At 38.5% G+C, this 999952-nt stretch overlaps 8 protein-coding genes, 4 long non-coding RNA genes and 3 pseudogenes across 34 annotated transcripts; 7 read left to right on the top strand and 8 right to left on the bottom strand.

Annotated features, from left to right (window-relative positions):
* The first annotated feature begins 35177 nt into the window (after positions 1-35177).
* LOC126949953 (G2/mitotic-specific cyclin-B2-like) lies at positions 35178-36379 on the top strand (annotated as a pseudogene).
* Positions 36380-39052: 2673 nt separating this feature from the next.
* LOC126951752 (uncharacterized) lies at positions 39053-39165 on the bottom strand (annotated as a pseudogene).
* Positions 39166-68119: 28954 nt separating this feature from the next.
* On the bottom strand, positions 68120-627805 carry UMAD1 (UBAP1-MVB12-associated (UMA) domain containing 1). Its single transcript, XM_050782999.1, has 5 exons — positions 627802-627805; positions 297943-297995; positions 267342-267459; positions 137638-137711; positions 68120-70068 (listed from the first exon to the last, which is right to left on the bottom strand). Exons 3-5 carry the CDS (start codon positions 267421-267423, stop codon positions 69811-69813), a joined length of 414 nt encoding a protein of 137 aa, XP_050638956.1. The 5' UTR covers positions 267424-267459; positions 297943-297995; positions 627802-627805; the 3' UTR covers positions 68120-69810.
* On the bottom strand, positions 140383-159754 carry LOC126949975 (uncharacterized). Of its 7 annotated transcripts, none has more exons than XR_007724013.1 (4): positions 153086-159754; positions 150793-152873; positions 146528-148447; positions 140383-143091 (listed from the first exon to the last, which is right to left on the bottom strand). It is a non-coding gene; the product is annotated as an uncharacterized LOC126949975 (long non-coding RNA). The 7 variants fall into 7 exon arrangements; XR_007724014.1 differs by having other exon boundaries at positions 140383-143065; XR_007724009.1 differs by having other exon boundaries at positions 140383-146596; positions 147655-148447.
* LOC126949979 (uncharacterized) lies at positions 167427-198315 on the bottom strand. Its single transcript, XR_007724019.1, has 2 exons — positions 177154-198315; positions 167427-177118 (listed from the first exon to the last, which is right to left on the bottom strand). It is a non-coding gene; the product is annotated as an uncharacterized LOC126949979 (long non-coding RNA).
* On the bottom strand, positions 200858-262455 carry LOC126949976 (uncharacterized). Of its 2 annotated transcripts, XR_007724016.1 has the most exons (3): positions 252647-262455; positions 237019-251112; positions 200858-221265 (listed from the first exon to the last, which is right to left on the bottom strand). It is a non-coding gene; the product is annotated as an uncharacterized LOC126949976 (long non-coding RNA). The 2 variants fall into 2 exon arrangements; XR_007724015.1 differs by lacking the exon at positions 252647-262455 and having other exon boundaries at positions 237019-252416.
* RPA3 (replication protein A3) lies at positions 297995-301618 on the top strand. Its single transcript, XM_050783005.1, has 4 exons — positions 297995-298444; positions 299657-299731; positions 300803-300911; positions 301461-301618. The coding sequence occupies exons 1-4, from the start codon at positions 298346-298348 to the stop codon at positions 301541-301543; spliced, it is 366 nt and encodes a 121-aa protein (XP_050638962.1). The 5' UTR covers positions 297995-298345; the 3' UTR covers positions 301544-301618.
* Positions 308508-316030, top strand: LOC126949978 (uncharacterized). The gene is made up of 3 exons (XR_007724018.1): positions 308508-309433; positions 314009-314087; positions 315695-316030. It is a non-coding gene; the product is annotated as an uncharacterized LOC126949978 (long non-coding RNA).
* MIOS (meiosis regulator for oocyte development) lies at positions 331098-369228 on the bottom strand. Of its 3 annotated transcripts, none has more exons than XM_050782947.1 (12): positions 368251-369228; positions 367193-367290; positions 361541-362874; positions 361121-361219; positions 351902-352156; positions 349432-349601; positions 346694-346759; positions 345699-345857; positions 339768-339920; positions 338441-338645; positions 332513-332642; positions 331098-331583 (listed from the first exon to the last, which is right to left on the bottom strand). In XM_050782947.1, exons 3-12 carry the CDS (start codon positions 362832-362834, stop codon positions 331487-331489), a joined length of 2628 nt encoding a protein of 875 aa, XP_050638904.1. In that variant the 5' UTR covers positions 362835-362874; positions 367193-367290; positions 368251-369228; the 3' UTR covers positions 331098-331486. The 3 variants fall into 3 exon arrangements, with proteins under 3 accessions (XP_050638904.1, XP_050638905.1, XP_050638906.1); XM_050782948.1 differs by having other exon boundaries at positions 367193-367347; positions 368251-368299; XM_050782949.1 differs by lacking the exon at positions 368251-369228 and adding an exon at positions 367843-368205.
* On the top strand, positions 396796-575023 carry COL28A1 (collagen type XXVIII alpha 1 chain). The gene is made up of 35 exons (XM_050783009.1): positions 396796-396891; positions 399723-399880; positions 400724-401280; positions 408506-408526; positions 410691-410747; positions 412538-412591; positions 414795-414836; positions 416799-416825; positions 421512-421556; positions 425180-425224; positions 426276-426329; positions 442157-442225; positions 443345-443413; positions 454287-454355; positions 456917-456985; positions 469306-469374; positions 472051-472119; positions 473176-473244; positions 481238-481309; positions 482059-482127; positions 484860-484931; positions 488269-488337; positions 489263-489331; positions 493004-493072; positions 493166-493234; positions 505744-505812; positions 508083-508151; positions 545475-545543; positions 546233-546313; positions 546403-546438; positions 551604-551640; positions 553245-553793; positions 555586-555743; positions 572075-572213; positions 574094-575023. The coding sequence occupies exons 2-35, from the start codon at positions 399760-399762 to the stop codon at positions 574264-574266; spliced, it is 3375 nt and encodes a 1124-aa protein (XP_050638966.1). The 5' UTR covers positions 396796-396891; positions 399723-399759; the 3' UTR covers positions 574267-575023.
* Positions 627806-672933: 45128 nt separating the features above from the next.
* Positions 672934-881230, bottom strand: C1GALT1 (core 1 synthase, glycoprotein-N-acetylgalactosamine 3-beta-galactosyltransferase 1). 9 transcript variants are annotated; one of them, XM_050782985.1, is made up of 6 exons: positions 881141-881230; positions 864731-864903; positions 856237-856460; positions 707830-708066; positions 703506-704173; positions 697614-698439 (listed from the first exon to the last, which is right to left on the bottom strand). In XM_050782985.1, exons 4-6 carry the CDS (start codon positions 708047-708049, stop codon positions 698236-698238), a joined length of 1092 nt encoding a protein of 363 aa, XP_050638942.1. In that variant the 5' UTR covers positions 708050-708066; positions 856237-856460; positions 864731-864903; positions 881141-881230; the 3' UTR covers positions 697614-698235. The 9 variants fall into 9 exon arrangements, with proteins under 9 accessions (XP_050638940.1, XP_050638939.1, XP_050638942.1 ...); XM_050782983.1 differs by lacking the exons at positions 856237-856460; positions 864731-864903; positions 881141-881230 and adding exons at positions 672934-677038; positions 779466-779661 and having other exon boundaries at positions 698213-698439; XM_050782982.1 differs by lacking the exons at positions 856237-856460; positions 864731-864903; positions 881141-881230 and adding exons at positions 693382-694629; positions 779466-779661 and having other exon boundaries at positions 698213-698439.
* LOC126949959 (uncharacterized) lies at positions 749724-756150 on the top strand. The gene is made up of 2 exons (XM_050782996.1): positions 749724-750507; positions 753231-756150. Exon 2 carries the CDS (start codon positions 753377-753379, stop codon positions 754025-754027), a length of 651 nt encoding a protein of 216 aa, XP_050638953.1. The 5' UTR covers positions 749724-750507; positions 753231-753376; the 3' UTR covers positions 754028-756150.
* LOC126950846 (zinc finger protein 655-like) lies at positions 879834-882285 on the top strand (annotated as a pseudogene).
* A 20761-nt stretch (positions 882286-903046) lies between these two features.
* LOC126949961 (zinc finger protein 669-like) lies at positions 903047-906107 on the bottom strand. The gene is made up of 2 exons (XM_050782998.1): positions 905038-906107; positions 903047-904336 (listed from the first exon to the last, which is right to left on the bottom strand). Exons 1-2 carry the CDS (start codon positions 905115-905117, stop codon positions 903904-903906), a joined length of 513 nt encoding a protein of 170 aa, XP_050638955.1. The 5' UTR covers positions 905118-906107; the 3' UTR covers positions 903047-903903.
* Positions 906108-961838: 55731 nt separating this feature from the next.
* Positions 961839-985492, top strand: ASNS (asparagine synthetase (glutamine-hydrolyzing)). 6 transcript variants are annotated; one of them, XM_050782952.1, is made up of 14 exons: positions 961839-962027; positions 964427-964462; positions 965067-965338; positions 969728-969965; positions 974800-974985; positions 975245-975346; positions 975789-975916; positions 977364-977490; positions 978737-978843; positions 979515-979615; positions 980884-980965; positions 981063-981218; positions 981745-981954; positions 985204-985492. In XM_050782952.1, exons 3-13 carry the CDS (start codon positions 965090-965092, stop codon positions 981952-981954), a joined length of 1686 nt encoding a protein of 561 aa, XP_050638909.1. In that variant the 5' UTR covers positions 961839-962027; positions 964427-964462; positions 965067-965089; the 3' UTR covers positions 985204-985492. The 6 variants fall into 6 exon arrangements, with proteins under 6 accessions (XP_050638909.1, XP_050638907.1, XP_050638910.1 ...); XM_050782950.1 differs by lacking the exon at positions 985204-985492 and having other exon boundaries at positions 981745-982086; XM_050782951.1 differs by lacking the exons at positions 961839-962027; positions 985204-985492 and adding an exon at positions 962218-962337 and having other exon boundaries at positions 981745-982086.
* Positions 985493-999952: the final 14460 nt, after the last annotated feature.

Below are 999952 nucleotides of genomic sequence, written 5' to 3'. Positions count from 1 at the left end.
GACCATCTCAACCCTTCTCAGCCAGAGGATGACACGGAAGCAGGGGACAAAAATGGCAAGAGGGTGACAGGAGGGAGAGGCAGCGAGAAAGAAAGCAAAAGAATCCAGAGAGGGAAACCCACAGATGCAAGCTCTTCGCAGGTGGAGGATATCACAGATCCTGATAAAAATATCGTATGTGGTTGAGCACAAGTGAAACTTGGCGTTCTAGAAGACTGAAGTTTGCAACAAACAAATTCAGGGTTTGACCTACACCTGACAGATATAGGTCAACCCTCAGCCTGCTGCTTTCAGCAGCTGTAGCCAATAGGAGACAGTGCTGCCCAGCATGCCGGTTTAAGCTGCTGCTAATAGAGGGAAATCAACCTAACCCCATATTTCCTGCTTCTGCAGTCCTCACTTGTCTATTCATGGCCAACTCAGGCACAGGCAGAGCTCCTGGCTTGCTGTAACTGCTGGATGATTGATAAGTGGAATCTGGTGCTAGCATATATATTCCCACCTCATCTAGCTAAAAAATCTGTTGTAAAGCCTTTTAAGGAAGGACCATTAAAATTCAATATTCCCTCATTAACCTAAATGTTTTCTTAAATTCATATAACCAGAAGAGACTTACTAATTCTTCACACCAACAGAACTTTAGAGATGTTTAGAGAGAGGAAATTCTGTGACAAAGGCCTATTTTTGAAAGGATACAGCAGAAGTTGAGTGACTTATCCCATGTTACTTAGAGGAACCAGTTAAGGCAGAAAGAGAACTGACGGAGTGGTCTAAGTGAGGAAATTATGAAATTAAATCTGAAGAAAGAACATCATCACCAAATCACATTGGGTTAAATATCTGTTGGCAATCCCAGTTCAGTAACACACATTCCTTTATCCTACATGTTCAGACTAGTGTTAAAAGCCGGGCGCGGTGGCTCAAGCCTGTAATCCCAGCACTTTGGGAGGCCGAGACGGGCGGATCACGAGGTCAGGAGATCGAGACCATCCTGGCTAACATGGTAAAACCCCGTCTCTACTAAAAAAAATGCAAAAAACTAGCCGGGCGAGGTGGCGGGCGCCTGTAGTCCCAGCTACTCGGGAGGCTGAGGCAGGAGAATGGCGTGAACCCGGGAGGCGGAGCTTGCAGTGAGCTGAGATCTGGCCACTGCACTCCAGCCTGGGCGACAGAGCGAGACTCCGTCTCAAAAAAAAAAAAAAAAAAAAGTGACTTCAGATATTTCCTATGCTCATGTTTTTAAAAAAAATGTCCAACCATTCTCCTCAACGAACATGACATTAAATCAAGCTAAGTCCAGTCATAGGGCCTCAACTTTACTCACTAAAGCTAGCAGGCAAGGGCCTAGTGAGTTGAATTAGAGGTTTAATTAGAAGAACAAGCAATAAATGCTAAATGTCCTGTTGCAACTATGTAACTTTCTGTGGGATTTTATGCCTTGTATCTTTTTTTTCCTGAATTCCAGGCCAATGGGGCTGCACTAGAACCCCAGAAGCAGAGAATTCCATAACTCAGACTCTTTGATTCGGTATTTTTCTTTTCATCACCTTGAGAGAGCAAATAAATCCCCCAAACTACTTTTCCCACCTCTCAAGCTTCTAGCAGATATTTTTGACTGGAATTTGTCCATGTTCTGAAATAACAGGTTACTTCACGTTCTTTGCGTTTAAATAAATGTAATTAGGCCTGTTTTTAAAAACTGTGGAAAATATTAGAAAATAAAAGAAAATAAAAATCATCTATAAACTTACCACTCAGTGGCAGCCACATGAACGTTTGTGTTTCCTTCGTATTTCTACACATATGTATACTTTCCAAAATTTGTCATAAATGTTCTAAAGGTGTTTCATATATTGCCAAATTGCCCTCCAGAAAAGTTAAACCAATTTATAATCCATTTTCAGTGAATGGTGTAATTTTTTAAAGCCAGCTTTAAATTTGAGTTGAAAAATGATGCCTCACAGCTGTCTTTATTTTCTTCTATATCCCTCACTCCGAAAGTTGACCATTTCTTTCCTGTGGTTATGGCCAATTACAGTGGACATTGTGTTTCACTCCTCAACAACCATGTAGTTTCTGGAATTGACCCCAGCTCTAGAAATGAGTCCTGATTACTATTGAACCAAGCATAGTAATCCAATCTCTTTTGCTAGTGAAAGGTTCAAAATCAAAACATGGCATTCCTCTGACAGGAGATTTAATCCAGGTTGGTCCTAATCTGAGTCAATAAGGCTGAGAAGAAGCACTTGTATTTCGTTGCTAGAAAACAGATTCTAAGGCCGGGCGTGGTGGCTCACACCTGTAATCCCAGCACTTTGGGAGGCTGAGGTGGGTGGATCATTTGAGGGCAGGAGCTCGAGACCAGCCTGGCCAACATGGTGAAACGCTGTCTCTACCGAAAATACAAAAATTAGCCGAGCGTGGTGGCAGATGCCTGTAGTTCCAGCTACTCGGGAGGCTGAGGCAGGAGAATCGCTTGAACCAAGGAGGTGGAGGTTGCAGTAAGCCAAGAAAAAAAAAAAAAGAGAGAGATCCTATTTCTCCTCTGATGAATGTGAACAGGAAAGCATATTGTCCCCACATGCTGCTGGGTGTTATCTTGTGATCCTCAGAGAAGTCAACCTGACTTTCTGGTTACATGCAAAAATATATTATTTCCTTACTGTTTAGGTTAGTTTGATTTGGGGTTCCAATATTTACAGTGAGAAGCTGTCAGAACCCTTTTTCTTTATGGGATTTTCTGGAGTTTTTTATTTTGTTTTTGCCAATTCCTATTAGGCATTATCAGTATTTTTATTATTGATGTGGTAAGAACTCTACTGAGGATATAATCTTTTTTGTCTGTATATTATGACTGTATCTCCAAGTTTATCACTTGTTCATTATGTGCTATGTACTCTTATTTAGTGCAGAGAAGAATATAGTCTTAATGTAATTAAATATACCAGTATTTTTCTTTGTGATATATTCCATTGCTTTTACTGTTATTCATTCACTAATGAGTGTGTGTGTGTGTGTGTGTGTGTGTGTGTAGCAACCACAAGTTTCCAGGCTATAATACACAAGTGAGCCAAAAAAAAGATACAGTCCCTGTCTTATATCCTAGTTTATATCTTAGTGGGGAGATTGAGGGTAAGGCAGACATTAAACTGAAAAGTCACACAAAAATGAGTGTGAGATGCCGGTGGATAGATCCTAGAAAGAGAACGTACACAACATATGAGAGCTCTAATAGGAAAATTAGGCCGAACTAAGGAAACAAGGGGAAGCTTCCCTGGGGAAATGGTGAATGAATGATGAATGATGAAAAGGAGTTAGGTAGCTGGGTAAGGGCATTACAGGTAGTGGAAATCACAGGTGCAAAGGTCCTGCTCAGGAACAAGCACAGAAATATGAGGGATGAAAGAAAGTAAATGTCACCAGATCCTGAGAGAGGCTTGGTATAAGATGAAGCTGGAAAGGTTGAGAGGTTGGGGGATGAAGCTGGGAGAAGCTGAATATGCAGGGTTAATAAGTCCATGTTAAAGAGTTCTGCCTCCTTCCTAAAATCTATGGTGTCATCTTTGACAACCATATTACCTTTACCCCCAATATCCAATTCTATCAAACCCCCAAATCCTATCAATTTTGGTTTCTACGTATCTCTTTAATCTATCCACTTTAATCTGTCAATTTCTCTTCACATTTACCAACAGTGCTTTAGTCCATTCTATCATCATTTCTACTTGCACTAATGGAACAGGCTCCTCATTTATCTACTAGCTCCTACTCTTGCCCCAGTTCAATCCATTCCATGGTAATGAGAATTCAGACTGACATTGATAGCATTTGATGACATAAGATAACATTAGAAGATCTAATGTATAACAGGAGGGCTCCATGAAATAATATTGTACTGTACTTGAGATTTTCCCTAAAAGAGTAGATTTTAGGTGCCACATACAAAAAACGAGTAATTTTGTGAGATAATGGATGTTAATTTGCTTGACTATAGTAACCTTTTTACTTTCTATATGTGTATCAAAACATCATGTTGTACACCTTAAATAGATACAGTAAAATTTTTAAAATAAGAAATGCAAGAAAATAAACTTGCTAACAAAAAGAAAGAAAACACTGACAAAGGACCAGTTTGGATTTTTATTAGTTTGTCTTTTGAGAGGAGAGGGTATGCAGTGGGCAGTTCATGAGCTCAGTTTTGGACCCATTGAATTTGAAATGCTCTTGGGATGTCCTGGAGAAGAAGCCAGGTAGAAGGTGAATACTAGGTGGATATCTTCTGCTTTCCCTCATAGAGCCACTCTCCACCCTTCTCTGTTCTGCTGTATCCAGAGAGACTGACCTGTATGAAATGAATCAACATCTCATGTATCCTCAGCACCTGGTTCCCATATTCTCTGGCTTCTAGTTAGGTTCAGCCAATGGGAGGTAGAAGCAGAAGACTGAAGAAAGAGTGTTGAGGCTGATTATTTATTCCATATTATCTCCATACTGCATTCTCTCTTCCCCTTCCTTCTCCTGCCCTTCTTCCCCACCTTCTCCTACTTCCATCACTCCTTTGCCACCTCCTCCTCTCTCTCACTCTCATTCAGTAATCATTTCCACCTCCTTCCTTGTTTAGGCTTAAAGTAGTAATGTTCCCTGGGATACTGTACCATTATCTTTTGTTGCTTTCCCTAAACCCTTTGTAAATGATCTCTTAACTAAAGTCTTCTTAATTACCCATTTTGAATGTGCCATACATTTCCTGCATGGATCCTGACTAATACTGAAAAGTTAGAAATGGCTAGGCTGGAGTTTGAGAGTTACCTGACAGGAGGTGGTAACTACAGCCATGGGCATAATGAGAATCCTTGGGAGACGGTGTACAGAAGGAATGGGCCCAGAGGAACTCAAACATATAATGGTCTCCGGGGGAGGATAATCCTGCAAAGTCACTGGAGAAGTAGTGGCCAAAGTGGTAAGAGAAAAATTAGGGAAGTGTTGTGAAAGCCAAAGGAAGCAAAGGGAATTAAAAAAGGGTTTGCAGTCAAGACTATCAACTGGTGCTACAGTCATTGGATTTAGTGACTTACCACAACCTGAATCTGTTACATATTTTCTGTGTTCCCTTGTAGTTTATAATGCTTTTAATTTTTTATATTTCTTTAACTTATCTAGAATTTATTTCGGAATACAGTTTAAGGTGAAAATTTATCCTTCTTTAGCCATTATTCCAACATCATTTACTAAATGATTCATCACTTTCTCTGTTACAATTACTTCATCATATACTATTTTTAAAAGTACAAAGTGATGCCTAAGCACTTTCTATTGGATGTTTAAGAGCTTCCTATTTAACTATCATTGTGGAAAGGGTTGTCACTTTCATACATTTCAATATCCTTTTGAGCAAGTCTAACTTCTTATTTCTTAATTTTCAGAATTCTATTATTAATAGTCCCATTTATTCTTCCAGATGAACCTCAGAACCATTTTATCAATTAGAAAATCCACTTGGATTTTGTTTGGGATTGTTTTAATCCTACAAATTAAATTGGGAGGAGTTTAACTTTATTATATTTAGCCAGAAACTTCACACACACACACACACACACACACACACCCCTACTTATCATCAAGTCTTTTTTTAGCCGTAAGAAAAGAATAAGGAGCATATTTTGTGAAGGTCATTGCCAAATACTTTATATTTACATTCTTCTGTCTGATTTTTCTTAGACATTCTTTGTTATTCTTTCTCTGACATGGTTTTGATATAACAGTAATAATGTCTGTGGTAGAAAACTAAGAGAAATTAAGAAAGTAAATTGAATATAATCCTAACATCAACCCCCAGATCCCGACATTGTTAACTTTTTGTTGTACCTACTAAACACTTTTTTTTTTCCTGAGACAGGGTCTCAGTCTGTTGCCCAGGCTGCAGTGTAGTGGCACAATCATAGTTAACTGCAGCCTTGAACTCCCATCCTCAAGCCATCCTCCCTCCTTGACCTCCCAAGATGCTGGGATTATAGGCGTCACTTCTTATACTCTTATCTATGTGTATTTTTATATGTTCCTTATACAAATGAGATACCATGTTGTTCTGTAACCTTCTTCTTTCACCTGCTGTACCAGGAATATCTTTCCTATCAGTATGTATATTTTTAACACATCATCCGTCATTGCTGCATGCTCTTCCATTGTATAGATGTACCTTAATTTATTTAACCAGTTTCTTATGTGACCTTTGCTGTTTCCCAATTTCCAGCATGAAATAATGCCGTGATAAACATCTCTCATCTCCTCAACTCCAGAGATTTTTGGAATTTTATTTTTATTAAATATTTAATATATACAAAAATATTTATAAAACGAATGTTTAAGTGTTTTTAAAAACACTACAGTGATCACTTATGTAGCCACTATCCTAAGAAACACCACATCTAATCCTCTATGTGTCCCTCTCCAATCTCATCCTTCTTTACGCATCATTCCCTTTATTTTGTTTCTGTTTTACTGTATGCACATTTTTCCATATATGCCAAATGTCCCCCAAATGCCAAAGGAGCCAAGAAACCAAAGAAGGAGGCAAATAAATCCAACTTGTCAGTATTGGTTGATTTATTGAGAGAACTTACAGACAGAAGCATGGTCTTGGGTGGCCACAAGACAAGCAGATCTCCGCATTGTTAATCTTCAGAACCAGGGCTTTATACCACAGGGAAAAGGTATACGTGCTCCAGCAAGACAATGAAAGGCAACCCTCCAGAACAGGTGAGAATGCTATGTGCGTCACAGCCTATAATTTGTGCGATAACATCAAGGTTGCTTTGATCTAAAAGTAGGAGTACATGTTCGTACACTAAGGACAGTAACTAAAACAGAAATCAGGAGGCATTCATGGGACTGGGGCTAATCAGAAGTCAATATGGTTGATTAGCATCCAAGATGGAGTCACTTTTGTCTCCATATGCACATATGCCTTAACATATATAATATGCGATTTTGCATGGTTTTGAACTATATAAATTGAAATTTTAATGCATAGATCTTTCTGTGACTTGCTTTTTCCACTCAATGTATTCCTGAGATGCATCCATGTTGTTGTGCATAGCTACAATGTGTGCATTTTTACTGTTATATAGTATTCAATTATATGAATATGCCATATTTTTAATCTATTCTCCTGTTAATGAATAGATTTTGGTATTACAAGTAGTGCTACTATGAACATCCTTGTACCTGTGTCACAGTACACGTGTATAAGAATTTCTCTTGGCCAAATATCAAGAGCGAAATTACTGGATCAAAGGCATGCACATTTTCAACCTTTTAGATAATGGCAAATTTTCTTCCAAAATGGTTGAAATAATTCACAGTCTCACTAACAGTGTATAAGAACTCAGTGGTTCCACATATTTTCTCATTCTTGTTATTTGACATTTTAAAACTTTTGTCAAACTAATGGGATTGAAATAATATGCCATTGTGGTTTTAATCTGCATTTCCCTGATTACAAATGAAGTTGAGCATATTTTCATATGTTTATTCACCATTTGTGTTCTCCCTTCAGTGAAGTACCCATTTAAATTCTTTTCCCACTTAAAATAAATTAGGCTTTTTTTTTTTTTTTTTTTTTTTTTTTTTTTTTTTATGGGCTTACAGTTTTCACGTAGGCTGGATGCTAATTATTTATCACAAAGGTACAGCAAATCCCCTCTCCCAGTTTGTGGCTCATCTTTTTCTCTCTTTAGTATCTCTTGATGTACAGAAGTTCTTAACTTTAATGTGGTTGACTTTAATAATTTCTTTTACTACCTGTGCTTTTCAGTATAGCTTCAGAAACCCTTCCCTTCCTTTAATTGAAAAGGGCATTCTCTTATATTATCTTTCAAAAGTTTTAAAGCTCTACCTAAAGTTAAGTCTCTAATCCATCTAGAATTGATTTTTTGGCATGTGGTGTGAGATAGGGGTTCAATCCTATAGGAATAACCAGTTGTTTCAGGATCATGTATTTAAAGCCTGTGCTTTTCCCAGCTGATTTTCAGCTCTGCTCAGCCAGCTCTGATACATTTGACAAGCAACCTGCCAAGTTCCACTATCCACTCTTCAACCCTTCCTCCTTCAAAAAACCAAACCAAAACAAAACAAAACCTCGAAAAGAAAAACAAAACAAAACAAAAAACCCCATCTTGTTGGGATTTGAGTGTAACTGAATTAAATATATGGGCCAATTACAACAACAGTGAAAACTTTACAATATTGAATCTTCCTATCCATAAACATAGTATTTCTTTCTACTTGTTTAAACCACCTTTATGATTTTTTGTGTACAGATGTTATACATATTTTGTTAAATTTATCCCTAGATATTTAATACGTTTATAGTATTGTAAATGTTATGTTTTTATTTATAGCTATAAAGAAATTCATTTTTAAATTATTAACCTTATAAGTAGCAATTTTGCTAAAATGGCTTAATTCTAATTTTTATGTAGATTCTTTTGTATTTTCTGTGTAAAAAAATCATCATCTGCAAATGATGACTATGTAACTTTTCTGCCCATCTAATCCTTACAAATTGTATATAAATTTTGTATCATCTTTCTAGTACCTGACCAAAGTTTTTTGTGGGTAATATTCAGAAGCTTGTTATTTGTGTTGGGTGTCATTCATGGTGGTTTTGTTTCTTAACTGTGGATTCATATTTCTATGGGAATTCTTTGAAGCCTAGATTGAAGGGAGTTCATTTAAAGAGGATTTGCATTTGTTTCTGCCAGATGCCCACGGGTACTACTGAAGGAGGCCACTTTAAACTAAATTCTCAGCTTGAAGTTTTTCCAGACCACCCAGGTAGTGAAACTCAGGCAGCAAAACTCACACATAAGAGCTGGCTTGTACTTATAAACTTTCGGGGAGATTTTCCTTCTCCTTTACCCAGTGCCAAGTTTTAAGATAAGCAGATTTTCTTGTTGTCTGCTGTGGGGGCAATTTTGTTTCTGGTATACCCTTTCGAACTTTATGCAGGATGTTGTCTTTTAGACTACCTTCTTTGGGCTGGACCTGGGCTTTGTGACCTATTGTCCACATCTCACAAGCTGTGAACACTGGAGCTCAAGATCCCCTGGATCTGTCAAAACTGCTCAGTACCGAAGCCAGCATTAGCACCTCTGTCATCTTGCTAGGGCCTTGCTTTGAATTTGTTTTGGCCTTACTTTATTACGAGTTCATGGATGCATTTTAAAACATATTTCTATATTTTATTCATTGTTTTTAATTATTATCAATAGGAGGGTTGGTAAGGGTATCTAGTTTGCCAATGGTCCTCCATCCACCCCACTTCAGCTACCCTTTCTCATACCCTAGAGCTTTTCATTTCCAAAATCTGTTTCACCTCCTAAATTTCAACTCTCTACCCTATGGCCAACATCTCTTGTCTGAGTGCCTCTAATTTATCAGTTCTATGTTAAGAGTTATTCAACCCCATTAAGACTGCCAACCCATTCATCCCCATATGTTCATGTTTACTGTCCACCTTCTCAAATTCATCTTAAAATTATTATTATTATTATTATCATCATCATTATCATCATTATTTGAGACAGGGTCTTGCTCTGTCACCCAGGCTGGAGTGCAGTGCTACAGTTATAGCTCATTGCAACCTCAACTTCCTGGGCTCAAGTGATCCTCCTGCCTGTAGCCTCCTGAGTAGCTGGGACTGTAGATGTGCACCACCACACCTGGCTAAGTTTTTTATTTTTTGTGGAGACGAGGTCTCACTATGTTTCCCAAGCTGGTCTTGAACTTCTGAGCACAAGTGATTCTCCCGCCTCCCAAAGTGCTGGGATTACAAGCCTGAGCCACTGCGCCCAGCCTCAAATTCATTTTTATCCAGATTAGAATCTATGCAGGGTAACTGTGTTGCAAAATACAATGTGCCTTCTGCAATTGTGCCATGCTGGGGTACTGATCCTGTGTTCCATCATCATAATCACTCCCTTACACACACCTTCCACGTCCTTATTCCTTTCCCCTTCTAATATTGAATCTGGCAACAACTACTGATTAAACCGAAATCTACCTACCTACTCTGTACCTAGTTCTGGAAGATAACAAGCAACTATGCTGACTGATTTCCTTCAAAATGTATGTGGCTTCAGTATGCTCAAAAATCCTACTATATTTCTCTAGTCAGTTCACTCTATCACCTTTCAAAGCAACTGATTCACACCTTCCTCTCTGCAAATCCCTAGCCTTCCCTGAGCCTCTCCTTTCTCAATTGGTGGACTCTCTTCTATTCTGCTGGGGACAATAGAATCTAACAGTGGAGAACTTTCTCATTCACCCGCCACCAAATCCACTAAACTCACTGAATCTAAGTACTGTATATTCTTAGCTTTCCTTCTTGTAACTTTGATGAACTGTCAAAAAAGTGACAAATGCAAAAGTGAAAAATGCTTGAGTGCATGGATCCCATTTTTCCCCTCTACCTATCATTATATATCTCTCTCTGTCATTCTGTTTGTCTTTTTGGTCTGAGAATGAGCATGTGCTGTCGAATATACATTTTTTTTTCTTAAAACAGGAGACTTCTGCTTCTGCGAAGATGTAATAGACATACTTTCCCCTATTCCTCCAGCTAAATCAAATGAAAACCTCTTGGCATTACATGTAAAAGGAATATCAAAACATTGAAAGGTGGAGAGAAGAAGGCAGACCAGATGGGGGGTTTGGAACCTGAGGAACAATATAGTAATAGTTATCTGTGGTTTTTGTTTGTTTGCCTCATATATCCCAGGCTTTGAGCTGAATAAGCTGGTAAGCCACAAACACCAACAGGCACAAACCAAAAAAAAAAAAAAAAAAAAAAAGCCTCAACAAAAGCAGGATCTGTCAAGCCAAAGAACCAGTAAAGTGTCTGCCTAGTAAAACAGAAAACTTTTAGACAATAACTACTCCTAAAATGACAAAAAACAAACAAACAAACAAAACTGTGGCCCTATTCCCATCCATGCTAACCAAGTCCTACTAGGAAGCCTAGACTATAACCCTCTGCTAGGCTACACTGAGACACCTCCCAACATGCTGTCCAAGGTGCTGTGAAAGAATGCTGCGTAGGGAGCGCCAGGCAGTAATGACACACACTTTCCTCCACCATCCCCCTCCCCAGTAGAGACCACATAAGGAGTTTGGACTTCCACCCCCACCCCCCACTGGGGAGCCATTAGAGGAGGCCTGGTAGAGCTTTAGTGTTTTCACCATGACGCAGTGGAAATGAGGCCACCTCCTCACCCAGGTATCAGTGGAGGCCTCATGTAGAGCAGTTATGAGGCACTCTACCCCTCCCTGCCAGGAAGATATCAGTGGAGGCCCAGTGGGAAGCAGAATTCCAGCCCTGCCCGGCAGTAATGAGGAGCTGTCAAAGAGCATGGACTTTGCCTGCCTGGGTCATCTTTGCAACCTTAGTGCCTGGACACTGCTTGGCATATGACAGGGGCTAGTTGCACAATCTTGCTCCAGTCACTCATTCCTTCTGTACATCAATTTCCTCCTCAGAGGAAAATGAGAATGAACATAATAGTATCTACCTATAGGTTGTTGTGTGGAGTAAATGAATTTTTACTCAATAAATCAATAAATGGGGAGTAAATAAAATGAATACATGGAAAGTTCCAAGTGTCCAAAACGTGAAGTGTCAGCCATTGCCGCTGCTGGTGTTGTCATTTATTCATTCCTCATTGGTTTACATGCCACTTAAATCTAACTTGTGTCACATCTCATGACTTTTGTAGTGTCTTCATTCTTATTTTCTATACATTCTGTAATTGCAATCTTATTTCCTCTTTATGCCCAAGAGATATGGAGAAGTGCATTTTTTTATTTCCAAGTGGGCGGGAAATTTTGTTGAAATGTTTGTTACTGATTTGTAGTTTTATTATTCTGTGGTCAGAGAATATGTCTGTGAACTTCGTGTTTTAAGAGATTTATTGATGTTTTCTTTATAGTCTAGTACATAAGCTTTTTTTTTATAAATAATTTCTTCAATTAAAATAATTTCTCCCTTTTTCCTCATTGTGAAGGCTTTTATGCTAGGGATATATCCCATAAACATACTTTCCAACACACCAAACTAGACAGTTAAATGAAATAAAAGCTTCAATCATGTTGGGTTAAAATGCTATATTCCTATTCGATTTGCAGTAAGCACAGATTGCAAAGTTCCCTAGAGGGAGAGAAATGGGAGTAGGTACACCCAGCCTGCAGGTATGATTTGTTATTGTTCTTCTGCCTCTTTTCTCCCTCCAGTTTTCTTCTTGCAAAGAATTCCTTTAATTCCTAATTGTAGCAAACTGTAAAGTAGTCACAGTAATATTTCCGGTCTCACATGCTCTTCTAGGAACTTGCTACTTCTCATCAAGAAGTAGCGTCTATTCCTTTGTACTAGGGTGGACCTTTATGATTGCCTCAACAAAAAAAGGAATAGAGTGGAAGTCATGCTGTGTGACTTCCAAGATGGGTCAACTAGCAGACATGTGAATGAGCTTTCAAATAATCCCAGTCTTCAGCCTTGAAGTGAAGACCAGGGCCAAGCCAGCGCTACAGTGCCCTGTGTGAAATCTCTGATGCACAGACTCAGCGAGCATACTAAATGGTTGTGTTACATCATTGAGTTATGGGGTAATTTATTACTCAGCTACAGTAGCCAGGTCACTAAGGACCCCAACTTATCAGAGGATTTCATGTAGAAGGAGGGTGTTATGATGAGAAAACATTAGACTAGGACCTGAGAGACTTGGGTTGTAAGCTGGATTAGCTCATAACTGGCTATGGGTCCTTGACTAAATCATGTAACCTTTCTGGGTCTTAATATCCACATCTGTCAAAGAAGGCATCTGAACTTTTTAGGCTTCTTCAACTTCTACCATTAAATATCTCAATATAGAATATTTAATATTATAAATGTTCTTATATTGGAAATATTCTGTTTCTTGAGATGCTGAATATCTATTTTTCATCAATGCTAGCCTTGATTTTACAGGGCAATCTTATTTCTCTCATTTCCACATTACTGGAAATAATTTTCCAAAATATTGGCAGTAGAGAATACAATCATTTTTATCAGCCCAAATTTAGCATAAATTAAGTTAGAAAGCTGGGTAGGCATTTGATGGAGAACAGAGGGTTCCCCAGTCTCAGTCCACGGTAATACATTAACCACTACTCTGATTTTTATATTGTTCAGTGATTTCTGCCTACTATTTTGGGTGTTCTTTGTTAGTTACCATGTAACAAGCTGCCAGAATATGTTCACTGAGATTTTACTGTCTCTGTCTAGATCTAGCAGTTGGAGAATTTTAAGTATACCTTCCAAAGCTAAATCTGCTACGAGATAAGTAAGGCTGGTTTCTCATCAGTTGTAATTCTCTGAAAGTTGCATTGTTAGGAGGAGTCAGCTATTATTCCATGTACTGTATTCCAGAAGCAGCTATAGCAAGTGCTTAATACGTGCTTTCCAACACACAATACTCCAAGGTCCCTAGAGTGGGATGACTTGGTACAGCTGCCCCAAGTCAATATTCAGGGAACCTAGTCGTTCTGGCAGCTTGTCAGTGACTCAAGGAGCACCAGCTGTTGCCTGTAACATGCTTGTACCACCCTTGCCGAAAACAGTCTTAACCTGCCTCCCCTTCCTGGACTCACCAGAATTAGTAAGTCTCTATTCCCTTTGTATCGTAATGCTCCCTGACACAGAACAAAATCAGTAGGCTACTTACTCTCTGATATGAATTATGTGCTCCCTGAGAAGCAGTTGTTATTTCCTAAATCTGTTGATGACAGTTGTATTTTATTATAATAATGATGTGATTTCATTAAACATTATATAAATCAATAAAATATGAAAACAAAAGAGCTGTTTCTATGAATACAAGTTGAAAGCATCACAAAATGTGAGTAATAAAGCTGCAAAATATTATGGAAAAAAATCTAGAAGGATACTGTGCTCAGATCTCTTCCCATTTCTCTATAAGCTCTCACTCTCCTTTAAAGAAATCCATACTTTAAATCTTAGTTAATATGTAAGAGGTGTGCTTTATTCAAGAGTGATGTCCTGCGATGTCCTGTGCTCAAAGAAAAGGCCTTGCTGGCCAGGCCTGGTAACTCAGGCCTGTAATTCCAGCACTCTGGGAGGGTGAAGCAAGAAAATCACTTAATCCCAGGAGTTTGAGGCCAGTCTGGGCAATATAATGAGCCTCTCTCTACAAAAAAATTTAAAAATTAGCCAGATGTGGTGGCATGTGCCTGTAGTCCCAGCTACTTGGGAGGCTAAGTGGGAGGGTTGTTTGAGTCCTAGAGGTCAAGGCTGCAGACAACTATGATCACACCATTGCACTCCAGCCTGGGTGATAGAGCAAGATCCTGTCCCTGTCTCAATTAAAAAAAAAGAAAAGAAAAAGGCCTTGCCCCTATGTCAAATGTTTGGAAAATTGATGACATATTTTTTTTTTCCAGTTAAAATGTTTGTGGAAAATTGCATTTTTGGACTTGTTGCTTTAACCTGCTTTTTAACAGACCAATTCCTGGTCCCACTCCTGAGGGATAAGTTGGCTTGAACTATACATAAATTTGGCTCATCTCTATTTGCTGTTTCACCATAACAAATAAAGAGCTGCAGGGATGGCCCTTTCCTGCAGCCAAGCTACACACTGCCTCTTTGTGACTTTGTTTCCATATTGAGCTTACTCTTGACATGAGCTTTGGCCTCATCTCCCCAACCCATTCCCCCCTTCACCTCTCAAATTAATTCTTGAGGAATGTGATTTATTCCAGGTTCCATAAACCTCAATGGGATAGCTCCATATAAGCTGATTTACCTTGGGAATTCTCTACTATCTACCCAAATCTAGGAAAGATCCTCTGCTTCTTGCTCCAAGCAATCCTCCAGTACAGCAGCTGGTACCTTTCCTTCCTTGATTTAAACAAGATGTGTTGGACACCTACCACGTGTCAGGCTCAGCACCAGGTACTGGGTATGTAGTGGTGACTACAGTGGGCTAATTTCTATTGTCAACAACAGCTATAAGTTTATTATCGAGAGAAGAGCAAAGTCTTTTTGTCTTTTCTGTTGATAAATTGGTAAACTGACTAGAGAGAATTTCCATAGCACCTTTGCCTTGGGAAACAGATTCTTTATTTGGTTTATGTGCTTATGCATGCATTTATATACATGTGTACTTATTTGGGTTTCCTGGGGGAAATTAAATGGGCAAGGGCATGTAATATTTTAGCTTAATCCAGAGATTGGCAAACTTTTTCTATAAAGAGCCAGAGAGTAAACATTTTTGTTTTGTGGGCCATAGGTCTCTGTCACAACTATTAAACTATGCCCTTGTAGCACAAAAGCAGTCATAGACAATACATAATTGAATGAGAGTGGCTATCTTCTAATTTTCCTTACAAAAATAGACAGGAGCCCTAGTTTGCACATCCCTAGAATCTATCGAAATACCTTAATGGCTCCCCCACTTGCAATTAAACTTGCTCAAGTCCCTCCCCTAAATAAAAATCAAAGAAGCCCACATCACTGCAAAAAGTTGTTTTGTACTCACCATCTCTCTTTCTCCACTGCTCATTTACCTTCAACTCTAGACAATCCAACTTCTGTGCTCACCACCCACTAAAATTGTCCTTATCAAGGTCACTGACGATCTCCACGTTGCTAAATCCCTCAGAGACTCCAGTCTTTTCTTTCTTACTCAATCTCTACACAGCTTTCAACACAGCCAGCCACTCCCTCCTCCTTCTGGAAATACTCTCCACTCAGCTTCTGAAACCTTCCAAGACTGATTTCCTTCCTTCATCAGGAATACTTGTCAATCATCAAAGACTCCTCCTCCTCTTCACAAACTACATGATGGAGTTGCTCAGGACTCTGTCCCAGGTTCTATTGCTTCTCTCCCTAGGGGACTTCATCTATTCTGTAGCTTTAAATGATATCTTTATGCTGGAAGCTCCCAAATTTACTTTTTCAGCCCAGATCATTCCCCCAGTTCCTTCCTCATATATCCAATTGCCCACTTAATATTGCAAATCTCTCAGATAGATGTCTTAAATGTAAAGTGCTGAGCAAATGTGATTGAATAAATATATACATGAGTTTACCTGGTTTCCCAAGCAGAAACCAGAGCCTAATCATTAACTCCTCCCTTTGGCATTCTTTCGCATTACCAAAACGTAAGCCTTCTGTTTCCTAATCATCTCCTGGATCTTTCCCTGGCTCTCTATACCTAATTCTTAGGCTGGTATAGCAGCAGCTGTTGCTAAAATACTGAAATACTTCCATATTCGTTTTAAAGAACTGCTGGCCTAAGCTCTTGTTGTGCTGGTTCCACCTCTGGGGTCCACCTGCCCCATCCAGCCTGGTCTAGCAGATGCCTGAAGACTCTGCTCTAGTGCTGAGACTTGCATCCATTCTGATTCATCAATGTTTATGCCAAAATAGCTAAGTATTTGAATATTATCCCTGCCTAATACCACAGTGACTAAAATATTCTAGCACTAGGAAATTATCTTTCACCCAGATTTCTGGAAAAGCTATCTGATATAGTTTGGATGTTTGTCCCCTCCAAATCTCATGCTGAAATGTGATCTCCAATGTTGAAGGTGGGTGTAGTGAAAGGTGTTTGGATCATGGGAGTAGATCCTGTATGAATGGCTTTATGCTGTCCTCACCGTAACGGGTGAGTTTTCACACTGTGAGTTCACATGGGATTTGGCTGTTTAAAAGAGCCTGGCACCTCCGCCTTCTCTCTCTTGCTCAGTCTCTCACTATGTGATATGCCGGCTTCCCCCTTGCCTTCCACCATGATTGTAAGCTTCCTGTGGCCTCACAAGAAGCTGAACAGATGCTGGCATCATGCCTGTACAGCCTGCAGAACTGTGAGTCAAATAAACCTTGTTTCTTTACTAATCACCCAGTCTCAGGCATTCGTTCATAGCAATGAAACAGACAAATACACCATCCAACTTGTTTCCCTACCTCCTGCCTTATTCATCTCCAGACTCTGCAGCCAGGGTGATTTGTGTAAAATGCAAATTGATGACATCTCTTCCCTGCTTAAAATCTTTAAACATGGGTAACTCTCAAGATAAATCCATAGCTCCTTAATAAGGTTCCCCAGACTTTTATGATCTGACTCCTTCTCATTCTTCAAATCTCACCTCCTCAGAGACATCATCCTAATCCCATTTAAAGTAAGTTCTTGCTATTCTCTCTTAGCAACTTGTTTGTTTTCTTCATTGCATTCATTACAATTTGACATTATTATGGTGATTATTTTTATGTTTCCCCAACTAAACAGTAAGCTCCCTGAGAGAAGATACCATGTCTATCTTGCACATTGATATTTCCCTAGCTCCTGAATATGGTTAAGTGAATAAATCTGGACCCCTGAATACCTTCTAGCTTCATCTCTTGCTATATTTTTTCTTGAGCTGTATGCAGTCAACATTTATTCAACAATTATTTGATAATGACTATTCTCAGTTCCCTAAACATTCCGCATAGAATACTGCCCTTTGCCTGGAATAGTTCTGTTTGCACCCTCATGCCCTTTCACCTGGCAAACTCCTGCTTACCTTCCAGGTATCAACACTGTCCTTGCACCTGGATGCCTTGCTTGTTAGTTCCTCCATGATAAAATCTTTATCCTATAATTTAAATGTCTGTTTCTCTTTCTGCTTTTCTTACTAGATGGTAAGGCAATGGCAATTAAGGCAACTACTATGTTTGTCATTTTTCACTGTTGCCTCTGAAGCATCTTGCTCAGTGCCTGGCACTCCATAAATAATATTTAGCAGACAAATTCAATCCTAAAACAGACATCCCAAAGTTCTGAGAGGGGACCAGTGAACTCATATCCATTGGATGGCAAGATTTTTTTTTATTTGTAAGTGGCTACAAAGAAAAAGGCGTTTTTGTTTTTGTTTTTGTGTTTTTTCCCCCAAGAATACATTTCCTTTAGCTGTGTGCTTCTGCTATATGCAGTGACTCCACCTGTAACTCATTGTTTGGCTTTAAGGGCAGAAACTTGTTCATAAATTGCTAAATTTCCTTATAGCCTAAGTGCAAAGTGCAAAGTGTAGATGACAAAAAAAAGATCTATGATGAGAATGGGTTTTGTAATGTCCCAAAAGGACACAACACAATAGCAAGATCCCTTCCTTAAAATAATTTTTAAAAAATGTATTCATTATGAATTCATGTAATTTAGTTAAAAACAGAACCTCTTTCCTGTACTCATTAACGGCAGTTTTATGGTTTCATTCTGCTGGGCACATAAATATGTTATAATATAAACAAGCCAGTGGTGTAATGAATCATTTCAGTCTTATTGTGCATATGTTTTTACTACAAATCTTGGGGAAAAAAGCTATTCACGCTCTGCATTTTTAAATTATGCTAATGTGATTAGCCATTATGGTCCTACTTATTCTTTATGATGGATGCAAGATGTTTAAGCCTCTCATAGTACTTGTGAGGGGCCTGATTAATGCTTGAGACCCAATCAAGAAGCTGTTGATGAAGTTCAAATAACATATTAAAAAGTTATATACAACAGAAGAGTTGATCCTTGCTCATATAAGATTACACAAACTAATAAAATAAGTGTAAATTGTATTAATGTACATTTTTATTCTTCTACTAAAATTTTAGCTGCTACCATAACCATTCAATGTATTTTGCCAGGATCTGTCCAGGCCACTGTTTTTGAAACAAAAATGTAAAAATGACAGAGAAATCTGCTATTAAATATAAAAATGCACACACATCCACACCAGTAAACAAGTGTTTTCAAAACCTAGACTTCAAAACAGTTCACCCATTCTTGCATTTTGATGTTGTCATGATCAAGCAAAATGAAAAACAGAAGAGACATATTCTTGTTGGTTATTATGCTGCCAAATCAGATTGTTCCTGTTATTGTCTTACATAAATCCCAAGCTCAGAGGGAGAAGTGGGGAGCCAGCAGAAGAATATGGATATGTGTGTGAAGAGAGCAAAAGAACAATTTTAGAATTTTAAACAAGTCCAATAAATTGAAGACCTGATTAACAATCTGACAAATAAATTTCAGGAGAAATAAATGTAATACATACTTTATATTCAGTGTTTTTAAAACTTTTTAATAAGCAGAACCCCTTTCCAAAGGAAATCTTACAAAAAATCACAACCCATATACGATGGTGTGTAAGGCTGTTCTCGCGTTGAAATAAAGAAAGGCCTGAGGCTAGGTGATTTATAAAGAAAAGAGATGTAATTAGCTCATGATTCTGCAAACTGTACGGGAGGCATGGTGACGGCACCTGCCTGGCTTCTGAGGGGGCCTCAGGGAGCTTTTACTCAAAGCAGAAGGCAAATTGGGAGCAGGCGTGTCACATGGTGAAAGCAGGAGCAGAGAGGGAATGGGCCCGGAAAGAACACGCTCACTACCATGCAGACAGCGCCAAGCCATGAGGGATGTGCCCCCATGACCCAGACAGCTCCCACCAGACCCCACCTCCAACATTGGGGATTACATTTCAACATGAGATTTGGGCAGCAACAAATATCCAAACTATTAATATATCAGCTAGAATATGAGAAATAAATAAGAATATTTTGTAAACATTTCATTAGTTTAAATTTATTGTATTTATGCATATCAATGAATTGGAAAAGTAAGACTGTTTTGATATTTCTGTGATTTCTTGCTAGTTGCATAGTATTGAGATTTTCTTGATAACAAAAATAAGCTTTTGGAAATGGTAAAAATATGAGTTTTTAAACAAGTTGCCTTGTAATATCAGGACACTATTCCATTTATAAGTAATGAGAGGGAACTTCATTTGTTCTGAGAGCCACATTCTAGGTTAGTCTGAGACGAGTTGGCATGTTGTTGGTCTCTATTGTAATAACATTCAGGACATGGCAGGCTTGAATGTTTTTTTTTTTTTTTTTTTTTTTTTTTTTTTTTTGGAGATGGTGTCTCGCTCTGTCACCCAGGCTGGAGTGCAGTGGCACAAGCTCGGCTCACTGCAACCACCACCTTCCAGGTTCAAGTGATTCTCTCACCTCAGCCTCCCAAATAGCTGGGATTATAGGTGCTTGCCACCACGCCCAGCTGATTTTTGTATTTTTAGTAGAGACGGGGTTTTGCCATGTTGGCCAGGCTGGTCTCAAACTCCTGACCTCAGGTGATCCACCTGCCTCGGCCTCCCAAAGTGCTGGGATTACAGGCGTGAGCCACCGCGCCCGGCCGAATGTGCCTGTTTTTAAAAAAAGCATTTTGTGCTCCGGCGCAGTGGCCCATGCCTGTAATCGCGGCACTTTGGGAGACTGAGGTGGGCAGATCACCTGATGTCGGGAGTTCGAGACCAGCCTGATCAACATGGAGAAACCCCATCTCTACTAAAAATACAAAATTAGCCATGTGTGGTGGTGCATGCCTGTAATCCCAGCTACTCGGGAGGCTGAGGCAGGAGAATTGCTTGAACCTGGGAGGCAGAGGTTGCGGTGAGCCGAGATCACACCATTGTACTCCAGCCTGGGTGGGCAACAAGAGCGAAACTCCATCTCAACATAAACAAACAAATAAATAAATAAAATAGCATTTTGTAATAGATAAAAATTAGCAAAATTCCAATCAAATATTTGACTCATGAGTCTCCTCAAGGACACAATAGGGTGGGGCAGGGTGAGAACATCGTTCTGGCTGGTTCTCTCCAAGCTGCAGTCTCCTCCACTACACAGGGAGGATTTTAACAACCTATCTGCTAGCCTTCCCTGCACACCACCCCCCATACTGCCCTGCTGTAGACATAAATGATGTATTCCTTTCGCAGTGTTCTTTATTTAAGTTAATGGTATCATGATCTTAGGAGCTGGAAACCCCTTCGACTTTTCCCTTTCCTCACTCCTAACATTTAATAGCTCACAAAGGTCTACTCATACCATCTCCAAACTATCTATGGAATCTGATCTCTCATCTCCCCTTTGCCCCTGCTGCAACTGCCTCCTGACTGCTACCTGCGGACTTCAGCCTCATCCTTCCCCTCCCTGCCAGAGCTTCTGTTCTGAGACACACGTTCGATTGGGTCATTCCCTTGTTTTAAAGCTGGTAATGCTGTCTTGGACCTGCTCGTTAAAGCTAAACCCCTCAGCAACTACAAAAGGCCCTCCATAGCCTAACTCCAGCAACCTCCAAACTCCTCTCCTGCTGACTCCTTCGACCCAGGCAACCCTGAACTGATCACACTGCATGCACCTTATCCTTTGCATCTGTCTTCTCTGTGCCTGAAGAACTCCTATTCATCCTCCAGGACCCAACTCAAACACTACCCCTTTTTCAAAGCATTTCTTGATTTTCCCAGGCGAAGCAAGTTGCAGCTCTTGAACTTCCTTTGTATTACATATCCTTGTAGCATCTGCTCCAATGTTTTGACTGCAATCATCCTCTTGTATGTCTCTCTTTTCTCCCAAATACTATGAACTTTTAGAGCACAGATATTGTATCTCATCCACCTTTTTAATCCCAAGCATGTATCATCGTGCTTGACATATGCCTGAAACATGGTACACTTTCAGTGAATGTTTTTGAACTCTTTGTTACAGCATTTCATGTGGAGTTTGTTCTTGATTCTTACAGTAATACATAAACAGAAACCACAATGGCATCCTGTAGGCTCCCTGTTGCAAAGAGCACACAGTTAATTGTCAGTTTCTTTTCTCCTTACTCTAATTTCTCCATTACATTGGGCACTTAAATCCTTTATCTTCCTTTGAGTTCATTAACATATTTCAGAATTGAATTTTGAAACATCTCTTCTTTATGGTGCTTTCTTTCCAAAATTTACTTATCCTGTCCTCTCTCAGGTTATATGAAACTTTTCTGATGTTTAGAACCTCAAACAGAACTAATTTCTCTTCCTAATTTCAGGTCAGATTTTGGGGAATGTGCTCAGTTATCATGCTCCAAGATAGAGACTTCCTTTCATTGCTTTTTTCCTACTACACTTTCCTTCCCCAAAGAGGTCATATTCAAGTGATTTGCAAATCTTCGGTCCTCTGCCCCCATAGCCCTTGAACCCGGAAGATGCTAAAGTAAAGCTGGAATTTTAATTACTTTTGTGCATTAATGCTACATGCTACATTCAATAAAAATCATGAGTAAATTTTTACTGAATCGTGGGATAGATTCAATCAAAATCTATCCCATGATATTATTACTTCTTTTCAAACTCAGTTGTTTATTATTCCTGACCATTTGGATATTTTACAGATTTTGTCATCATTTATTTGCTCCATGACTTTACTTGAAGAGAATTTAATAACACTTACTAGGATGATTGTTCTTCCTCATCCATTCAACCATTCCCACCCCTTTTCAAGGCATAACATTTCCTATTTCCAATCCTCCTCGGGTTTGTAAAAAAATTGCTTGGCAATGGTTCACTAAGAATTGCAATTTAATCCTTTGGAATAACAGGCTTTTCATCTGTGCTCCCTGCAATGATCCGACGACAATCAGTTCCTTAGAAAAGAACAATGCAACTCAAAAGAAAAGAAAGTGCTGGCAACATGGTAAAGAACATGAGGCCTGTTATAAAATTTGTAAATATAAATTAACCTTGGGAGTAAATGGCATCAAAATATGAATTATTGCTCCCTTTCAAAAGAAGAATTAGGACATTTTTGGCAGCAAATGCAAATGAACCTGAGTGTCTGTGCTTTTGATCCGGACTGTGTAAATACAGGCTCATAACTAGGTAGTTTAGTGTTTATATTGGTGGAGTCTCTAAAGTTATGCTTACCGACCCAGGAACAATGCAACATTCAAGAAAGAGCAAACACAACCTTAATTCTTACCTCCCATGGCCCTTGACCTAAGGAGTGTTTATCTAAGTTGTTCTGCATCTTGAATTTTATGGAGTTGGTTATTATTAAAAATATACAGATACAGTCCTATATATCTAAAATGCTACACACACATTTATTTAAATGCGATTAGTCTGTTATAAAATATCCCCCTTTTAAGACAATTATAGGCCATCAACAATCTGCATAGTAATTTATCACCTCGTTTTCAGTCATTATCACTGTTAGTCAACCATGTGTTCCACAGCCTAAACATCACTGAGAGTTCACTGGAATTAGTTAGGTGTTTTAAGAGTCATTATCATCACCATTATTACTACAAATCACACCATTTATTTAGCACAAACAATCTGCTGAAGAAAGCAAGTTGGCACAATTTACAGTGGATAAGAAATAGGTGCCACCTACAAAAGGAACATGGGAGTGCGCTCCAGCAAGAATGAGTGAGGGAAGATGACTTAGTATGATCTTTAGGAAAATGTATGGGGTTATATATTTTCATATCTAGAATGCAGTCTCCTGGAAAGACAAATATTTTGTAAAAATCCTTATGTTTCTCCAATGGCCTGATCAATAGAGAACTCACAGAAGTGACCAGAAGATATATTTAAAATGACAAAATTTAGAAAAACTGCCCATGTCTGTGGTACAAAATGAATTTTTTTCTGCAAAGCCCATTGAGACTATTACTCTCTCAAGTCAGTCTGAGCCTAAAGTTGGCGTGTGAGTCCCCTTCTCTACCAGGATAGGCTATTTATGTAACACCCAGAGGAGTGAGCCATCTAGTCAACCAAAGCAGGGTACAGAGAGGTTGGCAGTCTGAGCTCAGCCAACAGATTACCACATAATAAAAAAGGATGCATTTCCTTCTGATCATTATGAGAAATTTAAGGCTCTACTATGCCTTATTTGGAACCTACCAGAAACCAACTTGAATACTCCTTTTTCTTTCTATAAAATGTAAACATTAAAAGTCAAGTGACTTTAATGTGATTATAAACTTCAACTTGGAAACTAAGTTTTAAGGACAAAGCAGAGACAGTGTTTATTTTTTATTTTTTTGGGCTTTCATAGAATTGGCCAAAACTTTGAACAAAGCTTAAAGGTGAAAGGAGCCATCTGGTGAAAATGTCTGTGTTCCTGCTTTATATTTTTTATTTAAGGATTGTGAAAATTTGGAGTAAAGCAATAATTCATATCAATAAAAGCTTAATTTATTTTATGTTTATTGAGAAGTAATTAAGTTCAAAATCATCTTAAATTTGGTGGCTAGTGACATCTGAATAATTAATGAAATTAGTTTTCGTGAAAATCACATATTTTCTTTATATGAGATGTGATACGATTTTTGACATTTTAAAAGAGTTATAGAATAAATAATCTATTATTATTGGGGTCAGATTTGTACACATGATAAATATTTGACCTTTTATATATCTTTAGGACTTCTGGTTACAACAATGCTTAATAAAGGTTAAGGGCACTTCATATTTTAACAAGCCCAGATTTTCTATAATGTGATTTCACCCCAATTAGCATCTGTACACATAAATAGAACTGAGCAAAAAAGTAAAACATTTCCACCTGAGCATTTCAGTTTGGTGTTCTGGGTCTGAGACAAGTACATATTACAGAAAATGATTGCAAGAGAAAAAAAAAAGGCAGTGGCTGAGAGGATATAGAGTCCAGGAATTCTTAAGTATCTGGGAAGATTTTAAAAGTAAATACAAAAAAGAAATTTTGGTGGGCTTTTCCAGAAAAGTAAGCCAATACATTTTATTACATATTTATGGCTTTGGAAAATTTTTGTTTTCTACAAACCTACACCAGCTAGAAAAATAATTGCCAACCCTTCCCACAATGACTGATGCTGTTCGTGACGTTGCTACTGGCAGAAAGATTTTCTCAGAAGACTTAAAAAAAATAAAGTATAAATATTACGGTTTTTTATTGTCTTTATGAAAAACTATTTTTTGGCCCTTGGACCTGAGAGATAATTTACATAGCTGATTATAAAAGCTCTCACAGAATGACTGCACACCTGCATTGGGTGAAATCGAAAGAAAAACTCTCTTGTTCAGTAACACACCATATGCAAATTGGGGGAATAAAAGGAGCACAACAGCTGGCATGAAAAGAATATTTTACAGATTCTTAGGGAGCACTGGTCTGGAGGCATTCAGAAGTGCCATCATGCTGGCAAAAGTGCACTATGCAACTAGGGTAACCTTCAGTATGAAAAAAAAAAAAACCAGCTTTTAAAGAAATAGATAAATGTTATTATGATCAAAGTCCAAAGCTCACTGGCATTGATAACCGAGCATTGAGCAAAATGGAAAGAGCCATTAACAAATTCATTAAGAGCCTCTTTACATTCCCACCATCAACTGAAAACATATGTTTAATCTGTACTCTCTTTATTTCAATTATTATTGGTAGAAAAAAGGTAACCTGCTTGAATATCATAAAGATATGTCAATGACATACTTCTTATATCTCCAGGTCAGGTTGTGCACACCTTCAGTCAACATTTATATAAAATGACAGCAACCTTTGAAGGCCTAGTTCTTCCTTGAGCAAAGAAGTGATTATTCATCACAAAGGGATAACCAACAGGATCTTAAGAGGCAATGTTGCCTATGGAAAGAGCTCTGGACCATTCATAAGTTCAACTCACTCATCTATTAAATGGGGCTAATAATACCTGTCCTGCGCATTTGCACTTACTGTGAACATCAAACGAAATCGTAACAGGTGAAAGCATTTTGTGATGTGTAAGATGACAAATAAATGTAAAGGACTGTGATTCATAAGTGAATTCAATAATAGCTATTCTTAGTTTATAGATATGAGAAAAGTCTCAAATCCCCAAAGAGTTTAATGCAATTATAATTATTTGATCCTTATATTTATTTTGATTAATAATCATATGCATCTCTTATTCAGCAAGAAAGCTGAATTTCCTTTTCAGGCCACCCTCTGCCAGTATTTAAGCTTGCTTTTTATGTGTTTGTGAAACTCACTGAACTCAGCCAAGATTTTAACAGGGAAGTCCCAGTGTTGATCAAAATGGCCTATTTTGGCACTTATGTCCTAAATCTAATCACCAATGACAAGATAAAACAAAACAAACAAAACCAATGTCCCATTCCATGCAATCCCAGAACACTAAGCTGCTCTCATTCTTGGTCTACTGACCAAAAGACTACCATTTTAGGCAAGAAATTACACAGATCATTGCTCTTCTATGTAAACTTTATAATAACACAGTCATAATACACTAGGAAGCATCATCAAAAATATTCAAGGTTCAATTGTGCTTACAGAGTACATTTTGCTATTGTAGCTTTTATTTCTTTCTTTCTGTTAACCATGCAAGTCAGCTTTGAGGTTAGAGGTGGATAAGCCCTGGGATAGAACTTATTTGCCTCAAGTTTTACATGCTTATCATTTGGTAACTAATTTTTCTTTATGTGTGTAGGTGAGTGTGTATGTGTGTGTGCATGTGTGTGTGTGTGCTGTCTTTTCCTTTTGAGGGAAGAGGCCCAAGAATTGGTGGGCCTTTTTACGATAAATCTGGATAATATTAACGACCATGTAGAATGCTTTCTCCCCTTTTCTGTGGCCACTAGCCTTCAAGTCTTGGGAGTCCCTGACCCCCACTCTGTGTTGCCTTTAGGTAAACAGGTTTTCTCACTTTGCAAGCTTAAGGCAAAAGGCCTGGCTGGGCCACTTTAGAGACAATTTTTTCATTTGTAAAATAAGCCCTCTTGAGTTAAGCCTTTCAAGGTCCCCTTCAGCTCTGAAACACTCATGGCTTGTTAAGCAACATCTCCAAAGATGACCCAATGTATTCAGTGTATGAGCTTAATAAACTTGCTCACAAATTTTGAGACCTACTTCCAAAATCTATCATAAAAAGTTTTCCTATCTTCTTTATTGACTTGAGTTTTCATTTCTATTTCTACGACTGACAACCATCTAACAACAACAAAAAGCCACAACTAAAATAAAATTTTTGCAAAAGGACATTCAAGTCAATCTTATTGGAGCTAATTGTCTGCTCCATGGGAATGAATATGGAGTATTTTACTGTGAACACTTACACTTCGAATGACAAATATTTGCTGAGATGATCACTGGAATACCTTTTGGTGTCAGAGCAGCAATGCTAATTATTAGCTGGCCACTTAAGCTGGCTAGTATCTACTCTAAACTGTTACTAACTGGCCTAGAATGAACTTCAATTTCCCTATCTGTAAAGTGGGAATGTGGCCACCGATATAGCTCTTGAAAAGTGCTTGTAATCATTTTAAGTCTCAGAGGGTAAATGACCACCTGTGAACATCTGAGACTTTGGGGGATGCATTTACTTTTGGGGCCATTAGAGAAACCATTTAGTACTGCAGCAATGATTTACTACTCTTGCCCCAAGGGCCCCAAAGAGTTAACGCACTTCCCATAAAGCTCCTGCCTTCTCTGTAAATCAACCAATTTATCAGATGGTGCTTTTGACAAATCAATCTGCTTGACACAGGTGGGCATTTTACTTCCAACATCTATTATAGAGAGAGTATGTTGACTCTTCCTGGCTCAAAGGAATCAGGGGCCAAACCCCAACAGGCATCTACACAGTACTCTGCATCACAGAGTAGTTTGAAATTATTTATGAAACAGAGTTGTTAACTGCTGGGGCCTTTCACTGCCATTATTGTAGTCTCCGATCTTTAGGAGAACAATGCCAAATGGTGGTGGCAGTTACTTGATAGAGTTGTGATTTTAACATTTCATTATTAACGATAGCTGTAGGATGTGAGCATCCATCCACCACCTGTTCTTACCTCCTTCCATCTGGACTCAGACAAAGAGGGACATTAAAGAAGGTGAATCCTTCTTATGTTCTGGATCTGTTCTTCTTGTCTCCTTAAGCAGCATTTTGATCAAATATTACTACTCTCTACTGAGTCGTCAATTTTTTTTTGCTACGTTTTTCTTCTAAGCCATGTGAAAAACTCCAATCTTAAATAAATCATGTACTACCTGGATTTTATGGCCCTCTTTGCTCTCTCCATCTCTTTCTTTTCTTTCCTTGCTATGTCTGGGAAAGAGAAGTTCATACTTACTGTCTTGGCTTCATCAGTCATTCACTCCATGGCCCCTGTAGCCTTCTCTGAATGTGGTTCTATCTGTTTTGTTTGTTTTATTTTGAGACGGAGTCTTGCTCTATTGCCCAGGCTGTAGTGCAGTGGTGCGATCTCGGCTCACTGCAGGTTCTGCCTCCTGGGTTCAAGAGATTCTCCAGACAGCCTCCCCAGTAGCTGGAGTTACAGGCAGCCCCCACCACGCCTGGCTAATTTTTTGTATTCTTAGTAGAGACAGGGTTTCACCATTTTGACCAGACTGGTCTCAAACTCCTGACCTCAAGTGATCTGCCCACCTCGGCCTCCCAAAGTGCTGGGATTAAAGGCATAAGCCACCGTGGCCAGCCTGAATATGGTCACTATTGAGGACAGCCTAGGTCCTCTACATTTTCAAGAACCTACAAAATGTTTGAGTTCTAAAGAAAAATTGACTGACTCAAATACAGAAGAAAATAGAACATTTTAATTTGTAATAATTTCAAAGGGAAAAAGGTTAATGTCCTAATTTTTATAACATAAATTTAATATGGAATTAGGTGTATTTTAATGTTTGCTGCAATATGTGGTTGGATCTTCAGAAACCAGCATGTTCAGGATCTAGAAGAGTTTTAAATGACCCTGATAAAAGATCTAATTGCCAAATCCACTGGGCCATTTTTAATCCTTATTAAAAAATGAAGCAGCATTGGATAATGTTGACCATGCCCTCCTTTTTTCTCCCTTGGTTTCTGTCATATCATCATCTCCTAGTTTTTAACCAACCTCTTTGAATACTCCTGCTCAGTCTTCTCTGGAATTTTCTTCTACACCCAGAATTCCATCTTGGTTGTCTTTTCTTGTTATATGTTTTCCTTGACAATCTCATCCACATCCAGGTTCCATGCCCATTTATATTCTGAGCTCCATCACCATCTGCACTGGCAGTTCAACTTCAACTATCCCTGAAAGTCTGTTCCTCCTTTCATAGATCCTGAGTAAATGGCACACTATTAATTCAATGGCTTAATCCAGAAATCTGGGAGTCATTTTACATTCTTTTTTTCCCCTCTCCTCTTATAGTCAATCAATCACCAATTCCTGTCAATTCGATTCCTGCAATCTCTTACATCTGTCCACTTCTCTTCATCTCTTAACAGCACAACTCTGGGCCAAGCATGGTGGCTCACATCTGTAATTCTAGCACTCTGAAAGGTCAAGGCAGGAGGATTGCTTGAGCTCAGGAGTTCGAGAGCAGCCTGAGCAAAACAGCAAGACATCATCTCTCCAAAAAAATTTAAAAATTAGCCAAGTGCAGTGGCACGCACCTGTAGTCCCAGCTATTTAGATGGCTGATGCAGGAGGACTGCTTGAGTCCAGGAGGTCAAGGCTACAGAGAGCTTTAATCATGCCAATGCCCTCTAGCATGGGTGGCAGAGAGAGATCCTGTGTCAAAAACAAAAAAAATTCACAACTCTGATTTTGTCATTCCCATGCTTAATCTCTTCAGTGGCTCTCAATGGCCCTGGAACAAAGTCCAAAATCTGACCCTGACCCTCTCCATGAGCTGGCTGCTGCCTCCTCTCCAGCCTCATTTCCACCCATTCTTCCACTAGAGAGTACTTCTTTGAATCTCCAGATCATTTCCACGGCATACCACCACCTGCCACCATTACATTGTCTTTGCACTATGGGCCTCATCTTCTGCAATTCCCCATCACACTTTTAATTACTTGCTTAAGGTCCATTTTCCCCAGTAAAAAGAGTGCTTAATATTTGTTGGGTACTTTCTATGTGCCAGGAAGTTTTACATACATTATCTCATTTTAATCACGACAGTAACTATGAGGTAGGTTCTATTATTACTCCAATTTTAAAGATAAGGAAACTGAAGCATTGAGAAATTGAAGGCCACACAGCTAGTATAGAGTAAATTAAAACCGAAACCCAGGCAGTCTACATCCAGGGCCCATATCCTATCCACAATTAATATGGCTTCAGTGGCCAGGCGCCATGGCTCATGCCTGTAATCCCAGCACTTTGGGAGGCCGAGGTGGGCAGATCACCTGAGGTTGGGAATTCAAGACCAGCCTGACCAACATGGAGAAACCTTGTCTCTACTAAAAATACAAAATTAGCCTGGCATGGTGGCGCATGCCTGTAATCCCAGCTACTTGGGAGGGTGAGGCAGGATAATCGCTTGAACCGGGGAGGCAGAGGTTGTGGTGAGCCAAGATGGCACCATTGCACTCCAGCCTGGGTAAAAAGAGCAAAACTCTGTCTCAAAAAAAAAAAAAAAAAAAAAAAAAAAAAAAAATATATATATATATATATATGTATGTATATATATGTGTGTGTGTATATATATGTGTATACATATATATAGCTTCAGTGAAACAGTAAGGTCTACAAGGGGAGGGGCTGAATCTTGTGCCTCCAGAGCCTAACACAGGATTGGCACAGAATGGGGGCCAACATGAAATTGCTGAAATAATAAATACAATTCAATCCTTAGATTGGCATATAGGGTCCTCCACAATCTTACCCTGACCTACCTCTCCAGGCTCATATCCCAGTACACCTGTCCCTCCTTCCCCATGCCCTATCTTCTAGCCATATATGCAGTTCCAAGAATAGGCCATAGTGGTTCACACCTCTGACTTTTGTATATTCATAATTCACTCACTCACTCATCCATGTGTTCATTCACTCACTCATTATTCATTCATTTGCTAGACACCTATTGAATGCTAGGCGGACAGAAAAGTCCTATGATAGATAGATGCTATAGGAACACAGAATAGGGACATTTAAGGGGTTTGTACTAAGGAGTCAAGAACATCTCCCAGGAGAATTAACATTAAAAGTGAGCTTCATTTCCCTGGCATGTGCAAACCCTTATTCATCTTTTGGACTTCACTCAAATGTCTCTTCCAGGGCTCTCTCCATGGCAGAACTTGCAGACATTGTGTTGCGTGTGACCTCCCCCATCAGACTACCAGATCGTCTTAGCCTCTTGGTGTGTATCATGTCAGTACAGTGTGTTCCTGGCACAGAGGAGGTACCCAATAAAGAACTGATGAATGACCAAATAAAATAATGCTCCTTTTTGTGAAAACACTCCATTTTAACTCATTGTACATATCTTTGCACTTACCCAAAACCATGGAATTGGGGCTTCTGTTCATGTACAGAATAGATAAATTTTTAACATATAAATGAGAGAGATTAGGGAACACCTAGCACTACTATATCATTTTATTTTAGACATGGATATATAAATTATGTAAAATAGCAATGTAAACATATACTCACACACTCATATACTTTTGTCAATTCAGTGACTAATAACTTGAAGAAATAAGAATTCCCACAATAAGGCACATTCTCCTGAAAGCTTTGGGAACTATGGAGAATACTACATAACAGAATGCTAGTATATTTTCTGAAAGAGAAGATGATCGTGATGACTTCCTCATCAATGAAAAATAACTTTTTCATTATTAGAAATGAGCCCCAAAGGTTAGGCTGCTAATGTGCTTTTGTATACGTGTGCAAATAAATGCCATAAATAACACTGTAGACTAACATCAAAGCACACTTCTGTCTCACTGCTCTTCTTTTTGGGGTTGACATTTGAAGAGGTTCTTTGAAAATTATAATGAGATACAAACTTACTCCAACGTCCCCTTCTCTACTAATACATGAAGGGCTGCTGTGACTGGCTTTCAGTGGACCAAAGGTCTTATAGGAGTTGCTTAGGGAGAAGCCTCACATTCTGCAATACTGCTTCTGTTTGAATGTGTAAACCTGAGCTACCTCTCCCTCCATTCTCTCCTGCCCTCCCCAACTCTCTCCCTCTAGATAGGTTTCTAATCTGTACAGTGAGTAGCTGGAACTATAGCAGGAGTCAGTAAACTTTTTTGGTAAAGGTCAAGATAGTAAATATTTTCAGCTTTGGACCACATGGTCTGTGTTGCAACTATTTAACTCTGTTATTATAGTGCGAAAGCAGCCACACAGAATATGTAAACAACGGGTACGGCTGTTTCCCAATAAAAATGGGCATGTCTATTTTTCAATAAAAATTTATTTACGAAAACAGATTTGGCCAGTAGATCATAGTTACAGACTCCTGGACTAGAAATATTCTAGGATCCCTGTTAGCTTTTCTCTGCCTTAGTATTCAATTTTCATGAGCCTGTGAGAGTTCACAATTGGCAGACAGCTGGAAAAAAAGAGAAGCAGACTTTGAAGAATCATTGGCTGTGTGAAATTACTATATTTGACTTATCTTTTCACTTGGAGTCTTTTAACTTTGTAGCATAATGCCCCTATTATATTTAGCAATTAGAGTGCCATCACAAAGTAAAATGTAAAACCATTATTCCCTGAAAAGAGAAAAGGCTGTGGTATGAAATGATGCATGTGAGGAGTGTGGGTGATAATTTACTCATATAATCATTTCTATTTCAGTTCTATGGCAAGTATTTCTGGAGATGCTCAGATGGCAAGGAGATCTTTAAGATGTGCATGCCATAATTAACCTTTTTATGTGCTCTGATAGAAATATCAATAGTCTTTTCTCCTTTAGCACTTTTAACTTTACTTATGGTCTACAGAAATGATTTGAAGAATAATCATTATAAGGGAAATAAGCCTTTATATCTTGGGTTTAAAACAAAATATGTATATTCTTCCTATTATTTTTACTTTATGGCTAAGTTCTAGACACTGAACATCTGCATTTCTTTTTCCCTCCTTGCAAAGGGAACTAGACCAGCCAGTGCTTCTGTAGAGTGTAGATCCATGATGTATGAAGTGTAGTCTCTGGACTAGCAGCATCAGTATTTGCATCAGCATCTACTGGAAACTTCTTAAAGATGCAAATTCTCCAGCGCCATCCCAGACCTACTAAATAAGAAACTCTAGGAGTGGGCCCAGCAGTCTGTTTTAGCAAGCCCTCCAGGTGATTCTAATGCCCACTAGAGTTTAAGAACCACTGGTATAGATTACATTTTTACCTCATAGAAGCACAAGTTAAAGGGAAGACCTGGCCTCATATAAACAGCAGAATAACTGTACAGCCTGGACATTCAGAAGGCACAGAATATAGGCAATAAGCCTATAACTACATTATAATCAGAAAAAGGGGCTGAGAAAGAAAAACAATGGGAAGAAGGGAGACATAGAACTTGAACAAGTAGGAGCAACTGGAAAACCCAGGGTTCCATTTGCAGCTGTGGCTACAACCCTCTGTGATTTAATGGGTGAAGACTGTGCTAGGTGAAGGGAAACAGAAATGAAGAGAACAGTCTCTCCATCCGCAGAGAATTCACAGTATTAGGGTGGAAAAGGAAAAAAAATGGCTCCCTTGAGAATTTACAATAGACCTAATATTTTAAGTCAAAGGAGGCTGGGCGCTGTGGCTCATTCCTGTAACCACAGCATTTTGGGAGGCCAAGACAGGAGAATCACTTGAGCCTAGAGGAGTTCTGGACCAGCCTGGGCAACAGGGCAAAACAATGTCTCTAAAAAAAAAAAAATACAAAAATTAGCTGGTCTTGGTGGTGTGTGCCTGTGGTCCCAGCTGCTTGGGAGGCTGAGGTGGGAGGACAGCTTGAGTGCAGCAGGTTGAAGTTGCAGTGAGCCATCATGTCGCCACTGCACTCCAGCCTGGGAGACACCGTGAGACCCTGACTCAAAAGAAAAAAGGATCCAACAGAGAGAGGTTGGACATCAGGAGTCATAGAGGCAAGATGAAGAGAACAAAGAAAATAGAGGATATGAGGATAAACAGAGTGAGTATTAAAAATTTTATTTGTACTAGAACATAGAACATTTAGGAAATTTGTTCTTTTAATTCCTCCAATTACTAAAAGGTGAGCTCTGCTTTGATTTGGAGATAAAAATCCCTGACTTTCTTTATTCTTTTATTGCTTCACTGCACAGAACCACAGGAGAATTGCAACCAAAAGCCTTTCATTTCCTCATGATGCTTATCGCTAGCAAATAGCCATAGTAACACACTGACATAAACCATTAAGCTATGTATGGGTTGGTGCTATTTAAAGAATGTTTGCTTCCCCACCCAACCCCATTCTTATGTTGAAATCCTAACCCACAATGTGATGGTATTAGGAGACATGGCCTTTGAGAGGTGATTAGGCTATGAGGGTAAGAGCCCTCATGAAGGGGATTAGTGTCCTTATAAATAAGAGACCCCAGATAATTCATTTGCCCCTTCCACCATGTAAGGGTGAGAATACAGCCATCTATAAACCAGGCAACAGGCCCTCACCAGACACTGAATCTGCTGGTGCCTTGATGTTGTCCTTCCCAGCCTCCAGAACTGTAAGAAATAAATTTCTGTTGTTTTTAAGCCACCCAGTGTATGGTATTCTGTTATAGCAGCCTTAATGAACTAGAAAAGAAGAAGAAGAAGAAGAAGAAAAAACAAAACAAAACAGGAACAACGTGTTCTTATGGTAACACAACCTGGTCATTTTTCAAGTCCTACCACAGAATATCAATCTTGGAGCCTCATCATAAAATCATTTTTGGGTTCCTAAGGAGAATGTTATAGGTAAGACCATGCTACTAAAAAAATAACACCAAATCAAAGATCATAGTGTTTTCTGGAAGATTTTTAGAAGTCATCTTTTCAAAACAGTCTCAAATGTTTTACAAAATGACTTCACTGTTTTAGTAAAACATATATATATATGTGTATATATATTTTTTTTTAAATTCAAACAATACAGAAAAGCACAAAGAAACAAGTAAATAATTTCCCAAAGTAAAGATTACTAACATTTGGTGAATAGAATCCACAAATACAAATAGAAAGCTAGACAATGAGGAACGGTTTCACAGAGAGAGATCATATGGTACATGCTACTTTTTAAAACAAAATTTTTATTTTTTAATAATTTTAGGTTTATGGAAAGGTTGCAAAGATAACAGAGTGTTCTATACCCTTCAACTGACTTCCTCTATTGCTAACGTCTTACATTACTATGGTACATTCATTACAACTAAGAAACCAATACTGGTACATTACTATTAACTAAATTCCAGACTCTTTTTAAATTTCACCAGTTTTTCTACTAATGTCCTCTTTCTGTCCCAAGATCCACATTGCATTTAGTTGTCAGGTATTCTATTAGGGCTCTCCAAAGAGACAGAACCAATAGGATAAATGGGTATATGCATAGAGAGAGAGAGACAGGAGTTAATTCTAAACTTAAGAGTCATGTGACTATTAGGCATACCATTTTAGAAGAAATTGGAAATAGAGTTACAACCAGAGCAGCACAAGTAGTTAAGAAAGCTCAGAACACCAAAGTACCAGTTCAGCCCAGGAAAACAACAAATGTCAACAAACAACTGAAACCTACTGCTTCTGTGAAACAGTACAGATGGAAATGTTGGTTCCAAACGGTCCTTCTCCCGTACCTGAGGATGCCTCCATGAAAGAAGAGAACATCTGCCAAGCTTTTTCTGATGCCTTGGTCTGCAAAATTGAGGATATTGATAATGAAGATTGGAATAACTCTCAGCTCTGCAGTGACTACGTTAAGGATATCTATCAGTACCTCAGGCAGCTGGAGATTTTGCAGTTCATAAATCCACATTTCTTAGATGGATGAGATATAAATGGACATAAGCGTACCATCCTGGTAGACTGGCTGGTGCAAATCCCCTCCAAGTTTAGGCTTCTTCAGGAGACTCTGTATGTGTGTGTTGCCACGATGGATTGATTTTTACTGGTTCAGCCAGTTTCCCATAGGAAGCTTCAACTAGTTTGGATTACTGCTCTGTTCTTGGCTTCCAAGTATGAGGAGATGTTTTCTCCAAATATTGAAGGCTTTGTTTACATCACAGACAATGCTTATACTATTTCCCAAATCCAAGAAATGGAAACTAATTTTGAAAGAGCCGAAATTTGAGTTGGGTGGACCCTTGCCACTTCTTAAGGCAAGCATCACAAGCCGGAAAGGCTGATGTTGAACAGAACACTTTAGCCAAATATTTGATGGAGCTGACTCTCATTGACTACGATATGATGCATTATCATCCTTCTAAGGCAGCAGCAGCTGCTTCCTGCTTGTCTCAGAAGGTTCTGGGCCAAGGAAAATGGAACTTAAAGCAGCAGTGTTATACAGGATACACAGAGAATGAAGGATTGGAAGTCATGCAGCACATGGCCAAAAATGTGCTGCAAGTAAATGAAAACTTAACTAAATTCATCGCCATCAGGAATAAGTATGCAAACAGCAAATTCCTGAAGATCAGCACAATCTCTCAACTGAACTCAAAAACCATCAAAGACCTTGCCTCCCCTCTGATGGGAGGGTCCTAGGCTGCAGTGGCCCCTGGGGATGTGTGCTTTATTTGCGCACTTTTTCTTACTGGTTTAGAACTCTTCATTTTATACATAGTTCTCTGGGCTGTTTCATGAAACCTCTTCTCAGACCAATTTTCTAAATGTATATTGAGGAAAAATAAAGCTACTGGTTTTTCTTAAGGTAAAAAAAAAAAAAAAAAGAAGAAGAAGAAAACAGAATATACCCATGTATCCTACTAGAGAGATCCTAAAAGAGATTTATTATAAGGAATTGGCTCATGCAATTACGGAGGCTGAGAAATCCCAAGATCTGCAGTTGGCAGGCTGGAGACCCAGGGAAGTTGACATGTATTTCCAATCTGAAACTTAGCAGGCCGGAGACTAAAAAAACAGCCAATGTTTCAGTTTCAAGTCCAAAAGCCAGAAAGGAACTGGTGTCCCATCTCAAAGCAGTCAGGCGGGAGGAGTTCCCCCTTAGTGAGTCTTTTTGTTTTATTCATGTTGTCTTCAAAGGATAGGATGAGGCCCACCCATATTATGGAAGGCAGTTTGCTTTACTCAGTCTACCTATTCAAATATTAACCTCATCAAGAAACATTGTCACAGACACAGAAGATTAATGTTTAACCAAATGTCTGGGTACCCCATGGCCTAGCTAAACTGACAAAAAATTAACCATCCCAAGTGTACATGCTATTTTCAATCTGTTATGTTAATATAGTTTCTGATTTGCCAGATCATGCCGTGTCACCCTCCACTTTAAATGTGCAAGCAGATAGCTCTCTAGATGCCCTATACTTCTGTCTCCACCAGTTCAGCTGGAAGCTTTCCAAGAGTCAATTTGGGTGTTTGAACCCAAACTTTTTTTAATTATATAATTTAAATAAATGTTAAGAAAACTGACAAAATATAAATGCAAAAAGAACACATTTTTGTTTCCATAAAAACTAGGTTGAGTATGTTAGAAAAACTGGATAAATACAGAGTGATTAAAAATTTGCTTTCAGGGTGGGTGCAGTGACTCATGCCTGTAATCCCAGCATTTCGGGAGGCCAAGGCAGGAGGACTGCTTGAGCCCAGAAGTTTGAGATCAGCCTGGGCAACACAGCGAGACTCCTCAATTTTTTTTTTTTTAAGTTTGCTTTCAAAATAGGTGTGAGCATGAAACATAGGGGCCGGGGGAATCTAGGAGGATTCTACACTCAGTTCCTTTCCAAGTGTCTTTCAATTCTTGTTTTGTTTTTTAAAAATTGAAACTGAAAATCTTAGAGCATGGTAATTCATGCAAAAAAGATGGTGAGGGGGAATTCCAATCAGGGGACCACTCTCAAAGAAAAGATCTTGGCCCCAAATTAAGAGACTGGCAAATGGCAAATGACTATATATAATTTATGTTAAATATGCCATTGGGGAATATATTACTCTGTTTTCACATTGCTAATAAAGACATAGCCAAGACTGGGTAATTTACAAAGGAAAGAGGTTTAATTGACTCACAGTTTCACATGACTGGGGAGGCATCACAATCATGGTGGAAGGCAAAGGAGGAGCTAAATCGTGTCTTACACAGCAGCAGACAAGAAAGCTTGTGCAGGGGAACTCTCATTTATAAAACCATCAGATCTCGTGAGACTTATTCACTACCATGAGAACAGTGTGAGGGAACAGCTCCCATGATTCAGTTATCTCCACCTGGCCCCACCCTTGACACATGGGGATTATTACAATTCAAGGTGAGATTTGGGTGAGGGACACAGCCAAACCATATCAGGGAAGATGAAAAAGTTCTGGTGATGGAAAGTGGTGATGATTGCACAACAATGTGAATGTAAGTAACCCCATGGAACTGTATACTTTAAAATGGTTAAAATGGTTAATTGTGTGTTACACATAAATTATCACAATAAAAATATGCAAAGTAACTGTATTTTTTCATATTCCTTGTTTCAACAAATACTTTATTAATGAAAATTTTTGCATTCACTAAGCAGGCTTATTCTGTAGTAAGTTTATTTTTTATTTTAGTTTAATAGAAGAAAAGGACACCAACATGAAGCTGAATGAATTTCAGGTAAATGATTCCCTTTTGAGATTTTAAGAGATTTTAATTCTCTAACATTGCTCTAAATTTAATAGGAAAGACATGAAAACCTGTAAGAGGTTACAGCAGTGGTTCTCAATCTATGGCAGTGCCAGTTCCCTAGGGTGCATCTAGAAATGCATGGACATGTTTTTGATTGTCACAATTATGAGGATCCTGGCATTCTCCAGAGACGTCAAACATCTTATTACGTACCTGACAGACCTGACCTCAAAACATACCCAACCCAAATGTCAATAGCTCCCCCAGTGACAAACATTGGGGAAGACTCAATGTATGTTTTATTTTTATTTTTTTCTAATAAAATCCAATCTGAAATTCAAAAGTTTATTAGAATAAAAATACATGTACATTACAATTATTTCACATAATTTGTAAATTTTACCACCATTCATTTTTAAATGATTTTAAAGTTCGTACTGTAAATATCTGCACATTTGTAAACAAATCTTAAATTACCAAATTTGCAATGTATCTATTAGATATTGAATATGAAAATTTAGGATTGGCAACTGATAGTTATATCCTACTGTGCTTACTATTTCTATGACATTTTAGAGGGGAAAAAGATTAATTCATTTTAAGTGAAAAATATATAATATTTCACAAATTTGTGTATCATCCTGTGTGTGCAGGAGCTATACTAGTCTTCTCTGTATCATTCCAATTTTAGTATATATGCTGCAAAACCAATCAACATATTTTAAAAATTATATTTCAAATTTTTATAATATCTGACAACTTCCTTATGAAAATTAATAAAAGAGACATCATTTCACTTTATTCCTCCTCTCACCCTCTTCCAAATGCATTTTGTTACTTATATTATTCTCCATAATGTCCGGGTTTTTAACATTTACATGTTGTTCTGAAACCGTAATTCAAACCACTGTTTACTCTTCATTTCTATTTTAAATAATTTGGTGCCCATCATCTAACTTTTCTGTGCCTGGCTTCTCCATTTCTATACTCTTTGATTCATCTACTTAGTTGCCTAGATTTTATTAATAAGAGTTTTAAATTTACTTATTTTTATTCTATAAAAGGCTCATGGATTCTTATTTCTTTACATTCTTTCATGCTTACTATCCATCTGTTGCATTTATCCTTAGTGGGATAATTTGGGCTTAAAATTTTAAAGTCATTCACTGTCTTCCTCAGAACATTGTAGATACTGCTGCATTGTCTTCGGCTTGGAAGAGGGTGTGGAGACATCAGGGGTCAATCTTATTTTCTCTTTCATAAGTGACTTGTTTTTTGCTAGTATATACCCATATTATTACTATTTTAAAGCATTTTATTTTACTATATCAAATGTAATATATTTGATACCTATACATAATTAAATATAAAATATGTAAATTATAATAAAAATAAGATTTAAGCTTTTAAATAATCATTCAATTGAAGAACTAAAAGAATCTCCAATAGCATTGCATCTACCTATGGATTCCTCCTCTGTCCCATGTGCCTCTTCACCCCCTGAGACAGCAACTTTCCTGTATGGTTATCCTTCCTTTCAATATTCATAATGGTTTTGTCATGTAAGTATGTATCCCTAAACAATATACAATATTATTTCATTTTACTTATTTTTAAGTTATATAATAATACTATACATTGTCTTTTGGAACTTTTTTCATTCAACTTACTATTTAAATTTGTAAAGACTCATGTTGCAGTGTGTTACTATACTCATTTTTAATAGCATTGTTGATACATAATTTGCATCATCAAGTTCACCTGTTTCAAGTATATATTCTAATGGCTTTCAGTGTATTTACAGAGTTGTATACCCATCATTATCTTGTAACTTCAGAGTATTTTCATCACCCCCAAAAGAAATCTTGTGCCAATTGGCGGTCATTCCCAGTCTCCCTCTCCCCTGCTTCCCTATCCCCTGGCCTGACTTTCTGTCTTTATTGATTTGCTTCTTTTTAGGCATTTCATATAAATGGAAACATTCAATATGTGGTTTTCTTTCATTTAAAATAACATTTTTGGCTGGGCGCGGTGGCTCATGCCTGTAATCCCAGCACTTTGGGAGGCCAAGGCGGGCGGATCACAAGATCGGGAGATCGAGATCATCCTGGCTAACACAGTGAAACTGCGTCTCAACTAAAAACAGAAAAATTAGCCGGGCATGGTGATGGGCGCCTGTAGTCCCAGCTACTGGGGAGGCTGAGTCAGGAGAATGGCGTGAACCCGGGAGGCGGAGTTTGTAGTGAGCCGAGATCGTGCCACTGCACTCCAGTCTGGGCGACAGAGACAGACCCCCATCTCAAAAATAAATAAATAAGTAAATAAACATAAAATAACATTTTTGAGGTTCTTCCATGTTGTTGTATGTATCAGTACAATCATGCATCACTTAAGAACAAGGATATGTGCTGGGAAATAAATTGTTAGGCAATTTTGTTGTTGTGCAAGTATCATAGAGTATACTTACAAAAACCTAGATGGTATAGCCTACTACACATGTAGGCTATACGGTATAGCCTAAGCTACAAACCTGTATAGCATATTACTGTACTGAATACCATAGGCAACTGTAACACAATGGTAAGTATTTCTGTATCTAAACATAGAAAAAGTACAGCAAAAGTATGGTACTATAATCCTACCGGATCACTGTTGCATATGCAGTCTATTGTGACAGAAACGTCATTATGTAGCACATGACTGTACTTCATTAGTTTTTGTTGCTGAATATGATTCTATTGTATGGCTATACCACATTTTGCTTATCCATTCATCAAAAACATTCATTTTCACTACTATAATAATATTCTACCAAGTAAATATTCTAATTTATTTATTTTGTCTCCTATCAAAGGATGGATATTTTGGTCTTTCCAGTTTTTTTTTTTTTCTTTTGTGAATTGTGCTGCTCTGAACAAGTTCCTAGGTAACCATGGGAAGGAGTTTCTCTAGGATATATATCCAGGAGTAAGTTACACTCATTCTCGAATTTATTGGATAATGCCAAATTGTTTTTCGAAGCAATTACACAAGTTTACATTCCCAACAAAGGTATATAAGAGATCTTGTTAACCCCAATCCTTTCCAACATTTGACATTGTCCAATTTCTTAATTTTTGCCAATTCTGGGTATAAAAAATGGTGTTTCACATCAGTTTTATTTGTATTTCCTTTATTACTATTCAGAATGAGCATCCTTTTATATACCGTTCATTCACTTTTCTCCTTTGATATGCCTGTTACTGTGTTTTGATCATTTTCTATTTGTTTTTCTCAATTGATATGTACATTTTTGTTGTAACTATAAACTGTACCTTTTTTATATTACATTTTAAAACTGTTCATGACCACTGTTTAGAAAAGCAGTTGGGGAATGCACCTTCATTTTACACTGAAGGTTGCATCTCCTTAGTTTGCAAACTGTTCACTGGAATATAGTCTCTTTCTTCCACATTCCTTTTCAGAGAACTCTTGTGCAGGGGCTGTATCTCATATACAGTGGGGACAGCATGTTACAGACTAATACTTATATTATGATATAGTTTCTATAAAGTTTAGAAAAATGCAAAACATTGCAATTAGTATAGCAATGTTTTGTTGTTTAGCAATGTACATCTCTGTAGCAGAATTTTATAGAAAGTCTTGGCAATTAGAAGTATCAGTGTAATGTAGGGGTTACTTCTGGGAAGGGAAGGGGAAGTGGTATCAGGGAAGTGGGATCAGGTATATATAGGGGGATACAATGGTATCTTTAATATTTTATTCCTTAAACTGGATGATGTTATGAGTGTTGGTTATATTTCTCTTTCTATATTTTCTCTCTTCTTTTTTGAGATAGTCTCACTTTGTCGCCCAGACTGGAGTGCAGTGGCACGATCTCGGCTCACTGCGACCTCCGCCTCCCAGTTTCAAGCGATTCTTCTGCCTCAGCTTTCCGAGTGACTGGGATTACAGGTATGTGACATCATGACTGGCTAATTTTTGTATTTTCAGTAGAGACAGGGTTCGCCATGTTGGCCAGGCTGGTCTTGAACTCCTGACCTAAGATGATCTGCCCGCCTCGACCTCCCAAAGTGCTGGAATTACAGGCAGGAGCCACCATGCCCAGCCTGTATTTTCATTTAGCCAACATGTCTAACATTTTTCTGAAGGGCAGAGATCATTGTCAACTCTTGTCTATCACTCCCACATCCAGTCAGTCACTCTACAAATTTTGTCTCTTAAGTAGTCCTTAGGACTGTCCCCTCCACTCCATCTCTGCAGCCCCTTAGGGTGGGCCTTCATCATCTTTACTTGGACTATAGCAACCACCTCCTACTTCCAGCCTGAGCCCCTTCAAATCCAGCCTCTACACTATTGCTGAAGTAGTCTAACTAAAATGCAAATTGTCACTGTCACATACCTCCCTGCTTAAAACCTTTCAACAGCTTGCCGCTGCCTGGAGAACAAGGTACAAGTTCCTTTAATATGGAACACCAGGCCCTTTGTGATCTGGTCCCTGCTTTTCTCCCCAATCTTGTCTGCCACCACTTCCTGCCCTGCATTTTAATTTGCAGTGACACTGGACTACTTACAGTTCTCCCAGAGAGTAACCAGCTCCTCCTCGTTTGTGCAGGACTTTTCTGGTCTTAGCATTGACAGTCCTGCATCGTGGGAGCCCCTCAGTCCCAGGCAAACTGGGACAGTCATGGTATTGAACCTGAAAGTCCTGCATCCTAGGAAACCATCAGTACCAAGCAAGCTGGGAGAAGTTTCCCAGCTTCTGTGCTGTTTCTGCAGATGTCTCAGCAACTTAGTATGTCTCCCTAACCTCCTGCTTCCTACTTATTCTGAAACTATTACCCAAAGCAAACAGGAAACAAAATATAAAATAAAACATAACACACACAAAAAATAGGCAACTAATTTCTGTATATGGGTTTTAGGGCCTGACACCTTACTAAGTTAATTACTATCACATTGTTTTTAGATTCTTTGTGATTTTCTTTGTATATTATCACATTATCTGCAAATACTTATGGGTTTGTTTGTTCCTTTCTCTTTTTTCTTAAAACAAACTTGGAATAGAACAAATGTTTGCACCTTTCTAATCATAATGCCTTTATTTATTTTCCTCATGTTATTATCTGGCTAGAAACTTCGGTTTTAATGGTGATTAAAAACATGATAGTGAGCAAACGTGTCCCATTTGTGATTTTACATGGAATGTTTTTACATTTTCATCAAGAATGATGTTTACTGAGGTTTTCGCTGATAACTTCATTCATGTAAAGATAATTCTCTTTTATTTATACTTTGCTAAGACTTTTCATACTAAATCAGTGGTTAACTTTATCCAAAGTTTTTTCTATTCCTATTGAGATTATATGTGGGTTTTCCCTTTTAATCTATTATGTAGATCATAATTCTAGATTTCTAAATGTTAAACTACCCTTGCATTCCTGGGATAGAGCCAAGTTGGTCATGACAAATACACTTTTTTTTTTTTTTTTTAACTCCACTGGATTCCATTTGGTATAATTTATTTAGGCTCTTGAGTGAGACTGATGTATAATTTATTTTCTCAAACTGTATTTGTCTATTTTTGGTGTCCAGGTTATATGGAATGATTTAGAGAGTATTTATTCTTTTCCATTTTGCTGTATAAGTTTGTAAAAGACAGAAATTAACTCTTGAATGCTTAGTAATTTCACCTATAAAATTAAATGGCTTGGTCTTTCCTGTAGGAAATTTTGAACTACTAATTCAGTTGCTTTAATAGTTATAGAATGGGTCGGGGGTAGTGGCTCATGCCTGTAATCCCAGCACTTTGGGAGGCAGAGCCGGGTGGATCACGAGGTCAAGAGTTCGAGACCAGTCTGACCAACATGGTGAAATCCCGTCTCTACTAAAAATAAAAAACTAGCTGGGCATGGTGGCATGCATCTGTAATCCCAACTACTCAGGAGGCTGAGGCAGGAGAATCGCTTGAACCCAGGAGGCAGAGGTTGCAGTGAGCTGAAATTGTGCCACTGCACTCTAGCCTGGGCGACAGAGTGAGATTCTGTCTCAAAAAAAAAAAAAAGTTATAGAATCATTAAAGCTTCTTAATTCCAAATTCAGCTTTGGTAAGTTCTATTTTTCTAAAGATTATTTCACTTCACCTTCAATTTATTGGCCTAACATTGCCCATAGTATTTTCTTTTTAATCTGTGCTATAGCTACATTTATATCCTCTTTTAATCCTTATGTGTACTCTTTTCTCAGTCTTCTCAAAAGACTGTCTATTTTATGAGTCTTTTCAAAAAGCTAACTTTTATCTTCATAGTTTTTTCTTTTGTAATATTGTTTTCAACTAATCGGATTCTGCTTCTTTTTATTTTCTTTTATTCTTTTCCAAATACTTATGATGGTGCTTAGTTCATTTTCAGACTTCTTTCTTTCTAATGTAAGTATTTATGGTTGATAGACTGCCCTCAAAAATACTGGTTTTGACATATTACATTTTCATTACAATTTGGCTTTAAATATTTTTAAAAATTCATTATGATTTCTTAATTGAGCAATGAATAATTAAGTATTCTATTTCCAAAGATGTGAGGATTGTAAAAATATAATTTTGCTATTGACTTTTACCTTAACTGAATTTTTGTCAAAAATATCGTATTTCTTTTTATTTTATATTTTTTGAGGTAGAGTCTCGCTCTTATTGCCCAGACGGGAGTGCAGTGGTGCGATCTCAGCTCACTGCAACCTCCACCTCCTGAGTTCAAGATATTCTCCTGCCTCAGCCTCCCAAGTAGCTGGGATTACAGGCACATGCTACCACACCTGGCTAATTTTTGTGTTTTTAGTAGAGAGAGGGTTTCATCATGTTGGCCAGACTGGTCTCGAACTTCTGACCTCAAGTGATCCACCCACCTCAGCCTCCCAAAGTGCTGGAATTACAGGCGTGAGCCACTGTGCCCAGCTCCAAAATACCATCTTTCTAAGGAATAACCTTTAGTGTGTGATATGGTTTGGCTTGTCCTCATCCAAATCTCACCTTGAATTGTAGCTCCCATAATTCTTACATGTCATGGGAGGGACCTGGTGGGAGATAATTGAATCATGGGGGCAGGTCGTTCCTGTGCTTTTCTCATGATAGTGAATAAGTCTCACAAGATCTGATGGTTTTATAAAGGCAGTTCCCCTGCACACATCCTCTTGACTGCCACTATGTGAGACATGCCTTTGCTCTTCCTTCGCCTTCTGCCATGATGGTGAGGCCTCCCCACCCGTGTGGAACTGCAAGTCCATGAAAACTATTTTTCTTTATAGAATACTCAGTCTCAGGTATGTCTTTATTAGCAGCATCAGAACAGACTATTAATACAGTGTGAGTCTACTGATGATAAATTCTCAATTTCTGTTTAACGGCAAATGCCTTTTACTCTCATGATTGTTTACTCTCATGATTGATAGATAATAGCTATTTGCTCTCAATACTTTATTATTCCACTGCTTTCTGTTTTCTGGTATCACTGTTGGGCACTCAGCTGCCAATGAAATGATCATTTCTTGGTATGTGATGTGTCTTTACTTTCTGGCTTTTTAAAAATTTTTTGCCTTGTTTCTCTAGAGAGCCACCACTACGCTAGCCATTGGTTTTCTTTTTTATCTTGTTTGGAAATACTGTCCTTTATGAACTGGGGATTCATAGCTTTCAGCATTTCTGAACATTTCTCCTTGATTAATTGTATTATCACTTCTTGGTTGACTTATTCTTTTCTTCTGTGACTCTGATTTGACTTATGTTAGACCTTCTCATTTTATCCTCAACATTTTAAATTATTCTAACATCTTTTGGCTCTTTCCCTTTCAAGATTATATTCTGGTTAATTTATTCACTTCAACCTACAAGTTCATTAAATCTCTTTCATCTGTGGCTAATCTGCTTTTTAACATGTCTTGTGTTTTCATTCAATGTTTACATATTTTATGTAGACATTCCGTTGGGTTATTTGTAAGAATTGCCTGATTATTCCTGATAATTTTCTGTTGCTTGCTCACTATTTTGATCCTATATTTTACTTTTTAAGTACTTCATAAACAGCATTTCTGTGTTGAACAGTTCTACTATAGATGCCTTACTTCCTCTTGTCGCTTCGTGTCTTTGGTTGTGAACTAATACTTATCTGATTATACATTGTGGGACTCTGATGAGATATTCTTAAAATTCTTTCCTATGGTGATTTGGTGTGTTTCTGCGAGTAGGTGGGAGGACTACTAACCTGGGGCCATTTACTACTCTTTGAGGGACCTGGGTTGATGCAAAATCTCAGATTCGGTTCCTTTTCCTTGCTGTTGACCCCAGGCTCAGATTCCGGTTGCAATTTACAGTGCTTCTATTGTCATTTTCCCTCAGCATAACCACAGTTTCTCTCCCTTGCTTCTTGCTCAGGACATTTATCTGTTCATGGCTCTAAGCTCCAACATTGGCTCAGCTTGTTCCTTTTTATTTTTTGGAGGGGAGGAGAGGTTGGACTTACAGATGGTTTTACCCACTTCCAGGAAGTCCAGCAGCAAACCAAAATGTTTTATTTAGCATATACTTGGTTTCAAGTACAGAGTGTCTTGTCTGCCATTGCTGCTGTAAGTGAACGTGCTATTCTTAATCTGTGAAATTCAAGAAATAAAATAATTGTGCTGACCATTCTGCCTGTTTTCTCAGCACATTATCATTTAAAGGGTCAAGTATCTACAATTATTTTTGTATTTTCAATTTAAAAATAAGTAAACTGGGGCCCAAATTGGCTAAATGACTCACTCATTTCATAACAAAGGAAGACTAGAAACCATGTTTTATGTCCAATCTGGTAGTTTTCTCAACAAATCTTTCTAATAATCTTTAGACCTGATTTTAAAAGACATGTTATGTTAAATTCCATCTGTAATTGTTTAAGTTATGACAGGGTCTATAATTTTATTTTTAAGTCTATGCATTCCCAAGTCTAGATATATATATCCATGTACAATCATATACATACATAAACTCAAGCCTATATAGAAACATTATAAATATAATTTAATATATAGATAAGTATGACTATAAAGAAGATACCTTGAAAGCACTAAGGGAAACTACAGAATCCTAACCTCTTTTTCTACTAAGCATGGCCTTTAAGATCAAAATAATTGTACACAACACAGAACATTTGTTTTCAATTATGCACAAGAGCAAATAACTTCTGGTAAAGATTATGAGGACCTGGATTAGCTATATACTATGTCTCAAGTAGTCTTTTAAATAATCTCTGCATTGAATTAACTCATGGGTTAGAATTATAAATTACACAAATACATCAATGAAAAGGAAAAGTGAGATTTCTTGTGGGCAGTATTCATTAGCAGTTCTCTAGAAAATCTGTCAACATACACAGTCACTAACATAGCACAAAGTTAATATAGTTCAGGGAGAACAAGGGGGAAAACTAGAGGCAATCAGTAAAGCAGTCATTTCAATTTAGAGAATCTTGCTATCAGAGAACCTGAGAGGAAAGGATTACAAACACACCATCGGATATGCCAGCATTCCATGAAGTTATAAATAGCTGCTAGTAGCGACCTTGGGTTTTCTTAAATACTATCTGGTAATTTCTATTTTATTAGCTTTGCTTAGATATATTTTATTTTGGTTATTTATTTTAACAGACAAAAATTATATAAATTTATCATGTACAATATAATGTTCTGAAATACATATATACTGTGAATTGGCTGCATGGAGCTAAATAACGTATGTATTACCTTACATACTTACCATTTTTTTGTGGTGAGAACACTTAAACTTTACAGCTTAAATCTAGGAAATGTATTTTTAAAGTAATTGGGTTTATGTCCTAAAATTAATTTTAGATATTTTGAGGGTTGAGGGTGGAGATAGATATTTCTTAAAGTTCTTTTCAGGTGACTTGGCCATATGTACCCCTTCTTAAAAGTTTTCATAGATATTTTCCCCCCGGGGGGGAAATTCTCCAAGAATATTTCAGTGTCTTTGTTGTTTCCATGTTAACATGCAAGGGAAGATAATGTAGTTACTTTTTTTTTCCTCCTTTGATTTTCTCTCCTGTTCACTTTTCATTCTCCATCCCTTTCACCCCAACCTCTACCCCCAAAAAACTTCCAGCATGTAGCTCCACTTCTCAAAAGCAGATAATGTTTTAGTCTAATGTAACATTAGTTTGAATATAGTTGTGCTTAGGCATTTGTGAACCTTTAACAAATCTGTATTGCTGAGATTATTACAGCATGGTCCACATATGTTACGATTCTTGAAAACCACTAACAGATGAAGCTGTTTAGGAATTTTACGGGCGAGGGTCAAAGTGAGCTTTGAGTGGCAGAACCTGTATCACCCTGTGAAGGGTGGAAGACACTAAGATATGTCAATCTGAGTGGAGGGTAACATGGACGAGGGTGGTTTCAACAAGCCAAGCCTGTACAATGGCATTCCCAAATCAACTTCTAATTTTTCGATAAATGATTATGCACTAGAGATATTGCTCAGGACCTTTGTTTTTTCTAACTTTTAGCTTTTATATGATAATGTGTCATATTATACACAATGAATAAGTAAATTACTTATATTACACATACCTGCAAATCTACTATACAATTTAAAAGTGAAATTATTGATATTTCATAGGCCCTAGGTGACCTCTGAAATTTTCAACAAACCCACCCCCTCGGAGACTACTCCCCATATGTGGGTGTAAATGGATACTTCATCATGTTTGCCCTTATGGAGGGTCTTAAAATACGCATCATCAACTTAAACACCCTCTGTACTCCACAGTGCCTTGCTTTGCTATTATGTTTTAATAACAATGATAGTTTTACTTAATAGGGAAATTGGCGAATTCTGAGTGATTTGACCATAAGAGATGTTGGTGTTTAACAACACAATAGAGTGTTTCTTTTTCTTTTTCGTTTTTTTTTTTTTTTTTTTTTTGAGACAGAGTTTCGTTCTTATCGCCCAGGCTGGAGTGCAGTGATGTGATCTCGGCTCACTGCAACCTCTGCCTCCCAGGTTCAAGTGATTCTCCTGCCTCAGCCCCCCAAGTAGTTGGAACTACAGGTGCGCACCACCATGCCGGGCTAATTTTTTTTTTTTTTTTTAAAGTAGAGACGGGGTTTTACCATGTTGGCCAAGCTGGTCTCGAACTCCTGACCTCAGGTGATCTGCCCACCTTGGCCTCCCAAAGTGCTGGGATTACAGGCGTGAGCCACCACGCCTGACCCACAATAGATTGTTTCTAATTGCTTGAAAAAAATGTCCTTCAGAAAAGTCTCCTGACACAGAGTCAGAAGTTAGGGCAGGGAGCAAGGCTCGTTAGACCTGGAGCCCAGTGGGAGGCAGCAGGTGACAGCTGGCATTTTCTCAGGAGAGACAGTTTACTCATTATTTTAGTGTTTGTGCTAGTGAACGCCTTCAAAGTGAAAGTTAATTTCCCTTTTGGATTACTTAGGATATTATTTTTAATGCTGAGGTTTTCCACATCTTTGGACAGATTTTTTTTCCCACAATGAAGATTTTTTCTTTTTTTAAAAAAATTATATGGTTATTTCCAACAACACGTAAAAAATCAATTTGGGGGAGATTTTGTTATTTTCCATGATTTCCTTGTAGACATTCTTAATGACAATCTTTGAAGAAAGAAAAACACAAAAGCATTTAGTGTTATGGATTAAAATGAAAGTTCAGTATTTTACTGGGTGGGGGTTGGGTGGTAAAGAGAGGAGCGAAGCTCTCCTTAAAACATACAAAGGATGAAATTCCACCTAGTCTGTCTAAATATTCTAAACAATTAAAACACGAAGTTTGAATAAGAATAAGAATAAGCTTCAGGATATTAAGACCATTCTGGACCTGTCTAAAGTCATGCCTGTTTATTTTGCATCTGTCATCTCAAATATGGTCTGTTAGAGAATCTAAGGGACAAAAGGCCTTTCTTAATCTATCCAGCTGCCTCCCACCCCTGCCAGAGCATCTCTGGGCTGTGCCTAGGGTAAGAGAGGCAAGCCAGAGGAGCATGAAATCAACCACAGTTTATGCTTCCTTTTCTCACCGCTCCCCACAACTCCACCCCCAATCCCATCAAGACCTCCAATTCTGAGTGACTGGAGCTGCTTCTAACGCCTGTCCATGTCCCTCTCTGCCAGCTATGCATATGGGGCAGCCTCTAGAAAGGAGCACAGTCTAAACTGAGAAACATTCAATGTCAACTTCCTCACAACTAAACTTTTAGGTAACTTTCCAAGCAGGCAACATTTTGGGGAATTTTGCTGTCACTTCCTTCGGAAGGGCTTACTAGGATAGGTTTTAATGTGCTTACAAGAAGCTGTGTTTAAGAGAGTATTAAGTTATTAGATTACTCCAGTAGATAAAATGTACTAGAAACATGACAATATGCTGTGAAAAAAAATCTCATATTTCTGCTTTAATACTATGTAATGTTATGAAAGAATGAGTTATTTGAACTAGATGAATCTTGAATTATAAGGCAGACTGAATTTAGAGCAGATAAAGAAGATGTAGGGATTTTAGAAGTGGCAGGGAAATTCCTATTTGATTAGGTTTAGTGGTATCACCTTTTATAGACTTTATTTTTCAAGTTAGATGAGAGAATAACAACTTTAGGAAAGCAAATATATCTTTAGTCTTGGAATGGCAAATAGGCTTCTTTCCCCTTTTGAATTGAAAACCAGCAGGCAAAGATCATTGTTATTAGAGAGAAATGAAAGGCTTACTAGAAATGTACCCACAGAGCTTCAATTGGACAAGCCCTGGAAAGTTCTATATACAAGTTAGGATCTATTTAAGCCCAGGGAAATATTGGGTTTGGATTACAGTGACTGAGAATGGCTGAATGTTAGTGAGGCATTTAACTACACCTAGACATATGAATTTCTTGAACTTGAGCTCTATATTGTGTCTTTTATTTTTTATTTATTTATGTTTGAGACAGAGTTTCACTCTTGTTGCCCAGGCTGGAGTGCAATGGCATGATCTCGGCTCACAGCAACTTCTGCCTCCCGGGTTCAAGCGATTCTCCTGCCTCAGCCTCCCTAGTAGCAGGGATTATAGGCATGCGCCACCATGCCCGACTAATTCTGTATTTTTAGTAGAGACGGGGTTTCTCCATGTTGGTCAGGCTGGTCTTGGACTCCCGACCTCAGGTGATCCGCCCGCCTTGGCCTCCCAAAGTGCTGGGATTACAGGTGTGAGCCACCACGCCCGGCCTGTGTCTCTTAATTACACAGAATGTTCCTTTATGTCTGTATTTATGTGCTTAAATGAAGTTCTATTTTATTGGAGAAAATAATTGTGCTTTGGCTCTGTTGATACATGCCTATAGGAAATCCTAACCAGAGCGATATCACCTAGACCCTAGCATCCATCTCACAGAACCCAAATTGTGTGGTTCTGTCAAATGATATAAGACATCAGAATAAAATAAACACTTTGAGGAACATTTATTAGTACACCCACTCAAAAGACATTTACTGAGCATCTCTCCATTTATTTTACTGGATACCAAAGGCCAGTACCAGAGATGTAAGAATTCCTTAACATATTTAAGAAGTGAAAAGGGATGGATAAATCGAGACAAAGAGTTTTATCCCTGGTTCTAAAGGAAACTAACTTAAATCCCAGGGAATTTCAGAAACTATATGTTTTTCTATTTTTCTTCCTCAATACATATCATCTCCAACTTCACCCTGCCTTAGAATAAAGGGGATAAGGTGGAAAGAAACAGATGAGCCAAATATTCAAAAGTGAAATAAACATTTGAACACAATCATGCAAAAGCCAGGGAACCAGAAATTAATGTTTCCTTACAAAGGATGGACGATGACTAGTTAGGGCACTGAGTACTGAGGTCTGCAGAAAGGGCCACAGTGGGTGCTTGTTGTCAGGAGAGCCTTAGCCTAGCATTTCATGACTTTTGTGCTTTTTACTTTGTCATCAGACAATTCCCTTTCTACAGTTTAGAGAAAAAAAGCTGATGTATGATAAAATGAATACTGCAACGAATTGGGGGAAGAGGCAAATTTAGTTGATTTGAAGGAAAATGATGTTTCAGTAGAGATGAAAATACATATTCAATTATGTTTTTGCGAGAATGGCTAACAGGTAGAGAGACTTTCAAGTCAAATATCTGGGACCAGAAACAATTAAGTCAAATGCGGGGAGGCTTTATTCCAGCCACATCTAAGCAAGAAGGAATTTGTTATGGAATTTGGTAGAGTGTCAGAGAAGACAAAAATCCAATGCTTAGCTATGAATATTTTCTAAAAGTATCCCATGACTCCTCATATATTTGAATTAATAACAGTTCCCTAGGCCAAAATGTAGTCTAGACTATGTGCCTTTCTAGCAAATACAGTAGTTGTTAGTAGTTGTTACAATGATTTTTAAACCACAACTATCAATATAAGAGTGGCTGCTGTATTCTGTGAGCCATCTGCTTCACAGCCAGATGAAGTCATAGATATAAAATGCAGCTATGAGTTATTTTATTGTATCTCCATAATGTTAGTATCTCACATATATTTTAAAACCTAGAAAAAGTGTCAAAAAGATAGGGTTCAGAAAGAATTACATGTCCGCTCTTCCAACCCCCAACTACAATTTTAGTGACTCAAAGAAATCTTAACTAAATAGTACAGTTATTTTTAGATAAGATATTTAAAAAGTAGACACAGTTACTCTCAAAAGTGATCTAGTGTCCATGTCTACTTCATCCTTTATAAAAAGCAAGTATTCTCTGAACATCTCATTCATGAATAGAGAGAATGAAAGTGAATTAACTGGGATGAATAGTGACTTTAACAACAGCTAAAGGGATGCATCTAATGAAAATACCCAGCAGGACTTTGAAAATTCACTCACTGCCAGGCATGGTGGCTCATGCCTATAATCCCAGCACTTTGGGAGGTTGAGGTGGATTACTTGAGCCCAGGAGTTCAAGACTAGCCTGGGGAACATAGTGAGACCCTGTCTCTGTAAAAAATAAAGGAAACTACCTGGGCGTGGTGTCATGTGCCTGTAATCCCAGCTACTCAGGAGGTGGGAGGATCACTTGAGACCAGGAGGTTGAGGCTGCAGTGAGACACGATGGAGCCACTGCACTCCAGCCTGAGTGACAGAGCAAGATCATGTCTCAGGGAAAAAAAAAAAAAAAAAAAAAAATTCACTCACCATTTATACTCTAGAGAACTGTATCATCTCATTTTAGGAAACAGTACTTCTCACCTTCTCTAAAAAATATCCCTTGCTTCACTTACTTCCTTAGGCTACAAAAGTATTTCTCAATTTTTTTTTTCATTACTGTTCTCCAAAAGAGAAAAAAGGATTTAATTTAAATACTCCCTTATGACAGAATTAAATACTATGAGAGAATTAAATACTAAGGGATAAGATTTGTTGGGTAGGGATGAGCTTTGGATGGCCACAAACCATTTAATATTTAAGATATTTTTGGTCTCCCCAAAACCAGTTTTCCCATTGAGAATACTTGGGTTACAGTGACTTGATCCCTGTTCCTCCATCATATACTCTCTATTCCTTCTAAATTGTAGGAGGTTATTGCTAAATAATAAGCACTCAGGAATGGCCTGTGGATGGTCAGTATACTATTCATGGGTGCCTAATTAACTCAGTCAATGGTAACTTAGTTCAGCTGATCTGTGACTCCTGTTAGCTACAAGACCATTTGTTCAACTGCACAAGCTGGTCAAAGAAGGACTAAGGCTGTAAAGTCAGATGTCCTGGTGCAAACCTCAGATTTACCACGTTATCAGCAATGAAACTTCAGCTAATCATCTAACCCAGTGGTCCTCAATTTGGGGCAATCCCCCACCACTCAACCAATACATTTGCAAATGTCTGGAGACATTTTTGATTGTCACAGCTTGGAAATGGGAGACTACCAGCATTTAGTGGGTAGAGGACAGGGATGCTGCAAACCATCCTGCAATGCACAGGACAGCCTGTCATGACAAAGAATTACCCAGTCTAAAATGTCAACTCTCAGGCTGAGAAACTGATTTCACCTCTCGGTGTCTCTTGTCACTGTGCCAGATGGTGTTCATTCCTCAACAGACATTTCCAACCCACGTCCTTGCTGCCTCCATTACAGACGCTGGAAAAGCCAAGCACTCATTCTGCTGGCCTCCCTTGCCTTGCAGCTTGGGATAGCCCTGAGGCACAGTTCTACCTGGTAAGATATTGAGGGAAATTTATTAGAGGCTTTAGGAAAGCTTTTATTTTGTGTGTGTGATAAAAGAAAAGATTTGACTGGTGTCACTCCTTTCTTCTCCTCTTCCTACCTTAAACACGGATGCAATATACAGAGTTGCAGTAGCCGTCATGCTGTCACTAGGGAAAGCCAAGAGATTCGAGGAGAGGATGACCCTGAACCAATGCCACAGCACCCTCCTAGACTTCTTATTATGTTAGTATATACAACTCCTATTTGTTTAAACATTCCAGATATACTCAAATTAAAATTAGGTTAGGAATAGGGTTTATACAAAACTGTTTTTTACTGTGGTAAAATATATACAACAAAATTTGCCATTTTAACCATTTTTAAGTGTTATAGATCAGTGGCATTAATTACATTCACAATGTTGTACAACCATTACCACTATTTCCAAAATTTTTCATTGCCCCAAATGGAAACTCTATACCCATAAAGTAGTAACTGCCATCCCTCCCACTAAAGTCCTTGGTAATTTATAATCAAATTACCATCTTTATGAATATGCATAGAGATGCAAATTCCAGATATTTCATATAAGTTGAATAACACAATATTTGTCCTTTTATGTCTGGCTTATTTCACTCAGTATAATGTTTTAAAGATTCATCCATGTTGTAGCATGTATTCTAATTTTATTTCTTTTTTGTGGCTGAATAATATTCCACTGTATAAACATTTCACATTTTATGTAGCCATTCATCAACTGATGGACAAGGGTTATTTCTACTTTGGGCAACAATAGAGTTTTAAAAGATAAGTAATATATGTAAAGCATTTAGAACAGTGCTTGGTACCTAAGAACTCAGCAAATGTAAGCTAAAAAAAACTATTATTACTATCACTAAATACCAACCCACCACATCCACTTTGTCAACTGTCTTTTGTTTCAAGGGGAAATGGAGTAGTATGTGGATACACTGAAAGTGTCATCAAGACCTACCATACAATTAGGAGCAAACGATATGTTCATAGGTCTGTGGCCATCTGTGGTGCAGGTATAATGGATACAACCCCACTTGTATCTGTCTGCCCATCCATCCATCCAGAATTTATTAAGTACCTCCTAAGGAAAAAATGCTATGCTTTAAACCTAAGCTGAAGTGACACATAATTAAATTGTTAAATGACAAAGAAGGGGCAGCACTTAACCATTTCTAATGATGGTGAAATAGTTCTACAATCAATCATGAGCTTCAAAACTCTTCCCAGGACTGGGACTATGTTGTCCCAGTTATTAATAAACCAAGCACCTGCCTTATAAAGTCCTCATGCTGCTAATTACTTTCCACATTCATTCATAAAGGCTGGGCACGGTGGCTCATGCCTGTAATCCGAGCATTTTGGGAGGCCAAAGTGGGTGGATCACTTGAGCCTAGTAATTTGAGATCAGCCTGGGTGATGTGGGGAAACCCTGTATCTAGTGAAAATACAAAAATTAGCCGGGCATGGTGACACACGTCTATGGTCCCAGCTACTCAGGAGGCTGAGGTAGGAGGATCACTTGACTGGGGAGGTAGAGTTTGCAGTGAGCCAAGATTGAGCCACTGCACAGCCTGGGTGACAGAGCGAGACTGTCTCAAAAATAAAATAAAATAAATGAGTAAATAAATAAATTCATTTATAAATGTTGTTGGCCTTTGCACCTCATGTTTCAATCACAAGGGTTCCACATGACTGGTTCCAGGAAAAGGACCATTTTTTAAGTGAGAAAAGCAAACTTCCATATCCAAGTAACAAGGATAGGCAATACTGAGAGTACATCTGTTCATGGTAGAAGAGCACAGCAGGCCAACTTTTTAGCTGGCAGGAGGTGCATCTCTGGGAGAGGATCTGCTGTAGGGGAAGGAGCATATACTAAAGACATTTAATTAAACAGGGAGTGGGAAAGAGGTGAGGAGGAGGGAAGGTAATCACCCTCCAGTGACAGTGGTGATAACACATCTTACTTCGGCATTGAAGACCTTTGACACTAACGCAGGCAGTCAATCATTTGAGATCCGATAACTCCAATAATGTTTGGAAGTCAGGTATTCATTGAGCACCTACTGTATGCAGTGTGTTTTATTACATAAAATAATCATCAGCTCACCCTTATATATCTTACAATGTACTTAGAGAGTTAAGATTCATCACACAATATTGTGAGAAAACAAGTGGAAGAAACAGTGGGAAAATCCGAATGCCAGAGCCAGAGGGGATCTGAGATGACATGTGTCGGCCATTCCTGGAGAACACGTTCATGAGAGGGCTGGAAACGGAGCTGCAGTGAGCGTTTGTGTGTGCACAGGCAGGACATAAGACCAAAAGAGGGAGAAATACCATCAACAGAGGAGTGACATGGCACCAGAAAGGAGGTAAGGAATGAGTAGGTGGGAAAGAGGTTGGCTTGACTGGGCCCTGTGGGAAATAAGTTTCAATAGTGAGAATGGGGCCAAAAAGGAGACATGTACTCAATAGTTCATTATTTCCAGGCTAGTCACAAGAGAATATGGCTTCATGTCTAGGTGCTGTAGCTTTGCATTGTTTTATCACCACCACCCCTGTCCATTTGTCCATTCTTTCTATATCTTGTTGCATTATAAATCACACATTCTAGGCAAGGTAATTAAAAATAATAATACTAGCCCCAACAAATTTTCTTTGGATGCTCTGAATAACTATTGCTTGGCCTCTGAATCACCTCCTTCCCTGACTTTCATTTAAACTGGCTCACTTACTTGGCATTTCATGATGATCAAACCTGTCTTTAGTGGTCAACCTGATACTATTACCGCTACCTGTAATTTTAGACTCTAGAATGAAAAGTACCTAGAGAACTTGTCTTTTGTGTATTATGTTCTGTCATGCTCAGGGCACATTTCTGGCACTCTGTACTTAACAAGCATAACAAAGCACACCCAGGCTGAAGGAGATCACATTTGCTGTACTTCAACACAACAAAACAGCAAGTCCAGTGGTCTCGCCCCCTAGGGTGGTTAGAAATTACACTGGGAAATGAGGCCCTTATCACAATCCACATAAAAAAGAAATCATGCCTCAAGTGTATCTCAACATGTACTAGAAAAGCCCCAATGGAAATAAGCATGAATGGAAATAACCTACACCCAGAAGACAATTGGTTGCTTAAAGGGGGTTTAATTCCTACAATCACTCTCTTATAGTTAAATATTGCCAAGTGTAGAAACTTAGAGTCACTTAAAATTACTCAGGTGGGAAAACTAAGGTGGGTATAGAGAGTTTCAGCAGGTAGTCTTTCAATTTGGAAAAGGAGAAACTATTGACCCCTGACACTAATTTAACCTAGCATTTTAATCAAAAGGCCGGGTGTGGTGGCTCACGCCTGTCATCCCTGCACTTTGGGAGGCCGAGGCGGGCAGATCACGAGGTCAGGAGATCAAGACCATCCTGGTTAACACGGTGAAACCCCGTCTCTATTAAAAATACAAAAAAAAAAAAAAAATTAGCCGGGCATGATGGCAGGCACCTGTAGTCCCAGTTACTTGGGAGGCTGAGGCAGGAGAATGGCGTGAACCCGGGAGGCAGAGCTTGCAGTGAGCAGAGATCGCACCACTGTACTCCAGCCTGGGTGACAGTAGGAGACTCCATCTCAAACAAAGAAACAACAACAAAAAAAGGATTTGCTTTTAAGTTCTGGAGACTAGTTTTCCCAAAACTCTTTCTAATGAAAGACTTCTTGGTGTTACAAAGTATTTGCAATTTGTTATTTATTTAACAGAAATGAGAATTTTGTTAACCAACAACAGGATTGTTTTTTTTTTTTTTTCTTTTTATAGGCTAAATCATAGTTTTAAGAGATTGGCTACTATTCTCCATTTGTTGAAAATGATGTATTGTATACCTGCACTTGCATCTTGGGAGAGAAGAGGAGCCATGAAAATGTGAAAGCTTAGAGGCTGCAATAATTAACGTGGTAACCAAACTCATTAGAAATTCAGTTAACTAATGTTGCACAAAATCCTTATAATCCATTACAGAAATTAAAAAGTTAAATTCAGTCAGTAAACTGGCTATCAAATAAATGGACCAGTTAAAGAATATTTTAGAACCTGTTTTGATTGCATGAAAAATCGAAATTATGGTTTTCCTTCCTCAAGTAATTTTTATTTTTCCTCAAAAGCAAAATGAGCTTATCTTTCAATATGGGCCATCACCAAAAGGGTTAACATTTCCAAATCCTTCAGTAAGATTAGATTACATAAAAACAAAATGATACAGTCCATTAAAAAATCAGGCATTCCATTTTATGGTACATATTTAAATCTACGCAAGTCCACGCTTTGAAAAGAGCCATGTAATTTAATTGGCGTTAAATAATGTTAATTTAATAGAAGGAAGAAGAAAGTTCTTCCCAGGTAGATATTAAAATAAGCCAAAAAAAGGCCAGGAACCGTGGCTCACACCTATAATCCCAGCACTCTGGGAGGCTGAGGTGGGTGGATCACTTGTCAGGAGTTTGAGACCACCTTGGCCAACATGGGGAAACCCCATCTGTGCTAAAAATACACACAAAAAATTAGCTAGTTGTGGTGGCTCACACCTGTAATGCCAGCACTTTGGGAGGCTGAGGTGGGAGAATCACTGGAACCTGGGAAGCAGAGGTTGCAGTGAGCTGAGATTGCACCACTGCACTCTAGCCTGTGCTACACAGTAAGTGAGACTCCGTTTCAAAAAAAAAAAAAATAAATAAAAAATAAAGTAAACTGACGTTATAATAGATAGATCCAGCCAGCCATGGTGGCTCAATGCCTATAATCCTAGTACTTTGGGAGGCTAAAGCAGGAGGACTGCTTAAAGCCAGGAGTTCATGACCAGCCTGGGCAATAAAGTGAGATCCCATCTCTACAAAAATTGAAAAATTAGCCAGGCATGGTGGCATGTGCCTATAGTCTCAGCTACTGGGGAAGCTGAGGTAGGAGGATCACTTGAACCCAGGAATTTGGACACTGCAGTGAGCTATGATTGCACCACTGCACTCCAGCCTGGGAGCAACAGAGCAAGACCCTGTCTCTATAATAATAATAATAATAATAATAATACACAGATTCATAGTAACTTACATCCCAAAAATTTAATCTGAAGATTTAACACTGTCTGAAAGACTATAATAAATGTAAAATGTCTTTATTGTATTAACGCTGATACAGGTTACCAAACAAAAGGGGTAGAAATTTAAGAAGTTAATTTATTTAGAATACAAGATATGTTTGGGAGCATTAAGGAAACGTAGCATATTCTAATATGGATATCTGAAAGGTTTCCTAAAGGCTTCCAACACAGACACAAAGGCTACATCTACTAGTCTAATATAGATGATATATAATTCATATATTTCCTTGAATCAATAGTGACTCAATCATTCACCTACTGGACAAACTTTTACCGAGCACATGCTGTACGTCAGGCATCATGTTAATCAAGGAAGTCTATGTTGGTATCAATTCAGAGTTATGAAGCAGACAGGGAACAAACAATTACAACACTATGGATCAAGAACCTTGAAAGAGGGGAGCACAGGTTAGCACAAAAACATGCGAAGACATCAGTGCGGCTCAGCAAAAATAAAGGAAGACTCCTAGAGGCGATGATACAGGAAAAAAAGTCTTGTAATAGGATTTAGCTGGGTGAAGAAGGGAAGGTCAGGGCATTCCAGAGAAAGGAAATAGAATATAAGGATAATTAAATAAGGTATGGCATATTAAATAGTGCAGGGCATTGCTCAATAGACAAGAACACAGAATATATGAGTTGCAATATCATTTGCGGAGGCTGGAGAGGCAGGTGGGGGGCCCTTGTTTGCCTGAAAATGCCTCAATTTTCCAGAGACACCATAGAGCCCTTGAGCAATTTATCTGTATTTCTTAATATATTTCCTCTGGCTTTAGTGTAGAGGATGGATGGGAGGGAGGCTTAACTGGATGTAGGGAGATCCTGGGTGAAGTGATAAAGACCAGGACTGAAGTAAGAGTAGTAGTAGGTCTGGACTACACATTTGATAGACAAATCTTTTAGATGTATAATTAACAAAAGTTTATCATCAATTGAGTATGGAGGTAAGAAAGAAGAATGGATAGATTCTTAGTTTCTTGCTTGGGTAATCCAGGGCCTCAAATAATATGGTCAAGACTTTGAAACATGGAGGAAAGGATGGCTGTCAGTAGTAACCCAGCAAAATAGGTGCTTCTTTCTCCTAACATCTATGTATTGGTTGATGGATGATAACTGGACTAGGCTAGGTTACATGTTTATCACCTTGTGGTATAGAAATGGCCGTAAGTATCACTGCTCCCACCAGGACTACATAAAATGATGTAGAATTCCTCAAAGGAAAGTGGGTAGAGGGGAGGGAGATGAAAAAGAGTGTAGAGCAAATAAAAATAGCAGCTACTGTGATCTGTTATAGAAGCTGAGAGTAAAGGTCAAGGGAGACATTTGATGGCAAATTATGTATATGGATATGGAACTTGAGAGAGTTCTTGGCCAAAGATTGATTTGGCAGATAAGGCATGGATATGATTGTGTAGGGAAAAGAAAAGGTAGAGAAGAGAGTCAGAGGCAGAATTCTGAAGAACACCAACATTTTACAAGTAGAAGTGAAAACAAGTCCCCAAAGGTCTAAAATGGAATGGTTACAGAGAGGGAAGGAAAACCAGCAAAGGTGTCATAGACATCAAGGGTGGAAGACAATTTCAAGAGAGTAGGATTAATCAATAGTGATTAATTGCCTCAGAGAGATAGTCCGGCATGGTGGCTCATGCCTGCAATCCCGGCACTTTGGGAGGCCAATGTGGGTGGATCACCCAAGGTCAGGAGTTCAAGACCAGCCTGACCAACATGGTGAAGCCCTGTCTCTACTAAATACAAAAAAAAAAAAAAAAAAAAGCCAGGTGTGGTGGTGCATGCCTGTAATCCTAACTACTTGGGAGGCTGAGGCAGAAGAATCGCTTGTACCTAGGAGGTGGAGAGATCGTGTGACTGTGCCACTGCCATTGCATTCCAGCCTAGGTGACAGAGCGAAACTTTGTCTAAAAAAAAAAAAAAAAAAAAAGAGAGAGAGAGATAAAGGCATTTGGCAGGTTTTAAAGGTGGGCCGAGTATAAACCAGTTCAGGGGAGGTTCTAATGAGGGACGTGAAATCAGATTGCAGAAGCTGACGATGAATAGAAAGTAAGAAACTGGAGGCACAAATATAGACCACTCTCTCAAGAAGCTTGATTCTAAAGAGAAGGAAAAAAGGTTAGGGTTGGAGTTAGAAAAGCACTAAACATGCTTATATGATGAAGGGATAGAACTGGCTGAGTAGGAAATGTAGGACAGAGATATAGGAGACTACTGAAACAAAGGTGCACCACTGCTCCTGGAAAAATCTTTTTTTAAAAAAAACAAAGTGTTTAAAAATACCCAAATGTGCTTGGAGGCAAGCAAATGAAAAAGGAAAACATTTTTCAAGGACAGGTCAGATAGGACTAATACATTCTGGGACAGGAATACACACTACCATAACCAAGAACACACAAGGGAAACTTGGCAGCTAGATAAAACCTCGGACCAACATACACTGTATTGTCTAGAATCAGCTCTTACTCATCATGAAGACATACGTAGTCATTATGGACAGAGGAAAACACAACCTGAGAAACACGGAAAATACCCAAAACAGATTAAAGGCACAATTTGTAGAGGCCTGGTAAGCTAAGCATTATTTTCAACTGCACAAACACAGTTCTTTCCAAGGCTGGAGAAATGACAAAAGTTTTTAAATTCTATTCCTTTGCTTTTGGGAAATCTCATGTATAAATAACTTCATGATTTATTTCGATTGGTTCACTCATTCTTTCAACAAATCCTGACTGAGGAGTTGTCATGTGCTAAGCACAAGCCCAGTCAGAGCACAGATTCTTAAGTGAAATACGGGATGGGAGTTAATATTTGAAAAAGCACATTCAATTTACCTATGATCTTTGTAATAGAAAATACAAAGTATAACCCGTCAGAAATCTTCTGGACTGGTGGACTATATAGAGGATACAATGAAAAAACATTGCAGGTCACATTAGTTTTAAAAGCAGGACAGACATTGGCCCAAGGACTCAAGCATTTCTCTTTAGAAGGGATTCAATATGAAGATAAAATATGTAGATTCCTTCCTCCTTCTTGAAGTTCAATTTCTAATTTCAGCATATGGAATAGGCAAAACATGGAAGAAATATCCAATTAATTTGTGGAGATATAGATCTGTATTTTTTTTTTCTAACCTAATGACCATCTGTTCTTTAAAGTTCTTACCAGGATCATTCCATTCTCTAAATCATCTTCATTTCTTCTACTGTTGCCTACATCTTTAGGATTAGGAAACTCAACTAGCTATCTGAGGTAGAAACTTCCAGATTTGCTTTACAAATAGCAGCTAAGTTTCCTGCAAAAAGGAGAGGAAAGTTTAGTGTTCTTGTTTTAAGCTATGTTAATTGATGGCTACAAGTGGTATAGTGTGATAGAAGACTGCATACAGTCTGTTCCAGGCTCAAAAATATGTGTGGATAAAGACAAATTCTCCTGAAGATCCAAAACAAGGATGAGGGGAGAAGACTACAGGAAGAGAATGTGTATTTAGGTTTCATCTTAAACCAACTGCCTGTGTGCGTTTTGGCATCCATTTATTTATTTATTTTTGTCTTGAGAAGGCCTATTCAAATGACTAAGTTAACAATATCACACACAACATGTTAGCATACAATGTACCCTGTAGGTGTAAAAATTCAGCTTTGTTTTGCCCTTCTTCTTGAACAAAAGCTTCTTCTTTGCTAGTCTCCCACATGTTCCCAGCCATTTTAAAAATACACTCATTTTAAAATACACTCATTTTAAATACAAAATAAATTATGTACCTTTCGAAAAAACTAAAAGAAAAACCATACACATACACACATATGCACAATGACATTGACATTACCCTGTACCTTCTCCCATGTGCCTCAGAGTTATAGCCAACACCTGTAGCCACACAAGGGGTAGATTTGGCAGCTGCAGAACCCAGATGTCGGGCACTGGATTGTACATCCCTGGCAGCAGTCCTAAGTTGGAACCTGTCTCCTTAACTGACCTCTGAAATGCTCTATTGTCTGACTCCCTTTCTGGCCTGGGCAGTGACTACCAAGCTCTCTGCTGGGGCTGTTTCAGAGTCAACCAACTGATGGTCTGTTCTGGATGCAATTACCCTTTGCTTTGCCTTTGACTGTAAGGAATTTATTTATTTATTTATTTTTGTAAGGTTGAAAATTGGGATTGCGTAAATTCTTGACAAGGAATTATATTCAAGTGTCTTGTAAAGACTAAATAAGTTGTTTTTTGTTTTGATTGTGTCCTTCCCAAATGAAACTGAATGAGATCCACTCATCCAATTTACGTTTTAGCACGCAGTGAGCTTTCGCTAATGAGAAGTAAAACTATGAGATTCTTGGGCACTTTTCCCCTCCAAAAGAAGCTTGGTTTCCTTTTATTGCTGCTGTTGCTGCTGCTGCTTCTCCTTCTTCCTTCCTCCTCCTCCTCTTCTTTCTCTTCTTCTTCCTTTTATTGCTTCCTCTTCTTCTTCCTTTTATTGCTTCCTCTCCTTTTCTTCTTCTTCTTCTTCTTTTTTTTTTTGACAGGGTCTCATTTTGTCGACCAGGCTGGAGTAGCACAATCATGGCTCACTGCATCACTGCAGCCTCGACCTCCCTAGACTCAGATGATCTCCAACCTCAGCCTCCAGAGTAGCTGGGATTGCAGGTGCACACCACCAAGCCCAGCTAATTTTTTTGTAGAGATGGGATTTCACCATGTTGCCCAGGCTGACTTCTACTGCTTCTTAAAACTACCTCTTAATGTTGAAAATGAAATCCATCTTTCTTTAGAAAATTAAGAAGGTACAAGTTTATTTTTGCTATTACTAAAAAAAAAAGTCTCACCTTTTACAGAGAAGAGCTCTTTGTGTCATGAGTTTTCTTGATTCTTTAAAGAGGAAATAATGACATTACAATCTCATTTCCATATCACTTGCTGAAGAATGACATTATTTATAAGATGCAACCATCTTAGGAATAAGGTAGGAAAAAGCCAGTTATCTACCGGGGCTCCACTTACAATGCAACACTGTTAGCCCTACAAGGAAGGTCTGTGGTATATATGGTTATTCATGATAAACTAAGGAGATACATGCCTGACATTAACAGGAAGATAAATTTTGGGGAAACCATAGAATATACTATCACATCCAACATAAAATGGTATTCATCTGCACCATGTAAAATGTTCCAAATTTTATCGACTTTCATAAAAATGTAAATATGTTTCTTGGATAGCACTGATTAAGACTTGGAAAAAAGATTGAAGATTCCTGAGTTCATACTAATATAAATAAATAACTGATAAATAAATTGAGGAAAAGAGACGACTCTCATGCAGAAGAATTCCAAATAATTTATGTGATACTTGCCTTTCAAGGAGGTGGAGTTTAATTCCCCACTCCTTGAGTGTGGGTCATGCTTTGTGATTTAATTCCAAAGAGTAGAGTATAGAAAGGTTGGGAGGAATAACTTTTGCAGTGGAGAAAGCTGAGAAGCACTACTTTGGCCAGGTATTCAAAGTCAGCGTCATCAGCAATAAGTCATGTTTATAGCATATACTACTCTCAATATGATATAATCTCACTTTTTGGAGTATTTCTCCAAAAACTCATATCCCTAGTCTAACCATGTGAAAACATCAGATATACCCCACTTGAGAAATATTCTACAAAATACTTGATCAGTACTCCTCAAAACTGTCAAGGTCATCAAAAATAAAAAGTCTGAGAAACTGTTGAAGCCAAGAGGCGCTAAGGAGATATGACAACTAAATAAATGTAATGTACTATCCTAGATAGGCTGCTGGAGGAGAAAAAGGACATTAGAGGAAAACTATGAAATCTGAACAGGGTGTGCAGTGTAGTTAATTGCAATGTACCAGTGTTGATTCCTTGGTTGTGATAAATGTCCTGTAGTTATGTGAGATGTCAATAACAGGGAAAACTAAGTGAGGGGTATATGGCAACTCTCTGTGGTATCTTCATAGTTTTTCTGTAAATCTAAAACTATTCCAAAATAAAAAGTTTATTTAAATTTTTAAAAGACTGACATATTGTCATATCGACTGAAACGGAGTTCCTTGCGTCAATCAATACATCTTTCTCTTTCTTACACACACCTATCTGCCAAACCATATGGCATAAAGAGTCCTTTTCCTGAAACATAAGAATACTTAATCCTTCAAGCCAATGTAGTATGAATGGAAGTGGACTTATTCTGAAAGTTTTAGATTTCCCAATAATACCTAGGTCATGCCCTCAGTAATATGGGACAAATGCTCAAAAGATAATGTCCATAAACCTGTATTTCCCAAAAACTTTAAAAGACAAAACATCCTTCAACTACATTTCCAATAAACTTATATTTTGTGTGAGTTATTGACATAATTAATAAGATAATGCATTAATCTCTGAAAGAAACATATTCTTTGCTAGATTACTGAGGGCAGTGTTCATTTATTGATCAATTGTTACCATGGGAGGTACAGAGGTAGTCTGATGTACTATGGTTTCAGAACTTGGGTGAGATTCTTTCCTTGCTTCTCCTCACCTGTCATTTAGAATGATGAGAAATGAAATCTCTGGGAATTTTTGAAGAATTTTTTCATACTGTTTTCAATTTACCATTTTTCTTTAAGAAAAGAAAAAAACAAGTGTTAATGTCAATGAATGTTTACCTTAAAAAACTATTCTAGATTTGTTCTGCAATTGTTAATAAAAATTGTGCCTTTGCTAACGTTTTAATGGTACAATTTTTAAAGTTCAGTTGATCAAAATTTAATTAGCCAGGGTAATACATGGTCAGAATAGCCTCTCTCATTCTGTTTTTAGGAAAGAATGCAAATGTCTTTAAAGAAAGCTTGGGAAAAAAATACATGCAAGTCTTGAACGTATTTTAAGGCTAAAAATAAGATTCAAGGCTGGGCACAGTGGCTCATGCCTGTAATCCCAGCACTTTGGGAGGCCTGGGGGGGGTGGATCATCTGAGGTCAGGAGTTCGAGACCAGCCTGGTCAACATGGTGAAGCTCCACATCTACTAAAATAAAAAAAAAAATTAGGCACGGTAGCCGGCAACTATAATCACAGCTACTTGGGAGGCTGAGGCAGGAGAATCGCTTGAACCCAGGAGGAGGAGGAGGCTGCAGTGAGCCTATATCATGCCATTGCATTCCAGCCTGGGTGACAAGAGTAAAACTCCATCCCAAATAAAGAAATAAATAAGATTCAGTAAAATCACCTGCACATTGTATACCTATAGTACTTTGCAATAATAACATATATTAGGAAAAAGACTATAATAATGAGAAAAAGAACAAAATGTTCACTATGGAATTCTTAGCTAAGGGAGAACAGTCAACTAACATATTTTAGGAATATTGCTCATAGTAAGGTATTTAATATGGAACAAAATACTGGGAAGGAGGGGGATCTACAGTTAATGTAGGTAGCTGTTTTTTTTATGTTACTCTTCAAGAAGTTCAATTAATATGTATTTTGCATTTCATTATAGTATTGTGTGTGTATGGTTAATAACGAGAATTATAACAATCCGTTTCCCAGAATACTGATGATGTGCTAGGCTTTAGGCTGCCGGGCATTTGACATACACCAACTATAACTTAGCATAACGCCGCAAGTTATGAACAATTAGTGTTTAACAACTGAGAGAACTGAGGGTACCAGAAGTTAGGGGACTGATTGAAAGCTCCGCAGCTTATAAGGGAGGGAGCCATTACCAACTCTGTCTGGCTGCCTCAATTGCCTGAACTCTTTCCCACCATATCATAAGGCTTTGTTATCATATATTATAATTACTAACACTATTAAGGTAGGCATTTATTTATCACTAAGTGATTTAAGTCATTTAGTGTTTCTAGGCTTCAATTTTCTTAGGTAAAATGAAGTTAGCTTATTGATTTCTAATGTTTCATAGAAACATTAATTTATATACAGAATAAAAAATTAAATGGTCATTTTCACAATATTTTTGTTTAAAAGAGAAGATCATTAACATTGGCCCTTACTAAATGTTGTGATGATGGGATCAATCTAGAAATGCTCATGTCATCTCTCTCAAATCCCTCCAGTCCTATTAAGCCAGGACTACTGATCTTACCATTTTCAAAGTTATTCCTTAAAACTTATATGTAAGAAGAAATTGCATATTTTTCCCAGCACTATACAAACTATATACTTAAACTTTTTGGCTCCTAAAGAATTAACAACTTGCATTCAGATATAAATGATGCAAAAAAACCCATTTTTCTAGATCTGAAAATAATCAAAAATTTTATTTTAATTCACATTTATTTAAATATAACATTTTTATAGACACATGAAGGTACTTATAAACATTGATAACATGGTAGACATAAATATAGATGAAATGTTTAGGTATTTTAGACAAAATTTCACACATAAACTAGACAAACTGACTATGTACTTGCATTTAGTTTCAAGGGTACATTAACATAGATATTTGAAAAGGATGTGCTTTTACAAAACTACTACAAAATGTTCACATTTGCATCAGCAATAAGTCATATTTCCTAGACCGATGCTTTATAAAAACTATGTAAAGATCTAATTTAATCATTAACATCATATGGTAACATAATATGTAAAGGAAGCATATTTTTGTCAATAGAAATGTTCCTGTAACTTTTAAATAACATAGCATTTATATTAAAACCATGCCACATTTATTAAAACAAACAGGCATAATAATACTTTAAAACTGGAATAATTCATGTACCTTTATGCACAGTGTTTAGTTTCACTATGGCACTCTTCGTGAAAAAATATACTTAAAACTTGGCACAGAGTTAATAAATCATATTGCTGGTCATCAAAATGAATGTGATTTCAATTTCCCATGGCATAGAAAATTCTCTATCACAATTTGCCTCTTCCCTTTACAGTTTATCGACCAATGGCAGTTCTGTTTTCATTAAAGTAAACAATGGATATTCAAGAACTAAAAGTCATATGTAGGTGTTTTGCCTATACTCGAATTGGAAATGAGTTGATTTTAGTTTTTCCAGGAGTAAAACATTTCCATCTGTATTGTGGCCAACAAATTTCTAAATAAGGGTGTTATCAGCAATAATATGTATCATCATGGGATGTTTTTCTTCAGGAGGCAGAGAGGTTGAAAGGAAATGTGGATCTCTTCAGAAACTGGGGAACATATGTGGTAAGGAGAGCAAATGCCAACCGAGGCAGAAGCAGGGAAAGTTCTTTGGAAAGCTGGTCAGAGAGCACACTGAAGTAGCAAAAAGGCAGAGAACAAAGGTGGGAACATAAGAATTATTCACAATGGAAAGGGCTGCCATGAGTTTCAGAAAACGGAAATGGGCCACTCCAGAAACAGCACGCAGAGCAGGTCTAGCATTCTCGTATCAGCAAACTAGCACTGTTGTTTAGGACAAGTTTTAAACTTCCACATCAATGTGTCTGAAGAAATTAAGCTAACTGGCAACTTTTTTTCTGAATTCATTCATAAACACTGTGGAAGAAAAAAAATCGGGAATAACACTAATTCAACTTCCTACAAACCAGAGAGGAGACTTCACACCCACTTCTAGCTCAGACTTCGGAGCTGTGGTAACTAAAAAATGCCACAATTCTTTTTCACAGTTCTTCTAAGATAAATTTGAGGTGTTATATTTTGAGAGACCATCTGAAGGAATGGACTCCTTTCATAAAACCTTCATAGCCTAATTTTTATATTTATTATATGGGAGAAAAGAAGTAGAACTTAAGTTCAATTTGTACACAAATGTACATTTTTCTTAAAAATAGAGTAATTAACGTAATGCTATTTTCTTTGCTTTATGATCCTTACTTTGCTGAGGGCCTTAAACAGTGAAACGGCAAAGAACATCAAACAGGTCAAATAAAATAGGTGAACATATTTTAAAGCTGTTAAGGTGCAAACAGACATAAAGATTATGAATCACAGAGCACTGAATTTTCAAGAGTGAAATCATACCAAAACCGTGATAAGTTTTCGCTGACATCATAGGAGAGTAAGTGGTCAGGAAGGTCAGTGATGGTGCCCTGCACTGCCAGCACATGCGGGGCCAGGGTGAAGGGTACATCGCTCAGGAGCTCGGCCATTAATGAGCTGTTCTCCAGAGTCTGGCCTGCCTTATTTTCCGTCTCAGGGTCTGATACAGTCACACTGGATGAATTTTCTTTGTTGGTCTAAAAATACATATATTTAAAACATTTAGGCCTTGTGAACTTTGAGATTTAGTAGCAGTAAATGTGGCATTAATACATCAACATGATTGAGAAATGTGGACTATATCAATATTCCCAGATTTGAATGCAGCTCTTTACTTTAGAATTACATTTATCCAAATTTCCATTAGGCTTTAAAGTGAATCCTAAACTTTAACTCAGACTGACCACCCACAGACCCCTTAAACACAAACTGGCCTTCTTGTTATTTCCCTTGCTCAGATAATGTCTGCAAAGTCTGTCTCTGCTTTTCCAAATCCTATGTACGTTTTTAGGCTCTGCTAAATTCTCAGCTGCCCTATAAATCTTGTATCACTGGAGTCCAAAGTGATCTTGCCCATTTCAGAATGCTTATGGAGCAAATTGCCTAAGATGTTATTTGGTGTTGCCTGTATGTGTCCTTGCTAATTGCTGTTCCATATGCATATATATCTTATCTCCAACTAGACTATAGGGTCTTTGAAGGCAAGCAATCCACCTCGCATATCTTTGTATTTTCAACCTTGCACCCTTTACTGTTTGACACTAATATACATGTACTCATAATTTATCTCTAATGTATACCATGAGTATTGATTGATTGCCTGACTGCCATTGGAACTAACCTGTTATGTCACAAAAGTTATCCAATTTTTAAAAAAAGGATATATCTTGTTCAGTTTCTTTACAATTAATATCTCTTGCAAATCACCTAAATATCAATCAATAGAAGAATGGATAATAAATTGAAATGTATTTACAGCAATGAAGATGAATGGCCTGCCACTACGAGCACCTGAAACCTAACTCAAACCAGCCTGGGCAAAACAATGACTCCCCCCTCAACCCTCAATCTCAGGCAGAATAAAATTCCCAAGTCTTTACAGAGGCCTACCAGCTCCTTCACAATCTGGCTCCAGGGGTGCCTCTGACCTCATCTCCAGCTCGTGTGCTCTGGCCTACTCCTCTTCAGTCCCACTGTCTCCTTGCTAGTGCAAGTGCTTGCTTGTGCACACCGAACCTGCTTCTGCCTCAGGGCCTTTGCTTTCCATTCCCTCTGTCCAGGACACTCTTCTCCCAGACATACACAGGGCTACTGCCCTTATCTCCTTCCAAGTGTTAGTCCAGATGCCATCTCAATGAGGCCTTTTCTCACTTATATAAAACTTACTTTTACATAGTTTTTGTTTGTTTGTTTGTTTGTTTGTTACTTTTTTGAGACAGAGTCTTGCTCTGTCACCAAGGCTGGGGTGCAGTGCGTGATCCTGGCTCACTGCACCCTCCCTGTCTCAGCCTCCCAAGTAGCTGGGACTATAGGAGCACACCACCATGCTTGGCTAATTTTTGTATTTTTTTGTACAGACAGGATTTCACTACATTGCTCAGGCTGGTCTTGAACTCCTGGGCTCAAGCGATCTGCCTGCCTCAGCCTCCCAAAATGCTGGGATTACAGGTATGACCCACTGCGCCCAGCCAAGGAGCTTTTGTAGCTCATCTTCACTGCTGTATCCCACATGTCTAGATCAGTGCCTACTGCTCAGTGAAGATTTATTGGGTTTTTTTTTTTTTGGTTGGTAGACTATTAATTACTGCTGCAATTTCACAACTTGTTATTGGTCTATTCAGGGATTCAGTTTCTTCCTGGTTTAGTCTTGGGAAGGTGTATGTGTCCAGGAATTTATCAATTTCTTCTAGATTTTCTTGTTTATTTGCATAGAGTTGTGTATAGTATTCTCTGATGGTAGTTTGTATTTCTGTGGGATCAGTGGTGATCTCCTCTTTATCATTTTTTAGTGTGTCTATTTGATTCTTCTCTCTTTTCTTCTTTACTAGTCTGGCTAGCAGTCTATCTACTTTGTTAATCTTTCAAAAAACCAGCTCCTGGATTCACTGATTGTTTGAAGGGTTTTTCGTGTCTCTATGTCCTTCGCTTCTGCTCTGATCTTAGTTATTTCTTGCCTTCTGCTAGCTTTTGAATTTGTTTGCTCTTGCTTCTCTAGTTCTTTTAATTGTTATGTTAGGGTGTCGATTTTAGATCTTTCCTACTTTCTCCTGTGGGCATTTAGTGCTATAAATTTCTCTCTAAACACTGCTTTAGCTGTGTCCCAGAGATTCTGGTATGTTGTGTCTTTGGTTATAAATGCTAATGGTTATAAATGCTGACAAATTATTTGACTCTAAGTCTAAAGGAGAAGAATAATTTTCTGGGCCGGGTACGGTGGCTCATGCCTGTAATCCCAGCACTTTGGGAGGTTTAAGGTGGGCAGATCACCTGAGGTCGGGAGTTCGAGACCAGCCTGACCAACATGGAGAAACCCCATCTCTACTAAAAATACAAAATTAGCCAGGCGTGGTGGCGCATGCCTGTAATCTCAGCTACTTGGGAGGCTGAGGCAGGAGAATCACTTGAACCCGGGAGGCGGAGGTTGCAGTGAGCCGAGACTGTGCCATTGCACTCCAGCCTGGGCAAGAAGAGTGAAACTCCATCTCAAAAAAAAAAAAAAAAGGAATGATTTTTTTGTATGAGAAATAATTTCGTAAGACTTTTTAATTAAAGTATAAAATATACACAGAAAAGGTTACCTCCTAAGTATATAACTTGCCAAATTTTTACAAACTGAATACACATGAGCAACCAGCACCCAGATCAAGAAATAGAAAAGACCAGCCCCCAGAAACCCTCCTGGTGTTCTCTTGCAGTCACAATCAACCCCTATCCCGTCAATCATGATCCTTATGTCTAACAACACAGAATTCGTTTTACCTGGTTTTGTATTTTAATTAATTAATGTATTTATTTTTATGAGACAGAGTTTTGCTCTTGTCACCCAGGCTGGAGTGCAATGGCACAATCTCGGCTCAATGCAACCTCCACCTCCTGGGTTCAAGTGATTCTCCTACCTCAGCCTTCCGAGTAGCTGGGATTACAGGTGCCCACCACCACGTCCAGCTAATTTTTGTATTTTTAGTACAGACAGGGTTTCACCATGTTGGCCAGGCTGGTCTCGAACTCTTGACCTCAGGTGATCCACCCACCTCAGCCTCCCAAAGTGCTGGGATTACAGATGTGAGCCACCGTGCCCGGCCTAGTTTTGTATTTTAAATGAATGCAATCATATGGTATGAACTCTTGCTTCTGGCTTCTTTTACTCAACATTATGTGGATGAGATTCATCTAAATTGTTTCATGTTACATGAAAAAAAATCTTGAAGAACATGTTGTTGGAGAGGTGATATATTCTGACCGATGTTTTAAAAGAATCAACCTGGTTGCTGGGTTGACAGCAGATAGTAGAGGTAGGGTGGCCAGGGAAGGAAGTGGGAAGATAGCTGGGGATGAGAGATTACTTACAAAGTGAATTAGAGCAGGGATAGCAAAGGTGAGATAAAATGGTTAGATTTTGGATAGACTTTAAGGGTAAAACGAATACGATTTGCTGATGGAATGGATGGTGGGGGTATGAGAACAAAAGCATAGTTAAGGATAAAGCCAAAGTTCTTGGCCTGAGCAATAAGACAGATGGAATCACCCTTTAAAGGGATGGGAAAGAGTTCCAGGGAGCAGGAATGGTTGGGAAGATCAAGAGTTCAGTTTTGGAAGTTTCAGTGCCCAGCAGACATCAGGTGGAGCTGTTAGTAGGCAGGGGGATATAATTTGAATCTGGAGCTGGACGAGATCTGGTGGAGAAAGTGGAGAGAAAATTAGAATGGACAGTATTTTCTAGGTGTCATGATGTAAATGGGGAAACATATATGGGCCAGTAGTTAAAAAGGGATGTGTAGTCAAGAAAAGTTTCTTTTGATTTTTGTTTTTCTTTCCAAGTTGGGAGAAATAATGAGAATTTATAAGCTAATAAGAAGCAGCTCACAAGAAAGGAAAAATCCATAGAGAATTTATAGAGAAGGAACTCGTCACAAAGCATCTGCAATACCTAAAACAGGGGCCGTCAAGAAATATTTTTTAGTGAATGACCTCGAATTAGTAAAGTTAAAAAGCACATGCCTATAAGAGTGATCTTATAATTTCATGTGAAAATAGCACCAGAGTACTGTTTTAGGACTGCAACTAACAAATGTAATCATACTCTTGTTGTGATAAAGCTTGTTATAAAGATGTATGTCTGCAGTGGGCAGATTCTGTCTCCTGAAATCTAACTGGGACTCACAATGCTAATTATCCTCGAGTCAGCCAAGAGCGCAGGTATGAGTAATGACACCACCATTCTACTCTCTTTAAAGGGCTTCCCTATACACTGGTCTATACAGAAAAACTGAAAGGGAAGCAACATTTGGGTGCACCATAAAACCTTAAGATTTCATCTGCACCAGGGTTTTGATCACCTGTGAGCAGGAGAACAAAGTGGTTAGGAGCACAGATTCCAGAACCATGCTGGTTGGTATAAATCCTAGGTCTCTTGTTTATTAATAAGCAAATGGCCTTGGGCAAATTATTTAACTTCTCCATGCCTCAGTTTCTTTAGCTGTATTATGAGATTGATAATAGTTAACTATTTCATAGGATTGTCAAATGCAAGGATTAAATGAAGTTTTATTTATAAGTAAGCGGAACAGTGCTCGGCACACGTTAAAGTAAGTAAATAAGTAACATTTTAGAAATGCTGGATCCCATTTGGGTTTAGATGAAGTTTAGAATCCAGTCATCTCTTTTGACACTCACTGGTAGTTCAAATAATACCTTTCCCTCTCCTTTTATTTCTTGCTTTCTCTCTTAATCTCATGTGTAAATGTTCCCTAGATCTGGTGGTCTCATCCCACTCAAGCTTTCTTTTCTTTTTTTGTTATGTATGGAATGTTCTAGAGTTTCATCAACCAAATCATCTCCTTTCTTAAACAAAAGCATTCCTGACATTCCACCTTCTCCACTAAAGTGGAGGTATAGGCATACATTCTTTTATTGCGCTTTGCTTTATGGTGCTTCATAGATACTCCATTTTTTACAAATTGAAGGTTTGTGGCAACCCTGCATCAAATAAGTCTACTGGAGTCATTTATCCAGCAGCATGCGCTCACTTTGTGTGTCTATGACACATTATTATCATTCCCACAATATTTCAAATTATTTCATTATTCTATCTGCTTTGGTAAGGCATGATCAGTGATCTTTGATGCTATTATTGTATTTGTTTTGCAGTGCCACGAACCATGCCCATGTAAGATGACAAAATTAACTGATATATGTTGTGTGTGTTCTGACCATTCCTCTATCTGCCTCTCCTCAGACTTCCCTGAGATAGCTCAGTATACTTTTAATTAAGACATGTACATTTGTTTAGATATACTGCTATTGTACACTTCATAGATGACAGTATAGTGTAAGCATAACTTTTGTATGTAGTAGGAAACAAAAAAATTCATGTGGTTCGCTTTAATGCAATTTTCACTTTATTGCAGTGGTGTAGAACTGAACCCGAAATATCTTCGAGGTATGCCTGTACGTTACCTGTAGGATTTTGCTTTCTAAACACACAACTTCTTCTTTTTTTTTTTTTTTTATGGCTGAGTAGAGCAGACTTTACGGATGGGACATGAAGGCCCCCTCCTCTTTTGGAGGTCTGTGTGGAACTGAGGAGGGGAGATTCTTGATGTGGTGGGAGACTGAGTGTGGCAAGGGCGCCCCAGCAGCTGAGGGTCTCTCTCCTCCTCTCGAAACACACAGCTCCTAAGACTTAACTCTCCAGCAGCAATATATATTCCCTTGTTCATGTTTTTATTAATCCTTTTTTTTTTTTGGCAAATCATTATTTGTGAGAATGTAATTCCTTGAGGACAAGAATGTATCAAACTCTATCTAGTACAGTAAAAAAATTGGGACATGGTTTCTCATTCAAGTTATCCTCATAAAACTGTCATCTGACCTGAGGGGAGCTGTTTTATCCATTTGAGTCTCAGTCCACTATTATGTAAAATGAGTGAAGAGGGACAAAAGATGAAGATGATGAAGACAACTGGGATGACAATGATGACAAGACAGCAACTAGCATATACAGAACACTTTGTGTCTGGCTGTATCTAAGCTGTTTAAATGTATTTGCTCATTTAAGTCTTACAACAGCCTTGTAAGGGTGTGTGCTCCTATTAGTCCTGTATTAAAGAGGAAACTGAGGCACAGAGAGGGTAAGGAAGTTGTCCCAGGTTACACAGTTTGTTAGTGGTGAAACTGATAATCAAACCCAATGACCATTAAAGCTCTATATTCCAAGATCCTGCACATTTCAGACATGCTTCGGATAGAATGATTGACTGAATGAACAGTGCTTCAAAAATTTTAGGGTACAGTATCAGAAAATACAACAGTTACTAAAGTAGCATATCTTGGCTTAATTTAGGAAAAAAAATGCTAATATTTTGTACCTTAAAGAAGAAAGGACTGAGAAAATCATTAAGGTGACAGATCTTACAGACAGGCTGAAGAAGGATGGAAAAGCAACTCTAATTTAAGATATATTTATCCCTGGAAATGAATCTACCAGCAGTTTGGATAAGACCATGGGAAAAACACCATGGACAGTGAAACAAAATTGTCTGTGAGTTGAAAATTATTGAAACAGACACGAAGGCAAGTGGGAATGCACTATAGTATTCTTTCCACCTTAGGATAACCTTGAAAATTTTTCATAATTAAGTTTTTAAAAATTAGTTAAAAAATACGATGGGCAAAGTGTTCCACCAAATGCCTCCTAGAATGATGTGAATTTCAGCTGTGCTGTAAGCATTACTCCAGTATCTATCTCTTAACTGTTGGCTATAGTGCAGCATTACAGTCTCCAAGGAGGCTGCCTGCCCTCTTGGCAGCAGGGTGAGTGCCATGATGCAGCTGCTGTTGGCATGCTGAGAGCTGGAAGGAGAGAAATATAAGCCAAAACAAGAGTAAGTCACAAAGAAAATGTGAGTCAAAATTCAAGGACCCCACAGCCTATAAACTTGATCACTAAGTCTGGCAGCCAATGGAAGCAGTGGTGGGGGCTGGGGGTTTAAACAGGTGCATGAGTTCCCCTGCAAAAAAGCAGCTCTCACTTAGACACAAAGTCTTGTGATTTTTTTCATTTGCATAATAAAATGGGTCTTTAATGGGAAGAATTAGTATGTTAACCACAATAGAGCAAGAAGAAAAGACTCAATTAACCTTTTGGTTAATAGCCAAATTTTAGAAAATTAATTCAAACACTAAGTTCATAAAGCATAGTTGTTATTTTTGTGATGAATCCTGTTCACAGAAATGCTGCTATCATAATGTTTCTGAGTATAGTTTCTTCATAAACCTAGCTTTAATACTTCTTTTTCAAATGAGTGGTTGCCCTTACTTAGTTTAAATATAAGCATACCATGTCAGTTTTTTTAATCTTACAAAGAAAATTAATATTCTTACTTATATCATTACAACAAATAAAGCTTACTGTTATTAGCTGTTTTCATATGTTTGTATAAAAACTATTTCTTGTTCATCAGTTAACCTGTTAAAAAATTCCCTGGCACAATTTATTTTCATTCCTTACATTCTACTATCTTTATTTCAAATAATTCAAAGAGGTTTACAGCCACTCTTCCTCCCTTTCTTGCAGAGGGGTGTAAAAATTCATGAGGTTCAATCTTAAAAATCTCCTCAGAGCTTAGGAAAAAACACACTCCAAGAATACAAGGCATATAACACTTTTCAGCAAAGGGTTGGAAAAATGAAGTCACTTCCCCAGAGCAACAGAAGGTTAGTGGCATCCTTGTGAACCTCGCTCTTGGGTGTTTGAAAGCAAGGAAATTCAGGTTTAAGAACAGACAACTACATTTTTCCTGGCACAAAATTCCAGTAACCACCATGAAGTCTATTAGGAGGCGCCAACTTTGCAGACACACTAACAATTGGAGACCTCATCTACTTAGCTATATCCAACTAAATTATGAATATTTTATTAATATGAAAGCCATCTATATTTGGCTTCTTTTAAAACCTCCTGCTTTTTTCTGCAACCTATGCCTCAGATAAGTAGAGATAATACAGTATGCTATAAAAGCAAAATATTGATGCATTAAAATTTAGAAACCAGCCTTAACTAAAACAGCAATAGAATCTATTAAAAGAATGTGAACCCAGGTATAAAACACTCTTCTAACACATTCAATTTACATGCAAAGAAGGTAGCTATATCAAGCATATTTCTAGAAAACAAGTTACAGAAAAAAGAAGTAATATCAAGCTCTGGCTGTCTATGCCTTTAAATTCTAATGTCTATAAATAAAAGACATGCTTCTTTGAACAATAGCCTGAACAAGCAACACTGTCACTTTATCTCCCCAGATAACTATCCATTCTATTCTGGCTTCAGCTGGTATCTGCTTGCATTACATCAGCTTCTTGACTGTGGGGTGAGGTGGAGGGGCAAATCTGAGTTAGAAGCATCAGGGGACAGAGGTTAGGAGAAGGTGATATAAGCTATGGCACAGTTAAGGCAGTACTCAAGCTTTTTATTTTTTCTAAGAAGCTGCTCACTAATAAATGTCTGTCTAGCTATTAAAAGCCTGAGAGTTGGTGTCTTGCACCTCTGTAATTCCTAAGCAATAGTCTCCTTTCACTTGGGAGAAATCACATTGCAATGGCAAAGATTATTTCCTATTTTCCTCCAAGTTCTCAGTACCCAGAACAGCACCTATACATACAAAGTGCTCATTAAATGTTTTTGAATGGCACTGGATCTGGTTCCCTTCTTTCTCAGATACTCTAGGAACTCAGACTTGATATTAAAATTGAAGGGTTAGGTCAAAGAAATAAATAAAAACCCAGGACATGTTGTCACTGATACAGAAATTAGGTGGGAGAAGCTGAATTCACAGAAGATTTCTATCTCCATGTGGCCTGGGTGTTAGTTTCCCCTAGAAGTGAGGGCTTCAGTTCAAGAATGCTGTATTTCAGTAGCAAACTAAGAGGCTAGGTTAGAAGGCAGATATTTTCTCTGCTCCTTTCCTAGTCTCTGACATCATTTCGGTTTAGCTTCTGGCTCATGTTTTTTGTTTGTTTTGTTTTGTTTTTTTCAGTATTTGTTCCATTTTCTCTTCTTACTCTTTCCTTCAATATTTCCACCTGCTTGTGCTCCCTTGTTCTCCAATCTTTCTTTTAAAAAGAAAAAAAAATGTTCTCCCGACTTCCTCTTTTCAGAACTCCAGCCGAATGTATATACAAGTGCAGAAGGGGAAGTAAGCAGGCTGTTACTTGCTTCTGTAATCTGTTCCATGTATTCTTGGAAAAGTGGTTTGTCTGAAGCTGGAAAAATCTTCTGTACTAGCCAACTAGAGTTGGGGTGCGGTGGAAAGAGGAAACAGAAGCATTTCAGGAAAGGAACCAGGCAAGAAATAGTGCCTTAAATGCAGGATCCTATTTAATACTGGTTTTGAAAATACAAAAGGCTGTTTCAGTGATTTTTTAAAAACTGTATTAAAGTTGGTTTACAGAAATTCATAAACTCTAGCCCGTAAGCTGTCCAGGCAGCTCATATTTTCCCGGTAGGCCTTCCCCCGTCATGATTCACAGCACACATTTCACCTTTCTCTTCTTGCCTCTAGTTCTATATCACTACCTTCCTCCTTCCTGTTGGCAGGTGGGTCAGCCTCCTATTTCACAGATAAAACAGGAATCACCAAGTGAGGATCTCCTCTATCTGCCCCACCCAAAAAAATGTATCTGCATTTGTACCCAACCTCTTTCCCAGAGCTTCCAGGGCTGCAGATCTACCCAAGGCAAACTCTTCAAGGACATGGCTTCATCAATTAGGAGGTGTCTCTTAATTGCTAATCTTTCCTAGAAGCAATTAACTATTTTTTAAAATTCGACTCAACTCTATGTTACCTACTGGAATATCACCTACCTAACTCCCATACTATCTTTCCATGCTTTTTTCACAGCCAGGCTGAGACCATTGTTGGCACACACTGTCTGCCATTCCTCCCTCCCCCACGGCAACCTGCCTCCTGCCTGGGCCCCTCTACTGAGTGTGCTTTCACAAAGGTTACTAATAATCACTCTCTCGCTAAATTCAGAAAATGTTTGGAAGTGCTAATCTGAAACGACCACTTTGTAGCACTTACTGCTATTGACTCTCTCTGAATTTTTATTTCTTGGCTTCGGTACCCTTGTTAGTTTTGTTTTCTACATGTCTAGCTGGTTATTCTTTTTGTCTATTTCTCAAGAGATGGTGTTCTTTAGGGTTTCATTTCTGTTCCTTTACTCTTCCTAATCTCAACACACTTCTTTGGATGAGCTTATCTGATATGGATCATGCCTACTGCTCCACTCTTCCACCCCTCCAAAAGTAGTATGTATGTAGATTTATGTGCATGTGTGTGCACATACATGCACACACATGCACATATACTAGTCTCAAACTCGGATTTCTCTCTAGAGTTCCTGATCCATATGTTCAACTCCTATTACACATTTCCTTTTGGATATTCCACAGGACATCTTACACTCAACATGTTTTAAACCTGGCTCTTAGCTTAGTCCCTTCCTGACCTTAACCTTACCTCAAACTTAATGCTCTTCCAATCTTCCAATATTTTCTGTATCAGTGAAGAGAACCTACATAGTTGCCCAACACAGAAACCTGCATTATCTTTGAAGTTTCCCTCCCTCTCACTTCCTCCATGCAATAAATCACTGAGTCCTATTGACTTTTCTGCTTTTAATATCTCCCCCAATTCATCCATTTCTCTTCAGGTTCACGTCATTCTCTTCATTCAGGATACTAAGATCTTCTTCCATGAATGCTGCAAGAGTTTCCCATGTACACAGCCTTACTACCCTACACTACATTCTCCCTATCACTTGTAGCATGTAAAACACATTCTCTTCCTTGCTTAACATTCCTCAATGTCTTTGAAAAAAGACCAAACTCTGTATCGTGACACACAAGCATGACCTGGCCTTGCTTACTCCTCCAATTTCTTGTACTGTTATTCCTAAACTCTGCATCCATACCAAGCTATCTGCTGTTATCTAGACCTTCTCATGGTGCCTACTGCTTTCCTCTCCCCCCAAAAGTAGGTATGTATGTAGATTCATGCATGTGTATGTACACACACTTTCTGTTTAGTTCTGAGCCTTGGCTCGTTTAATTACTTTAATCTAAGTTAAGACATCCTCTCTTCTACTCCCTTCATCTTGCCTATTTCAATTTGCCCTTCCAGGTGCACACAAGCCTTTTTTAGAAAGACTTCCCCCACGAACTCCCCAAACCTGGGCCAAGTAACCATTCTTGTGTTCCCATAACAGCTTGTGCATACTTTTCTCAAAGCACACATCATACTCGACTAGAATTCCCTGTCACCCCCACAAACCTACGGGCTGTCCAAAGCCAGGGGCTATAGCTTTCATTTCCATTTCCTTCCCAGCCAGTACAATGTGGAGCTCATAACAGATAATCAATACATATTCACTGAATGACTGAAAAATCTAACTTTCTTCATAAATTTTATATTCAAATTTCTTCTGAATAAGCTAGGAATTAGGATGTTGAGCCTCAATTCCTTCATTTGTTTATTTGTTCTTCTAAGATTTTACCAAACCCATTTTGCCCGTTATCACCAACGTGATAAACTATGGATGGTATTAAATGCAGAGATAAACTGGTTTGCGACTCCAGCTACATCCATTTCCTCAAGCATGAGACCGACTGTTCCTTGACTTGCCAAATGAACAGTTTCACAAACATATCTCCTAAAGGAAGTTTAATGGGGTCCTGCTACAATGTAGATGAAACCGTTGGGGAAAGATTTTTCCTACAGACCCGTCTTCTCACTGAGCTAGCCTCATCTACTCCAAAGTCCCCTTAACCAGCCTGCCTTACACAGTTCTTCTCTCCCAGGAACCAGTGTTTCTCTCCAGCTACATGGTATAGTCTGGAGGGGCTGCGATGTAGCCTATGCTTGGGGACAGCGGACAGGAACAGCAGCAGGGTGGCAGGACTAGGTAGGCACTGAAAAGGAAGGAGAGCCTCAGAGATGAGAGCTGCAAAGAAGGATAGGCAAGGGGATAGGCAGGTGAATTCCATTTATTTAACTGCTGTTCACCTCTGTTAGAGGGAAAAGCCTCATATCTACTTCTCTGGTTTCCATAAACAGAGATTTTTTTCTGTAAAGAACTCTGGCCTTCTGCTCCACCCCTTATTCCTCCCCAAGGAGGTAGGCTGAGTTACCTAGTTGGATCTATATTGTTTAGTCACAACACTTATGACACTAAATGTGTGGGCTTTTTCTTCATACCAACCAATTCTCCAACTCTCTGAATAACAACTGAGTGTTCTACAATTCAATTCAATTCCAACGCTAACTTCCTGGAGGTAACCCAAATCCCACAGGTTCAGGGCTCAGTCTCACAAGGCTGCGCTCATTTCAGATGTCAATCACAAACTCATGTCACAAGTACTTTTGACTGATGAGCTATAAAGTCAGGGATTCCCACAACTGCCTCCTCCAGGTTGATAATTTGCTAGAGCAGCTTACAAAACCCAGAAAAACAATTTTCTTCACATTATTGGTTTATTACAGAGGATACCCTCATGAACAAACAGAAGAGATGCATAGGGCAAGATGAGGAGAAGGAGTATGGGGCTCCCACACCATTTCCAGGAACCTCGCCCTTCTAGAACCTCAATGTGTTCACCAATCCAGAAACTCTTGGAACCTACTATTTAGGGGTTCTTAAGGAGGTTTTATTACATAGGCATAAAAATCATTGGCCACTGGTGATTAACTCAGTCTCTAGCTCTTCTTCCTTCCCACAAGTTAAGGAGTGGGTCTGACGGTTCCAACCCTCTAATTACATGGTTGGTTCCTCTTGCAAATGGTTCTTCATTCTGATGCTATCTAGAAACCACCAAAAGCCATCTCATTAGTACAGTAGGTCCTCAGATAACATTGTTTTGTTCAATGTTACAACATGGATGAGAAAAAAATCAATTATTCAAAGGGCCACTATGTGTGTGGAGTTTTCATGTTCTCTTCATGTCTAGGTGGGTTTTCTTCAGGTACGCTGGCTTCCTCGCACATCGCAAAGCTGTGCATGTTAGGAGAACTGGCATGTCTGCGTTGTCCCCATCTGCTTGAGTGTGGGTGTGTATGAGTGTGCCCTGTGATGGGATGGTGCCCTGTTCAGCTCTGGGTACCCCCTCACACCCTGAGCTGCTGGGATATGCTCCGGCAACTCCAAACTCAAATAACTGGGTGAGTAATGTTCTTACTTGTCTTTATTACTATTTCTTAAATGTAGAGCTCACATTTATTTCAATGTTTACTATTAGAAGTGGTTTGATCTTTATTTAGAAGTTTGGTGATTTTTTTGTGATCACAAATATACCATAGCAACTTAACTCTTATTTCTATCAATTAATCTGTGGTAAAACTGGTTTTGTTATATGTCATTTTGTTATATGTCAAGTTGTAGCTTCCAAGAACCTATCAAGAATGTCAATGGAGGGTTTACTGTATAAATTTGGGCATGATTGAAAGGAACCTGCTATGGATAACAAAAGATGCTCCTCTTACCCCTATCACTCAGGAAATTCAAAGGGTTCTAGAAGCTCAGTGTCAGGAACTAGAGACAAAAACCAAATACATATTTCTTATTATCACAGTGGATGACAGACACAAGTCTATATTTCTAGGTGGGCTATGCTAAACCCCAATATCCTAAGGCCCAGGGAGAGTCTCTTTCTCCTTATCTCTCTACTTGGACTGCGGAAAAAAGTGACCAAAGGGAGAGTCTGCTGTGGTGCCTTAAACTTCCCCACAGATGTAGACACAGAACAGTAGGAGTGCACAAGTCCATCTTAGCTATTACACTATCCACCCACAGCTGTATGTATCTTGTTTCTCTGTCTGGTGGCTCTTTGGTCTTATTTCTCCATTGGCTCTGGATATAAGAAGGAACAAGAGTGCCCTTTATTAGGACTTAAGACCCCCACCAACTTCTACTGCTCAAAGCAACTCCATTTAGATAAAAAAGGCATATTAACCACACCAAAACAAAGCAAAACACAAAACAAAAACCAAAGTAAAGCAAATGTTAAATGATCTATAAATTTAAAATATAACAAACTAAGGGTTTAAAAACCTTGCATGCCCTATAGTACTATACGAAACAACATATTGGTACAATTTTATCAAAGTTTCATAATTCAGTTAGATCTAAGAGATCAGAAAAGTTCTCATCAGAAACTTGGAGAAATAACAAATAACATTTGTATGGTGCTTTATACGGTTTTCAAAGTAGTTTCACATGTATTGAATTTGAACGTCACAACTCACTAAATTTGATAGGGAAGCTATTATTTCATTCTCATCTTCTGAGGCTCAGAGGTTAGTGACCATCACACCACCACTAACTGGCAGAGACTTACACTTTGGGTCTTCTGACTTAAAATCCAATGCTCCCTGTCCCATACTCCAAATCAATGGCAGTCACATATAGACTATAAAACAAGTATGTATCCCCTGTGTCCAGATCGTAACATTGTCGATGTAACCTACATAAGCAATCTCTAACAACATAATCCAACTTGGCCAAGCTGATTTCTTTTTTTGTTTTTTACATTAAATCAGTAATATTTCAATTTTATGTACTATAGTATAATTTCACAAAAAATGTTCTACTGAAGTTTACCTAGACATTAGCATAATTTTCTTTATGAGTCTAAGCAAACTGAATTGGTTAAAGCCTTCCAGTAAAGACTACCATCAAGGGAAATAATTTTAAATGTTACTGGTCTGGAGTTATTTTGTTTTTTATTTTGTTTTTAGGTCTCAAGTTTAGCAATTTCTTCATGGACAAGTGTCATCTGGATTGGAAAGTGAAGGTTCAAAAATAAAGACTGTGCCACTATAGAAACCGAGTTTAAACTAACAGTTCAACTAAGCATCTTATTACTAGGTTAAATATACCAAGCTGGCTACAACACGTAGTAGCTTAGAAAACTACAGCATCTAATCACAACCAAGGTTGCAAAAACAGTTAAGGCTTCTATGCACGAATTCTTCAAGCTTATTATGTATCCCACAGGTCTGAAGAACTTGATATCCCTTGTTAGTCACACTGGATTCTATTAATACTTAACTTCCCATTTATATAGCCTTATTTATTGTAAGTATGTATTCAACTTTTTCAGAATGTAATGCAACAAGATCATATTTTTTTCCAGATAATTTAAAAGGAAAGCAATGAGAAATGATCTTGCCCATCTCCTCAGCATACTGAATATTAATTACACTGAAATGAATAATACTCATTTCAGTGAAACAATAAAGTACTTCACTCATCTACATATACAATAAGAAAGAAAATGGAATAGTTTCCATTTTTAAACCTGGTAAGAAAATATAAATATACTAATTTGTTTTTATATAATTAAATAAATTGACATCACTTATATGATATTGACTGAATGCAAATAAATGTCATAAGATACAGTGAGAAATACAAAAAGAAAGTAAATCTAAAAATATTAAGTAACAGCTACATGTTGGGTTTTTTGGTGTGTGCTTTGATAGAATGAACATTTGCCATTCTCATAACCTAAGTATGATATATACTTTTAAGAACAAACAATTAAATGTTATGACAAACAACAATGAATATAGTTATTTCATGTTAAGGCTATTGTCTGAGCACAAAAAACTAATCTGTTCTGTTGCTCTTAATATATGCTGAAAAATTTATGCTTTGCCACTGTTTCTACTATTATTATACAAAAACATAAATATATAATACTTGGTATGTACTTAGAATTGCTCATGTTCACCCTATGTATAAACATCTCTCTAATCTCAAAAAGTAAGTAATTCTTCAAGAAATGGGAACATATTGGAGAAGAAAAGCCTTATTTTCTGTGTAATTTGAATTTGATATACAGAGTAATCCACATACTTGGAAACACTATAGTTGGTGAATACACAACTGTGTGTTTTCATACACAGATGAAAGTAAAAGGAAATGTGTCATACCAAATCGAATACAGAAATTATGAGGGTAGGCTAATTAAATTCCACTGGGCGTATGAGTGATAGTGTAACTCACACTTGCTGCACCTAACCCAGAATTCCACTAGAAAAACAATGTTTGGCAAACTGAAGAGGTGAGCAGAAAGCTGTGTCACTTGACCTTGGCTCTCACTTGCAAAAGGTTATATTTCAAAATAGAAGATGGGGTTGGAAAAGCAAATACAGCTGTGTTTTCTTCGCCCCAGTATGAAGATGAAGTGGCCATTCAGAATGGCAGGAGGCTGAGTCCCTTCTTGGTGCACACACATAGCCCAAAAGAGTGTGCTATTATTTCATTCCATGGCTAACTCAGGACAGTAGTTTGTTATTGTGGTAAAATATACAAAAATAAAATTTACCATCTTAACCATTTTTAAGTGTATAAGTCAGTGGCATAAGTAAATTCACAATGTTGTGCAACCATCACTACTATCCCTCTGCAGAACTTTTTCATCATCCTAAACAGAAACTCTACACCCATGAAACAACCCCCCATCCCTCCTCTCCCCAAGCTCTGGGTAAGCTTTTTGTAAACACTTTTTGTCTCTATCAATTTGCCTATTATAGGCACTTTATATAAATGGAATCATACAATGTATATCCTTTTGTGTCTGGTCATTTTACTTAATAAAATGTTTTTGAGGTCAACATATGTTATAGCATATATCAGAATTTCATTCCTTTTTAAGGCTGAATAAGATTTCATTGTATGTATATGCCACATTTTATTTATTCATTCATCTATTAATGGACATTTGGTTGTTTCCATCTTTTGTCTAATGTAGGACAATTTTTTTTTTTTTTGAGACGGAGTCTCGCTCTGTTGCCCAGGCTGGAGTGCAGTGGCACGATCTCGGCTCACTGCAAGCTCCGCCTCCCGGGTTCACGCCATTCTCCTGCCTCAGCCTCCCGAGTAGCTGGGACTACAGGCGCCCACAACCGCGCCCGGATAATTTTTTGTATTTTTAGTAGAGACGGGGTTTCACCGTGGTCTCGATCTCCTGACCTTGTGATCCGCCCGCCTCGGCCTGCCAAAGTGCTGGGATTACAGGCGTGAGCCACCGCGCCCGGCCTAGGACAATTTTTTTTTTTGAGACGGAGTCTTGCTTTGTCGCCCCAGGCTGGAGTGCAGTGGCGAGATTTTGGCTCACAGCAAGCTCTGCCTCCCAGTTTCACGCCATTCTCCTGCCTCAGCCTCCAAGTAGCTGGGACTACAGGCACCCGTCACCATGCCTGGCTAATTTTTTTGTGTTTTTTAGTAGAGACGGTGTTTCAGTGTGTTAGCCAGGATGGTCTTGATCTCCTGACCTCGTGATCCACCCGCCTCAGCCTCCCAAAGTGCTGGGATTACAGGTGTAAGCCACTGCACCCGGCCAGGACAATATTTTTAAGTAAAAGGTGGAAAAGTTGAGAAACAAGTCTAACAGATTCATTAGGATTTGATGAGTATAGGAATACAGAATATTTAAGTAGATGGATGACAATTAGCAAGGGCCCGAAGTGAGAGAAACACAAACTGTGGTTCCTGCTTATTTTGAATTATAAATCTATTTAGGTAAAATAAATTTGTACATTTTTATAATACTCTCTTTGCTTGTCTTTAAAAGTCATAATTAAAGTAATTCTTGTCAACTTAATATTTTATAAATTAAAATCTGAATATCATTGAGACTATTTCAATCTTGTTTGAAACAGCTCCATAATCCCTAAGACCTTTCACACACACTGGAACTCTACACTACAATTCTTTTCTGTGGTTATTATAAGGGTACAAGATGTCCTCACCCACTCTTGGAGAAAGTCGACCCAATAAAACAGAGTAAATAATACTAAGAAGTGATTAAAAATGAGAAGCCACAATGGTGTCTAAAAATCATGAGTGGAAAATTTAGAGTTCACATAGCTTAATAAATTTCAAAAATTATAATGCTTCAACAAAGTAACAAACTTTACATAAGCAACCTGGAATTTCTTAAAGGAAAATACAGTCTAGTGAAAAAATGCTTTCAGATCAACAACAGAAAAGTTGATTAATGTATAATCAATTCTTAAGGTCATCTTTTTCCAGGATTCCTAGATTTTTGGGGAAAAGAAGGTAATTATCAGAATATATGCTGTTACTTGTACATCAAGTTGAAAATTAATCTGCAAGAGTTAGCAGAGAGAGCACTAGACTCAAGTCTCAATGACCCCTGCCTCTACCTAAACTGTGTGACCTTAAGCGAATCATTTAACCTTTCTGGGTTTCAATTTACACCTCTGAAACATGAGATAATTGAACCAGATGATCCAGCTCTCAAATGCCACGCTTCCAAGTAGACTTAGACCACAAATCTGCAATAGTAAAAATTCTTAAGGAAATAGTACTTAAATCAACATAAATGGTAACAATAGAAAGAAAGCAATTACTGAGAAGATACTTGTAATTCAGAAAGATATTCCAAAGGTTATTTGAAGGACTCATATAATGGAAGAACACCTAACTTCACATTGCTCTTGATTATGGTAAGAAACATAAACACTTAGGAGTCAAATAAGAAAAATACAGGTGAGTGCCAATCTTCTCATAAGCATGGCCTAAAAATAATCTTTATAATTATTAAGAAGTCAGAATGTATTTTCTTAGGCTACTGAGTTCACAAGACAGACAATCCTATATACTTGTAATACACAGATGTAGAAAAATTATTATAATATGCCTTGAAATCAGGAAAACAATAAATTAGATCAAATTAAAATTTATCCTGAATGCTAGTGCTTGAAAAGGCAATTTAGTTTGGAGGAGCTGAACTCTGGCAAAGGAACTTAGGAACACTTTCAAGATTGCTGGCCTCAGTGTGCTGGGAGGCATTTTCATTAGAAATATCTCTAGGAGGCCGGGCACGGTGGCTCAAGCCTGTAATCCCAGCACTTTGGGAGGCCGAGACGGGCAGATCATGAGGTCAGGAGATCGAGACCATCCTGGCTGACACGGTGAAAACCCCGTCTCTACTAAAAAATACAAAAAAACTAGCCGGGCGAGGTGGCGGGCGCCTGTAGTCCCAGCTACTCGGGAGGCTGAGGCAGGAGAATGGCGTGAACCCAGGAGGCGGAGCTTGCAGTGAGCCAAGATCACGCCACTGCACTCTAGCCTGGGCGGCAGAGCGAGACTCTGTCTAAAAAAAAAAAAAAAAAAAAAAAAAAAAAGAAATATCTCTAGGAAATATATGAGTTGTGTTCTTTATAATTTTTTGTTTTATTCCCATAAAGAGCAAGGTGATAAAGTAAAATTTTCCTGAGATTAGTGGCAAAATCTGGAGAGAGAAGGGTATTAAGAAAGATGTACATGTATGAAAGAAAGCAATTAGCTAGAGGTGGAAATGACTGGTTACAAGAAGTGAAAGTGTGAGCATAATCCGTCTGCTAACTGTCAGAAATGGAAAATCGGATGCGATAGGGAAGAACCTCACATACTTCCTTCCTGGCCACCATGTGACTTTTCCATGGGTCAGGCTGGCTTTTCTGATGACCAAACTAGGGAAGAGAAAAGCTTGGAATGACTGAGAGGAAGAAGCAACATCACACAGTTCTCTAGCACCCAGATGATTATGTATTTCACCAAAGTTTCTAGGTAGTCAACTTTCAAAACCCAGTACCAGATTTTCCTTTAGCCTTCTAAATCATTGCTATGGTTTCAACTGCCAAAGTGATCTAAAAGTGAACATCTATAATTTCCCAAAGTGTTTTTAAGTGTATAGAAACTATGCTTACAGCCCAACAGAGCTTCTGTTTTTCCCTCCCCTGCCCTCTTTGCAGGTGAGTTAATAGTAAGAATTCTCTGAAGAAACTAAATAATTTATGGTTCACTCCTGAGGGTAAAAATAAAGTGGTTTAAAATATGAGCCCTGATACATACTAATAAATAAATTGTATTAGCTGTTACCGATTTTAGTTTCATTAACTTTATGCTGAGTCAGTCTTAAGCTTCCGATAGTGTGCCTATTTCTACTACCTCAGTTATCAGTTCACACTGAATGAGCACTTACTTGCCACTCACTGTTTTAGGCTCTCTACCTGAGTCTAATTTAATTTTTCCTTTATGAGGTAGGTACTATTTTAATCTCCACTTAAATGGGGAATACTGAAGTACAGAGAAGTTACACAGTGTAACTCTGGGGTCATAAGCTTAACCACTATTTCATGCTGCTTCCCAAATCCAACAGAGTGTAAGGACATTTCACTTCATCACTTTTAAAATGCAAAGCTATTGTTTCTAGAGACCAAAGATTATCTTCTCTTTCAGAAAGGGTTATAGATTCTTTTCTAATAATCATACTTATGTTTTCTCCCAAAACAAACAAACAAAGCAGATGGAATATGGACGATACCATTTTCTTGGAGGGGGAAAAACATTGGCTGTTGTATTATGTGTCATTTTTATATCCAGCTCGATATGCTAATTCTATGTGGATTTTAGAAACCCTGAAATTACAGGCTGTTTGGACTATTTTAATCCCTAAAAGCACTGTTATGATCCCTGAATAATACATTTTAAAAATAACTGTTTACCTTAACCAAATGTATTCCAGTTAAATTTAAGAACCTAAAGTCATAACACACTGTCCTTTGTTCATGAGTACGACTCTTCCTGAGACAAGCCCTCTGTGGCCAATTGTCCAGTAACAGGGACTGACTGCATTCAACTGCCCACATTCTCTAGCCCATAGCACTTGGCAAGCAATGGCAAGAAGGTGCCAGATGGCTGGGACCTGGGCTGCAATCTGTTCTCAGGAAATGAAAATATACCTTGCCTTTAACAGGCTGAAACACATGATCTGGGCCCACTTAACATGATTCCTGAACCAATTATGCTAAGAGATTATATCAGAGGCTAGAAAAGAGAATGAGAACATTTCCGGGACTCAATATAGTTGTAAACTCCTGGGTGGACCCTTAAATGTGGAAAAAAAGGGGAAGTACATCATCAGTATTTATGCCCAAAGTAGTACAAAAAAAAAGTGGTGCTTTCATGCTCAAAGACTACAGTTGATTTTTTAAAAGACCCATATATATATTTTACTTCCTATTTATTTAATTGCTTTGAACTAAAACCTAAACAGAAACTGATTAATGTGATATAGTCCAAAATAGAATTTTTATGGTGGTTGCTTGAAAAAGTATTGAAAATATCTGGGATCATGAACTATAAAAAGAAAAGCAAATCACCAGTTGAAAAGTTTTTAAAATTCTGAGTAGACAATCAGTGAGAAGGAAACATAAAAACTATTCTCACTTGCACAAGAATGTGCCCAACTGATGCTACTCCTTCAGTTTTAGTTTTTATATCCAAAAGTTAATTTGTTTTTGAAAAGACACCTGTATGGTCAATATATGTAAAGTATATGCTTTTCTGTAGCATGAGCTTTGTATTGTCCCCTAGTATGGTTTACTTGAGTTTAGGGAAACTCAATTAATGTAATATATCACATCAATAGAATAAAAAATTAAAACCACATGACCATCTCATATGGTCAACTCAATAGGCTTAGGAAAAAAACATGAAAAAAATCCAATACCCTTTCATAAAAAGAAGAAGAAAAAAAAAAAACACCCAATGACACAGTTTGGCAGTGTCCCCATCCAAATCTCATCTTGAATTTTAATCGCTATAATCCCCACATGTTGTGGGAGAGACCTGGTGGGAGGTAATTGAATCATTGGGGTGGTCTTCCCCATGCTGTTCTCGTGATAGTGAGTGAGTTCTCATAAGATCTGAGGGTATAAGCATCTGGCATTTCCCCTGCTGGCACTCATTCTCTCTCTTGCTGCCTTGTGAGGAGGTGCCTTCTACCATGATTGTAAGTTTCCTGAGGCCCTCCCAGCTATGCAGAACTGTGAGTCAATTAAACCTCTTTTCTTTATTAATTACCCAGTCTCGGGTATTTCCTTGTAACAATGTGAGAAGACACTAATACAATAAATCGGTATCGAGGTAGTGGGGCATAGCTTAAGATACCTGAGAATGTGGAAGCAACTTTGGAATTGGGTAATGGGCAGAGGTTGGAAGTTTGGAGGACTCAGAAGAAGACAAGAAGATGTGGAAAAGTCTGGAACTTCCTAGAGACTTATTGAATGGCTTTGACCAAAATGCTGATGCTGATATGGACAATGAAGTCCAGGGTGAGGTGTTCTCAGGTGGAGATAAGAAACTTGATGGGAACTGGAGTAAAGGTCATTCCTGCTATGCTTTAGCAAAGAGACTGGCAGCATTTTTTCCCTGCTCTAGAGATCTGTGGAACTTTGAACTTGAGAGATGATTTAGGGTATCTGGTGGAAGAAATTTCTAAGCAGCAAAGCATGCAAGAGGTGACAGAGCATAAAGTTTGAAAAACATGCATACAGATGATACAGTAGAAAAGAAAAACCCATTTTCTGGAGAAAAATTCAAACCCTCTGTAGAAATTTGCATAAGTAATGAGAAGTCAAATGCAAATGCCCAACAAGGAAAATGTTTCCAGGGCATGTCAGAGAGCTTTGCACCAGCTCCTCCCATCACAGGCCTGGAGGCCTAAGAGGAAAAGATGGTTTCCTGGGCCAGATCTAGGGCCCCCCACTGCTGTGTGCAGCCTTGGGATTTGGTGCCCTGTATCCTAGCCACTCCAGCTATGGCTAAAAGGGGCCAAGGTACAGCTCAGGCCATTGCTTCAGAGGGTGCAAACCCCAGGCCTTGACAGCTTCCAGGTGGTGTTGGTCTTGGGGCACATGGAAGACAAGAATTGATGTTTGGGAACCTCTGCCTACATTTCAAAGGATGTATGGAAACTCCTGGATGTCCAGACAGAAGTTTGCTGCAGGGGTGGAGCCCTCAAGGAGAACCTCTGCTAGTGCAGTGTAGAAGGGAAATGTGGGGTTGGAACCTCCATGCAGAGTCCACACAAGGGCACTGTCTAGTGGAGCTGTGAGAAGAGAACCACAATCCTCCAGACCCCAAAATGGTAGATTCACTGACAGCTTGCACCATGCACCTGGAAAAGCCACAGACACTCAACGCCAGCCTTGAAAGCTGCTGCGAGGGGCTGTACCCTGCGAAGCCACAGAGGCAGAGTTGCCCAAGGCCTCAGGAGCCCACCTCTAGCATCAGCATAACCTGGATATGAGACATGGAGTCAAAGGAGAGCATTTTGGAACTCTAAGGTTTAATGACTGCCCTACTGGATTTCAAACTTGCATGGGGCCTGTAGCCCTTTGTTTTGGCCAATTTCTCCTATGTGCGACAGGTATATTTACCCAATGCCTGTACCCCCATTGTATCTAGGAAGTAACTAACCTGTTTTCAATTTTACAGGCTCATAGGCAGAAGGGATTTGCCTTGCTTTAGATTAGACTTTGGACTTGGATTTCTGGCTTAATGCTGGAATGAGTTAAGACTTTTGGGGACTGTTTGGAGGGTATGATTGTGTTTTGAAATGTGAAGACATGAGATCTGGGAGGGGCTGGGGTGGGATGGTATGGTTTGCCTCTGTGTCCCCACCCAAATCTCATCTTGAATTGTAACTCCCACAATATTCAGGTGTTGTGGGAGGGACACAATGGGAGGTAATTGAATCATGGGGGTGGCTTCCCCCATGTTGTTCATGTGACAGTGAGTTCTCACGAGACCTGAGGGTTTAATATGCATCTGGCATTACTCTTGCTGGTACTCATTCTCTCTCCTGCCACCTCATAAAGAGGTATCTTCTGCCATGATTGGTAAGTTTCCTGAGGCCTCCTCAGCTACGTGGAACTGTGAGTCAATTAAACCTCTTATCTTTTTTTTTTTTTTTTTTTTTTTGAGATGGAGTTTCGCTCTTGTTGCCCAGGCTGGAGAACAATGGTGCGATCTTGGCTCACCACAACCTCTGCCTCCTGGGTTCAAGCGATTCTCCTGCCTCAGCCTCCTGAGTAGCTGGGATTACAGGCATGCACCACCATGCCCGGGTAATTTTGTAGTTTTAGTAGAGACAGAGTTTCTCTATGTTGGTTAGGCTGATCTCAAACTCCTGACTTCAGGGGATCCGCCTGCCTTGGCCTCCAAAGTGCTTGTATTACAGGTGTGAGCCACTGTGCCTGGCTAAACCTCTTTTCTTTATAAATTATCCAATCTCAGGTATTTCCTTATAGCAATGTGAGATCGGACTAATACACCCAAAAAGTAAGACTAGAAGGGCTCTTCTGCAACCTGATAAAGTGTGTCTATAGAAAACCCAAGCTAACAACATAATTAATGGTGAAATGCTTTTTTTAGATGCTTTTCCCCTAAGACCAGGAACAAGACAAGGTATCCATTCTTGCTACTTCTATTCAACATTGTACCAGAGGTTCTAGTCAGGGCAATTAAGCAAAATATTGATGATAATAATAATAGCTATCTAAATTAGGAAGGAAGAAGTAAACTATCTCTATGCACAGATGATATGATTTTCTATATAGAAAATCCTAAGGAATTCATTAAAATACTATTGGAACAAATAAGTTCAGCAGGTTGCAGAGTACAAGATCAATATACAAAAATCAGTTGTATTTCTATATACTTGGAATGAACAATCCAAATACGAAATTAAGATAATTTCATTTACAATACTATCAAAAATAATCAAATGACTAGGAATAAATTTCATGAAAGAAGTACAAAACTCATACTCTGAAAACTACAAAGGATAATAGAAAAAAATTAAAGAAGACCTAAATAAATGGAAACAAAATCGCACATTCATGTATCAGAAGACAGTATTGTTAAGATGGCAATACTCCTCAAATTGAACTACAAAATCAATGCAATCCCTATCAAAATCCCAACTGATTCCTTTGTAGAAAAGTGGATTCTAAAATTCATATGGAATTGTCAGGAAGCCAGAAGTGCCAAAACAATCTTGAAAAAGAACAAAGTTGGAGGACTCACTCTCTGATTTCAAAATTTATTACAAAGCAATAGTAGTCATGAGACTGTGGTATTGACATAAGGAGAGAGATATAGATCAATGAAATGAATTAAATGTCCTGTGTGATATTATGATATATGTATATACTGGTTTCCGTCCACAGTTTCTGGCTCATAACTCCCATAGCCTTTGTTATATAATGTTGGGGTGCTTTAGGCCTCAGAAAGAAGACTCTCTTTCTGACCTTCTCCCGCCCTCTTTTCATGGCCCAAGGCAGGACTCTACTCTGAATGTTGGCTATATGACCCTCATTCCAGAGAGGGTCCTGCCTCATATCCTGGAGGACGAAATGCTGCACAGAAAGGCCAGAAGAATGTGAGCGGACAGGTCTTGCTGGGTTTCCCCACTCAGTTTATTAATATTAGATCATATCCATTTTGTCCAGTCACATTTCTACATAGTTGTCAATCGTCTATCCAATGATGTCTGCACAAAAGCCTAGGAGGACAGGGTTCAGGGGGCTTCTACAGAGCTGAGTATGTGGAGGCTAACAGGAAGGAACTCATTCACGTGTTGGAAGGTTAGCACACGCCAGCTCCACAGGGACAGGGTTCCTGCACTCATGACCCTTCCAGACCTTACCCCGTGTATCTCTTCATCTGGCTGCTTATTTGTATCCTGTGAAATATCCTTTGTAATAATCAGTAAACATGTTTCCCTGAGTTCTGTGAGCCACTCTAGTAAAGCAGTCAAACCCAAAGAGGGGTTCGTGGGAACCCCAACTTAAAGCTGGTCTGTCAGAAGATCCAGGGGCCTGGACTTGTGACTGTTGTCTGAGGTGTGAGGCAATCGTGGGGACTGTGCCCTCAATCTGTGGGATCTGACACTATCTCGAAAAAGATGAAGCAAAATTGAATTGGAGGACACCCAGCGGGCGTCTTCTACAGAACTAATTGCCTGCTTGCTGGTAGGGTGATATTCCCACATATTTTGAGGTCACAGAAATCCTCTGTGTTGGCTGCTGTTATGTTGATGTGAGAGTAGTGGAAAAACAGTTTGAGTTTTTCCAAACATCCAGAAATAAACCCACGTATCTGTGGTCAACTGATTTTTGATAAGGGTGCCAAGACCATTCAATGTGGAAAGAATAGTCTTTTTAACAAATATTGCTGGGATAACTGGATAGTCACAGCAAAATAATTAAATTGGACCCTTAAACCATATACAAAAATTAACTCAGAATGGATCAAAATCCTATAAAAGCTAACATATAAAACTCTTAGAAGAAAACACAAGGGTAAACCCTCAGGGCCTCACATTTTGAAATGGATTCATACGTATGACACCACAAGCATGAGCAACAAAAGGAAAAATAGATAAGACCTCATCAAAAATGTAAACTTCTATGCTTCAAAGGACATCATCAAAAAGTAAAATGACAACCCACAGAATGAGAGAAAATATTTTAAAATTATATATTTGATAAAGGACTTGCATCTAGAATATATTTTTTAAAAACCTCAACAACTCAAAAGACAATGAATTATTCTTCCTTCCTCTTTCTCTTCTCTCTCTCCTTCTTTCTTCCTTAAAAAAAAAAAAGACAATGAATTAAAAAGAATAAGCAAAGGATCTGAGTAGTCATTTCACCAAAGCAGACATACAAAAGTCCAATAAGCATAGTACTAGTCACCAAGGAAATGCAAATCAAAACCACAATGAAATACCACTTCTCACCCAGCAGGATGGTTATAATCAAGAAGTCAGATAATAACTTCTGGTCAGGATGTGGAGAAACTGGAACACTCCCTCCCACACTTCTGGTGGGAGTGCAAATGGTGCGGCTACTTTGGAAAATGTTCTGGCAGTTTCTCAAAAGGTTAAAGAGAGTTATATAAGACCCAGCAATTCTACTCCTAGGTATGTATCAAAAAAATTGAAAACAGACATTTGAACAAATACTTGTAGATAAATATTCAGAATAGTATTATTTACAATAGTCAAAAGGTGAACACACAACTGAAACATTCACAGACTGATGAATAGGTAAACAAAATGTGGTATAGCCACACAATGGGACATTATACAGCAATAAAAGGAATGAGAAAGGAGTACTGCTTCAACAAGGATGGCCCTTGAAAACATTACACTAAGTGAAAGAAGCCAGTCACAAAAGACCACATACTATATTATTCCATTTGTAAGAACCATTCAGAATAGGTCAATCTGTAAGAGGCAGAGCAGATCAGTTGTGAAAATTTCACTTTTACTTCCAACATATCAAAGCTACATGTTCAAGTAAAAAGATACATACTGGTCATAAGTTAGGTTTTATATATCTTCAAACAATTAGTCTCATAAAATAAGTATTTTCATTTTTTCCCCAAATATTTTTGGATATCATAAATCCACATTCATTTTAAAATTTATTGTAACCCATCTATAGTATTTAGATGAACCTAAAAGAAATGTTGTATATTCTACTATATAAAGTGTTTAAAAATCACTAAATACACCTTTGTAAGACCCCCTTCCATCCTATAATCATTAGTGGCCCAAATCCTTCATTTTATTGTTAGCATTGTTCTAGTAATAATTATCTTCAGATATATGAATTAATTGAAAAAAATCAAGCTCTTCCATCACATTAAGACATACCTTTCTTAAAAAATTACCTTTATGTTTAATAATTGTCAAAATTTGGAATTACTTATATTGTTTTGACTGATTATATACCAGAAATAATTAAAATAATAAGTCAGAAGAAATTTTATAACACTTGGCCTTATGGTCATGGTAAATATACACATATTTTAAATTAACTTCTATCAATTTTCTTTGTTGCCAAGAAATATGATATCGTGATCAATAAAAGACTTTCAAGATAAAAGATACCATTCTTTGGGGGGAAGTAGATGGAAATCTGAGTTCAAGGAGAAAAAGGAATGATGTAAAATTTCTGAATTGAGAAAGAGCTGTGTCACCTTCCAGGCAAGATTTCCTAAATCTCTACCTTTCCCTTCCTTTAACAATGCTCACAAAAATAACTTTTTCAAGCAAACATTTCAATAATAGTAAGCTTGATTTGGCATATCCTCTATTGTCATTTTTGAGAACACTGTAAGTGTTATTTGACTCTACCCTCCTTGGTGGAAGTACTCTCTTTGGTATTGAGTATAATTTTAACCAAACTGTGAACACTTTAGACACCAGACCAACTGTTGATACAGAAACTGAAGACTTCCTGCAGGAAACCAACCAACGCTTGTGTAACTTCAACCCAATTACCAATTTCACGGCAATGTTTTAAAAATTGCTAAAATGTGTTTTCTTTCTGAAAACATTAATCATGTGTCATTTTATTTTGAGATGGCAAACTGAAACACAGATTGGCCACAGTGTATATCTTGAAATATTCATTAGCATAACAGAGTCTGTTAAAATCAGTTATTTGAGGGAAAAATGAAACAGAGACTAGTAAGTTGAAACAGGCTATACTTTAGTCAATTAATAATGTTAACAATTGTTAAAAATTATCATTTTTCAAAATGCTATGCCAGATAATACATCATTAGTTCAAAGGAGCTTCTACAGGTATCTTTCAACAATTCATTTATTTAATAAGTTTAAAAATTCCTCATTGACTTAATTCATATTGGTTTGATACATCAAAAGATGACTGTCAACTAAAAATATCTTAAGAATTTTGTAGCTACATGTAAAAAAAACCAAGTGGCTTTAAGAAATTTGGCCAAATGGGTATAGATAATGGTTTTGGTTTTTACAGTTAAAAAATGTGCATCCTGGGTGGCTCACGCCTGTAACCCCGGCATTTTGAAGGCTGAGGCAGAAGAACTGCTTTGAGCCAGGAGTTCAAAACAAGCCTGGGCAACACAGCAAGACTTCATTTAGATTTGAGTCCCTGTAATGTGTCTGGCACCAAACAGAGTGGGGAAGAGTGCATGATGCTGCCTTGGTAAGAATCACGGTCCAGTGCAGAACTTCGGAAAAACACTAGGAAACCAACTGTGGCAAGTGTTATAAGGGGTAGCAGCATGCAATGAAATGAAATGGGATGGGCAGTAGGGATGAAGAGGGAAAAAGACAACTAATTTTGACTGCACATTCAGAGAAACGCTCACTGGGGAGGTGAGGTTTCAACTGAAATCTGGAGGAAAGGAGACAATGTCATAAAAAATAGAACCTGAAGCTAATTCAGGCAGCCAGGGTAACTGAGCATGTGGCCTCTCCAATGAAATGGTGATGACAATACTGTCATTCCTATCTCACAGAGATCCAGTGAGAACATATACACACACACACACACACACACACACACACACATACAAAGCTATGTAAACTGTGAAGCATCGGCTAGAGTGAAAACCATCTTGGTTTCCTCAGCACTAAACTGCTTCCTGGAATGCAGAACTTTCAATGCTAAAACTGGACAGTCTCAGGCAAATCATGCTCATTGGTCACCCTAAGCTGTATCACTTTAAAACAATTATTATGATCAAATATATTTTTAAAATAGAATGAAAAGTCTTTTAAGTAAACTTGTATGACTCAATTTCCATATTTCCATGTTAAAATATTTGAAATTTTGGAACAATTACTATTGAAAAGTATTGGTTTTAACAATACTTTTTAAAACTTAACATTAAGTTTTAAAATCCAATTCAATGTTATAATAGCAGTATTTGGAATAGCCATCAAAGCATATCAAAATTTTACCATGATTTTGAAAATCCAATTAAAAAATATTACTACTCAGCTGAGCTTTTTAAGATAGTCTCATCTGTTTACATTTTATTTTATATATGTGATATTTTATGAACATCATATTTGTAATGAAAATATCTCCAGCTATTAGAGTTGTATGAATTGTAGTATCTCTTGCACGTAATAATTACAAATTTGTATATATCTATGGAAAATAAGATGTCACTATAACCAGATTTGACCAAGAACTCTTAGTTCAGTGGTGGAGGATTTCTAGGGAACAGAAGAAGACTAAAGATATTTTAAAGAAAAGATAAATACTTGATCTTTACCTTTTCTTTGAGATAAAATGGATACTATGAGATATTATGGAATATCATGGTATATATTCTTTACACATGTGTCATTTAAATCTGTACAACTACCCTACAGATAAATAGTATTACTCCCAATTTACAGATAGGAAAGTAAGACACAGACACAGTAAATAAATGGCCCAAGGTCACAGTTCATATATCACAGAACACTACTCTACACTGTTCTTAAGAACTGAATTCTGGATTACTTTACTATGCATGAGTAAATCTCTCACTCAAATATAGACTGTTCTCACAATACTAGCAAAGAGAGTGTTAAAGCTTAGCAAGAGAAAATAACTAGTTGCCTAGTATTAACAATTTACCAAGGAAATACACAGCCTAGAGGCCTTATTCTTACTGGTATCATTTCCCAGTTATATGCTAACACGATAGCTGTTATTGGAAGATACCCAATAAAAATTTGTAATTTATGACATATTTGTATTACAAGTGTGTAAGGAAATTTGGAAACTCTACTACAGTATTAACTAGATCTATTTACAAAATATTTCTGCTGCCATAATGGTTCTGTATGTAAGGTTTTCATAGGGAAAACCATCGCCATTTTTAGAATAGCTAATAACTGGTATTTCAAATTTATGAAACAAAAAGGAACATTTACCTACAGTATAAAGAGACTCTTTGCTTTAAAGAGTTCAGTGAAAAATTCTGAAGAATAGACATTTCCTCTTATAATAAAAGTGTCAGAGTCACAAAAAGCTAGTTTCACTGAGAAGGGCACTGGTCTTAACATTTAAAAGAAATTTCTAGTCTCAAGCTTTACTACTATACTAAAATGCTATATGACCTAAAGCAAGTCACTTAAATTCTCTAAATTCTATGAGGTTTCCTAAACTCTAAAATGACAGGGTTAGATGAGAAGATCTTTATCCCTATAGAGCAGCTCTGTTAAATAGAAATTAATAAGAACTACATATGTAATTTAGAATTTCCCAGTAGCCACAGTAAAAAAGGAAAAGGAAACAGCTAAAATTATTTTTAATAATATATTTTATTCAACCCAATATATCTAAAATGTCAGTTCAAAAAATAATCGGTATAAAAAATTATTAATGAAAATTTTAAATTCATTTTATGACATGAAGACTTTGAAATCCAGTGTGTATTTTACACTTACGGCACATTTCAATTCAGACTACCCACATTACAAGTGTTCAACAGCCACATGTGACTGTGGCTACCATATTGGACAGTGCAGCCGTAGAAGTCTATTATGTAATAATTTATGTAAATTTTTTTATTTAAAAAAGTTCACCTTGGCTGGGGTTTCCTTTGTACTCAACAGAAATTACCCACGTTTTTTCTACTGTTTTAAAGTATCAATTGTAAAAAGATAAGTTCTTAATGCAAATTAAAAATCTTTTTAGAAGCATAAAGGCTGTACATAGTATATTAAGGGGTCCCTAATATTTTATATGAATGTGTTTAACGTATTAGTTGGATCACTAGCATCTTACATGGCATTGGAGGGTAGTGATGAGAAACCTGCGGATGGTAGATATCTAAGAAAAAAATTACCTACTTAATGAATCAGCCTTGTGTTCTTAGAGTCTACCTTTTTTTTCTTACAGTCTAACTTTGAACTAAAATGGAAAAAAGATAAGAAAAAAGAATCCAGATAATCATGTGTTAGGTGAAGTCATACCAAAAGAAGGGCCGTCATTTTGACCTGAACGTCAATGAATACCAATTGCAACACGGTGATGTTGGGGAAGATACTACCAACGCCAGTCAATGCTATAAAATGCACCTGGGCTCCTTTAAGAGGACATACTAACAATACAAAATAGAAGTTAATAGCAGAGACATGGTTAGGTAGGACACTTTAAAACAACCAGGACCTACACGATAGATAGTATTCAAACATTTAGCTGCACCTTGAAAGGAGAAATGGTAAGTCTGCAGCACAGAGCCTATTGAAAGCAAAAAGAAAAAAAAAAAAAATTCTGGACTGTGTCAGAATTTGTGCCCTCATGTCAACCAGCTTCCATTCTGAGATTCAGATTAAGGTTCTGCAATAATCACATCTGCAAGTGACCACATACAGGATATGTGGGAAATGCTGTGCTAGCCTCTTATTGAGAAAGAAGAAGAGGGGACCAGAGTGGTCCTCAAAATAATTTTGGCCATACATTTTTATTTAGTCAGGTAGAAGGTGGCTATGAATTTAGGATAAGTATTCAGGCATTATGTAAAAGCATTCATTCATTCCCACTGGCAAGCCAGAAAGAACACTTTGTCATAAACCAAGAATTAGTATCTCCCTCAGTTTACTCTTGCAAGCAAATGTCAATTTTAAACAGAAAGCACGGCAGGTGAGGGTGCAGGCGCCATCGGGTGGGGGTTCCCTGTTAGTTTTTGCAATTATAGGGAGGGATGGTTTTAGGGGATTATAGAATTGACATTACTTGGCCTGGGGCATGTCAGTTGTTCTGTCCATTTGGTAAATTGTGGAAGTATAATTTTTCCTGGGTGGAAAGGGTTTTATCTAAGAACCACGAAGTGACAAGGAATCCTCACTGCAGAAAACACAGCAACTCTTTCATTACATCTCTTTTTTTTACTAGGTCTTAAGTTTATTTCCAGCCTACTAGGTCCATATTCATGAACAAGTTTGAACTCCATCCAAATATCCAGTACAATAAAATGTTAGGTAATAATAAATAAGACAACTCTAAGTAGTATACTTCATCTCCTTTCATACATTGTGTGTGTTAAATACGAATATTATTCTTCATTGCCAATCCACTCAGAGACTAGTTCAAATAAATAGGGAGGTACATAAAGCTCTCTAAGCAATCAGAAGAACAGTACTCTAAGTTCTAACAATCTTTCACTTTAAAACAGGTTTACTGTTCTTCACAGGAGAATCTACCAGTCTTTAGCAATCTTTTTAGTTCTAGAATCACCCAATGAGCAACTGATTCAGCCAAGAAAGAGGTTCAGCTTTGCAGTGAATCTCAGAACAGACAAGCCTGGGCCCCGATAGGGACACCTGCGTGCTAAAGCAACTGACCTTTCACAAACTTTGCAGTCAAATGCTCAACTTTAAAGAGCAGTGAGCTTAAAATGGCATCTTTTGCTTTTCTTTCTTAAAGTGGCAGGGAAACTTTACTCATTTTCTGCAAAATCAGCTCACTAACTCTTAAATTTGTATGTCCAGAAAAAACCCTCTTTGAAGGGCTGAGAGTACTGAATGAACCATCTCAAACAGAGCCATATTATTTAAGAAATGGCAAGAGTATCCACTTGGCCCATGGCATCCCCCTTCATAGTCACAGGACAGACCCTACTGAGTTTTTGTAACTACCTTCGTCCCTTATAGACTGAGAGGTCTGGGAGGGCATGGACAGTGTCTACCTTTTTAACAACAACTGTAGTCTATCTTCATCCCTGAGTATCATGGCTGGCATATCACAGGTGCTTAAATATTTATTGAATGGGGAGAAAAAGAATTTTCTCAGGACAGGCTAAAAGAAACAAGGATGGATCACCAGTGACCAACATTCTGAAGAATACATATTGAGTAAGGAATGTACTCTTTATTTTAATAATAGCTTTCTTCAGATAATAAGCTTTCTTAGTGAAATACCCATATAATATTAGTTCTAAAAAAAAAAAAGTAACTTAATTTGCCTTGCCACATTTTACTCAATACCATCAGGGAACTGCCCACAGGTTATCAGAAAATACAGTATTATTTCTCTTTTAGACCTTAATAAATCATTCTAAAATTTGATGGATCACAATCACAAGTTGGAAATAAGATATCTAAAGACCTTGTGTCATATTGGCAATGCCAAATCAGGTTTTAAAGCTGTCTAGGTCTTGGTTGTGCTTATCAAAGTAAGTTCCACTTTTTGGATTAGAAATACAACAACAAAAAATAAATGATGATAAAAAACCATTATGTGTAGAAATTTCTAATTTGCAAAGCATTTCCACAACCATTTGCTTTTAACACCACCCCTGTGCAGAGTTATCCTCATTTTACAGAGAAAGAACTGGGGCTCACAGAACTAAGCCACTCAGTGTCATGCAATTATAAATGAATAGTTGGGAATTTCAAGCTTGAAATGAGGACAAAGACGTTGCTGAAAGTATAATAAACTGATTGGTTTATAAAACATAAACTTTAGTTCACTGTTATTGCTTACCTAACATACCCAACAGAGACACTGTACAGAAATTACACTGTTTACTGCCTGGTGTCATTGTCCAAAGTTGTCATCATTATTTTTGTTTCATACAGGGCCATGGAGAAAAGTGTATGGCATTCCATATCAGATGATAGGTTTTTTTTGTTGTTGTTTGTTTTTTTTTTTTTGAGATGGAGTCTCGCTCTGTCCCCCATGCTGGAGCATAGTGGCCGGATCTCAGCTCACTGCAAGCTCCGCCTCCCGGGTTTACGCCATTCTCCTGCCTCAGCCTCCCGAGTAGCTGGGACTACAGGCGCCCGCCACCTCGCCCGGCTAGTTTTTTGTATTTTTTTTTTTTAGTAGAGACGGGGTTTCACCGTGTTAGCCAGGATGGTCTTGATCTCCTGACCTCGTGATCCACCCGTCTCGGCCTCCCAAAGTGCTGGGATTACAGGCTTGAGCCACCGCGCCCGGCCTGAAAGTATCAAAAACTGATTGGTTTATAAAACATAAACTTTAGTTCACTGTTATTGCTTACCTAACATACCCAACGGAGACACTGTACAGAAATTACACTGTTTACTGCCTGGTGTCATTGTCCAAAGTTGTCATCATTATTTTTGTTTCATACAGGGCCATGGAGAAATAGAATTTTCTTTAGAGAGAGTCTCTTGCTGCATATTCACTCAGGTTTTATATATCTGAAAAAAAGTATTTTGCCCCTAATCTTCAAATTTTTGCTAAACATGGACTTCTAGATTGAGTTATATTTTCTCACCACTTTGAAGATATTACTTGACTGCCTTCTGGATCCAGTGCTGTTACTGACAAATCAGCTTTAGGTCTGTTAATTCCTTTAAGGCAGTCTTTTAAGGTCATTTTATTTGTCTTTGGTGTTATACTGATTCACTATTATATGTCTAATGTGGATTTCTTTCATTTATTCTTCTTTGTATTTGGGGGGGCTTTCTAAATCTGAAGACTGATTTTCTTTTTACTAGTTTTGGAAAGTTCTTAGCTCCTATCTTTTCATATATTGTCCCTGCCCCATTCTTTGACCTTGTCTCTCCATTAATATGGATGTTAGACACACCTCTTCATTATATCCTTCATGCTTTTATTATGCATTTCGATGTCTCTCTGTGTTACATTCTGAGTAATCCTTCAGATCTGTTTTCTAGCCTATAAAATCTTATGCTTATGTCTAATATACTCTTTAACCTATGCATTGAATGACTTTTTAATTTCTAATGTTCCATTTTTTTCCAAATACATGTAATTTTTAAGTCTTATGATCATTATATTTTAAGTTTGCCTTTTATTTCTTTAAATATAGTAAACATACTCACTTAGTTTGTATCATGTGAGATATACCAATATCAGAGACCTTTGCAGAGCTGACTATGCAATCTGTTTTTGCTAACTCTTACTCGTCCTTGAGACACACTTATCTTGATATATAGTAAATTTCTAAATTTCTAAAATATAGCATGAAACAGAAAATATAAAACATATTCCCTACTAATGAAGAAAAATCAGGTTGGCCAGAAAACCATGGAGTGATAATTTTGAGCGAACCAAAGATTGTAACGTAAGACTTTTTGATAGCTAGTAAAATTACTGTTCCTTTGTAAAGACGATAGAAAACCACTTTTAAATATCCAAGAGCATAAGAATATACTGAAGACATTTATAAAGTAATATGTAAACATGTTTACCACTAAAATTAAGAAATTTAGAAAGGTTAAATTATTGTATACAAATTGACAGTAAGCATTAAAAGCTGTTAAATATAGAAGTTGGTATAATTATTGCGGCTAAGAAAATCTATTAAGAAAAGTTAATACAATTAATTAAATGGAATATTTAAGACTATATTAATAAAGACCATAAAATAGCAAGACTGTGGATGATTAAATTTGTCATGTTATAGGAAGAAAGCAAAAGATGTAATTCTTTGATTTGATAAAAAGGCAAAATTCAGATTAGAGAATGTTTTCAGCAAATGTAAAAATATCCACTTATGTAAATAAAAACAGTATCATCTTCCAAACCAATTGAGAAGAAAACAAGCAGATAAAGCAAGATCTTTTTACTTATAACTAAATGGAACTAAAAACTAAATGGACTACAAACTAAACGGAAAGAAAACCTCAGAAAACCTAAAATAAGATAACTGATGTAACATCGTACACATATCAGCTATTTCAGTAAATGTAATTATTTTAAATCCCTTTATTAACTGACAAATAATCTCCACTGCTACTTAAAGGCCTTTTATCATGCGGTTTATCATGTTAGCATACCATTGTATTTTATTCATAGCACTTAACACTATTAGAATTATTTTATTTGTTTATTGTACAATTTCCCACACTAGAATATAAACTCCCCAAGAAAGTACCATGGCTGTCTTGCTCACTTCTATATATTGCTAAGAGCTAAAAAAAAAAAAAAAAAAGTGTTGTTTCAACAAGTGAATGAATGAATGAAAATCACAGAGCAAGATTTTTTTTAAAAGCAAAAAAAAAAGAAAGCAGAAGTTACAATGAAAATGTCATATAAAAGTGACAGCAAAATACTTTTAGAATACATAAAGACATTTTTGCTGTTGATCAAAGATAAATTCGATAATGGAATTTAAGTCACAAATCTTGTAGCAAATAACAATATCAAGATACACACAAAACAATAAAAAAGCAGAAATACAGACAGAAAATGACAGAATTACAATGAAGACAAGTGACTAATATACTTCTAATAGTCTTTGATAGATTAAGTGAATAAAACATAATAGGATTAATGATATGGTTTGGCTCTGTGTTTCCACCCAAATCTCACCTCGAACTGTAAACCCCACCTGTCGAGAGAGGTGATTAGATCACGGGGGCAGTCTCCCCCATGCTGTTCTTGTGATAGTGAGTGAGTTCTCAAGAGATCTGACTTTTTTAAAGTGTGTGGCTTCCTTTGTTCTTTCTCTCTTCTGCTTCACAGTGGGAAGATGTGCCTTGCTTCCCCTTTGCCTTCTGCCCTGATTGTAAGTTTCCTGAAAAATAATTGGTAATATCTCCCTGAATTACAAGCTTATTGTCTGCTATGGACTGTGTATCTCTTCCTCTACCCGACACCCCCATCCATACCTTCAATTCATATGTTGAAGCCCTAATTGCCAATGTGATGGTATTTGAAGATCAGGTGTTTAGGGAGATAATTAGGGTAAGAGAAATTCATGAGGGTAAGGCCCTCATGATGGGATTTGAGGCTTCATAGGAAGAAGAGGGAGACAGTGTTCTTTCTTTGCCTGTGAAGAAGGTGGCCATCTGCAAGCCATGAAGGGGTTCTTCATTAGGAACCGAATTGGCCAGAATCTTGATCTTAGACTTACCAGCCTCCAAAACCATGAGAAAAATAAATGTCTATTGTTTAAGCCACCCAGTCTATGGTATTTTGTTATAGCAGCCTGAGCGGACTGAGACACTGTCCAATGACATGGTGGAGTGCAGCCTAAAAATATGAAAAGCCTGGGAAATAGGATAGGAAATTTATAGATGATAGATCATATCAGGTTATCTAGAAATGTTAGGGATAGGCTGGGCACGGTGGCTCATGCCCATTCACTCCCAGCACTTTGGGAGGCTGAGGCAGGTGGATCACCTGAGGTCAGGAGTTGGAGACCAGCCTGACAAACATGGTGAAACCCCGTCTCTACTAATAAATACAAAATTTAGCCAGGCATGGTGGTGGGCACCTGTAATCCCAGCTTCTCAGGAAGCTGAGGCAGGAGAATCACTTGACCCTGGAGGCAGAGGTTGCAGTGAGCTGAGATCCCGCCACTGCACTCCAGCCTGGGTGACAGAGCAAGACTCCATCTCAAAAAAAAAAAAAAGAAAAAAGAAAAAAAAGAAAAGAAATGTTAGGGATACGTGGGTAGATCTCCACATTCTTGAGGCTGATGACATGATAGGTTACCCATGGAATCTCCTTGGAAACCAGTGCTTGACAGAATAGATGGGAAGCAGACTTTTGTAAGATTAGATAGGATACTGTTCCTCTCTGGCATCTTCATTTCAAGTATTTCAAATAAAACCTGAAAAAGTAACCACCATGTTCTGGCTGCTATTCCATGATTAAAGACATACACAGAACTATGTTTTTGTATATTTAGCATATATGTGTAGTTTTTCTAATTCATTTTTCACAGTGTAAAGGTTAATAGGCTCCAGTAATTATATTTCCTATCCTGCCATCTTTGCCTATTTGTGTAAATGTGCCATGGTATGGTAATTACCAAGAGTTATTCTCTGAAATCTGCCCCTTTCCTGACAACCCTACTTTAACTGAAGGTACTTACCTCTTTCTTCCCAGTCACGTTGACCACCTGCACTCTGTAGAGTACCTACTACAGTCTGCAGACAGAAGCACCTTTATGTCTACAGCTTGTTCTAAACTCCTAGAAGGTAACAACTGTACTTTGCCCATCTCTGAATCCCCCTTGGTGGTCGCATGTCAGGAGAGTTGTCAATATCAAGAAATACTAACACCACGGTATGCCTCATGTGTGTAGCAACTCTCTTTTTCACTCCCAATGCCAACAGTCCAGAGATGACTCTGGTCTTAATTTCCACGACATTTGAGTGTATCTGTTCTCCTGTGTATCCTGTTCCACTGCAGTTCATCTGGCAGGGTGAGGCCTGCCTGATTTCACAGCCCAGCTCTAGTCTATCACTCTCCAACAAAACAGTGGCTCCACAGTGTCAGCTGAATTAAGTATAAAGTTTTCTGCCAAACTTTCAGGGGCCTCCACACTGTGGCCCCAAGCTGCCTTTCCAGTCTCATCTCCTATCCCTTCCTCTGCAAGATAACTACAACTCTAGCAAGACAAATCACTCTTTTCTGAACTTATGTTTTAGTAGATCCAATCCTTTGCTCAGACAAACACTTGCCCTCATTTCCATCAAACTTTCCCTCTTGTCTATGAAAAGCTAACCGACCTGTTAGGTCCTACCTCAAATGCAACCATGAAGAAGCTTCTCCTGATGTCTCCAATCAATGTGATCACCACCTCCACTGAATCCCACCTGCACTCTGCAGAATACTTACTACAGCTTGCAGACAGAAGCACCTTTCTTACGTCAACAGTTTGTTCTAAACTCCTAGAAGTTAACAACTATACTCTGGCCATCTCTGAATCCCCCTTGGTGGTAGCATGGTACATTATGCAAGTAGAGTTCAATGATCATCACTGAAGAGAACTATTAGAGAGCAGATGTTCTAAAAGAGGCCGTTACTAAACTTACCATTAAAAGCCAAAAACATTCCCCTTTTACTTAGGAGATCAGTGGAGACAAATGGCTATAACACTATCTTCCGGGTCTCCTCATTTTGCTTTCTACTCTTCCGTATAAACAGAAGTTTCATTGCAGTGATTAAAAGCACCTTGTAAAAATGGTTTCACCAGGCCATATCTGGGAAGAGAGGATCAGTCCTCTTTAGTGAGTAAGGAGGATATGAGATGACATGTTTGAATTGGAGACAGAAAGGAAATGGAATTTTCAAGGGAGAAAAAAATTACAAAAGAAAAACCTGTTTCACAAAATGCAGTTTGTGGAAAATCTTTAAGCTGAATGTCAAGATTAAGAAAAACCAATAAAACCTTTGAAACTAGAACCATGTGAGAGGCCTTGTAGGCTCAATGGCAAAATACAAAGCTATGGTATGAAGAACATAAAATCTTTCCCAAGTAATTGCAAAAGCAATTCTTCAATATTCAGGAGCCTCCATGGCCCCAAAATATGCTTAGCACAAATTACTTATTACACAGATAGACACAGTCAACATTCAAAGGGCCAGCGTTTTCAAAAGAACTTTTACCAGGGCTGTAATTAGTTGTTCAGGCAAAAACTGCATACACATCTAATTGCACACACAATTGGCTAATTGTATCTTCAAAATAAAGGGTAAAGGGTTAATTGTATCCACATCTGGCCACAAAGAAAGAAGTTGTCCTTTGAAAATATGACACTACATTTAGAAGAAAATTTGCATTAAACAACCATCCCTATTACTAATAATAATTATAATAATACCACATGCCTACAAATTAATACCTTTCATCGTGATCCTGAAAACACTTTACAAACATTAATTAATCTCACAATACTCCCACGAGGTATGAAAGGCGATTATCCCAACGGTGTCAATGAAGAAATACAGCAAAGTTAGGTAATTGTCAAAAAGCCACAAAGGGAATCAGAGCTCCCAGTTCCAGGCTCTCAACGCTGACTCAAGTCACCAGGAGGTTCAATGGAGAGCTTGGTTCACATAATCGACAAAAAAGAGCCTAAAAACAACACAAAACTAAGTAATCCAATTTCAGAAGAGTAAAAAGTGGCCTGTGATTTAGAGGCCACTTTGATTTCTTTCATTGAAAGGTATCCAGAAAGACAGGCTCAAGAATGGAGCTAACAAATAGAACTTGGTTCCTTAGTTTGATTTTATGATCAAGTATTTCAGATAATTTTTAAGAGTACAGAGAATTGATATGATGCATCACCAATGAATGGTACTTTCAAAAATATATAACAAGAATGCATTTCTGTAAGAGATAGATACTTATAATATCCCAGTGACAGCAGCTGTTTAAGATGAGGACTTGCTGAACACAAAAATATGGGAAAGAGGCTAAAACAGAGTAAAACTAATGTCACCTTAACTGTAACTCTTGAGGATTTACATTAAATTAACAGTCAGGAGAATCTAATTAATACTAGCCAAGAATATCTAACTTCATACAAATAATTTTCCTTATAAATGCATAAGCATATCATTAGTATTTGTTGTAATATTATCTTCTTTAAGAATCAGAGAAATACAAGAATTTATTTTTATCAATAAAATACACATTTTAAGGACTGGTATATTTTTTATAATTAAAAAATATTCTGGTAGCCACATGAGGAAATGTTTGGGTGATTTGTTTATTCATAAAAACTAATGACATATTTTTCTATGCAAATACTTAAAAAGATGTGAAGATAAAAACAGGCTTCAATTTAATGCACTTCGCTTATCCAGTACTGAAAGATACAAGATGGGCAAGTAAAGATTCCTGCTTTCATAGAACTTACAGTCTATGTGTTTATTTATATTGACTCAAAACCCTGCTGTATCTCTTCTTACAAAGGTTCTGAGGCAATATCTGACATTAGAATAAAGAAAACCATTGAAATAGAAAGCCTGGGACAAGGAAAATGAACCAGAACATGCTGAAGGTAAGAATCAGTATGACTGTGCTTTCCACACTTTGAAGTTGGCTCACAGTTTTTGGGCACCCAGAGCATAGAAGAAAAACACACATTAAAAGAAAGAAAGAAACGAAACCAAAAAGGGAAAAGAAACATATAAAAGAGAGATACCAAAACATATAATTTTTTACCTAACAGAGGTAAAAAATCAATATAATATGAAAGTGCTTCAAGCAGAGAAGGAACTTCTGATGGGAGAACCTGGAAAGGCTCCTGGGAAAACAGTCACATTGTAGGCTGGAAATGAAGGGCAGAGCTAACCTCCAGAGCAGCTGCTACAGTCTCTAACCACAGTAGATCGACAAATAATAGCTTTTATTATTATTACTGAATGTCGGATCTCATTCATCCATTTTAACCAACCAGCAACTATCAAACATCCAAAAACACTGGCCAGGTTGTAAATTCAAATGAATCCTGGGAAAATATTTTGAAACTGATGAAAGGTTTTCATAAGTATTTTTGCAAACAAGATGGTAGTGGTGAATGGCAAAGAGTCTCTTTCATTCCACAAACTTTTTAAATATTATCCAATAACCTGACATATTCAAAAGAAGAAAAAGACTTTGAAAATGGTCTTATAGTGGCTTCTTGAGTAACCGTTTGCCAAACAAAAGTCATCTATAACATTTGGGTTAAAAAGTGATTCTATAGGCCGGGCGCGGTGGCTCAAGCCTGTAATCCCAGCACTTTGGGAGGCCGAGACGGGCGGATCACGAGGTCAGGAGTTCGAGACCATCCTGGCTAACACGGTGAAACCCCGTCTCTACTAAAAAATACAAAAAACTAGCCGGGCGAGGTGGCGGGCGCCTGTAGTCCCGGCTACTCGGGAGGCTGAGGCAGGAGAATGGCATAAAAACCCGGGAGGCAGAGCTTGCAGTGAGCTGAGATCCGGCCACTGCACTCCAGCCTGGGCGACACAGCGAGACTCCGTCTCAAAAAAAAAAAAAAAAAAAAAAAGTGATTCTATGAACAACCCGTAAGAAGAGGGGTTAAACATATTTATATATTTCCAATTTCATGTACATGTGAACTGGAGTTTTTGCTACTGGTAGTAATTTTCATTAAAAGGCAGAATTGTCTTACTGGAGGTAGAACTTCATCTTTGTCTTAAACGACATGCCATTGAGCCAAATACTCCTTTACTACTGACTGACCACAAAATGTTCCATTTTGTCCACTGAAGAACTTAATTTGTTTACTATTAAGTAATGAACTAGAAGTTATATCTTACTATTACTTCTAGTTCATTATGCATTTAAAATTTTTAATATCACTGTATTTTCTCAAAAGTTATTTTCAGTTGGCAAGTAAAATCAACTTTACATATATGATATTGGCATAAAATTTCCTCTTCAAATATATGCATTGAAACATGGGGCAATTTTAAAACTGTGGATAAATAATACTTCAAAATACTAAAAACATTTTAAAAATACATCAGATATATAGTACTACAAATATCCTAAAATAATAGGTGGCACAAGTTGAATACAGGGGGGACTGTCCTCTGCCATTCTCGTTTGCCTGCCAAATCTATTAATCTACCTTTTGCAGACCTTCCTTGGCCACTGCAGCAACAGCAATTACTCTTTGTATCTGGAGTTTTTCCTATAGAATTTAGTCGATACTATGTGGTTTAATTTTTGCCACATGATTAACATAAAATCATATGCTATAACATTCCATTATTTAAATTTTCATGTGATATATATACACACACACACACACCCATATATATATCCTGGACTGTGACACTGATGAAACACTTCAGGGGAAAAAGAATTAATCCATCTCCTTTGGCACTGAGCATAGCACTATGCAAATGGGACACACTATAAATATTTTCTGAATATACTTATAATTCCTTATAATTCATTAAAGTAATTGCATCTTAAGGAATGATCTCTAAATATTAGCAAAAATAAACTAAATTTTAGTTCTAATTATTTTGAATTGAATGATTCATAAAGGCAAAGATAATGGTTGACCCGAATTTGAATTGTTGTAAGATTAGTAGTTGTGTATTGGTGGACATTTCTTCTTCTTTAATTACAGGTAAGTATGGTGATGGGGTGGCAATGTGCCTAGCTAACAACATTTCTGAGCCTTCCTTGCTGATAGATATAGTCAATGAGAAACAAATGAAAGTTGTTGTATGGGGCTTTCAGAAAATTCCTTAAAGAGGGGTGGGTTTTACCCTAGTCCCCTCCTGCTATGGTTGAAGATGCAGTGACCATCTTGTAATCTAGAGGCAACCTGATATATAGAAGTCACACATCTAATAAACAGCATGGGTAGACTAGCTACCCAAGTGAAAAATCAAGAACCATTTTTCTATGCACCAATTGAGGTGAAAGAAATAATAAACGGTGGTAAGTGAGCAGCTAACGCACAGGACTAGTTTAACACGATGGAATTTACCTAAAGTTTTACCAAGTGGACTGTTGATCCACTCAGGCACTCAAACATTTCTCAAGTGCTTGTTATTTGTGAGACTTAGTACTAGATACTAGAGAATCGAAATGATGATGATTGTGTCCTATCTTCAAAAATTAAAGGTGGTGACGCAGAAAGAGAAAAAGTTGAGGAAACTGACAGTATCATGGAGCCACTATATCAGCCCTCAATTGCCTAACTTGAGACATTTCTAGATAAAGAAAAACAAACTCCTGTTTTGTTAAGGCCACCAGTTCAGGAATATCCATTACTTTCAGTCAAATGCATTTCTGATTCATCCATGTACACACAGTCAGCCCTCTGTATCCTTAGGTTCAATATCCATGGATTCAACCAATCACTGATCAAAAGTATTAGAAAAAAAAAATACAACAATAAAGTACAATTTTGAAAACACTGTGTCATAACAACTGTTTATATAGCATTTACATTATATTAACTTTTACAAGTAATCTAAAGATGACTTAAAGTATATGAAAGATGTGTGAAGTTATATTCGTATACTGTATCCATTTTATACCTGAGACTTCAGCACCCTCAGATTTTAGTATCTGCAGAGGTCATGGAACCAATCCCCTATATACTGAGGGACAATTATACATGTATAGGCACCGCCTAGGGAATCCTATTTAAGTGATGATTAAGAGGTCCTCAGCTTTTTCGCAAACACCTTTTTCCTTGGTACTGTAAAGTGTATATTTGTTATAAAATATATCATGCCAATATTATTCATTCTTTGGAAATAGAGTGATATGGTTTGGCTATGTTCCCACCCAAATCTCATCTTGAATTTCCACATGTTGTGGGAGGAGGCAGGGCTTTCCCGTGCTGCTCTCATGATAGTGAATAAGTCTCATGAGATCTGATGGTTTTAAAAATGGGAGTTTCCCTGCACAAGCTCTCTCTCTTTGCCTGCTGCCATCCATGTAGGACGTGGCTTGCTCCTCCTTGCCTTCCACCATGATTGTGAGGCCTTCCCAACTTAACTTTCAGTTAAGAACTGAAAGTCCTTAAACCTCTTCCTTTTGTAAATTGCCCAGTCTCAGGTATGTCTTTATCAGCAGCATGAAAATGGACGAATACATATGGATTTAAAGTTTCTGTAAAAATGTAAATGCTATCTGAGAAGAGTTACACTTTAACCTGTCAATATAATTGACTATCTCACTGTAGTGATGGGTAGGCCCTGAGAGGATGGAACACAAGATATTAATGGAAAAGTTTTCCTGTAGGAAGATTACACTTCCTCCCACTTCCTACCCACTCTATTCCCATCCCTAATATATTGACAGGTGGCCTTAGGGGTCAAGAATATAAAAACTGAAAGGAGAGATACAGACCTGAATGGAAAGAGTGCCAAAGGAAAACTTACATCTCTGTTACATAATGCTACCCATGACCACCCCTCTATATAGGCCTACTTTATTTATTCTACAAAAAAACAAAAACAAAAACAAAAAACAGTTAACTGATAAACAGCATGGGTGGACTAGCTATCCTGGTGAAAAATCAAGAGCCATTTTTCTATTCACCAATTGATGTGAAAGAAATGACAAATGGTGGTAAGTGAATGGCTAACGCACAGGATCAGTTTAACAGGATGAAATTTACCTAAGTTGACAGTTGATCCACTCAGGCACTCAAACATTTCTCAAGTGCTTGTAACTTGTGAGTTAGTACTAGATAGTAGAGATTCGAAATGATAATGATAGTGTCCTATCTTCAAAAATCTCCCAAACTTCTACTGGTGATTGTCATGTAAATAAACCATGGGAAAACATTGTGAAGTATGTGGTACCACAAGTGTATACAAAAGCTGAAGTAGGATAGCAGAATTCATTCTAAGGATGATGAAGAGTGGTTACAGAAAGTCTCACACAGGGAATGTTACCTAAACAGGATTTTCCAGGATGATAGGATTTTGCTATGGAGATAAAAAAGGATATGCATTCCAGTCAAAGGGAACAATGAACAAAACCTGATGATATGAATGTTTGATGTATGACAAATATTTGTTATTGCTGTAGCACTGAGCACTGACGAAGAAGTAAAAGAAGGGGTATTTAATTTGAACACAGATCCGGGAGGGTGCTGTATGCCATGCTAATCAGTGTGGACTTTATCTGATGAGTAGTTACTGAAGGTGAGCCAGGGGTAAGAGTTGGAAGATTTGGAATGGAGGGAGGCTAGAGGAAGGAATATCACCTGAAAAGCCTTAGTAATAATCCAGATGACAAAGGATGAGGACATGCAAGTTATAAGTGGTTCCTCTCTGGTTCTGTGGAGCGGAGGGCAAGGTGGGAGGTTGGGGAGGGAAAGGAAAGGAAGGTTAAAAATCATTCAGCTCATGGTAATGTTTGTTTTTTGGAATAGTCACTTTTTACCCACTTCCCCTCAACATTGTTTACAAGGCACCCAGGAAATGCACGTTCTCTATGAATTCACTCTTTCAAAGTTTTTCGTCTGGGATTACACTGCTAGGGATTTAATAGTAAATGAACTCAAAATAAAGAGAGGTGAGAAGGAGAAGCTGAAGCTTTTTGCTGTAGGCATCTTCTTAGCTTTAAAAATCAATATTATCACTTTGTAAGAAAGCATTTTTCACCTAAAGGGAATGGAGAGGGGATGCATTAGATTTGTTATATTGAAATCTGTCTTTAAATCATCTTTAATACCATCTTTAGACATATTATTGTGAAAATTATCTAGAAATATATACACTAATAAGGTTTTTAAAAATAAAAAAGAAAGCATTTTCTCTTTTCTTAAAAATGAAAAGTAGGCAAGATGTGAATAGAGTCTGCCCAATTCCCAATTCCTAGCTCCCAAAAACATGTGGACAAACGAGAAAGCATACCTGAGGCACTTTGGGCTTAAAAAAAAATTGGGGAAACAGAGTGCAGGAAGGCCAAGCATCACATTTGCCAGACTTGGGAGTTCTTTGAGTTAGTAAGAAAGTTGAGTTATGGTGGGGGTTGCCGGATTAAATATAGATAACTTTTTTTGGTCTAAGTATAACCCAAATATTGCAGAGGACAAACATACTAAAAAATTATTTGTTGTTTATCTGAAACACAAATTTAACTGGGCATCTAGTAATTGTATTTGCTAAATCTGGCAATCATAGTTAAGGGAAAAAACTAGCTGAATTAATGATCTATTTATCTTTTCGGGGGTGACATGTTGGCTTCCTTTATGTAATAAGGAGTGTTATTAACTACATATTAGGGGATTATGAAGCACAGCAATATAAAACTGTGAGCTTAAATGACTAATAAATTATAAAAACTTTCCCAACAACACTGGGATCTCATCTTTTAAATACTGTGCTCTGTATAAAACATCAAGGGAGGAGCACTCCTAATTAATAAAACAGAATATTAACACCTTAAAGAAAGAATAAATGATGTTCATTGACATGTTATTAGTACTATAACCTCACAGACAAGGATTCTGAAAAGCAAAGAGCCCACAAAAATATAGAGGCATGAAAATTTTTCTAAACACATGTCACCTAAAAAAAATGTATTGTTAACAAAGCATACTTTCATTATAAATGACAGAGGAGACAACCAAAAAAAAGTCTGTCATCTTCACAGAGGTCTTACTAATAATATGTCTTCAACTGATTGCTAGAAACAGAGGATGACAGGGGCATCTTTGGAATCCAAGCAAGGTAGAAAGCCCAACTGTTCAAATCTAGGAATTTTTCTGTATTTACACTAAAGCATTATGGCTATTTCTTATGCACTTTAAGCTTACTTTTATTACTTCCAGAACCCTTTTCTCATTGTGGCACAGATCTAAACTAAGAGCTATTTACAGGGTGGATGGATACCAAGTAGTCTGTGTGCTGGTGGGATATAGACCTCCACCTTGCATGCATATCAGCTGAAGAAAAGGAGCCCTTATTAATCAAATTTAAAAAGCGCTCTCTCATTTCATGCTAATTGTATGGTCCTTTGCATGATATACAAAAGATTGCCCAAGATGAAAGACATGAAAAAGAAAACGATCAGGCTCGGGGTTTTTTTTTTTTTTTTTTGGAATAAGATTAACTTATTACCTTTTCAGGGAAAGTAGATGACTAATTCAAATATTACACTTATCTTCACAGACTGACCTTACAGATTTCATTATTATCAGCAACTGCCTCTCTCTTCCTCATACAGTGTGACTTCATTGTACTATTCTCAGTGCGCCCAAACCCTTTAAGTTGGTATCAAACAATACATACATTAAAAATTTTAAATAAAGTACACAGAGATTTGTATCCAAGTTTTTCACAGGTAAATTGCTAAAACCCGCTGGAAAAGAGAGGCTATTAATAAAGGCTTGCTTCCCAGTTCCTACAATATGTAGTTTTTACTTTGGCTGATATATAAAAGCACCTCAAAAACTCATTTTTGTTTACTAATAAGTAATAATAATGTAATATTACAGTAATATGTAATAATAAGGGATAGACTATTACTTAAGGGTTGTAAATAGGATGGTAAACCATGATAATTTATGACATAATTTATGGGACAGAGTAAACTATGAATTGGGTCTCTTTAAACCAATTTAGATTTATGTTACCATAACATCAACTGAATACTAACAACCACATAAAAGCCATCAGGGGAAGAGGCAGAAAGGAGAGAAACAGTAGGTACAGTTCACTCATTTGGCAGAACAACCGCAAAGCGGTACTTAGCCTTCCATATCTATCGATTGCTATTAGTCAACTGAATCAGGACTGGCAATTTCAAAGAACAGCTGCTTCAACCTGGAGCCCTTGAAGAGACCAAAGAATAATTGGGCTTCTCAGATTTCCAAAGAATTAACTGTTCTGAAGTTAAAAACCAAATCATACAAGCTTTTAATATCTGATATTTACTGTACATATTAAGAATTTTTAAATCTATTAGAGTGGCATTGTCCAATAAATCGGTGAGGCGAAACACATATAATTATAAATTTTTTGACAGCCACATTAAGAAAGTTAAACAGGTGAAATTAACTTTAATAATCTTTTTTAAATCCAATATATCAAAAACATTATCATGGCAACATGTAACTAATATAAAATATTCAGATATTTTACAATATTTTTTTTCATACCAAGTCTTTGAATCCCAGCATGCATTTTACATTTGAATACAGACTAGTCACATTTCAAATGCTCAAGAGCCACAAGTGGCAAGTGGTGACTGCATTAGGCAGTGTGGTTAAAATTTCACAAAATGGGGGGTGGGGGAAAAGCTTTATTTTAATTACTACCTAATGTTTTCCTGCCAGTCAGATCTCAAGCCACTAGTGAAGTTACTTGTTCTTTTGTGTTCATGAACGCAGTAAGCTACAAAATACCAGAAAGCTATACCACTAAAAACAGGGATTGAATCCTAACAAAGTCAGGCTTAATTTTCATTAATAACAAGTACTTACATATTAAACTACTGTTTTCCTGGTTACTTTTCAGATTCTGCAACAAACTTCAGGAGTTTCAGTTTTTCTCTGAGGATCTAATTATCAGCCAAATCACCCAACATTCAGTGAAATATGCACATCTTTACTATTTGCTAAATATTTGAATAAAATAATATTTCAAAGTAATAAACTATGCAATTCCTAAATCCAAACTGGCTTATGACTAATTGGTAGGAATTGTAGATTTTCCTCATGAAAAGAGTTTGAAAAAATCAAGAAAAGAATAACTAAAAGCAAATGAGTACCAAAATACACTAAATTCCAGGCTAACAAGCTCTTTGGCCCTTATGAAACTACAAAAGACAGCTTAAAGGCTTGCATGCTAAACTGAGACCTGACAGGCCATTTTGAGGAGCTGAAGCATAGATGATCATTAGTAAAACGTAAGTGACAGAAAGGTGCCAGTATTCAATCCTCAAATCTGAATATTCAAAATTTAAAACACATAATATTTTAAAATAAATAAATGTTACTTCGTTTTTTGTTTCTCATTTATTGTTAGAAAATTTTAATTTCAAGCTTGAATTCTGAATTGACTGATACTGCCAGGCAATATATTTAGAAACCAAAAAGTCAGTGGAATTATAAATGCTATAATAAATACCTAAAAAGATCTTGAGATATAAGCTGAGTATTCATCTTAATCACTTATAATGAGATTAGGTAATTCAGTTAAACATGTCAGAAAATGAAACATTCTCGTATTACTATGCTTTAGTCTATAATTTATCTATAATTTAATCAATAATGCTCATAATATATCTTCCTCAGATCTCATACTCTCCTGTATCACCATCTTTCTGCATTAGTAACTCCTTAACCCTTAACTGAATTGAGGAAAAGCAGTGGTTAAAACTGATTCATTTGGTTAATTAATGTTTAGCCCTGTGATGCCCTAAAATTTGCCTGAGTGACAATTACCTCTAAAAGACATAGTTACAGCCTTCAGTCCCAAAGTTCAGTCATGGTCAATTGTTTTGCTTGATCTTGATATAATGAGTCTTAGAAGTATAACACAATTTTTTTCAACCACAAGTCTTTGGTAGAGTAATAACCCATACATTTTCAGACATGGAGAACAGAGTTTAACAGAGCCTTATCCAAAAATAGGTGTATAAGAAATATTTGGTGAAATAAATGGGATGGTCTGCTATTTCAACAATGTACCTGGATGAGAAGTTAGAGAACTGTATTAATAATTTATTAACCAAGCTGAACAGGTTTTAGTTAGGCAATGATAAAAATGCAAATACAAAGTTACTCATCAGATATTTTTGTGACCAAAAAAACCTTTTATCAGGATGTGAAGCCATTTTTCTTTCAGAGCAAAACTAAAACTATTTTTGTTGAAAGCAGAAAACACTGGTTTTGGTTCTCCATGTCAACAGGCATGGAAAAAACAAGTAATATACACATAGCTTTATCCAACTAAAAATGGCCCTCGTCTTTCAGATGTGATTCAGTGGCCCTTTTGCATATGTGTGATTTCTGCAGGCTCCCAGCATGTGCATAGCATACCTAAAGAGACCCTGCAGAAATCACACTTATGCAGCTCCCAAGAATCTTATATTCTTCTAGTAATTACCTACAACTTATCAGATATAGCATAATATAAACAACTGTTGAATGTTATTTGATACATCAAAAATCGGTGCTTAAAATTTTGAGAAGTAGTAATATATTCATGGTTTGAAGAAAATATTCAGATGCTTGTCATTTACTTATTTTGTCAAATTCTTAATTTTTGTGCAAGAAGGTCCTGTACTATGGAGGTAAAAAACATACACAAAAATACCCTTAGGAATCATTGCTTAAAAATAAGGGGAAAGGAGCAGGTATGGTGGTTCATGCCTGTAATCCCAGCACTTTCGAAGGCTGAGGTGGGTGGATCACCTGGGGTCAGGAGTTCGAGACCGGCCTAGCCAACATGGCAAAACCCCGTCTCTACTAAAAATACAAAAATTAGCTGGGTGTGGTGGCATGCACCTGTAATCCCAGCTACTCGGGAGGCTGAGGCAGGAGAATCACTTGGACTTGGGAGGTGGAGGTTGCAGTGAGCAGACATTGTGCTATGGCATTCCAGCCTGGGCAACAGAGCAAGACTCTATCTCAAAAAAAAGAGGAAAAAACCTGGGCAACATGGCAAAACCCTGTCTCTATAAAAAATACAAAAATTAGCATGTTTTCTTTATCCAGCCTTTCATTGATGGGCATGGAGGTTGATTCCATGTCTTTGCTATTGTGAATAGTGCTACAATGAACATATGTGTACATGTGTCTTTAAAATGAATGATTTATATTCCTTTGGGTATATACAGTAAAGGTATTGCTGGGTCAAATGGTATTTCTGTCTTTAGGTCTTTGAGGAATCAGCACTGTCTTCCACAATGGGTGAACTAATTCACACTCCCACCAACAGAATATAAGCATTCTCTTTTCTCCCCAACCTTGCCAGCATCTGTTATTTTTTTTTACTTTTTATTAATAGCTATTCTGACTGATGTGAGATGCTATCTCATTGTGGTTTTGATTTGCATTTCACTAATGATCAGCGATGTTGAGCTTTTTTTCATATGATTGTTGGACTTCTTTTGCAAAGTGTCTGTGTGTATGTCTTCTTTTGCAAAGTGTCTGTTCGTGTGGTACACATACACCATGGAATACTATGTAGCCATAAAAAGGAATAAGACCATATCCTTTGCAGGGATATGGATGGAGCTGGAGGCCTTTATCCTTAGCAAACTAATGCAAGAGCAGAAAACCAAATACAGCACGTTCTCACTTACAAGTGGCCGTTAAAATGATGAGAACACATAGACACATAGAGGGGAACATCTGGGTCCTATCTGAGGGTGAAAGTGGGAGGAGGGAGAGAAGCAAAAAAAATAACTAAGTACTACTAGGCTTAATACCTGGGTGAAAAAATCTATACGGCATTTACCTATGTAACAAACGTGCACATTCTGTGCATGTACCTCTGAATCAGAAAGTTAAAAAAAAAAATTAGCTGAGCCTGGTGTCGCGTGCCTATAGTCCCAGTGACTCGAGAGGCTGAGGTGAGAAGATCACCTGAGCCCAGGAGGTGCAGGTTGCAGTGAGCTGACATCATGCCACTGCACTCCAGCATGGGTGACAGAGTGAGACCTCGTCTCAAAAAAAAGGGGTGGGGGGAACATTTTGAAACATATAAAAAGTACCATTGAAAATATGTCTTTAGTCAGGAATGGATACAAAAACACATACAGAAAAGAAAATCCAAACACAGTTGAGATACAGAAAAGAAAATCCAAAATACAACTAAGCTTTGAGGAAAGTCATAATACATAACAAATACAAAATCAACGTGGCAGGCTAAATTGGACAAGAAAGGCAAGAGTCACTTTAGGATTTGAGAATTAGAATCATCATTCAGTTGGTATAACAGGAATTATTAAACATAACCTGAAAAACTAACAGAAACTGTTAAGAACCTGGTGAGAATAATTCACTTCAGAGAGATGAAGTAATGTTTCAATTATATTCCCATTACTCTAGTACTGAAAGGTAAGGAGGTTATCCAAAGTTACAGCTTTTCATGGTTGAGAGTAATACTTAGATAACAAGTTCTTCTGTCTTTTGTCTAATCTGACTGTTTCTGCACACATCAAACATTAAATATTTATTGAGTGGCTGATGCATGCCATGCACAGGGAACAATGACAAGTCAACCCGAATCCCCACTTCATGGCACTCCTGGTCGCATGTACAAGGTATTAAGGGACCAGAGGGGAAACTAAATGGCATTGAAGATGAAAGATATTTGAGCAGGGGTTTGAAGGATGAACAGGAATTTGCTCAGTGAACACAAGAGTTATGGGATAAAGTTCTTCAGAGAAGTGACAGAAATTGCACAAACTCCAAGAGAAAGGAATATACTCAAGACATGGTAAGAAACTCTGTATGGTGACACAGAACAGACCTAAATGTTTACACAGAAGGGCAGGACCAGATCATGAAGGACCATGTATACACGGTGGAAAAAAGTTACTGGATTTTATCCTACAGGCAGCCGAAGAGCCTCTGATGCCATCAAGTAAGGCAACTACATGATCAGATTTGTGGGTGAATGGATTGAATGAAGGTAGGACTGGACACTAAGGGCTATTACAAAAACTCTTTGTAATAATCCATGTGAAAGATAAGGCCAGAACCATTGTACTTGCAGTGGGGAGGTAGAGGAAAGCACAGCTAAGCAAGGTAGCCAGAGGAGGTAGAAACAAAGTGACTTGGTGATCAATTGGATTGAGAATGAAAGAGGAAGAAGTCAAGGATAATTCCCAGGCTTCTGACTTGAGAAGATACACCTCCATGCCAAGTCATTCTATCAGCTTTCCTTTTGGACTTTGGCTCACTCAGATTGGTCACTGCTGCTTTGCCACATTCTCTTTATCCCAAAGAATGTCCTTGAATGCTACTGACACTGGTGGCAGATATCCCAAGGCAGTCATTCCCACCTCCGAGTGGTGGTGATAAGACAGAAGCACCACTTCTTCCTCTCCCAGCCTCATCTCTACAGCCTTCAGCAACTAACAGCAGCAATCTTTTATAGAACACTCAGCTCTGCACACAAATCATTGAAGTCAATATATAATTATTGTGGACTTCACAGGAGAAGGCTCTATGGAAAAGAGAAGCAAAGTGAAGCAGCAGGTTTCTGCAGCGTTATTTATATGGTGGAGACAGGGAAACGACATGATGCAAAGCATAAGTTTTGTGGTTAGTCAGGTGCAAGTCCGATTTCCAGTTCTATTAGTGTTACTGTTTTTTTGTGAACTTGGGAAATGGGTACTGTTGAGCCTTGGTTTCCTCCTCTATAAGATATATAGATAACATTGCCTACCTCGTCTGTAAAAGTTAATGAGTTAATACATGTAAAGGTCCTACCAGCATTGTGCTTAGCTTATTCAATATTTTTTTAAATTAATGTTCTTCTTTATTTCTTGTCCCACTATGACTACTCAAAGACTTCCTGCCCCCAAACAGAATCCAGTCACCACTAATGAATGCTTCTCTCTATTTGTCCTCTGGCCCCCACTGATATCTATTGTTGGACAAATGAAGCTTCTAAAAGCAAAATAGGTTGATACCTATGTCAGAGACCTCTTATAGTCTACCCAATATTCATCCTTCCTTTCATCTTTAATAGAATCCTGACTTTGCTAGGGGTAGCAAAGTACCAAGCTAAAGTAGGCTCCTTCTCAGGCTTCCTTGCCACTAGGGGTGGCCATATGTTACAATATGGCCAGTCAAACTCTGTTAGAGATTTTTTGAAAAGTTTCTGGATTCAGATACTTTTACTTTCCCTTTGCTGTTTTCCTCCTTCCTGCTTCCTGGAAAAGGGATATGATGGCTGGAGCGGCAATAGCTATCTTGCAACTATGAGGAACTATTGAACTTTGGCCTTAACATTCCCGAGCTGCTGAATCAACACTTTAACTACCTTCTGTGAGACTTCTTGTCATATGGGAAAAATTAAGCCCCAAATTAAACCACTGCCTTTTACTGTAACTCTCAATTGAGCATAATTCCTAAATGATTTAATCAATTCTACTCTACTCTGGCATGATTTTTAAGGCATTAACCATAATTTCCTTCCAATCTAAAAAGAAACTAACAGTTATTGAGTATCTAGTATACATCAGATACTGTGTATATAGACATACAAATAAGTAGTACATATTGACTCACCAAATTCTTTTAGTAACCCTGCACAATAAGTGGTAAAGCCAGGATCTGAGCTATAAGTCTGTCTGATACAGTTCACATTCTTACAGCTATCCACACTACAGCAAGGGTTATGAAAATTTGCTACTATGGGGAACCGTTACTCCCAAGACAATCTTTCTCTCGAAGTTAGAAAGGCACTTGTCCTACATCCTCTATACTGATATCCAAAATCCAACTAGCAAACCATCTAAAAAGCATATCTAGAGATTGAAAGTGTATGCAGAAGGGAGACCATGAAGTGGCTGATGTGACAAGCAGTGAGAGTTGCAGGTGCCTGCGGTACACCCTGCCCAAAAGCAGCTTGGCAAGGTTGATGACCCGGAAAGGAGGTTCCTTTCACCTGCACCTTCAAATCAATAAGGACCCCGAAGAAATCACATTACACTGGAGGTAAGTGTGTAGCTGACTGCCAGACTCCACCTGAGGCCTGGGAGAGGCAGGTTAAGGAAGGTACCCAATGTCACACACATTCTCGCAGTCAAACCCCTATGTATGATTTTATCAGAGACTTTTGAAAAAGGAGCAAAAGATGATTAAAACGACAGGTTATGTATATCACTTACAACCTATTAAAATAAAAAGTACACTCTAAATATAAATATATTTTGTATAAGTATTACATAAATATACTTACATATAGGAATATATTTTAACCCTTTCCTCTACAAAATGAATCTGACGCAACTAACAAGACTCACAATAAATTTTAAAATTATGTCCAGGAAAAATATAGAACAGAAGCATCAGGTAAGAGGGAAATAAAGTATGCAGATGCATATCTCATAAAGTCTTAAATAGTTACTAAAACTGAACTGTAAATTTAGGTCTGAGTTTCCCCTTTGCCAATGGAAAATGGAAAATAAAAAGTTAGACACAAAATTTACAATGGCCATGAGAAAAAGAGACTATTACTGCCTCAGAAAAACAAAATATTTTGTTAGTATAAAAGCAATATGACAGTGGCTCACATCTGTAATCCCAGGACTTCAGAAGGCTGAGGCAGGCAGAGCACGAGGTCAAGAAATCGAGACCATCTTGGCCGACATGGTGAAACCCCATCTCTACCAAAAATACAAAAAAAATTAGCTGGGCTTGGTGGTGGGTGCCTGTAGTCCCAGCTACTTGGGAGGCTGAAGGAGGAGAATGGCTTGAACCTAGGAGGCAGAGGTTGCAGTGAGCTGAGATCACACCACTGCACTCCAGCCTGGCAACAGAGTAAGACTCCATCTTAAAAAAAAAAAAAAAAAGTAGTATGAAATTAGAATACCTATGTGGGACTTCATATGGGAAACTATGTAATGTAGTAGACAATGCCTTAGTAACACCTCCATAATAAATATCACAGTATATTCCACACAACAGTTTCTCACTAAGTTATTCAATCAAACTGAACAACAGTACAAGGAAGGCAATCTGTGCAGGACTAAGGCAATGAGGTAGAAATATACAGCTCTCCAATAGGTTGGTTTGAGCTAGTCATAAATGCCAGAATATCTTGATGAACAAATAAACGGCATGTTCTTCAAACTATTTTCCAAGAGAAACCATCTTAAAAAGTAGGGTTATACAACCATTTACCGACTTTTCAGCTAAAAAGTTCTGAGAAAGTTTTCATATGCTTTTTATTAGTATAAATGGTACTTCAATATACTACCACTGTGCTCTTATGTGTAGCATGCACCAATCTTTTCTCCTTCTGCAAGTGGCATAAAAAGGCAGAAAAAGGGACTGGGCACGGTCACTCATGCCTGTAATCCCAGCACTTTGGGAGGCCGAGGCGGGCGGATCACGAGGTCAACAGTTCGAGACCAGCCTGGCCAATATGGTGAAACCCTATCTTTACCAAGAAATACAAAAATTAGCTATGCGTGGTGGCGCATGCCTGTAGTCCCAGCTACCTGGGAGGTTGAGGCAGGAGAATCACTTGAACTCAGGAGGCGGAGGTTGCAGTGAGCCAAGATCGCATCACTGCACTCCAGCTTGGGTGACACAGTGAGACTCTGCCTCAAAAAATAAAAAAAGGCAGAAAAAAATGTGGATTGCTGTTACTTTAAAAACAATTATAGCTTTTAGCTTTTATATTAGGAGGTTCTAATACATACATCTTTCTATTACATAACTAGTATCAGAGAAAGTTTATAAATTCACACCCATAATAATTTCTTAACTAATTTAAAAGGTGATGTGTGAAAGGTACTTTCCAAAGAGTATAACATCCCTAAAGTAGTTATCACATAGCCTTGTACAGACGAAAATTAATCTCAATTCTTGAATAGGGTAGAAAGAACACAGATGTTCATTAAAAACAAAGAAACCTGGCACACAGTAAGGAATGGGGCTGGCTACGCCTGGAGAGAAATGTAAAATCTATGTAAATTTTACTAAGCTTAACTAAAGTATAATTTTTTCCTGTGTATTCATGCTGGTGCACTGATGTAGGGATGTTCACAAAAAGAATCCTCAGTAGGTACAAAGCGGAATATTCAGATAACGTCAGTTAGACCAGGTACATACCTTACTTTTCCACTGCCTAAAGATTCAGATGAAATTTATCCTTCAAGAAGGAATCTCTAGTGATGGGAAGACATCATAAAAATGGCTGCCCTTTAACTTCAACTTTCTATAGTCTCAAGAAGTTACAATGGTAATATAAACCAAAGGAGGACAAAATAAGGACCATTTGCTACTAATTAAAAAACAGAGAATTTGGGAAAAAAAAAAAAAAAAGATGGCTGTGTGAAATAGGGAACAGTTGTTCTCCCAACATGGACCTCTCACCCTGCTGATTTTATGGTTTTTAAAGCTATAAAAGTAGAAACTGGAAACAATGACAACAAGGTGACTACCAAAGTATAAACAGAGTATTATATATGGTTTTTTAAATAAGAATATCTGAATTGAAGACAGAAAACTAGATTTGGTAAACAAAAAGCTAGCATTTCCACATTTTGATCCCTCCTTCTAAATATATATAATTAACACATGTGTACCTCCACGAAACTGCAGTAACAATGTTCCAGTTCTTTGATTCTAATTGCAATCAATTGTGATCAATCAACAGATGTGTTGGGCACTTAAAGTTACATAACTTTAACAAACAAAGATTGCTAAAGTTAAATAAATATCATTGTGGTCATTTTAAGCTACCTAACTTCGTCAAGCAGAGCTACAAAAGCAGCAGGTTAGCGGGTTTCTGGCAGGGAATAATTGGTGCTGAGCAACAGACTGTGTACATGAGCAGAAACATTGCATAAAACTCACATTACTGGCTTACCCACACCATATGTGCAGTTTGGATGGAAACAGGGTTGCTCTCATACACCTCACATGGTTTGGCCTCACTGGCTAGGGTGAATGAACATTATGTTTCAGTGTGCTAGTTAACCCCAATGCAAGCCAGAAGAAAGCACCAGAATTATGACTTTTCAGTTACAATTTTTCCAGCAAAAGTGAAGTTAGGATACAGACATAGTGGTAACAAAAATGTACAAATTTGAAGTTACAAAAAAGACCTTCACAAACTTTGAGAAGCAGGCTGTAAGTTTATCTTGGCAGTGTTTTGGGTAAACAATCTATGCTAATCTTACTGTAAAATAAGTCAAGATTATAGACTAGAAGAAATAACAAGGTGAGCATTTTTAATTGTTCTCCACCAAATTTATCATTTCCCAAGACAAACACGCCTAGCAAGAGCAAGAATCTTTGAAGTAATTTTTGCAGCCTGACAATTTACCTGCAAGGACCATTGAACTTTCCCCACCCAACAGGCTATAAAGCTTGATTAATCAATGCCTAAAATCTCTTCATTAAGCAGCAGATTCCCATCTTCCTTTCTCCCCTATCAAAGCATTATTTTAAAGGTTGGCATTTTGTGGCAAAACCCCAATTCACTTTTCAAAGAGGTAAACAGCCATGACTTCCGGGCAGGGAGGGCGCTCAACATTGCATCTAATTCACTGACTTCATGGACTAAGAATTGAAGTTGAAGAAATCTTAGCAACATATCCTAAATCATACTTAGTGAGCAAAGGAGTCCAACAAAAGTGCACTTTCAATTTTGTGATATGACACAGCAATTCAGATGAAAATAAAGTTTGGAGAAATGCATTCTACAAAATCTTCTTACCAAAAGGTATGCTGCATAAGAGGATAAACACGTCAAAGAATTAAATTTACCTGTTCAAATGACACAGTGCAAGAATCTAACTATGCTTCATATCCCAAAGAAATCAGAAATTAGAAAGGGTTTTATATTAGGAAAAACAAAGAATGAACAAAAATCCTGGCAATTCTTTGATAAAATTATGTTCTCATCAACTAATTATCATAAAGCTAGAAATTCGTATCTTTAAATTAGGAGTCTCAGCATCACAGATAAAAAGAAAGAAGTGAGATGTTTAGACAAATATATGTCCAAGCCAGTAACCCATACACTTTTGTGGGGGAAAATAGGCCTTTATAAGTGATTCAATGACATTGACAGGTTGATTAATGAGAAAAGTTTGGGTCATGTGATTTCCAAAGAGATAGGAAGAACAACGTCCCAAATCACCTCACTCTTCTCCCTGCTGGAAAGGTCCCTGGGTGTCAGGGGACAGATGTTTTGACAAATCATGATCAGATGTAGTGCTCAGTGATCAACTAATTAAGAAACCTTAAACCTAAATGAGTCAAGGGAGGAAAGTGCCAACATATCGCCTTCATGATCATTCTCAATAGAGCGACTGTTTCACTGTTTTACTATCATACAAAATATTTCTTCTATTAAGCAAAAACTAAGACTGAGTGAATACGTTGTTTCCTCATCACCAACATTATTATCATTTAAAATATAAGATACATTCATTATAGACAAATTGGAAGATCAGAACACTGGAAAGAATGATTTAACCTATATAGCTATCATCCCAAATGTAATTACTCTTACTGTTTTTATGCATTACATCATCTTTTTCTGCATAGTTTTTATATAGCAGCAATCATACTGTGTATACAATTTTGTATACTTCATTTTAACTAAAATTATAAAACTAAGTACTATATCTGTATATTTTATTGAAAACTCATCATCAGTGTCATTTATAAAAACTGAAAAATATTGCACTGACTGAATATGCCATCTTTTTTGAGCATAAAACTTGTGGATTTAAAAGATTATTTTCTCAGAACAGAATCCTAAAAGTGGAATTGCTGTCAAAGTATATTAACATCTTTATGGCTCTTAATGCCAAAATGCCTTCCAAAAGTGGTTGTACCAATTTAAACTGCCTTCGATAGCAATATCCATTATATTTGTATTTGGACTATGAAGATCTTGTGAGAGTAAAGAGTTTCATAATCATCTTTGTACCCCTGATGCTTTAAATTAATATATGTATTATATACCATGTTGTGCTAAAAAAAAGTCTTAAAACTGAAATCCTGGCATCCTCCAGAAGAATTGTTGCTATATTTGAAATTGTTCTTGAAAATCTCCCCCTCCAGTCTCCTTTTTTCTACACTTTGAGCCCCCAATTCCTTTCTACACAAAACCCAGTTTTTAATACAGTAATCTTATTCCATTCTTTAAGGAGTAGTAACCAAAGTCTGTATCACATGGGATTCACAAAGCTCAAGGATATTTTCATTCATTTCAATAACTATCTGAAATAAAAGCAACAAGGAAACGGGTCCCTACAGAATCTGAAGGCTCCTATAGCTCTATGAAAGATATAATGGATATATGAAAACATATCAGAAGAAAAGTGAACACATTTTATTAAAATGTGAATCTCATACCTTTTTCAGAAAATCAAATTTTAGGCTGAGGGAAAGGAGTGGGTAGGGAAAGGGAAGATGTTGATCAAAGGGGACAAAGTTTCAGTAAGACAGGAAGAATAAGCTTTAGTAATCTAATGCACAGAAGGGTAACTTTAATAAATAGTAATACACTGTATACTCAAAATTGCTAAAAGAGATTTTAAATGTCTTTACCACAAAAAAAGATAAGCATGTAACGTGATAGATTTGTTAATTAGCCTGATTTAATCATTTCACCTTGTAAGCATGTATCAAAACATCACACTGTACCCCATAAATATATGCAATTATCACTTGTCCATTAAAAATAAAAGTTTTAAAAAGGATTGAACAAAAGAATCAACTTTTCTCTAAATTACTGAACTATGAATTCTATAATGCAGCTTCATATACAATGCAGCTTCCATACCTAGCTCAAAAGAACTCAAGCTTTTGTTTACAACTGTACAATATATTCCAAAGTGACCACGGTGTACTAAATTGAGAAGTGCGTTTGAAATTACCTGAATAAACAAAGTCCCTTAAATCCTTCCTTTACCTACTAGAAATATCATGCCCCTAACAATTTTAGCAAAACAGTTTTTATTGTTATTGCTACTACCTTAATTACTATTTTCGCGACTCTATTAAATTTGGTAGTACAAATTGGCCATAAGATTGTTTTATCTCTTCATTAAGAAATTTATATTAAATATGCAATAAGTTACTTTGGCTAACAGAAGTTGGGGGGAGATGTTAGTGCCAGTTTCTTAATATAAATAATTTTAGTGTCTTCTGTCAGTATAACCACAGGAGCATCTCAGTACCACCAGCTGATAATAATCTTTATAAATCCTACTTTGCAGCTCTACCATCTGTTAGTTATTATTTTATATGTGTCTCCATATGCATATGTGAATTCATTATCACTCAAGACAAATACACAAATGGAATTATGGTTTTGTGGGGAGCATTTTATTGGCTTGTTTTTGTATTTTATTATCTTTAAGCCACTAAGTAAATAAAAATAAGTAAATAAAAATATTCCTCAGTCTTTGAGATCAAAAATAAGTTCAAATTTTTAAAAAACTGCAGTTACGAATATAAGAAATTTAAGTTCAACCAACACTTAAAATAAACAACCTAAAAATATCAGCTAAAACTAGATTAAAATTCAGTCACCAAAATTAGACATAGTTATATTAAAAACTAAAACTAACACATTCTCAACTCCCAAAATACACCTAAAAGCCAAAAAGAACAGGTCCGCTGGTAAATTATTAGCTAATATGGTTCCAGTTTTCACAATATAAAACACTTTCCAAGACTATAAATTTAAAAAGAATGACTACTTGCTTAAATGCAATGTTTATTCTCTTAAGAGATGAGTCATAATGGCAAAAACTCAAAACTGGGCCCTACAGGTTTATCTCCCTGAGCTGTAAGTTACCGGCTCCAAGACTAGTAGAACACAGTACAAGTAGATGCAACATTATTACAACTCACTATCAAAATTTACCCAGAAGGGCAAGAAGGAAAAAAGAAGAACGAAAAGGATGTGGCTAATCCTTTAATTGGATAATTAGTTCGAATCGTAACTCTTCCCTCGAATATCAGAGTCGAATGATATTAATTTTAATAAGCCCAAACATAGATTTATACACGTTCACTCTCTCCATACCAAAAACATGGTGAATTTTGTTAAAAGTTACAAATGACTCTTGAAACACAGAGTAATGCAAAACTTAGTAAAAATCACATTTTGATGATTAGTTTAGTGATATGTCTCCTAAAGTTACCCTATTTCAGATGATAATATCTTAGGATGATACATAGGAAACTATGATGTAGATGCAGTATTAATTAATTTATTATTGAGAGAAATCCCAAACTACCTAGAGAGGGAGAGTGAAGAAGAGACAAACAGTATTTCAGGAAGTACTGAAAACTTAGGATTTTTCTGGAGTGAATGCTGTATTATCATCACTTTCATGAACTGCAAAGTCCCTAAAATTACTTATTACAAATACACTGTTTTCCATAGACAATCATTTGTGTAAATGTGCTAAAATATCCCATAATCTAACTCTGTAAAAACTAACCTATTTGATGCCCAAACCAGATCTTATTTTTTAAATTCTATTCCATCTAAGTGTTAGAATTCCCATAATGTTGAGAGATGTACTTGAATAGAGAACACAGTTTTAAAATATACTTGGGCTATGAAGTGTAATGAAAAATATCACAGACACTTAACAAATATTTTAACTGTCATTAAAATTACAGTGTAGCATAGGCCAGGCTACATTCATTTTTTAACCCCTTATTACCAGTTATTGAGATTCATGTGTGTAAAGCAATTTCACATTAGGATTTGCTTCTGTATTTCTAAAATGTTCTTAATGAAGAATTTCATTTCCCAGGAACTTCTTAATCATAAAAAATTAATCATATAAATAGACAAAATTATTCATAGTTCAAAGCTCATCTAATGCATGATGCCTTTTTTGACTCCCCCGGACAATATCCTTCTTCCATCAAAATCTCATAGCTACCTTTGTAGTTATGAAGCAGAAGGAACTTATTTTATTTCACTTTACAGTATAGTGATTTGTTAAATTTTCCATGAACAGATTGAGAATTCCTGCATCAATAAGTCAGAGTCACTGAGTCTTACATATCTTTGTATCCTCCCTACCCCCATGTCTAACACAATCCCTTGAAACTAAGAGGCAATCTATATGTTTATCTGAACTTGCCAAAAGAAACTTCTTTTGGTATACTAAAAGCCACCTTCTCCAAAGGGTTCTTAGAAAAGTGAGTTACAGTTTGGCAACTACAAATGTTATTTTTAAGCTTTATGGAATCCATGCTAATTTACTAATTATGTTCTCATTATAGAGAGTATTTCAACATTGCTTATATAGTCATTAAAAATTAAAATAATTAGAATCTTTCCAGTTAGCACAATAGTTTGATTTCTTAATCAGATGTATATATATGTATTTAAAACTAACTGAAGGTATTAAACTTTTCCCTGCTAATGTAGTAAGAGTGCCAAAAATAATGTAAATTAACAGATTTTTTAATGGGTAACTCCAAAGGAATGCAAGAAAAAATTTTTGTGCGTGAGAAAAGATATAACTGTGTGTTTATCATGTAAAGTAGAAAACAGAATTTAATAAATATAAGTGGATTATTTATTTTTGATTTATCGATCCAGAAATCATTGACAGGGCATTTATGTTACATCACATATGTCTAACAGTGTGATAGTTGCTGAGGTCATAAAGCTAATTAAGCTATAGCCCCTGCCTTTCAAAAACCTGCACTATAGTGAACTCATAAAAAACAATATAAGCATTAAGAGGACATTGGGGTTGTCTCTGGCTGGGGGAGCAGAGAAAAGGGTTCACAAAGGAAGTGACATTAGAACAGGGTTCAAGGTTTAAGCTTCATTGTGCAGGTTTCAAGGGATTTTAGGGGGGAGCACGGAAGTAAATAAAAAACCTGCTGTTCTTTTTTAGAAAGATATTTGGGGAAGAAACTGCTCATCTAATAATAGTCTAGTGAACAGATGAGGACCTAGTTGGTGTAGGAGAAACTGCATTTGGAAGGTATTTGGTAGGCAGAAACATTAGGACTTGGTTATAGATTTAATGAGGGGGTGAGAATAAGGAGCCAAAATGACATTTAGGCCTTTAACCTGGCAGATGGACAAAGACATTAAATAAAATCTAAATGATCAGTTAGCAAGTATTTATTGGGTAACTTTTGTGTACCAGACACTATTCTAGACATACAACGTCTGTTTTCATTCTAGTCAGGAGAAGCAGATAGCAAATGAATAATCCGAGATAGTGATAAGTGTGATGAAGAAAATAAGACAGAGTTATGTGACAGTGACTGGGGGGAGGGACACATTAGCTGAGGTAGTCATGAAAAGTGACACTTGAATGATAAGGAGGAAGCCAAGTGAAGCTCTGGTTAAAAAAAAGACTAGCAAATACAAAGCCTGAGATAGGAAGGGTCTTAACATCATCTAGAGACAGAACGGCAGGCGCAGGCGGCTGGTGGATGGGGATGGGAATGGGGAGAAAAATGAGATTAGAGAGAGTAATGGAGTTCCTTGTGGCCCACTGCAAGGAGCTTAGCATTTATTCTAGTTACAGTAGATAGTCAGAGCTTTTAAGCCAAGGAGGATGTGATCTGACATATTTCTGTCTGCTATGTGGAGAATGGGCTGAAGGAGACAGAATGGGGGCCTGGTAAAAGGGGTGGCTTAGACTGTTCTAACAGTGATGACGTTGAGAAGCAGTCACATTCCGTATATAGAGGGCAAGATGGCAGGACGTGCTGATAGACTGGATGTGCAGTGTGAGGGAAAGAGAGGAGCCAGGGTACCTAGGGGGGTTTGGTTCTAAATCACTATACAGATAGAGGGTGGTGATATTAAACAGGGATGATTAAAACTTGGGCACAGAGAGGCTTCAGGGTGGTGGGGCCAGGTATCAATAGTTCTTCCATGGTTAAGGAAAGGCTAAACTGTGTAGAAATGTGTAAGTGAAATGTTACATAGGCAGCTGGGTATAGAGTCTAGAACTCAGGGGAGAGGTCTAGGTAGAGACATGTTCTAGGAGTCATCAACTTCTACACAGAATTTAAATCTAGGAGGCTGGATAAGACTCATTTTTACTATATCAAGCAAGTGTATGAAGGGTAGAGAGTGTTCAGCAGTGTTTTCACATTTTGTTTTGTTTTGTTTTGTTTTTTTGAGATGAAGTCTGGCTCTGTCGCCCAGGCTGGAGTGCAGTGGTGCGATCTCAGCTCACTGCAACCCCCGCCTCCCGGGTTCAAGCAATTCTCGTGCATCAGCCTCCCGAGTAGCTGGGACTCTAGGCACAGGCCACCACACCTGGTTAATTTTTTGTATTTTTAGTAGAGACAGGATTTCACCATGTTAGCCAGAATGGTCTCAATCTCCTGACCTCATGATCTGGCTGCCTCAGCCTCCCAAAGTGTTGGGATTACAGGTGTAAGCCACCGTGCCCGGCCTCATTTTTGTATTTTAAAGGGGAGGAATAACAAATCCCATGTTAGATGCTTACTGTCAAGGTAAATTACTATCTGGCTTTTCTGTGGCAAAACATATATAGTCTCTAAAAGTATTTTATTATTTTCTTCTTGCATTGCGATTTAACCCTGAGGTCTCATTTATAGTCTCCCACTCCACTTTTCTTCTTTCCTACATTAGTGAGCTCTCTGATAGCAAACACTGTCCTCTCTTTGCTCAGCCGTTACTTGAATAGAAGACACTTTTGAAGTATCTGTTACTGCATGAGTATATACATCCAGCCTTAATGATTAACAATTGACTATATTAATAGAGAGACTAGAAAGTAGCACAATAATGAATTTGTTTCAAAGCTCTGTGGATTGTAACCTTAAAAGCGTCTTTTCTTAAGAATTAGTCTTGGAATTCCTTCTATCAATGAATCAACTTTGAAAAATAGTCAAGTTCTGCAGACATTTCCAATGAATCACACAACTAAGTGCTATGGTCTGAATGCTTTGTGTCCCTCCAAAATTCATATGTTGAAACCTAATCCCCAAGGCAACTGTATTAGGGGGTGGGAGGGGAGAGCCCACATTAATGGGATTAGTGCCCTTATAAGGGGCTGAAGAAACTAGAGTGCTCCCTTTATCACGTGAGGACACAGTCAGAGTGCAAACCAAAAAAAACGGGCCCTCACCAGACACAAATCTGCCAGCACCTTGACCTTGGCCTTTCCAGCCTCCAGAACTAAAGAAATAAATTTCTGTTGTTCATAAGGTATCCAATTTATGGTATTTTGCTGTAGCAGTCCATATAAAAGAAGACAATAAGCAACTAAACTCAAGTAATCATGGATGATTTTTGAACCATCCTGGTAGTTATTACCCAAATCCCAAACATATCAACTTTTATTTCCTATCAGAGATGCTACTTATGGTCAGTACTCACTACATGTTTCTGCTGCCCAGGCTGGCAGCCTTGAATTCCTGGGCTCAAGCAATTCTCCCACCTTAGTCTTTTGAGTAGCTGGGACTACAGGCATGTGCCACCATGCCCAGCTAATTTTTGTATTTTTAGTAGAGACGGGGTTTCACCATGTTGGCCAGGATGGTCTCAATCTCTTGACCTGCCCGCCTCAGCCTCCCAAAGTGCTGGGATTACAGGTGTGAGCCACTGCGCCCGGCTGAATGGATTATTTTTAAGCCTTTCTCTACAAGTTTATGTACTGCCTATTTATTGAAATGTATTAGTAAATAATCACTCAATTAAAAATAGTTTAAATGTTTTAACTTAAGGACTTGATTTCTGTTTTGTTTTGTTTTTAACAGAAAGTTTTCATTTCCAGCACTTAAAAAGTTTAGCACTTGGGAAGGCACTCCCTGTACTGCTATCCACTGACTTTCAGCAGACCACTTGTTTCCCTGTATTCAGACACCTATGGCATAGCAAGAGCAGAAGTTACTATTTATCCTCAGAGGCATATGTAATCATAGTGACTCCTTCAGTTTCACCGAAAAGGACTTACCCTATTTCACTTACCTCCGAAGGTTGGCTGGCTTCTACGTCCGAAGTTTTTCCTCTTGCTTCCATTCTTTGCTCATTTGTTGTATCGCCTATGAAGTAAAATACGTATAGATTTTTAAAACTTGACCATATTACTGAGGCCAAACTACCTGCTCTTTGTTTGAAGTATCTTTTGTTATTACATGTTTCACATCATGGAAGAAACCACTATTTCCCTTGTTTCAAAGTAAACATGCTAACTTTTTAAGAACAGTACTTACAAACAAGTCTCATATATCATTAATAAATACATATACACACAACCTAAATGTATCCTGTTTTATATAGATTTACTCTGGAAAAATCAAATAAATTCATATTTTATAAATAAAGTCATATTTCAAATAAACTTGGAAAGCTTATGACTTAAGGCAAATTATGTTGAAATAAAAAGTCTTTATGATGTGGATAACTGTCCTCCAAGTTAGTTTTTCATAAGGCTTACTCTTTGTAAGCATTTGTGTGTCTGTGGATTTGCCTTGAAGTAGATGTGTATGTTTATATGTAATAATTAACCAGATGACAGATAATCCTTTCAGCAGGAAAGAATAATGAACAAATGCATAAACTAGCCTTCACTTAATACTTTGATTCCTAAGGCTAGTGCCTGGCTGGGTTACATTACTAAATGAAGTTGATGAGTAGGCTGGCTTGAAGGACATAGGATAGACACAAACACACTTGGGTAAGTATAAGCAGAATTTAATAACTGGCCCATTTTAATTTATTAATTATCACTAATGGTTTGTGATTAACACAAGATAGACAGAGACTACCTATTAGCCTACTTCTTTGAAAAATAATCAGACGCTAATTTAGCAATTTGTAAATTGCTTTTTCTATAAAATTGGGCCATCTTAGGAATGTCCACAGCAGGGAAGATTACCAAAGAAATGGATGATGGCTTAGCTGACACTAATGGTTAGAAATTTGTTAATGTAAGGAAAAGTCATGAGTCTTGACTGGAGATAAAGTATGAAAATCTTGTCTAAGCTTAACTTCTCCATATGCAACACAAAAGTTTAGTTTACTAATGGCTATAGTCAAGGAAGAGTCTCATGAAAATTGTAAAGGATTAAATATAAGCCTGTTGATAAGAATGATACACTGGACTTTGGGGACTCAGGGGAAAGGGTTGGTTGGGGGGTGACGGATAAAAGACTACACTTTGGGTATAGTGTACACTGCTCGGGTGATGGGTGCACCAAAATCTCAGAAATCACCACTAAAGAACTTTTTCCTGTAACCAAACACCATCTGCTCCCCCAAAACCTACTGCAAATTTTTAAAAAGTGTCATTAAAGTAATAAAAAATATATAAGCCTGTTAAATTATAAAATCATCAAACAAGAACAAAATTGGTAGCTTATTTAAGATAAATTAACCCGCAAAATGTTTACAATGCATATTCCACCCTATTACTTTGTTCTCTGTTTTGTGCAACATTATTACTGTTGGGCAGGGCCCAGCACACAATAGGTGTTCAATAAATATTAGTTGAATAAATTAGTGAACTTCTCTTTGTAGTTCATGGTAAAACTGTGACAAGGCCAGGCGTGGTGGCTCACGTCTGTAATCCCACCACTTTGGGAGGCCAAGGTGGATGGATCACTTGAGGTCAGGAGATCGAGACCAGCCTGACCAACATGGTGAAATCCCGTCTCTACAAAAAATACAAAATTAGCTGGGCGTGGTGGCGCATGCCTGTAATCCCAGCTACTCAGGAGGCTGAGGCAGGAGAATCGCTTGAACCCAGGAGGCGGAGGTTGCAGTGAGCCGAGATCGCGCCATTGCACTCCAACCTGGGCAATGACAGCGAAACTCCATCTCAGGAAAAAACAGTGAGAAGATAAGACTTTATGATACATAATAAAAACTATATTTGAGCATACATGTTTGTAAAAACATATTTGTGAAGCAAAAGAAATCCCCCATCTCTGAAAGTGAGGGATAAGAGAACCTCCAATTTACATGGGAGAAACCAACGTATGAGGAGTTTGGTTTGCTTAGTTATAGGCATGAGACCACAGGAACCTGAGTGGCCAAAGTAATACACATGTCTGTACAACAAGGTCAAAGTTGTGTTTAACAATGCACATGCATGATGTTTCTAAGAAAATACGTATAACTCACTACAAAAGGTCCTTTACTCGAAGAAATATTATTTATCTTTTAAAAAGATTACTGTTCATCCATAGTCACACAAACAGTATATTTGGTTAAAATCATCCAGCACAAAGTCTGTGCTTCCTTTGCCATTTCCTGATTTCAAGGTGTGTATCTACACAAAACTTTCTCCCTACAGCTTGAAAAACCCAGAAAGGTTATCAGCCAGTGTTCTTAACTTCACACAACACATCTGCCTGGAAGCAATTGCTGAATCACTATTTACTGAAATGCCATGTCTGGCGATGACTCAGATAGGACAATAACTGCTTACAAGGAAATTGCCATCTGTAAGATTGTTTCTCTGTAAACAAAGGCATAAAAATGAAAGCTGAACAAACAACAAACAGAAAAGAATGGATCACAATGAAATATAATTTTTGAAATTTTTTCCACCCATTAAAGAATTATTTTATTATGGTAAAAATTCAGTTATTTTCTATATTTTCTCTAATCCATATAAAAGTTAAATACTATTAAAAAATAAGCAAAAATGGATATGAGAAATATGAAATAAGGTACTTAAGTTTTCAAATATCAGTTAACTCTGATTTATATATTGGATAAAAAAATTTCATTTGCAACTCAGACATTTTAACAAAAACAAAAACACTGACAACTTCATAATACCTTACTTTTCACATAGGCTTTTAAAAAACATCACATTTGATTACTGTTGGGCAGGCACAGTAAGATAACTCTGCCCACCCCCAATTTACAAAAGAGTGAAACCTAAGTGGCAGAGGCACTCAGTGACCTGCCCAAGGCTTCCCACATAGAAAGCAGTCACAGTGGGAGCAGAACCCAGTCTCTTGACATCTCTGGGGATTCTGTGGTCTGGTGAACAGTTCCAATGCATGAGGGCCAAGGTGGGAGGAAACTAGACTGTGAGTTAGGGAACAGGGTGTGAAGAGAGGAGCCAAGGGCTCTGATAGGGAGCGCTGAAGGCAGGATCTTGTGCCTTCTTGTCCTGCAGACAGCTTTCATTTCTCCTTTTTGCTTCCATATGCCCCATAGATTATCTGTTTTCTTCCCTTTTCAATGGTGACATCAAATACTTTTGACTGGTGTAAGACTTTATTCTTCCTTCTGGTCCTTCAAAGCAAACACACAATTCCCTTCATATTTTTCAAGAAGTTTTTAAGGCTAGAAACAATTTTACAAGACGCAAAAGTTGTCCCTATAGTGCAGCCATGCAATTTTGTTTCAAATGTAGTTTTTATTAGAGCCTTTAAATGATAAAGGCTACATATACATACTAATGAAGCTCTTTCAGAACTTAAAGGACTGACATGAAATTCATCTATATTTTAGATGAGGGGTTCGCAAATTTTGTAAAGCGTCAGATAGTAAACATTTTAGTCTTTGCAGGCCATAAGTCTCTGTCACAACTTCACAACTCTACCATTGTAGTCACAAGCAGACATAGAAAATATGTAAACTAGTGAGTGTGGCTGTGTTCCAATAAAATTTTGTTTACCAAAACAAGTGGCAGCCTGTAGTTTTCCAGTCTGTTTTAGAGAAATATATGCCTTCCACCTTTTCTGGGATAAAAAGTTGAATGATGGCCAGGCGCAGTGGCTCACGCCTATAATCCCAGCACTTTCGGAGGCTGAGGCAGGTAGATCACTTGAGGTCTGGAGTTCAAGACCAGCCTGGCCAACATGGTGAAACCATCTCTAACAAAAATACAAAAATTAGCTGGGTGTGGTGGCGCGTGCCTGTAACCCTAGATACTGGGGAGGCTGAGGCAGGAGATTTGCTTGAACCTGGAAGGCAGAGGTTGCAGTGAGCCAAGTTCACATCACCGCACTCCAGCCTGTGCAACAGAGCGAGACCCCGTCTCAAGAAAAAAAAAAAAAAGTTGGATGATGTTTTAGCTATATAAGTAGGTGAGAAAGGAATGGTCATTAGAATATCATCATGCTCCCATTCTACTGGGTGAAGATGATTGAGGCGAGAAATTATGCTGAAGAGTGAGCATATGCATAAAGGAAATTGGAAAGGACAGAAATTTCCAGTGATGGGAAAGGAACCAAATGCCTACTTAAGAGGCATGTCACCCAGAGGAGGCTTGTCTGAAGCGGCTGATGGCGGGTGGGTGATGGGGCAGATACTTGGTTCCCACTCCTTACGTAATCGTAATAGGTTCATTGCCCATGCATGTGGTCAGTCAGTACACTGAGTGGTATGATTTGGATGTGTGTCTCCTCCAAACCTCATGTAGAAATGTAATCTCCAATGTTGCAGGTGGGCCTGCTGGGAGGTGTTTGGGCCATAGGCACAGATCCCTCATGAAGTGCCTTCCCTGTGGTAATGAATTCTCAGTCCATATGAGAGTTGGTTGTTTAAGAGTTTGGCATCTCTCTTGCTTCCACTCTTGCCATGTGACACACTGGTTTCCCTTCACCTTCTGCCATGATTGTAAGCTTCCCGGGGCCCTGACCAGAAGCAGTTGCCAGCATCATGCTTCCTGTAGAGCCTGCAGAACCCTGAGGCAAAATAAATCTCTTTTCTTTATAAATTACCATTCTCAGGTATTCCTTTATAGCAACATAAACAGACTAATACACTGAGACACTGGGCTACAGCAGTAAAAGAACTTCAATCTTAAGACAACCGAATGAGGAGACATGAAGAAACCTCAAATGTGTCCCCCAGAGGAGTGTGGGGGTTTTGGAGTGGGCCAAAGTGTGGAGACCACTGATTGGTTGAAAATTACAGGGTGAAATCATGGGGCAGGGAGATGAAGAAATGGTATTCTCTTGTTGATTTGGTTCCTCTGTGGGGGTCTTTAAACTGGTTGGTGTTAGTTGTTCCACTAGAATCCAGGATCTGCTTAAGTAATTCTTCAACAAGAGCTTATGATTCTAGTGTCAGGGATACTATCTTGAACGAAAACCAGAATCCTATCTATAGGAACAATGGGGATACAAATGGTCAGTATCTGGTGTTACATAAATTTTGCTTACAGAGAAATGGGTTGGCCGGGCATGGTGGCTCACGCCTGTAATCCCAACACTTTGGGAGACTGAGGGAGGCAGATTACCTGAGGTCGGGAGTTTGAAATCAGCCTGACCAACATGGAGAAAGTCTGTCTCTAATAAAAATGCAAATTTAGCCGGGTGTGGTAGCACATGCCTGTAATCCCAGCTACTGGGGGGCTGAGGCAGGAGAATCACTTGAACCTGGGAGGCAGAGGTTGTGGTGAGCCGAGATCATGCCATTACACTCCAGTCTGGGACAACAAGAGGGAAACTCCATCTCAAAAAAAAAAAAAAAAAAAAAAAGAAAGAAAAAGAAAGAAATGGGTCAAAGTACAGCCTGAAGAATGCTTAATTATATCTATATATTTCTGTTCAGAATTCCTGTTAACCCTGTGAGGTCACTTCCCTTATGCTTCCTTAAACATGGAGGAAATTCCATTAACATTCACCCCAGACCTCTCCACTCTCCTGTCCACTGGCTGCTGCATTTGGGAGGACTTGGCCACAAGTGGTTCTGTCCCCTTGTCAGAGGCCTTTGAACCAGTGATTCTATCTTGAATAGGATCTGGATAAAATGAGGCTTAGACCTGCTGGGCCACATCCCCAGGAGGTTAGACATTCTTAGTCACAGGATGGGATATGAGGTCACAAGATAGACATCACAAACACCCTGCTGATAAATGAGGATGCAGTAAAGAAGGCAGCTAAAACCAAAATGGTGATGAAAGTGGCCTCTGGTCATCCTCAATGTTCATTATATGCTAATTATAATGTATTGGCATGCTGAACAATACTCCCACCAGCATCATGACAGTTTACAAATGCCATGGCAACATCCAGAAGTTACCTTATAAGGTCTAAAAGGAAGAGAAACTCTCAGTTCTGGGAAATCCCTGCCCCTTTCCTTAAAAACTCATGAATAACCCATCCTTGTTTAGCATATAATCAAGAAACGACCATAAAAATAGCCAACCAGCAGCCCTTGCTGCGGCTCTGCCTATGGGGCAGCCATTCCTTTATTCCTTTACTTGCTTAATAAAGTTTCTTTCTTCACTCTGAGGACTCACCCCAGATTCTTTCTTGCAGGAGATCTAAGAACCCTCCCCAGGACCAGGATTCCTTTCCAGTAACTTCTTCTTCCCTCTCTTAAGAATCAAGGAACACAGGCAGCATGTTGCTGTCTGCTCTGATCCTCCACAGAAACATCCTCCCACTCGGGGAAAAGCCTGGCCAGCTCAGCATATTTTGTAACTGAGTGGAACTAGCTGACAAAAAAGCCAAGCTCTGTAAAATATTTGGAGAGGTTTATTCGGATCCAATATGTGTGTCCGTGACCCAGGAAACAGTCTCAGGAGGCCCTGAGAAAGTGTGCCTGAGGTGGTCAGGTTACAGTTTGGTTTTATCTATTTTAGAGAGAAAGAAATTACAGGCAAAGACATAAATCAATACATGTAAGGCATACATTGGTTCAGCCTAAAAAGTTGGGACATCTCAAAGTAGGGGGTTCTTACAAGTCATAGTTGGATTCAAAGATTTTCGGATTGGCAGTTGGTTGAAGGAGTTCAGCTTTGTCTAAAGACTAGAAGCAAATGCTTGAGTCAAGAAAAAGGGCATTGCGGAAGCCAAGGTTCTTGTTAAGCAGATGACGCCTTCAGGTAACAGCCCTATAGAGAATATCCTAAATGTCTCTCTTCAGACCTTAAAGGTGTCAGCCTTTCATTTAATCTCTCCTAGATCTGGGAAAGATCTAGAAAGGGAAGGAGATTCTCTACAGATGCAATTTCCCCCATAAAAGACAGCTTTGCAGGGCCATTTAAAAATATGTCAAGGAAATATATTCTAGGGTAAAATATTTTTATTTCCTTCAGGGTCTGCTATCTGTCATGAGGTTCTACACCAGTGTCAGGTTGGAATTTGGTATCTTATTGCTACAATGAGTCTGTTTTGTCAGTCTTACAACCTCTCTTTTAACCTTAATGCTAGTCAGTTGCTCCTAAACTCCAAAAGGGAGGGGGTATAACAAGATCTCCAACCTCCCTTCCTGTCATAATTGGGAATTCAGTTTTTCAGGCCCAGAGGGGGTCCGTTCAGTCTGTTGTGGGGGTTTGGGATCTTACTTTTGGTTTACACACTCAATCTAATTCTGGGATTCAGATTAGGAAGCCCTTTTGCTCCCTGTTATAAGCCACATTCTTCAACACCAGCTTTATAGGCAATAAAGTTGAGAGTTTGGTCTCCATCTGTTCCTTCCCCCCCGCCTCCCTCAGTTGGCCAGGTCTCATCTGGGGAAGAGGACTGTTATTACTGCCATGCCCTTGAGCCCAACAAGACTGGAAATGGGCTGCTGTGGACTGGGTTGGAGCCTGCCTGCATACAAAGGGCTGTGAATACAGAAAACTGTTTTTCTTTTCTTTAAAGATGATTTATCTAGAACTCTGTATCTGAGAATGCAATCTACGAAACACTGGTTCCAAGGGGTTCACATGGAAAAAAATATTTCTATGGTCAAAAATATGAGAAAAACCTTCAGAACGCAAGTTCTCTTCCAGCTGATTTCCTAGTGCACTTTAGTATCTAGGAAATTTTGCAGTAAAGAAACTTAAAAAAAATTTTTTTTTTTCAAAGTGTATTTGACTGTGGAGCCATTTTATTCATCTGACACCTATTAAACATCTTGCAGAGCTTCATTAACGCACCATGGGAAATGCTGATACAACATTTCTAAAGTTAAATTTGGTTATAAAATATATTCTTTCATCTGACTCTTCGGAAGACCCTCTATATGGCCAAATTTATTTGGTTTTGGACATTCATTTTAGACAATGTTAACCCACACTTTTTTTCTTTCAATATTTTTTCATGGCTCCCTTTTAATTCATGACTCCCTGTTAATGCATTTGAGGCAGACTAGCAGTATGTGACTGCATTCTGCTACACGATTCTGATTCCAGAATAGTTGATAATCTATAAAGAAGAAAAAGATAGCCAGGCACCTTGAAGACACAGGAGAAAGCCCCAGTACTTAAAAATATCTCCCCCACAAATTCCACCAATTAGAGATTCATTAGGGTTAATGAGCTCGCTTTTAAAATGCAAATACCCTCTGGGAGTGTTTGCCTATTAGTCATTCACCAAGTGAAGCAGTGGAAAGAACAGGAATGGCCACACCATTAACTCCTTTTCATTCTTCAGTCATACTCATTATTCTAGGCAGCCTGGCACTGTGGAAAAAGAATGGCTTTGAAATCTGACAGAACTCTACCCAAATCCTTTACCAAATCTATGGCCTTGTACAAGTTACTTCTCAGTGCCTCAATTTCCTCATCTGAAAAATGGGAATAATGGTACATACTAAGGCTGTTATAAAGATTAAATGGGAAAACATATTAGACACTAATTGCAGAGAAGGATGGGAAGCTGGGGTAAGGTCTTGGTTTCGGCTGCTATTCTGTCTTTGCATGTAGCAATTAGTGATATGCTCGTTTAGCATCGGAGAATCTATGGACTGAATGTGTGTGTCCTCCCTGGCCCCCACAAAATTCATATGCTGAAACCTAATCCCCAATGTGTTGGTAGTAAGAGGTGGGGCCTTTGGGAGGTCATGAGGGTGGAGCCCTCATGAGTATGATTAGTGCCCTTATAAGGGGCGGAAGAGAGCTGAGTTGTCCCCTTCTGCCTTGTGAAAATGCAGCAAGAAGATGCCTTCTACAAACCAAAAAGCGGGCCCTCATCAGACTCCAAATCTGCCAGCATCTTGATCTTGAACTTCTCAGCTTTCAGAACTGCGAGAAATAAATTTCTGTTGTTTATAAGACACACAGTTTATGGTATTTTGTTATAGCAGCCCAAACAAACTAAGACAGAGAGGATGAGAGGACTAGGCCCTTACATGTAATCTTATTAAATGCTCTGGCAGTGTTGTGAGGTAGGCTTTATTGCAGTCATTTAACAGAGGCAGACCTGGTACTAAAACCCAAGTCTGTTGACAGTGACAAATTATTCCATAATATCATGGTGCTTCCCATTACTTATCAAAGCTTGAGTTAAGTTATCCAATTCAATTTTAAACACACTACATTTAAATCTCTTCCAATTCAGTTTAGTTTCCCCTCCTACTTTTTCTAATTCTGTCCATTTAATCCCTGTCTGTTTTCCACCATAATGAAGAAAAAAGGAATGGAGAGAAAACAAAAGTACTAATTGGTTAAGACATGGCTTGCCCAGGAGCCTGGTCAGGATTCTGTTGACAACTGTTATAACCTCAAAGGAAAATGAGCCAAGAATAGGAACAGCTAAGCCATAGAGGAAGGAATGCAGTTAGCAAACAAATATAGGAAAGGGTTCAAGCTGACTGTGAATTAAAGAAAAGCAAATTAAAATGGCACAGAGCATGTAATAAATTAGCATACCAAAATTATTAACACCCAAAATTGGCAAAGGAAAGAACTGGCGCATGCAAAGTGAATGCTCAATAAACATCTGTTGATTTGACTGTAGGTGGGAGAAGGACAGTAAGAAAATGCTGCATACACTACTCACTAAGAGCTAATAAAAAGAACGATAAATGATTGTAAAATACAAAGAAAGTTTCAAACTAAGGGTTCACCAGAACAGGTAGTCTACGTTAAAAGATATTAGTGTGAATTTTCATACATATTTCTATACAACTTTTAGGCACCATGTGAGATTTTAAATGTGATTGCTGTTCAAATCATACAGCTCAAAAACATGCTTACTACTTTAAAAGCATTGGGTCACACTGAATAGTTAAGTATGCTTAATCTGGAAAGTAAGAACACCAACAAATCTAAATGAGGTCATAACCACGGGTCAGTCTTACCCTCCTGCTCTTAATTAACTTGTCTTGGGCTTCACTGATGTCCTTAGTTCTGAGTCTTGTTACTTTGTAGCTATGGGGTAATAATTTTTCTGGAAGATCTTGAAGGAACACCAAAACATCAATTTAGCCGTTTAATGCTTTGTTAAAAACAATTCTCACTTTTAGGCTGGAAGACTAGAAATTGAAAAGGCCAAATTAATTTTGTATATGTACATTTGTACAATACTGTATTATGCTGTACAAATCTGCATCTTGAAAGGTTTTTTGTTGTTGCTGCTGTTAATATATTTCCCATGTCAGAGTAAATTTATATACTGCTCGAAGCGTAAGTTGGGTCAACCATTCCTCAGCCTGAATCCCAAAATACTGCCAATAGAAAACTCTACAAAGGGCTGTTCTCGGCATTCCACTGACAACAGGCTCTATAGGCTCTGCTGAGAACAAACAGGACTGCCATAAAAAAGAATTTTTAGTGTGTATAGCTTAAAGCCTAAATATGTAAATAGAAAATAAAATATGCGCTGGCTGGGCACGGTGACTCTCGCCTGTAATCCCAGCACTTTGGGAGGCTGAGGCGGGTAGAGGTGGGGAGTTCGAGACCAACCTGGCCAACATGGGAAAACCTCATGTCTACAAAAAATACGAAAATTAGCCACGCATGGTGGTGTGGGCCTGTGGTCCCAGCTACTTGGGGGCTGAGGCAGGACGATCGTTTGAGCCCAGTAGCCGGAGGCTGCAGTGAGCCGAGATGGTGCCACTGCACTCCAGCCTGGACAGCAGAGCAAGCGAGATTCTGTATCAAAAAAAGAAAAAAAGGAAAAAAGTCACTTGCAAATCACAGATCATGTAATAATCAGAAGCAAAATACACATGTTAGAGATAGCACAACGTGATAACTAGATGAAGACAGAGTTCAGTTTCAAAATGCAGAAGCTGGTTGGTTTTATTAAAGCTATCACATACGTCATTCAGCTATACAAGATGAACGTGAGAAATTACTGCCCTAATTAGGATCACAATTTGCTATGCTATACTTAATATGTTCATATCAGGAAAGAGATTTGGTCCCTTTAAGAACTCAGGTAAGCCTAAACACTACAAGGCCAGAGCGGGGAAGTTCTAACCTGTTCACTGGCCCACTGATTAGAAGCAGACACACAGCAATAGTGAATCACCATTAGGAGCCTGAGAAGAAGGGCCTGAATGGGCCTGAATCCAAGTTTAGGGCTGCAAACTCAGGGCTGCCCTCCTTTACTATATTGATGAGACTTTTAGTTGGGCTACAATATGCAGACAGAATAAAGTGAAAATCATAGGCTGGCATGGGATGGATGTGCCCCCCAAAAGCAAGGCGCTCTTAGTAGCAGGGAACAGGGTTTTCATCTGCATAAACACAGATAAATCCTGGGATGTCTAGTTGCCAGCAGGGCAGTGCATCTCACATTTCGGTGTACATAAGAATCCCCTGGGGTGCAAATTCCTGAGTATCACAAGAGAGTCTGACTTGAAAAGTCTGATGAAAGGCCTAAGAATCAAAATTTCCCAGATATTCTAATGCAAGTGGGACATGGACAACACTTTGAGAAACACTGAAGCAGACAGAGCCTTAAACAGTGGACAGACTATTATCTGCCTACTTTTTACAGTCACTGTCTCCTCTTTCCCTTTATCGATTCCCCCCACATTGTTCAAATATGTAAAGAATAAATAACTCCGTATGAAGATTGGGGCTCACTAAGTAAATGTTCCCAAAGGAATTGAAAGCAGAGTCTCAGGCCGGGCGCGGTGGCTCAAGCCTGTAATCCCAGCACTTTGGGAGGCCGAGGCGGGCGGATCACAAGGTCAGGAGATCGAGACCACAGTGAAACCCCGTCTCTACTAAAAATACAAAAAATTAGCCGGGCGCGGTGGCGGGCGCCTGTATTCCCAGCTACTCAGGAGGCTGAGGCAGGAGAATGGCGGGAACCCGGGAGGCGGAGCTTGCAGTGAGCCGAGATCGCGCCACTGCACTCCAGCCTGGGCAACAGCGTGAGACTCCGTCTCAAAAAAAAAAAAAAAGAAAGCAGAGTCTCAAAGAGATAATTGAACATACACCCATGTTCACAGTAGCACCCTGCACAACAGCCAATGGTGGAAGCAACCCTAGTCTTCACTGACAGATGATGAATTAAAAAATGTAGTATAAACATATAATGGAATATTATTTAGCTTTAAAGGGAAATTGATACATGCTATGACATGGATGAAGCTTGAAGACATTGTTAAGTAAAATAAGCCAGTCACAAGACAAATACTGTATGATTCTACTCATATGAGATACCTAAAATAGTCAGATTCATAGAGACAGAAAACAGAATGGTGGTTTCCAGAGTCTGTGGGGAGGGGAGAAGGGGCGTTTTGTTCAATGAGTACAGAGTTTCAGTTTTAGTTCTAGAGATCTGTTGTACAACAATGCGAATGAACTTACCACAAATAAACTATATACTCAAAAATAGTTTAAGATGGCAAATATTACATTGATTTTATTACAAGTAAATAAAAAATTAAGAAATAAGATGTTTTTCTCTATTTAAAACAATAAATTGGTACTTTTTCAATTTGTTTTAGTTTTGCTCTAACAATTGTTTTCATACAGATGTTATAAGTCTCTATTCCATATTCACATTGTGATTTTAATAAATAGGTATTTAAAGGGAAAAGAAAAGTCATGTGAGGGAAATGTGGTTTTTTTTCTCTCTGCTATGAATTGGTTATGGCTCAATAAAAGGCCTCACCACCTGGCTACAAGAATAGTTTAACCACCTGCCCAGCTACTATGCCTTGCAGCAAAAAAATAATAACCAGTATCAGAGGAACACACTTTGACCACTTTGTACTACTACAATAATGTTGTTTCTGTTGATGTATATCTGCAAGTTTGCTTGTATGTATATCACCAGTACTGACAGTGTTAGTGATACTGCATATCAATATGCTCTACTCTAAAAAAACTGTAACTGCTGGTTACAAAAATAGAAATTTTTAAGTAAATGAAGAAATTTAAAATATAAAGTATTAGGTAACAGATGAAGCACAATTACAGATTATGGAGAATTTCAGGGCTAATATTATATCCTTTAATGATCTAGAACAAAATACCTAGATTTCCTCTGAAGATGGGACATTTTTCAATCTTCTTAAGTCTTGATGTCACTAGAATGGGAAGAGGAGGTTGCTGAAAATGAAATTCAAGTGTTTGGTGGGGAGAGGTTTGATATCGACAAATATTTTAAGTCCCCACTCCCACCAACTCCCCAACCCCTTTACTGACCGCTGGCTTTGCTTCCTGTAGAAAGTACAGAAAATCTGAGGAGTTGAGAGAAGGAAAAGGAGAGTCACCAGGTAGGAGGCAGTGGACAATCAGACATTGAGAGCCCGCTACTGGTAGGTCCTAATCTAACAGCTTGAAAACTCTGACCTCAGGAATTCCAAAATAAGCTGATAATATAAAATCACAAATATGGAAAGGTATAAAAGCAAGAGCTCATTAAGAAGGAAGCAGCACTGGGTGAGAGTGAGCAAGTGGCATGGCTAAATAGTATGAGAATAAATAGTATGAGAATCTGCTTGATAACAGAGTGAAATGTGATGACAGAAAGAGAAGGGACCACTCTCAGCCTAAAATATTCCCCAACCTAGATTTCAACCAGCTAACAATATATATTCAGTCTTCATGCCTCAGCGTCAACACAACTACCTCAAAACTACCCCCAATAAAACCCATGTCTGCTTTACAAGTTATATGTTCTCCTTCTTCTCCAAAGCACTTCACACATATGCAATCACTTAATTACATGCACTCCCTTATTTAAAAGTTGTTGTTCCCACTAGACTATCAGTTCTACAAGGACAATAATGTGTTTATTTGCCACAGTATTCTCAGCATCTGGTAAAGTGACTGGCACCAAGTAGGCTCTGACTAAATGGCTGTTTCCTGACTGGTGCATTATGGCAAACATGGGATGGTCAAGAGGAGGGTGGCAATGGTGTCAGAAAAATTTAAGTTTCTGATGAAACCATGAGTTACGTGAAGTAAATTTAGGAGGATACACTTTGGTAATAGGAAATGAGTTTATTAATAGCACTTTGACGTGGGTGAAAGGCAGAAACTGAGCAAAAGGCTTAAGGAGAGATTTACAACCACAATTCTAATGTGAAGTTTGGAATGGATTTCTACAATAAGGACAGGGTAGCTCAGCTATAAGATACTTGCAAATACTTCCCAGAAGTTTGCAAGGGTAGAAGGAACAGGGCAAGGAGTCAATGGTGACTTTGCAGCTGCATTAGGAAAACTGATAGGTCTCTGGTATTCTGTGGAGAAGAGAATATGGGAGAAAGGAGAAAGAGAAGAGATTTTACTGGGTTCTGCATAGTTACAATGGAGTTTGAGGTAAATTACATGAAATATAAAAGTTGGCTGAGACTCCAAAGGAATTCTGATAAAGTAATTTTATTTATCATACTGTATTCGATGCTGTATTTTAAAGTTTACTAATATATATTTGATTAATTTAAAACACCTATTTTTCCAAAGCAGTACTATATTAGAAATACATGGCAACACATTTGCAATATTTTGTAAATTTCTCTAAAAGTAACAGTACTGTTTTAAAAAATCTGGAGTCATTTCAGTTTGTAAAGAAGGACTCACTAATATCAAGACTGGCTAAAGAGTAAAAACATTTACTCTTTTAAAATTATGAAAATCATATGTGGTTTATATATGTTAAACCTATATTTCTAATTACCACCAAATTCCACAGTACTGCTTGGTTTCATAAATTAGATATTCTTGAAATTAGACTTACTTCATTAAATCCCCATCATATACTTATATCATCATGACTCAGTGTTTTCAAATAAGTTCAGCAGTTTTCTAGGGGGCAGGTTTAGTGAAATTAGAATTCAGTTGGACACGTGCCTGATTGGAAAACATATTTTAAAAATTCTAATCTCTAATAACTTGTTTTAAGGCTTGGAGGACTAGCATGGAAAAAAAGAGAAACATATTAACTAACCAGCTGTTTTATGCCAAGTTGTCTAAGAGTAGCGGCTTCACTCAAATCAACTTGTCTCAGTCAAATCCCTTCTTTTCTCCCACTCCTAAGCTTTAACCACATCCGGACTTAAAATGAGGCAAACCTTCCTCCTCCTATAGCTGTCAAGGTTCTCTCTTCACCCTGTGAGAAAGCACATCAATCCCAGTGAGAGCAAAGCATCTGGAAACCACAGCATGGTGGCAACAGGGAATACCTTTCAATCTAAGGCAAGAGCAAAGTATTTCTCTTCTCCACTAAACTGATAATAAATTTAGTTGGTAATAATGTAAATTATAATAACAATAAAGATTACAGTTATTATGTAAAAAAATACTTCTCTGAACAAGACTTACAGAAGAGGGGGAGGGAATACTCAATGTTTACTCTTCTGTATAGCCTCAGCTGATCTGTACACTATGCATCTACTTCCCCATCTCATAGCAAAATTAGTAACTGATGATGGTTGACATTTTCAGTAATGCAACAAACAGGAGTTGTACACCATCTGATAGATTGCAATGAAAAAAACACATAATTATTGTGATATTCCTAGCAGAAATTCCTGAATCATAACCTGAATCTAATTGCAAAACATGTCATACAAACTCAAATTGAGGGATATTTTACAAAATAATTAGCTTGTAATTTTCAAAAATGTCTAGATTTTGAAGGTCAAGGAAACACTGAGGAACTATTCAAGATGGAGGGAGATTAAAAAGACATCACAAGTAAATGCAACATATGATTCTAGACTGGATCCTTTTGCTGTAAAGGACATCACTGGGACAAAACATAAATGTAGGAGATGTCCTTGCTTTTAGGAAATGCACACTCAAGTATTGGGAAATAATGAGACATCATATTGTCAATTTACTCTCAAAAGATTCCAAAAAAACAAAAAGCACTTCATACTGTTTTTGTGACCTTTAAGTTTGAAATTATTTTGAAATAAAAAATATATGAGAGGAATAGTTAGGATGATAAGAATACATGGATATGATATATAGATAGGTATAGCGATAAATACATTGATAGGTATATCTCACAAGTTCCTTTATCCCACCAACTAAAATGGAACTAATCCTTTACCCCTTTCACCTTCTCCTCCTAGGTATTCTTTGTGTCAAGGAAGAAAAAGTATCACCAATTGCCCTGCTTCTTCTTCCTCCCTCACTCCCCACATCATGCCATTCAGCTAGCTGGCTCTTTTGTTTCCTGGCCTCCACGTTCAGCTTTCTAAAGCCACTGACTCTACTCGAGTTTAGGCTACCAGGATTTCTGTGATTCCCATAAGTGGCCACACAATCAATCTGCCCTCCTCTACTTGTTCTCTTTCCTTCAATCCATTCTTTACTCTTTCTTAACACAGACCTGGCCTTTGCCCATCCCACAATTATTTTATGGCCCTTATTGTGCTTAGGATAAACGTCAAATTCCTTCACATGGCTTATAAGTCCAGGACAATCTGTACCCTGACTAACTCATCCCTTTTCATCCCTTCTGCTCCAACTCTACCCTCCAATCATAAAACAACTTTCAGATCCTCAAATCTGCTTCCTTTCAGGTGTGCTGTTCTCTGTCTCGAACATTCTTCCCCATTCCATCTCACCTCTTCCCACTGAACATACAATCAATATTCAAGAAATATTCAATTTAATGGGTAAATGAATGATTGACATCTTAAAAGTCTTATTGCATTTTCCCCAAATCATTGTTCAGAAAGTTTTCACTCTATCACTTTTTACCATATCCCGATTCACTTCTTATATTAAATTCTATGTCTACTTGATTTATGGGTGTCTTTTTCTCTTTACCTGCTAAAATCTGAAGGACTGATATCAGATTTTTCAGACACTTGGAAATGACCATACAGGAAAAGTTCTCCACAAACACTGCACATGCCACGAAAACTCCAACACAGTTCAGACAGTTAGGGAACCTTTCTAAGAAGGAGGGGCATAAACTAATGTAAAACATATTGAGATTATATGGTAATACGCAACTGGGTTGCTCATGTTTATTTTCTGATATAGCACTTTTTCCTCAAAAGATTTTAAGTAGGCTGGGCGCGGTGGCTCACGCCTGTAATCCCAACACTTTGGGAGGCCAACGCAGGCAGATCACGAGGTCTGGAGATTGAGATCATCTTGGCTAAAGCAGTGAAACCCCGTCTCTACTAAAAATAGAGAAAATTAGCTGGGCGTGGTGGCGGGTGCCTGTAGTCCCAGCTACTTGGGAGGCTGAGGCAGGAGAATGGCGTGAACCTGGGAGGCGGAGCTTGCAGTGAGCAGAGATCGCGCCATTGCACTCCAGCCTGGGCGACAGAGTGAGACTCCGCCTCAAAAAAAAAAAAAAAAAAAAAAAAAAAAAGATTTTAAGTAGAAAATGTTAAGCCAAAGAAATCACAATTTCCTTGAAAATTTCATGAAAGGGGACAAACTCCTTATAATAAGCTCTTTCCAATAACTTTATTAAATAGCAATGATTTTGCTGATTTAACAGGTGAAGAAAATAACAAAAAAGAGTTTAAAAAGTTCCCAGCATCACAAAACTCCTAAATAGCAGAGCCATATTTAAACTAAAGTCTGTCTAGAGTCAAGATCCACACTTCTTCTAATACAATTATAAAAGGAAACAATTCACTCTAAATTTTCTTCATAAGCAATATCCACCTTCAGAATGGCATACTATCAGTTTGCCATAGACAAACTGGATCCATTTATCATCTTTAATTTCTTCCTTAATTTTTAAATTTCTTCTTCATCTTTAATTTCACCTCCTTTTGGCGAAGGTACTGAATTAGAGTAGACAGCATACCGTGTCAATTTTTGGTCTTATTTTGCTTAACCAGAAGTATAGTATACTGATCATTTTATAACATTGTACAAAGCCAACTGAATTACCGCGTGTAACAGGGTGCCTGTGAAAACAGTTTTTTGTTGTTAGTTTTTAAGTATTCTGCTGGTGTAATTGTTTCTGGCTTTGGTGCTGTGTTTCTATTTTCTTTTAAGGACTTGGAACCAGTTTTACACCTCTCTAATGAAAGCACATCAGTTTACCTCTATAATTCCCAATAGTTAGTTTTTAAGCTACAAATCTTGGTAGTTAAGACCTGGAAGCAGCCTTTGAGATTATTTTGGCTACTGCCCTTCATCCTTGTTTCCAAACCTATTTTATAAGTGAAATCTGAATACAGTGTCCTGATTGTACATTCTGATTCTCACTTCCCAGCCTCGTAGCTCAATAAACACCCAAAGACACAACCCCTGCAGCATCTGAATTTCTCTTTTTTTGAAGAAAAATAAATAACTTCTACAAAAGATAGAATTCTCAAGTTGTCATATTCCAATTCTACAGTCATGAGAGATAATTAATTCCTTTGATTTTGATAAGAGAAAAAAACATATTTTAATAACCAACAGCCCTGGCTTACAGACTATTTTGAGCAAGTTACAACTATCTGTAATGGATCTGACCTAGTTTCATTTTACAAAATTAGACAAGATGGGTGCAACCAGCCTGTCTCTTACAAGGATTAAATGAGACCCTAGATAGTCTCTTCCTAAAAATCAGCAAATCCACCATCTCAAAAGAGGACAGTTAATCTCTACATCAGACTTTGCCAGTGAGTATGCAGTCCACATAACAGATTATACACTAGGTTGGGCGCGGTGGCTCATGCCTGTAATCCCAGTGCTTTGGGAGGCTGAGGGAGGCAGATTACCTGAGGTCAGGAGTTCAAGACCAGCCTAGCCAACATGGCGAAACTCTGTCTCTATAAAAAACACAAAAAAATTAGCTGGGTGTGGTGGTGCGCTCTGCAGTCCCAGCTACTTGGGCGGCTGAGGCTGGAGAATCGCTCAGGAGGCAGAGGGTGCAGTGAGTCAAGATCACGCCACTGCACTCCAGGCTGGATGACAGAAAGAGACTCCGTCTCAAAAAAAAAAAAAGAGAGAAAAGTTATACACAAGACATTCTGCTACTGTTGCAGCTTGCAGGCACAGAAGGTCAACAACATGGATTAACAAGGATTAAAGTATTATTTTCTGATTACATTTGTGGTTCAAGTTTCTAGGTACTTAAAACTATCATTAAGATTAAACCAAAAAAACTACAATTTAAAATGAATAAAAAAGAAAATAAAACAAATTTAGAAAATTGAAAGTAAACTGAGAAAAAAATTATTTTTATTATCTATGCAATAGCATGTAGATACACGACTTAGACACATTTTCTTATCTCTGAGGAAAAAGATGAGATAAGACAACTCCTGACACAAACACTGGTATCTCACATGCACACATATATGAAGGCATTCAGATGAATAAATGCTATAAGAAGGAAGAGAATCACTAGAGTGATCCAAAAGAACAGAAAAGCATATGAGAATATGTGAGAAAAAAATCCGAGAGGAAAGCTGAAAGATTTTTATTTTTTCCCTTATTTATCCTAAAGTTTATTTTCCATTAGTATTTTAAAAATTATTCCCAAGCTATTGTATTCTTTAAAAAAATAGAGAAGCGAAATAGAGAACAGATAATAAAAAGAGAAGTTTTTAAAAATGAGAGAATGGAAAAAGTGTAAAGTAGTATAAAGGGTAAATAATGTGATTTTCATAACTACTTTTCCTAATGTAATGACAGATTATTTTCACATTCTACAACTTCATTAGTTTTATGTCTAACTTTATGACTTGCTGCTTCATTCAAAGAACAAGGCTAGAGAAAATAGTTGAGAATTGATAAAAATGAGTACTTCAATGCATTAAAAGAATAGATCAGAATTCCACATTTCTATTTTTTAATATTTTTCAAGGTTACCATTTTTCTATTTCTTTATTCTATATATTAATTTCTCCCTCTTTGAAATTATAAACTAAATGTTCACAGACCCGAAAGTATTATGGGGGAAAAACTGTTAACATTAATAAGAGCTTGGTAAAAAGGATGAATACAAAATTAATATAGAAGATACAGTAGCTTTCCTATAACTTAAGTTACAATGGGAAGAAAATATCTCATTCCCAGTAGTCACAAAATATAAAATATTCAGAAATAAAATTTTTAAATTTTAAGAATAAAGCTATAAAACTTTACTGCAAGAATAAACCTATAAAACTTTACTGAAATGCATTTCATAAAAAATAATTAAATAAATGGAGAATCATTTCTCGATACGATTATAAACATATAAATATGTCACTTTTCCCCCACATTAATGTAAAGAAAATGCCAGCAATGCAATTTCATAAGATCTCCAGTGATTTTTCCAGAATGCAGCAGTATATTTTAAATTTCTACCAGAAAATAAAAGAAAGAAAAGAAAGAATAACCAGATGATTTTGGGGAAAGAATAAGGTGGGGAGGGGAAGCTGTGCCCTATATACCATTAAATTGTTTTTAGTATAAATTAATTAAAACAACAATGAACTGGAAAGAAGGCAGATCGAGGACACAGAAAACTCAGCTTCTAGGATTCTAAGATATAAAAGAATTTAGTTCATCCAGTTCATGTCAACAAAATGTTATTGAATGTTTATGTGTCAGGTACTGTGCCAGCAGGAAAGTAAACAGGTGTAAGCTTTCTAGAAGGCAATTTGGCAATATATATCAAGAACTTTTGAAGAATGTATAAGCTTTTAGCTGGTAAATCCACTTCTAGGATTTATTCTAAGGAATGGTCAGAAATTTCTTCAAGTATTTACACAAAGATGTTTATCATAGGGTTATTTCTAATAGTGAAAACCTGGCAGAAATGATGGGTAATTAATAAGTTAATTGTGGTATATCCCTACAATGGAATATTACATAACAATTAACATTATGTTTTAAAACATGTTAATGCATAAACACAAGAGAATATCATATAACAATGAGAATAACAAACTACAAGTGCATGGAACAATATGGATGAATCTCACAAACATCATAATCTTTAGTGAAAGAAGTGAGATACAGAAAATGTACACACTATATGATTCTATTTACATACATTTCATATATGTAAAACAAATTGTGCTGTTAGAAGTCAGGATTGCTTTGGAAGTTGGATGAAGTGACTGAAAGGAGTAGGTTGGGAGGAGATTCTAGGATTCTGCAATTTCTTTTCCTTGATTTGGACACTAATGACATTTTGTGAAAAGTTATCAACCTTATCATTTGTGCATGTTTCTGCATGTATGCTATTCATCAACAAAAAGTTTTTAAAAATTAATGACTTAGAAAAAGGAAGTCCCTAATATTAAGGTAGGAAAAAAATCAAGCTATAAAATATCTGTGCATAAAATACAGTTCCAGTTTTGTAAATAAAAGAATAGCAATAGGAAAATTGCTAGAAGGAAAGGAGGTCGCTGGGAGCATAGTCTGCGGGGGTGGTTGGGAGGGATAGAGGAGCCAGTAGGAAATGGGGAAATACCCCTATGGTTTCTCATAGGAATCATTTATGAGGAGAGTTTAGTTTGAAGAAGAGAGATGGGGGTGGTAGAGAATCTGTGTAGTAAATAGCAATGGTTGTAAGACAGGACTACTGGAACCTGTTTAAATTCTGAAAGCAAAGAGTCAACAGAGAGGGAAATGTACAGGAAATACACAGAAAAAGAACAATAATGCCCCTTGGCAGGCCAGTTGAAGTGTATAAAAAAACAAGCAAACTCAGAAAAGGGGCTGGCAAGTTTTGACTACTGTATGTACACAAAGCAGTTCTTGTTTGTAGAGCTTGGCAAATTAATATATTAAGAAACTTGGGCTGGGCACAGTGGCTTATGTCTGTTATCCCAACACTTTGGGAGGCAGAGGCTGGCAGATCACTTGAGTTCAAGAGTTTGAGACCAGCCTGGGCAACATGGTGAAATCCTGTCTCTACAAAAAATACAAAAATTAGCCAGGTGTAGTGGTGTGTACCTGTAGTCCCACCTATTCTGGAGGCTGAGGTGGGAGGATCACTCAAGCACAGGAGGTGGAGGTTGCAGTGAGCTGAGATTGTGCCACTGCACTCCAGCCTGGACAGCAGAATGAGACCTTGTCTCAAAAATAAATAAATAAATAAAGGAAAGGAAATGAAGGAAAAGAAAATTAAGAGGAAAAAAATGGGGCTGGGTATGGCGGCTCATGCCTGTAATTTCAGTACTTTGGGAAATCAAAGTGGGAGGATGGTCTTAGTACCTTGGGAAACCAAAGTGGGAGGATCACTTAAAGCCAGGAGTTCCAGACCAGACTGGGGAACATAGTGAGACTCCATCTGTAGAAATGTTTGTTGTTGTTGTTAATTAGCTGGATGTGGCGATGCACACCTGTAGTCCCAGCTACTTAGAGAGGCTGAAAAGGGAGGATTTCTTGAGCCCAGAAGTTCGAGGCTGCAATGAGCTATGATTGTAGTACTGTACTCTAGCCTAGGTGACACAGCTAGACTGTCTCTTTAAAAAAAAGATTTTTCTTCCTTTTTATATCAATTTTTACATTTTCATGAGGCCTTCACATCATCCTATTATCTGGATTAGGTTAATTCTTTAAAAATTTCAGCCAGAGAATAACCTATCTCTCACTTCAAAATACTTCAGAGGAAAATAAAGACCAGGGCAAATGAAGCCTAGACAAAGTATAGAAGGCGAAGTATAGAAATAGCAGTTCTGGTGGCAAGTAGTATTTCTACCATATGATAGTTGTGTGACCTTAGGCAAATTATTTAACCTCACTGTGCCCGAGTTTCTCTATCTGAAAAAATGATGAAGATACTAATAGATTGATAAGAAGTTTGCATGAGATCATCCATATAAAATGCTTAGCCTAACATGTGACACAGAGGAAACCCTTATTAAGTATACATTCTATTATCATTTATTCTTATTTTTATTTAGAAGTGGAGTTTCTAAGATGTCTTCAAACCTAGAAACACCAAAACAAAACAAAGAACACAATAGGTAACGAAGCAGCAGCCCCTAACTCACAATAAATAATCTCAACAAAGAATATGCTCTCAACTTTTTATTTTGAAAAACATTAGGCTTAGTGTGTTGGCTCACACCTAAAATCCTAGCACTTTGGGAGGCCAAGGCAGGAGGATCACTTGAGACTAGGAGTTTGAAACTACCTTGGGCAACACAGCGAGACCTTATCTCTGCAAAAATAAAAAAATTTTAAAAACAGCCAGTTGTGGTGGCACGCGCCTGTAGCCCTAGCTACTCAGGAGGCTAAGACAGGATGATCATTTGCGCTCAGAAGGTTGAAGCTGCATTGAGCTGTGATTGCACCCCTGCACTCCAGCATGGGTGACAAGACCTGCCTTTTAACAAAAGAAAAGAGGCTGGGCGCAGTGGCTCACGCCTATAATCCCAGCACTCTGGGAGGCCGAGGTGGGCAGATCACAAAGTCAGGATATCGAGACCATCCTGGCTAACATGGTGAAACCCCATCTCTAATAAAAATACAAAAAATTAGCCGGGCCTGGTGGCAGGCACCTGTAGTCCCAGCTACTTAGGAGGCTGAGGCGGGGGAATGGCATGAACCCATGAGGCAGAGCTGGCAGTGAGCCGAGATAGTACCACTGCACTCCAGCCGGTGTGACAGAGTGAGACTCCGTTTCAAAAAAAAATAAATAAAATAAATAAATAAATAAATAAATAAATAAAAGAAAAAAAGAAAAACTTTAAATCTATAGAAAATTTGAAAGAATACTACAATGAACACTCTGGACTGTTCACCTTTACCTATATTAAATTTTGCCATATTTATGTGCTCTCTCTCTCTCTCTCTCACACACACACACACACACACACACACACACACACAACCAGTTTTGGAGAAGCCAAGATGATGGTTGGTTGGCTCACTGTGTAGAAGAGCATACTCCACCTATTTGTCATATGTACAAAAAGTCTTTTTCAGAGAATCTAATATTGCATAAGACATACAATGTCATAATATTAAAGTTGCAATAATTGTGATGATAAATAGAGAGTAACACTGATAGCGAATAAGAAGATATTTTTTGCAATGCCCCCCTTGGGAAAGATAAAGAGTCTCAGAGTTTTATGTTCAGGTCTTTTAATTAGGAGAGAGCAAAGGCTTTCATTAGTAGGCAAGGAAGCCTAACACAGCTAGATCAGGGTTAGAGTTAGATATGTCACTGAATGAAGTTACTGGTAAAGGATTTCCAGAAATAGTCCTGTGTACATGGGTATTCCCACCTTAACTATATTGAATACGAGCATTTAAATAAAGGTTCCCCACTCCCTTATATAAATTTTAAACATACAGATTATCACGAGTATCTGGAAGTGGATCAGAAAATCAAAAGGATGCTAAATATTTTGTCTCAAAGAATTACATATGTGAACCTTTACAGATATTAGAGTGAACAATATAAATTTTTTTCTAGGTTAAAAAGCCAAATACTGGCAATTTTATATATTTATATATATTTGCTCATGTATGAAATGACATAAATAGAAGCGCGGTGGCTCATGCCTGTAACCCCAGCACTTTGAGTGGCCTAGACAAGCGGATCATGAGGTCAGGGGCTCGAGACCATCCTGGCTAACACGGTGAAACTCTGTCTCTACTAAAAATACAAAAAAAAATAAAAAAAAAATTAGCTGGGCGTGGTGGCGGGCACCTGTAGTCCCAGCTACTTGGGAGGCTGAGGCAGGGGAATGGCGTAAACCTGTGAGGCGGAGCTTGCGGTGAGCCGAGATCGCGCCACTGCACTCCAACCTAGGCAACAGAGCAAGATTCCGTCTCAAAAAAAAAAAAAAAGAATATTAACTGTAGTTTTTTGGTTTTTTGAGACGGAGTCTTGCCATGTCTCCCAGGCTGGAGTGTGGTGGCTCAATCTCAGCTCACTGCAACCTCCACCCCCCGGGTTCAAGTGATTCTCCCATCTCATCCTCCCAAAGTAGCTAGGATTACAGGCACCCGCCACCACGCCCAGCTAATTTTTTGTATTTTTAGTAGAGATAGGGTTTCACCATGTTGGCCAGGCTGGTCTTGAACTTCTGACCTCATGATTTGCCCGCCTCAGCCACCCAAAGTGCTGGGATTACAGGCATGAGCCATGTCACCCAGCCTGTAGTATTGCTTTTACAAGTGGAAGTCTGGAAATGATCTAAATGGCTAAACAGGAGATTAGTAAATAAAGTATGGTACAGCCATATAATACAATACTGATTGTCAAAAGAAAAAATTAAAAAGCTGCATACCACCTTGAAAATTTCTTAAGATATATTGTTGTGTGAAAAAAGTATGGTGTAAAACTAGTTGGTATAGTAAGCTACCTTTTGCATAAAAGCAGGGAGGAGGGTAAAACGATACATCTGCATTTGCTTGTATAGACATAAAGAAACTCTGAAAGAATACATAAGAGATTAATAGTAGTAGTTTACTTTTGGAGGAGGATGAACCGTGTGGATCGAAGACAGATGTTGGAGGAAGACTTTTTCATGTATTTTTTAGCCATTTATATGTATGATCTAGTCAAAAGCAATTTAAGATTTTGAACATTTAGATAGAGTGATCAGAAACTGGAGAATGATTCTTCCTGTGCCTTCTGTCTACAACAATACAATGTTAAATTGTAATCATCTCTATGAAATTTAGTTTCAAGTGTTTGCAGAATAACCATTATTATAGATTTAATTATAAACATTAGTTTGTTTTTTGGCATGCTGTCTTTGTTTCACATTAGAGGATACAATATCTAAAAGGCCTTTTCTTTTTTTTTTTTTTTTTTTTTGAGACGGAGTCTCGCTGTCGCCCAGGCTGGAGTGCAGTGGCCGGATCTCAGCTCACTGCAAGCTCCGCCTCCCGGGTTCACACCATTCTCCTGCCTCAGCCTCCCGAGTAGCTGGGACTACAGGCGCCCGCCACCTCACCCGGCTAGTTTTTTTGTATTTTTTAGTAGAGATGGGGTTTCACTGTGTTAGCCAGGATGGTCTCGATCTCCTGACCTCGTGATCCACCCGTCTCGGCCTCCCAAAGTGCTGGGATTACAGGCTTGAGCCACCGCGCCTGGCCTAAAAGGCCTTTTCAAAAGAAATTTTTTGTGATACAGATTCTTTAGTCATATAATTGCAAAAACAACACTGAAAATTCCTGTGTGCCCTTCACCTAGTTTTCCCCATGGTTACTATCCCTAAACCCTGGCTACCACTGATCCGTTCTCTATCTGTATAAACCTGTCATTTAGAGAATACTATATAAGTGGATTTATAAAGTATGTAATATTTTGAGATTAGCATTTAACAATTACTTTTTGCACTCTCAATCCCCATATTTCATTTTCATATTTTTATTTCTTATTTAGAGATGGGGTCTTGTCATGTTGCCCAAGCTGCTTTCGAATTCCTGGGCTCAACTGATCCTTCTGCCTCCGCCTCTCAAATAGCTGGAACTACAGGTGCATGCCACTGCGCCTGGTTCCATATGTCTTGTTTTGTTTTGTTTTTTAAGTCAGGTTTATTGAGGGATAATTTACATACTATAAAACTCACCCTTTTCAGTGTGTAGTTCTATGATTTTTTAAAATAGTTTTGTTTTGGTATAATTAGTATATAACAAATTACACATTTCAAGTATCAAATTTGATGAGTTTACATATATTTGTGAAGGCATCATCACAACCTACATAATGATCCATCCATCCTGAAAAGTTTCCTTATACTACTTTGTAATCCATTTTTCCAACACTACACACTCATTCCCAGGCAACCACTTTGCTTTCCATTACTATAGGTTCGCATTTTCTAGATTTTTATCTAAATGGAATCACACAGTATATTTTTTCATTTCTCCTGAGTAAATACCTAGAAGTAGAATGGCTGTGTCATATAGTAGGTATATGTTTACCTCCTTTACAAACAGCCAAACTGCCAAAATGACTGTACCATTTTATATTCCCACCAGCAATATGTGCAGTTCCAATTTCTCCATATCCTCACCAACATTTGGTATGGTCAGTCTTTGTAATTTTAGCCTTTCTAGTGGGTATAGTAGTGTATTAGTCCATTCTCATGCTGCTATGAAGAAATACTTGACACTGGGTAATTTATAGAGGTTTAATTGACTCACAGTTCTGCATGGCTGGGGAGGGCTTGAAATGTACAATCATGGCAGAAGGCACCTCTTCAAAGGGTGGCAGGAAAGAGAATGAAAGACAGCAGGGAAAATGCCAGACACTTATAAAACTATCAGATCTCATGAGAACTCACTATCATGAGAACCGCATGGGGAAAACTACCCCCATGATTCAATTACCTCCCACTGGGTCCCTCCCATGACACATGTGATTATGGGGATTACAATTCAAGATGAGATTTGGGTGGAGACACAGCCAAACCACGTCAAGTAGTATCTCATTGCAGTATTAATTTACATTTCCCCAATAACTATTGATGCTGAGCATCTTTTCATGTGCTTATTTGAACAGACAGAAGCCATACTGAAATGGATCAAAAGAAAGCATGCATAGTGAAGAAGGAATGAGCTCAAATCACGCCTTGGAAAATTTTGGCAGTGGAAATGGAAGAAACACATATGATAGTGAACTTAAAGAGGGTTTCTTGGCTATGGGGAAGGACCAGTAGAGGAGATTAAAAGAACAAGAGAAAGACATGAAATAATTGACGAAGAAAGGTTAGAGAAGAGATGGGATGAGAATGTGATAAGGATACAGGTTACCTTTGCAAGGAAGAGACAGAAGGTGAGATTGAAATTAGGTGAAGAAATACATTTTGAGATGGTGGCCAGGGAAACTCAAGGGCCTTGCTCAACCTTCCTCACAACATTGGGGAGGAGCTTATCTATTGAGACTAAAATAGAAGGAACTGGGCCTGGGACTTGAGAAGGATGACAGGAGTTGAAACTGATGTTATGAGAAAGTGGTGGGTTGGGAATCAAACAGAGATAAGTAATGGGATTATCAAATGGCTTTAAGAGCACTCACAAAGAATCTATGCTTGTAAAATTTAATATTCCCTTTCCTTGGTTGTATTTCCTTTCCCTGGTTGTCAAGAGTTCCCAGAAAAAGGACATAAATGGGTCAAACAGTTCCATAACTATACTACCTCACAACACTTTTACATTCTCAAGCTCTCTCTCTTCCATTTTTGAGACTTACAACCTGTTTGGTACGTAGAAGAGGTTCCACTCTATACATGAAGAAACAGAAGGTGAGCGAGTGGCTTTCCCACAATGCTAGGCTAGCTGGAACTTGAATCCAGATTTTTTTGTTCTGATTCTAGTAATTAGCATGTCCCATAATTCCCTTGCTGCATCCTGCTGCTATCTACCTTCATTGCTCTTCATTATTGTTCTGACCTTAAAAACTGCCTCAGTTTCTTAATTGTTATCCTACCTTTCTAATCCACCCCACATTCTGCTCCATTCCTTCCTAAACAACTTTGCTCGTGTTGTACAGAAGCAGAAGTCTGTGGAGAAGTCAGAGTAGCATCTAAGCCTGAGAAGCTGCTCAGAGAAAGGGCAAGAAGAGTTTGGTGTACCTGAGGACTCAGTTTGCAAACAGAAAAAGCACCAACTATCAAGCTGCAGCCATGGTTTGCCATTTAGAATGGATGGCCTGATTCTCAGTGTTTTCTTAGGGTCTGTGGTGAGGAAAGACAAAATAAATCAGTAGAGAGCAGCCGTCAGTGAGCCAGAGAGAAACAGCAGCCAGGGTTCTTCTCTAAAACAACCAATCTAATATAGACTCGTCCTCCTTATAATACCTCCCAGGGCAGGGCTGCAAAGCTGGAAATGATAAGAGCTTTTGGGCTATAACTCCTCACTCACCTCCTCCCTTCAACCAGCCTTCCAAATTCCCCTTAACTGAGACAAAGCCTAAGAGTCTCCTCCAGAAAATCAGTATACAATAATGTTTTAAAGCAAACCTGAAACTGGCACCTTCACTTTGCTTAGGATGAAAATTTTGGTTTCTAATGTGTTGGGCAATCTGTATAAAAAGCTATAAAGGTTAAGTGTCTAGTACAAATAATTCTTGGGTATTTGTGAACACAATAGGTTTTTGTTTGGTTTTGTTATTGTGGTTTTTTTTTTTAGAAATTAAGCTCCCTCTGACCTTGAAACAGTCATTTTGCTACTGTAGACTGTGATGCAAATTAAGGCATTTCTATTCTTATTTCCAAGTCTGCTGCATAAAATAAGTGTGTGCTTTTCAAAGTCAATTGACAGCCTAATGTTGCACATTTAGCTACATCAACACTTCACCAGCTTATTTCATTATTATTTGACTAACTCATTTTAAAATTTATCAAGAAAAGTATAATTTTCTCCTCTCATGGTTTCTGGTCTTAAAAAACTAATACCAACAGTTTGAAAGTTCCCCTGATGTTGCAACTTGTGTACAAAGCAGGTCTAAAAAGCAGCCTCACAACTTTATTATAAAAGTAGATCACTTTTCTAAATGCATTAAGGTTAACGTAAATACAACTGTGCAATTCTTTATTTTAAGCTTTGTTTTGAAGGCAGAACTCTCACAAACTAAATCATCTTTAAACTTGTACTTTTTAGTTTGCACTTGTTACAAAAACAAGCAATTATTCTATAGCAGAGCATCTCATGTTTTCCTAGAGCTAAATGATATCGTGAAGTAGCAAAAATCTTGTGGACCAGAATGATAGCAATATTTCTCCTTTGAACCATTAAAGAAAAAAAATGAATAAATTTAAGGGAAACCCCTCTTTAAAAAAAAAAAAAAAAAAAGGCTTCTTGTGTTATATCTAATCCACTTTCACACAGTTTTTCTTAATTACACTACAGCTGTCTGGTAAGGCACAACTGACCACTTCCATCATGAAAACAAACTGTACCCTACCATCTAAAGTTCTCGATTAAAAAGCAAATGTTTTTGTGAGCCCAGAGAAAACGGGTGCAGCTGCTCCATTTCACGAGGCAGGCACCTCTACTCCATTCAGCTGTGAAGAATGGCAATGACTGTAAATTGTTCTTCCTGATCGGTTCCACAATAAAAACAAACCACACTACTTTCAATTTTTCAAAGCCAATTTTTTTAAGCCTCCAGTACACTGGAAACAAGAGTTGTGTTCTTCTGATTCATGGCCTTTGATTTCTACATAAACATCCCTGTATGCATGTAAAAACAGGTCCCTGCAGGATACTCACAGACTGTATATATTAACTTACCAGATGTACCAGAAGATAGAAATGCCATCAGCCTACCTTTCAAAGCAAGATACTATTTAACAGCTTAAACTGCCTGTGACTAAAGAATGACTGCAAAGAACATACCGTATGTGGAGAGGCATTAGGTAGTTCATGAGAAAACTTCAGCATATTCACAAAAAGTACAACAAATGGTTTTTAACTTGTGTTTTAAGGCTCTCCATTAAAATCCACAGAAAGGAATTAAGGTCAAGAAACACATCTGCATTTTGCAACTAAAACACTAACATTTAGCTATTATTGGAAACCTAATAGTAGCTAAAATGATTGACACAAGTTTGTTGAGAAACTTCTAAATATTCCCAGTTAATTTATAATGCTCAAACAGTAATTACAATTTAATCTTTAGGTCTCCAAAGTATTTTTTTTTAATCAAACACACACTTGTCAATTTCAAAATGTTAGCGCATGCTTCTGCCATATTTATATAAATCATATATATACATACACAGATATATATATACTTACAAGCATGGAGCACTATACTAATATCTAATGCACATTTTTTAAACATATACAAAAATAGCTGTTAAGAATAGGATACAATTGTTTATAAATAGAAGTTTTAAGACTTTGCACACCTCCTATGGGTAATCTTGCACAGCTCCTGAGGCACCAGCCCCTCCACTCTCACAACCACCCATGGAGACCCTAAGTGGGCCACAGCTAATGTGAGGCCAAACCACGCCCTTAGTGGCTTTGGATGAATTATTTGATTGCTATAATTTCTACCCCTGCCCTCAAGAAGATTGTTTATGGAAACATAAGAATATAATCTAGTTTAGATCAGCTTTTAATTCTGACTCATGACTGCAGGGTTGCAATGGAACTCAAATGTGAGAAAACATTATGGAGATTTAAAATACAAGAAAATGTTCCTATCTGTGAACCCCCAACTTCAGTGGCAAAACTGCTAGCAGCCAATGATTATTCTCTCACACCTGACAGCCATCAAAATCACCTAAATCAGCAAAGAGGTTTATACTGAAAATAACCTCCTGTGGCTGCCGCAGTGATGGCACCCTCTAACCATCAGCCTTTCCATATAGCTCCAATATATTGATATTTTACGTTTCCAAACTGTCTCACTTACAACCTCATTCCTTCCAAAAACCCTAGCTATATGTGATTTCAGGCAAAGGAAGTTCTCAGCAAATGATGAGACTTTATTTTAATTGAGCCCTGTCAATAATGCATTGTAATAGATATTTATTGGGTATATACAACTTAGTCTGATTTTGCTAGAAGCTGTCAATACAATTATCCTTGTCCTCAAAGAGTTCCAAGGAAAAAAAAAAAAAAAAACGAAAAACCTCCATCTAACAAAAATTTACCTAGTATTTGCTTTCTTTCTTTCTGTCATTTGTTCTCAGGCTCCTTTACAGGGTCCTCTTCCTCCACCTGTGTTACTCTCTAGGGTTACTCTCTTCTCACTCCATCGCTAGGGGATCTTATCCAAGACTAACTCAAGATACACCAAGACATCTTTCATTACCAAAGCCATTTCTAAATAACAAATATTTTTCTTAAGTTTTACATCATACGCCCCATACTTTCAACTGCTTACCTGATTTCTCCAACTGGATGTCCAAGAGCAGTTCACCTGAACACTTCCAGAAATGAACTCATGATCGTCTCCATATAAACTGCTCCTCATTCTGTATTTACTCTCTCAATTCACAGGAATCATCATTCCTTCAACTCTTATAATCACTGAATGTCAAATTCTAATCAATCCTCCCTCCTAGATGCCTCTCAAACTTGTCTCCTCTCCATCACCATCACCTTAATTCAACACCCTCCTAACTGGTCTTTTCTCTCTAATTTCTGCCTTCCTTGACTCACCCCTCAACATCACAGCCGGAGTCATGTTCCTACATACTCAGACCACCTACCTCTCTTGCTTTAATAAGGGGAAGCAGGCAGTATCTTGAGAAGAGTGGTGTTTTTAGGCCAAGGGGGATTGAGAAATGTTTATAAGCTGGGAGGAAAGGGACTGTGGTAAGAAAGGAATGAGAGTCAATGATAAACAGAGCAAGATCCCAGAGCATCAGGCAAGCTAGGCAGGCTCCAGAGCCCTGGAGAGAGGGGATGGCTTGATAGATACACTTTCCTCTGGGGGAGAAAGGAAGACTGTAAGGATGAATGTGATGAAGGTAAGTTTGAATGTGTAGGGGAGGCAAGCTGAGGGAGTATGTGCCAGATATTATCTATTTCCTTAGAAACATGAGAAGGGAGGTAGATTATTACTTTAAAATGAGGGCATAAGTAGGGCTGAGTGCCTGAGAAAAGCAGTTCCAGTTTGGAACAGTCACTACTAATAATGAAGAAAGCAGCTGATTAGAAATAAGTTTGAAAAAATAAAAAACAGGGAAAGAAAAGTCATCCTGAGCACTGAGCTGAGGCTGGAAATCATAAATCTGTACCAGAGACAATCAGCACAGTAAGAGGAAAGTTGGTTGCAAAGGTGGTGAGCAGGAGAAGCGGGAAGAGTGTGATTATGGTGCTGATGGGCTATAAATCACCAACAGCTCTCAACGCCTACTTTTATCCATTTAGCTCAGTTTCCTCAAGGCCAGTGCAATTTAGTCCCTGTTCCTCTCCTGGAATGTGTGTTCCAACCATAATGAACATACTGTACCATTTCCAGAACATGCCACACTATCAGGACTCTGTCATAGGACATGCTGCTTCCTCTACATAAATGCACTTCTCCCTTCTCCCCTCTCCTTTCCTCTGTCTTCCTTCACTGCAAAAAAAACCATTCCAAAATAAATTTGATTGGCCTGGGTGAGCAGCCCACCAAACCACTAAGCTGGGTGCACAGCAAGTACTCAACAAGCATTTCACTGGGGAAGGAGTCATATGGTATGTTGCAAAAACCCATCCTGTCACTGAGGGAGGCTCTCTAAGGCACATGAAGAAAAGGGAATAATGGGTATCATCAAGTATCCCCTCTACTCTATCATGTTTAATAAACTTGTATATCATTCCTCAGGTCCTTGTTTCCCTAATTCAATCTAAATTCAAAATATAATCCTCTAAAGTTCTCCAAAACTTAAAAAAAATGAACATTGGCCAGGCGCGGTGGCTCAGGCCTGTAATCCCAGCACTTTGGGAGGCCGAGACGGGCGGATCACAAGGTCAGGAGATCGAGACCATCCTGGCTAACCCGGTGAAACCCCGTCTCTACTAAAAAAAATACAAAAAACTAGCCGGGCGAGGTGGCGGGCGCCTGTAGTCCCAGCTACTCGGGAGGCTGAGGCAGGAGAATGGCGTAAACCTGGGAGGCGGAGCTTGCAGTGAGCTGAGATCCGGCCACTGCACTCCAGCCTGGGCGACAGAGCAAGACTCCATCTCAAAAAAAAAAAAAAAAAAAAAAGAACATTAAAGAGCAATTATTTTTGAGATTTTTATGGAAGTTAAAGCTACTTAGTCTCCCTAATTGACAGGAGCAGATTGATTAAGTTTTCACTGAGAGTTCCTATCTCTACAACTATTTCCCTTACCATGTTACCCTAAAAGACAAATGAGTATCTGGAGCTCAGCTTGACTGGTATGCCGAAATGTGCAAATTGCAGCCAAACAAAAGCTAAATTTCTGGACAGATGAATGAAAAGGGACATCTGGTCTTGGTGTTTCTGCTCCTCCTTTCTTGATTCAGAGTTCAGAAATTCACAATGCACTGATCCTTTTAGTCACTACTCATTCTAGCCCCCTCCTTTTAATCATCTCCATCCAATACCACAGAGATCTAAAGGTATTAATTAGTTGCTCACTCATTAATTCAGTAAACAGTTACTGACTTAACTAATATGTTATAGTCACTGGAAAACATACAAAGATGAATAACATAAGAAGTTTACTGGCTGGAGAAGAAGAAAAAGTACAAAATTATTACATATAATATAGTAAAGTACTATAATACACTATGCATTCATTTATTTATTCAACGAATACGAAATACCTAATATACACCAAGCACTACTTTCAGTGCTGAGGATTCAGCAGTGAAAAAAGTAGGAGGAAAAAAAAGTAACACTTGTCCTCAAGGAGTTTAACTGATAAACAAATGAGCAAATAAAATGAAGCAGGACATTGAAGGCAGCAATTCCTCCAGAGCAGGAGAAGTTTTCAGGCCTCCTCAGAGGAGCTGATAGCAGTTTAATCTCGGAGGATGAGCAGAAATGCACAGGCAGAAGAGGAAAGTGATCCAGGAACATGGTCCCAGGAAGCAAAGAGTCCAGACATGTAAGAGAACAGTGTGTGGAGTTCAGAATGGCAGAAAAACTTGCTCCAGTAAGAAGTCCGAAGGGGGATAAATAAGCCCAAATATCCTTCTGTTAGACTGTAGTTAGGAAATGAGGAAATCCCTCTCAAAACACAAGTTTGGCAAAATTATCCTTGTTCTCTTTTTACGAGAAACTGAAGGTTGCTTTTCTGTTTCCATTTTTTTCCCACAGGTATAGAAAAATAAAATTTTTAGGCAATGAGTTTGACTAAATTTTCATTTTAAATTTGATAAATCTGCCAGGGTATTGGACATACAAAAACAAATAATAATATTAATTAATTAAAAAGTAAGCAAACACAAGAACCAAAACAAATAAATTTCCAGGTTACTATGGGCTGGACATTTTAAAAAGAAGCCTTTCTAAGATAGGAAAGTCATGAATAAGAAAATAAAGTCATAATAGAAAAACCAGTATGTTCATGTTCACGTTCAGAGTATGACGTGTGCTACACAAATTAATATTTACATATCTGAAAGATAGCTAATTCCTAGAATGAAGAAGCAAGAAAGCATATACAGTATTTAAGGATGGGAGGCAGTAGAAAACAGAGTGAAGAGCCAGCTTGCTTGCGATCTCATCTTAGCCTTGCCTCTCACTAGATTTGTAATCTTGGGCAAGTTGCTTAGTCTCAGTTTCTTTATATGTAATACAGAGTTATAATAATGGTATCTACCTTAAAGAATTATTTTGAGGCTTAAACAAGGTTCTTCAAATCAGTACCTGGCCCCTAACTGTTACTATTGTGAGGTGGTCATGGTTATTGTTGCTATTATGATCCAGAGCTGGCACTTTACTATAGAGTCCATATTAAACTATTGATGATCTTCTGAAAAAATGTTTATCCTTTTATCAAACTGTAAAAATGCTGCTTTCCAGCTACTACTACTCTGGAATTGAAACCTAAAACAAACATGCTTAGCAATGCAGATTGTTTAATCCTACTTTTGTTTAAGAACGTAATTTCTTGAAATGCTCACTATTCACAATAAACATTAATGACCATCTCTGAAGCAATACACTCATGCCATCTTTTTAGGGTGAAAGAACCTTAAAAGACAGAACTTGAAACTGTTGCTTCTATCATACCTGTCTAGAGGATTTATGGAGGCAGAATAGGTAAGAATGCCTATAGAATCCACCAAAATATGAATTCCACTAGACAGTAAGTTTCCATAAAGGCAAGGATTTTTCCTGAGTTCACCAATATGTAATCAATATCTAGATCTGTGCCTGGAACATGGCAGGATCTTAATATTTCAAAATAAATGAATAATATGGTTTAAAATGAATTGTTCAAATCTTAGATAAAGAAGTACCCATTTGTAGGAAATTAAATATATATTTAAATGAAAAAATGAATACTAGGTAAGTTTTTTAAACAATCACAGGTTTGGGTTTTAAATGAGATGCTATCTTCAACGTTAACCAGCTCACAATATAAGAAGGAAAACCTGTAGATGACCTAAAGAGGGCTGTATGTTTTAAACCAAAGCAGCACCTGTATTATTTTCAGAAGAAATTCAACAAGAAGCAGTTATGAATGTGTAAACTATAAGGCTTTGGAAGTTCTTTTATTATGTGAGTAACAGCAAGTATCTCCTGGACTTGCAGCTGGTGTACTCTTTCTAAACTACACGAGGACCTATTTTATTCACTATGGAGTTTGAAACCTGAGGCAATATCAGTTTATTAATCAGATGAACTTTAATGTTAAACAGTAAAAGTTTTATTTCCTAATATAAATTGTGGATCTGCAGAAAGAAGTAACAAATAGCATGTCATTGGGCATGCCTGGAATAAGCAATAACTTGTAGTAAAATGTATTTTTAAAAATTGATTAACTACACATGTACTCTGGGAGAAAAACAGACAAGTAAATTTTGCTGCTATTGGCAAGGCTGCTCTATTATAATCTTATGTTTTAGCACAATCACTGTTACATTAAAAGAAGAAAACTGCTACAGTTGGATCCTATCTGCCATATTTGGATTCTAACAGAAGATCTATCCCAAACAAATGGCCAGAAGGCTAATTCTGATTACAATTCTTATTCCACTATTACAATGATATGTAACTGAGGAGAACTGCTCTACCATTTGTTGTATATAAAAGGACTACTTAGTTGGCTAAGCAATTAATAAATATTCAAGAAAAAAAAACCCAGATACTAAATAGAGGGAAATAATTATTCCTAAAAGTTTGAGTAGAACATTCTATTTATAAAACCAGATGGATATATGCTTACTAAATAAGCCTGTAGATCCCAGTTTCCCCTCTTGCTTAGCATACTGTATCCCCAGTACCTAACAGAGAGTTTGAAGCTCAACAAATATTGACTAAACATATTAATGATTTCTCAATCAACAAAAGTATTGCTCATAACAAGAATGTGAGCTTCGTAAGGCCAAAGACCACACCTCATTCACAATCCTCAGGGCAGGCCTACCTCAATCCCTGACACAGAGACAAAAGTCAAGAAATGAATGGGTCAGTAAAAGTAAACAAAGTCAATGACCTAAACAGTTTCAATTTTAAAAAGTAAATTTTAGGATTTTAATACTAAGCTACCAAAATTACTAAATTTGTTTAATATGATAAATTTACTTTTCATAAGATTTTAAAAAAGAGAGTAGCCAAAAATCAAAATTTAATCAGAATTAGAACTTTTTATAAGTCATCAATAGTTTCTGAAACAATGGTATGATTGATTTAATATTATTATTTTTAAACATTGTAGTACTGCACTTGAAGCAAAAGGAGTATTTTGAGAGACACAGCTCAAGACCAGGTTAAACATTTGGCTACTGGAAGAAAAAGGACAGACACAGAAGAGACAGATATATAGAGTGAACTGATGAGATATGGGTGAAGGAACTTGAGATTTTTGATCAGTGAGATGTTGTCCTCACTGGCATAAGTAGAAAGCTATATATTTGTCAGATTTGGGAAGGGAAGACTAAAAACAGGACTTCAATAATTTAAGTGTGTGAACACTGAAAGACAGCTTAAGACAATACCTGATTTTCTAAGTCCTTTAAAAAAGAAAAAGAATGATATTAAGAATTAGAGCAGAGGCGTCACCAGTAGTAGGCAGTGACAGCTGAAGTACAAACACGATCAGAGCTAAGATACAGCAGGTATATACAGGGAAGGAAGTGCTTTCAAAAGAAAACAGCAGGCCAGTTTTGGAGATCAGAGGTAAAGCAGTCAAAGAAATTCTAGAAGCCAAGATCAAAAAGGGTGCTTGGAGAAAGGGCAGGGTACCCTGGCAAAGACATCAGAATAGTTCTTGAGTATATACACTGAATCACATATTGTAAACAAGAGGCAGAGTAATCAGACCAGTATAGACAACATTAAAAATATGATCTCATTCTTAAAACACACTGCTTCCAATCAATTCTGGCACTGTTACCTAATGGAGTTCCTCATACAGTCCAAACTTACCTCAAGTGATCCAGCTCCCATCAATGCCTTAAGATGCGATTTCACTATCTGCTTAATTGGCCTAGGTATTGAGAACTGCCTATGAACGAGTTCACACTACTCTCACCTTCCATAGTCTCAGCTTCATCTAAACAAATTTGTCTTCCAACAAGTTGCTTATATCCACTGTATAACTTCATATTGCTTTACTACTTAACCAAAGCAATTTTATTTTTAAAAATTATTTTTATTACATTAAATTCTCCCCTGTTCTAAGAACTGCAGCTTCTATTTTTTCAGCACTCAATATATTGATAGCTATGGGTCTGGACATTCTTAAGTTGATATAAGACAAATGTGGTCTTAAATACTGACAACTTGTAAGAGATTTCTGCTTCCCTGCTTTATTGTAATGAGCTTGCAAGATGACCCCCCCGAAATGGCAACGGCTCTTTGTGACTGCCATATCACACTGTAACCTCATATCTGCTTTGCTGTCTGATAGCACCTGACTCCCTTTCATTATTGCTAAGCATTGTCTCTCATTAAATATCTATTTCAGATTATTCGTTCTTATATGTATTAGTTCGTATTTTCTTAGGCGGAATCTCACTATTTCCTATGACATTTCTAAAACTTTTTGGTATCTTCTTTTCTATTGCTATTTGAAATGCTTCCCAATTTACTATCATTTCTAAAACTAGTTGACATACTTCGTTTCTAATTTTAGATTTTTAATGAAAATGCAAAGGAAAACCAGATAATATATCTTCTTAGAGGCTGTATTATTTCATCTTAGAATGAATCTAAGTAAAAGCTGTAAATCATCATGCTATTAAGTCAAGTAAACCTGAACTGTTTACTTATTACATAAATCACTCTACTAATTTTGTAACTAATTTTGCAGTTTTAGTTGAGACGGGGTTTCTCCATGTTGGTCAGGCTGGTCTCGAACTCCTGACCTCAGGTGATCTGCCAGCCTCGGCGTCCCAAAGTGCTGGGATTGCAGGCATGAGCCACCACTCCTGGCCTAAATTTCAATCTTAAATACATTTAAATTTGTAAAATTCAAATGTCTTTGTGACTCCAATGACTGTAAAAATGTCATTGGCTTTGCATGTTCTCATTTATAAATGAGAGTTAAACATTGAGCACACAGGGACATAAATACAGGAATGACAGACACTGTGGTCTACTGGGGGTGGGGAAGGGAGAAGAATGTGGGCTGAAGAACCATCTATTGAGTACTATGCTCACTACCCAGGTGATGGGATCCACACCCCAAACCTCAGCATTATGCAATAGTCCCATATCACGAACTTGCACATGTACCCCTTGTATCTAAAATACAGGCTAAAATTTAATTGAAGAAAAATTAATAAACAAAGAAATAATTTTAAAATGTCATTGGCTTTAATTAAATAAAAAGCACTTCAATTAAATATCAATGATCCATATTTAATATTTTAAATACTACCTATGTTTATGATAGTAATATACATTTTTCCCTACTAGGCTGTTTATAACTTGTTTCCTGTGCTCAAAACATTTAAAAATATAACTTGGCTAGGGAATTTCAGGATATTTATTTCCTAAATACTAGGTTTACATCAACATAAAACTCCTGTTTTATATCATTGTTTATTTAATATCACTCTGATTTTCTCTATTTTGAGAGTGCCAGCTTAAAAGCGTTTAAAAAAATCAAATCTGCTAAAATTAATGTTATTCAATGCATTTCAAATTAAATCCATTAAATCTTAAATATATATAATGTGCTTTTGACTGATGAAGCCTTCGATGAAAACAAATTCTAATCCAACCCAGGAAAGTGAAGAGTTAAGTATGCAATTTAGGAAAGAAATATGGCAAGTCCATATATGTGGCTCAGTCTTCGAGTGATGCATCGCTCTAAGGGAATCCTGTCTCTGTCTGCACTATGTTATGACCCTCGTCATTGCCTGCCCTGGAGCAGTTGCATATGCATCTACTTCTCCCACTAAGCAAGTCTCTCCTGAAGGGCAGAAGCAAAGGAAACCTTTGTAATTTCCATGAGGCATCCCACAGCAATTTGCACAAAGCAGCCACACAATCAATGTTAAGTTATCAGAAGAGCAAAGTTCTTGAGTTTGCCTTAACACACAAGACCCATGAAAAATGAAAGGAAAAGTAACTTACACACATGGGGTGGGGTTAGTGGTAGCAGTGGTAAGAATGTTAGCAAGAAACCTCAAATGAAAATACTAAAATACATTGTGACTTCATCAGTCACTGATGTGCTTAAATAAGAGTCAAGATTTTTTTTTTTTTTTAAGTAACTTTTCATACTTCCCAAGTTAGAAGCTGGGGAAGCTTCATTATTTTGTTTGAAAGTTCTCTGAATTAGACACACCCATATGACACAGCCAATGTAAATAATTTGTTCTCCTGGTGTTGTCACTGCTGAACAATGATGAACGGATCAACAGTACAGATATTCCCCAAGGAAGACTGACCTATTGTGTAAAAAATACATCCCCAAACAAGGAACTGTATTTAGGATAGGTTTCTACTTTCCGAATTCTGGCACTCCCTTAGTCCCTAACTGCCTATGAATCAGTCTCCTGAAAAACCTGCAACTGATCTTTCAAAAGCAATGCAATTCAATTCAACAAACATTTATTGAGCACCCACTGTATAAAAAAGCACAAGAATGGAAACCTGAGGGAAAAGGGCCAGCAAAGGAGATTGATAAGAAGCAACATACAGAATAGAAGGAAAAGATACAGAAGAGAGAGGTGTGTGGAATACAAAAGAGGAACTGGTCAACATTCTCAGATGTCACAAGGGGGGAAAGCTGAGATCTAGAAGAAAAGGTATCAAAATTCTTACTGAGTAAATGCAAACAATGGGATCAATAAATAAGAAAATGAGTGTCTTTCCATGTAAAGAATGATTCTGCCTTATAAATCTATGCCCCAAGAATAAGTTCTAATTCTATTAATGTCGCTACTAACCTTCCTACCATCCAGACCAGAGGTTTCTTCCTTTCCTTCTAACGACAAATGTGATCCAATACCAAGTCCTATCACTCGCACCCACAAAATTAGGGTCACAGGCATGGTAACACAGGTTGTGTACTGCACAAGGATGTGAAAAGGGGAGGAGCATTCAAACCAAAGACATATCTTTAATAATTTTCCAGCAGAGGGCAGTCAAGTGTCTTATTCTAATAAACATATTACAACAATTTTCTAACAGATGGAAGTAAAATGTCTTAAAGAAGTGGCACTTTTTTGTTTTTTTATTTTTTATTTTTTTGAGTTAGGGCTCACTTTTATCACCCAGGATGGAGTACAGTGACAAGATCACAGCTCACTGTATCCTTGACCTCCTGGGCTCTGGTGAGTCTCCCAAATCAGCCTCCCGAGTAGCTGGGACCACAGGCACATACCACCATATTGGCTAATTTTGTTGTTGTTGTTGTTGTTGTTGAGACAGGGTTTTACCATGTTGCCTGAGCTGGACTTGAATTCCTGGGCTCAAGCAATCCACTCACCTTGGCCTCCCAAAGTGCTAGGATTACAGGCGTAGGCTACCGTGCCCAGCTAGGGGGACCTTTTTTTAATTCACAAAATGTACTAAGTAGGTCAGTGGTGGCCTTGCCCACAGTATTTCCATCTATTTTCAAGCTTTCATTCTGGCTGCAGCTACCATAAATGAGATTCACATAATATCCTGCAATAGCTTCCAAACTGATCCCCTAATTTCTTCATACTTCAGTCCATCCTACAAGCATTTAAAAAAAAATCCCAAAAGTACTGTTTTGCTAGTACAACTTTTCAAAAAATCTTCAGTGGCACTATGTTATTTTTTTCAATCTCACAGTCAAGGCCCTTCATAGCATGTCCTTAACCTTCTCTTTTAGTCTATTCTTTCACTGTTCCCAAGAGGTGCCCTACTCCTAGCTGAACCTAATTATTCTCTACCTTACATATGTCCTGTCCTTCCCTGCCTTGCTGTCTTTGTTCATGTCATTCCCTCCGCCTCGAATGCTCTCCAAACTCAGTCTTCCTGGCAGAAGTTCTAAATTACATTCGGTAGTATATTCCAGGGAGAGGTTTCTGGATGACTTAACATTGTCTTCAGCAAGCATCTAAAGAAAAATCCCCTCACTTTGGCTTTGGTTCGTTTATTCCAGTTATCTATTGGTGTATAACAAACTACTTACAACTCAAGACAATGATTATTTTTATTATATCTCACAACTCTGTGGGTCAAAACTTAGGGCAGAGCTTGAGCATTTCTGCTGTTCTGTGTAGTGATGTTAAAGGTTGCTCTAGGGTACTGATAGTCAGAAAGCAGGTGAAGGACAACTTCACTCATATTTAGTAGAATGGCTAGAAAGTTGGGTTCAGCTGGGAATGTCAGCCAGATCATCTATACACATGCCTCTATAGCATGATGGCCTCCAGCTGGCTGGACTTCTTAAATGGTGGCTCCAAGCTCCAAGAGCAAGTGTTCCAGTAAACAAAGCAGAAGTCACATGGCCTTTTGCAGCTGACCCTTGTAAGCCAGGGTCTCTTTGGCCATATTCTATTGACTGAGGCAGTCATGAGCTTGTCCAGATTCAAGAGGAGGGGGCGTCGACACAACTTTTCAACAGGAGAGTGTCAAAGAATATGCAGCCATGTTTTAACACTGCCTAAGTTAGGGTAGAAGGGGGATAATACGGCAGACTTCCTCCCAGAAAGGTCTGAGCCACTTCTCTTGCTGTTCCCTGAATATGTCACTGTCTTATACTTTTTCCCCTCGTATATCTTTCCTCTGCCTGGAAAGCATCTCCATTCCTCCTTCTCCCCTACAAGCATGTCTAATTGTCATACACCTTTAAGGACTTCAGCCCCAAAGGACCACCTTAAATTTGCTTTCCTCCAAGACTCCTTTCTAGATCCTTTCAATCAGTTTTAATCTCTTGTTTCAGGTTCCCTAGTACCTTTTTCTTCATGATAGTACTTTTCCTATTTATAATTTTACATTAGATTTTCATTTATGTATGAAGCAAAAAAGAAAGGAAAAAAGAAAAATAGAATGCTGTAAGCCTGTGGCCTTGTACATTCTCAGTCAAGTTTAAAGAGGGCGCAAAATGCTCGATGTAACCAGACTCTTGTGGAATCAAGGAGAGGGCCTGAGTCCTGTGTCCAGGCTGATGCCAGATGAAGGTGACCCAGCACATGTAGCCAACATACTTTAAAATATATTATTTATATGTTTATTCCAAATTAATAGCAGTTGTAATTCCTATAGATTCCAGGAAAGATAAACAAACTTGGGGAGAAGGAAGGTTTAGTGTCTTGTGTCCTGCTTAATGATAGTTTCTAATACTACATACACTTTCGTCCTCAAAAATGCTCAAAATGGAACTATCCCATGTCAGAGTAAAATCCATATCCTGCATAATCTACTGAGGAGATATACTAATGGGCCTGTGAGGTAATACAAACAACAAAAGCCAGTAATTCAAGCTATCCAGTTTAAATAACCATATAAGAAGTGCAATTTTGAGCTAGAAAAGATCTAGTTCAATCTTATGATGAAAAATCTGAGGCCCACAGAATGTGACTAGTCCCCAGAGAATTCATTTTCTGTATAAAAACAAACACAACAAAACCAAAGCTACAAAGATCCATGAAGAAGATATGTACAAAAACTTTTGTGGCAGTACTGTCTCTAACAAGGTGGAGAGACAGAGTGTGTCCGTAAATGCCCAGTACTCGGAGAAAGGACAAATTGTGGTATCTTCACACAAAGAAACATTACACAGTAGTCAAAATTAATGAACTAGAGCTACAAATATCAACAGGTACAAATCTGAAAAATGCAACAGTGAATAAGAAGGCAAATTGCAGAATACAAAGAAAATGACAACACTTATATAAAATGTTTAAATAAGTAAAATGGTACTACAAATAGGTTGGAATTACACACCATATATGGTAAAAGTATAAGAAAATGGCATGGGAAAGAATGGCTACTTCAGTGGGGGATGAAGGTGTACACAGGCAGCTTCCACAGTATCCACCCATTATGTTTTCTTTCTAAAGCTGGATGGTAGGTACGTAGATGTTGGTTCTATTATACTTTATAACTTCTGTAAAGCTTAATTATTATGCAATAAAATTTAAAGATGAAAAGATTGGTAAAAACAGCTTTTACACTTTTTTAAGACCTTTACTATAAAAATTCAGCATAAACAGAGGGAAATAAAGAATTAGGCAGTCTACACAGGGAATGATTCAAGACCACTGGGATAGGCTATGTGAGAAAAAGGGAAAGCAAAGACGCCTCTAGTTCTCCAAATAAGGTAAGAAAAACAAACCAAAGATCCAGCCAAGACCAAACGTGGTGGCTCATGTCCGTAATCATAGCACACTGGGAGGCTGAGGTCGAAAGACTGCTGGAGCCCAGGAGTTCACCAACCAGCCTGGTCAACATAGGGAGAACCCTGTCTCTAATTAAAAATAATAATAATTTAAAAATAATTTTTAAAAAACCCAACCAAGCAAGCACATTTAAAAAATCTTAAATAAACCACATCCCAGATTCCTCCCTCAACTGTTGCATTTCTGTTTTATGAGTGCCACCTACCCCAAAACTTCCACTCTAGACAAACCATAAGAAGACAGGATCAAACACCACACAACACAGAACCCTGCTGCAGCCTCTGGAATGGTAGCAGGAGTGGAACCAACAGCATAACTAAGACTTAGTGGGCATATATTATGTACCAGGCATGAACGCTTTGAGCTTTTTCTGCATTCTCTGCATTCTCTACTTAATCCACACAACATCCCTAAACGTGGGAATTGCTACCATGGTCATTTCAGAGAAGCTAAAGAAATTGCCAAGGCCCCACAGCTAGCAAGTAGTGGAATCAGGAGTCTAATCAGATCCAGATAATAATTAACGTGCTTTTCTATCTAAAATGAGAATGACCAAATATCTGTAAATTAACTCTTCAAAAAAGTTACCTCACATCTGGCTCCAAAGCATGTTTAATGAGATTAAAGTAGCTTTACTTTTGTAGTGTAAGTATTTCTCCTTCTGCAATACAGCACAAAGAACTTTACTTTATAGATCATTCTCTTAAAAAAACCACCTGTACTATGTTCACATGGTTGTCAAGGTTTAAAAATGAATACAAATAATAACAGAAGCAATTCCAAGGGGAATGTTTCTTTTGAGAGAGAGGATTAGATGGAAACATTCTAAAAAATGAGAAAAGGAACGCCATCTGGAATAATTTTATTTTCTCACATCTTGGATACCTCATAGAGTGAAAAAATGTGAAAATAAAGGATCAGGAAGTCCTGAAGTTGAAGAGTCTCAACATCTCAGAATCCAAGATGACACCTTGAATACATAATATAATTGATAGTTGCTTATGAATAGATACTCTCTCTGGATTTTTCTCCTTTTACTAACAACTAACACATTTACATCATTCATCTGTTAATAAAAGTAGTAACTCATGTCTCAAAGAAAGGCAAAATCCCATTCCTTTAAAACAAAGAAGGAGCATATTAGTTTACCACAAAACAGATCAATGTGTAGCTATTCTATCAAACTGGTACTTCCCTTTCAGGCAAGCAGGTACCACACACTGTAGCAGTGCCCAAGACTCCCAGAAAAACTCAGCAACGTCAAAGCCCGAGGTCTTCAACCCTGGCTGCCCAGTAGAATCACCCGGACTTTAAGGAATTCTGAGCAGACTGTAACTCTACATATGATTGGTAAAACAGTAAAGTGTCTAGCAGATTACATAAGGGAATATTTTCTTGATCATGGGGGAGGCAAAGATTACTTGCACAGCAGAAAGTGCTAACCAAAAGGGAAACAGATTGAGAAACTTAACATTAACATTAAAAACTTTTTAATCAAGAGACATCTAGTAAAAAGCAACCCATGATGTGGGAGACAATAGTGACCAGCACATTCATCAAAGAACAGAGTAAGGGGCTTGGAGCTGCTGTAGCCATCTTGCCACCAGAAAGGGGCAGCTGGTCTGAAGATGAGGCGTGCACACAAAGAATAAGATCCCGGGCCATCTTTGGAACCTTAAATCAAGATATGCCCAAAGTCAGTCCAACCCACGGACTGTTTGGTTGTATGTGTCAACAGACACCCTTTTTCATTTAAGCCAGGATTAGCTAGATTTTCTGTCACTTTCTTCATAAATAATCGCAAACAATACTCAGTTCAGACCCACTCACACTTTAATTCTCAACTCTCTGGGCACATTAACAAGCTCTTTTTTGGTCAATTCACCAGGTGTAAATCCACATGTCCTCAAGTCTGATTTCATGATAACTCCAAACTGGGGTGGTTACTTGCCTGATCTTACACAGAAAAGGCTATGTTCATTTTCCAACAATCATCTTTACCCTTTGGAGTCCGACTTCACACTATGCCTAGTTGTAGCATTCACTCTGATATCACTTCATAGTCCTTTCTTTCTGATTAAGTCTTCTTGATTTCTTGAGTCCCCCTCTCCCAGGGCTCAGAGCTCTAACAAACACTACTTATTCCAAGCAATGTGGTTCACTTGTTTATTCACATGTTCACCTAAAACATTTATTTAGTGATAAGTGTGTATCAGTCCACATATTTATAACTATCACCATATCTTGTATAATAATCCCTTGAGCTTTCAAATAATCATTAAAACTTCTAAAATTCTACCTTCTTAACTTTTACGTTTAAATAGCTCATAGGAGTCTGCCTTGCACTAGTGGCACTGGAATGCTAACATTATATACACACTTAGCCAGCATGTTTTTAGTAGTCATTGCTTAATTTTAAAAATGGTTTCTTAACTTGTAACCACTTGGATTTTTTTTTTAATCTTAAATTTTTCTGCAAAACTCTCCTTGACTTTTAATGTGCTTGGAAACCATTTTGGAGTGTCTTTGCCAATACAAAAGCCTTTTCTTTAAGCCTGGCATAGGCTGGACTGTAGTGAGTGGCATAAAGAGGAAGCACACTGATTTTTTTGCACACTGATTTTTTAAAAAGTGCCACCAGATGTGAAAGAGAAAATTTAGACTCTGAATTCTGAAATTCAATCTAGCAAGAAAGAAGCAACAAATTCTTAAGGCATAGTATACTTCAGCTATCTACCATAACACCATTTCCTCTTGTAAATGAGCTCTTGATTAGAGAGAGTCTGCATCATTTTTTACTACAGTTAACAAGGTTCATATTACTTCAGTGAGTGCTATTGGGAAGGAAAAATGGGGTGTCTTTAAAAGGAACTGGTAGTGGTCAAATAAACGAGACACTAAACAAGACCTTAAATTTTGCACATGGAAAGTCTCTGCTTTACTAAATAACATTTCTGATGGATTTTTTGAAGAATAAAATATTCGTGTCTAATCCCCACATTACAGATTAATAGCTGTCCAACACAGCCTGAACTGAGCAAAATAGCAGTGAGAAAACAGATCAAGGCAGGCATTCAATGTGGAGTGAAGACTTGGAATTTAATTTTGAGATAGATCTGAAGCCGCTGGAGGGTTGTGAACAAAGGAGTGACATGATCTCACTTATACCTAAATCAAAAAGAATTACCCCAGCAGGTGTATGAAAAAAGACTATCAAAACAGAAGAGAATATTATACTGCTAATAACTAAATGAAATAAATCTGTAAGTTGCTGTGAAAAGATGTGCAATCATACGGTTAAGTTGAAAAACTAAGAGGCAGAGTATGATCCTGTTTGTGGAAAAAAAATATGTATATACACAGACACACCACATGTACATATACTGTAGTGATATCCTTTGGATTTTAGAAAATTTACAGCTGAAGAAAATAAATCCACATACCCAAGTTGTTTTAAATATACTTAGAGGTTTTCCAACAATGGAATTATTCATTTTAAATGTAAACTGAATTAAAATTAAACATTAATGAAATGAAAATTTAAAAATCACTACATTTGTTACATTTCAAGTTCTCCATAGCTACATGTGGCTGGTTAGTGCACACCTTACCGAACAAAGCGGATCTAAACAACTGTAAAACATACATAAGGAAAGCTACTCATCTGACAAGGGATTAATAACCAGAACATATAAGCATTTCAAACAACTCTGTAGGAAATAAAACTAATAACCTGATTTTAAAATGGGCAAACAATTTGATTAGACATTTCTCAAAAGAAGACATGCAAATGACAAACAGCCACATAAAAAGGTGCTCAACATCACTGATCATCAGAGAAATGCAAACAAAAATTACAATAAGATATCATGTCACCTGAGTTAAAATGGCTTATATTCACAAGACAGGCAATTACAAATGCTAGAGAGGAAGTGAAGAAAAGGGAACCCCTGTACACTGGTTTTGTTTTGTTTTGTTTTTTTTCTTTTTTGAGATGGAGTCTCGCTCTTGTCGCCCAGGCTGGAGTGCAATGGCATGATCTTGGCTCACTGCAACCTCCGCCTACCAGGTTCAAGTTATTCTCTTGCCCCAGCCTCTTGAGTAGCTGTGATTACAGGCGCCCACCACCACACCCGGCTAATTTTTTGTATTTTTAGTAAAGACAGGGTGTCACCATGTTGGTCAGGCTGGTCTCGAACTCCTGACCTCAGGTGATCCACCCATCTCAGCCTCCCAAAATGCTGGGATTACAGGAATGAGCCACCACACCAGGCCCGTACACTGTTGGTGGGAATGTGAATTAGTATAACCACTATGGAGAACCATTTGCAGGTACCTCAAAAAACTAAAAATAGAGCTACCATATGATCCAACAATCTGACTGCTGGGTATATGCTCAAAGGAAAGAAAATCAGTATATTGAAGAGATATCTGCACTCCCATGTTTGTTATAGCACTGTTCACAAGAGCCAAGATTTAGAAGCAACCTAAGCACCCATCAACAGATGAACAGATAAAGAAAACGTGGTATTTTTACACAATGGAATACGATTCAGCCATAAAAAAGAATGACATCCAGTTATTTGTGACAACATGGATAGAACTGGAAGTCATTATGTTAAGTGAAATAAGCCGGCATAGAAAGACACACATCGCATGCTCTCACTTATTCGTGGCATCTCAAAATCAAAACAATTGAACTTATGGAAATAGAGAGTAGAAGAATCGTTACCAGAGGCAAGGAAGAGTAGTGGGGAGTTGGGGGTATTGATGGGGATGGTTAATGGGTACCAAAAATAATAGAATGAATATGACCAAGTATTTGACAACACAACAGAGTGACTATAGTGAACAATAATTTAATTGTAAATTTTAAAATAACTAAAGAGTAGAATTGAATTGTTTGTAACACAAAGGATAAATGCTTGAGAGGATGGATACCCCATTTTCCGTGATGTGATTATTACACAATGTGTGCCTGTATCAAAATATCTCAGGTACTCTATAAATATATACATCCACTATGTACCCACAAAAATTAAAATAAATAAAAACATGATGTTACAACAATTTTTAAAAAATACATAAGGAAGGTTATTTTCTTCTTGGGCTTACAAATGAGGGTGGAGGAGGGGTCTTTTACTTCTCACTTTATGCCTTCTGGAATATGTATGCTACATAATAAATATATTTTTTCATGCTTGAAACCATTAACTACAGACCAGGGTGGATCCAGGTGGTAGGGTATCTGAACCTTATGCAACTTTTCTAGACCTTTCACAGGAAAAGAATACAAAATTATGAATACAAAATTAGAAGAGAGAGTGGAAGTATATATAGAACAGAAAAATTACACATTTTAAATAGCTGAAAATAAACATCATGAAATTCAGAAAAATACCATCCTGTTTTTATTTCTCCAACAAACCTCTATAATGCTTTTTTCTAAAAGTTTTGATTATGCATATTTTGACAAATGACAATTTTAAAATACAATTTTCCACATATAAAATTAAAAAACAATTTGGTATCTCTTCTAATTATGCTATAAAAAGAATTTTGAGAAGTATGTGTTGAGGAAAGCTTCTTTCACTTCACAACCCATGTCAGGTTTTTAGGATCATTGTAAAATTTGGGAAAACTTTCATAAAATTTTTTTCATTTATGAGTTGCAAAATTTCAGGGTATTTCAAAGTTTCTTATGTGGCAACTAATCTATATACTCTGAATTGAAGATACTCATTAATTATAAAGCTCATTATAGTTACAAATTATCACATTTTATGTTGTCTTTCTCTATATGTATTTTGTGGTTAAATCAGAAAGAAACTTAAGTGTTTCCCCAGTGTATTCATATGATTCACTTTTTTGTATTAACTAAGTTTTCAAGTAGTCTATCAAGCCTATTTATTATCTCTATTAGAAACTTTTCAATGAATTACTGCTTTTGTTATAATCTATTTTTTACAACATGCTATTTGATATTAAATAATTTCTACTTATTTCATTATTCATCTTTGTTGCTTTAGTTTTATGTTCCATTATCTAAATTATCTCAGTTCTTTAATAAATAAGTGCAAAAATGAGAAAATAATTAACCCTATGTGCCTAAATTAGGAGTCTATAATTTCTCACTTGTCTTATTGAAATGTTTCAAAATATCTTTTAAACTATAGTTTAAAGCTGTATATTCTCAACTCAATTTTCCTTTAGCCAGATCTGATAAATGCCTGTGATCATTCCAAAGCAATCCCATGTAAGGAAATGTGATAGAAGGACGGTCAGAGTAGAAAAAAGATAGCAGTCTTAACTACTAATGCTTAAATACCTTTAAATTCTTCAAATTTTGCAAAACGATATGATCACGTGAACACATTGCTAGAGGTCCTCGCAGAGCCTTGGAGGAGGTCTGTGCAAGTCAGAGGTCCTGAAACCTAAATCCCAGTAAATTTGCTCCTGGTAAATTTGCCTCTGATTACAGGCAAACATAGCAGTTAGAAGATCCAACTAAAGCCAAAGGTCATTGGCTCAAGCCCAGGAGGAGTTGGGTGTTTGTTCCCACCTGTCCCTCCACCCTCATATATAACATTCAATTTCAGGGTGTCATATACTTATAGGAAGGGTTAGTGCAAAGTCTAATTTACTTTCCCTGACTTTTCTACATTGCAAAACTAGAATTGCTTACATTCCTCATTTTTGCCAAAATTGAGATTCACACAGGTTGAAATCTTAGTTAACCAAAATCTCTAACTTACCAGAAATTTCTTCAGTTTCAATTTCACCAATCCATTGTTTCCATTGGCACATCTAGTCTCTGTCTCTCTACAATTCTTGAAACTTTAGCCCTATTTTAACATACCAACTCTAAAAGTTTTATTTGCCCCACACATTCATTAAAATTATCTCTCATTTATAAAATATGGGCTAAAATCATGATATATTTACTTGGGGAGAGAAATATTCATTGACAGAGCTCAATACAGTACTTCATAAGCTGAAGTAATGTAACTAGTGGTATAACACAGGAAACAATAATGACAGCATTATATTCACATTGCTCAGCTACATACACAAAGAGAAGCCTGCATAATATCAAATGGATAAATAAAGCAGAAGTCTCAACTGGTTTTTAACACAGTTAAAGTTAGTTTTCAGTTTCTCTTTACAATTCATCCTGTATTTTTAATGTAGGGAATTTCAAGGTATTATGGGGGTCATTACTTCTTATTAAATATTTTATTGATACTGTTTGCTATCTCTGTTTACTCTTTCCTACTTTTAAATCCAGCAATAGGATTAGAACAATTATTGCTTTCACCAAATTCACCAAATTCTGAAATATCTGAAAAATACATACAGTTAAGAGCACTCTGCAGCCAAACTGACTGGATTTATATCTCAGCTCCGCCATGTTCTAGCTGTATGATTTTAAGCGAGTTACTTAACCTCTCTGTGTCTCATTTATCTTATTTGTAAAATGGGGATAAAATAGTGCCTACCTCATAGGTATACTGGTGAGGATTACATGAATTCATGTTTGTAACTACTTAGAACAGTGCCTTACACACAGCAGTGTTGTATACGTGTTTGTTAAATATAAGAAAAATATGTAACCATGTATAATATAAAATGGGCATTCATTAAAGAAGCTATAATCAAGAAATCAGGTAACTATTCTAATTTGAGCGGAGTTTTACTATTTTCTATCGAGTACTGTATATTTCAAACTGCCAAAGATAATCAGTTCAAATTTAAAAGCACAAACACATTTCTGGGCCGAATAAACAATTTGTACATTATCAATACTATATCTATCACTGATCATGAGGAAGTCAAAGACTGACAAGCAGCTTAGTAGAGCCTGATGTATGTGAAATGGACTCCAGTTGGGCAGCTTTAAGGAAGTTATTTAATTTTTTGGAAACTCCGTTTCCAGATTTGGGCAAATGGGTATAAATACTACCTAAACTTCTTAAGATATTACTTCAAATTACATTACATAAGACATATATAAAGAGCTAGTATGTAGTAGAAGATACTTAATATAAGTTATTATAATTGCAATTGACCATAATTCTATTTTGCTAATATTCCTCTTTATATATTATACCAAACATTATAGACCACGGCCTCTCACCATTCTAGCAGTATAATTAAGAATATTTATCTTCCCTATTCACTTTTGTTAAGATGTCAAACATAATCAATGTCTGACCTTGTCTTGGACTGAGACTTAATAACATTGGTGAAAGAGATCCTTCATGGATATTTATGAATGCAAATGTGACACATAACGTCCTTTCATTAGTAGTTACTTACATTATTAAAAGTTTTACAGAACTTAGATAAACTATCCTGGAAAATAATAATCTTATCTTAGATGTTTTCTGTGTAATAAATGTTTCAATTTATAGCACCTTTTATGAGAACATACAAAAATCTCAATATATGCTATTTTATAAATCTTTTCATCATATCTCCATATTAGATCACAGCAAATATTAATGCCCAGTTTTATTTTAGAAAAATATGAGAGTAAAGATTTATGACTTGCCTTCCTAAGCATGCCAAGAGGGGAATTCACATAATTTCTCACTTTTCTGAAGGAAGCCTTTGCCACCAGTACTGAGAACGCTATAAAATTAAGTACTGGAAGCTAAAATTGCTAAATATTCTATAAGCCATGAAAAAAATGCTTACCCACTCCCATTCCTGGAAAATGCATTAACTAATGTTCCTCAAATATTTTTCCTTGGATTAGGCAGAAACAGTTCAAACCCAGAGAAGACACATAGCTTTCACATGGAATATTGGCTATTAAAGTGTGCACTGCTGGAATGTAATTAAACCACACTGTACCCTCACTTAGGTGAGATTATAAAAACCTAGAAAAGAGTCCTTCAAGGAAAATGTGTCAAAACCATTTAAATTAATTTAGCACATCAAATTTCACTCTATTTATTTGGAATTGTTGCGGTTATTTTAACATTTAAAATAAGTAACTGATAAATTGAATTTGTTTTAGAATCCCCCACAAATTTTTCCTCAGATCTATTATAAAACACCAATACCAAGTATGGAAAGGCTCATGCTAGAAAATGTAAAAACATTATTAAGGGAAATTTTTTTTAAGCAAATACAGAAATCAGTGCAATGCGATCACACTGATCTGGGTGAAGAAGAGCCCAGAGTAAAAGAAAATCATGTGTAATAGGATATCTCTAGTACAGCCAGAAGAAGAGGGATATAAGAGGGAGTTAGGAGTGTGAGAAGTTTGACAGTTCTTAGACTTACTGATGACCCTGCCTGGTTCCAGGCTGATAGAGCTAAATCCTAAAGTATCCGTCTGATAAATATTACATTATTTCCCCCAAATTTTTGCTCCTAAAAATAAAAGAATTTTTTTTAATTTTTGTATATACAAATACATATATACACATATACTTATATGTCTATAAATGTACTTCTAACCCCCAAAGAACAACATGATAGATCATATTTTAACAGGAATGAAGGTAATAGATGGGAATTTTGTAAATGTGTAAATCAGCATTATGATTATACCATTAATATTAATGTATCAGCACAGAAAAATGTTGATAACCTTGCTGTAAATGTAAATCTAAGCCAAAAATAAGTCCTTCCTCACTTGCTCCCCTCAAAACATTACAGCAGCTCTAACAATAAGACCATTGATTAATTTATATTCCAATCTGGGAATGGTTATCTAGGTCTGTGGCAGCAGCCGATTTCAAAATATCACTGTTAGTCTATCATATTTATAGAAATCTTTATTTTACAAATGTGTATCGAATGTATATGTTATAATCTATGGAATATAATTTGGTTTGAGGAATTATTATAATTTTATGACATAAACAATTACATAATAAAAAGTAAATAATAAAACATATAACTTTATAAAATACAACATAGGCCAGGTGTGGTGGCTCACGCCTGTAATCCCAGCACTTTGGGAGGCGGGCAGATCATGAGGTCAAGAGATCAAGACCATCCTGGCCAACATGGTGAAACCCTGACTCCACTAAAAATACAAAAAAAAAAAAAAATTAGCTGGGTGTGGTGGCAAGCGCTTGTAGCCCCAGTTACTCAGGAGGCTGAGGCAGGAGAATCGTTTGAACCCGGGAGGTAGAGGTTGCAGTGAGCTGAGATCATGCCACTGCACACCAGCCTGACCACAGACGAGACTCCGTCTCAAAAAACAAAACAAAACAAGAAACATATAACATATAATCATAAAACATATACTTCATTAGATGATTATGCATTGTTTTCCTACTTTTTTGGTTCAGAAATGTCACATCATCTAATAATTCAATGATTTAGATTTAATTTCTATACATTTTCCCCAAAACACAGGCAAAACTTTCTTTTCCTTTAAGGAAAATTATTTGTTAAACTGAAAATAATGAAGACTAAGTTCTCCATTAAATGGAGAAATAAGGCAACCTAGCAAGTAACAATGATTTCCCATTTCCTGAAACCCTGACCTAGTGGGCTCAGTGCAAGAGATGAAAGGACCAGAAACCTCCATCTCTGTTCCGTTTTGAGTTACTCCTCTGGCAGCCTTCTTGGCAGCTTCAATTGCCTAAAAGGTTTATTGTTTCTTGGAAAAAATATATTTCATAATTACTAAGTGTCACGGTAACCTAAGATTTGACACTTTCCGACTGGCACTGTAATGGAAAGAGAGCCATCCTCTACTACTCTGTGACCTTGACCAAGTCACTGCATATCTTTGAGCCTTGGTTTTCCTCATCCATGAACCAAGATGAAAACATTTGCCCTGCCTTGTTCTAGGGATTTCTGAAAGGATCAAATAAAGTAGCACTTTGAAATATTCTATGATATAGCAAGTGTTAAACAAATGGGGTGCCATTAATAGTTGTAAGAATAATACTGATTACCTAATTAAATTAAATATACTTAACTATAGTGGGGCCTTCTGAAACTCTCTCACTTAAATAACTTCTATTCTCCTGTAGCAACTCCAAAACAATACTAGGATTTATTCCTTCCCTATTATTTAGGGAAAAGTCTTCATGGCCTAATGGCTAAAGTATCTCATTACTATTTCTCACCATGCGCTTGAAGGCTACTTTGCCTACTTAACAATAAACATCATTTCTAATTAGAGGTATGAAGTACCTAAAATAAACATGGCAATAACTTCCAGTAACAATTCACATACACACACACACACACACACACACACACACACATACACACACAAACATGCACTCCACTTAAAAGAAATATAAACATTTTTTTAAAATCTCTTAAATCTATAGGGCCTTAATACCTGAAGATAGCAATAAGAAAGAGGATTGTATGTGTAAACTCTGCCAAAGCCAACAATAAGACATTCTCAAGTTGTGTTTGAAATTCTTTAAACAAGGTAGCCTTTTTAGCGAATTAAGATAAAGGTGTGAAACATTTGAGGGACAGGGCATTTGGCTGGCATTCTGCCACATTCTGCACCAGATAATTTTAGTTGCTGCTATTTGTCTCGTATGTTTTTTATTCTTCCTCTAGGGAAGTCAAAGCCTTTTCACTTGCAGGCAAATTTTACTGTAGCTCTGGTAACTACTTTACAAGGTGATAAGCATTCACAAGAGGCTTTTATTAGGCCAGTAGCTAAGGCAAAAACTACATGTACATATTTAAGCAACATGTGTGAAATGAAAGACTTTAAACATATATGAGTTCCAGGTTAGCAACTAAAACTGCTTATCTAATGAAAAGGCTGGGGATAAGAGGAAGGAGCATTTTTAAATAGTCTAAAATACAATTATAAAATTGTGTATTTTATTTGCCTTCAACTCAACATATCAGGTTGTTTAATTACCTATATCATTTCCTGCATTTGCTAACCCATTGCTCTATTTTGCCCATTTGCCCAAAGTGCTTCCCTCTATCATTTTCTCAACTGACTTTGCAAAGTTAGAACAGTACACTGTGCTTTTACCATGCTTCTTCTACTCAGCTGCACACACAGTGCGCCAAAGAAGTAAATAGTACAAACTCTATGGTGCATGCAAACTACGAGAGCAACTAAGCATTTAAATATGAGAATATAAACTAAGACACAAGGTTTAACAGTACTACACTAATTGAAGAGGAAAAAAAGACAATCAGAAAGGCACCAGTCAGCTGGCTGAGTGTGGTGCCACACACCTGTAGTCCTAGCTACTATGGGGGCTGAGGTGGGAGGATCTCTTGAGCCCAGAAGTTTGAGGGTGTAGTGAGCCATGAGAAGGTAGGTCTTGGTCCCAGACAGACCTGGATAAGGAAAGAGAAAAGAAACAGCCCAGGAAAAGACAAGAATAAGGAACCAATGTAAACTTCCAGGGCCCAGAGAGACTGAGCAAAGAGCTCCAATGATGGGCAATGGAAAGGAAATGAGGGGAAACAGACCATTTGTCATTGTACTAGACTACTTTTTACAGACCATGAAGTATAATATAATCAGTGATGTTCGAGTCTCTTTCTATAATCTGCAAGTTAATATCATAAATCTAACAAAATAAACTCTCCTTGGTTTATAAAGACACAGTGATTTTCCTGATAACTCAACTTTCCCTGATCTGTTCGCTCAACTATAAGCTTACTGAGAATGATTTCCATCTTATATTTATTCCCAAAAGTTGGTCACAGTGTCTAGTATATTAGCAGATAACAAAATAAATGCTTCCTTAATTCTACAGCACAGAGCCAAGGGGTATGAAATGGACTTGGCCAGCACAGAAGCCTTTCTCAGTTTATCACTGATAGGCACATCCCATAAGGAGGTCAGAGTTTCCCAAAATAAAGTCATGATATAATTAGAAATCAGAGAGAAGCAACAGTAGAATCTCAAAAAGAAAGTACAGCTGACCCTTGAACAACACAGGTTTGAACTGCAGGAGTCCACTATACATGTATTTTCTTCCCCCTCTGCCACTCCTGAGACAGCAAGACCAACCTCCCCTCCTCCTCCTCCTCTTCACCCTACTCACAGTGAAGATGACAAGAATGAAGACCTTTGTGATGATTCACTTCCACTTAATGAATAGGAAGTAGAGTTCCTCTTCCCTATGTTTTTCTTAATAACATCTTTTTTCCCCTAGCTTGCTTTATTGTAAGAATACAGTATATAAAACACATACCATACAAAGTATGTGTTAATAGACTGTTTACGTTATCAGTAAGACTTCCAGTCAACAGTAGGCTATTAGTAGTTTAAGTTTTGGGGGAGTCAAAACTTATACACAGATTTCTTACTGGGCACGGGGGTCAGTGCCACTAACTCCCATGTTGTAAGGTGTCAACTGTATTACGAAAAGACAACCTACCGAATGGGAAAAAAAAAATTGCAAATCATATATATCTGATAAAAGGCTTCTATCTAGACTATATAAAGAACTCTTACCATTCAATAATAAAAAGACAAATAATATGACTTAAAAATAAAATATCTGAATAGACATTTATCCAGTGAAAAGATACAAACGGCCAATAAGCACATGAAAATATGCTCAACATCATTTGCCATCAGGTAAATGTAAATCAAAACCACAATGAGATACTACATCACACTCACTAGGATGACTATAATTTAAAAAAAACCAACAACAGTAACAATTAGTGTTACCAGGACGTGGAGAAATGAGAACCCTTGTACACAGCTGGTAAGACTATGAAATGGAGCAAATCCCTTTGAAAAACTGTGTGGCAGTTCCTCGAATGGTTAAACATAGGACTGCCACATAACCTAGCAATTCTACTACTAGGTATACACTCAATGAAATGAAAATACATGTTTACACAAAAGCCTGTTCACAAATGTTCACAGCAGCATTATTCATAATATCCAAAAAGCAAACACAACATAAATGTTCATCAATCGATGAATAGATAAATAAAATGTGGGATAGTCATACAATAGGATATTATTCAACAATAAAAATGAATGAAGTAATGATATCTGCTCCAACATAGAGAAGTCTTGAAAACATAAAATAAGCCAGTCACAAAACCTACCTATTTTAAAATTTCATTTATATGAAACACCCAGAGTAGGCAAATCTATAGAGATAGAAAGTAGATTCCTGAGTGACTTGGGCTAGGGGAAGGAGGATTTGGGGGAAATAGTGAGTAACTGCTAATGGATACAGAGGTTTCTTTTGGGGTGATGAAAATGTTCTAAAATTAACTATGGTAATGGTTGTACAATTGTGTGGATATGTTAAAAGCCATTGAATCATAAACTTTAGGTTAATGCTATGGTATATGAATTATATCTCAATAAAGATTTTATTTTAAAAATAGTTTCTCTGGGGTGATGGAAAAGCTTTAGAAATAGACAGTGGTGATGGTTTCACAACATCATAAATATAATTAACACCACTAAATTGTACAGTTGTAAATGGTTAAAACGGAAAATTTTGTTATATATATTTTAACACAATATTTTTTAAAGAGAATGGAAAATATATATGTATATGTATAATATACACATATATGTATATTAGCTTACTTTCCCCTGCTTTAATAATGAATGGATTCTTTCTCCAATAGACTCACTTTGTCCAGAGTAGGAAAATCTCACATCTAAAACGTTTAATAAGCCCAAACATACATAAGGGGAAAGTATTAACATGACTTTGGGAAATTTATTGAAACAAATCAATCAGTTAAAAAAAAAATCTGTAAACGATATCAAAACATCTTTAAACACTACTGAACATTCTGTTTTCAATGTTATAATTTATAAATTTGATATCTGTAGTTCTTTAACCAGCCTTAACACTGTTTTTGACAAATGATGTTTGTTAATTGTTTTGCTATTTCATGTTGTGAGGAAATTAATTGACTGTTACAATTCAGGTTTTAACAAATTGCATTTGTACTATCCTTTGCTAATTATGCTGTGCTTAGATTTTGCATAACAATTCACACGACATTTAATCTCCTACTTTAATTTCAAAGCAACTTATTTGTAAGTATGTAAATGTATATACACTTCATCCTGCACCACCAGACCAAAACTGATTGTGTTGTTTCTAAACCAATTTTAGACACATACTTACACAGAAATTCACACTCATGTGAATAAAGTAAAAGTAACATTTAAATACACACCACCTTCTTCGGGTTTCAATAGGAATGTAAATACATATATACACATAGAGGCCAAACAAAACGTAGTGCATGGAGTGTAAAATGCATGTGCTTTACAATAAATATTTCTACACAAATATTTTCTAATACACTTAAAATTATTACCTTAACATGATATTTTGAACATATAGTACTTTGATGGGATTTAAAGCAAGTCTATTGTGACAGAACAGTAAATATTCTACCACAGTTGCATTTTATACAAAATAAAGCATCAATATCAGAAACTGGAAAAATTAAAATGTCAAACAATAGTACCTTTCTCATCAATCAAGCTGATTTTAGAGAAATAAATACAGAATTTCAAATCTTTGATTATTCAAATGTACTTTATTTTTAGTTGACAATCATGAGAAATCACTTGAAAATTATGGTTCTTTTAGGCTCATTACAAAACAGTGTTAATCTTTTAATCCTTCTAGAAATTGTCCTGACCCTTTTCACAAGATGGCGCCTAAAGCGAAGAAGGAAGCTCCTGCCCCTCCTACAGCTGAAGCCAAAGCGAAGGCTTTGAAGGCCAAGAAGGCAGTGTTGAAAGGTGTCCACACTCACCAAAAAAAAAAAAAATTCCGTACCTCACCCACCTTCCAGCAGCCCAAGACACTGCAACTCCGGAAGCAGCCCAAATAGCCTCCGAAGAGCGCCCCCAGGAGAAACAAGCTTAACCACTATACTATCATCAAGTTTCCGCTGACCACTGAGTTGGCCATGAGAAGACAGAAGATAACAACACACTTGTATTCATTGTGGATGTTAAAGCCAACAAGCACCAGATCACAGTCTGTGAAGGAGCTCTATGACACTGATGTAGTCAAGGTCAACACCTGATTCGGCCTGATGGAGAGAAGGCCTATATTCAACTGGCTCCTGATTACGATGCTTTGGATGTTGCCAAAAAAATTGGGATCATCTAAACTGAGTCCAGCTAGCTAATTCTAAATATATGTGTATCTTTTCACCAGAAAAAAGAAAAGGAAGGGAGAAAGGAAGGGAGGGAGGAAGGGAGGGAGGAAGGGAGGGAGGGAGCACGGAAGGAAGGAAGGAAGGAAGGAAGGGAGGGAGGGAGGGAGGGAGGGAATTGTCCCTAATCCAAGTCACCACCATCTCTCACCTGGATTACTTTTTTTTGCTTTAGGGCACTTCCTACCCTTTCTCCCTTCCAGCTACCAATGAGGTCTTTTAAAAAACCCAAACATGCCAGCGCGGTGGCTCACACCTGTAATCCCAGTACTTTGGGAGGCCAAAGTGGGCGGATCACCTGAGGTCAGGAGTTCAAGACCAGCCTGACCAATATGGAGGAACCCTATCTCTACTAAAAATACAAAATTAGGCGTGGTGGTGCATGCTTGTAATCCCAGCTACTCGGGAGGCTGAGGCAGGAGAATCGCTTGAACACAGGAGGTGGAGGTTGCAATGAGCCAAGATCCTACCACTGCACTCGAGTGTGGGTGAGAGTGAGACTTTGTCTCAAAAAAGAAAAGAAAAGAAAAAAAACCCAAACATAACCTCTGCTTAAAAATCCTTCAATAATTTCCCATTGTGCTTTAAAACAAGATTCAAACTACCAAGCCTTGTATGCTCTGACCTCGTCACTCCTTGAATCTTCATCCCGTTTTTTGCTCCCCTCTCTACTTTGTGGTAGGTACTAGTCCTCTTTCAGTTCTTCTCCTAATCCCAAACTGTTTCTGCCTCAGGGCTTTTGCACGTATTAGATCCTCCACTTGGAACACTTTCTTCCACTCCTTACCTAGATAACTCTGACTCACACTTCAGGTTTTAGCTCAAATATCACTTCCTTTGAGAGGCCTCCCTAACGTCTCATATTAAATTAGTTCTCTCTTGTAATCCTTCTATAGCATCCTTTTCTTTCTTTCATATCACTCATTGCTGTAAGTAAATATGTATGCAGGTGTATATGCATGTGTATGTATGTATGTATATATGTACATATATGTATGTGTATGTGTGTATATATATATGATGTTTGTTAACTGCTTTGATATTTCATGCTTTGAGGAAGCTATTACAATTAAGGTTTTCAAAATTGCATTTCTACTATCCTTTGCTAATTATGCTGTGCTCAGATTATATATATAATATATAGTTTATATATTTTTATTTGTTTCATATTTATATTTTATATTAATATTTTACATATTATATTAAAATATGCATATTATATTTTATAATATAAAATATATATAATCTAAGCACAGCATAATTAGCAAAGGATAGTAGAAATGCACTTTATATATAATACATATTTTATATAGAATATATAAATATATATTTTATATATAATATACACATATAACATTTTATAATATATGTAATATAAAATGTCTGGCTCTTCCACTAGGTAATCAGATTAGCAAAGACAGAAATCATGTCTGCCTTGGTTGCCACTGCACAGCCAACACTGTGTAACATTTGGCACAGAATGGACACTTTTAAAGAATTTGCTGAAGGAATTAACCCATAACCCATTCCCAGGCCCTGTAAGCCACCATTGTAACAGTTTCTTTTTTACCTTTCCAGATATGAAATATTTAAACAGGAAAGAGTTCAAGTATAAACATATTTTATATTCAAATATGAACAATATATTTTAGTATACTTTCCTAGAACAAGTTTTTATGCCTGAATTAAACCTAATAAAAATTGTTTTAGAAAGTTAATAAAATAGAAGTAACAGAAGGGGCTTAATAATAATCAAAATATAGTAAAAACGACTGAAAACTTGACTAGAAAAAGTAAATGTTACACAGAAAGAAGTCAATACTATGTAAACCTTCAACATATCAACAAGCATTTACTAAACATCTATTATGTACAAAGCCCTGTGTTGTACCATGGAACTGTCTCACATCAGTATTTGGTTAAAAATAGTATTTATGAAAATTTTTCAGAGGCAGTTGATAAATATTTTTTCAACACTATAACTATAAAATGATTGATTTTATTACACTAAAAATAAAAAATATTTTTTATTTAGTAGTAAAAAATAACTTTATTTTGTCATTTTACAAAGATGTTCTGTTTTTAGTAAGTTGACTTAAAGCCTTTTACTTAATAGTCAAGTTTTACAAGGATGAAGAAATGCAGGTTTTTCTCTGCTCTTATCATACTAATTGTAGTTAACTGAAAAGTCTACAGTTGTTTTCAGCAAGTCAATGGTTTATGTTTGTTTAAGTTATTGTTGGTTCAATAAGCAGATAGGACCTCAACTGTCATATCTAATCATGTTTCAATTCATTACATTACAGTGTTTTTTATTTTTATTTTTATTTTATTATTTATTTATTTATTTGAGGCATTGTCTCGCTCTGTCACCCACGCTGGAGTGCAGTGGTGCGATCTCGGCTCACTGCAAACTCTGCCTCCTGGGTTCACGCCATTCTCCTGCCTCAGCCTCCCGAGTAGCTGGGACTACAGGTGCACACCACCATGCCCAGCTAATTTTTTGCATTTTTAGTAGAGACAGGGTTTCACGGTGTTAGCCAGATGGTCTTGACCTCCTGACCTTGTGATCTGTCCACCTTGGCCTCCCAAAGTGCTCGGATTACAGGCGTGAGCCACTGCGCCCGGCCACAGTCTTTTTTTTTTTAAAAAAAAAACTATGTTTTCCTTGCTCTTTAAAGGAATCCAAAGTTCTCCTAGTAAGTTAAGCACCTAGAGAAACTTTATCAAGACTTATTCCCTGAATTACTGCCACACCATACAAAATAGAAGCTTTATAACCTGAAGAAGTTTATGTAACTGCACAACTGCTCACTGCCATGCTATTAGCTATGTTAATAGTTTTGTCAAATAAATTGAATGCAAAACAAAAAAAAAAAGTCTAAAAGTCAGGCTTTGCAAGAATATAAAGAAAAAATTAATTCCTAATTTAACATTAACTGAAGAAAACCTTAAACTTATTCCCACAAAGGGCAGACATGAATTCTCACGATACATCCTGGGAGGTGATTGCAAACATTATATAGGTTTGGACCCAAATACTGGAATTCTTTACTCATTAAAATTTACAACTGATAAAACAGATTTGGGTTAAAAGAAAAAATGAGAAAGGAAGAAACAAAGAAAAGCCAGTTTTCAAATTGTCTTCAATTCCGGTATCTACATGTCAAGACATAAACAGATAAGGTTTATGTCTTGGATAAGGTCCAAAGAAACTAAAATGATCACAAATCATTGATTGCTTTATGAGGTAAATTACAACCAAGGGCTATGACTTCTTAGTATGGAAAGGGCAATGCAAAAGGTAGATTAAAAGAGTACATAGTGTTATGAACAGTATGAAGGGTATGTCCTACTTGAATTTGTTCACTAAATTTCAAAATTCTAGAAGAAAAGCAATACCAACTTATACTTGAAATAATTTAGAGCAAATAAAAGAATGTTTTAAGAAGTTGCTAGAAAATTTGTCAGTCTTCCCATAAAAAGTAGCATGAAGCTAAAATTATAACAGTTTGAAGAAGGATTTAGTTGTTTTTTAAGTATTTGTAGACAAAGTAATCTTGCAATTCAATTTCGGTGGGGAGAGAAAACAGATAACTTTTTTTAAGGTTATTGCAAAGGATAGACATGAATTCTCACAAGGCATCCTTGGAGGTGCCTGTAAACATTATATAGGGTTGGACCCAAATACTGAAATTCTTTACTCTTATTAAACTTTGCGATTGATAAATTAGATTTTGGTTAAAAGAGAAAGGGAGAAAGGAAGAAACAAAGAAAGAAAAGCCAGTTTCAAATGAAAGTGATAGCCTGCTGCTCAGAATTTCAAATCTGTCTCATGCCTTGAAAGTAGTAGCAATCCAGGGTTTCAAGAACTTTTAACAATCATGCTCCTATCTGAAGGGGAAAAAGGGTTCACTGTATAGTAATTAGATGCTTAACAGTCTTGACTTATTTAAGCTGTCTTCCTATTTTCCCCATTGACACAGGTAGCAAGGATGCTGACTCAGATTTCTCTTCAGGCCTGCCTGGTTAATCTTCCTGTGCTCTCCTTTGTACAGACAAATAAGCAGAATCCGAATGTCTTCACAAGTTTCTCTAACTACTCAATAGCAAGCTGAGCCATTTCTTCTACTCTTCATGAATCTGTCATCATTACAAAGTGAAAAATCAAAGATCCCATAATTTCTCTGCAAAAAATAACTTGATTAGTATAAACTTACAGTTTCCATTTTTAACATAATATCAGAAAATATCAAGTGCTTTTTGACCCTAATATAAATATCCGGATTTTCTAAAGTTTTTGCTTGATTAATTTGCTATGTTACTAGGAACATCAAACAGTTTCCTTGTGAAAAATAGATCTTGAAGAATCTATTTTAAGTTTGGAAAATATTTCTGACCATTTTTAGACAGCAAAGGTGCTGAGGTCAAACCACATTGCACAAGAGCAAATAATCCCTTACTTCAAAAAAAAACACTTGTTAAGCTTGCTACCAAAACAAAACAAAACTATTTTATTTTGTTGAGAGTACCATGAAAAGGGCAGGTGTTAGTAATGAAGAAAAATGCCATATCTCACCTAAGGCTATAGCAACTTACTGAAAATACGATACATTTCACAGTGACCAGGCAAGGTAATGACAGTGAGATATAATATTGACGGCATGATTAAACCTCAAATGCCTGCTGATGCAGCAGTTCATTACTAAATATTTACATGTACTCATCTGTGGTCTGTCAAATTAAAATCTTTTAACAAACCATGCTAATTTCTTACTTTAAAAACACATTAATCTAAGCTACTTAAAGTATACTTATGTAACAATTAAGTGACACTTAAAATGCTTTAAGTTTATAATTCGTTGTCCAGGTTTTGTGCCTGAATAATGGTGCTGAAAAGTAAAAATAATTTCTCATCCTTTTTCCTGAAATTTCTCCCTGTTCTTTCAAGAATCCAAACAACAGGATTTCATTCCCTGTGCCGAGCCTCCTTTCAATTTCCTCTTCCTACCTATGTCTCAGCTGAAAACTTAAGACCATTCACCCTACAGCCAATGGTTCCACCTTCTGCAGCTATCATCTAAATTCCAAATGCAGCCATGACAAGGCATCTGCACATGGCAGCTGTAACATAAACACTGGCACTTTACTGCTGAGAGGGAAGGTAGTGCCATTTTTTGAGCATCGGTACCCTCCCAGAGAGGATGACAGATGGCAACTCTGTCCTACAGAAAACAGGAAAGCAAGAGAAACATAAACAGAAATGCCTACATACGACATCACTCGGTAGCCACAGCCCTAAAAGTATCCCAGAAAAAGGGCAAATTAGCGGTAAAGCTAAAGCCAAAAATTTTCCTGAACAGCATTTGGTTACAAGGACAAATAAAGTTCATTTATATTCATTGCTTAGTGGAAGATTTCTTTTACAACCATGTTATTTTGCAAAACTTTTCTATCAATGCAACAACTTAGTCCAATGACTTTGAACAATAGTCCATTAAACATCACCAGGTCCTGCTTGAACCAGTGGTTAGTGTCAAATACCACAGCAAGTTATCCAACTCAAATAGAGATGATTTAAATTTTATGACTTGATGAATACAGCAATGATTTATTTTTTGGCACTAAGGGCATAGGCAGAACAAGCCTCCGTTTTGTTTGTTTCATTTTCAGGTTCAGAGAGTCAGATCCCATGCTGGAAAAAATTTTACAAAATATACTAAATTCTTCCAATGCCTACACTAGTGGTTGGTCACACTAAACTTCTTTAAGAAATGGAATTAATTATTTTAATAACTACTGTTTAATATTCTATAGACCCTTTTATCAATTCAAAAAAATTATACCCTTTTATGTATTTAAGTGACATTCTTCTGTTAGTTTGACTTTAGAATCCATTTTCTCAATTGATAACATGAAAAACTAGGTTATGCTGTTTGTTTTAAGGTGACTAGCAAGACAAAGTTTTAGTGACACTAAATTTTCCACTGCAGAATAATGACTAATATTTATTGACTTAGTGTATGCAAGTGCTGGGCTACGCCTCTGGCATGTATTATCTCATGTAATCTTCACAACAATCTGATAAAAGTTTAACTACTATAAATGATGCTATCTGCCCACATTCCACATTCTTAAGTTACTATACACAAAAAGACAATGTACCCAGCTTCAAGGAGACCAAATTCAGCAAAAACTTAGGCAAATCAAGCGAAAACAATCATTTTTTGATAGGTGAAAATATAAGCACAACTAACACTTTATAAATCTCAATGTACACTTTAAAATAATAGTACAACCACTGCCGTTCCCAAAAATCAATAAACTGTCATAGGTGAAATGAATCAAATAATACTGAGTTTTTCCCACTGATTTAGTTCTTCATTCATGCTGTGGCAGTAGTCTGTTTCCTCCAGGCTTTTCATCCTACAACATGACTAAATGTTATGTGTTCTTGAGATTGAATAATGCACAAGATAAAACAAAATCCAAAGGTAAGAAATGGTGGTAGGTAGAAACCTGAGGTTTCTGCTGACGAGAAGGGGAAACTTCTATTGACTGAGCACCCACTGGGCTGGTATTTTAATTTACATAAGTTATTAGATCTAAACATCACAACAGCCCTACTGAGTCCATGTCATCATCCTTGTTTCACAGCTGAGAAAACTGAAGCCCAGAGAGGTTAATTAATTCACCAGTCTCAGCTGGCAAGTAGCAGAGCTGAGATTCAGCTCCAAGTGTCTGACTTAGTAGACAATGGGGCTTTCCCCTAAATTAATATATAGAAATTATACATAATTTGTAAGCTTAACTCCTTTCTCTCCAAAAGATGATAGGATTTGCAAAATGTAGCGTTAGAGAACCTATTGGGCAGGGGCATGGCCCAAGCCAAAGAAGGAAAACCCCTCTCAGAACAAGGTGGCCATGGCAGCTTCTGGAGAAGCAGTGGGGTCTTCGGGGAAACCAGAGGCCTGGTGACCTCTGGCGACCCAGGTTGTTTTCAGATTGTTTCCCATCACTGGGGAATGAAAGGTGGCCAGCTCAGCAGGAGGCCACTGGAAGCCAGGCTTCAGCTGTCAGAGATGCATTGGTAAAGGATGACATGTGTCTTCTGAATTGTGGAAAAGCTCAGAGGAGAGATACAGTGACTGCCATCTCAACATGGACCAATGAGTCTGTTGATTCATATTTTCCCAGTCACTGGATATGAAGACATCAAGAAAGGACATTAGGATTCAGAGAGAATTCTTTCTGAAAGAAAACAGTAAGACTTTGGAAGAAACATTTGTAGTAAGTAAGATGAAGAAAAACATGTTCTGCAAAATGAAAACCAGTAAATAAGGGCTATCATGCACATCAGGAGGCTGCACTGATGGAGATCATTTGAGGAGCACACTGGCATCAAATACATAAAGACGACTGAATCTTTGGAAGGAGTGAGTGAATACATGTAATCTAAATAAGCAGAATTCCACCTCCTATGCACAGAAGTAGAAACTCAGCAGGTGAAGAGTCATTTAAACCCACCTTCATCAAATTGGGGGGTGGAAAACTGAGCTGTGATCTGAAGACCCATGTTTTAGAATGAGAGCTGGTACTTACAAGAAAGAAATGCAGCAATTTCAAAATACAGCTGCAAAAATCCAAAGGGATCCTTCTGAGGAAGAAGACCTGATCAGCAGACACTTTCAAAAACTAAGTTTTTCAAGTCATAATATGCAACATTTATATTGGAAACTGCAGAGAGAAATGACTACTAAGAACTCTGAAAATTCTTACTACAATCAGGAAAGCCTTTGTCCCAAGAGAATGTGTTGAAGACACTGGGGAGTACAACACAAAACTGCATTTCATGCATTTTACTGCAACATTCAAAAGACATCCCTCTTTCTCACCAAATGGTAAAGCTCTTTGTAAGAAGTACCACAGCTTCTCCTTTACCAGGAGATCTAAATATTTCATCAGGGAAAGCAATTCTCCAATCATGGACAGACAATGGTAGATTCATTCCTATGGATGTGCCTAATGATGACACAAACTTTCAGGAACACAACTCCTATAGCAGAAAATCTGTGGACGATACTTTCTGGGTGTTTCCAAGTCCTCCTGAATTCAGTGAGGCAGACTTTGGGGAAACTAAAACTATTGGGTCAAAATAATCAAAACTGCCTTGACAGAAATTAACTCTGAAGAAATTCACATTTAAGATAAGAATGTGGCTGGGTGTGGTGGCTCACGCCTGTAATCCCAGCACTTCGGGAGGCCGAGGTGGGTGGATCACCTGAGGTCAGGAGTTCAAGACCAGCCTGGCCAACATGGTGAAACCCCATCTCCCCTAAAAATACAAAAATTAGCTGGGTATGGTGGCATACCCCTGTAATCCAGCTACTTGGGAGGCTGAGGCAGGAGAATCACTTGAACCCGGGAGGCGGAGGTTGCAGTGAGCCGAGATCGTGCCATTGCACTCCAGCCTGGGCAACAAGAGTGAAACTCTGTCTCAAAAAAAAAGGGGGGGAGGGTGAGGAGGTGGGATTTACCCCAGTGGTTTTCCAAGAAATGTGTACAACACACTAAAAGTAAGCTTGGATTAAAAGTCTGCAGAAGTCTTCAGAGTATGTGTGTGTGTGTGTATCTGCACATATTGTACCTTTAGAATTACCTTTAAATTATTACTACCTTTCCTTCTAATTTGATCCCATAATGGGTTATTTTTTGCCAAAATGTCTGCATCCTCAAGAGTGGTGTGTTACCAATGTCACCTTTTCTCTTTGACTTTGCAACAATATTCATTTAAGGCATAATCACTCTTCATGGACAAATCATTGTCTATTAAACTGTAACTTATTTGATGTGTTCTTGAAATTTTTTTACATCATTGGTTTTGTGAGACCTAAGTATTTCATGACAGAAACTACTAAAATAATACCCTGTTCACACTATGTTTATTAAGTATAATTTTAGGACTATAAAACATGTTATATTTACTATGTAAAAATAGAATTCAAATTGAATGTGCTTTTTGGTACAGTAGTCTTAGACATTTCCTGAGCATTGCGGGAAACTGCAAAGCACTGTTAGTTAATGCACTTGGGGTTAAACACATTGTTTTATGTATGAAAAAATAAAGTTAGCTAGCTATCATTTTCCTTTAAAGACCACAAGATATATCATAAGGTGGTTAATGCAAATTAATGGAAATAATAGGTAACTATTAAGGGAAGAATGGAAAACAAGAGAGATCAAAAAGCATTTGAGGCAAGGCATTTAGTTTTAGCATGATATGGTGAAGGGCTTTATTTTAACAAAATTCCTTGTGATCTTGAATATTTATGATGAAACTTCAAATGTATAGTAAAGTTTATATACTTCGGAATATAATGAAGAATAACAGATCTTTCCAATTTACTTGGCTGAATGCTGAACAGGGAGAGAGGTTTAGCTCTGAAAGTAAAAGCACCAAAATATAGCTTAATTAAATAGAAAAGATAATTTCAAAAGTATTAAGCTTCTTATATTCATGAAATTAAGAATTTAGGTTTCAAACCTAAAGACCTTAATTAAAATTTTAAAATCTTAATAATAAATAAAGGTTAGCTACAACACCAAGGCACTGGAACCAGAGAATTTCTGGGAACTAAGAGAAGATTCACATCCACACTAGGGTAAATATAACAGTTTAATTTGACCTGGCACACCCAAATCATACCACAGGGGGCTTAAAGGTCTGAAATGTCGTGAGCTAACGAAGTTTCCTATGATTACAAAACTGGGAACAGCATCTCAAAAGGAACTTAAGCCTACAGCCCTGCAGTAACTCTAAAATAACTTTGATAATAATGACATTGATCAAAAGTTTTAAAAAAGGGTGGTTGGGGGGGGAGAATAACCTTATACATACCTTGTAATTAAAGCACATACTGTTAATTCTTAACTATTTATAACAAAAAAAAGAAAAGAGATTACATTCCTTTGAAAATCCAAGGAAATTAAAATCTCATGATTATCTAAAAGAACCTGAAATTACACCCATATTTTCTTCTCTAAAGAGAGATGTTCATATTATGTGTGACACAAGTCTATAATCAATTTTAAAAATATGTGGGAAATCTGTCTTGGTGTATACTATCTAGATTCAAGATAGCTCAAAGCTACTAATACAAAGGGACTATTTTAGACATATAAAATGCACAAGTATAAAAAGTCATATATTATTATAAATACTTAAAGAAATGTTTAGTGACAGAGCTGAAAATAATATTTTGGGAGAATACCTAACTTCAATTGACATGACTGGCTAGTATTAAAAACTGGCCTGGGATATTTCTGTACAATGTTTGGTGACACACTAGACGATAAAGTCATAACTACCATATATTGCTAATGTTTTCTGTGTATCATTCATTTCATGTCATCATATTAATTCAAAACATGAGTAACATCTATTCTAACAAGGGACCACAATTATAATGTATGGAATTGAAGGAGGAATTCCTTCAATCAGGAATATGAAGTTTATATTGTTTGGCTTTGCTTACTAAGATAGCAACTGTCATATCATTAAAGATATTCTCACTAAACCAATAAATAAGATCGGCAAAGGAAATGCATCAGTGAAGCACCCAAAATGTCAGGCTTCAGGGCATACTTAAAGCCTAGCGGTATCTTTCAAACTATACACCAAGACCACTGATGTCTTTCTGAGATTTAAATTGGCATTTAAATTGGCATTCAGCTGACTACCCAGAGATTCTGGAGTTTCCAGCCAAATAAAGGACAAACATACCAACTGGGTATCTTGTGCTACTTGCTGCTGTTTTAAAAAAACAATACGAGATTACAACACTCTTTGTTCCCAAAAATGCCTAACATTTCTGGCTTAAGACTTTTTGAGCCTAATAAATAACTCCATTACTTATGACAGAAGTTTCTTTCATTGATAAATAGGTAGTTCATCAGTTTACAGAATGTGTTATTTCACACAATTTAATATGAAACAACTAGCAGGTGGTACTATTAAGAACCATCAGTAGTAGGAATTGTTTCATAGATGACCAACTTAATCTACCTTTGGAACACTGCCACCCTTTATAAGGTTTTTCCATATAACACAGTCAAAGTTTTAGTGCCCATCTACTAAAGGTGTTTATGAAATCCTTGTGCAACTTTAAACTTGACCTATCCCACTGAACTATATTTTATGGGACTGTGTTAAAACTGTTGTGTATTCATCCAGACCACATTCTTTAAGAGAACTTCCAGCCAGGATCATGAATGCAATTTATGAAATCACTCGGCAGCAGCTGTAGAATGTTTTCAATGAGGTGGAAAATCAGACTGAATGTTGGATCACCAAAAATTGGTGGCTATGTTGAAGTCTATAAATTTAAACTGCAATATTAAAGTCTTATGCACACTGATTTAAGTCATTTTTAATTTTTTTCTGTCAAAAATACAACAAAGATTAAGGTTTAAAGTTAACATGAAAATTTTTAAAACACCACAAATGGCTATGATGTTATATATATATCTATTAGAAACTTTATTATTTTTCCTAGGTTGGAAGACTAATAGCAACTCATTAGAAAATGTTTGCCTTTTCACTTTACTGTTCTCCCTTCTTTCTCTTCACATAATTTATTGATTATAGAAGTTAAGAACAATTAGTAAATTTCAAGAAAAAACATTCAACTGGAACTTCATGAAAGAATCAACTTTTTTATGTTTAACAAAAACATATCAGTTGGCTAATACTCAGGCAATGAATATTTTCTTAAAAGGAACATGAATTACTCATTGCATTTGCTTACTAAATAACAAGAATAATTTAGTGAATCTCAGTGGCTACAGCAAGTAATCCAAGCAGAAGATTTAAGAATATCTATCTAAAATTGACTATATAAAACAAAATAATGGTCATTAACATTTATCTCGGATATTTTTCACAGTCCTCTAAGGTAGACCCTCTTACTGTCTCCATTGTACAGATAAGGAAAATGAATCATAGTAATGTTAAACAATTTGCTGACGGTCACCAGGTCAGTTAAGCCATGAGATAAACTTCAAAGCCAGTCTGTGTCCACAGTCCAAGCCCTTAAGTAGTACACTTCTCCTGATGATGGTATTTTTATACTTAAGGCTTCTTTTACACATTTTAAGGGATCGTTATAAAGATTCTAAATCACTGATCAAACCGTTTATTTCAAATTTGCTCTAGTGTTACACTCCATAGAAGAGATTTCTACTCTTTCAAAAAAAAATGTCTGAATACTCTCTTTTATTGGGGCAGCTTATAAACAAATAGGCAATTGAGCAGTCTTGTGGGTTAATTACCATGAGCAAATTAACTTAAATGCCTATGAGTCTTTGGCATAATTCTCCAGAATGCAAAATGAGCCAATCTTATTGATTCTAGTTTTAACAATACCTCTAGAAGCTTTTTTTTTTGGGGGGGGGGAGGCTGTGTTTTTTGTTTTGTTTTGTTTTTCCTTTTGCTTTTTCTTCCTCACTGCTACTACTTTAGTCCAGGACATCTTCATTTCTTGCTTAGATCGCTGAACATTGCTTCCAAATGTCCTCTAACCTGTTTCCTTTACAGACCATGCCCTACACTACTACAATAGTTCCATCCTTAAAACACATACTTGAGGCCGGGTGCAGTGGCTGACGCCTGTAATCCCAGCACTTTGGGAGGCCTAGACAGGTGGATCACGAGGTCAAGAGATCAAGACCATCCTGACCAATATGGTGGAACCCCCCTCTCTACTAAAAATACAAAAATTAGCTGAGCGTGGTGGCACGAGCCTGTAGTCCCAGCTACTTGGGAGGCTGAGGCAGGAGAATTGCTTGAACCTGAGAGGTGGAGATTGCAGTGAACCGAGATTGCACCACTGCCCTCCAGCCTGGTGACAGAGCGAGACTCCGTCTCAAAAAAAAAAAAACAAAAAAAAACCATACTTGATCATTTTACTCCTTTCCCCCAGTAGGAACTTTCAACACATTTAAAACTCAAAGTTCAGCAACTTTAGTGTAATATACAAAGCCCCACCAGCATTCCCACCACTGCTTCCACTCCAACTACTACCCCTATCCAGCCCCAACCATCTTTTAGATACCACATATCTCAGTATATTTCATCAAATACTATTTGCTTTGAAAATTGTCATCTTTCTGCTTAATATTGCTTAGATTTGGGTTTGGCAGATTTTGAGGTTTTTTCCCCCCAGGTTTTTGTCTTGTTTTGTTTTTAAGAGAAATGCATGCTTATTAGTACATGCCTATTATTTAAACCTAGCCACTCAGATCATCTGGCTCAGATCAGGAGCAGAGAGGGTGAGACAGACACCCAGTGTACCTTTTGAAGGGCTTAAATGTGAGGATATAGGCAATTGTTTTTCTCTAGACTAAGAATGAACTAGGCAAGTATGAATGCAATTAGAGGTAAGTTTAAAGGTAGAAAAAGAAAGAAGCTGGATGAAACAAGATCAATTGCTTAAAATGAGGACTAGCAGAGAGTGCAAGCAGCAGCAAACATGTCCATCAGTCTCTGTGGGCACATTAGCACGTGGTTCTCAATCTTAGCTGCACATTAGAATCACCTGGGGAGTGTCTACAACGTCCCTGCCAGGTGTTCTTTGGGCCAATTACATCAAAATCTCTAGGAGTAAATTGCAGACATTGGTATTTTTCAGAGCACCCCCAGGTGATTCCAAAGTACTGCCAAGGTTGAAATTCACCCAGTTAAGACAAAAGTGATGAGAAAAGACCACAGAAGAGAGCTGACAGCTCACATAACTGGAAAGCAAAGATACATCATCATGCCTATATCACAGTTGTGATTTTTTCCAGGAATGCTTAATAGCCTGGGAGCAAGGGCAGAAAAAGGGAAAAGTCGAGTTTATCCAGAGTTGAAAAGTGGCAGGGTCCTAAATAATAGAGACCTGATCTTAGAACACTGAAACTATTGACCATAGGCTCCAGACTGGGTAAGAGAAGTCAGGAAGTGATAAGAGACTGAGCAAACAGCTCGCTGTCAATGAATTCAGTGAACGAGTGTAATAGTGGCAGGAAAGAGGGGCAAGTTGACATGAGAGAGTAGGATTTCTGGGTTTAAAATTTAAGTTTTTCGAGGTAGCACCACTCTGAGTGATTATATAATCTGGAGCAAGGCCACGGTAGAGAATGACGAGGGTAGAAAAGAGAATGGCTGGCTCCACTGACAAGGTCTTTGGAGATTGAGGTTAGCGTGTTCACCAGGGCATCATGAATTTTAGAGTTGTCCAGGATAACTATAAGATCTAGGAAGGGAAAGAAATCAAGTCAAGGGGTTCTATGAAGTCTGGGGCACAATCCAGAGTGACTAGAGGATAGCAGTGGGCAAATACAAGCTCAGAAGATGGCAGCCTTATCAATGAGGTAGAAAAGAAATAGCCTGAAATGGCAGAGTGACCGCAAGAGACTAACACCCTAATCACAGAAGCCAAGTACCATGTGTGTGACAGAATGAAGAGCATCTGTCTGAGAGAACAAAGTCCTCTCAAAGGATGAAAATGAAACATCATTGCAAACCCATAATTGTCCAGCTCATTCCCATCTTCAGCTTAATGTTCAACATTGGCTTCCACTGCTCTTAAGACATGGCCAGTGCCTACAAGGTCTAGCATGACCAGGGTCTGCCTAACTCCTGAGCCTCATCATGTTCCATGCTCCATCCTGGCTCTCCGCACATCAGTGGAAGGGCCTTTTCCCACTCACCAAATGTGCTATGTTCCCTCCCACCAAAGAGTCATTAAACATTGCTGTTCCCTCAGTCTCAAACTCACCTCTCCCTTCTCCGTCCAGTTAACTCATTCATGTTTCCATTTCCAACACAAATACATTATGTACTTATGGAAGCCTTACTCAATCTTCCACATTTGATCAGCTGCTCTCATACCATTTATGAACATTGTAGTTTTACACTTATTTAGGTGATCGTATATCTAATGTTTGTCTCTACAATTGGACTGTCAGTTCTATGAGGGCACAGGCCGTATCCATCATATTCACCATAAATTCCTAATGCCCAGCAAAGTCACTGACATACAGTAGGCCCACTATAAATACTGTTGAATAAATGAATGAAAACATGGATACACCACAAATGAGAAGGAACATAATGAAAAGGCTGCTGGAATCTTAGTATTATTCATATAGCAGCAAGAGATACCACTTCTTGAGTGCTTCCTGTGTACCAGATAGGGCTACTTATTTAATCCATGGATCAACCTCTGAGATAGGTTTCTTTTTTTTTTCTTGAGATGGAGTCTCACTCTGTTGCCCAGGCTGAGTGCAGTGGTGTGATCTCATCTCACTGCAGCCTCCGCCTCCCGGGTTCAAGTGACTCTCCTGCCTCAGCCTCCCGAGTAGCTCAGATTACAGGTGCACACCACCATGCCTGGCTGATTTTTGTATTTTTAGTAGAGACGGGGTTTCACCATGTTGGTCAGGCTGGTCTCAAACTCCTGACCTTATGATCCACCCACCTCGGCATCCCAAAGTGCTGGGATTACAAGCATGAGCCACTGTGCCCGGCCTGAGATAGGTTTTTATCATCTCAATTTTGTAAATAAGAAAACTGAACACTCAAAGAGATTAAATGACTTGCCTGCTGGCCCCCAGCTGTGAACGGCGAGAACCAGGATTTTCCCAGGTAGAGGTACCCTATCTTTATGTCAAGTTGACTATAAAGATGCCTACAGTTAAAGCCAAATTATCCTCAAAAAAGCAACTCTAGATGTGCACACATGTACACACATATCTGAACATGTACCAGTTTCACTTCAAGCTGGTACTCTGAATAGGGCATTTTATCACAGAATGGAGGTCCCAAGGGTTAAAAATAGGGCCAATAGAAGAAAACAGGTTTGGATGGTGTATTAGTCACGGTTCTCTAGAGGGACAAAACCAGTGGAATAGATACATATATAAAGACAGTTTATTAAGGAGTATTAAATCACACAATCATATACAAAAAAAGTTTATTAAGGAGCATTAAATCACACAATCATATATAAAGAGAGTTTATTAAGGAGTATTAAACTCATACAAAGGTCCCACAATAAGCCATCTGCAAGCTGAGGAGCAAGGAAGCCAGTCCAAGTCCCAAAGCTGAAGAACTTGAAGTCTGATGTTCGAGGACAGAAAACATCCAGCATGGGAGAAAGATGTAGGCTGGGAGGCTAAGCCAGTCTAGCCTTCTCACATTTTCCTGCCTGCTTTATATCCTGGCCAAGTGGGCAGCTGATTAGAGGGTGTCTACCCAGATTAAGGGTGGGTCTGCCTTTGCCAGCCCACTGACTCAAATGTTATTCTCCTTTGGAAACATGCTCACAGACACACCCAGGATTATTACTTTGCATCCTTCAATCCAATCAAGTTGACACTCAGTATCAAATATCACAAGTCCACCCCCTGTCAACTTGAACTCATACACATTTCCTAAGCTCATATATAATTTTCAAATAAAGACAACAATAAGATCATAATTATGCCTAACACAATTCAACTATGCTACGTACAACCGAAAACACACCAATCCCCAACCCAAATGCTATTACATAAAGTTAACAATACTTAAATGCTGATATGAAGTCAATAAATCTTATGTCACATGATAAAGTAAAAAGGAAAATGAAGGCATTTTCTTAGCACAGTGTATACATGAACAAGCATGTTTTTAACAAAAAGAGGAAGAAATACTCACTGAGAATTACAGTCCTCGTTTCTGCAACTGGTCATGTGGTTGTAGCTGGTATTGATGACTACCTTCTTCTGCTACCCATTCTGTATTCCCTTTGCCTTCAGCACACACCTCAACAGGTCGTGCGTTTTTTTCCTAGTGGAGTGACCCAAACCTTCATTCCTGAAGGGTCTTGGCCATTTGTAGGCCTGCCTGGAGTGGGCTGTTGTAGTTTCCCACTGACATTAACCACAGGGCATGGTAATACTAACAGATACTCTAATGGATCTCCTCCATTCCATGCATACTCTTCCTTACCTCTGTTGTGAAGTAGTAGGCTGGTTTCATCTTGATAGTCCAGGTCAATCACCCCAGCCAACACTGTATCTCCCTCCTCAGCCTGTTGACTTAAAGGTGGGAGGTGCCCAAAGTATTTAGGTGGCAATCTTAACTTCCAGTTTAATGGAATCATTGTTGTGCCTCCTGGCAGCATTCCTCCCTCTGGAACTAAGACCTCTAGGCCAGCAGAACGTAATGTCACAGGAACAGGAAGCAAAATTTTGCTAGTGGGTCACTAGGGGTAAGGGTGAATGGTGCCACTTGTACTTCCACCCCTTGATTCCTGGACCCGTGAATCCTGGCTACCGGAGAAATGGTACCATGTATTAGACACTGATTCAGAGCATACACGGTCTTCTGGAGAAATTTACGTCAGCCCTGCAAAGGACTTCAAAAGGCCATTCCACTATTCTATCTATCCAGCTGCTTCAGGATAATGGGGAACATGGTAAGACCAGTGAATTCCATGAGCATGAGCCCACTGCTGCACTTCTTTAGCTATAAAGTGAGTGCCTTGGTCAGAGGCAACACTGTGTGGAATACCAAGGTGGTAGATAAGGTATTCCATGAGTCCATGGATAACAGTCTTGGAAGAAGCATTGCTGAGGTCACCCGTTAGTGAGCACTCACATGGGATACAAATATCTTTAGTTTTCGACCAGACAGGTCCATCCACATATCTCTTCCCCAATTTTCTTTGTCACCAATTTTCCAATCATGTTTCTTCCAAGTCCCTGACCATCCAGCCAAACCGTTGGCTAGAGCCCATGAATCAGTATATAATCACACATCTGGCCATCTCTCCTTCCATGCAAAGTGCACAACCAGATGCAATGCTCAAAGTTCTCCCCATTGGGAAGATTTCCCTTCACCACTGTCCTTCAGGGATGTCCTGAGAAGGGGCTATAGTACTGCAGCTGTCCACTTTCAGGTGGTGCCTGCATATCGTGCAGAACCATCTGTGAACCAGATCCCAGTCTTCTCTACCTGTGTCAACTGATCATAGGGAACTCCCCATGAAGCCACTGGTGCAGGCTGAGTGAGAGAAGGCAGGGTGGCAGGATTGGAAACCAAGGGCATTTGAGCCACTTCCTCATGTAACTTGTGCCTTCAGGACCTGCTTGAGCCCGATCACATATATACAACTTCCATTTGATGATGGAATGCTGCTGTGCATGACCCACTTTATGGCTAGATGGGTCAGAAAGCACCCAGTTCATGATAGGCAGTGCAAGTCACATGGTGACTTGATGACTCATAGTCAAACATTCAGTTTCCACCAAAGCCCAGTAACAGGCCAAGAGCTGTCTCTCAAAAGGAGAGTAGTTACCTGCAGAAGATGGCATGGCCTTGCTCCAAAATCCTAGAGGCCTCCACTGTGATTCACCTATGGGGGCCTGCCAAAGGCTCCAAACAGCATCCCTATCTGCCACGGATACATCAAGCACCATTGGATCTGCTGGGTCATATGGCCCAAGTGGCAGAGCAGCTTACACAGCAGCCTGGACCTGTTGTAGAGCCTTCTTCTGTTCTGGACCCCACTCAACACTGACAGCCTTTCAGATCACTCGATAAATAGGCTGGAGTAAAACACCCAAATGAGGAATGTGTTGCCTCCAAAATCCAAACAGGCCCACTACGTGTTGCGCCTCTTCCCTGGCTGTAGAAGGAGCCAGCAGCAACTTATCCTTCACCTTAGAAGGAAAATCTCAACAGGCCCCACACCACTGGATGCCTAGAAATTTTACTGAAGTGGAAGATTCCTGAATTTTAGTCAGATTTTTTTTCCATTCTCTGGCAAGCAAATGTCTCACCAGTAAGTCCAGTTTGTTTTCTACTTCTTGCTCACTGGATCCAATCAGCATAATGTCATCAATGTAATGGACCAGTGTGATATCTTGTGGAAGCAAAAAGCAATCAAGTTCTCTCCAAATAACATTATGACACAAAGCCGGAGAGTTGATATACCCCCGAGATAGGACAGGAAAGGTATATTGCTGGCCTTGCCAGCTGAAAGCAAATTGCTTCTGGTGGACCTTATGGACAGGAATGGAGAAAAGGGCATTTGCCAAGTCAATGGCTGCATACCAGGTACCGGGAGATGTGTTAATTTGCTCAAGCAATGAAACCGCATCTGGTATAGCAGCTGCAATTGCAGTCACCACTTGGTTAAGCTTACAATAATCCACTGTCATTCTCCAAGATCAATCTGTCTTCTGCACAGGCCAAACAGGAGAGCTGAACAGGGATGTGGTGGGAATCACCACCTCTGCATCTTTCAAGCCCTTAATGGTGGTACTAATCCCTGCAGTCCTTCCAGGGATGCGTTACTGGTTTTGATTTACTATTTTTCTAGGTTGATGCATCTCTAATAGCTTCCATTTCCCACCATAATATCCCTCACCCTACTAGTCAGGGAGCCAATATGGGGGTTCTGCCAGCTGCTAAGTATGTCTATACCAATTATGCATTCTGGCACTGGAGAAATGACTACAGGATGAGTCCGGGGACCCACTGGACACACTTTAAGTCGGACCTAAGCTAAAACTCCATTAATTACCTGACCTCCATAAGCCCCTACTTTAACTGGAGAACCACAGTGGGTCCCCTGGAATCAACATCACGTCAGATCAACCATGCACTGGGGAAAGGGAAGTGATCAGACATTTCAGGGACTACATCATTTCAGGTAGTCTCTGAAACATCTGATAGCTTCCCTTTCCCCAATGCATAGTTCCCTGATAAAAGGCTGGAAGTCTCCTTGAGGGAGGATGGGAGAAAGATTAACAGCATAAACTGTTGGTAATGGAGTCCTTCCTCAAGGGGACCTGGCCTCCCCTTCATTCAAGGTGTTCTGGGTCTGTAAACTGGCTCAATTCCAGAAATTGATTGAGGGACCATGATTCTGTTTTTATAATTCAAATTAGTCTTTTGCCCATTAGACCTGAAAATTTTCTGCTCATATAAATTAAGTAGGAATGCAGTAGGCTTCCTATCAATTTCACTTCTAGGAACACCTGATTAATTAGCCAATGCCAGAGCTCTACTTGAGTCAGACTATTCTGATTTTTGCTTTGCCTCTGCTGTCCATTACAGTAGCTACGCCTACCTTGCCTCTGACGGTTGAGTGCCGCCACTTGGCCCCTGCCACCTCAGGATCCAGTTATTCCCATCGTATTTAAATTTTGTAGTTGCATGACTATGGTTTCCACTGCTAGATTTGACATACAGAGAAAAGCAATTATAGGGCTCTTGAAAGATACAGGTGCTGCCCTCACAAATCTATTTTGCCAAGCACTGGTCAAAGGTATTATCTTCTGGACCCTCCCAGCTGGGAAGAGTAGGTCTAAAGTGACTAATCCACTCCACCATCCCAATCTCCCTAAGCCTTTGGATCCCTTCCTCTACATTAAATCAAGGGAGATCAGGCATTTCCAGCTCGCTCACAGTGGGCCAGCTTTTAATCCACATTTCAGCTCATCAAACAAACAAACTATATTAGAACATTTTTTAACTCCCTGAGCTGTAACATTAAATGCAGAATCCCTGCTTAGTGGGCCCAAACCAATAAATTCAGCCTGATCTAACTCTATGTTCCTTCCACCATTATCCCACACCCTTAATATCAATTCCCATGCCTGTTCTCCAGATTTCTGCTTATATAACTTGGAAAATTTAAGCAGTTCTTCTCAAGTGTAGCACACCTCCTCATGGGTCACACTCTGAACCTCACCTCTAGGGGTCCACCAGGACTTTAGTCTAGTTGTAGGTGTAGAAGCAAACAGGGGTGTTGGCAGTGGCTCCTGAGGAGAATCAACATGATCTTGCCTGGCAACTGCCTCAGGGGAGGCCATTACTGTTGCCTCAGGCAGTGCAGGGTTTATCTCCTCAGACAAAGGTGGAAAGGCCGATGGCAGCATGGGTTGGAGAGGGGATGTTGCCAATACTGGGGATGGAGAAGCTGTTTCTTCTGGCAAAAAAAAGATTCATCAGGGTTTACAATCTCAGTGTCCCCACTTCACCAGGGTCCTCCCACACATCCCCATTCCAAGTTGCAGGGTCCTATTCTTTTCCAATCAATGCCCTCACTTTAACAGTAGACACCTGGTGAGGCTGTGCATGCACCTTCCATTACAGGTCAGCCACTCACATGATAAGAGCTTGTGTCTGCTTTTCCACAATTTCAGCTCTTTCTCTACAGGAAATAAGACTCTCACTGAGGGCAGTCTTAGGAGATTTAAGGTTCAGTATATGCTTCTGAAGCCGGGAGTTAGAATCCCTGAATTCATCATTTTCCTTCATCATTTTGTCCAGTGAACTTAGGAGCAACCAACCAACTTCATTAGTTTCCTAATTCTCCACATATAGCCAAAGGTATTACGTACAGAGTCACTAAACTCCTTGCCTCGCGTGAGCGGTAAATTAGGAACATCAAATGCATTAATTTTGCATAACTCTTTAAACATGGAATGTTTAGTAAAATGCCAAGGACCATCAGTGTTTTCCATACTGTTAGAAATAGAGTCCTTAGCATTATTGGGTCTAATCATATTAAGCAGCCAACTCCAGAATTCCCAAAACCAATGAAAGAACTCCATCCTTAATATTCTGTTCCTCTAGAACCACTCCTGGTACCAAAATCTGTATTAGTCAGGGTTCACTAGAGGGACAGAACAGGACATATATATATGTGTGTGTGTGTGTGTATGTGTGTGTGTGTGTGTGTGTGTGTGTAGAAAGAGAGAGAGTTTATTAAGGAGTATTAAACTCACATGATCACAAGACCCACAATAGGCTGTCTGCAAGCTGAGGAGCAAGGAAGCCAGTCCAAGTCCCAAAGCCGAAGAACTTGAAGTCTGATGTTCAAGGACAGGAAGCATTCAGCATGGGAAAAGATGTAGGCTAGGAGGCTAAACCAGTCTAGCCTTTCCACGTTTTCCTGCCACTTTATATCCTAGCCAAGTGGACAGCTGATTAGACAGTGCCCATCCAGATTAAGGGTGGGTCTGCCTTTTGCAACCCACTGACTCAAATGTTAATCTCCTTTGGAAACACCCTCACAGACACACCCAGGATCAATACTTTGCATCCTTCAATCCAATCAAGTTGACACTCGGTATTAACCATCACAGATGGGGAATTCAATACAATCCCTGAGAGGGCAAGTAGCAAAATCCTCATGAGCAGTCACAAAAAAAAGAGCAAGGAGGAGGAAGAGGCAGCACAGAGATTGATTCAATGCCTCTGCAGAGATCTTTCCCGGGGTGGAAGTGAGTTTTCATTCCAGTAGATCATAAAAGTGACAGTTCCTGCTGATGACAAAAGTCTCCTCCATATTTTTTTGAAACATAACTCTGCCATCGCCATTTAGTACTTATACAAATGCATGAGTTTCTTTTTAAGGAAAAATGGCTCCTAATGGCAGTATCCCCTATGGCTCACAATTATGCAGCAGTAGCCTGGTTTTCATGCAGGTGCCTTAACATTTAAAGTAGAATTCAAACTTGACCACAATGACAGGTCCAGGGCTCATGAACCTCTGCAAACATATGGAATACGTGAGAAAAGAAACTTCACTATGTTTTTTTTTTCTATCTAGTTTTGGTCAAAAATCCAAATGACAGAAAAAGAGATTCACATACTCTATTAGTTTCCTAAAACTGCCATAGCAAAATGGTACAAACTTGGTGGCTTAACACAACAGAAATTTATTCTCTCATATTTCTGGAGACTAGAAATCTGAAATCAAGGTGTCAGTGGGGCTGTGCTCTCTCTGAAGTCTCCAGGGGAGAATCATTCCTTGCCTCTTCCTAGCTCTGGTGGTTTCTTGCAATCCTTGGTGTCCCTTGGCTTGTGGTAGCATCACTTCGATCTCTGCCTCCCTCACATGGCCATTTCCTGTGTCTCCCTGTGTCCAAATTTCCCTCTTCTTATAAGGACATCAGTCATTGAAGGAGGCGGGCCCAATCCAATGAGTATGACCTCATCTTAACTTGATTCCATCTGCAAAGAGACTCTATTTCAAAATATGGTCAGGTCACATTCACAGGTACTGGGGGTGAAGCCTTAAATATATCTTTTTGGGGGGACAGAATTCAACCCATACCTCATACTAACCACCTAGTCTGGATTACTAGAAGGCAGCACACCTGCACTTAGACTTCACTGAAGGCTCTTAATTCTTCAGTAAAATGCCCCCTTTTTTTAATAAAAAAGTTTAAATAAAAATATACGAAAAAACGAATTGGCTTCTTCTACAAAATCACTATTGAAGATACTTTTTTTTTCTCAAAAAGTCTTTTTATAAATACCATGAAAAAAATTTCATGTGATGACAGCGAAAATTTTCCTTTTGTTTGGCAATTAGGAAGCTTACTAGTCAGCACTATAATACTATACTAATACTCAGTAGTCTATAGTACCATAATACTACAGTAGTCTGGGTGTTTCTCAAGTTTGGATGGGGAGAGTAAGTTAAGGAGGGAAATGATTAAAAACACAGATGCCTGGGACCCACTCCAAACCTATAAAATCAGAAGTGATGGGGATGAGGCCCAGGCTTATTCACTTCTGACAAACAGCCAAAGTCATTCTGCTGTACACCAACTTTGAGTGCCACCAGCCTAGGGTTTTTACACCCCATTTCCCCCTTTATTCTCAGAGATGTATAGTTTGCAAGTTTTATATTTTAATGTTCTTGTGTCCTTTACTGCAAGCTATATATATTTTTAGCTATTTACAATTAAGATTAACAAGCAATTTCTAATATTCTACTTCTGAACTACACATTTCAAATAATATTTGTGACTATATTTTAGGTTCTGTAGCACTTTTCCAAAGATGACATACATTTTCAAACAGATGGCTTTATTCATGCTTACCAAGTCCCTCTGAGGTACACTGGAAGAAGAAACTATTATTCCCTTCAAAAATAAAGGCTCAAGTCCAAGTCAAAGTGAGTATTTATTAAACACCTTTAATGTTCAAGACACTTAAATATCACCTCATCAGGGCAGGTAATAGCCAGGGAAGTACATCTCTAAATATGGAAAGGTTAGTATACCACTTAAACACGTACACTGATTTACCATCTCTTGTTTGTACAGAATTAGTCTAGACACTTTAATTATTTTAACTGATCAGTGTAAGTAGTCATGAACAATTCAGAATAAAAGCACCAAGTACTTTCTTTCCACATTATTCTTCTCATCTTCAGTTCACATATGAAAACTAAAGCCTCCTAAACTTAAGATTATAAAGTACTGCAAAGTACAATAGTCACTACAGTGAAAAAAAAAAAAAAATACTAGTTTCCATAGCTGTCTACAGCTCAACTATCTGAAAAATACATAGTCGGTTTGAAGTCTTTTGTGAAATCCCTTGTGAGACTCTACTGTTGACTGTGGTTAGAATACATTCAAAAGTATAATCAGATTGCATCATCACCATCACCTGCTCAGAGGCAAGTTGAAGAAACATGTGCTCATGAGGCTGAAGCTGGTTTATTGTACTACACTCTCATGTGGGCTTGCCAGAGAGATTAGTCACCATTTTGCAGCTGGTTTCAAATTCAGTTGCTGCGATACAAGTGCAGATGCGATGGCTTACCCTAATTATATTGCTCCAGTTTAATCTTTCCATTTGTAGCATACTATATATTGGATCAAATTCAAGACTCTGGATTGGTTTCAAATAGAAGAGACTTCAAAATCACACATTTGTGATCCTCTCCTAAAGCTTGCTGATCATATTTCATCATTGTCTCTTTTGGATCTTCTGAATCCCCCCCAAAGGTGTTTTTAGCTCTCAAGTCTTCACTAAATCTTGATAATAAAAACGCAGGGGGAAAAAAAAAACAGTTCTTAAAGTTTTTTTTTTTTTTAACAAAATAAAAGGAAAGTTATGTCATCTCCAAAAATACTCATATATTTTTTAAAATTTCAATTTTCTTCCTGTTTGGAATTAAATAGATGAGAAAATTCTAAGGAAATTAATTGTAATCAGTGGTTTCTAAACTTGACTGATGGTCAAAATCACTTGGGAAGCTTTAAAACACAGATACATTTCCCCCACTTCACCCTATACCTGTTGAATCATAATTTAAAGAAGTTTATTTTTAAATTAATCTAGAAGTTAAATAAAGCTTATACTGGTATTGCTTCTGAGAGTCAGAAAGAAAAAAGAAAGGTTCCTGCCTATCTCAGGCAGGTCTTTTTAACTGCCTGCTTCTGTCCATATTTAATAAATGCCATCTGTCAAGAATCATGTCTATACAAAGAGATGATGTAATCAGAAGAACTTTAAAATAAAAGAAAAAATAAAATGCTAGCATCATCAGATCCACAGAAGCTACTCAGATAAGAGGCTCTAAGAGGAGATTTTTGGATGTGAAAAACAACGATAAGGAGTACAACACACAATCATCTTAATTTTGTAAGTATCTGTTTCAATTTGTCGGATACATAGTTTTTCCCTTCAAAATAACTTGAAGGTATTATTTTGAAGACACACATAGTGAAACTTAGATTATGCATTTTTTACTCCGTTGTTTCTTATTCATTTCTTCCACGCTAGTGCTGGGAATATGGTGGTAAGAACAGACAACCCATGCCCTCACTATGCATACAGTATCATCGATGGCATTATAAAAATATCAAAATAGTTTTATGGTTAAAATAAACTATAAGAAATTCACATCGGTATATTTCAAAATACCCTTGGGGATAAAAATAACACATTCAAGTTATAGTTGACACATTATTTGGAAAAATCACTCAAGTTCTGCAATTTCTCCTTCCCAAATTAATACCAGTTTTACTTTATTATCTGATCTAAAATTTATAATTTATTATACAAAAATGTGAAGTTAAGAAGTGAATGGTATACCATAGGTTATTCAACACACTGCTAAAATTAAAAATCACTGTGTCAATTCTAAAAACGAGATTTCCCTAAACTCTAAAAGCTACACAACTATGATAAACAGAATCTATAGTACTTTGCAACTCTTAATATCATAATTAAACATCAAGTTTAATTAATAGAAAAGTTTCCTAAACAGATTTTCACATGATAGAATATGTTAATTGGATAATTATGGCCAATCATAAACTTAAGCATAAAAGGTGATGGTAAAATAAAAACAAAATCTTGAGGACAAAATTTCAAACTCATGCTCTCATCCAGGGCAGAGTTCCTGAACTATATACAATTACAAACTAACTTCTTTGTTATTTAAACTGCATTTTACTCTTTACAAATACAAGTAGTTTTCCAAATGCTCCATGCTGTTGATGCCCCACAGTGGGGAAAACAGATGAATTAAATAAGTAGAGGCCATGTTAGCCAATGTGATTGAGACCATTTCTTCATTTAATAAAAAAACAGCTAAAGTGGGAAATCATAAAAAAAAATGCATACCTTAAACATTTTACTTGAAAACAAATAAATCACATTCATTTAATAAAGTAAATACTTCTGAAGTAGCGGAGTTGTCTGAGGTAAATACCTGAGGTTATCGTCTCACGCCAAAGAAACTGAAGGATGAGGACACACGAGGAGTGAGTTTAAGAGTGGAGGTTTAATAGGTGAAAGAAAGAGGAGGCCGGGTGAGGTGGCTCACACCTGTAATCCCAGCACTTTGGGAGGCTGAGGCAGGCGGATCACTTGGGGTCAGGAGTCAGGAGTTCGATACCAGCCAGGCCAACACGGTGAAACCCAGTCTCTACCAAAAATACGAAAATTAGCTGGGAGTGGTGGTGCATGCCTGTAGTCCCAGCCATTCGGGAGACACAGGTGAGAGAATCGCTTGAACCTGGGATACGAAGGTAGCAGTAAGCCAAGATCGTGCCATTGCACTCCTGCCTGGGCAACAGACCAACACTCCGTCTCCAAAAAAAAAAAAAAAAAAAGAGAGAGAAAGAAAAAGAAAATGAAAAAAGAAAGAGGAAAGCTACTTCGTGCGTCGGAAAGGGTCGCTAACGGGTTTCCGGGTTCACGGCAAGAAGACGTTGGTTTTATAGGAGGCGGTGTCTGATTTACATAGGACACGAGAAATTGGTCAGACCAGGTGTGCCATTTACATAGCATGGGAAGAACCTGGCCCACCCCACCCTAATCTTTTTTTTTTTTTTTCTTTCAGACGAAGTCTCGTTCTGTCGCCCAGGCTGGGTGCAGCGGCGCGATCTCGGCTCACTGCCAGCTCTGCCTCCCAGGTTCACGCCCTTCGCCTCAGCCTCCCGAGTAGCTGGGACTACAGGCGCCCGCCACCACCCGCGGCTAATTTTTCTGTATTTTTAGTAGAGACGGGGTTTCACCGTATCAGCCAGGATGGTCTTGTGATCCGCCCCTCCTCGGCCTCCCAAAGTGCTGGGATTACAGGCGTGAGCCTCCTCGCGGGCCTCCACCCTAATCTTTTATTAGACAGGTGGGTTCGCTACCTGGCCACCGCCACGTTGCCTGCCTCTTTACTGTGCACGTAGTGACAAAGAAAACGGAAGGTGGAGCCTCCATGTTGAACATACCTGGCTTCCAAGTAGCCCTTTACTATTGGCAGAGCTGCCAGCATTCACCTGTGTAAGCTTCCAGCTTGCTTATCTATGTCTGCAGCTCGATTTTTCAGGTTGCCCTTTTGTTAGAAAAGAAATGATTTGGGGACTGCTTTGTATTAAAAAGGAAACCTTGCCAAGGACTCTCTTACCCTCTCACTAACTGCCTAAATAATTTCTTTCTAGCTCCCGTATCACTTTGAAGTTATAAGAATAAATATAATTTTTCTTGGCATTGTTCCTTCCCATGTTGCAATAATATCGAATCCTGATTCAAGCTGTTACTTAATACAACATAGAACTATTTCTAGGGCATCTATGGCATGAGTAATTTTTGCCTCTGGATTGCTCTTATCTCCTCCTCCTCTTCATATTTAGATCCATCCTTTTCTGCCCCAGCTTGTTTGCTTTCTGCATCCATAATTTCATTTTCAAAAAATTTTTTTAACTGTCACCATGTCTGACATATATTAGTTTCTAATTTTAAAAATTCTTCAATTTGAGATACTTAAAAACAAATATACAACAGCAACAAACTATGTTTTATACTATCTTCTTGTAATTAACAATATTTTTAAGTGATAGTTTTCACCAAAGTTTACTAAATGGTTAAATGTAAATTTTGCTCTATGCTATCACTACACTATTTTTTAAATGTTTGATGTTATTCTATCTTATATGACTGTTACTACTGTCTTATACTTCTTTTCCTAAATTAAAACTCAAAACTCTTCTTTACATCTTTTGCATCTCCTCTTTACATACTCTGATTTATGGGTTAGAGGAAGGATATTACATTCAATGGTAAAACTATGACTTTTAGGTCATTTTTTTTCCGGAAATCTGTGGATCTTTATTTTCATTTTAAAAAATAATTGCTATTGAAAAACTCTATCCTCATTTGAATGAAAACAGAGCTCTTCTTTGTATTGCTCATCATTGCATACCCAACACCCAGCATAGCACCTAGCACACAGAAATATTCAGATATTGTCTGAATGCATGAATGTTTATATAATTTCATGGAAGCATTAATTATTGAAATAAGAGTGCACTTCCCTAAGTTACTTATCAGGGAACTAGCTTTGGTTGTCAATAGCTTTGAGTTTCAGATTTAGGAAAAAATTCATTAAGTTAGCTATTCTAACATCTAGCTATAAGGTCTAAGGTCAACTGTTCTGCTACTACTCTTCACCAAGATCACTGATGAAATTTCATTCATAAATCTGGTGAAAACATTTCAGTTCTTATCCTACTTGTAGTTCACTTTGTCTCAGGTCCTCAGAAAAAGGATGTGAAGACAATGCACAGGGAGTACAATCATTTCAGGTAAGTTTATTTTCTTTAACTGTTTCTATGCTGAAGGTACACAGAAGGTACATATTAATGGTGAGATATTCTATAATTCAGAGTCCATCTCGTAAAACACTAAAGAAAAAGATGTATTTTTTTAAGTTCTAAGATTTGTGAATTTGCCTACAACAAAAGACTGCAGTTTGTTAGTTCTAGTTTCATTGCTGCCTATGGCAACTGTAATTCCTCTGTAGAGTTGTTTGTTTGTTTGTTTTAATTCTAGTGCCCCTGTTCTGCTTCTGTAGGTTATCATTTTGAAGAACTAGTTCAGCTACATGGTATAACAGGTCTGCAAGTGTTGCTATCAACTAAAAAAAAAAAAAAAGTAAAATTTTTGAATAACCAGTTCACGAGGAAATAAACAATTACTCTACACAAGTGCCCAACACCCTAAATCCTGACTTTCTCCCAGCTTCCAACCTGTTACTTGCTTTAACCTTCCCACAGGAAGGTTTCCAGCTGAGGCCTTTATTTGCAGTTAAGGACATCCGATAGAGTTCTAAGCCTTTCTTATGTAAGTGCAACATACAATACATTGTACACAATCTCCAACTGTTTTTAAGCAAATGAGAATTTAAAGATATTTATAAATCAATCTACCACTGATTCCTAGATCATAAGGCAACTCACCCACACCGAAATTGACAGCTCCTTCTTTATTTTAGCAATTAAACTGTATAGATTATTTCTAAAGCATTTAACAAAGTTTCGTAGATATAAGTACTCCCTCTTTATTCACGGCTAAATACTACCTCTTAATTCATATTTTAATTAAATCATGTAATTATAATAAACAAGGACATACATTTAACAGCAAACAGCTTGACACTTCAAGAGCACTCTGCTGGAGCAGCCAAAGAAAGTCTGCTCGTCAGAGAATAAACTAGATGCTGTCAACATCCAAGGATTTATGGAAAAGTTGGAAATGCTGGTCAATATGCAAAGTCACATAAGTGGAGGTCAGTTAAGATTGATATGCTTTTCTTTGAGAAAAGGCCATGAATCAAGTCTCAACACATTTCAGGAATTTCTATCATTTGTACCACCCTCTCTGACCACAGCGCATTAAATTAAAAATCTTCACCAAAAAGATAACACAAAAAAACTCAATTTTTTGAAATCTTAAAACATTTAAGAATAACTCAGCAAAGTAGTATTGACAATGAAAACCGTGTGGGGCAGGTGTGGTGGCACATGCCTGTAATCCCAGCTACTCAGGAGGCCAAGGCAGGAAGATCACTTGAGACTAGGAGGTGGAGGCTGCAGTGAGCTGTCTGTGGTCACACCACTGCACTCCAGCCTGGGTGACAGAGTGAGATCCTGTCTCTGAAAAAAAATTTTTTAAGTTTTTAAAAAGAGAAAAATGTGTACAATGACAAATGAATGGAAATAATACAAATTAAAATTTGGAAGCTGCTAAATAGCATTTGAAGGGAAATACAGGACATTCCTAATGTTAGAATTTTTAAAAGCTTAAACATGATGATCCAAGGACAAGCAACCAACTTAAAAAGTCAAAATGAAACTAACAAAATAAACTTCAAAGAAAATGAAAAAGGAAATAATTAAGGTAAGAGCAAGAAATGATGAAACAGAAAATAAAATGCAACAGAGGAACAATGCATCCTAAAACCGGTCTTTTGAAAACCCTAAGAAAATAAATAGTAAAGCAGTAAATAAACAATATTGCCATGGGGGGAGGAGCAGAACATAATGAAAATTTCAGAGATTAAAAAATGGTAAGAAGATATCATTTAAAAAAAAAAAAAAAACCTGTATCTATAAATTTAGATTTTTTTTTTTTTTTTTTTTTTTGGAGACAGAGTTCCCACTCTGTCACCCGGGCTGGAGTGCAGTGGTGTGATCTCGGCTCACTGCAACCTCCACCTCCTGGGTTCAAGCGATTCTCCTGCCTCAGCCTCCTGAGTAGCTCGGACTACAGGTGCATGCCACCACGCCCGGCTAATTATTTTTGTATTTTTAGTAGAAACGGGGTTTCACCATGTTAGCCAGGCCGATCTCAATCTCCTGACCTCGTGATCTGCCTGCCTCAGCCTCCCAGCGTGCTGGGATTACAGGCGTGAGCCACCGTGCCTGGCCCTAGAATATTTTTTAAATGAGCAATCACCTAGAAAAATATCTTACCAAATTGACAAAATAGGCTAGTCTACAATTATCAACAAATTCATTCAGTACATAAAAGCTACCCACTAAAGAAACACCAGGCCCAGATAATTTTTACAGGTGAATTCTATTAAAATCAAATCTTATACTAATTCTAATGACACTCAATGCCTATTATGTTTTTTCAATAAGCCTTTAGCCAACCAGGAGTAACCCAAAAAACAATATGTACTGTATTTAGTAGTTAACAACTGCAAACGTTATAAGCATTCTTTTTACAATCAAAAGTGGGAAAAAGATGTTTTCTTTGACATTTCTCTTCAACATACTAGAGGTCCTAGACCATGCAATAAGACCAAAAGATAAAATGAAAGCCATAAGAATTTGAATGGATCAAAACTCACTATTCACAGAGGTTATAATTATCTACTTAGAAAATTCAAAAGAATCTAAAGATGAATTATGAGAAGTAAATACTTTATCAAGATAGTTGCTACAAATATCAACTACCTGTTTCTATTCTGGCAACAAACAGAAAATACAATTTTAAAAATATTTAGTATAATAATTAAACAAAAAAGCACTCTAAGAATAAATCTGACAAAAGGAGAAATGTGATTTTTATGAAAAATGTATAGCAATTTTACAAAAACTTATTAAGGAAACCTAAGTAAATGGACAGAAATATATTTCTGAAGAAGACTAAATATTGTAAATACAGCAATTCTCCCCTTAATTAATCTATATGTTCAATAAAATTTCAACAAAAATCACATCAGAGTGGGTGGGTTTGAGTGATTATCCATTTATTATTCATTTTTTATTTATTTGGCATAAGATGAACTGATGCTTCATTATATAGAAAAGCAGAGAACAAAGGAAGGTTGAGATGGTTTTAAAGGATAGTAATATAATGAGCTTTATGACATTGGCTCAGAGAGAGAAAAATAGCCTGATAAGGTAGGAGAACCGAAGATACTATATATGTAAGAGTGAGCTTGGAAGATGCATGAAGAAAAGAAGATGAATTAATCCAAAATAGTCCTAAGAAAACAGGTTATCCCTACAAAAAAAAAATTAAAATCAGATCACTATACCACACTATAACCAAAGTTAACCATAGAGCTTTAAGAAGATGCTATAGGAAGATAACTTTCTGATCTTCAAGAAGGAACTTTTAAAATCAGACTGAAATATAAAAGATAAGGAAAAGTTTTATAGATTTTAAAACTGTCACATCAAAATCTCTTCATTAACAAATATAATTAAAAAGAGAAACATAAGTCAACTAGATTACTGTAAAATGCAGCAAAATTCATAACTAGATCCCCTTAGAATCAGTTTTTTAAATGATAGACAACACAATAGAGAAAAGAGATAGTGATTTTACCAAGGAAAAAACCACATATGACTATTAAACATAAATAAAAATGTCCAATTCCATTATAAACAAGAAAATGTAAATTAAAAACACAAGATACCATTTTATAATCAACAGACTGATAAAAATTTAAATCTCACAATATTACATGTTAAAAAGGATACAGTATAAGTAGAATTTTCATATACCACTTGGGAAAAAAATTTGCCATTATTTGCTAAAGTTAACATGTGCATAGCCTGTAATTCCTCCTGGAAATAAAATCTAGAGGAAAGCTCACATACGTGCACCAGGAGACATGTACAAGGATGTTTGTAACAGCATCATTTTGTCTTTTATTTGAACTTTTTGACATAACTCTAAATTCACATGCAGGTTGGAGAAATTATATGGAAATATCCCATGTAGCTTCTACCCAGTTTACCACAGTGGCAACATCTTGCAAAACTATAGTTCAATACCACAACCAGGATATTGACATTAACACACACCAGATAAAGAATATCTCTATAACCACCAGAATCCCCAGTGTTATCCTTCTATAGCCACACGCACTTCCCTCTTTCACCCCATCCTTAACCACTGGCAACCACTAATTTCTCTATTTTTCGCGTCTACTTTTGTCATTTCAAGAATGTTACATAAATGAAGTCATACAGTACGTTACCTTTAGGGGTTGGCTTTTTTCACTTAGCATAATTCTCTGGAGATTCATCCAGGTTGTTGTATATATCAATAGTTTGTTACTTCTTGCTGAGTATTATTCCATGATATAGATACACCATAGCTGATTTAACCATTCACGTGTTGAAGGATATTTAGTGTGTATCAAGTTTGGGGCTATTGTGAATAAAACTGCTATAAACACTCAGTTTTTATGCACACATACGTCTTCAATTTCTGTAGGATAAATGCCCAAAGTGCAATTGCTGAGTCGTACAGTAACTGCATATTCAGCTTTTCAGAAACTGCCAAAGTATTTTCCAGAGTAACTGTACCATTTTACATTCCTGTCATCAATAAGTGATCCAGATTCTCTTCATCCTTACCAGCATTTGGTGCTATTACTATTTATTTTAGCTACTCTGATACAGGTTTGTAAAGACCCCCTCATTATTTTAATTTGCATTGTGGCTAATGACACTTATTCACGTGCTTATTTGCCATACGTATATCCTCTTCAGTGAAATGCCTCTTCATGTCTTTTGCCCATTTTCTAATTTGGTTTTATGTTTTTTTCTTTTTTGTTTTTTTTACTGTTGAGTTTTGCGAGTACTTATTCTAGGGACTAGTCCTTTCATTTTGGGCAATTTTTGCATAAAATGTAAGACACAGATCAAGGTGTATTTTTTTGTTTTTTTTTTCTGCCTACTAATGTTCAATAACAGCACCGTTTTTAGGAAAACAAAACAAAACCCCAAATGTTCATCATCAGAACAGATATATAAATTGTGGTATATTCATCAATGGAATGTCAAACAAAAATGAAAGAATTGAAGATACATGGAGCAATATAGATGAGACCAGATACATGATACTGAGTGAGAGAGGCAAATTGCTGAAGAATGTATTGTACATACATTGTGCATGACTCCATTTATATATGGTTGTAAAACATACAAAACTAGATATATAAAAAATATGTTAACACTATCTAAAAAGAGAATGAAAAAACACAGAATTTAAAGAGTGGAATTTACCTCTGAGGTAGGATTAAGGGGGAGACTAGAGAACTTCAAGGTTAACAATAAATTCTATTTCTTAAACCAATTGGTAGGTACACAGGTGTTCACCACATTGTCATTCTGAATACCTTCTCATTATTAAAAAAAAAAAAAACTGTAAAAGGTTATTTTTCTAATTGAGATTTGCATAAGCAAGAGCTAAGAATAATACCTGGTAAGATGTCACTTTAAAGATCTTACCCCCAGCAGGTAGAAAAACAGTATTATAAATTGTAATACAGGAACATATCAAACAGACCCTAGTTCGGGAAAGATGACTTCTGAGCAAACAGATGACTTCTGACAAACCATTCTTATCCCACAAACCTCGTTTTGCCCTTGCAGGCTCAGCGCCTGACTTTTCTTTCAACTTCAAGGCCCCCAGTCATTCACCTTCTCTCCACACAGTTCCTTCTGCTTTGTTTTACAGCATTCTGCCCTCCTCGGCTGGCAATGCTTTAAATGAACACCAACATCTGACCTCTCCAGCTTATCCACAGGACTTATCTTCTTAAGAGATGGTGTGAGGACAAAGGGTGAGCCTTCCTGACTTGAATTAATGAGGACCCACAATTGAACAAGTTTCTAATGTTCATATTTACAAAGAATATAGTCTAGAATCTCACTTAAATCCATATTAAAAGTAACTCCATGCATAATATTATTCACACATATAATTGAGATAAATCTCAGCATACAGATAGAAAAACAAAGACAGTTAATTTCAAACTAATACAATTATTTAAACATTACAAAAGTCCTTAACCATGCAGAAATTTGCAAAATATGTAAGAAATTATTATGCAAGACAATGAAAGATGTTATTAAGTAGCTAGTTGGTATTTTTAAGTTAGGACTCTTTTCCTCTTCTGTCTTCTCCTCCTCTGCTCTTTTCCTCCCACACTTTCTCCCTTCCTCTCCCCTTCACTCTCCCCTTCTCTCTCTCTCTCTGTCTCTCTCTGTCACACACACACACACCCCCCTTGCTGGTTAAAAACTTCTTAAAAACATACAACTGTTTATATTTGTATATACACATATGTATTTGGTGTATTGTTATAACTTCCCTTTAAACCACATATTAATGGGCAAAAAATGTCCTAATATTCTATCTGTTGAAAAGCTAGGTCTCTAGTAAACACAGTTGCTCATTTCAGTCAAATCAGCTTATTTACTAATTAATTATAAAATATAATTTTAAGATGGCCAAAACAAAGTAGTAGGAAAAGTATATTACTACTTTAATGGAATTTGCTTCCATTTTTGAGGTCTGTCTTACAAAGTACAAATATGTTGACTTATTTTTATAGGCTTCCTTTCAATGTTTCAAGTTATAAAGCACTGCTGCTTTTGTAAAAGATCTTATTAATTTCTTAATAGAATGTTAAACCTGATCCCCTTATATTCAAAATGGTAAATGCTGTCTAATAAATATACGGGTGATTGAGGAAGGGTCACTGACACTTGGGTAACTGTTTAATACAGAAACAATTTATAATATATATATCTCTCTACAAAACTAAAGCTGGGCAATCAATAATTTTGTCTTCCTTCATCTACAAGTAGCTTATTCAACATTAACTAGTAAACCAAGGGTGAAAGGGAGGGTTGTAAATCACAAAGAAAAGATTCATTTTATTCTTAATTCCCACTTGAATCTATGTAAAATGTTAAGTTACAGACAGTTAAGGAGAAGCTGTTGTTTTTGAATATGTAATTGCTATTTAGATGATAATGGCATGGATGTCGCAGTAGAACCATGATCCAAATTTGAATAAGGTCTTAATGAAGGAGGCTAAGAGAAGAATGACGAATGAAATACAACAGTGTCAGCAACAGACCTTAATGAAGCAAATTACTTTCAGTACCTTTGTGATTCAGGAGGAGCTGCATTAAAAAAGTGACAACTAAAGGATCAAAAGCAGGACCTTTGCAAACTAAACATGCTTAAAACATGACATCACTGTCTGGGCAACAAGGCATTGTGGAAAGCAGCCTCAATGTTTGGGTTTTACAGCTCACATAGCAAAATAACTACATTAAAAGATCTGGCTAGGCAAACCAATTTCCTTAGAAAGCATCTTTATATTTCAAGTTAATGACATTTCTGAACAGAGAAGGACTATAAATGCCCAAAGATACCTTGGCCGATTTTTAAAAAGCATTATATATTAACACTCAGAATAGCTTTAAGGCAAAATTAAGCGAGATTTTGGATGACAGAAAACGAAAGAGGTCTTTTTTAAATTCCAAAACATCATTTATTCTTTTATTATTTGTTAGCTTTATGAAGCTACTTAACAAGTAATGGAATCACTTTATATATTCACATTTTAAAAATCAATTTCACTTTTACAAAATCACACTGAAGCAATTTGAGAGCATATGGCATTCCCACTGCCAAATGGAACATACGTTCAACATGTTTCAATGATTTACCCAAGGTAACATTGATGATGGTGCTAGCAACAGAACACAAGGCTTCTGGCTTCCAAGGAAAGTCATTCAAGGCAAGCAAAAAGTACTATAATTACAAATTTAATTTGATACCTAGAGGATATTTTCTGAAGTCTTCTGAGTTACAATAACTTGGTGATAACATTCATTCCATATTAATATTATAGGCAGACAAGGAGTTTACAACCATAGTGAATATAATCTTTGTTGTACAGACCAGTATTCACACAGGGTTGTAAAAACTGATTTTGCCTGTTTATTCCATCTCCTCAAATAATGTGCACAAACAGCAATCCTACCAACCAGGGAATGGGAGTACAATAGTTATGTATTTATAATCAGAAAACAACTCCTCAATGCTAATTAATTAGTGTCCTAACACAGTCATGTTACTGTTTCTAGGGACTAAAAATGTTTTGACTTCAAAGATAAGAATGAGACAAGAATATAAGCCTGGCATTAGGAAAGGTTTGCTGTCATCTTCCTGGGCCTCTGTTAGGATCTTAGCCACCCCTGCAAATGTTTGTGCTGCAATGGATTTTATTTTAAATCTAAGTAAGTCAAGATGGTCTATCCAAAAAATAACAAAAACAACAGATAGGATGTAGAACATACTGATTAAGAGCACAGACTCAATGTAGTTTAAAATCCCAGCTGTCACTTATTAACCACGCACTCTTAGGCAAGTTAGTCAACCTCATTGACGCTTAGTTTTCCCATCTGTGAGTTAGAAATAATAGTACTAAGTTCTTAGAGTTCTTATGTAAATGAGTTAATGTTAGTTATCTTCCTTATTACCAACTAGTATGTGCCTTTGGATGGGTTACTTAAGTTTTGTATTCCTCATTTTTTCCAATTTTAAAAAATGATGTCTAACATTTTCAGGCACAATTTAAATGAGGCTTTGGAAACTCTGGAAATACTACATATATTGTTAGCATTGTTATATAATTTTCATTTTTGGTTTTGGAATCGCTGAACCTAGTATAGTTCCCATGCTCTGTCGGTATTTCCTGAACTTATCCCTCTCTCTTCCAAACATACATACTCTAACCAGCAAACCCAGACTAAGGTGATAACATGAGCAGCCTCATTACTTCCACCTCTTCTAGATTTTCCTAAAATCTGTACCGAGATAATTTTTTAGACTCTTTTTGATGATTTTTTTCTTCTCAAAAGGTGATTATCCATTTTGCTCTGACTCAACATGGACTTCATATATTTTCACTAATTACTCTCTTCCCCAAATCAGTCAACACACACAACACTATTGAGATAATCTACTTTCTTCGTAGCATCCTGACTCCATTATAACTTTGAATGATAACTTCCATAATTTATTCTAGGGAATAATGACTTCATCCTGTATTTTTCCATGTAAAAGTAGCAACAAAGATTTCTAATAAAAGATTACAGAGTACACATACCTTTTTAAAGCAGAGGTTATTTTTTAGAGCAGTTTTAGGTTCACAGCAAAATTGAACAGAAGGTACAGAGAATTCCCATATAACTCCTGCCCCTACACACGCACACCCTCCCCCATTAACAACCTCCCCACTAGGAAGGAATGTTTATTACAATTGATGAACATACACTGACACATCATTATTACCCAAAGTCCATATTTTACATTAGGGTTCACTTTTTTAATTTTATATTCTTTGAGTTTGGACAAATTTATAATGACATGTACCTACCAATATAGTATCATAAGAGTAGTTTCACTGCCCTAAAAATCCTAAAAACATTCAGTTCTCTGTTTATAAGTTCAACTATTTCATCTTGAACTCTAATTCATCATCCCTGTAATAGAAATAGAAATACGATTATCAAAATAATGGATTAGATAAGCATAGTACTTAGAGCTAGATGATTACATACAATATGTATTAAGCATTTTATAATAACACACTGAATATAAACACTGGGTACAGGCTGTACAGAGAGCAGTGACCCAAACCAATTATATTAACTTAAAACTACATAGTTATTTTATTGTGCTTACATTCTTTAGAACATATAAAATGACTTTTTAAACTCGAAAGCACCCTAATAATGTAGGTGATTATTATGATTAAACATTTTTAAGATTCTATTTTATAAGTCAGATATTTTTCCAAAACAATATCTTAATGACAAAACTAAATCACAGTGCATCAACTATACGTACTTCATTATAATCATCTTGTAAGTTTATATGCCACTTCCTATTTCACGCAGCTCAACAAGATTTCTAAGTTGAGATCTCTTCTCATCATTGCATAAAAAGTTCAAAAACAAAGACTGGTTTACAACAAGTGAGAACAGGAGCTCCCTTCAATTCAGAATAATAACAATGTCAGAAAGAATGATGTCAGTAGTCCTGTGTTACAAATGCCAAGAAGCACCATGGTTCGCAGTCAGCGCCCTTCCTCTTCAGTATCTGTAACTGCATGCTGAGTTTATCCAGAATCTTCTTTCATTCAGATGATGAACACTGTTTAGAATCTGCCCATCTTCTAGGCCTCTTTTACTTTACCCAAATAAAACACATCATTTTTTTTCAATTGAAGACCCTTTTGTGATTAAAGACAATCTGTAAGTGAAGGGCATTTAAGTACAGAAGCAATTCTTTTTTTTTTTTTTTTGAGATGGAGTCTCGCTGTGTCACCCAGGCTGGAGTACAGTGGTGTGATCTCAGCTCACTGCAACCTCCGCCCCCTGGGTTCAAGTGATTCTCCTGCCTCAGCCTCCTGAGTAGCTGGCACTACAGACGTGCACCACCACGCCCAGCTAATTTTTTTTTTTTTTTTTTGTTTTTTTAGTAGAGAAAGGGTTTCACCATATTATCCAGGCTGGTCTTGAACTCCTGACTTTGTGATCCGCCCAGCTTGGCCTCCCAAAGTGCTGGGATTACAGGCATGAGCTACTGCGCCTGGCCCAGAAGCAATTCTTTAAGGCAGCAATTGTTAAACTCTATGATCTCCAAGACCTCTTTATGCTCTCAAAAATTACTGAGGACCCAAAGGGCTCTTATGTCAGTTATATCTGTTAATATTTTTCATATTAGAAATCAAAACTTCAAAAGAAATGTTAAATATATTTATTAATTTATTTTAACTGTTTTACATATTTACATAAATGTTTCTATGAAAAATGACTATATTTTCCAAATAAAAAAAAAGGTAGTAAAAAGAGTAGCTTTATATTTTTACAAATATCCTTAATTTCTAGCTCAACAGAAAACAGTTGGCCTTTCTCTTCTGCATTCAGGCTATTGTGATGTGTTTAGTTGAAATGCATTAAAGAAAACGCAGCCTCACACACAGATAGTTGGAAAAGGAAGATGTCTGGGATCTCATGAAAGTATCTCCTTGAGAACTGTTGCTCTAAGGTATGTCTATGTTTATTTCTTTTCTTTTCTTTCCTTCCTTCCTTCCCTCCTTCCCTTCCTTCCTTCTTTCTTTTCTTTGTTAAGAAACAGGTTATCTGTCGCCCCGGCTTCACTGCAGTGACACAGTCATGGCTCACTGTAACCTCAACCTCCCAGGCTCAAGTAGTCCTCCCACCTCAGCCTCCCAAATAGCTGGGACTACAGGGGCACACCACCACATTACCTGGCTAATTTTCGTATTATTTGTAGAAACGGGGTTTTGCCATGTTGCCCAGGCTGATCTCAAACCCCTGGGTTCAAACGATCTGCCAGTCTCGGCCTCCCAAAGTGCTGAGATGTCTACATTTCATAACTAAAACATCCTATTGGCCAAAGAAGAAGGAACTGAACCTTGGCCCTGAACTGATTAGGACAAATTGTTGTTAGCACCTGTGCTGTAAGTGCCTGTATTTTGAGCTTTTTTGAAACCTGAGTCAGGACCTCTGGGATTCAATATAGGTTACAAAAAGATGTTTATAAAATTATGTGTACTTGCTATATCCACACAATGAATAAAATTTAGTTTTCTTTTTATTTAACAAATAAAAATTAGAGCACTCGCAAAATGGTACTTCATACTAAAAAGTTAAAAATTCTATAGGTAAATAAATTAGACGGAAAATCTCTTCTTTAGTCTAAATTTTGATAAAAGATCAGTTTAAACTGCAACCTTCAATGAGAACATGAACTTCATAATTCAGGAAACTACATTAGTTTTATTATAGAAGCCTCATTTTAAGCACATTTTCAAAATCTTAGCAAAAAAAGTACAAACATCAAGTGGATTTTAATCACCATTTTAGTGGGCACTAGTAATTATTTTTGGCAAATAAAATAAACTACAGCTGTATTCAATTATATGACGAGTCATTCTGCGAAGGTTTGGCAAGGAAATTCTAAAAAGCAGGCAGTAAATTCAGTGTAGTACTAACTAGAAGACTAGCTGATGGCATTCTCCTGAAATTATGCTAAGGCTGCTCACATGGCTTCAAGAAACACATTATAAGTTTACACGACAACAGCATTGGAGACATCAACAAAAAAACTAGTTGACTTGTCTCTAAGCATTTTTTACAAAAGGCAAACCAAAATAAATAACTAAATAAATAACCAGGCCACTGACAGTCAGGTAGGGCGGCTTGTCAAATTTTACTCACAGGAACACATTTCAGAAATCCTAACAGATGTCACTAGAAAAGTAAGATTCAATTTAAAGAAAGTCACTTAATACATACAAAAGTATTTAAGACATTAAGAAACTTTTGCTCTTTATTTTCATCTTTGAGGGCTGTTCATTTGAAAATAAAAAAATGTTTTAAAGTATCAGGAAAAATACAGAAAATGAAATGAAAATGAAAATAGCTACTTCAAGTATTAGAGAAAAAGAATGCCTGAATTTTATATAAAAGCTATTACTTGAAAGCCAGGTTTCCTGCCTACCAAACCAGAATTTTCCTATTATATTCCATAGACTCCTTCATAAAATATCAATTTAAAAAATAAGATATAATATGTAACATTAAAACTGCACTGAATATAGTCTTATCTTTCCTTAAAAGTCCGTTTAGGAAGCATAGGAACTCTAATCCCTGAAGAAGAATATCAATAATTACATTACTAACTTGTGAAATAATTATTTAATAAAGATTTAGTTTTAAAATGTGAAATAGCCTTTTACTGTACTGATATTATCACATACCAAACTTTTTAAGACAAGCTATGACCATCATATAAAATTTACTTTTCAATCACAAATATAATAGAAAACATCTATATAGTAATCACTTCCCTACCTTGACATCCCTTACATTAAATCCAACTATATGTGAATATATTTCTGTATACCTTCTCTGTCTGAATTTCAATATGAATTTCAGTTCTACTTTTTACAAATCATGAGCTACTCTTATTTGGAAAATTCATAAGAAGAGAAAAGAGGTCAGAAACAGAAAAGGGAAGTACAGCTGATGGCAGAAATGGTTGCAGTGAATTATTAAGAAAGATAAAGGGAGATGGAAGAAAGCAAATACACCCAGGCATCCTCAGAGGGCAAGACAGTCAGAGACGTGGGTAAAGGTCTTGTCATGAAATAATGATGGGAGGACCCATAGCTGCAGAAACCTGAATAGAGTGAAGGGGAACTGATAAACAGATAGGAGGCAAACATAGGTAAATACCCTGTCATTCTCTTAATCATCCTAATCAGCCTTCTAATCATATTTCACTATGAAATATAGGACCTTATAGGCAAGACCCATAAGGTCAACTCTGAATCCGAAAAGCACAGACACGGAATGTTTAAATAGAGGGGAAGGTTCAGAAAAATACTACTTCATACATCTCTCATCTTCACAAAGCAGCACAGATTTACAAGCATTTAAGAGTGAGCACTGAGAGTCTCTAGCAAAAAATGGATGGTAAATGAAGTTGAGCAGGACAGTTTCCAGTATTACTAATTAAGATATGTAAAATGTCACATAGATTGTTTTCTTTTAGCAAAGGCAAAAACTGTCACATACATTCAATTTAAGGTCCCCCAGCCTAGTTTCCCCTTAAAATTTTAAGTTTCTCAGCCACAAACTTATCTTTACATACGGTTTTAGGGCTCTAAGCCCCACAGTTAGAGAGGAAATGATAAGGTTCATTCCTTAAATAGGTATCATAGATTCCATTCCTCCTCACACATTTTTCTCTACAAGAATACAGAACATGTTTACTAAATGTCTAATACACAACTGGAATATTAACCAAATGGCTATAGAGATCCAAGTGTGAATTATACTTGTATGACTTTTTCTTTTTCTTAAGAGGCAAGGTCTCCCGCTGTTGCCCATGCTGGAGTGTAGTGCCATGATCAAAGCTCACTGTAGCCTTGAACTCCTGGGCTCAAGCAATTCTCTTGCCTCAGTCTTCCATGTAGGTGGGACTACAGGTATGCACCACCACGCCTGGCTTTTTTTTTTTTTTTTTTAAGATGGAGTCTCGCTCTTGTCACCCAGGCCAGAGTGCAGTGGCGTGATCTCAGCTCACTGCAACCTCCACTTCCTGGGCTCAAGTGATTCTACTGCCTCAGCCACCCAAATAGCTGGGATTACAGGTACCCACCACCATGCCTGGCTAATTTTGTATTTGTAGTAGAGACAGGTTTCACCATGTTGGCCAGGCTGGTCTTAAACTTCTGACCTCAGGTGATCTGCCCGCCTAGGCTTCCCAAAGTACTAGGATTACAGGCGTGAGCCACCATGCCTGGCCCTTCGTTTTGTTTTGTTTTGTTTTTTGTTTTTTTTGTAGAGATGGGGTCTCAGTGTGTTCCCAGGATGGTTGAGAACTCATGGCCTCAAGCAATCTTCCCACATTGGCCTCCCACAAACTGGGATTACAGGCATGAGCCACTGCACCCAGCCTGACTTTTTCTTAATATAAATTTTTGGACTTCAGGTGTTTTCTCTACACTGAATATTTGTGTTCCCTCAAAATTCATGAATTGAAATCCTACCCCTCATAGTGATGGTATTAGGAGACCTTTGGGAGGTAATTTGGTATTGAGGGTGAAGTACACATGAATGGAATAAAATAAACCAACATGTGGGGAGCCGGGAGAAAGCATGGCTTTCTTTCACCATTTATGAACAGAAAGAAGGCCCTCACCAGACTGCCTATTTGCCAACGCCTTGATCTTGGACTTCCCAGCCTCCAGAACTCTGAGAATACATTTCTGTTGTTTACAAGCCACCAATCTATGATACTTTGTTAAAGGAGCCCAGACTGACTAAGACACCCTCCACGGATGTAGTTATTTACTGGAGTGAGCATCTCTAAATATTTGAATAACTTGTAAATGGGTAAAATATCACCACACTTACTTCATGAGAAGAAAATATTAATTTTTACTTTCACTTCAGGAACTTATTTTTAAGTGTAGTTTTCTGGTTATAATCTATGAATAAATAAAAAACTTATTTCCACTTATATAAATAGTATTATTTATAACCCAGAGCTCAGTTTAGAGTTCTTACAATGCAAATTCATCTACTCATTCTCCCCCAACAAATATTTACTGAAAAGTTAATATTTGTAAGGCATTATATGAGCACTAAGATTACAGATCCTTACAAGTTGTGGTGCGCCAGCAGTTGTGGAATTGAAAAATATATCTGCCCTCACTCAATACAGCTTTAGCGATAAATGTGAAAAGCCTGGAGGAAGGAAGTAGTCTTTTCTGGTCCTAAACTTAGAACTAAATCTATTTCCAAGATGACCTTACAGACTGGACCATCACATCCAGGGACCACCCTAGGGATTCACTTCTCCAGCAGTTTCTAAAGCGGAACTTTCCGGTGCTCCTGTTTAGTTCAGTCTGGTGCCACTATTTTTAAACAACTTAATGATTTTCCTATTTTAAGGAAAAACTAAACAAAACTGTACTTCTCATTCAAAAATGCTTACAAAATTCTAAGGAACTAAGGATATTAAATTTTTAACTTGAGGTCCAAGTTTATGAGTGATTAAAGCATAAATATATTTAAGTTTTAAATCAGTTGGACAAAGAATCAAAGAAAACTAAAAACTAAATCTGTTATATTATTAAAATCAGTCTGATAAGAAGGAAAAACACAAATCCATTCCCAGAATTCTATTCTGGCATTCCCATAATCAGTGAACTCAGCACCCCTTGAGAGTTAGGGGAACCCAGCCAGGCACGGTGGCTCATGCCTATAATCCCAGCACTCTGGACAGCCGAGGCGGGCAAAGATCAGCCCGGGCAACATAGCAAACCTGGTATCTACTCCCCCCCCGCCAAAAAAAAAAAAAAAAAAACTATACAAAAATTAACTGGGCATGATGGTGTACCCTTGTAGTCCCAGATACTTGGGGGGCTAAAGTGGGAGAATCACTGAGCCCAGGGAAGTCAAGACTTCAGTGAGCTGTTATCAGACCTGGGCAAACAGGGTGAGACTGTCTCACAAGAAAAAAAAGAGACAAGAGAGTGAGTTGGGGGAAACCAAATCCACAGCCAGAAATGTCAGGGTCTGCTTTTCGGCTCCAAATCACTTTGAGATGAATTCATCTTAAGATAAGATTCCTATTTACCTTACAACTAAATAGTCATTAAAGAAGTGGAGCAGGTAATTATTAAGAGCTGGAGAAAGAAGGTTGAAAGGATGCTCCAAATCAAACTTAAGAAGCTGAGGCTGTAGCACCCACATTACAACTGGGCTACTTTCCTGAGAGTCAAAACTGTGGAATCAACTGCCTAAACAGGAGCTCTAGTTATATGAAATACTACCAAATAAAAGAAAAGAAAAAATATTCAGACAGAATAAAACCTGTAATGATTCAACCTCAAACACATTTTGTTAAATCAGGTGAATCTGGTTCTAGAAGTGACTTCTAAGGAAAAGGCTAAGCTGTAAAAACACTGAAAGTCAACTTACAGCTACTTCTCAATCAAAACTTCTACCAGTTTGGTTGAAATTGACGGCAGAGATGTAGCAGGAAATACACCATCATATAAGCCTTATTTTAAAAAGCACTAAAAAATTTTTCTCTCATTACTTCAAGAATGGTAACTGTTATATTTTGCAATCTTCTCACAGAAATAAATCTGCCCTGTCTATATCTTACTAAATGTCATCCAAAAACACTAATGAAGCATATAGCAATTCAAAATAATAGTATCACATCAGATATAGAACTAGCTGTTTATTCTTAGTGCCTGTCAGCATGGTGTCTAACTCATGGGCATTTAGTAAGTATTTGATTCAGATAACATATTGTCTAGCTAGAACCTGAAGTGCAGAAATTCTCTATTTCTAATTAAAAGAAATGCACATTCTAACAATCAAATGGGTAGCAGGTCAGCTTGCTAAGGAATCCAATCCAGGCAACTCCCCAAAGTTTTTATTTCACAGCCCTCTTGAAGGTGAGCTGAGGGAATATCAAAATTTTCCTCTGAAAACACTTCTGGAATCAAACAGAGAGTCATTTAAGCAACTGAAAAACTGATTTATACTTCTCAAGTTGGAAGACGGATACCCAAGAGTACATGCACCATGTGAAAAGAGGCATAATGACAAAGAAAAAATACAGTAAATCTCATATCCTCTAGTTTACTACTTGATGCTACATAATTTAAAGCATTTTATGTTAAAATAACCACAGCTTTATTATACACTGGGTGCTAATGTCACATGAATTTGATAATACCAGCTTAAAAAATTAGAAATGTCTTTGAAGTTAGGTGCCCACCCCAAGGGCTTTAGCAGATAAATATTCATGCTTCTTCCTTCCTGAGATAGTTGGGTAGAAAATTTTGAGCAGGACTGCCACAAAAAGAAGCCACAATAATATTTCAAAATGAATTTTACATTAGCCATTTTTTAAAGTTTCCAATAGGTAACCCATAAGATACCTGTTTTAAGAAAATAACTTACAGCAAACGAAATAAAATGGGTAATTTATCTGTTTCATAGGTGTTTTAGAAAAAAAACAAATTAAACGCTGCAACTTGTCTGGCAGAATAGAGGATTCTGATATGAGAGCAATAAACACTAAACGGTTCTTTGGGAAAATAATTAGATAGCAGAAGATATTATTCCTAGATAATAAAGAACCTGCTCAGAAAGCCAAACAATCAGCACTATTGCAAAGTGTATCAAAAGGTCAGGTACACATTCCATCGAGAAGCGGAATATGATCATCAAGATTTTAAAGGGTGAAAAAATAATTTTTTTAAATAAAAAGAAAAGCAAAACAACTTGACTTATCCTGACTGAAAATCATCTGATCTATCACAAGACCATTCCTACTGACTGCTTGGAATGTGTACTAAGACAGAAGTTATATAGACCTTGGAGCAAAGAGAGGGTGTTTACGGAGCTCGCTAAGCTTAGGTCATAGCTGGTTCCACTTCACATAGTCAAATGCCCAGGAAAAATCAATAAATCTGTGACTAGTCTTATGTTATTCTTAACAGATTTCAGATGGAATGTCTGAAAAGGGCAGTCTTTTGAAAGAAAAAGAAAAAGAAGAAGAAGAAAGAAAGAAAAAGAGAGAATATCTACATCTTTGTGTGGTCTGACAGGGCCCTACACATAGAGTTAATAAGGGTAAACCAGTTGGCAAGAATCAGTGCCCACTATTCAGAGCTAACTCTGAGCAGCTCTAGAGGCAGAAAATCTTTACGGAGTGCTGTACTTAGCTTGCGCATGTGAGTCATTTGTTCTGTATGAGGGAGAGCTACTGGCAACAAATGAGGACAAGCCTTCAGATCAATAAATTTCAGACGGTTGACACTGGTTCATAGCTGGGGAGAAATACACTTCCCTGTGATCAAATGACGTCTGAATTTCTACAATTTTACTAACTAAATTCATACAACAGGTTACCTATTCCCAAATCAGGTCTTGTGGCCAGTTCCAGTGGCTGAGCTCAGGACTTCTAAGAAGTTTTTTTTTATAGAAAATTAGAACTTTATACTAAGATAGATCTAATATGATTTCACAGTTTTTACAAATTGTCTTTATCGTGATACTTCACCATCAGACTACATTTGTTTTGGGTTTTTTTTTTTTTTTATTTATTTAATCTGCCTAATAATTCTTACCAACTTTGGCTAAAAGAGTGGGTCTTGTATGAGTTCAAGGAGAAAACAAATTACACTGGTAGCCTGGGCAACATGGCAAAACCCCATCTCTACAAAAAATACAAAAATTAGCTGGGCATGGTGGTGTATGCCTGTAGTCCCATCTACTCAGGAAGCTGCAATGGAAGGATCGCTTGAACCCAGGAGGTAGAGGCTGCAGTGAGCTGTGATCACACCACTGTAATCCAGCCTGGGCAACAGAGACCCTGTCTCAAAAAAAAATCATACTGGTAACAGTTTATCGGGAAAAAAAAAAAAACAGAGATATACACAGTAGGGTTTAAAAGAGCCTCCTATAGACAAAGGTCAATGATCCATCTCACTGATTCACACCCCTGCCCTAGTAAATCCAATCATGAGTGCATAAGATGTAGTGCGCATACTGCTGCTTAAGTTATAATCAGCATTGATGACCAGAGAAGACAGATGTAGAAAAATAAAGAACCTAAAGGTGACACATTGACAGATAATTCCCAACATACATAGATATTAAAGATGCTAGGTCTACAGAGAACACAAGTTGTTGAGTATCCTTGCTGAGGTGTATATGCTCAGAAGCAACGCTTTTTTTTCATTCAGGGCCATGGTGTGAGGGGTCATATCCTGTGAGTAGAAATTCCACTGCCAGAAATTCAATGTGTTACAGCTGCTAGTGCCAAAGAACATGAAAAGCGTGAGTGTTCTTGCTCTGAGACTAAACATTTAGGAAGTTCTATGCCTGAAAGTAACAAGGAAAGACCATGGTTGAGAAACATGTAACAAAAATTAAATGGACAGAATCAGAGTAAAAAAATCAATGTATTATGTCTAGAAAAGACAGAAGGACAAGGTTAGGAGATTTTTATCTCTCTACGGCCTTTCTTATCCAATATAACATAATTATTCTGTGTTAAAAAATGAAATCTTAAAGTTGGCTGGGCTTGAGAATTCTGTATGAGATAAACTGTGGTGGGGAAAATGTTGACAGCAAGTAAACAAATTATTGCACGGCTACCTGGTTGGCAGCAACAGTGATTTTCTCTACTTGGAAACAACATGCTTCTCAAAAGAAGACGTACAAATGGCAAACAGGTATATGAAAAGGTGCTCAACATTACTGATCATCAGAGAAAGCAAATCATAATTACAACAAGATATCATTTCACCCCAGTTAAAATGGCTTTTATCCAAAAGAAAGGCAATGACAAACACTGGCAAGGATATGGTGAAAGGGGAACTCTCAAACACTATTGGTGGGAATGTAAATTAGTACAACCACTATGGAGAACAGTACAGAGGTTCCTCAAAAAACTAAAAATAGAACTACCATATGATCCAACAATCCCACTGCTAGGTATATCCCCAAAAGGAAGGAAATCAGGATAACAAAGATACAGCTGTACTCACGTGTTTATTGCAGCACTATTCACAACAGCTAAGATTTGGAATCAACCAAAGTATCTATCAAAGATGAATGGATGAAGAAAACGTGGTACATATGCACAATGGAGTACTATTCAGCCATAAAAAAGAATGAGATCCTGTCACTTACAACAACATAGATGGAAAAAAGATATTAAGTGAAATAAGCCAGGCACAGAGAGACAAACTTCACATGTTCTCACTCATTTGTGGGAACTAAAATTAAAATAATTGAACTCAGAGAGATAGAGAGTAGAATGATGGTTACCAGAGTCTGGGAAGGACAGTGGTGGGGGTGTGGTCGGGAATGGGAATGGTTAATGGGTACAAAAAAAAATCATTCGATATAATAAGTAAGATCTGGTATTTTATAGCACAACAGGGTGACTACAGTCAGCAATAATTTGTTATACATTCTAGAATAACTGAGGAAGTACAATTGGAATGTTTGTATCACAAAAAAAAAAATGATAAATGCTTGAGGTGATGGATATCCCATTTACCCTGATGTGATTATTATATGTGTACGCCTGTATCAAAATATCTCGCATAACCCATATATATACCTACTATGTACTCGTAAAAATTAAAAATAAAAAAATTACCAATAAGCACAAGAGGCTCAATTATCACTAGTCATTAGGAGAAAAAGAAAACATGCTTCATTCCTTCTTTAGAATGCCCAAATATGACTCACACAGACAAACTTCCAACTACTTCATCATAGTGCCCCTCTATAGGTATGGAGAAACATCTAAAGTTTTGCTCTTGTTCAAGTGTCTAATGACTCAGTTGAAAAAAAACTCAGTTGCCTTCCATTAACAAAGTGTTAGTATTCCAGAACAACTGACAATAATGGCAACAAAAAAGAGATCTCAGTCCTCAGAGAGAAAGCTCTTCTTTTTTAATAATTGCCATTTTAAGATAATATGAAATATTAACTTTATTATCAATATAAAAACCCACTATAGAGGAAACATTATTACATACAATCATGGTAACCAGTGTTAATGTGATTAGAGTTGAAAAGTTTAAACTTAAAATATCACATAAACATCTTGCAAAACATTTAAAGAAGGATATAAAACTTCATGTTCATATAATATTGCTAAATTATTAAAACTGTAATAAAGTCATTACAAAACAAACGAGGCATAAATTTGTGCAATCCACTAAAAGTTATAGAGTTTAAATAAACAATTTAAAAAATATAGTAGAACTTCACCCTAAAATAGACCTTAATGTTTAAAGGATACCTCCTGATACACTGGAAGTTCTAGTTTCATGAAGCTCTTTTGGGAATAAAAGAACTGTCAACATCCAGGAAAACATGAGAGAGAAACCCAAATAAAAGGTTGGTTAACTTCTTCCCCCAAAACATTTTTTCCCCTTGGAAAGTCTATAAATTACTAAGCTATTGCAGAATGAACAAAAAGTTTAAGATGAGATTTTCCTATATTATACTTTAGCCTTAAATCTTCCGAAATAATATAGATAGATAGATAGATAGATAGTTGGATAGATAGATATTTAATTATTCATATTTACTTAGTAAATATTTGGTGAATTGTATACTGGAAATAAGAAGCACAGTGCAATTTCATAGTAATAGTAAAATGCACTTCTGCTTTTAGAAGAACTACAGCTTTCCTGAGAGATTCAAGAATTCAGGGACATATAAGTTTGGGATTCTTTGGACTTTGGAGTTATACAAGTAATACCTGTTCATTACAGAATAATGAAGTAGATATAAGTAATCAACAGGAAGAAAAAAGATTAAATTACCCATAATCATATGGTCCTTAGGTAAATGTTTTTCCTCCTAGAGCTATTTTGGGCACATAAAATATATATTACTAAAAGGTTCACATGAAATACACCGTTTTTAAAAACCATATTTTAGCTGGGCATGGTGGATAACGCCTGTAATCCCAGCACTGTGAGAGGCCAAGGCAGGCAGATCATGAGGTCAAGAGATCGAGACCATCCTGGCCAACATGGTGAACGCTGTCTCTATTAAAAATACAAAAATTAGCTGGGCATGGTGGTGCAGGCCTGTAGTCCCAACTACTCGGGAGGCTGAGGCAGGAGAATCACTTCAACCCAGGAGGCAGATGTTGCAGTGAGCCAAGATCACGCCACTGCACTCCAGCCTGGCGACACAGCAAGGCTCCATCTCAAAAAAACAAACAAACAAACAAAAATCGCATTTGCTTGTGTTTTGATGATAAATTACTAAAAGTGGAATTTCTAAGGCAAAGGGAATCAATCTACCTTGTTAAAGCTTCTGATACATATTGACAATTTGTCTTCCAGAAAGACTGTATGAATATAAATCTCCACCGGCTTAGAGGCAGGTGGGTGCACATAGCATTCAATCAATTTGCCTATTTTCTCTGGGCTTTCATTCAGTGTCATTCTTCTCTCTTGGAATGTCTTTTTCCTCTTATTTCTACCACGTGGTCTGCGGGAGTACAAGAAAAAAGTTATAATTCTCCTCATGACTACTAGCGGCACCAATTTTTGTCTCTATTCCTGCCCACATTATTTTCCTGGTGAGGACTAGACTATACCTCCCCATCACCCTCCACCACCACCAGTCCCTTCTCTACCTGCTAACTAGCTGCTTTCCAGAATGAGGAAAGACGGTGATATGTGTGCGAGAGTGGAGAAAAAGGGGGCGAAGTACTCGGCTTCATTTACAGAATAGAACCCCGGGGTAAAAAGGAATAACTGTTGATAACTACAGTTATCAACATACTGTACTATGTGTAGAAGCTTAGTTTTTTCTCAGTCTAACTTCACCCCAGATTCTAGCATTAAACTGTCACTCCTAACTTTTGGAACAGTTACAAAATTTTTCCTTCTATATTTGCATGAGTATTTTAATAAAAGATTAGTCAGGGCTAAACTGAGCTACTAGCCAGATAAAATTTTAACTAAAAAATCTTCATGACTTTTGTTTGGCAGCTGGTGAACCACCTTTTACGCTCCTGAGAAAGAACTCAATGTATCAGAAAACATTTCAATACCATCAAATTATTATTCAATAGAGATTAGAATAAATTAGGGATTTGTCAGTCTCTTTAAATACATAGAACAAAAAAGTGTCACTAAAATGTAAAGCTCTTTCTAAGAAAACTTTAGAGATAAAAATCCAATTTACTTCCTCATTCACTGGATAGAGAATCTATGCCCCAGCAAAATCATCTGAAATGCGTAAGATGAGAAAGAAAATAAGCCGCAGAGTTCGCATCTTCTCCTTCGAAATGTAATCTCTTCATATAGTGAATGTCATGCAGGGCTTGAAGTCAAAATGCTGTTTGCAGGACAATGTTAAATATTGGTATTTTAAATTCTATCATACAAACTATCATTTTAGATGAAATTCTGCAAGTTTAAATTGCTATGAATGTTCAGTTTATTTTAATTGAATATAAAATCATGATTACGACTACAAATATCTAAAGAACAAAACAGTTATAAAAGTAGATATTATCAGTTGCTTACAAGTTTTTTCCCTTGAATAACTGTTTTTTCCTTATTCATACATTTTATCTGCCTAATACTTGCTTGAAAATTAATGGTGGCTCTTTCTAGAATTTAAGGAAAAATTTGGAATGAAAAACCTGAAATTCCATCAGTTTTTTTCCCCTACAAACTGTGAAAAGACCACCATTATTCAATGTTGGCAGCATAACACCTCTGCCCAGTTCCAGGAAGGGTCACATGGAGCACATATTGAGAAATACGGGTTTATACCATGCTGAGCTCTACATGCTTCAAGATCCTGTAACCTTGGAGACCTAGAAGGAGCAGAAAGAAAGTGCACTCCTTTAGGGGATAAAAAACATTTAAATATATCTGGACCGAGAACATTAAAATATATTTGGATGTATTCACATATTTTCATAACAGGTATAAATCATAATTGAATTTCTGTGGTGAAAATTTAACCCAACTTTAGCAATAAAAAGATGCCTAGGCTAGAAAAGCATATATAATGTGAAGGGAATGCTTTCACTGTAATTGGTTCATACCATAATTTGGCATTTCATATAAGGTAGCTCAATACTATATTTACCTTCCTTTATCTCCTTAGCAAAAACAAAAGAGTTTACATATATTAAAGTATTCTGAATATATAACTATGAAATAGAAATATTTACATATGTGGCTGTTTAGAATTATCCTTAAGATATCCTTTTAGCTCTAAAACTTATGTGCTGCATCACCCCTACATTATAATTGCAAAATATTAAAAAACTGCTGCTCAATTTATAATAAAAAGTAAACATTTAAAAATAAGATTAATACAATATTTTTCATCACCTTTAAAACTCTTCTTTAACATCTGACATACTGGGCATGATTAATGTTCAACTCCAGTAAAAAACATAATATATACTTGGTTTTAAACTTTATAAAGTGATTTTGGAACTAGAAATTTGGGATGGTAAAAGGAAACATATACACTTCAATTTTTCTCCTGAACTTCCATGCTTAAAAAAGAATTACGGTTTCATTCATTGCCTTCAGCATTTTGGAAATACATTTCCAAATATGTAACACTTAAAATATGTGAGGGATACAGGTGAGTTGCTAGTTAAAGACTATATTATCATTAGCAGAATTGCTGACTTAATAACATAGCTGGTCCAGATTAGTAAAGGAATCCCTGCCTAATATCAGTAATACGTTCCTGAAAATCAAATGGGTGGGAAAATATAATGGCAAGCCCATCTCCCATCACTTTAGATGGGAAAAATTACAATGTGGAATACATCATCTAAAACCCTCAACCAATTTCTTAAAACATAACTAAAACACAGTAGAAACGCCTACATATAAGTAGCAAACTATTATGTGAGCATGTTAAACTTGTTTCCTGATCACCAATTAGTATCGTTGTTAATCACTAGCTGCTCTGTAGCAGTAATAGGGTCTCCCTTGGTCCCAGCAGTATCCAAAATGCACAACATTTCTGATGACAGTGGGTATACCATTCAAAACGTTTCCTTATGACTCTGACAATCTATTAATTTCATTTAAAATTGAACTCCAGACTATTTCCAATCGTTTTGAGTTTACAAAGACATAAATATAAATGTTTTCTATATAGACACAGACTGAAGAGCTTTACTGAGATATACATATAAATACATTTCCATGAAGTTTGGGCATGAAAAACTAACAGGGGCTCTACCAAGAAAAGATCATCCAGGGAGATAGCATTACAAGCACATCTGTCAAACATCACTGCAGACATTTTCAGCTGCAAGTCACATAAACCTAGCTAAAAAGTGGCTTAAACTTTAATGGGAGAATTTATTAACTGACCTAAAAAGTCCAGAGGTAAACAGCTCCCAAGTTAGTTAATCCGTCAGTTCAACAATGTCATCATGGTTGCTTCCTCATTTTACTCTGCCATTTCAACGTGTTACCTCTGTCTCAAGGTAGCTCTCCTAAGCAAAGACGGCAATGATAGATCAAACATCATCAGGCATTTCACCCAGATCAAATAACTGCCACGGGAAGAGGTGGCTGGCTCTTCTGTCTGTATCTGTCCATGAGTCCCTCGGTTGATCTTCCTTCATGTCTGGTCAGAAATGTGATGGGTGCCCATTCCTAAGCCAGTCACCGGCAAGGTGAATTAGACCACCATGACTGGCTTAGGCAAATGAGCACTGACTTTCTGGGGCTCGGAATAAGGTTGACTCTCCTAAAATGCACAGTCAAGCAGAGGCAGGGAAGTAAAGGAAGCCCCTCTTCCCCAGAGTAAGGCAGGCTTACTCTGAATGCTTACTAATTTGCATTTATATAACTAAATAAAATAAGCATAATTTAAATCCAAGAAATAGATAAGTTTAAGAGTTATTTTCATTGGAGAAAATACCTGAATAGAAGTTATTACCAAGCTTTCTAACCAAATATTAAATGATTTACAAGTCATTACAAAACCTGTTAACAATATATGGACTGAGGATCAGCTTTTTGAAAGTCATGTGCTTACGGTTTTGTAAAATACGCAGCGGGTTAGATGTCCTTTAGGAGGTTACAACACAATTGGCAAGACATACAAAAATAAGGGCGTAAATAACATTACAAAACAATAATATAGGAGCTGCTACAAAATACCATGTGATTAAGAAGCAAATAAATGTAGAAGATTCACAACATGAGATCAAAAAGAGAGCTATCTAGAAACTGAGAAAGCCTTGAGACAGATTTCTTCTGAGCTCTTTACACTGAAGAGGACACAGACAAAATGAAACAGGCTGGGCACTCTGCACAAGGAAACACTGGGCTGAGGGCAAGGGAGCGGAAAAACACCTTGGATTAGAATAATCAGTGAAAAGGCAAACCATGAGCAAATAATCACTACTAATTATAAGTAAGTTTTCCTTTTTAAGATAACAAGTAAAAAGGTTCTCCAATCACAGTTTAGGATCTGTACATCTCCATTATCATTTGCCTATTTTCATTCTCTAATTTTTATGTAGTTGTTCAGTCATTCTAGTTTCTGAAGCCAAACTAGTAAAAGTACCTAATGAGATATGTCCCACCTGACAACAACTCTCCCACCTTTACCATTAAGATAAAAATATCCTAAGATATCACAGCCCAAGTAGCTAGTCAACCAATGCAACATCTAGAAAAGTAATTCTTAATATTTTGGGGGTTACAGATCTTTGAGAATCTGATGTAATGCAGGGAATGTTCTCCCCCCAAAAATACAAACCTAAAATTTTACATGTAGTGTCAGAAGTTTCCAGACCACTCCATGCAGCCCTCCAAACTCATCATGGGTTAAGAAGCCCTAACATAGCAACAGCAACAGGGACAATGGCTGCTTATCTCAGTTATCAACTTCTTCAAGCCATCCATCAACAAACAATCTTAAGGGTTACAGTTTTCCTTTGGTGCTGCCAAGCATATTTTCAGCTGATGCATCAGGAAATGATGGATGCCAGAAATAAAAATAAGCCATTCCATAAGTTTACAGCTTAGTTTTTTGACTTAGAATGCTTAAAATTTTCAGAGCAATTACTCCTTTAAGTCAGTAACACTACAGTGTAAACCTGTAAACCCTGAATATCATGTATTTAATACTTATGAAAAATATGTGTGTATGTATAGTCATAAAAATATGTATCATTTTTTATGGAAATAACAGTTGTAGGAAGTGAATCCTTTTCAAATTTAACTGATAACCAGAGTTTGGCAGCAATTCTCCTTAATAATGTTGTGCTAGTTAATGCACACTTTAAACACTTCAGCTTTTAGTGGGTGTGAATAGACCTTCTGGTGGACTGATCATATAAGCATAGATTGGCCTTCCAGTCTGAGATGAGGGAAGGCCTATATGTGGCCCTGGCAGGGTGCACACCATTCCTTTGCCTACAACATACATCATTAGTGATCCCCAAATTCTTTCCAGCTAAACTAAATGCTACCTCAGAATCATTCTCCCAAGCATTTCACTGAACTGCTCAGGGTCAGCAAGAGAATTAAAACTTCTTTGTACTCCCTTTTGTCAGTGCAGATCTGTGTACAGTTTCTTTTTGCTTCATCTCCTCCAACAATGTAATGAAGACATCATGATATCATTAACATTTCACACAAAAGGAGAAAGAGGCTGAAATGGTAAGTAGCCTGCTCAAAATCACACAGCAAGTAAATGACAGAACTTAAATAGAATCCAAATACTATTATTTCCAGTTCACTACCTGTATTACTTAGGGCTTGGTTCATCTGCAAATGACATAATAAAATAGTTGCTCAAACAGAACAGAACTTTGTGTCTCACATAAAGGAAGTTCAAAGGAAAGTCCAAAGGACTGGTATGGCAACTTCACAACTCTTTGACTTCTCTTCAGCTATCCTCACAACGTACCCTAGTTCTCATGATCTTAGATGGTGGCTAGAATTCTACATAATCATCATATCCACATTCCAGGATAAGGGCAGTGGGGGCAGGGGAGAGGAGTAAGGAAGGTACACAGCAGTGTGTTTTTAAAAGATTCCCTAGAATCTGCAACACAACATTTCTTCTTACATTCCATTGGCCAGAGACTTCATCATAATGTTCACACCTAACTGGAAAATGGTCACATGGCAAGATAAAGGGGGAAACAGATATTGAGGGACTAGTGGTGTCTGCCCCATATCACAATGAAGCTAAAGAAGATTTAAAAGGTTAAATTCTCAGGTGTTCAGAAAAATAACTTGCAGCATGATGGTTCTGGAAAGTTTATTAATTTGTTGTTGTTGTTGTTTCTCTGACTTACTCTGTCAACCTGGTATGAGTATATGTGCATGCTTTCTCAGTGATGCATTCAGGACATGATGCTGCAATTAGTTTTTTCATTAAAAGAGAATTCTCAATCTTGATGAAACTATAAAAATTACCTCCATTTTTAAAAAACTGTCAATAAATTTCTGATAAAAAAAATACAAAAAAACAAAACGCATAACTTTACTGCTTTAAAATGGTCTGATAGTTCCTCACTGCCAATGGGATAACATTTGAACATTTGAGAAGACCACACAAGGCCCACAAACCATGTTTCTGGACACACTTCCCAATAGTGGCCCTGATACACCCTCTCTATTCAGCCAAGAATACTAGACCTGCCTATGTATCAGATTCTTCTGAAGCTATATAACTTTACACAATCCGCCCCACCACCTAGAATGGTTTTGCTCCTCTACCAATACCGTATAAAAATAATTATTCCAGCAATTCTCAGACATCAGTATACATAAAAATACTGTAGAGTAAAACAGTCAACTCCTCCCAAGTAGTTATACTAAATGCATTGCTTGTTTAAAACGCTGATTCTCTGGCTATAGCTCCGAAGATTCTGTTTCACTAGGTGTGGGTGAGGCCCAGAAATCTGGAGCATCCCTACCAAGCAGCAGAGCAACTGGGACAGAGAAAGTGCTCCAGAATGTTCACTTACCTATTACTACAATCAAAAAAAGATATCACACTAATTTACCACATTCTTCTTACTTATTTTATGAGATACTGTTCTTCCAAGGTAAGACCGTAATTCTATCATGATATAACGAAAGAAGAAAACAATTTTTTTTTTCAGAGCAGGAGTGAAAGTTTATTAAAAAGCTTTAAAACAGTAAGGAAAGGAAAGAAAAGAAGAAAAGTACAACTTGAAAGAGGGTCAGGTAGGCAACTTGAGAAACCAAGTGGGCCAACACTTAAATTTTTTAGAAATTCACATTTATAAAGATTCATGTGGCCGGGCATGGTGGCTCACACCTGTAATCCCAGCACTTTGGGAGCCTGAGGCGGGCGGATCATGAAGTCAGGATATGGAGACCATCCTGGTCAACATGGTGAAACCCTGTCTCTACTAAAAATACAAAACTTAGCTGGGCGTGGTGGCGGGAACCTGTAGTCCCAGCTACTCGGAAGGCTGAGGTAGGAGAATTGCTTGAACACGGGAGGCGGAGGTTGCAGTGAGCTGAGATGGCGCCACTACACTCCAGCCTTGAGACAGAGCAAGACTCTGTCTCAAAAACAAACAAAAAAAAGATTAATGTGTTAAGTCCAATAATAATTCTTCCCTTCATAACATGCATTGGTTACACACAATGAATAAAAAAACAGATGTTCAATATGATAATTACTTAAGTATAAAAGAATATTGTAGTAGTAAGATTACCAGAAAGACATTCAGGTCTTCCAACCCTATATGAATTATTCATACAAGGTAGAATATTCATACTGTACATTTTACTTACAGTCTCATCCTCATTATTTATATCCTCAATATAATGAAATAATAAACTTTAAGTAAATATGAAAGCCACTCATCATAATTTTCGAGTTAAATCTGACAAGATGTGAAGTTATAGCATTAGTAAAGCCTGTAAGGAAACAGTAGGAGAAATTCCATTTACATAATATGGTGTGCATACTTAAAATGTTTTCCCTACAGATATTGTACGGAATCAGCACCCTTCAAGGAAATAGTACCACAGTAAAACAGTCAACTTCCCCCAAATAGCTGTATTAAAATATGGCTGCTTGAATGCTTTAGTCTGATTTTTAAAAAGTACCTCAGATGTTGGTTTGAAAAGTTTACAGGTGTTAAACTGTCAAATACTTTCACATAAATTCATAGTTGTACTATGGCTAAAGACAGACAGAGTCATAGATCACCTGGAATTCACATTGTATAATTAATTTAATAAAACGCTTCCCAGTTGTTCCACTGATTTTTCAAAAAACATCTAAGGTTTCAAAAATGGTCACCCTCTGTATCCATGAGTTCCTCATGGGTGGATTCAACCAACAGTAGATCAAACATATTCAGGAAAAAAAAAAATTGCTTGTGGTTGCCAAGCGCGGTGGCTCAGGCCAGTATTCCCAACACTTTGGGAGGCTAAGCAGGGTGGATCACTTGAGGCCAGGAGTTCAAGACCAGCCTGGCCAACATGGTGAAACCCCATCTCTACTAAAAATACAAAAAAAAAAAAAAAAATTAGCCGGGAATGGTGGCACACGCCTGTAATCCCAGCTACTTGGGAGTCTAAGGCATGAGAATCGCTTGAAGGTGGGAGGCAGAGGTTGCAGTGAGCCAAGATCGTGCCACTGCACTCCAGCCTGGGTGACGGAGTGAGACACTGTCTCAAAAAAAAAAAAAAAATTGCATCTGTACTAAACTTTTCTTGTCACTATTCCTCAAACAATACAGTAAAACAACTGTTTACATAGCATTTACATTGTATTAGGTGTTTTAAGTAATCTAGGGATGATTTAAAGTATATGGGAGGATGTATGTAGGTCATTTGCAAAAACCATGCTCTTTTATATCAGAGGCTTGAGCGTCCATGGATTTTGTTATGAGCGGGAGTCCTGAACCAATTTCCCACAGATACCAAGGGAAAACTGTATATTACTCATAGAAAATGAATTTCGGCTGGAAGCAGTGGCTCATGCCTATAATCCCAGCACTTTGGGAGGCCGAGGCAGGCAGATCACCTGAGGTCAGGAGCTTGAGACTGGCCTGGCCAACGTGGTGAAACCCCGTCTCTACTCAAAACACAAAAATTAGCCAGGCGTGGTGGCGGGTGCCTGTAATCCCAGCTACTTGGGAGGCTGAGGCAGGAGAATCACTTGAACCCAGGAAGCAGAGGTTGCAGTGAGCAGAGACAGCGCCATTGCACTCCAGCCTGGGCAACAAGAACAAAAACTCTGTCTTAAAAAAACAAAACAAAACAAAACAAATTTCATTTCATAGGATTATGTATGAAGCTTTATGCTCTTTTTCTATTTAATGATTTAATATCTTGAAGGAAATGTAATTACCCAGAAATTCTGTGGTTTTATTTGCTTTTTGTTTGTCTATGGCTCAACTAAAAAAGAAACTGTAACTTTGTTTTATGAAGTCTTTTTCAAAGTATCTTAACGTATTATTGGATTATGTACAATTATTAGAGTGAACTATAGTGCTTCTCAGCCTTGCATGAATTCTAGAATCATCTGGAGAACTCTGGGGGGAAAAAAATCAATACCTGGGGCTAATCCCAGGACCATTTAATCAGAATCTAGCAATGGGTCCCAGCACCAGTATTTTTCTCTAAGTATCCCCTAATGCACAGGAGGGTTAGAATCACAGAGTTAGAGAGATAGATCCCTAATTTACATTTGAGTCAACTAAGTCCACTGAGCCCCAGAAAAAAATGAATGACTTTCCCACAATTAATCGTGCCAAACAGAAGGCTCAGTTCTGCCTCTCAGTAGAGCTGGCACCTTTGCTATTCCTTCATGCAATTGCCTTTCACTGTACATTCAAAGAGTTAAGGAAGGGTGGTGCACCCCACATAGGGACGGCGTAACCTAACTTTTTCACCTCCGTAAAACTGAAACTGAAACACTGCTAGATTAACAGGTAAACCAGAATCAAGTAACAGTGAATGAAAATACTGTTAATTCTATCCATTAGACACAGAACGCCACATTTCTTAATAGAAAAACAAGCATCTACATAATGAGTTAGTTGAAACATCCTGGCATACTTGCTTTACAATTTAAAGGTCAAAAGTAAAAACACAAAAATTGCTAAGTAAATTAAATGTAAATTGAGTTTTTCTGGATATCCTGATACATGGGTAAGGAGACAGTGATAGGGTAAGTTGCTTTTTAATCCATGAACACTCTAATTTTTTAAAGATCTGGTATACATTTTTATAAGAACAGGGAATAAAAATAGGAAGCACATGTTGAAAACTGGTTTAGTTTTTGTCACTGTTTTAATTAAAGCCTTTGACCCTAGACAGAATCAAAGTGACTTACTGTCCCTCATTCCTTAGAATGGAAATGTTTATGTACACAGCTAAATTTCGACTTTTAAATAAAGGAAACAACACAGCGATGAAGAGACTACCTTTAAAAGTTCTATATAAAAATGTGATAGTTTAACTGAAGCATGTACATGTGGTTTGATTCCCAGAATGAGGAATTCAGGAGGAGATAATCTTAAAAATAACTCACTTCTTTTCAAAATCTGATTGATCATTTAGACTGGAGAACAGAAGGTGAGACTAAATTACATAAATATCTTTAAAGTATTTTAAAAGGTGAAATCCAAGCTGCTGTGAATTATTAAATTCTGGTTCTACATTCAGCGAGTGTTACAAAATAATTAGCTTAATGGAAACTAGAAGTTCTTATGCCCTACTTTAAGAAGCACCTGCATATTCTGAAAACCATGATGCATTTCAGTTGTACTGTAACCCAATTCCTTTAATCTCTATGACAGTGTTTGCCCAATTTCATTCTGCCTGTTTCAAAGTTAATTTAATATTTGGTCAACAATATTAGTGAACCAACAACAATATCTAAATTGTTCCTTTTCATTTATATCCTATTATTTTTTGTTATTTTTCCTTGTTTTTGCTATAACATAATAAGCTAATTCATGCTTTTGTCTTAGTTTTGGAAGCAATTATATCCTAACATTTATGCAATACCCCTTTTCCTAACTTAAAATAACTATGAGCTTGCTACTACAGTAGTAAATTTGTAATCAATTTAAAGATAATGTCTTAAAAGTACAATTAAACATGTCATAACAGAAGAAAACCCTGGTAATTACAAATAGTGCCATGCTTGTAGGATTTTTAAACAGTAGTATAAGGCTATGAAAAATCGCCACCCAGTGATGCAAATGAAAACTGCAATTTGTTTTTGTGTAAAATGAGTACCCTGGAGGATTACTTCAACTTCATTACTGAATGAAGGAATAGCTATTACCTTCTTACATGAATAGGAACTGGTTACAAGGGAAAGGATGTTTTTCTACAAGAATTTTTTTCCCTTATTCTTATTCAGCACACTCAACATTTTACAAAGGCTAAAAGCTTTGGAAATCTTAATGGGGAGAAAGGTTTTCCGTCCAAATGTGAGCTAACTGTATATGAACAGCCCAGATATTCCTATTACCAAAACAAGTGTCTAGACTCTGCCCAGACCTGAATTTCAAGTCATGATGTGTTGATTCCATCAACTCTGCAATGCCATCTAATAATTGTGACCTAAAACCTATTTGTGTTAAGCAGAAATGCTTGCCTAGGGGAAAAGGTATTATCAAGTGGAAAAAAAATAGATAATTTATAGCTTAAACAACATAATTTGCTCTGATCTTTCTAGAAACGGGTTATAAGGGCCACATAAGGAGATAATCTAACAAATTCTGTAGCGTCCATATTGATAAAAAGTTGTTGCTACAAATATAATCATGTTTATAAGTCTTTACTTAGTTGTATCATTCAGACATCAAGAAACACACAAACCAACAAAATATATTTATTTTTCTGTAATGTACCTATTGCACACGATGCCACAAAAAAAGTTATGTGGATATATGCTGACCACAACATATGTGTATGCAACTAAAAAACTATCAGAACTAATAAATAAATTCAGTAAGGTTACAGGATACAAAATCACATACAAAAATCAATAGCATTTTTATACACCAACAGCAAACAATTTGAAAAAGAAACCAAGAAAGTCATCCCATTTATAAAGCTACCAGTAAAATAAAATACTTAGGAATAAATTTAACCAAAGTGAAAGATCTCTAAAATAAAAATTATAAAATACTGATGAAAAAACCAAAGAGAACACACACACACACACACAAAATGGAAAGATACTCCATGTTTATGGATTGGAAGAATTGGTATTGCTAAAATGTCCATACTACCCAAAACAATCTACAGATTCAATGCAATCACTATCTAAATACCAAGGACATTCTTCACAGAAATATAAAAAACAATCCTAACATTTATACAGAACCACAAAAGACCCAGAAAAGTCAAAACCGTTCTGAGCAAAAACAACAAAATTAGAGGAATCACACTACCTGACTTCAAATTATACTAAAAAGGTATAGTAACTAAAATAGCACAGTAACGGCATAAAAACAGACACATGGACCGATGGAACCAAATACAGAACCCAGGAATAAATTCACACATTTACAATGAACTCATTTTCAGCAAAGGTGCCAAGGACGTACATTGGGAAAAGGAAGTCTCTTGAATCAGTGGTGCTGGGAAAACTGGATATCTATATGCAGAAGAATGAAACTAGACCCCTATCTCTTGCCACATACAAAAATCAAATCAAAATGGATAAAATACTTAAATCTAAGACACGAAACTACTAGAAGAAAGCATTGGGCAAACGCTACAGGACAGTAATCTGAACAAAGATTTCTTGAGTAGTACCCCACAAGCACAGGCAACCAAATCAAAAATGGACAAATGGGATTACAAAGGCTTCTGCACAACAAAGGAAACAATCAACAGTGAAGAGACAACCCATAAAATGGCAGAAAATATTTGCAAACTACTCATCTGACAATGGATTAATAATCAGTATATATAAGGAACTCAAACAACTCAATAGGAAAAAATAAAATAATCCAATTTTAAAATGGGCAGGCCAGGCATAGCAGCTCACGCCTGTACTCCCAGCACTTTGGGAGGCAGAGCCAGGAAGATGGCTTGAGCCTAAGAGTTCGAAAGTAGCCTGGGTAACATAGCGAGATACTATCTCTTAAAAATATATACATATATATTAATAAATCAAATATATATAAATATATATTTATTAGTTAAAATTAAATACCTATTAAATAATATATAAATATATATATTTACATATATATCTGAATAGATATTTCTCAAGTCATACAAAATGACCAATAGGTATATGAAAAAAATGTTCAATATTATTGATCATCAGAGAAATGCAAATCAAAATCAAAATGAGATATCTCAACCCAGTTAAAATGACTTTTATCCAAAGATAAGCAATAACAAATGCTGGCAACCATGTGTAGAAAAGGGACCGCATACCCTGGTGGCAGGAATGTAAATTAGTACAGCCACTATGAAGAACATTATGAAGATTCCTCAAAGAACTAAAAACAGAACTACTATATGATCCAGCAATTCTATTGCTGGGTACATACCCAAAAGAAGAAATCAGCATATCAAAGAGATGTCTACATTCCCATGTTTATTGCAGTACTATTCACAATAGCCAAGTTTTAGAATCAACCTAAGTGTCCCTATCAACAGATGAATGGATAAAGAAAATGTGGTACATATACACAATGGAATACTATTTAGCCATAAAGAAAAGAATTAAATCCTATCCTTTGCAACAACATAGATGGTACTAGAGGAGATCATGTTGAGTGAAATAAACAAGGCACAAAAAGATAATTTCACATGTTCTCACTCATATGTGGGAGCTTAGTTTTTTTTAAATTGTACTCATAGAGATAGAAAATAGAATGATGGTTACCAGAGGTTAGGAAGGGTAGCAAGAAGAGGGAAATAAAATGGGGATGGATAGTGGGTACAAAAATACAGTTAGATAGAAGGAATAAGATCTAGTATTTGGTAGCACAATAGGGTGATTATAGTTAACAATAATTTATTGTATATTTTTAAATAACTAAAAGAGTGGAAACGGAATGTTGCTAGCACAAAGAAATAATTGCTTGAAGTGATGGATATCCCAATTACCCTGATTTGATCACTACACATTATATGCCTGCATCAAACCATCACATGTACCCTGTAAATATATACAACTATTATCTACCCATAATGACTAAAAATAAAAAATTTAAAACAAAATAGATGTGTGCAAGTATGTGTCCATGTTAATAAAAGCATTAAAAGAATTTTCTATTTACCATGTGACCTACTTGACTTTTTCCAGAATATTTTTATACAGTATGCTCTGAGACTAAAGAAGATATTATGTATATCAGTATAGAATTAAATGATAAAAAGAGCAACCTAGCAGAGCAAATCAATTTTTTAAAAAAGAGTTTACCAGATAATTAACTATAACTTTAAAGACAATTAACTACATTCCTAATAATCTGTCAGGATCTTTATCTGTCAATTCAGCTAAGTTATTCACCACTGAAGGATATTTTCACTAATTAAACCATATATACCATCTTCTGATTTCAACTTCATTAAGGAATTTTCTGAAATATTTTAAAATATTTTAAAAATATTTAAACTATTAGATAGTAAAAAGTTTGGGTTAGCCAAAATAAAAGCCAAACTTTATGAACAGTAATACAACAACCAACCTTCTTTTATTAAAACAAATAAAAAACAGTACTTTCTCTTTTCAATTGTAGGGAATACAATTTTTTAAAAAAACAAAGAGGTTAGGATGTCAATAATGTCTTAGAATTAAAACTGATGATATAACATTTTTTTACAAAAAGATGGATAGTTTAGTGGTTTAGAGGATAGGCTCTGAAGTCAGATTGCCTGGGCTAATTCCAGATTTGCTACATACTAGCTGGAGAAACTGGGAAACATGAAATCCTAGCCTGTGTATGGTGATATAATAGTACTACCTCACTCACAGGGTTGTTCTAAGCATTTTACACACATTAACTCATTTAATCCCCTCAATAACTTTGTGGGGTAGGTACTGATATCGTGCTCATTTTCTGGATATGCTAAGTGGTACTGGGAAGGGTAAATAACTTGCCAAAGGTAGAAAGTAAGTTGTGGAGTAGCTGTGGAGCCTCTGAGATGCTCCTGTGGAAGAAGAGGATGAGTGATGAAAAGAGAAAGAAGACAGAGGAAGTAAGAGCTGAGAGGTGATGCTGACTGATACCATCAAAACTTCAGGAGAGTAATGACATACACAGAAAACTATGTACAGAGGACTTTTATGAAAATGGTTAAGGGGTGGAGCTTTGCACCTGGGGGGAAATGAGGCTAAACAGAGAAAAGCGTCAGCAGACAGAGGAGATGAAGGGCAAAGAGGCATCAGCCAACATCTGGGGGACCTGTCTTGTTTGGGTCATTTGAATGAGGTGCAGCAGTAGCTGCACTGCAAATTAAATTGCTATCCTGGAACTACGACGGAAGTGATTCTTCACCATGGCTGTCCAACGGCTGGACGTATGGTGCTGGGTACAACACCAATCATGCTAGTCCAAGGTGGTCCTGGGAAAACTCCCTCAGATGGAGCAGCTGGTACCGAGAGCATATTAGAGTAATTAGGTCCTGGAAATTCCTTCTTAAAATATGAAATTTGGAAGTTTGTGTGCCTTCTGAGACTCAGTTAAAGAACGACTACTTCTTAAACTAGTCTTTCCTGGAAAGGGAAAGGAGGTCCACAGTAGATAATACCCTGAGGCAGAAGGCCCTGGAAACCGGGCTTCTACTGAGGCAGCTACAAGACATGCAATGGAACGTCTCAACAGGACTACATGCTACCAGAAATTGGAGGAGATCTTAGCAGCACCAGGAGCCACTGCAGTGGTGGTTAAAATTGCGCGGTGGCTCACGCCTGTAATCCCAGCACTTTGGGAGGCCGAGGCGGGCGGATCACAAGGTCAGGAGATCGAGACCACGGTGAAACCCCGTCTCTACTAAAAACACAAAAAATTAGCCGGGCGCGGTTGTGGGCGCCTGTAGTCCCAGCTACTCGGGAGGCTGAGGCAGGAGAATGGCGTGAACCCGGGAGGCGGAGCTTGCAGTGAGCCGAGATCGCTCCACTGCACTCCAGCCTGGGCTGGGCGACAGAGCGAGACTCCGTCTCAAAAAAAAAAAAAAAAAAAAAAAAAAAAAAAAGAAATCCTACAAAGTGGCAGAGAAGTAGGGATGAAGAAGATGAATAAAAAGTTTAAGGTCCAGCATTACGAATTGTATTTGCTTTCAAAGATGCCAGCACACCCAACTTACATCCTTTAAGTGGCTATTTGATAACAAAAAGAATAATGTCAATTTCTAATCATAAAGACAACAGAAAAGAGGCTGGATGTGGTGGCTCATGCCTGTAATCCCAACACTTTGGGAGGCTGAGGCAGGAAGACTGCTTGAGGCCAGGAGTTCAAGACCAGCCTAGGCAACATGGCAAGACCTATCTCTATTTTCTTTAAAAATAATGTTTTTAAAAAATGTAATACATATATAATAAAAACAACAGAAAAAAGCAGAGTTCCCTGTATATGTGTTAACACTTCAGAGGTATTTTAAAATCAGGAATATACAACAGAGTGGAAAACAAGAGTTTTTTGGAAAAATTTCTGAGAGAAGAATTTATTATGAAACTCCTGAAAAACAGAACTTCATAGGAGGCCTGATGTAACCCTGAAGTTTTCTGTCAACGAGGCTAATTCAAGAAGTGTGAAAAAAGTAACACTGGCAGCTTTCAAGGAACTAAAATCCGGGTTGACAGAGTCAGTTCTGACTTGGAAGCCAAGGCATAAATTCCTGACACACTAAGAAGGAAGGGTCAGATTAGCAATCAAGTCCGCTGCACCCCACCTTATCCCAGTCAGAAGGCTACCCAGAAAAATCATCAGCCCTGGTCAAAGACTAAGCCCCACTGTTTTACCTCAGGTATAAGGGATGTGGTCTGATGAAAACAATTCTGACATTCCCAGCTACTGCCCCTGTCCCTGGATATATAAGACAGGTTCTGAAAAACAACAGGCCTGCCAGAACATGGCTGTAGAAACCATGGAAAATTCTATAGTAAAGTTTATCCACGAGAAAAACTCCATTCTGGTCTCCCAGAGATTACCCTTAAATCTAAGGGAAATGTTCCTTATTTCTGAAAGCCTACAGAGCATTGGCTGATGCTAGCAGATGTCAGTCTGACAGGGCCAAGTAAGAGGTAGGAAACCAGTATCTGGAAAGGGAGACCCAGGGAAACATTCCAGGGAGTGAAGACTTATGAGTTGATGCAAATCTTCTCAGAGAAGGAGCAGGAATTTGGTGGAAGGAGGTCCAGCATGGAAGAGGATGAGAACCACAAGGAAACACTGGGTTTGACTATTCCACACCATACTTTGGAAAGAGAATTTCTGGGAAGAGCATACAAAGATGTTGTGCAAAACTTTTCCTCAGGGGAAGAAATGTGACATGACATGGAGGAAATTTTACTTTTCAGAATTCCCCTGGTGAAGAATACTGTATCTGATTGTAAGAAATATTTTTTAAAGACACTAAAATCTTTAAAATTTGCAGGTATTAAGTTTATAATAGAAAATAGTCTTAAAGAGGAAACACTATTCAACATACTTAGATTTTAAAGTCTACTTCATTCGGCAAATATTTATTAGATGCCTAATTTAATTTCAGATGCTAATTTATGAAACAAGGTTAGTACTATTTATAAGACAGAACTTGAATTCATCAAGGATTCTTGAAGACTTTAGATTTTCCACAGTTAAAAGAAGGGGAAAAAAGAAGTGATTTTACAAATTTAATTTGGAGTACACAGCCAAACCAACATGTAAGAAAAATCTCTCTTGATGACGCTATTCCAAGTAATTGATGACCTTTATCTTTACAGATTTTACTTTTTAAAAATTAAACACATAAATTAATTCTGAAATTATAAGAAATGATTTAAAATCAATCATATAATTTTCAAGTAATTTTTTAAAGAAAACATAATTTAATTATTTTGTTTCATAAAAAGACTCACCTAAAAGGACGAATCCATCTGCTTCTGTCTCTGGTACTGAGGGCTTTTTAGATTCTGGAGGCTTTCTGAAGAAGTGAAACATTGCTGCTGTTGCTCCTGCTGCTGCTGCTGCTGCTACCTGAAATAGAAACATTACACAATGTCACATTCGGATGCAACTGTAAAACTCTTACCCTTTTTAGCAAAAAATTAAGCACAAATATATCACAAAAGTTAATTTTAGGAATTCTATGGACAGACGTAAAACCATGAACCTTCTCTAGATGTCAGCAGACAAAGCTAGAAAATGATCTTCCAGTTTAAACTCTGGTATCCGTTGAAGATCACAGTGCAACCTCTCTCAATTTCTGAAGATTCAGAAAATAGCCCAGGAAATTCCTACATACAAAACTCAAATCAACAGATAACACAAGAATCTGGAAGGATCTTGCTAACCATAAAACAGATACTGGTTTGGGTAATAGAAAAAACAAAAAACAAACAAACAAAAAAACTGTCCAGGTTTCTTGTCATGCTGTAACTACCTTAAGCCTCATAAAACTAAGGCCACCTGAAAAAAAGAAAACATTTCAAACATCCCCTACTGATGGTCTAATTTAGACACTCAAGCACTGTACCTTTATTAGTCCATTCTCACACTGTTATGAAGAAATATCCTCGACTGAGTGATTTATAAAGAAAAGAGATTTAATTGACTCACAGTTCCGCATGGCTGGGGAGGCCTCAGGAAACTTAAAATCATAGGGGAAGACACCTCTTCACAGGATGACAGGATAGAGAATGAGTGCCAAGCCAATGGGGAAGCCCCTTATAAAACCATCAGATCTCATGAGAACTCATCACTATCACGAGAACAACATGGGGGAAACGGCTCCCATGATTCAATTATCTCCACCTGGTCCTGCCCTTGACACACGGGCATTAATACAATTCAAAGTAAGATTTGGGTGGGGACACAGAACCAAACCATATCAGTACCCATTATAAAATTGCAGCCAACTTTAAATTCCCATCAGTGCAGATCCTTGTGTTGGTGAGATTATTGTGACCATCCCCAATACACACATGCTCACAGGCACACAAATACAAGCACACATACACAACCCTCTTTTCCTACTATTCCCATTGTTATATATTAAAGTAGGCCAACAATTTCTAGAAAACAACTGGGGAGAAACCTGAAGGGTACTTTCAAGGACACATAGGATTCTGAGGACAGTTCCTTACAAGCCAAAAAAATAGAAGAGAAAGCAAAGAATAATCCTGGTGGCAGCAAGTGCTCCAAGTTTTAGTTTTCATACATTTCACCCATAGCAGAAAATCAAGAAGGGAGGGTAAAGATTTAATCTTAGTGAAAACCTTCTAGAAACTGAGAATTATGCTAGGATTTGTGCTGGTTGGCCTGACCTGAGCTATAGATCAGAGAAGGATATTAACCCCAACATAAGTGAGGTTACTATTTGTTGCTAGAAAATATCTATTTGTTGCTAGAAAACATATCTGGCAGATTTCACCTTTAAAAAAGGAATTAAAAATGGAGAAGAAAAACACAAGCCATATGAAGAAGAAAACATTCTAATAAGAGAAAAGGAACAGCCTCTGAAATCCTTAAAGAAAGAGCTTACTGGATATAGTAATGGATACAAAAGAAAAGTTTGAAAATAGTTTGGCACTCTCTATAGACAAGGAGAGATGGCCTCTAATGAAACTGGTAAAAAAACAAGATTAGATGAAAAAGCAAAAGAAGAGGATGAAAAGACAAGGAATCAAATGAAAAAAGTAACTGAATAAGATAAAGGGAAACCCACACAAGGAAGAAATGAGATCAGAAAAGAATTGGTTTGTAAGCAGGAATGTAAAATACTGTATACAATAGGCCCCCCAGCTTATCCATGGGGGACATGTTCCAAGACCCCAAGTAGACACCTGAAACCAACGATAGTACTAAACCCTATATACAGTATGTTTTTTCCTATACAAAAGGTCCCCCAAATAATGTTGCTTCATTTTAATACTGATGAGGAAAAAAAACTTGATTCCCAGCTGGGGCCACTGTCTATGTATGTGTAGAGCTGGCCCATTCTCCCCACGTCTGTGTGGGCTTTCTCCCCAGTACTCCAGTTTCCTCCCACATCCCAAAGCTGTGTCCGCTGGGCGGACTGGCATGTCGACATGGTTCCTCTCTGAGTGAGTATGGGTGGGTATGTGAGTGCCCTGCAACAGAGTGGTGTCCTGTCCAGAGCTGGTTCCTCCTGAGGCCTTGAGGGCTTAAGCTGCCAGAAGAGCCTCTGGCCAGCTGTAGCACTTAACTAGAATAATTGGGTAAATAATTATCTTGTTTTATTAATATTTCTTAAATGTATGTATCACTAACATTCATTTCAATATTTAACATTAGAAAAGTTTTTATCTTTATTTAGAAGTTGGTGATGTTTTTATGACCAGAAATATGCCATATGAAATGAACTCTCGCTTTTATCAATTAGCCTATTGTAAAACTGGTTTCCTTATATGTTGTTTCACTTAAAGTCAGTTTCTAAAAACCCATCCATGATGTTAAGCGAGAATTTACTGTACGTACAAACCTATGATAAAGTTTAATTTATAAATTAGGCACAGTAAGAGATTAGCAATAACTAATAATAAAATAGAGCTATAACAATATATAGTAATAAAAGTTATGTGAATATGGTCCCCTTCTCACTCCCTGTCTTAAAATCTTCTTGTACTGTGGCCGGACATGGTGGCTCACACCTGTAATCCCAGCACTTTGGGAGGCCAAGGTGGGCGGATCACAAGGTCAAGAGATTGAGACCATCTTGGCTAACACAGTGAAATCCCTTCTCTACTAAAAATATAAAAAATTAGCTGGGCGTAGTGGCGGGTGCCTGTAATCCCAGTTACTTGGGAGGCTGAGGCAGGAGAATGGTGTGAACCTGGGAGGCAGAGCTTGCAGTGAGCAGAGATTGTGCCACTTCACTCCAGCCAGGGCAACAGAGCGAGACTCCATCTCAAACATATACATATATATATATAAAATTGTACTGTACTCATCTATTTTTTTACTCAGTTGCCATAAGTAACTGAAACAGTAAAAATCGAAACCATAGATAAGAGGGAGGACTACTGTATGCTCTATCTCCTATAATCCTTACAATAGCCCCACAGGTATACACAATTATTCACATTGTATAAGTAAAAGAAGTAAGTAGGACCAGGCATAGTGGCTCAGACCTGTAATCCCAGCACTTTGGGAGGCTGAGGGAGGCAAAATGCTTGGGCCCAAGAATTTGAGACCAGCCTGGGCATGACGAAATCCTGTCTCTACAAAACACACACACACACACACACACACACACATTAGCCAGGTGTGGTGGTGTGTGCCTGTGGTCCCAGCTAATCGTGAGGCTGAGGTGGGAGGACTGCTTGAGTCCAGAAGGGTGAAAGTGAGCCACTGCACTGCAACCTGGGCGACAGAGCAAACCCTGTGTCAAACAAACAAAAAAGAATCGAAGCAAAAAACTAGGTTAAGTACTGGTCCAAGTTTACGCAGCTGGTAGAGTAGAGCATAATCTTAAACCAAATCCTATTGGCATCAAAACTGAATGCTTTTCATCAGTAAAGCATCACAGCCTAGGAACACTTAACACTTAGGATATCTGTGTTGGACTTTCTTTAACATATTTCTCAATGTTAGTCAAATACATTTGATTAATTCCATTTCTGTCTTTGTCAATCTCTACTTTCCGAAGCCTTGCTCAGCTCTGTGCTGTGAAGACATTTACTAACTGTATAACATCTATGAAGACCTTCATTTACTTCATACTTTTATAATATAAACATGTATTAAGTGCATAGGCCAGACAATGGTCCAAAACTGCAGGAATAGCACTGAACTTACATTTAGGGAAAACAAACTGCTACCTCAGCCCGTCATATTTCTGAGGCAATCCTTAGCAGAATTAAGTGTAATTTAAGTGGAGGGGACCTGTATAGTCCTGCTGCCCCAAGCCTAGTATGTGGTAAGCTCTAAGCACTCTTGCTTCTGATATGCATGGCCTTGACAGCTGGACTTCTGCCTGGAGTTCCCAAGCATACTCCAGTCTCATTTCCTTCTCTGTAGTTTTCAGTATTTTTTAAATTGTCTACAATGAGCAAATTTTACATTTATAAACAGGAAACACACCAAATTTTATTCTCAAAAATCCATTATTAACTAGCGGCAACTCGCCTGAGCTAGAACCCAACCCATAATGTATCTTAATACTCAAACACAGGGATCCTGGAACTACCTCTATACAGGTGGAGGATAAAGAATTCACCTGTCAGGCTGACGCCTGTAATCCCAGCACTTTGCGGGGCAAGGCGGGTGGATCGCTTTGTGGGGCAAGGCGGGTGGATCACCTGAGGTTAGGAGTTAGAGACCTGGCCTAGCCAACAAGGTGAAACTCCCTCTCTACTAATAATACAAAAATTAGCCGGATGTGGTGGCGCATGCCTGTAATCCCAGCTACTCAGGAGGCTGAGAGGCAGGAGAATCACTTGAACTTGGGAGGCGGAGGTTGCAGCGAGCTGAGACCCCATCATTACTCTCCAGCCTGGGCAACAAGAGTGAAACTTCATCTCAAAATAAATAAATTAATTAATTAATTAATTAATTAATTCACCTGTCCAAACCACAAAATGGGAGAAAATTCCTGGAAATCACATATTTGATAAATAATGTATATAAAGGATATATAAAGAACTCTTAAAACTCAATAATGAAAAAACAACTCAATAAAAACTGGACAAAAAATATGAACAGCCACTTCACCTAGGAAGCTACATGAACAGCAAACCACCACATGGAAAATGACCAATATCATTAGTCAATAAGGAAAAGTAAATTAGAATCTCAATGACATACCATTATATACCTATTAAAATATTTAAAATTAAAAAGACTTGCCCTGGCCGGGTATAGGGGCTCACACCTGTAATCCTAGCACTTTGGGAGCCTGAGGTGGGCAGATCACTTGAGGCCAGGAGCTTGTGACCAGTCTGGGCAACATGGCAAAACCCCATCTCTACAAAAAATACAAAAATCAGCCAGGTGTGGTGGCATGTGCCTGAGGTCCCAGCTACTCAGCAGACTGAAATGGGAGGATTGCTTGAGACCAGGATGTCAAGGATGCAATGAGCCATGAACATGCCACTGCACTCCAGCCTGGGTGACAGGGCTCTGAGACCCTATCTACAAAAAAAAAAAAAAAACACTTGCCCCATCCCAAATGTTGGCAAAGGGCAAAGATATGGAGCAACCGGAACTCCTGTACCCTGGTGCTAGAAGGGTTATATAGTACAACCACTCTGGACAACAGTTTGGCAGTTTCTTAAAAACATATCCAACCTATAACTTAGCCCTTCGGGAAGTGAAAACATATGTCTACACTTGTATACAAATGTCGTAATAGCTTTTTCTGTAATGACCAAAAAATGGAAACAACCCAAATGTCCAATAACAGGTAAATGGATTTTTAAAAACTGCCATATGCATCCCATTCGGCAGTAAAAGGGGAACAAAATAGTGATATATGCTACAACATGCAACAATCTGAAAAAAAAAAAAAAAAAAAAGCTGATGGAAAGCAGCCAAACAAAATAAAATTCATACTATATGATTCCATTTATATACACTTCTCAAAAATACAAACTAATGTACAGTGAAAGAAAGCAGATCAGAGGTTGCCTGGGGAGGGGAGGGACAGAGAGGGAGCAAAGGAAGGAGAGACGACAAAGGAGTAGAAGGGAACTCTTGGAAGTGGTGGATACGTTCATTATCTTCACTGTAATGATTGTTTCAGCAGTATAAGCACACATCAAAACTGATCAAATTGTATACTTTCAATAGGTGTTACCGATCATACCTCACTCAATAAAGTTCTTTATAAATTCATTATTAACACAATTAGATGTCATATGTAAGTTTTAGTTCACAATTATTGGGAAAATTGTCTCAAGTCTCTTAACCCACTTTGTGTTACAGGCACGGTCTTTATATAAAAAGCAAAATGCTGCTTTTCTCCATGCATCACACAAAACTAAAAAATAAAAGGACAGTGTATTGACTTTTAATGTTACACACAGACTGCGTAGAAAAGGGCCTGCCTGATTGCTTACCAGGGCAGATCCTATTGTTCTGAATAGAGGTAGGGGAGCCCAAGAATATATTTCTTTTCTCCTATTACTCCAAGGCTTCCCTTTTAAGTAATATTATCCATGACAAAAGGATTAGGCAACATGGTTTTCTCAATTTGATTACCTCCTTTGAATTTCAACAGACTACTAGTTAATGTAAATATATCAAATAGACTAAAATTCCTGTGTGATTGATAAAGCCACTGTCTATAGACAGAATAATGTAAATACATGTATATGAAGTGTGTGTGTATATATAAAAATACATAAAACCCACACACATTTTCTTCCAAATACAACAAATATGTAAATTTCACAGTGCTGAAAAATTAAAATCCTGAACAATGTTTAATCTTCTTCCTTTTGTACAGTGAACCGCATGATTATGCAAATATAAAAATTTAGACAAGTTTACTAATTTCTCCTCAGAGATACCAAAATAGTATACAGGAAGGTAGGCCATGCTTTTGGTAGCTTTAATCTTGAGTGATAAGGATACACTACCTAAAACACCACTAGACAGCATAAAACATTCCAGAAAGATCAATGTGAATTAGAACTCTGGTAGGCTTCGCAGACTAGGTAGCCTGGAGTTTAACTTCATGTGATATGTATAAACAAAGAAGAGAAGGAAGGCCTTTCCTGTAGGAAGGATCAACATGAGCAAAAAGCATAGTGGGTATAGAGGAAAGCAAAGAGATTAACCTTACTAGAGGAAGGAACATGTAGATAAGCAACAGATATCAAGACTGCAAAAGAAGGGAAGAAATAAATTATTGAAGGGGTGGAAGTCTCAGGAAAGTGTCAGCATATTCAGAGTGGCAAAACAGGATTTATTGGACATTACTGGGCAGTCTGGAGTCTTGAGCAAAGTATTTAAGAGAGATTAAATGTAAAATAGCATGCTGGAGAGACTGAGGAGAGCCTGGGGTCAACAAGTTAGACAGTTGTACTGAAACGGGACTGGATTAAGATGAGTGAAGTTTGAATGAGAAAAGAAGGGATGTACAGAAATGATATGGAAAAATGATACTATAAATAAGAAAAGGGAAGTAGGGAAGTTTATCTTAAGAGAAGAAAATAATAGTAAATTCCATTTCAATCTGATTTTCCAAGACAAACTAGAAATTTAGCTATTATGTAAAAATCTAGGTTTTAAATAATAGCAAGAAATTCACGATGTTTACAAATACTGCGTAGATGGTAGAAATCCTCTACAAACTGGACTTGGCCTTCAGGTTGCAAAGTGTTTTAGACCTAGGTAAGGAATTAATAGCCTAAATCTAATCAGTAGAAGGAAAAATTGTTTAAGACTTTAGAATTCAGTAGATTTCCTGGCTAGCTCACCCATTCAGGTTATTCCCACCTTTGCGTGTTTTGACTAGGCTATTTTATAACTCTGTAGGAATAGGAGATCAATTGTAGAATACTGATAGTCATGCATGTAATTCCTATCCATAAAAATGCTTCTGGTAAAATGCATTAGTTATCGCCCCAGGGATACTAACCAATTTTCCATCCATTTATAAATTTAACATTCCTTATTTGCCTATCAATGTGTGATGATGCTTTGAGTTCTCTTCTGAACCAGCTGCAGTATCTCACTAGTTCTCTCCTTAATTAACAAGTTCAGTATTTAACAGATTTTAGATTCATGGTAGAGACAAGATTTAATCCTCTTTTAAAATGTATCCTTTAGTATCAGTCAGACTACTAATTAGGATTACATAAAGACTCTCCCCGTTTTTCCATCCCACCGAGGTTTTTCAGTTTGTAGGTTTTTGATATTGGTGTAATGGGGAAGAGGTACAGACGCCTGAGAGGATAAGCAAGGGAAGACGTTTAAACTGATGTCACTTTTCAGCTCCACAGAACAGCTTGGAAACTAATTAATTAAACTGAAGCATTAACATAAATTTTACTTCCACCTCTCTTATTTATGCTCAGACTTTTAAAAAATGAAACAAAAACAAAGAAAAAAAAAGAAAGAAAAAACTGTATCTTAGATTTAGGTGTTTTCTTCAAACTGCAAGTCGCAACCCTTGAGGGGAAGTAAACAATTTAGCAGGTCAAGACCAGACTTTTTTTTTTTTTTAATGGAATGAAATAGGAAGAAAAAAAAAAAAAAAGTAGGGGAAGAGGGAGAGAAGGCAAAAAGATTGAGAGCATCATACAAGGTAACTAATTTATAACTAATGTTTTATAAACTTTTGCATTTGGGTGCCTGTGCTGGGTTATAATAAATCTATTTTTTAGTTTGGGTTACAGGCAAAAATCAAAACACTCACACACCTCTGAATTTTTTTGAGAAAATTGTGCACCCTCTTGCACTTTTTAAGTTCACATCTAAAACTTTCCATTGAAAATTATAAAGGACATAGTTTCTAGCATATTATAAATATTTACACGTTGAAACAAAATCATTATATCTTTCATTTAACTTTATTCAACGAAATCTAAACACCGTAACATTTTAACACTCACCATTAACCATTTTAAAAATACACGAAGAGGGGTTACGGAATAGGAACAGCTCCATCTGCAGCTCCCAGTGAGATCAACACAGAAGGCGGGAGATTTCTGAATTTCCAACTGAGGAACCCACCTCATCTCATTGGGACTGGTTAGACAGTGGGTGCAGCCAAAGGAGGGCGAGCAGAAACAGGGTGGGGCGTCGCCTCACCTAGGAGGCGCAAGGGGTCAGGGAACTCCCTCCCCTGGCCAAGGGAAGCAGTGAGGGACTGTGCCATGAGGAACAGTGCACTCTCGCCCAGATATTATACTTTTCCCATAGTCTTCGCAACCCGCAGACCAGGAGATTCCCCCTGGTGCCTACGCTGCCAGGGCCCTGGGTTTCAGGCACAAAACGGGCCACCATTTGGGCAGACACTGAGCTAGCTGCAGAGGTTTTTTTCATACCCCACTGGCATCTGGAACACCAGCAAAACAGAACCATTCACTTCCCTGGAAAGGGGCCTGAAGCCAGGGAGCCAAGTGGTTTAGCTCAGTGGATCCCACCCCCATGGAGCTCAGCAAGCTAAGATCCACTGGCTTGAAATTCTCGCTGCTAGCATAGCAGTCTGAAGCTGACCTGCGATGCTGGAGTTTGGTGGGGGGAGGGGCATCTGCCATTACTGAGGCTTGAGTGGGCTGTTTTGCCCTCAAGGTGTAAACAAAGATGCCGGGAAAGTTCCAACTGGGCACAGCCCTCCACAGCTCAGCAAAGCCGCTGTAGCCAGACTGCCTCTCTAGATTCCTCCTCTCTGTGCAGGGCATCTCTGAAAAAAAAGGCAGCAGCCCCAGTCAGGGGCTTATAGATAAAACTCCCATCTCCTAGGGACAGAGCACCTAGGGGGAAGGGGCAGCTGTGGATGCAGCTTCACCAGACTTAAACATCCCTCCCTGACTGCCAGCTCTGAAGAAAGCAGCACATCTCCCAGCACAGCGTTCAAACTCTGCTAAGGGTCAGATTGCCTCCTCAAGTGGGTCCCCGACACCTGTGTCTCCTGACTGGGAGACACCTCCCAGCAGGGGCCGACGGACACCTCATACAGGAAAGCTCTGACTGTCATCTGGTGGGTGCCCCTCTGGGACAAAGGAAGGAACAGGCAACAATCTTTGCTGTTCTGCAGCCTCCACTGATGATACCTAGGCAAACAGGGTCTCGACTGGACCTCCAGCAAACTTCAGCAGACCTGCAGCAAAGGGGCCTGTTAGAAGGAAAACTAACAAACAGAAAGGAGTAGCATCAACATCAACAAAACGACGTTCACTCAGACATCCCATTCAAAGGTCACCAACAACAAAGACCAAAGGTAGATAAATCCACAAAGATAGGGAGAAACCGCACAAAAACACTGAAAATTCCAAAAACCAGAATGCCTCTTATCCTCCAAAGGATCATAACTCCCCAGCAGCAAGGGAACAAAACTGGATGGAGATTGAGTTTGACGAATTGAAAGAAGTAGGCTTCAGAGGTGGGTAATAACAAACTCCTCTGAGCTAAAGGAGCATGTTTTAACCCAATGCAAGGACGCTAAGAACCTTGGAAAAAAAGGTTAGATGAATTGCTAACTAGAATTACCAGTTTAGAGAAGAACATAAATGATGGAGCTGAAAAACACAGCACGAGAACTTCCTGAAGCATACACAAGTATCAATAGCCGAATTAATCAAGTGGAAGAAAGGGTATCAGAAATTAAAAATCAACCTACTGAAATAAAGAATAAAGACAAGATTAAAAAAAAAATCAAAAGGAATGAACAAAGCCTCCAAGAAATATGGGACTATGTGAAAAAACCAAACCTACATTTGATTGGTGTACCCGAAAGTGACAGGGAGAATGGAACCAAGTTGGAAAACACTCTTTAGGATATTATCCAGGAGAACTTCCCCAACCTAGCAAGACAGGCCAACATTCAAATTCAGGAAATACAGAGAACACCACAAAGATACTCCGTGAGAAGAGCAACCCCAAGACACATAATCGCCAGATTCACCAAGGTTGAAATGAAGGAAAAAATGTTAAGGGCAGGCAGAGAGAAAGGCTGGGTTACCCACAAAGGGAAGCCCATCAAACTAACAGTGGATCTCTCTGCAGAAACTCTACAAGCCAGAAGAGAGTGGGGGCCAATATTCAACATTCTTAAAGAAAAGAAGTTTCAACACAATTTCATATCCAGCCAAACCAAGCTTCATAAAGCAAAGGAGAAATAAAATCTTTCACAGACAAGCAAATGCTGAGAGATTTTGTCACCACCAGGCCTGCCTTACAAGAACTCCTGAAGGAAGCACTAAAAGGAATGAAAGGAACAACAGGTACCAGCCACTGCAAAAACATACCGAACCGTAAATACCATCAACACTAAGAAGAAACTGCATCAACTAACAGGAAAAATAACCAGCTAGTATAGTAACAGCAGGATCAAATTCACACATAACATTATTAACCTGAAATGTAAATGGCTAAATGCCCCCAATTAAAAGACACAGACTGGCAAATTGGATAAAGAGTCAAGATCCATTGGTGTGTTGTATTCAGGAGACCCATCTCATGTGCAAAGACACATACAAGCTCAAAATAAAGGGATGGAAAAATATTTACCAAGCAAATGGAAAGCAAAAAAAAAATAAAAATAAAAAAAAATAAAAAATAAAAAAAAGGCAGGGTTTGCAATTGTAGTCTCTGATAAAACAGACTTTAAACCAACAAAGATCAAAAGAGACAAAAAGGGCATAACATGATCGTAAAGGGATCAATGCAACAAGAAGAGCTAACTATCCTAAATATGTATGCACCTAATACCAGAGCACCTAGATTCATAAAGCAAGTTCTTAGAGACCTACAAAGAGACTTAGACTCCCACACAATAATAGTGGGAGACTTTAACACCCCAATGTCAATATTAGATAAATCAACGAGACAGAAAATTAACAAGGATATTCAGGACTTGAACTTGGCTCTGGACCAAGTGGACCTAATAAACATCTACAGAACACTCCACCCCAAATCAATAGAATATGCATTCTTCTCAGCACCACATCACAGTTACTCTAAAACTGACCACATAACTGGAAGTAAAACACTCCTCAGCAAACACAAAAGAACAGAAATAATGGCAAACAGTCTCTCCGACCACAGAAAAATCAAATTAGAGCTTGGGATTAAGAAACTCACTCAAAACTGCACAATTACATGGACACTGAACAACCTGCTCCTGAATGAATACTGGGTAAATAACGAAATTAAGGCAGAGATAAATAAGTTCTTTGAAACCAATGAGAACAAAGACAAAAGGTACTAGAATCCCTGGGACACATCTAAAGCAGTATGTAGAGGGAAATTTATAGCATTAAATGCCAACAAGTGGGAAAGTTCTAAAATTGACACCCTAACATCATAATTAAAAGAACTAGAGAAGCAAGAGCAAACACATTCAAAAGCTAGCAGAAGACAAGAAATAACTAAGATCAGAGCAGAAATGAAGGAGATAGAGACACAAAAAAACCCTTCAAAAAATCAATGAATCCAGGAGCTGGCTTTTTGAAAAGATTAACAAAATAAATAGACCACTAGCCAGACTAATAAAGAAGAAAAGAGAGAAGAATCAAATAGACGCAATAAAAAATGATAAAGGGGATATCACCTTTTATGATCCCACAGCAATACAAACTAACATCACAGAATACTATAAACACCTCTACGCAAATAAACTAGAAAATCTAGAAGAAATGGAAAAATTCCTGGACACATACACCTTCCCAAGTCTAATTCAGGAAGAAGTTGAATCCCTGAATAGACCAGTAACAAGTTCTGAAATTGAGGCAGTAATTAATAGCCTACCAACCAAAAAAAGTCCAGGACCAGACAGTTTCACAGCCAAATTCTACCAGAGGTACAATTCTACCAGAGGAGCTGGTACCATTCCTTCTGAAACTATTCCAAACAACAGAAAAAGAGGGGCTCCTCCCTAACTCATTTTATGAGGCCAGCATCATCCTGACACCAAAACCTGGCAGAAATACAACAAAAAAAGAAAATTTCAGGCTAATAGTCCTGATTAATATTGATGCAAAAATAATAAGATACTGGCAAACTGAATCCAACAGCACATCAAAAAGTCCACCACAATCAAATCGGCTTCATCCCTGGGATGCAAGCCTGGTTCAACACATACAAATCAATAAACTTAATCCATCATATAAACAGAGTCAATGACAAAAACCACATGATTATCTCAATAGATGCAGAAAAGGCCTTTGATAAAATTCAACAGCCCTCCATGCTAAAAGCTCTCAATAAACTAGGTATTAATGGAACGTATCTCAAAATAATAAGAGCTACTTATGACAAACCCACAGCCAATATCATACTGAACAGACAAAAACTGGAAGCATTCCCTTTGAAAACCAGCATAAGACAGGGATGCCCTCTCTCACTACTCCTATTCAACATAGTGTTAGAAGTCCTGGCCAGGGCAATCAGGCAAGAGAAAGAAATAAAGTGTATTCAAGTAGGAGGAGAGGAAGTCAAATTGCCTCTGTTTGCAGATGATATGATTGTATATTTAGAAAACCCCGTCGTCTCAGCCCAAAATCTCCCTAAGCTGATAAGCAACGTCAGCAGTCTCAGGATACAAAATCAATGTGTAAAAATCACAAGCATTCCTATCAACAAATAATTGACAGAGAGCCAACTCATGAGTGAACTCCCATTCACAATTGCTAGAAAGAGAATAAAATATCTAGGAATCCAACTTACAAGGGACGTCAAAGACCTCTTCAAGGAGAACTACAAACCAGTGCTCAAGGAAATAAGAAAGGACACAAACAAATGGAAAAACATTCCATGCTCATGGATAGGAAGAATCAATATCATGAAAATGGCCATACTGCCCAAAGTAATGTATAGATTCAATGCTATCCCCATCAAGCTACCATTGACTCTCTTCACAGAATTAGAAAAAACTACTTTAAATTTCATATAGAACCAAAACAGAGCCCGTATAGCCAAGACAATCATAAGCAAAAAGAATAAAGCTGGAGGCATCACACTACCTGACTTCAAACTATACTACAAGACTACAGTAATCAAAACAGCATGGTACTGGTACCAAAACAAATATATATACCAATGGAACAGAACAGAGACCTCAGAAATAATACCACATATCTATAACCATCTGATCTTTAACAAACCTGACAAAAACAAGCAATGGGGAAAAGAATCCCTGTTTAATAAATGCTGTTGGGAAAACTGGCTAGCCATATGCAGAAAACTGAAACTGGACCGCTCCCTTACACCTTATACAAAAATTAACTCAAGATGGATTAAAGACCTAAACTCATAAAAATCCTAGAAGAAAACTTAGGCAATACCATTCAGGACATAGGCTTAGGCAAAGACTTCATGACTAAAACACTAAAAGCAATGGCAACAAAAGCCAGAATTGACAAATGGGATCTAATTAAGCTAAAGAGCTTCTGCACAGCAAAAGAAACTATCATCAGAGTGAACAGGCAACCTACAGAATGAGAGAAAATTTTTGTGATCTATCCATCTGACAAAGGGCTAATATCCAGAATCTAGAAAGAATTTAAACAAATTTACAAGCAAAAAACAACCCCATCAAAAAGTGGACAAAGGATATGAACTGACACTTCTCAAAAGAAGACATGTATGCACCCAACAAACATATGAAAAAAAGCTCATCATCACTGGTCATTAGAGAAATGCAAATCAAAACCACAATCAGATACCTTCTCACGCCAGTTAGAATGGTGATCATTAACAAGTCAGGAAACAACAGATGCTGGAGAGGATGTGGAGAAATAGGAAGGTTTTTAACACTGTTGGTGGAAGTGTAAATTAGTTCAGCCATTGTGGAAGTCAGTGTGGTGATTCCTTAAGGATCTAGAAACAGAAATATCATTTGACCCCAACAATCCCATTACTGGGTATACACCCAAAGGATTATAAATCATGCTACTATAAAGACATATGCACACATATGTTTATTGCAGCACTGTTCACAATAGCAAAGACTTGGAACCAACCCAAATGGCCATCAATGATAGACTGGATAAAGAAAATGTGGCACATATACACCATGGAATACTATGCAGCCATAAAAAAGAATGAGTTCATGTCCTTTGCAGGGACATGGGTGAAGCTGGAAACCATTATTCTCAGCACACAAAACAAGAACAGAAAATCAAACACCACATGTTCTCACTCAAAAATGGGAGTTGAACAATGAGAACACATGGACATAGGGAGGCGAACATCACATACCAGGGCCTGTCGGGGGTGGAGGGCTAGGGGAGGAATAGCATTAGGAGAAATACCTAATGTAGATGACGGGTTGATGGGTGCAGCAAACCACCATGGCCCGTGTATACCTATGTAACAAACCTGCATGTTCTGCACATGTACTCCAGAACTTAAAGTACAATAAAAAAAAAAAAAAAAAATTTTTTAAATACACGAACAAGTTCTTTTCTAACAGCAAGATACTTTACATTGTTCTTTTTTCTCCTTCAACTCGTATTTCCACTCCACTTCTGCTGGCTAAGCTTAGAAACACCCTCAGAACCATGCAGCTTTTACAATGGTATATACAGAAGAATATACCATTGTATATTCAAAGTGGTGGCAGCAACCTCACTTTGAAGAGAGCCTGTCCTGGCTGGGCGCCGTGGCTCACGCCTGTAATCCCAGTACTTTGGGAAGCAGAGGCAGGCGGATCACCTGAGGTTGAAAGTTTGAGGCCAGCCTGACCAACATGGAGAAACCCTGTCTCTACTAAAAATACAAAATTAGCCAGGCATGATGGCGCATGCCTGTAATCCCAGCTACTCGGAAGGCTGAGGCAAGAGAATCACTTGAACCCGGGAGGCAGAGGTTGCAGATCACACCATGGCACTCCAGCCTCGGGAACAAGACCAAAACTCCGTCTCAAAAAAAAAAAAGAGAGGGGGAGAGAGAGAGAGAGAGAGCGAGAGAGAGAGAGCAAGTCTGTCCTAAATATATACACTTACTATATACCTACAAAAATATTTTTTAAATTAAAATACTTAAAAAAAGCGTCCTCTAATTTAATACTCCTAATCTTTTCATTTGTCCCTTAAACGTAATGTCACATCATACACATATGTAACATCCATTAAAAAGGGAAATTATATGAGTTAATAAAACTTATCCAATATAACCTTATAGATGCTTTCAGCCAACTGAGAATTTAAATGATACTACTTTTAGCCAAAACAGCACATCTAAAATACTTAGGAAGTTGGTGAGCTACAAATCAATTCTAGAGCATCAAGCCAGGGAGGACTCTGGAGGAATGCAAAGGGCTCCAGAGAACTTCACTGTATAGGGTTCAACAGGAGCCAAACTGAAACTTTTTATTTAATTCATTTTATTTTTTCTTGATCCTCATAATTTCGATCATTTTCTTATTTTACTGTATACTAAATTAAAGGCAGGAAAAGCTTTTTCCAAATGAGACGTGGATTTCAAACATGAAATCCTTAAACACGATACAGGAAATCCTAGGTGAAAGAGAACTGGGGGAAGGGGCAGTCTAGTTTATTCCCACGACTGGATGACTTTTAATGGTTGGCTCTGTCTGCCATGGAGAGCAGGCCAGAGGCTTCATTTGATAATCTCAACTGCCAGGTACTCATCATTAGCATGTAAGACATCTACTACCAGGAACTGTCTGGAATCACTGCTGTTACTATAATAGTAAATGCTGCTAGCATGGCAAGCATTACATAATCTGGAATTACTAATTTTCTAGAATAGAGTGGGCCCACCACATCCATAGGTCCTGCAATCCTACTATGAATCAAAAATATTCAAAAAATTAAAAAATATTACAATTAAAAATAATACAAATTTTCTTTTTTCTTTTTTTTTTTTTTTTTTTTTTTTGAGACAGAGCTTCAATCTGTCACCCAGGCTGGGTTACGGTGGCGCAATCTTGGCTCACTGCAATCTCTGCCTCCAGGTTCAAGCAATCCTCCTGCCTCAGCCTCCCGAGTAGCTGGGATTACAGGCACCCGCCACCAAGCCTGGCTAGTTTTGTATTTTTTAGTAGAGATGGGGTTTCACCATGTTGGCCAGGCTGGTCTCGAACTCCTGGCCTCAAGTGATCCACTCACCTTGGCCTCCCAAAGTGTTGGGATTACAAGCATGAGCCACCGCGCCCAGCCCAAAATTTAAAATATAACTATTTACACAGAGTTAGATATTCTGAGTAATTTAGGGACAAAGTATATGGAAGGATGTACACAGGCTATATGCAAATACTATATCATTTAAGAAAAGGCACTTGAGCATCTGTGGATTTGGGTATCAGCAGGAAGTCCTGGAACCAATCCTCTAGGGATACTGAAGGATAACAGTACTGTCTCTACAGAATAACTTCCCATATCCATATGACAAAGTCATCTTGAAAACTAACAACTTCACCTAAGACAATTTTAGAACAGAACCTCCCCTCTTGTCAGATCCTATTTCCCTCACTGAACACAGATGGCCTCACTTGGGAAAACAGAATCAAACAATTTTATTCTCCTCCATTACTTTGTAAATAAATCTGAGCCTCAAAGTATCTACTAGAGAATAGTCAGGGAAGGTTTTGGTTTTGCTGTTGATGGATTTAAGGATTTGTGTTTGTCTTCTTTTTAATTGAATGCCCTATGGTTTTCAGAATCAAGAAGGGCAGCCTAGCAGTGTTAAGAAATGACTGCTTTTTTTCTCTACTGCTTCTTATTCACAATATGAAAAACAGAACAGAATAACAAAGTCTCCCCTCAATCTACTAATTTAGGGAGGAAAAATTTCATATTAAGTTAGACCAAGGTTTCTCAATCTCTCCACTCTAAGCATTCGGGATCAGATAATTCTTTGTTGTAGGAGGCTGTCCCTAGCACTGTATCATGTTTAGCAGCATCCCTGGCTTTAACCCACTAAGTGCCTTCCTATCCCCCAGCTGTGACAACCAAAAATGCCTGCAGACATTGCAAAATGTCTCTTAGGGGACAAAACTGCCCTTGGTTGAGAATCAAGACATTACAAGAAAGGGACTTCTTTTTCAACATTAACCACTCAGCAGCACTCTCTAGGTTAAAGACATTCCCCTAGGTCTGGGAGTGTCAGACTTCACCTGAGAACTCTCAGAATACTGCCCTTTTCTTCAGTGTGAACAATGACAGTGAAGAATAAAAATGTGTTGTAACTCCTCTGTAAATGGGTATGATCACCTAATGTGTCATTCACTTCAGTCAGAAAACATCTTAATTTCAAGCAGTTTTTTTTTTAATGCTATACATGTGAAAACCATAGTTTTTTTCCTAAAGAAGGATGCTAACTAGCATCCTTAGAAGCTAAGGTTTAGAATATAAGGTTACTGCTTTTTTGAGAGCTTAGAAACAAACTGCACTAAGAATTTATCATTTGGGTCTCAATCACTGACAAAGAAGGCAATGTACAGCCTTTAGCGTTATCCTGAGTCATCTAAATTAATGACACAATGACACATTTATATGTTTTAGGAAAGTTACAAACACAACTACATAACTGCCACAAACAAACTATTTTGATTTGGGTGTAAATAACACTACCGTACAAGAAGAATTTCTGAAGCAACTTCATTTGGTGTTGCATTTTGAATATGAAAATACACCTTGCAAAAGACTTCAGACAACTCTAACAAAAAGCATCTCCCTACATAAAACAAATATCTTAGGTGAGACAAACACATCTAAATAATGTCCTAAGGGAGAATTAAGTCATGGGATGTGAGGTCACACCTTTTCAACTGTCTAGAGCACTGGGGACCAAGAATAAATTTAAAAATAAATAAAACATTATTCAGTGTGGGTCTTTAAAAGTACTCTATTTGCTCGCTCATTTTAATGTTTACACAAAATAGGAACTATCACATTCAACATCCAAAAAGAATCACTCCCTAAACTGCCAACTAAAAATTATTTGACTTTCAATGTAGCCTAACCGCATCATCAGAAGGCTTATTACTTCCTCCCCATTTAAGAACAAACTTCTTCTAACACTCAGTCATTTGTTTGTTCACTATTTAATTCATTCGACCAACATCTTTTGAGGGCCCAAAATTGGACAGGCACTGTGGTAGGCCCTAGACAAACAAAATTAGATGAGGCACTTTCTCCAAATTCAAGGAATTAACCAATCTACTTCCTGCCTCTTTATCCTATTTCTCTACCACCTCTCACAATGTCAATGGGCACAAAGCAAAGTGCTAAGTCCTGTATAAAACCAGCATCAACCATGCCTCAACATGCAAAATGTTACTCACATTCTAGTCTAGTCAAAAAGTACTGCTAGCTGTCTAATGACTTGCTTCAGATTGCTGAGTAAACAAGAGAGCCAGCTGTTTTACAACAAAATGTACGTAAAGAAACACACTAAAAAAAATTGGCAATAGCTCTATCAACTAAAAATGAGAGACCATATCCCAAAGTCTGAGTCAAACTTCCATGAACTGCATCACCAATGGGTATTGACCAAGAAGTACAATCGACCAAGAGTGTATTTCTGTACTCGGAAATCCTATCAAAGGAATGAATAAATGGCTAAGTGAGCAAACGAGCAATAACAGGAGCATGAACCACAAAGAAGATGTGGAAAATACTTTGTCCATCCCCACTGCCTGAGCTTAATTCTAAAATACAAGAGCTATATCTACCAGAAAAAAAGACTGCCAGACATCCCACTTAATGGAGACCCCAAAGTATTACAGGACTAGATTTCCTCGCTTCCTTCTGACAAGATCGTCTTCCACTTCCATTCGGAGATCACAGCTCTTGATAGGGAAAAGGGGAGGGAGGGAGGAGTCAGGAGGGCAATGGTTTGAATGGTGTGTAACTGCCCAAGGAGGACTCTGTAAAACAGGGTACCAGACAGGAAAAACTCTAAGCAGAGCAAAGAAAGAAGGTTGAATTTCAAGTTCAAAGAACTGTAAACTGCTCCTAATTCTTCAACTCACTCACAGACCTTAATTTTTAAAGTCTGAGTCTCGGAAGATGCAATTTCCACCCAGCAGACTCACATATGATGAGTGCCTGTTAGCCACTGGGAATTGAGTGAACCAGGAATGTGTACATCCATCTGACTTTCAGGACTAGACTCAGAAACAAGAAGCTGCCAGCAATAAAAAGTTAAGTGAGAGAGACTAAAGTAATCTGACAGTCTCTCCTTCAGTGAGAGATCACCAGAATGAGATCAACATGAGGACGGGAAAATACGTACCCAAAGCAATGGCCATAGGGAAAATAATATGGACAGGAGGCAGGAAAATACTAGATAGAAGAGGGCAGTTCCCTGACAAAGGCCCCACCCTCAAGCCTGAAAACCCACAGCCCTAAATGGGAACAGGTATTCCTGTTTCCGTACCCAAATGCTGCCTTTTGGCCTGCCACACCCTCCATCCTGTACCCTTATAAACCCCAAACCCCAGCCAAAGAGACAAGCCACACCTGCCCTTGTCCCACGTTCTGCAAGGAGGTTCAGGGAACTGTCCCGTTTCAACAACATTAGCTCCAGTACTAACATATACTCTTGTGGATTTGAAGATCCTTGTCCTTTCTGGTTTCTAGGTAATTTTTAAAATCTTGTATTGATTTAGCCGTATATTTTTAAAAACACTTAATCCAACATTTTTAGATGGACTGCACAGGGAGTGATTTCTCTGAATGTCTGATTTGCTATATTACCAGAAAAAACGTGCTCTGGTATTGCTTTCGGCTTTCTATTTGGTTACAGAGGGATTGCTCAAAAGTCATGCACCTGGCTTTTTGTACCACAAATGCTCTTTTAAGAAAGCCAATATGGGGATTCTGCTAGTTGCTGAGTATAACAAATCTGACTATACATTAACCAAGATCTCAGTGAGGTTATAATAAAGTATTGGGGAGGTATTGGGGAGGGACAGCATTAAAGGTAAAGGTAAGTCAAGGCCAGAACCTGGAATGTCTTTCTTATATGTCATGCCACGGAGTTTGGACTTAATAGTGATGCTGGAGGAAATCACTGGATGGAGAGTTATCAGTTTGATATTTCAGGCGGACCATTCTGGGTTCAGGATGCAGAATGGCTGGATTAATAAATCAAGGTGCTTTTCATACAAGTAACGCTGCCACTTTAACCAGCTTAAACTTTGTTTTACTTATTAATTGTGGTAACAAACATATTACATAAAATTTATCATTTAAACAATTTTTAAGTGTACAGTTTAGTGGCATTAGGTACATTCACATTGTTGTGCAGCCATCACTACCATCCTCTTACAACTGAGGATCAAGCAAATAACGAAACTTGAAAAGCCTACAGCAAAATCATAATGTAAAACAAAGCAGACATTACAAGAGTAAAATATTATCATTTCAGTAGTTTTGGGAGAAATTAACTGTCCTTTTAGAATTCTATACCACAAAAAGATAATAAAACTATGCTTTGAGAACTCAAATGAAATAAACACTCAGAAAAACACAAACATGAACTGATGAAGCTGTAAAAATAAATATTAAGTAAAGAAAATGATAAATATATGGGTAATTTCAAGCATATTAACTGCATAAAGCAATAATAATGTCTAGGCAGAGTTACAAGAGTGTAAATTATGGGATTACAAGAAATCAAAACAGAACTAAATCTCTAGACAACAGCATAAAAATTGAGAAAAGGTAAATGGAGTTACAGGTTCTGTCTTGACCCAAAGTAACTTTCGACTTTAAGAGTAATATGCGTGCTTCTTAGTCTGTCCATGCTGCTATAACAAAATACCATAAATTAGGTAACTTATAAACAGAAATTTACTTCCCACAGTCCTGGAGGCTGGAAAGTGTAAGATCAAAGCTCCAGTATATTCGGTGTCTGACGAATGCCCACTTTCTGGTTCACAGACAACCATCTTTTCACCATAAGGGCATGAACCCAATTCATGTGCCCTCTCAAAGGTCCTACCTCCTAATACTATATGCCATCACCTTGGGGTTAGGATTTCAGCATATGAATTGGGTGGGGGGAGAGACAAACTTTCGGACCATGGCAGCAGGTTAAAATTTGTATGGTGGCCCCCCTCCCAAAAATATATGATGTATAACATTCAAATTAACACAGACCGATAAAGAAGAAAAAAGTAACCAAAAAAATCAATGCAAAAAAAGGCAAGAAAGGAAAAAATAACAACAAAACAGAACACATAGGAAGCAAAAAATTACATGGAAATTAATCCTGCTATGGTTTGAAAATGTTCCCCAAAGTTCATGTGTTGAAAACTTAATTGCCAATGCAACAGTGTTGAGAGCTGGGACCTATAAAAGGTAACCAGGTTATGAGAGCTCTGCCCTCATAAATGGATTAATGCCATTATTGCTAGAGTGGTTTAGTTACTGGGGAAGTGGGTTCCTGAAAAAAAGAATTAATTTAGTCCCCTTCCCTTACATTTCTCTCATGGTCTCTTGCCTTTCTGTCTACCTCATAACAAGCCCTTGCCAGATGTGGACCCCTGGACCTTGGACATCCAAGCCTCCAGAACTATAAGACATCCTTTTCTTTTCTTTTTCTTTCCTCTTTTTTTTTGAGATACAGTCTTGCTCTTGTTACCCGGGCTAGAGTGCAGTGGCGCAATCTCAGCTCACCGCAACCTCCACTTCCTGGGTTCAAGTGATTCTCCTGCCTCAGCCTCCTGAGTAGCTGGGATTACAGGCACCTGCCACCAAGCCTGGCTAATTTTAGAAGAGATGGGGTTTCACCATGTTGGCCAGGCTGGTCTCGAACTCCTGACCTCAGGTGATCCACCCACCTCGGCCTCCCAAAGTGCTGGGATTACACATGTGAGCCACGGCGCCCAGCCTTTTTTTTCCGTTGTTTTTGGAGACAGGGTCTCACTCTGTCACCCAGGCTAGAGCACAGTGACACGATCTTAGCTCACTGCAACCTCCACCTCCTGAACTCAAGCCATCCTCCCACCTCAGCCTCCCAAGTAGCTAGGACCACAGGCACACACGCCACCGTGCCCAGCTAATTTTTGTATTTTTTGGAGAGATGAGGTTTCACCATGTTGCCCAGGCTGGTCTCTAACTCCTGAATTCAAAGGATCTACCCGCCTCGGCCTCGCAAATTCCTGGGATTACAGGAGTGAGCCAGTTCCCCTGCCAATTTTATTTTCTTTATAAATTACCCAGTCTGGGGTATTCTGTAATAGCAACACTACATAGACTAAGACAAATCATAATACATAAGTAGCCACAATAAATATAAATGGACAAAAGACAGAAAAAACAAATCTCCAGCTATATGCACTATTTACAAGACAGATAAACCTAAAACATAAGAATACAAAAAAAGTTAAAGCTGTCAGGCCAACACAAACACAAATAACAGAAGGGCCACATAAGTATAAAGTCTAAGGTTTACTGGAGAAAACTTAAGCAGAGAAATAGCAAATCACTCATGATCTGTCAAACACTAGTGCTCTCTTAGAAAGGAATCCATTCCCCATACATCTAGGCAATTATGTCCTAATGGAAATCTCCTGATTTAGAAGGAAGTGACTTCTTTAAGAAGAAAGGGGTCACTGGAGCCCACTGGCTGGTATCAGCCTGTTTTTACTTTCAGCTGAGACCTGCCAGGCCAACTGTCAGCTAAGCCACAAAAGAAATGAGAAAATGAACATACAAGCCCATGGGTCTTGTCTCCCCTAGGTGAGATATAGGATGGAAAAAGATAAAACAAATAAATTCTAACCAAAAGACAGCTGGCACGTCTATAATAGTAGCAAACAACAACAACAAAAACTTTAAAGCCAGGCCAGGCACAGTGACTCATACCTGTAGTCCTAGCACTCTGGGAGGCCGGAGAGGGAGGCCTGCTTGAGCCTAGCAGTTAAGGACCAACCTGGGCAACCAAGCAAGAACCCGTCTCTACAAAAGAAAGATTTTTTTTTTTTTAATTAGCTGGGTGTGATGGCACGTGCCTGTAGTCCTAGCTACTTGGGAGGCTGAGGAGAGATCACTTGAGCTCAGGAGTTCAAGGCTGCAGTGCACCACAATCACGCCACTGCACCCCAGCCTCAGCAACAGACTAAGACCCTGTCTCTTAAAGAAATGTATCTATATAGCAAAAGTTATCAGGGCTTCAAGGAGACATTTGACAATGCTACCATCTATAGGCTATGTCATATATTTATCAATGATTGAGACAAGCAGACAAAAAGATAACAGAATTATGTGAACACTGCAATTTACACACTGGATCCAACACCTGGAAAATACATTTTTTTGCCAAGCACACATGAAAAATTGTCCATGTTCCTAATAAGCCTTAAAGCAAGCCTCACATAATTTCAAAGAATTAGTCTCATATAATTTCAAAGAATCAGACCAACGATACCCTCAGATTATAATGCAATTTCATTGGAAATTATCAAAATAACTTTAATAAAACCTATATATTTTGAAACAAAAATAATGCATGGGTCAAAAAAGAAATATGCTGGAAACTAGAAAATACTTAGAACTTAATGTACATCTACTTATAAAAACTTGTGGGAAATGTCTAAAGCTCTAGTCAAAGATAACTATAACAGATCTAAAAGGTTTTATAGCTGAACACTACCAAACACTCGATAGATAATTTCAGTTTTATATACAATGTTGGAGAATAAATAAAAGAAACACTCCACACTAATTTCACAAAACTAGTATAACTGATATGGACAGGCGGCAGAAGGGTGGGGTCCCTGGCGAGGGCTCCACAGCCCTAAATGTGAACAGGCTGTTTTTGCACCCAAATGTTGCCTTTTGGCCCACTATGTTCCCCTCTTCTGTGCCCATATAAACCCCAAACCCCAGGCTCCACGAGCAGAAGAGTGGCAGAGCAGCAGAATGGCGCAGCAGAGGAGAGAAGAGGGGAAGCATCTGAGTGTCGAGGGGAGTTTGGCTGGGGATGGTCAGGAAGGAGATTGGTCATGGGACAGCCGAACTCCAGGGGAAGATCATCTTCCCACTCCTTCCCCTCTCCAGCTCCTCATCTATATTAGTTCATTTTCATACTGCTGGTAAAGACATACCCGAGACAGGGTAATTTACAAGGTAATTTACAAAGAAAAAGGGGTTTAATGGACTCACAGTTCCACGTGGCTGGGGAGGCCTCACAATCATGGCAGAAAACAAAAGGTACATCTTACATGGTGTTAGACAAGAGAGAATAAAAAAAAAAAATCAAGTGAAAGGAGTTTCCCCTTATAAAACCATTAGATCTCATGAGACTTACGCACTACCATAAGAACAGTATGGGGGAAACTGTCCCCATGATTCAGTTCTCTCTCATCGAGTCCCTCCCGTAACACTTGAATTATGGGAGCTACAATTCAGGATGAGATTTGAGTGGGGACACAGCCAAACCATATCACCATCCCACTGAAAGCCACCTCCATCACTCAATAAAATGCCCACATTCACCGTCTTTCAAGTCCACGTGACCTGATTTCTCCTGGACGATAGACAAGAATTCAGGATGCACTGGGTGCGGAAACCCAAAAAGGCTGTCACACTGACTCCACTGAGCCATTTAACACTTAAGCCATTCCCAGACGGCAGGGCTAAAAGAGCACTGTAACGTCCCTAGACACTGCTGTGGGGCCGGAGGCCAAAATCACTCACCCCAGCTCCTGCACCTGCTCACCTGCATACTCCCCCTCCCGTAAGGAATTTGAGTTCATGGCAGCAAACAAGTCACACTCTGGTTGCAAGCCCCACAAAGGGGTCCAGGGAATTCTCCTGTCTCATAACCATAATGTCAAATTTTGACAAGGAATATACAAAAAAGGAAAATTACAGACCAATCTCACTCATGAACATGGATTAAAAAAAATCCTAAACAAACACAACAGCAAATCAAATTCAGGAATATATAATAAAAGACAATATATCATAATCAAACTTCCAGGAATATGAGCTTGGTTCAAACACTGAAAAATACATACTCATTTCAATCATCTCAATTAAGGCAAAAAAAATGCATTTGACCAAATTCCATAACCATTCAATTAAAACGCTTATCAAACTAGGAATAGAAGGAAAATTCCTTAACCTAATAAACAGAAATTCAAGTTGGGAAGGACTTCGTGAAATGCTCCTTAAAGGAAGCTGAATCTCATGGAGGTATACTCTTGCCTGTCCACTTCTCTGCCACATGAAATGTGGATTTACTTGATAGCTGAATCTCCATCACTTACCTGGCCTATGAGGTAACCATAAATATGGAACTAGATATTGAACGTAGAAGTACAGAAAGACAGAAAGAACCTGGGGCCCTGAGTCTCAGTGGCAATACCACATAAGTACTAAGTTGCACAGCTGTGGACTTCTTTCACATGTAAGAATAAGCATTTGTGCATTAAAGATACTTTTGTTTATGCAGCCAGACTCCATCTTGACTTAAACACTTTCTATTCAAAATGGTACTGAAGGCTCTATCCTAGGCAAAAGGTAAGAAAAATACATAAAATATGTAAGAATGCTTAAGAAACAAAACTGTAATTATTCAAATATGAATAGAAAATTCCAAAAAAACTGATAGAAAATTCTTAAAATGGCATTTCTATATACTAAAACAATCAGTTAAAATCTTTAATTTAAAAAATGATACCATTCATAATAACAACAAAAAAAGGTATCTAGGAATAAATCTAAGCTAAAAGTCAAAATTTTTATGTAGCAAAGTATGAGACTTTTGGGAAAGATTTTAAGGAACCAAAATGGCTCAAGAATAGTAAGAGTTGACATTCAGCTGTTACTTTTCCTGAAATACATCCAAGGATTCAATGCAATTTTGATCCAAATTCCAACACAGTTTTTCATGGAAATTCGTAAGCTACATTCTATATGGAACAGCAAAGAGATAAAAATAACCAAGACATTCCTGGGAACACAGGCCCAGATATCAAAAGTTATGATAAGGCTACACTATTAAAGAAAATAGGTTGTGGTTCACGGATAGAAAAATAGATCCATAGAACAGAATTGACTCCACACATATCTGTAAACTTAAGGTGACAAGTGAAGGTCAGTGGCAAAAAGGTGATACAGTCAAATCACATTAGGACAATTGAAATTAAAACAAAACAAAGAGATTGGAAACCTATCTGACAAAATACATGAAAAGTGAATTCTAGATGACGGACTATTAAATATGAAAGGCAAAACTCTAAAAATTTTAGGAAAAATAGAATACCTTTAAGAGTATGTATGAAAGAATTCGTAAGTGAGATTTTAATGGACTTTTCTCCTACATTAAACTTAAGGGGGAAAAGGTTTAACTATATTAAAAGAGGTCTTTCTACTTAAAAAAAAAAAAAAAAAAAAGGACAGAATGAAGGAAGGAAATGGAAAGACATGTCAAAAACGGACAACACTTGTACCATTATAATATCCCACTCATACAAAGCTGTTAAAAGTCAGTAAGAAAAAGAAAAATCAAGGAATAAAAGACAAACATAAATAGCCAATAAAAATCTGAAAAGATGTTCAACCTTATCAGTAATCAGGGAATGCAAATTAGGGTCATGACAAAAAAAATTTCATATCCATCAAATTGGGGGAAAAAACTTCAAGGGTTGCCAAGAATATACAATAACTGTAACTCTCTTATACTCCAGGTAAGAGGGTAAACTGGTACCACCATTTGGGGAAATCATTTTTTTAATTCTAGTGGCAGAGATCCAAGTTACCCCAACTTACCGGTAGCCTATCCTTACGGGTCAGTAGCAACTTCAGTCCTTGCCTCCTCAGAAGAAAAATTTGACTGAGGGGCATAAAGCAGAAAAAGAGACTCTGGCAAGTTCCAGAGCAGGAATGGAAGTTTACTTAAAAAGGCATTAAAACAGGAAAGAAAAAAAGGTGTGCTTGTTAGAAACATCCGCAGGAATGTGAAGGTTAAAGAGAGAAGGTCAAGTATCCCACTTAACAGTTGATCCTGACTTTTTTTTTTTTTTTTTTTTTTGAGACGGAGTCTCGCTCTGCGGCCCAGGCTAGAGTGCAGTGGCGTGATCTCGGCTCCCTGCAAGTTCCGCCTCCCGGGTTCACGCCATTCTCCTGCCTCGGCCTCCGCAGTAGCTGGGACTACAGGCGCCCACCACCACGTCTGGCTAATTTTTTGTGTATTTAGTAGAGACAGGGTTTCACCATGTTGACCAGGTTGGTCTTGAACTTATGATCTGAGGTGATCCACCCGCCTCGGCCTCCCAAAGTGCTGGGATTACAGCTGTGAGCCACTGCACCGGGCCTGATGCTAGGACTTTTATAAGCTTGTCTCTTTCCCATGATTCTTCCCTTAGGATAGGCTGCCCGCAGGCTCAGAGCCCTCCTTAGCCTCGGGAAGTGTTTTTAGGAAGTTACACGCATGCCCATCTGAGGCTTTCTTCCTTTTTCCGGTGGAGTGTACCTGGAAGATCATACTTTCATACTTTACCATCTTTGTCTCTTAATATGCATGCCCAGGAAGCTGTTTCTCCCTCGGGTCTACATTAAATTAACATTTTGATAACAGATATGGACCATCAGGAAATGGCCTCTCCCTGGCGCTGCCGAATTGTCATTTTTAGAGAGGCAAATTCGATAATTGCCAAACCATCACCCGACATTTCTAGTGGGTTGGGGGTCAGCCCACTACTGCCCCGTTCATGCCTACCTGTAACAAAATAAAAATATGCTCTATATACATTCGTCAATATAGATGAATCTCAAAAACAAACAAAAGAAACAAGTCAGAAGATATATACGTTTCTATTTATATAAAGTCAAAGATTGGCAATAGTAAAACAACATGCCATTTAGAAATGCCTGCATGTGTAATAAAACTATGTAGAAAGGCTTAGGAACCTTAACACAAATTTCAAGATAGTGTTTACTTAAGGCTGTGGCAAGGAGGGCTTAACTGGGGAAGTGCAAACTGGTAAAATTTACTGGTAAGTGGTAAAGTTCCATTTCTTCAGCTGAATGACAGGCCCCATGGATTCATTTCATTTCTCTCAAAACTATGCAAATCGGCTAGCTATACTTTTCTCTGCACATCATATATTTCATAATATTTTAAGTGACTCAAAAATATGCAAAAAAGCTTTTTTAAATTATCTTCTTGCTCATCTCCCTGTTTTAAAAGAAAGCCTTTGCTTAAAAGTGGTCGTTTTCACTGCAAGTAAACAATGACATTAACATCTGGTACTCTCAGGACTGCTCTTTAAAAAAAAAAAAATCGCTATTACAGGGTGCGTACCAAGGCTCACACCTGTAATTCCAGTACTTTGGGAGAGAGAGAGGGGAGGGAGGGATCGCTTGAGCCCAGGAGTTTGAGATAAGCCTGGTCAACATGGCGAGGCCTCATCTGTACAAAAATAAATATATATATATTTATTTATTTATTAGCTGGGTGTGGTGGTATGTGCTTATAGTCCCAGCTACTTGCAGGCTGAGGTGAGAGGATCGCTTAAGCCTAGGAGTTAAAGGCTACAGTGAGCTATGAGCATGCCACTGCACTCCAGTCTGGGTGACAGAGCAAGATCTTGCCTCAAAAAAAAAAAATGCTATGAAAGACATTCATGTGTGTACTCTCCCCTATATAATGCACATCAACTTGCTTTGCAAAACAATGCTAAAGTACAAAAGACTTAAAGCTTTAATACAAAATGGACTTTATTGACTTGTACCAATACAACCACAACTTTTTTATACACCACTGACACACATTCTACATCTGTTTAATGAAATCCTTTAAACTCCTGTTAGTAAAACTAAGGCAAACCTATTAAGTGCTAAGTAAACACTAAGGGAGACTATCATTTAATTATCGTACATGAGATTCCAATCTTAAATTGCCACGTCAAGTCTCAAATCGGATCTTTTTTGCTTAAGGGAATTTGAACGATGACAATTCTGTAGCTTTGGGCAAATTCACACTCAGTTTCCACAAAGTTATAATACCCAATTAAAACTTCTGTCCCATTTCCACAGTACCGTTTGAAGGTATTTTTATGCGTATTCACTCTAGAATATTCCTGGCAAGGCCGCCGGCTTCGGGTCTCAAGATGAGCCAGGGACAGATTGGAGACTACCCCCAATCTCCCAGGAATCGGTTATCTTCCAGACCTCCAGATCGCCCTCCAGAGTAGAAAGACTGCTGAGGGGGTTTAAACTGTTGAGTCAAACATACCGCCAAAAGTTAGGGTCAACTGGTACCTTGCAAATCATTCCGCCTAACCCTTCGTTTTGCGGATGGGGAAAATACGCCTCAGAAGGGGGAACCCTAGCTCGGGGAACACTAACTCGGGGTCTAACAACGATTTAAGCTTGTCTCCTCTGGTAGTGGCCAGTAGTCCTTCTCCGTTACCCATCCTTAATTGCTTCTATTGGCTGCCAACGCGGAGGAGGTAGCGGGGTGAGAGAACCGGCACCTCCGCAGTGTGGCCAGGTTGGGCTAAAAAACGTCTTAGAAGTAATCGAGTCACTCTCTCTTCTTACAGGTGAGAAACTGGAGAAAGTAGAGTGACGCAGCGAAGGGAGTAAATCGACCCTCAGCCAACAAGTGGCAAAAGCCTGAAGAAAGTGATCAAGATCACTGATGACCCCTCTCCCCATCTCCAAGGGGGCTGGTATCACAACCCCGACGCCACACCACATATTATTCAGCAAAACTCCCGCGCCTCCCACGCAGAACCGGCAAGAGGGAAGGCGAGGCAACAGTAACAGCTGGTACGCAGCACCCACAGCACCGCGGCAGCAGCTGGTACCGAAATCCCGCCTAGCTCTTTTGACTCTGTCCGCGGGAAGAATGGGGAAATAGTAAGGCTGCGGCGCCTCCCGCGAGAAGAGGTACCTGAGGCTCGCGCCGCAGTCCGCCGCCGCACCGGCACCGGAGCTCCACACCCCACTTCCGGGGTCAAGTCACCGCCGAGAATCCAGTGATCGCAGAAGGGTAGCCTCAAGTTCCGCCCCTATCCAAGCCCCGCCTCCACTGCCTCTCGCCCTGTGTCAGGCAACTTCCAGGACGCCGTGCGTCACTAAGCAGCCAATCTCCACTTCCGGACGCATCCCGCCCCTTCTCCACCCCTTTCAGTGACAGCGCGATTGCGATTTAGTTTTCCGCGCACTTAATTGGCGAAGCTGGAGCGCTAGTCTTCGCTGATTGGTGCCGGGAAATCTGCCCCATAGACACCCGCGGGGCGCACAGTTTCAGTAGTTCGTGGGTTTCCCGCCAGCTGCAGTCTTGGACCATAATCATGGTGGACATGATGGAGTTACCGAGGTCGCGCATCAACGTCGGCATGCTAGCTCAGTTCATCGACAAGCCTGTCTGCTTCGTAGGGAGGCTGGAAAAGGTATGCGGGTTCGCAGTCATGGGCTCCCCTGTCCGTAGCTGGAGGGAGGGACCCCATGACCGCCTGGGTGGCGGATTCTAAGTGGATAACGGCGGATGAAAAAGGACGGAAAGCCTCAGATCACTGCGCTCCCGAATCCTTTATTTTGCAAAAGGAGACTTCTTGGAAATTCTTTAGCCGTTGTAGCCCCATTTTGGTGCCTCTTTTATGACACGGAAACAAGGTGTTTTCAGATGCTCTGCGTTCTAAATTCCAGTGCCCGTCGCCTCCGTTCTGGCCGTGCTTACGTAGGGGAAATTATAAACACGACTCCCACATCTAGCTTCAGATTTCTTAGTTTACTCAGACGTCACGGACGCCGACAAAACTAATCTGCTGGTTTCCTTCTCTTCTGAAATTACTTCTTTTTGCAAACCTCGTTTCCTCGTAATCGCTTCTCTGTAAAACATGCCTTGATTGTCCGCTTTGGGTCCCGTAGTAGTGAGTTATCTAACCCCACTATTAAAGTGAAGTTCCCTCATTCTACAGGCGAGAAACAGGCCCAAAGTCTTGGAATCAGTGACCTGAAAAGCTGAGGAAAAGAAAACTATTATATAAAGACTTATTTAGTAGCTCATTTCATCCACACATCCTTTTCCTTAAATGAGTGTTGCTTTGACTTCCCAAGTAGGGAAACTGAGTATGAGTGGTAGGTGGTTGACTAAAATGCTCAGAAACTCAGCAAGTGGCAAAGGTGGCATTCAAACGCGATCTGACAGCGCTCTTTACAGCTGCTTCCCAGGAGTAGACACAGATATTCTAGCAACCAGTTCTCCTTTTACTTCATCATGCCTGATTTTTAAAACATACCCTCCATGGGATATGTGCTGTCTAAATCATGAGTGCCAGCAGCTTTCACTTTTCGATAGGGTGGGCTTCCTTTGATTTGTTATTAGAATAGGGTTGCCATATTTAGCAAATACAGAACCTACTTATACACTACCAAAAAAAAATCCTTGTTTATCTGAGATTCAAAATTAACTGTGTTCCATGAAGACATTTGGTAACATAAGATTATAATTTGAACTAATAAGTTGAATAAACTGAATGAAGAGAACGAATAAACTGTTCAAAAAACAGTTGATTTGTGCTCAATTAAGGATCAATGTACTCATCGTTTGTCAAACTTTTTTGTTGTTTCAGTGAGATTTTAATCTTATGTTTCTTTTTTAGATTCATCCCACTGGAAAAATGTTTATTCTTTCAGATGGAGAAGGAAAAAATGGAACCATCGAGTTGATGGAACCCGTATGTTTAAATATTAATAAGTCTCATATATATTATAGTTAATTCTTCATATGGATTTGGTTTGTTGCCAATGTGTCTAACTTTTTGGAATGAATTTAAAAAGGATGAGCTGGTAAAACGTCCCTGGCTCAAAAATTAAATTCTTGTACTATTCTCTCATTATATTTCCTTTTACATTTTTAACCAATGATTTTTTGGGCTTCATGATTTTTGAAAATATCCCATAAATGCTGGATAACAATTCAAATTCCTTATGAAAGACCATAAAATCACATAAGAAAAATTTAAATTTTTTCTTCCTCAAGAGGTTTTTTGTTTTGTTTTTGTTTTTTGTTTTGAGACAGGGTCTCACTCTGTTGCCCTGGGTGGAATGCAGTGCCACCGTCGTGGCTCACTGCAGCCTTAGCCTCCCGAGATCAAGTTGCTCCCATCTCAGCCTCCCCAGTAGCTGAGACTACAGGCATGCTCAACCATGCCTGGCTAATTTTTGTTTTGTTTTGTTTTTCGTAGAGATGGAGTCTTCCTATGTTGCTCAGGCTGGTCTTGAACTCTTGGTCTCAGGCAATCCTCCTGCCTCGACCTGTCCCTCAAAGTTTTAAATTTTATTTTATTTTCTATTTTTGTTCATATATTTCAGTTTTTACTTATTTATTTTTGCATTTTATGTTTAAAATACTTAAAACTTGTTTTGGCATTTTGTGAAGACAAATCCATATGCTGTTTGGTTAATGTGTACAGAACACATTGTGAAATACAGATTATAGAAGATTCCTCTCATAGGAAATTACTGCTTACAGAAATGCTGGACATTTTCAATAGCGATTTCGGCTTTAACTTGAATTGTAGCTTTGTACTTGAAGCTGCTAGTAAATGTAACAGGAATGTTAACATGCTGACAGTTAAGTACTCAAACATTTGTTAACAAGTTACATTTTAACTTTTGCATTGGTAATTTTTAAAATTACTTTGTTACTTGAAGTGAAAGATTAGTAACCTGTATAACAGTTTTCCAAATTAATTGTCAACTGAAAATGTGGTAACACCAAATTGACGTCTTGTTCTGTGCCTTAGCTTGATGAAGAAATCTCTGGAATTTTGGAAGTGGTTGGAAAAGTAACCACCAAGGCCACCATCTTGTGTACATCTTATGTCCAGTTTAAAGAAGATAACCATCCTTTTGGTAAATAAAGCATTCTAGTATTGACTGGTTTTATGTAATTAGCAGGAAAACTTTTTATTTTTAATTTGATATATATTGGTCTAAAGAATTAGTACTGCTATATTTTCAATTTCTATAGAATTTTGTGATCCTAAAGGAAAATGGGGGTACATTTTGTTTTGACCTGCTTCTAAGTAGTGCTTATATATGTAAGAAACCCAGTAAAGATTAATTAATATTTGTCGAAAGGTAATTTTTTTAATATAACAAAAATAGTATTAGTTTTTTTGTTGTAATATATAAATGGAAGGAACTGAATAATGCATAACACCCAAACACTGCCAGGCAGAAACTGCCTGTATAATGAACGTCAAAATGGTTGGTACTCCCATGTCTTTTTTTTTTTTTGGCGTCACAGTTAAATACAAGAATCCATAATCCGTATCTCCATTTCTAGAAATTCACTTCCAAAAGGATGAGAAAAAGGAAATAGGTAAAAATATCTTAGATAATAATTGATGTTACAACTTTCCACTGTAGATTAAATATTTGCTTAAATGTTTCTTTCAGATCTTGGACTTTACAATGAAGCTGTGAAAATTATCCATGAGTTCCCTCAGTTTTATCCTTTAGGGATTGTGCAACATGATTGATCGTGATGGATTTTCATACAATTGCAAATGAGCTATATTAAAGACTATTAAAGGAAGCCCTTCTTGTTTGAGGGAGAGATTTCTGTGCTTTCTCATTTAATTTACTCTTTTTAAGATATTCCAACCTAGAGTTTTTGATGGAACTGATATATTGACAGTTCTCACCTAAGTCCTTTTATAAAGAATTGCTACTCCAATATATGGTCAGATTAGATGCAAGAATAAAGCAGTTGTCTGAGTTTAGGTTTCTATTTTATTAATAAAAACTAAAATGGTACATACTATTGGTCTTTTCATTTTCATTGTTTTAGTCATGTATTCAAGCACAAACTTGAAATTTCATAGCTGTAAGGTCAAGATTTAGACCTACCAAATAAAACCTTGGGCCAGCAGTGTTAGGGATTTACTCACCTTTTCCCAAACTATACCATGATAATTATTTCCTTGATACTCTACTTATAAAATGAATTAGATGACATTAAAAAGGCAAACAGACTGGGCGCAGTAGCTTACTCCTGTAATCCCAGTACTTTGCAAAGCCGAGGCGGGTGGATCACCTAAGGTCAGGATTTCTAGACCAGCCTCACCAATATAATGAAACCCCATCTCTATTAAAAATGCAAAAATTAGCCAGGCGTGGCGGCAGGCACCTGTAATCTCAGCTACTCAGGAGACTGAGACAGGAGAATCGCTTGAACCCAGGAGGCGGAGGTTGCAGTGAGCCGAGATCGCGCCATTGCACTCCAACCTGGGCAACAAGAGCGAAACTCCATCTCAAGAAAAGGCAAACAGAATCTTACATCTTCTGTAATTTGTGATTACAGGCTTGGTTTGGTTTTGTTTTTGTAGAAACAGGATCTCACTCTGTTGCCCAGGCTGCAACACAGTGGTGCAATCATGGCTAACTGCAGCCTTGAACTTCTGGGCTCAGCCTCCCGAGTAGCTCATACTACAGGTGGGCACTACCACACACAGCTAGGTTTTCCTAAATTTCTGTCTAGAGATGAGGTCTCACTGTGTTTCCCAGGCTGGAGTCAAACACCTAGCCTCAAGCAATCCTACAGCCTTAGCCTCCCAAAGTGTTGGGATTACGTGCCCAGCCTTCCTGGGTTTTAAAACAGCATTTACTAAATTCCAAACGAGGAATATATGGTCATTGAAAGAGTTGGTGGAATCATTTGACTTTTTTATTCTTTTTTTCTTCTTTTCAACTGTCATTATCTTTAGTATGGGATTTCTCTCTAGTACCATGTTGGAGGTGAGCAGGGAAGATGTGGCAGGTTTGGAATAAGGTAGTAAAGAATAACTGATGACCTGTGTGGCCAGTTAGGTTTTATGGCTTGACCCATTGTCTTGAATAAGGAAATAAAATAATTTTAAATCCATATAGATTACTATATACCAAAAATATTTAGTTTTAATTAGTATAATCTTAAATTTCAACTTCTGTCATCCAAAAATACTCTGCTTATTACTTGAGGACATTGCCATAACCACTTACGGTAAAACATTCTATTACGTGAAATGAAGACAGTTGTACAGTTATACGCTGTATAATGACTTTGGTCAATGACAGACTGTATATATGATGGTGGTCCCATAAGATCATAATGGAACTGAAAAATTCCTGTCGCCTAAAGACAAAGGCATGATAACATCTTAGCACAATGCATTACTCACATGTTTGTGGTGATGCTGGTGTAAACAAGCAGCACAGTAAGCTGCATATAAAAGTATTACACATAGAATTATGTATGGTACATAGTACTTGATAAAATACCATGTTACTGGCTATGTGTTTACTATTTATCGTTATTTTAAACTATACCCCTACTTACAGGAAAAAAGGTAACTGTAAACAGCCTCAGGAGAGTCCTTCAGGAGGTCTTCCCAAAGAAGGCCTTATTATAGGAGATGACAGTTCCTTGCACGTTATGGCCCTTGAAGAACTTCCACTGGGACAAGATACGGAGGTAGAAGACAGTGATATTGATGATCCTGACCCAGTGTAGGCCTAGGCTAGTATGTGTGCTTGTGTTTTAGTTTTTAACAAAATAGTTAAAATGTAAAAAGAAAATTTAATTTTGAAAATAGAAAAAAGTTCATAAGAATACAAAGAAAAATATTTTTGTTAAGCTGTACAGTGTGTTTTAAGCTAAGTGTTATTCAAAAAGAGTGAAAATGTTTTTAGAAAATTTACCTTTTTTATTTATTTACTTATTTTTTTGAGATGGAGTCTTGCTCTGTTGCCTGGGCTGGAGTGCAGTGGCACGATCTCAGCTCACTGCAACCTCTGCCTCCCGGGTTCAAGTGATTCTTCTGCCTCAGTCTCCTGCGTAGCTGGGACTACAGGCATGTGTCACTATGCCCAGCTAATTTTTATATTTTTAGTAGACACAGGGTTTCACCATGTTGGTTGGCCAGGATGGTCTTGATCTCTTGACTTCGTGATCTGCCTGCCTTGGCCTCCCAAAGTGCCGGGATTACAGGCATGAGCCACTGCACCTGGCCTACCATACCTTTTCTATGTTCTATGTGTAGTGGTGCATGCCTATAGCCCCAGCTACTTGGGAGGCTACAGTGGCAGGATAGCTCGAACCCAGGAGTTCGAAGCTGCAGTGAGCAACAGTCATGCTGCTGTGTACTTCAGCCTGCACGACACAGCAAGACCCATCCAAAAAATAAAAGTTAAAAAAAATTTTAAAGTGCATAAAGTAAAAAAGCTACAATAAGCGAGGGTTAATTTATTATTGAAGAAAGAAAAATATATTTTTATAAATTTAATGTGACCTAAGTATGTAAAGTCTACAGTAGGGTTCAGTAATGTCCTAGGTCCTCACATTACTCACCACTCACTCACACCTGGAAGCAGCTTTCAGTGTGCAAGCACAGTTTATGGTCAGTGCCCTATACAGGTGTATCTTTTTTTTTTCTTTTAAATACAGGGCCTTGCTCTGTTACTCAGGCAGGAGTGCGCCTCCCACCTCAGCCTCCTAAGAAGCTGGGACTACAGGTACACACCATTACATCCAGTGAATTTTTGTGTTTTTTGGTAGAGATGGGATCTCACTATGTTACCCAGTCTGGTCTGGAACTCATTTTTTAATCTTCTGTACTGTAATTTGTTTTTTGAGATGAAGCCTTGCTCTGTCACCCAGACTGGAGTACAGTGGCATGATCTTGGCTGATTGCAAACTCTGCCTCCCAGGTTCAAGAGATTCTCTTGCCTCAGCCTCCTGAGTAGCTGGGATTACAGTTGTCCACCATTGAGCCTGGCTAATTTTTGTATTTTTAGTAGAGATGGGGTTTCATCATGTTGGCCAAGCTGGTATCAAACCCCTGACCTCAAGTGATCTGCCCACCTCGGCCTCCCAAAATGCTAGGATTACAGGCATGAGCCACTGTGCCTGGGCTATACCATATTTTTACTGTATCTTTTCTACAGTTAAATATACAAATACTGACCATTCTATTAAAACTGCACAAAGTCTTCAGTACAACAACATGCTGTATAGGTTTGTAGCCTAGGAGCAATAGGATGTATCATCTAAGTTTGCGTAAGTATGCTCTGTGAGGTTCACACAGTAATGAAATTGTCTAATGGTTCATTTCTCGAACGTATTCCCATTCAGAGACTAGTTGAAAATGAGGAGAGATATCAGCCAGTCTCAATAACAATGTTGTCTTGAATGCCAAAGAAGTCTGCATTAGTCCATTTTCACACTGCTATAAAGATACTCCCCGAGAATGGGTAATTTATAAACAAAGGAGGCTTAATTGACTCACAATTCCACATGACTGGGGAGGCCTCAGGAAACTTACAATCATGGTGGAAGGGGAAGCAGGCACCTTCACAAGGCAGAGAGAGAGAGAGACAGAGAGAGCAAGAGCAGGGAAAACTGCCTTATAAAACCATCAGATCAGCTGAGCACAGTGGCTCACACCTGTAATCCCAGCACTTTGGGAGGCCGAGGTGGGTGGATCATTTATGGTCAGATGTTCGAGAACAGCCTGCCCAACATGGCAAAGACCCATCTCTACAAAAAAAATACAAAAAGCTTGGCATGGTGGTACATGTCTGTAGTCCCAGCTACTCCGGAGGCTGAGGCAAGAGAATTGCTTGAACCCAGGTGGCAGAGATTACAGTAAGCTGAGATCCCGCTTACTGACAGAGCAAGAATCCATCTCAAAAAAAAAAAAAAAGCCAGCAGATCTCATTGTGAACTCACTCACTGTCATGAGAACAGAATGGGAGAACCACTCTATGATGCAGTTAGTTACCTCCACCTGGTCTCTCCCTTGACAAATGGAGATAACGGGTACTACAATTCAAGATGAGATTTGGTTGGGGATACACAGCAAGCCATATCATTCTGCCCCTGGCCCCTCTCAAATCTCATGTCTTTTCACATTTCAAAACCAATCATGCCTTCCCTCCCAACAGCCCCCAACGCCTTAACTCATTTCAGCATTAACTCAAAAGTCCACAGTCCAAAGTCTTATCTGAGATAAGGCAAGTGCAAGTCCCTTCCACCTATGAGCCTGTACAATCAAAAGCAAGTTAGTTACTTTGTAAATACAATGGTGGTACAGGCATCGGATAAATGCTCCCGTTCCAAATGGGAGAAATTGACCAAAACAAAGGGGCTACAGGTCCCATGCAAGTCGAAAATCCAGTGGGGCAGTCATTAAATATTAAACCTCCAAAATAATCTCCTTTGACTTAATGTCTCATATCACGGGCATGCTGATGCAAGGGGTGGGCTCTCATGGCCTTCTGCAGCTCCTTCATGGGCTGGCACTGAGTGTCCTTGGCTTTTCCAGGCACAGGGTGCAAGCTCTCAGTGGAGCTACCATTCTGGGTTCTGGAGGATAGTAGCCCTCATCTCACAGCTCCATTAGGCAGTGCCCCAGTGGGTACTCTTTGTGGGGGCTCCAATCCCACATTTCCCTAATGCAACACCCTAGCAGAGGTTCTCCATGAGGGCTCTGCCCCTGCAACAGACTTCTGCATGGACATCCAGATATTTCCATACATCCTGTGAAATCTAGGTGGAAGTTCCCAAACCTCAACTCTTGAATTCTGTGCACTGCAGGCCCAACACCACGTGGAAGCTGCCAAGGCTTGGGGCTTGCACCCTTGGAAGCAACAGCCCAAGCTATACCTTGGCCCTTTTTAGCCACGTCTGGAGCTGGAAAATCTGGGATGCAGGGCACCAAGTTCCGAGTCCGCACACAGCAGTGGGCACCTGGCCCTGCACAGGAAGCCATTTTTTTTCCTCTTAGGCCTCCAGGCCTGTGATGGGAGGAGCTGCCACCAAGATCTCCAATATGCCCTGGAGACATTTTCCCCATTGTTTTGGCAATTAACATTTGGCTCCTCATTACTTTATGCAAATTTCTGCAGCTGGCTAGAATTTCTTCCCAGAAAATGGGTTTTCTTTTCTATCTCTTAGTCACGTTGCAGGTTTTCTAAACCTTATGCTCTGCTTCCCTTTTAAACATAAGTTCCAATTTCAGATCTCTCTCAAGTTCAAAGTTCCACAGATTTCTAAGGCAGCGGCAAGATGCTGCCAGTCTCTTTGCTAAAGCATAGTAAGACTGACCTTTGCTCCAGTTCCCAATAAGTTCCTCATCTCCATCTGAGACCACCTCAGCCTGGACTTCATTGTCCATATCACTATCAGCATTTTGGTTAAAACCATTCAACAAGTCTCTAGGAAGTTCTAAACATTTCCACATCTTCCTGTCTTCTTCTGAGCCCTCCAAACTATTTCACCCTCTGCCCATTACCCAGTTCCAAAGTCACTTCCGTATTTTCTATATCTTTATAGTAGTACCCCACACTTCTGGTACCAATTAACTGTATGAGTCCATTTTCACACTGCTATAAAGATATCATACTACCCAAGATTGGATAATTTATAAGCAAGGGAGGTTTAATTGACTCACAGTACCACATGGCTGGATAGGTCTCAGGAAACTTAAACAGTCATGGCAGAAGAGGAAGCACACACCTTCACAGGGCAGCAGGAGAGAGAGCAAGCAAGAGCAGGGAAAACTGCCTTATAAAGTCATCAGATCTCTTGAGAACTCACTCATTAGCACAAGAACAGCATGGGGGAAACCACCCCCATGATTCAATCACCTCTCTCCTCAACACGTGGAGATTACAGTTTGAGATGAGATTTGAGTGGGGAGACAGAGCCAAAACATATCAGAGTCAGTCCTCATTCTGTGTTAACCCCTGAAAACTCAGTGCTATTAAATGTTGAAGTTGCCCTGTTTGAAACCTTCCCTTCAGCTACTATGTTTAGTAAATTGAACTAAATGAATTATCTTGCTTTCTGTTAAGTGACTCCTTTATGCTAATGATTTGTGGTGCCATATCTCTAGGCCCAACCTAAGTTTTGAGCTGCTCAACATTTACACCTGGATGTCCCACCAGCACTTCGATTTGAATGAGTGTAGTTTGAACAAGTATGGTTCCCCTGCCATGTGTTACAGATTTTTTTTTATAGTAATTTCATTGAGATATAATTTACATATCATACAATTTACCAAATTCAAGTGTACAATTCTATGACTTTTAGTGTTTTCAGGGTTGTACAACCATCACTATAATGAATTTAAAAACATTTTCATCACCCCAAAAGGAAACTCATACCATTTGCCCTATCATAGCCTAATCCCTCCACCATCCACCCACTCCCCCAGTGCTAAGCAACTATAAATCTACTTTTTGTCTCCATTCTGGACATGTCATACAAATGGAATCATAATATGTGATCTTTTGTGATTGGTTTCTTTCACTTAGCATAGCATTTTCAAAGTTCATCTGTGTTGTAACATAGCATGTTAGTGTTTCCACCCTTTTTATGGCTAAATAAGATATACCACATTTTGTTCATTCATCAATTGGTGGACATTTGGGTAGTTTTTGACATTTAGTTATAATGAGTAATGCTATTATGAAGATTTGTGTATACATTTTTATGTGTACTTGTGTTTCTATTTCTCAAGTATGTACCTAGAAGTGGAATTGCTGCATCAAATAGTAAATATGTTCAATTTTTTGAGTAACTGCCTGTTTTCCAAAGTTGCCACACCATTTTACATTCCTATCAGCAGTGTGTATGGATTCTAATTTTTCTGCATCCTCACCATCACTTGTTATTATCTGACTTTTTATTATAACTTTCCTAATGGGTATAAAGTGGTATCTCACTGTGGTTTTGTCTTACCCTGTTTCTCTTAAAGCTACCATAAGCCACCGAGTTTCCCAGAAACACTTGAATATCTCCAATCCATTTTACCATCTACTATTGCCACTAGACGTCCAAGTGCTTGTCCTCTATCACTTGAATTATTATGACAACCTTAGCTATATAACTGACCTTCTTTTTTCCACCCTCTTCCCATCGCCCAGCCAAAAAAATCGCATTAAACACCACTTGTAATATAATGTACAGCTTAAAAGCCTGAGAAGTATGGAAAGGAAAAACTTTCTGGGAAGCTTACAGTGGAAAAACCTAGCAAACATTTTAAATGAAGTGATCGAGATTAACATCAGCAATGATGTGTCCTCTAAAATAATGTGATAAAAATACCTGTGTGGTATTTTTCCTAAAACCTTTACCTCCAGGCTAATCATGAGAAAATGTCCGACAAACCCAAATTGAGGAATATTCGACAAACTTTCTGATCAGCACCCCTCAAAACTGTGAAGTTCACGAAAAACAAGGGAAGACTGAGAAGAGGAACTCAGAGTGAGGAGATTATGGAGACCATGACAACTAAATGTTTTGTGGGATCCTATGTTGACTCCTGGAAAAGAAAAAGCACATTAATGGAAAAACCAGTGAAATCTGAATGAGGACTGGCTTTCAGGTAATAATAATTTACCAGTGTTGGTTTCTTAGTTTTGACAAATGTACCATGATAATGTAAGATAATATTAAGGGAGACAAAATGGTTGAGGGCTTATATGAGAACTCTCTGTACTATCTTTGTAACTTTTCTGCACATCTAAAAACACTCCAAAAGAAAAAAAAAGTATTTTATTTAAAAATCAGCAACTTCCAGGCCGGGCGTGGTGGCTCAAGCCTGTAATCCCAGCACTTTGGGAGGCCGAGACGGGCAGATCACGAGGTCAGGAGATCGAGACCATCCTGGCTAACATGGTGAAACCCCGTCTCTACTAAAAAAATACAAAAAACTAGCCGGGCGAAGTGGCGGGCGCCTGTAGTCCCAGCTACTTGGGAGGCTGAGGCAGGAGAATGGCGTGAACCCGGGAGGCGGAGCTTGCAGTGAGCTGAGATCCGGCCACTGCACTCCAGCCTGGGCGACAGAGCATGACTCCGTCTCAAAAAAAAAAAAAAAAAAAAAAAAATCAGCAACTTCCAGAGGCTCCCTGCCGACTAGAGCAGGTCCATATTACCAACAAGTTGAAGCCCTTCACTGACTTATTCTTATTATAACTGCCCTAATGGCTATGAAGTAGCATTCTCACTGTGGTTTTGATTAGCCCTATTTCTTTTAAAGCTACCATAAGCCACCCAGTTGCCCAGAAACACTTGACTATCTCCAGTCCTTTTCACTATCTTCCATATCTAACCTCAATGTCAAATCTTGTTTCCCCTTGAAGCTACTCTCCAGCACCCAATCTGCTGTTCCCACACTGTACCCTTTAAGAAATGGGTACCACTGGGTCTGCTGTTTGCTCTAATTGGAATGTCTGTTGCTGCACTCAAAGGAAAGCATTTTCTAAGATTTTCATAACTTAGCCTGAGTTAGTTACTTTGTACTGTGTTCCCACCTTATTTTCTTTTAAGACAGGAGCCTCACTCTGTTAACCAGGCTGGAGCGCAGTGACACGATCTCAGCTCACTGCAGCCTTGACCTCCTGGGGTCAGGCGATCCTCTCACTTCAGCCCCTGCAAGTATCTGGGACCACAGGTGTGCTCCACCATGCCCGGCTAATATTTTGTATTTTTGGTAGAGACAGGGTTTTGTGATTTTTGCCCAGGCTGGTCTTGAACTCCTGAACTCAAGCAATCTGCCCGCCTTGCCTTACCAAAGTGCTGGGATTACAGGCGTGAGCCACCGTGCCCTGCCTCTTCGCGTTATATTCCTTTCTTCATTATATTTATTCATTCATATATCTCATCACATTTAATTTGATAATCCCTTTTCGGATTAAAATACATATTCTCTGAAAAATTTCAACACTAAAAGAAGAAAAATCAGAAAATAAAATCCACATTGTCTTTCCAGAGACACTGCTATCAGTGATGAACCACAATATGGTTGTCTTTAGTTGTAATTTTATAGATGTTCTTCAAATGGTCACTTTTATTTTCATCTAGAAGTGACAAAATTAAACACAACTCTGAAAGCATCTCTTCATAAGGTGAGTTAAATACTCTGAGTGATCAACTAGTATTATTACTAAATTTATAGAATTTTGAGGTTGTCTTTTGTTTTTTCTAGAGTGAAGTTGTCTTTTAAAAGTATTAATTAATTTATTTATTCATTTATTTTTTTTGAGACGGAGTCTTGCTCTGTCACCCAGGCTGGAGTGCAGTGGCCAGATCTCAGCTCACTGCAAGCTCCGCCTCCCGGGTTCATGCCATTCTCCTGCCTCAGCCTCCCGAGTAGCTGGGACTACATGTAGGCGCCTGCCACCTCGCCCAGCTAGTTTTTTTTGGTATTTTTTAGGAGAGACGGGGTTTCACCGTGTTAGCCAGGATGGTCTCGATCTCCTGACCTCGTGATCCGCCCGTCTCAGCCTCCCAAAGTGCTGGGATTACAGGCTTGAGCCACCGCACCCGGCCAAAAAGTATTAATTTAATATGCATGTTTTTGTATATAGCTTTCCAGGACTTTCTCTATATAGATGAACTATCTGTTCATAGGACCTCAATATACTATTCTGCAACATGCATTTTTTCTTAATATGTCTTGGCAATTGACATAGTCATCTCATTGTCTTTAATGGTTCCAAAATAGCCCATTGTACCAATGTTCTCTAATTTATTTAATCCTTTAATTAGCCTTCTCCACTAAGAAGAGGTCCTTATAAGTGGGGAACCTGAAGTTAAGCCTGCCTTATTGGTATTTGCCGATGTCTAACATAGTGCATGAATAAATTAGCCTATCCAGCCTAGTTTAGGAAGTCACAAAACTGAAAGGAGAGGTAATGAAGGCCTGCACCCATTGTCAGTGATGATGCTAAGCGTTAAAGAGAGTAACAACCAAGAAAGAGATCAGTGGGTTAGAAGGCAATACATTTGCTTTGGTACAAATTAAAGTATTTGATAGGTCCTTTAGTAAAGATGTCCAGAAAATATTTGGAAATGTAGGACCAGACAGATTAGAGACAAAATTTGCTTAAAATATTTAAAGTAGAAAAAGTTAGAAAAGTAGAAAAGGTAAGAGGTAAATCATCCCTTATCTGCAATCTCAAAATCAAAAATGGTTTGAAAAACATTTTCTAAGACAAAACTCATTTAGCTGCAACACCTGGTAAAAATTGTAGTGAGGGCCGGGCGCGGTGGCTCAAGCCTGTAATCCCAGCACTTTGGGAGGCTGAGACGGGCGGATCACGAGGTCAGGAGATCGAAACCATCCTGGCTAACACGGTGAAACCCCGTCTCTACTAAAAAAAAAAAAATACAAAAAACTAGCCGGGCGAGGTGGCGGGCTCCTGTAGTCCCAGCTACTCCGGAGGCTGAGGCAGGAGAATGGCGTAAACCCGGGAGGCGGAGCTTGCAGTGAGCTGAGATCCGGCCACTGCACTCCAGCCTGGACGACAGAGCGAGACTCCGTCTCAAAAAAAAAAAAAAAAAAAAAAAAAAAAAGTGCAAAAAAACTAGCCGGGCGAGGTGGCGGGCGCGTGTAGTCCCAGCTACTTGGGAGGCTGAGGCAGGAGAACCGCGTAAACCTGGGAACCGGAGCTTGCAGTGAGCTGAGATTCGGTCACTGCACTCCAGCCTCGGCGACAGAGTGAGACTCCGTCTCAAAAATTAAAAAAAAATTGTAGTGAGGCCGAGGCAGGTGGATTACCTAAGGTCAGGAGTTCGAGACCAGCCTGGCCAGTGTAGTGAAACCACATCTCTACCAAAAATACAAAAATTAGCCTGGCATGGTGGTGGATGCCTGTAGTCCCAGCTACTCAGGAAGCTGAGGCAGGAGAATTGCTTGAACCCGGGAGATGAAGGTTGCAGTGAGCCGAGATTGTGCCACTGTATACCAGCCTGGGTGACAGAGTGAGATCCTGTCTCAAAAAAAAAAAAAAAAAAAATGCAGTGAGGCTTATACAGTCTACATATTCTACTATAGTAGTCATAGTCCCTATCTCGCTTTGTGTAAACATTGATATATTTCATTGCAGAAATATTAATAGATTTGATTAAAGAGTGCTGCCCCTCTCTGTGTAAAGTGTTACAAAATATATGGTTGTTACAACCTATGACTTTGCTAAAATCCAAAAATTCAGAATTTTGAAGCATATGTGGCTTCAAAAGTTTCAAGTAAGGGATTGTGTTCCTAAATCAAAGCAGAGTGCAGAATTGAGAACATCATAAAATAAATGACAGAACCTTGGTGGACCTGCACCATTTACGGGGCAGAAGTGAGAATGAATGGGATGAGGAACAGGATCGTTGAGTTGGGAGAGGAATCACAACAGTGCCTGACAACTATTAAGTATTCAATAAATATTTGTTGACCGAAAGAATATAGTGAAAGGCAAGGAAGAGAGAGTTTCAACCATGCCAGTAATGCCAGCACTTTGAAAGGCCGAGGCAGTTGGATCACTTGAGACCAGGAGTTCAAGATCAGCCTGGGCAACATGGAAAAACCCTGCCTCTACTAAAAATACAAAAATTAGCTGGGTGTGGTGGTGCACAACTATAATCCCAGGTACTCGGGAGGCTGAGGCACGAGAATTGATTGAACTCGGGAGATGGAGGCTGCAGTGAGCCGAGATTGTGCCGCTGCAGTCCAGCCTGGGCAAGAGAGCAAAACTCTGTCAAAAAAAAAAAAAAAAAAAAAAAAAAAAAAAAATTCAAGAAATAGCGAACAATGTGTTCTGAAAGCTCAAAAACAATTGAAAAATGAGGATTAAGAATAAAAAACTGCCACTAATTCATAATATACAGCACACATTTCTAAAAAGGATTAAACTATAAAAAGGGAAACACTGGAAAAAGAAAACGGTAACTACAAAAACACCCAACCTAATATAGAAAATATAATCAGGCATTGACTTTAGCCCCAAATCTTCCTGGGAAGCTAAGAAAGGAAAGGAACAATAGGTTATAGAGTTTTAATATCCTTAAATTCACTAGGACAATCAAACGTTTTACTAACATTGAATTTTTGAAGAAATATCAAGCACAATCTAATGTAGGGAATGAATGATGAACTACAATATGGTTGTCTTTGGTTGTAATTTTACAGATGTTCTTCCAGTGTTCACTTTTATTTTCATCTGAAAGTGACAAAATTGAACACAACTCTGAAAGCCCCTCTTCATAAGGTGAGTTACGTGCTCTGAGTGATCAACTAGTATTATTACTAAATTTATAGAATTTTGAGGTTGTCTTTTGTTTTTCTAGAGTGAGGTTGTCTTTTTAAGGTATTAATTTAATATGCATTATATTATTTAACAAGCACTTGGAGTAAAACTCCTGGGCTAACTACTGGAGATACAAATAAACAAGGTCTAAAACTGCCCTATGAAATCTCAGTCAACAGCTGTCTAGTATAATCTCTAGCAATGTCTCCACTCTTACTAGCTATTTAGTATTTAACTAGTCTAAGGTTTCAAAGAAATCCACCAGCATTAACAACAAGCAAATTCTGTAGGTTCTATTTAGTGAAACTCCAATTTGGTTTCTTATTTAATTTGCATAGAATTTGATTCTGACAGGTTGCTAAAAAAATTAATAATTCTGGAACCCCAGGTTATCTTTCCTAAGAAGATGATGTTAAATCTAGAATACCAATAAAGCATGTGTTTTAAGTTACTTTCTAATAGTGATGTTGGTTTGAGGTAAGCCACTTATGTTTTTTATGACCCCATTTGACCTACAGCATGACGTTTTGAGATGGCTAATTAAGGCCAGAAGTGTAGGCCATAAACAATTTATAGTGTAATACATTCATATTGATTGCAAGGATAAAACTGTAGTTTGCATACTATTGTTTCTTTACATGTTACAGAATGTAAGTTTTAGACAAATGTGGTGGCTTTTGCATATTAAAAAATGCAGTTTCAACATGATTGTTTCTTTGGTGGGCAGATAAAGAACAACAGTGAGGTATTCAAGATGCAAAATTCAGAAAACTTCCAGTTATCAAAAAATAGTGAGGGCTGTAAGTTGAAAGAAAGGAAAATATATGAGCAGAGTGACAGTTTTGGGCAATGCCATAAATGACACTATGACTTAATTAGCCCTCTTTTCTAAGCAACTATTCATTTTTCACAGGGATTTGAAATATTACCCAGGAAAACAAGCCAATAATTTTGGCTGTGAGAATCTCATACCATAAAATGTTAAGGTACTATAGTTTATTTGATAATGGACTTAAATGAATGGTTTTGTTAAAAGATCTTAGTATCTTTTCACCTGAATCTTGAAAGATAATTAGCAGGGAGAAATCTTCTGTTGAATAATTACTAATTAAAAACTAGATAATTTAGCATTATTTTTACCTTAGCTATTCAATTAGGAAATATTTATTATTTAGATGGTAACATTTATTTTCATTAATTTAATTCTGCTTAACACAACATGATCATTTAAAGTTAAATTGTGTCAAGTAAATTTATCATAACCTTATAGAAAATCAGAAACAGTGCCACATTTCACTCAAATGTTTTAATATTTTTATTTAGCATTTGAGAGCTTTAAATATTATGAAAATATTGGAACCGATGAGAGAATACACTTTTCTTTTTAAGAGATGCATCTATTCTTTTAAGTGATCAGGGTCCCATTAAGTCAATTATTTTTTCCATATGGCTCAGAAATGTATGTCTTTGTTGGTCATGTATTTGATTGACCTTTTATGAAAGGCAGATAGTTGACCAAGGGTTGCCTCATTTTAGAATCTCCTCAGAAATGACTAAATGTTTTCCAGATGAGCATACTGTGGACCTAGTGGGGAGCTAGGAATTAGAAATCATTGCCTCTAAACCAGGGGAATTTGTGGACTATTTCTGTCGGGACTCAGTGACCTAAAGGAATTGACCTACTGAGCAATTTCTTTCAGTCTCCACCGTGTGAGTAAGTCATGAAAACAACTCAAGGTAAGACATATATATTTATGGCTGCACACGGTGGCTGAAGCCTGTAATCCCAGCACTTTGGGAGACCACAGTGGGTGGATCACCTGAGGTCAGGAGTTTGAGACCAGCCTGGCTAACATTGTGAAACCTCGTCTCTACCAAAAAATACAAAAATTAGCTGGGCGTGGTGGCACACACCTGTAATCCCAGCTACTCAGGAGGCTGAGGCAGGAGAATCGCTTGAACCCAGGAGGTGGAGGTTGACGTGAGCTGAGATCGCACCACTGCAGTCCAGCCTGGGTGACAGAGTGAGACTTTGTCTCAAAAAAAAAAAAAAAAATACACACACACACACACACACACACACACACACACACACACGCACCACTTGTTTCCATAGAATAATTTAAGGCAGCTGCAAAGGCTTCTATCTTCTTTACCAAATGTAAACTTTAGTTACCAGTGGAGGTATAAGGGGGCCATCGATTTATTACTGTGTTATTTGTCACCAGACTACTCATCTGCCAAAATTGGCACTAATATCCCACTTTATCCCTTTTTAAGGAAAATAAAAATAAATTTTAATAGGAATAAAATACATCCTATGTTGCTTTTCCTCCTTTATCTTCTATCTCATAACCTAAACGTATTATATATATGTGTGTATATACATGTGTATATACACACACACACACACACACACACACGTGTGTATATATATACATATATATATATATATATATTTTTTTTTTTGAGATGGAGTCTCATTCTGTCACCCAGGCTGGAGTGCAGTGGTGCGATCTCAACTCACTGCAACCTCCACCTCCTGGGTTCAAGCGATTCTCCTGCCTCGGCCTCCCAAGTAGCTGGGACTACAGGCATGTGCCACTACACCTGGCTAATATTTTGATTTTGTATTTTTAGTAGAGATGGGGTTTCACCATATTGGCCAGGCTGGTCTCAAACTCCTGACGTTGTGATCCACCTGCCTCGGCTTCCCAAAGTGCTGGGATTACAGGTGTGAGCCACCACGCCTTGCCCAACATACAAATTTAAGAATACATTTTAAGCAGTACAGGGAAAATAAATGATTAATATATACAAACGCTAAAACTCTACCTCAGATAATTTATTTTTCAAAAAAATAATGCTCCATTGTCTGTTATTCAAAGTTGAATGGCTGGTACTTTTAAAAAGGAAAAATAGGTCCCCGCAAAAGGGCCAAAATGCATTTGTAAAGTTCACCTAAAATAATTGGAAAATACACCAGTTATGTACACATTTATGTTTTCTTAATCGAAAGAATAGAAAGAAGTGTAAGGCACCAAATGCTTCTAGGTATGACTCCCTAAACAATCTGGAACACAACATTTAGCTTCTGTAATTTTAAAACACAGGAACTAGAGATAAGTTGTCTGATAGATGGTCTTATTGGAAATTAGATTAGGGGATTGCAGGGATTTGGAGAAAGAAACTAATGCATAATGACACCCATTTGCAACAAAAGAACACTTCAAGGGATTTATCTAAAATACATTTCAGAAATGGATGATTTGGGTTGATGCATTTGAACCTTTAAAAATTTTATGAGTTAAAATAATTAAGTCAGTGACATTTAGAAACACTGCTGCTGCCTTCTGTGTTCTCAACAGATTCTAAATTCAGCTATATATCTCTTGTGATTACAAGATATGATTACAAATAGCAATAATTGTTGCAAAACAAATTACAGAGTGACACAGGAAAACATTCCCCCTCCAACAGAGAGGGGGAGTGGATTACCTCACACATATAGCCTGCAGGTTATATAATAAAGATTGCAGGCTTTAAAATGAAAAAGAAATGTATGCCAAAATAGAATAATGATTTCATGAAAAACAAACACAGATTCTTTTGTTTAGGGGAAAACACCTAAAGAATTGATGAGAAAATTCAGGCACAAATATTTAAGTGTTTATGGATCTAGAAACTGTTTCTAAAAAGCTTATTCATTCATTTCCATAACTATTCATAGGACACAGTCATGCAAATAACAGCTTTATTCATATAGGACTTGAAAATATTACAATTATATTGCACAATATTGCACAACAAATGTACATTTGTACATATACACAATATATTACATTTTTACATTGTGTACATATAATTGTATTATAACAATGTTACATTTATATACAATACGTTACAACTTAGAAATGAGCAATTTCTACTTAGATTCAGTACCCAGACAAAAGTATTATTGTTAATTTTAACCCATACATTTTAGTAAGAAGTGGACAGAGCATTAGCATGACACATTTGAATTACTTCAGGATACATTTTTATATAAGTAACCTCCAGGAAGTTGCCACACACATAGCAATTATTGCAATAGAGATTCCAAGAAGTAGGCCAAGGGACCATTTTATTTTTGTCTGTGGCAGTTCATTCCTTTAACTCAGTTTTTCTCCATCTTTTTAAACCCTTCACTGACAAATATTAAAATCTGATGATTGAAGCTTCCCAGCTCAGCATTCTGTAACACCCTCCTCGCAGAACCTAGAAACCTAATAAAAAATTACTGATAATGAGAAGACTGAATGTACCTTATTATAATTTCTTGGTTGTCTACCTGTTCACTATACTACAAACTCCATGAGGATAGGGTGGGGAAACTGGAAGATAATGGATGGGGATGAAACAAAAAAACCTTTTCACTTTGTTTTCTTTATACTTCTTGACTTTTGAGCCATGTCGTGATGGTTAATTTTATGTGTCAACCTGGCTGGGCTAATGGATGCCCAGATAGTTTAAGACATGATTTCTGGGTGTGTCTGTGAGGGTGTTTCCAGAAGAGATTCACATTTGAATCAGTAGACTGAGTAAAGATGATCCAGCCTCACCTATGTGAGTGGACATCATCCAGTCTATTGAGTGCCAATATAAAACGGAAAGGTGGACAAAGAATGAATTTTTCTATTCTTGAGTCTGAACATCCATCTTCTTCTGTTTTCGGCCATCAAAGCTCTTGGTTCTTGGGCCTTTGGACTCCAGGACTTGCACCCCGCAGCACGCACACACACACACGCACACACACACACACACGTTCTCATACCTTCAGCTGATAGATACTTCATTGGCTCCCCTGGTTCTCAGGACATCGGAATTGGACTGAATTGCACCACTGGCTGTCCTGGTTCTTCAGCTTGCAGATGGCTCTTCCTGGGACTTCTCAGCCTCCATAATGATAAAGTCAGTTCCCGTGATAAATCCCCGTGTGTGTGTGTGTGTGTGTGTGTGTGTGTGTGTACTACTGGTTTTGCTTCTCTGGAGAACCTAATACACTTGTGAATAAATTTCCTGTTTGAAAATTAAACTAAAAAGTCTTCATGATAAAGCTTTTTTCCTGAATAGTTAGCCCTCAGGTAAACCACGTTCATTTTTCAATAGGATTCATTGTAACTGAATTGGCCACGTCCAGTCACTTTGGTCTGTTAGTATATGAAAGTATCCTGAAAACAGGGAATCAGACATTTTGTTATTCTTGAAATTATGATTATTTCTATAGTAGAAACGACTGAGAAACAAGATGAATACCAAGGACACACAGTTACTGACAAGAAGATTATAAAGCATAATATGCTAAGCAATGTTATGACAAACATTATCTCTAAAACAAGACCATCGGGGTCTTTTGGCAGTACTATTAGTCCTCCTCACCCTAATTCCTGTCAAGGTGTGGAGAATCTGGTTAAAAGAGAAATGATTATCATAAAAGAAACAAGGCACTGGGTGCAGTGGCATGCACCTGTACTTCCAGCTGCTAAGGAGGCTGAGACAGGAGCCCAGGAGTTCAAAGCTGTAGTGCACTAGGATCACACCTGTGAATAGCCACTGCACTGCAGCCTGGGCAATATAGCAAGACCTTGTCAAGGAAGGAAGGAAGAAAGGAAAGGAGGAAGGGAGGAAGGGAGGAAGGGAGGAGACGGAGGAGGCGGAGGAAAGAAACAGTGACAGTGAAAAAATTGACCAAAGCTAACTTTCAAATTATAGCAGAAAAGGTGTATAAAGAGGGAATTACATATAATTCAGGGCTTTTCCATATAGCTATTTTTTTTCTTCAAAGTAAACACCGTTAAAATTGAGCATGGAAATGAATAAACAGTGCATTGTAAATAAATACAAACAGTGAATAGTCATATAAAATCTATGCTTAACCTCATTCAGAATTGACTATATGTAAATTAAAATATTTTCAAGATTTTCATCTACTACATGGCTATAAGTAGAAATTTTATAATGCTAAGTGTTGAAGGTGTTGGGAAAACAGGCATTTTCCTATACCGTGTAGTTTATAGGGAGATAATTAGTTCAACTTTTGGAGGGCTATTGGTCAATATCTATCAAAATGTAAAATACACATAACTTTTGGCTCACAATTCCACCTAATTTATCGAAGAGATAAACTCACTCACAAGTAGCCACAGATTTATACTCAAAGATGCTCACTGCAGTATCATTTGTAAAAACAAATGGAAATACCCTACATTTCTATCAATGGGAGATATAGACATCTAATCACACACCATTCAGTTTTTTAAAATTAGGTATATACAGGCTAATAAGGAAAACTCTTCAAAATACATATTTTAGATAGGGAAAAGGCCATTAGAGGAGAGTTTATGCAGTATGATCTTATCCAGGCAAAGAGAGAGAGGCAAAAATGAACACAGAGAAACACAGCCAGATGTGGTTTATGTACAGAACATTTCCTTACGTGTGTACAGACTTTAAAGCAGCTTTCCCTAGAAAGTGAGAGTTGGAGTTTAGGGAGGTGACACATAGAGCAGGAAGATAATGGGGCAAACTGCTAAGAAGAAATTTACTCCACTTTATACTTTTTGTAATTTTTTTTTCTTGTGATAAGCCTGTTTTTTTTTTTTTCCCCAATTTTTTATTGTGGCAAAATACATATAAAATTTACCACCGTAACAATTTTTAAGCATACAGTTCAATGATATTAAATACATTCATAATTATGTGCAACTATCACCACCATCCATCTCCAAAATTCATTTCATTGTGTAAAACTGAAACTCTGTATCAATTAAGCAGTAACTCCCCATTCCCTCCCCTTTAGTCTCTGGCTACCACCTTTCTATTTTCTGTTTCTATGATTTTGACCAATCTAAGTACCTTATACAGGTGGAATCATAAAGTATTTGTCTTTTTTGGTTAGATTATTTTGCTTAGCATAATATCCTCAAAATTTATTAATGTTTCAGCATATCAGAATTTCCTTTTTTTTTTTTTTTTTTGGTCAGGGTCTTAATCTGCCACTCAGACTGGATTGAAGTGGTGTGATCATAGCTCACTACAGCTTCCGCCTCTCAGGTTCAAGCAATCCTCCCACCTTAGCTTCCCGAGTAGCTAAGACTACAGGCATATGCCACCATGTCTGGCACATTTTTGTATTTTTTGTAGACATGGGATCTCACTATGTTGCCCAGGCTCTTCTTGAACTCCTGGCCTCAAGCAATCCTCCTATCTCAGCCACTCAAAGTGTGTTGGGATTTCAGGCGTTAGCCACCACATCCAGCTCCTTTCTTTATAAGGCTGAATATTGCCTTGAATATGTATACCACATTTTCCTTACTCATTCATCTGTCCAGGACACTTGAGTTGCTTTCACATTTCAATTATTGTGAATAATGCTGCTATAAATATTGGTACACAGATAACTCTTTGAGACCATTTCAAAAAAGTGCTTTCAATTCTTTTAAGTATATACCCAGAAATGGAATTGCTGGATCATATGGTGATTCTTTTTTCTTTCTTTTCATTTTTATTTTTTTGAGACAAAGTCTCACTCTGTCACCCAGGCTGGAGTGCATTGGCACAAGCATGGCTTGTTGAAGCCTTGATCTCCTGGGCTCAAGTGATCCTTCTGCTTCAGCCGAGACTATAGGTATGCTCCATCATGCCCAACTAATTTTGGAAATTTCTTTTTGTAGAGTTGGGATCTCGCTGTGTTGCCCAGGCTGGTCATGAACTCCTAGGCTCAAGCAATCCTCCCACCATGGCCTCCCCAAGTGCTTGGATTGCAGGTGTGAGCCACCACACCTGGCTGGTAATTCTATTTTTAAATTTTTGAAGAAACGTCATACTGTTTCCCACAGTGACTTTAGCATGAGCCAGCAACATTTTTATAATAAAAAGTTAGCTTTAAAATTATTGGAAGTTCATAGAATATACATTATACTAACAAAAGAATTAATCTGGTCCAGTTCATTGTCTATGAAGTGTAAGAGTACTAGACTTCAGTCAAGAGACTTGAGATCTAATTTCAGCTTTACCATCCGGTTCGAATACCTCTCCAATTGTTCAAATTGGTAGTTAAGCTGAAAATGGCGAACAGGTGAACACTGGCCAGTTGGTAGTTGGTGCCTAGAATACTATGCTGAAAAAAAATCTGAGGGAAAGTGGGAGATTGATGAGCCACTTGTGCCAAAGGTAAAGAAGAAGTGTGTGGTTATTCATTCACGAGCAGGTCAAGCACAACATGGCCTAACCTGTCCCATCTCATGGTGACTGAAACGAGTTGCTGTATTTCTCATTGGAGAATTTTAACACATAGAGGAAGTTTGCAATTGGCTCACATGTAGAAATCTTGTTACTACGTGTTTTTCTTATCACCCAGTGCTTCTTACTATGACCATTTTCTTCCCATTTTTCAAAATACAAGTACGACTCAGCTATCTACATTAATCAGTGTTAGGTAAAAATGTCCTCGACTTAACAGTCCTCAAAACAGCCTTTGTTAGCTTCTTCTTAAAAGCTCACAAAGACAGAAAGAAATGAAAAGTCACAATACCACCACCAACAGATGGTGGAAATAATATTAATCAAGTATAGGACAGAGCAGCTGGATTGAGGACCTATGATAGCTCCATTTCATTGTATAATCAATTCGTCTCAGCTCTGAAGAAAATGCACATGCACTTTGATTGGGTGACCAATACAATGTAGTAAAGGTAGTGTCTTAATTCAGAGGCAGATAAAACCGACTGTTTATATTAGAATTTGAAATTCAAAGAGGGGAAGAGAGAGGAAACAATGAGGAAATAGGAGAAAGCCATGCTGGAAGATGAATATAGATGAGGAGGGAGTTTAAGCTCAGTAATATTGAGAACTTGAAGAACTTGGTCCCAGGAGCAGAAAGAGATGCTAAAATACCGATTCCAAGTACCATTCATTTTCCTTGGATGTATCATTTAACCAAAACTACAATCTGTCACTTTTTTGTAGGACTATGAAGACCCACATTATCTGCCATCTGTTTTAGAAATGCAGCCCACGTCACCCCGACATCTAAATGATGTTGTTCTCATCACCTCATTCTCACATCTGCCTGCTGAAATATAAGAAAAGCTTTATTTTGCTGTATCTCAGTATCATTTGTAAATGTCCTTTCTCTAACTTTCCGCTTTCTGGATAAATTCCGACTTTTCAAAAATGCCTAACTCTATCCTTTTTTCTCTGAAGGAAATAATTTGGCAACTTCAGTGGTCATCATTGAATGCAAATTGTAGCATTTCATAAATTTGCATTTCAAGGAACATGACAGTGATTAATAAAAAGAATGAGAAGTTTGGAAATCTTAGAGGGTTGTTCTTGAAACAAGAACAATCCTTCCATGCTTCCTTCCTCAATCTAAGATTTTGTGATGCTGTCTGATGAGCAAAAAAACAAAACCACCTTACCAGGTCTGACAGAGTGACTCAGAAGGGATTATTTTTTTGTTATTTTTAATGCCATAACTTAATTCTTTTATTTAAATGCTAATTGATTATCCTAGTACAACCCTCTAGTGGCAGAATAAATTTCAGTAATGATGTTGATGGCTGCAATATGATCAACTGAAGCCTCCACCACTTGGTACAGAAGGAATGGAAATGATAGGCAGCTCATTAATCATTTATTCCAGAGATGAATGTGTTCAGTTGCTGATAGGGTGCTGTAGGTGAATGCTGCCAAAATGAGAAATGTCAATTGTCAGGCCTCACGCATAATAACTGTGGAGCTATTTTTAAGCTTCTTTGAAGATTAAAGTTATGCCCTTTTTCCCTACAGTTCCATCACATATGCTTGGCAATTCTGTTCTCTGAAAATTCATTTTCACCATACTCAGATGTCTCTGCTTGAGAAAATATATACAGCTCAAAATCTAGCATATTTGAAAAGTTATCTAGAATCTGCAGAGGTCCACACACTGGAAGAGGACTCTAAATGAATAAACAAGAAGTAAAAGATGCAAACCTGGAGATATACTGAGTAACTGTTTTGGCCAGTTTTTCCCATGAGATATGTTTTATCAGGATGATACACGTTTTTAATTTTCCAGGTCCCCATAGGGAACATACATTTTCTGTATTCATGTAACACTTTCTGAAGACAGAAGTAACAAAATTCAATAAAATATATTTAAAAACAACAAAATGTTTCTAAAAGAGTAGTTGTCCCCAGATGAACTTGAAAATCTGTCCCCAGCTTACTTATCTCTAAATTGTGTCTGGTTCTTCCAGTAGAAAAAGAGAAAAAAATGTACCCTGTCTGGAGTATTCTCTTTTGAAACCCAACAGTATCTTAACGTTAATTGAAAGAGTTATACTCAATTTTCCAGAAAGCATTTAATGTATTTCAGAAAGCTGTCTATGTTTAAAGTTGCTAATCTGTCCTAAGAGTGATGTGACCATACATTCCATTTTTGAAGAATGGAAGAAAAAGATCAGAAGATTTAAAATGATAAAACATATTACTTTTTAAAGAAGTATTACTTTATCAAGAGATACTTCTCCCACATTTGTCACATTGCTGAATATGTTTGCTCCATAAATTACACATCTTCATCTATTTTGGGAACATACATGTACCATAAAGATACACATCCATAGTTGTTCAAATATTAAGTATACCTACTTAATGCATAATGAAAGTTTGCAAATTGACAAGGAAAATTTTTTTTTGACATCACACCACAGGAACTTTGTAACATTCAAATTTTTACTATTCAAATTTTAACATTCAAATTTTAGCACTATGGTGCTAAAAAGGGTACTTAGCTTTACATTTTACGGTAGCAACTTCTTATTTAACTATCATCAGCAAAATATATGGCTGCAATGTGATATAAATCTGGATAAGCATGAATTTGGACATCTATTATTTCAAACTCCAGTCTTTCTTATGTGTAAGTGGAGCTAAAATTCTTTAAATAAAAAAGATGTAAGATAAACAGTTAGCATGAATTCTTACATATGTTTCAAGTTGTGAGACATTAATCCCTCCAAATGCTCCTCCAGACTTCCCTGTCTTTGTGACTTTATATTTTAAGAGACTGATTTGATTCCTGCATCTAAATTTCTAGTTAAGAAATTATGTTAAGGCAATATGCTTTTCATAAATTGAATGATGAAAGTCTCTACTGAATTATTATTGCTGTTTCTAACGTTACATAAGTTATCCTTAATCCTAAAGCTGCCTTTTTAGCAAAGCATTTTAAAACATTGTGCCATTAATAGTAGATGAGAAGAACATTACATTTTTGAAAAATATGGAAATCTCTATTTCCTCAAATTATTTTTAATCAGAAAATAATTTTTAAAGTCCAAAATGAGAAAATTAAATAAATAGACATTTCCTGGCTTGCCAAAAGAGATGCTAAAATGATACTCTTTTTATGCAAATGCTATAGCAGTTGTAAATATTAAGCTTAATAGATTTGAGTCTGCTGAAAACTATGCTTATATCTACCTCTTCCATTACACACAACTCCTCCAAGGCAACTATAGTGCCATCAATCCTTTGACATCAGAACCTTTAACACAGCGTCCAGCACACCCTGGTACGTGTTATGTGTTTTGTTGAAGCAAAGACACACAGGCATGTTCAGAATTCATCACTTAAACCTAAATAACCTGCTATGATTGGAAATGAATTGAGCAAAGTGCACTCCAGATTAGACTGGACAATAATCATATAAATTCAGTACATAGAGGAGGACAGCTTTCCCACCACAGATCCAGAGCCAACACAGAGGAGTCAGGAAATCTCATGAGGAAGATATAGGAGAAAAAATATTGAAATAAAGTTATTAATCATGTACCCACTAAGCTCAGGGAAATCAGAATTATTTTACATATTCATTTCCCAATATGCTAAATAGAGAACATAATGTACTACTTCCAAATGTAATGAAGAATTGAGAGGACTATATCTTGTTATTCCTGTATATTACTAGTATAGAATAAGAAATCTAGAAAATGCTTTCTGAACAAATAGATCTCAATCCAAATTTTCATAATACCTTGTAGCCTGTATTTTCACCTCATAAAATAAATCCTAACACATGATTGTTTCACTGTGTTTAATAACAAGATACAAGGTCATGGATAACTTTTCTAAAAGCCAGTATATATATATACACATATATATGTGTATACGTATCTGTGTATATGTAATACATATATGGGTATATGTATATATATGTATATACATGTATATATACCTATATGTATGTGTGTATATATATGGTGTGTGTGTGTGCAAGAGACAGGAGAGATGCACATACATTTATATGTTCACATATATACGTATGTGTGTATATATACGTGTGTGTATATATATGGTGTGTGTGTGTGTGTGTGCAAGAGACAGAGATGCACATACATTTATATATTCATTATTATTGGGAAAAATCAAAGATACAGATATGAAGAAAATGTTACTCAAAATTCCACTCTTTAAAGATGGCCACTGTTAAAAGTTTCTGTATTAACCATATCCCATACAAATATATTTATATGCTAGATATACTATCCTATAACTTCCCTTTCACTTATCATTAAGAAACCTTTGTCAATGAAAATATCTATACTAATTGAATCATTTCTTAGTAACCCACTATATGCATATACAATAATTTATTCTTTTCTATTATTGGACATTTAGGTTTCCAAGTTTTTATTATAAACAATACTGTGTAGAATCATATCATAAAAATATACATCTTTGTGCACTTATGCAATCAATTCCTCAGAAAATATTCCCAGCATACTATGTCAAAGGGTATGAACCTTTTTACGGCTTCTGATTAATAGTTTACCTGTCCTCAAGACTTAAACTCTCATAAGCTGTTATCTCAGAATGTTTCCTTCCCATATCCATGAAAATGCCTATTACTTTAAATCTGTGCAGACAAGCGAAAAGTAATCTACTTTTTAATCAGCATGTTACTGATTTAGCATTTATTTAAATTTGTCAGCTGTTCTATTTTGCTTGCACAAGTCTTTGATTGATATTATCTACTGATTGTTTTTTCCTTGGCTTTGAAAATGTCCTTTATGAATTAAGGCAATTCGTCATAAATGTTGTAGTTTATCAATTTGTTTGCTTTGTAACTATTTATGATTTTTGCCATATCAAATTTTGATGATTTGGAAAAGAAGCAAAGGTGTGCCTCCTTTCGCTTTCTTCTTTTTCATTGCCATGTGCAGAACCAGTGACAACAGCATCCACATCTTATTGCTGTCTATAGTGAGAAGGATTCTAGTATTTCTCTAATAGGCATCATGATGTGTGAGACAGTGAAATAGGAGCGGAGAAAATGGAGAGAAAACATTTCCTTTGAATAACAACTAACCTAAAAAACAAGTTAGAGATCAATTTTTGAATTTTATCAAGTGCTTTGTACATCCAAAGAGCTATTGACATGGTTCTTCTTTTGGTGTATTAATACTAAATATGATTAAAATATTACCCAGTACTTAATTCTTGGAATAAACCCTTCTTTGTCATAGTGAATCATTCTCTTATATACAGAACCTACAAAGTAGTACACAGAAGCAGAAAACAGAAATTAAAAGGGCAGCTTAGGAAGTCAAGACTACTGGAATCTAAGTCTTGGCTGTATTTGCTACTCGTGTAACCTAGGACAAGTGAACTGATGTCTCTATGCCTGAATTGCCTCATTTACAGAATGGGGACAATAATGATATAACTACCCCATAGGTTTATTGCAAAAACAGGATAATGTGCTTGGCACCTAGCACATAAAAGGCATTAACAGTAATTTATATACTGCTGCATTTGATAACTAATTTTACTTGTGATTTTATCATGTTAAATTTGTGTTAATTTGGTATCTGGGTTGTTAGCTTTTAAAAACTTTGGGAGGCTTTCCTTCTGTCTCTGTACTCTGGGAGAAGTAGTATTTTATAAAAATTAATATATTTGTAAAGTGTTACCTGTTATAATCAGCAAAGAAACCTATAACATTTGCAGGTAGGAGAGAAAACTTGCAGATGATGTAATGGAAGGAGTAAGTAGTGGATAGGGGAGCTGCTATCTAGCAAGGCCTGTTTCTGTCATTGTGATGTGCGTCACTAGACTTGATACAAGATATTGACCCAAATATGTGTCTCCCACCTCTCTGATGCCTATCTGTGCAGATGTCAGAAATTGTGCCCACTAGCTTTAATTATGGCTATTCCGGGAGAGCAAGTCTCACAGTATACTTTTGAAATTACCACTACCACCCCAACATTTTAACTTAAATGAACATCAAGTGTAGCAGAATGGCAGAAAAGGAAAAAGTACACAGAATAATCCTGGATACTTTCTCCAAGTATCCAGATTAGTGAGTTCAATTTAAACCTAGTTAAATTAAGAGTTGAGAATAGATATAAAAACTTCAAGTTTTCAATAGTCAGTTGTTAAATTTGCTGTAATTTTTTCCTCTGGGTTCATTTTTATATCACGTTTAACTCCTAGGAGGTCAGTTGAAGGATTTTTGCATGCAAAAAAAAAAAAAAAAAAAACAGTAATACTCCAAATTTATCCAAATTATGGCATTTTTCTTTTGAGATAGGACTTACTTTTGTTTATTTACCCTATATTTGGAGTATTACTATTATTGGGAATTTTCATTCTTTTTTAAAAAAAATCTATTTCAGCCAACTCACACTAAGGAAATTTTCATTCTTGAGACAAATGTAGATTCTTTGTTAAAATTATACTGTATTCACTGAAAAAGTACTGATACATGAGCAATCTATGAAAATGAAGGTAACAATGCTAATCACTACCATTTATAGAGCACTATGTGACAGGGATATGGCACTTCATGTTTATTGCATCACCTAATACTCCCACACTCTATGAGGTAGGTATTTTCTGTATCTTTCTTTTTAACATATAAAGAAACTGAAGCTCAAAAAGGTCAAGTCACTTACCCAAGATCCCGAGGCTAGGATTATACTTTATGTTTCAAAGACCATGCTTTTACTACTTGCAGTCAAATGAATGACTGAAGTTGAGTCATCTAATTAAATGCAGAACTACATTCTTTTAAATACTCACTATGTGAAGCATTGACAATGGGAAGCTTTTAAAATAAGGATAAGAACCATTCTGGAAAGTGGGTTAAACTGAAAAACAGAGCCTAAAAGGAATGTTACTTCTAATATTAAGTATGAGGTCTGTCATCAAAATAAGTACCAATATTACTTCATGTGGACTATTTGTAAAGAAACCATAATTTCTTGATACAATGACTTCAACCAGATTTATTCAATCTTTTAAAAATAATAAAAACACTTATTAAACACGTCTATTGATCATGTTTAGGTAAAGTATCTTGTCGAGTTTATAAACCCAAATACCAGTGACTTAGTGATAAAAAAGAGAAAATAATTTGAATCTACCTTCATTGTCCATGCACACTAAAATGCAAAACAAACACCAGAGACATAAACTGCATGTTTGGGCTTCACAGAAAACATTTAAGAGGTTGACACATACATACAATCTTAAAAATGTCACCCTCATATATTAGGATTACAAATACGCATACTACATAATAGACTTTACATTCATGTTTTATGCTGTATTTCCAAAACTTGTAACTATTTCAGATAAATTCAATAATTTTATATTTTACTTTAATGAGAAATGAAAATGTACATAAGAGTCTGACATTACTTAAAGCTGACTTTCATATTTAGGACACAGTAAATTTGAAAGGAACACTTCAAATGAAATATTAAAGGTAAAGGGTATATGTTAATAAAATGAAATCAATTAAGATTTACTCAAACGAAGGCTGGAAAAAGTACCCTTAATAGCAATCTTTAAAAAAATTTGCAATTCCCGTCTTTCATTTGAAAAGACTCATGTAGGTGAAACATTTAGAGTAGATATGTACCACTTCTTATGTTTTCCTAGAAAAGGGTTTTATATATCAGATACTCAAGGTTAAAAATAAATTTAATCTACTTTTAATATTTAGGTTGTACCTCTAATCTGACAAATCTTAGTTTTTGTAAGGCAAAACTGCTAATATGAAAGCTCTTAAAATTCTTGTTTTATTTCTCCAAAATCTATAAAATAAAATTAGATTTACTCTTTATGAATACAGATTCAACTACAAAGTTCCTAGTTCAGTCCCTCTGCATATGGCAGATGACAGAGAAGCATCTTGTAAATTCTTTGTATTTCTCTTATAACTATCTAGCTATGAAATGAGAAAAAATAAATTTTAAAATAAAGTCCCTGACTTAGCCCCAGTAACACTTAATATTTAAAAACTTACATCTAAAGTGGTCTCTGAAGTGACCCTATTTCTCCAACACTTCCTAGTCTACCTTGGAAAAAACAAGGTATGGTATTCCAAATCAGGATGGAATTTGACAGTACAGAAACACTGACATTGTACTAAATGGCTAGTTACATATAATCTTGCATAGACTTTGTATGCAGTAAAATGTTCTCAGGTGATGAGGATGACAAATTAGTATGGAGAAAAACCTTTGAAGACAAATCAGGACATTGGAAAGCAAAAGGTAGAAAGTGAAAATTTTGTATGTTCACCTGAAATGGTACATGTTTTTCTCTTCTGAAGAGAAAAAGTCGTAAGATAGATTCTTCCTCTTGACTTTTCTAGGAAGACGATAATGTCTACGCCAAAAGATTGCTTATCTTAACATCAAAGTATATGAGGGAAAAGGCTCCTTTAAAAAATACATATTTATACATACACACATAAATATGCACACACACACACATATATATAACAGACAGTAATAAAAAATCTTCTCCAGTGTGGTATAGGGGCTCTTCAATTCTAAAAGTAAAAATCTATAATTTTAAATTAATCTGAAAGAAATCTAAGCACAGCTGAACTTAAAACTATTGTCTGAATCATAGAATTAGTCATTTTATTTTAAAAGTGCACATATTTTATTGAAAGATATCCAATTTCAGCTTTGAAGATATAGGCTCAAAATCTGTTCTTGGCTATTCCAGAAATTTTGCTTGTAGAGTGTTCATAATTTCAACCAAAACTTAGACAGCTTTTCTAAAGTAGACTTTTCAACCTGCTGAACAGAACTCATGTCTATACTGTGATGTTTATTTCAGCAGCATTTGTCTCTGTGAAGCACATCAAAATCACTCAAACATCAAAACTGCTGATCTGATAGAATGATTTATTTTCCCATTACAGGTAAGTCATGAATGACTTGTTCTGAGGTATGTTTCTGAGCTATGAAGGACACCTATTAGAAAGCTCCACACTTGAAGGTTTCTCTTAAGGTGATAACAATTTATGGCTGGACAGCCTCTGCAGGTACCAGATTCCCTGTTGTATCCAACTGCATACATTTACACGTGCATGCAGACACAGGGCACTCTGCATGGTCCCTAAAAAAACAGGTCAAATAACAGTTAAAAATCCAAATTAGACATACATACATTTATTTATCTTTTTTTTTTTTTTTTTTTTTTAAAGAGACAGGGTCTCGCTATATTGCCCAGGCTGGACTCACACTCCTGGGCTCAAGCCATCCTCCTGCCTCAGTCTCTTGAGTAGCTGGGACTACAGGTGTGCACCACTGTGCCCACTTGTTTACTTATATCTATCTATAATGCAACTTTTCAAAATGGCATTTGGAAAAATGTAGAAACTAAAACCCAGAGGAAAAAAGCATCAAAAGCATCAAATCATAAATTACTGCCAAGCTGAACTTTAGGGAGAAGAAATACATACCTTTTACTTTCTACATATATGGCAAGATATTTCATTTACAGTTGTGAAGGTGACAGGGATGTGCTCAGTTTAAATTGGCTAGTGAGACAAATTGGGTATAAATGCTGTATCAATCAGAAGCACAGGGCCACTGGCACCATTCAAAATAAAATTCAAATATGGTCTTGAGAGTCTCAATTGCATGACTACATAAAAAGCTTACTTAGAAGAGAATTCAGGCAGCAGTATGATATGCTCTTTTATCATTTCATTAGTAATTCAATTGCATGATAAATTACAGCATATTCAGTTGTAAAAACTGTAAACTATCCTCTCCCCAAATAAAGTTAAATAATGTTATCAAACATTTAACTCATACAAAAGATTTAAATTAGTTCTTACACAAGTATTACCTTTATAGTTTAAGGTTATATAGGATATCTAATGATGAAGTGTTCATACCACCTTTGTTAACGTCTGAGTGACAGTAAAAATAAAATTCATACTTTGGCTAAATGTTAACAGATAAACCCAAACTATTTAGAAGCAATCTGTGTTATCCCCCACAAATCCAAGCCTATCAAAGAAGAAATGTGCTGATTACCTGAACCAACTAAGCATATGTCCAGCATGTCCACCGTGCCTGCAATTATGACACCATGTAAACCAGTTGTTAAATTGGGCTAATTTTTTGTCCTTGCTCAAGTCCACTTTTTCATCTGATTTGGTTCCTCCTATGACGAAAGAAAACGATCTTCATTAACTGTATCACAATATTTTATTTAAAGTTACTTTCAAAAAGCATTACTAAAACTGTGTTCCAAGTATGAATCACACATCATATTGAAATAGCAATTTTGATGGTAGGTTCTAGTTTAGATGAAGTGAAACTGAATGACAGGAGCTCCCCTACATTTTTAATAGCCAATATAAATATGGAAAAAAATAAAACCCACTAAGAAACAATCTAAATTTAAAACTTTAGGGAGACCAAATCAGTAGTTTAAAATTCTTCCACAAGGAAAATACCAGGCCCAGTTGGCAAGTGAATTTTACTTAACATTCATGGAACAGGTAGGGCTGGGTGTGGTGGCTCATGCCTGTAATCCCAGCACTTTGGGAGGCTGAGGCGGGCAGACCACTTGAGGCTAGGAGTTCGAGACCAGGCTGGCCAACATGGTGAAACTCCGTCTCTGTTAAAAATACAAAAATTAGTCGGGGGTGGTGACACGTGCCTGTAGCCCCAGCTACTGGGGAGGCTGAGGCACAAGAATTGCTTAAACCTGGGGATTGGAGGCTGTAGTGAGCCGAGACCGCACAGCTGCACTCCAGGCTAGGTGATAAAGCAAGACTTCGTCTCAAAAAAAGAAAAAAACAAACAATCAAGGGATAGGTAATTCTCATCTGTACAAGCCCTTTGAAAGAAGAGAAAAAGTGGAAAGTTTCCCAATGCACTTCATGAGACTTGTGTAACTTAAGCAATTGCTTAATTAGACTTAATATTTTTACTTACTTGCTATCTATAAAGACATTATGCATCAATAACTATGTTCAAAATTTTGCTTGGACCATTGCAGGCCACACTTTCATGACCAAAAGGATAATCTTGCAGTCAGGAATAGTTTTTAAAAATATCTGTTTTTGCTAATAATATGAGGTGAAAGGATGTATAAGTAATTCAATGATTTAAGATGTAAACACAATAAAATTATTCCTGAAAGGGTCACCAACAATAATGAGAGCGTAAAAAGGAAAGGGGGAAGAGATAAATAAAATATAGATCTGATATGGACACTACTTTAAACCTCTATGTAAAGCTCTCATTAGTGCTTGTCACTTTGTTTTTGTAAATTCTAACATAAACAGATAACAGACTGAATCAGAACAAGCATACCCTTATGTTTTTCTGATGAAGCTGGAAGTATTAAGGTCTACCTCACTGCCAAGTATAAAGGCTTAAGATCAAATGACTTCAAATTTTAAAAGATTTATAGTGAATTATGAAGACAAGTGCCACAGAACACTTTAGGGGAAACTAGAGTTTCACTTATGCACTAACTCATAACGTAAGAAGAAAATGAAGGAAACCAGTAGATAATCTAGCTTTTAAAAAATGTGTCATTGTCCAGAAGTTAAGTTCTGTGAGGGCAGGGATTTTTGTTTTCTTTACTGTAACATTTCTAGCACTTGGAACAATAGGTACCAAGTAAACATTTGTTGAATAAATAATATTTATGACATTTACAATGATGTTAGAATTGTTTCAATAGATTTCTTATCTTCAAAGCACAACTGAGTATAAAAATATCAAGTCTCAGTTAAATAAGCTTGTAGAAATTTCAGCTATTTGAATCACAAAGCAAGATGGATGGATGCAATCTCTGATTGCAGGCAAAGCACCAGGGAGGTTTAGATACTTGAGCCATTAGCCAGCACTTGATTTCTATTAGATCCTGTTTTATTTTGGAACTAGGACTCTTCTGATTTCACATATCAAAAAAGAGAATTTGCTTCTTTTTCTTTTTTTTAAACTTTTACTTTAGTTTCAGGGGTACATGTGCGGGTTTGTTATACAGGTAAATTGCGTATCATGGGGGTTTTGGTGTACGCATTATTTCATCATCCAGGTAATAAACATAGTACCCGACAGGTAGTTTTTCAATCCTCCTCCCACCCTCCACCCTCCACTAAGCCCTGGTGTCTGTTATTCCTTCTTTATGACGATATGTACTCAATGTTTAGCTCCTACTTATAACATGCAGTATTTGGTTTTCTATTCCTGTGTTAGTTTGCTTAGGAAAACAGCCTCCAGCTCCATGCTGCTGCAAAAGACATGGCTGCATAGTATTCCATGGTGTATATGTACCACATTTCTTTATCCAGTCCACCACCGATGGGCACTGAAGTTGATTCCATGATTAAACAGTGCTTATTATTCTCTAACTTAGCTCAGCAATGCCTTTAAAGATCATATTCAGGCTCTTGCTAATTTTTCTACTGTTTCTTAGCAGTTCACTTCCTACGTCCTTTCACAACAATACACTTGGTCTTCCAACACCCCCTGTACTTATAATACTTACCAATCTCTTCACCCTAGTTCATGTCTTTTACTCTTGGTCTACAACCTGGAAGGCTTCCCTGCAATCTTCATATATTAAATCTACCAATTTTAAAGACTGGCTTAAATGGTAACTTCCTCCTGAAGCTTTCGATATCCTTCAGATAGAAGTAATATTTCCCACTCTCAAAATTCCTAATTCTTTCCTTATATAATAGTCCTAATTCATGTTGGGGGTTTAGATGTGTTCCAGAATCCAGGATGTTTGGGATTTTAGAAAAAAGGAGCAAATATGTACACCTTGAGGGTAGTCTAAAGCACCCTGTAATCAAACTCGTTAGTATTTCTGCAGTGAAACATGAATATTCACTAATAAATAAGAGAGATAAATATCTTAATAGCCTCACATCAATTCTGAACAGGTTTTGTGGCCAAATGAGATTACTGTAATTTTATTTTTAAAAGGCATTGAACTTTCAGATCTTTTTAGAGACTCTGAAATGACAGATGGAATTGTAGACCAGTATTTATTTTCTAGAAAATATCACTTATTTTATACTCGTTAACTATGCTTATTGTACACCAAAAGCTCCAAGAGGTTCTTTGATTTATTCATCTCAGCACATCAGCCTTATATTCATGTGCCAAGTAAAATCAGTGTTCAAATATGTATTACATATAAAGAAATTATTTCTGAAGCAAATATGGAAAAAATTCTATAACAAATATGGAAAAACGTTAATATTTGATAAACCTGAGTGCTGACTATTCATTATATTAGTCATCATAACAAAGAGTTTGAAATGTTTTAGGATTTTTCTTCAAATTCTAGAAAATTATTTTCTCTTTTTACCTATTTAAAAAATAGAAAAGATTGAAAAACTGATATTCAGCAAAAAGGAAGAGTGCCCAGGTGTAAGAATGCAAATAATCCTTATAGCTTCCTGAGGCTTGTGGTCCAAAAGATGTGTTCCATTTAATTATTTCTATATATCTCAGTTCGTATACACATATGACTTATTTATGCTATATTTTACCTCCTTGTGCTCTCATTGTTGTAGATATTCCAAATTGTTATTTTTTGTTTATTAGGACTAGAGTAACATAAAAGAGTGATCAGTATGTAATGTATAAAATAAAAATCCTCGATTAAAATTTAAAACTAAAATGTACATTTAAAACATTACGTATTGCCTTCATTTCTTTAAAAAAAGCATCTAGATGGAAAAATAATTGCTAAGCCAATGATACCAGCAAGTCTTTCATAAATGTTAATGTAATGATAAAGCAGACTACTTAAATGAACAAGATACAGAATAGAATTATAAAATGTGTGCACTAGAAAGGATCTCCAGTCCAGAGGAAGGTGCAAGTAACTCTCAATGTCACAGAGTGAATGTCATAGAGCTAGAATTAAAACAGACATTCTCACACTCTAACCAGTTCTTTATTCATTACACCTGTGTGCCAAATACCCAAAATGATTTTAATTGAAAATCTTGCCACAGTATCATTTTCAAATTAGGTAAAGAGCTGGAATAATTCCAGCCACCAGGTATAAGATATCTGATTATCTACTATTCCAAAATGTTTTTCCATGTTTACTATAAAGAGTAAAAAATAATGTTAATATTTCTAACCATTACAAAATATAGGCTGGGCATGGTGGCTCATGCCTGTAATCCCAGCACTTTGGGAGGCTGAGGCAGGTGGATCGCTTGACTTCAGGAGTTCAAGACCAGCCAGGGCAACAGGGCGAAACCCTATGGTCCCAGCTACTTGGGAGGCTGAGGTGGGAGGATCACCTGAGCCCAGGAGACAGGAGGCAGAAGGCAGAGGTTGCTGTGAGCCGAGATCATGCCACTGCATTCTATCCTGGGTGACAGAGTGAGATCCTGTCTCAAAAACAAAATGAAACAAAACAAAAACACTGTGTGTATATATGTATATATTCCAAATTGTTATTTTCTGCTTATTAGGACCAGAGTAACATAAAAGAGTGATCAGTCAGTATGCAATGTATAAAACAAAAATCCTTGATTAAAATTTAAATCAAAACTAAAACGTACATTTAAAACATTATGTACTGGCCGGGCGCGGTGGCTCAAGCCTGTAATCCCAGCACTTTTGGAGGCCGAGACAGGCGGATCACGAGGTCAGGAGATCGAGACCATCCTGGCTAACAAGGTGAAACCCCGTCTCTACTAAAAATACAAAAAACTAGCCGGGCGCGGTGGCGGGCGTCTGTAGTCCCAGCTACTCGGGAGGCTGAGGCAGGAGAATGGCATGAACCCGGGAGGTGGAGCTTGCAGTGAGCTGAGATCCAGCCACTGCACTCCAGCCTGGGTGACAGAGTGAGACTCTGTCTCAAAAAAAAAAAAAAAAAAAAAAAAAAAAAAAAAATTATGTATTGCCTTCATTTTTATATATATATATATATATATATATATATATATATATATATAAAAATTTACTAGGTAACTGACAAACAGCAGAAGCAGCATCGAAATCTAGCAGTCAAGGGACATGACTTCTAGGCTGATACTTTCTCTATGCATTTTCTTATTTATTATTATGTTTTAATTAAAATTTTTTTTAAAATTTAGGACAGAGTCTTGCTCTGTCGCCCAGGCTGGAGTGCAGTGGCACGATCTTGGCTCACTGCAACCTCTGCCGCCCGGGTTCAAGTGATTCTCCTACCTCAGTCTCCCAAGTAGCTGGGACTACAGGTGTGTGCCACCATGCCCAGCTAATTTTCTGTATTTTTAGTAGAGACAAGGTTTCACCGTATGAGCCAGGATGGTCTCGATCTTCTGACCTCGTGATCCACCGGCCTCAGCCACCCAAAATGTTGGGATTACAGGCGTGAGCCACCACACCCGGCCAAAAAAATTTTTTATAGAGATGGGGTCTCACTATTTTGCCCAGGCTGGTCTCAAACTCCCAGGCTCAAGTAATCCTTCTGCCCTGGCCTCTCAAAGAGCTGGGATTACAGGCATAAGCCACTGCACCTGACCCTTCTCTTATGTATTTTACAGGTAGGTTTTGAAGATGAATGAAGAAGAAATGTCAAAGTGCTTTAATGATGTCAAAAGATCCTTAGAAATACAAAGTATCTGTTATTAGGTGCAGGTATACTGAGTTTTAGATAATCAAATTTGAACGAACTCCCCTTAGTGAAAACAGTGATAAGAAAATGGTAATATTTTAAGATTATTTCATATTTAAGTTTTTCTCACAAACTTTAAATTGGTCAGAACTTGTGAAATTACCTGAAGTATCAATAGATATAGATTTTACTTTTAATTTACATAGTTCATAAATTATAGGAACATAAAAGCTTTCAAGCTAGTAAACTGCCCTTTCTTAGAAATAATAACAAACTCTAGCTAGTTTGTATTTTATTTGCAACATTAACTCAATTATGTAAGAATCATTTCAGCTCATAAAGTATTTCGTAAAATTATGTCATACCAGGACAGCTAGAAACTGGTGTTCCCATATTAATGAGACAAAGTGCACATCGAGGAAGGGGTTTTCGACAGCCAGGACAACTTGTGACTTTAGATTTTGTTGGTGAGCCACTCACACCATACTGACTAAAACCTCTGCCCTGATGAGGCACAGTTGAACAGCTGTAGGAGATTGACTTGCCACAGAAATTGCAACTCACAAAAACCTACAAAACAAATGAAAGAAAAAATAAATGTAATGCAAACCATAATGGAATGCTAAATAACTTAGTTTGCTCCTAACAAATTATTTTTAAATACTTCTAAAAAACTTTATTTTATATTTCAAAATTTATCTGCTAAGGTTGGCTAGCTCTCATTTAAAATTTGTACTTAGCAATTACATTTTTTGGATACTTCCTTTTTAATTATATTCTTACTAATATCACTGAAATTGGTGGAAGAACTCAAACTTTAGACTCCAACATTTTAGAAATAACAGTGACTTCAGAATTCACACTGGGACATTACAACATATTCCAGTATGACTTCTAAACCACAGTTCAGTGATGTAATGTTGTGAACAAAATTTTCTTATAAAGAAAACACTCTTCCTAAGACAAAAAGGAGTTAACAATCTTATAATGGTAAATAGTTAAATTTTTAGAATAATAGCAATAGAAACTGTTCGTTTTGTTTTACAGTAAATTGCTAGGCTCTTAATCACTTATCATATAGATTAGTAACATGTACTACCATGTAATGCTATTTTATAAACACTCTGGTTTTAATATAAGCACTTTCTCAAGTTCCTAAAATAAGAAAATAGCACCATCCAGTGCCCATATTGAGGATAACATAATATTTGATATCTGAAGTAAGATACAGTGATTTAATGTGATATACCTTATGTGACAATAATCTTTTATTAAACTAATGCTAAAAAAAATTTTCATGTGTAATTAAACATACAGATATAGGTAATACTGCTAAAGTCTAGAAAAACCCAAATCCTGCCTTACTGCACATAAATAATGCCAAAAAACTTAATACATAAGTGGAATTTATAAGATAATATAATAGTTTAGAATCTGAAAGGGCTGGAAATATACTGGAAAACTTCAGGCCTGCTGTGGTTTGTTCTATCTCAGACTAAAGCTCAAGCCACTGAGATGACTGTTAGCAAGACGCAGGACCAAAGGACAGGAAGATCAAGGACAAAGCTCAGTCTAGAAAAGACAAAGACATCAATGGGAACTCAATATAAGCAAAATAATGAGCTAATAATAATTTATTAAATTGAACATCAACATGTTACAATTTGATTTTCTCCAAAACAATGTACTTACCTGTGCTAAAGGCTTGGAACTGGGATCCAGCTTACTCCTGTGAATATCAAATTCAGCTCGTTTATGCCAAAATCTCCAGGCATCTAATAAATTTCTATAATTCTCAATCCAGTACTGAACCCTTTCATCCTTAAGAACATCTAAAGGTGAACCCTAAAATGAAAACATGAATTACTTCAATTATTTAAAATCTCCTGGCTAGGCCAGAGACTTCTGGGTAGCATATAAGTATGAGTAACAGAAGAAATAAGCTTTTTTTTTTTTTTTGCCAAAAGCTGGCTCCTAATGAGAATAAAGACAAAATTTATGGAAGCTCCATTAATTTATCTCAAGCTGGGTTCCACTAATGACATAAATATATACTTTATATATCATACCTGGCCAGGGAAGTGTAATTTTCTACCTTTTAGTTAAGTTTAAGAAAACAGAACTTCGTGGTTGAATGTTGTAAACAGTGATATGAATACCCTTTGTCCCGGCAATTAAAAACCTCTGGGTTCACAAACTCTGTTTACTATCAAATACAAATGTAATACAGGCTGGGCATGATGGCTCATGCCTGTAATCTCAGCACTTTGGGAGGCCGAGGTAGACAGGTCACTTGAGGTCAGGAGTTCGAGACCAGCCTGACCAACATGGTGAAACCCTGTCTCTAGTAAAAATACAAAAATTAGCCAGGTGTGGTGGCAGGTGCCTATAATCCTAGTTACTCGGGAGGCTGATGCCTGAACCGGGAGGCGGAGGTTGCAGTGAGCCGAGATTGCGCCACTGCACTGCAGCCTGGGTGACAGAGTGAGACTCCATCTTAAAAAAAATAAATAAATAAAAGTCCAAATGCACACCAAAATTGCTTGGTCACATCTGAACTAACAGTTAGCTTGGTCCTTCCTATCTAGCAATGCATGGTAAACTAAGATGCTGCTTTTATATACTTATTTATCCGTAAGTTAAACCCGTCTATTCTTACTCTTGCCTTCCATTAAAACATACATTTCTTGCCTTAAAAATAATAAAACAACAAGAAAAAGCAAAACCAAACCAAATACCTTCTTAGTTCTTTTGCTCCTAGCCACAGTTAAAAGCAACACCTTGTTTTAGTTAAATTTACTTTAGAGTTCTTCTCATTAAGAACTTCAAGTTCTTGCCAGTAAGAATTTTCCTAAAGTTGTATTTTCCCTGGCAGCTGTGACATTCCACATTTCATCTATGCTCGCTTTAGGTTTTCTTTTCTTTTCTTCTTTTTTTTGGAGATAGAGTCTCACTCTGTTGGCCAGGCTGGAGTGCAGTGGCACGATCTCAGCTCACTGCAACCTCTGCCTCCTGGGCTCAAGCAATTCTCCTGCCTCAGCCCCGCGAGTAGCTGGGATTACAGGGGTGTGCCACCATGCCCGGCTAATTTTTGTAGTTTTAGTAGAAACGGGGTTTCACCATGTTGGCCAGGCTGGTCTTGAACTCCTGACCTCAGGTAATCTGCCCGCCTCGGCCTCCCAAAGTGCTGGGATTACAGGCGTGAGCCACCGTGCCCGGCCGCTTTAGGTTTTCTTAGAAGACTTTCAGCCCTGTTCAGGATATCTTCCTTAACTTTACATAATGCAGAAAGGAGAGAAAGTCTCTACTTCCAATGATGCTTTGGCATCAATCTGAAGGTCAGTTTTCTCAGTCCTACTCGGGGGCCAATAGAAAATACAATTTCAGAGAGAACCTGGCATATATCTTACTTATAAAAAAAAAAAAGAACAAATATCGTAACAGCTAATATAATCTTTAGACATCCAATCAAAAACTGAAGCAACATATCTTTCATCTATTAAATTCGGTGTTAATTACCAGAGTTAAATTTAGCTAAAAGAACAAGTGAAACACATAGCTTACAATTTCATTTCTTAAAAAAGTAGAGGTCTACTTTAGCCCTAATTACGACCGACTAGGCGGAACTAAGTACCAAAGTAGCATATAATCCCTGATTTAAAAAGAAAATTCACAGAAAAATAAGATGTTTTCATATCTCATTCTTTCCCCTTATATGGCAGGAAGGAGATAAACTAAGAAAGAATTTGGTCAATACATATACAGTAAGTCTTCTCTAGATCCTCTCCAGTAAAGCCTAAACATGATCTGTAAAGAAAACCACAACATGATCTGTAAAGAAAACAGTTCAGGCCGGGTGTGGTGGCTCACGCCTGTAATTCCAGCACTTCGGGAGGCCAAGACAGGCGGATCGCAAGGTCAGGAGATCGAGACCATACTGGCTAACAAGGTGAAACTCTGTCTCTACTAAAAATACAAAAATTAGCCAGGCTGGTGGTGGGTGCCTATAGTCCCAGCTACTCAGGAGGCTGAGGCAGGAGAATGGCGTGAACCCAGGAGGCGGAGCTTACAGTGAGCGGAGACTGCACCACTGCACTCCAGCCTGGGCAACAGAGTGAGACTCTAAAAAAAAAAAAAAACAAACAAAAAAAACAGCTCAGAGGTTGAGTCTGACCAAATTAGAAGGGCTTGGGAAAATAGTGTTTTGATTAGTAAAGAGATAAGGAATCTGAACCGAGAAATGTAAACCAGGGGGCTCCAACCCCCAATATACCCCCAGGTCCGTAGCCTGGTACAAACTGGGTCATACAGCAGGAGGTGAGTGGCAGGGCAATGATTTAAAGCTTCATCTGTATTTACGGCTGCTCCCCATCCCTCACATTACTGCCTGAGCTCTGCAGTGGCGGCATTAGATTCTCATAGGAGAGAGAACCCTACTGTGAACTGCACATGTGAGGGATCTAGGCTGCATACTCCTTATGAGAATCTAAATGCCTGATGATCTGTCAGTGTCTCACATCATCCCCAGATGGGACCATCTAGTTGCAGGAAAATAACCTCAGGGCTCCCACTCATTCTACATTATGGTGAGTTCTCGAATTATTTCATTATGTGTAATAATAATAGAAATAAACTGCCCAATAAATACAATGTGCTGGAATCATCCCTAAACCAACGCCCTGGTGCTATAAAGTCCCTAGTGCAAAAAGGTTGGGGACTGCTGATGTAAACTATAACAAAGTTAAGATTCTGAAACTGAAAAGCACAATAACTGAAATAAACAATTCCCTGGGAAGTTTAACAGCAAATGGAGACGATGGAAGAGTCCATAAGTCAACAGAAATCAACAAATCTGGGCCGGGCACGGTGGCTCACGCCTGTAATCCCAGTACTTTGGGAGGCCACGGCGGGCAGATCACTTGAGTACAGGCATTTAAGACCAGCATGGCCAACATAGTGAAACCACGTCTCTACTAAAAAACCAAAAAATTAGCCAGGTGTGGTGGCACATGCCTGTAATCCCAGCTACTCGGGAGGCTGAGGCATGAGAATCACTTGAATGCTTGAACCTAGGAGGTGGAGGTTGCAGTGAGCCAAGATTGTGCCACTGCACTCCTGCTTGCATGACACAGCGAGACTCTGTCTTAAAACAAAAAACAAACAAACAAAAAAATTAACCAATTTGAAGAATAGTGGGAAAAAAAAACATAGAAGGAAAAAGAATAGAGCCCTAGGCACCTACGAACACTATGCAGTGGTTTAATACATATGTAATAAGAATCCTAGAAGAAAAATAGAGTAAGATTGAGACAGAAAAAAAATATTTAAAGAAAGAATATCCCCAAACTTCCCAAGTCTGATGAAAAACAGACTTGCAGATCCAAGAAGCTCAGTGAACCACAAGCAGGATAAAATGAACCACAACCAGGCACATTAAGGTCATACTACTGAAAAATCAAAGGTAAAGAAAAAATCTTGGAGGAAACCCAAAAAGATTGTCCTATATATAAATAATAGAAAACATTTTATTGATGGTTGCAAGGAAAACAAATTTACTTAAACATTAAAAATCAGAATTTAGGCTGGGCATGGTGGCTCATGCCTGTAATACTAACATTTTCAGAGGCCGAGGTGGGCAGATTGCTTGCGGTCAGGAGTTTGAGACCAGCCTGGGCAACATGGTGAAACCCCATTTCTGTCAAAAATACAAAAAATTAGCCAGAAGTGGTGGCGTGAACCTGTGGTCCAGCTCCTTGGGAGGCTGAGGTGGGAGAACTGCTTGAGCCAGGAGGCTGCAATAAGCTGAAATCCACCCCAGCCTGAGTGATACGGTGAGACCCTGTCTCAAAAAAAAAAAAAAAAAAAAAAAAAGAAAGAAAGAAAGAAAAGAAACCCAACAAAAAATGAAACATCACAGACAGGGAAACAAGTATAAAAATAGCTGATTCTCATCAGAAACAACAGAGGCCAGAAGAGAGTGAAACTACATCTTTAAAGTGTTAAAAGAAAAAATAAGGGTGAAATAGACATTTTTAGTTAAAATTTGAGAGAATCTTGTCACCTATAACACAAGGAATGCTATAGGATTTACAGAAAGGAAAAAGAATGCCAGGAATGATAAATAAGTGAATAAACATAAAAGCCCATGATTTCTTTTCATAATTTACATAAATGACAAATAACTGTTAAAAAAAACACTGTAAGTTAGAGTATATAATATCTGTAAAAGTAAAATATATGACAACAGGACAAAGGAATGGATGTGTAAATGAAGTCACACTGTTGTGACATTTGTGAAGCATGAAGTAAAACCCGGAAAGTATCAGAGTGACATAAGAAAGGGTAAAGTAGAAAGAAAGCATGATGTGTCGGGTGAGAAATGTGAAGCACGAGGGGGTAAAATGTTGACTTTGATGAGTTGAGGATGCACATTGTTAGATCTACAGCAACATCTTTTAAAAAAGATAATGAAAAGAGATATAGCTAAAAAGCCAATAGAGGCAATAAAATGAAACATGGAAATATTAACCCAAAATAAGGTAGGAAAGGAACATAGGAACAAAAGGAAAAAGGAAAAACAAAATGGAAAACAAATAGCAAGATGGTAGACTTAACCATGACCATATAAATGTAAGGAAACACTCCAATTAAAGGCAGCAATTATCAGACTGAATTTTAAAAAAGCAAGATCTGTATTGTCTGCATTTTAAATATATTTTATAAACCTCGCTAAGAAGTTACTAACCCATTTGCACTCTGTAGCCATCTGTAGCCATATACATACAGTTTAATTTAAATGACATAATTTTATTTCAGCAAGAAAAAATGTCATAGAATGGTACTTTTTCTTCCATGGGCAGTGGCTTTATACACTAGGTAAGTTTACTTTGTGGTCTGTGGGCTAGTATCTCTACATATGCACAAGAAGGTGGAATGGGAGAGGGGGCATTTTCCTGTGTTGACTCAGAACACGGTGTGCTACCATACTGTGATAGGAGGATGAGGGCAGGAAAGAGGAAGGTACCAACACCATGTAAGGATAAGATCAGCTGAAGGGCTACGGGAAATCTCAGGAGAATACTCTAAATTTTACCATATTTCCAGCAAAAGTAAAGTAGACAGCAACCTATGCCTGGAATCTGTTTTTAGTCACTGGACAGTAAAAACTGAGAAAATATACATCAATTGGTTACTCCAAATCACCCCCACTGATAATAAAAAGAGAAAATGAAAGCTGAGAGCTGTGGTATAACTAGACTTCGGCACTTCAAGTAAGACTATAGTCCAGATCAGGAAAAGGCAGTCTTTCTTGTAGAAGATACAGTTATGTCAACAATTGGAGAAACTGAAGAGAGGTTTCTCTACTCCATTTGCACTTTACATAAATTCAGATGCAGTCAAGACTGGCCTTTCTCAGACTGAAAGGAAAAACTGGATAACTCAATGAAGAGGCTTAGGGACAGTAAGATAAGGCACAAGTCTTCAGCAGATCAACTGATTAGGTGAAAACTAAATGCCTTCTAAAGATCCTAAGCAAACAAAAGTGCATATTTACTTTCATCTGAGGAAAGAAAATATAGAATATTGTTACTTTTTTAAAAGCTGCTGTCAAACTGCACTGACCTGTAACATGCAGTAACTTGCTGTTTGAACATCTCCAGTTCTATCAACATAACTCTCCATTAAGTCCACTCCATCTTTAGTAAGGCCTGTAAGCAAAATTCCTTCCAAATTTCCAGCCTCTTTCATTTCATTGGTCAATTTTTCGATGTATCTATTTAACTGGAAAAGTTAAAGTGATTTTTCTAAAGCAATCTGTTTCACTATGTATTTTGTACTTCAAAACTACTACATTTTGAACAATTTCATTCCTAATGGAAAACATTTTAAAACAAAAGACTTTACTATAAATATGTAACTAAGGAGTCTGCATCTATTACAAATTTCAAAGCAGTATCCATAATCATTTAAAATATTTTAAAAAGGCATTTACTATGTTGATAATTAATCCATAAAAGAACTACAGATGGTTTATTATTTTAAAGAGAATTGTCCTCATTATTCTGCGAAGTTTTTGCTGTCTATCATAGTAGTATGTAACAGAATCACAAAATCTGAGTTGCAAGGGAACTTTAAGACCAAGAATAACCTCCTTTAGGTCTTCCCTGACTTCAACCCACCCCAAACTCTTGCCAAGATTCCTCCATATTCCCCCAGCATTTTTCATTACTATAGTACTCAGCACATAGTATTACTAGTTGTTTACATGCATTTCCCCCTCACTATATACACAATAGGCATTTAGCATTGTTTAATGTATTAAAAATGAGGAACCCTTTCACAGCATCACTAAGAGGTGAGTTTAACATCTTTACCTACTAACTAGTCTTACCCTCCAAAGAAGAAATATACTAAAATATTAAGTCAGTATTCTAAACAAATAAATTTAGTTATGGTAGACATTTTCAAAATATTTTGATCTAATATATTCTTACCATACTTTTTAGAAGAATTTACTTATCAATCTCATATATATATAATTATAACGACTAATTTCTTACAATAATTGTGACAGTATATATTAATTACTTCAAATGTGGAATCAAATCAGTTTTTACCTGAGTATCACTAAGGAATTTACAAGCAAATGCCACTCTGTCACGTACTGCAACTTTGTTTTCATACTGGAAAGAAGAGAAAAAGCAAGGAGTTACTTCTAGGTGCAGTGAGTTTTAAATTTTTGCAGAGACTAAATGTTTTATATAAGTAAAATGAATACGTTTATTTCCAAATTTATTAGCAAGTTATATTTATCTTGCAGAGCCATTAATTGCCTGAGATGCCTTTCTTGATGTTAACTCTCCGGGAATTCAGCAATAAGGTTTTGTCCTTGCAAAGTAAAAATTTACCTTTTAAACACTGGCCAAATTCAGTTTTTAAAAATCCAGGTCAGTCTTATATAACTCCAATATAAAAGACAAGCAATGATGTACAGTCTATCAAATTTAAGATGCCACATAATCTTTCCATCATAGAAATTAATTTTAGAGAACTAAGGAAATCTTTCCTTGGCTACTAAGTTAATCAGTAAGTCTAAGAAATTCCTGAATTGGCTACACCAGTACACAATTTAGAAAAATACCAATATACGTTTCCAACTACAAAGTGACAAGTTTTAAAACATAAACAGATACACTCTTGTGGCTAAAGTTGTTATATAGGTGGTTTGTGGCAAAGATTTCAGAGGCATTATAACTAAAATTTTTGTAAACTTGTCAATATCATGAAACACTTTTGAAATATATTTACTACAAATGTAGGAAGGTACAATTAATTTTGTGATTTGTAAAAATAATTTAAGGGTGGAAAAAAGATCCAATTTCCATTGAAGTCATCCTATGAAAATTTTACTTTTTAAACCGTAAAATCACTTCAGTTGATATCTATCTTAGCATACTTGTTCTATGATAAAATATGGTTTTGCCCTAAAGAGAGAACATATTTCATATAACTAGATTTAACTCTTAGATTCAGTTGCATATGTTACAAAATTTTGATCTGGAAAGGGTTATAAACATTATTCTGTCCCATTTTACATCTCAGGAAAGTAATACTCAAAAAAGTTAACTGAATGGCTAAGGTAAATGGGGCAGAGCAAAGAGTCAGGCCTGTATTTTCTGACTTCCCAATTCAGTACTTTTCACATTCTTACTATTAACATTTTCTTAACAGAGCAACATTAATTATTTTATATATAAAGCATAACTAAATACATAAATGAAACAGCTTGGAAATATGAACTTCTTACTCAAGATGACTGTTACCTAATAACTCAAATTTATGTATAAGAAAAGAAGGATACTGGGGCCGGGCGTGGTGGCTCAGACCTGGAACTCTAGCACTTTGGGAGGCCAAAGCAGGTGGATCATTCAAGATCAGGAGTTCGAGACCAGAATTGATATTTCTGGCCAACATGATGAAGCCCCGTCTCTACTAAAAATACAAAAATTAGCCAGCATGGTGGCACATGCCTGCAGTCTCAGCTACTTGGGAGGCTGAGGCACGAGAATCACTTAAACCCAGGAGGTGGAGGTTGCAGTGAGCTGACATTGCGCCACTGCACTCCAGTGTGGGTACAGAGCAAGACTCTGTCTCAACAACAACAACAACAACAACAAAAAAAAAAAAAAAAAAAAAAAAAGAAAAAAAAGGAAAAGAAAAGTACTTATTATGGGTCACTCAAAATACAGGAATTTAATATTTAAACAATATACATCTTTATCAATTCAAAAGTTAACAATCCACTCGTTTATCTAGTCTCTATCATTCTCTAACACTTCCTGAAAGTATTATTTTATCTCTTCAAGATACATTTAAAGTCTTGTTTAAAAAAAAAGGTTACAGTTAAAAAATAAAGTCTTAACATTATATATATTATTTTGAAGTAGTCAGAAAAGTTCAATAGTAATTTATTAAAAGTAATAAAATACATAAAGTGCAAAATACACATTTATTAAACATTTCATTAATCTGCTCAAATAAAATACTTATTTTTACAAATTCTTAGGGACTAATACTTAAATCACTTATCCAAGCAATGTATAATTGATAAGAAATGGTATAGTAGCAGACACAGAAATGAATTTCAGTGTAGAAAGCTCTTCCCATTGTTAGAAAGAAGCCAAGCAGCGCAAAGAAAGTTGTAGTACTATTGTTTAGCTTAAAACCCAACAGCTAAAACTGATAAGCAAATCTCACTTCATTCTTTCTTTCCCCATTCTGTGATAAAGAACCTATTTGATAGTGTTATGATCACAGGTGGCTAAAACAGAGGAGAAAAAGAATAACACAAAGACCAAATAAAAAGCTGAAATAGTCCACTGTAAGTACTGTTATCATTCCCAACAGGAACCACAAAGACTGAGACAAGATGTATGGCCACCTCCACCATAACTGATCAATAATCATGAGTTGTTTTACTTAACTAAACACACACACGCACATGTGCATGTGTGCACAGTGTATTTAAATAGCGAATATATTTTTATGTTTACATAGCTGTAGATTTCTACAGCTCAGTTCTTAAGCTAAAGGATAAAATATTCCTTCTACATCTGTAAATTGTATTATTAAAACCATAAAAATCAAATCCAGTTGGATATCAATTAACTAACTCCAGGATGGGAATCACACTCAAGAAGAGCTGCTCAAAAAACAAAGCCCAAGATGCCTTATTTTAAATAACGTATGCATCAAAATATAGTATTTTATGCAACAGACATTTGAAAATTTTAACAGTTAGATAAAAACTCCTATCTTAATCCAAAGGAAGATCTCAAAGAACAAGTTAGCTTACCAAAACTCCATCATAAGATCCTGTTTCACTTGTCAGAAATGCAAACATGACACACAAATAAGGGTTGTTTAGCTGTAATCGCAGTGTGCTACACATTTCTCTCCAAAGGGAGTTCTTCTCATCCGTATAACCCGATAAAGCCATTGCTACCACATTGAGATTCAGATCTCCTGCATATTAAAAACAGCCAGCTAATCAAAGTGATCAAAAGCTTACTATCTCTTCTACATTTCTTAAACCATAAATAGAAATCAGAGGGTGACTTTTACCCTCAGAAAAATGAGCTCATAGAATAAGGGTTTTGGGCTGCTCTGCCTATGGAGTAGCCATTCTTTTATTCCTTTACTTTCTTAATAAACTTGCACCTTACCCTAAAAAAACAGAACAAAACAAAACAAAAAGGTTTTTGGTTTTGATTCAGACTGGAAACTTTGGCAAAGACAATAAGCACAACATTTCTATCCTTATAAAACTCATGCCCACATGTGCAAACTCTATGCAGGAAAGCAGATCTTTTAATTTTCACGTTCTCATTCCAGGCAGGGTCTTATATATGTTATTCCTGTATATGTTCCCATATATGTATGCTATTGCTTGCTAAATGAAGAAAAGTTAAGTCATCCTACCAGAATCACTGTCAACTTTAACAAGTTTATTAATGCAAAAGTATTTCAAAAACACTTATAGTGAATATTATTGCATCTCAAGACTGCAATACTCAAAATCATTTTATTTTCCTATTCCAAAATACATAATGCAGATACTTACATATATAAGTGTCAATGCAAAGTGCAGAAAGTAATATTTCAACACTTCAATTACAGTATTACACTTACAGTTTTTCCAGGACAAAATAAACTAGAAGAATTACCACAGAACTGCATTAAGAGCCATTTGCAACAAAGCATTTATTACCAATAGTCTTTTAAACATTTGTTCTTAGCAGTTTAGATGCATGCTGATAAGCTGCTAACTTTGCCTTCAGCAGTATGGCTGCCTAGTCTTCTAACCTAAGTTCAGTTTCAAAAGAGAAAACTAAATTTTCCTTTAACTTTCACTCTTAAGTATTTTCTACACTTATTATATAAGTTTTCTTATTCTATTTCTTGATTCTAATCTTTTTCTTTCTTTTCCAAATAAAGCAGTGTTTCCCACTTTATGTTCTTTACAGCTTTATATTCCTCATTTCTCTCATTTCTATAAACATTTTCCCAAGTTACTTTGTGCTTGCTTCCTTTGCCTAATATATTAGATTTAAGGTCTTTTAAATAAAAAATAAAAATAGCAAAGAAGTATCTTTAGATTTTGTATAGAACAATTTACTTCTAAATGGAAAAGAATGTTTGACTCACAGAAGTCTTCTCTTCAGTCTTTAAAATCACTGGAAAGATACAATTTCCCTATTGTTAGTATGGGTGTTTAAATCGACTAAGAAATTTCCCAGGTACACAAGATAAGGAAAGTTATCATCCTTTCAAGTTATAGCAAAATTATAATGAGAAATGGCTTTAAATACCAATTCTTTTTTCCATCATCACATATTTTCTATTGCCGTCTTAAATGAGGAGGACTTTTGTTAGAGCAAAGGTGAAAGAAAACATGCCAATCTGAGCAAAACATTAACTTTTTTAACTTTTAGACTGCAAAAAAATATATTACAGTGAATTTCATATTTTTCTCTATGCTACAGCTGAACCATAAAGGTTTCAAAATGGACCAGCAAGTAAGTATTCAGTATTCTGAATATTCAGAAATGATTTTTTAGGTGTACTAAAGACCAATAGCTATATATATTTTAGTTATTTCCAAGTGAAATATTCCTAATAAGAAAAAAAACCCTGAGGTTTTGGATTAGGATTTGTTTTTCTGAGGATCCTCTGGCAAAATGCCAGAGTAAAAAAACCTTATCTTGTTTCTTTCTTTTTAAAAAATACTAAATGAAAACTATATTTTAATCGCCAGACTCAAGAAGCATTTTTGAAGATCAAAGTATGCTTTTTATAGGAATTTGCATTAGCCTAAATAAAAGTGTCATTCAGAGTTTCTTAAAGGTCAAACAATAACCATCCAAAAGAAAGTATAAACTAGAACACACTCAAATATGGATCATAAAAATACTTGTAGGCTAAAGAAGTCCTAATCTTTAAGAAGAAATATTTTTAAAAATGTATGTGAACTATCTTTAAAAGAGAAAACATTGAAAATGGACACACTTGAGCACTCCTTATAATATTATACTGACATTTAAGACACATCTTTGTTTTTACAGACCTAAACCAAGGCAGAAGAGGTGAGTTAAGTATTTACTGTTATAGACATACTACTGTGCTAATTTTCTCTTCCAACAAAAATTAAATGAAAATTTTAAGCGATTAGATACTTGAAAATTATTAGCCTCTTTTCTTTAAAAGACTCTATGAACTGCTAACATCTTAGATTATAACTAATATCTCAGTTTATAACCTAATACCTTTTTCGGAAGACGCCCCTTCATTCAGGATTTGGATTGCTCGGCGAATATCCAAGTTGAACAATGCCACAGCAGCAGCTCTCTCCCATTCCCCTTCTTGTACAAGGGAGTTCAAAAATGGCCCCACGTCTACATCCGTTCCTTTCTTTATCCACCCACAAAGCTGTAAAGCTAAGATTCTCTCTTCATTTAAATTCTGAGTATCACTTTGCTTATCCAATCCACTCCAATTATGTCTGCTGCTTTCCACCATTCCTAAAAACACAAAACATTTTTATATTGTTTTATTTCAAAATATATTTGGAAAATAAGTCAGTTTTACAGAGAACTATATTGACACATTTAGAATATTTAACTTCTCGGCTATAATTTTACGATAGTGTAAATACGAAATATGCCACAAATAAAACATATTTTGCATGTTTCTAAGTACAATAGCTCCTTGAGTTACCAAAGAACTACTGAAATAAGAGCAAATGCTCAGATGGACTAAACTGAGTTACTGCTTCAGAGAAAGCTGCCTGGCCACCTAATCTGACATAGATATACCTGTTATTATCTAACTCACCACCCATTGTTTCCTCTATTTCCTTTAGCACTTAACATGTGCTCCCATTTAGTTATTAATTTAGTTTTCAGTCTTAATCTCTTCTCCCACTAGCACATAAGCTCCAAAAGGGCAGGTGTCTTGTCTGTTTTATTCACAAGGTATCCCTACTGTCTGAAATCCAGTAAAAGTGCTCTTGCTTTCTTCCTTCTCTCTCTGTACATTAAAAAACAAGATTACAGACTTCAAAGTACTTTGAAAGTTTAAGGTAAGTAATAACTTTAAAACACAATGGAACTAACTCGAAGGCTATTTTTCCCCTTACTAAATCAGAAAACTTCATTTCTCATTCTTTTTTCAGAAAAAACCCTTGCCTTCTTGTAGCATTATTTACATTGCAATCAAGGAAGTTGATCCTAATGACAAGGTAATTTCACTTAGGATGATACTTCGTGCCAAATAAAGTCAAAATGAATAAAGATGACACTTAAAAACTATAATAACAAATTCTTAAATGTTCTAGAAAATTTTATCACCAAAATTGTCATTACATAATTATGTTTTTTAACAAAAAGGATTTTCAGAATAAACTAAATTATGAATTAGGCAACATGAATGTCCAACATTACCAACTTTTATTTTTTGTAGTAATTTACATTTTTAATTTACAGTAATTATACATTTATATATTTATATCTAATACTGCAATTATACATTTGTACATAACTAGATCAACAACAAACAGATAGTTGCTAGAATTCTTCATTAAACTTGTTGGTTGTAGGCAGAACTGTTAAGAAGGGCTGCATTCCTGCCCCCCTCCCACCCAACCACACTCTTGTGTAAACAAACCCCTCCCCTCGCATACAGGTAGAATCTGTAACTTGTCTCCAGATAACAGAATATAGCAGAGGTGAAAGCATTTTGCAGATACAATTAAGGCCCTTACTCAGCTCACTGAGTGAATCAAGGGACGATTATCCTGTGTGGGCCTGACCTGATTAATCAAGTAAGTCCTTTGAAAGACAGTCTAGAGGTAAGAGAGAAGCAGCAGGAGACAGATCTGCTGGTCTTGAAGACGTAAAAGCTGCTATGCTGTGAGAGGGTCTGTGAGAAGGCCATGTGGCAAGGAACTGCAAATAGCCTCTAAGGGGCTGAGAGCAGCCCCTGGCCATTAGCCAGCAAGAAAATGGTTATCTCAGTCCTATAGATGCAAGGAACTGAATTCTGCCAACAACTCCATGAACTTGGAAGAGCACTCTGACTTCTAGAAAGAAATACAATTTGGCTGATACCTTCTGCTTAGCCTTTCTGAGACTCTGAACAGAGAACCCAGCTAAGGTGTGCCCAGACTCCTGACCCATGGAAATGATGAGATAGTAAATGAATGAAAATACACTATGCAAAGTTAATTTAACTATAGTCATTCTGGTCAAGAATTTAAAGGTATAAACAAACACAAGCAAAAATAAGAAAATATTAAAAACTTGTCATTTGCAAGTTAAATTACATATAGAAATTTTTCTTTTTTTTGACACGGAGTCTTGCTCTGTCACCCAGGCTGGAGTGCAATGGCGCGATCTCAGCTCACTGCAACCTCTTCCTCCCAGGTTCAAGTGATTCTCCTGCCTCAGCCTCCCAAGTAGCTGGGACAACAGGTGCACATCACCATGCCCGGCTAATTTTTGTATTTTTAGTAGAGACTGGGTTTCGCCATGTTATCCAGGCTGGTCTCAAACTCCCAACCTCAGGTGATCCGCCCACCTTGGCCTCCCAAAGTGATGGGATTAAAGGCATGAGCCACCGTGCCTGGCCTATTTTTACTCTTTCCAAGTATTCAGACTAAATGATTTTTAAGAAAAATTTTAGGCTGGGTGCTGTGGCTCATGCCTATAATCCCAGCACTTTGGGAACTTGAGGCAGGCAGATCACTTGAGGTCGGGAGTTCGAGACCAGCCTCGCCAACATAGCGAAACCTGGTCTCTACTATAAATACAAAAATTAGCTGGGTGTGGTGGTATGCACCTGTAGTCCCAGCTACTTGGGAGGCTGTGGCAGGAGAATCGCTTGAACCCGGGAGGCCGAGGTTGCAGTGAGCCAAGATCGCACTAGCCTGAGTGACAGAGTAAGACTCTGTCTCTTTAAAAAAAAAAAAAAAAAAAGGTAAAACAGTATATAGTCAAAGGTCTAAACTCTCTTTTATACCTAATTCATACTTTTAAAAACCTTGTGTGCTTATCTGATTTTAGGTTGTGGCAAGTCTAAAATATTATGCATGTTAGTATACATTTTATATTATAACCGACTGCTTTATGAAAAAGTTTCAAGATGTGTTCTTTGTAAAATTTTGGAACTTCAAAAAATAGTTAAATAATTCCACTTGAAGTTACTTATTTTTAACCTGACTACTGGAAACTATTGCCAATTCAGGTCAAAGAGTTAAGAAGAAACTTTCAAAAAGTTCTCTTACTTTAACAGCACTTCCTACCCACTAAAAAGAAGCAGCATGCTACTTTATTTGCGACCATGAGGGGAGTCAGCCTAAAGACAAAATCACTTTTAGCTTATGAAAGTGGATTTTTAAGAACTATAATGTGAAAACTTCTAACAATTAATGATAAAATTAATAAAACACATTTAAAAAATTAAAACATTCATTCTGAATAACAAATTTAAATTGTCAGGGCAGAATGCAGTCATTTAATTTCAGGTAGAGGCTGAGATGTATTATAAGGTGTTTATTTTCATATCTCTCCTATAAATTTTGGATTTAAAGCTGGTATTTAGTGATATTTAAAGCTGGTATTTAGTAAAATTTAGTGACAATTTTAAAACGGGTGAACAAAAATCAGCAATTTATTTTTCAAACGATTACCTACAGCTTAACATAATATTCTAATTTCTTAAGAGTTTTTATTTTATAGAAATCATGTCATGGAACAGAATAGAGAACAATACAGTCACAAGTTGATTAACAATGAGAAATGCATTGTCAGGCAATTTCGTTGTTGTGTGAACATCACAGTGTACTTACACAAACCTAGATGGTATAGCCTACTACACACCTGGGCTACATGGGCTTACTGCTCCTAGGCTATAAAACAAACTTGTCTAACTCACAGTCCAGGACAGCTTTGAACGTGACCCAACACAAATTTGTAAACTTTCTTAAAACATTATGGGATTTTGGGGGGATTTTTTAAAAACTTTTTTATTTTTTAGCTCATCAGCTATCGTTAGTGTATTTTATGTGTGGCCCAAGACAATTCTTCCAATGTGGCCCAGGGAGGACAAGACTGGATGCCTCTGCTTTACAGCAAGTTACTGTACTGAATACTGTAGGCAACTGTAACACAATGGTAAGTATTTGAGTACCTAAACACAGAAAAGGTAAAGTTAAAATACAGTATTAAATCTTTTGGGGCCACCATCATATATGCAGTTGACTGTTAACAGAAACGTCATTATGCAGTGGATGACTGAATATGAATTCAAAGAGGTCACTGCTAGGAGGTGGAAATATTAATATATCCCGCATGTTAAGAACACGGTTACTGTATCATGTATTTTTTCTGCTTAGAGACCTTTTTATTGATAACTATGCTACAGTTGATTATTAGAATTATCAAATAAGCAATATGATGTCAGCATGGGTTTTGACGTACGAGTTTAACATATACATACATTTTTAATATATCTCTAAAAGCAAAGTAAAATATATTTATGCATGTTATGTAACACTAAAATAACAAAATTGTATTTCCTAAATTTGAGACTGTCCTATATATAAATAATAGAAAACATTTTATTGATGGCTGCAAGGAAAACAAGTTTATTTAAACATTAAAAATCAGGATTTTGGCCAGGCACGATTGCTCACGCCTGTAATCCCAGCATTCTGGGAGCCCGAGGCAGGCAGATCACTTGAGGTTAGGAGTTTGAGACCAGCCTGGCCAATGTGGCAAAACCCTGTGTCTACAAAAAATACAAAAATTAGCCAGGTGTAATGGCATGCACCTGTAATCCCAGCTACTCAGGAGGCTGAGGCACGATAATCACTTGAACTCAGGAGATGGAAGTTGCAGTGAGCTGAGATTGTGTCACTGCACTCCAGCCTGGGTGACAGAGACTCTGTCTCCAAAAAAAAAAAAAGAAAAAAAATTAGGATTTAACATTTCTTTCAAATCAGCAATCAAACACTATGCTCTTTATAGCTACTAACTGTTTCATTTTAATATCTATGTAATAACCAAGCAATACAATTATCCAGTTTATAAGAAATCCTAGCTATTTTGCCCCTGTAGTCATTTTGCATAGACAAATTCTCAGTTCTCTAGATTAGATTTTCGTTTTTGTTTTTTTTTTTTTTTTGTTTTTTTGTTTTTTACAAAAAAAGATAGACAGGGTCTCTATGTAGCCCAGACTGGTTTCAAACTCCTGGGCTCAAGCGATCCTCGTATCTCAGCCTCCTGAGTAGCTGGAACTGTAGAGTTTACTCTTTAAGCATAAAAAATATTATTTTCATGATGGATGAAAAGCAGGCCAATATTTTTTATACAACTTTCTGCCATCTTAAAAGGAAGGAATTATACCTACTAATAACACTGTGAACTTGCTATACAGGTCTGTAGAAGAGATTCCCTCAGAGCATGCATTCTTCTTGTCCTGGTTGATTTCAACACTTAGCCCATTCAATAAACTAGCCTATCAGTTCCTCTGCTTCCTTATCTCCAGTGGTCTACACCTCTAAGACTTAAGCTACTCCTTTCACAGCCACACTCAAAACTGTCCTCCTCCAAAAGACCTACTTTCTGACCACAACCATGTAGCCTTCCAAAAATCTCACTTCCTTATATTCTTCACAACCTCACAGTATCTTCACCACCATTATTTTTACTTATCAGTCTTACCCTGTATTCATTTTCATCTCTATCCAAATAAGATCCTAAGGGTCAAGTGAATCACTCTCTTGCCAATATATTTAATTATCTCACCCTACTGTCCTTTATTCTACCTTCTGGTAAAACAATGTTACCCAGTAATCCTCCCATGTTTCTCAAGACAGCTCTCTCTCCTCTTCTCCATATCCTCTTCCTACAACCTCCCTGCTCCTTCTCAGCAGGAGCCATAAAATGGGAAATCCCTCAGCCTCTAGTTATTGAACCTTAAACATCTTGCATACGGCATCCTTTTCCCCTTTCCTCTGGCAAATGTGGAGGTGTGCACCCTTGTATCTAAAGAAACTGTGCTCTGGATCCCATTCCCTCCCATTTCTAGGAACTTTGCTTCATTCCCTTCTCTCTGCATCTTTAACCTCTTTCTATGGGCTTCCTCCAATTAGCATTTAAACATGCTTAAATTAATCCCATGTTGAAAACAAAAAGAAAGCAACACAAAGCTCCCGGCTCCAGATTTGTCTCCTCCTACTGAATATCTTTTTGTTCTCCTTTATATAGTCAAATTCCTTGAAAAAAAGTATTTATAATTGATGACTTCATTTCCTCAACCCACTCTGAATTTCTAATCTAACTGCAATTTGCTATCCATACCGCCCATGAAAGACCTTCTCCTAGTCCTAAATTCAGTGAGTCCTTTTTAGTTCTTATTTGGCTGGATCTGAAGCATGGAGCACTGGACAACTGACCTCTCTTCCCTCGTCCACATGAATATATATTAAGTTGGTGCAAAAGTGATTGTGGTTTTTGCCACATAGATCTTTCTCCTACAACTCTCAATGATCCTCCTCAGTCTCCTTAAGCCACCTCTTTCTTACTCCAAACAATTCCATCTACTCTACCAAATATAATTTATTTCTAACATATATTGTATTCCTCCCCTGTGCTTTGATCTCATATCCTATTGCCCAATGGACATCTCTACCTAAGCATCTTGATTTCAACTTGCTCCAAAATAAACCAATACTCTTCCTGTGTGTTCCTAATTAACATACTTAAAATTAACTAGTTTCCCAAACTAAATATATGTGCGCTACTTTGACTTTTCCATCTTCTCCACCCCTTTATCTAATTAATCATTAAATTTTGTCCTATTCTCTAATGTATCCACATTTCTCTAGCACCTCTGCTACTAACCTTCGTAAGGATACCATCACGTCTTGCCTCCTTGCAGCAGGCTTCTATCTGATATCCCTATCAATCTTGATCCTTTAAAAACACAAATCTGTCATAAATCCATCTGTTTCCCTGTCTTACAAGATGAATCTCCCTAAATTCTTAACATGATTTCTAAGTCCTTCTTGAGTTAGCCCATTGCTTACCTTTCTAGCCTCTATTCTTTCCTCACTTCCTCTCTCATGCTCTGTTCCAGCCATAATAATGTGCTATGCTTTCTACCCTCTGGGTCCACTGCACATGCTGCTCCCTGTCTGGACCTTGTCTTTGACTGTACCTCCTCTGAGAAACCTCTAATCCCTACAACCAGATTAGGAGTCCTTCCTGTAATTAACTGTTCTTCCCTGTGTTAGAACTGCCAGTTTACTTGTCTGTATTCTAAACTAGAATGTAAATTCCCCAAGAGCAGGGATGCTCATTCTCCATGAGGGAAGAGATTTATGTATCTTCTTGACAGTTATGTCTCTAGTTCCTAGGATAACTTCTGGCATACAGTAAGCATGTAATAAATACTTGCTGAATGAATGAGCTTACTTCATATTGTAGTTGTAAAAATTAAAGTAACATGGGAAAAGCAACTAATTCATAGCAAGCACTTATATATATACTATTTGTTACCAAAATCAAAATTTAGCTGTGTGCTCTAATAAACTTGTATATTAGGTTACTGTGGACAAGATGGCTCAATGTGTTGACTTACTATGTGTTGAAATTATTAGAGAGACAATTAGAGGAAAAGGTATGGCCAAATAGAAGACTGAAATCTAAGAGTGGCATATTTGACACTATTTCTTTACTTTTCACCTTTGGGTAGTAAAAACAAAAATATCTATACCAAACAAAACAAAAAGCTGAAAACCTAGCAATGAGAGAATGATGAATGAGGAAATCTTTCCAACAGTAGTCTTTCTTTAGACTGGATAAAGACTATTTTGACACAGGGGTGGGATACTCAGTTTGTCTCTAGTGTACCAGAAATGTAAACATACTACATTTTCCCCTTTGGCTTTTCTTCAGAGGTTGGCTTTTCCTTAAAATATATCAAAATACAAAAAACACAATAACCAACCTCTAAATAATTGAGTGCAGTGTGGCCTAATCTACTGTAAAACTAACACACTATAAAATCTATAAACGTGGTGTTTAATTCTTTGTAGCAATAGGCAATGGCTCTAAAATCATGAACTATGGTACCAGGTTCATTTGCGGGGGTAAAACAGTATGTGTGCCCGTTTACCTACGTTAATAAAAACAGCAGCTTCTAACCAAACTTATTCATTTTACTATTTATAATAAAAGTTACTTTTTTGGGTGGAGGGCTAATACAAAAACAATAAAATCAATCTGATCAGTAAGTAGTTTACTGCATCTTTCAGTAAAGTGAACCAAAGTAATTTGAAAGACCTTAAAAAAAAGCACTATAATGTAACAGTTTAATTAAAACACTTAACCTACTCTAAAACATTTTATTATTTTGTATTTTGTTTGTATGGTATTGATACAAGTTCTGTAAAAAATAAAATTGGATTTACTACTTCTATTACTGCTCTTTGACTAAATAATGTTAACTAATTTTCTAACAGCTTGACTTGGGCCCAGATTTGACTTAGCAAAAGCTAGAGAACGAATCCTAGGTCACAGAGATACAGGTTGAGCGTCCCAAATCTGAAAACTGAAATCCAAAAGCCTTCAAAATCTGAAACTTTCTGAGTGCTGAGATGATATTCAAAGGAAATGCTCATCGGAGCATTTTGGATTTCAGAATAGGGATGGTCAATCTCTAAGTATACAATGCAAATATTTCGAAATCTGAAAATATCTGAAACACTTCTGGTCCCCAAGCCATTTTGGAAAAGGTATACTCAACCTGCAATTCTAATATAATCCATTATTCAATTCCAGTAAAAGAATAGGAACAACTGTTTAAAGCAGACAGAAAAAAAAAGAAAGTTTGGTTTTTGCCACTTTTACGTTATTCCTTAATAGTTTAACATACCAATTTCAATCCTACATTAACTCACACATTAATTAATTCATTCACTAATTCACCAAGGACTATTTCAGGTATAATTCCTTCAAGTTAGGCCATATTTCATATCATACTCCTTGCTGTTAGATGGCTCAATGAAAGTATCTGGGGAGCCAAATGAAAAGGGGTCTCCTTCAATTAGTGATCTTTTAATTTAGCTTTTAAGAAGCAAAATGTTGTGATAAAACCTGAACTAACAATCAGTAACCTATAAATTGTTTAGCGTAAAACCTCTCAAAGTGGGTTTTCAAAAAAATAACATTGAATAAACATGTGAATAGATCTAAGAAAGTCAACATCACTTCAGAGAATTAAGACTCCCTGCAAAAAGGGTTTTGGATACAAATACAAGTATGCATTTAACTCAACAATACACTGAAATATCTAATCAGAAAACAACAAAATATTTATGTACATGATCCTGAAATACCTAATTTCTGCCAAATGATAGGGCAAAATAAAAGTACAAAAGTTATAAACATATTGGAGAAAATGAAATAGAATTTTCTTACCCAACGATGACTTTACAATTGATTTAATTCCTGCATAAACCAACGATCCCTTGTTGCCTGGAGATTTCTGATCCATATCTTCTGTGTATTGCTTCATAAGTATTTAAATGCATAGGAAATACTAGTGATGCATAACAAAATATTTCAAAGCTAAATTTACTTTTGATTTGGAGCCAATTTATAAGTATTAGTGTAAATGGTTTGACTCTATTGCAGAGATACACCGTTCTTCCTCCTACACAATCTACAAAGCAGTATTTCGAGTTCAAAAGTTTAGAACAATTTTACTTTATAATGTTAACATTATGTAACTTGAATTTGTATATAAAACATTCAGCATATTTATAGACTGACTTTTCAGCAAACTTCAAGAACATTTCTACTTGATTCATCTCACAAAATTCACAATGCAAAGGATATAGTGCAGAGTATACCAGAGTGACTTGAGCTGTGGATCTTCATTTCCAGCTAAAATGTGGTTCCTCCACACCTGCTCTGTATCAAGTCCATATCTCGATAAAGCCCGAAGGCGCATCTTCGTTGCTATATCTTTTTCTAAAGAATTATCATTTTCTTCTTCCGTACATTCATATAAATGACGACCACAAGCCCACATTAAAGATGTAATTGGGCTCCAGGCAAGAGATATCCTTTCAAAAACAGTGAAGTCAGACATTGTTCGGTTGGGAGTTACAACTATCATTCGATTTTGACTTGTTGGATGCCATGCAAAGGAAGCAATGTAATTGTCACAAGGCTGCACACTTCTTTCAATTATTGTGGGTTCAGTTTCATCGCCAATGGGAGTGGGTGTATGCTGCATATCATACAATCTAATAATATTACTATCCCTTGTTAAAGTGGCAAGTAGACCAGTCCTAGTGGGACACCATGCTACTTTTGTTAAGGGTTTTGGTTGCTCAGTCAGTGTCAAAACTGGCTTCTCAAATTTTCTAAGATCCCATATTGCAACCTGACCTTCATAGAAGGAAGCAACACGATCGTGGAAATATGGGTCTACCGTCACACCCTGAACAGCTTTTGTATTTACAAACATTTTTTGGCTTGTATTCCGAAGATCAAATATAGCTAGGTTACGATGCATACCAGCAAGGAGAAGTTTCTGGTCTCGTGGAAGCCAACAAAGAGAGAGACAAGCGTCATTCTGTCCTAACTCATAAAGTGGTTTTGTTACTAATAATGTTGTTTCAGTTTCACCTGCTGAAAGTTTCACTTTTTCCATGGGAACTATATCAGGAGTATATTTGCTGCAGATATCCCATATTAGCACTGAAAAGTCAGCTCTGTGCTTATCTAAACCAGCAGCTAGCCAGTTACTATCCAGTGGATTCCAGGCAAGGGTATTACATTGTCGTGCATGTTTTGGAACAAACTCTTTTCCTATCAAATCTTTGAACTTTGAGTTATGATCTTGACCAAGACTTGTAAGTACAACTCGACCATTTGCTTGTCCAACTGCCAGCAGACATTCAGGATCATAATTGAGATACCAGGCAACACATTTCATATAGGGTGTATCTGAATTTATTGACAGTAATGTAGCTGCAGAGTCTTCAGATAAACGTAAAGATCCAGCTTTGAGTTCTGAATTCACAGTAGATTCCACATGATAAAGACTTAGTTCTGAGTCACACACAACAAATCTATCAACCTGGTGTGGTGCCCACAAAATATCAGGTTTGGTACCGCTCATGTTTACTGATGTGCTCAAAGGGTCCACTCAGGTCCATTCACTGAAAATGTTTAAAAACAAAAAGTTTTAAAATATCAACAAAATATAATTCTCACGTTGAATAAACTATTCAGAAAGTCAGACAATTCTCTATTCAAGAACCCTCTTTTTCAATATATTTGTATTTCTATCTGCTAGGAATTCAAGAAAATATTTATTGAAAAAAAAGGAGAAATAACAACCACTTCCAATAAAATGAGCTGGTAGGAATCTGAGAATCCCATCCTGGCTATATTTCCCAAGATCAATTATCTTAATTGCACTGTTACTAGTACCTTCAGCTTAACTTCAGGGTTATAACGACTTCAGTGTGGTAAGCAAATTAATAAGTATTATCCCTTTGAAGGGGGGAAAACTTAAAAGCATTATGAATCACATTCCCAAGCAATAGTTTAAAGCAGTACTGCCCAATAAAATCTTCTGCAATGACAGAAATGTTCCATGTTCATGCTGTCCAATATGGTAGCCACTAGCCACATGTAGCTACTGGGCACTAGAAACGTGACTAGTTCAAATTTTAAACCTTAATTTTAACAAATTTTAATATAAATAACCATCTGTGGCCATCATAACGAACAATGGAGATTTAAAGTACAATGCCATACTAAGACAGAGGTTTCTTCAACTTTCAGTAATAAGCATCAGCCTTGTATGGCAGAATAAACACTGGAATGTACTGAACAAACCTGAGTTCCAGTCCTGGCTCTGCCATATATTAGTTATATGCCTCAGAAAAGTCATTGTGTGTGGGGAACCCCTTTGTTTTCTCATCTACACAATGCAGGAGTTGGTTTAGATTAGTATTTCCCAAACTCCAGTCATGTAACACCTGTGCCATTAATATTTTTCTTTAAACTGACTCATTTTTAAAATCTGAAAATTGATTTTAATCTCTTCATAAGGTCCATGAATCATGGTATGCTATGTTAAATATATTTTTTAACCTACACTGAAATATATAACGATTAAAAATGCTTGATTGTGTTTTATCTACAAAGCATCCTGTTTATGACCAGTGGTACGCACATACCACACTCTTGAGAAAGTGAATTAAGTGATCATTAGAGGCTCTTTCAGTTTTCGGTTCTACAAACTTTGAATAAGTGTTAAAGTAGAATTTTTGCAAAAAAATAAATATTCTAGCAGAAGCACACAAACTAAATATAGCTATAGTTTAAAATGGTGTTTCAATAATTAAGGTTGTCTACAAAAATTTAAATGCCTGTTTCTGAGGTTGGCAAAAGGTAATAGTTTAGATTCAAAATGAATAAACATACTTAAAATCTTCATTGCAATTGGTATCTGTACAACTATGTTGTCAGTTCACATAGGGTAAAGCTATGGTTCACTTACCTCTCTATCCTTAGTGCCATATATACAGCCTGGCAGAGACTCCTAATAAAGATATACTAAATAGTTCAACTCAAACATAATTTTCAGTTTCAGTTAGGAATTATCAGTCTTGCAAAAGTTTCAGTTAGGAATTACCAGTCTAAAATAGACTCATATTATTTAGACCACGAGTCCCCAACTCCCAGGGCCGCAGACCAGTTCTGGTTCCTGGCCTGTTAGGAACCAGGCCATATAGCAGGAGTTGAGCAGCAGGCAAGGGAGCAAAGCTTCATCTGTTACTTAGAGCCACTCATCTCACACACTGCCGCCTGAGCTCCACCTCCTGTCAGATCAATAGCAGTATTAGTTTCTCACAGCAGTGCAAATCCTACTGTGAACTGCACATGACAGGGATCTAGGTTGTGCATTCCTTGTGAGAATCTAATGTCTGATGATCTGTCACTGTCTCCTATCACACCCATATGGGACCATCTAGTTGCAGGAAAACAAGCTCAGGGCTCCCACTGATTCTACATTATGGTGAGTTGTATAATTATTTCATTATATAGTGCAATGTAAATAGAAATAAAGTGCACAATAAATGTAATGCGCTTGAATCATCCTGAAACCACCCCTATCCCTCGTCTGTGAGAAAACTGTCTTCCATGAAACCGGTCCCTGGTGCCAAAAAGGTTGGGGACTGCTGATTAAGGAATTCTTATACTGATTTTATTTCCTTCTTTAGCATTTCTCAAGCCCAAGATCAATCATTTCAATTATATTCTTACTAGCACCCTCAATGTCTTCATTTACTTGTCACTTTGGGTTTGCCATTTGCCAGTCATTTACCCAATTATTTATCATCTTGTCTCCTCATTCAGGCTTCCAAGTGCTACCACACTGAGGATAGTCTCAAGCCTCTGAAAACTGATTTCAGTAAATTAAGGTATACAACATATCTGGTGTGCGGTGCTGGCAGTTTTTCTTTTATTCATCTTTCCCCTGGGCCCTTCGGAAATATTGCTTTATAGAATATCAGAGTAAAAATCTTTCTACAACACAACTTTGACCAGGCTATCCTTCCTTGCTTAAAACCCTCTAATGGTCTCCAGCTGCTCTTAGTATAGCATTCCAAATCTTCAACCTAACCTACAAAACCCTAAATGCTTTTGGTCTCTGCCTACTGCATCGGCCTTGTGGCACAACATTCTTGCTGTCCTTTTACACTGTCCTTTTCAATTCCTAGAGTATACCCTCCTCCCCCATCACCATACCTTTGCAAATGATGTTTCCTCTGGTTAAAGCATAGTTCTCTGCCTTCTGGGTCAAGTTAATACCTGCTCAACCTTGACATCAACCACCCTCCATCCCCTCCCTAGTCGAGGTCAGGTTACTCAGACATACACTGTCATTAAACAGTATTCTTTCCCTTTAATCATCCATTTCTGTCTCTTCTACTGGATTATACACTCCATGAGAGCAGGTGAAGTATTTTTTTGTGTTCCACTGTACCTCTAGTCCCCAGTACAGTGCTAGACACTCAGTAGGAAGTTTAATAAACATTTGTTAAATAAATGCATGTGTTGAATGATCCCTCTGACACTTCTCACAACTGGTATCTCCAAGTTTTACCTATTTCCTCATGCTTCCACTTCTACCCTTCATAGGAGAGGCTGGCTCCAGCCAATATTTAAGTGTCTGCTATCATACTTCATTTATTCTGTAAGATTGGGCACCTTCTATGTTCTAGGCGCTGTCATAAAGCTGGGAACACAGCAGCAAACATGAGCAGATGAAGTCTCTGGTCTAAAAAAAAACCTGCACTATAGTGATAAAATTAAGCCCAACCTTAAAGAGGTTAAAAAATTTAAGAATGAGGAGGAAAAGGGGCACCTCATGTGATAGGCAGCAGCTATGACAGCAAAGAAAAGGAACAGATACTGCCAAGTAAGGTTTCACACTCATACCACCACAAAGGAAACCTCTTAATTGACATCATGAGATCTGCCCCATTTTTCCATCTCATTGAAAAATCAATGTTTAAATAAACACACTCTTTAGGCCTTCATTCCACAACCCTACTCTTTATACCAATGGTCTATGGTAAGCAATTTTGATGCCACATAGAAAAATCCATCTTACAAAACACAACATACGAGTTGTAGCGTAAATTTTAGACCTTTGATTCACATGACTCTCAACGGAGAATATCAGCATTTCTTCCATTGTCATGCACCTAAAATATTTATACTGCCATCCACTAAATCTGATGACAGTAATTCATACAGAATCAAAACTTGAGAGAAAAAGACTAGCTAATTCTTCTCACTTTACATAACAGTAAAGTGAAGACCAGATGTTTGGGTGCTTGTCCAGGGTCTCTCAACTTCCATCCTAGATTACTGCAAAGAGAAAGGATCAGCTACACAATACGCAAGGCGTGGTGCAAAATAAAAATGCAGGGCCCCTTATTTAAAAAGTCAAGACAGTGATAGCAGACTAGCCATTAAAATAAGTGCTAGCCATTATAAATGCTGGACTATGCGCTACTGCACAGGTTGCACATTATAAGAGTAACCCTGTATAGAGAGGTGCATCTATGTCCACCCTTTTAAGAAGTGTACTTTTTTCACCATCTAATACACAGGATAAACAGTTCCTTGATCATGAACATACATCACCAAGAATCTGGTGTAAAGAAAACAATATAGAGTCAGAAATCCTACAGCCACTCCCCAGTTCAAATCCTAACAAATCTTGTAATACTCCAAAACCATAAACCGAGATAAAATCTATCCCATTTCCATCTCACAAAGTTGTGACATCAACTGAAATGAACTCTTCACATCACATAGATGTTAGTATCACTACCATTCCCGTAATCAGCCCTGAAAGTTAATGTTTTTTCCAAATGTTGGAGACATTAAAAAATTAGGTGCAGAAGGGGTGCGGTTGGCAATAAGTATAGCTTGTATTTATATCCTCACCTTTCAAGTTTAACAAGTCTCACTTCCCATCAGTGACTTATCAGCAAAGGAAAGCCATGCTCATTCTGTGTTTATTCATCAGAATATCTGTAACAGCACTGTCCAAAAGAAATACAGTGTGAGCCATATGATTTAAAAATTTCCAGTAGTCACATCTAAAAAGTAAAAATAGGTGGAATTAAATTTAAAAACATATTTTATTTAACCAACATATCAACGGCATTATCCTTTCAATATGTAATCAATGCAAAAATTATTAGTGAGGATTTTGACATTTTTTTTGGCACCAACTCTGGGAAATCCGATGTGTATTTTACACTTACAGCACATCTCAATACCATGTGGCTACTGGACAGTGAAGTCCAACACATTACAATACTACTAAGTGTACAAAGTATCCAATCACATGCTTTTTGATGTTGTCTTTTACTTTTCTTACCATGGCAAATTACGAGAGCGGTTTCAAGAAATTTCCACCATCAGCATCTTCCAGGAGATGCACTGCACATATCCAAATTTCCCTTAAAATATACAAAAGGCCTGCAAAAGCAGTCATTTGCTAACCAATTCAGCAAAGTCCACATGTGTGAGGTTTCATTCATCCTCTTAAGGAATTTTCACTACTCGTATGTGAAGAGAACAGAGCTCACCGGGAGATAAGCCGTTTAAGAAGTACAGTATTTAAGAGGGTACAATGGCAACAGGGCACGTTGCTATTCCAGGTAAAGCAGGAGTCTGAATCCGACTCTCCCGCTTCAAGCACCTGGCTGAGCCTCCCGGGAAAGGCGGGGACGCCGCTCCCCACAAGCCTGCCGCGGTGAAGGCTGTAGCGTGGCCTCTGCGCCCCGAGGAGGTCCCCGCAGGTCCCGCGGCCGCCCGCAGTCCCCGGTGGCTCCCGCGGAGGCCCGACCGGCTGGCCGCCCGGCGCGATTACCCCACAGCGCGGAACGCGCTCCCCGCCGAGAGGCCCGAGCCTTTCAACTAGGCTATCTCGGGCCCCTAGCTGCGGCCGCTGCGCTCCCGAGACCCGAGACGCGGGCCGGGTCGAACTCACTGACCTGAGGTGGCAGCGCGGCCGCCGCACAGCCGCTTCCGGCCGGGACACCGCCCCTCCCGCCGCAGGCGCCCGGACGCGGGCAAGATGGCGGCCGCGGCGGCGCGGCCCGTGACCTGGACCACTGGGCTGGGGCCCACGACCCTACCACCACGCCTCGGGGACGCGCAGCCGCGCCTTGGAAGGGGAGTTTCCCGCCGCGAGTCCCGCCCTCCCCCGCCCGGGAGGCGCCTCGGGGCGGGGTCACTGGCCGGGAGGCCCCGCCTTCCGCCCGAAAGCGCCTGTGCACCCCGCTGGCCCCGCCCTTGGGTCCACAGGCCGGATCCCCGGGTTCCTAGGCTGGGACTGCATCTCAGAACCACTCTGCCGTTTTCAAGCAGGGTCGCACACTCTAGCTCAGTGGGTCCATCTTAATTTCTATTAAACTTTTTTTTTTTTTTGCAAATGATGTAGTAGGAGATCCAAGGTATTTGGTTAATGATTTATTCACTCAGTCATTCCACAAACTTGTCTTGATCACCTGCTATGTACCCAGCACTGTGCTGGAATACCTAGGAGACAGGAGTGAAGTAAAAAGACATGGTCCGGGCAGGAAACAGGCAAGGAGAGCCTTGACTTGGTAGGGCTAACACAGTGCTACACAGGAGGGACGCCCGCTCAGCTTCGGGGTCAGCAAAGCTTCCTTAAGGACTACTAGGCTGAGACAAGAAGGATGAGTATGGGATTAGCCAGGTAAGGGAACAGGGCAGTGGGAACTGGAAGAGAAGAGTCTTCTAGCACTGAGAAAGAGCAAGTGCTGGGTCAGGAGAGAGAACATAGCAGTGAGGAGGCAGTAGGTATGGATGAATGAGCAGAGGAAGTGGGGAGAGATTAAGATGCTGTCAGAAAGGGGTTGGAAACCAGTTTAGTGAGTTTGGATGGACTTTTTCCTAAAGGCAATGGTAGAGTCATCGAACGTTTTTAATCAGGCAAGTGGTATGATCAGTTTTTTTTTTTTTTTTAATTTTGTTTTGTTTTGTTTTGTTTTGTTGAGACGGAGTCTCGCTATATCGCCAGGCTGGAGTGCAATGGCGCGATCTCTGCTCACTGCAACCTCCGCCTCTCGGGTTCAAGGGATTCTTCTGCCTCAGCCCCTGGAGTAGCTGGGACTACAGGCACGGCGCCACCATGCCCAGGTAATTTTTTGTATTTGTAGGAGAGATGGGGTTTCACCATGTTGGCCAGGGTTGTCTCATCTGTTGACCTCGTGATCCTCCCACCTCGGCTTCCCAAAGTGCTGGGATTACAGGCGTGAGCCCCCGCGCCCGGCCAGTATGATCAGTTTTTGCGCAGAGAGCTGGAGGGATAGAGTATCAGAATGCGGGATGACAGAAACGCAAGTTACCAGTGGCATGGAGAGTGGGCATGGAGAGAAGTGGGCGCCCTGGGGAATATTTAGAGGTGGGATGAACAGAGGTTGGTGATTGACCAAGTGAATGACGGTGAAAGAGGATTCCAGGTTTTTTGTTCCCAAAACTGAGTGAATGGTGCTGCCTCAGGTGTCACGAGTCTGACCTTGAGGCAGTCTTCAGATGTCTGACAGTCTTCACTTGTATGTTCATGCTTAAAAGTGGTTGGTCTTGGGCTTGTGGTGGTGATGGCTATAAACAGCATTATGAGCTTAGTCTTGATGATCTTCGTGGCAGATGGTTTTGATAAGATGATGAGTTTGGGGAAAGTATTGCCTTTCCAATCCTGCCATTAGAAGAGTGTAGGCTGAAGAAAGTGCTGTATTATTGAGAGGAGACACAGCAGTATTCATCACTTTAAACACTATCTTGTCAATCTTCTCAATGGTTTTGGCCTTGACCTCAAACCCCCACACAAAACCTCAGATCAATACAAATCTCTTCCTTTTCTACTCTTACTATTCATAGTTGAGGACAACTTTTCTGCTTGCACTCAGGAGATGACACTACCTTCTACTTCAGAAAAGAAAATTAAAACTATTAGGTAGAATTTCCACAACTTCCCACTACTTCCTCCTGCCCTCCTCCAACATCTTGATTCACTACCATTCTTATCTTCTTTTCGGTGACTAGGAGTAAAAGGAGGAACCCCACATATTTCTCCTCTTCTGAGACCTTGCACCATCAATTACTCCACTTCCATGTATCTTAGCCTCTCCATTTCTACTGGTTCTTTACCTTAAACACATACTCAAGTCATTCCCATTTTCTCTTCAAAGGAGAGGACCATATTTGCTCTCTGTGATTCCACTTCCTCCTCTCTCCCTTGAATTTACTCCATTCAGTCCTTCATGCCCACCATGCCACAAAACTGCCACTTGTCAAGGTCACCTGTGAGCTCCATGCTGCCAGTTTCAATGGCCAAAGCTTCACCCTTGCAACTTTTGTTGTTCTTGACTACGTCCTCTCTCTTGACATGTCTCATTTGCTTGGTTCCATATCATCACTTTCTTCTGGTTTGTCTTTTATCCCTGTGACTTCACTGTTCCTTAAACATGACAAGCATGCTCTTGCCTCAGGACTTCTTTACTAGCTATTCCTTCTGTCTGGAATGCAGAAATCTACATGACTCATACTCTCCCTTCACTCAAGAGTCTGCTCACTTGTCACTGACTACCTATAAATTAGTTCCTTTGTTCTTGTCTTCATGACACCACAACTTCACATACATGCCATCTCTTTACTTTTCTATAGTTGTCTTCTTCTAGACTGTGTCTTCTTATCCCCAGTTTTCATTCTGTATTTTTTTTTTTTCTTTTTAGTAAGAGGAAATATCTCTACATTCAAATCTGAGCAGGGCATTTGGTGACCCACTTAGACATGAAATTCCTTGGCCTCCCTTTCACCAAGATAAGGCTATATCAAAAAGTTATGTCCTGTAGGATGTGAGTAGGACTGGATCCTGTCCCTTAAAAAGAAAGTTGCTTGCTATACCCTTTCTCTTCCCTCTTCCTGCTCTCTGGCAAGTGGCAAAAAGAAATGGAAGAAAAGACTTGAAATGGAAGCCAGGTATTAAGGAAGGCAAACTGTTCTCACTAGCCTAAGTCCCAAAAGAATCTCAGGAAGCTGGGGCACCTCCTCCCTTGGATCACAGACTTCTGGACCATTATGCAAGAGAAAATAAACTTTGTTCTTTTAAAAATCATTGTTTGTTTGGAACTGGTAGAGCAGCTTAGCCAATTCCCTAACTAAAACAGAGGGGCTCTGTCTACTTTATTCTCTGCTTAATCACCAGGATGTAAAACAGTGCCTAAATTGGCCGGGTGCGGTGGCTCACGCTTGTAATCCCAGCACTTTGGGAGGCCAAGGTGGGCAGATCACAAGGTCAGGAGATCGAGACCACGGTGAAACCCCGTGTCTACTAAAAATACAAAAAATTAGCCGGGCGCGGTGGCAGGCGCCTGTAGTCTCAGCTACTCAGGAGGCTGAGGCAGGAGAATGGCGTGAACCCGTGAACCTGGGAGGCGAAGCTTGCAGTGAACCCAGATCGCGCCGCACTCCAGCCTGGGGAACAGAGCGAGACTCCGTCTCCAAAAAAAACAAAAAACAAACAAACAAAAAAAACAGTGCCTAAAAAATGTGGTCAATAAAAATATGTTGAATAAATCCTAAAACAACATCTTTATTCTACATCCTCCTCCAGCTAATGTCCTTTTTTCAACTTCCTTTTCCACTCAAGCTTTGTGAAAGTATATCTTTTTTCATATTGCCACTAGTTCTTCTAAAGCCCCTAACAGGAATAAGTGACACTTTTCTCAGTCTTTTTGGAAACTGATTCCCCTTCTCTACTAAACCAAGAACCTTGCGGGTAGCAATCTTTTAGCATAGAACTTTGGATTTCCTTTAGCACCTGTTGCATAGGTATCCAAAAAATATTTACTGAGTTGAGTGAGTGCTTTGTTTCTTTGGAAACAGTAAACCATAGCAGAGAACTTGACAGACTGGTCTGAGATTATACTAGTTGCCTTTACTAAACGTGGGTTTTACAATAGATCCTAGAGCTGCTATAGTTCAGTCTCAGTATTTTGTTTTTAATTTAAGCTTCTGTATTTCTAATAGGATTTTTTTTGTTTGGTTTTTTGAGATCAAGCCTCGCTCTGTCGCCCAGGCTAGAGTGCTGTGGTGTAGTCTCGACTCACTGCAAACTCTGCCTCCCAGGTTCAAGTGATTCTCCTGCCTCAGCCTCCCGAGTAGCTGGGATTACAGACATGCACCACCACGCCGGGCTAATTTTTGTATTTTCAGTAGAGATGGGGTTTCACCATGTTGGCCAGACTGGTCTCGAACTCCTGACCTCAAGTGATCTGCCTGCCTTAGCCTCCCAAAGTGCTGGGATTACAGGCGTGAACCACTGCACCTGGCCAGGATGTTCTTTTTAAGCTTCTTCATTTATGTTGTGGTGATCCCGGACAGGATTTTTGTTGTGGTTGTAAAACAAAAAGGATTGCAGTTGAAGGGCAGCGAATTTCTTTTTTATTTACAGCTGCTCCTGGCAGCAATTCAGTTACTACAGTACTGGGACATTTTGTGAAATCTGTGACTGGCTAATCCAGTTCTTTTTATTTCCACATGCACAAAATCAGTCTGTACCTGAGAGCAAGTTTTGCTTTTAGATGGAGGCTGAGGAGGTATCAAGCTGAAACGAAGGCCCTGTAAACATGTGCCATGGCTTAGGTAATCTTTTCACAAAGGTTGAAGATCAGAAGATCTGAGATATCTTAAAATAATGGCCTTCAAAAACTTTTCTAGCATATCCCCAAATAAATTTTTTAAATCAGTGCATTTCTTCATACATTTTGGGATTACATCTAACATTGTCAAAATAAATTTACGTAGTTGTCAAGTATATGATTTCTAATATTTTTTAAATCTTTAAATTATAAGCAAAACAGGGTTGGGCATGGTGGCTCACACTTGTAATCCCAGCACTTTGAGAGGCTGAGGTAGGTGGATCACCTGAGGTCAGGAGTTCAGGACTAGTCTGGCCAACATGGTGAAACCTTGTGTCTATTTAAAAATACGAAAATTAGCAAGGATGGTGGTGCGTACTTGTAGTCCCAGCTACTCAGGAGGCTGAGGCAGGAAAATCGCTTGAACCCGGGAGGCAGAGGTTGCAGTGAGACAAGACTGTGCCACTGCACTCCAGCCTGGGCAATAGAGTGAGACTCTGTCTCAAAAAAAAAAAAAAAAAAAAAGGGTTTTGGAAAAATTTGACAAAGCATATCATGTGAATTCAGATTTACCTCAATACCAAGAATTATGTTTAAATAGGACAAAGAAGATTTAAAAAATTTTTTATTTTAAGTTCAGGGGTACACATGCAGGTTTGCTATATAGGTAAACTCATGTTATGGGAGTTTATCGTATAGATTATTTAGTTACCCAGGGATTAAACCTAGTACCTGTTAGTTATTTTCCCTGATTCTCTCCCTCCTCTCACCCTCCACCCCTGGTAGGCCCTAATGTCTGTTGTTTCCCTCTATGTGTCCATGTGTTCTCATCTTTTAGCTTCCACTTATAAATGAGAACATGCGGTATTTGGTTTTTTGTTCCTGCATTAATTTGCTAAGGATAATGGCCTCCAGGTCCATCCATGTTCCTGCAAAGGACATGATCTCATTCTTTTTTACAGCTGCACAGTATTCCATGGTGTATATTTACCACATTTCCTTTATCCAGTCTGCCATTGATGGGCACTTAGGTTGATTCCATGTCTTTGTTATTATGAATGGTGCCACAACAAACATACATGTGCATGTGTGTTTATAATAGAATGGTTTCTACTCCTTTGGGTATATACCCAGTAATGAGATTGCTGGGTCAAATGATAGTTCTGTTTTTAGGTCTTTGAGGAGTTGCCACACTGTTTTCCACCATGGATGAACTAACTTATACTCTTACTAACAGTGTATAAGCATTCCTTTTTCTCTGCAACCTTGCCAGCATCTGTTATTTTTTGATTTTTCAATAATAGCCATTCTGACTGGGGTGAAATGGTATCTTATTGTGGTTTTGATTTGCATTTCTCTAATGATCAGTAATGTTGAGCTTTTTGTTCATATGCTTGTTGGCCACATGTATGTCTTCTCTGGAAAAATGTTCATGTCCTTTGCCCACTTTTTAGTAGGGTTTTTGTTTTTTGCTTGTAAATTTGTTTAAGTGCCTTATAGACACTGGTTATTAGACTTTGTCAGTGGCATAGTTTGCAAAATTTTCTCCCATTCTGCAGGTTGTCTGTTTATTCTGTTGATAGTTTCTTTTGCTGCACAGAAGCTCTTTAGTTGAATTAGATCCCATTTGTCAATGTTTGCTCTCGTTGCAGTTGTGTTTGGTGTCTTTGTCATTAAATGTTTGTCTATTCCTATGTCCAGAATAGTATTGCCTAGGTTGTCTTCCAGGGGTTTTGGGTTTTACATTTAAGTCTGTAATCCATCTTGAGTTGATTTTTGTATATGGTATAAGGAAGGTGTCCAGTTTCAGTCTTCTGCATATAGCTAGCCAGTTATCTCAGCACGATTTATTGAATAAGGAGTCCCTTCCCCATTGCTTATTTTTGTCAGCTTTGTTGAAGATCAGATGGTTGTAAGTGTGCAACCTTACTTTTGGGCTCCCTATTCTGTTCCATTGGTCAATATGTCTGTTTTGTACCCATACCTTTCTGTTTTGGTTACTGTAGCCCTGTAGTATAGTTTGAAGTCAGGTAGCATAATGCCTCCAGCTTTGTTCTTTTTGCTCAGGAGTGCTTTGGCTCTTCAGGCTTTTTTTTGGTTCCATATAAATTTTAAAATAGTTTTTTTCTAGTTCTGGGAAGAATGTCATTGGTAGTTTGATAGTAATAACATTGAATCTCTAAATTGCTTTGGGCAGTATGGTTATTTTAACAATATTGATTCTTCCTATCCATGAGCAAGGAACATTTTTTTTTTTTCATTTGTTTGTGTCATCTCTGATTTCTTTGAGCAGTGTTTTATAGTTCTCCCAGGAAAGATCTTTCACCTCCTTGGTTAGCTGTATTCTTAGGTATTTTATTCTTTTTTTTTTTTGGCAATTGTGGATGAGATTGTGTTTTGATTTGGCTCTTGGCTTGACTGTTGTTGGTGTATAGGAATGCTACTGATTTTTGTACATCGATTCTGTATCATGAGACTTTACTGAAGTCATTTATAAGCTGAAGGAGCTTTTGGGTAAAGAATCATGTCATCTGCAAACAGGGATAATTTGACTTCTCTTCCTATTTGGATGACCTTTCTTTCTTTCTCTTGCCTGATTGCTGTAGGTAGGACTTCCAATACTATATTGAATAGGAGTGGTGATGGAGGGCATCTTGTCTTGTGCTGATTTTCAAGGGGAGTGCGTCCAACTTTTGCCAGTTTGGTATCATGTTGGCTGTGGGTTTGTCATAGATGGCTCTTATTATTTTGAAGTATGATCCTTCCATACCTAGTTTATTGAGAGTTTTTTTTTTTTAACATGAAGCAGTGTTGAATTTTATCGAAAGCCTTTTCTGCATCTATTGAGATAATCATGTGATTTTTGTCTTTAGTTCTATTTATGAGACAAATCACATTTATTGATTTGCATATGTTGAACCAACCTTGCACTGCAGAGATAAAACCTACTTGATCATGGTAGATAAGCTTTTTGATGTTCTTCTGGATTTGGTTTGCCAATATTTTGTTGAGGATTTTTGCATCAAGGTTCATCAAGGATATTGACCTGAAGTTTTCTTTTTTTGTTGTGTCTCTACCAGGGTTTGGTATCAGGATGATGTTAGCCTCATGGAATGAGTTATAGAGTAGTCCATCTACCTCAGTTTTTTTGAATAGTTTCAAGTAGGAATGGTACCAGCTCTGGTAGAATTCTTCTATGAATCTGTCTGGTCCTGGGCTTTTATTTTTTTTATTTTTTGTAATTGGTAGTCAGCCACTGATTCCGTTTCAGAGCTTGTTATTGATCTATTCAGGGATTCAATTTCTTCCTGACTCAGTCTTGGGAGGGTGTATATGTCCAGGAATTTATCTATTTCTTTTAGATTTTCTAGTTTATGTACATAGAAGTGTTCATAATATTCTCTGATGGTTATTTGTATTTCTGTGGAGTCAATGGTAATGCCCCTTTTATTGTTTCTAATTGTGTTTTTTTGGATCTTCTCTCTTTTCTTTTTTATTAGTCTAGCTAGTAGTGTATTTTATTAATTTTTTAAAAAAACAAGCTCCTGGAATCATTGATCTTTTGAATGGTTTTTGGTGTCTCAATCTCCTTTAGTTCATCTCTGATTTTGGTTATTTCTTGTCTTCTGTTAGCTTTGGGATCAGTTTGCTCTTGGTTCTCTAGTTCTTTTAGTTGTAGATGTTAGGCTGTTAAATTGAGATCTTTCTAACTTTTTGATGCAGGCATTTAGTGCTATAAATTTTCCTCTTAACATTGCCTTAGCTGTGTCCCAGAGATTCTGGTACATTGTATCTTTGTTCTCATTAGTTTCAAAGAACTTCTTGATTTCTGCCTTAATTTTATTATTTACCCAAAAGTCATTCAGGAGTAGGTTATTCAATTTCCATGTAAATGTATGGTTTTGAGCAAATATCTTAGTCTTTATTTCTGATTTGATTGCACTGTGGTCCAAGAGAGTGGTTGTTATGATTTCAGTTCTTTTGCATTTTGCTGAGGAGAGTTTTGTGTCCAAGTATGTGGTCAATTTTAGAGTATGTGCCATGTGGTGATGGGAAGAATATATAGTCTATTGCTTTTGGATGGAGAGGTCTGTAGATGTCCCTCAGGTCCATTTGATCTATTGCTGAGTTCAGGTCCTGAATATCTGTTAATTTTCTGCCTCAATGATCTGTCTAATACTGTCAGTGGGATGTTGAAGTATCCCATTATTATTGTGCGGGAGTATAAATCTCTTTGAAGGTCTCTGTGGACTTGCTTTATGAATCTGGGTGCTCGTATATCAGGTACATATATATTTAGCATAGTTAGGTCTTCTTGTTGAATTGAACCCTTTACCATTATATAATCCCCTTCTTTATCTTTTTTTATCTTTGTTGGTTTGAAGTCTGTTTTGTCTGACATCGAGATTGCAACCCCTGATTTTTTTCTGTTTTCCATTTGCTTGGTAGATTTTTCTCCATTTCTTAATTTTGAGCTTATGGGTATCATTGCATGTGAGATGGGTCTCCTGAAGACAGCATACCAATGGATCTTGGTTCTTTATCCAGCTTGCCACTTTGCCTTTTAATTGGGGAACTGAGGCCATTTACATTCAAGGCTAGTATTTGTTCTTGTTCATATTCTGAATTCTATTTCTGTCATTTCAGCCATCTCAGCCTTGTTCAGAACCCTTGCTGGAGAGGTGGTGTGGTCATTTGGAGGAAAGAAGGCACTCTGGCTTTTTGAGTTGTCCAAGTTCTTGGGTTGGTTCTTTCTCATCTTTGTGGGTTGATGTTTCTTCAATCTTTGAGGTTGCTGACCTTTGGGTGTTTTTTTCTTTCTTTCATCTAGTATGATGACCTTGAGGGTTTGGTTGTGGCATAAGATGGGTTCAGTCAACTGGCTTTGTTTTTGGAAGATTTTAGGGGGCCAATGCTGAAGCTCTCAACTCCAGGACTGTGTGCTATCTCTCTGGGGGACTTGTATTGAGCCCTGATGTTGTTCTATGGATCTTTGAGGTTAGGAATCCACTGTATGGGGGTTTGGGGTGGGGAGCTGAGGTGGTTTGGATTGCTGTTCACTACATTCTAATGGGTGGTATTAGCTGAAGCATTTTGTAGTGCAGTGACACTGGGATCCATCCTCATTCGCACATGACAGCAGCAGTGGCAGCAGAAGCATAGTAAGGTATATGCTTCTTGGCTGTAGCAGGGTACAGGTGCTGGGGTACGTGCTTCCAAGTGGGCATTCATCACAGTGGCAGAGGCAGCACCGCTGGGTGGGGGTGGGGGAGTCCCTGCTGGCAGCTGTGCATGCAGTCATGCTGGTGGTGTTGTTAGCATGGGGGTGTGGTGCTAGTGGGCACAGGTCTGTGTGTGTTCTCTGTGTGCTGCAGGTAAGGGTGTTCCCTCAGAGCAGGGGAGGATCCACTGTTCTTGTGCCTAGTTTCACTCCCAGGGCAGTGTTGGCACAAGGGCAGGGCACTGGTGGGAATAGGGCTGGCTGACTGGCTCTGTGCTCACCAAGGCTCCAATTGCAATGGTGGTGGTGGTGGGGACGTGGGGTGGAGTTTATTCCCACTGCAGCAGTAGCAGGGCAGGGAGCTTGCACACACTGCACTGGTGGGCAAGGAAGGCAGAACTGGTTCATGTACATGTGCTCTGGGAAAGCAATGTGGGGGCTTGCTGTGAGCCTGGGGAAAGCTGCAGTGTAGGGAGGGAGTGGGCAGGCTGGTTCATGGCCATGGGGGCCACCCTTCTGGAGCTGTCTGCCAGCCAGGCATGATCTGCCAGTGCAAGAGCTGTGAAGTGGGACCACAGGGCACCTGAGGCTACTTTGCAAGCAGATGTGGTGAGGCTGGGGCCCTGGGAGAGGCCAGCAGACGAAGAGGTGCTCAGGTTGAACTGGCCCCACATGATGGGCAAGATCACCCTGCAGAGTTCAGATCTCACAGTTTCCATAGGGCTAAAGTCTCCTATGGGAGCAAGTTGAGCCAAGGGAGATGGGCTTCCGTGGCTGTGCTCCACTACAGATCCTCCTGCACCAAACCCTTTAGGCTCTGCCTCAGCTGATGTGCTGCCCCCACCACTTCTCTAAGCAGCTGTTCCTGCTAACTCAAGTGTCTGTGCTGGTCGAAGGGGTCTCCTCCTGCTGGGATTCTAGAGGCCCATGGCGAGAACAGGTTGCTCCTTGCCAGTTCAATCCACCTGTTCGCCTGGAGTCACTGGGGCCAGGAACAAGTCCCACTGTGTGGTAGCCTCATGTGGGGTTCCCAGCTTCTTCTCCCTTCAGCCCAGCTTCTGGTCTTCCCTCCATCCACTCTAGGTGCCTTCCCTCTGAAGATCTGTTAGATGAGGTCCAGTCATCTTGGTTCCTTGGTGGCAGCTGTTCCACCTGGCTGTGTCCAGTCAGCCACCTTGCCCTCCCACCAGAAATTAAAAAAAATTTCAGGTAGAAAAATAGTTCGATTGCTTTGAGTTTTGTGTAGCTTTGGACTTTTAAAGTGTCAGAATTTATTCACTTACTAAAAGTGACTTGGAAAGTTATGCCTTTGGTTTAATTATTGGTAATTACACTGTCATTCTGTTTCCCTTGTGTATTGAACTAGGTCCAGAATCCAGTTTATGTAGACCCTGAACATGTTATGAGAATCTTATTGGTATTTGTCCCCTGTATTTAAAGATTAGCATTGGATTATTTCACATTGCATGGCTGTATCAAAACATTTCATGTATCCCATAAATGTATACACATACTATTTTTAAAAAAGTACACCTTTTAAAAAAAGATTTTTAAAAATAAATAAATATTAACATTGGAATATTTCAAAGTTGTCAGTGTGGATTGTCTCAACCAATAACCACTGCTTGATCTATATAATTTTTTTAACAATAATTTTATGATTAAGTTATTCTTCAATTGTAGGAAATTTTACATTGTTCTAGTTTTTCTCCTTGAACTTGTATTTCCATTTCACTTTTTCCCACTGGATTATTTATTTGTTTATTTAAGAAAAAATGTATAAATATATAGCATCTACTATGTGTCAGAGATTTTAAATATAGACTCATTTAACATACTATCTCAGGTTAGGTTTCCTGGGAACCAGATTCTAAGATGGAGACTAGGATGTAGCATATTCATTAGGGAGCATTGTTGGGATCAGCACCTGAGGATGGGAGGAGGAAGAAGAGAGATTAGGTAGGGAGGGAAATTGAGCAGCTATGCAATGCCGAAAAAGGCCTCAGCCAGCCCATGGGTAACTCTGGAATTGGACTGGTCCTTCAGAGTTGTCCTGAGTTGAGGGCCGGTGCACAGGCATTTATACTATTCCATTTATGTGGATGTGTCATTGAATGTGAACTGTCTCTTGGAGGAGGCATGATTTTGAGTAAGGCGATTTCCTCGGTTAAGGCAGTTCCCAAAGAAAGCTGACAGCTGACGGCTGACTGCTGGCAGCACTCCCCACAGCTGAAGGAAGAGGTCACTAATGACTAAAGGAAACTCTGGAGGTGCATCACAGGGCTCACCACATCTTCATCATGACTTTATGAGGATAACACTATTATTTTTCCTATTTTGCAGATGAGAAAACTGAGGCACAGAGAGGTGAAATAAGTTAGGCAAGCTCATACGTTTCTTAAATGGTTGCGCTAGGATACAAACCCAGACGGTCTGGTGCCAGCTTTGTGCTTCTAACCACTGGCTTATGCATTCTCCAAGGGAACTGTCTTTTGATCTAATTACATGCTGTCATTAAAATAATCTTTTAAAGCAGGAGTTAGCAAACTTTTTGTAAAGAGCCAGATAGCAAATATTTCCAGCTCCTCAGGCTCTGCTGCTTTTGTTGCAACTATTCAATTTTGCTCTTGTAGTGCAAAGGCAGCCATAGATAGTGCATAAACAAATAGCCATGACCCTGCGCCAACAAAACTTTATTTGCAGAAACAGGTGGCAGGCTGGATTAGCTTGTTGACCCTTGTGTTAGGAAATTATTTAAAGATTGAGAAAACACTATGGTTTACTGTTACTGGAATGAAATATTACTGGATGAAATAATTATAATGATCCTAGCCTTATTTTAAAAGGGTAAGTTTTAACAGTAGATTTCTCTGTGTGGTAGGTTTAAAAGTGATCATTATTTTCTTCATTATACTTTTCTGTGTTTTCTAAATTTGAATGTAATTGTTATATGCATTACAATATAAAAATGTTTTTAATGAGAGAAAAAGAATGTTATTTTAAGAGTATAATTGGAGGGATTAGGATGCTAAATTCCATAATAGACACATCATAATCCTATATCCACGAAGTTAAGGCACAAATAAGATTCAAGCAGCATATCAGATGCCTTATTAACTGGAGCAATTTTAGTATGACAACTGCAACATGAGCAATGCAAACATTTCCTGCCTTGCTCATTGCTTTTTTTGTTAGTAATTTGGTGCATTTCTTCTAATGCGCACTGAGGCACTAAAGTAGCAGCTATCAAAATTGTTCTCAAACTGGCACTGTTAGTCCAGTAAAACCACAGTCATTTTACTGCCTGATCTCTACCCCTCATTGAACAAGACTTGAATAAATCACATTTGGGATTTTTGAAACAGATGATGTGGCTACATTCTGCCAATGTCTCTGCTCCCACAGCTATTGCCCTGCTTTAGGTCTTAATTACTCCTCACCCAGACAGTAGTCTCCCCAGTTGGCCTCTGGCTCCATGGTTCCTACTCATTTACTCTAATTCTTCTCCTCTGTAAGGCCAGATTGATTACTCTGAAGCATACCTGAAGCGACCCTTTATTTAGAGCTTTTCATTGGTTAACATTCCCTACAGATCAACATCCAGACACCTCAGCCTTGACTTAAGATGTCCGTGTTGCAAGTCATAATGGTTGAGATATGAGAAAAAAAATCTTGTATTTTCAATGAATCAGATTAACTTTATAATTAGACCCAAAGCAGTTATATAAACAGTTTTCTGTTGGTAGTAAAATAAGAAAAAGATTTCCAGAACAAGAACTGGGAGGTAGATGTTTATTAGACTATGAAGACAACACATTCATGACCAAGGTCATTTTGAGAAAAAGATTAGGTCACAGAAAAATCAAAGCATATCTGATTGGCCTTAGTCAGTAATTTGGACTATTTCAGATATAAGGTACAATGTGTAACTGGAAAACCTTCAGATGAATAACAGACTTGACTCACATGCTCTAAATCCTGGAACATTAGCAGCTCATTTGAGAAGTTAAGCCTCACTTTCTTGGCTAAGTATAATCATAACCCAAGGAAGCAATGAAAGAGGGGAAAAAACCCAGAAGCATAAAGAGAACCAGAATTAGAATCAGGACAGGCATGATGTGGACAGAAATTTACTTCCACAATTTTAGCCTTTTTATGACTTTTATGCTATTCAGTTTTATAATCATTGTTCTATTGGCATATTTTGTCCTCTTTTTGAAAAATATTTCAAATAATTTCCTACTTTAAACTTGAGAAGAGGGATTCAGTTTGCAACAGTGCTTAAGATAAATCTCATTTACTAAATTAATAGATGTTAAATGTGTTAGTTGTATAAATGAGGTAAGTATATGTTAATTATTTAAAGATTAGTAAATTACATATAATGGCGAATATTTCTCTCCATGTAACATGGATAAAAGCATCTGGAATTTTTTTTAAAGGGTTATCAACATGAGGTTGTCGCTATCTACTGTGACCCAACATATTTTTTCACACTTGATTTCTTAATTCATACCAGAGCTGTCCCACTGAATTGTTCCCAATTACTTTTCCATAGCACTTTCCTTATAACATGCTTTTGTTCCTTCCCCCTAGGCCCCCAGAATGCCCTTCTCCAAGACTTAGAAAAATCAAATGCTATCCATCCCTCAAGATACATCCCTCCAGCCTGTCCTTGAAGTCTCCTGCAGCTAGAAGTAGCATCTATCCCCATCTGGACTCCTTAGCACTTTGCTGTACCTCCCTTGGTCCCCATCTCTTTACACATACATACACACACACACACACACACACAGTATTATAATACTATTAGCTATTATATTACATTATATTATTGTAGTTCTACAGGAACTACAAGAAATTCTACTATGAATTCCTTGAGGGTGGGATACATTTTACAGTCATCACTGTTTCTCTCATTATTTGTGGAATCAAAAAAATGAGTGCATGATGAAAAATTATACAAATACATACATGATTTCATTCCAATTGAAAATTAAAAAATATGACTGTTAAAACAATGTTGAAGGACATGTAATAAAATTCAAATATTCCTACCGTGCACAATTGTTTTCACTTCTCTGTGCCTCTTTCAACATTTATTTGTGTGCATGCACAGCATATTTGTTTGTGTAACAGGATGTTAAAAAATAGAATTTGTTACCTGTAGTTTTTGCTAAAGCTCTACTAGACTATAACAGAACAATAGGTGGTGGCATCTCCATTCCCCATGAGATGCTACCTACCTATGCAGAGCTGGAAAAGATTTTGCGACCTGAAGACCCAATCCTTTCTGAGAGATATAAAGGAACAAAAGAATCTGGAAGAGATTTCTTTGGAGAAATTCATTTTCTGTGAGTCTCACTCCTAATCCCCTATGAGATATCTGGGGGTGAGGGGCAGGTGCTGTTCCACACAGAGAGCTTGAGCTGTGCATCTTGGAAGAGGGAGGTGGGTAGGGAAGAGGGTGGGCTGCTTTTGGACTCATGCCTTAAAACTCAGGTACTGGGGCTGGCTGGTTCTAACGGCCAAGAGGTGAGAGGTGCACCTGTGGGGAACAAGCTGCACTCTCAGAGTTTGTCAGGATAAAGGATATGTGGGCCTTGCCTTGCAGATGGGATGTGGACTACAAGGGCAAGAGAGTCAGCTTGAAGAAATCTGTAGAATTATCTGCCAGGGCTGAGGTGAACACAGCAGAGAGATGTTGGAGGTATTCTGTTGGGAACAAGATAGTGTGAGGTAGAGATTGTATTTGATACCTGCTAGAGAAGAGATATTGCATTAAGGCCAGCATTAAGAGAACTTCAGATGAGAAATCCTGGTGAAGCAAAGTCTCCAAAGAATGCATGAGACCTCTGCAGTGAGAAAGAGATCACCTCAATACCTTCCGAAATCAAAGCATGGCAGTGACCAGCTAAGCAGATCTTTCCTGTCTTCTACCTGAAAGGGCCTGAAACTGCGATTCATGAGTTTGGGGAAGGCAGAGAGGCAAAAAGTGGGGAAATGGAAAAGTTGGCCATGTCCCCTATCCTACTGCAGTATTCCAGAGAAGAAACTTCAAGCTCAGAATATTGGCTACTACCCGGGATAAATATTTAAATTATTGGAACGAGAGAGTTTTTGTAACTAAATTTGAAAGAAGTGACTTTTTATATCAAAGACCAACCCAAAGATTTATGACCACTGCCTGTGATTTCATCCATGTTGCAAGGAATATCCCGCCCCAATAGGAAGAGCAGTGGGGGAAAAATAAAGTTGTTTTATGATGCATCCTATGGAGTTCTACTCGACAGAGTGGTAACATTCAACTGTAATCAGGATGAGCAAGCCACTTTTTTAAACTAAAATTTTAAACTTTAATAAATATAATACAAACTGAAAAATAAAAATGATTTTTCAACTCTACACAAAAATGTTAACTGTATAAACAGTGAGATGTTACACAGGGCTGAGGCCGATAGTTCTTCAGTTTGTACATTAAACGCCTCCATGGAGGGTCAATTGCATCCTACTTATTCTGATGGTTATCAGGTAGCAAGAGATTTAAGGAAGAGGCACTTTTCTAATCTGGGGTAGAAAAAGGAAGTATACCGTGTATCATGAGAAGTATTCACACATAGTGTGTCAATTAAGCAAGTGCTCAGACTATTAACAATATTACTATGTGATGAATGTTTATACAGTGGATTCAAAAATGAGCTTCTTTCCAGAAAGCAGCTTAGTTTTCATTAATTACCAGCATCTTGGAAATTATTTATTTAATGGTTTAAAAGTTAAAGTTTCGGTCTATATTTGTTTTTTTAACATCAGCCAAGGAAATACATTTCTATCATATTGCATCTTGGGAAGTATGCAATAAGTGTAACTATTGAATATATATTGAAGAGCCACAGACACTGAATTTAACTGGAAGAGACTATTTTAATTAGAAAGACACTCAATCATCTCCTGTGACCAGCTTAAAGTTTTTGTTTTGTTTTGTTTTCTCTTATCTGGAACAAGCTAAGCTCATATTTAGAAAATAAAGTTAGTTTTTTGGGTGCATGGGTTTTAGAGTAAACCAGTAATTTAGTAAACTTTGACATTTCCACTTTGTCTCCAAACATTTAAATTCTATTTGTCTGATTGAAGTTCCAAGGCATTCTGTGTTTACTTAGAAATGATTCCATATATTAATGTTTACAAATGCTAAATTATATTTGTTAAATACATGTCTTATTGCCTAAGAGTTTTCCTTTTTTGTAAGTTTTTAATATAAATGTCTAGGAAATAAGACTCCCATTTAATAGCTTATAAAGAATGCCGATGTATCAGCAGTGGCCTTGACATTATTGGATACAAGTAAGATATACACTGATGATTAAATCTAATTGGCTAAGATTATCCATTCTAATAAAAGCACTGACTCCATGATGTTTTCTTGTGGCTGAAATTAACATTCGTGTTCCTACCAGCTCTTTAATATCTTAGTTACTGAAAATTATTCCTTTGGACCTAATTTTTTCTTTACTTTGGATGTATTTGACAAGGTAGAAGTTAGGGATTGGAGACTATGTAAAGAATGAAATAAAATGTAGTCACTTTTAACTATATCCACATATATCCACAGGGAGATGGGGGTTAACACTGATAATTATTCTCAACATTCTTCTTCTGGGTTTGGAGTTAATTGAGAAATATACATAGCGGTCAGAAACATAGGGATCAAAATATCAGCATAGTTTTCAGTAAAGCTGAATGTGCCTTGGACCTGCGACTCAAACCAAGCTTCTTAGTAGCTGTACCCATGTCTAGACTTTGGGGTTTCTCATGGGTATTACAGTTGTAAAGGGTTTCACTTGCTGCCTCCCATCCTTGGATTCCGAATAATAAGTGTGGAAAAGAGGAAGTCACAATGCATAGGACTTTTAACATATTAACTCCACTAGTTCAAGAAAAATCAACTAATGGGTGTTAGATCAATGGATGTTAGACTATCTCCCCCCATCATAACACTGAGATGGGTCAGTGTTAGGGTTGCTAGATTTAGCATACACAAAAAATTACAGGCTGCCAAGTTTAATTAAATTTCAGATAAGCAATGAGTTTTTTTTCAGTGTAAATACGTTCCAAATGTTGCATGTGACATACTTATACTAAGGATGAGATACACCTAACTCCTCCTCCTATGAGTAGGAGTGAATTAAGGGATATAGAGATACCTAAAATTACACACTAGCAGAGGTATCATGAAAAAATGAAGGCAGGAGCATAGGGTTCCCATGACATACTTTGGGGAATTTTGTGAGTTTAAGTCATCAAAATCTTTGGAAAGATAAAGTTATTTAGAAGACAATCACAAAATGCTACAATATTTAAAATAGTTGTTCATTTTACAACCATTGCTGATGAGTGACTATTGCTATGGGTACTATAAAGAAGTAGAATTTTTAAAAAAAATTCCTGCCCTTAGTGAAATATATATTATTTAAGTATTATTGTATAACACAAAATATTTACTTCTCAGTACAAAACACAATAAGTATTGTTCGATGAATGGTACCATAAATAATGCTGAAAGAATTCAGAGCAAGGAATGATCTTTGTGGGCTGCATACCAGTTAAGAAGCATTAAAAAGTAGAAATTTGCCCCATTTCCTATGAGTCTAGAGATAGAATGAGCTTCAAGTAGAGGACAGAAAGAAATGGATGATGTCAAATGATAACTGATGATTTGTTTATGAGTACATATAAGATGTCTGCTTGGGATTTCTAGGGCTATTTGGAGAGTGAGTATTTTGCAGGGGCTAAGGATTCAAGTTAGTGAAGTGGCAATCTGTTGGAAAATTAAAGTCTCCATGAGAAATGCTGAAAATAAGAATTAATGAGATCTGGTGGCCTAAGGAGTAGAGTCCAAAATGATAAATCTGTGTAACTGGCGTGGTATCAACTCTGTTTTAACTATTGCTTAATAGGTTGAGGAGTTGAAGTGTTTTCAAAGTACTTTTCATTATGAAAATTTAAAAACATGTATATTAAGGGGAAGATGACAAAAATCTGTATACCAACCACTCAGAATTTAAATGTTTCAGGGTTTTAAAAAAATTATTCTCAGATCATTAGAAACAGAGTTGAAGTCCCCTTTGTATCCAGTCCCAGTCCTATTCCCGTTTCTCTCTGCAGTGATAACCACTATTGGAAAACTGGTGAGTTTCCTCCTATCAAAGTTTGTTATAGATTTACAACATATAGATGTATCTATTTTACAGATGTATCTGTAAGATAGCTAACATTTTGTATGTTTTAAAATGTTATAGAAAATATATCATATTTTTATATCATTCCATAGCTTTCTTTTCTATTAAAATTACATTTTAAAGATATATAAAGGTTATAAGATATATTTGTTGAATAAATAAATCAATGTTGTTATGTCCCAAATTATTTATCCAACCTACTGATAAACATTTAGGTTGTTTCAAGCATTTTTATTAGAATAAACATTCTTATCTATGTCTTTTGAACAAATGTGCTAGAATTTCCCAGGGTATATTCCTAGAAGTGAAAAAAATACACATTTTTATTTTTAACAAATATTGCCAAGTTGCTCTATAACGCAGTTTTACCAAATCACCCTTCCCACCATGTGTCCTATTTCCCAACATCCTTACTAACCCTTTATTACTCTCTTTAAACTTGTCAATCTAATGAAAAACATATGATATCTTAGTGTTTTTAGTTTGCATTTTCATGAATACTAATGAGAGTAAATACTTTTTCATATGATTATTAGCCATTCTTATTTCCCTTCTAAAAAATTGCCTTTTCTAGCCTGGGCGACAGAGCGAGACTCTGTCTCAAAAAAAAAAAAAAAAAACCAAAAAAACAAAAACCAAAAAAACAAAAAAAAATTGCCTTTTCATATCCTATTTTTTTCTTTTTCTTATATATTCTGGATACTGATCCTATACATTATGAACATGTTCTAGTGTTGTTTGTCTTTTAAGTTGTTTTTGAAATTACATAACATCTATGGATTTTTACTGTTTACAAAGCTCTTTTGATACTCACCACAACACTGTGAGAGAGGTGTTATTTTTGTTGTTGATTCAGATGCTGCTGTTGCTATCCTTATGTTTATTGGGCTCCTCCTCATAGTCTTCACTTTTAGATGTGGAAACTGAGGCTTTCATAAGTTACAGGTCCAGTGTCAAAAAGAGGCAGAACCAATTCTCAGACCTGTGTGCTGTACTGTTTTAAGAGGCAAGAGGGCACCGCACAGCCTGGAAGTTAGGTATGGTCTCTGGTGTGCTGAAGATGGCTCATGTCACCTTGTGAGGGTCAACTGCTAAATTTCCAGAAAGTTTGTGAACCAGTTGTTAACCACAGATACTATTAAATGTTGTATTATATATTTAATTTACAAATAAATAAATTACATTAAAAACAATAGTAATAAACACTCAAAACTCATTACTTCCTAACTATTTAGTAAATCTTACTATTGTGTACGTACTTGAGGTTGTTTGCATCCATGGCAACTGTATGATGGAAATCCTGCAGAGTGGTATGCTGCTATATATTTGTGTTTCTCTTTCCAACCTTGTGTTTAGTGATGTCAAGTAAGTCATTTGAAATCTGACATAGTAGGACTTTTTACACAATAGAAATCTGCTACAAATTAGGGCTTGAATTACTGTCTCATTTATTGTTTAGATCAAAGGAAGTGACGGAGAAAACAATAATGCAGATTAAACTCAAAAGTGTATTTTGTCTGTAACAGTTGAATAAGAAAAAATCTAAGAAAATGTTTCAGTATTTGAAAAGTATTATATTATTCAGCTACAAAGTTGCTTACATCATTGACAAACAAATGAAGTTTTAATGCACATCCACATTTTTCTTTGTTTCACTTTTGTCTTACTTGTTAAAGAAGAGGAAAATGCCAACCAACATTCTTGTTGGAACTACACTCATTCATCAGTAACAACCACAGATTGGCTAAGGATATAAGAATTTGGTCAAAAATCAATGAAAGCAATCTGTATGAGTCAGTTTGCTATATAGAATTTATAATAGAGAATATTGTGTATTTTGTTATTATTTGAAATTTTATACCATACATTCATTATACCAATAACATTTCCAATAAACTTACATATATGTATGTGTACAATACACTTTTTTCCCAGAGAGACAGTTATTAAATACTTTTCAGCAGACTACTGGGTACTATCTTTCTCCTTCATTTCTTCCGCTTTCCTATGCCAACTAGGTACTAAGCTCTTTGATTCTACTTCTTAATATTTTTTAGACTTCTTCACTTTGCTTTCTCATTGCTGGTACTTGAGAGCCTTATCTCTCATTGGTGTCATAGTAAGTTTCCTAGTAGATCTCAGCCTCCAAGCTTGTTTTCCTGTCATTATTCACACAGCGATTAGAGTGATTTTCCTAACATGAAAGTGTGATCATGTCACAACCCTGCTTCAGATTATTCATTGCTTTCAAGATAAAGTTTAAACCCTTTAACACGGCATAAAAGAAACTGCTGTTTATCCTCTGCTCCTGCACTTCCAACTTCCATATCACAGTCTGGGCTGGGTGCTCTCTGTGTAGGTCTCTTTTATAGATGTTATCACACTATATTGCTCTTGCTCTTTCTGGCCTAATATTTTGTTATGAAAATTGTCAAACATACAGAAAAGTTAACAGAAGTATACAGCAAACCCATTACTTGCCACATAGATTTCACAATTGATATTTACAATGAACGTATTTGCTCTATTGCATAATCTACCCATCTACCCATTCTTCTATCCATCTCTTTTCTTCTCTTTTTCTTTCTTTTTTTAGATGGAATCTTGCTCTGTGGCCAGGCTGGAGTGCAGTGGTGCTATCTCAGCTTACTGGTTCAAGCAATTCTCCTGCCTCAGCCTCTGGAGTGGCTGGGATTACAGGCGCGTGCCACCATGCCCAACTAATTTTTGTATTTTTAGTAGAGATGGGGTTTCACCACGTTGGCCAGGATGTTCTTGATTTCCTGACCTTGTGATTCACCTGCCTGGGCCTCCCAAACTGCTGGGATTACAGGTGTGAGCCACTACGCCTGGCCACATCTCCTTTCTTTATGATGCATTTCAAAGTAAGTTGCAGACACTGGTACATTTTGTTCCCAAACCCTTCAGCATAGTATTGTCAACTAGAGTTAGATATTTGATTGCTTAATTTTTTTTTTTTTTGTAAAAATTGCCATTGCTCTTTAGTTGCTTATTTTCTTCACTGGGTTGAAGTGACTGCATCTACCTGTTTTCTATCCAGTGCCTCACATATAGTAGAGACTAAGTTAATGTTAGTTAAATGAATGAGTTTTGGATTTCATCAGATGTTACTTAGAGAACTTCTTGATCTTATATAAGAGTAGTTTTATCACTCTTTGGTTCATCTCCTCATTCTTCTGCCCAGAAAAGCTGTAGAAAGCAATTTATATTCCACCCATTCAGCATCGCAGACGATTAAAATGTGTAATCTGTTAACAATAGTTGACAAACTCTCACATTATGTCTTTCTACAAAGTCCCACAAGGTGGTGCCCAAATATCTTTTTTCAAACAACAGTCCCTCAAGACCTATGCAGAGTCCTGACTAAATTGTGTTAGTATTTGGCATTTCTGAATTTGGTCAATTAGAATAACAGAAAATACATAATTAAGTAAAAGTTACTCATTTTAAATAAAATTATATATGTGTAATTTCAAAATCTATAGCTCTGGATATAAACAATGAATAATGATAATAGATACCTTATTTCTGTGCAGAATTTAATATTATTAAAAGGTTGTTCATATCCCCAAATAGGAAAAAACAATTCACCTCAAGTCCCCTTTACTATAAACTTTGTCCATCAATAATCTACCCTTAGTATAGAATTTATAAGGGCAGAAGAAGAAACAAACTGTTGTACAGGAGGAACTAGATAATTTAGATGCAATGAAAAAAATAGATGACCCTATTACCTTAATTGGGAACAATGTTGTATAAACGAGCATTGTAACGGCTTAATATAACATGAGGTAATAGGTTACTTAATGCTCTTAAAACACTTTTATTCCAGAATTTGGGGACAGTTATTTCAAAACTTTTTATTTTTTTTTGATATTCTTATTAAATCTCAAATACACTGACCAGAAAACCCAAGTGGGTATTGTGTTTCTGCAACTTATTATTCATGCAAACGATGATATCTACCTATATTACTAGCTATATTTTGATTAGGGATGAAAAACATGGGCCGTCAGTTACTGAAGTAGCTGTAACAATCCCCAGTTACTCAGATAAACCTGCGCAAACCTGGAGGAGAAAGTTTTTCAACCCAGGGTTGGAAGAGGTGGTGTTCATTGCCTTTAATGGCCCAGGCACTAAGATTTACACAGAGAGGTGAGACTCTTTAATGTGCTGGAACTTAGCCCATGATGATTTGTTCTGAGCCATTTGCCACTAAAGTTAAATCCTTACAAATATAAATTATTAGCCATACAGCCTCCTTTTTCTCCTGCTCAAGCACAAGCCTGGATAGCGCAAAGGCCTAACATTTTTCTAGGGCATTTAGAGATAATGAAAGATGGCCACTTTGATGTACAAAGACCTAAACTTTATTCCCTTGCTGATTAATGATTTGACCTTTCGGTGGGTCTTAATATCTGTCCTCTATTTTATCAAGTGTGAAATGGCAGAATTAAATAAAAGTGGTTGCTAAGTTTCCTTCCAGTTCAGAGATTTGACACTATTGTTTGTCCCCAAGACAAGAAAAGTTTAAATACCAATCAGTGGTAATCAAAGAATTCACCAACATCTAGAACAACACTGTCTAATACCTGAAAGTAAAATGAACTCGGTGAAAAATAGAAATACTTTTCCATTTAAAGCAGGGTTTAGTTAAGGTGTAAATAGAACTGATCTTTCTCTATTAGTAGGCTCTGCATGAAAAAGTTAAAACTGCTCTATCCGGCCGGGCGCGATGGCTCAAGCCTGTAATCTCAGCACTTTGGGAGGCCGAGACGGGCGGATCACGAGGTCAGGAAATCGAGACCATCCTGGCGAACACGGTGAAACCCTGTCTCTACTAAAAAAAATACAAAAAACTAGCCGGGCGAGGTGGCGGGCGCCTGTAGTCCCAGCTAATTGGGAGGCTGAAGCAGGAGAATGGAGTGAACCCGGAAGGCGGAGCTTGCAGTGAGCTGAGATCCGGCCACTGCACTCCAGCCCGGGCGACAGAGCAAGACTCTGTCTCAAAAAACAAAACAAAACAAAACAAAACAAAACAAAACAAAACTGCTCTATCCACTGACCAAAGAAGATAATTAAAGAAAAATATTGAACATTCAAACCTATGATAGGACTAGATCAATCTACTTTCAGATATTTCCTAGAAAAAAAATTGTAACATTTTCCAGATGGCACTTTGTTTTTTTGTTTTTTTTGGTCTAAAATAATTGCATTTAGTAAGGAATAAACAACATGGGAAGATGAAATATTAATATTGAAGAAACATTTTAGAGAAAGATTAATAGTCATAAGACAGGGAATTTAGCCCATCACTATAGCCTACGAGGCACTGTGCGTTGCAGATGTGACACAATTATTCAAGCTGGGGATTGAATGACAAATAATGAAGCAAGAGATCTTAGGGAGTAAACAATATAAAATATAATTGAGTCCATGTTGCTGTACACCAAAACTGCTCTAAACCATAAAGTTTATTAAATAATAGTAACAATTGAAAAATAGTAGAGGGAATGTGGAAGGATCAACTCAATCAGAATTTGGTGAGGGAATAGGGACTGAAGTCACGCTGTTCCAGATTTAAGCAATGCCACATCCTATATTTTATTACCAATGATAATTTTTATTTTCTCATTGTCTTTGAATGCTTTTAATATTTCCCTTTGTTGACAAATAAGACCAATACAGTTTTGGTGTTTGCTGTGGTTTGGATATTTGCCCCCTCCAAACCTTGTGTTGAAATTTTGTCCTCACTGTTGGAAGTGGGGCCTGATGGGAAACGTTTGGGTCATGTGGGTGGAGCCCTTATAAATGACTTGGTGCCATCCCTGTGGTAATGAGTGTGTTCTCCTGTATTAGTTCCTGGGGAAGCTGATTGTTTAAAAGAGTCTGACACCTCGCTCCCTGCTCTCTTGCTCCCTCTCTTACCATATGATCTTCTCACACTGGTCCCCTTTCACCTTTTGCCATGAGTAGAAGCAGTCAACGGCCCTCACCAGAAGCAGATGCTGGTGTCATGCTTCTTGCACAGTCTGCAGAATTGTAAGCCAAATAAACCTCTTTTCTTTATAGATTACTCAGCCTTAGGTATTCCTTTATAGCAACACAAAATGGACTAAGGCAGTATTCCTCTAATTACTGATGAAGGAGTTGAGAGAATGACTTAGTCATATTCTGGGTCCAAGGATAACGAATCCCAGAAATTTCAGAGCTTTGGGGCAAGTGTTAGAAATTCTACTATATCAACTTTTCTACTGACAAAAGGAAGAAAGAAAAAGAAAGAAAGAAAGAAAAGAAAAGGAAAAGAAGAAAAGAAAAGGACCTTCAAGAACAAATTTCTTCAAATAGGTACGAAGGTCATTCATTTCTTCCTTGTTAGTTGGTAATTTTTTTTTCCACTCTAGATCAGCAGTGTGGGAGGTGGCTAAAGTAGGGAGAAGCTTGTGAAACTATACTATGCCTTAATCTTGGTCGAAATGTATAACTTTGATTTATCAACCTTTTTTTTTTATTTCTATGAATTCATGCAGATAAAATTCTCTGAAATATGTAAGTCTTAGCAGACTTGTCTCTTTTTAAATGATTCTAGGACCCCAAAATACCATCACCACTGAAATTAAGATGTTGGCACTGGTACTAGAGTCAATAGACACAATGCAGATCCTACTATGGTAGCATATTAAAAGAATTTGAAAAAGTTGAAAAAAGATTTTCATCTAGCAGAGCTTTGGAGAAGAGCAATTTATTGTATCATAGACCTCAAGTGATTGATAAACACTAAAAATTACTTCTAATAATCATTCATTTCACAAATATGAGTGCTTACTCTGGGCTATTTATAGTAGTAACAATGAAAATAGTATGCTATATTTCTTCTAGAAAGACTTTACTACAAAATAACTGTCAGAAGGGCATGGGCTCCACGTTGCCTTTTTCTAGTCATTAGGGTTATCCATGTTCTCTTATTTGGTCTGCTGTGTGTCCAATAGCATACTAATTCAAGACCATCTGTTGGGATTAGGATTGCAGTGGTGCTTTGTTTCTCTGGGTGCAAAACTAATTGCCTTTTATAGACTGACAAAACTGAAGATTTTATTTTGCATAATCTTCCCAATCAACTTAGTGCTGATTTTCACGCTTGGGAATGAAAGGTGGCAAATCTTTGGTTTGAGTTACCCTATTTAATGTTGGAGAAAGGGAATGGATGAGTAACCTGGACTCCAACCTCCTACCAACTTTAATCAAAACAGCTCCAAAGCGGAAGGGCTTTAGTCCATTTCCCCCATCCAGGTATCACTTGTTTGCTTCTTAGTGGCATTATTATTCTGCATGTTGTTAACCTGCCTCAGCAAAAAGAGAGTTGACCTGAAAAGATGCTACTTCCTTGTCTCTTGATTCTCATCTCACGAAAGTAAAACGTGTGATTAACACCCACAGGCTACTAAGTAAATACATGGTTGTTCGCTAGGAAATTCCACTGTTACTTCTGCATTATACCCACTGTTTCTTCTTTCTGTTACCAAAGCCTCATGAAACTGCCTCAGTTCCTCAAAACCTGTTTTGTGAGGAGGAGACAGTGAAACACAAACATTCACATGGATACTTAATGACATAGTAGTTGTTATAAGTGAGGCTCACAGGTCTTATAAGCCCGAGTTAAAAGTTCATTTTGCCATTCTCTAGTTTTAGTATGACAGTGGACAAGTTACGGAACCTCTCTCTGCCTCCGTCTTGGAAAAATTTGAATTCTTACAACTTCTACTATAAGTACAAGGGGTCCTGGAATAATTTTTTGTTCAATGTCATTTTGTTATAACATTGGATGAGAGAAAAAAAATCAATTCCTGGACCAGGCTGACTGTGTGGAGTTGACATGTTTTCCCCATGTCTGTGTGGGTTTCCTCCAGGTCCTGGGGTTTCCTCCCACATCCCAAAGCTCTGCCCACTAGGTGCATTGGTGTGTCTACATGGGTCCCTGTCTGAGAGAGTGGGTGGGTGTATGAGTGCCCTGTGACAGGATTGCATCTTGTCCAGGGCTGGTTCCTGCCTTGCACCCTCAGCTGCTGGGACAGGATCTGGTCAACCATGACCCTGAACTGGAATATGGAGGTAAACAGTTATCTTGTTTTTATCAATCTTTCATAAATGTATGTATGGCTTAGATTTATTCCAATGTTTAATATTAGAGTTGTTTTGAGTCTTTATTTAGAGGTTCAGTGATATTTTTGTAACTAGAAATATGCCATAGGAGCTTAACTCTTATTTATATCAATTAGCTCATGGGAAAATTGGCTTCATTATCTATTGTTTCACTTTATGTCACAGTTTCCAAGCACCTACGGAGGATGTTAAGTGAGGACTGTGGTTGTGCTTGTGAAGGACTAAATGAGGTAATGGGTGTGAAGCACTCAGGACAGTGCCTAGCACCTGGTAAGTGTCCATGAATTGGAGATTATTATTACTATAATAAGGAAATTCATACACATTAAAATGCCTAAGAAAGTTCATTTTAAATAATCGTAACATGAACGTTTATATTGCTTTCTCGGATGATCTTGCTATTCTCTATTTCAGAGGAAGTCCATGGAGAAGCCTGCCTGTTAGTTGTCTAGGGGTCAAGTGGCTTCTTTGCAGTACACATTACACTGATAAACATTGACTTAATATGGGCTGTAACCACAAGGTAGAAAATAGGGAAAAAGACAGTGGAAAAACCACAGTGACCTCCTCTCCTAGAGAGAGACCAAAATATTAACCGCTATAAACCTCTCATGTTACAGTTTGAACACATCTTAATAAATGATTGAATCCACTCTCTCATTTCGTAAGTGGGAAACTGAAGCCCCCATAAGAGTTAGGGGCAGAACTGTGACTGTACTCAGACCACTCTTTCCTTGTATATTATATATACCTTTTATTACAAAAAATTTCAAAAATCACAGAAATACAAAGACTAGAACAATGCACACCTACGTACTCATCATTCAGCTTTAATAACAATCAAACTGTTACCTCTCTTGAAAAAACAGCTTTGAATCTGAGTCTGGTGTCATTTATACTCCTTCACAGAGATGTTCAGAACCAGTATCTTAGAGCACATCCCCCAGGCAAAGAAATGTAGCAATAAAAAGAGAAGGACATAGCATGAGAAAAAAGGCAGGCTGTCAACCAATGCCTAAAATGTAGAAAGTTCTCTCAAGTTGTTTTTACAATAGTCTGGAAAACACAGTCTCATTCTGAAAGACACTGTTCCTTTAAATTGCTTACTGATCCCACCCAGATCTTGCACCCTGGCCAAATGCCTGACCACTCTTGCTTTAACTTAGTCGAATAAACATGAATAAAAGACTGCAAAAGATCCTAAAGCAAAGACTTTTATTTCCCACAGAACAGAACAATATCAAATAGCTAACTTCACCCCCTACCACAGTCCTTGCTGTTGGCATTTACTCAACTAGTCTTTAATTCCTGTTTGACAAACTTAATAAGGTAAGACATAACGGATTTATTTTAGTCACTTGAAATCAGATAGGACCATCAAGGAACTGTGGAAGACTAAATGACTTACATACTTATTAGGTGAAGAAAGCTTGTCAAAAGTTTGTGTTCTCTGCAATTGCTTCAAAGCAATTATTAGAAAAATATTAACATTGTTAAAATGTAGAAATTTAAAATTTAAAGTTATTTTGGAATTGATTTTTAACTTACAGTCTTCTAAATTGTTTTACAATGATGTTAATATATTTTAGGACATCTTTTTCTCAATTTGGAACAGGGTTTACAATTTAGAATTAGTTATAGAATACTTTACAACTTGGCTAATTTGTCAATTTGAATGAAGTCTTTATTCAATCATTTTATATTTGTGTAGAAACTGAGATGCAAACATTGTAACTAAAGTTGGTGAACTCTGCTATAAGATCATTTTATTTTTGAAAAATTATAAAAAATAAAGTATCTTGGATTTATTTATTGATCCTGATATTTACCCCAAATAAATTTTAGGCCAAAAGTAAAAATACGGTATTTGATTACAAATTATGATTGTTTCTGCATTTATAAAATTTAACCTATAGTAAACACAGAGGTTCACATTTCCTTCACTTAACTAATGGCACTGTTTTTTTCTGAAACCTATTTTGCTTGTATGTGACATCAGAAAGAGAGAAAGGTGAGAAAGAGGCAAAATAAAACATGGTAAAAAGTGATAAGAAATGAGTGGGCTCTCAAGATGCCAAATTAATAAAGGAGAAAGATATTTCAGGGAAGCAGTAGAACTAACAAACTAGAGAAACAAAACTAGAGAGGTATGAAAATGTCCTCTGGCTACAATAGGGAAACAGAAAGAAATAACAAGACTTTGGATTGGGAGCGCTAGATTAAAAATGTCAGAGCGAATGATAATAAAATATGATATATTGTGATTATTGTCAATGGAAAAGTTATGTTTGTGAATATCGTATATACAGGGGTCAGATACGAATTCATGATTATATGCTAAGAAAACAGTAACAGCAGGTGCTTAGTTTTGGGAAAAGATAAATCTTTATTTAAAGCCAGTATTTCTAAAACCTTACATGAACGGTTTTGAAGAGTTGCTTGATTATGTTGCTTATAAAATCTTGCTCAGTTCTCAATGGAATTCAATTCTCAGTCTCTTGTTTCCAGGACTTCTGAGATGTTCCTTACGGTATGAACTCAACCAAAGACAAAACTCATATGTAATACCATGGCCATGGTGTTATTCCCTTTCCCCTTTGAAAATGCAGTAAGAACTGTGTTTTTCATATAGCCTTATCTTTACACTAACCTTCAGATTTAAAGTTGTACATCATTTAATTTTTTTCCTTGCTTAGCAAAGGGATAACTTGAGGAGAGACGGCCTTTGTGTGTTCTGTTTCCTTAGCACACTTCTTGGTTTTGTTTTGTTTTGTTTTTAATACCCAGCTCTCTTTACATTTTGGTATACATTGTCTGAGGATCAGTTGGCATTTGGCCAATTGCTACCCAAGATGTTTGATCATACCTATCTGAAGTTCTGTTAATAAACTTCCAGCTGGATGATGCTATGTGAGGAGCAGACTGTGGCATGAAGCCATCCATTGGTCCTCTTCTAACCCAACAGTTTTGTTTCCCTTTGGGGTTTATCCATCTGGCATGTATGAAAAAAGTCAGTCTCCATCTCACTCCTCACTGCCTTTGCATATATTTCCACCCTCTATTCAGAGTCTGGAAAAATCGTGCTCATGATTTCCTAGATTCTTATCCCCTAAAGGCAAGGTGCCAAAGAAGGAAAATGTGATTCCTTTTCCAGAACTCCTGAAGTCAATATAGTTTCAGCAGGCAAGCATTTTTAAGCCATACTAAATACTGATTTGAAATAAGCTTTCTCGTTGCCATTCTCTTGGGTATACTGAGGCAGCAGCACATGAGTCTTCTCCTTCCAGGGAAATCTGTGAGTTTAAGAGCCATTTGGTGTGTAGCTAGGCATATTGACTGATGAAGACTGAGGATTTTAATACAGAATTAGATTTTTCATTGTTAATCTACCCAGAAAAATAGTTTCACAGGGCTATTCAGAGGGGGTGCTTCTTGGCTTTAAGTCCTGTTTCTGTTCATTAGTTCTTTTAGCCATCCCTGGAAGAAAAGTGTTGCTTTTAAGCAAATCTATTATTTTTGCTCTCATATTCTTTTGATTCATTGGATATGCAGCTTTGAACCCCTGGTGGAGACAAAGTTTCCAAAGGTAGGGTAGAAAAGAGAAATGGGGTTCTATGGAAACAGAAGGGCAATTTAATTTTTACTTTGACCTCTGAACTCACTGAAGTTATGTGTGTAGTATTAAGCCTGAAAGGGTGGTGATTATCTACAATACTACAAAATACTAGATTTCTCAGGAATCAGTTATAATGAAAGTGAATGAAATGACTATATAGCAATCTGAATTCACCCTGAAGAATTTGGAAATGTCAAAGCAGACCCTGTGACTGAACCACAGTACTCATACAGAGTGGGATTGAAATGTTTTTAAATGGCTCTCCCAACTCTATGCTCCTCATAATACAATGGAGAATTAAGAATACTTAAATATAGTTCTTTGAATATGTAGAAACATTCACTAATAAATGTTTGGTCATGGTGCCATGATTTATTTGGATTTAAATCTTTTAAAATCTCAATGTGAATATTTTTCTAGAAATATGAATGAAAACCTCTTTTTTTCCAGTCACATGACAGTTTTCAACTCTGCTAGCTTGAAATTTTAAAATAACAAACACCATATTTTATTAAAGTATTTGTAACTGACTTTTCTATTAAAGGTGCTACAAGGCAGATGATTTTTCACCATCTACCATAATGTGGAACAGATATTTTGTCTTCTGTACCCTGCTTTCAGCATTTATGAGTCAAACAGTATCCGGACAAAGAAAGAAAGGACCAAAGCCAAATTTGCTTGCAAGGAAAAGTGATGTCCAGGGTAAAAATAAATGTGTTTGTTTTTAAGTTTAGCCTGTTAAAAATACTTTTGTGAATTTTTCTAAATAGTATTTGATATAAATAGCAAGCCATATACATGTATACATGTGGTAGTCTACTTTGATAAAATTATATGATGCTAATATACCTGACATACTTATAGCACATCAGAATTTTTAATAAGAGCACTTGTGCACCTATTATCTCATTTGAGCCTCACAGTAACCTTGTAAAATAGGCAGGACGGAGATTACCACTCATAGTATAGATAAAAAAAATTGAGGTCTTAAGAGGTTGAGTGGCATACTCAAGGCCATAGACAAATTAACTAGTGAGATACAGAGCTGGGATTTAAACTTAAGTTGTGTTTAAGTTAGGTTTCTTCCCCACTTACTCTTGGTACAAGGGGTATAGTCATTTTCTACCTTGATTTCAAGAAAGTTAAAAAAAAAAAAGGGACTCACCAATATGACACAACCTGAGAATTAGAGTATCATTTACTTCTAGACAGCTGTGCTCAGTGTTAGTTGGATTTTTAAAATATGATGCATCTTGACTTCCCATTTCCTCCCACTTTCAGCAGGTTTAACATTGAAAAGATGCTCAGAATATATGATATCTTATTTATTTTAATTTGCATGATTTTACAAGGAGAAAATAATTTATAAACTTAGACATTTAGTTTTTTACAATTTAAGCTTTCTGTCCAACATGTCTCTCTTACTCTCCTCACGCTGCTCTCAACACCAAACAATATACAACACACCACTTCAGGGCTTTCCTTACGCAAATTTCTTTCATGATATGAATAATTATTTTGCCTAACCTGTTTACTCTGTTTCAGGCTCCATTTGTTTCATAGATATTGTCTTCATCGTGGACAGCTCTGAAAGTTCTAAAATTGTCCTCTTTGATAAACAGAAAGATTTTGTGGATAGCTTGAGTGACAAGATTTTCCAATTGACTCCTGGTGGCTCCTTGGAATATGACATCAAACTGGCAGCACTTCAGTTTAGCAGCTCTGTCCAAATTGATCCACCTTTTTCTTCTTGGAAGGACCTGCAGACATTTAAGCAGAAGGTTAAGTCTATGAATTTAATAGGGCAAGGTACCTTCTCTTATTATGCCATCTCCAATGCCACTAGGCTACTTAAGAGAGAAGGGCGTAAGGATGGTGTGAAAGTGGCTTTGCTGATGACTGATGGCATTGACCATCCAAAGAATCCAGATGTTCAAAGTATTTCTGAAGATGCCAGAATTTCAGGAATATCATTTATTACCATTGGACTTTCTACAGTAGTCAATGAAGCCAAACTTCGTTTGATTTCTGGGGATTCATCCAGCGAACCCCCTTTACTGTTGAGTGATCCAACACTTGCAGATAAAATTCAAGATCGCCTGGTAGGTACCTAATGGGTTGGTATACAGTTATCAACATAATATTGACATATTTGTTGTAAATTCCATAAGAAGAGAAACTGGGTCAAAAAGATGGAGAAAATGAGAATTCACCTTGAAAACAGAAAGAAGAATCATTCTGAAGTGTCACTCCACTTTCTTGGCAGTTTACTCCAGATAATCTGGAAAACCTCCAGGCTAATTCCCTGGAATTGCATTCTTAACTTTATTGCTAGCTGATGCTGAGGATTTTGGAAGGGGTTACTTTCCAATCATATACCTTAGGCTCCTGTTTATACAGCCTACAATCATGAACATTGCTGACTTATATTCAGGTTGTTTTCAACTTGTGATGTTAGGCTATATTTGTACTAAGTTGGTCTTTTCCCATTCCATGTCTATACAGGTATTTTTGACATAATTTTGACATTCTCTCTTACTCTTCTAAATGAGTATTTTTGACTCTGTCTCACCTATCGTTATATTATGCTACTCAAAGTTCATAGACTTCCAATTTTTAAAATTACCTCCTTGTTTCTTAGATGTTCACAAGCCCATCCAATTTAAAATCATCTGCAACCTGCAGTCAAGCAACAGTTTCTACCATCAAATCAATGAGTCCCACTTGATTGGTCTGGTCAGTTTTTCTTTGTTTGTTGCTCAGCTGTGTGTAAAAGCCTTTCCTTGCTGCCTTGTAAAACACACGGCACCATAATCAAAAGGAAATCCCTCTTCACAATGTATCTCAAGGAGAAAACTCCTAGAGATAAATTGGTTGATTGGCTGAATGTTAAAAATTGATTTTCTTAAAAACTTGGATTTCTTTGATTTCCTGAGAAAGGAAGGCAAAAGTGTCCTTTATGTGTCCTTTATGTACTGAGTGTTTCGTATAGCTGTTTTCTACAGCTTGCATAGAAAACTCAGGCTCTATTTCAGAGACTGTTTTGCTCCTTTTGTCTTATCCGTCGATCCTTTTCTCAACATTACTCTTACCTTTTAACTCCCTGTTGTTTTCAGTATAAGATCTGAGGTTTTCTTACCTAAATAATAGCTCTTATGTATTGAGTACTCTCTCTGTATTAGGCATTTTCCTGCGCACTTTATATATTTTATTTTGTTCAATGTTTGCCACAATCTTATGATGTAGGTACTGTTATTATACCCATTTTGTAGTTGAAAATTTAAGGCCAGTGAAGACCTCACAGTTTGCATGTTTAACCCTATAAAAGCATATTGAGAGAGGAAATAGTAACTGCTTTTAAAAAAAAGATTTTCTCAATCAGAACTGCTCTGAAACAGTTTAGTAGCAGCCCTCCTCCAAAGTTACTACTGTTTCTAGCCTTTTTTCCTTGGGGATTCCGGGTAAATGGGAGAGTTATGCCTAGATCAGAGATAGAGCTGATGGCCCCAGCCCTGCGGTGCTCAAGGTAAGTGCTCATTCTGAGCAGCTCTTTTGCATGAAAAGGAAATTTGTAGTGGTTCCTGGCTAACACTTAGCCCTGCCTGTGCCATTACTTAAGGAGTCCTCACCACTAAACATAAAACAGAGGGCTCCAGCAGGTGCAGGAGAGAATCCTGGTGATGTGATCATGAGTAGGCTGTTGGTACTTATTCATCTTCACCCTTAAGATGGATAATAGCTGACCATAGAAGATGCAGGAAAGGCAGCTCCTTTTTTGGCCTCATATCTAGGCTCAAGTTGTTCATATTCCCACCAGATACACCCTCGCTGAGAGCACTTGCCTCGCTGAGAGCACTTTCTTCACTGAGAACACAGGCTCTTGGCAGTAGACTGGAAGCAAAACTGTTTGTCTGTTCCTGGGGAACCAGAAAATGACTGAATAATACTGCTCTTCCTTAGCATCCGGTGACTTCAACTTGTTTGTTTAGCATTTGTGATTTCAACTTGTTTGTTCAGATGGAAGCTCCATCAATAAACCGCTTCTTAGAAGGAGGTGCTGCTTTCCAAACACTTCCAGGATCCAAAGTGCTTATTAGGCTCTTCAAAGAATGGTATACCAACTTTCAATGTTTCAAATTGCCATCATCTAGAAGGCAGAAATTGACTTTTTTTTTTTTTTTGAGACGGAGTTTCGCTCCTGCCGCCCAGGCTGGAGTGCAGCAGCGCGATCTCAGTTCACTGCAACCTCTGCCTCCCGGGTTCAATCGATTCTCCTGCCTTAGCCTCTCAAGTAGCTGGGATTACAGGCGCCTGCCACCACGCCAGGTTAATTTTTTTTTTTTTGTATTTTTGAGTAGAGATGGCCAGGCTGTTCTCAAACTCCTGACCTCAGGTGATCCACCCGCCTCGGCCTCCCAAAGTGTTGGGATTACACAGCAGTGTGAGGCACAGCACCTGGCCCAGAACTTGACTCTTGATGAGACCATTGGAAAAATTCTTTATTTAATCCCTTTGTATTACATCTTTAGTTGAATTTTTAAACTTTTTATTTTGAAATAATTATGTAGTTGACTTTTAAAATAAGTTAATTAGGTGTGATTTAAGTATACAACTGCATCAAATTAAAGTGCACAATTCCATGAGCTTTTGACATAGGTACGCACCTGTGAAACTACCAACACAATTGCAAGGACAGAGAACATTTCCATCACCTCCCCAAATTGCCTCATGTCTCTTTGTAAGACCTCCTTTGCTCCTGAGCTACTGATCTGACTTTTGTGACTCTAGATTAGTGTATACTTTCTAGAATTTTATACAAACTCAAATAGTATGTATTCTTTTTGTGTCAGGCTTCTCGTACCCAGCATACTGATTTTCAAACTCATCGGGGTTGTTTTCTGTATCAGAAGTTTACTCCCTTTTATTGTAGAATAGACTTTAGTTGAATTTAATGGACATGAATGGATTCTTCAGGAGCCGAGACAAATCAAATAATTGTAAATTCCTTGATGCCTCTAGTAGGAATTATCATGTAAGAACCCTATAGAAACATTTTAGTTCTGAATTACCCAAAAGAAACTTGATTCCAAATTGAAGGAGACATGTAATATATTTTTACTGCTATTTTATTGTAATTTACATAATAGTATTGAAACCAAAGAAACAAATTCAACCCAAAGTCCTGGGTGTGTGTGTGTGTGTGTATATATATATATATATATATATATTTTTTTTTTTTTTTTTTTTGAGACGGAGTCTTGCTCTGCCGCCCAGGCTGGAGTGGTCTTGGGTATATATTACTTGGTCCTGTAGAAGAGTAAGAGATGATATGTGAAAATTAAAAACAATTTTTTCCCTCTCTTGCCTTTGATGTTAAATATTTAAAAAGCCTTTATGGAAATAAGGATTGTGACAAATTTGTCTTTTTTTTCTGAGATATTTTTAAAAAACATAGATTTAAGGTATTCCCTCCCTCACATACCAAGAAGAGATCAATGTGATGATGTCTATATCATCTTTAGAATTCTATGCTTTGTTAATCATTAATTATGATCACTTTCCATTTTTTTCAAGACTTCCTCTGTTTAGGGCCTTATTTTTGTTTTCTGTTTTAGATTTTATAGTGGCTGTTTTGCTACCATTTTAAGTTGAATTTTTTTTGTCACAGGGTTTGTTCTACTTGCCTACCAAGTGCTTTACTGTCATTCTACGTGCTATGATATTTGTCCATTCCTCACATGTTTTCTGTCCCCTTCTCGTAACATAGACCTTATACTCCTTGAAAAATTGGTGGCTCCATTCTAGCATTCTGGTTTCACATATATAATATATGTGAATATATGCCATATATATGAATCCATTAATGAAATTCTGACTGCGTCTTCTTTTGCTGTCATGAGACCCTTTCCCTATTTATCCTTTTCATTGAAACTCAAGCATCCCCGCAGTCTGTCATCGAACATGCCCTCCCCTCAGGCTTTGACACAGTTCTCCTTGCAGCCTGCTTCCCTGCCTGGGTGCAAGCCCTCGCCACCTCCCAAGGCCTCCGGCTCTGTCCATGTGGGCCCTTCTGTCCACTCCCTTTAAATGTCCCTCCTAACTGCTTCCTTTGTCTTATTGCCCACACTAGTCCTTATGATTTTTTTCCCCTCAACTTTGACATATAGGACAGCATACCATCAATGGGTGGCCCTTTGCATTCCTCTCTTCAAAACCATCCAGAAAACCCATCTATTCCAAGAAGCCATCTTGTTACTGGCTCCCCTGCCCCTGGCCTAGGACCTCCTTCCTACTCGGGTTTCTGTGTGTTGTCCTCTGTTCCTGGGGCTTATATCCTATAAGAGCCCTCAGGGATGGGACTTTGTTCTTTGTTTGAAACAGTCTTATCTATTGTGTAGTTTTGGGTTCATTTTTGTTTCCATAGAAATATAAATTCCAGCAAACACAAATTTAAATGAGTTCCAAAAATTGTTTTTTGCATTGCTATGGTTTTAAGCCTTATGCCACATATTTCTAAAGAGCAATATGGCAAAGCAGAAATTGAATTTTAAAAGAAAGAACTGAAAAGAAGTGTAAAATTACACATCAGACACAGTAAGAGCTGAATTCATGAATTTAAAAACTGATTAAGATATTGCTTATTGTGGCTGGGTGTGGTGGCTCACACCTGTAATCCCCGCACTTTGGGAGGCCAAGGCGGGTGGGTCACTTGAGATCAGGAGTTTGAGACCAGCCTGGCCAACATGATGAAACCCTGTCTCTACTAAAAATACAAAAATTAGGCTGGCGTGTTGGTGCGCTCCTATAATTCCAGCTACTCCAGAGGCTGAGGCAGGAGAATTGCTTAAACCCGGGAGGTGTAGGTTGCAGTGAGCCAAGATCTTGCCACTGCACTTCAGCCTAGGTGACAGGGTGAGACTCTGTCTCAAAAAGAAAAAAAAAAAAAAGACATTATTCATTGTAAAAAGATTGTAAAGTGACAAAAATTTAAATTTTTCTTTATTTCAGTAGTGGTTTTTAAATATTACAATTTGACTTGAATTATTAGTTGTTTTACTGCCTCTGTTGAACTTCTTTTGAATTTCTTTTCTCTCTCTTTCTCCCAGAGGAAACCACTTTCTGACGTGGTTTGAAATATTTTACATATTTTAATAAATCAGATCATATTGTACGTATCTATCTACAACTTGCTTTTGCACTCAATTTTTTTTTGGAAATGTTGTCGAAAGGCATAGATCCAATGCATTCATTTTAACTGCTGAGTAGTATTTCATTTACTGATCCATTCCACTATTGGCAATTATTTTATTTACAGTTTTTCATTATAAAAACAATGAATGCTGAAATGTGCAAGAGCAAGAATTTCCCTGTGGTGTGTCTGGAAAGGATGTCAGGATAACAGGCGAAAGCAAGAATTGTCCTGGCAGCCTAGTGATAATGCATGTCCATCTTCAGCTTTGTAGGCATAGCCAAATGTTCTACAGAGGGTAATACCATTTTAACTAAAATTATCAGTGTATCTGAGTTCCTATTTCTCCATAGGACCTCCTAGCTCTTAAAGATACAAGTATCTCATCTGCTTTCAGCCTGGATTTACATGGCTAGTAATTTAAAATCGTTTGGTTGGGAAGGGTGGTAGGTCAGACTCTAAATTTTGTACATAGTGTCTGTGGCTAGGGTTTTATAGCTCCTGAGATCATGTAGTCAAACTTTATCCTTTTTAATATGTGGAGAAAACTACCTGGAAGGATTGTATGACTTGTCCAAGGCCACATAGCTAGTTAATGGTTGAAATGGGATGGAAACCCAGAATGACACTTAATTCCCAGCCTAATTTTTTCCCTATTAAATAATTATAGCCACTTAAAGCATTTTGTTATCTCGTCCCTCTATATTATTAGTTTGTACGGAAATAAAGTAAAAATAAAACTGAAGGGATGCAGCATCCTTCATAAAGCTACATACTCTTATTTAACTTCCTTGTTAGCTTCTGCATTTTTAATATCTTACAACAAATATTCCAGTGCTTGTTCCTTCATCTTTCTATTTTATCGTATGTAAATTACCCTTTCAGATGAAATCATAAGGCACTGGTTTGATATATAATTTCTAGGTTAAGAAAGTGCTAACTCTATATGTAAACATAGGTTAGTTTCTTTCCAGCGTTTGACTTCCAACATGGCCTTCAGTGCACTTATCAGGTAATATCCCAGTGAATTAAAGTATGGTAGTGAGGCCTAGGTGTTGGACAAAAACAAGATCCTGACACTTCTGCAAAATTATAAATTTAAAATAGTTTTGAAAAATATTCTGGCTAATTCATTCCTGTATGGTACATATGACATGCACTGAAGACTGTCAGGAGGCACAGCCCAAGTGTGTTACCTTGGTTGAGTCACATTATGGTGGAACCATGTTTCCTTATTGCAAAGCAAGAGGTTGAGTCTGATTGACTTCTAAGACTCATTAAATTTGTTTTTTTGTTTTTCATAATGATCACTTTTTATTATGAAATATTTATTACTTTTCTATAACTTAATTTTTTTCCTAAGGTAGCTAGTTATAAATGTAGATCGTCTTTTACATAAGTAATGCATATTACTATGAACTGTTCAAAATTTTTACCATAATATTATTCCTAATATTGTTTAAATTTAAAAGTTGAGTATCTTCTTTGCTTATGTTGAAATTCTATAAATAAAGTACCATATTAGAGGCTTTTCAAATTTGAAATAGAAAACCCTTCTCCTAGTGATCATAATAATGGAAATCTTTGTCTGCTTATAATTCAGACCATCTCAAAAAATGTCACTGGACTTTGTAATTTTCTCTTTTTGAGTTTTAATATGACCTAACACCCATTAATATTTCATGAAGTTATGACTATATTATTTTAATCTTGAAAAATAAATCATGAAAAATAGATGCATGTATATGTGCATAAGGATGGAAAAAATTGAAAATATAAAATTATATATTCTGCCTCAGTCTTTGTATGTAAAAGTGAGAGCTTTCTCATTATGACTGATTAACTTTATAGTCAAATTATGGAGATTACGGAGCTGATAAAGAAAACAAAAGATAAAACATAGAATGTAGTAAGATGAAGTTCCTAGAAAATATAGATTAATTTTTAATGGTAGTTATATCTCCTATTATTACATGGCTCAAACTGCTCCTTGGGTGGTTGATTGGTTGGTTTCATTGCTTTTACAAAAAGGCTGAATTGTGGAAACTTCATATGCCATGGGGAATAATTATGACTAATAAGTAGCTGAAAGCAGAACTATGAATTGAGTTAATGCTTCATTCTTTTTTCCCTTGTAGGATATCTTATTTGAAAAGAAGGTAAGCATCACATGCTTTGATTACTACGAATTACTCTAAAAACTTGCATTATCAGATCAGCATTATAATTCATATTAGAAGATTAAGTGTGACTAAATAAAAAAGCTTAGTTCTTTTAAAATGAGCCACTCTATTCTGAGGCAGCCATCTGATTTCTTTTATACTACCATATTCAATGCAAGTTGGAAAATTTGGAAAAAGTAGGAAATATTGAATGTGATTCCAGGAGTGATTTTAGAAATCAGTCATAAGCAAACCACATAGTTGTTGCTTACTTTGATGTGCTTCCTTTATTCTAAGCATGTATGTGACATCAGCCACATCAGGTCCTCTATTTTGGGGGGTGTTCCTAGCATTGGCTAGGTTAGGCAGAGGGTTCCCAGCTAAGAGACAGAGTTTAGAGTCATCCCCTGTTGCCAGACAATTGACTTTGAGCTCATTCTCCTTATTGTAAAGAAAAGGCAGCCTGATGATGGCAACCAGACCATGTGGCAAAGGAATCTGGCCAGTAAGATTGAATGGGCCTTAGCACAATAGACAATCATCAGCTTGCTGAGGGGTCCTGTCCTGGACATGCATTTCTTAAAAGAAAGAGTTTGGAACATCTGAACTTTGTTCAATGAGCTGCTTATTTACATCAGGAAATTTACACTATCATTGCATAAAATAATAGGAGTTAACCAAACCTGTAGCACCATGTTTAATTAAATTGTACATGTTCAGATATACCATTATGTTATGGACCATTAAGAAAGGAAAAAAACGGCTGGGCATGGTGGCTCACTCCTGTAATCTCAGCACTTTGGGAGGCCGAGGTGGGTGGATCACGAGGTCAGAAGATGGAGATCATCCTGGCCAACATGCTGAAACCGCATCTCTACGAAAAATACAAAAAAATTAGCTGGGGTGGTGGCGCATGACTGTAGTCCCAGCTACTTGGGAAGCTGAGGCAGGAGAATCACTTGAAACCAGGAGGCAGAGGTTGCAGTGAGCCAAGATCGCCACTGCACTCCAGCCTGGTGATAGAGCGAGACTCTGTTTAAAAAAAAAGAAAGAAAAAAAACCCTTGCCAACTTAACTATGATACAGTGTCTTCTTATTAATTGCAATTTTTATTTTATACATATAGAAAGAAGATTTTAGACATTTTGGATGTAGATTTAAAAATCCTGTATCACTTTCATATATACATATAAGGGAATATGTAAGCAAAATAACTTGGTTATTTCTAAAACTTTTTCATATCACAGTCTAAATCAAGCTTGTTCAACTTGCTGCCTGCAGGCTGCGTGCGGCCCAGGACGACTTTGAATGTGGACCAACACAAATTTATAAACCTTTTAAAAACGTTATAAAATGTATGCACGGACTTTTTTTTTTTTTTCTTTTTTTTTTTGGCTCATCAGCTATCGTTAGTGTTAGTGTATTTTATGCGTGGCCCAATGCAATTCTTCTTCCAATGTGGCACAGGGAAGCCAAAAGATTAGACATCCCTGGTAAATCTTCTGAATCATTTTTTGTCTGAGTTGTTGATGTCCTTGTTTTTCCACATAATACTGACTTCTATGCCAGCGAAAGCATTGGTGATGAAGCATGTCTTAAGAATGTTCTGGAATTTTCTTCCATTTCATTCTGTAAGTTTTGAAGTGCATGTGCAAAAAGCAACTACTTTGTCATGACTGAACCTGATCAACAGCTATTATAAGACTCATTCTGATTTCAGAGTTGTTAAAATGAGGAAGAAGGTGCATCTTAGAATTAGTAAAATATGGTATAAGTCGAAAGTTTTCCTTTGCCTAGTAAAGGAGCATTTAATATTATTATATTATTGAGCTTTGATGTGTTATGTAGAAGAGAAGCAGCAGAAATTCTTTAAGTCCACTGAAAATATTTATTTTTTCCTTTTAACTGGCATCTATATATTATATATGTATTTTTGATGGGATGTCTATTTTATTTAACTATACTGAAATTTAATAATATTTTGTTAGCTGGCTCTTGATAGGTATAAATTTGCCTAGAATAATTTAATGGAGAGAGCAAAACCTCCATAAATGTGCAAGGTAAAATTTCTTAGAAAGTGTTCCAGTTGGTTATATACTGAATACAATTCGAAATGCTATATTTCACTGTGTGTTAATATCATATTTCATTATTGATTCAGTGTGAACGCAAGATTTGTGAATGTGAGAAGGGAGATCCAGGTGATCCAGGGCCTCCTGTGAGTATATTTCTACTTTGAACTTAAGTCAGAAAGTCCTAGCAATGGTAGCTCTACTCGTTCTTGAAAACATCGGGGCTATTTTGCACTGTTGAAAAGCAATTGTTTGGAAATGGCAGCAAAAATGGAAATGCTACTTCTTTCTTTTATTTCTAAAGGGACGCATTCTATCCTTAGAAATAAGCCTGGGATTTTACTGACTTGAACTGAGGGCAGGAGTGTTTTGAAGTTGTTCCCACAAAGGACATTTATGTCCCTCCTCGTAAAATAATTGAAGCCAGAATTTCTCAATAGTGAACTGAATACAGAAAAAGCTAATACAAATAATCCGTGCCTTAAGCAAAGCTTTATCCCACTAGAAACAAGAAGCATAAGCCTCTCTGAAAGTTAAATGTTGGCTTCACACGAATGCAGCAGTGCAGCAGCAACACCGTGTGGCCTCATGGACAGGAAGCTGGTCGCGATGCTTTGGGGGATTAGGGTGAGTTCTGTGAAATGGAAGTAAGCACGTGGCAACCAAAAATAAATGGCAGGATTTACTATGATGATTCATCATTTGATAAGATAATCCAGGAAGGAGTGCTTTCTTTATATTCTGGCCTAATAACTTGTAGGTGCCATGTCTGTACTGGGAAGGCATTTGAAATGACATCTAGATCACTGGAAATGCTGAGCAGTTTTTTAACATTTATCTTCATAAAGCATCCACGTGCTTATTCAGTCTTCTATTTATTTGTGTAATTACAAATATCATCCTTAGGGTTCAGAAGAAGCCCTATGGAGAGTCTCACAAAACTCATGGATAAAAATTTTCAACTAATGCTTGTATTTGGGGCCAGGAGGGGAATGTGTATTGTGAATGTATTAGAAGGTGACAAATTTTACCTTGAGACTCAGATCCAAAGCCTACACTTTTTCAAACCATCCTACCAATCAAGGGATCTTTTTCTCCTCAAATGCAAAGTTAGATGCATTATATGATAATGGGGCAGCCAGTAGAAGCTGACTTTGGCTAAAGCAAAGGTTTAGCCATCCCTTCATATAAAGTCTTCGTTTATCCCCATTACACCAAGAAATGGCCAGGGTAAGGAATATTTCTTTATGTTTTAAAATGAACAGTAAGAAAGCTCAGCTTTCTTGCTAAGCACCTGACAATTTTGTCACATTCTTGTCACATTTTAGGGATAAGCCACAGAATATGTCATTTAACATTTATCGAGTACCCCCAACACCAATTCTCAGAAAAGCAAGCTTTTTGGTTGATTAGGAGCAGGAAAACAAAATGCTTTTCTGGAACACGATAACAGAGCTCCTTTCTCCCATCTTTTGAGATTGTCTCCTGGATATCAGAACCTCTTTGACCAAAGGCAAGCAAGCTGGCCTGGTCCTTTTAAAAGTGAGCAACAGAGGGGAATTGTAGAAGTGACCCACAATGAAGAGAGGTTGGGAACAACTCCTATCCTTTGGCCTGTTGCAGCTACTCTTTTAAATCTTTGCATGAGTTTGATTTTGTTTTCAAAAGTGCTGAGAAGTAATTGTTTTGGGAAGAAGTAATTGGTGGGAAGAGAGAAACATTATTCTCTTTTGAGCAAATCTAGAAAATCTGCCAATTCACGACAGTGGTTTTCCCGGTGTAGAAAAAGGGAGAAGAGAGTTGAATTTCTGCTTGGCAGGTAAAGGTTTTACAATTCACCCTCATTCTAGGAGACAAAACTGATCAGAAATTATTATAAAGTATAGAAAACAATAGAATACCTAATTAAAATAATATTTTTTCCCTTTGCCTTCAGGGTACACATGGAAACCCAGGTATCAAAGGTGAGCGAGGACCAAAAGGAAACCCGGTAAATGAATAAACAGCTTTTCTTTAAACCAGCATAACTCCTTCTAGATTTTTTTTTAAAACAACAATTTTAAAAATAAAAAGCATTGTAGTATATGGCAAAAATCTGACAACTTTTATGAAGAGTACAGGATGTCCACTTCCTATATTATCTATCTTATTTCTGTTAGCTTGTATTCACAAATTCTGAGTAACATATGAACATTTTAGTCAGTAAGTTTAGGAAACCTGGGGACATCAAATAAACAGAAACTAGTACTTAAACGATAGCAGCCCATCTTATTTAGGACAGTGTTTCATTAACTGCTAATAAGTGTTCCATATCAGACTGACATTGGCACTTGTGCTTTTAATGGGTCTACTTTTAATGAATAACTGACAATAATAGTAGAAAAGCCACCAGATGGTTTCTCACTCCCAGAGCATCTTCAAGTACTTCTCCAACTCTTTTCTCTGCGTACCTACCAAAAAAAAATAAAAATAAAAATAAAAAAATAAAAAAACTTCCTAGGCTTTTAAAGAAAACATTCACCTGTTCAGATCATTGTTAGGATTTTGGTTCCAAGTTCAAGAACAACAGCAGGAATCACAAAGAGAAAAGTAGATATAACTATGTGAAAATTTAAGGCAAAATTCTGTGTAATGAAAAAATAATAATTAAAGAAAAGGAAGTGATATACTTTGGTTGTGTCCTTACTCAAATCTCATCTTGAATTGTATGTAGCTCCCATAATTCCCACATGTGGTGGGAGAGACTGGTGGGAGGTAATTAAATCATGGGGGGTGGGTCTTTCTCATGCTGTTCTTGTGATCGTGAATAAGTCTCATGAGATCTGATGGTTTTGTAAGGGGAAGTTCTCCTACATATGCTCTCTTGCCTGTCATCATATAAGATGTGGCTTTGTTCCTCCTTCACCTTCCTCCATGATTGTGAGGCTTCCCCAGCACTGTGAAACTGTGAGGCCATTAAACCTTTTTCCTTTATAAAGACACCAGTCTCAGGTGTGTCTTTGTTAGCAGCATGAGAATGGCCTAATATAAGGAGGGAATATTAAAGAAATAGAAATATCAGGGAATATTTGCATCAAATGTAATGGACATTGGCTTAATTTCTATAGCATATTGAGTTAAGTTCTGAACACAATTTTCAAGAGAGGAAACAAAACTAGTAAAGAAAAAAGTAAAGGCACATTTAATTTCATTAGGTAATAGAATAAATTTAAATAGAATGAGATATCCTTTAGTAGTGATACTTATGAGGATTTTTTTTTCTCTTGGTTTTCTAGTTCACGTCGTTTGTTTTTGTGTGTGTTTTGAAGTTTAAAAACATTTCTTTCATTATAGTAATTAACACAGCAATATTAAAACAATAATAACTAATTATAGCAATGTGGCAGCGAAACTGGTTTGCTTTTCATTGCAGGTAACTTGACACAAATAGTTTGGGAGCAATATATAAGAGGCACTCGAGTACCAACAAAGTTAACTATTAAAAATTAACTCATAAATGAACTCTAAAACAGCCCTATAAGAAAATTTTTAGGGAGGTAATGAAAAAAAATCGTAAGTTAAATGCATAAAAGTATTTTTGGCAATTGTCTGCTTGTCAAGGAAAGGGAATATAGCAACCTTGAATAGCTTTACAACATACACACACATGCACAACCAAACAACCCTATGCTCGCTCATCTTATATACGTTCAAACTGATGCCATCATGTCTTCTTTTTGTTGTGTTAAATACCCATTAGAAATGTATGTTCACGTTTTATTTCTTTGGTTTGTAATTTTGTGCCACAGAATATATTTTCTTAAATCTTGCTGAAATCAAGCAATTACTCTTGAGGACATTTTGGAAAACATTCCAAAGCCCCTTAGAGAAAAACCAGAGTGACTGGCTCCAAGTGACTATAATGCTGTATTTGAGAACAACGGCTGTGTTGTTCAACCGGGATGTGGCGTAAGCTGTGAAAATGTACCTGGATCCTGCACCCTACACATCTGGCTTCACTCCAAAGGGCAAAGTTTATCTGAGTTGCTATTTTTTTTCTTTTTGCCTAGATTGCATGGGTAAAATGTCAATGGGAAAGACTAAAGATGTTTCCTAATTGGGCTAAGCTATTAATCTTCTGTATAATGCATTTTATTGAACAACCAGTCACTCTTCAGGGTTGTGGAATTTTGACTGTTTTTTGTTTGTCACAGGGCGACGCTCAAAAAGGAGAAGCTGGAGAAAGAGGTCCTGGGGTATGTACACAACTGGGATGCCTTCCTAAAAAGTCATCCTAGGTTACTGATTTTGTGGTTGACCATTTTGACCCCTATAGTGCAAGTGCAAAAGTGATTTCTATCTACCCTGGGCTCTTGATGGCTCAGGAAGGCAATCAGAAAGATATGATCTTAGAATTAGAAATGTGGGGAGAAAATACTCAGCTCAACAGGAGTGAAAACGGGAGCAGGAGTGTCCAACCCTATCAAATTCTCTGATGCTTAATTTGACATTGGTGAAAGGCTCCAATGAGAAAAGTATTCGCTTTATTTCTTATGTTTTTAAAGATAAGGAATAAGTTAGAATTTCAGGAGCATAAGAACTACATGGTCTAAACTCTGCTTTTTTAATCCAATTCTACAGACATAATAAAATGTATCATTCTATTTGATTTCTTATCCCCCAAATTAGAAGATAGTAGATATTGCCCAAGAACAAATTACAATGTGTTTCTTATTTTGCACTTTTCTGACATTGCAGTAAGTGTATCAAATAGCAGAGATGTGTACAGTGAATAAAAAGAAGACCATATGACATTGCCACTCTCTGCTTGTCCCCCTGGATGTGCCCTGGACTTAGACCCAGAGATGTTAAAAACTGTTCTCTTGGTATTTTTAATCAACTTCATTAAAAAATCTGACAGAAACTTTGGTAATGTCAACAAAAAACTGAAATTTGTGTTATTCATTCAGGAAACATTTCTTAGGTATCTTCTATGTATAAAGCATACGAGTATGTAAAATAAAACTAAGATAACATAATTGTATTTTTAAATAGCTTATTATCTCATAGGAAACAATTCTACGTTTATCTTCTATTTCTCATTGACCACACACTTGGAAGTTTTATTTCCTTCGTGAAGTTTCTTTTTGTAAAAAAAGTCAGTCTAGGCAAAGTGACTCATACCTGTAATACCAGCACTTTGGGAGGCCTAGGTGGCCTTAAGTGATTAAGGCCACTTGTTCGAGACCAGCCTGAGCAGCGTAGTGAGACCGTCTCTCTACAAATAAATAAATAAATAGATAATACTATTAATAAAAAAGTCATGCATAGAACAAAATTTTGTAGTCTGACTCACATGTAACTGCAATAATAGCTTATTTATTAAATAGGTTTCTTCAGCTGTCTAAATAAATCTGACAATTCTATTTCCATACTTGAAAAATATAGCTATATGAAAGACAAAAAAATCCCATTTGGAGAGAACTTGTTGCTGCTTAGAGTTGCTAATTTCCCAGGCCATGTAATATTCATTATTGTATTTCTTGAAGGGCCATGGGCAGTGACACAGTAGAAAAGGCTGTACGGGATTCACAAGGGTGACACACAGAAGACAGCAGAAGTGCTGGCCCCTTATTTAGTGTGAAATAGAAGACAGTAGCTTAAAGGTCAATGTCTCATCAGAGCTGATAAAGGAATCTGTCATGTCCTTGATGTTATATATTTTAGACTGAATTTGAAAGGAGGACCATAATGGATACAAATATTTATACACATTTTAAAGGCCATTACCTCAGCTCATTTTCAAAGCCAATTTCTTTCAGAGTCTCTTTGAAACATTTTTAGCTGCAATAGTTCATAGTTTAAAAGTCAATATAACAGTTTTGAAGGGACCATTATAGGCCATCACTTCTACAATGACTTTCAGTGTACATTATCGCCTCTAGTTTGGGCCCGAAGGGCAAGAAAATGGATATGAAAAAATACCTGAAACAGAGAATAAACTGTGATAAAGGGAAAACAGATTATTTTCTTCTCCTCAGTAAATGCACATTTCTCCAAGCACAAAGAGAAATGAAACAGTTTACATTTCTATGGTCTAATTTTCCAGACGGTATAGATGTGTTTTTGTTATACCTTGTAATTGAAAAATACCTAATCCTTATTCTAACTTTGCCTTAGAGTATCATATTTTACTTTTTCTTCTCTTTTTAAATTAGGGAATTCCTGGGTACAAGGGTGACAAGGTAAGTTGGTAACAACAAATAGATAGACCAGAATTTCAAAAAGAAAAACAGAAACAGAAATGTACTTATGAACTTAATAAAAGTTATTTTCTTTGTTTTTGTAAGTCTGGATTCCCTCATTCCTTAGTTAACATAAAACAATAATAGAACTTAACATATGGATGTGTGTTATAGGGATGGAGGGTACCATAAGATTCCTGAGATTAGAATCCAGCCTCCTTCAGCTTTGCAAACATGAATTATTTTAATAGAGAACCCCAGTGTATAAGCCATGCAGCACAGGTATGCAGGCTAAAAGTTTCTTTACACAAACAGATTCAGCAATACTGCAAGTAGGTTGCTCCCTTGGTGCTTAACCTCCTATGAAAACCTAGACACCAAATCCTCTTCCAGGGGAAAGAGAGGATTTATCCTGGTTAAGCAGTGAAGAGCCACTGACTTCGTTGAATTAGGCAACTGGGTAGGTAGAGCTCTCAGGGGAGTAAATTTGGCAAACAAGCAAACTAAAGGTATGGGTTGGTAGATGATTTGATGATTATTTGTGAGTTACAAATTAGGATACCAAACTGCTTTAAAAGGGTTTAACAAGTTGTACTGGGGCTCAGGAGCCTCTGAGAGTGCTCACTGGTTCATTGATTAGTCTGTCCCACAGTTGTCATTATTATCAGATTTTCTATCTGAATCAGAACATGCACCTATCATCCATTCCATCCTACAGGGCTACAACCCTCAGGCATGGGAAAGAGGCTGGAACTTTAGAGGGTCCAGCTGTGAGTCTCCTCTGGCCTCCCTACTTCCCATGGAGCCAGGAGTCTGCAGGAGGTCTGTGCTTCCTTCTCCTGGATCATACATTGGGTAACCAAGACCCCAAAAGGCCTGTTGCTGGGAGGGCATACAAAAACCTCCTTTCCATATCCAACATCTTTCTAGGCTGGAGGGGGAGCCAAATGGGAGCTGTTTGTTGGGGCAGGAGAGGTCATGTAGGGGGCTTTGTTGTGCTGCCGGGGGCGTCTTCACATGTGTGCTCATGCTCTTCTTGCTTTGGAAGGAGTTGGAGGTGGGAAGTGAAGTGGGGGCCAGGCTGCAGGGGTCTATGTCTGGAAAGGACCTCTGAGGGATTCACAAGTCTTTTAATTCTTTATTCCTTTTGAAGACCTATTTGTTAAAGAAGGAAGCCAGAACATTATTAGTTTAGTTATAACTTTCAACTATTTAGACACATGGTATGTGGGCTTCCACTTACACTCTTGCCCTGAGCCCTGCAAATATTAGGGGTGAGCCTACATGCAAGCCAATAAATATATCCTAATTGCTGAAAATGTTAGGCCTCCAAGGGGAAGAGTGTAAGAAATCCCATGATTCTACACTTAGCAGCCTTAAGAACTTGGGTAACTCAACGTCTTGGAGTATCTGTTTCTTCAACTGAATGGATAAAATTTGTATAGGCCTGCCAAATTTACAGAGTGGTTAGAGAACCAAATAGTGGGTGTGACAATGTATTCCAAAATGTTGGCTTGTCTACAAATGTAAGTGCCACTATGAAGAGGAAAGGAACAAATATTAGTATGAGAAAACTAAAAAATTTTCACAGTTGTTATATTATCAACTGTGTATATAGTTGAGGAAAATTATGGGTGCTCTCCTCCTCCATTTTGATTTATATAGTGAGGTAGTTATCAACACAAGGAAGCTTTATACATATATTTTTTGAAAAGATTCATTTTACTTTCTGGAGAATTATTGATTCACTGGAAGAGTTCTCACTTGGAAAATACAAGCTGTCAGAGGAAAGTGACCCTGAACCATCGACATTCAAACCAGAATTTCACCAGGAGCAGCAGCATCAGAAAATAGAGGCTGAGAACAGAGCTGATCTGTTTATGGCTTTCTGAAGTACTCGCTCTCTGAAACTATGTAGTTGTGGCCATTCCACAGGGATTAATGAGCCTACCAAAAAGGAAAACGCCTTTGCAGAGGCAAATAACATGAATACAATATTTTCATTGATGGCAATCTGTGCCCTGCAAAAAACAAATGCTGTTCCTCCGGCCCCTATAGCTAACAAATCTGTCTGGACAAATGGAATGTAAATTCTAGCCAAAAGCATTTTGAGTGTATTTACGGTACTTTTCTGTTTTATATTTTGGTGGTTGACTCATTTTATTCCCATCCAAAATTATGAAATTAATTGCTTTCTAATTGATTCTTCAAAAGTGATTTTCCATTTGCATTCAGAAATAAATGTTCAACTTGTTCTAAGTGAAAGCTCAGTTTTTCCTGGGTCAGTTTGACTCACAAAAGGATGTGAAGAGAGAACAGATTGCTTTTGATCAGAGGCATAGCTGGCTCTAAGAGTCATACCTCCCTCTTCCCTGCTTCTGATGCCTGGAAGAGCCCAGGCAGTACCCTAGGCAGAAATGTTAGGTTAATAGAAAGTGACTTGCAGCCTATAACTGTGTGCCTTGTTCAGCTACGGGTGACTGATAAGAACATGGACTTGAGAGCCTAATAGACTCAAGTCTGTGGTCATGAACAAAGTATGTTATCTCTCTGAGCCTCATTTTGCTTATCTGTGAGTGGAGATATGTATATATACCTCACAAGGCCGCTATAGGGATTAGCAATAATGTAAAGGCTATGGCACACACTTTACATTCATAATTGGAAGTTACAATTGTGATTTCCCTCCATAGAGCACTGCTATTAAAACTGTGGTCTGCAAGCCGGTTGCCAGTCTGTGAATGGTTTGTTGCTATTCTGCAGCAAGATAAAGCTTCCACCAGCATATAAATCCACTATATCACTACGTATACTGTTTAAAGTTCAGCTGACATTTATTTTTTATAGCAAGACATCCATGATGAAGGAAGCAATGCATTGATTTACATTTGAATGCAATTTCCTTATGTCATTGTGTAGTGGCACTTCCAGTAACATGCTGTAGAGCAGTACAGAGGCAGAATAAAGCAGCAGCAGCAGAAGCTAGTGTTGAGAGCACTGGACTAGGAGTCATTGGGTAGCCTGTACATTTAAGTAAATCATTTGACATCTCCAATTGTGTTTCCTTATCTTGAAAGTGAGAATTGAATTAAGGATCAAAATAACGATATATATATAAAAGCATTTTGAAAATTCTAAATTGATTTATAAATGAGATAATATTAATATGATTATGAAACTTTAGTCATTTTTCTGACTGTCACCTTTTAGTTCTAATTATTAGAAACCTCAAAAGTCTGATCTAATGAATTAGTATTCAGAGGTCCCAATTCTCATTCTACTTGAGGAAACTAACCTTTTAAAAATATTTATTTTTATTTTAAAATTTTAATTGACAAATCTAAAAAGCTCATATTTATTGTCTTGTATAAAATATAATTTGATAAACGTGTACATTATAAAATGGCTAAATTGAGCTAATTAACATGTGCATCACCTCACATAATGATCAGGTTTTGTGGTGAGAATGCTTAAAATATACCCTTTTAGTGATTTTCAATACAAGACGTTGTTATTAATGATAGTCATCATGTTGAACAATAGATCTCTTGAACTTACTGCTCCTATCTAACTAGTTTTGTATCCTTTGACCCACATTTCCTAAGTTTCCACCCATTCCCCCTGGTAACCACCCTTCTACTCTGTGCTTCTGTGAGTTCAAATTTTTTAGATCACACATATAAGTGAGATCATGCCATATTTGTCTTTCTGTTCCTGGCTTATTTCACTTCACATAATGTCTTCCAGGTTCAGGTTCCTCTATGTTGTTACAAATGACAGGATTCCTTTCTTAAAGGCTAAATAATATTCCCTTGTATACCACATTCTCTTTACTTAACCTTCTTAATTACAAATTTTTAGTCTATAAAATTGGATTAATATTTATCTCAGACAGTTAATGTCAGATTAACTGAGATAAAATATGATACACTATCACTGATAAACTCTAAAGCACAACTCAAATGTTTTTTCAGCAATATTCTAGGGAAGACAGGGAAGTAGAGCATAATAATGAAAAATATGTAGCATGCTTGCTGCCAAGTCCCGCTCTCCTACAGCAGACCTCGCTAACTCATCATGGCACCTGTTCCCACTAACTCACGATGCAATCTCATCTCAGAACCTTTCTCTCACAGTTCTCCAGGTGAACACTACTGGGTGATCAAGGTTGGTACTCAGGCTGAAGCATGGTGTTCTTGAAAAAAAATAGGAATTCCAAGTTAGAGTATCTGGTTCAGACTCTGATTCTTTTACTTACTAGCTATTTGATAGAGGGAAGTTATCTTGTTGAGTTTAAATGTTCTCAATTATAAAATAAGAATGACAAAGCTCATCTCGTTGGGCCGTTATGTGGATTCAGTTAAACCACATATGCAGAGGGCCTCTAATATGTGGTTAGATGCTAGGTTTCTTTTCTTCTAGTTTCATCCCTTTCTTAAAAATGTCAAACCTTATTACATTGTTCCTGATTTGTTCCTGTCAAGTTAAGGATGACTCATGGGTAAAAATAATCAGATTTCAGTGCCCATACAACTCACAGTATTGAGGCTAAGATTGTGTAGAAAGCAACAGAGTGCTTATGTTACAAGAGTGCTGGGAATTTAAAAAACAAACAAACAAACAAGCATTCTTAATAGTGAATGACTGCAAGTGTTCTCTTATTTATTTCACTTATTTATTTTTTAGGGTGAACGTGGGGAATGTGGTAAACCAGGAATAAAAGGTGACAAAGTAAGGAACATATTTTTAAAATGCTTACAGCTGTGATCCCTTTTGGGTTGCGTTTCCTTAAGGGGAAATTCCTGGGCTGAATTATGGTGATCTCACTACTAGAGTTGGAATCAATGGCTCAATTTTTCACATCTGTAAAACATGTGGTAGAAAACAAAGTGATGCCCGACTCAATAATAGAGCCCCCAAATGCCTTTCTTATGGACCATTAAGACTTCATTTTGTGACACCCTGACCTTGGAGGCCACACCTCCTGAACGTTACGGTAAAAAGAATTATTTAACCGGCAAAGTTAATTAAAGCTGCAGTTGGGTCAGAGTAGAATTGCTTTCCAGATGCAAACACTGAAAACAGGCACTTTCCAAACTAGTGTGAAGAACTCTGAAATAAGTCAGTGAAATAGTTATAAACAGTGTGGTGCAACTAGACATAGAGATTTGGACTTTTGAAAATGTAGACACAGACAATTGGATAGATATTCACCTTTATTTAAAAAATAAATATAGGCTGGACACAGTGGCTAACGCCTGTAATCCCAGCACTTTGGGAGGCTGAGATGGGCGGATCACCTCAGGTCAGGAGTTCGAGACCAGCCTGACCAATATGGTGAAACCCCATCTCTACTAAAAATACAAAAATTAGCCAGGCAGGGTGGTGTGCACCTGTAGTACCAGCTACTCAGGAGGCTGAGACAGGAAAATTGCTTGAACCCAGGAGGCGGAGGTTGCAGTGAGCGGAGATCATGCCACTGCACTCCAGCCTGGGTGACAGAGTGACCCATCTCAAAAATAAATAAATAGAAAGCACTTAAAATTGGAAATAATATTAAGGATGTTAAATAGTTCCTCAAAAGGCCAAATATATACAGAAAGTATATCTGAAACATGATGTTAAAGGGTCCAAAAAAGTGCAGAGTAAAAATAAATAGTTTTCATTATATTAAGAACTATTAACATCATGCCACCAAGATACCACACTTTTTCAGTTTCTATGTTATAATTCTGGAAGGGAGTCAAGGAGAGAAAATGAGGCAGAAGGTTAGGAGAAGAGGGTGAGATAATCACATTGGCCCATGGAACTAAATACTTTAAATAGATTGAGACTTTCTGAATGCTTTTAAACTACTGTAGAGTTAAAGGTCAGGTGGATCTGCAAAAGGTAGGCTTAGTAATTATCTCTAGTCAAAATGGGAAATGTGAAAATAAATAGGTTCTTCCTGGAGTATAACTGAACATGCAAGAAGGACCTGGATATTGGAAATACAGAAAAAGGGACACACATAGAATAGAATAGAAATGAAAGTCAAACAATATCTGGGAAAACTAGATGAAATTAAAATGGTTGACAAAGGATATCATATTTCATTGACTAAGATGTCAGGGATTGTTAAATGTCCCATTATTTTCCATGCCAAAAAGGAATAACGAAAAAGAAAACCCACTGCCAATTATAAATGTAAGGTGCAATTGATTGTAAAATATACCCCAATGTCAGAGGTATAAAAACGTGAAAAAAATGTGTCTTAGAGCCGGTGAGATATCGTGTCCTTGACACAGAGAGTTTATACAAGTTTATTTAGAAAAACATATGAGCAACATGAAGAGATACAGAAGTGGAAATTAAAATGGCTAATAAATAAGAAAAAAATCCTAATACAGTAGCAATCAGATAAGTGAAATTAATATATTAAAATGTTCGGCCGAGGTGGAAGGATCACTTGAGTCCAGGAGTTTGAGACCAGCCTGGGCAACATAGTGAGGCCCCGTCTCTACAAAAAATTTAAAAAGTAGTTGGGCATGTGCCTGTAATTCTAGATACTTGGGAAGCTGAGGTGGGAAGATTTCTTGAGTCCAGGGGGTTGAGGCTGCATTGAGCTCTCATTGTGCCACTGTACTGCAGTTAGGTTAACAGAGTGAAACCCTGTCTCAAAAGAAACAAAATAGGCTGGGCATGGTGGCTTATGCCTGTAATCCCAGCACTTTGGGAGGCCAAGGTGGGCAGATCGTCAGAGGTCAGGAGTTTGAGACAAGCCTGGCCAGCAAGGTGAAACCCCATCTCTACTAAAAATACAAAAATTAGCAAGGCATGGTGGTGCACACCTGTAATTTCAGCTACTCAGGAGGCAGGAGAATCGCTTGAACCCAGGAGGCAGAGGTTGCAGTGAGCCGAGATTGTGCCATTGCATTCCAGCCTGGGTGACAGAGTAAGACTCCATCTCAAAAACAAAACCAAACCAACAATAAAACAATAAAATATTATATCAGCAGCATGGGCAATTCAGGAGGCTGAGGTGGGAGGATTGCTTGAGCCTGGGAGGTAGAGGCTGCAGTGAGCTATTCCAGCCTGGGCAACAGAGCAAGACCCTGTCTCAAACAACAACAACAACAAAAAACAACAACCAAAACCAAACACACAAAAGTATTGTATCACCTATCAAATTAGCAAACAGTGAAGTAATTTATAATACTAATTGTTGATGGGGAGCTCATAAGATGAAGATACACTCTTTCATATTCAGGTAGTGGGAATGATTAACAAACAAATTTTATGGAGGAAGTTTCTCTCTCTTTATTTCTGTATATGGCATGTGAGACAAAAGAGAGCCAGCGAGCCTTAAATGTGCTTATGGTCTCTGCTTCCGTCATCCTCTTCTAGGAGACTATTCTTAGGAGTGAATCAGAAGTTGGACAGAGATTTATACATAAAGATGTTCACTATAATATTACTTAGGTCAAAACTAGGGAAATGAGTAAATAAATTATGGTAGTTCCCTATTCTTGTGTATTATCTGTTTACTATGAGTTTTTAATGACGTGGAAAAAGGAAAAATATTTTTGATACAATGTAAGGCCAAATAGGTAGGACACAAAATCAGACATACACTTTGAACACAAGATTTGAAGAGAAATATATTGGGAATAAAACTGGACGAAAATATGCCTAAAATGTTAACAGCATTTGCCTCTGTGTGATTTTTCAAATTGTTTATTTACATGTTTCTATAATTGTCAAAGTGTGTCAATAGTTAACAGGTTATACTTTGATAAGCAAAAAAAAAAAAAAAAAAGTGGAAATCTGGGGAAATAAAAACTAGACCATGTTCTCCCTCACAAAATAAATTTTAAAGGGTTTCCTGGCTATGGGACAGAATGAAATATTTTCTATTAGAAGAGTATTGACTATAAACAGTGTTTTGCCAAGTTCAATGGTTTGAAGATGAGCAAAAGAGTGATCTAGGTATCATGGAAATGCACTACATTGTTAATTTAACTGACATTACCCTTTTGGAAGGAAATAATATTCCAGTAAGTTTATAGCCCTCTAAGGAATCTTATAAAATGAAATAATTTCTTTACTCTAACCAAAATGACCAAAATGTCAATATGTAGGCAAGGCACTTACATCTAAAATTGTATTTTCATGGAGGTTGTTTACTGAAGGAAAGTTTGACACTCCTGCCCCTTGGCTTGTTAATTAGGATTATTTCAATTTATTGCCTTTGATGTTAAGATAACCAGGGAAGATGGCAATTACTGATAACACATTTCCTTCCCTCTTACCTAAAATCACTGCACATTGAAGATGTATATTTAGAGAGACTTACTTTCAATTTTTTTCCACAGGGATCCCCAGGACCATATGGACCAAAGGGACCCAGAGGAATTCAGGTAAGGGGGTTAAAACCAAATCTAAGTTTGGATTAGAATCACCTGGGGAGCTTTTAAAACATCCTCTTACCCACTTGCACCCTCTGCCAATTAAATCAGAATGTCTAGGGATTGAAGCCAGGCATTAACACTGTTTAAGATCCCCAGATGAGTCCAATGTGCAACAAATTTTGGAAACAACTTCCCTAATGTTTTCATTGACTTAACTAAAACTCCCTAAAGATAGGTACCATCAGGCAAGTATTAGTGAGTAGCTAAGGGTGTGAAGTTAAAAAATTAAGAGTCTGGAAAGACAGAAAGTCAAAGTGGCTAAAAACAGGATGTAACTATTTTTGCACTGCTACTATAATGTAGTTGGAAAAGTTATACATTTTATCTAAATCACAGTATTTATATTGTTCTATAACTATAGATAATGTTCTATAATATGGACTGATTCTCTAAGGCATTTAAGTTAGACATCCATAGATTTCAGAAAATAATTTGAATCTTTTCCTAGCCTAGGAACTTACCTCTTCTAAAGTTATAGTGGTGCTCTATGTGAGGAGTTAATTTCAGTATTTCAATAAGCCTACAGAAAATTATAATTTTACCCAGAATTTCCTAGACACCATCTAGTTAACCACTAACTTCTTTGCCTTAGCCTGGAAACGTCAGAGCTAGGCAGTAATTCTGGTTATCACAGATTCATTGGAAGCTCTAACTTCAGTTACATATGCCTTAGATATTTTAAAAAAGAAGATGCTTAATTGGCAAAATCTTTTTTTGAAAGGAGTCGAGAACGTTGGAATAACATTGGAAACATAGGTTTAGTAAACAAACATCTCGTTAGTTAAATGTTTGTTCTTAGCATAAGTGCTATTTTAGAAGCTACTTATTTGATGCAGGAAATTTTATCTCATCCTACTTCTCGATTGAATGTGATTTCAATTAAGCTCTGAGTTACACAGTCTAACTTCTAACGCCAGGATCTCCAGGGACCCTAGAGAATGATTCATTCCTGCTGGCCTTTTGTACACAGAACTAATTCTTGGTTTTCATCCTGGAGCAGGGAATTAGTGGACCTCCAGGAGACCCAGGCCCAAAGGGGTTTCAAGGCAATAAGGTAATCTTACCCTTTGATTAAAGACAGGCAGAGTGCGTTTCCCCTAGTGCACTATGGTAATGTATGTTTTATTAGGTAAAAGTCAATGGATTCTTTGAGGAAGTACCTTTGGAAATGCATAATAACCTGCAGATGTATACAGAGCATCAAGTCCAAGTGCATTCAGGAAGTTGGCAGCATACCTTTATCATTTATTATTATATTATTCAAAGGGAGGCATTATTAACTATAAGCCATTATCTAGAATCTTTGCTGTGTTTCCTTCTTACTCCTGATTTTTATTTATTTTATGGTTCATTGGAAACCGAAAAGCAATAACAAGTGACACAATTCAAACCACTCTATTTCTCAAATGTAATGCCACCTCAATATACAGTTTATAGGGGAAGGAAATTTACAATTGTTATACCAACAGAAATCAAACCTTTTTTAATTACAGGGAATTCTCAACCATCAGCACCATGCTTGTAATATCAGTTCACAGACAACCAGCCAAGACAGATAGAGAGGGGTTGAATACAAGCCATGCAGAACAAAAAGATGCAGATGGGAGGGGTCTTTAAAAGCCTGGTTATAAGGCTCTCTTTTCCAATGAGAGTGACCATTAATTTGCTAAAACAAGCTTTTTTAGTTCCTTTTTAACTCTTCTCAATGTTTAGTAAATTTCACGGACATAGTAAATATCCAGTAAATGGTGTCGACTTAGTGATTTGAGTGGTATGAAATTTGTGGCAGTAATAAAAGCAGAAGATGCCATCCTCAACTGACCCTAAAGAAAGCCAGATTTTTAAGGGTGATATTAAACTGAGGTTGTAGGGAGCAGTTGGGCTACTTGAGAGAGAGGAAAGAGAGTGACAAGTATAGTATTTTTATTGACATAATGACAGCGTGTGATTTACCAGGCCACTTTTAATTGGCAAATTAAAATAGAATGGGCTTCTCAGCAGGCATGTGCTTAGGCTTCATCTGGGAAAACTGTCTTTTTCACTTCTTGCCTACGATTAATTCTCTCTGGGGAAAGAAATGGCCTTGTTGAATATTGATGAACAGAAGTTTTCATAAAATTGCGTTGGCTACAGGTACAATCCTACAGTAAGAAAAAAATATATTTTGACAGCTCACACAATTTTTAGAATTACTTGATTACCTAAGATGATAATTTTCATGTTTGTGAAAAAGAGGCTTAAAGTCAGGGATCAGAGCTGGGGTTTGCAGTAGTGATAGAAGTATAGAATGTTTGAGCCACTAGCGATGTTAGAGATCATACTGGCTTAGCGTTTTCATTTTGGAAATGAGAAATAAAGCCTGGAGATCAAATGGCTTGCCTGAAGCAGAGTCCCAGCGAGGTCCCATCATCTGTAGAGGGCACTGAGGTGGTGCTGGCCTGGAAATAGTGCCTGTAGCTTTGGGTGATGCAGGTTGTGGCTGACAGTTGTGGTGGTATGGTAGGGAATGGTCCATAAAAAGGTGCTCCTCCTCCTCCTTTTCTTCTTCTTCTCTTTCTCTCTTTTTTAGAGATAGGATGTTGCTCTGTTGCCCCAGCTGGAGTACAGTGGCATGATCATAACCAACTGTACCTTGAATTCCTGGGCTCAAGCAATTCTCCTGCCTCAGCCTCCAAAATAGCTAGGACTAGAGGCACACACCACTGTGTCTGACTAAATCGTAAATTTTTTTTTTTGTAGAGATGGGCTCTCGCTTTGTTGCCCAGTTGAGTCTGGAATGCCTAGCCTCAAGGGATCCTCCTGCCTTGGACTCCCAAAATGCTGAGATTACAAGTGTGAGCCACCATACCTGGCTCAATTCTTTATGTCTAATAGTGTTATCACTTAGGGTTAAAAATTATTTCAATAAAATTTACTTTTTAATTTCAACAGTGCATTAATTTTTAATAATGCATCAAGTGTGTTTTGGGGGGTTGGTTATAATTTTTCTGACATAATAGCACTTTGTGGTTGACTTTTACAGCATAATCATAAAAGGAGTCATTTTTCCAAAAGCATTTGAGCACTTCATCAATTTCCCAAGGGCCTCTCTTTTGTAAAATATACATGACATAAAATTGCCACTTAAGTTTTAATCACAAAGTTCACTGCCAAGTGAACAAAGTTCATTGCCAATTGAAAAGCTGTCAATTTCTAGGGGATGTTGGGGATTGCTGGGAGTCTATGAAGTGGGTGTGAGTTTCCCCTTTTCCCTCTAGTCATAGTTCTGGTTTAAGGTCTTGACTTTCTTACTTTGAAACTATTACTAACTTCTATATAATTTCTACTACTCTTTGGATCTGTTAGCTGGAGATTCATGTCATATTGATCATCAGCTATTTTTTTCATTTCATACATTTATTAGTATACTGTCGTAAAAGTCAGTTTTCAGGGAATGATTTCATCTTGCCTCCCAGAAGGTACTATACTTTGAAGACATAATAAACTATTTTTGTTCCTCAATCTGGAAATAATATTTTATAGTGACATTTACTTTTATCCATTATCATTTTATTAGACAATTTTAAAAGAAGCTGCTTTTGCAATTTGTGCAAAGAAACCCTCTAAAATTCGGTAATTCTGTATTCTCTAATGGGCACAAGGAAGGTTATTTATTTTGAAACTTCTATAGTAGCTAACATTTATTTTTTGTATATTTATTATGTATAGGTAAAGTTTTAAATACTCATTTAATACTAATACCACCTTTTGAGACATGATCTATTCTTATTTCTGTTGTACAGATTAGTCTACTAAGGCACAAAGAGTTTAAGCAATGGGTCCAAGGCTACAGAGCTAGTAAGGGACAGACTGAAGATTGAAACCCAGAAGTCTGCTCTTAGCTACCATATTATATTTATCCCTGTAGGAAAAATTGCTGAATTTCCTGAATATTTGGTCTGAAATAAATGCATTTCTTTCTGACAGTATGTAAAGTTCTATCTGTCTTGCCTTCTGGTGAACTCTGGCTAGGGACAACAGTTTGTTGAAAGGTGCATTTCCACCGGGTTTTAATGTTCATCTGAAAGTGCAGGAAAAAGGAAGGGAATATCTTGGGAGAAAGAAAAGCAGTAATGCTAATTGTGCATTTTCGAATATTATATTTCATATAAGACCTTAAAATAGAAACCTTTAGACTTGTAACATTTGTAAAGATTCCATGAGAGGTTCTAGATAGGGCCTGCCTATGTCTATGAATTTACGAATGGTCTTTCTCTTGAATTACACTCACTTTCTGTTGCTTTAGGGATTGACTTTTCTTCATTAAAGGGTTTTCAGAAAAGGTGGCCAAAGAACAAAAGGAAAAAAAATAACGTGTTAAATCAGGAAAAAATGTGCTCCTGGCCCCGTTTCACAGATTATTTCTGTCAATAATACTTTCCACATGTAAAGTAGCTCCTAGTCTGCCCTGAATGACTTTGTTGCCTTAGCAACAAAACATAGATGTTTCTCAGAAAGAAGCCTTAGCTCAGAGTCCACCTCAGCCTCTACCACACATGAAGGTCATCTCGTGGCATTCACAAGAACATCTCGGCCAGGCACGGTGGCTCACGCCTGTAATCCCAGCACTTTGGGAGGCTAAGGTAGGTGGATCAAGAGGTCAGGAGTTCAAGACTCAAGACCAGCCTGGCCAAGATGGTGAAACTCTGTCTCTACTGAAAGTACAAAAATTAGCTGGGCATGGTGGCGGGCACCTGTGATCCCAGCTACTCAGGAGGCTGAGACAGAGAGTTGCTTGAACCCAGGAGGCAGAGGTTGCAGTGAGCTGAGATCGCACCACTGCACTCCAGCCTGGGCGACAGAGTGAGACTCTGTCTCAGGAAAAAAAAAAAAAAAAAAGGTTGGAACATCTCAATAGTCTCTGAAATCAGAATTGTAATCACACAGGTGCCCAAGACGCCTTATCCCTGAGACCAAACTGAAATTGTGACTTAGGAGAGAACACTGTGCTCTGAGGAAAGACTGAACCCCTAAAAACTCAACGCCACTGCCTTCTATGGGGCTGTCATGGTGGCTCAGGTTGCAATCACATCTCACCCTTGAAAAAGGCCTTTAATTACTAGGAAGAATGGCTCATGATTGGTAGGCCTTTCAAGTCACAGAGGACAAGTTACCAAAACTAATTTTGAACAAATCAACCCAGTGGAACACTGGGTTTGCCCAGCCTATATTAGGTAATTTTTGCCATTTTCTTGATGTCTTTCTGAGGTTATATCTGAAGGGCATTTCCTTCTCAAATCTCATGCAAATCCACTCTTTCCAAGACTCTCTTTGTGCCTTGGGAGGAGGGACTGCACAGTGGCATGTGCAGGAAGCAGCTGGTGACATTTCAAAGTATCCCAGCGTCAGAGCTTCAAGGCCTAAAGGGCACAAGGAGATATCCCCGATGTTTTTTTCCAAATGGAAAGTACCATATGCTAATCCTCAAACAGTTAAAAAATACTGCAATATTATATATTTATCTTAAAAGATGAATTGCCTCCCTTCTCCTAACTCCTTCCATTGTTCTACTCTAGGACATTCATAATATTCCTGCAGGATATTTGTCCTAAGTGTTTTTTCTTGCTGTACAGTCAAGTGTAAGAAACTTAGCATTCTTTTACCTATGATACTTTGTCTTACTTTATGTTCAATTTAAGCTTCTGAGATATTAAGAAAATCCATAGAGAAATAGCACTAGACCGGTCCAGTTTAATAAATGGATATGGTCAGGGTAAATGACTTAAACATTCATCCAAAATGGACAAAAGACCTACTATCAGTGAATGAACTACAACCATGTTTGAAGAAGAGTTCATTGCACAAAGGGTGATAAGGGTAGTACATGAAACATTTAGTTCACCCTAAAGTTTGCACCACACCACAGTTTTTGGATACCCTACTTTTCTGAATCCTACTTTGTCAAGTTTCCATCCCAGTTTCTGAGGTTCCCAAGTAAAGGATATATTTTTCAGGTTAATGATATACTAATGAGGAGATTAAGTAAACAATAGCTAGATGTACAGACCCTGAACTTAAAACTGTAAGCATACTAAACATCCCTACACAACATCCTGTTTTCTTTAAAGTGTTCTATGAAAAAGGGTTTTGGCAAGAGGGCTAGCTGTCTTCCCTTCAGATATTATATCAGGAATGCATGTGTGGGTATTTCTGAGAACTGGAAGTGTGCTAATCAATTTTCTCTCCTTTGAGCTTCCACGTATTATACCATTAAACATTCCTAGTCTTCTTTCAGATAGGAATCATTGGCAGAAGAACTGGACAGATATGAACAGGTCCATCACTATTTTTAAAAAGTCTAAATCAGAAGATTTGGGAACAATGGGTCAGGAACACCACTATCTGGGGAGATTTAAAAATTCTGCTTTGCACACTCATTCACACACATTTACATGAAGCAACAAGTATTTCTTGAATGAATGAGTGAATAAAAGGTTTTAAATATAATGAGTGGTCAACAGTATCATACTGAAGACAGGTCATGTGTGCAGTTGCCTATGTGGTAACTTAATTTGGCAATATTGAGGTCATTGGGAAGCTTTGAAAGAATACTTTCAGTAGAAGGGTCAAGGAGATGGCAATGAGTCATGGAGAAAACCAGAGAGAAGGATGTAGCAGTCAGGAATACTGACCATTCTTCTAACATGGTTGGGTAATAAAGACAAACAGGACAGTGTTGACCCCCCATCAAAAGCTTCCTGTGCATTAAATAATCCAATGTGTTACTTCTACTTTCTTCTAAAAGTGGCATGAAGACTTGGGGCTTAATTTCTTATTTTTTTTACAGTTTCTTGTGTACAACTTAGAGTCTTACATTTTCTATGTCAATATTTTCATTAGAACAGAAATCATTAATGAAGATTTAGTAGTTTTAAAAATACATTCTTATTTTGGTCATTATTTAAGTACTTGGTTTGGCTCAAAATTAGCTTAGTAGCTAGGTCAACCTACTAAACATAACTAATGTTTCCAGTTGCGGGTTGGAAGTAGTTCAACATCACAAATATGAACAACTATAAAGAATTTTAAACTTTCTCCTCAAACAAGCATCTTGTGTAGATATATTTCAGTTCTTATGTAACTCAAAAACCTATTTCCTAACATCATGATGTTGCTTTCAACCACTTAAAAAGTCATGATTTGTAACAGGATATAATTCCTTATAATTTATTACTTGAAGTGAAGTAAATCAAGTGAAAACATGTAGACACCTATATTTCTTGGTAAAGAATAATTAATCAAACAAAAAACTGTTTTAAGTTCACAATTCTCTTAACAGAATGACTATATTTTTGGCTTCATGTAAAGCATTTTAAGAATAGGGTACTTGAACATGTCAGCTTTTCTAGTTGTCCAAAAACAATAATTTGCTTTCTGGTTCTTCTGGCAGGATAACAACTTTGAACAAGGTTGTGACTGCTCAGTGTATAGGAAGAATCCCTTTACCATTTTAATTATAAATAGCTGTTAAATGAAGACTCATAGTCAAGCTGCCAAACGATGTGAATGTTTTTCCTTCAGAGATGTCAAAGTCTAAATGCTATTTCTGTTCTGGGCCTAATTAAAGGGAAGGAATCATTAGTAATCCAGCAATTCTTGCTGTAGAGAAGGCTTTGACCTACATGCACATCTGCCCACCAAGACTCTAAATGAGCTTATTAACTCGTTTGACGCGAGACAACTGATAGTGACAACTTGAAGTGGCTGCCAGAACATGTGGGATGTCAGCCAATAGCTTCAAGGTAGATGATTTCTATTCCCAAATTGCTGATGCATGTGGTTCTCAGCAGATGGGGTATATATACTCTGTGTGTGTGTGTGCGTGTGTCAGGTAAAAGCTCTGATGGACCAAGGAACTGAAAATGCTGCCAACACTTCCCACAAAGTGGCTGAGTCTAACCTGCATGCATAGTCAAAGGGGGGCACTAATGTGGAACAGGATCAGCCACTGCAGTGTCCTCAGAGGAATGTCAGAATGTTTTCTTTGTAATTACATTAATGTCCTTATTTATTTCAAGTAAGTTGCAATAGCAAGTTTGTAACAGAGAAAATTAATTGTATTCCAAGGGTGTTTTTATTGTGGTAAAATATATAATAACATAATATTTATTATTTGAACCATTTGTAAGTATGCAATTCAGTGGTATTAAATACATTCACAATGTTGTATAACCATCACCACTATCTATACCCAAAACTTTTTCATTGTCTCAACATAAACTCTGTACCTATTAACCAATAACTGCCCACGTTTCCCTCCTCCCAGTCTCCAAGGGTGAGTTTTTAAGAAACATTATCACACTGTCATATGCACTCACCTGCTCTCATAAATCAATGGCCTTGTTTTTAGGTTAATGGAGCATGTCCACCCTGAATTTTTACCAGCAACTCATTTTGTGCTGGAGGATTCTAAACAGTGTCTTCTAGAGCTGCGATTCTCAAAAGCTCTCCTAATGGGCTGCTGACTGGTCCTTCCTTTTAGGGAAAATTACTTGCATTTTCTTAGATTTTGTTAAATATAATGAAGTATGACTTTCCTATTAGTTGAAACACATGAATTGCCATGTTTGTAGGCCAAACACTACCAAATATTATCAATTTCATGTGGTTAAACTCAATAGCATTCTAGAAGATGAGTTAAGAGTTACTAAAATGTGGTTCAATATAATTTTTATGATATTCTTCACCAATTCATTGTTATTATGGAGTTTTTTCTGCTTTAGAAAGCGCAAGTAGGTAGAATATGTGGACTGGACTTTTTCTCTTACTTAAGTAGCTGGTATTCAAAAAAGATTTTAGTTGGAGATTTGACATAATAGTTGTTCCAAACTCAGTACAGTTCACTTACTGGTTTGTATGTAGATTTACCTTGTGTGATCACAGTATTGCCAGTTATAATTTACATTACTTTTAACATTAAGTAACAACCAGGTAGACTTTATGTACCTGAAATAGCATGTGCATCAGCTTGGATAAATTATATTTCCTCTTGGCTTATATTTTATTTTAGAGATGCTTTGTCTTCATATGATGGATTTTCAGTTATGAGTAGATTGTAATTATATGACATTTATATTTTTCATCCTGTAATAAAGATATGAATTTAGTCTGCGGTCATACAATTTTTCAAATACTTTAAAAGAAGAATTGAAAAGTTTCAAGAGGCAGTTTGGCATAGTGGTTGAGAGTACTGGCTTTAATGTCAAACTGCTGGGTTTCAAACCCAGTCGTATATTTTACTGGCTGTTTGATTTGGGCAAGTTACTTTACCTCCCCATGACTCAGTCTTCACATTCATGGGGTAAGTTAATAATAGTAGCTACTTCTTAGAGGTGTGGTGAGGATTAAATGAGTTAATACATGTCAGTCACATAGAGCAGCACTTGTTGCATAGTAAGTGCCATATGTGTTGGTCATTTTAATTAAGTAGTTAAGTATTTTGACAACTGTCTTTATACTAATGTACACTAAGTTTATTCTGATAAATTTTCTAAAAACAAGCCTTTTATAACACAACACTTCCTCCGAAATGAGAAACTTGGTGCTAAAAATGGAGCTTGATTTAACAAGTACTTGATAAATATTCACCCCTTCCTTCCTTCCTTCTTTCTTTCCTTCCTTCCTTCCTTCCTTCCTTCCTTCCTTCCTTCCTTCCTTCCTTCCTTCCTTCCTCTTTCCAAAAGGAGGCTTTCTTGACCTTTCTTCCAAATCTCTGTATACAGTTATCACTTCACTGAGTTTCAGCTGAGAATGTATCCTGACCATACTTGAACCATTCTGCACCTACAAAATGCTCATCTATCATTTTCTTCCATTTGGAAAGCATTAGATATATGCAATAAAACTTAAAATATTAAAGTTGGTGCCATACATATCTGGGAAATGATTTTTAAAAGTTGCTAAAACATCTTTGTAATGTTAAGAAAATATGATAAAATTGTTCATAATTGTATTATCAAAAAAGGGTAAAGTTCTGTCCTCAATTCAGTCTTGGATAACCATTTTTTATGTATTATCTTAGAGAAATGAAGGATTTGCTTTTGGTTAGAATCAGTACCAGGGATAGGGAATATTATTTGGTTTTCTTAGCTGAATTTTCCTCTTCATTGTGGTTTCATTACTCTTTCAGCTAAAAAAAAAAAAAAAAAAAGATTAATTGTGTCTGGGTGAATTGGTAGGAGAAATTGTGTAATAGGTACTTGATATCATTATGTGATTTATATACAGTTGCTCCTAGTTGAAAACCTAAGCAAACCACAGGGAACTCCAGAGGAGCATTTCTACACCCACAGCTCCTTCAACCTAGAACAGGTTTCCAGTTTTGTTCACCTCCCGCAGCTAGCAGAGCCCCTGCTCCCTAGTCAATGCTCAGTAAATGTTTGCTGCATGGATGATTGAGTGAACGATAGTAATGAGGTAAACATTGAGAATGCAAAGCTGAACAAAATCATATGCATCATCCCTACAGTCTAGTGGGGAGGAGATGGAGAACATTCAATGCAAAGTTGCAACTGTAATGAATGCTCAGAAAAAAAAAAAAAAACCGGTGGTATCAATACTAAAATAGCGATTTCATCTTATCAGAAAAACCCTTCTTGAAGCCATGCTGCTTAACATAAGATCTGAAGGGTAAGAATCACTATGAAAGAGAGAGGTAAGAGCATCCCAGACAGACAGAATAGACTGTGCAAAGATTCTGTGGCAGGAGGAGCAAGGCAAGTACAAGGAATTCAACAAAAGCCAACGTTGCTGGGGTGGGGAGCGAAGAGGTGACTGATGACAGATGGAATGGAGAGGCAGGGCCTTGTAAGGAACTCTGTCTTAGGGAAAGGCCTCAGAAGGTTTTACTCAGATTAAAATTAAAATTAAAAAATTGCTCTGCAGCAGTGGAGGGAATAAATTGGAGCATGCTAGAGTGGGTGCGAGTAGAGTACTAAGGACTTCGTTGTACTCTGAACAAGAGCTATTATCAGTTTGCTGTAGACTGGAGAGGTGTGGTAGAGGACTGAAGTGGATGGATTAGAGAGAGATTTAGGAGGCATACTGATAGGTGTTGGGATGCATTGCATATGGTGGCAGAGGGAGTGGGAGGTGTCACGAATGACCCCTAGGTTCCCATTTGACACAGGAGGGATTCTGGTGCCCTTCCCTGAGGTGGAGAACACTGGAAGATGACTATATTGGGGAGTGAAAGATGACAATTTGTCTTTGGAAATGATGAGTCTCTTTTTGAAATTCTCTTTTTCCCCAACTCCCTACAAGACATCTCTATATTCTTCCACTCCCACCTGACTTAAAGGTTGGTCCTGTTCATGGTTCTGACCTGAGCATTCAACCTCGTTAATCACTCTAAACCGCACTGCCCAATAAGGTAGCCACATGTGTCTACTGGGCACTTGAAATGTGGCTGGTCCAAACGGAGATGTGCTGTAAGTATAAGATATACATCAGATTTCAAAGACTTAGCATCAAAAGATAGTAAAAAATAATTAATACTTTAAAAAGTATTGATTACATGTCAAAATGATAATATTTTCTATTTATTGAGTTAAGTAAAATTTATTAATTATAATTTACCTTTTTTATTTCTTAATGTGGCTAGTAGAGAATTTGAAATTGCAAATGTGGCTCACTGTCTACTTGCATTGGACCATGCTGCTCCAGACAGTGGCCCTAGTATCACCTTGTTTCTGGCCTGTTAGGCTCACAGGGCTGCTGACTGTCCCTAGAACATTTAACATCATTTTATGCCTCATACTCTTACTTTTGTTTCTTTTCTTTTCCATCAGATTAGCTATGATTCCTACTTCTTTGTTTGCATCAAACATCTCCTCTACTATATGAAACTTTCCCAATTCCTTAAGGTAGAATTAAACATTTCTGCCTCAGAGTCTTATGTATTCTGTTAATATCTTTATTATGCTAATTCACATGCTTGTATTTTATTTTATATTCATTTGTCTCTCCAGGCAGATTGTAAGCTTCTGCAAAGTGCAGGTGCAATCTGATTTATGTCTGTAATTAGGTAACCTGATATTCAATTATAGACATAAATTGTTATTTACCTATTATTAGTTTGGTGCTCAAAAAAGGTCTGGTGAATAACAATTAAATCTCTACATATTAAACAGGTGTTGTGTGACTAGTTATGACTTAGATGTTTTGCAGACAATATCTTGAATCCTCTCAACAATGCTACAAGGCAGATATAATTATCCTCATTTTGCATATGGAGATCTTGCAAAAGCTCAAATTGTTAGTAAATGATAGAACCAAGGTTCTACAAGACCAAATGATTCAAAGCCATGGTTTTTTTCCCTGTGACTCCATGCATGAAGAGCTGGGTGTGCTGGCTTACACCTGTAATCCCAGCATTTTGGGAGGCCAAGACAGAAGAATCACTTGAGGACAGGAGTTTGAAAAAAAAACCCAAAACCCAAAACTTATTTCCTATGATTGTTAGAAGATTAAATGAGATAATGTATGTAATATGTCTGGGCAGTGCTGATAAATAGTAGGTTTTATTAAACATTGGCTTCCTGTCCTCTTGAAGCCCATAGCATGGGTGTTCTTGATTTCTGAGAAGGACCAAGGTGGTTTACCTAAACTTTTTGCTGCCTCCACACACGCTCACACTCACATTCACACACATTCACACTGACATGGAGGTAATGAGAAACAGATTCTTTCTGGGGCTACTCATTTTAACCCAGACCTCTTTGTTATACTTGCCTGTTAGTAAATGCCTCTGATGACAAATGAAAGTACAGTAGAGAAATAATTAGTAGTACTGTGGGCATGCAATCTTTTGGGCATGCAATCTCTCTCTCTTTGTGTGTGTGTGTGTGTGTGTGTGTGTGTGTGTGTTGCTAAGGGCTGGGGTAGGAATATTAACAGGAAAGGAATCATGCCTGCCGTCTTACCAGGGCTCTGCCATCTTGGCAAATTCCCAGAAATCATTCTGACTAGAGTGCTTACTCTTCTCTCCCTGTTTTGTTTTTACCCAGACAGCATATTTTAGAGTCAGGACCACTTTCTTTACTACCTCAGGATTCTCTGTAGGAAAGAAAAAGGGGAAATGGGAAGGGAATAAACATGACCTGTAGACCAATACTGTTTTGTGGATCCTACCTTGAGATACCAGGCTCCTGAGAAATAAATCTAAGCAAGTGAAATGTGAAGCTACATTGCTAAGGGGCTGTGTTCAGGTAAGGGAGAGCAATCCCTCTGTAGTCTTCAGATCCCTGTAACTCCCTTGCGAAGCAATATTAAGATATTACTCAGTTGCTCTTGGTACTTGATGAAGGCTAAAGGGATTTCATGGGCTTAAGGTAAGAGATCTGCTTCTACTCTTGATTCTCCTGGTCCATACATTTCAAGGTAATGACCAAACAAATTTCTTGTCATCACCCTGGGCTCTTGGTTTGTTTCTGATCAAACATCAGATAAGTACCAAGTAAGGAAGAACTTCCACTACTCAAAAAATCCTCAAATTCTCTACCAAATATATAATTTAGATGCCTTCTGACCCATTACAGAACCAATGCTACATATAGAAGGGATAAAAAATGAATAGAATAAGTGAATTCAGGGCCTTGTATTGTCATTATTATTATTTTTTTAGTCGGCCAAATTCAACAGTGGGTAGATGTTATTATTGTATTTTAATGGTATTATATATACATGTTATATAATATATACATACTTAAAATTTTTTATTTCAATAGTTTTTGGAGTACAAGTGGTTTTGGTTATATGAATGAATTATATTGTGGTGAGTTCTGAGATTTTAGTGGACCCATTACCCGAGTAGTATATGTTGTACCAAATATGTAGTTTTTTTATCTCACACCCTCGTTTTAAATGGTATGTTTTATCTCTCAAGCTGGTCCCTTAAGTTTAGGAACTATGTCTTCAGCTTCTTTGAATTTTACTTCATGGCATTCCACATAGCAAGTACCTGGTGTCATTTGCTGAGTGATAGAGACAGTCACTCATATGTGACCTGTATAACTGACAAGGAGATACCAACTTGAATGGGGAGCATAAGTTATAAGAAAAAGGCACTTGGAAGCGAAAATTTGGAATCTCTAGACAGCTAAATATTCTCTAGCACTTGATTAAACTGTGAGATTAAGTAAACGGGTCGGGCGCAGTGGTTCACGACTGTAATCTCAGCACTTTGGGAGGCCGAGGCAGGTTGATCACTTTAGGCCAGGAGTTTGAGACCAGCCTGGCCAACACAGCAAAACCCCATCTCTATTAAAAGTACAAAAATTAGCCAGGAGTGGTGGCGGGCGCCTGTAATCCCAGTTACTCAGGAGGCTGAGGCAGGAGAATTGCATGAGCCCCGGAGGCAGAGGTTGCAGTGAGCCGAGATCACGCCATTGCACTCCAGCCTGGGTGACAGAGGCAAAAAAAAAAAAAAAAAAAAAAAAGAAAAGAGAGAGAGAGACAATGAGAGAGAGAGACAGAGACAGAGATTAAGTAAACAAGTTCAAATTTAGTGAGTACTTTTATGTCTGATATTGTGAAGCAAGATAAATTCCATGGCTAAAAACATATAAAATGAGAATGTCAGTCACCTGGCTGCTCAGAAAACTTAATCAATATAGAAAAACAAGTACAACCTTAGGAGTTTAAGGGAAAAAATATTTGCCAGACTGACTTGTACGCAACAGGATGCACAGTAAGTACTTTTGAATTCAATCCACTTAAATATCAAAGGATCATAAATGTGGATGACTCGTTTTGAGGCAGGATTCCTTTGTTTTAAATCACCCTGAGCCTGGGCATATCTTTTGGGGAGCTGGTTTGACTCTGACCCTTCTTAGCCCTTCTCTTTCCCTTTTGCAATTGGTCAAAGTCAACAGACTTTTTTTTTTTTTTTTTTAAATAGATGGAAGCTTGCTCTGTCACCAAAGCTGGAGTGTGGTGGCGTGATCTTGGCTCACTGCAACCTCTGCCTCCTGGGTTCAAGCAATTCTCCTGCCTCAGCCTCCCGAGTAGCTGGGACTACAGGCACATGCCACCAGGTCCAGCTAATTTTTTTTTTTTTTTTTTTTTTTTTGTATTTTTAGTAGAGACAGTGTTTCACCATGTTGGCCAGGCTGGTCTTGAACTCCTGACCTCAAGTGATTCACTTGCCTTGGCCTCCCAAAGTGCTGGGATTACAGGCATGAGCCATCACATCTGCTACAGACTTCTTAAAGTAAAGCAATGTCTTTACTATATCCACAGAACATTGCTCTGGTTACTAGGTGTCCCTTCCAAAATCACAAGCTTCTGGGGCGAATTGAGACTTTAATATTTCTGAAAATTCCTTTATCTCCCATCATCTCAGAGAAGGCTTGTTTCACTTTCCTGTTTCATTTTACTGTTGGTTAGTGAAAGCATGAAGAGAGAAATCTTTGGGTTGAATGAAATTTTAAATAGCAAATATTCATTAGCTGAAACATAAGAGTGTTCAGAAATCTTCCTTAGCATAAATTAAAGGTACATGTGTGAATGTAAAAAACTGGAAGGAAATATACGACAATTTTATAGTATTAATAGTTATAGATAGGTAATTTAAAATTTTCTTTGCATGCATGCTTTTTAATATATGACCATTTTCTACAATGACACATATTATTTTGATAAACAGAAAAAAATAATATTATGAGAAGGGGAACTGGAGTCAATAGCCACTCCCCTTCCCCTATCATCATGCTACAGGGCTTAAAGCCCGAGAGACCTAAAGAGCTGTAACTGTGTAAGTGGTATTCAGGTGTGAGTTTGGGCTGGCCAGGTAATCTCTCTGGGACTCAGGTTTCTCACCTGTGAAATGTAGGGATTTGAGTGCAATGGTCGCATCTAGTTCTAAAATGCCTCAATTCTATTATGGGCCTGCCACATCATAGGCTATTATTATTTCAAAATGCTCTAACTTTGAGTAACAGAAATCTTGAATAATAATGGCTTAAATCATAAGAACTCTTGCTGTTGAGTAAACAGAATATTTGAAGACAGGTAGTCCAGGACTGGATCAGTTGCTCATTGAGGGTATCCAGGAGCCAGGCCTCTTCAACTGCTGGTTTTTGTTCTAGAGATTGCTGCCTCATAGTTACAAGAGAGTTATCACATCTCTATGTAGGAAAGAAGAGGCAGAGGCTGTTTTCTCCTTTGCATCCAGTAAGGTCCTTCACATCTCGTTTGTCAGAATTGAGCCATGTGACCAACTGAGATAAATCAGTGACAAAGGAAAGGAGATTCCCATCTTGCATTAGGCCAATGATCATTCATACTACACCTCTGAGAGCAAAGAACAGCTGCCCACTGACTGACCCAATTAGGGGTTTATCAGCAGGGAAGGAAAGCTGAGAAAGGACAGCCACAGGGGAGGAAACAAAATATGTCTTCCAGAGCACTTAAATATTTGTGAATGAATGAGTGATGGCCACGTTATGCCTGTTATGACTCCTGAAAACACTTGACTTTATGGGCCCCTTCCTCCATAAAAATATTTAAAAATTATATTTATGAATGCAAGCTGGATTCATTGTTATATAGTCATTATGTTTATTTTTATTTTGAATCAAAAAATTACAATTGGAACATATTTGCAGGCTCCTAAAAGTATTGAGGACCCAGACACTGTGACTACTGTGCCTAGTGGATAATTTGATCTTGCGTCTGTGTTTTCTTTCCAGATGAATTGTAAAAAATTGAGGGCAGGCATGATGTACTAGATTTGTTGTTGCTCTCAAGGCCCCCATTGCAAAAGCATACATCTAAGAGCTGCTTAATCAATACTATTGAGTTGACTTAACATATAACTGATGTCACTGTTTCTTCCTCCAGGGTGAGCCAGGTCCTCCTGGTCCTTATGGTTCTCCAGGAGCTCCTGGAATTGGACAGCAAGGTATTAAGGTAAAGATACTTGTCTTTTTGCCCATTGATGACTATTGAATTTATTGTAGGGCCTGGGGGAGCTGTGATTTGAACTCCATTTGGCCTAAACCCAATAGACACAAAGAGGCTTCCTGAAGTTACTTCATTTTATATGCTTGGACACAGCAATGTGCTTGTCAGGGGCAGTTACCACAAGAGTAATTAATGTATTTTAAAATTTTGTTGGAATGAAAAACTTACTTGTCTCCAAATACCCACCCTTTTACCAAGGTACATATAGTTCTGTTGAGTTTTCATGGACTTTAAACATTTACATGCAAATATGTTATTGGTAAGTGAAACAGCTTAACACATCAGCAATCATGGTTCACATTGAAAAAGCATAAAGGGGCAGAAATCATAAGGGCCACGGCAATGAATAGGTCAATGTTGGCAGAGAGGTTTATAGAGAACTAGAAAGGGAAGGAAGGAACATCCATCCTGTGAGGCTCTACATTATGCAGGATATAATAAAGCAGAAGTGCCTATTTTGAATGGCTTTTCTAAGTGGTTGTGACAGTAAGATTTTGATGCAGGATTAAAATAGGAAGCAGTACAAAACAGTGTACTTTGAATGTAATTGAATATCCCCATGTATAGCATTTCAACAATAAGCACATTGAGACTCCAGGAAAGGTGGAGTTTATGTTGGCAGAGTTATGGAGAAGTTTTCTGGAAGAGATGAAGTCTGAAAAGAGCTTAAAGGAGAGGTGAAGTAGGATAGAGTGGGGACAAGGAAGGGGTGACATTCCTGGATGGTGGCAAGAGGACAGGGCACAGCACACGCATTGTCAGCTTAGTCAGCTCAGTAACAAAATGCATTGCCACACAGTGTGTCCTGCCAATTCTTACACAGTATTTTGTGAAAGCTGAAAATGCTGAATTACATTTGGACAAGAAGAGATAATAAACATTTTAGGGTAATTTGTTCACTTAAATTCGAGCTATTTCTCTTTGTCTAGAATTTTTTACCTTTATGAATATGCAAATTTTGTCTATTTTGCTATTTAGCCTTGTTGAAATTTCGAGATAACTTTGTGCTATGTTTATTCTTTATTTAAAATCTCAAGATTTCATTCTATTATTTCTTTCTCTTAGGGAGAAAGAGGCCAAGAAGGAAGACCGGGAGCTCCAGGACCCATTGGAGTTGGTGAGCCTGGACAGCCAGTAAGTAGCAAAAATTCTAGATGGAATGAAAAGGACAAATATAGTTTTTGCTTGTTCTTTCTGGTTAGAATAAAGAGTCAAATTAATCCACCTTGTATCTACTCTATTTATTTATTTTTTTGGATGGAGTCTTACTCTGTCACCCAGGCTGGAGCACAGTGGTGCGATCTCGGCTCACTGCAACCATCACCTCCCGGGTTCAAGTGATTCTCCTGCTTCAGCCTCCAATTAGCTGGGACTACAAGTGCACGTCACCAGGCCCAGCTAATTTTTTTGTATTTTCAGTAGAGATGGTGTTTTTCTTGTTGGCCAGGCTCATCTCGAACTCCTGAGCTGAGGTGATTCACCCGCCTCAGCCTCCCGACCACCTTGTATCTTTATGAGCAACAAATGAAAATAAATATGAAAGAACCAGATCCAAGTGCTATTTTTCACAACACTTGAAATAGAACTATGTATATATGTATATGTGTAAATATATATGATGTTTACAACCAACTCTCTTTTACTGTAACTTCTTACAAGATTAATCAACTTGAACAATCTTCTTACAAGATTAATCAACTTCTTTCTAGGAAGAAGATCTGGACTCAAGCCTAATGTTTATACTTTATAATGTATTTCTTTGTAACCACAAGAAAAATCACTGAGAATAAAGACTTGGCTCATTATCTAATCCATGAGTATGCTCTAGAGTTAGGATTGATAATGGTAGACAGATAATACCTGTGTTATTCACAACATCTCTTTTATGTAGCTTTGAAGTTTACTGTTGTTGGAGAAGAAAAAATTTATATTAAAAGACATTTGGAGAGGAAGTAAATAAAATATGATTATTCTGGTATAAGAAGCTTGTTAACTTTTCAAGTAATCATTATTCTCCTAGGGAAAAAATAGTAGCTGACTCACTTAGGTACAAATAAAAACAACTGATTGTGGATAGCTGGTCTTTGAAGTTGTCTTTTCACTGCATAGTTCCTCACATGTGTATATTCACAGAAACATATACTTCCTTACTGCAGTCTGTGAGTGAAATGGCAACATATTGTTTAGGTTTAGGCTTTTCACTAATGTCTGAATATACTAATTCAAAAAAGAGAGCATCATATGGAAGAAAAATACACTGGATTAATCATCTAGAGATCAGTCATCTAGTTTCAGTTTCCACTAACTAGATAGTACCATTAAAGATAAACCACTAACTTATTTTGTTCTCTGTTTTGGTTTTGTGTTTCTGCTTAACAAACTTCCTCAGGACTTAGTGTCTTAAAACAATAATTTGTTATTTCTTATGATTTTGCAGGTTGACATGAGAGTTCTGTATAACTTGAAGTCAGATGGAGTGCTAAAATGGCTGGAATGTTAAAAATGGCCTCACATGGCTGGCAGTTTGGTGCAGGTTGTTGTCTGGGAGCTTAGCTGGGGTTGTTACCCAGAGACCTCAGTTCTCCTCCACATGGGCAGCTACAGGTGGTTGCTTGGGCTTCCTCACAACATGGCAGCTTAAATCCAAGCAGGAGTGTTCTAATAGGCAGAAACCACTCATCATGTGAGGCTCAGCCTCAGAAATTATACAGCATCATTTCTGTGACATCTAAAATAAGCCTAGGACCAGCTCAGATTCGAGTGGAATAGAAAAAGATTTCACCCCCTTATGAAGAATATCAAAGAACTTGTGGATGTATTAATTTAGCAAAGTCTCAAATTTTAACTTCTTTAAAATTAAAAGATTGGGTTCTCCTTAGGTCTATGATTTTCAGAGCTGGAAGCATTCTGAAAATGTCAAAGAAATAAATCACAATTATTATTATTATTTTAGAGAGTCTTGCTCTGTCGCCTAGGTTGGAGGGCAGAGGCATGATCTCAGCTCACTGCAGCCTCTGCCTCCCAGGTTCATGTGATTCTCCTGCCTCAGCCTCCCAAGTAGCTGAGATTACAGGTGCCCGCCACCACGCCTGGCTAATTTTTGTAGTTTTTGTAGAGACAGGGTTTCACCATGTTGGCCAGGCTGGTCTTGAACTCCTGACCTCAGGTGATCCACCTGCCTCGGCCTCCCAAAGTGATGGGATTACAGGCATGAGCCACTGTGTCCGGCCTAAAAAATTTTTAAATGTAGATTGATGATTGTTTTTTCCAAAGGACTTTGTGCTTTGCTATTATGTATACCTTCCAAACTCAGAACTAAACTTAAGAATGAGTTTCACTTATTCATTGTTGTTCTTAAAATGTTTTTGTTTTTAAATAATGAAATATTTTAATCATACTGGAAAATCTAGAGAATGAGTTGGTAAACCTCCACTAGGTAGATAATTAAACTTAGTACATTTACTACTCTTGCTTTAGATTTTCTTTAAAAAACATAAAACATTATGGATACAGTAAAGTCTCGCTATCTTTTTCAGACAGTAGAAGAGGAAGAAACACTTATCAACTTATTTTATAAGGCCAGTTTTCCCTTGACACCAAAACAAAATACTAAACATACATAAGAGGAAAACTACAGACCAATATCCCTTGTAAATATGATAGACATAAAAATTCTTAACAACATGCTGGCTAAATAGAATTCAATGTATAAAAAGAATTGTACAGCATGACCAAGTGAGGTTTATCCTATGGATGCAAGTCTGGCTTAATAATTGAAAATTACTCAATGGAATATACCATATTAATAGGCTAAAGAAGAAAGATCACATGTGATCACACCAAATGACACAGAAAAGCATTTGACAAAACTCAAAACCCTAATAAATGCTGATAAATCTCTCATACAAACTCAGAAAATTAGAAATAGAGGAAGAACTTCCTCAATTTCTATGAAAAATCTAGAGCTAATATTACGCATAATAGTGAAAGAATGAATGCATCCCTCTAAGATCAGGAACAAGACAAAGATGTCTGTTCTCACCAGTCTTATTCAACACAGTATTGGAAGTTCTAGCCAGCACAGTAAGACAAGAAAAAGAAATATAAGGCATTGGTATAAAAACAATAAATAAAACTGTCCTTATTTGCATATGATATGATGGCCTCCATAGAAAATCCCAAGAAATCTACACGAAAACCTCCTAGAATTAACAAGTGAGTTCAGCAAGGTCACAGGATACAGTATCAACATACAAAATCAATTTAATTTCTGTATCCTAGCAATGAACACATAGAAACTAAAATTAAAAGCACACCATTTTTAATTGCTAAAAAAGAAAAATGCTTGGGTAGAAATCTAATAAGACATGTATAGGACTTGTATAAAACTACAAAACACTGATGAAAGAAATCAAAGAATACTTAATAAATTTAGAGACATGTTTATAGATCAGAAGACTCAACAATATAAAGATGTAAATTCTTCCCAAATTGATGTAAAAGTTTAGTGCAAAAGGTTTTGATATCCCAGCAAGATTCTGTTTAGACTTGGACAGGGATATTTTAAAATTAATATGGAAAGACAAAAGAGCTAGAATAGCTTTTAAAAAACTTCAAAAAGAATGCACTTGGAGAAATTATACTAACTTATCTGGTCTTAAGATTTATTATATAGTCACAGTAATGATGACTGTGTGGTATTGGCAAATTATAGAAATACGATCAGTGGAACAGAATAGAGACTCTAGATTCAGACGTACACAAGTGTAGTCAACAGATTGCAAAAACAATCCAATAGTGGAAACATAGTCTTTTCAACAAATGGTGCTGGCGCAACTGGATATCTGTGCTAACACAAAAAATGAACCTCAATTTAAGTCTCGCAACTTATACAAAAAGTAACTCAAAATGGATCATAGATTTAAATATAAAATGTAAAAACTATAAAACTCTTAGAGTAAAACATATGAGAAAATCTTTAGGATCGTGGGCTTGATGAAGATTTCTTAGACATGTCACCAAAAACATGATGCCCCCTAAAAAGTAATTAATTGGACTTCATCAAAGTGGTAAATGTTTGCTCTGTGAAAGACTCTGTTAAGGGTCTAAAGAGACAAGCTGCTGATTGGGAGAAAATATTCACAAACTACAAATTTACAAAGGATTTGTATTGGGAATACTTTTTAAAAAAAATTCTCAAAACTCAATAATAAATCAAAAATCTAATTAGAAATTGGGCAAAATATCAAATATATATACATATCTCAAGCATATATACATGCCCATACACAACTTGGTATGTATATATCTATATATGTATACATATACTTGTATATATTTTTACATATTTTGTTTCTATTTTGTGGTTACTAAACTTTAATACGTGTTCTTTTTATTAACTTTCATTTTAGGTTCGGGGTACATGTGTATGTTTGTTATATAGGTAAATTGCATGTCACAGCGGTTTGGTGTAGAGATTATTTCATCATTCAAATAATAAGCGTAGTATCTGATAGGCAATTTATCCATCCTCACCCTTTTCTCACCTTCCACCTTCAAGTAGGCCCCAGTGTCTGTTGTTCCCTTCTTTGTGTCCTTGTGTTCTCAATATTTAGCTTCCACTTATAGGTTAGAACTTGCAGTGTTTGGATTTCTGTTTCCGAGTTAGTTTGCCTAGGATAATGGCTTCTAGCTCCATCCATGTTTCTGCAAAGGACATGATCTCATTCTTTCTTATGGTTGTGCAATATTTCATAGTGTGTATGTACCACATTTTCTTTATCCAGTCTACTCTTGATGGGCATTTAGGTTGATTCCTAACATATTTCCTTGACTAACAACTTTGAAATGTCATGAATATTGCCACCCACTCCTGAAAAATATACTGACCATATGAGACTTTTACTTCAATCATTTCTTCCACTTTCAGAGTATTATTCCTATTGCCTGAGTTCTACCTTATTTTCATCCTACCAAAATTATTTATTATTATTTTTGAACTGTTTAAAGTTAGTGTTTGTATAATTTTACCCATATATTTACCCATTTCTTAGATGACATAGCTTCCTAAATTTCTCTTTTCTTCTTGGCTGATTTCTTTATTTTTTCAATAAATACTTTTTTTCAGAAGATGTTTTCAGTAAAAGTATGTTAGCACTAAACTCTTTCAGCCTTTGGTTGAAATGCCATTGTTTAGTTTGCTTTGTAAGAATAATTTAGCTGGTGCAGTCTGGATTGTGTACTAATTCCATTGTCTGCTGGCAACTATGGTTTCTGTTTCCATGTTTTTAGTCTGTTTATAATTTCTTGTAGTAATTCATTTTTGCTTTAGGCTGCTTTTGCAATATTTTTTTTATTCTTTAGATTTCCTGTAGAGGAATTATGATGCACATAAGTGTAAATATATTTTCACATATATTTTTTCAGATTTACTGTTTCATGAATCTGAGGACTCCATACTTTAAAAAAGTTCTTAGTTATTATTTCTTCAAATATTGTCTTTCCCCATTCTATTTATCAAGAAATCCTTCTAGACATTTGGTTGCAATTGGATAGTTTTCTCAAATCTAATTTATAATCCACAAATTTATCTTCATCAGGTTATAAAATGTTCTTAACTCATTCACTGTAAGTTAATAAGTATTTTAAAAATTCTTAAAGTTATTTTTAAAAATCTGCCTTTTATTAACTATATTTATTATCTTTTTACTATACTGTTCTTGTATTTTCCACTATTTCCTTAAGACCATTAAGTATTTAAAGTACTGGCTGGGTGTGGTGGCTCACACCTGTAATCCCAGCACTTTGGGAGGCCAAAGCGGGTGGATCATGAGGTCAGGAGATTGGGACCATCCTAGCTAACAGAGTGAAACCCCATCTCTACTAAAAATACAAAAAAATAGCCAGGTATGGTGGCAGGCGCCTGTAGTCCCAGCTACTCGGGAGGCTGAGGCAGGAGAATGGCGTGAACCCGGGAGGCAGAGCTTGCATTGAGTCGAGATGGTGCAGAGCGAGACTCCATCTCAAAAAAAAAAAAAGTATTTAAAGTACTTCTTTTTTGTCTCTATTATTTTATTCTATTATTTGACATTCTTGAGGAGGTTTACATTGTATTAGTTTACTTTAATTCATTGTGAGTTATTTTCTTTTATGTTTTGTACTTTGCCATCTGAATTATTTTCAGCTGGGCTTTAATTGTGGATCCTAAGTTTTCTTAGGATTTGAGAGGAGTTTGTGTTCGTATCTCTTATGTACTCCAGGGATCTCCTTGATGCTAATGTCTTGACTAAGGTGTTCATGAACTACTTAGATAATGTCAATTGAAATCATAAACTCACACACAGCACAGGACCAGCATAGAAATATTTAGTTATTATGAGTCGAAGTCAAGCAGACAAGATTCTTGTCATTCATATCGTTTTGTTGATGGGATGGCTTTTTTCTACTTTGTTCTTTCATTGAATATATACAGATGCTCTTTGACGTACAATGGAGTTACATCCTACTATACCTATCATAAATCAAAAATACTGTAAGTTGGAAATGCATTTAGTGTTGGTAACACTGAAGATGGTTCCCAACTTACAATGGTTTGATTTATATATATATGTTTTACTTTATGAGGATGCAAACACAATGTATTCAGTAGAAACCATGAGCCCATTGTAAGTCATAAGGAGATCCTTGATTTACCATGGGGTTACATGCTGACCAAACCATTGTAAAATCCAAAAATCTTAAGTCGAACCATCCCATGTTAAGTTGGAAACTGTCTCTATAAGTTTGTGGGAATCTCAATTTCTCAGTTATAATTCTGTCTTCATTTTCCATTGCATGAGCCAAAGTCTTTGCTACTGTTTCTTCCTTTAAATCTCCTAGTCTTCCTACCACACAAACACACTTTTCTATTCAGGACATCTGTTGCACCAGCTTAGATGCTTACCTAAGATACTTAACTTATATGCTAGAGTTTTCGAGTTTTGATTCTCTCTTTTTGAACCCTGTAATTTCTCTTATCTTCTTTGGAGTCTTCCATGCCTTTAAAATTCATCTTAAAAAATGTATATTACCTGTCTTTCTGTTTGTAGCTGAGAATTTTTAACAATATTACCAGAACATGAAATGCTTGCTTGCTTGCTTTCCAAGTCATAATTACACAGTTATACTTAATTGGGAACTAAAATCATAACACAGATGGGAAAGATCCTAAATAATGTATCAAAACGTTGCCTCAAAATGTCATTATAAAAAAATCAACAATGTGAATTTTTTTTTTTTTTTTTTTTTTTGTGAGACAGAGTCTTACTCTTGTCCCCCAGGCTGGAGTGCAACTGGGCAATCTCGGCTCACTGCAACCTCCACCTCCTGGCTTCAAGCGATTCTCCTGCCTCAGCCTCCCAAGTAGCTGGGACTACAGGCTCCAGCCACCACACCTGGCTAATTTTTGTATTTTTAATGGAGATGGGGTTTTACCATGTTGGCCAGGCTGATCTCGAACTCCTGACCTCAGGTAATCCACCCACCTCAGCCTCCTGAAGTGCTGGGATTACAGGCGCGAGCCACCATACTCAGCCAACAATGTGAATTTTTGAATTATTTAGAAGTAACACAAACACTTATCTTAGGACTGACAAAGGTTCTACTGAAAGTCCTTTACTTCTGTGTCTTTGCCTGAATTATTTCAAGTGTTTCATATTTACTACTCTCTTTTCACTACCACACTAATATAAATCTGTTGATAGATTGAATTAATATTCTAGCTCCGAGACCTACTTTTGAACTGTCATCTGTCATCTTTATGTGATTACCACTAGTGTTGTGCTGGTCTGGTAGACGTAACTGATCCATAAAAATTAAATTGGTTAAGACTGTCAGAGTGATCTGTTTGTTTTTTATGCAAGGTTATTCAGAGCACTGTAAATAAAAAAATAACCCCTGAAAGAGAACTGTAATTACTTTGAGATTAAAAAATAAAGTACATGGCAATGTTTGAAGATAATGGACAGTTACTATTATTATTGGCATATTTATTTCTAATGCTCGCAACGCATATTGAAAGCATTTTTATTTATTATTAACACTATTGAGATTACTATGGAAAGTAATAAGATGAACATAATGAACAATCATATTTTATCCCGTTGTTAATGTCTGAAATAAAGCATTTCACTGATCAGCCTGTGTTAACGGATAATTAGATTCCTTCATTATTTATTTTTTATTAGAGGTGTTCGTTAGAAGCCAAGTAAGTATGTCATAATTGTAATTGGTTCTCATGGCCTTAGAAAGGACACTGAGTTTTTTTAATAGAATGATTTCTGTCTTTTAAAAATAATCTTTTCGTACTATCTTAATAAATTAAACTATAGCTCATTTAACCCAAGTACCTTCTACTTCTCTTCTCTGGTTAATGATCATCTTTCATTCTGAGTGTTTAACTGGAAGACTTGAGAATATACTGATGGTGTGGAATATTGCTCTGATGGTTTATAGAAATTACACTTTGGATCGCTGCTTTTTTCCCCTAAATGGTTGTCCATGAGCATTAACTCTCTGTTCTCAGCAGCTTTGAATACTTGACTCCTTAAAGCTTCCAATATTTTCACCTCCACCTTAGCTAACGTACTCTAGAAGTACAGAGAATGAAGGAAGATTCAGTGTTTAATGTGTGCAGCATGCTTTTTACATATTGTTTAATTTAAATAACTCACTCTGGGAATGCCTTTATTTGTAAAAAATTCCATGAAAGGATGTTCTTAGCAATTAAAAGTAAAATAATTTGGATAATAATAGCAGATATTTATTGAGTGCTTAATCTGTAAAAGATTTAAATCTCTCTGACTTAATCCTTACATGAACACTTGTGGTTGAGGTAGATACTATTATTATCAACATTTTGAGGAGGATGCTGTGCTTCGCAGAGATTGACTTACTTGTTTAAGGTGAAACTGCTAATATGTAGCAGAGCTGGGACTTGAACCTCAGTCCAAATGACACCAAAATCTGCTTTTAACTATTATGCAATACTGTCAGTTCCATGAGACAGGGAGCAGTTTTGTCTGCTATCCCTAGAACCTAGCAAAGTGCCTTTTACCTACTAGGAGTTTGGTATATCTTTGTTGGATGAATGAAAAAAGTTGAGTGAACTGGAAAAATACTTCCTTACATTTTTAATGTAAGTTGTGTTTTTTTTTAATTTGTCATATTATTAGGGAAAAAATAATTTGTCAATGTTTTCTTTGTTAAAGTATGTGTTTTCTTTGTTAAAGTATGTGATGTTGCCTTGGCACTTTTGGTTTAGTTTGCAATCTATTAATAATTTGGCTTAGTTTGTAATCTGTTAATAATTTTCATGCTCCTATTTATTTTTCTACTAGGTAATTGCTCTGCCAGTAGAGTAAACTGTCATGGATATTCGTGCTTTCATTAAGATCTCGGAAGTGTTAAAAGCTAGGTTTCTGTTAAGTGCTGCAATTTAAATTGAGTAAGATGTTAGCTTTTCCTTTTAATTAAAGTCTTTACTAAATCAGTATGTATAAATACTAAAGAAGATTGTCTTGCAAAATGTAAAACATTAGAGAAGGACAAAAAAATTAAACACTGGCAAACAGATCTTTTTCTTACGAATCTGTAACTGTGATCAGTCGCTGATGAGTATAATGCTGCATCCTTGTTCTGCTACTGGGCTTTAGCAGAAAGCATGTCTTAAATCACCCTGGATTACTGTATCTCCAGCCCAAAGATCATTCAGTGGCTGTAGTGTGCTGGTTTAGGAACTTGTGGGAAAGTTGGCAGACTTTGTTCCATCATGGGTTGATTTCTCTGGCAAGTGAAGCCTAATTATCGTTTAGATTCATCAGAGAAAAAGCTTCAGTTTTTTCTTCTAAGATTCTTGTTATAAGTTCCTTTACTACTTTTTTACCTTCTGGCCAAGAAGAAAAGGAGAGAAAAATTATCGTCTTTAAAAATTCCTGATTTAAATGAAAACCTCACTATTACTCTTTTATTTTTCCATTAGTACATTTTCTGCAAGTCCATTCCAAAGCCTGAGACTGTGTTTCTCTTAACTCATGTGAGAAGTCATCTTTCCTAGTGGCTTTCTGAGCAATAGTTACATGAACTTCTTAATTTGAATCATTGCAATTGAAAATCATGTTTCCCCTTAATGATCTTATCAAGATTTCAATTTGCATATGAAACTGCCTGTGGGTTCAACCAGTTCCTGAAATAATTCAAGTTTTAATCCAAATTTATCAGTACAGAAATTAAAACACATGTAAACAGCACTTAATGCTTTCAAACAGCTGTGTGATGATTTCTTCACAGCGCTCCCCCGATAATTAAATTATTAAATCACTCTGCATCCTTCTCTGGGCCACACTGTTCTAGATTTTTAGCATTTCCTCAGATAATTTATTTCTTAATTCTTATTTCAAAGCACCATTTAATTTCCATTTTCTTCTACTTTGAGAACACTGGAATAGAACATTTTATGCCAATCAAATGGAACGAGTATTTAATACAATGGGAATATTATTCTTCATAGCTCAACAATTCTACTGATCAGTATGGAGATTACTAGAAGGATTCTCAGTAAAAATTTAAATAGAGCTACAGTCATTAGCCATTTCTTGGTATTCATGGGAGATTGGTTTCAGGACCTCTGTAGATATCAAAGTCCACAGATGTTCAAGTCCCTTGTATAAAACGGCATAGTATTTGCAAATAAACTATGCACGTCTGGTATACTTTGAATCATCTCTAGATTGCTTATAATACCTAATACAACATAAATGCTGTGTAAATAGTTATTATACTGTAGTATTTAGGAACTAATAAAGTAGAAAAAGCCTGTACATGTTTAGTACAGATCCAACTATCCATTTTTTCTTCTTTTGCATGTGAACTGAAATATAACCATTCTCTTTCTTCCTCTTTCCTCCCTTTCATCACTCCTCCTTCCATTTTCTCTCTCCTCCTGCTCCTCATTTTCTCCTATCCTAACCAGGGTCCCCGTGGTCCTGAGGGAGTACCAGGAGAGAGGGGCTTACCCGGAGAAGGATTTCCAGGACCAAAGGTAACAATACCTTCAGTACCAGGAAAAGGTGCTTTGTCTTGCATGCTCATGAATTACAAATTTTAAAAATGTGTCCTAGCCAATTTTTAGAAGTTAAGTATTTTTCTGACCATCTTTATTCTATTAAATGAAGGAATATGTAATTTTCCCTGTAATGTGAAAGTACAGTAAAATTTGGAACTACAAATAAGTAATTGAAAGACTTCTACTTCATGTAATTACTACACATGAAATTAGAAAAATCTCTTAAAGTAGTTTGCAGTCATTAAAGCCACAGTGATAAATAACATCCTTATGCCCAGAAGTTAAATCATTATGTGTAGCTATGGCAATGCTTTGCTCACAGCTTTGTTTGTGAAACACAGATAAGAAACCAATCTGTAATAGTACTGCCATCAATATAATAAGAAAGAAGATTTTACCACAGGAACAAAATGTTACAAAAGATAAAGAAAAAAAAAAAAGAAAAAAAAAAAAAAAAAAAAAACAAAAAAAAAAAAAAAACAAAAACAGAAAAAAAAAAAAAAAAAAAAAAAAAAGAATAAAAAAAAAAAAAAAAAAAAAAAAAAAAACCTCCTTTTTACCTGGCCATTGAGAATTTCCTATCATTTCCCGTATATAATTCTTGAGCTCAAGTTGTTCTGTACCAAGGGTTGGCAAACTTTTTTCTGTAAAGGGGCAGATAGCAAATATTTTAGGCTTTGTGAGCCATATGGTATCTGCTGTAACTGCTTAACTCTGCTGTTGTAGCTCGAAAGCAGCCATAAACAGTGTATAAATGAATGAATGTGACTGTTCCAATAAAACTATATTTATAATAAAAAAAACAGGCAGTGGGCTGAATTTGGCTTGTGGGCTGTAGTTTGCTGTCCTCTGCTATAGGCAGTTTGTATATAATCTTTGGCACATTTGCTGAAGGCCACGTTAAAAAGGGTTTTCCAAAATACTTTGAGCAGCATCGACAATGTTTCAGAGTATGTAAAGATACATTTTGGAGTCCTTCTTCCTTTATTTCCAAAGTCTTCCCTCAAAACACACACATGCATATACACACATACTGCCCAGAGAAGTACATGCAGCTTTCTAAGTGGCTGAGACCCTCCACATCAGTCATTCCATCAGGTTACTAAGATATGACCTTCTCAGTATGGCCTCATGCTCTAAAAGTGCATTTCATTCTCAGCTTCTTCCACCATGATCAATATTCAATTACCTATGAGAATCCTAAATCTCTACTAGAGGGAAAACAATTAGATAAAAACAAATAATTCATCCTCAGTTTGAGTGACAAAGATGCCCTTGTTAACAAACACATTTTAATTTGCCATGATAATGGAAATAATATGTTGGATAAAGGGATATTACTAACACCTCTGACTAATCACAGTATCACTATCAGAAGACAGGTCAGCGACTTGGCATGACATCACAGAAAATTTTATAATACACAGTTTGAAATTTTTTTGGCACTTAGTAAATTTCTATTTCTATTTATGTGTAGCCCAAATAATCTGAAAAATTCAAATAGAATTATTTCTCTTTAAAATCTGTGTTTTTTAAAGAGAAAGAAATAAATGGGAAATGAATATGTGAAACATTAAGAAGAGTATTCCAGGGTATTTCATAACGACAGGTTCAACATACTTTTATATCATATAAAGTATCATCATACGTTAGTGATACTCTTGTATGTAATAGCTCATGGGCGCTGACCTCTATCTCATCAAAGAAAGAACACATCATGTTCTGTGCTGTTATAGGGTCAAGTATATGCAGTTATATTCTGTGGTAATGATCAGAAGAACCCATTAGTCAGAATATTTCATTCCTCAACCAGTCAGACCAATGGGTGTTCTCTGTATGTGCTATTTGGGGCTAATTTGTAAATGTTCTTTGATTTTACTCTTGGTTCTAATAAATTTATTAAATGAATGCTACTTCTGATTGATTATATGGTTTATTTTTCATAAAAATGCATGAAGTATTATGACAATATAAATTATATTAAGGACAGAGTTGTTCACTTAGGTCATGTAACTATAGAAGCATATCCAAGAAGATTTTCCATGAATTCTTTTAAACATAAATTTTCAATGAATGTTTATAAACACAGACAAAAAAACTTAGTGATCTAATCCTAGCAAGTATTCGTTCACATATTAGTATGAGAGAGAAATTTTCCTTTTGTGATGGACCCAGTTTCAGCAATATTAAGAAAAAGGAGGCTTGATCCAGCTAGTTACACTACGTGATTGATTAGGTGCTCCATTTCCAGAATATTTTTGTTTAAATTGGGAACTGAGCTCTTTTCTAACTTCAGGGATGCTACATATGTGTTTTGCTTGGATAGCTTCCTTCTTGTTTAAGTGTTATGACTAATGTATTTTTTGCAAGTTGCAAATCTCAGAGTCAATTAGAATTATCCGTTTGTAGTAAACAATGACTATGGATGCTTGATTTAAAAAATAATTTTGAAGCACAATTCATAGTATTTGTAATGTAAACTCTTTTAAAATTCGGATTTTGGTTGGTGCATTGATATCCTTCCCTTGTACTTTCAGGGTGAAAAAGGTTCTGAAGGACCAACTGGCCCACAGGGATTACAAGGCCTGTCAATCAAAGGGGACAAGGTACTGTATAATAGGGTATACACTAGAAACAATGCCAATAAAATTGTCATCGTTTTTTATGTATGTACATTTCTGAACTATATACATGACAACCATGCCACACAGGTATCTGGTTAATTATAAATCTAGTATGTTCTTTTTTTAAAATTAATTTTTTTTATTTCCATAGGTTATTTAGGAACAGGTGGTGTTGGTTACATAAGTTCTTTAGTGGTGATTTGTGAGATTTTGGTGTGCCCATCACCCAAGCAGTATATAGTGAACCCAATTTGTGGTCTTTTATCCCTCACCCTCTTCCCATGCTTTTGCCTGAGACCCCAAAGTCCATTGTGTCTTTTTTATGCCTTTGCATCCTCATAGCCTAGCTTCCACATATGAGTGAGAACATACGATGTTTGGTTTTCTATTTCTGAGTTACTGCACTTAGAATAATAGTCTCCAATCTCATTCAGGTCACTGCGAATGCTATTGATTTATTCCTTTTTATGGCTGAGTAGTATTCCATCATATATGTGTATATACACACACACACACACTATAATATATGTATCACAGTTTCTTTATCCACTCATTGATTGATGGGCATTTGGGTTGATTCTATGTTTTTGCAATTGCAAATTGTGCTGCTATAAACATGTATGTGCAAGTACCTTTTTCGTATAAGACTTCTTTTCCTCTGGATAGATATCCAGTAGTGGGAATGCTGGATCCAATGATAGTTATACTTTTAGTTCTTTAAGGAATCTCCACACTGTTTTCCATACTGGTTGTACTAGTTTACATTCCCACCAGCAAGGTAGAAGTGTTCACTGTTCACTGCATCCACGCCAACATCTATTATTTTTTGATTTTTTGACTACGGCCATTCTTGCAGGATAAGGTGGTATCACATTGTTGTTTTGATTTGCATTTCCCTGATCATTAGTGGTGTTGAGCATTTTTTCATGTTTGTTGGCCATTTGTATATCTTCTCTTGAGAATTGTGTATTCATGTCCTTAGCCCACTTTTTAATGGGATTGTTTGTTTCTTTCTTGATAATTTGTTTGAGTTCATTGAAGATTCTGGGTATTAGTCCTTTGTCGGATGTATAGATTGTGAAGATTTTCTCCCATTCTGTGGGTTGTCTGTTTATTCTGCTAACTGTTCCTTTTGCTGTGCAAAAGCTTTTTAGTTTAGGTCCCAGCTATTTATCTTTGTTTTTATTGCATTTGCTTTTGGGTGCTTCATTATGAAATCCTTGCCTAAGCCAATGTCTAGAAGGGTTTTTTCAATGTTATCTTCTAGAATTTTTATAGTTTCAGGTTTAGATTTAAGTCCTTGATCCATCTTGAGCTGATTTTTGTATAAGGTGAGAGATGAGGATCCAGTTTTATTCTTCTACATGTGGCTTGCCAATTATTACAGCTGAATTATTCCAGTTGAATAGGGTGTCCTTTCCCCACTCTATGTTCTTGTTTGCTTTGTCAAAGATCAGTTGGCTATAAGTATGATGGTTTATTTCTGGGTTCTTTATTTTGTTCCACTGGTCTATGTGGCTATTTTTATACCGGTACCATGCTGTTTTGGTAACTATGGCCTTATAGTGTAGTTTGAAATCAGGTAATTGATGCCTCCAGATTTGTTCTTTTTGCTTAGTCATGCTTTGGCTATGTGGGCTCTTTTTTGGTTCCATATGAATTTTAGAATTGTTTTTTCTAATTCTGTGAAGAATGATGGTGGTATTTTGATGGGAATTTCATTGAATTTGTGGATTGCTTTCGGCAGAATGGTCATTGTCACAGTATTGATTCTACCTATCCATGAGCATGGGATGTGTTTCCATTTGTTTGTGTCATCTATGATTTCTTTCAGCAGTGTTTTGTAGTTTTCCCTGTAGAGGTCCTTCACCTCCTTGGTTAGGTATATTCCTAAGTATTTTATTTTATTTTTCGCGGCTATTGTAAAAAGGGTTGAGTTCTTGATTTGATTCTCAGCTTGCTTGCTTTTGGTGTATGGAAGAGCTACTGATTTGTATACATTAATTTTGTATCTGGAAACTTTGTTGAATTCTTTTATCAATTCTAGGAGCTTTCTGGAGGAGTCTTTAGGGTTTTCTAGGGAAATAATCACATCATCAGCAAACAGACAGTTTGACTTCCTCTTTACCAATTTGGAAGTTCTTTATTTCTTTCTCTAATCTGATTGCTCTGGCTAGGGCTTCCAGTACTATGTGGCAGAGGGGTGGTGAGAGTGGGCATGCTTGTCTTGTTCCAGCTCTCAAAGGAAATGCTTTCAGCTTTTCTACATTCAGTATTATGTTGGCTATAGGTTTGTCATAGATGGCTGTTACTACCTTGAGGTTTGCTCCTTGTATGCCAATTTTGCTGAGAGTTTTAATCATAAAGTGATGCTGGATTTTGTCAAATGCTTTTTCTGCATCTATTGAGATGATCATGTGATTTTTGTTTGTTGTTTTGTTTTTTTGAGGCAGGGTCTCACTTGTTGCCCAGGCTGGAGTGCAGTGGTACCATTTCAGTTCACTGCAACCTCCACCTCACAGGTTGAAGCAGAAGGCTCCTGCCTCAGCCTTCTGAGTAGCTGGGATTGCAGGTGTCCACCACCACATCCAGCTAAATTTTATATTTTCAGTAGAGATGGGGTTTCACCATGTTGGCCAGGCTGGTCTCGAACTTCTGATCTCAAGTGATACACCTGCCTTGACTTCCCAAAGTGCTGGGATTACAGGTGTGAGCCACCGTGCCCAGCCTGTTTTATTCTGTTCATGTGGTATATCACATTTATTGACTTGTGTATGTTAAACTCATCCCTGCATCCCTGGTATGAAACCCATTTGATCATGGTGGATTATCTTTTCTATATATTGTTGGATTCAGTTAGCTAGTATTTTGTTAAAGATTTTAGCATCTATGTTCAGCAGGGATATTGGTCTGTAGTTTTCTCTTTTGGTTATGTCCTTTCCTGGTTTTGGTATTAGGGTGATACTGGCTTCATAGAATGTTTCAGGGAGGGTTCCCTTTTTCTCTATCTCGTGGAATAGTGTCAATAGGATTGATACCAATTCTTTGAATGTCTGGTAGAATTTTGCTGTGAATCCGTCTAGTCCTGGACATTTTTTGTTGGTAATTTTAAAATTACCATTTCGATCTCACTGCTTGTTATTGGTCTGTTAAGGGTATCTACTTCTTCCTGATTTAAGCTAGGAATGTTGTATCTTTTCAGGAATTTATTCATCTCCTCTAGGTTTTCTAGTTTATGCGCATAAAGGTGTCCATAGTAGCCTTGAATGATCTTTTGGATTTCTGTTTGGATTTCTTTTGATTTTTGGTGCCAGTTGTAAATCTCCTGTTTCATTTCTAATTGAGCTTATTTGGATTTTCTCCCTTCTTTTCTCGGTTAATCTTGCTAATGGTCTATCAATTTATCTTTTCCTTTCTTTGTCTTTTTTTTTTTTTTTTTTGAAACGGAGTCTTGCTCTGTCCCCCAAGCTGGAGTTCAGTGGCACGATCTCGGTTCACTGCAAGTTCCGCCTCCTGGGTTCATGCCATTCTCCTGCCTCAGCCTCCCAAGTAGCTGGGACCACAGGCGCCCGCTACCACACCCAACTGACTTTTTTGTATTTTTAGTAGAGATGGGGTTTCATCGTGTTAGCGGATGGTCTCAATCTCCTGACCTTCTGATCCGCCCGCCTTGGCCTCCCAAAGTGCTGGGATTACAGGCGTGCGCCACCACACCCAACAAATTTATCTTTTCAAAGAACGAGTTTTTGTTTCATTTATCTTTTGAATTTTTTATATTCAATTTCATTCAGTTCTGCTCTGATCTTGGTTATTTCCTTTCTGCTGAGTTTGGGTTTGGTTTGTTCTTGTTTCTCTAGTTCCTTGAGGTGTGACCTTAGATTGTGCTCTTTCAGACTTTTTGATATAGGCATTTAGGGCTATGAACTTTCCTCTTATCACCACCTTTGCAGTGTCCCAGAGGTTTTGATAGGTTGTGTCACTACTGTCATTCAGTTCGAAGAATTTTTAAATTTCCATCTTGATTTCATTTTTGACCCAATGATCTTTCAGGAGCAGGTTATTTAATTTCCATGTATTTGCATGGTTTTGAAGGTTCATTTTGGAGTTGATTTCCAGTTTTATTCCACTGTGGTCTGAAAGACTGCTTGGTATAATTTCAATTTTCTTGAACTTACTGAGGCTTGTTTTGTTGCCTTTGATATGCTTTATCTTGGAGAAAGTACCATGCACTGTTGAGTAGAATGTATATGTTGTGGTTGTTGGGTAGAACGTTCTGTAAGTATCTGTTAAGTCCATTTGTTCCAGAGTATAGTTTAAATCCATTGTTTCTTTGTTGACATTCTGTCTTGATGACCTGTCTAGTGCTGTCAGTGGAGTATTGAAGTGCACTACGGTTGTTGTATTGCTGTCTGTCTCATTTCTTAGGTATATTAGTAATTGTTTTATAAATTAGGGAGCTCCAGTGTTAGGTGCATATATATTTAGGACTGTGATATTTTCCCGTTGGGCAAGGCCTTTTATCATTATATAATGACCTTTGTCTTTTTTAACTGTTGCTACTTTAAAGTTTGTTTCATCTGGTGTAAGAATAGCTACCCCTGGTTGCTTTTGGCATCCATTTGCATGAAATGTCATTTTCTATCCCCTTACCTTAAGTTTAAGTGAGTTCTTATGTGTTAGGTGAGTCTCCTGAAGTCAGCAGATAGTTAGTTGGTGAATTCTTATCCATTCTGCAATTCTATATCTTTGAAGTGGAGCATTTAGGCCATTTACATTCAATGTTAGTATTGAGATGTGAGGTACCATTCATCATGCTATTTGTTGCCTGTATACCTTTTTTTTAAAATTGTATTTTTGTTTTATAGGTCCTGTGAAATTTATAATTTAAAGAGTTTCTGTTTTGATGTGTTTCCAGGATTTGTTTCAAGATTTAGAACTCCTTTTGGCAGTTCTTGTAGTGCTGGGTTGGTAGTGGCAAATTCTCTCAGCATTTGTTTGTCTGAAAAAGACTGTATCTTTCCTTCATTTATGAAGCTTAGTTTCAGTGGAAACAAAATTCTTGGCTGATAATTGTTTTGTTTGAGGAGGCTGATGATAGGACCCCAATCCCTTCTAGCTTGTAGGGTTTCTGTTAAGAAATCTGCTGTTAATCTGATAGATTGTCATTTTTAGGTTACCTGGTGTTTTTGCCTCACAAGCTGTTAAGATTCTTTCCTTCATCTTAACTTGAGATAACCTGGTGACAAGGTGCCTAGGTGATGATCTTTTTTGTGATGAATTTCCCAGGTGTTCTTTGAGCTTCTTGTATTTTGATGTCTAATTCTCTAGCAAGGGTGGGGACGTTTTCCTCGATTATTCCTCCAAATATATTTTTCAAACTTTTAGATTTCTCTTCTTCCTCAGGAACACCGATTATTCCTAGGTTTGGTTGCTTAACATAATCCCAGACTTCTTGGACACTTTGTTCATATTTTCTTATTCTTTTTTGTTTGTCTTTGTTGGATTGGGTTAATTCGAAAACCTTGTCTTTGAGCTCTGAAGTTCTTTCTTTTGCCTGTTAAATTCTATAGCTGAGAGTTTCCAGAGGGTTTTGCATTTCTTTCTTTTTTTGAGGTGGAGTTTCGCTCTTGTTGCCCAGGCTGGAGTGCAATGATGATCTCAGCTCACCATAACCTCCGCCTCCTGGGTTCAAGTGATTGTCCTGCCTCAGCATCCCGAATAGCTGGGATTATAGGCATGCGCCACCACGCCTGGCTAATTTTTGTATTTTTAGTAGAGACGGTGTTTCTCCATGTTGGTCAGGCTGGTCTCAAACTCCTGACATCAGGTGATCCACCTGCCTCGGCCTCCCAAAGTGTTGGGATTACAGGCGTGAGTCATCGTGCCTAGCCTGCATTTCTATAAGTGCATCCATGTTTCCTGAAGTTTTGATTGTTTTTATTTATGCCATCTATTTCATCGGATATTTCTTCCTTCATTTCTTTTATCATTTTAAAAATTTCCTTACATTGGGCTTCACCTTTCTCTGGTGCCTTCCTGATTAGCTTAATAACTCACCTCCTGAATTCTTTTTCAGGTAGATCAGGGATGTCTTCTTGTTAGGATCTATTGCTGGTGAGCTAGTGTGATTTTTTGGAGGGTGTTAAAGAACCTTGTTTTGTCATATTGCCAGAGTTGGTTTTCTGGTTCCTTCTCATTTGGGTAGGCTCTGTCAGAAGGAAGTTCTAGGGCTCAAGGCTGTCATTAAATTCCTTTTGTCCCATGGGGTGTTCCCTTGATGTAGTAGTCTCACCATTTTTCTAGGGACGTGGCTTCCTGAGAGCTGAGCTGTAGTGATTGTTCTCTCTCTTCTGGATCTAGCCACCCAGCAAGTCTACTGGGCTCCAGGCTGGTAATGGGGGCTGTCTGCACAGAGTCCTATGATGTGGACCATCTGTGGGTCCCTCAGCCATGGATACCAGCACCTGCTCCAGTGGAGGTGGCAGGGGGGTGAAATGGACTCTGTGAAGGTCCTTAGCTTTTGTTGGTTAGTGCAGTATTTTTGTGCTGGTTGGCCTCCTGCTGGGAGGTAGTGCTTTCAAGAGAGCATCAGCTATGGTAGTATGGGAAGCAATAGGTGGTGGACGGGGCCCTAGAACTCCCATGAGTATATGCCCTTTGTCTTCAGTTACCAGGGTGGATAGGGAAGGACTATTAAGTGGGAGCAAGGCTAGGTGTGTCTGAGCGCAGACTCTACTAGGGCGGGTCTTGCTGTGGTTGCTGTGGGGGATGAGGGTCAATGGAGTTGTGTACCTAGGAGGATTATGGTTGCCTCTGCTGTGCCATGCAGGTTGTCAGGGAAGTGGGGGAAAGCCGGCAGTCACAGGTCTCACCCAGCTCCCATGCAAACCGAAGGGCCGGTCTCGCTCCCACTGTGCCCCTCCAACAACATGGAGTCTGTTTCCAGGCAGTGGGTGAGCAGGGTTGAGAACTTGTCCCAGGCTTCCCGCCTCCCAACTAGGAAAGTCAGTAGAGCTTTCCTTCTTCCCCTGCCTGTGGAGTCTGCACACTGGATTCACGCCCTTTCCTGAGTTCTGACCAGGAGACTTCTCAATCTGTTGAAATTGTTACAAAGTTCAGTTGGAGGTTTCCTTCCCACTGTGGCCTTTTCCCAGTGCCTCTGGCAGACATCCTCAAGGACCCCAGTGATGTGAGGCAGAGATGGCTTGCTAGGGGACCCACTGAGCCCACAGGGATTTTTCCCACTGTTTCTTCTACCCCTGTATTTCGCTCGGCTCTATCAATTGACTCAGCTTCCATAATCTAGACCTAGTGGGGTATGTGTTCAGGGGCGGACAATCTCCCTTTCCCATTTCCATAGTTTGGGCACTCATAATATTTGGGGTGTCTCCTGGGTCCTGCAGGAGCAATCCATTTCCTTCAGCAAGTATGGGTTTTCATGGCTTTCCTAATGTATTCCTGCAGTCGTTCTGGAGCAAAGGTTCACAATGCGAGCCTCCACGTGCTGTTCTTTCCATCCGAGTGGGAGCTGCAATCTAGTCCTGCCTCCTGCCCACCATGATCTCCGAATCTAGTATATGCAAGATATGTTATTATGTAGGATGACCTATGATCTGAGAAACTTGATTATTTCTATTTATTGTAATGTCTCACTTATTTGGGTTCTGACATCCAGTGACTTCTACCATCAGTAAAGCAGCTCTGAATCCAGACGTTATCAAAAGATATTTCTTCTTAGTAAAGAAAATAGTTGTTAAAAACACTGACTTGACCTTGTTATAGAAGTGTATATCCATCCCTAGGCTCCCACTCAAATATATTATCTTAAAATATTTTTCAATTGGGTTAAAATAAGGAAACTCATTTAAGAAAACTAGTGTTGATGCCCTCCCACAAGGACCAACAGGAATCCATCCAGAGTTTTAGCAAGGCTTGTTGACTCTGTAGGGAGGGAGACCACATACGATGAACCTACAGGAACTCAGGAAGAGGATGAAAGATATTTCATAGGATTTGCGCTTGTGTTAGGTGATTTTTGGGAATCATTTAAGAAATCAGGGCCAGGCGCGGTGGCTCTCGCCTGTAATTCCAGCACTTTGGGAGGCCGAGGAGGGTGGATCACAAGGTCAGGAGATCGAGACCATCCTGGCTAACACATTGAAACCCCGTCTCTACTAAAAAAAAAAAAAAATTAGCCGGGCATGGTGGCAGATGCCTGTAGTCCCAGCGACTCAGGAGGCTGAGGCAGGAGAATGGCGTGAATCCGGGAGGCAGAGCTTGCAGTGAGCTGAGATTGCGCCACTTCACTCCAGCCTGGGTGACAGAGTGAGACTCCATCTCAAAAAAAAAAAAAAAAAAAAAAAGGAATCAGGGATGGGCTCTGGGTTGAATGTTATCAATAATCGGAGATAAGTTTAGGATTGGGTATTTAATGAATCTCATCTAGAAGTTGGGACAAATGGAGTTAGGCTGAGTCATAACTGGTAGAAGTAGCCATCACTCATTTTAGCCAATATTGGAGATGTTTGATCATTTGAGGGTTTTGTACAGTGTTTGCTGTTTTTGTCTGTGCTTAGATATAATTATGGAATAGTCTGGCTTTCCTCTTGGTCCATCACAGTCATGGGGTGGCCTTGTATGATCTTGGTGATTTGTCAAATTGTTCGTGTTTGGCACGATAGCCTAGTTGCCAGGGTCAGGTCAGCTCCTCGTTGTTAGGGATTGCTTTTCTCTTTCTCACTGGCTATTTGTTTTCTTAAAACAGCTGCAGATTATACCAGATTAGAAATGGGAATGGGGCTGGTGATAGAAGCTACTAGAGGCTGATACAGCCATAAAAAGCAGTGGAAGTGAAGCTGCCAGAGGGGGAAGGATATAAGAAATGTGTAAAAAAGCAGAGAGCTCATATCAATTCAGAGTCATTTATATATCAGCCTTTAAGCATATCGTTATATTGTATATTATACTGGAATAACAATTGATATTCATGATTATATCAAGTGTTGGGTTTCAATCTTGAGTGACTTATTTTCATTTGCTGGTAGTTATTTCTTCTAGCTGTTTGTATTTAAATAGCAGAAATAAATAGTGATATGAATTTTAGATGCAATACAATTCTTTTTTCAAGTCTCTTAGCTCTGGTTGTACTGCAGCTCCAAAATACTCCAAAAAACTCCAAAAAATACGTAAGATGCTCTTTCTTCCTTTGGAGCAGTGAGAACTGAATACAACAGAATCATTGTTTTATGAGTTCAGTAAATTAACTTTTTCAGGTGGTGTTGTGACATGGTGCATGTATTTTTACATCTGGAGCTCATGCAAAGAAAACACTTTGAAATATCAGGATATTATTACATAGCAAAGCTTTTATCTGCTGTTCCCTCAATACTATCTTCTTTTTCCTTTCTTCCTTTCCTATTCTTTTACATATAACACTAGATTCAGAGACCTTGGTGTCTGTGATTCAAGTGATAATATACACATGCCTCTGATAAGGCCTCTCATATATAAAGGTACAAAACAAAGTTGTACTTATGGCGTGAGTATTTAAATGTCAATAACACTGCACAAAAAGGGACCCTCTCTTACGTGTTTAACAAATATTTGCAAACTAGTGGCTGTGAGTTGGGTTTTGGAGTCAGAGTGGACTTGACTCTCACTTCTGCCATCTAACAGTTGTGTGACCTCGGGTGAGTTACTTACGCTCATCTGAAAAATGGGGATCGCCACTTTACTGGGGTTGTTGTGAGGATAAATGAAAGGATGTAAAGCATTTAGCACAATATCTGATGCATAAGAAATCAAGTTCTGAATCAGAATAATCCAGCTCTGAGCCAGAACTTGAGTCCATTATGTTTTCCTTCCATAATATTGATGTAGATCAAGGGTTGATAGAAAGTAGAACACTAAGGAGTGTATTCCAGGGCATCTCTTAGTACAGGTTCTATATATTTAATATTATATAAAGTTTGATCTAATGATACTTTTTTTTTTTTTTGAGACAGAGTTTCGCTCTTGTTTCCCAGGCTGGGGTACAATGGCATGATCTTAGCTCACCGCAACATTCACCTCCCCTGTTCAAGCTCTCCTGCCTAAGCCTCCTAAGTAGCTGGGATTACAGGCACGTGACACCATGCCCAGCTAATTTTGTATTTTTAGTAGAGATGGGGTTTCTCCATATTGGTCAGGCTGGTCTCGAACTCCTGACCTCAGGTGATCCACCCACCTCAGCCCCCCAAAGTGCTGGGATTACAGGCATGAGCCACCGTGCCTGCTAAATGATACATTTTTCTTCATAAAAACATTTATTTAGTTCAAACATTGGCCAACTGTGGAGCTGGCTGCCTGTTTTTATAAATAAAATGTTATTGGAGCACAGGTATACTTGTTCACTATGTATTATCTATGGCTACTTTTGTACTACCAATGCAGCATTGATCAATTACAAAAGAGACGTTATTATGACCCTCAAGTCCAAAATGTTTACTATCCAACTGTTTAAAAGTTTTGCAGCCCTAATATAGTCTAAATACAACTGCAATTAAAATGAACATCTTAACTATGTTACTCAATCCAGTAGTCAATTCTCTGTTGTCAATTTATTTGCCCTGTTGGTAGCATTTGACAGATGGATCCCTCACCTTCTTGAAACACTCTCTTCACTTCGTCTCTCTGGCTGCTTCCTTCTCAGTCTCCGCTGCGGCTTCTTCATCTCTGACCTCTAATGATTGGAGTGCTTAAAGGGCAGGCTCAGTCCTGGGACCGTCTCTTTTTTCCATTACTTGGCAAAGTCACTCAATTATGGCCTTTAATATCATTTATATACTGTGGGCTCCCAAATTTATGTTAATCCCAGGCCTCCCCCACCTACTTGATATCTCTATTCGAATGTTCGTTTTAGGCATCTCAAACTAAACATGTCCAAAACTGAACTCCTGATCTCACCCTCTACCTCAAACCTTGCTTTTCTCTCAGGCTTTTTCTTCTCGGTCAATGACAACTCTATTCTGCCAAAAGCCTTGGAGACATCCCGGAGTCCTCTCAATCCTCAGCAAATCCCATTACTCTACCTTCAACATTATCCAGGTTCTGAGCACTCCCCACCACCTCTGCTCTCAACACGCTGCTTTGTGCCCCACCATCTCTCACGTAGACCTCCCTTCAGTCTGTTCTCCATACAGCTTCCAGATGGGGCCTTATAAAACAAGTCAGATCTCTCACTTCCCTTCTCAAAACCCTCCAGTGGCTTCCTATCTCACTCAGAGAATAGCCAAGTCCTTACAATGGCCTCAAAGGCCCCAGTAATCCTTCTACCTGACTCCACTGCCATAATTCTCTGACTTCATTGTTTACCGCTCTCCCTCATGGAGATGGTTCCACCAGCACTGTCTCCTTGCTGTTTCTGGAACATGTCAGGCATGATCTTTGCTTTGGCTGTTTCTCTGCCTGGAATGCTTTTCTTCTGGGTTTCTACCTGGCTCATTGCCTCTCATCAGTGACATCATCTCTGGACATCTTAACCAAAATCATCGCTGCCTCCTCTCTTCCCTGATTAATTTTTCTCCTTCACACTTATTATTCAACAGACTAGTTATTTTATCTACCTGTCTTGATTACTATCTTGTTTCCCCTACTAAAATCTAAGCTCAACGTAGGACAGAGATTTTGAGCTGTTTTGGTCACTGTTGTTTTCCGAGTGTTTGGAACACTTTCTGGCATATAATGGGCACTCAACAAACATCTGTATAAAGACACAGAAAGAATGAATGATGTTCTTCTTGTTGGTACTTTTTCTTTTCTCAATTTCATGGAAGAAGAAAAATAGGGCTCTTTAATTTTGCTGCATTCACTTGAGATCATTTCTTAATTTTCAAAATGCATTTTAAATAAGATTTGGAGGGAAAGGGTATTTAGAAAATTTAAAAATATTTTTCTTCAATTTATCTCTCAAATTCTATTTTTATTATATCCTATGAATTTTCTACTTTTAAATATTTCTGTTATAATCTTAGCAGAAAATGTTTGTGTTATAACAACTATTTAGGAATTTTTGTTTGTGAGAAAAATGATTGATAAATATAAGCCTATACAAATGCTCACCAACTTAGACCGAATAGCAAAATGTCATTTACTATTTTGGAGAATTTGAACTATAAACTGTTTAAAAGGAATAAAATAAAGTTTTATAATTTTCCATGTTGAACTTTTTTTATGGTATAAAGATAGATTTTAACATAGCCTAATTCCAGGTTAGCAAAGTATGAAATAATAAGATTTTGTTTTAATGTTATATTTCTGTGCAGGGGGATATGGGACCTGTGGGACCCCAAGGACCAATGGGGATCCCTGGAATCGGGAGTCAAGGGGAACAGGTAATTAATGCATTCTTCCTTTCCCTTCAGTGCAGAACATTCTAGCCCCATCTTGGTCTTCATTGAAGGCCAGTCCTGCAAACAGCTATGAGTGTGTTTGACAGTTAATTGCAATGGAGTATAAGTCCAGAAATGAATATAGGGAAGGATAAGATGGTTTCATAAGAAGATATTATTTTTTAGAACTTCCAAAGGCTTAAAAAATAGGTAGTGTGTTTCATGAGGCTGTGACTTTTAACATTAAAACCTAATTAACAAGGTAAAGGTTTTGGTGCAATATTTTTAGTTCCCCTTGGGAACAACAGTTTACTTACCTGCTGGTTTGTATATTTTTTTTCTCCTTGAAGCTTTGTGAAAATTGAACCCCACTCTCTCCCAAAGGAGTAGAGTAGTATCCCCCCACCAACCACTCCAACAAGCTACATACCAATTTTTAAAAAAGTATTATAGTTAAAACTTGGACCAGGATCAGAAGTAACCACTTAGTTTAAGGGGCACCCTTCTTGAATAGAAGCAAACCACAGAGAAAATTTATAAATGACACCTGGCCCGTTGGTGAGAAGAAAAGAAAGATCTGTAAGAATGTCTACGTTCGTGATTAGAACCACTTCCAAAATCTTCTGATAACTTTTGGAAAATCTGGGTATTGTGATAAATCTAAATAATGTGAAGATAGTATAACAGTACTCTCTACTGTTGTTAACCATGTAGTTTTTTGTTTACCGTATGCTTTGTTGTTTACCGTATACTTATGCAGTCTCATAATCAAACTGACCAACAAATCCAGTTTTATGCTAAATATCTCCTGGTTAGAAAGTGGCAGGTTAGGTTTGATTAAGATTTACGATTAAGATTTATGATTAAGGTTTGAATTATTCTATTGCTTAGAGAATGAATAATGCTTTATCTAGGGTATTGGGAGAATGGAAGAATTTAAAAAATGAGATAATTCCAAATGTCATTGTTGAGATTAACTTTGGGTTTATTTCTAATTGTCTGCTAATTTATTGTTGTTATTACTTTTTTTGTTAGTCCAAACAACAGCAAAGTTGGGTATGACTCCTTTTTCCATTCCCTTGCCCTTGACAGAGGTCCTAGGAATCTTAAGGTACAGAAGAAGCCAAGATAACTGTATAAATATTTAGATAATAATTAAGAGCTGGATATTTGGGCAACTCAAATCATGATTTGATGATACCAGCAGACATTCTCAAGCCTTGTAGTTTATTTGTTGGTTTTAGCAGGGGCTTACTGATCCCAAAAGTGGCTGGACAATGCTGTCACATCTTGGGTCTTGCGGTGCTCCTGGTGCTGAGTCACTACTATGGGGCTAAACGTGAGGTTCAAAGACAAGTCTGTCCAGATGGCCTGTGAATTCTGGACCTCCTACCTACAGCTTCTCGTTGCCTTTAATGCTGTTCCTTGGTGGAGGTTGTTGTTCTTCAGCTTGGGAAACAAAACAAAACAAAACAAAACGAAACAACTCTTGTACGTCTTTCATTTTCTCACCCCCTTTTCTTCTTTTCAAAAAGAAAAAGAATTTTGGGTAGATGTGTCCTTATAGAGCTGATCTCAATTGGAAATGAGACCTCTATTTGTAAAATGATCTGAGCAAGAAAATCATTTATTTACCTTTTAAGACAAATGATATAAATTCTACTTAAATTTAACCTCTGTTCATTTACTTAAATTTAACCTCAGTTATTCAATGTTCTTATCTTTAATTTTATGTGTTTATCCATTACATTCTTGTTATATTCGATCTTCCTATTTCTTTTATAAAAATAAGTGTTTTCCCTCATGTGTTTATAAGGGAACTTCTGTTTCCAGCAACATGTTTACAATATCTCTTAAATGGCCCACAGATTTCTGTTAAATATTTGGAGGCTTGATCAACTCAGATCTTTTACAAAATAGAGTGAAATATAAACAACCACATATACACATGTACATATATGTGCACATCCCTTTTTATACCCACGTGTAAAAACCTCCTTTATAGTGTGAAGGAGAGAGTCAAGTGTTTGAACATTCTTCAATTTGGAATCTACTGACTATTGCTTCTTAGAGCCTAGGTCAAACCTTCAATTTACTATCCTGATACATATATATTGGGACAACTGGGATATAGGTTTGCCTGCATGTGACAGAGATATGAAATAGGTTAACTAGATGTAATTTTATTTTCCTTACTTAAAACTCCAAGCTGGTATAGTGACTGTATTAATCAGTCTTGTTAGTCTGCCATACTGTGGGTGCTGTCCTCATCTGCGTGATCCTGGATGGCCACCCTCTCTTAATTCCAGCTACTGAAGAAGAGGAAAAGGAAAGGAGAAGGCATACCTCTTCTTTTAGCATGAACCAGGAATTACATACATCACTTCATTCACATCCCATTGGCTAGAATCTAGCCCACATGGCCACTCCTGGCTGCAACAGGGACTGAGAAACATGGTCTTTATTCTAGGCAGACATATGGGCCAGCTAAAATTTCTCCTAATATGGAAATAGGGAAGAATGCAAATTGTGGTTTAACTAGCAGCCTCTGCCACCCCACTCCACAAATGTTTATTGAGTATAAGTAACTTATTATGGAGTTTGAACTAAAGTTTCACTTTAGAGGATTTGAAACTACTTAATTTCACTAATACTATTTTATAAAATTTTATTTTAAAGGGAATCCAAGGTCCTATTGGTCCACCTGGTCCACAAGGGCCCCCAGGACAAGGCTTACCTGGTTCCAAGGTAACTTTGTAAATGAGAGCAGAGTTTAATATATCTATAGTATAATTGCTGTTTTCTAATCAGTGCCAGTGCATTTAGAAGACAGCAGATAGAATGAACTTAATCAGAGATCTCTACTTAATGCAAAATGTTACTGATATTCCTGACAATTTAGAAAATGTAATATGTATTCTTTATGCTTTAAGAAAGTTTTACTTATGCAATTTTCATTTGTTGTTTTCTTTGTTACTTTTACTTATGAGATCCTATTCTAGCAACTCAAGCAGTAATATTAACAGAGGCAACTAGTGGTTATGTGTCTTTCTAGGTTGGCTAACTTTCATTCTCACCACCACTCTGACAGTAGGTCCAACTACTAAAACCATAGCTAAAGAGATGGGATCAGAAATGACCTAACAAATAAAAATGTTTTATGTACTTGGGAATCAAACTATCTCATAGATTGGAACTATTATTTTTTCCTTGAGGAGGAGCATGGCACTTATTTAACTAGTTATCCTTAATATTACTTCTAAGAATCATGAATCATTGTTAAATAAATAAAATGCTTCTCTGAGACTGCTCACCTTAGAACTCACTCCTTAGAGCTGTACGTGTGAGAAGCCCCTCAATGGAGCACTCTGACTATTCTTGAGAGTTTTGATTTGGAGCTTGTCCTTAAAAGCTCAAGTTGTGTTCTCTGCTTATGACATTGCTCTTGATCAGCAGTTACCTTGCCTTTTCCTGTGCCAATTTTAGTTGTTCTTGAATGCAGCTGCCTATCTTTTCCAGATACCCTCCACAAGGGGCTCCTTAAAAATCAATTCTGAATATGCTATATGGCCTATATTTTAAGTCAGACCATATATACATCAAATATTATATATATTTTTCATTTACATAGATTCCAAATCTGGTGCAAATCCATCCATCTGAAGGGATTTCAGGCAATATATATGAATTGAGCATATGAAACTGTTTTACTTTATTGATATAAGACAGGTTTTAGGAGATCAACAGCAGGAATATATTATTTTCACTTTGCTGCTGTATTAAAATACTCCCTTTTCTTACTAGGGAGAAGTAGGCCAAATGGGACCTACAGGCCCTCGAGGACCAGTGGGAATTGGAGTACAAGGTCCAAAGGTGAGTTGACTGCTGCTCAGAAGTGATATGATACTTTATTTAATATTATGTAAGGTTTCCTTTATATTTAATTGCAGTACAGATCCTGCATGTGTTATCTAATGCTATATTAACGGGCTCCTTTTACTTTTTAAGTGTGGCTACTACTACTGCAAAAGCTATAATTATGTGAATGGCTTGCTTTATATTCCTCTTGGACAGTGCTGCTCTAAAATATATACTCCACTGGGGTGGCACTTTGTTTATCTTGGTTTATTATGGAATCCCCAGCTTTGGGGACATGATAGATTCTCAATAAATACTGCTGAATAAGTGAACAAATACTTAGTTTGCCCTTCACAGTTTCTATAACTCATCCTGAAGTTATATAGGATCTAGAGAGCCATGTTGAGCACTCAACTTCACCATTGTTCTGTTGTTATTGTCATATTCTTACAAGCATTTGAGTATTAGAAGAATATGTAAGATGCAGGTCTAAGAAGAATATACATGTTACATATATAAGCATATCATTACAAAGGATAAAAATGTATTAATATAGTAATAGTAGCTGACATTTTTACATGGTTTCCATGTGCTACACAGTATACTAAGTGCCAAGTTTGACATATATGTTTATACATATATGTAATATATGCCTCTGTGTATGTATGTATACAAACATATTATGTTATATACATGTTAATGGCAGAGAGGCAATATACAATATAGTAAGGCTCAGCTGTTAGACTACCCAAGTTCAAATCTCAGTTCCACCACTTACGACATATGCAATCTTAAACTCACTTTAAAAAATGAAGTATGGTTCGGCCGGGGGTGGTGGCTCACGTCTGTAATCCCAGCACTTTGGGAGGCCGAGGTGGGTGGATCACGAGGTCAAGAGATCGAGACCATCCTGGCCAACACGGTGAAACCCCATCTCTACTAAAAATACAAAAAAATTAGCCGAGCATGGTGGCGGGCGCCTGTAGTCCCAGCTACTCAGGAGGCTGAGGCAGGAGAATGGCGTGAACCCAGGAGGCGGAGCTTGCAGTGAGCCTGGGTGGCAGAGCGAGACTCTGTCTCAAAAAAAAAAAAAAAAAAAAAAATTAGCTGGGCATGGTGGTGTGTGCCTGTAGTCCCAGCTACTTAGGAGGCTGAGGCAGGAGAATCGCTTGAACCCAGGAGGCGGAGGTTGCAGTGAGCTGAGATTGCGCCACTGCACTCCAGCCTGGCGACAAAGTGAGACTCAGTCTTAAAAAACAAAAATGAAGTGTTTCAAATATATTCACCATATAGAGAACAATACGAAGAGCACCTGTGTATTCCACAGCCCAGCTTTATCAAATGTTAACATTTTACCACACTGACTCTAGACTTTTTAAAAGAAACATTGTAGGTGTGGCTGAAGGTCCCTGCTGACACTCCCCAATCCCACTGCCCTCCCTTCTCTCCTCACACATAATCATTATCATGAATTTGGTGTTTATCATTATTTTGAAGTTTTTATAATTTCCTACACATTTTTATCCATAAAATATATATCGCTTTTTTTGTGTTCTTGAACTTTACATGATATATCATTCTGCAATATATTTATAGTCAGCCTTACGTTTTATTTGTGCTTTTATATGCCACTAATTCATTGATACTAATCGCATTATAGTATTCCACTATATGAAAATATCTCATTTTATATTTATTCATCTTCATGTTGGTGGATATTTAAATTGCTTCTCATTCTTTTTGATTTTGCCAACAATGCTGCCACAAACATTCCATTTCCTTTTGTATAATTTAGAGGACAAGTTTCTTGACTTGTAGAAGATAGACAGCTAGAGGTAGAATGGGAAGATCATAGAGCATGCGAGTCTTCAATTTTGATACTGTAAAAAATCTTGTCCAAAATGCTTGTGCCAGTTTACCTTCCTGCTAGCAATAGGTAATGGTGTTCTTTTCTCTAAATCTGTGCAAATGTGAAATGTGTACAAATGTCTCTTATTGTGTTATGTAAACTGCAAATATCTTCTCCTAGGCTGTGACTTATTTTTTTCACTTAGAGTACTTCTTAGTATACAGAAGTTTTAAATTCTGATATATTTGTATCCCTTTATGATTTGTGATTTTTGAATATTATTTTAAAACATTTCTTGACCTCAAATTCATAAAGATACTCTTATGCATTTTTTTCTGAAATTTTTATTGTTTTGTTTTAAAAATTTAGGCATTTAACCCACACAGAATTTATTTTTGTGTGTGGGTCAATGTAGGGATCTATTTTTTATTACAATAAATAAGCAAGTACCCCAGAATCAGTTATTTAATAGTCCATCTTTACAACACTGATTTGCAGTACCACCTCTTTCATATATCAGGCTTCCATATTTTGAGCATCAGTGCCTGAGCTCTCTATTCTACTCGATTTTTCTATTTATATCTCTCAGTGCTATTACCTCCTTGTCTTGATTATAATAAATTTATAAAATGTTCTGTCATCTAAAAGGAAAAATACTCTCATCTTCTTTCTTGGTAATTATTGACTCTAAGATACATATTTTAGGGTTGGCTTGTCAAATTTAACAGGATACCACATTTGGTTTGCACTAAATCTACAAATTAAATAGTAAGTCTTTCATACCACAGAGTAAAGCTCTAACTTTTCAAGAAAATATTTGTAATTTTTTCCATAAATGTCTTGTACTTTTTTAGTTAAATTTATTTCCAGATACCTTGCAGAAATTTTTGTAATTGTGAATTTTTTTCTACATCTTTTAACTAACTAGTATAGGTCTAGGTCTATAGGAGAAGGGTTTTTTTGTTGTTTGTTTTCTTTGTTTGTTTGTTTGTTTTGGCATGTTGATTTTGTATCCAGCCACCCTGTGAAATCTCCGTGGAATCTCTTGCTTTTTCAGTCTCTATGTACACAATCATATTGTCTGAAAATAAAGTTTTACCTATTCTTTTTTAGCTCTCCTTTTATTATTTTTTTGTCATTTTGTACTGCTAGGATCACTTGTACAATGTTTAAAAGAAATGACTTCAAAAGAAGTGCTTCTAAAATGTCACTTCTAAGTGTGACATTTGCTGAAAGTTTTTGATAGATACCCTTTATTAGGTTAAGGTAATTCCCTTCTTTTTTGGTTGTACCAAATGTTACTTATTAAATATAAATGATTACTGGATTTTATCAAATTATGTGTCTACTAAGATAATTGTGTTGTTTTCCACTTTTAACTTCTTAATATGATACATTACAGTTACAGAGTTTTCACATGTCAAACCATCCTTGCATTCTTAAGATAAACTCAATTCATTATGTGTACTTTTTATGTTGATCATTCAACTGACTAATCTTTTATTCAAGATTTTTCTTTTATTTTTAATAACTATGTATTATCTAATTGGCATATAATAAATGTACATGTTTAAAGTATAAAATGCAATGTTTTGAGATATGTATATACCCTTGGAATCATCACTGCAATCAAGATGATAAGTATTTCTATAACCCTCAGAAGTTACCATCTGTCCTTCTATCCCTCTGTAACTTCTTGTATGTTCACTAATATGCTTTCCACAGATCTGCTTTCCAATTATCCACTAACCATTGACCTGTTTTTTGTCATCATAGATTAGTTTGCATTTTCTAGATTTTTATGGAATTATATACTTTATGATATTTTTCTGGCTTCTTTTAACTCAGCAAAATCATTTTAAGATCCATGTTGTAGCATATATATGAACAGTTCATTTCTTCATATTATGGAATACTATTGTATTATATGGATATGCCACAATTTGTTTATCCATTCACCTGTGGATAAAAATTTTGCTTTTTTCCAGATTTTGAATATTATAAATAAAGCTGTTATGAACATTTATATATGTGTTTGTATGGACATTTGTTTTTATTTTTCTTGAGTAAACACCTAGAAGTGAAATGGCTAGGTCAGAAGGTAGGTATTCATTTAGCGTTCCAAGAAATTGCCAAATCAACTTCCAAAAAAAAAAAATCTTTGCTTATTATTTTTTCCGGTTACAGAATTAGAGTGTGCAGTTCCTTTATCTTCCTTTTAGTACTTTTAAGATGTTGTTCGATTGTCTTCTCTCTTGCATTGTTTCTGATGAGAAATCTGTTGTTATCCTTATATTTGTTTCTGTATGCAACATGTCTTTTTTCCTCTGGCTGCTTTTGAGATTTTCTCTACATCACTGGTTTTGAGTGGTGTGATTATAATGTCCCTTAGATATGTTTCTTGTGCTTGAAGTTAATTGATATTCTTGGTTACTGATATTCTTAGATCTATGGGTTATAGTTTTCAACAAATTTGGAAAATATTTGGCCAGTATTTCTTGAAATAGCACTTCCTCACCTGAGGAACTCCAGTTTTACTTATATTTGGACTTTATTCTTGTTTTGAGACAGAGTCTCACTCCCACCAAGGCTGAAGTGCAGTGGCATGCTCTTGACTCACTGCAACCTTTGCCTCCTGGATTCAAGTGATCCTATGCCTCAGCTTCCCACATAGCTGGGATTACAGGCATGCACCCCTACTCCTGGCTAATTTTTGTATTTTTTAGTAGAGATGGGTTTTAATAATGTTGGCCAGGCTATTATTTGGATGTTTCAGGTTATTTCACAGTTCACTGGTGCTCTGCTCATTCTTTTTCAGTCTCTTTTCTCTCTGTGTTTAATTTAGGATAGCTTTTATTGCTACATGTTTTAGTTCATTAATCTTTTCTTCCATGACACTAATAAGCTTTTAATTCTGTCCAGTGTTTTTTTATCTCATACATTGTAATTTTCAAATCTAAAATTTTAATTTGTATCCTTCATATATCTTCCATGTCTCTATTTAACATGGTTTAAATTTCCTCTGGTTTCTTGACTGTATGGAATATAGTGATAATAACTTTTAATGTTCTTACCTACTAATTCTAATGCTGGTTTTATTTGTGGGCAAGTTTCAATGGGGTTGATTTTTCTCAACACAAAGTGCTATATTTTTCAGCCTTTTTGAATGCCTATTTTTAAATTAAATATTATTATTAATATTAATATTTTTAAAGATGGGGTCTTGCTATGTTGCCCAGGCTTGCTTTGAATTCTCGGGCTCAAGCTGTCTTCTTGCCTTAGCCTCCTGAGTAGTTGGGATTACAGGCATGTACCACTATGCCTGGCTGAGTAGTTTTTTATTGAATGCCCAACATTGTGAATTTTATCTTTTTGCATGTTGGATATTTTTGTATTCCTCTAATTTGAGCTTTGTTCTTGAATATTTTGTAGTTACTTGAAAACAGATTGACCCAGTTTGGTCTTGCATTTAAGTTTTATTAGGTAAGACTACAACAACATTTAGTCTAGGGTTAATTTTTCCCAGCTGTTGAGGTGAGACCCTTTTTAGAACTCCAATTTATGCCCTCAGAATTGTGAGGTTTTATTTCTTGAAAGTAGAAATAGGCAGTATTCCTGGTTCAAAGTCAGTTCTCTCTAATCTTTTAAGTTGGTTATTTTCCTGGCCTTGGGTAGTTTCTTCATACACATGTACTGAACAGTACCCAACTGAATACTCAAAGTGGATACTCAGCAGATACTGATAGTTTTCTCTGTGTAACTCCTTCTGGTAATCTACTCTGTGAACTTTTGATACCTTGGCTCACCCAGATACATGTTTGTCTCCTTAGAGAGATGCCTGAACTTTCCCTGGTTTCTCAATCCCTGCATTATGACTTGGAAACTTATACAGGCACTGGGGGAAATTAAAGCATTTGATTGGAAGCTTAAATTGCACTATATCTCATAGGGAGACTGGTCTATAATTTTGTTTTCTTGTCTTGCCATTGTATAATTTTTTTGAAAAGGCTTTATAAGCCTCATAAAATAAATTAGGTAGACTTCCCTCTTTTTCTGTTTTTTTTTTGTTTGTTTGTTTGTTTTGTTTTTTTTTTTAGAACTGTTTATATAAGATAGGGAATAACTGTTCTTCAAAAGTTTAGAAGTTTGGTAAGTCTTGCTGTAAAACCAACTAAGCTTGTGATCTTGGAGGGAGACAAAGTAGAGACTTTTAATCACTGACTCAATTTATTTAATAGTATTGGTTTATCTAGCTTGTTCATTTCTTTTTACAGCATTTATATAATTCATATTTTTCTCAAAGATTATTGTTTTTCAATACATTTTTAAAAATTTATCACCAATTTTCTATGACTTAAAAAAATTTTACTGTATTTATAGTTATATCTTTCTTTTTTAATATTGTTTATTGGTATCTTTAAAAAAACCTAATCATTCCTATTAGAAATGTATTCACTTTTATTCGTTTTTAAAAAGGCATTACCAGCCAGGCATGGTGGCTCACGCTTGTAATCCCAGCACTTTGGGAGGCTGAGGCAGGCAGATCACCTGAGGTCAGGAGTTCGAGAACAGCCTGACCAACATGGAGAAACCCCGTCTCTACTAAAAATACAAAATTAGCCAGGTGTGATGACACATGCGTGTAATCCCAGCTACTCGGGAGGCTAAGGCAGGAGAATCACTTGAACCCGGGAGGCGGAGGTGGTAGTGACCCGAGATCGCACCATTGAACTCCAGCCTGGGGAACAAGAGTGAAACTCCATCTCAAACAAATGAAAAAAAAAAAGGCATTACCTTTTAGTTTTATGAATCTTCTTACTTTTTGTTTTCAAGTTTATTATTTTCTTCTCTCATCTTTATCATTCCATCTACTTAGTGTTAGATTTACGGTGCTTTTTTCCACTGGCTTGTTTAGGTTAGTTGAAGTTACTTCCAATTATTTTCCATTTTGTTGCTATTAATAAATGCCATAAAGATACTTTAAACTGTTTGAAAGTAGCATATTTTTTCCTGAACATTTTAAAGGATTTATTACTAATCATAAATTAACTTGAAAGAAAGTGGAATTACTGAATATTAGAGCTGGAAGTGGTGTTAGGGCACAAATTTGTTATTTCACTTTTATATTAGTTTTCTAGAGCTGACATAAGAAAGTACTAGGAACTGAGTGGCTTAATACAACAGAAATTTATTGTCTCACAGTCCTAGAGGCTAGAAGTCCAAAATCAGTCTGCAGGGCTATGCTTCCTCCAAAACCTGTAAGGGAGAATGCTTCCTGGTCTCGTCTTAGCTTCTGGGGGTGCCTGTCAATCCTTGGCATGCCTTGCCTAGCAGATGCTCACTCTAGTCTTTGCCTCTCTTGTCACATGGTGCTCTCCCTATGTGTCTGTCTTCAGGAGGCATTTTCCTCTTCTTATAATACCCATTGTATTAGTCCATTCTGTCATTGCTTTAAATAACTACCTGAGACTAGGTAATTTATAAAGAAAATAGGTTTAGTTGATTTACAGTTCTGCAGGCTGCACAGGAAACATGATACTGGCATCTGCTTGGCTTTTGGGAGGCCTCAGGAAACTTGCAATCCTAGCAGAAGGTGAAGGGGAAGCAGGTACATCTTCACGTGGAGCAGCAGGAGAGTGAGAGAGTGAAGGCGGGCGTACTACACACACATTTTTAAACAACCAGATCTCATGAGAACTCTATTATGAGAATGGCAAGGGGAAGGTCCACCCCCATAACTCGATCACCTCCTACCAGGCCCCTCCTCCAACACTTGGAATTACAATTCGGATAAGATTTGAGTGGGGACACAGAGCCAAATTATATCATCTATTATACTGAATTAGGGCCTCCTGTAATGACTTCATCTTAACTTGATTAAATCTGCAAAGACCGTGTTTCCAATTAAGGTTACATTCACAGGTACAAAGAGTTAGGACGTCAACATATCTTTTTGGGGTCACAATTCAGCCCATAAAAATAGAATCAAAAACTAAGGCTTAGGGATGTTAAGTAACTTCCAAAGATCAAATGGTTTAGTATTAATTACTAATCAGATTTCACGGAGGCGTTTCTCAGACACTAAAATACATCCAATTGCAAGTACCTCAGAATGGAGGCATGAACTTTTGGGAAATAAAATATTTGTTCATCCACCAGGGGGAGCCAGGCTCAGTAGGGCTCCCAGGACAACCAGGAGTACCAGGAGAAGATGGAGCTGCTGGGAAGAAGGTAAGACCAAGCTTTTCATATTACTGGAGTAGGAACTATTAAACCAAACTGATATCTTGGTCCCGCAGGAGTGCAAATCAAGCCATCCAGGACAAACTTAGTCTCTTTAAGAAAAAATATCTCACAATCCCAAATGTTCCTTTTCACTTATCCCTGAGAGAAGGAGGGGCCTACTCAAAGGCTGAGATAGTGTCTCACATCCTCTGCCTTCTCTCTGGTGTTTTGGTTATGGCCTAGTTTCTTCAGGATTTCTAGAAAGCACATTAATTTAAACTTAAGAGAAAGCCACTCCCCCCGCCCCCCGCCAAGAGGAGAGTCTGTGAATGCATTCAGGAAATAAGGCCGTTGTAAAGATTTCCTGAAGTATTTTGAGTTGACATTTGAAATACTCATTTTTCAATAAAAGTAGCAAAAAACAGCAGGTGGAAAGGCTGAAGGTCTTCCCTGTTTTTTAAAAAATCTACCAAATGCGAATGAAGAGCCAAAGGAAAATGAGCTTATTACTTTGGAAATTGGCTGAGAAATTACTTTTTCATGATACTCCAGCTGCTCTGAGTTAAACTGGAGTTTGATGTTACTTTATTTCAAGTTTATAAACTTCCAAATTGATTGTGAGACTAGAGTGAAGGTATGGTGTGTTTTGGAGAGTCTCAGCTGAATCCACTGGTGATAAAAGGAGACAAGGTGGGATGATACATACAGTCTGTCTACTGGAGGGTCACCTAAGACATCAGTGTCATTTTCTCTAGGGAGAAGCAGGGCTTCCAGGAGCAAGAGGCCCAGAGGGACCACCTGGAAAAGGACAGCCTGGCCCCAAGGTATGGAAATGACAGTGTTGGAGGAAGCAGCCTGTGTTCTGGTCCTCATACTGAGGAGCCAACTTAGAAGAAATTTGATTGTTATTCTTACTATGTCAAATGTGTTTATATCTGGCTTAAAAGTATGAATACTATCTTGCAAGATTTTGGAAGACAGCAAGCATAAATGATTCATTTTTATTTTCCTAACATCTATTGTAAGACCCAGCATAGAGAGGAGTTCAACACACGTTTTCTCAATAAATGGTCAGATTGACATTTAAAAAATACATGGGAAGGAAAAGAAGCCTTGAAATACATCATTGAGATTTGACAGTCCATAAATTTTCTTTATTTATAAAATCTCACGCAATAATAAGAAATATCACTTTATTAAATGGCCATTTCACTTCACAACTTGGCATAAATTTATTTTAAACTCTGTAGAAATGCTAGTTGAATAACATTTTTATATATTAAGATGAGACTATATAAATTCATCAATAGGATAAGACCACTAGTGACATAACCTATAGTGTCTAAGGTTCCAGGTCTTCCTGCAATTTTTTTCTCTTTATTTTTTTTTGAGATGGAGTCTCACTCTGTTGCCCAGGCTGGAGTGCAGTGGCACAATCTCGGCTTACTGCAACTTCTGCCTCCCGGGTTCAAGTGATTCTCCTGCCTCAGCCTCCTGAGCAGCTGGGACTACAGGCATATGCCACCACACCCAGCTAATTTTTGTATTTTTAGTAGAGCTAGGGTTCCACCATATTGGCCACGCTGGTCTGGAACTCCTGACCTCATGATCCTCCTGCCTCAGCCTCCCAAAGTGCTGGGATTATGGGCGTGAGCCACTGCACCTGGCCTTCTTTCTATTTTTATGTGCAGTTATCAATTCCCATTTAAAGATTCTTATGGATTATATACAAGTCAAGTAAAAATAAAATTTGTATATATATTAGTGTTCTATTCATAATTCTACTAAAATAGTAATTGATGTCTTGTGAACATACTCACTAAAATTGAATCTTTAATCTTAAATGTGAAGATAAGAAATTTAAATCTATTTGTAGGCTTTTAAACATTTTCATTTATTGATTTACCAGTCTCAGGGATCCTTTTTGGGTGAGGTGGAGGGGATAACATCATCATGCAAAATACACTGTTAGAAATGCCGATCTGCTAACATTCAGGAGAACTGGTGTTTTAGGATGTGCTTTTGGAAAATAGTCGCTTGGAGTTAATAATTGAAGCCGTGAGAATGAACAGTGTCTCCAAGGAAGGGAGTTGAGGTTTAAGCCCCACATTGTGAGGTAGCTGGAGAACGAGCACTCAACAGAATAAGCAGAATGGTAGCATGTTAGGGATACCGAGAAGAAAGGATTTCAAGATGAAAGCAATGGGTGGTATCAGATGCCACCAATAAAGCAAGGAGAATGTGCATTGGAAAAAGAGGCTACTGGATTTGTGGCTTGAGGTGACTTGTGGCTTATGGAAGGCTATTGGAGAAGAGTGGTAGGAGGACATGTTACATAGCCCAGGTATACCATGGTTCAGTGTTGGCGATTTATGACATGTAATTGGGTCCCTGCTATTCATTTCTGGGGTGATTTAGGTCAATAACCTAAATTAGTGGTAGCAGAGGGAAGAAAATACATAGTTGTGGTTGAATTGTCTCTACTGGTGATAATGATATAAGATCCTTGGACATTCAACTTTTTTTTTTTTTTTTTTTTTTTAACACTGGTGCCACTGCTTTCCATTAGTGTGGACCATGGAAACCTTTGTGGATTCTACAGGAGGTCACCTCTTCTTAGTAAAGTGCCTGCTTTGCTGATGACCTTAGTATAGTCCAGTGATTCTCAAAGTGTGGTCCCTTGAATCGGCAGCATCAGCATCACCTGGGAATGTTAAAAATGCAAATGCTTGGACCTCAGTGCAGAAGTACGAAATCAGAAACTCTGGGTGGAGGGCCCAGCAATCTGTGTTCTAACAAGCCCTCCAGGTGATTCTGTTGCTCAACCTTAAAAACCATGGTATAGTAATTTATATTATAAATGTTTAAATAGCCTCAGCTCAGACCATGAGGAATTTTTCATTTGTTGAGCTATGTGCATCCCTGGATATGGTGCCTTGCAGTTGAACCCTAGTTGAAAGATAGTTTTGAAGGTAAAGGAATTCTTTTGGGGGAGCACAGTTTTACACAATCATGCTGGAGAACAGCCAGCAGTCAGTTCCTAGCTCTGCCCCAGGTTAATGCTAAAGCATCTTCCTGCCAATAAAACTATTGGTCTCTTTTGGGGGAAAGAATTAGACTCCCCAGTGAGGAAGAAATAGGGCTGTGATTTTTAAAATGTCTCATTTCATGTTTTAAACCTGAAATAGAAAAATTGAAAAACAGCATGAAAAAGCATAGATAGTTCTCATTTCTGAAACTGTGAATGTCTCAGAACCACCTGTTAGTAGACCAAGGGTGCAAAGGAACTATAAATTCAAATAAAAGTTCCAAAAGAAAGATACAAAACTTCGATTTTTGAAAAACAGCAAATCACATTGAATAAATGGTAAAGGCTGAACAATCTGAAGTCATCTGATCTCCTCAAGAACATTGACGAATCCTGTGCAACTGAGCTGTGCTCAGGGCACACCACTTTAAAATTGGTATTAGTTGAGAATCTGGCTCCGCTATGGTCCTTACTAGGTTAGGGGAGGTTGCTAATACAATATTTATATTTTTATAATTATTTTATTAGGGTGATGAAGGCAAGAAAGGGAGCAAAGGAAATCAAGGACAGAGGGGACTTCCAGGGCCCGAAGGACCAAAGGTATGTTTCTTGTATTCTGACTTATGCTTTGAGGAGTTTGTATTTGTGTCTGGTTTCAATAGAGTATTAGATTTCCACTGAAAATTGGATTCTTTGTTTCCTTCCCAACAAATACAAAAGAAAAACCCCAAAATAAAAAACCATAGAAAACATACTATTCCCAGACCACAATAGAATGGAATAGATTGCATAAAATATGTAATACTCATAGAAATACATATGTTTCTAATTTGTCTGTCAGTCCTCTCTAGTAACAACCAAATATTCAGAAGTTGAGATATAATTGGGACCATAGGAGATATCATTTCTTCATAATCTTGCTTTGCTAAACAACCCAAAAGCCTGAGACTGACAGGCAGCACAGTGATGATGAAGGCTTTTCTTCAGAAGGCTGATTGCCTCCTGCTGTGCCGTGACCCTTTTGGAGCCAGTCACTTCAATTATAGAAAGAAGATAATGATATGTTCTATTTCACGGGGTTGTTGTGAAGACTAAAAGTTAATAAAGCACTTAGCACATTTCCTGGTATATAGTAAGTGTTGAATACATCGAATTATTTGGAGAAAAAAATCAATATGGTGAAATGGGAAGCAGGGGATCTGTGTCCTGGTAAATTCACTTCTGCTGACGAAGAAGTGAAGGGGATTGTGAGGCGAGCAATTAAGTATGTGTCCTGACTAAGCCTCAGAGACCCACCATTAAGGTCATTTGAATGTGTCAGGAAACAGAAACCGCAAACCTAAGAGAATTCATGTGTCTAGGAAGATACTAATTGTAAGAAAGAGACAAGAAGTATGTTTTAGGAACAGATGATTAAAAAGCACATTTTTAAAAAATGGTGCTGACTAGATCAGATCAGATACAAAACAAAACGTCACCTGTACACCAGTGACTCTTAAACTTCGGCGTCTGTTCGGTGTCCATCGGTATCACCTGGGGATGATTACAAATCCAGATTTTTTGTTACCATCCTCAGCTATCTGGATTCAGCAGGTGAGTGGGCCCAGGAATCTGTGCTTCTCAAGTAAATGCCCCGTGCTGCAGGGAGTTCAAGAAGCACATTATGAAAAGTGCCACTATGAAACAAATGTGTTGTATTAGTATTAATAACAAATTAGTCTTTATGTCCTACTCTATTTCAAAGTGAGCATTTTTCTGTGTTTTGAAATAAAGCTGTTTTTAAAGATGAAGGTGAAGAATTGCCATATGTTAAGGCATAATCACCCCTTAGTACAGGGTATTTAAAATAATTGCATACTTTCCATGATACCTTTCATATTATAAAAGTAATTGACCTCTTTTTTTAAAAAAAAAGAAATAAAATTAAATCTAGAGACATAATTTTGCTTTTCCTTTGGTTTTAGTGAAGAACTTTAATAGGTTCATGTTCTGTGCCTTTGTCAAAGGCTTGGATAGGGGGTTTTATGTGTTTCCAAATTCTTGTCGTGTCCTATGCCATTGCCTTCCAGGTTTGCATTTAAGGACTGGCACATACATGCCATGGCATGAATTGGGTCTCGGTGGGCCAGTGTGCTCAGCTTGTTGGTTGTATTGGCTAATCAATACAGCGGGAGGCCTCAGCTCTGAAGATGAACACAGCCCCCGGCAGGAGTCATCACTGGTGAATCTGACTGATGGAGTCCCTGCTGGAGGAAGCAGGATGACTGAATAGGAAGCTCATGCGATTGAATTTTCAGAGGACGTGAGTCAGGCAGACGCAGGATTAGTCAGCAGTCTGAGAACCTAGAGGGTCATGTTTAGACATAGCATAGAAATAGCTCATTCTCCACGACTCATCTCCACAGTGTTTTGTTTCTTTGTTTGTTTTGGTAAAGGTCCAGATAGTAAATATTTTAGGTCCTGTGGCCCAAGAGGCAAAATGGAAGATATTATGTAGTTACTTGTATAATGACCACTTGAAAATGTGAAAGCTGTTCATAGCTCAAGGCTGTACAAACAAGTGGGTGGGCGGATTTGGCCCACCTACTGTAGAGAAGTAGTTTTCAAACTGTTTTGATTATAAACCCCTCCAGTAAAATTTTGATCACATGCCACAGATTTTTAATTTTTTACTTGTAATTTTTATTAATAAGCTATCATACTAATATATTCTGAATTTATATAAACAATTGAAATTTTAATAGATGAGATAAAAACATAGAGACAAGTTGTAATATTTTCTTATATCCCAGTGGGTCATTTGGAACACCTTGTGGTGTGCATTGACAATTGCTCTGGAATAGTGTTTTTACCAGGGGTGCTTCATGAAAATTCATAATCCTGGGCACCGACCTCTAGATCTGTTGAATCAGAATCTCTGGAGTTTGAACCCAGAACTGTGCATTACCAAACTTTCCTGATAATTCCTTTGCTATCTAAAATTTGAGAATCACTTGTCTAGATCCAGATGGAACAGAAGAATTACCAGTTGCTCCAGATTGAGTCTTTGAGACTCTAAATATTAGACATCTCCCCCCGCCAAATGTTTAAAATTTTCTATTAAAAATGTCATTTTTAAAAATCATAGGGGTTCTTTTTTTTTGTTTTCTATTTTTTTTTTTTTTGAGACAGTGATTTTCTGTTGCTCAGGCTGGAGTGCAGTGGTGCGATCTCAGCTCACTGCAACCTTGAGTGATTTTCCTGCCTCAGCCTCTTGAGTAGCTAGGATTACAGGCACACACCACCATGTCCGGCTAATTTCAGCTAATTTTTTTTTTTTTTGTATTTTTAGTAGCAATGGGGTTTTGTCATGTTGGCCAGGCTGGCTTCAAAACTCCTTACCTCAAGTGATCCCCCAACCTCGGCCTCCCAAAGTGTTGGGATTACAGGTGTGAGCCACCACACCCAGCCCATAGGGGTTCTACTTCTTAAAAAGGATGTGAGATAACATAGAATGGAAGACTAATACCTTTGGTCATTAAAATAAAACAACAAAGAAAAAAGTTATAACCTAGAAGTACACCCTAAAACATTTGCTGAAGATAATTGCTATATTGAAAAAAAAAATTCTCTCTGAGCTTCCCAGCATACAACACAAAAGGGAAGCACCATGAATTGCATAATTTTTATTAGCTAATAAAAGGATGCACAAGAGATAAAATTTTCCTAACATTCAGTTATTAATTGAACATAGTTATTTAAAAGCACTGAAATCTTACTGGTCAATAACTTTAGCAGTGGTTTACAAAGGATGCTCAAATTATTTTCACATTGGTCTTTGAAACAGACAGAGGTCATAATATAATTTAAAAATCTGCAGACATTTCTATACATTTATTATTGTCTCTATATGTGGTTTCTCTGCTTGAAATGTAGTGAGCATTTTGCTCTTTTTAAGGGTGAACCGGGCATTATGGGCCCTTTTGGAATGCCTGGAACATCAATTCCCGGACCACCTGGGCCAAAGGTATATATTCCTGGGAATTATTTTCTTTTTCTTGACCCTTTGGCAGTTGGAGAAAAAAAATCATGATATCAGTGAACTAGAATTTTAGTTTTGGAAGAGCCTTAGAAATGACTCAGTTTAACTCTGAAACTTCACAGATAAGCAAACTACAGCCAGCAGCAGAGTTAGGACTAGAAACCAGATTTTGTGCTCCTGATCCCAAGCTTGTCACTTTACCCTTCATTACGTCTTCCAAACCCTAAACTCTAGTACAGGCAAGAATTTAGAACATATATTCAGAAGAATCTACCAGGATTTATAATTGAAGAGTTTAGCAGAAGATATATCCACTCAGGTTGGTTGGTTGGTTTGCTTTTTGAGACAGAGTCTTACTTAGTCCCCCAGGTTGGAGTGCAGTGGTGCAGTCTTGGCTCACTGCAACCTCCACTTCCTGGGCTCAAGTGATTCTCCTGCCTCAGCCCCCCAAATAGCTGGGATTACAGATATACCACCGTGCCTGGCTAATTTTTGTACTTTTTGTAGAGATGGGGTTTTGCCATGTTGGCTAGGCTGGTCTCGAACTCCTGGATTCAAGTGACCCGCCTGCCTTGGCCTCCCAAAGTGTTGAAATTATAGGTGTGAGCCACTGAGCCTGGCCTTCACTCAGTTTTAAGAGCATTCCCAGCCAATCTTAAAGTCTAAATATTTGAGTCTGAACTGCCACATATTATTTCAATGGACTTTCTCCTAACAACAGTAATAGTCTTTGCTGACAGGTGTTATTTACTTAGGATTTGAAATTCCCCTCAAATATTAAATATACTATCTCAAGGTCTGAGACGGACAGATTAAACTCTTTACAGAGTGGCCAATGCTTTTTTTTGCTATGTGTGCTTGTGATTTCTTGCACAACTGTAGCCTGTGAAATGTCATTTGAAATGTACAGGGAGATAGAGGAGGACCTGGGATACCTGGATTTAAAGGAGAACCCGGACTTTCTATTCGAGGACCAAAGGTATGCTTTATTCATGTTCTTTTTGTTTTTCTGTATCTGAAGTAAACAAAGCTAGATTTAATCCATAAGTTGATTTTTCAACTTGCAAAGTTTCTACATTGATGAACTAAAATGTAAGAATATAGCTATTCCCTTTTATTAAAAAAAGCAAGCAATCACGTAGTTTATTTTTCATACTTGTGGGGAAAAGTAGCTCTTATGGTTAAATTTTTGCTGATTAGACAATTGTTTGAAAATGCTCTTTTGCACTGTCTGTGATACAAGGGATTAAATGGCCTCTGGCCTCTTCATTTACGTATTAATTGCTGAAGTATCTGTTCTGCAAAACATTGTCCAAAAAAACGTGTGCTTGGAAGCTTCGTTGAATAAAAATTTCCTGCTTTGATTATTTATCCTTTTGAGTTATTTCAAAGGGAAATATAAATAATTAATAAGAAACCAGGTTTCTGTAATCATATCTGGTTTTTCATGGCAACGAAGCACCATTTTCCCTCCTCACACTATACCCAGCACCACAGCAAAATTTAGCATTTATAACATTCCTAGGTGTCAACCAGGATCGCTGTTTGTGAGGACAAGCTTCAGGGCCCCATCATTAGCACTTTTAAAATCAACAGCATGTTGTTACGTAGCTTTGAAACTTGCTTATATTCTCCCATATTAAGTTGTCTTATCTAGATAAAAGGGTTCAAGTACTAAACTGATTACCTTCAAAGTTAAAAGAAGAAAACATGGAGTCATTTTTTAAATAAAATATGATGCAAAACTTGTATAAATCTGACATAAATTGTAGCACTTCTTGTTAAAAGCAAAGGCAGAACCTTGAGCCTCCCCTGTTCTTACTGCTTTAATAGTCATCCCTGCTAGAGTGACAGTTGCCCTAGTTTGCCCAGGATTGAAGGGGGTCCTGGAACACATGACTTTCAGGGCTAAAACTGGGAAAATCTTGGGTAAACTTGGACGAATTGTTCATCTACTTCCCCCAGATCCCAAGGTAACCCAAACTATGTAGACCACTCTCTTTAGAAACACAAGCTATATAGACAGCTCATAGAGACAATAGCAAATTTTCTAATGTGAAAACTACAGATATGACCTTGATCAGTTATATTTGCATGACAATTTTGATAGATTGAAGCTATGTATTCACAATCTATGATTTATACATCTCTCTCTACTTATCCTTCTATTTGCAATAGGAATACAATCCAATTAAATGTGCTGCTAGAGTTTATAGGCCCCACCTGTTTTCTGCTGCTGATTATTAGGCATTATAGGTGATGGTACTTTAAGATATTTGCCTCTTCACCCAAGCCTTTTGCTACTCCCCTGGACTCTAATGACACTCTCTCTGTCGTTCTTCCCTAGTTCATTAGTTTTTCAGTTTTTGGAGGGTCATACACGACTTTGAATGTCTGATGGAAATTTTAGCACATTAATTTCATTTTGTGTAATACTTCAGGGGTCTCCCAGATGCCCCCTAAAGCTGATTTCAAAATACTAGGTTTCCATTTTTGCCCTAATTTCTGATGAATGAGAGAAACACTTTGAAGTAAATAACTCTGTAGGACATTTCCTTGAATCCAGTGCAGAAAAGCCAAGTGGCAACATTCCATCTATAAAAATATGGTAAGGAGTCCAAAATAAAAACCTGCTCCTCCTCTTACTCCTTGATATTTCCTATTAATAACAGAAGTAACAAGCTACCTGAGATTTTTGCAGGAGCGAGGACAAAGATCTCTATGAAAAGGATGTTTGTAAACTGTGAGTGTTTTAATGGTTTTCCCCTCCACTGTGGTTGTCAGACTTTAAACAAGAGCAGCTGCTGATAATTTGTTGTAAGTTTGGACCGTAGAAATAAAAACTGAAAAGTAAATTTTGATTCCAATTTTCTTTTCCTTTTAACTCAACCAGGGATCAGTTACTGCTTTATTTTGTTGTTGGGCCTCTCCTTGTGTAAACATGGAGATAAGTGGAAAACTTATTTTGGGACAAGTTTCATATGAGAATGTTTAGAGCTTCAACCTTAAATGTAATTGGAATAGCATAAAAAATTGGTTCTGAGAAGTGCCCAGTTCCCCGTAGTTGGAATACACCAAAATGTACCATCCTGAAGACTATGGGCTTCCTTTCTCTCATTCAACTTTAAAAAATCACCTTGAGTTTTTGTTGATAATGAATAGTATGTTAAAGTTTTATAAGTGGCCACATATTTCCTAAAGATAATCATTCTTAAGAAGGTTAGCCACATAAAACAGCCTTTTAGATTTAATAGGAAATAACAGCTGTTGCATTCATGGTTTTTAAAATAAAGTTTCTGATTGCTTATGTAAAATTTTTTCCCCTGTTCCCAATCAATTACTCATTTATTGGGGTATAGTTGAGAATAGTTTTTGGGAGTTGGACTTTGGGCAGTATTTTCACTTGGAATAATGGTAATTTGATCTCCGAGTTTGCTTGCATATAAGGAAAGTTCTTAAGAGTCCTGCTACTTTCTTTCTCCATTCTTGGAAAACAAAGGTCTGCCTATTGTTAGAGTTTCCTCCCAATATAAAGAAAAACCATAAATATTTTAAAACATGAGTAGCTCTTTATCAAAACAAGGACTGCATATTGACAAGGGCTGTTGTAAGCATTATCAACCAGTAACAGATAGGTGGAATGTGTTGTAAAAAGAAGTAGTACAGGTTTTAAATATAAGCGTAATGGACTTGCAGGTAATCTTTTTGTTTTTTTTGGAGACAGAGTCTCGCTCTGTCACGCAGGCTAGAGCACAGTGGCACAATCTCTGCTCACTGCAGCCTCAGCCTCCCGGGTTCAAGCGATTCTCCTGCCTCAGTCTCCCAAGTAGCTAGGATTACAGGCGCCCCGCCACCAAGCCCAGCTAATTTTTGTATTTTTAGTAGAGACGGGGTTTCACCATGTTGGCCAGACTGATCTTGAACTCCTGACCTAGTGATCTGCCTGCCTCAGCTTCCCAAAGTGCTGGGGATTACAGGTGTGAGCCACTGCACCTGGTCACTTGTAGGTAATCTTCTAAAAGATCCTTCTTAATTTTTTTCTCTCCCCCCATTTTACTTTAGTCAGAAATCTTTCTGATTTCTGTTTGTGAGAGAGTTATAAGTCTTAGAAAACTCTATTGTACAAAGGACAATAATCACCCCTCCCTGCTCTTTCTGTAGGAGACTAGGAGCTGCTACTAAAAGTTTTTGATGCCTAAGGTCATCACTGTAAAACAATATTTACAACTTTTTCCTAGGTCTCAAGATATGAATCACAAACCCTGTCCCTTCATAACTTGTTTTAGAAAAATTAATATGTTTTTATTTTCATCTGGGTTTATTCCCTGTATAATTCAGTCTCCATTAATGAAGACAATAGATTTAACACAACAATAGGAATCTGTAGTTATTCCACACTCAAAATTTTGCTATGTATTCTTTTCTACTCTTCTCACATTGTACTTCATAAATTTTATTTTTTATACATCTTCTTGATTTATGATGCACTAAAACTTTATAATTTTAAAAATTAAAATATTAGCAACAAGTCATTTTCTAACTCCTGGGTTAGAAATCCACTGTTGGCATATTGAGTTGGTTTTATGCTTAAGTTTAACCAGATGTTTTATAGTTGAGTCTCATGACATCACTGATGTTGGAATTTACCCAGGGTGTCCAAGGCCCTCGGGGACCAGTGGGTGCTCCAGGACTCAAAGGTGATGGCTATCCTGGTGTGCCTGTAAGTGGGACATTTTTTTCTTCCCTCCCTCCCTCTTTTTTGAGAGTTGCATACGACAAGGATGCTCACTCCTCCCTTACTATATCATCTCAGGGACCTCGTGGATTACCAGGACCCCCTGGGCCGATGGGTTTACGTGGAGTGGGAGACACTGGAGCAAAGGTAAGACTTTAAAGTAGGCAACATACTAGCTTCTAAGAGTGTGCCTATAGGTAGGTGACTTTGGTAAAGATAAAATTTTTTATCAGCTAGAAGAATTGAGGTGTCTGAAATAATTAATAAAGTTATTTGCCCTTATCTATAGACTTCCCAGGGAACTAACCTGAACATGTAGACTAACTTTATGGTTTGGCTCCTCCTTCTCTGAGAGCAACTCACGTTCCTTTGCTGCTTCCTCTCCTTATACCAAGATCAGGGTTCAAGTCAGAGATCTCCTCTCTCCTCTAGCCATATTCTTTCCCTAGGTACTCTCATCCAACCCCATGGCTTTAACCACTGTCCACACACTGATGGCTTCCAAATACCTGTGTTTTCTCCCTTAAGATATGGTTTCATGTATATAATTTCTTACCATGTATCCCCTCTTGGGCTTCTCACAAATATCTCTAATGTAAAATAACCCAGAATAAAATCCTTGATTTTTACCCCATAACCCTGCAAATGGCTCTCCCAAGCTCAAGCCAGAAGGACTAAGCATCATGCTTTGTTCCTTCCTTTCCCTCTCGTTCCTCCACACCTAGTCCTTTGGTAAATCCTGTCAGTGCCACCACCAAAATATATCTCAACTCTGGCCCCTTTTTTCTTTCTGCTTCTGCCAGGCAGACTATGTCATCTCTTATGTGGGCTGTAAAAATAGCCTCTTCATTGGTCTTCTCTCTGTTCCACCTCTGTCCTCCAATAACTTAGCAGGAAGCGTGGTCTTCTAAAACCATAAATCAGAGTGTATACCATTCCTTCCTAGAAACACCCTGGTGGCTTCTCTTTCAGACTTTGAACACTTCCCATGGCCTTGAAGGCCCTTCATGCCCGGATCGCAGCTTCTGTCTTTTCTCCCCGGCTGCTACATTCAGCCAAAATGGCCTGCCCTACTTCAGCTCATTCCTGCATCAGGGACTTGCCAGGATGACTGATTGTTAAAAGCTTAGTTCAATTCTCACCTCCCTGACCACCCATAGAAAAAGCATTAGTATCCCAACCCCTCTGTATGTTTTCCATATAGCGTGTATCACTTTCTGAGATCATCTTGCTCATTTATTCCTCTGCATATTCCATGAGAGTGATGGTTTTCCTGGAGGCAGGCTTTTTGCTTTGTTCCCTCCTAACTTCGTGTCACCAGAACTAGGTGTACCATTCAATAGGAGCTCTATAACCTGTTTAATGAATGGAAAATGAATAAATGATCAATATTACCCTAAAGGGAGAATTTTTCCTTTGAAATATATCTCCTTAGTTTTTTTAATGTTTCCAGGCCATTAGAGAGAAAAGATGTTGTATGTGCTTAATGCCAACTTCTCCTCTTGGTATTTGCCCCTGCCACAAAATTTAGAAGTGCCTCTTTGCCCTCTCCCAGGTAGAATAAAAGATTGGAGACCCATGGCACTAAATTTCATCTTTAAAAGGGAATCTTGATAGCTGCCTCATCTCTGCTTCTGAGGGTAATGTTGAGAGTCCAGTGAGGATGTATCTGGAAGTGCTGTGTACACTGTACAGAGAGGACAAATCCGAGGTGCTTCAATGAAGGATCTGGCTTGGTCTGACTGAGGACTACATCAGATCCTTGAATAAGCCTCAACAGTATCAATAAACTGCACCGAATTTGGGTACTGATGTATTCTTTTTTCTTTAAACCATAGCACCTGTCAAAATCCTAAAATTAAAAAAAAGTAGAAAGAGAAATTCAATAGGTAAACCTCATATTTTATGTGGTCAGTGAAACAATGGTAAAAACTTGTATATTGAATATTTCTTTAGGGAAGTAGAAACTTATTTCTATGTAAAATAAGACATGAAATAAAATATGTTAAATATATATTGGAATGTGTGTATTCCAATAGAAACAGATGATCATTTACATTTTCACAGAGTAGATTATTATGAATTTTTTATATAACTAGACATGATGTTATATTCAATTACAGGATTATGTTAGTGCTTTACATTGAGCAATAATAATAAAGACAGGCACTTAGGCACAGATAAAGAACATTAAAAAAAACTAGCCAGGTGTGGTGGCTCATGCCTGTAATTCCAGCACTTTGGGAGGCTGAGGTGGGCAGATCACCTGAGGTCAGGAGTTTGAGACCAGCCTGGCCAACATGGTGAAACCCCATCTCTACTAAAAATACAAAAATTAGCTGGGTGTGGTGGTGCATGCCTATAATCCCAGCTGCTCAGGAGGCTGAGGCAGGAGAATTGCTTGAACCCAGGAGGCGGAGGTTGCAGTGAGCTGAGATTGCACCACTATACTCCAGCCTGGGCAACAGAGCGAAACTCCATTTCAAAAAAAACAAAAAACATGAAAATACCCAATTTTTGTGAATATTTCACTGTGTCAGATTATCTAAGATACAGACTAAAATATTTACTAAATGATTGCATACACCATTTTCCTCCAAAAGTCCCCTGTATTTGCCATCATCTACATTTTAGAGGGAAAAAGGTAAGAAACAAGGTGTTCAAAACTTCATCTTGCCTATTGTTTTTTGAAATGGCTAATATGCTGCCAGAAGATGTATCTTAAGTGAAACTCCCATTGTCTGTGTGAGCCCACATGGGAGGCTGAGTGGAAGCAGCAGTCCATGGTTTGCTTCCAGCTGCAGGCAGAACCCGGGCAGAAGAGCACTAGCTGGGACCTACCTGTCTGCCTGCCTCCCTCTCAGCTGCTTTTCCTTCCTTCCATTGCCTATTGTCTCCTCCCATGAAAATTGTGTTGTTCAGAATTTCTCTAGCCCTAGAAGGAGATGTTAGGAGGGTGAGCTGGTCTTAGGATCAAGGGAACTTGGATCATAAAATAAAGGAAAGTCTAAAAGAAAATACTAGCTTTTAAATAACTTTAAAAATCATCTCTCCTTTTTTATAGAGGCCTCAAAATCTCTAAGTGGCCTTTTATTCTGAAGAAAACTTCAGGAAACACATACACATACACACACACCCCACACACAGACAGAGAGCACAGAGGTAGATAGATACAGAGAGAGAGAGAGAGAGAGAGAGAGTGTGTGTGTGTGTGTGTGTGAGTGTGAGAGAGAGAGATTCATAGAGAGAAACTGGCAAAGAAAGGAAGATAATTCCAGTTAACTTTGCCCTCTTGCTTGGTAAAGTGCGGGACATTCTGAAAATACCAAAAATTGTCCATGGCAGCAGAAGCACAGGACCCAAATGTGTGCAAAATTTCTCCCCCTTTGAATTAAAGTGACAGAGAAATTGTATATATGTGTGTGTGGTAGTATAGCCATATGGATCCTGATATGTTTTTCATTTAAGCTTTGTGTAGTCGCCTTAAAATTGTGGCCTTAAGGCATTAACTTACAAAACAAATGTGTTTTGAAATGAGGAAACCATTAAGGTTGACGATGAATTTATGGTGGGTTTTGATGCTGTTTAGTTAAGGTCACATGTGTTTAACATATGACACAGACATTAAACTCAAAGCTTCTGTGTTTGAAAACATATAAAAAGCAGTCCCTGACATCTAGCACCCTTGTGGTTCCCCATAGCTTTTTTCCAAGTGGAAAAATTCCCTACAACATCAGTGATTATTGTCCTTCTAGATACAATTACCTTGAATTTAATTCAAATTTGGCAAGACCTTCTGAGATATTTCCAAAATTATTGTAAAAACTACACCTTTGAAGGAGAGAGGAGATACAGATTTTAAACTCACCTTTGAAACATGCTGGGAAGAGGAACTGATCATTTGGTTTCTTGCCAAGTGAGAAGTGCTCATCCAGTGTCCTCACTCCTGGATCCAATCTCCTGGCTTGTTGATGGGGAAGCCAAGCTCCAAGCCCCACCCATCACTGCCTGCTTTTCTTCACTGGGGCCTTGGATATTAAGAGCACTTCTTGTGATCTGGGGACAAACATGCCATACAACTCATTTCTCTTTGAGAAGCTGCAGATAACTCTGCTCCTGTGTTTTCACCCCACAAAGCTTTGTAAGGTACATGCAGCCTAAGAGCTGATTTCCTGATATCCCTGAGTATGAGTTTATTTCTGGCCTCATAGAAAAGGAATATAAGACGTGGCTCTCCTGAGTTCCCTAAGGGCAGGTACAGCCTACCATGCCCCTCTCTTAGCTTTTTTCAGACCCTCTCAGGGAGCTGGATCATCACAGAAAAAGCTATGATCCTCTCCAAAACCTTGGAGTGGTTGAGCTCAGCGTAATCTTTGCACAGAGGAGATCTAACCTGGATTTGGGGTTAGGAACTCTTAACCTCAAGTTGTTGGCATAAGTCTGTTGGCAGAAAAGACTTATTGGATTGTTGTTGTTATTACAGGTATAATTACTATTGTTATTATAATGATTATGTATTACCTAAATATTTCCAGAATATTATGACATTTTGAACAGTACCCCTGTTTTATAGATGAAGAAATGAACAACCAGAAGGTTGAGCAACTTGCCTCTTTACAATAGAAACATTTTTGATACTATATTTGTTTTGTATATGAGAGGGGCTTTGGATATGGACGAATGAATGAAAAACTAAATGGATGAATTAATCAGAGTAGAAAGCATGACTTACCCAGATCTACAGATACTCAATCTCCTATGCTGTCCATCTTCTATCTAGGCACTGTTTTGTGTGTAGTTGGATCGTTTCTTCTTTCAGCCTAGCTTTTCTATTGGCAAAACTTAAATTATGTAAACATTAAAGAGAAGCATAAACCCAAAACCCAAAAGAGTTAAATATTTTTCAGTAACTTTAAATGTTTGAGTATCGTAAATACATGCTTTATTTGACAAAAGTGGCCCATAGTCATAAAACGCAAGTCTATGTGGAATTCCACTGAGTATCATTATTCTAAAAATGTTCCCAGCATCTGAATTGCCCTTCTGTTCTTTGCAATGGCTCACATATGTACACTCCACCAACAGGCATTGGTGGAACAGAGGACCGATTCACACAGAGATGCATTAGGAATGTGTGAATTCCATTAGCAGACATAGACTGGACAAGGAACTCCATTTTGAACAGTGCCCAACAAGGAGGGCTGGCCTAGGATACAGACTTAATAATGAAGTTAAGGGCATGTAATTCCAAAGTGGACTTGAAGAAAGCCACCTCCCTATAATATGACTGCAAAATTGCTACAGGCTGGACAATCAGCCCAAAACAGAGCTAATTAAAGCCAGAGCCATACAAAGTTTAGACGCTAGGCAGTTTGACCCAGAGGTTTCAGAAAGGGTCATATCCAAGACCAGGAAAAGGTAACTTTTCAAGTTTACTCCCCAATGCAGTTCTATGCCTCATCTCTAAAATCTGAGTTGCACTCTAATCCACCTCATGACTTTCAGTATTGCTTTCATCTCTCCTTGCTGTTTTCCTAGCTTTGTATTTCTCTTCTTATGAGTATGTACATACTTTTCCTTCAGCCCTAGAGACACACGGTAAATCCCCTTAACATTCATCGCCCACATCACAATAAACACATTTTTATTTTTCATCATGCGGACTTGGAGGAACTTTCTCCCAGTGGAAAATTATAGTCAGTTTTAGTACAGGACAGCCTGCTCTTCTCCCTGTCATAAGAGGCAGTATCAATATTTCTGTTTTCAAGGTTTCTAACCAAGCTAAATAAGACTCTTCCTCTCCACTGAAGTTCTTGGCAAAAGGCCATCATTTGTGTATCTTTGATGAGTTGATTTTGAGAAAAGGAAAAAAAACCAAGAAGTTTAAAAATTGTCAGGGACTATGAGATACAGCTGTTTTGGGGTGAATATCAAAGTTTTAGGAGAGAAATTGATTCAAGTAATTGAAAATACTTTAAATACTTTGAAATTTAAAGGTGAAAAAATACTTGAGAGGAAATGTAGCAATTTGAGAACTTTGTTTTCCAGCATTTGTATAATTCTTTTCTCATCCCCATGATGATCATGCTGACAGTTGGTACTATCTTCCTATTCATATTAAAGGGTGTCATTGAGAAATGACTGAGTCATATCATTCAATAATCAATACACATTGCCAATATGTGCATATGCTTAGAAAAAAGCCTCTAAAACTTCCATTGATTTTCTGGCTACCATGAGTGAGGTGTTCAAGAACTACTAACTCATGACATAGGTGGAATTACATAATTCATTCCAGAGTTCTGGCTATGTTTGTGGTAGTTGGAGTAGTTATATCTTAATTTTATTTAAAAACCAGAAAGAAAGAAACATAAGGCAGCTGCTATCATCACTTTGACTTCTACCTTATTTTAAAACCCAGTCATTCCTCAGTTTCATCATTTAGCAGAATCTTTAGAGTACCATTCCTTGGAACATCCTTAAGAGGCTGATTCTTTCACAGTGAATTTAATTTGCTTTTATTGTCCCCAAAGTAGAAAAGCATGAAATCACTTTTGGAACAAGTATATCTTGCTTCCACCTTCTTCTCAAAGAGTGGCAGGAACTTAGCTGGCACAAAGGGAGAGAGAATGATTAAAGCCTCATTAGTGTGTGTGGGGGAGTGAGGGGGAGGAAAATAATCTAATGGGCTGATTATTTCCTCAAATATTGTGTTGAAATTTTTAGAAAACTCATAAGGTATAATGGGTTGTTTCTTTGTCACTCTTCTACCTTGAAACCTTGCCACTTACTAGCTGTGTGACCGCAGCAAGTCATTCAGTCTCCCTGAAGCTTAGCATTCTTATCTGTGATTTGGGATAATAAAGCCTATATCACAGGTTTATTCTGATAAATTAATAGAATAATGTACATAAAACATCTTTATGAATTCTAACATATTAAAATGTAATTAGTGGTAGTAACCATTTTATGCATCACACTGCCAAATCAAGCACATTGTAGGATGGATAAGAAGAGAGATTAAGAATTGGTATAGGTAGGAGATCTGGAATGAAGTCAATTAACACGTTGGAGTAAACTGCAAAACCGAGGATTAGCAATGGAGGGAAAATGGGAAGGGAAGACATAGAGGGCTGGGTTCTTGTGCAGGTTGTGTGGGACCTATGTAATATGGGATGAATCTTATAATCCAGGATGTTCTTCTCCTTGAGAGAGTGTGATTGGCGATATAGGAAAAGGACTTTCACAGTTTCACAGCCAAACAGCTGAGGTCTTTGCATTAAACAGCAGCTGGAAGAAAGTCTATGGAAAAGTTAGCAACTTGCATCTAGTCCCAGCCAACATCAAAATGGGAGATGGGTTCTGGAGTCATACCTGGGTTTGAATTGCTTCAGACTGCCTGGTTTTTGGCAAGTCATGTATCCTGCTATAGCCTCAGTTTCCTTATCTGTAACATGGAATAAGTTGATGTTGATAAGATCAGGTAAGATAATGAATGAAAAGTGCCTGCTGCATAATAAACTTAATAAGTATTATTTTTATTTATTATTTATTATAATAGTTTTAATATTAACCAAAGTGAAGATTTACTGAGAAAATGAATGTGTTTGCTCACCTCTTTTTCTTCTTTCATTTAAAAAGGGAAAGCTTCAATGTATGAGTTTTAGAACTATCGTAAGATGGTGTGTATTTTTAAAGGAGTTAAAATTATCCACTCTGCAAGGTTATGGTCTAGGTAGTCTTCACTGAATCATTTGTTAAGTTCATATGCACAAGTACTGCAGACAGACCTAAATTTGGCCATTTCCTGTGAAAATGAAAGCAGTATCTCCCATCTAGAATCCCTTTTGTGGGCCAAGAGGAAATGGTATGCCATCTAAACAGTCCATTATTCTTCTTTTGAGAGAGTGTGTGCAGCGGGTAGGGATAAGGCTAAGGCTGTCATCTTAGGAAAGTGATAGATGTCGTTGCCAATGGCGACTCTAGAATTTGCTCGCATGTCTGTTCATTATCTCCTAATACAAGGGCTCCCTCTGCAGGCTCCAACAACCCTCAGCTGTTGCGTGGGAAGCTATGTCCAGCTATGCAAAAACCTGTTGTAATTTCCTTTATTTGTGAATGTCGCTGTATCCACTGACAATAAACTGTGTATCTGAAAATATCACAGGTCAACACACTTCTTAGGTACCTGTGGTGCTACCTTATGACAAAACCAGTGCCGTCAAATGGCCAAGTAAGACCTGCCCGCAATTCTCTTGCTCACATTCACCAGGTGTGGTGGCCTAACATGGACACATAGCCCATGGAACAACAAAAGATCATCTTCAAAGACCCCACCACAGTGGAGAGATGCGACTTCTGTGGATTCTCAGATCATTAAATGCCTAATATTCCCATCTATCGAAGTATGGTACATTTACACTGAGGAACAACTCTCATGCTATGTTACAGACCAATTCTAATATCTGCAGAATGTTAAGACTTGATTTAAAGTCTATTAGATTCACAAAAGCATTACTATATGTCATTATTTTCCCATAGTTTGAAAGATACAAAAGATTATTTAGATATGTGAAACATAGCTATATGTCAACAATTATATGGATAAGGATGGACAATTTGTTTTAGGTGAACACTGAAGGACCACAGATGACAGGGAACATACCTTAAATTCATTGGCTGAGGCTGCAGGACAGAGAGAACAGTAAGGTATCTACAGGGTCAGCTGTCCTACTGCAGTTGGCCATCAGACACTCCCAAAGGTTGAAGGTTAGGGGGAAGTGAATAAGGGAGACTATCAAGGAGAGAATGAATAGCAACACAGAGCATTGACAAGGCTGGCCTGAGGTAAACTATGGACCTATTTTAACTGCTTTTCCCACTTGCTTTCCCATGTGGGGGTATTAGTATGATTAATACTAGTTGAGGGGAGGTTTTAGCTAACATTCTCACAAGAAAAATATCGTGAATTAAATACTAGAGTGTCAAATTTTTTCTTAAAACATACTACTTTGTTAAAAAAAAACTTGCCTTTTCTCCATACCCCTATGTTGAAAAAAATTATGTAACATTTGGTACATCCCAAGAATACACACAACACATGTAAATTCTAATGATGTTGAATCTACCTGTGTGCTCCTTCCCTTTGCCCAGTTTTAACATCTTTAAAATCATGAATTATTATGAAAGACGCCTATTACAGCAACACTATCTCATGCTCACTGGAGAGACTTTTGCTGGGTATTGTTTATGGATTTTAAAAAATTGTACTAAGATAATTTGTTATAAAAATTATAAATTTTAAATTATAAATTATGAAAATTAAGCATGCACAAAAGTGGAAAGACTAGTGAAATGAACTCTCATTTACGTATCACACTTCCTTAACAATTATCAAAACATAGTTAATCTTGTTTTAGCTATATTCTCCACTCCTCCCCTCACTGCATTAGCCTGAAGCAATCCTCAGACGTTACCCATATAAAGCTTTAGTATTTGTCACTCAAATGTAAGAACTCTTTTTAAAAACTTGACTGTAATACTATTATCAAACCTAAAACAAATGAACAATTCCTTAACATAGCAAATATCCGGCATTCAAATTTCCGAGCTTGTCTCATCCATTTACTACAATTGGTTTGTTTGGATTGGGATCCACATCACGCCCACACATTGCATTTGATTGAGATAGCTCTTAAACCTCTTTTAATCAAAGTTGACTCGTCCCTGTTTTTTAGCTCGCAGTTAGTGAATATGTTATTTGTACTCACGGATTTGCTGATGATATCCTCATGGTGTTGTGTAATGTGTTTCTCTATCTTCCGTCTATTATTGTAAGCTGGTAGATCTAGAGGCGTGTTTACATCCAGGTTCAGTTTTTCTAGGCCAGAATGTTGATAGGTAGGGTGGTGTATTCTCTACTGCATCACAGCAGGGGGCACATGGTATCTGGTTGTATCCTTCCTTCCTTTTTTTTTTTTTTTTTTTTTGGAGACAGAGTCTCACTCTGTCACCCAGGCTGGAGTACAGTGGCGCACTGCAACCTCTACCTCCCGGGTTTAGGTGATTCTACTGCCTCAGCCTCCACAGTAGCTGGGAGTACAGGTGCCCACCACCACGCCCGGCTAATTTTTGTATTTTTAGTAGAGATGCGGTTTCATTACATTGGCTAGGCTGATCTCGAACTCCTGACCTCGTGATCCACCTGCCTCAGCCTCCCAGAGTGCTAGGATTACAGGCTTGAGCCACCGTGCCCTACCTGGCTGTATCCTTCCTAACCTTTTCACCTCATCATGGAAGGGCACAGGCAAACAGAAATGAATGAGAGGAAGCCATCAAATCTGGGGTAGGTTGGGGTGACTGAGCAAAGAGGAGTATTATTTTTGATAAAACATTCAATGATTTTGGGTAAGATTTATTTGACTATGCTTCCTTGTTTTGTTGGAGGGTGTCAAAATGTTTGGAAGAGAAAAGACATGTCCCTTTTAAGATGTAGCAAAGTATATGAATCAGTCAGGTGCAGTTGGAGAACTTCAGGCAGTGAACTTACACTCCCTTTGAAGGTACTTCAGAGGTACTCAAGAAAGGAGTGATAATGGAAATGTATGTACTGCAGGGTTTTCATGTTCTCTACTTGGAGCCCTTGATGTTGGAGTGATCCTTTCAGCTGGCAGGAACTTGGGGACCCTCAAAGATGGGAGTCAGTAGGAGAGAGGTGTTAAAGAGATAATTAGCACCTGTAGCCTTAAAAGCAGCTGAGTACTCAGTGGAACAGATGGAGACAGTATACTAAAAGTGGCCTGTAAGCAAAAGAGAAATACATAATTATGAAAGTAGATATTAAAAGAATTAAGTCAGTAATAAAGTACAGTTTTAAAATGGCCCCTGTCCTTTTAAGGGCTTGTGTTATCTAGAAGTATTTTAGAGTTTGTAAGTAGAAAGTAAATTAAAAGATGGCCTGTTTTTCTGGATAAACAACTTCAACATTTCTTATAATTTATGGTTTTTGCAATGTTGGAAGCTAGAAGCTGTTTAGCTGGTAACAGGATATGGGCAAAACAGGACCTAAGGCAAAGGTCTTGGGAGATATTTCAAAGCCTGACCCTGGCTCTTTTTATTCTTTATTACTTTATTCAGGCATATTTTACACATTATAGAATTCATCCTTTTTAGGTATAAAATTCAGTAGTTCTTTAAGTAAATTTGCTACTGTGCTATACAGCCATCACCATAAATCAGTTTTAGGACATTTTTATCCCCTCAGTAAAATCCCTCAAGACCATTTATGGTTAATCCATGTTGCTATCCCTGGCCCTGGCAGTGACTAATCTCCTTTTTGTTTCTATAGAGGTACATTTTCTGGATATTTTTTGTAAATGTCATCATATAAGATATCTGGCTTCTTTCATTAGTAATAATGTTTTTGAGGTTCATTTATGTTATAGCATTTATTCATAGTTTATTCCTTTTTATTGCTGAATTTACAGGACTTTGTCCATTCACTAGTTGATGGGCATTTAGGCTGTTTCTAGTTTTGGGCTATTATGAATAATGCTGCTAAGGGCATTCATATGCAAGTCTCTGTGTGGATATACGTTTTTATCTTCTTTGGGTGTGTATGTAGGAGTGAAATGACTGTATCATATGGCAAATTTATGTTGAACCTTAAACCACCAAACGGTTTTCCAAAGTGGCTACACCAGTAATTATGAGGGTTCCTGTTTTTCTACATCCTTCTAGCCCTGCACCTTAATAGCTGTGCAGACTTGGGCAAACCTTAGTTTCCGCTTTCATAAAATAGGGGGGTGGAGCTGACATATACTAAGTGCCTATTCTGTGGTAAAAATCATGATAGAAACACTTATAAGCTTTGTCTCACTTAATTCTGAGCCCTATGAAATGCAGATATGATTTTCTACATATGTGATGAATTTACTGAGGTTCAGAGAAGTTACATAAACTAGACATCATTACAATGCAGGATTATTGTGAGTACTAAATTACATCAAATAACATATATGAACATGTGTAGCATTGTCTTGGGAATACAGAAGGTGGCTAATGAAGTGATTTTTATTTCTCTCCTTCTTCCCATCATTAGCATCTCTAGTAGGTCTAGCCACAGGGCTTCACCTACCCTCCTCAGGTCCCACCAATTTTCTGGTAATAGTTGCCAGCTATGAAGCTGTCGTGCCTTAGTGAAGTTGAAAATCCTTTTTAGAGTTTACCCTGCAGTTCCAATTAATGAGGTGGCAGAAACATCATAGAGCCAATCTCTAACTCAAATAGCATAATCTTTGTGGCATACAATGATAAAAGCAACTAGTTCAGGATATGATTATATTTCTTAATGGTTGTTTTTTATTCTTGTCTCTTCTTCCATCCTCTATTCACAATACTTTTCCAAATTCTAGAGAAGAGAGTTCTGATAAAAGTAAATGTTGCCAAGAAGTTAATTGACTTGATTAATTTGAAATGGACCTGGATCTGTTGGTTTGAAGATTGCCCAAGTGGTAATATAAAAGTGATCTAGGAGAAGGGGGTTCAATTAGTACCTTAGTCACATTCAAGAAGTTTTTATATTAAAATACGTATATTGAAAAAAAACATAAAGTATTAAAAAAATTAGTAACTTGTTATTCATTGTGTCTTTTCAGGGAGAGCCTGGGGTCAGAGGCCCTCCAGGTCCTTCTGGGCCTCGGGGCATAGGAACCCAAGGGCCAAAGGTGAGTCCTCAGCTCAGTGCTCTGTGTGAGGGTTAGATACCATCAGTGACAAACAAGTGAACAGTAGCTTCATAGGAAGTGTTCATTTTGGTGTTGACTTATTTTTTTTTCTGGATGACTGATGAAAAGTCTTAGTTTTCGTATTAGGTGAACATTCGGTAAAATAGAACATTTGAATTTATAAAGCCGTTTACTTCCCCCAAAAGAAATGAGCAAGTCAGCCTCTTTTTAATTGCAAAGTGCTCAGAACATTTCCAGGTTTCTTAGAGGCTGTGCCATTGTCAAGAAGCACATCTTTACTTCGGCAGAGGTGCCTCAGGTGGCCTTTTAACAGGTCACCTGCTAATGTGTTGTGCCCTGTGTGCCACAGCTACTCTGGCAGGGCGTCAGTGCAAGAGTCTAGATTGATTGTCCCTGGAGAAGACGAGAGCAACTTCTTTTGGCCCATATTCCCTCCTTTCTATGTCTCCTTCAGTTTGGTGGTTATTCATCCTTTTATTCTTTTAATCCAGTGTTTCTCAGAGAGGGAGACTTTGTTTCCCCTCCCTGGCCTCAGGGAACATGTGGCAATGCCTAGGGGCATTTTTTGGTTGTAGTAGGTTGAGTCCAGAGATGCTGCCAACCATTCTACAATGCCCAGGACAGCTTCCCATCAGAAAGAGTGACCCAGCTAAAAAATGTCAATAGTGCTGAGTTTGAGAAATCTAGTTTTAATTGTTCATTCACTTGCTCAACAAATTTATTTGATTTGTTCAAACGTAGGGTAAAGAAGTAGCAAGCATGTTCAATAGGGAAAATAGATGTCAAAGAACCACCTACCACAAATTCAAATTTTGAATTGATATATTCATGCCGAAAATGCACAGAAGTGAATTAGAGCCCATTCTCAGAGAAGAGAGGGAAAAGCCTGTATGAGTCAAAGATTTTACTGAGCATCCCAGAATTACCAAGATTCTCAGTTTATCTCTGTTTTGTCCATCAACTCCATTTTGGCAGTGTGCTATTTTTGAACCTTCTAGATCACTTTAAATAGATGACAATCCCCTCAAGATGTTAGTAGTCATTATCACTGGGTGATGGGAAGATGGGTCTGTTTTTCTTGTTCATGTCATCTTTATTTCTGTTTAATTTTTTTTTTTTTTTTTGCAATGGGCAGGTATTCCTCTTATAATCAGAAAAAAATCAAGCTTTTTTTTTTTTTATACTGGAAAGAAAAAGACTGACTTATACAATAACTTATATTAACTCAGCATTTCTGAAGGTTTCTTCCACCCAATGTTAATTTAGGAACTTCTGGGATAAGCAACTTTACACTAATTTCTTTATTGTGGGACTTGTTAGAGCCATTAATCTACTATATTAGTGTGCACTGGAGATCTCCAAGGGAAAGCACATGCTATTTTCCAATCTTATTCCACCACGAAGTGTTTCCAAAGAAACATGGGCTCAGTTTATGAACAGATACTGGGAAATGCTACACTTGCTTATTGCTTCATCTACATATTTTCCTAAAAATTTGGACATTGATATCCACTGAATCTTTAACTGCAACCTCAGTGAAATCACACCTTATATTGAAATGGAGGCCGGGCATGGTGGCTCACACCTGTAATCCCAGCACTTGGGAGGCCGAGGGGTGTGGATCACAAGGTCAGGAGATCGAGATCATCCTGGCTGACACGGTGAAACCCTGTCTCTACTAAAAATACAAAAAATTAGCCGGGCGTGGTAGTGGGTGCCTGTAGTCCCAGCTACTTGGGAGGCTGAGGCAGGAGAATGGCATGAACCCGGGAGGTGGAGCTTGCAGTGAGCTGAGATTGCGCCACTGCACTCCAGTCTGGGAGACACAGCGAGAATCCGTCTCAAAAAAAAAAAAAGAAATGGAGCAACATCTTAAAGCTATATGGAGCCACATGTCAGTGGTTTTCATACGTGGTGCAGGGCAGCCCTGGTGTTCTTGGGCTTGGTGGTAGGGCAGTGAAGGGGGCCCAAGCAGATGAGGCCCTGGGCCTCCATTTCTGCTTAGGCCAAGCAGCTCTGCTTACTGCTTAATTTTTATTTGGATTATATATAAGGTTTTGTTTGCAAAGAATTCTGTGGTTTAAAAATATTGGGGAAGCACTTGAAGTAAAATCAGAAGTAGCTTATAGGCAGCATGAAGGTCCTGGTCAGACTGAAGTAAGAATGAAGCTGAGAGTAGTAATACTTAACGCTCTTTCTTCTTCGATCTTCTTACATTTTGTCTTCAAATTCTCCCCATCTTCTAACAGGGTGATACTGGGCAGAAAGGCTTGCCGGGCCCTCCTGGTCCCCCTGGCTATGGATCACAAGGAATTAAAGTAAGTGAATGGGGTTGTGCTGGAGTCACCTCTGATTTCACCACAGTGATGGAGAGAAGAGGTTGTTGATAACACAAAAATGGCTATTATGAAATAGATTTATTGTGAGCCTAGCAGTTAAATGGCATCCAGTATTTAGAGACATCATCTGGAAGTGTAAAAATGGTATGAGTACAATCCTTTAGCAAATGCTAAACATTATATAAATTGCTTGGTGCAAAACTGAACTGTTCTATGGTTTGTTGCTCTCCTTTCTTTGTGAATTGAATGATTTATACTCAGCTGCTCTCTCTCTCTCTCTCTCTCTCTCTCTCTCGCTCATGCTGCCTCGCTCTCTCGCTTGTGCTCACTCTCTCTCTCTCTCTCCCCCTCACCTTCCTCACCTGTATCTTCCATGGTAGCCCAGGGCTTCCCAATCTTAGTTCACAGTGGCATCACCTAGGGAGCTTTTGAATAGTACTAATGCCCTTTCCCAGAGGAACGAAATCCAAATCTCTGGGAGTACAGCGTGAGTGCTGTAGTTTTCAAAGCTCTTCAAGGGATTCTCCTGAGCAGCCAGGGTGAGAACCTCTGTTCTAGGCCCTAAATCTGTGTTACTGGAATTCATAGCCATCTACATGTCACTTTGTTTCTGTGTCAGCAGCATCAAGCTTATCCAGCATGGCGGGACTCTCAGGGTCTCGCATGTCTCAGTAGACAAATTTGGCATCTAAAGGTTACTATGTAATTCTAAAAAATTCCCTCTTCTGCTTCTAATATGTTGATGTTGTTGTTCTTATCGGTTCACTCTTTTTCCTATTCCACTGCTGCCCCCCGCATGAGGTGGTTTTTCGTTTTACATATATATTTACCGTGCTTAAGCTTTGAAACTGAGTTGTTCACCTCCGGATGATTGAGATTGATTCTAAAAATGTGGAAACATTAAAAATAAACTCCTTTTCAAACAGCAGAACTTCTTAGTAAGTAGGAGACAGTAGGAGCTTAAGATAATAAATGTGAAAATCCCGTGTTGAAATTAAACCGCCTACTTCTGTGTAGAGAGAGTGAGCTCAGTCAAGAGCAGAACTCATAGAATGTGTGTTAAATCTCCAGTTTTATCACACAATGTCTAGAGCTTCTATAGCAGGTCTTTTAAATAACGGTTGTTCATCTCTCGGGCTGAGTATCCAAGCAAAGGCCAAATAGGCATGTTGCCCATATGGTACAAGCCCTGAAAAGAAAACAGCAAAACTCTGCTTTCTCATAAACAACACCAATCTCATACTTAATCTTTAAATTCTAAGGTTAAAAGGTGGTAGTGCTGTACACACAGTTTGACATGAGTTTGCTTAGGGAGTAAACCTATGCCAAACCACAGGTCTTGTCACCAACGTAAGTTCAATTCACACATGCTGTCAGTTTATTGCTGCCACCTCTTTAGGCGTGGGGCCGGTTTTCTCCACTCTCTTATCTGGGAAATACTTCCTCATTTTCGCCCGGGTTGTGTTTAATTAATCTTTACCAACTATAACTTATCTGGCTTCCTGCCCATCCTTATGCTCTCAGGGTTATGCTGTGTCCAAACTCCATCCTGGATGGAACCAGGTCCTGAAGCCTCCCATCATAGGAAAGAACCAAAATCAAAGCTGCCACGTATCCCCATCTTATCAGAAATAAGTTTTTCCTTCACTTAGGTCTGTAGCCTGATGCTGCTTAGCAGTGAGCTCTGACTAAGGCTCACTCATAAAACTTCTCTAGGCCGGGTGCGGTGGATCACGCCGGTAATCTCAGCACTTTGGGAGGCCAAGGCAGGCAGATCACTTGAGGTCAGGAGTTCAAGACCAGCCTGGGCAACACGGTGAAACCCCACGTCTACTAAAAATACAAAACTTAGCCTGGTGTAGTGGTATATGTCTGTAGTCCCAGCTACTCAGGAGGCTGAGGCACAAGAATCGCTTGAACCCAGGAGACAGAGGCTGCAGTGAGCTCAGATAGTGCCACTGCACTCCAGACTGGATGACAAAGCGAGACTTGTCTTCCAAAAAAAAAAAAAAAAAAAAAAAAAAACACCCAGCACTTTGGGAGTCTGAGGTGGGCAGATCACAAGGTCAGGAGTTTGAGACCAGCCTGACCAATATGGTGAAACCCCATCTCTACTAAAAATACAAAAATTAGCCAGACATGGTGGTGCATGCCTGTAATCTCAGCTACTCAGGAGGCTGAGGCAGGAGAATCACTTGAACCCTGGAGGCGGAGGTTGCAGTGAGCCAAGATCGCACCACTGCACTCCTGCCTGGGCAACAGAGTGGGACTCTGTCCCAAAAAACAAACAAACAAACAAAAACAACCAGGAAAACCTCTTTAGACATATTGGATTGCCTGGCATCCAGTTGGCAGCAGGGCAGAGGTACGTCCCTCAGGACTTCCACCTCATTTTCCTGACCCTGGCAAAAACCGCAATTACTATTGCACCAACGAAATACCATCGCTGCAAAAGGGAGGGAACTGAAAAACCAAATTGGTGGCATTCTTCTGAGTCATTTCAAGGATATAGGAACAGTAAAATTTCATTTCTTACCTTCATTTGTTGACTTATTTCCTACCCCTTTCCAAAGAGCATTTGAATCAGTGAAATCTGCTTCTGTTGATGTGTGTGCTTAGTAGACTTTGATGGAAACCTTTGTTGCTGTTAACCTTTAACACAGAAGCCTGAACTGTACTCTGTCTCTCTATCCGCTTCCATTTATGGGAGAAATAAGGGTTGTAGCTGCAATCACAAGTGATTTGCTTCAGCACTCACCTAACTTAGTTGCTGGAATATTGGCTCTTCAGCCAGTCATTCATTCATTCAACCAACCAACTGATACTGATTGAGCACCACCTATGTCAGGTATATAAGCCAAGTGCTAGTATAAAGTAGTGAGTAAAAATATATGAACTTAGTCCTCATGGGATTTACAGGCTATAAAATAGACTTTGGGTTCTGGAGAGTATAGAGGATGGCACAATGGAGTGAATTTAGATTACAGCAGTAGGCAGGCCCCTTGTGAGGTCCTATAGGCCAAGTAATGAGTTTGGCCTTAATCCTAGGAGCAACTGAAGAATGATCTGATCAGTTTGGAAGAGACTCACTCTGGCTACCATTTGTAAAATGAAAGGACATGACTGGAAGGAATATGGGAGTAGAAGGGCTTCTCTTTCCATACCCCTTCCCATTCTCTTGATTCTGTATGTGGAAGAGTATGATCTTCTGGGAACCTCTTTCCCCTGCCTTTCCTGGGGCTCTGGGACCACCCAGGGCTGCTGCTGTGGTAGCTCTGGTCCTGGAAAACCCTGAGAGCACGATGGGCTCGCCCCTGTTTATTTAGTACCATGGCAGCCTCCTGCCATTCCTCTGCTGGTCCAACTGGCTCTGCACTGAAGAGGAACTCCAGCTCCTTCAGGGCCTTGGTGCTTTTTCCCAACCACAAATGTCTGTTGTTTGGATAGATGAATATGGGACTGTGGCTGTTTGATCCAAAAATGGTTCATGTCACAGGTCAGGAAGTTATATGATGCTACCATTTTGTCCCACTGTGAACCTCCAGAACTAACCCAGATATAGATCAGAAGTCCCACAGATTAAGTCAGGAGGGAGAAAGAATGGGGCTGGGTCTGGAGGAATTCCTTTATATGCCAAGTAGCCAATATGAGGCCAGGAGGGATGTGATTAGAGGGTGGACCACCCAGGTTACAAAGCACAGAGACAGACGTGGATGGCTTCTCCCATTCTTCATTTCTAATTGGGAGTTATGCCAGTTTCCCCCTCTCTATCCTTGTTTAAGTCAGTTCCAGTGTCCTGATCAACCCTGACATTCCCTTAGTACTTATATTCAGAGGACCCGGAAGTCCTTATATAAACACAATTCCTGGTAGCCCTCCTGACTTTAAAGACTTTATGAGGTAGATTTGTGGACTGGCTCTACTATAATTGTTCCTATGCATAAATGCTTTATTCATTGAGAGAATTAGCTTCCATGCCCCTGGCTTTTGCTTTTCCTGTAGGCTTGAACATGACTGATCCACCCCTGGCTGAGGATACCTCTTGTTGGGCTATAGCAAAGGAGGGGTTATTTCAAGCCTAACAAGTTTGTTATCAGTTTTAAAAAATAGCCTCGATTACATGCTGGGTAATTTGGTGACCTCTATCCAACAGAAACTCCGGGGTCCCCAAAACTGACAAATAGCAATGACTACAGTGGTCACACAGTCACGGGCCTAACAGATCAACCTCTGAGACATCTGAAGCTCTTAAATAGAGTGAAATACATTCTGCATGACATCTCCCTCTATCTATCTTCTGACCTCCACGGCATAAGGGAAAGAGAATGAGGGACTCATTTCTCAGTGACTTTAGAGTCACTCAGATCTTGGCCTGAATCTGGGCTTTGATTTTTTCCAGTTGTAACCTTAGACAAATCATTTATCTTTGTTGAATCTCAGCTTACTAATCTTTAAAATGGGGATAATAAGGCTTATTTTACACGGTGTTAAAAAGAAAAAATTGTATAAAATATCTAGGACACAGAGTTGGTATTCAACCAGAATGTGGGCTATGGAGTCAACAGATTTGAATCATGGCTCCTCCACTTCCTGAATATTACATGTCTCCCTCAGTTTCCACATCTGAGTAATGTGATAATGCAGTACTATTTACTAAAGTTGTTGTGAGGAATGATTGAAATTAGATAGTACGTGTAATGCATGTAATACATGGTTATATATGTGGAAAATGTTTGTAGCTATTCACATTATTATTTCTACTGTTTCCCTTCCCTTTCTGCTAGTCCCTCTTGAATTTTCCAGGAAGAAGGCCTACAATTCTAATACTCAAGTGATTTAATGCTCTTAAGCCTAATATGTTGGTTACATTTGTTATTGTAGGCATTGCTCCAATTCCAAACAGACACCCAAATGTATAATGGTTCAAGCAGAGTAGAGGGTTTTGCTCACATAACAGTCCAATGTGTGTGTTCCTGGTTGGTGGGTGATTTTCTTCCACACAGAATTTTAGAAAACCTTGTCTTCCATTTATGGTTCTTCTATTGGCTGGGCCTCTTTACCACTTACACCCCGCAGGCAAAAAGGGAGTATGTAGAAGGGGTATACCTGCTTCATAAACTCTTGGCCAGGATTTGACATGTATCCCCTCTGCTCACATTTTATTGGTGAGAACTAGTTGCATCGCTGTACTTAATTGCAAAGGGGCTGGGAAAGGTAGTCACGCTGTGTGCCCAGGAAGAAAAGGAATCAGAGGTTTCGTGAAGAGTCAACAATCATTGCCATTCATAATTTAACTTGTTTCTAGGAAAGATGGAAATTTTAAGTTATTTGTTGCTCTGAAGTATTTTGGTGCCTCCAGAAGAGAATAGAAAGTTTGGTGGTCTCCATGGCAACTTCCAGAATGCCCCGTCATTCTCCTGATACTGTGGGCACAGACACCTGGGCTTATAAGGACTGAGTTTAGCCCATCATTTATTTTATCCTATCCTAAAAAGAGAACCTTAGAGCATTGATAATCTTCTTACTTACTTCAAACAGCATCAGTATTACTCATGGATGACTTAGAAATTGACAGTAGACAGGCTGAGAATCAGCCAAAGAGCTGGAGGGGCTTAGGGTTTTTGGTAGGACCAGGAAAGTAACAGGAAATGCTCGTTCATGTCCATAGCAAAGCCAGGGCCAGAGAATGAGGGACACCTGGGATTTAGTAGGAGCACCATGATTCAAAGGCTGGGGAGAGATGAGCAGGGAGAGGATCAGGGGAGGGGGACAAAGCTGGCACAAAGAGCCTGATTTCAGGAGAAAAAGAGGAGCAGCAGTTAGGCTCCTGAAGGAGAATAAGGGAAGGTTTGGAGTCCTGGGTGATTGCTTGGGATGCCAGCAGCATTTGAGACCAAGTAGGGGTGTGAAGATGGGTGGGTCAGCTCACCTTGCAGAGTGTAGCATAAATGGGCACAGCCAGAAAATTGCTTCTCCCTCCAAAGCTCTCTGATTCAGGAATTTGGGGCATAATGTGGAACATTATAAGATTATTGACTCTGTGTTTGAGATTAATGTCATTTCTTAGGAAAATTTCTTTTGGTTTGTCTCAGTTGTGCCACAATAACTGTGTTTCTGTAAACTCCAGGGGCTCTTTTAATAGAATCAGGTTTCTTTGCTACCTCTGGCTTCCCTTTACAAGAAAAATTAACTTTTGAAAGAATGTCACGGTTCTGTAGTGGAAATCTCACATGGAGCCTGCCAACCTTCTGCCTGGCTCCTACCTGTGACCTGATTGCTTTGAAAGTGTTTCCAGAATCCACTGGACTAGATTTGTGGTTAGAATGAATCTTTTACAACACAGATAATTGCCATGCTTGAAGGCCAAATAGAAACCATTTATTAATTGAAATTTAACTTAAGGGGGAAAAAGGAATCCCATTTATAAAAAAAGTCAGGGATGGGTTTGAAGTACACTAAGTTGTAAGTACCTACAGAAGGCTTAAAAAGTATTGATACGAGGAATTTTTCTTTCATCTTCTAAACTCATAACCATGCTGTACAATGGTGTTAATTATGAAGGGAGTAACGCACATATATTTTAATATTATGACTTTAGCTTTTGAACTTAAAGATTTTTTTCTCCTTCTTGACTGCAAATAAATAACAGCATTTAAAAAAAAAGGAAGAAAAAAACCAATCTTGGTGGTAGTAAAATCACTGCATTCAAGTTGAACACACCTCAGAAATTAATAGAAACAATCAGTTATCCAATTAACAGCGTAGCATAGATGATGTGTTTGCGTGCACCAGGAACTTTCTTTGAATTAACCTCTGTGACTTATCTCTTATTGTAATTTTGAAATTCACACAATGACTCCACTTCATAAAAAGGAGGAGTCAAGACCACATGAGAGGCTTCAAGTTTTAAATAGTTTGGTGTTTTAGGATTATGCCTGCCGTGTCAATTGTGGCAGGGGATTGATGGTGTGGCTAAAAATTATCCTGGTGATCAAAATCTACAAACCTAGTTACAGACATTGAAAGCATCTCTATACCTTTATTATTTTTAAAACCAAATTGAAAACAATTACCTGGGTTATAAACCAAAATCAAAAGCGCTCACGGTATTCTCTGTAGGGTGGTACACATCAGGGCACATTTGCATTTATTAACTGAGGCTGGGTCTGTGACCATTTGTATTTTTCACTTTCACGCTTTCATTTACCTCCTGGGCCAAGTTGCTTTCATTCCTTCAAGCCAGTTAAGAAAAAGGATAATTTTAAAAAATAATTCCTAAATCAAAATCTGAGGATATAGTAGACTGTTTTCCTCTTTCAATCTCATTATTAAATTTTCATTTTTAATATCCAATTCTCCAAATCAGATTTGGAATGAAAACCTTAGGCTCTCAATTGAGTGGAGCTTGAATCATCATTATTACTGGCTTGTATTTCTTGCCTATTTGCTATGAACAAGGCCCTGTGTGATGACAGTGACCATCACAGATTTGCTGAAATCTGCCATGAAACAAAAAGGAAAAGCAAATTTTGAAATCACGTTTTTGAATTAAATAGGGTGCCCTATAGTTTCCAAATTCCAAAAGAAAAATAAAAATGGCTGCTGATTTGGTAATAAAGATAAGACATTGCTCAGTACTATGTGCTGGTTCTGAATATTTAAAAAGGAGATTTGAAAATATCACCAAAAGTTATAAAATTATGTGAAAGATTTCATTTGAACTGTCATATACTAAAACTACTCATCATCCTATAATAGTCCATAATTTATAATTATGGTACGCATGCTGCTGGTTTAAATTGGTCTTTTTTCTCTCCTTTTCCTTCATTTCTTCCTTTCTTTCTCCCTTCCTCCTACCCACCTACTCATATCTGTCTAATATATAAAGATGTAGATACCATATATTTTTTTTCATTCTTGTAACAGATTCTGTCCATGTAAAACCAAGTCAAGTGAAGGACATGAATAAGTTACTCTTAGCTGCTGCTACCACCTTTATAGCCTGTGAATTTCACTGTTGAAAATTTATAAAAGGCATTTTCTCTTTTTCCTACCCATCACTGGTTGGTCGGAAGTAAGTTACTAGTATAAATTTTTCTCCATCTCCTTTTAGCAAGATAAAAGGTATTTTTAGTACTTAGAACTTTGGGTTCCCGGAGAGAGGTAGGGACATATTATACTCTGTAAATTTGATGTATTATTTTATTCAAGCCTCACCATCCTGTGAGGTAGGCCATAGAAAACTAAGTCACGGAGATGTTAAATAACATCTCCCAAATCACTCAGAGCTGCTCTTCACATGACCTACTTAATCATGCGTTAGGTAGTAATCAAATCAGAGTAGATGTTAGAGGAAACTGATCAATTTGAGGTCTTAAAAATGAAATGTCACTCAAAATTTTAATTTGCATCTTGAAATTTAAAGTTGACACATGGAGATGTGAGGTATATAAAGTGAGGTCTTTTTTTCCTGATAATCTATTTTTTTATAAGGTAGAAATATTACATAAAGAGCAATTCTTTTTCCCAAAGTACAGTTCTTCAGAATCCAGGAGTTGGATTTAGTGACCTTTTGAAATCAATGCTAGCTTTACAAGGAAAAACAACAGCAGGATCTGGGCTGGCATGTGTAGCTGCACTGGCATGGGGCTGTAATAATCACTTCTCACACCTTCAAAGACTTATCAAGTTCTTTCCTGTTTGACTGGTTGAAGGACATGTTCTTTTATACTGCAATCCTCTATGACAAATTAGTGCACAATATGTAATCTAAACAGACTTTTATTGCTCTTACAAACACCTTAAGAACTTTACAACTGTTGGCTTTTTAGTCATCAGCACCTTTCCTTACCTAGTTGCAGATAAGTCTTTCTGTTTTAATTATAAGAAGCAAAGGGAAATGAAGTAAATTACTTGCTCAGGGTTACTTACAGAATCTCTAACAAAGGAAAGATAATGAAGTTTTGAGTATTGTGGCTCAAATTGGCAGTCCGTAAAGATATCCCCAGAGCAATCTATCTTTAATCTTGCAAAAATTCTTCAGCAGCAGTTCTTCAGAACAACTTTTCGCATTGTCAGAGTGGGAATCATGAGCATGGCTGTAATGCAGGAACTAGTGCCTATCCTACTCTAAGCCAAATAAGAACAACAACCAGTATTAAAATGAAGAGAACTGGAGGCAGAGAAACACGGAAATGGAATTAAGAAGAAAATGGAAAAAGAAATAGAAGAAAAGAAAATAGGATATTGGTTGTAATGACTTCGTTAAGACCCTGCATTTAGTAATGCTTTTGGCCTTAAAGTCTTTTATTATCTGAAATTAATGTAGTTACTGTCCTTTGATTACATTTCACTGGTGTTCTATTTTTAATCCTCTAACACTTAAATTCTGTTTACTTTACCCTGATATTATTGTTGTTGTTTTACATTTTAATCAGTTTTTAACCCCCCAAAATATTATTTTGGGATATAGTCACTGTTTATTTAGATTTATTCATGTATTTACTATTCTCTTTCTCTTTAATCCATCTTGCATCTCAGATTGAAACCACTGTCTTTCTGCCTGCATTGTATTCTTTAGAATTTTTTTAGGTAAAAGTCTACTAGAGCAATTTTTTTTTCCATTTTAGTTTGCCTGAAAGTATCTTTTTTTTCTCCTTAATATCTTCTTAAAAGATATTTTCCTAAGAATAGAATTTCAAGTACAGTTTTCCTCTGAGTACATGGAAGATTTTCCTCTGTCACTTAGTCTCCATTATTGCTCTCGAGAAGTTATCAGTCTAACTATTCCTTTCACAGTAATTTATCCTTTTCTTGGCGGCTTTTGATACCTTCTCTTTTTATTTAGTGTTTTGCATTCTTACTATTATGTGTTTAGATATAGATTGATTTTTATTTATCTTGTTTAAGATTCATTAGAATTCCTGATTCTGTAGACTAGTATATTTTATGATTTCTGGAAAATTCTCTGTGTTATATTTTCAAAGATTGCTTCTTACCTAGTCTTCCCCCTCTGCCCCACTATCTTTCTGAAACTTCAATTAGTTAAACCTTTTAGTTCTTTCCTCTCTACGTATCTTTTATATATACATTTTCAACCTAATCATTCTGAGTTACATTATGGCTTATTTTTCTATTCTATGTTCCAGTTCATTAAATCTTTCTTCAGCTGTATCAAATCTGTCATTTAACCAGTCCATTGAGTTTTTAGCTTCAGTTACATTTTTCATTTCCAGAAGTTCTATTTGATTTTTTAAAACTCACATAGTCATTCTATATGGGTAGAATATTATTTTAGAAAAAGAATTTAGTCCATATCACTTCCTTGCTTAAAAAGCTTCCAAGGTATTCCTATAATATTTTTTAAAGATAAAGAAAAGAAAGAAAACCATTAAAAGTTTGTTTGTAATCTGGATGCTGTCCACCTCGTTAACTTTATCTTGCATCTCACTTTATCTCACTCAATACAATCAGAGCACATTGGCTTTCATCCTATTCCTCAAAAACAATATTCACTCCTTTGAGCCTTTGCACTGTTGTTTCTTCTATCTTGGCATTTGACATGGCTGCTTCCTTCTCTTTATGACAGTATTAGCTCAGGTATTATGTCCTTAGAGAGACCACCCTTGACCACATTTCCTGCCTACCCCATTCTCCATCATTTTATCATGTTATCCTGTTTTATTGTTTTCACAGCACTATCATTATCTGAAAATATTTCTTTCTTTGTTGATTATCTGTCTTCTCAAAGTAAAAAGAAATTCTGTGAGCACTGAGGCTGTGTTTATTTTATCCCCCTCTCATTCCCAGCACCTAGCAGAGTGTCTGGCAAATAATAGGAACTTAATAAATATTTGTTGAATGAATAGGTGGGTGATGACCAAGCTCCACCTGCAATCATACTGTTAGACCCACAAAATGATTCATTCATATATACTTTAATTCAACAAACAATTATTGGATTCCATTATTAAAGAGAACCCTAAACTTGTGAAGTGATTATTTTCTAAATCCTAGTGTTCAATAGTGGAAATATCTCACTCTTACAGGTTGGTATGCGTGGTTGGCCTAGCAGGTAGGCACTTACTTGGTACAGCTGGATTTGACTTTCTTAAATTGATACCTTTGTGACCAAGTTATCTGTCACTATAAAGCAGCAGGATCACAATGAATGCAATAAAAGTGAATATACTTATTGGACATGAATAAACCTAAGGGTGTTGTGTCTGTTGGTTCTTTTATATGCTTTGGTTTTGCCCCATGAGAGGGTGTATACTTAGTAAATTCTTGATTGATCTTATCTAGGTCCTACTTTTAAAGACTCATATTAATATATTAAGAGTTAAGGTGGAGGAACCTTACTCCATCGTTGCCTGTCACTAGATCGGCCAATCACTATGCAATATTGTTACAGTTTCCATGGTCCTCTTAGATTAATAATTAAATTAGAAATAAATGAGACACCTGATGCTCTCTAGTTGTTAGATTTTCACAATTCTGTGGTTTCTGCAAGGAAGCTTGTCTTGGAAATGGACAGCTTTTCCTGTGAATTCATATTTGAGGAGATGACATTTAAAGAGTAGTCCTAACACATTCATTACAATTCCTCTTCGTTGGCATAAAGACAGTGAGCTTTTATAAGACTTCATAAAAGGCATATGCAATTATGCCTTTAAATGGTACCTCTTAAATTTCAAAGCAGAAAATAGATTTTTAATCCATTAGAATACTAGTCTTCTGAAAGTTCTCCAACTGGCTTCTGTTGGTTTTGAAAAATGAAATTTGATGTGTTAATAGTTCCCATTGTGATTATTATGCCAGTTTTAGAAAGAAATAAATCTTCCACAGACCTCAATCTATCTTAAATTACCATACTGTGGTGATTTTGTAAACAATCATATTTGGTATGTTTTCCTGCTATGTATGTACTTAAATAACAGTGTGCACACACTCTTTGCCAGGGTTGTGAGATGAATAATGCTAATACATCCTTCAAAATATAATCTGCTTTTGTTTTACATATAAAGAAAATTAGTTCATATACAAGTTCTTAAATCAGATCTTCTTTCTGCTTAAAGTGAAGGATACTGGCTCCACTAGTCAATCCTTGCTAGTTATACAAAGTTTTATTTCAGAAATTTATTCAATAAAGGATTATTGAAATTAGCTGGGCATGGTGGTACATGCCTGTAGTCTCAGCTACTCAGGAGGCTGAGGCCAGAGGATTGCTTGAGCACAGGAGGTTGAGACTGCAGTGAGTCATGATCATGCCTCTGCACTCATGCCTGGGCAACAGATCGATACTCTGTCTAAAAAAAATTAAAATAAAATAGTAAATAAATGTTTATTGAACATATGTAAGCACACCAGGCTCTCTTCTAGGTGCTTGGGATGTATCATAAGCAAAAGAGACAAACATTCCTGACTTTATGGATATTGCTTCTATTAGCAATAAATATAATAAATAAAAAAGTTATATAGTATGTTGGAAGGTGAAAACTGCTATGGCAAATCAAGAAGAGCAGGATAGGGGGGATAGAGATGTGTGATGTAATTTTAGTGAATGGCCTTATGAGTAGATAATATCTGAGCAGAGACCGGAGGAGGTGAGGGAGGCAGCCTTGTGGATTTCTTGGGGAAGAACATTTCAGGAAGAGGGAAGAGCTTGTGCAATAGAGGCAGGAGGGTGGCTGACATGTTCAAAGAGGAGAAAAGAGACTAGTGTGGATGCAGATGAGGTCAGGGAGGCAACAGCACTGAATTTGGAGTGGGCCTATAGCCACATAGGCCTTCTTAGGTCCTTGGCTTTCCCTCAGAGTGAAATGGGGAGCCATTTCCTGGGATTCGACCAACAACATGATATGGTTTGACTTACTCTTTGAAAGAGTAACTGTCTCCTGGGGGCAGTCACTCTTTCAAAGAGTAAGTCAGACCATATATAAGCTCCTTGGCCTCTCAGGGGTAGGAGTGTCTCCTGCTGTGTGTTTTAGAATCCCTCCCCCGCCTTGTTTTGTGTCTTTCACTGACTGATTTCTGAATCATGTTCTATTTGCTTTGCCCTGCCACATGGGCCCAGTGTTCATTTGAGCACAACTTTACTAAATCTTTTTTCCTGATCAGTCTAATAAAGGAGTGATGTGCAATTAAAAAAAAATGACCGTGACTCTTGGACTGAGAATACACTGCAACAGGGCCAGGATTGCACCAAGAAGGCTATTACAGGCATCCAGGCAATTACAAATGGCATTCAAAAATCTAGTTCACATAAATTTAACTTCTTAGGAAAGGACTTTTATCTAGTGGCTTGTGTCTAAAAGCTGAGACATGGAATGGAAAGGTTTTATTATGACAAAATTGATGCCAGGTATATAAATCTAATTACAAATCTACCCACTAAATTGTAAGCTATCAAACCATACAAAACTGCGTTTTATATCTGGACTGTAGCATAAAACAAAAATCCTATCCCTAGATGAATATTTTCATTATACATTTGGCAAGAACAATGGTGGAATCCATCCTTTCTATCACCTTAGTCTATCAATATTACGTGCTGAGACATTATAAGTCACATTACCAGGTTTAGTACATACATTTAAGAAAAGTGCCACTCATCCTTACCTGACTTCCTTACCAAAGTCCAGTAAGGAAGTGTCTGTCTATTATTTGCCATTAACAAACATTCTGGAATGTACTTTTTAATAAGCTAAAACTTCATCCACAGTAAAATGTGAGTGTGAGTATATAATAAAAAATCCATTTTATAATTTTAAAAGATTTCCTTTTATCTATTTTTTATCTATCTTTTATCTATTCTATCTATTTATCAAGAAAACAAGTCAAAAGAGGCATTGAAATGGTTCTTTCAGTTTATAACATGTAGCCAAAGAGATCAGCTTCAAAAACTAGTGTACACATATGATCTACGTACCCGTTCTCAAGTCTTCTCATCCCCTCAGCTTTGATCTGATTGTACTGAAAGTCTTTAGCTTCCCCATGAAAGCTGTGTTTCCTGGGCCACGTGCTTGTTCACGTGCTGTTCCCTCTTCTTGGAGAGATCCCTTTCACCCCCACTTGAGCGGGTTGACTTATATATCAGGACTTGTATTAGATAGCCTCTCCTCCAGAAGCCTTCGCTGTCTCTTGAAGCCTGTGCTCCCATGGTATACTGTGACTAGTCCACATCACAGCACTTCTCACACCATGAGTGATCATTTCTTATCTAACCACCATACTGTGAGATAGTAGATGTCTTGTTTATTATGTATCCTGAGCACCTAACATATACCCGGATACACAGTAGCTACCCAAGGAAAAAAATGAGTCCTGTCTGTAGTTTTCCTCAGTATTTATAATCTTGCCCATCTTCCAGAGCATTTATTCAACAAATATTAATGAGCATCTATGTGCTGGGTACTGTGGTAAGTGCTGAAGATAGAAGGGACTATCACAGCTAAAGCCCCTGTGCATAGAGATTAGATTCTATAAAGTCTCCATCCACATTCCCTTAAATCCATTTGGCAAGAAAGTATCAAAACATACAGTGGGGGAGAAAATAAGGACCTATGGATTGAGTCTGTTGTCCCTTTACTTTATAAAAGATAAGTTGGTCTTGTTTAGTGTTTTGCCTTGATATTTGTTTAGTACCTGATAGAGCTGGTGTCAACGTTTTCATCTCAGCTCATAGTGAGAACTATATCTCCCTAGTTTGATTCTCTAAATACCTTACAAAGCAATTTTCCTTAAATATGAGACAGTTACTACACGCACTCTCTCATTTGCTAATTGAACAATGAATTGTATTTGTGATATAAGTATTGGCCAGGTACAGTGGCTCAAGCCTGTAATCCCAGCACTTTGGGAGGCTGAGGCAGGCGGATCACAAGGTCAGGAGATCAAGACCACCCTGGCTAACACGGTGAAACCCTGTCTCTACTAAAAATACAAAAAATTAGCCGGGCATGGTGGCAGGCACCTGTGGTCCCACCTACTCGGCAGGCTGAGGCAGGAGAATGGCATGAACCTGGGAGGTGGAGCTTGCAGTGAGCCAAGATCGCGCCACTGCACTCCAGCCTGGGCGACAGAGCAAGACTCTCTCTCAAAAAACAAACAAACAAACAAACAAACCAACAAAAACAAAAAAAAAAAAGGATTGAACAAAGAGTAATTAATATATGAGGTGGAATTGGGAACTGTAAGATTGAACCCATATATCACACACTAAAATAAGTCCATTCCTTCTGAGCCATAGCATATAGATATTTATAATTTATCTCTTCTTATTGCATAAGATGATGACATTGCAACAAGCCTTGACAGGAAGAAGCAAAATGTTCTGATGTTTAACAATTTTGAGCTGGAACTAATCCTAATAATCTCAGTCAATGTGCAGAACAGTTTCCCACAGTAGCCAGCTGTATTGATGGTAGATTTTAAAGCATGAATTAAAGGAAGACTTTGGGCAACTCCTCACCTATTGGAAGAACCCCGTCACTACATGCTTTTGCTTACTTTTTTCAAAAAGCCTCCCTTATTAGCATTGTTATTTGTCCTTCTGTACTCTGCATTCCTGGCTCTTAACATTGAATCCTGCATGTTTAGAAGTGGGGTAGAAGCTCAGGCAATGGAGAGAATAAATTTTGGGGGTTATCAATTAGGGATTGGAATAAGAATCCATGCCTGCTATATTTGAGGAACATCAGTGACAATTTGGAATGCAGTGAGCATTGTGATATAAGAAGTTCTTGAAGGGTTTTGCACAGCGGAGTGACCTGATATAAATCATGATTTAAAAGGATGGTTCTGGCAGTATGTGACAAATGGGCTATAAGGGGACAAAAACAAAAAAAGAGATAAGATAGAAATGTATTGCCAAAGTACAGACAGGAAATGGTGTGGGCAGGGTGGTGATGGTGGAAGTGATAAGGGGTGGTTGCATTCTGGACTGAATATGGGGTATAATATAGACAGAGAAGTCAAGGATAACTAAGATTTTTGACCTGAATAACTGGAAAGGTGAAATTTCCATTTTCTGAAATGGGAGACTTCATATAATAGGAAGAATGGAGGTGGGTAGGTGTTGAGAAATCAGAAATTCAGACTTGGGCACATACAGCTAAATCCTTAAATGGACCTGCTAAGTAGGTATTTGGGGATAGAAATCTGGAGTTCAGGGGAGAGGTCAGGACAAGAGATATAAGTTTTATTTAACAATTTATAGTGGTATTTAAAGTCTTGAGACTGAATGAGGACATGTGGAAAGTGAGAGTATACATAGAAGAGAAGAAATCCCATTACTGGGCCCTGGGTCTTCCTCATCTAGTCTCAAGACTTTAAATACCATCTATAAATTGTTAAATAATTGTTAATTGATGAATTAGGGTAAAGGGAATATGGGAAATATTTGTATTATTCTTGGAATTTTTTCCTGTAAGTTTGAAATGATTTTAAAATAAGAAATTTTAAAAAGAGAAAATGATAAGAAAGAAGTGAAGACAAAGTATACAGGCAACACTTGTGAAAAAGAAGTATAGAAATGGAATTATAGAGAAGTAACATGTGCGATTAAGGAAGGCTTTTTTTGTTTTTTAAGCTGTGAGATATTATCGTATGTTTATGCTGCTGGAAACAATCCAGCAGACAAAAAATCCATAATGCCAAAGAGGAAGGAGTTGCTAGGCATGTGCTTGATTTTTCTTTTTCTTTTTTATTTATTTTTTTATTATACTTTAAGTTCTAGGGTACATATGCATAACGTGCAGGTTTGTTCCATATGTATACTTGTGCCATGTTGGTGTGCTGCACCCATCAACTCGTCAGCATCCATCAACTGGTCATTTACATCAGGTATAACTCCCAGTGCAATCCCTCCCCCTTCCCCCCTCCCCATAATAGGCCCCGGTGTGTGATGTTCCCCTTCCCGAGTCCAAGTGATCTCATTGTTCAGTTCCAACCTATGAGTGAGAACATGCGGTGTTTGGTTTACTGTTCTTGTGATAGTTTGATGAGAATGATGGTTTCCAGCTGCATCCATGTCCCTACAAAGGACACAAACTCATCCTTTTTTATGGCTGCATAGTATTCCATGGTGTATATGTGCCACATTTTCTTAATCCAGTCTGTCAGTGATGGACATTTGGGTTGACTCCAAGTCTTTGCTATTGTGAATAGTGCTGCAATAAACATACGTGTGCATGTGTCTTTATAGCAGCATGATTTATAATCCTTTGGGTATATACCTAGTAATGGGATGGCTGGGTCATGTGGTACTTCTAGTTCTAGATCTTTGAGGAATCGCCATACTGTTTTCCATAATGGTTGAACTAGTTTACAATCCCACCAACAGTGTAAAAGTGTTTCTATTTCTCCACATCCTCTCTAGCACCTGGAGGCATCATGCTACCTGACTTCAAACTATACTACAAGGCTACAGTAACCAAAACAGCACAGCATGGTACTGGTACCAAAACAGAGATATAGACCAATGGAACAGAACAGAGTCCTCAGAAATAATACCACACATCTACAGCCATCTGATCTTTGACAAACCTGACAAAAACAAGAAATGGGGAAAGGATTCCCTATTTAATAAATGGTGCTGGGAAAACTGGCTAGCCATAAGTAGAAAGCTGAAACTGGATCCTTTCCTTACTCCTTATACGAAAATTAATTCAAGATGGATTAGAGACTTAAATGTTAGACCTAAAACCATAAAAACCCTAGAAGAAAACCTAGGTAATACCATTCAGGACATAGGCATGGGCAAGGACCTCATGTCTAAAACACCAAAAGCAACAGCAACAAAAGCCAAAATTGACAAATGGGATGTGCTTGATTTTTCAAGTAAGAAAGGGCTTCTTCAGATCCCCTCCCACCAAACATGAGAATGCATTCTACAACATTCTGAAGGGCACCTGGCCATGCAGACTCTGCTAGGGGAGAATTCATTTCCTAGTTTTTTCCAGCTTCTGTAGACACATTCCTCATATTCCTTGGCTCGTGGCTCCTTCTTCCATCTTCAAAGCCAATGGTTTCCATCTTTTCTGTCTGACTTTGCTTCACCCTATTTTCTGTTGCATGGCCTTCTTCTCTCCTGTCTGTCAAATCTCCCTCTGCCTTGCTCTTAGAATACTTGTGGTTACATTTAGGGCTCACATGGATAATCCAGGATAATCTACCCATGCCACAATCCTTAACTTTTTCTGTGGATAGTAGAGTTCATAGGTTCTGGGGTTGGTGACCTGGATATCTAGGGGCCATTGTTTAGCCTACTCAAGTATTAAATCAGCACAAAGGGTGCTTTGGCCTTTCACTGCTTCTGGGAAGGCCTTTCACTACTCTTGTCTGTTAATTATAGATGGAAAAGAGAAGAGTAATTTGAAAAGCATGCAACATTTTATGGAATCCTTTCATTCAGAAAAGTATACAGAGGGATTGAATGCTTTGCTTGGAAGCCCCATTCCTGCTGCTGTTGTAGCAGCTGTGGCCACACAGGTCAGCAGTTCTGGCTGGCTCTACATACTGGCAGCTCTGCTGAAGTGGCCTATGCAGTCAGCAGAATGCTGCTTAAATAAAGTGTAGTATTTTTCTAACTTGTGGTAACTCCTTTATCTGCTTTATTTAATTGTCTCAGAGGACAGTGCCACAGAAGTTTTTAATAAAGTGGCCCTAGACTCAGCTCCAGATTCTGGGCCCAGAGAATCTGGTTGTAAACACTTGTTTCAATTGAACCATGTAATGAATTCTTGGATGGCATTTTTCCATGTATCCCTATTTTATTATTTCTTTTCCATATTGAACTCCAAAAATTTGTCATGAAATTTGCTTTCTATCAACCTGAGAGGAACCCAGACTAAACAAGACAAAATTTAGGATGCATAATTTCTAGGCAACTTCTACCAACAAGATGGCCAACCTCCACATCCATTCTTTCTATCTCAGAACAATATGCAGGGCCCTGAAATAAGCATTCAGAAGGTAGAAATAAGGAGAAATGCCTCCACTTTGGGAGTTTATGAAAAGTAGGACAGATAGGATGTGAGCATCCAAGCCTGTTATGAGATATGAGCTCTAAGAAAGTTGTGGGTTGATATAGAAGATACCAGTCTTGGCTGGGGTGAGGGCAGATCAGGGAAGACTTCTTGGATGTGTTTGGGAGGCTGGGACTTGCCCACAGACTGGATGAGAGTGTTCAGGAAACAGAGGTCAGAACACAAAAAGAATCCTGAGCCTAAGGGGTGAGTGGAGAAGGGAAAGCCAAGAGTGAAAAGCAGATGTAGCTGACCTGCATTTGATGGATTTGGTTCTGAAATGGCTAGCATATGGAAAACTGTAGAAAGCAGATATGAAGTTATGCCTGGATCTAAGAGACAGGGCTGACACTGGGAACTAGAGAATTGGAGATTAGCCCTCCAGGGTCACCATTAAAGTCAGAAGTGGACAAGATTGCTAAGGATAACATGAAGGTAAAAGTAAGGGACCCTGGCAGAAACCTACCTTGAGGATACAGGGAGCACCAACAGAGGCATCAGAGTAGCTAAAGGCAAACTGACATCTGAACACACAAACCACTAAACACTCAGGAGGACAAGGAGACTGCATCGTGCAGATGGCCGGCAAAGAGAGCATTCCAGACATCCTTGTCTGTAGCAGAGTCAACTGTCATAAAGCCAACCCTGTCTCTCTCTTTTTATCACTTGTGGTGTGAGTATATTCAAATGCCATGTGAGGCATTCATGAAATTTGGCGGGTTTTACAGACAGCTGTTTAGACAGGAGGGCAGGACAAGTTAATGTATGTAACTGAGTTCAAGTGGAAAAGCTCCTCAAAGCCATGGCACCCTTTGCACTGACTTATTCATGTATTTAACTCTAGGACTTAAACTAAGAACAATTTTATTGTCAGAAAACAGGACTAAATTCTGTGAATTGGATAGAAAATCAAAATTGTAAGCATGTATCCTTGAAGCAATCAACATAGTTAAGTGGCTTGACTGTTGCTGAGATTATTGGCAAATATTCATTTGCTACTTGTCCAATCACTTTATCATTTGCTAGTGGTTATAAACAGAAAGAAATGGAAGCAAGAACTAAAAGTTTAAGAAAATGATTGCAGGAAACAATCTCCAAATGGAGAACATTTGACTGTAAGTATTGAGAGCTGAGCTAAGCCAATTTGGATATTTATTATTTGTTAGATTCTGTTTGATGACTATCAGAAGAATGGCCTCTGAAGAATAGAATTCAGTAGGAGTGCCTGCTTCCTCCTAGACAACTTTGCTATCAGATGGCAAGTTTCAATTAAAACAAATTTCAGACAGAATTCTACCTTGTGTTCAGCTGTTTATTATAAGCAGGCACAAACACTTTTACTAAAAGATTGGCCAAAGTTCCAATTCTATATATTTTAAAGCACTTTGCATGAAATGAACACTCTGAGGCAAATGCAAAAATATTCTCATGACAGGACCAACTAACCTTTTAGTCACATCACGTGAAGGGATTCTTCATTATGGGATGAGAGTAGGAAGCACTTGTTCTGAATGGAGCTCAAGAATTAGGTGCTCTATTTGGCTGGTGGGTGGACTTCACTCTTATGCCCAATTTATGCAGGGGGTAAGGTACCTGTACAACATTTCTAGCTACCACATGTCTTAAACACTCCTTATTTCATCAAAGATAGATTGTTTTAATTATCCCTCTGGAGCAAATCCAGATAGCAATAGTTGAAGCACATGCCTGAGAAGTGCGGACTACTGAATATGCTATTTCAAGTGTTAACTTAGCATCCCTAGGGTTCAAATTAAGTTAACTTGCATGTATACATATTCATGATATGATCTAAATGGAAGTGTATTAAGGTAAATTACAGACAATATAATTATTATCTTACTTTTTTACATAAATAGAGCAAAAGCCACCATGGTAAGCTGAATAATAGTTCTCAAAGATGTCCACATCTGAATCCCTGGAATTAGTACATATTACCTTAAATGGCAGAAGGAATCTTGAGATGGGGAGATTATCCTGGATTATCTGGGTGGGCCTTGACTATAAGGCCTGAGTGTCCTTTATAAAAGGGAGGCAGAAGGAGAAGAGACTATGAAAGATGCAATGTGATGATGGAAACAGACTGGAGTGCGGGAAGATGGAGGAAAACAGTTGAATACAGGTGGCCACCAAAAGCTGAAAAAATTAAGGAGATAGATTATCTCCTTACAGCCTCTAGAGGAAACCAGCCCTGTTAACACTTTGACTGTAGCCCAGAGAAACTGATTTCAGACTTCTGACTTCTAGAACTGTAAGAGAATACCACTAAACTCATGGCAATTCATTACAACAGCAATAAAAAACAGATACAGCCATCAGTATTAATGTCAGCAGCATCTTGATCCAGCACATGGACATTTCCATGGGAACTTTTCTGAAAACCCTTGCTATACATGGCTGACAGTGCTTAGGTTATTAACAAAAGCCCTGCATTGAGGGCCATGGAGAGAGGGGAAGAGGTACAAATGGTGCAGGTTTTAAACTGTTTTTAGGAACAGACTCAAAATCAGTCCCTGAATCTGTCAAAAGTCAACTATTTATCTGCCTTTCACCAGACACAATGGAACTAGATCACCATTTAAATGAAAATCAAATATAATGAAGCCATGTTTTTGTTCCATTAAGCCCATCAGGATTGTATTCTGGCCAGGTACCAAATGAGCCAGGGCTACAATCCAACAAATGACTTGCCTGATAACAAGTAACTTACTCATTGATTCTGTTCCTGACCAAATAGGGTGCTTTATTGAACAAGCATTAGGCTGTCTGAGTCCCCATTAGAGAATGTTAACATATCTAAGTGGGACATTGAGTTAGAGGGATTGAATTCCACAAAGGAAAAGGATTTTAAGAAACTGGAAGCTGTCGATTATCAAGTTAGAGAAGGGGAAACTGCCTGACTTCTACTCTACACCAAGATAGTATTAGGAAATGAAAACCAGCAAAGCCTTTGTTCGGAGGGACTCTCAGCTTTGCATTTGAGTGAAAGTATTAGTGAAGCCTTGGTTTTATCATTTATATACTTGCTCCCAGAGTTATCACAAAAATTAAATGAGTATATTAGCTCAATTATTTGCACGTCGGCACACAATAAGTGGCAGTTGCTGATTACAGTAGGAGAATTAGGATCAGAACTTCAGGGAGAAGGAGGTCAATACACAAATGGCAGACCATTGGGTTGCTCTAGGGGGTCTCTGGATAAGCTCCTTCTGTCAATATGTACAATTTTATGTACTACAAAGGCTAATGAGAAGTACATTTTCCTTTTCAAGTGAATTAGCTGTACTCACAAAGCAGAAAATGATCCCTTTCAACACAAAGGTAATTCCTGGATTCCAGGTCAAATACTTGTTGACCTGTAGGTCACTGCTTCTTGTTAATTATAATTAACTCACTAAGTCAACCTCTTAATCCTGGCTTTTTTATTTGACCTAGCAGAAGGCTTTCACTCCCCACTTTCAAAGTGTACATTTCCCCTGGTTCCTAATTAGCAATACTGTAATTAGAAAGAAGGACAGGCAAACTAGAAGAGAAGTAGAGGAAAGAATGGTAAAATTGTTTTGGGGGTCATGAAAAAGTAGTGGGGATGGGTTTAAACTTTTAATATGGTTGCGTGATTGCATCCCAGCAAATAAAATTTTATACAAAAGTAAAATTCTTCCTCTTCTCAGAGCTTTTACAGCAAGTGATCTCAACCAAGCACATTCCAATTGACCTATAACTGATGGTTAGCCAGAAGTTTCATTTGTTTGTAATGTGTAACCAGGTCTCTGTGATTTATCAGACAGGACTGCAAATCTTAATGGAGGAGAAACCCAAGCTTCTGTTTGAGCTGGAAATACTGGCCATATTATTGGCCTTAGCCATTTTTCTTTTTGTAAAAGTTGGAAAATGATAAGGAAGAAAGCAACTTCATAGTAAAATGAAAAGAGTACAAAGAAGAAAGATTAAAAGGTAAAATGTTTTCACTGAATTAAGCCTGGGTTTGGGCCAAAATCCCATTCGGGTACCATAGCTGGTTTGTTTGTTTGTTTTAAGACGGAGTCTCACTCTGTTGCCCCGGCTGGAGTACAGTGACGTGATCTCAGCTCACTGCAGAACTCCATCTCCTGAGTTCAAGCGATTCTCCTGCCTCAGCCTCCCGAGTAGCTGGGACTACAGGAGCACGCCACCACACCTGGCTAATTTTTGGTATTTTTAGTAGAGACAGGGTTTCGCTATGTTGGCCAGGCTGGTCTTGAGCTCCTGGCCTCAAGCAATTCTCCCCCCTCAACCTCCCAAAGTGCTGGGATTACAGGCCTAAGCCACCATGCCCAGCCCATAGCTGTTTTTTCCTCTCACCATCCACATTTCAGTCTGAGGCAATGAGTGAGTGCTGAAATCCAAGAACAGCTCATTTATTTTTTTCCTTAAGGGTGATCCTCCTAGTACAGTTTCATAAACATGAAATACCTATCTCTTCTTAGAAATAAGTAGTGTGTTATAAATAATTACCTCTGTTATTACCTGAGATGACAGAGGAATGTTGGGAAGTCATGAACTCATACAGGAAGGGAAGATACTCCTTTTCTTGCTGTCCAGCCCTGGTGTCCTACTTCTCCATTAGCATTTATATTATCCCTGTGTAGATAGAATTCACAGTCTGGGGGTAGATAACCAGCATCAGACCTATAAACTGGCTGTGTCCAAGTGGACAATCCTGCTGGTTTAAAAGACTGAACTGACCCTCCATAGCTGTAGCATCCTGAATTTCCTTATTGTCACGACCAACCCCAGCAATTGCAGCAGAAAATACAGCTTTCGACACATTTTCAAATGAATTTAAGAACCAGTTAAATAAACCTTATGAAAAGTAAGAATATCAAAGTGCAGAATATCATTAGTTTCCCATATTACAAAATCAAATTTATAGAAAGCTTATACAGGATTGGAGGCTGGCAAGATGGCTGAATAAGAATAGCTTTGGTCTGCAACTCCCAGTGAGATCAGTGCAGAAGGCTGGTGATTTCTGTATTTCCAACTGAGGGACCTGGCTCATCTCACTGTGACTGGTTAGACAGTGGGGGCAACACACAGAGGGTGAGCTGAAGTAGGGTGGGGCATTGCCTCACCCATGAAGCACAAGGGGTCGGGGAACTCCCTTCCCTAGCCAAGGGAAGCTGTGAGGGACTGTGCCGTGAGGAATGGTGCACTCTGGTCCAGATACTATGCTTTTCCCACAGTTTTTACAGCACATAGACCAGGAGAGTCCCTTGGGTGCCTACGCCAACAGGGTCCTGGGTTTCAAGCACAATACTGGGAGATCCTTTGGGCAGACACCGAGCTAGCTGCAGGACTTTTTTTTTTAATACCCCAGTGGCACCTGGAATATCAGCGAGACAGAACTGTTCACTCCCCTGGAAAGGGGGCTAACGCTAGGGAGCCAAGTGGTCTACTTTAGTGGATCCCACCCCCACGGAGCCCAGCAAGCTAAGATCCACTGTCTTGAAATTCTCGCTGCCAGCACAGCAGTCTGAAGTCGACCTGGGATGCTCAAACTTGGTGCAGGGAGAGGGGTCCACCATTACTGAGACTTGAGTAGGCAGTTTTCCCCTCACAATGTAAAGAAAGTTGTGGGGAAGTCCCAATTGGGCGGAATCCTCCACAGCTCAGCAACGCTGCTGTAACCTGACTGCCTCTCTAGATTCCTCCTCTCTGGGCAGGGCATATCTGAAAAGAGGCAGCAGCCCCAGCAAGGAGCTTATAGATAAAACCCCCATCTCCCTCAGACAGAGCATCTGGGGGAAGGGGTGGCTGTGGGTGCAGCTTCAGCAGACTTAAACGTCCCTGCCTGCTGGCTCTGAAGAGAGCAGTGCATCTCCCAGCCCAGCGTTCAAGCTCTGCTAAGGGTCAGACTGCCTCCTCAAGTTGGTCCCTGACCCCTGTGTCTCCTGACTCCGAGAGGCCTCCCAGCAGGGCACAACAGACACCTCATACAGGAGAGCTCTGGCTGGCATCTGGTGGGTACCCCTCTGGGATGAAGCTTCCAGAGGATTGAACAGGCAGCAGTCTTTGCTGTTCTGCAGCCTCCACTGGTGATGCCCAGGCAAACAGGGTCTGGAGTGGACCTCCAGCAAACTCCAGCAGACCTGCAGCAGAGGGGCCAGACTGTTAGAAGGAAAACTAACAAACAGAAAGGAAAGCATCAACATCAACAAAAATGATGTCCACTCAGAAACCCCATCTGAAAGTCACTAACATCAAAGAACAAAGGTAGATAAATCCATGAAGATGAGGAAAAACCAGCACAAAAATGCGGACAATTTCAAAAACCAGAATGTCTCTTCTCCTCCAAAGGATCACAACTCCTCGCCAGCAAGGGAACAAAACTGGATGAAGAATGAATTTAATGAATTGACAGAAGTAGGCTTCAGAAGGTGAAATAACAAACTCCTCTATGCTAAAGGAACATGTTGTGACCCAATGCAAGAAAGCTAAATACCTTGAAAAAAGGTTAGAGGAATTGCTAACTAGAATAACTAGTTTAGAGAAGAACATAAATGACCTGATGGAGCTGAAAAACACAGCACAAGAACTTCGTGAAGCATACACAAGTATCAATAGCCAAATCTATCAAGTGGAAGAAAGGATATCAGAGATTGAAGATAAATTTAATGAAATAAAGCATGAAGACAAGATTAGAGAAAAAAGAATGAAAAGGAATGAACAAAGCCTTCAAGAAATATGGGACTATGTGAAAAGACCAAACCTACGTTTGATTGGTGTACCTGAAAGTGACATTGAGAATGGAACCAAGCTGGAAAACACTCTTCAGGATGTTATCCAGGAGAACTTCCCCAACCTAGCAAGACAGGACAACATTCAAATTCAGAAATTACAGAGACGACCACAAATATACTCCTTGAGAAGAGCAACCCCAAGGCACATAATAGATTCACCAAGGTTGAAATGAAGGAAAAAATGTTAAGGGCAGCCAGAGAGAAAGGTCAGGTTATCCGCAAAGTGAAGCACATCAGACTAACAGCAGATTTCTCTGCAGAAACCCTACAAGCCAGAAGAGAGTGGGAGCCAATAATCAACATTCTTAAAAGAATTTCATATCCAGAATTTCTTATCCAGTCAAACTAAGCTTCATAAGTGAAGCAGAAATAAAATCCTTCATAGACAAGCAAATGCCGAGAGATTTTGTCACCACTGGGTCTGCTTTACAAGAGCTCCTGAAGGAAGCACTAAACATGGAAAGGAACAACCAGCACTAGCCAACGCAAAAACATACCAAATTCTAAAGACCATTGACACTGAAGAAATTGCATCAACTAACGAGCAAAATAACTAGCTAACATCATAATGACAGGATCAAATTCACACATAACAATATTAACCTTAACTGTAAATGGGCTAAATGCCCCGATTAAAAGACACAGACTGACAAATTGGATAACGAGTCAAGACCCATCAGTGTGCTGTATTCAGCAGACCCATCTCGTGTACAATGACACACATAGGCTCAAAATAAAGGGATGGAGGGATATTTACCAAGCAAATGGAAAGCAAAAAAAAAAAAAAAGAGTTGCAATCCTAGTCTCTGATAAAACAGACTTTAAATCAACAAAGATAAAAAAGGACAAAGAAAGGCATTACATAATGGTAAAGGGATTAATGCAACATGAAGAGCTAAATATCCTAAACATATAGCCACCTAATACAGGAGCACCCAGATTTATAAAGCAACTTCTTAAAACCTACAAAGAGACTTAGACTCCCACACAATAATAGTGGGAGACTTTAACACCACACTGTCAATATTAGATTAATGAGACAAAAAATTAACAAGGATATTTTGGACTTGAACTCAGCTGTGGACCAACTGGACCTTATAAACATCTACAGAACCTTCCACCCCAAATCAATAGAGTATACATTCTTCTCAGCACTACATCACACTTATTCTAAAATTGAGCACATAATTGGAAATAAAACACTCCTCAGCAAATGCAAAAGAATGGAAATCATAACAAACAGTCTCTCAGACCACAGTGAAATGAAATTAGAACTCAGGATTAAGAAACTCACAACTGCACAACTACGTGGAAACTGAACAACCTGCTCCTGAATGACTACTGGGTAAATAACAAAATTAAGGCAGAGATAAATAAATTCTTTGAAACCAAGGAGAACAAAGATACAAGGTACCAGAATCTCTGAGGCAGAGCTAAAGCAGTGTTTAGAGGGAAATTTATAGCGCTCAGTGCCCACAAGAGAAAGTGGGAAAGATCTAAAATCAACACCCTAACATCACAATTAAAGAACTAGAGAAACAAGAGCAAACAGATTCAAAAGCTAGTAGAAGACAACAAACAACTAAGATCAGAGCAGAACGGAAGGAGATAGAGACATAAAAAACTCCTCAAAAAATCAATGAATCCAGGAGCTGCTTGAAAAGATCAACAAAGTAGATAGACCACTAGCTGCACTAATAAAGAAGAAAAGAAGAATCAAATAGACGCAATAAAAAATGATAAAGGGGATATCACCACTGATCCCACAGAAATACAGACTACCATCAGAGAATACTATAAATACCTCTATGCAAATAAACTAGAAAATCTAGAAGAAATGGATAAGTTCCTGGACACATACACCCTTCCAAGTCTAAACCAGGAAGAAGTTGAATCCTTGAACAGACTGAAACAAGTTCTGAAATTGAGGCAGTAATTAATAGCCTACCAAGCAAAAAAGCCCAAGACCTGATGGATTCACAGCCAAATTCTAACAGCGGTACAAAGAGGAGCTGGTACCATTTCTTCTGAAACTTCCAAACAACAGAAAAAGAGGGACTCCTCCCTAACTCATTTTATGAGACCAGCATTATCCTGATATCAAAACCTGGCAGAGACACAACAAAAGGAGAAAATTTCAGGCCAATATTCCTGATGAACATCAATGTGAAAATTCTCAGTAAAATACTGGCAAACTGAATCCAGCAGCACATCAAAAAGCTTAACCACCACGATCAAGTCAGCTTCATCCCTGGGATGCAAGGCTGGTTCAACATACGTAAATCAACATAATCCATCACCTAAACAGAACCAATGACAAAAACCACATGATTATCTCAATAGATGCAGAAAAGGCCTTCGACAAAATTCAGCATCCCTTCATGCTAAAAACTCTCAATGAACTAGGTATCGATGGAACAGATCTCAAAATAATAAAAGCTATTTATGACAAACCCACAGTCAGTATTATACTGAATGGGCAAAAACTGGAAGCATTCCCGTTGAAATTTGGCACAAGACAAGGATGCCATCTCTCACCACTCCTATTCAACATAGTGTTGGAAGTTCTGGCTGAGGCAATCAGGCAAGAGAAAGAAATAAAGGTTATTCAAATAGGAAGAGAGGAAATCAAATTGTCTCTGCAGATGACATGATTGTATATTTAGGAAACCCCATCATCTCAGCCCCAAAGCTCCTTAAGCTGATAAGCAACTTCAGCAAAGTCTCAGGATATAAAATCAATGTGCAAAAGTCACAAGCATTCTTACACACCAATAACAGGCAAACAGATAGCCAAATCATGAGTGAACTCCCATTCACAATTGCTACAAAGAGAATAAAATACCTAGGAATACACCTTACAAGGGATGTGAAGGAACTCTTCAAGGAGAACTACAAACCACTGGTCAAGGAAATAAGAAAAGACACAAACAAATGGAAAAACACTCCATGCTCATGGGTAGAAAGAATTAATATTGTGAAAACGGTCATACTGTCCAAAGTAATTTATAGATTCAATGCGATCCCCATCAAGCTACCATTGACTTTCTTGAAAGATTTAGAAAAATCTACTTTAAATTTCATATGGAATCAAAAAAGAGCCCACACAGCCAAGACAATCTTAAGCAAAAAGAACAAAGCTGGAGGGATTATGCTACCTGACTTCAAACTATACTATGAGGCTACAGTAACCCAAACAGCATGGTACTGGTACCAAAACAGGTATATTGACCAATGGAACAGAACAGAAAGAAGCCTCAGAAATAACACTATACATCCACAACCATCTTGTCTTTGACATACCTGACAAAAACAAGCAATGAGGAAAGGATTTCCTATTTAATAAATGGTGTTGGGAAAACTGGCTAGCCATATGCAGAAAACTGAAACAGGACCCTTTCCTTACACTTTATACAAAAATTATTTCAAGATGGATTAAAGACTTAAGTAAGACCTAAAACCATAAAAAAAAGAAGAATACCTAGGCAATACCATTCAGGACATAGGCATGGGCAAAGACTTCATGATGAAAACGCCAAAAGCAATGGCAGCAAAAGCCAAAACTGACAAATGGGATCTAATTAAACTAAAGTGCTTCTGCACAGCAAAAGAAACTATCATCAGAGTGAAGAGGCAACCTACAGAATGGGAGAAAATTTTTGTGATCTATCCATCTGACAAAGGGGCTAATATCAAGAATCTACAAAGAACTTAAATTTATAAGAAAATAACAACCCCATCAAAAAGTGGGCAAAGGATATGAACAGACCCTTCTCAAAAGAAGACATTTATGCAGTCAGCAAACACGTGAAAAAAGCTCATCATCACTGTCATTAGAGAAATGCAAATCAAAACCACAATGAGATACCATTTCACACCAGTTAGAATGGTGATCATTAAAAAGTCAGAAAACAACAGATGCTGGAGAGGATGTGGAGAAATAAGAATGCTTTTGCACTGTTGGTGGGAGTGTGAATTAATTCAACCATGTGGAAGACAGTGTGGTGATTCCTCAAGGATCTAGAACCAGAAATACCATTTGACCTAGCAATCAAATCATTCTATAAAGACACATGCACCCACATGTTTATTGCAGCACTGTTCACAATAGCAAAGGCTTGGAGCCAATCAGATGCCCATTAATGATAGACTGGATAAAGAAAATGTGGCAATATACACCATGGAATACTATACAGCCGTAAAAAAGGATGAGTTCTTGTCCTTTGCAGGGACATGGATGAACCTGGAAACCATGATTCTTAGCAAACTAACACAAGAACAGGAAACTGAACACCGCATGCTCTCACTCAAAACTGGGAGTTGAAAAATAAGAACACATGGACACAGGGAGGGGAACATCACACACCAAGGCCTGTCAGGGGCTAGGGGGCTAGGGGAGGGATAGCATTAGGAGAAATGTCTAATGTAGATGATGGGTTGATGGATTCAGCTAACCACCATGACACATGCATACCTAGGTAACAAACCATGTTCTGCACATGTACCCCAGAAATTTTAAAAAATTGAACTGAAATTGGTATAAATATAAATCCTAGGGAAACATAGAGGCTTCTGATAACAGTAGAAGCCTCCTGAATTCAAAGAGCAGAAGCTGTTTCTGCATAGGAAGAAATCCACACCCGTAGCTTTGTTTTAGGTCTTTTTTTATGATTATTTTATTTATTTGTTTATTTATTTATTTATTTTATTATATTTTATGTTCTAGGGTACATGTGCACAACGTGCAGGTTTGTTACATATGTATACATGTGCCATGTTGGTGTGCTGCACCCATTAACTCGTCATTTACATTAGGTATATCTCCTAATGCTATCCCTCCCCCCTCCCCCCACCTCACAACAGGCCCCAGTGTGTGATGTTCCCCTTCCTGTGTCCAAGTGTTCTCATTGTTCAATTCCCACCTATGAGTGAGAACATGCGGTGTTCGGTTTTCTGTTCTTGTGATAGTTTGCTGAGAATGGTGGTTTCTAGCTGCATCCATGTCCCTACGAAGGACATGAACTCATCCTTTTTTATGACTGCATAGTATTCCATGGTGTATATGTGACACATTTCTTAATCCAGTCTGTCAGTGATGGACATTTGGGTTGGTTCCAAGTCTTTGCTATTGCGAATAGTGCCGCAATAAACATACATGTGCATGTGTCTTTATAGCAGCATGATTTATAATCCTTTGGGTATATACCCAGTAATGGGATGGCTGGGTTGTTTTAGGTCTTCTGATGTTCTTTTAGCCTTTGGGCTCCCAAACTTTGAGTAGGCAAAGTACCTGTATACTCATATGCTTTAACCGCTGCAGCAGTGATAGCTGACATCTTTTTGCAACCATTTGGTACATTCATTCATTCATTCATTTTATATATTAATGTTTAACTTTTATTTTGAAATAATTTCAGACTTTCAAAAAAAGTTGCAAAGATAATACAAAGAATTTTTATATATCCTTTACCCAGATTCTCTAAATGTTAATATTACCACGTTTGCTGTATCAAACACTTTGTGTGTACATATATATATATATGTATATGTCATGTTATTTTTCTGAAACACATGAGAGTAAAATTCAGATATGGTACCTATTTACCCCTAATACATCAGTATTTTTGCTACAAACAAGCACATTCTCTTATATAACACAGTACAATAATAAACATCAGAAAATTATTGATATAATACTATTTATAGAACTCATTTAAATTTTGCCAAGTGTTCATCTAATTCTTTTTAATTTTTTAAAGAATTGTTTTATTCTTTAGTAAAGGATTATTTATATGCAGTAAAATTTACCCTTTTTAGTTTGTAGTTTTATGTGTTCCAGCAAACCCATGGGAGGAGGCCTCTAATGGTCTGGGCATGGTTTCCTGACCCTCCCCAAGTAGTAGGGCTTCTCTAAAGATCTGGGCCCAGGATTCATTCTTGCAAGGTTTATTCTGTTTCCTTCAAAAGGAAACAGAATGTGGTCTGAAATTGCATATAGTCCCCACATTCATATGTTGAAATTTTAATCCCCAAGGCGATGGTGTTAGGAAGTGGGGCCTTGGGGTGGTGATTAGGTCACCTCTGCCCTCAGGAATGGGATTAGCACCCTTATAAAGGAGTCCCCGGGGTGCTCTCTTATCCCTTCCACCATGTGAGGACACAGCAAGAAGGTACCACCTATGAACCAGGAAATAGACCCTCACCAAACCCTGAATTTGCTAATTCCTTGATCTTGGGTTTTCTAGCCTCCAGAACTGTGAGAAATAATCTGCTGTTGTTTATAAGCCACCCAGTCTATGGTATTTTGTTATAGCAGCACAAACAGACTGAGACCTGTGGGACTGCTGCTTCCCTCCCAAGGCTGGCAACACAAGGGAAGCCTACTCCTGGCCCCAGTCTTTCTCTTGAGCACCAGCAAAGTCCCTGAGAAAAGTTTGTGGGTAGGTGTGATTTTCCCATGTGCCTGAAGCTCCCAGGGGTCCTATCCCCTCATGCTGTCACACACTCAGCCTTTAGCGACCTGTTAAAAATTTTAGCTGAATTCTTACCAGCTTGTATAACATGTGGCACCTCTGCCAGGTAAGTGAATATCCAAGCCTGTGTCTCCTTGAAGGATCTTGACTTTCCTTAGATGCTGAATTGGCTGGTTGCCCTGCAACCACAGCTCTATGATGGATTCAAGAAAAGCTGTGACTTCACAGATTAGTTTTCATTTTTTGTTGTTGGGGTTTTAAGAATAAGAGTAGCATTTTTTCTACTTTTCTACATACTGGCAGAAGCCAGATGTCCACTTTACATTTTATGATCATCTATGAATTTGATTTTTTCTTACCACACCTTACTGAGAAAACATTTCAAAAGAAAAATCATTGTTTCCTGACGTATCAGTAATGCAAAAATAAATCAGTGGAAACATTCAGGTAGATATGCATTATTCTTAGAAATTTCTTTCCCAGAGAACAAGCAGTCATCTGAAAAATGAAAATGATCACATCTTTATCAGGACACACATCTAATGTGATGATATAGTGATTAACCATGGTTTGAAATTTAGATTTAATTATAGCTTCCAATAGGTTGTTTCCTGCAGTTGCTTCTGACCCACACTCAAATCATTATTTATTATTTTCCTGAGACTTACACATTTAAAAGTTTAATTGGATAGCATTCACCTCTGCCAAGCTCAGACATGGATTTACTTGCTAAAGGCTTTTAGCTAGATAGTCTACTCTGAAAGTTATAGGAAGCCTTTAAGTATTTTGAAGGGAAACTAGCGATTAAAAAGAAAATGAATTGCCTTTATTATAGGGAAATCTAGCTGCCTGGAATATCTATAGTGTTAACAGTTATACAGAAAATATTTATATTGTGAGATAATGCAAAAGAAATTCCTGAATATTATCCTAACACGGTAATTTGCTACTCTAACGTTTTTTTCCCTCAGGGCATGTGCCATGCTTCCCCTTACAGCAATAGGTTTTAGCTATATTAGGAAACTGTGTCATTTCTTAAAGGCAGCTAGTTACTCATGAACATTTATTGGACATCTTCTGTATTAGCTACTGGAGGAACCTGAAATATTGCAAAAGAAATAATTATTCTGAGTAATTGTCAGAAAGGTATGGCATTCTTTCTGGATCCACTTTGTCTAACATACAACTCCCAGGGATATTCACCATCACACCACAGTCCCAGCTCCACTGTTTATCATACTGTTCTGTCCTTTGAGGTTGAGACAAAGCCAACCATGGATTTCCTCTTAGTGTTCTCCCGTGAACCTTTAGTCTCTCTTATCCCTGGCCAACTGGAGACCTAACTCAGCTACAGTGTTCTGATGCATCTCCCCTGCAACCCAAACCTTCTACCAGGTACCTCACTGAATGAAAATGTCCTCATTCACCTCCACAAAAAATCTGAGAAAACAAATTTATACCAAAGTGTACTTTACCAAGACATCTTTCTTAAGAGGATATCTTTCCTATAATATTTGTGTTTGTTTTCCTTTTGATTTGAACAGAAGAAGATGGTATAACCTCAGGCAGGTGACTGCAGGTATAACCTGCAGTCCTGCATATCACTCTGGGGGCTGGCTGCTAGTCTGTATGTAGGCAGACCGCACTAACCTTCATGTTCAGAAGCAGACTGCAGATCCACTCCTATTAGAGCATGTTTTGCAGTGAGCGTACTGAGGTTGGTCTGTGTTATCTACACATTCCCGCCTGTTCATCTTCATAACACCTGTGTTGGGAGTGCCATCTTTGGAAACAGGACAAATTTTTCTCCTCTCCTTTTTTTGCTTGAATTTTCATCTTGGAATTCCAGTGTCAGTTTAATGTTTAGGGCTTGTTTAACTGGCACAAATTCCAATCCAGGGTTCTGGGGCTCCCAAGACATCAAGTTTCCTGATGGGAAAAGATTACAGTAGTCCCTCCTTATCCTCAGGAGATATGTTCCAATATTCCCAGTGGGTGCTTGAAACCTTGGATAGTACCAAACCCTAAATATACTATGTTTTTTCTATATACACATACCTATAATAAGGTTTAATTTAAAATTAGGCACAGTAGGAGATTAATAAGCACATAATAAAATAGAACAACTATAAGCGGTCATCAAAGTTATGTGAACGTGGTCTCTCTCAAAATATCTTATTGTACTATACTCACTTATTTTTCAACCACAGTTGACTGTGGGTAAGTGAAACCATGGGAAGTGAAAGTACAGATAAAGGGGGACTACTGTATTCTCTCCTGACTTTAAACTGATTAAAGAAGACCAATCATCCCCCTACTTGTTCCCTCTAAGCAACTAACAGAGGAAGCACTCCTTCTTCTGGGTGAGCTTCCTTGGGGGGCCCAAGACATTGTAGCGCAACACTGCATACCCATTCCCAGGGGGCCCCGTATGTCACTGCATTGGGCTTGGCTCAAGAGATAACAAAGTAAAAAGACATTCAGTGAATTAAGTTCTCTGTAGTCTCACCGCTGTAAAGAACTTGTTTTAAGTCCTCTGGTGTTGAATTGGGGAGGCAATACCATAACCCCATACCTACAACCACTTTAGAAATACATGTAAGAGAATAAAAATAACCTTAGAGTTCACTCAAGCCGATGTGCTGTGAGAGGTTAGGGATGGGTGTGTGAAAAATTGAGCCCTTTAGTTCAACTTTAGAGAATCTGTACTTGTATTCACTTTATTTTGTACCACTTTATACAATATTTGTTTTGATGTAAGAGTTTCCTCCTAGGAATGTATACAAGTAGGCAAAGGTATATAAAAGAATATTCTTAAAATTTTTTAAAACAGAAATATTGGAGATAACCTAAATGTCCATCAAAAGGCTAATGGATAAGTTGTATTCAGTTATTTAATGAAATAAAATACTGTATAGCAGAGAGAAAATCAATAAATTAGAACCTCATATATATATATATACATAAATAAATTCCAAATAGATAACGTTGAGGTTTTTTTAAAAAAATGGATGCATAAATATATCATTTATTGGAAATTTAAAATATTAAAAACATCAGCCAGGTACGGTGGCTCACGCCTGTAATCCCAGCACTTCAGGAGGCCAAGGCAGGCAGATCACCTGAGGTCAGGAGTTTGAGACCAGTCTGGCCAACATGGTGAAACCCCCACTCTACTAAAAATACAAAAATTAGCCAGGCATAGTGGCACGCACCTGTAATCCCAGCTACTCAGGAGGCTGAGGCAGGAGAATCACTTGAACTTGAGAGGTGGGGGTTGCAATGAGCTGAGATCATACCACTGCACTCCAGCCTGGGTGACAGAGTGAGACTCTGTCTCAAAACAAAAACAAAACAAAAATCACACAAACAAAAAAAATGATGTATTATTTTGAAATGTAGTTAAAGCATAAAAACACGGATACAAATGATAAATATGAATTTCAGGTAGAGATTTTCTGTCTCAGAGAAATAGGGTTGGGGATGAGTACCTAAGAGGTTTGAATTGTATCTATTTTATTTTTTAACATGGTGGTAGATAAGTGTTTACTTTATTCTATATAATTTTTCTTCTGAAATATTGCATTATAACAATTTTAAAAAGAATGAACCCTTTTGATTTAAAAAAGCTTGACAGCCAATGAACAAGGTAAAGGAGGCTCAGGGATGTTGAGATGCCCAAAGTTACAATGGTCACCACGCATACCTCTGTGGCCCCTTCCAGGAGCGCCTCATAAGTCCCATCATGACTCCTGGAGTAGTGGCTCTCGAGCTGTAGCAGGCTTATGGCGAAATGCATACTTTGCCTTTACCTTCACCTGTGATTCTCATTTAGTTGGTTTGAGGTTGGGCCTGGGAGATGCAATTTTTATCAAGCATGCCATTGATCTTGGTGGGAAGCATCAGGATACTTTTGAAAAACACAGATCAATCCCCAGGAGCCCATGGTCCTTCAAGTCTTTGCCAGAGACTCATCACTAATAATTATCCAGAGTCATATAAGGATTGAGTATAAGATCCAAGGAGCATCAGAACTATGACTTTCTATACTTGCTAGTGATTGTTTCTGTGTCATGCTCAACACCATGAAACCCCTTGGAACCTGTGTGGTTTTGGTGGGGCAAGAAATAATGTTAAAATGTGATGGAGAAAGCTGGAAACAAGTCCTGAATGTTGCTACAAATTATCAGAGATGAAACGAACAGTGCAAGGGGAATTACATAAACAGTAACTTGGCATTAATTGTGGATGGATGCTGTTATATACTCTTTTCCCCCGTTACCAAAATGAATTTTTTTTTTTTTTGAGATGGAGTTTTACTCTTGTTGCCCAGGCTAGAGTGCAGTGGTGCAGTCTCAGCTCACTACAACCTCCTGGTTTCAAGCAATTCTCCTGCCTCAGCCTCCTGTGTAGCTGGGACTGCAAGTGCACACCCACCATGCCCAGCTAATTTTTGTGTTTTCAGTAGAGACAGGATTTTGCCATGTTGGCTAGGCTGGTCTCAAACTCCTGACCTCAGGTGATCCACCCACCTCGGCCTCCCAAAGTGCTAGGATTACAGGCGTGAGCCACCGCGCCCAACCAATAACTTGTGTTTTTTAACATACCAGAAAACATGGAAAAATGTAAAGAAGATGCAACCCACCTTTACTACCATAGCTGAAATAGCAGCTATCTGTTATGTGTGAACTGGCTGATGTGTTCATAGCTTGAAATTAGCCACAGTGAAAGTATTTACACCACAGAAACAGGCAAATGGCATAAATCAGAGCCTTCACTTCTATCCTAGTCTTAGTTGTTAAACACTTACTAGCAAACCATTGAGCCATACACATACACACATACGTGAATGTATTTATATACAAATGTTTAGATATATATTTCCCCCCAATATTTAGATAATACTATAATGCAGTTTTAAACTGTAAGTGTTTTTCTGACCTAAAGAATATCCAAGCTATCCTGGGAAATTAATAGAACATCTCTTTCTCATATCCTATGTAGGGGGAACAAGGACCACAAGGCTTTCCAGGCCCAAAGGGCACAATGGGCCGTGGCCTCCCAGGCCAGAAGGTAAGTGTCTCAGGATCTTAGAGAAATGCTTAGGCTTAGGATCTCAATAGCTTCACTTTAACTTTGGAAGAACTCTCATATATGTGTCACGCGTCCCCTTACAACTCTCAGAAGAAAAAAAAATCCACTTGAAATTAAATCCTTGTGCATTGCTTTTTCTACCTATAAATAGGTTTACTTTATAAAATGTCCTTTTCTTCGAGAGGTTGAGGCAGGGGGATTGCTTGAGGCCAGGAGTTCAAGACCAGCTTAAGCAATATAGTGAGATCCCATCTCTATGTTTAAAAAAAAATATCATTTTCTTTATTCTCAGAAGATAACTAATAAAAGATTTATTAGTTATCTTACAACATACTTACAACATACCATGTAGGAGATACCAGATAACTCAGGAACTTGGTAAATTGTGTAATAGTTGTATGTCCTGAAAGGTGAACTGATTAGGTGGTATTATTATATCTCAAGGTCTCTTCACTCTGAGACCTCTGGTTCATCATGAATTAGATTACGGTATCTGATGGGATGTAAATAAGTTACCCCCAATTTTTTTTTCAAATACTGCATTTGTATAAACAAGAACTGAAGGTCTTCAAGAGATGCCAGTTGCAGATAAACCAAAGTATAGAGCTTTTCTTATCTGGCTTTTATATTCACATTCTGAACCTATCATTTTACCCTATTGTGTAAAGGGAGAGCATGGAGAACGGGGCGATGTGGGAAAGAAAGGTGATAAAGGAGAAATTGGAGAGCCTGGATCTCCAGGAAAACAGGCAAGAAGTAGTTTTTAATGTCTCACTGTGATTTTATACTCTAACTGGTTCCAACCTATATTGACTTTTACTCTTCTTCTACTAAGTAGGGTTTGCAAGGACCCAAAGGAGACCTAGGACTTACAGTGAGTATCCATTCTAGAGGATAATTGAGGGTTTTGTGCTTCCAAAATTTTTGCATTCATACTTTAGCTTTATAATTATGAATTTTTGGATGCAGAATTCCAGTTTCTATTTAAATGAGAGCAACTACTACCAGCCCAGTGTTGACTTAGATGCATGAGGTAATTGAATCTGACTGTGAGGGGAGAAATAAAACTTTGTCCTGCCTTATGGTGGGTGTGTGTGACTACTCCACTCAGATGCTTGGTAGAAATGATCACACTGCTATTACTGGCCAAGAAGGAGGTGGCTGTTTCAAAAAAGCCAGATTACCAAATGACTTTAATTTATGTGGTTCATCTCATTTTAAAATGAGGACTCTTTTTTTCCTGAACTAGTTCCTTTAGAAGTGCTCTGAGGAGAGCAGCAATCACAAAATTGGGATTACATTTATGTATTGATTCAATTATTCAATAAGTATTTTTTGAGCATCTACAAACGTTTTCCTGTTCTTCTCCCCACACCATTAAGAACAGAAAACGGACTCTTTAAAGTCTCATGAGTGGAAGGCAAAGTCTCATTCTTCCTTTCTGATTTGAAGGCAATCCATCTTCTGGGGTTGAGGAAAAACAGATACCTTTTCCTTTTTTCCTGTTGGACTTTTCCAGGGGTTGTGGTCTAGAGGGGCTGACTCGATGTACTGTACTAGGAACATCCAAGTGTGAGGGAGTGACAGTTCAGTTGGTGAAGGCAAGAGCTGAGAGCTGGGCATGTGACCAACAGAACTGCACATGTGTTCTGTGGGCTGTCTGCCTTTTTCTCTTTGCTGTTCCCCACCATAAGTCAGACCCCCCAAAGATGCCCATAGTAGATGAAGTAGCTACATATACACAATTTCTCCCCAAAAGTAGCAGGGGAGAGTATATGTAAATGAGCAGAGGAACGTTTCCTGTAGGTTTATACCTGCCCTACTGTCCCAACATGGGGAGAGGGACTGGTTTCCTTTCTCCATTCGTTTATTCATTCATTTCACCAACATTTATTGGACATATCCAGTAAACCTTACTCTGAGTCAGGCTCCAAAATAGGCACTGGGGAAATAGTGGAGAGTGAGGCTACCTCTCAGAACTGAAGGAGCTCACAGCCTGGTGGAGAGAAAGACAACAAAGGGTGTTCACCTACAGAGTGATAAATGCTATGATAGAAGAAGTGATCTGGGGGTCCAGAGCAGACAAAATGGCGTATGATGGTGTTTGAGGGCAGGATGGGCTTTATCTCTTGAGTGGAAGCTTTTCAACCAAGAGGCAGAGACCTTAGAAGTAGGGACATCATTCTGCTGACTTTGGCTTTCCAGATTCTGGAAGAAGAGACTAGCAAGACAAGAAGAGTGAAGGAAAAGAGAATTTGCATTCAGTGAGAATTTAGTGTGTGACAGGCTCTGTGTTAGGCTCCTCTACATCAGTACATGTTAGGCTCCTTACCTAGTACTGCAGGGTGTTTTAGAGGCCCCTGCTCTGGAACCCTGGTCCTTTTCCAGCTGCACTCCTTCCTCCAGGTGAGAAGTCCTTGGGGCCAAAGCGCATGCACGTATGTCCCTCTGTGCCACACACTGGAGGCATGGAATTCCAGAATTCTTGGTTCAAATGGCCACAGGTTTGGAGAGCTGAAGCACTGGCCTGGCTGCACAGGTCCAGCCAAGAGGTGGCCAAACAGCAGGTGGTTTCAGGGGATTTGGACAGAGCTTGGAAGTGAGCACTGGTTCACGGCATGAATGCTGGCCAAACCCCCATGCAGTGTAGGACTAGTGGGTTGTGGTACAAGAAGATGGTGACAGGCTGGTGGCAATAACCTTCTCTTACCTAAGATCCCACCTTTAATCTGCATGACAGCTCCATGAGGTAGATAGTATCTCTACATCAAATGGAGACATACAAGTTGGTTGAACATTACACCCAAAGTCATCTAGCTGGCACATAGCAGAGCCCTTATAGCTAGAGGTGGCCTGTCTGAAACCAAATTCAGGCTACTCCCCTATGAAAGCTGTTCTCAAAAGGCCTCTTTCCTCTCTCTCTCTCTCTCATCCTTTCTGTGATCAAATGTATCCCCCAATAGCTATCAATTGTGCAGATCCATTTTAGACTAACAAACTCCTCTTTTAAGAGGCAAATGCCATTGATGGCATTAAATGTTTTAATACATCCCATAAAATTATTTAAAAAGACTCTGTTTCTCCACCTGTCACTTTGGTGTTAGCATTTCCCAGTGTCTGGCCTCAGTCTTCCCTGTCTTCAAACTCTCAGGGAATGCAGCCACTAAAGGCAGGGGACATACAGTTTGAAAAGGCTAATTCAATAGCACAGTGATGGCATATCATGAATGAAAAAATAGTGTTTTTATTTTAAACAGAAAGAATATATTTATCGAATGTGGGGAAGGGGAAACACACTGGTTTTAAAAAGGCTGAGAAACCCTGCTCCAGGCAATCTTATTTTTAGTCCCTGTTTGAACAGCCAAGTGTATACTGGCATTTCTTAAATCTACCCCCTACTTGGACAATTCTCCTGAGCACCAGATCTTACATCCTAGGCTGCCCATGGACATATCTAGTTGGATGTTTCATAGACACATGAGACTTAGCCAGACTCAAGCTGGGCTCCGTCATCTTCATGAGCTCCCAACCTGCCCCCATCCCACTCCTGCCTCTCTCAGAGTATGGCCCCACCATCATTTGCCTCCTCTTAGACTCCTTCTTTCCCTCATCCTTTCTTCCAGTTACTCACCAAGCCCCTCATTCTTCCCCTGGAATGTCCCTCCAGGCCTGTCCTCCTCATCCATTACTACTACCACAGCCTTCCGATGTCATTTTTTTTTTTTTTTTTTTTTTTTTGCCTGAATTATTTAGGAACCTCAGACCCCTCCACTGGCTGCTATGATCATTTCTCTTAAATAAAAGTTCCACCAGAGCTCTTCTCTGCCTAGGGATCATGTGAGTCCCACTGTCCAGGATAAAGTTCATACTCTTCAACATGACACAAAGGTTCTCAAGAGTCCATCTGTCTCCAACATTTCTTGTCGTTGTTTCTGCTATGTGCCCTGATTCATAAGTTTACTCGAGTACTCTAATGCAGTATGCTCTGAGAGAAGGCCGACCCCCTTGCCTGAATGCTCCCCTTCCCTGTCCCAACCTGATCAGAGTCTGCCTCCCTGGACCACAGTCGCATCCCCATTCTCCTGCCCCAGGAATTCCCAGCAGATCGAGATGGTTCCTCGGCTGTCCATAGCACTTATGAAAGCCTTCGTCTGTCTACTTCTTCCTAGATTGTGAATCCTTTGAGCGATATAAATATGATGCCTTCATCATTGGCACCAAGTAACCAAGGTAGTTGTTCAGTGATTTTAGGGGAAGGAATGAACTCTTCCAGTCACTTAAATGCAAAGAACATGAAGAAAACATTTATATATATGGTGACTTCAAGCATTTTAAACCTGATTATGCTACAAAACATGTTGCAAAATTAAAATCCAACCTTAATACATGCATTGCTCTTTTAAGGGAATAAAAAGCAAATATTCCCATAGAAAAAGGTAGGACAAAGAACATACACAGATATGCACAAGAGAAAACAACTTGGAAACATGCATAAGAAAAGAAATGTAGCCTCACGAATATTTTAATTAATGTAATTTGAAACAATGATTTTGATCTATCAATTGACAAAGATGATATAATAATAACAGCCAGTATTGTGTGGCTAAAATAAAACAGATTTTCTTATCTACTGCTGTTGGAGGTGTCAGTTACTACAACTTTTCTAAAGTACAGTATGAGAGTGTGTATCACAGAGCCTTTAAGTGGCCGTACATTCCATTTCAGTAATCAAGTCTTTCAGAATCCTTAATAATGTGGAAAATGAATTATAATATAGTATTGTGGCAAATTATAACCATAAAACTTGATGTATAGTATTTTCTCCATTTATAAAAAATTAAACATAAATATATAAATACATACATTTCCCCTTTCTAGATATTTTTAATATAAATATATAAATACGTACATTTTACCTTTCTATATATGTTCTTGTTTCAGATTTTTTAAAATGTCTTTTTAAGTGTGGGAAAGCATGACAAAGCCTAGAAAAAAAGATGACTGTTGACTCTCATTTTGTAGAACTGCATTATATAACTCAGCATTGCGGTAGTTGTTCTTTTTAAATAGCCACTTGGAATCATTAGCTTTTACGTACAGTTTAAAAAGTTAAATTAAAATATTATGAATATTCCCTATATATTCTACTTTTAAGCCATGTTACCGGCTACATCACCTCCACCTTGATTATGTCATTATAGATTTGTTCTTAAAAGTTTTACTTTTGCACCTGTTAAAATTTATTTTCTTAGATTGGGTCCACTGGTCCTCCTGTTGAGATCTAGGCTTCTGTTAATCATCTCTTTTAGCTTCAAGTGTTGGACAAATGTGGAATCCTGCCTTCTCTACTCTCATCGTACTTACTTATAAACACACTGCACAGGGAAGAGCGTTGGCAGCTTTATTTCTAGTACACAGCTCATTTCAGGCCCTTCTGATGGAGCTCATGGGCAGCAGGACAAGGAAAGGGCATTCAGGAACATGGGGAAATGTCACAGAGGAGCCAAAGCAAGAGTGTTAAGAAGCTGAAGAGAGGACTTGAAAAATCAGGAACTAGCACAGAAAAAGAAGAGAAAACACAGCACAGGATGAATTCTCTGCAGGCATTGGGGCTTGTCTTGGTTGCTCAGCACATGTGGTTTAAATTGTGTAACTGAATGTATATATAGCGCCACACCACTGTAGGTATGTTAAAGTTGCCAGACCCTGTGTTGATGTGTGCATTACCATTGGTTAATCCATACCATAGCCCTGAGACACAGATACTATTAGGGCACCAAATGCCTGAGGTCACACAGCTGATAAATGCTGCAGTTGCAATTTGAATTCCGAAAGTCTCAGCTATTAAGTTTCACAGCTCAAATGCATTTTAGTTATGGTATATTATAGTCAACTTTTGACTTCTGTGTTATTTTATTTTCTGCATTGAAAGGATTAAATCAAATGGTCAATGCTGATTGTAATAAGATATCATTTATAGCTATAGGAAAAATATTATAGTCATTCATATAGTGATACATTTTTCTTTTTATCCCCTAGAAAGAAGAAATTATCAAACTTATTACAGAAATATGTGGTAAGATTTGACTCTCAAGAAAAAACCATCACTTTAAAGTGTTAGCCCCACTATGTACTGGGTTGGTGAGAGAATGTGTTTGTCCAGATATATATTATATAGCTAGTAGGAAAATGTAAAGCTTATTTGAAGTCAATGGATACTGAAAGGAAGCAGTAAGAGAGACTGTGGAAATCCTGATGTAAGAAAATAAAATCATCTTCCCAGACTGGTTAAGGCATGTGAGGGTGCCAGCCTAGAGTACGTAGGCAGCCGGGCCTTTTGTTAGCACAGTACTCGTTTGTATTCTGTGACATTTACCTGAGCTGAGAAGAAAAACTCAACAAAGGAAATATGACTACAAGAGCCAAACTGGTATTTGAGTCCAGCCTAGCTGGTGATTAGAATGTCTGTGTTTTTCCTGAAGCCATGAATTCTTTCTGAGTAGAGTTTTGAGTTGTACTCAGTCCCAAAGGTGGGAGGACAGAGTCACGTGTTCACCTTGCTTCACAACTACTAAATCCTTCCATGGCTTCCAAACTTAGAGTTACCAGAAAGAGGAAGTAAAGAAAAGAAATTAGCCAAAAGGCAAGAGACTAATGGAATAATGATGGGAGAATCTTCTGGGTTTAAAGTAGTCAGAGGCAGGCATATTGTTGTCCTTCTATACAGAGAATCCCAGAACCAGCTTATTTCCTAGAAGACTGCTGGGCCTAAGAATCAGCCTGGGAGTCTCTCTAGTGAGAGAGCAATCTAGACATGGCTTCTGGGTTCTAGAAGGCCTATAAAAATAGCACATGATTTCCTGATGGTTTTCTGCAGTAGGCTTATTGAACAACACAAAGATATGAATAAAGAAACAGAACCCTGATAAATTTCCTGGTGACTCTGGCAACTGCTTTACATGGTTGTTATCAACTTAAATAGAAGGTTTTTTTTAACTGACTAGTGTTCTCGGGGATTACTCCCCTCAAAAGCTTTCATAGCATGGATGTACTGCTGGCCTCCTTGGTAACGTGAAAGCTGCCATAGTTGTCATTGTGGGTGACTGGAGACATAAACTAGAGTAGTTAGGGATAGCTGTTCCTGTGTACATTTAAGATCCTAATCCTTCCACCACAATGACAATTTTTCATCCCATTACTTCATCCACTGGCCAGCCTGGTGAGCAAATTTCAATTTTCATATATGGCTATGGTTGAAGACTGAAATATCAGCTTTCAGATTCAGATTAAATACAATGGTGGGATGATAAACAGCAAATGTTGGATGGTGGTTACCTCTCTGGGAGAGGAAGAGGAATGTTATTGGGACGGCATCCACAGGGCATGCTAACTCTTTTAAAAATATTTTATTTTAAAATCCAAGAAACAAGCACATAAGTATTTATTATTATCCACTACAGTGTTTTTCCCCACACATATATTATATTATATATTATGTATATTTTAAAAGAGTCAAGTATAGAAACCAGAAGGGAGAGAGCTGTTAGGTATTTTCACAATCACAGAAAAGGAAGAGAATAATTCAGGTCTCAGGTTCATCATTGCCTTTGTCTCCCCTCCCCTCAACAATCTGATGTCAATCATTCCCACAATGTTTCTATCTCGACATTCATCTTTTAGGTTGTGGGCCCAAATGCAAAGAGACTCCGCTAGAGCTGGTGTTTGTGATTGACAGCTCAGAAAGCGTGGGGCCAGAGAACTTCCAGATCATCAAAAATTTTGTGAAGACTATGGCTGACCGGGTTGCTCTGGACCTTGCCACGGCCCGCATAGGCATTATCAACTATAGCCATAAGGTGGAGAAGGTGGCTAATTTGAAGCAGTTCTCCAGCAAGGATGACTTCAAGTTGGCTGTGGACAACATGCAGTATCTGGGGGAAGGCACATACACAGCCACCGCTCTCCAAGCAGCCAACGACATGTTCGAAGATGCAAGGCCGGGTGTAAAAAAAGTGGCCTTGGTCATCACCGATGGGCAGACAGATTCTCGTGATAAAGAGAAACTGATAGAGGTGGTGAAGAATGCCAGTGACACCAATGTGGAGATATTTGTGATAGGGGTGGTGAAGAAAAATGATCCCAACTTTGAAATATTCCACAAAGAAATGAATCTAATTGCTACTGACCCAGAGCATGTTTACCAGTTTGATGATTTCTTTACCCTGCAAGGTAAGGAAGGCTGTCTGGCCCAGGGGAAAGGCATTTACGTTGTTTCTCCAAGTACCATATCACTGGTTTGTCCTGACCAAATAGAAAAATTTGGAGGCTAATAAGGCTTATGCCAACATTAAATGGTAACACGTAAACTCCAGAAGATTAAAAATACTTAGTGTCATTTAGTTTGGAGGGTACAATCCCTTGTCTTTAATCAGGGTTAATAAATGCTGAGTTGGCCTTGGAGTTAACTAGAGTCCATGGTCAACAGACAGGAATGGAGAGAAAGAATAGGACTTGGGGATATTGCTAACATTGGGTAATGTTCAGAAAGTTACCTAACTAAAATAAGGGATTGAGCAAGCCAACAGCAAGGCAGAAAACAGTCAGGAAATAAAAATGAATTAAGAAGAACATGCTGAATGAAAAAAAAGTTATGATCATCTAAAGAGATGAGAAATGCAAGTAACTGGGATGAATTAGAGGACATGTTCTAGTCTCTGTTTTTATGAAAGCAGATAATGATGAGTAAACAGGTTGATATCAGGAATTTATCTCAAAGAACAACATTTTAAAATTTATTGTACAGTGCCGGGCACAGTGGATCACAAGGTCAGGAGTTAGAGAACAGCCTGGCCAGTGTGGTGAAACCTTGTCTCTACTAAAAATCCAAAAATTAGCTGGGCATGGTGGCGTGTGCCTGTATTCCCAGCTACTCGGGCAGCTGAGACAGGAGAACTGCTTGAACCCAGGAGGCGGAAGTTGCAGTGAGCCGAGATTGCGCCACTGCACTCCAGCCTGAGTGACAGGCAAGACTCTGTCTCAAAAAATAAATAAATAATAAATAATAAAATGTATTGTACAGTCAATGCTAATCTGATGGGCTTCTCTATGCTAAGTTTATCCTTTCACATTAACTGATATTTACTAATGAGCCATCCTAGGACATTGATCTAATTTAATCTATGATTAAATCATGGTCAGTATGACTTTATGATAAAATGTATACCAATTCTTTGGAAACTGATGATTCACTCTGGCAGACCTGCACCTGGCAAGTTTGTGAAGTAAGAGAAAGGCTTCAGTTTGGCTTCATCCTTCTTCCTTTACCCACCTGGGAGTGGGGTCTGATGTGGCTGGGCACCGCCCATCAGTGCCTCATGCCCTGCCTACTCCGTGTACCAGCACACTGGCCTTAAGGAGAGCATACCGTTCTCAGAAACTTTCCATTTGTTATTTCTCACCTTCTCCAGAGCTTTCTAACCTGGGGTTCTACTTCCTCAATACCCTGCTGGCTGACTGGTGGGTTTGTTTATCTGGTATATTCAATCTCACTGGGCTGTGAATGTGTTAGAATAGCCAGAGACATTTCAGAGCCAACTTATATTTAATCCTTGGAGAGCTTCATCATTCTATCTGGAGTTAGTAATTTGTTACAGCCTGTAAGGAATATTTTCAACTGGCTGGCCATTTGCTATCCTTAAAACCAGAGGTAGTTGCCAATTCAACTTACTATGGGTGAGGCTAGCTCTTGACAAGGAGTGATTCACGGTGAACAGAGACACTTTGGATGAACATACATTAAAGTGATTCTTTTGCCTCTTTGTGTCATATATATTAAATCAAGTTATTTTAGATGACCTCTTACACAGGATGTAAAAATGCTTTTATAAGTTAGTTAACTTAGCTGTTGATTTCAAGTAATGGGAAATTACATATTTTAAGGAGAGTGCAGATCTATTTAAATGAGTTTTAAGTATTGTTTCATTGCTTCTACTATCTCTCTTTTCTACTTCTTTTTTAAAAGACACCCTGAAGCAAAAATTGTTTCAAAAAATTTGTGAGGATTTTGATTCCTATCTCGTTCAAATCTTTGGTTCATCATCACTTCCACCTGGATTTGGGATGTCAGGGGAAGAACTCAGTGAATCTACTCCAGAGCCTCAAAAAGAAATTTCTGAGTCAGTAAGTAACTGTCTCACTTACTCTGTGAGCTTAAAATGGTGTATTCTCTCTGTTTGATATCAAAGATCATTCTGCCCTGCATTGTCAAGAATCAGCTGAGGCATGTGTATTTTTAGGTCCTTGGCTCTAAGTGTTAGTATCTTGACTTTAGACTTCTAGTTCTGAAATAGCATTAGGTTTTGTAGGGTATTTTTAAAAACTTATGTATTTTATACGTATTTATTAAACGTTGCAGATAACATTTTTATATTATACTCCTATCACCATCAAAGTAACCATGTGTGCTATGACAGATTAACACGACACTCTGAATTCACCTACTTGCCATGCTGTGCAATGCCTTTCATACCAGGCCACAACTCTCCCTCTTCGTCTGTGCATCTTCTTCCCACTTTGTACCCTCTCATGTTTTTTCTAAATATGCATATGCCCAACTGGCCACTCTCCCACACTCTAAGCCATGCGTTTGCTCATTTGGCTTCCACCTCCTGTGCTCTGAGTGAGGACTGTGAGGGAGGCTATATATGCATATGGTGCAAAGTAGATGCTCTGTTTCAGAGCTCCTCAATCACATAGCATGTGAAGAGCCACCTCCTGAATCAATTGAGACAAATGTGACTGTCCTCCTAGCAAGCTTCTGGGAACTGACTTCAGCCAATCAGATTATGGGCAAAGATTAGTTTTTTAAGGAGAAAATGGGGGAGCCTTTTATAGTTACTAATGAGTGCTATAGTCTCTTCTCCACCAAATTGCAACTTGGGCAAGTCTAGACCAATTTCTATTACCCCCATGGACATCCTCTGGCAAGCAGGCACACAGCAGTCATGGCCCTGTTGTGTAAGCTCAGTGAAGTCCTTGCACTGCCCTTTTCTGAAGCCTTCATGTACATGAAAGAGTGACCATGAGCCTGTGCAACAGTGTTCCAACATCAGGATTCAGCTAACAGTCTACTTAGACTAAGGCCCTAAGGAACATTCAGATCAGTAGTTGAACTCAGGGCCATTCAGGAATCAGACCTGCGATACCATTCCTAAGGGCACAGACTATAGAACTTACTAGATTCTCACATCCTGTTCACAAAAGGGCAGAAAGGCCTCTAACATATTTCTATTTGATTAAATAGTAACCAATTGCAAAATGGGTAATTCCAGTCAGGGCAACAGATTCTACTAAATTGCAGATTGAAATTAACACAAACATTTATACTCCATGGTCTATACCAGGGGTCAGCAAACTCTGTAAAGGGCCATATACTGAATAGTTTTGGATTTTCAGGTCATTTGATTTCTGTTCTAATTACTCAACTGTGCCTTTAAAGTAGAAACACAGCCATAGATAATACTTAAATGAATGAGTGTGGCTGAGTTCTGATGAAATTTATTCACAAGAACAGATAGTGACTCAGATTTGGCCCACAGTGTTGCCAACCATGATCTATATTGTGCATTTTAAAGTAAATTCCAGACAATAATGGACACAGTCTATCTCCTCCTGAGCATGGACCGCTACTGGGGCCTCTCCTGTTTGTGTGACTTACCACTTTGTCCCTCTCTAGTCAATTGACATCCCTTTCTAAAGTCTTCCTAAACAAGAGCAAGCTCAGGTTTCATCCATGAATTGATGCTTAAACTGAGCCCTCCTTATAATCACTGAATCACATTTTTGCTATATTAATACCAGTGAATTCCAATAGCATGTATTGATTATTAACTGCTATGATAGATGGTGTGACTCTTAAGACATGGCTTCTGCCTGAGAGAAGCTCACACTCTTTCAGGGAGATAGGTAAGTACAAGATGCATTACAAATTTTAGCAAAGCTATGAAGGAAACACAGAGATGATGCAATTAATTTCAGGAAAGAGAAATGGGAAAGTGTCTTAGTCTGTTGGGGCTGCCATAACAAAAATACCATAGACTGAGTGGCTTAAACAACAAACATTTATTTTTCACACTCTGGAGGTTGGGAAGTCTAAAATCTGGTGTTTGGTGAGGGCTTGCTTTCTGGCTTGTAAACAGCCACCTTCTTGTTATGTCTTCACATGACCGAGAGACAGCTCATCTCTCATATCACTTCTTATAAGGGCATTGATCCCATACATAAAGGCTCCACCCTCATGACCTAATCACCTCCCAAAGGACCCACCTTCAAATACCATCACATTGGGGATTCAGGTTTCAATGTATGATTTTTGGAGGGACACAAACATTTAGTTCATAACATGGGGCATCACAGAGGAGGTGACATTCATTGAGTCAAGTTTTAAGAATAACGAGGAGTTTTTCAAGAGAAGAGCAGGGGGAAGGGTATTCCTAGCAAAAACAAAAACAAAACAACAACAACTAGAAAAACAGTAGGCAAAGGGAGACTTTAAAGTGCCATGGCATTTCAAGAAAGTTGAACAAGTTCAGTCTAATTGTAGCCTAGGGTGTGGGTGGTAGAGTGATTAGAGTTAAAACTGGACAGGTAATTTAAGGACTGATTATAAATGTCTTAATGTATTAAGGCAAGGAGCTTGAACTTCATCTATAGGCCAGGCAGACAGAGACAGCAGAGGAGTTTTAAAAGTAAGAGTCATATACTCGTATTTGGTTCACAGAAAGAATAACCTTGATTGCTGTGTGAAACATACCTAGGAGGAGGTGAGGAGACTGGAGGCTGAGATACGAGGCGTGATAGTCCAGGGAAATGATAATGAGGCCCTGAAAGAAGGCAGGGGCAGTGGGAATAAACAGGAGGCACAGATTGAAAAGCCATTTCTAGGGTAGAATTAACAGGATATAGTGATTGAAAGGATTGGAAGTTAGGGAGAGGGAGGGGTTTGGGTAGGACTATCGGGTTTCTACCATGGAGATGAGATAGATTGAAACACTATATACTGAGATGGAGAATATAAAAGGCAGGGTGGTTTTTGTTTTGTTTTGTTTTTTAAGGAAAATAGTGAGTTTAGTTTGCATCATGTAAAGTGGAGGTGCCTGAGGGACATCCAAGGCAGTTATGATACATAATGAGGAAAAGTAAGAACGGATGCCTCTGTATCAAGTCCCAGGAAGCTTGATGGCCTTGAGAGACAAATGACATTAACAGACTAGGACAGATGAAGCTTTCTAGTAGCTGGGGAGGGGAGGAAATAAGAAAAAATACAACCAAAATACTCTGGATTTATAACACCAAGAGCCACATGAAGGGAAGCTGAACATCAGCTAGGTCTCTCTAGGGGAACTTTGACCCAGATAGCGGGACCTCGCAGTGAACTTGACCTTCTCACATCACACCTCTTGTCTCTAGGCTTTCTCATTCTGGCTCTTTTAAAAGAAGCACCAATGCAAAACTGAATTTTTAAACAACTATTTCATTATAGATATTTAGTTTGAACAAACATGTGCATTTATGTTCACATTTAAATCTTTGACATAGAGTCATGCATTGTTTAGTGACAGGGACACTTTCTGAGAAATGTTTCGTGAGGCAATTTTGTTTTTGTGTGAACATCATAGAGTGTACTCATACAAATCTAGATAGTATAGCCTGCTATACACCTGGGCTAGATAGTATAACCTATTGCTTCTAGGTTAGAAACCTGCAGAGCATGTTACTGTACTAACTACTGTAGGTAATTGTAACACAATGGTAAGTATTTGTATATCTGAGCATATCTAACCATAGAAAAGGGTAAAAATATAGTATTATAATCCGATGGGACCACTGTTGTGTATGTGGTGTGGTTGACCAAAACGTCGTTATGCAGCACTTGACTGCACACACATGCACCCGCACATAGTATACACATACACATATACAAAAACATATTTATGCCTCTGTGCATGCACACCCACCTTTATCTAATAAGTATAGTTACAGTATCCAAACATCTAAAATTAAATGAATCTGTTACAACCTTTCTGTTCTCAGATCATTCCTGAGCCTACCCTAGGCGATACTGCAAAGCTAGTAAACAATCATGTCAGAAGTACCATTTCCCTTTTGTTGTCTCTTCCTTTTCACTGTTGTCCCTTCTGTCACTCCCTTAAGACACCTAACTCTGTCCTTCCTTCCTCCTCTTCTTTCTACCAAAATACGTTCTTAGGGAAAAATAAAATTAACATTCTCTCACTGTGATCATGAAAAACATTCAAATTCTTCATAAAACCCTGCATAACAACTAATTATTAGTATCACTGCAAAAGGTTGCTGTATAAGTATTATTTATTGCTTATAATAGACTTGTTACCCTCAGAATATAACTTGCACCTGTGTTATGGAGGAGGAAAAAACAAAAAATAATAAACATATTGCTAACTGATCTAGAAGAAATATTCCAGACCGAGAAGTCAGGAAACCTGGCTTGTGGTCTCAGAGCTGAAGCTAAGAACTATTCTCTTGACTCCAAAGCCTGTATTTTTTCTATTTTATTATTTCTGAAATTGGGATGCATCTATTTAATGTGTGTGGTCTTTTTTCAAAACTATTTTAAAATGTATAGTACATCTCATGATGAATGACATCTTAGAAATGAAATCTGATAGCTGCCTGACATTAGGGGAATCACCTATTTTCCTGAGGTCTCAGTTCTCTCATCTGTAAAATAAAAGATTGTTACTAGAATATTCTTCCTGTTCTAAAAGTATATGATTACAGCTGTCAAAAATATTTACTGGGTCAAGCCAGAATGCAGGCTATTTTACTGCATTTTAATGTATGAGAGGTTTAAACAGAACAAAATCTTGCATTCCACCCTTTATGAAAGCCACAGTTAATCCAGAGAGGTGCAGCCCAAATTCAAGGTGTTCCTAAAGGCCCCCGGGAACTTTAAAATGCAAATAAATCACCTTCAGATTAAGTATTTGAGTGCAGAGAGACCTGACAAGGAAGTGTGTTTGATTCTTGGGGAGAATCAACCAAGAAGGACTCCTGAGAAGCCAGACAATTTGAAGATCCTGGCTGCGGAGCCCACTGGCAGTAGAATCCCCAGAGCCGAATTGGAGAAATTTTGACCCACACTTCTGGGAAAATGCTAAGTCTTAACACAAACACTAATGCAGATGATCATTAGCATTCATCCAGAGCAGACATGCATTCAGATTTGAAGACTTTGTAATATATGCAAAATTCTGGGCAATAAATTATGAGGAAAATGTTTGGAAATCAGAAAGCAAAAGACCTTTTGCATGTGGCACCTGGTCAGCAATCCTCCTTAGAGTCCGTTTTCCTCTCCTTAAAGATCAGCTCAAAGGCTGAAAGAGAATGGTGATAACACGTCTGCTTCTCCAGCTACACGGAGCAGCCCTGGACTCCAGGTTCGGCTCTCAGGTGCCCCTAGACTCCTCGTTTGTGCCTTTGACTATGGTGTCCCTGCTTGGAGCTGGAGCCAGCCTTCTTTTCTAAGGCAGGCCAGTGTGGCTGGAGTAGAAATGTGCAGAGCTTACAGGCAAGCTTGTGTTTTTAGATTTAAGATGTATTAAAAAGAACAGAAATACAACAAACATTTGGCTGCATTCTCACCACCCAGAAGTAACCAGTGTTTCCATTTGTTCATTCATTCTTGCTTCAGATAAAGTCCTAACTTTTTCCCTCCAGAGCTCTTTTTCCTCATCTCTCCAGAGGCAATCACTATCATGAATTGGGTGTGTGTTCTGCCAGTCGTTTGTGTTGGTTAAATCCAACTTTTAGAGTTGGAAGGCAGGTTAGGGCCTAATCTTTTTTATTTGAAAAATGATGACATTAAAGTCTAGAGGAATTAAATAATGCAAATTTATCTCTTTCTCTTTTGCTCTTTGCATATCCTTCAACCTAAAGATGAGTATAACAGAAAGATTAACCCATTGTGAATTTATTCAGTGGATACTTTTTGCCTATTTTATGCTATGGAGATAGAAAAAAAAGAGATAGAGAAAGAAGAAAAGAAAGAAAAAAGATATGGCATAATTTCTCTTATCAGGAAAGTGGTATTTCTTTAGAAAACAAGAAATTATACAAGATAGTGGAGGGGAGGAAAACATTTTTTTTCCCTCTACCCATCTTAGGGTTATTAGCTAGGGCCTTGTAAATTAGACTGACAAAAGACAGATTAACAATAGGAAAACACCCAGAAGTTATTAACATGCAGCATATACACATAGGAGCATGGAGATGAGTAGCTCAAAGAGGTGGTTAGCACTTGGTCTTATATAGCATCTTAATGAAAGAACAATAGAGCTTAGAGGAGTGACAAGACAATGGGAAAGGACTTTCTACAGCAGCAGATGATGGGAAGATAAACATATGGGTGAACTAATGGAAGATAAAGATTAGTAAATAGTTTGTTATGTAGAGTCCTCTGGTGTATCTCTGGGCTAACTAAGGGTCTAGACTCCTCTTGAGTCATTAACCCTGATTTTCTGAGGACGGATGCCTTTATGAATGTATGTCCTGCATTGAGACAAATGAGCTTGTATCTGATTCTCAATTGCCTTCAGTTCAAAATAATCAGTGTGCCACAGGGGCATATTTTGGGAGGCATATTCTGTTACTCTTCAATAGGATAGGACTAAAGGTTAAATTACACACAATCAGCGTCAAGTATAGAAGAGTCAGAAGGTATTGTGCATCATCTAGAAGGGGAGAATCAGTACTGAGTGGGTTATTGGAGAAGATTTTGCTCATGGAGACCAACTTCTCCTAGGCTGTGGTGGAAGGGTTGATATTGAGAGCCTGAGGCAGAGTAGAAAGGAAGAAGGAATGAAAGATCCTGACCAGATATTCTGGGAGTAGTGGAAGGCAAGGTTACAAAAATGTGGAGGAGGCTGGGCGTGGTGGCTCACATCTGTAATACCAGCTACTTGGGAGGCTGAGGCATGAGAACTGCTTGAACCTGGGAGGTGGAGGTTGCAGTGAGCCAAAATCGTGTTGGGCAACAGAACAAGACTCTGTCTTCAAAATAATAATAATAATAATAAAATAAATGTTATAGAGTCATGGTGAAATATAGTATCATAATATAGTATATTATGTCATAATATAATATATTTTTTTAAAATAGCATAGAGCATAGAAAACCAAACACACAGTATTTTTTTGTAAAAAAAAAAAAATGGATACGCACATAGAAAAAAGACTGGGGAAAAATATACCTGAATACCAACAATGACTATCTTTAGGAGGCAGAATTACTTCTGATTTCTATTTTCTTTTTTTGATATCCACATTTTCTAAAATTCCCTTCAATTAACATGCTTGCTTTTGTGGTAAGGAAATTATAAAAATTGCAAGCCATAATAATTATGCATTTGTTGAAATAATCTGACATCTCACTGAGCCAGAAAATTAATGAAATTATTTTCACCTACTAAAGTTAATTTTGCTTGTCTTGGAATCTGTGGTATAATGTTAACAGATGTCAAAATTTCCAAATGATTATGTGATTGAGAATGAAAACACACATTCCTAAGCTTAGAAGAGGTAAAATATAGCTTTTGAGGACTCCAGACTTGAACAAGGTAAATATTTAAAGGCTGAGTTAATTCCTTGAAGAAAACTGTGCTGCTTAGCCCGCCTCTTCAATGGAACAGTCTCATCTTCTAGACCGTATATCTGAAGTGTAGACTAATGTCAGTTGACTTTTATGTTTGATAAACTCCTCAAACTCTTATTTCTTGCTTAAAATTAAATACATCCAAGCAAAAAACAACAGGCTTTTTTTTTCCTGAAGATTTGTCACTAGCTTACCAATAACTTTTGGAAAGTTTCTTAATCATTTATAGCTTTGTATTCCCTCCAGTAGAAAATAAGGGACTCAGTGCTGGGCTCAAGGAGGCCAAGGTGGAAGGATCATTTGAAGTCAGGAGTTTGAGACCAGCCTGGGCAACACAGTGAGACTCTATCTCTATGAAAAATAAAAAAGAAAATAAGGGACCAAGAAAGTTTTCCTCTAGCTTTAAACTCTCTAATATAATGATTATTTTAAAAAGTTCACATTCAAATTGCTGTATGTGCATACAGGATCATTCCGAAAGAAAGAGGAACCTCAAGTAATTTCCGGTTTTGTCTCCACTTGTACCAAAAGTTGTGTTCAGGGGACAGTGAAAAGTTCCTATTGTATTTGAATTGTGTGCTCTTTATATAGGGCTAACAACCAATCCAAATGGAAGTCTTTGCTCTGTGTCACCTGATAATAAATCACTGTAAAAAATACACATACATGAGTAATGGTAATCATTAGTTTTTCCCTCTTGTGCGTGTATGTGTGCATGCACACACACAAGTCAAAAGCAGTAGAACAGCTTAGCTGGCAGAGGGCAGCTAATGATGACAGCATGCCAGGATCCCTGCGTAAAAAAGCATAAAAAACTATATTGGTCACAGATTTGACTATTTAAATAAATAAAGCAAACAAACAAATAAACAAGAGAAACCGTTGCAAGGATAAATAACCAAGTGTCAGGACTCAGGTGAATGACTGATTCAATTGCATAGAGCTGGAATCCAAGGAAAAATTTGAAAATGAAAAAAGAATATAATTATTCCCATAAAAGATTTGTCTAGCTCCTGGTACTTGTCAAGAATAACTGACATGAATTTTATTATTATACTTTAAGTTCTGGGATACATGTGCAGAATGTGCAGGTTGGTTACATAGGTATACATGTACCGTGATGGTTTGCCGCACCCATCAACCTGTCATCTACATTAGGTATTTCTCCTAATGCAATCCCTCCCCTAGATCCCCACCCCCCAACAGGCCCCGGTGTGTGATGTTCCCCTCCCTGTGTCCATGTGTTTTCATTGTTGAACTCCCACTAATGAGTGAGAACATGTGGAGTTTGGTTTTCTGTTCCTGTGTTTGCTAAGAATGATGGTTTCTAGCATCATCCATGTCCCTGAAAGGACATGAACTCATCCTTTTTTTTTTTTTGAATTGTACTTTAAGTTCCAGGGTACATGTGCACAATGTGCAGGTTTGTTACGTATGTATACATGTGCCATGTTGGTGTGCTGCACCCATTAACTCATCATTTACATTAGGTATATCTCCTAATGCTATCCCTCTCCACTTCCCCCTCCCCACAACAGGACCTGGTGTGTGATGTTCCCCTTCCTGTGTCCAAGTGATCTCATTGTTCAGTTCCAACCTATGAGTAAGAACATGCGGTATTTGGTTTTCTGTTCTTGTGATACTTTGCTGAGAATTATGGTTTCCAGCTGCATCCATGTCCCTACAAAGGACACACACTCATCCTTTTTTATGGCTGCATAGTGTTCCATGGTGTATATATGCCACATTTTCTTAATCCAGTCAGTCACTGATGGATATTTGGGTTGATTCCAAATCTTTGCTATTGTGAATAGTGCCGCAACACACATATGTGTGCATGTGTCTTTATAGCAGCATGACTTATAATCCTTTGGGTATATACCCAGTAATGGGATGGCTGGGTCAAATGGTATTTCTAGTTCTAGATCCTTGAGGAATCGCCACACTGTTTTCCACAATGGTTGAACTAGTTTACAATCCCACCAACAGTGTAAAAGTGTTCCTATTTCTCCGCATCCTCTCCAGCACCTGTTGTTTCCTGACATTTTAATGATTGCCATTCTAACTGGTGTGAGATGGTATCTCATTGTGGTTTTGATTTGCATTTCTCTGATGGCCAGTGATGATGAGCATTTTTTTCATGTGTCTGTTGGCTGTATGAATGTCTTCTTTTGAGAAGTGTCTGTTCATATCCTTTGCCCACTTTTTGATGGGGTTGTTTGTTTTTCTCTTGTAAATTTGTTTGAGTTCATTATAGGTTCTGGATATTAGCCCTTTGTCAGATGATTAGATTGCAAAAATTTTTTCCCATTCTGTAGGTTGCCTGTTCACTCTGATGGTAGTTTCTTTTGCTGTGCAGAAGCTCTTTAGTTTAATGAGATCCCATTTGTCAATTTTGGCTTTTGTTGCCTTTGCTTTTGGTGTTTTAGACATGAAGTCCTTGCCCATGCCTATGTCCTGAATGGTATTGCCTAGGTTTTCTTCTAGGGTTTTTATGGTTTTAGGTCTAACATTTAAGTCTCTAATCCATCTTGAATTAATTTTCGTATAAGGAGTAAGGAAAGGATCCAGTTTCAGCTTTCTACTTATGGCTATCCAATTTTCCCAGCACCATTTATTAAATAGGGAATCCTTTCCCCATTTCTTGTTTTTGTCAGGTTTGTCAAAGATCAGATGGCTGTAGATGTGTGGTATTATTTCTGAGGGCTCTGTTCTGTTCCATTGGTCTATATCTCTGTTTTGGTACCAGTACCATGCTGTTTTGGTTACTGTAGCCTTGTAGTATAGTTTGAAGTCAGGTAGCGTGATGCCTCCAGCTTTGTTCTTTTGGCTTAGGATTGTCTTGGCAATGCAGGCTCTTTTTTGGTTCCATATGAACTTTAAAGCAGTTTTTTTGAATTCTGTGAAGAAAGTCATTGGTAGCTTAATGGAGATGGCATTGAATCTATAAATTACCTTGGGCAGTGTGGCCATTTTCACAATATTGATTCTTCCTATCCATGAGCATGGTATGTTCTTCCATTCGTTTGTGTCCTCTTTTATTTCACTGAGCAGTGGCTTGTAGTTCTGCTTGAAGAGGTCCTTTACATCCCTTGTAAGTTGGATTCCTAGGTATTTTATTCTCTTTGAAGCTATTGTGAATGGAAGTTCATTCATGATTTGGGTCTCTGTTTGTCTGTTACTGGTGTATAAGAATGCTTGTGATTTTTGCACATTGATTTTGTATCCTGAGACTTTGCTAAAGTTGCTTACCAGCTTAAGGAGATTTTGGGCTGAGACAATGGGGTTTTCTAAATATACAATCATGTCATCTGCAAAGAGGGACAATTTGACTTCTTCTTTTCCTAACTGAATACCCTTTATTTCTTTCTCTTGCCTGATTGCCCTAGCCAGAACTTCCAACCCTATGTTGAATAGGAGTGGTGAGAGAGGGCATCCCTGTCTTGTGCCAGTTTTCAAAGGGAATGCTTCCAGTGTTTGTCCATTCAGTATGATATTGGCTGTGGGTTTGTCATACATAGCTCTTATTATTTTGAGATACGTTCCATCAATACCGGATTTATTGAGAGTTTCTAGCATGAAAGGCTGTTGAATTTTGTCAAAGGCCTTTTCTGCATCTATTGAGATAATCATGTGGTTTTTGTCTTTGGTTCTGTTTATATGCTGGATTACGTTTATTGATTTGCGTGTGTTGAACCAACCTTGCATCCCAGGGATAAAGCCCACTTCGTCATGGTGGGTAAGCTTTTTGATGTGCTGCTGGATTCGGTTTGCCAGTATTTTATTGAGGATTTTTGCATCAATGTTCATCAGGGATATTGGTCTAAAATTCTCTTTTTTTGTTATATCTCTACCAGGCTTTGCTATCAGGATGATGTTGGCCTTGTAAAATGAGTTAGGGAGGATTCCCTCTTTTTCTGTTGATTGGAATAGTTTCAGAAGGAGTGGCACGAACTCCTCATTGTACCTCTGGTAGAATTTGGCTGTGAATATGTCTGGTCCTGGACTTTTTTTGGTTGGTAGGCTATTAATTATTGCCTCAATTTCAGAGCCTGCTATTGGTCTATTCAGGGATTCGACTTCTTCCTGGTTTAGTCTTGGGAGAGTGTAAGTGTTCAGGAAATTATCTATTTCTTCTAGGTTTTCTAGTTTATTTGCATAGAGGTGTTTATAGTATTCTCTGATGGTATTTTGTATTTCTGTGGGGTTGGTGGTGATATCCCCTTTATTATTTTTTATTGCATCTATTTGATTCTTCTCTCTTTTCTTCTTTATTAGTCTTGCTAGCGGTCTATCAATTTTGTTGATCTTTTCAAAAAACCAGCTCCTGGATTCATTGATTTTTTGGAGGGTTTTTTGTGTCTCTATCTCCTTCAGTTCTGCTCTGATCTTAGTTATTTCTTGCCTTCTGCTAGCTTTTGAATGTGTTTGCTCTTGCTTCTCTAGTTCTTTTAATTGTGATGTTAGGGTGTCAATTTTAGATCTTTCCTGCTTTCTCTTGTAGGCATTTAGTTCTATAAATTTCCCTCTACACACTGCTTTAAATATGTCCCAGAGATTCTGGTATGCCATATCTTTGTTCTCATTGGTTTCAAAGAACATCTTTATTTCTGCCTTCATTTTGTTATGTACCCAGTAGTCATTCAGGAGCAGGTTGTTCAGTTTCCATGTAGTTGAGCAGTTTTGATTGAGTTTCTTAGTCCTGAGTTCTAGCTTGATTGCACTGTGGTCTGAGAGACAGTTTGTTATAATTTCTGTTCTTTTACATTTGCTGAGGAGTGCTTTACTTCCAACTATGTGGTCAATTTTGGAATAAGTGCAATGTGGTGCTGAGAAGAATGTATATTCTGTTAATTTGGGGTGGAGAGTTCTGTAAATGTCTATTAGGTCCGCTTGGTGCAGAGTTGTGTTCAATTCCTGGATATCCTTGTTAACTTTCTGTCTCGTTGATCTGTCTAATGTTGACAGTGGGGTGTTAAAGTCTCCCATTATTATTGTATGGGAGTCTAAGTCTCTTTGTAAGTCTCTAAGGACTTGCTTTATGAATCTGGGTGCTCCTGTATTGGGTGCATATATATTTAGGATAGTTAGCTCTTCCTGATGAATTGATCCCTTTACCTTTATGTAATGGCCTTCTTTGTCTCTTTTGGTCTTTGATGGTTTAAAGTCTGTTTTATCAGAGACTAGGATTGCAATTCCTGCTTTTTTTTTGTTTTCCATTTGCTTGGTAGATCTTTCTCCATCCTTTTATTTTGAGCCTATGTGTGTCTCTGCGTGTGAGATGGGTCTCCTGAATACAGCAAACTGATGGGTCTTGACTCTATCCAATTTGCCAGTCTGTGTCTTTTAATTAGACCATTTAGTCCATTTACATTTAAGATTAATATCGTTATGTGTGAACTTGATCCTGTCATGATATTAGCTGGTTATTTTGCTCGCTAGTTGATGCAGTTTCTTCCTAGGATCGATGGACTTTACATTTTGACATGTTTTTGCAATGGCTGGCACCTGTTGTTCCTTTCCATGTTTAGTGCTTCCTTCAGGATCTCTTGTAGGGCAGGCCTGGTGGTGACAAAATCTCCTTCACTTATGAAACTTAGTTTGGCTGGATATGAAATTCTGGGTCGAAAATTCTTTTCTTTAAGAATGTTGAATATTGGCCCCCACTCTCTTCTGGCTTGGAGAGTTTCTGCCAAGAGATCTGCTGTTAGTCTGATGGGCTTCCCTTTGTGTGTAGCCTGACCTTTCTCTCTGGCTGCCCTTAACATTTTTTCCTTCGTTTCAACTTTGGTGAATCTGACAATGGTGTGTCTTGGAGTTGCTCTTCTTGAGGAGTATCTTTGTGGCATTCTCTGTGTTTCCTGAATTTGAATGTTGGCCTGCCCTACTAGGTTGGGGAAGTTCTCCTGGATGATATCCTGCAGAGTGTTTTCTAACTTGGTTCCATTTTCCCTGTCACTTTCAGGCACAGCAATCAGACATAGATTTGGTCTTTTCACATAATCCCATATTTCTTGGAGGCCTTGTTCATTTCTTTTTACTCTTTTTTCTCTACACTTCTCTTCTTGCTTCATTTCATTCATTTGATCTTCAATCGCTGATACTCTTTCTTCCAGTTGATCGAGTCAGTTACTGAAGCGTCTGCATTTGTCACGTAGTTCTCATGTTATGGTTTTCATCTCTATCAGTTCTTTTAAGGTCTTCTCTGCATTGATTATTCTAGTTATCCATTCATCCCGTCTTTTTTCAAGGTTTTTAGTTTCTTTGCGCTAGTTACGTAGTTCCTCCTTTAGCTCTGAGAAGTTGATCAACTGAAGCTTTCTTCTCTCAACTCGTCAAAGTCATTCTCCATCCAGCTTTGTTCCATTGGTGTCGATGAGCTGCGTTCCTTTGGAAGGGGAGATATGCTCTGATGTTTTGAATTTCCAGCTTTTCTGCACTGCTTTTTCCCCATCTTTGTGGTTTTATCTGCCTTTGGTCTTTGATGATGGTTACGTACTGATAGGGTTTTGGTGTGGGTGTCCTTTCTGTTTGTTAGTTTTCCTTCTAACAGTCAGGACCCTCAGCTGTAGGTCTGTTGGAGTTTGCTTGAGGTCCACTCCAGACCCTGTTTGCCTGGGTATCAGCAGCAGAGGCTGCAGAATATAGAATGTTGCTGAACAGCGAGTGTTGCTGTCTGATTCTTTCTCTGGAAGCTTCGTCTCAGGGGTGTACCCTGCCGTGTGAGGTGTGGGGTGTCAGTCTGCACCTAGTGGGGGATGTCTCCCAGTTAGGCTACTCAGGGGTCAGGGACCCACTTGAGCAGGCAGTCTGTCCGTTCTCAGATCTCAGCCTCCATGCTGGGAGATCCACTGCTCTCTTCAGAGCTGTCAGACAGGGGCATTTACCTCTGCCGAGGTTTCTGCTGCTTTTTGTTTAGCTATGCCCTGTCCCCAGAGGAGGAGTCTACAGAGTCAGGCCGGCCTCCTTGAGCTGTGGTGGTCTCCACCCAATTCGAGCTTCCCAGCAGCTTTGTTTACCTACTTAAGCCTCAGCAATGGTGGGCGCCCCTCCCCCAGCCTCACTGCCACCTTGCAGTTAGATCTCAGACTGCTGTGCTAACAATGAGGGAGGCTCCACGGGTGTGGGACCTCTGGGCCAGGTGTGGGATATAATCTCCTGGTGTGCCATTTGCTAAGACCCTTGGTAAAGCGCAGTATTAGTGTGGGAGTTACCCAATTTTCCAGGTGTTGTGTGTCTCGATTTCCTTTGGCTAGGAAAAGGAATTCCCTTCCCCCTTGCACTTCCCAGGTGAGGCGATGCATCGCCCTGCTTCAGCTTTCGCTGGTCAGGCTGCACCCACGGACCAGCACCAACTGTCTGACACGCCCCAGTGAGATGAACCCAGTACCTCAGTTGAAAATGCAGAAATCACCTGTCTTCTGTGTCACTCACACTGGGAGCTGGAGGCTGGAGCTGTTCCTATTCGGCCATCTTTGGTGCACCCTCCGAACTCATCCTTTTTAATGGCTGCATAGTATTCCATGGTGTATATGTGCCACATTTTCTTTATTCAGTCTATCATTGATGAGCATTTGGGTTGGTTCCAAGCCTTTGCTATTGTGAATAGTGCTGCAATAAACATACGTGTGCATGTGTCTTTATACTAGAACTTAAACAAATTTACAAGAATAAAACAACCCCATCAAAAAGTCGGTGAAGGATATGAACAGACACTTCTCAAGAGAAGACATTTATGCAGCCAACAAACATACGAAAAAAAGCTCATCATCACTGGTCATTAGAGAAATGTAAATCAAAACCACAATGAGATACCATCTAATGCCAGTTAGAATGGTGATCATTAAAATGTCAGGAAACATTAGATGCCGGAGAGGACGTGGAGAAATAGGAACACTTTTACACAGTTGGTGGAGTGTAAATTAATTCAACCATTGTGGAAGTGTGGCAATTCCTCAAGGATCTCGAACCAGAAATACCATTTGACCCAGCAATCCCATTACTGGGTCTATACCCAAAGGATTACAAATCATTCTAGTATAAAGACATGATTTTTTTAAAAAAGTAAAACACCTTTCTTTCTTGTTTCATTATATATCATGAATTTGGATGAAATTTCGATGTTTTAGTCCAGAAAATTTGCTTTTGAAACAAAAACCCTTTGTTCTTTAGATACCAAACATTTCTTAGAGCATCTTAGATGTTAAGCATTCTGCAACATTTGGCCTTAGCTGGGGTGTAATAATAGAAAGAGCAGGCAGAGGTGTCTGCAGCTAAGATTTTGGTAAGCAATCAAAAAGTGATGACTGTTGCTTTTATTTCAGCTGTATTATTGTTTTCTGCTACCCTAATTCCCAATCTCAAAATTGATTGAGTTCATGGTAAATATTTTGGAATATATTGTTAAGCTGTCTAGTGTTAGGAAATGGAGAAAGGCCATAAAAATATTAAAGAAATTAGTGTTATTTTCTCATAGCAGTGGCTAAGAATGAAATGAACTCCTCTCAACTTCACATCTTTCACACTTGCTTTGGATGTCCCAGCACCCAAAAATCTGTGCCTGGAGGTGGGCTGTGTGTGTGTGTGTATACACACAAATACACCCACACCAAGTGGTGGGAAAATCTACAACTTGGGGATTCAGGATGCATGACACAGAGGAGGGGCATTATTTCCTGAGTTTTATTTGAAATTGTTAATATCAGAGAGCTAGGGAAACACAGCATGGCTGAACTTGTCCTTATATGTTCCCAAAAGCAAACTAGTACTTTTTTTACTTGATATTATTAGAAACACAAAATGTGAATTTTTTTGTGTGTAGTTGAGTGTCACCAGAGACCAGGATGAAAATGATAAGGCTCCAGAGCCAACCTGGGCTGATGATCTGCCTGCCACTACCTCATCTGAGGCCACCACCACCCCCAGGCCACTGCTCAGCACCCCTGTGGGTGGGGCAGAGGGTAGGTAAACCAGAACTCCAAGTCCCATTTTGATTCTACAGTATCGTGCACAGATTTGGTGCACAAAGGTAAGAGAGATCTGCCAACCTGCTACTGTATCTACAATGTGCGGAAGGCACAGGGTTACCCAGAGAGAAAATGTTATGATTCTAAATAAGCAGGACAAAATATAGTTTTCACTGGACTATATGCAGAATTTGAAAACTGGCTGGTTGTGGAGTAAATTTGGTCTATAAAGAATTTCAAAGTTCTTATAGTATTTATTATTTTAATTTGAATGCTTTTAGAGGGGATTATGTTCTCCTATTTGCCGTAGTCCATACTGCTCCCTATTGTCTTACATGTGCCCTTCACACATGTAGACATTTGAATTTTTGAACCTTTTATTGCATAGGAAAGAGAAGCTAAAATCTAGATTCTGATTCATTAACATATTTTCTATAGAGTTCACATCTATAGAAAATTGTATTATTATGTACATATTTTCTGCAGAATATGAGAGACAATTTTTGTGCTCAAAAGTTTAGATTAGCTTTAAAATGAATTAAACATATACATTATTTGGTTTTGTTTTTAAGGGCAAAGGTAGTAGAAATACATGACTCTTTTTCCATTTGGTCTAGGGAGTCTGCATAGTAGAGGTAGATTTAGAGGTAAGTTTTAGAAAATAAATGAATCGGGCCGGGCGCGGTGGCTCAAGCCTGTAATCCCAGCATTTTGGGAGGCCGAGACGGGCGGATCACGAGGTCAGGAGATCGAGACCATCCTGGCTAACACGGTGAAACCCCGTCTCTACTAAAAAATACAAAAAACTAGCCGGGCGAGGTGGCAGGCGCCTGTAGTCCCAGCTACTCCGGAGGCTGAGGCAGGAGAATGGCGTAAACCCGGGAGGTGGAGCTTGCAGTGAGCTGAGATCGGGCCACTGCACTCCAGCCTGGGCGACAGAGACTCCGTCTCAAAAAAAAAAAAAAAAAAAAAAGAAAATAAATGAATCAAGACATACCCCAAATCTGGGAAAATGTTTAAGGAAGATAGAGAGAGTACTGGTTTAGCTATTGCAAAATAACGCTTCTGACATATAAATCCCAGAGAGCAATTATCTATTTGGGGTTTTTTGTTTGTTTTTTGGCTTCTCCTACCTTGGAATCACTTCCTCAAGTAGGAAATACTAATCAAGGCACGAGTGCCACACAATAAAAAGGGATTTAACAAATGAGGAGTTCCATAATTAAAGGAACCTTATCAGGACAATGTGGTTTTATTGTTACAGCTATCCTATGCTTTCTTATAGTAGGTGTATTTCTACGATAAGACAATATGACATTAGAAGGTCATAGCATGTTTTTAGTGTCCTGCAAGAGCTGTTCTTTTTAAAAATAATTGTAATATAAAGACAGTCCCGCATTTTACTTTTTTTTTTGTAACTGAAAGAGTTTTCCTTTCATAGTGGGCAATTGCATGCGATCATAGTGGTGCTTTCTGTGAACAGAGTGGGAGGAAATGTGTACAGAAAGTGGAAATGTTATTCCATATTTTCATTTGATTGTAAATCAAATCCAATGTAAATGAAAGAAGTCCTGTCTTTCTAATCCCCACAAAAGTATTAGCCAATGAAGTCTCACATAGGCCCTCAGAGAAATAAGCATTTTTAATGTGGTTTCATGAGGATCAAAAACTTTCATGTTTTCAAAAGAATTAATATCTAGTAGCAGAGTTTCAGGTGGTGAGGGAAATATTTTGGGCTTAGAACCACATTTTCTTAGTTGGTTCATTAGTGTGCATGAAGAATAAAGTTTATTTATATAACTTTATAAGGTTTTTATTTTTCATGTCTTCAGTATAAGAAAAATCCATAACACATTTTCCTTTTCTCACTCTAGATCCTAGATGTTTGGAAGCCTTGAAACCTGGAAACTGTGGTGAATATGTGGTTCGATGGTATTATGACAAACAGGTCAACTCTTGTGCCCGATTTTGGTTCAGTGGCTGTAATGGCTCAGGAAATAGATTCAACAGTGAAAAGGAATGTCAAGAAACCTGCATTCAAGGATAAGCAAGTAAATTGGCCTGTCTCTATCAAAAGCCTAGAACTCTCTAATTTCCACATATTCACCCAATACAAATATAGACTATATTTGAGTGTATACTGAGTATTTACACCTTATAAATGCAATTGAAATCTCACTACAGCCCTAGGATGTAGGTATTATTAACCACTTATATAGGTAAGGAAGCTGAGTCTCTGAGAAGTTTAGTAACTTGTCAACTGACACCCAACTAAAAAGTGTCAGAGCTGAGGATTTAGACTTAGAGCTGTGTAACTTCAATACACAGGCTCTATCTACTTCACAACCTGCAATGTGATTCTGATTCCTTTAATTCCTGTTGTATGTACTATGTCAGCTCAAGCCCCTACCCCTGCCCCTGCCCATACCTCCACCCACTCCCTCCCCAACCTCCTTATGTCCCTGACAGTAGCAAGACATACGTGATAGGAAGGACTTTGGTGTGGGAATTAGAAATGATGTGAATGTTCATGCAGGAGTGCTGGGATAGGAGTAGGGATGGTGAAGGTAGTTAGATGTTTGCCTCACTTGCCCTGAAAGTGGTAACAGGAAGAAACCAATCCGAATTAAAATTACTTAAATGTATCACAAACTGTCACTTTGTATTCCTCCAACATGTTTGGTAACAAAGTGTTTAATGTATGTTAAAACAATATACCCTTTTATACCCTTCCATTAAGATATGTCAATGGGCCCTTCCATTTTATGGAGTGGAATTGGAAGGCTCTTGACAGCCAGGAACCACTTGAAGTTGCCATCCACTCTTGAACAGCATGTATTAAACAGTATTAAAGATAGGACTCACACTGAAAAGTGAGCCACCAAATTGAAACGCGAATAATGGAGAGTAACGGAGAATTGACTCTGTCATTTTATAATACTTTTGCAAGATCCTGTCTGGGAAGAGCATTAGTTCTGATCTGAGTTCAGACTGCACTTGCATATTTCTTTTCTTTTTCCCAGACTGAGTCTTGCACTGTCACCCAGGCTGGAGTGCAGTGGCGCAATCTCGGGTCACTGCAACCTCCCCGTCCTGGGTTCAAGTGATTCTCCTGCCTCAACCTCCTGGGTAGCTGGGATTACAGGCACGCACCATCATGCCCAGCTTGACGTCGGGATCCACCCGCCTTGGCCTCCCAAAGTGCTGAGATTACAGGCGTGAGCCACCCCGCCCAGCCGCATATTTCATCTTACAAAACTCTTTCTAGGCTGGGCACTGTGGCTCACGCCTGTAATCCCAGCACTTTGGGAGGCTGAGGCGGGCAGATCACCTGAGGTCAGGAGTTTGAGAACAGCCTGGCCAACATGATAAAACCCCATCTCTACTAAGAACACAAAAATTAGCTGGGCCTGGTGGTGCGTGCCTGTAATCTCAGCTACCCAGGAGGCTGAAGCAGGAGAATCGCTTGAACCTGGGAGGCAGAGGTTGCAGAGAGCCAAGATCGCGCCACTGCACTCCAGCCTGGGTGACAGAGCGAGACTCTGTCTCAAAACAAAAACAAAAACAAAAACAAAAACACTTTCTCCTTCTATCAGGTCTACCCTCATTCAATTCAACAGTGCAAAAAGGAGCACTCAAGAAGGAGATGGAAGAATAGCCATCTTAGCAGAAATAATGATATATATAATTTTTTTATTTAATTAAAATTGTGTTAGGTAATATTTGATACTACAAAAGAAGATAATGTATCATGCTTGTCATTTTAAAAACACAATAAGATGAACACCAGTGAACACATCAACTAGAGAATGAAGCAAACATCACAAATTCTACCGAAGCTTCCCGTGTGGCCCTCCGCCATCCCGGCCCTCTGTTCCATGCCAGGGATATCCCATTTTGAACTTCGTGTTTACCACGTCAATGTGCTGTTGACTTTTATAGGCAATTTTATATGTAAAATTCTATATATCTCTATGTGTCACTAAACAATAAATATTTAGCCTTGCTTATTTTAGAGTTTTACAGAAATGGTGTCAATGGCGTCATACACTAGTCTTCCGCAACTTACCATCTTCATTCAATATTATAACTAATCCATATATTTTATGATACATAAATGTACTCCTAAATAATTTCTTATTTAGCTTTTTTGAGCTTTTGAAAACTTGCATCATAATATGCAATTCTCTACAACTCACTAGATTATTACATTATAATTCATAGATGTTCATTTACTTCCACGGTTGTATATTTATGTGAATATACCACAATATGCCTCATCTGTGATCAGTTAAGTTCTTCTATTTCATTTTCCTCAGTATTCTGCCACTGTTGCTGTGAATGTTCTTATTCGTGTCTCTGAGTACACATACACCAGTGTTTTTCTGGAGTATATTCCCCAAAAGTAGGATTTCTGGGTTGCAGAGTATGTAAGCGTTCAAAACTAGTGTATCATACCCATTTGTTTCCTGAAGTGTCTGAGCCAATTTATTATAAATTCCCAGCAGTTGCCTATAAAAGTTCCCATTGCTTGATATTCTTATCAGCACTTAGTATTATCAGATTTCTTGATTTTGCTAGTATAGGTGTAAAATGGTATCTTATTTTATTTTATATTTGTTTTTGAGATGGAGTGTTGCTCTGTTGCCCAGTGTTACAGTGGTACAATTTCAGCTCACTGCAACCTACACCTCCTGGACTCAGGTGATCCTCTCACCTCAGCCTCCTGAGTAGCTAGGACTACAGCTGCCTGCCACCATGCCAAGCTAACTTTTGTATTTTTAGTAGAGGTGGGGTTTTGCCTTGTTGTCCAGGCTGGTCTCGAACTCCTGGCCTCAAGTGATCCATGAGCCTCAGCCTCCCAAAGTGTTTGGATTATACGTGTGAGTCACTGCGTCTGGCCAGTATATTATTTTTATTTGCCTTTCTCTGGTGACACCTTACCAGTTTATTTACCTTCTATGCTGCTGCTTCTGCGAAATACCTGTTTATAATTAGGAAAGATTTTCTTTATTGGATTGTTTGTCTTTTCCTTATTGAGTTCTTGGAATTCCTATATATGTGAAATCTAAATCTTTGCTAATTATTTGTGTTGCTAATACCTTCATAGTGTGTCTTTTTACTTTTTTCTTGCTTTAAAAAACTCAATTTTAATGCAGTCCAATTTACCCATCTTTCGTTTTGTGGCTGGAACTTTTGTTCCTTCTTTACGCCACTTAGCCTGTCAGCCTCTCAGCCATTTTTCTCAGGTGAGAAACTTCCCTAGGACAAAAATGACTCTGAGTGCTGGCTCCACCTCACTAGATAATCATCTTCATGCAAGGTAACTTCTTAGGAGCCTGTTAGCTCTTTGGTGTCAGAGGCATCCAAACCAGAGTGACTCCACCTTGAATAAAAGCTGCGTAAAGCCAAACCTGCTGGGTAACATTCCCAGGAAGTTAGGTAGTCTTGGTCACAAGATATTTATGGTTAAGGGAATAAGTTAATGGTGCTAACTAATTAAGTAAGACTCAGAAGTTATGGAAGTATCCCAATATTTTAAGAACAAAAAGCATTCTTAGTTTTAGAGTTTCACTTTAGAAATAACAATATACTCATAGATTCTTGCTGAAATCAATTTAGTATTGAAGAGAATAACAATACTAATAGCCTGTCACAAGCTGATCACAAGTCTTTATAATAAAGCACATTGTTTTTAGCTCTAATACCCTATATAAGCAAGTATTAGGTTTAGGTAGGGGCATTCCTCCTCTTGCTTTTTGAGGACACCCCACTCTGTAATAAGAGTAATCTCTAATAAACTATCTTAATTTCACTATACTTTGATACTTGCCCTGAATTATTTACTGCATGCAATCCATGAACCAGCTCTTGTGGTCTGGGTTGACACCCCTTTTCCAGTAACATTGGTGATTTCTAGGTGCTTAAAAAAAATTTTTTTTTGGCCAGTTGCCATGGCTCATGCCTGTAATCGCAGCGCTTTGGGAGACTAAGGTGGGCAGATCGCTTGAGCCCAGAAGTTTCAGACCAGCCTGGGCAACATGGGAAAGCTCCATCTCTACAAAAAAAAATTAAAAATTAGCCAGACATCATGATGGGTGCCGGTAGTCCCAGCTACTTGGGAGGCTGAGGTGGGAGGATCACTTGAGTTCAGGAGGTCAAGGTTGCAGTCAGAGTGACACCAAGACCCCATCTCAAAAAAAAAAATTGTTTTCCCTTTATCTTCTTTAGTTGTCCTTAGCATGAAAATGGGTATGAGTTATAGAAATAGCCTTTACCATATTTTTTGTTGTAGGATGGAGAGCTATGGGTATTTTCTCATTTCCTGGATGCCCACAGTGCATTAAAACATAGGTATTGGTCACCATATTGTTGTTGGAAAGTAGAAGAACCCTTTAGAGTATCTAGGCTGCTATTTTGACAGGAGAAAAAGTACTTACATTTCTTGTTCAAGCTTTTCACAACTTTGCCCACATAGAAAACTGATATGGAAGCATGTTGTAAATGTTGACTTGGGTGTTTGTCCCTTTGTCTGCAATGTCCTTTTCCTCCTTTCCTGAATGACCACATCTTAATACTGCAAGGACAACCTGAAGACCTCTTCCTTTGTGGTACCCTCTCGTCTCTACCAATTGAGTGGCAACCAAAATGAGTGGCTGAAGCACGGGTCTCAATGATCGAGGTTTATTAAGCCAGCTTTAGGGCAAATCCAGGGAAAACACCCATTTGAAGGAGGTTTCAGAAAGTTTAGTATTTATACATTTCTGCAAAGTGGGGAAGGCATGTAGGAAGAGGGGCAGCTAGCCAGTAAGGCAAATAGTTATTTTCCCGTGTGTCCTTCATTAGTGCCCAGATCTACATTTTACACAAGACAAGTTGAAAGTCTGAAGAGAAAAAGAGAGTGAAGCAAGAGCCAATTATGTAGATATCTCTGGGCAGGTGGAGAAAAGATTGATCTCTTGTCTTTGTTGTGCACCTGGGAAGATAAACTTGTAATCAATATTATCAGCGTGGAATTGAACAGACTTCAGTTTAGGAACTAGACTTGGATTGTAGACCTATAGTTACAATTGGCATGTCCTTGCTTGTGGGAGGCCAGGAAAGAATTTATCTATGAATGATATGTTGGGGGCAGTGCTTTCCGGATGCCTAATGCCTTTTACCTTTCCGTGGGGATCTGGCTGATGCACAATGTTAGTAACAGCTATTCATTTGGAAGAAGAGTAGTGCAATGACTCAGCCCCAGGCTTAACCTTTTCTTTTGCATAAGAATTTGAGGAGGTCCCGAGATTTTTTTCCTTTCCCTTACGTGGTTCACTCACTCCCAACACTGAGGACCCAAAGCCCTTGGCTTATGCCTCCATTCTGCACACTGACGTCAGGCTGAGCTACTTTGCTCTTAGTTGAGGCACATCTGCATTCATTTCCTTTCTCTGCTATAACACATTACTACAGATTTGATGGCTTAAACAACAACAGTGTGTTATGTTATGATTTTGTAGGTCAGAAGTCTGATGAAGGTCTCACTGGGCTAAAATCAAGGTGTTCCTAGGACTGTGTTTCTCCTGGAGGATCTGAGGGAGAATTCATTTCCTTGTCTTTCCCAACATCTAAAGGCCACCCACATTCCCTGGCTCATAGTTCCTCTATTTTTAAAGCCAGCAACAGCAGGTTGGGCCCTTCACATTCTGCCATCCTTCTGGTTTTCTGAGTAGAGTTGGGAAAGATTTTCTGCTTTTAAGGACTCATGTGATTAGATTAGGCCCACCTGAATAATCTAGAATAATCTTGCCACCTCAAAGTCCTTCAGTTTAGTTACATCTACAAAGTCCCATTTGCCATGTAACGTAGCATATATACAGGAGAGTTTAGGGAGCAGACATCTTTGGGGCCATTATTCTATCTACCACAGCAGCTGTGTCCTCTGCCTGCTCTCTGAGTTACTTACCAGCGAAGACATGCCTTGTTTATCTTTGTATCCCTAGTTCCTTACATTTAAGAAGAATTCAATAAATTAAAAAATTGAACTCATTTTATGAAAGTCATTACAGAACTAATTCATTTAAAGTCACACCAGACTGTAAAAATTAGGAATCCTTAAAGCCTGTTTTAATCAAGTTAAGAAAATATGGGCTCTTAGAATTACCAAGCAATTTTAGAGTCTTCCAATCCTATGTCCCCTCTGTTCCTATTGTAACCTTTAGACAAATACCCCAAGCAACTGGGCATTCTTGGGGTTTCAGGAAGGTTATTGTCTCTTCCAAGGGCAGCTCATTCTTAGAGAACACTGACTCCCACTGCTGTAATCGGAGCTGGATGTCTTCTGTGGCTTCTGGCCTCCTACTCTGACCTTGTGAAGCCAATCATAATAATTGTGTTAGTATTTTAAGACAGTCAATATATCCTCTCTCATTCTGGCTGCTGCTGCAGCTTCTCCTGTTTCCATGGCTCTTTTACCATCCTATCCTCTAATTCTGAGCATGCCCTCTGGCTTGTAAGGATGTTCTTGGTGACTAAAGTGGGGGAGAAGAACAAACCACCATGTTCCTTGTTCTAATTCTTATATTCTTATGGATTCTACCTCGGATGGCTGCCACATCAATAAAAGACAAAATGTCCCTCTAGTTTGGCAGCAGAACAAAACTGAGAAATTACATAGTCAGAATTCTAAATTAACAAGTAAACTGGGACTTGTGGATTGCATAGACAGCAAAGACTTTCTCTGTTTTTCTCTGAAATTGACTAGAGGCTTAAATTTTATTTTCACCACCCTTCAGATTTGCCCTTAAACTTCACACTCAGTTTCTTGACATCATTTGTCAATGCTAATGGAATGCTCCAGCTATTTCCTTCTTGGCATATCAGTTGGTATTATGTTAAATGTATCATTTGGATACTTTTCTTCTGTACATCTTAATGAGGAGTGCTATGGTTTGCCAGTATCTGCAACTTGGGATTTTTCTCAAACTGATTCCATTAAGAATAAATCACTGCTCAGACTTGCCTTCAGCTGTTTTTTGTTTGTTTGTTTGTTTAAAAAAAAACAAAAAACAGAATATCTCCCTGCTGGAAAATAAAACAAAATAAAAACAACTCTTGCTCAGTGGGTCTGTTCTATCTTTCTTCTTCCTGTTCCTCTCCACCCTGAGACTGTCATTGCACCTGGCTTCCAAATTGACTTCCTCTTCTCTCGTCTTTATCTGCCCAGCACTGTGGAGTTACAGTAATTCTGATTCAATTATTTTCCTCCTTCAAGTGTGTTAAGGGCCCTTCATATTCTTTAAGAGAAACGGCAAACCTTTTAGCATCATATTCAAGGTTTTTCAGGACCTCTCTGTCATTTATATTTCCAGGTTATCTCTCTCCATGTCCTTAAACGTGTTCTTCAATTCAGCTATACTGAACTATTTGCTTCTTTTTGAGAGCATTATTCATTTCCCTTTGGAATTTTCCCTTCTTCACTCCCTCCCTTACTCTCTCCCTCTCTCCCTTTTTCTTTCTCTTCTTTACTTCCTTACTTACCAAGATGAAGTAACAGGGACCAAATTCTCTCTCATGCCTGAAACAACCAAAAACAGATAAAATATATGAAAAGATGCTTTGCAAGACATAGTAAATCAGGCAAGGAAGAGCAGTGATCCCTGAGAGGCAGGAAAGAAAGTGAGGTGAGCCCTACAATGGCCCCAGCTTACTGCTTTGAGAGAGTTTCCAGGCCATCACACAGAGAGGGGACACCAAGTCAGAGCCTCGTAGTTTCCCAGAATGGAGGGGGAAATACTGGAGTCCAGGAAGACTAAGGCAGCTAGAATTCTGAGGGAAGAGTACTGTAAAGAAAGGAATTTCACAGAAAGAAAACTTAGGAGATCTGCAGAGGGTTCGCCTTGAGCATTTGGTTAAGTACTGAGGGGTGAATGCAAGTGAGGAAACTATCCAAAGCCACTAACAGAACCAACTGAAAGGATTAGAGGGAGCAGGTGCTAATACTGGGCTGGAAATAGTGCTTGTCACACCAGCCAGACTGGAAAACCTCAAGATTCATGAAGTATTGGATAGACTACATATTCTGGGCCATAAATAAGTGCTAATAAACTTAAAAGAACTCAAATCATACAAAGTATGTTCTCTTATCACAATGGATTTAAAATGGAAATCAATTATAAACAATATATTTGGAAAACTCTGAAATATTTCTAAACCATATAGAATACTTTAAGGTCCATATGTCAAAAAATAAACCATAAAGGAATTTTTAAAATGTTTTGAATTGATTGAAAAGGACACAACATATCAAAATTAGTAGCTGGGTACTGTGGCTCATGCCTATAATCTCAGCTATTTAGGAGTCTGAGGAGGGAGGATTGCTTGAGACCAGGAGCTCAAGAGCAGCCTGGGCAACATAGTGAGATGCCATCTCTAAAAAAGTAATTTAAAAAATTGTCTGGGTGTGGTGGCAGGTGCCTGTAGTTCTAGCTACTGGAGAAGCTGAGACAGAAGGCTCACTGGAGCCCAGGAGTTCAAGGTTGCAGTGAACTATGATTGTGCCTTAAAAAATATTGTGGGATGCTGCTAAAGCAGTACTTAGAAGGAAATTTATAGCACCAAATGTCTACTAGAAAAGAAGAAAGGTCTCGAATCAATGACTTAAGCGTCCACCTTAAGAAATGAGAAAAGAAGAGCAAATAAGTAATAAAAAACAGAGCAGAAATGAATGAAATAGAAAGCGGAAAATAAATAGATATATGCATGTCAAAACTTCTTAAATTGTATGTTTTAAATATATGCAGTTTATTATATGTCATTTATATCTCAATAAAGCTTTTAAATGTTTTTTAAAGTATCTTGTAGGAGGAGAGAGAGAGTGAGTGAGTAAGAGTGTGCTAGAACTCACCAGAGACTGGAGATCTCTTATGAGCTTGGCATTTTAATTTACACTGCCCCTACCTAGAGGTGAATGTGTCTCCTTTGGTGACCTGAATCTGATTATCATATTTGCATCTCCTAATCTTAAGGGGAGAAGCTGGGGTTTTGAGAGATGGATGGAGATCTTCACCTCCCCCTTATACTACTTAACTCATAGAGCAGCTGGAATCACTCCAATGATAATTCCAAGTCCTTCTGAACCCCAACTTTACTCTCATTGTCCTTGTCTTAGTCAATGGCATCACAACGTATCCAGTTTCCCAAGCTTACCTTCAGCCGTTACCATCCTCTCCCTTTCTGTAACTCACTGAGTCCTGTCAATTAGACCTCAGAAATCTCTCACATCTGTTTCCTCCTCTGTATGTTGACTTCTGCTATTTTTAAATGTTCTCCTTATTTTTATTAGTTGCCATGCCAATTAATGCCTCATAGAATGATTAGAAATATTCTTCCTAAGATACATATCAGATTATTTTAAAGTATTACCGCTGTCCCCCATTGCCTACATGATGAGGCTCAACTTCCTTACCAGGGCTGATAATGCCTTTCACAATCCAGCCTTCATCCTGTTTCAGCATCCCCTCCACACTTTATGTTTCAGCTCCAGCTGAAACTGGAGCTGAATAATTCCAAACATGTTAGGTTAATATGCTTAATAATCCCAAACATATTAGGTTGAGCTTGTTTTTGGTATTTTTGCCTTTGTGTCTTTGCACCTGCTGTTTCCTCTATCTCTTCTCCACATGGCAGTCTCCTACATACTATATAAGATTTAGTTAAAATATCATATCTTTAATAAAGTCTTCTTCATCTTTGCCCCAGAAACGGCCCCCTTTTGTTTGACTCCCAAATGGTTTTGCTCCAGTGGTATTTACTAACAGCACAAATAAGATGTTAACTAACTGCAACCTGGGGCAGTGAAGTTGGGCTGAGAGCAATGACTGAAATGCTGGTGTAAAAAGGAGGTAGCCAGAAGAGAGAGGAACTGCTTAGGTTGGACCCTACAGTATTCCCCTTTCTTGGAGCCACTTAGAGACTGAGAACGTTTTCAGAAATATAGCAATAAAATACGAACAGCCATTTTTCTTAGAATAGACATAAGAAAAAGAGCTATGTTCTGGGTATTGAGAGGCTTGCAATTATTAACCCACCCACTGGGAAAGAATTGATTTGCTTAATGACAAAGGGAGCTGTGTCATTCAAAGGAGACTGTAACAGGTATTTTAAGTCAGGGTTCATGCACCAGGGACAAGAAGGAGATCAGTCACTTCCCTACACTGCCTGGTATGGCCAAATACTAACTGAAAGCTCATATACATTGTTTTTTGCTAGTGTGGACATTATAATTCATTTGAATCAAGATCCATCACTACATGGAAAAAAGCACTCTGGTATTAAGAAGTGAAAGTCAGGTTTCTTAATTCATGTCTGCTAAAATCATCTTGCAACTCATTTATCTGATTTGTTTGATAAAGAAAAATAATTTTAAATATCTTAAGATAAAGCTTTAAAACTTGACCCTATAGATAATACTTATACTTCCAGTATCAAAAGGCTCTGGCAAATAATTTTTAAGTGGAATGTTGGTATAACAATTGGGAAAGTTTTTCTCGTGATATATTTGCTATCTGCCTTTTCCCAGAACTGTTAGTTCAAATTAATGAATATCTCTCCGAAGCCCTTTTCCCAGTACAAATACTGCCCCCCTTCAGTTTATTTTTGTTTAACCTAGAGCTTAAATGAGTTTCCAAAATGAGTGAATTTTTCATTATTTTATTTTGAGAAAGATCTCTCAAATCAATACTATAGGAAATTCAATGGTATCATTTGATTTCCTGAACCATCAACTATAATATAAAATAGACGAGAACATATTAAAGGGCTTGAGTCATTTTCTGGTATTTTCTGTATGTTTTCTTTAGTTTCTACTTCCACAATGGAAGAAATCTTTATTTTCATTCTAATTCAAACAACACTGTATCACCTTTAAGAGAGAGGGCTTTTGTAATTCTCTAGATTCTCTTCATTTAAGAAAGAGTGTTTAGAATGAGTACTTTAGTAAATATAGATTCTTATTAATAAAAAATTTTGAATCAGTTTAAAATTAGAGACTTCCATTCCTAGCGATACGCAGAACTACTTTATTTGGGCAAATCCTTATGATGAAAACAACTAATTTCTTGAAGAAAATTGAATACATTTCTTAAAAGATCTCTGAAATCTTAAAAAAATTATTAAAGCTAGCGAATGAGATATTAAGGGGCTCCAAGGCTAAAATCTAAGGGAAAATGGGAAATTAGAACAAGTAGTGGGACACTAGAGCTGATTTTGCCACCAAATACTTGTTATTTCAGAATGTCTTAAACTTTAGTTTTAATAGCTTCTGAATATAAAAAAGGCAAAATTTAAAGCTCAGGATCACACGAAATGAGGAGTTTAATAGGAGACCCTTCTACCAAAAAAACAATGACTGCAAAGCGACATGAAGGAGCTTGTGGATGATGAAAAATAGTCTATATTTGAAAACATAGAGATAATCTCAAGTTAGATGAAAAACATTAAGTCATCCAAGGAACTAAGAATCTCAAGCAGGGTGAATGCTAAGTAAACAAAAACCAAAAAACCAAAACATACATAGCCACATCATTGTCAAACTGCTAAAACCCAAGAATGAATGGAAAATCTGAGAAGCAACAAAAAGAAAAATGACACATTACATTCAGGGGACCAACAAATGTGATTACCAGCTGACTTCCTGTAAAAAACAATGGAGGCCAGAAGACATTTTCACGTTTTCAAAATGCTGAATGACAAATATCTGCCAAAATGGAATTGGATACAAATGAATAAAACTCTTCTTTTAAAATGAAGATTTAAAAAGAGACACAAAAAACAAAAACTGAAGATAATTATTTTCCAGTAGATATGTACTATAAAAAATGGTATAGGAAATTTTTTACCTAAAGGAAAATTATACCAGATGGTAATTTAGATCTACTGGAAGGAACGAAGAACACCAGAAATGGTAACTATGTAGGTAAAAGTAATATACAAATTAATTAGTACAGGATCTTGGATTTTATAATTTGATTTCCTGAGCCACCAAACACAAGATAATAATGAACATATTAAAAGCCTTGAGTAGGTTTCCATTATATTCTGTATGCCTTTTTTTAAGTTTCTACTTCCATCATGAGAAACTTTTATTCTTCTCTCAATACAAACAACATCATATAACTTTTAATAGGTAGGGCATCTGTATTTTCTAATTTCTCACATTTTATTTTATTTTGCTGTTTCTAGTTACTTCATTAAGGGGTTCTTAATAAAATAGCATAATGTGCTGCTTTTGCAAATTCAGCAAGTATATCACACAAAAGAGAACACCCCTCGCCAACACACATACAGCTCTTCAGGCAAAAGGGGTGTGTGTGTGTGTGTGTGTATTTCTTGGCCAAACTCATTTCTCCTGCCCATTTTCTTTTGGTTGTGCACCTGCAATTTGATCTTGCACTGTAATAACTCAATTTGCCTAATCTCATTATACTTGACTAAAAATGAAAAGCAGCATATGTAAGATACATTGACAGGTTTGTAAGAAAAACTGTTTAACCTTCCAGCAGATTGCAACAGTTTAATGCAGGGTTTCTTAGCCTTGTTACTGTTGACATTTTGGCTGCATAATTCTTTGTCATTGGGGGAAATGTCTTGTGTATTATAGATGTTTAACATCCACTAGATGCTAATTTCTCACATTTTGGAAAAAAATTCTATTACTTTTCTTAATGCATTTAAAAAACAGATGATGGGAAACAATACAAAAATTATTTCTCTGTAATTTTGGAATTTAGATCTACATAGTTGTAATATATATGACAAAATAGCACAAAGAAGGTGGATGGAGGTAAATGAAACTATATTATTGCAAATTTTCTGTATTTTATCTGAAATAATTCAATATTAACTATAAGTAGATTGAGATAAACTAAAAATGCATATTATAATCACTAGAACAACTATTAAAAAATAATACAAAGAAATAGAACTAAAAAGTCGTTAGAGGATTACCCTGGCGTACTAAAAATTATTTCATTAATACAAAAGGAGGCAGGAAAAGAAGAAAAAATATGAATAAAAGCCAGACAAGACAAATAATGAGACAATAGGCCAGGTGCAGTGGCTCTCACTTACAATCCAGACCCTGTCTCTACAAAATAAGAATAATGAGAACATAAATAGTAAAAGGACAGCCATACATCAAACTAACAGATAATTACATTAAATACAAGTAGACTAAATACTCATAAGACAAAGAATGTCAGGCTAGATTTTAAAAAGCAAGACTAAACTATATGTAATTAAGAAACATGAATGTCATGAATGTAAGAAATTAAGAAATGCACCTGCACCTTTATTTTTACTGTGTATGTGTGTGTGTGTGTGTGTTTTAAGGTAGGGTCTCACTCTGTCACTCAACTGGAGTGCAGTAGTACAATATAGCACATTGCAGCCTCCAAACTCCTGGGCTCAAGCAATCCTCCCACCTCAGCCTCCCAAGTAACTGAAACTACAGGCATGTACAACCATGTCCAACTAATTTTTAATTTTTTTGTAGAGATCAAGTTGCATTATGTTGCTCAGGCTAGTCTCAAACTCCTGGCCTCAAGCTATACTCTCTCCTTGGCTTTCCAAAATGCTGGGATTATAGGCATGAATCACAGCAGTTGGCCCACAAATGCACTTTAAATATAGAAAGAGAAATATGTTCAGAGTAAAAAGATGAGAAAAATATACAAGGCAAAGAATAAGCATAATAATGCTGGAATGGACGTACTCATATATATTATAATATTCTGCATCTGTATTTGCCAAAACTTATATAAAACTACGTACTTGAAGTGAGTGCATTTTTTATGTGTACATTATACCTCATGAAGTTGATTTTAAAATAAGTAACACATAGATTAACAGCCGATTATGTGTAGTAGAAGACAGAAAACTGGAAGATCATTCAGAAGACCTTCCCTAGCATGCAGCATGAGAAAGGATGAAGAGATTAAAAATAAAAAGGAAAAGTTAAGAGACATGGAAGTTAAAGTGAGCAGTCTAAGATTAATTGGAATTTTAGATTGAGAAGGAAAGAAAGAGGCATGAGGCATAGACAATTTTAAAAAGGTGATACCATGTGAAATTTTTCAGAACTGATGCAAGTTACCAGTTTAAAAGTTCAAGAATCCCAGTGAATCTTAAGGAGGATAAAATTAAAAAACCTACACTTATATATATAATATGAAACTACAGAATACTAAAGACAAGACCAAAGTTTAAAATCAGACAGAGATTACCTCTAAGCAGGAGCAGTTAGATGTACAACTGGCTTCTTAATAAAATCAGTGGAAACTAAAGGACAGTGAAGGAATGTCTTTCATGTTTTGGAAGAAAGTAATTGCCAACCTAGAATTGTATTTCATGGCATGAGGGTGAAAATAGACATTTACTGATGAAAAAGAGTGAGGTCAACTCTAGAAAACTCTAAATAAGTTATAAAAAAAAGTTATTTAGGCAGAAGGAAAATGATCCCCAGTGGAAAACCTGAAAGAATAAGGGGCAAATAAATTGATAAATATGTAGGTAAAAATAAATGAACATTGCCCAAATAGAATAATATTAATAATAATATGATGTTTTAAAAAGAATTAAAATGCAAAACAATGGTAATATATAAATCCAAAGTGAGTAAAAGGAGGTAAGATATTCTAATGTTCTGGTCTGAGGATGAAGATGTTGATTAACTTTAGACTTTGATATGTGAAATATGCATGTGGAATTTTCTAGGAAAATCAGTACAAGAATAGAAACAGAGGACATAGCTTCAAATCTAGTAGATGGAAAAAAAAAAAAAGGAAAAAGATAAAAGTATTTAATTAGTCCAAAAAAAGAAAGTAAAACAAAATGTTAGTCCTATCAGATAAATAAAAAGCCCAACACAAAGTGTTGGATTTAAACCAAAACATATTCATAATTATATTAAATGTATTCAGACCAAGCATTGCAATTAAGAAGCAAAGAGTAATAGATTGGATAAAAATATCTAACTATACATTCTTTTACCAGAGAAAATCTAAAACAAGCAGGAAGAGTAAAAATAAAAATATGGACAAAATACAACATGCTAATACTAACCAAATAAATGTTGGTGTAGTTATGTTAAAGTCAGACAAAGTGATATGAAGGCAAAAGAGCATTATTGGAGATAAAGATTTCACTTCATAATGATAAAAGACTTGATACACCAAGAAGATATAATAATTTAAACTTGTATGTACCTAATAATATAACCTCAAAAGATATAAAGCGAAATGGACTGAACTATAAGGAGAAATGGATGGAGCCAAAATCACAGTGGGAGATTTCTCTCTTTGTAACTGAAAGAATTACACACACAAATCTTTAAGGCAATAGAATATTTGGATAACATGATTAAGTAATTTGATGAAATGGAAGTATATTGAACACTGTGCCTAACAGCTGCAGAATATATATTCTCTTCATGTATAAATGAAATATTTACAAAATGTGACCACATACTGGGCCATAAAAAGCAAAGTTTCAACAAATTTCAAAGGCAAAGGATTTTCTCTGATAACAATGTAGTTAAACTAGAAATCAATGAAAAGTTCATTAAAATATCCTCATATATAAATGAAGAAACACATTTCTAAAATATTCATGAGTCATTAAAAATTCAAATACAAATTAGAAAATACTATATACCTAGAGAGAGATAATTGAAGGAGTGCTTAAAAGGATAGTTTAAGTTGTAAATGTGTATAATAGAAAAGGCTGAAAATTAATAAGAAGTCAGGTGTGGTGGCACACACTTGTAGTCCTGGCTACCCTGGAGGCTAAGGTGGGAGGATTGCTTGAGCCTACAAGTTCGAGGCTGAGGCTGCAGTGAGCCATGATCATGCCAGTGCACTCCAGCCTGGGTAACAGAGCATGACCTTATCTCTAAAAAATTTTAAAAGGAAAATAAATTTTAAAAAAGAAAATAATGAGATTAGAAAAGCATCAGCAAGAATAATTCTAAAAAAGCAAAATGAAGAAAATAAAGAACATAATTCAATGAAGTAGAAAACACGAATAGATATGATCAGCAAAGCTGATTCTTTGAAAAGACTAATAAAATTGACACATCTCTGGTGAAGCTGAGCAGAGGAGAAAAAGAGGGCACAAATAATTATTATATCCTCCTTCTACATCACACACTGGGTGTCTGGAATCTTAGAATTTTCTGTTCAAATGGCTTGAAGCTTGTTTCCAGAGCCTGTTCTGGCCTTAAGTGGCCAAATGGCAGTGTTGCAAGGACTGTGGATAGCACACACAGAGGTGATGACTGTCTACCTATGCATGCGCATGGCTCTGTATGGGTAAGTACAGAATACAGTAGAAAAGAGAAGGGCTTGGACCTTAGCCTGGAGCTGGGGTCATCTCTCCCCATGTGACTACATTTGGATGGAACTCTAATTCTTAAGAGTCTAAGAATTCTAAATTCAAACCAAGTCTTCCTAGTCATTATAAAGGTATATTTACCAAGGTAAGAGGTTATTCCCAGATGGTGTGCAAGTCTACATTTTTTCCCTTCCCCAGAGTTTGCAAATGATTATGGATGGCCTCAGAGAACGGATATGTCATCTGTGTGTCAAGGTGAGCCTGAAAGTACCCGGCAGTAATGCAGGTATAAGTATAAAAAACACAGATTAGAGATCAATCAGGATCTCGCTTAGGGGGAAAAAAAAGATGGGAAGTTGCAATTACTAGTACAAAGTACTTGGTCTAAGTGCAAATCAGTAATAAGGCAGCCAATGAGGAGTCACTGAGCTGATTGCTATGGCCCCATCATTCCCTGCTAAGAGGTTATATTTTCAGGAAAGCCAAGGAGCTCACTGAAGAGGCTGTTGTATATGGGAAAGGATCAAGAAAATCTTGACACAGTGAGCTGGAAAGTTTAGATATCAATAATAACAATATCAAGCAGTCCCAAGAATTTCATTTAGGTCAGAGCACACTCCTGACCTGGGCCAGGTTAGCAGGTTTTCCTATGTACTCTAGCACAATTTACTTCACCAGGAACACTGGAAAGTTCAAACAAGAGTTTGTTTGATAATGGTTTTCAAAAATATTGGGATGGATAATTTTTTAAACTTTTATTACCAAAAAATAATAATGGGCCGGGCATGGTAGCTCATGCTACCATGGTGAAACCTGTCTCTACTAAAAATACAAAAAATTAGCTGGGCGTGGTGGTGTGCACCTGTAATTCCAGCTACTCTGGAGGCTGAGGCAGGAGAACTGCTTGTACCCGGGAGGCGGAGGTTGGAGTGAGCTGAGATCACACCATTGCGCTCCAGCCTGGGCAACAGAGCGAGACCCTGTCTCAATGAAAACAAAAACAACAATAATGTAAGGACTATCAAATCAACATTTGGGCAGGATTTTCAAGTTATTTCTCTTAACCACATTCAGACTTTCATGAAATAAACAAATGTTATTTCTAGTCATGATCATCATGTAGAAACAATTTGTGTGACCTAAAAGTGTACCTAATTTTAACAAGCCAAGGAAAATTTATTTAATTTTCTCACATTTTCTTGTTTAATATGTACTATTTCTTAACTACCTATGAAGTAGTCAAATTTGGTGGACAACACAGCATGGTGATTCTCATGTGGTCATTAAATAATGTGCCTTTTTTCTTTTTTAATAGAAATCAAATTGTAAAAGAGATAGAAGTTTTATGAAAGAAAATGAATGAATGAGATCTCCCAGGAAAGGTGTGTAAAGTGGAAAGAGAACCCTAGGGCACATTTCCCAATTAATAGTAAAGTAATGGCAGCGTATTGAAAATCAAAGAGAAGTCTGTCGAGGATCCCCAGAGGGAGTGACTTGAGAGTCAGAACAGTATTCTGCCTCCGCACGAAAGCCAAAGCGGGAGAGTCAATCGCGATAATGCTAATAAAAGGTTTGGTAAGATTTATATCAAAAGTGTCTACTTAATTGAACAACAGGACAGATACAGAGACCTTAGCAAAAACAGTCTTAGAGGAGTGTTAGGGCTGGTGCAAGACTAAGATACTTAAGGGAGTGAATAGGAAGTAAAGAAGTGAAGAAAGCAAAGAGTAGTATGTTATTTCAATTAATTTAGCTGGGAATTAAGAGGCAAAAGATTGGATTAGATGAAAATAGACATCCATTGTATCAGCTATTGCTGTATAACAAATGGCTTCAAAACTCAGTGGTTTGAAACAATCAGCATTTATTATCCCTCAAATGTCTATGAATGAGCTGGTTGTTTCAGTTAATCTGGGCCTGGCTATGCTCATTCATGCATTTGGAGTCAGCTAAGAACTGGCTAATCTAGGATGAGCCTACTCAGAGTTTTGGAAGTTGATTTTTTTATTGGCTTGGCTGTTTGAGGTAACTGGGCCATGTTTCTCTCATAATCCAGCAAGCTAGTTCACAAGGCAATGGCAGGGTTCTAGAAGAGAGCAGAAGTCTGCAATAACTCTTGAGGCCTCATCATGAATTGGCACATCACCCTGTCATAGCCTGCTGTCCAAAGCAAGTCACAAAGTCAGCCAAAATTCAGCTTAAAGAGAAGGGGATTGACCTCTTGGTAGGAGAAACTCACAGTCTTATTGTAAAGCACATACGTAGATGTAAAGAATAAGGAAAGTCCTAGCTAGAGCAGTCAGGCAAGAGAAAGAAGTAAAAGGCATCCAAATGAGAAAAGAAGTCAAATTATCTTTCTTCACTGATGATATGATACCTAGAAAACCCTAAAGACTCCACCAAAAGGCTCTTAGACCTGATAAACAACTTTGGCAAAGTTTCAGGATACAAAATCAATGTGCAAAAATCAGTAGCATTTCTATACACCAATAACATTCAAGCTGAGAGCCAAATTAAGAACACAATCCTATTTGTAATAACTACAAAGTAAAATACCTAGGAATACATCTAACAAAGGGGTAGAAAGATCTTCACAAGGATTACTACAAAACAGTGCTGACAGAAAGCAGAGATGGCACAAAGAAATGGAAAAATATTCCATGCTATTGGATTAAAAGAATTAATATTGCTAAAACAGCCATACTGCCCAAAGCAATCTACAGATTGCCACCAAACTACCAACATCACTTTTCACATAATTAGAAAAAACTATTCTAAAATTCATATGAAACAAACAAACAAAAAGAGAGCCTGAATAGCCATAGCAATCCTAAGCAAGAAGAACAAAGCTGGAGGCATCACATTACCAGACTTGAAACTACTATAAGGCTACAGTAATGGTACTCATACAAAAACAGATACACAGACCAATGGAACAGAGTACAGAATCTAGAAATAAAGCCACACACCTACAACCATCTGATCTTCAACAAAATCAACAAAAATAAGCTATGGGGAAAGGACTCCATATTCAATAAATGATGCTTGAATAACTGGTTAGCCAGAAGGATAAAACTGAAGAATATGCAGAAGAATAAAACTGGACCCTTACCTTTCACCATATATAAAAATTAATTCAAGATAGATTTAAATGTAAGACGTCAAACTATAAAAATCCTAGAAGAAAACCAAGGAAAGACCATTCTGGACATTGGCCTTGGCAAAGAGTTTATGACTAAGTCCTCAAAAGCAATTACAACAAAAATGAAAATTGACAAGCGGGACCTAATTAAAGAGCTTCTGCCCAGCAAAATAAACTATTACCAGAGTAAACAGAAACCTACAGAATGGGAGAAAATACTTGCAAACTAGGCATCTAACAAAGTTCTAATATCCAGAATCTATAAGGAACTTAAAAAGCAAAAAACAAGTTAAAAAATGGGCAAAGGAAATGAACAGACACTTCTCAAAAGAAGGCATACACGTGGTCAACAAACATTTGAAAAAATGCTCAACATCACTTATTAGAGAAATGCAAATCAAAACTAATGAGATACCATCTCACAAAGTCAGAGTAACTATTATTAAAATGACAAAAAACAACAGATGCTGGTGAAGCTATGGAGAAAAGGGAATGCTTATACACTGCTTGTGGAAATGTAAATCAGTTCAACCACTGTGATTTCTCAAGGAACTAAAACAGAACTACCATTTGGCTTGGCAATTCCATTACTCAGTATATATCCAAAGGCAAATAAATCACTGTATAAAAAAGGCACACACACTCATATGTTCATTGCAGCACTATTCACAATAGCAAAGACATGGAATCTATTAGGTGTCCATCTACAGTGGACTGGATAATCAAGAAAATGTGGTACATATATACCACAGAATACAATGAAGCCATAAAAAGAACGAAATCATGTCCTTGGCAGAAGCATGGATGCAGCTGGAGGCCATCACCCTAAGCAAATTAATGTAGGAACGGAAAACCAAATACTGCATGTTCTTCCTTGGAAATAGGAGCTAAACATTTGGGTACACATGGAAATAAAGATGGGAACAATGGACACTGGGGACTACTAGTGTGGATGGGGAGGGGCCAAGTGGTAAAATACTACTACTGGGTACTATGCTCACTACTTGAGTGACAGAATCATTCATATGCCAAACCTCAGCATCACACAATATACTCATCTAACAAACCTGTGCATGTACCCCCTGAGTCCAAAATAAAAGTTGAGGATACCCTATTTACCCTGGTGTAATTATTACACATTGTATGCCTGTATCAAAATATCTGATGTACCCCATTAATATATATACCTACTATGTCCCCATGAAAATTAAAAATTAAAAAAAAGTTGAAATTATTTTTTTTTTAAAAATTGGGGCCATTTTTTGCAATCAATGTACCACATGGAATGAAGGTTAGATTTTAGATTTGATTTTATTGAAATAGACTTGCTCATATTTAAATGATGCTCAGAAGGAGTTGCATAGAGGAAGAGGTTGAAGATATGACAGAGAGGGGATCATCAAAAGAAGCAAGTTCCTGAGGTAGAGGGAAAGCATGTGATCTACAGCAGAAGTGGAAGGGTTAGCCTGAAATACCGCTTTTGTTACATGTGGGAAGGAAGAGAAGATGGGTGTAGAGCAGAGCCATGCGTTGATTTGATGGGAGGAGGTTGAGTAAATTGTTGTATGATGGCTCCTTTTTCATTGAGAAGAAGGAGGCAAGATAATTTGTCAAGAGCAAGAGAAGAGGAGGAAGGGTAGGATGTCTATGGATGGGGAAAGAAACCTAACCAGGGAAGTAGCATGTCTGGTTGAGATTTCAGATATGACTTTAACGTTTCATCAGTTAACGTGCTGTTGTGAACTTCTCCAACCACATTCAGCTGCTTAAATGCAGGCCTAGACAAGATCAAATGTTATGTCCATGTGAGGTTGAGATTTTGCCCAGCCAGCAAACTGGAAGGATGACGGAACAAGAAAGCAGAAAGAGTGGTGCATGCATCATGGAACACAAATCAGACTGAAAGAGAAGGAACTATGGAAGGTGGTTTTATTAGTTTGCTAAATCTGCTATAACAAATACTACAGGGTGGGTGGCTTAAACAACAGAAATTTATTTTCTCAAAATTCTGGATGCCAGAAGTTCAAGATCAAAGGTCAGCAGGTTTACCTTCTTCTAAGGTGCCCCTCTGGCTGGCAGGGCTGCCTTATCACTGTGTCCTCACACAGTCTCTGTACACACACATGTCTATCTCCTAATGTCCTCTTCTTATAAGGACGCCCATCATATTGGATTAGGACCTACCAGTGTGACCTTATTTTATCTTAATTTACACCTTTAAAGGCCTTATCTCCAAATATAGTCATATTCTGAGGTACTAGAACTTAGGACTTTAATATATAAATTTTGGATGGATGAGTAATAGACAATTGGAAGAATGTGAGCTTGTGGTTTAAGAATGGGATGCCTAAATTTATTACTTCAGAGGAACAGTTGCTCATCAGGTGATGACAAAATTTAAGACAAGGCCATGAGAGTGGGTAGTTGAAGAGGAAAGAGTGATCATGAGCTCAAGAAGGTAGCATTCTGGAGGAGTTTTCACATAGAAATGGAAGTCATTTGAGTTAAGGAAGTACTTGGAGCAGAGGGTGCTGATAATAGCAGATGGCTTATGAGGACTGCAGGACTAGAACAAGACTATAAGAGAATCAGTCCTCGAAGACCTTTGGTGGATATGAGAACTTAGAGGTCCTCCTTCCAGAGATACTTAGGATATGTCAAATATAAAGTGTATGGGGGAGACTCTGGTGCCTCTGAAAGCAGTCAGTTTCAGACTGGCTTGAGGTTGAGGCCTCATGGAAGAGCCTCCTGGATGGCAGGCTCTGTGGGGCTTGGAGGTCCTATAGGACCGAGAGATCTGGGAGATGGTCGTGATGCCAGTGGAAAGGAGGCAGGAGTAGGCATGAGGTCCTTATGCTTTGCTCTTTGAGCTGAATTCAGATTTTAACATAACTCCTTACTTTACACCTTGTCAGCACATAGAGGTAGGTAGCAATAATAAATACTGAAATATTGCAAAAACATGTTATTTTTCCTGTTGTTAAATCAGGAAAACAAATCCTGTTGTTAAATCAATCCTGTATTTTGAATTCTAGTCTATAGATTTGCCTTCCTAGTGTCTTGTTACTATAGGATTATGTTTTCCAAACCAAAAACCTGACACACAAAGGCTGGCAATATAACAGAAATTCAAAACAGGAGGGTCCTAGACCTTTGTTCTGATTAGTGTTAATAATAATAGCACATATAGAGTGAATGCATATTATGTGCCAAATGCTACTCTAAACTTGCCTTAATTTATTTAATTTTCATAACAGTATGCTTTTAAACAGTGCGATAGACTTTGGATTTGAAACAGTTATATATATATTGCAAAAATCCTCTTCTATTCTGTGGATTACCTGTTCAGTCTGCTAACAATGCCTTTCATGATCTTAATCTTATAGTCTTATTTATGTTATAGAGCTATTTGTCAGTTTTTTCCTGTATTATAGCACTTTCCTCTTCTGTTTAAGGATAAGAAATCTTTGCTTAAAAGCAAAACCTCAATGAGATACCATCTCACACCAATAGCTAGTCAGAATGACTATTATGAAAAAGTAAAAAAATAGCAGACATTAGTGAGGTTGCAGAGAAGAGGGAGTGCTTATACACTATTGATGGTAATGTAAATTAGTTCAACCACTATAGAAAGCAGTTTGGAGATTTCTCAAAGAACTTAGAACTACCATTCAACCCAGCAACCCCATTACTGGGCATATATTTAAAAAATTGTTCTACCAAAAAGACACGTGCACTTGCAAGTTCATCACAGCACTATTCACAATAGCAAAGAAGGAATCAACTTAGGTGGAATCAATGATGGACTGGATAAAGAAAATGTGATACATGTATACCATGAATACTATGCGGTCATAAAAAAGAATGAAACCTTATTGTTTATAGAAACGTGGATGCAGATGGAGGCCATCCTCTTAGTGAATTAACACAGGAACAGAAAACCAAATACCACATGTTCTTACTTCTAAGTGGGAGCTACAGATTGAGTACAGATTGAAAACACACAGATGCAAAGATGAGAACAACAGACACAGTGGAATACTAGAGTGAGGAGGTAGGGAGCAGGGCAAGGGTTGGAAAACTATTGGGTAGTATGCTCACTACCTGCATGACAGGATCATTTGTACACGAAATCCCAGAGACATGCAATTTATCCATGTAACACACCTGCACATGTACCCCAGAACCTGAAATAAAAGTTGGAAAAAAAAGAAATGTTTACTTAAAGGAAGCCAACAAATATGAAAAAGTGCTCAACATCACTAACCATCAGAGAAATGCAAATGAAAACCACAATGAGATATCATCCTATACCAGTCAGAATGGCTATTACTAAAAAGTCAAAAAACAACAGATGCTGGCACAGATGCAGAGAAGAGGAAATGCTTATACATTGTTGGTGGGAATATAAATTAGTTCATCCCCATGGGAAAAAGTATGGAGATTTCTCAAAGAACTAAAAATCCACTACTGGGTATCTACCCAAAGGAAAAGAAATTATTATATCAAAAAGACACCTGTACTCATATGTTCATCATTGCATTACTCACAATAGCAAAGTCATGGAATCAACTTAAGTGTCCATCGATAGCTGACTGGGTAAAGAACATGTGCTAGATATACACCATGGAATACTCTGCAGCCATACAAAGAATGGAATCACGTCCTTTGCAGTAAGATGGTGAGTTTAAGGCGATTATCATAACTCAAACAGAAAACCAAATACCACAGGGTCTCACGTATAAATGAGAGCTAAATAGTGGGTACACATGGACATAAAGATGAAAACAATAGACCTAATGACTCCAAAAGTGGGGAGTGTGGGAGGTAAATGAGGGTTGAAAAATTACCTATTGGGTACAATGTTCGCTATTTGGCTAATGGGTATATTAGAAGCCCAATCCCCAACAGTACACAACATTCTCATGTAACAAGCAAGCACATGTACCTCCTGAATATAAAATAAAAAAAAAAATAAGAAATCAGAAATATTTGCTTATTCTAAGGTATTAAATATTCTTGTTAAAAACTTTACTGCTTTGTATTTCATATTTAAATCTTCAATCCATTTGGAATTGACTTTGAGGTATGGTGTAAAGTAGAGATTAAGTGATTTTTTTCCGTATTGCTATCCAGTTAACTGAGTCCCATTTATTGAAGTGACTGTCCCAAAAGATGTGAGCAGACATGGGTAGTATATTCCTGAATGTTCTATTCTGTTTTATTGCTTCATTTTTTGTTGTGAGGTTACCATTATTAACCTAATTTTACAGATGAGGAAACTTAGGTGCAGAAGAAATTTGCCCTAGATCACATAACTAGTAAGTCCAACCTGTTAATCATATAATACATGTCTCTTAAGAGCAAGTTTACCGGAAGTTATTACATTTTTCTCAGGAAGTTCCCAAATCAATTCTTCGAAGAATACTCCTTCCCATTGGGAAGTGGTATCAGGGATTAAGGGAAGAAAGTTTGACACAGAAAGAAGGTTCAAGTTAGACAGATGTGGGTTTGGATCACAATTCCAACACGTACTAGCAGTAAGAATGCAGGCCATTAAGCCCACCAAAATGCTTTCTTTATCTGTGAAATGAGATAAATAACACCTATCTAGCAAGGTTGGACTAAACCCAAGTCAGGCTGTGGATATATAACCTAGGGCATAGTACTTATTAATATAATTTGCGTCCGAATTCTTTGACCAAAATGCTTGAGCCTGAAGAAATTCATAAATGAATGTTATGACATATTCTGAACAATTCTGGTATATTTCGTTGGTTATTGGTTGGCTTGCTTTAGGGGTTGACTCCAATTTGAAATTAAGTTTTTGGTGTTACTAAGAAAAATAAATGGGTAGTTTTCAAAGCCTAATGGGAAAGAAAAAAGGAGAAGAAAGAACAGAGCTGAGAAAATCACAACTATTAATTTTGGCTAGATACCATCATGGTGAGTCACAAAATCTAGAACTTTATTTTCATTCTACATTGCAAATATTTGTTATCTTGGGATTATGGATGAAAAATACACAGAAAGTAAGTAACTTGCCCAAGGCATTACTGTTCAGTTAATCTCAGATTAGGATACATGGCTTGTTTCTCCACTCAGATGCGTGTGTTGTCTAACCGGTTGTCAGGAACCTGTGGTCACAGGCATAGTTTTGGGAGGCTATTTATACCTCCAACAAAACCAGATCCTCTTAAAAAACATATTTGCTTCCCTCTCTTGCCTGTCACCTCCTTCTAATTCTATTTTTTTCCCATATCAATTTTTCCTATTTCATCTTTCTCTAATTCTTATGATTTAAATCTACATATACATGATACCACCTGCAGCATTTCCTTCTGGCCTAATGAAATGCTGTCTCCTGCATCAACATCAAGCAGCATTTTGGACACAAATTGATTCTGGACCAGTGAGAAGCACTTGTACAGCAACTCAATCCTGTTAACTATGGCTTTGCAAAATTATGTTGATTCAAGAGATAGTCCACAATTCTCAAATATTTGTAAAACTAACTGGTTTTCAATTTACTTTAAAACTGCATATGGTGGCACCCATCCTGTTCTGGCGGAGGAGGATGGGGCATACCAGGTCACAGCCCCATCTGGTGTCCAGATTCATCCCTGCTGTGGACAGAGACATCAGGCTGTCACAGACCGACACCAGTGGACACTTCCATCACCCTACTAGGACCCCTTGCTCAGATTAAAGACTCTGGAAGCATCCTGCTGATTATGATTCTCATGAGATGTGCCTATGGGGAGAGATGGATCTGATCCTATATTTCTTATTTGCCTACTGAAGAATAGGAGGGACTGACATTTCTTAATTTCAGTGATTTTTCAAATACTTGAGCCAATGTAATTGCTCTCAGGAGCTGGGAAGACAAAACATGGGGAAAGAAGCACAAAATTTGCCCCAGACTGATGGTTAATATGCAGAAGTCATTGAAACATTTAATTTCAGAATATATTAAAAATGTGAGGATCATTTTAAAAAGCAAGAGAGTAAGTCTTATGCCAACCATTTTTCTTCTACTTTCAGAATCTTAGGATTTTTTGTAGCTTTATTAAATGGCATATGCCTGGGCTTTGCTGCTTAATTATTCCATTTTCCTAGGAACTCTCACTCTGACCTATTCTAGGATCTAATGGCGCACTGGAATTTTAAGCATGTGATGTGGATAATCAAGAGACTTAGTTTTGTTTCCTTCCTCCAATACTTCAGAAAGGAATTACAGACATATCTGGCACAGAGATAGGTTAGAAAAGATGGCCATAACCCCACTTGAAGGGAAACAAACTTGCCAAACAGGTGGAGAAAATAAACTGTTTGAGAGTGCACAAACTGCATCTGTAGTTTTGGTTAGAACATCCTGCAGCAGAGAAGATGAAGAGCAGAAGGGAAAAAATCCCCAAATTTTCACAAGCACAGAAAACCATGATTAGTGTCCTTGGGTTGACCTGTGCTCATTATAATAGTAAAAAACACACCCCTGGGTAGAGAATTAAGATGCTAATAAGACATGCCATATATGTCATAGCATGTAACAGCAATTGCACATGCACACCCAGGAGACCACCTGCAACATGCTTAAGCCAACAGCCAGGCTCATTCCCACCCTTTTTGAGTAATCACATAAGCTTCCCATAAAGGGGATTTCCTAATGTCAGAGGGGGCTGTCTTCTTCTCAAGGAACCCATAAAGGGGATTTCCTAATGTCAGAGGGGGCTGTCTTATTCTCAAGGAACCCAGTTTGACCTAGCTTGCACAGTGTCCTTTCACTTTCCAATAAATGTCTTTGCCTGCTCTTACTTTGGACTCACTCTCAAATTCTTTCATGTGAGTCAAGAACATGAAGCAGCCCACTGACCACAGCACCATCTACAACCCAGAGCCCTTCACCCTTTGGGCAGAATGCAGGATTTCTCCACCTTTGTATCTTGGTCTGAGACAATAGATAGGGCTCATACCTGGGGAGTAAAGAAAAAAAACACGGAAAGAGAAGTGGCAGGAGGTTTTTGGGTTGGAACAGGACAGGACCCTCTTAAATCTGGAAGGGGCAAAACCAATGATAACTTTCCTTATTCCATTGATGGTATTAGCTCTCAGGTCTAGAAAACAGAAGGTGCTATCTGTGGTCTAGAACTGGACATTTTGAAAATTTCCAGTCTCTATCCATGAGCCCCTCTGGCCCCTCCCTACTACTAATATCAATAAGAAGAAGGAGGGCTTGCCAGAACCTCTGTCAAATGCTCAAAATTCCAGGAGGTGTGTTTCTTGGCATGCTGGTTCCTAGAATTCAATTCCTGTTGGCAGTGGTTTCTCAGCGGTGCCTGGGGGACAAAGGCTTAGTGAAAAGTCTGGGCTTGTTTAATACCTTGCTGCCTCTGAGGAGCTAGTGCCAGAGCTGTCTAATCACATCCCCATTGTGCTGTGAGAAAAGAGGCTTTGCTTTGGTCTCAGTGACACAGGTCAGCACTCTTGTCCACTCCATCCTCAGACTCAGCTCCATCAACTACAGATGTAGCTATAGAGTCTATTTTAAAATCTGGAGTTCAATGAACAAAATGTTAGAAGAGAAATGTAAAGTTGTAAGCGGAAGTAAAGAGAAGTTGACATTGAGGTAAATTTCATCTCTTTGGGCAACATGTGTTACTGAGAGACTAAACTAATTCAGCTGAGTGTATATTGGGGTGACAGGGTTGAGATAATAAGTTTGTTTATAAACCTTTATGGTCAGATGCCCTTAGACTCAGCTCCTGGGGAAATCATATTTCTAACTATCATACAATGAGGGTATATGTAGCCCATGGAGAAAACAAACAGGGCTTGGGTATGCAAGCACCACCTATATGCTAATAAGCTTATTAAATTTTACTTCCTCTACTGTTCTATCAAACACCTGAGCAGCAACCCCATACCACTGCAACCCTCTGTATATTCTTCTCCCGCTAGGCTTTTTGAGAGTGGAAACCCATGTCTCTTCTTCTATGTCTCCTAAGCACCAATGTATAATACTTATGGAGAAAATGAACAAAATCTGAAGTAGGATTCGGTGGAAGGAGGCAGTGAAAGACCACAGAAAGTTTCTTTCTGTAATTAGAAAATCATGGCCAGGTGCAGTGGCTCATGCCTATAATCCTAACATCCTAACACTTTGGGAGGATTGCTGACCTCTGGAGTTTGAGACCAGCCTGGGCAAGATGGTGAGACCTTGTCTTTACAAAAAAAATGTCTTTTAAATAAGCTGGGCATGGGGCACACTCCTACAGTCCCAACTACTTGGGAGACTGAGGTGGGAGGATCCTTTGCACTCAGGAGTTCAAGACAGCAGTGAGCTATGATCACATCACTGCACTCTAGCCTGGGTGACAAAGTAAGACCCTGTCTTAAAAAAGAGAAAAAAAAAGAAAAGAAAAGAATTATCAGCAATGGTGAACTATTTGTTACTTGGAGAATATTTTAAATAATGAAAGAAATCACAGAACTTTCAGAAGGTAACTGGAATGATGAAAATGTCCCATTTTGATAGGTATGATGGTTAATTCCTCGTGTCATCTTACCCAGATTTCAGTGCCCAGATGTTTGGTCAAACATTGGTCTAGATGTTGCTGTAAAGATGTTTTTTAGATCTGAGGGATATTTCAATCAGCAGACTTTGAGTAAAGCCGATTACATTTTGTGGTGTGGGTGGGCCTCATCTAAACAATTGAAGGCCTTAAGAGAAACAACTGAAGTCCCCTGAGGAAGAAGGAATTCTGCCTCCTATCTTCCTTCCCACTTAAGTTGCAATATCAGCTCTTCTCTGGGTCTCCAGTCTGCCCACCTGCCCTACAAATTTTAGATTTACCAGCTTCCCTTTCCTGCTTGCCTTCCTTCTCCCTCTCCCCTCTCTCCCTCCTCCTCTCACTCCCCCTTTCTCTCCATCCTACTAGTTCTGTTTAGCTGGAGAACTCTAATGCAATATGTAACAGTTACCTTTTGAGAATGTAATGGGGAATTGACAATGAACGTTTTGGGTGTCAGTGCTGCTGTTGAGCCCTTGAAGTATCAAGACTAAGAACAAAAGAACAAGTCCTAAAAGGAAATGTGGGAGGCACCTGGACATTTAATCTCCCTGATGGAGTACACATGAAAATCCTTCCAATGTAATCACTCCGGATCTCATTTTCAGCTGCTGACCTTCTTTAATTGGGAAGATCAAAAATGCACCACACTTGGTCTACTGACTGATTAGCTGCTAAGGCAAAAGTGGCATTTAATCAGAAGGACATGTCCAAACAAGTAGCAAATCTTTTTTCCCCCTGACAGCCTAGATTCAGTCAATAATTAAATTTGTATTGAAGGCTGACTATATTTAGAGTACTGAATTAGCTGTTGTTGGGACTGAAAAAGAAGTAAAAGACGTTGCATCCCCAACGAACCTGCATACCAAAGGAGTCAATTTAGGATAGATCCACACATAGGTGGCAAATCAATTACAATATTTCATAAAACCACTGTTGTTAGGGAACGTCAGGTGCTATTTAAATGAATTCTTCTTGTAATCTAAACTCTTTTGTTCAATACTTAAATTTTATTCTAATGTAAACAATATTGGGGGTTTTCATGAAGTGGGTGTATTCCCTATTATTAAGGAAATCCAAAAAAGTTGCTCTATCAGTTAGTTAGGTGTCTTTATAACTCCAGGATTGACTTAGTAGAATCACTTAAGAAATAGGGAGTTTTAGATGAATAAGACCTAGACTTTTTCCCCTAATGGTTAATATCCTACATTGTATAAGGTTTATGTTTCTTACCATAAATCTTAATAGAAGTTTATAGTTTATTAATTGTTACTGAGTCCAAGGCTTTTATTTTACAAATATCAGAACTTAGTTCCTGAAGTTAAAATGATTTGCTCATAGTCATTTTTAGCTAGTCATGTTAGTGAGTTAATCTAACTAGTCACACAGCTAATTATATAGTAAAGTAACTACCCCAAACCAGTTCTAACTTCAATAAATAGGTTGCTGTTGTTTTAACTGCCAAGGTTATTGGTCAGGGTGGCTGGGAATGGGGTAACTGACCAGGTAGGATCCTTCACACAGAGCCCACTCCCAAAGGCTTGTCAGTTCTGGTCCAGTCTTAGGGTGCTGACCATTCTGCGGTTTGTTAAATCCTCAGAGTCTAATAGTGAAGAAACAATAACTTCCAGCCTCTTTGGCTCCAGTTCATTCCTGGGATACAGGTATCCAGAAAGGTAGATCAGCTATTAGTCAAACCTGTGGGTTTGGTTGACGCCGGCCAGCCAAATTACTGAAACAGAAACTCAACTTCTTTTCATATAGGAAATATTTTAGAAATATGCATCAGATAGCAGTAGCTACTTGCAATACTGCTTTTGCTTTTGGACTGTTTAACAGAGAGTCCTTTAAAGTAGAGTTGAAATTCAAGAGTTGTTCAAGGAGTCTCTTGAATGTGTAACCTAGACCTTAAATATGAACTAGAACCAAGTGGCTTAGAATTTTAAATCTACACTTCATCAAAATCTTAACTTTCTTTTCCACATTCTTAAGACCCAAATAAGCCCTCTTCAGTACTGTGTTCTAAGTTGCAGACTGTAACTGTAGAGGTATCCAAGATAAGTTTCACTAGGATTTATACCCATTTCCATGCATGATGTAAGAATTGTTTTGCAATTATCGTTGACTGTTTCTTGTAAAACACCATTTCTTCTTTATGTTAATACTGAATCTCATCTGTTATTTTCACAATGTAATTTCTTCTAATTCATCAGTTATTTCAGACCCCTTAAGAATTAGGTTAGAGATGACAGTACATTAATATATTAGGAAAAAAACTGATAGAACTCAAGTGCCTTTGTAAGAATTAATGTAATTGGTGACAGTGGGCATGGGTGGCCCACCAAGTGTTTTTTGCCCCTTCCACCTGGATGCAGAGTGAGGGGCCAAAAGCCGTCTTTGTGTGGGAGTAGGTTGGATCTTCCCTGAGAAGGAATGCCCTGTAAAAGACAAGGATTGCCATGGCATAAGACCAGTTCTAGTCCCCAGAATGTCACAAATGTATCAGTGTTATCTCTGGAGTGGGGCACATCTTCAGTTGCCCACTGCTCAGAACACAGCACAGTCTCTAGGTCTTTGTCTTCCTCCTACATAATATCTAACTTATATTATTGGTTAGAGACCAATGTGGCCTTTTGTCCTCACACGGTACACAATCCCCATCTTCTTGCTGTGGGCTCAGTGCCCTGTCCACACTGCCTTTATGCACCACGTTGCCATTCACAGTTACTTCAGTGACCCAAACAAGAAGAGAGTAAAATGCCTCCTAACATATTAAAACATCTTTACAACAACATCATACATAGACAATATACTGAAACACTCATTACATTCATTTTCTCATGGCAACAGGATATTGTGGGGTTTTTTGGGGATGGATTTGGGATTTGTTTTAACTTTATCCATGTGGTTTTCTATTCTCAATTTCCTTATGTTCCCTTCCAATTATTAACTGACTCTTCTTTAACTTTCCAAAATCAAAAACAAAAAACTATGTGCTTGGAATCTCAGCTGCTTCTGCCATCCTACAGAAAAGGTCTAACTTATTTGGGTCAGAATTTCCTTTCTCTCTCCCACATGCAGGGAAGTCTATCAACCATTTGGCTTTGTAAAGAGCAAGATAGTCATGTTTGCTTCTACTGGGTCTGGTTCTTTTTACTCATATTATTGGTTACATTCTTTCAGGTAGCAAGGAGGAAAGTGCTGGACATTTAGAAGATAGGCTCCATGTAGAGGGCAGATAGGGAGGGAACAATCCCTGAGCCAGTGTCTACTCCAATTTTGTCACTTCCAAGGGTAGCATGTCAAGAGAGCAGAACAGAAACCTTGTCATTCAAGATGTGCTAGTGACCCAGGTGTGGTACTCTCTACTCATTCATTTCTGTGGCAGTTTGAGTAATACTCTGTGTTTGTGTTGAAAGCGTAGGGCAATTAGTGGTATTTGGAAAATGACTGTGAAGAAATGATGCTGCTTTCACAAGTCACAGGTCCTCACACTTTCTTTTTATATGTGTGAAATGAAGGTTACAGCTTAGATCTAATTTTCATTTCTGCCCGGAAATTCTAGAATATCAGGGCCGGCTGCGAGTCCAGTTGGTTTGAGGACATTCTCAGACTCCTGGGAGAAAAGGCAAAAGCAACTTTAGATTAGATGGTCAGATTCCAGGAGGGTGGGGTCACTCACCAGGGCAGAGGATGCATCCAAGGCAGTCGTCAAGCCTTTCTCACAGGGAATCAGGGGCCAATTAGAGGAATCAGCTGTAAGCTCTTTTAGTGTCAGAGATGGGAGGGACAGACCAAGTCAGGGGTCAGTGGGAAAAGCTGATGTTCAAACAGCAGAAACACCCTTCACAAATGGTCATTTCCAAGGATAAAAGTCAAGTCCACAGGGTCTCAGATCAGCATCACACTGGATCAGGTTGACAGCAGGATGGGAATAAGTGAGCGGAATATGATACTTGCTGAGGTTACTGCAGGGTGTTGGTTGTTAGAAGGAGGTAGAAGGTGGCTTGGGTTGGAGCCACTCAAAGAACTGGAGACAGGACAACCGAACAGCAGAACACTGAAAGAGGTGTTCCATATGGCAACTAGTAATGACCTTAAAGAACCCTCTGGCCTGAGTCTGAGACAGTCTTGTCAAGGGAAATCTCTCCAATCATGAGGTAAGATCCATCCCAGCACTCCCATCCCTAGAGAGTCTTGGTAGCAGTTGGACAGAAAGTAGCAGCCATGGAAGGAGGGGAGTTATGAGTGTCCAGACAGCAGCAGATGGTGGTCAACAGACAATGACAAGAATGTGGGCACATCTCCCCAGCAGAAAAGACACAATAACCACTGAGGAAAATCAAATGCCTTCAAGATCTTTGGGAACTAGGGAGAGAATTCTGGGTGGGGAAGAAAAGAATGTATGCTTCCCCAATCTTTGATTTTCTCCTCAGCTGTTGAAGCCCCACAGAGCAAGGCTGAGGGAGGAATTCCTCAATTTCCAACATTATGCTCCAGTCTCCTCCCTCCAGGACCAATACACAATATATTCTCCCACAGCTACCACTGTGGCCTTTGTTCATCTAAATTATATTGAGTCCCTCTCCTACAATCAATCATTCCATGGCCTCTCATAAAACCTCCAAGGCAAGGTTCAGGTGTGACCTGGCTCCTGCCGCCTACCTGAATCTTTCATATGCCTCCTGCTCAGCTCCCATGAACTCCAGCCACACTGGCAACCTTTCTCTCCCTCCACAGTCAAGGCTCTTTCTCACCTCGAAGTGTTTGTACTTGCTCTTGCCTCACCCTGGAAAGCCCTTCCACAGCTCTTTGCATGACTGGTTCAGTCTTCACCTCTCAGGTCTCAGCTCAAATGTGATGAGCTTTCCTTACCTCCCTATCTAGATTAGCTCCCCTGGTTGGGCACGGGGGCTCACACCTACAATTCCAGCACTTTAGGAGGGTGAGGTGGGAGAATCACTTGAACCCAGGAGTTTGAGACCAGCCTGGGCAACATAGGGGGACCCTGTCTCTAGTAAAAATACAAAAATTAGCTGGGCATGGTGGTGCACGCCTGTGGCCCCAGCTACTTGGGTGGCTGATGTGGGAAGATTGCTTGAACCTGGAAGGTCAAGGCTGCAGTGAGCTATAATTGTGCTACTGCACTCCAGCCTAGGCAACAGAGCAAGGCCCTGTCTCAAAAAAAGGTAAGATTTACACTCCCTGCAGTGACTCTTTACCACAATGTTTATTTACTTTTTACTATCTCTTCTGAGAGCAAGTGCCTTATATGTCTTGCTCACTATATCCCAGAATTTAGTATGGTGTCTTGTGTATAACAGATGCTCCAACGAATCTGTATCAGTTGAATGGGTGAATGAAAAAATTCTCAGTTAGCAGTGGGGGATAGGATGGGAGAAGGGTAGGATCTTCAGCTCTATGTTTGATGGCAGTGATCTGAAACATTACTGCCTCATTCTTCTCCCAGTAGGGCCATCCTTTCCCTCTCTCCTATTGTCTCTAGTCCCTTTACCTATTTATCTGAGCCCAGGGTAGACATCAGTGGCTGGTACGAAGTTCAGGCATAGAAATGAAGCAGGTTCCAGGTTCTATAGGAGAAGAAAAGTACCTTTTTCTCTGCTCACCCTAGGTTCATGGCTGAGACCCCTATACCAAGAAAAAAGCATACACATTTATTTAATGTGAGTTTTACTAAAGCTGAGTATAAGTTTTATTAAATCTGAGTGTATTTTATGGTAGGTTTGAGGAAGAGTAGATAGTGGTGAGGAAATGTGATCGGATGAAGGAGTGGCATGATCTAATGGTAAACTGGCACAAGGTGTCATATTTTGGGGGGGTAGCATGTCCCAAACCCCATCAGTTCTCTGATATAAAGGAATTGGCAAGTCCTCTGTGACCTTAAAATATCTATTCCATCTACTTGCCACTTATCTGAAGTCCTTCCAATAGATTGACCAGTTATGCCTTTGAGCTAAGACACTGCCTCCTGGGGCCTCTTTTTCCAAGTGGAAAGAGCTCTGGGCAGGGTTTGACAAGAAAAGCTGTCACAGGCTCCCAACCATGAACCCACAGAGCATGCCTGCAAGCTGCCCTGTCCCGGGGACTCCATGATATTGCTTGGGACTGAACCATAACCACGTGGCTCTCCTTTATCAGATATAGGAAGACCCAAGAGCCCACCATTCCTACCCTAAGATAAGAAAAAGCCCAGTAAGGTACAACATCGTTGTTTCAAAAAACCAAAGTGTGTGAACTGTAGGGTAAAAATAATAACCCCTAATAGGTTCTTATTGAAACTGATCCCTGTTACAAAAGACAAATTAAGAAGAGAAAAACAAACAGAAGTTCATTAACATGTATATTTCATATATACATATCTTCGTAAATCTATGTTCTGCTTTTAGGAAAAAAGAGGAAAGGCAGAGAGTGTGCCTGTATCCATTTCTTGTTAATGGCCTTCAGCTCAACATTCCTTCATATTTTTGGGAGGCATTTGCTGATATCCCACAAAAGTAAATGGTAAACAGAACCCAGCTGGGGCTATGACAGAGCCCAGAGCCAACTCAGCTACATTGATCAAACTGACTGGGCTCCTACACAAGTGGCCCCACTGAAGCTGTCAACCAACTTTAAGTGTTTCACCCCAACAAACTTGTTCTGGAAGGCTTCTCTTTCACAGTGTGAGAATAACAGGGCTGGATCAGATCACAGCCCTGAGCATGACTAACCTGCCTTACGTGTGTTTTTGGTCATGCAAATACAAACATTGACATTGACATAAGCAGTTCTGCCCGGGCCAGGACTGTTCTTCCTCTGTGTCTCAAATTACTTTGGAGGGTTTCCAGCAGGAAAATCACTGGACCCTGAATTGACACTACTCTTAACCAGCACATTCTGTGCTGGCATTTTAGATGTAACTATCAGTGTTTGTAGATGACACTTTGAAAGTCATTCTCTTTGAGAGGCAACACTTTCCCCTTTCTTTCCTCCTCTTAGACTTTTCATTTCTCCTTTGCCTACCTTTAACCCTCTACAACACACACACACACACACACCCTCTGCCTGCGTTCCAAAGCTAGCCTCACTGACCTGAGACATCAGTCTTTAGCCAGGCAGTCGGTTCTCATCCATGTTGACCTGCATGATTCTGCCAGCCCACTGTCTAGGGGACTGGGGATTTCCACCAGGGTCTCCAGCAATTATGGCTAAAGTCTTATTCGAACCCACACTTGTGCAAGTTACCCAGAATGTTGAAATAGTTTTTGACTTTGTAATTCAAATTTAGGCCTTTAAGTGTGTCAAGCCTACTTTTCACTTACGATAAAAAATTTTGCTTTTGTGTTTTCTTGCTTTACCAGGCAGTCACTAATAGGAATGAAGCTTTCCATTTTAGGAGATCAAGTTTTGTAGGACCTTATTTTTATTGTAGTTCATGATTTTTTTTTAATTTTTTTACAGTCTTGATTTCATCCAGGCTCAAGCAGCATGACCGGAACAATTCATTGATAACCAACAAAAGAATTAATTGTAAGGAAAAAATGTAAAGTCATAAAAGAAAGTCAAAGGTTGGCCCTTCTAACACAGCCATTTTACAGACAAAGAAAGCCAAGTTAAAGACTGTTCAAGCAACATGACCAAGGCATACCACGGTATAGGACTAGCAGAGATGGCCCAGGAATCATGGCCTGCCATCTCCAACGCCACCTTATTTCTCCTGTGTGGGATGACAGGGGTGCTTTGGCCAGGAGAGCCATGGGTAAAGACTACACAACTAGCATTGTCACTTGGGATTATGTTCAGTTGTCACAAAACAGGAAACGCATCACAGTATTTTAAACAAATTAGGGATATGTATTTTTTTCCATGAAAAAAGAATCAAAAGGTAAATGGTTCAAGACTGTCCTGGAGGCTCCACAGCATGATGGAGTAATTCAGGTTCCTTCTAGCTTCCCTGCTCACCTTCATTAGGAAGTATCCATAGTCTTCCTGTTGTCAGGATGTATTTCCAGTTGTCACATCCATGTTCCAGGCAGAACAAAAAGGGTGAGCTAAGGGAAGCAAGTTCTCATTCCCACTGAGTCCCTTTTAAAGAACTTTCCAAATTCCGCACTCTATGCCTTCTGTTTACTTCTCACTGGCTAGGCCAGTGCCATATGGTTATTTCTAGCTTCAGAGGAGGTGGATACGTGAGCACTCTGGATAAAAGTAGGGTCTATGAGTAGGGAAGAGGGAAAAAATATTCTATAGGCAATAGTAGTCTCCCGAAACTGGGGAAGACTGGCCCTAGGAGCCACTAGGGATAAATCTATTCTATCAAATGGGAGGAAACAGGGAGGAGAGGAGCCAAATGCAGTGGAAAATCCTTAGGTTTAATTCTACTTACTTGCTTGGCAGCCTTTCAAACAGTTTATCCCCCCCCCTTTCTTTTTTTTTTTTTTTTTGAGATGGAGTCTCACTCTGCCACCCAGGTTGGAGAGCAGTGGCATGATCTTAGCTCACTGTAGCCTCTGTATCCCAGGTTCAAGTGATTCTCTAGTCTCAGCTTCCTGAGTAACTGGGATTACAGCTGTGTGCCACCACGCCCAGCTAATTTTTGTATTTTTAGTAGAGGCGGTGTTTCACCATTTGGGCCAGGCTGATCTCAAACTCCTGACCTCAGGTGATCCGCCCATCTCAACCTCCCAAAGCTGAGATTACAGGCATGAGCCACTGTGCCTGGCCCCTCCCTCCTCCTTAAGTGCCTATTTTTTCCTTGGTTTCCAGGAAATCATCTGGTTTTCCCCTGCAGTACTGCCTATTTCTTCCCAGTCCTGGCTACATCCTCTTTCCCTTCCTGACCTCTAGCACCAGAGAAACCTAGGATGTAGGTCTCAGATGGCTTCTCAATCTATGTTTTCTTCCTGGAGCTCTCATCCAGCCCCACGGCTTTATATGCTTTTTTTTTTTTTTTTTGAGATGGAGTCTCCCTCTGTCACCCAGGCTGGAGTACAGGGGCACAATCTTGGCTCACTGCAACCTCTGCCTCCCAGGTTTAAGCAATTCGCTGCCTTAGCCTCCCAAGTAACTGGGATTACAGGCACCCACCACCACACCTGGCTAATTTTTGTATATTTAGTAGAGATAAGGTTTCACCATCTTGGCCAGGCTGGTCTTGAACTCATGACCTTGTGATCCACCCACCTCGGCCTCCCAAAGTGCTAGGATTATAGGCGTGAGCCACTGCGCCCAGCCTATATACTTCTTATATGCCCCAATTTTTATCTCTACCCATGTCTTCAACCTTCTAGTCTCATTTTGCTGTCTGCCTTAAATTTCTACTTAGATGTTTAATCAGCCTCTCAATACTAACGTGTTTAAAGCCAAATTTTTAATTTAGCCCCCAAACGGATTCCTCCCCGACTGTTCTCCATCTCCATGATATGATTACTATTTATAGGTTCATGCCAAAAGCCTGTGTCATCCTCGACTTCTTTTGTTTTCTCTCATCCCAATGCAAGCCCTTCAAACTGTCTCCAGAATCCGACCACCTCTCACTCCGTCCAGTACTGCATTCCTGGCCCAAGCCACTATCATATCATCTCTTGCCAGGCCTACCCCTCCTAACTGGTTTCCTTGTTTCCATTCCTGCCCTTCTATAGTCAATTCCTCACACTGCAGCCAGAGTGAGCCTTCTAAAATGGAAGTCAATCAGAACAAGGATCTCTGAGGAATACTTTTAAAAAGAAAAAAGAATGGAGTGTAATCCCATTCCCTGCAAGAATGTTATGTGTCACACCTTATCAGACCACATATGTGAGTTATTGGCCTTAATTACTAGATTCCAAAACACATATATACCCAAAGTTTTGACAGAACTTTGACAGTTCAGGCTGTGGGAGGGCTAATCTCTGTCAGCCTCTGAGCCACGCCCTGAAGCTACGCCCATCTATGCTGTCACTGCTCTCTAGCATTTAGGAACCTTGCATGTTTCATGAATCTCCCCTGTGTTGGTCAGGCTGGGTCTCCCAAGAACCTCTTAGAGAAAGGGAGGCCTCAAAACTGATTAGACTTTACATCCACAAAGGCCTGCTTCCATCCTAACTGAGCAACTACACTATGAGAATTAGACCCTAAATGAAACTGGAACTCATTCATTATGGGGTTAACATACCTCATCTATTGAGAGCATTCCCTGTGAGATTTGTGCTAAAAAAAAAAACTCTTTGTATAACAATCAATGTGATTTGTGAAGTCATACTTTAATCATCTCTTTATTTAATCATACAAAATAGTCCTCTTGAAGGCTGGCACCTGGCTTATAGGATCTTCCCTATCCTCTCTGTGTCTCCATTCTTTCGCTTGTTCATACTTCTCCAATGACACTGGCCTACTTGCTGTTTCTTAAATATACCAGGCATATTCCTGCTAAGAACTTTGTATTGCTGTTTCCTATTCCTGGAATGTTTTGCCCTGTGATCTCCACATTGCTCTTTCCCTCAGTTGATTCAGGTCTCACCTCCAATGTTGTTTCTTCAGAAAAGTGGTCCCTGCTGACCTGATGCCTACTGTTCTTCACCCCCTGACTCAGCATGATTTTATTTTCATAGCACCTATCACTGTCTAACACTGTGGCACATATTGGTTAACTGTACACTCAATGAAAGCAGGGATTTAGTTTTGTATAACACTTTATCCCCAGTGCCTCTTGTATAGTAGGTGCTCAAAAAAGATCTGTTGAATTAATGAGTGAATTCATAATAGAGGAAAAAAAACCTTTAGGAGACAGTAATTATGACATGGTTTTTGAGTCTTTCTTAGAGAGGCTTATATAGTGCTTTAGAACATTATTCTTTAGCCCACAGGGAAATCCCAAGAGACAGGTGGAGCAAGCTGGCAATACTGTAATAGAAATCCTCTGACGAAAGACATAACATGCCCTATTTATGTTAATGCTAATTCCTCACATCTTACAATAAGTACTGCTGACTTTCAACAATATAATCCCTATCCAGCAGGAGATGAAAATTCTGGAAAGTAGAATGGAAAGGCATTGTTCATCTTCAAAATGGCATTGAAAATATAATGCAAGTCTAAGCCCAAGAAACATGAGAAAACATTATGTTCACCGAAGCTGCTGCTGATCTTGAATTTTAGGAACAGACCGAGTTCTTCACATCAAACCAAATCTTGCAGGTGGAATGAAGATAGGATAGACTTTCTGACCAAGCCACTTCCTGAACAGAGACTTAGGGTGATTGTGAGAAGGGTTCATGCATAGAGTATGAACCAGTGTATTCAAATGGCAAAGTGAGAAATAGGAGCAATTAGCCAGATGACAGTGGTTCAAGAAGACCTTAAAATGTCAGTGATCCATAGCAAGTCAGGACATCAGTGACAGGGAGAAAAATACCCATGTATGAGTGGAAAAGTGCTGGAAGAAAAAGTTACTAAAGAGTCATTGCTGTTAAAGCAACAGAGGATGCTCTGTCTTAAAGGTGTGTTCAGGTTTCTCAAAACAGCATTGACAAACATGGGAAGAAAGTATTATAATTAACAACTGTTTTTACTATTATTTTAGGGTAAGGAATGTTCTTTGCTGGATCAGATACAAACTCCAGAATCCACAGGTAAAAATAATGACAAGTTAATTACATAAAAAATACTTCAGGAAAAAATTCATTAATGACAAATAGAGGACACACAATGACAAACTGGGAAAAATATTTTACCAATATATGACCAAGTGCTAATTTCCTAAGTCTGTAAAGACCCTTAATAATCAATAGATACAAATAACATGCCAAGAAAAAAAACAGACAAGGGCAGAAAAGAAATTAAATTGCTTGTAAACATAATAATTTTGAATGAAGAAGCTGAACTCATGGGTATATATGCAAAATCTAATTTTCATTTTTCTAAAAGTTGCTGTTAACTGTGGTCTCTCGGCCCACCCTCCCCCTCTCTGTTCCCCATCTACAGCTGTTAACAGTCAGATAACTTAATATCTCAAACTACCTCCACAAGTATTTAGTTAAGACAATCCTATTCACATTCTTATATTTCAGTCTTGTTCATTTATGAAATTTTAATCTCCTATTTGATGAAAACCTTAATTTATGAAACTTCAACATCATAACATCACATTCCCCCCCATCCCCCTCCAGCACAGGCTGGCTTGGTGACTGGGAATGGCCTACACCCCTTTTTCTGCTCTGTGACTGGTAAGGAGCAGGGGGGAATGCTTCTGCCAGGCAGATTCTCTTGGTTGTCATCACTTCTCTCTTTAACACAGATTGGTCTTGGTTTCCACAGGGGAGATGGCCGAAGCCAGTTTTCCAGGGCACTGGTCATTTGTTTCTTCTAGGGAGGTTTCTGTCAGGGGCTTCTTCTACAGAGTCACAGCTCTGGGAGCTCTGGCTAAGGCCTGACCTCTTCCTTGTCCCCTCACCTGACATCCCCACGTCAGCCTCAGTGATGCTAGGTCTACCCCACCTGTCCTTTCTGTTGAGGCTTTCCTCTGCTCCCTCCCCTCCCCATTCCAAGGGAACATTCTTATGGTGGGATGGGAGGTTAGAAAGCACTACCCGCTATGGTTAAGATCTTTGTAATGATTTATATTTTGAATCTTAGGGGAAAGCTTAAAACTGGCCAGGCGCGGTGGCTCACGCCTGTAATCCCAGCATTTTGGGAGGTCGAGGCAGGCAGATCACGAGGTCAGGAGATCGAGACCATCCTGGCTAACACAGTGAAACTCTGTCTCTACTAAAAATACAAAAAATTAGCCGGGTGTGGTGGTGGGTACCTGTAGTACCAGCTACTCAGGAGGCTGAGGCAGGAGAATGGCATGAACTCTGGAGTCAGAGCTTGCAGTGAGCTGAGATTGCACCACTGCACTCCAGACTGGGTGACAGAGCGAGACTCCGTCTGGAAAGAAAAAAAAAAGAAACTTAAAATTGTACAGGATCTGGATTTATAAGTGTCTTTTAAAAAATCTTAAAAGCAACAACCAAATGTATGAGCTACTTGTGAGCGGTTTTGAGGGACTAGGACAGGAGGTGGTGAAAGTATGAGAAGGCTCTCCATGCATCCTTTCCATCACAGCAGCCCAACCACTACCTACTCCAAAGGTAGCAAAACCTTAAGATGGAACTGCTCTTTTAATTGACTGGCCAGTAGCCTTAAAAGTATACCCTGATTGTAGACTGCCTCCTTTCCTTGTCTGTATCAAAATTGTTTCCAGTGAGAAACCCACTGTACCCCCAAAGCCTCAAGCTTTGCAGTTTGTGTCCAGAGAAGAATGTACCCGCCCATTGAAATAAACCTTAGCTCACAAAGTCAAGTAGACAACAAACCCCATCTGTTTTTAAAATATATTCATTTGGCTTTTATTCTGAGTTCCCATGAAGCTAACCTGGCAGTAAATTCTACCTCACCCTTACTTGAGGCACCTCCAAGTCCTACTGCCTGGATAATACCAGTTTCCAGTGCTGACTTAGTGCAGAGGGAGCTGCATAAACTTTGGTTTATCAATTTTATGTCCAAGAAAATGCTATCCATTGTCCCTGGGGGTATGGCAGCTTCATTGGATTTACTTCCATTCTACTCTTAGACCATAGCAATCTTTTGGTGCTGTGGCTCAAAATCCAAGGAACTGTGACTTCTTCCCCCTGGACTTGGCAAAGAGCAGTAAGTCCCTGAGACCTCATCACCTCCTCAGGGCAATGTTCTGAAGCAGAAACATGGCTCTGCTCGTCCAAGACCATAGGTCTCTCCTCTCTTCAAGCCAAGGGGTATCTTTTCCTTACCTTGATCTTCTCAGTCTGTCTCCCCACAATGCCTCTTTCCCTCATATCCTAATCTACTCAGTTGACTTCAGTTTCTAGGAAGCGCATAAGGTCTCCAACATTCCACATACCTTCTCTGAAACAATGACACACAGAGAATACCATGAGCAGGAATGGGAGGTGGAGGAGTTAAGAAGAAACAAAAATATGGAGAGAATAAGAATTATACAAGTGGTGGGGCTCAGTGGCTCACACCTGTAATCCCAGCACTTTGGGAGGCTGAGGCAGGCGGATCATGAGGTCAGGAGATTGAGACCATCCTGACTAACACAGTGAAACGCCATCTCTACTAAAAACACAAAAAAATTAGCCGGGTGTGGTGGCAGGTGCCTTTAGTCCCAGCTACTCAGGAGGCTGAGGCAGGAGAAGCACTTGAACCCAGGAGGCGGAGGTTGCAGTGGGCTGAGATCGTACCACTACACTCCAGCCTGGGTGACAGAGTGAAATCCTTTCTCAAAAAAAAAAAAAAAAAAAAAGAATTATACAATTAATACGCCAAACTATTTCCAACCAAGTCTTGTTCTTGGGCTCTGTTTTCTCAGTGCTTATGTCACCAGACATGTGGAAGACCCCTCACAATGTGACATCCGGCAAGTTTCCTAAGACATATGGTCTGCTGGTGTGCAGTTTCATAAATGGTTCCCTTATATGTCAATCTCAGTGTGAATAAGACTCCAAACAGGATGGTGAGAAGTAAGAAAACCCCATTTCAAACAAGCTTCTTTACCCTTGAAGTCTGTGAATTAACCTATTTATCTACTTTGAAGCTTTCTCTTTGGTTGGATGCACAGTCATTTAATAGTAGAATAATTGGACATGAGTAGATTGTCTAAGCGCACAGGTAATGGGGTTTAAATGTTCCTTTTACATTCTCCTTCTGGCTTGCCTGACTAGCTGCCATTCTTGATTCAGGGTGAGACTTATGTATAAATAGGCAGGTTACAGCATCATCTATTTGTGTGAACTAAGGAGTTCAAAAGTTTTACCCCAAAGAACAAAATATCTTCTCTATCTTTGGTTGCGATCTGAAATTCTACTAGTTTACATTTATTTTCTTTGTAATATACAATGCTTCTGGGATAGCTAAGGTGTCCGTTTAAAAATGCACATACTGTTCTTGGGAAAGAGACCACTTTTATGTAATGTGATTTTATGTGATTGCTTTGAATTTGAAAGAAGCTGCTAATGCCCTGACTCTCCTAAAGCCTTGGGGGATGTTGACAATGACTACTGGGAAAATGCTGTGTAACTAATACAATCGTGGTCTTGATATGCTTGTGGCTAGCAAATAAGACCATCTTTTTAAAAAAGTATCCATAATTCAATGACACAGAATCTTCATTCCTTAGATGAAAAACCGTTTTTCTACTTGGTTTACCTACTCAAAGAAATCTCTGAAAATCATTGAGTAATGTTTACCTGGTCCATAGGTTCTTCCTGGCAGTTATTTGTCACCTCCGCCATACTCTGAGCTGCTGCGCACCAAGGCTTGGAAGTTACCTCTTGACATCTTGTAGTTGGCTTCTGTTGGTTACTGCTATGTTTTTAAATCACTTTCCTCCCTGTGAGGCCTCTTTGTTAACTTCCAAAAATACAGCTAAAAGCAGGTGGAGGCTTTCAAAAACTTTACTGAACACTGGAGAACAATAGTAAAGAATCAAAACTTAAAGCTATATTGGCCACAGCTGCTCCTAAGTGTGAGACCACACACCTCTCCACAAGAGGTGGATCCCTAATGACAGTCTCTCTGCTTAGCTTCCTCCAATGTCAAAGTAGCAACTTGATCTTCCACCAAGAAAAGGGACATTGACCATGTCCTGCCTATTGCCAAACCCCACTATCAAGACGAAATCTCCAACAGTTCAACTCTGTCCTCTTTAAGAGAATCCACCAAATTATTATGCATAGCAATTTAATATCTCATCTCTTAGATGGAATGGACAAATTCATGGAGAGATACAAATTACCCAGTCTGAACCAAGAAAAGACCGAAAATCTGAATAGATCTATAACAACCAAAATATTTGGTAATTACAAATTTTTTCCAAAAAGAAATGCATTGGCCCAGAGAGCTATGCTCATGAATTCTATCAAACATTTAAGGAAGAAACAATACCAGTACTAAACAAATTATTTTTGAAAATAGAGGAGAGAATGCTGCTTCTTTTTTTTTTTTTGAGACGAGTCTCGCTCTGTCGCCCAAGCTGGAGTGCAGTGGCCAGATCTCAGCTCACTGCAAGCTCCGCCTCCCGGGTTTACGCCATTCTCCTGAGTAACTGGGACTACAGGCACCTGCCACCTCGCCCGGCTAGTTTTTTGTATTTTTTTTAGTAGAGACGGGGGTTCACCGTGTTAGTCAGGATGGTCTCGATCTCCTGACCTTGTGATCCACCCGTCTCGGCCTCCCAAAGTGCTGGGATTACAGGCTTGAGCCACCGCGTCCGGCCGCGTATGCTTCTATATTCATTTTTTATGAGGTTAGTATTAGCCTGATCCCAAAGACAGATAAAGACATCATAAGAAAAGAAAACCAGGCTCATGAACATAGGTACAAAAATCTTTAATTAAAAACAATTAGCAAAACATACCCAGCAAAATACAAAAAGAACTATACATTATAAACGAACAGATGTATCCCAGAGGACAAGGTAAGCCAACATTCAAAAATCAATGAATACAGTATACGAATAGAATAAAGATTAAAAATATGATCATTCCAATAGTAGCAGAAAAAAGCATCGGACAATTAACATACTAGGAATAGAGGAAACTACCTCAATCTGACACAGGACATCTACAAAACGCCTACAGCTAACATCATACTTAATGTGAAAGACTACTTTTCCTGTAAGATCAGGAAAAAGGCAAAGATATCCACTCTAACAACTTTTATTCAACACTGTACTGGAGATTCTAGCTAGTGCAAAAAGAGGGGAAAAGAATGTAAAGGCATGCTGATTGGAATGTAAAGCCATATAGATTGGAAAAGAAGAGGTAAACTTGTATGTATTCACAGATGACATAATCTCATGTAAAGAAAATCCTACAGAATCTATAAAACCTATTGTAACTGCTGAGTTCAGCAATGTTACAGAATACAAGCTCACTGTACAAAAATGAATTGTATTTCTATAAACGATCAATCAACAATCTGAAAATAAAATTAAGAAAATAAATATATTCATAATAGCATCAAAAAGAATAAAATACTTAGAAATAAATTTAACAAAAAACCTGCAAGCACTATACAAGAAAACAGTATAATATTGTGGAAAAAATTAAAACACTTATATAAATGAAAAGTTATATTATGCTCATGGAATGGAAGACTCTGTCTTGTTAAGGCTGCATTTCTCACCAAATTGATCTATATATTTAAGACAATCCCAATCAAAATCTCAGTAGGCTTTTTTAAAAATAGGAAATGACAAGTTGATCCAAAAATGTATATGGAAATGCAAAAGACATAGAATAGCCAAAATATTTTTAAATTTCAAACTTATTGTAAAGTCACAATAGTCAAGACAATGTGGTACTGTCATAAGGATAAACATGTAGATAAACTGAACAGAATAAAGAGCTTAGAAATAAATTTATGTTGAATGGGTACTTGACAAAGGTACCAAGGTAATTCAATGTTGAAAAATATTTTCAATCTTTTGTGCAGCACAATATGACATACATATGCAAACAAACAAACCTTAGACTGTTACCTCACACTATACAGTAAAAATTAACTCACTGTGCACTAAAGGCCTAATGTAAGAGCTTGGGCTAGAAAGCTTCCAGAAGATAACATAGGAAAAATCTTTATGGTCTTAGGATAGACAAAGATTTCTTAGGATACAAAAACTAAGATCTATTAAAGAAAAAAAAATGATAAATTATATAAATAAATAACTACTACTCAGCAATAAGAAAGACCAAACTACTGATACTTGTAGCAACATGGATGAACTTCAAAAACATTTTGCTAAGTGAAAGAAGCCAGACACAACCACATATTGTGTGTGGTTCCGTTTGCCTAAAATTTTTAGAAAAAGCAAAATTATAAAGACAGAAAGCAGATGGGAATGGGGATTGACAGTAAATGAGCATGAGGGAAATTTTGGAGGTGATGGAAATATTCAAAAGCTCAATTGTGATGATCGCACAAGTGTATAAATTTACTACAACTTATGAATTTCATTATAATATGGTATTGGAGCATAATTTGAGGCATTGTGCCCATGGGCTCCAAATGGAAGATTCCAGCGAGATGCAGCCTGCATTGTCCCCCATGACCTCCCCACACTATACATCTGAGTCGCCTACCAGGCCTCTCATCCTGCAAGGTCCCATTGGCTCAGAGTCTTTCATTAGCCATGCTGTCAGTGCTCTTCAAGGCTTAGGAGCAAGTCCTCTCTCAAACTCCAACAAGTTGTTTCAGAACGATTTGTTCCTGCTTGGCCATTATATAGCATTAAATTTAGAGATTTAGTCTGAGATTTGTCTTCATTCTTTTACTGTTTCATAGTCAGTTTTCTGACTTAATGGTTGACTTAATGACTCTGAACTGCCTCTACTTAATTCTACAGATAATCTCTAAAAAGAGACTGACATCTGCCAAGTGATCAAATTGATTTAGGTGGCACGTAAAGCTCAACAACACTGAGGTAGCTGTTGGTAATAGTCCCAAGCCTGAGGTCACCTCCTAGCCTAGGAGGGTCTTGCATCTCCTCGTTTAAGTATCCCTCCCTTTGTTTCCTCTGCTCTTTTCTCTTGTTAGAGATACCATGGACTCCTAGATTATTCTCTCACTTTCCTCAACTTTTTCATCCTATTTTTATGTCTTTGTCTTTTCCTCCCATTTTCTGGGGATTTCCTTAATTTCCTCAACTTTCAATCCTGTGTTAATTTTGAACTACAGAGACATGCATTAAAGGGTGTGATTTTTTTGTTGTTGTTGTTTTTTTAAAATGAGTTTTCCTTAAGACATATCTCGGAATTCAATGGAGACTTTTCCTGTATCACAGTTATCTCTAATACAGGAAGAAGAAATGATAATTAATGTATGATCAATATTATCAGCCAGCCATCTTGGTGAAGAACAGAGCAAAAGAAGAGTAGTAAATGAGTACTAAAACAGATACAAAAAAAGCTCTCAAAAGGGAGGTGGAAAAATGCTCCCAAGAAATCCATAACCACCATCAAAATAAGAAAACCAGAAGTAGCATTTTAGGTGAGGGTGGGAGATGGGAGTAATAAGAAATGGAGCTCAATGGTAGACTTAATTTTAAGTTTGTTTAGCTTGAATAAATCATGAGATCATAAGGGTAGAGCTGTCAAGCTGGCAGCAGGTGGAAATGCATATCTTCAGAATGTGTTCAGAAAAGAGGTCAATGCTGAGTTAAGTATAAATAAAGAACACACATGAACAGAGCCTAAAGAGGGAAAGGGAAAATGGGGTCATTAATGGGGGTAGAACCTGTGATTACAGGAACTTAATACAGATGGGTGAAGAAGCTGTGGATTATTCTTTTAATAAGTGTGATGGTGAAAAAAAAGAGCATGTTATGGTGGCTCACTGGAATAGGAAGGCCAAGAAAAAAAGGAGAATTTGCATAAATGGAAGAGGAAAAGAAACAATAGAGAGGGAAAGACCAAGCATACATACACACACACACACACACAAATACACACATACACACACACACACACGCAAAGAATGAGTAAAGGGATAGTATGAGGTCAAGGTCATAGCCCAAAGAATTATTCCTGGAAAGCAGATGTTTTTCACTTCTTTCTCTCAGGAAAAATGAAGACAGGGTGTGTGAGGCCCTAGGCAAAATTTTTTTTCCAAGGTCCAGTCTATATAAACAATTTGATTAAAAATATATTATAAAATTCATAGACCCATGCGAGATAGTTGTCTATCAATGAAAATTTAAAATAATAGGTAGAAAAGAGATACTATCATATTTGTTTATTGTCCAATCAGCACACAAAAATATTTATTGTAATGTCTCTCCCTGTTCATGTCCAGGAACTATCTCTTTGGGTTCTTTACTATCACATGCACCACTATTGGCTAATTTCTTACAATGCTATGGCTCTTCAGAACTTGTTTATTTTGAAGTAAATGCAGATTCATAGATATTCTTGCTCCTGCAGTTTCCTGATACCACAGCATCATCCATCATGCTGCCCATGAATATTGGCTTTGAAAGTCTCTCTTAAAGGTTGTTATCATGCTTTGTTGATAATGACCACGAGTACAAGTCTTACCCATATTATGCAGAAAAAAATGTGAATGAAAACTCATTTTCTGGTCATATTAAATTTATTCTTTGGAATTTTTATACCATAAATGTAGAACAACATGTCTTCCCATCATGTCTTCTCTAGAACTCTTTGAGCTGTAATTGCTATGTTTCTAGAATATGATCTCATTCAATGTTGACTACACCTTTTCTTTACACATGCCACCACTAATAAGGAGGATAGGAGAAGAACCCATGGGCAAAGCTAGAGGACCAGTTTCATCCATGAAAGGAATGTCCTTTGCTCATTTAATCAATCCAAAAGAGTATGATGACCACATCAATCAAAGACAAGAGAGGACCTCCATCAGAAGGGCTCACTAGTATTGTGGGTCACTGGTCTCAAAAGCCCTTGGAGAAAATAGTCACAGTTAAGCTAGAGTACTGACTGACATGGGTGCAGAGCCTGTGGAGGGTGTGAGGTGTGGGTGTCCAATGATGGAACACACCTGCTATCATCTGCCATCCTCAGGTTCTGTAGACTGGAGGCAGAATTATAGTCAGTGCACTGATGGGCCAGAGCCTAGACATGGGCTCATACATGCAGTTCAAGCTTAACAGTCAACAATGGATTTTCATAACCCCAAGTGCCACAGTTGTCCTCCACTCACAGTCAAATCTCTGTGGGTATAACCAAGTGACTGTTTACATGGGAGGTGAGGGCAGAAAGAAAAATGCTGCAATGATTTTTATTACCTTCCCCAGGGCCATAATCATGCAAGTCTCTTATCAGGCACCATATAGCCAGTTTTCCCATATTTTAAAAGTGAAAACATTGAAAGGAAGCAAGGACTCTTTCTAAATAGATGGACTTAACAGGAAATTTGCAGATCTACCATCTCTCATCTTTTGTAGATATGCAGCTATCTCTAAGACGTGGTAGATCTTGTGGTACCTGCTTAAGAATCACAGACAGTAATTAGAGGTGGGTTAACGCCACCTGCTTCCCAGAGAAATAAATTGTCACTGAAAGTGAGTGCCAAGGAAAAAGACTCTACATAGGACTTTCCCAAGGTTTTCTCATGAGTGTATGAGCAGGCAATGGAAGATATTCCTGTAATTTGACAGCTTTCACAGAGTGTTGCTTAAATAGAGGAACCAGGGTGAGTAGAAACAATGCTTTCCTGAAGAAGTGACAATTCTAAGGTCTTAGCAAAGCTAGAGTTTCTGGGAAAGAAAAAAAAAATGCACTAACGGGGACAGAAATTCAGCAGAGATTTGGTTGAAAAAAATCCAATTCTAAATCACTATTGGCATCAGATCCTAGAAAATCTTTAAAATAAGATTTCATCCTAAATCTCTACACTAAATAGGTTACTTTCACATTGATGAAAACAAATTATTTAAACTCACAAGAAAGCATATATCTAGATAAGTGGTAAAATTAAACCCTAGGAAACCTTGCCAATTACTTATAGTCTATGATTCTGTTTCTAAATTAATAGTTTTTTTGAATATATATTCAAAACTACATGTTTGTTGCAGCAGTATTCACAATAGCTAAGATATGGAATCAACTTGTGTCCATCAATAGAAGAATAGATAAAGAAAATATGGTATATATACACAGTGGAATACTATTGAGCCACAAAAAATGAATAAAATCCTGTCATTTGGAGCAACAAGGATGGAACTGGAGGTCATTATGTAAAATATGCCAGGTACAGAAAGATAAATATTGAAAGTCCTCACTCATATGTGGAATCTAAAAAAAGCTGATGTCATAGAAGTAGAGAATACAGTAGTGGCTACCAGAGGCTGAGGAGGATGGGGGCAGGGAGGACGAGGAGAGGTTGGTCAACAGGTACAAAGTTACAGTTAGATAGGAGGAATAAGGTCAGGTGTTCTATTGCACAGTAGCACGACTATAGTTAACAATAATTTATTATTAATTATTATTATGGATTTGAAATATTCCTAACACAAAGAAATCACAAATGTTTGAGGGAATACATATCCTAATTATCCTGATTTGATCATTGTATATAGTTTCCATGTATCAAAATATCACATGTACCCCATAAATAGGTACAATTATTATGTATCGATTAAAAAATAGCTACAAATATTCAGGACTACCATCATAAATATAGAGTTCTAATATACCAAAATGATTTATTCGTTAAGAAAAAGTTAAATCCCACCAAAAAAAGCATCCATAGGAATAGAGTCTTAGGCTTTCTACTCTGTGCTGAGATACACAAGATCCACCCTGGAATCACACACCACTTAGGCAGAAAGAGAAAATAATGCATACTCTCATAATTTACAGTCTTGGTTTTAAACTGTTTTCTTCCCCATTCTTGACACCTGGGTCCATCAAGCTCTCAGACCCTTAGGCCATGGACCTTCTTCTTTTCATCACTGGCATGAATGTTGGCCCTATTTAATTTTCTGTGTAAAATCATTATTTCTCCTTAAGATGTAGTTGTCTCTGGCTGTGCCAGGTGAACATGCCTCCAAGCCTGGCTCAGAACTATTCTTCCTCATGTGAAGACTGCCTGGTGTGGGTGGCACTGTCAATGGGCTCCCCCGTGGACTAGAATAGGTCTGGACAGTAGCCAACAAGTCTTTTATTCCAAGAAACTATCTCTGAGGAATCAAAGGTGGGAAAATAATTAATATTTAAAACAGTGCTTTGGCAAACAGAAACAGTAACAAAAATATTCCTTGGGATGGGAAACAGCCAGAGATGGCATACAGTCCTGGGCAGAAATGGAAGTTAACTCAAAAGCCACCTTGTTGCTAATGGAGAGATGACACCAACAAACACCGACTCACACTCATGCCTCCTTCTAAGGAAACTGCTCTGTTTACAGCCTTGCTGCCTAAGTGGCCCTGATTGGAAAACGCTGCCCTAACGCTCTTGGCCATGTCTGAGTGGGTAAAGAGTGAGTGTCCAACCCTATGTGACCAAGTTCCCAGGCTGATCTGACACCAAAACATAAGCTGCATGTATTAATTTCCTAGGACTGATGTAACAAATGACCACAAACTGGGGGGCTTAGAATGACAGAAATTTATTCTCTTACAGTTCTGGAAGCCAGAGTCTGAAATCAAGGTATTAGCGGGAGCATGCTGTCTCAAAACACTCTAGGGAAGATTCTTTCCTTGCCTCTTTCAGTGTCTGGTGGTTGCCAACAATCATTCTTGTTCCTTGGCTTTTAAATGTGTCGCTCCAATCTCTGTTTCTGCTGTCACATGGCATTTTCCTTATGCATCTTTTTTTCTGTGTCAAAATTTCACCTGTTCTTATAAGGACATCAGTTTTATTAGATTTAGGGCCCACTCTAATCTATCTGGTATGACCCGATCTTAATTATATCTGCAAATATCCTGTTTCCAAACAAGGTCACACATACAAGTGCTGTGGGTTAGGACTTAAACGTATCTTCTTGAAGGATGCAATTCAACCCCCGGCATTGGGTCAAAGATTTTTCTTGGAAATAGGAATTAAGAAACACACAGAGAACTAATCAGTTGGTGAGTGGAGTTCAAAGTAAAACAAAGCAATGTACTGGAATCAGGGCCATGACAACTGAAAGCCATGTTCAAGCAGGAGTTATTTGAGCGCAGCAGGGGGCAGCCCTGGAAGCTGGAGGAGAGAGAGGAGACCAAAGCAGCGATGGAGAGGGAGACAGAGCCAAAGATGTTGCGGATGGTTCCTGAAGTTGCGCCACACTCTGTGACTTTCTACCTTCAGTTTCTGTCTAGCTGTATATTAAGCCTCTTCTTAAGATAACTGCTTTAGAAATTTGTTCCTCGTGACTACATGAGCTAAGAGTCTGAGGAGAATCTTCTTTCTAGAAGTAAGGAAATGAAGGCCCTGAGAATGCAGTGACTCCAATTCAGTGTGCCACCTCCCAGTGTGGCCATCTTCCATGAGTGTCAGTTCCTCCTGACCACTGGATTCCAAGGAATGCCTGACTGCCAGGTAATGAGAAGGGTTTCCATTAGCACCTCCCTGAAAGAGTAATAATTACCGCAGGCCACCGGGCACACGCCCAGGCCTGCCTAGGAGGCACAGAGTGGTACAATAGCTACCTTTCTTCTGTGATTCCTGGATTCCAGGCCAAATCCTAAGTAGACATGCAAGTTAGGGTATGATGATGGCTGTTTGCCTACTCCATCAATCTCACATACGTATAGAAGGGAAGCTGGCATGGGACCTGGCATAGGCCAAAGGACTTAGTCAAGAACTGCCCTTTTCACTTTTTAGACTAGGATTCCCCGGAGTCTGTCTTTCCCCAAGCTGGCATAGAACAGATCATTTAATCATTTTCCACTACTAGTGGAAACCCAATGATCAGAGTCCCAGAAAAAAAGGGGCAGGGAGATTTATTCCGGGATTATACTCTACTATCACCTGTTCCCCACATTCTGCCATCTCTAAAAAAAAGTTTTGTGTAAGCATAAAACAGTGTGTCCTTCTAGGGATAATACAATAGATGCTTATTAAGAACTTTCTTATAAAGTGCTCAAATGTGAATGAATGACTGAAAAATTAATTTTATTTTAAGCTCGAATACCAAGAAAGAGGAGAAATCCAGTTTGGAAGTCAGAGAAGTGGTTTCCAATTCTGTTGCTCTGCTAAACCATGGATCGCCAAGAAAAGTTTTGATCTGACAAGTGAGAATGTGGAAGTAGGAATTGCAGTTACCACTCAGATGGACAGAGCAGAGTGTGGAGGCTCGCACTGTGAACTTCTGCTCCAGAACGACTGCAGGAATAAATCAGGAAAGCCGAGAGAACCCACAGACCCTCTGAAGGAAGCGAATTGCTCCTGCAGGACCCGGGAGACAGCCCAAATACTGTGAGTGCCCAAATTGTGAAAGTAGGAAAGGGGGATCATCCACCCCAAACACACACCCTCACTGGGAAACCTGAAGGTCTAGATCATGGGAGAAGATTCTGACCTTACCTGGAGCTGAGTGAATTTAGAGAGCTGAGCAAAATAGAGCGGTAGAGGAAGCAGCGGGAAAAGCCCTTTGGGCTCGCTGGGTGCCCTAGCAAGTCATTTCTGCCTTGCCTCACAAGGGTCCTTGGGGCAGGCTGCCAGAGGCACTGGGAAAAGGGAACAGGAAGAAGGAAACCTCCAGCTGAACTTTGTAACAATTTGAAGCCATTGAGAAGTCTTCTGGCCAGAACTTGGGGGAGGGCATGAATTTGGTGTGCAGAATCCACGGGTGGGGGACGCACAAAAGCCCTACTTGCTTTTGCAGCTGAGAGGCAGGTATCCCTGGGCAAGTTCTCAGCCCTGCTTGCCTATTGCCTGGAAACAGACTTGTTGCTATTGGGGGTTGGGGGCAGGCACATGGTGGGAGTGAGACTAACCCTTTGGGTTGAGTGGGAGCTAGGTGAGGCCTGTGACTGCCAGCTTTCCCCCACTTCCCTGACAACCTGCATGATACAGCAGAGGCAGCCACGCCTAGCCCTGCACCCACCTAATGGTCCTTCCCCACACACCCTGGTAGCTGAAGACAAAGGGCATATACTCTTGGGAGTTCTAGGGCCTCACCCACCACCTGTTCCTCCCTGTACTATCATGGCTGATGCTGTCTTGAAAGCACCACCTCCCAGCAGGAGGCCAATCAGAACAAAAATAGTGCGTTAAGCAACCAAAGTTAAGGATACTCACAGAGTCCATTTCACTCCCTTGCCACTTCCACCAGAGAAGGTGCTGGTATCCATGGCTGAGAGACCCACAGATGATTCACATCACAGGACTCTGTGCAGACAAATCTTAGTACCAGCCTGGAGCCTGGTGGACTTGCTGGGTAGCTAGGTCCAGAAGAGCCATAACAATCAATACAGCTCAGCTCTCAGGAAGCCACATCCTTAAGAAAAGGAGGGGAGTACTACATCATAGGAGCACCCCATGGGACAAAAGAATCTGAACAACAGCCTTGAACCCCAGATCTTCCCTCTGACAGAGGCTACCCAAATGAGAAAGAGCCAGAAAACCAACTCTGGTAATGTGACAAAACAAGCTTCTTTAACAGCCCCCCCACCACCAAAAATCACATTAGCTCACCGGCAATGGATTCAAACCAAGAAGAAATTCCTGATTTACATACAAAAGAATTCAGGAGGTTAGTCATTGAACTAATCAGGGAGGCACCAGGGAAAGGCGAAGCCCAATTTAAGGAAGTCAAAAAAAAAAAAAAAGGATACAAGAAATGAGAGGAGAAATTTTCAATTAAATAGATAACATAAATAAAAAACAATCAAAACCTCAGGAAACAATGAATGGACTTATAGAAATGCAAAATGCTCTGGAAAGTCTCAGCAATAGAACAAACAAGCAGAATAAAGAACTTCAGAGCTTGAAGACAAGGTCTTAAAATTAACCCAATCCAACAAAGACAAAAAAAATTTAGAAAATATGAGCAAAGCCTCCAAGAAGTTCTGGGATTCTGTTAAATGACCAAACCTAAGAATAATCAACATTCCTGAGGAAGAAGAGAAATCTAATATTTGGAAAACATATTTGGGGGAATAATCAAGAAAAACTTCCCAGGCTTTGCTAGATACCTAGATATGCAAATATAAGAAGCTCAAAGAACACCTGGGAAATTCATCACAAAAAAGTTACCACCTAGGCACAATGTCATCAGGTTACCTAATGTTGAGATGAAGGAAAGAATCTTAACAGCTGTGAGGCAAAATCGCCAGGTAACTTATAAAGGAAGATCTATCAGATTAACAGCACATGTCTCAGCAGAAATCCTACAAAAAGGGATTGGGGCCCTATCTTCAGCCTCCTTAAACAAAACAATTGTCAGCAAAGAATTTTTTATTCAGTGAAACTAAGCTTTGTTAATGAAGGAAAGATACAGTCAAACAAATGCTGAGAGAGTTGGCCACTACCAACCCAGCTCTATAAGAATTACCAAAAGGAGCTGTGAATCTTGAAATAAATCCTGGAAACACATCAAAACAGAAACTCTTTAAAGCATAAATTTCACAGGACCTATAAAACAAGAATATAATTTTCAAAAAACAAGTTATACAGGCAAAAAATACCTTGATGGATAGAATGGTACCACACATCTTGATACTAACATTTAATGTAAATGCCCTAAATGCTCCACTTAAAAGATAATGAATGGCAGAATGGATAAGAATTCACCAATCATCTGCTGCCTTCAAGAGAGTCACTTAACACATAAGGACTCTCACAAACTTAAGGTAAAGGGTCTGGACTTGGGCAAGATGGCCGAGTAGGAACAGCTCTGGTTTGCAGCTCCCAGTGAGATCAATGAAGAAGGTGGGTGATTCTGCATTTACAACTGAGGTACCTGGTTCATCTCATTGGGACTGGTTAGACAGTGGGTGCAGCCCCAGAGGGTGAGCAGAAGCAGGGTGGGGTGTTGCCTCACCTGGGAAGTGCAAGGGGTCGAGGAACTCCTTCCCCTAGCCAAGGGAAGCTGTGAGGGACTGTGCCTTGAGGGATGGTGCACTCTGGCCCAGATACTGCGCTTTTCCCATGGTCTTCACAACCCGCAGACCAGGAGATTCCCTTGGGTGCCTATGACACCAGGACCCTGGATTTCAAGCATAAAACTGTGCAGCCATTTGGGCAGACACCAAGCTAGCCGAAGGAGTTTTTTTCATACCCCAGTGGCATCTGGAACGCCAGCAAGACAGAAGCATACACTCCCCTCGAAAGGGGGCTGAAGCCAGGGAGCCAAGTGGTCTTGCTCAGTGGATCCCACCCCCACAGAGCCCAGCAACCTAAGATCCACTGGCCTGAAATTCTCGCTGCCAGCACAGTAGTCTGAAGTCAACCTTGGATGCTTGAGCGTGGTGTGGGGAGAGGCATCCACCATTACTGAGGCTGGAGTAGGTGGTTTTTCCCTCACAGTGTAAACAAAGCTACCAGGAAGTTCAAACTGGGCAGAGCTCACTGCAGCTTGGCAAAGCTGCTGTAGCCAGACTGCCTCTCTAGATTTCTCCTCTCTTGGCAAGGCATCTCTGAAAGAAAGGCAGCAGCCCCAGTCAGAGGCTTATAGATAAAACTCCCATCTCCCTGGGACAGAGCATCTGGGGGAAAGGGCAGCTGTGGGCACAGCTTCAGCAGACTCAAGCGTTCCTGGCTGTCAGCTCTGAAGAGAGCAGCAGATCTCCCAACACAGCACTCGAGCACTCCTAAGGGACAGACGGCCTCCTCAAGTGGGTCCCTGATCCCCGTGCCTTCTGACTGGGAGACACCTCCCTGCAGGGGCCGACAGACACCTCATACAGGATAGCTCCGGCTGGTATCTGATGGGTGCCCCTCTGGAACAAAGCTTCCAGAGGAAGGAATAGGCAGCAGTCTTTGCTATTCTACAGACTCCATTGGTGATGCCCAAGCAAACAGAGTCTGTAGTGGACCTCCAGCAAACTCCAGCAGAGGGACCTGTTAGAAGGAAAACTAACAGAAAGGAATAGCATCAACATCAACAAAAAGAACGTCCACACAGAACCCATCTGAAGGTCACCAGTGTCAAAGACCAAAGGTAGATAAATCCATGAAGAATGAAGATGAGGAAAAACCAGCACGAAAAGGCTGATAATTCCAAAAACCAGAACGTGTCTTCTTCAAAGAATCACAATTCCTCGCCAGCAAGGGAACAAAACTGGACAGAGAATGAGTTTGGTGAACTGACAGAAGTAGGCTTCAGAAGGTGGGTAATAACAAACTCCTCTGAGCCAAAGGAGCGTGTTCTAACCCAATGCAAGGAAGCTAAGAACATTGAAAAAAGGTTAGAGGAATTGCAAACTAGAATAACCAGTTTAGAGAAGAACATAAAGGACCTGATGGAGCTGAAAAACAGCACACAAGAACTTCATGAAGCATAAACAAGTATCAATAGCCGAGGCGATCAAGTGGAAGAAAGGATACCAGAGATTGAAGATCAAATTAATGAAATAAAGTATGAAGACAAAATTAGAGAAAAAAAGAATGAAAAGGAATGAACAAAGCCTCCAAGAAATATGGCACTGATCCCAAAGAAATACAAACTACTATCAGAAAATAATATAAACACCTCTATGCAAATAAACTAGAAAATCTAAAAGAAATGGATAAATTCCTGGACACATACACCCACCCAAGACTAAACCAAGAAGAAGTTGAATCCCTGAATAGATAAGTAACAAGTTCTCAACTTGAGGCAGTAATGAATAGCCTACCAACCAAAAAAAGGCCCAGGGCCAGATGGATTCACAGCTGAATTCTACCAGAGGTACAGACAGGAGTTGGTACCATTCCTTCTAAAACTATTCCAAACAATAGAAAAAGAGGGACTCCTTCCTAACTCATTTTATGAGGCCAGCATCATCCTGATACTAAAATATGGCAGAGACACAACAAAAAAGAAAATTTCAGGCCAACATCCCTGATGAACATCTATGGGAAAATCCTCAATAAAATACTGGCAAACTGAATCCAGCAGCACATCAAAAAGCTTATCCACCACGATTAAGTTGGCTTCATCCCTGTGATGCAAGGCTGGTTCAACATACAGAAATCAATAAAGGTAATTTATCACATAAACAGAACCAATGACAAAAACCACATGATTATCTCAATAGATGCAGAAAAGGCCTTTGATAAAATTCAACACCCCTTCATGCTAAAAACTCTCAGTAAACTAGGTATTGATGGAATGTATCTCAAAATAATAATAGCCATTTTTAACAAACTTACAGCCAATATCATACTGAATGGGAAAAAACTGGAAGTATTCCCTTTGAAAATCAGCACAAGACAAGGATGCCTTCTCTTACCACTCCTATTCAACATGGTATTAGAAGTTCTGGCCAGGACAATCAGGCAAGAGAAAGAAATAAAGGTATTCAAATAGGAAGAGAGGAAGCCAAATTGTCTCTGTTTGTAGATGGCATAGTTGTATATTTAGAAAACACCATTGTCTAAGCCCCAAATCTTAAGTTGATAAGCAACTTCAACAAAGTCTCAGGATACAAAATCAATGTGCAAAAATCACAAGCATTCCTATGCGCCAATAATAGCCAAACAGAGAGCCATATCATGAATGAACTCCCATTCACAATTGCTACAAAGTGAATAAAATACCTAGGAATACAATTTACAAGGGATGTGAAGGACCTCTTCAAGAAGAACTAAAAACCACTGCTCAAGGAAATAAGAGAGGACACAAACAAATGGAAAAACATTCCATGCTTATGGTTAGGAAGAATCAATATTGTGAAAATGGCCATACTGCCCAAAGTAATTTATAGATTCAATGCTATCCCCATCAAGCTACCACTGACTTTCTTCACAGAATTAGAAAAAAAACTACTTTAAATTTCATATGTGGAACCAAAAAAGAGCCTGTATAGCAAAAAGAACAAAGCTAGGGGCATCACACTATCTGACTTCAAACTCCACTACAAGGCTACAATAACCCAAACAGCATGGTACTGGTACCAAAACAGATATAATTAGAAAAAAACTACTTTAAATTTCATATGGAACCAAAAAAGAGCCCTTACACAAAAAGAACATAGCTGGAGGCATCACACTACCTGACTTCAAACTACTACAAGGCTACAGTAACCCAAACAGCACAGTACTGGTTCCAAAACAGATATATAGACCAATGGAACAGAACAGAGGCCTCAGAAATAACAGCACACATCTACAACTATCTGATTTTTGACAAACCTGACAAAAACAAGCAATGAGGAAAGGATTCCTGATTTAATAAATGGTGCTGGGAAAACTGGCTAGCCATATGGAGAAAACTGAAATGGACCCCTTCCTTACACATTATACAAAAATTAACTCAAGATTGATTAAAGACTTAAATGTAAGACCTAAAACCATAAAAACCCTAGAAGAAAACCTAGGCAATACTATTCAGGACATAGGCATGGGCAAAGTCTTTATGACTAAAACACCAAAAGCAAAGGCAACAAAAGCCAAAATTGACAAATGGGGTCTAATTAAACTAAAGAGCTTCTGCACAGCAAAAGAAACTATCATCAGAGTGAACAGGCAACCTACAGAATGGGAGAAAAAAATTGCAATCTATCCATCTGACAAAGAGCTAATATCCAGAATCTACAAGGAACTTAAACAAATTTACAAGAAAAAAAAAACCATCAAAAAGTGGGCAAAGGATATAAACAGACACTTCTCAAAAGAAGACATTTATGTGGCCAACAAACATATGAAAAAAAGCTTATCATCACTGGTCATTAGAGAAATGCAAATCAAAACCACAACGAGATACCATCTCATGCCAGTTAGAATGGCAATCATTAAAAAGTCACAAAACTATAGATGCTGGAGAGGATGTGGAGAAATAGGAATGCTTTTACACTGTTGGTGGGAGCATAAATTAGTTCAACCATGTGGAAGACAGTGTGGCGATTCCTCAAGGATCTAGAACCAGTAATACCATTTGACCCAGCAACCCCATTACTAGGTATTATACCCAAAGGATTATAAATCATTCTACTATAAAGACACATTCACACATATATTTATTGCAGCTCTGTTCACAACAGCAAAGACTTGGAACCAACCCAAATGCCCATCAATGATAGACTGGATAAAGAAAATGTGGCACATATACACCATGGGATACTATGCAGTCATAAAAAAGGATGAGTTAATGTCCTTTGCAGGGACATGGATGAAGCTGGAAACCATCATTCTTAGCAAACTAACACAGGAACAGAAAACCAAACACCACATGTTCTCACTCAAAAATGGGAGTTGAACAATGAGAACACATGGACACAGGGAGGGAAACATCACACACTGGGGCCTGTCAGGGTTGGGGGCTAGGGGAGGGATAGCATTAGGAGAAATACCTAACATCGATGATGGGTTAATGGGTGCAGCAAACCACCATGGCACATGTATACCTATGTAACAAACCTGCACATTCTGCACAAGATTCCCAAAACTAAAAGTATATATGTATATATATAAAAGGGCATTCTGGGCTTGAAATACAAAAAAGTTAAATATCACCCAGTAAATATGCACAAAGACTTTGTATTAATGTAGGAAAATATTTATGTTAAAACATTTTGTCAAAAAAGCCAGATGCAAAATTACAAATATATTACTCTGTCTGTTTCATAGTCCTCTTTAAAGTAGCAAACCTAAGCAAACAAAAATAAAGCTGCTTTTTCAAATCTGGACAGAAATACACCAAAACATGAAACAATGGTGGCAATATGAGTTTTTTCTACTTTTCTATATTTTCCTAATTTTCTATAATAAACAATTAATGATTCTATAATGAAAAAAAAACATGCATTATATTTATTTTAGGAGAAGCAATTACCTCAGAGTTGAGGCTTCAGAGAATGGTATCTTGAAGTTTCAGGGAAATTGTAAAAATAGCCTGTATGTTTAGAACTTCGGAGAGTGATATTAAGGTGAGATCTGATTTTTAAAAGACTACTGTGTGACAACGTGCAGAATGACTTGGAGGCCAGGAAATAAGGGAAGAGATGCTTTGTGGCATGTTTGATGGTGCCCTGTGTGTAGATTTCACCTTGGCCAAGAGGGCCAAGTTTCTCTTCATGCTACCATCACACCACAGGTGTCTCAGAGTACCAAGGAGGCTGTTGCTTTCATCATACCCCAGGAATATCAACAAAGATTATAGCTATACCTTTCAAGAAAGTTAAATATTTTATGCCCATTCTTTCTAACTGCCAGTCTTCTGTTGCTGTATCTTTGCAGGGGCCCAAAGCAGTATCCAAATAGAAGAGAGGAGGTAGAACAATACTAAAAACAGGATTCTAAAACTAAAGAATATTTTGCCACCCATTTCTCAGCCTGAAGTAGGCCTGACCTAGGGAAGAGGAAAAGTTATAAATTTAATGAGACTTTTGAGTTTCACCCAAAACTTTAGTTTTTAAAACTGGACTGCACTTTAGTTTTTAAAATTTTTTACTCTTTAAAACTACTGTTTTTAGTGTGTCTTATTCACCTTAGTTAATTTAAAAAGGCACTTGCTTTAACGATTCTATAAATAAAATGACTGCCCACTAATATGTGATATCGTTCATTTAAAAACACTTGCCTTAATGATTCTATAAATAAAGTGACCACCCACTAATGTGTGATTTTTGTAAAGCATGGCATTTTTTGTAAAGCATGGTGTTTTTTGTAAGGCAGTATTTCTTATAAGAATCTTATTGATCACACAGGAGTGGTAAGAATGCCAAATGTAATGATGCATACAATCTAAACTAGACAGGCTGAAAGAATTTACATAATGTAAAAACATGCACATTAAAAATTAGCCCTGTGGACAAGATGCATGCAGCAGGAAGAGTCGGTGACAGAAGCTAGGGATCCTGTTATAATCAGTGGAGGGTCCATATGCAGTGAAACTGACTTTTTCTCTCCATTAGAGTAAATAACTTTTACTAACAGATACAGGTATTTCACACACATTCAAATACAGAAGGATGAACTTTGACCTGCTACCTCTACAGTCTACAATGACATAACTGTGGTCTATCTGATACTTCCAGGAAATCATAAAGAGTAAACCCCATGCAACTTCCACGTAAGTAGCAAGAAGCATCAAGTCATTTATTCTAGATTGAACTTTGAAGATGCTTAACTTTCAACCTTATATTTGTAAAGAACATATGTCTCCATAGGCTACATTTTCTTCACAACTGACGTGCACTTAGAGTGGGGAAACTGTGATGACTTGTTTCACGTAACAGTGATAACTGAAGTACTCTTAAAAACGTGAGAAATTTTTAATAAGATCTTTTATTAAACCTAACGTGTAACATGAATCATGTACAGCTTTAAGCCAAAAGGTAGAAGGGAGTGCATTTGAATTGTCATGCTTTTAGTTTTTATATTCTATAGCTTCTACCACTGTTCCAAAGAATGTAGCCGACCACAACTGCTTCTTTACTTACCAAATCAGGAATAGTTTGAATTCCTAGATTGGAGGAAATCCAAAATAAAAGAAACGCCACTTTTTAAAAAATCCCCCTGGGACCATTTTAGAAGCTAGACCAAAACTACAAATTATTCAAGTTTCCTGTTAAGCAGTGGTTTGGTTTTGTTATTTCCCTATGTGTAATGGTCTCGAAGCAAACCACGTAAAAACTTGTTAACACTGCAAGAAAGTTGACCTTTGGTATACTTCCCATAAAAAATCAGAAATCTTCAACAGCAATTCAGAGTCAGGTTTTCTTTGTTTTTGTTTTGTTTTGTTCTTTATTAAATATACCCCCAAGTATCCTGCTTTGCACTAACTGTTATGGCAAATGAGTTTTGGGGGTGCTATTCTTGACAACTTATGCCTAAAGGTCCTCTTATGGAGATTTCTCTGGTTTTAAAACAAGTTGGCAGATTCTGTGAAACTAAAGAGAAAAAGTCTCTCTGAATGATTTTAAGTTACTGCTTGAATTGCAAATTCATATTGGGGGAAAAAAACATTAAAGTAACTTGAAAGTCTCTCTTACTGGCAACTTCAAATGCAAAGTATTTTGTTTTAAATTTCTAAAGCGTAGGTTAAGGGATACGGTTTTCCAAAGCTGAATGTACTCATCTGGAGCTCAGCATTTCTGCTCTTCTAAAACTCCTAGGTGGAAACGCTACTGTTTTGACGACCTGTGATTGGATGAACTGATCCGTCTCAGCTGGTAGCATCCCTTTTCTTCCATGTTAAGCATTTTAAAAATTCTAGAATAGATGTGTCTTGCCAGTCTTAAATAGAAATTTCATTCCAAGTGTCTCCGGAGAGTCATATACTATTTACAGGAATCTATCTTCATTCTTCTCATTTTTATACACCTTGGAAACCAGTGTGGAAATGCTCACCATACTGCTTCTGCTCACCAACAGGAAGAAGCTTGATCAGCATTCAGCTGTAAGCACCTTCTAATTATTTTGATTAGTTACTCATGTTGACATGGTCTGGCATGAGAAGCTTGGTTTTATCCAATAAAGGAGGCTGCTTCTCACCCCTTGTATCTTTCTGTTATCCTTGGGATTTTGGTAGGATGTTGCCCTCTGGTAAGTTGGACATCTACTCTTTGTTCCAAGATGTGGTGCTACTGGAAGTTCCCCTATGTATGCCTCAGGAGGGTGGTTGGCAGCGGTGGCTCTGACTCTAGTGACATTGACTGCTCTTGTAATTCCTCATCCCCACAGCCAGGTCAGCTAGACTGGACTGTTTATTGTGTGACAGTGACCAGAAAGGTTACATTCCTTGCCTGAGAGTTCTTCCAGGGTTGGTTTAGAATGGATCTGCAGGGCAGGTTTAAGGCCGAGCGGTGAGAAACAAAAATGCTGTACTTTGCCTTACCTACAAAGTCCATCATTGGGTAAACCAGCCGCTCCAGGATTAGGAGTATTTGGAGACTAATCGGTCATATGCTATGCAAGATGGGTCTCTTTTTATCTCACTTATCTCATTTCAGGGGCAGGACAAGTTCCACAATGCCACACAGCATGTGTTTAGGAAGAGACTTTACTGGAAAAAGGGACGAATTATTGGGCTAAATTATTGGGAAGGTAATTGGAAGAATTATCAAGGGAAGAGACAGCAGGTCACCATTCTCCCATCATCCCACAGAGAAGTATGCTGGAGCAGGGTGCCCTGCTGGATGTGCAGTGTGGGTCTATATTCCAATAGTGGAAACTAACCCCTTGATATCGTTTTTATAGGGCACATGTGAGAAAGCAGCCTGTTGCAGGGAGAGACATGCTGCTGGAGGCTGAGGTTTACAGACTTTGTCTAGGAATGCTAGTCATCCAGCATATGGCAACTTTGAGCTTATGGGAGATTGCGTGGGGCTGGAGGGACTGGTTGGAAAGGGGGCTGGTCACTCGAGCAGCTGGTGTGAGTGCAGCCTCTCATACTGTGAGAAGGAGCCTCCCATCCCAGCTGGCCGATTGTCCTGGCAACCAAGAATGAGAATTTTGAGGTCACTTCTGGCTCTTCTGATGGATTGCCTCACAATATGGGGGAGAGGAAAAAAAAAAGAGGAAACAGGTGAATTCCAGCTTTCAGGCCTAAATAATTGCATATCTAAAGGAGGAGCAGGACGGGAGCAGGTAGGAATTCCAAGAAGAGAAGATGGGAGAAGTTTGAGGAAAAGACAAAGGTATTTATATTAAAAAGCAGCCACCATTTCCTTGGTTGCACAGACAAATGAGAATGTGTTGAAAACTAAACTGATAAGCCTGCCAAATTCAAATAATTTCATCAGCTATTTTCTGATAAAGTGGGTTAGAAGACAAATGCCTATTAACTTGTTTAAGAGAAGAAATATTAAAATAATTGTGTTCTTTTGCCCTCACCCCACTCTCAGAATAGTAGAAGCCAGTAGTTTCAGTACTGTCACAAATTTATTTAATGGAGTTGCTGCCTGGGCATCCATTTTAGACCTAACAGAAGTTACTGGAACCCGGTAGTACCCCGTCGCATTTGACCAGGTGAAAACTTCCTCTCCCTGTGTGGTTGTTTACAATATAGCCCACGTGTTCCTCATCCCACAGCTGCTGGCCATGATAAAACCTAATGGCCCACACCAGAGTCATGTTAATAAGTTCCCCCCTTCGTCTGTGTTTTCTTTAAACCAGACAATTCACAACCCCCTCAGGAAGCCTAATGGGCCTTAATGAAAGCCTCGTCCCACATGTGCTCTCTCCTCTCTCGCTTCCTACTTGGTGGTTGAGCTCCCTGTTGCCTCCAGACTTCCTGTGGGCCTCCCGTTGGGACCCCTAACCTCTCTGGGATATGTAAGTCATACATTTCTTCTGTTTCATGCAATTTGGTTTCACCTCCTCATTGTGTCTCACATGACCATCACACTTGAACCAGGGCTCTCCTAGCGAGTGGCTATCTTGGTTTATGGCCATTCTCCACAGAGACCTCGAGACCAAATTAGAAACTACAAAAATCACAACACAGTACTTACAGTTTTAACATTAAGCTAGTAAACAATTTAGTCCATAATGCCTTAGGACTGAACCTTCAGCAAGTCACTGTAGGCTATGGGGCTGAGAACTTGCATTTAGAAATGATGTGTGGGCAAAGTTATCACAGCATATTGTTTTGAAATAACAGGATTGCAAATAACTAAAATCATTAAAAGGGTAGTCATGACATAAATTATGTTATACAATTCAATAGAATATAATGCAGCTGTAAAAAAAAAAAAAGTGAGGATACTTTGTTATTCACTGATTCTTAATGACATCCAAAATTCATTGTTAGGTTAAAAAAAGGTGCCAAACAATGTACGGTCTATACTATCACTGGTGTAAGAAGGAATGGTAGTGGTGGGGAGTACATGTAGGCATGGTCTTCTATACACATAGAATATTTTTGGAAAGATGTGCAAGAAACAATGTTCATTGCCTTCAGGGAGGGGTCACCAGGTGGCTGGGGGCAAAGGTGAGCACTATCTTGTCAAAATATATTTTGTGTCTTTTGAACCATATGAATGTATTATTTACTTTGAAAAAAAATGTGGTTTAAAAACAGCATATAAAACCTTACATATTTTCTCTTTCAGACAAAGTTTCTCTGCATTTGTTCATTGTCTTTCACTAAAATTTTTTTTTTTTTTTTGGATTCTTTGTTGAAAGATAGTAGAGTGTATTTTTAAGTTTGGTGAAGAGTGTGAACTTTGGAGTCAGATAGACCTGGGTGGAGAGCTGGTTCCACCAATGAATGGCTATGGGAACTTATGTAGCCTGCCTTACCTGAATCTCAGATTTCTTGCTTACAAAATGAAGTTGGGGATACCCTTCTTAGGGCTTATTGTGAGAAGTATACCAGGTAAATCTACACAAAATTCTAGCAGAGTTTCTAAGAAACTCTAAATGCCCAAAAAGTGATAGCTATTACTACTAAGTGTAATTTAATGGTTAATTTTTCTTTTGCTATGCTGAAATATGAACATACTGAGAGGGTTTGGGGCTCAATCAGACCTATGACAATTTGGTCATTTTCATTTATCAGGTTATCAATAAAGTCTAAGGATGAGAACTGTGTGAGAACTATAGGTAGTTGTATTCTATTTTGCTGCATAAAAAATTCTTCAGAACTTAGCAGTGCTGAGCAAATATTTACATTCTTTCTGAAAATTAGGAATCTGAGAATGGCTTAGTTAGGTGGTTCTAGCTCAGGGTCTCTCATGAAGCTGGAGTCAAGCTGTCAGTTGGGGCTGTTGTCTCTGAAGGTTTGACTGGGGCTGGAGGATCCACATCCAAAATGGCCTGCTTGACTTGGCTGTTGGCAGGAGACCTCAGGTCCTTGCCATGTGGGCCTCTTCTTAGGCCTACTTGGGTGTTCTCACAACATGGAAGCTGGTTTCTCCCCAGTGAGTGGTCTCCCCTAAAAAAAGCAGGGGATCTTAGGCCAGGCGTGGTGGCTCATGCCTGTAATCCCAGTGTTTTGGGAGGCTGAGGCAGGTGTATTACGAGGTCAGGAGATCAAGACCATCCTGGCTAAGACGGTGAAACCCCATCTCTACTAAAAATACAAAAAATCAAGGGGATCTTTTAGGACATGGGCCAAAGTCACACAGCATCACTTCTGCCTTACTTGATTCCTTAGAAGCTGGTCACTATGTCCAGCCTGTACTCAAGAGGTAAGGAATTAGGCTCCTTCTCTTGAGGGACAAACAGCAAAGAATTTGTGGACATATTTTTTAAAATACCACAAAAGAGTATCCTTATAATTTATCGTTCAAACTTGGACACTTTTAGAAGTGAAAAATGGTGTTATTAAAAACCAAGACTGGACAGTAAGTGCAAACTGGGACCCTCCTGAGCAAAACAGGCTGTATAGTCACTGAGGTATACATCTTCAACCTCTCATGAAAGTAAGTCTCAGATCAAGAGGTGTACAAATACCTGTTACAAGCAGACTCCCAGTCATACCACTTGCTCTGTAAGCTCGGTGTAGTCCTGATAACTCTGATCATTTAGGAACTCTAGTAACCACTTTGCCTGAAAGGCTCATTCCCAGGAAAAATGAGAAAGTGTTCTGACTGAAAGATCAGCTAACTTTCTAATTGTGTCAGACAAAAGAACCCTTCATTAGGGGGAGGCATGCAAGATAGGGTTCTACATTTTAGGAGTCTTTTCCCAAAGTGTTAAGCTGCCAGGCTCTTCATTTCTCATACTTCTGTTCATCCAAGAGTAGAGGCATATCATTCATTTCTCTATTGAAAATGGTCTTATATAATCTCTTCTGAAACTCTTTAAGTGCAGATTCAGATAGCAAGTTTTGAAGCTCTGGCAGAATTATCCAGAGTACAGCATCTTTCATATGCAGCCCACCTTTCAGGTATGAGTTTATGATTAGAGTACATCGAGTGTTAAGCATCTTCTTGGGTACAGATTAACGCTAATTTAAACAGACACCTACAAATCACATTATCTATGCTGAAGTACTTTAAATTTCAGACAGCATAAAAAAACTCGATAACTGGGTTTCCAAGCAACCAACCTTCAGTTTTAAACAATTCCATTAAAGAACTATCATTTCAAAAGGAAAATGGAAGTTACAGGCTAGAGAAATTCAGATTCGTAATAACAAATTTTTTCCTACAGAAATTTCTATGTAAAGTGTTTTCTTTAATAGTGGACATAGCTATAAAATTCTCCCCCCATCCTTATTGAGGTATAACTGACAAAAACTGTATATATTTAAGATATACAATGTGATGTTTTGATAAACATATACATTATGAAACGATTCCCCCACCTAATTAACAACCTATTCCTTCACATAGTTACCTTGTTTTTTTGAGGGGAGATGAGGGGTGTGTGCAAGATCTACTTAAGATCTATCTTAGCAAGTTTCAAGTACACAATACGTTGTTATTAACTGTAACCACTATGTTGGACATTAGCTCTCTAGAACTTTCTGAGAGCTTGTACCCTTTGACCCACATTTTGCCATCGCTCACCTGCCTCCCTGGGGGCAACCACTATTCTACTCTGTCTCTGTAAGTTCAACATTTTTAGATCCCACATTCTATAAGTTTGACTTTTTTAGATTTTAGAATTTTAGATTCCCAGATCCTGACAACCTCAATTCTACTGTTTCTATGGGTTCAACTTTTTTAGATTCCATCTTATAGATTTTTATTTAAGTGAGATCATGCAGCATTTATCTTTCTGTGTCTGGCTTATTTCACTTAGCTTAATGCCCTCTAGGTTTATTAATGTTTTTACAAATGGCAGGATTTCCTTCTTTTTAAAGGCAGAATAATAATTCATTATATACCACATTTTCCTTACCCATTTATCCACTGACAAATACTTAGGTTATTTCCATATCCTATTCCATTGACTATGGTGAATAATGGTGCAATGAACATGGATGTGTAGATATCCCTTTGAGATGCTGATTTTATTTCCTTTGGATATATTCTCAGAAGTGAAATTGTTGGATTATACAATTTTTATTTTAGGTTTTATTTTTAGGTTTCTTGAGGAACTGCATACTGTTTTCCATAATGGCTGTAATAATTTACACTCCAACCAATAGTGTACAGAATTCCCTTTTCTCTACATCCTTGCCGACATTTGAAATTTTTGACTTTTTGATAATAGCCACTCTAACATGTGTGAAGTGATGTCTCCTTGTGGTTGTGATGATTAGTGGATGCTGACCACTTTTTCATATAGCTGTTGACCATTTGTATGTTTTATTTGAAAAAAAATGTCTATTCAGACCCTCTGCCCATTTTTATTATTTATTTATTTATTTATTTTGCTCTTGAGTTGTATGAGTTCCTTTTATATTTTGGATATTAGCCCCTTACCACATATATAGTTTGCAAATATTTTCTCCCATTCCATGGGTTGCCTTTGCATTTTGTTGGTTGATTCTTTCACTGTGCAGAAACTTTTTACTTTGGTGTAGGCCCACTTGTTTATTTTTGCTTTCATTGCCTGTGCCTTTGGTGTGATATTCAAAAAATCACTGCCAAGTACAACATCAAGGAGGATTTCCCCTAGGTTTTCTTCTAGTAGCTTTATAGTTAAGGTCTTATGTTTGAGACTTTAATGCATTTTGAATTGAATTTTCACATATGTAAGATAAGGGGACAATTTCATTCTTTTGCATGTAGATACCCAGTTTTCTTGGCACCATATTTTCTGAAGAGGTTATTCTTAACCTATTGTGTATTGTTGATGCTTTTGTCAAAGATTAGTGACTATACATGTGAGATTATTTCTGTGTTCCCTGTTCTGTTCTATTTTTCTGTGTGTCTGGTTTTATGCCAGTACCATATTGTTTTGATTGCTATAGTTTTGTGATATAATTTGAAATCAGGTAATGTGATGCCTCTAGCTTCCCCCCCACCTTTGGTGTCTTTGTAGTTACGTACACACTTTAGGATTTTTTTTGTTTCTATGGAAACATGCGATTGGAATTCTTATATGGATTGTATTGATCACTTTGGGTAATATGAACATTTTAACATTAATTCTTCCAATCCATGAACATAGGATATCTTTCTATTTATTTGTGTCATCTTCAATTTCTTTTGTCAATGTTGTATAGTTTTCAGTGTTCAAATCTTTCACCTCCTTGGTTAAATGTATTCCTAAGTTTAATGCTTTTTGATGCTATTCCAAATGGGATTATTTTCTTGACCTTTTCCCCCTAGATCATTCATTGTTAGTGTATAGAAACCACTGACAGGCTGCAATGGCTCACAGCTATATCCCAGTGCTTTGGGAGGCCAAGAGGGGAGGATCACTTGAGGCCAAGAGTTCAAGACTAGCTTGGGCAATAAAGCGAGAGAGAATGAGAATGTTACCTAATTTTGTATGTTGATTTTGTATCCTGCTACTTTACTGAAATTGTATAGTTCAAACAGTTTTTTTGGTGGAGCCTTTAGGGCTTCTACATACAGGATTATATTATCTGCAAACAGACAATTTTACTTCTTCCTTTCTGATTTGGATGCCCTTATTTATTTTCCTTACCTAATTATTCTGGATAGGACTTTCATTACTATATTAAATGGAAATTCTGGAGAATTAGGTGTTGTTGTCTTATTCCTGATCTTAGAGGGAAAGCTTTCAGCATTTCACCATTGAATACGATGTTTGCTGTAAGCTTATAGTATATAGCATTTATTATTTTGAGGTACATTTCTTCTATACCTAATTCATTGAGAGTTTTAATCATAAAATAATAAATTTTTAAAAATGCTTTTCCTGCATTTCTTGAGATGATCATTTGGTTTTCTTCATTCTGTTAATGTGATGTATCACATTTATAGATTTGCATATATTACAACATCTTTGTATCCTCAGGATAAATCCAACTTGAACATGCTGTGTGATTCTTTTAATGTTCTGTTGAATTTGGCTTGCTAGTATTTCATTGAGGATTTTTGCATCTATATTCATTAGGGTTATTAGCCTGTAGTTTTCTTTTCTTGTAGTGTCCTTGTCCGTTTTTGATACAAAGGTAATGCTGGCCTCATAAAATAAGTTTGATTCCCTCATCTTTAATATTTTTGAAGAGTTTAAGGCAGATTGGTATTTTTTTTTTAATGTTTAGTAGAATTGACCAATGAAGCCAATCTGTCCTGAGCCTTTTTATTGGGAGATTTTTGATTGCTGATACAATCTCCTTACTCATTATTAATCTGTTCAGATTTTCTATTTCTTCATGATTCAGGTAGGTTGTATGTTTCTAGGAACTTGTTCATTTTTTTCTAGGTTATCCAATTTGTTGGCACTTAATTGTTCATAGTAGTCTCTTATGATCCTTTTTATTTCTGTGACATCAGTTGTAATGTGTCCTGTTTCATTTTTGATTTTCAGTCTTTTTCTTAACTATTGCCAATTTTATCTTTTCAAAAAACAAATTTTTAGTTTTGATCTTTTCTATGGTTTATCTAGTCCTTATTTCATTTATTTTTGTTTTAATCTTTCCTTCTGAAAACTTTGCATATAGTTTGTTCTTTTTTTGTAGTTCTTTGGAGTGTAAGGTTTATTTAAGATTTTTTCTTTTCATGCAGGCACTTACTGCTATTAATTTCCCTTTTATAACTACTTTTGCTGCATTACCTAAGTTTTGGTATGTTGAGTTTGCATTTTCATTTGTCTCAGATATTTTAAATTTCCATTTTGACTTCTTTTTTGGTCTAGTGATTATTCAGGAATGTATTTAATTACCACATATTTTGGATCCTTCCAGTTTTTCTCCTGTTATAAATTTCTAATTTCATATAACTGTGATTTAAAAAACTACTGGATATGATTTCAATCTTCTTAAATTTGGGATTTGTTTTGTGGCCTAACATTTGATCTGTCCTGGAGAATGTTCTGTGTATGCCTGAGAAGGATGTGTACCCTGCTACTTTGGGATAGAATGTTCTGTACATGTCTGTTAAGTCTGGCTGGTGTAAAATGAACTTTAAGTCCGGTGCTCCAATGCTTTTATGTTATCTTTTCTGTTAGGATGATCTGTCCATTGTTGAAAGTAGGGTATTGAAGTCCCCTACTATTATTGAATTGTTATGTATATTTCCCTTGGGATCTGTTAATATTTGTTTCATATATTTAGGTGCTCTGACATTATGTGCATATATATTTATAGTTATGTCCTTTTGATGAACTGACACCTTTATCATTATGCAATGACTCTTTTTGTCTCTTATGACAGTTTTTGACTTAGTCTATTTTGTCTGATGTTAAGTGTAACCACTTTGCTCTCTTTTGGTTAATATTAGCATGGAATATCTTTTTCTATACCTCCACTTTCAGACTATGAATGGCCTTAAAGCTAAAGTGAGTCTGTTGAGAGCAGCATATAATTATTATTATTATTTTTAAAATCTATTAAGCTGCTCTATGTCTTTTGATTGGAGAATTTACTTACATTTAAAGTAATTGTTTATAGGTAGGGACTTACTATTGCCATTATGTTAAATGTTTCTGACTGTGCTATAGTTCCTTTGTTTCTCTCTTATTCCTGTCGTTGTGATTTCATGATTTTTTATATTGGTATGCTTTGGTTATTTCTCTTTATCTCTTGTGTATCTACTATAGGATTCTGCCTTGTGATTACCATGGGTTTTACATGAAACATCTTATAGTGTAACAGTCTATTTAAAGATCATAAAACTTAAATAGCACACAAGAGGTCTCAACCTTTACTTCTTTACACTCTATATTTTATGTGTTTGTTATCTCAACTTACATTGTTGTATATTATGTATTTGTTAACAAAATTTTATAGCTACAATTATTTTTAAATCTTTTGTCTTTTAACTTACATACTAGAGTTTAAAAGTGATTTACACAAGATCGTTAACAGTATTAAAGAATTCCAAATTTGACTATACATTTACCTTACCAGTGAATTTTATATTTTTATGTGTTTATGTTACAAACTAGCATTCTTTCACTTCATTGGCTTGAAAAATTCTCCTTAGCATTTCTTATAAGGCAGGTCTAGGAATGAACTTGCTGAGCTTTTTTTTTTTTTTTTTTTTAATCTGAGAAAGTATCTCTCCTTTATTTCTGAACAACTTTGCCAGTTAAAATATTCTCCATTAACAAATTTTTTTCTTTAATAGTTTTGAATGTATCTTCCCATTCTCTCCTGATCTGCAAGATAAATCTGCGGATAACCTTTGAGGTTCCACCATATGTGGAAAGTCACTTCTTTCTTGCTGCTTTCAAAATTCTCTGAATTTTGACAATTTGATTATAATGTGTCATGGTGAAGTCTTCATTGGGTAAAGCCTATTTGGGAACTTCTGAGCTTCATGGACTTTGGACGTTTATTTATCTTCCAAGATTTGGGAAGTTTGCAATCATTAATTCTTTGAATAAGTATCTTTCTCTTTCTCTCTTCTCCTTCTAAAACTCCTATAAGGTGTATATTTGTTCACTTAATGGTGGCCCATGAGTCCTGCAGGGTTTGTTTACTCTTTTTCATTCTTCTTTTTCTTTGTTCTCCTCAGAGTGAATAATTTCAAAAGCCTTGTCTTTGAGTTCACCAATTCTTTCTCCTGATTGATCTCATCTGCTGTTGAAGTTCTCTGTTGTATTTTTTTTCACTTTATTACTTGTATTCTTCAGCTCCAGGATTTCTATTTGGCTCATCTGTGATTTCTCTTTGTTGAACTTTCTATTTTATGTCTTACTTTTCTGATTTTGTTGAGGTATCTGCGTTATCTTGCATCTCAATGAGCTACCTTAAAATAATTATTTTTAATCCATTTTCAGACAATTCCTAGATCTCCATTTTGAGGTGGTTAGTAATTGGACAATTATTTTGTTCCTTTGGTGTTGTCATGTTTCTTTGCTTTTTCATGTTTCTTGTGGCCTTCCAGAGATGTCTGTACATTTGAGGGAGCAGTAAATGTTTCCAGATTTTATGGACTGGCTTCAGTGGAGAAAGCCTTTCACTTGCAAGTATGTGTTAGGGTGCTGGCTGGCAGGGTGCAGTGGTGCAGTCTCCATGTAGCTCTGTCAACTGAGGTCACCATCTGTGAAGACTGTGGGAAACCTTGGTGGCCTAGGCTGTGGGAGTCTGCAGTGGCAGCAAAGGTTATTGGGGAGCTTTGTCTGATACTCAAGTTTTGGCATAATTCAGCCCAATGTTATCCTATAGAAAAATAATATGAGCAACATATGTAACTTAAAATTTTCTAGTGCGCACATTAAAGTAGAAAGGCACAGATGAAGTTAATTCTAGTAACGTATTTTATTGAAAATATCTGGTAATGTGTAATCAATATAAAAACATGTGATATTTTACTTTTTAAAATTAAGTGTCCAAAATCTGGTATGTATTTTACATTTACAGAAAATTTCTCTTTAGCCATATTTCAAGTGCTGAGTAGCCACATGTAGCTAATGGCTACTGTATTAGAAAGCACAAACAAGGCCGGGTGCGGTGGTCCACTCCTGTAATCCCAGCACTTTGGGAGGCCGAGTCGGGCGGATCACAAGGTCAGGAGATCGTGACCATCCTGGCTAACACAGTGAAACCCTGTCTCTACTAAAAATACAAAAAATTAGCCAGACATGGTGATGGGCACCTGTAGTCCCAGCTACTTAGGAGGCTGAGGCAGGAGAATGGCGTGAACCCAGGAGGCGGAGCTTGTAGTGAGTTGCGATTGCACCACTGCACTCCAGCCTGGGTGACAGAGCGAGACTCCGTGTCCAAAAAAAAAAAAGCACAAACTAGTCCCAATCTATTGTGATAACCTTAAATTTCTGTCAACCACATCTCTCATTCTTCCCTGAAAACACACTGCTATAGTCTGATTGTTTATGTCTTCCCCAAATTTATATGGTAAAATCCTAATGTCCAAGGTGATGGTAATAGGAGGTGAGGCCTTTATGAGGTGTTAGATAATCAAGGCTCCACCCTCATGACAGGTATTAGTATGCTTGTAAGAGATACTCCAGAGAGCTAGCTAGCTAGCCCCTTTTACCACGTAAGGACACAGCAAGAAAGGTGTCAGCTATGAGCCAGGAAATGGGCTCTTACCAGACACTGTATCTGCTGGTGCCTTGATCTTGGACCAGCATCTAGAACAGTGAGAAATAAATTGCTGTTGTTTATAAGCCTTGTGGTTTATATTTTGTTATAGAAACTTGAAAAATCTAAGACACTCCAAGATTATCTGCCTCATATTTTCATAGGCAGTGTTCCCTTTTCTTGGAAACTCCTTCCTTTGTCTCAGTCCTTTAAATCTTGCCTACCTTCTAGTATCATCACAAATGTAAGACAAAACTTTTCCACCCAGATGAAATACATTTATTCACTTATCTTCTGCTGCCACAGATCATCATAATTTACACATACATTTTATTCCTTTTTATTACTATCTCAAGAGAAAGTATTGAGGCTTATTTTTGTTTTTCTTCTCAGGCCTAACATATTCCCTTGTATATAGTGATTACTCAATAAACATTTGTTGTTTTAAAGTGGATTGTGTTGAATTCACTGCAAAGGAAAGGCAACTATCTATTGAAAAGCAATTGATAGTAAGTAAAACATCTGCCAAACCAATATGTATTCTACCTACAAGAAAACCAGAGAGCTGTCTTTGTTACTCTATAGCCTAAACAACAGTTAATTATATGGAAATTGTTCATATTGTGTGGTAATTAGAGTTATCTTTAAGTTGATGATTATATTTTATTTAGCTATTATTACTTTAAGACTATGCAAAACTCTCCCTCTCCATTTTGTATATTGTCTACTAAGCTAGAATATTGTCATTTATTAGAAACCGTCATTTAATCTATTATAAGGCACTGAAGATTGTTGAAAGGGATGGAAAGAATTGGGACCTGCTTTGAAAAAAAATTTATGAAGTGATCAAATCTCCCTGAGTCCCATTCTATCTAAAAAGAGAATTCCAGCTGTTCTAGAAAAAAATAGTGAAGTAGCACTAGAGCACTAGTGTAAGAGCTAAAGAGGAAAGAAACATGAAAAGCAGCTCAACCATCAAAGACAGGTTTATTTTGGAGAATAAACCTGAGAGGGACTTCAGACCGCTTTTGGTCAGGAGACTTCTCTCTTACAGACTAAGAGTATTTAATTCAGGGTGAGAGAACTTATCACAGGCTTGGAATGTTTCTGTGTGGGGGAGAAGTTTATTTGCAGGGTTGGAATGTCTCTGGTTGGAGGGGAGGTTATCTTGGGGCTGGCATGACTCTGATCGGGGAAGGGTTTATCTTATGGTTGGAATGTTTCTGGTCAGAAGTGACATTTGTGGTTTATGGTCACGCTGACCTTAGCCATTAGGCTGATGCCCTTTGGATTTAGGTGGTTTTTGATCAAGGTGAACTTAAAATGGTGATGCTTGTCCAAGATGGCAATCTTCCTGCTCTGTCAATCCAGACTCTATAGTTATAAAAAGGATGAGGGGTGGTGTGTTCTTTCTGGCTACTTCCTGTTGACGAGGGGATGGAGAGTTTTTTGGTCTCAGATTGACTGCAGGATGTAGATGTTTTGGGGTAATTGTGAAATGGCCATGATCCTGTCGGTTAAAAATCTTTGAAAAAGGGTAATTAGGCAGCCTAAGAACATTAGGCCTAGACGTATCATTAGGAGAGGGCCCAGAGGTGGGATGACCCATGCTATGATTTTGTTCTCAAACCAATAATCTATTTGGTTGTTTTGTTATACCCTTAGCTTTTTAGCCCTTTAAGTTTTTCAGCAGTGGTACTAGGCCTGATTGATAGATACAGAAACAACATTCTTCACCCAATGAGAGGCAGAGGCCTCTTTTTCAACGGTTATAGGATCTAGTCCCCACCTGTTTTGGAGGACCGTACCAGAGTCGAGTAGTCTAGTTAGTCTTGGACTCTTAGAAGGCTTCGGGCTATATCTTCTAAAGAGGCCTGTAGTTCTGTTGAAAGAGCCTTAAAGTATGTTAAGGAGATGACTAATCTGCCTGTTCCCATCCAAGTCCAGAGGTTATACCCAAAGCAGCCATTAAGGGAAGGATGTGGATGGCCCTTCTTTTCGTAACATATTGAATGGATGGGATGGGCAAAGGTTAATTGGGGGAACTAGTCTAGTGTGGGGGAGATAGATAAACTAAGGTACAGGTTCCAGTCCAGTTGGTGGGGAGACAAAGATATGTGTTGGTGCCACACAAAAAGAACAAACCTTTGTCTTAAATATAGGCAGAGATATGGAAAGAGAATAAGTGAATTAAAGATGGAGTGTTTTTTCTTTCCTGTGGTTCATTACTCCAGATGGACAAGGAGGAGGCCAGAGAGACACTTATTGTAGTAGAAATATAGGAAGAGTTATTTTTTACACATTTAATGTGATCGATGTTGTACCATTGACATTAAGCCATGGAAAAAGATGGGCACCAGGGACAGCACAAGTTAGGCTGGAGGCATTGCTTAAGGGAGAGGCCATAAAACAAGTCAAATGCAGCCGGGCGCGGTGGCTCAAGCCTGTAATCCCAGCACTTTGGGAGGCTGAGACGGGCGGATCACAAGGTCAGGAGATCGAGACCATCCTGGCTAACACGGTGAAACCCCGTCTCTACTAAAAAATACAAAAAGCTAGCCGGGCGAGGTGGCGGGCGCCTGTAGTCCCAGCTACTCGGGAGGCTGAGGCAGGAGAATGGCGTGAACCCGGGAGGCGGAGCTTGCAGTGAGCTGAGATCCGGCCACTGCACTCCAGCCCGGGTGACAGAGCGAGACTCCGTCTCAAAAAAAAAAAAAACAAAAAACAAGTCAAATGCAGAAATGTTCCGTTTGCTTCAGGTGATACTTGGTAGTCAAATCAGTTAGCCTGATGGTCACAGAGGTGTTTAATAATGATGGTGCGATTGCGTTGGTTAGGTGTTAAGGATCTTACAGGGAGATTTCCCTCAGAGGCTGAAAAGCAAAGTGAAGCTTCTTGTAAAAGGGGGTATATTTAGTTATAGGGACTTCAATGGGAGGGCCTTGGGGCTTGAAGCATTGTAGGGAGTTGTAATAGGTTTGAAATAATTTGTTAGCCTGACTGGCCCTGGAAGTGGGATAATTACTGACCAGGGTGTCAGCTCTTTCAGAAAAGGAAGCTCTTTGGAGTTTATAAATTAGGGTTATGCTTCCTCTTAAAAGGTCATAAAGGGGTACAGGAAGGGCTGTGTAAGCTGAGGAAGACAGTGATAAGCACATCCAGGATTCCAGAGCAAAGGAGGAGTTAGCTTGCAGCAAGAGATTGTGTACGGTTTATAGAGCATTCTAGCTTGAGAGCAATGAGGATTGGTTGCATTGGTAAGGTTCATATACTCAGGGAATTTATATTTAAAAAAAAAAAAGCAAAAAGAGAAAAAGGTTATTTGGATAGGAGTAAAGTCCTAGAAAGTTCCTTGAAGCCATAGGTCCCATAGAACAGTAAGGAGCTGATCAGGATGTATAATGGGAGTTTCATAAGGGTACTACTGAAGGTCTGTAACAAGGTTGGTTAAGAAGTGATGAAAGTTTGGGAGAGAAAGAGACATAAGTGGCTTATGTGGATTTCTCTTCCTTTTCTTACAGGATTCAAGTGAGGCAAAGGGAAGTGGGTCTTACGGAGACACAAGAGAAGGCTGAAGGGGTTTTAGATTTGGTTGTTTGGGTATGTGGGGAAGGGAAATCTGTTTTCTTGAGAGAAATATAATGAATTCAGTTGGGGAGTCCCTGGAGTTTTGCTGCCATGGGCGTCATAAGGATGATTTGGTAAAGTCCCTTCCATTTAAGTGCGAGGGGGAATTGGGGGTAGGACTGGGATCTTTTATCAGAACCCAATCTCCTGACTGTAGGAAGGGATTAGAGGAGTTGGCAATGGATTGTGGCAGGTATTTGTCAGCATATTCCCAAATGAAATGGTGGATGGTATGTAGAAGAGGGGAAATGAGAAGATTTGGTAGAATTGGCGCTTGACCCTGAGGTGGAACAAAGGGGGCGAGTGGTCTTCCATACATGAGTTCAAAGGGGCTGAGCATTACGGGTTTACCTGGGAGTGCCCCAATTTTTAAGAGGGCCAAAGGTAAAAGTGTAACCCACTCTTTATGTGTTTGGAGTACCTGGTGAGGGTGTTTTTTAGAATGCCATTCATTTTTTCAACCTTTCCTGAAGATTTGAGGTTGACAGGGGATGTGTAGCTTCCAGGTGATTTGTAGAGTTTGTGCAAGTGTTTGAGTAATTTGAGAGATGAATTCAGGACCATTGTTGAATTGAAAAGAAAGAGGCACCCTGAACCTGGGTATGCTTTCTGCTATTAATTTTGAGGTGACAGTAGAAGCCTGTTTTTGGTCATGGGAAAAGCCTTGACCCATCCTGAAAAGGTATTGAGCAGAATTAGAGGAAATTGAACCTTTTTAACTGGGGGCATATGGGTAAAATCAATTTGCCAATCCTGTCCTGGAAGGTGTCCCTGGCTTGATGGGTTAGGAAAGAAGGGGGTCTGGTGTGGGAGTGGGGTGAAGCTTTTTGGCAAATAGAACATTGATGGGGAATGGCTTTCAGTTGTTCCTGTATGGGAACTTAAGAAATGTTGTAGAGGGGAACGGCTAGTCTGGAAGAGGTTGTGAATGTCCCATAAAAGGGTTGTTTTTTTCAAGGTCAGGTAGGACTAATTTGTTTTGTATGAACCAGTATGGGGGTTTGAATTGTGCTCCCATCATGACTAGTTGTTGTATTTGGTGTTCTGGATAAAAGGAGGGGATATGTTGTATGAGGGGAAATAGGTACTGGGGCATTGGATAATTGGTTGAGGTGTATTTTGCCCGATAGTCAGCGTCATGGTTTCCTACCAAAATGTGGCTTTTATCTGATTGATGTCCTCTGCAATGGGTAACTGCAACCTTTTCTGGAAGTAAAGCTGCCTTTAGTAAATAATAGATTAGTTTTTCATTAATGATAGGAGTTCCCTTAGCCGTGAGATAGACTTGCTCACTCCAAATTTAGGCACTGGAATGGGTGATGTTATAGGCACATTTAGAATTGGTGTATCTATTAACTTGTGTGTTTTTTGCTAGGGTTAGTGCTCTTATTAGGGCAACTAATTCTGCTTGTTGGGAGGATGTGCCCAAAGGCAAGGGGGCAGGCTCTATGACTTTTCTAGGTGGGAGAGAGTGAGTATCATCATGATATCCCTCAATGACGGCAAATCCTGCTTGGATGGGAGGGTTTTTTTGATGCGCTGCCATCTGTAAACCTGTCTGGGGCTCCCTTTATGTGAGTAGAAGTAAGGTGGTGAAACATGATGAAAGAACTTTCAATTAAATCAGAGCTTGAGTGTTGGTTGGGGTCCAAAATTGGTGTTGAAGGCAAAAGAGTGGTGGGATTGGTGGGGAGCATCTAATGAAGAGATAGAATTGTTGAAGGAGAGTTGAATGTAAGGCTTGCATGTGAGAGAATGAGATGGAGGTGAGTGCCTTATGGCTGAGCATATTTTGCAGACTATGAGAAGAAAATACCTGAAGGTGTTCATAGAATGTGAGTTTTTGTGCCTCAGGGATAATCAGAGAGGCTGTGGCCAAAATTTTTAAGCAAAGGGGCCAGCTTTTGTAAATGGAGTCTAGTTGTTTTGAAAAATATGCCACAATTTGGAGGGAATCTCCCATGGGTTGGGCTAAGAGTCCAAGGGCCTGATTATGAGAACTATGTAAATATAGAATAAAGGGTCTCAGGGAGTTGGAAGGCCTAAAGCAGGAGCCGGTAATAAGGCACGTTTTAGGTGACAGGAAGCACGATAAAGGTCTGGAGTGAGAACGAGTGTTTGGTTAAGATTTCCTTTTGTGTGGTCATAATGAGGTTTAGCGATAATGGCAAAATTTGCTATCCATAATCAGAAATATCTCGCTAATCCAAGGAAAGAAAGTAAGTCCCTTTTTGTTTTAGGAAAAAGCATTTGTTGAGCACCTTGCTTTCGTGCTGGTGGAATTTCTCAAGTATTTAGAGTTACAATTAATCCTAGGTATGAGATTTTTGAAGAGGTTAATCAGGCCTTCCTTTCGGATATCTGTTACCCACATTCAGTGAAAAAGTGTAAAAGCCTGATGGTATGTTGAATACAATGTGGCAGTGTTTTGCATGGGGTTTCTTGTATGGCCTTCATGACAACAACAGAAATGGATGAATGTTATGATGGGCATTGATATTTGGCTAATATTGATAGGCTCACCCCAGTATCCAAAAGAAATAATCTTATCAGATACCGTCCCAATTACCCTGGGTTCCATGGACTAACTGGATGTGGGGACAAAGGATCCTGGGCACCCTCAGTCTTCCATTGTTAGTGCCAGCAGTGAAGAGAATTCCTCCTGTGATGGTCAGGAGGCCTCATTATGGGCCACACCAAATAGGGAGGGTGTCCCCATTGAGAGCAGTCCATTTTCCAGTGTCCCTAAAGACCACAAGTTGAACATGGCTTGGCAAGGGGCCAGGACAAGACTTTGCCCAGTGTCCAAGGTTGCCACATTGGAAACAGACTTCTGGAGAGGTGAGGCAGTTTCCCTTTGGGTTATTGGGAGGCTTTTGTGTAACTGATTTTTGGACAGCAGAGGCGAGCATCTGGTATTTTGGACAGAGATATTTGTCTTTTTGAATTTTTTGTTCCTCATCTCAAAGACACGGACGGCTACATTTAGGAGGTCCTGCTGAGATGTCTGGGGACCCTTCTCTAATTTTTGTAATTTTTTTTTCCGGATATCTGGGGCAGGCTGGGAAATAAATTGGAGGTGGAGAAAAGTTTGCCTTTCTCTAGATTCTGGGTCCAGATTGGTATATTTTAGCATAGCTTCAGTGAGGCGTGATAAGAAAAGGGCAGGATTCTCCTTGGGCTCCTGTGTACTTCCTCCAAGTTTCTCATAATTAACTAACTGCCTTTGGGCATTTTTGTCCATGCCCACGAGGAGATAGGTAATCATGTGGTCTCTTCGCATGATGCCATTGTCTCTCTGTTGGTAAGTCCAATCTGGGTCTCTATGGGAGACTGCATCATTGGCCACTGGATTTTGTATAGGGGCTTGGTTATGGAGTTCATCTCTGTGGACTTCAGCTGAATGCCAGATGTGTTCTTTTTCACCAGGAGCGAGGGTGGAGGTTAAAATTTTACAAACATCAGGCCAAGTTACATTAAAGGTTTGGGTTATGTGTAGGAATTTCCTGTGATAATGAGAGGGATTTTCAGAGAAAGATCCCAGATACTGTTTGATCTGCAACAAATCAGATATGGAGAATGGGACATGAATACGAGCAATGCCTTCAACCCCAACCACTTCCTGGAGAGGGAGAATGGCAGAGGTGGTTTGACTGGTTGGAGTAGTTTGAGGTGGAGAAGGAGGAGGAGCAGGATTTGGGCTGAAGGCTTGGGGTCAGGAGGGGCCACTGGGGTGGAGGGTTCAGATGGGTGAGGAGTGAATGCAGGGGCATGAGAAATATGGAGGGGGTTCATCTTCAGGGTGAAAAGGGGTTTTGGAGGAAGGGGGGTTACAGGGGAAGGAATTTGGAGGAAGAGACCCGGGGAGGGTTTTCATTAAGAAGGATTTCATAAGGAGTGTAAGCTTGACATAGGGAGGGTCGGAGAAAGTCAGAACATAGAGAACCTCTTGCCAATCACTGTTCCTAGTTATAAAGTTGTCAAGGTCCTTGAGAATTTGAAAGTCAAAGGTTCAATTTTTGGGCCATCGGCTGTCGTTATCTAATTTGTATTGGTTCCTCCTATCCATGAGCATGGAATGTTCTTCCATTTGTTTGTGTCCTCTTTTAGTTCATGGAGCAGTGGTTTGTAGCTCTCCTTGAAGAGGTCCTTCACATCCCTTGTAAGTTGGATTCCTAGGTATTTTATTCTCTTTGAAGCAATTGTGAATGGGACTTCACTCATGATTTGGCTCTCTGTTTGTCTGTTACTGGTGTATAAGAATGCTTGTGATTTTTGCACATTGATTTTGTATCCTGAGACATAGCTGAAGTTGCTTATCAGCTTAAGAAGATTTTGGGCTGAGACAGTGGGGTTTTCTAAATATACAATCATGTCATCTGCAAACAGGGACAATTTGACTTCCTCTTTTACTAATTGAATACCCTTTATTTCTTTCTCCTGTCTGATTGCCCTAGCCAGAACTTCCAACACTGTGTTGAATAGGAGTGGTGAGAGAGGGCATCCCTGTCTTGTGCCAGTTTTCAAAGGGAATGCTTCCAGTTTTTGCCCATTCAGTATGATATTGGCTGTGGGTTTGTCATAAATAGCTCTTATTATTTTGAGATACATTCCATCAATACCGAATTTATTCAGAGATTTTAGCATGAAGGGCTGTTGAATTTTGTCAAAGGCCTTTTCTGCATCTATTGAGATAATCATGTGGTTTTTGTCTTTGGTTCTGTTTATACGCTGGATTATGTTTATTGATTTGCATATGTTGAACCAGCCTTGCATCCCAGGGATGAAGCCCACTTGATCATGGTGGATAAGCTTTTTGATGTGCTGCTGGATTCGGTTTGCCAGTATTTTATTGAGGATTTTTACATCAATGTTCATCATTGTAAAAATGGCCATACTGCCCAAGGTAATTTATAGATTCAATGCCATCCCCATTAAGCTACCAATGAGTTTCTTCACAGAATTGGAAAAAACTACTTTAAAGTTCATATGGAGGCCGGGCGCGGTGGCTCACGCCTGTAATCCCAGCACTTTGGGAGGCCGAGGCGGGCCGATCACAAGGTCAGGAGATCGAGACCACGGTGAAACCCCGTCTCTACTAAAAATACAAAAAACTAGCCGGGCGCGGTTGTGGGCGCCTGTAGTCCCAGCTACTCGGGAGGCTGAGGCAGGAGAATGGCGTGAACCCGGGAGGCGGAGCTTGCAGTGAGCCGAGATCGCGCCACTGCACTCCAGCCTGGGCGACAGAGCGAGACTCTGTCTCAAAAAATAAATAAATAAATAAATAAATAAATAAAGTTCATATGGAACCAAAAAAGAGCCTGCATTGCCAAGACAATCCTAAGTCTTGCAATCTACTCATCTGACAAAGGGCTAATATCCAGAACCTACAAAGAACTCAAACAAATTTACAAGAAAAAAACAACCCCATCAAAAAGTGGGCAAAGGATATGAACAGACACTTCTCAAAAGAAGACATTTATGCAGCCAACAGACACAGGAAAAAATGCTCATCATCAATGGCCATCAGAGAAATGCAAATGAAAACCACAATGAAATACCATCTCACACCAGTTAGAATGGTGATCATTAAAAAGTCAGAAAACAACCGGTACTGGAGAGGATGTAGAGAAATAGGAACACTTTTACACTGTTGGTGGGACTGTAAACTAGTTCAACCATTGTGGAAGACAGTGTGGCGATTCCTCAAGGATCTAGAACTAGAAATACCATTTGACCCAGCCATCCCATTACTGGGTATACACCCAAAGGATTATAAATCATGCTACTATAAAGATACATGCACATGTATGTTTATTGCGGCACTATTCACAATAGCGAAGACTTGGAACCAACCCAAATGTCCATCAGTGACAGACTGGATTAAGAAAATGTGGCACATATACACCATGGAATACTATGCAGCCATAAAAAAGGATGAGTTCGTGTCCTTTGTAGGGACATGGATGCAGCTAGAAACCATCATTCTCAGCAAACTATCACAAGAACAGAAAACCAAACACCACATGTTCTCACTCATAGGTGGGAATTGAACAATGAGAACACTTGGACACAGGAAGGGGAACATCACATACCAGGACCTGTCATGGGGTGGGGGAAGGGATAGCATTAGGAGATATACCTAATGTAAATGACAAATTAATGGGTGCAGCACACCAACATGGCACATGTATACATATGTAACAAACCTGCACGTTGTGCACATGTACCCTAGAACTTAAAGTATACTTAAAAAAAAAAAAAAAGAAAATTTGTATTGGGACCAGGCAGTGTTGCAAGAAAAGGCTAAATGCTTTGGCTTTATGCTTCCCTGTAAGGCAAGTCTGGGGAGTTTATGAAGGAGACAGCCCAGTGTAGAGGATGTAGGAATGTGGGATTGTTTGGCACCTATGTGAACTGGTGAGAAGAGGCCGATGATGTCTGTTTTGGTTCTAGGCATCCCCAGACAAAAGACAGAGACCCAGAATCCTCTTTCTAAAGAGGATGGTCAAGCTAAGAAGAAACTAGGCATCCCCAAGATTTCTTCTAGCTTAGTCACACTGGTCCTCTGAGCCGGGACAGCAGACCTGAGTTCCCAGGTACCATGAGAAAGCCAGGGGAGGGCAGCCCTTACCAGTCAGCTGGATTAGTGTGTGATGTTGGATGTTCTGGTTGGAATCAGCAAAGGGCCTCTTGGAGTGGAGCTGTGCATGTGTGTGGGAGAGGGAGGGAGAGAGGGAAAAAGGGAAAGACAGAGGGAGAGAAGAGAGAACGAAATACTTGTTGCAGGTGGTTGGAGATGGATTCCTGAGACCTGAGGGTTTTGAGGGCTCACTGGAGAGTAGCCGCAGCCCGAGCCTTGCAGTCCCCTTCAGGTTAGTTGTCCTTCTCATGCAAATGGCTTGAAAAGTGAAGTGAGAGACAAGACAGGGTGGGCGGCCAGAGACTCTCAGGATCCAGCAGGATGAGCAGCTGCTGTCCATTGTTTCCTGGGTTGCAAGAGAACCTCTACTTCTGACACCCATCATGGGTTTTGGCATGAAATGTAAGAGTTAAAGAGGAAAGAAATACAGTCTAAGAGTATTTCAGGGTTCAGGGTGAAAGAACTTACCACAGGCTTGGAATGTTTCTGTGTGGGGGAGAAGTTTATTGCAGGGTTGGAATGTCTCTGGTTGGAGGGGAGGTTATCTTGGGGCTGGCATGTCTCTGGTTCGGGAGGGGTTTATCTTATGGTTGGAATGTTTGTGGTCAGAGATGTCATTTGTGGCTTATGGTCATGCTGACCTTAGCCATTAGGCTGATGCCCTTGGATTTAGGCAGTTTGGGATCAAGGTGAACTTTAAAATGGCAGTGCTTGTCCAAGATGGCGATGCTCCTGCTCTGTCAACTAGACTTTCTCCTGCTGAGTTCTATCTTTTGCCCTCTGCTTGTTTCTGTCTTATGTGAGGCTACAAAAAGCACCAATCTGCCTGCCGTGTAGGCATCCCAGAGCTGAGGATGACCTAAGTTCCTTCCCCAGCCAAATAATATGACAAATGACCTTATGCCAAAGAACTATTTACTAACAGTCTCTAAATTATTACTTTTCACAGGTATTTTCACTGTACTTATTTTGACAACAGAAATGAACCACTTGTGGATCTCTGACCTACCCTGAGTCACATCCTTTAAACTCTTCTATTGCATTGCAGGGGAGATCTTTTCTTTTACCCTTCTAGGTTCTGTGGCTGGGGCCCTGTAAACTAAATTGACAAAAGATCATGCCTCAGCCTCCTGAGTAGCTAGGATTATAAGCGTGTGTCACCACACTTGGCAAATTTTCGTATTTTCAGTAGAGACAAGGTTTTTACCATGTTGCCCAGGCTGGTCTCGAACTCCTGGACTCAAGTGTTCTGTCCCCTTTGGCCTCCCAAAGTGCTTGGATTAAAGGTGTGAGCCACTGTGCCTGACCCAATTTGCTTTTCTTATAAGCAAAATGGTTACATCAAGCCTGCATGATATTCCCAGAAGCAAAAGTATGGACACCAAGGGTTAAAACATGAAAGAATTTTATAAAGTCAAGATATTACTATTGCAATAAAGATCATCATAAAATATAGAACTATAATAAAATACCAGGAAATTTTTAGCTCATTTTCCTTTTAGCACTAAGCATATTTTTAACCTTTTCCAAACATATCAGTCATGTTCCTATTTTTGAAGAACTCAGAGGGGCAGATGTGTAATTACAGTGATATTCTGAGTAGTCCTTCATGCGTAAACAACAGCTTCAACAACCAGAATCTTATAATTAAGGACAAGTCCTCAGCCACAACTCACAGAAAAGTGGGATTAGGACCAAGTAAAGCACCAAAGGATCAGATCTTCATTGAAAAAGTAAAAAAGCAACACCCACATGTATCTTTATTTCTATTGGTACATTCATTTCTGAATTTTCCATTCACATATTGTACTGAACACTCCCAACACAAAGTTGACATAGGTAAAGGAGAGAAAGTCACAAGGGAGAGAGCCCTCTTACAAATTAAGACATATCTAGTCATTGGGAAGGGAGTCCTTCCTCCACTCCATTCCCACCACCATCCCAAGCCTCACCATGGAGTAACCTATTATCTCCACTTTCTCCTTAAAAAAAAAAACAAAACAAAAAACCAACAAAAAGGGTCTCACTATGTTGCCCAGGCTGGTCTTGAACTCCTGGCCTCAAATAATTCTGCTTCAGCCTCCCAGTGTGCTGGGTACAGGCATGAGCTATCATGCCTGGCATCTGCCACTTTCTTTACTGTTAATAGGATCCATGAATACTATAGTGAAAACCACAAGAAAGAAGAAAAACAACAAACTGGTTAAAAATAAGCACAAAATTACCTAACTGAATACAATTCACTGCTCTATCATAATAGACTCTGTGTGTCTTAAAAATGAAATCAGATTTCCAAATATTCAAAAGAACTTACAAATTCTATCAAACTTACAGATATGTTTATTGGACTACTTCCCCTTGTTAGACTGAGAGAAATAGGAATCACTTATCCAAATTCTTCACATCACATTGATTAATGAATGCTTTCATTTATCTAACCATTATCTATCCAGTGAGGCTGTGAGCAAGTCACAATGTTAGGCTCAGGATGGGGGTTGGGGAGAGAATTGCTCAGAAACTTTATAGTCTGATGGATGCTAGTGATTTGTTAGGATCTTGATTATGATGTTATCAAAATCTATCTATATTTTTAAAGAATTCCATATCACCTAAGGGACCTCAGTAAACCAAAGGCATGCATACTATGGATCCTCCATATTTTCTAATTCTTTATTCCTTTGGAAAAAGCTGTCTATAGAGAAAGATCTTATTTATTACTGGTTAATTTCAAAAAGGTTTTGAGGTAGCAGCAAAGGGTCTCCAGCTACGAGCTGAAAAAAGGAGAACAGCACAAGTGCAGTTAAAAAAAAAACAAAAAAAAAAACAAAAAACTTCTACATAACCAGACAATGTACCAAGGCTACATCTGTCCCTGGAAAAAACTCAGTATTCCTGTAGGAAATCACCCTGCCATTCGAAAGCTTTGTTAAATATAGTCAGGCAGCAAAGCCTAGGCATTAAATCAGTAGGGCTGCTTTGTTGATTATTAATGGATTAAATTCAGGAAGACATCGTGTCCTCTAGGAAGGCCCCATCTACCCCTTACCTATGTATCACCGTACTTTTTAATCCAGGCTTTATCTATATTGGGAAAAATTGTTCCGAGTTTCCACTTCCCTGGTACCTTAGTGGTACTGAGAAAAGCTCCCTGCATGGAGGAGCAAGGTAACACCCTACCATGTGATGCAGCATCGGTGGGGTGGGGTAGGTGAGGAGAACCACTTTGGGGGCTATTTTTGGGACTCATCATGGACAAAACAGATCCTTTGCAGGTCAAGAAAAATAAATAAATGGTGTTGGGGATGGGAAAAGATAGACACATGAAGAAACATTAGAAGGATTCTCTGATTTTATGTGAATGCATGTTTTCTTATTGCTTCTAAATCCAGAATGAGTTTTTGTAGGCTAGGTGGTTCTTCAGTTCTCCAGTAATGAAAGTGAGATAGAATACTAGCCAGTTTAGTTAATCATTGATTTTAATGAATATTCATTGTGCACCTGCTGTGTGCCAGGCTGGGAAACAGCAGTGAACAAGCCAAGAAGGTCCTCTTCTGGGGTGGGGTGGGAGGACAAACATTCCAATAGCCAGCATCCTGATCATCTCAATAGGCCCTTGACTGATGTATTCAACATTTTATTTGTTGGTGTGTTCTTGGCCTCCCATCCACATACTCTACTTATATAGGACATGACAATAGGCCACTTATTCTCAACTCCCTGGACACTTAGTCTCAGCCATGTTGTACTTGCTCTTCTTAATCATCCTCATAGTCTCACTTTCTGTCTCATTCACTCCTATGTATTGTCTGCAACAGAAGCACAATGAGCAGTTTTTAGGATTTAACCAAGATCTGAGGTCTGAGGTTCTAACCCCAGCCTTTTCATTTTCATAGACTTCCTGGCTCAACCATACCCCTTACTTTGCCCAAGCTTTTCTATAAGCCCTCAGCTCTTATACATGCCTCTCCCAGCATTGACTTGTATATACACTCTCCTGCACCTGCTCTCACAACTGACCAATAGGTGACTTGCAGCACATGTACCCATGCTGAGAAATGTCAATGTCTGACTTCCTCTTTGCCTGCAAGCCTTGGTAGGAGTGATGCCCATCTACCATGCTCCAAAAAATCTCAGCCCTATTGAAATTATTCTCATGTGAACAACTGTCCTTTTTAAAAACCAGAGTAATAAGTTATTAGAGACTTGGATCTAAACACCTTAGGAATGGTGAAGTTGTAGAAGACAAAGACCCTAACCCCTATACTTGGGCATGTACTAGCTGGAACAAGTTTGAGATTGTACCTTGAGTTGGAACACTTGTGAAGCACTGCCCTGTCACAACTCTAATTTGTTATTGCCACCTGCAGATACTGTTTAGGCATCATATATTACTCTAATAATTACTACTACCTGCATATAAGGTCATTTTACCCTAAGGTAAAAGTAAATAGTTGACAATGATTGATGAGCAATCCTGGGTAGTGTTCTTTAAGAGATAAGACCAGAGTGGCAAAGATTTCCTGCCTAGCAACCCCTCCCTTTTATGAACAGGTATTGTGACTTGTCTTGGGTTTCACTTCCTACTCCCTTCCTTCTATTCCCCACTCAATAATTTAGGACATTTACCAGTCTGCAAGAGAGTTTGAAGGGGAAACACTATCCTAAAGGGCTATAAATGAAATCAAAGGCATGGTCTCTGGGGAGCTTCTCTATGTCAAAGAGAATCAGATCCTCTGGGTACTTTGATCTACTGGGAAGATCAGACAGATCCATGAAGTAGACAAAAAGTCATGTAAAGCCACATAACAAACAAATGCAAATTGAAACTAAACCCCCAGTATGACTATAAATTCTAGAGAGACTTGAAATAGAGATGTAATACATAGATGACAGTAAAAGAAGGCTTGCTGGAAACAGAATCCTCTCAAGATGGTGGGTATGGTGCCTCTTGGCAGTCTGCACCAGCACAGCTGCCAGAAAAGAGGAAATCTGGCCAGGGATGCTAGGGAAAAAAAAAATCCAATGTCTGTGACAAGCTGTCAGACAGTCATTAGCATTCCCCTGACGGCAGAGGAGCTCAAATCTGAAGGTCTCGCCTGATCAAACACATTTTCTGAGTAATGAAGTATTGAGCCAATCCTTGGAATAAAAAGCCTGTAAGTCTCCTTGGAAATACACTGCCATTTGGAACACGTTCATCTCCTGCTTGTGGGCATATCCCCTCTGGGTCCGTTTGCTTTCTAAATTTCAGCTATTAAAATGGAAAGAAATGATTTACTGTATCTAAGGTGGAACTAACATCTGATCCATGTTCGGTCTTCCAAACAAGGTAATAAAGGTGTCAGTAGTTCTGATGTAATAAATAGTACTTAAGTTGACCTAATAAATTTCTGAATAAGAAACTATTGTAATTGTAAAACGGGTAGTTTAAATAGGATTGATCATTTTTTCCTTTTGATAAATTTACCTACTGATATATTGTGCATATGTTTTAAATACATCTGCTTTTTATTCAAAGAAAAGAAATACCACTTTTTTCCACTTGTCCAAATTTTAGAAAGCTTATTTGTATCGCATATTAATGTTAACAAATATATACTCAGATTTCCTAAAGGAAGTCACTGGAAAAATGTCTGAAGTCTATACTTGTTGTACTGTCAAAAATAAACACTAAGTTGACCTAAGGTAAGTTGCATCTATGAAACAGCATGATTCAAGGATGAGAACACCTGGGCTGCTGCCCATTCTTAGATTCTCAGGAGTCAGTAATTAATTCTCCATAACTCATCTTGGGTGTATATCCTTAGGAGCTGCTTGGATAACAAAGAGTTTTTTAAGAAACCTGCTGAGTGAACAGCATTGTTGGAGGTGTTAGTTCCTTATTCAGCTAATAACTTGGCTTCCAAGGGGTTACACCCAAACCCCAAGAGCTGTAAGAAGAATTGAATTAGTGGCTATAAGACTGTGATTGCTGGGGTGTGTATATCCTTGGACTTAAAGTCATAGAGGATTATAACATAGCAGTTCCTCCCCAAACAGATGTAAGTTCCTGAAAACACCCAGTGAAGTACTATTTAAGGCTGAAGAACTTAAAACCATACACAAAGAAATAGAAAGCACTTGGCAGACTCAGTTTATAAGTAAATTTTAAATCTCTTATATTTTAAGGTTTACTAAAATACAACAACAAAGACAGAACCCCAAATAGAAATTATGTTAATATTATTTTACATAAATAAGTGATTTATAGTTAATTTCCATTTTTCATTCTTTTGCTGGAAATTTAACTGGAAATCCCTGCATCATTTCAGTAAGAGGTATCTAGTTTCATTTTTAAAATGTCGTGGCTCAAGGCTTTCATCAGAAATCGTGTGTCATCCCCCTTTCAGCTCCTTCTGTCCTTAGTCATGCTGTTTTCTTCATCGTGGCTGCAAGATAGCTACCGCATCTGTCAGCATCAGGAGCACTCACCAGGCAGGAATTAGGAGAAAGAGCAGAGGGGAATAGCAACATGCTTTTCTTTCTGAGGCTTTGTCCCCTGCTATGGAAGGAAAGGCTCTAGAACCCTATTCACCTGCATCTCATTGGTGTCACATCTGCCCCTTAGCCAAAGCGGGGGCATCTAGGAACTTAAATATTTTGAACTGATCAAATTTCTGCCTTAAACAAATAAGTATTTTGTTATTTCAGAAGAAAAGGAAAAAGGAATCCCATAGATAACTAGCCATATTTGCTGCAAATCTTTTTCTGAATTTGTAACTCAGGTTGTTGACACCCATCACCTACTTCCCAGCATCCCAGTTCTTCAGTACTTCTCTTTGCTCATATATCCTCACATGCTTTGGTTCTTAGGCCTTAGGTTATTTTACACTATCTTCTTTTATCTTTTCAGTATTCCATTACACATATCTCTATTCCTTTCCTGCCAACTTTCTCTGCTTCCTTTTGTCTATGACTAATTTGTTGTTTTTTTCTTTTTTTCTAAGTACCCTGATAGGAGCTGCTGTTAATGTAAAATTCTTTTGTTAACCAAAAACATACGCAGAAATAAATTCATGTACACCCATTAGATATTTTATATCTAGTAAGTTTTATATCCATAAAATTTGTGTGAGTTTCCTAGGAGTTCCTCCCAAGGGGGTGGCACTCAGATAGGTCTTTGGTTATGGATGGAGAGCCATGAGCTCAGGTGACCCAGACGACTGGGCCAAAGAGGCAGAGTCCTTGTGGAAAACAGGAAGGTCTAAGTGTAGGGTCTCTGAGACTGGCAGGAGCCGAGGCAGTGTGGAGATTGGAAAAGGGTTGTATGAGGGACTTGTCTTTGCAGCATTAGTAAACATGCTGCGGTACTTTGTTGATTTCTTGATAAAACTGTGAAAAAAAGTATATGCATCCAATACGGAATCTACTTTAAACGCTTGTTGGAAGTAAGAAGGGGTGGGTGGCTGAGATACCGAAGTGAACAGCCAGACTGACCTAGACACAATGAGAAATGGAAGCATCAAGTCAGCAGAGGAGAGCCTCCCAGACATCTGCACAGACGGGCAGTGTGGGAGAACTCCAGATGTCTTTGTTCCCAAGAAGCAAGCTCAGACACCCCACTGGACCCCTTGGGACCTGGGGATGAAACTGTGTGAGACAGACTTTCTTCTCGGGAGAAGCAGACATCTGGTAGAAAAACTGCCTTTGAATCTAGACAATCTTTCTAATTGCTCAACTCTAACCAATGCACACTTCAACAAAATGCTGTACATGTAAGGATTTTCCACATTACCCACTTTTATGAAAATGAATCTGGTGCCCATTGGAATGTGAGAAGATACAATAACTGGACAACAACAAGGACAGTAAGGAGGGAGGAAGGCTGAGATGTCGGGTACAGGCCCCAACGTTTTTGAGCTAGACTAATTGCCAATGAAGAAGGAAAAGGAGCTGCCATTGACAAATGGATGTACAGGACTGCCAGCTGGAAGAACACTGGAGGGAAGGGATGACACTGAGCTAATGTATTGAATGTCAACATGCTGAGCCTTCAAGATCAAATAGCTCATGAGAAAATGCTTGCTTGAAATGATTCTATGTTCAACATGTGCTCTTACAATTTAGACAGTTACTACATTTGTTTTACATCGACAGTGATTATACAGTGCCCTAGCTTTTCCAGTTGCTTCGTAACACATATAGTTTATCAAAACCTACAAGACATGGTTTAAAATGAGAGGTAAATGAAAGCTTGCATTAAGTTTTGGTTACATTTAGATCAGGGCAGTGGGCTTTGTGTTGAGTTGCTTCTATAGGAATGGAACTTAAGTACCAGATCTTTGGAAAGCTGTGCTGAGTTTGAATTTTGAACTCTGGTCTTAATCATATGGCAATTGCATCATTTTTTTTCTCAAACTAGAGCTAGACTGATTGCCAATGAAGAAGGAAAAGGAGCTGCCATTGACAAATGGATGTACAGGACTGCCAGCTGGAAGAACACTGGAGGGAAGGGATGACACTGAGCTAATGTATTGAATGTTGACATGATGAGCATCATGTAAGCATCACGGACATAATGATGAGAGGATATACTTTTTAACTAATTACAATTATAGAGTGAAAACACAACTAGAGTTTATTATAACCCTGAATTAATAATAACACATTGAAGTTATTGCCATATAAAAATAATATATACTCCTTTAGCTTTTGTTCCAAGATAAATAAGGACATTTCCCTTGGAAATAACTATATTCATGTCAACATCAATTTCTAGTCCTTATTTTGATGTGTAAAAGTGAGGAAAACCTAAAATCACATAATCTTCACTGCTCTCTTTGCCATTTGTAGAAAATGCTAGTCAAGTTCTCAGAAATTCCCAAGCCTTTCTTGTTAAAATATATTCACTGAGTTGTAATTAAGTAAAAATAATTTATATAGAAGACAATCATGGATAGAATTGAAATTTTTGAAAACCAGTATCCTTCGTTTTTGCTTTTTTCTACATGAAATGTCTAGTGGAAAAAATTCCATAAAAATGAGTCACTCAATTGTTGCAAAGTATGTTGTCATATCAGTTGCAATGGTCATTTTTTTCATTTGGTTAAAACAGTTTCTCTAAGGAAAGGAAAATTATTTCAATGTGCTTTATCCCCCACTAAAATCTTCTTATAAGAGCAAATAATTTCTCTCTGGTCACACCATGTTCTTATTAGATCAATGTTTAGATGAATTAGTTGTGTTCATTTTCATGTTTCAATATAGCTACTTCATATGTTAGGTAAAGGATAAACTTTCTATTTTTTAAAATTGTCAACTATGGCATTATTTGGTTGTAAATAAGCAGACTTTTATGGCTTTCAAAAGCAAATATAATAGTTACAAATTTAACTTATACTACAATTGAGATATGCTCCTTTATTTTTATCTATAAATGTTGTGAACTTCTCTCTGAAATCTCTAGTAGTGGGGGGAGAGAATCTCTAACTTTTAGCCCTATCTGGGTGAAATCTTAGTTCCAATTAGTAAGTAATCTCTTCAGATAATATTCAGCTCTTGGAGGAAAGACAGAAAAAAAGCCTTCCACATTGTTGATCTTGAGTATCCCCACTGACTCTTCCCTAAGATAGCTTCTGTGGAGCTGGGGGGACAGGTGTGGTTTTTTTTTTTTTTTTTTTTTTTTTTTTTTTTTTTGAGACGGAGTCTCGCTCTGTCGCCCAGGCTGGAGTGCAGTGGCGCGATCTCGGCTCACTGCAAGCTCCGCCTCCTGGGTTTACGCCATTCTCCTGCCTCAGCCTCCTGAGTAGCTGGGACTACAGGCGCCCGCCACCACGCCCGGCTAATTTTTTGTATTTTTTTTTTTAGTAGAGACGGGGTTTCACCGTGGTCTCGATCTCCTGACCTTGTGATCCGCCCGCCTCGGCCTCCCAAAGTGCTGGGATTACAGGCGTGAGCCACCGCGCCCGGCCACAGGTGTGGTTTTTTATGCATCTTCTGGGTGGTGGACCTAATCCACCTGGTTGGTACTCGCCCAGCTGGCACCTGTGGCTGAATTTTGTGGCTGCTGCAGCATGCAGAGTGTCCATGAAGTCCCTGCCTGCAGGCTGTGGATTATCTTCATGCTCCCGTCTATTCTCCACACAAGCCTTAGCATTCTTCACATTCTTCCAGACCTCTTCTTCAATGCTGATGGTTGGGAATCATTAACGCAGTCCCTGAGAAGAAATCATTCTTTCTTTGCTCTTCATTTGGTTAGAGCTTGGGCTCATCTGGGATAGGGTGGGGGTGGGAAGACTTTGTGGCCACTCAGTCATCTCATCTCTCCTTGACTGATTCAGCCCCGTCCTGGTTCCTCAAGGGCTACAGACACTTCTAATCCTGGGCCTGGTGACCCACTCTATAATGCTCTCTACAGGGCACCCCACTGCCACTATAACAACCCCCACTGGGCTACTCCCCACCAGGGACTCAGCAGCTGCAGGATCTTATATAAATACCACAGAGCTACATGGGGCAACCACAATCTTCTCCTGACCTACTGTACTGCCAAGTGACATGGATTCTCTCTGGGTGGTGCAGAACAGCCTATGAGGCCGTCCCCCCCTGTCCCAAGGGGAGAACTAGGACAAGAGCAGCCCTACCTATCCCTAATTCTGCATTTTCCTCAGTCCTCTAAGCTGGGTAGGGCGGGGGTGGGGTAAGGTGGGTGGTGCTTGGAACACACATCATCTCTGTACTTGGCTTTCCTAGTTCTTCTTTTCCATTCTGCTTCCTTCTTCCACCATCCTTCAGGGAAAAAAACGGGTGGGTTGTCTATTTTGTAATGTCATATCTTCTGCCATGTAGCAGCAGGTCTTGAAGCTTTGCTGTCATAGGGAGCAAAGGTTTCTTCTCTAGCCCACAGGAGAATTCCATAAGCTGGATTCTCCAGGCTCGGACTGTATTATGTTAAAGAGGAGACAGAGTATTTGGGAAATCTCTCAAGGAAATAATCTGACTTGAAAGTCTTTTTTTTTTTTCCTGCATAATCTTATTTTTTAATGCCAGAATCGGAAAAATATAGTATTTTTGCATTCTTTCTTTCTTCAATTAGATGGGCACCCAAGACAACTTAAGGGAAGACTACCCTCTCAGAAGGATGAAAGAGAGAAGTGCTTCAGTAATTTTCATAACTTTATCTAGCTGCAAAATAAACATGTTGCAGTGGGGAGCCACCTAATTTCTATATGGAAATGGATGTGCCAGCTTACCAATTCCTTTAAAAAAAATCATGAAGAGGCAAAGTTTTGGATCTTTTTCTTGGTGGAGTTTTTGTTACCTTATAAAGAAGACCGAACATTGTTTGTTTTTGCAGGTAAACTTCTTGCAGCAAGTGCACAATAGTGCATTATACAAATAGCTACTCATTTTTATTTATTTTTATTTTATTTTGTATTCTAGGCAGCAAAGCTCGATGTTTTACCAAGCATAGCAGGAGGTACCCTCAGTAAGAATTGATCCACACACATGAAGTATTAGCTAATGTTTCAAAAAGAAATCTTGAATGAGATTGGACACATTGATTCCTTTCGTAGTTAACTGAAGCAGTTCATAAGAGAAGAATTCATATACGCTCTCTTCCTTAGATACTGCAAAAATAACAACAGCTGACTACAGCCATTAATATCACTTGGTGCATCAAGCTGAATACCTAAAGGGGAATAGGTTTTGCATTCTCTATAACTTGCTTCTAGATACCCTTGTTTTTCACTTACATTTTAAAACAGATCTCATAATTAAATAACATGCTGAAGCTTGTTTGATACATCCCCTTTCAATGCAATTAAAGAAAAAATGTCAGTGCCACCAAATTCACCAGTCACAGGGGCCACTTTTGCTAGGCATATGAATTTTCCACTTGATCAGATGTTGGTATCCAGAGTTTTTCAAGTCTCACAAACTCACATGTCCTCAATGCTTGGCTACGATCAAATCCCTCCCTTGTGTGTTCATGATAACAAGTATATCTTCTCACATGAAAAATTTAATGGGCCAGGCGCGGTGGCTCACACCTGTAATCCCAGCACTTTGGGAGGGCAAGGCAGGTGGATCACGAGGCCAGGAGTTCAAGACCAGCCTGACCAACATGGTGAAACCCCGTCTCTACTAAAAATACAAAAATCAGCCGGGCGTGGTGCTGCGTGCCTGTAATCCCAGCTACTCAGGAGGCTGAGGCAGTAGAATCACTTGCACCCGGGAGGCGGAGGTTGCAGTAAGCGAAGATCGTGCCACTGCACTCCAGCCTGGGTGACAGAGCGAGGCTCCGTCTCAAAAAAACATATATTTTTTAATACCAGAGTTTCAATGTTTGAAGTAATAAGGTGCATAGTTCATTCGCACTGCAGTCGGTGCGTTCCATCCCTACTTGCCAAATGTAAGAGTGAAGCTGGAAACACCACAGGAATTATTGGGGAATAAGAGGCCGTCAGTCCCCACAGTGTAAGGAGCCTTCTGGGATCTTGCAGTTGCCATTGGTTGAACACCCCCTCATATGTTCAAAGCCATGTGCTGTAGGCTATGGACAGCCCTGCATGAAGCACACAGCTGCGTTTCCCCATCAAGGAGCAAAGAAGCCCCCAGTTCTCTGAGACTCATCATCTATATAGTGTGAGAAATAAAACAAAACTTGTGGTCGGGAAATAGAATAATGCTATATTTTCCCATAAATTCTTCCAAAAGTGAATTGTCAATTGCAACTCAGCAGGAAAAATGTCAGTATTAGTGTTGGGCAAGAGACCAATTCAGATTCAATAAAAATCTTCAATTCATTATAAGACATTTCCTCTAAGGTAATAACTAGTCCTTTTCATGTTGGAACAGTTATAGAAACTGAGTTCTGACTCCTTTGTTTTGTTTTATAGTTTATAAAAATTTTGCCTTAAGCAACACCTGTTTAGTGAATCTGGAAAAACCAGTCTTTATTTATATATTTAATGAAATGCCGATTCTTTTTGCAAAACATTAAACCGGGGTATGAAGATAAAAGGGTAAAACAAAACAAACAAAAAACCATGTTCTCTGATGCATTGTCATAGTGAACGCATATTAAATCTCTCTATATTAGTGACTGTACAGTATATAATATGTAATATCAGTTACACATCTCCATCTGAAGGAAATTAAATCCTAATAATACAACAGGAACCCACAAAGTTCACTTTTTCCTTTTAAATGGCAGAATGTTGTTTGTTGAGAGTAAATAGCTACTTCTCTGTTCCATTTAGTCTTCATAGAACAGATGTGTCTGAGGCTGGTTTCAAAGAAGAGTGTATCAAGCATTGTTGGGAATAAACTTGGGGAAAAGTGCCCAGGAATAAATTTGGAGAGAGCTGCTTCACCCTGTGACCTTTACAGAAGTATGTCACTGTTCTGTGGTTTGGGTTTTGTCTGAGAAAATGAGCTAGCGATATATCCCAGGTGTCTCACAAGACACACATTCCTAAAGTGTAAGGGGCCTTCTGTGATCTTGTAGTTGACATTGGTTGAATACTCCCTATGTTCAAAGCAATGTGCTGCAGGCTATGGGTAGGCCAATGAACAAAAGGGACGCAGCTACTCTCTTTAGGGAGCCCACACACAACTTTCCATGCATGGAATCACTTCCAAAATGAGAACTATCAGAGATGACTTAGGGTTATGGTGAAGGTAAAAGACACACTAAATGGGAAATCTGGAAGCTTCTTTAGACAAACCGATTGTGTCTCTCTATGTATCTAGATTATTAAAGTGTGTTCTGATACAGAGTTAACATATTTCTGAAAAGTTGTGTAAATTGGTTGTGGTGAGCATTTTCAGAAACCCCTGACCTCCCATCTCATACTTTGTTCTTTGAAATTAATGTGAAAAATGAACACTATCTTGGCTTTCCTTTCTTTCTCTCATTTCTCCCCATATACCTATTATTTCTGATTTATTTGTAAAATAAATATGTGCTTTAAAGATTGTTTTTTTTTTTTTTCCTTAACAAAAAGCTTGTAGACATGTTTTCTTCAGGTTATTTTCTTAGTTATTTTCTGCTATGTCTAATACCAACATTGCCACAGGGAGTGTGTAAAAAGGGAGGAATGCGGGTGTTTTTCTATTTGTTTTTAGTACCATAGAGTGGAAAAAACATGGACCAGTTAGAAGCAGCTTCATCGCTATCTGTGTAGGTGACCTTAGAATGCGGGTGACTTAGACTTCAGTGCGCAAAGAATTGGATTGTTGTTAATGCAAATAACCCAGTCCTCAACACCAGAAATTCTTTCTTGCGTTTAAAAGTAGTCCTGTACACAGTTAGAAACGCTTTTAGCTGCAAGGAGTAAAACAGTAAATAATAATATCTCACATAATAAATCTCTTAATAATGGTTCTAGGGTTGATGCACCTCAACAATGTCATCAGGGTCCCCGGTTCTTTCTTTTTGTCCTACCTTCTCAACATTTTAGTGTTTCACCCAGTCATCTCAACTTATGGCCAGAGATAACTGCTGCTCCCAGTGACACAGTCTCTCACATGCTCAAGGAATGGCACCAGACAGCTCTCCTGTGTACTTTTATCTTTTTTCAGAAGCAAAAGCTTTCTCAAGAACTCCCCACTCCTGGTGGAGTCTCCTTATATGTTTTTGGCTGATTCTAGCTGCAAAGAGATGGAAATGTATTAGGGTTCTTCAGAGAAACAGTAGGATGCAGATATATATAATGAAAATAAGATTTAATATGATAAATTGGCCATGCAGTTATGAAGGTTAAGAAGTAAGTCCCACAATCTGCCATCTGCAGAAAGCTGGTGGTGGTGTTACCAGAAAGGGGTCCTGATCCAGACCCCAAGAGAGTGTTCTTGGATCTCCCACAAGAAAGAATTTGACGCAAGTCCATAGAGTAAAGTGAAAGCAAGTTTATTAAAGTCAAGAAATAAAGAATGGCTACTCCATAGGCAGCGCTGCTGCAAGGGCTGCTCAGCTCCTTATACTTATTGTTGCTTCTTGATTATATGCTAAACAAGGGATGGATTATTCATGAGTTTTCCAGGAAAGGGGTGGGCAATTCCCAGAACTGAGGGTTCCTCCCCTTTTTAGACAATATAGGGTAAATTCCTGACATTGCCATGGCATCTATAAACTGTCATGTCCCTGGTAGGAGTGTCTTTTAGCATGCTAATGCATTATAATTAGCGTAAAACGAGCAGTGAGGATAACCAGAGGCCACTCTCGTCGCCATCTTGGTATGGGTGGGTTTTGTCCAGTTTCTTTACTGCGACCTGTTTTATCAGCAAGACCTTTATGACCTGTATCTTGTGCCCACCTCTTATCCTGTGACTTAGAATGCCTAACCTCCTGGGAATGCAGCCCAGCAGGTCTCAGCCTTATTTTACCTAGCCCCTATGCAAGATGGAGTCACTCTCGTTCAAATGCCTCTGACAGTGTAATTCAGTCCAAGTCCAAAGGATTGAGAACCAGGGGAGTTGATGGTGCAAATCCCAGTCTAAGGACTAGAGATGATGAGATGACCCAGGTCAAGAGATGAGGCAGGAAAAAGAGGGCAAATTCCTCCTTCCTCCACCTTTTGTTCTATTGAGACCCTCAATAGATTAGATGATGCCTACCCATGTCGGGGAGGACAATCTACTGAGTCTGTTGATTCAAACCCTAGTGTTATTTGGGAACACTCTCATAGACACACTTGGAAATAATGTTTAATCTGGGAACCCCATGGCCAGTCAAGTTGCTCCATGAAATTAACCTTCACAGGATGGTATTGGGAAAGAGAAATGTGATAACATGACTAGAGCTGAAAATTGAGACAACCATGGTTTTTGTCCCCTTTGGCCAGGCATGTGGCCATCTGAGCACACCTGAGGTCCTGCTGTAAGTGAGGTAGTAGAGGATGGCTGTTAGGGACACAATATCAGTGGCTACCACCACCCTGTGGGCAATCTGATGCTGGTGTCCATTAACCACACTTTAAACCACTGGTTGCCAAACATCTGGGTTTTATCAGAATCATCCAGGAGCTTTCATAAGTGCAAGAGGTCTGGGCCTCCCTGATTCAGTGGGTGAGGGTTGAGGCCTCAGCATCATGACTTTCTAAAAGCTCATTAGCTTAAAAACAAAACAAAGCAAAGCAAACCTCAGGTGATTCGGTGATTCTGGTGCACAGCTAGGATTGAGAACTTACTGGACCAATCATTTCATTTCTCCGAAGAGCAGTTAGAAGCCCATGGAGATAACATTGGGATAATAATAGTGTTTGTCACAGAGGGCAAGTGTGAGGTATAAATGGTTTGGTATACATAAAGTTGAAGCTCAAGCCAGCACATAATAGTTTTGGATCTCAGTCTGCCTTCCCCTTATGCCAGATGCCAGATGGTTTTAGAGGCAGATTCCAGTTTCTTCCAAAGAAAGTGTTTTTCAAAAATAGTGACAAGTAGACTTGTTTGTCTTGGCTACTGTACTAGTTCCCTATTGCTGCAGCAACAAATTACCACAAACTTAGCAGCTTAAAACGACACCAGTTTATCATCTCACACTTTTGTAGGTTACAACTCCAGGCAGGATAGGTTGGGTTCTATACTCAAGAGTCTCACAAGCCAAAATTGAAGTATTGTCGGGCTTTTCCCTGGAGGCTTGAGTAAGAATCCACTTCCAAGCTCATTGAGAATATTGGCAGAATTCCATCCTTGTGGTTTTAAGACTGAAGTCCCTGTTTTCTTGCTGGATGTCAGCTGGGGTCCTCTCTCTGCTCCTAGAGGCCATCCACATTGCTTCTCATATGGTCCCCTCGATCTTCAAAGCAGCAACTCTTTAACTTCCTCTTCTGCCCCTTTGGAAAAGCTAATTTTATAGGCTTATGTGATTACACTAGGCCCATGCAAGCACACTCCTTATTCTAAGGTTAATTGTACCTTATAACATAATCATGGAAGTGATATCTCAATCTTCACAGGTTCTGAGGATTAGGATGGGACATCCCTGAGGGCATTTTCAGAAATTCTGCCTACCATAGCTGTTTGTCCACTTCCCTGTTCAGCACCCTTTTCCCCCAGTGGCTCTCATTCAGCCTTCAATCTTATCAGCTGGTAATTACCAATCTCCAGGTGAAGTATTAGCACATATCATGTCTTTCACTGCAGCTCCATGTAGGTATAATCATATCCTATGTTGGGCAAAAACCAAGGTGCAGGAATGATGGCAATTTCACTTGCTGCATTTGTGGGTCCCATGGACATAGAGGAATAGCAGGCTGACCTGACCTTGAGAGGTTCGGGGCCTCAGGTATTCAAGCCTAGGATTTCAGTTAGACACAAAATGAAAAACAGCAAGAGGAGATGGGTGAGTGACACTGACAGGTAAGCACTTCTGGAGTTCAGAAGTTGTCATGAATAAAGATGATTTCAGAGCAGATAGGTCTGGGAAATCTTTCCACGGCCACTCCAATCACACTGCACTGGCAGCCACCCACTTCCCTCCTTCCTAAGCTCAATTCTCCTTTTCACAGATTGGTTCTGGCAGATCTGAAATTACTGTTTTGGAGCAAGGAATACCTTGTAGTTGTCCAGAGAATTTTTTGGCAGTTCTTAGGCCAATATTATTTTAGTCTGCTTTTCAATCTTCAAATTGGAATTTTTTAAATATTGAAAATCAAGCCAGGCACACTGGCTTATGCCTGTAAACCCAGCGTTTTGGGAGGCTGAGGCAGGAGGATTGTTTGCACTCAGGAGTTTGAGACTAGCCTGGGCAACATAGGAGACCTCGTGTCTACAAAAAATTTTTTTTAAATGCTGGGCATGGTGGCACATGCTTGTGGTCCCAGCTGCTCAGGAGGCTGAGGTGGGAGAATCTCTTGAGCCCAGGAGTTTGAGACTGTCGTGAGCCATGATTATGCCACTGCACTGCAGCCTGGGTGACACAGTGAGACCCTGTCTCAAAATAGAATTAGAAAAAAGAAAAACGACCAAACAAAAATCAAAGCACAAAGAAATCTACTGGAAATAGGAGAGTCTGGGATAATCTTGAAAAACCAAAATGAAAAAAATTACAGGTTTGAAGACAGAAGCTGTAGATGAGCTTCATGGTCACTTTTTTTAAAAACTGTCATTCTATAGGGAACACTGTGGTATGTGGGCCAGTCCCCACTTCAAGTTTGAGGCACCCATTCTTCAGCTGCTGGGAGTGTTGGCAGCTGATGACCCTCAGCTGAGGTCTTCTCAGGGAATTAAGAGGAGTTGGAGAGAGCCATCTTGTCCAAGGTCATGGCTCCTCCCTCCTACCTTGTCCAAGGTCAGTCCTCCTCCAATGACTGGTAAATATTGGGGTAGCAAGGACAGACTCAAGTAGAACAAGACTGAAGGGCTATCCTGGCTGCACAGTTTCCCTGAGGAACTGGCTTAGGCCTTTGCTAGGACTGCTTAATGGTCCAGCTTCTCCCTCTACCCAATTCTGCTCCCTCCATTTCCCCATAGGCGTCAATGTCAAAGGTACTACGGGGTATCCAATCTTTTGGCTTCCCTGGGCCACAATGGAACAATTGTCTTGGGCCACACATAAAATACACTAACACTAACAATAGCTGATGAGCTTAAAAAAAGAATTTTTTTTAAGAAAGTTGACAAATTTGTGTTGGGCCACATTCAAAGCTGTCCTGGGCCACATGCAGCCCACAGGCTGTGGGTCGGACACACCTGGGTCCTACCACCTTCCTGTATGCTCATCTGTGGCTAGCAATAGAATTGAACAAGTCTCATCAACCTTGAGTATAGACTGTTTGCTAGAGGCCTTCAACACGTGTGCCTGTTTGTGTCCATGCGCACATGTCTGTTTTCATGTTAAATTGGTAATAAATGGGCAAATGATCTAACAGTTTAAAATATGATTGGAAAGTAAATTGTTTAGATTTTAGAATCCCATCACAAGCTTCAATTTTTCTTTTTAAAGTTTCAGTTTCATCCCCGCAAAAAAAGTTCCAAAAGTGAACAATTGAAAGGTGAAAATTAAATTTCAGAGAGGCCTTAAGTATGTGAAATTCATTTTGTTCAATGATGCACTAGAGGTATCTGCATTTGAGCACAGTCGTGATGAGGGGTAGATTGTCAGCCATAGTTAGTTATCCAGGATATGGCATTTACAAAATAATGGCATTGTGTCAAAGTTCAAATGAATACCATTTAAGAATGCCTCACTATCTTTGGAAAAATGGCTCAAGGAAATTATTCCTCACAAATCCATCTTAGTTCTCCTGAGTGGTTGGTTGGGGTAGTGGGGAATGTGGCCTGGAAAGGTAGCTCTGATGAAGTGCTATTCCTCAGGTTGTAACTGGGCCCTTCTGTAGAGCAGCAGGTGCCCTGACTCACTGACCTCCAGTGGGGATCTTTTAAAGTGTTAATTTGACTGAAACTGACGTGCTGATGCTAAGCTAGTATTAGAAAACTTCCCAAGAGAAAAATATATAGTATGTAAGAATAGGACAAGGTGGAATCAGTCTGGATATTAAGACATGTGAGATTCACATATGTAAGTATCCACTTGTTTCATGTCCCAAGATATCCAATTCTATAGATATTTTCTAGGTCTTCTGATACCTTTGGTTTTCATGGAAGTTGGGATAGTTTGAAAAGAGCACTCCTTAACTCAACCTTAAACAGTTTAGGGCATCAGGTGCTCTTGAATGTGGTGGGAAACTAATAAAGCCAGTTGTGTATGAGAGGTGAGTGGAAGGTTCTGGTTTCCTGTGATATTACATCTTGGGTAAAATGTATCTTGGAGACCAGGCCACCTTTGTAAAATCAACAAATTGGCCACAAGATTAAAAATTATGACTCAGGAGTCATGAACCCAGAGGTTACAAGATTACTAACCTCCGCAATTGCTCCTATAGATAACATTACTATTGTAAAACCTAAGATTGGTGCTTGAGATATTTTTTAGACCCTGCATTCTGATGGATCAGCTGGCACCACCCAGACTGGTAAACTGACTCATCTGGTCTTATGGCTCCTACCCAGGAACTAACTCATGTCTGCCAAACTGTCTTTAAAAAACCCTAGCCTCCAAATTTTGGGGGAGGCTAATTTAAATAATAGTAAAATTCTGGTCTCCTATTTAACTGGCTCTATGCATATTAAAATCTCTCTATTGCACTTTCCTGTCTTTAAAAATTGGCTGTATCTGGGCAGCAGGCAAGATGAACTGGTTACAGTCTCATTTGATTCTTTAAGGATAATCCTTTGCTAAACTCTTTGCAGAGACTTCTTTACCTCACTATGATGCTGGTCAGCAGGTGGTCGGTGGGGTTCTTAGATTTTCAGTTGTGTATTGCCACCATGTGGGGCAGCATAGATTTTATGGCTTCCATAAGGTGTAACAGATTCATTCATCCTATTCAAAAGGCTACTGACATATTCCTGCCAAAGATAGAATTCAACCAAAAATAACCAGAAAATGTAACTGAATACCAAAAAAATAAGACAATAGACCTAGACCAATAGGGGATCTTGATAATATGACTATCCAACATGGATTCTATAATGATTATGCTTAAAATGTTTAAGGAAATAAAAATTAAAATTGAGAACACTGGCAGAGACCTGGAAATATAAAAAAATAACCAAATGGAAATTCTAGAATTGAAAAATTTGATAAATGAAATCAAGAACTCAATAGATGGGCTTAATAGAGAACAAATACTACCAATAAAACTCTTTATTTTTTTGAGACAAGAGTCTTGTTCTGTTGCCCAGGCTGGGGTGCAGTGGCGCGATCTTGGCTCACTGTGATCTTCACCTCCCAGGTTCAACTGATTAGCATGCCTCAGCCACTCAAGTAGCTGGGATTATAGCTGTATGCCAACACACCTGGCTAATTTTTTTTATTTTTAGTAGAGATGAGGTTTCATCTTGTTACCCAGGTTGGTCTCAAACCCCTGGGCTCAAGGGATCCACCCACCTCAGTTTCCCAAAGTGCTGGGATTACAGGCGTGAGCCACTGCGCTTGGCTGCCACAAAACTTTTCATTACAGAAGTTACTGAGTGACCTCCCCCAAACTCTACAAATTACCACGTAAAGCTTAGCCTCCAAACGGCAAGCTCATTCGCCCTGGACAGTTCATGCTTTATCTTTGGTGAATGGGCATTTGTTGTCTCTGAGATATGTTCTTTACTTCCAAGTCCTTATCCTTAATCGGTCATTTTGGATTGACATGTCTGAAAAGTATCATCAGCTCTCTGTAATAGTTAAGTTGGAGGAGCCATCTCTATACACTGAGTTCCTGGGGGCAGGATTATATCTTTTCCTCTCAGCAATCCCAGGACCAGCAAAATACCTGGGGGCAAAAATAAGTCATTCCTACGAATGTAAGAATAGGACTTGAAGAGTAGAAGGAAAGTGAGGGAAGGGTTAATGACAAAGACTTCAAAAAAACCAAACCCTAGGTCAGAGCCTGGACTAAGCAACACTTCAAAGTTGCTTCTCCTGTCAAAGCAGTTTCTTCTGTCTGTGCTTCCCCTAGTTCCTCACCACACCCTCAGTCTGGCTAGTCCTCCCTTCATAATGACAGATCAGAAGATCTTTACTGAAAGAAATGGTGTTTATTCTCTGTGAGAGTAATATGTAATAGTAAGTGGGAGATTTCACTCAAGACCTGACTGGTGGTGATGGAGTAGGGGGTTGGTCTTTTTCCACTTCTCTAATGGTAATGTTTTCTCCCAACTCACTTGCATGTTTACAGCAAGCTTAAGTGTACACCTAAATTTTATTCAATGGAAATTATGGGAAATGCAATATGCAATTTAAGTAAGTAACTCTGGTTACTTTGACACAACGAAAATACTAAAGCAGAAAAAAAAGGGATGAACCAAGTTGCTGACCTCTTCCTGCAAGCAATGTAGTGAGGTAGAAAATGGGATCAATGTACTTGTGTTCCCTCAAGATGTATCTCCCTTCTCCATCCAAACTGTTGAACTAAATGAAGAGTGAGGTCCTTGAGGAATGAGTTTTTCCCTCTGTTTTGTTAATGGGGGAGGCTAATATTCCTAAAAGATAGCTCTAAAATGTTGTCAAAACAGTCAAGAGTTAACAGCAATTGTCCATGTCTCTAGAAGCCTGATTGTTACTTGTCAAATTGCTTCTGGTGTTCTTTCCCATATGAAAGAGTGGGGTGACTGACTGGCTATTAGGGAAACAGGGGATTTTATGTGTTTTACCACACCTCAGCCTCCTGGGGGTGATTTTGATTTATATTAAAGCTGACAAAATGAATCAAATGCTTGCTGACCTTGTATATAGGGAATAGCTTGGGTTGGATCTTAAGAGAGATTACCTATTGGACAGGTGAAAGAGAAAGTTACCATGAACACTCCTGATTTAAATACATCATGCCATAGGATGAAGTTAATTTTTAGCTCCCTTGAGAGGAAACAACTACCATCCTGCCGCACAGTAGTCTGGAGAAAAACAGTGTCAGTTGAAAGGAAACCTCTACTTTCTTTAATTTCATTAAAAAATAATCTCATTGATGCCAACAACTGTGCTTCTGGGTAAAGTCGCTGGTTCACATTTTCAGTTTCAATTTCCCTTGCTTCTCTTGCTTCAGTTCAGTAGCAACAGGAAGTTTGGGTAATTCTGTATCATTTAGATGTGAAGAGGAAGAAAGAAAACCCTTTATAAACACATCCTGATGAGTGAGTGTCAGAAAATTCTATGCAGAGATGTGGAGTAATCAAAGAGCAAATTCAGAAAATATTCTTTAAGTTTAGGATTTGTAGACTACTGAATTATAAATTTATACTGATTAATACATAGCAAAGGTTACATTAATATAGTAAATCATGAACTTACATTATCTTGAGGTGACTGACCCTATAATGAGGTCACTTATAAATTGATTTTATGAGCACATAACACTTCATCTCTTTCCACCCTCTAAGTCTGTATATTATTAAAATACAAAAAGACTAGACTTGATGTGTTTTGAAACTTCAGACGCAGGTTGAGTTCCACCACTCAGTTCTGCTTCACTTGTTCTTACTCCAAGTCACTCAACCTCTGAACACGTTTTTCATTTGGTCAATTTATTTGAGCATTTGTCCAAGTAGCCTGAGGTGGGTCTAAGTATAAGACATGAAATAGTTTAACATGGCAAAGACTGTCAGACTTTCAGATAGAAAAAACAGTTTACTTAAGAATCTCAGAAATAGCTGGTCACGTCTAAGTTAGGGTCCCTAAGAAAATACAGGTGATTTCACTTATTATTTCCCCCATTCCTTTCCCCCTTCCATTTCTGAAATACAGATCGATTTGTAAGGAGCTAGTTTTAAAAAGGAACATAATATGAGGAAATTATTGTAAAGTCACATTCTGTTAGGTTTCAAGGCTGATTCGTTTAACAAGCTGACCACAGCCCTAAGATATGCTTGAAACCCTTAGTGCAGGGAGACAAAACAGGAACAGGGCTGAGCCTGATGCAGCCTCATTTGGGTTTGGTTGCTGCCCCATTTGTAAAAAACAATACAGACGGCCAGGCGCAGTGGCTCACGCCTGTAATCCCATCACTTTGGGAGGCCCAGGCGGGCAGATCATGCGGTCAGGAGATCGAGACCATCCTGGCTAACATGGTGAAACCCCGTCTCTACTAAAAATACAAAAAATTAGCCGGGCGTGGTGGCGGGCGCCTGTAGTCCCAGCTACTCGGGAGGCTGAGGCAGGGGAATGGCATGAACCCGGGAGGCGGAGCTTCAGTGAGCTGCGATTGCGCCACTGCACTCCAGCCTGGGCAACAGAGCAAGACTCCGTCTCAAAAAAACAAAAACACAATACAGTCTGTGAAATAGACAGTTGTCCCTCAGTATCCTTGGGGTACTGGTTCCAGGACCCCCTCTGATACCAAAACTCATGGATGTTTAAATATCTTATATAAAATGGTATAGTATTTGCATATAACCTATGCTTATCTTCTTGCATACTTTAAATCTTAATCTCTATAATACCTAATAAAATGTGAATGCTATGTAAATAACCATTATACTGTATTTATATTTTTGTCATATTTTTTATTGAATATTTTTGATGCACAATTGGCTGAATTCATGGATGTGGAACCCACAGATATGAAGGGCCTGATACCATTAGGCAATTTTCTTATTGGGCTGCAAATCCAAAATCCAGACCACATTTCTCTGAGTAAAGATGTAATTTCCTCTGAAAAGACTAAATGTTTTCACTGTCAGTTTCCCAGGGGAGAGGTTGGTTCAGCAGGAATTTTGGGAGGAGGGTGTTGAGAGTGTTAGACTCAGGTGAGGGGAAACCTTCCTCATTTCTTTTAGTGCAGATGTCAATTTGACTCCAATTCTAAAGAAGTGCTGATAACTGAAGGTTTCTAGTGGGGTAGCTGAACTACCTTTGGTGACCTGGAAACAGGTAGCAAAGAAGGCAGAGCACTAGCCTGGTAAGGGTTGAAAGGATTCCACTGGGGCTTGGCCGCTCTCATAAAGTACTATCTGGACCCTTTCTTTCATTATTCGAGAACAAGTCAGGAAGGTCTGGTCTCTACTGTGGGCAACAAAGAGGAAGGTAAGTCTTTTCCCCAGGGTCAAACAAGATGACAGAAGTCACCAGCAGAAGATGGTAGTGCCTATTGAAGTAGCAAGTTAACTGGAGTCACTGTCCCTAGGAGGCAGCCCAGGAATGGGCAAGAGGGCAACCCATTTCTGGGTACACATGACACTGTACCCTTGGAACCTCTGAGGATCATGAGGGGAATATTTTAAGGGTGGCTATTTCTGCCAATAATGCTGGAAAGGATTCGTGGCATAATGCCATGATATGTAGCTGAATCCGCCACAGTGTCTGTACAAAATGTTTAGGTAGTTCATTCTGTCAGTTATTAAGTGTTACGAATCTGAAATCATTAAAACATTGTACTGCAGAAGAAATAGGCATATAAGCAGACCAGAATACAGTTTACACACAAACTGATACTGAAATATGTGGTAATGGTGATTTAAAATAAATGTTGAAAGAAAGGATCATCAAATAAAGTGTATTACAACAAACAGGTAGCCATTTTCCTACCTCACTCCATATAAGAAAATAAATTCTGGACAGATCAAAAATATAAACACAAAAAATGAAACTATGAAAGTAAGAGGATAACATTATAAATAAACCTTGGTGTGAGCAAGACACACAATTCAATAGCACTAAGAAAAGATTAATTGGTTTGTGTGGGGAAAACAACAACTTAAGTACGAAATAATCATAACAGGTCTAATACATATAAACTAAGCCAATATTCAGAGTTTATAAATTTTAAAAACCCTAGTAATTCACTATTAAAAACAACTGGCTAAGATGAAATGCAGATTACCAATGTATAAAAAAATCACTCGAACCTTACGTACAAATCAACAATTATCAGATATTAATGCAGTGATAAAACTAGTAAGTTTAAAAATCAAAAACTGGCAAAAGGGGCAGGGAAATATACTCATAAATGTTGAGTGGTAGTATAAGGTAGTACAGTTTAAGAAGGCAATTTGGCAGTATCTACGAATATTTAAATGCACACATTCTTTAACTCAGCAATTCCTTGCTAGGAACTTATCCTATGGCTGTACCCACACAATCATTTCAAGGATGTTCAGTGCAGCAATAATTACAATAATGAAAGTATAATCCAATTATCAATAAAGGAATGGCTAAAAACTTATGGCACATCCATAAAGAGATCTAGTTAACTATTAAAAAGAATTACCTCTAAGTTATTAAACAGATAAGTAGAAAAGGCAAAGAGCAGAATGATATGTACAGTTTCGAAATGAGTACAGTTCTGTTATTTTCTGTTTATGGCTGGACAAAGGGACTGCTGGGTGGGGCAGTGGTAGATTATTGCTTTTCATTTTATATTCATTCTCTTACCAAGTGCATATATTACCTTTGTATAAAGACATTATCCTCAAACCATGTAGTAATGCCCAATTGAATGTATCTGTTTAAGATCTAAGGAAAGAAACTTCAGGGGTACTGGAGTTACTGAAAAATAAGCCTAAAAACATGCCAATGAAAGAAAATGGCTCTGGGTCTCAGAAAAAATGGTACACTGATTGTACTTAGGAAAAAACTGGAACGCTGGAAGAATGAAGTTAACCTGGTTTTGGCAAATTTGTGAATATATTGTCTCTTTCACATGAAGTTGTACCTGAGCCTTATTCTTTGATATCTAGTTCAAATGCCACAATTTCTTTGAAACTTCTCAGATCCCTAAACACTTAATATACAGTCCTCTTATAGTTCTTTGTAAATACATCTATCATAGCATGTGTCACAGTCCTGAGGAGGCGATTTGTTCACTGGCATGTCAGCCCCCAACCCAAATGTGAGATCCTTCAGGCAAGCCTTAACCACAGGATTCGTCCTCTTTTCTCTTCTATACTTGACAAACCATGAGCCCAGTAAAAGTTTGTTGAATGGGTGAATTAATGACTGGAGGAAAAAAAAGAGACCTTGCTTTTTTTGGATTTTAGAAACTTCTTCCAATAGGATAGAAAACTTGTGACTTGAAATGTAAATTATTAACTCTGTATAGAGTTGTCTCCTTACCAGTGTTAGGAAAGACCCTACCTTTTTTTTTTTGCCATCACAGACCGCTCGTTGCTTCAGTAACCAAGACCACTGAGATATACCAACTGACAGTGCTTTGGAATGTCTAATGGTCACTGTAGAGGAAAGGAACCTGAGTTTTCTTCCCTAACAGCAAATAAACACAATCTTCTGCCCACACTTGAGGTTTTGTTCTTTTTCTGGACTATATTCTCTAATATAAATGCAAGGCTTTTTGCCCAATGGTGTATGATGTGTGGAGTTCAAATCAAGATTTTCTCAAGTAGAAAACCTGTTTAGGGGTCCCTCCATATCTACAAGAAAAGCATTTTGTTTAGAGGTCTCCATAAAAATGAAACAGAAGAAGGTAGGGGCATATGGTACTCAGAACTTTTCTTCGTAGTGAAAGGATGCTCACCATTTATTTCCTTTTAATTGATATATAATAATTGTACATATTTATGGGAGAGAGTAATATTTTGATACATAGTGTATAGTAATCTTTTTAAACTTTTTTGTTGTAGAGATGGAGTCTTGTTGCCCAGGGTGGACTTGAACTGCTGAGCTTCAGCCTCCTGGGTAGCTAGAACAGGCATGCTGCACTACACATGGCTTTGTTATTTAAAAAAAAAAAAAAAAAAAAGTCCTATTATGTCCCAGGCACAATTGGAAACAAGACAGATATGATCTCTGATAACAGCATCTGGCAACTATTAGGATTGTGCCTAGAACCTATTTGCAAATGGTGGAAAAAGGCAGGGACCGAATATGTGAGTTCTACCTAGCAGTATGATGGGTCAAAGAAAAACAGAAAGAATGAATAAGATCTAGTATTTGATAGCACAATAGAGTGACTATAGTCAATAATAATTTGTCTATTTAAAAATAACTAAAAGAGTATTACTGGATTGTTTGTAACACAAAGGGTAAATATTTGAGGGGATAGATACCCCATTTTCCATGATGTCATTATTACTTATTCCATGGCTGTATCAAAGGGACTCATGTACCCTATAAATATGTACACCTACTATGTACCCACAAAAAATTTTGTTAAAAAAAGTACGTAGCTCAGGTTGTTCAAGGAAGATAAGAAATTGCAGTTAGTACAAAGACCACTAACCTGGGAGTCAGGAAAATTGAGTTCTGTTGCCATTTCTGGCATTATTTGTGTCATTTTTCTAAACTTTAACATCTCTAGATCTGTTTCTGGATCTTTCAAATGAGGTGTGGAACATCTTTAAGCTCTAGAAATCAGTAGTCCTATATTTTTATGTGGGAAAGGGCTCAATGTCTTCTATTTCCACGAATAAGAGAGTAAGACTTAAGCCAGAACAGATCTAAGAAAGATATGAAAATAATCTGATGCAAGGCTTTGAGAATAAATAGTAACTTCTAAGTATTCTTCACCCTTGAGTAGAGGAAGAGAAGGATGCTAAGATGGGTCCACATGAGGCTGCTGGTCCTCTGTATGGATCAACTATTTACCACTCTTTAAGATGGATACCTCCTTCATCTACCCTCCTTATGAACTAGTTCAGCAGTCTTTATACCCTTGATTGAAGAAAGAAAGTCCTTATGACAAGATAAAACAACCCAAATCAGCTTTGAGATCCTTCCAGCTCATGTGTGTACCTGCTTACCTCTACTGCTGCTTAAGAACGTCTGTGGACATTCTTCACCACTGGTTGTAAAAACCCTAGGGACCCAGGGCCGACAGCTTTTTTTTCCCACTATAGTTCTCTAAACTGTGACAACATAAACATGATTTTTTAAAAGTTCAAAAAGGAAAATAGTGAATTATTCAATTTCTTTCCAATCCTAGTACCCTTCCCCAAAGGTACTGCCAACAGTTTTTATATATTCATACATTTATAAGTTAATCATATTTATCCTTATTTGACATCATATCTATGTTTGGTCTTAATTCTGTCATCTTCCTATTTTAAATTCTCCCTTTAGCTTTCTTACATGGCCTGTGTTATCTTTAATTTTGTGTTTTCATTTTAATAGTTATCAGGCTTAGAGTTTTGGTGATTACCTTCATAACTGTATTCAGAATATTACATCCTTATTGCTTGATATATTATCAATTTTACAAAATTTCTATTACATTCTAAAAAGTAAAACCAATTAGGGCATGTATATATTACCCCTTACCTTGTCTTTGATATTCTATTTTCTAACATGTTAATCTTTTCTATATCAAGATGTATAACATTTCAATATGCTTCTATAGCCTTAAATAATTCTACAACTACATATTTAAATAACCAGCACCAGTCCTGTTCTCAATGTTTGTCCATTCATCTCTTTAGATGGGCTTCATCATCTAGATTCTTCAAGAAGTGTCCACCCTCTTTTAATTTACCCTTACATTTGAAATCACTTGGCTTCCTCCCCACCCCCATCCCACCCAAGAATCTGGTAGACTTTGCTTCGCTCTGCTTTAGCACTGAATGTTGCTACAGACAAGCCTAAGTCCAGTCTGTTCTTCGTCTCTCCATCTCCCCCTCCCAAAGAAATCACTCAATTTTGTTGCTGCTAAGATGACATTCCCCGCTCCCTGCCCCCAGGACAATTTGCAGATTTTGGCCAGATCAAGAGCAACTGTATTTCTGCAAATTATAATGTTAAAATTAGCATTTGTTATATTATCTCACTTTTATAAAACAGTTTCTATCTATTTAGCTTAATATCCAGTTTATATTTATGCATTAATTGGAATTACTTTGGGGGATGGTGGAGTTTGGGGTTCTCTTAAAATTTTCATCTTTGAAATGTTCACCTTTAATGAATGTTTGTTTTTTTTTAAATAATGGAGCTTATCACTTTTTTTGATGGAAAGATGACTTATTTAGTACAAGTTGGTAGTAAATACACAAGATATAATGATGTGTACTTTTTGTAAGTTTTGAAGAAAAATTAAAAAAATTTAAAAATTAAAAAAAAAGTTAAATGTTTAAAAAGAGGAAACAATTTCTCAAACACCTCCTCTTGATTCTGACAACTTGGGTAGGTTAATGGGCTTATGCCATAGAAATGGCATTTTTTCCTCCCTGGTATCAGGATACTTCATAAACTTTAACAAGAAGAATAAGCCAGAAGTTTTCTTAGCAATATGAATTAAGAGTAGAAAAGCCATTGAATGATGTGGATGGAAGTTTTATGGCTGCATATGGAAATGAAATGCTTTAAATGGCCCCTTTCGAGAAGAGTCTCTTGCTTCACACTCTATTCTTTCTTCTATATAACATCTGGTGCTTTCAGTTCCCCTTTTTTGTAAAGTGCTGGAGGTTAACAAATAAAATACAGTAGTTCCCCCTTTACCACGGGGGATACATACCAAGATCCCCAGCAGATGCCTGAAACGGTAGATAGTAGAGTCCATCCACCAGGAATGTAGCAAGAATTAATAGGATAATGCAATGTAAAACAATTAGCACACTGCCTGAGAGTATAACTCTACTGCACACAACTATTTTTTTGGGTACTTTGCTTCTAATAGAAGGTAAGTTCCTTGACAGCAACAAATATAATTTGCCACTTTATCCCTATTATCTAGATCAATACTTTTAGTAGGCACTCAAATGTTGGTTAAATGATTTGGAACTGAATTTGTCTGGAGTTTAGGTAAGGAATTGCAAATTTTTAAAAAGGGAACACATGCTAGGGCCAGGCTGTGGAAGGTCTCATATTCTGAGGTTATACTCGTTTTATTCAACAGCTCGCAGTGACCATTTTTAAGATGTAAGAGAGGACTGCCTTAATACTGAACACTGGAATCTTTTATCTATAAAGGTTAAGTTTTTCTCCCCACTGGTTTTCAAGTTTTTAAGCACCCATATTTTTACTAAGTTCTAGAAGAAAATATTTCCTTAAGAAAGAGGAAACTGCAGGATAATGCGGGCATCAATTCTCTGAGTGCTCTCTCTTCCTTCTTTCAGCAACTTCTAAGCTGGTGAGAGGGAACTGAGGTTCACAAAAGATACACAATTTTTAAAAAAAGTCTTAAAACACATCCATTTTGATAGAAAACAGAGGCAGCCGGGCATGGTGGCTCACGCATATAATCTCAACACTCTGGCAGGCCAAACCATTTAAAGACCACCTTGGGCAACACAAGAAGACCCTGTCTCTATTAAAAAAAAAAAAAAAAAAAAAAGAGAATGGGGGCAATAAAAAGTCTTGAGAAACTAAAGACTTGCTGCTGCCAATTAGAAGAAAAAGAAAGGGTAAAAGAAAAAACCATGGAATGAGAGATGAGTAGGAGAAGGTTCCAACAGCTATAAATTCAAAGGCCAAAAAAGAAATTCAGTCAGGCAAGCAGGTTTGTAAAAATTACTTTAAAAATCAGGAATTATCTCTGTGGCCAATTATTCTAAACACATAGTTACCTTCACTTCATCAAATAAACTGCTTATTACATAAACCTAATCAACATAAAAAAGCAGTGGTTTTAATACTTCAATTACATTAAAAATCCAGTTATTAAAATCATAACTATCCTTTTTCTTTCTGCCTCTGACATATACACACCCACACTCACCTACCCACACCCCACCAAAAAGTATAAAAACAAGGGAGATAGTCATGAGTAGAACTAAAGGAAAAGTTGAATATTACTTCTCTTCCAAATCACCACCTTTCCACAATCTAACAATTAGACAAGAAAATTAATGAGAATGAACTCTTATAGAAGGGGAGACAATGCAGTTTAGGTAGTTCTATGAAAAAAAAATTGAAGCTTACAAAAGTCGAAAACCTGGTTAGTTGTAAAAATGAAGACACTGTAACCAAATTAGTTCTATGACAGCACATTATTCAGCAGTTCTAGAAATGAAGAAGTACTGTTAATCTTTCACTAGGCATTCATTAGAAAAGCCAAAGAGCCTAAGTTCTAGGATTGAATCTCATTTTTTTTAAAATGAGTATTTTGTTATTTCAAAGTAAGCTGTTGTATTCAACTGCACTACACAGGGGCAATATGTAAGAAAGTATATAATCCCCTGGACAAATTTTCAGTCCTGGAGAAAAGCAATATTGGTAACAATACAAGAAACACTAGCACATTTGGTAGAAGAAATGATGCAATGCAGAGACAGTTTTAAGTTCCAGGCAGCAATACAAAATGTATTAATTAGTAACAAACTCATGGCAAAACAAAGTTCACTTCTGTTTTACTAATATAGATGTATTTGGAGAATGCCAATGTTGCTGAACTTATTCAACTTCAGTTGTTAAATGTTCATTCATTCTTAACCACTAAAAAAATCTCCTTTGGACAATCCATATTGTCAGCATTATTAGACTTTAAGATGAAAAATGTGTTTAGCTCTGTAGAGTACTTCCCCTTAACAAGGAGATAAATTCAGCAAGAATCTTCTTGTGTCCTTTCCAGTACTATGAAGTCATACCTTTGGAAAACTTAAAATAGGTTTAATTGTATATATTTAGGTAAATATATCTACTTCCCAATGACTTAACAATTATCAGTACAGCTAGTTGGAAAATATTTAGCTGTCTGAATATGTTAAATTATACAACTCTACCACTAAAGTAGTATGAAGTGGTATTTGTCTCCTCAGCTTTTCTAAAGCTGTCTAATCCAAATAACAGTGTGTATGCATGCTTGCATGCGTACACACACATGCTAATAGAGAACATACTGGGTAGTAGATTACTGAAAAATCAAGACATATAGGCTAGACTCAAGGGCCTTATGAAATTTGTAACTGTTTGCCTAGGAAGACATAAAATACTAGGTCTATTTTTATTCATATCCTGAAACTCCCAGACAAATCTATCAATAGACTTGAGCTCTGGATGAAGTATGCCTAAAAACACAAAGTTTTTCAGCCTATAGTTTACATTTCAGTAAGCCTTCATATATACATATACCCACAGCATGATTAAGCAAGGGTGGAAACTTTTTTGTTTTTTAAACACATAGTTGGAACAAATAATTTCATAGATAAAAGTAATTTCTGAAGTACATAAAGTGTCTGTTATTCAACATTCAAGTCTCTGCTCAAATGTTACTTCCTAGTCTTCCTTAATACCCCATCCAGAAAATTGTTCTAATATTTTTATTTTCCTAATACCACTCTCTGAAATACTTTGTTTATTCATCTATTAGCTTATTTGCTAACTCTAGAATTAAGACATCCTGTATGTCTTGCTCACCACTGTATTTCTAGCAGATGCTCGGCACAATTATTTGTTGAATAAACTAATTTCTCTGTGTATGCAATCGATCAAAATATACCAAGGAGCACAGAAGCAATCTCTCTCTAAATATATGAGATTCTCTCCCCTCCTCTGCCCCCACCCATCCAGACACACTTACCTGGACTACAGAGTGTTTCTAATTTTTTCACAGTATATTATTCTCAGTCAGAGGTGGAATATTTTGTTGCTTTAAAGTAAGTAATACATATTGCAGTAAAACTTATGTAAGCCTATTCAAACTAAATAGCTTTGATGGGAAAACAATTTTATACTTTTGGAAAAATAACCCCAAACTACCCATAAAAGACAACATTTATCTCACAACTTTTATATTGGTTAAAAATAATCAGATGAAACAACTTTGAACACGGCAATTTATTTTATGCATTATTTAAATCCGCTGTTTAAAAATGTTCAAAAGGCACTTCAAGAAACATTTAAAAATACATTTTTCTGACTTAATGGTGATCACTTAAAATAAGCAAGTCACCAGACATTTTTAAACCATTCATAACACCATTACCTTAAATAATTTTTAAATTCCAAAACACAAACATTCACTATGTAGTACAACACACTGCTTAGCAGTAAGATTAGTTTCCCTCTAATAATATACTTCATGTAGGTTATTAATTTGCAAGGCCCTGCAAAGTTACTAAAACTTAATATAAACTGAAAACTAGAGAGGTAAGGGAGTTGAAATAGAGCACAACTCAACTCTAAAACTTTAGAGTTGGTTTCTCTAAAGAGAATTTGTAAAATTCCTTATTCTAGCCTGTATTAAAGTTTTTATTTCAAATCTTATATATAAACACATTTTAAAAAAAATCAACAGAGGTTACATTAACATTTAGCATAAAATCTACCACACGTTGTCTGCCAGATTGCTTCGGTATGTTTCTGTCAGGCCTACTATAAAGCAGAAAAATAAAGCAAATGAGATTTTTTTTGTTGTTGTTTTTGAGAAAAGGGTGAGTGGAAGAATCCAAATAACTACTTCCTTTAATAATTGTAGATGTAGAATTAATTTAAAATTATAGATTTTTAAGCAGGGCAAGTATCTCCAAAGCCAGCAGGCATTATTCTTAGACTTTTACTTTCCGTTTTATAGGGAACCCTAGTTAGTAGGTTTAAAATTATCAATTAAGTAATAAAAATTCTAATCACTATTAACAGGCAAATTAACCCTGTGAAGGCAGCATTTAAGAGTAACTAGAAAATGGAAGTTAGTAATAAAGCAAATAAAGAAGGGCAATAAACACAAGGCAGAAACTGTCAAAGAATAATAGTCTAATGAACTGAAAACTTAAATGGCAAATAAAATGCTAGATATAATTTAATCAAGGGATTCTTTCAAGTATAATAAATAGTGCATCAACCTGGTAATAACTATAGTTTGACAGTCTCAAGGGAAAAATTAATACTCAAGAAAACTGTGAAACTAACCAGTTAGCAAATTTAATGCTCAAATCCAATTCCATATTAAAAAAATATTAAGAGCTGATCAGTGATTTATTTTCATACCTCATTACAGTAAGAAAAACTCCTCTGAAATTCATATTTGAAAGCAAACTGGGACAAAAATCTGCTTTATGAACTTTCCACTAGAAAATACAAGCATACCATTATTAGAGAGCATAAGACATCAAAAGCCTTATGTTTTGAAACCATACTAAAATCATTTACCAAATAACAAAGATCTTAATCTAAAAGATAGTAAATACATCATCATCATGAAATCTGATTTTATGTGCTCTATGAAGTACTTGGAGAATTGCTTTTTTGTTTTTCTTTTGCTTTATTAGGTCAAACAAAACAATGAATTAGCAGAAAAATGTATGTTATAAAATAGCATTTACTACTTCAATTTTTTTTTTTAACAATTGTGGAACTTTTTGATGACACTTATGTATGCTTTTAATAAATTATGTACTTATTAGTACTTAATGAACCCTTCCTGCCTCAACATAAAATTACTAAACTTGGAGAATTACAGATTTTATTGTGGGCCCTGATATTAGTCACTTTGGAGAAGCTAAAAATTTGGCCAGAATGAATGATCCAATGACCCTTTAAGTTATCTTTATTTTAGATTTAATATAGTGTGATCCTGTACTACAGTGATTTAAAACATGCTTTTTGAAAAATGTCTTAGTAATGGGGCAGTAATCTTCGTGTGTTTCAAACACTATTTGCACCAAAATCACGTAGGTTGTTGGGTACTGGTTCTCAAACTAGGATAAGAAAGACACCTGCAGAGTTTGCTTAAACACAACTACTAGCCCCTGCCCTTAGAGTATCTGATTTAGTAGATCTGAGATGGAGCCCTGAGAGAGGCTGCACTTCCAACAAAGTTCCCAGGTGATGTTAATGCTGTTTGCTGGGACCACACTTTTGACAATCGCTGCCCTAGGGTATCTGGTAAGAATGCATACTCTTGGGCCCCATGCTTAAATTAGAATTTCTGAGATTGGGGTTTTCAGATCTGCATTTAACAACATCCTGGGCAAGTGTGAGAACCACAGTTTAAGAATCACTTTGACAATTTGGCTGTGTTAATTTGACTATTACTGGCCAATGTATCAGATATCACATAACATATACATAAAAATGGAAATAATGCTAAATGAATAACCCCAAGCCTGAGACAGTTCAAATGAACACATAGGGTTTGAATATAAATCCTACCTCTGTTACTTACTAGCTTTGTGACAGTGACAAAGTTACTTTAATTCTCTGAGCCTCAGTTTCCTTATCTATAATAGGGGAAAAACACCCAAATTTTGAGGATTAACACTATTATACACAGATTATCTAAGTACAGTACCTAGCATACAGTTGGCACTTGATAAATAATAGCTATTATTTCCTTATCTGGTCAAAGCAAATTTTTCATTCACTTAAATGCAGTATTTACACTCCAAGGTAACAGAATAATAATACAGTCTTCTATTTATTGCTCCCTATTCTGGGACAGACAGTGTTCTAAGAACCTTACATTTATTTAATCCTCATAAAAATCCTGTGAGGTAGGCAGTATTATCATCCCTAATTTACAGATGAGGAAACTGAGACACAGAGAGATTAAGTAAAATTGTTCAAGGTTACAAAAACAGTAAGTGTTGGAGCAAGAATTTAAATCCAAGCAAGTCTGACTCTAGAGCCCAGGATTCATCATAATATTCATTTCCTATGAGCAAATCTTAAGGTTTTTGGATATTTATAGTAAACCATTTATGCTTCTAGTCAAGTAACACATATGAAAATTCATGTACACACCATGGTGAAGAGTTGTTCAAAGAATCAAATGAATGCCTTGAAATTTTGGCAGATGATACTACCATGGTAATAGGTAAAAATTGGTGCATGTTTTCACTATGTGGGCAGAGTAGTCCATGGTTAGCCAATGAAATGAACATCCTCTCAAATATACCATTCAAAGAGGTCATGATTTTGACATGTTTTGGCACAATAAATATAAATTACTTAGCTAGCTGGGCGCTGTGGCTCACACTTGTAATCCCAGCACTTTGGGAGGCCGAGGCGGGTGGATTACTTGAGTTCAGGAGTTTAAGACCAGCCTGGCCAACGTGGCAAAACCCCATCTCTACTAAAAATATGAAAATTGGCTGGGTGTGGTGGCACGTGCCTATAATCCCAGCTACTCGGGAGGCTGAGGCAGGAGAATTGCACCACTGCAGTCCAGCCTGGGGGACAGAGTGAGACGGTCTCCGAAAAAAGGAATTACCTAGCTAAATAGCAGAGTCAGTGGCACGACAGCTATGTAAAATTGGCATAATGATAAACATAAGGGAAATGTAAATCTTTTGTACCATAAAAATAATCTCATAGAAAATCTGTAAAATATTGTTATGACACACTGAGTACTGCTAAACATAATAAAAATAAAAAATTTCTTTCCCTTCAGAAACTCTTTAAACAGAGTCACTAAAAATAGAATGAAACATTTGTGAATGTTTTTGATGACAGTCTTGACTAGGTATTCTGCGTTGTTAGAACTATCCATTAGCAAAACAATTATCCCAAAATAGCATCAACTTTCAGACTTATTTATAAATTAAGTATCTACTCTTTCAATATATAACATTTTTGTTTAAGCAGTCTGCATTTTCTATTGTTTTTAATTCTTGTCAAAATCTTGCCACTGTAACTAACAGTCACCTCAGATCCTATAAATGAATTTTAAAACTCTGCTTTAAACAAGTTATGAAAGGCACAAACAAGTTCTCATCTCAACAGGATGACAATGAAATAAATCATAACTATGTAGTTGGAAAGAGTTTAAAATAATCAATTTAAAATGTCAGTAATTCCTGAGAGTGGCACTGTTATGAGAAAAGCATCCTCAAATAGCATTAAATTTATTAGTTACTCATAATTAACAATGGGTAAATTTGGGAACAAATATTGTAAAATACATGTTTACAAATGCTATGAATGGTTTGAGTAAATTAATAGTGGAGAATGGTATTCAAGAGTGGCTAAACATATTTAGAAGAGAGACAACAGAGATTCCGTAAAAGATTACCAATTAGAATCAAGTATATAATATAGTCAAGGCCCATGATAATTTTAAAGTGTGGTTTTATTAATGCACTTCAGGGTAAGTGCCAGTTTTATTTTAGCTTCTTCTGGAAGAAATACTACCAATTATAAATAATCACAGCAACATTTTCATTAGACAAAAACTCTGTGTGTGTGTGTGTGTGTGTGTGTGGATCATTTATATCATACTGCAAATATAAACTCAATTCTTGAGCTGTATTAACAACACTGAGCAACAATATTTCTTTCTAAAATTTTCTTTAAGGCAGATCTGTTTATTACTAACATGGTGCAGTGTAGTTTTAGTAAATTTAATTATTTTAGTTTCTCAGTGACAATAATACAGATGGTCAGAAAACAGGCAACAAAATCTCTTTTCTAATCCCTCTACCTGGCCACCATTTTAAAAACACAAGTTCTTCATATATATAGATATATTTATATATTACTGTATCAAAACACATTTTAACAGACTTCACAGCTCATTTAAAGCTTCAGTTTATAGTCATTCATGTGAAAGGTTTCTATAAGGAATGTTCACTTAGAACTCCTCACTGGGATTCCAGTGTTCTATGTCAGAAATGCAGAAGTCCTTTCTCAGTGCAATGCTAGACATTTTACCTTTGTTCACTCATGATTTTCTTTCAAGGGTTTCCTAACTTCACTTTTGTATCTTCCTTTTTGTTTGCTTGACTAATTTCCTTTAGTATATCTTCAGGTAAGGTAGGTTGATATCTGTATAAATAACCATATGGACGAAGATGATAAACGAGGTATTCTAACTCATACATAGTTGTAGAATCAACATAGTGAAAAGAAACTGCAAGATCAGAACAGCAACCAGGACCCTAAAAAAGTAGTGGAAACAGGCATTGTTAATAAACAGCACATTGCTAGCATACAATATTTACATACTTATAAAGGACAATGTAATTTTAAAAGAATGCAAACATTAAAGATGGCAAGGTAAAGCAAAGGAACCTAATATACTAGACCTGTGGAATAAATCAATAGTTTACTTAGATGTCCTAATGATTTAAAACTAATTGAAATTGGTGAAACCAAGTGAAATTGTGGAAAGTATTTTTAACTGAAATAATATTCTCTCACACTCTTTAGCAGATAAAATTATTGAGATTTCTTCAAATCAAAGGAGCAGCCATACAAAGGATAAATCTCCTCCAACATCTGCTTTCTCTTCCTAATTTTCTCACTGTAATTTTTTGCGTGGCTCAGACTCGGAAAGATACCTCTGGGGCATTCAGTGACTACAAAGCCTTGCCCATTAGGTGTCTACAACCCAATACACTTCATCTATATATATCAACCCATACAGTACAGTATTTGAGACAAAGCTCTCAAGCTAGACTTGGGTTTGAACCCAAATTTTGTGGGCTAGTATACGACCTTGAGTAAGCTATTTATTCTCTATAAGATTCAATTTCCACATCTGTAAAAGGTGGTTATTTAAAGGAGACAATGTGTGTAAAATGCTTGGAATTACCCTTTGCTTAAAATAAGTGCTCAATAAATGTTAGCTATTATTGACTGAAAAATCGTATCAGGTGGCCCTCAGGTAGGTCAGATTTAAACCTTTGTCCAATTATGTAATTCTCATAAATTCCTAATAGGGTTGGTATGAGAACAAAGTTTAAAATAAAACAATACAATGAACAAGAAAGCAATAAAATTAAGAAGACAAAAAGAGACGAATTAAGCAGTCAACCTAGAGTCAGAATTGGTATCTGGAGAACGTTGGTGTCATCCAGGTGACTCCAACAAAACTTCAGGCTCCATCTGACATCTTTGTAAAGAATGAGGGAGATAGTCTAGCAAGTTCCAAGAGAAGATGCATATTGATTGAATATTTAATAAATCTAGTAATTCATGTTTGGAAGTATGTAGCTTACAGTGTAGTAAAAGTTATCAAACTGTCCGCTGCATTTTCTCTGCTGTTATCTCTGAACTTTCCTTTGAAACACACACTGGGTATGTGGATTCTTAGACAACCTAGTCTTGCACCTTTAGGAAATACCAGAATAAAAGCAAATAGGAAAAATAACCAGATAGGTCAACTTGTGATTATCTAAACTAGCTCTGTCCAACAGATATGTGAGCCATATAGTAGCCACATTAAAAATGTAAAAAAAAGAAAAAAAAATGAAAATTTAACGGAAAAATTTCATCATATTGTTTTAACATGCAATAGTTTTACAATGATTAATTAAACCATTCTTGAAACCAGGTGTGTATTTTATTTATGGCATGTCTCAATTTGGACTAGCCAAATTTCAAGTGCTCAATAACCACATGTACCTTAGTGATTACTATCCTGTCCAGTGCATATTAAACTTAAGGACTAGACCAGTAATAGTTTTAAATTGCTGACCTCTGGAAGCAATTTTTATGTTCTCTAAAATAATTAATATTTTTGATAAGATTTACTGCATTAATTATGTTACTCTTATTTATATTTTACTGGATAGTCAGGATTCTGTTAGGCATTTATGCAATAAAAGACAATAAAAGAAAAAAGCTATAATTATTAGAAAACAAGAGCTAGCAGACAATTATGGTTACCCAAAAAACTCAAGAATCTCAAGCGAAGAATCATCAGAATAGGGAATTCAGTTACAAAGCCAGATTTTAAAGATGCTTAAAAAGAAAACCAAACAAATAAGTTTTCATATGTATCAGTAAAAAGGTTAAGTTTTTAAAAAGCCCAAGTAGAACAGTAACAGAAATATTGCGTACCTATGGAAATGGTTTATAAAACTTGACCAAAGGACCTAAAAGGCAACTTAAAAAAAATCCTTGGCAGTTATCCCTAAATTAATGAGCTTGTATGCAAAGATAAAGAAATGAGTTGCCAAAACACTTAGAAAAAAAGAAGAGTTAATTTGCCCTTAGAATAATAACTTAAAATTACTGTAAAGCTACAAGGTTCAAAATAATATGGTGCTGGGCCAAAATCAAATTAGAACAATGGCATAGAACTGAAATCCCAGATATAGATCCTACTATAAGTAAGGGCTATCGTGTACGATAAACGAGATATTTTAAATCAGTAATGAGTTAAAAAATGGCAGTAGAATAATTAGTTAACAATTTAAAAAAATCAGGAGCTCTCTACCTCAATTATGTACTAATATGTTTCAGACAGAATAAATGAAACTGAAGAATAAAATAAATCATATTTGACCACTTCTGACCTATAGAAAAGTCAATTTTTCATGTAGAGAGATATACATAAACAATTATATATATATTTTAAATCTACCATATTAACACTCACTGCAACTTCTCTGGTGAAAAGTCTATTACTAAGAAGGTGGAGTGGGAAGGGAACTGCTTAAGAGTCAGTTCTGAACAAGAAATTTAGGAATGTAACTCTTTCATGAATTAGAGTATCTTTTACCCTGACTCGCTAGATAAAAATTTTCTGTATTTTCAGTAATTAGTACATAGAAAAAAAAGTATAAGATTTAAACTCATTTAGGGGGAAGAAAACTTACTAAATGATAGATGAATAATAATAGAATTTTAGTTTCACATTGGGTTTATGTAAGAATCTCCTGATGAAGAACAGGCAATGTCAGATTGATGGGTCAATTTTGGTACTCTGAATTCTGTTTTATGTTCTTCAATATAATTGGATAAATTTTTATAGAAAGAACAAATGTGCCATCCATTTAATAAACCACTACAATGTAAATAAAGGATGCACTATATTTATTTTGTTCATATAAAGCATATTGTTAGGTATACTTTATTTGCAAACAGGAATTATAGGCAGTACTTTTGAAAGGGAGGCTATTTTACTGTTTACAAAATAATGACAATTATGATGTCCCTTTGCTACTCTTGTATGTATACCCAACATCAGATACTCTCAGTAATATCTTATGTGCATTTGGATGTATTTGCTACATGTTTATATTCTTGAATTTGGGTAAATTTTTTATATGGGAAAAGGATACAGAATTAAGAAAGGAAAAGATCAAGTCATCTTGGAATGGTCAGAATATATTAAGAAAAGTTTACATCAAACAAGCATCCAAAGTGGTACTCTCACTAAAACAGAAAAACAGATTATGAAAAGTTTCCTTTTAAAGCTGATTACCTAAAGCTCGGGTCAGATGTTCTAGGACAGGATCTCTGAACCATGGTACTACTGACATTTTGGGCAAGAGTAATTCTTTGTTGTAGGAGGCTGTCCTGTGCATTTTAGGATGTTTAGCAATTAGTAGGTTTATAATGTAGTGGGTTTTTACCCATTAGATGCCAGTAGCAGCCTCCTAGCTGTAACAACCAAAAATGTCTCCAGACCTTGCCAAATGTCCTCTGAAGGCAAAATTGCCCTGGGTTGAGAATCACTGTTCCAGATGATGATCTGAAAGCATTGCCTTATGAAGATGAGAGTAGTAGCATGAAGTCTATTATTTATATGTTAGGTCCAGAGAAAAGAAGGCATAGAGAACTAGGTTTCATGATCCCCGGTCTCATTCAATTATCCACTGAAGCAATGCTTATAATAGTGAACATAGCATATACATAATTAACATTGATAAATCTCAATGTTGCATGAAAAGGGGAAGTTGTAGAAAGATGCTTATTTAAAAATCTGAAAAACAATATTATATGTTATTGATACATAAACATGTAGAAAAATATGAAACATTCATGTTAATGAGTAATATTAAATTCATGACAGTGGTTAACTCCAGGGAAGGAGGTTGGAGAGGGTACACAGGCCTCAACTATAGCATTTTTTTCTTTAAAAAACTCTGAAACAAATGTGGTAAAAGATTAATATTTGGTAAAGATTGGGGCATAAGTACAATGCATATTCTGAAATATTTGTACAACTGGAATACTTCATAAAATAATGTATTTTAGATACAATTCTCAGGAATGTGAGCCAAGGCTTATTAAATGCTTACTGTGTGAAGGGCTGTACTATGTTGTAATTACAACTAAATAAGACAAGTACATTATGTCCATCTTACAAATGAGGAAACTAAGGCTCAGAAGTCAGACAAGTCGTTCGGCTATTAAGTGGGAGAGCAGGATTTGACTCTAGGTCTTTCTGAACCTCCACTAAGTCCTCCTGATGACTAGAAGGCTCTTTACGCAGATCTTCACACAGCTTGCTCTCTATTATCACTCAGGTTTCTGCTCAAAAGTCACCTCTTTGAGAGGCCTTCCTTAATCACCCAAACCAGAGGACTCCATCCCATTCTGGGTCACTCTACATCCCTTTACTTGGCTTATTTTTCTTCAGGGCACTTACTACTAAAATCCTATTTTATCTTTATAAGTCTGCCTGTTTACTGTATATCTCCTCATCCAGAATGTAAGGTTCACGAGAACTGGAATTTGGCTGTGATTTACTTCTACATTCTCAGTGCCTGGCATATAACCAAGAGATGTTTGCTAAGTGACTACTGCTGACGTCCCTGTTCTCATCTATTTTGTTATACTGTCACTCTATTTAAAAAGACTACGAAAGGGCCGGGTGTGGTGGCTCATGCCTATAATCCCAACACTTTGGGAGGCCGAGGCTGGTGGATCACAAAGCCAGGAGACCATCCTGGCTAATGGTCTTGGAAACCCCATCTCTACTAAAAATACAAAAAAATTAGCCGGGCGTGGTGGCAGGCACCTGTAGTCCCAGCTATTCGGGAGGCTGAGGCAGGAGAACAGTGTGAACCTGGGAGGTGGAGTTTGCAGTGAGCGGAGATGCGCCACTGCACTACAGTCTGGGAGGCAGAGTGAGACTCTGTCTCAAAAACAAAAATAAGAAAGAGTCCTCATTATTGGTACTAAAGAAACATACACATATTAACACATTTTTATCAACAAAATTCAGTCAGTCCAAGTATTAACATAGTAATAAAATTTCTAAACTTACCTCTACAGGAGGATAATAGTTGTAATTCCAGTACCAAAAGGTTCTAGGTAGATAACCTTTAATTAAATGGTGTTCTGGCACAAAGGGATGAAAAGTTTCTTTTCCAGTGGTATCTCTGGAATCTCCTGCTTCTACATTTATAATTTCCATGCATCTCCCCAGTGCTAAGTCTTCAATGGAGGAACTATGTGTACACTTGTCTGTTTTAAATGCATCAACAAATCTTTTCAAGGCTTCTTTGCTTAGTACATATCCTGCTCCTCCACTCATGTAGCCCTGTTTTACATAGGGCTTAAATCTTCTCCCAAAGTAAATGGGTTCTTCAGGGTCGTATTTCGAAAGAAGCCACCTCAAATTGTCTAGTATGACATATGTGTCATCATCTGCTTTCAAAAACCAATCAGCATCTTCTAAATAATGTTCATGAACATACTGAAAAGCTTTAATTGTTTTCCAGTATAGTTGATCTCTGCCTTCTTTGGTTTTCAATCCCACAGCAGGGAAGTCTTTATTTTCTTCTGAACTCATAAACAACACTTTGTTACAACGCTGGGCCCATGTAGCTTTGACATGTTTGGCCTTTTTCTCTAGGTTTTGAGGGCCGGTCATCACCCAGCAAAGAATTTTAACTTTCTGATAGAGGTTTTCAGCGATGTCTGTGTTCTCATCTATTAACAAAATATTTTAAAAAGTTATTTACATAGATGTAAAATCCAAATATTAATAAATTATACTGAAGAAAGCATTTTCCTAATTTCAAAGGTCCTCCTATTTATCCCTCTATTAGTGATTTAGCCAAAGGAAAGCAAAACTCATCCTAATGTAAACTGACATTCTGATTTATTGGTTTCACGTCAGTGTTATCCAAGACATCACTGGAGCTAATAAGAGTTGACATTATAATCTAAATGCTTCTCAAACTGTAGTTTACCAATTAAAAGCAACAGCATCACCTGGGAGCTTGTTAGAAATGCATAATCTTAGGCCCCAACCCAGACCCACTGAATCAGAATCAGCATTTTAATAAGTTCCCCTGGTGCTTCATAGCCATGCTAAATGCTGCCTTAAATAGTCTCTGCTTGGCACTTCATAGAAGAAAGCAGCTGGTTTTTAATAGATTATTGACAGAAATTTCTAACTGCTCTGAATGAGTTTCTGAAGAGCAGGAAAGACATGCTGCTGAAGTGGCAGTTCATTTTTGAAGTTCACAAGAATCAACTATAAAGAATTTCTACAAGTACCCAGAGGTGGTAAAAGTTCAAAGCACAGGAGTTGAGATTACTTCCTGATAGTAACATACCTCATTCCAAAATGTAAATCCACCAATCAAAAACAGAAAAGAACAATGGTAGACGTGGCAATTCCAAGACTAGAGCAGTGCTCTTTAAACTACTGGTTTGCAAAGAAATAAGGAGCTTATACCAGAATATAAAGCAACACATTACTTTGAAAAAGGCCTACCATTAGAACCAACCAACCAAAATGTCCACTTAACTAAGCAGTGAGCTTAAAACTGATTTACATCCTAGTGTAACCTCATTATCTTGTGCAGACAAACAATTTACAAACTGTCAGGCCAGGACCGCATTTTGAGTAACACTGGTGTACAGGAAGAGCTCAATGATGAGATTCTAGATGAGTACTTCTTAAGCTATCTGTGGTGAAAGGCCAATTTTTATTTCTAATACCGGTCTATACTGTGTAAATAGGATAAAAATGAATTATAAGAAAAACAAAACTAACAGAAATATAAAACACAAGCCCTATATTTTTATTTTTAGCTTCAGACAAAATTACTCCAATTACAATAAAAGTTTCTGCTTACTCCCAAATAAGCAGCCATTCTTTAGTTATAGGACCAGAATGAGTCTATGAACTGACTTTCAGTAGCAATGTTCTGGGCAGTATCCTGATGAAGTATGTGCTTAAAATTAAGGTCAAACAGTAAGTTACTTAGTCCTATGAGAAATTAACAACGAAGGCATAATATACTAGTTAACCAACTGAGAGGAAATAATGGGAAAAGCTGGGTGGAACATAAAAATATTCTCATGTCCCGGCTGGGCGCAGTGGCTCATGCCTGTAATCCCAGCACTTTGTGAGGCTGAGGCGGGCGGATCATGAGGTCAGGAGTTTGAGACTAGCCTGGCCAACATGGTGAAACCCTGTCTCTACTAAAAAAAAAAAAATACAAAAAATTAGCCGGGCGTAGTAGCGGGCACCTGTAATCCCAGCTACTCGGGAGGCTGAGGCAGAAGAATCACTTGAACCCGGGAGGCGGAGGTTGCAGTGGGCCAAGATCCTGCCACTGCACTCCAGCCCAGGTGACAGAGTGAGACTCTGTCTCAAAAAAAAAAAAAAATTATCATGTCCCTCTGAATATCAAGATTCACAATCCAAAAGGACAATAGCAGACAAAATCACCTTACTTTCAGTCAGAAAGCATAGACATCTCATATCCTTGAGGAGCCCAATCTCTTAGCTATACAAATATACCAAACCTTGAATGGACAGAAATACTGAATGCAAGAATCCCCAATCTGTTTCATTCAGGCAAGACAGGTTTGTCCACTGCCGCCTGATAAATAATTTTTCATTCACTAATTACTTTGTACCGGGCATGGGCTGGCACAGGAAATGAATAAAATGAGTAAGACACATTTCCTGCTGCAGAGAAAGTCAGTCCATTCAGGGAGCCTGAACCTGACACACAACCCAGTAATTGCTAACTAGTAAGACATGTTATTATAGAGGTATGAACAAAGGATTCAATGTGCTGAAGGAAAAGAAAGTAGTGGCTAATAAATCCTACAGAGCAGTATATAGGGACCTGGGTAGAACAAAAAGAAAGATAAAAATAAAGAGATGACACAGAAAATAGGTTATAAGTTCACCAAAAGGAATGGTGAAGTCTGGCTGACTGCAGGTACATGGGTATAGCTGAAGGTTTGAATCAGAAATGCACTGTGGACTAAGAGGAAAAGATGAAAAATGGTAAAGAAGTATCATAGAATGTACTGATAAATGGAATTGGCTAGCATGTGAAGGAAATCACCTACCATGATTTCATAATTTCTGGCACTGACAGATGCTAATGAGCTATATAAAATAAAGAATAGAGGAGGAAGAGCAACTTCTAGGAGTAGGAAGGAAAAGGAGACTCAATTTACACATGCTGAGTCTGAAGGGAGTAGACAAACTTTTAGCATACCCCACATGTTGTAGGTCATTGAGCTGGACAAGTATGTATCTAATACACATGCCTATAGTGAGGCCTAGTACGGCCTACTGTTAGTAGGGAAATCTGGCTCCAGGTGATCATCTAAAGCCATGTAGCTATGCTACAGAGCAAACACACAGTGATCAAACTGTTCTGTAAGAACACAGAGCACCTGCTCAGAGCTGAATTACTGTTATATAAACAATCCCAAAATATGACATAGTATGCATGTGTTTGCTAGTTGAGAAAACGGAGCCAGGCTTTGAAATCTCACCCTTCAACCTCTGATTGAGAGGTAGTGAAGAAGTAATTATTACTGGGAAGAGAAGAGAAGCAACTCTGAATAGTGGACCCTCTGCATCCCAGAATTCCAATAGTTTTCAAGCTACTTATATTATTTTCTGTCAAACCATATTTTGCAGAGATCTTTGCATTGTGTTAATGTCTTCCCACAATGTCTGGAACTGGGCTAAAGACAGTAAGAAATAGATGGAAATTAAAATTATGAGGGTTGATGATGTCACACAGATAAACAGCTAAAGGACAGAAACTTGGAGATAACACTTAAGGGACACATAAATAACTCAACTGAGAAAATCTGGTTAGAGGTAGGAGGCTAGGAGAAAATGAAGTCTTTAGAACGCATCCTTGGTTTTTAACTTCCTTGTTCTTTGTGCCTCTTGAGGAAAAAAAAGAGTTATATTAACTATAAAAATATAAATTGAAATTTATATATACCTCAAGTTTCTCTAGGAAAATAAGACTTAAGCAAAAGCTATGACCAAAACAAGTAACAAAAACCAAAGACACACACATAACAAAACTGGACCTAAAAAAACATTTTCAGAAACAAATCTAATCTGAATAGTTATGCCCTTCCCCAAATCATGGTTTCTGAACCATTTCTACTTAAAAATTAATTCAAAATTAATATTCCCTAAATAAATCTGGGTTTTAGCAATTCCTTCTCTCAAGGCAAACCAAGAATTGTTATTTAGTATCTGGAATATATAGCCCATTTTAATCAACAGATATAGACAGGGATATGACAAAATTTAGACTAAAATACTGCTTATATTTACTCCTTAATAAAGTAAACCATACCTTTATGTTGGCTAGAATCTGCATTGAAGTTCATTTCTCCTTCTAGATGATTCTGTCCATTATCATCTGAATGCCTCGCATGAGGATCATTATGAAGAACATTAGGCTGGATGTCACCCTGTTCTCCCAACAAAATACTAAATAGCTGGGAACATAAAAGAAATCCTATTGCTGATCCACAGAGGAAGGTTAAAAAATTCAGCCAGGATTTAGAGGCCATTTCCCGAAAGTGTATTTCTGTAAGAACAAAAATTAGCAGGATGTTATAAAATCAAAACTAGATACATAACAGGAGTAAAAATTCTGGTAACATTTAGCTATAATGGAAAGTTAATTTCTAACAGTATTTAGCTATTTATTATCTATGAGTTTACCCCTCTATTTGCTGCTTAAACAGCACACTATGGAAAATTCATAAAAACAGATTAATTAGTAGGACAGTCATAGTTGGGGTGGGGTATGGATAAGTATGTCAGAATTGCACACAGAATTTCCTATTCTTCCCATCAGGATCCTTTCTGGATCTAAGACTACTTGTCATGTTGTTTTTCTTTCTTTGCTGTTAACTCTGAGTACTGAAGTCTACTTCCTTTTCTTTGGTAGCAACCACCACCCATTCTCCAACCCAAAAGTTAGCAAAACCCTTTCTGTAAAGAACTAGAAATAAAGTATTTTTGGCTTTTTAGGTCTCATGTGGTCTCTGTTGCATCTTCTTTTTAAACAATCCTTTACAAATGTAAAAAACAGTTTTAGTTTGTGGAAGACTAGGGTCAGCACAGTTTGGGGACCCATGGACCAAGCTGGCCTGCCACCTGTTTTTGTAAATAGAGTTTTATTTGAGCACACCCATGCCCATTCATTTATATATTGACTATGGCTACTTTTGCCCTAAAACAGCAGAGTGAATAGCTACAATAGAGGCAATATGTCTCAAAAAACCTTACCTAGCCCTTTATAGAAAAAGTTTGCTGGCTAGGCACAGTGGCTCATGCCTGTAATCCTAGCACTTTGGGAGGCCACGGTGGGTGGATCACTTGAAGTCAGGAGTTTGAGACCAGCCAAGACAACATGGTAAAAAATTTAGCTGGGCATGATGGCATGCACCTGTAGTCCCAGCTACTTGGGAAGCTGAGGTGAAGAATCACTTGAACTCAGAAGGTGGAGGTTGCAGTGTACCAAGACTGCAGCACTGCACTCCAGCCTGGGCGAAAGAGTGAAACTCTTGTCTCAGAAAAAAAGAAAAAGTTTGCTGACCTCTGCTCTATACTGCAAGATCTTGGATGGAATCTATAATATTAACGAGATTACGTAGGGTACCTGGGACACAGATGCGTGTTAAACTGCCCCAAAACCAAACATAAAGGCCCTTTTTAAGGGTTTGTTAACAATTACTACATGGTGAAGTTATAAATTTCTATTACATTCCTTATAAGATTGGTCTTAACTCTAGTTTCCTATTCCTCAAGATAATTAAAATAGTAAGTTTACTAAGCATTTATTTATACCAGAAGCTGTCCATACATTATTTCATTTTAAATAAAATTTAATTTCAATATCCTTTTTCATTCTCACTAAACCCATCTGCAGATGAGGAAAGAGAAATTTTAAAAAGGCAATTTTAAACAGGTAACTCATATAGGTTGACACAATCAGGAGGAGCCACAGTTTGAATGTAGGTCTGCGTGCTTAAAAAGCTCATGCCCAGCCAGGCATGGTGGCTTATGCCTGTAATCCTAGCAATTTGGGAGGCCAAGGCAGGCGGATCACCTGAGGTCAGGAGTTCAAGACCAGCCTCGCCAACATGGTGAAACCCCATCTCTACTAAAAATACAAAAGTTAGCCAGGCATAGTGATGCCTGCTTGTAATCCCAGCTACCTGGGAGACTGAGGCAGGAGAATCACTGGAACCTCAGAGGCAGGACTGCAGGACCGAGATCATGCCACTGTATTCCAGCCTGGGTGACAGAGACTCTGTCTCAAAAACAAAACAAAACAAAACAAAATCCCATGCCCTTTCCATTACATTTCTCAAACTCTTCACTTAATCACCACTAACAGCAGAGGGCAATGGGTAGTCAAAGTAGAGGTCTGGGAAATATAACCCTAAAAATAAAAATTTCTTTAAAATATTTTTTGAAAGCAAAAGGTACAAACTAACAATCACCACTACAACAATAAAAACAAAACAACTTCATATATGTCTGGAATGGCTGACTAGGTTCTTTTAGAACAACCAAGTACAATCAGAAATACTGAACAAAATGTAAAAAAATACAAATATACGTTTGAAGACATTGGTAAGATATCAAGGCAGTGAGAATTAGTAGGGCCAAAATCTGCAAGAAGAAAGGAGAGAAGCAGCCCAGACATTTGGCACAGCTCTATCCTCAAGACCATGACTGATTCTGAAAGAGAAAACAATAAGGGCAATAAAGCTAAGCAAAAATTAATGTCCAAAGTCTGCTTAGGAGAAGAGGTTCTGAGAAACACCTATGTTCTTATCAAGGACTCTGAAAGGCTACAATCTGGGAATAAGAACAAAACAAAGATAGACCAATCTTTACAAGGGCTCAAGTCTACGTTGGAGTCATCTCAGACACTGACTGGATGATCCACCCTAGCCTAACTGCAAAAATATTCTCCTGGAGAAATATAAAATCATGAAGAACCTGAAATTATTACTACTTTTTTTTTTTTTTTTGGTATACAACATGGACAAAATTTTGATACACAACGTCCAAAACAACCAGGCATCAATATGAAAATTATGGCTAAACACAAAAAAGTAGACAATAGAAACAGAGCCAAAAGACAAGATTTTCATATCATTAGCTTTGAAATAACTATTCTTAATAAAGTCAAGAAATTAAATGGCAAGATTAAGAAATTAGGCATAGAATAGTCACAGCTGAAGAAAAAAATTAATAACCTAAAAAGCTAGGTCAGAAAAAAATATGCAGAATGAAGTATGGAAAAACAAATGGATTGAAAAAGAATTGAGCAAAAAAAAAAAAAAAAGAATAAAGTGAAAGGGTCTAATGTTAAATGTTAACTGGAACGTTTGAGGGAGGAGACATATAACTCAGGAGAAGTGGTATTTAAAGAAATAATGACTGAATATTTTCCATACTGACAGAGTACCAACCCTCACATTAAAAAAAAAAAAAAAAATCTACAAAAACCAATAAAGATTACAAAGAAAAAGAAAACATTACCTAAGTACATCAGTCAAACTACTGAAAACCAAGGACAGAGAAAAAAACTTAAAAGGTGTAATAAGATTGACAGCTGACATTTTAGCAGAAACAACAGAATCAAGACTGCAGTGAACTATTTTTAAAGTGCTAAAAGAACAGAACTACCAACCTAGCATTCTGTATCCAGCAAAAATGTCCTTCAAAAATGAGCCTTAAAAACACGTTCAGAAAAACAAAACCTAAGTGAATTTATCACTAAAAGGTCTACTCGAATTCTTCAGGCAGAAGGAAAAGAATTTCATATAAAAATTCAGAGATGTAGGAAGGGGGAGAGAGTCATAAAAAGGGTATGTATGTATGTAAGTAAATCCAAATAAATACTGGCTATATAAAACCTTTTTTGAAAGTCTCACAAGATATTAGTATTATTACCATTAAAACAAATTACAAAACTGGCATCAAAAAGTGTAAGGAGGAGCCACAGAGTTTAAGAGCTCTAAAGTCATTTCACTGTCCAGGAGCTGTTAAAAAAAATACTAATTAACAATAGCTTTTAAAAGACCAAGGATGTATGATATAATCTCTAAACAAACAAACAGCAAAAGAATATAATTCAAATAGAAAAAATGAAATGGGAAAATACCCCAAATCAAGGCAATATAAAAAAAATATACAGATGAGACAAATAGAAAATAGATAGTAAGGTGGTTGATTTAAAAACAAACATATCAATGATTATATTAAAAGCAAACAGACTAGAAATTCCAATTAAAAGATAAAGATTGCCAGTCAGACTCGAGAAAAATAAACCCATCTACACACAGCTTACAAGAGACATATATTAAATATATTTATAAAGTTGAAAGCAAAATAATAGAAAGATATACCATACAAACAGTAATAAAAGGAAAGCCTATTGATATCACATAAAAAAACTAGTAGTTACATGGCTTGTTCTCTGTGACATTCATTAAGCTCTACATTTATGATTTTACATACTTTTCCGTATTAACATTTATTTCAGTAAAAAGTATATACAAAAACCCCTCCATGTGTCTTTTTTATCCCATTAAGTACATACTTAATATATTCATATTTGATACAAAAATATTCCAAAATCTACAAGTAAAATTGACATGCCATGAAAACACACCATGCTTATGCTGCATTACGTATCATATTTCAGGCTCTCTCCTGAATTGTAATTGCAGTTTGGGAAGGACAACCCTAAGAGGAAGAGGAGAGGTGAAGGAACAGCACAGTATAAGCAAAGTTGCTCATTATCTTGAGATGTAAATTAACCATCTGAAACTATCAGATACTTGTTTACACCTTTTGCTCTATCTTAACTGTACCTTCAAGTTCAGAAAGGTAGACCTTCATGGATGATGAGTACATAGCCCCACTCAACAATCCCTCCTTCACCCCCAATCAAATTTCCCACAGGAAAAGCAGAAACAAGTTTACCATGTCTTTCTGCTGTTTGCTCTGATGAGGGGGTCTCAAATTCTCCCTCCCTACTGCCCCCTTTCCCTCATTCAGATTGGCCATTAGTGAAATCTTTATGTGCAAAAGATACAATAAAACATACCCCTCCTGTCTCAAGTGATTGTTTTGAAATTCTAAATATCTCAACTGTCTGAGGCCCAGTTCATTTAGACCTTGCTCTAACCAGAAATCTTGGTTTGAAATTTCATTCAAACAGCCAGAGAACTGATTATTCAAATATCTGTTTGATATTATACAAGTCCTTCCTTTAGCAGTATACATGATCAAGACAATCTACAAGAGGTATGTGATGTGAAAGTACCATGAATCGAAAACATGAAGCTAAGAGAAGTAAATGAAAAGTGTTATCACTCTTAATTTATTACGAAGAAAGACTAGCAGAATACGATTGAAGCAGTGAACCTGGAGGAAGATTCTAAGGTAACATTAGCAGATTCTGAGGTGTCACTCTCTACATCCTCTGATTCTCTCACTAATGCTTTGCCTTACAGCACACTGATCTTGAGTTTCCATTGTTTTTTGTCCTGGCTGTGATTTTGCCTTAATGCCATAGATAGCCACTTCACCATCTCAGAATGGAACAAAGACAATGATATCTTCACTGCTGCAGAGTCTACCGCTCCTGGCACTGGAGAAGAAAGCAGGAGTCACAATGCCATTCAGTACCACTTAGGCAGAAAGCACTGTGACTGAGAAGAGGAAGGACTGCAAGACCAGAGAAAATCCCTATTTCTATCATCATAGTGGATATCCGAAGTTAAAGAAGAGCTAATCCAGCACCATCAACTATGAATATTAACATGCTACTCAATCATTTTCCAAGGACATGTTGAGCTTCAGAATAAGCCTACTTCTCTAGCACAAAAAAAGTTACTGTTTGTGGAAAGCTAGTGAAGTACTTATGGACACAGTTTTTCTTAGTTGAAGAGGCACTTTTTAAGCAAGGCATCTGTCCTGGAGTGAGTGGAGGGAAAATTGACTTCTTGGTGTTACATAATTTGTTTTTAACTTTAAAATGTTTTGTGATGATGTCTGATGCCTGTCATACTCTCTTACTCTTCTCCCCCAGGGTATCAGCACACTCAGAATGTGTTGGCTCCTCTTGTGTTGTGTTTACCACATTCCCTTCCAATTTAAAGGACTCCTGCCTTATGCCTAAAAAACTGTAAACTACCATTTTTTTTTTCCTTCTCCTGGGATAAAATAGCCATCTCATGGGGGTAGAATGCTCCCCAAAGCTGACTCGGATTTTTGGCAAAAATCATGTCCACAAGAGTGTTGAGGTAGACTAGCCTGGAAAAAGACATAGCTGAACCACACCGCACATTATGAGGGCTTAAATACATATTTCTTTGAATTGGGTGGGGGAAGTTCTTTATGCCAAGTGCTTCCAAACGTGATGTGTAATCAGAGTCACTTGAGGATACTTTAAAAGTACAGATTTCCAGGCTTGACAACTGAGGTTTCAGATACAAAAGGACTGCTGGGACAACTAAAATTTATATTTTTAATAGGACAGCTTTGTGTTATTCATTGTTAAAAAAGCATTTAGAAGGAAAAAATCACAAGTCCTACTACCCAGAAACAACAATCATTAATATTTTCTGATTATCATTACAAGTTTATCTCTAGGAATAACAAAAATAGGAGAGGTAATTACAGTTAAATTTGAGCCCTGTAATAAGAGCATCTGTAAACTATAAAGTATGGACTAGTATTCCCATTTACAGATGAATTCAGACACACAGAGATTAGCAAACTTCCCAGAGTCACACTAGCAATCTGAATGAAGAATTCAGACTCTCAACCATTTTGCTATTATGTCTTAGTCCATTTTCTGGTATTTATAACAGAACAACTGAGACTGAGTAATTTATAAAGGGAAAGAACTTATTTCTTACAGTTACGGAGGCTAGGAAGTCCAGGGCCAAAGGGGGCACATCTGGTAAGACTCTTCTCTGAAGAGTCTCTAGGTGGCACAGAGCATCACATGGCATGGTGGTACTCATGTTAACATGTTAGCTGAGGTTTGTTTCTCTTCCCTTTCTTTATAAAGCCAACAGTTCCCTTCCCATGATAACCCACTAAGTTATTAACCCATTAATGGATTAAACCATTCATGAGGGCAGAGGTCTGTCTCATAAACCAATCACTTCCTTAAAGGCCCTACCTATTAATATTGCCAAACCGGGAATTAAATTTCAACATGAGTTTTACGGAGGACAAATCTTCAAACCATAGCACCACAGTTTTACAGAATGGGAATTATTATTAGTCATCTCGTTTTTAAAGATTTAACATATTAGATTTATTTGAATTTATAGGAAATAAAGGAAAGGAAATGAATCTAAAAAATCTGAATGTCACCTAGACATTTGTAATATGACCCCCATCCTCTAAAGGATCCCTCTAAAAATTAAGTTTACAAAGAAACAGAAAGGAGCGGGAGGGCTCTTATTAGTTAAATAAACTCAATTTCAGGCAATATCTATTGATTTCTTGCTGTGAAATGTGGAAATCAGCATGAATACACACATGTACAAATATATATACACATACACATACACACACCCCCTCTGCCACAACCAATTTTTGTTAACTTTTTATTTGGTAAAAATGTACATAGTTTATATGAATTATGAACTGTAATTCCATGACTGCTTAATCCTGGATCTACATTAAACTAGATTCCATGCTCACCAAGAGTCCTTTTTATCACAACTCCTCTAAATTTGAGTTTTTCATTAATATGTTTTCGTCAGCTGGGCTTCAGCAAGCAGTTTTTTTAATGGTGCTAATCGGTGCTATATCTGAAATTCTTGCAGGTTTCAGAATCTCTGCTATTATACAAACTTTCTTCTCCCTAAAAACTTTGTAAATATGACTCCATGGTCTTCTTACCTGGGTGCCAGAGAATTCTGAGGATAGAGCCTTTATCCTCTTCTCTTATGCTTGGTTTTCAGCTACTCCACTAGTTGAAGAATATTCTTTCATCAAGATTTTAATGCCCTTTACCATGAGCGCATGTCTTCCCCCTTTCAGGCTTTCAGGAAGTCAATGTAATTCACAATAAAGTCCCTGAAATTCTAGTTTTTTTTTTTTTTTTAACACTTTATACCGCATTTTGCAAAGGTGACAATCAGGTACTTCTAATTTTGCTCTGGATTATGATATTCATTTACTGCATTTACATATTCAAAATATATTCCCTCTTCTAACCATATTAAAATAATTTTTGATACATCTTTATATTTTCCCAAAAGATTTTCCTTATGAAAGTGATATAAATCTTACAGTCACACACCTTACATTTACAAATATAGTACATGTGAGGTACCATGTTAGAAATTTTTATGTTTTTTCTGATCCTCACAGCAACCTGAAAACTCAACAGCAGTATCCTCTTCATATAACAGATGAAGAAACTGAGTATGAGAAAGGTTAATTAAACTGACCCAAACCAGCCAACCAACAGGATAAACTGGAATTTTCACCCCCATTTCATTTAAAGTTCACTAGTTTTTCCGCTACACCACTCTCTCACCTATAGCTGTCTATTAACGTTCCATATCCTTTCCCTTTCTCTCTAAAATTATCTTTAAATGGAATACTTAAAAGGTTATATCATCAGTAGGTCCAACAAGAAACCACTTTTGCTCTATTTATAAATCTTGAGGTGAAAATAAGATATTGAAAAGTCCACGGGCTCTAAGAATGGACTGGGAGGGTTTTAATGTTTGCTGAGAGATTGGACCTGGTTTCAGACTAAATGTTCATGCCTCTGCTCTTTAATTTTGCCATTAAAAAATTCAAATGTTTCTCTATATAAATTCTTAAACACAAAAGGCAAACACACTGCTAAAGACTTAATCCATACAGTGTTTTCAATATACTTTTCCATAAACAAAAATAAATTTATTAAGTAGAATTTTACTTGCAATAAACCCCTCTATAGTTTTCTTCTTATTTCAGGGAATATTTGTATTAATTGTATTTCTTCCAATTCCTGGTTATAAGCAGAGGTAAGCTGCCAAGCTGAGATCTAAGTTTTAAAGCTCAAAAATTATTTACAAATATAGAGCACTATGCTATATACTGGGAAAAGCAAAAAGCAAGTACCTTTCCCTGCTTTCCTGGAGTTTAGTCTTGCTAATGATACAAGGAAGTAAAAACAGCAAAGAAACAGTTCGGAAATAATAGAGCAGCACAGCGAAAGCAGTGCTAAGAGGAAAACTTATAGCACTAACTGTTTACATTAAAAGAGAGAGAAACAAATTGATTATTTAAGCTTCTACCTCAAGACTCCACAAAAAGAGCAAAATAAACCCAAAGCAAGAAGGAATTAAATAATCAGGAGCAGAAATTAATAAAATTTAAAATAGACATTATTTTAAGTGAACACACACAGGAACAGAAAACTTTGTTAGTTTTCACTTATAAGTGGTAACTAAACACAGAGTACATATGGACACAAAGAAGGGAATAACAGACACCAGAAACTACCTGAGACTGAAGGGAGGGAAGAGGGTGAGGACTGAAAAACTATCTATGGGGACTATGCTTAAATACATCAAACCCCCATGACACACAATTTATCTCCGTAACAAACCTGTATATGTACCCCTGAACCTAAAATAAAAGTTAAAAAAAAAAAAAAGGTAATTAAACAAAGACTTGGTTCTACTACTACCCTTCTCAGAAATACAGAAACAAAAATACTTAAAAGTATGAATTAGCATGTTAAGTACTAATACTTAACGAAGTATTAGTATTTAACAAATTTTTAGTAAACAGAATTCAGCATTATATAAGAATTATTATGAACAAGTAGAGTTTATTCTGAGTATGTAAGAATGGTTCAATATTTTAAAAACAACACGATTCATCCTATTAACCAACTAAAAAGGAAAATCACACAAATGAAAAGATGCAGAAAAAATACTTGACAAAATCCAATACTCATGACAAATAATTCTCAGAAAAACAAACAAGGAATTTCCTTAACTTGATAAAGAACATCTATCAAAAACTAACAGCTAATGCTACACTTAATGGTAAAAGACTGAATTGTTTTCACGTTAAGATTATGAACAAGGAAAGGATGTCCACTCTCATCACTCTTATTCCATACAGTACTGGAAATTCTAGCCAGTATAATAAAGGAAAAAAAGAGAACGAAAAGGCATATAGATTGTAATGGAAAAAATGAAATCATCACTATTTGCAGATTTGTAGATAACATGACTGTCTGTGAAGGAAATCTCAAGGATTTTGTGAAAAGAAAAATGCTAGAAAGAGTAAATTTAGCAAGGTCACAGGATATAAAATACACATGCCAAAATAAATTGTATTTCTATATACTAATAATGAACACAAGGACACTAATGTAATACGATGCCATTTACAATTGCTCAAAAAAAACCATAAATTACGTGTAAAGCTAAAAAAACACGTATACAACTTGTATGATAAAAGCTAAATAATGCTGATGAAGAAAATCAAATAAGATCTGAATAAATGAGGATTCATACTGCATTCATGGAACTAAAAATTCAACTTAGTAAGGAGGTCAGTTCTCCCCAAATTGACATGCATGCTTAATGCAATTTCTACTGAAGTTCTAGCAGGATTTTTTTGTAGAGACAGACAAGATTATTCTAAAATTTGTAAGTTAAGGCAAAAGAACTAGAATAGCTACAATTTTGAAAAATGAGAAAAAGGGGAGGAATAAGTCAACTGAGTTCAAGATATCATATGGCTATAGAAATCAAGACCTTAATAGTTCTAGTGGATAGACACATGGATCAATGGAGCAGACCAGAAAACCCAGAAATAGACCCATATACATATGCTCAACTGATTTTTGACAAAGGTGCACAAGCAAGTCATGGGGCAAAGACAGCCTTTTCAACAAACGATGGTGGACATTCCTAGGCAAAAAATAAACCTAGACCAAAGTCTCACACCTGAGACAAAAATTAACTCAAAATGATCATAAACTTAAATGTTAAAACATGTAAGTATGAAACTTTTAAGAAAAACAAAACTTTTGGTATTTAGAGCTAGGAAAAGAGCTCTTAGACTTAGAACCAAAAGCACAATTTATACATGGGAAAAAGTGATATTAAACTTTACCAAAATTAAATATCTTGCTCTGTGAAAGACCCTACTAACAGAAGGGACAAACTACAGACTGGAAGAAAATATTTGCAAAGTACATGTCTTAGATCATTTTCAGCTGCTGTAATAAAATACCACAAACATGATAATTTATGGAGAACAGAAGTTTATTTGGCTCACAGTTTTGGAGGCTGGGAAGTCCAAGAGCATGGCACTGGCACTTGGTGAGGGTCATCCCATGGTGGAAGGCATCACATGGCAAGGAAGTGTTCACAAGACGGAGAGAAAAACAGGGCCAAACATCCTTCCTATCAAAAGCCTACTCCTGTGATAATGGTATTAATCCATTCATGAGGGCAGAGCCTTAATGACCTAATCACCTATTAAAGGTCCTACCTCTTAATACTGTTACAAAGACAATTAAATTTCAACATGAGTTTTGGAGGGACTATTCAAACCATAGCAACACATATCTGAAAAAGAATTCACTTCTGAAGTATATAAAGAACTCTTGCCCAGGCACACAGTGGCCCACGCCTGTAATCGCAGCACTTTGGGAGCCTGACTAGGGTGGATCACGAGGTCAGGAGTTCAAGACCAGCCTGACCAACGTGGTAAAATCCCATGTCTACTTAAAAATACAAAAAAAAATTAGCCGGGTGTGGTGGTGCTCGCCTGTAATTCCAGCTACTTAGGAGGCTAAAGCAGGAGAATCACTTGAACCTGGAAGGCAGGGGTTGCAGTGAGCGGAGATCGCACCACTGCACTCCAGCCTGGGCGAGAGAGTGAGACTGTCTCAAAAAAACAAAAAACAAAACTCTCAAAAGCAAAAAAACCAGGAACAAACAAGAAAAAACAATGCAATAAAAAATGGGCAAAAGACATTTCACCAAAGATTTGTAGATGACAAGAGCATGAAAACATTCAACATCATTCAGTATTAGGAAAATGCAAACTAAAACTACAAGATTCTTCTACATACCTATAAAGATGGCTAAAATTTAAAAAACAGTGACACCACCAAATGTTGGTCGGGATGTAGAGAAACCGAATTACTGTACATTGCTAGTTGGACTATAAAACAGTGTCAAGCTACTATGGATCAAAGGTAACTATGCAGAGAAAAATATGTTCTAAACCATTAAACAAACGAAATTTGTTAACTTAGACACTATTCATCTTGAAAAAATGGGGAATATACCAAACAAATCTGAATGATATTCCCCCAGTCTGGTAGTTTCCCACCCCCACACACCCCCAATCTCCTGGAGTCTTTTTAAAAAAATCACAGAAAAGATCAAGACAAATCTCTGCTTGCACTTGTCCCAGGTCCCAGATCTCCTATTTACCTCTCTTAGGCAGTTAAATGTCTAGACAGAGACTATCAACCACCAGCAGCATAGAACTCCATCTAAAATTTAAAGGGAATGATCCAAATGATGTATAAAACAATTGTCTGTATGTGGAAAGAAGTAAAAAAGATTTCCATCCACACATTTCTTAAGATTAGCTAGAACTGATTCTATTTAAAAAATAAATAGAAATGTATCCACCCTACATAAAAATCTTGCAGTGGAAAAAAAAAAAAAGGAACACAGGATACAAAATAGAGGTGAAAGACACAGTTCTGAATATTTATTCCATATAAAATAAGGAAGTCATAAACTATACAGAACTGTTTTGTACACATTTAGGAATTCAAGAGATTAAAGAAATTATAGAGAAGTTGACAGATATGAAAGACAGGCAATGGAGAGTCAACAGAGAGATAACTTATATTGCAAAAAAGAATAGAATAGGAAAAAATTCAAAGACATAATTAAAAAATGCACTGAAATGAAGGTCATATATCTGAATATTTAAAGGCCTCTTATATGAACCAGAAAAATGCAATATATACACAGAACAGTATTTAAAAACATCCTGACCTTTATTCTTAAACTCTTTAAGTATCCAGGAAAAAAAGTAAGCAAGGCAAAGGAAAAGTATTAGGCAGAACTACAAAGGAAAAACAGGCAGCTTTCTCCTCTATCATTACATGGCAAAAGGAATGCTGTAAAAACTGAAGTTTCTGAAGGGAAAAACATATGCTCACAGTCTCAGATAATTAGCAAGTTGTCATTCAAGAATCAAAATAATAGGAAGACATTTTCAAATATGTGCGGACTCAGGACCCATATACCCTTGATATACTACCTAAAGATATAACTCAGCAAGGAATCTAAATTGAAGAAAGAAAACGAAATGAAACACCAGCCCGGGCAACATGGCGAAACCCTGTTTCTACCAAAAATACAAAAAATTAGCCAGGTGTGGCAGTGCCCGCCTGTGGTCCCAGCTACTTGGTAGGCTAAGGTGGGAGGACTGCTGGAGTCTGGGAGGTGGAGGTTGCTGTGAGATCAAGCCACTGCACTCCAACCTGGGTGACAAAGTGACACCTGGTCTCAAAAACAAAAACAAACAAACAAAAAAAAAACAAACAAAAAACAAAACCCATAAAACTCACAAATGGAGAAATCATACAATGAAAGGCTTGGCAAAAGACATGAAATCTCTTCCAATATAAAACTAAGTCTGTGTGTGGCCAGGCACTGTGGTTCACACCTATGATCCTAGCACTTTGGGAGGCTGAAGTGGTGGAATCACTTGAGGTCAGGAGTTCCAAACTAGACTGGCCAACATGGACAAAACCCATTTCTACTAAAAATATTTTTAAAAATTAGCTGGGCGTGATGGCAGGCGCCTGTGATCCCAGCTACTGGGGAGGCTGAGGCAGGAGAATTGCTTGAACCTGGGAGGCAGAGGTTGCAGTAAGCCAAGATCGCACCACTGTACTCCAGCCTGGGTAACAGAGCAAGACTCCATCTCCAAAAAAAGAAAAACCTGTGTGTGATAATTATGCAACAGAGCAGAAATGTTATTATCCCAGAAAGAAAAACTTCATAATATAAAATGATACTAATTTATGTTATAGTTAGGCAAAAATGGCATTATGTTGCCAACTGAAATGAAGTGGGGGATAGGAGAGAATGTGCTTGTGAGAAGTATGTGTTCTAATTTCATCATGTAAGTAACTCAGTTGTCATTTTTTTTAAAAAAAATGCTTAACTACAAAAATCTTCACAAATGCATAAAACAAAACAAAAAAAAACTCACATACCTGTCATACAGATTCAATTATAATAAAAATTTTGGCATATTTACTTTATTCTTTCTTCAAATGATTATAGTATTTTAATGCAAATCTTAGACATAAAGTCATCTCATTTCTACATACTTCTGTAAACCTCTCTGAAAATATCAACATTTTCTTAAAAGCTACAATGCCATTACTAAATGCCTAACAAATTAACAATAATTATTTGGAATCATCTAACCCAGAGTCTGTAATCAAATTTCCCTTCTGTAATCAAACTGTCTCAATTAGCACACACAACTTTTCGCAGTTGGTTTGTTCAAATCAGAATCCAAATAGTATTCATGTTCACAGATAAAATGAAAAAATAACACTTTGTATAATAGCTATTAAACATAAAAACCTCAATGAAACACACATTTCTATTTAAAAGAAAGCTAATTATCAAACCTGGCTCAAGATACACAACCTAACAGACAACCACAGAAAAAATAAAATATGTTGTCAAAGAGCCAGACTTCAAAAAGGTCCAGACTTTCCTGAAGTCTCTCAATCTTTCAAAAAAAACAATTTTTGGACTACATATATCATTCCAGAAAATTAAGGAGCAGAAATTAACCAATTCTTCTTTAATATAAAAGTTTGATGACATTATCTAACAGAACCCAAAGAACAGCATAGAAAACTTCAGTCTGATTTCACTCCAAACTATTACATTATTAAAGAGAATGCTGTGCAATTAGTAGTAGTTACCGTAAGTTGGGTCTTTTGGCAGTAAGCTCTAGGATGATGCACTTGTGTCAAAGTGATTTATTAGAAAGTATTCTGTGGAAAAACTTGTAGGGAAATACGACAGGAAAGGGAAGGAAGCTAAGCAAGGGTAAGACACCAAGGAAGGTCCCATAGAGGGTAATTTTAGCTCAGTCCCTCAGGGTAGCTCTGGTGTTAATGTAGGTCACACCTCAGAGTTTACTCATATCATTAGTCATTGGTTAAGGGCTGTCCTCAGGAAGCAACATTTCCAGACACTTCCACAGCAGGTACATTGGCAAAACAGGCTCTGGCATGGTGAGACCGGCCTTGCAACAAGCCTTAGGAGCTAGATGTTGAGACTCAACACACACTAGGAGTCTGAGAGCAGGAAGGAAACACAGGCCTATAGAGAGAGCACTGGCATCATCTGCTACAGTAATTTTAGGATACGGAAAGTTAAAAACCACTTTGTTTGGATTTGCATTATGGAACTCCTAAGAGGTTGAGCAACATATCACTCCAGTTGGATCATCCTACAGTTAAAAACCACTGGTAATTAGTCCCAACAACTTTTACAGATATTTCAATTAGTTTTTTATTAGCTAGTCTAAATTATCAACACCGGTTAAGAATCACCAGACATTTTAAGGAACGGTTCTGATAAGAAAGAAAAAGACAAACACAGTCACATTTAAATCAACTTGGTAGACAAAGATTATGCAATGAGATGAAAACTTAAACAAAATACCACCATTAATATCTTGAGAGAAAAGATGCCACGCCATTGCATTCATGAAGAACACGATATCAGTTTTTAAATATCAGAAGACAAAAGACTCCTAAAAATTAAAATATAAGAAAATTGAAAACCTCAAATAGAACAGCTGTAAATCAGATAAAGAAATCTACCTGAAAGTAAGCAACGTTAAAAGACAAGAAAGACAAGGTGATGGAAAATAAAAAAAATTGTGAAAACGAAAGATCACTTTAGAGGTCCAGATAAAAGAGAAGAGGAAATTATTAACTCACTATTTCAAAGACATTTACATTTTCACACTGAAAGGATCCAGTGATACCCAGCACAGTAAATAAAAACAGACCCATAAAGACATATCATGAAATCTCAGAACGGGTGGGTCAAAGAAGCCATCCTGCAAACTTTGACAGAGGAACAAAAGGTCACATACAAGAGACCAGAAAATAAGTGGTTCTGGATTTTTGCACAACATTGAAAGCTAAAAAGCAGTAGAGAAACTCCTTTGAAATTGTGAGGAAAAATAATTTTCAACCTATAATTTTATACCCAAACTATCCAATAAGTGTGAGGGAAGAATAAAGATACTTTTGGGCCGGGCGCGGTGGCTCATGCCTGTAATCCTAGCACTTTGGGAGGCCAAGGCAGGCGGATCACAAGGTCAAGAGATCAAGACCATCCTGGCCAACATGGTGAAACCCTGTCTCTACTAAAAATACAAAAATTAGCTGGGTGTGGTGGCGCATGCCTGTAGTACCAGCTACTGGGGAGGGTGAGGCAGAAGAATCGTTTGAACCCAGGAGGTGGAGGTTGCAGTGAGCCGAGATCTCACCACTGCACTCCAGCCTGATGACAGAGCGAGACTCCGTCTCAAAAAAAAAAAAAAAAAAAAAAAGAGAATAAAGATACTTTAAAGACATGACAGATTTTGTTTAGGTCAATGCTCAGCATATACTATATTTTAAAGCACCAGTAGGACACTGATGTAGAAATGTTGAGCAAGCTGCTGGAGATACAGGTCTGGAGACTGGGAGAAGTTTCAGAATTGGTCACCTGTATATTTAAATTACCAATTAAAAAGAACAGTCAAATCTAAAATATAATACAGCAAAAAAAAACAGGTAACACTGAGTAATTATTCATTGCAAAGGATATTCTTCAAAGTGCTTTAATTTACCATAACTTTCCACAACCCTATGCTGGCTAACAGAGTTGTGTAAATTCCTATTAATTTTAATTGCTTGCTATATGGCCTGCTTCTATAAAAAAACTCAAAAGACAAGATTCTCTTTAGCACACTCCCGTCTTCTTACTCAGCCACTCAACTCTTAATCTAAGAAAATCTTAATAAAAAATAAAAAGCATTCATGAGCAGTGAGTGCCTGTACATAATAAGCTTCCAAGTATGTGCTAAATGAAAAAGATTTAATACCCCAATCAGAATCAATACAAGGTAAAATTATGTAAATTAAGATATACCCACTAAGTAGATTATACAACTGCTAAATTTTTGAAGATTACATTTTATGAAAACGTAAGTGAACAAATATTTTATATACAATAATTTTATATACAATTTTATACAAAATTTTATAGACAATATTATTCCAATTATGTACTTAAAAAAGTGATACTAAAAAAAGACTAGAAGAAAATTAACCAAAATATTTAAAATGCTTCTAATATTTCAATTGGATAAGCGCCAACTAAGATTATTTTTCTAAATTGAGTTTAATGAGTATGTATTTCCTGAGCAGCACTCAAAAATTAATCTTAGGATCCCTTTAAACTCTTAGTGAGGACCTCCAAATAGTTTTTATTTATGTAGGTTTTATCTATTGACTCAGATTTTTATTAGAAATTGAAACTGAAAAACTTTTAAGGCTTTATTTTTTTCAGAGTAGTTTTAGATTCACAACAAAACTGAGAGGAAGGAGAAAGAGATTTCCCAATACTCTCTGCCCCAACATATGCCTAGCTTCCTGTATCAACATTCCTCACCAAAGGGTACATTTGTTACAACTGATAAAGCTACACTGACCCATCACCCAAAGTCTACAGTTTAGATTAGGGTTCACTTTTGGTGGTGGTGTACATTCTATGGGTTTGGACAAATGTACAGTGACACATATCTGTCATTACAGTATCACAGAATATTTTCATTCCCCTAAAAGCTTATGTGTAAACTATTCAAAATAGTAAAGTTAAACCCTCTACCTGTTAACACAAATAATGTATTTTATGAAAAATAACTATTTCCGTTTAAAATGAGAAAAGTGGCACTGCTTTAAATGTCTACAAATCTTAGTAACTGGCTTAATAGAAAACAGCTGGATCTTGAATTCCATATCTCCTTCTGCATTTAATTTGTTGCAATGTCATATACCATGTAGCTTCTTAAAAACGTGACTGTACACTTGTGACAGAATGAAAGAGAAATGCAAATAACATCTTGGTATTAGTCTAGTTTTGATTTTATGGACCTCCTGAAAAGGTCTGAGATCTCAGTTTCCCCAGACCATACTTTGAGAATTGATGCATTATTTTGACCAAAATTTTCTTCCTCCAAAAATATTGCATGGTGGCTGGTAGCCTGCTTGATTATGAAATAAAGAGGATGGAGGCTTGAGAGTTCTCTGATTTCTGGGTGACTAGAACTCAAACGGGAACAGGCTATATTCAATCTTCATTTTCGGTACAATGGAAGACAATGTTTAAAGCAGGGAAGCAAAGCTTTCAGTGTTCTTTCCACTTGGTTCAGGTTCAATTCACTTTAAGTATAACCAGATTTGGAAATCCCAGTCTGAGTGTTACCTACTAAGGAGTATCCACAAAAGGAAACCTGTATGGCATTCTTTTCCTTCCTCCCTCACTTCATTTTGATATCATCAAGTAGTATAACACTAACTTTGGGTATCATAGAAAACATTGAGGATGCACAAAATATTTGTGTACTCATAGAAGAGTAACACAGAGTCATTCTTACAGTTTGATCTTTGAACCTAAAATTGGTGGGAACATTCTTTAAAAACAGAAACACGGGGCCAGGCACGGTGGCTCACGCCTGTAATCCCAGCTCTTTGGGAGGCTGAGGCTAGTGGCGGATCACGAGGGTCAGGAGATGGAGACCATCCTGGCTAACACAGTGAAACCCAATCTCTGCTAAAAAAAAAAAAAAAATACAAAAAATTAGCTGGGTGTGGTGGCGGGCACCTGTAGTCCCAGCTACTCGGGAGGCTGAGGCAGGAGAATGGCATGAACCCAGGAGGTGGAGCTTGCAGTGAGCCAAGATCACACCACTGCACTCCAGCCCTGGCAACAGGGCAAGACTCCGTCTCAAAAAAAAAAAAAAAAAAATAGAAACACGGTTTGAGATTTACATCAATTTGATTTTAAACCCAATTACAAGGTTTTATGTAATCTTTGGAAGGTGCTACCAAATGAGTACCTTTCCAAGTGTTAAATATTGTACTAGGAGCCAAAGACACAGTCACTAGCACATCTACTGTTTCAGTGTAAACTCTCAGAAGGCAAAACAAAGCAAAATAGACTATCTTACCTCTCAGGGTTGCTATGATTCTTTTTATGAGGCACTAGTGCAATACACAATAACTAGCTTGTAATAAGGGGGCAAAGCAGCTCACCTTATTCATTCCCCACCCCCAAATCTAGTAGCTCTCCGTTGTTCTATTTTAACCACTCTGATGACACTTTTCTCCTTCCATTATTTGATCATTTTTCACTGGGCCAATAACTTTTACTACTCTCTGCCAACAACCCCAAAGACTTCACCTAACAGTCTTGTTTTAAAAATATAGTACTTTCCAATTCCATAAAATTAAATCCAACTGCTTAACTTGGCACACAGGGTCTAGCTCTAGTTCACCTTTCTGCCATTTTATTTCTGACATTCCCTATCCCTAAGCCTATACTGAGCCTTTCTCCAAGCCTTCCATGGCCTTTTATATAGATGACTTTGACCATTTTAATCTTTATGACTGGAGTGCCTGGACTGATTTTGTCTACTCCATAGACCTGTAACTAACTTTTAAAGGTTATCTTAGTTTCAGCATTTTCCACTGCTCCCATTCCCTAACTCCATGGTCAAACTATAATACTATCCCATCAACTTTTTCATGATTCCTTCATTTACACCTTTACGTATACTCATCAGTAAAGCTCCCCCAAAATGGCAGCTATGGGTTCATGTATCTTTCTCTCGCCAGTACCTAGCATACTGCTCAGCTTGCAAAAGCCATCTAGTTTTTTGGAGCAGGGAGGGGAGAGCTACAGTCGAAATGATTTTTCTAAATTGGTATCTATGCTGCCTGATTTAGTAAAGAAAACTGTTTCTGGGCCAGGCATAGTGGCTCATGCCTGAAATCCCAGAATTTTAGGAGGCTCTTTTGAGCTCAGGACAAGACTGCAATGAACTATGATTGTACCACTGCACTCCAGCCTGGGCAACATAGTAAGACTCTGCTTCTTTAAATAAATACACAAAAACAAAAGAACTGCTTCTGTTGTATTTCAAATCATGCCTACACCTCTAAAGTTTTCAATAGTTTTCTCAAAGCTTTTAAAGAAGTTTCTATCTTATTAAAACAAAAAGGAATAAAAATGAAATAATTATCAGTGAATAAAGCATGTGCCCACATAATCATTAAGACTTTAACCACTGCCAGGTGCAGGTGGCATGTGCCTGTAGTCTCAGCTACTTAGGAGGTTGAGGCAGGAGGATCCCTTGTGAATGACCACTACACCGCAGCCTGGGTGATGTAGCAAGACCATGTCTCTTTAAAAAAATGGTGGTGGGGGCCGGGCGCGGTGGCTCACGCCTGTAATCCCAGCACTTTGGGAGGCCGAGGCGGGCGGATCACAAGGTCAGGAGATCGAGACCACGGTGAAACCCCGTCTCTACTAAAAATACAAAAAATTAGCCGGGCGCGGTTGTGGGCGCCTGTAGTCCCAGCTACTCGGGAGGCTGAGGCAGGAGAATGGCGTGAACCCGGGAGGCGGAGCTTGCAGTGAGCCGAGATCACGCCACTGCACTCCAGCCTGGGCGACAGAGCGAGACTCCGTCTCAAAAAAAAAAAAAAAAAAAAAAAAAAAAAAAAAAAAAAAAAAAAAAGGTGGTGGGTAGGGGAATTCCCTCTCTCAGCTTTGGAGCACCCCCCACCCCCGCTACCCCAGCTTCCCGGGTCTGTATGGGAGAGCTTCTTCCTTCTACCTTCTTTCTGGCCTATTAAACTCTCCACTCCTTAAAAGCACTCCATGTGTGTCCATGTCATTTTATCTAAAACAGTATGAGTACCAAGAACCCTGGTGTTCCTTCACTCATCAGAGCTGTTATCATTTTGGTGCATTGGCCCCTAAAAGAAATTCATTCATCAGATTGGTGAGTACGCAGCGGATTTCAACTTTAAATCTGTCCTATAATCTCAATGCTTTCTTCCATCTACCCTGTCGCCAAACTTTCTCTTTTTATCCGCAGTCTCTTACCCTCTGTGTGTGTGTCTACTGTGCAGGAATCCTTACAGTTTAGGGAAGAAATGTGTGTTAGAAAAGATGGAGAATCACAGCAGGCAGTAGTAACTCAGTAACTCTCTCTCCGGTTTCTCTGGTAGAAATCAAGCTCTAGGACTCTTTTGAGAACAGAAGTTTCTGCTTTTAAGTTAGGAGTAAAATGTCTTCCACAGCCAGATTTTAGTCTTGATATTGTCCTATTAGTGGGAAAATGGCCATTCCAATTCCTACTTTTTTTTAAGGCATCTATTCTGTCCCAGTTAACATAGTACTTAATTAGTAAGGGAAGTTTAAGTTCCGAAGTTAACCAGAACTGTTTTCTTTTAAGTGTAAATGCTTTAGCACAGGCCGTAATAGCAGGCAATCTATAGCACACTGCCCCCATTAAAGGAGCCTTGCCCAAAGGCTACAGTCTCTCCAGATCGTTTTTTTTTGTGGGGGGGGATCCAGGCAAATCACACTGGTTCGAGGAAGTCAAAGGGAAATCACACAAGGCGGATAAGCTAAGGCTGCTTGGGTACACGTGGTTAGCCCCATCACTTAGTTCATCCGGATCCACGGCCTGGAGGACCACACCTACAACCATAGGGGAGCACATTTAAGAAAGTGCTGGAATCCAGAAACCGGGGAGGTAAGATATTCAGAGGATACTCCCTGTCTTCTCCTCCACTCTGGGTCATACAGAAAGGAAGGAAACTAAGAAAACGTTTTTATTCTTGCTTCTTTTTCTAACTGGGTAATAAATTATCTTCAGCTTGCACCCCTCTGGAGTGCACTCTGAAACACTGGAACTTCCTTAACCTCAGAACTTGAAAGAAAGCAACTCATTTTCTTTTGCACAACAGCATGGCATTTCTACTAAACCTCTGCAAGTGTTTTAAGATCAACTCAGATCTTTTAGCAACCATATTGGGCAAGCCCAGGGAAAACAGTTACCCAAAATTAAAAAAAAAGTAACTTTCAGGGAAATCATCTGAGGGTCCCCCTTATTTGGGGCACCTTCAAGTTCCCTGCTCATTGCAGGACTTTACACAAGTAAAAGGAGATTTAGACTGATTTTCTAACAACCCTACTAGGTATACAGAAGCTTTCCAAAATTTAACTCAGGTATTTAACCTCACACGGGAGGATGTTATTGTCTGGACATGGGGGAGAGGACAAAGACGACTAAGATGGCGCATTTCCAGGTTCTTTATCACCAACTTACGCATAGGAAAATGTAGCCCGCGCCCTGGAAAAATGCAGACCAACTGCGTAGGCGCAACGTGACGTCCGAAGGAGGAAACCGAAACCTACCTGGCCGCGCCTAGGGAATGCCCCCGACACGCCGGTGTCCCACCTACTGCCCTCCCACTCCCAGGCCCTAGACATAAAAAGCCGCTCCCAGCAGACGTCCGGCGCGAACTTCCTCGGCCCCTCCTCATATGTGGACCTAGAACCTCACCCGAGAACGCCGGAGCGACTTCCTCAGCCTCTACCGCCGGAGCAACTTTCTCAGCCTCCACCGCCGGAGCGACTTTCTCAGCCTCCACTGCAGGAGACCAGTGAACCTTGCCCTTTCCTCCTTCACACTGGCTAGCTGATAAAGCTTTTTTTTTACCTTACCTACTTGCCTCATCTCTGGCGCCTGCTCCGGTGGTCGCATAAAACAAATCAGTTATGTTGCTGCTAAGTCAAGCCCTCACTGCGGCTAAAACAGGCAGCTCTGCAAGCAGAAGAGAATTTTGGAGATACGCAATGTATCTCCCATAGTACGCCAAAAGGGAAAAGAAAAAATAGGGAAGGCAAAGAAATAGAGGAAACACCATTCTCAATAGGAAGAGAGGCAATACTTCTTGAAAACCCTAACTGGAATTCCTTTCTAGTTTTTCCTTTTTTCATGGTTTAACATGGCTTCTGTCTCTTTCATAATGTTCTTCCAACCTGAAAAAGGTTAATTTTCCAAACCTTAAAACGCTTGGCTTAAAGTTAAGCTCGGGGGAAGGGAACCCAGAAGCCTGATATGCCAGCAAAAGCATAAAAATGTCTTACCAACTGGGCTTTTGGCTTTTCTCTCCCTGTGCAAACTGGCAAAAGGGATAATAAGGATCATTGTTTATATTCTCTGTAAATTTGTAATTAATGAAGAAGGATTTGTGAGGTTGGTCTTATGCTATAAACAACGTGGTGTGCTTTGCATGTCTTTCTGTATGGTTCTGTCAAAGAAAGGGTACCTTAGGTTAGGATGCAGGCCCAGGACTCCATAAGCCTGCTGTTCAAGCCAGCCCGTAGCAAGCTTGGTTACAGCCTCCATCTCATTTCATGTCCTTGGGAACATGATCTGCAACCGCGTGGCAACACTTTGTTTTAGTCTTCACCATTTCACAATGGTGGCTGTCTTCTTGTGCTAAGTCAGTTCCTGGGTGAGGGCCACAAAATCAGATAATCCAGTTAGTCAATCAGGATGGTACCAGCTGATCCATCAAGGGCAGGGTTTACAAAATATCTTAAGCCTGATCTTGAGAGCAGTTTAGGGAAGGTCAAAATCTTGTAGCTTCCAGCTGCATGGCTCCTGGGCCATGGTTTCTAATATTGTGGTTAGTTTCCGGTCTGGTCCCCAGGCAAGAGGGAAGTATATCATGGGAGGCGGCTATTATCAGCTATTATCATCTTTGTTTTTGACTGTAGAATGTAAACTCAGCTCCTCCCAAAGTTTGTTTGGCCTACCCTGAGGGATGGGCAAGGACAGCTTGGGGGCTGGAAACAAAACGGAGTTGTTTGGGTTGGATCTCTTTCACTGTCTCAATCACAATTTTGAAAATACTTTGTACACACTCAGTTGAGTCAAAACCTGATTAAGACTTGCTGGTTTCACCGTGAGTTTACTTTCAAAAGTTCTAAAGCCGAAAATCTTAAATGCTTGGCATGGCTAAAGTCAAGTAACAGGGGATTTAAAAGGATTTCCTTAAAGAGTGCTCAGTTTAATTAAAAGTGGATATTCAAGTTATAGGTATATTTAAAAGGCTTTTATGTTTTTCTCTTCTTGGATCCTGCTTTTCTGGAAAAAGGCTCTCCTCTTCTCAGTCGACTGAATTATTTTTCTCCATTTTTTGTCTTACCACTCTTAATGCATGCATGAGAGGTCCTAAAGTTCTGGGAAAAGGCTCTCCTCTTCTCAGTCGACTGAATTATTTTTCTCCATTTTTTGTCTTACCACTCTTAATGCATGCATGAGAGGTCCTAAGATAACTTTTGGTAGCATGGAACTTCTTGGGAAAAACGAGATGCCACAGACCCCGTTTTGGGAAAAAAAAAAACCCGTTTCTTTCCTCATGAAATCCCAGGAATTAAAAGGAGATGGATCCCTCTCAAAATCAAAGGCTCTATTCTGTTTTGCACTGTGTTATCTATTGTGTTTTAAGTATGAGGGGGGGGTATCAAATTACTTCACATTATGAAAAGCTTTGGTGTGTAATAACTAGGTAGAAAACACACTGTAAGGGATGGCTAATAGTAGTTATAAATTAGAAAAGTATGCTCTTGGCCACCTGGAAGATAAGGAAACATCCTCACCCCGCACTGGGAGATGAGACTCCCCTCAGGGATGGACTGATTACAAAATAAGCCAATTGGCTTTGGGTTGCCTTGCAATGAAATGCATGGTAGAAGCACTACAGTGTCTTCTCCCATTATATTTATATGTTCTTTTCATAAATTAAGCACTGAAATAAAAGCATAGCAAGAAGGTCTTAAGGCACAATCCACCCTTTAGTAAAAAGGTTGTGAAAGGTTTGTAAGATTTTTACTTCATGGTCAAATTGGTTAAAATTAGATGAAATAATCTATAAGGTTTCATTTAACCTAATTGGGGTTAACATCAATAAACTAATGCAATTGTAAAATTTGGCTTTAAACAAAATTTTCATCTCATAGTAAAGACTAATGAAAGGTTTTTGCCTTTTAAGTCATCATTTTGGCAAAATAATTTATGCCAATCTGGAAATTGTCCTTACTGATGCCTGGCTTTCTGGATGGCTCAGAGGGCCCCTGAAACATTCAAAGAAAAGGTAGACAGGATTATTTGACACGTTTAGTTACATAAGATTGCCAAGATGATGTCCAATCTTCTTGACATTATATTTCGGTAAATAATACTAATACACGTTCCAAACTTGTATGGGATTTCTAAAATTCTAATGCCCAAGTATATGCTATCAATCACAATTAAGGGTAAAGTTACTGTAAACCATGGAAATAAATAAATTAATCAGTCATGTTTTTAACTGTAGCTATCCTGAAAATTTTGTCATTTGCAGACAATTGTTGTCTTGCTTTGTTCCTTCTCAAAAGATGGTTTATAATCAAGCTATATTAAGGACATTAACAGGTGTTCTCAAATGCCGGTTTTTAATAGCTTTGAAGATTGTAACACTGAAATTGAGAAAGAAGGTATGGGACTTCTAAAGAACTGACATGTTCACAAATATCAAGCAAAACAAGAGTTAACTAAGTGGATTGCACTTAAAAAGTTTAAGCAACTTTTTAACTTTTGCTAGGAATATTGTTGATCCTTGTTTTGTTTTTCAGAGTCAAGGAAACTTAAAACTATTTACGGCCTTTAATAATTGAGTAAGGTATACTACTATAACAAAATTTGGAGCAAGTTTGTAAGGTCCTCTGAGCTGGCTGCACCATGGTCAAGCCATCGTGATATTCCCCCGCCTTTGTGATAATGTACTTTGTGATATTCCCTGTCCTTGTGAATGTACTTTGTTACATTCCTCCCTGCCCTTATGACAATACACCCTCCGGCCCTTGTGAATGTACTCTGTAACATTCCTTCCTGCCCTTGTGAATGTACTTTGTAACATCCTCCCCGCCCTTGAGAATGTACTTTGTAACATCCATCCCTTGCCCACAAAAAAACTGCTCCTGACTCCAACACCTATCCCAAAGAACCAATGCTAATATAAGAACCAAAGCTAATCCCACCATCCTTCACTGACTCCTATCTCAGACTCAGCCCACTTGCACCCAAGTGAGTAAACAGCCTTGCTGATCACACTAAGCCTGCTCAGGTGGTCTTTATACAGACATGAGTAACAATGTTCATTTTTCCCCACCTGGTTCCTCTTTAATTTGGAGACTACCTGTAAGTACTCTTAACTTATAGCAATATAGTTGTTTGCATTAGTGCAGTAAGAATCCATTTTTCTTTGTCAACGGGACACAGTCGGAAAAACTGGTTATTTTACCAAGGCTTTGACTGAAAGGGTGTGTCTCCCTTTAAGGAATCAAGCTTGACATGCAGAGCCAATAAAAGCCCCTGGGAGAATTGGCATCGTACCTTGTCTACACAGTCCCTGCACAGGGTTCCTAACCTGTGGTCAGTGAAGAATGTCACTTTCTAACAGGTCTGGAAGCTCCAAGTTTCTGGGGACCTCAAGAAGAGAGGATCACCCAACTTACAGGTATTTGAGGAAACAAACCCACGGCTGGGCTCGGTTTTAAAGGTCTTACCTAAGATTCCTTGTGGAACAGAGTTTCATCAAAGCCAATCCAAAAGACCTATGTAGAAAAACTATTCTTGCTAACACTTCATGCAAATAATCAGGCCAAGTATAAGATTAAAGTTCATGCACAATTGGTTTTTACCAAAAATGAGAACTGGAGAGAAAAATTGTGCCCCAAAGCTTAGCATACATTTGTCATTAAATCCTAGTCTCATTAACTGTGTTTAAGCTTTTTGCCTACGTTTTAAACTAATCCTGCTTATTCCTGTGACTCAAGTGGTAATCTTCTGCAGCTCAGAAGAAAGAAAAAGGGATGGGTAATGTAAAAATCTGAATCAATATACTAGTTCTGGGCAATTATCTTGCAAATTCTGCCGGGTAATGAAAGTAAGTAGGGTACCCATAACCCGGAGGTTTCTTTGCTTAGGAAAATAAAACTAAAGCTTCATAGACCACCAAAGGGAAATTACCTTGGCAACTACAATTTTAGATGGAAATCATCTACTACACCACACTTGTGGGAACTGGTATACTCACTTTACTGTTTGCAATAGGAATACACACAGTAGCACCTTCTAACTGAAATATTGGGCAGAGTTTCCATTTCTGTTGTATTTTGCTTAATTATTATCCTTATAGCAGGAATAATAGTTACTGACAAGGAAGCATGAAAATTTTACTATCACTGAGTCTGCTAGGACTTTTTATTGGGTTTAGGGATGATTAACACCTCTAGTAAAGTAGAGAAAAATCTGCAGGTACTTAAAGATCAAATCAAAATTATTGACAGGCTCAGGGAAAACACCATATTCAACCCCATGTGGCTACCCTCTTTAATAAATTCCAGTCTTCTTTATGGAATTAGATAACTCCTTTATTAAGCCCTCTCTTTTTATACGTCTTGTATTGATATTTGGGTCCTGTATATTCAATACTGTAACTCAAATTGTTTCTTCTCACCTAGAAGCAATCAAACTCCAAATGGTGTTGCAAACTGAACCACACATGGACACGGCATTCTTCCGAGGATCCTTACATCAACCCCAGGAGGAGCCCAAGTTGCTGTTCCCCATTTGATGCCCCTTTTCAGCAGGAAGTAGCCGAAGGAGTTGTTGCCCAAAACCCTCTAACAGCAGTTAGTGTGGTATTCTCCACAGGGAGGAATGTTGTAGGAGTTATTAAGAAATATTTTAGGCAGAGAGGAAAAGGGGTCCTTAGAAAGTTTTCATTTTTTTAAGCATCTCTGGAAAAGTTTCTTGTAAAGCCCAGGCTCTTAGAGCCAGGCCAGCAAACACTGCGATTCCCACAGCCTTCTTGCCTTTGCCCCACATGTTCCTGGAAACATGGCCACCCCCACATATCCCCATGTGGGTAGAACATCATGGCGCCCTGCATTTGCATACTAAAAGACTAGGGTGGGAGGGCCAGATTTTTCATGAGCTACGTGAATGATGTGCCTAGTCAAACCAATCCCCTGAGCCCTATGCAAATCGAACACCACCTCCTCCAGTCTCTGCATATATATCTGGCTGGTGTCTACCACACTTGGGGTTCCCTTATCTTGGCTTTGGAGCCTCCCTCCATCTCTGTATGGGGGAGCTTCTTCCTTCTGCCTTTTCCCTTCTTTCTGGCCTGTTAAACTCTCCACTCCTTAAAACCAAACAAACAAACAAAAAAAGGATTTACCCACCATTAAATTATGTATGGTCTCATCATTTGAAGCTTTAAATACACTTCAATAATACAAAGCCATAAACTGGACATGCAACATGAGCTATACAGATGCTCTGCAATCAAGTTAAAATCAAGTTGCACAAGTCTCAAGTTGAAATTCTATTTTTTAAAACAGCTCCACAATTTCAGGTTCAGAAAACAAAAAGTCAGAACAACTTTTTGTTACTGTTCCAAGAGTCACAAATATTTTTTGCATCTTCAATAGGTTCTGCCAGGCCTCTGAGCCCAAGCTAAGCCATCATATCCCTGTGACCTGCACGTATACATCCAGATGGCCTAAGGTAACTGAAGAATCACAAAAGAAGTGAAAATGGCCTGTTCCTGCCTTAATTGATGACATTACCTGTGAAATTCCTTCTCCTGGCTCAAAAGCTCCCCAACTAAGCACCTTGTGTCCCCGGTCCCTGCCCACCAGAGAACAACTGCCTTTGACTGTAATTTTCTACTACCTACCCAAATCCTATAAAACGGCCCCACCCCTATTTCCCTTAGCTGACTCTTTTCAGACTTAGCCCACCTGCACCCAGGTGAAATAAAAAGTTTTATAGGTCACACAAACCCCATTTGGTGGTCTCTTCACACGGACGCGAGTGAAATTTGGTGTCGTGATTCGGATTGTGGGACCTCCCTTGCGAGATCAATCCCCTGTCCTCCTGCTCTTTGCTCTGTGAGAAAGATCCACCTACAACCTCGGGTCCTCAGACCAACCAGCCCAAGGAACATCTCACCAATTTTAAATTGGGTAAGCGGCATCTCTTTACTCCTTCTCCAACCTCTCTCACTATCCCTCAACCTCTTTCTCCCTTCAATCTTGGCGTCATCCTTCAATCCCTCCCTTCTCTTAATTTCAGTTCCTTGACTTTTCTGATAGAAACAGAGAAGACGCGTTTTATCTGTGAACCCAAAACTCCAGCGCCAGTCATGGACTCTGGAAGACAGTCTTCCCTTGGTGTTTAATCACTGCACAGATGCCTGCTTGATTATTCACCCATGTCTCAGAGGTGTCTGATCACCACGGGGACGCCTGCCTTGATCCTTCACCCTTAGCAGCAAGAATCGCTTTTCTAGGGGGCAAGCACCCCCCACCCCTTCTCTCCATGTCTCTACCCCTCTTCTACTTTCCTGGGGGCAAGCACCTCCCACCCCTTTTCCACTTTCCTGGGGGGGGAAGCACTTCCCACCCCTTCTCCACTTTCCTGGGGGGCAAGCACCTCCCACCCCTTCTCCACTTTCCTGGGGGGCAAGCACACCCCATCCCTTCTCTCCCAGTCTCTACCCTCTCTTTTCTCTCTACTTTCCTGGGGGGCAAGCACCCTCCACCCCTTCTCCACTTTCCTGGGGGGCAAGCACCTCCCACCCCTTCTCCACTTTCCTGGGGGGCAAGCACCTCCCACCCCTTCTCCACTTTCCTGGGGGGCAAGCACCCCCCACCCCTTCTCTCCATGTCTCTACCCTCCCTCTTCTCTCTACTTTCCTGGGAGGCAAGCACCCCCAACCCCTTCTCTCCGTGTCTCTACCCTCTCTGTTCTTGGGACTTGCCTCCTCCACTATAGGCAACTTTCCACCCTCCATTCCTTCTTCTCCCTTAGCCTGTGTTCTCAAGAACTTAAAACTTCTTCAACTCACACCTGACCTAAAACCTAAATGCCTTATTTTCTTCTGCAATGCCGCTTAACCCCAATACAAACTCGACAATGGTTCAAAAATAGCCAGAAAACGGCACTTTCAATTTTTCCATCCTACAAGATCTAGATAATTCTTGTTGTAAAATGGGCAAATGGTCTGAGATGCCTGACGTCCAGGCATTCTTTAACATATTGGTCCCTCCCTGGTCTCTGTTCCCAATACAACTCGTCCCAAATCTTCCTTCTTTCCCTCCCGCCTGTCCCCTCAGTTCCAACCCCAAGCGTCGCTGAGTCTTTCCAATCTTCCTTTTCTATGGACCCATCTGACCTCTCCCATCCTCCCCAGGCTGCTTCTCACCAGGCTGAGCCAGGTCCCAATTCTTCCTCAGCCTCCTCTCCTCCACCCTATAATTCTTTTATCACCTCTCCTCCTCATACCCCGACTGGCTTACAGTTTCTAGCCCTCCCCCACCTGCCCAACAATTTCCTCTTAAAGAGGTGACTGGAGCTAAAGTCATAGTCAAGGTTAACACTCCTTTTTCTTTTTTTTTTTTTTTTTTTTTTTTTTTTTGAGACAGAGTCTTGCTCTGTCGCCCAGGCTGGGGTGCAGTGGCCGGATCTCAGCTCACTGCAAGCTCCACCTCCCGGGTTTACGCCATTCTCCTGCCTCAGCCTCCTGAGTAGCTGGGACTACAGGCGCCCGCCACCTCGCCCGGCTAGTTTTTGGTATTTTTTAGTAGAGATGGGGTTTCACCGTGTTAGCCAGGATGGTCTCGATCTCCTGACCTGGTGATCCACCCGTCTCGGCCTCCCAAAGTGCTGGGATTACAGGCTTGAGCCACCGCGCACGGCCAACACTCCTTTTTCTTTATCCGACTTCTCCCAAATCAGTTGGTGTTTAGGCTCTTTTTCATCATATATGAAAAACAACCCAGTTCATGGCCTGTTTGGCAGCAACCCTGAGATGTTTTACAGCCCTAGACCCTGAAAGGTCAGAAGGCTGTCTTATTCTCAATATGCATTTTATTTTATTACCCAATCCACTCCCAACATCAAATAAAACTCTGAAAATTAAATTCCAGCCCTCAAACCCCACAACAGGACTTAATTAATCTCACCTTCAAGGTGTACAATAATAAAAAAGAGTTACAATTACTTGCCCCTGCTGTGAGAAAAACCCAGCCACACCTCCAGCACACAAGAACTTCAAAATGCCTAAGCCGCACATGCCTAAGCTGCAGCAGTCAAGCTTTCCTACAGGACTTCCTCCACCAGTATCTTGCTTCAAGTGCCAGAAATCTGGCCACTGGGCCAAGGAATGCCTGCAGCCGGGGATTCCTCCCAAGCCATGTCCCATCTGTGCAGGGACCCACTGGAAATCAGACTGCCCAGCTTGCCTGGCAGCCACTCCTAGAGTCCCTAAAGCTCTAGCCCAAGGCTCTCTGACTCCTTCCCAGATCTGGTCGGCTTAGTGGCTGAAGAGTGACGCTGCCCGATCACCTTGGAAGCCCCCTGGACCATCACGGATGCCGAGTTCCGGGTAACTCTCACAGTGGAGGGTTAGGTCCATCCCCTGTTTAATCAACACAGAGGCTACTCACTCCACATTACCTTCTTTTCAAGGGCCTGTATCCCTTGCCTCCATAACTATTGTGGGTATTGATGGCCAGGCTTCTAAACCTCTTAAAACTCCCCAACTCTGGTGCCAACTTGGACAATGTTCTTTTATGCACTCCTTTTTAGTTATCCCCACCTACCCAGTTCCTTTATTAGGTTGAGACATTTTAACTAAATAATCTGTTTCCCTGGCTAATCCTAGGCTACAGCCACACCTCATTGCTGCCCCTTTTGCCCAATTCAAAGCCGCCTTCATACCCTCCCCTTGTATCTCCCCACCTTAATACACAAGTATAGGACACCTCTACTCCCTCCTTGGTGACTGATCATGCACCCCTTACCATCCCATTAAAACTTAATTACCCTTACCCCACTCAATGCCAATATCGCACCCCACAGCACACTTCAAAAGAATTAAACCCTGTTATCACTTGCCTTTTACAGCATGGCCTCTTAAAGCCTATAAACTCTTTTTACAGTTCCCCCATTTTACCTGTCCAAAAATCTGACAAGCCTTACAAGTTAGTTCAGGATCTGCACCTTATCAACCAAATTGTCTTGCCTATCCACCCCGTGGTGCCAAACCCATATACTCTCCTATCCTCAATACCTCCATCCACAACCCATTATTCTGTCTGGATCTCAAACATGCTTTCTTTACTATTGCATTGCACCCCTCATTCCAGCCTCTCTTCGCTTTCACTTGGACTGACCCTGACTCCCATCAGGCTCAGCAAATTACCTGGGCTGTACTACTGCAAGGCTTCACAGACAGCCCCCATTACTTCAGTCACGCCCAAACTTCTTTGTCATCTGTTACCTATCTTGGCATAATTCTCATGAAAACACATGTGCTCTCCCTGCTGATTGTGTCTGGCTAATCTCCCAAAACCCCAGTCACTTCTACAAAACATCTCCTTTCCTTTCTAGGCATGGCTAGGTCCTTCCACCTTTGGATACCTAGTTTTACCATCCTGACTAAGCCATTATATAAACTCAGAAAAGCAAACTTAGATGACCCCACAGATCCTAAATCCTTTCGCCACTCCTCTCCATTCCTTAAAAACAGCCCTAGAAGCTGCTCCCACACTAGCTCTCCCTAACTCATCCCAACCCTTTTTCATCACACACAGCCAAAGTGCAGGGCTGTGCAATCAGAATTCTTACACAAGAGCTGGGACTGCACCCTGTCCTTTTCATCCAAACAACTTGACCTTACTGTTTTAGCCTAGCCCTCATGTCTGCATGCAGCGGCTGCCACTGCCTTAATACTTTTAGAGGCCCTCAAAATCACAAACTATGCTCAACTCACTCACTACGTTTCTCATAACTTCCAAAATCTATTTTCTTCCTCACACCTGACGCATACACTTTCTGCCCCCCTCCACTACCTCTCAGCAAGCTGAACTCATTACCTTAACTTGGGCCCTCACGCTTGCAAAGTGACTACGCATCAATGTTTATACTAACTCTAAATATGCCTTCCATATCCTGCACCTACTGTTAAATGGGCAACAAGAGGTTTCCTCACTACACAAGGGTCCTCCACCATTAATTCCTCTTTAGTAAAAAATCTTCTCAAGGCTGCTTTACTTCCAAAGGAAGCAGAACTCATTCACTGCAAGGGCCTCAAAAGGAGTTAGATCCCATCACTCAGCACAATGCTTATGCTGATAAGGTAACTAAAAAAGCAGCCATCAAAAGGCATCAGATCCCATCCTCAGGACAATGTTTATGCTAATAATGTAGCTAAAAAAGCAGCTAGCCTTCCAACTTCTATCCCTCACGGCAGTTTTTCTCCTCATCTGGTCACTCCCACCTACTGCCCCACTGAAACTTCCACCTATCTATCTCTTTCCACACAAGGCAAATGGTTCTTGGACCAAGGAAAGTACCTCCTTGCAGCCTCACAGACCCATTCTATTCTGTCATTTCATAACCTCTTCCATGTAGGTTACAAGCCGCTAGCCTGCCTCTTAGAACCTCTCATTTCCTTTACATCATGGAAACCTATCCTCAGGGAAATCACTTCTCAGTGTTCCATCTGCTATTTTACTCCTCAGGGATTATTCAGGCCCCCTCCCTTCCCTACACATCAAGCTCAGGGATTTGCCCCTGCCCAGGACTGGCAAATTGACTTTACTTACATGCCCCAAGTCAGGAAACTAAAATATCCCTTGGCCTGTGTAGACACTTTCACTGGATGGGTAGAGGCCTTTCCCACAGGGTCTGAGAAGGCCATCGCAGTCATTTCTTCCCTTCTGTCAGACACAATTCCTCGGTTTGGCCTTCCCACCTCTATACAGTCTGATAATGGACCGGCCCTTACTAGTCAAATCACCCAAGCAGTTTCTCGGGCTCTTGGTATTCAGTGAAACCTTCATACCCCTTACTGTCCTCAATCTTCGGGAAAGGGAGAATGGACTAATTGTCTTTGAAAAACACACCTCACCAAGCTCAGCCTCCAACTTAATAAAAAGGACTCTGTCAAGAATAGAGCCCAAAACCTCACCAACCAAACAAGTAATTACATTAAACCGCCTTGGACACTCTCTAATTGGATGTCCTGGGTCCTCTCAATTCTTAGTCCTTTAATAACTGTTTTTCTCCTTCTCTTATTTGGACCTTGTGTCTTCCGTTTAGTTTCTCAATTCATACAAAACCGCACCCAGGCCATCACCAATCATTCCATATGACAAATGCTCCTAACAACCCCACAATATCGCCCCTTACCACAAAATCCTCCAACTTGACCTCTCCCACTCTAGGTTCCCAGGTCGCCCCTAATCCCACTCGAAACAGCCCTGAGAAACACTGCCCATTATCTCTCCATACCACCCCCCAAAATTTTTGCCACCCCAACACTTTATCACTATTTCATTTTATTTTTCTTATTAACATAAGAAGACAGGAATGTCAGGCCTCTGAGCCCAAGCTAAGCCATCATATTCCCCATGACCTGCACATATACATCCAGAAAGCCTGAAGTATCTAAAGAATCACAGAAGAAGTGAAAATGGCCTGTTCCTGCCTTAACTGATGACATTACCTTGGAAATTCCTTCTCCTGGCTCATCCTGGCTCAAAAGCTCCCCCACTGGGCACCTTCTGTCCCCTGCCCCTGCCCGCCAGAGAACGCCCTCTGACTGTAATTCTCCACTACCTACCCAAATCCTATAAAATGATCCCACCCCATCTCCCTTCACTGACTCTCTTTTCCCACTCAGCCTGCCTGCACCCAGGTGAAATAAAAAGCTTTATTGCTCACACAAAGCCTGTTTGGCGATCTCTTCACACGGATGTGAGAGAAATGTTCTACAATACCCAAGGTTAGGAGAAAATTATACTACTTTATCACACTGAAAACTTTCTAGGAACATCTAATATTCTTTCTCCATGAATCTCCCATCTGCCTTTACCAGGAGTAGGCTGACCCTTATCCATTACAAGGTTCAGAAGGCTGTAAGACATACTGGAAGCAGATTATTCTTGAAGAGCTTGTTCTTTCTATATCATGCTCCTATTTCTATACTTAACATGCACAAAGTATCCATTTAAGACAAGGGTGCAGGTTATCAACACTACTTAATACTGAAAGCACTAGCCAATCCAACTGAAGATAAAGGTACAAATGTTTCAGAAGAGGTGGGAAAGTTATCACTAACCGCAGATACTATGGCCATCTTCGGAAAGAAAACTAAAATGCTGTCCAAAAAAACCAGTAAATTCACTTAAGGCTGCCATTTACAAAATGCGTGAAGTCAATCACTTTTTAATATACAGATAACAAGAAACTTATAATGGAAGGTCACGTTTCAATAGCAAACAAAAAAGCTATAAGTAACAAAGAATAACAAAACTAGAAATGTATAGGCTCTACATAAAGAAAACTATAATTCCATAAAGGATCTAAAATAAAACTTGAGTACATGGAAAGACAAGACATGTTGTGAGATATGAAGAATCCATGATTAAGTTAGAAGATTCTTGGAAGACAGTAGAGTAGAAGGCACCAAGAATAAGTCTGTATACCCAGAGAATACTTACGCTGGTAGAATCTATCTCATACAACTATTTCGAAGCTCTCGAAGTATACTGAAAACCAACTTCAAGAAAAAGTCCTGGACAGTAAGGTAAATTGTGGCTGATTTCAGTCAATTTCAGTTATTTGCTCAGCAGCAGCTACCCACCCCACCCCACTCTCACTCCCACAGGCAGGCAACTGTGCAGGTGTTTGTGGAGCAGCTTATACATAGCTGTGGGAGTTGGAGTGGGCAATAAGGACCCTGTCCTCCAAATATCAGGAATAGGTGTCCTGACTGTTGACTGCTACTTCTGATCATGAAGATACAGATGCAGGGGCTAGCAGCCATTGTGGTTGTACCTCCATCCACTGATGCAAGTCCCTCCCCCTCTAGCTGAGGTAACTTCCAGGGGACTTAAAGGCTGGTGCTTTCCCCAACCCTCTTCATTTTTGTCCTTTTCCTTTTTTGTGGAGCCAGACATTAAGGACTGAGATATTAAAAAGCAACTGCATATATAAGGGAAAACAGAAATTCACTATAGTAGTCCACCATTATCCACAGGGAATATGCTCCCAGAACCCCAGTGGATGCCTGATTGGATGCCTGAAACCGCATATAGTACTGAACCTTACACATACTGTTTTTTCCTAAATATACACACCTATGAGAAAGTCTAATTTGTAAATTAGGCACAATAAGATATTAACAAACAAAAAAAATTATGACAACATGCCAGCATCACTATTCTTGTGCTGTGGCGTCATTATGTAAAATAAAGGTTAACTTTATTGAACCTTTGTTTTAACTTTGTTGAACTGAACAGAAGCACTGCAATACCACGAGAGTGAATCCAAAAATCAACACAGCTGCTAAGTGACTATCAGGTAGATAACATATACAATGTGCATATGATGGACAAAGGGATAATTCATGTCCCAAGCAGGTTGGAACAATATTTCATCATGCTACTCAGAACAGCACGTAATTTAAAACTTATGAACTGTTTATTTCTGAAGTTTTCCATTTAATATTTTTGGACCACTGTTGACCATAACTGAAACTTCAGAAAGTAAAACCAGGGATAAAGAGGGACTATTGAATTACATATCTAGCTTACGGCACAGGCATAGAAAAGACCTGAAAATACCTTAATTTTACGAAATCTCAGACTGATCTTTGGCAAAGAGACTGCAACAATTTAATTAAAAAAAAAAAAAAGCAAACCCTGGGGAAGGGATACTACCTAATTTCCAGAATTACCACATTAAATTAAATTTAAGCATCCAGTTTTCAACAAAAAAGTCACAAGGTATATAAAGAAACAGAAAAATATGGTCCACTAAAAGAAAGAAAGAAAACTAACAAATTGTCCCTGAGAAAGACCTGATGGTAGATCTGTTAAACATCTGTTAAACAAAGACTATAAAACAACTTTCTGAAAAATGCTCAAAGAACTAAAGGAAAATGTGGACCAAGTTAAGAAAATGATGTATGAACAAAATGGAAATATGAATAAAGACATGGAAAATCTGAGCCAGGCACAGTGGTGCACAACTACAGTCCCAGCTACTCAGGAAGCTGAGATAGGAGGATTGCTTGAACCCAGGAGTTTTAGCCCAGCCCAGGCAACAGAGTGAGACCTCAAAAAAAAAAAAATAATAATAATAATAATAAGCAAGACAGTAAGAGAAACACAGAGAATGAAAACCTAAAAAGATACACACAAAAAATTCTGAAGCTGAAAAGTACAATAAATTAAATTAAAAATCCACTAGTGAGATTGAAAGGCAGATTTGGACAGGAAGAAAAAAGTAATCAGTGAACTTGAAGAGAGAACAACTGAAATTACTGAGTCTTAGGAAAAGAAAGAAAAAAGACTAAAGAAATGTGAAGGTCTTCAATAGCAAAGACTTGGAATCAACCCAAATGTCCATCAGTGACAGACTGGATTAAGAAAATGTGGCACATATACACCATGGAATACTATGCAGCCATAAAAAAGGATGAGTTTGCGTCCTTTGTAGGGACATGGATGCAGCTGGAAACCATCATTCTTAGCAAACTATCACAAGAACAGAAAACCAAACACCGCATGTTCTCACTCATAGGTGGGAACTGAACAATGAGATCACTTGGACTTGGGAAGGGAAACATCACACACGGGGGCCTATCATGGGGAGGGGGGAGGGGGGAGGGATTGCATTGGGAGTTATACCTGATGTGAATGACGAGTTGATGGGTTCTGACGAGTTGATGGGTGCAGCACACCAACATGGCACAAGTATACATATGTAACAAACCTGCACGTTATGCACATGTACCCTAGAACTTAAAGTATAATAATAATAATAAAAAATAAATAATAAATAAATAAATAAATAAAATAAATGTGAAGGTCTTAAGGGAGCTGTGACACCATCAAGTAGGCCTACATACATACTGTCATAGTCCCAAGTAAGGCAGAGAGAAAAAATGTTTGAAGAAACAATGGTCGAAAATCCCAATTTTAATAAAAGACATGGATACAAACATGTAAGAAGCTGAAAAAGACTCCAAGTAGAATCACTTCAAAGAGACTCACAGCAAAACATATTATAATGAAACCACCAAAAGGCAAACAGAAAATCCTGAAAGCTGAAAGAATGAAGTAACTAATCACACATGAGCAGTCTTCAATAAAATTATCAGATTTCTCATCAGACACTTTGGAGGACAGAAAGCATAGGCCAATATATTTAAGATAATAAAACAAACAAACAAACAAAAATGTCAACCATGAATCCTACATCCAGAAAAACCATCGTTTAAAAGAAAAGCTGAGACATTCTTTTTTTTTTTTTGAGACGGAGTTTCACTCTTATTGCCTAGGCTGGAGTGCAATGGTGTGATCTTGGCTCAATGCAACCTCTGCCTCCTGGGTTCAAGCGATTCTCCTGCCTCAGCCTCCCAAGTAGCTGGGATTACAGGCATGCACCACCACACCCAGCTAATTTTTTTTGTATTTTTAGTAGACAGGGTTTCTCCATGTTGGTCAGGCTGGCCTTGACTCCCGACCTCAGGTGATCTGCCTGCCTCAGCGTCTCAAGACATTCTTAAATAAAACATTCTCAAGTAAAAAGCTGAGAGAGTTTATTACCAAAACACCTGCTCTGTAGAGCAAACTTCTCCAGGTTGAAACAAAAGAATACTAGATAACTTGAAGCTGTATGAAAAAATAAAAATTGCAGTGACAGTAAATACCTAGGCAATTATAAATGCTAGTATTATTGTAACTTTGGTTTATAACGCCACGTTTTGTTTTCTACATAACTTGAGACTAGCACATTAAAAATTAGGTTATATTTTTGACACACAATGTATAAAGATATAATTCTGCAACATCAACAAGAAGTGGGGAAGGAATTGTCAAGAAGCATGATGTTTTTATGTTACTAAAATTAAGCTAGTATAAATATTATAATGTTTAAATATTAAGTGTAATCATCACGATAACCAAAGAAAATAGCTAATAGAATACATACAAAAAGAAATGAGACAGTAATGCAGGAAATGAAGAAAATAGCTATAAAGCATATAGAAAAAAAAAGGCAAAATGACAGAAGTTCCTCCTTATGATTTTAAATATAAATGGTTAAACTCTATAATCAAAAGGCAGAGATTGGCAGAATGGATAAATATCATCCAACTACATGCTGTCTACAAAAGACTCACTTTAGGCCCAAAGACACAAACAGGGTGAAAGTGAAGGCATGGAAAAAAGATATTACATTCATACAAGAACCAAGAGAACAGAAGTGCCATACTAATATCAGACAAAATTGACTTTAAATCAAAAAAGGTTACAAAAGACAAGAAGGACATTATATATTAATAAGAGATTCAATACAGCAAAAGATATAATAATTATAGTTGACCCTTGAACAACATGGGTCTGAACTCTATAGGTCCATTTATATGTGCATCATCTTCTACCTCTGCCACCTAGGAGACATCAAGACCAATCCTTCCTTTCCTCAACCCAATGTGAAGATGACAAGAATGAAGGCGTTCATGATTATCTACTTCCACTTAATGAACTGTAAATAAATTTTCTCTCCTTTATAATTTTCTTAATAACACATTATTTTCTGTAGTTTATAAGAACACAGTATATAATACATACATAAAATGTGTTAACTGCTTACATTATCAATAAGACTTCCAATGGTAGTCTATTAGTAAACTTCAGAAAAGTCAAAAATTATACGCAGATTTGTGTGTGGGGGGATAGCATCCCTAACCCCTGCATCATTAAGGGGTCAGCTATATAAACATTTACATACCTAATAAAGGCCACTGAGATATATCAACCAAAGGTGAAAAAAATGAGAGGAGAAATAGTTCTATGACAATAGCTGAAGACTTCAGTACCCCACTCTCAATAATTAACAGAACCACACAGAAAGGAGAACCTGAACAACACAATAAACCAACTTAGTCTAACAGACATAGACTGAACGTTCTGCCTAACAATAACCAAATACATATTGTTCTCAAGTACACATGGGATATTTCCCAGGATAGGCCAGGTTAGGCCACAAATAGTCTTAATAGATTTTTAAAAGACAGATATCATACAAAGTATCTTCTCTGAACACAATACAATGAAGTTAGAAATCAATAAAAGAAGGAAAATGGAAAATTCACAAACGTGTGGAAATCAAACAACCAATGGGGCGAAGAATAAATCACAAGGGTAATCAGAAAATACTTAGAGACGAAAAACACAACATAAGAAAATTTATGGGACACAGATAAAGCAGTGTTAAGAGACAACTTTATAGTTATTAACACTTACATGAAACAAAAAGGAAGTTCTCAATTCAAGAACCTGTTAGGCAGGAACCTAGACCCAACATGGCGGTATCACCCGATATGGCAGGTCCTTTGTTAGGACTTCCCACCCTTCACTTCCTGCTAAGACTTTCAGCACGTGAAGAAAGCCCGTGCCCACCAAAAACCCCCCGCTCTGCACAAACTCCTGGACATGTCATTCCTCAGAAATTGAAACCTAACTCAAGAAACCGAAGCCCACAGACCCCGACTCCTCGCCCTATAAAAGGCCCCTGATACTTGCCCCGCACGCGACTGCCTCGGCCCTCCTTCTAGAGGACTGGTGAACCTCGCCCGTGAGCCCAATAAAGGGTACCTCTGTTTTCATCTGCCTCATGTCTTCTTGCTTGGCTCCCCATTACATTACATTGGTGCCGAAACCCGGGAGGAGACCCCTCCCTGAACCCCTGCTGGTTTGGTCAGGCTCTCCTCTCCCCAAGCCAGGACCTCCTCTCCGAGCCAGGAGCCGTTTCACCAAATCCAAGACTCAATTTGATCACTGCTGGGTAAGTTTTCCCCCTTCCTGCAGGTTCCGGGAGTCCCTGCCCAAAAACGCAGCTGCGTTGTGACCTCAGCACCAGGAACTAGGAGACGTCCAACCTCCCCATAAGCCACCATATCCCACACTCCATGTGGCAGTGGAAGGACGCTCCCGTTGACTCTGGACTGCCCGCCTCAGGATCATGGGGGCTGCCCAGTCCAAACCAGACCCAAAATCCCCTCTGGGGTGCCTCTTGGCTAATTTCCAGACGTTAGGTCTCAACCAAGACCTAAAACGAAAGCAGCTTATTTTCTTCTGCACAGTGGCATGCCCACAGTATAAATTAGATAATCAGTCTCAGTGGCCTGCAGAAGGCACTCTAGACTTTAACATTCTCACAGACCTGACCAACATCTGCAAGAGACTAGGCAAATGGTCCGAGGTACCCTACTTTCAGGCTTTTTGGGACTTGCGCTCTTGCCCAGACCTCTGTGCCCGACGTTCGTTGGCCCAGGTCTTGTTCGCAAAATCTACTCCGTCAAGCAAGGAGAAAGATCATTCCTCCTCTTTCTTTGAGCCCCCTGATACTCGTTTCCTGGCCCTTCTTCAGTCCCCTGCTCAACCTCCCCCTTACTCTGACCCGTCGTCGTCTCCATCCTCGTCGGCGCCACCCCTTCTGTCCACTCCTCCTGTGTCCCCACCAAACCTGACGGACCCTGTCTCTCCTACCTCCTCCTCCTCCTTGCCTGTCTCAGCCCATACCCCGTCCAGGACCAACCTCCTGTGCCCCTTGCGGGAAGTGGCAGGCACCGAAGGAGTGGTCCGGGTCCATGTGCCATTTTCGCTGGCAGACCTAAGACTGAAGAGCATGTAGGCTCTTGGCCAACCCGACTCTGTATATCAAAGAGTTCAGATACCTATGCCAGGCGTATGACCTCACCTGGCACGATCTGCATGTCATTATGACCTCAACCCTGTCCCCTGAGGAACGGGAACGTATCCTAGCGGCAGCCAGGCAGCACACTGACCAGGTTCATTTAACTGACCCCGCCATGCCAGTCGGCACCGAGGCGGTGCCCTTGGCCAAGCCCGGCTGGGAGTACCAGGTTGGGCAGGCAGGCCACCGCCGCCAAGACATGATGGTCCAGTGCCTTCTTGCTGGCATGCAGGCAGCCTCCAATAAGTCGGTCAACTTTGATAAATTAAAGGAGGTAGTCCAAGACTCAGATGAGAATCCAGCTGTTTTTCTTAACCAACTGACTGAGGCACTCATTCAGTACATCCGCCGTGACCCTGCCTCCCTAGCAGGAGGAACTCTCTTGGCTACGTACTTTATTTCTCAGCTGGCTCCGGATATCTGGAAAAAGTTTAAAAAGGTGGAGGACAGCCGGCCATCAAAATCCCATCCAGGATTTAGTCAAACTGGCCTTCAAGGTCTACAACTCCAGGGAGGAAGCAGCTGAGGCCCAGCGACAGGCCAGGCTAAAACAGAAGGTACAACTCCAAACCCAGGCCTTGGCAGCAGCCCTGAGGCCGGCTGGCTCCAGGAGCTCTCAGAGAGGAGGTACTCCCCGAGCGCCACCTGGTGCCTGCTTCAAGTGCGGCAATGAAGGTCACTGGGCCAAGCAGTGCCCCAACCCTAAGGAGCCAACTCGCCCCTGTCCGAGCTGCTGGCAGATGGGCCATTGGAAGTCAGACTGCCCCAACCTGAGGACGGTCGCTACGCCTCCATGTGACTACCCTCCTCCAGGTACTGGAGGCGTCTTCCAGCTCTTCGACACCGACGAAGATTGAAGAGGCTCGGACTCGGGAACCCCGCTTACTTTCACTGAGCCCAGGTAGCGGTTAAGTCCATATCCTTCCTTATGGACATGGGGGCTACCTACTCTGTTTTGCCTTCCTTCAGTGTCCCCAGCCATCCTCCCGCTGTCACGGTCATGGGAATTGATGGCACTCCCTCCACCTACCGCCAGACTCCTCCTCTGTCTTGCTGCCTGGATGGCTCCCTCTTCTCGCACTCGTTTCTTACCATTCCTTTGTGCCCAGTCCCCTTGTTAGGATGACACCTCCTCTCCAAGCTAGGGACCTCAGTGCACTTCCGGCTCAACCCCTCCCCGCACCTTGCGTTCTTCTTTCCCCTCCTCTTGCCTGATAAACCCCGCCGGGCTGACCCCCACTCCCGTTTCCAGTACCCATTAACCCTAAGGTGTGGGACACCTCCATCCCCATCATTGCCCAGCACCATACTCCAGTCTGCATCCGGCTGAAGGATCCCTCCAAGTTTCCCTCTAGACCCCAGTTCCCTACCTCCCTTGAACACTGACAGGGACTAAAACCCATCATCACGCGCCTGTTCCAGCAGCACATTCTAGTCCCTGCCAACTCACCATGCAATACTCCTATCCTGCCTGTATGGAAAAGCTCCGCAGGCTACCGCCTCATGCAGGATCTACGCCTCATCAATGAGGTAGTAGTCCCCACCTTTCCAGTTGTTCCTAACCCATATACACTTCTCTCACGCATTCCCTCTCACACATTCCCCCTGATACCACTCATTTTACTGTCCTTGACCTAAAGGATGCCTTCTTCACTATTCCCCTACACCCCGACTGTCACTTTGTTTGTCTTTACGTGGGAAGATCCAGACACTCATATTTCTTCCCAGCTGACTTGGACTGTTCTGCCTCAGGGTTCCGAGATAGCCCCCATTTTTTCGGACAGGCACTGACACAGGATGTTAGCCTCTGTCCCCTCACTCACAGCACACTATTGCAATATGTAGATGACTCATTGCTATGTAGTCCCTCCTGGGAGAACTCCCTTGCAGATACTGCTACACTTTTAAATTTTCTTGGCAACCGAGGTTATCAGGTTACCCCAGCCAAGGCTGAGCTTTGCACCCCTTCTGTCACCTACCTAGGCATACTCCTCACACCCACTACGAAAAGCCTCACGGCGGATAGAATAAGCCTTATTGAAACTCTTCAGCCTCCCCAGGATGCGGAAGAGATCTTGTCCTTCCTGGGACTGGTAGGGTATTTCAGGCATTGGATTTCCAACTTCAGGGTCCTAGCCAAGCCCCTCTACCAGGCTGCCAAGGAAGCGCCCACCGGACCGCTGTCCGACCCGTCATTGGTTGCCAACTCTTTCAAGAAGCTTCAGGACTGTCTCCTTTCTGCCCCCGTTCTCTCTCTCTCCCCAACCCCCTTCAGCCTTTTCATCTATTCACTGAGCGTCAAAAGGTAGCTACTGGCCTCCTAGCCCAGCCGGTTGGATCCACATACCAGGCTGTGGCCTATCTCTCCAAGCAGTTAGACCCCACAGTCCAGGGCTGGCAACCTTGTCTGTGAGCCCTGGCAGCTGCCACAGAACTTACCAAGGAGGCCCTCAAGCTCACCCTAGGACATCCTCTTACTGTCTACTCTTCTCACTGACTGTCAGATCTCATCACACACAAGTGTCTCAGCCACCTCACCCCATCCTGGCTTCAACAGTTCCACCTGCTATTCATCGAAAATCCTCACATCACCCTCACCACCTCACCTCCTCTAAACCCTGCTACCCTCTTGCCCACTCCAGGGTGCGATTCCGCCCCCGCACATTCCTGCCCGGAGGTTCTCACCACCTTGCTGCCCGCCTGCCTCGGTCTTTCCGAACAGCCATTAGAATACCCGGACCGTACCCTGTTCATGGATGGGAGTTCTGTCTTAACCCCCAATGGCCGCCGGCAAGTGGCATACGCTGTCGTAACAGCAACCCAGACGGTTGAAACCAGGCCCTTGCCTTTAGGCACCACCACCCAGAAGGCTGAACTCACTGCCCTTACTCGTGCCTTACTTCTCTCCGAAGGGCAGAGGGTTAATATCTACACAGACCCCAAATATGCCTACCTTATTGCACACACCCACTCCCTTCTCTGGCAAGAGCGTGGGTTCCTTAGCACCAAAGGGACGCCAGTAGTCAATGGACCACATATAAAGAGGTTGCTTGATGCTCTCCAGGCCCCCAAGGAGGTAGCCATCATCCACTGTAAAAGCCACCAGCATTCTAAGGACCCTGTGTCGCAGGGTAACAACCTAGCTGATCCCACTGCACGGGCCACCACCCTCACTTCCTCCCCTACCCCAGCGCCTTTACTTTCTTTCCCCCACATATTCCCCCGACTACTCTCCCCAGGAACTTCAAACCCTGATGGCCCATCCCAGTGCTACCCAGAGCGAGGATGGGTGGGTGTTCATTGACAGCCGAGTAGCACTCCCTCAGACTCAGGCGGTGCATATATTGACCGACATACACCGCTCTCTCCACATAGGGCCTAAGGCTATGTATAACTTCCTGGAACCCACCCTTCACCTCCCCTCACTGCAGGCCCAAATTAGAAAGGTACATCAGCAATGTGCCACCTGTTCAGCTGCTAACCCCCAAGGCAGGCTCAGGCACCCAGGGCCCACTCATCAGCTAAGGGGTCACCAGCCAAGGGAAGATTGGCAACTTGATTTTACCCACATGTCCTGCCATAAAAAATTTCACTACCTGCTGATCCTGGTTGACACCTTTTCAGGATGGATCGAGGCTTTCCCCACCACCCAGGAAACTGCAGAGGTCGGGGCAACCACTCTCCTAGAGCACATCATCCCCAGGTTTGGTCTCCCCCGAACCATCCAATCGGACAATGGTCCGGCCTTCATTTCTAAACTCACCCAGCAGATGGCGGCCGCACTCCAGATTACCTGGAAGCTCCACATTCCCTACCATCCACAGTCATCTGGAAAGGTAGAAAGCGCAAACGGTCTCCTTAAACATGTGACCAAACTCAATCTAAAAACCTGCCTCTCGTGGGTGACTCTCCTTCCCTTGGCTCTCACTCGTCTTAGGGCAGCTCCGCGGGCCCCCACAGGGCTCAGCCCTTTTGAACTGCTGTACGGACACCCATTCCTCTTCCAGGAGCTGCCGGCCCTCTCCCCTCCCTTAGGCTCCTACCTCCCTTACTTAACCCTTCTTCGTGAGCTTCTGAGAAAACAAACAGACCGGTGTCTCCCTGCATCCGCTTCCCCAACCCTCGAGAATCCTGCCATCGTAGCACCTGGAGACCTGGTCCTGGTCAAGCAGCTGCAACCCCAAGCCTTATCTCCAAGGTGGGAAGGATCATACACCGTAATCCTCACCACTCCCACTGCTGCCAAGCTTCTTGGTCTTTCCTCCTGGTATCACCTGTCCCAGCTGAAAAAGCCACCCACCCAACATGATTCCAATTGGACCACTCAGGTTGTTACCCCTACCAAGTTACGACTCACATGCACAGGTAACGACCCTCTGCCTAACCTTCCTTGGCCATCTAGTCCTCCCAGGTCTAGGTAAGACTCCTGCCCAAACTACCCCTACCGATCCATTCCGATGGAGGTTCTACCTTACCGAGACCTGGACCAGGGAGATCGCATGAGCTCCCTCACTATAGCCACAGTAGACTGCCAGCCTCAAGGGTGCCAAAGCCAAGTAACCTTTAATATCTCCTCCTTCCAGAGTATGCCCCAGAAGTACCCCCCTCCATACCCAGTCATTTCTTTCACATATGATCAGATGAACGATGCCTGTCGATTCACTTGGGTTGAAACCAATGGAGGCTGCCCTTATCGCTACTGCAACATGCACAAGACCATTCTGGACACCAAAGAAATCCTCTGGCAGCAGCCCACTTCCTCTGTGTGACTGACTAGGAGTGACAAGTATGACAAGTCTACATTCTTCCTCACCATCCCTGACCCTTGGGACTTGAGGTGGGTGTTGGGCGTTGAGGCCTGCCTTTACCAAGGCGTCCATGACTCTTATCCCGTGGCCCGACTCAGGATCTTTAGGGCCCACATTAGGGTCGTAAGCAGCGTTGTCAGCCTGGCCTCTGACATCAAACAACAGGGGAAAGCCATCTCAGCTATAGCTGACCCAGGCAGCAATCCCCAGGGCAGCAGCAACCCTTTTTCCTGGCTAACCTTAGTCAGGGAAGGGGCTCAAGTAGTACAAACAGCCGAGGTACACAACATCTCTCATTGTTTCCTGTGTGCAGCCTTGAATAAGCCCCCACTGGTTGCGGTACCCTTACCCAGCCCTTTTAACTCCTCTAACCTAACCCCCTCCTTTCCCCTTTCCGGCCGAACCCTGGGAGAGGTCCCCTTGTTCCAAGACCCGCTTAGGCAACAACTCCCCTTTTGCTACTCCACCCCAAATGCTTCCTGGTGCAACCAGACCGGATCTGCACCTCCAAATCTAACCACCCCTCCAGGTGGGTATTTTTGGTGCAATTCCACCCTATCAAAAACCCTCCATGCTCCCAACACTACCCTATGCATTCCCATCTCCCTAGTCCCCAGCCTTACCCTGTACAGTGAGGCTGAGCTATCCTCCCTCCTGCCCTCTGCCCGCCCCTGCCAGTCAAGGGCAGTATTCCTTCCATTGATGATCGGGGTCTCTTTAGCCTCATCCCTTGTAGCCTCCGGCCTAGGAACCAGAGCCCTAATTCATTCTGTCCAGGCTTCTCAGGACCTTTCAGCCCTATTACAGGTAGCAATCGAAGCTTCTGCAGAGTCCTTGGCTTCCCTCTAATGACAGATCACTTCAGTCGCCCAGGTGGCAGCCCAGAATCGGGCACTCAACCTCCTTACAGCCGATAAAGGCGGCACCAGCATGTTCCTCAATGAAGAATGTTGCTACTACATCAATGAGTCAGGACTAGTAGAAACCAATCTCCTCACTCTAGAAAGGATTCAGGAAGGGCTCCACCAGAAAAACCTCGGACCAGGGCCCTCACTTGGGTGGTGGCAATCGTCTACAGCCGGCTGGGTCCTACCCTTTCTAAGCCCCTTACTAATCATTAGATTCTTGCTACTCATAGCTCCCTGTGTCATCCGCTTTGTCCAGGACCGCATAAAGGAAGTCTTGCAGGTCACTGTCAATCAGATGCTACTCCACCCCTATACCTGAGTTCCAACCTCCGAAGAACCCCACAACGACCTATACCAGCAGGACGCAGCCAGATGAATACGTCGCCCCTTTTTCTTATTAGAAAGAGGTCGGAATGTTAGGCAGGAATCTAGACCCAACATGGTGGTATCACCTGGCATGGCAGGTCCTTTGTTAGGACTTCCCACCCATCACTTCCTGCTAAGACTCTCAGCGCTCGAAAAAAGTCCGCGCCCACCAAAAAACCCCCGCTCTGCGCAAACTCCTGGACACATCATTCCTCAGAAATCAAAACCTAACTTAGGAAACCGAAACCTACAGACCCCGCCTACCTTGTCCTATAAAAGACCCCTGATACCTGCCCCGTGCGCGACTTCCTTGGCCCTCCTCCTAGAGGGCCGGTGAACCTCGCCCACGAGCCCAATAAAGGCTACCTCTGTTTTCATCTGCCTCGTGTCTTCTTGCTCGGCTCCCCATTACATTACAGAACCTATTTTTACAACTTCAAAAACTAGAAAAAGAACAAACTAAACCCAAAGCTAGCAGAAGAAATAAAACAAGAACAGAGATAAACAAAATGGAAAATAGGAAAGCAACATGGAAAAATCAATGAAACTAAAAGGTTCTTCAAAAAGGAACAAAACTGATAAATCTCTAGCTAAACTAAGAAAAAAAAAGACTCAAATTACTGAAATCAGAAACGAAACTAAGGCATTGCTACCAGTTTTACAGAAATACAAAAGATTGTAAGAGGATACTATGAACAACTGAATGCCAACAACTACATAACCTAGATGAGGAAAAACTGTTAGAAACACTAAACTTACTGAACCAGAATCAAAAACAAACAGAAAACCTGAAAATCCTACATTAGTAAGGAGATAGAATCAGTAATCAAAAACCTCCCAACAAAGAAAACCCCTGGACATGATGGCTTCACTGGTGAACTCTACTTAACATCTGAAAAAGAACTAAAACCAAACCTTCTCAAATTAAAACAAACAAAAACAAAAACAAACAAACAAACAAACAAACAAACAGAAGAGGAGGGAACACTTCCTGACTCATTCTGTGAGGCCAGCATTACCCTGATACCAAAGCCAGACAAAGACACTACAAGAAAACCACAAACCAACAAAGGATGGTAGAAACCAGGAAGGGGAAGGGCAATGTGTTAAAGGATGCAGAGAGAGAGAGATGAGTTAAAGGATGCAGAATTACAGCTAATGATAAAAGCTGGAGCAATAAGTTACTGTACTCTATAGTACTGTAGGATGACTATAACAATAATATATAGTTTCAAACAGCTAGGAGGATACTGAATGTTCTTAACACAAAGAAGTGTTTGAGATGATAGATATGCTAATTACCCTGATACATTATATGTACTGTAACATTGCTATGTACTCCAAAAATATGTACAATGACTGTGTCAATTAAAATTATTTTTAGAAAAAGAAATGAGAGCAACCTAAAAAGAGAAAAAAAAACAAACTACAAACCAGTATCCATTATTAACAGTGATGTAAAAATTCTCAACAAAATACTAGCAAACTGAATTCAGCAGCATATTAAAAGATTATAGGCCGGGCGCGGTGGCTCACGCCTGTAATCCCAGCACTTTGGGAGGCCGAGGCGGGCGGATCACAAGGTCAGGAGATTGAGACCACGGTGAAACCCCGTCTCTACTAAAAATACAAAAAATTAGCCGGGCGCGGTTGTGGGCGCCTGTAGTCCCAGCTACTCGGGAGGCTGAGGCAGGAGAATGGCGTGAACCCGGGAGGCGGAGCTTGCAGTGAGCCGAGATCGCGCCACTGCACTCCAGCCTGGGCGACAGAGCGAGACTCCGTCTCAAAAAAAAAAAAAAAAAAAAAAAAAAAAGATTATATACCATGACCAAGTGGGATTTATCCTGAAATGCAAGGATGATTTTACATATGGAAATCAATCAAGGCAATATACCCCATTAACAGAATTCAGGAGGAAAAAATAAAACCCTACATGGTCATCTCAACTGATGGAGAAAAAGCATCTGACAAAATTCAATATCCTTTCGTGATATAAACACTCAACAAACTAGGAAATGAAGGAAACTACTTCAACATAATAAAAGCCATATATGAGAAACTCACAGTGAACATCATACACAATGGTAAAGGACTAAAAGCTTTTCTTCTAAGATCAAATGGTAAGGGACTCAAAGATCCACAACAAGGCAAGAATGCCTGATTTCATCACTTCTATTCAACATACTACTCGAAGTTCTACTCAGAGCAATTAGGAAAGGAAAAGAAACAAAAGACATCCAAATCGGAAAGAAAAAGTAAAATTATGTTCTTACAGATGATATGATCGTATATGCAGGGAACCATAAAGATTCCAAGAAAAAAAAAAACCTGTTAGAACTAATAAATCAATTTAGCAAAGAAGAAGCAGGATACAAAGTCAACACAAAAACAAGTTACATTTTTACACACTAGAACATTTCTTGAAATAATTATTCCATTTACAATAGCATAAAAAAGAAACCTTAGGAATTAACCAAGACAGTGAAAGAGCTGTACAACAAAAACTACAAAACACTGCTGTGAGAAATTAAAGAATACATAATTAGAAAGACATTACACGTTCATCAATTGGAAAACTTAATATTGTTAAAATATCAATACTATCCAAAGAGACCTACAGATTCAATGCAGTTCCTTCTGAAATCCCAACGTTTTCTGCAGAAATAGAAAAATCCATTCTAAAATTCACATGGAATATTAAGGGACCCCGAATAGTCAGTTTTGAAAAAGAGGTACAAAGCTAGAAAACTCATACTTACTGATTTCAAGACTTACTACAAAGCTACATTGATCAAAATAGTGTAGTACTGGCATGAAAACAGACATACAGAACAATGAAATAAAGACTTCACAGGAAAAAAAAGGCATCTGACTTTATGGTCAAAGGATTTTTGGGAAGGGAGCCAAGACCAGGCTTACAGTCTGGGGCAGCTTCTCAATCCTGCTCAGCAGCTGCCTGGAAATTAACTCAGTGCCACTGGAAGGGGCACCCCGGGAGTGGTACTGGCCTTTCGGGCTTTGTGGGAGCTGGGTGAGGCCTGTTACTGTCGGCTTTCCCCCACTTCCCTGGTGACCTGTATGATGCTGCAGAGGCAGCCATAATCCCCTTGGGAACATAACTTCATTGGCATAAGAACCACACTTCCATCTCCCACAGCAGCCACAGCAAACCCCACCCAAGGAGAGTCTCAGCTCAGAAACGCCTAATCCAGCCCCCACCTGATGGTCTTTCTCTACCCACCCTGGTAGTCTAAGATAAAAGGATATAATCTCCTGGGAGCTCTATGGCCCCACCCACCACCTGAGAAACCCAAATACTTATCCTGGTGACCCGAGCGCAAGCTTGCATCCTCTTTATACTACCACAGCTGATTCTCTCTTGAAAGTGCCACCTCCTGGCTGGAGGCCAACCAACACAAAAACAGCACACTAAATGAAACTATAACCAAAGACCCTCACAGAGTCCACTTCATTCCTCTGCTATCTCCCCAAGGAAGAAGAGAAATCTAAAAGTTTGGAAAACATATTGAGGGAATAATTAAGGAAAACTTTCCTGACGTTGCTAGAGATCTAGACATACAAATAAAGCAAGCTCAAAGAACACCTGGAAATTCATTGCAAAAAGACCATCACCTACGCACATAGTCATCAGGTTATCTAAAGTCAAGACAAAGTAAAGAATCTTAAGAGCTGCCAGGCAAAAGAATCAGGTAACCTAAAAAGGAAAACCCATCAGATTAACAGCAGATTTCTCAGCAAAAACCCTACAAACTAGAAGGAATGTGGGTCCTATCTTTAGCCTCCTTAAACAAAACAATTACCAGCCAAGAATTTGTATCCAGTAAGAGTAAGGTTCATAAATAAAGGAAACATAGAGTCTTTTTTAGACAAACAAATGTTGAGAGAATTCACTACTACCAAGCCAGCAAGAACTGCTAAAAGGAGCTCTAAATCTTGAAACAAAACCTTAAATAGACCAAAATAGAACCTCCTTACGGCATAAATCTTACAGGACCTGTAACACAGTAACATTAAAAAAAACAAAACAAAACAAAAACAACAAGTTATTCAGCCAACAACTAGCACAATGAATAGAACAGTACATTGCTTCTCAGTACTAACGCTGAATGTAAATGGCATAAATGCTCCACTTAAATGATACAGAATGGCAGAATGGACAAGAATTCACCAACCAAGTATCCGCTGCCTTTAAGAAACTCATCTGACACATAAAAGACTCAAACAAACTTAAGGTAAAGTGGTGGAAAAAGATAAACTATGCCAAAGATGGCCGAATAGCAATAGCTCCAGTCTGCAGCTCCCAGCATGAGTGACACAGAAGACAGGTGACTTCTGCATTTCCAACTGAGGTACCACGCCAATCTCACTAGGGCTTGTCAGACAGTGGGTGCAGCCCACGGAGCAGGGCAGGGCATCGCCTCACCCGGGAAGTGCAAAGGGTTGGGGAATTCCCTTTCCTAGCAAAGGGACGCCATGACAGATGGTACCTGGAAATTGAGGACACTCCCACCCTAACACTGCGCTTTTCCAATGGCCTTAGCAAACGGCACACCAGGATATTATTTCTCACGCCTGGCTCAAAGGGTCCCATGGCCACGGAGCCTTGCTCACTGCTAGCACAGCAGTCTGAGATCAAACTGAAAGACTCAGTGAGGCTGGGGTAGGGGCATCCGCCATTTAGGAGGATTGACTAGGTAAACAAAGCAGCTGGGAAGCTTGAACTGGGTGGAGCCCATCACAGCTCAGCAAGGCCTGCCTGCCTCTGTAGACTCCACCTCTGGTAGCAGGGCATAGCTGAACAAACGGCAGCAGAAACTTCTGCAGACTTAAAAGTCCCTGACAGCTTTGAAGAGAGTAGTGGTTCTCCAAACATGGAGTCTGAGATCTGAGAAGGGACAGACTGCCTCCTCAAGTGGGTCCCTGACTCCCAAGTAGCCTAACTGGGAGACACCTCCCAGTAGGGGCTGGCTGACAAATCATACAGCTGGGTGCCCCTCTGAAAGAAACAAAGCTTCCGGATCAGGTAGTAACATCTGCCCTTCTGCAATATTTGCTGTTCTGCAGCCTCCACTGGTGATACCCTGGCTAACAGGGTCTGGAGTGGACCTACAGCAAACTCCAACAGACCTGCAACTGAGGGTCCTGACTGTTAGAAAGGAAAACTAACAAACAGGACATCCACATCAAAACCCCACCTGTATATCACCATCATCAAACAACAAAGGGAGATAAAACCACAAAGATGGGGAGAAACCAGAGAAGAAAAGCTGAAAATTCTAAAAATCAGAGTGCCTTTTCTCCTCCAAAGGAATGCAGCTCCTCACCAGCAACGGAACAAAGCTGGATGGAGAATGACTTTGATGAGTTGACAGAAGAAAGCTTTAGACGATCGTTAATAACGAACTTCTCCAAGCTACAGGAAGATGTTTGAACCCATCGCAAAGAAGTTAAAAAGCTTGAAAACAGATTAGACAAATGGCTAACTAGAATAAACAGTGTAGACAAGTCCTTAAATGACCTGATGGAGTGGAAAACCACGGCACGAGAACTACATGACGCATTCACAAGCTTCACAAGCTTCAGTAGCCAATTTGATCAAATGGAAGAAAGGGTATCAGTGACTGAAGATCAAATGAATGAAATGAAGCGAGAAGTTTAGAGAAAAAAAGAGTAAAAAGAAATGAACAAAGCCTCCAAGAAATATGGGACCATGTGAAAAGACCAAATCTACATCTGATTGGTGTAGCTGAAAGTGACAGGGATAACAGAACCAAGTTGGAAAACACTCTTCAGGATACGATCCAGGACAACCTCCCCAACCTAGCAAGACAGGCCAACATTCAAATTCAGGAAATACACAGAACGCCACCAAGATACTCTTGGAGAAGAGCAACTCCAAGACACGTAATTGTCAGATTCACCAAAGTTGAAATGGAGGAAAAAATGTTAAGGGCAGCCAGAGAGAAAAGTCGGGTTTTCCACAAAAGGAAGCCCACCAGACTAACAGCAGATCTCTCGGCAGAAACTCTACAGGCCAGAAAAGAGTGGGGGACAATATTCAACATTCTTAAAGAAAAGAATTTTCAACCCAGAATTCTATATCCAGCCAAACTAAGCTAAACAAGTGGAGAAGAAATAAACTCCTTTACAGACAGACAAATGTGGAGGGATTTTGTCACCACCAGGTCTGCCTTACAAGAGCTCCTGAAGGAAGCACTAAACATGGAAAGGAACAACCAGTACCAGCCACTGCAAAAACATGCCAAATTGTAAAGACTATCCATGCTAAAAAGAAACTGCATCAACTAACAAGCAAAATATCCAGTTAACATCATAATGACAGGATCAAATTCACACATAACAATATTAACCTTAAATGTAAATGGGCTAAATGCTGCAATTAAAAGACACAGACTGGTAAACTGGATAAAGAGTCAAGACCCATCAGTTTGCTGTAATCAGGAGACCCATCTCATGTGCAGACACACACATAGGCTCAAAATACAGGGACGGAGGAAGATCTACCAAGCAAATGGAAAACAAAACAAAACAAAAAGCATGGGTTGCAATCCTAGTCTCTGACAAAACAGACTTTAAACCAACAAACATCAAAAGAGATAAAGAAGGCCATGACATAATAGTAAAGGGATCAATTCAACCAGAAGAGCTAACTATCCTAAATACATATGCACCCAATACAACAGCACCCAGATTCAAAAAGCAAGTCCTTAGAGACCTACAAAGAGATTAAAACTCCCACACAATAATAATGGGAGACTTTAACACTCCACTGTCTCCACTGTCAACATTAGACAGATCAACGAGACAGAAAGTTAACAAGGATATCCAGGAATTGAACTCAACTCTGCACCAAGCGGACCTAATAGACATCTACAGAACTCTCCACCCAAAATCAACAGAATATACATTTTTCTCTCACACTTATTCCAAAATGGATCACATAGTTGGAAGTAAAGCACTCCTCGGCAAATGTAAAAGAACAGAAATTATAACAAACTGTCTCTCAGATCACAGTGCAATCAAACCAGAACTCAGGATTAAGAAACTCACTCAAAACCGCACAACTACATGGAAACTGAACAACCTGCTCCTGAATGACTACTGGTTACATAACGAAATGAAGGCAGAAAGAAAGATGTTCTTTGAAACCAATGAGAACAAAGATACAACATACCAGAATCTCTGGGACACATTTAAAGCAGTGTGTAGAAGGAAATTTATACCACTAAATGCCCACAAGAGAAAGCAGGAAATATCTAAAATTGACACCCAAACATCACAACCAAAAGAACTAGAGAAGCAAGAGCAAACACATTCAGAGGCTAGCAGAAGGCAAGAAATAACTAAGATCAGACCAGAACTGAAGGAAATACAGACACAAAAAACCCTTCAAAAAAAATCAATGAATCCAGAAGCTGGTTTTGTGAAAAGATCAACAAAATGGATAGACCGCTAGCAAGACAAAAAAGAAAAGAGAAAAGAATCAAATAGATGTAATAAAAAATGATAAAGGAGATATCACCACCAATCCCATAGAAATGCAAACTACCATCAGAGAATACTATAAACACCTGTACGCAAATAAACTAGAAAATCTAGAAGAAATGGATAAATTCCTGGACACATACATTCTCCCAAGACTAAACCAGGAAGTTGCTGAATCCCTGAATAGACCAATAATAGGCTGCGAAATTGAGGCAATAATTAACAGCCTACCAACCAAAAAAAGTCCAGGACCAGAAGGATTTACAGCCGAATTCTACCAGAGGTAGAAAAAGGAGCTGGTTCTATTACTTCTGAAACTATTCCTATCAATAAAAAAAGAGGGAATCCTCCCTAATTCATTTTATGAGGCCAGCATCATCCTGATATCAAAGCCTGGCAGAGACACAACAAAGAAAGAGAATTTTAGACCAATATCCCTGATGAACGTCAATGTGAAAATCCACAATAAAATACTGGCAAACTGAAGCCAGCAGCACACCAAAAAGCTTATCCACTATGATCAAGTTGGCTTCATCCCCGGATGCAAGGCTGGTTCAACATACACAAATCAATAAACGTAATCCAGCATATAAACAGAACCAAAGGAAAAAAACCACATGATTTTCTCAATAGATGCAGAAAAGGCCTTCGACAAAATTCAACAGCCCTTCATGCTAAAAACTCTCAATGAATTTGGTATTGATGGGAAGTATCTCAAAATAATAAGAGCTCTTTATGACAAACCCACAGGCAATATCATACTGAATGGGCAAAATCTGGAAGCATTCCCTTTGAAAACTGGCATAAGACAGGGATGCCCTCTCTCACCACTTCTATTCAACATACTGTTGGAAGTTCTGGCCAGGGCAATCAGGCAAGAGAAAGAAATAAAGGGTATTCAATTAGGAAAAAAGGAAGTCAAATTGTCCCTGTTTGCAGATGACCTGATTGTATATTTAGAAAACCCTATCGTCTCAGCCCAATATGTCCTTAGGCTGATAAGCAACTTCAGCATAGTCTCAGGATACAAAATCAATGTGCAAAAATCACAAGCATTCCTATACACCAATAACAGACAAACAGAGAGCCAAATCATGAGTGAACTCCCATTCACAATTGCTTCAAAGAGAACAAAATGCCTAGAAATCCAACTTACAAGGGATGTGAAGGACCTCTTCAAGCAGAACTACAAACCACTGCTCAACGAACTAAAAGAGAACAGAAACAAATGGAAGAACATTCTATGCTTATGGATAGGAAGAATCAATATTGCGAAAATGCCCATATTTCCCAAGGTAATTTAGAGATTCAATGCCATCCCCATCAAGCTACCGATGACTTTCTTCACAGAATTGGAAAAAACTACTTCAAAGTACATATGGAACAAAAAAAGAGCCTGCATTGCCAAGACAATCCTAAGCCAAACGAACAAAGCTGGAGACATCATGCTACCTGACTTCAAACTATACTACAAGGCTACAGTAACCAAAACAGCATGGTACTGGTACCAAAACAGAAATATAGACTAGTGGAAAGGAATAGAGCCCTCGGAAATAAAACCACACATCTACAACCATCTGATCTTTGACAAACCTGACAAAAACAAGAAATGGGGAAAGGATTCCCTATTTAATAAATGGTGCTGGGAAAACTGGCTAGCCATATGTAGAAAGCTGAAACTGAATCCCTTCCCTACACCTTATACAAAAATTAATTCAAGATGGATTAAAGACTTAAATGTTAGATATAAAACCATAAAAACCCTAGAAGAAAACCTAGGCAATACCATTCAGGACATAGGCATGGGCAACAACTTCATGACTAAAACACCAAAAGCAATGGCAACAAAATCCAAAATTGACAAATGGGATCTAATTAAAGAAAAGAGCTTCTGCACAGCAAAAGAAACTATCATCAGAGTGAATAGGCAACCTACAGAATGGGAGAAAATTTTTACAATCTACCCATCTGACAAAGGGCTAATATCCAGAATCTACAAAGAACTTAAACAAATTTACACGAAAAATCAAACAACCCCATCAAAAAGTGGGCAAAGGATATGAACAGACACTTCTCAAAAGAAGACATTTATGCAGCCAACAGACACATGAAAAAATGCTCACCATCACTGGTCATCAAAGAAATGCAAATCAAAACCACAATGAGATACCATCTCACACCAGTTACAATGATGATCACTGAAAAGTCAGGAAACAACAGATGCTAGAGAGGATGTGGAGAAACAGGAACACTTTTACACTGTTGGTGGGACTGTAAACTAGTTCAACCAACTGTAGAAGACAGTGTGGCGATTCCTCAAGGATCTAGAACTAGAAATACCATTTGACCTCGCCATCCCATTACTGGGCATATACTCAAAGGGTTATAAATCACACTGCTATAAAGACACATGCACACGTATGTTTATTTCGGCACTATTCACAATAGCAAAGTGAATTGGAACCAACCCAAATGTCCATCGATGATAGACTGGATTAAGAAAATGTGGCATATATACACCATGGAATACTATGCAGCCATAAAAAAGGATGAGTTCATGTCCTTTGTAGGGACATGGATAAAGCTGGAAACCATCATTCTCAGCAAACTATTTCAAGGAGAGAAACCCAAACACTGCACGTTCTCACTCATAGGTGGGAATTGAAAAATGAGAATACTTGGACACAGGGTGGGGAACATCACACACTGGGGCCTGTCGTGGGGTGGGTGGAGCAGGGAGGGACTGCATTAGGAGATATACCTAATGTAAATGACTGGTTAACGGGTGCAACACACCAACATGGCACATGTATACATATGAAACCTGCACGTTGTGCACATGTACCCTAGAACTTAAAGTATAATAATAAAAAATAAAATAAAATTTAAAACAACGACAACAATAAAAAGATATTCCATGCCAATGGACACTGAAAGGAAGCAGGAGTAGCTATTTTTATATCAGACAAAACAGACTGGAAAGCAACAACAGTTAAAAAAGACAGAGACATTACATCATGACAAAAAGCCTTGTTCAACAGGAAAATATCACAATCCTAAATACATATGCACCTAACACTAGAGCTCCCTAATTTATAAAACAAGTACTGCTAGACTTTAGAAATGAGATAAACAGCAACACAATAATAGTGGTGGACTTTAATACTCCACTGACGGCACTAGACAAGTCATCAAGACAGTAAGTCAACAGAGAAACAATGGACTTAAACTATACCCCGGAACAAATTGACCTAACAGATATTCACAGAACATTTTGCCAACAACTACAGACTATACATTCTATTCACCAGCACACGGATCCTTCTCCAAGACAGACCACAACAGGACACAAAACAAGTCTCAACGAATTTAAGAAAATCGAAATTATAGCAAGTACTCTCTCACACTATAGTGGAATAAAATTGGAAATCAACTCCAAAAGGAACCCTCAAAACCATGCAAATACATGTAAATTAACCTACTGCTGAATGATCATTCGATCAACAATGAAATCAAGGTAGAAATTTAAAAATCCTTTGAACTGAATGATAAAAGTGACACAACATATAAAAACTTCTGTGATAAAGCAAAAGTGGTGCTAAAAAGAAAGTTCACAGCAATGAATGCCTATATCCAAAAAGTCTGAAAGACCATAAATAGACGATCTAAGGTTACACCTTAAGTTACTAAAGAAACAAGAACAAACCAAACCCAAACCCAGAAGAAGAAACAACAAGGATCAGAACAGAACTAAATGAAATTGAGACAAAGAAAGAAAGAAACAAAAAACACAAAAGATAAATGAAACAGAAAGCTCGTTCTTTGAAAAAGATAAACAAAATCGATAGGCCATTAGTTAGATTAACCAAGCAAGAAGAGAGAAGATCCAAATAAGCTCTCTTAGAAATGAAATGGAGATATTACAACTGATACCACAGACATACAAAACATCATTCAAGGCTACTATGAACCCCTTTACGTGCACAAACTAGAAAATCTAGAGGAAATGGGTAAATTCCTGAAAACATAAAACCCTCCTAGATTAAACCAGGAAGAAATAGAAACTCTGAACAGACCAACAACAAGCAGCAAGACTGAAACGGTAATTAAAACTGCCAACAAAAAAAACGTCCAGGACCAGATGGATTCACAGCTAAATTCTATCCAATATTCAAAGAAGAACTGGTACCAATCCTATTGACACTACCCCACAATACAGAGAAAGAGGAAACCCTCCCTAATTCATTCTATGAAGACCGTATCACCCTAATACTAAAACCAGTAAATAATATAACAGAAAAAAAAAAGAAAGAAAGAAAGAAAGAAAAGAAAACTACAGGCCAATATCCCTGGTGAACATAGATGCAAAAATCCTCAACAAAATACCAGCTAACCGAATCCAACAGCACATCAAAAAGATAACACATCATTATCAAGTGGGTTTCATGCTAGGGATGCAGGGATCGTTTAACATACACAAGTCAATAAATGTGACGTACCATATAAACAATTAAAAACAAAAAATCACATAATCATCTCAATAGACACAGAAAAGGCATTTGACAAAATCCAGTGTTCCTTTATAATTAAAACACTCAGCAAAATTGGCATAGAAAGGAGATGCCTTAAGGTAATAAAAGCCATCTATGACAAACCTACAGCCAACATTATACTGAATGGGGAAAAGCTGAAAGCATTTCCCCTGAGAACTGGAACAAGACAAGGATGCCCAGTCTCACTACTACTGTTCAACATAGTACTGGAAGTCCTAGCCAGAGCAATCAGACAAGATAAGGAAATAAAGGGCATCAAATCAGTAAAGAGGAAGTCAAACTGTTGCTGTTTGCTGATGATATGCTCGCATACCAAGAAAACCCTGAAGATTCATCCAAAAAGCTCCTAGAATTGGCAAATGAATTCAGTAAAGTTTCAGGATACAAAATTGATGTACACAAATCGGTAGCATTGCTATACACTAACAGCAACCAAGCTGAAAATCAAATCAATAACTCAACCCCTTTTACTATGTCTGCAAAAAAAAAAAAAAAACTTAGGAATATACCTAAGGAAGTGAAAGACATCTACAAGAAAAACTACAAAACACTGCTGAAAGAAATCATAGATGACACAAACAAATGGAAACACATCTCATGCTCATGGATGGCTAGAGTCAATACTGTGAAAATCATCATACTGCCAAAAGCAATCTACAGATTCAATGCAATTCCTATCAAAATATCACCATTCTTTGCAGAGCTAGGGAAAACAATCCTAAAATTCATATGAAACCAAAAAAGAACACACATAGCCAAATCAAGACTAAGCAAAAACAAAAACAAAAAAACCCAAAACCCACAAATCTGGATGTATCACATCACCCAACTTCGAACTAAACTATAAGGCTATAGTTACCGAAACAGCATAGTACTGGTATAAAAATAGGCACATAGACCAATGAAACAGAATACAGAACCCAGAAATAAAGCCAAATACTTACAGCCAAATGATCTTTGACAAAGCAAACAAAAACATAAAGTGGGGAAAGGACACCCTATTCAACAAATGGTGCTGAGGTGATTGGCAAGCCACATGAATAAGAATGAAACTGGATCCTCATCTCTCACCTTACACAAAAATGAACTCAAGATTAGATCAAAGACTTAAATCTTTTAAGACCTGAAGCCATAAAAGTCCTAGAAGATATTATCAGAAAAACCCTTCTAGACATTGGCTTAGGCAAAGACTTCATGACCATGAACCCAAAAACAAATTCAACAAAAACAAAGACAAATAGATGGGACTTAATTAAACTAAAAAGCTTCTGCACAGCAAAGGAAATAATCAGTAAACAGACAACCCACAGAGTGGGAGAAAATCTTAGTAAACTATGCATCTGACAAAGGTCTAACATCCAGAATCTATAAAAAACCCAAACAAATCAGCAAGAAAAAAGCAAAACAAACAATCCCATCAAAAAGTGGGCTAAGGACATGAATAGACAATTCCCAAAAGAAGATATACAAATGTCCAACAGACATATGAAAATATGTTCAACATAACTAATTATCAGGGAAATGCAAACCAAAACCACAATGCGATACCATCTTACTCCTGCAAGAATCACCATAATCAAAAAATCAAAAAATAATAGATGTTGGCATCAATGTGGTAAAAAGATCAAACTTTTACACTGCTGCTAGGAATGTAAACTAGTATAACCACTATGGAAAATGATGTGAAGATTCCTTAAGGAACCAAATATCTACCATTTGACCCAGCAATCCCACTACTGGGTATCTACCCAAAAAAAAAAAAGAAGTCATACAAAAAAAGACACTTGAACACACGTTTATAGCAACACAATTTGTAACTGCAAAAATACAGAATCAGCCCAAATGCCCATCAATCAACAAATGGATAAAGAAAATGTGGTATGTATAATACATATACAAATACACACACACACACCATGGACTACTACTCAGCCATGCAAAATAACCAAAAAATGGCATTCACAGCAACCTGGATGGAGTTGGAGACCATTATTCTAAGTAAAGTAACTCAGGAATGGAAAACCAAACATTGTATGTTGTCACTCATAAATGGGAACTAAGCTATGAGGATGCAAAGGCATAGAATGATACAATGGACTTTGGGAACTTGAAGTAAAGGGTGTGAAAGGGTGAGGGATAAATGACTACACATTGGGTACTGTGTACACTGCTTGGGTGAGGGGTGCACCCAAATCTCAAAAATTATTACCAAAAAACATGTCCATGTAATCCAACACCACCTGTTCCCCAAAAACCTATTGAAATAAAAAAAGGAAAAGAAAAAATAACTCAAAATGGATCAAAGACCTAAATATAAGACCTAAAACTATAAAATTCTTAGAACACTGAACAAAAGAGCTTCATGACATTATATTTGGCAATTATTTCTTGGATGTGACAACAAAGGCAGTCACTGAAAGAAAATACTGGCAAATTAGACTTCACGAAAAATTTTTAAATTTGTACATCAGAAGACCATATCAACAGTAAAAGGCCAGCCACAGAATGGGTGAAAATATAGGCAAATCATATATCTGATAAGAGATTAGTATCCAAAATATATAGAAAATTCCTGAAACTCAACCAAAAGAAAAACCTGATTCAACAATGTGCAAAAGACTCAAATAGAGACACACAAATGGCCAATAAACAGAGGAAAAGATAAACATCTCTAATCATTAGCAAAACAAATCAAAACTACAATGAGATGCTACCTTATACCCACAAGAATGGCTACCATCAAAATTCAGAAAATAAGTGTTGAAGAGAATGTGGAGAAACTGCAACCCTTGTACACTATTGGTTTGAAAGTAAAATGTTATTTCTGCTATGGAAAACAGGATGAAAATTCCTCAAAAAATTAAAAATAGAATTACAACATGATCCAGCAATTCCACTTCTGGATATATACCCCTTGAGAGCAGAGTTTCAAGAAAGTATTTGTACACTCATGTTCATTGGAGCAGTATTCACAAGAGTTAAAATGTGAAGCAAACCAAGTGTTCACCAAGGATGAACGAACAAGCAAAATGTGGTATTTACATACAATGGAATATTATTCAGCCTTAAAAAGTAAGGAAATTCTGATATATGCTACAAAATGAATGAATCTTGAGGACATTTTGCTAAATGAAATAAGCCAATCACAAAAGAACAAATAATGTACAATTCCACTTACATGAAGTACTTTAAAGTAGTGAAAATCAGAGAGAGAGAATTTTCGTTTCCAGGGCCTGTGGAAAGGTGAGAATGGAAAGCTGTTGTTTAAATGGATATACAGCTTCAGTTTTACAAAATAAAGAGTTCTGGAGATAAACAGCGATGATGGTTGCACAACAATATAAATGTAATACCACTGATCTGTAAACTTAAAAATGATTATGATGGTAAAGTTTATACGTATTTTACCACAATTTTAAAAAGCTTGAGAAAAAAAGGTATCAATGATAATGATGTTGATTTCCTCTGAATTAACCTGTATGTAAAGTAATCCCAGCTAAAACACAGGAAGATTTTTAAAAATTATATAACTTGGCAAAAAGTATTCTAAAACTTCAGACCAATAAACAAGTGGGTGCAACTGGAAAATTCTGGAAAGGGGCACTGTGGGAAGGGGTGTACTAATCTGATCCGATCAATTTTAAGTTATAAAAAAGATTTTCAAAAAGTAATGTGGCAAAAATTATTCTAAATGTTATCTGGAAAAATAGGTGAGTATAACTGGAAAACTCTTGAAAGGGGAACTGAGGGAGAGGAAGAGACGAAGTTTACTACATATAAAAATATATTACCTTAAAGAATGTAATAAAAACAATGATATTTATGCTGAACAGGCTCTGAGTGTGCTTTTAAAAAATGCATTTGTTAATACTAAAGACAATGTGCTGAGAAACTGTTCTCTCCATCAAACTGTCAAAAACTATGTTGTTTGAAATTTTATAAAGTGAGAATGGAACATCCCACTCTTGCACTGATGGTAGATCATTATGAAACAGAAGCAGCCTCAATTTGCAACTCAGAGCTTCAGATAAGGGGTTTCCAGACACAACATTCCACATGTATCTCGATTTTGTAGTCTCCAGGGAATCAGAACCCTGAGTCAGCTTCTCAGCCCAGGCCTGATGTTTATTAACCCTTGACACACTGTCTTGCTGTGCTTTAAGCTTATCAAATATTGTTGCATGTAAACTTTGTCCAAACTCCACCCCTCTCCAAAATCCTATAATAACCCTGGTTCATTCTTTAGTGAAAAGGTGGCATTTCTTCTGCTGTGCAAGTCTCCCTCACTGCAGCAAGCTAATTAACCTTTGTCAGCCTACAGATGTCTCCCTGGTGGTCTTTACCAGATAAATCTTATAAAGGGACTTTATCAGGTTGAAATAAAGAGTCTATGAAAAACAAAAGTTTATGTGGAAATTTAAAACATAATAGCATTTCAAATCAAGAAAAAGGTGGCTTATTGAAAAACGGTATTGAATTAATTAATCTTTTGGGAAAAAACAAAACCAGCTGGATCCTTAACTTTCTGGTAACAATTTCAAAAGTTTCTAAGATTTCAGTATTTTAGAAAATGGAATTAAAACAAAACTGGAAGAAAATATATTTTTGCATTTTTGTATTACGAACTGAGATCTCTCCCAAACTCGGAGGCTGTGACTATTAAAAAACTATGAGTTTATCCACTGGATAAATTTCTGGCAATGAAGTCGCTAGTTAAAGGGCATATTTCTTTATGAAATATTTTTTTTTAATGTGCAGCAAAAAGAACCAAAAAGTATCATAAATAATAAAAAATACAAAAAATTAACCAAATATAAAAACAGTAAAAGATTCACAGTAAAAAATGGTCAACGATGTTCAAATTTCACTCACAAAGGTAAATCAAATGAAGAGATACTATTTTTAACCTAACATATTGGCAAAACTTTTAAAGTTTATTATCAGCTATTATTGACACAGATATAAGAAAACTGGCAGTCCTATATTCTTTCTCATAATACACACTTTTACTGTCTTTTGGAAGGGCATTTCACAACATCTTTTAAAATTTTTAATTATGGATTGATACATCACTTCATGATCAGAAATTTATTTTACAGATACAATCACAGAAGTCAGCCAAGATGCTCAAGACAGCCATAACCATAAAAGGATGTTTGTCTGTTGATGAGGAACCAGTTTAAAAGAAAAAAAAGATACAGCCATAGCATAGAATACTTGTAGCTGTTAAAAATGATCTACATGTGCTGATAAGGAAAATCTTTGTGCTTTTGAAAAAGGTTACTTTTTATTGTTAATAAGGTATACTGGGTATTTTTTCTAAACATTAGAAAATGTAAAGAAAACAAAAGGAACAAACCTGAACAAATGAAAGAAAACCGTAGACAGAAAAGAATAAATTTTCTTTACCATCTCTAATCTCTCCCCAAAAGTAACTGCTTTCATATTGCTGGGTAATGCCTATATCATCACATATGCATGTTCAGCTTTTACTTTACATCAGAGATCACACTTATCCATTAGTCTGTGCTTTATCCCTTCACTTACTTTTTCCATAACATAATGTCATTCATTTTAACAACTGTGTAAGATAAAAGGTTTATTTGTTGAGGCAGAGCTTGCAGTGAGCTGAGATCCGGCCACTGCACTCCAGCCTGGGCGACACAGCGAGACTCCGTCTCAAAAAAAAAAAAAAAAAAAAAAAAAAAAAAAAAATATATATATATATATATATATATATATATATATACCGAAATCTTTTCTAGTATGATCTCACTTGGCTTTTTAAATGTTTCTGTATATATTTAAAAATCTGTTAAGATACATATACATATGATATTTAACAAGAGCTATCTCTGGGAACTAGCACTGGGTGGCACGAGCAAGGAAGCACAATTTTTTAATTTTATAACCTTTTGACATTTTAATTTTGCATCAGGTACACATATTACTTTTCTGATAAAATTAAAGGAGGCTATTTTTATCTACAGAGTGAAATAATATGATAAAAATGAAAGTTCACTAATTTCTCTACACTTGTTAAACAAAATGATCTCTTGATCCTTTCAGACTTCTCCAAGTTTCAGATTCATGTACACAAATGCCTGCTAAACACTTCCACCTGGACCTGAGGCAGCTCTAATTCAACACCTCCAAAGTGACTCATCATCTTCCTCTGCTCATTTTACCTTAATTACTGGTAATTACCTAAATTACTCACCAATGGGTTCCTATTTCACTCAGAATCACAGGATTATCTAAACTAGAAAGTACAGAGATATTCTTAATGCTTCCCTTATCTTCACCCCAAATCTAATTACCAAGTCTTGCCAACATTATTTCCTAAATATTATTCTAATCCATTGTCTCCTCTCCATTTCTAGTATTTATCCTATTTCAGACTCTCCTCTCTCCCCCAGGCTATTACAATATCTAACCTGACTCAGGTGCTATCCCTCTTTAACTGACATCAGAGCTGGGTAACTCTCACCAGAATGAGCTCTCTAAAATGAAAAGCTGACCATGTCACTCCATGAATCCTTTCACAGAACTCCACTGCCTACAAGACAAAAAAAAAACTAAACATTTCTAATTAACATGATATATATAAAGCCTGTGATCTAGAGCCTGTCCAGGTTTCCAGCCTCATCTTTTCCTATTCTGTGCATTACAATTAATGTCTACTTCAGCAATCCTGAACTATCTACAGTTCCTGAAAGATTCCCAATACGGTCAGCTCCTCTATTCCTACTGTCTTCTCTGACTACAACACTTGCTTTTCACCAACCTCTGTAAATCCCATCAAACTAAGGTTTCTTAACCTTGGCGCTACTGACATCAAGAGCTGGATAACTCTGTTGTGGAAGCTGTCCTGTTGAATGTAGGATGTTTAGCAGCATCCTGGGCCTTTACTACTAGATGCCAGTAGCATTCCCCCTAGTTGTGACAAAAATGTCTCTAGACATTGCTAAATGTTTCCTGGGGAAGAAAACAGGCCCAGGTAACAACTTCTCCATTAATTTGTTAAAACTGTTTCTCATATTTACATAAAAGATCTCCCCCGTCTCTACTAAAAATACAAAAAAAAAAAAAAAAAAAAAAAAAAATTAGCCGGGCGCGGTGGCGGGCACCTATAGTTCCAGCTACTGGGGAGGCTGAGGCAGGAGAATGGCGTGAACCCGGAAGGCGGAGCTTGCAGTGGGCTGAGATCGCACTACTGCACTCCAGCCTGGGCGACAGAGGGAGACTCTGTCTCAAAAAAAAAAAAAAAATCTCAAGAAGAATAGAGATAAGACTACTTTTAACACTAATTGCCTTTGAGGAAAACAACTGGGTAACTGGAGTGGGATGAAAAAAACTTACTTTTCAAAACATTCACTGTGTGTTTTTAGTCTTGTACCTCTTCTAACTTCTCCAGTGCTATCACCCTGGTCTGTGCAACCGCTCTGTCTTTTAACTACTGCAACAACATGCTAACCAACTTTCCCCTTCCTTTAGCCTTTCCTTCTTAGGCCCATTTTTACCTGTAGCCACAGTGATCCTTTTAAAACTGAAATCGGATCACGTCACTCATTTGCTCAAAAACCTCCCATCTTCCTAATCTCAGACCACCAAAACCTTACAACGATCTTCCCACAATCTGCATCCTACTCCACCCCTTTCTTTCTGATCTCTTCTCCCTAGTATTTGGTGTTTCTGTAGGTCAAAAAATGAACCAACAGCGGCCATTTCATAGACTGAACCTAATACTAACTGCTTGCCATTCCTCAGACGTGCCAGGGTCTTTGCACTTACTGTTCTCTGCTGAGAACACGCACCCAGATGCTCATATGGCTCACTCTCCAACTCCTTCAGGTCTTCACTTTTCAGGAGTCTTCACTGGCCCACCCTATGCTTACCCACAGCACCTATTAATATCTAATATTATTTTACTTATCCATCTTGTTTACTGTGTCTTTTCCATCTTGATCAGTGGTTCTGAAACCTGAGTCTGCATCACAATTATTTGGAAGGCTAGTTAAATAAAGAGTTCTGGGATGGAGCCTGAAAATTTCAGTTTCTAACAACTTCCCAGGTGATGCTGATGCTGCAGATCCAGGGACCACATTTTTAGAACCTGTTTCAGAATGTAAGCTCCATGAGGACAGAGATTTTTGTCTATCCACTGTTTTATCTCTAGGACGTGGCACATAGTAAGCACTTGCTGTGGTCTGAATGCTTGCCTCCTCCAAAACTCATGTTGAACCTTAATCACCAGTGTTGCAGTACTGAAAGCTGGAGTCTTTAAATGGTGACTGGGTCCTAAGGGTTCAGCCCTCATGAACGAGTTATCATGGGAAAGGAACTGGTAGCTTTATAAGAAAAGAGAGTTCTGGGCTAGCATGCTCGGACCCCTCACCATGTGGTGCCCTGTGCTACCTCAGGACTGTGCAGAGTCCATACCAGCAAGGCCCTCACCAGATGTGGCCCCCTGAACCAAGACTTTTCAGCCTTCATAACTGTAAGGAATAAATTTCTTTTCTTTATAGATTACCCAGTTTCAGATATTCTGCTATTAAGACATCACTGATATATGTAAATAAATATAAGTGTCCCATCCTGTTTCCACGGTAGCCTCTGACTCAGCCTATGATGCTAAACATTTACTGAACACTGTAAAAGAAACCGTGTAACTGTTACAGGTTAAACTGTGTTCCCCCAAAAGATAGGTTGAAGTCCTAATTCCAGTACCTCTGCATGTGACCTTCTTTCTTTTTTTTTCCAAAACAGGGTCTTTGCAGATGTAATAAGTTAAGATGAGGTGATTAGGGTGGATCTTAATCCAATACGACTAGTATCCTTCTAACAAGTGGAGCACACCATATGAAGACAGAGCCACACAGGGATTATGTCGTGATAAGAATCAGAGACTGGAGTGATATAGCTGCAAGCCAAAAAATGCCAAGGATTGGCAGTAACACAAGGTAAGACGCATGGAACAGACTGTCCCCTCGAACCTTGAGAGAGCATAGCCTTACCTACATCTTGACTTCAGACATCTTGCCTCCAGAACTGAGACAATAAAACTGTTGTTTTAAATCACCCAGTTTGTCGTATTTTGTTACCAAGGCCTTAGAAAACTAATACAATGACCAAGAATGCAAATAACTATGCCAAGCTGTATTTAATTTCAAGTTCTGCCTATTATCCAACATCTACCCATTTAAATGTGCCTTAATATACAGGTTTCCCATTCCAGAATCTCCCTAGTGTTGCCTCTCGTTGCCCCCAACATGCCCCTTCAGTGTGCAAGGCAGCACATACTACAGGTGCTTATTTAGATTTCCCTTTCAGTTTCACCCACCTTCTTATGTGCTTCCCTAGATCACAAACACCAGTTTCTTTATATATTTTTTTTTTCTTTCCAAGGTACACTTCCTATTCTCACACATTACAGATGTTGGCATATATTTTCCCCTTGGACATTTGAATTAGCCGCAAAATAATTTAAGTACACATTGGAGTTCCTCTCTAACCAGATTTCAAGATAAAAGGCTAATTTCTCATTTTATGAACAAGTCTCCTTCCCAACTCCACCCCCTTTCTTCTTTTAAAAGAATGACTTAATCCCACTGAATCTGGAGTAAAAAGATTTTTGTCATACCTTTCTTTCAGCCTTGCTATAGTTTGTACATCAGCCTCTTTAATCAAATCTTAAGAAATCTTCTAAAAGAAAAGATGGTTGTATTGGGAAGCTTAAACTTTTAAGCCTATCTGAATTTAATTTCAGCATCAAGCTTTCCATTTTCTACTTAAGGTTTATTTATAGCTGCACTGTCATAAAAATTCCAATCAATAATTTTACCACACACAGACTCTAAATTACCATGGCTTATAAAGTTAAACTGCATAATGCAATTTTAATTTTAGCACAAATCAATATACAAATAGTAGCATATGCCTAGTGACATACTTTTTCATATTTCTATTAGGTAAACACGAATTCATTATATGTACCCTGAAATAAATTTGTGATACGATTTTAATAACTGAATATTGAATTTACTCAATGTAGTCTAGTCTTAAAAAGAATAATTATGAAAAACTTTAAATAGGAAACACAAAATATTTCTAAACTGCTTAATCCTAAGTAGGAAGATACAAAAAAATACAAATTCCAGGCAAATTTAAGAGAGGCATTTAATGGTTCTCCACTAATACTGAAAAATTATTCTCTTTATGAAGAATTTTAAATGAGTCATACTTTCCTGACTAAATCATTGCTTTACTCAACATTAGGTGAAGAGTTAACTGTTTGCTAACTTGAAACCTTATATTCACTTAAACTGTACATCTACATATAAAGGCTGGTAGAAAGCATAGTTTACTATATACAATACTTAAAACATACAGTATCATGTGCATCAAGCTCATCTGACATTTACCTAAGAGGGTGAAAAGCTGTCATCTAAATACCTTCTAAAAACTCAGATTCCCACTTCCCAAACTCACACCACAATCAAGCAACTTGAAATTATGCACACTTTTTCCTGGCAAAGCTATGTTCTATGCCCAACTTTTAGTAAGTTAACATATTTCTGTCCCTTACACACTGGCCTAATTATTCACTGATTCATTATGATTCTAAATTTATAACTTTTAAATTCATAATGAAATCAATCCATGGTTAGCACAATAGTTTTCTATCTTAAAAAGCGTGAAACGGAAATCGAGTAATATGTACAATGGATATAGAGAACTAGGTTAGAAATCTTGAGAATTTTTCTAGAATGTGTGGGTTTTGTGTTGCTGATATTGTTGTTTGCTTTAAATGCGGGGCGGTGGGGGTGGGGAGACGGTAAGGGCTAGGAAAGAATAAATCCACAGCGCTAAATTATGGTCATGTTTTAAGAGTGTACAACTTACCCAAATTCAAAGCAATATGGACAACTTGTCAACACCTACTAATCCCATCACAATTTGCTGGGGGAAAATGGGGTGGAGATGAAAAAAAAAAAAAAATTCTTTTTAATGCCTTTCTTCCTCCCCCACGCAGCGAATGCCCCAACACACACGTATCTGGTTCACTCTGCGGCACGGAAACTTAAAGAAATAAATCAGCCACAGACAAACCTGATGATCCAAGCTAGCCCCAAGCAAGCTCCAGGCACTTCTGGAAGGAGCCTGCTCGCTGGGCGCTCAGGCGGCGCGGCAGCTGAGTAGCTCTCGGCGAAGGTGCCCCACACCTGGGCGCCGAGTCCGGCGGGACCCCCAGGTCAGCGGCGGGGCGGGGAGGGAGCGGGAGGAGGGACCGGGAGGGCCCGGCGGGGCAGGACCGCTAAGTGGTCCGGCCCGGGCGCACTCTGCACCCTGCGGCGCCGCCAGGCAGCGCGCCGGCAGAAGAGGGGCGCGAGCGGGCACAACGGAAGGACCCACGACGAAGAGGAGGCTACAAGTCCACAAAATTGCGGCCGGGTACGCACCCGGACGCTGTGGCAGATCGCTAAGACTCCGGGAGCAGGAAGTCCTCGCGCCTTCCTCAGGAGCCCGGACGACCCCAGCCCGGCTCTGACCCCGAGACACCTGTTCCGCCGCGCCCGGGGTTTGGGTCTATCCTCCACGCTTCCCTACCAACCCGGAGAAGGGGGAGGGCGGGGAGAGGGCGAGGGGAGCCGAGACCTTGGACCCGCAGCCTGAGGGCGCCTCCGCCGGCCGTACCTGACATCAGCTGCGGCTCCCTCTCGCCCCTCCTGGGGGGCGGAGAGGGGGACGACTTCGGACCGGCGACCTTTGCTTCTCTGGGCAGCCGCAGAAGTGGCTCGTGGCCGCTAGCCGAGGCCGCCCGCTGCCGCCCAGATTATTCCCCGGCAGCGGCGGCAGCAGCAGCAGCGGCGGCCAAGGCGGGCCCTACGCGCGCTCCCGCCCGCTCGCTCCGCCCCTCCCCGCAGCGCGTCCAAGCCGTGGCCCGCCTACGGCGCAGCCGCCACCCGGAGTCTCCTGGCGCTGACGTCTCCGCCGCCGCACCAGCCCCAGGGAAGGGCGGAGCGGGAGGGGCGGTGGGCGGGGATACGGCGACGTGAGGAACCGGGGATTGGCCGCCGGGCGCACGCTCCGCCCTAATGCGAAGAGGTCTGGGAAGTCGGTCTTCCAAGAGCAACAGATTTCGTTATAGCCCCTTTGCGGCTTGTGTCTGCTACCCTCCACCTTTCTGATACTGCTATAAGGTTATGCACTTGCTTCCGGATCTTGAGGGGGACGAAGGCAGGGCAACAACAGGGAAGGAAAAAGGGGATGCCTGAGGGATCTTTGTCTGAGGTACAGGCTCTAACCCTGCAGGACTCTTGTGGCCTGTAGCCTGCTCTTAACCCGTTCATTTGTTTTTCTGTTCTCTCCTCGTACTCTCTTTACTCAGTATCTCTCTGGACTTAATGAAAGGAAGTAATAAGATGAAGTATGCATACGGGTGCTGGGTCATCATGTATGATGACCGAGATAATGATACTAGAAAGCTTTCTGTAGGCACATTTCGTCTTTGGTTCTGTCAGCACTTCGGTTCTGTGGGGCAATGGCCAGAAGAGCTTCTTCGGGGCTTAACAAAACCTATCTCCCCTTTCACTGGGCTCTGAATAAGGAAGTTGTCTTTGGAATAGGGGGAGGAGACTGCCACCTGTTGAGGCAACCCCATAATAGTCATGAGGTGAGGGTAAGGTATTGGCTTTACTGGCGTTAGCCATTATCTACAAGACCAAGTTCCAGAATAGGAAAGCTATCCTGCTTCCTTTAAATGCCCTATCCAAGCGGTTCTTTAGTATTCTACAGCATGGTTGTTAGAGTATGGGCTCTAAAATCAGACTGCCTGGGCTGGCATCTTGGTCCCTCCACCTATTGGCAAGTTACTTAGAATGCCTGAGACAAATAATAAACAATATACATTATTGTTGTTATTTTTTCTTTAATTTGCTTAGGTTCAGCTGTAGTGTAGTTTCTCAGGACATAGCATCAATATATCCAAAAGAATTGTGAAACATAAAGCACATGTAGTGATTCTAATACAGATGTCTTATTTTTCAGATGAGAAAACTAAGGCCAGAAAGATAAACTGATAGGTCCATGCTAGAAGAGAAGTGCAGCTATCCTGCTGTCCAGGTTATTGCTCTTTCCCTGGCTCATGGGTCCAGACTTCTCTCCCTTACATCCTTACCTCCATCCTCTACTCCTCCCCAACTTGTATACAGTTGTTGCTCAGCCTCCTCCCCCTCCACCTTTCCACAATATCTTTCACCCATTGTAAAATATGGAAGGGAGACCCTTTCAGAGGTCAGTGTTCCAAATAGAAACCAAAACTCACAACTCCTTTTCTCATTTTAATTTTATTAAAAGTTATAATGAATAAAGAATAACACTTTTTTCCATTGAGCAAAGATTAGAACCCTTTCCTAAGATAAGGTCAGCCACAGCCTTATCCAGGAAAATTACTTGCTGGAAACAATACTGGACCAAATCAGCCCTGCTCCCACCCTGCCTTTCTTTGAAAATAGCTTTTTTTTTTTTCTTTTTTTAAAGAGATATGGTCTTTCTGTGTCGCCCAGGCTGGAGTGCAGTGGCTATTCACAGATGTGATCATGCACACAACAGCCTCGAGCAACTGGGCTGAGGGCTGAAGCAATCTTCCTACATTAGCCTCCCCAGTAGTTGGGATTACAGGCACAGGCTGTAGCACCCAGCTAATAACTATTGTTTTATAAAAACACTACGTGCTTGTGCAAACAAATTGAAAAATTTTAAACAAAAATGCAAAGAAGTTAAAATCTGTCCAAATCCCATAATATAGAGATAACCATTTCTTAAGTTTTGTGTTACATTCTTCTAGGCATCTCTCTAAGAATAGAATCACATATAGACATATAAATACAATATTTCATAAATTGGATCTTATTATCTGCACAGTGAACAATAGTCATGAAAAACATTATTTTTAAAAGTTGCATAGTGTCTGTTAGATGGATATACCATCATTTATCCAACCAGTATTCTATTGATTGACATTTATGTTTCCAAGTTTTTACTATCATAAAAAAGTCTCTTATGAACATTCTTATCCACAGGCTGTTGCACAATTGTGCAATTATCTCCTTGGACACATTCCTAGAAGTAACACTAATGTCAGCCAATTCTTTAACATTTTCAATTAGAGAATAAAAGTTGTGGTTACTTTGAAAAATATACTTTATATGTGGGACTCAAAACTGACCAGATTCTCCCATTTGAAACATATTTGAAACACAGGTAAACCTGAGTATTGTTGTTTTTCTTGTGTCTAGTGTTTAATAATGCATGTTAAAGCTCCTTAGAGTAGGTCGGTAGACATTACTGGTTGTCTAAACCAATATCCTTTCTTCTTTACTAGTAGAACTCTGATTTCTTCAGGGTGACAGCATGTCCAGTTAAAAATATTCATGTTCCTAGACTTTCTTAAGTCATGGCTGGCCATGTGACTATCAATTAAATAAAAGTGAATTTCTGTAGAGGAGGCTCAATAAATATTGCTTTAGCCATTTGATCTGTACCCACCCCTTTTATTTTTTTGAACCTGAAACAGGGACATGATACTGGATGTAGAGCAGACATATTTCACCCATAATAACAAAAGCCACACTGACACTATTAATAATGTAGGACACCGGAGGTGCCTAGGTCCGTGGTTGCTTTGGAGGGCCAAACTGACCAGCTCTGGACTGTCCCACTTCTGGATTTGTTGTTAGGTGAGGAAGACTATATCCCTTCTATATAAGATTTTGTTATTATCTGTTATAAGTATCAAATCCAATTCTTAGTTGACATAATAAGATAGGCCAAGTCATCATTTATTTAGCACTATATACAGAATTTTTTTAACAGAATGAGACGAAAATGGTGACAGAAAATGTAAACAAGCTAGCAACAACAGTGAAACATTGTCTTCTTTAATAGACTTAGTTTCCCTTTAAATACCTACATTTTACAAATATATTGACACCACTTTATAATAATTAAGTTAAATTTCATGAATTAAATGTTATTAACTCATATGGTAGTATTAAAATATGTTCACAAATCATTTGATACTTCTTCCTTCAAAGGGTCAAACTTCATTCCCCTCACCTTGAGTTTGGACTGTATCAAATGACTTGTTCTCATGAATAGAATGCATAGGAAATGATGTAGTGTGACTTCTGAGGGGAAACTATAAAACATGCCAGCCTTTTTATTCTTTCTCCAGGATTACTTGTTGGGGCCAGGTAGCTGTCATGTCAGAGTCATAAGGTCACTCAGGTAACTTATAAAAAGGCTCACATGGTGAGTAATTAAGGCTTCCAGCTAACAATCGGTGAGGTATTGAGGCCTTCTGACAATAGCCATGTGAATGAGCTTGGAAGCAGATCCTCCAATCCCAGTCAGGCCTTCATATGATTGCATGCATCCTGGTCAACATCTTGACTGTAACCTAGAAGGAGACCTTGAGACATAATCATTCAGCTACGGTCCTGAATTCCTAAGCCACAGAAATGGTGAGATACTAAATGTTTAAATGATTTTCGTTTTAAGCCACTAAGTTTTGGGATAGTTTGTTATGCAACAATAGGTAACTCATGCAGCTGGATATAATAGAGCCTAGCACAATGCCTGGCACACATGCTGGTGTTCGATTATTTGTTGTTTGAATGAATAAATAATTGAATGAAGTATATCTTTTACACTTTAGTGGGTAGCATACAATGTTAGGTTTATCTTTGCTCCCTGACACCTGTATTATCTAAGGGTTTTTTGATCTCTCATAGAGAAATGAAGTGTGAATCTTACTGAGAGCTAAACTTCGCCAGTTGTGGAAGTAACACGGTGAACAGAATGGAATCCTTGAAACTTGAATTCTGCCCCCAGTTGTTTTTCCTCAATCAAAAATGTTTTAAAAATTAATGAGTTAACACAAAATTAAACCATGTCTCGAAACCAGACAGCCATCTTGTCTGCCATCTCCAAGCAAATTACAGATTGACTCATAATACAAATTTGCCCACAGGGCTTGCAATACTATTTCACAAGGTAGGCTGTATTATTTCTCTTCACAAATGACCAGTCTGATACATAGCACGTTTAGCTACAGATGCCTCTGATGACTTTCCCTGCAGCATTTTCATGGCTCACCAATAGGTCTGTCTGCATTTCTCAGGTCTACCAAGGGGGCGGTTCAATTCTCCTTTGATGTAATCGATCCAAAGATCAGAATCTACAGATCTAAATTCTCTCAAAGCCCTCTTTTGCAGGATTCTTGCATTCTTCCTTTTCAAACTGAATCATTTCCTGAAAAAGTCAACTGAAAATGGATGGCTCTCCTGTAAACTTTTAAACACACCTCTAGCCTTTTTGTAGCCACCACTTTGGTAAGCCCAGTCAAGGTACTTATCCTTCAGTGCCCCCAGTTTTATCACTGATTAGCTGGATGACCTGTAATAAGTCACCTACCCCTTCTGAATCTCAATTTCCCTATCCACTAACTGGGGAAAATAATCCCAATGTACTCCAAAAGGCAGTCAATGAGATTATGTATAAATATGCTTTATATATACAGTATTAGCATTCTTTTAATTAAATTAGGCTGATGAGGTCTACCTTATGTTTAAGCAGTTAAGCATTAAGTATTTTACGTGAATACCATGGAGATCTTTCTTTCAGGAAGTGACAACTTATTTACTGATTTTACTGTGTACTGTATAAAATAGTAGCATCATTCATAACAAGCAGTTTGGATTTAAGAGTATGGCAGAATGGTAGCTTATATGTCAGATCTCATTTTATTAGCCTGTTGAAAATTTATTACTCTTTTAAAAGAATGCATAATTATCACTGGCTCCTTTTTCTTTTCATGAATTAATTTGTAACTGTGGCTGAGTATATCTGCTCCTCTTTATTGTAACAGAGGTACTTAAACAAACTTAATAACAAACATATATTTAACCGGTTATTTGAGTTTATGAGTTCATACTAGAGCAAAATTGCATCCAATAGCAAGAAAATAAATGGCAGAAAACATGTCTTTCTCTTTCAGAGGGCAGAGCTTAGGGCACACAGGGGAAGGCTTTATATACTGGAACATCAAAGGTAGAGATGAGGCAATTATAACAATGCACATTTTTGTGGCATGACTAACCTGAGAGGTAATATATGTTAGAATGAGTAAGACAGAGCCTTAGTGTGAGATTCAAGTCCTGATTATGTAGTGAATGAATGGCCTTAAATACAAGGTCCCTAGTTTAATTGTATTGTTGTTTCTTGTTTTCAGCTATTCAACTGTGAGCCCAAATCAGTTGAAACTACTGGCCTAATTAGATATCAGACTGTTTGTTGTTGTGGATGATCCCTGAGAAAAAGAAGAATTCTAGGGGGAAGAAAGGGACAGAGCTTCATGTACCTCATTTCCTATGTTAAATTAGGAAGTAAGTGAAAAATGGACACCAGGAAACAAAGATGAGGGAAATCCTTCTGGCAACATTGTGCTTTTAGACAGAGCTTCTCATCTCCTATTGAAAATACCTGACAGTGCCACCCTGTATAACCTAAGGGAAGATTTTCTAAACAGTTTTTATTCCTTGCAGCTACATCTTCACAAAATTTACCAAGATTTTGAGACAATTGGAACGGCTGGTGGTGTTTTCTGAATTGACTGACAGAGGAATAGGGTTCAGATGGAGAATAGAGCAGAGGAAGAAATAAAGAAAAAAGTCTAGGAAGTACATTTAACCTCAAGGGAAGAGGACTCAGTGTGACTCACAGCATATTAGCTTGAAAGCAGAGACTGTCACATGTGCACTGAGGAACTTGTGTCATCTAGAAAAATATTCTCAGCTTACGAGGCTAGAATCCCTAGGGTTACTCTCTGTTCCTCCAGTTCCCTGGAATAAGAATCAAGAGTATTCCTTAATTGTTTTCTCAATTGATGAGAAACAGAAGCAGAAACATTTGTTGTAAATGAAATAGTTGGTTTCTTTAGTTTGAAATCCCAAAGGAGTAAATTATTTATAAATGTATATGTTGCATCTGTTATTGTAAAGAACTAATTGACTTACAAATTGTGTAGCTGCATAATGTGGCATTTTTTTTTTCTTATTTCAAGTTGTATTTCTAAATCTAAAGGTGGACCTGTGGTAGATACCTTTTCTGGTTTCTATTCATCCTCCATTGAGAAGCATCTCCTTCCTCAGCCTTTTTCCATAAATTCCCATTTTGCTGAAATGGCTCACAGAACTTGGGCAAATACTTTACCTATGTTTACTCACTTATTATAAAGGATACAGATGAATAGCCAGATAGAAGAGATGTATAATGTAAGGTATGGGAGAAATGGCATGTAGCTTCCATGCTGTCTCCAGGCATACCAACCTCTAGGAACCGCTGTGTGTTTGGAAAGCCCCCCAACCCTATCCTGTTGGGGTTTATAGGTATATGGAGGTAATAAAGGTAAAATGAGGTGATAAAGGTAGGGCCCTTTATCCAGTAGACCTGGTGCCCTTCTAAGAAGAGGAAGAGCTCTCTTTCCCCATTATGTAAGGACACAGAGAGATGCCAATCATCTGTAAACCAGAAAAAAAAAAAGCCCTCAGCAGAAACCAAGTCAGCCAGAATGTGGATCTTGGACTTGCTAGCCTCCAGAACTGTGAAAAATAAATTTATGTTGTTTAAGCTATTCAGTCTGTGGTATATTGTTACAGTAGCCCAAGCAGACCAATACAAGGGGCTACCTGAAGGGTTGATGCAAGATCCTGTCCTCTGTTTTGTCTAACTCAGAACTTAGGGCAGAAAAAGCTGGAAAACACGGCAAACTGAAGTAATAACTCTAGACACCTGGAGGCAGAGATTACAGTTGAAACATGCAATAGACTGCCTAAGGAAAAATCTGGAGAGAGTTTATTTGGGAAATTAAAATATTCAAAAGCAACCATGTATACATGGAAATTTAGAAAGCCATGCACATGCCCAGGGCAAAACACATGCTTAGAAAACACCTGAGAAAACCCTGAGCTTTCATTTTGGGCTGATCCCTTAGCACAGTGCAAGCCTGACTAAGAATTGAAGTAGAGCCCTGGCTTAGAGCCAATTTGCAAAGACTGTGAGAGCTCCTGGTATTCGAAGAAATCTGCCAAAACACTAGCTGAACATAGCTAAGGGACAGAGTCTTCAGTGACCATATTGACAAGGAATACAGTCTTTGAAATAATGTTTGAGACAGGCCTCAAATAAACTGACTGCTACAGCCTTCAAGAACCAGAAAACAGCAAAGCCTAGGAAAGTGAAGAAAATCTAATTCCTAGTTACCACATCGTAGGAGCCAAATGGCCACTTTTCAAGCTCACACACAAAAATTACAAAGCATTCAAAGAAACAAAGTATGGCTCATTCAAAGGAACAAAATAAATGGATAGAAACTGTCCCTGAGGAAGTCCAGACATTGGAATTACTAAACAAAGACTTTAAAACAATTGTCTTAAATATGCTCAAAATGCTAAACATGGAAATGAAAACATTGACAATGAACTAAAGGAAGCCAGGAAAATGATGTATGAACAAGATGAGAGTGTCGACAAGGAGATAGTAATTATAAAAAGGAACCAAACAGAAATTCTGAAGCTGAAAAATAAAAATAAAACAATCTAGGTGGCTTCAGCAACAGAACTGAGCAAGCAGAAGAGTCAGTGAACTTGAAGATAAGGCCATTGAAATTATTGAGTCTAAGGAGCAGAAAGGAAAAAGAATGAAGAAAATTTCATTTGTTGGAATGCCAATTGTATAGCCACTTTTTTTTTCTTTTTATGTTGCCCAGGCTGGTCTTGAATTCCTGAGCTTGTGATCCTCCCACCTCAGCTTCCCAAAGTGCTAGGATTACAGGCATGGGTTCAGTAGAGCCATGTTGAAAGACAGTTTGGCAGTTTTCTTACAAAACTGAATATACTTTTACTATACAATCCAGCAATTGGGCTCTTTGTTATTTACCCAAATCAGGTGAAACTTATGTCCACACAAAAATCTGCATTTGAATGTTTACAGCAGCTTTATTAATAATTGCCAGAACTTGAAAGTAACCAAGAGGCCCTTTTATGTACCCTTCAGAATTCCTGTGCTGAAGTCCTAACCCCTAGTGTGGCTGTATTTGGAGATGGGGTCTCTAAGGAAGTAGTGCAGGTTAAGGGTGGAGCCCTGATCTGGTAAGAGTAGTGTTCTCAAGAAGAGATACCAGAGCACTCTCTCTTCCCCTCTCTATGCATACACGAGGAAAGGCCGTGTGGGGACATAAAAAATAAAAAAAAATAAAAAAATAAAAAAAAACGGAAAAAATGACGGCCACCACCTATAAAGCCAGGAAAAGAGCCCTCACCAGAAAGTGAATTTGCCAGCAGTGTTGTCACGGATTTCAAGCCTCAGAACTGTGAGAAAGTAAATTTCTGTTGTTTAAGACACCCCATCTATATTTTTTTTTCCTATTTTAAAAAAATTTGAGACAGAGTCTTGCTCTGGTACCCAGGCTGGAGTGCAGTGGCATGATCTCGGCTCACTGCAACCTCCACCTCCCAGGCTTAAGTGATCCTCCTGTCGCAGCCTCCCGAGTAACAGGGACCAGAAGCATGCACCACCATGCCCAGCTAATTTTTTGTATTCTTTGTAGAAATAGGGTTTCACCATGTTGCCCAGACTGGTCTTCAACTCCTGAGCTTAAGCAATCTGCTGCCTCGGCCTCCCAAAGTGCTGGGATTACAGGCATGAGCCATTGTGCCCAGTCCAGTCTGTACTATTTTGTTATAGCAGCCCAAACAGACTAATACAAGGTAAATGGATAAATAAACTGTGGTACACACAGACAATGGAATACTATTCAATGCTAAAAAGACATAAGCTATCAAGCCAAAAAAACACATGGTTGAACCTTGTGTTAATCCATTCTTGCATTGCTACGGAGAAATACCCAAGACTGGGTAATTTAAAAAGAAAAGAGGTTTAACTGGCTCATGGTTCTGCAGTCTTTGTAGGAAGCATGATGCTGGCTTCTGCTTGGCTTCCAGGGAATCCTCAGGAAGGTTGCAATCATGGCAGAAGGTGAAGGGAGAGCAAGCACATCATATGGCCAGAGCAGGAACAAGAGAGAGAGAGGTGGAGGGGTGATGCCACACACTTTTAAATGACCAGATCTCATGTGAACCAAAGCAAAAACTCACTTATTACCAAGGGGATGGCCATTCATGAAGGATCTGCTTCCATGGTCCAAACAGCTCCCACTAGGCCCCACCTCCAACACTGGAGATTACATTTCAACATGAGATTCAGGCAGAGAGAAATATCCAAACTATATCAAACTTTAAGTGCATATTGCTAAGTGAAAGAAGCTAATCTGAAAAGGTTACAGACTGCGTGATTCCAGTCAGATGAGGGGAAGGAATGATGAATAGGTGGAGCACAGGAGATTTTTATGGCAAGGAAACTATTCTTTATGACACTATAATGGTAGATACATTTCATTATACATTGGTCAAAACTTATAGAATGTATAACACCATGAGTGAACTCCAATGTAAATTATGGACTTTGCTTGATAATGATGTGTCACTGTTGGTTCATTGATAGTAACAAATGTACCACTCTGGTGTGAGATGTTGATAGTCGGGGAGGCTGTATATGTGTGAGGGTAAGGAATATATGGGAATTCTCTGTAACTCCACTGCATTTCACTGTAAACCTAAAATGGCATTAAAAATAAGGTCTGTTCATTTTTTTTTTCAGAGTTTACAGAGACGAAAGGGCCTGTGCGTCATCATCAAGAGGACCAACATATGTGTTATGGGAATTTTAGATAACAAAGAGAGGGGCAGAACTAATATTTGAAAAATTATAGCCAGAAACTTCCAAAATTTTATTAAATATACTAACCTACAAATCCAAGAAACCGAATGAACTCCAAGTTGGATAAACTCAAAAAGACCCACACTAAGACATTCTAACCAACCCATCAAAAGCCAAAGGTAGAGAATCTTGAAAGCAGCAAACAAGAAAGAAGTAACTCATCACGTACAAGGAATCCTCATTAAAATTAAAGGCCAGTTTCTTATCAGAAAACGTGGAAGCCAGAAGACAGTGGAGTGACATATTTAAGTGGGTGGAAGAAAATGAAACCTATTAACTGAAATTTTATATCTAGCAAAACTGTCCTTCAAAATGATGGAAAAGTTAGGATATATTCTGATAAACAAAAGCTGAGTCCAACAAGAAATGCAAAGGAAGTCTTTCAAGTTGAAATGAAAAGACACTAGCCAGTAATTCAAAGCCATGTGAGGAAAATAATGGCCTACAGTAAAAGTAGGGGAAATATAAAAACAAGTGCTATTTAATTTTTGTCTGTAACTCTACCATTTATTTTTAATACGATTTAACATACACATATGTAAAAATAATAAATCTCCTGTTGGGGACACAATGTTAAAGATGTAAAAAGACATTAACAACATAAAGGGGGAAGATAAAGATGTGCAGTAGTATAGTTTTTAAATGTTTTTGAAGTTAAGTTGGTATCAATTCAAAATATATTACCTTAAATTTAGGGCATTAAATGTAATTGCTATGGTAACCACAAAGAAAATATCTAAAAGATCTATAGGAAATGAGATATATAGGAAAAGATAGAAAAGGAAATAAGAAAAGAATCAAAATGGTTCACTACAAAAAAATCAACTAAACATAAAAGAAGGCAATAATGGAGAAAATGAGAGAGGAAAAAAGTATAAGACATACAGAAAACAAGTATCAAAATGGCAGAAGTACTTCATTAGGAGTACTATTTTAAATATAAATGGATTAAACTATTCACTCAGAGGCAGAGATTGGCAGAATGGATAAATGCTGTCTGTAAGAGAGTCACTTTAGATTTAAAGACACAAATAAGTAGAAAGTGAAAGAATAGAAAAGATATTATATCCAAATAGAACCAAAAGAGAGCTGAGGAGGCTATACTAATATTAGGTAAAAAAACTTCAAGTCAAAACCTGTTATAATGACAAAGAAGGACATTATATATTGATATATAGATATATATGTATATCATCAAAAAGTTATAAACATATATGCACCAAACAACAGAGACCCAAAATATTTCAAGCAAATATTGACAGAATTAAAGGGAAACAAATAGTTGTACAATAATAGTTGGAGACTCCAATATCTTACTTTCAAAAATGAATAGAATATCTAGACAGAAGATAAGTCACAAAATAAAAGACTTGAATAAGCCAACTAGACCAAACATGAGTATATAGAACATTTTACCCAATAACAGCAGAGTACATATTTTTCTCAAGGGCACATGGAAGATGCTTTAGGATAGATTACATGTTAAGCCACAAAACAAGTGAATAAATTTTAAAAAGTTGAAGTCATATACAGTATCTTTTCTGACCAAGGAGAATGAAGCTACAAATCAAAATCAAAGGAAAACTGCAAAATCTACAAATATATGGAAATGAAACTACACACTACCAAACACTCATTGGTCAAAGAAGAAACTACAAGAAAAATTAGAAAATAATGAAAATGAAAACAAACATATTAAAACATAAGGTTTGTTTGTTTATTTTGAGATGGACTCCTGCTCTGTCACCCAGGCTGGCGTGCAGTGACACGATCTCGGCTCATTGCAACCTCCGCCTCCTGGGTTCCAGTGATTCTCCTTCCTCAGCCTCCTGAGTAGCTGAAAACACAGATGCCCACCACCATGCCCGGCTAATTTTCATATTTTTAGTAGAGACAGGGTTTCACCCTGTTGGCCAGGCTGGTCTCAAACTCCTGACCTTAGGTGATCTGCCCGCTTCGGCCTCCCAAAGTGCTGGGATTACAGGCATGAGCCGCTATGCCCAGCCTAACATAAGATGTTTAATAATGAAAACTAAAACACGTATATTAAAGCGTAAGATGCAGCAAAAACAGTGCTCAAAGGAAAACTTGTAACTGTAAATTCCTACATTAGAAAAAAACAAAAGATAATCAATGGCCTAACTTTATCCCTTGAGAAACTAGAAAAGGAAGAGTAAACCAAACCCAAAACTAGCCAATGGAAGGAAATAAAGATTAGAGCAGAGATCAATAAAACAGAATAAACAATAGAAAGAATCAGTAAAACCAAAATTTGGCTCTGTAAAAAAAAGTAATCAAATTGACAAACCTTTAGCTAAACCGACAAAGGAAAAAAGAAAGACACAAATGATAAATGATTAAAATTTAAAATGAGAATAGGGACATTACTGCCAGCTTTGGATAATCTGGATGAACTGGATAAACACACAAATTAACCAAACTTACTCAAGATGAAATAGAAAATTTCACTAGACATATAACAAGTCGAGAGATTGAATCAGTGATCAAAACCTCCCAACAAAGAAAAGTCCAGGACCAGATAGCTTCACTGGTGAACTTTACCAAATATTTCAAGAAGAGTTAACACCAATTCTTCTCAAACTCTTTCTGTGAGGTCAGCATTAACCTGATACCAAAGTCAGATAAAGACATCACAAAAAAGTGCACACCAATATCCCTTCTGAATATTGAAGCAAAAATCTTCAACAAAGCACTAGCAAACTGAATCCAAAAGGATCCTTAAAAGATAAACAACATGATTTAAAAATGGACAAAAGACTTGAATAGACACTTCTCAAAAAAATGTACAAATGGCTGATAAACACATGAAAAGAGTTCAACATCTTTAGTTATTAGGGTAATGCAAATCAAAACAACAATGAGGAACCATTTCACACTTACTAGGATAGCTGTAAGATTAAGAAAAAACAAAACAAACTACCCAAACAGAAAATAACAAGTGTGGACAAGGATGTGGAGAAATTGGAACATTTGCACATTACTGGTGGGAATGTAAAATGGAGCAACCACTGTGGAAACCCGCATGGCAGTTTTTCAATAGGCTAACCATAGAATTACCATACAACTCAGCAATTCAGCTCTGAGATATACACCCCAAATAATTGAAAACAGAGACTCAAAGAGATATTTGTACATGAACGTTTATTGTGACCTTATTCATAATAGCCAAAAGGTGGAAACAACCCGAGTGTTCATCAACCAAGAAATGGATAAACAAAATATCTTATACACATACAGTGGGATACTGTTCAGCCATGAAAAAAATCAAGTTTTGATGCATGCTACTACATGGATGAGCCTTGAAAACATGATACTAAATGAAATAAGCCAGACAAATGACAAAGTATTGTATAATTCCACTTATATGAAATATCTGAAATAGGCAAATTTATAGAGACAGAAAATAGGTTAAAGGTGGAGGGGATAAAGGGGAGTTACTGCTTAATGGTTATTGAATTTGTTTTGGGTGATGGAAAAGCTTTGTTAAAAGATAGTGGTGGTGTTTGCACAATAGCATGTATGCAATTAATGCCACTGAATTGTACCCTTAAAATGGTTAAAATGTCATAGTTTGTGTTATGTATATGTTACCATAATAAAAAAATAAATGATTCTGTATATATTTTTAAATTACAGTGTTTTGCTGAAGAAAGGAATAATGCTGGCAGAAAAGACAAATGTATTGTTTTGCTTCCTTTTTTAGGGACTTTAATTATTTGTAGGTAGACAATATTCTTACAGGTAATTAAAATATGCTTAGTTGTCTTTTTAAAAATACCACATTTTAATTCATTTGAAAAGGAATTGAGTAATCTTGATAGATTATCATACATCTACTTGATGAAATATTTTGTAACCATGAAAATTGTAACTCTTAAGAGTTATCCCATTAACAGGAAAAACAGGAGAAGATTGTTGGAAGAAATCTCTCTACTATGCCTATTAGGTTTGTTGTCTCAGCTGGGGTCTAAAGGCTTTCCTTTTACTTTTCCAATTCTCTTTCCCATTTCCCATGAAAGTTACTTGAATCAATATTCACACTCCTTTATTTGCTTTCACTTTTATTCTCACCAGGTGGTATTTTTTACGATGATATGACTCATCTCCTTCTCTTCTACCTGCAAACTTCTCTCAATAGCAACTTCTGAAGTGTTGTCTCCTCCTGCTCTAGGCTGGCCTTCCAGCCCTACTCTGCTTTGGAGACCAGCCCCTCCCTCCTCTTCAGCACTTGCCTCAGCGACTAACCTGCATCTTTTCTGAATTCCCAATTTCTGTCACTCCTCTGACTTCTATATCCCATTACCTTACCACCTTCTACAACTGTTGCACACTTCTTTCCTTTGCATTATCACTAGATTTTTTGAAACAGCAGCCTGCATTCACCATCTCTACTTACCTATTCATGAATTTATTCATTCCCTTGTGAAACGTGGAGAACATATTTCTTTATGGATGGCATCAGAATTTCTCTAAGAGAGAAAAGTGCCTTTCTTTGAAAGAAAATTTAAAACCTTGAAAAAAAATGGAGTCGAAGGTAAGGTTCTTAGGATGCCATATGGCTGATGCTAACCAAGGCTTCAGAGACAAGAACTAAGCTGCTCAGTCTGGGTCTAGGAGAATGTTTTTGCTGCTTCATAGGAGTAGGCAGAGGGAGGGTGAGAAAAGAGGAGAAAGAACGGTCTCAGAAGAATAAGGGTCTGGGCACTGTGAGAAGAGGCCTGGGGGTAGTAGGCCAAGGAAAGAGCTATAGTGTCAGGGGGTCCAAATTTTGGCAAATTAGAATGTCCAAGGACAATCTTATAAGATGTCAGCATACCACAAATTCTGCTTGTTTTGACCCTCTTAATGATTATCACTTGGAGAAAAAACAAATCAACAACAACAACAAAAAACATAATTCTATGAAATGGCCTCTTGATTGGACATATTAAAGATGTATTACTCTTAATAGTACTCTTTAGGAAATAAACATGGGAGCTTTATCATTGTTTATATATTTTATAAATTTACATATAGTTTAAGATTAAATGTGTGATGTGTAATATGCAGTATAACATTTTTAATGCATGATGTAAACATGCTTAATACACTATTTTATCCAGGAAAGCAAATGTTTCCTAAAGAGTAGGTCAGTTAATCTCAATGAATGCTATTCTCCCAATATTACATCTAGTTTGGACTGCTATTCAGGGCAAACTCCTGAGAAACAGGACCTGTTGCACTCAATTTATCTTTACACTGCATAAGCAGTTTCATTGCTGTTTAGCCAGTAGGGATCTGATAAAAGGAGCAGAGATAGAATCTGAAGGAGTATAGGTAAAGAATATGCAGCGGAACTACTGGTCTTCCTCCCTGGCCCAGAGTGACTTTTCTAGACCCTGGGATAAGACAGAGGAGCATTTATGTGGAATACTCTGAGCCTGGTGTCTGATCATGGGATGCCCTCCTCAACTCAAATCATAAAATTTGTTATGGCTTAGCATAGTTTAGTGGAAAGATCTTGGTCTTTGGAGTAAGACTGATGTGTTTGAATTCCAGCTGTAAATAAAAAGGACTAACATGATTAATTAAAGTGGAGAAAGCTCTAAGAAGGAAGAACTCAGTCTAGGACTCTTTATATAACTACTGCTGCATGCTTACTATTGTATTACGCAGCGTGCTAAGTACGTGCCTTACTGATTTAATCTTTACACCAACCCTCCGTAGTAGGCATTAGCAACTCCATTTAACTGATTTTTTAAAAATGTAGTCTCAGAGATTAAGCATTTTGTAAGTAGTATAACAGAGATTTCAACCCAGTTGTTTTTAACTGCTTTATTGAGATATAATTGACATTCATAAGTATACATAAAGTGTATAATTTGATGTTGTGACATATGTATACACCCATGAAACTATCACCACAGTCAAGATAATGAACGTATCTATCACCTCCAAAAGTTTCTTCCTGCCACTTCCCAACCTGCCCCCTCTCTAAGCAAACACTGATCTACTTTCTGTCAATAGAGATTAGTTTGCATTTTCTAGAGTTATAAAAATGAAATCATACATTATGTGGTTTTTCATACCTGGTTTTATTCACTGGCATTGTTACTTTGAAATTAAACCATATCGTTACATTTATCAGTAGTTTATTAGTTTTTATTGTTCAGTAGTATTCGATTATAAGAACATACCACAATTTTTGTATTCAAATACTGAAGGACATTTAATCCAATTGTTTCTCACCCTAAACCTGTGCTACACTCTCTTCCCAGTTCCATCACTTATTGTGTGGGCTTAGGAAACCTAATTATTCTCTCTGAGTCTTACTTTTTCTCATAATAAAATGGCAGTAATATATTTTTTTCACATGGTTGTTATCAGTAAATGAGATAACATGTGAAAACACCTAGTACAGGTGTCCCTTATCTCAAGTGCCTGGGACCAGAAGTATTGTGGATTTCAGATGTTTTTTGAACTTTTGGAATATTTGCATATACATAATGAAATATCTCTGGGATGGGACCCAAGTCTAAACATGAAATGTATGTTTCATATACACCTTATACACATAACCTAAGGGTAATTTTATACAATATTTTCAATAATTTTGTGCATGAAATGAAGTTTTTCTATTTTGACTGTGAGTCATCAGATAACGTTAGGTGTGGAATTTTCCACTTGTAGCATCATGTTGATGCTCAAAAAGCTTTGGATTTTAGAGCATTTCGGATTTTGGGTTTTTGGATTACAGATGCTCAACTGGTACCATGTGAGCATAAATTGGTGCTTATAACTATTCATTTTTTTCTCCTGAAAGGGAATATATCGGAGAAGGAAATGAGAAAAGATATAGCAGTACATGCCTTTCTGGACTCTTTCTTCCTGTCTTGAAAGCTGAATTATTGCATCTAGAGCTTCCTACACTGAAATGTCCTCCTTAATCTTTCTCACTTTGATTTCTCCTACACCTGTCTCAACTGCACCCCATGGATGTGATGTTTGTTTTTTCTCTCTAATCCAAATATGGACACAAATTTTTTTTCTTATTCCCTTAGCATAACTGAAATAGAGTGATACATTCACAAAAATTAAAGGATAAATTAAATGGGTATAATTATGTAAAATGAAGCAATGGAAAAATAGTCAAGGCACCTAGATGCATGCTTCTATTCCACATAATCCCACCACAATGAGTAAAGAGGCTTTATTTAGTTCCATATCTGCTTGCACAAGGATCACCATCCTCTAACACAGATGGGTGGGCATGACCTGGCCTGAGCTCCTTCCTAACCTGCCTTCTGTCTTTCAGTTATCTGGCCATCTTCTCTTCCTGGCTGCTGTGATTTCTAGTTCTGTTCACATAAAAACACCAGACCAAGCTTTTAGTCTAAATTCAAACTTCTCAGACACTGTTTGGTCCTTCTCTGAGGCTTTCAAATCTAAAAGAAACACCTAAATGAATAAAGTTGACAGACAAGGTTAATCTTTACTAAGGTTTCTAGGGCATTTTACTCACCCTATACATCTTAAATAATACAAAATAATATTTACATGCAATCAAAGGCAGCAAACCCAAGGTGAACACTGTAATGCTTTGCCCTGATCCTCCTTCAGGACTGAAAGATTTATTTCCCCACCTATTGGGAGTGCTGCCAGCAGATGACCTTCAGCTAACAGCCCTCTCAGGGAACTGCCTCAGGTGCAAACAACTTAAAGCCATGCCCCCTCTTAGGCATCCACATCCAATGACTGATCAACATAGGGGTATTAAAAATAGAGCTTTCCTTCCCTGACCTGTGATACTCTTTAGGGCCATTCCACCTTCAGAGTTCCCCATCGGGTTGACTGAGGACTTTGTTAAGACTACATCACAGCCCAACTTTTCCCACTGTCCAATCCTGCTTCTGTCTCTTTCTATGCACAGGTGCTGATCTTAAAAGTCTTCCCTAATAAACTTTCTACATGCTGATCTCCATTTCAGAGTCTGTTTTCTGGAAAACCCAGCCTATGGCAAAATATGAAGCAAGAGGAGAGCTGTTTCCCAATCCTCCTGAAATCCAAGCTCCTTTTTAGGGATCTAAGATCAATAGGTTATAGAATTTGAGTTACTTCTGCTTACTTACAGTTAGCTCTTCATACATCATAGACCCATTAACAACAATGTTCCACATGAGAAATGAAGAAAGATAGATCCAGTGCAACCTATCAGTCCTGTCCACAAATGAGCCCATTATATTTCACCATGCTGATCAACGACAATTACTAAAGTTTTTGAACTGTTCACATTTAATGAGAGAGTAGAATTTTGAAGTACTTTCAGTAAGTCAGCCCTCTTTATGACCTCTTTATGACTATCTTTGCCTTAAGGTAAACTTCAATAAAATCTTCTGCATTTGCACACATATTTTAAGGATATGTGAAATAGCACCTACAATAGAAAGTATGGAAAGTATTCATGTTTTCCTATGTTTCTAATTTTTTAATACCACTGTGACACAATCTGATAAAGTATTAAGTATTAGAAAACATGTATTTTAATCCTGGCTCTACTATTTACTAGCTACTAGCTACTATTTTCTGAGCCTCATGATCCTCAACTTTGTAAAAGGAAGATGATGATGCCTGTCTTTTCTAGTGGTTGTGGGGGTTAAAGGGGAGGATGTTTGCAAAGCATCTAACATGTTACAAGTATTCAATAAATGGTAGTTATTTTTATCAGCAACTCTCACAATAAAAAGTGGACTGATAAAAAATTTTAAAAGTAAATATCTTTTTAACAAATACTTCAATTTATTGCCACAGTTTTTAGTCCCTTAGCAACAAATTTTGGCTAGCAAATGTAAAGTTATTCACTATAAATATGTTTATACTAAAATGTTTGTGATTTTTATCCAAGGGGCAATTACCTTTAAAGTAAAGAAGTTAGATTAAATGAGTTGTAAGGTTTTTTCCCACTGTTAAAGCCTCACAAGTTTATGGATTTGGATGATCTCCCCAAAATAGAAACAAACATTTCTGAGAATTTGAGTCTCTCTTTAGTTAGGATGGTTACATGTCAATAGAGCTATGGTTCCAAGTCCTTTTGACAAGTAGTTTACTTGCAAACTATCCAGTTTGTCTTAGTCTATCATATCATTGTGCAAAATATGTGTCAGTACATAAGTAGTCAGTAATTTTGTGTGGTAATGACTACACAAGTAGTCATTATTATAAACTGGAAGTTACTGCCTATTATTCTGCCTTAGCTTTTCAGTTGCATAAATTCTATTTAAGTTGATTGTAAATTATGGCTTATTGTTTTCTCTCAATACTCATTACTTCTGCTGATTAGTACTGTGTTTGTGTGTGTAGTTCTAAGTTTTTTTTCAGCTATAGTTCCAGTTCCTCTTGACCAGTAGTCTATTTGCAAATAATTCAGACAGCTTTCCCTCTGTCATCTGTTAACATTAGTCCTGGGGACTGGTTTCTCTCATAAAATTCCTGTAGCTACTTCACACCTTTGGACATGTACTTGGACACATGCCCTCTATTTCATCTTTTGTACCCAGGAATGAGTTGCATGTATGTGTCCATCCTTTGGAACCAACCTTACTTCTATCTTAAACTGGACTTGACTTCTCTTTTACTGAATAGATTTAGGCTAGCAGACACATAGACCACTTTTATTTCCCCCCTTCTGAATATCTGTCTCTGCATCTATCTTCCTACTTCCTAAGAAGAGCAGTGTAGCCTCCTTTCTCATGGGAAACAGGGTAACATTTTGTCTTCCTTCCTGTTCTACATCAACTGCTTAATATATGTATTAGAACACTGTCAATCAAGGTAATATTATCTGTCCCCTTATACATCAGACTTTTGTCAAGCATATACCTGATTAGGAAAATGGCAGGAATTAGGGGTTGGAGGTAGAAGGTGGAGGTTCAAGAAAGAGATAACACTCTGTACAGTTGAAGACCAAAAAGATCTAGGTGGAAGGTAAAGGTCATGTGCAGAAACAGAATAGAAAGAATTTTCCAGAGTTGAGAAGAAACAGATCTCTAGTTCCATGAGGCTACTGGAATGTGTACCCAATATAAAATGTGGAAAGGTACTAGGGGCAAGAAGGACACACATGTGGGGCAGGAAAGAGCTGAGGGAAAGAATAAGAATCAGGAAATTTAACTAGTTTTACTTATGTATGAACAGCCGTTTATGGTGTTGCTGCCATTGATATTTGAAGTGCAGACATATCCCTCAATTTATGAACATGGGTTGGTGCAAAGCTCCCTAGGATGGGACAAAGGAAATGAAAAGAGATGCTGTGCTCCAGTTCACCAAGCTTGGAGCTAATGACTGAAAATCCAGTTCCCTTTTCTTCCATTACATGTTAAGTATGTTTTTATGAAATGTAGTGATACTCTTTGTAACACTGTTTCTATAGGCAAATGCATTCTTTGAATTGAATCGCATTAAAATGAATTTTTTTTTTTTTTTTTTTTTGAGACGGAGTCTCGCTCTGCCGTCCAGGCTGGAGTGCAGTGGCCGGATCTCAGCTCACTGCAAGCTCCGCCTGCCGGGTTTACGCCATTCTCCTGCCTCAGCCTCCCGAGTAGCTGGGACTACAGGCGCCCGCCACCTCGCCCGGCTAGTTTTTTGTATTTTTTAGTAGAGACGGGGTTTCACCGTGTCAGCCAGGATGGTCTTGAGCTCCTGACCTCGTGATCCGCCCGTCTCGGCCTCCCAAAGTGCTGGGATTACAGGCTTGAGCCACCGCGCCCGGCGAAAATGAATTTTTTGAATATAGCTTATTTACATGGAGACAGCGAAGTTCTTTAACTTTGCTAACATTATCTAAAGATTGCAGATAAAGAAAATCTACATGTAAAAATAGTGACTTTCCAAAGGCATTACTATCAAATTAAGCTAAAATTATAATTTCATACACCTTCATTTAGTCTGTAAGAGTTCTGTTTCTACTGGGCTCTAGAGAGCCTTTGCGTTGAAGAGATTATTGGGGAAAGGGGACAAGAAGGGAGGGAACAAATCAGCACAGTCCAACACACCACTTTCTTTCCCGTCTCTCTTTCTCTTTTGCTTTGCATTTCTATTTCTCTTCCACTCTATTTCCTCCTCCCCCTCCTCTTCCTGTTTTCTTTCTTTCCTTCTTTTTCTTTGCTTCCTAGTCTTTTACTGCTCTTGGTTTTTGTCCTGTGTCTTTCCAATCTTTTCCTTTTTACTTTTTAGTTCTACTTTTTATATCTACCCCTCCTGGTAGAGAAAAGATGGTCAATTTTACAGTCATTCAAAAATAAAAATTAAGTACTTAACTCTTTTTGGCTCTGTGCCAAGCATTGTAAAAAAGAAATTACATAGACAGTTTCTGACCTCCAAAAGCATACAATCATTTGAGTCCCAGCTGTGATTTTATAACACCTTCATGATTCTTGACTTTTTTTTCTAAGTCCCATTAAAAATCTGGTGATAGCAGTGAATTGCTTCACTCCAAAAATGTGTAAGTCACAAACATGCCCTATTTGCATATAATTTCAGAAGATTCAAAAACTCCCTGAACCCCTTAATAGTTTATGACCTCAGACCAAGAACCCTGCTTGTTGTCTCAATATATTTCACAAATGTCACACAGTTTGAGATAGAATGCCTTTAAATACAGTAAATTTTAATCCATTAAGAAAATCAATAGGCCACATAACAGCCATTTTGTGTGTTTGGGGAGGGAAAAAGGGAAAGAAATGTTATCTAATTACAAGTAGGTCATAACATTATCCAAAAGGAATAAACACTTATTTGACCACCTATTACATATCATATATGTGTATATGAGTCCTACGTGATACAGCTTTTATAAAATTATAGATGAAATATATATGTGTATATGAATCCTACGTGATACAGCTTTTATAAAATTATAGATGAAATATGTGTATATATATACATACATATATAGATACATGTGTATAAACCTGTAAATTTATACAAATATGTTTATATAATTTATAAATATATAAATGTATGTGTAAATAACATGTAAAATATAATAAAAATATTTACAAAATGTTTACAGCAGCTATGTTATATACGAATCATTATACTCAGATATGGAAATTAAGACACAGAGAGATCAAACAGCTGACTCTGGCCACCTGCTAGTGAAGAGTAGAGTCAGAATTTGAATCCACATATAACTCCAATGCCTTCTTGGAGACTTATTTTTCCTTTCTATTCAACACAAAACTCAGCACATAGGAGGTGCTCATGAAATACTGGAATGCCGATTGAATTAGATGGAACAGAGTCAGGTGTAGAGCCCTGCAGTAGATCACTGGAGACTAGAGACCACTCTTCCCATCCCCACCCCAACCTCCCATTTAATTTCTCTTCTTTAGCAAAAAGGAAGGGACATTCTAACAGGTTCTAAAGACTAGAGTGGACTCTACAGAACTTCAGAGGGATATAGTAATTTTACTTTATTCACCAGAGAAATATTTCAACTGTGGTCGTGTGAGGGTAACAGGCTCGAATACATCAATTTTCATGTGAAGGGAATGTACTGCTAAGTTAATGCAACAGCAACTTGAGGAAACTACTTTTGATTTAGCAAGTTATCTGAACATTAAAGGAGGCATTCTGACTGAGGTTCCTGAAATATAAAGGACAATTTGAAACATGTCTGGGAGGAAAATACAGCAATTTTAGCAAAAAGACAGTTCTCAAATAAAGTCTGATTTTAAAGGAAAAGAGTTCTCATTGATTGATGGAATTGTTCAGAATGTACACATAGATACCCTTACTGAGGCTAGCTAAAGAAGAAACTGAAATTTGAAGTGTGCTGGTAAAGAAAATGAAAGCAATATAAGAATGTTGGCAGCTCTGAGATAGAGGTTGATTATACTTCAAAACAGTATCTTTAGGGAAGCTAATAAACACTTAACTAAATTGAACAGAAACTATATTAGAAATAAGTATAATCTTAGAAGCCAGTCAAGACAGTAGAGCAACACAGAATCAGTGCCTTGATTGATAGATTCATGATTTAAAAATAAACCCATCTTGACTTCAGGTCAGAGCAAGGTTATGATGTGAAGTTTTTTAATTTCCCCAAATCCGTTCCTAAAATCATACTGAACCAACTAGAATAGCAAAAGATAAGTTCTACTCACCACATTCTCCAGAAAGCCAACTGAAAAAACATCCCCACGAGTCTCAGAATGCCAGTGGGTTTTGCCCCACCCAAACCACAGACAACAGCAGCAGAACTCATACAGAGCATGCCTAGTTTTAGCAGCTATGCAGAGGCAGTGGACAGGAGAGAACAAGAGTTTAGAAGGTTCTATGAACACTGCGATACAGAAATTGTCCATAAATACTCAAAAAGAGAAGGTCTCACCTTGAGTGGAATTCTCAGCAGGTAAATATTGTGAAAATAGCAGTAAAAAGGAGAAGGCTTCTGACTTCAGTTTATGGCTGAGTAGAACAAAAATATCTCAGCCACACACTAAGAGAAAATGGGAAGATCAGAAGGTACTGGGTGGCTTATGTACTCAAAGAACTCAGAAATAGCCAATAAAATATCTTTCCTGAGGAAAACACTTCTGTGAAGAAAATTCAAATTGAGCAGGATAGAAACTCTGAGAGTAAATCCAATATTTTGACGACCTTACAATGCCTTTGTTGTTTGTTGAGAGAAAAAGATCAAACACTGGGATATCACGTGGGTCTCCAGAGAAGGCAGATCTCTGAAAGTGGGTGTGACTACACAAAGGCCATCTACATCTACATGTGTATCTCAATCTATCTACTGTGTGATAATAATAGGGGAGGAATCCCTTAAGCAATGAAATTATAAAGGCTATCATGGCATATCCCATTTCCCTACAAGGGAACCATTTCCTAAAAGTACAGAACACCTGATTTTGTTTATACAAAAGCAACAGAAAAGGATATGGTCGAACAACAAACAAGTATACTATTATAAAGAAAATGAACTAAATCATGAAAAAAAGGGTAGTTAACATGTACCAGAAAATACATAATTAAAAAAATGAAAACTAAATAATATAGCAAAATTAATGGAAGCAAATTAAGAAAATAATAGAAACTATAAAATAACAGCATATATTAGAACCAGGAAACTCAGAGACAAGATAGCTAAACATCAATTGGGGATTGATATAATTCAGAACTGTAGTTGAGTCACTGGTCCATTTCCAGTTTATCCTTTTTCATAAAATGTGGTCTCTTGTGGTCCCAATTGAAATCCTAGTGTTTTTGTTTTTTGTTTTTTGTTTTATTTTAGATCTCATCCTCCTTGTGCAGCTCAGAACTCCAATTTTCCCTGCAACTCCTTCAGTCTATTGAAAGTTTTGTTCAAATTCTCATCCTTTCAGCCATTGTTCTCAAATAGGCAAATGCCTCAAGACTAAAAGCAATGGCACATGTCAGTCTCAGCTCTCTGGGGTTCCCTGTTCTTCTGGATCCTGGCCGCATAAGTCCTCACTACCTGAGTGGTTTTTCAATACCTTCAAATTGTTCTAAAACAGCCTAGTAGACTTGGGAAATACAATTTACAAAGGAGCAAAAGAAAACAAAGAAAGAAGTAGAAAGTATTCAAGAGAAAAATGATAGATATAGAAGACAGGAAAAGAAAGTCCAACATAAGTGTAATTTATGTTGGAAGGAAAATGAAAGCAATGGAACAAAGCAAATACAAAAATCCATAATGCAAAAAGACGTTCTTAAAATTAGAAAAAAATTGAACACCTATTTTGAAAGAGCACACCATTAACCTTGGAAAAGTGGAGCCAGAATGGCCAATACCAAGACATACTCCAGTATAACTGGAAAATAAAAAAACTCTTTGAACATTCAGGCATAAAGACCAAGTCATCAAAAATAAAATCATAAATAAAATCATATTTACATCAGATTTCGTAAGTCCATGGAGCAATATATTTAATATATCAAAAAGAAAAAAAATAGGCTGGGCATGGTAGCTCACACCTGTAATCCCAACACTTTGGGAGGCCAAGTGGGGCGGATCACGAGGTCAGGAGTGTGAGATCAGTCTGGCCAACATAGTGGAACCCCATCTCTATTAAAAACACAAAAAACTGGCCGGGCGAGGTGGCGGGCGCCTGTGGTCCCAGCTACTCGAATAGCGTGAACCCGGGAGGTGGAGCTTGCAGTGAGCGGAGATCCTGCCACTGCACTCCAGCCTGGGCAACACACCGAGACTCCGTCTCAAAAAAAAAAAAAAAACACACATAGCTGGGCGTGGTGGTGTGTGCCTGTAATCCCAGCTACTAGGGAGGCTGAGGCAGGAGAATCGCATGAACCTGGGAGGCAGAGGTTGCAGTAAACTGAGATCACGCCATTGCACTTCAGCCCAGGCAACAGTGCAAGACTCTGTCTCAAAAAAAAAAAAAAAAAATGAAACCATGATTTTTACACATACCCAAACTTACTTTAAAATATAAAGCTACAGAAAAATAAAGCAATTGTGAGCATGCAAGAACTGAATGAATATTATTCCCTGAGAAATATACAGAGAAAACAAGCTTCAACCAAAAAGTCACAGGAAATGCTTCAGCTAAGTTCTAGACACATAATAGCTTGCCAATAAATATTATTCGAGCAAAGAGATAGACGTATGAATGCATGGATGAAGGAATGAATGAATAAATAAATAAATAAATAAATAAATAAATAGATAAATAAATAGATAAATAAATACCTGGGAAGGAAAAGAAAAGATCTACCCATGTGTATTAGTCCATTTTCACGCTGCTTCCCTGAGGCTGAGAAGAAAAAGAAATTTAGTTGGACTTACAATTCCGCATGGCTGGGGAGGCCTCGAAATCACTATGGGAGGAGAAAGGCACTCTTACATGGCAGCAGCAAGAGAAAATGAGGAAGAAGCAAAAGCGGAAACCTCTGATAAACCCATTAGATCTCGTGAGACTTATTTAGTATCACGAGAATAGCACGGGAAAGACTGGCCCCCATGATTCAGTTACCTCCTTTTGGGGGCCTCCCACAACACATGGGAATTCTGGGAGGTACAATTCAAGTTGAGGTTTGGGTGGGGACACAGCCAAACCATGTCATTCTGCCCCGGTCCCTCCAAATCTCATGTCCTCACATTTCAACAACAACCATGCCTTCCCAACAGTCCCCCAAAGTCTTAGCTTGTTTCAGCATTAACCCAAAAGTTCACAGTCCAAAGTCTCATCTGAGATAAGCCAAGTCCCTTCTCCTTGTAAGCCTGTAAAATCAAAAGCAAACTAGTGACTTCCTAGATACAGTGGAGGTACAGGTATTGGGTAAATACACCCATTCCAAATGGAAGATATTGGCCAAAACAAAGTGATTACAGGGCCCATGCAAGTCTGAAATCCAGCAGGGCAGTCAAATTTTAAAGCCTGAAAATGATCTCCTTTGACTTCATGTCTCACATCCAGGTCACCCCGATGCAAAAGGTAGGTTCCCATGGTCTCGGTCTGCTCCACTCCTTGGCCTTGCAGGGTACAGCTTCCCTCCTGGCTGCTTTCACAGGCTGGCATTGAATTTCTGTGGCTTTTCCAGGTGCACAGTGCAAGCTGTGGGATAGATCTACCATTCTGGGGTTTGGAAGACAATGGTCCTCTTCTCATCGCTCCACTAGTCAGTTCCCCAGTAGGGACTCTATGTGGGGGCTCCGACCCCACATTTCTCTTCTGCACTGCCCTAGCAGAGGTTCTCCATGAGGGCCCCACCTTTGCAGAAAACTTTTTCCTGGGCATCCAGGCATTTCCATGTATCTTTTGAAATCTAGGTGGAGGTTCACAAGTTCCTTATCTCCATCTGAGACACAGCCAAACCATATCACCATGTTACTGGTTACCACAGAACTAGGAATGTGAAGTCAATGAATATTAGTTCTGGGAAAGAAATTCTAGATTAAGTACATTTACACCTTCATGTTTTAGATAGGTAAACTGTGTCTCAGCGTGATTTGTCCAACATGCCCAGATGGCCCATGGCAGAGCCAGAAAATGGATCCAGAATTTTCTGATGCTTAGTGAGGATCTCTTTAAAATTTTGGTCACTGGGCTCAGTGGCTCACACCTGTAGTCCTAGCACTTTGGGAGGCCAAGGTGGGTGGATCACTTGAGGTCAGGAGTTCAAGAGCAGCCTGGCTAACATGGTGAAACTCCATCTCTACTAAAAATACAAAAATTAGCCGGGCATGGTGGCACACACCTGTAATTCCAGCTACTTGGGGGGCTGGGGCATGAGAATTGCTTGAACCTGGGAGGCAAAGGTTGCAGTGAGCTGAGATCATGCCACTGCACTCCAGCCTGGTCAACAGAGCAAGACTCCATTTCAAAAAGAACGCAAAAACAAAGAAAAAAACAAAACTTGGTCACCAGCAAAGTATAACTGTTAAATATTGTTACTAACTCCCCTCCCTGGCCCCCAAATAAATAAATCCTGCTCCCTTTCCCAGAGTAAAATGTTTCTTGAGTGCCAGGCCATGATTTGTTTCATTAAGTTTTAAAATTTACAAAACCAATTTATGTTTACTCTGGAAAAATTAGAAAAAAATCTTTATTTATAATCCTATCACTCAGAGATAACTACTATGTTATAAATATTTTTGTTGTTACCTTTTTGGACATTTTTATTCTTTGAACAAATGCACACTCATGTTTAAAACAAAAATAGAATCATATGATCATATTCTTTTGCAGTCTTTTTCTCTAAATATATCATAATCATCCTTCATTTTCAATAAATATGGAACTAAATCACATACACACAAACTTTAAAATGAATTTTATATCAATGAAAATGTAAATTTTAATGTTACCTTATATTTTATTTTCCTGAGCATTTCATGATTTCAATTCATTCAATGTCATTTATAAATAGTTTAGCTTTTACGTGTCTTTATGTTTTCCCGTTACATTTGGTTGACATAAATTTTAAGCTTGCCAAGATGATCACTTGTAGCTTCTTGGTACCTGCTAAAACCTGGAGGCAGTGTCATCCGATAGGGTTTTCCCTTTGTGGGGGCGGGGGGGTGTTGTGGGGGAAGAAGTGGGAGAATATGAGAGAGGGGGAGAGAGTCACCATGTCCAGCCAGTTCTTATACTTTTAAATAGTTGAGGGAAAGAAAAGAATTTTGAAATAATAAATCTTTGCATAACAAGACTAGAGTATTACAGAGGCCAGATGGCCAGGCACGGTGGCTCACACCTATAATCCCAGCACTTTGGGAGGCCTAGGCAGGTGGATCACCTGAGTTCAGACATTCGAGACCAGCCTGAACAACAAGATGAAACCCCGTCCTTACTAAAAAATATAAAAATTAGCCAGGCATGGTGGCAGGTGCCTGTAATCCCAGCTACTTGGGAGGCTGAGGCAGGAGAATAGCTTGAACCCGGGAGGCGGAAGTTGCAATGAGCCGAGATCATGCCATTGCACTCTAGCCTGGGTGACAGAGCAAGATTCCACCTCAAAAAAAAAAAAAAAAAGAGCAAAAAGAAATAGAAGCCAGGTATAGTGTACAGTGGCTCATACCTGTAACCCCATCCCTTTGGGAGGCCAAGGTGAGAGGATTATTTGGGGCCAGGAGTTTGAGACCAGCCTGGGTAGCATAGGTCTTTCTCTATATAAAAGTTAAAAATAAAAAAATTAGCCGGACCACACCACTGCACTCCAGCCTAGGCAACAGAGTGAGACTGTCTCTTTAAAAAGATGGGAAGGGAAGGGGAGAGGAAGGGAGAGGAGGTGAGGGGAAGAGTCGGGGGAGGGGAGGGGAGGGGGCAAAAATTATGTTAAAAGCAGAAAATTTCCTTAGTGAGCCTAGGTTATTTCTTTAGGAAATTGGAATCTATAATGTAACAGTTGAGCGTTCTGGGGCCAAATTCCTCTGCAGGCCTCCTTAAGAACATATACCTTGGAGGGATATTGTGATCAAATTATGTAATGTTTACAAAGTGCTTAACACAGTTGTTGACAGGTTTCAATAAGTGTTAGCTCTGTTGCTCCTATTGTTGTTGATATTATTATCATTACTATTATCTCATGAAAGAGATATAAATGCCCCATTTATCCCCTACTCTGACTTCCCTTGGGTATTTATATAATAGCTTTCATCACCGTCAAATTTCACCCGCTTACGGGTGATTGGCTTTTCCGTTTATACTACTCTATTTCTCCTGGTGTTAAAAACCCCACCCTTTTCTTCAGGGGTTTTTTGGAAAGGGAGAGTGTCCAATGATGGCCCATTTCCTCTTGGAACACTGTTTAACATCTTTTTGATATGTTTTTGGGCTGTCTTCTTGGCTTTGTATTCTGGTTCAGTGGCTACCAGCCACTGAAATTATATATACATATATAAAATTATTGTTGTTTTTGTCATTAAATATCTTTGGCTTTTGGTTCTGCAGCCCAAAGTTCAGTCCTGTTCTACCCTGCATCCTGGCTTCCGCAATCATTGCCTGCATTTCACTTGTCAAGACTTGTTTAATTAGGATCAGAAAAGAGGCTGGATCATTAAGTAGAATAAACACGGGTTTTGGAGTTATACCGACCTGGGTTCAAATCCCATACCAGTGATTGCTGGTTTTGTAACTTGAATCTGTTACAAGATCTCTCTGGGAGGCAATTTTGTTATTAGTAAATGGATAAGATAATGCCCATCTTAGTAGGGTTTGTGGATGATGAAACGTTAGTAGCATAATAGATATATGTGGCATAAATACCCCTCAATGTTAGTTTTAACCTATGTTTTATGTATTTAAATTTGAATGTGTTTAAATTTACACCTTTCCTTCCTTCAGGAACTGTTAAATATAATTCAAAGGAAATATAGTTCCTTAAAAAACTCTATTTAAATTTGTACATGTTTATATTTATACCTTTCTTTCCTTCCTTTGAATTATTGCAGATCAAAGATTGCAATAGAAATATGCATGACAGTGATTTCAAATTTCTTTTCCAGCCATATTTGAATAGCAAAGATTATCATTTTCTAGCTAATATATCACCCATTATGTAGGTGAGTCTCTGTTATCTTATTTTTTACCACTCCTCAGGTAATTGCTTTTCTTTAAACCATTTGTTTCTATGTACTTGACCTTAGCTGACTTTCCAGCTTTATTACTTATTGTAACTATCAGTTTGTTTTACTACCTTTAATTAAGTTGTATTAGGCACCTATAAATGGAGATGACCTTGTTTCTTGGTGGAACAAGTTTCACCTTTACTGATTGAAGCAATTCAGTCCATTCATTTTGCCCTTTATGGCATTTCTGTCTCCTTATTTCTCTCAGAAGAAATGCCAATTAAAAATATATTTTAATAAAATGAGCATTTTAATTAGTATATATTTTTAAAAGTAGAAATTATTGGCCGGGCACAGTAGCTCACGCCTGTAATCGCAGCACTTTGGGAGGCCAAGGTAGGAGGATCATAAGGTCAGGAGTTCGAGACCAGCCTGACCAACCTGGTGAAACCCCATCTCTACTAAAAATACAAAAATTAGCCCAGCGTGGTGGCATGTGCCTGTAATTCCAGCTACTCAGGAGGCTGAGGCAGAAGAATTGCTTGAACCCAGGAGGCAGAAGTTGCAGTGAGCAGAGATCATGCCACTGTATTCCAGCTTGGGTGACAGAGCGAGACTCTGTCTCAAAAAATAAAAGTAGAAATTATTGATTCTTTAGTTAGTAAAAAGCTCGTTTATCTTGTAGCCTTCAACGAACTTTTGTGTTTAAGAAACCAACATGCAGGCTGGGAGGGGCGGCTCACATGAGTAATCCCAGTCCTTTGGGATGCTGAGGCAGGAGGATCACTTGAGCCCAGGAGTTCAAGACCAGCCTGGGTAACAAAGTAAGGCCCTATCTCTGCTAAGAAAAAATTAAAATTTTTATTTTTAAATTTCAAATTTAAATTTATAATGCCAATTTAAAATTTAAAATGCCAGTTAAAATAATTTTTAAATATTTAAAAAAGAAGCCAACATGCTAGATTTGCCACATAAGCCTCCATATACTCTTATGATATAGCTATATAATTTGCTTGATTAAATATGGCTTCCTGATCATCTCATAGGCCCTTGGTCAAAAACAAATCTTCTCTCATTATTATTTATGAAAAAACTGAATTCAATGATTTTATTTTGATGTCTAGCACTATTTCAATTTCCTCCAGTATTCAAATAACAGGATTAGCAAGGCGGTGACCTGCTACAGAAGGCAGGGGCTGGTGACTGTAAGAGACTAATGGTGGGTATTTGCGCCTGTGCGCGCACATAAACACACACACACACAAACACACACACACACACACACACACACACACACAGAGTGTAGGTATTGAGACAGGATAAAAGAAGGTCTTTGTTCTTTAAAGTTTCTAAACTCCAGAACCTTTTACCCTCTATGTAGGATAAACTGGCTTTTCTAAGTTCTGGGAGCTTTCTCAAAGGTAGTGGAATTCTATTTTCAGAGAAACGGGAGAACTTTTTGTGCCCAAGGGTCTAAAGGAGAGGGGGTGGGGTCGTGGGGATTCGCATGAGGCCCAGGAAGTGTCAGGATCTGGTACAATGAAAAGAACTCTTGTGAGTGGAGTATTGCTTCATACCCCATGTGGTGGCCAGATAAGGAAGCCTACCCAGCCCTGTGTTCCTGAGGCTGCTTGTGGGAATGGAGAGATGTCTCCCCATCAGGCAGGCTGCCATTCTGGTCTCCCTAACCTCCCAGGCATTCCAGGAGGAGAATTCTGAGCAGTTGTATGTTTTCTTGTTAGGTTCTTTAATTCCTTCCACTGGTCCTAAGGACTTGTCACACCCTAGCCTACTCACCAGCAAACACACTGAAGACTCATGCTCACCAGAGACTACTGACAGCTTTGGTAATCATGCAATGCAGATCTCTTGAGCAGTTAATACAGTCTTTTCTCAGTATTTGAGGGGGATTCATTCCAGGACCACTGCAGGATACCAAAATTTCTAGATGCTCAAGACCCTTATATTAAATGACATAGAAATTGCATATAACCCATGTACATCCTCCTGTACATTTTAAATAATCTCTATATTACTTATAATACCTAATGCAATGTAAATGCTATGTAAATAATCATAATACTATATTTACATTATTTTTATTGTACTGTTATTTTGAACTTTTTCCTTAATAGTTTTAATCATGGTTGGTTGAATTCATGAATATGGAACCCACAGATACAGAAGATTAGCTGTATAGGGCAGGCTTTTGATCCGGGGTTAGACTTTTGAAGTGGGAGAACAAAAATTCCTTCCTTTATAAAGCTTACATTTTGGTAGGTGGGGAGAGTAACACCATAAACAATCACAATGTCAGATAGTGATAAGTGCAATGAAGAAAAACAAAGCAGAGAGTGTTGCAAGCAGGAGCTGTAATGTTAAATAGGGTGGTCACTGAGAAATGAACATTTGAAGAAAAACCTAGAAGAGGTTACAGAGAAAAACTTGTGACTATCTCAGGGACAAAAATCCATAGCAGAGGGAGTAACAAGTTCAAAGGCCCTGAGGCAGGTCTATATCCTGTATTTTGGGAGAACAGTGAGATAATGAGGCTGAAGATGCGTGAAGGAAGAAGAGATTTGAAATAGGTGAAGTAATGGAGAATCATGTAGGGCCTTGTAGGCCTGTGAAAGGACTTTGACTTTGCACTGAGTGAGATGGGGAGACATTGGAGGGTTTTGAGCTGAAGGGTGATATGATCTGTCTCTCTTTGTGGTGGGGCAAAAACAGAAGCAATGATATCAACTGGGAGGCTATTGCAAAAGGTAATATAACTTGGACTAGGTTGGCTCCAAAGGAAGGAATGAGAAGTCATTGAGTTCTGGATATATTTTGAGGGCACAGTCATCAGCATTTGCTGATAGATCAAATGGGCGGTGTATGAAAGCAGGAGGCCTCAAAGATGTTTCCAAGCTTTTAACCTAAACAACTGGAGAGATTTTGTTTATTACTGAGATGGGGGAACTTAGAAAGGAACATATTTCGGGAAAGATTACAAATTTGTTTTAGGGCACATTAAGTTGAGATGCCTATTAGACATGCATTTGAAGATGTCAAGTGGGTAGTTGAATTTGTAAGTATGGGGTTCACAAGAGAAGCCTATGCCAGAAACATAAATTGAGGAGTCATCAGTGAATAGATGGTATTTAAAGCCGTATATAGTATTAAATCCACATATGGGACTTTGGGGCAGAGAAGAGCACCCTGGTACATATCAGACTGAGGATAACAGGGTGAGGGCACTCATCTGGCATCAATGCTGCTTCAGTCCAAATACTGTAATGAAATTCAAATACTTCCTATAAGAAATTCTTAATGACATTTGTACTACTCATTGGAATCTCAGTTTTCACCAGGGATGATCCAAATGCCCAAGGGGACTAAAAAATAATACTGAATATGATTAAAGGAGAAGAGATAAACTCCTTGCGATGATAACAGGCGTTTGTGCAGAATCTCTGTGCAGGCTTGATGGAGAATCCAGTAGGTTCTGTGAGCCCCATGTGAACCAGAATTGAGGGTGTGAACTGCTGCCTGGGATAGTAATTATCCATGACATAGAAGCCATGAGGAGCAGTTGTCAGAATACTCACTGCCATAGCCAATCTCCAGGTCCAAAGAAGAGGGAAGTGGTGGTCTATGATATATGTGGCCAACCCAGCCTCTTCCTACTCAAAAGAACCAGCATGATGTACCTCAAAAAGGTCTTTCCAACTGGTTCCCACTGATTCCAAGAATATGATTGCTTTGTAAATTTGACCGTAAGGTTGAGGAAGATGCTCACAATTGGTTATTAGCATGTACTTAAATGTGTGGTTAGCCTTTCAGTTGTTCTTAGAAAAGCATTTGTAAGGCCGGGCGCGGTGGCTCAAGCCTGTAATCCCAGCACTTTGGGAGGCCGAGACGGGCGGATCACGAGGTCAGGAGATCGAGACCATCCTGGCTAACACGGTGAAACCCCGTCTCTACTAAAATATACAAAAAACTAGCCGGGCGCGGTGGCGGGCGCCTGTAGTCCCAACTAACTACTCGGGAGGCTGAGGCAGGAGAATGGCGTGAACCCGGGAGGCGGAGCTTGCAGTGAGCTGAGATCCGGCCACTGCACTCCAGCCTGGGCGGCAGAGTGAGACTCCGTCTCAAAAAAAAAAAAAAAAGAAAAGCATTTGTAAACTTGTAAACTAGCTACAGGCCAGACCAATGTGGAAAGTCACTGAGGTACCCTACTTGCGTCAGTAGGAGAACAGTTGTAATTTTATTAAGGTGATTTGGGCTTATGTTATCAAGCTACAGGACATTTTTAATCAAAGGAAATTTTTAAGCAAATAGCCTTCTTTTGGATAATGGTAATATGTCCTGGGTTCAGAGTCACTGATTGCTTTCATAGATGCAGCTGAAACATTTCCTGTAAGAGTTGATAACGTAATTGGATACAGAAGAAAAATGAAAGACTTTTGACAAAGAAAGATAAAAATGTGTATGATTTGTCCTTGTTGTCATTGAGCCTACCATTCAGGCAGGTAAAGCAGCTCAGAGAGGCAGCATCTTTAATGGCCCACAATGCAAACTGCAAAACCTTCTCAGCAGAAAACAATTAGCTCATGTCAAAATAAAAAGGTACAATCAATTTAGTTAAAGATCTTAACTGAGATATTTATTGGCTTAACTGGCTTTGTTTGCAATTCTAGAATAGGATGACACTTCATTCCATAAAATAAGTGTTCCATTGAGATGTGCAGAAGGGTTTGGTTTTACAGACAGAAAGGGATGAAGAAAACAGAAACAAAGAACAAAATGCAGTTATTTTAAAGTTAGTTTTCTTATAAGGCAGGAATAGGGAGACAGAAAAATAGAAATATAACTGACTGACATCAGATTACTGCAGGTGATTTTTTTTTTTTTTTGAAACAGAGTTGCACTTTGTCACCCAGGCTGGAGTGCAGTGGCGCGATCTTGGCTCACTGCAAACTCTGCCTCCTGGGTTCACACCACTTGCTGCCTCAGCCTCCCGAGTAGCTGGGACTACAGGTGCCTGCCAGCACGCCCAGCTAATTTTTTTGTATTTTTAGTAGAGATGGGGTTTCACTGTGTTAGCCAGGATGGTCTTGATCTCCTGACCTCGTGATCCACCTGCCTCAGCCTCCTAAAGTACTGGGATTACAGGCATGAGCCACTGCACCTGGCTGCAGGTGATTTTTTGTTGTGAAGATTAAAACAGAGGGAATGTTGGGAAAACATTGAAGATGGCCAAATATGAACAGCTCCAGTCTGCAGTTTCCAGCGTGATCGTCCCAGAAGATGGGTAATTTCTGCATTTCCAACTGAGGTACATGGTTGATCTCATTGGGACTGGTTGGACAGTGGGTGCAACCCACGGAGGGTGAGCCAAAGCAGGGCAGAGCATCGCCTCACCCAGGAAGCTCAAGGGGTTGGGGGATTTCCCTTTCCTACCAAGGGAAGACACGACAGACTGTACCAGGAAAATCGGACACTGCCACCCAAATACTGCACTTTTCCAATGGTCTTAGCAAATGAAATGGCACACCAGGAGATTATACCCTGTGCCTGGCTCAGTGGGTACCATGCCCACAGAGCCTTGCTCACTGCTAGCGCAGCAGTCTGAGATCAAACTGCCAGGCAGCAGCTTGACTGGGGGAGGGGCAGCCACCATTGCTGAGGCTTGAATAGGTAAACAAAATGGCTGGGAAGCTCGAACTGGGTGGGGCCCACTGCAGCTCAATGAGGCCTGCCTGCTTCTGTAGACTCCACCTCTGGAGCAGGGCATAGCTGAGAAAAAGACAGCAGAAACTTCTGCAGATTTAAACATCCCTGTCTGACAGCTCTGAAGAGACCAGTGGTTCTCCCAGCACAGAGCTCTCTTGAGCTCTGAGAATGGACAGACTGCATCCTCAAGTGGGTCCCTGACCCCCGTGTAGCCTAACTTGGAGACACCTCCCAGTAGAGGCTGACTGACACCTCATACAGCTGGGTGCCCCTCTGAGACGAAGCTTCCAGAGGAAGGATCAGGCAGCAATATTTGCTGTTCTGTGACCTCTGCTGGTGATACCCAGGCAAACAGGGTCTGGAGTGGACCTTCAGCATACTCCAACAGACCTGCAGCTGAGGGACCTGACTGTTAGAAGGAAAACTAACAAACAGAAAGGAATAGCATCAACATCAACAAAAAGGACATCCGCAACAAAACCCCATCTGTAGGACACCATCATCAAAGACTGAAAGTAGATAAAACCACAAAAATAGAGAGAAACCAGAGCAGAAAAGCTGAAAATTCGAAAAACCAGAGCACCTCTTCTCCTCTAAAGGATCGCAGCTCCTTGCCAGCAATGGAACAAAACTGGATGGAGAATGACTTTGACGAGTGGACAGAAGTAGGTTTCAGAAGGTCAGTAATAACAAACTTATTCAAGCTAAAGGAGGATGCTCGAACCCACTGCAAGGAAGCTAAAAAACTTGAAAAAAGATTAGAAGAATGGCTAACTAGAATAAACAGTGTAGAGAAGACCTTAAATGATCTGATGGAGCTAAAAACGATGACATGAGAACTACGTGATGCACGCACAAGCTTCAGTAGTCGATTCGATCAAGTGGAAGAAAGGGTATCAGTGATTGGAGATCAAATTAATGAAATGAAGTGAGAAGAGAAGTTTAGAGAAAAAAGAGTAAAAAGAAATGAACAAAGTCTCTAAGAAATATGGGACTATGTGAAAAGACCAAATCGACATTTGACTGATGTACCTGAAAGTGATGGGGAGAATGGAACCAAGCTGGAAAACACTCTTCAGGGTAGTATCAAGAACTTCCCCAACCTAGCAAGGCAGGCCAATATCCAAATACAGGAAATACAGAGAACACCACAAAGATACTACTTCTCTAGAAGAGCAACCCCAAGACACATAATTGTCAGATTCACCAAAGTTGAAATGAAGGAAAAAATGTTAAAGACAGCCAGAGAAAGGTCGGGTTACCCACAAAGGGAAGCCCATCAGACTAACAGCAGATCTCTTGGCAAAAACTCTAAGAGCCAGAAAAGAGTGGGGGACAATATTCAACATTCTTAAAGCAAACAGTTTTCAACCCAGAATTTCATATCCAGCCAAAGTAAGCTTCATAAGTGAAGGAGAAATAAAATCCTTTACATACAAGCAAATGCTGAAGATTTTGTCACCACCAGGCCTGTCTTACAAGAAATCCTGAAGGAAGCACTAAATATGGAAAGGAACAACCAGTACCAGCCACTGCAAAAACATGCCAAATTGTAAAGACAATCAATGCTAGGAAGAAACTGCGCTAACTAATGGGCAAAATAACCAGCTAACATTATAATGACAGGATCAAATTCGCACATAACAATATTAACCTTAACTGTAAATGGGCTAAATGCCCCAATTAAGAGACACAGGCTGGCAAATTGGATGAAGAGTCAAGACCCATCAGTGTGCTGTATTCAGGAGACCCATGCCACATGCAGAGACACACATAGGCTGAAAATAAAGGGATGGAGAAAGATCTACCAAGGAAATGGAAAGCAAAAAAGGCAGGGGTTGCCATCCTAGTCTCTGATGAAATAGACTTTGAACCTTCAAAGATCAAAAGAGACAAAGAAGGCCATTACATAATGGTAAAGGGATCAATTCAACAAAAAGAGCTAACTATCCTAAATATATATGCACCCAATACAGGAGCACCCAGATTCATAAAGCAAGACATCAGAGACCTGCAAAGAGACTTAGACTCCCACACAATAATAATGGGAGACTTTAACACCCCACTGTTGATATTAGGCAGATCAACGAGACAGAAAGTTAACAAGGATATCCAGGAATTGAACTCAGCTCTGTACCAAGTGGACCTAACTACAGAACTCTCCACCCAAAATCAACAAAATATACATTCTTCTCAGCACCACATCGCACTTATTCCAAAATTGACCACGTAATTGGAAGTAAAGCACTCCTCAGAAAATGTAAAGGAACAGAAATCACAACAAACTGTCTCTCAGACCACAATGCAATCAAATTAGAATTCAGGATTAAGAAACTCACTCAAAACCGCACAACTACATGGAAACTGAACAACCTGCTCCTGAATGACTACTGGGTACATAACGAAATGAAGGCAGAAATAAAGATGTTCTTTGAAACCAATGGGAAAAAAGACACAACATACCAGAATCTCTGGGACACATTTAAAGCAGTGTGTAGAGGGAAATGTATAGCATTAAATGCCCACAAGAGAAAGCAGGAAAGATCTAAAATCAACACCCCAACATCACAATTAAAAGAACTAGAGAAGCAAGAGCAAACAAATTCAAAAGCTAGCAGAAGACAAAAAATAGGTAAGATCAGAGCAGAACTGAAGGAGAGAGAGACAAAAAAAAAAAACCTTCAAAAAAATCAATGAATCCAGGAGTTGGTTTTTTGAAACGATCAACAAAGTTGATAGACCACTAGCAAGAATAATAAAGAAGAAAAGAGAGAAGAATCAAATAGTTGCAATAAAAAGTGATGAAGGGGATATCACCACTGATACCACAGAAATACAAACTACCGTCAGAGAATACTATAAACACCTCTAAACAAATAAACTAGAAAATCTAGAAGAAATGGATAAATTCCTGGACACATACACCCACCCAAGACTAAACCAGGAAGATGTTGAATCCCTGAATAGACCAATAACAGGCTCTGATATTGAGGCAATAATTAGTAGCCTACCAACCAAAAAGAAGTCCAGGACCAGATGGATTCACAGCCAAATTCTACCAGAGGTACAAAGAGGAGCTGGTACCATTCCTTCTGAAACTATTCCAATCAATAGAAAAAGAGGGAATCCTCCCTCATTTTATGAGGCCAGCATCATCCTGATACCAAAGCTTGGCAGAGACACAACAAAGAAAGAGAATTTTAGACCAATATCCCTGATGAACATCGATGTGAAAATCCTCAATAAAATACTGGCAAACTGAATCCAGCAGTACATCAAAAAGCTTATCCACCAAGATCAAGTTGGCTTCATTCCTGGGATGCAAGGCTGGTTCAGCATATGCAAATCAATAAAAATAATCCATCACATAAACAGAACCAAAGATGAAAACCACATGATTATCTCAATAGATGCAGAAAAGGCCTTCCACAAAATTCAACAACTCTTCATGCTAAAAACTCTCAATAAACTAGGTATTCATGGAACATATCTCAAAATAATAAGAGCTATTTATGACAAACCCACAGGCAATATCATACTGAATGGGCAAAATCTGGAAGCATTCCCTTTGAAAACCGGCACAAGACAGGGATGCCCTCTCTCACCACTCCTATTCAACACAGTGTTGGAAGTTCTGGCCAGGGCAATCAGGCAAGAGAAAGAAATAAAGGGTATTCACTTAGAAAAAGAGGAAATCAAATTGTCCCTGTTTGCAAATGACATTGATTGTATATTTAGAAAACCCCATTGTCTCAGCCCAAATCTGCTTAAGCTGATAAGCAACTTCAGCAAAGTCTCAGGATACAAAATCAGTGTGCAAAAATCACAAGCATTCCTATACACCAATAACAGAATAACAGAGAGCCAAATCATGAGTGAACTCCCATTCACAATTGCTAGAAAGAGAATAAAATACCTAGGAATCCAACTTACAAGGGATGGGAAGGACCTCTTCAAGGAGAACTAGAAACCTCTGCTCGATGAAATAAAAGAGGACAAAAACAAATGGAAGAACATTCCATGCTCATGGATATGAAAAATCAATATTGTGAAAATGGCTATGCTGTCCAAGGTAATTTATAGATTCAATGGCATCCCCATCAAGCTACCAATGACTTTCTTCACAGAATTGGAAAAAACATCTTTAAAGTTCATATGGAATAAAAAAAGAGCTTGTATTGCCAAGACAATCCTAAGCCAAAAGAACAAAGCTGGAGACATCATGCTACCTGACTTCAAACTATACTACAAGGCTACAGTAACCAAAACAGCATGGTACTGGTACCAAAACAGAGATACAGACCAAGGGAACGGAACAGAGGCCTCAGAAGTAACAACACACATCTACAACTATCTGATCTTTGACAAACCTGACAAAAACAAGAAACAGGGAGCAGATTCCCTATTTAATAAATGGTGCTGGGAAAACTGGCTAGCCATATGTAGAAAGCTGAAACTGGATCCCTTCCTTATACCTTATACAAAAATTAATTCAAGATGGATTAAAGACTTAAATGTTAGACCTAAAACCATAAAAACCCTGAAAACCTAGGCAATACCATTCAGGACATAGGCATGGGCAACGACTTCATGACTAAAACACCAAAAGCAATGGCAACAAAAGTCAAAATAGACAAATGGGATCTAATTAAACTAAAGAGCTTCTGCACAGCAAAAGAAACTACCATCAGAGTGAACAGGCAACCTACAGAATGGGAGAAAATTTTTGCAATCTACCCATCTGACAAAGGGCTATTATCCAGAATCTACAAAAACATACACAAATTTACAAGAAAAAATCAACCCCATCAAAAAGTGAACAAAGGATATTAACAGACACTTTTCAAAAGAAGACACTTATGCAGCCAACAGACACATGAAAAAATGCTCATCATCACTGGTCATCAGAGAAATGCAAATCAAAACCACAATGAGATACCATCTCACAGCAGTTAGAATGGCGATCATTAAAAAGTCAGGAAACAACAGGTGCTGGAGAGCATGTGGAGAAATAGGAACTCTTTTACACTGTTGGTGGGACTGTAAACTAGTTCAACCATTGTGAACTAGTGGAAGACTAGTTGTGGCAATTGTGGAAGACAGTGTGGGGATTGCTCAAGGATGTAGAACTGGAAATACCATTTGACCCAGTGATTCCATTACTGGGTATATACCCAAAGGATTACAAATCATGCTACTATAAAGACACATGCACACGTATATTTATTGCAGCACTATTCACAATAGCAAAGACTTGGAACCAATCCAAATGTCCATCAGTGATAGAGTGGATTAAGAAAATGTGGCACATATACACCATGGAATACTATGCAGCCATAAAAAAGGATGAGTTCATGTCCTTTGTAGTCACATGGATGAAGATGGAAACCATCATTCTGAGCAAACTATCATAAGGACAGAAAACCAAACACTGCATGTTCTCACTCATAGGTAGGAATTGAACAATGAAAACACTTGGACACAGGGCAAGGAACATCACACACCAGGGCCTGTTGTGGGGTGGAGGGATGGGGGAGGGACAGCATTAGGAGAAATACCTAATGTAAATGATGAGTTAATGGGTGCAGCAAACCAACATGGCACATTTATACATGTGTTGTGCACATGTACCCTAGAACTTAAAGTACAATAGTAAAACAAAAAAACAAACAAACAAAAACAGAGGGAATGTCACTATCATGCCTGTTAAGATTAAAACTGACCTGTTTGGACAGATGGCTGTCATCTCTCCTGATTTCTCTCAAAGTCATGTAACAATCTAGTTTTGTTTTGGTAGTGTGGAACTTTAGCACAGTTGACTCCATTTTGATTTTTGATCTGGTCTATTAGACCCTAGTGCAGGGGCTGAGTCCAAAACAATGACCTGCTATGATTTTTATTTAATACCTGTGAAGAGTGGTAAAAGAGAGAGCCAGACACTTGGTGTCGGCACCCAGGAAATCCTTTGTTCACTACTGCTATTTAGCAGTTTCTCTAGTAATAGCTACCAAATTAGTTGTTTCCTAGAAATGAAGGGCTTGGGCTTCATTCAATTATTTGATCCTGAATACAGCCATGCATTACTTAATGATGGGGAAACATTCTGAGGAATGCATCGTTAGGTGATTTCATCGTTGTGTAAACCTCATGGAGTGTACTTATGCGAATCTAGACGACATAGCCTAGTACACACTTAGGTTGAATGGTATAGCCTATTGTTCCTAGGCTACACTGTATAGCATGTTACTATACTAAATGCTGTATGCTATTGTAGCACAATGTTAAGTATTTGTGTATGTAAACATAGAAAATGTAATGTGTTGCAGTATAACATTATGATGGCTGCAACATCAACAATGTGACTAGGTGATAGGAATACTGCAGCTCAATTATGACTTTCTGGGACCACCCAAGTGTATGTAGTCCATCCTTGAGGGAAACATTGTTATGCAGCACAGGACTATACAGTGTTGTACCGATAATACTGCAATTTATAATGAGCAACAAGGAATTTGTGGATCTGAAATCAGTGATCTATTTATCAGGCAACATATCTTATGAGTATCTTATCAAGCACCATGATGACCATCTGAGATTGTGACAGCTCATTAATTACCAGTATTATTGCAGTATCCTATTTGCTCCCTCTTTTTCTACCTCTTTCATTGCATCTCCTATGTTCCTACTCCTCACCTGATCACTCATCTCCATCCCTGCTCCTTCTGTGCTATTCTTCAAACATGCTAAGACCACTCCCATCTCATGACATGACTGGCTACATAATATTTGGGACCCAGTGCAAAATGACCTGGGGCTTCTTGCTCAAAAATTACTAAGAATTTTAAGACAGTGACTGCTGAACATTGAAGAAAGCACAGAGTCCTTCTGAGAGTGGGGACCCATGTGAGTGTACAGATCACAAACCCTGCCTCATGACCTTTCTACTTGGCATGTCCTCTACCTTGGATCCTGGATGTTCTCTCCCCAGACACCTGCAAGACTCTCTCACTGTATTCGGGTCTCTGCTCCCCAGGATGCCTTCCATGAATACCTTACCTAAGAGATACATAACCTCTTCCCTCCTTTCTTTACCCTGAATTATCTTTCTTCATAGGGCCCAAAAACTTTTCATAAGTCTTTTTGCTTATTGTCTGTTTCCCTCCACTAGAATGCAAGGCCCAAGAGAGTGGGAACTTTGTCATGTTTATTGCTGTCTCCCCAGTGTCTAGAATAGTGCCTGGCACATAGGGTATGTTTCACAAACATTTGCTGAATGCATGATTAAATGAATCCCATCATTTTAGTCAATGAAAGTCAAGTAGCCTTGTATATTATCTTCCCTTTAAAAACATACTCTTACACTTCCGATACCTAAAATAAATATTGCCTCTTATGCCTCTTTTCCACAAAATGCTTGTAATGCTGCATCATTTAGAGTCTACAGAACTGCATAAGCAACATGCAAAATGAAAAAGGAACACCACAAACACCTGATAGAGTCTTTAGTCTTATAGAGCCTTATAAAGCCAGTTCTTTGAGAAAAGTCGTCTTTTGAAAAACCTACATAGTTTTATAATCTTCTACTTCAATTTGTATTTATAATTTAAAGCCGAAACAAAGTGTCCAATATCTACATGGAAAACAAGCCTTTTTTGGTTGTTGTTATATGTGATAGAAACAAGAAAGCAGTAGCCTCAGAAGCTTGCACCCATCTCCTCCTCACCACCACTGCTGCCACTCAAATTCTTCTCCTTCCCACTTCCTTTACTATCCTGAGGGAGGGACAAAGGGAAAGGCATAGGAGAAGGGGAAGCCACAGTAGCTTGAGGCATGATGACTGAAATGTAATTTAAGATGCATCATTTTTTATTTCTCTAGAAGTTATTTGCTAATTTTCTAATAAAGGTTTCATATATGTGCCAAAAAAACGTTATTTGACAACCCTGGTGATCATGTCTGTGACTTTTCTCTCATCAGATATCAATCATAGCCTTATTCAACTTATCTAGCATGGCTTCCTTTTAGTAAAACTTGTGTCAATAGGTTTCATGTCTTTCATCACTTGGTTTTTACATATTGATTTCTTTATAGTGTTCTTGAACCTTAATTTGAAAACTGGTATTAGCTTTTTAGCAGGCTGGAATTTTCTTTCTTTTCCTTTCTTACAAAGTTCAATCATTTTCTGTGTTTTGCTCATTGGATAGTTTTCTTGACTCTTGAGATCTATAATGCTTAACGATTTTATTATAGCTAGCCTTTATTTTCTTCCTGCAGTAGCCCTTAAAACCTTTTTGATGTAATCTTCCTCTTCAAAAGGTTAGCAAAGCATTGTTGATAAAGAGAAAGTTGCTCAACGTTCAAAGTTCTTTTGACTTTCTAATGAAGAGTTTTAATTGTTTTTCTTTTTCTAATTTAGGTTTCTTTGCATTAAAAAATAAACATTTCTGAAGGGAATTTTATCATGCACCGTGTAAATGACTTACATCTGACTCCAATTTTTACTTTTAAGCACTGTTTTGCCATTTCATTTTTTAATGTCTTGTCTGTGTGATTAATGGTAAACATTCACTGAGCATTCATTATGTTTGAAGAACTAAGATAAACACTTTACTTGCCCTATCTCATTTGAGCCTCACCACAGCCCTATGAGATAAGCTCTATTCTTAGACTTATTTTTCAGATGAGAAAACAGACTCGGAGAGCATTCCATCGAAGATAGTATTTGGCAGCGCTGAAATTCAAACTAAAAGAGACTACACTCTTAACCAGTATATTAAATGCTTCTAAGTGATTCATGCCTTGGACAATTGTCCTTTTACAAGTCCATTATTTCTGCAATTTTCAATCCTGTCTTCACTACAGTTGTTTACTCTTTTGCTAAGGCAGCAAAGCCTTCAGGGCACAGGCTCTGGAGCCAGATAAAGTAGATCTATATGCAGGACCACTGCACACAAGGTATATAATCTTAGGCAAATTATAGCCAGAGTTGTACTACTTAAATAAATCAAAACATCTGATATGGTTTGGCTGTGTCCCTACCCAAATCTCATCTTGAACTGTAGTTTCCATAATCCCCATGTGTCATGGGAGGGAGCTGGTGGGAGGTAATTGAAACATGAGGGTTGTTACCTCCATGCTGTTCTCACGATAGTGAGTTGTCAGAAGATCTGATGGTTTTATAGGGGACTTTTCCGCTTTTGCTGCACTTATCTCTCCTGCTGCCATGTGAAGAATGATGTGTTTGCTTCCCTTTCTGCCATGATTGTAAGTTTCCTGAGGCCTCCCCAGCCATGTGGAACTGTGAGTCAATTAAAGCTCTCTTCTTTATAAATTACCCAGTCTTGGGTATGTCTTTATTAGCAGCATGAGAACAGGCAAATACAACATCTAAAGTATTTAGAATAGTCTCTGGTATATGAGAATGCCCAACAAATACCTAATTGTATTATTTATTAATTCAACAAATGTAATTACCAAATACTTTATGTTGTTACTAAGTGCCAGGTATCACATTCAATCCTGAATGTAGAGGATGATTAAGATAGAGTCTTACCCTTCGGGTGTTAAAGTCTAGTGGTGGGCCATAAGGGTATGGGTATCATAAGGAAGATACCCATACTTAGAATGGCAGTCCAGATATTGGGTTATCAATCTTAGTTCACTACAGTTAGAGAGCAAGTCTTTAACGAGTGGTTGAGAGTCTGTAACTGAGTTGTAGATATCTCAAATTAGTGCTTTCCCACTAAGGTAGTTCATTTCTCAAGATAGCCTCCATAATCATTGTCACACTATTTGCCCTTTCGCAATGTGACTTTTCTAATCTTCTCATCAACAGGTAGTATCTGTTTCCTGTACACTGAATTTGGACTAGCCCCATGACTTGCTTTTACCAATAGAATGTGGTGAAAATGATGCAATGTGACTTGCTGGCCTAGACCTTAAGAGGGCTTGCAGATTTCTTTAGACTCTTGGGATCTAGCCTCCATGTACTGAAGTTAGGGCTAGATTATGGGATGATGAGAGATTTGGTGAAAAGAGAGGAACTCAGCCAATCCCTGGCTATTTTCATCACCCTGGCTAGAGTGTGAATTCACATATGGCCCGATATGTGAATGAAGCCCTGGAAGACACAATTGTCTACTTTGCACTTGAGTCCCAACTGAAACTGTACACTTTACTAGTAGAGCATGTGTAACATCTTGTTTTTAAATCAGCTTTTATCAATCAGACTGGGTGCTCCTTACTCTTGCATTCATCCTGTGTCCCCAACACTTAGCCTGGACTGGTCCTTAATGAGAAAAGTGCTGCAGGAAAGAAGTGAGGGTCAGTAGGGATCAGATCAAATTGTCAAGGGCCTTGGAGGCCATGCTAATATAATCTAAGTGTCTGCCACCTGGATGTCCTCAAGTTGCACTATCCTTCTAGGGCCACCCTTTCTTCTAATATTTGAAGTTGCAAAGTCTCCAGCTCCTATTCCATAATCTATGGAAAGCCCAACATCCTCTTCCTCATCCTAAACCTCTCCCACTAAGTATTTCTGGAACTTCAAGGAAGGGGGAGTTGAGTCAGGGACTCCTAGTTCCCTTGATTCCCTCATGTTCACATTTCCTGCTTATCCTGACATTGTCATTCTTTCCTTGACTACTGTCCTCTATGTTGCTTCCCTCTTGATGGATTCTGTCCTACTCTTTTGTTCTCCCAAAACAGCTTGAACACAAGGCTGTGATGGTTGGAAGACGTTTTTCTTTTTCAATTGCTTTCAACATTTTGAATATATAATATATTCTCATAGTTCAAAAATCAAATAGTATAAAAGTATGCATAGTAAAAATTCTTACTCCCACCTCTGCCCTCACCTGCCTTATCTCCTACCTTGCCCCACCCTAAGTACTTACTTGATTAGCTTCTTTGATATCCCTCTAGGGTTTACTTATGCAAATGTAACACAATAAAAATATAGACTTTTTTTCTTTCTGTTGAACACTGTTGGCAAAAGCTATGCTGCCTGGTTCCACTTTCAAATCTGTGCTGTCATCTGCTCTCTATGGGGCCTTCCCTGCAGCACAGAAAAAATCTTTCTTTCCAATTTTTCCACAGGGATGATTTCACAATGACAGTATTTTTTGAAGACAAAATTGGGACACAAGGTCTGGGAAGTGGACTTTTTGTAGAATGTGGGACCAGATGATGGCCTTACCCCAGAGAACGTAGTACTAAAGTCTCCACAGCTATTCCAAACTTCCCTGACCCTGAAGGCCAGACTTTTACTCAGGGATAGCAGACTTTTTGTATTGTTTAGACTAACAGACAGTACGAAAGCTCACTAAAGAATTGACAATGATTTAAACTTGAACATTAGACATCACTGTCTTGACATGGGGGATGTATCACTGTCCACCCTTCTCTCAAGGGCTCCTCCCTGGTGCCATCTGACTGGGCCTCCTGCCCTCTGTTGATACCCTCTCCTCCATCTTTTTACTTCCCTTGCAAGTCCTGGCATTCTCTTACTGCTGTCTCCTTGCTTCCAGACTGCCTTGGAAACGCTTGAGTTCCTTTTTGTTTTATATGTGGAACAATTAGCTTTTTGTGGGGAGATCACATATGAGCCACTACTTTGGGAATTTCCAGAAGAAAGAGGGATCTCTTGAGCAGCATCTAATTTTAGTAATCGAGACATACTATAACAATTTTCACATGGATAGAAAGGCACCAGAATGCCCCCTTGTTAAGATTAATGAGATCAGATTCTCACTGAACTTACTATCATCTAACAAACATCTTATTATTTGAGTTAATGTGTTTTACACACTTATTCCTTGTATTGTTTTTATGGAAAAGACAATTAGTATTTCCAAAATTTTCCAGCTGTTTTTCTATATTACTCAGTTGCAGTTAGGTTGGGGGCCACGCGACTTGTTCTGGCCAGTGAACTATGAACAGAAGCACTGGTATGTCTCCTCTGGACTGAGGCAATTGAGAGCCTCAGTGCCTTATTCTATCCCTTTCTTCCCCTGCAGCGGAGGCCAAATGTTCTAGACAGCATAGCTACAAACTATAGAAGGGCCATCTGACCCACCCTGGATTGTGATGTGAGCAAAAAATAAATATTTATTGTGATAATTGAGACGTTTTGGGTATTTGCATTAATATTTAATTGCATATCTGTGTTACTTGAGCCAATATTTTTGGAAATTGATTGAATCTAAAATCTCTAAAACAATAATGTGTGTGTGCATATCTTGATCAGAACATGCATATGTGTCTTCACTTCTGCATGAATTATAATTTGAAAATCTTTATAATTATTTATGCATTTGGACATCCCATGGATGTATAAGAGAATTCCATTATACTTATTCTAGTATCTTAGCACTCCTGTTCTCAAAGCCAGCAAGACATTAAATATTAAATATAAGCTTGTACTGTATTGTCCTTTCATTTACCCCTACTTCTGTACATTCAGATACAGGTATAATATCCTGTTTCGGGCCACTTTCAAATTTCTTTAGGCCTTCTCAGAAACAATTATGCAAAATTCTAGTTTGAGATTTATTTTCTTAAAGTTTTCCAAGGCAAACTTTCTCAAGATTTTCCAAGTAATCTTTCTCTGTTATAAGGAAAGTAGAATTAATTTAGAAGCTTTCTACTTCATAGCCTGTCCAAAGTTTTTAGTGACCAACCCAGTGTTGTCATTGAACATGGACAATAGCAGGCCCTACTTTGGCTGCTCCAGTACCTTTTCTTCCCTCAGAGCTCAGGTGCTCCCTCACACAAGCAGATTTCAACTGTGAAATCTCCGTCATATTTCTACGGCGGTCACAGAGGAGTTTTATTGGTTTTCTAGGACTGCCTTAACAAAATATCAACACAAAGTGGCTTATGAAGCAGAAATGTATCGTCTCCCAAGCTGGAGGCTTGAAGTCTGAGATCAAGGTGTCTGCAGGGCCATTCTCCCTCAGAAGGCACAAGGAAAGGATCTGCCCTGAGCCTCTCTCCTAGCTTCTGGTCATTCCTTCGTTTGTTGCAGCATAACTCAGTCTTCACGTGGCTTTCTCCCTGTGTGTCTGATATTTTCCTTTTTGTAAGGACACTGGTCACATAAGATTAGGGGTCCACCCTACTCCATTACAACTTCATTGTAACTTAGCAAATTGCATCTGCAATAACCCTATTTCCAAGTAAGGTCACATTCTGAAGTATTAGGGGTCAGGACTTCAATGTATAAATTTTGGGGTACAGAATTCAACCCATAACAATCATCAGTATTTGTGATATCAATCATATAAACATGATGGTTAGCAGCAAAGGACTTAGTGGCCGACTCATTTGTGTTGGAATCCCTTTTGCTGCCATTTGTACCTCTGTTTCCAAAATGGAGTCATTGATTTTTATTTTATACGGTTGTGGAGATCATTACATAATATATGAGTAACATGATATTAGAGTAGAGCTCCTTCTGTCTCAATTTTGGCCGTAGCCTCAAAGACCAAAAACAAAATAATTAATTGCAAAGTATTCACATTCTAAAGTGAGGTGCTAGACCACCTATGCAAGACATGCTTAGAGAGTATAAAACTATTTGGGCTGGTATATGCAACCACTCAGCTCTATTGAAAAAGGAATCAAGGCGGATAAGGCCAGTAGAGGGAAATTGTTTCTTAGCGAGAATTGTTCTTCCTGCTCCCAATGCTTCCCCCTCACCTCAGGTCAGGTGACAGGAACTCTTCAGAGGGCTTGAGGGGAAGTAGGACCTGATGTTTGACTCACACCTGTGAAGATTAAATGTGGAAGGCTATGTTTGGAGTTGCCTGCCTGATACCTGCAGGGGTCCAGATGCTCTGCCACTGACAGCAGAACAATGAAGTGGGGAATTCCCTGTGTGCCCAGTGGGCCGGATGAATGAAACTAGTCTGGAGTCATTTCAAAAGGCCTTGTCTGAGGGGGCTTCCTGCCAAAAAGAAGTTGGAGTATACCGTCAGATACAGAAACTGAGAGGGATTCAACATTAGCCAGCCTTGTAAGGAGCTGCGTTGGGAAGGCTGCAATGGAGGTTCTCTGAGGAAGCTCTGCCAGCACCCCAGCAGAGGAAGAATCAGCATTGAGAATCTGCCATACTAAGAGGGCTCGATGCCAAATGACATCCAGACCAGTTTAGAGGCTCTTCCCCTTTCCCAGTTTTACCTCTTCCCAATGGTATTTCCACATGAGAGGATCCCAAGTGGGAGAGAAAGATATAAGAAAGAGAAGGGGAAGAGAAAGGAGAAGGGAAATGGAGAGGCATCTTACAGAAAAATTGAGCAAAGACCAACCATGTCCTCCTCCAGCCCCAAGGAATCTCAAGATGGGGGTGTATGTAAGTGGACAAGAAGCTCATTGGGTTATGTAATATTAACCCCAGATCGGACATTTTACTAACTAAAATGAGATCATTTTGGGGACTGACATGAGTTGGAGAACTTTTGATGATCTGAGAGTGACTGATTTTATGATCTGAGACCTGCCTCATTTCATTCATGCAGTAGGGGACAATCTACCCATACAGTTTAAGTAGCATAGGAAAAATAATAAAGGTGTGCTCTGTTTGCATCTTACTGCATTTATCCTAGCAGAAAGTCAGTACTCTGAAACTATTGCTGTTAATCTGATGGTGCTGGTAATCATTTCAGTTATAATTTTGACTGAAGAAAAACATACCAATTTTCATGGTGATGTCAATGTATAGTTCCAGAGACACAGAAATCACTCCAGCAATTTCATGTAGAAAGAGGTGTAATAAGGGTAACTATGTGCTTGTCAAATCATTGGAGAGCTGGAGGAGCAGTCTCTAAACTGAACCTCCAGAAATAACTCCCAGGAGATAACCATCAAGCTGATTTGCTAGGGGAGCTATATCCTCTGTCCCAGTCCTAAATATGTGAAATCAGGAGTATGCCATGGAAACGTTTGGATTCTTGAACACATTGCTATAGTTGCAATCTGAGGATGGTGAAGCCACTGTCATCCTTGCAGCTACTAACTCATAACACTCATAAAGCTGGGCATTGGATATTGGAATGCTATTGCAGAAAAACCCATCGCCTGCATGGTCCTACTTACCAAGCAACAGTAAACATCAGAGCAGGCAGGTGGCCCTAGTCTCACTCAAAGCTATTTAATCGGAAGTATGTCACTTACAATCAGAAAGTTAGCTACTAAGGAGTCAGAGAAATCTAATTTTGAGCTTTTCAGCCTCTGCAATCCAGGAAAGTAGTATAGAAGGTGTTTGGAATGGTTGCTAAAAGCTAGGGTTTTATATCCATCACTATGGTCCCATGCGTATAAAAAGACACATTATGCCATTGGCCCCAGCCTCTGTCAAAGACCAAATTCTAGATTCAGCTGGGCTTCTCAAAAATCAACTATATTGAGGTATAATATGCATACGATAAACTGCACCTATCTTAAGTGTGCAATTCAGTGAGTTTGACAGATATGATGTAAATGTAATCACCACCATAATCAGGATGTGAAATCTTTCCATCATTTCAAAAAGTTCCTTTGTGTTCCTCTGCAGGCAATCCCCTCATTTCTCCCACTCCAAGAAACCAGAGATCTGATTTACGTCACTATTGACTAGTTTTTTCTGTTCCAGAATTTCGTGTAAATGAAAGCCTACAGTAATATACAGCTGTTTTTAATATTTGAAAATAGTTTCTTCTCCCTAGCCAAGAATCCAGCATGGCAGAGTGGATTAAAGAGGGTCTTTGAAATAAGGCAAACTCAGAGCTGAATCCCAGTTTTCTACCTACAAACTTTGTCCTTGTACAAGTTGCATGTGCTGAGCCCAGATTTCTTGTCTGTAAAATGGTCATTTAAAACAAAAACATCTGTGAAGATTAGAACTAATGTATGAAAAGCACACAATTGGCACTACATAAACAGTAACTATCATTATTCTTCTTGATGACAGCCTATCATTTTCTGTTTATGCTAGTTTTCCAGTCACATTCACAAAAACTACAGTGCTTCTATGGAGCATTTTATTTCTGACTTACATGCATTACTGCCACAGCAGTAATTAGAAGTTATTCTCTGGAATATCAGATTGCCTAGGTTCACGTGTGGATTCTACCACTTGCTATTTGACCTCATGCAAATTCTGAATCTTTCTGTGCCTGCTTTCTCTTCTGTAAAATGGGAATAATAATAATAATAGCTAGTATTGGTGTGGGAATTAAATGAGATAACACATATTGCCTTAGTGAGTGCTCCATAAAGGTTAACTATTATTAATATAATTATTATTGTACATTGACATTTCACTAAGATCTCACAGAGTGCATTGTGCTTCTTTACCTTCACTCAAGCTCCTTTCCCCAAGAGAAGTATCTCTCTCTATTTGACCAACTAAAGTCTCTCATTTCAGCCTCTGGGGACTTCTCTCTCCTATGAAATACACGTGTATCCTCTCACTTGGCACTTATCCCACACTTTCTATTATCATTGAACCACAGAATGTTTGAGATGGAAAAAAATGATTCACTCAAAGCTGTCATTTTACAGCTGGTGTAACAGAGGTCCCATTAGGATCAATTATTTCCCAAGGCCATATCTTTAAAACATAGACCAGGTCAGAATTTGGTCTCCTAACTCTCAGTCCCTATGTCTACAACATGACTTAAAGTACTTAACAGAATTCCTGCACATAATTCTCAGTCGTTTACTGGCTTCTCGCATGAATTCTTAAAATATGCTGTGCTCAGTTAGTAATTTTTAGAGCAAAATCCAAGAACTTTGCTTGTTATAGTGCCTAAGCTCTTGTCATTCTCCAAGATTAAAGAAATGATACTCAGACCTGTCAAAATATAATCACGAAGCTTATCAGGAAAATCATCTGAAAATAAGTCATGCATATTGTATGATGTGAGAAGGATATACTATATAGCAGGAGATGCTGCATAGATTTTATGTGGTAGACATAAATTCCTGCTATAGTGTCAGTTCTTTTAGAGATTAGTCATAAATATAAGAAGACCGCTATGTAATTGCAAGGAAAATACTTATCATTAGTTTAGTCTTTGGGTAAATACTTTAAAAATAAATTTCAATATCTTTCGCCCAATAAGATAAAAGTCTTTATACTATACCCATACAAAGTAAACACAACTAGATAAAAAGTAAAATACAGGCAAAAACAATCTTGTATTTGTATGCAAGATAGCAGTTATATAGCTTTTCCAGGGCTGAGGAACTGAGGGTGTTATCTCTGAGAGTTATGTTTATGTCCACAAGCCACTGTGGACTTTGGTAGGGAATAAATAAGGAAGTCCAGCATGCATATTCTGGGAGAGAACTTCTTCTTTCCCAGAGGAAGAACAAGGGAAAGGTATGAGAGAAACCTCCTTTTGTAAAAAGAAAGTAGAAGAGCAATCTCATTTCTCCCAACTTTTCTCTCACAATTTTTAAAATGCTGTGCGTCACGGGTTCCCAAGACTACCCCTCATTTCCAATGATTTGGTAAAAGGACTCAAATAATTTAGCATATATTTGTACTGTGGCTGATATTATTACCATGAAAAGATAGAAAGCCAAATCAAAAAAGGGAAAAGGCACATAAGACAAAGTCAGGAGAAAACCAGGCACAAGCTTCCAAGAGTTCTTTCATAGTGGCATGGCTTAATTCCTTCAGCAGTGAGTTGTGACAACACATGCAAAGTTATTTCTACTGGGCCAGCTCAGGAGAGACTTGGTGTCCAAGGATTCCTTTATTGAAGGCTTGTCAAATAGGAACCCTCTTCCTATATATACCAAAATTCCAGGCTCCCCCCCCCCATGCAGGTGTTCACCATAAACGTATTGTTTACACAAACAATATAGCCATAGTGAGTCACCTTTGTTATTCAGGTAAATTTTTAAATGTGTGCAGGAAATTTTTTACCAGCCAAATTCCCAGATGCCAGCTAAGGGCTGATCTTGTAATGGGCCTTTCTAAGGACAGCAGGCTCAGGCCTGCTGTGTTAACTATTCTGCTCACACTAATTTCTTCATTCCAGCATTCATAGAGACATAAGAATAACAACTGATGTAATCTCATTTGAGATAACTCATCTGTAGCACAGACAGGCTGACTAGCTTGTTTAAAGTCATATCTAGTTAGTTGGTGAGGATAGTTCACCTGGGACCATAGGTCTGAACCCTTCATTCTGGCTGTTAGTTGGATTCCTTGGTTCTTCTCTACTTCATATTCACTGAGGTAGGCAAGATGCTGCCAGACAACTTCTTCTCACATGTCTGATGCCTTGGTTGGGATGGCTGGAATAGCTAGGCCTAGTGCCATGTCTATGCAGATTTACCAGGGGGATATCTTGGGCTTCCTTATACATGATGGTTACAGAGACCTGGAGTTCTTACATAATGGTTAGCTTCCCCTAGAGCAAGCATTCTAAGATCCCAGAGGACCACTTGTCACATTCTATTAGTGAAGCAAAGTACTAAGACTTGCTCCAGATTCAAAGTGAGGAGAATTAAACTCAATAGCAGGAATAGCAAATAATTTGCAACCATCTTTAATACATTGCAATAAATAATTTATTGAATAGCTTCACATATATCCATTTCTATTATTCTAGTTATATACTTTGCATATTTTATTTCTCTTACTGGATCGTACATTCCTTAAGACTAGGAAGCCAGTCTGCCTCAGTGTCCATTTCCCAACAATGTTTAGCAGTACTTTGCTCAAAGCACACATTGAATAATTATTTGTTGAATAACTGAATATTATTAAACGCTACTTCATGCCAAGCACTATACTAAGCTCTTTAATATCTTCTTTAATCCTTACAACCTTGAGAGGTAGGTATTGTTATTATTCCTGTTTTCATGTGAGAAACTGAGGCATAAAGTGGTTATTTGCCCAAGGGCACACAGGTAGTGTCAGGATTTGAACTCAGACTGCCTCTAGAGCATATGCTAAATCATCAGACTCTCCTGCTTTCATCACGGCTGAACTTTGCACAAAGAGAAATCCTCGAAGAATTCAAATGATGATACTGATCTATGCAAAAATTGGAGAGGTCTTAGGTCCTTTATTTAGTTTATTTAGTTCCTTTTTCTATTTACTTTTTGGAGAAGTGGAGTGTTAAGTATGAAGAGAATGACAAAGAATGGTAATAGGCCTAAAAGGCATTCTAATGGGTAAAGCCATGCTACATAATCTTAAATATTATGTAATTTTGAGGCATTTGTAATCTTGAAAAACTGTTTTTAAAAAAAAATTGTGAAATGAACACAAAAGATGAGATTTTTTAAAAGTACCTGAAAAAATAAGGAAATACTATATCATGTTATATGGGCTTTGGATTATGTTTGATCCTGAACAACTGATAATTTTTATTTTTAAAATTATATGTGGTAAGATATAGAGTCTAAGGGTTAAATGTCTGACTTCTGATATATCTGTCATTGGAAAAATAATTAGGATTAGACACTTTTTTCTTTGATGGCCGGGCGTGGTGGCTCATGTGTGTAATCCCAGCACTTTGGCAGGCTGAGACAGGTGCATCACTTGAGGTCAGGAGTTTGAGACCAACCCGACCAACATGGTGAAACACTGTCTCTACTAAAAATACAAAAATTAGCTGGCATGGTGGCGGGCACCTGTAATCCCAGCTACTCGGGAGGCTGAAGCAGAAGAATCGCTTGAACCTGGGAGGCAGAGGTTGCAGTGAGCCGAGATGGTGCCACTGCATTCCAGCCTGGGTGACAAAGCTAGGCTCTATCTCAAAAAGGCAAACAACAACAACAAAACTCTTTTCTTTGAAATAGTAATGGTAAGTGATTAAGTCCCCACCAAGGCAGCAATGTTACAGAAGACCCTTCCCTGGGAGAGTAGATATTTCTGATTGGAAGCATTGAATGTGGAATGCAGAGTATCTGAAAGTAGAGGAGGAAGGGGCAAGAGAAAATCCTAAACTAAAGAGGAGGACAAGTATAAGGAGCGGGGAGGTTAAATCATAAAAGTTTTCCATGGGAAGTTTTCCCTGCGATGGTGACTGCGGCCAACAGGACTATCAGATAGGTTCTGCTGTGAATAACAGAAAATATAGGATGATAAAGGCTGGAACACATTGGAAATTTATTTTTCAATTTGGACACAACATGGACACAACAACCTGTCTGGAGGAGAGCAGTCCAGAGCTTTATGGTGGCTCCACGGCTTTTAGGAGATGTATCTTTTTCTATCCCATGCTCTGTACTATGGACTGACACAAGCCCATTTGGTCCCATACAACTCTTAGGTTGCTTTTGGTAGAAAATACTAGATTTGAGATGAAAGTATCAGTTGCTTCTTCAACCTTGCTATCAGGTTGTATGGAAAGCAAGTCGCAGAACAAATTCTGCCACAAAAGCAATCATTTATTTTAAAAAATTTAATTATAAGCAAGCATAAGAATAGTTTATCTTGTCTTTTCTTTCAATTGAAGGTAGTCTTGGCTCTCCTTCCTCCAATCTCTAATCTCACCTGACATGAAAAATTGAACCAAGGCAGGTATGACAACATTCTAGAAGCAGGAATCTGTTTTCTGTGTAGTCAGCATAAGGTAGCTAAAAAGCCCTTAAAACCAAATACTGAACCTAGGATCATTTAGAGATTAAGCCACGGGCATTATTCCTAAAGGTACAGACCACAGACCACAGGTCACACTGGATTCTTTTTTTTTTTCCTGAGACGGAGCCTCGGTTTGCTACCCAGGCTGGAGTGCAGTGGTATACTCTCTACTCACTGCAAGCTGTGCCTCCCGGGTTCACGCCATTCTCCTGCCTCAGCCTCCCGAGTAGCTGGGACTACAGGCGCCTGCCACCACGCCCGGCTAATTTTTTCTATTTTTAGTGGAGATGGGTTTTCACCGTGTTAGCCAGGATGGTCACAATCTCCTGACCTCGTGATCCACCCACCTCAGCCTCCCAAAGTGCTGGGATTACAGGCGTGAGCCATCACGCCTGGCCACACTGGATTCTTTTATTCTACTCATTCAAAGGTGGGGAGTGTCTCTAAAATATTCTAGCTAACCTTATACCTTAAATATCATTAATTTAGCCAATGACAATTCCTTTCTAGCATTCACTAGTAGGCTGTTAATTTTATTTACCCTTAAAAGCCCATTTCTGAAATTCACTGAGAATATTAACAAACACCCAGATATGAATGACAGAAACAGTCACTTCTATGATATAGGCTTTTTAATTAGAACATTAATGCCACCCCTGGAGTGCAAATTTTCAACTGAAATTTTGACTGACTGCCTTTGGGTTGTAACTTAACCTGAATTGGACAAAATATATTAATTAAATATAATTGCCATCCTCAAAACATGGCTTGTACACATGCTTCTGCTTAGATCCCATTGGCAGGAACTTGGTAACGGCCACATCCAGCTTCAAAGGAGGCTGGGAAATGCAACCTTTATTCTAGGAAGCCATGTGCCCAGATATGATAGGTATTATTGCCAACGGAGAAGAAATGAACAGATATTTTGTGAACCTTGGAAGGTTTCCTGTGCAGAGGGACTTACCATAGTTGCTCAACGCTTTCACTTGCATTGCAAAAATTAAATCCTACTCCACCCTCAGACTATGGGAAACTTTCCAGGTATGAAAAATACTCTTATGTCTTCCCAGAAATGGGTTAGAGCTGGCGTAATTGCTTAATGGTAGATAGATGTATTAAGGCAAAAATTTCCATTAATTATTATCCTATATTCTAGGTTAAAATGCCAACTCTGCATTTTAACAAGATTGCCAGATGATTACTAAGTGCAGAAAAATTTGAGAAGCACTGTTTTTGAATGTTTCCCTCTCTTTCCTCAACATATGTATACTTAAACATCCTGTGGTTGAGGCCAAATCGTTTCCCCCAGCAGGGCAACTTTAATCTAGAGCACAAAAGTAAGTCTGGGAGAATCTATGAACAAGTGGTACATTGTAATTTAGGTAATCAATTACTCAACATTTCATGCAGATTAGATTATCTTATGAAAAAAGCAATTAGTGTATTTTTTGGACTATAATAGGGAAATAATAAAAAGAATATATTAAAAGTGGATCTAGCCGGAGAATAAAACTCTAGATAATTTCTTTTTCCAAATTTGTCACACTTTTCAAAAATTTCTTTTATGAACAAACTATTTTAAAGTGGAAAAAATTGTTGTTTGAAAATGTTATGAAAACATATTTGTTTTAGCTTTAACAATCAGTTAGACAATTGAATAAAAAATAAATCTCTCACTGGTTTGGAAGTTAACAGCTATGGAATGGGATATTATGAATCCACCCAAGACAAGCTTCTGCCATTGCCAAAGTAAACTGCTTATTCACAGGAATTGAGACATGCTTATTTTGGAGTACTTTTCTTAATTGCCGACTTTTGCAACTCAAAAATTTTAATGTCATTTCCAAACATTGTTTTAAAAGTATTTTCAAATTGAAACTTGGCACAGGAGTTTAATAAAATTTTCTTCTGGTAATTGAAATGGTTCAATTCAACCACATTTATTGGACAGCTGAAAGTTGCGTAACTCTGAATCTTTTTTTATTTTTTCATTTTGGAGGGAACATACAAAGGAATTAAAAGACCTGGTCCCTACATTTGGGAACTCACTTTGGAGGCCTTTTGTAAAATTATTTTGTAACCCTCTTTCAAAATTAAGATTTAAGTGTGTTTAAATAATTTTCTCCTAGTTGGATATTTTTATAATTCTATATATTCTTTTAAAAACCTATAATATATCTGACTGATCTGATGTAAAAACAAGAAGAAATTCTAGCTTCAAAGGTCAAAATGATTATAAAGGTCATAATTTCACAATAGCAACTATAGAAACACATTGAAGGCATTGAGTCTTTCTCCTGTTGCTTCTGGAGAAAGATGAAGAAGGATAAATGAAGGGAACAGATGGAGCATGGCATTTCCCTAATCCATTTTTGGTAGCAACTCTGACAGGTGAACTTGCAATGGAAAATTTGTGCCTGATCCTTGACTCTTGAAACAAATTTCCCCAAAAGAAATTTTTACTGTAGTGATGGGATTAAACTCAGTAAAAACAATCTAGGATTAGTGAGGAAGATTCCATATTCTATTGGAGGATTTGTAAAAAATTCTAATTCTTTGACATTTTAATTTGTGGAATGGGCCAGGTGCGGTGGCTCACGCCTGGAATCCTAGCACTTTGGGAGGCAGAGGCTGAGATTAGGAGTTTGAGACCAGCCTGGCCAACATGGTGAAACCCCGTCTCTACTAAAAATACAAAAATCTCTACTAAAAATACAGATGCGTGGGTGTGGTGGCATGCATCTGTAATCCCAGCTACTTAGGGAGGCTGAGGCAGGAGAAGCACTTGAACCTGGGAAGTGGAGGTTGCAGTGAGCCAAGATTGTGCCACTGTACTCCAGTCTGGGCCAGAGGGCAAGACTCTGTCTCAAAAAAAAAAAAAAAAAAACTGTGGAATGATTAGTATAGATGTTAATTTTTATGCACAGTTTTGTTAATAAAGAATTCTTTCTCTTTTGAAAAATGAAACCCAGGAAATTAAAATCATAAAATTAAAAGTTGAAAGGTTCTTTTTTGGTTGGAAAGAATTAGAAACTCACTCAAACTAGCTTAGAAAAGAAGATTAATTTCAGTGTTACAGATACATCACAGAACTGTGTGAAACTGGGCCTCATACAAACTAGAAAGCTGTTTAGAACCAATATTAATTCTCTCTCAGTTAATCTCAGTTTCATTTTCCACAACTATACCACTTTCATCTCTCTAAAAATCAGTTTCATTTGCTTACTTAGCATCTTGCAAATGGCTTCCTCCACCACTAAGCTGACATGACTGTGCCACTCCAATGTCCACCCCCGACTCGTAAGAGTCTCTATATTTTATAGTTTAAAATAATGATGGAGGGAATCTGATTGGTGCAGATCATCTGTTCTAGTCAAGCCATACCCATCAGAGGTCTCTGATAAGCCAACAGATTGGCTGCCCATTTGGAGTACATACCTGACCTAATCATCCATGGCTGGGGGAAGAAGAGGTAGTATGTAATGTGTTGGACTGCTTATTCTTCTGGGCATATATTTACTTCAGGTAAAAGAAAGGAATAAATAATGTACTTGACGTTGGGCTTAGCAAACCTAATATCTATGAGGTGAAGCTATAGAAGACAATGCACATGAAAGAATTATGTAAGTTGACTAAATGGTCCAATGAATAATAATATGACAAAAAGTACCAAAGGGTGAGAATCCAATATGATCCGTAGTGATTCCATATTATGACAATATGGAATATTGAAAAGCTGAAGGATTATCAGATATGCCAAAAAAGAAAAAAAAAGTATGAGTTCATAAATAATGAATAACCAGTTACAGATAAAAGTTAACATTAAATTATCTAAAGAATTCTGATTCAAGATGGCTGATGAAGCACATGCTTAGGAAAAAAATTATATAAAGAATAAGAACAAAATTAAAATATATAAAGAATAAAAACAAAAATAAGATTACGTAAATAATAATAAAAATAGAGTATATAGAGAATAAAAACAAAAATAGCACAATAAGAAGAATGAGGGAATAATTGGTAGACAAGATATTGCAATACATTTCTGGAAGTTTTCTCAAGATTGATGAAGCTGAGTAGAGACAGCCACAGCGGAGGGAGCACCATGAAGCAGACTGTCCTGGCAGACACCCAGAAAGGCTATAGTGGATAGAGTGGGAAATGGGTTTGAGAAATTGAACTGGAAGGATTTGTAGGCAGCCATTTACCCCAAACCAAAAATTAGAGGGTTTAAATAATCTTAAGAAATTGCCCAGGAAAAAATATGGCAGATGGCAAGGGAAAGCACTCTCAGAGTAAATACCTCTTAAGTCTGGCATTTAAGGGTTCCCAGAGTTACAGCTGGCTTCATGCCTGCACACACACACACACACACACAATTGAAGCCTGTCATTAACCAGTCCTGACTATGCCCACAAAGCTCCCAGAAAATCTTTATATGGGCCATATTCTTTTTAAAAGGCTTCATTTTGGCATAATTTTAGATTTACAGAAAAGCTGGAAGAAAAGTACAAAGAATTCCCATATACAGTATCTCTAAGTTTCTGAAATATTGACATTTTAGCATATGTACTTTATCCTTTTCTCTCTCTCCACAGATATATAGAGAGATAGATGGACTAATAGATAGATATGAAATTTATTTTTGTGGAACAATTTCAGAGTTGTAGACATGATGCCCCTTTATGCTTAGATATTCCAGTGCTTATTTCTTAAAAACATTCTCTTGCATAATTAGAGGAAGAATATAAAATGCAGGAAATTAACATTGATAGAATACTGTTAGCTAATTGTAGACCTTATTCAGATTTTGCTGATCATTTAAAAAGTCCTTTTTAGGAAAAGAAATTTCTAGATCATGTTGCATTCAGTTGTCTTATGTCTTTAATCTCCTTTAATGGGGACCAATCTCCTAGTCTTTGTGCTTCATGGTATTGATATTTGAGATGACACGTCAATCATTTTGTAGAATGTTCCTTAGTTTGAGTTTGTCTAATGTTTCCTCATGATTAAATTCAGGTCATGCACTTTTGGCAGGAATACTACCGAAGTCAGTGTTTTCCTCAGTGCATATCTTGTGATAAGGCATGTGATGTAAATTTACCCCATTGTTGTCTCATTCTTAGTGTGAGCAGTAACCAAAGATCAATAAACATCAGATGAAAGTCTCTAACATGAAAAGGAAAATCCAAGATAAACCAACGGGAAAAAAGTGACATCAAAGGAAAGAATTCAGAGAACAGAAGTATACTTCAAAATAGGACAGACTTTCCAACCAGTGACTTCTGAGATTTGAAAAGCTATTACATACACAAAACCAGAAAATATATGCTATGAAAAAGAAATAACTCTTAGAAAATGAAATTATAATTGCAGAATTTTTTTTTAAAGAAAGTTTTAAAGATGAAATCAAGGCACTCACCCGGAAAATAAAAAGAGAGAGGGATCAAAAGGTAGCAGATAAAATACATAACAGATCACTGTGAGAATTCTGTATTAGGAATGGATTCGACTGCATACAATAGAAAAATCACAAAATGATAGAAGATTGAAAAGACATAAGTTTTCCACTCACATAAAAGAAGATTTTGAGGTGGATTGGTGACTTCGGTGAGTCATTAGGATCAGCAGGCTTTTACCTATTCTATCATCTACCAAATGGTTTGTTTCATTCTTGTTTGTAAGACAGGGTTTTGTTTTGTTCCCCAGGCTGGAATGTAGTAGTATGACTACAGCTCACTGTAGTTTTGATCTCCTTCGCTCAAGCAATCCTCCCACCTCAGCCTCCTGAGTAGCCGGAACTACAGGCACAAGTCACCACGTCCAGGTAACATTTTTATTTTTTGTAGAGACAGGGTCTCACTATGTTACCCAGGCTGATCTCAAACTCCTGGGCTCAAGCGATACTCCCACCTCGGCCTCTCAGAGTGCTGGGAATACAGGCTGAGCTACCACTCCCCACCCTAAGCGGTTTCCATGTGCGTGGCAACCTCATGGTTCAAGATGGCTGCTGGAACTGCATCCTTTAAGTCTAAATCCAGACGAGAAAAAGAAGTGAAGTCGGGGTGGTGTGGGGAAAGACCCTTCTAAGCTGTGGGAACTAACTTTAAGCAGCTTTTCAATAATTCCATTTATATCTCACTGGCCAAACCTAGCTTCAAGGCAAGTTGGGAAATGTAGTCCTTTATTCTGGGCAGCAATATGATATTAAAAAGATCAAGATGTGCTTATTAAGGAGGGGAGTGTTGATATTCAGCTAGACAGCTAGCAGATTCTGCCACAGGGTTTACTATGCAAAATAATTTCCAGAGCAGGAGATATAAATCAGTAAATTAAAAGTGTTTAACAAATACCGAACAGGACATATTTTTTATATGTATAGTCATAGTATAACTATTAATAGTTTGAAATTTTAGAAATCTAAGGACCTTTACAAAATGGTATAATTCCAAATAAAACAGAATATGTTTAACAAATATATAAAGGATGCTCAACCTTGTTAAAAAAGCAGAGGCCTGGCCTGCAAATGAAATCAAAAGTGAAATATTTTTCAGGATCAGCTTGGAAAAATTAAGCTGTTGAAAATATCCCTTGTCAGTGAAGGTTTTGAGGAAGAGTTTTCTCATCACCTGTTGGTACAAGTATAAATAAATTTAGCTTTGGGGGATGAAATTTTGGCAGCATTTATTTTTAAAAAATGGTTTTCTATTGCTACTGTAGCAAATTACCACAAATGTGGTGGCTTAAAACAACACATATTTAAATATACACACAAATTTATTAATTTAAGATCGGTAGGTCAGAAGTCTGGTACGAGTCTCACTGGATTAAAATCAAAGGGTCATCAGGGCTGTGTTTTTTTCTGGAAACTCTATGATCTGTTCCTAGGATCTAGGGTTCCTAGGCTCTAGAATCCATTTCCAGCTTCTTCTGGTTGCTAGCAGAATACAGTTCCTTGCAGATAATATGTAAATTCAAATTGCCTGTTGTCTTGCTGGCAATCAGCTGAGGGCAGCTCTGTCATTTAGAAACTGCCTGTACTTTTGGCTCATGGTTATCGTCCTTTCTCTTCAAAGCCAGCAATGGCAGCTCCAGTCCCTCTCATGATTCAAATCTCCTCCTCCTTCTGTTTCAACTTTGATCCAGACAGTAAAGTTGTCCACTTTCAAACACTCATGTGATTACATTGAGTGCACTCGGGCAATCCAGTCGAATCTCCCCATCTCAAGGTCGGTAACCTTAATTATGCCTGTCAAATCTCTTTTGCTGTGTAAGATAGCAAATTCGCAGGTTCTGGGAATTAGGACATGGACATCTTTGAGGGAGGTGAGGAGGAGGAGCATTATTCTGCCCACTACAGTGAAATATACACGTTCCCTTTTATCTAGCAATTATACACATAACACAACTCACATACTCTAAAACCTGAGATGAAAGAGAGGAGAACAGAAGACTTAATTATCAGCATCAAACTTCTTATCAGCATCATGAAATGCTAAGAAAAATATGGAGCAAGACTTTCAAAGTTCTGGGAAAAATAATTTAAAATACAGGTTGCGATGCTATTGTTTTACATTGTAATTTATATAGTAATTTAAAATACAGGTTGCTATGCTATGCTATTTTTTGGCTAACCAAACAAGAGGAGGAAAAAGGCATTTCAAATATTTAAGTATTAGAAATTTAATCTCCAATATACCCTTTAAAAAAATGTTCCTTGAGGATGGATCTCAGCAATGACAGAATAATTTAAGAAAGAGAAAGGTGGGGGATGCCGAAGTAGTCGCTCCAACCCAGGGAGCAGGGCATTGAGGCCTCAGGACATTTGCTGGCAGCTGAGGAGCAGTAGCCTACATTGGAGCAAAAGGATTGAGGACTCCAGATGGGAGCTGTTTGGGCAAAGACTGAGGTGGATTGGCCTGGTTTATCATCAAGAGCTTGAAAAACTTTAGGATATAAAAAAGGTACAGAATATGTGGTACAAAATGAAAAGTCATGTCCTGTTTAAAACAATTGCTGAGGGGTAAAACAAAGAAACGAAAAACCCACCAATTTTTGAGCTGGAACAAGGAATAGTCTCTTCTGAGCAACACTGCAGTCATGGCACTGACCCTGTAAAGAACAATTCGTCCACATAAGCCTGGTCCCAACCTGGACATGTCTGTACGTAATGACTTAATGTGAGGAAAGATCTTGAAGGGTGTGTACTGTGATGTTAACAGATGGGATTCTGAGTGATTTTTTTCTTTCTGTTTATCTGTATTTTCTAAGTTTTTGAAAGTAATCCTATAATTTATTATTCTGCTATTAGATTGTGTCATTGTCTTTTAAAACTGTGTAAAGAAAATAGTGATATTATTATGGGGGGGAACCATAGGCTTTAGAGATAGAAGATGCCTTCAAGTCCTGACTGTAGTACTTATGAGCAGATCACACTATATTCTTTTAAGACCTTGCAGGACTGGCTAAGAGGCCAAAAGCATTAAAAGGAACCTCAGGCATACATTCAGATTTGCTGGGCCCTAATGTGTGAAGAACTTGCTAGGCATGGGAGACTGAGATAGGAACAAGATACAGTCCCTATCCTGAAGATACTCCAAGTCAGAATGGGAGCTAACCAGGAAATCTTTAGTCACTTCACAGTAGCAATGACTGTGCTTAGTGTAAACTTGGAGTGCCCTGGTACTGCAGCAAAGCCCTCTTCAAACTAGGCAGGGTCCAGTGTGGTTTCTCATAAGAGATGACCTACGACAGATGTTTTCTGAAAGACAACTAGTAATAAGCCAGATGGAGGACCTGGGAACAGGCATTGCCGCAGGGCAAAAGGCATTAGCTGGTTTCCATTATTCCTCTTTATCAGGGCTGGTTCTGGCATTGACACCTCACTACAAATATTTGTTCTTCGCCTTTGCCACTGGTATGTGTGTTACTTGGGCCAATATTTGCTTTGGTAGAAGACTGCATTTAACAATGCTTAATGATGTGTATTGTGTAGATGGCCCGAAAGATTATGGATTACTTGAGTTTTCCTGTTTCCTTTTGAACCTTGGAAAACGTCGAGATAATTCTCTTCTGCTCTTATACATTTTCTTCATGTACTGAACAACTTGAGTCTGTAAAAATAACTCAAATGATGCAATGTCTTATTTCCAATTTCTTAGCAATAACCAAGGAGAATCTTTCTGATTATTAGTGTGGAAAGGGGGAGGCATAGCATGTTGTGCACCAAAATAAAATTGGGTCTGGGGCTATCTTCTGAGGTGACCTCTGGTGTTTTTTAATTATAGAAACGCTACATGTTTCTGTGGTTACAGAGATCCTGGTTAGACTCCTCAAAGTGATGAGAGTCTCAGGAGTAACTACAAAATGGAAGTTTATTGTTTGTGAATTAATATGTTAAAAATTAGTAGCAGATTTGTTTTCCTTCACAGTTTTCACACAATTTGAGAATAAAAGCTAATTGTAGCTTATGTTTCCTTATTTGGTTTATATACTCACTCTTTGGTCCTAAGAATCCTGAAGACAAGTTTTGCACATGCAGGCTTTGCTTTATGTTATGGCAAAACTCTCTGGCGTGCTGGAGGGAAGGAAGTTGTCTCTCTTCCGGCTTAAGCCTGGTGAAGGGGCAGAGAAAGGGTCTTCCGCAGGGATGACCCCCATGTGCAAAGCCAGCAGGGCTTGGTTTGTTCAAGGAACGGCAAGTGATTGGATGACTGGCTTGCAACCGGATGGGGTTGGGTGAGGGTTGAGGCTGAAGAGATGGGTTGGTAGTCATGCAACCGAAGTGCAGGTTCAATCATTTGCCACTTGCAGAGTCCAATTAATAAGAACAAGGTCTGGCATAAAGAAAGTGACTTTTTATTCCAAAGCCAGCTTAGGGGAAGAAGTACAGGCTTCTATCCTTAAGTGTGCTGCTTCACCTTTGGAGCAGAAAGTGGGCACTTTTAAAAGGCAAAGGAGGACACAAGCAGGTGAGGGGTTTGTGTGCTAGCTTGGTGCCTTATCTATCAGGCAGTCAAGTTGGTGTCTTCATGGGCAGAAATGAGTTGTAATGGTGGCCAAAAACTCTAGCCGGCATACTTTGGGTTGTAAATTGACTGTTATCTCTCGGGGCAACCTCCTGGTGGGTAAGAATTCCGTTCTGGAGCTTCTAAGGACACCGTTAGACGAACTTGCCCTGTAAGGAGTATCTGCTGAAGAGGAAGTAAAGGCTATAATTGCATTTCTAAAGAGCTAAGTTGGAAGTGGGAAAAAGGAAAAAGAGAAGAGACAGAAAAAATAATTAAACTATCTCTTAGAAAAATGGGAGTATTCAGTGACAGTCTGGGGCAGATCACAAAGGGTCCTATATTCTCCTTGTAGGCTACCCTACCCAACCTCTAGGCTCTTCTTCCTCCACTGTCTCCTGTATATGATCTTCCCAGAGTGTAGATCTGATCATTTTGTTTTCCACTTCAAACAAAATAGAACAAAACACTTCACTAGCTCCTTGTTGCCCAATGAATAAGGACCAAATTCTTTAGACAAGTTTTGAAACTTTTCTCCTACTTTCTTCTACCAACCTTATTCTTTGGCTAATTTAGTCATTCTCCAAATGCTCCTTACTTTTTCAAACCTCTATGCTTTTGCTTTTGTGCCATTCCACCATTCCTTTTTTTCTAGAATGCTCATTCCCTGTCTCTACCAAGGAAGACTTGCCTACCGTTGAGGGCCTAATGCAAATGTGATTTCTTACTGGGTGAGATCTGAGGGTGAGGTGGCTCCTGCCTTTAATCCCTGTGCTTTGGGGAGGATCACTGGAGCCCAGGAGTTCGATGTTCCAGTGAGCTATGAACATACCACTGCATTCCAGCCTGGGCAACAGAGCCAGACCCTGTCTCAAAGAAAAAAAGAAAAAAAGAAAAAAAAAATAAATGTGATTTCCTTCATCCAGTTATATTGTCATTCCAGATAGAAGTGACTTTTATCTATACTTGGCTAAGCTTAATTTTTAAAAATTTTAAGTATAAGTTACATGTACTTCCTTACATACTTACCTAAATGTAAGTGTACAGGTTGAAGAAGTTTCACAAACTGAACACACTGGAATAATCAAGAATCAGAACACTACTAGCACCCCAGAAACCCTTTCTCCAGTCGCTACTCCCACCTCAGGGTAACTACAACTCACACTTCGGGACATAGATTAATTTTGAACTTTATAAAAGTGGAATTATAACATGTGCACTCTTTTGCATCTAGCTTCTTTCTCCTAATATGTTTATGAAATTCATATTGTTATAGTTATTTGTGAATGATTCATTCTCGTGGTGGTATAGTGTTCCATTGTATGAATGCTATCACAATCTAATTATGCATCCTTCGATGGGCTTTTTGCTACATTTAACATTCTGATGTATGCGTTTTGGTGAAAGTGTGTATGCACTTTTGTTGTGTCTAGAGGTAAGAGTAGAGTTGTTGGACCATAAGGTATGCATATGTAGATACTGCCACACAGTTTTCCCAAGTGATAACATCAATTTACATGCCCACCATTAATGTACAAGAATTGCAGTTGCTCAACATCCTCACTATTACTTGAAATCTCTAAACTGGCTGGATGTGGTGGCTTACACCTGTAATTCTAGCACTTTGGGAGGCTGTGGTGGGAGAATTGTTTGAGGCCACGAGTTCGAGACTATCCTGGGCAACACTGTGAGACCCTGTTTCTACATTAAAATGTTTAAAAATAAAAAGAATTTAAAAATTAGAAAAATATTTAATCTATTTTATTTTTCTGATTCTGTTGGCATTGCATTGTGGTTTTAATTTGCATTTCTTTGATTATGACCTAGAGTCCTAGGTTTTAAAAAACATTAATGTACCTTTTATTATTCTATAATGTCTTCTATTATGTATATGTACATGTCTGAGAGCAGAGATTAAATCTTGAATATATTTGTACACTTCAGGTCATCTAACTTTTGTATGGTTAGTAATCGATAAGTATTTACTGAATAAATATGTAATCATTATTACCACTAATTGAGTATTTATTTTGTGCCAGGTACTATAATTAGTATTTTATATACATTATTATATTTGTTTGACACCCAAATGCTTTTAGATAGCTAAAAGTATTCCCCTTTTCCAGATAAGGAAATTAAAGCTCAGTTAGTTTAAGTGATTAAGTTTTTCTACTAGGTTTTCAACTAGTGAATGAAGGAGCTGAAGTTTTATCTCTTTTATTCCACATTCTATGCTCTTAATTACCATGCAAAAAGGGAGCATGAAAAAAAATTTGAGTTTATTTTTTTTAAAGTGTCTGGTTGCAAGAAACAGAAACCAATCTGAAATGGCCTAAACGAAGAAGGGAGAATTTATTACAAGAATGTAAGGACCATATGAAGAGGCCAGTAGTTAGGGAACAAGGAAGGAAGAGGATCAGTTTTAGAAAGCCATTAGGAATCTGGGATATATTCTCTTTCCATCTTTGATCTTTCCATTTCTGCCTTGTGTCCATGTTACTATTTTCCTCTTGCTTTAGCTTTCTCTGCTAATCTGCCCTTATGACAGAATACAGTATTTCCACAGCTCCCAAGCATGCAAATTGTACCTACGGCCATGAAAACAGACTGGCGGGCTTTCCTTTGGTCTGGATTCCACATTCCTGAGAAGAAAAATGATTAGCTCAAACTGGGTCAAATTTTCCAGTTAACTATATCCAGATGAGTAGGGAGTTACAGACTACCAATATGATTCCTAGAAGCCCAAGCTATTAATTGGGGAGCCGTTCCCTTTTCTGGGAAATGGGTTCAGTAGACCCTTCCAAAAGCATCTATCCCAGAGTTCCCATCCAGGCAATGCAGAGGCCCAAATCAACGTATAAAGGAGGGTTGTCTTTCTTCCTGTGAACCTCAAAAATTTGAGACAGGTGTCAGTTAATTTAAAAGTTTATTTTGCCAAGGTTGAGGACGTCCCCATGACACAGCCTCAGGAGGTCCTGACAACATGTGCCCAAGGGGCTGGGGTACAGCTTAGTTTTACACACTTTAGGGAGACATGAGACATCAATCAATCAATATATGTAAGAAGTACAGTCAATATATGTAAAATGATAGGTGAGACAGGAAGGGTTGCATTATTTTGAGTTTCTGCTTAGTCTTTCCAAAGGAGGCAATCAGATAGGCATCTCAGTGAGCAGAGGGGTGCCTTTGAATAGAATGGGAGGCAGGTTTGCCCTAAGCAGTTCCCAACTTGACTTTTCCCTTTAACTTAGTGATTTGGGGGCCTCAAGATTTGTTTTCCTTTCACATTAAGCATTTAACTAGAAAATGAGTCTCTGGTCTCAGGTTTCACCTGATCTTTCATGGCTAGGATGGTTTATTCCTAGATAGGTGGGTCCTGAAGTCTCATTTTTAGCAGGTTGTGAAGTCTCATGTCCTATGAAGAGCAAATAGTGGAAGAGGAAGTGAGAAAGAACAACAAACAAAAGAACACTCCTGGAAAATCAATACAACCCCCACTACTCTGAAGTCTATACATCAGTAGCAGGTATGAAAGTGGCTTATGTATGTAAATAGGTGGCTGTTATTTTCTTCCGAATTTTAAGTTGTCTAGTTTCAGTTTGCAGGGCTTTAAGAAAGCACAGCGTGGTTTTCAGTGCCTCCCAATAAGGAAAAAATAGAAGAAAAAAAAAGAAGCAAAAAAAGGAAAAAAATTGAAAACATTATTTTGAAGACTTGTAGTCAAGAGAAAATTAGAATTTAGCCCAAATTGTAGAAATAATAAAAATTGAAAAACATTAGGCAAGATTAGAATCTAAAAACAGGTATATAATTGTTTTTGAAACATAATTTTTCTCTCTCCAGTTTGCCATTTTTGCTATGGACAAATCATAGTAGGACTGGTTTGCTTTAATATACTTGGCCTAATTACTTATATACAGTGCAGAAAAAAATAATTACTTTTTACATAGGCTTTATATTAGCTTTGATGGAACTTTGTTCCATAGAAGGAATCCCAGATAAGATTTTTTTAAAGCAGAGCCCAGCCATGGATTTGTGCCATCAAATATCTATGAGTTGGGTGAATTTTCTCTTCTCTTGAGGTTCTAAGATAAACCAGGGGCTTCTGTGCCTGTTAGAAGTGACATTCTTTACTTACCACAGGTCAGAAACCCTGTACAGGGACTGTGTACACAAAATATGAGGCCAATTTTTTCAAGGGCTTTATTGGCTCCATAAGTCAAGTTTGATTCCTTAAACGAAAGCACACCATTCCAGTCAAAGCCTTGGTAAAATAATCAGTTTCTCCAATTGTGGTCTGTTATTAATGAAAACAGATTCTTATTGCACTTATGCAAATAACTGTATTGCCATAAGTTAAGAAGACTTACAAATAGTTTCCAAATTCTGGAGAAATCAATACAGAGAAACAAATATGCTCCCAATTTTGTTTATGGGAGTATACTAAATTGTTAAAAGCTGCCGATAGCTCAAAAGAAAAGTTAAAAGGAAAGTTTTAAGACTGAAAAACAAAACAAAGGATCAGCAACATTTTAAGCAAAAAGTCAAAAAGATCATTTCAGTCCATGCAGTTAATTCCTGTTCTGCTTGATACTCATGAATATTTTATAGCTCTCCATGAGTCCTGAAAGTTTTTCCTCTATTCTGATGTCACAATCTCCAAAATTATCAGAAACCTGCATTCAAGAGCACCTGCTAGTTTTATAGCTGAGTATAAAACCACCTTCTAAAGAGGACCAAAACAAGACAACAATTGTCCATGGATGACAAAAAGTTTTAGGACAGCCATAGTCAAAAACACAATTGAAAAGGACATTTGTTACCTCTGTGGCACACAATAATTTTAACATAACAATTATGATTATTACTGATAATGTACACTGAGTTATATAGAGTTATAGTAATTTCCCATAATTTTGGAACACATACTAATAACATATTTTACAAATACAGTCCTCCAAAAAACCAACACCATTTCATATTTAACAATGCTTCCTGTATAATTTTTGTACCAAATAAGCCAAATTATGTTATTTTCTGGACTTTACGGAACCTAATATGTTAAAGCTTTAATTAGGTCAGAAAAAGACATAATTTATAATTTGATTTTGGAAAGTTTGTCAAATATCAAAGGTTTTAAACACTTGATATCACAAAATTGGATCACAGGTTATTGTAAAATAAGTCATTCATTTAACCAAAGTGATAACTTCCGGACTTTGAAAAAAGGCAAGAACCTTTATTCTTTGAGAGGAGACTTAATTTTCCAAACAATAAGCCCTAATAAAACCAGCATGAAGCCAATTAAATTTGTTTTTCAAAATTTTATAAACAGTCTATAACATTTTTAATCTTGACCATAAGATACAGCTTCCATAGCACTTTATAATCTTTATGACCTTTACTAAGGAGTTGGTTAATGCTTCAAGAAAACCTTGTTAATCTGACACAGGGGCCCATATGCTGGTCTTGCATCAGTGTGCCTTTGACATTAATGACTGATTTATAAAGAAACTTAACTTATTTTATCTTTCAAAATTGGCCCTTACAATATTGCGTGCCCATCTCTTCTGTGATAGTCCCTGGGCCTTGAGGAGTTCAAATACCTTTAATTTCTTGCCCTGTGTCACAGAAATGTAGTTTATTTTGACTGGCATCTTCTACAGGGCCTGAAGATGAGGCTTTAATTGCTGTCGGTGTTTAAGATTTAACAGGACTTTGTGTCCTTTTTAGATGCAGGAGTCAAAGCCCTGTAACTCAATGTCACAAGGACTTTAAAAGTACATACAGAAAAATACATGGATGTAATAACCTTAATTTAAAAAATTTTTTTAATCTCAGTTTTTCCCCTAAGCAAACCAAAACTTAGTAATAATACTTGGACTTTTTGATTTGTCCTGAATGTCCCTCCTTTTTAAACAACCAGTCATTTTATTTTAGGATTAAAGTTTACCATATAAGATTCTTTCTCATATAAAATTATTTCTCTTTAAGCTTTCTTTCCACACACACACAAAAATACCTCTTTATTTTTATGACTTTACATCTCTTTTTATTTCATGGTTCCTTTTACCTTGTTTTATATATAACCTTTAAATAAGCTTTGAATTAGACAAAAATTTTTAACCTGTTTTTTTTGCAAGAATATTTTCCTACAATATATATTTATTGGAAAATACCCAAATAATGAAATATATATGATTTAATTTAATATAACTTTATATTCTAAATTATGAAATTATGACCAGTTGGTCTACAAGTATTTATCCCATTACATTTATCTATTTTATTTTAATTGTCTACCTAGATTATTTATGAAAACTGTGATAGTCATGAATTTAAAGTTATGAAACTGCCATTGCAAAATTATATATAACTGAGACAGTGAATAAGGTTTGGCCGAATTGACTACAACCTGCTGTTAACCTCCAAACTGTCCTTGTTCATTCCTAGGCATAGGCCAAACTAACTTTGGGAGCAACTTAGCTTATAGCTTTGAAACAAAAATGGTAACAGCCCTTTCCGAAAGCAAACTTCCTTATTGCCTGTGGTCTAGACTGCCTAAAGCCACAGGATTAGAAGTTATGGTAATCTTACTAAATTCAAGATGCAGCTATTTTCATTAAACACCTATCAATGTCTTATTAAAAATTACACAACCAAAAATCATTCTGTTGTGGACTGAGTTTATAGTTTCATAATTCCATGCCAAATTTTGACACGTTAGAGCATTTGGCAGGGATAAGTATGGAATTGCTTGATTAATAAATGCAAAACCAAAACTATGTGCTGGCAATTCTTAAGACATTTCTAATATTACTTTACCAATAATTTTAAAGCTAGCTTATATGTTAAAGATTTTATTTAAGTTACATAAACTTGAAAAAGCGTTTGACTAGTCTTTTCTTTTTTTAGTATCTGATTTAAGAGCTTTTATTTTCCTGTAAGCCAATTAATTAGAGCTCTTTTATATATTTTGAGTAGTGAAACATTTTGTACACAACACATAAATACATACAAAGATGTATTAGGCATGCCGATGGAAGTACATTTTATAGATTTATAGAGACCCTGCTCTTTTTTTTCCTATCTTAGACTTTCAGATTCTTGACAGCCTGTTTCACAACCCTAGGCAGTTGTCAGCTAAAGAGCCTTAAATTTGCACACTAAAGGAAACAACTCAGGTGAAAATCCAATAGCAAAATTTACATCATAAGGTACAGAAAGAAAGAGAAAGTGTGGTGGTGCTAGAGGGAGATTTTTTTTATTGTATTTTGAGCCAAATGAAATTAAACTACACTCTTTCTTAAAAACCCAAGAGTAGCCTCCGTTGCAATAACTATTTTAGTTAAAAAAAAAAAGAAAAGAAAAGAAAAAAAATCAGGTGAAAACAGAATTCAGTCAACTGAGAAGAAAAAGAAAAAAAAAACTGAGAAGAAAAAGAAAGAAAAAACAAGACAAGGTCTTGGGAGAGAAAAACAAAAAGCAAAAACTTGAAGGCCTTTCAAATACAAAGATGCATATCTGCACACATACCCACACACATCTTGGATGGCCTTTTAATTAAGTTGATTTTTTAACATTGAGCTCCTTTAAACACTTTTTAAAAATCTTATTATCATATTTCAACTAGGACAAAATGCTGCTAAACTAACAATGATCACACAAAAATATACTATTTCTGAGCGCTCTAAGTGTTAAGAAGAAATTAACACCAGCTGGTTGTTAAATGCTAACTTTAGTCATTTCAAAGGAGTTTGCAAGATAGAATCCCAAACCAGTTTTCTACCTAGTGATGGGTCTCAGGCTGTAGACTGCTCTCTACCATCCTAGAAGCAGGAAACAACAACAACAACAAAAAACCAAGCTCATCTTCTCTGTTTTAAGCGAGCTCAAACTCCGTAAAGGAATTACCTGCTTCCAACATCATGGAAGCAGGAAAACTTGCCTTCCTTGTGTTGGGAGCAAGTAAAACTCAAAAGAAAAAGAGTTGTATGGCAAAATAAAGTTGGATCATGACCAAATTTTGGGAAGTCAGGGATTCTCTGGAGGGGGTGCTCTCAGACCTTAGCAAATTGTTCTTTTGGTTTGAGACATAAAGGTAGCTCCTGCTGGTATCAAGCACCAATAGGAGACTTGTCAAAGGTCAGGGTCGTCTCCACTCAGCATCCCTCCATGGTTATCAAAATGTGAACGCTGAAAATTTGAGTAGAAAGTTTATTTTGCCGAGGTTGAGGATGTGCCTGTGACATAGCCTCAGGAAGTCCTGACCATGTGCCTAAGGTGATGCAGCACAGCTTAGTTTTATACATTTTAGGAGACATGAGGCTTCAGTCAATATATGTAAGAAGCACATTGGTTCAGTCTGGAAAGGCAGGACAACTTGAAGCGAAGGCAGGAAGACTTGAAGCAGGGAGGGGGCTCCCAGGTCGCAGATAGGTGAAAGAGTGAGGGTTGCATCTATCTCAGTGAGCAGAGGAGTGACTTTGAACAGAATGGAAGTTAAATTTGCCCTAAGCAGTTCCCAGCTTGACTTTTCCCTTTAGCTTAGTGATGTGGGGACCCCAACTTTTATTTTGCTTTCACATCCCCAGCCCTTCTACTTCATGTTTTCTATTTGTTTGTTTTTGTTTTAAATACACAAATTGAGAAATATATTTTTTCTGATTTTAAAAATTGAGAGAGCATAGGAAACCTTCTTAGTTACTAGAAATTTTCTATATTTTAATCGGTGTGATGGTTACATGAGTGCATGTACATGCAAAAATTTTTAAAAATTAAGGGAGCATCAACAAATTAGGATCAAATTGTGATCCCTGATTCCAGTCCTATCCCAACAATCAGTGTGAAAAAGAAACTTACTTGAAGTTGTTTTCACAGTAAACTTTTGCCAGGCTGGAGACTAGATTAGTGAATTGAATGTATCCCAATCTGGAGGTTCTCAGAGAAGCAAACTTATTATTTGCAACACGGGGCCTATTTTTCTGCATTAATCATCACTCTAGGTTTACTTGACAGGAAAGAGGCCTTCCTGAGGGAAGATAAATGAGTGTGTGTTTCTTTCAAAGGCAAGGCTCTGAATGAAGGGGTGATATTGGTGAGTCCTTTTTAATTTCCTTAAAATACCATGTTCGTGCTTTATTTAATCCCCTGTTATTTTGTTTTGTTTTGTTTTTTGAGACAGGTTCTGGCTCTGTCGCCCAGTGGCACAATCAGCTACCAGGAGTCTGGACCTCCTGGAGCTCAAGCGATCTTCTCACCTCAGTCCCCCAAGTAGCTGGGACTACAGGCTCGCACCACTGCATCTGGCTATTTAATTGTCTTTTTGGGGGACATGTTGAAGCCTAGAAGCTGGGCATGGTGGCGTGTGCCTGTGGTCCCAGCTACTCGGGAGGCTGAGGTGGGAGGATCACTTGAGCCCAGGAGGTTGAAGCTGCAGTGAGCTGTGATCGCGCCACTGCACTCCAACCTGGGAGACAAAGCCATCAGATGGTGAAACAAACAAACAAACAAACAAACAAACAAACAAACAAACAAAAAAGGCCAGGCGTGGTGGCTCACGCTGTAATCCTAGCACTCTGGGAGGCCGAGGCGGACGGATTGCCTGAGCTCAGGACTTCTAGACCAGCCTGGGCAATACGGTGAAACCCCATCTCCACTAAAATACAAAAAATTAACCGAGTGTGGTGGTGCATGCCTGTAATCCCAGCTACTCGGGAGACTGAGGTAGGAGAATTGCTTGAACCCAGGTTGCAGTGAGCAGAGATCGCGCCACTGCACTCCAGCGTGGGGGACAGAGCGAGACTCCGTCTCCGAAAAAAATAAATACACAAATAAAAATAAAATAAAATAAAATAAAATAAATAAAAGGCAAAGTCTAATAAAAGTGTAAGATTTTAGAAATGCAATGGATCTACAAGTTTCTTAAAATGGGACTGTACGGTGTCGTTGCTGTCATTTGTTTCAAAGCAATACTGCCACCTATTGGTATAAAAAGACAGCTTTATCTCAGTGTTTTTTCTGAAAGTCCTGTTGCTGGAATGAAGCCCAGGTAACCACGGGCGAAAATTAAACTGATGTTAATTCCACATTGACACCCTGCCTGTCCCTGGCAAACTTCCCCTAAAGACATAGCTCACAGGAGTCTTAAAATTATGCCATAAAATAAAACAGACGAAAGAGTATTACCAGTACCTTAGAAAGCTGGAATGGTTGACTTCTGTATTTGCTTGAGAGAAACTTCCACTTTCATTGTCTCATTGTTCACTTTCATTCCACGTAAGATTTTAAGATCAAAAAATACTTTTTCGGCTGGGCGAGGTGGCTCACTCCTGTAATCCCAGCACTTTGGGAGGCGGTCGGATGGCTTGAGCCCAGGACTTCTAGACCAGCCAGGGCAACACGGTGAAACCCCGTCTCTACAAACAATACAAAAGAAAAATTAGCAGGGCATGGTGGTGCCTGACTGTGGTCCCAGCTACTCAGGAGGCAGAGGCGGGAGGATCGCTTGAACTGGGGGCCTGCAGTGAGCCATGATTGTGCCAATGCATTCCAGCCTGAGCTACAAAGCAAGACCTTGTCTCAAAAATAATAATAACAATAATAAATATAAAGAAATAATTTCGAAAACAAAAAACCCTAATTTTTCCATTTTCATGGTAGAAAATTGTCCTAGTAAATCTCACTTAATAAAAGAAATGTGTATCATTATGTTTTGTATATTTATTTGGCAAATCCTACCTTATTCATTGACTTCCATCATTCAGTTTTATATTTTTTATTGCTGAATGTAATAAAGTTTTATTTTACCATGCAAATAAATGCTTTACAAAATAACAATTAAGGCTGGTCTGAAGATATGAGTTATCTCAATTGATTGTTCCTAGTTACAGATTGAACTTGTTGTTCCACTCTTCTCTGCCTTCTCGCTACTGCACTTGACTAGTCTAAGTTTTTTTCTTAATTTAAAAAATAACAAGAGAAAATACTTTTTTTCTGATGAAATACCAAAATTTTTGTTAACTATAACACTAATTATGTAACAGAGACCATAAGTAAAAATAACACTAGGAAATGTGTTCTGTGGACATATGACAATTTTGTTTTTTAGTGCATTTTTCTCTGATTTGTTTGCTTATTAATTTGCCCAGCATTTAATAGGAACCTACTATATGCCAGCACTACGCTGGAAGCTGGGATTACAAAGATTAATGAGACACAGTCCATGCTCATTGACATGTCACATTGTAGGTAGGTAAGACAGATACCAAGGCAGATCATTATAATACTTTGTAGAAAGTATAGTTATAAAAATATTCTGAGGACATGGGAGAGGTATCCCAATCCTGAGAAAAAAATGGAGAGGAGGGAAGCTTGGTTTCAGGGAAGCTGAGTCTTAAATTATGCTTAGCGAAGGGTAGAGGTTAGGGATGATGGGAGGGCTGATGTGGACTTTGAAGTGTTTGTAAGATTTCCAGCTATAGCGGGAATTGCAAATGGAAGTCGGAAACAAAAGCATAGGTAAGAGTGTGAGATATAGACTTAGGACGTCACTCAGAAAGACTGTGTAGTAAGAGAAGACTCATGGGCTGGGGATGAACACCTGAGTAGGCAGAGGGAGGTTGGCTTACAAAGAACCACCAGCAGCAAAAACCAAATATTCCCAAAGAAAACCAAGAAAATTCAGCCATGGAATCCAGTGGGGGCTCATCCACAGCCTTTAGACCAAGTTGGCCCAAAGTTTCATTTTGTTTTCCTCACCAGTGTTTACAATATTAAAAAAAAATAGTTGCCAACAGTTAAGAATTGAGAGGTATCTCAAAAAATCTGCATTTCTAGCTTCATTGGAAACACTGGAAATTTTGTTTTTAAGGCTAGAAGGCAGTCCTTCATAGGGGCCAAGGGGCTGCCCTATTGCTATGGGGTACATGCTCTCCAGTTCCCTGCAGGCTTTAGTATGTTAAGCCAATGTTCTTATCTTGATGTGGCTTTCTTCATTAATTGACACAGCTTTCCTGGTTTCTCTTGGAGTTTGAATTTGAGTTCTTTCCCTAGAGTTTCAAGAAGGGTATGATTTGTAAAACTTTATTTACAAAGATAGGCTTCTTGTGGGCCATAGTTTGCTAAACCCCAGATGAGGTATATTTGTACAAGGGATAAAATGTTAGGTTGAGAGGAACATGAGCAGGTCTGTAGATACTAGAGGAGGACTCAGTGGAAAAGGTGAAGTTGAAGTTAAAGGAAAACAAGAAAAAGATTGATGAAGCCAATTCCAGAGGGAGCAGGAGGGAGTAGGTCCCCAGTGGTGGTGAGGGCGGGAAGAACTTGCCCTCTGAGACTTGGGCAGAGGAGGCAGGCAACTTAGTAGTGTGTATGAAGAGGATGATGTAGGACGTTGTGCTGACACTGCCAATTTTGTGAATAAAGTATGAGATGGAGTGGTCAACTGAGAGCCATTGAGAAGTGGGACGAAAAACCTGGTCAAAGACAAATAGGAAGGTTGACAAATTGCTCAGGGCTAGGCTGAGATTGAAAAGCACAAATGAACTGTATAGTAACTTTGTGCCAGTGTGCACTTGCAGCAGGAACACCAGAGTTTAGAATCAGAGAAGGTAGGTTGTAACATTGATCATAGGTTTTGATATTTCTGGTGAGGTAGTAATTTGGAACGAAGGGGTCTGGGCAGTGTAATGGAATAAAAGAGGCTAAGAGGATCCTGTTAGACCTTAATGAAAGAACAAGTCAAGGAATTAGGAGTCTCTGTGAATAGACGGTTTGAAGGTAGAGACAGCAGAAAGGATAGGGGATGATCTGACACTAGACAATTGGAGTTAGGATTTCTGAATTGGGGCATTTGGAGGATATTAAGATCCAAGATCAGCTCCTTGGATTAGGAGGCTGAAATGCAATGCAGCAAAGGAGATTCAGGAATTACAAAGCAATATTGCTCACTGGCTATCTAAATAGAGGTTGAAATCTCTCAGGATTTGTGGTGGAGAAGATTTCTACCCAATGATGGACAGTGATCTGAAGGCAATAGATGACTGCAATGAAGAGGAGTAAAAGGGCGGTATACTTAGATGACATGAGCATTAACAAGAAGAGGGCAGGGACGCCAACACTCATTGCAGGCTTGCAGATGCCTGCCTGGTAGTCCTGCTGAGCATGCATGCCTCCGTTGCCAAGGAGACCCATTCATCATCGCTGTCTCCATATACAAGGCAAGCTGGGGCCTGCTGTTCAAGATACTGAGGAGTCTGCTGTTTATCTCTAACCCTCCTCTTTAATCCACACAAGCCCTGCTGTGAGCTCTCCTGTGACACAGTCCTGTTCATAGAGAATGTCAGCTTTTGCTGCCTGCCCATGGGCTACCTGCTTCTTTTGCCTGTCTCTGACTCTGTTCAAATTGCAGCTCTAGCCACTAATGGACTATCCTATCTCCTCTTTCTTCTGCCAGCAAAGTGATTGCAATGTCTGTTCAAATGTGTCTCTGGAGAAGAGCCAGGTGTCTTAAATGACACTGCCACAGCCTGAGGGGTCTGTAAGAAAGGGGCTGTGGCAAAATCCATTTGGAATCTCATGTTAGGGATGGTGCAAGCTGTGAACAGTTAGTGACCACTCTCCTCCCAGCTCTGCTCTGAGACAGGCCTCAAACCAAGACTGTCCAAGGGGAGGATCACTATCAATGGAGTCATCGAAGACAACCGTAATAATGAGGTCTAATGAAAGAAGCCAAATACACCATGTGTCGTTCATTTAAGTTGTATATGGTATGCAATTTTTACAGTATTGTTTGCCATTTTTGTTAAATGCAATAAACCCTCCTTTTCTCCTCGAAATTGAAGCTTTACTTTCGGCACAACATATAAGCAGGCACTTACGGTCTAGGGAGAGGGAGAAATGGCAAACAGGAGTTAAAATTGAAGATGCCAGCATCCAGGGCTGTGCTATGCCCTTATCTCTTGAGCCTTGGAAACAGAAGTGAGTCAGCACTATTTCTCAGTTGCCTGTATCAAGGGAGCTTCCCCATCAGCTGTTTAAAGACAAATAGCTGAGAAAGGAAGCCTGCATTCCCTTGGGCTCCCTCTGCATATTTTAGGCATGAGTCAGCTCCCAGGGCTGGCATTTGTCCGTCCATTAACAGCTAAGTTCCCTATGTATTCAGACAGACAGCTCTCAAAATAGCCAATGCCTGGGCAAATGACCTGCAAGTAGGAAGGGACAGTCAGAGAATGCCAGTTCTTCTTGATCCTATGGGGTGGGAGTGGGGACAGACAGCTTTCGGCCTTCAGTTAAGATAGGAAGTGGAGGAGAACATTCTCCCCTGGTTCTCACTTTAGAGGGAAGAATCGATCCTTATGGCATTAACATTTTCAATTTTTTGGTTTTTTAACATGTCTCAAAGCTTTCCACCCAACATATCTCATTTTACTTCAGGGAAATTTTGAACATGTCATCTCAGCCAACCTACATTCACCTAGCAATATTTAGATAAATCTTATGGTATACAAAGACAAGAATATAGAACACAAAGCTAAGACATTGTTTCATTTTCATTTAATAATGTCTATTCTCTGCAATATGGAAAAAATTGCACCAGTTAGCTTTTCAGCCTAAAGCAGTGATTTGAAAACTTTGTGTAAGAATCAGCTGGAAATTTTTAAAAAGTTCTAATGCCAGGCCTCCCGCAAGCCAATCATGTTAAAATCTATGGGGGTAGGCATCAATATTTTTAGATTTCCCCAGGTATTTCCCACGAACAGCCAAGGCAGAGAACCACTAATGAGTATCGTTTACCCAAGTAATGCCAGGTGTCTTCATCGAATTCATGCTGTATTCATTGCCATTATCAGTTAGCCCTCTGTGAGGGTTGATTTGATTATCATGATGGTATTTACGGAGCCTAATACAATCATAATCATTGTGAAGCAAGCTGGGACAAGAGTCAGATGGGAGGCAGAGGTTTCATGAAACAGAGGAGAATGTCTATCAGTCGCCAAACCTGAAGGAGCCCAAAGCATTGATCAAAGTCAGAGGTACTCCGCCCTGCATTCAGAGAAATGGAGGATGGAAGCAAAAGTAGTGGATCTGGTATAAGTGGGGAGTATGCCAGGGAAATTTTCTAGAATCATTTATCTCTGCAACTAGATCTTGTGGACCAGATGCAATAGGATACTTGGGAGGGCCTGCTGTGTTTAAACACAGAGGAACAACAGTAAATCGACCCCCAAAATCTTTTAGTCCCCGAGGCGATGATTTTTAGAATGACTTTTTTTTTATAGTCAAGAGATTATTACCATTTTGTCAACAGAATAATCACATTCATTCATCAAATGTGTTGAGTGCTTTTTCTGTGTTAGGTATATCACTAGTTGCTAAGGATAGAGAGACTGAACACGAGACAGTCTTATACCTGTCAGAATCCATAACCTAGATGTGGAAAGGGATGCATAAATTAAAATCTTTTAAATAAAATGTGGCCAAAAAACTGTGCCAGATCAAAGTTCCATGCATATAGTGTTAACTTTAATGACATTCACCTTCATTGATTTCATTTTTCTTCTTCCATTTTCTACACTCTGGACTTTGTGTTTTTTGCATATGATGTAAACTAATACTCTGTGGGTTTGCCTTGTTTTTGTCATTTGGGAGATGCACAGAGTGAGCCATAGGAAAGCTATGAAGGGGCTTGAAACTCACACCATTATGATCAATCGGTGCAGTTTCAAAAAGCCCTGTCGTGAACATACTTAGCTGGCTTGTCTTCTTAGCTTTTATATAATCTTTAAGTCACTTAACTTCCTGAAGAGGAATTGAGTGTTCATGTCAACCTATAAAAATAGCAAAATTTATGACTTCGTTGCAGAAAACTCCAGACTCTATCTGACATTTGAAAGACTTATTTTTCCTACACTTATAAATCAAGATTACCTGCTCTGAATTTTGTAGCCTTAGTATTTTAACAGGGTTCTTGTACAATTTTTGCTAAATAAAGCTTTCAGACTCCATGACTGTTCAAAGCCATCTCTGATGGTATATGTACAAATATTAACCCATAAATATCGTCTCATTTTGTTTAACAAGAGAGAATAACCCATCTTCCTAAATTTTGAACTCATTAATCCCCCAGGCACTCTATCTGAAAAGGACACTTATTTTATTCTTTGATAAGTCACATGCCTATGTCTGTCAGTTCCATAATTTATATACAGGGAGTTTTATGCATGGTTATTTCACTGTTGATGATCATCAATAAATTCATCACATTGTGGGGAGATTTTCATAAAATTGCTTACATCTTGTCTTATTTCTTACTTTGTGACTCAATGATTGGGAACCAGCTGTGAAAGCTGATCACACAAATTGGGTCATTCTTGTTATACTCAACTAAATCAGAGTTGAGGAGCCAGGGGGAGGGAAAATGCACTCAGGGCCTATCATATTGCTCTAAGAATGTAATTCTCTGCAAACCTGGCTGCTGAAACTGCCTCTTTTAACGTGAACCAGTTTTAGTCTAATAGCTACAGAAACAGCCTGCTGTAACTCTACAACTAGTTTTAGACACCACCATCATTCACCAGTCAGAGCTTGCCAGCTATTCAAAACCTTACTAGTGCCAATGAAATTACTTTCAAAATAATATGTAACATTTGTCCTTTTTGTAAAAGCCTCCAACCTTCTCTTTGTGCTTCAGACATACTAAAGGCCACCCAGTCTGTGGGTGTGTGCTCAATCCAATCTTTGCTTCCCGAATAAAATGTTTTAAATTTAGAGATTAGTCTCTATATTTTATTTGACCTCAACACAACTACGGGCTGATCTGTAGAACTCGATATAGAAATCTACTGTCCTGGTCAAGGTTGGTAGAAATACTCTCTTTACAAATCATATCTATGTTAATTTTGAATCTGTAAGTGAGTAAAATAGGAATTTGCTCTCTCATCTCTTGGAAATTTGATCCAAATCTATAGACATTGTGGTCAGAGAACAGTGAATGCATAAATAGAATGGTCCCATAAAGTCGAGATCGAGGAGCCATTTTTTGCCCCGAGCTTTAGAGTGAGAAAAACTTGTCTTTAGAGAGAGGCTGAAGAGTACTACAGACAATACAGAGGTGAGGAGAGGAGAGGAGAGGCTGTGTGACTCTAGAGAAATGAAGGGGCAAGACCTCCTTGAACCTCACTCTAGTTTTCCGTCTTGTGAAGCCAGGGTGGGCTTTTGGCTCTATACAATTCCTCTGTATCTTCTCAATAAACCCTTTGTATTCGTGTTTACTCAATGGGGATTCTATTCCATTCTCTTAATATAATAAACTTAAGGCTGAAATTAAACCTGTTGTTTCATTGCATCTGCTTCATTCATATCTCTTATATTCTTTGCAGTTTTTTGTTTTTCCAGACACCATTCTCCTATGGCCTTTTCCTATGGTTTCTCTCTCCTTTCCTTAGACAAAGTAGTTCCAGTTGCAGTTTTGACATAATAGAGGGACAGAAGGCCTTCCAGTCTATTCTGGAGGCATCTGGCACTGCTAGCTCACCTGGGGCCAGGCAGCGCTGCTGCTAGCCCATGATGTGCCTTTGTGTGTACTTTTAAAAGGTACCCCTTCCTCTAGGTGGACTAAGGCCCACACAGAGCATAGGGCTTTCAGGCAGAGCACAGGCTGAATTCAGTCACTCTTCTTCCTTGACTGGGCACCCTTGACAGGTATAATCTTCATAATCTTATGTGGTAACCCAGAGTCATGGACCCATACATATCCTCCAGGCAGTTGAGAAAGAAAAAAATCATCCTCAAATTAGAGAAAGTGACCCCAGCAGAGTCAATATAGTCACAAATGTCAGGCTAACAGGAAACAGCAAAAGCAATATACATCCTCCTTCTTTACTAAGTGCTCTGGCTGGTGGCCTTAAAAATATAGATTTTCTTTCTTTTCCAATAAAGAAAAATTAAGGCTGGGCGCAGTGGCTCACGCCTGTAATCCCAGCACTTTGGGAAGCTGAAGTGGGCAGATCACGAGGTCAGGAGTTTGAGACCAGCCTGGCCAAAATGGTGAAACCCCCATCTCTACTAAAAATACAAAATTTAGCTGGGCATGGTGGTGGGCGCCTATCATCCCAGCTGCTCAGGAGGCTGAGGCAGGAGAATTGCTTGAACCCGGGAGGTGGAGTTTGCAGTGAGCTGAGATCACGCCACTGCACTCCAGCCTGGGCAACAGAGTGAGACCTTCTCAAAAAAGAAAAAGAAAAAGTAAAATACAAAAAGGAAGAAGAAAAGAATTACCTGCAGCTCCATCACCTATGAACAATTTAAATACAGCTGTTATATGTGACTCTTTATTGCCTATCAAAAAAGCTCCAAATTCCTTAGTGTGGGAAAGATACTCATTATAATCTGATCCCCACTCTGCTCTCCCACATCAGTCTCTCTCCAGTCACTCTCTCTTTGGAGACTCTTCAGTGCTGTTTTGTTTCATAGTGAGGCTTTCATTTTTCAGCTCCTTTTTCTCACTCAAATTTACCTTTTGTGCCCGTGTACATTTTTTGCTGTCTGCCTGTTTATAGTCAGAAGTTTTATAACACCTGTTGTAGTTTTAGGAGGTTGTAATGAATAATTTCCTGTTTCCTCATTTGAGTTAAAAATCATTGTAAGATATATGTAGAGATCAGGCGTACAGAAAGCAGAATATTACCTGAATTGGAAGAGATCTCCAACTTCAGGCCGTGTAGGCTAGGCAGGACTCACTCTCTGGGTCTAGGGAAGTCCACTCCAGAAGGAGTTGAGTTACAGGACTGATACATTTATGCAGATTCACTACTTTACATCCACTGAGAAAGAGAGGGGAATCTTCTTACTGTTTGCAGGCTTAAAAAAAAAAAGCATCATGTGTTAGTCTACTTTGTAATTTACTGGGTAATTTACAAAGAAAAGATGTTTATTTGGCTCATAGTTCTGTATAAGAAGCATGATACCAGCATCTGATTCGGGAGCACCTCAGGAAGCTTCCATTCATAGTGGAAGGCAAAGGGAAAGTGGACATATCATATGGCAGGAGAGAGGGAGCAAGAGAGGGAGGAGGAGGTCCCAGTCTCCTTTAAACAACCAGCTCTCATGTGAACTGCCAGAATGAGAGCTCACTCATTACTATTGGGATGGCACCAAGCCATTGATGAAAGATCTGCTCCCATGACCCAAACACCTCTCACTAGGCTCATCTCCAACACTGGAGGTCACATTTAAACATGAGATCTGGAGGAGACACGCACCCAAATTATATCACATCAGTAGGTGGCAATGAGATCTGACTCAAGAACATGTATAAACAAAGCTGGGGCTTTCCTGGATATTTGTGGAGAGAAAAGCTAGGATGTGGGGGCATCCTGCTAATTTTTCAGGTAGGATCTCCAAGTCATTGTAATTAGGGTGTTAAAGGAAATGTGGTAAGCAGAAGAGAGATGGTCTATGAGAGAAACTTACTATTATATAAACATTTATATCTTAAACATATGTTAAAATTATGGCAAGATATAAAACATAAACCAGTACATAGACAAACTATATAAACAGACTGTTTCATAAAAACAACTCTAGGAATGTGTTTGATTATTTTACTGTATATTTTTAAGGCATTTTTGTTTTGATATATTTCAAACAAATAAATTATAGAGAATAATATAAAGGACTCCCATATACTTATTACACAGCTTGATTGAAGCTTCTGTGTAAAATTTTAAAAATATAGTTTAAATATAAAATGCAGCTTTAAAAAAATTCCCAAATACATCAACAATTCATGTTCCTCCAAATACACTTTGGGGATTATGAGCATTGGGCTATGTGGCCAGCAGCCTCTACGAGGGCTCCCTGTGATCCCTGCTGCCTGGTATTTACACCTTTGCATAACCTCCCCACCTTCAGTGTGGGCTGAGGCTTTTGAAAGTGAAGTCTTATTGGAACACAGCTACACCCATTTGTTTACATGTTGCTACTGCTACAATGGCAAAATTGAGTTGTTTCAACAAAGACATACATGACCAGCAGAGTCTAATTTATTTACTCTCTGGCCCTTTGCAGAAAAGGTTTTGTTGACCCTTTTAACTCATTATTCCTAATGGCTAGCCATGGCTTCTCAGGAGCCCATTAAGCTATTAAAACGCCAGTAAATCTGTATATTCTACAAGCTTAACTGTCATTTGAATGAATATGGCTCAACTATAAATTTTAAAATATATGTTGTCATAAACAAAATACAAATTAATTTCAAAGCATTAGAGGATTTATGGTAGCGTTTAATCTTTATGTATTTTTTTTCAGCTAGGGGATAAATCAAAATACAATTTATACAATTTACATTGCATGGAGTCCTGTGAAATGTTTCTGCATTATGGGCTTCATTTTTTTTTCCTTTAATGATTGTAAACCATTGATCTAGTTAGACTCTATGGGCCAAGATTACCTTAATGAAACATAGAAATTTAAATATTCGAGATTAGTTATACCATGTATGTGGTCATTGATTCCCAGGGCCAAATTCTATTTTACAATAAATATGTTGGGTGAAAGATAATAGCTTGAGACCATTAAGATGCAATAATAATAATAATTTCCTGAATACTTAGCTTGTGCCAGACACTATCCTAAGTGTTTTTCATGAATTTACTCCTTTAATCATCATAACATCATGTGGAGTTGTCAGGACATAAAGCCACATATTAGATTCAGGTTTAGAAACTGTTATTAATGCTTTAATTTTACAATTTAAAATATTATAGACTGGGCACAGTGGTTCACACCTGTAATCCCAGCACTTTGGGAGGCTGAGGTGGGCGGATCCCTTGAGCCCAGGAGTTCCAGACCAGCCTGGACAACATGGTGAGACCCTGTCTCTACAAAAAATAAAAAATTAGCCAGGTGTGGTGGTGTGCACCTATAGTCCCAGCTACTCAGGAGGCTGAGGCAGGAGGATCCCTTGAGCCTGGGAAGTCAAGGCTGCAGTAAGCAGTAATACTGTCATTGCACTCCAGCCTGGGTGATAGAGTGAGACCCTGTCTCTAAAAAATAATAATTTTGTTTAAAAATTAAAAATAATTTGTCTTATTAGCTTATATAAAAGGGACCATATTAATCTTAGTCGTTATCTCAAAAAAACACAATTGTTCTCTCTTGTGATGGCGTTTTGGAGAACAAAGAAAGAAAAGAAAAAGAAAAAATCATGCCTTAACTGACATACATTTCATTAATATGATTTAGCAAAGTTCGACAACAGAAGAGTCCTCATTTTTTTTATAGTGAAAAGAAGGAAATCACAGAAGAGGAAAACTGCCATGATTTATACAGAGAGTTACATAGTTAAACGTATTCATATCATATTAGGTTTGTTTATTGTTGTTGTTTTTGAGACAGGGTCTCACTCTGTCACCCAAGCCGGAGTAAAATGTTGCAATCTCAGCTCACTGCAGCCTCGACTTCTCAGCTCACACAATCTTCCCACTTCAGCCTCCCAAGTAGCTGGGACCATAGGTGCACACCACCACACCTGGCTAATTTTTGTATTTTTTGTATAGATAGGGTTTTGCCATGTAGCCCAGGCTGGTCTGGAACTCCTAGGCTCAGATGATCTACCCACCTCGGCCTCTCAAAGGGCTTAGATTACAGGCATGAGCCACCATGCCTGGCCAGTTTTGCCTTTACTTAACCAAGTTTTAGTACCACTTCCATTTCATCACCTGCTCAAAAGAAGACATTTACATCAACTGTTTATCAATAAAGTATCTGTAGTTTCTACTTCACTCTTTTGCCTTCAAGTTTCCTTAGCTGATTCCTTTTTAACCAAGAATGGACAAAAAACAAACAGACAAAAAACAAACAAAAAAAACCCAGAAATATAATTTTTTAGCTCCTCTTTTTTTTTTTCTGTAAGAAAAAGAAGGTGTGTTTTAAAATTCCATAATAGTTACTGATATTTTCTTAATTTTTCCAGAAGTGAGAAGCTGAGACAAGAGGAGGCCAAGTAACTTGTACAAAGTTATATGATCACCAAGAAGCAGAAATCAGAGTAGGCTCTTAACCTTTGCTGCCTCTTGTCATGTAGAGGAAGATTTTATTCCGAAACCTTAAAGATATAGCTAAGAGATTTTTTAATGTTATCATCGAGACTTCAATGTCAGGGTTGGGATGAAGTCAAGAAGAGGTATTTCATAATAAATGGTACAACTGAAATAAAATTGTAGTTGCATCCTGCAGTAAAATTAGGGTATATGAATTATTTTCCATTCTGTTTTTAGTTGCTTATCCTTTAGTCATTCTTTCCAGGGCCGTTCTGTGTAGGTTAGGCTTCCTCAGTGAAAGCAGAGGGTCATGGTGGGGAAAACATAGGCTCTATATTCAGATCGACTTGGGGGTAGGTGGGAGTCCTGGATCCACACTTAATATTTCTGTATCATTTACAAGTGATTCATTTGGCATCTGTTTCTTTCATTTGTAATGCGGAGAGATACCTATTTCTAAAAGTTGTTTGAAATTGAAATGGGATTGTGGTCCTGACTGTTAACAAATACTTATTTCCCTTCCTTTAGTGCTGTGCTTCAAAGTCACCCATGCTTATTAAGTACACTCATGCTTGGGTGTACATTATGTTGTATGAGTCTGTTATGAGGAGTATTTTTTCTTCCTCAACTACAGGAGTCTTTTGAGAACTACTTGCTTAAGGCATAGAACTTGAGGGCTGGAAGTATCAGCTTGAATCCTATAAAATAGCTGATATGTGACCATTTTTGAACCAAACAAATCCCATTTTCATTTGGGCCAGTATTATACCTTAGGAAAACACAAAAGAGGGTAGCTAAATGGTCAAATGTCATACTATTAGCTAATTATAAAACTGCACATAAAACTTGGTGGTCTTGGCTTCTGGCTAATATACATATAGATTTTATTTAAGACTGGTCTTATTGCCAATCAAGTACCAATAAGGTGTTGCATTGAATATTTGCAAACCTGCTTAGTGCTTGGCTCCTGTGCTGGGTGTCAGTTACAAAAAGGTGAAGAAGAGCTTGTAGCTGTTTGTGAGCCACAGATCTGAGCACAGCCACAATATTCCAAGGCCAAGATGTCAGCTCTATTGGATGTTCTAAGTGCTAATCACCAGGAAGGAGTGATTAGTTTCTCTAGGAACAAATGGGAAGGACTGGTTCATTCTATTAATACTTTACATGTGATGAGTCTTGCTCTAGCTAAGCCCTCTTGTCATTCAGCAGATATTCATGGAGCACCGTCTATATGACAAACATTATGGAATGTTGGTAGTGGGATAATAAAAATGAACATAGATAGAATATTTAGACTATGCCAGGTACCATTCTATGGACTTCACAGGTATTAATTAATTTAATTTCCACAATGACCCTAAGGAAGTAGTATCATATTGTCATCATATCATTTTTATAGATGAGGAACTGTTAAGTAACATGGCCAAAATTATACAGCTGGTAAATAGGGAAGGCAGCATGTGAACCGGGAAGCCTGCCTCTATAGCATGTACTCATAACTGTGCTATGTGACCTACTTACTTAAAAAGGTAAATAATGTCATTCTTAAAGTATATAGAGCTAAGGAGAGAGGTATGATGAAAGGGAGATAATAATCATTATGATGAATCTTTTCATTAAAAAGTCAAAGTGAAGACACCTCTCTTTTCATAAAACATTAAAGTAACTTCTCAAAAACCTGACCTGGAGTGTGGCCCTTTCAAGAGACAGCCTGGGGAGTCAGAGAGCCAGGTCCTTGTCCTTCCAGGGAGTTTTAAGTATGTAGATGCTTAAACTCCTCAAAAAGTTAAATGTAGAGCTCCCACATGACCCAGAAATTATTTTCCTAGGTATGTAGCCAAGAAAAAACAAAAATATGCATTCACACAAAACTTATACATAAATGTTCATAGTAGTAGTATTCATAATCATCAAAAAGTAGCATGTGCCTGTCAATAGATAAATGGATAAGCAAAATTAGCATCTACATACAATGAAATATCATTTAGTATTAAAAAGGAATGAGGGGGCTGGCAAGATAGCCAAATAGGAATAGCTCCGGTCTGCAGCTCCATACGAGATCAACGCAGATGACATTCCTGCATTTCTAACTGAGGTACCCCGCTTATCTCATTGGGACTGGTTAGACAGTAGGTGCAGCTCACGGAGGGTAAGCAGAAGCAGGATGGGCCATCACCTCACCTGGGAAGTATAAGGGGTCCAGGAACTCCCTCCCCTATCCAAGGGCAGCCATGAGGGACTATGCCATGTGGAATGGTGCATTCAAGCCCAGATACTATGCTTTTTACACTGTCTTCACAACCCACAGACCAGGAGATTCCCTCAGGTGCCTGCCTACACGACAAGGACCCTGAGTTTCAAGCACAAAACTGGGCGGCCCTTTGGGCAGACACCGAGCTAGCTGCAGGAGTTTTTTTCATGCCCCAGTGGGGCCTGGAACACCAGTGAGACAGAACCATTCTCTTCCCTGGAAAAAGGGCTGAAGCCAGGGAGCCAAGTGGTCTAGCTCAGTGGATCCTACCCCCATGGAGCCCAGCAAACTAAGACCCACTGGCTTGAAATTCTCGCTGCCAGCACAGCAGTCTGCAGTTGACCTGGGATGCTCCAGCTTGGTGCGGGAAGGGGTGTGTAGGTGGTTTTCCTCTCACAGTGTAAACAAAACTGCTGGGAAGTTCAAACTGGGCGGAGCCCACTGCAGTTCGGCAAAGCCGCTGTAGTCAGAATACCTCTCTAAATTCCTCCTTTCTGGGCAGGGCATCACTGAAAGAAAGGCAGTAGCCCCAGTCAAAGGCTTATACATAAAACTCCCATCTCCCTGGGACAGAGCACCTGGGGGAAGGGGTGGCTGTGGGCGCAGCTGCAGCAGACTTAAACATTCCTGCCTGCTGGCTCTGAAGAGAGCAGCGCATCTCCCAGCACAGTGCTCAAATTCTGCTGAGGGACAGACTGCCTCCTCAAGTGGGTCCCTGACCCCCATGCCTCCTGAATGGGAGACATCTCCCTACAGGAGTAGACAGACACCTCATACAGGAGAGCTCTGGCTGGCATCCGGCAGGTGCCCCTCTGGGACGAAGCTTCCAGAGGAAGGAACAGGCAGCAATATTTGCTGTTCTGAGCCTCTGCTGGTGATACCCAGGCAAAGAGTGTCTGGAGTGGACCTCCAGCAAACTCTAGCAGACCTGCAGCAGCGGGGCCTGACTGTTAGAAGGAAAACTAACAGAAAGGAATAGCATCAACATCAACAAGAACTTGGACACAAAAACCCCATCCAAAGGTCACTAGCATCAAAGACCAATGGTAGATAAATCCATGAAGATGAGGAAAAATCAGTGTAAAAAGCTGAATATTCCAAAAACCAGAATGCCTCTTCTCCTCCAAAGGATCACAACTCTTTGCCAGCAAGGGAAGTAAACTGGATGGAGAATGAGTTTGATGAATTGACAGAAGTATGCTTCAGAAGCTGGGTAATAACAAACCCCTCTGAGCTAAAGGGGCATGTTCTAACCTAATGCAAGGAAGCTAAGAATCTTGAAAAAAGGATAGAAGAATTGCTAACTAGAATAACCAGTTTGGAGAAGGACATAAATGACCTGATGGAGCTGAAAAACACAGCATGAGAACTTCATGAAGCATAAACAAGTATCAATAGCTGAATCAATCAAGTAGAAGAAAGGATATCAGACATTGAAGATCAACTTAATGAAATAAAGCATGAAGACAAGATTAGAAAGAAAAAAAATGAAAAGGAATGAATGAAGTGTCCAAGAAATATGGGACTGTATGAAAAGACCAAACCTACATTTGATTGGCATACACAAAAGTGATTGGGAGAATGGAACCAAGTTGGAAAACACTCTTCAGGATATTATCCAGAACTTCCCCAACCTAGCAAGACAGGCCAACATTCAAATTCAGGAAATACAGAGGACACCACAAAAATACTCCTTGAGAAGAGCAACCCCAAGACACATAATCCTCAGATTCATCAAGGTTGAAATGAAGGAAAAAATGTTAAGGGCAACCAGACAGAAAGGTCGTGTTACCCACAAAGGGAAGCCCATCAAACTAACAGCAGATCTCTCTGCAGAAACCCTATAAGCCAGAAGAGAGTGGGGGGCCAACATTCAACATTCTTAAAGAAAATAATTTTCAACCCAGAATTTCATATCCAGCCAAACTAAGCTTCATAAGTGAAGGAGAAATAAAATCCTTTACAAATAAGCAAATGCTGAGAGATGTTGTCACCACCAGGCCTGCCTTACAAGAGCTCCTGAAGGAAACAGTAAACATGGAAAGGAAAAACCGGAACCAGCCGCTGCAAAAACATACCAAATTGTAAGGACCACTGACACTAGGAAGAAGCTGCATCAACTAACGGGCAAAATAACCAGCTAACATCATAATGACAGGATCATATTCACACATAACAATATTAACCTTAAATGTAAATGGGCTAAATGCCCCAATTAGAAGACACTGGAAAATTGGATAACAAGTCAAGACCCATCAGTGTGCTGTATTCAGGAGACCCATCTCATGTGCAAGGGCACACATGGCCTGAAAATAAAGGGATGGAGGAATATTTACCAAGCAAATGGAATGGGAAAAAGGCAAGGATTGCCATCCTAGTCTCTAATAAAACAGACTTTAAACAAACAAAGATCAAAAAAGATAAAGAAGGGCATTACATAGTGGTAAAGGGATCAATGTAACAAGAAGAGCTAACTATACTAAATATATATGCACTCAATACAGGAGCATTCAGATTCACAAAGCGAGTTCTCTACAAAACTCTCTACGCCAAATCAACAGAATATACATTCTTCTCAGTACCACATTGCACTTATGCTAAAATCGACCACATAATTGGAAGTAAAAGATCCTCAGCAAACACAAAAGAATGGAAATCATAACAGTCTCTCAGACCACAGTACAATCAAATTAGAACTCAGGATTAAGAAACTCACTCAAAACCGCACAACTACATGGAAACTGAACAACCTGCTCCTGAATGACTACTGGATAAATAATGAAATTAAGGTGGAAATAAATAAGTCCTTTGACACCAATGAGAACAAAGACACAACGTACCAGAATATCTGGGACACAGATAAAGCAGTGTTTAGAGGAAAATTTATAGCACTAAATGCCCACAGGAGAAAGTGGGAAAGATCTAAAATCGACACCCTAGCATAACAATTAAAACAACAAATTTTGTTCTTTTGCAAAGAGCAAACAAGTTCAAAAGCTAGCAGAAGACCAAAAATAACTAAGATCAGAGCAGCACTGAAGAAGATAGAGACATGAAAAATCCTTAAAAAATTAGTGAATCCAGGAGCTGGTTTTTTGAAAAGATCAACAAAATTGATAGACTGCTAGCAAAACTAATGAAGAAGAAAAGAGACAAGAATCAAATAGACACAATAAAAAATAATAAAAGGGATCTCACCACTGATCCCACAGAAATACAAACTACCATCAGAGAATACTATAAACACCTTTATGCAAATAAAGTAGAAAATCTAGAGGAAATGGACATATACATATAATGGACACATACATATAAATCTAGAGGAAACTGCACATATACACCCTCTCAAGACTAAACAAGGAAGAAGTCAAATCTCTGAATAGACCAATAACAAGTTCTGATATTGAGGCAGTAATTAATAGCCTACCAACAAAAAAAGCCCAGGACCAGACAGATTCACAGACAAATTCTACCAGAGATACAGAGAGGAGCTAGTACCATTCCTTTTGAAACTATTCCAAACAACAGAAAAAGATGGACTGCTTCCTAACTCATTTTATGAGGCCAGCATCATCCTGATACCCAAACCTGGCAGAGACACAACAAAAAAAGAATTTCAGGCCAATATTCCTGATGAACATTGATGTGAAAATCCTCAATAAAATACTGGCAAACTGAATCCAGCAGCATATCAAAAAGCTTACCCACCATGATCAAGTCAGCTTCATCCCTAGAATGCAAGGCTAGTTCAACATACACAAATCAATAAATGTAATCCATCACATAAACAGAACCAATGACAAAAACCACATGATTATCTCAATAGATGCAGAAAAGGTATTTAATAAAATTCAACACATCTTCATGCTAAAAACTCTCAATACGCTCGGTATTGATGGAATGTATCTCAAAATAATGTTACTTATGACAAAACCACAGCCAATATCATACTGAATGGGCAAAAGCTGGAAGCATTCCCATTGAAAATCGGCACAAGACAAGGATGTCTCACTACTCCTATTGAACATACTATTGGAAGTGCTGGCCAGGGAAATCAGGCAAGAGAAAGAAATAAAGGGTATTCAAATAGGAAGAGAGGAAGTCAAATTGTCTCTGTTTGCAGATAACATGATAGTATATTCAGAAAATCCGATCATCTCAATCCCAAACCTCCTTAAGCTGATAAGCAACTTCAGCAAACTCTCAAGATATAAAAATCAATGTGCAAAAATCACAAGCATTCCTATACACCAATAATAGACAAACAGAGGGGCAAATCATGAGTGAACTCCCCTTCACAATTGCTACAAAGAGAATAAAATACTGAGAAATCCAACTTCCAAGGGATGTGAAGGACCTCTTCAAGGAGAACTACAAACCAGTGCTCAGCGAAATAAGAGAGGACACAAACAAATGGAAAAACATTCCATGCTCATGGATAGGAAGAATCATTATCGTGGATGGTCATAATGTCCAAAGTAATTTATAGATTCAGTGCTATCCCCATCAAGCTATCATTGACTTTCTTCACAGAATTGGAAAAAACTACTTTAAAGTTCATATGCAACCAAAACAGAGCCTGTATAGCCAAGACAATCCTAAGGAAAAAGAACAAAGCTGGAGACATCATGCTACCTGACTTCAAACTATGCTATAAGACTACAGTAACCAAAACAGCATGGTACTGGTACCGAAACAGATATATAGACCAATGGAACAGAACTGAGACCTCAGAAATAATGCCACATATCTACAACCATCAGATCTTTGACAAACCTGACAAAAACAAACAATGGGGAAAAGATATCCTATTTCATAAATGCTGCTGGGAAAACTGGCTAGCCATATGCAGAAAACTGAAACTGGACCCCTTCTTTACACCTTACACAAAAATTAACTCAAGATGGATTAAAGACTTAAACATAAGACCTAAAACCATAAAAACCCTAGAAGAAAACCTAGACAATACCATTCAGGACATAGGCATGGGCAAAGTCTTCATGTCTGAAACACCAAAAGCAATGGCAACAAAAGCCAAAATTGGCAAATGGGATCTAATTAAACTAAAGAGCTTCTGCACAGCAAAAGAAACTATTATCAGAGTGAATAGGCAACCTACACAATGGGAGAAAAATTTTGCAACCTATTCATCTGACAAAGGGCTAATATCCAGAATCTCCAGGAACTTTAACAAATTTACAAGAAAAAAAACAACCCTATCCAAAAGTGGGTAAACAATATGAACAGACACTTCTCAAAAGAAGACATTTGTGTGGCCAAAAAAACATACGAAGAAAAGTTCATCACCACTGGTCATTAGAGAAATGCAAATTAAAACCACAATGAGATACCATCACATACCAGTTAGAATGGTGACCATTAAAAAGTCAGGAAACAACAGATGCTGGAGAGGATATGGAGAAATAGGAATGCTTTTACAGTGTTGGTGGAGTGTAAATTAGTTCAACCATCGTGGAAGACAGTGTGGCAATTTCTCAAGGATCTAGAACCAGAAATACCATTTGACCCAGCAATCCCATTACTGGGTATATACCCAAAGGATTATAAATCATTCTAGTATAAAGACACATGCACATGTATGTTTACTGCACACTGTTCACAATAGCAAAGACTTGGAACCAACCCAAATGCCCATCAATGATGGACTGGATAAAGAAAATGTGGCACATATACACCATGGAATACTATGCAGCCATAACAAAGGATGAGTTCATGTCCTTTGCGGGGGCATGGATGAAACCAGAAACCATTCTCAGCAAACTAACACAGGAACAGAAAACCAAATACTACGTGTTCTCACTCATAATTGGGAGTTGAACAATGACAACACATGGACACAGGGAGGGGAACATCACACACCAGGGCCTGTCTGGCAGTGGGGGTCTAGGGGAGGGATAGCATTAGGAGAAATACCTAATGCAGATGACAGGTTGACTGGTGCAGCAAACCACCATGGCATGTGTATACCTATGTAACAAATCTGCACATTCTGCACATGTATCCCAGAACTTAAAGTATATATTTTAAAAAGGAATGAAATACTGACACATGCTACAACATGATTGAAACTTCAAAATATTATGTCAAATGAAAGAATCCAATCATGAAAGGCTACATATTGTATTGTTCTATCTATATAAAGTGTCCAGAATAGGCCAATTCAAAGATACAGAAAATAGGTTAAAATGTCCAGAAAGTGAGTCACTCTAAAGAGACATAAAGTAGATCGCCTGGGACTGTGGTTCAGGTGTGAGACTGGAGAATGAGGAGTGACTCTTAAAATGTATTGGTTTCTTTTTCAGAGTGCTGAAAATGTGTTAAAATTTAATTGTAGTGATGGTTGCAAAATTCTGTGAATATACTAAAAACTGTCGATTTGTACACTTTGAATGAATAAATTGTACAGTATGTGAATTATATGTCAAAGCTATTAAAAAAGCAATGGCAGCCAGGCATGGTGGCTCATGCCTGTAATCTCAGCACTTTGGAAGGCTGAGGCAGGAGGATCACTTGAGGCCAGGAGTTTCAGATCAGCCTGGGCCACATGGCAACATTCAGTTTCTACAAAAAGTTTTAAAATTAGCTGGCTGTGGTAGCATGTGCCTATAGTCCTAGCTACTCAGGAGGCTGAGGTGAGAAGATCTCTGGAGTCCAGGAGATTTAGGCTGCAGTGAGCCATGAACATGCCACTGCAGTCCAGTCTGGGTAACAGAACAAGAGTCTTCTCTCAAAGAAAAAAAGAAAAAAGAAGGGAAAGAAAGAAAGAAAAGAAAGAAAGAAAGAAAAAAGAAAGAAAGAAAGAAAGAAAGAAAGAAAGAAAGAAAGAAAGAAAGAGAGAGGAAGGAAAGAGAGAGGAAGGAAACAAGGAAGGAAACAACAACAAACAAACAAAAAAACAATGGCAAGCTGGGCATGATGGTGCATATCTGTTGTCCCAGCTACTCCAGAGACAGAGGGAAGAGGATCACTTGAGTTCAGGAGTTCGAGACTATCCTGAGTAACATAGTGAGACCCTATCTATTAAAAAATTCAATCAATTGAGTTTTTAAAAAAGCAATGACAGAAATACACACACACACACACACACACACACTTGTACATACACCCACTATCAGATGCCTGGGCCACACTGCAGAGCTGCAGATTCCTAATATATAGAGATATATTTAAGAATCATTGCATGAGAACCAAGATAGCATTTAAAATTTTTATTTATGGAGTTTTTATTGGAAGGTCCATTTTTTTGCACTAGCCTCACCTAAAAATGATTAAGTATTCATATTTTTGTGTGATAAATAAAGCAACAGAAAGAAATAATTTAAAATATTTATAAGTATTTTCATATAAATTTAAATCTCATCCCCCCTCAAGCCCTGTGGGGTTAGAATGGTGGGAGACCCCTGTGTGGGAGGAGGGAGGCATCTGACTCTGCTCTTCACCTCTGGAGACATGGGCCCAGGTGCTAAGACCTCAGGTGCTGAGTGCCAAATAATTATATTTTTCAGTTCATGGCACATTATCATTATATGTCCATGCAATGTTGAGCGGCATCTCTTGTTTTGTCTATTCCTGTTTATTTACAAGGCTCCATACATAACCGTTCTCAAATGTTTAACATTTTTTTGCTTGTATTCTTGCATAATGTGTACCATTTTGTGTGCTAAATTTCTGATATGTAGAAATTTATGTAAATGTTTCTAAGTTATGTATCTCATCTTATTTATGCCTGGTTTACTACTTTGGAAGGAATGAGGAGCTATCAGAGCCCTGCAATGAACATTCATTTATTACATTTTTAATGAAATGGCTACAAGTGCACCTCTGTAATAAGGAGGAAGGCAGTATGACAATGTGGCAAGGAGCTCTGGCTCTGGGTTCTGAATGTCAGCGTTCAAATTCTCGCTCCTCCATTTACTAGCTGCTTGGGCTTGGACAGGTTACTTGGACCTCTTTGCTTTTCAGTTTAATCACCAGTAAAGTGTGGATACTTTCTTTCTTTTTTCCTTTTTTTTTTTTTCTGAGACGAAATCTTACTCTGTCACCAGGCTGGAGTGCAGTGGCACGATCTTGACTCACTGCAACCTCTACCTCCAGGTTCAAGCAATTCTCCTGCCTCAGCCTCCCGAGTAGCTGGGACTACAGGCATGCACCACCACGCCCAGCTAATTTTTGTATTTTAGTAGAGATGGGGTTTCACCATGTTGGCCAGGCTGGTCTCAAAGTCCTGACCTTAGGTGATCTGCCCGCCTCGGCCTCTCAACGTACTGGGATTACAGGCATAAACCACTGCACTCAGCCAAGTGTGAATTCTTTAGCACACATCTCAGAGGTGGTTATAAGGATTAAATATCCAGGGGGGAGAGGATGATATTAATCCCAGTACTGCAGGGGGTTTAAAATACCTTTCTTCTGTGTGTTCTTATATCCTTGCTCATAGGCTCTCACGTGGAATCTTTGGGGGAGCTGTTCTTCATATTTTCCAGCCCCAGTGCCCTTTTTACAAAATTGGGTAGCTGTTAATACATTGATACTTGGGCACAGAGTTGGCACTCAATAAGTAGGTGTTAAGTAAATGAATCAAAAGAAGTGTAAGATACAAGATACATGGTCCCTTCTGTCAAAGAGTTTATAAATCAAGTATGAATGATAATACCTGAAACCACTTAAAAAATCTATGTAAAGGGCCGGGTGCAGTGGCTCATGCCTGTAATCCCAGCACTTTGGGAGGTCCAGGCAGGTGGATAACCTGAGGTCAGGAATTCAGGACCAGCCTGGCCAACATGGTGAAACCACGTCTCTACTAAAAATACAAAAATTAGCTGGGCACGGTGGTACACACCTGTAATCCCAGCTACTCAGGAGGCTGAGGCAGAGTAATCGCTTGAACCCAAAAGGCAAAGGTTGCAGTGAGCTGAGATCGTGCCACTGCACTCCAGCCTGGACAACAGAGTGAAGAAACTCTGTCACAAAAAACAAAACACAAAGCAAAAAACCTATGTAAACACTATTATATGTGACATGTCAGGATAAGAGGAACAACTAACAAATTTTGTAGACATTCAGTAAATGGAGAGAAAGGTTTTTGGAGATGAGGGGCTTGAGCTAGACCTTGTATGTGTGCTATTAGAAGCTTCCTTGGCTGGACACATATAAAAACTTCCCTTTGATGCTAATAGTATTAAAATTCTATCTCCTCGGAAGCAGACTGCCTATTGCTTTAGCTTTAAAAGAGATTTAGATCCAAACATTCCATTATGCAAGCCATAGAAAGACCGTTTTATGTGAAGATGCACTTTGATTGCACTTTCCTCTATCCACATTTTATTGTAGTTAGTTGTTTAGAGCTGTTTCTGTGTAGAGTGTGAGGTCCTTGAGGTCCTTAAGGGAAGGGACCTTGCTTGCCCTCTTTATCCCCTGCATACTTTGCATAAAGGAGGCACTCCATAAATGTTTATTGAATAAATGCTACACTCCTAATGGGTAAGAATGTGTCATATTATTCTTTGTTTTCTTATGTGCACTGAAACAATTTGTTTCTTGAGATTGGTTCTTAGAATATTTATTGAGTTTTCACTGATTCTTTTGCTACAGGTTAGCTAACCATGCAGCAGCTGCTTGAGTTTCACCTTTCTCTAGTACAGCAGAATTATATTTTGATGACCTCCATTTTGATTCTTGTATACCAGCTCTAATCCAAAGATTGATCTTTAGGTAACAGATGGAGACTGATAAGGATAACTTCCGTGAAGACAAACCCATGCACACATTCTGTTGTTCAAATAATGTTTAAATTAATCCTCCTGCTCCCAAGCCATCAACTTGCCCCTTAACACACATCTTTCTAGAGCCCAAATCTGAGCTCCTTGTAGAAGATCTTTGCCCTCTTTACTCTCCAGGCCTTCCTAATTAATGTCTTCTCAGAGTTTACCTTCTCTCTCTCTTGACATTAGTTAAAAGAAAAAGTGGCTGCTGTAGCATGTGGGGATACATTACCACATCCCATTTCCTTCTCTATGATCAGGATTTCCAATTTCCAAGCCCAATGGGCTTTGCCAGGTGGAACAGGATCTATAGGTCTTTGATCTGGAAGCTAAGACTAGAGAAGTCTTAAGAGATGACTGCTCAGGTGAGGAAGGCAGAATCAATCAGATGGAATTAGCAGGGAAGTAAAGTTCAATTGTTGAGCCAAGTTGTAGCTGCTTTGGCACTCAGAATGAAGAGTTCTGTGTGTGTGTCCTGGCATGGAGAGTTATTTCCTTTTTCCTCCAGTTAGGTTGACCCTTTCCATTTGTTTAGGACCTGTGCACATGTTGTACTGGGCCCCCAGTCAAGTTGCTTATCTAAAATTCTTTCAAACTGTTTCCCTATTATCTCCTTAACTGTTGTCTTCTTACTCTGCTGAACGTGTCTACTCTTTTACCTCACTGCTCCTGTTCATGCCCCTACTTCTGCTGTTGAGATTTTGTGCCTGTTTTTCAGAGTAAATAAACTTTTCTTGTCCTTGTAGATATTACATTGTTTAGTTTTCTCATCTGAGTTTTCTTTTCCTAAGCACAGGGTACAGATTACATTTGTATTTTGTATTTATATATTATATGAGATGGAGAGACCAGAGAAGAGAACAAGCTGTCGATTCCTAAGGAGAAGATTTCAGAAGTACATTCATACAAAGTGATAGTAGGAAGACTCAAACACAATATTACCTAAGTTAGAGACTAGAGAAGTGTGTAAGTCTGAGGACAGATCAGAAGGGCTTCAGGAAATTGTAAGGAAATTTCTTTACCTGGAAAGTTTAGGCAAACAGCAATCAGCAAAGAAACCTTCACCAGTGAGAAGAACAATGAATGTAATAAACCTGAAAAAAGCTTCAGTCTGGACTCTACTAATGATGCAGATCAGAAAGTTCTTAGAATACAGAATACTGATGATAATGATAAGAATGACATGAGCTTCAACCAGAATTCAGCCTCTGGTAAACATGAACACATAAATCTAACACAGGATTTTCAGGGTAGTGAATGTAAGGAAAGCTTAACGGATCTCTCCCTCCTTAATAAATGGGACAGCATCCCTAATACTGAGAAATCCTATAAATGTGATGTATGTGAGAAAGTTTTCCATCAGAGCTCAGCCCTTACTAGACATCAGAGAATCCCTACTAGAGAGAAGCTCCACAAATGTAAAGAATGTGAAAAGTCTTTCAGTCAGAGCTCAAGTCTTAGTCAACATAAAAGAATACACACTAGAGAAAAACCTTACAAATGTGAAGCACCTGATAAATCCTGTGAAGCGTCTGACAAATCCTGTAGTCCAAGCTCAGGCATAATTCAACACAAGAAAATTCACACCAGAGCCAAAGCTTACAAATGTAGCAGTTGTGAAAGAGTCTTCAGTCATAGTGTCCGCCTTACTCAACATCAGAAAATTCACAAAGAGATGCCCTGTAAGTGTACTGTATGTGGCAGTGACTTCTGCCATACTTCATACCTGCTTGAACATCAGAGGGTCCACCATGAAGAGAAATCCTATAAGTATGATGAATATGGGTTGGCCTATATTAAACAAGGAATTCATTTCAGAGAAAAGCCCTACACATATAATGAATGTGGAAAAAACTTCAGATTGAATTCACATCTTATTCAGCATCAAAGAATTCACACAGGAATGAAACTGCATGAATGTTATGAATATGGAAAAGCTTTCAGTCAAACCTCATGCTTTATTCACCATCAAATAATGCATAGGAAAGAGAAATCATATGAATGTAATGAGTATGAGGGCAGTTTCAGTCATAGCTCAGAACTTATCCTGCAACAAGAAGTCCTCACCAGACAGAAAGTCTTTGATTGTGATGTATAGAAAAAGAACTCCAGTCAGAGAGCACACTTCATTCAATGTCAGAGCATTCATACCAAAGAGGACTCATGAATATAATGAGGGTGAAAAGACATTTAGTCTAGTCAAATTCAGGCTTCATTCAACATCCGAGGTTCACACCAGGTAGAAATCATGTACGTACTGCATGTGGTAAAGCCTTCAGTCATAGCTCAACCGTTACTCAGCATCAGATAATTCAATTTTCATGCTATTAATATTTTCATGCCTTAGTCACATTTGGAGAATTCATATGGGAATAAAATTCCATTACTGCAATGAATGTAAAAAAGCCAGCAGACAAAGAAACTACCTTGTTTAGTATCAAATTCATGCCATGCAAAAAGATTATAAATGTAATAAACGTGTATGTGCATGAGGAGATTCAGTCATAATTAGGAGTAATAAAATATTTCTCCTTGGATGTTACAAATAATATCACAGAGAGTGTACATACGCTGCAAAGTAATATCATCTCCCCACTTGGATAATACAAATAATATGACAGAGGGTGTACACATTCTAAAAAGTAATATCATCTCTTCCCATGTATATTAAAAATAATATCACAGAGGGTGTACACCCCCTGCAACATTAGGAGTGATATCATCTCCCCCCTTGGATATTACAAATAATATTTCGAAGGGTATATAACTTTTGCGAAGTAATGTCATCTTCCCCCTTGGTTATTACGAATAATATCATGGAGCTGGTACACACCCTGTGAACTAATATTCTCTCCCTCCTTGAATATTATGAATAATCTCACAAAAGTTGTACACCTTCTGTGAAGTAACATTATGTCTCCTCTTGGATATTACACGTAATACCACGGAAGGTGTACACCTCTTGCAAAGTAATATAATGTTTCTCTTTAAATATTACGAATAATACCACAAAGGGTGTACACCTCCTATGATATCAGAAGCAATATCACGTCCCGTTTTGCATATTACGAATAATATCACGGAGGGTGACCACGCCCTGCAATATTATAAGTAATATCATGCCCCCCTTGGATATTTCAAATAACACCACGGAGGTTGTACACCTTCTGCAACATTAGGAGTAATATCATGTTCCCCCTTAGATATTATGAACAATACCATGAAGGATGCACACTCCCTGCACTATTGGACGTAACATCATGTCCCCCCTTGAATATTACAAATAATGTCATGGAGAATGTGCACACCATGTGAACTAATATTACCTCTCCCCTTAGATTTACAAATTATATCATGGAGAGTGGACACCCTCCACAAAGGAATATCATGTTTCCCCTTGGATATTATGAATAATACCACGGAGAAAGTACCCCCTGCAATATTAGGAGTAATGTAATGTCTTGCCTTGGATATTACGAACAATATCACGGAGAGTGTACACCCTCTGTGAGATTAGAAGTAATATCATGTCCCCCCACTGGATATTAGAAATAATACCAAAAAGCGAGTACACCCCCTGCGATATAAGGAATAATATCATCTCTCCCCTTGGTTATTATGAATAACAATACAGAGGGTGTACCTTCCCTGTGATATTCGGAGTAATAGTATATTCCCTTTTCGTTACTATGAGTAAAATTACGGAGGGTGTACACCGCCTGTAATATTAAAGGTAGTATCATCCTCTGCTCCCCTGAATATTACAAACAATAACACAGGGTGGTGTACATTCCCTGTAATATTGGGGGTAATATCATCTTCTATTTTCCTGTATATTATGAACTATAACACAGGGGGTGTACACAATCTGTGATATTGAAGGTAATATCATTGTCTCCCCCCGCCCCGAATATTATGAACAATATCACAGAGGATTCCACACCTCCTGCGATATTGAGGGTAATATCATCTTCTCTTTTCCAAAATATCACGAACAACATCACAGGGGATTGTACACCCCATGGGATATTGGAGGTAATATAATCCTCTACCCCCCTGGATATTACAAACAATATCACAGAGGGTTGTAAATCCCTTTCGATACTGGGGGTAATATCATCCTCTCTCCCCCAAATATTACGAACAGTATCACAGGGGGGTGTACACCCCCTGCAATATTGGGGATAATATTAGGGGATAAGATAGAGGATTCTCTATCCCTGGATATTATGAACAATATAAAAGAAGGGTGTACACCCCCTGCAATATAGTGGGTAATGTCATCCTCTCCTCCACTAAATATTACAAACAATATCACAGGGGCCTGTACACCCCTGTGGTATTGTGGGTAATATAATCCTCTCCCCCCTGTATATTAGGAACACTATCACAGGGGGTGAACACCCTCTGCCATATTGGGGGTAATATCCTCTCTCCCCCAGATATTACGAACAGTATCACAACGGGCTGTACACCCCCTGCCATATTGGGAGTAATATTATCCTCTCCCTCCCCGGATATTACAAAAAATATCCCAGGGGGGATGTACACCGCCTGCGATATTGGGGGTAATATCATCCTCTCTTTTTGGATATTATGAACGATATCGCAGTGTACACCCCCTGTGATATTGGGGGTAATATCATCCTCTCCCTTTCTGGATTTTACAAACAACATCACAGTAAGGTGAACATCCACGGTGATATTGGGGGTAACATTATACTCCCCCCTCAGATATTATGAACATTATCACAGGAAGTGTATGCTTTCTGCGATATTGGGGGTAATATCATGCCTTTCCCCCCTGGATATTACAAACAATATCACAGGGCGTGTGTACCTCCTGCGATATTGGGGGTAATATCATCCTCTCCTCCCTGGAAATTATGAACAATGTCACACGGGATGTATACCTCTTGCGATATTGAGAGTAATATCATCCTCTCCCCACTTGGATATTACAAGTAATATAACAGAAGGTGTACACACAGGATGTTTATGATACTGGAAGTAATATCATCTCCCCCCTTGGATATTATGAACAATATCACAGAGGGAGTACACCCTTTGAGATATTGGGAGTAATATCATCTCCTACTTTGGATATCATAAACAATATCATAGAGGGGGTACACTTCCTGCGATATTCGAAGTAACTTTATCTCCCCCCTTAAATATTATGAACAACATCACAGAGTGGGTACACCCCCTGCGATATTGAGAGTAACATAGTCTCCCCCCCGAATATTACAAACAATATCACAGAGGGGGTACATCCCTGCAATATTGGGAGTAACATCATCTTCCCCCTTATATTATGAAAAATATAACAGAGGGGCTACCCCCACCCCTGCAATATGGAGAGTAACATCATCAGCTGCATTGGATATTACCAATAATATCCAATTATTGTAGTACACCCTCACTGTTATATTGGGGGAAACACCATCTCCCCCCTTGAATATTATGAACAATATTACAGAGGGGGTATACTGCCTGCTATATTGGGAGTAACATCATCTCCTTATTTGGATATTATGAACAATATCACAGAGTGGGTACACCCTCTGTGACACTGGGCATAACCTCATCTCCCTCCTTAGATATTACAAATAATATAACAGAGGGCGTACACCCCTTGTGATATTGGGGGTAACATGATCTCCCCTCTTTGATATTATGAACAATATCACAGAGGGGGTATACTCTGTGATATCACGGGGGTTTGTACACTTTCTGCGATATTGGGAGTAGTATCATCCCCTCTGCCTTTGAATATTAAGGACAATCTCACAGGTGGGTGTACATCCCCTGCCATGTTGGGAATACTGTTATCCTCTTCCCCCCTGCATATTAGGAAAAATAACACAGAGTGGATGTACACCCCCTGTAATACGGGGAGTAATATCCTCTTCACCCCTTCCGGATATTAGGAACAATATCACAGGAGGGTTTACACTTTCTTCGATATCTGGAGTTATGTCCTCTTCTCCTCCTTTGAAGGTTAACAGCAGTATCGCAGGGGAGATGTACACCCCCTGCGATATTGAGAGTAATATCAACCTCTCCCCAACCCCTCTGGATATTAGGAACAATATTCCAGCGTGAGTGTACACCTCCTACTATATGGTGAGTAATATCATTCTCTCCCTTCGTGGATATTGGGAACAATATCACACGCTGGGTGTACACAACCTGCAATGTTGAAAGTAATATCATCCTCTACCCCTCCTGATATTAGGAACAATATGACGGAAGGGTTGTACACTCTGTGCCATATTGGGAGTAATATCATTTTCCCCTTCCCTGAACATGATGAGTAATATTCCCGGGTGGAGGTACACCCACTGTTATATTGGGAGTACTGTCATACTCTACCCCCTGGATATTAGGAGCAATATCACAGGGTGGGTGTACACCCATAGCAAGATTGGGAGTAATATCATGTTCTCCCTCCCTGGATATTAGGAAAAATGTCACAGGTGGGTGCACACACCCTGCAGTATAAGGAGTAATATTATCTTCTTTCCCTTTAGCTATTAAGAACAATATTCCATGGTGGGTGGACAACCCCTGCACTTTTGGGAGTAATACCATTCTCTCTTATTCTGGATAGCAGGAATAATATCACAGGTGGGGTGTGCACCTCCCTATGATATTGAGAGTAATATCATCCTCTCCCAATGTGGACATTAGGAACAATATCACAGGGGGCGTGTACACTTCTTCAATATTGGTAGTAATATCATCCTCTCCCCTCTGGATATAAGAATTAATATGACAGGCGGGGTGGGCACCCCTCGCGATATGGGGAGCAACATCACCCCTCTCTCTCTCCCTGCCTATTACGATCCACAGTGGACACATCGCGTGTTTACGATATTGTAATATCATCTCTCCATCTAGAAATTAACAAACAATGTCAAAGATGGGTATACACCCTCTGCGATATAGGGAGTAATATCATTCTGTCCCCCCCTCCGATATTAGTTACAATATCAAAGGAGTGTTTATAACCTCTGCGATACTGGGAGTAATAACATCCTCTCCCACGTTGAAATTAGGAACAGTATCACTGGGGGCATGTACACCCCCTGCGATATTGAAAGTAATATCCTCTTGCCTCCTGGATCATGGGAACAATATCACCGGGGGGGGATTGTACACTTTCTGCGATATTGGGAGGAATGTGATACTCTCACCCCCCCGTATATTAGAAAATATTACTATATATATTAAATATCACATTATATATTTTATATATTTCATGTATATCTAAATGTATTTTATTTATTTCATATATATCTAAATATATTTTTAATGTATTTACCTATATATAAAATATCACATCATGTATTAAGGACAATATCACAGGGGGCATGTACACTCCCTGCGATATTAGGAATATTATCCTCTCCCCCCGTGCATATTAAAAAAAAAATCACAGAGTGGCTGTACACCTCATGCGATATAGGGAGTAATATCATCTTCTCCCCTTCTGGATATTAGGAACGATATCACACGGGGGTATACACTTTCTATGATATTGGGAATAATATCAGCCTCTCGGTCTTTGAATATTAAGAACAGTATCACAGAGTGGATGTACACCCCCTGTGATATGGGTAGTAATATCAGCCTCTCTCCTCCATGGACATTAGGAACAATATCCCAGGGTGGGTGTACACCTCCTGCTATGTGGGGAGTAATATCATCCTCTCCCTTCCTGGATATTAGGAACAATATCACAGGGTGGGTGTACACATCCTGTGATACTTGAACTTTTATCATCCTCTCCCCCTCCGGATACTAGGAACAATATCACAGAAGAGGTGTACACTCCCTGCGATATTGGGAGTAATATCATTCTCTTCTTTTGTGAATATTAGGAGCAATATAACCGGGTGGCTGTACACCCCCTGCTCTATTGGGAGTAATGTCATGCTCTGACCCATGGATATTAGAATCAATATCACAGGGTGGGTGTACACCTACTGCAATATTGAAACTAACATCGTGCTCTCCCTCCCTGACTATTACGAACAATATCACAGTTGGGTGTAGACCCCGTGTGGTATTAGAAGTGATAATAGTGATAATATTATTAATCATTAAATATGAATATTAATTATTAATAGTAACTAATTCAGACTTCTAACATAATGGTATTAATTATTAATTAATAATAATATTTGTTATTAACCAACATTAATTGGTAATAATTTATTTAGTATTTCTATTTTTGACATTATTAATATTAATCATTATTATTAATACCAATAATTCACATTAATTTTATTGTGATCACTTTAATTACTGATATTAATGATTAATATTAATTAGTATCATTTTATTTATATTAACAATTGACATTAGTTTTAATTATTAACATTAATAAATATGATTGTTCCTGATATCGGGGGGCAGACAATGATATAACTCCCAATATCACAGATGGCATACACCACTTGTGTTGTTCCTAATAGCCAGCGGGTAGAGGATAATATTACTCAAAGTATCGCAGTGGGTATGCATCCCTTCTGTGATATTGTTCCTAATATCCACGGGGGAAGAGGATGATATTACTCCCAATATTGCAGGGGGCGTAGACCCCTCCTGTGATATTGTCTCTAATATCCAATGGTGGAGAGGATGATATTTCTCCCAAATTCGCAGGAGGTGTACGTCACCCCTGTGATATTGTTCCTAATATCCAGAGGGCGAGAGGATATTAGTCTCAGTATCACAGGAGGTGTACACTCCTTAGTGATATTGTTCCTAATATCCAGGGACGGAGAGGATGATATTACTCCCAGTATACTGGGGCGGGTACACCACTTCTGTGACATTGTTCCTAAGAGCCAGCGGTGGAGTGGAAGATATTACTCCCGATATCGCTGGGGTATACACGCCCGCCCACCCCTGTTATATTGTTCTGAAGATTCAGAGTGGGAGAGAATATTACCCCCAATATTTCAGGGGGTGTACATATTCCTGTGATATTCTTATATTCAGGGGGGAAAAGATGGCATTACTCCTAATATCGCAGGGGTTGTACACACCTCCTGTGATATTTTTCCTAATATCCAGAAGGGGAGAGCATACACTTTCCCTGTGATATTGTTCTTAATATCCATGATGGGAGAGGATGATATTACTCCCAATATCGCAAGAAGTGTACAGCCTCCTGTGATACATATCCTAATATCTAGGTGGGGAGAGGATGGTACTACTCCCAATATCGCACAAGTGGTAAAACCCTTTCGATATTTCTCCTACAATCCGTGGGGAGAGGATGACATTACTCCCAACATGGAAGAAGGTGTACACCCCCCCATGACATTGTTCCCAATATCCACGTTGGCAGACCGTGATATTACGCCCAATATTGCAGGGGATGTACACCCACCTTGGAATATTGTTCCTAATATCAAGAGGGGGAGAGGATGATATTACTCCCAATATCGCAGGGGCTATACACCCATCCAGTGATATTGTTCTTAATGTCCAGAAGGGAAGGGATGTTATTACTCCAGATATCGAAGACTTTTTCTCTCCCCCTGGGATATTGTTCCTAATATCCAAATATAGAGAAGATGATATTACTCCCAATATCACAGGGGGTTATACACCCCTCTTGTGATACTATTCTTAATATTTAGCAGGGGCAGACAAGGATATTACTGTCCATATCACAGGGGTGGACAACACCACTGTGAGATTGTTTTTGATAGTCAGTGGGGGAGAGGAGGATATTAATTTCAGTATCACAGGGGACACACCCCCTGTGATATTGTTCCTAATATCCAGGGGAGAGAAATGATATGACTCACAATATGGCAGAGGGTGTACACCCCTTCCATAATATCGTTCCTAATATCCAGATGTGATTAGAATGATATTACTCCCAATATCACAGGGGTTGTACATGACCCCTTTGATATTGTTTCTAATATCCGGGGAGGGAGAGGATATTACCCCCAATATCGTAAGGGATGTACACCGCCCCCAACATTGTTTCTCATATTTAGTTGGGGAGAGGATGATAATACTCTCCGTATCTCAGAGGGTGTACACCCCTCTTGGGATATTGTTTTGTAGTATCAAGTGGGGGAGAGAATGATATTACTACCAATATCGCAGGGGGTGTACAAACCCCCTGTTATTTTGTTTTGAATATCCAGGTTGGGAGACGATGATATTACCACCAATATAGCAGGAGTTGTACACCCCACCTGTGATATTATTCCTAATATCCAGAAGAAGAGGGAATGATACTACTACTACTAATACCGCAGGAGGTGTACACCCACCCTGGGATATTGTTCCTAATATCCAGTCGGGGAGACGATGGTATTACTGGTCATATCACCGGGGGTGTACACCACCTCTGTGATACTGTTTTTAATATCCAGGGGGAAGAGGATGACATTACTCCCAGTATTGCAGTGAGTGTACACCAACTCTGTGGTATTGTTCTTAAAATCCAGGGAGGGAGAGGATGATATTACTGTCAACATCACAAGGGGTGGACATCCTTTCTTTGATATTGTTCCTAATATCCAGGGGAGAGAGCCTGATATTAATCCCAATATCGCTGTACACACCCCTTTTTGTTATTGTTCCTAATATCCGGGAAGGGGGGAGTCCATATTACTGGCAATATCACAGAATATCACAGGGTGTGTACACCACCCCTGGTATATTGTTTCTTATTTCCAGCAACGAAGAAATTGATATTACTCCCAAAATGGAATGGGCTGTACTCCTCCCAAGAGATATTGTTCCTAATATCTAGGGGGGAAAGGATGATATCACTCCCAATGTTGCAGCGGGTGTATAATCCGCCTGTGGTATTGTTCCTAATATCTACAGGGAGTGAGGATGACATTACTCCCATTATCACAGATGGTGTACACTGCCCTTGTGATATTGTTATTAATATCCATGGGGGCAGAAAATAATATTACTCCCAATATCGTAGGTGGTGTACACCCCCCACTACGCCCATGATGTTATTTCTCATATCCAGGTGAGGGGAGCATTACATTACTCTCAATATCACAAGTGATGTACACACCTTCTTTGATATTTTTCCTACCATTTACGGGGAGAGAGGATGATATTACTCCCAGTATCACGGGGGGTGCCTCACTATATCACAGTTGGGTGTACACCCCCTACAGTACAAAGAATAATATTACGTTCTCTTCCTTTAGCTCTTGAGAACAATATCACATGGTGGGTGGGACAACCCCTGCACTATTGGGAGTAATATCTTTCTCTCTTATTCTGGATAGTATGAAAAATATCACAGGCGGGATGGACAACCCCTGTGATATTGAGTATTAAGGACAATATCACGGGGGCATGTGTACATCTTCTGCAATATTGGGAATAATATTATCCTCTCTCCCCCTGCATATTAGGAAAGATATCACAGAGTGGGTGTTCACCTCCTGCGATATGGGGATTAAAACCATCTTCTCCTGTTCTGGATATCAGGAAGAGTATCACACGGGGGTGTACAGTGTCTGTGATACTGGGAGTAATATCAACCTCTCGGCCTAGGAATATTAAGAAGAGTATCACAGGGTGGATGTACACCCCCTGCCATATTGGAAGTAATATCAGCCTCTCCTCTCCATGGATATTAGGAACAATATCCCAGGCTGGGTGTATGCCTCCTGCTCTACGGGGGTAATATCATCTCCTCTCCCTTCCAGGATATAAATAACAATATCACAGGGCGGGTGAACACAGCCTGCGATACTGGAATTATTATCATCCTCTCCCCTTCTATACTAGGAACCATATCACAGAAGAGTTGTACCCTCCCTGCGATATTGGGAGAGATATTATACGCTTCTTCCGTGAATATTAGGAGCAATATCACTGGGTGGCTTTCCATTCATTGCTATGTTGGGAGTCATGTCATACTCTACCCCCTAGATATTAGCATCAGTGCACAGGGTGAGTGCACACCTACTGCGATATTAAAACTAAAATCATGCTCTCCGTCCCTGGATATTAGGAACAACATCACAGGTAGGTGTACACCCCCTGTGGTATTAGGAGTAATAATATGATTAATTATTAAACATCTATGTCGATTTTAATAATTATCAATCACACAATTAATAGGATACCATTATTAATTATGGATAATTATTTTAAATATATGATTATGCACGCTTGAAAATAATTAGTAATATTAATGTCATTTAACAATATTATTAGTTCTTAATATTAATTATTATTTTATTACCAACATCACTTAGTATTGATTTAAGTAACATTAATTGCTGATATCATTATTTTATTGTTAATAGTGATATTATGATTAATTGTTATACTAATTTTTTAACATTTTTTACCATTTATTATTAATTTATACTATCTTTATTGTGATTATTAATATTGATGATTGCTATCAATTTTTATTATATTTATTAATATTAATAATTAACAGACTTGTTCCTGATATCCGACGGGGAGAGGATGATATTACTCCCAATATCGAAGAAAGTGTACATCCCCCTATGATATTATTTCTAATAGTCAGGGGGTAGAGGATGACATTATTGAAACTATCACAGTGGGTGTCCATCCCTTCGGTCATTTTGTTCCTTATATCCTGAGTGGGAGAGGTTGATATGACTCCCAATATCACAAGAAGTGTACTACCGCCTGTAATATAGTTCCTAACATCTAGGTGGGGAGAGGATGATATTACTGCCCATATCGCACGAGTTGTAAAACCCCTTCGATATTTTGCCTACGATCCTGAGGGGAGAGGATGATATTACTCCCAATATCGAAGAAGATGTATAACCCCCTGTGACACTATGCCCAATATCCACTTTGGGAGATGATGACATTACGCCCAATATCCCAGGGGATGTACACCACCTTGGGATATTGTTCCTTATATCGAGAGGGGGAGAAGATGCTATTGCTCCCAATAACGCAGGGGCTGGGGCTGTACACCCCTCCTGTGTTATTGTTTTAATATCCTAGGGAAGAGAGGATGATACTACACCCAATATCGCAAGGGGTGTACACCCACCCAATGATGTTGTTCTTAATGTACTCCACCTCCCACCACCAGGGATATCATTCCTAATATCCAGGGGAAGAGAGGATAACATTATGCCCAATATCGCAGGGGAGTATACACACCCTCTGTGATGTTGTTTCTAGTATCCAAAGGTAGATACGATGATGTTACTGGCCATATCGCAGGGGGTGTACACCCTTTTGTGATATTGTTTTTGACATTCAGTGGGGGAGAGGATAACATTAATCCCAATATCGCAGAAGGCATACAGACCCCTGTGATGTGGTTCCTAATGTACAGGGGAAAGAGAAGAATATTGCTCTCAATATTGCAGGGGGTGTAACCACCCTGCCTCCTGTATATTGTTCCTAATATGCAGCGAGGTGGAGGCTGAGAGTACTACCAATATCCCAGAAGGTGCACACACACCTGTGATATAGTTCCTAATATCTAGCGGGAAAGAGGCTGATTTTACTTTCGATATCGCAGTGGGTGTACACCGCCCCCAGCCCCGGGGTATCATTCCTAATATCCAGGCGGGAAGAAGATGATATGGCTGACAATATCGAAGGGGGTGGACACCTCTTCTCTGATATGGTTCCTGATATCCAGGGGGTGAGTGGATGATATTACTCCCAATAAAGTAGGAACCGTACAGCCACCCTGGGATTTTGTCCTTAATAACCACAGGGGAGAGGTGACATTACTACCAACATTGCAAGGGGTGTACACCCTCCTGTGATATTGTTTCTCATATCCAGGAAAGGAGAAGATGGTATTAGTACCAATATTGAAGGGATGGACACCCCCCATGGGATATTGTTCTAAAGTTACATGTTGAAAGAGGATGAGATTCCATCCAATATAACAAGGGGTGTACACCCCACCTGTGATATGAGTCGTAAAACCTAGAAGAAGAGAGAATGACATTGCTTCCAAAAACACACGGATTGTACACCCACCCTGTGATATTGTTCCTGTCATCTAAAGGAAGAGATGATGATACTACTCCCACTACCGGAGAAGGTACACACCCCCCTGTGATATTGTTCCTCATAACTTGTGGGGGAGAGCATGATATTACTTCCAGTATGACAGTGGCTTGACACCCAGTCTGTGATACTGCTCCTAATTTCCAGTAGGTAAAGTATGATGTTCCTGCCAAGAGAGTAGTGGGTGTACAGCCACCCTGTGATATTTCTCCGAATATTCAGGGAAACACAGGATGACATTATCCCAAATCTCCCAAAAAGTGTACACCCATTGTGTGATATGGTTCCTAATATCCGGAGGTGCAGAGGATGGTATTCGTTCTCCTATCGCAGGCTGTTTACACACAACCTGTGAAATTGTTCCTAATATCCTGAACAAAAGAGACTGCTAATAATGGACACACATTGCAGGGGGGAGTAATTGGCTATTACGATCCACATCGCAGGGGGTGAGGCACTCCCCGCGATATGGGGAGTAATAATAGCAACCCCCTCTCCCCCCTGGCTATTATGATCCACATCGCAGGGCAGTTCAGGACACCAGCTCTGCCCCAACTTTGACTCAGACAGTGGGTGTCATGGGACCACCTCAGGGTGGGTGGCAGCTCAGCTCTAAGGTATCCTTGCTGCCAAAGACCAACTGTTCCTGCTACTTTGAATCTGGCCACAGGGTCTCTGTTGGTGAGACAGATGACCATGAGGCAGATACCCTGAAATCTAGCGACAGAGCTCAAAGTCCCATGAGAGGCACCATAGCACGCAGACTTTGCAGACATACTAGCGAAGGCCACAGCAGGCCCTGAGTGAGGAACAAGCTGACCAAGATCCTGGGGTTCTGCCACACAGCCCTTAAACCAGGGACTGGAAACTGTTTCCCTAAAGAGCCAGGAGTCAGTATTTTCAGCTTTGCCAACTGATCTTTGCCTCAAGGATGCAACTCTGCCATGGCTGCACGACAGCAGCCTTCTGCAGGTGGCCTGTGAAGAGATGGGCATGACTGCACCCCCATCAAACTTTACTTATGGACATGGAAACTTCTCAGTGTCATGAAGTGTTTTTTTTTATTTGTTCAACCATTTGGAAATGTAAAATCCATTCTTGATTCATGAGCCACAAGAGTAGGCGGGGACAGGCCGCCCCTTGCCGACCTCTGGAATGAGCTTAGAGAAGGAAATGACAGGCTGGGCCAGCGCAGCCTCCTCACAGCGGATTCACTGCAGGAGGGTCCTTCTTAGCAACCACTTCTCATCCTTCACCTTGGCTTCAAGTGCAGTTCAGGTGGAGAAAGAAAGAACAGAACTGGCCTCGGCAACAAGAAGGAAGGAGATGCAGGATCGAGCAGCCATGTGGATCCATCACACTCAACATTCACACCAAGCGGAGCACAGGCAGGACCAGCCCGGGGGGTCGAAGTGGAGGCTCTCTGGGGTGCGGAACCTCTGGGTGGGCAAGATTCTCTACCTAAAACTCATATAGAAGATCTACACAGCAGTAGTTACAGAAAACACACACTAAGAAAAAGGCCAAAATAAAAATAGGACACCAAGTTTGGCCAACCGGGTCTCACAAGCCAGTAGGTAAGAAAGCCCAGGAGGGCCCACCAGAGGAGCTGGGGGTGGGTTCCTGCCTGCAGGGGGCCTGGGACACCCCATTCCCACAGATGAGGACCCAAGCTTTGGGGAGGAAGCTGTCAGAGTCACCCAGTGAGCTGTTCAGAGCTGGAGCCACAGAGCAGGTGAGGAGCCCTGGCCATGTCCCCGTGTGCGCTGAGAAGCTGGGGTGGGGGCACACCCCCAGGGGCCGATGCAAACAGTGGACCGCGGGCCCTCCTCCTGCCCAGAGGATGCTCAGCTCCCAAGGGACCACCAAGGCCTGGAACCCAGGGACACACCACCTGACCATCATGCCCAGGCCTCCTGGACCAGGCAATGTCCAGTACAGGCAGGCAGTCTGGACTTGGGGCCAGGACAGGGGTGGATGGTCCTGCTAGGCAGGCCTCCTTCTCCCTACCAGCTGGGCTGATTGCACTGTAGTTTTGGTTCTGGCAACATATTGTTGCCCACTTTGGCCACACCAGTCCCCGGCTCCCTGGCTAGGCCCAGTGCTGTCCAACCTACCTACACAGGCCCCACACACCCAGTGCCCACCAGGCTCTGTCAGCCAGGAGGACCCATGCTCATCCCCTGAAGTTTCCGTGGGAGCCTGCATCCCACAGGGACCCACAGCTCAGGGCCAACCTCCATGGGGGCCTCTTGGTTGTGGTGGTGCAGGGGTGGGGGGTAGTTGACCTCCAGCCCTCCCATCCTGGCCACTGTATTTTGTGGGGATCATTCAGTCCTGGGAGCTTCCTGGGGACCCCAGAAGGAAGAGAACAGGGTGGTCATGGCAGCCTCAGCCCCAGGCTCTGGGCCAGAAGGTAGAGAAGGGTGGTTGATAACTCTGGGCCCAAGTTGATAACGACCAAGAGCAACCACTGAATTCGATCCTCTTACAGATACACGAGAAGTTGGCGAAGAACTGAATGTCGACCATTCTATGGTCATCCAGCATTTGAAGCCAATTGGAAAGCTGAAAAATCTTGATAAGTGGGTGCCTCATGAGCTGACCAAATATTTTAAAAATCATCCTTTTGAAGTGTCATCTTCTCTTATTCTATGAAACAACAATGAACCATTTCTTGATCAGATTGTGACATGCCACAAAAAGTGGATTTCATACAACAGCCAGCTCACTGGTTGGACTGAGAAGAAGCTCCAAACCACTTCCCAAAGTCAAACTTGTACCAAAAAAAGGTCATGGTCACTGTTTGGTGGTCAGCTGCCGGTCTTCTGATCCACTACACTTTTTGAATCCTGGTGAAATCATTACATCTGAGAAGTATGCCAAGTTAATCGATGAGATGCATGGAAAACTGCAGCACCTGGAGCTGGCACTGGTCAACATGAAGGGCCCAGTTCTCCACAATGCATGACCACATGTCATACAACCAGGGCTTCAAAAGTTGAATAAACTGGGCTATGAAGTTTTGTCTCATCTGCCATATTCATCTGACCTCTCGCCAACCAACTACCACTTCTTTAAGCATCTTGACAACTTTTTGCAGGGAAAACACTTACACAACCAGCAGGATGCAGAAAATGCTTTCCAAGAGTTCATCGAACCCTGAAAGCATGGAATAAACAAGTTTATTTCTCATTGGCAAAAATGTGTTCAATGTAATGGTTTTTTTTTTTTTTTTTTTTTTTTTTTTTTTTTAAGACCGAGTCTCACTCTGTCGCCCAGGCCAGAGTGCAAAGGTGCAATCTCGGCTCACTGCAACCTCTGCCTCCTGGGTTCAAGAGATTCTCCTGCCTCAGCCTCTTGAGTAGCTGGGATTACAGGCACATGCCACACACACTGGCTACTTTTTGTATTTTTAGTAGAGACGGGATTTCACCATGTTGGTCAGGCTGGTCTCAAACTCCTGACCTCCTGATCCGCCCGCCTCAGCCTCCCAAAGTGCTGGGATTACAGGCGTGAGCCACTGTGCCCAGTCCATTGTAATGGGTTCTATTTTGATTAATAAAGATGTGTTGCAGCCTAATTATAAAAATTTAAAATTCACGGTCCAAAACCACAATTACTTTGGCACCAACCTAATAATAGAAGAATTAAAAGAGGCCTTTATATTAGAGAGCCCATGGATGATAAAATAATAAAGAATATTACAATCTCCATAACCCACAAACTTGGTAACTTAGACCAACTGGATGAATTAAAAGACACAATCTATTAATACTAAAACATAGGAGAAATAGGTAATCTAAATATATTGATATCTATTTTAAAAATGGAATCAATACCTAATAACCTTACAGAAAACCTATATATTCCAAAAATCTGACATTCTGTCATGTTATTCTAACTGGTGGGATTCGGGGATTTCCATTTTGATAAGAACATAGGTGAGTCACACACACTTACTTTTAGTGCTCATTGGTCAGGAAACCTATGTCCACTATAGGATACTGCAGAGCGATGCGTTTTGGAGAATTTAGGCAAGATAATATTATTTTCAGAGTTAAAGGAAGACAACCTGTTTTATGTACAGTAATTCCTCATAATATCACAGGGGATACCATATTTAAACTTTGGGGTATCCCCAGGTATAATTCTTATTTGAGCCACATGTGAATTTCAGACACGGAGGCTGCCCAACTTTGTGGCTTTCAACAGATGTGGAAGTTAATTCACAACCTACTTTGTGGAGGCATAAAATTCAATGAGCACTCATTTAGCATTTTATTTTAAATATTATTTTTGTAAACTTTGCATTTCCAATTAGGTGAAATTTTAAACCTGTTTCAGTTCTTATACTTTTTTTTTTTTTTTTTTTTTTCCCCCTGAGACGGAGTCTTGCCCTGTCACCCAGGCTGGAGTGCAGTGGCATGGTCTTGACTCACTTCAACCTCCACCTCCCAGGTTCAAGCAATTCTCCTGCCTCAGCCTCCCAAGTAGCTGGGATTACAGGTGCCCACCACCACGCCCGGCTAATTTTTGTATTTTTAGTAGAGATGTGGCTTCCCCACATTGGTCAGGCTGGTCTTGAACTCCTGATCTTGTGATCTGCCCACCTGAGCCTCCCAGAGTACTCAGATTACAGGCCTGAGCCACCGTGCCTGGCCTCTCCATTCTTTTTAGGCAGAGGGGAGCAAGGATTGCTTTAAGTTAGGAGGGACTCCCGTGTACCCAACCCATTTGTGTAAATTTCTTCCTTCAGAGTTCTTCAAATCAGCATCACCATTGTTAAAGGCCTCCCACATGGTAATAATTGTGCTACAGGGTTTTACGAACATGAAGTTTATGTTTGGCTGAATTAACCTCCTTGCTGTGGCACAAGGGGGGCATAGGTGTTTTCACCAATTATGAAGCGGGTTCACTGTGCAATGGCTACCAACTTTTCTGAGTACAATGAGACCAAAACACATTCATACATAAATTCCATGAAGTGAATTTATTACTTACAAATAGCAAACAAAAGACAACAGAAGTCTAGGATTCAATATGAACCGCTACCACAAGATCAGGAAGGCTACCCAGAGCAGATGGATGGAGTTTTGACTGTAAATGCTTCACTTGCACTACAACTGAGGGACCCCAGAAAGCAGCCCACGATGTGGTTTGCTGGACACAAGCGTTAAAGGCCATTCTGTTTCGAGCAGGGACTCTAACAGAGCCTGGGCTGTTCTGACCAATGTCACCTGATTATCAGGATATTGCCTTCCCAGCATATCATACAGTTATCTTGAGAACTACCAGTAAGAAAGGGAGGAAAATGGCCCTACACCCTTAAAACTGAAGGATCAGGATATTTGTTGTGACAGAAGCACAGACAGTAGCGACAGAGTGTTCTTGTGAGCCATCTACTAGTTCTCTTGACCATGGAGCGTGGCACCTAACTGCTCTTTCTCTTTCCTTTCAATGGAAACTGTTTCAGAATATTTTGAATATTTTGAGTTTCTACATCTACAGAGTTGAGGCACATGATCGCTGGCAGTGTAGACTCTCTGCATGGTTACAGGAAAGAGTTCAGGAGCCCATCAAGCCACATTGGAGGAGACCACCTAATCCTCCAGAGACTGTCACTCCATCTTCCTGGGGTTAGCTCCACATGCAGTAAGGCCATTATGTCTAAGGCCGGCAAGACTTGCAGTCCGAAGATTCGACTTTTGACATGCTGATAAGCAGCAGTGATAAGAAAAGCCCACACACTCGCTAGGAATTTTTCAATGAAAGCAGCTGAGACTCTTCTTCATATGCTTCGATAGGGGCTAATATCAAACTCTTTCTTCCCATTTTCTTTACTCATCAGTGACTGAACCATGAGGCACCATAGATGTACACCTCATCAGGAGGGTGTAGGGGACAGCGGCAAGGGGAGCAGCAGCACAAGAAACAAACAAGGCCACTACTTCTGCCTACATAATAACTATTGTCTTGGAGTGTACAATAATTAATAATGTTCACATGGCTGCCCTCAGCATACAGAGATGGTGACCAGAGTAGATGCAGGGACTACAGAGATACAGCCTGATCCTTGCTAATTAGGACTTAAGTGTCGGCTTATGTGCTGCGCTTTTGTGCATTAATAAGCCAGGGCCTCAAAACTGCCTGCTAAGCACAGGCCAAATGTCATGCTGGGGTGCAATTAAACATTCATGTCTAGGAGATGAGAGCATTTTAGTGTGGGAGAAGATGACAACACCTGAAGACCACAAAACGCTGTGCAGACCAAAGGGAAGGCCCATCGTCAGCTCACGGTTCTGACTCAGGTGACTGCTGATGTGTTACGGAACCGTCAGCCGACAGCAGGTAGGTCAAGTTGAGCAGGTGTCCTGCATGAGGGCTGGTCCATTCCATTTGTGTTGCCAATTGTTTCAATAGCGTCTCATGCACCCCACTGGTGAGGAAGGAATGAGCACCCTACGTTTACTGGCACCGTTAAACACATAACATCTATTACTAAACAGATAAGCCAGACATCAGTTATTAATTACATATAGGAGGATGGTGTAAGCTCCCACAGGCCCAAACAGGGATTAACTTGGGAGCAGAGAGTGGTATAGCATTAAAAAAGTGAGGATGTTCCTTTTTTTTTTTTTTTTTTTTTTTTTGAGACAGAATCTCGCTCTGTCACCCTTGCTGGAGTGCAGTGGTGTGATCTCGGCTCACTGCAAGCTCCGTCTCCCGGGTTCACGCCATTCTCCTGCCTCAGCCTCCCTAGAAGCTGGGACTACAGGCACCCACCACCACGCGTGGCTAATTTTTTGTATTTTTAGTAGAGACGGGGTTTCACCGTGTTAGCCAGGATGGTCTCGATCTCCTGACCTCATGATTCACCGGCCTCGGCCTCCCTAAGTGCTGGGATTACAGGCGTGATCCACTGCGCCCGGCCGAGGATGTTCCTTTGTTCCTACAGGAGTATGTGATTGGTTTGTCTATTGGCTGGTAGGGAACTGAATCATGTGACACTGACTGGTAAGACTGTAATACTCTAAAATACAATATATAAACTATCATATCATAATGGTGCAATACTATCTACTACAATACGAAAGGCATCGATGAAAAGCCCAACGCTATCATATGTGACTGAGAGATTGAATGCTTCCTCCCTCAGATTGGTTACAACATATTGTCCTATCACAGTCCTCTCTCCTTCATTCAAAGTGAATGATCCAAATAACAGACAGAAATAATAAAGAATAAAGGGCAACAGATGCAAAGAACTCACGAGATGATACTCTATGGTAAACTTTATGTACTTAGGAATTAATACCAACTCATTATTAGCAAAAAATAAACATCTTTACATCAAGAGTAGATTTTTCCTTTAATAAAGAAAGGTGGAATGTGTATAATGAACAAGGGATAATCAAAATTTGCCAAATGAGGCTAGTAAGACAATCCCAACAATTCACAATCATTATTCACTGGTCCATTAATCACAGGACAATACATACAAATGAAACTTACCTGACGGGTGCAGTGGCTCATGTCTGTAATCCCAGCACGTTGGGAGGCCGAGGTGGGCAAATCATGAGGCCAGGAGTTCAAGACCAGCCTAGCCAACATGGCGAAACCCTGTCTCTACTAAAAATACAAAGAATTAGCTGGACGTAGTGGTGGGCACCTGTAGTCCCAGCTACTCGGGAGGCTGAGGCAGGAGAATCACTTAAACCCAGGAGGTGGAGGTTGCAGTGAGCCGAGATTGCACCACTGCACTCCAGCCTGGGCAACAGAGTGAGACTCCATCTCAAAAAAAAAAAAAAATAATAATGAAAAAAAAAAATTAAACTTACCTACATATTAAAAAAAACATTAAAATTCAACCATGAATCCAGCACATTATCAAATGAATAGACAAAAATTCTACCAACAAACTTAATATCATTATCTATGAAACTCAAGTACTACTGCTTAAAGAGCATTTACAGAACTCTCACCTCAAGGTTTCCCTGCAAAACAACGTGAAATGCATACTCAAGACTCTTTAAGAATGAGCCACTGATAAAAACAATATACTTGTAACTTGTGTAACATTTCATACACTTTTTTCAAACACTGCACCATAATTAATTTGCATCAGGCTTTCCAAATTAGAAAAGCTTCACTTATAGAACTTCTTTCCCATGGGAGTTTTCACATGACTTTTCAAGTAAATGTGAAAACTGAAAATATTCTTGCAGTTTCTAAACTATTAGAGTTTTAATCCTGTGTACGTTCTTGTATTTACAAGGTCCAGCCAGCTACAGTGTGCATTTTCATATGTCCTTGAGTGGGGATGAGAGAAATGAAACATTCCCACATTCTGGACATTCATAGGGTTTTTCTCAGGAATGAGCTGATGTCTTCAAATGGAACTAACACAACTGAAGGCCTTACCACAAATTTAGATTCAAAAGGCTTTTCTCCACTCTGAGTCCTCCCAAATCTTCAAAAACAGGAAAATCTGAAGGCTTGACCACATTTCCTACATTCTTAAGGTTTCTCTGCAGTGTGAGCCTTTTCATGTTTATGAGGGAATGGGAAAGAGTAAATGTTTTACCACATTTCTTACATTCAAGGGGCTTTATTTATTTATTTGTTTGTTTATTTATTTTTTAATTTTGAGATGGAGTCTCACTCTGTCACCAGGCTGGAGTGCAGTGGCACAATCTCGGCTCACTGAAACCTCCGCCTCCTGGGTTCAAGTGATTCTCCTGCCTCAGCCTCCTGAGTAGCTGGGATTACAACCATATGCTACCACACCCAGCTAATTTTTGTATTTTTAGTAGAGACGAGGTTTCACCATGTTGGCCAGGATGGTCTCGATCTCCTGACCTCGTGATCGCATGCACAGGGCTTTCCCCCAACCCCCCGTGGCTTTTTATGTCCTTGAAAAAGAACTAAGACAACTGAAATGTGCCACCATGCCCAGTTAATTATTTTTTTTTTTTTTTTTTTTTTTTTTTGAGACGGAGTCTCGCTCTGTCGCCCAGGCTGGCATGCAGTGGTGCGATCTCGGCTCACTGCAAGCTCCGCCTCCCAGGTTCACACCCTTCTCCTGCCTCAGCCTCCCGAGTAGCTGGCTTGAGCCAGCGTGCCTGGCATTATTTTATTTTTTCTAGAGACAGGGTTTCACCATGTTGCCCAGGTTGTTTCACATTGTTTTAATCCGGGCTGGTTATGAACTCCTGGGCTCAAGCAATACACACTCCTTGGCCTCCCAAAGTGCTGGGATTATAGGCTGAGTCACTACACCCAGCCTCTATATCATGACTTCTTTCATGGCGAGTAAGGTGACTGGAACGAATGTAGGCTTTACCGCATCTCTTACATTCATAGGGTTTTTCTCCAGTATGAATTCTTTCGTGGAGGTGAAGGGAACTGAGACGACTGAAGGCTTGGTCACATTGTTTACATTCATAGGCTTTCTCTCCAGTATGAGTACTTCTATGGTTACAAAGGGAACTCAAATGACTAAAGGCTTTGCCACATTGTTTACATTCATAGGGTCTCTCTCCAGTATGAATGCTTCCATGGTAACGAAGGGAAGTGGAACAGCTGAAGGCTTTATCACATTTGGTACATGTATAGGGTCTTTCTCCAGTGTGAGTCCTTTCATGCGTCTTAAAAGAACAAGAAAATCTGAATGTTTTCCCACATTCCTTACATTCCTAGGGTTTCTCTCCAGTGTGAGTTCGTTCATGTATTAGACAACAACCGGAAACAGTGAACGCTTTACCACATTGTTTACATTTATAGGGTTTTTCTCCTGTGTGAGTTCTCTGATGTCTTTCAAATGAATTGAGAAAATAAAACGCTTTCCCACATATCGTACATTTATAACTGGATTTCCACTGTGCATTATCATGTGTCTTCTAACACCTGGAACAGAAACGAAGAATTTCCCACATTGTTCACATTTATATTGCTTCTCTCCATATGGTTTGTATCCTGAGTGAGCCAGGATGTGCCTATTAAGGAGGGAATGATGTACAAAGACTTTTCCACAAACACTGCATTCACATTGTTTTAATCCAGTAGAAATGTTCTCATTCAGATCAAGATTTGGAATTTGGCTGACAACTTGTCCATACTGTCTACCTTCTTTGCTTTCACACAGTCTCTGTATCACATGATTTCTGTAAAAAAAAAAAAAAAAAAAAAAAATGACAAGCACATTATTATTGGTTGGTTTAATAACTTTCTACTTATTAATAGGTCTTGGACTTACACTGCTACCAATACCAAGGAAAATGCATTGTTATTTTTTTTTTTTTTTTTTTTTTTGCCATGATTGAATTATTTGAAAGTAAATGGGTTACTACTGAAAACACAGCTACCACCTGCATGGCTATGACCAAATTAGTAACATTCATATACACAATTTTGTAGTGCTATTTTCAAGTAAACTGTTTTCCAAACACTGACTGCTACACTGAAGTACATTACATTTTGGGTGAAATTTTTCTAAAAAAAAAAAAATAAATTTCAAGTGACTCTTATTTGTTTTGATTGCTTGTTTTTAAGTTCATGACAAGCTAAGATTCCTTCAGAGGACTTTATTTCCTCTTCTCAGTGCAAATTATCTTATATCTTTCCCAGGTTTCAAAGTGATCTTCAATATTCTGGTCTTTCCATTTGTTTCCTAAAATGCAGACCCACAAAATTATCATGAATTATTACAAACTATAGAAACATTACTAGATTTCATGTTCATTGTACACAGTGCCCATGCCTGATTTCTTCACCAAATCATTCCCTTGCCACATTCCAAATCACAAATAGCACTGATGATAGGGAAATACTTCTGTAATTAAGTGAAATGTGTTGTCATTCTCACCTACAGAAGCCAGGTTCCTGCAGGTTTCCTGCATCACTTCTCTGCAGAGATTCTTCTGAGAAGAATCTAGCAAAGCCCATTCCTCCTGGGTAAAGTTCACAGCCACATCCTCAAAAGCCATGGAGTCCTAGAACATTCCACACATGTGGATAGAAGGATGGGTGAGACTGACAGCACTGGGAATCTATACTCAATCCATAAGCTGTTTACATGATTCTAAAATTTCCAAGCATTTATTCTGTGACTTGATTGTCACAACTCTTACTCTGTTCACACATACTCCCTCCCACACAGCAGTACTAATGCTAGAATTGAACTATTCAAAAAGGCAACAGCAAAGTAGAAACACCCATCTCATTAGAGAATCCAGGGAGTAAGATGTGCTGCTAGGAGTTACCTTTTAACTTCACTTTGTACATTTCTAGTATCTGTCATAATAAAGTCCTACCTGATGTGCATAAGGGAGTTAATATTATCAGTCCTGAGACTACTTATTCTTAAAAACGCCTGCTCACAAAGTTCCATCTTTGTTTGTATTAGTAACTTACATTTTGAAAGGGATTCCACCAACCCAAGTAATAAGAATGACTCACTGCATCTAAATGGCTTATGCAATATATTTGCCAAAACTTTTTCTGCTGAAGGTCTATTATTTTGTGTCACTGCAGTGGTGCTTAGGGAACCAGACACCAAAACACAGTCTGAACACTAAGTGTTCAATGAGTTTCCCTGGTAGACAATATTTTACACGTGCTGTCACTTGTTAACTGGGGAGTTGAGCCCATTCCATGTGATTACACCAAGACAGAGTAGGCTTATTAAATTTAATTGAGTAGTAAATAAAACCAATAATTGATATTTAACAATACTAATACAACAATTTTTAAAAATTTCTATTGCACAATGTCAAGGCAGAAAAGGAATAAGAGGAAATATGACACATGTTTTTTAAAATGACATTAATGTCACCACTTCCAGATGCTATTCCTATGAAATCACATAAATTCCCAAATCAGGTTGTTTTTAGGCAAGAAAAACTACTTTTTCATACGTAGTAAAAATGACAAATGTCTAATGTTTTTTAGTCATCTAAAAAAAGAGTGATGGCTTGTCTAACATACTTCTAAGATTTTCAAACGAAAATACTCAGGACAGCACAGTATTAGCAGAGAGATGAGCAAGCAGACCAAGGGAAAAAAAAAGTCTTAATGACCCAGCATTTATATGGAAAGTTGATGAATGATAGAGTAGGCACTGTAGAATAGAAAAAGAAATCACATGCACTTTAAAATATGAGGCAAACCAGGCTGGCATCTACTTGGGAAAATGCATTGCATTCTTCTCTATTCCATGAACCATAATCAACTTATTATATATTCAAATATGAAAGATAAAACCAGAACACTTTCAGAAGTCACAGGAAGATTTTTTTTTTTTTTTTTTTTTTTTTTTTTTTTACGAAGGATTAGGCAGAATTTCTTTTATGTAAGAAAACAGTGATAAAGGAACAGACAAACTCAAACATATTAAAATTTAGGGAATAAAAAGAAAATAGAGTGGGCAGGGCATGGTGGCTCACGCCTGTAATCCCAGCACCTTGGGAGGCTGAGGAGGGCGATCACCTGAGGTCAGGAGGTTGAGACCAGCCTGGCCAACATAGCAAAACCCCGTCTTTTTTTTTTGTTTGTTTGTTTGTTTGTTTTTTGAGACGGAGTCTCACATTGTCGCTTGGGCTGGGGTGCAGTGGCAAGATCTTGGCTCACTGCAACCTCCACCTCCCGGGTTCAAGCAATTCTCTTGCCTCAGCCTCCCGAGTAGCTGGGATTACAGGTGCCTGCCACCAGGCTCAGCTAATTTTTTTGTATTTTTGGTAGAGACAGGGTTTTTCACCATGTTGGTCAGGCTGCTCTGGAACTCCTGACCTCGTGATCCGCCCACCTTGGCCTCCCAAAGTGCTGGGATTACAGACCTGAGCCACTGTGCCAGGCCTAAAACCCCGTGTTTACTAAAAATACAAAAATTAGCTGGGTGTGGTGGTGGGTGCCTATAATCCCAGTAACTCGGGAGGCTGACACAGGAGAATCACTTGAACCCGGGAGGCAGAGGTTGCAGTAAGCAGAGATGGCGCCACTGCACTCCAGCCGGGCTACAGAGCAAGACAGTGTCAAAAAAAAAAAAAAAAAAAAAAAAAAAAAAAAAAAAAAAAAAAAAAAAAAAAAAAAAAACCCTCAGATATCCAGATAAGAGGATACAGATGTGTCCACTGTCATAAATTCTTCACCATGCTACAAGAGGGAAACTGACATTTTGGTGAATCTTTGTAAATCATCAATTTATCTATCACACTTTTATTTCACCAGTAGCATTGACAAAGCTAAGTCCTACAATTCCATTTGAAATTACCCTTGAAAAGAACAGACCTTTAAAACTTACTACACTCACTCTGGGGAAGAAATAAATACGAATTTTTAGCAAATAAAATACATCATTTTACCTTGCCTCTTTGGAAATAGTATTTTTATCTTTCAAGCTGTACTGACAAAATGTATCTTACAGTCAATGAAAAACTGAAACTCAAATAAGCGGACAAGCCTTTTCAAGGTAACAAACTCAGGGAGAGGCAGTGCTGACTCCAACACAGACCTTTCTAAGTGTCACGGCAGGCCATTCTATCCCTCGGGACACCCATCCTGTTCAGTAAAGTACTCAGTGACCACCTAGGAGGCACTGGCACTGCTCTTTGTCCTCCTGTGTGCCTTCAGTGCATTTTCATGTTCAGGTTCTTGCACATCCTCTCTGGGGTGGGTTTTCCTTGTCCTTTGGGACAGTTTTTCTCTCTTCACAAGTCTGAGACAATCTAGAGAGCAGAAATCATTTCTGCCTTTTCCTCTCAATATCAGCATCCCATTGGCAGACCATCAATGTGTCTCCGAGGAATAAAAACTCCGGCTGGAGGAACAGTTTTAATGACCTAGCTTTAATGACATTACGTTGTATTGTCCATTCATTTTAATGTCCTAAAATTTTAATAACCCTAAGGGGTCACCATTTTAGATGAAACTATACCAGGAGATTCCTCTAAGGCCAAGAGCATCCAGCTGCTCCCCTGAGAGACTCTACCCCCTACCTCAGGCTGTCCTTGGCGATGAGATGACCCCGGGGCTGATACTCACTAGACCCTCCAATAGACATGGCCACTGTGGGTATCCTGGGTCATCCCCAGACAGTTCTAAAATGCCAGGACTAGGAAAAGACAGGAGGGTGGCTGAGGAGAGGACACAGCACCCTGTAAAGTTTTCACGGGGGGACCTCAACCTAAAGACATTTTGGTAATATGTACACTTAGGAAAGATGAAAAGAAGAGCGAAGGCGAGACAAAGCGCCCGCCAGCCAGATTCCGGAAGACGCCCTCTCCTTTCCGGCGGCGCGCCTGATTGAATGGTCCCCACCCCAGCGCCCCTGACTATAGGCGGCTTCAGGCCCCACCCCCTCAGGCCCTGAGTGACAGGAGATTGCGATCTCACGTGAGGCTGGATGAGGCCAGAACCACCGTTTTGGCCTAGCGGTTTGTAGGGGGTGCGTCCTTCCTGCGCTGGGATCTGACCATGCAAGGAGGACATTCGCATTTAACCTTGTATACAAGGTTATAGCTATTTGTGTAATTGCAAGCAATATAGTGACAATTCTGTAACTGCCCAGTGGGTTCACCTTGCCCGCTACCTAGACAGAGCCGATTTCTCAAGAAGGGGGAATAGCAATAGAGAAAGAGTAATTCACGCAGAGTCGGCTGTGCTGGAGACCGGAGTTTTTTATTTTACTTTATTTTATTTTTCTGAAACAGAGTCTTGCTCTGTCGCCCAGAGTGCAGCCTCAGAGTTTTATGATTATTCAAATCAGTCTCCCTGAGCATTTGGGGATAAGAGTACTTAGAAAGTCTATTTTGCCAAGGTTGGGGATGTTTGTGCATGACACAGCCTCAGGATGTCCTGATGACAGTTGCCCAAGGTGCTCAGAGCACAGCTTGGTTTTGTTGGAGATAAATGCTCGGTGCTGCAAAGCGAAACCACCACTCAAGCGAAAGTTTTCTCGGCAACGCAATTAACTTCTGCAGAAGCGTGCTGCTTGCATCAATCACAATGGCAAGAGCACACGGAACAAAGGAAAGCAGGGGTTTTTATTCCTAACGCAATCCCTACCTCTGGCATGGGCTGGGGTCGGACCTCAAGCTCTAAACTGACCGGTTGGTATTGGTGAATATTTTCTCAAATAACGAAGGGGGAAGGGGGATGTGAGTTACAATGGTGGGACATGTGGTTTCGAAGGGAGAAATGGGTGCAGAGCAGGTATTTGATTAGAACTGATGGGAAGGTTGTTTATTGATTAGAACTGATGGGAAGGTTAACTAAGGGCAAGGAGGAATGGAGAACAAGAAAGTTGAGTTCGAGAACAAAAAACAAGAATGTTAACATGCCAAACCTTGGAAGAGAAACTGACTGTATCTGACAGTTTTATACATTATAGGGAGACAGGAGACATCAATCAACATATGTAAGATGAACACTGGTTTGATCAGGTACAACCTGAAGCAAAACTGGGTCAACCCGAAGCCAGGAAGGGGCTTCCAGGTCATAGGTAAGTGAGAGAGGAACGGTTGCATTCTTGTGAATTTGCATGAGCCTTTCCAAAGGAGGCAATAAGACAAGCATTCTTCTCAGTGAGCAGGGGATGACTTTGAATAGAATGGGAGGCAGGTTTGCCCTAAGCAGTTCCCAGATTGACTTTTCCCTTTATCTTAGTGATTTGGGGGACCCAAAATATTTTCCTTTCCAATTTTCCCCTTTTGTTTTAAAAATATTTTGGAGAAAGCATTTTAGAAGAAAACAGTCTCTGGTGCCAGGTTTTGTCTGATTTCTCATGGAGTAGCTGGGATTACAGGTGCAGGACACCACACCTGGCTAATTTCTTTTTTTTTTTTTTTGGTAGAAACGGGGGTCTCCCTTGGTTGCCCAGGCTGGTCTCTGGTGCCCAACACAGGGCTCCGGTAATCTCTGCAAATAATCCAGTGAAGGAACACCAGAGCGTGGAAAGAGGAGGACGACCGACAAAGGACCCCCGAGTAGGTTTTCACTTCAAGCTCTAGGGTAAGTGGGGTACTCGGAGAATTCCAGGGAAACCTCGGGAAAATATGGGTCAGGCTGAGAGTAAGTTCGCTAATTACTTAGGCCTTGTGCAGCAGTTACTGCATCACGGAGGGGTAATTGTGAGTACCCAAAATCTCACATCTTTGTTCCATCTGGTAGACAAGTATTCTCCCTGGTTCCCAGAATATGGAACCATGAATGTGAAAGATTGGGACAAGGTCGGATCAGACTTAAAACGAGCACACTTAAAACGAGCACAACAAGAGGGCCACGATATTCCCGTCTCGGCTTAGTCTGTGTGGTCGGCAATTAAAACAGCACTGGAGCCCTTCCACACTGAGGAGGAGAAGGAGGAGTTTCAGGATGACATAGGAAAGTTGAATAATCAGGAGTCTAATTATCAGCAAAGTGAACCATGACAGTTTAGTTTTAAAAAGGGCGAGAAACGGGAAGGTATGTACGCTAATCTCCAAAAACTTATAAAAGGAACAGTGCCACCTACTGCGCCTTTAGGGGAAGGTCTGGAATGGCCACCCCCAGGCCAGCCTTAGGAATTTTTGGAATGGGAGCCTGAGACGCACCTTGTGGCTCCCTTTGTTGCAGGCCCCGCCAGTAACTACGGTGAAGGGAAGCTTCAGGCTTGTCCAAAAGCCAATTACGATGAGGGAATGATCCAGGCTTGCCCACCTGTTAATTATGGTAAAGGAATGCTGCGAGCCTGTCCAAATACAAATTATGGCACAGGGACAATCCAGGCATCCATTCGCCAGGTACAAGAAATGGGGGATTTGAATGCTTGGCAGTTTCTGGTAATTATTTCGCCAGCTGAGGCGCCCAGAGAACTTGCTCAAGCATGCTGGGAGCCATTTCCTTTTAAAATATTAAAAGACTTAAAGCAAGCAATTGGACAAGATGGGCCAAATTCTCCTTATGTTCATTCCTTGTTACAATGTTTGACTTATAACAGACGTTGAATACCTATGGATTGGGAGGCATTAGCCCGATCCGCCCAGACCCCTCTGAATTTCTCCAATTTAAAACCTGGTGGACGGATGAAGCAACAAATCAGGCACGCAGAAATGCTCAAGCCCAATGTCCCATTAATATCACATCTGATCAATTGCTTGGAATCGGACAGGCATGGGGTACTCTAAATCAACAGATGGTAATGGGTGATAAGGCTGTTGATCAGCTCAGAACTACATGCCTAAGAGCCTGGGAAAAAATTCACGACCCTGCTACTGCTTATCCTTTTCACACAGTTCAACAAGGTCCAAGGGAGCCTTTTCCAGATTCTATCGCCCGTTTGCAGGATGCAGCTCAAAAGGCTATTTCTGATTCTCATGCCAAGAAAGTGGTCGTTCAGCTGCTTGCTCATGAAAATGCTAATACAGAATGTCAGGCAGCAATTAGACCTATTAAGGGAAAGGCAGATCTAAATGAGGAAAAACTTTAAGTGAATACATTAAAGCCTGCGATGGCATTGGGGGGCACTTATATAGGGCCAGCCTCCTTCTATAAGGCTGGGGGAGAGAGGGGGATGCTATTACTCCCCATATCATGGAGGGTGCCTCACCCCCCTGCGATGTGGATCCTAACAGCAAGGGGGAGAGAGGGGATTGCTATTACTCCCCATTATGATGTGGATCATAATAATTACTCCACCCCGCAATGCGTGTCCATTATTAGCAGTCTCTTTTGTTTAGGATATTAGGAACAATTTCACAGGTTGTGTGTACACAGCCTGCGATAGGAGAAGGAATACCATCCTCTGCACCTCCGGCTATAAGGAACCATATCACACCATGGGTGTACACTTTTTGGGAGATTTGGGCTAAAGTCGTCCTGTGTTTCCCTGAATATTCGGAGACATATCACAGGGCGGCTGTAGACTCACTACTCTCTTGGCAGGAACATCATGCTTTACCTACTGGAAACTAGGAGCAATATCACAGACTGGGTGTCAAGCCACTGTCACATTGGAAGTAATATCATGCTCTCCCCCACAAGTTATGAGGAACAATATCACAGGGGGGTGTGTACCTTCACCAGTAGTGAGAGTAGTATCATCATCTCTTCCTTTAGATGACAGGAAGAATATCACAGGGTGGGTGTACACCCCATGTATTTTTGGAAGCAATGTCATTCTCTCTTCTAGGTTTTACGATTCATATCACAGGCGGTGTACATCCCTTGTTATATTGGATGGAATCTCATCCTCTTTCAACCTGTATCTTTAGAACAATATCCCATAGGGGCTGTACATCTCTTCCATATTGGTAGTAATGCCATCTTCTCCTTTCCTAGATATCAGAAACAATATCACAGGAGGGGTATACACCCCTTGCAATATTGGTAGTAATATCACCTCTCCCCTGTGGTTATTAAGGACAAAATCCCAGGGTGGCTTTACAGTTCCTACTTTATTGGGAGTAATCATCCACTCAGCCCCTGAATATCAGGAACCATATCACAGAAGAGGTGTCTACCCCCTTCGATATTGTCAGCTATGTCGTCTTCTTCCTGCCTGGATATTAGGAACGATACCCTGGGGTTGGGGGTGGTGTACACCCACTGCGATATAGAAAGTAAAATCAGCCTCTTTCCCGCTGGATATTAGGAACTATATCACAGGTGTGTGTGCACCTTCTGGGATATTGGGAGTACTATGAGCCTTCACTCTGCTGCATATTAGGAACAATAGATGGGGGGCAGGGTGTTACACCCCCTGCGATATTGACAGCAATATTCTTCTCTTATTCCCTGTACAGTAGGAACTACATCACAGGGGTCTGTACACCTTCTGCGATATTGGGATTAATGTAATCCTCTCCCCCACTGCATATCAAAAGCAATATCACAGAAGCATGTACACCCCCTGCGATATGGCCAGTAATATCATCGTCTCTACCTTTCTATACTAGGAACATCACTGGGGGTTTGTACACTCCCCTGTGATATTGGGAATAATGTTATCCTCTCTTCCCTTGGATATTAGGAACGATATCCCTGGTGGTGGGAGGTGGAGTACATTAAGAACAATATCACTGGGTGGGTGTACACCCCCTGCGATATTGGGTGTAGTATCATCCTCTCTTCCCTATGATATTAAGAACAGTATCACACGAGGGGTGTACAGCCACAGACCCTGTGTTATTGGGAGGAATAGCATCTTCTCCCCCTCTTGATATAAGGAACAATATCTCAGGGTCTGTTTACATCCCCTGCGATATTGGCCGTAATGTCATCGTCTCCCAACGTGGATATTGGGCATAGTGTCACGAGGGGGTGTACACCTTCTTCGATATTGGGAGTAATATCATCCTCTCCCCTCAGGATTGTAGGCAAAATATCGAAGGGGTTTTACAACTCGTGTGATATGGGCAGTAACATCATCCTCTCCCCATCTAGATGTTAGGAACTGTATCACAGGCGGCTGTACACTTCTTGCGATATTGGGAGTCATATCATCCTCTCCCATCATGGATATTAAGAACAATATTACAAAGGAGGTGTACACCCCCTGCGATATTGAGAGTAATACTATGCTCTCCCCTTCAAAATATTAGGAACAATATCGCAGGAGGTGTGTACAACCCCTGCGATTTTGGGAGTAATATCATCCTCTCCCCGTGAATATAAGAAACAATATCACAGGAGGATGTACACCCCCTGTGATACTGGGAGTCATATCATTTTCTCCCCCTCTGGATATTCGGAACAATATCACAGTGGGTGTGTACACCCCCTGCGATATTGCCACTAGTATCATCGTCTCCCTCCCAGGATATAAGGAACAATATCACAAGGGGGTGTATACCCCCTGCGATATTGGGGGTAATATCTTCCTCTCCTCCGCTGGCTATTAGGAACAATGTCACAGAAGGCGTGTACACCTCCTGCTCTATTGGAAGTGATATCGTCCTCTCTGTCCCTGGATATTAGGAACAATATCACTAGCGAGTGTACACCTCCTGCAATATTGAGACTAATATCATCCTCTCGCCTCCTGGATATTAGAAACCATATCACAGGGGTGGTGGACACCCCCTACGAAATCGGAAGAAATATCATCCTCTCCACCTTTGGATGTTAGGGACAATATCACGGGGGAGGTCTACACCCCCTGCGATATTGGGAGTCATATCATCCTCTCCCATCCAGGATACAAGGAACAAGATGACTGAAGGGATGTACACCCACTACAATAGTTTCAATAATGTCATTTTCTACCCCCTGGCTATTAGGAATAACATTATGGAGAAGCGCACACTTTCTGAGATATTGGGAGTGATATACTCCCCCCTCCGGATATCAGGAACAAGTCTGTTAATTATTATTATTATTAAATATAATATAAATTAATAGTAATCATTGATAATAATAATCACAATAAAGATAGTAAAAATTAATACTGGTTAAAAATGTTTTAACGATTAGTAGTAACAATTAATAGCAATATCACTATTAATAAAATAATGATATCAGCAATTAATGTTACTTAAGTCAATACTAAGTGATGTTGGTTATAAAATAATGATTAATATTATGAACTACTAGCATTGCTAAATGACATTAATATTAATAATTAATTTTAAGCATGCATAATCATATTTAAAATAATTATCCATAATTAATAATGGTATCCTATTAGTTAGTGTCATTGATAATTATTAAAATCGATCCTTGAAGTTTAATAATCAATCATATTATTACTTGTAATGCCACAGGGGGTGTACACCTACCTGTTATGTTGTTCCTATTATCCAGGGATGGAGAGCATGATTTTAGTTTTAATATCGCAGTAGGTGTACACTCACCCTGTGACACTGATGCTAATATCTCGGGGGGCAGAATATGACATGACCCCCAATATAGTAATGAATGGACAGCCACCCGGTGATATTGCTCCTAATATTCAAGGAAAAAGCATATGATATTACTCCCAATATCGCAGGGAGGGTACAGCTCTTCTGCGATATTGTTCCTAGTATCCAGAGGGGGAGAGGATGATAATAATTCCAGTGTTGCAGGCTGTGTACACCCGCCCTGTGATATTGGTTTTTTTTCGTTTTTTGTTTTTTGTTTTGAGATGGAGTCTCGCTCTGTCGCCCAGGCTGGAGTGCAGTGGCGCGATCTCAGCTCACTGCAAGCTCCGCCTCCCGGGTTCCCGCCATTCTCCTGCCTCAGCCTCCCGAGTAGCTGGGACTACAGGCGCCCGCCACCTCTCCCGGCTAGTTTTTTGTATTTTTTAGTAGAGACAGGGTTTCACCGTGTTAGCCAGGATGGTCTCAATCTCCTGACCTTGTGATCCGCCCGTCTCGGCCTCCCAAAGTGCTGGGGATATTGTTATTAATATCCTGGAAGGGAGAGGATGATATTACTCCCCGTAGAGCAGGAGGCGTACACCCAGCCTGGGATATTGTTCCTAATATCCATGGAGGGGAGAGGCTGATATTACTCCCAATATGGCTGGGGGTGTACATCCACCCTGTGATGTTCTTAATATTCGAAGGCCGAGAGGTTGATATTACTCTCAGTATGGCAGACACTGTACACCCCCGTGTGATACTATTCCTGATATCCGGAAGGGGAGAGGATGGTATTAATCCCCATATCGCAGTAGGTGAACACCCGCTCTGTGATATCTTTGCTAATATGCAGGGGGAGAGAGAACAATATTATTCCCAATATTGCAGAAGATGTACACGCCCCTCCCCCCATGATATTGTCCTTAATATTCCAAGGCACAGAAGATGATGTTACTTCCAATATCACAGAAAGTGTACACCCCCCAGTCATGATGTTCCCATGATCCAGGAGGGAAGAGGATGATATTCCTTTCAATATCACAGGGGGTGTATACGCCCCTGGTGATACTGTTCCTAATTTCCACCTGCGAGAGGATGATATTACACCCAATATCGCAGGGGTTATAAACGCTCCTTTGATATTGTTCCTAATATCTAGGCGGGGAGAGGTTGATATTCCTCCCTATATTGCAGAGGGTGTACACCCATCTTTGATACTGTTCGTAGTAAGTATCCCAACAATTCACAATCATTATTCACTGGTCCATTAATCACAGAACAATATATACAAAGCAATATCACCCCCCTCTACCCCCCTGGATATTATGACCCACCTTGCAGGGGGGTGGACACCCACAGCGAGGAGAGGAGCAATATCACCCTCCTCTCCCCCTCTGGATATTACGACCCACCTCGCAGTGGGGTGGACACCCCCCACGAGGCGGGGAGTAATATCATCCCCCTCTCCCCCCCTGGATATTATGACCCACCTCGCAGTGGGGTGGACACCCCCGCGAGGAGTGGAGTAATATCACCACCCTCTCCCCTCCCTGGATATTACGATCCACGGTGGTCCCACAGTGTGTTTACGATACTTTGAGTAATAGCATCTCCCCCTCTCGCAATTGGGAACTATTTCCAGACGGGTGTACGCCCTCTGCGGCATTCGGACTAATATCATCCTTTCCCCACCCTTCATGTTAAGAACAGTATCACAGGATTGTTCATACTCTCTGTCATATTGTATCATCCTCTCCCACGTTGAAATTTGGCACAACATCACTGCCTGCGGTTTACACCTTCTGTGATGTGGAAAGTAATATCATCCTCTACTCTCCTGGATCATGGGAACAATATCACTGTGGGTTGCACACTTTCTGCGATATTGGGAGTAGTATCATCCCCTCTGCCTTTGAATATTAAGGACAATCTCACAGGTGGGTGTACATCCCCTGCCATGTTGGGAATACTGTTATCCTCTTCCCCCCTGCATATTATGAAAAATAACACAGAGTGGGTATACACCCCCTGTAATACGGGGAGTAATATCCTCTTCTCCCCTTCCGGATATTAGGAACAATATCACAGGAGGGTTTACACTTTCTTCGATATCTGGAGTTATGTCCTCCTCTCCTCCTTTGAAGGTTAACAGCAGTATCGCAGGGGAGATGTACACCCCCTGCGATATTGAGAGTAATATCAACCTCTCCCCAACTCCCCTTGATATTAGGAACAATATTCCAGCGTGGGTGTACACCTCCTACTATATGGTGAGTAATATCATTCTCTCCCTTCATGGATATTAGGAACAATATCATAGGCTGGGTGTACACAGCCTGCAATGTTGAAAGTAATATCATCCTCTACCCCTCCTGATATTAGGAACAATATGACGGAAGGGTTGTACACTCTGTGCCATATTGGGAGTAATATCATTTTCCCCTTCCCTGAATATGACGAGTAATATTCCCGGGTGGATGTACACCCACTGTTATATTGGGAGTACTGTCATACTCCACCCCCTGGATATTAGAAGCAATATCACAGGGTGGGTGTACACCCATAGCAAGATTGGGAGTAATATCATGCTCTCCCTCCCTGGATATTAGGAACAATGTCACAGGTGAGGGCACACCCCCTGCAGTATAAGGAGTAATATTATCTTCTTTCCCTTTAGCTATTAAGAACAATATTCCATGGTGGGTGGACAACCCCTGCACTTTTGGGAGTAATATTATTCTCTCTTATTCTGGATAGCAGGAATAATATCACAGGCGGGGTGTGCACACCCCTATGATATTAGGAGTAATATCATCCTCTCCCAATGTGGACATTAGGAACAATATCACAGGGGGCGTGTACACTTCTTCAATATTGGTAGTAATATCATCCTCTCCCCTCTGGATATAAGAATCAATATGACAGGCAGGGTGGGCACCCCTCACGATATGGGGAGCAACATCACCCCTCTCTCTCTCCCTGCCTATTACGATCCACAGTGGACACACCGCGTGTTTACAATATTATAATATCATCTCTCTGTCTAGAAATTAACAAACAATATCAAAGATGGGTGTACACCCTCCACGATATAGGGAGTAATATCATCCTGTCCCCCCAACCCGGATATTAGTTACAATATCAAGGGAGTGTTTATAACCTCTGCGATACTGGGAGTAATAACTTCCTCTCCCACGTTGAAATTGGGAACAGTATCACTGGGGGCATGTACACCCCCTGCAATATTGAAAGTAATATCCTCTTGCCTCCTGGATCATGGGAACAATATCACAAGGGCGTTGTACACTTTCTGTGATATTGGGAGGAATGTGATCCTCTCACCCTCCCCGCATGTTAGAAAATATTACTATATATAAAAAATATCACATTATATATTTGTGGGAACAATATCACAAGGGCGTTGTACACTTTCTGTGATATTGGGAGGAATGTGATCCTCTCACCCTCCCCACATGTTAGAAAATATTACTGTATATAAAAAATATCACATTATATATTTCATATATTTCATATATCTAAACATATATTATATGTTTTGTATATATCTAAATATATTTTTTATATATTTATCTATATATAAAATATCACATCATATATTAAGGACAATCTTGCAGGGGGACCATACTCTGAGAACCTGTGGTCTAGGGTGAGTTACAGATCTCTAATATCACCAAGTACAGGGCAGGCCAGCTGGAATAGCAGCTCTACAGAAGTGACAGGTACAGCAGAAGAAAAGAAAGGAGGGATTTGATTTGTCTGCAACAAAAAGTAAGGCTTGGGAGGTTTGCCATATATGTGATGAGAGTCTTCAATTGTTCTGGCTCTTCCAACTTGCCTCATTATTCACTAATTCAATACAATCATTTATGGTGTAGAAATGCTAATTTTGGACTACATAGGATTTTGTATTTGAAAACAACTAACAGTTTAAGGGAGCAGGAGTAAATAAGATACAGAAGCGAACAATGCAATAATTTGATATTTTTCCCTAAATGAGGCGCAAATGATGACAGAAGTCCCCTGATTTATAGTGGCAAAAAACTGGCAACCATCACGTAGCTAGGGATGGGAACTGTTGGGAAAAACTCAAACTGTGTTTTTTCCTCTGCTCTCATACCATCAATAATCATCAACACAGAAGCCTTCTGCGACCCTAAAATATGTGGATATCTCTCCCCCCTAGCAAGCAAGCAATCAATTCTGCCGCAGACACCAGCTGGGTGTTCTTCAATTCAATTCCAATACTATCTACCTGGAGATCACATCAGATCCCACAGGTGAAAGGCTCAGTCCTCAACATTGCTCCTCCCTCTCAGGCACCAGTTGCAAGTCCAGGCCTCTAGAACTTCTGACCGACTGGCTTCAAGTTGGGGTTCTCACAATCTCCTCTTTCGGTTTAATTAATTTGCTAGAGTGGCTCACCAGACTCAGGAAACACTTACTTATGTTTATTGTTTTATTTTAAAAGATTTTCCTTTTTTTTTTTTTTTAAGACAGGATCTTGCACATGTGCCCAGGCTGGAGTGTAGCAGTATGATCATAGCTCACTGTAACCTTAAACTCCTGGGCTCAAGTGATCCTCCTGCCTCGACCTTCCAAATAGCTAAGACTACAGGCTCATGTCACCATGCCTGGATAATTTCCTTTATTTTTCATAGAGACAGAGTCTTACTATGTTGGCTGGGCTGGTCTCGAACTCTTGGGCTCATATGACCCTCCCACCTTGGCCTCTCAAAGCGTTACTGGGATTATAGGTGGAAGCCACAACACCTGGCCTATTTTAAAAGATACAAATAAGCAGCCAGAGAAGAAGTACATAGGGTGAGGTCTGCAAGGGTCCCAAGCACAGGAGTTTCTGCCCCTGTGGAGTTGGGGTGTTCCATCTTCCTGGCACATGAGTAAATTCTTGTTCACCTTCCTGTCAGCCTGCATGTGTTCTGCTCTCTGAACTCTGCCCTTTTGGGTTTTTATGGAAGCTTCATTACATAGGCATGATTGATTAAACTGTTGGCCACTGGTGATCAACTTGACCTTCAGCCTCTCTCCCCTCCCTGGAAGGTTGGGGAGTGGGGCTGAAAGTCCCAACCCTCTGATCATGCCTTTGTCTTTTTAGTGGCCAGTCCCATCCTGAATCTATCAGTCAACAATTGCATACCAAAAAACAAACAAACAAACAAACAAAAAACACTTTGGAGATTAAAAGTATTTTAGAAGTTGTATGGCAGGAAAGGGGACGGATACCAAATATATATTTCACAGTATCGCAGGGGCTCTTTGTCTCTCTGAAAAACAGATCCCTTTGGCTGAGACCTTCATCATCCAGAATTACATTTCTTTCCTGGCTCAAAAGTACACACAGCATTAACACCTCATCCTCCTCTCTTATGTCTCCTCCCCTACTCCCCAGCTTCTAGCCTAAACTAGAATCTGCCCAACAACATTGGAGTCTGTATCCCTTTTCATAAGTCCTTGTAACAAATGATGAAATGTCTAGTCTGCATTCAAATTGCCAGACAAGCAGGGCATGAGAAGGCAGAGAAAAAGTGGAGAAGAAAGCTGTAGCTGGAAGCTTCCTCTGTCTCTCCTGTTCTTCGGGACCACACTCTGCTCCAGTAATTTCAGAACCCCAAAAACATTGGACTCTGCCCTCCTGGCAAGTGTACATCACCACTGTGCCCCCACATCTGGTCAGAGGAGGATTCTTGGCTGTGCGCTGGGACTAATCAGAGTAGCACGAGGTGGAGGAAAGCCAGCACTTATTTTCTCGCGTCCTCATAGCTTCTGTCCCTCTTCCCTCTTGCCATGCTTCTAGACATGCAAGCAAATATTTCTTCCTAGAAAATGGACGACACTGACAAATGAGAGCACAGAGAAGTGTAATTCACAGGATTTTCACAATTGCACAAAACAACATTGTAAGTGTACAAATTGCAATGTTAGAGAAAAAAAGTAACTCAGAATCCCACCATTTTAATGTTTCCCATAAACCACAGACATTTTTCAAGAAACGGGGCTTCCAGTCCTTGTATTTGCACACATATTTGTGATCAGAATATTGATCGAAGTTCCTTGCCCTGGCTGCCCATTTGAATCACTAAGAAACATAGATGTCCAGGTGTTGAGGCTAAGGTATATGTACCTCTATTTTGGTTAAATTTTTATTGAAATAAACATACATCATAAATGTGAAGCTAGATAGATTTTCACCAACTGAACAAAACTGAGTAACTAGCTTCCAGATCCAGAAACAGATTCTCACCAGCAGGTCAAGAGAGCCATTAGGGCCACTTTCTAGCTACTGCAGCCCAGTGAAAGTTGTCAACATCCTAACTTCTAACATCATGGGTTAGTTTTGTTTTAGAAACAAACAAAAAAAATTAAAATAATATATACTCCTATACTAGCTTCCTTCCCTCAATGTTGTATGAGATTCACTCATATTTGTTGTAAGTAGTTGTGATTTGTTCATTTTCATTGCTTTATAGTATTTCATTGATTGAATAAACCACAATTGATTTATCCATTTAACTGTTGATGGGCACCTATGTAGTTAACAATTGATAAACTGGAGTATATTAAAGTTAGGGAAAAACAAAATTTAACAAAAGTCACCATTAAAGAGAGTGATATGTGAAGAAAAATATTCTCAATACACATATAAAACATAAAAGACTTGTACCCTAGTGAGAGGGAATGAATATGTAGACAGGAATCCTATGTATTAACCAGTAAAACACAGCTCAATTTTTAAAATAATTGGCACACCTCAGAGAAAATATGCAAATACTCAATAAGTATATGCTCAATTTCATTTATGGCTCAGGAAATAAAAATTAAATTACCCACTGGAGTGGTTAAAATTAAAAAGATGTAAAATACCAAGCAATTGTATTGAATATGGAATAATGGGGATTCTCATACTGCATTGGTGTGAGTGTTAATTTGTACAATCATTTTGGAAAACTCTTTGGTGATATCAATGAAAGCTAATCACATGCATATCCTGATTTAGCAATTCTATTCTCAGATATACACTTCACAGAGATGCATACATATGTGCCCCAAAAGACAGGTACTGTATAAGATGTTCTTAGTACTACATTTGTAATGGCCCCAAACAGTTATCTTTATGTTTAAGATGCTTTACAGGTGATTCTCAGGACCAATAAGGGCTGGAAACTATGACAATAAATATATTTTTAACAGAATTTTGAGTTAAAATTGCATTTTATGTGCTGACTTAATAGGGAAATTATAAGCCTTTACCTTTCTCCTTTTAAGAGACAAAGCCTTAATAATAGTTATGGCTAAAATTTATTTATCGATAAAATATTAAGGTTTTTGTTATTTGTTGAAATACTAAATGTTTTCAAGATCATTTCTATTTTTTATGTGGTAGAATCTTAAGAAGTATTTGGCTTTGATGATAGGACCTAATATGGGAAGAGGTTAAAGTCAGGAAAAAGTAATAAAAATTCCTTAGTAATAAATCTGTACAGTAGTATGATATAATTTGGTCCTGAGCTACATCCTGAAATTTTAAAAAAGAGACTGAAAATGATTTCCCTTCCCAGTGAAGCTGTCAGTTTCAGGCAGCATTGCCAGGTCATCAAAAGAGGATGGGTTAGTTTCTCACTAGAGAGGTCTTGGGTGGGATTCAGTCTCTCTGCTAGGTGTCTAATTCTTTAATTGTCCCAACACTTGAAATGGCTCTGGGAGGTGGTTCTTTTACTTCCATTTGACAGGTAAAGGAGTTGAGGCTTAGGGAGGCAAGGCCACCTGGTCACACAGCCTGCAGGTGATAGAGCCAGATACTCCCTAGGAGATGGGTATTTCTGGTGCTGAAAACAGAGGAACAGGCAAAAGGTGTTTATTTAGGGCTTTCTATTTGCTGGGCTCTGGGCTAAGCACTGGCTTATGACAAGAGGTTCCAAAAGGAATGGAGACCAGGGAGTTGGTATAAGGCAAGATTTTCATTCTGAGAGACGAGGCTATTTTTTGGAGGCTGGCAGCCATGGTGTCTTTCGAATATAAGAAAAAAGGGCAAGAGCTGATTCACTCTTTCTGGTTGTTGTTGGGAGCTTGACAGGAGAAGATATTCAATGACAGCTTTGAATAGTTGTATTAGTCCATTTTCATAATGCTATAAAGAACTACCCAAGACTGAGTAGTTTATAAAGGAAAGAGGTGTAATTGACTCACAGTTCAGCATTGCTGGGGAAGCCTCAGGAAACACAATCACAGCAGAAAGTGAAGGGAAAGCAAGACACCTTCTTCATAAGGTGGCAGGAAGAAGTGTTGAGCTAAGGGGGAAGAGCCCCATCAAATTTCATGAGAACTCACACAGCATCAGGAGAACAGCATTGGGGGAACTGCCGCCCATGATTCAATTACCTTTACCTGGTCTCTCCCTTGACATGTGGGGATTTGGGGGATTAAAATTCAAGATGAGATTTGGGTGGCATAAGTATATCAATGGTACTCTGCAAAATAGGGATACACACTGAGATTGAGGTTATAAACTAGGTGGTGGGTAGTCTGAGAAAATGGAAAATCTCTTTGATCTCTAGAGATAGCTAGTACTGTTTGGCAGGAAGTGTATTTCAAAAGACAAATTAGGATTAATGTGGCGAATGAGGTTGAAGATGATTCTTGGAATAGAACTGTAGTCAGATTGTGCAGGGGCATTTGAGATAAAGTGTAGTGTGGCAGACCTGGGCTGACTAGGCTTATTCTTATCCAGAAGATGGGTGTCAAGGGTAGTGTTGAGTTGAAGAGACTAGGTCAGGGCTACAAACTGATAGTAGTGGCTCTTGATATTTTATTGCTGTTAGCTGTCAGTGGCTCCAGGAAAAGTGGGGACAAGGGACCTGTTATAACAGGAACTTATTGGGGGTAAATATGCCATTTTGCATAGGATAGGCTGGTGTGTTGCACCAGCCATATCCGAGTACTGCTGGTTGAGAGCCCTCCATTCATTGCTTTCAGTTGAGGACTTTTCTTGCCCAACGTTATACTCCTTAACTAATGACTGGTTGATGCAGAGTCATAAAGGCTTAGCTATATAATCCCAACTTGGGACAACTTTAAGGGCTCTTCCAGCTTCAGGGCTCCAATAAGGTTGGATGACATGTTCAGTGACACATTATAATCCAACCTCTCCCTGCTCTATCCTGACCCTTTCCCTTCCATAGGTGTTGATCTAAAGCGTACTCTCAAATAAAACTCCTTTATGTTAATTGCCTTCTCAAAGTCTGCTTCTGGGAGAATGCAATCTGCAACAAAGGCAGTGATTGCCACAGGAAAATGCCATTTGGCTTGGGTAGGTGTGAAAGCTATGATGTCTTAGCAGGTATACAAAAAGAGTCCCTTCTGTCTGAGTATTTCGGGCATTGCAAAGCAGGGCTACTTGGAATAATGTCCTCCTGCATGGAATAAGCATATGAATTGAAGATTGGAGTGCAGACAGCTGGACAGTACATAAATACAAAAATATTCTTTGATAAATAAGATTGTAATAATGGCCTTGCTTTTAGGAGGAACTTTCAGGACACAATATAGGTTAAAGGTGGCAGGAAATGTGTCTAAAATAAAGGCCAACTGGGCACAGTGGTTCAGGGCTGTAATCCCAGCACTTTGGGAAGTGAAGGCAGGACAATTACTTGAAAACAGAGGTCAAGACCAGCCTTTGCAACATAGGAGGACCCTGCCACTACAAAAACATTTAAAAATTAGCTGAGTGTGATGGTATATCTCTGCAGTCCTAGTTACTTGGGAAGCTGAGGAGTGAGGGTCACTTGAGTCCAGGGTTTGAGGCTGCAGTGAGCCATGATCCCACCACTGCACTCCAGCCTGGGCTACAGAGTAAGATCCTATCTCTAATAAAATAAAATAAAATAAAAGCCATAGTCAGGTTTTTCCAAAGACATTTTAAATTGGAAGGCTAAAGTAGACCCTTTGGCCACCTAGGCTTGTCCTTTCCCTGTAGGTAGATGTCAAAGTCAATATCCAGCTAGAGAGACTAATTGGGAATAGCTGTGTCACCAAAGTTCCCTGCAGACTTGGTTCAGATATCCAATGGACAGTGCTATGGTTTGAACGTGTCCCACCAAAATGCATGTGTAGGAAACTTAATCCCCAATACTGTTGTATTGGGAAGTGGAGGCTAATGGGAAGTGTTTGATCAAAAGGGTTCTACCCTTATGAATGGATTAATGTCACCATAAAAAAGGGCTTATGGGAGTGAGCTCTCTGTCTCTCTGTCTCACTCTCTGTCTTTCCCTCTCCTCTGCTCTTCTCATGTGAAGACATGTTGTCCCTTTCCTCTGGAGGATACAGTATTCAGGGTGCCATCTTGGAAGCAGATAAACCAGGCCATAACCTACTGGTACCTTGATCTTAAACTTCCTAGCCTCTAGAAATGTGAGAAAATAAATTTCCATTCTTTATAAATTACCCAGTCTCAGGTGTTCTGTTACAGCAGTGCAAAATAGACTAAGACAGATACTACTTTTAGTAGATTGAATTATTAGCTTCAGTTCTCCACTCCTCTCTTTATCCACACATTTTCTTATGGAAAGAGTGAAATTCCTCAGCCCTTAACATTGGGCTTGGCCATGTGACTTGCTTTGAGCAATAGAATGTTAGCACTTTTATCCACTTGAAATATCCTTGCAAAGTGGGGTTAATCATCTTGCATCTCTGTTATCATTTTGAGGGACATGCCATGGTGAGCCTACTGATCAAAGAGGATAAAAGTTACATAGAGGGCTGGCCATGGAATCTCACACCTGTAATCCCAGCATTATAAGAGGCTGAGGCAGAGGAATCGCTTGAGCCCAGGAGTTCAAGACCAGCCTGGGCAACAAGGCAAAACCCTGTCTCCACAAAATCTACAAAAATTAGCCAGTCATGGAGGTGCATGTCTGTAGTCCCAGCTACTTGGGGTGGCTGAGGTAGGAGGGTTGCTTGTATGGTGGTGCATGCCTGTTGTCCCAACTACTCAGGGTGGCTGAGGTAGGAGGATTGCTTGAGCCTGCATGTTGAGGCTACAATGAGCTGTGATTGCATCACTGCATTTCAGCTTGGGTGACAGACTGAGATGCTGAAAAAAAAAAAAAAAAAAAAAAAAAAAACAGCCCTATACGGCTGACTGTGACCTACAGTCTAAAGCAGAGTCACCTCCATTGACCCAAAACCTCTTGAATAGAACAAATATGTTGTTGCATAAAATTTTGCAACTGTTTATTCCATAGCAAAAATCAACCAACACAGTAGGGTCTGCTGGGTAAGCATCTCCATTTTGCTGCTTCCTGTTGTTTTACTTGTTTTGATAAAACTCTCAGCCTTCCTAATACCTAGAATTCCCTCTAGATGTTCTCCACAGAAAGAATGTCTTTCTGCTTCTTCCATGAGGACCAGGTAGTGGAAAAGTTCTTAGTTGAAAGATATCTGGGTTAATATCAACCTTTTCACCTGGTGCCTGCATTTCCAGATTGGGCATCTTTCAGATAGTGTTGGCCACTGGGCACTTAGCAAATGGAGAAGTGCATGTTCTTGAAATGATGAATTACAGTAGCTTTATTAAATGCTAGCATTTATTGTTATTTCTGCATCTGCTGAAATTCCAAAATCAAGATGTTGGCAGGAATGCTTTCCTTTTCAGAAGCTTTAGGAGAGAATCTGTATCCCTGAATCCCTTTTGAAACTTCTAGAAGTTACCCAAGTTACCCACATTACTTGGCCCCCTTTCATCTTGAAGGCCAGCAGAGTGTCATCTTCAAATCTCTCTTCTCACCTGACCTCTACCTCCCCCTTACTCACTTAAAAGACCCTTGTCATTACATTGGGCACATCTGGATAATCCGGGACACTCTTCTAATCTTAAAGTCAGTTGATTGGCAACCTTAATTTTATCATCAATCCTAATTTTCCTTGCTGCGTAACATAACATATTCACAAATTCTGGGAATTTAGATGAACATCTTTGGGTGGGCCATTATTCGACATTCTACATAGACTTATAGGCAGCCATGATTGCTAATAATTCTCGATTCTAGTTCCCTGGGAAGTAGGTGCAGGGGTGGACCATTGGTACCCAGATACTCTTGGGACACATGAGGCGTTCTGTGATTTTGCAAGCCTAGATTTTGAAGTCTAATGCTAGCCCTGTTCTGTTCATGTTAGTCAGAATTGTGAATAGGTAAATCTGTCTTCAGCTTCTATTGGCTAAACTCATGGCTGGAGATTAAGCAAACATCTTTCTCTTCTCACAAGCATTTTTGTTTCAGTTATTAGGGCAGGAAAGTGCTCAATTCTTCTGTTCCTTCCATTGCTTTATCTACTTCAACTCATTGAGACCACATTTTCTTCCATTCCTCTATATGCTTCCATTCTATTAATGATTTATTTTTCCTTAACCTTTCTGGTCTAAACTTATATTCTGTGACATCAGTGATACTCATCCCAAACCTTTCTTTTTTCCTTGTTCTTTTTTACTTCTATAATTGCTCTAATCAATCCCAATTCTGGAGCAACCAATCTTTTGCTTGTTGTGTATTGTATTGTGAAAAAAGACCCTAGCCTCAGAATTTTAAATAAAACATTTTTGTACATGAAAACCATATTGCAAGATGGAAGGAGGATAATGGCCACAAACCAGCAAGAGGCTAAAGAAAATATCACTCCTAGTTCCTTAACACCTCAAAATGATGGGTTTTCATAGTATATATTCTGTAACCTAATTACCTTTTGGAAAGTACTCTGTAGTCAGCCAATAAGAACGGCTATTTCCATCACTGCAGACTAATGGTGGCAACTTTTTGTGAACTAGAAAAAAGCACCCCTTCCTCAAGACACTATACTGCCATATGCCAAAAAATTGTTATAGTTTTACATCATAGATCAGTATAAATTTGTGTAAATCTGTAAAAATTTATGATGATTATGATGTGATGAGCAACCTCTAACATGCTGCTTCAACTCACTCAACTAATAGAGACCACATTAGCTTCCATTTTCCCATATTCTTCCCATTACTTACATTCTTATTTCCTTTTCTTTCTTTTTTAACTTATATAGGCATTTATGGTCTATCACAACATGTACTATAAATGGAAATCCTGGGGCTTATGACACACTGGGATTTTGTGATATGTGGGAATGGGTCAGATTGCTGTAAGTCATACTTGTGGTCCTAAGTTGGCAAATTCGAAGAAGATTGTTTAAAGGCGACTACCTGCATTTGAAAGAAGTTATATTAATTATCCAATAAAATATTTAAGATTTAAAGAGAATTCACAGTATTTGCCTAGGAAAGTAAAACACTAACACACAATGCAGGAGTCACAGTGTTTATTCTGAAAAGCAGTAGAGCAAGGAAACCTTGAGCTTTTACATTTTAGGATGTGACAAGAAGTTCTGTTTATTATGGAAACTGCTTTTCTTCTTCATCACCTTCCCCTCCCTTGTAGATTTTAACCCAAATATCTATACCTATATATTTATGGGTCTTTCTAGGAGGTGTAATGATTGACTACCACTTTCAGTGACACTTGCAGGAGACATACATGATTAGAAGCAGAGAAAAAGGATCCTTCCACCGGGGTATAGGCTCAGTGGTTTACCAGTACATACCCAGGTCCTAATGTTATTTGTCTGAATCTCCTTGAGGATCTTAGAGGTACCTTGAGATCTTCATTCAGTTTGGTGGAGATACCACAAGGCATACTATCTTTGTTCTTTAAGCTAAAGATGTCACATATTTTTAGATATGTGGGAGGATGTCATGGTTACAAAAGCTGAGGAGCTGAAATTTCCCACAATCCCCAGTATTATAACTCAATTTTTTGGGTTAATGATATTATTTAGATATAATTCATATACCATAAAATCCACCTATTAAAGTCAATTCAGTGCTTTTTACTTGATTCATAGAGTTGTGCAACCGTCACTACAGACAATCTTAGAATATTTTCATCACATCAAAAAGAAATTCTGTACCTTTTAAGTAACTACTTCCTAATCCCACCCCAGCCCACCATCACCACCAACCCTAGGCAATCACTAGTCTCTTTTCTGTCTCGATTGATTTGCCTATTCTGAGCATTAGCATTATAGCTCCATTTAACAAAAAAAATTATAAATCAATGATTCTTAAATTTTTAAAAATCTTAGGACTTCTTTAGAGCCTGAGAAAATTATTTAGGTCCCCAAAGAGCTTTTGTTTACATGAATGATACTGATCAATATTTACAATATAAGAAATTAGAAAAGAGAAATTTTAAAAATATTTATTCATCTATTCTTTTTAAATTAATGATATATGCTCCACTGGACTCAGGCTCCATACCTGAACCCCAGATGCAGGATCCAGGCCCAACCCTACAGATCTGGTTTCCAGGCCTGCCCCAGTAGACCCCAGCACCAGGGCTGGCACCTGCACACACACACTCATAAACCCAGGCCCACACTTATAAACCCAGGTTCAGGACATCCCCACCAGACCTCAGACACTAGGTCTGCCCCAGGGCTATACAAGCCCTTGTGTATTCAAGATCAAGAATTCCCCCCTACATTAGGTTAGCCCCCATGGACCCAGGCTTCTGAAATACCCCTGTGGTTCCAGTTTCCAGACCCATATAAGTGGACCCCAGCACCAGAACAACCACTGTACACTCAAGATCCAGCCTTGCACTTACAGACCTAGATTCCAAAATTAAATTGATGGATCCAGGTACCAGGATCATCTACCCACTGGCCAAACACTAGAACAGCTTGACCAAGTCTGTGGAACTCCCTAGAGCTTCTTAAAAATGATTATTTTGAATTCTTCTTTAGACAGTTTATAGATCTTCATTTTTTGTTGTTGTTCCCTTGGTGGTGTTATGTTTCCCCAATTATTTATAATCCTGTGGTCTTGCATTGGTATTTGCACAACTGAAGAAGTAGGCACCTCTTTCAGTCTTTATAAACTGACTTTGGCAGGGAAAGCCCTTCACCAGTCAGCCCGTCCAAAGATTCTGGACAGGCCATCTACTGAGTTCCACAAGTATATGAAAATTAAACAACATGCTACTTAACAACGAATGCATCAAAGAAGAAATTGAAAGAAAAATTAAAAAAAAAAAAACTTGAGAAAAATGAAAATGGACAACAGCATACCAAACTTATAGAAAGCAGCAAAAGCAGTTCCAAGAGAGAAGTTTATACCAATAAACACCTATATCAAAAAAGAAAAAAGATTTCAAATAAATAGCTTTCTGTTATACCTCAAGGAATTAGAAAAAGAAAAGCAAACTAAGGCCGAAGTTAGTAGAAGGAAGGAAATAACAGAGATGAGAGTAGAAATAAATGAAATAGAGACGAGAAAAGCAATAGAAAAGATCAATGCAACTAAGAGTAAGTTTTCTGAAAAGATCAACAAAATCAACAATCTTTTAACTAGAGTAAGAAAAAAATGGGAAAAGACTCAAATAAATAAAATCAGAAATGAAAGACAAATTACATCAGGTGCCATGAAAATATAGTGTCATAAGAGACTGCTATGAAAAATTATACACCAACAAATCAAAGAACCTAGAATAAATAAATAAACAGCCACCAAGACTGTGTCATGAATAAATAGAAAATTTGAACAGACCAATAAGGAGGAAAAAGATTGAATCAGTAATAAAAAGAAAAGCCTAGAACCTGATGGCTTCACTGGTGAATTATACCAAATACCTAAAGAATTAATGTCAATCCTTCTCAATTTTTTCCAAAAAATTGAAGCAGAGGGAACACTTTCAAATTCAAGTGTTCCCTAATACTAATTATACTAATATAGTATACTAATAATATACTAATATTAGTTAGTATACTAATACTAAAGTCAGATCAGAAAACAACAAGAAAATAAAATACAAGCCAATATCCCTGATGAACGTAGATGCAGCAATCCTCAAGAAAATACTAGCAAACCAAATTCATCAGGACATTAAAAGGGTCATTCACCATGATTAAGTGGAATTTGTCCCTGGGGTGCAGACTTTTAAATACAAATAAATTAACAAATGTAATATACCACATTCACAGAATAAAGGACAAAAACCATGTGATCATCTCAATAGATTAAAAAAAAAGCATGTGATAAAATTTAACACTCCTTCGTGATAAAAACACCCAATAAAGTAGGAAGAGAGAGAAACTACCTAAACATAACAAAGGTCATATATGACAATTTCACAGACAACATAATACTCAAGAGTGACAAATTGAAAGCTTTTCCTTTAAGATTAGGAACAAGACAAGATTGCCCAGTCTCCCCTCTTCCATTCAATATAGTCCTAAGCTGAACATGGCGGTGCACCCCTGTAGTTCCAGCTACTTGGGAGGCTGAGATGGAAGAATCACTTGAGCCCAGGAGTTTGAGTCCAGCCTGTGCAACATAGCAAGACTCCACTCCAAATAAACAAACAAACAATATATGTAGTACTGGAAGTCCTAGCCACAACAATTAGACAAGATAAAGAAATGAAATCATCCAAATCAAAAAGAAAGAAGTAAAATTTTCTTTGTTCGCAGATAACATGATTTTATACACAGAAAAATCCTAAAGACACCATCAAAAAACTGTTAGAACCAATAAACTCAATAAAACTGCAGGACACAAAATCAACATACAAAATTCAGTAGCATTTCTGTATACTAACAATGAACTATCCAAAATAGAAATCAAGAAAGCAATTTCAATGACAATAGCTGCCAAAAAACACATAAGAATAAATTTAACCAAGGAGGCCAAAGATCTGTACATTGAAAACTATAAAACATTGATGGAAAAAAAATTGAAGAGCATACAAATAAATGGAAAGACATCCTGTGTTCATGGATTGGAAGAATTAATATTATCAAAATGTCTATACTACCCAAAGCAATGTACAGATTCAATTCAATATCTGCCAAAATTCTAATGCTATTGTCCACAGAAATAGAAAAAAAAAATCCTAAAATTAGCATGGAAGCCCAAAAGGCCCTGAGTAGCCGAAGTAATCTTGAATAAAAGGAACAAAGCCGGGAGATAATTGGAAGATGGATAGGGGATAGGGCTGATGTGCAGCACCCACTTGGACAGACACAATAGTGTATAAAGACTCACACCATGGAGTTTTGCTTCAGAAACCACAGCAGGACCATACCAGGAGAACTGAAAGAATTCACAGATCCTTTGAAAGAAGTGGTAGGATGCTGTAAATTCCTTGAGACAGGCAAAAAACCGTGCATTCCCAAAGAGTGAGCGGGGAAAACCTGCCTCTGAATACATGCTCCCACTGGAGATCCTGAAAATTCAAATCATGAGGAAAGGACTTAACCTTACCTAGAGATTAAACAGATTTAGCATAAAATATAAAAGTTGAAGCAGCAGGGGGAAGAGGCTTGTAGGCACTCTCGTTTTCCAGCTTGAGCCCGGAGAAGCAATCCCTGACTATATCTTACAGAGAACCTTGGGAAAGGCAGCTGGCAAAATTTGTGAGGGGTCACAGGGTGAAAGGAGCCTCCAACTGAACTTTGTAATAATTTTGATGGTGCAAGCTTTCTTGAGCAGAATTTGAGGTTGAACAGGAATTGCCTCAAAGAGTAGAGCAGGAGTTGAGGCAGACAGTGGGGGCAGACAGGAAGGGGCATGGCCTGAAAGCCCTGCTTGCTTTCTCAGTGGAGAAGCTTATAGCCTGGGTCAAACTCTGAGTCCTGTGGACAGGCTGCCTGGAGACAAACTTAGCGCTGTTAGCAGGGCACAGTGGGAAAGATACCAGTCTCATCAACACATGGGAGCTGGGCAAGGCCTATCCCTAACGCCTTTCCACCACTTCCTGAGCCATGGAGGCAGCCATAATTCCCTCTGGAACATAACCCTATTGGCCTAAGAACTATCCCCCATCCCCCACAGTGGCCACAACAAGCCCCACTCAAGGGTCTGAGCTCAGACCCACCTAACCCTGCTCCCACCTGATGGTATTTCTCTACCTGCCCTGGTAGCATATCACAAAATATAAACTCTTGGGAGCTTTATGACCCTTCCCATTGCCTGAGAAACCCAGATACTTACCCTGGTCAACTTAGAGAAAGCTTATATCCGCCTTCTACTATCGTAGTTGGTGCCCTCTTGAAAGCACCACCTCCTGACTGGAGGCCGACCAACTCAGATCATTATAGCAACTCATGACAAAATAAGCCTGATCCCAGGAAGAAGAAGAAAACAGCTAATTCCACTGCCCGCAATATCCTGGCTAACCAGAGGTCCTGAGTGTGTCCATGTAACAACTTCACTGCTAGTGTAACCAGTATTTGAGTAAGCCAGCACACTAAAAATATCTACAACCAAGGACTATCACGGAGTCTGCTTCACTCCCCTGCCACCTCTACCAGAGCAGGTGCTGGTATCCATGACGGGGAGACCTGAAGATGGATCACATCACAGGACTCTTTGGAGACATTATCCAGTACCAGCCCAGAGCTCAATAGCCCAAATGGGTGGCTAGACAAAGAAGAGCAATCAGAATCACTGCAGTCTGGCTAACAGGAAGCCCTATCCCTAGGGGAAGGGGGAGCACACCACACCAAGGGACCACTTCATGGGACAAAAGAATCTGAACAGTAGCCCTTGAGTTCCAGACTTTTGTGCAGAAATAGTCTACCCAAATGAGAAAGAATCCAAAAAGCTATGCTGGTAATATGACAAAACAAGGTTCTATAACATCTCCAAAAGACCACACTACTTACTTAGCAATGGATCCAAACAAGAAGAAAGCTCTAAATTGCCAAAGAATTCAGAAGGTTGATTATTAAGCTACTCAAGGAGATAACAGAGAAAGGTGGAGACTAACTTAAATAAATTAAAAAAAAAAAACCAGGATATGGATGAAAAATGCTCCAGATATATATATATATATATATATATGTAGATATAGATATAGATATAGATATCTATCTATCTATCTTCTGGTAATGAAAGATAGAGAAATACAAAATGCAGTGGAAAGTTTCAACAATAGAATCAAACAAGTAAAAGAAAGAACTTCAGAGCTCAAATACAAGGCTTTTCAAATTAATTCAATTAGACAAAAACAAAGAAGAGGGAATTTTGTAAAATGAACAAAGCCTCCAAGAAATTTGGAATTATGTTAAATGGCCAAATCTAAGAATATTGGTGTTCCTGAGGAAGAAGAGAAATCTAAAAGTTTGGAAAACATATTTGAGGGAATAATTGAGGAAAATGTCCCTGGCCTTGTGAGAGATCTAGACATCCAAATACAAGAAGCTCAAAGAACACCTGTGAAATTCATCACAGAAAGGTAGTAATCCTAGGCACATAATAATCAGGTTATCTAAAGTCAAAACAAAGGAAAGATTGTTAAGAGCTGTGAGACAAAAAGCATTAAGTAACCTACAAAAGAAAACCTATCAGATGAATAACAGATTTCTTAGCAGAAATCCTACAAGCCAAAAGGGATTGGGGTCATATCTTTCGCCTCCTCAAACAAAATAATTGTCAGCCAAGAATTTTGGCTGCAGCAAAACTAAGTTTCATAAATGAAGGAGAGATAAAGTCTTTTTGAGACACACAAATACTGAGAGAACTCACCACTAACAATCTAGTGCTACAAGAAATGCTAAAAGGAGTTCTAAATGTTGAAACAAATCCTCAAAATATACCAAAATAGAACCTATTTAAAGCATGAATCTCGCAGGGCCTAGAAAACAAAATGCAATTAAAAAAAAAAAAAAGGTATTTAGGCAACAAGTAGTAAAAATGAATACCAGAGTACCTCACATCACAATACTAACGATGAATGTAAATGGCTTAAATGCCCCACTTAAAAGATACAGAATGGCAGAATGGAGAAAAATCTACCAATCAAGTATCTGCTGTCTTCATCTAATGCACATAGACTCACATAAACTTAAGGTAATGAGTGGAAAAAGATATTCCATGAAAATGGAAACCACACCATGAAAATGGAAACCACACCATGAAAATGGAAACCACACCATGAAAATGGAAACCAAAGGTGAATCTTGTATCAGACAAAACAGACTTTAAAGCAACAACAGTTAAAAAAAAAAGACAAAGAGGGACATTATATAATGATAAAAGGATCAGTCCAGCAGGAAAATATCACAATCTTAAATATATATGCACCTAACATGGGTGGTCCCGAATTTATAAAACCATTATTACTAGACATATGAAATGAGATAGATGGCAGCACAATAACAGTGGGGGACTTCAATACTCTACTGACAGGACTAGACAGATCACCAAGACAGAAAGCCAACGAAGAAACAATGGACTTAAACTATACCCTACAACAAAATGGACTTAATAAATATTTACAGAGCATTCTATGCAACAGATGCAGAACATACATTCTTTTCACCAGAACATGGAACATTCTCAGAGATAGACCACATTATAGGCCACAAAACAAGTCTGAATAAATCTAAGATAACTGAAATTATATCAAGTACCCTCTCATACCATAGTGGGATAAAATCAGAAATTAACTCCAAGATGAACCCTCAAGAGCATAAAATACATGGAAATGAAATAATCTGCTCCTGAATGACCATTGGGTCAACAATGAAATCAAGATGGGTCAACAATGAAATCAAGATGGAAATTTAAAAAGTCTTTGAACTCAACAATAATAGTGACACAACCTAACAAAACCTCTGGGATACAGCAAATGTTGTGCTAAGGAGAAAGTTCATAGCATAAAATGCCTACATAAAACAACCTGAAAGAGCACAAATAGACAATCTAAGGTCACACCTCAAGGAACTAGAGAAACAAGAAGAAATCAAACACAAACCAAGCAGAAGAAAAGAAATAACAAAGATCACAGCAGAACTAAATGAAACTGAGACAAAAAATATAAAAGATAAATGAAACAAAAAGCTGGTTCTTTGAAAACATAAATAAAATTGATAGACCATTAGCAAGATTAACCAAGAAAAGAAGAGAGAAGAACTAAATAAGTTCAATTAGAAACAAAACAGGAGATATTACAACTGATACCACAGAAATACAAAAGATCATCATTCAAGGCTACTATGAACACCTTTATATGATAAACTAAAAAACCTAGGGGAGAAGGATAAATTCCTGAAAATATACAATGCTCCTAGATTAAACTAGGAAGAAATAGAAAGTCTGAACACACCAACAACAAGCAGCAAGATTGAAATGGTAATTTTAAAATTGCCAACGACAAAAGGTCTAGGACCCAATGGATTCACAACTGAATTCTATCAGACATTCAAAGAAGAATTTGTATCAGTCTTATTGACACTATTCCAAAAGATAGAGAAAGAGGGAATCCTCCCTAAATGATTCCTTGAAACCAGTATCACCCTAATACCCAAACCAGGAAAAGGCATAACAAGAAAACTACAGACCAATATCCCTGATGAACATAAAAAAAAAAAAAAAAAACCAAAACACATTATCAAATGAATTTCATATCAGGGAGGCAGGGATGGTTTAACATACACAGTCAATAAATATGATATACCACATAAATAGAATTAAAAATGAAAATCACAGAATCATCTCAATAGATGCAGGAAAAGCATTTGACAAAATCCAGCATCTCTCTATGATTAAAACCTTCAGCAAAATTGGCATAGAAGGGACATACCTTAATGTAATAAAAGTCATTTATGACAAACCCATAGCCAATGTAATTCTGAATGTGGAAAAGTTGAAAGCATTTTCCCTGAGAACTGGAAGAAGACAAGGATGCCCACTTTCACCACTTCCATTCAGCATAGTGCTGGAAGTCCTAGCCAGATAAATCAGACAAGATAAAGAAATAAAGGGCATCCAAATTGGTAAAGAGAAGTCAAGGTGTCACTGTTCACTGATTATATGATTGCATATCTAGAAAACCCTGAAGACTCATCCAAAAAGCTCCTAGATCTGATAAATGAATTCCGTAAAGTTTTGGGAAACAAAACCAATATTCACAAATCAGTAGCACTGGTATATACCAACAGTGACCAAGCTGAGAATTGAATCAAGAACTCAACCCCTTTTACAACAGCTGGAAAAAAAAATACGTAGGCATATACCTAATCAAGGACATGAAAGATCTCTACAAGGAAAACTACAAAATATTGCTGAAAGAAATCATGGATTTCTTTCAAATCCTCCCATGCTCATGGATAAGTAGAGTCAATATTGTGAAATGACCATACTGCCAAAAGCAATCTACAGATTCAATGCAACTGCCATCAAAATACCTTCCTCATTCTGCACAGAACTAGAAAATATAATTCTAAATTCATACGGAACCAAAAAAGAGCCTGCAGAGCCAAAGCAAGACTAAACAAAAAGAACAAATCTGGAGGCATTACATTATCCAACTTCAAATTACACTTCAAGGCCATAATTTCCAAAACAGCATGGTACTGGCATAAAAATAGGCACATAGACCAGTGGGACAGAATAGAGAACCCAGAAATAAAGCCAACTGATCCTCAACAAGGCAAACAAAAACATAAAGTGGGAAAAGGACACCATATTCAACAAATGGTGCTGGGATAATTGGTAAACCACATCTAAAAGAATGAAGCTAGATCCTTATCTCTCATCTTATACAAAAATCAACTCAAGATGGATCAAAGACTTAAATCCAAGACCTGAAACCATAAAAACCTGGAAGATAACTACAGAAAAACTCTTCTAGACATTGGCTTAGGCAAAGAGTTCATGACCAAGAACCCAAAAGCAAATGCAGCAGAAACAGAAACAAATAGATCGGACTTCATTAAACTAAAAAGCTTCTGCACTGCCAAAGAAATAATTGACAGGGTAAACAGACAACCCACAGAGTGGGAAAAAATATTAACAAACTATGCATTTGAGAAAGGACCAGTATTCAGAATCTGTAAGGAACTCAAACAAATCAGCAAGAAAAAAGCAAATAATCCCATAAAAAAGTGGGCAAAGGACATAAGTAGACAATTCTCAAAAGAAGGTACACGAATGGCCAAAAAACATATGAGAAAATGCTCAACATCACTAGTTATCAGGGAAATGCAAATCCAGATCACAATGAGGTACCACCTTACTTCTGCAAGAATGGCCATAATTTAAAAATTTAAAAATAACAGATGTTGGTTTGGATGTGGAGATTCCTTAACTAACTAAAAGTAGAACTAGTTTGATCCAGGAATCCCAATATTGGGTATCTCCCAGAAGAAAAGAAGTCAGTATGTGAAAAAGACACTTGCACACACATTTATAGCAGCACAATTCACAACTGCAAAAATATGGAACCAGCCAAATGTCCATCAACCAAGTGAATAAAGAAAATATGGTATACATACACCACAGAATACTACTAAGCCATAAAAAGAAATGAAATAATGGCATTTGCAGCAACTTGGATGGAGTTGGAGACCATTATTCTAAGCGAAGTAACTCAGGAATGGAAAATCACACATTATATCTTCTCATTTATAAGTGAGAGCTAAGCTATGAGGATGCATAGGCATAAAAATGATATAATGGACTTTGGGGACTTAGGGGGAAGGCTAGAAAGGGGGTGAGGGATAAAAGACTATACATTGAGTACACTGTACACTGCTCAGGTGATGGGTGCACCAAAATCTCAGAAATCACCAGTAAAGAACTTTTTTGTGCAGTGAAACACCATCTGTTCCCCCAAAACTATTGAAATAAAAATTAAAATTTTAAAAAAACTTTTGAAAGATGAAAGAAATAGAACAAAGCTGGAGGCATCACACTACCTGAGAAAACAGGATTCCACATTCAAAAAATGAAATTGGACCCTTATCACATACCATATGCAAAAATAAACTAAAAATGGATTACAAATTTGAATGTATGTCTGAACCTGTAAAACTACTAGACAAAATATAGGGAAAAAAGTGTTTTGACGTTGGCCTGGGAAATGATTTTTTGGATATGACCCCAAAAGCATGAGCAACAACAGGAAAGATAGACAAATGGGACTGCATCAAACTAAAAAGTTTCTGCACAGCAAAGAAAACAGTGAACAGAGTGAAAAGATTAGGAGAAATTATTTGCAAACCATACATTTGATGAGGTGTTGATATCCAAAACATATAGAAACTCCAACAACTAATAACAAGAAAAAAAATTTTTCAAAAGGGCAAAAGGCTTGATAGATATTTCTAAAAAGAAGACATGCTGGTAGTCAGTAGGGGTATATAAAAGTGCTAAAAATCACGAATCATCAGGAAAATGCAAATCAACGCCACACTGAGATATCACCTCGTATCTGTTAGAATAATTAGTATCAAGAAAAGAAGGATAACAAATGTTGATGAGGACGAAGAGAAAAAAGAAAACCCTTGCACACTGTTAGTAGATACATAATATGGTATAGCCATAATGGAAAACAGTGTAGAATTTCCTCCAAAAAATTAAAAATGGAACTACTATATGATGAAGCAATCGAACTTCTGGGCATATATTGAAAGAAAATCAGTATGTCAAAGAGACACCTGCACTCCCATGTTTACTGCAGCATTATTTACATTAGTCAAGATATAGAATCAATCTAAGTGTCAATGGATACATAAAATGGAATATTATTCAGCCATAAAAAGGAAGGAAATCCTGTCATTTACAACAACACAGATGAATGTAGAGAACATCATGCTAAGTGAAATAAGCCAGGCACAGAAACATAAACAGTAACATGATCTCACTTACATGTGGAATATGTAAAAGTCAACCTCATGGAAGCAGAGAGTAGCATTGTGGTACTGGAGGCTAGGGGATGAGGCAAAGGGAAGGATGTTGGTCAGCATGTTCAAAGTTTAGTTATGCAGAATGAAAGTTCCAGAGATCTAATGGACAGCATGGTGACTATAGTTAGTAATACTATATTGTATACTTGAAATTTGCTAAGAGAGTAGATTTTAAATATTCTTCCTATACATACACATACACAAAATGCTAACCATGTGAGGGGATGGATATGCTAACTAGCTTGACTATAGTAATTATTTCACAATGTGAATATATATGAAAACGTTACATAGTGCACCATAAATATATACAATTTTTATTTGTTAATTATACTTCAATAAAGCTGGAAGAAAGTAAAAAAGAACAATAATAAACCCTTTACATTGTAACATAAATAATGATTTTTACAAGAAATAATTATGTTTTCCCAAACATAAAAATTAGTTATGAGTGATATGGTCTACAAATTTTGTAATCTCTTTTATGTTTGACCTAGAAGATAGCTGGATTCTCACATCTGTTTATTTCCAATCTGCTGTGATATACTGTGTTAGATAAATACATGAAGATAATTTGGCCTCATGCAGATGTATAGCTGAAAAAGGGAGGAGTATTTTAATGGCCTTTTTAAATAATTGTGAGTATTTTTTGATATGACATCAAACTGTTTAAGTACTAGTTTACTAAAGGTTTGCTATAATGTGGAAACAGAAATGGTGTCAATGAACTTTTGGTACTCTGTACATTTGGGTGTATGGAAGTGAAAAATTCAGGTCATGTCTTATATTATGAAAATAGCTTTGACATCATGGACTTTCTGAAAGGATCTATTTGAGAACCATAATTGCTACTATAGACCAAAAATAATAATAGTTTTTTACATGCACCTAGCAGGAGTAGGACATCCTCTTAAATTTTGGTCTGAGGAAGACTCATGAAAATTGATTGAGATGAGGCATCATTTAACAAGACCTGCAATCTTAAAGGGTCATATAGGAAGATTGTAAGAAACGGGAAGGGTAACTAGGCAGACAGATTTAGCTTTATAATTCCTCCAGAAACCAAAGTCTTTCTGAACAGAAACCCACTCAAGGATAAAGCTTACCCACAGCATCCCTATGCAGCAGAGGGGATTTAAGGAAAAACCTAAAGTAAGACATCAAAGGATCCTACCCTGAGCTCACAAAGTCCCTGCCCTGCAGTTCACCTCTGTCATTCTCAAGATTTTTGTTGTTTCACATTCAAACAAAACCTGCACCAAACCGTTGCATAAATTGAGACTCAGACTCAGGATTTATCGTAAGACTCTGTTGCTTATGAAAATTGTACCATAGGAAGGAAGGAGGAGTACACATTAGTCAGAGACTGAGGATCACCCTAATGAACCATTTTAGGCTAATCAAGAGAAAACTATAGTTGCTGAAAAAGTTTGAGCTGAGTTATAATGAAAGCTATCCTTGGACCACATTCTGCCATGTGTATAAGAAGCCATGAAATAGTTTATTTGACATTTGCTATTAGCTTGATGAAGCCCAAGCTCTCCATTCTTTAAGGTGCTCTGAACACCACCTTGCACGAAAGGTTCTTTCAGGATAAATGCAAAAATATTTCAGAGTCATGATGTGGTGCCCTTAGACAAAACATCAGTCAATCAGAAACTGAAACCAATGGCTGATCCCAGGACTGTTTAGAGATCGGACTTAGGTGCTGTCCCTATGGGTACAAGCTGGAAGGCTCACGAGATTCACAGTTCTATTGAAATGGTTTTTGTCCAGTCTCCAACAAATTGCTCATTTTCTAGTCCAATGATAAAATTTTAGTTTTATTCTTTCTTGGTCCCAGTTTGATGCTATTGACCTATCCTAAAACTATTGAAACACTTTCCTCCATTGCTTCTAGTTCACCACTCTATGGGAATCTACTCTGGCTCCTGCGCTTACACTTTCATGGTATATTTGGTTGATCATTCTTTCCTTACTTATCATTCTCTCCTTACTCCTAAAATACTGTCATCTCCAAGGCCTGCCTTTAATTTCTACTTCTTTTGCTCTTGCAGAATGATTGTTTTTACTCTTTAAATATGCTGATGATCTGAAAATCTGCCATTTCTGCACAATTATTATGTGCCAGGAACTGTTTATCTCTTTATACATTTTATTGATTTAAAATTTTACAACAACCTAATGGCTATTTTTAGCATCCCTGTTTTGCATGAGGATCAAAAAAGTGGCATGTCTTGTTCAAGTCACAACTTGGAAGAGCTGGGATTTTATCTTAGATCTGACTACAAAATGGTTGCCTTAAACTTGGCATATGCCACCCAACATATTGCCTACCCAGATTTCCATCTTGAACCTGAGACCAGGTCTTCACACATTTGGAGCACATTAGAGATATCAGTTAAAATGCTTTTAAATACAGTCTTTGTCCCTCCTGATTCTCAGATGATAAAAATCTTGGCAGATGGTTTGATGCATGGATCTTTATATTCAGCTTTCTATTAGAACATCACCAGGATGCTTCCCAGGAACTTTGATTTTAGCCTGAACAAAACTGAATCCACATTCTCCCAAATCTCCCCTTGTAGTTCTTATATTGTTAATATGTCATCATTCACACAAAGATAGACATTTAGGAGTCATCCAAGAGCCCTTCTCCTCTCTCACTCTTCTTATCCTTTTGGCTCCAACTCCTATAAAATTCATCCCAGAGATGTCTGGACATCCCCACCGGTACTGCCATCATCTGTCACCTCCTAACCAACCTCCTTATTTCCAGTCTCTCCATACTCTAAGTGTGTCCTGCATCTTGCTGCTAAGGCCATTTTAGTTTTTCTAAGAAGTGTCTTTGGGTGACCATGTTAATAATTCTTTTATTATTTTCCACAAGGAAAATGAGGCAGAAAGATGTTCAATGTCTGGTCAAAATATCATAAAGTGAAAGCATCATGGCAGTTTAATGGCACATTGGCCATTCTTGAATTTTATCTCAGGTATTTCGCCTTTTGAACTATAGTTCGGATTTGAGTAGATACAGGTGATACTTCAGGAAATCATGAGAGAACACAGATAGGGAAATGGAGGGATAAATAAATGATTTCTGTTTTTCCCATTTTGAATTTTAATGTTTGAAAACAGAATTCCTAGAGTAATGTTCTGAAATGAAGAGAAACAAGGAATCAGTCATCTGGACTACATGTTAATTTAAAAATAAATTTTAAATAGTGGGCTTCACTACAAAAGCATAAACATTTGGGGATACATACACATTAATTGGTAATCTAGTTGTGTTTTTCAACTTGTGAGGCATGGATCCTGAATGGCTTAGGAATTATATAGCAAGGAGTTGGTGAATCTGAATGTTGCTGTCTCATTGTCTATAAATCAGAAAAAAAGGTAACTGATATATCTATGAAAATGATTTTTCAGATGTATAGAATGGCAAATGAAATACAAACTTAAAAGTGCAATAAAAGTCATAGTAGGTCGTTTCATTATGAGTTTTTCTATCAGTGGATACCCAATTACAACACTTCTCAAGTAAGCAATTTGTTTGCTATTTTGATATTGGGAATGGGCCTCACATACCTGAAAAGGTTAAGATGTATTGCTTTTCTGACCAAAAAAAAAAAAAAAAAAAAAAGCAATGGGGAAAAGACTTCCTATTCAACAAACGGTGCTTGCATAAGTGGCTAGTCATACGCAGAAGATTGAAGCTGGACCCCTTCCTTACACCATATACAAAAATCAACTCAAAATGAATTAAAGACATAAATGTGTAACCAAAATCTGAAAACTCTAGGATAAAATCTAGGTAATACCATTCAGGACATAGGCATGGGCAAAGATTTTATGATGAAAACACCAAAAGCAATTGCAACAAAAACAAAAATTGACAAATGAGATCTATTTAAACTAAAGAGTTTCTGCACAGCAAAAGAAACTATCAACAGAGTGAAGAGACAACCTACAAAATGGGAGAAAACTTTTTCAATCTATCTGTCTGACAAACGTCTGATATCAGAATCTACAAGGAACTTAAATTTACGAGAGAAAAACAAACAACCCCATTAAAAAGCGTGCAAAGGCCATGAACAGACACTTCTCAAAAGAAGACATGCATGCAGCCAACGAACATATGAAAAAAAGCTCAACATCACTGATCATTAAAGAAATGCACATCAAAACCACAGTGAGATACCATCTCACTGCAGTCAGAATGGCTTTTACTAAAAAGTCGAAAAACCTAAGATGCTGGCAAAGTTGCAGAGAAAAAGGAACACTTTTACCCTGTTGGAGTATAAATTAGTTCAACCATGAAAAACAGTGTGACAATTCCTGAAAGACCTGGAGGCAGAGATACCATTTGACCCAGCAATCCCATTACTGGGTATATAACCAAAGGAATAGAAATCATTCTACTATAAAGATACACACATGTGTATGTTTATTGCAGCATTCACAATAGCAAAGACATGGAATCAATCTAAATGTCCATCAACAAGAGACTGGATAAAGAAAATGTTGTACATATACACCATGGAATACTACGCAGCCATAAAAAGGAATTAGATCATGTCCTTTGCAGGGATATGGATGGATCTGGAAGCCATTATCCACAGCAAACCAACACAGGAACAGAAAACCAAAGGCCGCATGTTCTCACTTATAAGTGGGAGCTGAATAATAAGAACACATGAACACATGGCAAGGAACAACACAGTAGGGCCTGTTGACAGTGCAGGGGAAGGGAGAACATCAAGAAGAATTGTTTATGGATGCTGGGCTTAATACCTAAGTAATGGTATGATCTGTACAACCAACCACATGGCACACATTTACCTATGTAACAAACCTGCACGTCCTGTACACGTACCCTTGAACTTAAAAGAAAAGTTGGAGAATAAATAAATATTTAAAAAGATGGATTAAGGACTTAAATGTAAAACCCAAAACTATAAAAACCCTTGGAAGGCAACCTAGGCAATACCATCCTGGATCTAGTAATGGGCAAAGATTTCATGACAAAGATACCAAAAGCAAACACAACAAAAGTAAAAAATTACAAATGAAATCTAATTAAACTTAAGAGCTTCTGCACAGTGAAAGGAACTATCAACAGAGTAAGTAAATAACCTACAGAATGAGAGAAAATATTTGCCAACTATGTATTCAACATAGGTCTAATATCCAGCATCTATAAGGAACTGACATTTATAAGAGAAAAACAAGGTTGGGCATGGTGGCCCATGCCTGTAATCCCAGCACTTTGGGATGCCGAGGTGGGCGGATCACCTGAGGTCAGGAGTTCAAGACCAGCCTGACCAACGTGGAGAAACCCCATATCTACTAAAAATACAAAACATTAGCTGGGTGTGGTGGTGCATGCCTGTAATCCCAGCTACTTGGGAGGATGAGGCAGGAGAATCAGGAGGCAGAGGTTGCAGTGAGCCAAGATTGCACCATTGCACTTCAACCTGGGCAACAAGAGTGAAACTCCGTCTCAAAAAAAAAAAAAAAAAAAAAAAAAGCAACCACCTTAAAAAGTGGGGGCAAAGGACATGAACAGTCACTTTTTAAAAGAAGACATACATGTGGCCAATGAACATATGAAAAAAAGCTCAATATCACTGATCATTAGAGAAATGCAAATCAAAACCACAACGAGATACCATCCCACACCAGTCAGAATGGCTGTTACTAAAAAGAAAAAAAATAACAGATGCTAGTGAGGTTTCAGAGAAAAGGGAATCTTTACACACTGTTGGTGGGAGAGTAAATTAGTTCAACTATTGTGGAAAGCAGTATGGTGATTCCTCAGAGAGCTAAAAGCAGAATTACAATTCGACCCAACAATCCCATTACTGGGTGTATACCCAGAGGAATATAAAACAGTCTACCATAAAGACATGTGAATGGGAATGTTCATTGCAGCACTATTCACAATAGCAAAGACATGAAATCAACCTAACTGCCCATCAACGACAGACTGGATAAAGAAAACGTGGTACATATACACCATGGAATATTATGCAACCATTAAAAAAGAACGAGATCATGTCTCTTGTGGGAATATGGATGGAGCTGGAGGCTATCATCTATAGAAAACTATCAGAGGAACAGAAAACCAAATACCGCATGTTCTCACTTATAAGGGGGAGCTAAATGATAAGAACTTATGAACACAAAGAAGGAAACAACAGACCCTGGAGTTTACTTGAAGGGGCAGGGTGGGAGGAGGGAGAGGAGCAGAAAAGATAGCTATTGGATTCTGAGCTTAATACCATGATGATATAATAATATGTACAACATGTGTTTATCCATGTAACAAACCTTCACATGTACCCTCAAACCTAAAATAAAAATTAAAAGAGATGATGTATTGCTTTTGTTGATATTTATTTTTTAAACGCACAGTTTTAAAAAAAGGGGTTTCAAATAAAAATCTTAAAATGAAGATGAATGTAGTAGTTTGGAGTTTCTGGAAAGTTCTAGGCTTAAAATACAAATTTAGGAGTTACCAGCATATAATTTTTTTTTGTCACAAGACTGGATTAGATTGTTGAGTGAGAAGTGTAGATTTAAAATATATATTGGAGAAGTCTAAGGACTGAGCTTAGGGTTCTTCGATATTAAGAGGTCAAGATGATAAAAGGGAACAAGGAAAGGAGGCTTAGAGAGTGGCTGATGAAAAAAGAGGAAAGTCAAGAGAATGTGCATTCTGGAAACTAAATGAATCAAATATTTAAAGAAAAGAGGTGATTAGCTGTATCAAATGTTGCTAATCAGGCAACTAAGATGAGGACTGAGAATTAGCCATTGGATTTTTCAATGTGGAAGTCCTTGGTGACTCTGACAAGAGTTTTGCTGGAATGTCAGAGAGAAGCCATTTTGGAGTAGGTGTAAGAGAGAATATTAAAAAATTGGAAATGGGGAATTTAGACCAAGCACTGGAAGCGTTTTGCTGTGAAGGTAAAGAGAGAAATGGAGCAGAAGTAGAATAAAGAAAGTAGAGCTGCAGAGTTGTAAAGTTAAGAGATTTTTTTTTTTTGTTATTGTGTTGTTTGGTTTTGTTTTTACTTTTTTAAGATGGGAGAAATACTAGCATGATCACACACTGAGGGGAAGGTTCCTGAGGAGATCCACTTCAGCAGTGTTAATATTAGTGATTAGTCCCTGCCTGGTTTTTTAGCTAGATCATATTCACTCGTTTAGAATTATATGGCTATTTTAATAATTAAGCTTTCAGACTGATAGGAAAGCTGAATGCTGTATCTGTGCACTGCCTCTACCCTATCTTTCTTCAAATTGCTCTTTGTTCAGGTCAAGAAAGACATCCTCATTGACAGATCTAATGGTTAATTTTCTGCTGCTTATCTGCTAAATATGATTCTGACCATCCTCCTACTCATTGCAACTCTTTCTTTCACTGGCTTCCAGGTTATCACGCAATTCTGATTCTCCTTCCCCCGTCTCTGTGTGTTCTTAGTCTGTTTTGCCTGCTCCAGCTCTGCCTGCCCCTCCTGGGTTGGCATCCCCAAGGTCCTGTCTTTGATTCTCCTGTCTCACATACTTCAGGGTTATCAGCTTCCATCCTGGCTTCAATTCCTACTCTATTCATGACTCAATAACCTATGTAATAGTAACAGCATCTAACATTTACTGAGCATTTACTATAGTACTCATGCCAGGCACTTTGCTAACTTTTGTACCTGCCTTGTCTCCCCAAATCATACCAAATACTCTTCTGAGAATTACCATCTTCATTCTAAAATGAAGAAGGGTATGCTCAGTAAGGCCCCAAATTTCGTCTAATCCCATGGCAGAACTTTGATTGAACTCATTGTCTATTTGACTTTGAAGCTGTTGTTACATAACTACTTTATTTCATTATCTTCTAAACCTCTAACTCAGATCTCCTTCATTTTAGACTGTGACATCCAACTACCTACTGGATGTAGCTCAGGCACTTCTGCCTTAGTAGGTATTAAACTAAATTCATATTACTTGTCCCTCATTTCAACCCCTTTTCTACCCTCCAGTTGTCCCTATTTCAACACCTCCTTCTCTGATATTTATTATCAGGGTTTCTCCTTCAGACCATCCCTTAAGAACACGTTGGATTTTCTCTCTCCATCATCATTTCCGCTGGTCTCCAAGTCACCACAGAGGTGTCTCTACATCCCAGCACAGCTGGCATTCTCCTCTGCTTCCTAATTGATCTCTGAGCTGCTGGTTTCCCAACTGCAGTTGGTTCTCCCTACAGCTGTCAAGGTTAGCTTTTCAAAAAGTCAATCTCATCATTCCACTCCACCTAAAAATCTCCCATGGCCCTTGTCACGTACAGAGTCATTTGTGTTCTTAGAGAATTTGTGTTCTAAGAGGATTTATAGATATAAATGGCCTTGCCTCCCTTGCCTGTCAGTCATATCATGAACATATATGAATAATTATATTTTAAGATATATGTAGATACTTCTTATACTGAAGAAAACAAGTTTCAAAATCTTTACTAAATTTTAAATACATTCACTAAATTAAAAATAAATTATCCCACCTGGTGTGGTGACCCACACCTGGAATCCCAGCACTTTGAAAGACTAAGGTAGGAAGATTGCTTGAACCCAGGAGTTCGAGACCAGCCTGGGCAACATGACAAAACCCCATCTCTTAAAAAATACAAAAAATTAGCTGGGCATGGTGGCACAGGGCTATAGTCCCACCTACTGGGGAAGCTGAGTTGGGAGGATCACCTGAGCCAGGGATGTCAAGGCTGCAGTGAGCCAAGATCATGCCACTGCACTCCACCCTGGGTGACAGAGCAAGACCCTGTCTCAAAAAAAAGGAAAAAAAAAATCACTCATTTTTTTCTCAATGGGTAACTAAATGCACAACGATTGTCATATGAGTCTGCTCAATTTTTTGACATTAAAAAAGATACTCATGCATAACTATATACCGATTTGATTATTTTTCATTTTAACTAATACTCTTTCATTTTAACTAATACTCTTTGACATACCTGTTTTCTGGCTGTGGACCTTGTGGCTAGGTTGTGTTAATTCTGCATAAAAAACTTTGGTAATGTATGAGTGACAGAGTGGAAATAGGTAATTGGTGCAGGGGAAGATGGGGATACTGACACTAGAGTCTTCGAAACTGGAATGGAATAAATTCCACATTCTAAAAAGCTCAATTAAAGTAATTAAAAATTCCCTGTGGTGTTTTATTAACTTCAAAAAGAGGCATTCCGGTGAAGCCTGAATATACAGTATAGTAATATACTACTATATGCATCTGGGACTAGACCTCAATATTCTAGCCTCCTAACCTGCCATTGTTAACATGGCTTGAAGGAGCCAGTAGGACCTCACAGCCTAGTAGTAGACTCATACCTCAACTCAGTTTTTAGTCTTAAAAGCTGGGACATCAGCTGTGGAAGCTTCAGGAAAAAAGAATGTATTTTCCTGGGAACCACAAGAAAAGCTTCATCAAATCTTTTATAGATTCTACATTTCTTACATTTTCCACTTCAACTCATCACTTAGTAATTCAACAGGTATTTATGTGGTAACAACTCAGGCAGTGTTTGAGTTGATCTGAAAAGTCAGAGTTTACAATCAAAAGGAGGAGGGAGAAATGAAATGTAGAGGAGGATAATAACAAGTAGTAATTATATCCTTCAAAGAAATACAAACAAATCCAGAAGCATCTTCTTTTACATAACGGCAAACTGGGCAAACTCCAAATAGCCAGAGATGAGGTTCCTTCTCCTACCCTACGAAATGAAGAACCTAGTAAGAACATATTTTCTTTTATTAAAATTCAGTCCTTTTTTTTCTGTCTGGCTCACAGATGTAGCTTTAATACTTCCTTTTATTTCTGCCATCCAATTCCCTTTCTCCCTGCCTCTTTTGACCGGTGTGAGATGATATCTCATTGTGGTTTTGATTCGCATTTCTCTAATGGTTGGTGATGTTGAACATTTTTTCACATGCTTGTTGGCTGCACCAATGTCTGTTTTTGAAGTCATTGTTCATGTTATTTGCCCACTTTTTAATGGGGTTGTTTGTTCTTTGCTTGCAAATCTAGTAAGATTTTGCCTTAGGTGAAATCTTCCTGGAAGCAGCAAGCCCTTTCAGAAAAGAGGTACTATGCAGTCTACATTCATATACCAGTTATAAGCAGACTTGGAGGTCGGGGGGAAGATGGGTTGGGGGGGAAGTGGGGTGGGTGGTGGGTGGTGTGAGGGGAGGAGGTCAAAGGGAAAGCTGGAGACAACTGAGCATTGGAGCTTTGTCTGCTGCACCCTGACTGTTCCTCTATAGCCTCTCTCCTCCAGACCTCGCAGCACTCTGCTTCACTGAAGAGCCTCAGTCATCCCGGAAAGTTCATATCCCCATTGCCCACCTCCCATCAGGACACAAAGGGATGCTGAGCTGTGCTTGGGGACCCTTTTTTTTCTTTTAATGAGTTTCACAACTACTTTATTTTTTAAACTTTTATTTTAGGTTCAGGGGCACGTGCACAGGTTTGTTAAATAGGTAAATTGCATGTTGCAATGGAGGGGTGGTTAGTGTACAGATTATTTCATCACCCAGGTAATGAGCATAGTACCTGATAGATAGTTTTTCAATTCTCAACTTCCTCTCACCCTCCACCTTCAAGTAGGCACCAATGCCTATTGTTCCTTTCTTTGTATCCATATGTACTCAACGTTTAACTTCCACTTACAAGTGAGAACATGGGGTATTTGGTTTTCTGTTCCTGTCTGTGTTAGTTTGCTTAGGATAATGGCCTCCAGCTACATTTATGTTGATCCATGTTGCTACAAAGGACATATCTCATTATTTTTATGGCTGTATAGTATTCCATGGTATATATGTACCACATTATCTCTATACAGTCTATCATTGATGGACATTTAGGTGGATTCCATGTCTTTGCTCTTGTGAATAGTGCTGCAATGAATATAGGTGTGCCTATGTCTTTACGGTGGAATGATTTATATTCCTTTGGGCATATACCCAATAATGAGATTGCTGGGTCAGATGGTAATTCTGATATAAGTTCTTTGAGAAATCACCAAACTGCTTTCCACAGTGGCTGAACTAATTTACCTTCCCACCAACAATGTATAAGCATTCGGTTTTCTGTGTAGCCACACCAGCATCTGTTGTTTTCTGGCTTTTTAGTAATAGCCATTGTGGCTGGGCATCGGGACACAAGCCTGTTATCCCAGCACTTTGGGAGGCTGAGGTGGGCAGGTTACTTGAGGTCAGTAGTTTGAGATCAGCCTGGCCGACATGGCGAAACTCCGTCTCTACTAAAAATACAAAAATTAGCCAGGTGTGGTGGCGCACACCTGTAGTCCCAGCTACTTAGGAGGCTGAGGGATGAGAATTGCCTGAACCCAGGAGGTGGAGGTTGCAGTGAGCCGAGATAGCACCACTGCACTCCAGCCTGGGTGACAGAGTGAGACTTTGTCAAAATAATAATAATAATACAATAATAGCCATTGTGACTGGTGTGAGATGGTATCTCATTGTAGTTTTGATTTGCATTTCTCTAATGATTAGTGATGTTGAGCATTTCTTCATATGCTTATTGGCCACATAAATGTCTTCTTTTGAAAAATTCATGTTATTTGCCTATTTCTTAATGGGGCTGTTTTTTGCTCATTGATTTGTTTGAGCTCATTATACCTTCTGGATATTAGACCTTTGTTGGATGTCTAGTTTGCTAATATTTTCTCCCATTCTGTAGGTTGTCTGTTTCTCTGTTGATAGTTTCTTTTGCTGTGCAGAGGTCTTTAGTTTAGTTAGATCCCATTTATCAAAGCTTGCTTTTGTTGGGATTGCTTTTGGTGTTGGGACCCTTTTGAATGGAAGAGGTTCAATGTAGAGATGGGGTCTTGCTATGTTACCCCAGCTCGTCTCATCCTTTCCTGATTAAGAAGAATCCAGGGGGTACTATAGGGACCGTGTTGTGTTTTCCCCCCTCGTAGCTCCCAAGCTTGCCCCTACCACTAAACAGATACTTCTTGCTAAAAACAAAATGAATAAAAACCCACAGAAAAGTGTAATTTACATAGTTAAATGCATTACTCAAACGTAGGCTGGGTAGGGGGCCCATGCCTATAATCCCAGCACTTTGGGAGGCCAAGGCAGGCAGATTTCTTGAGCCCATGAGTAATCTGCCTTGTATTAATGAGCCCAGTGTGGGCAACATGGCAAAACTCCATCTCTACTAAAAATTAAATTAAAAAAATAAAGCCAGACTTGGTGGTGTGTGGCTGTATTCCCAGCTACTCAGGAGGCTGAGGTGAGAGAATTACCTGAGCCCAGGAGTTTGAGGCTGCTGTGAGCCAGGATCCACACCACTGCACTCCAGCCTGGGAAACAGGAGTCAGACTCTGTCTCAAAAATCCCCCAAAACAACAACAAGAAAACCCAAACTTTATCGTAATTCAAATAATAGAAATGATAGAGAAAAGAATGCCCCCAGAATCCAACCATCTTAGCCAGATAACAACAGTCTTTTTTTTTTTAAGTGCAATTTCTACTCTATTCATATCGTTTGCCCAATTTTGAGATATTTTAAATCATGAATCAATGGTTCTCAACTCTGGCTCATCTGAATCTCTAAGGGAGTTTTTACAAGGCATGGATGACCAAGTTCTATCTTGACCTAGAGAATCAGAATCTCAATAACCTGTTTTTAAAATGAACTCCAGGTCAACATTCTGATCCTGGAGACAACATCAGTCACTGTGCAGCAGCTACATCGTGTGGGGTAAATAACTGGGGCTCGTCATCTCACACCAAGAAAATTTAGGACACGGACACACATGAGGAGTTTAGGAGTGGAGGTTTAATAGGTAAAAGAAAGAGAAAGAGAAAGGAAAACAGCTCTCTCTCTAGTTAGAGAGAGAGGGAACTTCTGAGAGGAAAAGGCCGGCTAGTGGCAGATGTGCCAGATTTTATAGTCAGGCTTGAGGAGGCAGTGTCTAATTTACACAGGGTTCACAGATTGGTTTTGATAAGGTATGACGTTTACATAGTCGGGGACGGGGGAAGGCTGGCCACCTCAACATAACCTTATTATGCAAGTGAACTTTCCCTTTGGCAGCACCATTTTGTCTGCTCTGATTGGCACAACTGCCAGCATCATCTGCAGCTTGATTTTACAGGCTGCTCTTTGTTAGAAAGGAAAATAATTTTGGGCTGCTTTTCATTAAAAGGAAAACCTTACCTTATGTCCGTGCCCTCACTATCTGCCTAAGTAATTTCTTCTTAACTCCTGTATCAGCCACATTTAAACAAATTTTTTTAATTGAGATAAAGTTCACCATTTTAAAGTGTACAATTCAGTGATAGTACATCACAACGTTGTGTGACTGATGTATTATGGTAAGGCATTTTGAATTACATCTGCTGATATTGTGTAAAACTAGAAAGTTACATTTGCAAGAGATAAAATTAAGTGCTAAGAAAGTTAATATTTTCAAACTAGTATTTTCTAATGGCTTTTGTTATTTTCATCCCCAGTTCAGTGAGATAGAATTGTAGAAACATCTGGGAATAGTTGGGAGTATTCTGTTCACCTCTTCAGGTCTGAAAGAGTGAGCGAGGCTGCCCAGGGTTCTGCAAGAACTCCTTTCTTCATTAAATGCCATGAATTTGGAGGCCAAACATGAATATAGTCCAATGATAACAGGAGCTGATGTATTTTGAAATTTTATTGTGTTCGAACTACCCTGCCAGTTTGCTAATCCTCACATTATTCCTAAATCTCCAAACAAGACTACATAGTTCTTACCTTTTTTCCACTTGGCAATTGAAGAAACTGAGAATCTGAGGGGACTTGCTCAAGGTCATACAACTTGAAGGTAATGTAGCTGAGGTTCCCATATTTGATCTGTATGATACCATAGCACAGATCCTCTCTCCCTGAACTCTCCAGACTCCAACTGGGTGTCCAAGAATTCAATTCAGTTCTAACCATCTACCTGGAGTAAGCGTGAATTCCACAGGTAAAGGACTCAGTCCCACAAGACTGCCCTCACTTCAGAAACCAATCCCACGTCCCAGGCCTCCCATGCTTCTGACTGATTGGTTACAAATTGGGGATTCCCAAGACTCCCTCTTCATGTTTGATAATTTGCTAGAACAGCTCACAGAACTCAGGAAGGCACTTTACCTACTATTACCAATTTATCTTAAAGGATATGACTCAGAAACAGCCAAATAGAAAAGATGCATAGTGTAACGTATGGGGGTACACAGAGCTTCCATGCCCTCTCTGGGTGCACCACCCTCCCAGCCCCTGGCTGTGTTCACCAATCCAGAAGCATTCTGAGCCCCATCATTTAGGCACTTTATGAAGCTTTCATTACATAGGCATGATTTATTAAATCATTGGCCATTGCTGATTACCTCAATCTCCAGCCCCTCTCCCCTCCCACGAGGTCGAGGGGTGGGGGAGAAAGTTCCAACCATCTAATCACTTCATTGGTTCCTAGGACAACCAGTCCTTATCCTCCAAGAGTCACATTGTTAGCATAAACTCAGATATGGTTGAAAGGTGCTTGCTATGATAACAAAAGATGCTCCTATCACCCCTGTCACTCAGGAAATTCCAAGGGTTTCAGAATTCTGTCAGGAGTCAGCATGGTGGCAAGTACCTATCATTCCAGCTACTCAGGATACTGAGGCAGGAGGATTACTTGGGCCCAGGAGTTCAAGACTGCAGTGAACTATGATCACGCCACTGGTGAGACCCTGTCTCTTAAAAATTATTATTATTTTTTAAAGCTTTGTGCTGGAAACCAAAGACAAAGACCAAGTATATATTTCATACTATCACACTCCCAAAACACAGCATGAGAGCTTGTGAGCCTAATATTAAGTAGAGAAGCTGATCCAAACACTAAGAGACAAGAGTTCTGGGTGTCTGAACACAATGCATGGAACCAGGGAGGCCAAAACAGCAAAGAGGCAGGAGGCAGAATGCTAGCCAGAAGGTAGAGGTTGTGCTTGAAGTTTTGCTTGTTCACCTTGTAAATTCCTCTCCCTTTGGCAGGAAGACTTTGCCCGAAGCAAGCTCCATGTGCTCACTGTGGGAAGGCCAGAATAGCCACTGTTACTAGGTGCAGGCATCAAAAATAGGGTCAAGCTAAAGAGAGTGGTGAAATGTATTAGGAGGCCAGTGGTAGCAGTGCCAGTGGGAAAGTGTTTAGGGCACTCCCTGAAGTTTTTGTGGGTTCTAGGTTATCTTCCTGGGTGTTCCTAAGCTGCCTGGCCTCTAGTTATTCAGTTGGCAAGCATTTATTTGGTGCCTTCTATGTGCCAGGCATTGTGCTTGGCTCTGCACTGTGTCAAAAACAGCAGAGACCCGAGAAAAGGTGGAGGAGGAAATGATATCTTTCAGGGAAATGGCTGTTCTGTAAGAGGAAAACAACAATTTACTGATTCACTGTAGCCCACTTCTATACAGTCTGAGCAGGTAAAAGAGCCAAGGTGTCTGGAGGGGTGTATCAGAAGGGTATCTGGTAATTGCATAGATAGTTTTGAATGGTGCCTTGCAAAGTGGAGGCATCCATCGGAATGGAAGGTTGGAGGATAATTGGCTGAATAGTCCATAAAGATGGAGAATCTCTTTAATGATTACGTAGTTTGCTCCAACCTGGGTGGTTGTTGGGAGGATAGAGGTGCAAGAGATCCCTTAGTTTAAATATGACAGGGAGCGCACCTGAAATGGAGGCCATGACAATTGCAGAGGCATTTAGGATTGGCAGTGGTGCTGCTGCCTGGGCTTCTTCTTGTCTTGGTGGTAGGCATCAAAGGTGCGGTCAAGCTAAAGAGAGTCATCAAGTATATTAGTTTCCTAGGACTGCTGTAATGCTTTACCACGAACCAAGTGGCTTAAAACAACAGAAATTTATTTTCTTGAAATTCTGGAAACCAGAAGTCTCTCATTAGAGTGTCAGCAGAGCCACACTTCCTAAGAAGCATCTAGGGAAGATCCCTTCCTTGCCTTTTCCATCTTCTGGTGGCTCCAGAGGTTCCTTGGCTTGTGACTGCATGACTCCAATCTTTGCCTTCATGTGGCCTTCTCTGTTTCCCTTCTGTGTGTCTCTTTAAGAACAGTTGTCCTTGGATTTAAGGCCCACCTGAATAATCCAGCGTGGTCTCATCCTGAAGTCCTTCACTTAATTACATCTGCAAAAATGCTTTTTTCCAAATAAAGTCACATTCATAGGTTCTGGGACATGTGTATATATTTTGGGGGCCACCATTCAACTACTAAACCAACTCCTCCACATACTATGTTCAGAGATACAAATGGACAGAGGTAGCCTCACAGAGAAGCCCGAATTTCAGACTGTTATTTGCTTGCTCTGATAATTTCCTCTCAGTCCTCCTCACCTTTGTCCTGTCATCAGATGTTCTGGACGACAGCCAGATGCCGTGGGGAGATATGTTTTTCTGTCTATGCTGGGGCCTGATGGCTGAGACACGCTTGGTCTGAAGGATTTCCTGAGGGTGGGGCTGACCCTGCCATACCCTGTGAGTTCAGCTTCTAAGTCAGTTACTTAGCAGTGGACAAAAATAAATCAGTTTGAAAAGGTGACCCAAAATACTGTCAATAAACAGAAGCTATGATTGTTATTTCAAGATCTCCCACAATTGATCTGGCCAGTCTGCATACAGCCTACACCAGGTGCCAGTTTCTTAAAGGAAGCATCCAGATCATAGAGGCAGCTTTGGTATCTAACCACTTTTGCTCTCAGCTTTCTGCACTGCAGATATAGCAGTGAGCATCATTTGTATCTGCAACCTCTGAAACCCTTTGGTACCTCCTAGGAAACAGTGGTCCCCATTATGGTGGTAAGAACCTTAACATTATGGTGTTAAGCTTTGGAATATTGGGCTGGGTGCTGTTATGATGGCCAAATTAGGGTAAAAGTGAAATAAGTCTTCAGCTGCTGCAAGGATGTACTGATGGCTGGATTCCAGCAAGTCCTTTCCCCCTTTGGTGGGTGTTGTTTAGAGTAGTTATGACTGAGATGCGGTGGATGGGTTGGTCATATCTAACAAGCCTCAGGAATGACAAAATGATTCCCTTCTGAGGACCTTTCACTACAGCAGTGCAGAATGTTTTTGTTTCATCCCGGAGAGATGTTCATAACATCTTATCCAATGAGAAAACCAAATGATAGCAGACTATTTGGACTATAGCAGACTATATAGGATGATATTACATAATGCAATGCCCGGGCCCCATTATGGTATTTTTTCCTCTACTCTGTTTTTCTCCATAGCACTTATCTTCATTTATATATGTGACTTATGTGTCCTGTTAACTTCCTCTCTTCCTCTGCACCATGAATGTAATAAGCTCCATGCCCCATAACATAATAGATACTCAAAATATATTATTAGTTTAATGAAAAAATTAAGCCCTAACTTTCTCCTCTGACAATCCTAATCATAACCTCCACACAAAGGAAAAGGGGTTAGTCTGGTCTGTAGCCACAAGTCTAACTTTCAGCAGCTGAAAACCCCATTCACCTCTCCTTAACGTGCTCAAGAAGAGCAAAGAGATCAATATTACTGGGATGTAATGAACTAGGGAGAGCGAAGTCAGAGATACAGTTGGAAGACAATGAAGGTGGATTTTGTCAAGCTTTTGGACTAACAATTCGACTCTGATTTTCTGGGGGCCTGTTACTCCAGGGTTCCTGATTCCTAGTTCAGAATCTATAAACAGCATCTATGACTGCACAGGGCATATCTATGTCTGGACAGGGCACAACCTGGAAATGCTTAGGGGAATTCTGTTTGAAGAAAGCTTTTGTTTATTTAACACACATTGTGTTCAGGGACCTGGGCTAGATAATCTTACATTCATTGTTTTATTTAACACTGTAAAATTATACATTCCTCGCCCATGAAAATGTCCAGTTCATCTGTCTCTTTCACTCCCATACTTCTCTCCCATAGCCTGCGACCAAGACTCTAATCATCAGCTCCTGTTATTGCTCTCAAAAAATTAGGTAACTTACGGCTTTACTTATTTCCCTTCCAGCTTAAAATAGTCAAGCTCTATTAGCTAGTTTAGATTGGGTTATGTTGCGGTTACAAATGATCCCAAGTCTCAGACACTTACAACCAGAAAAGTTTGTTTGCACACTCCAGCTACATATTGATCATGGTAGGTTGTGACCTTTCTCTACATAATTTTCATTCTGGGTCCTTGGTTGGGGGAGTTCCTCCTACCTGGAATACTGGCAGAGGAAAACAGTTGGTGTTGAGCTACATCATGGTTCTTACAATTTCTGCTCACAAGTGACACCTGTCACTTCTGCTCACGTTTCATTGGCAATAGCAAGTCACCTGGCTATGCTGACATCAATGGGCTAGATATAGCATAATCCTCTCCCAGGGAAGGGCACTGCATATTTTTGAGCAATAATAGAACATACCAAAAGTGCATCCCTGTGGAGGCACACTCACTGTACCTGTCCTCCCCAGCCCTCTTATCCTTCTTCCACACACACTGTGCCAAACACAGAACCTGGTCCATTCCCCCGACGTCTTGACTCTGGCTCTCAGACTGCCCCAAGTTATCGGAGGCTCTGCCCTCTCTGACGGTGCCAGTCCACATTCATGCTTGGTTTTCCTCCTTTACTGGACCACCATGATGCCCATCCATCTTTTCTTTTTCCCCTCATTAACTCTGATATTTGTCTGTTATTTTCAAGTTCACCCTCACACCATCCCAAACCCTTCAGTACCTGCAGAAGATGAGCCTCCTGCTTTTTATGGAAAACAGGGGCTTATAAGTATGAATTCTTCTAAAACTTGTAAACCCTTCTCTGCATTCCTTTTCCCCTCTCTGTTCTGCTTTTCTCCACAGCACTTATATATCATCATCAACATACTTAGCTTATAAATCTTGTATGTTGGTTAACATTAGGCATCAACTTGATTGGATTGAGAGCTGCCTAGAGTATTGTTCCTGAGTGTGTTTGTGAGGGTGTTGCCAGAGGAGACTGACATTTGAGTTGGTGGACTGGGAAGGAAGACCCACCCTCAAGGTGGCTGGGCACCAGCCAGTCAGCTGCCAGAGCAGCTAGAACAAAGCAGGCTGAAGAAGGTGGGATAACCTTGCTAGCTGAGGCTTCTGGCTTAGAAGCCTCTTTTTTTCTTCTTCCCGTGCAGTAAGCTTGCTTCCGTTCCTCCTGCCTTTGGACATCAGACTCCAGGTTCTTCCACCTTTGGACTCTAGGACTTGCAACAGCGGCTTCCCTGAGGCTGTCATGCCCTCAGCCTCAGACTGAAGGTTGCACTGCGGGCTTCCCTGGTTTTGAGGCTTTTGGACTTGGACTGAGCCAAATGAATATATACATAATCCATGTTTAATTGTGGGACTTTGCCTTGTAATCGTGTGAGACAATTCTCTCTAATAAACTCCCTTTTACATATATGTGTATCCTATTGGTTCTGATCCTCTGGAGAACCCTAATACATCTTGTTTATTTTTTCTCTGCTGCCTTCTCCTCTTCTTCTAGGCTTACCTAGACCACCACCATTCCTTCCCCCTTTCCTATTCTAAAGTAAAAGTTGTTTTTTCTCACTTAATGCATGGTATTCTGCCCATCTCCCATGGCTTCCCTCAGTCCTGCTCTGTTTATTTTTCTTGCTCTCTTAAGAGGAAATTCCTGCCTCTTCCTTGGCTTTTTCCAATTGGTCTACGTACTGGTTTCTGTTGTTCTCAGAGACACACTGAGACGTTTCACGTCTCACTGTCACTTCTTAGAAGGGCTCTCTCTACCTGGTCTGCCTGCCGAGCAACCTCTTGGGGAGACATGGGTACTCCTGAGTCATTGAACTTGAGCTGTTTGGTGTTGGCATGTTAATTTATCTTCTTACACCACTTCCCACTTCCTTAACGTCGAAAGACAAGAATAATTATTATTTTCCATGGTTGATGTGAAGAGTACAAATAACTTATACAAAATGCATTGCAGTTAGGAGAGAATAAATGGCAGTGAATGCCCTTATTAATGTTATTCTATCAGTATCAGCTCAGATACCATCTGTTCTGTGTGCTCGACTCTGAATCATATCTAGTTCTTCCCTGGGTTCAGTGTGCTCTTTTCTTAACTGCTTTAAAACAGTAATTATTCTGATTCTAATTAGTGATCCTTCCCAGTAAAATTTTACGTTTTTAGATCTCTTTCTCCCACCCCTGCCCCAGCCTTAGCAGTATTTTCTTATTTCTTTTTTGTGGGTACAGGTTAAATCACTGGTCTTCTTTTACTTGTGGCTAAATAAATGTTTTGCTGGAAGAGTAAAGAGTTCCCAGTTCCATGAGATCTATAGTTCTACAAAATGAATATACACATAATCCATGTAAATATTTCACTTTTAAAACAATTTTTAAATATTTAGATAAAATTTAATTTGTGCATGTGTGTATGTGTGTGAGACCAGAGATGGCGCGGCGGGCGGGGGGGGGGTCTCACTATGTTGAGCAGGCTAGTCTTGAACTCCTGGCCTCAAGCCACCCTCTTGCCTTGGCCTTCCAAAGTGCTGGAATTGCAGGCGTGAACCATTGCACCCAAACTCACTTTTTGTTTTTGTCTCACGCATCCGTGTGAAGAGACCACCAAACAGGCTTTGTGTGAGCAACAAGGCTGTTTATTTCACCTGGGTGCAGGCGGGCTGAGTCCGAAAAGAGAGTCAGCAAAGGGTGGTGGATTATCATTAGTTCTTATAGGTTTTGGCATAGGTGGTGGAGTTAGGAGCAATGGTTTGCGGGCAGATCTCACAAAGTACATTGGTGGATCTCACAAAGTACATTCTCAAGGGTGGGGAGAATTACAAAGAACCTTCTTAAGAATGGGGGAGAGATTTGTAAAATGTAGATAGAAGACCTACTTTCCCACATTGCTTTCCCACATTACTTTCCCACATTGGTCTCAGGTTTAAAATACATCAATTAGGATACAGCAAAGTCTGTTTGATACTGAAAACTTTCCAGCAAGAATGATCCTTAGAACAAGTCATCTCTCATCTTTGCTCTTGCCTGTAACTACTAAGTGACTACTCCATCTTCTGCGCTTAGGGATTTTAAATTGTTGGCATTTTTTATTTAGCCGGGAATGCGTTGTATGGGGATATCAAACCTGCATGCTCCCCGAGCATTGACTGTAGTCTGATCATAGTAGGTCATGCACATATAATTTTACTATTTCTCAATTTATTTCAGTGCTGATGCAATTAGCAAAATACGATTTAAGAGTGTTATGATACTCTTTTAAATCGTGATGTCTTTTCTTCATCAAAGAGATACTTAAAAGCACATAATCATCTTGTGGAGGCAGGCTGACAAAATACTTTTTGAGATTCTAAAAGGAATCTTTGTACTTAAAATGTTTAAGGACCACTGATGTATTTTGGCTTCATGTATCAATCAGATTTAGATTTTATTTTATTGTTTTAGAGATGGGGGTCTCCCTTTGTCGCCCAGGCTGGAGTGGAGCTCACCGCAGCCTCAAACTCCTGGGCTCAAGCTGTCCCTCTGCCTCAGCCTCCTGAGTTGCTGGGACTACAAGGTGTGCCACCATTTTTTGTAGAGATGTGATCTCGCTGTGTTTCCCAAGCTGGTCTTGAACTCCTGGTTTCAAGTGATCCTCTTGCCTTGGCTTCTCAACGTGTTGAGATTACAGGCGTGAGCCACCACTCTTGGCCCCGATTTATTAATAGATTTTATAAGGACATTTTAGGCCTCACGCATCAGTTTCTTAGAACAAGCTTTTCTCTGCACTGCATACTAAATCAGACGGTAGTGCGACAAATAAACGGTGATGATTTCCCTAAGAACAAATCAAGTACGGAAAACTCCTTAATTGTCAGAACAGCAGGTAGTCTGGACGGATCTCTGAGGCTATCCTTAAACAGGTGCACTGAGACGCAATGTGCTGGAAACAAAAGAGCTCCTCCTTGCGCCCTCCCACCGCCCCACTCAATCCTGCTCCGCCCTGGCCACCCTGCGGCCCCGCCCCTATGCGCGCTGGTTGGTCCTCGCAGGCATGATGAAACTTCCCGCACGCATTACAGGAGCCAGGTCGGTATAAGCGCCCGCAGTCTCGCCGCCCAGCACGCTGTCCGCTGCCCGGCCCCCGCTCACCGTATCTCCTTGACTTGCTTACGCCCAGGTGAGTCGGACCCTGCGCTCCGCGCCGTGCGCCCAGCGCCAGCACACTCCTGGTGTGCCCTGCGGCTGCTCCGGGAGGAGGGGGAGGAGGATGCGTCCTTAAGCCTGGCACCCGGCAGACGCAGTTCGGGGACGCCTGCTGATGCTGCGGCTCCTGCGGTAGAGAGGGCGGGGCGGACGCCTAGCGATTGTTGCGCAACTGGCAGGTAGCGGAAGGACCTCTCTGTCCTGGTCCCCTGAGGCATCAAGAGGGAACCACGACCGGGAGGCCGGGCTGCTCCGGAGAGAAGGCAGCGGCGGTCTGAGTCCCTGTAAATGTTACATGTGTACTTTTTTTACTATGTGGCGTCGAAGCCTGTGGACATTTTCGCAGTCCGGGCCCCTGCGGCGGACTGGTCGGAGCGTGCTGGTGGCCAGGGCGCAGTCAGGCGTCGCGTGGTCCTGATCTAGGAAGAAGAGACTCTGGCTTTATTACCGCCTCGGTGTCTGTGCTTTACCCTTCAACTGCCCCCGTCCTCACCTGGACCCCTCACCTTCCTCCTCCCCTCTCACCCCGCCACCCCTGCCAGTTCCCACCCCTCTCTGTAGACTGCAAGACTTAACAAGTGACTTGCTGAGCAAACCCTGCCGAGAAGAGGTCTGTTTAGGGACACAGGAGGCCAAGTACAGAAAAAGGTAGAAGAACTAGCGTGCCTTTTTTAGTGGATGTCATTTTACAGGGTTGGCTTCAGATGATTGTTATAGCTTTAAATAAAAGGACAGTTTTCTTCTCGGCCGTTGGCCTACATTATTTCTTTACTGTCCATTGCCCTGGGCGCTTGACTAATAATTTAACAGCAGTTTTTTTTTTTTTTTTTAAATTTTAAATCATGATTCATAGCATTGCTGTAAGAGTAATTAGAGGTAAAATAGGGCTTGAACTTGTCTGTAGTTGGTTACTTACTGACATCTTAACATAAAAGTAAGGTGAGAGGGTGAAGTTTTAAGTAACGTAAAGTGGAATAGAAATTAAATGCCCTGAAACTGCCATGTCCAGTTCGGTAGGCGCTAGCTACCTGTAGCTGTTGAGCACTTGAAATGCTGGCTAGTCCTAATTGAGGTGTGTTGTGTTAAATACACTGGATTTTGTCGTTGGAGTAGGAAGAACAGTGTAAAATATCTGCTTGATAATTTTTTATATTGATTACATACATGTTAAAATGATACTATTTGGGACATATTGAGTTAAGTATATTTAAAATTAATTTCACCTTTTTCTTTTAATGGGGCTACTAGTATATTTAACATTACATACGTGGCTCACGTATTTATTGGACAGCACTGCTCTAGAAGTTTAAGAAGAAATAAGAAAAATATTGAGAACAGGTTGCGGTAGTAGGAACTTTGCCCTTCTATAAGACCGATTCCAATAAAAATAATAGGTTATAGTTTTAATTGGACTTTTCCTACTAGAAAAAATAAGTGTACTTTACATGCCCCTTTGTTCTCACTCTTTCCCCTCCAGTTTAGAGGTTAGCGTGTATTTATTATAGCAGGATTAATACAGGGATTCACTAAGCGGCGTTAAGAAAACTTAGGTAAATGATTCCCTGATGACCACACTTGATTTTCAAAGCACTTTCCTAACCCATTTTTAACTGGTATAGAGTCAAAGGCAGATGGCTTATTAGTAGTCATCTCATTTAAATCTTACGGAATTTTTCCAGTAAATCTCAAATAATTTGTTGTAGGCTATTTGGGCTATTTGGTCAAGTGCATGGAAGGGACAGCATAGGACATGTGGTACTTCATTTCCAAATTGCTTGAGATGATTTTCATTATAACCATATATTATTTGGTTCTGGTTTTCTGGAAAAGCCAGCTAAACCTTTGGTGCTTTTAGATATAAATGAAATATCACCAAAGGATTGCTCAAAGTGACTTACGCAACTTGAATATATATTTTTTCCTTAGGGTGTTTATCCCAAATTATCTGGGCATTTGCTGCAATTTGCAGTTTTTTTTTTAAAAAAACACCAAAATAGTTATTTTTCAAGTTAGAGATGTTTTAATAAAAACAGTCATTTTGAGCTGGCAGCAGCCAAATAAAACAGCGCTTTATTTCACAGTTGAGAATTGGAAATTGGAAAGTAATTAACATATGTGAGGATGACTTACTTGCTTCCTGGCTTATAGGGATGAGCCAAGTTTTTATTAGGGATGTTGTTGCTGTATATGTCCCACCTAATTTGCTTCCTTACTGAACAATGCAACTTTGAGACAGAAATATTTGAGAACATTTTTGTCACTTGGGACATTTTGATAGTGAACATTTTGTATCTTCTATTAACTTAAAATGTTTTATTTGTTATAAAGCCAGGATATCTGATATCAAATTAAATTGTTTTCTTTTCCCTTTAGATTTTCTTCAATCACATCTGAATAAATCACTTAGAGGTAACCTAGATGTAATATGGTGAAATGCTTAAAAGAGCTGTGTATCTTAGTATTACACTTACAGCAGTATGATTTTCTGTTGTATACATTATATTGTACCTGCAGCTAGTTCAGATAAAGAGAGGGCATTTAACTGTCAAGACAACCTGAGAGGAGACTCTAGTAATCTGGAAAGTCTCTTGGATCTTTGAGGGATTTTGGGATGGAGAGAGTGGGGCTGGGATCTCTGGCTAGGCTGGAGCCAGCCTGGATTTGTATCTATATCTTGGAAGCAAACTTAGAATGCAGAGACAGATGTGGCCTAGATGCTGCCAGCTCTAGCCAACCACTAAATCCTAAGGTGGGAGAGATGCAGGCTTTGACTAGGTGCTAAGCTGCTGTAGCCCATTGAATGTAGAGGTCACTATATTTTCTGAATACCTGTAAGTAAATTAAATCATCCTCTACTCCCGTGTGCCTGCCAGCCTAATGGGGAATTGCTATAGAAAAGATGGTTTAAATTTTAGTCTTTGAAGTGGTTTATGCATGTTTCTGGAATCAAGATTTAATGCAGACTGGGATTGGATATTGAATATTTTTGATTTATCTGCTTTTATCTCCATAGAGAGCTTATAGCTTCATTGTGCCATGTGTGGCATTTGGGCCCTGTTTGGCAGTGACGACTGCCTTTCTGTTCAGTGTCTGAGTGCTATGAAGATTGCACACAGAGGGCCAGATGCATTCCGTTTTGAGAATGTCAATGGATACACCAACTGCTGCTTTGGATTTCACCGATTGGCAGTAGTTGATCCGCTGTTTGGAATGCAGCCAATTCGAGTGAAGAAATATCCGTATTTGTGGCTCTGTTACAATGGTGAAATCTACAACTATAAGAAGGTAAGGAGAAAGAAACCAGATGTCTGGATGCGATTAAACTTAAGAATTTGTTGGTCACGATGATATTACATATTCTGTATCATGCTTTTTACTTTGCAAGGCACTCTATGTTCATTAACTCATTTGCTCTAAGTATGTAAATAGGGAACTGATGAATAAAAAGGTGAGTGAAATGACATGGTCACAAAAGAAGTGATAAAAATGAGAATTACAGTTCAGTTTCTTTGACTCTTAGAATTTTTTTCTCCTTCTCCCCAGCTTTTCATTTTGAAAAAATTTCTAACATATAGAAAAGAACAGAACAGCGAGCACCTAGATTGAATAGTCATTAATGTTTTGCCATATTTGCTTGAGTTTTCTTTTGCACACACACACAAACACACACACGCACATTTTTGCTGAATCATTTGAGAGTACAGTACAGATATTATGACACTCCTAAATATATAAGCATTTATCTTCTAAGAATAAGGACATTCTTCTACATAACATCAATGCCATTATTAAACCTAAGAGTCCATAATACCACCTAATATCCAGTTTATTCTTAAATGAAATTTCCCTAAGTGTCCCAAGAATTTTTTTTTTTTTGAGACAGAGTCTCACTCTGTCACCCAGGCTGGAGTGCAGTGGCACGATCTCAGCTCACTGCAACCTCTGCCTCCCAGGTTCAAGCAATTCTCCTCCCTCAGCCTCCCAAGTAGCTGGGACTACAGACACCTGCCACCATGCCCAGCTAATTTTTTGTATTTTAGTAAAGACAGGGTTTCACCATGTTGCCCAGGGTGGTCTGGAACTCCTGAGCTCAGGCAATTTGCCCACCTTGGCCACTCAAAGTGTTACCAAGAATATCTTTATAGCTGGTTTTTGTTTGTTTTGAGCTAGATTTCATTCAAGGTTCATGCATTTGGTTGTGATGTTTCTTGGTGTTTTTTGAGACTTCTTGATAGATACCCTGTCATGCATTGATAGAGATTTATATCCTAATCACATTTTGGACATTTTTATCTCTGAACAAAAGCTTTTGTCATTGTTTGTTGCCTGCTCATAGGAACACTCTTAATAACAGTCTTCTCGTTTAAAAAGTTTTAAAATAGTTATTCAGGAGATTCCTTTTACACATTTCTTTATTCCTTTATTAAAGGACCTACTATGCACCAGACATCATTTTTCTAGGTGATTGGAGATGAAATGGTGAAAAGGAAAGGCAAGAATGTACTTTCCTGCTAGTGGGAGGTGGAAGAAGAGAGTATTACAACTTTTTTCTTTCTGAGTCAAATCAGTGTCACATACGTGAGAATGCTAGGTGGTGCTATGGCATTGTCAGCTTGGCTTTCCCCTTAAATGAAATAGGAAACGCCCTGCTTCACTTGAACAGTGTTGTTTCTTTTCATTAAAAAGTTACAAGAAGTTAAATATCTTGAAAATAATTAATTTCTATTCTGAATTAGCCAAATGTTTCATTTGTAAAAGTAGAGAAGTTTGTTCCATAAGCATCGAAGCTTATGTAGTTGGGGCAGCTAGCAAACTGTCTAATGAACAGAATGTGTATTTTAGGCTTATATAAAGTATTCAAAAATCCCCCCCCACACACACACCTCCTTTTTGGTAAAAATAAAGTTTACCACTACAATGAAGTACAGTCAGAGGTGTGCTGGGAGTAGAGGGAGACTGAATGAAAAACAGGAGAAATGGGGTCAAGGCTAGAGCAAAGAGCAGGCCCTCTCCCTGCAGGGGAGTATCAGGGGCCTGCAGCCAAGTCAGATGACAGCATGAGTTCAGGAGGTAAGATTTGAGGGCTTTTATCTAAGATGCAGCATTGGAGTTTGGTTTCAGGGGAGTAGGAAGCGATACATCCATTACCCAAAGGACGCTTCTCCCTTTTAAATAAATTACCTGCAAAGTTTAGGCCAAAGAGGTGGGCAAGGTAGATTTTGGAAGCTGTTGCTTGCTAATATCAGTGAATGCTTTATAGTCACTAACCCTTCAGGCAGTTCAGCCCAGAACAGTCAGCAGAAGACTGTTTCCAGACCCCACCTGCTAGTTACAGATCATCCCTGATAGAGCAGAGAGGGGTGACCAGGTAGTGACTTTACAGTCACTGGAGGCAAAGCCCATTTTTGGACAGTTCAGTGAGGGCTTATAGACAAAAGATTCACAAATGATGGAGTGAGCTGGATGGAGTGTGAAGCGTATTTATGGGTCATGCACATACATGATAGGTTTACTTTTTGAAATTTGAAAGCATGTTTTAAGCTTATCTAGGATTTCCACCTGATTTAAACCTCTTCTTTCTCTAATGTCAGCCAAAAACCTGAGTACAAGGTTCAAAAAGGAATACATCCAGGACTTTTCATCCTCATAGTTTGCCAGTGATGGTGGAGAGTGTCAGAATTGGGGAGTAGCCTAATCAAACCTTCCTATTCTGCGTGCAGTGGCAGACAGTCCCTTTGCTGTTTCTTTGGGGCATGCAGACTAATAAAGCGCCACCATCATTTTGTCTATAAGTAAGGAGTAGCTTTAATGCTACTGCAGTGGTGGAAGCCCTGGGCATTGTCGTCCACCCCTGGGGACCAGCAACTTTGTTTTGGATCATGTATCTGTTATTGTGAGGTAGCCATTTATTTTTCATGGAATGGTGCCAAATGATGTTTGTCCCTTTGCTTTACATTTTTCTAGCTAGGACTTTGAAGCTGAACTGGAGGAACTTCTTAGCCAATACTATCTTCTCAAACCAAAAATTTTTAGGTGCAGAAGACATGTTTTTTAGTGTCATGGCAACCAGGCAACCTGTTATCTTAACTTACATTTAGAGGTTGAGCATCCCTAATCTGAAAATCTGAAATTTGAAATGCTCCAAAATCTGAAACTTTTTGAGCACTGACATGATACTACTGTGCATTTTGATGTCACAGTCAAAATGCAGATGTAAAACACACAGTTTATTTGGCATGCCCTAGGAAAAAAAGACCCTCTCAGCCCCCTTCAGCTGCAGTATAACTTTTCTACACATGCCCAGATTTCCTCGTGCAAGCATGCCCACAAAGGATAATAGAATGGCACATGTGCAAGCTGGACACGCCAATGGCAGGATCCAGGATCCCCACAGATGGGACCTCTGCGCATTACCCATTGTGTATTTTTGCTTATTTTCTGCTCTGTGGTGTTAAGATACTGAAAATGTCAAAAAGACCTGTAGATATTTCTTTGAGCAGCAATGATAAGGAAAAGTAGAAACATAACACAGAAAGTCAAGCTATAGGAGAAATTGGACTGTAGTGTAAAGGTTTAGATTACATGATGAAAATGTGTGATAGAGATATTGAAAGGCTAGAGCTACCTGCATTCATAACAGAACAAGAGGTCATGCCAGTCTATAAAATCAAAGAGAGACTTCCAAGACAGAAGCCGTTGTTAATGAGGCAGATGACTCTGGAGAAACACTTACAAAAGTCATTTGGCCAAGTGCCTCCTCAACCTCAGAGGACCCGCTTCCTAGTTGCTCAGCTGCTTCTGGTATTTCTTCTCACCTAAAAAAGGAAAAAAAAAGATACAGTGTACAGTAACCTTTTAATCAAAACACAGCATTGTCGGTGGAGTCTGAAAGCCTGCCATTGTTTGTACAGCTGTTTAACTGCTGATACAGGTATTCTGGTGATACTACTATGCTACTTATTATTTTCTTACTGTATTAATGGTAGGTCATATTTTTTACTTACGTATGAATAAGTGTATAAAAATGATTGTTCTTTAGTAGCATATAAATTCAGTCAGGAATGATGGGCAATGATGGCAAACAGCCACAGATTTTCCACATGGTAGCTGAGATAGTGATACCTTTGCTTTCTGATGGTTCCATGTACACAAACTTTGTTTCATGCACAGAATTATTTGAAATATTATCTAAAATTACCTGTAGGCTATGTGTATAAGATATATGAAACATAAATGAATTTCATGTTTACACTTGAGTCTCATCCCCAAGATATCTCACATATATGCAAATATTCCAAAATCCAAAACACAACACTTCTGGTTCCAAACATTTCAGATAAGGGAGACTCAATCTGAATATATATGTATTACATACATAGTATGTATACAATATGCATTTTCATCCCTCCACAGGTTACTATTCTGGCACATTCCCATTATATTCTGTTTCTCAGACTGCAACTAAAATTTTCATGGGTTCAGCTTTATGTTGAACAGAATTTGCAGATTATGAGTTGAAGCAAACCCTAGTTTGATAATGCTGTGATTCTCCTAAATCACCAAAGTGCATGAAAGGATTATAGAGCTCAGAAATACTGAAGCAACTTGGCAATAAGAAATTATTAGTGAATGTACAAGGAATCTAACATTTTGGTTTTGCTATTGCTTCATAAGATGCAACGCCATTTTGAATTTGAATACCAGACCAACGTGGATGGTGAGATAATCCTTCATCTTTATGACAAAGGAGGAATTGAGCAAACAGTTTGTATGTTGGATGGTGTGTTTGCATTTGTTTTACTGGATACTGCCAATAAGAAAGTGTTCCTGGGCAGAGATACATATGGAGTCAGACCTTTGTTTAAAGCAATGACAGAAGATGGATTTTTGGCTGTATGTTCAGAAGCTAAAGGTAATAATAAATTTTTCTATAGACGTTCATTATTGTCTTGGTTGTATGTTTGCTTTTAAATTATATTTGAAAATCTCTTAGAGAGCAATCCAGAATTTTACAAGTGACTAATTAAGTTATGAGTCTTTAATCTTTTTTTTTTTTTAAAAAACAGAGGAGTTGTACTCTCCTTTTCAGCACTTAAATTCTGTAATACTTGAAGGATGATTCTTTAGTGCAGTCATTTATTTTTTGCTATGCTAATATGCTCTGCGTCTAGCTTGATCCTAAGTGCAGTTTTAAGTTTTCCTGTGTCATACTATAATGGTAGGGTTGACTCTGCGATTATTGCACTGTGGTACTTTGCTGCAGTTATAGCACAGCAAATATTAGGATTTCTAAAACAGCTTTATTGATAATTCACATACCATGTAATTCACCCACTTGAAGTATGCAGTTTGGTGGTTTTTAGTGTATTCACAGATGTTGGTAACCGACACTCCAGTCAGTTTTAGAATTGTTTTTCCACCTCAAAAAAAAAAAAAAAAAAAAATCAAATCCTATGCCCTTTAGCTTAGTTTTTGCTGGCAGGATCAACTAGGTTTTTTGTTTTTGTTTTTGTTTTTAGAGATGGGGTCTTGCTCAGTCGCCCAGCCCAGGCTGGAGTGCAGTGGTCTGAACATAGCTTAGTGCAGCCTTGAACTCCTGGGCTCAAGCGATTCTCCCACCTCAGCCTCCCTAGTAGCTAGGAGTATAGGCATGCACCACAACACCCTGCCTCCTGTGCCCTTTAGCTTTGAATTCCATCTCTCCATATCCATTATCTGCACCCCCGCAGTTGTAGCCCCGGCAATCACCAATCTTTCTGCCTCTGGATTCCCTATTCTGTATGTTTCATATGAATGGGATTATATATCATATGGGCTTTTGTGACTGGATTCTTTCACTTGGCATAGTGCTTTCAAGATTTGTCTATGCCGTAACATGTATCAGTACTTACTTTTTATGGCCAAATGATACTCCATTACATGGATACACTGCATTTTGTTTATCCACTTGTCAGTTGATGGACATTTAGGACATTGTTTACCCCTTTTGGCTATTACGAATAATGCTGCTATAAACATTGGTATACAAGATTTTGTGTAGACATTTCTCTTGGGTGTATATCTAGGAGTAGAATTGCTGGCACACATGATAACTATGTTCAGTTGAAGAACTACCAGATTATTTTTTGAAATGGCTGCATTATTTTTTATTCCCTCCAGCAGTGTATTAAAATTTCAGTTTCTCCACATCTTCACAAACATTTACTGTGCGACTTTTTAATTCTAGCCATCCTAGGGTATGTGAAGTGGTATTTCATTGTGATTTTGATTTGTATTTTCCTGTTGACAGTGATGTCCAGCATCTTATCTTATGCTTATTGGCCATTTGTGTATCTTCTTTGGAGAAATATTTGTTCAGATCCTTTGCCATTTTTTTTCCTGCTAGGGGTCATTTTATTTGAAAAACATAATAGACTTTTTTTTTTGAGCAGTTTTATAAAAAATTGAGAGGAAAATGTAGAGAGTTCACATATGCTCCCCCTCCAGTGCCCCCGCCCAGTTTTCCCAACTCTTAACATCTTGCGTTACTGTGCTACATTTATTAGATTTGATGAACTGATACTTATATATTAACTGAAGTTCATAGTTTATGTAAGGGTTCACTCTTTGTGTTTTATAGATTTTTGGATTTGACAAATGTTTAATGCCATGTACCCACCATTACAGTATTATGTAGAACAGTTTCATTGCCCTAAAAAATCTCCTGTGCTCCACTTATTGATTCCTTCCTGTCCTCTTCCTCCTAAATCCCGCCCCAGTCATTACTGATCTTTTTACTTTCTCTTTCACTTTGCCTTTCCCAGAATGTCATATAATAGTTGTAATCATATAGTATGTAGCCTTTTCAGACTGGCTTCTTTCACCTAGCAGTATACATGTAGGGTTCTTCCGTGTTTTTTCATGGCTTGATAGCTCATTTTTTAAATTGCTGAATAATATTCCATTTGTTTGCATGCACTGCAGTTTGTTTATCCGTTCTTGAATTATACATCTCTAATTGGGTTACTTTGTCTTTTTGTTACTGAATTGTAATAGTTTCTTATGTATTCTAGGTAGAAATCCCTTCTGTTCATCAGGGTTGCAGGATACAAGATCAATATACAAAAATCAATGGTGTTTGACACACTTTAACTGAATACTACATACTTAAAATGAGCAATCTGAAAATTAAATTAAGAAAGCAACTTCATTTATAATAGCATCAAAAAGAATAAAATACTTAGAAATAAATTTAAGAAGTGCAAAACTTGTATACTGAAAACTATAAAACATTGTTGAAAGAAATGAGAGAAGATCTAAATAAATGGAAAAGTATCCCATGATCATGAATCGAAGGCTTAACATTATTAAGATGGCAGTCCTCCCTAAACTGATTTACAGATTCAACTTGATCCCTATCAGAATCCCAGATGAGTTCTTTGTAAAATCTACAAGCTGGCTCTGAAATTCATATGGAATTGCAAGGGACTAAGAATAGCCAAAACAATCCTTTGAAAATGAGGAACAAAGTAGGAGAACTCATACTTACTGATTTTAAAACTTACTACAAGACAATGGTAATAAGGACAGTATAATACTGGCAGAAGGATGGATGTATAGATGAGTGGGATAGAATTGAGAGTCAGAAGTGAACACATACATATATAATCAACTTATTTTTGACAAGGGTGCCAAGAGTATTCAGTGGGGAAAGAAGTTCAAAAACTGGCACAGTGGCAACCAGATATGTAAACATATGCAAAACCTGGAGTTGAACCTTTACCCAACATCATATACAAAAACTATGGATACAAAAAAATGCATCAAATGAATCCACTTTTAACTAATCCACATAAATGTAAGGGCTAAAACTATAAAATCCTGAGAAGCAGACATAGAAGTAAGTTGTCATGACCCTGGATTTGGCAAATCTTTCTTAAATATGAGACCAGAAACAATAATACAAATTGATGAATTGGACTTCATCAAAATTAAACAGTTTTGCACGTCTAAAGGACACCATCAAGAAATGAAAAGACAGCCCACAAGTTGGAAGAAAATACTTACAAATCATGTATAGCACTTTTTGATGGTAAACTTGAGGAAGACATTTATTTTTTATCCCTTACCTACACAGTAGTAACATCCTAAAATCTCTCTCCCTGCCTCTTTTTGCCATTCTTTAAATCCTTTGTTACTTAATTTTCAGATTTAATATTGGCCAAAGCAGGGATAATGAGATCAGTCAAAGGGGTACTTAGGACGCTAGTCACAGTGTTTGTACTGATACCGCAACTGGCTTATTTTCAGGCATTTCTACTGTGATCAGATGGCAAAGAGCAAGTATATATATGTAAGTCAGTTGCCAGGACTGCTGGGCAAGCCTGGTAAAGAGAACAGCGGGGAAAAGCAGCCTCCTACTGCCCTGGGCCTTCTTTGAGCCTGATGATCACTTGATATGGAACTAGAATCACATCCAGTTTACCCTCTGAAATTCCTTGATTGTTGTTTTCTGTATCCTTGACACTGTCCTTTTCCAGACCAAATTATCTCATCTGGAATACTGCAATAGTTTTCCTTTCTCAATGCTTTTAGAATAACCTGTCGAAAAGTCATCTGATTATAGTGCTGCCTGCTTAAAACCTTTTAATTACTCCCCATTCCCTGTCTGGGCTGCGTAGCTCACTTGAGCTCTGCTAGCTGGTGAGGGAATCTGGGTCCTTTTTCTGGTATTTGAATTCAGTGCTACACAGGTTACTGGCTGGGTAGACAGTCTCAAATTGTAAATCACGGGTATTCCATGTAGATAGTCTGTTACAATCTACAATAAAACATTGATGTTTGTGTCAAAGATCATGGTGTTGTGAGGTTGGGTACTGTCTGTGACAATTTATGGAGGAAATTTAAGTTATATGGTTTTATTCACATATAGTGTATAACAACTAGTTAAGGGATAGATGTCATCATATCTGACTTTAAAGTAGCTAAGAGTGGATCATTGTACTTGTTAAAGGTCTGGGAACCATGGCTATTTTCTTTTTCTTTTTTTTTTGAGACGGAGTCTCGCTCTGTCGCCCAGGCTGGAGTACAGTGGCCGGATCTCAGCTCACTGCAAGCTCCGCCTTCCGGGTTTCCGCCATTCTCCTGCCTCAGCCTCCGAGTAGCTGGGACTATAGGCGCCCGCCACCGCGCCCGGCTAGTTTTTTTGTATTTTTTAGTAACACGGGGTTTCACCGTGTTAGCCAGGATGGTCTCGATCTCCTGACCTCGTGATCCACCCGTCTCGGCCTCCCAAAGTGCTGGGATTACAGGCTTGAGCCACCACGCCCGGCCGGCTATTTTCTGAAAATAACTCAGTGACGACAAATGACTACCAGACTATCATAACATTAGGACTCTAGTTCATCCCTTTGCTTCATAAGTATGTCTTTTCCTTTTGTATATATTTGCTTTGGTATAGAAAATAGATTTTCTTGATTAGAAATCTAAGAAGAAGAAATTGAACACTGGAGGATTTTCTATTTCTTTGAATTACTAAAAGTTAGTGTAATTTGGCAGTATATCCCTATGCCATTATGATCTCTCCAGTAAGTAGACGGTAGGGCTTAGGAAAATAGGAATTTATTTTTCCTATTTTGCTTGTTTAATGGCCATGTGTTTGTATTAAAAAGGGAAAATAAATAGGAATGTAGAGGATGTTAACTAATCGTGACAGTTATTGGGAAGAGTTACCTAATTTGAATAAAGGTATCTTTTTGAATTTGTAGGTCTTGTTACATTGAAACACTCCACGACTCCCTTTTTAAAAGTGGAGCCTTTTCTTCCTGGGCACTATGAAGTTTTGGATTTAAAGCCAAATGGCAAAGTTGCATCTGTGGAAATGGTTAAATATCATCACTGTCGGGATGAACCCCTGCATGCCCTCTATGACAATGTGGACAAACTCTTTCCAGGTAGCAGACACCCATCCACCTATTCCCCATCCTTCTCCAAGGGAAAAAAAATTATAAGTTGTACTCTCCCATCATTTGAATGATTTTAGTTTCAAAACCTATTTCCTATTTTGTTTGGAGGGAACACATTACGATTTGGCACACTCCACCATTGAGTAAATACCATCATGATAGATGTTGATGATTGTGTATTTCGTTTCAATAACTGATCCAGCCCAAGATTTTCTGGAGCTGTTTGGTTTACTTGCTGTGTTTATAGGTTTTGAGATAGAAACTGTGAAGAACAACCTCAGGATCCTTTTTAATAATGCTGTAAAGAAACGTTTGATGACAGACAGAAGGATTGGCTGCCTTTTATCAGGTGAAATCAATTTAAAAACCTAATTATATTTCATGTGTGTTTAATTGAAATGATTTGTAGTCATCCCTTTTATTTTTACTATAAAATATTTTCTGTATGATTTAATCTTTCCTTCATTATCGGATGGAAAGTTTTTTTATAAGCTGCATTTAATAGTCATAGTCATACTCCAACTTGAGTTACAGTGTAGCTATGTTATTGGTGTTAAGAGTGAGCCAGTGGATGTTTGGAATTCTGTGTAGTGATTTTTAACCAATTCAAATGCTACTATTATCACAGTTTGTATATTTTTCTCTTACTGAAGTTGATTTCAGCTTATAAAACTTGCGGGTTTTAAATGGTTAAACTATGATCTTGGTGTTTATCAGGAATATACATCTTCTGTCCCTGTCTTATGCAAGGCACATAACTAGGACACTTCCACTTCCCCTTTTGCATGTAGGGGGCTTGGACTCCAGCTTGGTTGCTGCCACCCTGTTGAAGCAGCTGAAAGAGGCCCAAGTACAGTATCCTCTCCAGACATTTGCAATTGGCATGGAAGACAGCCCCGATTTACTGGCTGCTAGAAAGGTAAGGTGCTGTCTCTGTCCCTTGTGTAGTTAGAGTAGACTTATTATTAGAATGGAAATGGAGTCAATAATGGATGATTCTACTTCTGCTGCTGTATTGACTGGGACAATTGTTTTAAATTGAATGTATTAAAATAGAATGAAATGGCTGTTGAATATGCACTGTGTTGTACACTGTCCTCTGTGTACTTTTATCTGTTATGACCCATACAATTCTCACAAAGACCCTATGATGATAATTATGCTCTTTTGAAAGTAAAGGTATCTGGGCATGGTGGCCTACACCTGTAATCCCAGCACTTTACGAGGCTGGGGGAGGTAGATTACTTGAGGTCAGGAGTTTGAAACCAGCCTGAGCAACGTAATGAAACTCCATCTCTACAAAAAATGCAAAAATAGCCAGGCTTGGTGGCGCCTGCCTGTAGTCTTAGCCTCTTGGGTGATAGAGCCTGGGTGATAGAGCAAGACCTTGTCTCAAAAAAAAAAATAAAGTAAGTAAAGGCGTAAGTCAGGTGCAGTGGCACACACCTGTAGTCCCAGATACTTGGGAGGCTGTGGTGGGATGTCTGAGCTCAGGAGTTCAAATCTAGGCTGGGCAACATAGCAAGATGCTGTCTTGAAAAATTTTAAAAAAAGGTTTTTTGTTTGTTCATTTGTTTTTTAAAAAAGAATGTAAAGGCATGGTATCGTGGCTAACACTGCAGGCTTTGGAACCTGACTTGTGATTTGAAATCCTGGCTCTACTCATTGATGTAACAAAAATAATAGTGTCTGCTATGGGGAAATTTTAAGGTGAAATGATATAATTCATGTAAAGTAAGTAGGATAGAACTTAACATGTAGTAAGTACTTATTGAGTGTTAGCTGTTATTATTATTTTAAAAAGTACTGTATTTAGAATACTGTGGGCAGAGGGCAGCTTGTCTGTATTCAGTGGGCGGGAGACCTAGTTCCCACTATGGAGAACTTTCATAGCATGGATGAGAAAAAGCTAGAGAGTAGTCTCAATGCAAAGTGATCAATGCCGAGAGAATCAAAATAGCCAAGGAAAGTAGAATGAGGGGTGCGGCCATTCTATATAAAAATAACATCCTGGATATAAAATTAGGCATTTCAGAAGGACCAAAAAAGACCAAGCTTAGTGGGACCATGTTGGAGTAGAGAGAGATGAGGTGGGTTAGGTAAAATAGGGAGGGAGGTGCCAACTGGGAGAATGGCTGAAGCCTTGGCACCAGAGGAGCTGAGGGGAGACGGACTTCCTGGTGGTGGAGTTGAAGCAGGCGAGGAAACAGTGCTGGATGGGGCTTGTATGTGGTGGGCTGTAAAACAATTTTTCTTTTTTTCCCACCATTGTTAATTCATAAAGCTTTGTGAACTCCCGTCCTGTTTGATTTTCAAGGGAAGTTATTTTCTTTAACAAATAAATGGGTATTTCTTTATATAATAAGGTGGCAAATCATATCGGAAGTGAACATTATGAAGTCCTTTTTAACTCTGAGGAAGGCATTCAGGCTCTGGATGAAGTCATATTTTCCTTGGAAACTTACGACATTACAACAGTTCGTGCTTCAGTAGGTAAGGTATTATAATATTATTAAATAAAAAGCTTTTTCTAATACTGAAAAAAAGTAAGGTTTAAAAAATTTATTTCAAGCTGTAGTTTAAAAATGTTATTTAAGGATGAATACAAATTAAATCCCTATGTTACTGATTATTTAAGACCACTTAAGAATTCTCTGAATCTCTTTTGGAGTGAAGGGAACAATAAATACATAGTTCAACCTCCACATTGTTGGTATCACTGCTGGTGTTTCCCCAGGGAGCAGATACATATTTTCTGCCCTCTGCCTCCCATTTCTCTTAGAGTTTCTCGGACTACAGTCTGTATACAGTGAGGCAATAGGTCTATTTGGTAATGCATTTTTGATAAGAAATACTCATTTTAGATATATTTTGGTAAATATTCCATCACACAACTTACCAGTCACTAGCTATCATTGCTCTGTAAACAATATTAATTTTATTTTGTAGATAATGTATCTACTGAGATTGGAAGTATACCCCAAATTAGACTGATCCAATGTTAATGAAGCTTTGTATGCTACTGCCTCCCTTGAGAGACTTGCCTTGGAGGGCAAAAATATCTTTGGTATTACGATGGTTTATGGCCCTCCAAAACATCACAATAAATAAGCAGATAGACAGGATAGCTCTGGTATTGGAATTTCATGGGGCTGGGGTGGGGTTAGGAAAATAAGTGTCTATCACCTCAGCTCTCTAGCTGAGGTGATAATAAAAACAAGGCTGAGAAGAAACACTGGTTTAGAGGGATGCAGTGCAGGACCAAGGAGGCAAGTTTAATAACTTATATAGTCTCCCTAGCTTTATGTGAAATCTGGTAAATGGGGAGTGGCAGGGGGAAAGTACCTAACAAAATTAACACTAAACCACCAAAATGGCTATTCTTATTTTTGTGTCATAATACCACTATGAAAGGCATGATTTTTAGGTATTTGAGTCATTGTTCAGCTTAGCATAGTTTTGAGGTGAACATTCTTGTTCTAAAAACATTAGAATGTTAAAACCTGTTTTTATAAAATGACAGAATGGTTCTGGGTTATTTTATTTTACAGTAGTGCTTTTGGATTAAGTACATATAAATGGCTTGTAAATACAAGGTCATTATTGTGGAAACTACTGTATACTAATATGAAGTCCAGTATGGTAGTAACGCATTCAATTATTTCCAAAAATCAAATCAAAGGCATTTTTTGTGGAAGGTTATGTTGACATTAAAGTTAATTTCTCTCTCTCATTTAAGGTATGTATTTAATTTCCAAGTATATTCGGAAGAACACAGATAACGTGGTGATCTTCTCTGGAGAAGGATCAGATGAACTTACGCAGGGTTACATATATTTTCACAAGGTAACCACTCTGAAGTGGAGGAATATTCGTGCTATATTAAGAAAACTATGAAATGTTTGACTATTTCTATCATCTTTCAGTATGACAGTAATAGCTTTGAGTATCTCGTGAGGTTACAAAAGGGAACCTGATAATGTTTGCTTTCTATCTCTTGAGGAAGAAAGAAATTTTAATGTGTAAGATGATTTTTATTCTTTAAAACTAGTTACAGCTGGGTATGATGGCTCATGCTTATACCCCCAAGCTGCTAAGGAGGCTGAGGTGGGAGGATCACCTGAACCCAGGAGATTGAGGCTGCAGTGAGCTGTGATTGCGCCACTGCACTCCTGCCTGGTTGACAGAGCAAGATCCTGTCTCTTAAAAAAAAAAAAAAAATGCTAAAAATAAATAAATAAAACTAGTTAAGCTTGAGAATCACCTTTCTACCATTTCTTAGCATCCTGTGGAATTATGACTGTTGCCCAGTGTGTTCATTTTATTCTAATATTAGCAGTTTGGTAGGAAGGAAGGCATGTTTTGTAAAGCACTGCTTACCTCTGTTCAGTTATTTACTCCCTTCCCTAAATTTGTTTAACTTTTTGTCTTATCCAACTTTAGGATTGGAGAGGGAGAAAGAAAAACTGCTTTGTGTGCCAAAAGCAAAACTCTTGGTGTTTTTGTTTGTGAAATAGGCTCCTTCTCCTGAAGAAGCCGAGGAGGAGAGTGAGAGGCTTCTGAGGGAACTCTATTTGTTTGATGTCCTCCGCGCAGATCGAACTACTGCTGCCCACGGGTAATACTTTTAGAGGCTACTGTAAAACAAAAACAAACACCAAAAAAAAGGAAAACCAAACCAAAACAAAAAAAAGCTCAATACCCTGAAAAAATAAAAATCAATAGCTGGTTGGCTATATGTTGCATATAGTTGGCTATATGTTACAAAGTGTGACTTTTATAGAGAAAATGAAGCTGTTTCTTCACTTTGTCCCAAAAGAATTAGGCCACTTTTCAAAGTGTTGTTGTGGTATATGGAGAGAAGTCGTCTTCCATAGGTTGTTTGAGTTGGAGTTTTCACCTTTAAAAGGTAAGAACATTCTGCTCACATCTGAACAACCAAGATGGAAGAGGGAAGGCTGCTGCAGCAGCTACTGTTAAGTGTTTTAAAGAGAAGTAAAGATTATAAACATCATGTGACAAGTACTGAGTGCCCACCATGCCTATTTGGTGCTGTAGTGACCCTGAGGGGATAGGGTAGTGAAGATGCAAGGGGTTTGATTACATTATAACGAGCCAGGTTTCTTTGGTATCATTTCTGGTTGTCTAGAGTTATGCTGAAGAACTGAAGACTTTTACTGTACAGGATAAACAACTGTCATTAAATGTTTTAGTTGCCTCTGCTGAATCACACCTAGATCAGGATATAATTAAACATGGGTTTAGGGAATGAACTGAATCTGGTTATTATCCTCTCTACTTGTCCTAACTAGAGTCACTAGGCTTCAGGAAACCGGTGATATGGAATTTGATGAAATATAGTGGGACTCTGGTTTAAATTGCATATTGTATGTGAATTGTTAATCGGTGGTAAAAAAAAAAAATACTGTATTGTCATCACAATTGTTAGAAGAGATGGTCTCACCTAGAAAACACTGAGTAAGAAAGGTTCACGCAAGGTATTTTCTTAATGATTGGGTCACTCATGATTTGTAACTTTTTCTGCTTTTTGAAATATGCATTCAACTATTCCTAGAAGGGAAAGTAAAAGTAATAGTCTCAGTTAGTTTTACTCCCTCGATGACATGGTGTGTGTGTGTGTGTGTGTGTGTGTGTGTGTGTGTATATATATGTATGTATATATATAATTATTTTAAATGAAGATTTTTTTTTTTTTTGGGTATTTATTCATTAGTGTAGAGCAGTCATTAGGAGGCTTGTATGTGACTGTATGACCTTAACATTTCTTAGGATCTGGTTGAATTGATGGGAAAACTGAATCAGAACCTAAACTGACAGGCACTAAATACCCATTTTAATTTAGATTTTCTTCTTTTCTCCTTTAAGCCTTGAACTGAGAGTCCCATTTCTAGATCATCGATTTTCTTCCTATTACTTGTCTCTGCCACCAGAAATGAGAACTCCAAAGGTGGGTAAATCAACTCAAGATAAAAACTGTCCATTGCCATCAGATTATGTTTGTAATTTTTAACTGATGCTCCTTTTTTTTTTTTTTTTCATATCAGAATGGGATAGAAAAACATCTCCTGAGAGAGACGTTTGAGGAGTCCAATCTGATACCCAAAGAGATTCTCTGGCGACCAAAAGAAGCCTTCAGTGATGGAATAACTTCAGTTAAGAATTCCTGGTTTAAGATTTTACAGGAATACGTTGAACATCAGGTATAATGTCTTTAAAAACGTTTTTAGGAATGCGACAGTTTGGATGCAGAGCTGTCATTGCTGTTCATTCTGTATTTAGTTTGAATGCTTTGTCCCTGTCAGAGAGATTCACAGTCTCTGTAAACACTTATCTCTTTCATAGGAATTACATAAGAATTAAGTAGCATGAAGGATTATAAAGTAGCATCTGGAATTGAAAAAGAGAGGAGACTTACTACTTATCATCACTGATCTTCATTTATCAGATATTTGGGCACCTGCTGGGTGCCAGATCTTGTTAGGCACAAATGACTAAAACAGAGCCACTACGTATTAAAAATATGCATATGAGTGTTCTTTAAAAGGCACTGCAGCTATCCATATTATGAATACTTTAGCATTTTCTAAGTGATGGGTGATTCAAAGGGTCTCATACAATTTACAGTCATGTCTTATCTGAATGTTTTCTGTTTTGTGAGACCAGAGTCAACAAGCATTTCCTGCCATTTTAAAAAACTGTTTTGCTCCTATATGCTTATTCTTACAGGTTGATGATGCAATGATGGCAAATGCAGCCCAGAAATTTCCCTTCAATACTCCTAAAACCAAAGAAGGATATTACTACCGTCAAATCTTTGAACGCCATTACCCAGGCCGGGCTGACTGGCTGAGCCATTACTGGATGCCCAAGTGGATCAATGCCACTGACCCTTCTGCCCGCACACTGACCCACTACAAGTCAGCTGCCAAAGCTTAGGTGGTCTTTATGCTGTAATGTGAAAGCAAATATTTCTTGTTGTTGTATGGGGACTATGGGTAGATAGGGGAACAATGAGAGTCAACTCAGGTTAACTTGGGTGTGAAAAAAATAAAAGTCCTAAATCTAAAACATTGCTATAGTCATTTATGTTCATACAGTCTCTTCATAAGAGGTAACTAAAATTTTTTTGCTGTATCACAGTAAAATGGAGGGTAAGCTAGGAAAAGGGAAAAGGATCTGATGTCTGCAAGAACTCACAGCCCTCTCCTGGCAGATCTGCTTTAGATGACATTTGCGTCTTGTACCCGTATGGCTTCCTTCCAGTCCTTGCCTCATCTTAGGGACGTCATCAAAGGACTACACTATTTTGGTTCTGCCTACATTCCTAACAGCTGCCTAATTAGACTTGAGACTTGAGTCTTCTATAGGAGTTCATGACAGCTGTATTTTGCAAGATAGTAGTTCATTTTTTTCTCTTTTATGTGGAGCCAAAGCCACTTCTGGAGACTTGTCCTAGAGCAGGGGTCAGGCTTTTTAAAAATTTTTTATTTGTTTTTAATAAAGAACCAGATAGTACATATTTTAGGCTTTGTGTACCTCTTTTGGGACTGTTCAGCTCTGCCATTATAGTGCAAAAGCAGTTACATAGACAATATGTAAATAAACGAGCATGGGCCGGGCGCGGTGGCTCAAGCCTGTAATCCCAGCACTTTGGGAGGCCGAGACGGGCGGATCACAAGGTCAGGAGATTGAGACCATCCTGGCTAACACAGTGAAACCCCATCTCTACTAAAAAATGCAAAAAAACTAGCCGGGCGAGTTGGCGGGCGCCTGTAGTCCCAGCTACTCGGAGGCTGAGGCAGGAGAATGGTGTAAACCCGGGAGGCGGAGCTTGCAGTGAGCTGAGATCCAGCCACTGCACTCCAGCCCGGGTGACAGAGCGAGACTCCGTCTCAAAAAAAAAAAAATAAATACAATAAACGAGCATGGCTATGTTCTATTAAAAGTTACTTATAAAAGCAGATGGTGGGCCAGATATAGCCTGTGGGCCATAGTTTGTTGATTGCTGTTCTAGAGGAACAACCAAACTAACTAAGCATTTCTGGTAAAAGTCTAAACCTACTTGAAAGAGAAAGTGTAATAACACATTCAAAAAACAGGTAGAAAATTTTCATTTGAATGCTCATTGATTGTTCAGGGACAACATTTCAAAATACATTATAAAGGTGAATTTAGCTCTTAAAAACTTTTGAAAAGGGAATTGCCTGTGTACAGGTAATACAAGGATGCTTAATGGAGGAAATTAAGCAGAAAATTGTCTGGTAAGTTGGAAGAAGGGTGTATTTTAGGCTAGCTGTAGGCCTTTATGATTAAAGAATATCGCTGAGAAACTGAGGAAATGTCATTCATACTAGATGACTTTTTTGTTTGTTTGTTTTGTTCTGTTTTGTTTTAGTCAGTCTTGCTCTGTCACCCAGGCTGCAGTGCAGTGGCGTGATCTCAGCTCACTGTAACCTCCACCTCCTGGGTTCAAGCAATTATTGTGCCTCAACCTCCCAAGTAGCTGGATTACAGGCAGGTGCCACTGTGTCTGGTCAATTTTTGTATATTTAGTAGAGATGGGGTTTCACCATGTTGGCCAGGCTGGTCTCGAACTTCTGGCCTCAAGTGATCTACCCACGTTGGCCTCCCAAATTGCTGGGACTACAGGTGTCAACCACTGTACCCAGGCCTAGTAGATGACTTTTAATAATAATCTTGTGTTTGTAGGTGCTTAAGTTGCCTAAACCTAGAATGATTTGATTCTAGGCATATTTATTCCTGGTAAAGCCTCAGACAGCCAAGCTAAGTGACATCGAAAATACTTGGGAAACTTCGTTGAGAATGATTACACAATGTACATGACAAGATTAATGTATGACATAAACCCCAAACTGCCAGTTTTCCAGGGAGTGGGGTTTGGCTCTAGATTTTTAACTTTAGTGACTGAGATCTGGCATATTTAGTTACCACCCAGAAGTTTGATAGTAAAGATACTTAGTTAAGCCAATTTCATAGCAGCAAACTATAGGTCAATTATAATGGTAGCACCTTTCTGGATTTCAAACTACACCCAAGGCTTGCAGAAGGTTATTGGCACAAAGAATAAAGCTAGCTTTTTCTCTCTTTTGCAATTTAAATTGTAGAAGATTTGAAGAAATGGTGGCCTTTGGGTTGTTGTGCACATGACTTACTAGCTCACTTATTGGCCAAGCCTGTTTTCCTGGATATTGGTAATTTAGTGCCAAGGAGGCACTAATCTACACAGCATCTCTAACAACCAATAGTCCAGTTCTTTTGAACATAAACTAAAAGATTATTAGCTGATGTCATTCTGCCATTTCAGTCTGATGTGAGCACTGTCGTGAATGACCTGCCCTTTAGAGGTTTATTTCACTTTCTCTTAAAATCTGCTAAAAGGTACCATATAGTTTGACAGAATGATACACTTCTATTTAAAAAAAAAAAAAAAGTAAAATCCACCTAAAATCTACTTGTAAAGTTTTAACGTTTTCTTGAAGATCTTTTGCTATAAAGGGACAATTGTACATGTGTGGTAGATGATCTTGGTTAACATAAGGCCTGAAAGTTTCTTAAGTCCTTTACAAGGAAAGATATAAAAAGGAATTAATCCTAAGCTTATGATAGCCCAGTCTCCAAAGGATTATACTTTGTGGGAAATTTGCTTGTATTAGACTGTGGTATGAACATCTTGAGGCCACAGAGTCAGAGCATGCTCCTGAATGCCTCCTGTCTTGGAATTGCCTTAGTTTGGTATAGAATCTTTGATAAAGGATCCTTGGAGCAGGTCCCTAGGAAGGGAAAGTCTGGCCACAAAGAAGCAAAGGGGAAGCTGGGCAGGGAGGCAGTTATATGTGGTTCTAGACTGTGTGGTGGAAAAATCAATACCAAGCATGTAATTAGCAGCTTTTCGAAGTACTTTTATTGTGTCAGCTCATTCTAATCTTAGGAAGTGTGGCAGATTTTATTTTCTAAAAGTGGCCATAGCAGTGTTCCTGGTCCCGTGTACTCTTCCAGAGCCTGGCTGCCCCTCTGAAGAAGCAGCCTATTTCTTCTCTCCTTGAGCCTGGGCAAGATTTTGCAATTGCCTTATAGTAGAATACAGTGGAAGTGATGCTGTGTGACTTCTGAAACCAGGTCACAAAAAGTGATGTAGCTTCTGCTTTCTGTCTTTTGATGTATAAGGAAACCCAGGCCACATGGAGAGGCTGCATGTGAGTTTGGGCTGACCGCCCTAGCAAAGGGCTCAGTCGACAGCCAACAACGGCCACCAACTGCCAGCTGTGTCAGGGAGTGAGGCTCCAGATGGTTCCAGCTGCTAATCTTTGAGTCTTCTACCAGGAGCCCACACATGGAAAGGAGAGAGGAGCCATCCCTGCTGTGTGCTCTGTCCAAGTTCTTCATTCACAAATCTGTGAGCATAATAAAAACCTGTTTGACACCATTAAGTTCTGTGGTTTCTTACACAGGCATGGTAACTTATCCCCATTTTACACATATTAAATACATTGCTCATTTGGCTAATTAGTAAGTGGTGGAACCTTAAATTAGCCAGGTAGGTTGACTGCAGAGCCTTTGAGTTGTTCTTTTCTAAATATTGTCTTGTAATGTCAGCCTGAAACCATAGTCTGGGTCTCTGGTGTGAGTTGGGAGACTAAGGAAAAGGGCTTTTATTGGGAGCAAGACCCGGGATTGCAGGGAATCTCCCAGGGATTGCACTGAGGCTAATTTTTTTCTGTAATGACATAGGCTAGGTGATACTGAAAAAACAATCCCAAAATTTCAGTGCATTACCACAAAAGGGTTTTTTTTTTTTTTCTCAAACTGTATGTCCACCTTGGCCTATGGAGGGCTCTGCACATTGTTGAGGGGGTTATAAGCACTCTGGAACCCAGGCTGATGGAGGCACAACCTTGACATAATTCCACCATCAGCAAGGCAGGGGATAAAGTGGTGAATTAGTTACTGAAACTTAAAGCTTCCACTCTGAAGTGACACATCACTTTTGTTCACGTTATGTATAAGTCATGTGGCCACACCTAACTTCAAGGGAGCATGTACCAGAAAGGAAAATAAAATATCTGGAGAATAGCACTAGCGACTCCCCAAATCTGCTCTTCAGTAACAAAATATAGAATTCACTCTCCTGTGAAAGAAATATATTCACCCCCTTTGGAGGGTTACAACTGAGGAATTCCACTGTGCAAGGACTCCAAGCCCAGAGTTTAGGATCTTTGGGTGATGTACTTATGTAGAAATCTATTTCAGGGCTGGAGATGGTACTTCATGAACTAAGAAAAAAGTGATCTCCCCATCTGTCCACTATATAATTCAGCAGGAATAGAATAACTGCAGCAACAACAAAACATATTTAAAAAGGATAAAACAGAAGAAATATAGCAAACCCTACTCAGGAGCAATTTTGACATCCTGCGGTCAGTCATTTGAGGGCCTCCAACTCCAGCAGAAAATTACCCTTCAGAGGTCACCAGCAGCCAAGACATCAATGTGTTGGCAGAAGGAGGCAGATTGAAAGAACTGGGAGAACCAGTATCTGAGCACAGGTGAGAAACAGAACAGTTTGAAGGGGAAGAGTTGATTTCTAGCAATAAAGCCAATTTGCCACATACTATTATAATTGTGGTTATACAGAGTGAGTGTTAACATTAATTGGTTACCCTTCCTGAGTGCCAAGGACTGCTCTAAAAGGTATAATCAGTCTTCACAACAGCTTGTGAAGTTTGTTCCTTTGAGCTCATCCATGTTTTGTGGATAAGGAAAGCAACATACGGAGGTATTACATTGCATGCCTGAGGTCACATAGCTAACACGTAATAGAAGTGGGATATTGGATCCCAGGTTTCAGGGTTTTAGAGACCTTATGCTTAACCCCTACTCTGTTACTTTTCAAAGGGATAGACTATAGAATATAATTATGTACATGGAAAAAAATATAATTCCGTATTTTTTCTCTACTTCTGTCTTGTTAATGGGAGTATATGGTCTATTTTATGGGTAGCTCCTAAGTTATTTAGGATATCTACAAATTTAAGCATAAGATACTATTTTAATTTTTAAAATTTGTCATGAGTGTGTATGTGTGCGCATCAGTGGAATAATTTAGATCTTCTGTGACTTAGATGTGATTTTGATCTTTGTGAGTTGTTACCTGATTTCAGGCCCTACCTCATCAATAAATTGATACCAATAAATTAATTCATAGTCCTCTTTGCAACTTGGTGAATTTTTAATAATACTGGGAAGAAAACCATACCTAGAAATTGCCAGTATATTTTAGAAATTGGTTGTGGCAGTATAAAATATTTATTTACTATCTGAAGGCTACAATATAAAACAAAACCACAGGGTGGCAGCCACAACACATATTTTTCTCTGGAGGCAATTTTATGCCTTTTCTGAAAGGTACTGGTGTGGGGAAAGTATTTTGTGCTAAATTGAAGAGATGACATCTTTATTTCATAAAATCATCCAAGCACAGAAGCTCTATAATTCGCTATAAGTAATTAGTGAGCAGTTTTAATAATTTGCTATAAGTAGTTAGTGAGCAGTTTTAACTTGTAGACATCATATGACTGTTGTACAGGCCACTATGAACTTGTATGTGTATTGTTTTTGTGAACCTTTTATCTCCCTCTTCTTTGATCCCCTAGCCTAAACACACCTGCACAATGTGCATTCTTACATAAGTGAGATCCTTTATACTCTGGAAGGTAAGAAAAGATGTGAACAACCTCAAATCTGTTATTTGCTTTTTGAATGTAGCAAAAATCTACATAAACTCATTTTCATAATCACCCACTCTACTAACCCCTGACTTGTCTCAGTTTATGCAAATGTAGCTAAAAGACAAAATGTGTATTGAGCACTTAGTTTACACATAATACCAGCTAACATGTACTGATGACTTACGCTGCACCTAACACTGGTATACGACCATATTCAGTCTCTATGACAATTCTGGGAGGCAACCACTGTTGGTGCCATCCCCATTTTATGGTTGAAGAAACAGTGTACAAACAGCCCAAACACTGAACAAGAAGATGGTCAATTTGTGGCCATGATATTGCTTGTCAATTATAATGGATACCACAGAAAAGAGTTCTATATTATAAGGCAATTTTTGTATGTAGACAGATGATTCATAGAACTTGGTGAGCCCCCATTACAATGACCTTCTTTCTGTGCAAGAAGTGCCTTTAGTTCCTCCCAGCAAAGCTATATCCTCTATCCATTAACTTTATGCTTCACAGAATTGAACTGACAGGTAGTGGTTGCAGTGGAAATGTTGGAAGTTATGGAGCAGCAGGTTTGAAAGTGGAGGGGCAGGGAAGAACCCAGCATGTGTGTTGGTCCATTTCAGGGAGTGAGAAGAAAACACAGTTAAAAAGAATGATTGAGGCCGGGCACGGTGGCTCACGCCTGTAATCCCAGCACTTTGGGAGGCCGAGGCGGGCGGATCAACTGAGGTTAGGAGTTGGCAACCAGCCTGACCAATATGGAGAAACCCCGTCTCTACTAAAAATACAAAATTAGCCAGGCCTGGTGGTGCATGCCTGTAATCCCAGCTACTCTGGAGGCTGATGCAGGAGAATTGCTTGAACCCAGGAGGCGGAGGTTGTGGTGAGCCAAGATCATGCCATTGCACTCCAGCCTGGGCAAAAAGAGCAAAACTCCATCTCAAAAAAAAAAAAAAAAAAAAAAAAAAAGAATGATTCATTATTGCATAAAGTGGCTGGGTTTCTGGGGCTCTGTACCAACTGACCAGATCAAATTCAATGAACTGCTAGCTTCAGAGCTTTGCTAAACACACCAAAGGCAACCTTATAGCAATCCTATTACATTATCCTGTGACCAAGGATAATGTAAGACATTATCTGTTGTAGATACAATTATCTTTATCTATTTGGCACAGGAGTTATCTAGGTGTATGCTCCCAAATGACCACAAGGTGGAGCAAGATGATACTCAACTGACTGTCCCACAAACAGGATAATTTTCCTGTCGGTTTTAACATCTGAATCTTGTGCATCTGTTAATTTGTAGTTTAGCACTTTTCGTGGTCACAGATTAAAACCAAAACCCCAGCTAATGACCTTGTACACATCTTTGTCATACTGTGCCATGTAATACGTAATGTCACAGACCTTGGATTGCATTGCAAAGCCACCTTTCTTCCATCTGCCCAACACTATTCCCCGTGCTCCACCCTGACTCTGATTCACCTTGGCTAGTGGTGGGGGAGGTGGTCTCCCTAGCTGAGATAGTGAATACAGGAGGAAGCAAGGGTTGGGGAGGGCCACTGGGGAAGGAGGGGAAATGTGAGTTCTTCTTTGTGCAGTAATATGGTTTAGATGCTTGTCCCCTCCAAAATTATGTTGAAATGTGACCTCCAATGTTGGAGGTGAGCCTAGTGGGATGTATTTGGGTCATGGGGTCAGATCTCTTATGAACGGCTTAGTGCCATCCCCTTGTTGATGAGTGAGTTCTTGCTCAGTTAGTTCACATGAGATCTGGTTGTTTAAAAGAATCTAGACTCTCCCCCCACCCCTGCCCCCACTGTTTGCGCCCTCTCTGGACATGTGACCTGCCTGCTCTTCCTTTGTCTTCTGCCATGAGTGAAAGCTCCCTGAGGTCTCCCCAGAAGCCTAGCAGATCCTGGTGCCATGCTTGTACAGCCTGCAGAACTGTCAGCCAAATAAACCTCTTTTCTTTATAAGTTACCTAGTGTCAGGTATTCCTTTGTAGCAATGCGAAAGGACTTAGAACAGCAGAAAAGTTTGTGATGACGCCAGTAGACATATGGACCATGTGATATATAATGTGATATGTTATCACCCAACCAGAAATTACACACTGATATGCTGCAACGGGCCAGGCAGGTGGACATGTGAAGCCTCCTGAGCAGGGGTGGGGAGCTGTGGCCAAAGGCAAAGAAAGCCCAGGCAGTCTGTTCCTCAGATCCAGCCTTTTGATGCCATGTGGCAACACTGGTGGTCTTTTATTGTGAGAGAATCCAGAAATCCAGATTTTTGTGAAAAACAAAAAACAAAACAAAACAAAACCTCCTGATTTTAAAATATTGATTAAAATGGTCATTTTTATTATTTTTTTTTTTGAGATAGAGTTTTTCTCTTATTGCTCAGGCTGGAGTGCAATGATGTGATTTCTGCTCACTGCAATCTCTGCCACCCAGGTTCAAGCGATTCTCCTGCCTCAGCCTCCCGAGTAGCTGGGATTACAGGCATGTGCCACCACACCTGGCTAATATTGTATTTTTAGTAGAGATGGGGTTTCTCCATGTTGGTCAGACTGGTCTTGAACTCCTGACCTCAGGTAATCTGCTCACCTCAGCCTCCCAAAAAATGTCGGTTACAATGTTTAAGAATTTTCAGGTCAAACAAACCATGTCCTATGTGCTGAAATTAATCTAGATAGATTAATCTACACATACTCTGTATAACTCACAGAATCAGTAGCCCTCCCTTGACTCCTCTTCTTAATATAAAGACCATAACATTGTTAAACACCAGAAGGAATTTTGTGCAGTTTTATTTCACTTCTGCATTGTGGCATTCCTTCAATAAACCTGTGTTGAGCACCTTCTTGTTGGGCGTCACTCTACTCCATGGAGAATAAGGGCTGTACGTGTAGGGAAGGAAAATATCTTTTCCTCATCCATCCTAGGTTCATGGCTGAGGCTCCTATAACAAAATACAGATTAACAAGAAAAAGGCATACACATTTATTTATTTGTTTATTTATTTAGGAGGCAGAGTCTTGCTCTGTCACCCAGGCTGGAGTGTAGTGGCGTAATCTCGGCTCACTGGAACCTCCACCTTCCAGATTCAGGCGATTCTCCTGCCTCCACCTCCCAGGTAGCTGAGACTACAGGCATGTGCCACCATGTCCAGCTAATTGTTTTTGTATTTTGGTAGAGATGGGGTTTCACCATGTTGCCCAGGCTGGTCTTGGACTCCTGAGCTCAGGCAATCCGCCCGCCTTGGCCTCCCAAAGTGCTAGGGTTACAGGCGTGAGCCACTGTACCCTATTGGGGGAACTTGCCCCCAATATTTTAACATAGGTTCTTTCTATTTTCCATAAGTATTGGCTGGCTGAGAAATAAAGAGAGACAGTACAAAGAGAGGAATTTTACAGCTGGGCCACCGGGGGTGATATCACATATTGGAGGACTGTGATGCCTGCCTGAGTCTCAGACCAGCAAGTTTTTAATTAAGGGTTTCAAAAGGGGAGGGGGTGTAAGAACAGGGAGTAGGTACAAAGATCACATGCTTCAAAGGGCAAAAAGCAGAACTACTAATAAGGGTCTAACAAAGATCACATGCTTCTGAGGGAACAGGACAAAGGGAAAAAGCAGAACCACTGATAAGGGTTCAACAAAAATCCCAGGGCAAAGGGCAAAAACAGAACCATTGATAAGGGTCTATGTTCAGTGGTGCATGTATTGTCTTGATAAACATCTTAACAGAAAACAGGGTTCGAGAGCAGAGAATTGGTCTGACCACAAATTTACCAGGGCAGAGTTTTTCTAACCCTAGTAAGCCTGAGGGTTCTGCAGGAGACCAGGGTGTATCTCAGTCCTTATCTCAACTGCACAAGACAGACATTCCCAGAGCAGCTGTTTATAGACCTCCCCCAAGGAATGCATTCCTTCTCCAGGGTATTAATATTCCTTTCTAGTAAAAGAACTTAGCAATATCTTTCCTACTTGCATGTCCATTTATAGGCTCTCTGCAAGAAAAAGAATATGGCTCTTTTTGCCCAACCCCGCAGGCAGTCAGACCTTATGGTTGTCTTCCCTTGGTCCATAAAAATCGCTATTATTTTGTTCTTTTACATGGTGCACTGATTTCATACTGTTCAAACACACATGTTTTACAATCAATTTGTATGGTTAACACAATTATCACAGTGGTCCTGAGGTGATGTACATCCTCAGCTTACGAAGATAACAGGATTAAGAGATTACAGTAAAGACAGGCATAAGAAATTATAAAAGTATTATTTGGGAACTGATAAATGTCTATGAAATCTTCACAATTTATGTTCCTTGGCTGCGGCTCCAGCTGGTCCCTCTGTTCAGGGTCCCTGACTTCTCGCAACGGTGCCCAGCCAAATTTACTTAATATAAATTTTTTGTGACATGAGAAACTTCATAAGAAATGAAGACCCAAAGAAATGATTTAGCCAGTATATTTTTATGTTAGATTTGATGAACAGCGGACAGTTGAGAAATGTGATAAGACAAAGAGGGCATGATCTGATGGCAACAAACAGGGAAACTTAAAGGGCTGTTTGCTCAGATTCCTTTGTGATCCTTCATCTTTAGAGATAAGGACATGCCTTTCCTCTGCGTGTAGAGGACACTTCTTCCATAAGGGCCTTATGTCCTACTTCAGGGAAAGGTGAAAGAAGAAATCCTTCCTAGGTTTTATGATCTACTCCAGGGAAGAAGGGGAGCAGGGGAAACTCAGAGACTTCCCTGTTTCTGCCAGTTTTCAGTGTACCAAGGTATTATATTTTGGGATAGCATGTCCTGAACCCCATCCTATGTATCTGCCCTGTCATATATAGGTGTCTTGATTCTCTTGTCTCTGACAAAATTTTTAATTCCCAGTGGTCATGAACCATAGTGCTTTAGTTTTAAATATAGTATGAAGCTTAATTTGGAATCGTGAGGGTAAAAGACTCTGAATAAAGATGTTAATTGATTTATGTACCATTTGTACTTATTCAAAAGACATCTATGTCTCTATTTTGCAGAAAGACACAAAGATGTTTTTATTCTGTGGAACAACTGATAGAGTAATAGAAATAGAGTCAATCTCAATTCTCCCATCTGTTCTTATTTGCCCCTAGAACTAAAACTTCATCAGATGGTTTGGTGTTAAACGTGACAAATATATCAGCACCTTAGACTCATATCTGACTTCCTGTTAGGCACCTCCACACGTATTCTGGTGTTATCACAAATTTTGCTGTTCAACTCAGATCTCACATTCCCACACCCCAATTTCTCTTATATTCCCTATCTCAGCTGGGAGACTACCTTCCCCACCACCAGCCAGGTGAGTCACAGATCAGGAAGGAACACTGGGCGTGGCATACTTTAATGTCAGGAGCATGGAAGAAAGTTGGCTTTGCAATGCAACCCAGGGTCTGAGAAAGACACAAACAGTGCAGCCTTGGACCATACTGACTTCCAGTCATACAAATCATTCATATTTTTCAATGTTGACATTAGGACGATGTATTTGTCAAGGTGGTAGGATGGGACATATTTTATTGAGCAGTTGTGTTTGCTTATTTATAACTTTTGCTCATTTAGATATGCGATATGTGGGATTCCATTTGTACTCTTGTACCAGTACCCACAACTGTTAGTAAGGTCAAAGTGATGCTGGTGGTGGAGGTGACAATTTATTACCTGGACCCTGTGGCACTATGGATGGGAGATTCCTGCTTGTTGGGAGAGATGTCTGAGGCTTCCTTTGCCAGATTCTAAGAGATAACCAGAGAAAAAAGAAGATCACAATAAGAGTAGGGTTACCTGCCAGCCATCCTCTGCTCCTCCTGAGGTTAAAAGGCTTCCCATACGCCTCTGCCTAGCGGCAGAAATGAGTGGATGAGCGAGGATGGCTGGCATGGATTCACAAATGGAACAGGAGACTGTGAAAATGTGTGTGACCCAAGAGATATTTTGGGACTTGCTTACTTCTAAGAGAACATTTGCAGTCTAGCAAAAATGGGGGCATTGGGAATGGGGACTAGACATGAAAGACTTGGAGATAGTCGGGAGAAAGGAGTAACATGGAGCAGAGAAGACAGGTACAAACAGGATGGTTTTCAATGGCCTCGGAAAAGTTCTTTTGTCCCATCCAGAAGGTGTAGTGAGATCAATGCCTTCTTAAGGCATGGGGAATGAAAAAGTCAGTGGGGGAGAGACACTGATTTATTACTGGGTGCAGGGGGCACCTGATATTCAATCCCATCTCTTACATCTGTATTATTTAGGTTTTTTCACTAAAAACCCTGGTAAAGAACTGCTTGAAGTGTGTGTGTGTGTGTGTGTGTGTGTGTGTGTGTGTGTGTTTCTCAGGCGAGACGCCCATCAGTAGAGGAAATAGATTACCTGAAATCTCCACTGTGTCTCTCCACAAGAGCAGGCATTAGAGACACATCCCAGCAAAAAAATGACAGATCTGTATTATTGATTTAAAGACAAGAAGCCTAATGGGATCACAGGTGTGGAATAAAGAGTTGACCAACCTCCCTCTCTGCCTCTATGGTCCCCACAGTGGTGCATGTCACCTAAGGCAGGGTACAAGGTAATCTGTTGAAATGCAGGGGAAACTGAACTTCTATTTTTCATTTTTTTCCTTTAAAATTTCTATTTTTGTACATCATTTACAAAATGTATGACATGTCAGTATATTAATAATTAAACATATATCATGATCTAAATTTTTTACTGATGGTGTGGACAAATGTTGCAAGATCATGGCACTCAAGATAAAGTTCACACTCCCTTCATACAGCTTATAAGAAGTCCTTACGTGATTAGGTTAAATGCCTATCTCTCCAGCTCATAACTCACCATGCTTTGTTTGCATGCTCAGGCAACTCCAAATGGTCTGCAGTTCTGCCACACATCAAGAAGTGAGGAAAGCAGTCCGGGTGCAGTGACTCATGCCTGTAATCCCAGCACTTTGGGAGGCCGAGGCAGGCAGATCACCTGTCAGGAGTTTGAGACCAGCCTGGCCACCATGGCAAAACCCCATATAATAAAAATACAAAAAATAAAAATACAAAAAAATTAGCCAGGTGTGGTGGTGCACGCCTGTAATCCCAGCTACTTGGGGAGGCTGAGGCATAAGAATCACTTGAACCTGGAGGCGGCATAAGAATCACTTGAACCTGGAGGCGGAGCTTACAGTGAGCCGAGTTTGAGCCACTGCACTCCAGCCTGGGGGACAGAGGGAGACTCCGTCTCAACCCAAAAAACCAAATGAACAAAAAAAGAAGTGAGGAAAGCAGAAAATAGAACAGAGGAAAAGTTAAGCAAAGATGAAGTTTCTGCTGTAGTTCAGCCTTAGCCTGCTCCCACAGAGTTTGAATGGCATAACAAAGTCGTCATCACCTTCAGGTGAGGGCGCCAGGTTTTGCAGGCCTGTATGTCAGCCCTCACCTGCAAATGCCTTTGGAGGAAGTCAGAGTCTTCCAGAAACTTCCGGGTGAATAGCAATTCTTCAGAGAAGGCTGCAGTTGTGAGCCATTTGTGGCTATCATTCACAGCAGCTGGCGAACTTGGAGTACCAATCTGGTAAGGGTTTGGTGTGGATGAAGCACCAACAGCATTACTGCATTTTGCCACACCGATTTCTACAAATGTGTAATGAGCTTTACAGGAATGGTAATCATGCAGGAAAACTGTTGTTTTATTCTTCATCAACATGCTAATTGTAAGTTTGGTAACTTTTTTAGTCTTGTGTGTTTTCTGCTTTAAATACAGTTTTATTTTTGGTTATCCAGCCCTTCTAAAACCTAACTTATTTTCTAAATACCTTAGTTTCTGAATCTTTCTTTGCACCTAGATAATTTCTATTAATCTTTGAGACTTACCTTAGATGTCAGTTTCTCTGGGAAGCCTCCTTCAATCCTCTAAAGCTGAGATACTTTCCTGCTACTCTGTTCTCATAAAATCTGATATAGTCTGGTTTTCATGACACTATAGCAAAGTTGTAGAATTATCTAGCTATGTGAATTATCTAGCTATGTGTCTGAGTCAGTCAGGGTTGGTCAGGAAAACAGAAGGCACTCCATGTTTTGCGGGCAGAAGGGGTTATTAGGAATTAGGGGCTTGCTTGACTTTTTTTTTTTTTTTTTTTTTTTTGAGACAGAGTCTCGCTCTGTGCCCCAGGCTGGAGTGCAGTGGTGCAATCTCGGCTCACTGCAAGCTCCGCCTCCCGGGTTCACGCCATTCTCCTGCCTCAGCCTCCCGAGTAGCTGGGACTACAGGCGCCTGCCACCGCGCCCGGCTAATTTTTTGTATTTTTAATAGAGACGGGGTTTCACCGTGGTCTCGATCTCCTGACCTTGTGATCCGCCCGCCTCGGCCTCCCAAAGTGCTGGGATTACAGGCGTGAGCCACCGCGCCCGGCCTTGCTTGACTATTGGAAAAGCTGGGGAGTATTGAAGGCCAGGCAAGCCAGTGGGAAGGAAGCGGACACTGGAGATGTCATCCTGAGGCAACAGGGCTGCGGATTCTCAGGAACTTCCCAGCAAGCTGCCGCAAGTCTTACGAATCTCTGAGAGGCCCCCCTACTGCCTCCCAGTGCAGCAGCGACACAGATGGGGGGGTCTCAAGAGCTCCCCAGGGAGCCACTCTGAATCTCTCATTTGCTTCAGGCAGGATGCAGTTGCCTCTAGAGAATAAAATGTCTTTTTCTTCTGTCTTCCAAATCTTGAGGGACTTCCATGGGAAACTCCACGTCCTACGTAAATGGATTATGGGAGAAGACCTTAAAAGGGATGATGGTGGTGTCTAGTTGACAACATGATTCAGCATAGTGTCTCATGGTAAATGTCAAGAGACAAAATTGCAACAAGTTTAGTTAAATGATCAAATTGGCTTTTATTTGTAATTCATGAGTCAGGTAGCATCTCATCTAAAAAATAGAGTGGTGCTCTGTAGGGCGTGATGGAAGAGTCAGTTTTTAAAAGCTTGAGCAGGAACAAGGAAACAGCATAATACAAAAAGCAGATTGGTTAACAGCAGGTTACTTTCCTTGTAAGGGTTAAAGCAGAGGGGACTTTCTTATCGTATTGGCTAAAACTGGCCTGTTTGGGGATTTGGCTATTATTTCTTTTTCTTTCTTAATTTCTCAGAAGGTCAGATTAACAACTTAGTTTCAGTTTGGTGATGTGGACCTTTAGCACGGGTTACTCCATTTTGGTTGGTCTCTTGGGGCCTAGTGCAGGAGCTTAGTTCAAACCAATGGCCTTCTAGAAATTTTACTTAACAGAGTATGAGCTTTTCACCAGCTGGAGAATGTATCTTTCTCATGTTGTGTTCCCAGAGTCTAGTGCAGTTCCTGGAAAATAAAGGTGTTCAATAAATGTTCATTAAATAACAGAATAAGTGATGAGGAGAGGACAATAGCTCCCTGAAACCAGATAATTTCAGTTATGTTATAAACGATGTTATCAGAGATCAGTAGTTAATCTCCAGAAGAGCCTCGTGTTTAGTGATTTATGGTAGAGATAACGGCAATTCAGGTTGATATTTTTTCTACGCTGACCAAAACTGTCACACTTCTGAAAGCTAAAATCCTAGGTAGAAGGAAACCTTTGCAATTCAGGGCACTGAAGCTGTTGAGGCATGCTAGGCCAATCTGCAATATTATTACCTCTTTTCTTTTTCTTAAATTTCTTCCAGCTCTCAGGAACCATGTGTATATTAAGTGAGTTGCCACGAGGTGGCACTCTTGCTTGTTTGTTGTAGTAGGCCACTGCCTTCTAAACAAGGGATGTGATGGAGCCAGAAATGTTAAGTCTTAAAGCAACTAAACTGTCCCTGAAATTGTAACATTGTCGTTAGTTGAAGATACACACATTGCTTCAAATAAGAATTAAAGCCAACGCAAAAGTGAAAGAGAAAATCAGAGCCTAACGTCATTGTCTATAATGCTTTCACCATCCGAGTTACCTGTCAACTGGCACTAGAATCTTGTTCTCTGAGGTGTCCCCAGGGGCTCTTCTCCTTAGTTACTCTGTCCCAGCTTCCTGTGTAAGGTGGGATGATTCAGTAGTTTATTACCTCATCTTACTTCTGAAGTCTATGAGGGACTCAATCTTCTTCTTCCTCCTTCTTCCTTCTTCTTCTTTCCTCTTTCTTCTCCTTCCTTCCTTCCTTCCTTCCTTCCTTCCTTCCTTCCTTCCTTCCTTCCTGCCTTCCTGCCTTCCTGCCTTCCTTCCTTCCTCCTCCTTCCTCCTCCTCCTCCTCCTCCTCCTTCTGCTGCTGCTGCTGCTGCTGCTGCTGCTGCTGCTGCTGCTTCTGCTTCTTCTTCTTCTTCTTCTTCTTCTTCTTCTTCTTCTTCTTCTTCTTCTTCTTCTTCTTCTTCTTCTTCTCCTCCTTCTCCTCCTCCTCCTCCTCCTCCTCCTCCTCCTCCTCCTCCTCTTCCTCCTCCTCTTCCTCCTCCTCCTCCTCCTCCCCCTCCTCCCTTCTTCTCCTTCTTGTTTGTTTTTGAGACAGTACCTCCCTCTGTCATCCAGGCTGGAGTGCAGTGGTGCGATCATGGCTCACTGCAGCCTTGACCTCCATCCAGGGCTCAAGCAATTCTCCCACCTCAGCCTCCTGAGTAGCTGGGACCACAGGCATGCACCACCATGCCTGGCTAATTATTTTATTTTTTATAGAGACAGGGTTCCCCTATGTTGCCCAGGCTTGTCTTGAACTCCTGGGCTGAAGCTATCCTCCTGCTTCAGCCTCCCAAAACGCTGGGATTATAGGCATGAGTCACCGTGTGTGGCCTGGAATCACTTCTATGGGAGAAAAATCCCAGCAGGTGAGTAGGCTTTTAAATTAGCTCAAATTACGGCTCAGAAAGGGTTGATCATGACTAATAGAGGCACACTTGCTGTAGCATGACTGAAATCCTTCCCTTTAAGATCCACAAATTTCTTTCCAACCAAATTAAAGCTTTCTGTAGGACTTACACTTTTTTTGAAATCACAAAAGTAATCCATGCTCATTGTATAAAACCACCAAAATAAATATAAACAAAGAGAAGAAAGAAAAACATAATTAATCTCAGCGTCAATAACCAATAGCATTTTAGGGAATGTCTTTTATTACCAATTTATTTATATATGTGATTGACTTGGTACACTCTTAGCACATACTCTGTTCCAGGCACCATACCAGGTCTTGAGTTTGCAAAGAAGAACAAGATTTTCTCTACAAGACAAATATAGCCCCTCTCTCTCTGATTATATAAACACATGCATATATAAGTTTTGCAAAAAGGTCATATTTTACAAACAGTGGGCCCTCTGTGTCTGCCGTTCTGCATTCGTGAGTTCAATCAACCACAGATCAAAAATATTTGGAAAATTTTTTTACAGTACAATAGAAAGTAATGCAAATAAAAAGCAATATAGTATAACAACTACTTACCTGGAAATTGCAATATATTAGGTATTATAAGTAATTTAGAGAAGATTTGATGTATCTGAGAGATTGTGTGAAGGTTAGATGCAAATACTATGCTAGTTTATATCAGGGATTTCAGCATCCTTGAATTTTGATATCCACTGGGATCCTGGGACCAATCTCCACGGGTGTGGAGCCTTGCTTTTCCCCATTAATGATATACTAAGAACAGTTTTCCATGTCACTAAATAATTTTCAAAGGCATTATTTTAAATTCATACTATTTTATTTTCTACATATACCATAGTTTATTCATTAAATTTTCATATTCTTGAAAATATATGTGTATCTATTCTTTTGTTACAAAAAATAATGATTAATGGCTATGAATATATAGTCAGAATGAATAAGATCTAGTATTTAATAGCACAACAGGGTGACTACAGTCAATAATAATTTATTGTACATTTCAAATTAACTAAGAATATAATTGGATTGTTTGTAACACAAAGAAAGGATACATGCTTGAGATGATGGACACTTCCATTTGCCCTGATTTAATTATTATGCATTATATGCCTATATCAAAGTATCGTATATACTCCATAAATACATATACCTACTATGTACCCACAAAATAAGAAAAAGAGAATCAGTGAGCAATATTGTAGCCAATTTTTTGCCCACAACCACAATTATATTCCTAGTGTAAATTGCCAAAGTTGGGGTTGATGGATTAAA

The sequence above is a fragment of the Macaca thibetana genome, chromosome 3, assembly GCF_024542745.1.
Source record: "Macaca thibetana thibetana isolate TM-01 chromosome 3, ASM2454274v1, whole genome shotgun sequence".
Taxonomy (NCBI): Eukaryota; Metazoa; Chordata; class Mammalia; order Primates; family Cercopithecidae; genus Macaca; species Macaca thibetana.
This window is presented reverse-complemented; position numbering and strand designations above follow the sequence as displayed.

Excerpts from the sequence above, each read along its gene's own strand:
- LOC126949961 (XM_050782998.1), bottom strand. The coding sequence starts at position 905,117 with ATGGGCTTTGCTAGATTCTTCTCAGAAGAATCTCTGCAGAGAAGTGAT. Across the intron at positions 904,337-905,037 it reads CAGGAACCTGGCTTCTGTAG|AAATCATGTGATACAGAGAC; the intron begins GTGAGAATGACA and ends TTTTTTTTACAG.
- RPA3 (XM_050783005.1), top strand. The coding sequence starts at position 298,346 with ATGGTGGACATGATGGAGTTACCGAGGTCGCGCATCAACGTCGGCATG. Across the intron at positions 299,732-300,802 it reads CCATCGAGTTGATGGAACCC|CTTGATGAAGAAATCTCTGG; the intron begins GTATGTTTAAAT and ends TCTGTGCCTTAG. Across the intron at positions 300,912-301,460 it reads AGAAGATAACCATCCTTTTG|ATCTTGGACTTTACAATGAA; the intron begins GTAAATAAAGCA and ends TGTTTCTTTCAG.
- UMAD1 (XM_050782999.1), bottom strand. The coding sequence starts at position 267,423 with ATGTTTCACTTCTTCAGAAAGCCTCCAGAATCTAAAAAGCCCTCAGTA. Across the intron at positions 137,712-267,341 it reads AGATGGATTCGTCCTTTTAG|GCGATACAACAAATGAGCAA; the intron begins GTGAGTCTTTTT and ends TTTACTTCATAG. Across the intron at positions 70,069-137,637 it reads AAGCCAGCCAACCTTCGGAG|ACCAACAAAGAAAATTCATC; the intron begins GTAAGTGAAATA and ends ATGTATTTTTAG.
- MIOS (XM_050782947.1), bottom strand. The coding sequence starts at position 362,834 with ATGAGCGGTACCAAACCTGATATTTTGTGGGCACCACACCAGGTTGAT. Across the intron at positions 352,157-361,120 it reads AATTGTAAAGTCATCGTTGG|GAATGGTGGAAAGCAGCAGA; the intron begins GTAAGAAAATTC and ends TTGTGTTTTTAG. Across the intron at positions 332,643-338,440 it reads ACCAGTTTCTAGCTGTCCTG|GAGGAACCAAATCAGATGAA; the intron begins GTATGACATAAT and ends CTTTCGTCATAG.
- COL28A1 (XM_050783009.1), top strand. The coding sequence starts at position 399,760 with ATGTGGAACAGATATTTTGTCTTCTGTACCCTGCTTTCAGCATTTATG. Across the intron at positions 442,226-443,344 it reads TTGGACAGCAAGGTATTAAG|GGAGAAAGAGGCCAAGAAGG; the intron begins GTAAAGATACTT and ends TCTTTCTCTTAG. Across the intron at positions 472,120-473,175 it reads AAGGCTTACCTGGTTCCAAG|GGAGAAGTAGGCCAAATGGG; the intron begins GTAACTTTGTAA and ends TTTTCTTACTAG.
- ASNS (XM_050782952.1), top strand. The coding sequence starts at position 965,090 with ATGTGTGGCATTTGGGCCCTGTTTGGCAGTGACGACTGCCTTTCTGTT. Across the intron at positions 965,339-969,727 it reads AAATCTACAACTATAAGAAG|ATGCAACGCCATTTTGAATT; the intron begins GTAAGGAGAAAG and ends TTGCTTCATAAG. Across the intron at positions 979,616-980,883 it reads CGAACTACTGCTGCCCACGG|CCTTGAACTGAGAGTCCCAT; the intron begins GTAATACTTTTA and ends TTCTCCTTTAAG.
- C1GALT1 (XM_050782981.1), bottom strand. Across the intron at positions 704,174-707,829 it reads AGATTCTAGCCAACATAAAG|ATGAGAACACAGACATCGCT; the intron begins GTATGGTTTACT and ends TTTTGTTAATAG. Across the intron at positions 698,440-703,505 it reads ACTATTATCCTCCTGTAGAG|GGTCCTGGTTGCTGTTCTGA; the intron begins GTAAGTTTAGAA and ends CTACTTTTTTAG.
- LOC126949959 (XM_050782996.1), top strand. The coding sequence starts at position 753,377 with ATGGCGGCCGCACTCCAGATTACCTGGAAGCTCCACATTCCCTACCAT.